This window comes from Ambystoma mexicanum, chromosome 4p (assembly GCF_040938575.1).
Source record: "Ambystoma mexicanum isolate Mex_15411 chromosome 4p, UKY_AmexF1_1, whole genome shotgun sequence".
Classification (NCBI taxonomy): domain Eukaryota; kingdom Metazoa; phylum Chordata; class Amphibia; order Caudata; family Ambystomatidae; genus Ambystoma; species Ambystoma mexicanum.
Genome location: NC_090927.1, coordinates 1,176,941,739 through 1,178,066,812, shown reverse-complemented (window position 1 = coordinate 1,178,066,812; position 1,125,074 = coordinate 1,176,941,739). Strand labels below are relative to the sequence as shown.

The 1,125,074-nt window shown below is 47.9% G+C and overlaps 2 protein-coding genes and 1 long non-coding RNA gene across 3 annotated transcripts; 1 reads left to right on the top strand and 2 right to left on the bottom strand.

Moving 5' to 3' along the window:
- Positions 1 to 278,784: 278,784 nt before the first annotated feature.
- On the top strand, positions 278,785 to 800,631 carry ACAT2 (acetyl-CoA acetyltransferase 2). Its single transcript, XM_069606820.1, has 9 exons — positions 278,785 to 278,965; positions 320,065 to 320,199; positions 449,267 to 449,448; positions 549,258 to 549,375; positions 549,811 to 549,954; positions 672,217 to 672,339; positions 686,662 to 686,816; positions 686,959 to 687,069; positions 799,981 to 800,631. The coding sequence occupies exons 1-9, from the start codon at positions 278,911 to 278,913 to the stop codon at positions 800,149 to 800,151; spliced, it is 1,194 nt and encodes a 397-aa protein (XP_069462921.1). The 5' UTR covers positions 278,785 to 278,910; the 3' UTR covers positions 800,152 to 800,631.
- Positions 800,630 to 1,023,773, bottom strand: TCP1 (t-complex 1). The gene is made up of 12 exons (XM_069606819.1): positions 1,023,387 to 1,023,773; positions 976,331 to 976,416; positions 919,426 to 919,554; positions 913,978 to 914,075; positions 901,330 to 901,440; positions 852,024 to 852,205; positions 851,720 to 851,846; positions 850,882 to 851,057; positions 850,183 to 850,306; positions 849,205 to 849,397; positions 834,178 to 834,341; positions 800,630 to 800,968 (listed from the first exon to the last, which is right to left on the bottom strand). The coding sequence occupies exons 1-12, from the start codon at positions 1,023,457 to 1,023,459 to the stop codon at positions 800,755 to 800,757; spliced, it is 1,677 nt and encodes a 558-aa protein (XP_069462920.1). The 5' UTR covers positions 1,023,460 to 1,023,773; the 3' UTR covers positions 800,630 to 800,754.
- LOC138452668 (uncharacterized) lies at positions 812,327 to 814,968 on the bottom strand. The gene is made up of 2 exons (XR_011260302.1): positions 812,783 to 814,968; positions 812,327 to 812,697 (listed from the first exon to the last, which is right to left on the bottom strand). It is a non-coding gene; the product is annotated as an uncharacterized lncRNA (long non-coding RNA).
- Positions 1,023,774 to 1,125,074: the final 101,301 nt, after the last annotated feature.

The following is a 1,125,074-nucleotide window of genomic DNA, read 5'->3' as shown; positions in this document are numbered from 1 at the left end:
TTTCTCCGCTCCGTTTGGTAGATGTTACGTCACTTGCAGCCCGCTCGCAACAGCCCAGTTACCCAGTGCCTTCCCTTGACGCTCCCAGTCTCCGGCATTGCTGGTCAGTGGATCCTGCTGCTTCTGCCTTCTTCGGCGGTCGATACGTCAGCTTCTGCAAATCCTGCTCGCTTACCGGGACTTGCCTTGCATTCGGTGACTGCTCTGCTGCCCCTGGACGGATGCGGAAGGTGTCTTGCTTTCTCATTTATTTCTGCAGCTCCGGCTACTGTTCTCTTGTCACAGAGGCTCCCTCCATGGGCTGCTGGCCAGTGTCCTGGCTTCTCCACAGGTCCCACCACATCTGCCTCCTACGAAAGCTGGACCCCTGCTGGTTCTCCCCTCCCCCCCCACAGGTCTCCCTGTTTCTCCTCTCCACAGTGTTCTCTGGCTTTCCATTTATACACCTGCGACCTCCTAACAAGTTGCATGTGTAGATCCTTAAATTGGTCTGCCTGACCACAATAAAGGGGACATGTCTGACTCTCACCATACTCTGCTGGCATCTTCCTCATCCCAGTACTGTGGTAGTAAAATGACTGTGTAGCGTTCATTCCTCAGTCTTCTATTCTTTGTCCCAGTACTTTTAAAGGTTGAATGGGGGAAATTGAGGGAAGACGCCTTGCAATAACCCATAAAGGTTGGGGAAGGGTCAGGTTGGTCACTAATGGGGGAAAGGGGGGTACCATGTCTCACCCGTGGGTACCCCACTCCCACGACCCTCCACCCAGATGATCCTCACTTCTCCACCCTCAGGGTCGTGATCCAAGAGCGATGACGCTTCCCTAGTCTCCTGAGCAGAGGATCCAAGGGGTTTAGGAGTGAGAATACCCTTGGGTTTCTCACCGTATCTTCAGGGGTTCAAATATGTAGCAACAAACCTCTTGTCAAATTATTTGCCCAAAAAGGATCATTTACATTACATTTTATGTGCAGTGTACAAGAAATCCACTGTGGACTTCCATTTGGAATGATCAAGATAAGTATGGCTACATAAGAAGACTCATAAAAGTGAATTGATTCCTCGTGGCTTGGAGCACAGATAGTTGTCTGACTGACCATTACCCATCCTCCACCACCCTGGGGTTTGGAAATACAAGATTGTGGATGTGAATTCATCCACAAGTTTTAGTATATAACCGTAACACCGATTTCTCTTCCTACCTCCTGATTCTGTCCTTCGCTAATCGGCAATGAGGAAGAGGAGCAATGGGGGCCAATATGTAATATAAAACGTCCCTGGATCCTGCAGTCTTCTAGTAGCTCCCCTAGCATCAACAAATAGTACTGGTCACTAGACATGTGTGCCCTCCTTCTTACACCCAAACATATAATTGAACTCTTGTAATGACCCCCTAAAGTAATTGTTCTGCACAAGGCTTTGGCTCATTCTCCCTCCTTCCCCCCTTCCTTCATACGTACAGATTGTCACTTCCGCAGGAACAGGACCAGAGCCTTTTGCATCTGAAAAAACCTTTTATTTACTTTGTTAAAGGGAGTGCACATGTACCTTTACATGCTCAGTACACCAGCTTCACCCACCACTGTGCTAGCGTGACTAGACATCCTTACAGCATGAACAGTTTCTTTTCTTTAGCCTGCTTTCCCACTTTGTGTTTTGATAAATACCTTTCGAATGGATTGTCTCCCACGTATTCCTCATCTTATGATATCTCCTTCTAGCGTCATCTGGTTGGGAACAAATTCTCGGTAGAGGACGGTGCTGTGCGTCATCGACTCGATGTCCCTCGACGGCCTCTGTCCGCTCTCGAGCATGATGTCACGGACAGTAAATATAGCATGCACTGTGCCCGTTACTTCAGTTCAGTTTTTCCACTGGCATTTTGTTTTGGATACAATGCAGTTTGTGTCGATCTTTGACTATGACTTTGTGATAAGGAACAGGTTACTTACCTGTAACTGTTGTTCTCCAGCATGGGTCTGGCATGGATTCACATGCTCATGAATATTCCCCGTCGTCAGGCTGGGAATCCTCGGTAAAGAAAAAACCAGTATCAGTTTCGTTTCTGATCTGTCTTTCGTAGTAATAACCAATCACTGGTCTCTGCGTCATACTGACCACAGCCAATGACTGCCCTCTACCTAAGCACCGCCTCTGGCAGCCATCTTCAGATTTGGAAGCACGTGAAGTGGCAGTATGACCAAGTGAAGAGCCGCAGAGGGGTAGGCGGGAGGGTTCGCATGTGAATCCATGCCAGACCCATGCTGGAGAACAACAGTTACAGGTAAGTAACCTGTTCCTTCTCCAGCATGGGGTCTGGCATGGATTCACATGCTCATGAATAAAGAATACATAGCAGTACACACATGCACAACCACGGGAGGTGGCAAAGGCTCAACATTAAGCATCACATAAACTCAACATTAAGCATCTTACCTCCTCACCAGGCTCACCTCAGGCGAACAGGTTGCGCAGCACTGCTTGGCCGACCCTGGACTCCTCCCTGGAATCCCGGTCGACGCAGTAGAATTTCGTGAAGGTGTGCGTCGACCTCCACGTAGCAGCCCTGCATATGTCCAGCAGGGGCACACCAGATAGGAACGCCGTGGTAGCTGCGATCGCTCTGGTGGAATGGGCTCTCGGACGGCCAGGCAGCGGTCGGTTTGCCAACCGATGACAGTACATGATACAGCCGGAGAGCCATCTGGAAATGGAAGCCTTCGAGAGAGCCTTCCCCTGATTGACAGGTCCAAAGTTCACAAAGAGTTGTGACGTCTTCCGAAAACACTTCGTGCGGTCTACGTAGAACTTCAGCGCTCTAGCCACATCCAGCGAGTGCAAAGTCCTCTCAGCCGGCGACGAAGGCGACGGGAAGAACACAGGCAACACCAAGGGTTCGTTGAGATGGAAGTCCGACGGCACCTTGGGCATGAAGGAGGGGTGCGTCCTGAGCACTACCCTCGTGTCGTGGAAAGTCAAGTACGGGGCCTTGCAGGAAAGGGCCTGGATCTCTCCCACTCGTCGTGCGGAGGTGATGGCCACAAGAAAAGAGGTTTTCCACGATAGAAACTTCAACGGGGCCGAGTGCAGAGGCTCGAACGGAGGTCCCATGAGCTTGGTCAGCACCACGTTGAGCTCCCACGCCGGGGCCTTCACCGGCGGGAACGATCTGAACAGTCCCTTCATGAACTCTTTCACCAGACGATGAGACCACAAGGACGTCCGCCCCGTGGTTCTGGTGTATCGGGAGATCGCAGCAAGATGAATCTTGATGGACGCGTGTGCCAGACCAGCTTTGGCCAGCGTCAGCAGGTACGGCAGTACTTGGGGAGCCGTAATCCGTAGAGGGTTAATCTTCTGTGCGTGGCACCAGACAGAGAACCTCTTCCATTTGTGTCCGTAGCATTTAAGAGTCGAGGACGCCCTGGCCTTTGCAAGAACCTCTCTGCAATCGGCCGGTATGTCGTATCCTCCAAACTCTAGCGCTGCAGGAGCCAGGCCTGCAAGTTCAGCGACTTCGGGTCGTGGTGGAGGATGGCGCCTCCTTCCCTGGAGAGTAGATCCGTGTCCGCCGGCAGCTTGATCGGCGGGGACGCTGACAAGTCCAGAAGGTCCGGGAACCATATCTGCCTCGGCCACGCAGGTGCGACGAGGATCATCCTGCACCGTGACCTCTTGAGCTGGTTGACGAGCCGGATTAGCAGAGGCAAGGGAGGGAACGCGTAGAGGAACAGGCCCTCCCAGGGGAACGAGAAAGCATCGCCCATGCTCCTCGTCTGGGGAAACCTGCTGGCGAACCTCCGGCACTTGGTGTTCGTTGCCGTCGCGAACAGGTCGATCTGGGGTGTGCCCCACCGTCGGAAGAGGCGATCCACCAGATCCTGCCGTAGTTCCCACTCGTGGCACGAGCGCAGCTCCCTGCTGAGTGAGTCGGCGATGGTGTTTTTTATCCCTGCCAGATGAAACGGCACCAGAAAAATCCCTTGGGCGACGGCCCAATGCCACAGGTCCTGCGCCTCCTTGGACAGCGCTGGGGACCTGATTCCGCCCTGTTTCCTGATGTAAAACATGGTGGTGGTGTTGTCGGTGAAGATCCTCACCACCTTGCCCTTGAGGGACGGAAGGAAGGACCTGAGGGCCCAAAACACTGCACGGAGCTCCAGGACGTAGATATGCAGGGACTTCTCCGTCGGGAGCCAGAGTCCCCTTGCGTGCAGATTTTCGGTGTGCGCTCCCCACCCTTCCAGGGAGGCATCCGTGGTCACAGTCTCCTGGTGGGCTGGGGTCTGGAAGTCCATGCATGCCCGCCGTCAGATGCGCGCGGGTGCCCCACCACCGTATCGCTCGTCGGAAACTCTCGTCGAGCTTGATCCTTTCCTCGAAGCTGCCCGTCGTCTGGATCCAGCGCGCATCCAGGAATTCTTGCAACGGGCGCATCCGGAGCCTGCACATGGGAATGAGGTAGATGCAGGAAGACATCATCCCGAGGAGGGACTTGATGGACCTCACCTTGGCCGCGTCGGCCACCAACATCCGTTGCACCTTGCCCAAGATGGTCCTGGTCCTCTCCTCCGACGGGGAGGCCAGAAGGGACACTGTGTCGAGCCTCGCTCCCAGAAACAGTGCGACTTGCGCGGGCACCAGGTGGGATTTGGCGTAGTTCACGGAGAATCCCAGGTCTGTGAGGAGTTGGACGGTCCTTGCCGTGTGGACCACGGCGAGCTCCCTCTTCTTGGCGCGGATGAGCCAGTCGTCCAGGTAGGGGTAGGCGTGAATCCCCTCGCGGCGCAGCTGCGCCGCCACCGGTGCGAGGCACTTGGTGAATACCCTGGGTGCCGACCGTAGTCCGAAGGGAAGGGCTTTGAACTGGTAATGACGCCCTTGGACCACGAATCTGAGGAATTTTCGGTGCCCCTTTAGGATGGGAATGTGGAAGTAGGCATCCTCCAAATCCAACGACGATAGGAAGTCTCCTTCCTCCAGCTGACCCAGGACGTGCTGGAGGGTGACCATCCGGAACTTCTGCGCCTTGATGAACTTGTTCAGACGTCGCAGGTCTAGGATGGGGCGCCATCCTCCCGTCTTCTTCTTCACGAGGAAGTATCGCGAGTAGACTCCGGAGCCCCGAAGCCTCTTTGGGACGAGTTCGATGGCGCCCTTTCTGAGCATCGCCTTTACCTCCAGGAGAAGTTGATGGACGTGAAGTTCTTTCCTGGCCACGGGGGGGACGCGCGGGCACCTTCTTTGAAACTCGAGCGCGTGGCCCCGGGCCAGGGCGTCCAGCACCCAACGGTCGGTGGAGATGGACTCCCACACGCTGACGAAGCCCGCCAGCCGGCCTCCCACCGGGGTGCTTCGGTGGGGGCCCGACCCCACGGCCAGTTCAATCCTGCTTGGACGCGGCCTTGCCGCCTTGACCTCCTTGGCGACGACGGCGGGGTCCGCTAGACTTGCCTCGTCCTCTGTAGGCCTCTTGCGACGACGAGCGGGCCGCTTGACGGTAGGAAGCGAAACCGCCGCCGGAACCTTTGGAGGCGCCCTTGCCTCCGCCGCTCCGAAAGGGCGTTCGTCGTTGCTGCAGGACTCCAAGGGCCCTGGCCGTCTCAGTATCCGCCTTGATGGCCTGAAGGGAATCGTCCACTGTCTTCCCAAACAGGTTGTTCCCGTCGAAGGGCATGTCCAGGACTCTGGTCTGGACGTCCTGCCGAAAGTCTGTAGCTTTGAGCCATCCACGACATCGAAGGCAAACGCCGTTGCCCAGCTGGCGGAACCCAGTGTCGGCGATGTCCGTCGCCACGGTGATGGCGTGGTCCGACGCCACCTCACCTTCCTGCAGGATCTCAAGGGCCTCCGCCCTCTTGTCGTCCGGCAGAAAATCCAGCAGGGGAGCTATCTTGTACCAGAGCTCCCTGTCGTAGCGGGCCACGATAGCCAAGGCGTTGGCCGCTTTAATCGTCGTCGCTGCCGACGAGATGACTCTACGTCCCATAGCATCCAATTTCTTTCCCTCGCCGTCCGGCGGGGAAGTTGATGTGGAGGCCGCACCCCCCCCCTCTTTCTTCCTGGCTGCCGCGGAGACGACGGAGTCCGGGGTAGGCTGCGCCCGGAGGCATAGGGGGGCCGTGTCCGGGACCCGGTACTTTTTCTCGTACCGGTCTCTTCTAGCTGGCGTCGTGGAAGGGTTCTTGAGGAGGGAAAGGCCCTCATCCCAAATGTCGTCCAACAGAGGCACTGCGAGGACCGTCTTCCTCTTGGCCTCGCGCCGCTGATAAAGGAAGCCTTCCTTTTTCTTCTCCTCAGGGCAGAGTTGGAAAAGCTCGGAAGCCCTGGAGATCATGGAGTGGAAAGATCCGATCTCGTCGGGCGGAGAAGCCCTGGTGGGAGGCGACGATGGAAAATCCTCGTCGTATGCCTCGTCGTCCGTACCCGTCGCTGCCGTGTCAGTCCCCGTATCATCCCCTCGGGTGGACGGGGAGGAGGGCTGGACGGGGCGCGACGGTTGAAAAGGAGGTGGTGGATGGATCCTTCTTTTCTTGGTAGGGGGAACACCAGAAGGTCCCGGTTCTGGATCCCCCGACGGGAGAGGTTCCTCCGTCGGTAACGGTAGCCTCGTCCTTATCTCGGAGCATAAGGACTGTATGGCCAACAAAATGGCCGCCGAGTTGTCTTGCGGCGCTGGCAGAGGGGAATCCGACGGGCGAGCGTCACCTGCGTCGGGGTCCATTCCGGCGGGCTGGCCTTCTTCCACGCCTAGGCCGTGGCTTAAGACCTCGATCAGCTCCTCTTCTGAGGTTGAGGCCGAATCTACGACGACGCCCTGCCCCCCCTTCTTCTTCCCCACGGAGGGTTTCACGGGGGTCCTATCGATGGGCACAAAGGAAGACTCCCTCCGCGGAGGCAGGGAGATTCTGGGCCCTGAGGTCGCCACCACTGGTGTAGCCACCACAGGCTGAGCCAGGGCCGCCGCGACCGTTTCGATAGAGGGCTTGGTCGGATGGATCAAGGCCTTCACCACCTTAGGTGCGCTCACCGCCTTATCCTTGAGGGAGGGGGCACTGCCACGCTCCTCCTCTGCCTTAGAGCTCGACCGGGGCCTCTCCAGGAGCTTCGCCGGGTGCTCGGCCTTCCTCTTACCCGACCCAGAGCGTTGGCTCGTGGTTGATGGTGCCGGGGAGGGTGCGCCCTGCCTGGCGCCCGTAGAGCCCGACCGTTCAGCGCTCCCGGTGCCAGCGGATTCGCGGTGCTTGGCCTTATGTTGGGCCCCCGTCGCCGGGGCGCCCTCAAAGGTCTTAGAAGACCGCTCGGATTTCTTCTTCTTCTCGCCAGACGGGCTCTTACCCTCCAGCCAGTTGGCGAGACGTTGATGGTGGTCCTTCATGGTCCGTTCCGACATGTTGCCGCAAAACGCACAGTCCTTCTCCACGTGCGTCTTGTCCTCATGAAGGCAGTAAAGGCAGAAAGAGTGTTCGTCCTCCTTGAAGACGTTCTGCAGCTGGCATCCAGGGCAGACCCTGAACAGCTTTCCGGGCGTCGAGCTTCCCTTCTCCTGGGCCATCTCCGAGACCGGGCCTGAGAAGCTTCTGGAGTCCTCCGAAGCGTAGCTCGACGAAATCTTCACCCTTGAGGGGCACAGATGAATCCGACACGGGTCCCCGTTGATCGGATGTAGGATCGGTGGAGCTTGAGGCTCTTTTGACCGAAAGAATCGAAGTTTTTTTGTGAAAAAGCGCGAAAAAAGCACTAACGCTCGAGAGCAATAGCACGAGGATCCCAACACATGAACGTGCGGTAAAAATCTGAAGATGGCTGCCAGAGGCAGTGCTTAGGTAGAGGGCAGTCATTGGCTGTGGTCAGTATGACGCAGAGACCAGTGATTGGTTATTACTACGAAAGACAGATCAGAAACGAAACTGATACTGGTTTTTTCTTTACCGAGGATTCCCAGCCTGACGACGGGGAATATTCATGAGCATGTGAATCCATGCCAGACCCCATGCTGGAGAATGTAGACTTCTAAGACGGGATTTAAAAAATGGGTTGATTGTGGGGCCAGGATTTCGATCAGACCCACACAGCGTTTACCTCTGGTGTCTCGGATCGAACACAATACAGCAGATTGCAGTTCTTGTTAGTCGATGACAGGAAAGGAGCTGAAGGAAAGGAAGGGGAAACTTGCTGTGTGTAGGCCCCTTCCCCCTTACGAAAATTTGATTTTGCACCGGATGTTGGCTTCTCAACATGCCCTTTGCTGGCATACACCTTTTTGGCAATAAGGCTGACGAAAGTCTGGAAAAACATCAGACTTCCAAAGTGGCAGCCAAATCATTAAGTACTGCAATAAGGCAGCCTCAACCTTCCCATCTGACTTTTCAGGGATGAGGGGTCGGCCCTTTCGCTTCTACACTTCCTTTGGAACGGTGAGGGGTCAAGCCAGTCAGAGGCCAAAGGAAGTTCCCTTTAGGTGGGCGAGGTGCTAAGTCTGTCCAAGCAGCATCTTCCTTGTCTTCAACCGCTGCCACAAAACCACTGTGAGGCATTAGTCCACCGGACTGCGATGGGGGGCAGGCTCAGTCTTCATTTGGAAGAATGGCGGGGCATTACTTCAGATGCATGGGCCTTCCAAACAGTAGCCCAGGGTTACTGCCTCCCTTTCTTACAGAGGCCTCCTGATCATCCACCAGGGAGCCATTCCCTCAAAGTTCCAGTGATTGCAGCAAGTCTCAGGAGGGGCAGGGGGGGGTTGATTCCCTTCTACCCTACCCATATGAGTGGCTGATCAGGGCCAGTTCTCCCAAACAGGTCCTGGAACATCTCAGCATCAACTGCCACTCTGTCCACAGACTGGGCTTCTCCCTCAACTTCAAGAAGTCCCATATGATACCTTCTCAAAAGCTCCCAATTCCTCAGAGCATTCCTGTAAGCTTCCCCTGGGTCCTCGGCACCCAAGGTGAGGGCTCAACACATGCAGTAGATGGTCATCAAGTTAAAAAATAACAAGTGTCTTCAGCCTTCGACCTTTTGAGGTTGCTCAGCCGCCTGGCATCCTGCATTTTTCTGGTGCCAGAGGCTCATCTGAGAATGAGATCCCTCCAATGGGCCGTCCGGTCCCAGTAGTCTGTTTTCGGGCAGAATGACGGACCTTGTTCTGGCAACCATGGCCCGAGATGACGGTAATTGCGGACCCCTCCCTTGCGGGTTGGGGAGCACACACTAACAATCATGACAGTCAGCATTCATTGGTCTCCATCGGATTCCAAACTACACATCAACCTTTTGGAGATGAGGGCAATCAGACTCGCGCTGATGGCCTTTCTGCCCTCTGTACCTGTAAAGAATGTCCTGATAATGACACACAGCACAGTTGCCATGTGCTACCTCAACAAGAGAGGTGGTGTAGGGTCACTACCACCGTGTATGGAGGCAATTTAGTTCTGGTTCTGGGCACTTTAAGAAGGAATCTCCCTATCAGCAGTTCACCTAGCCGGAGAGGAGAACCCAGCGGTGGACGCTTTGACCAGGCAGAGCAGTCTCCCACGAGTGGGAACCAACTCTGGATGTCCTTCAAGAGATCTTCACTGTTAGGACCGTTTTTCTGAAGTCCAGCTAAGGGCTTAGTAAAACCATTCAACTGAGCCAGTACAGGACACCACTCTTAGTATAAGGCTGTACCACCGGAGTATATGGTAGCGTAGACAGAGCAGCCAGCCTTATCTTAGGAGGGAGAGAGGGCTGTAGGAAAATACCTAGAAACTGTAGTATACCATGATTCAATAGAAACACTTACAACCAGAAGTATTAGAAGAAATAAAGGTTTATTACAAATGCAAGTAGGCCATGTTAAGTCTTGGGGTAAGTACTGGTCATAGTCATAAACAAATTTATAAAAACACACCACAATGCTTGAAGGTACACAGACCAAAGCATAAAACCTTCAGAATACTAATTCTAGGGAAGTCTGACCTCATCATACACATTTAGTATAGGCCACAGCTATTCATGGGGAGTGAAAACCATGAGTTACTTTTAGATTACTTTCTGTAATACAATGGTAGTAGACCCTGTCAGTTATGTAGTGACACTTGGCAAATGAATCACATAATCAACCAACCAATCATGAGCCGGTTCTCCAAGCAGAGATTTGGAGGGAGATCCCTTTCCTCAGCTGGCCCCTCCCTCTGGAACCCGCTTCCCTGCGACCCTCCGTCTTGAGCCTGATATTTTTAAGTTCCGGAATCTCCTCAAGACCTTCCTCTTCTCCTCTTCCTTCTCTCACACCCTACCCTGCTAACCTAGCCTTCTGCTCTTCTCTCCCTCCTTTCCATACAGTTTACTGACTGGCCGCCTTGTGTACCTCATAGTCTCACAGGTCTCATGCACCCCTGCTAGTCCTCCTACACTGGCCTCTGGGCCCTGCACCCCACCCCTCACTGCACTTGTAATAAATCCTTCAGAGCTTCTCTCTCTGCACTTCACCAGTCTCGACCGACCTGGTGCACTTGGTCCCCTGCCCCTCCCTTGCTCTGCCAGCACTTGCAAGATCTGTATTCAGCCCTGCCTGAAGATCGGTCTGTTCTGCCTTGTCTTCATCTCTTAATGTTCACTTGGAAAAAACGCAGAGTCGCCGTCAGGCCTATTTGCTGCATCCAAACTGTTAAATGTATCCTATTCGAAAAGATCGCTCCGGAAAGCCATTCACCCCATCAAAAAAAAGAGCAATGGCAAAATGGTTCACACAACTACTAAGCACCATGAAAAAGGACAACAAGAAAATGTAGCTTGAATGGAGGAACAAATACAGCCCAGAGAAGAAAAAAGTTTCAGAAACAAATCTGAGCATACACGAAGGAAATACAAAAAGCAAAGAGAAGGCATTATGACGACAGAATCAACCATGCGACAAACTCTCAAAAAGAAATGTTCAACATCATCAAAGAAATAAGAAACCCTCTGGGCTGCGACGACACCCCAAACCCCTCTGAGAAACTTTGCAACGACCTGACAGACCACTTCAAGAACAAAATCAACAACATCCGACAAATCATTCAAAACAGACCAACTAACCATAACATCCAACAAACTGAACCTAACACAGAACCACAACACAAACTCCAAAATTTTCCTGAAATATCGGCAGAGACTTTCGTCTTGCTGGTGAAACACAGCAAGAAATCAGGTTCACCCATGTATCATGCCCACCTGACCTCTACAAATCAATCCTTGCACAAGGAACACCATCAGAATATTACAGAAACCTGCTAAACTTCTCACTAGCAACAGGAACCGTACCAAAAACATTAAAATCAGCATACATCAAACCACTCATAAAAACACAAGTGGCGACGTAGAAGACCTCCAACTACAGGCCGATCTCAAACATTCCCTACCCAGCAAAACTCTTGGAAACCTAAGTCTACAAATTAACCCAAGAACACGTAGAAAAACACCACCTGTTGGAAACAGCACCATTGTCCATCTGGGACGACCTAAAAACAAACACGGACTCCAACAAAACCACAGCCCTAATTCTGCTTGACCTCGCCGCAGCCTTTGACACAGTTAGCCATGACAACATAACCAAAAGGCTAGAAGACATAGGCATAACAGACACGGCACTACTCTGGACTTAATCTTTCCTAGCAGACAGAACAGAAACCGTTTGGTGAAAACCTTTCAAATCCACACCACGAGTCAACGACTGTGGAGTACCACAAGGGTCCTCACTGTCACCACTGTACTTCAACATCTACCAAACTGCACTAATCGGAATCATCAAAAAATACAAAATGACATGCTACAACAATGCAGATGACACCCAAATCATCTACAAAATCAAAGACAAACTAGCCGATTACTCAACCTTGATCGAGTGTCTAAAAGAAGTCTTTAATTGGATGAATGCTAACAACTTGAAACTGAACCCAGGAAAGACAGAAATCGTGATTATATCCAAAAATCAAGGTAACACCACCCATATTCCATGGCCAACGGAAATGGGAACCGCACCAACTCTATCTAAGGTAGTAAAAAATCTGGGAGTCCTGATGGACAACACCCTAACCTTAGAACCACAAATAAATGCAATAATCAAGAAATGCATCTTCCTCCTTCACACGGCAAGAAGAATCTTACCTTTCCTCTCCTTCACCAACAAAACCCTCACAATCGTCGACCTAATGTCAAGGATCGACTATGTAAACAGCCTCTTTTTCGGAATACCTCCCGAATAAACTACAACGTATCCAAAATGCAGCAGCCAGACTCCTCAAATTATCCAGAAGAGACCACATCACTTCAGTCCTAAAAACACTGCACTGGCTCCCAGTCAAACATCGCATCACCTTCAAAACAATGTGCATACCACACAGGACAATCGGCGGACAAGGAGCTGAATTCCTGCAAAAGAAACTAACAATCTTCAAGCCAACGAGACTCCTCAGATCAAGCAACGAAATCTGTCTGGAAGAAAAACCATACCTTAAGAAAGAACTTGGGGGCTCCTCCTTCTCCCACTTAGCTGCAAAAACCTGGAACAACATCCCGAAAGAAATAAGAAACATCATGGACCACTTACAATTCTGAAAACTAATAAAAACCTGGCTCTTCAACATCACAGATCCGAACAGAAAAACCAAAACCACCAAACTGGAAACACAATAGAAAGGATGACAAATCTAGGACCGAATAAAGGAACCCTTAGTACAAAAAGAGAGGGGACACCCATAAGGACAGAATCCAGTGTCCCTAGCCAACTCCCAGCGAACAACCTTCACCCACTCGATAAATGCTACAATAGATCATACCTGTATAAAGTTGGGTGAACATTAGCACTTGGCCACACAAATTAATCTATGGATATTCATAGGGGCATGGACCTAAGAGTGGTGAATGCAGACAGATGCCGCCCCTGGACAGAAGTGCAAGCGTTAGCATTGCGACATACCAAAGGGGGTAGGAGCGGTAAGGTGAATAAGCAACCGAATAAGATGATGAATGCCGAGCAGGCCTTAACACATGGAGGAAGTAAACCCGGGCATACTGATGCCGACCTAGTAGATTAGGAATGCTTTCTGGGCTAGACTGCAAGGGACGCACAAACGCCTGCCCGCCCTGCATACAAACAGGGGCCATGTAGGCAGCCGGTTGCCCATTTTGGGCAAGGTTATGCATATGAACGGATGCCATACTGGAAAGGGACCGCAAGTGTCGTACAGCCCCCGAGCTGGACATAGACATGGAGACGCCCAAACACCCCACCTGATTAGAAATACGGAAATTTAGCGCCTCTCTTCAAGCCAGGAATGCCAACTGGCCAACCCACTAATAACTTCACCCTCTCCATACAACTCTCAAACTCTAACCAAACACAACCACATACTTGCAACAATCCACACAAACTTGACCACACTGCAACAACAAAGCACGCACAGACCCGCACAACAGCACACAACGCCTCCCAACAATATAACACCCCAAACCCAGCCAACTGAATTCCAGGCTGAGGCCGCCAACAGCACATCACTGCTCTCTTGCACTTCTCCAGCTCATCCCCACTAACTCCCCCACCCCTCCTTTCCTTCAGAACCGCCAGAGCGCCAGGGGACCCCTCCGGTGGTGATAGTGCGTGGTGCAAATATCCTTTAACATTAATCTGCCTGTGCAGACCGTTATCACTCAAATTCAAGGGCTCTGAGCGACTGTTGTTTTTTCCGCGTGTTCCCACCCTCCTTGAGCGCTTTTAAAAACTTGCCTGTGTATAGGCGTTTTATAAATAAACATTACCATACCAACCCTGTTACCAGGAAACTTTTCTGAATAGTAGATTCAAGGAACAGTATATACCTACAACTACATTTATGATAAGTTATACTAGGTGAGTAAGACCTTTTGGTGTAATACAATTACAGTTGCTTTTCAGCTAAGCCGAATACAGTCTAGGATAAGTAGGGTTGTACCGAACTTCGGCTTCGAGTAAGCATTTGGCCGAATTCCGGCTCAAAAAAAGCTATTCGTCTCCGGCCGAATAGTTCCTTGCTATTCGGCACTTGCCGAATACTTTGACATTCTCATTTGAATACAATGCAATATGAACTCAAAAAGGCAAATATAGACTTCAGTTTGCAAAACTGAATAGAATTAGACAAGACAAATTTCTATCACACAGCTGAAAAATACAATATATTGTAATCTGCTCTTTAGGGCATGTTTTTTTACAGATTCTTCGACAAAAAAGGTGCTCATCTTTTATACTTGGCCTGCAACAATACAGGAACATCTTTTCTTCTGGCTTATGTTTATATGCAATGTGCACTTTTTTCAGTTTGAAAAAATAAACTGAAAGAAATGTGCATAGATACTTTCAGTTCCCGTCATATCACTTCCCATTGCGTACATCATAGTCCCCCCCTTTTCTTTTTTTAAGGACTTGAGTCCTGAGTTTAACATTATCTGATATTTTATCAGGAATTATAAGTTGCATATGTTTGTGTATTGGCGAAAAAGAGTGGCTAGGATAAGTGAAAAGTGAGTAGCATTTGTTTGGGTGGGGTGAATAGTTGTGAGATGGAGTTCATGCATTTCAGATTTCCTCTTGACTTGTGTCCTGCATGAGCCGACATGAACCATTTCATACATTTCTATGTGAGCTGCAAAGAAGTTTCGAAACTTGACCGCATCGACTTTGCAACTGGATAGAGAATGCAATGCATCGGATTTACAAAGGCAGTCCTTTTGCATTTGTTAAGCCTCCTACTTTAACTGGCACTGAATATGCAACACTCTTCTGTACATTTGGTCCCTTCATTTTGGTTAAATCTGCTTTATTTCTGGCTTTTATACTTTAAATAAAGATGCTACATTAATTACAATGAAGAGAACTAAAAGCATAGACTGCATTTAAAATGGTGCTTTATTTGTTTTTTTAATAAGTGTTTTTTTTAAAGTTTGGAACATGATTTATTAAATAAAGCAACTATTTGGCTTCCTATTAGGCTTCGGCCGAATAGTTGACCAACTATTTGGCCGAATACTAAATATGCTATTCGGTACAGCCCTAAATATAAGCAAGAATTATTTACTCTAATTTAGGATGCAGCAGGCAGATCAAGGTCTGATACACCTAAAGAACACTTTTCAAGAATGACACACAGCTATTCTAGGCAGGTAAAACCTAATGTAACATACTATTACAGTTGGTTTTCAGACCAGTGGAACACACTTATTTTAGGATGACACACAACTAAGTAGCTATCAGCAACTTAAAGGTTTGTATAGACCTAAAACTGTTTTAGCATCTGTATAAAACAGACCAGGGAAAGCAAAACCCAAAGTTACCCTTTATGAATGACTCAATTTTATTTTAGGTAGGTAAAACCTAAGGCAGACTTATTGTAAACAGGCTATACAGCAAGTTAGGGAACGCAAGACCCAGTCGGGAAACCTACACACCTATTCTCTGAAAGTAATAGTTTGTGAAGCCAACAGCATTACTTTTGAGAAAGAGGCGCAACCAATTCACAAGTTATTGTTATTTTGCATTTATATAGCGCCTTATATACCATTGGTATGGTCTGAAGGCGCTGGTAGGTTGAACGCCCTTGGGAACCGAAGTTCATATCAGTAGAGAGAGTAGAGGGAGTCAAAAGGTGCGTGTGAGCACCGGGTATGTGTACAGCTCGTGCGTTATCAGTGTAATAGCTGCTATCTAGCGGTAGGTGTGGTGGTTGAGAGGTCAGGAGTATGTGTTCGTTCTGGCAGGATTTATCCAGATCGGATATGGCTGCGTTAGGCCTGAGGAGAACGCCTCGCTGGGGGGGGTGTAACCAGCAGTGATTATTTAGAATGATGTGGAGTGAGCGGCGAATGTTGATATGAGAACAGATATACCGAATGGTGTCATAGTATCTCTGTGTTCTAGTTGAGTGGTGATGTAAGGAGAGAGTAAGCGTGTTGGTGAGATATGATGGGTTACATGCACTTTCAGAGACTTCTAATTCCCGGAGAGGCTATTGGGCACATTTCTAAATTCAACTTTTTACAGAGGGGCTATTGGGCACACTTCTAAAATTCAACTTTTCACAGAGAGGCTATTGGGCGCACTTCTAAACTCTGTGAAAGCTGAAAAGCTATTGGGTACACTTCTAAATGCAACTTTCTAAATGTACTTCTAAATTCAAGTTTCATAGAGAGGCTATTGGGCACATTTCTAAATTCAACTTTTCACAGAGAGGCTATTGGGTACACTTCTAAATGCAACTTTCTAAATGTACTTCTAAATTCAAGTTTCATAGAGAGGCTATTGAGCACACTTCTAAATGTAACTTTTCACAGAGAGGCTATTGGGTACACTTCTGAAATCGACTTTCTAAATGTACTTCTAAATTCAACTTTTCACAGAGAGGCTATTGGGCACACTTCTAAATTCAACTTTTCACAGAGAGGCTATTGGGTACCCTTTTATATACTTTTCAGAATGGAACAACACACATTCAAGGTAAGTAAGAACGTTTGTAACTGTCCACTGTGTGTGACAGTTACCAACTAACTCTTTCACAAGTACTTTTTAACACTGGTTATACTTTTCAATACAGAATCCTTTACTTATCCAGTCCTTCCCTATTCTATTGAATGAGTTCACTCAGGGGCAGAAGAGGGACCCTAGTGGCCTAAGAGCCCACTGAAGGCAGGGTGAGATAGGGTTCTGTTGCAGGCAAGTCAGAGTTCCTGTGGAAGACTGTTCAACGAGTAAGTAGTTCACTTTAAAGTTAGTTGGGATCCAGGGGCGTCTAGGAAGACACCCTAGGAGGGTTCCAGCAGTGGGCCTGGGTGAATTGGAGGAGAGGACTCGCAATCACAAGAACACCCAAGAGCTTTGCAGAAATCACACGGGCTTAAGGTAAGTAAGTACCCCAGCCAACGCAGTACCTTAGCACGGAAAGAGTTGCAGCAAGAAGACGACTTCATGATCTGCAGTTTGTTGAATTTCTTTATCATGAAGATAAAAGACAGGACACTGGAAGGTCTTTGCAGCAGGGGTCACAGGGAAGGCTCTATGCAAGAGGTTCTTCGCATGGTTTACTCGGAACAGAAGAGGTTGCAGCGGTGGAGACTTCAGGATCTGCAGCCAAAAACATGGTTGCTGAATTCCTTGTCATGTAGGCTGAAGACAGGACACTAGAAGGGCTTCTGGAGCAGGGACCAACTGGGTAGGCTCCGGGCAAGAGTTTCTTTGCAGCTGGATGCAGCTCTGTGGTTTTGGTACCCTTTTCAGGAGCCAGAAGACTGAATATCGCTGGTTGGATTCTCGTCACTTGCCAGGTCCAGCACTCTGGTAGGGGGAATTTTCAGACTCGGTTCACCTCTCTGGGGGTCCGGCAGGATGCCACCAAAGTTTCAGCTTGATTCGGAAGACCATGCCCCGCACGATGGCTCGAAGTTCCAGGGTATTGTGGAATTGCATCCCTGCAAGGTCGCAGCACGATGTGGGATGGCTCAAAATGCAGCTCTGGTGTCTAGTGAATCACACCAGGCTCTGGGTCGGGGTCGTCCTTTTCGGGATCCCCAGGTCGATTGGAAGGAAGGGAAACCGCAGGCTCCGTTACACAGCAGGGTCTCGGGTCGCTGGAAATCGCTACAGCCATCAATTCTTCATCTTCCTCTTTGTTTTCAGATCCAGTGGTTTGCTTTTCAGCAGCTTCCAGGTTCAGAGTATTTATCAGGAGCTACAGTAGAACTTCTTCATTCTCTCCCTGCATTATACAGCAAGGGGTGGTGGCTGTCCTATTGGGCGTGTGTTCCTTTCTTGCAAGGTGAAAGACAAAGGGCTGCAGAGTTTTGGACTCCTTCCTAGTTTCCTGCCTTTCAGGAGACACTGGAGCCTGGGTGGGGAATCGTAGGATACCGCCGAAAACAAAACTCTCACTGAGGTCATTCCTGCCTAGAATGGCAAGGGAAGACCTCTGAAACAGCAAGCACACAAGAAATGGCCAAAAAAGGAGCCCACCATTTTAGAAAACTGGTGCCCCTTCTGTGCTTTACCAAAGCTGAATTAACAGCCTGCCAGTAATGAAGACTAAAAGTCATCGAGGTAAAACCACTGCCACCGGCCATTCATGTAAAACTTGGAATTGTAACCAAATGTTAGCAGGTAAGTAATAAAGGGGATACATTGTGTCCCCCAGTACGCCACATAAGGTGGGGTCTGCTGGCTCACTTCATAAAATTTAAAGGGGGATGCAAATCCCTCTCTACTACTTGTGAACTGTATTTCACCCCAAGTACATAAAAGTGAAATTAACAGGGGAGCCCATAGGGGCAACCCAGCCTAAGCCCAAAAGTTGTACTAAACTATAACATCAACCATACGCTATGGAGAGAAATACACAAGAGAAAAATACTAAGTGAAAGAGGAAAAAGATCCCCCCAGGGACAAGGTAAAATAGTTACCTAGTTAAAGCAAAACGTTCTGGGATTGACACAGGTCAGGAAGATTTGTCATTGATATGAACATCTTACCTAACATTCACCCTTTGGGGAACCCCTCAAGTAGATCTGTTCACACCCAGTGCCAAAAGGAAGTGCAAACTGTTAAGCTCCAGGGAATTTCCTCTGAGAGGAGCTTTAGGGGGCGTGTTCATAGTGGACTGGGAGTTTCCACTCCTGTACACGTTTCCACCAGTACGTCATTCCTCAGGTCATCAGGAGGTTGAAGAAGTTTGACAAATCCATGGTCCTGATTGCTCTGGATTGAGCAAGGAGGGTGTGGTACTCAGACCTTCTGGGTCTGCCCTCCAATACGTCTTCCAAAAAGAGAGGACCTTCTCTCGCAAGAGGGGGGTCAGGTTCTCCATCCAGAGGTCAAGACTCTCGACCTTCACGTCTGGTTTCTTAGAGGTTGAGATATAAGGATTTGGACCTCTTGGAAGATGTAACGGGTGTTGCTTTTGGCCAGAAGAACAGCAACAAATTCTCTTTATCGCTGCCGTTGGAATATGTTTTGCACCTGGTGTAGACATAAGAATGTAGATCCTTTTCGGTGTGACACACCTATGGTGTTATCTTTTTTGTTGCATCTAGTCAATCAGGGGCTTCAGATTGGCAATATGAAAGGGTACTTGGCGGCGTTATCCATTTTTAATCGCACTCCTGAGCAGGCATCTTATTTCAAAATAACTATTGTTTAATTCTTGGAAGGGCTTACTAGCTTCCAGTCCCTTTTGTGGTTCCCGTTTGGGATTTGAACTTGGTTTTGAAATACCTCATGTGTGCTCATTTTGAGTCGCAACATTCTTGTCCCTTAAGAATGTTAACTTTGAAAACAGTTTTCCTTACGGCTATAACATTGGCACGCAGAGTGAGCGAATTGCAGGCTCTGTTATGCAAACCGCTGTTTACATCCTTCTTCAAGGAGATAATCATCTTGAGAGTCCCATCTTTCTCCCAAAGGTGGTATTAGAGTTTCACCTTTCTCAGAAAATAGTCTTATGAACTTTTTACTCTCCACCTCACCCTAGTAAGGAGGAGGAGAGAGACTTCATCGCCTTGATCCCAAAAGTGCTTTATCTTTAACATCTCTCGTAGGGAAAATATGAGGCAAGATGACCAGTTGTTCATTGGGTACACTGGACACAGACCAGGACTCGTGGTGACTAAGCAAACATTATCCCACTGGATAATTCTTTGCATCACTGAATGCCAGTTGGCCGGAAAGAAAGTGCCTGTGGGCTTGCAAGCACATTCAACAAAGGGTGTGGTCACTTCATCAGCGTTGCAGACAGGGGTGACGCTATAAGATATTTGTGCAACAGCCACTTGGTCCTCCTTGCATACTTTCACAAAACATTACTATCTGGAATCTGCGTTGGGACAGGAAGCAGGATTCGGGAAGGCTGTGCTTTACAGCATTAATGACAAAATTCATACTTCTACTTTCAACACAATGCTGCTTTGGGAGCATATTATAAGATGAGGAAAACGTGGGAGGATACAATCCATTCGAAAGAACAAACGACTTACCATGGTAAATTTCTTTCAATGGATGTTCCTCCCACGTATTCCTCATCACCCCTCCCATCCTACCCCTCAGTAGAATTTCAGTTTTACACCTTCCTTTCTTAGGTGCCTGGTCTTTTGACCTTGGGAGTGCCTGTGTAATGATACCAGAGGGGGTAAAATAGTAACTGAAGTAACGGGCACAGTGCATGCTACATATACTGTCGGTGACGTCATGCTCGAGAGCGAACTGATGCTGTCTAGGGACATAGAGTCAAGGACTCATGGCGCCCTCTACCGAGAAACTTTTTTCCAAAGCAGCTGACACTGGAATGAGATATCAGAAGGTGAGGAATATGTGGGAGGAACATCCAGTTTAAGTTGTTCTTCTCATTCTCAATTGTGACCTCCAGTGGTTCTTCTTCCGTCTTTAAGTCACAAATCTTCATTTTCTCTCTGCAGCTCCTACAAGCATCCACTCCCAGCATCAAAACCACATGCACTTGGTTCAGTGTTTATACCAAAATATAGCTGAACCTTTGCTTGCATCTCTGGTGCAGTTTTGACTCGGGTACTTGGCAAGCTTCAACGCTTTGAGTACATTTCTTTGCAGGTCTCACCCTCAGATTTTGTGGAATTTATTTACTCGAAGAGACTAAGTGACACTTTTTTTATTATTATTTTTGTATCAACACCCCACCTCGGGTAACCCTGTTCAGAGTCCAACTGGTGTCGGAAGGAACCAGAGTTGTTCTGCTGCAGCAGGTCGCTTCATCAAAGTAACACCCATGGCCTCTTTGCTGTTGCAGGCATTCATACTAAATACTTGAAAGAGCATGATGCTGGGCTTCACCCATAGTCACCACGCGTGCCTTCGGGCCACAAAGGTCTCTACCGGGGGTTAGGAGGGATTTTCAGAGCCACTTTGTAAGGTTCGGGCAAGCCAACTTAGCGGAACAGAGAGGTTCAAACACAAGGTCTAACCAAACCCTCAATTGGTAGTGTGACTGAACAGTAAGGCATAGACTCCAGGAGCAGAGGATTGATTTGACGAACAGTTGACAATTACAGAAACTGTTAAGCAATGGATTGTCCACAAGGTTAAATATTGGAACCACGTTAGCATTAAGATAAAGGACCTACATGGGTAAGTAAAGAGACTATGTATACAGATGTTATATTGTGTTGCTATGTTTTTGTACTGTGGTTCCAAGCACCAAATCCTTTTGCACAATCACAGTAGGGTGTACAGAAATGCGGACACCACCACACTTTAGATTTAAAATACGGTTAGCAATACTTGTTACATAGCTTAAGTGGGGGGTGTGGGGAAATGTTGTATAAATGTACTAGATACGCTATGGTTGAGAGGTAGCGCAAAACAAAACTTCTAATCCTTCTTTATGCTAATAAACCTGTCCTGCAATATTCCAGTTAAGTACCGTGAAATAAAGGTCTTTGAGAGGGTGGGGGGGATTATATGGTCACTCTGAAATCCCCTTTAGTGGTATAGTATACAAGGCTAATTGCAATTGTACAGGCTTTAGATAGGGAACATGCTTAATGTGAAAAAGTCAGGTTTCCTTGGTAGAGAAGGAGTAGCCACTTCTTATAGCCAAACTCCACTTTCCACCACCAGAATTCAGCCTGTGGTAGTTACAGGTTTTGGATTCTGTGCTGGTCAGGATCCCCAGGGTAGGATTCCATGGTGGCATTCATCACGCACACCTTACTAACCCTGTTGCGGCAAGGCAGAGAGAATACAGGCCAAAACACACTTGTCTTTTCATAAGGTCCAAATATGAACCTCTGACCATCCTAACAGGATCCTGGTCTGAGGTTGTTTCCAAATGATTAAATAAGACCCTTTCTGCACCCCTGACCACAAGTCCCATGGTATCCCCTGTGCTTCATAGTTTGTGAGATCTCGTGAGTCTGCTAAACTTTCAGCCATCACCTTGGGAGCCCCTCTACTGTATGCCACGTCTCAGAGTCTACGCACTTAGCATTTCTAATCCAATCCGGAAGTTAACCCCTACCTCGCTCTTCAGAAAGCTGCATCGCACACGGTTTCACCTCAAATGTAGAGATCGCTGAATGCCAGTTCTGCTTTCACAACATTACCTCATCCCCGGAGTCACGCTGAGGAAACTAGACATGATTCATTTGTAAGCCACTATTTTCTGATAAAGCAAGTGAGCATGTCCTGTTATATATGTGCATGTTGAGTGTCCATCCCTTAACCGATTCCAGAACAGTTATTAACCAACGCTCTGGGTCAAGTATTGATTGGCATTGAGCGAAACCTCCAGAAAACCATGAGCAGGAAATAACTGGTATAGAACTAATGGCATTCTGTAGACATATTCTGTTCCTTGTAAGGAATGACAAGTTGTTGCCCGAAGAAATCATTGCACGGCTCCCCACTGGACAACTTTGACTGAACAACATTCTTAAGACGAATACTAAACACTGTGAGTGAAGCATCTCACTTGGAACAAATAATTGGACCTGTTAAGTAAGTTTGATAAGGTGGCATTGAACACAACATATTATTGGGGAGCATTATAGGAGAGTGTGGGATTGGGAGAGAGGATCTGACCTGTGCGCATCTCCCCCCTTTCATTGTAGGAAAAGACCAGCCAAATAAAGGAAGGGTTCCAGTTACTGTGGTAATCCAGACACAGTGAGGTCCACAATAACCCCACTACTTTGGAGGGCTGTCCAGAATGCCCAGTAACCTTCGAATGGGCTATTGACAATCTTACTTGGCAGTTTGGGTGTATCCATTCACAGACTGGATCAGCTTTACCCCGCACAGGTTAAGAGAGGTTGATGCAGACAGAAGAACAAATTGCTTACGCCTGATGATATTCTTTCTGATGGCTATTCCTCCCACAGATTCTCCAGCATTGGATCTTTCATAGATTCACATGCTGTGAATATTCCACGTTGTCAGGCTGTGAGTCCTCGGTAACACAGTAGTTTACACTTAAACTGAAAACCTTCAGTCACTTTTGTGCTCTTAGTCATTTTGGGTCATACTGCCCACAGCCAATAGGAATACCTCCCCTAGAGCTTCCCCTGTCGACCTTCAGATTTTGTACCGCACGTTAGTGTAAGGAAGTCAAGTGCCCAGACCATCCTGCGGAGATACCTACCTCATTCACAGGTGTGGACAAAATGGCAGGCCTTCCCTCGTGGTCTACTCCTTTCTGCCCTTATGACGGCCGTGCTCGGTTGCCACTACCGCATACAGTCTTGTTTCCTGGCAGCCTTCCTCATTACGTTCGTGGGGATATGCCCCTTATGAGCGGCCTCTGCCCACCCGAGTGTCTAAATATTCATCAGAGGAAGCCTTTTTCAGGAAGTTTCAGAGACTTATGCACTCTGACCCCATGAGGGAGTACTTTAAGGGCCTTTCTTGTAGCTCTGTCGCCAGGTTTTCCCCTGAGATGCCCAAAGGGCCTAACCGGCGTACCAGAGATTCCTCCGAGGGTCCTGACAGACCTGCCTGTACCAGACATTGTTCCGAGGTTCACCATCACATTGCTAAAGTCAAGCCCAGTTCGGCTGGGTGCTGGGATACCAGGGTTCACCCTGAGGTCTCAGTTTCTGGAGCTTTCCCCACTGTAACCAGGTTGAAACTTGAGGTTCCTCTTGTGGAGGCTAAAGTCTGTACCGAGTCCCGACTCAAGGCCCCTTATAAGGGAGATTTACGTACTAGGTTGAAACCTTAGGTTCCTCTCTATATCGACAGATCTGACAGGCCTTCTCAAAGGGTCTTGTCAGTGAGGTATTGTCCTCAACCGTCCCATGCTCAGGGTCGCAATGGTACTGGCTTGTCCGAGGTTCCTCTGTTGGAGGCTAATTTTGAGACTGGTTCGAAGATGTCGACTTAACATAGGAGACCACCCAGTACCGGCTCTGCTGAGGATCCTGGTAAGGCTAAAGTTTTACTTAAGTCCCCTGACCCTCCTGAGGAGACAATTGTCTCAGCTACGCATGTGATGCAGTTCTCTTCAGTTGGTGACAAAATGGCGGTCCAACCTGCGTGGCCTACGGCGGTCAATTTGGAAACCTCCCTTACACCTACGTTCGCCACGTCTGGTGCTGGGAGCATTCCTTTTGGCAATAGTAACACGTTCTGCACTTCTTTTGACCGGTGTGCGTGGGCTACGCTGCCTCATACTGTCTTGCTCCCTCCTGCTTTTGCTTCACTGGTCTATGTGGAACCGGCCTGTGGTGGACCCTCCTGGCAACCATCCTCCTTGTGTTCGGGGGGAGGTCCCTTACGAGCGGTTTCTTCATCTTCGACACCTAAGCCCTCGGCTGAGGATGAGTTTTTTGGGAAGTTTCAGATGCTCATGCACTCTGACCCTATGAGGACGTATTTCAAGCGTCTTGCCACTCCTGTTCCACCCTGGCCCCGGCTGCTCTGATTCAATTTTTCTTTTAAAACCTGAGGCGGTAGGCCTGGAGGACCAGTCTTCTGTTCCCGCCTCGTTGGGATGAGCCTTAAGCGGAGGAGGAGGGCGATGAGCAGCCCCGCTCGGTGAGAGCATTCCATGACCAGGAGGGGCTTGTGTAGCTCTGTTACCAGGGATTCCCCTTTGGTGCCTCAAGGGCCTAATAGGCGCACCAGAGTGTTCTCTGAGGGTCCCTCAGAGGACCTGCCAAAACCGAACGTGGCTCTGAGGTTCACCATTTGGGTGCTACGGTTTAGCTCAGTTCGTCTGTGGGTCTGGATACTGGGGTTTCCCTGAGGTCTCCGTTTCTGGTGCTTGTCACACCGAGCCATGGCTCGAGGCCCCTCTTGAAGTAGCTATATGTCCCGGGTTAAAACCCAAGGTTCCTCTAAATACAGTACCAACGGAGTCGAGGGATCCTCTAAGAGTCCTGTCGGTAGGGTACATTTCTCGTACGTCCCACGCTTGGGGTTGTAGTGGCACCGATTCTGTCAAGGGGGCAAAGAAGATGATCAGGAACAGGCCTTCCAGTACCGACTCTGCAGAGGTTCCTCCATTGGAGGCTAATTCTGGTTCAGTTCCTAGGTTGTCCACTAAACATCCTAGATCTGCCAACACCGGCTCAGCCGAGGATCCATGTTTCAAGGCTAAGTGTTAAGTCCCCCTCACTCCACTGAGGGGACAATTGCCTCATTTTCTCCTATGACACAGTTCTCTTCAGGTGTTGACTAAATGGCGGCCCAACCTCCTTGGTCCATGACGGCCATTTTGGATGCCTCCCTTACACCAACTTTCCTGACGACTGATGCTGGGAGTGTTCCTTTTGGGGCTGAGCAGCTTCTCCACGCTATGTGGACAACAAAGACCCGTTTGTCGATCCTGGCGACAGCTTCAGCTAAATTCCCTTGTACACAGAGGTCAGGGTCCCAGACTATGTCCTTCTCTGGGATGAGGGGGTTTCAGAGTCTCCGTGTGCGCTGATCTGAAACTCCTGTTGGTAGCCCCGCCTCAAGCGGCCAGGTGGTTGGTTTTTCTCTCGGCCATCAGCCTCCTCTACAGGGACAGGTAATCTCCCTGCCGACAAATTACCAAATGATATTTTTGTTGGTCACACTACACTTCGGTGGGAGGACGAATCTCGTCTCATCTGGAGGCGTGGCAAACTATCACCAAAGACTAGGGGGTTTTGTTCATCGTTTAGGTGTTTTTTTTTCGCTTGCCCTTTCCTCCTACCCCACCCTTCAAACCTCTCTTCCAACAGATCACGATGCCCTCCCTCAGAGCAGAGGTACATAAACTTCTATACCTCAGAGCGGTGGAACATGTTCCCCTCATGGAGCAAGGGAGGGGCTAGTACTGCTGTCCTTTCACAGTGCTCAACCGGGCTGGCCTGCGCACTATCTTTGGTCTTTCGGAGAGAGATTCAAGTTGATCCCGCCCTGCCAAATAAAGTCTTCTCTTTGGAAGGGCGGTTGGCTCAGTGTGGTGGTCTTCCAGGATGCGTAAATGCACATTCTGACTTGGAGCCCGCATGTGAACTATCTGCGGTTCTCCGTGGGAGCAGAACACTTCAGATTCAGGTTCTCCTTTTGGTCTCGACTCAGCGAGATGCACAAGAAACTCCTCAGGGGCCCCGCAGCGGTCTCCCAATACCAGATCTTTTTCCAAGGTTCCCCATTTGGGGCTGAGGCTGACCCCAGTTCTGCTGTGGCTTTGGATACCAGGGTTCGCCATGAGGCTTCTCCATCTGGAGCTAACTGTACCGAGTCTTGCCTCAAGGCCCCTCTCGAGGTGGCTATAAAACCAGGGTTAAACCTGAAGTTCCCCTGCTTGGGGCTAAATCGGTCACTAACAGAATTGAGAGTCCCATCATCGAGGGTCCTGGCTGTAGGGTATATCCCTAAGCGTTTCCACGCGCACAGCCGTGGTGATACCAGGTCTGTTGAGGGGGTGAAAGAAGGGGGTCACGCACCACAGACCTTCCAGTACCGGCTCTGCCGAGGATCCTCCACTAGAGGCTAATTCTGAGGAAGCCCCTGACGTGTCAAGTAAACACCCTAGATCTGCCAGTACCGGCTCTGCCGAGGTTCCTTGTTTCAAGGCTAGGATTGCACGCAGAGCCCCTGACTCCCCTGGGGAGATTATTACTCCACTTGCTCCTGTGACACAGTTCGCCTCTAGTGTGTGATAATGGCGGCTCAACCTCCACAGGCCACAGTGGCCATTTTGAATACCTCCCTTAAAGCGAGGTTTTACATCAACAAGCAGGGCGACGCAGTCTCTCCTTGTGGATCTTGCCATACAAATTTGGGCTGGGCCATCCAGTATATTGTTTGGCTCTAGGCTCCACACATCCCTGGTCACCTCAATGTGACCGCAGATTAATTCAGTCGCCAGTCGGCATCGATTACGAGTGTGAAATGAACAGCAATATCATCTCCAACTTTTCCAGCAATGGGGCACGTCAGAGCTGGTCCTCTTTGCAGCTTGTGGGTCAACATGAATGCTTATGCTTTTCCCCTCATTGCCTCCTGTCTTTTGGTCGCTCCGTAAGTACATCGAACCGTTGCCCAAGCAGCTACGTGGGTATTCCCATCAGCTTTTGGTAAGCGTTACTGCTTAGACCTGAGCTCCAGAGGTGATGCTCAATTAGGCCAGGCTGTTCTTAAAAACCTTTTTCAGTAAGGAGGTTCCATCCACCCGTATTTTCTGTGAGGAGTGCTTGGTAATCTCCCAAAAGTATGAAGGAAAGGCGATGGGACGTAGGGGTATAACAAAGTACTCCTAAGTCCCATCCCCTTTCCCCCATACTTATGGGACATTCCTCTGTCCTGTGGGATGGGACCGGAGCACTTTGTAAAAAGCATCACAAAATGAGTCCTTCCTCTTTTTACGTGGGGTGACGCACGCGGCTGTAATCCCACACTTCTTAGCTCCGCCCAGCACATCACCCATCAGTCCTTTTCTCCGCTTGCTCGGGACTGGACGCACTTACATCTTCGGAAGATTTGTTCCTTCCAGTTCCTCCTCTCTTGCTCTGGCTTAGCGGTCGCATGGTAGTCCGTCTATGCCGTTTAAGCTAGACTTTCCAAATTGTTGTTCTTGTCAGTGACTCTTCGCTAGGGCGGATCCCCATCCTCTGTGCTTAGAGTGTTTGGGTCCGGATCACCGGTGGGATTCGTGCTTTTATTGCGACTCCCTTTCGGTCCGGGCGCTTCAACGTCATTTGGAGCAGTGGGAGGAGGTGTTTCAACGTACTCCCTCTGGCACATTTTCAAACTTTCATCGACGAAAAAAAAGTAACGCCCGGTGAGTTCCTTACTTTTTTAGGGCACCCCAGCCAAGGGACTCCTTCCCAGGGTCTTCCCGGTCCGGGAGGAGCGTCAAAAGCTCTATTAGCGGGGCTAGCCATGAGGTGCCTTCCAGGCCAAAAAATTCTACTGGAGTTTTCTCTGAGGGCATCTGTAAGGGGCCTATTGACACCGGATTACATTCCAAGGCCCCTCCTGCGGGGCTGTTTGTGGGCCCAGTTCTACTGAGGCATCGGGTAATGGAGCTTGCTTCGAGGTCTCCTTGGTTGGAGCTTCCCGTAAAATCACCGGGGTACGCCCTGAGACCTCGGTTGAGGTTGACACCGAACGGAAGTTTGAGGCCCCTCGTGAGGAGGCTTTTACCGGACTCTGGTCCGAGGCCCGTTTAGAGGCTATGGTGACCAACAGTTCTGAAAGGCCTGTTAAGGTCTTGTCGTGAGGTGTGGTCCTCATTGTTCCCGCTCTTGCGGAGACCCCAGTTCTGTTGAGGGGGCACGGAGTGAGGTTTTAGACCGTAATTCCTCCGTTACCGGCAGTGCCGAGGTCCTTCCCTTGAAGGCTAGTTTGGCTGTTACGATGTCACAGAAACATTCTAGGCCACACAGCACCGGCTGTGCCGAGGTTCATTGTGTTAAAGCTAAAATGAAGACCCCTGACCCACCTGTGGGGACCCCTGCTTCACTTCCACACGTGTCGCAGTTCTCCTCTGGTGCCGACAAAATGGCGGCCGTTCCCGCCAAGACCACAGTGGCCATTTTAGATACAACCCTTACAACTATGCCGTCGACCCTAGGTGTAAGAGGGTGCTTTTTCAGGTGAACATCGGTTTCCTTGTGCACATCCGTTTCGTCCAGTTTATGAATGGAACGCTCGGATGCCTCTACCGCACAATGGCTCGCTTCCTGTGGCAACAGTGGGGAAGGGCCCTCTTGGCAACCCTCTCCCTCACGCCCCTGGAATTACTCCGCTCATGAGGCCTCCTCCTGTCACACCTAAATTATCGGCGGAGGACGCCTTTTTCGGCAAGTTTTAAAAACTGATGCGTTGTGACGCCATGAAGGAGTGTCAGAATTCCCCTTCACAGACTTGACCCCGTAGTGTAGAAGAATAATTCTTACCACTAATGTATCCCTCTGAATGTTAAAAAGAAACACATACAGAGGAATCAATTAATTGAAAGACTGGATTTCCCCCTCAAGACCACCGTGGCTGTAAAAGGAAAATAGTACAATTAGTACTTTTTCACAAGGTACAAACTTTGAACAAAAACTTAAGACAATATCCATCGACTGCAGAAAAAGGTAGCTGGCGCTCCTCTCCAGAAAGAACATGGCATGATAACCTGTTCTGAGGTGAGAGTTTGCAGCACATGCCTTTTGCTCACTGTTCCTTTCACAGATGGGAAATATCCATTTGCATATCAGTCTTTGTCCCACCCACATGGGCAGTCCAACAACGAAATGCTATGGCAATTCCTCTCTGAACAAGAATACCAACAGCAACCCCATACACGTGTTTCAGCCTTGTTGGAAAGACTGATATGCAAATGGATATTTCCCATCTGTGAAAGGCACAGTGAGCAAAAAGCGTGTGCTGCAAACTCTCATCTCAGAACAGGTTATCATGCCATGTTCTTTCTGGAGAGGCACGCCAGCTACCTTTTTGGAAATATCCATCCACTGACCTGAATAACTAGAAGACAGACTCAAAGGAAATAACCAGATCAAAGAGTAAGCACAGTAGCCAGTAGACTTTCTGCAAAATAAATAAGCACTATAAACCTTCTTCCAAAAGCACATGAGAAGAACTCGCAATGCAAAGAAACCAGGAGATTAGATCTTACCAGGGGATTCCTGTTATAGTAGTTGAGCAGATATGGTGTTCACGAGAAATAATTAGTTCCAGGAGCCTATTTCCGTCGGAACGCGAACACCTGTGGAGAGCAACCCCAATCCTGATCGCTGAAAGTACAGAAATGTACCCGCACAAATGTCCCGTGTTGCAGCTAAAGATGGAAACAGACCCCTCTCTACAACAGAGTCTGAATCTGATCCCACGTCGCAGCGGAGGCTGTTCACGATCCCAAAATGTCTGAAACGAGAAGTTTATATACGTCAAAGCGTAACAACTTGAATGTTTGAGGACGAAAAGTAATATAGATTCACAAGGGGTCCGGTTCTTGACCACCAAAAAGGTAACACAATGGGCCTAATCATAAAACGAAGAAATCCAAAACGCAGTCCGGGTCAGTTACACATGTGGGCAAAAAACGAAACTGAAGGAGAGAGTGAGGCAATTCCAGGGATAATAGCAAGACGTCCTTTAAACCAGAGAGAGCAATAGTTCCAAAACAGACTAGGGTAATCCAAAGCCAGGTCAAAAACAAGGAATAGAAGGTACGTAACTCCAAGGAGAAACAGAATGAAAGAGCTTAATCAGACGAGGGGCATGTATATGATTGACAGGCTCCCATGTCCGATCCTCCGGACCATAACCTTTCCAGTCCACATAATATAACCTGATACCCCTGGAGACCTTGGTATCTAGAATTATGTCAACCTCATACTCCTCCTCCCCCTGCACATGAACAGGAGGACGACGAGAAGTGAGAATGGTGTCTGGGAGGAAAGGCTTAAGAAGAGGTACGTGAAAGACAGGATGTACCCTCCACTTAGCAGGAAGATTCAAACGCACAACCACTGGATTAATCAATGCTGTGATTGCATAAGGCCCCACAAATCACGGCAGAAGTGCCCTCCCCCAGGAATGTGCAGATTTCTAGTAGACAGCCACATTTTCCCACCCACTACATACTTTGGAGCAGGGGAACGGTGCATGTCAGCAAATCGTTTAGCACTATCCTGAGCCGCCTCCAGATGCTGTTTAACCTGCTTCTGTATGGAAACCAGTTGATGAACGCAGGAAGATGCTGCCGGGTGGTGTGCCGGCAAAACAGGAGAAACAGGCAAAGACCTAGGATGTTGTCCGTACATGGCAAAGAACGGAGAAGAGTGTGTGGATGAATGGAGAGAGTTATTGTAAGCGAATTCTGCCATAGTAAGCACATAAAGCCAAGTGTCCTGATACTGATGGGTAAGACACCTCAGATATTGTTCCATGGTTGAATTGAGGCGTTCAGTTTGACCATCTGTTTGTGAATGACATGAACTGGAAAATCTCATCAATTCCAAAGAAAGCAGTAAGCGATCTCCAGAAATGAGAATTACACTGTGAACCCCTATCCGTGATGATAACAAAAGGGATGGCAAAGAAACGAAACACGTTCTTCAGAAACAAATCAGCCAATGCAGGGGCAGACTGTAGGTCTTGAAAAGGTACAAATAACGCCAACTTGGTGAAATAGTCAATGATCACCCAAATAGTGTTGAAACCAGAGACTGAATGTAATTCAACTACGAAATCCATAGATATCATATACCAAGGATTGTCAGGTACAGGCATGGACTGAAGCAGACCAACAGGTTTGGAATTGGTGCCTTTACATTGGGCGCAAACGTAACAATGAGCAATGTAATTGGAGACATCTTTAATCATGGAAGGCCACCAACGCTGCAGGAGATCTATGGTTTTCTCATTGCCAGGATGAGCTGCCACCATTGAATCATGACACCGTTGTATAGCTTTTCTCCGAGTAAGATCATCCGGAAGTAACAACAAACCTTTAACATGAGGTAAACCTTGTATGACATCAAGGTTGAGTTTGGCAATTTCTACAGGATTATCCCTTACCCACTCCTGTAGATCAGTACGAAGTGTGGGTTGGAGGGTACACCCACAGATGACCTGATGTGGCAAAAGAAGAGGCCCATCCGATCTTGGAACTGAGGAAACTCCATGCATACATGATAAGGCATCTGCTTTAGTGTGTAGTGAACCATGTCTACATGTGATGTTAAAGTTAAACATCGAAAAGAGTTCATGCCACCGGGCATGCCGAGTTGTGGAACACTTCACTGACTTTAATGCCACTAAATTCTTGTGGTCAGTGAATACCTGGACAGGAAGACCGTGCCCAATAAGTGATGCCGCCAAGTTACGAAAGAGTCCCGTATCGCCAACAATTCTCTTTCTGTGATAGTATAGTTTCTTTCATATGGTGTTAACTTCTGCGAATGAAATGCCACCGGATGTAACCTGTTAGTTTCTGGACACTCTTGAGATAGAATGGCACCAAGTGCGATGTCCGATGCATCCACCTCTACCACAAAAGGAAGACCAGGATTAGGGTGTTGTAGAACGGGAGCGCTGGTAAAGGCAGTTCTGAGACTGGCAAAGGCTTGAGTACAAACTTTGTCACAAAGAAAAGGTTTTTTACTACTCGTCAAAGCGGTCAATGGTGCAACCAAAGACGAGAAATCTTTAATAAACCTTCTATAAAAGTTTGCAAAGCACAAAAATGATTGAAGAGCTTTCAAAGATGTAGGTATAGGCTAATCCCCACCCACCACCTTGACTTTAGCCTGACTCATGTGGATTCCTTTACATGTTATCTCATACCCAAGGAATTCTACTTCTGTGGCATGAAAAATACACTTTTCCAATTTTGCATACAGATTGTTGTCACGGAGCCTTTGTAGAACACAAGTAACATGTGTCACATGTAGCTCATAGGATTCGGAATAAACCAAAATATCCAAATAAACTACCAGAAATTGGTCCATCATGTCATGGAAAACATCATTAATAAAATACTGAAATTTAGTGGGGGCATTACATATTCCAAATGGCATGACTCTGTATTCAAACAAACCATATTTGGTCTTGAAGGCAGTTTTTCCCCTCATCACCACTACGGATTCTAACCAAATTATAAGCACCTCTAAGGTCTAATTTAGTAAAGATGATGGATGAACCCAGCTGATCCAATAGAACTGAAATAAGAGGTATAGGGTATTGGTTCCGAACTGTGATGGAATTGAGGGCCCTGTAATCGATACATGGACGGAGATCCCCCTCCTTCTTGGGAACAAAAAATAAGGGGGAGGCTGCAGGTGAACAAGAGGGATGTATAAACCCTGACTTGAGAGCCAGATCAATATACTCTTTAAGGACGATAGGCGGGACTAAGTAGAGGAAGTCACATGATAGCGTCGAGATCCCAGATGCAAGTTGTGTCCCCTTAGCAACGGTTTCCCTAGCTTCCATGGCAACCTCCAGTCACCACGGAAAGCGGAGTTCCAAACTAACGTACGCTGATGCCCAAAGCTCCTCATATGAATAGCTCTAATCAGGGTTTTGGCTTCGCGTGGATCACGTGAGCTGTTCCCCAAAAGCCTAGGCATGACCAGGAGTACTTTCGAGGCTTGTTCAGGGAGATATGCCCGCCTGCGCCGACGGTCCCGGCTGCGGTGCCTGTGCCTCCGCCAGCACCACCTTTACAGGCTGGGCCTCCCCCAACTCTTCCACCCCTGCCTCCATTGTCCCCAGTGGACAAGGCTATTGTGGTGCTGGATGTGACTCAACCTGATCCGGACCAGTCCGATGATGTTCAGGGCGATCAGGACAGCGAAGACCAGCCCCGCTCTGTCAGAGCTTTTCATGACCGGGTGCTGGACATGATGTGTTAGATGTTCCAGTACCTGAGGCACCCGCTCCGCAGGAGGGGTGCTATCGGGGCGTTCCCCTCATCTCCTTCGGAGTGTACCGGCTTGTTCTTGCAGAAGGACGTTTTGGCCGAGGTCCGTAAAGTGTGGGAGAAGCCACACTCTGGACTGTTTGTCAACAAGAAGATTGACACGCGTTGCAGGCTCCATTCTTCGGAAGAGGTGGCCTTAGCGTTGTGTCCGCCCCCTCCTCCACGGTAGTGGCGGCAACCACTTTGCAATCCAGACCTGTGTCATCCTCTTCGACGGCTGCACAGGTTCTGGCCAAAGAGGATAAGCTTCTTGACTCCCTGGTGAGGAAGAATTTTGCTAACTCAGCTCTGCAGCTGCCTCAAGCCAATGCAGAACTACTGTTATCGGGGGCGAATATGAAAATATGGAAAGGTCTGTCTGAGTTTGAGGAGTTTATTCCCGCTGAGAAGTTGGAAAATTTCAAAGCGGGTTTGTCGGATGCCAGGGTCTTGGCTCAGGATCTCCTGGAGGCTGCGGCGCACCACGTCGACGCCTCAGCCCAGGGCCTTATGCTTGGTGTAGATACCTCTTGTCAGGCTTGGTTGCACGCCACCAAGTTCTCCAAGGAGGTGCAGGATAAGGTTTTGGACCTGCCTTTCGATGGCAAGGAGCCCTTTCACTCTACAACAGATGTGGAGCTGACCGAAACTAAGGACAGCACTCAGACTGCCAAGTCCTTGTCTGTCCTGGTTAAACCTCTTTTCAGGACACAGAGATCATTGTCAAACCCTCGGCCTTCCTCTGGTTTCAGGGTTTTTTTAGATCGGAAATCCCGCAGGGTTGACACCGCTACAGGGAATTCCCACCGAAGGAAGCAAGGGAGTTGTTTTTTCTCTCACTCCTCAGCCGCCTCCTCAGGTTCATGTGGTGCTGCCACCGACAAACCAACAAAATGAGGGTTTTCTGCGCTCGCATGAGACCCCGGTGGGAGGATGCATTGCGTCTCATTGGGAGGCGTGGCAGACCATCACCGAGGACCGGTGGGTCTTGTCAGTTGCTCGGGTGGGCTTCCGCTTACCCCTTCCCCCTACCCCACCCATGAATCCTCCCTTCCAGCAGTCGGGGTCGCCCTCCCTCAGAGCTGAGATTCAGAAGTTACTGGATCCCAGGGCGATGGAACCCGTTCCTTTAGGGGAGCGAGGGGAGGGCTTCTATTGCCGGCTGTTTACAGTACCCAAACCCAACCAGGCAGGCCTGCCCACCATCCTAGACCTTTCCCAGTTCAATCTCTCTCTCCCCCAAGAGAAATTCAAGATGATCACACCCTCTCAGATAAAGTCCTCTTTACAGAAGGGCGATTGGCTCAGTGTGGTGGACCTCCAGGATGCTTATATGCATATCCTGATCTGGAATCCGCATCGGAGATGCCTACGGTTTTCTGTGGGGGAGGAGCACTTCCAGTTCCGAGTGCTCCCTTTTGGCCTCAGCTCGGCACTTCATGTCTTTACGAAGATGATGTTGGTTATCACAGCTTATCTTCGGCTACAGGGTATCCATGTGTATCTGTATTTGGACGATTGGCTGCTGCGCAGTCCTTGCCCGCTGAAAGCCTCGAGCAATCTTCAGTCTCTCCTCCAGCTCCTGTTTCACCTCAGGCTGTTGGTGAACTGGCAGAAATCTTCTGTGATGGTCTCTCAGGACCTGACTTTGGTGCGTTTTCATTGGAACACAATCGACTAGAGAGTTTACCTCACTCGGGACAGAATGGCGGATCTGTTGGCCACGTGTCAGATGTTGGCGCAGTCGTATAGCATGTCATCCTGGTGGTTCCAGAGGCTTCTGGGCCTCATGGCCTCGTGCATATTGGCTCTTCGCCTTGCTCGACTCCAGATGAGGCGGACACAAATGGCTCTTTGGAGTTCTTGGCATCAGGCTGTGGATCCGGACTCCAAGATAATATTGATTCAGGCTTTCATGAGAGTGGACCTGGTGTGGTGGTCGTCTCTCAGCAACCTGTCAGTGGGTGCGGGTTTCCAAGACCCCGCTCCGATGGTGACAATCATGACGGACTCCTCCCTTCTGGGGTGGAGTGCGATGTTGGATCTTGTTCAGGTCTCCGACCTCTGGTCACCACAAGACAAGTTCCTTCATGTAAATCATCTGGAGCTTCTGGCGATTTTCCTGGAGCTCAAGGCGTTCAGGCCAGTCATTGCCAACAAGGTGGTTCATGTCCGCACGGACAATGTGGTGTCCATGTTTTACATCAACAAGCAGGAGGGCACCAAGTCTCCTCCTCTTGTGGATCTGGCCGTTCAGATTTGGGAATGGGCGGTTCAGCATGGTGTCTGGCTGGTGGCAGTACACATCCCGGGCCAGCTGAACGTCACGGCGGATGCCCTCAGCCGACAAACAGTGGTCAGCTACGAGTGGGAATTGAAAGCGGAGGTCCTCTTGCAGATATTCCTGTGTTGGGGCACTCTGGAAGTGAACCTCTTCGAGACTTCGGCAAACAAGAAACTTCCTCTGTATGCCTCCAGAAACAGGCTGGGAGCTTCCTCTCTAGGAGGTGCTCTCGAGATTCCATGGCACAACATGAGGGCCTATGCTTTCCCGCCTCTGCCTCTGATTCATCAGACGATTTGCAAGCTGAAGAACACGGTGAATTGTTCTCTTCTGCTCATAGCTCCGTGGTGGCCGGCCAGGTTCTGGTTTTCAGAGCTTCAACATCTGTCGGTGTGTGCACCGACAAGGCTTCCACTAGTTCCCGATCTGCTTCACCAGAAAGATCGACATCTGTGGCACCCCTCTCCACAATCGTTCAGCTTGGCGGCATGGTGCCCGAGTTCAGATCTTTAGAACATCTCAACCTATCTGCTGACAACATGCACATAATTCAGGCAGCCAGGAAGCCCTCGACGAGGTTGCAAAATAAAGTAAGTGGCTTTGGTTCTGTCACTGGTGCTTAGCCAAACAGTTGGATCCCAGGGTGGCTACGATTGACACAGTGCTGTCCTTCGTCTCTCATCTTGCAGAGTCGGGCATTCATGTCCTGTCTTGCAGGACTTATCTTTCGGCTGTGGCTGCGTACCTGTCCACGGACCAGTGCTCTTTCTCACTGTCAAACCCAGTGATTAAACAGCACTTTGCGGGTCTTATGCGTCTTCACCCTCCTGTTCGCAAACCGCATCCGACGTGGGATCTGAACGTGGTTCTTACGGCCTTGTGCCATAAGCCTTTTGAACCAATGGCTACGGTAGATCTCAAGCACCTTTCATGGAAGGTGGCTTTCTTGGTCGCCGTGACCTCGGCAAGGCGAGTGAGTGAGCTCCAAGCTTTGTCGGTGGAGCATCCCTTCTTAGTTTTCCACAAGGTTGTCCTTAGGACAAATCCTTCTTTCCTACCAAAGGTGGTTTCCGATTTCCATCTAAATCAGTCAATCTCGCTGCCTGTCTTCTTTCCAAACCCGGCTTCGGAAGCTGAGAGGGTTTTGCATTGCCTGGATGTTAGAAGAGCTCTTAAATTCTATCTGGACAGAACTTCTGAACTTAGGAGTTCTTCTCAACTTTTGGTGACCTTTGGTAACCCACAAGGCAAGCAGACCTCCAAAGCGACTATCTCCAGATGGATTGCTGCCTGTATTACGGAGTCTTACACTGTTCAGGGTCTACAGCCTTCTAAAGGGATTCATGCACATTTGGTACGGGGCAAGGCAGCTGCTGTTGCCTTTCAAAAGTATGTCCCCTGGGAGACCATTGTGAAAGCGGCTACTTGGGCCTCCCCATCTGCTTTTTGTAAACATTTCTGCTTGGACTTGAGCTCCAGATATGATGCTCAGTTTGGGCAGGATGTGCTGAAAAACCTTTTTCTGTAAGGGGGTTTCCATCCATCCGTAATTCCTGTGAGGAGTGCTTGGGAATCTCCCATAAGTATGGAGGCAAAGGGACAGGACGTAGGAGTATAACCAGGTTATTCACCGTAGTGACCACCTTACTCCTAGTCCATATTCCCCTTTCCTCAATACGCACGCACGCCCGCCCGCCGTCCCCTCTAATAAGGTTTCTCTATTATTGCTCCGACCTGGTGATAGAAAAGGACCCAAGGGCGATGCCCGGGGTGGAGCTCAGGAGAGCGGGGTTAAGGCCACGTGCGGTACCCTGTGCACAAAAGAGGACACATTTTTCAATTTGATGCTTTTTTTACAAAAGTGCTCCAGTCCCATCCCACTGGACGGAATGTCCCAAAGGTATGGGGGAAAGGGGACTATGTACTTAGGAGTAAGATAGTCACTACAGTGAGTAACTTTGTTACACTTTCTCATTCCCAAGGACGACTCAGGATTGAGACCCATCACAAGTTCCTCAGGAAGGACAAGTACAAGATGGCTACCCTTTCTCAGATCCTTTAGGCTCTCCAACTCCAAGACTGGTTGGTAACATTGGACCTTCAGGATGCTTACTTTCATATGCCAATCCATCTCAAGCACAGAAAGTACCTGAGGTTCGCGGTTGGTGGTTCTCATTATCAGTTTAGAGTGCTGCCATTCGGGCTGACCTCCGCCCGAGGGTTTTCACAAAGTTGATGGCGGTAGTGGCAGCAAGTCTCAAGAGGGGGGGGGGGGGGGAATTCACGTCCACCACTACCTGGATGACTGGCTGATCAGGGCTCGTTCCACCCGAACAAGCCCAGGAACAACTCTATCACCTGCCACTCCCTTGACAGACTTGGCTTCTCACTAAATTACAAGAAGTCCCATATGATACCATTCCAAAGACTCCAATTCATCGGATCAGTCCTGGATACTTCTTCTGGGAAAGCCTTGCCTCCCGAGGTGAGAGCTCAACAAGTTCAACAGATGGTAACAACATTCCAGAATGCTCAGCATCTTCCGGCCTTTGATTTTCTGAGGTTGCTCGGCCTCATGGCACACTGCATTTTTCTGGTGCCAGAGACTCGATTGAGAATGAGATCCCTTCAATGGGCTCTCAGGACTCCGTGTTCCCGATTCTGAGGGAATATGTCAGACCAACTGCAAGTTCCGAACAGAGTTGTTCAGGACATTTTATGGTGGGCTTGCAAAGACAACATTCTCAGGAGAGAATCTTTTTGGCAACCATGGCCGGAGATAATGGTAGTGATGGATGCCTCACTCACAGGGTGGGGAGCTCATACCAACAAACTGACCATCAGTGGTCGTTGGTCTCCTTTGGAGTCCAAACTACATATCAACCTGTTGGAGCTGAGTGCAATCAGTCTAGCACTGAAGCCCTTTCTGCCATCTGTACGGGGAAGAACGTCCTGATAATGACGGACAACACAGTGGCCATGTACTACCTCAACAAGAGAGGTGGTGTAGGGTCACTACCACTGTGCAGAGAGGCAATGCAGCTCTGGTTCTTGGCAACACAAGAAGGAATCTCTGTATCAGCAGTCCACCTAGCCGGAGAGCAGAACCCAGCAGAGAACGCTCTGAGCAGGCACAGCTCAGTCTCCCATGAGTCCTTCAAGAGATCTTCACCCTTTGGGGAACCCCTCAAGTGGATCTGTTCGCGACCAGTACCAACCGGAAATGCAAACTGCATTGCTCCAGAGAACTTCCCCCCAAGAGGAGCTCTAGGAGACGCGTTCGTGGTGGACTGGGAGTTTCCACTCCTGTATGCGTTTCCTCAAGTCCCCGTCATTCCTCAAGTGATCAGGAGGTTGTGAAAGTTCGGGAAATCCATGATCCTAATTGCGCCGGATTGGGCCAGGTGGACGTGGTACCCGGACCTTCTGGATATGGCCATCTGCCCTCCAATACGTCTTCCACAAAGTGAGGATCTTCTCTCGCAAGAGGAAGGTCGGGTTCTCCATCCAGAGGTCAAAACACTCAGCCTTCACGCATGGTTTCTGAGAGGCTGAGATACAGGGATTGGGACCTCCCAGATGACTTAATGGAGAAGGCCAGCAACCAAATTTGTGTACCGGTGTCATTGGAATAAATTCAGTAACTGCTGCAAGGATAACAATGTGGATCCATTCCAATGTGGCACACCTATGGTGCTTTCTTTCCTGTTGCATTTAGCTAAGCTGGGGCTCCATAGTGGAACCATAAAAGGATACCTGGCAGCGCTTTCCATTTTTAAGCGCTCCTCTGAAGAGGTTTCCTATTTCAAAATCCCCTTGATTGAACAATTTCTGAAGGGACTTACTAATGTGTACCCTCCAGTTCCATTAAAAGTTCTTGTAATGTATCCTATTCAAGCCTTTACATTTGTGTCCTTTAAGGCTCCTAATATTGAAAACAATCCTACTTATCGCAATATCAGCCCGCAGGGTGAGTTGCAGGCTCTTTCTTGCATGCCTCCTCATACTACTTTCTATAAAGATAGTCATCCTCAGGGTAAAACCATAATTCCTACCAAAGGTAGTCTCCGACTTCCATTTGTCGTAGAAGGTAATGCTACCAACTTTCTATCCTCCTCATTCGGGCAAAGAGGAAGAGAGACTACATAGGCTAGACCTGAAAAGGGCTCTAAGCTTTTACATTTCAAAAATGGCTAAATTTCACCAGGATGATCAACATTTTATTGGGTATTCGGCCTGGCAGTCACCAAACAAACTATATCCAGGTGGATCATACTGGCCATTTGACAATGTTATAGACTTGGGGGAAAGTACCCGCCGGAAGGGCTTAGACCTCTGCGGCTCTCCAAAGGGGTGTCCCAATAAACATCTGTTCAACAGCCACTTGGTCATCCATTCACACATTTGTCAAACACTACTATTTGGATTCTTCCTCCACCCAAGGAGGACTTTTTGCTAAGGCCGATCTCCATTTGGTCCATGATTAAATTAATACTTGCACCTCAAAATTGTAGCTGCTGTGGGAGTCTATCACAAGATGAGGAATACAGTGGAGGACACAATCCATTCGAAGAACAAGTTACTTACCCCTGGTAACAGTCTTTCGATTGGATGTTCCTTCCACGTATTCCTCATTGCCCCTCCCAACCTACCCCGCCGTACAATTTATGTGTATGCCACTCTGCGCTTTCTAAGAGCTTGGGTATGCCTGGTTAATTCCTCAAAAAAGAGGGAAGAGAAAAACAGAACTGAAGCCAACGGGTGCTGCATGCGGCACCGGTTTACTCGGTATCACCTTCGAGATGTTTGACTCCAATGGAGTTGACAAAGTCGTCAAGTTCTTTGACGATTTGTGTTTCTTCAATGGTATTGAAGAAGAACTTGGTTCCCGAGTCGATGCTCTCGACGACTTCTTGTCAGGTCAAGCACACTCTATGTATTGCCGGCTACATGCGCGGCTTCGAAGTGGTAGCCTTTGACTTCCTGGAGTCATACGAAGGAGTGATTGGGGCATGGTTCTTGCGCGTTTCTTTTGAGGGGGTCGAGGCTGCATTCTCTTAAATCTGCTTCATTTCAGATCTAAAAGCATCCCATTTTCTTGGGGAATCTGATTTTGTCGGGCATCTGATTACCTCAGTAGAGGAATCGGATGGTGAAGAGAGAGACCTATGGCGTCTCTTGTTTGCCTACTTTGACGAAGATGAAGACTGCCTCGCTCAACTCCTCGATTGGGACCACTTCTTTTCCTTCTTCGAAGAACACTTCGAAGCTCCCCTCCCCACTGCCAGTTTACCGCTGCATTCTCTGAGAGCTTTTTCTGTCATGGCCTGACAGGACCCGCAGTCATCGATACGGTGCCCGGAGCCCAGACACCACAGGCAGACACAGTGAGGATCTGTAGTAGACATCTGCGACCCGCAGTCGTAGCATTTTCTAAAACTAGGCTTTGGGGTCGAAGGAGTCTATGATGAAGACATTTTCTATGATGAAAATAGAAGCACGCCGTTAGTAACTCAGAGCGAAAGCTTTTGGAAAAACTGAACTGAAGCCAATGGGCACTGCATGCGCTATTTATAGTGACGATGACGTCAACGGAGGCCCTCAAAGGACATCAACGTGATTTCATTGCATACAGCGCCCTCAGCTGAGACATTTTTTTTTCCTAAGCAGCAAATCTGGCGAGATATGATATCACAAGATGAGGACTAAGTGGGAGGAACCCAATCGAAAGAACGTTACCAGGGGTAAGTAACTTGTTCTTCTCATCGGGTGGTTATCATGGCCATTGTGGCGAATGTTGCCAATACCCATACCAGCAGTGTCTGCTTTTACAACTCGTCCATGGGCTTCATACCCTAAACTTGGGTTTGCTGTGTTGCCCGAAGGTACTATTGTATCGGATCCAAGTCCTTCCCTAAAAGAGGGTGTGGAGGAGCCAGAGGAGGAGACCATCATGTCACTGCCTTCGTTGCCACCACAAACATCGCCTTCAAGAAGGCAATCAAGTTCAGCACTGGGTGAGGCAAGCCTGATCAGATTGCCACCTTTACCTCCTCTGTATTCTTTGCAGGCACAGCGCATTTTGCCTGTAATGCAGCCAGCGCCAGTAATGCATCCACACAGAAATAAGTCATTGGACATTTTATCTACCTTGACCACATTGGTGGCAACCTAACAACAATGGCTCCCTGCACCAGCCCTGGTTCCAATGCCTTATAGGTGTCCTCATGCAGATGTCCTTGGACCCTCCAGGGAAGTGGATGACATCGCCGGCCCCCCCCAGAAGCGGTGGACACCTGCCAGTATCGCAAAGGCTGTCTGACATTGGGACTGGCACTGATCTTGACCAGTTGGATGGCGTGGTTGACCAGCATTCGTCCCACACAGATGAATGTTATGATTTTGTCACAGGTGACGGGGAACCAGATGACATCTGCTCAGGTACTCGCCCCCGGATGAGGTGGGGGCTTTCATGCGCTCATGTCCAGAGCGGCCAAGATGTTCAGCTTTGCCCCCACAGGAGCAGCAAAGAGAGTGTGTTGTATCGGCACAGAGAGCAGCACAGGAAATCTGTAATGTCCATCCCGCTGTTAGAAGACGTCTGGGAAGATGGCCTAGTCACCATGGCACATCCTGCTACTGCCCGTCTTAAAAGTATTGTTCCCTGGAGAGCGCTGCTGCCTGCCTCTGCACCCAACCCACGCCAGACTTCTGTCCCTGCAGCAGCCAGGAAAAGGTCAGCTCACCCATCATCCTGCTAAGTCCCTCCGGACAAGGAAGGGAAACGCCTCGACACCTTCGGGAAGAAGGTTATTACCACTCCAGCCACGACTATCAAGGCAGCAAATGCAATGGCATACTAGCACACTACGACCGTCAACTATGGTACAAAATGGGTCCCCAGCTAGAGTTTCTTCCTGAAGACAAGAAACAGGAAGCCATGGACAACTTCTTAAGGGGGAGACTTGGCGTCAGACCATGCCATCATGGTCTCAGTGGACATCGCAGATACTGGGCTTTGCCAGCTAGGGAATGGAGCGGTTCTACGCAGACAGGGTTGGCTAAAGGCCACAGACTTTATACCCGATATCCAGTTCAGAGTCGTTAATATGCCCTTTCACGGCTCTGCCCTTTTGGAAAAAAGGTGGATGAGACCCTGCAGTCCATCAAAACAGACATTGAAACCACTTGCTTCTTGGGCACCCTACAGCAAAGGTGCCAGTCCTTTTGTTCCGCCAAAGGATGCAGTGTCAAGACTTTGCAGGATAACCGCTCAACATTCCAGTCCTCTTCCTCTTACAAGACCCCGTACTCATCACGGCACCAATACAGAAAGAAGTCCCAGTCCTACAGGGGTTTGTAACGGCGCTGTGGCTCCTCCAATTCTAGGGGCCAATCAGGCAAACAGACATGACCAGCCCAGGGCCAGGTCCTCACGCTTCCGTACCCCGGTGGGAGGACGACTGTCAAGGTTCTTCAAAGAATGGGCAAACATCACAACCCAACAAATGGATGCTATCCCTCCTCCAGCAGGGCAATTTGCTGGTGTCCGTAGACTATACCCGGACATTACTTCCGCACACAAACTAGAAAAGTTCTGACACCTCTTGTTGCAGGAAGTGCAAGCTCTACAACTAAATAGCACAGTGGAGACGTTTTCAAAGGATGAAGTGAGCACAGGCGTCTACTCGTGCTACTTACTGGTAAGGAACAAATCACTGCACAGCAAGTCTGGGGGGTGGAGGCCCATACTAGATCTATGAGTGCTCCACTAGTTCCTCAAGGCACAGACGTTCTGCATGGTCACACTGCAATGGGTGTTGTCCCAACTGCAACACAGATTTCCTGGCGTCCCTTGACCTCGAGGATGTCTATTTTCGCATCCCTATTCTCAACTCACACCAGCGCTACCTATGTTTCGTGGTGGCAGGAGTGCTCTATCAATTCAAGGCACTTCCATTTGGCCTGAGGTCTGCTTTGCAAGTGTTTATCAAATGCTTGGCGCCAGTAGTGGCGCACCTGCGATGGAGGGGCATCCATGTCTGCCCGTATCTAGACGACTGGTTGGTAAGAGCCCACTCCTATCGGCTGGCAGAGGCCAACACTGCAACTACCATTCAGTGTCTAAAACGACTGGGTTTTTCCATCAATTTCCCCAAGTCGTGCCTGGTCCCATCTAGCAAGACCGGCACCAACACCTGCACCACCAGGCCTTGGACAAAAGTGTGGAGGCTCTTCTGGAAAAGATGCGCTATCTCAGTGGCGCCCAAGTGACAGCAGTTTGCAACTACAAATCCCTGGTAGGGATGCTGTCATCATGCATCCCATTGATCACCAACTGCCGGCTACACATGAGGCTGGTACAGGAATTCCTGGATCCTGTTGGATCCAAGCCTCAGGGTCCTGGGGTGACCGCATTGCCCTAACACTGGCTTTCAGGCAGTCTTCGCTGGTAGTCAGTGAGAGAACATCTGTTGCAGGGTGCACTCTTCAGGTTGCCAGACCATCAGGCCACTGTTACGACTGATGCTTCACTGGAGGGCTGGTGCGCCCACTGTCGGGACCAACACACCAGGGGCTTTTGGTTGGAGGAAGAAAAGAGCCAGCCCATCAGCCCGTTGGAGTTAAGAACTATATTTTGGGCCCTGAAGTCCTTCTTCCCCCTTCTGACAGGAAAGGTGATTCGGTTTACACCAACACAACATTGATGTTTTACGTCCACAAGCAAGGCGGGACAAGTTAACCACAGCTTTCCAGGCAGGCCCAAGCTCTTTGGCACGGGACTCTATAGCACAGCATGTTTTCTCATGCCCCTTCACCTACTGGGGATTCAGAACACTCTGGCGGACTCCCTCAGCAGGGAGTCACACTCTTGTCACGAGTGGGAGTGGCACAACGATCAGCTTTGCCTGTTTCATGAGTGAAAATGTGTGTGCATTTCCCCCGATTCCTCTGGTGCCTCGAGTTCTACACACCTTTGGATGGTGCAAAATGATATTAGTGGCCCCTACGTGGTGAGACAGTTTTGGCACTCCAACCTTCTTGCCTTCTCGTCAGTGGCCCCGATCAAGTTGCGCCCGCACCAATCCCTCCTGTCCAGGAACTAGGGGGTGGTGCTCCATCCTGACCCGGCCTCTCTCAATCTGATGGCCTGGCTCCTGTGTTTTTACAATTCGGGGCTCTGTCCCTTCTGCAAGATTGCCAGGAGGTCCTAGCCAGAGCAAGAGCTCCGTTCACTTTGAAGTGCTACAAAAGCAAGTGAAAGTGTTTTCAACTGTGGTGCAGGAACCATCGACTGCGACCTCAAACCATTCGTCCGAAAGACCTCTTGCCTTATCTATTGTCGCTAGCCCAGTCTGGCTTGACACATTCTTCCATTTAGGTGCACCTGGCGGTGATCTTCAGGTACAACCGCTCTGCAGGGGTGCCATCCCTGTGGTCCCATCGGCTGGTGAAGAAGTTCCTGCGTGGGCTGTTCCGATCTTTTCCACCTGTCTGTCGCCCTGGTCCAGCATGGGAGCTAAATGTGCTGCTTGCAAGACTCACGCGGATACCCTTCAAACCTATGCACCAAGCATCCATTAAACACCTTTCCTGGAAAACTGCATTCTTGGTGGCCATCACATCGGCCAGGCGGTTGGGTGAGATACAAGTGTTTTTCATCCAAGCTGCCCTACTTGACTTTTCACAAGGACAAGGCTATCAAGGCTGTCTGTGTACTAATCCAACCTTTATGCCAAAGGTGCCATCCTCTTTCCATCTTAATCAGCAGGTGGTTTTGCCAGTATTTTTTGGCACACTGTCTTCAGCGGAGCGTACCCTGCACACGATGGATGTTGTGCACGCTCTCAAGTACTATGTGGTACATTCCAAGTCTTTCTGTACAATGGATCAGCTGCTTGTTTCATTTGGACCTTTGGGGCCTGGAAAGGCTCTTTCCAAGTCCTCCATTTCAAGATGGATTGCAGCATGCATCTCTTTCTGCTATCCACAGGCCGGCAGGCCACTGCCCGGCAGGCTCTGGGTGCAGTCCACCAGAGCAGTGGCTGCAACTAATACTTTTCTCTCCGGAATCCCACTGACTGACATCTGCCGTGCAGCCAAGTGGAGATCGGTGCATACATTCTCCAGGTTCTACAGTGTCGACAGATTCCGCAGAAGTTTAGAGTCGGACAGTCGGTTCTGCAGAACCTTTTTGCGTGAGGTTATTCGGTCTCCAGTGGTAAGTTATGCTGTGAGCTTGCCTACGCCCATGGTTATTGATATAGTACTGCTTTGTAATCTATTCACAGTATGTGCATTTATGAAATAATCAATGCTGGAGAAGGAATACATTATTTACCTGTAACTCCAGTTCGCCACCATTGGTATCTTTCATAGATTCACATGCGACCCTCCCACCTACCCCACTTGGCTTGTCTTTTGGCTCTCACTGCTACTCATGTGCGCTTGCCAAAATCTGAAGATGCCCGACAGGGGAGGAGCTAAGGTAGGTGTTCCTATTGGCTGTGGGGAGTATGACCCGAAATGACTGTAATGAAGCACAAAAGTGACTGAAAGATTTCAGTTTAAGTGTAAACTGCTCTGTTGCCAAGGATACCCAGCCTGATGACAGGGAATATTCACTGCATATGAATCTATAAAAGATACCAATGCTGGAGAACCGGAGTTACAGGTAAGTAACTTATTCCTTCCATATCTTTGATATATCTTTAATCCTGCTTGCTGCTTCGGAAACTTTTTGACAGCAGAGGATGCTGTGCGTTGTCGACTCGGGGTCCCTCTGCAACTTCCATCCGTTCTCGGCTGTGACTTTGATGCTGGTATAAATGGTATGCACCGGGCCTGTTGCCTCAGTTCATATTTTTCCCCTCTTTTTGCACAATCGTCTCGATGGCTTATAGAAACCCAGACGTTGAAAGAGAGGAAGACAGCCTGGCCACCAGGGGGCGCACAGATGATCTCTGCCTCCGTGCGAACTCTGCCCCCATGGGTTCTAGGAGCGGATTGAGCCCCCACTTCTGGACCCCCCCATGGGCAGAAAGTGGTGTCAGGCTGCATGTGTGCCCCCCCCCCCCGGCCCCTGCAGAAAGAAACCCAGCGACAAAACAGCAAAGATTTCGGGAAGAAATGACTGAGTGAACATGACTTTCCGGCTAACTGAAAGCGAAACTGAACCTGCCGTGCGTTATTCCTGGGGAGACTCTTACTGGTCCTGCGGCAAAAGTGTAGAAACACTCCGAAGTACGGAAGGAGACCCGGCCTTGCAGCCGTCCCGCACAACCTCTGAGGGGCGTGCAGTGAATTCAACGGATGGAGAGATGGACGTCCTACAAACACTCTGAATCGGTGAAGGTGAGCTCTGCAGACGCCCTCGGACACCGCCTCGTTTAGCCTCTCTCGAACGGACTACCTCGGGCTTCTCTTGGTGGGGGCTGGCCTGACGTGAACAGTTGGGGGCCTGAGTGGCGCACCGTTTGGAACTGCGCAAGAGGCAGCGGACCCTGGAGAACTGCCATATCAACCATAATTCGCAAGAAGGGGCCCTACCTCAGCCGTGAGCGCACACGGATACACTGAGGAAACGTCCCGTGGGCTCAGCAGACCCTTGACTGCCGGAACAACCCCAACTAAGCTGAGTCGCGCACCCTTGAGAGGACCTGAGTACGGGTAAAGGTGCATCCACCGATCGGATGACACCCCGAACAATTGGCAAAATTCAGACCATATCACGGCAATCTAATATACAAACAGTGAAGAACGCAGTAAGTGACCGCCGGTAACCCCTGGGGAAAATAGAAGTGGGATCAGATTGAACTCCGACACGCTGGGCTAGCAAGGGCTTCAGGCCTGCCCTGTACCATACACTCCGGTGAAGGACCTGGTCACCTGGACCTACATATAGAAACTACCAATCATACGTACGCGAAGTAGAAGCTCAGCACATAACTCTGTGTCCTACGCACTGCACAGGAACTTGGCGAGCACGGGACAAAGCATATAATACGTCCCGGGAATCGATCTGAAGTCATCTAGAATCTGCGACGTTGAAATTGCACTGGACTGACACCTCCACTAAAAGTACTGTCCCTCACACGCACGGAACCCCGGTCCGCTACGCAAAGAGAGTGAATTGGGACACGTGAACTGGTCATTCCCGCCCCTCATAGGAATGTGTCATTGAATTGGTAGCCTGTTGGACACATACTTTGTTCGGTCCCCGTGGACAGACTGTTAGGCAGAATCCTGTTTAGTGCCCTTAGGGACCACTACACACAATTAAGACTACAAGTGGTAGTACAATTTCACCTTTGGTACAAGCCTGTACTACACAGAAAAAGTGGTAGCAGTGGCTGAGCAGCCAGACTTATCTCAAGACCAAATGAGCAGCAGTAGAGATTACACAAAGGACTACAATTCTTCAGCATGGGGTCTGGCATGGATTCACATGCTCATGAATATTCCCCGTCGTCAGGGTGGGAATCCTCGGTAAAGAAAAAACCAGTATCAGTTTCGTTTCTGATCTGTCTTTCGTAGTAATAACCAATCACTGGTCTCTGCGTCATACTGACCACAGCCAATGACTGCCCTCTACCTAAGCACCGCCTCTGGCAGCCATCTTCAGATTTTTACCGCACGTTCATGTGTTGGGATCCTCGTGCTATTGCTCTCGAGCGTTAGTGCTATTTTTTCACGTTTTTTTCTCAAAAACTTCGTTTTTTCGGTCAAAAGAGCCTCAAGCTCCACCGACTCTCCATCCGATCAACGGGGACCCGTGTCGGATTAGTCTGCGCCCCTCAAGGGTGAAGATTTCATCGAGCTACGCTTTTGGAGGACTTCAGAAGTTTCTCAGGCCCGGACATGGCCCAGGAGAAGCTCGACGCCCGGAAAGCTGTTCAGGATCTGCCCTGGATGCCAGCTGCAGAACGTCTTTAAGGAGGACGAACACTCCTTTTGTCTCTACTGCTTACATGAGGACAAGACGCACGTGGAGAAGGACTGTGCGTTTTGCGGCAATATGTCGGAGCGGACCATGAAGGACCGCCATCAACGTCTCGCCAACTGGCTGGAAGGGAAGAGCCCGTCAGGCGAGAAGAAGAGGAAGAAATCCGAGCGGTCTTCTAAGACCTTTGAGGACGCCCCGGCGACGGGGGTCCAACACAAGGCCAAGCACGCGAGTCCGCTGGCACCGGGAGCGCCGAACGGTCGGGCTCTACGGGCGCCAGGCAGGGCGCACCCTCCCCGGCGCCTTCAGCCACGAGCCAACGCTCTGGGTCGGGTAAGAGGAAGGGCGAGCACCCGGCGAAGCTCCTGGAGAGGCCCCGGTCGAGCTCGAAGGCCCCATCGGAGGGGGAGCGAGGCAGTGTCCCCCCCCTCAAGGATAAGGCGGTGAGCGCACCTAAGGTGGTGAAGGCCTTAATCCATCCGGCCAAGCCCTCTATCGATACTGTCGCGGCGGCCCTGGCTCAGCCTGTGGAGGCTACACCAGTGGTGGTGACCTCGGGGCTCAGAGTCTCCCTGCCACCTCAGAGGGAGTACTCTTTTGTGCCCATCGATAGGACCCCCGTGAAATCCCCGGCGGGGAAGAAAAAGGGGGGGTAGGGCGTCGTCGTAGATTCGGCCTCAACCTCGGAGGAAGAGCTGATTGAGGTCTTAAGCCACGGCCTTGGCGTGGAAGAAGACCGGCCCGTCGGGATGGATCCCGACGCAGGTGACGACGACATCGTCGAGGGTGCCGACGGGGCCCCTGATCGCCCGTCGGATTCCCCTCTGCCAGCGCCGCAAGACAACTCGGCGGCCATTTTGTTGGCTATACAGTCCTTATGTTCAGAGATAAGGACGAGACTACCGTTGCCGACGGAGGAACCTCTCCCGTCGGGGGATCCTGAACCGGGACCTTCTGGTGCTCCCCCGCCCAAGAAAAGAAGGATTCACCCTCCACCTCCTTTTCAGCCGTCGCGCCCCGTCCAGCCCTCCTCCCCGTCCACCCGAGGGGATGATACGGGGACTGACACGGCAGCGACGGGTACGGACGACGAGGTATACGACGAGGATATACCGTCGTCACCTCCCACCAGGGCTTCTCCGCCCGACGAGATTGGATCGTTCCACTCCATGATCGCCAGGGCATCCGAGCTTTTCCAACTCTGCCCTGAGGAGAAGAAAAAGGAAGGATTCCTTTATCAACGGCGCGAGGCCAAGAGGAAGACGGTCCTCGCGGTGCCTCTACTGGACGACATTTGGGATGAGGGCCTCGCCCTCCTCAAGAACCCTTCCACGACGCCAGCTAGAAGAGACCGGTACGAGAAGAAGTACCGGGTCCCGGACGCGGCCCCCCTGTGCCTCCGGGCGCAGCCTACCCCGGACTCTGTCGTCTCCGCGGCGGCCAGGAAGAAAGCGGGGGGGGTGCGGCCTCCACATCGACTTCCCCACCGGACGGCGAGGGAAAGAAATTGGACGCTATGGGACGCAGGGTCATCTCGTCGGCAGCGACGACGATTAAAGCGGCCAACGCCTTGGCTATCGTGGCCCGCTACGACAGGGAGCTATGGTACAAACTGGCTCCCCTGCTGGACTTCCTACCGGACGACAAGAGGGCGGATGCCCTGGAGATCCTACAGGAAGGCGAGGTGGCGTCGGACCACGCCATCACTATTGCGACGGACATCGCCGACACTGGGTTTCGCCAGTTGGGCAACGGTGTGTGCCTTAGGCGGCGTGGATGGCTCAAGGCTACGGACTTCTGTCAAGACGTACAGACCAGAGTCCTGGACATGCCGTTCGATGGGAACAACCTGTTTGGGAAAACAGTGGACAATTCCCTTCAGGTCATTAAAGCGGACACTGAGACGGCCCGGGCCCTTGGGGTTCTGCAGCAACGACGGACGCCCTTTCGGAGCAGCGGAGGCAAGGGCGCCTCCAAAGGTTCCGGCGGCGGTTTCTCCACCTACCGTCAAGCGGCCCGCTCGTCGTCTCAGGAGGCCTACAGAGGACGAGGCAAGTCTGGCGGACCCCGCCGTCGTCGCCAAGGAGGTCAAGGCAGCAAAGCCTCGTCGAAACAGGATTGAACCGGCCGTAGGGTCGGGCCCCCACCGAAGCACCCCGGTGGGAGGCCGGCTGGCGAGCTTCGTCAGCGTGTGGGAGTCCATCTCCACCGACCGTTGGGTGCTGGACGCCTTAGCCCGGGGCCACGCGCTCGAGTTTCAAAGAAGGTGCCCGCGCGTCCCCCCGTGGCCAGGAAAGAGCTTCACGTCCCTCAGCTTCTCCTGGAGGTAAAGGCGATGCTCAGGAAGGGCGCCATCGAACTCATCCCAAAGAGGCTTCGGGGCTCCGGAGTTTACTCGAGATACTTCCTCGTGAAGAAGGAGACGGGAGGATGGCGCCCCATCCTAGACCTGCGACGTCTGAACAAGTTCATCAAGGCGCAGAAGTTCCGGATGGTCACCCTCCAGCACGTCCTGGGGCAGCTGGAGGAAGGAGACTTCCTGTCGTCGTTGGATTTGGAGGATGCCTACTTCCATATTCCCATCCTAAAGGGGCACCGAAAATTCCTCAGGTTTGTGGTCCAAGGGCGTCACTACCAGTTCAAAGCCCTCCCCTTCGGACTACGGTCGGCACCCAGGGTATTCACCAAGTGCCTTGCACCGGTGGCGGCGCAGCTGCGCCGCGAGGGGATCCACGTCTACCCCTACCTGGACGACTGGCTCATCCGAGCCAAGACGAGGGAGCTCGCCGTGGAGCACACGGCAAGGACCGTCCAACTTCTCACGGACCTGGGATTCTCCGTGAACTACGCCAAGTCCCACCTGGTACCCGCGCAAAACGCACTGTTTCTGGGAGCGAAGCTCGACACAGTGTCCCTTCTGGCCTCCCCGTCGGAGGAAAGGACCAGGTCCATCCTGGGCAAGGTACAGCAGATGTTGGTTTCCGACGCGGCCAAGGTGAGGTCCATCAAGTCCCTCCTCGGAATGATCTCTTCTTGCATCTACCTCATTCCCATGTGCAGGCTCCGGATGCGCCCGTTGCAGGAGTTCCTGGACGCACGCTGGATCCAAACGACGGGCGGCTTTGAGGAGAGGATCACACTCGACGAGAGTTTCCGCCGAGCGGTCCGGTGGTGGGGCAACCGCGCGCATCTGATGGCGGGCATGGACTTCCAGACCCCAGACCACCAGGAGACGGTGACCACGGATGCCTCCCTGGAAGGGTGGGGAGCGCACACCGAAAATCTGCACGCGAGAGGCCTCTGGCTCCCGACGGAGAAGTCCCTCCATATCAACGTCCTGGAGCTCCGTGCAGTGTTCTGGGCCCTCAGGTCTTTCCTTCCGTCCCTCAAGGGCAAGGTGGTGAGGATCTTCACCGACAACACCACCACCATGTTTTACATCAGGAAACAGGGCGGAACCAGGTCCCCAGCACTGTCCAAGGAGGCGCAGGACCTGTGGCATTGGGCTGTCGCCCAAAGGATGTTTCTGGTGCCGTTTCATCTGGCAGGGATAAAAAACACCATCGCCGACTCACTCAGCAGGGAGCTGCGCTCGTGCCACGAGTGGGAACTACGGCAGGATCTAGTGGATCGCCTCTTCCGACGGTGGGGCACACCCCAGATCGACCTGTTCGCGACGGCGACGAACTCCAAGTGCCGGAGGTTCGCCAGCAGGTTTCCCCAGGCGAGGAGCATGGGCGATGCTTTCTCGTTCCCCTGGGAGGGCCTGTTCCTCTACGCGTTCCCTCCTTTGCCACTGCTAATCCGGCTCGTCAACCAGCTCAAGAGGTCACGGTGCAGGATGATCCTCGTCGCACCTGCGTGGCCGAGGCAGATATGGTTCCCGGACCTTCTGGACTTGTCAGCGTCCCCGCCAATCAAGCTGCCGGTGGACGCGGATCTACTCTCCAGGGAAGGTGGCGCCATCCTCCACCATGACCCGAAATCGCTGAACTTGCAGGCCTAGCTCCTGCAGCGCTAGAGTTTGGAGGATACGACATACCGGCCGACTGCAGAGAGGTTCTTGCAAAGGCCAGGGCGTCCTCGACTCTTAAATGCTACGGACACAAATGGAAGAGGTTCTCTGTCTGGTGCCACGCACAGAAGATTAACCCTCTACGGATTACGGCTCCCCAGGTACTGCCGTACCTGCTGACGCTGGCCAAAGCTGGACTGGCACACGCGTCCATCAAGATTCATCTTGCTGCGATCTCCCGATACACCAGAACCACGGGCCGGACGTCCTTGTGGTCTCATCGTCTGGTGAAAGAGTTCATGAAGGGACTGTTCAGATCGTTCCCGCCGGTGAAGGCGCCGGCCCCGGCGTGGGAGCTCAACGTGGTGCTGACCAAGCTCATGGGACCTCCGTTCGAGCCTCTGCACTCGGCCCCGTTGAAGTTTCTGTCGTGGAAAACAGCGTTTCTTGTGGCCATCACCTCCGCACGACGAGTGGGAGAGATCCAGGCCCTTTCCTGCAAGGCCCCGTACTTGACTTTTCACGACACAAGGGTAGTGCTCAGGACGCACCCCTCCTTCATGCCCAAGGTACCGTCGGACTTCCATCTCAACGAACCCTTGGTGTTGCCTGTGTTCTTCCCGTCGCCTTCGTCGCCGGCTGAGAGGACTTTGCACTCGCTGGATGTCGCTAGAGCGCTGAAGTTCTATGTGGACCGCACGAAGTGTTTTCGGAAGACGTCACAACTCTTTGTGAATTTTGGACCTGTCAATCAGGGGAAGGCTCTCTCGAAGGCTTCCATTTCCAGATGGCTCTCCGGCTGTATCATGTACTGTCATCGGTTGGCAAACCGACCGCTGCCTGGCCGTCCGAGAGCCCATTCCACCAGAGCGATCACAGCTACCACGGCTTTCCTTTCTGGTGTGCCCCTGCTGGACATATGCAGGGCTGCTACGTGGAGGTCGACGCACACCTTCACGAAATTCTACTGCGTCGATCGGGATTCCAGGGAGGAGTCCAGGGTCGGCCAAGCAGTGCTGCGCAACCTGTTCGCCTGAGGTGAGCCTGGTGAGGAGGTAAGATGCTTAATGTTGAGTTTGATGTAATGCTTAATGTTGAGCCTTTGCCACCTCCCGTGGTTGTGCATGTGTGTACTGCTATGTGTTCTTTATTCATGAGCATGTGAATCCATGCCAGACCCCATGCTGGAGAAGGAACAAGTTACTTACCTGTAACTGTTGTTCTCCAGCATGGGTCTGGCATGGATTCACATGCGAACCCTCCCGCCTAACCCTCTGCGGCTCTTCACTTGGTCATACTGCCACTTCACGTGCTTCCAAATCTGAAGATGGCTGCCAGAGGCGGTGCTTAGGTAGAGGGCAGTCATTGGCTGTGGTCAGTATGACGCAGAGACCAGTGATTGGTTATTACTACGAAAGACAGATCAGAAACGAAACTGATACTGGTTTTTTCTTTACCGAGGATTCCCAGCCTGACGACGGGGAATATTCATGAGCATGTGAATCCATGCCAGACCCATGCTGGAGAACAACAGTTACAGGTAAGTAACTTGTTCCTTACTGTGACTCAAGCAAACACTGACTCAAGGTTTATGGTTCAAAAGTAAAGGTACATTTATTTTTAGACCATCTGTTCACAAAACACTTAACTTCTATTAAATTAAAACCACACTTCAAATATACTACACACAACCAATTCCCCTTGAGCAAAACAATTCAAGGTAAGTACCTTGGATTTGACAGACCGGTGTTGTGAAACAAAGACGTTACTGTGGGTTAATACGCGATCACTTTTTGACATTAATAACAGTTCGGTCTTACGAAAGAAAGGCGTACCCGCGAGAAGAATTGTTACCGTAGTCAAACACACTTAGCACATGAATTAACACAAGAGAATAGGGGATAAAAATCATAGGCAATACTTTTGTCAAGGCAGCTAGAATCAGAGGACACTTTCCAAAACATAGATAAAAGTCAATAGGCCTGTGCCAGTGTTAAATGGGACAGGGCCCTGTTGTCGAGAGGGAAGGAAGACCAGGACAAGCCTTGAGTGAGGAGGAAGGGTTCACCCCAATTCCTCAAAGCTGGACACAGTACCTTATTCATTAGAAGAAAAGCTAGTTCCTCAGCAGTTGTTGCTGGTAGTTCCTGCGGACTCACGGTTCCTGGAGCTTCAGTCGTGGGGACAAGGAGGAGGATGTCTGGAGCGATCTGCACTACCCAGGGATGAGGCAAGCAGCAGTGAAGCAACAGTGAATAAAAGGTGTGCTCCTTTAAAACAGGAGAGGCTCTTCAGATGGCTATCTGGACCACTACAGCTGTGTGCAGCGATTTTGACCAAGAAGAGGATTCTGTGGCTCTGGAAGGTGAGCTGGTTGATCCCACCAGGTTCAATGGAAGAAGACTCCGGACTGGATCTTCTCTTGTCGTTGAAGGGTAGAAAGCTCAGGACTGCAGCAGGGCTTCACCGGGACTCAAGAGTTGCAGCAGCCGTCTTCTTCTCTGCTTCTCTTCGGTTCTTTTCAGTTCCAGTGGCAACTCTGACTTCCAGCCCAAGAGTCCTGCCTTTTATGCCAAAATCCCCCATTTATACAGCCTGGCTTTCAATCACTCAGCAGGGGGGTTGTTCGGCCCGGACAACCACCTTAGCCAATCGACACAAAGTGCGACTTGGGTCTCCTAGGAGACCCTGTGCAGGGGGTGACTAAACCCCTCCCTCACATTCAGCCCACCTAGACACCCAGGCGCCAAAGGAGGGCTTCTGGACAGAAGCCCGCCAAAGGTTGGCGAACAAAGAAGGCAAACCTGGTTTGCCGCGCAAAGTAAAACACAAGAAGGACTTTAACAAAAAGAAATGGTGATAAAACCCGACCGGAGCCAAAATAAAAAGTATTTGGTCAAGCGGGTCTACGTTTGAGGCTAATACAATAGCACCACATTTATATAGTATAATCGCGGTAGAAAAGTTAGGGTAGATACCACTGCCACCAGCCAAGTCTTAGTGTTAAGAGAGCAAAATAAAGCTCAGAGAGGCACAGACAAAAAGGGGTAGGAACTAACCCTTTCCAATACTCCATGTAAGATGGTGTGTACTGGGTCTGTAGTTTAGAGTGACTATATAAAGTTAATGGCAACTTTACAACTTTCTGGGGGACAGTAGTCAGCCCCAGAAAAATTTAGTCAGTGGGAAGTCTCAAAGACAACCTTGTGTCACTGCACTGAAGGTGCTGTGTAACGCACACAAAAAGTGAGGCTCATGGAGTGGTGTAGCTCCAGAGCCTAAGATCACACAAACAGTAGAAATGCACATGGCAAAACACATGTAAGAGTGGGAAAAAAGGCTCACACTCTTACCAGGTGGAAAAAATAAACCCCAGAAATCCAGCAAAGTTGCTGAGGGACTCACTAGGTGAGGGAAATTAGCCATGAATGAGAATTCTCCCTAACACTGACGAAGACCCCTACCCCAATGAACTCCAGCACTACATTGCAGGCTCCGCCCCGGACGCCCATAATGTGCGGGCAAACAGGAGACTCCTTGAGAACATAGATGGGAATGAAGGGCGGAGCTCCGCTGCATCGCAATACACCCCATTGAGAGACCCAGACATAGCACTGCAGCTCCCCTGCCTTGAGGGACCGCTGTGCACTCGATTAGTGCACTCCACAGAGCCCTTGATCCTGGTATCATTCTGGACACATCCGTCCTCACTGTTGAGTGTTGCCGATGTGGCCAGGCGGCCCAAAATCACTCCACAAGTTGTGAAACAAGATCCATCTTGCATACGGCAACAGTAACGGACAATAAGGGTGGATCACACGGGTTAAGCATCTCATCCAGAGACATACAGGCATTCCCACGCCACCACAGGAACCCCGTGAAAGCCACAACGCTACCGAACGTCAACGCCTGCGCATCCTGAGAATGCAGGAAACAACCCAGCGACGGCGTCACTCCTGAGCGCTCTCCCACAGAACCACTCAATTGGGGGTTGTGTCCCTGCTCAACAGGGCGGGTGATCTCCCCAAAAACAGTACAGATCACCGATAACACTTCTCCCCGCTCCCGGAGATCCTCCATAATGTCGTCTGACCCCACACCCTACCTATAACTGACGTTCATTCACTGGGATGTGAGGATTGGGTGTCCGGACCCGTTGTTTCTCTCATCCGACGCAGTATCCTAGGGAAGAATAACCCTCTGTGCTGCCCTTGGATCCCACACTCTACAGAGAAGGTTGGGTCCCCTTTTCTTCAGGGCGTGTGCCCTCTTCTCGTCAAGTGGAAAGAAGGCAACAGCTAGGGTCGTGCAGTGCCCTTGCACACCTCTTCAAACACCACCCTTCCAAGCGTGTTGAGCGTAGTGCACATGAAAATTAAGGAAAAGCTTGCATCTTACAAGTTTTCCCCACATCACACTCACAACACTCTCGACACCACAATGGTGTCCTCAGGACTGGAAGCAGCTGCAACCAAAACAGGTGTAACTGACCTGCTGTATGAGAGCCGTTATAAGTAGGAAAATAGATAAAGTAAATCATAGGATCAACAAAATGGAGGAGAGGCTGGAGGAAGTGGAGCACAACCAGACCTCCTTGTCCACATTGGAATCACAGATGGACGTGAGAATCAGATATTGAAACTAGGTAAGAGGAAATTCGCCTGAAAGTCGACTACTTGGAGAACCATGAACAACGCAATAATATACACATTTTCGGCGTTCCGGAAAAAGAAGGGGAAACAGAGCTCGACCTAAATAGAACTTGCATACACTGATGAAACTACTGTTTGAGGACGACTCCGTAGATGAACCGAAACTTGACTGCATCCATCATGCCGGCGGTTCGGCTGGGGGCCCAAGAACAATATTGGCTAGATTCCACACGCGGCACACAGATCCCCTTGGACACAGCGTGTGTTTCTATTTAACAAGATCTCTCCTCTCTCACTTTGGCCATGAGAAGGAAATGCCTCCCACTCACCAAATTCCTGAAAGAAAAAGCTGTGCGATACCGGCGGGGATACCCCTGCTCGCTGACATTTGAATGGGAGGGGAGCACGATAAAGCTAAAAACCGAAAAGGACATTTGTAGTTGCATAACAGACTTGGTCGGAGAACAAGAGGAAGGATCGGTCCCAGACAGTGGAAGGAACAGAGATAGAGAGTGGAGGATCAAAGGACCAAGGTGAAGAAAGATACCAGGTTCGAGGAAGTTTAGGAGGATTAATGCATCCCCAGACATGGAACATTGAACTCTCTGCTACAAAACGATGATGTTGCTGAAGCGTCTGCCCGGGTTGGCAATTCACAGACCTTTTCCAGATAAGAAGCTCCTGTATTGAGGTCGACCACAACCAAGCAATGGGTGATGAAGACAGGGATATCAGAAAGTATGTCTTGTATGGAAATACTAGCGGTATGAAATGGGGGGAGGGGGAACCAAAGATCGCTCATTGTTTTTAGAAGTGTTATATTAAAGGACCAAAAGGGGTATGTTGTTCACTGGTGGTCCGAGACTGACTGGGTGAGGATAACCCAGCTGGATCGGATGCTGCATAGGGATGGTGGGTAGGAGGGGATGGAGGGGGGAGAGGGAGTGATTGAGGCAGGTAATTACATTGGTACATGCAGTATCATTACTTGGATGTTGAACGATTACTGGTTGGGGCATACAAAGAGACATCTAGTTCTCAGTTATGCCCTAGACAATGGATAGCTTAGCAGGCAAATCCAGATCTCTTAGGGCTGGCACATTGAATGTTAAGGGGCATAACTCCCCTACTAAACAGTCATTGGTCTCTTCAGAATTCAGGAGGGACAACTTAGACATACTCTTCCTTCAAGTGATTAGATACATACGAGGGGAAGAACATAAGGTCCTTTATGCCAAAATGGGACTTGAATACTGGGGTTAGAGGCCCTTACAAAAAACAGGAGTGGGTATCCTAGTTAGAAAGGGACTCAAATTTTAAGTTATAAAGACTTGGTCGGAAGTAGGAGGAAGAGCCATTGTCCTGGTAGGCAGACTGCATGACACCACTCTCACTCTAGCATCACTTTATGCGCCCAATACGGGGCAGTCCCGCTTCTTTCAGCACATGATCCCAAAGATTATGCTCAAGGCTGAGGGCCAGGTCATCCTCGGAGTAGATTTTAATAGGTGGGCCGACCCCACACTGGATAGGCAAGCTGGCAACCCAGAGTCTAATGAACCGCCTCATGGTGGCCTCACTGAAGTGACTAAAATGATAGACCTTTATGGGTTACAGGATATATGGCGCCACTTCCACCCTAACCACGTAGGCTACACTTTCTATTCAGCCCCACACTCCACATTCACGAGAATAGATTACATATATTTTACCGCTGGCTTATGTGACGCAGCAACTGCCTCAGAGATTATCCCGATCTCCTAGTCGGACCACAATAGGGTCACCACTGTTGTGAGCCTCCTGGAACTTCTGCATAAAAATTGGAAATGGCGGTGGAATGAGTCCCTGTGGAAGGACCTTGTTTTTCGAGAACTGGCTAAGGAGATCACAGAGTATTTTGAGCGAAATGACACGGGGAGGTATCTAAAAACACGGTGTGGGAGGCTGGGAAGGCGACCTGGAGGGGCATTATAATTAAGGAAGGGGCTGATAAGAAAAGGGAGAGGGCCTTAATAGAAAATAAACTCAGAAAAGAGATTGCACAATTAGATCTTGTGGCACAGTCCAGTGACGAGGGGAGAAGAGACAGAATAGCTGAAGCGGTTCAAAAGAGGGAGGAACTTCGGCGATTGGAAGAAGGCCTAGTCATACGTAAGCTCCAATTTCTTAAGCAGAAGCATTATGAAAAAGGGGACAAGGCTGATGCACTCCTGGTCGCTAGGCTAAGAGGGTAACGTGCCGAGCGAGGGGTTGCAGCTATAGAAAGCGAACATAACACCCTATCAAGGGACCCTAAGAGTGTTCCCGAAGCCTTTGCTGACTTTTATGAGCACCTCTACAAGTCTGAAACCATACAGGGGAAGGCAGAAATAAATCGTTATATGAACAAGGTAAACATGCCAAAACTCTCCCGGGACAGGGTTGAGATGCTAGAGTTTCCCATAACTTCCGATGAGGTGTAGAGTGCCATTAAAAGGTTGCGGATGGGGAAAGCACCTGGAAATGACGGGTACACCGTAGGACTTTAGAAGACCTTCCCCGGACCCCTCCTCCCCCTTTTATGGTCGACCTATTTAATCATATCTTGCAAACGGGAGTAGCGCCTGAGTCCTTCTCACAGGCATTAATCTCAGTAATTCCTAAGGACGGCAAAGACCAAAAACAGTGCAGATCTTACCGCCCCATCTCCCTCCTTAATATAGACTAAAAAAAATGTACATACGCGTATTGGCAGCAAGGCTGGGAACCCATGTGCCTTTTTTGATACATTCCGACCAGGTTGGATTTATTCTGGGTCGCCAGGGTGCCATCACAACCCGTAATACTCTACACCTAATACATGAGGCACAGAAAATGCCAAATGTCCCCTCGCTACTGTCCATTGACACTGAGAAGGCGTTCGACAGAGTGGAGTGGGATTTCCTGGAAGCAGTGTTACGCAAAATAGGTTTCGAACTGACATTTAGAAAAGGGGTCAAAGCAGTGTACACATCGCCCAAAGCGTTGGTTATGGTAAATTCAGAATGCTCTACGTGGTTCACCCTCGAGAGGGGCACGAGATAGGTTTGCCCCCTCTCAGCAATATTGTTTGCTCTCTCTCTAGAACCTCTTGTCCAAATGCTCAGAGCTGACAGTCAGGTAGAAGGCTTGTGGGTACAAGGAAGAGAATACAAACTAGCCCTATATGCTGACGACATCTTACTCCACATACAGAATCCTATGTTCTTAGTACCCCGATCCATACGACTAATTGAGACCTATGGCTCATTATCAGGGTTTAAAATCAACTGGTCCAAATTTGTCCTCTTTCCATTACACGAAACCACTCCCGATTCTTCCAGGGAAAACTCTCAGCTAGGTTTGGTGATGGGAGGTTCAACGTTACGTTACTTGGGGATCAATCTAACAAGAATTGTCGATGATATGTATAAGGCAAACTTCCCACAGGTGCTTTCCTTGTTTCATGCAGACTTGGCAAAATGGCGGCCTCTCACAATTTCGTGGATGGGGCGGTTGAACACCATCAAAATGGTTTGTTTCCCTCGTTTCTTATATCCATTCCAGGTTCTCCCTGTGAAAATTCCAGATGGGTTTTTCCGTGAAGTGAAAAGTGCCATGCTATGTTTCCTGTGGGAGGGAAAGAAACAGAGGATATAGTATGATGTGCTCATACTCCCCAAAGAAAAAGGAGGGGTGGGCCTCCCAGACCTCGAATTGTACTATCAAGCGGTCCAACTGCGCCTGTTGATCTCCCCCCATTTAAGGTATAGGAAAGATCTACAATGGGTCCAATTGGACAACAATAATCTAGCCCTGGCCACGGTTTCAGAATGGTTATGGGTTCCAAGACCCAAACTCCTGCAAAGACTTCGAGACCACCCCATACTCTGCACTATATGGGACATATGGAAGGAAGGGGCGGACATGGCAGGTCTCACAACGTGGCCATCACCCTTAAGCCACATATGGGCCCCAGGGATTCGGGAAGAGATTCCGGACCACTCGAGATACCAATCTTGGTTCGATGCAGGCCTCGAGTGGGTCGGACAGCTGTGGAAGGGAGGGGTATTTCTGACAGTCCCGGAACTCGAGGAGGCACTCCAAATAACCCCGATCCCGTTCTTCCTTTATTTACATCTTAAAGGTGTACTATTGAGAGAAGGCTGGCGAGTAAAAATACAAAGGGAACTCACACCGTTTGAGAAGCTCCTCGATACAGTGGCTGCCACTAAGGGTTTGATTACTTACATGTATCGAGCACTATTAGATAACGGCTCAAGGTCAGTCACAAAGCTCAAACAAAGGTGGGAACTAGATTTGGTAGAAAATTTGGCCAACACACATGGGCGAAGATATGTAAAACACCCTCACAGGTATCGATTTCTGCACAGTACAAATTACATGCTATTAAATCATTGCATAGATGGCAATACGATCCCCACAGACTATCCAAAATGTTTCAGACCACTAGTCCTATGTGTTGGCGAGAGTGTGGAGTAAGGGCCAATTATTGGCACATGTGGTGGGAATGTCCTCGGGTGCGGGTGTACTGGAGTGAAGTCTTGGGCTGGATTAGGCAGATTGATGGAATCTTCCGAGAGGTGACACCTCTCCTCATATTGTTTGGCTTGGAAGAAGGGGATAACGGAGTGTCAAAAGTAGGCGGAATTGTGGCCCCCTTACTACTTGCTGCACAAGCCGGTCTGGTGATTAGGTGGAAGGCACAACAACTCCCCTCAAAAAAAGAGTGGATCGGAGTGGCCACAAACATATGTACAATGGAAAGAATCACTGCTGCCCTCTAGGAAAGATCAGCCCAACATGAAATACTGTGGAATGACTTTGTGGATATGTACGCTCCTAATCCCGTAAGGAACCCTACGTGAAGTAACAATGGTCATGGACGGTGTCAGAATCTGAGTTTTCAGATTCGTGACTCACCTGTTTACTCGTGGTGCTTTTCTTGGAGTTCACGGACTTGTTCTTCCTGGAGGAACGAGCCGTATAGAGGTAGGGTCTTCATTCCACTAAATCCAGTCTGCTGGGAGGCGACGAGCGCAAGAGTTCCAGGCTCCCACCTGCAGCAGCACCAGAACTCGGAGAACGTTCATAGGTCCTGGAAGGATCCGGGAAGGGTCAGGGGCAAGGAAGGTATAGCGGAAAGCGAAGCTCCGAAGGCAGAGATCGCAGAGGAGTTTGGGAAGGGGAACCAGGAAGGATAATAGATGTGGGCACTAGTTAAACACGAAGGTAAAACGGGGCCAGGAGAGCTAGGTACAACACCTGCTGGGATAACGGGTACAGGCAAGCGGAGCATTGAGACGCGCCGAAGCGCGGGGGCGTGTCTGTTTTCAAGGAAGCATGAGAGTGAGTCGGAAAGACTAGACCGCACAGTTTCTAGGTATCGGCCATGTTGGGAAGGATCGGAGCGAAGCAGTCATTGACTAAGGGACCAGGCTGCCCAGAAGGGTCGGTATCGGTACTGCCAATTCATGACAGCATGCCCCCTTCTAAGCTCTAATCCACCCGGCTTGCCCGGATGAGTCCAATGAAAATGCTGCAACCGACTGGGAGCGTTCATGTTGGGGGCTGTTTCCCAAGTCCGTTCACTCGGTGGATAGCCTTTCCATTCCACCAAATATTGGAGGTGACCTCTTCTGTACCTGGAGTCGCAGATTCTGGAAACCTCGAATTCGACTTGGTTGTTGACAAGGAGTGGGGGCAGTCGAAATGTTGACTTGTTGGAGTGATGAAATGGTTTCAATAAAGATGTATGAAAAACAGGGTGGATTCTTTTCCAGGAGTCTGGTAATTGGAGTCGGAAGGCAACTGGGTTGATGATTTCAGTCACTGTGAAAGGTCCGTAAAAACGAGGTGCCAGCTTGTTGGGTCTCAGATATCTGGGTAGATATCGAGATGAGAGCCAAACTTTGTCTCCAACAACATAAGAAGGCCCAGATGGCCTCTTGGTATCCGCAGATTTCTTTTTGTCCATCCTGGCCTTTTCTACATGTTCCTTAACTTGTTTATGAACTGATACCAGCTGAGCGATCCAAGCATCCACTGAAGGAGTTAAGGTGGTGTGTGGTAAGAGCATGGGTAGCACAGACAGATGGAACCCTTGAGTGCAAAAAAAAGACTTATCTTAGTCGTAGAATGATCAGAATTGTTGTAAGCAAATTCGGCTACTGGAATCAATAATGACCAATCATCCTGGACTTTCGAAGCAAAACACTGTAGACACTGTTCAAGGGTTTGGTTTACTCTCTCAGTGATGCCATTTGTTTGTGGATGATATCCTGACGATAAGGCACGTTGAATGCCCAACTGCTGACAGAGGTGTTTCCAGAACTTGGAAATGTATTGTGGTCCACGGTCGGAGATGATCTTAGAGGGCAGGCGGCGCAATTGAAAGATGTGAGTAACAAAGACCTCTGCCATTTCAAGTGCTGAAGGTAGTTTGGTTAAAGGAGTAAAATGGGCCATGTGAGAAAAGAGGTCAATAGTGACCATTATGGTGGTATACCCTTTTGAGGGAGGAAGATCCACGATGAAATTGGTGGCAATACTTTCCCAGGTTCGAGATAGCAGGTCAGGTTGTTGAAGCAGTCCTACTGGTTTCCTGTTGTCGATCTTGTTCTGGTTACAAACTGAACAGGCTTGTATGTATGCGCGTATGTCAGAGCGCATCTTAGGCCACCAGAAGTTCCTCCTAATTGTCTGATAAGTGGCCTTGATTCCTCGATGTCTGGAATGCAATGTGTCATGGCAGAGATTCATGATCTTTGTCCGAGTGTTTTGAGTGGGAATAACCAGATTCTTGTCCTTGAAAAGGTATCCATCCTTGGTGGAGAGTGCCCAGAGGTTATCCTTGATTTAATCCTTCCAAACGTCAGAAGTTACAGTTTCTGAGCATTTCTAGAAGCAAGTTGGCCTGGGCTATGAACACCTTGTCACGAAACATCTTGGGGAAGGCTAGTGCATCTTCTGTCATGTAATCGGGTCTTCTGGAGAGAGCATCAGCATTCGTTGGAATATTTCAGGAGCGGCATCACCAAGTATTCATAGTGACCGAAGGGGGTCCGAAAAGCCGTCTTCCATTCGTCACCTTCCTTGATGCGAATCAAGTGGTATGCTCCTCACAAATCCAGTTTCGTGAAGATCACTGCTCCACGTAATGCCTCCAAAATGTCCGAAATGATTGGCAACGGGTATCGGTCTTTTAAGGTACATTTGTTCAGGCCCCGGTAATCCAGGCATGGATGGAGTTCCTTTGTATCCTTTTTTTGGTACGAAAAAGAGAGAGGCTCCAGCTGGCGATTTAGACGGGCGGATAGTCCCACTAGACAGATTGGTGTCTAGGTATTCACAAAGGGCAGATTTCTCAGGCTCTGACAGAATGAACATCCTTCCAAAGGGAATGACTGCATCCTCTTCTGTACGGAATGGCACAGTCTTTAGTGCGATGAGGAGGAAGTGACTGTACAATGACGGAAGAAAATACATCAGAAAATTGATGGTATACCTCAGGTACCTGTGTTATAGTGGAAACGGTAATGTGTTGAGAGTCTGGGCCCCTTTTTCCTGTGGACTGTTGGGGTTTCCCAGAAAGACAATGCGCAAGACAAAACTCAGACCCCAAGAACAAGGATCCTGCCGTCCAGTTGATGTAAGGATTATGTTTTTGCTACCAAGGCATGCCAAGCACTATGGGGTAGTGGGCTGCCTTAATTATGTCAAATCGCACATACTCTTGATGGTTGTTAATAGTGAGCAAGAGCTCAGAGGTTTGCTGCGTTATGGGTCCGGACGATGGGGGTCTTCCATCTATTCCTTCTACCGCCTGAAAGACATTCTTGTTTTCTTGTGGAATGTGATGCTTCTGTGCCCATTCAATTCATCATCGAGAAAGAGACCCATGATCCCACAATCCAGCAAGGCCAGGATGGAACATCTTTCCTTGTTGGGAGTTGAAAGGGACACTTGGAGTAACACTAAGGAGCTCTTTAGGGAACAGTCCAGTGTTAGAGGAACTGCGGAGCATGAATCTTTCTCCTGAAACTGGGCTCCATTCAGGACCAGGAGCTGGCGTTTCCCGAGCGTCGTGGGGGAGCTATCGGGCAATTTCGTACTAAATGTTTGTCCAATGCACAATACATACAGAGACCACTGTTGATCCGTCGGGTCCTTTCCTGGGAAACAATGGGGCCCCTCAAGTGTTAGGCAGAATCCTGTGCAGTGCCCTTAGGGACCACTACACACAATTAAGACTACAAGTGGTAATACAAGTTCACCTTTGGTACAAGGCTGTACTACACTGTTAAAGTGGTAGCAGTAGCGGAGCAGCCAGACTTATCTCAAGAGTAAATGAGCAGTAGTAGACATTACACAAAGGACCACAATTACTGTGACTCAAGCAAACACTGACTCAAGGTTTCAGGTATAAAATATAAGTACATTTGTTTTAAACCATCTGTTCACAAAACACTTCACTTCTATAAATTCAAAACCACACGTAAAATACACTACACACAACCCGTTCCACTTGTTCTAGTAAATTCAAGGTAAATGCATTAGGATTTGACAGACCGGTGTTGTGATACTAACGCGTACCCACGAATAGAAATGCTCATGAAGTTAAAACACACTTTGTACTTTAGAATTTCAAACAAGGGAAAAGGGGATAAAATCACCAGCAATACTTTTGTCAAGGCAAGGGAATCGGAGGGCTCGTTCAAAGATACAGATTAAAGTCAATAGGCCTGCGCCAGTGTTAATGGAGCAGATACTCAGTTGCCGAGGATCACACGTTGAACAGTTCGAGATTCGAGATACCAAGAGTACTTAGATATTGTCAGATGGAAGGAAAAGTTATAAGAGGGAGGGAAGAACGAACAAATCTTCGTGGAGGAAAAGGGTTCACCCCGATTCCGGATGGTCAGTCAGAGAGAACGACCAAATGTGCACAGTACCTTATTCCGTTGGAGAAAGCTGGTGCTTCGGCAGTTGTTCCTGGTAGTTCCTGCAGACTCACGGTTCCTGCGGCTTCAGTTGTGGGGACAAGGAGGACGACGTCTGGAGCGATCTGCACTACCCAGGGATGAGGCCAGCAGCAGCGAAACAGACAACGATGAATAAAAGGTGCGATCCTTTAAATCAGGAGAGGGCTCTTCTGATGGCTATCCGGACCACTACAGCACAGCAGTGATTTCGACCCAGCAGAGGATTCTCTGACTGAAGAAAAGGGTGAGCTGGTTGATCCCACCAGGCTCAAGGGAAGAAGACTCCGGACTGGATCTTCTCTTGTCGTCGAAGGGTAGATAGCTCAGGACTGCAGCAGGACTTCACCGTGACTCGGGGGTTGCAGCAACCGTCTTCTTCTCCGCTTCTCTTCGGTTCTTGCCAGTTCCAGGGGCAACTCTGCCTTCTAGCCCAAGAGTCCTGCCTTTTATGCCAAAATCCCCCATTCACACAACCTGGCTGTCAATCACTCAGCACGGGGGTTGTCCAGCCCAGACAACCACCTCAGCCAATCAACATAAAGTGCGACTTGGGTCTCCAAGGAGACCCTGTGCAGGGGGTGACTACACCCCTCTCTCACATTCAGCCAACCTAGACACCCAGACGCCAGAGGAGGGCTTCTGGTCAGAAGCCTGCCAAAGGTCGGCGAACAAAGGAGGCAAACTTGGTTTGCCGTGCAAAGAAAGACCCAAGAAGGATGTTAACAAAAAGAAATGGTGATTAAACCCAACCAGAGCCAAAATAAAAAGTATTTGGGCAAGCGGATTTAAAGTTCGAGGCTACTAATAGCCTAAAACAGTACCACGTTATGTAATATAATTGCGGTAGGAAAATTAGGGTAGATACCACTGCCACCAGCCAAGTCTTAATGTTAAGGGAGCGAAACAGTGCCCCAAGAGGCACAGATAAAAAGGGCTTAGAATTAACCTTGTCCAATACTCCATATAAGATGGGGTGTACTGGATCCGTGGCAAAAGTGACTATGTAAAGTTAATGGCAACTTTATCCTTTTCTGGGAGACAGTAGCAAGCCCCAGAAAATGGAATTGGTGGGAAGCCTAAGAGACAACCCTGTGTCACTGCACTGAGGGTGCTGTTTAACACACCAAGAGTGGGGCTACTGAAGTGGTGTACTCCAGAGTCCACAATCACAAAAACAGTTGAAATACACATGGCAAAACACAGATAAGAGTGGGGGGAAAACTCACTCTTACCAGGTGGAAGAAATGAACTCCAGAAACCCAGCAAAGCTGCTGGGGGACTCACTAGGTAAGGGAAATTAGCCATAGAATGAGAATTCTCCCTAACATCATGTATCCCAGCTGCATGGGTTCTGGCTCAGTCGGGCTTTGGGTGGGTATGTCCTTTTCTCTGGGACTGGTGTGTTCAGGTAGAGTTCTAGGTAGAGGACTCTGTGTCTTCCTCTTCTCAGCCCTTCTTTCTTGTATCCTGAAGTCAATCTGTAGAGACAGATCTAATAGGGCCTGGAAGGATCCGGGACGGGCTACCCTGGCCAATTCATCCTTAACCTCTTCATTCAATCCACGTCTGAACAAGGTAAAACAGGCTTCAGGGGTCCAGTCAGCGTCTTTAGGCAATTGTTTGAAGCGGGTCACATATGTCAACATATCCTGGTTGCCCTGCTGGAATTCTAGCAGTTTTTTCTGGGCGGAGTACACCTGTTCAGGACGATCGAACATGGCCTTGAGGGCGGCAACAAATTTGTCATAGTTGTTGAGTAACGAATCCCCTGCAGACACCAAAGGGGTAGCCCAGGCCAACGCATTTCCGGATAAGTGAGAGATTATAAACCCCACCTTGGCTCTGGGAGTAGAGAAGTAGTAAAGTTTAAAGGTTAAATGAACCAGGCATGAATCGAGGAAGGAGCGTAAGGTTTTTGGGCTACCATCATATTTGTCCACAATGCCTCCTACAGATGCACTTCTACAGATGCACTTTCTTGATAAGCCGAATCCCTGGACAGAACGAGCTGTTTTAAGACCGCATTTTCAGCCTTACGGTTTTGTACTTCTGTAGAAAGTTCTTGCATTCCTCTTCTTAGATCTTATACGGCAGTCTCCATTGTGGGTACGGTATTAGTTGGTTGACATCTCAAACTGTCAGAATTTCAGTCTTTGGATTCGTGACTCACCTGTTTACTCGTGATCCTTTTCTTGGAGTTCACAGTCTTCTTCTTCCTGGAGGAATGAGCCTTATAGAGGTAGGGTCTTGATTCCGCTGAATCCAGTCTGCTGGGAGGCAACGAGTGCAAGAGTTCCAGGCTCCCACCTGCGGCAGCACCAGAACTCGGAGAACGTTCAAAGTTCCTGGAAGGATCCGGGAAGGGTCAGGGGCAAGGAAGGTATAGCGGAAAGCAAAGCTCCGAAGGCGGAGATCGCGGAGGAGTTCGGGAAGGGGAACCAGGAAGGATAATAGATGCGGGCACTAGTTAAACACGAAGGTAAAACATAGCCAGGAGAGTTAGGTACAACAGCTGCTGGGACAAGTGGTACAGGCAAGCGGAGCGCTGAGACACGCCGAAGTGCGGGGGCGTGTCTGTTTTCAAGGAAGCATGAGAGTGAATCAGAAAGACTAGACTGCACAGTTTCTAGGTGTCGGCCATGTTGGGAAGGATCAGAGCGAAGCGGTCATTGACTAAGGGACCAGGCTGACCAGAAGGGTCAGTATCGCCGATTCATGACAGACGGAGCCAGTAACACTCTCTAACAAAACATCATTGTGATAACCCAACAATCCGTGAATTATCCTGCTAATAACACTGAGACTCTTTGTATCATTAAGCTTGTCGAACACATCTGAAAGATGGCCCACATGGCATAAATATGCATGCATGATAATGTGCTTTAAATGTGCTGATGACCTGTCTTGGGGGTGGGGGATGGATGGCGGGGACTATAAACTATTTGTGCTGGTACAGTATCTTTCGATATAAGAATGGACCAAGTTCCGATAAGTGGTTGTAACTTGATACTAATGCCAAAGTATCTTACTTAATTTTTCTTGTATAAAACCAATAAAATCAAATGTGAAAAAAAAAGAAAGAGAGGAAGACATAAACCATGGAAATTCTCCCACAGATAGAGGGGCAGATTGGGAGGACAATGAGGCATCTGTGAGACGAACATCCATCAGATAAAACATTACCAGGTGTAAGTAATTTGTTGTTCGAGGGGATTGGGTCCTCCGACGTATTCCATATCTATGACAGTAAGCACCACAGCTGTGCTGCTTCGGAAAATCTTTCGGCGTCCAGCGTCGATGACGTCGATTCGCCGCCCTTGAGGACCTCCTCCGACGGCCGACGTCACTGGATGTTATAAGTAGGACGCATGACGCCCGTAGCCTCAGTTCCGTTTTTTACGCGAACGTGTTCGCTTGGGGAATCTTGGCGCGCCTTGACTCTTCGGAGTTTTGTTGTTTCTCGGTTCTTCAAACCTGTTCGTTTTGTGAAGTTTGTTCTTCGTGAAGGATGTCTACCTCGTCTTCCACCCAGCAGGATTTAATAAGTGTGGGGACTGTGGGTCCAAGATGTCGGTTACGGACTCGCACAACACCTGCCTCTGGTGCCTCGGGGAGGCCCATGACACGGATGACTGTGTCGACTGCCAGTTGCTCACGTCTAAAGCCTTGCGGGAGCGCAAGAAGAAGTTATCGGTAGTTAAGGTGTCAAAGCCACGGAAGTCGAGGTCTGCGGGGCTTTCGACGGACGATTCGAGAGGCGACTCTCCGCATCGTCATCGGAAGTCCAGTGGGTCTCGGTACCGGAGTCGGTCCCGCCACTCCTCTGCCTCTTCGAGGCACTCCCGGAAGTGCCGTCATCGGTCGCCTTCCCCGTCCTCTTCCGAGGACTCCGCCCGTCGGCGGGTCGCTTACCCTACCAAGCAGGTGACGCCGGAGGAATGGGCTTCCTTCGGGAAGAAAATGTTAGCGATTCTCGAATCGCAGGGCACCGGTCCGTCCGTGCCTCCGAGTGGGGTCGGTCGTGATCAGTCGAGAGACACCGCATACACGCCTCCGGGCTCGGGTGGTCGGCACGATTCACGGGAGAGGTCCCGCTCGGACAAGGGGAATTGTTCTCGTCATGCCCGGTCCAGGTCCCGGTCCTCGACGCGCTCGAGGCCGTGTGAACTTGTGATGTCTTCGAGGAAGACGTCGATGCCGGTGGCGCCGAGGTTGTCGACGGACTCTTTTGAGGCCCCGCCTCTGAAGAAGTCGTCGGCACCCAGGCTGTCGAAGGACACGCTCGGGGCTCTGGCCTCGAGGTCTGTCGGCGCAGCGTTCGGCGTCGACGCCGATTCACTCGATGCCCTTGACGCCTTTCGAGGCTGTGTCGACGGAGGTACCCCGAGGCTCGATGGAACCCCCTAGAAAGGCTCTGGCCAAGATCAAGCATGGCTTTGGTTCACATTCTATGCCGCCTTACCGCCATCTTGAGTTTATTTCAAAGGTGGATGAGGGCTCTGATGATGGCATGGTTCCTAATACGGTGCCAGACGTGATTCTCTCGGGCCATAGCCAATTTGAGGACCTGAGGCAGTCCCTGCACGATGCTAGTGTGCTGGACACCTCTCCGGAGGTAGAGTTTTGTAGGCCTGAGCCTGGCACTCATGCTGACTCCTCGTACTGGCGCCTTATGTCGAGGGTCACCGAGTACTTGGGATGGTCTGCTCCCCCGGGGGAGTTTCTTCAGGATGACCTTACGGATATCCTCGACCTTGGTCCACCGACTGACCCGGTACTGCCGTTTCATATGGCTTTACAGAGGAGGGTGACAGTTGCTTGGACTGCTCCGGAGAGTCTCCCGGCAGTGGGCAAGTCTTTGCCTCAAAAATACTGCCCAGCCAGTAGCGACCCCTGCTACTTGTCCAAGCACCCCACTCCGGAGAGTTTGGTGGTGTAGGCGGCTATGGCCCCGGCAAAGCAGGCGTCGTATCCTACCATCCCTCCTGATAGGGACGACAAGCGTTTTGACGGCTGGGCGAAGAAAGTGTTTTCTTCAGGGGGTATGGCGCTTCAGGCGGCCAACTCCGTATGTGCCTTGTCACTTTTCACGCACACTCTGTGGAACTGTGTTTCCTTAGCGGCTGAACATATTCCTGAAGGGGACGGACAGGATGGTTTCCTTCCCATGGTTCAGGATGGCAAGGATGCCATGTGTGAGGCCGTTCAGTCGGGTTTGTACATGGCAGATTGCGTCAGCCGGTCCATGGCGGCGAGCACCGTGATATGCAGGTTTGCGTGGTTGCGGAAGGTGGGGTTTGCTCCTGATGTGCAGGCCCGGCTCCTCAACATGCCCTTTGACGGGGAACATCTTTTTGGCAGCAAGGCTGACGTGAGCCTTGAGAGGTTGCAGACCTCAAAAGCTGCAGCAAAGTCGTTGGGCGCTGCAGTTCGACAACCTCCGCCTTTTGTCCTAGGGGACAGCAATGGAGGGGAGGTTCCTTTCGTTATTAATCATCCTTTGGTAAAGTGAGAGGAGCTGCCAGTCAAAGGGGCCACCGTAGGAGTGCCAGAGGTGGAAAACAAGGTACTCGAGGTGCCAAGGCCGCTCGGGCTGTTGCCTCTTTGCCCTCAGGCAACGCCACAGCCGCTTCAGCTCAGTCATGAGGCCATGTCCCATGGTTCGCCGGTTGGGGGAAGGCTGGCGCAGCATCTTGGAGAGTGGCGCACCATTACTTCAGATGTGTGGGTTCTGGAGATCATAACCCACGGCTACTGTCTTCCTATCCGGCAGAGGCCTCAAGACAATCCACCGGGGAATCTCTCTTTGAAGAGTCTGGATCTGCTCCTTGCGCAGGAAATTCAATCCCTGCTGGAGAAAGGCGCCATAGAACTGGTGCCTGTAGCGGAGAGGAACAAGGGATGGTATTCCCCTTATTTTTTGATTTCCAAGAAAGACTGGGGATTGAGACCCATCATGGACTTGCGCGGTTTGAACAAACTCTTCAGGAAGGACAAGTTCAAGATGGTTACTCTCTCTCAAGTCCTCCAGGCCCTTCAACTTCAGGACTGGTTGGTGTCTCTCGACCTCAAGGACGCTTATTTTCATGTGCCGATACTTCCAAAGCACAAGAAGTACCTGAGGTTCGCGGTTGGCGACTCGCACTTTCAGTTTCGGGTCCTGCCGTTCGGATTGACCTCCGCCCCGAGGGTCTTCACCAAGCTCATGGTAGTGGTGGCAGCGCACCTCAGGAAAGGGGGGATTCACGCCTACCCCTACCTGGACGATTGGTTGATCAGGGCGCACTCTCCAGAGCAAGTCCTGGATCATCTGTCAGTCACCTGCCACTCCCTCCACAAGCTGTGCTTCTCCCTCAACTTAAAGAAGTCCCATTTGACACCAACTCAGAGGCTCCAGTACATCGGAGCAGTGCTCGACATGTCCCTGGGGCAGTGTTTTCCTTCCCAGGTGAGGGCTCATCACATTCAGCAGATGGTGCACAAGTTTCAGCTTGCCCAGAGTCTCCCAGTGTTCGAGTTCTTGAGATTCCTCGGCCTCATAGCATCCTTCATTCTTCTGGTGCCTGAGGCCAGGTTGCGAATGAGATCTTTGCAATGGGCACTCAAGCTCCAGTGGTCTCAGCCTTCCGGCAGAATGTCAGACCCTGTTCAGGTGCTGTCCTCGGTCGCCCAGGACCTTCTCTGGTGGGCCGATGAAGGCAATCTGATGAGGGGGGCTCCATTTTGGCTGCCCTGGCCGGAGGTGACGATCGTGACGGACGCATCCCTCACGGGGTGGGGAGCTCATGCCAACGAGTTCACAGTCAGCGGTCGTTGGTCTCTGTCGGAGTCCAGACTCCATATCAATCTGTTGGAGCTGAGGGCCGTCAGGCTAGCCCTGAAGGCTTTTCTGCCGACTGTGCGAGGAAAGAATGTCCTGATCCTGACGGACAACACGGTGGCCATGCACTACCTCAACAAAAAGGGGGGGGCAGGGTCACTTCCTCTGTGCAGGGAGGCGATGCAGCTCTGGTTCTGGCCAATCCAGCAGGAAGTTTCGATCTCGGCAGTTCATCTGGCCGGAGACATAAACGAGATGGCGGACGCTCTGAGCAGGCAGAGCACGATCTCTCACGAGATTCTCCTGGAGATCTTCGCCCTTTGGGGGACCCCTCAAGTGGATCTCTTCGCCTCCAGTGCCAACCGGAAGTGCAAGAGGTTCTGCTCGCGGGAATTTCCTCCAAAAGGAGCCTTAGGAGACGCATTTGTGGTGGAGTGGTCATTCCCACTGCTGTACGCGTTTCCTCCAGTCCCCGTCATCCCGCAAGTACTGCGGAGGTTACAGAGGTTCGGTTCTCGGATGATCCTCATTGCTCCGGCGTGGGCCCGGAGGACGTGGTACCCGGACCTTCTCGACTTGGCCATCTGCCCTCCCCGTCGTCTTCCCTACTGAGACGATCTGCTCTCACTAGAGGGGGGTCAGGTTCTCCATCCAGAGGTCAGATCCCTCAACCTTCACGCTTGGCTTCTGAAAGGTTGAGGTATAAGGATTGGGACCTCCCTGAAGACGTGATGGAGGTGTTGCTTTCGGCCAAACGGCCAGCAACAAAGTCCCTGTACCGTTGCCATTGGCGTAAGTTCTGCGACTGGTGCAGGGTTAAGAATGTGGATCCTTTTGCATGTGACATTCCCATGGTTCTGTCTTTTTTGCTTTCTTTGGCCCACAGGGGCCTGCAAGTGGGTACCGTTAAAGGTTACCTGGTGGCGCTGTCCATATTTAAGCGCTCATCTGAAGAGTGTTCCTATTTTAAAATTCCTTTAATTTCTCAGTTTCTGAAAGGGCTCACTAATGTGTTCCCTCCGTCACCTTTCCAGGTGCCCGGTTGGGATTTGAACCTTGTTCTCAAGTTTCTGATGGGTGCTCCGTTTGAGCCTTTGCATTCATGCCCTTTGAGACTGTTAACTCTTAAAACTGTATTTTTGGTTGCGGTCACTTCCGCTCGCAGAGTGAGTGAGTTACAGGCACTTTCAGTTAAGCCACCCTTCACTGTGTTTCATAAGGACAGGGTTGTCCTTAGAGTTCGTCCTTCCTTTCTTCCGAAGGTGGTGTCGGAATTTCATTTAGGCCAGAAGGTTGTTCTTCCGGCGTTTTATCCTCCTCCACATCCTGGTAAGGAAGAAGAGAAGCTCCATAGGCTTGATCCTAGGAGAGCGTTAAGCTTTTATATTTCACGCATGTCCCGGGTCAGAGTGGACAATCAACTCTTCATTGGTTACGCTGGAAAGCGTTTGAGACAAGCTGTGACGAAACAGACTTTGTCTCGCTGGATTATTTTGGCTATCTCTGAGTGTTACCACTTGGCGGGTAAGGACCCACCGGTCGGCTTACGGGCCCATTCTACCAGGGGTATGGCTGCCTCTAGTGCCCTACAGAGGGGTGTTCCTATTCGTAACATCTGTGATGCAGCCACCTGGGCTTCGGTAAATACTTTTGTACGTCACTACTCCCTCGATTCCATCCGGGGGCAGGATCTGGCTTTTGGCAAGGCGGTCCATTACTCCGCAATTTGATTGGGCATTCTAAATTTCTGTTTTCTAAATTCTTTTCCCACCTCCTTGCATTGGTACTGCTTTGGGAGTCTGTCATAGATATGGAATACGTCGGAGGACCCAATCCCCTCGAAGAACAAGTTACTCTCTTACCTGGTAACATTCTTTCGATGGGATCGTCCGACGACGTATTCCATATCGCTCCCTCCCTGCCTTCCCAGCTACAGAATTTCTTATGCGATTGCAGCTTACGTTTCCGCAAGGCTTTGTGTGGTCAGACTGGCAGACGACTGGTGCCACACGTTCTGGGAAAAAACTACAACTGAGGCTACGGGCGTCGTGCGTCCTACTTATAACATCCAGTGACGTCGGCCTTCGGAGGAGGTCCTCGAGGGCGGCGTTTCAACGTCATCGACGAAGGACGCAGACGCCGAAAGATTTTCCGAAGCAGCACAGCTGTGGTGATTACTGTCATAGATATGGAATTCATCGCCGGACCATCCCATCGAAAGAACGTTACCAGGTAAGAGAGTAACTTGTTCTTCTAATGGATTGTGTCCTCCCACGGATTTCTCATCCTTAATAGACTCCCATAGCAGTTTGTATATGGCTGGGAATAGAGAATGTACTATTAATTAATGCTGTGGAGAACAGTTTTGCCAAATTTAACCTCCTGACCAGAGACGGAAGCAAGGCAAAAATATTTCTTATCGGTGTGCAGCAAAGACCAGGTTTCAGCATTGCAAATGTCTTGCAACGACACCCCTCTTTGAAGGCCCGAAGATGTAGCCATTCCTTCTGTGGAATGCACTCTTAAACCAATCGGGAAATCCGTGCCATCTAAAGTGCAGCATTCTGCGATGCATAGAATAATCCAACGGGATAATGTCTGTTTGGTAACAGCTTGGGCCCCAACCTATAACCGGTGTAGCCCACAAAGAGCTGGTCATCTTGTCGAGTTTAGCAAGACGGCTAATGTAATAGCTTAATGCTCTCTTTGGATCTAAATGATGAAGTCTCTCCTACAGGGATGAGGAGGTGGATAGAAGGTTGGCAAGACAATCTTTTATGCTAGGTGAAATTCAGACACCACCTTAGGCAGGAATGAAGGGCGAACCCTCAAAACAACCTTTTCTTTATTAAAAGTAGTGAACAATGGTTTGCAAGATAAAACAAGAAGCTTGCTTACTCTGCAAGCCAAAGTGATCGCTGTTAAGAAGGCAGTCTTCAAAGTCAACATCTTAAGAGCACACAAATGAAGAGGCCCAAAGGGAACTCCCATTAGTTAGTTTAACACTAAATTAAGGTCACAAACTGGAACTATAAACAGTACCAGTGGGAAGAGGACAGTCCCTTCAGGAACCAGATAACAATTGGAATTTTGAAATATGAGCCTTGTTGAGGCGAGCGCTTGAAAATGCATTGCGCTGCCAGAAAGCCTTCTGCAGTGGAAACCTGTAGCCCTTAATGTGCCAGATGTAACAAGAAAGATAACACTGATGGTGTGTCACAACTAAAAGGGTCTATATTCTTAGCTTTGCACAAGCTGGAAAATGTATTCCAGCAGCAGCAGTATATAGCCTTTGTTGCTGGCCTTCTGGCTGAAATCAACACCTCCAATTATGTATTCTGGGAGGTTCCAATCTCTATCTCAACCACTCAGAAACCAGGCGTGAAGTTTCAGAGATCTGATTTCTGGGTGGACATGGCGACCTCTTTCTTGGGTGAGCAGGTCTGATCTCTGGGGAAGACTAATTGCTAATTGGAGGGCACATGGACATGTACAGAAGGTCTGGGTACCAAGTCCTCCTGGCCCAGTCCCGAGCAATCGGGATCATAGATTTCCCAAACTTCCTCAACCTCCTGATGACCTGAAGAATAATGGGGACTGGGGGGAATGCATACAGGAGTAGGAAATCCCAGTCCACCATGAACGTGTCCCCAGTGCCCCTCTCTGATGAAATTCCCAGGAGGAAAAGGTTACCTTTCCTGTTGACCCTGGTCGCAAACAGAACCACTTGAGGGATTGCCCAAAGGGTGAAGATATCTAGAAGGACTTCCTGCCCTCGAGACAGCCTGTGCTCTGCCTGCTCAGAGCATCTGCCACCGTCTTCTAGCCTCCAGCTAGATGAACAGCCAGCATATTCCTTCTTGCAGTGCCCAAAACCAGAGCTACATTGCCTCTGCACAGTGTTAGTGAACCACATCACTTCTCTTGTTGCGGTAATCCATAGCCACTGTGTTGTCCGTCATTATGAGGACGTCATTCTCCCATACAGAAGGCAGAAAAGAATCCAGCACCAGTCTGCCCTTCGATCCAAAGGGTCTGTGTGTAGTTTGAACTCTGATGGAGTCCAGCGACCGCTGATCATCAGATAATTTGCATGGGCTCCCCAACCTGTGAAGGAGATGTCCGTAACTACAGTACTCATATGTCTCGTCCCTTCACCCTTGTGGGCGTCCCCCAACATGGGGACAGTACCGAAACCGTTGGCAGTGAAAAATTGAGCTTCCCCTTTAAATTTAGTATAGCCTAAGGTGTGGTAACACCCCACTGAGGCCCCGCCCTTCGGTGCCTCCCCCAGTCCCTTTTTCTGCACAGGGGGTAAGAGATAGTCGAGTGCCACCTCCAGGAGTCTGTCCTTGGCACGATCCAACACTGCTACCAGCACAGGTGCAGAGGGCGTCCAGCCTACCCAAGGTCGTGAGTCAGGGCGTTACAACTACCAGCCGCCCGACAGGTGGAGCCTGTCAGGCACATGTCCATCTTGGATCCAGCTCAGGGCCCATCAGTGCTTTCGCCCATTGAATGAGCTTTGCACGATGATCCCAGCCCCCTTCCCTTGGGAAACAGCAGTGGATCCTACGGTGCAGGCTTCTGGTCCTTAGACACCTCAGAACATTTTGTTAGGGTCCTTTAATTACACAGTGCATCAAATGACAAGACTATGCCTCAGCCCTTCTATAAACCTCATGGCTCACACTATTATGCTACAGAGACTGGTTTCCCCGATATGCCCCTTTTGACCACCAGCCTGACTTTGATCACTATCAGTAGGAACCTTTTCCAGTCACTTTTAGTGTTTTACCTACTCAGTCATCGAATTTTGCACTTAGTTTAAATATGATGTCACCGCATATCCACGCTGTGACGTCATAAGCACAAACACTATGTAAAGTTTATCCCACACCGCTGATGCATTCACTCCTGCATGTTATGGAAGCTACCTACATGCAACGATCGCCTGGACCGTGAGCTAAGGCTCACTTCCTATTCTTTGATCTAATGAGGCATACAGGATATCCCTTTAGCATCACTCCCATAGCTTTGGACTTGTGTGCACTCAAGGAGTCGTCTCTGTGCCGCAAGTAATCTCTACCTGAACAAGTAAGACTCTTGTATGAAAGACTTATTACGTTTGTCCTAGCTTTTGGCCATTTTAAACTCTAAAGAAGTACATAAGTACCACTACAATAGCTCCAGTCCAATCGACTGAATTACAATATTGAATTGATCCCAGAGGGAATTTTGCCATATACCAAAAGATAGTCATTTGGACTATTCTCTGCCACATTGTGTATGATACATACCTCAATGGACTGTTAGGAATTATTTTAAAGAGGATTTAGAAATCTTCACCCGACTATAGTCTGATAAATTGTGTTTCTAATTTAACCTCTAGACACGTGCCTCTAGTGTTACATTTCCGGGATTGCTTCCCGTCCAAGACTTCGCTACCACCTAGGATTTACTTATAAGGTAAGCAGCGCACCTGAAATCCCCTCATCCATATTACCTGATACTATGGACACCTTGTCCTTAATGTTTTTCTCTCCTTTTTTACTCACCCCCTTGTTCACTGCATTGTGAAGGTCTAGAACCTCAACACCCCTTGGGAATCCATAACCTGTCCGGTTGGACACACAAACCCTATTGTCCTGCCATCCAGGCGAATGACTACCAGACACATGCGAGTGAGATACCTTGACAATTTGTGGACTGTTTATTTAATTTAAATACTGATGTGTTTTATTTGAATCATAGATCCTTCCTGAAAAGTTTTAGAAACACGTGTAATCAAGTTTATTGTTCCTGATGAAGGCCGATATAGCCAAAACAGGTTGAGCTCATTGTTATTGAATTGTTTTGACTGAATGTCTTCATTTATTTTTTGTGTGAACATTTTCAAAGTATGAACTTGAAACGGATACACAACAATTTGTGGATTATTGAATACATTAGAAACTGCTTATTTGTAGACCTATATATGCTAGAACCCTTGACTGGTAACAGCAGATTGGTTTGCAGGGGGTGCAAGTGTTTCCTTAAATAGGACCTTCTCTTTCTTTCCATATACTACTCAGCCTTGTGCCAGGGCTGCTGCCTTTCCCCCCCGCACCCTGAATTGTACTACATATGTTTCACTCTGAATTTACCTTGCTAAATAGACATTTTTTGAAAAGGTGTGTACACACAGATACTTACAGCAGGCTTCTGGTCTCCTCAGGGATACATCTACCCATCACAGGCTTATGGCTACACGCACCAGGCGCCTCAGCACTTTGAGCAAGAGCGAAGACCCAGGACCTCGGAGGTCCGGGCCCCTAGGCACCCAGCAGCATGCGAGGACCGCTTCTTTGAGCGCTCCCTCTTCCTCATGCGTTTCCCTCAGATGAAGGGGCTCCTGAAGGACATTGTGAAGGAGGTCACCCCTGCAGTTGGCATGTAAGGTCTGGGAGGAGCCAAGGGCTAACGCCCAGAAGAACAAGAAGTTGGACAGCAGGTTTAGGCTGACGGACAGGGAGCCAATCTTCCTTGCCTCACACACGTATCCTCATTCTTCAGTGGTGTCTGTGGCATTCTTGTATTGTAAACCATCGTCTTCCTCCACGGAAGCCACCTTCAGTTGCCTCTCCACCCTCTTCAAGACCGGTCTGGCAGATTCCCGAGCTGTTGCGCAAGACCTCATGGAGTCTTCGATCTCCCACATTGACACAGCCAGCAGAGGGCTTGTGTCTTGGTGTCGAGATGAGAAGGATGGCGTGGATGCATGCCAGTAAGTACTCTTACGTCCGGTCCCCTTTCCTCCATACTTCATGGACGTCCCTCGCTAGGGTGGGGGACTGAACTTTTTTCACCAGAAAAAAACCTTTTTCCCCTTCAAATTTAGAGGTGCGGCCCTGGGAGCATGCGCTCCACTGACTCCACCCACTGGCGCCACTCCCCAGTCCCCTTTTCCGCGTTGACGGGAACAAGCTGATTTCACCAGCGCTCCTGGGTTTGGCCCTGCCATGTAATACCACGCGCTCTTCCCCAGATTTTTCTTCTATCTTTTGGTCTTTTCTTTGTCATTCTGGTTCTTAGTCCTCCGGCGTCACGCTCTTCCCTGGTGCATGTCTACTTTGGCGGCCTTCAGCAGGTATCCAGCCTGCGAGGGACTCTTCCCTACATCCAACCCCCACGCTCTTTGTCTCCACTGCCTTGGCCCCGACCGCGGCTCAGACTGTTGTACCCCGCACTGACTCCACGCGTATTGAAGAATAGACTAGCTAGGTGGAGGGAGCACTTTGAAAGGTTGCCTCCAGAGGACTTGAAGAACTTTGTCAGACGGAGATCGAGGGCCAAAGGCGGGCTGCTACTTTCCATTGCACCACGTAAGGATAACTCCTTCCAGAGGAAATTCCCGAGCGGGAGGAACCTCTCGGGTTCTGGTACGAGCACACACACACGCCGAGGCTACTCCAGCTACCGGCCTCACGGCCGAGGGGTTATCAGTTCCTTCCGTAATCAGTGCTGAGGGACTGCAAGGTTATTTTACCAGCTGTACACCCGAGGGGCTATACCCTAGTACTGGCTCAATGACCGAGGGGCGCCAGCATGCAGCACTACCAGTGATACCGCTGAGAGCAATACACCTTCCAGGCCTAGTCCTGAGGTGCAGGGTAGGTCTCTTGCTCCACCACCAAGAGTCTTGGAGCAGTCTGGGCCCAGGGAGCCACGACTTTGGCACGTGCCACGCAGCTCGACAAAATGGCCGCTGGGCGAGACAACATGGCCGCTCATCTGATGCCACTCCTAGGAACGGAGCAGGCGGGAGAACGAGTTTCAAGGTGGGACTAGTGTCAACCAGGTACGTGGCCTACAGTTTATCCATCAACAGTGCAGGGCAGGTTTCCCCTGCAACTGAGACAGAGGGCGCTCCTGCCCCAGCAGCCTCCAGCCACTCCGTCAATATCACCTGCCACCTCTTCAGCCTCCGAAGACAGGTCCTTCGAAAGGTTCCGGGAAATGATGCGAACCCCTCAGATGGGGGCCATCCTGCGGGATGCAGTCAGGGGCTTCCTCCCTCTGTTCACTCCACCAGCGCCCGTAGTCATTCCTCCTATGGCTCCAGTGCCACAGGCCAGAGCCGGAGGCTGCCGTGAAGGCTGGTGTGGAAGCGCCTGTATTGAGGGAGGCAGGGGAGCCGGAATTGAAAGAGCCGGCAGGGGCAGCGGGGGCTGCCCCTGCCGGCTCTTTCAATTCCGGCTCCCCTGCCTCCCTCAATACAGGCGCTTCCACACCAGCCTTCACGGCAGCCTCCGGCTCTGGTTTCCACGGCGCAGCCCACGGCGCCCAGCATTCCTCCACCCGCTCCGGACCAGCCGGACACTCTGGGGGACACAGACGAGGAGGAGGACCCTGACACGCTGTTGTCACCAAAAGCCTTCCACGAATGGCCCGCCGGTTTGGTGGAATATTTGGGCCTTCCTCAACCAGAGGTCGAGCAGCCCTAGGATGAGGTCTTGGCAGAAGTCCTCACCCTAGGACCCCCCTACCAGACTGGGTATCCCAATGCAGAAAGAGGTTGCTGCCTTGGCCAAAAAGGAGTGGCTCAAGGCATACTCTGCCCAACCTATCAATCGGTGCCAGGGATAGACAGATGGAGGGGGATCCACTCTTGCTGTCGGCACACCCTCAACCGCACTCTTCGGTGATCGCTGAAGCGTCACTTTACTCTAAGCATCGGTCACCCTCGGCCACCTCGTCCTCTGCACTGCTAGGCAAGGAGAAGATCTTGGAGGTGTACGGGAAGAAGCTGTAATCCAACGCCTCGCTGCACCTGCATCAATCCAACATGGATACCATGCCCGTAACCAGAGGCTTTGGCAGGAAATAGCGTACTTCCTTCCAGAACTTCTGATGCAGAGCCAAGCATGCTTCAAGGCAGGGCTAGGAAAAGCCAAGCTGGTAGCGCAGGGCATCATGGAGCCCTCCGTGGCCCACATCGATACCTCTGGCCAGGCCATATGCATTGCCACGGACATGAGGACTGTCTGGCTTCGGGCTACTAAGTTTAACCCTGATGTCTGGGGTTGGACCTTCCATTCGAGGGTAGTGACCTCTTTCATTCTACCACCGATGAGGAATTAGATTAAAGGAGGAACAACTTGTAATTTGCGAAGTCTTTATCCTAACGAAGGCCACGCCCAAGGTGTACACCCAGTCGCATCAACGCTCCCACAAGGGGCAGGCATTCGGCGGGTTCCAGGGATTCCAGGAACAGAGGTCGACGCAGCCTGACCACTCTCTGAGTCAGCACCGGCACATACAACAAAAGGGGGGGCAAGGGCTTTTTCCAGTACCCCTCCACAGCAGCAGCCTCAGCTCGAATGAAAGCAGGACGCGTCCCTTCGGGTCCACGTGTCTCCGGTGGGGGCAGGCTTGCCTTTCACGTGCAATTTGTTTTTTGTTTTTTTTGCCACCAGAACTTTTTGGACCCCTGGATCCTCTCTGTAGTATCCTCGGGGTACCGCCTACCAGTCCCTCCTCTCCTCCATTCCCACAGATTGGGACAGAAAATCTGGTGGCAGAAATGTGGTCGCTCGTCGAGACCCAGGCAGTGGAATAAATCCCAGACTCCCACAGAGGATTGGGCTTCTATACCAGGATTTCCTCCATACAAAAGAAGAACCAGGCTGGCCTGAGGGTTGTGTTGGACCTATCCACCCTCAACCTGTCCCTCCCTCTTCAAAAATTCAAGATGGTTACGCCAGCACTCGTTACGGAGTAACTAGACAAAGGAGACTGGATGTGCTCCCTGCATCTGAAGGACGCTTATCTAAATATCCCAATTTGGCAACCACATCGCTCTTTCCTGCGTTTCAGGATCATGGGCTGCCATTTCCAATACAAGATGTTACCCTTTGGCCTCAACTCAGCCCTCAGGATATTTACCAGGCGTATGAATGCAGTGGCAGCCCTCCTCCGGTCCCAGGGCCACCACGCCTACCCGTACCTTGTCGGGGCAAGATCTCCGGAGGTGGTACACCATACTTCCTCCGCACCTAGACACTCCACTACCTGGGGTTTACCATCAACCTCAGGAAGTCTCAGCTGCAACCTACGCAGAACCTGTCCTTCCTGGGCATCATCTGGGACACAAGCTCAGAGAGAGTCTTTCCCTTTAGAACGATATCTATTTTACGGCCGTCCACCTCCCAGGCTAGTCCAACCTGGAGGCGGACAGGCTCAGCAGACTGGGATCGGACAATTACATGTGGTAATTGAACGACCAGGTACTGCTGTAGATTTTCAGCTCCAAAGGTGCCAGTAGTTTGAGTTCTGGCAGGGTCCTGGCTCCTGGGGCGATGCATTCCAGATACAATGGGACGGCTTACAGCGTATGCCTTCCCTCCCACACCCGTGATCTGCAGGGTGATCTGCAGATAAAGGAATCTTGCCACCTCTGCGTCATTCTGGTAGCTCCATGGTGGCCGGCGAGACCGTGGTTCTCCGAACTCCTCAGCCTCACGGACAGACCACCCATTCGCCTTCCGTGGGGGTCAGCTCCTTTTCTGGCACAGCAAGGATGCAGGGTCATCCACCCCGCTCCACAGAAGTAAGCCCTTGCAGCGTGGTGCCTGAACAGGCCACGCTCAAACTCCTGAGCCTCTCGCAGGCTAATCTAGAGCTAGGGGACAGGAGCAAAGCTACCAGGAGACAATACTAATGTAATCGGACTAGGCTCTGTCTTTGGGCGGACTCTTAAGAGATCAACCTCCTTACGTGTACACTGAATGATGTACTCTCCTTCTCTGTGCTCTCGGGTGCGCATGCGTACACAGGCCACACTTATTTGGCGGCCCTAGGGGCCTGCAGAAATTGTGAGGAGTAGACCTTCTCGGTCTCCAACCCAATAGTCAGAAAACATTTGGTAGGCCTCTCCTGCTCTGTCCGCCCATCAAGAAACCACACCCCGTCGGACATCAGGCTGGTCACCATTAGGACAGCCTTATTAGTGGGCCTCAACTCTGCTTGCAGAACCAGCGAGATCCAGGTTCTGTTGTCCTCAGAACCGTATACCACTTTTCATAGAGATAAGGTGGTCCTGCGGACTCACCATGCGTTCCTATCTAAGGTATCCTCAGCTTTCCATTTAAACGAGGAAATAGTCTTACCTACATTTTTGGCTGACCCTAGGACAAGGCTCAGAGGGTATTGCTCTGAATGTCAGATGCACTCTGAAATGCTATGTGGACAGGGCCAAGGACTTCCGCAAGTCAGACGCACTGTCTGTTACCTCCGGGGGTCATGGCCCGAGTAGCAGGCATCCAAGGCCTCTATTGCACGGTGGATCATCTCTGCCATCAGAGAGGCCTATGAGGGCAGCACAGTCCGTTGTCAGCCTTCATGCACGGCCACACTGGTAGAGCCAATGCCACGACCATTGTATTCCAATGGCAGCTACCGTGGCAGGTCATCAGTAGGGCGGCCAACTGGCCACCACGTCGGCTTTCTGTAAGCATAACTGTCTGGACGCTGGCTCGTAGTCAAACCCGGCTGTCGGACAGGCGGATCTAAGGAATCTATTTTCTTAAGGAGGGTCTACTCTCCACCCTGGGGCTACATTCAGTTGTAATCGCCATGCACTATGGAGGAAAGGGGACGGGACGTAAGAGTAATTAATAGTGCTCTTAAGTCCTGTCCCCTTTCCTCCATACTGCATGGGCATCCCTCTCTAGAGACGGGAGAATGAACCTTTTTCACCAGAAAAAAACGTCTTCCCCTTTAAATTTAGAGGTGCGGTCCTGGGAGCATGGGCTCCCCTGACTCTACCCACTGGCGTCACTCCTCAGTCCTCTTGTCCGCGTCGACAGGAACGGACCGCTTTCACCTGCACTCCTGGGTTAGGCCTCCGGCCTTGTAATTCCACACGCTCTTCCCTGGAGAAGCGTTTTCCTTTTGGTGTCTTCTTGTCTTTAATCAGATACCTCTGTCCTCTCGCGCCATGCTCCTCCCCGGGACAGTTCGATGTCAGCAGGCTCCAGCAGGTGTTCAGCCTGCAAGGGTCTCTTCCCTACGTCTGACCCCCATGCTCTCCACCTCCGCTGCCTTGGCCCTGACCACGACTGGAAGTCCTGTACTGCGTGCAACGTGCTTACAACACGCTCTGAAGAACAGGATAGCCCGGGGGAGGGAGCTCTTCAGAAGTTTGCCTCCAGAGGACTCAAAGGAATTCCAGGCCCAAGGTAGGGGGCACTGTTTTCATCTGAACCTAGAGCAGGAAGGACCTTTCAGGTTTGTGTACCAGTGCAAGTACCGAGGCTACTACAGCTACGGGTCGCTAGATCCTACCGGTGACTGTGCTATTACTGGGTCTTCACCCGAGGAGCTATGCCCTAGTACCGGACCGCAGTCCGACGGGGCGCCTGTATGCAGCACGTACCCCGCAATGGTGACTCCTCCCCCAGAAGGCGCAAGAGTAGGAGGGACCTTTCAGGTCCTGGTACCAGAGCATGTAACAAGGCTGCTACCGCTACCGGCCGTCAGGCTGAGGGGTAGCCAGATCCTACCGCACACTGCGCTGAGGGGCCACAAGGTTCTGTTACCGGGTCTATGGCCTAATACCGGACAGATGTCTGAGGGGGCGCCTGTACGTGCCAGGTACCCCACAATGGTGACTCCTCCACCAGGAGGCGCAAGAGCAGGAGGGATCTTTCAGGTCCTGGTACCAGTGCATGTACCGAGGCTGCTACAGCTACTGGCCGTCAGGCCGAGGGGTCGCCAGATCCTACCGGACACTGCGTTGAGGGGCCGCAAGGGTCTATTACCCGGTCTACGGCCTAGTACTGGACAGATGTCTGAGGGGGCACCTGTACGCGCCACGTGCCCCGCAAAGGTGACTCCTTCCCCAGGAAGCTTGGGAGCGGGAGGGACCTTTCGGGTCTGTGCACCAGGGCAGGTACCAAGGCTGCTAAAGCTACCAGCTGTCAGGCTGAGGGGTCGCAGGATCCTACTGGACACTGCGCTGAGGTGCCGCAAGGCTCTATTACCGGGTCTACACCCTAGTACCGGACAGATGTCTGAGGGGGTGCCTGTACACACCACGTACCCCACAAAGGCAACTCCTTCCCCAGGAAGCGTAGGAGTGGGAGGGACCGTTCAGGTCCTGGCACCAGTGCAAGTACCGAGGCTGCTACAGCTGCCGGCCGTGAGGCCAAGGGACCCCCAGATCCTACCGGACACTGTGCTGAACGACTATTACCGGGTCTACGCCCTAGTACCGGACAGATGTCCGAAGGGGCGCCTGTATGCACCACATACCCTGCAAAAGCGACTCCTTCCCTAGGAAGCGTAGGAGCGGGAGGGACATTTCAGGTCCTAGTACCAGGGCAGGTACCAAGGCTGCTTGCTACAGCTACCAGCCGTCAGACTGAGGTGCCGCGAGATCCTACCAGGGACTGTGCTGAGGAGCCGCACGGTTAAATTACTGGGTCTACACCAGAGGGGCTACGCCCTAGTACTGGACAGATGTCTGAGGGGGCACCTGTACGCACCACACACCCCACAAAGTTGTCTCTGTCCAGGAGGCACAAGCACGGGAGGGACCTTCCAGGTTCTTGTACCAGGGCAGGTACCAAGGCTGCTACTACAGCTACCGGCCGCCAAGCCGAAGGCTCACAGGATCCTACTGGTGACTGAGCGGAGGGGCCGCAAGTTTCTATTACCGGGGTTAACCTCCACCGCCAGGAGTTATTCGAAGAGGCGGTGCCCAATGCGGCAAGCACCACGACACAGGCACGCGGCATGCAGCCTGACAAAGTGACCGCCGGGCCAGATAAAATGGCGGCTCATCCGACACATCCCCTTTGAGGAACAGGTAGGGGAACGAGTTTACAGGTGGGACTGGTCTTCACTAAGTACGTGGCCCATGGCATACCATTTATCGTCACAGGGCTAATGCACCCCGCAGACAGTAAGGCAGAGTTGGTTCAAGCCTCAGCACCCTCAAGGCCCTGCGCCTCCAAGCACTCCACCGGCCTGTGAAGATGGGTTTTCTTTAAAAGCCATGACCCTCAGGGACTAACTTCCTCCGGTTCCGTCGCTGGCACCCTCAGCCACTCCGCCATTGGTTCCAGCACCTCTGGCTCCTGTGCAGTCCAGCTGCCCATGTCAGTAACCACAACACCAGCTCCCACACATCCAACAGTGTTGGCAGCTCCACAGCCTCCTTGTCAGCAGCCAGCTCCGGTCAGCAGGTCACAGCTTGAACCCCATTCAGCGCAGCCTACCAACAGGCGCTTCAATGCCAAGTTTAGACAGCTGGAGGGGGCCCCCTCTTTAGTTGGCACTTTCACAGCCACACTCCTCGGTCGCTCCCGGTGCAGCGCCTGGCACGCATCAAGGTAGGGCTGGCAGAGGCCATAAATGGTTGCGCAGGACATAATGGAGTCCGCCATGGCGTACATTGACGCCTCAGGCGGTGCCATTTGCACTGCTTCTGGCAGGAGAAGGACTGCCTGGCTAGGGGCGACCAAATTCAACTTAGACGCCCAGGAACGCATACTGGACCTTCCCTTTGGGGGGTTGGAGGGTGACCTGTTCCGTTCTACGACGGATTTGGAACTTGATAAGAGGAGGAACAGTCCCCAGACTGCTGAATCCTTAACCATCCTAGCTAAGGCCACCCCTAAGGCATATTGCCAGACACACGCCCATGCTGGTGCACAAGGTTCGCAGACCCTTGGATCCTCCCTGCAGTGTACTCGGGCTACCGGTTGCTCCTTCGCCTCTCTCCTCCTCTCCACTCCCACAGATTGGGACACTAACTCTGTGGGCAAAAACTCGCTTGCACATAGAGAGGCAGGCAGTGGAAGACATCCCAGCCTCCCAGCGGGGTCTGGGCTCCTATTCACAGATTTTTCACCATACAATGGTTACCTCAGCGCGTATTGCGGCAACATTGTGCAACGGGAGACTGGATGTGCTCCCTGGATCTGAAGGGTGCTTACCTTCACGTACCGCTCTGCAGCCCCATCGGTCCTTTCATAGGGTCAGGATCATGGGCTTCCATTTCCTATGCAAGTTCTAACCTTTGGCCTCAATCCGGCCCCCAGGGTCTGCATAGAACGGATGAACTCGTGGAAGCCCTACTTGGAGTCCAGGGTCACCACACCGATCCATACCTAGACTGGCTCATCAGGGCAAGGTCTCTGGAGGCAGTCCTCCACACCGCCTCCGCCCTTATGCTTCCACTACATGGGTTGGGATTTTTCATCAATCTCAAGAGGTCACAGCTGGAGCCCAGGCAGACTCTAACGCTCCTGGGCCTCATCTGGGATAAGGCTCAGAGAGAATGTTCCCCTCAGAGGACAAGATCACAGCCATCAGAGACCCATGGGGCATTTTCTCAGAACAGTGACCTCGGCATGGTGGTACCAGTGCCTAAATTGCAGTTACACTGCACAGCCTCCTGGAGTCAGGAGAGGGGATCCCGGGCGGAGCCGGGCTGTATTCCACCGCATCTCCATCACAACCGAGTTTGGTGGAGCATGGACAGCAACTTACAGATAGGTAGGCCCTTTCGTCAGCCAGCTCTGCAGGTTACCATCCCCACGCAGGATCCAAAGCTACCTTGGACGGCCACAGTGTCCACGGGAGGGTTTTGTCAGGAGCATGCGGCCCTCATCAACTAGCTCGAGTTGATGGCCATCTGGCTCGCCCTCGAAGCCTATCTGGCGGCAATCGGAACCTACTGTAACTCCGGAGGACGTTTTTTCTCATCCGCCAATCGAGTGGTTCAAAGACATTTGACGGGCCTCTCCAGGCTCTACCCGCCCATCAAGAAGCACACCTCATGTGGGACCTCAACATCGTGTTGGGTACCTTGGCACATAAACCCTTTGGGCCAATGGTGTCCGTGGACATCAGGCTAGTAACCATACACTACCTTTCACAGGGACAGGGTGGTCCTCAGAATGCCTCCCAAATACTTACCTGAGGTAGTCTCTGCGTTCTATCTAAATGAGGAGATAGTACTCCCTACTTTCTTTGCTGATCCTAGGGACCATGCTCAGAGGGTTCTGCACTGTCTTCATGCTAGACGAGTGCCAAAGTTCTATCTGGACAGGACCAAGAGCTTCAGCAAGTCTGAGGCTCTATTTATCACCCTCGGAGGGTCAGGGCCAGGATATCAGGCTTCCAAGGCCCCCATAGCAAGGTGGATGGTGGCCTCCTTAGGGAGGACTAGGAGGGGCAACGCAAACCGCTTCCTGCAAACATGCATGCCCACGCATTCAGAGCCAAGGCCACAGCAGTCGTTTTCCAGAGACACGTACCGTGGCTGGTCATCAACAGGGCTGGCCACTTATGCCACTCCCTTAGCTTTTTTCAAGCACTACTGTTGGGATGCCGGCTCCAGGTCAGACGCAGCATTCTGGCAGGCGGTATTAAGGAACTTGTTTTCTTAGGGAGGGTTACCTCTCCACCCTGGGGCTACATTCAGTTGTAATTGCCCATGCAGTTTGTAGGAAAGGGGATGGGACGTAAGAGTAATTACAAGTTACTCACTGTAGTGACTAACGTACTCTTAGTCAATAGTCCCCTTTCATCCATACGTCCCACCATCCGCCCCCTAATAACACTGGTGTCACTTAGGCAATTGTAATATTGTCGATGCCTCAAGGGGGACTGAGGAGTGGTGCCGGTGGGCAGAGTCAGGGGAGCCCATGCTCCCAGAGCCGCGCCCCCGCTCGCCTCTAAATTTGAAGGGGAAGAATGTGTTTTCTGGTGAAAAAGGTTCCATCTCCAGCGAAGGACACCCATGCAGTATGGAGGAAAGGGTAATAGGGACTAAGAGTATGTTAGTCACTATGGTGAGTAACTATTAATTTTTTGTCTGATTTGTAGGATCCTGGATCTGCCCTTCGAGGGCGTAGACCTTTTTCATTCATCAACCAATGACGAGTTGGCAAAGAAGAAAACCTCCACTCAAACCGCCAAGTCCTTTGGCATCCTGACAGAACCGGGTCAGAAATCCTTCCCTCAGTCCCAGGGCAGGACCGAGTTCAAGCCATGTGCCTTCTCCGGCTTTAAGGGGTTCCGGGACCGCGGTACACAGAGGCCCGACGGGTCGCCCAGCGACAACAGGAGGAAATAGCAAAGGACGTCGCACAGGTGTTTCCCCTCCCCCGCCTCTGCCCCACCTCTGATGCCAAGAAGCAGTGACGTCAAGGTCGGCAAACACAACTTGCTTGTGGGGGGCTGTTTGGCTCTGTTCCAGAACACCTGGAACAGTCTTTTCAGCAACCTGTGGGTCCTATCCGTAGTCTCCACAGGCTTCAGTCTTCCTCTTCCTTTGCCTCTCCCATCCTCTCCTCCTCTGTCAGATCGGGTCCCTGGCTCTTTTACGGGAAGTTCTCTCGCTCTTGCAGATGCAGGCGATAGAACCGATTCCTCTTGCAGACGGGGCTCTGGGTACTATTCCAGGATTTTTTCAGTACCAAGAACAACCAGGCTGGTATGAGGGTTATCCTGGACCTGTCATTTCTAAATCTGTCTTTACTGCTGGAACGCTTACTCCTGCGCGCATAGCCGAGTCTCTATGTGCAAGGGACTATTAATCGCATCAGACATTTCTGCAGTTCCCGCTTCTTTCGTACCACTTTCAGTACAATGTGCTGCCCTTCGGCCTGAACTCTGCGCCCTGTGTCTTCACAAAGTTGATGAACGTAGTGGCGGGCCTTCTCTGCATGAAGGGCCATTATCTGTATCCTGATTTGGATGACTGGCTGGTCAGGGCGGGGTCATCCGAAGCTGGGGTTCTCCCTCAACCAGAGGAAGTCAAAGTTGTGCCCATCTCAGGAACTGGTCTTCCTAGGAGTGCGTTGGAACACTACCATTTAGCAGGTCTTTCCTATGCCCGAGCGGCTTCTATCCCTCTGCAGGGCAGTGGGGCACTTTCCGGTTAACACGACCACCTCAGCATGGTGGTTCCAGTTTATTTGGGGCCTGGTGGCCTCCTGCATGCTCACTGTACAGCACGCTCGCCTCAGGAGGCGGCACCTCCAGCTCCACCTGTCGGCCAATTGGGATCAGGTGTCCTATCTCCCCACGGGGCTGGCTTGGTAAACCCTGGCAGAGGGATCGAACCTCCCCACTCAAAGCACCACTCTCCTCACCTGAAGAATCAGGGTCCGTTACTTCGATGCCGTGCCGATGGGCCAGATAATCCTTCTCCTTCTTTGAAGTCAGCGACCTGACACGGGTAGAAGCCGTGTTGTACCACTTAAGGACCACACCATGGCCCCAGCCCCGGGAACAGGCTATGCAGGCGGAAAAAGCCCGTAGGTGGAAAAAACCTCCTGGATGTTCTAGCGGTGCTGGCCGTAGGAGGGTGCGCTGAATGCAATAATGTACCGATGTTATATCCACTAAGTAAGCAGCTGCCCAGTTTATGGGGGAACGTGGCTACTAACAGCAAAGAGTGCAAGAGATGGGTGGAGACTCCAGTGAAACCCAGGAGAAGAGGGAGAGAGGCAAAACGGGAAAATAACAGAACTTCCAGGTACGTTAAATCAGACAGGCCGGAAGGAAGAAAAGAAGGAGGCAAAGAGGAACAGAGAGAAAAGCCAAACGAAATGGAAAGAGAGAGAGTGCTTCGGTGCGAAGTGGAAGCAAGGAAAACTAGGATCTCACCGCAAAGCAACTAACGGCTGGCAGAACGGTTGCAATGCGCCAACCGCTGGGAACACAGGAAGGAAGTACTCCCAGCGGTCACGCGGAGCGGTCAGAAAAGAAAAGACTAGACCGCTGCAACCGAACGTCGCCAAACGTGATGGATAAACCAATGGCGGCCCCGCAGCAACCGCGGCTGCCACCTCCATCTGGAATTAATCATGACATCAGGAGACAGGGTCTCAGTCAGACAGGATCCCAGTACCACGACTCCTGCCCGGTCTTCGCTGATGGATGGCAACGTTTCAGTGGGAGCCCCCTTCACCCGACCAGAGCCTACCCTGGTAGTGATGGACTCCTTTATTTCGGGCTGGAATGGCTATTCTGGAGGGCTATGCGATTCATGGCACATGGTCCAGGTCAGAAGCCCCCCTGCATAGCAATCTGCTCAATCTCAGAGCAGTGGGCCTGGCCCTCAAGGTGTTTTTGCCCCATATCAGGGAAAAGTCAGTTCTGGTCAGGATGGACAATTCTACTACGACGTTTTACCTGAACAAGCAGAGTGGCTCCATCCCCCCACCCCTCCTGCCCCTCTCCCCCTGCATGAAGGCGGTATTGATTTGTGAATGGGCCCCTATTAGAGGGAGAGGGAGTTTGGATTTCAGCAGTACACCTCCTGGGAGACAGCAATGCAGAAGCTGACCAGCTGAGCCGCCTAGGTTTCAACACCTATGAGTGGGAGTTGCACACCAACTCCTTGTTGCTCCTGTTCCAGCGTTGGGGATTTGTGGCCCTGGATTTGTTCACATCCCCTCTGAATTCACAGTACCCCCAGTTTGCATCATGGGCAGGACGGGGATGGGAGTCTCTGCGAGCTGCCTTCCAGATCTGTTGACACGCCCGCAGGTGTTATGCATTCCTGCCTTAGCCTGCTCAATTGTCAGATGACAACTGGGACATCATTCAGGAGGCCCTCAACACGGTCCCAGTATAAAAGTAAACGTCAAAGTCATAGCTGAGAGCAGATGGAAGCTGCCGAGGGACCTCGAGTTGAGTAGCACGGCACCCTCTGCAGTCAAAATTATTCCAAAGCTGCAAGCAGGATATCGGCTATATCGAGGATGAGGAATCCGTGGGAGGACATGATCCATTAGAATGGTTGGATTGGGATTCCAGGTAAGGGCCTCTCCATGGTCAAGAGCAGTAGCAAAGTCCCAGTCCTATGAAAAAGATGTCTGCAGAGTTTCCAGGGAAACGGCTAGACTAGATCCATAAAATGAAAGGTTATCTGTAGTAGAAAGCAGATACAGGGTTATTGGCTCTTAGGCAGTCCAGTGAGTGGGGACAGCAGAGTGGGATGCAAGACTGATTGTACCCACCAGTCTAAGAAAGGGAGGCACTCAATTCAGGTGCCCCCTGTTGATGGGAAGGCAGGGTTTAGCATAGCCAATAGTGGTTCAGACATTCCTTTGATGGTTCTTCAGCTTCTGAATCTTGGCTCCATTGGTTGACATCCAGGATGGATCCCGATCCCATCCTATTAAAACATCGTCTGGTGGGGGACCCCAGCCCACCAGTAGTTAAAACTGAGTGGATGTCCCATCTTAACAGCTAGCAACAGCATAACAGTGACATCTCTCTGACTGGCTTGTGCATTGGGCCATTCTGGAAGATTGCTCACTCTTGTCACCTTCCCGGCTACTTTTAAGAAGCCTGTGAAAGTGCATGGTCATATATGGCCATTTCTTACCTGAAGAGGGAGTAAAGATGGTCGTCAAACGAATGACATCCTTGAACAGAGCTTAAACCATGATGACAAGCCATTTTGAGCATTTTGCTTAGCCAAAATTAACTTTAAAAGAAGAAATAGATAACATTGCCTGCCAACAGCCTGTTCTAGATACATTCAAAAATAAGAGACAAGCGCCATTAGCACCCGGGCGGGGGGAGCCAGCCAATCAGGTGGCTAGGAGCACGGGCTTGAAACGCCAGCACCCCACGCCCTGCCGTCCCCTTTTTATATATGTTTAATCCTCCCTGCCCCCAACTTACCTTATTGCGGCTGCAGCGGCACTGTCAGTGGCACCATCCCCTCTGCGCAGAATGGCTGCCAAGAAAAGGGAAGAGGGGCTCTGTACGGACGCCCGCCTTCCCTTTCCATGGCACCATGTTGGTAAAGGATTTTCCTTCATACTACGGGATGCTGCCCGTGTCCCGTTGTAGGAAGGACAATCCTTTTTTTTCTTTTCTTTTTTAAGCACCCTGCTTTGGTAACCTGGGGTGCTAACAGCCTTAACAACCAATCTGGCTAGCCGGATCGGGTGTTAACGCCACAGTACGAGAGGGGAAACCATGTTTCCCCAGAGTATTCTTTAAGGGAGTTAGTACTGCTGCACCATAGATTCAATGAGGAAACGGGGTCCCCCTGCACTGGTAGCCACAAAGACTCACCGGTGCCTCCAAAACTGGGTAAAGCAGATGAGTGAGTTTAAAAAGAAATCGCTCCAAAAAAAAAGATTGGGTCCAAATCAGTCAGCAGGCATACTTTGTGTCTTATTGAAGTCAATGGGTACGTTGGAAAAAGAAAAATCCTAACATTGGTGGTTTCCTTGAGGGCATGTTACTGGGAATGTTCCAGCGACTGTCTCATACCAGAGATTTCCCTCGAGGCTCTACCAAGCCTCAGACTGGGCACACATTTAGAAGCTGCCCGCAGGAGTACAACTTTGCATGTCAAGGTAGTGTGCAAAAGAGCATGAATGAGAAACACGTTTTGTGGAGGCCTAGACTATGAAAATACAATGTCAAAATCTTCCCTTACACATCAGGATGACTGACATGAAAAAGCTCAAGTCCTCTCACTGCAACACAATGAGCAGTGAAATCATGCACTAGCACCCAATAAGTAAAACCTGCAGGACAAACTCCTGACCCTATCAACTAACCCTTAATTTCTCCATCTTACTCACTACATGCACTCTCTATGCAAGGGCATATGGCAAGCATGCAGTTCTTGTCCCCTGGACACAAAGGGCTCAATGCTCTTAACACATCACACCTAGAACTCTTTCATGGAAGCAGAACTCAGGGTATTTACGATCTGCACCATCAGGACAAAGCACTGTAATCTCACTCTCACCAAACCCACCCACTCTTCCAGATTCGCAGAGTGCTTAGAGATCATGTCAATGGTGCATGGTACAGATCCCAATAACATAAGTATGGTTTCCTGTTTTCATATAATGGAAAAGGAGCACTGCACATCCAAAAATGCAAAGAATCAAATGAGGACTTGGTGGGCTCTAGTTGCCTGACATGGGGGCAAGATAACTCAAATGAATTTTGCAGTGAACTTAGACATGCTCTATCCAAGTTAAATTAAATCATGGTGTACAAGAGAGAGACTGGATGAAACGAACGCGGGGGACAAAGGCACGCTTATCTATATTCCTTTTCAAAGATGCATTCAGGCCAATGAACAAAAATCTTTTTTATTTTTATAAACACTTGTGGGAATCTTAGCTTCTCATCACAGAAATTGCAACAAAGTCTTTGGTAAAAATGTAATGTTTGCCTATTACTAAGTGAACGGCTGAAAAGATTCCTGAAACATAAAAAAAAGAGCTGAATATTTAATTCAATGCCAATTAGGGATTCCAAATCACAGACCTAATCCTGCTATTCTTTAATCAAATTGTGCAATGCCATTTTGCGTAGGTGGTCTTAATCAGGTTTATGGAAAGAGCCAGGCTTTTTGAGCTTTGCGGAAGGCCATGTAGTCTTGGGTGTGTCAAATGTGTGGGGGGAGTGAGTTCCGCAGAGATGTAGCCAAGGTTGAGAAGGTGTATCCTCCAATCCTAGCTGAGTTGCAGGTTGGGATCACTAGTAAGAGGGCAGTGCTTGATTTTAGGGTGCGTGATGGGAGGTAGGGTTTTATCTTCTCTTGTAGGTACGTTGGACCGTTCTCGTGCACTGCTCGGTGGGTTATGCACAGGGTTTTGAAGGAGGCCCTTCGTCCGACAGGGAGCCAGTGGAGCCAGTGGAGAGCAGGGGAGATGTGGTCTCTGTGTCTCAGGCTGAGAAGGAGTTTGGCAGCATCGTTTTGGGCTCTTTGGAGTTTAAGTTGGTATGCCATTGCTCCCAGGTATAAGGAGTTGGCATAGTCCAGTCTTGATGCAATTGACATTACAGCAGCGAGCCTGTTGGCATAGGTGAGGTAAGGGAAAATGTGTCTAAGGGGTTTGAGGTGGTAGTGACAGGATTTTGATGCATTATTGATCAGACGGGAGAGGGTTAGGCCAGAGTCCATAGAGCAGCCAAGGTTTTTGACTATTTTTGAGGGAGGGGCACCAAGGGAGGGGGACAGTATTGCTGCACACCATGATTTCAGTTTTGTCTGGGTTCAGAAGAAGGTTTTTTTTTATCATCTATTGGTGAATATCACTGTGGCAAGCTTCAAGGTTGGGACGTGGGTTGGTGGTTGTTATGGGAATTTTTAGGATAATTTGGGTGTCGCCAGTGTAGTTGTAACAGGAGAGGTTGCGCATGCGGGTGATTCGTGGTAGAGAGGTCAGATGGAGGTTGAAAAGGAGAGCAGAGAGGCAGGTGCCTTGGGGTACTCCAGTATTCACATGGCGAGCAGTTGAGACAAAAGGGGAGACAAAGGTGATTGGTTTCCTGTTGCTGATGAAGGAGGCAATCCATTTGAGTGCTGAGCCCTGGATCCCGAGGCAGTGGAGGCGGTCAAGGAGGATTGAGTGGATAACAGTGTCAAAGGCAGCTGACAGATCAAGGAGAATCAGCGCTGCGCAACCTTTAGAGTCTGCAGTGACCTTGAGATCATCCCAGATCGAGATCAGCATGGTTTCTGTTCAATGTCGCGGTCTAAAGCCTGATTGTGCGGGGTTGAGTAGTTTGTTGGATTCTACGAAGCAGTTGAGCTGCGAGAATGCAGCCTGGTCAATTCGTTTCACGTGAAATCTGGTGTTGGAGATCGGTCTGTAATTCTTGGGGTCGAGGGATGGCTTATTTAGAAGCAGTTTGAAATGGGCTATTTTAAAGGCTTCTGGAAAGGTGCCAGAGATGAGGGAGTCGTTTAGTATGGACCTTGCATGTTCTCCTGCACAAGTAGAAGAGAATATTTCTATCAGTAGAGAGGTGGGACAGGGGTCGAGGGAGAATCCGGAGGGTCTGCTGCCCGATGGTAGGCCTAGGAACTCGTCTCTCGAGATGGGTTGTAAAGAGTCGAAAGTGGCATTGTGGACGTTGGGTCAACGTGATCGGGGGGGGTGGATGTAGGGAAGGGGGTGAGGGTGGAGAGTTTGGTGTTAAGGTTTCCATCCTGTGAAGTGCGGTGTCGTAGAAATGCAGCAAAAGGGAGTCAGAGTGTTTGCGAGGGGGTGGTTTGGGCAGAGGTGCAAGTAGGTTTCATGAATTCAGAGATGATCTTGTGGAGTTCTTTGCTGCTGCTGCGACAGTTCAGAATTCGTTCATTGTAATAGGCCTTTTTGGCCTTTCGGATCTCGGATTTGTAATTACAGTGGTGGAGGGTGAACATAGGTCTGCTGAGATCATTTTTAGATGCTCGCCATTTGTGCTCAAGACAGTTATTTTGGCTTTTGAAAGTCTTCAGGTGGGGCGTGAACCATTTGGAAGACGATCCTTTGCATGAGGTTGCGGGCGTGAGGGGGTGAGAGGAATTAGTGATTCTGTAAGCCAGAGTAAAAGGATTTGATGGTTAAGGGGCTACCACAGGTCAGTGTCGGTGGGGGACACAGTAGCAGGGCTTCAGCTAGGTCGGGGAGCACCTTGACTTTGTTCCAGCATTTTTAATCAAAAGTGGGGGCATGGGGTGCTGTCGGAGGAGGGGCTGGTGTGTGGATAGACAAAGGGATGGCAGAGTGGTCTGTCCAGATAAGTGGTTTGGGACTGGATGTAGAGACAATGTCATGGGGGCTGAAAGGAAAGAGCAATTTGCTTAAGATTGGAACTTAGGCAAGGTGCCAATGGTTCAGTTATCTTTCCCTAGATTTCTGGACCTACTCTCACCTGCAACTCCCAATTCTCATTCTGCCAGGGAGGTTCCAAAAAAACAGACCCAAACCTTGGATGTGGTGAAATTCACTATAATATCTCATGTGGTACATGATCCCTTAGCTGTGCTGTTATTCTGGGTCGCATTGTTTGTCTGGTTTGCTACACAATGCAATGTACCCTCCTCAGGCTCTACCATCCTTTCAAATGCAGTTTTCTCATGTTTGGTATGCCCTGCCACGCCATGTCATGTTTATGCTGCATGGTCATTTTGTCTTATGTTGGTCCGTTAGGATCTGTGCTTTGTTTGCCAAAAATAAATTGTGCTTTTGATGTATACATTTCCTATGCTTTTAGGTCGACGTTCCTTCTCAGCACACCCTTCGGTTTAGACTTCCCCTTCTTCCTGCAGTGCAGTGTACCTAACCCTGCCGCACCCTTGTGTTTGCCTTCTTAATTCGCCCTTGCCAACTGTGATCTTGTAACCAAATAGCATCTTTTGTTTTTAAGGGAGGTTTCCCTAATTCTTCGTTTGAATTTATTTATTTGCTCATTCATTGTGCTATGTCCGATTATATTAGGTCATGTTTTCTTTTCACACTAGTTTCATGTTGCCCTTAAGAAGGCCAATTGCTTTGGATCAGCCAGAAGGTAACACTTGGCATTCCACAAAACAACAAATAAACTTGATCAGTACTCTGTACATGGGCAGGTTCATACGGCCCAAATGAGACATGCAAATATAACCTGGAAAGCAGACTCCTCACCCCTATTTGAACCAAGATTTACCACCCTGTGTTCTTTTAACAGGACACAGTAATGGCAGCCCAGGTTGAGCGGGGTAGACCAGGCTGGAGTATGCAGTCCATCTCCCAGAGGAGCACCGCTTAAGCCTAAGGGGGAATTGTGCCTCACAACGCTATAACAATTTAAATAATGTTTTTAGCTAGGCTCAACTCCTTTCAGGAAGTCTGGTCCAGTGCTTTGTTCTCAGAGGAGCCTCAGTTCAAACATCACCCTAATTTACAAATAACTAACCCCTCCCCACTTTTCTATCTCTAGATCGTAGCCATTTAAGATATATGGGAGTAAGTAGAACAGAATTTGCTGCCCTCTTTTGTGTACATGGTTTAGGCTCACAATTACACCTAAATGTTGTGGAAGGCATAACCTGTGATAAAGACCTTCTTGCATCATTGGAGGATTTCGCACAAATGTGCCCCCCCATCTCTTCCTACCTACTCTTTTCACCACATCCACCCTTTTGGTCTATTGAACATAGCCTAGATGGTGAGCTAGGGGTATATTTTCTCACTATAGGTTGGTACGTGTTGTAATTCAATAGCCTTCTACTCCCAATGAAGGCACCACACTTTCTCACATCCCCTAATCGATCAATCCCATCCCTTATCAAGTTGCCACGCACTTCTCCTTGTGTGTGTCCTGCCATCTACCTTTACTTGGCCCACTTGGTACTGGACCTTCTGCCAGCCGTTTTGGCATCCGCGGACTATCCTCCTGGTTTACCTGGAGGCTCATTTAAAATCTTTCTGGTGAAAAAGACTCCACATTTAAAGGGCATGTCTGAGCACAACTCTAGTTCATAACATAATCATGAGCTGACTAATTCGAGTACTATGAAATCCCTGTACTATAAAACGGCCTTCTGGAAAATTGCTTGCCATCATGAGTGGGCTTTATGCCCTTTCTTTCTGTTCAGCATTTGTTTATCCACTACTGATGATTGCTCATATGCACCTCTAAATCCTCAAGTAAACACCCTCCCCTTAACCTCTTTGCACCTTGCCATTTTCTGTCACATTTCTAACCTACTCTTAACCCCTCACCCATATGATATGATATTTTATTTGTATCGCGCTCGTACACAAATGTTTCAGAGCGCGATACAAGGGTCTAGTGCATGCCGGGTGGGGACACAAATAAACCACTTTCCAGACAAGCATCAGGGCTGTGCGACCACTACAATAGTGATGGATGCTGTATACAAACATTCTATTATATCTCAGCCATGGTACCTATTGGGTCCTCTTCCTCTGAGTTCGGGGTGAGATGATGGCTCTTTAAATATCAGTGGTTGATAAGTGTCTGAAGTGGCACCTGTAATAAACCTTGACAGAGTGCGAGATTCGCATTCAGAATGCAGGAGTGAAATAAGTCTTCCGCCTGTGAGATTTCATGAGAAGAAATATAGGATTGGCGACTGGGGGGGATCCAAGATGGCCTCTAGTGGGTGAAGTCACGCATTCCAGAGTGCCGCCCGAGCGGGAAAACAAAAGGCGAAATAAGCGATTTAACTGCACCAAAAGTTCTGAAATCTGCCTCAAAGCACAGGTGAAGAGCTGCAGGACACCACGCGCAGAAGTCCGAGGGGGAGAAATCTCGGATCAGTGCGGGAGCAGAGCTGAGTAGGCCCTGGGAGGCGGTCCAGCGGTGATGCAGACAACCAGGAAGTTGTAACAGAACAGTACCGGGGAAGAGGAGACGCTCCATCGCTTCGCAGCACCGGTCCTGTGAGCGGAAACCAGAGCCTTCTGCTCGCGGAGGGAGCCACCTGACCTGAAGCCGCAACCAAGACTGGTAGGAGCTGCATACGCTGATCATTAGAAAGGAAGTGCAGAGGAAGCGGCGCGCCAGGGGAACGTCTCCGCTGGTAAACACCCTGAGAGGAACATAATCAAGCCCCCTCCCTCACTCCAAGCAGTGCCAAGGAAGGATCGAGACAGCACCAAACCGACAGCACCAACATTACGGTGCGGCTGCCCTGGGGGGCCCGCAGCGCCGAAACCGCAGGTACGGGGGCACGAAGGTAGAGGAGTTGTAATCCGCTAGGGGTTGAGGAGAAGAGGCTTCCGCCCCCCCCCCCCCCTGAGAAAATAAAGCCTGAAACAAAGAGACCCCCAAAGAAATGCCAAGAGGGCTGGCAGGCCCCCCCAACACTCAAAGTGGGCCTGTTCCAGAAGCAGGGAACGGGATTGCCTTTCGCCAAACTCGGTCCGTATCATACGGAGCTCAGTCACCTACAAACATTTACATACATACCACCATTCGGGATTGGACTGCGACGTCCTCCGGGCAGGGAGAACGGGCTGCATAAACGGCATGCGGAGATGGAAAGAAGCACATGTATGAACTGAAATACGTGGACATTTGGAGTGGGGGCTGGAACGTACAGGGAGGGAGACAACCAATTTATGAACGCCTTTTCCAGAGGCAAGTGAGTGACAATGCTCTCATGGGAAAGCACTTGACCATCCATGCACAACAGTGATAGCTGGTTTAAGTACACAGTCCTAAATGGATCCGCACCCGGCCCTTTCCCCGAAAGCAATAGCAGCCCGAACTAAAAGCACAACTAGAGAGCATAACACACAGGGCAAGCCCCTCCACCAGTAACCAAGGCAAGCCTGATCTGACCTCAACAGCCCAATACTCTTGGGGGACAATTGAATGAAGACACATAGTCCGCCCAAAGGCACCCAGTAACATCCAGTTGGTACATCAAAGAACCCACCGAACGGGTGCACGACACAGATGCTAGGGACCAAAGCTAAAAACATCTCTGCAAGAACCAAATCCACTGCAAAGACATGAAGCAGACAACTGGAACTCTGCTGGAGACAATACCGGGAAGAAAATCAACACGGGCAGCACAGAAGAAACAAATACCAAAGAAGATACAGCGGAAACCACGAACATGGCATTAAACAAGGAAGAACTACAGGAATGTTTAAAGGCCATTGAGAGTAGGGTGATGGAGTCCCTCCAAAACCAATTAAGCTCTATAAGGGAGTGTTATGTGTCAGCCTTGAGGTCCTTCTACTGCGTCCTTGCATTCTACTGCTTCACGCTGGAAAAGTAGCGTTTCCGCATCTCTTTGGCAAAAGGCATTGGTTTGCAATGGAGATTGTTTACCGGTAGGACTTGACCTCGTCACGTGACACGTTGCGTGCACTCCATCAATGCACGTACGGGGTAGCCCCTCCTTCTAGGGGTTAAAGTTGGCGTTCAGGCAGAGTTCACTGCTGCTAATTGTGGCGTTCCTCACTACCTTGATTTCCGTTTGCCAGATCTCCTGACGGCAAGACTTCCTTGATTGCCATTGTGTACCCGACTACAGAACGTCCCTGGACTGCCTCCGTCTTTTCCACTGGCCTATTCTGCTTACCTGATTTCCCGACCGCGGAACGTCCCTGGACTGCCTTTGTCTTTTTCCACTGGTCTATTCTGCTTACCTGATTTTCCGACCACGGAACGTCCCTGGACTGCTTCCCTCCTGTCTCTGCCTACTCCAGTCTTTGATTCTGTGTCCGGAGACACGTTGTTCTGTTTTCACGTGAGTGCGATTCCTACTCCTTATTTCTGCATTCCATGAATTACTCATAGGAGGTTGTTTATCCTGTTAAGAGCTATACCTTCTGCCATCTAATATAGCCACTGCATTCTCTCCTATTACTGCAATCTTGGGAACCATTGATTTCCTGACTGTGTATTCTATACCGACCTGATCAGCTTTTCCAGTTCTTCCAGTACTATGCATTTCGAACGCTCTGCTGATTTAATGACCAATCCATCTCTAGTGTGTCTCTCGTGCCGCCCGGGTTACTACCACTTACTAATCTTCCTGTTTATTATTTTTTTTACTATCTAACTGGATATTTTCTATCTCCAACTCAAATCTACCCTCAGGTTAGTTAACCTTACTAAACACCCCTCAGTATAGAGTTTTCTTCTTTCTATGGTTGAGAGTATAGTGTGGGTTTTCAATTATAGGTCCTGACACAGAATCAGGAAACACTAATTCAAGCCACCACTGCTTTTCCACCAGGTATTCATGAATCTTGTGTTTATTGGTGTAAAGAGATGCAACTGAGTTTTTGTTAACTATTTTGTGATTTCCTGCAGCATTGGTTTGGTGGTGTGCGTGTTTCCGGTTCTTTTGTGCGATCAACTCTCGGCTCTGTCTGTCCACTTCGGAATAGCAGAGAGGTGAATCGTAAAGAAGAGTCCCTCTTATAGGAAGCCTGAATCTTTGATTCAGGGGTCTGGAGTACTGGAGATTGGTTAACGCTTCGATTTCTACACTTCCTGCTGGGTCGCTAAATCATATCCCCGAGCTGTCAAGGGTGGTGAGTAACAGGGAGGGACCGAGATCCTCCTTGCAGGAGGTGAGGAAGGACATCACAGAACTGGGGGAAAGAGTGGACGCCAAAGAAATGGGCCTCTCGGAGACGGCGGAAGACACAAAACAGAATGGTATCCTCCTAGAACAGATTGCCCGAGCAACACATAACTTAGAACTGCAAGCAGAGACCGCGAGAATAGGTCACAGAGGTATAATATAAGAGTCAAAGGTCTGGACGAAACAATAGGGGACAAAGATCTTAAAGATACAATGCAACAGTGCTACAGTAGCCTGCTCAATGGCACTCCGCCAGAGGACATACGCATTGACAGAGTACATAGAGTGGGGCCCAAGAGAAAGGAACACAGAGCCAGGCCGAGAGATGTTCTGTTGGCAATTACCTCATACTTAATGAAGGAAGAGAAACTACAAGCCACACGTAAACAACAAACAGTCTCCATCAACGGCAAACAGATCCAACTGTTTCAGGACCTAGTACTTTCCACACTTCATAAAAGGAGGCTAATGCAATCGGTCACAAGGTCACTAAAAGCCAAAGGAAGTACCTACAGATGGGCATACCCCTTTGGCCTGCAATTCATGAGGGAATGTAAACCGCAGCAGATCCCTACCTACGAAGAGGGAATGCCCCTGCTACATATAGAAGAAAAAGAACTACGGTAGAGTACAGGGGCGAATCAAACGCAGAAAGGGGAAGGCCCCAGACAATGGGAATGGTCCACAGACAACAGAAGACGATGAGGCAAATAGTCCACTTTAAAGGGCCCCAGGCCAAGGTGAAGTCCAAAGGAAGCAATCTTTGTATACCAACAATGGTAAAGAAATTCTGGAACTCAAACCCGGGCTGAAGGAGAGACTGGAGAGGATTGGCTACTGTGGTGTCCCTACACTGGGACATCCATCCAACTGTGAAGGGTGACAGTGAACAAGAGAACAGTAGACGGGGTACAGCAGAGATCTGTCTAGATGTGGGACTGACTGATTGGAACACCAATAATGGGTGGTTTCAGTTTTGAGTGAGGCAGTCACCTCAGCATGATAAAGTACAAAGATCCAAGGGCCAGAAAGAACTCAATAGTTGAAAAAGTTATGATTACAAAATGTTGAAAGCAGTGGGGCACAATACAGCACCCACTTATGTCCTGAAGAAGGCTGGAGCAGCAAAGGTCCACAGTTAAAGGCTAAAAAATCTGGCTGAAACATGTGTCAATTACTTTTTGTTGTTGTTAATAAAATTGACACACTGTATAAAAATGATGTGCTGTAATATAAGATAGAAATTGAAGTGTTAGTGGAAAGCCCTCACTAAATGTAAAGGGCTGGTGTATAATACATTTTGTGTGGAGAGCGATTGGTAATTACAGATGCATGATATGATATGATAGTGTGGCGTGCATGTGCTCGTGTGAACACTGACGTGAGAACTAGATGTTCTTTTCTAAATAGTACATAACACTGAAATGTGGAAATGTATATTGACAAAAGAAAATTATTTATTTTTGATAACGTGAAGTTGTGTGTTTAGAAATTAATCTAATTAGCTCTGTTTATTACTTGTTGGTCTTGATCTTTTTTTGTTATGAGTCTGGTTATTGCCTGGGTGATCAAGACCATACCAAGTTCCCTTATATAGTAGATGATGAGTGCCTGAACCATGATAAATTCCTTCATGGATTTGATTAGGGTGGTGAATCCTGAGGAATTCACAGCAACTCTTGTGCAATGTACTGACACAACAGTGGTAACCAGCTAACCAGCATACTTTACCTGTTATGGACTTTAAGAGTACCTCTTTCTTAGACTGCCACTGAAGAAAATGGTTTATCTGTGTGAGATGACTTGCTTTCAGCTTCATAATATGCTCAGAGAGGCCCAAATGACCTTCGAAAAGCCTCATTGAAGGTCCTCTCGTAAACAAGAACATTATAATGTGATGCGGCATGTGCCTTCTGAAAAGGTGTGGTTTGCCTTGCTGCCCGAAACTGTCTTTAGTATTTGCTCCACCCATGCTGTAGGGGTAAGTTTTCATATACCTCAAAATTATCAGCATTCAGAGCACTAAATGAGACCAGTAGCATGATGATTTAGGGCAGACGGCATATCAGAATTCTGCTTTACACATCAGGCGGACAATGGTGAAATGCTGTCAGCAGCCTGTAACCAGAAGTTCTGGAGGGAGATCAGCGATTAAGAAAAAGATCTACCTTCGGACAATCTGGTGTTTTTCTGTGCGGATCATCGAGAAAACCTTAATGGTGGATTCCTGCCATATGGATACAGCTGTACATTTTTGGGATCAGTTTTGTAAAGGCTAGTGTAGATGAGGGCATCCAATTTCATATCACCTGTGCAGGAAAAGTAACATTGAACTATCAACAAACTGGCATCCTATTAACAAACAGCAAAGTCGTTGGTGTTAGGGTAATGTTCCTAGACTGGATCTTTGGCAGATCCCCTGGCTTGATTTGTTTTTCATAAAAGATCTACTGGTCTCACTCCATCCCCCGAAAATCCCCCTAGATGAGTCTGATTCCTTGGCCTTGTTCAGGGTGCAACTCTGATAAACCCCTGAGACCCCTTGGCACTCAGGGCAGAGGTGTCCCAAAGATGTTGAGTTTCTTCTTGTAGGTAGCTGTGTGCTTACCTGTGTGCTTACCTGTATGCGGCCAGACAATTCCTTGATTCGTGACTAGTGATATTCTGCCTGCAAAATCGATAGCATGACCTGGAGGGCACTCCTATGTTAAGTTTGGAGCAAGTTTGACAGCTATTGTGAACAGAAAAACTTAGAGCCGTATATGGTCTCTGCCTGCATCAGCAGACAAGAGTAGGAGAAGCCAAAACAAGATATGGCTGGATACTTAAATGATGTGTCTGTGCTTTCAGAGAAGAATATGCATCATTGATTTCCCCAGGAAAGCTTGAATGTTGCAACCACTAGTGATTGGGTCGCTCCCAAATCTTTGAATGGATACACCCCCCGCTTGGAAGGAGAGTTTGCACTCCACTCCCAATAATACTATTTCTCTGTCGTCCTGCTCTCCCTCCATCCCAACTGGTTGGAAGAGCAGGCAGGTGGCTTGGAAAATCTGGCTTTAATAGGCCAGAGTTACAGTGGAGCGCTTTGTTGAAAAACTAATCGGAAGCATTTCCAGCAATGGTGCTTTCCATATTTCTCTTGGAAGAGCAGACACGAAGATCATTGTGCCCATTCCCTACTCCTGGGAGTCCTCCAAGTCTGGTAGGTAAAAAGTGATGATTTACCAGGATCAGGGCAGCAAGAGAGTTGGAGGTATTATATACGACACACAGTTATGTAGACATCACCAGTAATGTACAGAAGTCCAGAAAAGAATTCACACAAGTTAAGGTGGCACTATGAGTGTAAAACATAAGATATGCTCTGTTCCAGCCAGCAACATTAAAGATACAAGTACAAGATAAGGCACACTTCCTTACAGATCCTCATACCCCACTATTGTATGTTGAGCATCAGAGTCCAGTCCCAAGAAACAGTGGCCAAATGAAAAACACTTGTAACAGTGTCTTGCCAGCAGGTCCCTGACTGGCGAATGGTGGGTGAGGAGGGTGTGATGGGGCCTGCCCACCACAAATGACCATGCTGATTCTGATAGTAAGTCCAAGGGTGTTGTAGAGGAGGAGCCAAATGCCTCTACTGGAAGTCCCACCCTCATTCTTCCTATATGTTGGAAGCCGGAAATTACGACATGCGTGTATTGGTATCTATCCCAGGAAGAATCCTCGAAACTAGGTATCCATTGAGAAAGCCCTATATAACGTACCCACTGAGAAATTGACAGCCTCTTAAAGGAGGTTCTTGAAGAAGTGTGAAGTGACAAAGGCAAGAGACTGGTGATGTCACATGAAGCAGGAATGCTGCACCAAGAAGAGATGCCAAAGAAGAAAGTGTATGGACATTATAGACTCTGATGGCGAAGTGAAGGGTCGAGTTACATTTCATGTGCTGGAATGAAGATTGTACGTACAAGAGCACTGAAGAAAATGCAAATCGCTTTATAACTGTACAGATGCTGTAACACAAGTAGACTAAGTAATCCTAAGGCTGACTATACGTAGTGAATAGACTGCAGGTGGTGACACCAATATATATATATATATATATATATTCAATGAAAAAACTTTGTTAAGGGGACGTTATGGTTAAGTTGCACTAATAAAGACCTATGAAATTCAGTGAAAAAAACGTTGTTAAAGGGACGTTATGGTTCCAAGTAAAACCGAAAAACCCCTGAAATTCGCCAGTTATGGTAAGCTAAACTAAGCAACCATAACTCGCACCATCACCGTGCACTGCTAAGACTAACATCCAGGACATCAAAGATGACATCACAAATGTCATTGATGACATCACTGATCCACAAAATTCCTCCTGGTTTTCACAGGTGCTGAGCGGATGGAAGGCAACGGTGGTCGATTGGAGGAGGGGGACGATACCGAAGGTCTTGAACTATAGAGTGAATGGTGAGTAGATTGAGGGCACTGGCGAAATAAGGGGATGGGATTGTGGTAAGGTAGAAAAGTAAGGGGGATGTTTAAAATAATGAGCGTTTATAGAGAACAAGCGTTTTGAGAGCCCGGTTTCCTACCTCAAGGCAGGTTTAGAATGAGTAATTTCAAACCCCAATCAGGGTATAAATAGGCTGCACATAAACCGGTGTAATGCTCACCTGATTCTCGCAGAGGCGCCGGTCTTGACTGGGCGACTACCGTATCTTCAAAGGTGATGTGTAGCACCCGGTTGGCTCTTTGGGCTGGACCTCTGTGCACTGTATGCCTGACGTGTAGAGTAAGATGTCTTAGGTAAGTGAATGCCGAGCTCTCCATCTGCCTCGGGGCAGGGTGCTGTAGCCAGTTTCTTCACTGGATAGGTAGCGCAGGCCTCTTGACTTCAGAGGACTGCTGTCCGTCGTTTACTGCACGAACGGTAAGTTTCGAGTCATTCAAATGTCTTTTTAAAATCTTTAGTAATGATGTCTCTTGTTTTGCAGGGTTCCGGCGATGGCGGATGACGGGCTGAAGTGAGTTGAAGATGGAGCCCGTGTGATGAATAGAAGCGCCTGGAAGCACGTGAGTAAGCGCTTGTTGCCTGCTTCACGATGCGCTCTAACTGTCTTATTATTTTGCAGGTACGAGTTCGGAGCGGCTGCAGGGTGCCGGAATACCCACTGGATTAGATGTGGAAAGGAGTAATGGCACGTGAGTATTAAAGTTCCCCAATGTCTTTAAACGCACCTTGTTTTGTCTTTCAGATGCGGATGCAGCGCCGAAGGCCTCCGGAGCGTGCGAAGAGTTGGTAATCTTTTGTCTTTCAGATGCCGGAATGCAGTATGAAGACCTCCGGAGCGCACGAAGAGTAGGTAAGCCTTTGCCTTTCCGATGCCGGAATGCTAACCTGTTCTTTCTTGTCTTTATAGGTGTTGCTGAAGACTGGATTCAGGATGGTAAGCCTTTGCCTTTCAGATGCCGGAATGCTAACCTGTTCTTTCTTGTCTTTATAGGTGTTGCTGAAGACTGGATTCAGGATGGTAAGCCTTTTTCCTTAGGCCCAGGACTGGATGCAGAAGACACGATGAGCATCCTGCTGCAGAGGGTGCAGTATAATGCAAAGCAAGATTCATCCACCGGGTGTGGTTTAAATAGCCTCCTGTAGTGCTTAGGTGTCTCCTTCCACAGCCACGCCTAAGTAAGAAAAGAGTTCCTGGTAAGAAAAGAGTTCCTGCCTTCCAGAAGAGTTCCAGTGTTCTAAATCTAGGGAGTGGCTCCAGCCCCACCCAACAGGAAAAGTAGTTCCAAACAGAAGAGGATCAGAGGCTCAACTGGCAGGCAAGTAAGCAGCATGGTCTGCTGCAGGTAAGTCCACCCAAGCATTATGAGCCTGGCGCTTCCAGTGCTGGGACTGGGCATATTTATGAGCCTGGTGCCACTGGCGCCAGGACTGGGTCCAAAAGGTCCCAATTGGGACTGGTTGGCACTCGGAACCTGGGTTATGGATCTGCTTCCAAGGGAGTTGGGAAAACCCTGACCTTTTGGAAGCAGAGATCATGACAGTACCCCCCCTCAAGGCCCCTCCCAAACCGGGCTTCTCCGGGGGTTTTGGCTTGTCAGGAAATGTTTGGTGAAATCTTTTGATTAGGCGAGGAGCGTGGACATATTCAGCAGGTTCCCAGGATCTCTCTTGGGGGCCGTAGCCTTTCCAGTCAATTAGGTAGAATAGTTTAGATTTGGAGATCTTGGAGTCCAGAATGCTTTTGACTTCAAACTCGAGTTCTCCATCCACTAGGATAGGTTTTGGAGATTTGGTTAGTCGGGTTTGAGGTTGCACAGGTTTTAATAGAGAGATGTGGAAGACCGGATGTATCTTCATGTGCGGGGGCAAGTCCAACTTGACCGCTACTGGGTTTACTATGGTAGTGATGGAATAGGGACCAAGGTATCTTGGGTTGAATGTGCGTGGCCCTTTTAGAGATAGATATTTGGTGGATAACCAGACTTGATCCCCTACTTGATAGTGAGGGGCTTCCTTCCGATGTTGATCTGCTCCTTTCTTGTATTGTTCTTTAGCCCTTTGAAGGTGAGAAACAGCTTCCTTAAAGGCTTGGGTGATTGTATAATGCAGGTAGTCTACTGCTGGTGTTTCAAGATCTTGGAGGGGATCCAACTCCGAGGTTCGAGGGTGACTGCCGTACAAAAGAAAAAACGGGGTTTTCCCAGTTCCCGAGTGGACAGAGTTATTGTAGGCATACTCGGCTATCCAAAGGATATCTTTCCAAGTTTTTTCAGTTTGTTGCAGCATGCAGCGTAAATACTGTTCCAGAGTTTGATTGGTCCTCTCGGTTTGTCCGTCGGTCTGAGGGTGGTGACTGGTCGATAGTCTCACATCAATTTGAGCCGACCGACAGCAACTTCGCCAAAAATGAGAAATAAATTGACTACCTCGATCCGAAATTAGAACCGAAGGAAAACCGTGCAGTCGGACGATGTTTTCGAGAAATTCTCGGGCCAGAGTTGCTGCTGTTGGCAAGCCTTTGAGTGGAATGAAATGCGCCATCTTGGAGAATAAGTCCACGATTACTAGAATCGTATTGTATCCGGAGCATGGAGGTAGATCGGTGATGAAGTCCATAGAAAGCGTATGCCAAGGGCGAGGTGGGATGTCAATAGGGCGTAAGAGGCCTGCTGGTCTTTCCTTTTGACTCTTGTTTTGGGCGCATACTCCACAGGACATTATAAAGTCTCTGATATCTTTTTTCCAAGACGGCCACCAGAAGTAGCGCTTGATCTTTTCTGAGGTCTTGGCTATACCGGGATGACCTTCCATTAAAGAGTCGTGATAACAAGAGATTACTTTTTTCTGTAAATCTTTGCTGGGTAGGTATAATCGTTCTTGGAAATACAATAAGTTGTCCTTTACTGCAAAGTCCTTTCCCTGCAGATGCCAATTCTGTATATCTGCTGGAGTTACAAGTTGCCTGGCTTTATCCTTAACTTCCTCTATGGATTCTGTGGCGATTACACCCAGAATTCTTTGATCGGGAATGATTGGTACAGGTTTAGGGTTGATCAAGTGTTCTTCCACTCCCATCCGAGAAAGGGCATCGGCTTTACCGTTCTTTGTACCTGGTCGATAGGTAATTATGAAGTCAAACTCGGCAAAGAATAATGCCCAACGGAGTTGTCTAGAGGATTGGGCTTTTGCGGTTTTCAAATATTGCAGGTTTCGGTGATCCGTAATCACAGTAACGGTGTGTCGGGCCCCCAGCAGATAATGCCGCCAAGCCTTAAAGGCAGACTTGATAGCCAGAAGTTCCTTGTCAGTAATCGTGTAATTGACTTCAGGAGGCGAGAGTTTGCGGGACCAAAATGCCACGGGATGCAACTGATTGGTTACCGGGTCCTTTTGTGATAGAACTGCCCCCATGGCAAGGCTTGAAGCATCAGTTTCCACGATGTAGGGGAGTTCGGGGCGAGGGTGTTTTAAGATTGGTGCAGAGATAAATTTAGTCTTCAAATCCTGGAAAGCTTGTTCCGCCTCGGTAGACCATTCAAAACGTTTGTTTTTCTTTAACAAGGCAGTGATGGGCTGGACTATTCGAGAGAACTCGGGGATAAACCTGCGGTAAAAGTTAGCGAAGCCTAACATGCTTTGCACACCTTTTACGGAGGATGGTGATGGCCATTTGAGAACTGCATCGACCTTCTTTGAATCCATACGCACCCCGCCAGGTGATAATATGAATCCCAAGAATTCAACTTCAGTCACGTTGAAAACACATTTTTCCAACTTAGCGAAAAGTTTGTGTTGACGCAATCTTTCGAGGACCATTTTCGCGTGTTTCCGATGTTCAGATTCCGATGAAGAATAAACGAGGATGTCGTCAATGTAAACAACAACACATACATCTATGAGCTCTCTGAGGACATCGTTCATAAAATATTGAAAGGCGGCCGGGGCATTGCAAAGTCCGAAGGGCATGACCTGATATTCAAATAGCCCATACTTGGTGCGGAAAGCCGTCTTCCATTCATCGCCCTCTTTTACTCGTACCAAGTGGTAAGCTCCTCTAAGATCCAGCTTTGTATATATGCATGCTTTTCTGACTTGGTCCAGGAGTTCAGGGATCAAAGGTAACGGATATCTATTCTTAACGGTGATCTGGTTCAGGGAGCGATAATCGATACAAGTTCTAAGGTCTCCTTCCTTTTTTGGAACGAAGAACAAAGCTGAAGAAGCAGGGGACTTGGAAGGACGAATAAACCCATTTGCCAGGTATTGATCCAGGTATTGTCGAAGGTGAAGGTTCTCAGGCTCGGTGAGGGCATAAATTCTACTACAAGGAGGAGTAGATCCAGGTATCAGGTCTATCTGGCAGTCATAAGACCTATGAGGAGGTAGAGAGTTAGCCTGATCCTTCCGGAAAACATCTTGGTATTCTAGGTATTCGGGAGGTAACTGGGGAGTCTCTGAAGAAATTGCGGCCAGTGCAACACCAGGTGGAGGGTGACAAGTAGAGACACATTCTGGAAACTGGACCGTTCTTGCTCGCCAATCGATCAGAGGATTGTGTTTCTCTAACCAAGGTATTCCTAGAATAATCTGAAACTGAGGGGCCTTGATCACATCAAACACGATCTTCTCATGGTGTCCATCTTGACTTACTAGCGTCACTTCTTGAGTGGTATGCGTTACTGGCCCGGAGGCTATCTCCGTACCATCCACCGTAGTAATGACGTCCTTTACAGCCTTGGGACAAAGAGTTAGATTCATCCTCAAAACCATTTCATGATCCACATAATTGCCGATGGCACCGCTGTCGACATAAGCTTCAATTGCATGTAATCGATCCGGATTATCAGGGCTAATGAGGACCATAGGTATCACGAAATGCGAGGTCACGGAACTGGTTTTTACGCTCGGCAAGAGGACCTCTATTCTTGTCGGGCGAGGTCGTTTCCCTGCTCAGAGTTTGTAACTTTTGTAACTGCAGCTCCTACTGCCTTCTTGGCAGGTTTCACCGGACAGTCTCGAAGAAAGTGCCCTGAGTTTCCGCAATATAGGCATAATTGCAACTGTTTCCTCCTTTCCCGCTCCCGTTGTGTTAGAGGACCTTTCAGACCCCCTATTTGCATGGATTCCCCGGAGTCTACTCCTTTGGAAGGAGTTGGCGGTTTGGAAAATACTCGAGCATCAAACTTGGAACGATCGGCCTTCCTGTTCTGCAGCCTGTGATCTATTTGAACGACCAAGTCTATGTAATCCGAACAGTCTTGTGGGGGATTCACTACTTGGGCTAAAACGTCTTTGAGCTCTCCACGTAGACCTCTATAAAACAGCGTAATCCTTTTGTCCTCAGACCATTGAGTTTCCACTATTAGTCTATTGAAAGATGCAATATAAGCCAAAAGGTCTTGATTACCCTGTCGCAACGAAAGAAGCTCATTGTCCAAGGCCTGTCCCTGTGAATGTCTTGCGAACAGTTTTTCCATACTAAGCTGAAAGGCTTGAAAATCATGGAGAACCGGATCATCTTGATGAACTAGAGGGATCGACCAGTCTGCCGCATTGCCACTAAGGTACGAAAGTACAAAAGCTACTTTAGCTTGATCAGTTGGAAAGGCTGCTGGCCGGCATAAGAAGTGCAACCGGCACTGATTGATAAATACTGCAAACCTCTTTGGGTCACCAGAAAATCGCTCGGGCGGAGCCAGAGGTACATTCCCAGGTAGGTTGATCTGCACTGGATTCATAGAGGATGTTGAAGGAAGATTTGCCCCTGATGCGGGTAACGGGGTCTGTCCGGCTTGTGACTGTAGCACTTGTCTAGCAAGATTGTCTGTTCTCTCCTTGGAAATAATTAGTTCCCTTCTTAGAGCATTCGTTTCCTGACGAGTTGCATGCACTTCTGCCCTTAGTTCCCCAAGTAACCGGGCTAGGTGGTCAGTATCCGAGGTTTCCATAGCGCCTGGGCGAGAGTTTTGCGGTAGGCTTTGCGTTCTGTAACGCTCACCTGATTCTCGCAGAGGCGCCGGTCTTGACTGGGCGACTACCGTATCTTCAAAGGTGATGTGTAGCACCCGGTTGGCTCTTTGGGCTGGACCTCTGTGCACTGTATGCCTGACGTGTAGAGTAAGATGTCTTAGGTAAGTGAATGCCGAGCTCTCCATCTGCCTCGGGGCAGGGTGCTGTAGCCAGTTTCTTCACTGGATAGGTAGCGCAGGCCTCTTGACTTCAGAGGACTGCTGTCCGTCGTTTACTGCACGAACGGTAAGTTTCGAGTCATTCAAATGTCTTTTTAAAGTCTTTAGTAATGATGTCTCTTGTTTTGCAGGGTTCCGGCGATGGCGGATGACGGGCTGAAGTGAGTTGAAGATGGAGCCCGTGTGATGAATAGAAGCGCCTGGAAGCATGTGAGTAAGCGCTTGTTGCCTGCTTCACGATGCGCTCTAACTGTCTTTTTATTTTGCAGGTACGAGTTCGGAGCGGCTGCAGGGTGCCGGAATACCCACTGGATTAGATGTGGAAAGGAGTAATGGCACGTGAGTATTAAAGTTCCCCAATGTCTTTAAACGCACCTTGTTTTGTCTTTCAGATGCGGATGCAGCGCCGAAGGCCTCCGGAGCGTGCGAAGAGTTGGTAATCTTTTGTCTTTCAGATGCCGGAATGCAGTATGAAGACCTCCGGAGCGCACGAAGAGTAGGTAAGCCTTTGCCTTTCCGATGCCGGAATGCTAACCTGTTCTTTCTTGTCTTTATAGGTGTTGCTGAAGACTGGATTCAGGATGGTAAGCCTTTGCCTTTCAGATGCCGGAATGCTAACCTGTTCTTTCTTGTCTTTATAGGTGTTGCTGAAGACTGGATTCAGGATGGTAAGCCTTTTTCCTTAGGCCCAGGACTGGATGCAGAAGACACGATGAGCGTCCTGCTGCAGAGGGTGCAGAATAACGCAAAGCAAGATTCATCCACCGGGTGTGGTTTAAATAGCCTCCTGTAGTGCTTAGGTGTCTCCTTCCACAGCCACGCCTAAGTAAGAAAAGAGTTCTTGGTAAGAAAAGAGTTCCTGCCTTCCAGAAGAGTTCCAGTGTTCTAAATCTAGGGAGTGGCTCCAGCCCCACCCAACAGGAAAAGTAGTTCCAAACAGAAGAGGATCAGAGGCTCAACTGGCAGGCAAGTAAGCAGCATGGTCTGCTGCAGGTAAGTCCACCCAAGCATTATGAGCCTGGCGCTTCCAGCGCTGGGACTGGGCATATTTATGAGCCTGGTGCCACTGGCGCCAGGACTGGGTCCAAAAGGTCCCAATTGGGACTGGTTGGCACTCGGAACCTGGGTTATGGATCTGCTTCCAAGGGAGTTGGGAAAACCCTGACCTTTTGGAAGCAGAGATCATGACAACCGGTTTATGATACGGCATGACTCAAATTCCAATTGGAGTATTTTAGGGGCGGCTAGGAGAAAAGCAGTACCATGGGGGTCTGGGGGAGGGGTGTGTGTGTGTGTGTGTATATATATATATATATATATATATATATATATATATATGATGTGAAAAGTCAACTAGTCTGTCTGTATGTAGTGTATTCTGTAAATGAAAAAGGTGTCGGAGAGCGACAAGAATGAGCTGTGTAAGGTTGAAATGGAGATAAAAGTATTTGATGTTTTTTCTGAAATTATCTGTGTAAACGACGGTAAGTATTGACAGTCAATTGAGACTTGTCACAGTGGGAGATATTACTCCACTGATGCACTTGTGTAAGATGCTGCCAAAACACACGCCTAAGCTCAAACAGTATAGTGTGGAATGGGTAAAAGGTACAGCAGACAAAATGTTCATGCCATGGCCACAAAGGGGGTCGCTGTCAAAAGCGGTACTGCAACTCATGACCACATACATGCACGCTGCGTACACAGGGAAGAAATTGGAGAAGAGGGTAGCTATTTTAGAGCTTTGGAAGATGTATCAGGAAGAGAGAGAGGATCCGCACCTGAGGATTGGATGCTTAACCAGTGTAAGAAGGAAGGTGCCGAGCCTTCTGCTCCCCTTGCTTCGCCTGACATAAAAGGCGTCAGTACAGAAAGCGAAGGATTGTATCCATTGAAGGAATTGAAAGCGGTGATGGTATACTAATCCGATCTATTAACTGCCATCTTATAACAGTGATGATAGTCCAGAGGAAACTAGGAGGAGAGAAGAGACCTTTAAGGTTGTACAAAACAGAGAAGAGAAGAGTGAGTGATCGAATGTATCAACAGAGATAGAACAATAAATTAAGAGATGGAAAGGATAAAGCTGACAAGGTAACGGTCGTAAAGGATGAATGGATGGGAAGACAGATATTACTCAAGCTTGATAGGAAAATTATCGAGGAAGTTAGGCGAAGGGAAGATCAAGACAAGCAGGACAGAAAAGACAAGGAACGAGTAAAGCGATTGAAAGAGGATGAACATAAAAGGAAGAGTAGGCAGAGACGAGAACAGATGTATCAGGAAGAACAGCAAAAGAAGGAAGAAAGAGCAGATGAGCAAAGGAAATATGATAACGGACAGAGCAATCGAAGAACGAGACTGGCAAGAAAAGAAGAGAGAAGAGGAAGAAGTGCAGAAATTAAGGGATAAAAGAATACAAAGACAAAGGGAAGAGAAAAGACAAGAAGAGGAAAGAGTTAGATGGGAAGTGAGAAAGCGAAGAGAATTAGATGAAGAAAAGGAGCAAAAAAGGAGACAAAGGGAGCACAACATTGATCGCATTCAGAAAGAGTTAATGGAAACAAGTCCAGTAATATCATGGGGCAATATAGAGGAGTTCCTCCCGTCACAGGGGGCAATGTCAGGGCCGTTTAGTGTAAAACTAGAGGAACATTTTGACATAGGGGGCATCAGAGATGGGATCGATAAAGCCTAGCAGGACTTGAGAGAAGGAAGCAAATCGGGGAGCCAAGGGAAGGGAGAACAGCCCCTTGTCTCCCAATTATGAAGCTCAGTTTTGACCATACAGCCTTGTTCGTAGACAGGCTGACTTTAGATAAGGGTGAAAGATAAGAGAGCCATACTAGTTGGGGACTAAATCTGTCAGACGAAGAGAGGGAAACCGTCTGTGGGGAAGAGGGATGTCTGCAGACAGACAAGGAAGTGAGATGGTCTGATCTACAGAAGCCTAAGGATAGAACGCCAGATCCTATAGCCTATCCAGACCGATTTAAAGGATGATCGCATAGCGAGAAGGGAGAGTCACCACCATATGTGAACAGGCTAAGGTCATTGCCGGCTAGAAAGCGATCAGGAACCATTGTCCCAACTATGGATAGGCTGACGATGGGAGCCGATTGCGGATTTGGGTCACGCAGTTCCCTTTATTGGAGGAAGGAGGGACCAGACCACAGTATATTCCATGGCCACAAATGGACAAGGATAATTTAAGGTGTAAACTTCCCAGTTTAATGGCGGATGCGGGAAAATGAATTTATTAGAGAAAAGGACAGGGGGTATACTTTAGCAATAGGGGATATCAAGAGTCTCATAGCAGCCATTCTTGGGAAAGGGCTGATGACATTTGGACAAGAGCAGGATATACAAGTGTCGCAGCACAGAACACAACGCACGATGGAGCGCCATTTAACAATTGTAGAGCAGATGTCTGGAGAGCGCTCAGGGTACAGTATCCTGATACATTGGACATGGGTGCAATTATGGCACATAATTGCACCCATGTCCATGGGTGCAATTATGTCCAAGGCTGAATGGGTGACCATACAGCCTTGTCCGTGTTGAAGATCTGCTTGTTTACATTCAAAGTATTCAGGAACGCACGAACCGTGGGGAAAATCAGTAGCAGTATTTTACCACATTCTATGTCAGGGACTGCCAGAGCAGGTTCAGAGACCGCTCAAGAAATGAGTGGGAATGGAAGCAAAACCATGGGCAGAGATCCAGGTGACTATAGTGCATAACTGTCGATGGTTGCAAGAGAAAATAGGAAGAAGGAAGATGCTAGAAAACTTGAGGAAGCCAAGTTAGTTCTGTTTTTTTTGTCGAAGTACGCCATAGAAGGTGTGGTACTGACAAGCGGAGAAGGATTGGGAATGCAGCAAGCAGTGGGTACATCGCAGGCAGATAATCAATGCCAAATGGATCAAGGAGGGAATGGGTTTATGTCACGAATCAGAGGAATGGGCTACAGAGGAAGGGGTGGTTTTCAGAATAACCAAGATCGTTTTCAGAATATGCAGAATGATAACCAGAATATGCAAGGAGGATTTAACCAAGGGGATCAGAAGAGCTCCTCCTGTATGTTGGACATGTGGGATGACAGGGCACATTGTGCGAACATGTAGAAGCCAAGGGTATATAAAGAATGGGCAATACTCAAGAGAGGGGACAGCTTATCCTCCAGCATATAGCTCACAAGCCAGGGATGGGTTCACCCAAGATCAGACGGTGTATCAAGCACAAGCGCCGCAAATACAACAGGCATTGCAGCCACAGCAAGCACCATTGAATCCCCACAAGGGCAGTCACAGCACACACTCATGCAGATAAAGCAGAATGCAAACACAGGACAGCTACTCACACCTAGAGTAGGGGGTGTGTGGTAGGAGGAAGTCCTTTCACAGGTACAGGAATACGTATATATCCACAATAGGACAGCTTACAGGGTGACTTGATGTGTTCAGTACTATCAGTGATACCAGACCCCCAAGAGGAATCAAGGGTTGATGTGACGTTAGGAGGCAAATCGTTTTCTTTTTTAGTAGACACTGGGGCTACTCATTCATGTATACGAGAGGGAAAATACCCAATGTCAGGAAAAGCCATGAATGCTCAATGATTCTCTGGAGCTAGCTACAAGTAGTGTTCCTTTTACTGATGATTTACTAGTCTCCATAGGAGAGTGTGACATGTCTTTTCCATTATTGTATTCAAAGCAGACACCAGTCAGTATTCTGGGAAAAGATTAAATGGCGCAATTAAATATAACGAATTCTTTGGTCGATGAAGGCATGGGGCCTCATTACATGGTATGCGGTAAGGGTTTACTGGTACCGGTAAGGGCACCGGTGCCGGTAAACCCTTACCGCCTTCCTACGAGGTCCCTTTGCCGGACCCGACCTCAACGGCTGGTTTTACCAGCCGTTAAGGAACGGGACTGCAAAGGGACCTTGGTGCTAATTACGGTACCGCAATTTGCGGTACCGTAATTCCCTCCTTCCCCATTCCCACTGAGCCCTATGGGGGCAAAAATGGGAATGGGGAAGTGCCTTGGTGAATGGGGAATTACCGGCCCGCTCACCTTGGAGTAGGCCGGTAATTCGGACATCCACCAAGGCGGACACAGTAAAATACCGGCGGCAACCATGGCGCTGATAGCGCCATGGTTACTGCATACCGTGTAATGAGGCCCATAGTGTGTTCTACTCCAGGAATACATTATATAAATGTGGGTGAATTTATATTGACATTTACAGGGCAAATGGCTCTGCGAGGAATGCGATTAGAGCCAGAAGTCTTTCTTTATGGGGTACGCATTTTGTTGACATGGCTACCCGGCTTAGTGGGAAAGATCATGAGAATATCTGATTAGTTTTTGTTCAGGCCACAGATACCTATGGACGAAGAGGGGGAGACAGATTATTCACATGTTAAATGCAGCCATAGTGCGAGGGGAGATGGCCATGCTTTGGATTTCCCGCCGGCGGTATGAGCGCAAATTTTCGGCGGATTTCACACCAGCTCAGAGCTGGGTTGAAATCCGCCGAAGCCCTGATTCGGCGGACCCTTAAATCCGGCAGTAATAGTGCTACCGCCGGATTAAAGGGTTACCGCCGAAGTCGTGATGAGGCCCAAAGACATGTTCAGAGATGACCCATCAGATGATGAAATAGTATTCGAGATGAGTATTACATATTGGATCAGAATAGAGAAAAGAGAGATCCCACTGCGAATGGTGATAGCACGACAGCGCCCAGAATATTTTGATGAAGATTTGGAAAAAGTGCCTAACTCTTTATGGACTGCAGGCCCCCATGACGTAGGCCTTTTGAAGGGGATAGGGGAGGTTAAGATTAAGTTGAAGCCAGGAGCAATTTTACCTCGAGCAAGACAGTACCCAATGTCTTGGATATAGGTCTGTTGATCTCACTTGAAGGGAAAAGTGTCACACCTGAAAGAGCTGAGGTGATCATGAAAACAGCAAAACCGCACACAGTAAAACACATGCCAGAGATTTTGGGATTATGCAACTATGTTAGAGCATGGGCGTTTGATTATAGTTCATATACAAGACCCCTTTAGCAGGCTCTGAAGAAAGCCCAATTGAATAAGGAACAAAAAGAATGGACTGAGGAAATGGAGGGAGGGTTTGAAGAATTGAACAAAGCCATTTGTACAGCTCCAGTTTTAGGAATTCTCTACTAAGATGAGGAGTTATTTTTATTTCCGCACATTAATGGGACGGTCATGACAGCACTGCTTACACAGAACTACATTAGGGTATAAACCTCTGGCATATTATAGTGGGATTCTGGATTCAGGTATAAAATGGCACTTTCCTTGCGAACAGTCGCTAGCAATAGCCATGTTCACCATAGAGAAGTCTACTAGTATTGTGATGGGGTGTTCTATGACATTGTTTGTTGAGCATGTTTTGTTTGAAATTTTGGAAATACCTAAGGGTACATTGGCATCTCAGAGAGCTTCTGTGTATGAGGTAGTTATATCAAATCCAGCAATCAAAATTGTCAGGTGTAAAATAGTGAACCCTGCCATGTTTGTATCTAAGCCTGTGGCAGAGGGTGAGCATGTGCATTATTGCGATAACTATGAGGAATTCTACGACAAAACCCAGCGCATAAAGGAAAATGCTCTTTATTGATGGTTCTTCGAAAATCGATCAAACTAGTGGAGAAAGGCATTCTGATTCAGCTGTGGTAAGCACAGAGCCAATGGTGAATACAAAGTGGTACCAAAAGCAAGACTACAGTCTCACTTCTCGACGCAAGCAGCAGCATTGGTGGTGCTTATTGGTGCACTTGGGAAACACGCAGGGCAGGAAGTAAGGGTCCACAGTGACTCTGCCTATGTGACATCAACCGTGCACGCAGGGCTAGCACGTTGGAAAAGGAGGGGCTACCTCTGAGCAGATGGCACTCCAGTGCAACACGCAGCATTATTGGACAGGCTTATTAAGGCACTACAACTCCCAGTAGCCATTGCAATTGTAACATCCAGAGAAAATCCTCTCCTCACCCAGATCCAACCATTCTGGAGGGGATGTAGCCTTGATCTTCCCGGAGTGGATACCTGTTTCTGTCATTCCTATGCAGGCCTACTCCTCTTTCGAATGCCTTGTCTGCAGGCTCCCAATCTCTTCCAAAAGGCCTTTGTGCCCCTTCGACCAATTTATTATTATTCTGTTTTTTTCTCCCACGATTTCTCAAGAATTTTTGGATGACAGGGAAGCAGAGTCTTCCTGTATAACATTAAGCCATTCTGGTCGATCGTCACTTTTAGTGATACCAAACTCAGTTTTCGATGGATAGAGGCTACAGGAGTCGATGCTGGTAGTCCAAGTACTTTACACCAAAAATAGCCCTCCAGCTTTTGCCAGATATTCGCAGGAATGTAAGGCATTGCCTCTGCTCCATAAGACAATGATGGAATCACTTTTGCCTTGTAGAAATTTAAAATAGGAATGATTGAAAAACTGCCATATTTCTTGTCTACAGCCTTTGTCTGGGAAACTAGTGTTTTGATCTTTTCATAAAGAGTTGCCCGCATTGGATTTTCAACAGTGCTGTTGTTCAGTATTACACCCAAGAATTTAAAGTCTTTTACTTTTTCAAGCTGCACTCTGTCCAAGTGCCATTTTAGCTTTTCAGTTCTCTTCGTTGTTTTTTCAAAAGACATGATTTTGGTTTCGTCTTTATTAAGCTCCAGGTTGTGTTCCTTGATATATGCTGATAAGTTGTTTAATTGTCTCTGGAGGACGAACTCAGTCTGGTCTAATAGAATGATGTCATCTGCATATAGAAGACGCGTAACTTTCACCTCTCCTATTGTTGGAGGGAAAGATCTTATTTTTTGCTCGTAATCCTTCAAGTCTCCTATATATGAGTTGTACAAAGCTGGCGCAAGCGGGCATCCCTGTTTTACCCCTCTAGCTGTCAAGATCTCCTCAGACAGTTGTCCCGCACGACTGAGCCTCACTTTCATCGATGTCCCGGAATAAAGGGCTTTTATGGGTTCCAAGATCGTGTTCGGACATTTCCACATTGCCAGTTTACACCATAGTATTTCACGGTTGACCTGGTCAAAAGCATAGACCAGGTCAACAAAGGCTATGAAAACTCTTGGGCTTCCCTCCATGATCTTTGCCTTCAGTGTGCTTAGCAGCAAAATGTTTGCTGCTGTTCCCATATTTTTGATGAAGCCTGCCTGAAAAGGGTCTGTACATTCTGCCTGCTTTGACCACGATTGGAAGTTGTCGAATACCAAAGATTCGAAGACTTTGCCAATTACATCTAACAGGGCAATTGGCTGATAGTTCGTCAGGTTTTCTTTTGTGCCCTTTTTAAAGATTGGAACCACATTCGCGGTCCTCCAGGATGTTGGTATTGAATTTGTTTGTACATATTTTTTAAATACTTTGCAAATTAAGTGGGCCCATTCTTCCGGATGGTTTTTTTCAGGTCGATATTGGTGATCCGTCAGGTCCGGGGGCCCTTGAACCATTTAGCTTGGTGATTTTCCTCAAGATTGTCTCAATGTCGTATGGGATATCCCAGGCTGTTGGTGATTGTTCTTGGGGAACGTGGAGTTTCCCTGCCAGTCTTCGGAAAAGGTCTGTGAAGTGTTCCACCCATTTCTGCTCACCTACATTATTTTGCAGGGAGTCGTTGGTACCCTTTGAAGTGGATTTTATTAATGATCAGAATTCTCTTGATTTTCTTCTACACAATGTGCGGAGCATTAGTTCTGAGTCCTCTTGGTTCATTTTTATCCTGTAGTTTAGTAGCCAGTTTTTATAAGCCTTGACCGCTACTTTCACTTTTCCCACATTTTCTGAAGAGGTTCTTTTTCTCGCCAATCGCTTTGTTTGCCGCAGGACTCTTCTAATTTCGACTAGAAATGTGCTATATGTGTGGACATGTGGCTTTAAGATGTTTTTCCCATTTTTCTTTTTAGATCGGTAGGGGGTTAGTAAAGGATAGTATTCAGCCCCTACTGTATCCAAGTCCTTGCCATCCGATTTTCTGTTTGCCGAATACTGCTTTGTGATTTTGATGATTGACTCTTTAATTAGCCTTTGGCAGGTGACTCCATTACAGTCTTCCACATGGGCCATAGTTTTTGGTCGTGGGTTTTCAGAGCTTTCCATGAGGTGGTCAGCATGTTATGATCACTGGGTTTGGTTCTCTTCACTTTAAATGTGATGATAAGGGAGAAGAGTTCTCTCGACACATATATGTGGTCGATTGTTGCTCCTCGTCCATCACGTTCCCATGTTGGAATTCGTGGCTTATTTTTGTCTGTCATCAAATGAAGATTATGGAGGTCCCTGGAATTCATTAACGGTGAATAATGGATGCCTCTCTCAGCTGAGGCTGATGGTTTTGTGACGTGGTTTTTTTCCCACCAATATCTGAACAAGTCGCATTTAAATCACCACATATTAAGCAGTTTACTTGGTGGACAGTGTCATGACCCTTGCCCCTGGCCCTCACTGGCATGTCAGCCTTCCAGTAAGGGCCAGGTCAAAGGCCTTAAAACCTCATCCAAGACTCTCTTGGAGTCAGTCGTGGCGCCTTTGGCGCCAGGCTCATAACCGTCATGAAGACCAACATTAGAATGGGACTATTTACTTGGGACTATTTAACTTGGGGGAGGTTCAGCCAACATGGAGGCACACACACAGCTCAGTTACAAGGAACTGAGCTATGCGGTCTAGTCTTTTGGGTGTGGCAAGCCTGGGACTACTTTGCCTGCACTACTTTGGGTGTGGCAGGCCTGGGACTATTTTACCTGGACTACTTTACCTGAGACTATTTAAACTGCACCCAAATAGCAGAACATGCTTTGCGTTATTCTGCTGTGGGCAGCGTAACGCGCACCGTGTCCAGTTCTTTGATGCCAGTTTACCTTAAACCAAGGACCTACAGAGAGAGAAAGAACACTACGAAACTTACCTGGAACAGTATCCTGTCTTCAATCCATCGCCGACATCAGTTCCACTCACCTGAAGGTACGAACTCCATCATCCAGCACCGCATGCATCCTGGAATACCATAACCTGGAAAGAGGAGAAAGAAAGACAGCATTAGTAAGCGTTTACTCACGTTTCCTCCTGAATGAAGAAAGCCACACAATTCTTACCTGGGTAGTCATCTCCTGGTCAGTATCGTTGCTGGAACCTTACAGCGCTCGGCGAGGAACATCGCAACCTGCAAGGAGAGAAAAGACACAAGTTAGCAATATAAAAGGCGAAACAGTGCCACGCATCGCGCATTGCTCACCGGACAGCATCGCGCACACCGCGCTTTCGCCTACCGGCCCATGCTTATCTTCAAACTGCATGACAACACCAAAATACCTTTCCATACCTAAAAGGAAAGAAGCAAGACATTATTATTTGAACTAAGAGGAACATAAGAACTGCATATAAAGACTGTCAAGCAGCAAACCTACGGAGTTGCAGCAGGCCTGGATTCCCACAGGGGGGCTTGCACTAGTGAAGTAACTTGGTCGCTGCTCGCCTCCCACTCTACGCGTCCCTGCCACGAGGAGCAGGACGGAGAATCCACCTTTTACAATATTAAGACCCATCTTTAACCAGAGGCCTTACCAAGGCACCAGGAGAGGGTTCGAGAGTGCAAATCATCCAACCAGGGCTGGTGGCGTCCCGGTGGATACCAGGTGAGCGTAACAGAATCCACCTGGTCGTCATGGAGACTTCAGAGACTGACCAGTTAGTTCAGTTGTTGGGACAATTACACGCTGAAGTACACCCAACCAGGCAAGAAACCAACGCTCTTAGGAGGGATTTGATTGTTACTAAGGATCGTACCGACGAAATAAGTAGACAATTGCTCCAATCACAGGCAGGCCAGACCCCATTGCCTAGTAACATTCCGATACCACCTGTACCAACTTCTTCCACCAATCCAGTACAAATAACCCTTCCTGGGGCAGTTCCTTTAGCTCCACCTGAACAATTTACAGGGGACCCAAAGAAGTATGCAACGTTCATGAACCAGTGTCGTCTTCATTTCCTTTGCAGACCTGGGGCTTTTCCTAACGACCAAGTCCGGGTTGCTTTTGTCTTGTCATATCTTATTGGCAGTGCTCCGGATTGGTCGGTACCATTGGTAAGTCAGGATAACCCGTTGTTACATGACTTTGGGGATTTCCAGATGGAAATGGAAAAACTCTTTGCTCGTCATACCCAAGGCCAAGCATTAGACAACAAACTTTTGTCACTCCATCAAGGAAGTCGAGACTTGCTTACATATATAGCAACATTTAACAGACTAGTCGTTGAAGCTGGGTAGCCTGAGGAAAAAAGGACCACACTATTTCATCGGGGTCTACGAGGGGAACTAAAGGATGTCATTGCTCAAGTGGTTAACCCACCTAAAGACTGTGGAGAATTCATCAACCTCGTGGTGCAATTAGATCACAGATTACAAGACCGAAAAGCGGACCGGATAAGGTTAGACACTCGAGCTGTGTATGTCCGGTCAAAGGATAATGTTCCACGTACATTGGAAAACACGGTAGAACCCATGCAAATTGGAGGTGTACGCCCCCCTTTAACTAAAACTGAAAGAGACAAGAGAAGGCAACAGCAATTATGCTTATATTGCGGAAAATCAGGCCACTTCCTCAAAGAATGTCCAGTGAAACCACCAAGGAGAACTGTTGGAGCCACAGAGAAGGAAGATAATAACAAGGAGTCGGAAAACTACCAAGCCCGACAAGCGTAGAGGTCCTCTTGTCGAGCGAAAAGGATGAGCCACAGACCTCACACTTTGCATTACCAGTAACTTTGATCAATCACCAACAACCGTCTCGGATGCATTCTGTCGAAGCATACATAGACAGCGGAGCAGTTGGGAATTATGTAGACCAAGATCTGGCAGCAGAGATGGGGCTTCCCTTATGCTCTAAGTCGACTACTGAAAAAGTTACTACTGTTGATGGGACAGAAATAGCTTCCGGACCAGTAACCCAATGTACAGCAGCACTAACCATACTGTGCCAGGATGAACACCGAGAATCTATTGCATTCAATGTCATCAAAACTCCTCAGTTTCGACTAATCTTATGGATGCCATGGTTGGTAGATCACAACCCTCTAATAGATTGGCGTGCCAAGAAGTTGGTCTTTTCCAATGATTGTGCTCGCACCTGTTATTACCAAGAAAAGGGGAAAACGACTTATGTACATCTGCTACTCCCAATACGGCGGCGATTGTACTAGGTGTGACTAGTACTCTACCAAATGAATACCAAGATTTTCAAGACGTGTTCCAGAAAGAACAAGCCAATACTCTACCACTGCACAGGCCCTACGATTGTCAGATCGACCTCATACCCGGTGCGCAAATTCCTTGTGGTCGAATCTATGCACTTACTGAACCAGAAAACCTCCATTTGAAATCTTATCTTGATCAGTACCTGGCAAATGGATTTATCCGACCATCTAAATCACCGGCAGCCAGTCCCTTATTCTTCGTACCAAAGAAGGAAGGAGATTTGAGGACTTGCATCGACTATCGCGTATTAAACCAGATCACAGTAAAAAAGCGTTATCCACTGCCCCTTATTCCCGAATTATTGGATCAAGTCAAAGACGCCCAAATCTATACCAAACTGGACCTTAGGGGGGCGTACCATCTTGTTCAAGAGAAGAAAGGAGACAAATGGAAAATCACATTTCGTACCAAATATGGCTTGTATGGATACCAGGTAATGCCTTTTGGACTTTACAACGCTCCTGCTGCATTCCAATACTTTATGAATGATGTTTTGCAGAGTTAATCGACATTTGCACCCTGGTTTAAATTGATGACATTTTTGTGTATTCTGCTACAAAAGAAGACCATGTCAGGCATGTCCGCTCCGTCCTTACTAAACTCTGCCAACATAAACTGTATGCTAAACACGAAAAATGCTCTTTTCATGTCACCGAAGTGGAGTTCCTCGGTTTTATCCTCACACCAAAAGGTATCAGAATGGATAGGCACAAGGTAGATGCCATTCTTAGCTGGCCATCACCAACTTCATTTAAAGGAATCCAGAGTATGTTGGGCTTTGCAAACTTTTACCGCCGATTCATCCCAGATTTTTCCCAAATAGTGCATCCAATTACATCACTATTGAGAAAAAACAATAAAAAGTTCCATTGGACCGAAGAAGCAGAGAAGGCCTTTCAAGAACTTAAGAAAAAATTCACTTCTGCTCCAGTTCTACGGCATCCTCGCCCAGACCTCCCTTATATATAGTTGAATTAGATGCCTCTAGTATGGCTATGGGAGCAGTTCTCTCACAAACAGACCCAGGAACTGGCCAGTTACACCCTGTGGCCTTCTGGTCACGAAAATTCTCACCTCCCGAACTCAACTATGCTATCACAGACAAAGAACTCTTGGCTATAAAATCAGCTTTCAAGGCATGGAGACACTGGGCCTCATTCCGAGTATGGCGTTAAGGGATAGCGGCCACCGCTAACGAGAGCGGTGGCGGTAATCCCTTACCGCCATACTCCGAGTTCCCTTAGCGCCATGGTGCTTTTAACACCTGCTTTTAGCAGGCGTTAAATACCATGGCGCTAAGGGACCTTGATGTTAATTACGCCACCGTAATTTACGGTGGCGTAATTGACGCCTTCCCCACTCCCATTATGCCCTATGGGGCGAGAATGGGAATGGGGAAGGGTAAATGGGGATTGGGGAATTACCGCCCCGCCAACCTTGGAATGGGGCGGTAATTCCGCCAACCACCAAGGCGCTGCCGGTCCGGGTACGGCGTCAACCAAGGCGTTAATAGCGCCATTGGTTAGCGCCGTACTCGGAATGAGGCCCACTATCTCCTTGGTGCTAGACATACTGTCACGGTCATAACTGATCATCGAAACCTGCAATACCTAAAAACAGCAAAGGCTCAATCATCCCTTCAACTGCGGTGGGCTCTTTTCTTCTCTAACTATGACTATGTGATCACCTACCGGCCAGGAGTCTGAAACGGAAAGGCTGACGCCTTGTCCCGCATGGGTGTTGACGAAAAGGTATACATAACTCCAGATCCAGTAGCCATCATTCCAGAAGACAAACTCCTGGGTCTTATGACAACATTGATACAGGGTGAACTCCAAAACAAGATCCAACTCTTAATGGATCCCACTTTCTCACAAGAGTGGCGTACTCAAGGAGAACATTACACCATTAAAGCATAGTTACCATATTTTAGGAACCGTCTATACTTGCCAAGTAAAGATTTACAAGAGCAGGTTATTTCGGGTTATCACGACTCCCTGATTGAAGGTCATCCTGGAATTGCCAAAACTCTAGCTAAAGTAAAACACAACTATTCGTGGCCCACATGGCGTAAAGACATCATACAATTTATCCAATCTTGCGGTGTGTGTGCACAAAAAAAGTCCCAAAAGCAGAAACCAACTGGTCTTCTCCAACCATTGGAAATTCCTCCTGCACCATGGCACACACTGTCCCTTGATTTCATTACAGATCTACCCCCCAGTCAAGGAGTCAACACCATCTTAGTAGTTGTAGACTTGTTCTCTAAAATGGCACACTTTATTCCTTTTAAGGGTCTTCCAAATGCATCCAATTTAGCAAAAGTATTCCTGGAGGAAATCGTACGGCTACATGGCTTTCCATCGGTCTTGAACTCGGATCGAGGTAGTCAGTTCGTATCCAACTTCTGGAGGAAATGCTGTTCAATGGCCCAAATTGACATTCGACTAGCCACAAGTCACCATCCTCAAACAGATGGCCAAACAGAAAGAACAAACCAAACCCTCGAGCAATACTTACGTTGCATGTTACATCAAGAGGAAAGAAATTGGAAGGACTTGTTATGGATAGCTGAATATGCCTATAATAATTCATTACACACCAGCACTGGACAAACCCCTTTCTACACTATATATGGTAGACATCCAGGTACTTCTGAATTGGATCTCCCAACCCTTTTGGAAATGCCAGCGGTTAAAACCCTACATACGCTATTTCCCAGGCCTTCAAAGAAGCAGCAGAACATTTACTTCAAGCCAAGAACAGACAAAAGAAATTCGCTGACCAACATCGTAGTAAAGCCCCCGACTATCAAATTGGAGACAAGGTCTGGTTAGCATCAAAGTATGTGCCCATAAAAGGGACTCAGACCTTTCATCCCCGATATCTGGGACCTTGTTCTATTGAATCCATAATAAATCCAGTGGCAGTTAAATTAGCTCTACCACCCACTATGCAGATTCATCCTGTGTTTCACGTATCACTCCTGAAACCGGTACAACCCAGTACTCGGGTAACAACACCACCAAAACCAGTATTAGTTGACGGAGAACCAGAGTTTGAAGTAAAGGATATCCTAGACTCAAAATACACCAGATCCAAACTATACTACTTAGTTGATTGGAAGGGATACGGCCCTCAAGACAGATCCTGGGAACCTAGTGAATACATCCATGCATCTCGCTTAATTAAAAAGTTCCATCGGAATTACCCAGCCAAACCAGGACCAGGCAGAAGTGCCACCGTGACAGGGGCTTTGGGGGGGAGTGCTGTCATGACCCTTGCCCTTGGCCCTCACTGGCAAGTCAGCCTTCTAGTAAGGGCCAGGTCAAAGGCCTTAAAACCTCATCCAAGACTCTCTTGGAGTCAGTCCTGGCGCCTTTGGCGCCAGGCTCATAACCATCATGAAGACCAACATTAGAATGGGACTATTTACTTGGGACTGTTTAACTTGGGGGGGGGTTCAGCCAACATGGAGGCACACACACAGCTCAGTTACAAGGAACTAAGCTATGCGGTCTAGTCTTTTGGGTGTGGCAGGCCTGGGACTACTTTACCTGGACTACTTTGGGTGTGGCAGGCCTGGGACTATTTTACCTGGACTACTTTACCTGAGACTATTTAAACCGCACCCAAACAGCAGAACATGCTTTGCGTTATTCTGCTGTGGGCAGCGTAATGCTCACCGTGTCCAGTTCTTTGATGCCAGCTTACCTGAAACCAAGGACCTGCAGAGAGAGAAAGAACACTACGAAACTTACCTGGAACAGTATCCTGTCCTCAATCCATTGCCGACTTCAGTTACACTCACCTGACGGTACGAACTGCATCATTCGGCACCGCATGCATCCTGGAATACCGTAACCCGGAAAGAGGAGAACGAAAGGCAGCATTAGTAAGCATTTACTCACGTTTCCTCCCGAATGAAGAAAGCCACACAATTCTTACCTGGCTAGTCATCTCCTGGTCAGTATCATTGCTGGAACATTATGGCGCTCGGTGAGGAACATTGCAACCTGCAAGGAGAGAAAAGACACAGGTTAGCAATATAAAAGGCGAAACAGCACCGCGCATCGCGCATTACTCACCAGACAGCATCGCACACAACACGCTTTCGCCTACCGGCCTATGCTCATCTTCAAACTGCATGACAACACCAAAATACCTTTCCATACCTAAAAGGAAAGAAGCAAGACATTATTATTCGAACTAAGAGGAACATAAGAACTGCATATAAAGACTGTAAAGCAGCAAACCTATGGAGTCGCAGCAGGCCTGGATTCCCACAGGGGGGCTTGCACCAGTGAAGTAACTTGGTCGCTGGTCGCCCCCCACATCTATGCGCCCTGCCACGAGGAGCAGGATGGAGAATCCACCTTTTACAATATTAAGACCCATCTTTAACCAGAGGCCTTACCCAGGGAACGGGAGAGGGTTCGAGAGTGCAAATCATCCAACCAGGCCTGGGTGGCGTCCCCGTGGATACCAGGTGAGCGTAACAACAGCGTTTGCCTCATCAATGACTTTTTCCATCATTCTTAAGAAGGTTTCATTGCTTCTGTACAAGGATTCCAGTAGGTATTAACTATCAGCATTGTGTCATCCCTGCCAACGTTTACTAGAGGCTTTCGCTGGTGCCAAGAAACCAATAATGCTTGTATGAATGTATTTAAAACAAGCTTTTTTAAGGTGTTAATCACTTCCAGAACGTATAACTGTTATGAAACCTGAGGTTGGATGTCCTTTTGGGCCCTTTTGAGCTGGCAAGATGACAATTTCATAGCCATCCAGGTTTGGTCTTGCAATAAGCCATGTCTCTTGCAGACATAACACGTCGTATTTTCCCAAGTTTCTATTGCTGTGGTTAGTCAAATGGCTAAAGCCTCTCGTATTCCAAGAGCCAATGATCAGTGGGTTATAAGCTGACTGACAGGTTATCATCCCCTCCCTATGCAATAGTTGATAGTACACGTTCTTTGATGGCTAATTACGTGATTGGCTTGCTAGAGCCTCTGGGATCCAGGCCCACTTCTTTTGAACCTTTGATGGAAGTATTAGTTGTTACTTCACCGGGCGCTGCAGAAAGATCTGGTTCAAAATTTATTTTCAGTTTAGGTAGAGGCCCACAAGGCACACAACCAATGCCCAAAGGATCACTGAAGTTTTCATTGTCACTAGCGCTGTGTATGTAGAGTTCATTGTGCCTGTCTGTTATGTTGCAGCGGTTTGGTGAGAATGCAGTCTGTTCTAGCACTCTTTTGTTCATCCGGCAGCGTTGTGACAGGTCTGTATTTGAGGACTTTATGTTATCTGTTTTCTTTTCCCTTGATTTTACAAGCTCCCTGAAGGTCGAAGAACAAGCAGGAAGTGGGGATCGCTGTTCATTCTCTCTCACGATGGAGCCTTGATCCTCACGATATCTTTCGTCAAGTTTAGTTTCACTCAGGTTGTAGCCTAAAATTACTAGGCTCTCAGCTGCATCAAGTAACATTCCCTTGACCACCGGTGAAATAATATGGAGGTATGTACTGTCCGTGCGTCCCTTTTGACCAAATTCCACGATCTTTAAATCATCTGAACGCAGTTGTCTCAAGTTTGGAATGTGGTTAAACAGGTTCATTATTGTTCTTCTATTTAAAATTAATTTATCACTTTTGTCCAGTATTCATTCCAACTTGAAGATACGACTGCTTTGGTTTTTCTGATTAGGTGGGTACCTTTACGTCATTCGTTGTCTCTTGTCATGATTTTTGGTAGCAAAGTCATGTTGTCTTGAAGGTTTATCGTAAACGCTTTTTTTGTGGTCAGCCTTGTAGTTCAGATATGGTGAAGCTTTTCGGCGATTCAAATTCCTTCCACTTTTATGGTCATCTGGCTGGGCATCTCTTCCTCTCCTAAACGGAGATCTTTACTCCCTGAGCTTATGGTTTTTCCTGTTATGCCTTTCAACACTTGATAGTCTGCATGTGAAGAGCGCTCTGCTTCGACTCTCTTCTCCGACATCCTTTGACATTTTTCGTCCAATGTTAGAAAGGCGGAGGAGTCAGGCTCCATTATCATTACTTTATTCTTGGGTTCTGGAGGCAGCAAATTTTGCCTGTTTGGTTCCGCTTTCCTTTTCTGCTGAGGCATATTAACAAGCTCGGATTCGGATTCTTTAACGGTATACTGACTAACATCTATGAAGTCCATAGTGGTCTCGAGATAATCTATGATGATTGCTAGCATATTCGGTTTTTCATGGTTGCTGAGTTTTAGAACAATTGCTGACTCCGTTGTTCGGTTTCCTCAGAATGTTTTTCTCGGAGCAAGTGGAGGTGCCGTGCATGTTCCTTTTGTGGTTTCACTATATGTTGCCAGAACAGGGTTGTCTCGGAAAGCTCCACTCGAAGATGTTGTATTGGTGTCGTCATGACGTGTATTTCTTTTTTGTGTAAAGATGCCAAACCTTTTGTTTTGATTGTTACTTGCGTTGGCTCGGTTTTCCTTGTTTGAGGCCTGGGTGAACGGTCTCATGTTTGATAGCTGGTCATTTGTTTCCAGTGATATGCATCCGTTTGTAGCCCACTTTCGTGGAGTTTTTATGTTTTTCTGTGTGTATCATCTTGATTCGTCTAGGCTGTGAGCCAACTTATTTTGGCTGTACCGTTGGTGAAGCCAACTGCAAAGTTGGTTTAGTTTTGCATTTTTGGCTCAGTACTTTAACCGAGGAGATATCTACCTGATATACATCCGTCGTTTTTAAGGATGCAGCTATTGTTCTAAAATCTTCAGTTGTTTAGGTACCGGTTGTAAATAACTTCCGCCTTTCTGGTGCAATTTCCGTTAGTGCAACTTCTTGGTCATTTTTCTCCAATGCAGAGGTTGAGGTACCATGTTCTCTCGTGTTCTGCTTTCAAGCTTCTATTGCCATGACATACACTTGTGTATAGGCGCGTTACAAATGCCATATCATATCATACCCCTCAAAGTATGTTAGCTTAGTGTGCATCAATGCAGCCATTGTGGTGTGATCTTTTAATGTGTCATTTAATGACTCATAAAGCTTGCTAAATGGAGCCAGAGGAATGATAACTGCTGACATGATCGCGAACAGAACCATTTTTTTGTTTGGGGTTTCCTTTCCAGCGGTTTGAGGAATCTCACTGAATCTTCTATTTTGAGGAGGCATAGTTATGGAAGTGTGTGGTATTGGTGGTATAGCGAAGTTGCTCTGGTTTGGAACCGGCCGAGATATATCCCCTGTCATAGTTTTCTCTATTTCAGGCAGTGGTCTTTCCCTTGTTTGACAAATGTCCTCTGCAGACATAGGAGGGTTTGCTTTCGGTGCCAAACAGAGGCCTTCTTTGCACATGTGTCTTGCGTCAACTGCTCTTCAAATGATGGGCTATGTAAACCCCTGGTTATTACTGAGAGCAGTGAGGCAGCGTTACTTTCCTTCCCAGAAACATTTTCCACCAGCAGAATATTTTTCGTTGGATCCACTGGGGATCTTAACTGGAGAAACAGTTTTGGTTGCGGGAGGTCTACCAAAATGCCATCTTCTTGGTGTTGAGGTTTTATCACTCGTGACCATAGCGCTCCTGTTCAACATCTGTGGCTCGGAAAAAAGATTTGATCGCTTGGCGTTTCTCGCTCTGTTAGCTCCTCAACACCTTCCAAGATCTCTGCATCTGAAAGTTCACTAGGCAGATCTTGGGTTGCTTTCCCTTGTTTGTTGAAGTATTCCACTAGCGAACTGGTGAAAGGAGGTCTTAGTGAGGTGAATTTCCTATACGTATGAAGTATTTTTGGTGGCTTTCACATGTTTTTACATTGCCTATTCTGGCTGTTTTTAGGTTGATGTAGTGTTTTGAGTGTTTGGTTAGTCCTCACCACTTTCTTCCATGCCTTATCGCTTGCTAGTGGTTTACCCAGTTGTTTACTGCTCTTCTCTATCATTCCTGTATCCTTTAGGATAATCAGTGCTTCCTTAATTGTATTCAAATGACCCTGAACGGGCTGAAAAACTTCTAACGACTCCTCAGATCTTGTGTGGTAAGAGTTGTTTGTGACATGGTTTGAAGCCACTTCCCCTTCTATAGCCAGTAAGTTATTAACTTCCGTCGATGAGAGTTGGGGGTTAGTTTGTTCACATTGGGGACTGACGAAGTCCTCTCTGTCAGTCATTGGTTAGTAATCAATTTGGATTTTAAGCGGGTGTTTTACCCAGTTTATGATCGGCTCTTCACTTGGCTCAGTCAAGTATTCAACAGGATCCTTTTGTCATGATCCTAGTCAGTTAGCATAGTCCTCATTCAGGCAGTCAGGCTAGACAGGGAACATTATTTCAATCAGCAGGTCAAAGGTGGGTGTTAGCCTGGCACATATGGCATTTACACCACCCACAGCATATACTTCCATAGACTCCTTTGATGTTCAACAGTAATTTCATACACTTAACATGGCCTCCGCAAAACCCATTTACAAGTAGCAGCACGGTTCTATTCATATTTGCAGAGGAGCTACTTCAGCCCGTGACCGTTGCAGCAGGTAACGCTACCAGCAATTCTCCTCATAGAACCTGTGAAGAAAAGGAGATAATAGAGACATTAGTTTTACGAAAGGCTACAGAGTACCATAGTTCACAGAAGAGACTTACCCGACAGAAGTTATCTCTGACGCTGTTATTTTCAGTTAATAACTTTTACTCACTTGCAGTCGCAGCATCTTCAGTCAGAAGTTTCATTTACAGTTGCAGCATCTTCAGTCAGAAGTTTCATTCACAGCCGCAGCATCTTCAGTCAGTAGTTTCTTCCGCAGCCACCGCATCTTCCGAAGGTTTTTTTCCTCAGCTTCCCGAAAACCTGTAGACAACACAAGAGGTATTTAATTAAAAAACGAACTTAATAGTTTAACAGAGAAGAAGGTTATATAAGCATTTACGTACCTGAGTGTTCTTCACGGTTTTACCTCACAGTTGTTACTGCGCTCCACCTTGAAGGCTGCAGTTACTTGAAACTTTAAAAATGTTTTCTCATCCTGAGTAACTCTGAAGCCATCCGCAGCCATGATTCTTTCCCCAAATTCCTAGAACCTGCGAAAAAGAAAAAAAGAACAAAAGTAATTAGAAAGAGAGATCTCTCCAACGTAGGAATCAATTCAAGCCCTTAAATATTTCAGTATGTTCACCTACTTACTTACCCAAAGACTCTTTCTAAAAAGAATAGACATTTCAAGGCAGGAAGCTATAGAGTTCATCAGCAACCCAAGTTACCATTGTTTCTCCATCTCAACGCGCCCCTGTAGAAAAGCAGGATGGAGAGCTCCACCATAATGAAACACTTGTGAGAAGGGAATTCAGCCCTAGAGTTAGGAGGGAGTGATTTAAGGGGATACACATCTCATGTATTATCGCAGCTAATAGATTTTATAGCACTTCTATTGTTGTCAACAGAAAAAGAATCCTAAAGGCTCCAAGGTATCAGGTCCACAGGCTGGGAAGGTATTATGCTCCCGAGGAGTCCAGGTAAGTATTACACCTTTGTTGGCTTTGATGAGACTTGATCCAGTTTCAGTTCCTGGTCACTCAAATGGTGACTGCTGATGGCCTGGTTTTTGACCACCCCGCCATCATCTGTCACAAGTATTTCAGGTATTTCCATTTGAGGGGCCACTTCAGTGCAATGGTCACCCATTTGATACTTTTGATCTATTTAGAGCGCCATTCGTCCGTCCCCCCATAGCACAGTCCTCAAAAAGGGGGTAAGACGCGGTTGAAGCTGCATCTAGTTCACACACCGAGATTGCTGAGGCTCTCTCTGCCATTAAGGTCATTAAGTTCAGGGCCGTTGTTTGACGGCTGTTAAAGCCAAGTAGCTGGGCAGAGCAGAGAGGGGTCTTACATGTACTATGCATGCATCGCCTACCTGGAGCCGCTTGATCTTCGTCTGCTGTCCTTGTCAGCGAAGTCGGGTTCAGGCACTGCTGCACTGAAGATGGGTATGGAGCCAGCAGAGTGCTCAGCTGTTCTATCCCGCCCATCTCTTCACGTTGCAGACGCAAACTTCGCAGGCAGCGACCTTCTTCCTCGGTGGTCCGGTTTCTTGTCACCGCTGCCATAGACTGCCTGAGACTGCAACTCTGCAGCAACTCTGCGGCCGCTCCGTGGCCGAAAGCAGTTTTTTTGTTTTTTTTTACCAACTTTATTTAAATTTTAGAGCGTCATAGACATGTATATATTAGTAAACAGTTCATGCCAAACGTATATTGTTTTGTTCATGTCAACTCTTTCTTGCCCCAATTTGGGGTTTCAATACGGTTCAATTCCTTTGCTCATATATAGAAATCATATGTAATAACCATCAAACTACCCCCCCCAAAACATATCCCCAATTTATGGGTGAAGAAGTGTTCTGTTCCTATTTTATGAGTTCAACAGGTTGGATCGCTTTTCCAGCTTAAAGTTCGAGTTTATCAAATGATAGATATTGCACGGAGCAATCTTGTCTTAAAGTACATCTGCCCCTTATCGTCTGTAAATTTGTGTAGTGGTAGCCAAGTGTTCAAATACTTTGAGTAAGAGCCGTGGGCTATTGCCGTCACCTTTTCCATGGCCGTCATTCCCCACAGCCTTACCCACCACATGGCTATTATTGGTCCTTCCTTAGTCTTCCATGCTTGTGCTATTGTAATTCTGGCTGCACTCATCATGTGGGTGATGAGAGTGGCTGTAAGCCCTAAGTTCGCATAGCATCCCGCAACCGCCTCTCCCAGGATTACCACTAGCGGATCGAAGGGGAGCCCCATACTAGTTATTTCTTTGATATGACTTAAAATCTCTTTCCAATAAGTCTCTGCTAGTGGGCAGGACCACCACATGTGAATAAGATCCCTGGGCTGTCCACAATTTCTCCAGCAGGCTGCAGGGTATTCTGGGTTGATAGAGTGCATTTGTACGGGTGTCATGTACCATAAGGGGCAGAGTTTGTATGCTGCTTCCTTAATTGAGGTGCATTTAGAACTCTTAGCAGTTCTATGCCAGATGCGGCCCCATGTTTCCCCAGAGATTGGTCTCCCTAGATCTGTCTCCCACTTTTGCATATATGTGAGGTTTTCTTCAGGGTCCATCACCCCCATTAGACGAAATCATCTAGTTATTCCCTTGTCTGGTTGGCCTTCTTGTATTGTTAGCTCAACTCCTATTGGGCTTTTAGTTGCCCCTTCCTTCACCTGTGTGTTTGAGAACCAGTGCCTAAGCTGAACATAATGATATAGTTCCTGGTCCAGTATGTTGAACCTGGCCTTATAGTCTTCAAACGTCAAGGGTGACCCATCTGTGCAGAGGTCTTTTAGAACAATATTACTTTCCCTGCTCCCCCAGTGTGTCCAGAAGTTAGCCTGCATTCCTGGGGTAAAATCCGAGTAATAAGCGATCGGAGTGAGTGGACCCCCCCCCCACTTTGATCTTCTTACTTCTCAGCACCTTGTCCCAATACCACAGGGTAGTTTTAGTTGATTCTAGTGGCATACCTCCTTTTTCCCTATGTCGTGTGGCGAGGAAGCCAAGGTTCCCCAGGGGTATCTTGGTCGCTGTTCTTTCTAGTGTTACCCATTGGTTTCGATCTTCTCCAGATGTCCATTGTAGCATCGGGGCTACTTGTGCTGCCCATAAGTAACTACGAAATTCTGGGCCCCCCAGTTCCCCCAAGGCTTGTGGTCTGAATAGTACTTTTTTGGAGATTCTCGGTTTCTTCCCTCCCCAGATAAAGGTCATCACTTCTTTCTGCAATGTTTGGATAGCTGGGCCCAGGATTTCTATTGGGAGGGCGCCCACCACGTATAGAAATTTAGGGAGTAGGGTCATTTTAACTGCTATAATGCGTGCCAGCCAGGACAATTCCTGCAATTCCCATTGCTTTAGATCCCCTGCTAGTGTTTTCAGGGGATCCGGAATATTAGCCCGGTATAGTCTGTCATATCTGGGAGTTGATTGTATCCCAAGGTATTTTACTGCATTGAGTTCCCACTTCAGAGAGTATTGATTCTCCCATTCTGGGATTCGTTCTGCCTTTTCGGTAATATTAAGGGCTTTGGATTTGGGGTAATTAATATGGAAGCCTGAGACCTTCGCAAATTCTTCCAATAATTGTATGGCCATTGGTAGGGAGTTCGCGGTGTCCCTTAAAAACAGGTGAATATCATCCGCATAGAGTGCTACTTTTTGAGGTCCTGCAGTGGCCACTTCAACCCCCTGGATTCCCGGATGGCTACAAACCCTACATGCAAATGGCTCCATAGTCATGGCAAAAATCAGAGGCGACAGTGGGCACCCCTGTCTTGTGCCTTTCTGAATGGGGATGTCCCCTGTAAGTTTCCCATTGACCATTAACCTTGTGGATGGGTATGTAAAGTTGGCCATTACCATGCGGGTGAAGACTGGCCCACATCCAAATCTTTCAATGGTTAGCCGTAGAAAACCCCAGTGTAGGCTATCAAAGGCTCTGGAAGCGTCCAGCGCCACCACTGAAAATCTTTGACCCGTCCTCTGTCCCCAGTCTATCGTGTTTATGGCTCTTCGAATATTATCGTATGTGTGCTGCCCCTTCACGAAGCCTGCCTGATCTGAATGGCTTATCTCCGGGAGTACCACTGCCAATCTCCTAGCCAGAACCATGGAATAAATCTTTGCATCCCCATTTAATAAGGAGATTGGGCGGTAACTTGCACAATCTGTTGGGTCCCTATCTGGTTTCAACAGTAATATCATAGTTGCTGGGCACATGTCCCGGGAGACTCGCCCCTTGTCCCTAATGAGGTTAAATAGGTGCGTTAGGGGGCCTGTTAAAATGGTCCTGAATGTTTTATAATATGCATTGCTTAACCCATCTGGGCCTGGGGTTTTGTGTCCTTTTAGTGCTCCTATTGCCTCCCCCACTTCTTCTTCTGTTATGGGAGCTTCCAGCTGTTGCCTATCTGCCTCATTAATTTGCGGTAATTCCATCTGGTTTAAAAAAGCAACCTGTGCCCCCCCCCCCTCTAAATTTTCTTTTTTCAGATTGTTGGTGTAGTATGAGAACATCGCCTCTTCTATTTCCTTTTCCCCCCTCACTACATCTCCATTCCCATTACGAAGTTGGGTTATACGGTTCCGGAGTTTCTGGTGTCTCAGTTTAGCAGCAAGGAGCCGGTTGGCTTTACCCCCATGTATATAGTAAAACTGTTTTGTTTGTACCAGAAGGCGTGCTGCATCATCTTTTAGGTGGGTTTCTAAGATCGTCCTGGCCTTTTTTAGTTCCCGCCATGCCTTTTGTGAGCCCCCGTCTTTGTATTCCACCTCCGCTTTGTCTATGTTGGCCACCATGTTACGTCTCACCCTCTCCCGACTCTTAATGTAATTTGATGTTTGCACGATAAACTCCCCCCATACTACCGCTTTGCTGGCATCCCAAATAGTTGACCAGTCAACTCTGGGTGTTATATTTTCCCGGAAGTAGTTCTGTAAGGTTTGCTCTATGCCTATCCGAACCGTTAGGTCTTTCAATATTACCTCATTTAGGCGCCAAGGTTTGTGAGATTGCTGTTGCGGGTGGTTTGGTTCTATTTTTAGACGTACCGGGGCGTGGTCTGATAGGCATAGCACTCCAATTTTCAAAACCCATAACCTGTGGGACCATTGTTTCTGAGATAAGTACCATATCGATACGGGAATAACCCCTGTGCACTGCTGAGTAGTGGGTAAAGAATCGCCATGTTTCCAGCAGGTGTAATTCCCTTAGGAATTTGGTCAGGGCTTGTCTGAATGTGTGATAATTGGAGGTGGCTATTCCCCATTGTGCAATTTTGGGTAATAGGCTCAATAGGAAGTGGTCCTGTTTCGCGTTAGGGGCATAAATTGAAATCAGTATGACCAGTTGGCCCATCAGTTTCCCCCTCAGCATCAGATAACGACTTTCTCAAAGTTGATACCTTTTGCTAATAGGATGCCTACTCCCCGCTTTTTAGTGCCACTAGAGGCTAGATACTGTGTAGGGAAGGCTCTATGTCTCAGCCTCTGTTCATCCTCTGGGAGTAAGTGTGTCTCTTGCAGCCATACCACCGAGGCGTGCATATCTCTCAACCTGGTCAACATAGATTTCCGCTTCATTGGGGAGTTAAGCCCTTGGAAATTTAACGAAACAAATGTTAGCTCAATCATTCTTGTACTATTAACCATTTTTCCCCCTCATTGCGTTCCAGCTCAAGAACATTTTTAGGTATTATGTGTATGTTTTGTACTTTTTCACCCAAAAAAGAAACATTTAACTTTCTCCCCCCCCCAACTTTTGAAATAAAACTTCACAATAACATTTTCAGCATAATGTATTCACAGCATGTCACCGGGTTCCTTACTCACTCGGGAAATTTGGGAACCGGTCTTCACTCTCCCCCCCCCCTCGCCCCCTTTTCTTTGCCGCATGACGGCTGGTATGATTGCTTCTTGTGTACCAACTTAATTTAGGATTACGTTCCAGATGTAAGTTTCACCATTTTTTCCCTGTTGTCGACCCTATCTTCTTAATTTGAAGGGGTTGTCCCGAATCTCCAGATGCTTAGTGATTTTCAGGTGGGATCTGTGGGTTTAGGTTCCTTGTTACGCCCCCATGGTCGTGGTCGTCCTGCCCTCCATTGGCCTCTTCCGGATCCACCTTCTATCTCCTCGCTCCGTGACAGAGATCCTTCCTTGTCAGTGAGGTTGCCTCCTTCGTCTTCCTGCATAAGCTCTGCCATCTCCTCCTCTTTGGCCCTCCTCTCCGGCCCTTCCATTCAAAGCAGAGGCATGTCGGGTGTCCCCATCGATACCACACTTCCCTGGTTCTCAACCAGTCTGTGACTACCCTCAGTCTTTTCCTCCTGGCAAGTGTAGTTTGGGCTAGGTCTTGAAACAGCTGAATTGGTGTGGAGAGAAATCTGATAGGTTCCTTCTTATGAGTGGCTCGCATGATGTCCTCCTTCAGTTGATACAGGTGTATCCAAGTTAGCACCAGGGGTCAGGTTCTTGTTATTTCATACGTGGAGTAGATTCTGTTCTGGTCTAACATGATAGCCTCCTTACCCCTTCCCGGGTTGGGAGCCCTCCTTCGGGTACGTTGGAGTTCGGGCAGCACTTAAACGGATCACAGAGGTGCGGGGGGGGGGTGGGGTAGGCTGTTACAGTGCAGCGCCTCCATCTTCAGTGCTGCATCGATGTTATGTTCTCCGGGCCAATCGGGTCCATAGCGAGTGTCTCTGGCGCTTGTTCCGAGTCATGTGGCTTGGTTCACTTCACTGCAGGGCTCTTATTTCCGAGTTGCCGCTGGGCCGCAGGTCCCACAGGGAAGGCACTCGGTCCCGTCTGCAATTTTTGACTGTGGCTGACCGATTTAAAAAGGTTTGTTTAACTCCATCGTGTGAGTTCGGATATTCACCCAAGTCTCCTCCTTTGTGCTCCAGAGCTTCTGACACCCGCTGAAGCATATCAATGGGTCGGGGCATATTTTAGTGGTTCGGGGGTTTAGGAAAGGGAAGAAAGCACAGAGCTCACCAAGGAGGCATCTGACGGCGTCCTCGGCTGGCCATGCCACCAGCCGGAAGCAGTTTTTAAGTGGGTCCTCACACACAGCAATGGAAACTGCAAACAGACTGCCAAAACGAACTGAAAGCTATTAACAGTAAAGTGAGCTGCATGAGACTGTACCTTTGCAGCAACTCTTTGGCCCCTCCTTGGCCAAAAGCAGTTTTTAAGTGGGTCCTCCCACACAGCAGTAGAAACTGCAAACAGACTGCCAAAATGAACTGAAAGGTTCTAACAGTAAGGTGAGCTGCATGAGACTGCAACTCTGCAGCAACTCCGCTGGCTACTATCTATCGGCCACATGGTCAGATCACCTCCTTCCTCTCTGAGTGGGCGGACCTCTCCTCCTCCCTCCTGGCGTCGACCACTCAACTCCTGCTTCTTGGAAACTTTAACATCCACCTGGATGCTTCCTGTCCCTCGTCTGGACTCTTTCACGACCTCTGCGACTCTCTCTCTCTTTCTATTCTCCCCTCTGGCCTGACTCACTCTGAAGGGCACACTCTGGATGTTCTGATCTCCCCAGACCACTCCCTCTCTCTCCCCCTCACCACTCCTCTCTCCTGGAGTGATCACTTTCTCCTTTCCTCCCATCTCTCTCCCCCTCAGGCCAAGCCAACGCCAGCACTGCCACCTGCCTTCTCGGTCATCTAATCCATGAAGCGTGTGTCAGTTGAGGCCTTTGCCGCCACTTTCTCTCCCCCTCCTCCTCCTCTGGCTGACTCACATCCTGGCATAGCCCTTTCCATGCTCCACTCTTCTATTTCTAATACTCTTGATGTTCTTGCCCCAGTCATGAGGATCCGCTTGAAGCCCAAAGCCAAGTGCAACTCCTGGTATGACTTTGACCTCATCATCCTTAAACGCAAGTGCAGGGTGGCTGGCAGGAAATGGCATGCTTCTGGTACATCCTCTGACAAACTGGCCTGCCGCCTGCTCCAAAGGCAATACCGGCTCTCTGTCCGCACTAAGAAGAGAGCCCACATCCAAGCCCACGTCTCTGCGGCATCTTACAACTCGACCGAACTCTTTAAAATCTGCAAGGAGGTGGCCAATCCTGCTGCAGTCTCTACCTCTACTGTCCCCTCCCAGGCACTATGCATGGCCCTGGCTTCTCATTTCATCTCTAAAACCCAGGACATCCTGTCTACCCTCTCGCCCACTCCTCCTCGTCCCTCTAATCTCTCCTCTACCTCCGGCCCCCTGTGGTCACCTCTCCTCCCTCTTTCTCTTCCTTTCCTCTGTTCTCCACTGAGAAGGTTTCTAGACAAGTCCAATCTATTAAAGTCTCATCAAAACAGATTCTTCTCTGTTCTTCCAAAACCATCAAGGACCACATTGACACCCTCGCTCCTGCCCTGGCTGACTTCTGCAACCACTCCTTCACCACTGGAGCCTTCCCTTCCCCCCTGAAGCGCACTCTCTTAAGCACCCTCTTCTCAAGAAAACCTCAGCCGACCCCTCCTGCCCAGCTAACTATCGTCCAATCTCCATCACTCCTTTCCTGGGCAAACTCCTGGAAAAGCTGGCCATCTCCAAGCTTAATCTTCACACTGAATCTGTTGGTTGTCTCCATGACCATCAGTCTGGCTTCAGAGCAACCAGAAGCACGGAAGCTGCTCTCCTGAACATCTGTGAAGACCTGCACTCTAACCTTTATTCTAATCTCCTCTCTGTCCTCATCTTACTCGATCTCTCTTCTGCCTTTGACACGGTCAACCATACCATCCTGCTCATTCGTCTCTGTGATAACCTGGGTATCACCAATCAGGCCTTGGCCTTGCTGACCTCATTCCTCTCTGATCAACACTCCCAGCTCCAACTTGCGTCCTTCCGTTCGCCTATCTCACTCTCTACCTGTGGTGTTACCCAGGGGTCTAACCTCTCTCCCTGGCTGTTCAACCAATACCTGGCACCTCTCGCCCACCGCATTGCTGCTCTCTGCTCCAACTTTCAGTGATATGCGGATGACGCTCAGCTTGTTTTCAGGCTCCCATCTGCCACCTCTTCTCCTTCTCTCACCTGTGACTGTCTGCTATCCAGGAGTGGTGTGCTGCCAACGATCTCTGCCTTAATGCCAGTAAGACGGAGATTCTCCTCATTGGCACATCTGCACCCTCCTTTCCTGTCAATCTCTGGCTGGCCTCCCTTGGTCTTCTTCCTGCTCCCAGCTGTGTGGCTAAGAACCTCGTGGTCATCTTCGACTGCACACTCTCCCTTTCTACTTATATCTCTGATGTCTCTAAGAAGTCAAACTACCAACTGCACCTCCTCAGAGGTATTCTTCCTTTCTTCTCCTTCCCCAGAACCTCAGTGTCTATAGAGCTCTGGTTCTCTCTAGGCTGGACTTCTGCAACAACCTCTTTCTAAATCTGCCTACTTCTACTGTACGCCCTCTGCAGCACATCCAAAACAGAATTGCAAGGCTTGTCCTTGGCCTCAAGCCCAGGCATCGTATCCCTCCAGCACTGAAATCTCTGCATCGGCTCCCACCCAGTGGCTGCAGGGATTAAGTCCAAGACCCTCTGCCTTGTCCAGAAGGCTTTCTGGGGCCTGGGTCCTCAATACCTCCAACTCTTTCTTTGTAAATACCTTCCTACCCTACCTCTTCGCTCCTCCACCTCCAACTCCCTCAGGGTCAGTCGCTTCCCCAAGCAACAAGTTGATGGTAGATCTCTTTCTTTGGCTGGGGACTCCCTATGGAACAGCCTCCCTGCCTCTCTGAAACTTGAGGAGAACCATCTCTGGTTCCGGAAGCACCTCAAGATGTTCCTCTTTGCTTCTGCCTTTTCTCTACCTCTCCCCTGCTGATTTCCTGTCTGATACTGCACTGGTCACCTGGCTACCCTCTGATTTTGGGCCCAGTCCCTGCCCGCCCAGTTGCACACATGCACTGCCTGCCGACAACCCTTGCACTTGGGCCCATACCTGCACTTTTGGACAACTGCTGTCTGCACTTAACCTTGCACCTGCCACCTGCTGGCCGCACATCTTGTTATTGTTTTGATCCCATGTACAGCACTGCCTCCTCCCCTTTCCCCTGCCACTTTTCCCCTCCCCTGCACTTGCATGATCTCAATGTCACTTGACCTAGTAAGATCGTTGTCTCTTTCCTCCCTCTGTTCCCCCTTCCTTGCCTCGTCGCGCCTTGAAACTCTTGTGTATAGGAGCGTTACAAATGCCATATCATATCATAAATGCACAGCACATGCTAAGCGAACTGACTTTATCTCTTGCGGGAATGAAGCCTCAGACAAAGAGGGCAAAAGGGTTGCATATTGACCAGATATTTTTTGATACTCCAGATGTAAAGGAAAAAGTAGTCACGATTATGACAGTAAATGAAGGGTTTAATCATTTGTCAAGAACACAGTTGATGGAAGTTCAAGGCAGTGCGCCACAGGAAGAGCAGGAATTGTGGAAACAAAGGGGGTGTTCTTTGTTCCCTTCTGAAGCATTATGGCAACAGGACAGCACTGGAAAGCCGGTGATGCCTGTAGCCTTGTTAAGGGAAGCGCTTGAACAGTTGCACTACCCCGCGCATGTAACTAGGGAAAGCCTTGCAGCAGCTATTGCCAAGGACTGGTTTGTACCGAACCTGTTAGAACACGTTGGATTTTATGTAGTAAATTGCATCGTATGTCAAAAGTTTACCACTGTGCATACACTGTGAATGATCAGAGGAGTGATTCCTCAACCAAATTTTCCCTTTCAGCATTTACATATCGATTATGTTGATATGCTGCAAGTATGTAGTGGATACAGGTATATGATAGTGGTGGTGTGTCCCTTTTCCAGGTGGATCAAAGCAGATCCTTGTACACACCCTGATGCCACTTGCGCAGCAAAGTTTTTAGTCCGAGAAGTCTTTCCCAGATGGGTAGTATGTGAGGTGCCGAGATCCGACAATTGGCCCCATTTTGTTAATGAAGTATTTGAACAGATTAGTCTCTTGCTTAGTATAAAACACACGTTTCAGAATATGTGAGAGACGCAATGGTCTCCTTAAAGAGAGAATTGCAAAATTAAAATTGACACTGAAGAAGAGAGATGGCTGTATTGCCTGCCCCTTGCATTATATGCATTAAGGAACCAGCCTGGGGCAGACCACCACCTCACACCCTATGAACTAGTGACTGGGAGGTGCATAAGAATGCTTTTCTTTCCTCCACCGAGAAGCAGAATTGATGCCCAGAAGACTGAAGAAATGTTAGGAAATGAGTTTTGTGCTTATCTGACATGTATGACCGCTAGTATCTCTGTCATTTCAGATCAACTCAAGCATAAGGGGGGGGGTCGGTCTCAGGACACAGATGAAGACAATTCAGCAACCAGAGCTCAACAACGTTTACCTGTACCTAGACATTTTGTTGGAGACCCAGTTCTAGTGCGTACTTTCACCCGGAAGTGGCACAAGCCACGCTTTAGTGGTCCCTATGTAGATGAGAATGTTACTCCCTCAACAGTGAAAGTCTAAGAGAGACGCGGCTGGATCCACTTAAGTGATGTAAAGTCATACGATGGTGAGACCAACGCACCCCCAATGATTGATTTGGAAGCAAGGCAAGAAGTTCAGCATGTGCAGAACCGATCGATGACGAAGAAGGAGTTTGCCAATGTTGCTGATTAAATAAATGCAAGTGTGTTTTTGGACTGTGGCTCACCGCTGGCATTCTTTATAGATATTATAGCAAGAGCGCAAGCCAAGTTCTTGAGTCACAGGAATCTTTGATTCAGACTTTAGAAAGTGTTGACGTTCTAAATATGCCAAACCTGGAGTTCAAATTCGACGACTGGAAACGTGAGCAGTTTCCAGATTAATTCCTCACTGAGTTTCTTTTTGGTTAATCCAATGGCCCTAACAGATGCCGATGCCCATAGGCTACTTCTCTCTGTTTTTGTTTACATACTTCAAGCTTATCCTGCTCTTGTTGGGCGTAGTACTAATATACATGTTTTTCTACAGGTTCCTAAAAATGGCCCTGCAATCAGGAGGCTGCTTGTGACAATAATTGAACAGATCCTACAGTTACCTGATCATTTAACAGGGTTGCCTGATTAAAATGTTTTTTTTCTTTCTTAAAATAGTACACAGGCACGATGAGGAATGCCGAGAATGGTACAGTTTTGGAAAGTGAGCAAGTTCAACGATTTGTGGAAAATCGTAAATGCTGGGGATTCATGTATTGGTGCATAATATATGCGTGCTCAGCATTTATTGTTTTCATGATTTTGTTGATCCATACTTTTTACTTCATTAGTGCAAGCAAAATAGAAGTCCCCGTGATTTTTCCAACTCCAGAGACTCTCACAGATCTATCTATTAGTGAAAGGCAAAGACCATTTGTGATTATTCCCACACCAGTGCGACGTGTAAGGTCACCCATTTCTATGACAAGTGTACCGATGATTCCCCCTGTAGGAAGGACCATTTTTGATATACTTCATGAGCATTATGCACAAACTCACTTTGCAAGTGGGAGACACATGAGAAGCACTAGGGAAGATGATTACGAATGAACTAACTTTCTAGACAGGACAGCACACCTGGGAAATAACATGTGGTATCAGCACATGAAAAAAGTAGGCGAGGGGCCGTGGCTCCAGGGCCATGGCATTGGAGGTGATTCCACTGGGCTCCGGCTGATCCTCAATGATCCTGGCACTCACACATGCTTTGATCTGACTGAGACGTGTACTTTTAGTACCACGGACGCATGAATACTCAGGCACACAGGATGATAACTTTGTGGTGAACAGCAGCACACGTGGGAAATTAAGAGCCAGGGAAGTTTTGCAGCACCCTGTTGGATGAAAAAACAAGATGGAGGTCGGATCCGAACAAAGAATCGAGCCGTCGGGCTCCGACACAGTATGAAAAGTGGCCGTGACACGGTTGTGGTATGAGCAGACCGCGACCTTCTGGTAAAAGAGGATTGTAATAGAACGGAAAGTGCAGGCTTGCATAGAGCTGGAGAATACACGAGCCCTGGCAACAGCCCTGCTGCGTGCTGATGGAACGAAACGAAGATGGAAAATATATACAATGTGCCCGCTGCGTGAGGAATCCGCACCGGAGCTTCACACGCAGGAATAAGATCAAGAGTTCAGACACCCCATCGAGCCACTCGATGAGAGAACATAAGTGCAGGACTGTATTGCTCTCCCCAGAGTGCACGGAAAAACATAAATCACCAATGCAATTACAGAGCAAATACTTTGAACGCAGACAGACGCAATAACTCACAACCACACACTCTTAGAAGATAATCAGCTCTTATACGGCTATTTATTCAAAGCTTAGATGCAACCAATAATAACATAGAAATAACTCACAGAAGTAATGTAGACAGGAAATACATCACCGTGAGCGTAACAGGATTCCTCATCTCGTCCAGAAGCGGCTGGAAGACCCCGGGAACAGCCAGGCCGAGAGCACCACAGCTCACAGGAGTGCCGGACGTAAGCATCCTTCTCCGGCTGAAGTCTCACCTGACCATCTCCGGCTTTCCGCATATATACACACTCCACAAAGGGGAGTCAATTCTCGAACCTTCTGGCAATTGCACTTGCGCAGTTGATGAGCAGCCGTCGGTTGCCAGCTGGGTCAATCGAGAGCTACCCTCAAGGAGCAGAGTGCCTCCTTTCCCTAAAAACACGCTCCGCGGAGAACAGTACCAAACCATAACAACGTTAGCTTTCCCAGCAGAAATGTCCTTGACCGCATACCAGGTTTGGAAAGCATGTTTTTCTCAGCACCATAAATCTAACACTCAGCAAAATGTGTGCAGCTTTTCACTGCGGCATGAAGTAAATATCCATCATGGCTCCGAGCGCTCCCAGAATGCATTGCGCACCGGCGCCATTTTAGTTCAAGCATAACAAGGACCAAACATAAGGTCACGAGTGCACCGGGGTACATTGCTGCGGTCATGACCATGCTACAATTGTAGGGATTGGAGGCATTCTGTCATGAAAGACTGTAACCAGTGACTGAACGCAGCCCTGCAGTAGAATCCCACAGACAACAGCAAGGAAAGTATATGAGATACTTTCTGAGCGACAGTAACAGGCAGGCTCCCGAACTAGGTAACTGACATGCAAGCAGAACGAAACTTATTCGCATAGGCGGTGGACGCACAAGTTGAGCACAACACTGGCAAGCTCACTATAACAAGGAGACAGTAACACGAATTGAGGTAATACCGGAGGCACGTAAGGAAACACTGCCACTTCATTGCTGGAACCAGTGCGCATGAGAGGGAGACCTAAACAGCGAGGGATGATAACACGCAGTCCCTCATGGAGGTAACATGTTGCCTGCATTGGCTCTGGGAGTGTTCCTGGTGGCGTAACATACCTGCAACCGCCAGTCACAGAAGGAGGGCTGCAAGACAAGGAGACCAGGCCTCTCGGAGGACCTGGTTAGTACAGTGGCCCCTTATGAGAAGCAGCAAACCCGGCAAGCACACAAAGGGTGCGTGTGCAAATCAAGCAGGCGGGCACTGCAGCTGGGGCCCAGGAGAGTATGCTACCCCGACCACAGTACAATGGACTGAGGCAGAACAAGAAGTAGAGCAGAAGGACGCTCGAGAGCAGGTCCGAGAGACCTGGTATGAGGAAAGCTCAGACGGACAGCAGAAGGAAGGGGGACTGACAGCACACGGCAGCAAGAGACTGAGGAGGGTGTGCGGCGGCGACACATAAAGCGTTGCATGAACAACAGCTGAAATTACCCCCCACAGACCCGCGATCAGCAAGTGACTGCACTGGGTGCACCCAAGCAAAGAGGCGCTGTAGTGCAGGGGTCGACAAAATGGTATCCAAACCAAACAAGAGTAAAGGGAAACTGTCGTCCATTGACACATTTGCTAAACCCACACAAATGACAGACAGTGCAAAGACAACGACGCAAGAGGTATGCGAAGGAGAAACCCTGGGGGGAAAGGATCAGCAAATACTAGAGGCCATAGCGGAGCTGAAAATGATGCTGGAATTTAGAAATTGACGCAATCAGCATCGACGTGAACCTCCTGAGACAAGATGTCAGAGCACTAAAGGAGCGCACATGGGTGCTAGAGAACGAAGTGAAGGCTAACGCAAGCAATTGCAATGAAAACTCCCAGGAAGTTTCCATATTGAAGTAGCAGGTGCAGAATCTAGAAAACAGAGCAGAAGAGGCGGAAGGACGTGCACAGAGGAATAATGTACGGATCATTGGGCTCCCGGAAGGTGAGGAAGTTCCAAACCCGACAAATTACATTGAGAACATGTTATTGAAGAAAATACGAGCCGGATCACTAGCCCAGGGGATTGCAGTAGAAAGGGCGCGTAGGGCCCTGTCAAGGAATCCGCCGCCCGTAGCACCGTCCCTGCCAGTGATTGCTAAGATATTAAACTACAAGGACAGGGAGAGAATACTGGTACACTTTTGGAAAGGAGGGACGATCAGCCGAGCATCAGCGACCATCTCAGCGTATCCCGATTATACCTTTTTGGTACAGAAACAGAGGATGAGCTAGGCAAAGATGAAGGTCCTTTAAAAAGATTGTGCTGTTTTTTTTCGAGACCCCGGGAGGCGTGAGCAAGTGGATGGACTCGCTAAATATGCTGATGGAGAAACATGACCAGACCGGAAGTAATAAGTTAACCTGAATTGACTGCATGATGTACCCAGGGGTTGCATAAGGCCCAACATGAATGGATCCGGTACTGACATCTAAACTAGAAAGCAAGGCGTTTCATACTGTTGCCAAATGCAGGAAGCACAGGTGCTGCTTAGTATTAAGCGACACTAAGGATCACCCACAATAGTTTAGAGTAGCTAGGATACTAGTAGTTCAGTATCCTCCCGCTGCACACCGACTACCGGCATTGGGCTGGGAAAGGAGAGAGATGTGGGGAAATTGTTGGGAAGGGGGGAGGGACGGGAGTTGGGGTCGTTAAAGGGGGGTGGGCCTACGGATATGCACAGGGGGGAGAAGAGGGAGATGCCAAGGGAGAGGTGAAGGCAGAGACAACTAACGAATGTGGGTGAACTCAAGATAGTAACATGCAATGTGAGAGGCTTGAACAGTTATATTAAAAGGAATCGCGTTATGTCATATTTGAGATGGCAAACAATATAGCACTCCTGCAAGAAACTCACCTAAGAAAAGAGCGACAAGATACACTAGCATGGAAATGGAGGGGTGTGACCATGGGCTCAACATACTCGGTGCATGCTAGAGGGGTTCTAATATGGGTGGCACCGACCGTCGCATTCAAGATTTTACAGTGCCTCCTAGACAAAGATGGTAGTATGGTCATAATTCGAGGATTGGTGGAAAATAAAGACATATGCGTTATAAATATGTATGCCCCGGATCAAGATACTGCTGCTTACTTTAGATCTTTATACTCTAAGATTAGTCCATACAGAGATGTAGTGATGATATGGCGGGGGAGATTTCAACTGCATGTTGGACCCGTTGAGTGATAGATCTGACAATAAATGTGTTCATCCAACCTCCTCAGCAAAAGCGTTGAGCACGTTGTTGCGCCCATTTCAGTTAGCAGATTTATGGAGAACAATGTACCCGCAAGACCGCGTGTATTCACACTTTTATGCCCCGCAGAATCTATACACGAGATTAGATTGTGCTCGTGGGGTAGGAAACACTGAGTGAGTTCACACAGGCTGAATATAAAGTGCAGGTCCTTTCGGACCATGCCCCTCTGGTTGTTATTTGGCAGGTTCTTCCCCCCAACCCCCGAGCCAGGACCCCTCCTGGAGACTAATAGTTGAAGCACTGAAAGATACAGGGTTCCGTGAACATTTGAGAGGCGAGGTGAAAGAATATTTTTAGTACAACATGGGTAGCGCAGACTCAGCTGGGATGTTATGAGAGGCCTTTAAAGTAGTGGTAAGAGGGGCCGCTATAGCCAAGTCGAAAGGGATACAAGAGGTTATTGTGCGGGATCTACAAAGGACAGAAAGTCGACTAGAAAGTATAATGCAAGTAGGAAAGAAGTCCCTAGAAGAAGCCCAGGAGGTATCCCGCCTCCAACAGGAATATAAGGAACACTAGAAGAGGGTAGGCAAATTAAGTTACAAGAAATATATTGAAAGACAACACGCAGAGGAGGATAAGCTGGGACACCTGCTAGCCTGGTTATACAAAAGTGAGACCATACGTCAGACAGTCAGGGCAGTGAATGGATTAGATAGTAGGATGTGGGAGACTCAAGAAGAGGTCAATAAGTGTTTTTAGGAATATTATACACACCTGTACAAGGAATCCACGGAGGGAGTTGAGTCAGATATACAGGAAGCATTATCTGAGATCAGACTTTCCAAACTGAACAAGGAGGAGAGCGATAGCCTAGAGATACCCATTACGATGGAAGAACTAGAGAGTGTAATAAAGGAACTGCCGACTAGCAAAGTCCCATGGAGAATTCTATAAAGTGCATAGAGCTGAAATCCTTCCCCCGCTATTAGCAATGCTAAACGAGGCGCTGCACAAGGGTAAACTGCCCGGGTCCCTAAGGGAGTCGATAATTATCCCCCTCCTCAAACGGAATAAGCCAGATACAGAATGTGGATCGTATAGGCCCCTCTCGTTGCTGAATCAGGATGGGAAAATCCTTACAGAAGTCATGGCAAAGAGACTTAGACTGGTCATAGATAAGCTCATTCATCCAGACCAGACAGGATATGTGTAGAGATATCGCGAGAGCCCCGCTCTCGCGAGATCTCGCTCGCGCCATCAGCTCCGCCCCCGCGCGCTACGCGCGCATTACGGGACGAGCTGAGGACGCGGACAGCAGCGTCTTCCCGGCTCCTCCGAGCACGGGACTTATTAAAGGAGTTTTGCTGCATATTTAAGCCATAGCACCTAAACCCCAGTTGGCCACGTTGGCCCATTAAATCCTGGACACTATCCATGCACTATCTGATCCAGAGATATTGGAAATAAAGTCCTGGTGAATCCCTGCCTGGCTCCTGTCTTTCTTCAGGCACTAATATACAACATAAATTGGCGACGAGGATCACCACAGGAAACCGCGCAGAAAACATGCAGTGAGCTACACCGCCACCACCCTTTCTACAGACACCAGGTAGGCCTGTCATTCCTTGGCCACAATGGCAGCCCCTGTTCATGACGTACGTGGAGGCAATGGGTGGATCAGGATTTGCAGCGGTGAGACGCAGGGCCATGTTACTTAACGCCTTAGGGGTAGAAGGGCAAAGAATATTCGAGGGCCTTACCGCGATACCAGTAGATGACGACAATGATGATGTGTTCAAGGAGGCTGTTAGAAGAATCATTAAGAGGTTCGCCAGCAAAGAGAACACTGTACTCCATAGAATAAGGTTTTACACTCGAAAACAAGAGCAGTCCGAACCCGTCGATGACTACGTCACGAAATTAAGGGAACTAGCAGCCCTGTGTAACTTCGGCACCAATGCAGAAAACCGCATATGTGACATGCTAGTCGTCCATACCAACAGTCGCAAGGTCCAAGATAAGTTCATCCTCGAAAAAGAGCTACAGTTAGAAAAAGCCGTAGAAATTGCCAGAGCGGTGGAGGAAACCGCGGGTAGAAGGAAAGAGTTTACAGGGGCCCAAGTCCCCACTGAAATACAAGCAGTTGGATTCCGTCCAAGAAAGGAAAAGTTTGCACCAGACACGAGAGAGTCAAGAAACAGCAAGAGAGAACCCCTCAAGTGTCATAGGTGCTCCAGCACCAAACACCTGGCATTTGACAGAGAGTGCCCCGCCAGGGACAAGGAGTGTTCAGTCTGCAAACGCATAGGACACTTCTCGATAGTATGTCGATGGAGGAACAAGAAAGTCACAAGCCTCACCACAGAACACGCAAAGGAAAGGGAATCCTCGTCAGATGAGGAGGGGAGACCCACAGTCATAATGGTGAACAGCACCCGAGCCAGGAGAGAGAAGCCTCACTGCGTGATCAAAATCGATGGAAGAGAGACACGGGTCATGGCAGATTCCGGGTCGGACCTCACCATCCTACCCCTCCAGACATATAAAGACATGGTTGGTAAAGAGAAAGTGGAAGTGCTCACCACACGACACAAGCCCACGGTGTTTGGGGGGGCCTCAGTCGAACTCTTAGGGTATATCAACGGCAGAGTCGAATTCAAAGGAAGAGAAACCATCACCAGAGTCTACTTCAGCCATGAAGGGCCTGCAGTGTTGGGCTGGGATGATCAAGACAAGTTAAAAATCAGACTGGATCCCAGCACAGAAGATCAAGTCCTATCAGTCCATACGAGGAACGAATCTGTAGTCAAGAGCGATTACCCAACACTTTTCTCGGAGGAGCCGGGACACATTAAAAATTTCATTCACAAGATCGTGCTCAAAAGAAATGCCGTCCCTGTCAAGCACCGGGTGAGACCGGCACCGGCCACAGCAAGGTACACCCTTAGACAACAGCTAGACAAAATGAAGATGGAAGGAGTGATAGAAGAAATTGAAGCGTCCGAATGGCTGAGCCCAGTCGTCCTGATAAAGAAACCCCAGTCACAGGAATTAAGGGTGTGTATAGACCTGCGCAGCCTAAACTTAGAAGTTATCACGGACAACTACCCGCTCCCAAGCATAAACGAACTCATATTATTAATGAAAGAGGCCAAAATATTCTCAAAACTTGACATGAGAAACGCATATCATCAGATACAGCTCCACGAAGAATCGAAACCCCTTACAGCATTTTTCACGCCATTTGGCACATTTCAATTCACTAAAATGCCTTTCGGGTTGTCGTCAGCCGCGTCGGCCTTTCAGCGCATGATGGACGTCCTACTAAGGAAAGTCAAAAATGTAGTCTATTTTCAGGATGTCATATTGGTTTATGCAAAGGACAAGCAGACGCACGATGCCACCCTCAAAGTGGTTCTCAACAAACTACAAGATGCAGGAGTGCGTTTACGTCACGAGAAATGCTCCTTTGGAGTAAAAGAAGTTGAATATCTGGGCTACAAAATTTCGGAAAAGGGGATCAGCCCGAAAGAAAATCTTATGCAAGCCATCACCAAAGCTCCTGAATCTGCCACCAAAGAAGAGGTGAGGTCTTTTCTGGGATTGGCTGAGTACTACGCAAAATTTATACCAAAGTTTTCAGAAACCACATCACCCCTACCCGATCTACTTAAAAAGGGGACAGAATTTTCGTGGAGTGAACCTCAGAAGAGGGCGATGGACACCATAAAGCAACACATCATGAAAGCTCCATGTCTGCAACCCTTTAACCCAGAGTGGGATACGGTCATTACCACTGACGCCAGTGCGTACGGATTAGGAGCAGTGCTAACGCAGAGGAGAGGTGACACCGAACATGTGGTGGCCTTTGCGTCGAAGGCACTATCAGAGGCGGAACAGAACTACTCTACGATTGAAAAAGAAATGCTAGCATGCGCATGGGCAGTCGAACATTTCAGAACATATGTGTGGGGCACAAAGTTCAAGCTGGTGACAGATCACAAGCCGCTCATCCACATGCTCAGCCCGGGAGGCACCAAAACATCCACGCCCAGACTAGCTCGCATTGCAGCAAAACTTCAGGAATACACATTCGAAATCCATCACATCTCAGGATGGAAAAACTCGCAAGCCGACTGCATGTCGAGACTGCCCGAGAACAAGGAAAAGGCTACCACATTCCTACACGGAGAATGCATAGTCGCATCCATATCAGACATAAGGGCCCCAGACTACCTGGAACTCAGTGAGAGACACTGGGAAGAAGAAGACGGGAAGGACCCAATCATGGCCAAGATACGCAATTGGATCAAAGAAGGCTGGCCGAATGAGAAAATGCTGCCGGAGGGCATGAGAGCATATTGGAAGGTGCAAGATGAGTTGTCGGAAACGGAGGGAATAATCATGAAAATGGATCAGATCATCCCCCCCACTGGAATGAGGCGCACCATACTCTGCAGGGCCCACGCGGGACACCTAGGGAACACGATGATTCGCCGCAGGGTGAGAGAAGCTTACTGGTGGCCGTCTATGGACCAGGAAATACGCGCCATGATAGAGCGCTGCCATGAATGCCTAAACAGTGACAAAAGACTGAAAGTTCGACAGGCGCCTCTCATTCCCACGGAGATACCAGAAGCAGTATGGTCCAAAGTGGGCATTGACTTCATAGGGCCCCTGGAGGCGATGGAAACGGAACACAAATATGGCATAGTGCTGGTCGACTACTTATCCAAGTGGGTCGAAGCCGAGTTTGTCCCGAACATAACCACAGAGACGGTCATAGAGGTACTCACTGAAATTTTCCAAAGGGAAGGCCTCCCCAAAGAAGTCGTCACAGACAATGGTGTGCAACTAGTTTCCAAAGATATGGAAGCATTTTTAAGAAAGAACCACATCAAACAAAAGAAAGCGGCCTTGTATCACCCCCAAGCAAATGGACTGGTGGAGAGGGCGAACAGGTTCATAAAAGGGGCCATCCAACTGGCAACAGCGTCAGGAATGAACCCCCTCAAAACTGCCAAAGAAGCCATTGCGGCTCACAGGCTCACGCCAAATGGAATTACTCAAATATCCCCATTCAAAATGTTGAGAGGGAGGAGTGCGGCATCCACCCTCATTCCACCATGGCTGGCGAAAGTAAGGGAAGATGAAGCAGTTGACATGACGGAAGTTGTATGGCGCATGGAGAGAAACAAGACACGCATGAAATTGTGGAGTGATGAGAGAAGAAGGACGAAGCAAGCGCCCAATATAAAAGAAGGGGACTGGGTCAAAATCAAACTGCCAAGAAAGGACCAAGCCACGGGATCCCGTTATAGTCGGCCCATAAAAGTAACTCACAAAGGAACCAATCACGTCCGCACGGAAGACGGGCGCTCGTGGAACTATGAAAGGGTAGCGTTATACCAGCGAAGGCAAGAAGAAGCGAGGACCCAAGAGACACCCCACTTAGAAACCGAAAGAGATAACTGGAGAAACGAGGAACGAGAAACAGAAGGAAGCGATGGAGAAAGAGATGAAACCGAAACGGAACGAGAAGAACCATGTGAAAGTCCAGAACCAGAGCAGCAGAGACCATGCCCCGTAACCAGTGAGAGGCCCCGAAGGGAGCACAGAAGACCGGTGAGATACAATGACTATGTGGTACAGTGAACTCGTTCTGCTTTTGGAAAAAGGGAGGTGTGTAGAGATATCGCGAGAGCCCCGCTCTCGAGATCTCGCTCGCGCCATCAGCTCCGCCCCCGCGCGCTACGCGCGCATTACGGGACGAGCTGAGGATGCGGACAGCAGCGTCTTCCCGGCTCCTCCGAGCACGGGACTTATTAAAGGAGTTTTGCTGCATATTTAAGCCATAGCACCTAAACCCCAGTTGGCCACGTTGGCCCATTAAATCCTGGACACTATCCATGCACTATCTGATCCAGAGATATTGGAAATAAAGTCCTGGTGAAATCCCTGCCTGGCTCCTGTCTTTCTTCAGGCACTAATATACAACAATATGTCCCACATAGAAATATTACAAACAATATGAGGAGACGGCACCATATAATAGATTATACCCGGAAAGAGACACAGGAAGTAGCAATAGTGTCATTTGATGCAGTCAAGGCGTTTGATTCAGTCAGATGGCCCTAGCTACTACTGATTCTGGAGGAGTTCGGTATTGGGTCCACATACCTAAAATGGGTGCAGTTGCTATATAATTACCTGATAGCAAGGGTTAAAATTGGTTCCTATATCTCTGAGCAGTGGTGATTGAGTAAAGGCACGAGGCAGGGATGCCCATGGTCCCTGATGCTCTTCATCCTGGCGCTGGAACCGCTGGTGGTCTATTTAACGGAAGAGTACGGGGAGGTGTGTATCAGTACCTTGGGGGAGACACACTTGATCTCGTTATATGCAGATGATATGCTCCTGTACCTGAAGTACCCGGAGGAAAATGTACAATATGTGTTGGATGTGTTGGAACGGTATGCCGCACTGTTGGGTATTAGCGTCAACCCCCAGAAATCGAGTCTGGACCCCTTCAGAGAGTACTTTGGGAAGCCCATGCACAAACTGCCGGTACTACCAATTAAGTGGGAATTGGAAACTTTCAGGTACTTGGGAGTAGACATATACCACGACCCTAAGACAGAACATATACATAATACGGAGAAGGTGGTTAGCAAGATAGTAAACAGTATATCAATCTGGAATAGGTTACCATTGACCATGATGGAACGCGCAGCGCTACTGAAGATTGTGGTACTGCCAAGACCCCTACATTACTTTGCAAACATTCCATATACGATACCTAAAAAGTTCTTTAGGAAATTGCATATCATCTGCAGGAGCTTTATATGGCACAATTCAAAGTGCAGAGTGGCCCTATGGAAGCTCCAGAACCCATATGAACAAGGTGGAATAAAACGGCCCAATTTTGAGGTATACTTTGTGGCTAGCCAACTGCAATTTGTGGCCAGATGGCTGTCAGAGGGACAGACACCTGAATCAAGGTTATTACGAGCAGAAAGTGCTCCGTTTAAAAAAAAAGAAGCTATATGGCTACCGGATACACGCACGACCCCCGAGCTCCCTCTGTTACGCCAAGGGCGCATAATGTGGCGGAGAGCTTGTCTTTTGATGTAGAACACATCACTGTATTCCCCACAGATCCCACTGGTGGGGTTAGAAGAGGTAGATGAACAGATAAGACTCAACCTGAGGAAGAATTGGGAACCTATGTGGATAGCGACGGTAGAAGATGTGCTAAAAGAAGGGAGGCCAAAGGAGTTTGATGATTTGATATGAGACACAGGGGTACACAGGGGGCAACACATTACATATTCCCGGATCTTGGGAAGCCTATGACATAGATGGCCACGGACTGAAGAGTCCTAACAGCCAGATGAAATTATGGAGACATTTTATGATGTGTCGGAAGGAGAACACAAAGTTTCACTGATATATGAGCTATTGATGTCCAAGGTGGGAAAGGAAGTAGGACAGTCAAGGTTGCAGTGGGAAGCAGACTTACAAGAGCCAGTGTCTGACGAGATGTGGGCTAGAGCTCTAGTGTATCACAAAAAAGTGTAGAGGAATGCACAACTAAAACAGATCCAATTGTATGTGACCCTCAGAGCGTATCTGACCCCGAACAAAATAGCCAAAAAACTAAGCAGATATACAAGTATGCCCGAAGTATGGGGAGATTAATGCAGATTTGGTGCACATGTTCTGGCCGTGCGTAAAGATTAGCAGATTTTGAGGGGCGGGGGGGTGGCCATACATTGGCGACTGCAGAGATTACCCTGGATGTGAGATCACTCATGGCTTGTCTGCTAGGGGGTTTCCCTAGATCCAAACGGGCTAGACATGTCAGTAAGCTCAGAGACTTAGAATGCATACTGCCTAAACGCAGAATAGCGATGCGCTGGAAAGCATAAACAAGACCAGCAGTACAGACGCGGTGGAAAGACTTGTTAAAATGGGCTAACGCAGAGACAGTCGTGTGGCAGGAGGCGATGGATGGGAATGCAGAATGGGGGGTGGAGGCGTGCAGACAATTAATAGCGGGTCTGGCCATCACAGAACAGGGTAGCCAAACATTAGAGGAAACTCTTGGTCAAGAAGATACCGCAGCCAGTCTGGTTGCAGAAGCATGAAGAAAAGCGATGGAATAGGAGGTGCAGTGTAAGCCTGGGCAGGGGCAGAGGGAGCTGGGCGGAGGGGAAAAGTTTTTGTGAAAGGTTTGTAATGATTGATAAATCTGCAAGTTGTTATCGTTATGTTTAAAAATCAATACATTTTTTTATATAATTTAAAAAGTCAACTGAATACATTACAGGGAAAATTGATGAAATCAGCATTGCAACTAATCAGTGCCATATCGAATTGCATTATCCGGCAAAAATATGACCTGATTTCTTTAGGATGTAGGGCGGAATGGCGCGCCTTGTCAACATACAGCAAAATCATCTATCCCCCTTGAATTCCCTTTATCAAGATTTGAACATCATGATTAGGGGTTGTAGTTCCAGCTCTCGCATGACCTTTGGCAAAACAATGAAAGCAATCCTAGACTCACTGGGAGTTGATCAAATTGATTTACATAGGAGACCTGGATATGTAAAACTCAAATTATTTGAGTAAGATTGGATTGCCACTATTGATGAACTAAAAACCCTGACTACTTATTAAAATAAAAAAGTAGGAGTGAGAACCTCTAAGGAGAGCTGCTATGTCTGTGCTCTCATACTGTCATGATGCCTACCTCTAAGGAGCCAGGCTGGCCCAGCAACCCCAGAGGCAGACATCATTTTCCCCAGGGAAGTCTCAGCGGGCCCAAGTCGGGGCCCTTTGGACTCAGTCCTGGCGCCTTAGGCGCCAGGCTCATAGCGGACCCCAGAGGATATGTGTTTAAGTGCTTGGGTGCACACTTACCTGATGCAGACCTTGCTGCTTCATCCAGGCCCTCTTGAGGCCTGAATGGGACTACTTAACCTGTAGGACTACTTCACCACCCGGGTGTGGTCGGGGAAGGATACATACCTGATTGGTGGAAGGATACATACCAGGAACTTCTTCCAAGGCTATTTAAACCCCACCCGAACAGCCACACATGCTTCGCGTTGTTCTGCACCTAGCAGCTGGACGCTCACCGTGTCAGCTCCTGCATCCTGACTTCAGCCACGCCTGCCAGCACCCTGGAACACCTGCAAGGGGAGAAAGGAAGAGAATAGGAGAAGAAAAGCCCTTACCTGCTAAATCTGCATCCCGGAGTCATTTCTCCAACGGCCCTGAAAAGGAAGACATCATTTTAAAGGCATTTCGTTTCGATCGCTGCAGCGCTGCATTTTACTCACCTTTGCAAGGCGCTTCCATCTTCAGCAGCGATCTTCCGGATTCAGCTACGCCCCGGCGCCTAGAGGAAAAAAGACAAGAACAAAGGTGAGAGGGAGAAAAGGAATAAGGAAAGCTCAGTTTCCTTTTAAGTCTTACCTGTTGGATTATTCCCACTGCATTTCGGGTCCTGCCGCTTCCTGGCATCTCCGGACCCCGGCCCCTATGGGGAAAAAAGACAAAGACATTGAATGAGCGAATGCAAAGACATTACCTGAGCGCTCATCCAGAACTGTTTCACTTCGGGTCGGCGCCATATCTCCGGCACTCCGAACCCCGGCCCCTAAGGGGAAAAAGACATAAGCATTAGCGCTTGCTGCAATTAGACAACGAACATTATTATTAAGCTTGAACTTTTGAACAGAACTTTTACAGCGCCTTACCTGAACAGTCAAGCTTACCTGAACTCCCATCAATCCTCAATCCAGTGAAGTAACTGGGTTTCAACGCGCCCCTGCATCAGAAGCAGGATGGAGAGCTCATCCTTCCAAACCCTAAGGTGAGGCTTCACGGGGAATCGTGGAGGAGGTATCATGGAGGGTTGGAAGGGAGTGGGAGGCTTGAGCATTGTTCCACAGTTGGTAATACTCCCTTTTCACGCACAGGAGGGTATCCAACGAGCCAGGGAAGCCAGAATAGAGGGGCCCTTCCTGTCCATCTTCAGAGTTCTGCGCCTTCGACGCCGCGCCTCCGTGGGAACCAGGTGAGCGTTACAGAACGCGAAGCCTTACCATAATTTCCCACCTGGGCGCTATGGAGACTTCCGAGACAGATCAGCTGGCCCATCTTTTAGGGGAATTACGGGCAGAAGTGCACTCAGCCCGCCAGGAGACTAATGCTCTCAGAAGGGAACTAATCCTATCCAAGGAAAGAACTGATGATCTGGCCAAAAGTTTATTGCAGGGCCAGGCAGAGCACACTCCTTTACCTGTTTCCGGAGATATTTCTACAACAATGGGTTCGAATAACCCGGTACAAATCAATCTACCTGGACACATGCCTTTGGCCCCGCCGGAACGTTTTGCGGGGGATCCCAAGAAATATGCCGTTTTTATGAACCAATGCCGTTTACACTTTTTATGCAGGCCCGGGGCCTTCCCCAACGACCAGACCAAAGTAGCCTTTGTACTATCTTACCTCAGTGGCTGTGCTGCCGATTGGTCTATTCCATTGGTAAATCAGGATGATCCCATTCTCCGGGATTTCCAGGGCTTCCAGGCCAGCATGGAAAGATTTTTCGCTCGACACTCGCAGGGACAGGCCCTTGACAACGAACTGCTATCCTTACGACAAGGTAATCAGGATCTTTTGTCCTATAGCGCCACCTTTAATAGACTAGTTGTGGAAACCGGATGGCCTGAAAATAAAAGGATCACATTGTTTCATCGAGGCCTGCGCGGAGAGCTTAAAGATGTTATAGCTCAGGTAGTAGATCCACCCCAGGCCTGCGCAGACTACATAGACTTAGTGGTTCAACTTGATCACAGACTTCAAAATAGAAAAGCAGATCGGCTCAAGTATGAAACCAGAGTACCTATCAAGACCCACGTTAACTCCAAGAGTACTGACGTTTCCGAACCTATGCAAATTGGCAGTGTTAAAGGACCATTAACGCAGAAGGAACGAGAGAGAAGGCGACAAATGCAACTTTGTCTGTATTGCGGAACTTCCGGTCACTTTCTTCAAAGTTGTCCAGTTAAACCACCCAAGAAGGGTGTTTGGAGCCACTGATAACGAGTTATTGACACCTGGTTCGGGAAACGACCTAGCCCGACAAGCGTAGGGGTCCGCTTGCCGAGCTTGAAAACAAACTCTTTGACCTCGCATTTTGTCATGCCAATGGTGCTTGTGAACCCAAAACAGCCTCAGCAGTTGCATGCTATAAAAGCATACATAGACAGTGGAGCTATTGGAAATTACATAGACCGTGAATTGGCTTCCAGGATTAAGCTTCCTCTCCGCCCGAAAGTAGCCCAAGATGTAATTACTACAGTTGATGGAACCGAAATAGCCTCAGGGCCTGTAACGCATTCCACAGTTGAAATCACTCTGGTGGGTCAGGACGGACATCGGTAAGCAATCGTGTTTGATGTGATCAAGGCCCCACAATTTCAAGTACTTCTTGGAATCCCTTGGTTAGAAACACATAATTCGAGAATAGACTGGCGAGCAAAGAAGATAACTTTTCCTGATTGTGAACCAACCTGTTACCCAAGGAATCCAGCTATGGGTCTAGCCTCTGTAACTTCCACCCCTGTACAGCTACCATCTGAATACCAAGAATTCCAAGACGTTTTTCAGGAAGAGCAGGCTAACACCTTACCTCCCCATCGATCTTACGATTGCCAAATCGACTTGGTACCCAATGCACAACTACCTTGTAGTAGGATTTATGCTCTTACTGAACCTGAGAACCTGCATTTGCGCCAGTATTTGGATCAATACCTGGCCAATGGTTTCATTCGCCCATCAAAGTCACCAGTCTCTTCCGCTTTGTTCTTCGTACCTAAAAAGGAAGGAGACCTTAGGGCCTGTATTGACTACCGCGCCCTAAATCAGATAACGATTAAGAATTGTTACCCTTTACCCCTGGTACCTGAGCTTATCGACCAAGTAAAAGATGCTCGTGTGTACACCAAGCTAGATCTCCGAGGAGCTTACCACCTGGTACGTATAAAAGAGGGCGACGAGTGGAAGACTGCATTCCGCACCAAATTTGGGCTCTTCGAATATCAAGTAATGCCCTTCGGTTTGTGCAACGCACCTGCCGCCTTTCAGTACTTCATGAATGATGTTCTTCGGGAACTTATCGATGTTTGTGTCATCGTTTATATTGACGACATCCTGGTGTATTCCTCCTCAGAATCTGATCACAGAAACCATGTTAGGGCAGTTCTTGAGAAATTGCGCCAGCACAAATTATTTGCCAAGCTCGAAAAATGCGTTTTTCATACCACGGAAGTGGAGTTTCTCGGATTCATCCTGACACCTCAAGGAATCCGAATGGACTCGCGGAAAGTGGACGCCATTCTCAAATGGCCATCTCCTAGCTCTGTGAAGGGAGTGCAAAGCATGCTTGGCTTTGCCAATTTCTATCGAAGGTTCATCCCGGAATTTTCTCGAACTGTTCAACCCATCACAGCTCTCCTAAAGAAAAACAAACGCTTTGAATGGACTCTTGAGGCTGAACAAGCCTTTGAGGACCTGAAAACCAAATTCACCTCTGCACCTGTATTGAAGCACCCGCGCCCAGATCTCCCTTACATCGTGGAAACCGATGCATCCAGTTCGGCCATGGGAGCTGTCCTGTCGCAAAGAGACCCAGAAACTAACCAACTACACCCTGTAGCCTTTTGGTCCAGAAAATTCTCTCCACCTGAACTCAATTACGCAATTACCGACAAAGAACTACTGGCTATTAAATCAGCTTTCAAGGCTTGGCGTCACTATCTTCTCGGTGCAAGACACACCATCACCGTAATTACGGACCACAGAAATTTGCAGTATTTAAAGACGGCCAAAGCTCAATCTTCACGACAACTCCGATGGGCTTTATTCTTTGCGGAATTTGATTTTGTAATTACCTATCGCCCTGGCTGCAAGAATGGTAAGGCAGATGCCTTATCCCGGATAGGCATGGAAGAACCCAATTCGAGTTTAGAACCTGTGCCAATCATACCGGAACAAAGAATTCTGGGCTTGACTTCATTGCAAACCATTGAGGACATCCAAGCTCAAGTAAAACAGCTTTTTGACTCTTCTGCCTTACTGGAATGGAGTCAAAAGGGTCCTCACTACACCGTTAAGGATGATTTACCCTACTTCCAAGAGCGGTTATTTCTGCCAAGTAAAGAATTGCAGGAACTTGTCATTACCCGTCATCATGAATCATTAATGGAAGGACACCCCGGTATCGCGAAAACAGAAGAAAAGATCAAACGCCACTTCTGGTGGCCTTCTTGGAGAAAAGACATAAAGTCATTTGTGTTGTCTTGCGGAATCTGTGCCCAAAATAAGAGTCAAAAGAAAAGGCCAGCCGGCCTACTTCAACCTTTGGACATTCCACCAGCACCTTGGCACACCTTGTCAATGGACTTTATAACTGACCTGCCTCCTTGTGGTGGTTACAATACGATTCTCGTAATAGTGGATCTATTCTCCAAAATGGCCCATTTTATCCCTTTAAAAGGATTGCCGTCAGCTTCCACCTTGGCCAAGGAATTTATGGAAAATATAGTGCGGTTACATGGTTTCCCTTCCATATTAGTCTCAGACCGTGGAAGTCAATGTATCTCCCACTTTTGGAAGAAATGTTGCCAACTAGCACAAATAGACGTGCGGTTATCCACCAGCCACCACCCCCAGACCGACGGACAAACCGAGAGAACCAATCAGACTCTCGAGCAATATCTGCGGTGCATGTTAACCCAATCCGAGTTGAATTGGAAGGACATCCTTTGGATTGCAGAATATGCATACAACAATTCAGTGCATTCTGGAACCGGACAGACTCCTTTTTATACCCTGTATGGTCACCATCCTCGGACCTCTGACCTAGATCCACCTCTGACCCTGGAGATGCCTGCAGTAAATCACCTACATTCCACAATAACCCAAGCCTTCAAAGAAGCTACAACCCACTTACAGCAAGCCAAGAAAAAGTATAAAGAAAACGCTGATTTGCACCGAAGTAAAACTCCTCCTTACCAAGTAGGAGATCAGGTATGGCTAGCAACTAAACATCTACCCCTCAAGGGTCAGCGAAATTTTAATCCCAGATTCATTGGGCCTTACCCCATCAAAGCTATTATCAACCCAGTGGCCTTTAAACTCGATTTACCATCCAACATGCGGATTCATCCCGTTTTTCACGCATCTCTTCTAAAACCAGTACAACCTGGAACCAGACTGTCTGAGCCCCCAGGCCCTGCCCAAATTGATGGAGAATTAGAATTCGAAGTGAAAGACATTTTAGATTCCAAGATAGTTAAGTCGAAACTCTTCTATCTTGTTGATTGGAAAGGATATGGACCTCAGGAAAGATCTTGGGAACCCAGTAACTATGTTCACGCACCACGATTAATTCAAAGATTCCATCGAAGATTCCCGCACAAACCAAAACCCCCGGAGGAAAAGACCTTGGGAGGGGCCTTGAGGGGGGGTACTGTCATGATGCCTACCTCTAAGGAGCCAGGCCGGGCCCAGCAACCCCAGAGGCAGACATCATTTTCCCCAGGGAAGTCTCAGCGGGCCCAAGTCGGGGCCCTTTGGACTCAGTCCTGGCGCCTTAGGCGCCAGGCTCATAGCGGACCCCAGTCCTGGCGCCTTAGGCGCCAGGCTCATGGAAGAGGATATGTGTTTAAGTGCTTGGGTGCACACTTACCTGATGCAGACCTTGCTGCTTCATCCAGGCCCTCTTGAGGCCTGAATGGGACTACTTAACCTGTAGGACTACTTCACCACCCGGGTGTGGTCGGGGAAGGATACATACCTGATTGGTGGAAGGATACATACCAGGAACTTCTTCCAAGGCTATTTAAACCCCACCCGAACAGCCACACATGCTTCGCGTTGTTCTGCACCTAGCAGCTGGACGCTCACCGTGTCAGCTCCTGCATCCTGACTTCAGCCACGCCTGCCAGCACCCTGGAACACCTGCAAGGGGAGAAAGGAAGAGAATAGGAGAAGAAAAGCCCTTACCTGCTAAATCTGCATCCCGGAGTCATTTCTCCAACGGCCCTGAAAAGGAAGACATCATTTTAAAGGCATTTCGTTTCGATCGCTGCAGCGCTGCATTTTACTCACCTTTGCAAGGCGCTTCCATCTTCAGCAGCGATCTTCCGGATTCAGCTACGCCCCGGCGCCTAGAGGAAAAAAGACAAGAACAAAGGTGAGAGGGAGAAAAGGAATAAGGAAAGCTCAGTTTCCTTTTAAGTCTTACCTGTTGGATTATTCCCACTGCATTTCGGGTCCTGCCGCTTCCTGGCATCTCCAGACCCCGGCCCCTATGGGGAAAAAAGACAAAGACATTGAATGAGCGAATGCAAAGACATTACCTGAGCGCTCATCCAGAACTGTTTCACTTCGGGTCGGCGCCATATCTCCGGCACTCCGAACCCCGGCCCCTAAGGGGAAAAAGACATAAGCATTAGCGCTTGCTGCAATTAGACAACGAACATTATTATTAAGCTTGAACTTTTGAACAGAACTTTTACAGCGCCTTACCTGAACAGTCAAGCTTACCTGAACTCCCATCAATCCTCAATCCAGTGAAGTAACTGGGTTTCAACGCGCCCCTGCATCAGAAGCAGGATGGAGAGCTCATCCTTCCAAACCCTAAGGTGAGGCTTCACGGGGAATCGTGGAGGAGGTATCGTGGAGGGTTGGAAGGGAGTGGGAGGCTTGAGCATTGTTCCACAGTTGGTAATACTCCCTTTTCACGCACAGGAGGGTATCCAACGAGCCAGGGAAGCCAGAATAGAGGGGCCCTTCCTGTCCATCTTCAGAGTTCTGCGCCTTCGACGCCGCGCCTCCGTGGGAACCAGGTGAGCGTTACACATACCTTATGCCATGTGGAATTCTAAACTATTCATAGCTATAGAAGTAGCAATCCAGAAAGCTCATTGCCTGAGACACCTTGCAGACTGGCATACAAGAGGTCAGTTCCAGGGTCGAACAGCATCCTTGGTATGGTGACTGAGAAGACAGCTCCAGAAGTAGATGATTATGTGCAAGATTTAACAACAAGAGAGAGACCCCATACCAGAGATCACGTGATAAGATATGAACAGCCTGGAATGAATGGAGCAGGAATCAGATGGAAAGTAAACAAAATGTTTGATTGTCAAGGAAAGAATTACAAAGAGATTCGAAGATGCAAGGAGGGAGGTCAGCTGCAAATCAAGGGAACAGTGCTTGTTCCAAATGGATGAATGGAAGGCCTGATTGTGTTCAGAGCTTTAGCACTGATGGGACTCTATGAACCAGTGCTAGATACTGCAGAAAAAGAATGCAAGCCTCATTGGTCGAAGATTGCAAAGTTGCTGACATGGGTTGATGATAAAGGAGGCCTGTTGCAGATGGTGCCCCTGACTAGCGCAGAACTATGCTTCAGAAGCAATGGCAGGAGAAAAGTTGGAGTGAATCAACAGTGCGGCCGAATTTTCGATGTACCAGGAATGCAGGATGGAACAGTAGTGCTAATGGACCATTACTGGGCCTCCGGATCCAAAGCATATATGAAGTTGCCCAAGGAATGAGGAGGGCTGTGTTCTATGGTGATCGTCCATGTTCAAGCATTGGTGATTCCAAAGAGTGACCTGAACATTGATGAATTCCCAAAAGCAGAAGCTCACCTGAGGAAGAGGAGATCAGTTGAATTTCTCAATCGAACAAAGAGGGAGAACTACTTTTCAGCTAAATCCATAGAAGGTTTTGATGCTATTCCATATGAACACAGATTGTTTAGTCAGCCTTCGGCAGTATTTGTGACAATCATCATGCCAGTGATCCAGATTATGGCGAATGCCAAATGGTTACAGATTACCAGATGGGATTCAACGTGATCAAAAAAGAGCTAAGAGCCATAAGACTGATGACTCTTCAGAATAGATATGTCCTGGACATGATTACAGCTATGGATGGAGGTGTTTGTGCCAAAATCAGAAAATCATGTTGCACATTCATACCCTCTCATGATGACGAGAACGGGACCTTGCCAGAGGCCATTACGATGCAGACTAATTTGAACATCAAAATGGAAGATGAGACACCAGATATTTCAGATGACAGCTGGTTTGCATCAATCTTCTCATGGGTTCAAGTTCCTGGTAGCACTATTGGTGATGATCATATTCGGATTCTGTGTGATCAGAATAATAATCACACAGTGCAAGAAGACAGCAAAGAAAGCAGTAGGAATGAAGATTATGATCGATGTTGAGTCTGGGTTTGGACCCAAAGAGCTGACAGATGAAGAAATCAGAACATATGTAGAAGTGAGCATTCTTGCTCCTGAGGGAACAAAGTTCCTGTATCCCAGAAACCACAAGAAGTATGTGGGAAGATGGATCTACTGCAGTGCAAATGGACAATGTAGTCACATGACCTGGAGTGTTGATGAACATGTAAAATCAGCAGGATCTCTGAAAGGAGTAATAAAGATATGTTGCGTCATTATAAGCTTGCCGGTCCGGAAACGTTACCAGTAAGCTTGCCGGTACCGTTGTTTCGGGTCCAGCAAACTACGAGTTCTGCGAGCGGGTGCCTTTCAGCCTGCCAGGTTTGACCTGGCGGCTGGAACTACAACTGCTCGCAGACACTGACGGTAGCACCGGCACCATTCATAATGGTGCCGGTGCTACTGTCCTCCCCATTCCCATGGAGCCCTATGGGGCTCAAATGGGAATGGGGAGTAGTTTTATCTGGCGCCCGGGAATGGGCAATTACCGGGTCGGCCCGGGCTGAAATGCCACGGTAATTGCCATTCCCGGGTGCCGGAAAATTCATGACCCCGGTGGCAGCCGTGCCTGTATTTACCGGCACGGCTACCGCCAGAGTCATAATGAGGCCCATGGACTCCAAATAAGCATTTTTTAAGATGAGTATGTCTGGATGTGCAGATTGATGGCACAGTGGTCGATGAATCAACCAGGAGGGGGAGGTGTAGAGGAGGATCCAAATGCCTCAACCGGAAGTCCCAATCCCATTCTTCCTATATGTTGGAAGCCAGAAATGACGACATGCACAATGCCAGTATTGGTATCTATCCCACGAAGAATCCTCGAAACTAGGTATCCATTGAGAAAGCTCTATTTAACGTACGCGCTGAGAAATGACAGCCTCTTAAAGGACGTTTTTGAAGAAGTGTGAAGTGACAAAGGCAAGAGACTGGTGACATCACATGAAGCGGGGATAACGCACTAAGAAGAGATGCCAAAGAAGAAAGTATTTGGACATTATAGAATCTGATGGCGAAGTGAAGAGTTGAGTAACATTTCATGTGCGGGAATGAAGATTGCACGTACAAGAGCACTAAATAAAAAGCAAATTGCTTTATAACTGTACAGATGCTGTAACGCAAGTAGACTAAGTAATCATAAGGCTGGCTATACGTAGCAAATAGACTGCAGGCGGTGCCGCCAATATATATATATATATATGTGGAGGGTCTGGGTTGGCTCTAGAATTGGAACCTGCCCGTGCTGAGCGCCACTTCTAGCTGGGTTGGAAGAATGTTCTGGTGTCGCAAGATCACAGGAGTGGGTTGGGGTTTAGCCTGGACCCCAATTTGGTGCGTAGGAGAAGTGGGTTTGCTTCAAACCCACTCCAAATACCATTAATAAAAGCGAACCTGTATCGCACTAACTACCGTGTTAGAAGGATTATTTATCCCGAAATTTGAAGCAAGATAACCAGGAGCAAACCCACTTCTCCTATATACATATGTGTGTGTGTGTATAGAATCTGGATGTTCCACGTCATGTTTAAACAAACTAGGACCCCATGAGCAGAAAGGGCTGAAAGTGTAGCACAGTAGAAGAAAACAGCTGACGATGAAGGAAGATTCAAGAAGGCTTTTCTGGCCCAGTGTCAAGGGTTGAGGCAGTCAAGAAACTGGTTATCTATTTGAGAAGATACAATGAACGTGAGAAGCAAGGCGAGCTCCTGTTAAGGTGTAATGAAAAAACACTATGGGTGCCAAGTCTCATTTAATAGTATTAAAGGTGAGGAAGGAGCTCAAACACGTCTCCTGTCACATGGTCCAGATGGAAATAGACTTTGGCCAAGCCACATTGAGACTGAAGATAAGACTGTGCTCACACTCCCTTTTATTCTCAGGTGTAGTGATACTTTGCAAGGGCGAGTTCAAAGACAATTTGAATGGCAGACAGCAGGAGTGATGATGGGCTAGTTGGGTGGGAAGGCATGGTCAAGTCCACCCACAAGCACCTGGGGTACCAGCTTGCGTGCTGCTATCGAGTGGAATATTCCAGAAGGGTACAAGCATGCCAACCAATCATAGAGGGCCACGTAGCAAAGAGCCCTATAGTTTGAGAGCCAATGAAACACTGTGTATTTGATGACAACGAAGATGACTTGCACTAGGGGTGGGCATACGTTGTCCGCCTGACTATAGAGACCCAATCATAATCCTATCCCCCATAGAAAGTATACTAAGATGTTCCCCTTAAGACTATCACAACCACAAGTAGGTTTTCTTATTTTGCCACGTAGTATGACGTCAATGATGACACATTTTTGCTATAAATGTGTATTATTTCATGTAACACGCTGAGAGACTTGAGCGAACGTCCGTTGATGTCGGTTGTACTCCCTGTTTTAGACAATTGCAAATAAAACAGCTAAGTTTTGCCAACTTCCTGAGTCGATCTTATTATTGGTGTCAGGGTAAATTCTGCATCCCCATCCATCCAATAAATCGTTACATTCCCTTAAAGGGCCTATGGGTTCAGTGTTTATTGGGACCTTACAAATAGCTTTGGCCAAGGGTTCTCGGGTAGTTCTTAGGGCTGAGAGGGCTCTTGGGAAATGGGTGCTAGGGCCGTCTTCCCCCCAATGTCAAAAACAAAGAGGTGATGGCTGTAAGGTTTAGACTTAATCTTAACCACTGGCAATGCTCTGGGCAACCCTCCAGATCACTGTTCTTCGCCTGCCAAGCCATTACAGAAGGGAAAGACCATATGCAAATCAGGCTTGGCTCCACCCCAAAAGGGGCAGTCCAGCCCGAACTGCTAGGCCACATCCCTTCTGCTCGAGACCACACACATCCCCAAACATGTTTCGCCCTTGTTGGGGCTCATCAGTGAGGAGTAGCTTGGGTCTCTAGGCCCAGCAGGCACGGGACCCACGTCTGGGCATACCCGTCCCACTCGGGGTGACATAGCAAAAACAAAGAGGTGATGGCTGGAAGGTTTAGACTTAATCTTAACCACTGGCAATGCTCTGGGCAACCCTCCAGACCACCGTTCTTCACCTGCCAAGCCATTACAGAAGGGAAAGACCATATGCAAATCAGGCTTGGCTCCACCCCAAAAGGGGCAGTCCAGCCCGAACTGCTAGGCCACATCCCTTCTGCACGAGACCACAAGCATCCCCAAACATGTTTCGCCCTTGTTGGGGCTCATCAGTGAGGAGTAGCTTGGGTCTCTAGGCCCAGCAGGCACGGGACCCACGTCTGGGCATACCCGTCCAACTCGGGGTGACATAGCAAAAACAAAGAGGTGATGGCTGGAAGGTTTAGACTTAATCTTAACCGCTGGCAATGCTCTGGGCAACCCTCCAGACCACCGTTCTTCGCCTGCCAAGCCATTACAGAAGGGAAAGACCATCTGCAAATCAGGCTTGGCTCCACCCCAAAAGGGGCAGTCCAGCCCGAACTGCTAGGCCACATCCCTTCTGCACGAGACCACAAGCATTCCCAAACATGTTTCGCCCTTGTTGGGGCTCATCAGTGAGGAGTAGCTTGGGTCTCTAGGCCCAGCAGGCACGGGACCCACGTCTGGGCATACCCGTCCCACTCGGGGTGACATAGCAAAAACAAAGAGGTGATGGCTGGAAGGTTTAGACTTAATCTTAACCACTGGCAATGCTCTGGGCAACCCTCCAGATCACTGTTCTTCGCCTGCCAAGCCATTACAGAAGCGAAAGACCATATGCAAATCAGGCTTGGCTCCACCCCAAAAGGGGCAGTCCAGCCCGAACTGCTAGGCCACATCCCTTCTGCTCGAGACCACACGCATCCCCAAACATGTTTCGCCCTTGTTGGGGCTCATCAGTGAGGAGTAGCTTGGGTCTCTAGGCCCAGCAGGCACGGGACCCACGTCTGGGCATACCCGTCCCACTCGGGGTGACATAGCAAAAACAAAGAGGTGATGGCTGGAAGGTTTAGACTTAATCTTAACCACTGGCAATGCTCTGGGCAACCCTCCAGACCACCGTTCTTCACCTGCCAAGCCATTACAGAAGGGAAAGACCATATGCAAATCAGGCTTGGCTCCAGCCCAAAAGGGGCAGTCCAGCCCGAACTGCTAGGCCACATCCCTTCTGCACGAGACCACAAGCATCCCCAAACATGTTTCGCCCTTGTTGGGGCTCATCAGTGAGGAGTAGCTTGGGTCTCTAGGCCCAGCAGGCACGGGACCCACGTCTGGGCATACCCGTCCAACTCGGGGTGACATAGCAAAAACAAAGAGGTGATGGCTGGAAGGTTTAGACTTAATCTTAACCACTGGCAATGCTCTGGGCAACCCTCCAGACCACCGTTCTTCGCCTGCCAAGCCATTACAGAAGGGAAAGACCATCTGCAAATCAGGCTTGGCTCCACCCCAAAAGGGGCAGTCCAGCCCGAACTGCTAGGCCACATCCCTTCTGCACGAGACCACAAGCATCCCCAAACATGTTTCGCCCTTGTTGGGGCTCATCAGTGAGGAGTAGCTTGGGTCTCTAGGCCGAGCAGGCACGGGACCCACGTCTGGGCATACCCGTCCCACTCGGGGTGACATAGCAAAAACAAAGAGGTGATGGCTGGAAGGTTTAGACTTAATCTTAACCACTGGCAATGCTCTGGGCAACCCTCCAGACCACCGTTCTTCGCCTGCCAAGCCATTACAGAAGGGAAAGACCATATGCAAATCAGGCTTGGCTCCACCCCAAAAGGGGCAGTCCAGGCCGAACTGCTAGGCCACATCCCTTCTGCACGAGACCACAAGCATCCCCAAACATGTTTCGCCCTTGTTGGGGCTCATCAGTGAGGAGTAGCTTGGGTCTCTAGGCCCAGCAGGCACGGGACCCACATCTGGGCATACCCGTCCCACTCGGGGTGACATAGCAAAAACAAAGAGGTGATGGCTGGAAGGTTTAGACTTAATCTTAACCACTGGCAATGCTCTGGGCAACCCTCCAGACCACCGTTCTTCGCCTGCCAAGCCATTACAGAAGGGAAAGACCATATGCAAATCAGGCTTGGCTCCACCCCAAAAGGGGCAGTCCAGCCCGAACTGCTAGGCCACATCCCTTCTGCACGAGACCACAAGCATCCCCAAACATGTTTCGCCCTTGTTGGGGCTCATCAGTGAGGAGTAGCTTGGGTCTCTAGGCCCAGCAGGCACGGGACCCACGTCTGGGCATACCCGTCCCACTCGGGGTGACATAGCAAAAACAAAGAGGTGATGGCTGGAAGGTTTAGACTTAATCTTAACCACTGGCAATGCTCTGGGCAACCCTCCAGACCACCGTTCTTCGCCTGCCAAGCCATTACAGAAGGGAAAGACCATATGCAAATCAGGCTTGGCTCCACCCCAAAAGGGGCAGTCCAGCCCGAACTGCTAGGCCACATCCCTTCTGCACGAGACCACAAGCATCCCCAAACATGTTTCGCCCTTGTTGGGGCTCATCAGTGAGGAGTAGCTTGGGTCTCTAGGCCCAGCAGGCACGGGACACACGTCCGGGCATACCCGTCCCACTCGGGGTGACATAGCAAAAACAAAGAGGTGATGGCTGGAAGGTTTAGACTTAATCTTAACCACTGGCAATGCTCTGGGCAACCCTCCAGACAACCGTTCTTCGTCTGCCAAGCCATTACAGAAGGGAAAGACCATATGCAAATCAGGCTTGGCTCCACCCCAAAAGGGGCAGTCCAGCCCGAACTGCTAGGCCACATCCTTTCTGCACGAGACCACAAGCATCCCCAAACATGTTTCGCCCTTGTTGGGGCTCATCAGTGAGGAGTAGCTTGGGTCTCTAGGCCCAGCAGGCACGGGACCCACGTCTGGGCATACCCGTCCCACTCGGGGTGACATAGCAACAACAAAGAGGTGATGGCTGGAAGGTTTAGACTTAATCTTAACCACTGGCAATGCTCTGGGCAAACCTCCAGACCACCGTTCTTTGCCTGCCAAGCCATTACAGAAGGGAAAGACCATATGCAAATCAGGCTTGGCTCCACCCCAAAAGGGGCAGTCCAGCCCGAACTGCTAGGCCACATCCCTTCTGCACGAGACCACAAGCATCCCCAAACATGTTTCGCCCTTGTTGGGGCTCATCAGTGAGGAGTAGCTTGGGTCTCTAGGCCCAGCAGGCACGGGACACACGTCCGGGCATACCCGTCCCACTCGGGGTGACATAGCAAAAACAAAGAGGTGATGGCTGGAAGGTTTAGACTTAATCTTAACCACTGGCAATGCTCTGGGCAACCCTCCAGACAACCGTTCTTCGTCTGCCAAGCCATTACAGAAGGGAAAGACCATATGCAAATCAGGCTTGGCTCCACCCCAAAAGGGGCAGTCCAGCCCGAACTGCTAGGCCACATCCTTTCTGCACGAGACCACAAGCATCCCCAAACATGTTTCGCCCTTGTTGGGGCTCATCAGTGAGGAGTAGCTTGGGTCTCTAGGCCCAGCAGGCACGGGACCCACGTCTAGGCATACCCGTCCCACTCGGGGTGACATAGCAACAACAAAGAGGTGATGGCTGGAAGGTTTAGACTTAATCTTAACCACTGGCAATGCTCTGGGCAAACCTCCAGACCACCGTTCTTTGCCTGCCAAGCCATTACAGAAGGGAAAGACCATATGCAAATCAGGCTTGGCTCCACCCCAAAAGGGGCAGTCCAGCCCGAACTGCTACGCCACATCCCTTCTGCACGAGACCACAAGCATCCCCAAACATGTTTCGCCCTTGTTGGGGCTCATCAGTAAGGAGTAGCTTGGGTCTCTAGGCACAGCGGGCACGGGACCCATGTCTGGGCATACCCGTCCCACTCGGGGTGACATAGCAAAAACAAAGAGGTGATGGCTGGAAGGTTTAGACTTAATCTTAACCACTGGCAATGCTCTGGGCAACCCTCCAGACCACCGTTCTTCGCCTGCCAAGCCATTACAGAAGGGAAAGACCATATGCAAATCAGGCTTGGCTCCACCCCAAAAGGGGCAGTCCAGCCCGAACTGCTAGGCCACATCCCTTCTGCACGAGACCACAAGCATCCCCAAACATGTTTCGCCCTTGTTGGGGCTCATCAGTGAGGAGTAGCTTGGGTCTCTAGGCCCAGCAGGCACGGGACACACGTCCGGGCATACCCGTCCCACTCGGGGTGACATAGCAAAAACAAAGAGGTGATGGCTGGAAGGTTTAGACTTAATCTTAACCACTGGCAATGCTCTGGGCAACCCTCCAGACAACCGTTCTTCGTCTGCCAAGCCATTACAGAAGGGAAAGACCATATGCAAATCAGGCTTGGCTCCACCCCAAAAGGGGCAGTCCAGCCCGAACTGCTAGGCCACATCCTTTCTGCACGAGACCACAAGCATCCCCAAACATGTTTCGCCCTTGATGGGGCTCATCAGTGAGGAGTAGCTTGGGTCTCTAGGCCCAGCAGGCACGGGACCCACGTCTGGGCATACCCGTCCCACTCGGGGTGACATAGCAACAACAAAGAGGTGATGGCTGGAAGGTTTAGACTTAATCTTAACCACTGGCAATGCTCTGGGCAAACCTCCAGACCACCGTTCTTTGCCTGCCAAGCCATTACAGAAGGGAAAGACCATATGCAAATCAGGCTTGGCTCCACCCCAAAAGGGGCAGTCCAGCCCGAACTGCTACGCCACATCCCTTCTGCACGAGACCACAAGCATCCCCAAACATGTTTCGCCCTTGTTGGGGCTCATCAGTAAGGAGTAGCTTGGGTCTCTAGGCACAGCGGGCACGGGACCCATGTCTGGGCATACCCGTCCCACTCGGGGTGACATAGCAAAAACAAAGAGGTGATGGCTGGAAGGTTTAGACTTAATCTTAACCACTGGCAATGCTCTGGGAAACCCTCCAGACCACCGTTCTTCGCCTGCCAAGCCATTCCAGAAGGGAAAGACCATATGCAAATCAGGCTTGGCTCCACCCCAAAAGGGGCAGTCCAGGCCGAACTGCTAGGCCACATCCCTTCTGCACGAGACCACAAGCATCCCCAAACATGTTTCGCCCTTGTTGGGGCTCATCAGTGAGGAGTAGCTTGGGTCTCTAGGCCCAGCAGGCACGGGACCCACGTCTGGGCATACCCGTCCCACTCGGGGTGACATAGCAAAAAAAAAAGAGGTGATGGCTGGAAGGTTTAGACTTAATCTTAACCACTGGCAATGCTCTGGGCAACCCTCCAGACCACCGTTCTTCGCCTGCCAAGCCATTACAGAAGGGAAAGACCATATGCAAATCAGGCTTGGCTCCACCCCAAAAGGGGCAGTCCAGCCCGAACTGCTAGGCCACATCCCTTCTGCACGAGACCACAAGCATCCCCAAACATGCTTCGCCCTTGTTGGGGCTCATCAGTGAGGAGTAGCTTGGGTCTCTAGGCCCAGCAGGCACGGGACCCACGTCTGGGCATACCCGTCCCACTCGGGGTGACATAGCAAAAACAAAGAGGTGATGGCTGGAAGGTTTAGACTTAATCTTAACCACTGGCAATGCTCTGGGCAACCCTCCAGACCACCGTTCTTCGCCTGCCAAGCCATTACAGAAGGGAAAGACCATATGCAAATCAGGCTTGGCTCCACCCCAAAAGGGGCAGTCCAGGCCGAACTGCTAGGCCACATCCCTTCTGCACGAGACCACAAGCATCCCCAAACATGTTTCGCCCTTGTTGGGGCTCATCAGTGAGGAGTAGCTTGGGTCTCTAGGCCCAGCAGGCACGGGACCCACGTCTGGGCATACCCGTCCCACTCGGGGTGACATAGCAAAAACAAAGAGTTGATGGCTGGAAGGTTTAGACTTAATCTTAACCACTGGCAATGCTCTGGGCAACCCTCCAGACCACAGTTCTTCGCCTGCCAAGCCATTACAGAAGGGAAAGACCATATGCAAATCAGGCTTGGCTCCACCCCGAAATGCTAGGCCACATCCCTTCTGCACGAGACCACAAGCATCCCCAAACATGTTTCGCCCTTGTTGGGGCTCATCAGTGAGGAGTAGCTTGGGTCTCTATGCCCAGCAGGCACGGGACCCACGTCTGGGCATACCCGTCCCACTCGGCGTGACATAGCAAAAACAAAGAGGTAATGGCTGGAAGGTTTAGACTTAATCCTAACCACTGGCAATGCTCTGGGCAACCCTCCAGACCACCGTTCTTCGCCTGCCAAGCCATTACAGAAGAGAAAAACCATATGCAAATCAGGCTTGGCTCCACCCCAAAAGGGGCAGTCCAGCCCGAACTGCTAGGGCACATCCCTTCTGCACGAGACCACAAGCATCCCCAAACATGTTTCGCCCTTGTTGGGGCTCGTCAGTGAGGAGTAGCTTGGGTCTCTAGGCCCAGCAGGCACGGGACCCACGTCTGGGCATACCCGTCCCACTCGGGGTGACATAGCAACAACAAAGAGGTGATGGCTGGAAGGTTTAGACTTAATCTTAACCACTGGCAATGCTCTGGGCAACCCTCCAGACCACCGTTCTTCGCCTGCCAAGCCATTACAGAAGGGAAAGACCATATGCAAATCAGGCTTGGCTCCACCCCAAAAGGGGCAGTCCAGCCCGAACTGCTAGGCCACATCCCTTCTGCACGAGACCACAAGCATCCCCAAACATGTTTCGCCCTTGTTGGGGCTCATCAGTGAGGAGTAGCTTGGGTCTCTAGGCCCAGCAGGCACGGGACCCACGTCTGGGCATACCTGTCCCACTCGGGGTGACATAGCAAAAACAAAGAGGTGATGGCTGGAAGGTTTAGACTTAATCTTAACCACTGGCAATGCTCTGGGCAACCCTCCAGACCACCGTTCTTCGCCTGCCAAGCCATTACAGAAGGGAAAGACCATATGCAAATCAGGCTTGGCTCCACCCCAAAAGGGGCAGTCCAGCCCGAACTGCTAGGCCACATCCCTTCTGCACGAGACCACAAGCATCCCCAAACATCTTTCGCCCTTGTTGGGGCTCATCATTGAGGAGTAGCTTGGGTCTCTAGGCGCAGCAGGCACGGGACCCACGTCTGGGCATACCCGTCCCACTCGGGGTGACATAGCAAAAACAAAGAGGTGATGGCTGGAAGGTTTAGACTTAATCTTAACCACTGGCAATGCTCTGGGCAACCCTCCAGACCACCGTTCTTCGCCTGCCAAGCCATTACAGAAGGGAAAGACCATATGCAAATCAGGCTTGGCTCCACCCCAAAAGGGGCAGTCCAGGCCGAACTGCTAGGCCACATCCCTTCTGCACGAGACCACAAGCATCCCCAAACATGTTTCGCCCTTGTTGGGGCTCATCAGTGAGGAGTAGCTTGGGTCTCTAGGCCCAGCAGGCACGGGACCCACGTCTGGGCATACCCGTCCCACTCGGGGTGACATAGCAAAAACAAAGAGTTGATGGCTGGAAGGTTTAGACTTAATCTTAACCACTGGCAATGCTCTGGGCAACCCTCCAGACCACAGTTCTTCGCCTGCCAAGCCATTACAGAAGGGAAAGACCACATGCAAATCAGGCTTGGCTCCACCCCGAAATGCTAGGCCACATCCCTTCTGCACGAGACCACAAGCATCCCCAAACATGTTTCGCCCTTGTTGGGGCTCATCAGTGAGGAGTAGCTTGGGTCTCTAGGCCCAGCAGGCACGGGACCCACGTCTGGGCATACCCGTCCCACTCGGCGTGACATAGCAAAAACAAAGAGGTAATGGCTGGAAGGTTTAGACTTAATCTTAACCACTGGCAATGCTCTGGGCAACCCTCCAGACCACCGTTCTTCGCCTGCCAAGCCATTACAGAAGAGAAAGACCATATGCAAATCAGGCTTGGCTCCACCCCAAAAGGGGCAGTCCAGCCCGAACTGCTAGGGCACATCCCTTCTGCACGAGACCACAAGCATCCCCAAACATGTTTCGCCCTTGTTGGGGCTCGTCAGTGAGGAGTAGCTTGGGTCTCTAGGCCCAGCAGGCACGGGACCCACGTCTGGGCATACCCGTCCCACTCGGGGTGACATAGCAACAACAAAGAGGTGATGGCTGGAAGGTTTAGACTTAATCTTAACCACTGGCAATGCTCTGGGCAACCCTCCAGACCACCGTTCTTCACCTGCCAAGCCATTACAGAAGGGAAAGACCATATGCAAATCAGGCTTGGCTCCACCCCAAAAGGGGCAGTCCAGCCCGAACTGCTAGGCCACATCCCTTCTGCACGAGACCACAAGCATCCCCAAACATGTTTCGCCCTTGTTGGGGCTCATCAGTGAGGAGTAGCTTGGGTCTCTAGGCCCAGCAGGCTCGGGACCCACGTCTGAGCATACCCGTCCCACTCGGGGTGACATAGCAAAAACAAAGAGGTGATGGCTGGAAGGTTTAGACTTAATCTTAACCACTGGCAATGCTCTGGGCAACCCTTCAGACCACCGTTCTTCGCCTGCCAAGCCATTACAGAAGGGAAAGACCATATGCAAATCAGGCTTGGCTCCACCCCAAAAGGGGCTGTCCAGCCCGAACTGCTAGGCCACATCCCTTCTGCACGAGACCACAAGCATCCCCAAACATGTTTCGCCCTTGTTGGGGCTCATCAGTGAGGAGTAGCTTGGGTCTCTAGGCCCAGCAGGCACGGGACCCACGTCTGGGCATACCCGTCCCACTCGGGGTAACATAGCAAAAACAAAGAGGTGATGGCTGGAAGTTTTAGACTGGAGGGTTGCCCAGAGCTTTGACCGTGGTTATGATTAATTCAAAACCTTCCAGCCATCACCCTTCTGTTTTGCTAAAGTCACCCCGAGTGGGACGGGTATGCCCAGACGTGGGTCCCGAGTCTGCCAGGCCTAGAGACCCAAGCTACTCCTCACTGATGACGCCCAACAAGGCTGAAACATGTCTGGGGATGCTTGTGGTCTCGTGTAGAAGGGATGTGACCTAGCAGTTCGGGCTGGACTGCCCCTTTTGGGGTAGGACCAAGCCTGATTTGCATATGGTTTTTCCCCTTCTGTAATGGCTTGGCAGGCTGAAAAACGATGGTCTGGAGGGTTGCCCAGAGCTTTGCCCGTGGTTATGATTAATTCAAAACCTTCCAGCCATCACCCTTCTGTTTTGCTAAAGCTTCCCCCCAATGTCCCTGGTCTTCCCCACCTCCCTAATCCAGGCGTTCATAACGGGAGGTTAGTAGCTACCGCCAGGTGACCTGTACTGACTCTTGTTCTTTTTAAGACTTAAGTGCAACTTGCCTAAATCGTTGGCTACCTGACTCCATGGGGGTCTTCTAACTCTCCCTCTTCTAAACCTGCTTAGTGTTCTAGGGGTGTTATGGGGTGGTGCCTCCTTACACACAGGTCCACCTGCTCGTCTTGCACACACTGTCTCCCCTGACCTTTCCCTGCACTATGTCCCAAGATATCCTCCACTCACTGTACTACTGTCCCTCCGATCACTCACTCTGCCGTTCCACCTCTTGCCTTTGCTCTGACTTCTCTTCTCAACTCTTTTGCTTTTTACTGTCGCTACCTCCTGTTACCTCTGTTGTTCCCTTCCTCTAAATCTACTTCCTTGCCTCTTGCTATTCTTGTTATAAACACTCTCTCTACTCCTACCACTGGCGACTCGTATTCTCCCACTCCTATTTTTCTTACTCTTACTAACACTATCCCTTTACTTCCATTACCTCCTGTGAATCTATTGATCTTTCTGCTCATTAGTGTGCACTATTGCCCTTTACTACCAACTACCACTCTACTGCCTATACCACTTACTTGCTGCTCCCTCTACCTACTGCCTCCATTCTACACCATCACTCACACATACTCCACAGACCCCCTCCATATAATAGTCTCAGCACTCCGTTTGCTCTTGCCTTTTCTAGTCTCTCGGACATCGTCCACCTGACCTACACTAAATCCTTCACACACCTTTACTTAAATCGCCTCCCACCCTCCAGGTTTGAACAACTTACCTTAGCGAATCACTTACCTTCCTTGATGGGGTGTGTAGGGGGAGGCCATGGGAGGGCTTAAGAGGACTTGAAAGCTCTGTCCCTTTCCAACAGACCCTAATGGGGTCCAGGGACGTTGGATATGGAAGGGCTCCAGGGGGCCTTTTAATGTAGTAGTCATATCCCTGGTGGCCTATTGGGCTATTCTTAAGGCATTTTAAAAACAATCCCTGGTAGGCTAGTGGTGTAAGGCATTTATTTAATAAGTAAAAAGTCCCTTATGGATTAGTGAAGGCTCCCTGCTTGCGTGGGCTCCAGCAGACAGTCTGCTGGAGCCGTGCTGGTGTTGTAGTTGATGCAGCTCCCCTTGGTGCCGTGATGCATCATTGCCTCGTCCTGCAACTGGTGTTGCCACGTGCCACCGCTCCTACAGGCATCTCCTTGCACTGTGGTGCTGCTCCGACTGCAGAGGGGTCCTTCCTGCCCCCGCCACCTGCATTCTTCAGGTAAGGAAGAGTGGGAGGGGACCTGCCCTCACTCCGGCACCGGTCGGGTTGTTGGGGTGGGTCTGACTCCGTCCTCCTCTTGACAGCCTGAAAGCAGGCCCTGTCACAAGAGGCGGGATGGATTGCCACTTCAGCAGTAACAGGTGGCATGTATGCTGCTATTTATGTATAGTCAACCAAGTTGCAAGATACTATTCAAACAAGGTTTGGCAGCTTTTGGATATGTAAATCTGTGTGTACGAGGCGTGAGAATCCGATGCACCCTGTTTCAGCAGTTTTGGCGAACCCCCGTGGCTGCAGAGCCTCTTTCGGCACAGCCACAACTCTGTGCCGCTTATTTGGCGCGAGGACAATTTAGGTGCAGCTGCTAAATGTCAGCATTTTACAGCCGTTGTGTAAATTGCACTTGCGCCACAATGAGCACCATACACTTGGTTTCATTTAATACAAAATAAATATCATTTTGTTTAAAACACCAACTAAGTAAGTTGCTGGCAATGTAAACCCAGGTCGTGACAGTTTAAAGCCCAGCTTTTAAACGCAAGCCCAAATGAAGCTTTTTGTATTGTGCCGTGAAATCTGTGAGTATCTTATTTGCTTTTACCAATTTCATTAAATAGGAATTCTATTTCTATTAGAGGGCAATTTTAGTGACTTGGTGAAAATGTGTGCTAGTCAGGGTGCACCTTAACACACCTGAGCCTATAGGTCCCTGCACCCTGCTGGCTGCGGCCAACAGTGCGGCCAAGAGGGGAGGTGTGTCAAAGCAGCTGAGCCAAAACGTCGAGTGCCAAATGGTTCGTGCCTAAATATCCTGCTTGGGTTAACATGCTTTACAGAGGCTGCCAACTAGTGGTTCGTGTGGAGTGTTGTTATTTTTCGAATTTGAAAAAGGGAGCATCGATGAGTACTCGTCATACTATCCCTATCCTACGTCTATGGGTACCCAGGAACCCTCATGTGTAAACTTCCTCGGATTGTTTTTTTCTGCTATTAGATTCGATGTAAAATGCAGAGCTCTGATTATTATAGACCTCAAACGACAGGGTATCTATCATCTGTCTTTTTGAGGCTGAAGCAACGTGTGTGTAAAACCTGGAACGTGCCGGTACGTGCCGGTACGTGCCGGTACGTGCCGGTACGTGCCGGAATGCCACCCTAAAATATAAAACGGCAGTGAAACTCACCTGAAAATGATGCAAACGCACATGAAGAACATTTTGAAATGAGAAAGGTGCACCAATATGCTGTCATTAACCCATTACTGCCCAACATCTACATTTTATCACGAAAACAGGCCAGAACACTACCCTAATAAATAAAACGGCAGTGAAACTCGCCTCAAAATGTTGCAAAAACACATGAAGAACATTTTGAAATGAGAAAGGTGCACCAATATGCTGTCATTAACCATTTACTGCCCAAAATCTACATTTTATCATGAAAAAGTACCCAGAAGGAGCCAGAACGCTACCGTACTATATAAAACGGCAGCGAAACTCACCTGAAAATGTTTCAAACACTCATGAAGAACATTTTGAAATGAGAAAGGTGCACCAATATGCTGTCATTAACCCATTACTGCCCAAAATCTACATTTTATCACAAAAAAGTACCCCGAATAGGCCGGAAAGCTACCCTAATATACAAAACGGCAGCGAAACTCACCTGAAAATGATGCAAACACACATGAAGAACATTTTGAAATGAGAAAGGTGCACCAATATGCTGTCATTAACCATTTACTGCCCAAAATCTACATTTTATCATGAAAAGTACCCAGAAGGAGCCAGAACGCTACCGTACTATATAAAACGGCAGCGAAACTCACCTGAAAATGATGCAAACACTCATGAAGAACATTTTGAAATGAGAAAGGTGCACCAATATGCTGTCATTAACTCATTACTGCCCAAAATCTACATTTTATCACAAAAAAGTACCCCGAATAGGCCGGAACGCTACCCTAATATATAAAACGGCAGCGAAACTCACCTGAAAATGATGCAAACACTCATGAAGAACATTTTGAAATGAGAAAGGTGCACCAATATGCTGTCATTAACCCATTACTGCCCAAAATCTACATTTTATCACAAAAAAGTACCCCAAATAGGCCGGAACGCTACCCTAATATATAAAACGGCAGCGAAACTCACCTGAAAATGATGCAAACACACATGAAGAACATTTGGAAATGAGAAAGGTTAAACGATGACTGTCATTAACTCATTACTCACGAACATGGCCTATAGTGATGTGTCTTCCAGTACCTGGATATATGGAGTAGAACTTGTCAGTTAAAGGTATGAGGTTATGCTGTATGGTAGAAGTGCACAGTCTTATCACAAAAGAGGTTGAGCACATGGTGGAAGAAGCTGGGCATTTGATGCCAACACTGGCAAATGATGTTAATGTTATGAGATCTTGTACCGCCCACTGTTGCCACTGGTGTAGTCTCTTGGCACACGGGCAGATCTGCAATGTAAGGAGTATTGGGGTGGGGGTTGTTGGTGGGATTGAGAGAGAACAGAGCAAGAGAGCTTTAATGTACTGTTGGCAGCTTCAGTTCAGAGAATCCGGTCCCTGAGCGCTGGTGCATTTTTGGTTGGTAGCCGTCATGTGGTGTTGATGTATGATTGTGCATGGTTTGGTTTTATGCTGGATTGGGTGTTGTTAAGTGCATGCAGGTTGTGGTGCGGTGGAGGTATGGTTGTGTCCAGTTCAGAATTTGCAGGTGAGTATGCAGAATTTGATTGTTTTTAGTACGGTTAGTTAGAAGAAACACATGTCTAACTTACACAGTTAGGCTAAATGCAAAAGATGGAACACAGGTAGATATATGATATTAGATTATAAGAGTGGTGGTGTTTTACTGGAGTACAGCAATGGCTGTACTCCCTACCCACACCCCTCTTACCTTGTCAGTCACTCTAGGTTGTCTACGTCAGGCGTCCATGGGCTAACAGGGGCAAACAGGGAGAGGAGCTGCTCTGGAGGGAGCTTCCCTTTGACTCTGGTCCTTAGCCGATGGCTGTTCAGGCAAGGCTGCCCTGGAGTTCTTCGGGATGAGGGACCTGTGACTCGCTCACGGCCCAATCCACTTGGAAAGGACCAAACAAGCAAAAAAACACAAAGACGAAACGAAAGTGGAGAGAGGGGGGACAGTAAGATGAAACACAAGAGCAGTGGCACTCAACAGCAGTGTCTGGTAGGGCTGTGCAAGTGGAATCAAGTGGGTGAGGGGAGCACATGCAAAGTAGAAGACTCTCCGCTCTTCGCTACCTGTTGGGCCAAGTGACTCGCTCAGGATAACTTGGTTAGTGTTTTGGATATGCTTATGTTTATATACATTCCACTGCACAAGTGGAAGGCACAGGCAGAGGAGTGAAACATTGTGTGACAAGTTTGTAAGATGGGACAAGAGATCTGAGTTTTCTGCATTGGGTATGACTGCAATGAATAATCAAATTCAGCAATGGCACTAAGTACAATTCACCAGTGTCACTTACCACCCCGGGTGTAATACATCTGCAAAGGCGCTGGACAATACTACTTGTATATTAGCATATATTTTATAACATTTAACCAAATGTAAATAAATGAAATAACATTGTAAATGAGATACTATAACATGGTTTCAAGCTACCAATAACACATTTATGGATGAGCTCTCTTTCACAATATATGCCATCCCTTTCTTCAAACTCTTGACCAAGCCACCTGAGAGCCTTGGGAGATCATCTCACTTGTAGGATGTCAGTAAAACATGCCTTCTATTCCTGTTAATCTAGCACATGAGACAAGCAGATTGTGTTGCCTGAACCAGCTGCATCTGGCAAATGTTGTGCTAACAAGTCACATAAAACGTAACATAAAATGTCTTTCAAAGGTTGTCCATAAACTTTGATGCAGTGCGAGTGTCTTATTTTATTGGTCTTTAGGTAGACATCTGTACAATACACTTCGGACATTTGTACAAACCACTAGTGAAATGAGCTAGGTCAAGGCAAGACAAATGATACCAGTCCTGGCATAGTCCCTGGCAGAGTATCATTTTTTATTTAGTTGGTTTTTTACAGAGTTTACCCATGAAACAGAGGAACCAAGTTGCTGTGTAATAGTCATCTAATGCTGTAGATAAGAATGCAACAGTGGATGTTGCCTCTTTTGGAGTATTCCTTGAAAACGGTGTATTAAAATCTTTCTTAATCTCTTTCTTTGCTCTGCAATATTTTTGTTTCTTCAACTGTGATTTTGGGAGAAAGGATTTTCCACTAATTAATTCCATAGCTATGCACTGTCGCACCGCAGTAATGTCTGCATGGAATGGTACAAGTGACCCACTACAAAATATATGTGCAAATAAGCAGGGACATAGTCCACAGCTGGATGAATCATGCTGAGCTGGTACATCATGAGGAGCATGGATTGTCCACTTAGACCAGTCAATTTCTGATGCCATCAGCATGTTCATGAATGTTTGTAGTATGTTTATGTACTTTGTGTAGAGGGTTTTATTGAAGTCTAAATATAGAATAATCTTCCACTTCATGAACACCAGCATAAGTACCCAGTGAGTATTTTGCACATTTCTGGGGATGATCCAGATGTCCTTTGCCATAATATCTGATTTGATGCCAAACTCATGAACACTTGAAGAGTATCCACGTAAGTCAATGAAATATATTATGAATTGACTGAAAACACTCACACGTACATCACATTCAGTGACATGTTTTAGAGAAGCTCTAGTAAGCAAGAAGCCTTCAATGACCGTGTCAACCAGCCAGTTATCACCTAAGAGAGACTTCATTTCTTCAACATTGATGTAAATATTTTTAACTAGGACACACTCTGCATGCGTGAATAACCCGGTATTAATTCCCATGGAAGTGGCACCGTTTTCTTTGTTTGTTTAGGAGAGCTTGACCGCTGCGGTACACCCACATCATACTTGTCTACCAGAAAAGAGGTCAAATGTTCTTTCTTGGGAATATTCTCATATGGGTCGTAATGTCTTCCTGAGTGTCATCAAATTTAGTTTCACTCATCAGAATATAATCCATTGCGGGTACAGTCTGCAGCTCATCTTTCTGTCTAATTCTTTTCCTTCCAGATTTGCCTTTTCTGACATTCATCCTGAGCTTTTTCAGAGAGTACACTATTCTTTTCTTACTTGAACTCTTACCAATTGATTTATGTACAGCCAGAATGTGGTAGCATGTTTGTGAACTGTTGCAAAAGCATGTTTCAACTGGTAATAACTTTACCACATAGGTTTTGTCTCGTAATCTGGTAACTATGAAACATCCAGACAGTGCCTGAAGAAATACTCGGTTTTGCTTAACTCTCAAGTCTGCTAGGGCTTCCATTGTATTTGATTTGCACTCATCACCTTTTGATATTGTTACAGGTTCTTCATCATAGTGACCCTTCTTTATAAAGTCCACTATCTTTTCCACAGGTATGTAATCAAATGGGAATTCAATATCACCAGAATTAAGTTTTTTGCCAGCATGCCTGTTTGACAGGTGATAATTCGCCATACCACACTTTCCTCTCAACACTTCCTTTAGATAAAATGTTTGCAAAAAGTAGATTGTCAATACCATTTCATCCATGTGAACCTCTTTGTGTGTAGTCAGTCTTTTCATCACTGCATTCATGCTTTCTGACACATTAGTTTTTACGACTAATGTGTCAGAACTCCATTGGTTTTCCTATAAATGCCAACTGTTTCCAAGACCCATCTGCCTGCCTTTGTCAAGATGTCTTTGCTCAGTTTTTCCTCAAAATATTTTACAAAAGAAGCACTCCATGCTGCCCTTAGTTTTTCCAACAATGTTAGAAAGTCTCCTTCAGTTTTACAGTCTCAGAGCTGTAGAACATTATTGGTGTACACTTTTCTGTCTGTTTTTCCTCCTTCATGACCTGAAACCCAGAATTCCACGTCTTTCAGTATGTGTTGCCAACAAACCACATACTTGCATCTTGGAATAATATTCTCTACAGATTTCACAATAGCAGCTTCTCTGTCTGTTACTATAGTGATGGAACTCTGGTTAATTTGAGGCATACGCTTTGCTACAAAATAAATAAATGTTTCATGAGCAATCATTGTGCGTTTATCATGAATCAGTACAAAGGCAGGGATTGCAGGATTTTCCTCAAACAATAAAGATTGCCCACGCTAATAGCTCAGGAAAGTCTTCATTCTCTTAAAGGCAAGGAGGCGAGCATTATGCTTTATCTTTCTTTAATACTGCCAATTCAGCATTTTAAAAGTTTAACTTTCTGTTTTTAGTTTTTCGTGCATAACCTCAGGAAAACAAATGTAAAAGTTACAAGTTCCTCATAAGAACAAAACTCCACTAAGTTCCAGTGAACTATGACTCCCATGAGCCTGAGGTCCTTTGTAGTCTTGACCTCCTCTTCCCCACCAATCCGGGCATAGGTCGGGGTATAAACTCTCTCCCCTCCCAGGTCTATTCCTCTTTCTTTGCCATCAGAGTGTAAACCATATAACCATTCAACAGTCCAACTCGTGCCATCCGATATGTCTTGATCCGTAGCTGGCGTATCCAAACGGTCCAACGGGGACAACTTGCTAGTACAAGAGCAGTTCACTGACCAACAAACTCATGACATTCTCTGGTTGTCTCCTACGAGAATAGAAGCATTCACATGAGGGAGGGCATGAATTCAAATGTTACACACTATCACATTTAATCACTCTTTTCATCAATTCGGGTGGAATATAATGCTTGCCTCCTTGTCTTTAATAGAATGAAGTCTTTCCTGAGCTATTAGCGTGGGCAATCTTTATTCTATGACAAGACAGGAGGCTTGCATTACGCTTGTTCAGAGCTAGCTATCACTCTATTTGGAACCGCAGATACTGGTTTGAAATAAAATGTCTTCAAGGTAGACTGAGAGGACCAATCAGCAGATTTCATAATATCCTGTAACGACACTCCTGTCGCGAATGCTCTAGAAGCCATCGCCCCTCTAGCTGAATGAGCACCAAATAAGGATAAGTCTATTCCTGCCCATTGCATCACTTCTCTCACTCACCTCGCAATAGTTGCTATGGCTACCGCATGATGTGGCTTTCTACGCGCTATAAGCAATTGCGTTACGCCGCGTGGTCTAACCTGCGCTGTTGCTGCTTCACAATCTTTAATGCATTGCGCCACGCATAGCTTTTTACTTCCTGTAAAATACGGGTAGGAAATCACTCTGGAATCGGTCTTAGTCCTTTTAACGATAGTAAATGCTACTCCTTCTGGATAAAATATCTTCCTATCAATCTCTAATGCCTTTACATCTGATACTCTCCGGCAGGCTACGAGGCACAGAAGCATGTGATCGGGACAAAGCCTCATTCTCTGGCCATCTAAGGAATAAGTGAAACACGTCTCTCACGTCCCAAAGAACCGCATACTTGGGTTCTGGAGGCCTACGCAATTTCATGCCTTTGAGGAGACGCAGTACAGCCGGATGCTCTCCTGCCGGCCTACTCTCCACCTTCTTATGTCCCGCTGAAATTGCTGATCTGTACACTCCTATAGTTCTATAGGCACAACCATCTTGAAACTTTGAAGCTAAGAAATTGAGGATGTGCACTAAAGGAGCTGAAATGGGATCCAAACTGTGTTCCGAACACCACCTTGCCCAACCGTTCCAAGCTGTGTTATAGCTCCTAACGGTGGAAGGCGCCCAGGAATCTCGGATAAAGTCTGCAGCGAATTCTGAAATTCCTGGCAAGTTCCATCTTTTCCTGAAACCCTGCATGCCATGAGCTGTAAGGATCCCGCTTCTATCAGCGGGTGGGTTCAACCGGTCGGGTCGAGTAGAAGGCCCAGCATGTTCGTAACTATCCTTGGAAAATCCGTAGACAGTTCCATCGCTACTGGAAACCAGGCCTGTGCCCTCCAGCAAGGCAGCACTATCACCACTTCTGCTTTGTCTCTGCGGACTTTGGCTAGAACCCTCGTGATCATCACGAATGGCGGAAAGGCGTAATGGACTGCTCCGTTCCATGTTTGCAGGAAGGCGTCTGTACCCGCTGCACCCGGGTCTATCCTCCAGCTGTAGTACTGCGTTGTCTGCGCATTCAGCCTGGAGGCAAATAAATCGCTAGAGGTCCCCATATCTCTTGTAGGCGCCTGAAAATCAGGGGGTGTAGCTTCCAATCGCTGGAGTCTACAAGATATCGAGGATTCCAGTCTGCTACACTGTTCTGATTCCCTGGAAGATACTCTGTGGTTACTGCAATGTTGTTCTGTAGGCAATAATGCCAGATATCCTTCGCTAATTCCGCTCGTATTCTGTATTTGGTGCCTCCTAGCTTGTTGATGTAGCGGACTGCTGAGATGTTGTCCATCTTGAGCAGGACACAACATCTCACTCTGTCCTTTGTGAACGCTCGAACCGCAAAGGAGCCTGCTAGAAGCTCGAGGCAATGTATGTGGAGACTCAACTCTTCCTCTGACCATTTCCCCCCTGCCTGAGTCTGTTCGCACCTGGCTCCCCAGCCTGACCTGCTCACATCTGACTCTATGATCAGCTCTGGGACATCCCCGAAAATCGCCCGTCCGTTCCAGGCTTCCATATTCTCTAGCCACCACTGTAGTTCTGCTATGGCTTATGGATCTAGGTTCACTATCTGATGGTATTTCAAGCCTCTGCGGAGATGCTTTATTTTTAACCTCTGTAATGCTCGATAGTGCAAAGGACCCGGAAAAATGGCTTGAGTGGATGCTACTAACAGCGCCACCACTCTGGCCAGACTCCGAAGGGAAATAGCTCGCTTTGCTAACATTACCCTGAGCTCTTTCCTTATCGCTCTTACTTTGTGGCCTGGGAGCTCCAAGATCGCCCTCACTGTATCTATGGTGAAGCCTAAGAACTCCAGTCTCTGAACTGGCGCTAATTGCGGTTTCTCTAAATTCACCAAGAACCCCAGAGTGGATAGGAAATTGAAAATCCACCGTACATCTCTCGAGAGAGTTTCTTTATTGGATCCCATCACTAGGATGTCGTCTAGATAGATTATCATACACACTCCTCTCTCCCTGATCGCTGCGGCTACCGGTTTCATCACTTTCATGAAGGCCCATGGGGCTGACGCCAGTCCGAATGGAAGACATGTGAAGCGCCAAATCTCCTCCCCCCATCGGAAACCTCAGATACTTCCAAAATGTTGCTGGTATCGGAATCGTTAGATAAGCGTCCTTGAGGTCTAGGCGCGCTAGCCAGTCTCCTGAACGCAATAGGTCTCGGAGGAGGTGGATGCCCTCCATCTTGAAATGATTGTACTCTAACCAGCTGTTCAGATCTTTTAGGTTTATGACGGGACAGATCTTTTCCCCTTGCTCCACTATGCTCTCGCGCTCTATCGCTCCCTTCTTCGCTAGACTTAATAACTCGTTGTGCAAAAGCGCATGCTCTTCTTGAGTCATGAAAATGGGAAAGGGCTCCCTGACTTGTACGGGGGTGTCTGTAAAATCTAGCTGAAGCCCTGCTACCGCTTGTAAGACCCAAGCATCGCTTGATAAAGCTTGCCATTGCCTCAGAAAGAGGAGAGTTCTCCTTCCGATAGGAATATTTGGTGTACTCACCGGTGTACTCACCGCCTGCTGCACTGGGTTGACGGAAGGAGCCTCTCCCTCTGCGACCCCTCAGATGTCTTCCTCTGGCCGGAAAGAAGGTGTCTTGTGGGTGCCCTTCCCAATATTGGGCGCGTGGGCCTTGAGGCCTTCGCTGATAGTTGAAACGACCGGACGAGGGGCCCCTGAAATGTCCAGTCCCGGCAAAAACACGCCCCTGGAAAATTTTCCTTATAGAGCTCTGGGCTCTTTTGAGGGCCGTGTAGGTGCCCACAAACTGGGACATCTCCTTCACAAAGGCTTCCCCGAAAAGAAGACCTTTGGCGCCCTCACCGGCCTCGTATGTGGCTAGGTCACTGAGTTTTTTATCAATCTTTAAGAGAACTCTCCTTTTCCTCTCAGATGACAGGGCGCAGTTGACGTTGCCTAATGGGCACACTGCCCTCTGGTCCCAGTTACCTAATGCTTGGACATCCACCGGGGTACCAGTGTCTTTTGACTTTTCTACCAAATCCATAATTTTTGCAAGCGGACCTGCTAAATCCAGAAGCTTGTCTTGACAACCTTTCCAAGCGCGATCAACACCTTTCCTAATGTCTTGCGCTGATTTGGTAATGAAAGTGACCATCTTTGGGTCCAAGTCTGGTGTATCCGCTAACCTTCCCGGCAGTTCCGGTCTTGGGCATTCCGACGGCATGCGGGATCGGACCTCTCTGTCCAGTGGCTTCCTGATGTGTTGTGCCATATACAATGTTGTGCCACCCTGGGCGAGGGCACCCATTCAGATGACTTAGGGTGCCTAATGGCCTCTGGGTCGAACATATCTACAATGTTGTCTTCATCCTCGTGGGCACTACGTGCGATGGGTTCAGCTATATCTTCATCTTCGCCACCTTCATCATCGGGGGCATAGCCCTCTTCATAATCCCTTGAATTGTCTACCCCTACGGCAGGGGGTCTATCATGGCACTCAGCCATTTTAGCCAGAAAGCTTCTTTTAATCTGGCGACAGGGTAGCTCTGACTTTGGGGAACAGCGTTGTCCCTTTCATCTGTGCCTGTGGGGGTCAAAGAGTCTGGGCTCTCTCGGGCTTTCTTACACCCCTTCATGTCAACCTTTTTTCGAGGGTGTCCAGCTGATGTCCCTTCCCCAGGGCTATCTGCCTGTCTTTTCCTGGCTGCTAGCTGTTCTCGTTGCTCAGCCATCGATGCTTATAGCATCTCCAACCTTTGCGCCAAAGGTTGCACCCCCTGAGAGACTGCTTGAGTCAGAGAATCCCCCAGTACTCTCTTAAAGCTGAAAGACAAATCGTCCTCTTGCCATGCGTGATCTTCTTCTTCCCACTCCTGTTCACTCCACTCAGGTGTGGTGGATTGGGAATCTCTGGGGTGCGATGAGTGAGCCATAGTAATATGTTAGCAGAGCTAACTTTTTGGGGTCAGCTTATGAAAAAGGCTCTGAATCAGAGTTAGGATTACTCCACTCTGAGCTTTTCTAGCTTGTTTTTGTATGGATCACACCACGTTTCTCTCAGCAAAACTGAGTACATTTTCTTTTTTTTTTTAATGAAAATCTCCAGAACTCAACTTCACGACTCCGTTTATCCGCCTTTTATGACGAAAACGAACGTTGGTGAGCTGAGGGAATGCCGGGAAGCTTGCACGAAGGCTTTTGGTCCACTGGGTCCTAAAACCCTTGTATACAGCGGCTTGGGCCGGGCGCAGGCCTACGCGCGTGGGCAGGCCTTTGCTCCGCCGGGTCCTAGCGCCCGATGCTGTTTCAGCGGCACGGACCTCGTTAGTGTACGCTCATGGAGAATGGGGTGGCTGCCTGGGACGAGCGGCTTTGCTCGCGGCTCCACCCCGCTTCTCCTCACCGTCGTCTTTCGGAAATACACGCGAACGCATAAGAAAAGGTAAGCGCGCCTGTCGTGAATGACTGAAAATATGCTTGCATTGAAACTTTTTACACATCCCAAATATCCATACAACATGTGTCCTACTACACAGTACTATTGATGAAACCTCGCTGTCAGGCTAGAGTCACATTGCTCAATAATGACATAATACGATTAACTAGAAAGGTAAACACTTATCTTCTGTGGCAGCAAAAAGAAAGAGGAATGGACCTGGGAGGAGAGAGAGTTTATACCCCGAACTATGCCCGGATTGGTGGGGAAGAGGAGGTCAAGACTACAAAGGACCTCAGGCTCATGGGAGTCGTAGTTTACTGGACCTTAGTGGAGTTTTGTTCTTATGAGGAACTTGTAACTTTTGCATTTGTTTTCCTGAGGTTATGCAAGAAAAACTAAAAACAGAAAGTTAAACTTTTAAAATGCTGAATTGGCAGTATTAAAGAAAGATAAAGCATAATGCGAGCCTCCTGTCTTGTCATAGAATGAACATTGAAATATTCGGACATTCAGGACTATCCACTGGCTCAAAACTCTCGACTCATAACGACCTTCCGTTGCCCGGATGCACCCCTACCATGTGGCTCCTTACCTCATTGAATGTATATATGTATATAGTATTGCATATAGTGTATATGATCTACCCTTCCTATTCGGCGTGATACGTCCGGCACTGTAACCACAGCTGGACCTCACCCTACTGTAAGTTTTGCAATCCTCTTGCTGCCTTTGCGCCTGGCTACCCCTGGGTTAGGTGCGTATTATAAATAAATACAATACAATACAATACAATACAATCAGTGGAGAGAGGTAAAAATCACCTAATTGAAATGTTGTGTCATATGAAATTAGGGTTCTTGAATTCAACTTCATCACTTCCTCAAAAATATTGATAATGTCTGGAAGAGCCAAAGTTACAATAGTTTCGGGAACCAGAGAGTAATGGCATACAAACCCTTCCAGTGCATAGGTGAAGCTTGTAGATGTTATATAAATCATCATGACTGATACTACATTTCTGTTTCCCATACTTAAGTTTATTTCTTATTTGCTCTGTACTTTTCGGCACTGTTACTCTCATGTGGGTAGGGGAAGCTTCACATTCTGCAATTATTTTCTGGTAAATTGAAGTTGGACCTAAATCTTTATTTTCAGCAATTTCTACCAGCACAGATGGCATTGTGCGAACATGAGCTCTTAAGGGGTATTTTCTCATATTTCCATGAGGCATGCATGGCTCAGGTGTTTTGTCGTCGCCTATATAATGGACAATCACTTTTTCAACACTTCCATCAAGAACTTCATAGCCATATCTGTAAAATGTAACTTCCTCTCTACCAATTAATCTTTCGAAGTATGTCTTCCACACCAGAGAACTGGCCCTCAGCAGAGCATGCCTTCCTTTCTGACTCTATTTATACTGACCACATCTCCAATCATCTTTTCTATGCTTTTGTCCTTCATAACTGTATAGGAACACCTGACCATTTTTTGGATTAGTTGCTGGAAGTATGCAAATATTGCCTTTTACATGATGCCTTAAAATGTTGAATACTTCTTGTGGTGAAAGCGGCGTTTGTTTGTTGATATAAACTATGCTGCACATTCTGGAGGAAAAATATGAATTAAATAAAAAATGAACACTGTTTCCCTCACACCCTAGGATTATTACAAATATCCAGGCAGTGGGTTTGTTACTCAAGAATGGACACAATGATAAGGGATGATGTCAGGACATAGTGATAAAGGAAGCATGGCTGGACTTAGTGGCCTATTCTGATGGAGGTATAATTATGCTAGAGGTGTAATTCATGGGTGAATTCCCCATTCGGAATGTACACCTGTTTTTTACACCTGTTTCCTATCTCTATAATGGGGCCTATTCTGCTAGAGGTATAATATCCCCATGGGGTTGTTCCACCTCTAGCAGAATAGGGCCCATTATAAAGATAGAAAACTGGTGTAAAAAGCAAATGTACATTCCGAATGGGGAATTCACCCATGAATTACAACCCAGGCATAATATGGCCCTAAGGGCCATGGGTGTGTTACACCTCTAACAGAATTGGGCCCTAAGTTCCACACTATATACTAAAATGGGTCTCTATGTGCTGATGACGAGTAATCTGTGTGTATCAATGGGGTAAACACCTTATCTTCAGCAGCCTCACTAGAAGCCCTTGACACTGATCCCTGTAACGTTCCCTACTCTCACTGATTATCCAAAAAGGATGGCAGGATGGGAGGTCTTCTGATCAGTAAAGACACGCTATCCACCTCTCTCCCAATTACTTAATCTAATTTTCTTTTGAGTATGTTTGTATTCAGCTCCTTGCTCCACCTCCTCCTGCATCTTGTCTTCAATCCCTCTTTTCCAATGACTTAGACCTCTTAATCAAATCTCTGCCACTGAACTCCTGTCAATTCAACCTGCCGTAAACATGACTACGGCCAATGTCTTCACCTTGACTCCTCATACTCTGACCATTTTCTGGTCACCCTCCACAATCAGTCGGCCCAATTTTTCTGAAACTCACTGGACTAAATAACTCCTCATCTGAATAAAGTCAGGCCCTTCCTTTAGGTGCTCTTTCCATCTGTTACCAACTCAAGTCAGAAGGTCTACCCAGATTTTAACCTAGCACTAGTGCCCTCGCTAAGTACCATTATCCCTCTTGCCTTTGCTTTGAACCTTGGATTTCCCCAACCATCCAGCATCTCAGAACCTATTGTGAGGGGTATGAAATGTGAGGCGGACAACTTTGTAAAGAGTTTTCAACTTTAGCATTTTATTAAATAAAAAGGTAGGAGAAACGCCACTCTATCCCTACCCTGACAAGGATTTTCTTGCCTAGAATAAACTAAAGAAAATACTCTTACAAAAGGATATCTGTCCCTCACACTTATATGTATACTCAATAAATCAATAAGGAAATGTATGGCAGTTTAATCCAACAATTATATATAACATAAAACCACATTCACAATGTGGCCACTGCCTCTTCTCATAAACTGGGTTAATTCCCCTTCCCTATGTTTGAGCAAGGTTTTGCTCCACAGTTCAAAAGAAATCAGGAAATTCTGTTTTTCCACAAGGTTCCAACACAGTTCTTTCGGATTCAAAACTTGATAATAAAAAGTTCAGTTATATCAACAATGTATGAAAAGGAGGTATAGGTTCCAGCTCCTCCTGGAGTAAGAACAGGATTTACATTCATCTCTTTCAAGTAAACAACAACTGTTTTTGTCAGGATGATATGCCATTGTGTCGGGAGGATAGCTCTGGGGCAACGTTCTCACTTTGGTAGCAAGACAGCGCTGAGCAACACAGCTTCGATGCCCGGGTCCGCGCCTAGAAACCTCTGGGCATTAAGCACTTTATAAATAACCAATTATAATTGTGGGTGACTTTAATACTAAGGTCAATGAGGTGGAGAACTTTAAGATTCAAAGCTTTCTGTCCTCTATGAAAGAACTGACCCTCCCTCAACAGGTTAATGAACAGACCCATTCCTTAGGTAACACCTTGGACCTGATTTTCTCAGCAGATGCTGAGATCACTCTTTTTGCAGCCTTTCAAATCCTGTGGTCTGATCATTTCTTTGTTCCCTTAACGTGGGGCAATAAGGGCTTGCCATCTGCTCCACCAGCCAAATTAGTCCAGCGGCGTGGATGGCGCTCACTATCTAAATCTGCTATGACCTCTTTATACTTGCCCGACATTCAGGGCTGTCCCCTGTGGACATGAATTCTAGTACTCTGACCGCAGTTGCAGACAGCCTTGCTCAGCTCAAGACATCTAGGCTATCTTCATGCCCCTCTCAGTTTCATTGACAAGCTACGTGCCCGTCGCCTACAACGCAGGCAGATGGAGCGAAAGTGGAGGCGCTCTTATACCTCCAGGGAAAAGCTTGCCTTGTCTCTGGTCACCTCTCAGTATTACCTTGCCATTTCATGTGCCAAACGTGTCTACGTTGCATCTATTATTGAAACTTCTGTGAATCACCCAGGGAGTTGTTCAAAGTTGTTCGTAATCTCTCTACTAGCTTACCGGTTCCTGTTCCCTCCTCTCAGGCCCTCTGTAATTCCTTGTCCACATGTTTTATGGATGAAATCCTTTCTATTCAATCGAATATTGCTGTTACTCACCTTCCTTCTGAGGCTGATATTGATATGATATGATATTTTATTATAATCCGCCCATACACAAGTGTTTCAGAGCATGAAGAGTCAAGGGAGGGGAAACAAGGGAGGACAAAACAACGATCTTACTAGGCCCAGTGACATTAAGAATTTGCGAGTGCAGGGGGGAGGGAAGGGGGAAGTGTGAGGGGCAGGGGAGGAGTGTAAAGTGGTTTACACGTGATAGAACAACACCAGGTAGTAGTGCGGCCAGCAGGTGTTAAGTGAGAAAATAAGGTGTAAACAATGGGTGTATTATAAGTGCTCGAAAGGTACTGTAGGGTAGCAGATACAGACCCAAGTGCAAGGGTTGCCAGGAGGCAGTGCGGGTGTGTGGCTGGGAGGGCAGGGATCTGGGCCCGATATCAGAGGGTAACCAGGTGCCCGGTGCCAAAGCAGACAGTTTAGCAGGGGAGAGGAAGAGCGAAGGCAGAAGCAAAGAGGAAGGGATTGAGGTGCTTCTGGAACCGAAGATGGTTCTCCTCAAGTTTCAGGGAGGCTGTTCCAGATGGATGCCCCAGCAGAGGAAGGGGATCTACCCCCAACTTGTTGCTTGGAGAAGCGACTGACCATGATGGAGTTGGGGGTGAAGGAGCGAAGAGCTCAAGTAGGAAGGTATTTACGCAGGGAAAGTTCAAGGTATTGTGGAACCAGGCCCCAGAAAGCCTTGTGGACAATGCAAAGGGTCTTGAATTTAATCCTTGCAGACACTGGGAGCCAATGAAGAGATTTCAGGGCTGGAGAGATACGATCGCAGGGCTCGAGGCCAAGGACAAGTCTCGCAGTCCTGTTCTGGATGAGCTGCAGAGGGCAGAGAGTGGTTGCAGGCGGAATTTAGAAAGAGGCTGTTGCAATAGTCCATCCTAGAGAGAACCAGAGCTCTGGAAACAGTGAGCTTCTGGGGGAAGGAAAGGCAAGGAAGCATACCTCTTAGGAGGTACAGTTGGTAGATAGACTTGGAGAAAAGAAAAGCGTGGAGTCGAAGATGACCCAGAGGTTCTTAGCCTCGCAAGTGGGAGCAGGGAAAGGGCCAAGGGAGGCTGGCCAGAGAGTGACAGGAAAGGAAGGTGCAGGAGTGCCGATGAGGAGGATCTGTCTTACTGGCAGTAAGCAGAGGTCGTTGGCGTCTGGATTGCAGACACACAGTCAGAGATGAGAGAGGCAGAAGAGGTGGTAGAGGGGAGCCTGAAAACAAATTGGGTGTCATCCGCATAGCACTGAAAGTTTGAGCAGAGAGCAGCAATGCAGTGGGCGAGCGGTCCCAGGTATTGGTTGAAAAGCCAAGGAGAGAGGTTAGACCCCTGGGGAACACCACAGGTCGAAAGTGAGATAGATGAAAGGAAGGACCCAAGTTGGACCTAGGAGGGTCGGTTGGTGAGAAAGGGGGTCAGCCATGCCAGGGCCTGATCAGTGATACCAAGGTTATCACAGAGGCGATTGAACAGGATGACATGGTTGACATTGTGAAAGGCAGAAGAAAGATCGAGTAGGATGAGGTCAGATGGCATATTTGAATGAAGGTTGGAGAGCAGGTCTTCACGGATGTTCCGGAGAGCACTTTCCATGCTTCTGGCAGCTCAGAAGCCAGACTGATGGTCATCGAGACAACCAACAGAATCGAAGTGAAGTTTCAGCTGGGAGATGGGCAGCTTTTCCTGGAGTTTGCCCAGGAAAGGAGTGATAGAGATTGGGTGAAAGTTAGCCGGGCAAGAGGGGTCGGCTATGGGTTTCTTGAGAAGAGGGTGCACAAGAGAGTGCTTCAGAGGCGAGGGGAAGGCTTCAGAGGTGAAGGAGTGGTTGCAGAAGTCGGCCAGAGCAGGAGCAAGGGTGTCGATGTGGTCCTTGATGGTTTTGGATGAACAGGAAATAACCTATTTTGACGATACTTTCATAGATTGGACTTTCTGGAAATCTCGTCAAGGGGGAACAGGGGAAAAAATGAGAAAGAGGGAGTAGAGGCGGCTGCAGGGGGGCCAAAGGTAGTGGAGAGAGAAGCGGGAGGAGGAGGAGAGCACGAGAGGGTGGACAGGATGTCCTGGGTTTTTGAGATTAAATGAAAAGTAAAGGACATGCATGGCCTGGGAGGCGACAGGAGAGGTAGAGACTGCAGCAGGGTTGGCCAGCTCCTTGCAGATTTGAAAGAGTACGGCCAAGTTGGTAGATGCCGCAAAGATGCAGGCTTGGATGTGCGCTCCCTTCTTAGTGCAGACAAGGACCTGGTATTGCCTTTGAAGCAGGGGCATGCCAGTTTGTCAGAGGATGCACAAGAAGCCCGCCATTTCCTCTCAGCCACCCTACACTTGCGTTAGTGGGTAACTAGGTCAGAGTCATACCAAGAGTTGCACTTGGTTTTGGGCTTCAAGCGGATGTTCATGACAGGGACAAGAACATCAAGAGTATCAGAGATAGGAGACTAGAGCATGGAAAGGGCTGTGTCAGGATGTGAGTCAGCCAGAGGAGGTGGAGGGGGAGAGAAAGTGGAAGTGAAAGCCTCAACTGACAAACGCTGCTTGGGTCGAATTAACGAGAAGGTACATGGCAGTGTTGGAGTTGGCTTGGCCTGATGGGTAGAGAGGGAGAGATGGGAGGAAAGGAGAGAGTGATCACTCCTGGAGAGAGGAGTGGTCAGAGGGATAGAGAGGGGGAGGTCTGAAGAGATCAGAGCATCCAGAGTGGGCCCAGGAGAGTGAGTTGGGCCAGATGGGAGAATAGAAAGAGAGATGTGGGTGTATCTATTACCCCAAAATTCACACATGAACTTATAATTGCTAGTACTCATAAAATGATCACATTACATAAAACGCCATAAAAACATATAAAACATATATTTCACAGAAACACAAGATAGAACAAACAATGTGGGTTAAATCTTTCGGTCACTAGATCAACACCATGTGATGCTCCACATTGGAGTTGTTTTCCTTTTTTACAATGATATTATTATTGTTTTCTGAGCCCAACTTGCACAAGTTTCTGTCCCTAAAACACAGATAAATGTAGTACATTCATCAGGGGTGTATAGTTGCTTGTGTTATATGTTGGTGATAAAGTCTTCTTTCTTATCACTCCGTCAAGTATGTTAAAAAAATTGCGAACCCTGTGGGTTAAAGACACTCTATTAGAACTTGTATTCACATATATCTACTATCACTAAAATCTGGTAATTAGACCTTGATAGGAGTACCCCTGATCCACCTAGGGGGCTAGGTATGTGTTCTTTCTTACATACCTTATAGATTGTGGTGGAAATTTTCCACAAGCTGTATTGTACCACTAAATGGTAACAGGGTGAAGGATTTCCTTTTCTTGGGGAATATCTCTCCAAATTTCTTCTATTCTATAATAAATGGAAACAAAGAGTGCTATCTTAGAATTGTATACATATGTTTCATCATGAGTATTCTATTTTCATGGCGGGTCCTCTTACCAGTGAGGAATATGGTAAAAGTCTGTCCACCCTCCAATGTAATCACTGCACAGTTTGTGCAGAAGATAGTCCAAAGGGCAACTGAAGGAAAATTAATGGGGGAGAGAAAAAAGACAAAGAAAGCCTGACTCAGTATGTAGTTCAACGACCAATCAATACGGTAGTATGGTAATAAGGGCCAACACACTTACTTTGAAAATGTTCATTTTTGCCTGTTTCAGATACAGGTCTTCAGTAATTCTGAATGCCCGCTCTCACTGGAGGTAGAAAAATACCAGTCTTGGTTTGTATCTACAGGAATAGAGCATAATTCTTACTCAGAAAGGTTGTTCACGGGAACTATTCAGTTCCATAACTCCAATGGGGAAAGAACATTAACAGACTACTTTGGAGAAATAATAAAATCCAATTTACCCAGGTCAATAGTTTAATCTGTGTGGATTTGTCTAGGGCATTAAATCGCGTACAAGCCGCCAAAACAAAATGGCCGCTTTTTGTAGGTACGTGCGCATCCGCATGATGACATCATCACGGCGAACATGCGATGACGTCAACACGCAACTGCGTGATGACGTCATTACATCATTGCGCGTGACTTCCACAGAGAAAGGCTAATTCAGTCTGGGAAATGTAGTTTTCTCCATGTGTGTGTCTTTATCCGCGATAGTCTAAATGCGGGGCACTAGTTACCAAGCGTAGTTATAAATATTGAATTAACCTTGATCATTATGCCTCCAAGGTCTTAACCACCTACCGGTGGGCTCCCAATTTCATAATTTAATATTGATACACAGCATGTGTACCATGAAATTCAAGGAGCATCACTTGGTACCACTACACACCATCATTACAAAGCTTACGTGATGGATATATTATGGATAATTGGTTACCCATTACTATGGAGGCATTCCAAAGCAGAAAACAACGTCAAGTCTCATATAACTCATTTAGACATTGGCACTCTAAAGCCAACACATTACAAAGTCATTCAGATTCAGCGCCCAATGTATAGTCTGATGTAGACAGATATAGCACCAAATCCAATGTGTCACAGAAAATAGAACATAGAACACATCTTCCATATGCTTATGTTTGATGATACTCATGTCATGTGTCAGATTTGTTGTCTCTTATACTTGGTAACATTAACAGATTGATTGAGCAAACACAAGGAGTTGTCCCATCTAGGCCTTGTGTCCTTCATTATATTCATTGTGTCAGATTTGTTGTCTATTTACATTTGGTAACATTAACGGGTTGATTGAGCAGCAAAAGAAGTAGTCCTCTCTAGGCATTGTGCCATTCAATATTTTCATTGAGTCCATGGATATGACTCCGGGTCAGAAAATTAAGTTTCTGTTCCAGGCTCAATCATTTTTTATTTGTTTGTTCTTGTGTTCGTCCTCTCACATGTTTTAAGATAGTCCAATTGAAATCGCTGTGTTTGTGATTTTTTTCCAAAAAATGTCTAACAAGTGGTGCTTGATCTACCTTGTCTTTAATACAACTTTTGTGCTCCATCATTCTCGTTTTACATTTTCTAATAGTTTTACCAATGTAGATGTATTGACACGGACATCTAATTACATATACTACATTTTCTGTATTACAATGTGTGTGTTCCGTAAGGTTCCATTCCCTTTCTAAACCTAGATCCACTGTTGTAGTTTTTCTGGTTTGAGCACACATAGTACAATTCCCACATGGGTGGTGTCCTGACACTGGCGGTAAACCCCATAATCTTGTCTGGTTGGATTCTTTTTCTTTGGTACTCCCAATGTCATTTTTCATCACTAGGTTACATATGGTGGTACTTTTTTTTAATGCTATGAGGGGTTTGTCACATTCTTTGATCATGACTTTGTTCCAGTTCCTATTAATGATGCCCTTAATTTTATAGGATTTATTGCTAAAGGTATTCACAAATACCAGTGGAGTCCCTCTTGTGTCTCGGTTTCTGTGCAGTTGTTGGTCTAAAAGGGCCACCCTATTATTATTGAATGCCCTTTTTGCTGCATCCTTAACAAAGCGTTTAGGATAGCCACGGTTGGTCTGTTTCTCAATTAGTTTATTGGCCCCATCCTCATAGGATTAGTTTGTGCTACTATGTTTCTTAATACGCAGAAACTGACCAAAAGGTAAATTGGTCTTTGCATGCTGAGCATGGTGGCTGTTAAAGTGGAGGAGAGCGTTTCTGTCAGTATCTTTGGTATAGGGTTTGATCAGCAGGATGCCTTGGTGGTGATTTATGGATATATCCAAAAAATTCACTAGATTGTTGCTCATATTCATGGTGAATTTAAGATATCTATTTTGTTAATTCAACCAGATATTGAATTGGTTAGCTTCATCCTTGCTTCCCTTCCAGATAACGAAGATGTCATCTATATATCTTAACCAACATAGAATATTATCTTGGTATGGATTTAGATTACGGTAGATGACAGTCTCTTCGAACATATTGACGTACAAGTTGGCTAAAGTGGGAGCCATAGCTGTACCTTCTATTTGTATGTAGAATTGGCCCATAAACGGAAAAAAAGTTGTTCTTAAGTGCCATCTCTGTGCGCCATTTGATGAATGAATTGGGGACAGGATGATCATCTTCCCTTTTCAAAAGTGTTTCTTCGACAACCTCCAGGGTGGTTTGTTGAGGTATATTGGTATATAGGGCTTGTATGTCCAAACATAATAGTAAATTTACATCAGGAATGAATACACTTCCCTCGATTCTATTGATGGCATCGGTAGTGTCCTTAACATAGCTCTTCATAGTCGGTATGAATGGTCTGAGATACAGATCGACATACTTAGATAGGGGCTCCAATAGGGAATTTATTCCAGATACAATGGGTCTCCCCGGGGGGCTTTCCAAACTCTTATGAATCTTAGGTGGAATATAAAAAATTGGTACCCTACCCTTTCCTCTCATAAGGTATTCCCCTTCTTGTTCGCTAATGAGTTTCAAATCTACAGCTTTAGTGACGTTGTCTTTGATGATAATGGATAATTCATCACTAGGGTCCCCATTGATTTTCAGGTAGTGGTTTGTGTCTGATAGTAATTTAAGACATTCTTTTACATAATTCGTTTTGTTCAAAACCACTATTGCCCCACCTTTGTCCGCTTGTCGGATGATGATGTTCTGGTTAGTGCCCAAGGATTTAAGAATGATTTGTTCGCTCTTACTGAGATTTGAGTGCTTTGGGACACCCTTAGATTCTAAAGCTTGAATCTCTTCCATTACTTTCTTTTCAAAGACAATGGACACCGGAGAGTACGAAGAAGGCGGAGCACAGAAAGTGGAGGGATTTCTAAGTCCACTATGATTGCTATTTTCACAAAAGGAATTGTTCTTGAAAAACTCTTTGAGGTGGACTTTCCTCATGAACTGTTGAAACTCAACTCTAAATTCGAAAGTATTATGATATTTTGATATCACATAATTTAGACCCTTATTCAGAACCAATTTTTCTTTGTCTTTAAGGGATATGGAGGAAAGATTCACTACCAACCCCTGTGACTCCGGGTCTGCATTCGGTCCGGAACCCATTGTCTTTGAGCACCGCCTCTTTCTAAAAAGATAGATATAGCCATGGTAAGAGAGTGGCCAGGAGAGAGAGAAAGCCTCAGACAAGGCATTTGAAAGAGTAGTAGGCCTGCATAGGAATGACAGAGGCAGGACTCCACTCCAGGAAGATCAAGGCTACACCGCCTCCAGAACGGTTGGATCTGGGCGCGGAGAGGATCTTACAGCCATCGGGGAGGAGATTGTCAAAGCTTGTGACAGAGCTGGCCTTGAACCATGTCTCGGTGAGACTGTGGACATCTACGTCAAGTTCTTCCAGGAGGCGGCAGATGTCAGAGGAGTGTTTGACAGCTGAGCAAGAGTTTAGAGTGGCAATATGGAGAAGGTTGCCATCCTTGAATGACTTCCGGGGGGGGGGTACAAATCAGAGGTACGCGCTGCGGAGGTGTAGAAGGAGCCTGAGGGGGGGCAGAAGAGGAAGGAGGAGAGGGCAAGGTAGCCAAGGAGGAGGCAGGGGGGGCAAGGAAGCTGATGAAGGGAGAGACAGGACAGCAGGAGAAGAAAGGAAATTGATGGGGTGTGGAAAGCGTCTATGAAAGAGGAGCAGTTTGGCCTGAGGGCCTTGGACAATGACAGTGCCATTAAAGTAGACATTAATGATTACCTTAGAGGAGTGGAAGGGGTCCAGGAGTGCCTCCCACCGGGTGCTACCATTAATGGGTGAGGAAGAGAAGGGAGAGAGTACAGAGACCATATGAGGAGTCCAAAGGTCTGGCGAAGGAACGACAAAGAGTCAGTGAGGGTCTGTCTGGAGGAAGCGCTGGAGTAGGTGTCAGCGATAGGGAGATCCGGGTTAGAGGCCAAGACATCCTTTTTGAACTTATTCCTACCAGACATAGTGAGAAGGGTAGCATAGTCAATGGAGAAACCGTTAGAAAAAATAGGAGAGACAGAGAGTGCCATAGGTGTTGTGGAGGAGGGGAGTTGGTGAGGTGACAGGATGGGGAAAGGCAGTATGGGGTTAGCACAGGGTAGTCACTTGGCGCAGCCAAGGTAAAAAAAGCAGCAAATGGCACTAATAGCTAACTTTAAAATAGCAGCAAACTTTAAAATAGCAGCAAATGATATTGAGCCATGTGAGCCTTCGCCGCCCGCTTCTTGGTCTGTGTTTCCTACTTTCTCTGTTCTGGAGGTGACCACTGTTGTTACTAAGCTCAGGTCATCATCCCCTCTTGATCCTATTCCTCTTCATCTTATTAATGATATCCTTCTTCACATTGCTCATTTGTTGACAGAAGCAGTTAATACATCCATCTCTGTGAGTGATCCTGGCCTCCCTTAAACTGGCCACTGTGATCCCATTGTTAGAGAAACCCTTGTTGGATTCACTGATCCCTTCTAACTTCCGTCCTATCTCTCTTTTACCTTTCCTGAAGAAACCTCTTGAATCCGTGGTCTGTCCACTACTCTCCACTTTACTTTCACCCCTCACAATCGGGGTTTTGCCCAGGACGCCGGAACAAGAGTGTCCTGGTGTCTGTCATGGACGACTTGGCGGGGACTCATCACGGGGGCAATGTCAGTGCTCTGATTCTATTGGACCCGTCAGCCGCCTTTGACACCATCGATAGTGGAGTCCTGCTAGGCCACATGGCAGGTGCCGGCCTGTCGGGCACCGTCCTTGATTGGTTCTCTTCCTTCCTCACCGACCGTTGTCAACTTCAATCACTCCCTCCTTTTTTTCCTGCGGCTATGGCTAGATCATGCAGAGTTCCTCAAGGGTCCGCCGTCTCCCCGGCCATATTTAACGTCTACCTCCAGCCTTTGACCAAACTGATATTCTCTCACGGTGTCAGGCTGCTGGTCCTGAGAATAATCCGGTAGAAGAACTGGAAGCGTCGCTGTAGAGTTCTTCCTACCAATGTACCCCTTTGTATTTATAGTCAAACCTACAAAGGGATCAATTAGCCGAAAGATGGCGATCACTGCAACCGTAGTTTGGCAGGTTCAGACACCGTTGTTAGCCTTGGGTTGGAAACTCCAATATTGATGACTGCCTAAATGAAAATACCTGAGTTCAAAACAAGGTAGTCTCCCAAGAACTATACAAGACCATGAATATCAGAACCAAACAAGAACATTGAACAGCAAGGAGCAAGAAGAAACGAGATGAAATGTAGCACACTTACCACTGGGGTCTATGGTGGGAATACTACTGAGGAACTCGTACACCATCCAACCTAACCCTAACACCTCGCCGACAGGAGGACGCCTATGCGGAAATAGTGTCTAGTCCAAGGTATTATCCCGACAAAACGAGGACGCCTAACGCCTCATGCGCCAATGATAACAGTCTCTAGTCCAGGCGCCGAGAATGGGATGGTGTAGGTTCGCTCTAGGTAGTAGTGGAGGCAAGCAAACACGGCCGCCCAATCAGCCGTAGCGGATCGGGAGCCGCTCCCCAGTTAATGCCGTGTGGCAGATGCAGATGATGTCCAAGAAGAGGGAGTAGGTTGTTGGACGTTCTAGGGTCGGCAGCGGGTGAGCAATGCAGATAATGTCTGAAAAGAGGAGGCAGGTCGTTGAACAATCCGAGGTCAAGCAGCATGCGGGCAATGCAGGTAAAATCCGAAAAGACGAGGCAGGTCGTTGGACCGTCCGAATTCAGCAGCGTGTAATCAACAACAGGTAAAACATATCCACAATGCAAGTCAGAGGAACAGTCCGGAGTCGTGAGCCAGGGGGAGAGCAAACCAGGCAAAAGAGGGCAAAAAAGGGGGGTCAAGAACACGAGCAAAGGTACGAACAAACTAGCCTTGAATCAGAATCAGAAGCAACGAGTGCGGCAACCCGGAAGGGATTATAACGGGTGAGCGCAGCCTCGCTTCCGCTTGACTCCTCCCCTGAGGAATGCGATGCGTTATGCTTGTGGAGGGGACGCCACAATCGCCATGGCAACGAAGCTGTATGCGTCCTGAAGTGGGTGTGGATGTAACGGGAATCCGAACGTGAAGTGAGTTTTGCAAGGGTTCTGCAAGAGATACTGCCGGGTGACATAGAAGGCAATGAGTGTTTCTGGCCGATCCTGACAGACGGCTTCCTCTGTTATTCCTACACCAACGATACGCAGATACTGGTTCGTCTGGATCTCTCCAGCGCTGAGTCAGCTGCCAGATTTCGTGCCTGTCTGGAGGCCTTGGGAGAATGGATGAATTCCAACTGGCTTAAACTGAACAGTGATAAAACCAAGGTTTTGGTGGTGCTCCCCCCAACCCTGCAGCTGCTATTCTTTGGATGCCAGCTTTCTGGCCTGCCTCCCTAGGCCCCTTTCCTCAGCCAGTCTCAATGGTCAAGGACCTTAGGGTTAAACTCACTGCGTCCTTGTCCATGAAGTCACAAGTCAGCTCTGTGTGCCAGCGGGGCCATTTTCAGCAGAGGCTCTTGTGTTGGGTCATCCCCGATATCCCAGAGTATCTCTGTGACATTATCATGTTTGCTTTGGTTACGTCCTTATTGTACTATTGCAACTCTCTGTACTTTGGCCAACCTGCTTATATACTTCATTGCCTGCAAGTCCTCCAGAATGCTGCTGCCCAATTGGTGACTTCTACTCCTCATGGCTGTCACATCGCCCCTGTTCTCCACAAACTCCATTGGCTGCCGGTGGCCAAACATATTCATTTTTTTTTAAAGTTTTTTTTTAATAACACAATTTATTGATTTTGTCTTATTGGTTCAAACATCAACAAACATTTCATGGTAACATACATACATAATGTACGTGTTCCTACACGTGATTCACAACCTTTGGATCCAGTTATTTGCACATTATGAACTCTTACATTATATCATTATATATGCAGTTCACAGCTCAGTCGCACCCAAGGTTCCCTAACGAGACACATTTCTACTTAACATTAACATTGACATTAACATTGCTCCCATTTTTGCCAGATTTTATGGGCTTTCCCAGGGCATCCTCTGGCTGTGTATATTCGGTGTTCCATTGCTATGCATGCATCCACGTCTGCCACCCATTAATCATAATGTAGAAAAGCATCCGAACCCCACAATTGTGCAACATTTCTTTTGGCTAGTCCAGTGGCCGTTGAAAGCAATAATTACTCAAAGTGGGTCATTTCTCCTTCCTCCTCAAACCCCAATATTATCAATTTAGGATCTCTAGGGATGTATCGTCCCAGAACCGCAGATAGTCTGTCGCAGCAGTCCTGCCAGAACTGTTGGATATGCAGGCATTCCCATAGTATATGAAAGAAGGTGTCCTCATCTTGGTGGCAGTGCAGGCAGTTGGGTTTCATGGTTTTACCCCAGCGGTAGAGGGCCACTCGCGGAGAGTACATTCTGTGTAGCACTTTAAGTTGTATAAGCCTGATCCTAGCGGATATAGCGGTTTCCCGGGGGTACATTAGGATCATGGTCCAATCTTCAGGCAGTAATGGGCCAACATCATCTGCAAAGCTCCGGTGTGGCAAAGGAGGAAATGGCATTATACATGATCAATGTGGTTTTGACATCCACACGGTCCAGCACAATATTTCTTTCTATGCGTGTACATTCAGGCAGGCTAGAGAGATCTGGTATATGTGTACGAATTGCGTGAGACAGTTTCATGTAATGGTAGCGCTCAGTTACAGGGAGATCAAAGCGGGTCGCTAGATCTTCAAAGGGTACGTGTCTGCCTTCTTTTATTACATCACCAATTTTTGACATGCCCGCTATTTCCCAGTTCGGCCACCTCAGGAGTTTATTAAGCTGCGGCACATTGTTCAACCTTCCCCATTTCCAAAATGTTCTTCATGTGTGTTTGCATCATTTTCAGGTGAGTTTTGCTGCCGTTTTATATATTGGGGTAGTGGTCCAGCCCGTTCTGGGTACTTTTTTGTGTGAAAATGTAGATTTTGGGCAGTAATGGGTTAAGGACAGCACATTGTTCAACGTTCCCCCTTTCCAAAATGTTATAATGTTCTTCATGTGTGTTTGCATTATTTTCAGGTGAGTTTTGCTGCCGTTGTATAAATTAGGGTAGCGTCCCGGCCCGTTCCGGGTACTTTTTCGTGTGAAAATGTAGATTTTGGGCAGTAATGGGTTAAGGACAGCACATTGTTCAACCTTCCCCATTTCCAAAATGTTCTTCATGTATGTTTGCATCGTTTTCAGGTGAGTTTTGCTGCCGTTTTATATATAAGGGTACCGTTCCAGCCCGTTCCGGGTACTTTTTCATGTGAAAATGTAGATTGTGTGCAGTAATGGGTTAATGACAGCACATTGTTCAACCTTCCCCATTTCCAAAATGTTCTTCATGTGTGTTTGCATCATTTTCAGGTGAGTTTTGCTGCCGTTTTATATATTAGGCTAGCGTTCTGGCCCGTTCCGGGTACTTTTTCGTGTGAAGATGTAGATTTTGGGCAGTAATGGGTTAATGACAGCACATTGTTCAACCTTCCCCATTTCCAAAATGTTCTTCATGTGTGTTTGCATCATTTTCAGGTGAGTTTTGCTGCCGTTTTATATAATAGAGTACCGTTCCGGCCTGTTCCGGGTTTTACATTGTTCCCAAATGGTGTCAAAAAATACTATCAACTGAATTTTAAAATTTCTGAAAAGCTAATGAGGAAAATTAATGGTGGCCGGAACTCCAGCACACAGTAGAATAAATAAGCGCAGGACCAGCACTATACTTTCAACAATAATAGTCATTGAGTTACATATGTTTATATTTCAAATTGGTTCAATATCATTCGGGTTAACTGGTTTTTGTTACATATTTAAAGATAGGGGTGAAAGAGAGAGAAAGGAGGGGAGCAAAAAAGGAGGGAGAATGGACCAGAGCACGACATCCTGTGTAATCTATGGGTTAAGTCAGGTTAAGTCAATATCTATATGTATAATTATGTTTGTTGGAAGGCTTGGGATCACATAGGGAGGAGTTCAAAGGGGTGCCTACATGAGCAGTCAGCTGGTTATTGCATAATAAATTGATCTAGTAATGTGGAAAGAACAGGTGTTTTTTGGCCTTTACATCAAGGGGGAAATTGGTTAACAGATTATAAATGAGAAAACTCATGGTGGTTTACATACTTCATCCATTGTAGGGCCTCTAGACATCGCCAAGGCAGGTGCCATGAGAAACATTTCCAGTAGGGACCAAAACCTGTTAAAAGGAGTTGCAGTATACTGATCCTGGTCAAGTTATTTTGCGAGTCTGTGGGTGAGCCAAACGGAGTTCCACCATGCTGTGAGACACGGAGAGTCCTTTTTCTTTTAGGTACTGGTTATGCTATTTATAGCCATTGTGAGCATGTTGTCTATAGGCCTGGTCATCTGGGATGAGAAGGTTGTGTTTCCTGTAATATTGTTCACTAAAAGGGTATTTGATGAAGGAGTTGTCATCAAGGTTTAGGATCTTTAAAATGTGAGAAAATACGCGTGACCAATATCTTTTAAGTTTAGGGCATAAGAAAAGCATACGTTCCATGGAGCTGCATCATTGCAATACCCCACTGCAATACCAGCACCAGTCGTTTTCTCTAAGATTGGCTTTGAATAAATTGATAGACGTCCAAAAGGCCCTTTGAGGGATAAATACACGCATTTTGACCTTACCTGCTGCTTTTTAGGCTGTGTAGCATCTTTCGTACAGCTTTCCATTCCTCTATACTAGGCCCAAACTCTCTTCCCATTTGATTTGAGCTCTTGTGGGGTTTTATGTTTTGAGGCTGAAGATTCTGCTAAGTTTAGTATATTACAAAACATTGTTTGGCGTGGAGTCCTTAATATGAAGCAGGTCTTGGAAAGAGTTAATGGGTTTCATTTGGTCTGCGTTATTTCCTTTTTTGTAGGATTTTCATGTTTTGTGTTGTTAGGCTTCTTGTTATCTGGTAAGCCGTATGCTTTTTGTATGTCCTTACAGCTGAGAACTCTCTCCCTTTTAATAGGTGTTTAATGCATACTATCCCTCTATCTATGCATGGTTTCCATTCTAAGGTTTTTTGTTGGTTCTAATTAAGGGGTTGTGCCACATGGAGGAGTCTAGCCATATCTGTCTTGTCTGTCTGGTTTGTTTATTAGGTTTTTGCAGCAATTTGTTAGAAGGAGCCAGTACAAGATACTTGGTGTGTGCCTTATATTTAAACATGGAATTTAAAGGGGAGAGCGGGAATAGTTTACACATTTGTTCTTCCATTACAAACCATCCGGGGTTACACGGTACAGTAAACCATTGGGGGAAAGCACTGGGCATTACATAGGAGATAATTATAAGAAGGTGCACAGTCCTCTGCTTACCCAGGGGTAGTGGGTATTAATATTAGGTGGTTAGCACTTTGAATACGTTTTTTATTTACTTTAATGTGAGTGCATGGGAGTTCTGCCTTTGTTCAAATATGAGCTTGTATTAACCTGAGTCTTTACTTTGATCAGATTTTCCTTCTCCTCCTTTCCTCTGTGCCTTTTTTTCCTCAATATTTTAAATATTATTGTTCCCTTTCTTTTATATGTGCACCTTTCTATACAGTTCACTTTACTGAAGCTCCCATCTCATCTCATATCTGTTTTTTTTCCTTTATAAAAATCCTGGCTTCTCTCTCCTGCCTCGTTCTCCTTACTTCTCAAGCCAGTCAATTTTACCTTCCTTTATGCACTGCTTCCATCATTGCTTGCTTGAGCTCGACGGCTGTCACACACAGGGCTCATTTTCACTCTTCAGCCAGCGCCACCTCTCAGGGTGGATTCGAACATGTGTGTTGTGCTGTGATCGGCTCAATACCTGCTGGTGCAGCCGCCAGAGCCCAATCCCATCCTAGTCACCAAACATGTGAAGGAGCAGAAGACAGGAAGCTGGCAGGTTAATTATATATATAATATATATTTATGTATTTAGTTTATACACATTTTAAAACACTTAGCATTTGTACAAAATTCATCAACCTTTAAAAACACATAACATCAATATTATTCATATTCCACATATATCTAAATAAAACAAAATATCCTATATACATATTATAAAAGAAAAAAGAAGAAAAAGATAGAAACAAATCCATTCATTTATAGACATTCTCCCCCAACAGTTTGTGTATTTTGTCTAAAGGAAGTCTGTGTCAGGAAGTCCAAAGCAAAAATATGTCTGTGTCAAAAACCTATGCTGTCCTCACAACTACAACAAGACTAGTGGGGGAATGCTCTCAACAAAGCACATGTTCAACAAATGTTACTTCAAAGTTCCATAAAGTTCTGTTCTTCAAGTTCAACACAATTCCAATATAATCTCTTCTCAGCAAATGTTGGACAAGTTCTGAAGTTACCTTCTGTGGCTTTGCAGATATCACAGTTCACATCAAAATGAAGAATTCGGGGTCTCCCTTCTCCAAGTTCAAAGTTGCAACACAAAGTTCACACATCACATCAGTGTTGGGAGTGCCTTATCCAAGACAAATGTGGCAAAAGTCTTTTTTCACATGGGAGTCCTGGAACTCCCTTCCCCAGGACAAATATAACAAATGTTCACAACTCTTTACTGTTTGACAAACTTGTAATGGCTTCTGGTCCAGGCGCAGTTGTCAGACCAGACGGTCCACTCATCACAGGTCACGCAACCCGCAACTATATATCTTGATTGTGAATTATGCCTTGATGTTAAGAAAGTTTATTTTTGGGAAATGTACTGGTCTAGGCGCAGTTGTTTGACCACACGGTCCACGCATCACAGGTCACAAAACCATGAGTTTCCTCTCAGCTGATATTCAATGATTCACAAGTTCATGTCTTTCATTTGAGGTGTTATCTTTGGAAAAATTAGAATGTATACAGCTTCTGTGGTATGGGCTCATGCAGCCCTTTTTGCCAAAGTCTATCAAGGTGCACTCGTATTCAGCCAACACTGTTCACCTCTTTCATGTAGGGGCCCACTATCCCTTTTCATGCACTCTGCATTCTATATTAGCACTCTGCTAATGCTTTGAGCTCACTGGCTCCTTTGTACCAAGTGTAATCTTCACTGTATGTAAGTTTCCTGCTTTTATCACATGCTCCATTCACAGTTCTTGATTTCCACCTTTTCTGTGATATGCAGCACTCAGGGGTTTCACACATTCAAACTTTCTGGATGATTGACATTCAGAACTCAAGCATTCCGCGTGCCATAACGTGCGGTATGCCTTTTGGTGAGCGTCTGGCTTAACAGCCCTTCGCAGAGTGCCCTGAGTCCTGCGTTGCTACAGACACTTAAAGGACGATCACTCCTGCGCTTCCGGGTGCTCTCTGCAGCACTCCCTGGCCTCTGTGCAGGACTCTACTGCCGCTTCCTCATCAGTGGTCGTTTTTTGCCTCTTCCCCACAAGGGCTTTTCAGACTGGCACTGCTACCTCGGCTGGAATTCCGTGAACTCCGTTGGCGTCTCTGTGCCTCGGCTTCTCATCCCCTCGGCATGACTCCCATCAGGTTCCCTGCTCCACCTGCAGCTACTCTCCCACACTTCTCTACTTCCCTGTGAGAACACCACCTTTTTATATATTACTTAATTGTCAAGGGATTTCAGGTGGACCCAATTATTCTCAATTGCCTTACTTTGCAAATACTTATTGGTGGAACATGCCTGATCCTCATGCACGCCTCTACACCTTTCTTCTTCACCCCAGTACCAAAGAGGTTTTTACCATAGGTAATCTGCATTGCTCCTAGTTGCTTCTTCTTCTTCACAGTAGTCCCAGGGGGAGTTACAGGGGTTAAGGGAATAGGACTGACAACAGTCCATAAAGGCTATGGGAGGGGAGGGTAGGTCACTATCAGGAAGGGTGAGATAGCATGTCTCGCCCTCAGGTACTATCTTTCCAATCATCAATGACCCTCTACTCAGATGGTCCTCCCTTGCGTGTCCACCCCCAGGGTCAGGATGCAAAAGCGATGGCCCCTCCCTGGCCACCTGAACAACAGACCCACAGGGACTACTGGTAAGAACCCCCTCGGGTTTCTCACAAACTCTTCCCCTAAACCTCTGTCCTCCACCCAAGGGGAGAAAGCTGCTTGGAGGGTGCTTTCTGTTGGGGTTGGCCATTCCCATACATTGGCCTGTGGGGAAAAAGGTACTTACTGATAGTTATTATGTGGAGAGAAGATGGGTGTTTGGGTATTAATGTCCTGTATTAAAGAGGAAAACTTGGGGAAATCCTTTCTAATGATGACATCCTCTGGTAGGCCAGGTATGCCGATGGGATCACCTCCCTTTTCCCCTTGATGTAAATGGGGACGGGAATTTTTGGATAGATCTCCTGGCCTCCATGAACACATGTGATCCTAACCCATCAAGCGTGTTTGAGATTTTCAGTGGGTAGTAGGTCAGATCCTATGCTGTTTGCTTGGCCATTCACCTTGGCAGGTTTATAGGTGGAATCTGATGGAATATTGCAGAAGCAGGCACTTAAGGTTTCAATATCCTCTTCCTGCTCATCCCATTAAACAACCTATTTCCATGTGTTCTTCCATTAGATTTTGGGGGCAGTTTTGGGCTAAATGTCCTGGCTCTTTACAAGAGAAGCAAATGAGGGAAGGTGGTTTGCTGGATAGAACCTCCTTTATCTTGGCTTCTTCCTAATTTTGAAATCCGTCCTTTACTCTATTTTCTTTTTATTTTTTTGATTTTTTATTTTGTGTTTATCAAATTTTCTTTGATTTTACAAAAGTGATGAGAAGAAGATGAAACTGAAGACAAGGAAGAAGAAGACGCGGGTCTTCATTGCTAGATGTCATATATTTCTTTAAATGTTAAAGTTTTTCTGTTTGTTGTTGTCAACTGGTGTAGAATCAAAGACTTAAATATCACTAACCTGGGCAGACTGTGATTCGCAAAGGAGGCAACTGGCAGAGATTGAGGAATCCCTCATGGGAGTCCTACTTTCTCTCACTCCCTGGATTGAATATCAGAGAGGAGGGAGGCAGAATCCCCAGGGAAACCCTCCTGGGGAATAAAACCCTGAGTCGCAGTGCCTCTTCGGAACGGATGGTAGCAGCTTGGACGGTCCCTCTAGGCAAGCTGGAGCGCGAAGAGGATTGGAAACCTTTCCAGGAAAACAAGATAGAACAGGTAGGTGCCAGGTAGGAAGGACTGAAAGAAAAGGAGAGTACTAAGGTTTGGAAGTTACACGTACGTGATGTTCAGAATGGGATCCTCAATGGGATGAGGACGTGCTTGGGTGTCTCCGGATGACCGAGAGTCTGATTACTACGATTAGAACTGTGGTGCTGAGAGAACGGATAAGTAAAGGAATAAATGTTAGATATGGCAGGATTGAGTGTGCTGAAGAGGACGCTAAGTTTAAGGGAACTTACTGACAAGGGCGGAACTCCTAACTCGAAACCTATGGTGGAGGAGGGATACGGCCTGAGAGTGCGCCTGCGGGTATGGGAGGCAGAAAGAAAGAGGGAAGTTAGATATCAGTGGAGAATGCAAGTTAGCAATATCAGAAGGAGGAAATCCTAGCGGCGAACTTACGGAACGTCGGTATCAACAGTAGCGACGCGTATGCTATCAACACTTCCTTCCTTATCAGGAGTCACGTCAGCAGACGCAGGAACGTCAGATGTGCGTGGAACAACTAGACCGCGGTCATCCTTACAAAGGACCGTTGCTTTGGGAGCCTGCATTAAAACGTTATGTGCCGTTCTTCCTAATCTCCTGCTTTGCCACCATGACCAACGCTGATAATGTGTAACAGTTGTTCCTCTGTTAGCCTTACTGGATTTCTGTTTTGAGACACTCTGCCTGGGCTGCTTCGAGGATTTTGACAGCCGCGAGTGTCCAGGTGTTTTTGTTCCCACTTATGAGTCGGTTCCACCAGGTTTCTTCTTCTCGTAGATCGAAATCCTTCAAGAGTGGTGTTAGGTAGGCTTTTCTTTTTTAAACATTTATTTTATTATGAGAGCAGGTTAGCATTCAGACCGTCCACAAAAGAAAGAATTTGACAAGGTATTGAGGCATGTACAGTATTGGCACATATATACAGAGTAGCAAGAAAAACACATCAAACATCCCACATCATGGCAAAGGGAGAGGCGTAGTATCCTCATTCGGTATCTGGGAACACAAATAAATACGCAGCAGCGACCAAATGTCTTTGGGCCGACACTGTGTCGGGACCGATAAAACAAAAAGTTCTTCATAGTCGTTTACCAAACATAAGTCTTTTAAGAAATTGGCTCTGGATGGTGCAGTTGTAGACTTCCATGATTTAAGGATACAGCGCTTGGCAACAACACATGAAATATTAAATAAACGCCTCGTAGTTTCTTTCACCTTACCAATGTCACCAAGCAAGTACTTTAAGGGGGACAGGGTCGCCGGAATCAACGTTATGTCTTCGAGGAGTTCTGCCACCTCCCGCCAGAATTCCATAATCAAAGGGCATGACCAGTACATGTGGTAGGGGCTAGCGTTTGGTGTATTGCACTTGGGGCAGGCTCCCGTGCAACTCTCAACAAATTTGGCCAGTCTGCCGGGGGCATAGTGGAGCTGATTCAGAACTTTAAACTGGATCAGCCGTAGCCCCGCGTTCATAGAGACGGATCTGGTGAGTTGACAGAAGCGTGACCACCGTATTTCATCAATCTGAGTGCCCGTATCCCGCTCCCAGGTCTCTCTTATCGTATTATGTGATGGGGAGTGGGTTTGTACTAGTGAGTATACCAACGAGACCCCTTTATTGTGACTATTAGGGGATACTATTGCCCTAATACATTCATCTACCTGGGGTTCCAACGGGAAAGATGGCCATCTAGCCGCAAAAGCAGTTTTCATACGATGATATTGAAAGCGTTTAAGTGGGCCTCCTCCCACCATCCCGATGAAGTCAGTGAGTTCACAGAACGTGCCATTTGGGAACATGTCCCTTAGTGTGAATAACTTGTTAGGATCCCAGGATTGTTGAATGGCTTTATCAAATGTTGGGGATATACTGGAGAAGTTCCACAGGGGGACCTCCGGGTCATAGGGGGTCTCAAGGCCTAATCTGTTATATATCTTGGCCCAGGCGCGTATGGTTGTATATACCGGGTTAAACGGGCATGTGTCTCCATAGACAGGGTTAAGAAGAAGTGATCTGATGTCATTGGGGCGATCAGCATGTTTCTCCATGGGGATGTGGGGGATGTGTCATCAGGGTCAGACCAGTGTTTAACAAATTGAGCCTGTGCAGCCAGATAATATAGTTCAAAATCTGGCGCAGCAATGCCACCCCGTGAGAATGGTTCCACCATCTTATCCCACCCCAATCTGGCCGTCTTCCCATTCCAAACGAAATTAGAGGCGAGCGACTTGAGTTTCATGAAAAAGTACTTGCCGGGCCATATCGGAATGTTGTTAAAATAATATAAGAGTTTGGGTAAGACTACCATTTTGAGAATAGCCACTCTACCATACAAGGACAAGGGAAGGCTAGCCCACGTTTGGAACTTGGTCGTCAAACTCAGTAACAGTTCACCATGGTTCTGTGTATATAACAATTGTTTGTCCCTGGCCACCATAATACCCAAGTAACGTACTTGAGTCGGGGTGGGCCTAAGCCCAGCAATTGCAGCAATGCTACCCGTACAATCCGTAAGGGGAAATATTTCGGACTTGGGAACATTGATTCTGTACCCTGAATTTTCCGAGAACTCATGTATGTCCGACATTATGTGCTGTACATTCTCTACTGGGTCGCAGACATATAGCAGGGTATCGTCAGCATATAGTGAAATGATCTGGGGGGGGCGGTCATCCTAAGCCCTCTATGTGAGTGGTTCTGGCGTATATGTTCCGCCATCGGCTTGATAGTAAGTGCGAAAAGTATAGGTGAAAAGGGACAGCCCTGCCTGGTACCTCTGTAGAGCCTAAACGAGGGGGACAAAGTGGCGTTGGTCAGAACCTTAGCAGTCGGGTGAGTATATAGTAGCTGTACGCATTTGATGAAGTATCGGCCAAAGCCAAATCGTTCAAGCACCGGGAAGAGATAAGACCAGGACACGGAATCGAAGGCCTTCTCGGCATCAAGGGCCACCACGGCAGCCTTTGTTGTGGGATCAATGTGTGCCATAACATTAAACAAGCGCCTCAGGTTGAGAGCTGTAGATCTAGTTGGTATAAAGCCTGCCTGGTCTGGGTGAACAAGGATCGACATGTACGGCAGGAGCCTGGTGGCTAACACCTTGGCGAAAATTTTCGCATCGGTATTAATCAAGGAGAGCGGTCTATACGAACCCATGTCATGTGCAGGTCTACGGGGTTTCAGGAGGACAGTAATAATAGCTTCGCGCATCGATTCTGGAAGGTTCCCTTGATCCATCGCCTCCTCCCACACCTTTAACAGTAGGGGGGCTAGTTCAGTTCTAAATTCCTTATATAGTTCCGCGCTAAGTCCATCCGAGCCGGGGGCGCGGCTCCCTGACAGAGATTTAATGGCCGCTACGATTTCTTCAATAGTGATGGGCTGATCCAGTATGTTACGGGTCTCAGTGGTCAGTGTAGGGAGGTCTAGGCTATCCAAATACCGGAACGTGTCTTCTTTACTTTTGATGTCATGATTGGAATAAAGGGAGGAATAAAACTCAGCGAAGGTGGAATTAATGTCTTGCTCCTTAGTAACCAAAGCCCCAGTGGGTGTCAAAATACCAGGGATTGAGCTTCGATGTCTATCTGTTTTAAGCATGGTGGCTAAGAATTTCCCGGCCTTATTACTCTCCCCATATCTACGGGCCTTGGCAGGCGCAGCCATGTATAAGACTTCCCTGCTGGCTAACGCGTTGAATTCCTTCAACGCGACATGCATTTGCGATAGTGTTGCCTTGTCCGGTGTGGCGCTATATTCAGTTTGTAACAGGCCTATTTTAGTTTTGACTGCGCCCAGGTCCCGTTTTACAGCTTTAAGCATACCCGTGGACTTGCCAAGGATAGTACCCCGGATCCAGTCCTTGAATGCCTCCCAGAGAGTAGCATAAGTGGTTACCGAGCCCTCATTTATTTCAATAAATTCCGTGATCTCAGTATGGAGGGATTCGCAAATATTAGTGTCCCTGAGTATGGCGTGGGGCATTCTCCACCGTCTAACTGGAGGAGGGGCATCACCCAGCTGAATGCCAAGTGTTACTGGTGAGTGGTCAGAGAGGGTGCGGGGGTGTATTTCACAACTGGTGACCATGCCGGCTAGGGGTGAGCTAATGAACCAGTAATCGATATGTGAATGGGAATCATGGACAGAAGAGTAAAAGGTGAATTTCCTCTCAGTAGGGTGCAGTGTGCGCCAAGCGTCTACCACATCCATCTGTTCCATCAACTGCCGCACAACCAATGCGGTTCTGGAAGGGGCTGTAACGCTCACCTGATTCCCGTAGAGGCGCCGGTCTTGACTGGGCGTATACAGTATCTTCAAAGGTGATGTGTAACACACGGCTGGCTCTTTGGGCTGGACCTCTGTGCACTGTATGTCTGACTCGAAGGGAAAGATGTCTGCAGATAGAAAATATGGGATTAAGGAACTGGGTTATTGAATGTCTCTCTCTTCTTCCCTTTCTCTTCTCCTGTAGAACCCCAAAGGTTAACGCTCTCACCTTAGGTAAGTGAACGCCGTGCTCTCCATCTGCCTCGGGGCAGGGTGCTGTAACCAGTTTCTTCACTGGATAAGGGGAGCAGGCCTCTTGACTTCAGAGGACTGCTGTCCGTCGTTTACTGCACGAACGGTAAGTTTCGAGTAATCCTAGTGTCTTTAAAGTCTTTAGTAATGATGTCTCTTGTTTTGCAGGGTTCCGGCGATGGCGGATGACGGGCTGAAGTGAGTTGAAGATGGAGCCCGTGTGATGAATAGAAGCGCCTGGAAGCACGTAAGTAAGCGCTTGTTGCCTGCTTCACGATGCGCTCTAACTGTCTTTTTATTTTGCAGGTACAAGTTCGGAGCGGCTGCAGGGTGCCGGAATACCCACTGGGTTAGATGTGGAAAGGAGTAATGGCACGTGAGTATTAAAGTTCCCCAATGTCTTTAAACGCACCTTGTTTTGTCTTTCAGATGCGGGATGCAGCGCCGAAGGCCTCCGGAGCGTGCGAAGAGTTGGTAAGCTTTTGTCTTTCAGATGCCGGAATGCAGTGTGAAGACCTCTGGAGCGCACGAAGAGTAGGTAAGCCTTTGTCTTTCAGATGCCGGAATGCAGCGCGAGGCGTTGGTGACAGCCGATAGACCAGGTAAGTGAAGAGCTGTCACTGAAGACCGTAATGCTAACCTGTTCTTTCTTGTCTTTATAGGTGTTGCTGAAGACTGGATTCAGGATGGTAAGCCTTTTTCCTTAGGCCCAGGATCAGATGCAGAAGACACGATGAGCGTTCTGCTGCAGAGGATGCAGAATAACGCAAAGCAAGATTCATCCATCGGGTGTGGTTTAAATAGCCTCCTGTAGTGCTTAGGTGTCTCCTTCCACAGCCACGTCTAGGTAAGAAAAGAGTTCCTGCTTTCCAGAAGAGTTCCAGTGTTCTGAATCTAGGGAGTGGCTCCTGCCCCACCCAACAGGAAAAGTAGTTCCAAACAGAAGAGGATCAGAGGCTCAACTGGCAGGCAAGTAAGCAGCATGGTCTGCTGCAGGTAAGTCCACCCAAGCATTATCAGCCCGGCGCTTCCAGCGCTGGGACTGGGCATATTTATGAGCCTGGTGCCACTGGCGCCAGGACTGGGTCCAAAAGGTCCCAATTGGGACTGGTTGGCACTCGGAACCTGGGTTATGGATCTGCTTCCAAGGGAGTTGGGAAAACCCTGACCTTTTGGAAGCAGAGATCATGACAGTACCCCCCCTCAAGGCCCCTCCCAAACCGGGCTTCTCCGGGGGTTTTGGCTTGTCAGGAAATGTTCGGTGAAATCTTTTGATTAGGCGAGGAGCGTGGACATATTCAGCAGGTTCCCATGATCTCTCTTGGGGGCCGTAGCCTTTCCAGTCAATTAGGTAAAATAGTTTAGATTTGGAGATCTTGGAGTCCAGAATGCTTTTGACTTCAAACTTGAGTTCTCCATCAACTAGGATAGGTTTTGGAGATTTAGTTAGTCGGGTTTGAGGTTGCACGGGTTTTAATAGAGAGACGTGGAAGACCGGATGTATCTTCATGTGCGGGGGCAAGTCCAACTTGACCGCTACTGGGTTTACTATGGTAGTGATGGAATAGGGACCAAGGTATCTTGGGTTGAATGTGCGTGGCCCTTTTAGAGGTAGATATTTGGTGGATAACCAGACTTGATCCCCTACTTGATATTGAGGGGCTTCCTTCCGATGTTGATCTGCTCCTTTCTTGTATTGTTCTTTAGCCCTTTGAAGGTGAGAAACAGCTTCCTTAAAGGCTTGGGTGATTGTAGAATGCAGGTAGTCTACTGCTGGTGTTTCAAGATCTTGGAGGGGATCCAACTCCGAGGTTCGAGGGTGACTGCCGTACAAAAGAAAAAACGGGGTTTTCCCAGTTCCCGAATGGACAGAGTTATTGTAGGCATATTCGGCTATCCAAAGGATGTCTTTCCAAGTTTTTTCCGTTTGTTGCAGCATGCAGCGTAAATACTGTTCCAGAGTTTGATTGGTCCTCTCGGTTTGTCCGTCGGTCTGAGGGTGGTGACTGGTCGATAGTCTCACATCAATTTGAGCCGACCGACAGCAACTTCGCCAAAAATGAGAAATAAATTGACTACCTCGATCCGAAATTAGAACCGAAGGAAAACCGTGCAGTCGGACGATGTTTTCGAGAAATTCTCGGGCCAGAGTTGCTGCTGTTGGCAAGCCTTTGAGCGGAATGAAATGCGCCATCTTGGAGAATAAGTCCACGATTGCTAGAATCGTATTGTATCCGGAGCATGGAGGTAGATCGGTGATGAAGTCCATAGAAAGCGTATGCCAAGGGCGAGGTGGGATGTCAATAGGGCGTAAGAGGCCTGCTGGTCTTTCCTTTTGACTCTTGTTTTGGGCGCATACTCCACAGGACATTATAAAGTCTCTGATATCTTTTTTCCAAGACGGCCACCAGAAGTAGCGCTTGATCTTTTCTGAGGTCTTGGCCATACCGGATGTCCTTCCATTAAAGAATCGTGATAACAAGAGATTACTTTTTTCTGTAAATCTGTGCTGGGTAGGTATAATCGTTCTTGGAAATACAATAAGTTGTCCTTTACTGCAAAGTCCTTTCCCTGCAGATGCCAATTCTGTATGTCTGCTGGAGTTACAAGTTGCCTGGCTTTATCCTTAACTTCCTCTATGGATTCTGTGGCGATTACACCCAGAATTCTTTGTTCGGGAATGATTGGTACAGGTTTAGGGTTGATCAAGTGTTCTTCCACTCCCATCCGAGAAAGGGCATCAGCTTTACCGTTCTTTGTACCAGGTCGATAGGTAATTATGAAGTCAAACTCGGCAAAGAATAATGCCCAACGGAGTTGTCTAGAGGATTGGGCTTTTGCGGTTTTCAAATATTGCAGGTTTCGGTGATCCGTAATCACAGTAACAGTGTGTCGGGCCCTCAGCAGATAATGCCGCCAAGCCTTAAAGGCAGACTTGATAGCCAGAAGTTCCTTGTCAGTAATCGTGTAATTGATTTCAGGAGGCGAGAATTTGCGGGACCAAAATGCCACGGGATGCAACTGATTGGTTACCGGGTCCTTTTGTGATAGAACTGCCCCCATGGCAAGGCTTGAAGCATCAGTTTCCACGATGTAGGGGAGTTCGGGGCGAGGATGTTTTAAGATTGGTGCAGAGATAAATTTAGTCTTCAAATCCTGGAAAGCTTGTTCCGCCTCGGTAGACCATTCAAAACGTTTGTTTTTCTTTAACAAGGCAGTGATGGGCTGGACTATTCGAGAGAATTCGGGGATAAACCTGCGGTAAAAGTTAGCAAAGCCTAACATGCTTTGCACACCTTTTACGGAGGATGGTGATGGCCATTTGAGAACTGCATCGACCTTCTTTGAATCCATACGCACTCCGCCAGGTGATAATATGAATCCCAAGAATTCAACTTCAGTCACATTGAAAACACATTTTTCCAACTTAGCGAAAAGTTTGTGTTGACGCAATCTTTCGAGGACCATTTTCAAGTGTTTCCGATGTTCAGATTCCGATGAAGAATAAACGAGGATGTCGTCAATGTAAACAACAACACACACATCTATGAGCTCTCTGAGGACATCGTTCATAAAATATTGAAAGGCGGCCGGGGCATTGCAAAGTCCGAAGGGCATGACCTGATATTCAAATAGCCCATACTTGGTGCGGAAGGCCGTCTTCCATTCATCGACCTCTTTTACTCGTACCAAGTGGTAAGCTCCTCTAAGATCCAGCTTTGTATATATGCATGCTTTTCTGACTTGGTCCAGGAGTTCAGGGATCAAAGGTAACGGATATCTATTCTTAACGGTGATCTGGTTCAGGGAGCGATAATCTATACAAGTTCTAAGGTCTCCTTCCTTTTTTGGAACGAAGAACAAAGCTGAAGAAGCAGGGGACTTGGAAGGACGAATAAACCCATTTGCCAGGTATTGATCCAGGTATTGTCGAAGGTGAAGGTTCTCAGGCTCGGTGAGGGCATAAATTCTACTACAAGGAGGAGTAGATCCAGGTATCAGGTCTATCTGGCAGTCATAAGACCTATGAGGAGGTAGAGAGTTAGCCTGATCCTTCCGGAAAACATCTTGGTATTCTAGGTATTCGGGAGGTAACTGGGGAGTCTCTGAAGAAATTGCTGCCAGTGCAACACCAGGTGGAGGGTGACAAGTAGAGACACATTCTGGAAACTGGACCGTTCTTGCTCGCCAATCGATCAGAGGATTGTGTTTCTCTAAGCAAGGTATTCCTAGAATAATCTGAAACTGAGGGGCCTTGATCACATCGAACACGATCTTCTCATGGTGTCCATCTTGACTTACTAGCATCACCTCTTGAGTGGTATGCGTTACTGGCCCGGAGGCTATCTCTGTACCATCCACCGTAGTAATGACGTCCTTTACAGCCTTGGGACAAAGAGTTAGATTCATCCTCAAAACCATTTCATGATCCACATAATTGCCGATGGCACCGCTGTCGACGTAAGCTTCAATTGCATGTAATCGATCCGGATTATCAGGGCTAATGAGGACCATAGGTATCACGAAATGCGAGGTCACGGAACTGGTTTTCACGCTCGGCAAGAGGACCTCTATTCTTGTCGGGCGAGGTCGTTTCCCTGCTCAGAGTTTGTAACTTTGGTAACTGCAGCTCCTACTGCCTTCTTGGCAGGTTTCACCGGACAGTCTCGAAGAAAGTGCCCTGAGTTTCCGCAATAGAGGCATAATTGCAACTGTTTTCTCCTTTCCCGCTCCTTTTGAGTTAGAGGACCTTTCAGACCCCCTATTTGCATGGGTTCCCCGGAGTCTACTCCTTTGGAAGGAGTTGGCGGTTTGGAAAATACTCGAGCATCAAACTTGGAACGATCGGCCTTCCTGTTCTGCAGTCTGTGATCTATTTGAACGACTAAGTCTATATAGTCCGAACAATCTTGTGGGGGATTCACTACTTGGGCTAACACATCTTTGAGCTCTCCACGTAGACCTCTATAAAACAGCGTAATCCTTTTGTCCTCAGGCCATTGAGTTTCCACTATCAGTCTGTTGAAAGACGCAATATAAGCCAAAAGGTCTTGATTACCTTGTCGCAACGAAAGAAGCTCATTGTCCAAGGCCTGCCCCTGTGAATGTCTTGCGAACAGTTTTTCCATACTGAGCTGAAAAGCTTGAAAATCATGGAGGACCGGATCATCTTGATTTACTAGAGGGATCGACCAGTCTGCCGCATTGCCACTAAGGTACGAAAGCACGAAAGCTACTTTAGCTTGATCAGTTGGAAAGGCTGCTGGCCGGCATAAGAAATGCAACCGGCACTGATTGATAAATACTGCAAACCTCTTTGGGTGACCAGAAAATCGTTCGGGCGGAGCCAGAGGTACATTCCCAGGTAGGTTGATCTGCACTGGATTCATAGAGGATGTAGAAGGAAGATTTCCCCCAGATGCGGGTAACGGGGTCTGTCTGGCTTGTGACTGTAGCAATTGTCTAGCGAGATCATCTGTTCGCTCCTTGGAAATAATCAGTTCCCTTCTTAGAGCGTTCGTTTCCTGACGGGCTGCATGCACTTCTGCCCTTAGTTCCCCAAGTAACTGGGCTAGCTGGTCGGTATCCGAGGTTTCCATAGCGCCTGGATGGGAGTTTTGTGGTAGGCTTTGCGTTCTGTAACGCTCACCTGATTCCCGTAGAGGCGCCGGTCTTGACTGGGCGTATACAGTATCTTCAAAGGTGATGTGTAACATACGGCTGGCTCTTTGGGCTGGACCTCTGTGCACTGTATGTCTGACTCGAAGGGTAAGATGTCTGCAGATAGAAAATATGGGATTAAGGAACTGGGTTATTGAATGTCTCTCTCTTCTTCCCTTTCTCTTCTCCTGTAGAACCCCAAAGGTTAACGCTCTCACCTTAGGTAAGTGAACGCCGTGCTCTCCATCTGCCTCGGGGCAGGGTGCTGTAACCAGTTTCTTCACTTGATAAGGGGAGCAGGCCTCTTGACTTCAGAGGACTGCTGTCCGTCGTTTACTGCACGAACGGTAAGTTTCGAGTAATCCTAGTGTCTTTAAAGTCTTTAGTAATGATGTCTCTTGTTTTGCAGGGTTCCGGCGATGGCGGATGACGGGCTGAAGTGAGTTGAAGATGGAGCCCGTGTGATGAATAGAAGCGCCTGGAAGCACGTAAGTAAGCGCTTGTTGCCTGCTTCACGATGCACTCTAACTGTCTTTTTATTTTGCAGGTACAAGTTCGGAGCGGCTGCAGGGTGCCGGAATACCCACTGGGTTAGATGTGGAAAGGAGTAATGGCACGTGAGTATTAAAGTTCCCCAATGTCTTTAAACGCACCTTGTTTTGTCTTTCAGATGCGGGATGCAGCGCCGAAGGCCTCCGGAGCGTGCGAAGAGTTGGTAAGCTTTTGTCTTTCAGATGCCGGAATGCAGTGTGAAGACCTCCGGAGCGCACGAAGAGTAGGTAAGCCTTTGTCTTTCAGATGCCGGAATGCAGCGCGAGGCGTTGGTGACAGCCGATGGACCAGGTAAGTGAAGAGCTGTCACTGAAGACCGTAATGCTAACCTGTTCTTTCTTGTCTTTATAGGTGTTGCTGAAGACTGGATTCAGGATGGTAAGCCTTTTTCCTTAGGCCCAGGATCAGATGCAGAAGACACGATGAGCGTTCTGCTGCAGAGGATGCAGAATAACGCAAAGCAAGATTCATCCATCGGGTGTGGTTTAAATAGCCTCCTGTAGTGCTTAGGTGTCTCCTTCCACAGCCACGCCTAGGTAAGAAAAGAGTTCCTGCTTTCCAGAAGAGTTCCAGTGTTCTGAATCTAGGGAGTGGCTCCTGCCCCACCCAACAGGAAAAGTAGTTCCAAACAGAAGAGGATCAGAGGCTCAACTGGCAGGCAAGTAAGTAGCATGGTCTGCTGCAGGTAAATCCACCCAAGCATTATGAGCCCGGCGCTTCCAGCGCTGGGACTGGGCATATTTATGAGCCTGGTGCCACTGGCCCCAGGACTGGGTCCAAAAGGTCCCAATTGGGACTGGTTGGCACTCGGAACCTGGGTTATGGATCTGCTTCCAAGGGAGTTGGGAAAACCCTGACCTTTTGGAAGCAGAGATCATGACAGGGGCCCTGGGGGCAGTAGAGGACCGATCAAGGGACTGTTCCAAAATAGTATTGAGATCGCCGCCCCAGAGTATCAGTGCCTCCCCTGACGTAGTCAGCATATCAAGTATCGTACAATAGAACTGTGGATCATCCACATTTGGCCCATATCTATTAACAAGTATTAATTGGTATCCCGCCAACTCCCCCCAGACTAGTGCATATCTGCCAAGCAGATCTATTTTACTGGAGTGGTATTTAAAGCACAACTTGGGGTGTATGAGGGTTAACACTCCCCTAGACTGTGTTGAGTATTCTGTGTAGTATCTCTGGGGGCCCCATCTTGGCAGGAATGCAGAATTGACATTACCCAGTGCGTGCGTCTCTTGAATGAAAAGAATATGTGGATCGTGGCGTGTAACATATGCTGCCACCTTCCTCGCCTTCACCGGGTTGTTAAGCCTGCGAATATTCCAGGAGAGTAGCTTGACTTCTAAGCCCCTATCAGCCTGTGCCATACCCGCATGTTGTAAAAATCATCTGTCCGTAGCCTCGCCCCTGTCGCAAGTGATGCGGCCATTCTGCCATGCAACTGCTCTCTGATTTTAACAATCAAACTCCTTTAAACAGAAACTCCCCAAACCATCCTGATCTGACACCAGGAACCCACAACATCTGCCCCAACTTTGTCCCACCCACCGCCCACCGCCCACATCAACTGCGGAGTATTGACCCACTCAATAACCGTGGTCGAGCTTGTTTTGGCATTGACCAAACTTCTGACCGAAGCCAACCTTGTATTCGAATGAAACCCCTTCAGGTGGTCCAAATTTCCACACCAAGAACACCCATTTCCAACTCCTCTTACCTCCCCCCCACCCTCATCATCACCCCCAACTTGACGATGTACCCAAAAACAATCGTGGAACATTCCCGGGGTAGCCATGTTGCCTCACATGGCCGCCTGATTGGCTCCAATCTCCAATAGTCACATGGAATGGAGCCGCCCTGCTTGTAGGACCCATAAGGCTGCAGTGGATACTACATAAGGATACAGACCAATCCGGTATGAGATCCCTAGTCCTCGGGTCTTGGTCTATTGTTCTGTGCCGGCCTGCCCCCCCTCGGGGGGAGAGGTATGGAAGTCTCTATATACTGTGTGGCCTCAGTCGGGGATTCGAAAAAATGCGCCCTACCCGCATGTTGGATCCTCATCTTTGCCGGGAACATCTGAGCATATGGAATCTGGCGGTCTCTAAGGAGTCTCTTGACTGGTTCATATGATCGCCTGCTCGCCTGGACCCCGTCAGAAAAGTCTGGATATATATGTATTCGGCATTCCTCGTGTTGAAGCATACCAGCCTCCCTGGCCAGCCGCAGGATTGTGTCCCTATCTCTATAGTTAAGCAGTCGTGCAATTATTGTGCGAGGGGGAGCACCTGGTTTGGGGGCCGGGGCAAGAGTACGGTGGGCTCTCTCCACCAAGAAATGTTCGGAGAATGACTCAGGACCGAATAGTGTTTTAAGCAGTTGTTCAAGTTGTTTCTCCATTTGGCCTTTCCCAAATGACTCCGCCACGCCGACCACACGGATGTTATTACGTCTTGATCTAGATTCAAGATCCTCGCATTTATGTTGCATTTTAGTCATGGCTTCCTTAAGATGAGCGATGTCACGACCATGTTGTGAGATAGCGTCTTCGTTACTACTAATTCTATTTTCTGCATCAGTGACACGTATGCTCTCTTTTTCAACTCTTGCCTTCAGGGAGCCAATGGTAGACACTATATCGTCCAGTTTCATGTTTACTGCTCGGAATCCATTTTCCACAAGCATGGTCAGCTTGTCCTCCCGTCCTTCAATGTCTGCAGGTGGGGTTTCATTAGCGTCAGCGTGCACCTCAGTTATGGCGTCCGGTGCCTGGCTGCCGGTAAATGCATCCATAGGACCCTTCCTCTTGTTACTGGGCGTCTTGCCTCCCTTCCCAGCCCTGTGCGGCTCGCCCATGGTGCCAGCCCCAGCCCGTTGTTTATGGATATTCAGCGAAGCCACCTGGATCAGGACGACAGAGTTTGCCGCTGGGGCAACAGAGGTCCTCCGCCTCACCCCCCTTACTCCCAAGACGTCTGTAGATTTTCCGGCAGGGACCCCAGCACCAGGGCACCAAGGCCCAATGTTAGGCACCAGCGATGGATATTTTCTCCCACGTAGTTAGGTGTCAAAACTCAGGGCGCGCCACAGTTTACGCCAAAGAGGGCCTATATAGATGACTGGGTGTCCATCAGCGCATAGGGTCGGCCAGGCCACCAGCACAGGGCTTCATGCGCTAGGGCGACCGTGCCTGAAGTCGCCAAAGGTAGTGTAATCTCCTGCGTATCTGCACCCACGACAAACAGATAGTTCTGGATGGGGACCGGGAGGCAAGGACTCCGCAGCAGACTACACGGATGTAGGGCGTGCAATGTAATATCAGGAGCAATGTTGCCCACTAGTAGGGCGTTTCCGTCAGTCCCCCCTCACTGGCACAGGGGCCCCTCACCTCCCGCTGCTTCACGAAGCCGTGGGCTTTGGCCTCCGTAAATGTATGTAATGTCTTAGCGGGCGTGGGCCCGCACGTAACACAGAGACCGGCTTCCCGTCCACCAGGAGTGTCAGATCACTCGGGGCCAATTCCTCCGCGCCCCACGTGCCGGCTCCCTGTCACGGGCAGCCGCGTAACAGGATGTCACCGCCGTGTCTAGTGGCGTCTCCGTCGCAAATTCCGGGGTGTGGGGCCACAGAAGAGTAGCGGGTATCGTACCTGAGGGGGGCACAACGTCCCCTCGTCTTCACGGCCGAACAGCTCTCAGTCTGCAGCTGCTCAGCGTGGGCGCGAGTCAGGCGCGGGCCGCTGACAATGGCCCCGCCCCCACTCGGCCTCCTCCTCGCCAGAGTCCACGGCTCCGCGTTGCCTCTGCCTGGAACTCCGAGCCGGATCGCGCTCCCAACACCAGTCGGGCCAAATTCAGAGCGGCGTAACTTTGGTGCCAGAGACCGATTTCCACCAGGATTTGGAGACGTTGGGGACCAGACCTCGGCTCGTCTACACAGCCATTTGTGGGTGCTTAGGTGGCTCCAAAACGGATGTTTTCTGGACGGATCTTGTACTGGAGCAGGAGCTCAGGATTCAGGCGGCCATCTTCGTTGTGCGCAACAGCGCCCCCCAGTTAGGCTTTTCTTAAGGTGGCGGTTTTCTGGCATTATGTTCAAATAGGGCGCACCGTTTCGATTTGTGAAGGATCTCTGCACAATCTACAGATGTTAGAGATGGATTTGCCTCTTAGTGTCCTTATTTCATTTGTTGGGAGCAGATTTAATCTGGCCCTTATGAAAGTGTGCCTTAAGCTTTTGTTTGGAAATCTCCTGATGACTAAGTTGATGTAATTTAATTTCTTACTTTGCTGTGGGAGGTGAGCGAGAAGTTTGTTGGATTCTGATTTGTCTTGCGTGTATATCCAGTCTCGTTCGTCCAACTTCTTCTTGATTTTCGTTGGGTTTAGAAATAGGTCTTCTTTAGTGCAGCCGATTTGTTCCAGTATATTTTCTTTTTCTGCCGTCCAGGCTATGAGTGGTTTGCATTGTCCCCTTTGAATTTCTTGCCCAATCAGTTTGTATTGCTCTGGGGCTTCTGGGATGGTTATCTTTCTGTATAGGAACATTTTGTTTGCATCTACTGTTGCTTTCAGTGAAGACAGTCCTAGTTCTCTTCGTATTACCGCGATCGATGTTGATTTTGGAAGGCGCATCACTTCTCTCCAGAAGTGGCCTTCTAACTTTGCCCAAAGTTCCGGTGGAATTGTGAGGAAAGCCTTGCACCTGTATGTTAAGGTGGGAACCACTTTGGCTTTGTAAAACTTTATTACTGGAAGCATCGAGAAGCGGCCACATTTTCTGTCTATGGCTCGAGCTTGAGCGGTAAGTTTCTTGGTTTTTTCCCATAGATGGTTCTGCATTTCTATCTCCTTCCCGTGCTGTCGATCGCTACTCCTAAGTATCCGAAGTCTTTTACGACTTCTATTTTGATGTTATTGACATTCCAACGGTGGGTGTTCTTCTTTATTGCTGCTTTGTGAAAATGAGGATTATTGTCTTTTCTATGTTTATTTCAAGATTCTTCTTTAAAATGTATCTGTCTAGATCGTTTAGTTTGCGTTGCAACCCGATTGGTGTTTGATCAAGGAGGATGATGTCATCTGCATAGATGTTACAACGAACCTCTGCGATGTCTATGGGTACCTCCGTCCCCAAGCTCCAGCGAAGGAGAAAAGGGCCGTGAATACGGGCACCAGGCACTGCAAAGGAAAAAGCAGGTGAGTGTAAGTACACGGTAAAGAATATGGGAATAATCAATAATCAAGATAATGGAGTGAGACCTACCAATCAGGAAGGGTAACCAGGACGGGAAGACAGCCGGGAAAGTAGGTGTTCAGGACCCCCACATTTAGGGGCTGTACGTGGTGCTGAGCCGAAGTCCAACCAAAACACCCTTGAGTCAGGGAGTTTCCAAAAGCAGTTCCAAGTAGTGTCCCAAGAAAAACCGGGTCCAAAATCCAAGAGATACAATCTTTGAAAGTTCCAAAAGCCAAGTCCGAAATCCGTAAGCAGGTCCAATGATTCACGCCAGAGAGTTCCAAAATCCGTGTAAGCAATAGTTCAAGCAACCAAATCCAAGGAGCAGGCAAAGACAGTCCAGAAATAATCAGAAGCCAGAGTTCAAAAACCAGAGTTCCAAGATCCAACACAACGCCACTCGAATCGCCGGAAACAGCTGAGAAGCGCGGAGACTCAGCTTCCGTGTTCTTTTAAACCGGTGTTCGGGTTACGTGAGCGACGCAGCGTACCACGTGACCCTCGCAACCGGGGAGCAGCAACATGATTGGACGAGCGGGCCGCTCCTACGGCAACACGTGGGCGTTGCCTAGGTGACCAGGACGCCGGGGTGGTGAGGCTCAATCCACCCCAGCGCCATCGCGGCCACAGTCTCCAAGCTGTCACGCGCCGCCTTCCTCTTCCGGGGAGCCCGGCACCATGACCTCTGAAGGGGGGCGCTCGGCCAAGCCACCGCCGTAGGTAAGATGTCGCTGAGAGATGGGCGGTGTTGCGCTGCGCTGGGAGGTGGGTGGTGTTGTGCTGCGCTGGGAGATGGGCGGTACTGCGCGGATCGTAACAGAACCCCCACCCAAAGGCCCACGTCCACGTGGGCAGGACGGATGCTCTCGATGGAATCGTGATACAAGCAGGGGGGCATGAACATGAGACGCAGGCTCCCAAGACCTCTCTTCCGGGCCGAAGCCAGCCCAATCAATCAGGTAGTACAAGACCCCATTACGAAGGCGCGAACCCAATATGTCCTTCACCTCATATTCATCGGAGGACCCTTGCACAAGAGGAGCCGACGGTAGTAGTGGTCTCGTGAGGGGCCGGCAAGGTTTCAACAGGGAAGTATGAAACACCGGGTGAATGCGCCAAGAGGAAGGAATGGTTAGACGAAAGGCCACTTGGTTAATGACCCTCGAAATACGGTACGGGCCAACAAAACGGGGAAGGAGCTTACGGCAACCAGGTATTCGTAGGTGACGGGTGGACAACCACACCTTATCCCCAACCGAGTAACAAGGGCTCGGGGCACGATGTCTATTGGCTGCACGGCACATGGCAGTCTGGGCGTCCTTTAAATGCACCAGGGTCTGAGCATGTACGCTTTTCAGATCCCTAATGCAGTCAGCAGCCGCAGGAGTTAATGTATTGGAGAAGTCAGGAATGGGAAAGACTCGGGGATGTTGCCCATACATGGAATAAAACAGAGAGAAACCAGTGGCAGAATGAGGTGCGTTGTTATATGCGAATTCTGCAAGGTGCAAAACTTGGAACCAGGTATATTGATGTTGGAGAGAAAGGCAGCAGAGATACTGTTCTAGTGTCTGGTTACAGCGTTCGGTCTGGCCATCAGTCTCGGGGTGATATGAAGACGAGAAACGAGCATCAATTCCCAAGAGGTGAGTGAGGGACCGCCAAAACCTAGAGGTGAATTGGGAGCCCCTATCGGAAATGATTACTGAAGGTAATCCGAAGAGACAGAATATCGATTGGAAAAACAATCTGGCTAGTGTTGGTGCTGATGGGATGCCGGTGCATGGAACGAAACGTGCCATTTTGGTGAATGCATCCACCACAACCCAGATGGTATCATGACCCTGGATCCTCGGCAGATCAGCTATAAAATCCATGGTTACAGTGTGCCAGGGACGGGGAGGAATGGGCAATGGTTGAAGCAGACCCAACGGGCGTCCTCTAGTATTTTTACATTGGGCACAAATTGGACAGTTTAGAACATAGTTGGTTACATCTCGACGCATGGACGGCCACCAACACCATCTCCTTAATAGTGTGAGGGTCTTTTGTTGTCCCGGATGTCTGTTGACTGGGGCGTCATGAGACCATTGAAGAGCCTGAATGCGTGTGTCCGTGGTGGGGAGAAACAAGAGGCCTTGCATAAAGGGTAACCCTTCACGATACTCTAAATCCCAGTCACTCATTTCATCGGAGTGCGTAGAAGCCCAAGTGCGAATGGCATTGACTAGGTTGATTGAAGGGGTACATAGACAGATGACATGATTTTTTTCTAAGATGTGTTCAGGGAACACAGGAAGAGACTCTCCACCTTGTAGGCGTGAGAGAGCATCTGCTTTACCATGACCAATGCCAGGACGGTGTCGTATGACAAAGTCATAGGCGGAGAAAAACAGGTGCCAACGGACTTGTCGACTGTTTACGCATTTCAGGTTCGCCAGATCTTGCAGGTTGCGATGGTCAGAATAAACAACAATTTGGTTTTTTGCTCCCAACAGATGGTGTCTCCAAACCTGAAATGCGTCTTTGACAGCGAGCAACTCTTTTTCGGTTACAGTGTAATGTAGTTCGGTAGCGGTGAACTTGCAGGAGTGATAGGCAACGGGGTGTAATAACCCCGAGATGGGACAATTTTGCGACAACACCGCACCTAATGCGAATGACGAGGCGTCTGCCTCCACTATAAAAGGCAGCTCCGGGTTTGGGTGTTGCAGAATGGGAGCGGAAGTGAAGGCTGCCTTTAATGTCTCGAAGACCAGATCCTGTGCTTTCGCCCAAGTGTATGGTTCTCGAGGGCTGGTCAGGCGGGTAAGTGGTGCAGCTATGGAGGAAAACCCCGCAATAAATCTCCTATAAAAATTTGCGAACCCGAGAAATGATTGCAAAGCCTTGAGTGTCGTGGGTACAGGCCATTTCAAGACAACATCAACCTTGGTGGCATTCATGGAAAGGCCTTTAGGAGTGATGTGAAACCCCAAGAAATCCACTTCGGAGACATGAAAGAGGCATTTTTCAGGTTTGGCGAATAAGGCGTTGGACCTGAGTCTATGGAGTACTTCTCTAACGTGAGTTACGTGTAAAGAAAAAGAAGAGGAGTATATCAGAATGTCGTCTAGATAGACTATGATGAATATATCTAGGATATCATGGAAGATGTCATTTATGAATCTCTGAAATGTCGCCGGTACATTGCAGAGTCCGAAAGGCATAACGGTATATTCATAGAGTCCATGTCGGGTGCAAAAAGCGGTTTTCCACTCGTCCCCTTTTCTAATTCGGATAAGATTGTAGGCCCCCCTGAGATCAAGCTTGGTAAACAGTACCGCGTGAGTAAGATTGTCTAAAAGGGGGTTTATTAAAGGAATCGGGTAACGATTCTTAATGGTGATTTGGTTGAGACGGCGGTAGTCTACACAAGGACGTAGGTCCCCTTCCCTCTTAGGAACGAAAAAGATAGGACTGGCAGCAGGGGACTGTGATGGCCGAATGTGGCCTATTCTTAAGGCGGTCTGTAAGTAGTCCTTGAGAGCCTGATCTTCCGTGGGTGACAAGGAATAGATCCGACCACAAGGAATTGCGGCCTCCGAGATGAGGTCGATGGGGCAATCATAAGGTCTGTGCGGCGGGAGTTCTTCAGCCTTTCCTTTATCAAAAACGTCCAGGTAATCCCTGTATTCTGCAGGTATGCCAGAAGCGGTGACTCCTATGACATGGTTAGGAGGATCTGACTCCATATCCTGCACATCCGTGAGCTGCAAGTGAGCCAAAGCACCCAGCACTTGGGAAGGATAGGTCACCGATTCTGGGTATACCAAACAATGATCTTGACAGTAGGGGGATTCGAAGAACACTTTACTCTGGGTCCAATCAATGATAGGGTTGTGGGTTCGCAACCACGGAAGACCCAAGATGAGACTGTACTGTGGTGTCGTGATAAGATCAAATGACAAGGTTTCTTTGTGTTTTTCGTGGATGACCAGGGTTAAAAGAGCTGTCTGTTGCTTAATGGGGCCCGAAATGAGTGATGAACCATCAACGGCTTGCACAGGTTCCGGTCGTCGTTTGTTCAGGATGGGTAAGTTAAGCGAGGCAGCGAGGGCGATGTCAATGTAGTTCCCCGTGGCTCCTGAATCGATTGCCAAGCACACCTGATGGGGAGTGCTGCCAGGGAAAAAGAGAAGGGCCTGAATATGCATGGGTCCCGCAAATGTTGCAGGCGAGGAGGAAGAAAAGGGAGGACCCGTCCGAACCCCCTCATTTAGGGACGGGCTTTCCGAAAATCCTCCGCCTTAGGTTTAGGACGTCGAGGACATTCCCGGACATAATGTCCATTCAACCCGCAGTAAAAACATGCGTTGGAGGTCCGACGGCGTTCCCTTTCGGTAGCCGTAATGGGACTACGTACCCCACCTATTTGCATAGGTTCAGGAGGAGAATCGCTGGTATTGGGATTTGAAAAGGGAACGGGTCTTTTAGCCCCAACTCTTCTCTCAGCCCTTCGAGCATCGACCTGAATTGTCAGATCCATGAGTTTGGGATATTGAGCTGGCAGGGAAGGAACTACTGCTAGTGCATCCTTCATTGCCTCATTTAGGCCGCGATAAAACACCACAGCCTTTTTATTTTCCGGCCATGCCGTCTCTACTGATAATTGATTAAAGCGAGTAATGTAATCCACTAATGAACTCTTACCCTGAACCAATTCTAATAATTCTAGGTCCCGGGTTTGTGCTTTGTGCCTAGTATGAAACACTCTTGTCATTTCCGTGATTAACAAATCGAAATCATATAATACGGGATTGTTTGTTTCTAACAGTGGGTTGGCCCAGGCGGCTGCTATGCCTCCCAGGTGTGAGAGCGTGAATGCTGCCTTCGTTGTGGAATCGGGAAAGGCCAAGGGGCGGCACAAGAAATGGAGTTTACATTGATTAATAAATGTACGGAATTTACTGGGGTCTCCATGAAACTTTTCGGGGGGGGCCAAAGGAAACGGTGTGGGAACATAGACCGGGGTAGAATTCGGAGCAGGAGCTGGTGGGATCATCTGGGGAATATTGTCCCCGAATTCCGGATCAGGGGGGAGTGCATGACGTTCGCTTTGTATGGTGTCTAGCTGCTGATGAATAGCTGCCGTGGCAACAGACATGTCGGCTCTGAGAACCGTAATAGCTTGTACCAGAGCAGCTACCTGGTCCCCGGCGGCGGCATCCATAGCCAAAGCAGAGAAGGCTTCTCAGTCTGTTACAACGAGCCTCTGCGATGTCTATGGGTACCTCCGTCCCCAAGCTCCAGCGAAGGAGAAAAGGGCCGTGAATACGGGCACCAGGCACTGCAAAGGAAAAAGCAGGTGAGTGTAAGTACACGGTAAAGAATATGGGAATAATCAATAATCAAGATAATGGAGTGGGACCTACCAATCAGGAAGGGTAACCAGGACGGGAAGACAGCCGGGAAAGTAGGTGTTCAGGACCCCCACATTTAGGGGCTGTACGTGGTGCTGAGCCGAAGTCCAACCAAAACACCCTTGAGTCAGGGAGTTTCCAAAAGCAGTTCCAAGTAGTGTCCCAAGAAAAACCGGGTCCAAAATCCAAGAGATACAATCTTTGAAAGTTCCAAAAGCCAAGTCCGAAATCCGTAAGCAGGTCCAATGATTCACGCCAGAGAGTTCCAAAATCCGTGTAAGCAATAGTTCAAGCAACCAAATCCAAGGAGCAGGCAAAGACAGTCCAGAAATAATCAGAAGCCAGAGTTCAAAAACCAGAGTTCCAAGATCCAACACAACGCCACTCGAATCGCCGGAAACAGCTGAGAAGCACGGAGACTCAGCTTCCGCGTTCTTTTAAACCGATGTTCGGGTTACGTGAGCGACGCAGCGTACCACGTGACCCTCGCAACCGGGGAGCAGCAACATGATTGGACGAGCGGGCCGCTCCTACGGCAACACGTGGGCGTTGCCTAGGTGACCAGGACGCCGGGGTGGTGAGGCTCAATCCACCCCAGCGCCATCGCGGCCACAGTCTCCAAGCTGTCACGCGCCGCCTTCCTCTTCCGGGGAGCCCGGCACCATGACCTCTGAAGGGGGGCGCTCGGCCAAGGCCACCGCCGTAGGTAAGATGTCGCTGAGAGATGGGCGGTGTTGCGCTGTGCTGGGAGGTGGGTGGTGTTGTGCTGCGCTGGGAGGTGGCCGGTACTGCGCGGATCGTAACAATAGAGAAGCCTTGGGACTGTGGTGTCCCCCAGTCTTGGTGCAAAGGTTCTGAGCTCTTTGCGGGAGTCTTTGTAGTCACCAAGAAACGCTATAAAAAGCGCCAGAGCTAACGGGCACCCTAGCTTCACACCTCGATTGATTTGGATTTCTTCAGATAGTGCTCCCTTTTGATTTAGCTTCACTCTCATGGATGTTTTCCGGTGAAGAGCTTTAATGGGTTCCAGGATTCCGTTTGGGCATTTCCACTCTTCTAGTTTTGACCATAGCAGAGTGTGATCTATCATGTCAAAAGCCTGAGTTAGGTCGACGAAGGCTACCAAGACCTTAGATCGCTGGGCGCGGGTTTTGGCCTTTATGATGGTTAATAGCATGATGTTTACAGATGTTCTGATGTTCTTTGTAAAACCCGCTTGGAATAGATCCCAACTAGGTGAGTGTTTAGACCATCTTTGGAAACCCTTTAATAGCAGTGAGCCGTAGATTTTTCCGATTGTGTCCAGCAATGCTATTGGGCGATAGTTGCTGGGGACAGATCTATCTCCTTTTTTTAATATTGACACCACCGTCGCTGTTGTCCAGGATCAGGGTATTGTTTTGGAGATTGTTATAGCTTTGAAGAGGAGGCTAATGAAGGCTGCCCATTCCTTTGGATTTTTTTTCAAGTCGATATTTGTTATTCCGTCTTGGCCGGGTGCTCGGCTTGACTTAAGTTTACAAATTGCTCCGTCTATTTCTTCAGAGTTTGAGAGGTCTTCCCAGGGTGAGAGGCAGGTAGAGTTTTCCTCTGAAAGTGATCTTTGGGGAGGTTGAAAAAGGGCAGAAAAGTGGCTTATCCATCTTTCTTCACTCACCGTATTGGGTAGCATATGATCTTGTTTCCTGTCCACTGTTTTTATGAGTGACCAAAATTCCCTGGAGTTTTTTCCCATGACCTTTTTGAGCATCTCCTCCGAGTCATGTTGGTAGAGTTTCAGACGGTGAAATTTTAACCAAGACCTGTATTTTTTTGCCTCTTCTTTGAATCTTTTTTAGTGGATTCTGATCTCGATTTTGTCGCCAAGCGCTTTAGTTTCCTTAAAGTGCGACCTTTGTCCATGAGTAGTTTATCATACTGGTGTGCAACTTGCTGTCTGTCTTTTTTCTGATGTTTTGAGGGTTTTGCCTGGTACTGGATCAGAAGGGGTTTATAGTCAGTTTCAGCCCTACTTTTGTCAAGGCTTATCTCGAGTTTTTTTTTGTAGTTGGATGTCAGGTCAACTATCCTTTCTGCTGTGAGTCTTAAACGATTTCCTTTATTCGAGACTTCTACCTTTTCCCTCATTGTGGGCTTTATATGATGCTGCGTAGTCCATGTTATTTGTAATATATTGTGGTACGTTGATCCTTGAACGAAGTTATGAGGTTCAACATTTCCTCTGAAGCGAATATGTAATCAATAGTTACTTTTTGCTTTATTCTTTCCCAAGTTGGAATTTGGGGTGTTATTTGTGAGAGCTGTGCGGCATTGTGGAAATTTCTTGAATCCATTCATTTTAGCCATTGCTGACCCCTTGAATCGCCTCAGAGGTTGATATTTGTTGTTAACGGGGGGATTTGTGTTCGGACATTTTGCATTTAGATCGCCACAGATGACTATCTGCATGGTTTCAGAGTTGGCTTGAATCTCGTCGATTTCTGCTTCAATTGTTCTGAGGAACATTTCGTCCGAGATTGTAGAGGGGTTCCAGTAAGCTGTTATTACAGCAATTGGAGATTCCAAGAGTTTGTTCGCCATTTGATCTTGACAAACCCATCTCACCAATACTGCGAGATGGCTTTGCGAGGCGGATAGTTGCTTTTCTATTAACAGACCGCTCCCTGACCTAACTGCGATCAGAAGACCAGCTGAAGGTCGACCTTTGGTGCCTCTTGAGGCTGGGGAGGCTGTTATCTCATATCCATCCATTGCAGGCGTGGCTGTGAGCCAGGTCTCTTGTAATGCTAAGATGTCAAATTCCCCCAAGTTTGTTCTTCCTATTCTCGTCAGATGTTTAAACCTGCGTGTATTCCACAAGGCCATTTTTAATGTTGTTGTGGTCGAGAGCATGGCTGATGTTGTTTCCCCGCAGGATTCCCTTTCTGCTCTCGTTGATCGTTGCTATTTGATGGATGTGACGGATATTGATTTGGGCAGCCATGGCCATAATTGTTTTATTGGTTCGAAGGAAAGACCGGATTGTTTTGTTTTTTCTTTTTTTTCAGGTGCTCCTTTCGTTGTTTGCTCCTTTTTGCATGTTTTTTCTTTGACCATATTTGGTTTTTCCTTTACTTGTCCACCTCGTTTTGGGATTTGGTCCTTTTTTAGTTCGTCTGAGCGTCCAGGCATGAGGAGCCGTTGATCTAGATTTTGTGGGCTATTCTCCACAAGGTGGTTTGCTTCGGTTCTTATCCTGTGTTGCGTTTGTTGTCGCCCAGCCACAATGCCGGTTGCGTGTTGGTCTGTACTTTGGGCGTTCCTCTGAAGTTCGGTAACGAGGTAGCCTTTTTTCTGTAAGTCCTCTTTTGACTCTTTGGACTGTTTTATTTGTATAGTTTCTTTTATGTGTATATAGGCTTTTGCTTTTTGGGCTCTGTGCTAAGGTTCTACGAGGGTGATGTCTTCTGGTCTTAGTTGTTTGAGGGCCCAGATATGTCTGAAGATCTTCATTACAGTCCCTCGATTTAGAGTTACTACTTCAAAGTTTTGCTCTGTTTGTTCCATCTTGAATGTTTTTGTTCAGTGCAGTTTCTTCTTTTGTACTTGCGAGATCCACGTATTTCTGGGTCTATTTGAGAAGTCGTGGCGTCTTGAAGGGAATCCACCAAAGGTTCTACAACCAGACGCTTTTTCTTTGCTTCTATTCGGCCTTGTTTTTTCTGGAGGGTTATTTACTCTATTCTTTCTCTATCCTAAGTTATTTGTTCCCTCGATTTTACCGGGACTCCAGATTTATCTTCCTGGGATAAGGGAGGACTGGATGTAGCTCAACCTTATTTCTTTTCATTACCTCAGTGTAGGGACTGAAAGTGCCGACTGGCATCAGAATAATTTTAAGCAGTTTCAATGGCTAAGGCCAGGGTAGGTTTATTCAACTGCAACACTGCTTGTTGTAAAAAGGGGGGTAGTGAATAAGTGAACTGTTCTATGTTAATTAATGCAATGATATCAGGTAAGGATTTCCCTTTTAACCAGAGGGGGCTGGTGTTCTTTATCCTCTCCCCTAACTCTACAGGGGTCTCCCCACGATGTAACGTGATGGCTCGTAGCTTTTGGTGATAGAAGTTACTAGTTTGTCCCACCCTCTGTAAGAGTCTCTTTAATTTCTGCTAATGTAGCTGTTCTGCAGAGGTTGAGTAATTGGTAAGAATTTTGGGGTTCGCTTTTAAGCAAAGGGCCTAAGTAACATAGTTCTCAATCTTTGCCCCAATGGAATTGTGCAACCAGTCGTTCAAAATTTTGAAATACAATTCCTAGATCTTCTCTCTCCTTGTAGGGTTGAAGGACGCTCTGGGGAATATTGAGTCTCTCCTGTGCTGCTATTAATCTCTCCAACCCCTCTTGTAGGCGTTCTTCAGCCTTGATCTGATGGTCAGTCAACCGAGCTAAGGCCTCTTCAATTGAAGCCATTTTGAAATGAGGGGTGAGAGTTTTATCTGATCCCTTTTCTGATTCATTCAATAAGTCAATATGACCTACGGTGAAAGGATTGGACAGGTCTTGGGCTAACTGGGTAGCGGAAGATGAAAGATTGATGGATGTCTTTCTCCTTCCCAAAAGGGAGGTTCCCAATCCACTGGGCTTGATGTAGGTTTGGGCTTGTCTGGCCTTTAGGACAATATGATCGCAGTGGCGCAGATGGTATGTGTAAATTGGCCTAGTGTCAAGGAGGAGTTGTGAGTGGAAGAACCGATCTTGTGTTTTTTTTAAAAACTTTATTTAACTTGCACAGAACATTGCATTGTAAAACCATACTTTCCATAGAGTACATAGCACAGAGAATTAATACAATACCATTATTGAGATCAGTTCACTACATATCCAATTTTACAATACCCTTTCTTCTCCATCTTCCTTCACACTTCTATTCATCGGATATTATCGAAAGCCACCCCATATATCCCTCGGACGGCTTGCCGGTGACATCAAGCTGGTGTACAATTCCTCCTTATCATTTGCCCAAATCATATCTACTAGCCAGTCATCAATTGTGGGGCCCATTTTGCTCTTCCAGCCCATCAATATATCCCTTTTAGTCAACAGAAGACCAATATTTATCATTTTACGTTTCATCAGATTCAATTTATACACGTATCTCAATATACATGTTGTATGGTCCCATGTTATGGGTTGATCACAATCTCTTCCAGAGCTCAACATACCTTGTCCCAATATTCCGACAATGCCCCGCATGCCCACAACATATGCAATATATCGGCATCTCCCTTCATGCATCTTGGGCATAGTCGCCCCGAATTGGGATACATCCTCTTCAGGCGGGATACAACCCTTTTGTTGTATGATCCAGACAAGGCAAAAATAAAACTCTGGGAACACAACTGGGTCCGTACGTGAGAACAATGCATGACCTATAAACAATTTGCTAAAAATCCATTTGCATTGAAAAAATCCAGTGTGACAGCTGCATATTTAGTAAAATCTCCTAGTTTGCAGCATCATGCAGACTTCTTGCGTTTTAGACTTAATTTGTGGCCCACTAAAGAAGTCTTATGCAGACGATGGATATTACCTAGGTCAGAAAATCTATGTAGATCCTGCCTGTTGGAAACTGAAACTTTGAAGCACTTGTTATCATCTTGTCACAAACTGACCTCTCGTAGAAATGTGTACATCAGATGTTACCTTGAAGATTTCAGAAATCCAAAACCGCAATTTCTATGGACATACCTGCTTCATACAACTAGAAAATCCATTAACTATGCCACTGTTAAGTATTTGCATAGTCTAAATCTGAATATTGTGTTTAACATCTGTTAAAACTTCTGCTACACATGAAAGTAATGAGTTATAGCCAGATAATGTCCTTTTTGATTGAGATGTGTGACTGGCAAAGTTTCATCTGGTCGATAGTAGTCACCACTTGATCCCAGTTTTTATGTTATGTTTCATTATTCCATACCAAGATTGGATGTAATCATTTTAGATTGTATGCAGTATGTGATTTATTTGTAATTGAAATTGATACATTTTTGTTACTCATGTACAATTTTATGTTGAAAGGTTGGATTTATCCAGCCGTAATAACTAATAAAAAAAAAGGTAAGGGTGTAGAAGAAGGAGACACACACACAGTGATTGCTATAGACCTTTATTAGTCAGGAAAATAAAGAGAAAACCTAACGTTCCCTATCTCTAAGAGGGGTTTCCTTGTCTCAACCAAACACTACGGGTTTTGTCAGAATGTCCATGTAAATCAATAATCCACCGTCCTATGTCAAAATACCTACTTCTGTCCCTTGCACTTAAAACTAAACTAGAGATAAAGTAGACCTTCTGACTCCCTTCTTCTGGACTGGGGATTAGAGTCCACTTCCAATTATTGGCCTCTTAGTAGGGGTAGGACTCCCTTCCTCTGGTCAAAGTTGTTCTCCAACATGAAAGACAAAGTTCAAACACGTTTGTTTGGTAGACATACTGCCTATCTTTGAACACTTTGTATCAAAAGGTCTTTAGACGTTTCAGTACAAGGAAAATAATGTCTTTCTCCTGGTATCTTGATTTAACAGTTCGGCACAACCCTTCCCCTGGTTTTGGTTAGTAGTAGAATGACTCAATTCTCCTGGTATCTTGGCTTTCAGAGTTCAATATAACCAGGGGGAAATACTCCCTTTTCTTGGTCTCTTTCCACTTGGTTGGACAGTTCAACACCAACAGGGGGGATGACTCCCTTCCCCTGGCCTCTCTTTCACTTTGGTTTCACAGTTCAATACCAGCAGGGAGAATTACTCCCTTCCCTTTGCCTCTCGTTCACTTTGGTTTCATAGTTCAACACCACCAGGTGCATGACTGCCTTCCCCTGGCATTTCTTTCACTTTGGTTTCACAGTTCAACACCACCAGGTGGAATTACTCCCTCCCCCTGGTGTCTCTTTTGCTTTGGTTTCACAGTTCAACACCACTGTAACGCTCACCTGATTCCCGCAGAGGCGCCGGTCTTGACTGGGTGAATGCCGTATCTTCAAAGGTGATGTGTAACACACGGTTGGCTCTTTGGGCTGGACCTCTGTGCACTGTATGTCTGACTCGAAGAGTAAGATGTCTGCAGATAGAAAATATGGGATTAATGAACTGGGGTTATTGGGTGCCTCTCTCCACTTCCCTTTCTCTTCTCTTGTAGAACCCCAAAGGTTAACACCCTCACCTTAGGTAAGTGAACGCCGAGCTCTCCATCTGCCTCGGGGCAGGGTGCCGTAACCAGTTTCTTCACTGGATAAGGGTGCAGGCCTCTTGACCTCAGAGGACTGCTGTCCGTCGATAACTGCACGAACGGTAAGTTCTGGGCACTTCAAATGTCTTAAAAGTCTTTTGTAATGATATCTCTTGTTTTGCAGGGTTCCGGCGATGGCGGATGGCGGGCTGATGAGAGTTGAGGATCGAACCCGCGTGAGGAATAGAAGCGCCTGGAAGCACGTAAGTAAGCGCTTGTAGCCTGCTTCACGATGCGCAGTAACTGTCCCTTTTATCTTGCAGGTACAAGTTCAGAGCTTTAAAGAAGCTGAAGGGTGCTGGAATACCCACTGGATTCGGCGTGGGAAGGAGTAATGGCACGTGAGTTATAAAGTTGCCCAATGTCTTTAAACGCACCTTCTTTTGTCTTTCAGATGCGGGATGCAGCGCCGAAGGCCTCCGGACCGTGCGAAGAGCTGGTAAGCTTTTGTCTTTCAGATGCCGGAATGCAGTGCGAAGACCTCCGGAGCATGCGAAGAGTAGGTAAGCCTTTGTCTTTCAGATGCCGGAATGCAGCGCGAGGCGTTGGTGACAGCCGATGGACCAGGTAAGAGATGCGCTGCCACTGAAGACCGTAGTGCTAACCTGTTCTTTCTTTGTCTTTACAGGTGCTGCTGAAGACTGGATTCCAGGATGGTAAGCCTTTGTTCCCTTAGGCCCAGGATCAGAAGCAGAAGACACGATGAGCGTTCTGCTGCAGAGAATGCAGAATAACGCAAAGCAAGATTCATCCATCGGGTGTGGTTTAAATAGCCTCCTGTAGTGCTTAGGTGTCTCCTTCCACAGCCACGCCTAGGTAAGAAAAGAGTTCCTGCTTTCCAGAAGAGTTCCAGTGTTCTGAACCTAGGGAGTGGCTCCTGCCCCACCCAACAGGAAAAGTAGTCCCAAACAGAAGAGGATCAGGGGTTCAACTGGCAGGTAAGTAAGCAGCCTGGTCTGCTGCAGGTAAGTCCACCCAAGCATTATGATGCCGGCGCTTCCAGCGCTGGGACTGGGCATCTTTATGAGCCTGGTGCCACTGGCGCCAGGACAGGGTCCAAAAGGTCCCAATTGGGACTGGCTGGCACTCGGAACCGGGGTTATGGGTCTGCTTCCAAGGGAGTCGGGCAAGTCCTGATCTTTTGGAAGCAGAGATCATGACAGCACCCCCCTCAAGGCCCCTCCCAAACCGGGCTTCTCCGGGGGTTTGGGCTTGTTAGGAAATGTTCGATGAAATCTTTTGATTAGACGAGGCGCGTGGACATATTCTGCAGGTTCCCAGGATCTTTCTTGGGGACCGTAGCCTTTCCAGTCAATCAGGTAAAATAGTTTAGATTTGGAGATCTTGGAATCCAGGATGCTTTTGACTTCAAACTCGAGTTCTCCATCAACTAGAATAGGTTTTGGAGATGTAGTTAGTCGGGTTTGAGGTTGCACTGGTTTTAATAGAGAGACGTGGAAGACCGGATGTATCTTCATGTGAGGGGGCAAGTCCAACTTGACCGCTACTGGATTTACTATGGTAGTGATGGAATAGGGACCAAGGTATCTTGGGTTGAATGTGCGTGGTCCTTTCAGAGGTAGATATTTGGTGGATAACCAGACTTGATCTCCTACTTGATATTGGGGGGCTTCCTTCCGATGTTGGTCTGCTCCTTTCTTGTATTGTTCTTTGGCCCTTTGAAGGTGAGAAACGGCTTCCTTAAAGGCTTGGGTGATTGTAGAATGCAGGTGGTCTACTGCTGGTGTTCCAAGATCTTGGAGTGGATCCAACTCCGAGGTTCGGGGGTGACTACCGTATAAAAGAAAAAACAGGGTCTTCCCAGTTCCCGAGTGGACAGAGTTATTGTAGGCATATTCGGCTATCCAAAGGATATCTTTCCAAGTTTTTTCAGTTTGTTGTAGCATGCAGCGCAAATACTGTTCCAGAGTTTGATTGGTCCTCTCGGTTTGTCCGTCGGTTTGAGGGTGGTGGCTGGTCGAAAGTCTCACATCAATTTGAGCCGACCGACAGCAACTTTGCCAAAAATGAGAAATAAATTGACTACCTCGATCCGAAATTAGAACTGAAGGAAAACCGTGCAGTCGGACGATGTTTTCGAGAAATTCTCGGGCCAGAGTTGCTGCTGTTGGTAAGCCTTTGAGTGGAATGAAATGCGCCATCTTGGAGAATAGGTCCACGATTACTAGGATCGTATTGTATCCGGAGCATGGAGGTAGATCGGTGATGAAGTCCATAGAAAGCGTATGCCAAGGGCGTGGCGGGATGTCAATAGGGCGTAAGAGGCCGGCTGGTTTTTCCTTTTGACTCTTGTTTTGGGCGCATACTCCACAGGACATTATAAAGTCTCTGATATCTTTTTTCCAGGACGGCCACCAGAAGTAGCGCTTGATCTTTTCCGAGGTCTTGGTCATACCGGGATGTCCTTCCATTAAAGAATCGTGATAACAAGAGATTACCTTTTTCTGTAAATCTGTGCTGGGCAGGTATAACCGTTCTTGGAAATATAATAGGTTGTCCTTCACCGTAAAGTCCTTTCCCTGCAGATGCCAATTCTGTATGTCTGCTGGAGTTACCAGTAGCCTGGCTTTATCCTTAACTTCCTCTATGGATTGTGTGGCGATTACACCTAGAATTCTTTGTTCGGGAATGATAGGTACAGGTTTAGGATTGATCAAATGTTCTTCCACTCCCATCCGAGAAAGGGCATCAGCTTTACCGTTTTTTGTACCAGGTCGATAGGTAATTATGAAGTCAAACTCGGCAAAGAATAGTGCCCAACGGAGTTGCCTAGAGGATTGAGCTTTTGCGGTTTTCAAATATTGCAGGTTTCGGTGATCTGTAATCACAGTAACGGTGTGTCGGGCCCCCAGAAGATAATGCCGCCAAGCCTTAAAGGCGGACTTGATAGCTAGAAGTTCCTTATCAGTAATAGTGTAATTGATTTCAGGAGGCGAGAATTTGCGGGACCAAAATGGCACGGGATGCAACTGATTGGTTACTGGGTCCTTTTGTGATAGAACTGCCCCCATGGCAAGGCTCGAAGCATCAGTTTCAACGATGTAGGGGAGTTCTGGGCGAGGATGTTTTAAGATCGGTGCAGAGATAAATCTAGTCTTCAAATTCTGGAAAGCTTGTTCCGCCTCGGTAGACCATTCAAAACGTTTGTTTTTCTTTAACAAAGCGGTGATGGGCTCGACTATTCGAGAGAATTCGGGGATAAACCTGCGGTAAAAGTTAGCGAAGCCTAACATGCTTTGAACACCTTTTACGGAGGATGGCGATGGCCATTTGAGAATTGCATCGACCTTCTTTGAATCCATACGCACTCCGCTAGGTGATAATATGAATCCCAAGAATTCAACTTCAGTCACGTTGAAAACACATTTTTCCAATTTAGCGAAAAGTTTGTGTTGACGCAATCTCTCGAGGACCATTTTCACGTGTTTCCGATGTTCAGTTTCCGATGAAGAATAAACGAGGATGTCGTCAATGTAAACAACAACACACACATCTATGAGCTCTCTGAGGACATCGTTCATAAAATATTGAAAGGCGGCCGGGGCATTGCAAAGTCCGAAGGGCATGACCTGATATTCAAATAGCCCATACTTGGTGCGGAAGGCCGTCTTCCATTCATCGCCCTCTTTTACTCGTACCAAGTGGTAGGCTCCTCTAAGATCCAGCTTTGTATATATGCATGCTTTTCTGACTTGGTCCAGGAGTTCAGGGATCAAAGGTAACGGATATCTATTCTTAACGGTGATCTGGTTCAGGGCGCGATAATCTATACAAGTTCTAAGGTCCCCTTCTTTTTTTGGAACGAAGAACAAAGCTGAGGAAGCAGGGGACTTGGAAGGACGAATAAACCCATTCGCTAGGTATTGATCCAGGTATTGTCGGAGGTGAAGATTCTCAGGCTCGGTGAGGGCATACATTCTACTACAAGGAGGAGTAGATCCAGGTATCAGGTCTATCTGGCAGTCATAAGACCTATGAGGAGGTAGAGAGTTAGCCTGATCCTTCCGGAAAACATCTTGGAATTCTAGGTATTCAGGAGGTAACTGGGGAGCCTCCGAGGAAATTGCTGCCAGTGCAACACCAGGTCGAGGGTGACAAGTAGAGACACATTCTGGAAACTGAACCGTTCTTGCTCGCCAATCGATCTGAGGATTGTGCTTCTCTAACCAAGGAATTCCTAGAATAATCTGGAACTGAGGGGCCTTGATCACATCGAACACGATCTTCTCATGGTGTCCATCTTGACTTACTAGCGTCACTTCTTGGGTGGTATGCGTTACTGGTCCGGAGGCTATCTCCGTACCATCCACCGTAGTAATGACGTCCTTTACAGCCTTTGGACAAAGAGTCAGATTCATCCTCAAAACCATTTCATGATCCACATAATTGCCGATGGCACCGCTGTCGACGTAAGCTTCAATCGCATGTAATCGATCCAGATGTTCAGGGCTAATGAGGACCATAGGTATCACGAAATGCGAGGTCACGGAACTGGTTTTAACGCTCGGCAAGAGGACCTCTATTCTTGTCGGGCGAGGTCGTTTCCCTGCTCAGAGTTTGTGACCCTGGTAACTGCAGCTCCTACTGCCTTCTTGGCTGGTTTCACCGGACAGTCTCGAAGAAAGTGCCCAGAGTTTCCGGAGTAGAGGCATAATTGCAGCTGTTTTCTCCTTTCCCGCTCCTTTTGTGTTAGTGGTCCTTTCAGGCCCCCTATTTGCATGGGTTACCCGGAGTTTACTCCTTTGGTAGGAGTTGGTGGTTTGGAAAATACTCGAGCATCAAACTTGGAACGATCGGCCTTCCTGTTCTGCAGTCTGTGGTCAATTTGAACGACTAAGTCAATATAGTCCGAACAGTCTTGCGGGGGATTCACTACTTGGGCTAACACATCTTTGAGCTCTCCACGTAGACCTCTATAAAACAGCGTAATCCTTTTGTCCTCAGGCCATCGAGTTTCCACTATCAGTCTGTTGAAAGACGCAATATAAGCCAAAAGGTCTTGATTACCCTGTCGCAATGAAAGGAGCTCATTGTCCAAGGCCTGCCCCTGTGAATGTCTTGCAAACAGTTTTTCCATACTGAGCTGAAAAGCTTGAAAATCATTGAGAACCGGATCATCTTGATTAACTAGAGGGATCGACCAGTCTGCCGCATTGCCACTAAGGTACGAAAGCACAAAAGCTACCTTAGCTTGATCAGTTGGAAAGGCTGCTGGCCGGCATAAGAAGTGCAACCGGCACTGATTAATAAATACTGCAAACCTCTTTGGGTCACCAGAAAATCGTTCGGGCGGAGCCAGAGGTACATTCCCAGGTAGGTTGATCTGCACTGGGTTCGTAGAGGATGTTGAAGGAAGATTTGCCCCTGATGCGGGTAACGGAGTTTGTCCGGCTTGTGACTGTAGCAATTGTCTAGCGAGATCTTCTGTTCGCTCCTTGGAAATAATCAGTTCCCTTCTTAGAGCATTCGTTTCCTGACGGGCTGCATGCACTTCTGCTCTTAGTTCCCCAAGTAACTGGGCTAGCTGGTCGGTATCCGAGGTTTCCATAGCGCCTGGGTGGGAGTTTTGCGATAGTCTTTGCGTTCTGTAACGCTCACCTGATTCCCGCAGAGGCACCGGTCTTGACTGGGTGAATGCCGTATCTTCAAAGGTGATGTGTAACACACGGTTGGCTCTTTGGGCTGGACCTCTGTGCACTGTATGTCTGACTCGAAGAGTAAGATGTCTGCAGATAGAAAATATGGGATTAATGAACTGGGGTTATTGGGTGCCTCTCTCCTCTTCCCTTTCTCTTCTCCTGTAGAACCCCAAAGGTTAACACCCTCACCTTAGGTAAGTGAACGCCGAGCTCTCCATCTGCCTCGGGGCAGGGTGCCGTAACCAGTTTCTTCACTGGATAAGGGTGCAGGCCTCTTGACCTCAGAGGACTGCTGTCCGTCGTTAACTGCACGAACGGTAAGTTCTGGGCACTTCAAATGTCTTAAAAGTCTTTTGTAATGATATCTCTTGTTTTGCAGGGTTCCGGCGATGGCGGATGGCGGGCTGATGAGAGTTGAGGATCGAACCCGCGTGAGGAATAGAAGCGCCTGGAAGCACGTAAGTAAGCGCTTGTAGCCTGCTTCACGATGCGCACTAACTGTCCCTTTTATCTTGCAGGTACAAGTTCGGAGCTTTTGAGAAGCTGAAGGGTGCTGGAATACCCACTGGATTCGGCGTGGGAAGGAGTAATGGCACGTGAGTAATAAAGTTGCCCAATGTCTTTAAACGCACCTTCTTTTGTCTTTCAGATGCGGGATGCAGTGCCGAAGGCCTCCGGAGCGTGCGAAGAGCTGGTAAGCTTTTGTCTTTCAGATGCCGGAATGCAGTGCGAAGACCTCCGGAGCATGCAAAGAGTAGGTAAGCCTTTGTCTTTCAGATGCCGGAATGCAGCGCGAGGCGTTGGTGACAGCCGATGGACCAGGTAAGAGATGCGCTGCCACTGAAGACCGTAGTGCTAACCTGTTCTTTCTTTGTCTTTACAGGTGCTGCTGAAGACTGGATTCCAGGATGGTAAGCCTTTGTTCCCTTAGGCCCAGGATCAGAAGCAGAAGACACAATGAGCGTTCTGCTGCAGAGAATGCAGAATAACGCAAAGCAAGATTCATCCATCGGGTGTGGTTTAAATAGCCTCCTGTAGTGCTTAGGTGTCTCCTTCCACAGCCACGCCTAGGTAAGAAAAGAGTTCCTGCTTTCCAGAAGAGTTCCAGTGTTCTGAACCTAGGGAGTGGCTCCTGCCCCACCCAACAGGAAAAGTAGTCCCAAACAGAAGAGGATCAGGGGTTCAACTGGCAGGTAAGTAAGCAGCATGGTCTGCTGCAGGTAAGTCCACCCAACCATTATGAGCCCGGCGCTTCCAGCGCTGGGACTGGGCATCTTTATGAGCCTGGTGCCACTGGCGCCAGGACAGGGTCCAAAAGGTCATAATTGGGACTGGCTGGCACTCGGAACCGGGGTTATGGGTCTGCTTCCAAGGGAGTCGGGCAAGTCCTGATCTTTTGGAAGCAGAGATCATGACAACCACAAGGGGGAACAACTCCCTTCCCCTAGTCTTTCGTAAATGTCTGCACTGCACAACACTAGGGGGAATGACTCTCTTCCCATGGCCTCTATTTCACTTAGTTTTACAACTTCACCATACCAGGGAGAATAACTCCCTTTCCCTTGTCTTCCTTTAACTTGGTTTTGGGCCAACTTGGTTCACTCTCCTGCTAAACCAGGCCCAGAGGAAAACAATATGCAAGTCTCCCTGGTTTTGCGTGTGGGTCCCAGACACGTATTTCTCTGCTTCTCTTGATGGGTAGTCTTGCTTTACTCTCCTACCAAGTACTGACACGTGGAAGATTATGGATGCCTCTTCCTTGGTTCTCTTTATTTAGGTGGGGGTTTTCATGAGTCCCCCAATTATAAAATATCCACTTTTTGGACTCTCTGGGATATTGTCTGTGAGGAGGAAGGGGGTCTAATGTTGCCCCAGATTTGTATGTTTTCCATCTTGGTGCCCTTGTGCCGTTCCCAAGACCTTCTTCTGCCCCCATCAGCCACCCCGTTCACTCCCGTACCTTTTGGGTTCTTCTCCTCGGGCTCTGGCCAATCTCAGGGTCGGCTTCCTCCTTGCTCATGGCTCTCACGGCTCCCGCTGAGTTCTCCTTCGCTACGGCAGCTCTGCGGTTTTTGGCTCCCTGCAGTATGCCTCACTGTTCCAGTTCCATACGCTGGTAGGTCTTTGATGCAGCCTGAGCCCAGGTAATCTCAGATCAAGAAGGAGGTGATTATAATCCTATGCAGCTGTTGGCATTTTCACCTCTACCTGTATGGGCATCCATTCCATGTGTTGTCAAACCACAAGCCCCTGATTCTGAAATATAATGGCTCACCTCCACAACCTCTTCCTTATATTGAGAAATGGAAACTTCATCCGCGAGAATATGATTTCACCATTGTGGACCGTACAGGGGCTGGCAATCCCGCTGACCTCTTGTTGTGTCATTCGACAGAAGTGACTCTGAGGGAATCCCTGATTGCAGCTCAGCTGGAGAAACATGTGAATTTAATTTTGTGGCAGCTGAATACATTCCGAATGCCTTTTTAATCGATGAGGTGTGGGACACCTCTCTTAGGCACAAGTGTTTTCGAGTTATCAAGGGGGCACTAAGTACTGGACACTGGAAAAACATTTTGCACAAACGACACAGGACTGAATCCGCTCGCTGCCGGCTAGTCAGCCTGTTTCAGAGATGAGAGGAGCTGTCAATACCCCCATGCAGGCTACTGCCGAGGGGCTCCAGTATAGTGATTCCTGCCAGGTGCTGTTAGTGCACATGGGCCACCAAGGTGGCGGGAAGACGTTTTACCTTATGTAGAAGGTATGGTTCCCGGAGCCGGAAACCGTAATAGAAGCCGTCATTTCTAGATGCATCCCATGCCAGTTGGCGGTAATAGCCAGGCTTCTGGCCTCCATCCAGTCTGTGCCTCAAGGGGAGTGTCTCTGGGAGCATGTAAACATAGATTGTGGGTCCATGCCTGATCGAAGACACAGCCTAGTAGTGGTAGAGTAGTTCTCGCGCTACCCTGAGGTGGAGTTTGTGGAATCAACAGCAGCTTCTGCAGTAATTCCTAAGTTGTGAAAGATCTTTGCAATGCATGGCCTGCCAGACGTCCTGAAGTTGGAAAACTAACCATCATTCCAGGGTTCGGACATCAAGGCGTTCTTAGAGAGGTTGGGAGTGAAAAATAGAAGAATCACTCCTTCCTGACTCCAGGCAAATGGGGATGTGGCAGAGGCATTATTAGGGGGGGCTTAAGGGGCTATAGCCCTGGGTCTTTTGGTTGTAGCCCTGGATAAAAGCTCAGGGGCTACAACCAAAATGCTAGCTAGCCCCGAGTCTTGACAGTCCTGACATTAGTGTAGCTCCAGATCTTTTCCAGACTTAGCAACACCCCTGGGACACGGAGAGAAGTATGAGAGCTTTAAATAAGACTTTGCGCATTGCCCGAGAGGAACAGACTGACACTTAACAAGCCATATAGCAATTCCTGAGGGAATATCACTCCTCACCTCATGCATTGACAGGTGTGGCTGCTGTGGCACCTCTGATGGGAAGAGCTCCGAACACAGTGATACCAACAGTCCTGAGTGAAAATCAGCTGAATTGGATAATGATGCTTACTTGACAAGGAGAGGCAGGATGAATGAGGAACAGAGCATGCAGAAAGGCGCTTCATCAACAACCCTTGGTGTATGTGACATGGTGGCTGGTCAAGAACTGGAGGCCCCAGAGCATGTTTGCTCTACCTTTCAATCCTTTGCCTATGAGAGTGGTTGCCCGAGAAGGAAGCACTGCCACGGCTCAAAGAGGGACGTTGTCCGTAACTCAGAATGTCTCCCACTTCAAACGGCTACCGAGTACACCCGAGGGTGCAACATTGGATTAGTACCTTCAGGTTGTGCAAAGAGAGGAGTATATAGAGAATCCTGAATGAGAGAATGAGGATGAAGGACATGGTGCAGAAGAATGCAATGTACAACCCAGCAAAGAGACGAGCACGCCTCAACGCCCCAAGAGAGCCACAAGAATTCCAGAAAGACTTAGAGAGCAGGAGTGGAGGATAGCTAATTTTGTGAGAAGTGAAGGGATTTGAGAGCGCTCAAGTCGATAAGTGGGGTACTGCTGTGCTTGTAGGTACCGCGCCCACACACATATGCACACGCAGGCAATCATGTGGTGATGCAGAAAGGCGTCAATGTGCAACTAAGGGCTGGAGGACCGAGCACAGGGTGCAGTCACAACTGAGTAACCAGAATCATGCGTGGGCTCGCTTTTATAGTAGTGGAGACTCTGTGTGAAAGTTATGAAACCTGTTGCACGCTTCTGAGCACTGCCTGCCCTAATATTATTTTTTGTAACTTTCTTTATTGGTTTTACAATAATGATATGATATGACATTAAAAGACTGTGCACCAGTCAACGTGACCCCTTACCCCCCCCTCCCTCCCTCGGTTCGGTCCCCACTTGATATTTAGCACAGTTTCTGATCAGTTCAATTGTCGTCGTTGTTCGCCACTCGTGGCTGCTGTTGAGGTTTCCGGTTGTTCGTGTCGGTTCTGCCTGCCCTAATATAATACAGGTGGTAGGCTCCCATGAGAGGAACCCACAGCCTGGAAATTTGATAGCATAACGCACACCTCCCAACCTTATATCATGCACTATATTATAGCATTGACTCCCACAGTCACTCCCACCCAGGAGTTGTGTGATGCCCTATTGCAGTACTTCATTACGAAGATTACCACCATTCGCCAGAACATATCTATGGGGGCCAACACCTCTTCCCCTAGTGAGAATCAACCCATTCACCCAGTGGTTCCCGCGAGCGCGGTGCACTGTTCTATCTTTCCCAGGTTTTCCCAAGAAACAGTTCTGGGTGCCATCCACAAAATCAAATCCTGTTCCCCCTCTGATGCTGTTCCCTTGATGGTGATGAAACAGATCTCCCCTGATATCCTTGCGGAGATCACAGCAGCTATTAATAACTCATGTCAGTCAGGGTCAGTTACACAAGAACTGAAGGCTTCCAGGGTGATCCCTTTATTGAAGAAACCCTCCTTGGATCCGGCTATATTGTCTAATTTCCACCCTATTTCACTCCTTCCTTTTCTCACTAAGCTCCTAGAGTCACTGCTGTCACCTTTGCTCTCTACTTTTCTTGAATCTTCTCATCTTCTTGATTCTGCTCAATCAGGTTTTCGGCCGGGTAGAGGCATGGAGGGCATCTTGGTTGCCGTCCAGGATGACATGGCCAGGCTGGTTGACGCAGGTGGAGTGAGTGCCCTTGTTAGATCTATCAGTGGCATTCGACACTGTCAACCATTCCATCCTGCTGTCCCGCCTTGCCCAGATTAGAATATCTGGACAGGTACTTGCCTGGTTCACTTCATTCCTGACGGATCATTCCCAGACCCTCTCCATACCCACTTTTCTTTCAGTTTCCTGTAACCTCAGTTGTGGAGTACCGTAAGGCTCCTCGCTGTCTCCGATTCTTTTTAACATCTATATTTGGGCCCTTGTGTGTCTCATCTGCTCCTTCAGCGTCAGATGCTACTCGTATGCCGACGACATTCAGATCCTGTTCCGATTAGATCTTGATCAGCCTGAGATGTCGTCGTGCCTGTGGGGGTGAATGGCGGCCGTGGGGGAATGGACGAACCACAATTGGCTCAAATTGAACAGAGACAAAACTGAGGTGCTGTTGGCGGGCTGCCCACCTGTTCCTACACTTTGGGTGTCTTCTTTCTGGCCTTCCTCTTTGGGTCTTCTTCCTATCCCTGTGGATAAGGTAAAAGATCTGGGTGTATCGCTGTCCGCATCCCTATCCATGGACAAACAAGTTACAGCCGTATGTCAATCCAGCCATTTCCAACTTAAAACACTAAAGAAAGTGCTGCCTATGATTCCTGCCCCCCTACGTCTACTGCTGGTGGCGGCCATGGTGATATCGCGGCTGAATTACTGTAACTCTCTCTTCTTGGCGCAATCAAAAGGACTGATCCAACGATTGCAACGACTGCAAAATTTGGCAGCTCGAGTGGCAACAGGCACACCTTATGGAGCCCATATATCACAGATGTTTCGATCTTTGCACTGGCTCCCGGTCACACAATGAGTCAACTTCAAGACTCTGTGTGTTGTCCACCGCGCCCTTCGCGGTCAGGGCGCCAAGTATCTCCAGGCCAAGTTTACTCATTACCTCCCCAGCCGGAGTCTGCGCTCTGCCTCGGCCGACCTGCTGATGGTTCCCACCTATAGGCGAGCTCGGATTGGAGGACGAGCCTTCTCCATAGTAGCGAAGCTGTGGAATGAACTTCCATTGGCCATTAAAAAAATCTCCAACTGCTTGGCTTTTGCTCCCTGACTAGGGACACCTTCCTCTAGTGCCAAGATAGGGTGATAACGCGCTTTAAAAATGTGCATAACATAACATAACATAACATGCCAACCCTCCCGATTTAGACGGGAGACTGGTGATTTTTCAATTAAAAGTAGTGCTATTTTGACTTTCTACCGTCTAAAATAATTATAAACCCAATTCAATCCTATGGGAAAAAAAATAATTTTCTCGATTTCTGTGGTGAAATCTTCCTCTCAGGGGCTACAGAATGTTGGCATGTCTGCTATATGGCCCCAAGGAGGGTGAAATCAAATGATTTTGTTTTGGGCGTGTGAGGGCCCATTGAATTACATGGGCAGACAGGAGGCTTGGCGGGTGATTGCACTATTTCCAATGCAGATGACACCCGGCCAAAGTGTGTCAGTTGACAGCTATGCATAACATGGAATGGTAAAAGCATACATGCCAACTCTCCTGATTTAGATGGGAGACTCCCGTTTTGTCAATTAAAAACATTCATTGCTATTTTTCTTTTCCTCCCACCTACAATAATTGCAAGCCTATTGTAACATTAATTTCTCCCACTTTCTTTGTCAAAATCTCCCTCCGAGGAGCTTCAGAATGTTGCCATGTATGTCATGGTTGTTATGTACACCTCACCGTGCTAATGCGGTGATGTGCAATAAATGCTGCAGCGTGCCTCTGAGAACAGAGGGGCTGTCGTGGGCGAGTCAACAAGCAGTGTGGATGCCTATTTATGACGAGCAGCGCGTGCCTCCCTCATGTCATCTCCATGCCCCATCCACCATGGCTGGAGTGCCGGCAACCCAGCAGGCAGCCACTTAACACTGGTGACGAGCGGGATCACAGGTCAGACACATGAGGACACAAGGAATTTTTTTAAATTAAATAAATGCATACCTACAAGAGAAAATAAAACCCTACCGCCCATCATGCACTCTAAGATCAAGCTCTGTCCTCTTACTAGTGATTCCAGCCTCCTTCAGCCACGATTGGAGGGTCTGCTTCCTCAACCTTGGCTCAAACTCTGTGGAACTCACTACCTCCGCACATTCCACACAACCAAGACTACATAGCATTCCGCCAAGCTCTAAAAACCTGGCTCTTTCCGTAAACCTGATTAGGACCAACTAGGGCCACTGAAACCCAACAACATCATAAACCATGACTTCAGTGACATTGCATCCGAAAGTAATTACAGCCTGTGGACAGATGTTCAGGGAAATACCGAGCAATGAGACCACAGAAAGCGACCAATAAGTCACCATGACAGAATTAGGAAAAGGATACCACAGATGACAACCTCAGCGTCCTGCAGGCTCTCGGATATGATACTTCTGACTCTCCACTTCACAAGTCTACTACGGAGGCCTAGCAGCCTCTCACACCATCAAGCTGATAATCCCCTTTCACTCCATACCATACCCAACTACATACCTAAGATACGACCCCACATTTGGGCAAAACACCCAGACTCTACGAGGCCTCTGTCCAGCCTATGCTTTAGCGTGACTGCCTCGATGTTACCACGTTAGTACGAGACACACCCTGTCCTATAATCAAATATTCTGCCTAATCCCACCCTGCAACCCACCATAAACCACAACCAGAGACCGGAATATGGGCTTGGTGTGACTACGTTGGTACGAGATAGCTCCTGCCATATAACCAAATATCCTCCCTAATACCACCCTCCACCCCATCATAAACCACGACCATCGATCCGGAACCGGGCCTCTGAGATGAATAGTGCTGAGCCTAAGAATAATGACCGTCTGTCCGAACAAACATATCCTACTCTGCTCCTAGCGATGAATCTACCTCAGAGTGTCACTACAACGAAACACGAGGACGACCACCACCAACTTATCCAGATCCAGAATGTAATCCTGGAACAGCAGGCTCGTAAGAATAAACCAGACACTCACCTCTCCTACCACTATGCTCACTCTCTACTTTACACCAACACACAATATGATATGATATGATATGGCATTTTTAACGCGCCTATACACAAGTGTTTCAAGGTGCGACGAGGTAAGGGAGGCGAACAGAGGGTAGACAGAGACTACGATCTTACTAGGCCAGGTGACATTGAGATTGCGCAAGTGCAGGGGAGAGGGGGAAGGGGAAAAGTGTGAGGGGGGGTGGAAGTGCAGTACATAGGATAACAGTAATAAATAAAAACAATAAATAAGAACAATAATAAGAAGAGCGGTGGCAGGTGCAAGGGTAAGTTCAGACATCAGGTGTCAAGTGCTGGTAGGGGGCTGTAGGGATACAGAGACTGCCCCAAGTGCAAAGGTTGCCAGGGGGCAGTGCAGGTGTGCAACTGGCAGGGAGGGGACCTGGGCCCAAGAACAGGGGGGAGCCAGGTGACCAGTGCAGTTTCAGTTTCAGCCAGGAGTTCAGCACGGGAGAGGAGAAGAGAAAGCAGGGGCAAAGAGGAAGGTCTTGAGGTGCTTCCAGAACTGGAGTTGGTTTCCTCAATTTTCAGAGAGGCAGGAGGGCTGTCCCAGAGAGAGGCCACAGCCGAAGAAAGAGATCTACCACCAACTCATTGCTTGGAGAAGCGACTGGCCCTGAGGGAGTTAGAGGCGGATGAGCAAAGAGCTTGAGAAGGAAGATAATTAGGAAGAGAGAGTTGAAGGTATTGAGGCACCAGGCCCCAGAAAGCCTTGTGGACAATGCAGAGGGTTTTGAACATAATCCTCGCAGCCACTGGGAGCCAGTGCAGAGATTTCAGTCCTAGAGAGATACAAACCCTGGGCTTGAGGCCAAGGACAAGTTTCGCAATCCTGTTTTGGATGAGTTGCAGAGGGCGGAGAGTAGAGGCAGGAAGATTTAGAACGAGGCTGTTGTAGTAGTCCAGTTTAGAGAGAACCAGAGCTCTGGAGACAATGAGCTTCTGGGGGAAGGAGAGGAAAGGAAGAATACCTCTGAGGAGGTGCAGCTGGTAGTGTGACCTCTTAGAGACATCAGAGATGTGAGGATAGAAGGAGAGTGTGGGGCCTCACATGTGGGAGCAGGAAGAGGGCCAAGAGAGGCAGGCCAGAGAGTGACAGGAAAGGAGGGAGTGGGTGTGCCGATGAGGGGAATCTCAGTCTTACTGGCATTAAGGCAGAGATCATTGGCGGCACACCACTCCTGGATAGCAGACAGACAGTCCGAGATGAGAGAAGGAGAAGAGGTGGCTCAATGGAGCCTGAACATAAGCTGAGTGTCATCCGCATAGCACTGAAAGTTGGGGCAAAGAGCAGCAAAGTAGTGGGGGAGAAGAGCCAGGTATTGGTTGAATAGCCAGGGAGAGAGGTTAGACCCGTGGGGAACACCACAGGTAGAGATAGAGGAGAGGAAGGACCAATGAAAGGAAAGAAGTCAGCCAAGCAAGGGCCTGATCAGTGATACCCAGGTTATCACAGAGACGGTTGAGCAGGATGGCATGGTTGACCGTGTCAAAGTCAGAAGAGAGATCAAGTAAGAATAGATTACAGCTATACCCCTCAATCAATTTCACTCTAGTTGCTCAAATACGAACAATACTCCATGAACACCTCAACATCCTGCTAGAATGCAGCTATACCCCATGAAACGATCGCCCTAGCTGTACACATACATGTCCTACACAGGCCTAATGCCGCCAGAATGCAGTCTCGGAAACCAACCACCTGACTGCACACATTCAACTGATCTCTCACTACCACTGCACCTAATGGTAGGATTCAGCTACCATCAGGTAATTCACACTATCTGCACACATACTGAGTGCACCCTAGCACCCTATACTACCCTACTCTCTTGACTGACCTGGACTAATGTCCCCAAGGGCGTTCAACCCACAGGCGCTTTGAGATTATACCAATGATATATAGAGAGCTATAAAAATTACAATAACAAATAATCAATACAGAATGCGAGCTATGACCCAATACAGGAGCAATCAATCACGCACGTGCACCTCACAGGGGGCCCACCAGCAGTGTGGCTCCACTCTACTACCGCAGAGCAAGTGTTTCCCCAGCTACAGAAAAAAAGAAAGAAAACACCACAGAAGAGAGGCACTTCTCACAAAGAGCTCCATCAACCAGGTGGGGCCAGGCCAATATCTACAAATAGCAAGGGACGGCTGACTGCCCCCCGCCCCACAATGTCTGCCACACCGAGCCCATCCACTCCTGCCACATTGGCGCCAACGTTCAGCCCCAATCTCCCACCACGACCACAGGGACATCTGGGCTTGGCCAAACCCCCTTTCGACCCTTATTTGGAACCACCATCAGTTTGACCAAGATGGGCCCTATGGATTCAGAAGTTCGAAATGGCCATGGACTGCAAGGACATTATTAGGTCAAAGAAAATGGGCTCTCACCTGCTGTTGAATGTTGGGGATGACACACTACACATCTACAACTCACTCCCATGCGCGCCGGACAGTGATGATGAATACAAAACAGCAAAAGACGCTCTCAAGCACCATTTCCTACCCCTACTCAACCCAGATTATGAGATCTTCAACTTCTGCATGACGGTACAAGGCGAGGCTGAAATAATTGATGCCTATCACACCCGGCTGCGGCGGCTTGCACTATCATGTGAATTAGAAAATGCTGACGAGGAAATTAGGCGGCAGATCATAAATGGAATGTATTCGGAAAAGCTAAGGAGAATCATACTGAGCGAAAAAGTGATTCCTTTATCCCGCATCCTAGAATACGGCCGCCAAAGGGAGCTCTCAAATGCAAGAGCCGCCCACATGAGCACGACCCAGCAAAGACTACAGCTGATGCCAAATTCAACAATTGTGGCAGTCACCAACAGACCACCACCACTGGGGGATGACAGTGGCCCCTTCCAAGCTTCTGAGTGGCGACCCAGAATCCCTGGCCCCAAAGACTGAGAGCGGTGTGCCGGGCAGCAACAAGGGAAGCACACCTGCTCAGCGCAGGATACCACATGCAGCGCATGTGGCCATCTGGATCATTACGCCAAAGTCTGCCAGTCTTTGGGTACCTCCACAGGCCAAACAACCACCAGCCAGGTAGATATGATATGATAGTTTATTTATATAGCGCCTATACACAATGGGCCTCATTACAAGGTAGGAGGTAGCCATTGTGCTATTAGCACCATGGCTACCCCCTTATAGCATACTGGGTCCGGGTTCTCAGAATGGGTACTTACCGGGTCATTCCACCCTTGGAGGACCCGGTAAATCCCCATTCTGAGAACCATTCCCCATTCCCATTTGAGCCTCCATAGGGCGCAATAGGAATGGGTAAGTAGCTAATAACGGTACCGCAATTTGCAGTACCGTTATTAGCTCTGAAGTCCCTTAGCGGGTCCCGTCCTTAACACCTGGTCAGACCAGGCGTTAAGAAAGGGACCTGCTAAGGGACCTCGGAATATGGAGGTAAGGGATTACCGGCACCCTTACCGGTGGCGGTAGTCCCTTACCTCCTACCTCGTAATGAGGCCCAATGTGTTTCAAAGCGCTTCAAAGATGACACCCAGGAACAGGAAGCAAGCAAAGGCAGAGTCGGAGGACGGAGACAGTAGGACGATTGGGGCAATTGCGACTCAACAGCCCCGGAAGAAGAAAGGGAAGGTGCATTTGATAGCTGTGCTAGAGCTAGGAGCCTAGAACACAAAGAGAAAGAAGAAAAGGCCCTGACGCAACATTCAAGTAGGTGAGCAGGAGGTGACAATGACAATCGACACTGGAGCATCAGTAAACGTGATGCCCCTCGATGCCCTGCACAAAATGGAACCCTAACCAGCGCTGAAGGATAAAAACACACAACTCTATGCATATGGCAGCAGGAAACCCCTAGTGGTGGTAGGCCGATTTGGCACCACAGTCAGCAGGAATGGGGGACTAACGATCCAATCAAAGATATATGTTGTAGATGTAGGCAACAAATGCCTGCTCATCTGGGATTTGACAGAAGACCTGGGACTGATCAAATTTATCTGAGACATCTCAGACAACAACAAAATCCGAAACCTCCTAACAAATCACCCCAAGTTACTCCAAGGGATCAGGTGTTTGAAAGTCAAAAGGTGATCAAACTGCATATAGACCCAATCATACAGCCACAAGCAGTACGACACCAGAGAACACCTTTCCTCATGAGGGACCTAGTCGCCAAAGAACTATGCAATCTGCAGAAAGCCAGAATAATCAAGGATGTGACAGGACCAACGCCATGGGTCTCCCCAATGGCAGTGACAAAGAAACCCAAGCAACCGGGTAAGATCACAATATGTATCGACTGTTAGGAAAGATTTCGTAATTGTAGAATTTTCCTTCCATGTGGCAACCCCTAAACTTTTTGCTGTTGTTTTTCACCTTGTTCTCGAATTTGCCAGAGAAGTGCAGCCTTCTGCCGCACTCCTCTGGGCTTTCGCTCCATTCTTACGGGGAAACTGACATGCCCTTAAGACAGTCAGTACCGGGAAACGCTGTTTTCCGTAGTTTCTTTTATCATGTTGTGGCTTTCGTGCAACATGACACAAGAGGGCACTGTAAGCTAAGTTACTGCTCTCTTGGGTCTCTAGCCTTCTACAGGCCCTAGATACTCTTTTTGGATTGTAACTGATCGGTGCAGGTGATTCACGGACGGGAATGGTGGCAGCGATCGTTTCTTGTGTTTTGAGCTCCTTTTGGCGTTTTAAGCGCGTTTCTCGCGCTTAGCCCAAAATGGTGGCCTGGCTCCCAAGATGGCCAGACCACGAGGCTCCTTTGTCCTGTCCGCTGACCGTCTTGCTCCCTTCACCTTCCCCCGGTCGAGCCGACCCGGGGCCTTCCCTATTTGGGCATGCACTTTCCCGCGAAACACGGATGCTTTCGCGGGCTTCTACATGCCTGGTGTGTGCCTCCAGGATGTGGGCTGGGACGTCTGGTCCCAATACACATCCTGGGTGCCAGAGAGTCTAGGGTGGTGTGAATGCCTGGGACCACCGTGGTCCGTGATAGGTCCACGAATGGTGTGAGTGTTGATGAGCGGATCTCCCATTGGGTCCCCTCCGTTTTGGCGCGAAGGGAACCGTGGATAAGAGGGTGCTGGAAACACCACTACCATGTCGATCTCCTGAGTTCTCACGAACGAAGGAATACAGGAGCCAAGTATCCTGCAACCAAGAGGCTGAACCGAGGAATCGATGGTGACCCGCTGAAAGACTGCTCCTCTGCACTGCTGTCGCCTTGTGAAACCCTTTTTACCTTTGATCGAACCAGAAGGCCTGTACTGGTACTTCGACCCTTGGAATAGCGGGAACAGCTATTCTCGGCATCTTCACCATCTCCTGCTCGTAAGCCTTCGGAAGCGTCTCTGGGCCATCCAGCAGACTGACCAGCCTACACAGGAGTCTTGCTCTGTAACCGCCGCCAGGTTGTGTAGTATTTCGAGTCCTTGTCACTCTCACATGATTCGTAAACTTGGCGTTCCCAGGTCTGAAGTGAGTAGTGTACATTTGGCTCAGATACACACGGCCGCTCCGTTGCCCTGCTTTGGTAACAATCTGTGCGGGTCCACTTCGTTTGGAACGTCTTCTACTCAACTCTGCTGCTGCAGACTCAACACGACGACGAGACATCCCCTGCTCTCCTGAACCTGCCAGCGACTGAAACTGACGCGGAGAAGCCTGGGTCTGCTTGCATCGGGGACCAGTGTGTAGCATAGCTAGGAACTGGTCGCCCTCCTGCAGGAGCCCATAGCTTTTCCCCGCTGTGTCAAAACAGCACGCCTTTCCGTACTTGCGCTCTGCTTCTGCCCACAGTGGACGCTGCGCTTGAGTCGCGGAACTCTGTTCTTCTTCATTTGACTGAACTGCCTGATTCCCTCGAAGAGACTCCCCCTTTTGCCCGTTGGCACCAGTGTGTGCAGGTACTTTTGAGCACAAGGCTCCACTCTTTGTAGGGCTCGGACTTCCTTTTAGTTAGGTGCCTCTGAAGGCGGACTGGGTCTAAGCATTATTTCGCACTGCCTGTTTTCCTTCCCTTTTAGGTGGACTACACATTTCGTGCATCTAACGCTTAAGACTTGTTTGTATTTGTATATATATTGTTTTGGCATGGTATGTGTTGGTTTACTAGAGTTGTATTGTGATTTCTCGCTACGGTCATTGTTTTAAAGGCCTTGGAATAAATGTGTATATATTTTTAATATAACACCTGTTTGGAGTAGTTTGTAAGTGTCCTTGCTTTGTGTGCTCATTGCGGGCTTTCAGTCACCCTCACCCCTCTTGAGACCTAGTCTTGACCGCCGCGATCGCTACCCTGATTGGTCTGGCTTGTCCAGAGGTTACCCTGTTCCAAGTAATTAGGTTGGCCTTCTGAACTTCTGCGCCACCAGGACAGAGTTCAGAAATCCGTCTTAACAAATTGGTGTACAGCGGTGGGATACGACTGAAGGTATCCAGTGTTGCGCACGAACTAAGGCATTTCAAGTTATTCCTACCAGGACACGTAGTGAATTGTTGTAGTATAACTTTAAAAAGGCCATAGTCCTATCTAACAGTATGGAAACAAATACCTTGTTAACTTTAAATGCTTCCAAATCAGAAACATTGAAAAAGATGTGTGCGGAGAGAGGTGTTTCCTCTCAAGGCACGAAATTGGATATGATCCAAAGAATCGTGGCGTGGCAAGAAGCGCAGCTTGACGCTATAACTTCTGAGGACAGTGCGGAAGGAGGTGGGGCTGCTCTCACTGGTAGAACCAACGGTTCTGTCGCTGCACTGATCCACCGCGACCACGAGGACAGGGAGGATGAGATGTCTAATGTTTCCTCTGCCAGTGCTGATGGGGAGGCTATGCTTGAATTCAAGAAGTAAGAGCTGCGGTTTAGGCAGAAGGAGCTTGAATTCAGCATAGCCAAACTAAAAATCGAACAGGCAGAAAAACAGAAAGAAGGGGATCACCAGTTGGAACTGGCCAAGCTTCAGGTTGCAAATGGGTCCAAGGGTCCTGGACATGGGTCTGGGGCCTCCTCTCATCCACGGTTTCCGAAAGATCTGCTCAGTGTGTATGAGGAAAGGAATGACATTATGGACTGGCTGAATGCGTTTGAGTATGCATGCAAAGTTCTACAAGTTGACAATGCTGATAAGATTGCCTGGTTACTCAGCAGACTGCCCCATTCTGGCTGTAGTGCCATTATGGAAACGTCGAAGGCTGAGCGAGCTGATTTCGCAATGTTAAAGCAAACTCTCATTTTAAAGTTTGGGAAGACTCCGGCCCAATATTTGAAACGATTCAGAGAGTACAAGAAAAAAGAAGGTGGTACTTGGGTATCTTATGTCACCGAATCCTTAAAAAGCTTAACTGGCTGGGTCGAAGGTTATAAGGTTTCTACTTTCGAAGGCATGATAAATCTTGTCATGCTGGAACACATTTTTGCATCTTCTTCCCCGGAGCTTAAGCAGCATTTGGCCGATTCAAAGGAGATAGATCCTAAGAAGCTGGCCATTGCAGCAGACTTATGGGTGTCACATCGAGTGTCCCATAAGGACAAAACTCATCCTGGTAAGCAGGAGGAAGGGAAAAAGTCCAAAGATAAGGAGGGTGGGGAATCTGATAAATATTCTTCTCAAAAGGGCCACAAAAAGAAAAATAAGGGTAAGACACACAAGAACTCACAGGGTAGTGGAGGTCAGCCTCCGAAACGGAACTCTGGTTACAACAAGCCTCTCTATGTAAACAGACCCAATGGATCTTGTTTTGCTTGTGGAGCAACTGACCACGTGAAGGGGGATCCCCGGTGTAAGTTTAGACCTTTGGGGGTCCACTCCGCTAATCTGGCCTCTCCTCCTACGAGGAAGAAGAGATTACAGGAGCATCCTTCTCCTCAGACTCGTTTCCCAGCGGGATAGAAGCTGAGGTAGGTTTAGTTTCCCTGGGTTCCTGGGAGCCTAAAGTCGCAGAGGTTTATGCTAGGATTGCAGATAATACCAAGCACTACTTTAAAGACAGTGTGCTGATCAATGGAGTAGATACTCCAGCTCTTAGGGATAGTGGGTGCAGTCGAACTTTAGTGGATTCTACCTTGGTAGACTCAGAGGAAGTTGCCAGAGCTACTCTGATGCCCACTAAGTTGGCTGACGGCCCACTCCGTATGTTCCCAGTAATACCTGTAAATCTTACTTTAAATGGTACAGCAGTCAGGATTCCAGTGAGCATTCAGAGAAACGTCCCAGGAAAGGTCTTGTTAGGTAATGATCTCAGAGCTTTAGGGCTCGTAGGAGACACTGCCGAAAGACCCTACACACGGTCTCAAGCACGGGCAGCATTGGCCAAGACCAATACGCCGCCCCAGCCGAAGGGGAAACCCAAGGCGAAAGGAGTAACCAAGTCAAGACGAGGGAAAGAGAATATTCCCCCGAGCTCGCCTACCACTGCGGTGGAGGAAGTTGGTCAATCGCCCGTGCCTGATGAGGGGGTGGTGATGCCTGAAGTATTTGACCCCAACGACCATCCTGAACTAAAAGACTTGTTAGTAGAAGGTGGTCCTGATAGGGACGAATTCAGTAAAGGCCAACGTGAGTGCCCATCTCTGGAAGGCCTAAGGAGACAGGCCTGCTCCCAGCTTGAAGGTGAACCTCCTGGGACGCATCGGATTTATTGGGAAGGTGGACTCCTGTATAGTGAGCCCACAGAGTCTACAGAAGGAGACCATAGGAGGTTGGTGGTTCCCCTTGCTGTTAGGCCCTTCCTCCTGCAGTTGGCGCATGAAGTGCCCCTTGCTGGTCACCTTGGTATTAAGAGGACCAAGCAAAGGTTATCCATGCACTTCTACTGGCCCAAGATGGGGGTGCAAGTAGAAAGTCACTGCAGGAGTTGTGCCTCCTGCCAGTTATCTGGTAAGGTTGGCTCGACAATCCAAGCTCCATTGGTACCACTCCCAGTTGTGGGAATACCATTTGAAAGGGTAGGGATCGACATCGTTGGTCCCCTTGACCCGCAAACATCCTCAGGCAATAGGTTTATCCTGGTGCTGGTCGACCATGCAACCAGATACCCTGAGGCCATCCCATTGAAAACTGTAACTGCCAAGTCAGTTGCAAAAGCGTTGCTTGGCATATTTACTAGGGTTGGCTTCCCTAAAGAAGTTGTGTCGGATCGTGGCAGCAACTTTATGTCGAAGTATATGCAGGCTATGTGGAAAGAATGTGGGGTCACCTACAAGTTCTCTTCTGCATACCAACCCCAGACCAATGGTCTGGTGGAACGTTTCAACAGAACGTTAAAGAGCATGATTGGGGCTCTGGAAGAACTTCAGAGAAGAAAATGGGATCTTCTTTTACCATGCTTACTGTTTGCCTACCGAGAGGTACCACAGGAGGGTGTTGGCTTCAGCCCCTTCGAACTTCTGTTCGGTCATCCTGTACGGGGACCCTTAGCCATAGTCAAAGAGGGATGGGAGATGCCCACTCCCCCTGTTACTACCAACGAAGTTGATTATGTGCTAGGGCTCAGAAAACGGATGGTACTTCTGATGGGCTTGGCTAGTGATAAATTGAAGGCAGGACAAGCGCTGGTGAAACATTGGTACGACCAGAAAGCTTCCCTCATCAACTTTACACCTGGTCAGCAAGTCCTGATCATGAATCCCATAAGGCCTCGAGCTTTACAGGACAAATGGTCAGGCCCTTACACGGTGGTGGAGCCCCTGGGTGAGGTTAACTATTTAGTGGAACTTGGAAGGCCTTGGCAGGCTCCAAAAGTGTTTCACGTGAATAGGCTGAAGGCTTTCGTCCCAAGAGTCGATATCGCAGCACTGCTACTGGCTTCAGACGTTGAGGAAAAGGAGTCTGAACCTCTCCCCGACCTGTTCCAAAGCGGTCCTTCAGATAGCTCCTTTGAGGGTGTCCGAGTGGCCCCTCACCTGACTTCTGATCAGCAGGCTGAGGTGAAAAGTTTGCTTAGGCAGTTTCCCCCCCTGTTTTCACAGTCGCCTGGTTTGACACCTTGGTGCAAACATAACATAGACACAGGAGACAGTGTACCTACCAAAAGTAGGGGATACAGGATGTCAGACAAAGTACGGTCTTATATTAAGACCGAGGTCAACAAGATGTTAGACCTTGGGGTGATTGAACCCTCTAGTAGTCCTTGGTCCAGCCCTGTGGTTTTGGTTCCAAAGGCAGGCACTTCTGAATTGAGGTTCTGCGTGGATTGCAGGGCTCTGAATGCTGTCACCAAGACAGATGCACACCCCTTGCCTCGAACAGATGAGCTGGTGGAACTTTGGGTGCCTCCAAGTACCTCAGCACGTTTGACCTCACTGCTGGCTATTGGCAAATAGCTTTAGCAGAACATCCCAAGGAGAAGACAGCGTTTTCTACTCCAGACGGCCTTTACCAATTCAGGGTAATGCCGTTCGGGTTGAAGAATGCACCTGCCACTTTCCAGAGGATTGTGACTCATGTTTTGAATGGGTTGGACGAATTCTGTCTTGCATATCTGGACGATATAGCAGTTTTCAGTGCCACCTGGGAAGACCATGTGAAACACCTCGGGATTGTGCTCCAGGCTCTTCAGAAAGCACACTTGACCATAAAGGCTAGTAAATGCCAGATTGGACAAGGCTCAGTGGTTTACCTTGGACATGAAGTAGGTGGAGGGAGGATACAGCCTCTACCCAGTAAAGTACAAGCAGTACAAGACTGGCCTATCCCCACTACACAGACCCAAGTGAGAGCCTTCTTAGGACTCACAGGGTATTACCGAAACTTCATGGCAGACTATGGCACCATAGCTGCCCCTCTGACTGCCCTCACCACTCCGAAGAAACCCAAGAAGGTAACTTGGACCGACGAGTGTGAGAAGGCCTTCAATGGCTTAAAAGACTCCTTGTGCCAGGCCCCTGTCCTCAGGGCCCCTGATTATCAAAGACCTTTTATCGTGCAGACGGACGCCTCTGACACTGGGATAGGAGCTGTACTATCACAAGTAGATGAGAAGGGTAAGGAACACCCTATTGGTTTTATTAGTCGCCAGCTTAAGGACAGAGAGCTCAGATGGTCCACGGTAGAGAAAGAATGTTTCTCTGTTGTGTGGGCCCTAAGGAAGCTGAGGCCCTACCTCTATGGGACCCACTTCACTGTGCAAACTGACCATAAGCCCTTAAAGTGGCTAATGAACATGAAGGGGGAGAATCCAAAGTTGCTTAGGTGGTCCATAAGTCTACATGGCTTCGACTTCACTATTGAGCATAGGCCAGGTGTCCAACATAGCAATGCTGATGGGTTGTCCAGAATGTTTAACCGACTTGAACAAGAGACTCATCCAGGGGCGGATTAGTTCCCCATGTCCATAGTCTAGGAGGGGCGAGTGTTAGGAAAGATTTCATAATTGTAGGTAATTTTCCTTCCAAGTGGCAACCCCTAAACTTTTTGCTGTTGTTTTTCACCTTGTTCTCGACTTTGCCAGAGAAGTGCAGCCTTCTGCCGCACTCCTCTGGGCTTTCGCTCCATTCTTACGGGGAAACTGACATGCCCTTAAGACAGTCAGTACCGGGAAACGCTGTTTTCCGTAGTTTCTTTTATCATGTTGCGGCTTTCGTGCAACATGACACAAGAGGGCACTGTAAGCTAAGTTACTGCTCTCTTGGGTCTCTAGCCTTCTACAGGCCCTAGATACTCTTTTTGGATTGTAACTGATCGGTGCAGGTGATTCACGGACGGGAATGGTGGCAGCGATCGTTTCTTGTGTTTTGAGCTCCTTTTGGCGTTTTAAGTGCGTTTCTCGCGCTTAGCCCAAAATGGTGGCCTGGCTCCCAAAATGGCCAGACCACGAGGCTCCTTTGTCCTGTCCGCTGACCGTCTTGCTCCCTTCACCTTCCCCCGGTCGAGCCGACCCGGGGCCTTACTTATTTGGGCATGCACTTTCCCGCGAAACACGGATGCTTTCGCGGGCTTCTACATGCCTGGTGTGTGCCTCCAGGATGTGGGCTGGGACGTCTGGTCCCAATACACATCCTGGGTGCCAGAGAGTCTAGGGTGGTGTGAATGCCTGGGACCACCGTGGTCCATGATAGGTGGATCTCCCATTGGGTCCCCTCCGTTTTGGCGCGAAGGGAACCGTGGATAAGAGGGGGCTGGAAACACCACTACCATGTCGATCTCCTGAGTTCTCACGAACGAAGGAATACAGGAGTATCCTGCAACCAAGAAGCTGAACCGAGGAATCGCTGGTGACCCGCTGAAGGACTGCTCCTCTGCACTGCTGTCACCTTGTGAAACCCTTTTTACCTTTGATCGAACCAGAAGGCCTGTACTGGTACTTCGACCCTTGGAATAGCAGGAACAGCTATTCTCGGCATCTTCACCATCTCCTGCTCGTAAGCCTTCGGAAGCGTTTCTGGGCCATCCAGCAGACTGACCAGCCTACACAGGAGTCTTGCTCTGTAACCGCCGCCAGGTTGTGTAGTATTTCGAGTCCTTGTCGCTCTCACACGATTCGTACACTTGGCCGTCCCAGGTCTGAAGTGAGTAGTGTACATTTGGCTCAGATACACACGGCCACTCCATTGCCCTGCTGTGGTAACAATCTGTGCGGGTCCACTTTGTTTGGGACGTCTTCTACTCAACTCTGCTGCTGCAGACTCAACACGACGATGAGACGTCCCCTGCTCTCCTGAACCTGCCAGCGACTGAAACTGACGCGGAGAAGCCTGGGTCTGCTTGCATCGGGGACCGGTGAGTAGCATAGCTAGGAACTGGTCGCCCTCCTGCAGGAGCCCATAGCTTTTCCCCGCTGTGTCAAAACAGCACGCCTTTCCGTACTCGCGCTCTGCTTCTGCCCACAGTGGAGGCTGCGCTTGAGTCGTGGAACTCTGTTCTTCTTCATTTGTGCACTAAACTGAACTGCCTGATTCCCTCGAAGAGACTCCCCCTTTTGCCCGTTGGCACCAGCGTGTGCAGGAACTTTTGAGCACAAGGCTACACTCTTCCTAGGGCTCAGACTTCCTTTTAGTTAGGTGCCTCTGAAGGCGGACTGGGTCTAAGCATTATTTCGCACTGCCTGTTTTCCTTCCCTTTTAGGTGGACTACACATTTCGTGCATCTAACGCTTAAGACTTGTTTGTATTTGTATATATATTGTTTTGGTATGGTATGTGTTGGTTTACTAGAGTTGTATTGTGATTTCTCGCTACGGTCATTGTTTTAAAGGCCTTGGAATAAATGTGTATATATTTTTAATATAACACCTGTTTGGAGTAGTTTGTAAGTGTCCTTGCTTTGTGTGCTCATTGCGGGCTTTCAGTCACCCTCACCCCTCTTGAGACCTAGTCTTGACCGCCGCGATCGCTACCCTGATTGGTCTGGCTTGTCCAGAGGTTACCCTGTTCCAAGTAATTAGGTTGGCCTTCTGAACTTCTGCGCCACCAGGACAGAGTTCAGAAATCCGTCTTAACATCGACATGCGTCTCCCCAATGTGGCCATTATCCGTGAGAGACATATCACCCCAAAACTCGATTAAATAATCACAGACCTCACAGGGTCCACATTTTTTTCAAAACAGACGTAAATGTGGGTTATCACCAGCTGATCCTGCACAAGGACCCAAGATACATAACGTTCTAGACACACCTGGGGCTACGCAGATACAAATGATTAAACTTCAGAATATCGTCTGCAGCAGAGGTCTTCCAACAAACCATATACACTGTCCTACAGGGCCTCCCACCAGTCCTAAATGTCAGTGATAATATCCTGGTACATGCCAAAGACAAAGCAGAACACATGGCTAGGTTGGCAGCGGCCTTTGACAGGGTAGAGGAGGCTGGCCTGACCATCTACAGCGACAAGTGTGAGTTTCTGAAGGAGGAACTAACCTTTTTCGGCTATGTGTTCAATAGCAGGGGCGTGTCGGCAGACCTCCTACGGTAGCCGACATTATTTATTTATTTATTTATTAGCATTTATAAAGCGCGCCTCAGCCCTTAGGCATTGTGGCGCTGTTACAGAGATACTTGCTGGTTACAAAGAATACAATAAGCTTAGTGGTTACAAAGGATGCAGAAAACTTAGTTACATGATACAACTGATATAGCGATTAGTGGGAACAGACTCCGGATGGCGAGGCGGGGTGGGCGGGGTAGTAGGCTGAGAGGGTGGGGAAGCATATGGAGCTATCTGAACAGGGTGGTTTTGAGGGTTTTCCCGAAAGGTGGACAGAAAGGGTTCTGCTCTGAGTGCATTGGGTAGGGCATTCCATAGTTTGGGTGCTATGTAGGGGAAACCTAAGCCTCCGGCATTTGTTCTTTTGATGGGGGGGATTCGGAGTTGGTTGGCGTGGTGACTGTGGAGGTGTCCTTGGTAATGATTTCTGATAGGTAGGATGGGGCAGAAAGATTGATGCATTTGTGCGTTAGGGTGAGGATTTTGAAGTTGACCCTTTCCTTGACTGGGAGCCAGTGGGCGAGCCGCACCACCTATAGCGGCCACAGAAGTTTGAAGCTTCTTGGAGAGGGCCACATACCACACGAGGTTCATCAAAAGTCCTGACTAAATCAGACAAGTGGGAGTGGGACAAGCTGTGCCAAGCTGTGCCAAGAGGCTTTTGAAAGCATCAAGGAGTCGCTGTTGGGCAGTACCGCCATGGCCTACTATGGCACCCACCTAGATACTATACATGGACGCAAGCCTTGTGGGTTTAGGAGCTGTATACTGGTATAAAGCACAACGTCAGGAGATTCCTGACCAGTGGCTTATGCGTCCAGGGCCCTCACCCCCACGGAACAACGCTACTCGCACATTGAGAAGGAAGCCATCGCCTTCCTGTGGGGGTGCAGGCAATTTCATTAATACTTGTATGGGCAGAAATTCAAGACCTTCACTGACCAAAAACCGTTTATCCCTATTTTTATGGGCTCAGCACCCCACCCTCCGGCACAAATCGGAAAATGGGTGCTGCAACTGCAACAGTATGTTTTTGACCTTGTGTACAGACCGGGGGCGGACAACCCACTGACTTTTTGTCCAGACACCCTAGAGCTGCCACTGTGGCTGGAATCTCGAGAGTCTGCGGAAATGGAGGAACACATATGTCTGGTCGTGGAAGCAACAAAACCAAAGGGCATGAGCACATCAGAACTGGTGGAAGCCACTAACGACTACCCCTGTTGCACCCTGACAAAGAAGGCCATCCTGGCAAGGGATTGGAACTCCTTCCTTCAAAACTACCACAACTGCATCCTGGATGCAAAGAACTTCCTAGCAGGGGTGTTCACCGTCCGCCACAAGCTATCATGGATGAAGGCCTCATCCTGAGAAGGACACACATCCTGGTACCATCCATGCTACAGGACAGAATGGTGGCCATGATGAGGACCAAGGCACGGATAAGAGAACAAGTGTAGTTCCCACTGATCGACGCAAAGGTCGAGGCAATCATCTCCTCATGCCTCCCGTGCATGACCACTGGGGCAATGCCGCTACCAGAACAAATTCAATCCGCACCAAGAGGCACGTCACGCTGGGAATCAGTGAGTGTCGATTTCTGCACAGTACAAGAAAAGACCTACCTCCTACTCTGCATCGATGAACACTCACGATGCCTGGAGGTGGAAGTGGTCCATTCAACGGCGGTGAAAGCAGTGTTGCCTGCCCTGGAAAAGATGCTTGCAACACACAGGTTACGCAGGTACCTAAAAAGTGACAATGGGCCCCCATTCCAAGTACATGGATGATCTCTGGATCACAAACACCACCTGATCACACTGCGGTGGCACCAGGCGAACGGCAACGTGGAAACGTTTATGAGAACGATTAACAAGGTCCTCAGGATAGCGAAGGCCCAGGGAGCCCCATGGGAGTTCGAACTATACTGGTTCCTCTGAAACTACCAAGTGACGCGCCATGCATCAACCGATACCCCCCAGCTGACATCATGTTCAGAGCTGTGTTACGATCCTCCATACATCAGCATCGAACAAAAAGGCTAAATCTGTGAACAGAGGACACACCACAAGCGGGTCAGAGCTAACGAGCACATGAGCATTAAACAGCAAGCCAAGAAGTCACACACCAAAGTTGGGGATCAGGTACTGGTCCTCCGGAACCCATTGAAGACCAAGCTGATGAGCCTATTCGAGACCACCCCCTGGATGGTGGCCAAACAGAAAGGAACTATGATCACTACAAGCCGTGATGGGAGTCTCATCTCAAGGAACGCATCATGGTTCAAGAAAGTTCCCCAGACAGTGTGGAAAGAGGAGCTGGATCAAATGAACGGCGGAGAGACAGTGGAGGGAGAGATAACAGTTATGGTACATAGCCAAGAAGGAAGGTGGCACCAGGCCACCAGCCCAGCCGAAATAGGCAGCCCAGGCAGAGAAGGAGGATGGCACCAGACCCCTAGGCCAGCCGACACAGTCGGCCCCGCCCGGCAGCCAGAAGGTGTACAGCCAATGAGCCCCCCCACCCCCGGACCCAATACCACATGAGGGCGGCGCCGAGGCCACCTGGAAAGCTAAGTGACTATGTGCGCTAACATGGAACTGTTGGTTTGATTAATAGAATTGTATATAAGTTTGCATTTGTATTATCAAGGGGAAGGAAGTGGGATGTTATGTACACGTCACCGCGCCAATGCAGTGACGTGCAATAAACACTGTGCATACATGCCAACATTCAGATGCCCTGGGAGGGAGATTTCCACAGGGAATCGGGAGACACATATTTCCCAATAGGAATGCATTGGTTTCTACAGTTATTTTAGGCGGTGTTGTGGGCTGACTCCGACCTCAGGGGCAGCCCGCCGATGTTGTCGGGATCACCCGACACGAGAGGTGAGCCGGGAAGCAGCCGGCGAACCTCGCGCAGGGGAGTACCCTACAGTGCCCGGTGACACTGGGCGCCAGACTCACAGTGCGGGAGTGTCACCCCCAGTTTCCACAGCCGCGGCTCCAAGGTCACTCGAGCCGCGGTACACAATAGGCCACGTCCACGTGGCAGGCCCACACACAAGGAAAACACAGACACGAGTTGCCACTTCCTGGGGTTCTGCTGCTCTGCCCTCGCAGCGCCAGTAGAGCCCCTTTTATTAAAGGAGCAGGTGAGCGTCATGACGCAGTCACGGCGCTCACGTTACCCACACAACTAGACCCCCACACAACATCCCTCTTTTATTATAACCAAACAAAAATCAAACAAAACCCACCACAAACATTTGGTGCATTCCAGTCCACGCACCACCTAACCGCTACTCAAACATTTAGTGCATTACAGTCTGCGCACCACCTAACCGCTACTCAAACCCAAACATTTTTGACACCGCAAAACAAACAGGTGTATTCCAGTCCCTACACCATGGGGCCCTATGACGGGGTCCTCCAACTCAGAAAATCCCGGGAACAAACTGGCCCCCGGCGCTGCTGCAGGACAAGAAGAATATATTCTCTTCATACTCCTCCCCCATACTATACGGTGCTTCTCTGGGACTCTCCGCCACCTGGACTGCCACCGCCTTGGGGGTCCTTCTCCCCTTCACCTCACTGCCCCCTGACGCCCCCGCTATGCCGGCTGGGGCTGGAGCGAGACACACTTGTGCGAAATGGTCTCCTTTCCCGCACCTTCCACAGATTTGTCCCATCGCCGGGCAGTCATGCGGGTGTGGCAGATCCCACTCACACTGATGACATATTGTGGCATTGGGGTCTCTCTTCTGCCAGTCTCCCCTCCTCATCACTCTTCCTCCTGGCCACCTGCCGACAGCCGCCACCTCCTCAACCTTCACTCGCTGCGTGGGGACCTCCATCTTTAGGTGGTATCTAGAGGAATCCATGGCCGAGGCCTGCACCTCTGCCAGTTCCTGGGCCCGGCCAAGCTCCAGTATTCGATCGAGGGTCAGCGCTGAGTCCCTCGGAACTTGCTTGCGCAGTTTGGTGGAGCTGCAGCCATAGATGATCTGCGCTCTGACCTCATCTTCCTCAAAGTTTCCCAGATTGCAGGACAGTGCAATGCCACGCAACTTGCCGTGGAATGCATCGAGGCTCTCCCCTTCTTTCTGCCTGGCACACTTCATTCTGAACCGTTCGTAGTCCCAGTTGACCATGGGTCGGAAGTACCCGTTCAGGGCCGTGATGGCAGCACCGTAGGACTCATCTGCTGGCCTTAGTGTCTTAAACAACCTCTGAACAGCCAGTCTGGCGGAGTACAGGAGCGTCGGGCGCTTAGATGCATCTTTGATCTCCACCGCAGCGAAGTATAGCTCCAGGTTCTCCACCCAGGCCGCCCACCTGGCCCCCAGACTTGCAGGTGCACCCATGACATCGAAATGGGGTATTGGTGCCAGCTGCCCCTGCATGTCCCCTCGTTGTCCGACATGCTGAATGCCGTTGGGGATGCCAAATGCAGTCACCGGTGTTGATGGATGCCTGCCATTGCTGGACTGTGGGTAGCTTGTCCCCCTATGAGGAGATTCTTTGGAGGCGTCCGCCTACTCCGGGGCAGCCACTGCCTCTCGGGGCTTATGGCTGGGGTGTCAGCATGGGGAATCCCTGTGGACATGTTCACTGGTCAGGGACACAAATGCATCCCATTGGTGGCCTTAGCAGTGCTGTCTCTCATCTGCTTCCCCGTGGCGCACGAGCACTCCAGATGGAGCAGCTACCCCTTCTCCCCCAACGTGGAGCAAGAAAACCCAGGGGTTTACTGTGTCCCCTTGTAGCTGGCGTGTTGCTCTTCTTCCGGCAATAGTCCTTAGCCAGCAAAATCACCTCCACGGCCCGGGGAGATAAGACACGCCCCCTTCTCCTTGTTGGCCCGCTGATGGATTAGAGGGCACGCTCCCAGCCGGCCGCACCGCGGGCGAGGCCCAGCGTTCCCGCTGGTCATCTGTTCTTCACTCGGCAGCCCGGGTGTACATGGGCCGTTGTCACCTGCTCCAGCTGGGCAAACTGGATGGCAAGTGTCTGCGGCGGCCGCCGCCGCTCCACGTGCCCACGGCCACACCCCGCGGGCACGGGCCCACACAGGCTCTGCACTTTTCCTTTGTCCGGGGCGCACCAGGCGACCACGCCCCCCTCACAGGCCGCTCCGGATGATGGGGGAGGGGAAACCGCAGAGGCACGGAGAGCGGCGGGGCTACAGCCGCGCCCTATAGAATGAGCCCTCCGCTGCCTCCACCAGCACCCCTCACTGCCGGCACCGGCCGTGTCCCTCGGTCCCGAGTGCTTCTTCCGCACGGCCGTGTGCGCGGGTACCTTCGTCCGCCTGCCGTGAGCACCAAACGGCGGGCCCGACCCTCGTCGCCAGTGTTGTGGGCTGCCTCCGACCTCAGGGGCAGCCCGCCGATGGTGTCGGGATCACCCGACACGAGAGGTGAGCCGGGTAGCAGCCAGCGAACCTCGCGGAGGGGAGCACCCTACAGCGCCCGGTGTCACCGGGCGCCAGACTCACAGTGCGGGGGTGTCACCCCCAGTTTCCACAGCCGCGGCTCCGAGTCACTCGGGCAACGGTACACAATAGGCCACTTCCACGTGGCAGGCCCACACACAAGGAAAACACAGACACGAGTTGCCACTTCCTGGGGCTCTGCTGCTCTGCCCTTGCAGCGCCAGCAGAGCCCTTTTATTAAAGGAGCACGTGAGCGTCATGACGCAGTCACGGCGCTCACGTTACCCACACAACTAGACCCCCACACAACAGGCGGGAGACTGAAAAATAGCAATATGTTTCACCTAAAAATCAGGAGTCTCCTGCCTAAATCGGGAGGGTTGGCATGTATGCCTGCGGCCTGCCTCCGAGAACGGAGGGGCACTCGTGGGCGAGTCAACAGTGCATAGCTCTCAACCATTTGTGTTGCAAAGGTGGGTGAAAACACCCGATTTTGTTTTTGGCAGGTGAGAGCCCTTTGAAACAAATTGCCATGCAGGAGGCTTGGCGGGTGAGTCAGCTCTGACAGCATACATGCCAACCCTCCCGATTTAGGCGGGAGACTCCCGATTTTTGCGTGAAAAATATTGCTATTTTTCACGTTCTCCCGCCTAAAATGAATCTTTGCCAATACATTCCTATGGGAAAATCTCAGTTTCCCGATTTTTCGGAGTAATCTCCCGCACAGGTGGGTTGAAATGTTGGCATGTATGTGACAGTGCGGCTGCCTATTTATGCCGCGCAGATGGTGCCCCCGCACACCAGCTCCAGGCCCTATCCACCAGGGCTGGAGGGCCAGCAACACAGCAAGCAGCCACTTAACAATGGCAATATCTGACAAAGGTGTGGCTAACTGTGCATATGATGGTCATGCCTGACAAACGCTTATCGTGCCTATCTAAAACTAATGCTCGTTTCATATGCTTTAATTGCACAGCTCTTAATTTACCTTTGGCTACTAGGTCGTTTATTCAGCAGTTGATATTCATAAGCACAGTGACGAAATGTTTCAAAATGATACTTTAATTTTGTATGTAATTATTTTTGTTTATTCCATTGCAACGTTGTTTTTTTTAAACGAACACTGCGACAATTTAAAATGTGCGCCATATTTCTTTATAGTGGAGTTCTTGTCCGTCTTCGATTACCATGTTTAACCTCTCTTCAGTGGATGGGAGGAGCTAGTGTATAGTTCCGCCCCGCTTGTTTGACAATATGTAAGGTGCGCTGATCTGGTCGTGGCACAAGCAATTGGAAGGGAGAAAAACGAGCATGAGTGCTGTTGCTGAGCCCGTGGTGATCGTCTCTGCTGCAAGAACACCAATAGGTAAGTGACCCCTTGTATTGTGCTAAATGTGCCATGAAAACAAAAGTAATATTTCTCCCTATAATGTGCGATTTTGTGTCTTATGTAAGTGCAATCTTAATATTATGGAATTACAAGTTTTTTAATTTTGAAAGAGGAACAAAAGGCCGACGTGAGTATAGTAGTTGTATTTGGGCGAAATGGGTGACCGTGTGAACATTACCCCTATCTCGTGATTTACTCAAAACCATGATATTTCAGCTCATCCTCATCTAGTTCCCTAGGATGGGCATTACAGGGAAAGTACAAGCAAGAAAGGCAACAAGGGAGCAGGTCATTTGTTACAAATTAAAATAAACCGAGCGTCAGAACCTTGAATTAGAGTTTCGAGGGGACCAGTAGTGATCGTCGTTGTTGGGTAACTGTCATATGCCCACTACCCAGCAGACAGTTACTGACACAACAGACACATTCACATGCTGGCAGAGGGCGGAGCTGAACGGCGTTTCCTGACTCAGACGTTTATTCTGTTTCTTCTGATTGACCAAAACGGTAGCACCACGAGACAGAAATGTGTCCCGATTGGCCAGCGTCATCTCTGCCCTCAGTCCCTTTCTCTGATTGGATTAGTGGGTTAGAACGATCACAGAATGCAGCTCTCTGATTAGACGTGGTTATATCAGTAGAGATTGCACTTTTCTACTCGTCCTTCGGGAATAGTCTCTACCTCCTTTAAATGTAGTTAATATTTTATTGAACTTAATATTGAATGTTTCCCAAGGCAGTTTCATTTCAGGCACCTGATCTAATCCAAACAAAAGATGTTCATTGAAGCATTGACTTTATTAGAAATATCTCTGTTGCTCACTATTATTGTTCAGTAAATAGGTTTATTCAGCGATAAAATGTAGGCAGATTCCATGCAAGCCAAGCAACAACTGCACTTTTGGATTTAGTGCTTAAATTAACACAACACGGGTTGTTTATGCATGCCTGCAGATTTTTAAACAGCCGCAATTTCTGGAAAGAAACTACCGTTTATATTTGGTAGCCAGCTAGCCGCTTAAAATGTTTCTGACTATTGCATTTCAGTGCCGTGGTGGTGGTAGGAGGGGGGGAGCGTGTGTGCGTGTGTGTGTACACAGTTTGTTGTGTAATCTCCTTATTGTATGTTGCATTTGATTCAGAACTAGCCTGAAATAAAGAAATCGTTGCCTCTGTGAGGCAGGAAGGAAGGCAGGGAGGAAGATAAAACCAAAGAATTCCAGGCGGTCTTTATGTAAATAATTACTTTTTTTCAGGGTCAGACTCTTTCTGTGCAAAACCACCTTCAGCCTATGGTGGTATTGTGACAGTGTCTTCTAAAGATCAGGATGGCGTCGCTCAAATTTATGACACATAGGATGTTCTGAAACCCCTCGGTAGCGGAGTCCCTGAAGCTCCGTTTCTTGTCGTGATGTATCCAGGGTCTTTGTGTAGCAGTATCTGGTGGTAGGTGGTGTGGCCCGCTCCCGGGGCACCAGAGCGGGCCTCCTCAGATGCCGGGACCACCCGACATGCACAGCTGATACTGCGCTCACGTAGTGTAAAGACCACAGGGGACACCCTGCATACTACGGAGCACAGAGTGGGACATCGGGGCTGTGAGCATACAGCAACCTCGGCTTTGGGGGCACCCAGGCCGAGCCTGCCACCATAGCCGTGATCACATGACACCATAGAATTGTGTCCACGCAACAGGGATCACCCTGCTTGCTCCGGCCCACCGGAGTGGAACATGTGGGCTGTGGGCTCGGGGGGCACACAGCCAACCGCAGCCCCTGCTCTGGGGCCACACGGGCCGGGGTTGCACCAATAGCCATGGTCACACGGCACAATCATTCCGTGGGGACAGTGTTGCCCAGCACGGGCTCCGTCCAGATGCAGGGCCCCGCCAGTGGGCCTGCTGCATACGGTGTGGCACCAGCATGGTGCTACCAAGAAGCACACCAGAGTCAGTTCTTATTCGACTGATGAGCGGCTCGTTCTTTTTATTAGCTTGGTCACATGGTTATGACCATGCGACCATTATACAAATGTTGAGAGCTACCATGCTCCCAGTAGGGTTGACATACAACACTAGGTACCCTACCGCCAGGTCATGTTTCAAGAATTGCTTCTTCCCTGGGATGTTTGCAAAGAGGGCAGAGTATGTGTTGGCTGCCTTTCTCGTTTGACAGTGCAGTTCAGGAGACATATGTCGCTATAGATGCCGACCCGGTCTCGCCCTTTAGGTTTTCGAGCCACTGTGATGGGCGACATCCAGTGGGTGGGCACGCCGATTTCTCGATAATTCCAGCTTGCTCCAAATTGCGTAGTTCTTACTCCACCAGCGGATGTAGGTGGAAGGGGTTGCACCTGTGCTTCAGTTCCACCGGTTTGACCGTCTAGTCATAGTGCAAGCGTACCTCTTGGGGTTGCTGGGAGACTTTCCTGTGGAGGAGATCTGCATGATGTTTGAGAAGGCTCTGAATCTCGTCTTCATATGTGCTGAATGTGAACTGGACTGGAGCCAAGTCTTCTGCAGTGTCGCAGCTGAGGAGTGTTGTGGTGTCAGTGGGGGTGATGTATATTTTGATCTGTACCACTGAGTCTTCGTATTGAAATGTCCTTTTGGCCACCCTATTGAGTGGGATGGCTGTGTCGCTGCCATAAGCGAAGATCTTCTACTTGGTGGGTATAATCAGAGGGCCAGAGGGCTCACCTTGAGATGTTTGTGTATTGTGCGCTGCTCATGACGGGCACCAATGTTGATCAGCACTGGTACAGGAGTGTCTTCCACAAGGATTCTGCAGTGGGGCTGATGGCGCAACTGTAAGGTAAGGCCTAGCGATGAGGTAAGGAACACTGCTTGTTTGTCATACGACTCCTCTTGTTCAGAGATCTGCTCAGCATCCACTTGGTAAACTCCTTGCTTCATTGATCCACAGGACCGCAAGGATGGAATGAAGTTCCCACTCTGCACACACTGGCAAAGTGATTTACCCTTCTGCATTCCACAAATTTGCTGGGCACCGACTTGGGTGTAGCACACTGCCTCTGTAATAGTCGCATTTTCTGGTAGCGGCCAGGGGAGCCGACTTATGAATTTCCCGGGGGGAGCACAAATACAGGAAGTGACATCACTGGCAGTTATAGGACCTCAAATTTACATGTAGTCGCCAACTTGGTGCAACGGCGCGTGGGGGGGTGGTTGTGCGCGCAGCGCAGAACGGTGGAAACATTGGCTAGCATGTACTGCATATACTAAAGTCAAGTAAGGAGATTTAAGCCTTCGAGCTGCATTCCAGTATGCCAACACTGCCCCTACTCCACCCCTCTATAAACATCCAGGTTGTAGTAGCCCTCAAAAGGCAGAGCAACACAACTAGGATGGGAGAACGAAATGGCGTCCCGTCCTGTGAGTGTGTCAAACGTCAGAGCAAAGACTGTGCGTGTGCCTCCTAACTTGGAGCACAATCTCACTAATTTGGTGCAAATCTCGCAAGTGGGAGCAAGGGAATCCACTGTGTGTGTGGGCTGCAGACCCCGGATCACATGCTCACTTCAGTGTGAAACTCTGGCCAAGGCTCTTTGGGCAAGCATTTAGGATGGGTCTCACACCTATAAACAGTGTGATATATTGAGTGGGCACCTCACTCCTTGGAGCATAGTATCAACCGTTGCGGGTAATCTCACAACTGAATGTACAGTTTAACTCTTGGTCATCTCAGTGACCCCATGTATATTAATTGAGTCAATCTCCCACCTGGGAAGACAATTATATTTCTGTTAAAACACTCTGAATTGTCTGAGAGAGCTCATTCTTTCATTCAAGAGAGATAAAGGGGTAACAACCCCCTGTATGTGGGATCAGGCTCATTTTGCCCCATGGCCCCTCCAGGAGGAGTGAGCGGGGTTTAAGACCCTGCTGATTCTGCTATCCCACAGGCTCGAGCCTTCTATCCCTTGCCCCATCACGGCTCCTAACATCCTGAGTGGCAGCTTATGGACAGTAGGCAGCTCCGGACATGCCTGTTGCCAATTGAATGTAGACAGATCTACTATTTAGACACTGGGAGAGAGCCATGAATCCACATTGGTGGTGAAGAAGCATTCAACATACAGAACACAATGGTATAGTGTTGCAGTCCTGCTGAGAAATGACAATTCGGAGCATGTGAGCAGTAGGCTGGATCAGTGCTGCCCCATAAAAGGTGTAGAAGCCTCTGTGAGAAGTGGCAGTACTGTCCCAACGGTGAGAAGTGTAGTATTTTCACATTAACTACGCTTAAGAACTTTGGGTTATTGAAGTGCTGCTACATTCTGAGTAATTCCATCCCTTTTAAATATATGAGCTCTTGTATAACCACAACAATGTTGAGTTATTCTGATGATGACAGACTTGCTTAATAGTTCTGTTTCTGTATCATTAAATGTACTTTAGATCTTTAGAGTATCGGAGGGATAGCTCAGGGGCAACGTGCTCGCCTTGGAAGCAACGACACAGAGCAACACAGGTTTGCTCCCTCGGTCCGCGCAACACAGGTTCGCTCCCTCGGTCCGCGCAACACAGGTTCGCTCCCTCAGTCCGCGCTTAGAAACCTCTGGGTAAACTGCAAAATTCTAAAACATCTGGGTTGATAAATTATGGTGCATCCATCCAGCTATCATTGAGTGGCTACATTCAAGACCCTGCTTAACCGGAAAGGTAGCATTCTGCCAACACCTGTATTCCATGTAGTGGAACACATTCTACAATCGCCTAAAATCCATAACTTGGTCGCCCTCATGGACTCGACTAAGTGCAGCACCCTGGTCAACTGCACAACCCTTCCAAGTGCTATACAATGGCTACCACGAGATCCTCTGGTGCAGAGGCTACAATCTGTGCCATGCAATGGCCACCCTCACAAAATCCTCAGAGCAACACCCAGGAGGTCACCCTTCTGAATTATTCCATGAGCAGCACATTGGCCAACTGCAGAAGTCCTCCAAGTGTAACTTGTTGGCTACCCTAATGAAAATTCACAGAGCAAAAACCTTGGCTACACTTATGTCATCAAAGAGCAGAAGCAATGTCCACCTTTCTAATAATGTGGTTCAACACGTTGGCCACCCTTGCAAATGCCTCCAGTGCAATATCTTGCCAACCCCGACAATCCATCCAAGTGCAATATATTTCCCATCCCCAAAATCCATCCAAGCGCAATACTTTGCCTACCCACAAATTCATGTAAATGCAATTCATTGCCTACACCAGATGGACACCTGGGTGCAATACAAGTCATCATGAAGTAAGACACAGACAGACAAGTTCAAACAAACAATATTTATAAAATTAAATGTGTCCAAAACCTGTGCTTGCCTTCCCAACTAAAAGAAACAGTATGCATGGCTGTTGATAATCAAAGAAATGGTGATCAACACAAAGTTTTAAGCTTCTTCCAGTTCCCAGCTTACCTTCAGCTTCCTCACTCCCCCCCCCCCCCCCACCACAAGTTCAACAAAAAAGTCTCCAGGATTTTGTTCAGAGTTCCACAAAGTCCTTAGGACTCACTTTTCCAAGTTCAAAGTAATACTGTTCAAACAAAAGAGGTCATGAGACCCTGCCCCCAAGATGGTAGTTATAGTTAATCAAATCCCTGGGTTTGCATCCCTAAGACTTCAACGTGGCACAGTTCAAACAAAAAAGGGCTCTTGAGGCCTTATCCTCAAGACAGTAGCTGTAGTTCATTAAGCCCCAGTGTCCCCTTCCCCAAGACTTCAACATTGCAACAAATGGATTATTGACCCTTCTTTGTAAGTTTTGCTTTGTCTTCCCCTTTTTATAATGTAAGGCTCACTGGTCGGTCTAGACGCAGTTATCAGACAACAGGGCCACCCATCGCAGGTCACCTAACCGTGGCCCCATGGTTCTTCAGGCAACACAGGTTTCTCTGCATTCACCACTGTGTGAAAATGAACACTCCCTTAGATTTTCCTTGTTAGCCTCTTGGCTTTTGTCACGCACCTTTTGTCAGTTGTGCTATAGCACTTTGAAGCGTTTTCTATGTGCTAGATGGAATTCCCAGTACATATTTTAGACCATATAACCGGACAGGCCCAAGGAAGATGATAAAATACTACTTTAATCTCAATGAAAGAAAGCAGGGAGATATAACAGCTATCAAAATAGATCCATGCGTATTCACACTTTATCTTGCCTGTACAGAGCTTATATACTTTTACATATGTCATTTATGATGTCATCCTACTTAGCATTTTCAAAACCTATTAACGGGAGGGACTGGATTAGGGGAACATGTCTACTTCTAGAATTGTATATAAGGGTTCATCTCGTTGGTAGCACCTTGTATGTAGGACATGCCCTGAGCTACCTATGCAAACGTAATATACTGATTATAGCAGAGAAAATGGTAGCAGATTGGTAAATGCAGCATTGTATGCAAAAGTGCGCGGCAGGCTTTATGATTGGTTGGCAAACCAATCGAACCTTGGACTTTCGGCTTGTTTAGCAGCACATGAGTGAAAACGAAACCTAGGTGCTCGAGATGCATCAATTAATTCCCTGTTTTCCCAACTATGCCATCATCCTGATCCTTAGCCAAGGTCTTATGTTTGTAGTTGACCTCGTAGTCTGCTCACTGTTCTGAACCATTCAAGGGAGTATGAACACACCACTATCTCCATCTAGCCCTTGTTTTTTTACTTCTGAGTCACGTGTTAGGAGACCACGTTTATATCCATTTCAACCTCTTATTTACTACTATTTGATTTTATAAACTGGTTGCCATTACCCTTTCTGGCCTTTAGAGACTTGCTCACTCCATTTCACATAGGCTATTGCCTTTGTGGTTGTTCAAGACCTGGCACCTGCACATGCCCTTCTTTCTCTTACACACATGGTCTGTTCATTCGACTCCCTTTGTGCCTTACACCCATTTCTCGAAATGGCCTCCTTGATCCCAGGCCAAGGTACTTCCTTACTCTGCACACAAAAAACAGCTTTTTCAATTTGCAATCCTGGGCTTTGAAGTTGAGGTAGCAGGGTGTTTTCTTCCAATGGTTGCCCTAAACGTTATGTATATACCTCCTTTTTTTTTAGCAAGCTTCTATATGCCTTTTCTACCTTGCTTTACAGCGGATTTACAGTTATTGGTCAGCACGTTACTTTGTCTTCTTCTATTCAGGATTACTTAGTCTTTAGGTGCATGTTTCTTAGTCCTTCAGTTGCATTGGCAGTCTTGAGTATCTTCATATAATTTCAGAATAGGTTCATACATCTTCTTTATGACACCTTCTGTTGTCATCAAACTTTACTTGGAATTCGTCCATATTACCCATAGCCGCATTCTGGCATCTTGGCAGTGGATATCCTTCCTGGTAGCATTCTTCCTCTGCCTCAACGTGAGGGTATATTCTGAATGACTGTCTGAGTGCATATCGTCTTTCATACACTCAACGTGGTATAGGAATGTTGCATGGGTTTCTAATTGTAGCTCTTTGTCGGCTACTCCTATAGGACGGTGGTAAGGGGGCAGGGACGGTGGTGAGGGGGCGGGGATCAGAGAAGAGGCATCCACCTACTCCTACATTTTCCCCCTCTGGTCGAATATTCAACCATACCCTTCTCTTCTTCTGCAATTCCTGCTGCATTTTCTTCTATTATCTCATCATATTTTCTTTTCTTCTGGACCCATATCTTCGTCTCCCCCCTCAGGTGATCTGCATTTTTGTATATGGTAATCCACACTCCAAGTCATATATAGACAATCCCCGGCTGGTGAACAGAAAGTCCATCATCCCACATACCTATTCCGACCTTGAGGATAGTAAACATTTGCTCCTGTAAGTGCAAGAGAACTCTTCTTGATTTTTTCGCAAGTACTTGCTTCTGTCTGCATTTTCTCTTCTGTCTGCATTTTCTCCAGTGTAACTGTTAATGTCAATCATTTTCATTCCAATAGCTTTCTTGGTTGTTTTCTGGCATTGTCCCAAAATGATCCTTATGAGACAGATCCTAGCATCACTAACTCTAATATGGCTCCAAGTATTTTGAAAGCATTTGCCAACCAAATGGAATCCATGAAAACGGAGATGAGAACCTGTCGTCTCATCAGCTTCCTCTTCCATCTTTGTATGCAAAGTTGTTAACATCGTTATTGCTTCTGTCACGGTTCCATTTTCTCCAACATGAGGTGGTATAAATGTACAGCAGGACGGCACAACCGTGGCACAAACACCTCCTTCCATTGCTGATATTAGATACAGAACATGCGTGTTCTGCAGGGTCATCAGCCTGATGGCTCTCACTTCTTCTTTGATTTCATTAAATCTTTTTTTATTGTTGCCTTGATCGTCTGCAGCAATTCCAACCTAGTGATGTGCATTCACTGCTGCTTGGAGTCCTGGTATAAATATACATGTCATTATCATGGCGATCTTGCTGAATAATTTATTCATTAGGAATGTCTTCAAAAGCCTTTATTGATTAAAAAAAAACATTTTCTTCAACTCTCTGAACCCTCGGTGGTTTAGATTGGTTGTTCGGTCGGGGTGTGAAGATTTTTACAGAATGTCTAAGATTCCGATGTTATGCAGGCACCACTGTAGCATATTGTCACTTTGTAAGTAGGTTAGGATGTCGCCCTAGTCTTTCCGAAAGGCCTCTGGTGATCCTTGAAGTTTATATGTCATCCATTTGAATGACACAAAACGCCTACTTTTTGCAGCCAGTCGTAGATCGTGGGCAGGGTTTTTGTTTCTGTTTTTGGGCAACCGTCAGCCATGCTGCTATCACCAAGATCATCACTCCCCTCTTTTGAATTTGCGTATGGGGCCTCTGACCTGATTCCCGCCATCCATACACTATCCCGAAGTTGGTCTATTCCCTGCATCATTTTGCCTATTGGGGATTTCACCCCCCCTCAAACTCCCTCCCTCGGAGGTTCGGCCCGCTCCACCATATGTGCCTCCAGTCCCCCTTTGTGAGGCATCGCCGCCAGCATGAGTCGCTGGTGGGACGGGTACATTGCGTGGAGCCTCTTTGGGGTGTAGTGCCATTGTAGTATAACTTTCTGGCACATCTCTCTCACTTGTTTCGAGTGCATTAGTTTGGGTATTATGCTCCCCACGTGTTCCCATTTGTTCCCTCGTGATGGGTTCGCCCAATGTTCTTTCCCAGCGTTTCATATAGCTCCAGCGTATTTCCTCCCCCCTGGTCGTTCAGGAATTTGAAGAGATTAGAGACTATCTTTTTAGTGCCTTTGTCTGTTATCATGTAGGTCTCAGGGTGTTGGCTGCCTGGTGGCTGCTTCTCTGATTGTGGGGGGGGGTCATCCAGTGCTTTAGTTGGGTATATTTAAATTCCTCTCTGGTTGTTATCCCCAGTGTTTCTTTACATTCCTGGTATGTCATTATGGTCTGACCCCCCCTCGACCCCCCCCCCACCCCCCATACATATCTCTTATCTTGCAGCAACCTGTCTGCACCCAATTGTTGTACGTGTTCCATTCCATCCCCGGTTGAAAGTCTGGATTCCTGAACATGGGGGTGATGGGGAATGTCACTGCCCCATCGTGTCTGGCCCAGATGTGTTGGGGAGATTGCGCCACCCATTCCCATATTACCCTCAATTGTGCTGCTTCGTAATATCTACGGAAGTGGGGGAGAGCTAGTCCGCCTTGGCTTTTCTGTGCTGTCAGTGTCGACATCGAAATCCGAGGGGGCTTGTGTTTCCATATATGTGATTCCCCCATAGAGAGTTATCCGCCTCCCGTTGCGTCATTCTTTCCTCCTTACCAACCCTTACCCATTGTGCAAACAAATCCTCTCAACAGTGCAGGATATGCCATGATATAGATAAAAAAAAAAGTTTCTTTTTCTTTTTTCTCATTTTCTTTTTTCTTTTCCCTGCCAACTCAGGCAATTCCCAATATACAAAGTTTCTGTGGACAGTAAGTAACATTATAATCTTTGTGTAAGAAGTTCAACACAATTTTCCAGTCCTTGGTGAATGTAGAGAGATTTCCCCCCCCCCCCCCGAATGGAATATGCCAACATAATTCCAAACTTTGGAGAACCAGTCTGTAACAAGTGGCGGTTCTTTCGCCTTCCACTTTTGGGCTATCGCCAACAATGCTGCTAATTGTAATACAACATAAACTTTCATGGTTGGCTTCAGGCAGCATGTGTATAGTGCCATTGCACCATCAGCATATACCAAGACTATCTTACTTGGATCGACCAGGTAAGTTTAGGTATTGCTTGCCATACGGACTCCCATTCCTCTTCCTGCACCACCTCCAGCGCTGTTTGTAGCTTATTGACTCATTTGGTATTGCATCACCCAACAATTTATGCAGATTCGAGATGAGTCCTATTTCCTGGGTTAGATGTCACAAATTTTTCAAAGAACATTAAATCTCTTAGTGCCTCCTTCTTTACTGGTGGGGCAATAATCCAATGCCTAACTTGGAAATACTGGAATCTGCTGTTCTCCCACAGGCCTAGTTCCTGTTTACATTGTATAAACGATTTAAGGTAATTTCCCTGAAACCTGTCTCTCAACTTCTCACTGCCAGCTTGTTTCCAGCCCCTGAATGCATTGGGTTCGAAGCCCGGAGTAAATTGCGAATTAAAGAATAAAGGTGTGAATGGGGAGGGGAACGTTCTTAGTTTGTACTATTAACTGCTCTATCTGTACTCCTAATTTCACTTGCATGTATGTTAGCTCGTCAATCCTGTTTCGGCAACCACAGTGCCTCACTGGGATGAGCTCCCCTTCCCCCCACATCCCCACCGCTTGCTCCATCTCTTCCCTGTCTCTCCCCACGGACCAATCTTTGATCCTTATTTGAGCTGCCTGGTAATATTTCAGGAAATTAGGGAGAACCCAGCCCTCCCTTCTCTGTTGGCATCATTTACGTACTTAGAGCTACTCTCAGAGTTTTATTATGCCATCTAAATGCAGAGATTGCCCTATGTAGCTTCCAGAAAAATGACAAGGGAACCCGTATTGGTAGAGTCGGAACATATAAAGCGCTTTGGGAAGTGTTACCATTTTCACAGTATTAATTCTACCCAGACGAGATGGTGAGAGGACTCCATTTTAATAATTGTGATTCTATTTCACTTAGCAATGGGGGATAATTAGCTGCATACAAACCTTTAATTGTAGAAGTTATAGTCGAGGAGAAAGAGAGAGAGGTTTTTGCTTCATTTACTTTTAGTCCCACCACCTTACCAAATTTCACAAATTCCTGAGTAAACCGCTGGTAATATGTTTATGGGATCTGCTGCCATAAGCAACATATCGTCGGCGTAGATCATCATTCTGTGCGATACACCCCCAAAGTCAATTCCCTTGATTCTCTCTGTCTAACCTTTGCAGGTAGTGGTTCTAAATGAAGTGCATACAGCAGGGGTGATGGAGGGCATCCTTGTTTAGTTCCACGCTGTAGATAAATGGGAAGAGGCAACTGGCCATTTATTAACAATCTTGCGGTAGGGTGTTTATAATTAGCCTTAATCATATCTGTGTACTTCGAGCCAACCCCCCCCATCCTCGCCAGGGCAGAAAAGAGAAACAACCGTTCAAAACGGTCAAATGCTTTTTCCTTGTCTATAGCGCCGATGACAGCTGGAATCTTGTTTCTTCTCTAATAAGTGACATGCTCTGCGAATATTGTCATGTGTCTGCCGGAGCTTTATAAAACCACTTTGGATGTATTTATGACTGTAATAAGTCCAGTAGCCTGTTGGCCAGCACTTTAGTCTATACTTTTGCGTCTATATTTATTAAAGCAATCCACAATTACTCAGATCTTTACCCGGTTTAGGAAACAGCACTATTTTCGCCTCTTCGATTGAAGGGGTGATAGTAGCTGAGGATGCAAAGGAATTGTACAATCGAGTTAAAATGGGAGCTAGTATGTTACCATATGTTTTATAAAACCCTGCCGAGTATCCATCGGGACCAGGCGACTTATTTAACAGGAGCTCACAAATGACTTGAAGCACCTCTTCCTGGGTGAAATCTGCTTTGAGCTCCTGACTATATACTGAAGTGAGCTGAGAGAGCGTAATCGTCTCTAAATATTTCCGTGGGGAGTGTAAATCTGGAGTAAAATGAATGGAATTGTGTGAGGATAACAGAGGATTCTGATGTAACTTCGCCTGATGGGAGCTTAATCTGCTGTATGGTCCTAGAGGATATGCTCTGAAGAAGTTGGGAGGCCAGGAGGTGATCCATTTTGTTGGCTTTTATATAATTCTGTTTAAGGAAGAGAAGGGCCTTCTCCACTTCACTTTGTTTGGTAACGATTACGCCTACCTGCCGCTGCCCTAAACGCTTTCTGTATCGTCGGACCTGTGATTGTTTCCATCTTTTTTCATTATTTGACTAAGTTCCTCCTCTAGTTCTGTTTCAACTGCCGTATTCTGCTTACGTCTCTTGGCTTCTTCTGCTATGAGGAAACCCCTTAATGTTGCCTTGAAGGCGTCCCATATTACATTCATTGTGGTCTCCCCCAATAGATTAATATCAAAATATTCCCTACTCTGCTCAGCAATCTTTCCCCATACCACATGATCTTGTAATAATTCCATTGGGAATCTCCATGTCCAGAGCCTTTGTTTCTCCCTTGCCAATTTTATATGCAGTGTAATTGGAGCATGATCTGATAATGTAATGGTGTGGGTCATAATTTGCGTGATATTGCCCAGAAATGGGATGGAGGACCAAGCATAGTCTATACGAGAAAATGAGTGGTGTACGTGTGAATGGAATGTGTAGCCCTTATCCTTTCCCTTGAGGGTCAGCCAAACATCCACTAGAGACAATTTTGCAAATTTATGTTGTAGGCAATGAATGGGCGAGGCTGGGCATAGTGTCGGCCTACTTCTGTCACGCTCCGGGTCCCATGTAATATTTCCCCCCTCTACAAATAATTGCAACTGTCTTAAGTAATTTATTTTTTTACTTCAAAAAACCTTTGTGGCCTGTATTAGGGGCATGTATAGAGGCCATGGTTAGCCTAATATAGCTCATCTCCACATTGTGAATATATATCTGCCCTCTTCATGAATCTTGGTGCGGATTACTTTAAACCCTGTCCCTGCCCTTATTGCTATAAGCACTCCAGTAACCTTGCTGTCCGCGTTTGCCTGCAGAAGCGGATAACGACGCAGAAAACGTTTACCTTTGTCCATTCTCCTAATATGAGTTTCTTGAAGCGCCACCAAGTCCTGTTGGTGACGCCCCAAGAGGGATTGTAACTTCCTGCATTTTTGTGAGGTAGTAAGCCCCGTTACATTCAATGAAAGACACTTGAATTAAACATCATTCTTTCCGTACATCGGGAGGGTTATTACATTCTGGCATAATTCTGCTGAAACATTCAATCGTTCGTATGCACAACGGGCTAGCCACCACTGACACCTCTTATCTCCCCCCCACACCCCTCCTTTTTCCCAACTTTCCCCCTACCCAAAAGTCCCCTGGTGTGAGACGCAGAACCTAGTGTTTCCCGGGGTGCATCACCCAATGGCCCATGGCTAAGTCCGGGGTATCCTAACGCCACCATCTGCTACATAGATAGACAAATTCCAAGGTGTTGCACTCCCTCTCTGTCAACTTTAATGTTCCTTTGGTGCTTCTTTGACTTTCCTGTGTGAACTCACAGGGCTCTTTCATTTTGTCAACCTGAAACTTGGTTCCTCTTAGACACTCCTTCGGCGATCTGATGAGGACCTTGATGATATGATATTTTATTTATATTGCGCCCATACACTAGTGTTTCAGGGCGCGACGAGGCAAGCGAGGGGTACAGGGGAGGAACAAAGCAACAATCTTACGGGACCCAGTGACATTGAGAACATGCAGCGGAGTGGGAGGGGATCGTTTAAGGGGATGGGGAGGAGTGGAAAGTGCTGAACAAGTGAACGACAACAGGTAGAGCGCCCAGCGGGTGGCAAGTGCAAGAATAAGGTGCAGACATCAGGGCTCTGATACGTACAGGGAAGGGACTGTAGGGTTCCATTTACAGACCCATGTGCAAGGGTTGCCAGGAGGCCGTGCGGGTGTGCGGCTGGGTGGCCAGGGATCTGGGCCCAAAATCAGAGGGTAGCCAGGTGCCTGGTGCCGAAACAGATAAACAACCAGGGAGAGGAAGGCAGAAGCAAAGAGGAAGGTCTTGAGGTGCTTCCGGAACCGAAGATGGTTCTCCTCAAGTTTCAGAGAGGCAGGGAGGCTGTTTCCAGAGGGAGGCCCCAGCCGAAGAGGTCTACCACCAACTTGTTGCTTGGAGAAGCGACTGACCCTGAGGGAGTTGGAGGTGGAGGAGCGAAGAGCTTGAGTAGGAAGGTATTTCCGAAGGGAGAGTTGAAGGTATTGCGGTCCCAGGCCCCAGAAGGCCTTGTGGACAATGCAAAAGGTCTTGAACTTGGTCCTTACAGCCACTGGAGCCAGTGAAGAGATTTCAGGGCTGGAGAGATATGATCCCTGGGCTTGAGGCCAAGGACAAGTCTCGCAGTCCGGTTCTGGATAAGTTGCAGAGGGCAGAGAGTAGAAGCAGCCAGATTTAGGAAGATGCTGTTGCAGAAGTGCAGCCCAGAGAGAACCAGAGCGCCAGACACCGTAAGCTTCTGGGGGAAGGTGAGGAAAGGAAGAATACCTCTGAGGAGATGCAGTTGGTAGTTTGACTTCTTAGAGACATCAGAGATGTGTGGAGAAAATGAACGCGTGGAGTCGAAGATGACCCTGAGGTTCTTACCATTCCGCAGGCTTGACCTGTTTGGTACCACCTTCCACCATAGCCCCTGTCTCTTCCTCCTCGATTTGAAGCAATTCTATGCCTGATTCTTTGGAGGTTATTTTGTGCTGTCTTCCACACAAGGAGAAGAGCAAAGCAAACAAAGGTCCATCTGTACTTGATTTTGCGTGCCTGAAGAGTCTTCACTACCTACTGCATTTCCCTGCGTTTTTGAAGTAATCAATGGACTTCTGCTCCATTGTATGTTATTGGCAGAAAATCATGGCACTCTCAATATTTGCTTGTTCTGTCGTTCTGTGGGTATGCTGGACATGCCACCAGCACATCTCGAGGATGGGCCCCCGGTTACAACCTCTTAAGTCCTGTGAACCCTATCTATTGAATCTCAGTTGCCTCCTTCAACAGTCTGTTACTGTTTCTGGAAGGTTCCTATCTCGAATATTAGAGCGTCTGTTACGCTCACCTGGTCTCTGCGGAGACGTTGGGGGCACGGTTGCAGCCCTCCCTGAACTTGAATCACCCCCTTCAGGCCTCTCCCTCAGTAGAAAAGCTGTGAGCGGTGGTACGTGGTTATACTGCTCCTGCGTTGAGATAAGAGTGTGTGAGTGTGCCAATCTGTGATTGTTGTACCTCTCGAACTCTTCACCCCAAGTACGGTTTCTGTGAGCATACGCCGTCCCATAAAGCTCACCTGTGAATTATGGGAGATGAGCTCTACGTTCTGCTACTTCTGGCAAGGGCTCGTCGAATGGGATCTAGTTCCTTCACTGATCCCTGATAAGGATAAGTCCAGTCCAGCTGCGAGTATGCCTCTCCTTATGATTGGTAAGTCTTTCTTGAGCTTTTGTGATGTTTTTCGTTCTGTTTAATGTCTTTATATGTTGCTCCTATTTATGCACGCAATAATGTCTCTTCTGTTTTCTTCCCTTAGATGGAAATGCAGCCTCAATGCAGCTGTCAGACGTGACGCGGCCGGATGGAAGATGGATGCTACCGCAATGTTGGACTGCAGGTAAGTGATGGTTTAAGGAAAGCGCGAAGTGTGGCGAAGCACAACCTTAAACTCAATGTTTTTTCGATGTCTAACCTTGTCTTCTGTTTTTCTTTGCAGGTGCTGCTGTCGACAATGGAGCTTGTCGTGCTGCGGTGCCAAGAAGAAGATTACGGCGTTCCGGAAAGTGTAAAGATGAATACTTGGTTCGCCGAATAGATGTACAGGTAAGAACGGCTTCCCCCCAGTTGGTAAGTATGCTGGCAGGAAGCAGGATGTCCAGGAAGCAGGATCTTCAAAGGTAAGTCTGACCTCAGGCGACGATGACCGTTACGCTGCTTGCAAGTGCAGAATAACGCGAAGCGTCTGTCTTGAGGATCGGGGCATCTTGTATAGCTGAGATCGTGGGCACACCCATTAGGGCTGGCTTAACAGCCACACTCTGCCGCTCCTAGAGAGTGAGCATGTGCAAAGGCAATCCATTAGCAGCCACATCCAAGAATACACTTGGTGCTGCTTAATGGATGGAATGTTCAAGGTTAATGCATCTTGCTTGATGGATGGAATGTTCAATGTTAATGCATCTGAAGTGCTATGTCCATAATAAAAGCTTTTTTGGTGTTAGATGGACGTTCTTGCTTACTTTAGTTCATGAGCCTGGTGCCAAAGGCGCCAGGACAGTGTCCATCCAGGTCACTGTTCCCCTCACTTCATGACCATGACAGCATCTGGGTTGATTCTCCAAGTCCTCATATTGGATTTCCAGGTTATGTGTGATCCTAGACGGTTCTTCCAAATTGATGTCTGATTGCCTACTGTCCTCCACTAATTCCTGAATTGCCCTCTCATTTGTATCAACTCGGTCCCCAAAGAGGTAGTTTATTTGCTAAAGTCAGCTAGTGAGAACTGAATCTGTGAGGTAAAAGAGGTAAATTGTGTTTGAAATGAGGCTGAGAAATTTTCTTGGAAGCTTTTAGTGAAATCTTCCTTAGCGGCGGCCATCTCTGAGCCCTCAGCTGGGGAAACCAGTGGGAGCTGTAATCCGGGTGGAATCTTAGGCATTGCTGTCTTAGATTGACTCGTCAAAAATGTCTCCAATGGGTTAAGCTGTTTTGAGCGAGGCTGTATGTGCACGGCCGAGGTCTACTTCCTGCCTCCCGGCATGTGCGTGCCAGTATGAGAGCCTTTAAAATCCACTACCCAAAGAGTAAGTCTGCAGCATCCATTTTCTCATTGGGGGGACCAAGTTCCAGAACAATTGTTTCGCATCTGGACAGGGTGTAGACGGGTGCTCCAATGTCTTGCTCTACTGCTGCTCAGATCTGTTTGGCTTGCTCAGAGATGGCTACCACCTACCCCAAGCAAAGGGGTCCACAACCTCTCAATACCGTCCCAGCCGAAAAACATTTATCCTTTGCCTACTGTGTACAGACCACCACTGCATATAACAGCAACTTGGGAGAGGGCTATGCAGCATCTTCCCCCAGCACATTCGGATTATGTTTCTGCAGGCTTTCAGTTGCGACTCACTGATGAAGCCCCCATCTAGGTCACAAGATCATTTCAATTGCTGAGCTAACTTTAGTTTCTTCCTCTGCCCGATTCCTGTGCTTTTTCAATGTCCACTCTATGGGCGCCATGTCTTTTACCAAAGGCTAATGTGCAAGATCAAAAACTCAAAAGACCCTGTGTGTAGGGCCACAGATCACCTTTCATCCGGCTGCACCCATCAAAGCTCCTGCGTGTCCTATTGTGGCTTTTTTAATTTTTTTATTTATGCTGCTTGCCGAGTTTCGTCGAGTGCAGTCTCGAGACACACCCTCCCTCCCTTGTTCCAATTACCCTCTCTGGACGTGCGGCACTTGCTGCCTTCACTGGGTCCAAGGATTGTGTCCACGCCTCTCCCGTTCTTACTTGCATCGCCGACGGCAGCCTCTGAGGACCCGGTCGTGGTACTGCTGATTACGATGAGCGCTGAATACAGTGTTGGGGTGGATGAGACCCCTACCCTCAGTCCTGTGCACTCCAGAAAGAAACGGCGGGCACACAGATTCTGCGCCTCAACCAACGCTGGGGCCACGGTCCTGCTGTTGTCAGCAGATTTGAGCAATCCCCACAACCGAGCAAGTGGGGCTCCTTCCCATCATTCCAGCTTCATAAAACCCCACACAGCATCAGTATTGGGTTGAGTTGCAGCCAGGACAGAGACCGAGCCTATGCTCGCACATCCTTATCGTGCTGCGGCCCTGTTGGAATCCAGGTAGTATCCTTTTCATCATGCATAGGACGAAGAGACACGTCTTGATTATTGCATTTAATTGTGGCTCTAGCGTTAGCTCGTTGTACGTTGCGACTTGAAGGTTTTTTACTATTTTGGTTGGCGCTGTTCCTAATTCTGTAGACCATGGAACGTATTGGTTGTTTTCCTGGTTTTTGGATATAATGATTTCTGTTTAGTTTGAGGCTGTTTGTGTTCATCCAGTCGTTTTTTATATAGCCTATTAGCGTTGTACATTTGTGGTGTGTCTTGAAAAGGTTGGCATGCACACCACACCAGTTGGTTTGAATTGTCCTGTTTGGCACGAGGTGTCAGCAATAGCTCCCTGTTCGTGAACCTTTCCCTCTTGGCTGAATGTTTCACTAACCGCCTTGGATAACCCCTTTCCGAGAGTTTCTGTCAATACAGGAGCCTGGTGTTCAAAGTCTTCTTTAAAAGTGCAATTCCGTCTTACTCGCAGGAATTGCCTGTAGGGAAGGTTGTCTTTTAGGGTTCTATGCTGTTGGCTTGTGTAAAGCAATAAGGTGTTTCCGGTCAGTTTCTTTGTGATATAAATTCGCATACAGATGTCCATTTTGGAGGCAGATAGGTCTAAAAACGGTAAGGACACTTTGTGTAAAGAGCAGGAAAACGTAAGATGTCTATTGTGTTCTTTAAGGCATGCAATAAAATTTCTTAAGATCATCCTCGGTTCCCTGCCAGCAGGGGGGAAAAAATAAATAAAATACATAATCTATGTAACGTTTCCAATGAGATGTGTGTCCCTCAAATAGATTGTTACTGTAGATGTGAATCTTTTCAAACTGCGACATGTAAAATGTTTGCCAAACTTGCTGTGAAAGATGCTCCCCTCGCGGTCCCTTGTTTTTGGAGAAAAGGATCACTGGCAAAATCAAAAATGATTGTATAACGCTATCTGCAGTAATTCCAGGATAAACGATGTGGGAATGTCATGTGGAGTGGATTTGCTATCTAAACTCTCTCTGGTGATCTCCAGAGCCTCTCCTTGGGGGATATTCGTGTATAATGCTGCCATGTCCAATGACGCTAGCAAACTTATGTCGGCATCGTATTGTAGCCCTCCAAAAGTACTGATTGCTGCCATTGTATCTTTAAAAAGATGAAGGTGTCTCGGCTGCCAAAGGCTGCAAAAATGTGTCCACATGGTTCCAAAACCGATCCACACAGGGCGACAATAGGTCTTCCCGGTGGAGTGATCGAATCTTTATACATTTTTGGCAGAGCATATATTACGAGAGTCCGGCAGTCTCAGGGTGTTAAAAACCTTGCTGCCTCAGGTGTCAAAAATCCTGCATCAATGTCGCCCTGACATAGCTCCTTCAGTAGTATCATGAGATCATAAATTGGATATAGCGACGTCTGCGTGTAGTGAGCCTTGTTGTCAATTAATTCCTTAACCATTGATGCATACTGGGGTTTGTCCATGATGACTATGCCCCAGCTGTTGTCAGCGGGCCTAATGAATATACGTTTTTTTTTTTTTTTTGGCAAGTTCTGTAAAGTCCTGAGTTCCCTCCGACTCATATTGTGAAATTGTTAAAAAATGGATGGGGGCACCTTGATAACCAGATTCTCAAAAGACAACATCTCGGGCAGAATTTTACTATCTCCTGGGGTGAAGAAAGATTGAGGTCTCAGATTGGTTGTCGCTTCCCACCCTTTCCTGAAAGAATGCTGAAGCACCCACTGCTATTCATTCCTACGCTCTACCAGTGCACCTCTATCCTGACCAGCAGCACCCACTCATATTTGGGCAATGGGGGTCAGCACGCAGCTCTGCCAATGCACATCAATCCTGACTTTCAGAAAGCACTGTTATTCTTGCACTGATATTCACGTACACCTCTGTTAAAGTACCCCAATGTAGCTTCCCCTACTGTTCTGCTATTATGGCTAGCACATAGCGCCGCAGTTGCAATTAATCCCAACATTCAGCAAACATTGCTTGTCCAGCACTGGGGCTAATCATTTCTCCCAATGTATCTCAATCCTGATCGGTAGCACCAGTTGCTACTCCAGCAGTGAGTGAAACCAGCATTCACCTCTGCCAATACACCTCAATCCTCACCCTCAGCACCCACTGTTATTCCAAGTATGCAGCCTGTTTATAACTCGGCCAGTGCCTTTTATTTGTGTTCTGTATTACCACAGATTTTCCAAACCTGCATTCAAGTCTGCCAATGCACCTGAATCCTGATAATACAGAATTGCAATCCACACAAAGCCCTAGCAGTCTTTCCTTGCACAGATTTCTGAAAATGCCGTACTTGGTTAGATCGCTGCAGCACCCACCCGGTTTCTCAAGCCAGTGCCAACTCGAAGTACACTTGGTGAAGTTTCCATTGTCTAGCACAATACACCAGGCACACCTCACTACATGGCTAGCCCTAGATTCCTTTATAATATTGTTTAAGCCAACCATTTGCTTTTTGGCTGTGCACTTCTATGCCCAACACTGGCAAAATGATTTAACTAACTTGATAGAAAAGAAAAAATGGCAATCGCACAAACTGTCTTTATTGATGCCTTGTTGCAATTAACTACTTGTCTCATTGAAAATAGGGACATGAACATTGCTAATCATTTAGTTTGGACTACTAGTAAAAAAATAAGGCAGCAGTTTTGACTAATACATTTTGCAAAACTAACGTATGCCTTGTAGGGCCCTACAGCACACCTTTTTATTTTTACTGCAGAGGTTCCTTTTGACTGCCACAATGTCTAAAATGACTACCCTTCTTGTTTAAGCCCTGTCTCTGTGGCCCACTGCCTTTGTTGGCTGCCTTCATCCTATTTAAGGTTAGGAAATGGCCACATATGGTCATGCTTATTCAATGGCTGTGTTCAGAGCCTGAGAAGGACAGCTGTGTGCTTAACTGGTGGAATCTGGTTTAGGGTCTAGACACCCAAATCCAAATTCTTACCTTGACTGACCTCACAAGTGTCTTAGAGCTAGTTATGAGTGTTTGAATGGTACATGTTTTGATAAAGGTGGGCTGAGGGGGTCACCCAAAGGCCAGCATTTTCCATAACTATATATGGTTTGGCACCATTCTTCCACTGACCACTGGAAGCTGTATCCAAAGCACTGAGATAGCCTTGAAGAAAGCAATGACTGCTTCTGACACCGACATTGGCCAAGCCAACTCTTGTAAGGCAAAGCTCTGACTTGCACAACTGGGATTCCCTTAACACGGGTGTCTCCCTTGCTCATTGGACTTACAGATCTGCTGCAGTTTTGAAGGTCTGTGCAGTTTGAGCAGACTCTCACCTTAAAACTGGATACCAGTTGCTGTACCTTTTTGGATCCTATGTTATGTGACATCATCACGGGACATCTTCTCATGGCTTTGTTGCTGCTTACAGCCTGGATGCTTTAACTCTCTGGGGCTCAAGTCAATTGACTCCATCCAATTGCCAGCAGACACTTTCTGGGTCACCTAAAGACTGCTCACTGCCGCTGGCATTGCCTGACCTTCTGCAGTGCCGTGGGACTTCATGTAGAGGAATTCCCTGATCTGCGAGAAGTCTTCTCGCTTACCTGGAGTCTTTGGTCTTTTGTTCTTCCTGTGGAGTACTGCTGAACCTGCTTGCAAACCCTTGCTAGCACTCCACCACCCCCCCCCATGCCCCTTGGACTGTGTAAACCTCCTTCGGGTGCAAAGTCTCTTGCCCTGCAGCCATTCCTGTCTTTGTCCGGTGGGGAATCTGGATGTAGGAATCTGCTGTGGGGTTCCCCTGATTTCCCCAGATAGTTGGCATCCCTCCTGTTTCTTCTTTTAAGGAACCTTTACCTATTTATATAGCAGTAACCACACCTGCCTTTTACTATGTGAGCCTATGGAGGGACTTTTCATATTGACTTAAATCTCTTCTAAATAGAGCTGCTGACATACCGATCTGTGACTGTTGCTCAAGGGCTAGGGGTGGACTTTTCAAGTTCCACCTGCAATACGTTTTGACAGCTATCTATCATTTCCACATTCTCATACCAACAGTGTAGCATTGTGTGATACAATTGTATACTGTTTTTTTTTTATTTAGTGTGGGTGGTGTGCCTTTTGCACACGTTATTGTTTTTATGATTATATAATTAATGTTAAATATCATGTAATTGGATTCCAAGATGGCCACCGGCACCCAGAAGACGTGCCGACAGCGACTTCACAGGCCTGTGGGAGTTCAGGCCTGTGGGAGTTCTAGGCGCTCTCCATCACCCCGAGAGCTGCCTCCTCTCCTGCGAGCAGCAGAGCTTTCTCGTTCAGCGCCAAGCTGGTCCAGGGTGTGAAGCGCCCCCACAGCAGTAGCTAGGAAGTCGGGCGTGAAGCGGCGGGCTCGCTGCAGTGGCCTGGCCCGGTGGGCGCTTCGACCCGGGCACAGAAGACGAACACCCTGCAGGGGATCACCGGCGCCACTGCATGTGTAAGTGACAGTCACGGAGAACTCAGCGGCTCTGGGCTGGCCCCCACTAAACCCCTGCCATCTGTAAGAGCAGCAGGGTGCCTCGTGCAGACCCTGAGCCCGCCGCAGGCACCGGTGGGGAGAGCGACGGCGAACCTGGTAAGAGGAGGCTGAGAGCAGGGTCTGTTGGCCGTCTTCAGGACAGGGGGCAGCAGCGCAGCACAACAGCACAGCCCTTCTCCCAGAAGGTAGAGCAGGTGTGCGTGCCCAGGAGGGTGCCCGGAGGGGGCCTCAACACGGGCCCTGGCTGGAACATCTTATGACCACATCTCACGAGCTGACTGAGGCCACTGGGAGGAGCATGGCGCAGAGCCCTGCTCCTTGTTGAGACCTGGGGTGCCTAGTGAGCCCGCTGTGCCTGGGCCAGACTGGAGCCCGGGGAGGAAATTGAACATTGAGTGCTGAAAGTGAGGACACAAGCCCTGAGCAGTCGTAGGGTGAATCATTGGGCATGCCCCAGGGAATCTAAGGTGAAGTCCCCCTACAGGGACATTTGAAGGTTGGGGGCCTCTGTTGAATCACCAGCAAATTAATAATTCCCAGGGGTTCCCCGGAAGGGCGGAACCAGGGGAGAGCACCAGCAGTGGAGGAGTGACAAATTCCCTGTGGTATAGCCTGGGCCCTGCCTACTGGACGATCCGATACCGGGCCTGGGGGGGAAGGGACCCCTTGGGTTTGGGTATGCAGCAGGAAGCAGTCCCCACACTGACTGCCTGGGAACCCCCTCCACCCCCAGGAACACTTGAGGAAAACGGGGTGCTGAAAGTATGCCCAAAGCTCTGACGAGATGCCCCTCTCCCTCGCCCACCCAGAGACCTCTTGAGGGCGTACAGACGGGTTCTCTCTGAATTCGGAGCGGCCTCAGGCCTGCAGATTAACGAAACGAAATCTAAGGTTTTAAACTTCAGTTGAGGGAGGTGGCAACCTTGAAGGCATCGGCACCCTTCGCATGGAACCCAAACGGAGGGATCAAATATCTGGGGATAATCCATATTACTCCACAGCTCTCATATTACTCCACAGCTCTCTGGATGGTACGCAGCAAACTATCCCCTCCATATCAGCTCACCTACATAGATGGAAAAACCCTTCGAAAGTTCCTGGCTGGGCCGATTAGCGGCAGTGAAAATGGTGGCCCTCCCCCATTTGCTTTACCTCTTTCAGGCCATGCCGGTGCCTGTTCCAAGTAGGTTTTTCTTTTTCAGGAACTAGAGTAACAGATGGGCAGCTTTATCTGTGAGGGCAAGCGGCAGAGGATCAGACGTAATGTGTTGATGTCCTCGAGAATGGAGGGGGTGGGCGTGGGACTTCCCAAATTACCAGCTATATTATGATGCTGCCCAGATCAGTAAAATAAGGGAATGGTTTGTGGGTCAAGGGCGGAAACCATGGGCAGTAATGTACTGGGCGGTAGTGGGGACACGATATAAGCGACGTCCTCTGGATAACTCGGCAGGATAGGCCTCTACGGATTTACTAAGTACCACAAAGTTGGTTGCCGATACTTGGGATTCCTTAGCCAAGAAACCTGACATCATGACGTTCCCCCTCCCTGTTCACGCCTATCTTTCTCAAACCCAGGCTTTACTCTGGGTGTGGAATACAGGGCATTTGGCCGATGGCAGGAGAGTGGGTGCTGGAGGATTCGGGACATGTTCCAGGGCCAGATGTTCAGATTATTTGTCAAATGTAAACAAAGCTTTGGGGTGAGTGAACACGAAAGGCTGGGGTATTGTCAGATTAGGCATTTCGTCTTGAATCCAGATATTAAAGCAGCAGCGTCCCGCCTTCTGAAGACATTTGAAAAATTCCTCACCACACAAGCCTGGGCAAGGAGCTTCATCTCGGGCCTCTATAAGATTCTGGATGATGCCGTTCCCAGGGCCTCATGGCCATATATGGCACAATAGGAGAAAACGGCCGGGAAGGAAATATCTAGGGAGGACTGGGAGAGACTTTGGAGGCCAGTCCCGAGACTAGCAAAGGCATCCTAAATTCAGGAATTTTGGTACAAGCTGATTTTTCAGTGGCACTATACCCTGGCTCCCCTGGATAAAATATATCCTGAGTCCTTGCAGGCCTGTTGGAGAAGGTGCGGAGGCATTGGTACATGGTTGTATATTTGGTGTAAGTGTCCCAAGATCATGTCTTTTTGGGGGGGGGGTACAAGAGCCTCCCCAGTGGAAATAATAATGGGACTGGAGAGGGAGGGAAGTGTCCAGAGGCCGCAGGAAGGCCCGACTGGTGCTAACGCTGGAAGCGATGTTACTCATTGCACAAAAATGAAAGGGGACAGAAATCCTGTCTTTCCAGGACTGGTTGCGCAAGTTGTGGGACTTGACGCTGGATTGGGCTAAATATGCTATAGATAATGGACTACTTTCTTTTACTACAGACTGGGGAGAGGTTTTGTCCTTTCTAAGAAAGGATTAGAGAATCCAATGGTGCACCGAGCGGCTGAAACTCTTGGACGTCAACTAGCTCATAGGCCCAGGCTATGGCAATCCACAATAATAGCCACATGTTTACTCCAGGGGGCGTATGGGGGTGAAGTCAGGGGGAGGGAAAGAGTTGGAGGGGAGGGAATGTACAATGGAACACAGTGTTGGTTTTGTTGTGTCCTTTGAAAATAATATAAGAATTCAACAACAAAAACATATCATGGAATTGAACTTAAATGTAATGCTGTTTATTCTGGTAAATATCTATGGTTTTCAATGTGGTCGGTGTGGGCAATCCTTTACTTGATTTCCTTTGTTAGGGATCAGTAATTTATTCCTGTGCCCACCCCTTCCAAGAGTAACTGTTCTTTAATTCTGCCAGTGAGAGTCTGGTATAACCTTTGTGGAAACCCTGCAAGTAGACTGCAAGTTCGGTCTGGTAAAACAATAATAGTATACCAACATGTTTAAGTACACCTATAATGTTCCAAAATTTCATTTTGGAGTGGCTGATGTGTTTACATTCTCTCAGGGTGCCAAAATGTTCACTCGCCACTAGCCATTGGCCAGTGATATTTGACTCTTGGTGAGTAGGAAATGGTTTATTGTGTGTATGTATAGAATTATAGTGGCGAGTGAATTGTTCATGGCTGTCTAGTAGCTTGCAACTTAAATTTTTGCACCCTAATTCTTTTATGTGTTAGATATTAGCTTTGATGTGTACTTTTCTAAATGTAAATCTGTTTTAATATTGTTACGCAGTTGTGTTGTGCATAGGAGCAAAATATACATTTCTTGAAACTGTCATGTGCACACCAGAAATGAAACTTTTGGGGTAAGAGGGATACACTATTGATCATTAGCCTCTCGAAGGGCAGAAGGCAGCTGCTTTTTTCAGAGGCGAGTAACGAACCCAATGTCGGACCTAGACGTGCTAGTAGTAGTAGTAGTAGTAGTAATAATAGGTCTGCCCTTGGAAGTTGTGTTTTTTCATTCAATATTTGAAATCGCCCTCCAATAAACCTGTCAAATACCACACCCCTATTCTCTCTTCGCTGTAAAATGTTGTTTGCTGCCAACGCAGGGAATGATGTAGGCGCAAAAAGTGAAGTAAAATTATCCAATACTTCTGCAGTCCATCAGATCCATATGTAGAGAGCATGGTCCAGTTGATTTAGAAATCCAAAGTCATAACCATAAATGATCACCCCATCTTAAACTGCCTTTGTACAGCAAGGCTGTCACAATCTTCTTTTTTTTTTTAGAAATAAAAGCCTGTTTGCCACCCCATATAAAATGGAGGTAATCGTTTTGGAACCTACTAACATCCGCTTTAGGGGTGTGTGCAGGAATGGCTTAGAAACGCCAAAGTAAGCAGAGAAGAAAACTTCTATTTCTCTCCCAACTTGCCACTTTCTGAAGTGTCAAAGAGATCAGGAAAGTTCGCCTTGTATAGATCTTGAATGTTTGCGTAATAATTAACCTCTTTGTCATCTGAACTGGATGGACCAACACGCTAGTTTTTCTTTTTTAATTCTAACGGCTGCGATAGGCCCAGCAGCTCATTTATTATAGTTCACCTTGAAGCCTGTCATATCTGCCAGACCTGGCTTCTCCCCTACGCCTACTCGCACAGCCGAGAGGACAGCCAGGCCGTTTTTCACACGCTGGCGGCTCTTGGGGAAACTTCCTGGCAAACAATTAAACATTTTCAAGCGTATCTCTTACGCTTTAAGGTACTATGCATTTCCTTCATCTCTATTGCATAGAACATCCAAACTGCATGCGCGTAGTGCCGATCATGGATCTGATCCACGGCATATGTGAGTGTCAGCTGATGTAACGTCATCCCACGTTACACGCAAACATCAGCTGACATGTATTTAAACCAGAAGCTTCCGGGTTTCGGCGCTTCTGATCGTTGTTTGTTCTCCGCTATGTTCCGGAGCTTGCTGTTCCTTAAAGCTTCTTACCGAGGATCCTTCTGTCAGCTGCTCAGACTCCGAGCAAGCTGCATCCCTACCGCATTACCTTACGGCATCTATTCACCAGTGGTAAGCCATTCTCCCTGACTTTCAAAGCTGCCTCCTACGTTGCTGCATTGCTGTGCTATCCAGCGGCACCGTTCTCTGGTCTGCAGCCGCTCCTATCCTGCTTTTCCTCAGCAGGGTGTTGGAGTCAAAGCCATCCATCTACTTGCACCTGCTCCCAACCATCTGTACCCAAAGAGGAGAGTTGTATTCAGCGGGTTAAGGTGAGAGCAGGTCCCTTCTGCAATTATTCTACTAGTCTACAACCCAATCCATATCCCATTTCATCTAAAGAGCTCTACCAGTCTGCTCTATTTCGAACTCTTTGATCCACATACTTCTCCAGGATAAACTCTGTTCTTCACCTCCACTCTTTCAGTCCAAGGCTACAGGATTCAGTGCACTGGACTTTATGGACGCTACCCTGTGTGCGCCATCCCGGATCTAGTATGGCCCTCGTTCCGTTCGGGTTAGTTTCCTTACTAACTTCCCTTTCCCTTTCGTTGGTTCAGGTTTACCTTTGTGGAGTTTCCTGAGTGACTTTCCCATTCAGCAGGTTAGTGTATTTCATTCAGATTTATATTGGTTCCAATTACTTCGGGTCAGTTGCTAAAACTCCTTCTTGTGTTTCCTTCAGCAGGCTGGTGGTTCCTTTTCAATAACACGCCCTTTCCACTGATTCCTCTCTTTTGACTGTCACTTAAATAGTCGAAGAGTGACATCAGTTGGAAGGTCGGAATTCAAAGGACTATGCTGTACTCCGAGTCATCTTCGGAAGACTACGTGTATCCTTTGAATAGACTACATGTATCCTTTGAATACTCTGGTATCCTTTATTGGTGTTGGTATTCCTGATATCCTGACAAAGCCAGAGAGTGCTGTCTAGCCATTTCATGTATTAAACAGCTGCAAAGTCAAGTATTCAAGTTAATTAATGTAAGCAGCACATAGTCTGGAAGCCTAGCTAATTCATAATTTAAACCCACAATGCAAAGTGGATCTCCTTAATGTTGTCATTGGCCATCACCCACATTTGTAAATGGCGGCATAGCTAAAGAAAAGAGCAGGGAGGGGGGGCATCCCTGACCATGTGCCCTGCCCCACGTTCCCAAAAGCTAAATTTCCTTATCCTGGAGCAAGGATAAACATACCTTGCAAATCTATAACTAAGAAACGTTCTCCTGAACATCCTAGCATGCTTTGTCTCCTTTAGGAAGCCCAGTGTACCCTGCCTAATGGCTTTTCAGCATGTAGTGATAACCAGATCAAAGGGGCCTTTGGAAGAGTATTGTCCAGAAAATGTGCCACCTTCTGATATTATCAAATGTCTGTACCAGTCACAAATCCTGCTTGACCTGAATTGATCAATTTGTGAGGGCGATATTTAAGCCTTCGTACAAGGATGTTAGTAAATAATTTAGTATCTAAGTTTAACAAGGAAATGGGTCTACAGGACCCACAATTTCCAGGATTTTTAACTGGTTTCAGTATTCAAATCAGGAGTGTCTGTGATTCCACAGGGTAATGATCTGCGATTCTGAAGTTCCCCATTTTAAACCACCCCCACGCCATGTGTAAAACAAACTAGTACACTATCTCAGTTTATCTCATTTTCATGTGGAAAAGAATCCTTCTCCCTTGTGTAAATCTTTCCATATATTGTAGACCACCCATTTTAGAGCACTCCTTATCAAGAGATCTGGATGCCATTTTAGCCTACGTTTCTAAACCCCTTCAAAATCCAATTCGCTGTCTATGATAAAGTTCAGGTAAACCCAAGAATCTATTAAACTTTGGCAAATTGAAAATCACTGGGAAAAGGTTCATGAGAAATGCATCTAGGCTAGTTTGGGGCATACATTGTGGCCAAGCAAACATCCGTATCCCCAGCTTCCCTCTGGCTAGCACCTAATAAAGTTGTGTTCTCTGAGAAAGTCCTCCAGTATGAACGGTGAACCTTTTCTGCACAGAATAGCTGCTCTGTCCATGTTGTTCGCAGCAGAGAATACCTGGGTTGAGATAATCCTATGCAGGCAGTGCACATCTGCCTGTATCAATGCCAGCTATGCCTGAATTATTTAACAAAGGTATCAACCTGTACCTTTTTTTTTATTTGGCAAGTTAATTCCGTGGATATTTAAGGAAAATATCGTTACCATATACAGGTGGGCCTTTTAGTATGTAACGTCCCTCCTGAGGGGTGAGTTTTGTTCTGTGTCTCTCAGCCTGCCTTTCCAGAACCACCAGCCCCCGTAACCCCCAGAATAACATCCCAACAATGGAGTGCACATAAGCCCATTAGAGGTGTACGACAACTGCCAGAGGGTGTGGTCACCAGGCCCGATCCAATCGCCATCCAATCAATATGGAAATCCAAAATAACCTGGTAAAAATAACAAGTATATAAAGTTGGCTCAAGGACTGTAATTGGGCCCCCCCATTTGCCATCTCTTGTGATTCCCTGCCCTTGAGCTGGAGTCAGTACAGGGGCTACCCAAAGTCCAGTATCATCGCAGGGCCATGTCCAAGGTAGCCGAAATGCCCAAAGACCAATACAAAACATTGTTTATACCTTGCTCGAAGATCTCTATCTATCCAGGCTACAAATATCTGCTCCTCCTGAATGCCTTCATGGCGATGCCAGCGAAAAAAGATATAATTTTCAATGATTCTTAAACCAGTAAATTATCTTTCATTTACTAGGTTAAGAATCATTGGGATCAGCACCAGTCAACTGGAAGCTCCTCTTAACCGCAGGCAGTGCTCCAGATATGATTTTGAGTTGGGGGGGGGGGGGGGGGGGGGTAATTTAATCCCTATTTCTAAACTTTGTGAGTAAATGTGATTTCAAGAGTAAAAATTAGTTTTCTCCTTTGCATGAGAGTAAAAAGTATGTGACTTCCAGCCGTTGTGTGTATAAACCTGTATGCAAATCATTACCATGTGGCAGCTTTCTGTGTCTTGACAGAAAAGCAGGTTTTGAATGGGTTGTGTCCTCCCACGTATTCCTTATCTTATGATATTTCCAATATCCAGCTAAGCTGCTTTGGAATTTCTTTTCAGCAGAGGGCGCTGCACGTCAATGTCTGTCAACTCGGTGTCCCTCAGAGGCCTCTGTCTCGATGTCGACATCACCAAAGGCATATAAAGCGTGCACAGCGTCCGTTGGCTTCAGTTCCCTTTTTCCGTGCTAACGCTTTGCATACAGTACGCTTCATTCCTTTGTGAAATCTTTGAGAGAAATCTTCGAAAATGGCTTTGCCATCTGCGTCTTCTCCGAAGTCGGGTTTAAAAAGAAATAAAATGCTGTGACTGCAGGTCGAAGATGTCCGTTGCAGACCCACCGCAGACTATGCTTGTGCTCCCTGGGATCTGCTCGTCCTTCATCTGTGTGAGGACTGCCTGTCCATGATGTCGAAAGCCCTGAGAGAGTGCAGAGGGAAACTTGTGGCAGTTAGGATCCATAAATCCCCATCAACTGCGTCGAAAAGACGGACATTGGACGAATCGAGAACTGTTTCTCCTCGCTGTAAGAAAAGTACAAGATCACCAAGTGGTTCCCACTATTCGTCATCGTCGAGACACTTTAAGAAACGGCGTCATAGTTCTCCATCTTCGTCCTCTTCGAGTTCCTCTATGGAAAGGGTCATATGTCCAACAAAAAAAGCAGCCGCCGCTCAGTGGGAAGAATTTAGTCTGAAGATGATGAAGGTATTTGAGAATGCGGCTTTGACCCCACCACCTCCCTCTCAAGTACTGTCGCAAGCCAAGACCCGATAAGAATAAGACCTGTGTGCCTTTGGGCCCGGCAAAGATAACTCCTCGAGCGTTCTAAACAACCCTCGAGTCGAGAAAGTCCCTTCGAGGAACGAGCCGTCGACGCCATGGGCGCCGAGAGACTCTTCATCTGCGCAGAAAAACGCGTCATCAACGCCATCAGCACCAAAAGACCATTTGTCAACGCCATCGCCACAAAAACATAAACAAAAGTCATCGACGCATCCAGGCATCTATCAAAGTCCTTGACGTCAACAGTATCGACAATCTCTACACCTTTTGTCGACGAATATCATGACCCCATCGGGTATCATTGAAAAAACATATACCCCTTTACCTAGGGCTGACTTTCAAGTTTTTTATGAGTACGCAGAACCATTGTCTGATGAATCGACCTTTTGGCCTCCAATATGGTACGCCATCAGTTCGAGAGGCCCTAATATCTGAAGAATCCAGAATAAAATCTTCACGACTGCCTACTTGATGCCAGTGGTTTGGACATCTCACCAGAGGTAGAGTTTGGCAAATCAGATCCATCTGATCATGCAGAAGTAACTTATAGGCAGTTCATTTCGAGGGTGGTTGAGTCCATGGGATGGAGTAGACCAAACCCAGTTTTCGAACAAGATGACCTGACAGATGTTCTGGACAGGGGACCTCCGGAAGACATAATTGTTCAATTTCATGCAGCTTTTACAAAAGCGTGTAAATACCAATTGGGAGGTGCCTGAATTGAATCCGGCAGTCAACAAAAAACAGACTTCTAAATACAGGTTTCAAGCAGTGATCCCTATTATTTGTCAAAACCCCCAACTCCGGAGAGTCTGGTGGTACAGTCTGCCACCTCAACCACAAGACAAAATGCCTACCCTACTATCCCTCCTGATAGGGATGATGAGCGTTACAGCGCTCTAACCAAAAAGGGGTTTTCGGCTGGACGTATGGACCTGAAGTCAGCAAATACCATGTGGGAATTTGGGAATGTATATGCATGACGGGTGACCATAGCCCCGAAGAGGAAGAGCGAGATGGGTTTTTGAACATACCGCCCTTGACTATGTGTGAATCCCTCCAGACTGGTCTCGACAGTATCGACGGAGCAATGGTGGCATGTACAGTTATGCTCAGGTTTGCCTGGTTAAGGAAGTCAGGCTTTGATCCAGATGTACAATCCAGACTGCTTAACAAGCCCTTTGACAGCACACATGTGTTTGGTAGCAAGGCTGATGAACATCTGGAAAAACTGCAAACTTCAAAGGCAGCAGCCAAATCCCTTGGTGCTTTGATTAGACAACCTCCAAAACGCCCCACGGGTACGCCCTGAAGGGTTAGGTCCTTTCCTCACTATTCCACATTTGGAAGAGGCAGAGGACAGTCAGTTCAAAGAGGCCAAAGAAGATTCCACTGTGGTGGACGGGGGAAGACCACCTCAGCAGCGGCTACTTTGCCATCAGCCACTGTGTCAGCCACCCCAAAACCTCTCTGAGGACTTAGTTCACAAGACTGCAGTGGGAGGCAGACTCTCACCGCATCTGAAAAAATGGCAGGCCATTCCTTCAGATGCATGGGCATTGGAAACAGTTGCCCAGGGTAAAAAAAAAAAAAACCTGTCATCCACCGGGGAACAGCTCTTTCAAAGTTCCAGATCCGCTCTTTATGCAGGAAATATTAACCCTGCTAGAGGAAGGTGCTCTAGAACCAGTACCTGTAGCGAAGAGGAACAAAGGTTGGTACTCCCCGTACTTTCTAATTCCAAAAAAGGACAGAGGATTGAGACCCATCTTGGACTTAAGAGAGTTGAAGTTCCTCAGGAAGGACACGTTCAAGACGGTTACCCTTTCTCAGATCAGGCCCTCCAGCTTTAGGCCTGGATAGTATCATTGGACCTTTAGGATGCTTATTTTCATGTGCCAATTCATCACAAGAACAGAAGGTACCTGAGGTTCACTGTTGGCGGTTCTCATTATCCGTTTCGAGTTCTGCCTCCGTTTGGGCTGACCTCTGCCCGAGAGTTTTCACCAAGTTAATGGCGGGGGGGGCAGCGAATCTCCAGAAAGGTGGGGGATTCACGTCTACCCCAACCTAGACGATTGGCTGATCAGGGCACGTTCGCCCCTGAGCAGGCTCTGGAACATCTCAGCTCCACCTGTCACTCCCTTCACAAACTGGGCTTCTTCGTCAACTTCAAGAAGTTCCACATGAAACCATCACGAAGGATGGAGCAGTCCTGGATGTCTCCCTGGGGGAAAAGCCTCGCCACCAGAGGTGAGGGCTCAAGGCATTCTGCAGATAGTCACCAAATTCCAGAGTGCCCAGCATCTCCCAGCCTTCGACTTTCTGAGGTTGCTCGGCCTCATGGCATTGTGCAGTTTTCTGGTGCCAGATGCTCACCTGACAATAAGTACTCTCCAATGGGCTCTCCGAACCCAATGGTCCCAGTTCTTAGGAAGGATGTCAGACCTCCTACAGATTCCGAGCAGAGTCTCATAGGACCTTCGATGGTGGGCCTGCCAGGAGAACCTTCTGAAAGGAGAACATTTTTGTCAACCGTGGCCGGAGATAACAGTAGTGACGGACGCCTCACTCACGGGGTGGGTAGCCCACACCAACAGTCGGACTATCAGCGATCATTGGTCTCCGACGGAGTCCAATCTACACATCAACTTTTTGGAGCTGAGGGCAATCAGACTAGGCTGAAGGCCTTTCTGCCCTCTGTATGGGGAAAGAATGTCCTGATAACGATGGACAATACAGGGGCCATGTACTACCTCAACAAAAGAGGAGGTATAGGGCCACTACCACTGTGCAGAGATGCAATGCAGCTCTGGTACTGGGTAATCCGAGAAGGGATCTCCCCATCGGTAATTCACCTAGCCGGAGTGGAGAATACGGTGGAGGACGCTCTGAGCAGGCAGAGCAGTCTTCCACGAGTGGCAACTCAACTAGCTTGGGAAGTCCTTTAAGAGTTCTTCAACCTTTGGGGAACCCCTCAAGTGGATTTGTTTGTGACCAGTGTCAACCGGAAGTGCGAACGGTTCTGCTCCAGGGAATTTCCCCCCCAGAGGAGCTCTAGGAGATGCGTTTGTGGTGGACTGGGTATTTAAACTCCTGTACACGTTTTCTCCAGTCCTCGTCATTCCTCGCATGATAAGGAGGTTGAGACAGTTCGGGAAATCCATTATCCTAATTTCTCCGGATTGGGCCAGGAGGCCATGGTACCCGGACCTTCTGGACATGTCCATCTGACCTTCAATCGGTCTCCCACAAAGAGAGGATCTTCTCTCGCAAGAGGAAGGTCGAGATCTCCATCCATAGGTCAAGACACTCAGCCTTCACGCATGGCTTGTGAGAGGACGAGATACAAGGATTGGGACCTCCTGGATGATGTAATGGAGATTATGCTTTTGGCCAGAAGGCCAGCAACTAAGTCTTTGTACCGCTGCCGTTGGAACAAATTCTGCAGTTGGAGTAGAGATAAGAATGTTGATCCATTTACATGTGATATACCTATGGTGTTAGCTAATCTGGGGCTCCAGATTGGTACTATTAATGGATATCTTGCAGCACTTTCTAATTTCAGGCACACTTCGGAGGAGGTATATTACTTCAAAATTCCTCTAATAATACAATTCCTAAAAGGATTGGCACATGTTTTCCCTCCGATCCCTTTTCAAGTCACGGTTTGAGATCTCAACTTAGTGTTGAAATGTATGATGTGTGCTCCTTTCGAGCCCATACACCCCTGTCCTTTGAGGCTGCTAACATTAAAAACCATCTTCTTAGTAGCACATCTGCTGGAAGGGTGAGATAACTTCAGGCTTTATCCTGCAAGCCTCCATACACTATTTTCTATAAGGACAATCCTTAAGGTGAAACACCTTTTCACCCAAAATTGTATCTGAATTCCATCTGACTCACGTTACCATCATTTTACCCTCCTTCACACCCTGGGAAGTAAGAGGAGAGGCTGCACAGACTTGTTCCTAAACGTGCACTAAGTTTCTATAGCACCAGAATGGCAAACCTAAGACAAGATGACCAACCGTTTGTTGGCTACTCGGGCCGCAAGTTTGGTATGGCAATCACAAAACGGACATTATCTACAGATGGATAATACTAGCAATATCTGAATGCTACAGACTGGCGGGAAAAGATCCTCCAGAAGGCCTTCAGGCTCATTCGACCAGGGGAATGGTGACTTCCTCTGCATTACAGAGGGGAGTACCAGTTAAAGAGATTTGTGTGGCTGCCACATGGTCGTCCGTACATCCTTTCACCAAACATTACAGTTTGGATCCTTCTTCAGGCCAGGAAAGCTTATTTGGTAAGGCATTGTTGCATTCTGTGCACACAGACCTTATGAGAACTACTAAATTGTCATGACAAATTCTGACTCCCAGAAATACTAGAACTGCTTTGGGAGTCTATCATAAGATAAGGAATATGTGGGAGGACACAATCCATTCGAAGAAAAAGTTACAAACCCCTGGTAATGTTCTTTCGACTGGATGTTCCTCCCACCTATTCCTGATCGCCCCTCCCAACCTACCCCGCAGTAGAATTTCCTTTGCTATTGCAGTCTGCCCTCTCTTCGGAGGAGTAACTGTCAGGTGTGGAATATATCCTACATTTGTAAAAACACAACTGAATCCAAAGGACGCTACACGCTCTATATATGCCTTCAGTGATGTTAACATTGGGATGGAGGCCTCCGTGAGACATCGAGTTGACAGACATCGATGCGCAGCACCCTCTGCTGAAATATTATTTCCAAAGCAGCTAATCTGGTTATTGGAAATATCGTAAGATAAGGAATACGTGGGAGGAACATCCAGTCGAAAGAAAGTTACCAGGGGTAATTAACTTGTTCTTCTCTCACAATTAACAGATAAAGCACTTGGTGCAGTTGCACAAATACCCTCTTAGAAATGGAATAGATGAGCACAAACACAGTTTCCCTTCGCCAACAACTGCAGTATAAGCTTTTTAATGCTTTCCTCACACAGAGCTGATCAGCTTGAGTAGGAACCCGCAAACTGAAGAGGTAAATTAAGGGCGTCGCCAAAGCAGTGCAAGCTACACTCACATTTATAACTGGAACATCATAGGCATCAGCAGTCTAAATGAATGTCACAAAGAACATGCCCAGCATGTGCCTTGCCGTTACAGCAGTGGGAGAACCACCCAGAAACAGCCAGAACACTTAATTGCCTCAGCAGTGCAAGAACCTCAAAGATGGAACTAATATAACAATGATAGCAACCAGTCAAAATATACAGGCGAAATCAAATCAAAAAAGCTTTGCATAGTAGGTATTCGGCATTCAGCATTCGAAAACAAATTTTCTAGATCAATTCCCAGCCCCTCTACAGCTGGTTCACTTCCTAAAACATGTTGCAGAAGGGAATGTTAATCTAATACAGGGCGATAAGTCCCTCAATACACCTTTCCTTATTTCCTCTAAGGTCTGGCCATTTGAACTCTTCTGTATATATTTTCATTTTTAAAACACAAAAACCTAACCAATTATACAGTAAAGCCACCATGAATTGTATTTTGAGCTTTGATGGGATTATCTTTTGATGTTTAAAGTCCTAATTTCCTGGCACTACTACTACCACCTAATCGTATGCCAATGTTCTGATACAACACTGCAGAGAGGTAAGGACTCCATACTGAAATCTATACAGAATGTCATGGTCAAATTTTGTGCTGGACAGAGTTAATGATGTGGTATTTATATAGAGCTTTTGGCAAAGCGTTGTACATATTTACATATAATTATCAACCAACCGAAGTTGGTATTCATTTATCAACCTCAGATGGATGAAAGGCTGAGTTGGCCTTGCCGGGATTCGGATCGCAGCAGCGAGAGCTCAACAGGCTGAGCTATCCTTCAGTGACCAGTAAACTGACTATCGACTGAGGTATAATAATCTCTGTGCCTAGAAGTTGGACGAACCATGCATGAAGTATTGCATAATAAAGTTAAATACCTATCTAGATTATCACTACAGGGACAGGTTTTGCTGAGTTTATTTTAATTACAAATGTAAATTTCGTTTTTGTTTGTTTTTGAACAGCGCTTCGAATCCTGGAGAGTCGGGTTTTGGGTGTTGTACAGTTTGAAAGAGGCTCTAACATCTGTGATTGGTGTAAATACAATCACTCAGCCTTGAGCAAGGCCCCTGTTGCCACTGACCATTTATAGTATTGTACTCCATTGACTGCAAGTTAAGGTTTAATGCTGTAAGCTAGACCTTGCATAATCATCATTTTGCACACTGTTTTTATAATTAGAGTGTACATTATAAATGTAAAAATGATTTGCCTCCGCAAGTATACAACAACCACAAAATGATGAAAATTGAAAATTAACCTCTTAAGTGCCATTGAGGTTCCCCCCCAGTGCCAATGGCTTTTTTTTTTAAAATCGCGCTATTCAGCGCCCAAACCCGCCAACATTTCCTCCCTCATTAACCCCTTAAGTGCCACCGACGAGCCGGCTCGTCGGTAGCAACCTGGAGCGGTTTTTACCGACGAGCCGGCTCGTCGCTGGCATTTAAAGGGTTAATAGGACCCAAAAGAAACAAAACAGTTGCCCAACAAAGAGGTCTTGTTTCAATCGATGTATTACATTTGTGGAAAACCTTCTGCTACACAATGTGTATGAACGCACCATATACATGCATAAAGAAAATATGTTTGTTTAATACTCGTATACATTCACTGCAATAAAGCATCATTTCTTACAAGAGTTAATTCTCAATTGTAACTCAGTTTTCCATCTTATTAATTATACAATCATAAAATGTTAGGAAAATAACTATGCACAATGCTTCTGTTTGCTCCATGATCATCTACACGCAACACAGCTGAACAGTAAAGTAATTCCTTATCACGGCGTGCGGTTTCTTTCTAAAAGACTTCAGAGAAAAATATTCTGTTTCAGAGGCCTTTCCCATGGTGTGCAATTACATCCATGTAGATAAAAATAAAGTGTTCTGGTTTCTGTCAAGTAACCTGACCTTTGCACTGCCCTCTGCTCTAATCCTGTGCTAAATGTATGCAAGGAAAGAATGAAGCTGTCGTTCTTGCAAGATTTGAATGTATAAAAAGGCCTGGTATTACGCTTATCTGGAGGCCTGCCTGCAGGGTTGCTGAGACCCCTCCCCCTCACCCCCCCAAATATATGGCCATAGTCACAGGGTAAAGCCCACCTATATATTACTATCGATGGCACATCATGGGACTAGGGCTCTGAGGGACATTGCATACCTGCTCGCTATCTTGGCTCACCTGCCCACATCGGCTCCTGCTTTTGTCACATCTGCATCATTAAGCAAAATCTACCATTCCAAATTTTACCACTCTGAAGGGGCTATCTATGAATCCTCATCTAATTAAAGCCGGACAATGGTAACAGCACCTACCTAGGCCTCCTCTCCTCCCTCACTGTCTTCTGAGGTTTCACAATATGTCAACCTATCCTCAAAGGAAGCCACCACAGGTCTAAATCACTTTCCTCCATTCACTGGCTGCAAGTCTTCAAAAAGTATTAAAATCCTTCTGCATCATCCACGTTTATCTTTGCAAGCTTGGACCGCCTTCATTCTTCATCGAAACTTTCCATCCATCGCCTTCTTTCACAAATCACTCTCAGGTTGTCGTGCTTCCATTGCTCTTGCATGCCTACAGTGGAACTTTCTACCATTCCAGATTTGTATTTCCCCTTTGAAAGATTCATGAAACATAACCCTTCCAAAAAAATCGAACTTCTATTGGCTTCCCCTCCCTCCTTGCGGAAATACACCACCCAAGTGGTAAATAACGCACTCCTGAAATGTTTATAATAAACCTCCCGGTGAACACACATGTTCAATTGTCTGTAGACGGCTTTGGGCATCAAATAGTTAGGGGACATTCTGACCTGATTTGTCTTCCCAAAATAGTAACAGAATTTATGGTAGACATCAATAGTAAACTGTGTTGCTCAGCCGGAAGAAAAGGTTGGTAAGAGAAATTAAACGCATAGTTTTTTAAAAAAAATGTTTTTATTGTTTCTTTTTCATACGATTAACGGCATGCTTATGGCCGCCAAATGTCAAAACGTCTGGCCATCTTCCTCTCAGGCCTTTTCCTCTGCCTCACACGAAGTATTACTATATTCAGAAAATCATGCAGATCTTGTGAAAATGTTTAGAGTTGGCCTATCCAGTATTGGCACATTCTGCAGCTGGCATACAGATACTTTTCACACAATCGCACACAGATCCATTTCCACTTGTTTATCAGTACCTTGTAAATATGCTTAAACTTGCTCCCTATCCCTGCTGCTAGCCATTTTCTCTAGTTCCATTGTTTTTCCGCAAAGGGTACTGCCATACAAAATATGAAATGGGTTCCCGAAGGTCTAAGGGCCCACTCGACCAGAGGTGTAGCCACTTCTTCAGCCCTCCAGAGAGGGGTACTAGTACAATGCTTTCACCTTGTCTTCTATGCATACATTTGTGAAATATTACTGTTTAAATTCCATTTCGGGCCAGGAATCCAGATTTGGAATGGCTGTGTTACACAGCATAAACCAGAATTAAATAAAAATCAAACTTGTCTTTCCCCCCCTCCTGCAACGCACTGCTATGGCATAATATCAAAGATGAGGAATACGTGAGAGGACACAATCTATTGAACAAATTACTTACCCCTGGCAATGTTCTTTCGACTGGGTGTTCCTCATCGCCCTCCCATCCGTACCCTCTGTCAAGAAGGAGTTTCGGTGGTTTACACCTTCCGTTAACCCTCAAGCATTCTCATCTTCGAGACTGCTGTGCTGGTGAGAGGAAAAACACGAACTGAGTAAACGGGCGCAGTGCGTGCCATATATACCAGCATCAACGTTCTACTCGAGGAGGACGGGGGCTCTCGAGGGACACGAGGTCGACGACGCACAGCACCCTCTTTTGAGAAAAGTTTGAGTTGCAAGCAGGATATTGGAATATATCAAAGATGAGGAATACTTGGGAGGAACATCCAGTTGAAAGAACATTACCATGGGTAAGTAATTTGTTCTTCGCTTCTACTGGCAGTTCATTATTTTCCAAAGTTGAGTAAACCTTTTAACTAATATTTTACGTGCCCTATACAAACATGGGTAGGGCTCAGTAAATGCTTAATTAAAGCATTTTGGAATCAGTTTGCTTGTTTAGTCCATGTTGAAGAAATGCCTTTCATTTTTCAGTAGGACATGGTATCATGGATACTTACTCATTGGCTGGATGGCCGGCACTTCATAGAGGGCGCAGTGATGGCAGCGGATGTAATCCACAGAGACCAAAACATTACTGTAGATGTAGCAAAGAGATTTAAAACGAAGTTCAGTTGTTGCAAAATTCTTGACGGGTTGAAGTTGCCTAAAGGGTCCTTACTTTCTGCATGTTGGTTTGCCATAATTCGTTTGGTAGTGGGATTGCATTGATAGGTGCCCTTCGCTGCTTCCCTATATTACCAAACCTGCACCTCCCTACCCCACTTAGAGCATTGGGCTGTGTGAGGTATTGGAGTGGTTATCGGAGGTTACAACCTGGTGATGTGGAATATTTGAAAGTGAGTATTTCATGGAATCCTGAATACTCGAGAATTGAGAGTTACAATATTCTCTTATGACTTTTGCACACTATCTGATTAATGTTATTAAACAGATTTATATTTTATAAAAGGGAAACTCATCGAAGATTTAAATCAGATAAAGACTTCAAAAAGAGATTTTTATGATTGCAGTTAAAGTGGCAATAAAAGCCTACAGGAAAGGCTCTCTGTCCTTGCCATTTGGTAAAAAGCATGCATATTAAGAGGCAGCTTGGAAAATCATTGCAAATGTTTTGCAAGCACTAAGCGGGATACAAATACAGTGATAATCTAAACAAAGAGGACTTCATGTACAAGAATTCGACTTTTGCACTTCTGTGCTTTGCTCGTCCAAATCATTGCTATTCGGTGCCAAAGTCCAATATGTTTGCTTGAGGTCAAGCAGGACCACGTGTCTCCGAAAACCATCAAGTGTTGACTGGAAATGTGCTGAACCTTTTCATATCAACCTGCACACCCTACAATACCCGAGAGTGCTGTTAATAAAAATAACGTGACCACGTGAAACTGACTAGTGCAGAGATATTTGATGGAAAATGTGAACGAATGCATTTGAAGTGTTTTTTTTCTATTAATTTACTGACGTGAATCCTATGCAATGACATTTTCTGCTTGCGGGGGCAATCTGTGTGTATCGTTAAGATTTGTATTGCATTTTATGACGTTTGTGTGTTGTTGTAGGTTCCATCAATGGCTCACTCTCTACTGTGCCGGTCCATGAGCTGGGCTCTGTTGTCATCAAAGAGGTTCTGAGGAGAGCAAATGTCGCACCAGAGGAGGTGTCTGAAGTTGTTCTCGGGCATGTTTTGACTGCAGGTAAACTGTGAATGCGTTGCATTTTCAATCAAACCTGTATCCCTGCTTTACCAATCATGTAACACTCGGAAAAGATGACCTGTCGTGTACCTTTCTCGCACGGTTAGGATTTCCACTTTTCTTTTATTTGTTGATGACATGAAGTTTGTATTTGTCCAAAGTTCTGCTCTAGAGGTCCCATCAGCACAGTGGTGCCATTTCAGGTATATTTCCGTATTAGGTGCTGTATGTTCGAAACAACCAGTGCGGTCCTGGTTCAAAAGGGTGTGCATAACCCTTGATAACGTAATGTCGCAGTTAGGTACTGGCAGCAAAAACATTCTTTCTGGAACTATACAAACGTTGCAGACCTGGATGCAGCTTAGAATACACAAATATGTAGGTATCATGTTCTTTTATAGCGACTGTATGGGTTTGTAAAATGTTAAAAGGGAAATCCGAAAGCTTCTGGTTCTGAGGTAAAATGCTTCTCGTGGAAGGTGCAAGGCTGCAAGGTGTCAACCGAGTTTCCACCAAGCCTTGCCCAGTAGCTGAATAAAATCTGTTTTTATTAATGCCACTTCCTTAGGAAAGACGCTTTATTCTTAAGGAGAAGTGGGCATGTTGTAAATCCCCTGTATGCAAAAAATGCATGGTCTTTTTCTGCACAATATGTTACCCAGAATGTTTCTTAGATTGACCACTGGGTTTTTTCAACTGTGTACGTCTTTATTCTAGTGCGAATCAGCAGAAGCCTGGAATGGAGTTGCCTGCTGACACTGGATAATTTAATTATACGAGATCAAATACGCAGTTCTAAAATAAAATGAGGTCGGGACAAGGAAATCTTGATAAACCATGCTTTGCTTTTGACAGCTTCAATGAGCAAAGTAAAGCCGCTAATTCCGATACGTAGAAAAGCACGTAAAATCCTAGCCTCTTTCACTCCCCTAGTTTTTGCCAATTTTTACATGGCTTTCATTTTGGCTGTCTGGACGCTTATGAAGCAAGGATGCTCTCTTGTTCATTACACCTCCGTTTTTTGCAAATAGAAATTGTTATTTTTCTATCCATTTATTTACCAACTTTGGGACTACCATTTGTTTTCATAGTTCTGTGACTGTACTTTCTCTGGAGAATTGTTTTCAAACCCTACTTTACCTACGCTTTACTCGTCACACTTTCTCCATGCATTGTCTCCCATATCAAATCTTCTGAACTGTGCTCTTTGAATCTTCTCGTGTCGTTTTTGATAAAACACATATCAATATTGTGCACGTTCTTTGGCTCTTAGTTGCACTAAAGTTTATTTTTTGTTCTATTAGTCTGTAAATATCTCCGTACTCTCATTGCTACCCCCTTTTAATCTTACCCGGGGTGTTTTGAATCTTTATTTCCTCCTTTTTCGTCAGTTCAGCATCTGTTCACCCCCACCCTCCCAAGTCTGCAAAGCATTTAAGCAATGTCCCTGAAAGTGTTTGCTCCCTCAATCGTATCTGTTAAAATTTCTTTTGAAACACCAAGTGATGTTTTTGACCTTTACTAATGGCTCCCGTCCTTGTCAAAGTGACCGTTTTTTTCTGGTGGCACAAATGACTAGATCACATTTTTAATAAAAGTATTGGCTGTTTTTTAAATAGTAATAAGAGGTAGTGAATGGCAAGCCCAATAGATGGGCATTGTGGCCTACAGGGACTGTGACCTTTCATGTCTCGCCCTCAACTGCATTGACATAACAACTATTTAAAGCTAGTATAGCTTTAAATAATTTGTTCTTTCTACATCCTAACGCTTTCACCTCTTGAATGCCTGATTGATTAGGCAGGCCTGTAACTTGGGCATTAATCATTTTCAGAAAACCATTCTGTGTCTCCATCTTTCATAGTATTGGGAGGACATGTAGCAATCACGTTTTTATTATTCTCTTTATTGGCATTTTCAAACATTAATATAACAGACAACCTAGAAACAATAGATTACTGTCATAATTCCCTATACATGAATTATGACAGTAATCTATTGCAGACGTTACAGCAACATCCTTGAGGATAGAACCCAGGGGCAATCTAAACACACAAATAGTGGAATGTGTTTATCCCTCAGTCACGTGGTTCGAGATTGAGATTCAATGAGCAGGAACTAAATTCAGCTCCTGGGTGTCGGCATCACCCTTTAGGCAGGAGCTACCTCTGGGGGAGCCAGGAGCTACCAGAGATGCTCCTTTTAACTTTTTGTCCATTTTGTATGAGCCATTGTGTTTAAATGTGTTCTCATTCTTTACAAGTAATGTTGCATTTACATGTTTGGAAGGCACCAGTTGGCCAGGGGTTGGTTTCAAGCTAACTAGGTTCTACTGTGCTAGACACGGGAGCTAAATGGCTCCGAGCTCCCCTCAATTTCAAACCCTGCAGTCATCACTTTTGGGTAGAGTAGATGATTCCTAAATGCAGACCAAATATTCTTAGGTTGGCAGCTCCAAGGGAATGGCTCACGCTGTCTGTCTTCAAGTTCATTAGTCTGTCTGGATTGGGATCAAATCTCCAACCACCTGCTGTTGTCAATCGCCAACACCCAGGTCTGCCTCCCATTTGCACCTAGCGACCAGGGACCTCTCAATCGCATACATCACTTATACATGAAGGAGATGGTTTCACCGACTGCTTGTGGGGACCTTGGCGACAGGTAATTGCTTACTATTATTCTTGCACTTGAAACTGCTAAATTCCCTTCCATGCCCACACGTAGCGCCTTAAAGCAGTCCAAGTGAGAGATGCATAACTTTCATAAAAATCCTCCAGCGCCACTAAACTCATCTTTTGCAGATCTCTCACTTTGGCCGAATCATGTGTGAAGGGAAGCCCAGGTATTTGGTCTACGTAAACATTTGGGCTGCATGGCTGAGGTTGTTGAAACTTAGTGTTGCTTAGAAATGCCCAACTTGTTGTAGAGACAGGATTTAGTTTGTTCCCAACAACTATAGGGTTATACAGTAAAGCTGACTTTAGGCTACCTTCTGTAACTTCACATGCTTAATCATTGGAGTTATATATCCGCGAATAACATGGTGTGTGCAACATGGTATTTGGTCTCGAAGCTGTTAGCACATTTCTGAGAATTCTCCCTAATTCCCTCCACCACAGAGCCATAGAGACCCCCAGCAACTTTGCTGGATTTTGAGGCCTTGATTTTTTTGAACCTGGAGAGAGTGAGACCTTTTTTCCCACTCTTTCGTATTTTAATGTGATTTTGAACTCTGTTTCTTTTGGTTATGGAGTCTGACAAACTCCACAGGCATCATCCTTTACATTGGGTCACAAAGCACCTTCAGTGCAGTGGCCCAGGGAAGTCTTTCAGATTTCCCAAGGTTTAAATGCCTTCCATTGGATAAACTACTGTTTCCAAGAGCAGTAAAGTGACATTGACTTTACTTACATTTGTGACTTTCTAGACTCAGCACACACTCTCTTAGAATAGGGTACTGGAGGGGTCACCTAGTATCCCCTTTGTCTAGCTTCGCATGTAACATTTTTTATGTTCACCTTTTCTCACTGAATGGCTGGTCGCAGTGGTTTTGTTTTAACTACTGTGGTGTGCATTTACCGCGGGCTGCGTTCGCAGCTGCAGTAAAGCACCCAAGGGTGCCATTTTTGTCAAAATGGCCCGGTCTTCTTTTTTTGTCATTTCTTTGTGGAAAGATCCTTCTTGAGGTTTACTCTGCCCGCCAAACCAGGTTTGGGCCCATTGTTCGCTTGGCCTTTGGCGGGATTCACGAGTGAAGCCCGCCTCTGGCTCCAGGGTGTCTGGGGTAGGCAGGAAGTGAGGGAGGTGCCTGAAACTCCCTGTGCTTTGTCTCCTAGGAGACCCAAATGCACTGTGTGGTGATTGGCCGGCTGACTGTCTGGCAAGGACAGCCACCCTGCTGGGTGACTGACAGCTAGGCTGGAATGAATCCGAGAGAACTGAATAAAAGGCGAGGCTTTTGGCTTGGAAGGCAGTCGACCACTGGATGAAGGAACCGAAGAACTTGAAGAGGACACCTGCTGCAACTCCTGGACCATTGGTTTGCCCGGTGAAGCCCTGCTGCATTGCCGAAACGCCAAGTTTGAATCGACAGACAAGCCCCTGCAAGGACGACTTCTCCCTTTTGAGTTGGTGGGGGTTATAGGTCAAAGAATCGAATCAAAAGGATTGAAATACAATAGGGTTGAATCAAAAGGACCGAAAACAAAAAGGGGGGTTTTATTTTTAGAATTTATTTTGGGGGGGTCTTCCCCTGCCAAAACCACTTTAATTTTTTTTGTTTTGTGTTTTTTATTTATCTATTTTTTTTGTGGTTAAAAAAAACACTTTTTTCCTATACGGAAACCCCCCAAAAAAAAAACTTTTTAACAAAATAATTTGACCCTTTTTGTTTTAGGTCGTATTGACTCGACCCTATGGCGTTCGAACCTTTGACTGGACACCGTTGGTGGGACCAATCAACTCCAAAGTAAGCCACCTGCACATCCATCTCGGAGCTGGTTGAATTTACAGAGTTGCTGCTGGACACAATATAGCCAGGGAAAGGAACACCACATTGTGTGCATTGCCTTTAAGCTGGCTAAGCGCTCCAGGAAGCAGGACTGACCAAGCCTGAGCCCCCTCAACAGAGTACAGGACCCCAGAAGCAAGGAAAATCCATCTCGACAGCCAGGAACCGTGGTGTTGCTATTTGTGTTAGATACGAGGAGCTGAAACACTGAACAGCCACTTAAAGTGAAGTTTGCCGGTTGCGAGTTTTGACCATCCCAGTGCATTGCAGGAGTCTCCCGACATCCTCCCTCTTGTCCCCATGATTGAGGGCCAGGAACAATGAGACCTGCAGAGCTGCACAGGAACAGGAGTCATCTACTGGATCTTTTCTTCATTTTAAAGGTACTGTACAAAGTCTAGGAGATTTTGCTTGCTGTAGAGTTGCTTGCATCTTCTACCACGCACAAGTCTAATCAGCTTGTGTCCCTACATTTGATTCTTCTTTTCTTCAAAGACTTCGAAAACATTGTGCAAATACTTATTTACCTACCAGAGGTGCTTCATCCTATATGACTTTTGCCCATTGACTTTGGCTTGGCCTATTGTACTGAATGACTCTTTCTGGGGGGGGGGGATCCACAAGTATTTGCCTGCTTAAGAATATGTGTGGTCTCTTGTATGTTCTAAATCTTTTCCTTTTTACTTATTACTGTGTAATCCTAAATGCAACAGTAATATAGTAATGTCCCCAGCACCCTAGCAATTGAAGTCACCTGAGTGTGTAGGTAGTGTCTGTGGGCCATCCTAAAAGGGTGTCTACTGATTTAGAGATATTAAGAGTGTGTATTTCATGAAGTGTACTGATGTGTTACTATTATATTGCTCCCTTCTGAAGAAGGCCTATTCTGACTAATAAATTAATAATTGTTTATTCAAGAAACCTTGAGTGTAAGAGTTTATTTGAATACTTGGAACTGCCACTACAGCTCACATTGACCCCTCTTGAGATAAGCCTGGCTGCTCGACACGCTACCAAAACCGTGTAGTACAAGCTTATACCAAAGGTTGGGTTTCCTATAACTGTAGTCCATGTTGTTTGTAGTGTTCACAACACAAGCAGCCAGGTCTTCGCTTTCCACTGGAAGGGTCAGCATGCCCCATCTTAGCAGCAGATGTCAACCTGCCCATCCAAGGGTGTCAAAATGGAATGCATTGTAGAGAAAAAGGAAGTTTGCAGTTTCAATGGTCTATTCATAAAGAGGTATAGAAGCACCATTTTAATTAACTATGTCCTGCCGATATGGTACAATGGACGTCTAATCAACTTGTCCACTAAACGGGAAGTAGCAAGAAGCAGAGTGCCATAATTCATCTGGTACAGTGCTGAGTTATGTGTGGCACAGGTTCTGGGGAACGTGCGCGGGAATAGCTTTTATCTTTCCAGTTCATATGGAGTCCAGACACCATCAATAAAAACAAAATTCCTGTTTCTATCCACCAGTGGCTCTCACGTGATTTGAGAAATGAACAGATAGCTACGATTTGTAGCATCTTAATCAGATTATTTTTTTTTTTACTTATTCATATTGATTCTTTACACCTAATTTGGACTGTTTGTTTAATTAAAGACCTGGGCAATGATGATTGTCAGTGGTGGTAAACCTGGAGCAGGCCTGACACCAGGAATTTTGTGAGCCCTTTTAATCTGAAAGTGCGAGGAGAATATTGGTTATCGAATTTCCTGGGAAGCCAGGGAGAGTTATTTCTAAGAAAAGTTCCATAGAGCCCTTCCATGTTGATTCTAGTAGTCCCAATATATGTGTAATGTTCCTCCTATAATGATTTTCATGGTCATCGTGTTTTGGCTCACTTTAAGTCCAGGTCTCTGCATAAAGGTGTGACTGCGTCCTCAAAAGATTGTATGTTATTCTTGGGAGGCAATCGTCTGCCTCCAACATACAACCACAAAACGGCTCAGCCTTGTGTTGCAATGCTTCCACGTTTGAGGTAAGATTGTCCAGCTTCTGATCAATGACAGCCACTGGTTCAATTGCTGTAGCACCCAGGTGAGTGCATCAGAATAATCCTAACCAACAATATCCTCATGGTTTTCGGACAGAGGATCCACTTATTTGCATGTTTAGAGTGTTCTAACCGTGTCCAATAATTAGCTGCAGCATCTCATCTACCTAATTTGTTAACACCATTCTAAGTTATTTCAGGTAGTGTGGGCTCCAAGACAGACTGGCTATCCTAGAGGGGTCTCCCATGGACTTTGCAAAACGAAACCATACCGATTTAGAGATGTCAATATGCAAACCAGACATGTGGATAAAGCACAGAATTTCACTCCTTAAAGGTAATCTATTTTAACCTGGGTGTCTAGAATATTATAGGCATAGAGGGAGATAAGTACTTTATAACTGAAGACACATACCCCGTTATCCTTAAGTACTCTACTAGCCAAGCGTTTCACACCATTGACAAATAAGAGGCAAAAACATGCAGCCTTCTTATGTTCCCTAAATTAGTGCAAAGGAGTCATACAAAATACTGCTAGTGCAAACCCTTGCTCCACTCTGGATATTTCTCGCTTGTTTCTCTCTTTCTTATCCCTGTTGCAGGGTGTCTTCTTTCTCTACTCCTCTCTGGACGTATCTCGACTCTCCTCCACCCCTGCCCCCCTGACCCCCATGGGCTACCTTCACTCTGGCACCCTCCCTTGGGGTATCTTCACTCTCTCCCCCTCTCCTGTGGGATCTTGACTATCCTCCCCCTCTCTTGGGAGGTACCTTCACTCTCTCTCTTGGGTTATCTGGTACTCGGAGCAACAGGGTCTATCTCTTCCTCGACTCCTTTTAATTGGGCTCACCTCTTCCTCTCCAAGAGCGAGCACAGGCTGCCTTTCTTCCATCTCCTCTGGGCTCCTGGGTCAGAGGGGTACTGGCCTCTTCTGCTCTGGGTTCAGCTGTGCACCCTCAGGTTTCCCCGCTTCAGCACACAAGGGTAGTTACCGGGCAAACAGCAGTCTTCCTTCTCCTGCTTCATGTTCCCTCTCCACTATTTCTCCCAAACCAGCGAGACAGGGAACCAGTTCCTAGCTGAGACATTTGACAACTGTGCCGAGTCTCCCTTTATACAGTACAACTCCTGATAGGCTGAACTGTCTGACCTTCCTTTTGGTGTAAGTGGTGTTTACATCATAGGCCTTCTAGGGTTGTGTGACGAATCCCTCAATATCGTCGCTTCTCCCTGGGTGGTGGAGCTGCTGAAAGCCGAGGGAAGACCACGAGAGCGCAGGGGAAGCAGCAGAAGCTTACTGGTGTTGCTGAGGACCAGAACCCTTGCGGACCAAGTGGAAAGGTAAGCGGAGGAGGACCAGAGTCTGTGGTTGGGAGGAAGTGCAGAAGAGAGAGAGAGAGAGAGAGAGAGAGAGAGAGAGAGAGAGAGAGAGAGAAAAGAAAAAACACAAAACGCACACGGCAGGATAGTGAACCGGGCCTAGACATTACACAGCTGAAGGAGAGGTTGTGGACTCACAAATTGAGAAACCAAGAGAATTATACATACAAGGTAATGCCTGGTAGGTTAGTGAACCGAGCTTAAGAACTTCACACTACAAGGGTGAGAAAGGGATCTGGGACCCACACAAGAAGACGTGAAGTACAGGGGAGGAAATCCTTTGGCACAAGTTATGAGACGACCAGAAGGAAGATATATCCTTTGGTCGAATGTAGAACTTTGATGAATACGGCTATTGGAGAAGAGAGCCGGAGAAAGGCTTGGGGAAGGGAGACGTCTTCCCAATATTCTTTTGGAACTTGGATAAATCATTTTAGAAGGTCTGGAGAGAGAAAAACCTCATCCCTGTCTACGGGGAACAGCATGTTAAAGCCTAGTGACGGATAGGGCAAGAAGGCTATTCCCCCATCATTTATAAACTGCCTAACCTATCCCGAAGGAGGGAGTCATCCTGTTATAAGCAGGGTGTACTTTAGTTATAGGTTTGTTTTGAAGTGTGAGGGACGGAAATGGGTTTGGGACACAGGACAGTGGACTATTTACTTTTGATGGCCATTCTGATCTCCTTGGTTTTGGTTGAGGCAGGGAATCCCCTCTTAGTTATGGGGATAGATGGGGATTTTCTTTACTTCATATTCAATACAAGTTTGTATCAACATATGCCACCATTGTGTCCCGTGTCTACTTCTGCATCCAAACAGTAGTTTATCTCCTCGTTCTTAGTTTGCATATTGGTTAGGTTACAGGTGTGAAAGCATCATGCAGAAGGATACAGACACAAAGGTATAGCTTGTACTATAAACCTTTATTTTATAAAGAAAGGGGTAGGAAAAAAGCCTAACTTGCCCTATTCTAAGGTGGGTTGTCCCTACCTAAATGAAACTAAGGATAGTCTACATTAGAATGTCCCAAAGTAAAACATTAGTCCATGTCCAAAACCACCTATACTTGCCCTCACAGCTAAATCTATGCAATGTGTAGGGATGGCAGCACCAAAAGAAACGGTGTTCAAAATAAATCTCTGTGCTTCTTCCAGCCCAGGCTTGTTTTGGCATCCCCATGTTCAAGATGGCTCCCAAGTGTTCAACACAGTTCAAAGCAAGGCTCTCAGGCTTCCCTTTTCCCAAGTTCTACAGAGTTAGACAAAATTTCCTTCGCGTTCCGTTCCCCAAGGACAACGGTTTCTTGACTTTCAATTCACTGTCCATTCACATTCTTAGCAAATCTACTTTACAACCTTTCAGGCTTTTCATCAGCTCTCGTATATATTCGCCTTCCTTTCATTTCCTTGAACATTTATTTATTAGGCATAACAGCGTCGGCCTCTTGACTTGGTTCACTCCAAGTAGTGGTCTAGGCGCAGTTCTTGTACCACGCGGTCCACGCATCACAGGTCACGCAACCAATAACCCTTGGCACTTGGCAGTCAGTGACTTTCCTTGGACTTCCTTGCCAACAGAGGTTTCCTATCTGCAACTGTGTAATTTGTCCATGTACACTTTTGTATTATGGTGAAAGATTTTTGACTCAGCCAACATGTGACCTTTACACACATTGTGGTATTTCTCCTTGTCACCTCCTTGCTTTCACACTATCTCATGGTGCTTCTCAAAATACTTTTCACTCGCATGCCAGGCTTTCATTTATAGCTTAGACGGGATTTGTACTTTTCAATTCAAAAAGGCTTTTAATTAATCGTTGGCTTTGCTTTCGTTTCTCGCATCTTTCTGAGCAACACACTTGTCTTGCATATCATATTTTTCCAACATCTTCTTATATCCGATATGTTGCTCACAGCAAGTATACCACTCAGTTTTCCCTTCTATTTATACATTTGAGAATACTAACATTTAGGCTTTTGTTATGAGAATAGTTCACTTGCGAGTTGCCTTTCCCTCACAGAGCCTGTTAATTGCTCTCCTCTTGGATTGGGCAATGTACATGCAAAGTTCTTTCCGCTCTTTCTCCTGGTTCAAAGCTAGACAATCTTGGATACAAAGATTTCTTCTTTTGACAATGGGAAAACATACTTGCGAGTCGTATTTCTCTCGTTTTGCACACTAATGAATTCAACAATAGCCTTCGACTTTGTTTCTGCTCACACATGGTTCTAATTCAGGGGTGGTTCAACAATACTTGATCAATGAAATGATAGGTTGTCGTTGCTTGTGGCCGTGAGCTTCGTAATAAAAACACTAAGGGTTTCGTTCATGTAATGCTTCTCTTGATACAAAGTAAAATCTAATTTGATCGTATTCGCGTATGGAGCACCCCAGGGTTTCCATTATGACAGAAACTCTCCAGCTCTTCTGTTCAGCTTCACTTCCAACACTCTGCTCTCATGCCAGACAAATATCTGTCTCCTGCGACTCCTGTTGCTGGCGGGTTTACCGTACTTAAGGGAAGAGACCCTCTCAGGATTAACATTTGCTCTCTTCCTAACTATACCCCTTGCGTCTCGGCAGCCCTCGGCACCACATCTTCTGTCACTTGCTTCGCAATCTCTGCACAACACACTTGTTTTTGGGTAAGCGTTTCTCTTCAGGTCAGAGTTCCTTCTCTGGCGATCCTCCCAGCATCCGGCTCCACTTTCCCGCTGGTCGTGGTCCTGGCATCCTCTTCTCCTGCTACAACTTCCGCACTGGTCCTAAACTCACCCGGCAGCTCTCTGCTACTCCTGTTGAAATGCCGGCATTCAAACATCCCGCCAGCTTGATTGAGTTCCTGACAACTAGACCGTGCAATGTTACTTTTCCAGTCTGTTTCAATAGTGGCCGTACCTAAATGTAAAGCATGACACTGGCAGTCACAGGAAGAATGACAATATCCCCCAAGGGCCTGAAGAATGGAGGGTGTGTCAACGAAAGGAAAAGGGGATACCATGTCTTGTTGTTGGGTACACCTCTCCCCTCGGTCGCCTCCCCCCAGGTAGTCCTCCCTCCGATAGCCACACCCATGGTCAGGATCCGGCAGCAACAGCCTCTCCCTGGCCATCTGGGAGGACAAGAAAGGGAAAGTAGTGAGGACGCCCTCAGATTCCTCACAGAGCTTCCAATTAACCCTACTTTATAAGGACTTTTCTCCAGTTTATCTGGTTTGATCCTCTTGGGTAGTTGGTAGGTATGTCTCTCTGTGTTCCTCCTGTTTTGTTAAATACACTTTTATTTAATTTCATCATGCCCTTGTGGCTTTGTAGTTTTTATTTCATTAATTTAAACCTAGATCTCTTTACATGGGAGGTAAGAATCCTACCGCTGTGCTGCTACTCCATTGTAAGGGATTTGTGAGTCAGCTGAAAAGTGTTTTTATCTCTCTCGTTGGCAGCACATCTCCCTGCATGTTGCTGGCTTGACCAGCTGCTCCTCTTGCCCACAGTGATGTGACAAACAGATCTCCCCCTTCAGGTCAGTAACTCATGGGGCCCAAGACACCCCAGGTTGTCAGTTTTCCCTCAACTCTACCGCCATCTCCTCCAAATTGTGTGGCCAGGTTGCCATCAATCTCCCACTTCGCCACCACAGGGAGTCGTAGGTATGTCTTGTCTGGGGCGAGGAGCAACCTTGATTCTTCATTGGGTCCATGAAAGTTGGTAAAGCCCGAATATATCCCAGATATAGGCAAGCCGAAGTACCTTAGCATTCCTTTGAAGATGAGAGCAGCCCTTGACTTCTGCATCTCCTGTAGAGTTGCAGTTCCACCTCGTTTCGCAGGATCTCCCACAAAGTCACCTGATCTGTGGACACATGAGGATATGGCAACGTCCAAGCCCTTATTGCCCTGAGTGTTGGTGTGGCTCCCCGAACACCTTCAGGTATGACCCTCTGTATAGCTTCCAGGACACTGCTGCCAGGGATAAGGGCCAGCAAACCCCAACATTAATGATCAAAGTAAGAGTGCGCAGCACCAACATGGCCCATTGAAATGCCACATTGGAGGGTTGTGGACACCACGTTCGGCATGCCTGTGCCACGTTCAACAGGGCACCAGAAGAAGTGAGAGCAGTCAGCTGCATGCTGCGTAGTCAATGGCATGATCCACTGCAATGCCAAGTCGCAGCATTTGTTTTGTTTTCCAAAGGTGCTGCAGCCCAACCATGACACACCGTGCTGGCAACTGGGATACCATCTGAGGAGGCTGTTGCTTGAGTGCTACCCTCAAATTGTCAAAACACCAAACAAAGGAACTGCAATTACACTTGTGGTTGCACATTAAGTTAAAATGAGTATGCAGAATCACCAATGCTACCCAAGCCCACCCCCTTCCCTTCCCTCTTCATAAAACAAAAACCGTATTGAACCAGGGAAACGGATGAGTGTTTTGATTAGATGAGTCTGCTTCAAGATTTGTGGGTAGCAGTTTTCATTGAGTCGGGGACAATATTGTTAATGTGATCCAATGCCTTTATCGGTAAAATATTCCACTTTGGCATTGAAATTGAGTTTAAATATTGCAGGATAGACCACATATCCTCTGGTCCATCACACCTTTGCTTAGTTTGTTCAATGACATTGCTCTGTTCTCCCCACAGCATAAATGTTTAAAATCTCTAGCCTTATGACTTTTACAGTTATCTGCCTTGGTCTTTCATGCATAACATTTCATATACATGAATTCACACTATCATGTCAATCGTTATTGATCAAGCACAGATAAAATAGTAATTCAAATGCTCACACTTTCAGTATTGTTCTAAAGTGCCAACACCCTTGACCATCAGCTCTCGTTATTTGTTTGCGTTATTTCGGAAACTCGAAGTACATGGAGTGGGGTTTCGACTTATTTTGTGTTTTCAAAGAGGGGAAACATACTGTCTTTTGCTGTTTATCATTGGCTTTCACACAAATAAGGACCATAGCTGTAATGTACTGCCTATTTACAGAGGCAGTAGCAACATTTACAGAGGCAGTAGCACCTGGAACCTATCAATTTCCAAAAGTATCCATATTTTTAGGATCCCAGTTCAAGTAATCTACTTGATCGAATAGCACAGTAGTAATTGTTTATTCATTTCATAACTGTACAGTGCTGCCTCGACAAATGGCTCTGTTGCCTACTGAGAACAGGTTCCTTTACACACGAAGATCCCCCAACTTCAATATTTGCAATTCCCTTTGTGAGGAACCTGAGGGCATTCCCCCATCTACTGCCCTTGGGTCTTCTTCTCAGGTGGTCAGGGAACGGCCATCGCTCTTGGATCCTGACCCTGGGGGTGGATATGCAAGGGATGATCAACTCGGTTGAGGGTACTGCGGGAGTGGAGGAAAGGTGCCTTTACGTGAGGCATGGCATCCCCATTTCCCTTGTCAGAATGCCCCCTGCCCTCCCTCTAACGTTTTGTAGGGTATTATCAGTCTTCCCTATTGTCATACTTTCCATCTGTCCCATATGCATATTACTTTAAAACTGGGACGAAGAAGAAGCAACTAGGAGTAATGCACATTTCCCTCTGTGCACACCACTTTGGCATTGGGACAAGGAAAAGGACTGGAGATCACTACTATGAGGGCCAGGCATGTCCCATTGACAGGAGTAATTATGGTCAGGCAAGGGACTTGCACCAGCAACCAATTAATGCTTCACAGGTGCATATAAAGAAAGGTCAGAGAGAGAGGGACACGGGGAGATCAGGCTGGGCAGGAGAGCGCAGCAATCCAAGGTGAAGCACACAGAAGGACTGATGAAAAGGGTACCGTTTACTGCAGGGAAGCCAGAAAGACGCTGACGCCAGAGCAGGCCGTCGGAGGGTCAAGAGCTCTGCAGAGCCCTGTGTCCCCCATTGGGAGTAGGGGACACAGAAGTATTGCCTATGCCACCGACAGCTGAAGGAAAGTCTGGAGAAAGCGAGCGCTGCGTGCCAGAGCTCCTGGAGAGGGAGGACGAGAGGGAGGGAGGGAGGGCGAGAGAGGGAGACCCCCGCAGGAGCGGCTGCACACCAGTGAGTGAATGGGAGAGATCACTCAGGCTGGGGCGCTTCAGGGGCATGGTATGTGTAACGGAAGATGCTTGTCTCAGGAGGATAGCTCCGGGGCAACGTGCTCGCCTTGGAAGCAAGACGATGCAGAACACCACAGGTTCGATCCCTAGGTATGTGCTTAGAAACCTCTCTGTATTATGTGCGTTCTTAATAACCTATCGTATCATAAAAGTGTGTAACAAATGGGGCTGGAGACTAAAAAAAAAAAGGGGGGGGCTATTGAAACCCGAACAAGCGGCAAACCATTTACTGAATTATTGGAACTAATGAAAGAAATGTCTATGAAATACTGCACGAGTGAGAGGAAAGTGGTGTAAATTAAATTTCCTAACGCATTGAAAGCAAGTGGAAAGCCTTTTTGAACTGAATGAAAGTGCAAATCCAGTCTAAGTTATTAATGGAAGACTGGGCGGTGAGTGAAAAGCTGCTCAGAAGCACTATGGGATAGTGTGAAAACAAGGTGGTGACCAGGAGAAATACAGCACAGTGAAGTGTGTAAAAGTTGCATGTTGGCAGAGTCAAAAGACTGCCAACGTAATGCAAAAGTGTACATGGACTAATGACAGTTACAGAAGGGGGAAACCTGTGTTGGCAAGGAAAGTCGCTGGATATTATGAAGTGCCAAGGGTTATCGGTTGTGTGACCTGTGATGGGTGGACTGTGTGGTCCGACGACTGCGCCTTGACCGAATAAACCCAACATGAACTGAACCAAGGAAAGTCAAGAGACTGAAGGTGTTATGCCTAATATTTGTTCAAGAGACCGAAAAGAAGGTGAATAAAGAAACTTGGAGGACGCAAATGAACCTGAAACTGCCACTGAGATCCTGTGAGCCCACGTAGAGGGATTAGGACGCTTGGACAGTTAAAAGGGTATGCCGCGTAACGAAAGAAACACACACACAAACCTTTATTCGGCGTAAGACTTCAGGTACATCAAACAAGGTACATGCAGTAAATACTCATAACAATTAGAAAAAAACGCAAGACCATGTTCCAAATAATTACATATGTCTCTGATAAAAACAATACATATTCATTTTCAGTCACATAAAAACTTATTGCAATTAATAAAACCACAAAACCATATTACAAAAGGATCAAATACATCTCAGATTAGTTTGCATGCATTAGCAGCACTCAATAATCTGGGTATGAGGGGTTGTTCATGTTCTTTGGAGCTGTTGGCATCCTGCACTAATGCAGTGCGTTAGTTCTCTTGAGCCAGGACCTGTGGATGAACTTGGAAACAAAGTAGACCACATTCAAATCAGCGGTCGCTTTACAAAGCTGCAAAACGCATCCCTAGTTGTAAAGATGGGAAGTACCCGAAACAAAGGTTTCAAATGCCTATTTCTGAGCTTTCAGATTTTCGCAAAACTACTAAAAAGTAGACAATCGTTTCTACACTATTGCCACACAGTGGGCAAACAGAGCTCCATTGTTATCCCACTTGCTTGTGTATTCTCGCACTGGCAAAAAGCCTAGACCCAACCTTGTGAACAGTGCGCAAGCATATGCTGGATCAATTGTATTCAAGTAACTTTCAAGTCCCTTGTTAGCTTTGAATCTAAGTAGCTAGGGCCAGAAACTAGAGCTGCTGAGGTTGACATTGCTCTGGTCAGTTTATATATCTGGAAAGCTAACTTGACCCTATCCTTCATGTCTCCCTCCAGGTATTATACCAGTAAGGGGACATGCCCAATAGAGCAAACCACTCTTTTACATAGGATAGCCAGTGGATCCCCCCCCCCCCCTCTCCCAAGGACAGTACATGCTCTAATGCCTTGCGATATTTCTCCAGCTCCTGGTTACCCCAAACCCGCAGCCATTAGTACTGGTCTAATCACTATTTCGTCACCAATAGGGGGATATCGCACTGTGGACATTAACGCTAGGGGTACTTTGCGGGAGGAGCCAGATTGGTTTCTTTTCAGAGACTGTTAGAGGACAGGCTACCTAAGTTGGTTAATATTCCTGCCATCATTTCTTTCATGGTTGCTACCTCTCGTAATGAGTACTTAAAGGGCCCCTTCATTCCCTTGCACCTTCTTTTCACTTCTTGCCCCTTTGTCCCCTACTTCCCCGATCTTAATAATTGACTTCCCTGTGCAATCCTCCCCCACATTCCGATTTAAGTCACCCAGGATAACCCTGGGGGAGGGTTTAAACTTTCTAACCCTGGTCTTTCTAACCCTGGTCTTTGCATGTCCTTTCAGTGTCTGATCTTGTGCATTTACTGTGGGGGCCTGTTTATTTTCTGAACCGGCAAACGGGAGAACCTATTTTCAGTTGGTACGGATGGACATACTTCCACTTCTGCTCCCCCGTACCACTCTTCAACCTTCCATCCTTGGTGGGTTTTTCATTCAGTGGGAGTGCTAGCTCTTCTGCGTCGGTGACTCCCAGAACGTCAGATTGGGTGTGTTTTTTTTTTTTTTAGTTCTAAAACACAGGGGCCTGCCCTTCCAATGTTATTCGATTTCTCTGCCGTTAGACTTTATGCTTTACCCTCCTGCTGGCCACTGCCTTTTCTACCATATACTCATCGAGGGTTTCTCCCCGCAAAGATGACACCTTCCCTACATTCATTCCTGTTGCTGCTAAATTAATAATTAAAGTTGCACAGTTGGGACCAATTTCAAAAATGGCTTTGTCCTTGTCACCAATTATGCAATTTGGTTTTGCCTTCCTGGCCGCAGGACCTCCCTCAATGTCCTGCAGCAGCCCTATTATTTCAGTAATTAAGACGTTCACATCTTGTATTGGTTGAAAATCTTGAAAGACCTCCATGGCCCCCCAAGCCCATTCCACCTCCCCCTCCGAGGTCGATTTCTGAAGTAGCTTTCCTCTTTGACATGATTAAAACAATCTATAATGCATTCAAAAATACCCGAAATTACTTGAGTTACTTTGACTATTCTAGAAAGCACTAAGAATCATCTAAAGAAAACAGCAATATAGTCAACACCATGAGGAAATTCAATTAGAAGTAATTAGTCAATGTTGTACACTAAAAAAATAAACCTCTGGAAGCTAGATTGGGAGGGCGGACGTAATGCAATAAAAGTTCCAGCACTACACAACGTGCCGATGCCAAACAGTCAATCAGTCCAAGAAAACGCAGATCTAGCTTTTCTTCGGATCGCTCCCCAGTGCTTAAATTTGACTAGGACAGAACAAACCCTCTACTTTACTATACCCAGTGCATTGACCCCAGTTTGATGCACGCAACAAAAAAAGAGATTAATAAAACTCACAAAGCTTATAGTAGTATTTATGCGAATGAGTTAGTCTAAAATTGTTAAAGAACCACCAAATATTAAAGTTGCTTAAAATAGATCGCAGCAACGTTTTTGGCCCGACTGGGGGTGGGAGCGGAACAGAGCGAGGCACGCCCGATGGCTAAAGGGGCCACCTTAGTCCGTCTCCCCCCTCCTCCCTCACAGAACTAATCTCCCAATTAGCCTATGCAGGTAGGAGTTTCCCCCCGGCAGCCAGATTGTGTCATAATCGTTATTTTTTTCACGCTGCTTCCCACAAGTTATAAAGTTGGCAGATGAAGTCTTCCTAATCTTTCAGGTTCAATGTACACGATTAGTTTGGCAGCATTAAATGTTGCTACCGTAACAGATTACTTAATCCGGTTTTCCAAGCGGGAGTGATAATATGACTTCTTGGCTCCCAGCAGTTAACAGGAGCATAGAAGTTACAGCAATGTGATGATGATGAACCAGCTGGCCAAAAAGTACAGAATGAGTTCAGGCAGATTAGTTGGGACCACCAACCGCTCCCGCCGCTGCGGCCCACTTGCCGAGAACAGCCACAGCAGCAAACAGCCACCCTTTCTGCCAGCCGGGTTTTCGCCGCTCCGGGGCTGAGACCAGGGTTTTGTAATAATGGGCCGGTCTCGGGGAGGGGCACCAGAGGAATCTCTGCAAGCTCCCAGGTAACAACAGCCACAGCAGCAAACAGCCAACCTTTCCTCCAGCCACCCTTTCTGCCAGCTGAAAGAAACAGTATATGAAGGTTTGGGAGAACTGAACAGGGAAGCAGGGCTCCCGAGACATTATTGGAGAAAACCACAAGTGAATAAGAAGGGGTCTGAAACCCAGTGCCATACTGAAACCCAGGGACACTGAGTCAGAAAACAATAGGCATGACAAAATAAAGAGATGGGACAATCTGAGACGTTCCGGTGGGGGAAGTGAACGGGCATTGAGAAATGCAAGTCTGTGATCGGCACCGAGTGTATGAAGTGGAAGCCCTGGCAGGAGAGTATACCAGGAAACGTAATTGCGAGTCTGGGACCCTCACCCAATTGGAAGAGTGCTTTGAGAATTAAGAAGAAGAAAACAACCTCTTGGGATTGCAGACTTCAGTGGACGGGAACAATACTCTCTGGACATAAATTGTGTTTAAACTGGGAAAGCCAGAAGCAACAGAGTGCGTCTTTAGTGTGTGAAATCCAGGAGAAGGGAGCACTACCCTCTGGGCGGAAATTGTGTTTGAATTAAGCAGGCAAGGAGCTACTGAGTGCCCTGAGAGAGTTAGGAAATCCAGGGGGAATTGAACCATACAGCTAGACCTGTAAGTCTTTCAGAAAAAGGACTGTCTTGTGTTGTTAAAAACAAAAAAAACTCAGGGGAAGGTATGATCACACCTGAGGATAGTCGAACTTTGATTACTTCTTTCTTTTTACACCTTTTCAGTTTGAAATGTTGGGTTGAAACTCTGGAGAGAACCACGATTGCTCACTTTTAAAATCTGTTTTTATTAAAGAAAAGCAAGCACACATACATGCAGTGTGTCCCATGAACAGCACACATAGTAAAACAAGCTAAATCACATGATTTACAATAAATAGATTCTAACAAAAGTAACTTGACATAACAAGAAATAACAAAAGAAAGGCAAGGCATACATAAAGTACATTATCAGCACATGTTGGGGTGGTCCAAGTTAGAGAATCCGAAAAATGAAATTGTCTGATTGCACATTATGGGAATGGTAGCAAGCAGTTGCCATCCACTTGGGGGGCGGAGGGAGCACAACGTGTTTGAGACCGTACGTAAACACAAAACCTGCATTATACATACAATGTATAAAAGCAACCTCTAACAGCCTTCATAGGGGTTTGAAATCTGACCGGTGGAACATTGAAAGGAGCAAAGCGTTCCATGCTTCCATGTTTATTGAAGGCTCACAAGCACCAGTACTCCAAAGACCTGTACCAAGCTGTTTCAGTCTTGCTCCACAAACCAAAGTCACTGCACCATTGGCTATACCGAGGGCCCTTATTTAGTTTCCAGGACATTGCGATGGCCTCTTTGCCAGAATACAGGCAAGGTCAATTCAGCTTAATCACATGTCTATATTCGCCAGGTCTGGGATATATCCCCAGAAGGCACGCGTAACTCCAGCATTTCTACAGGTATTTTCTATATCATGCCAGAAGGTGTGTACTGAGGAGCATTGCCAAAACATATGCAGAAGTTCTGCTACATCGGCATTACACCAGGGCAAGTCTATCACTTTTGGGTCAGATCTGGCTACTTGGGTAGGGGTCATGTAAGTGTTATGTAGTACATTGAGCTGTAATAGGCGAAAGCGTGCATTTCTTGACTCTTCTAACAAACAGTAATGCATTATCCCATTGTCCTTCAGTAAATTCATGTCCCAAGTCATTCTCCCAGTGCATTTTTAAATGCATCTCGGGTACTGACCCTGCCCAGCAAACATTAATACAATTGAGAGACCAGGCGTCTCCCATCTTCAAATTCATACATTACAGACAGCAATGTTTTGGGTTCAGGTTCTCCCGGCTATGAATCCCAATTACACTTGGCCAGCCTCAGATATCTAAAAACGAAAACAAAACAAAAAAACGGGCCCACGGGCAGACCCTCTGCATGCTCTAAATCTTTAAGTCTCGCAAGGTGCCCCCTTCATACATGTCAACCCATGTGGCCAATCCCAGCTCTTCCCATTTTCTTGTCATCAAAAGCTTGTTGAGATCCAGGCATGTATCCATTGTCAATGGGGCATGTGGTGAGTATGGATTAGGACCTTCATTGTTCTGGTACAGATCAGCCTACCCAATCTGATTAGCAGTGTCCGCTGGACAAGGCAGCAAGTTGGGACCCATGGTACCTCCTTGAGCCACACTAGTTGTACCATGGGTGAGGGCAGCCGAGATTCCATCGTGGGCTCATCTGATAACAAGTCAACTATGTATCAAAGCTGAGCAGCTAGATAATACAGTTCCAGGCGCGGCAATTGCACACCCCCAACTTGATATCTATTGGTCAGTGTGTATGGAAACCTTATGTTGCCCATGTCCCCACAGGATGCCCCTGATCATGGTGTACAGGGCTACAAAGAAGCGCACCTCTATGTAGTAGTGCACATTTGCAAAGGCATAAAGTAGCTGTGTGAAAATAATCATTTTAACCAGGGCTACTCGTCTCATAAGTGAAAGTGGTAACGTACTCCAAAACGACATGGACCTTTTCACTCCTTCCGCCGACCTGACTGTATTCTCAGCATGCATACTTTGTGAGTCATGCTTTATAAGGACACGCAGATAATTAAAAGCGCACAATTCCCAGTTTAACCCCAGCACCCGCAGGTCTCTTATACCACATTTCCGCAATGCAGCCAAAGGGAAAAGGCATCACTTCTGTCTATTAAAACCGATACCAGACAATTTAGCGAAATCATCAAACACTTCCAAGATGGCGGGCAAATTATGGTTTGGTTCACATAGGTACAATAGAATGTCATCCTCATACATGATATAAGGTGTTTGGAATCCCCAACCATTATACCAGCGACTGAGTATTCTTGTCTCGGGTTTAGCGCCAGTTGTTCCTGGGCTAGTATATACAGCATAAGTGATAGTGGGCACCCTTACCAGGTCCCTGTATGTCCCACACTTTCGGAAGTGCCTCCCAGTTTTAACCCTGGCCACCGGTCTAGTATATAATAGTGCCACCCAGCGTATGAAACACTTCGCCAATCCCAAACCCACATAATGCCTTGTGCATCCATTCCCAGTAGAGGGAATCAGAGGCTGTTAGAGCATCCAGCGACACCACTACATATGACATCTCCTGAGAATTGGTCTGATCAATTATGTTGTAGGCGGTGCACGTTCAGGGCAGTGGTCTGACCGGGCACAAAGCCGGCCTGATCCTCCTGAATCAAATGACTAATTACCCCATGTAAGCATCTAGCCAAAAGTGCTGTCAATAACTTAGTATCTTGGTTCAACATGGCCAGTGGTCAGTAGGATTCGGAGTTCAACCGGCTTCCCAGGTTTTGGGATAGGGACCACTAAGGTTTCTTGCATACCAGGCGGTAAAGGCCCTTTATCATAGGCCTCCATGTATACATTTAGCAGTACAGGGGCAAGATCCTCACTGTATGTTTTGTAAAATTCGGCATGGAGCCCATCGCTTACCAGAGCTTTCCTGGCCTTCAAGGAAGCAATCACTTTGTGTAATTCTTCCAGTGTTAAGGGTGCCTCCAATGCGGCCGCCTGCTCTGCCGTGAGCCCTGGTCATTGGATCAGTGAAATGGCAGACTTTAACTCTTCCGGGTGAACCTGGCTGTCATGTCTATACAGGCGGTTGTAAAACGAGCTAAAGACTTCATTTATCGCCTTCTGTGATTGCCACGGGACTCTGCATTTGTCACGCACTAATGTAATTGCCTGTCTAGGTAGCTTCATTCGAGTCAGCCAAGCTAGTAACCTCCCCGATTTGTCCCCTTCAGCGTGGGTTCAATACACATTCACTGTGTAATGAAATTTACAGTCTCTCCCATGCCTCTGTGCATCCTCATCATCATGAGATCTGATTCTGCCAGGCGGGTATCAAGAATGTCGTCCTCCTTTATGCAGATCCGATCTTCTAATGACTGCAGGGTGTTTCACAAAAGTCGTCTTATTCCTCCTGAACTAGCAATAACCTCCCCCCTGATTACCACCTTTAAGGCCTCCTAGACATCCCCCCCCCTGCTGTCAACGATGCCCACGTTAGTCTCCATAAAGACTACTATAAATTATCCTAATTTATCGATGAAAAGGTAATCTCGTAGCGCCTCGGCCGGCAACCGCCACTGGAGATCTCGCCCCCTGCTCTCCCAGCAGACCATTATCGGAGAATGGTCCGAAACCGAGCGGCCCATGTATTCAGAACCCGAAAAATTTGCCAAGTGCTCAACATCAACAAAAAAATAATTGAGCCTAGTATATAGCCTGTGTGGGGCCGAATAATAGGAATACCCTCTCTTTTGTCTACTTGTTGGTCCCTCTATATGTCTACTAGCGCCAGTTCAGTCAAGGCAGCGTTTAAAGCTGCCGAAGCAGGAGAAGGTCCACCTCAAGCAGGGATGGATCTACCCAGAACAGGGTCCCGGGTGCAATCAGTCCCCACCCCTGCATAATAGGGCGTTCCTATAGTAGGCTAACTGTCCGCTCATAAATCTGACATACGTGGCTTTCTTGTTATTAGGACGGTAAGTACTCATACAAAACATATACAAATGTCTTGGTGTTCTATGTGGCCATGTGCTATCACCCATCTACCTTTTTAATGTCTGTTCTCGCATCCAGTAGGCAGAAAGGAACCGCTGCATCCATCCATATCAATACACCCCTAGCCAACTTTGAGTATGTGTGGCCGTAGCCAGTACACCCCATCTCCTCCCCCCCTCCCATCTAGCAATTATCTTGTTTTGATCTTCGGGGCGCAAGAGGGTTTCCTGCAGAAGGGCAATAGATCCATTCTTCCTAATCAAATAAGAGTGCTCTCTGTTTCTGCGCAAATAGGAGCCAGGGTGCCCCCCATGATGGTATGCAACTCCTTGAGCCACAGTGTTCATGTCAAGTATATGTGTGTTTAGCAGAAGCCATAGTTTCAGGCGAAATCAAGGGGTTGCCCTCTATTCTCTGGTCCATCTTCTCCTCCCCTATCTACCATGCCATTATGATCCATTCACATATTGACCGCTTCTGGACTCTCGAAGAAAAAAGTCTACCCCTTGTGCAGCACTTTCAGTCTGGCAGGGTAGATGAGCATATTTTGAGTCCCAAATGTCAGAGCCTTTCTTTGGTGGGGACAAACAAATTCATCTTACGTTGCACCAGTGGTGTATAGTCAGGGTATATAGAGATTTTAGCAGAGCCCCTCAGTCTCTAGAAAACTGCAGGATTACTTCTCTGTCTTTATAATTCAGGACCCTGGCAATGACCGGTCGGGGGTGAGAACCTGGTGTAGGCTTCTTCTGAAGCGATTAATGGGCCCTTTCAATAGCAATAGCAAAACCCTGAGTCACTTTCCCGGGACCCACTTCTTGTAGGATCATGTACTCTATATAGGAGGTCGGGTCTGGGCCTTCAGCTCCCTCAGGCAGGCCAAGCACTTGAATATTCTTTCTGCGTGACCTGACTTCCGCATCTTCAGCACGTAGTTCTAGGGCTGTGTTTTTTGGCCTCTTGAACTTTCACCCTAGTCGCCAGATCAGACGTGGCAGCCATTTCTTGTAATGACTCATTTACTGTGACTCTTTCAGCAAGGGACTCCACATCTTGTCACAAAAGCTGTATGTCTATTTTTACTTCTCCAATTTTCTTTCCAGGTAGGCGCGCAGGACTGCAATGGCCGCCAGAACCTTACCTTCTTGGCACTCCTTCTGCTCCGTTGCCCCGCTGAGCTATGTCGACTAACATCCAGCTATGGGACCCAAGGTTGTTCCTTTTCCCTTCTGTTTAGAGGGTGATATGGTGACGCAGCCGCAAATATGCCCCCCTACTAGCCGTAGCGTGGAAGCAGGTAGGTGGCCTTAGCAACCCAAGTAGCTCAATCTAATCTCCAACGGCAGATTGCTGCAGTTGGGGATCAGCACAAAAGGAAATTCACATTAATTGTCTATGACCGGTAAGCGGTCTCTGAAGAAAAGTAGACCTTAAATGTTCCATGGAGCCGAAAGAGGGCGAAACATTACCATGACTCAACCTGAAGTAGTGGATCAACCTCAGTGAACATATATGCAGCTAACAGAATTAATTCCTGGATGGCGGTGGAGGATCTCCACTTAAGTAGTAAACCATATAGCACCTGCCGGCTTATCTACTATGCGCCTCAACAAGTGGTCTGGACGCCGGGTCCCAACAGGGATCCGACTCACCGATATTGAGCGGACAGCCCAGATCATTGAGCGCTCAGCTAGCCGTAAACCTTCTCGACGCCAAGGCAAGGCCTCAGATTGTCTGCACCGGACCGCCAAGGAGCTCCGGATTTCCCGCCCGGTTTAGCGGTCTCCCCCAATCAAGTGAACAAGGCAGTGAGGCACAGCAAATGCCATCAGTGAAAATCCCAGGAAGCATTGGGACATCCACTCGGGCCCCAGCGGCAATTTCTGAGTCTCTTCTGTGATCAATCAATATAAGGGCATAGTACAATTTTCAGGTCAATGCGTCGGCTTGTACTGCCGCCATCTTGGGTCCCTCGAGGCCACTGGGGCTTCACAGATTTCTCAGCGGCCCGGCACCAAATCACACTGGAGAAATGTCACAGAAGACACTACAGGATGCAGGTAACCGGCAGCAAGAAAGCTGATGTATTTATGGAAGATAAACACCGCAGGCAAGATCAATACAAGGATCGTATAGGGAGCTCAAGCCAGGCATGTCCTCAATGCATGGTCTCTGGCCACGCCCACTCACTTAAGAGAATATACTCCCTTTTCATGTTATAATATGTTTAGAATGTAAGGGTGAGGTTAGGATTTCGGACACATGACTGAACTCTTATATTTTTATTTTTTTACTTTTGGAAATTCTGACAACTGATATCCTTAGTTTGGTTGAGACAGGGAAACCCCTAATGGTGATCGGGCGAGAGGTCTTTTTGCAACCCATTTTGTGTTATTGAAGGTCTAGAGCAATCCACGCAATGCCCTTGTGTCAGTCTTATTCCTGATTCCTTACACACCCTGAAACCAACTCGAAACAATTGGACATACGTACATGCAACCCCCAAAAGGCCACCTGCTTGAATTTTACAATCTAAATAACCACCACAGTCCTAAACCCAAAGACGTACAAGAGCAAAGGTAGACAAACTCCAACCTGGTCAACCAGGTAAAAGACACACAACCCTTGTGGGCCAGGTTTGTTAACATATGCTGTACGCCAAGTTGCAATGATTAATCAATGAAACTCATTAATAGCACTGCGTTGGGTCCGTCTTTCCTGCTCTTGCCCATCATCTTTAAACTTGAACACAACCTCACAGTTGTCATGATCTAGAACCCTCAACAGTAAGAACTTTGCATTCTGAAGGACAACACAAGAAAATTCTCTCCTACCCAGGCTTTCAGCAGGACTGGAAACCAAATGTTTTAGTCTAGCATTAAACTCCAATAACCTCAGTCTTCTTTAATCCCAATTCCCCTCTCATTCCCCCAAGTAGCAGACTCACCTCTACATTTCCTAGCACCTTTACACTACATATATGGGATTGCAAAAAATGTCACAACTGTGGGGCGAAGATGTCAATAACAGATCCTCACTGTGTCTGCCTCTTGGTGTTTCCGGACAGACCACTGCAGATCCTGTCAGTCTATGACTGAAAGGGCTCTGCAGGAACGCAGAGGTAAACTGATGGTGGGGGAAGGAAGCTTCAAAGGCTACTTCGAAGAAGTATAAAAAGTCTGGGGAGTCTAAGGACTCCACTCGGCGTAAACCTTGGAGTCGGTCGTGATCATTTTTCGTTATCTTCTTTCGAATAAGAGACACCATAGGTCTCCCTCTTCATCATCGGATACCTCTACAGAGGTTATAAAATGCCTGACTAGGTTGGATTACCCCAGTTAATGGAATGCTTTTAGGGTAGAGATGATGCGTAACTTTGAGAGTGCAGCCTCAAATCCCGCAAGAGTCACGCAAGAGCCATACCTCGGTCGCTCCTTTGGACGACTCTGAAAGGTCAAAAAACTACTTCGGTGAAGACTAGTAAATCGGAGACCCTGTTAAGATGAGAATCACGGGAGAGTTGCGTACCTGAATTCCTGGTTGATCTCGACGGGGCAGCCAGACTGACGAGAAGATCATGTGACACAAGCAACCAGCCTCTCCACCACCCAGAATGGATACTGGGTAGAAGATGGGCCGACTCCCAACGCCACAAGATGGTTTCAGTGACGTCTGAGCTGTGCAAGCACAGACCGGAGAAGTTGAAGGAGATAATCCTTGATGAGGCGAGGCTCCGGAGTTCAAAGATGTGAGAGCAGGACTCCAGAAGCTAGCACTGGATGTTAGAGAAGTTGAGAGTCCCAAAGCGTGGGAGTCGTACTCCCGTAGCTGGCAATGGATGTTCTGGTGACGAGAGTCCCAAAGAGTGGGAGTCGTACTCCCGTAGCTGGCAATGGATGTTCTGGTGACGAGAGTCCCAAGATGTGGGAGCCTACTCCCGTAACTCACACTGATGCGGTGGTGTTGAGAGTCCAAAGGTGTGGGAGCAGTACTCCCGTAGCTGACACTGGAGGCTGTGGTGATTAAAGGCCAAAGGCGTGGAATCCGTGCTTTTCCAACTGGTACCAGAGGCCGTGAAGAAGAGAGTCCAAGGTGTGGGAGCAGTACTCCCGTGGCTGACACTGGAGGCAGTAGAGATGAGAGACCAAAGGCGTGGAAACAGTCCCAAGGGAGTCACTGGAGAACCACTGAGAAGGGGTCTGGCCAGGGAGGAGAGGAAGGGGAAGGCAGGCAGGTAAACTAAGGCTGACAAGGGAGAGGAACCAGGAATAGAGGGGGAACTAGCTAGGACCTGGGGAGAAGACCTGGAAGGGGACCAGAACTGGTCCTGGGGAAAAACCAAAATGGCAGCAGGCAGGAGGGGAAGGAGAGCTGAGGCAGAGGTCTAGGGCTGGGCCGCACAGGGCGAAGCAAAGGAGAGCGAGGACACGATCCGGAACAGAACGCGTTGAGACGCGATCTGCTCCTGACCGCGCCTCCCCCTTTATGGGCCGCCGGCGCCCGCGAGGCCCGGAGCGCAAGCCTGATCGTTGCTAGGCGCCGGCGGACCCAGAACGAGGCTTGAGCAGCAAGCCGCTCCGAACCTGGGCAACCGCCCCACGGCGCATGCGCGGGACCGTGACCGCGGTCTCCTACGCACACGCCGAGGAGCTGCAGCCCCTGTCCCCGGAACTCTCCTCCCCAAGCGCGAAAGCGCGAATAGAGGCGCCAGGGAGGAAGAGCGCGAGCAGCGAACCCCGGTCTCCCGGTAAGCGTGACAGACCCGAGATACTCCACCTGACAAAAAGGCTTTGAAGGTATCGATTCGTGAATTGAGTGTCTCCGTTACCGGCAAAGAAGCAAAAAAACGTCAAAACCTTCAACTTTGTCGACGCCATCAGTGCTGATTTGCTTCAACGCCATATTCAAGGAGAAAATCTACCCCTTTATCGAAGCTGCCGTCGACGGAATCTTTGATTCCATCGACGCACATACTGGTTCAGGAGAAAATATTCAAACCTGTTCCGAAGAGACTTTTCTAAGTCCATGTCCTCAATTTATGAAGAGGAAAGTGTTTCCGATGAGGACATTTCTCCATTTGGAGTGAGGTTTGGCACTAGAGAGGTGCCTGAAGAGCTAATAGGCCATGAGTCACGAATGAAAGATCTGTGACTCCCTCCACTCTGCCAGGGGTCTTGATATGTCACCAGAGTTGGGAGTTTGATAAACCTGGCCCATCAGGCCATGCTGATTCAGGGTATAGAAATCTTATGAACAGGGTCACTGAATACATGGGTTGGAATAGAGCTTCTACATTCGAACAGGATGACATGACGGACATCCTGGATCAGTGTACCCAGAAAGACCCAATTCCACCTTTTTCATAAGGCCCTTCAAAGGAAGGTGCCATCTAACTGGGAAGCTTCAGAATCTGGTCCTGCTGTGAACAGGAACTTCTCTAGGAAATATAGACCCTCAAGGATTGACCCAGACTATCTCAGTGAACCTACTACACCTGAGAGTTTGGTAGTCCAGGCTGCTACCTCGACCAGTCTGCTTATCCGTCTATTCCGCCGGATAGAGATGATAAAAAAGCGGACGCATGGGCTTGCAAGGTTTTTACCTCGGGTATTCTGGCCTGAAATCCACTAATTTTACCTGTACCCTGGCTAGGTTTACTAATACCCTGCGGGAATGTGTTAGCATGACGGCTGATCAAATTCCAGAAGGCGAGGAAAGGGATGGCTTTCTGAACTTGGTTAAGGACGGCAAGGAGGCCATGGGAGAGTGTCTCCAATCAGGGCTGGATACTCCTGACAGCATTAGCAGATCCGTGACTACAAGCACTGTACTGCACAGATTTGCATGGTTGAGAAAGTCGGGGTTTGCACCAGACGTGCAAGCCAGGCTGCTCAACCTGCCCTTCGACGGCCTGAGGTTGTTCGGCAGCAAGGCAGATGAGAGTCTGGAGAAGCTGCAGACCTCTAAGGCGGTGGCTAAGTCCCTAAGCGCCTCAATTCGGCAACCTCCAACAACCCTATTCGAGCTCATCTTCCTGGAGAGCTTGCTCTTTTCACTTCTATTCCTCCGTTGGTAGAGGAAGAGGACAGGCTGGACAAAGAGGGCAAAGAAGATTCCCTCGTGGTGGACAAGGAAGGGGTGCTAAATAAGACCCAGCAGCAGCATCTTTACCCTCAGATGCTGCTGCAGCCTCCTCTAAGCAACTCTGATGCCTTGACCCACATGACCCCGGTGGGAGGCAGAATCTCTCAGCATCTGAACAAATGGCGGGGCATTACTTCAGATGTTTGGGCACTGGAAACAATAGCTCAAGGTTACTGCCTTCCTTTTCTAAAAAGGCCTCCGGATCATCCACCGGGAACCATCTCTGTCAAAATTCCAGATCCACTCCTTGTGCAGGAAGTCTTAACCCTGTTAGAGAAAGGTGCACATCTACCTGTAGTGGAGAGGAACAAGGGTTGGTACTCTCCTTATTTTTTTGATTCCCAAGAAGGACGAAGGATTGAGACCCATCTTGGACTTAGTTCCTCAGGAAGAACAAGTTCAAGATAGTAACCCTTCCTCAAATCCTTCAGGCTCTCCAACTCCAAGATTGGTTGGCATCATTGGACCTTCAGGATGCTTACTTTCATGTGCCAATCATTTCAAGCACAGAAACTACCTGAGGTTCGCGGTTGGTGGTTCTCATTAGAAGTTTCGAGTTCTGCCATTCGGGCTGACCTCCGCCCCAAGGGTTTTCACCAAGCTGATGGCGATAGTGGCAGCAAGTCTCAGGAGAGGGGGGAGATTCACATCTACACCTATCTGGACGACTGGTTGATCACTGCTCGTTCACCTGAGCAAGCCCAGGAACATCTCAGTATCACCTGCCACTCCCTCCACTGACTGGGCTTCTCCCTCAATTACAAGAAGTCCCACATGATACCATTCCAGAGACTCCAGTTCGTCAGAGCAGTCCTGGATACTTCCTCGGGGAAAGCCTAGCCTCCCGAGGTGAAAGCTCAACACATTCAGCAGATGGTAGAAAAATTCCAGAATGCCCAACATCTTCTGGCCATCAATTCTTTATTTTTTTTTAAGTGTTTTTTTTTTTTTTTTTAAATTTCTTTATTTTTTTAGGTTGCTTGGTCTTATGGCTTCCTGGATTTTCCTGGTGCCAGAGGCCCGATTGAGAATGAGATCCCTTCAATGGGCTCTCGGAACTCAGTGGTCCCAATTTTCAAGGAGCATGTGTGATTGCTTAAGCTGCCGAACCCCTTCGTCTTCCCGTCCCTCCACACTCTCCTCACCTGAGTCTTCAGAGTGACCTGAGTTTCGTAGATTCCGCCGGCTCTGTTAGTCCCGTTCTTTTTTAGGTAGCACTTGCCTGTCTCGGTGAGAAGCCACAGTGACTGCTGAATAGACAGCCGTCCTGGGGCCCCTTTTCCGGGAACAGGCCGGAAAAAAGGGAAAAAACCCACTCGTGGGAAAAAAACCTTTAGGAGACTTCTGGCAAAGAAGTAGGTGAAGATCCAATGTAGCAGTAGGACTGGAAGCAGAGACGAGATCCACAGGGTTGAACACAGGAAGTAAGTCCAAAACGACAAAACTCCAATGAATGGGAGCAGGAAAGGGGAGGATCCCTAGGAAAACGGGATCCACCAGCCGAGGCGAGAAGGAAGCCACTGAGCAACCGGCCAAAGGAAAACACAGGCGCGGTAGAAAGAGAGAGTTTCTACAGGAGAGACAAGACAAAGAAGAAAGGGAAAAACTGGAGAACCGCGAGTGAAAAGTGCGGCAAAGAGGAGAAAAACGGCCGCCGCCGAAGCAGCGACCGAGACTAGGAGGAGGAAGCGAGAAAGTGCCGAGAGGTCGGCGAGGGAGAGACTGGAAGAGGGAGGGCCGCCGCCAGAAAACGAACTGGCCGACAGGGAGGAGAGAGGAAGCTCGTTCCCAAGGATGAGGAACGAGCCGGCAGAAATAACCCGCCGCACGCCGAGGCGAGCAGGGGGCACAGCTGGGAGAGCACAAGAACCAGAGCCGCTGGAGCGAGGGCCAGCAAAGGGTTGAAACGCAGCGACTGCCGGGCTTGAGGGGCAGATAACTTCCAGCAGTGCTACGATAGGCCAATGACCCGAGACCAGACACAAAGAAGGGACTGCACTGCCCTACCTGCCGGGTTGCAGCCTCCAACGTGGAAGGAGCCGCCACCCGCGGTAGCGATTGCGGATGACAGCATGTCGGATCAGCTGCAAGTTCCAAGCAGAGTTGGTCAAGACCTAATTTGGTGGGCTTGCGAGGACAACCTTCTCAAGGGAGAAACTTTTTGGCAACCATGGCCGGAGATAACGGTAGTGACGGACAACTCACTCACAGGGTGGGAGCCCACACCAACAAACTGACAATCAGCGGTCGTTGGCCTCCATCGGAGTCTGTCCTCAGCTCCAAAAGGTTGATGTGTAGTTCAATCAGACTAGTACTGAAGGCTTTCCTGCCCTCTGTACGGGGAAAGAATGTCCTGAAATAACGGACAACACAGTGGCCATTTACTACCTCAACAAGAGAGGGGGCATAGGGTCACTACCACTGTGCAGAGAGGCAATGCTGCTCTGGTTCTGGGCAATACAAGAAGGAATCTCTCTGTCTGCAGTTCACCTAGCCGGAGAGCAGAACACAGCGGCGGACACTCTGAGCAGGCAGAGCACAGTCTCCCACGAGTGCGAACTAGCTCAGGAAGTCCTTCAAGAGATATTCACCCTTTGGGGAACCCCTCAAGTGGATCTGTTTGCGACCAGTGTCAACCGGAAGTGCGATCAGTACTGCTCAAGGGAATTTCCTCTAAGAGGAGCTCTAGGGGACGCGTTCGTAGTGGTCTGGGAATTTCCACTCCTGTACGTGTTTCCTCCAGTACCCGTGATTCATCGCGTAATCAGGAGGTTGAGAAAGTTCAGAAAAATCATGATTCTAATTGCTCTGGATTGGGCCAGGAGGATGTGGTACCCAGACCTTTTGGACATGTCCATCTGCCCTCCTATACGTCTTCCACAAAGAGAGAATCTTCTCTCGCAAGAGGAAGGTCGAGCTTTCCATCCAGAGGTCAAGACACTCAGCTTTCACGCATAGTTTCTCGGAGGCTGAGATATAAGGATTGAGACCTCCCAGGATGACGTAATAGAGATTTTTCTTTTGGCCAGAAGGCCAGCAACCAAATCCTTGTACCGGTGTCATTGGAATAAATTCAGTAACTGGTACAAGGACAAGAATGTGGACCCATTTCAATGTGGCACTCCTGTGGTGCTCTCTTTTCTGTTACACCTGGGCAATCTGGGGCTCCAGATTGGAACAATAAAAGGATACCTGGCAGCGCTTTCCATCTTTAAGTGCTCCTCTGAAGAGATTTCCTATTTCAAGATGCCATTAATTGTCCAATTTCTGAAGAAACTCACTAACATGTACCCTCCAGTCCCATTTCATGTCCCTGCTTGAGATTTAAATCTTGTGTTAAAGTTTCTAATCTGTATACCCTTTGAGCCTTTACATTCCTGCTCGTTAAGGCTTTTAACACTGTAAACTGCTCTTCTTGTAGCACTAACATCAGCCTGCAGGGTAAGTGAGTTGCAGGCTCTTTCATGCAAACCTCATTATACTACTTTACATAAGGGTAGTCCTTAGAGTTAAACCATCATTCTTACCGAAATACATTTTTGACTTTCATTTGTCACAAAAAATAACACTTCCAACTTTCTACCATCCTCCTCATTTGGGCAAAGAGGAAGAGAGATTGCGTAGACTGGACCCAAAAAGGGCTCTGAGTTTTTGCATTGCGAGAATGGCAATATTTCACCATGATTAACTTATCGCTCCTAAATTAGGACTAGCAGTAGCAAAACAAACCATATCCCGGTGGATTACACTGGTTACTGGAGAGTGTTACAGACTTGCTGGAAAGGACCCGCCGGAAGGGCTTCGAGCTCATTCCACGAGGGGCATGGCAACTTCTGCGGCTCTTCAAAGGGGTGTCCCTGTAATTGACATCTGCTCAGCTGCGAATTGGGCGTCAATTAATACCTTTGTTAATCCTTACTGTTTAGACTCCTCTTCTCAAGAAGGCCTTTTTGCCAAGGCAGTCCTTCATTCCATTCATAATAAATCTAAATAGTACTCCCTCCTCCAAATTGTCACTGCTTTGGGAGTCTATCAAAAATGAGGAATACGTGGGAGGATACAATCCATTTGAAGGATAAGTTACTTACCACTGGTAACGGTCTTTCGACTGGATGTCCCTCCCACGTATTTCTCATCGCCACTCCCAGCCTACCCCGCCGTACAATTTACGTGAATTACAATCTGAGTTTCCTGTGAGTTTACGGTCTGGCGTATGCCTAGTTAGTTCCTTGATTTATGGAACGAAAAAACAAAACTGAAGCCAACGGCCGCGTCACAAGCTACTTATACTACTGGTGATGTTGACCCGCCACAGCAGCCTTCGAGGGACATCGACGCCACAGCGCCCTCTGCCGATAATTTCTTTTCCAAGCAGCAAAGCTGACGAAATACAAATATCAAAGATGAAGAATACGTGGGAGGAACATCAGTCGAAAGAACATTACCAGTTGGTAAGTAACTAGTTCTTCCCTCTTGGTCAAAATCCAGAAAATGGGCCCACGTGCAAGAGAATCTCGGCAAGTGATCGGATAAGTGTGCGGTAAGCTTTTCCATGGCTGTGATTTCCCATATCTTTACCCACCAGTATGAAATACAGGGGCCCTCTGCGGATTTCCAAAAGTGTGCACTGTTTATTCTTGCCTTCATCAGTAAGTGCGAAATCTGGTCTGCTTGAGCCTCCGTCAACGGGTAAGTATTATCCTCGGGGACATTCCCAAGCAGCAAGGTCAGTGGGCACATAGGAAGTAGGCTACCTGTGATGTCATTTATCCTAGAGCTGATCTCCTTCCAGTATGTTTATATGATTGGGCAGTGCTACCACATGTGTGGAAGGTCTCCAAGCTGTCCACTTCGAATGGATTGTGTCCTCCCACGTATTCCTCATCTTAGATATATCCTTACCTTTAGGTTTTGCCTCGGAATTTTTTTTCTCTTTCTCCAGCAGAGGGCGCTCCAATCGAGGTTGCGGCGTCGATGTCCCTCGGCGACATCCGTTGAGTATTGGCATCATCCCTCGTATAAGAGCCTCGAGCGCGCCTGTTGGCCTCAGTTCCGTTTTTCCATTAGCTTCACTTCGGATCGAGCAAAACGGCGCTTCATTATTTCGTGACAAAAAGCGATGTCGCCGTCTTCGAACCCTTCCACGCTGAAGACAGGCTTTAAAAAATGCCTAAGATGTGGAAAGAAAATGTCTTTGACGGATCCACATAAGAACTGTCTATGGTGCCTCGGCCCGACCACCGAACGGAAGACTGTGGTTCGTGCCAGTCGATGACCCACAAAGCCCTAAAAGAGCATAGAGATAAACTGGCGATGTGGGAGGGTTTTATCGAAGCCTACTTTAAAAAAGAAAGACTCGGATGAGTCTTCGAAATCTCATTGTAAAAGATATTCGAGAAGTAGATCGAGGAAATCTTTGTCTTCTAAGAAGGCGAAGAAAAGACGGCATCAATCTCCTTCATCCTCTTCGACATCTTCGGAAGAGGTTATAACATGCCCATCCAAACATGACTCTCCTAGAAAATGGGAAGCCTTTCGAGTATCCATGTTAAAAAAATTTGAGAATGCGGCCCAGACCCCCTCAAAAATAGCTAAAGACCATGCTCCTGCTCACGAAAAAGGTGACGGAGGAAGGTCCAAAACAAGAAAGGCTCATAAAAAGACGTTGAGAACGTCATCAAGAGATTCTTCTCGATCACCTCGTAAAACGGATCCTTCGGTGCATAAATCGAAGGCAGAGGGAAACAAAATGGCATCAAAAGATCATACGCCATCGAAGTCGACATCGACGCCGTCGAAGACTTTGAAGCTCCTCGAGTCGACAACTCACTCAAAGGAAGCTACGTCGAGCTCGCACTCGAAGACTACGAAGGTTCCTTCGACGGTTTCCACGGCTTCCTCGACAATTACGTCGATCGTCGAAAGTTCCTTCGACGATATCGAAGGAAGTGATTAAGACTTCGGCGACATCAACGCTTTCGTCGACGCCCAAACCTCTGTTGGAAAGACCTGTAATGCCTGAAAAGGTTTTTCAACCTGAGAGTCGACATGAGATTTTCAGGACCATGTCATCCATATATGAGGGAGATTCATCAGAACAAAAGGAAGTAACCTCTGCTGGTGTTTGATATGGTTCAAGATCTGTCCCAGAGGAATTAATTGATCCTCAATCAAGAATTAAAGATTTGCAAGAATGTTTGCAAACAGCAAGTGGCCTGGATACTTCTCCAGAGTATGAATTTGACAAAACAGACCCATCAGAAAAAGTGGATATGAGTTCTAAAAGACTCATGGGCAGAGTTACAGAATTTAAGGGGTGGGGTAGGAGTTCACCAGTCAATCATGATGATGACATGACCGATATATTATCTGGAACACCCCAACAAGACCCCATTTTACCCTTTCACATTGCATTACAAAGAAGGGTTAGTTCTGCATGGGAACATCCTGAAGCCATAGGGAATGTGAAAAGAAAGTTTGTGGCAAAGTATAGACCTTGTACAACTAATCTAGAATACCTCAGTAAACGTCCATCTCTGGAAAGCTTAGTAGTACAGGCAGATACTTCCACAAAAAATGCTGCATACCCTACAATCCCTCCAGACAGGGACGATAAAGTGGATGCATGGTCCAGGAAAATCTTTACATCGGGTAGTATGGCTCTGAAGTCTACTAATGTAACCTGTACTTTAGCAAGGTTCTCTTATACCCTGTGGGACTGTATGTCAGCGTCAGCTGAACACATCCCAGAAGGTGAAGAACGTGATGGCTTTCTAGCTATTATAAGGGATGGAAAGGAGTCTTTGGGAGAATGCCTTCAATCAGGACTGGACACAGCTGACAGTATCAGCAGGTCCATGGCGACTAGCACAGTGCTAAGCAGATTTGCGTCGCTAAGAAAATCTGGGTTTGCTCCTGATGTGCAATCCAGACTTCTAAATATGCCCTTTGATGGCTCGAGGTTGTTCGGTAGCAAGGCAGATGAAAGTTTGGAGAAGCTACAAACCTCCAAAGCGGCAGCAAAATCTCTAAGTGCCGCTATAAGACAACCTCAGCAATGCCCCTACACAGCCTCATCTTCCTGGAGGGGTCACCCTTTTCGCTATTATTCCTCAATTGGAAAAGGAAGAGGGCAGGTCAATCAAAGAGGTAAAAAAAAATGTCCTCGGGGAAGAGGAAAAGGTGCTAGATCAGCCCCAGCAACGGCATCTGTACCATTAGCAGCTGCCGCAAAACCACTCTTGAGGTTTTGACCCATAAGACCCCTGTGGGAGGCAGGATCTCACAGCATTTGAAAGAATGGCAGGGTATTACTTCAGATGCTTGGGCACTGGAAACAGTATTGCAAGGTTATTGCCTTCCTTTTCTAAAGAAACCTCAAAATCATCCTCCAGAATACAACTCTGCCAAGCATCCGGATCCGCTCCTGTTGCAGGAAGTCTTAACCCTGCTACAGAAAGGTGCAATAGAACATGTACCTGTAGCGGAGAGGAACAAGGGTTGGTATTCCCCATACTTCCTTATTCCAAAGAAAGACGGAGGACTGAGACCCATCTTGGACTTGAGAAACTTGAACAAGTTCCTAAGGAAGGACAAATTCAAGATGGTCACACTTTCTCAGATCTTTCAGGCTCTCCAACTACAGGACTGGTTGGTATCATTGGACCTTCAGGATGCTTACTTTCATGTGCCAATCCATCTCAAGCACAGAAGGTACCTGAGGTTCGCAATTGGCAATTCTCACTATCAGTTTCGAGTTCTGCCATTCGGGTTGACCTCCACCTCAAGAGTTTTCACCAAGTTGATGGCGGTGGTGACAGCGAGTCTCAGAAGAGGGGGGATTCATTTCTACCCCTATCTGGACGATTGGATGATCAGAGCACGTTCTCCAGAAAAAAGCCCTGGATCACCTGTCCAAGACTTGTCACTTCCTTCAAACTAGGTTTTTCTCTGAATTTAAAAAAATCAAACATGATACCATGACAGAAGCTCCAGTTTATAGGAGCAGTCCTGGATACCTGTTCGGGCAAAGCCTCGCCTCCCGAAGAGGGGGCTCACCACATTCTGCAGATGGTGACAAGATTTCAGAATGCCCAGCATCTTCCGGCCTTCGATTTTCTCAGGTTGCTCGGTCTGATGGCATCCTGCATTTTCCTGGTGCCAGAAGCCAGATTGAGAATGAGAGCTCTTCAATGGGCTCTCAGAACTCAATGGTCCCAGTTCTCAGGGGAAATGTCAGATCTACTGCAGGTCCCAGCCCAAGTAGCACAGGATCTACAATGGTGGGCTTGCAGACATCATATCCTCAGAGGAGAATCTTTTTGGCAACCATGGCCGGAGATAGCAGTAGTGACGGATGCCTCACTCCCAGGGTGGGGAGCCCACATCAACGACCTGACAATCAGCGGACGTTGGTCTCCATCGGAGTCCAAACTACATATCAATCTTCTGGAGTTGAGGGCAATCAGACTAGCGCTGAAGGCCTTTCTGCCCTCTGTACGGGGAAAGAATATTTTGATAATGACGGACAACACAGTGGCCATGTACTACCTCCAACAAGAGAGGAGGAGTAGGGTCACTACCGTTGTGCAGAGAGGCAATTCAAATCTGCTTCTGGGCAATAAGAGAAGGGATCTCTCTATCGGCAATTCATCTAGCCGGAGAGCAAAGCACAACAGTGGACGCTCTGAGCAGGCAGAGCACAGTCTCTCACGAGTGGGAGATAGCTCAGGAAGTCATTCAAGAGATCTTCGACCTTTGGGGAACCCCTCAAGTAGAGCTTTTCGTGACCGGGGTCAACCGGACGTGCAAACTGTACTGCTCAAGGGAATTTCCCCCGAGAGGAGCTCTGGGGGACGCGTTCGTGGTGGAATGGGAGTTCCAACTACTGTACGCGTTTCCTCCAATCCCTGTGATCCCTCAAGTAATCAGGAGGTTGAGAAAGTTTGGGAAAACCATGATCCTAATTGCTCCGGATTGGGCCAGGAGAACGTGGTACCCGGACCTTCTCGACCTGTCCATCTGTCTTCCAAGAAGAGAGGATCTTCTCTCGCGACAGGAAGGTCATGTTCTCCATCCGGGGGTCAACACACTCAACCTTCACGCATGGCTTCTGAAAGGCTGAAATACAAGGATTGGGACCTTCCGGATGACGTGATGGAGATTTTGCTTTCGGCCAGAAGGCCAGCAACTAAGTCTCTGTATCGGTATCGTTGGAACAAGTTCAGTAGTTGGTGCAAAGAAAAGAATGTGGACCCTTTTCAGTGTAATATCCCCACAATTTTATCTTTTCTGTTACATTTGGCTAATCTGGGGCTCCAGGTTGGGACAATAAAGGGATATTTAGCAGCGCTATCCATCTTTAAGCGCTCTTCTGACGACGAATCTTACTTTAAAATACCCTTGATAATTCAATTCCTAAAAGGTTTAAATAATGTCTTTCCCCCAGTAACTCTCCAGGTTCCGGTGTGGGATCTAAATCTAGTTTTCAAATTTCTCACATGTATTTCATTTGAGCCTTTACATTCTTGCCCTGCTAAGGCTCCTTACGTTAAAAACAATACTTCTTGTAGCATTGACATCAGACCGCAGGGTAAGTGCGTTGCAGGCGCTTTCGAGCGGACCTCCTCACACCATCTTTTATAAGGACAAAGTAGTTCTTCTTGGGGTTAAACCTTCTTTTCTGCCAAAAATTGTTTCGGATTTTTATCTGTCACAAAAGATAACTTTGCCTACTTTTTATTCTCCCCCTCATATAAGGAAGGGTGAGGAAAGACTTCATAGACTAGATCCCAGGAGAGCTCTTCATTTTTACATCTCTAGATTTGCAAAGGTTCGCCAGTGTGATCAACTTTTCGTGGGATACACTGGACGTAAACTGGGCCTTCCGGTAACAAAACAAACTTTATCCAGATGGATAATCTTAGCCATAACAGAATGTTATAGATTGGCAGGAAAAGAACCACCTGATAGACTAAGAGCTCATTCGACCAGGGGCATGGCAATTTATACAGCATTAAAAAGGGGTGTCCCTGTGCAAGATATTTGTGCAGCAGCCACATGGTCATCTATGCACACCTTTATAAAACATTATGCATTGGACTCGACTTCTTCTCAAGGAGGTCTGTTTGCAAAATCTGTACTGCATTCTGTACATGATTAAAAAAAGGATACTGTACTCCCACCTCCGAGACAAAACTGCTTTGGGAGTCTATCTAAGATGAGGAATACGTGGGAGGACACAATCCATTCGAAGAACAAGTTACTTACCAACTGTTACATTCTTAGCATTGGATGTTCCTCCCACGTATTCCTCATCGACCCTCCCATCCTAACCCCACATTACAGTTTACGTGCATTACACTCTAAACACTTTTAGGGCTTGGGTCAAAAGAGGCATACCTTAAACGAAGTAAGATCCATGGACTATATTATATGAAAAAACCGAACTGAGGCCAACGTGCGCCCTCAAGGCTCTTATACGAGGGATGACGTCGATACTCGACGGATGCCGCCGAGGGACATCGACGCCACGACCTCGAGCGGAGCGCCCTCTGCTGGAGAAAGAAAAAAACATTTTCTGAGGCGAAACCTAAAGGTAAGGATATATCTAAAATGAGGAATACGTGGGAGGAACATCCAATCGAAAGAACAATAAAGTTGGTAAGTAACTTGTTCATCCATGCCATTAATGGTCCGAATAGTCGATCGGATCACATGCAACCTTTGAGGGTTCATGTACAACCGATAACATAATTTAATGGCTCCTTCTCTAATAAGAGTGCAATGGGAGCTCAAAAGTATTTCGCGAGGAATTTTGGGGGTGGGGAGGTGGGTTTACCCTGCCAGATGAATCGCCACACTGCTTTCTGTATTTCCAATGGGTCCCGCTCTGGGACGATAATCGATCAGGCTTGGAAGGTGTACAGAAGTTTCGGGAGTGAGCCCCAGCCAGGAAATCTCCTGCATTTCCCATCGCCGAAGTGTATCTTTGGCTTCCTTACAGAGTGTAGGAATATCAGCCCCCAGCAGAGCCCGGTAAGTATTGGTAATAAGAACCCCTAAATACGTGATTTCCCGATCTGTCCATTTAAATGGGAAAGTGGAATGCAGAGTACGTTGGACCTCGGGAGGTTCTGAGATCGTAAGTCCACGACTTCCCGTGATTAATGCAAAAATGCAGATATTTAAGAAAATTCCTCAAGGAGTGCCGGAATTGAAACCAAAGGTTTTTGGAGAAAGCAAATAATGTCAGCATTTAATGCCACTTTATGCGTATTTCTATCATTACTTGGATCAGAGATATGAAGGTGATTGTGTATCATCTGCGCCAGAGGCTTTATTGCTAAAGCAAAGACTAGGGAGGAAAGAGGGCAGCCCTGCCTCTTGCCTCTGCCTAGAGGAATTAATGGTGATCTAAGGGTGTTAACCTTAATAGTGGTTGCTGGAATTTGGAAATTCGACATCATCAATCTAGTAAAGGATGGGCCAAATCCATATGCCGGTAAGAGATCATATAAATAATCCCAGGACATGCTGTCGAAAGCCCAGTGAGCATCTAGAGACAGGAGGAACAAAACCGCCTGAGATTCGGGGGGCTAAGGCCACTAAGGCAACTACTCTTCGAATATTATCGTGGGCACTTCTATTTTAATGAAGCCAGTCTGATCACTATTAATTATCTGTGGAAGGACCTACCCCAATCTAGTAGCCATAATTTGACTGTAAAGTTTTGCATTAGTATTTAGGAGGGATACGATGTGCATTCCTCTGGGTTCTTTTAAGGTTTCAACAATAAGGTTGTGGCTGATTCAGCCATAGAGTCTGATACCTTCCCTAACCCTAAGAATGAGTTAAAGAGTTTAGTGAGGTGCGGTATTCAAGAGCTTGAAAATGTTTTGTAGAACTTGTTCGTTAAGCTATCTGGGCCGGGGGCTTTACCTGTTGGGCGGGAGCAAATTGCTTGGCATACTTATTGCTTTATCTCCCCTTCTAGTGCCTCTCTAATCTCTTCGGCAACCCGGGCGAGCTGTGCCTGTTGAATTGAATATAATTACGTATGTGAGCATGGTCCCCCTGATGTGGAGTTGAAACCCTGCAAAATAAGTTCTCTAGGACCTGTAGTTCCCCTCCTCTGTAATAACCCATTGCCCCTCTGTGTTCCTCAGTGCCCCTATATAATTGCAAGTGGCCATTTTCTTGAATTTGGCTGCCAACAATTTATTAGCTTTATTCCCTCTAGTAAAAAATAGTTTTGTCTGAAATATCGATTCAGCGGCTTTCCCCATCCGGTTTGCTTCTAAGGCCTGCCTGGGATAGCCTAAGGTCTTGTAGGGACTGACAACGACTACTCTTCTCTATATGTTCCCTCTCTTTGTCTTGGACTATAGCTTCCAGCACAGCTTGGTGCTGCCAATCGGCCTTCCTCCAAGCTATAGCTTGTTCAATAATGACCCCCAAAGCACTGCTTTCCTAGCATCCCATATTATCCAAAAGTCCAGTTCCTTACTGTCGTTATCCTGGAAATAATTCTTTATAGCTTCTTCTATGTGGGCCCTCATGGCTATATCATTCAGTACTGCGTCATTAAGTCTCCAAGGGGGGGGTCTGTTACGGCGAGGTGGCCTTTACCCAGTCTAGTAACAGCTTAAGGTGGGTGTGGGGGGAGGTCCGGGTGATCGGATAAAGCCTTCAGCAGAATGTCTATCCCCTTAACCATCAGGATGAAAGTGTTGGAAACTAAAAACATATCCAGTCTATAGAAGCCTTTATGGACCGCCTAATAGAAGGTTTTATCCCTTTCTTCGGGATGGAAGAAGCACCATGCCTACATCAAGTGTTCTCAGAGTAATGTCATGTTGTGGAAATTTCGTTTGTGATTGGGGGTAGGGGCCAGTTATTTGTCCATAACAGGGTTTACAACCAAGTTGAAATTCCCCACCAGGATAATTTCACCTACCCCAAATTCAGCCAAAGTATCAGAGAATCCCACCAAAAACTCAGCCTGTTTATCATTCGGACCATATATGATTGTAAACGTGACCTTACAGTTATTCATGAGCGTATTAAGCAGTAGGAATCTCCCTTCTTTCTCTCTGAATACCCCCAGCACCCTCCAGGGCAGGCCTCTGTAGAACATGATGGCGACCCCTGTCTTCTAAGGCCACTGGTGGCTAAATATGCCCTCGGGTATAGTCTATTACGATTGCCAGTGATAGGGTAGAAAACAAAAGGATTGAATGCCTTTTGATTGACAGTCAAAGGATCGAAAAAAAGGGTCGAATTTTTTTTTTATTTTTTATGGGGGGGTTCCCCCCCCCTCAAACCCCTGTTTTCTTTATTAAATACATTTGTTTACCAACCCAAACTAAAAAATATATATAAATAAAATTAAAAAATCTACCCTTTTTTTCGATCCTTTTGCATTCGAGCAAAAGGTCATTCGATCCTTTTTTTTTTCGATCGTTTGACTGGACACCGTCTATTACACAGCCATCTTTCATCTCCAGACAGCAGGTGAGCCTCCTGCAAAAGAAAAAACAGGCAGCATCCAGAGAGGCGATCCTCTGCAACAATGCTTGCATTTCTTTGGACAATTAAGACCCTGCACATTCAGGGTCCGGCAGAGTAAGTCGGGGGACACCATGCTCGACATTGGGTCATACATCACCTTGGTGTGCTAGAATGCCAGTTGGGAGAGTACCATTAAAGGAACCCCTCTCACTCATCATTATCAAGATCCTTTGTGTGAACAAAGAAAAATAGCAAACAACCCCTCCCCCATTAACAATAAAATTGCAAGAAAGCACAACCAGCAATATTTCAAGCATTTGTAACAACTTTGAAACTGGCGTAATTCCCTTGTCTTGTGAAACCGCTTTCCAAACCATGCATCTGTAAAGAACACATGTGCGCCAGCCTTGGCCACATAGAAGCGAAAGTCAGAACTTAAGCCCTGCAGAAGCATTGATAACCATTCCAGAATAGGCCAGCCGCCATGCATATAGTACAGAGTTATTATGTCGGGGCACCTCAGGACGGGCCCATCTCGGAGTCAGGTGGGGCCTTTGCTGAGTTTCTCCTCCTAGGTTTTCGGTGCTGCATCTAGGCTCCAACCCTGAATGAGACTTTTCCACCCGACCCCCAGTCCCTCCCACCTCCACCCCTCTTCTTCGTCCATGTTAGGATCTGGTGAAGCGTCCATCGGCTCCTCCACTGCATCCTCTGAGGTGATAGCATATTGTTGGTTCTAGTATTCAAACAGTCGCTTGTAAGGAAAGCCCCTGCGTTATTTTGATGTTATGGGACTGCAGCAAGGCTGTGACTATATGTAACCTCCTCCTATTCGCAAGTGTCCGAGGCAAGAGGTCTTGGTACAAAGAGAGCTTTGGACCCCGGAATTCTATTGGTTCCATATTTCTTCCTTTAGCTGGAAATAGTGTACCCTCGATTGTACATCTGGTAGTAGGTTATGCGGTATTGGCCAAATTGACCTTTTGCACAATTGCCCTAATTATAGTGGTCCTAATTGACCTTCTGCACAATTGACCTTTATATTATTTTAGTTATTTTTTATATATGTATTGGGTTGGTTTTGATTTATAAATAATATAAGGGGATTGGGTGTGGCGATTGCGGGGGGTTTCCCCCTGCATATATGTCCTAAATGACCTTCTAAATTAGGTCAGTTCTCCCGAGGTCAATTGTGAAAAGGTCAATTAGTATACAACCCCAATAAGGATCGATTTGGTAGACTATGGTATTCTTAAGGACACTCTGACAACTAGGCCAATGCTCTGCCCAAGCACTCTAATGGTTACTCTCCTTTCTCTTCAATAGGGAAGCTTGCGTTCACTTGGGGATGCAAGCTCCCCCAAATCGCTGATCTGTTGCGGGGTTCCACAGGGGGCAAGTTTAACCCTGTTATTCTTCAATCTTTATATTGGAGCTCTCTGTGACCTATTGGACAATATGGGCTTATGCTCCTCGAATTACGCAGACGTTACGCAACTGATCGATATCACACAAGGGATGCTGCCACACTAACGACCATATATCACCTCATTGATAAATGGATGGCCAACCATTGGCTATGTATAAATGGTGAAAAAACAGAGCTCATGATCTTTGCTTCCCAAGCCTCCTGATCCAAACTAAATGATTACGCCAAATTCAAAATCTGAACCAATGACATTCTGGTACAAAAAAGGCCAAAATACCTTGGTATTCACCTGGAGGCATCACTAGCAACCGACGTGCATGTGAACCAAATGATAAAAAGTTGCAACAATTCACTCTACCTCCCAAAAAAAAATGTTTTCAAAAAAACATTCGACCCTATGTGTCACATAAGAATGCAGCCACTATTGCCCGTGCAACTATTTTATCGAGGCTGGACTATTGCAACTCTCTGCTGGAAGGAGCCTCAGAAACCAATCTAAACAAATGTCAGGTAACACTAAACAATGCAGTGCGCGTTGTAAATAAACTTCGGAAACATGAACATATCACACAGCACAGAAAAAACCTTACTGGCTGGCTGTGCGTGATAGAATTCTTTTCAAAACCTTTTCGTTGTCCCACAAGTGCATACACGGTTCAGCCACACAATACCTTTTTTAAAACATTTTTTTTTTTAAAGTTTTTTAAAAAAGACATATTCCGCAATAAAAGCCGTGCAGGGCTCTGCGATCGGCTGGGGAAAAAACTCAGCAGATGTCCCAGATAGAAACCTGAAAAGGGTTTGTGAAAATCCTTTTCCGGCAAAGCCGCTAAATCATGGAAACAGCAACTTGAAAATGTTTCAAAAAACCTTAAAGATGCATCTCTTCAAATAAATCTCACTAATCCCCTTCTCTTTCCTGCTCCTCATCCCCTGCTGTACACTTGAACCTTGTACTGTGATTTATGGACTGTCTTCTGTGTTTATGTTCCCAGCACCCCGATGTTCACGCGCATTCCAAATACATAAATAAAAAATAAACGGGTCACGGATATAGGACATATTCTGTCAGATCCTGATCTTGTATATGCCGTGTCACCCCTGAATGTGGACATTGTTTCTGCTCAATCTGTTCTCCAGATCCACCTGCTTCGCCCAGTTCAATTCTAGCTGCTTCTTAATGCCCACCACCCTGTTTGATAGTTCTGCATGGTCATGTGCCTGCTTGCACAGCATATTTTCCACGTCATTCATCTGTGATTCCAGGCCCATTAGGTGCGAGTTAAGATCTGCAACCGTCTTGACCAGCGCATCTTTCGTGGATTTGTTCTCCATTGTGAGATCCTGTTTCAGGGTGGCAAGCATGTCCATCATGTCTTCCTCGGAAAAGGAAGGATTCACATGGGCAGTCCTGGGGGTGCGGGGATATGGACTTCAGCGCGTATCTCTTGCGCAGTCTTCTCCTTACCTGGCATGCATAACAACAATTTGATGTCGCCTCCTTTGGTTTTGGACCCAACTTTAGCCATTATTGCAAAGGTTGATCAGTGCCCCAAGATGTAGCATTCCGCCGTCCCCTCTGAGGCTTACACTCCTGCCAGTTTTAGCCATGGTGTTCCCTTCCAAAGGCACTTGCGTTCCCTTCCAAAAGTACTTGTATTACTGTAAAGGATCTCTGCAGGCACTCTGTGCACTGCGTGTAAACGGTCCAGCGAGCTCAGGACATCTAGGCACCAGCCCCGGTCACCACCTCGGGTCGGACCGCCTCCCGATCAGCCCTGATGTGTGGCTGTGGCCCACCAGATCCCGGCAAGCCACTGCTCGATCTCCTAGCACCAGTCGGGGGCCGCCATTTTCTCAGGCCTCCACCTTGCTCCTGTCGTATCTACCACTGCTCAACCACCTCCAGATCCTCAAACACTGTCCACCTCAGTCACAGCAGCACCCAGAGCCTCGGTGCACAGTAAGGGGAATTAGATTGTAAAATAAAGCCGCATTTCAGGGGTTTTGAATGCCATTCGAAAGGAGCCTACAGCAGGCAAGTGTGCATTAGGTGCCACCTGGCCACGCCCCCCCAGTACCCTTATCTTTAGCTTTTATACCCCTAATCATACCTGCAGTGAATCCAATGTCCCGGTGCTGTCATCTAGTAGAATTTGGGTTATTCCATCCAGATAAAGCACATGCCCAAGTGAAACTGCCACAAACCACAAGGACCTATACCTGTGCTCAGGACCTGCATTCTTCCAGCCCGCACTCAACACTTAAGGCTTCCCATCTGCTTCTCCCTTTATTTCACTAACGCCCAAAACCCACCTCTTTTCTTTCACAGCCATGTGCAACAAGACTGTCAAATTAGCAGATGTGCGCTATAAAAGACCACTTTATTGTGCATAAGTGTCGGTATGCCTTCAGCTTTTGGTCGTTTTTTTTAAAAAAAACAATCATTTTTATTGGCATTTCAAATTTACAATAATAAAGCATTTCCCCTCTCCTGTCCCCTCCCCCTTCCCAGCTGAATACCCAACCCCCTGCCTTCTAACTCCCATGCATGGTACCAATTAAAATATCCAGAATGTCACTAAATACCGAGAATACAAAAGTGCTGAGGACAGTATCGAACATTGAAGTCACATTGTAAAAATGCAAGTACCTCAGCCGATCTCCTTGATTCATGTAAGTGATCCATTAGAGTGCAACAAAGATCCAGATTCTGGAGAACCATTCAGCCAGTTGCGGTGGATCTTTAGATTTCCATTTCTGTGCGATACCCTAGCAATGCTGCAGTTGTAATATAACAAAAGTTATAGATTTTTGTTTCGGGCTATGTCGCATAGTAGGCTTTAGTATCAACAGTAAGTTTGATTTCATTGAACTAGGTTTTAACACATCAAATATTTGCTCCATACAGACATCATTTTCTGCCCAATATCCTGCTAAAAATCTGGCAATTCCACCATATATGTCTCAAATACCCAGGTGCACCACATTGTCTCCACCATTGCTCCTATATAGATGCTTTCATTTTATGAAAGCGAGCCGGAGTATAATGCCATTGGGTTAAAAATGTAAACCAAAATTCCATTATTTGGAAAGAACAGGCACATTTGGGAATGTCTTTCCATAGCTCCTACCATTCTGTTTCTGAAATGGTCACACGCAGGGACTGCTGGCGTGTGTGGACACGTTGGCGTCTGGGCGGCCATTAGATCGGCCGTCACGCACCCTTGCCTCCGAAGCCTGCGGTCTAGTCTTTTTTCCGTTCGGCCATCGGCAGTCCTTTTACGTGGCCCAGCCCGGAAGCCCGCGTGTTGCAACCTATTTGCGTTAGGCTTCCGGGTTGGTACGCTGTGTTCTTCTCTCCCCCTCTGCAGTACGCCGCTGAGTCTTCCTTCCTCTGTCTCCCCCAGCCCGCTCATTTTTTCTCTTCTTTGTGCTCCGCATGATTTGCTGTGTTTACGCTGTGCTTATTCCTATGAGTGTTGCCTGAAGCGGCTTCTCCTTTTCTCTTACCCTGCTACATCACTCGCCTACCTGGCCATTCTCTACTTACCCTCACGGGTATATTCCTTACCTGAGTATTACAAGACAGCTCAAGGATTGGTTGGAGCACCTGATCTGCTCTGACCTTGCAAGCCTTTCAAATTTTCCACTCGGCTCTACATTCTGGTACCAGACCGTCTCAACCCAACTCAGGAAGGGGTTTTTTGTGCCTAGCGGCTTTTTCCCCCTTGTCTGGTCTGCAGCGGTACGGGCCCCCCCCCCCCAGACCCTGGGCCTGAGGGGCAGGGTGGCTTCCTTCCGAGGCAGACTTTATCTGCAGTCAAGAGAGAAGGCTCTTTGGAAGAAGAGATTTGGAGTCGATCGTGAGCAAAAGAGACCACAGGTGAGGAGGAAGGGGAGTGGGGTGACCTGGATGCAGGGGCTAAATTGACAGATCCTGGGAGTTCGCATGACAGAAATGTCTTCTCCCAACATTAGTTGCCATTATGTTCTATAGTGATGGGGAAGTCTTGTTTTATTATTTCATAGAAGTTTGATAATAGTGCTTTGCTCCCCGAATTTTTAGTCACACATTTTTCAAAGGTGGTCAGCTACCTCGCCTGTTTAATTGGAGGGGCAAGTATCCAGTGGCGGACCTGAAAATATTGAAAACGATCAGATTCATTTAATCCAAGTTCTAGTTTGCATGGGGTGGAAGGCTTAGGGTCTCTGCCAAAGAACATATCTTGCAGCTTTGTACAGCCTGCTTGTTTCCATTTGTGAAATGCCAGAGGGTCAAGAACCGGTGGGAAATTAGGGTTAAAGAAAAGTGTCATATATGGTGATGGAAATGGCGTTAATCTAATTTGCTTAGCCGCAGTATCCTACACCTATTCCACTAGAGTAGTAATCTTACTCTTATGAATATTAGGGTGACGTTCACTTTTGGGAAGCCATAAAATTCCGCCTAATTGTCGTCCACCCAATGCACGTTCCATCTGCACTCAGCATTTCTCCACATCTACGCCCCACCAGTCTTTTACTATTCGGAGTTGAGCAGCTTGATACAATTTTTGGAAGTCTGTAAGGCCCATGCCTCCTTTATCAATAGGAGTGGTTAGAACCTCATATGTTACCCTTGGGGTTTTATTGTTCCATACATAACCAGATATCGTTTTTCAAAGCTTTTTAAAGAATGGAGCTGTAACTCGGATTGAGGGTGCCTGGAAAAAATAGAGTGCTTTAGGGAGGATGGTCATTTTTAATCACATTCATTTGCCCAAGCCAAGAAGTCGTTAGCGGGCTCCAGTTCACCAATTGTCTCATAATGGCTTCCAGTAAGGGGGGGATAATTTGACTGATATAATCCAGCTATGTCAGGAGTTATAGTGACCCCCAATAGTTCAATTAGATTTTTTGCCCAGCCAAGTTGTGTTTGAGCACGCAATGAAAGTACTTCATTAGCGGGCAAGGATAAATTCAGAATTTCCTACTTGGATTAATTTTTAAACCTGCTACTGAGTCATATCTCTCTAACTCACGGTCTATTGCGGGTAGTGGTCTTACTGGTTCAGATATAACTAGCAACATATCGTCTGCATAAACCATAATTGTGTGGTCTATCCCCCCAAATGTTATGCCGTGGAGGTCTTCCGTTTGTCGAACCCTAGCTAGAAATGGTTCCAACCCTATCGCATATAGCAATGGTGACATCGGACATCCCTGTTTAGTCCCTCTTTGGATAGCAATAGGAGAAGAAAGATGTCAGTTAATCAGTAAGCAGGCTGCTGGGAATTTATAGCCTACTTTTATTCTCGCTATAAACTGAGGACCGAAGCCCATCTTGAAACCTGAAAGAGAAATGACCACTCAACCCGGTCAAAAGCCTTTTCAGCGTCTAATGACAATAGGACCGCAGGGATATCTTTTTTTTTTTTTTTGCGACCTTTTCTAAAATATGGCAAGTACGCCTGATATTGTCATGGGCTTGTCAATTCTTTTTTTATGAATCCCGATTGATCTGGATGTATGATTGAGGGAAGAAAACCTTCTATCTTATTAGGTAATACTTTGGAATAAATGTTAGCATCCAGATTTTATAAGTGCAATGGGGCGGTACGATCCGCATCTACTAGGGTCCTTACCCGGCTTTGGAAATACCATCTTTGCCTCCTCCATAGTGGGAGGTATACAGCCTGAATTTATGAATGTATTATATAGGGATACAAGTCTTGGTACTATTGCTTGTCGGTGCGCTTTGTAAAACGGCGCAGGAATTGCATCTGGACCAGGAGATGTATTTGGAGGGAGAGAATTTATAACCCTTATTACTACTTCCGCAGTGATATCCTTCCCAAGACATTCCCTTTTCCTGGGGAAGGGCGACTGTTTCTAGATACGACACCTGAGTTTGTACGTCTGGATTTTCAGAGTGGTAAAGATTCAAGTACATGGTGTGATATTGTGAAATAATTAGTGGGGTTTCCTTTACTGTATTCCCTTCGGGTGATTGGATCGACTGAATAATTTGCAACGCTATTTTTTTTGGCGCAGTTGTCTAGCTAATAAATGGTCTTCCCTGTTTGCTTTGACATAATATATCTGGTGAAGATTTAAGAGGGATTTTTCTGACCTTTTAGCTTGAAGCTAATTTAATTGGCCCTTTCCTGTTCTGTATGCTTTTTGAATAAAGGGGCCTGTATTTGTTCCCATTTCCCCATTATTTGTTGATGTTCTTGCGCCAATTCTATTTCCAACGCCAGTTTTGTATCTGACTATATGGCAGATTGTTGCTTTAAATGCATCCCAGGTTGTATTTACGGAAGTGTCTTTCAACTGATTAACTTTAAAGAATTCTACTATTTTACTATCAGTTTTACCTTTTTATTACTGCATCCTGCAATATCTCGAACGGAAATCGCCAGGACCATACCCTCTGCCTTGCCCCTACAATATTTATATCTGTGTTCAAAGGTGCATGATCGGAAAGCGTAATTGGATGACAAGTGATTTGGGTGACCCTACCAAGCAGTGCTTTATAAACCCAGTCATAATCAATACAGGGAAAAGATTGATGTACATGTGAATAAGTGTATCCTTTCAATTGCCCCCTTAATTTTAGTGAGACATCCATCAATGTTAAGTTTGCACATTTTTTTTGTTTTTGTTTTTTTACTTCTTTAGAGGGTACCAGCTGTGCTGAGCGACTAGCCACACTCCTATAATGGACGGGATCCAGACTAAATTAAAGTATCCTAATAAAATTATTTCCCCTCTGCTAAATACTTACAATAGTGTAATAACTGGTAATAAAAAAAAAATAATAATCCTGGCCTATGTTGGGGGCATAGATTGATGCCACCGTTATTCTAGTCGGGCCTATTCCCAAGATTGCAAAAACATAATGTCCCTCTTTGTGGATTTTTGTTCGTAGCACCTTAATGTGGGAAGCAGACTTCATTGCTATCAGCACACCTGCAACCATACCCACCTCATTTGCCTGTATCCCCACTGAGTATCTACGAAGGCGAAACTTCTATCTGTCAAGCTAATATGCATCTCTTGGAGCACCACCAAGTCCCGTTCGTGACACCCAAATAGAGCTTCCAGCTACCTATGTTTCGCCGGTGCATTTAGACCCCTAATATTTAACGTTATACATTTGAACTGACCCAGTTATTCAGTGAATATAATAATCCAGAAGATTGGGCGATTACCACCATTCTCAAGCTATCCAATGAGCACTCCCCCCATCATTAGAATCTCCCTCCCCATTAACCCCCCCCCCCCCCATCCTCCTCTAACCACAACCTTCCCACTATAGTCCCCAAACAATTTCCTCTGGTGTGGGACACACGGTACCTAACATATTCCGGGGCACCAAACCCCAGCCGTGAGTCAACTTTACTCCCAGGGCAACGTACGCGGTTACCTAGTACCCCATCTGTTACCTGAAAAGATGTGTTCCAAGATGTTGTGCTCCATCTCTTCCTCCAACGTTGAGCAATATTTTCATGTTTAAGTCATTTGCTGCAGATAGCTTTGATTGGCAGACCCTTATTCTGGTTGTTTAGTGATGGGTCCTTTGCATTCCAATCTTCTCGTTGGTTCTTCTGTTTTCTCCCTCGGCGCAATGCGATCACCCATTACCAAAGTTTAAGTTGTTGAGTCGATCGACCAGTCTCTGCCTCAGATGGGTTTTCCACTTCCTCCTCTTCAATTTGTAATAAGGCCATAACCTGACTCTCGTGAGTTGATCATGTGTTGTCTACCTTCTAGGGAAAACACCAATCCAAAAGGAAATGTCCACATGTACTTGATCCCTCGTGATTGCAATGTTCTGACCCCAGCTGCATTTCACATATTTTTTGGAGTGATCTGGGAGAGATCCTGAAAAAGTTGGATCTCGATCCCATTGTAGGTGATCAAGGATTGCTCACCGGCCTTCCGTAAAATGTGCTCCTTCTGTGGATAAGACATGCAAGCTGCAAGCACATTGCGTGGGCGGGGCTCCCGGGTCATTCCTTTTTGGGCCCGTTCTGTGTAAGCGATCTAGAGAGATTGTGGGGGTCTCTTCCCCAGAGATCAAGTCAGCAAAAATATGGGTCACTTTGTCCTTCAAATCCCAGTCTAGGATTGTTTCCAGGAGATTTCTTATCCGGATATTAGAGCGTTGAGATCTGTTCTCTAGATCTTCACATCGTAATTCGAGATTGCCTGTGGTCTGGCCAGCTCTTCAAGCGCACTATCTGCTTGTTTGCTCTCCCTTTTCAATTCCTGGCTAGCCCGTTCATTAACATCAGTCCGTCCGCTCTCAGAGTGTAGCAATATCTTTTCTGAAGTCTTATAATGATTGCCCGATTTCTGTAGTAAAGTAGGTAAACTGTAGTTGAAAGGAGGCCGAAAACTTGTCCTGGAATTGCTGGAAGCTTGCCGTAAAGTCTTTGTTATAGGGGCACTAGTTTCTCCACTTGAGGTAACTTTCCCTGTTTCTCCAGCTGTGACGGTCGCCTCACCCGGTGCCCCCCAAATCTTTTGTACTGAAATTCTGTTTATTTCGGAGATCCTGTGTGGCACCTGGTTGGATAAACGAATATACCTCCGGAGGTCAGTGAGTAACGTTCTGTGAGTTAAATGAGTATTGCTCTACCATATAGGAGATAGCAGGAGGCTAACGGGATCCGCTGCAAAGTCCACAGTACAGTTATTTTAATTTATTGGATATTTTCCGACCACATTGCCTGGTTTTTATTTTTTTATTTTTATTTTTTAAATTTTTTATTTCTCGTATAGGAGTAATGCTGCACGATTTTGGATGGTGGTACCCAAATGTATGAAGAGAACAGGTGCCCGTTGGGGTACGCTTGAAAACCAAGGGATATAGAGGATTTGCCAACAGCTCTGCCAAGTACCATTTGTCTTTTTTATTTATTTTTTTTTTTGGCAGAGATTTCAAATTTGCTTACACCTGTCCCGGCAGTTGCTCCCTGTGGTAGTTGCAGCTCTTCATTAAAAATGTTTCTTCTTGCAGTTACCCCACCATCTTCACCTTACCACTTAAGAGATCCCGAATGTATAGTGTCTGTTTCCTACCGAGGGTTTGGGCTTAAGAGTGAGCACTGGACCTGAAGCAGGGTTAACTTTTCGGGGGTGCGGGCGCAGATATAAAAGAATTCTGCACGCATTGGTGTCTGGAGGCCTTAAACACCGTAGTTAGATGCTCCAGAATGTCCTGATAATATAAGGCTTCCAGACTTGTCTGATATTGCGCATCCGCCGTTTGATCCGGTGGGCCACGCCCCAGGGAGGCGAGGGATGAATAGGAACCCACTAGAGTCGCCTGCCTCCAAATCCAAAGTTTAAATGTGTTTACTTGTATAACTTTCGCCATCCACACTGCTACATTCTTTTAAAAGTGCCACTGTTTCAACATTACCAATCACTATCCCTCTAGATGTTCCTTGTACTGGTTGCGATACTGTGAGGGAGCGTTGTTGTTGCGCTTCCCCTCCATCTACTTACTTGAAGAGACCTGAATACCAGTCTGTATTTGCCAGCAAGGGTTCGAGCCTGAGGTGAGCTCTTTGGAAAAACAAAAAAAAAACAGATGAAATGTATGGGCAGGCGTGCACGCACTTTGAACATTCTTATGGTCCATACCTGGGTAATTTTGTAAGCTTCTCTTAAGTTGCGGAATGCCTTGAAAGAGTCAGATGTCCAGACTAGCGAAATATTAGTGGCAGAAGCAAACCCGGTATGAGCCACAGGCATGTTTACATGTGCGCTTTACATTTTCATTAATTCCATGCCCAGGTACCTTGATCAGTCCTTGAAGTTGCGCACTGCCCCGAAGGTGTTGGGGATCCTGATTGCCGGGTCCGGCGTAAGGTTCGGAGGGCCACGCCCCAGGAGGGTTGCCTTCTGCCCGTGGGATACGTGCCTTAAGAGCTTAAACTTTAACGCAGATCGTCGCTCCACCACCCGGCTGCACCCAGATGTTCACGGCCTCCTCCACTTTGGTCCAACGCTCAAAAAACCCAGTGGCGGGGGTTGCTCCACTGATGTTGGTGGAATTGGCAGAGCACGCGCACGTCTTCAAGGTACGGCGGCCATCTTGGAAATCCAGAATTTGGTAGTTTTAAAAGGCTTTATATCGCTTATCAATCACAGTTTAGCAACATGCCTCGGGCTTCCAATGAATACTGTTTAAACAGCATGCACTGACTATCATCTGGATACAGCAGAGGTTTTGCCAGAGGACAGAGTGTAGCTTACATGCCGCTTACAGTGGGACAAACTGTACATGTGGGGTGAGTAGGTGGCTTGGGAGGGGCATGGGTGGGAGGAAGCGGCGATATCTTACGAAACACCTGAAAGAAGAAGTATTTTGAGGTGTACTTGTCTTTATTTCTTTTTCACACTTAATTCTGTTGTGAACATTTTGCATTTTTATCATTGCTTTTTTGCATAAGGATATATTGGAACAATCTGTCTTATGTTAGAGAAATGAGGCAATAATCGGCAAAGTGGGCAAATCATTCAGGAGGAACACACTTCGCTTAATAATTTCACATGGACTGTTGCTTTGGTTTTGTAAGGTGCAAGATCTGCACAGCTTCTGGGCACTGCTGTAAGCTTATGTTAAGTGAGCAATGAATCGTAAGGACTGGGAAAGGCAGTTGCTTTATTTTAGTTGAAGGCAAACCAGTAAACCAGTCATGTATTGGCTCAGTAGAAACATTGCAGTTGCCAGTTTCTCCATCGCAGGCGCCTGTTCAGTTGGGGTTACTCTGAGTAAATCATGGAGATGGTGGTCGATTATTTTCCTAAGACTGGATTTATGTAATTTCAACAGAGGGAAAACCTGCTCACAAATGTAGGTGCTTCCAAACATCGACACCATCTTTAATGTTTCCCGCTAGAGATTGGGGAAACTGAAGCGTCTGAAAATCTAATAATGGCACCTGTTTTTTTTAAGGGCACCATACACTGACGTTCATTCACGCTCGAGCGGAAGATCAAGTGTAACATTTTTGACATCAGCAGTGAAAGGGTCTGAAAAAGGTTTAAAAGAGGTGCCCTGTGAGTTAATTTGTGTTAAAGGATTTCCAAAAGCTCCTTGCAATTCGTTTAAGACCTTCACATGCCAATGCCATTTTCCATAATTATCATAATTATCATGGGGGGGAGCCTCTGCGCATGCCGAGAAGCGTACCAGCATCAGTTCCTCCGTTTGGGCTGTCAGAAGCTTTATCTTTATTTCAAAAGCACAAACTGCCTCAAACGTATCGGAGATGAGATTTTGGCATCTTTGCAATTTAAATGCAATTACTTCATATGACCTGCAAGGTGAATCAAAAAGTCTGCTGCCCAGTTACTGTCTTGCATGCCAGAACTGTCCAGTCGGGATAGGGAGGTTTCATCGCAGGAGATTTGGTTGAATCCAAATCCGTCACATCATTTGGGCCAGATGTGTCTGCAAATATTTGTGTGTGTGTGTGGGGGGGATGGGGAGAGGTGTCTGAGGGTAATAATTGAGGCATATATTTGCAGCCAAATGGCTTGCAAAAAAATAATAAATAATGGACTTGGATTCGACCAAATCTCCTTGATGAAACCACATAGAACCATCCAGTCCCTTATCAAGGAATGGTTTTGTTTCCTGCCGTAAAGCAAAGTATCACTTCAGAACATTGTCATGACTAAGCCAGCAGATGTGTGCTCTAGGTCTAGAAGATCACCATAATCTATATCCGTTTCACAATTATGTCCATGACTTTGTGAATTGCAAATGTTTTGCACATAATGTCTCCTGATAAATGTTCAAGTGGTCAGCAATCTTCTCACCCAATCGTCTTTTTAAGCAGTCAATAAAACCATTTCACTCACTAATGATGGTTGGGGCACAATCAGTGGTCAAACTTAGCATATTATCCCACAGCAAATGATTACTTTTTGCAAATCATTAAAAATGTCAACACTACTAGATCTGCCATGCAATGTTGCCAGGAAACCATTAATCGCATGAATAAAAATTAGAGCTGGGCTGTATCACTGGCATCTTTGTTCTCATCAAGGGCTGCTGAAAAGAATGTTATGTCCTCACATTGCATTTCCATTTGGCTCGAACAATTATCAGCCATGTATATGACGCGCCGCTTAATAATCCTCTTTGAAAGGAGAACATTCTTAAAGGTAATTTTTTTTCTTACACCATCAGGCAGTCTTTTACGAAATCCCCCTCTGTTAAAGGTCATTCTGATCTCGTAATAAACTGTGTAACCTTATAACTTGTTGCTGTGGCACATTCAGATTGTTTTTCTGCTCAAAAATACTTAATACGTTGTGCTATTTGCTCCTCTGCTTTCTTTAGTCTCTCTTACCCCTGAAAATCCTTATATTAAGAATGTTTCGTTTGAAAGTGGCAGTGTGTATTTTATTCCTTGGGGACTGCAATACACACAAGACAAATAACGCATGAGCACTCATTAGGTTTGGACTGAATGGGGAAAAAAAAACTTTAGTCCACTCAACCTTAAACTAACGGTGCCCCTGGTCAATTTTCCTTTTCTTGGCAACACTGGTACCTTGCCAGGGACGTATTTGGAGCACAAACAGTGATGCAAAATTCAATGCACACTACTGACTTTGCACAGAGATGAAGTATTAATGGTAAAGCCCCGGTTCAATTGTACCTCACGCGTGATGCGACAACTCTGGTGTTATGCTCCCGTCATGCCAGTCGACATCTGCTCAAGAAAATAATCTTGCTCTCTGTGGTATCTTTTCATGCACTTATTCGTGTATATTTGTTTCAAGAATAGCAGGCTGCAGAGCATATCAAACTGCTACTACTATAAGGTGGTGAATGCAGTAATTACCTGGCCCTGCTACAGTAGCCATTTCCAATTTTTAAGTGGGAGAGCTGTGTCTTAGAAATTCCACCCAAGAAGCGAGCATTGACCCAGAGCACAATACAAATGCATTGTTGGATGGTCCTACTCTCTAAAAACATAATTTTGGTAGCATTACACCTGCAATAGGAGTAAAGTACCTGGAAAGATGGTGCTCAGTGCAGGCACCCTCACAGCTTCCCACCCTTTACCAGTCTCCCATCGCCACTCTCCAATTCAAATTGGGGGTGGGGTGGCCTGGGACATTGTCAAGGAACAGCCACACCATTTTGTGTTAATGCTACAAACCTACCTAGACACTGTGAGCATCTGCTGCAGCGTTCTGCGGGCCACTTGGAGTTACAGGATGGAATGTATGCGGGTGCACAACATGGACTTCTACCAGTCACGTTCTCTGCCTCAATGAGCAACTTTCAGCTGGAAGCAAGAAGATTGAAAGGTCACACATCAGAGGCAAACTAGTTGCCCAGTACCAAAAAAATGATTAGAGACTGTATTGACCAGAATAGCTCTCTTAACACCCCTAAACACGCCCATGGTGTTGCCCAGAACACATGCATAAATGGCCCAGCTTTTATGCTTCACGCAGCCAATTGCCATTTGCAAAACTGTGCATGTCAACACTAAACTATTTTGCCAAAAAGAGGAGCAAGATATTAAAAATGTTCCACTTTTACATAGCAAGCTACCTGTTTGCCAGGTGAATGGGAGCGGTTGAGACAGCAACCCTGAAACAAAGTGGGGTGATCAATTCCAGTATAAATGATGAACCGATGGTGAAAAAAATCTTAAATAGCTGCAGACAACTAACCTCACAAGGATGTGTATTGCAGAAGAAATTTGGGAAATTCACATGTGAGCCAGTGAGAAAATTTTACCAAAATAAAATTACACCAATCCTAATTTATGGGGCAGAGAATATGTTTGGCTGTGACCACAGGATATGGTCCAGGTGTGAATGATTTTTTTGGAAGAAAATTCTCCAAATACCTCAAAGTACGCTGACTGCTTGTGTCCTATATGAAGTAGGAATCTCCACCCTGAATTCAAGGATTATGTGGAATAAGCTACTGCTCTTTAGGAAAACATATGAAGAAGCAAACCTACCACCATTCAAAATCCTGATGGGGAAATGAGACAGAAAAAAGAATATCGGCCCTAAGAGACTGGAAATATCAATGTAGTCAGATCCTAAAACAACTGGGGTCAGATGAGCTAACACTATGGAACAATCCAGAGTATGTAAAAAGAAAATTGCTCGATCTAGACTGGATTGAAATCGGGGAGAGAAGAGCTTCACAAAAATCCATGCTAAACCAACCAGAAGAAGCAAAAATACGGAATACACCCCAGAAATATCTGGTTCTATCTCCATGTAAGCGCCTTAGAAGATACTATTTGAAGTTCCGGCTGAATATCTTAGAAACAAAAGAAATTCTGAGAAACAGGCGTGTCATTCCGAGGGGCGATGTCCTATGCCGATTTTGTGGGAAGGAAGAAGAAAACTTAAAACATCTCATCCTAAATTGTTTTGAACTAAATGGCCAACGTGAAATCTGCCTGGGAAAGGTGATGACTACCAGACGCTTTCTGCGGAGGAATGGTGGAAACAACTGCACTTGACAGAAAGTAACTCAGTGTGGATTGCGTTGACGAAATTCCTAGTGCAAATACAGAACTACTTAGAATCGAGTCCAGTGGTCTCGAAAATAGAGGCCTATACGGAGACAAGTGAAGAGAATAAATTTGCAGATGAGATCCAGATTTAAGAATAAAGGAATGAGTGCCACCTTCGAGATCTACCAGAAGATAGTATCTAAGGAGCCGACCGAAATAAGGCTAGAGAGGAAATCATGTAAAGACGAAAGATGTATCTTTTTGTATGTGTTTTAATTTTAAAAAAAATCCAAAGTTTGTATAAACTAAATGAAAATAAAAACAAAACAAAAAAAAGTGGGGTGTTCTAGCTGTGCAGGCCGATAAGTATTTCCCGTGATCTGCAAGCTATTCATCCCTTTATATTCAATAAAGGGACACCAGTCTCTAAACTATATGGCAAAGGTTTTGTTACTTTAAAAGTACATTTTCTGGCTAAAAGCAGACCTCTCCAGAGGCATTCAATCCCATATATGAAGTTTAAGGTGCAGGCTCTTGTTATGCAACCATGATGGCAAAACGGAAAGGTTACGATGATCTTCTCTCCAAATAAGCATATGATGTTTTGTCGGGAACACTTGTCGAAAGCGGTCACTAGCAGCCATGTGGTGCGGTTTGACGAGCTGTTCATTGCTTTGCACTGCGTTGCGTTCCTTCGTAGTGAGGTCCTTTCCTCGAATGTAGAGACTGTGGAGAAGCTGGAACCGGCGTAGGGTTGAACGCTGGTATCCGGGAATTGGTATTGGCGTGGGATACCCTCATGCCCCCTTTGGGGTTAAGGAACTGCTGCTGCGGTGGGGCGTACCAGCATTATCGCCACTGACGGGCACAAGCTATGGTTGGTAAGAATCCCTACACACCCGACTTTTTACTTTGTTTATAATTCCTCCTATTACCAGTCGGGCTATTGCCCCTGACAGCTCGGATAAGGATTAAGTTGGAGACGACGAGTGGTGCTAAAGGCTCTATTCCCAGTCTTTTTTGTCCTCTTGCCTAGTTGAATCATGGTGCGCACAGTAGTGTGGGACTGCTGTATGCAGTGCTTAGGGATCTGGGGGAATCAGCGAAGTGCCCTGTGCATTCACAGACCCGTGTGCCCATCAGTGGCGATAATGCTGGTACGCCCCAACTTCTATCATTATACCACCCGCGCCCCCCTTCTTTCTTCTGGCATACTTTTATTAACATCTGCCACACATAGCCCTGCTTAAGCAGCAATTCACACAAATAAGAAGAGCAGCAAACCAGGTAAACATTGTCTTCGTAGTGCGGCACTACGTGCAGACAAACGTACTCGCAGCCCTGAGTATGCTAAGTTGGTAACCCAGGACTAACTACTCTTCCTGCTACTAAAAAAGACAAAATAAAATCATACAGGAGAAGATATCTCCCAACAAAAAAATGACTGGCTATCTCGAGAATAGGAACGGTCCAACTAAGGGCGAAAACCAATCTGTAAATGTTCTATCTCCTGCAAAATCTTGCAACACGATTAATAACACTCTTGCATAAAATATTTATCACATTTCGCCCACAATAGACCACAATGAATCTCTGCTTAATCGGTGCCACATTCTACGTCGGAATTCAATCGCGCCTGACAGCACGAGCTATTACAACATCATCGGAACCAATCTGTCGGCAAGTCCCGAATTGCAGAAGCTAGTATCCTTGTCGGACTTCTGGTTCTCGGATGGGGATTTCAAAGGAAGAAAGTTTGCTTACAAGTTGCACATACAGCATGACAAGCAAACTAGAAGAATAATAATAATACAAATAATAATAATTTAGCATTTGTATAGAGCTACGAACCCTCAGGTATCTGAGCGCTGCTTATTATTACCCACCGTGTGTGGTGCTCATTTATCGCCCTCGGAAGGATGAAAGGCTGAGTTTGGCCCCGCCGGGATTCGAACTTGCATCAGCAGGCTCTGCACGGATGTCAAAGCGCGCTCTTCTCTCTGTGCTATCGGACTGGCTAGAATGCTTCGTCCTTTGCCTGCTACGGATACCCTGGTTTCCAAACTTGAGGCATTATTTCTTCTCTGCACTGAAATGGCTGAAGAACAATGGGAGACCCGTCGCATTCTGGCCCTGGTTGTTGATACCGTTGTTACTGACAGTTCTGATTGTCAAGGAAATATAAAACCTACTGGCGGAGGCATTATTGATCATTCATTTAATAAGCAAGCCTTTTCTTGCGACTCTTTGCCTTCTGCCAACAAAACTACCCTCCCATCGTCAGCGGATTATGCTAATAATGAGGCTCAGCCCACACACACACGCCAACTTTTGTGTTACAGTGGCCACCGGCGACCAAGGAATGACCTTGGGGGTGGCATCATCAGGCGGGTTTCTTTTCTTCAGGGCCCGCTAGATAAATGGGTCCTTGCGTCATTCCCCAAACCTACAATTATAGTTCACGTCAGCAGCAACACTTGATTGACAGAACCAAATACAGCTTTGCCTCAAGAATGCCTACAACAACATAGGCCCACACTGGTCTCTTCTTCAGCAGTGCATCATTTCACCACAGCTAATATTGAATCTGCGTCTAATTTCACCTTGATGAATTCCAGAGATGCCCTTCAGGCTCCTAATGGAGCTGACGCACATGCAGTTTCTGCTGATCCATCTTTGAGGACAAACCGTGTACACCAGGGGGCAGAAATTGAAGCATCTAATCAAGAACGATCCCTCAGGCTCACACAAGTTGCCCCACTGAGCCTGCCAGGACCTGTCAAGGCTCCTATAAAGCAAGTCTGCTCTAGAAATAGAACGATCACCGGCCAGCCCATTTCTAAATCGTTCTTGGTTATTGGAACTTTTGCACCTAATGCTGCACCTGAAAATGATCTCCGAGGACATTGCAAGGCTTGAATTGCCAACATATTTTAGCCAGTCCGACTAGGTAGTAGCCTCATTTGTATCTCCCTTGGTTGCAGAGCGAGTCTGTAACAATGTGAACATTTTACACGAGCTAGGCTTTGCTGTGTCATCCTTTCACCCATTGGCGGTTGCTGATGGTTCTTTTATTCATCCAAGGGTTGTGGGGAAGCACATCTATGCCACACACCACGATAATCATTACATCACCAGTGCCCCTGACACATCTAGGCAGGGGCCAAATCTCTTGCACACCCGAATGCAGGGCACTTGTCAAAGACTGGGTGAGCACTCTGTATGACCGGGTGCACTTTGCACCAAACCTTTTTCTGTTCTATCTTGGATTACACGTGGTTTTCATTCTTTTTTTATACCACTATCAAGGGCCGGCAGGAACTATTAACTTCCCACCTGTTTTTACTCCAAGAGACATGGCTAAAATTGCTTTTCATCCTGGATTGCTTTACCACGCTTTTTCGCCTTTTCCCCACCTCCACTCACTGGACGACCCAAGGGGGGAGGGCGTGGAGGTCCGGTTTGTATTGGTGCTAGGATTGAACACACATCAACTCTGTTTGATGGAGTAAAAGAACATGCCAATTTCCTGGCTGTTGTGCTTCCAAGGTTTCCCCCGGAATCTGGAGGCACATTAGTGGCCATCCTTTACGACCCTCCAGGTGGCACCTTTACCATAGAACTTATGGTAATAGTTCTTGATACTCTATGCTTGTGGTCCTCTCAAAATGGCAAGGGGGACATCCTCTTGTCCTGGGATTTTAAGGCATGGGTGAGCATATCGCTCCCGGGCCAGGGAAGGGTGAGAGTTACTATCAGCATTTGATTTGGTTCCCCTTGTTACTAAAACACTGAACATCAACTATACTTGAACAAATGGAAATTACACCAGTCAAATTGATTATATATTTGTTAACCAGGTTGCTGGTAGTACCGGCAGGGCCCCCAAACCCTTGATACCGGTATCCTTGATGCCGTAGGCACCGGCATCCTCGATGCTGTAATTACGGTATCCAGATGCTGGTAATACTGGCACTGGAAGCAACGTCATCGCGCCGAAACGGGAAATGCACCAGCGGCCATCTTTAAAAACGCAATCCATTGCAATCCTCAGCCTACAGCACCTAGACCAGAGAACAGAGCAGTCAGGAAGCAAGCTGAGGAAGATGGCTACGAGACAAGGTACAGTCCATCGCAGAAAGCCAAGGTTCAGCGACATCGAGCTGAATATGCTGGCTGATACCTTGGTGGAACATGCTGATGTTGTTTTTTGCGCCGACCTGCGCTGGGGAGCCCACCTGCACAAGAAAGCTGTTTGGGAGGAGGTTGCCCAAAAGGTATCTGTGGTGGTTACAACACCCCAGACTGTCCAAGACTGCCGCAAGCGGTAGGATGACCTCTGTCTGCGGGTCTGCAACCTTCTCTCCGCTGACTGCAGCCACGGGCTGGGCACAGGAGGTGGACCACCATCCCCAATGAAACTGGCAACATGGGAGGAGACGTGCAACACAGTGATCAATATTGAGGGTGTGGGGAATGCCAAGACGCGAGTCGCAACATCTGACGGTGCCGATGAGTGTCCCTTAGCGTAATACCCAAGTAACACACACCTTCAACGTCAAAGTGCAGTAGATGGTAGCAAATAAATGCTGCATCACCTCCCACCTAAAGCCACCTCCAACATAACCACATGTCCCTGCCACGAACACACCCAGCAAACCCCACTGACAAGATCCACAATTGCCAACACGAGCAACTTCTGCATGCGCTCACACATAAACATCACTGTACAGTTTCAGACCTCACCACCGTGCCATCTTATGGTACGACGCACACATCACCACTGCCAATTGAACACCTGAACCACCCACCATGACCGTACACGTAGTATAAACATCAATGCACCCACGTACAGAATGGGAGCACATCCGTTCAACAATTGGACAACACATGGCACACAGCCCCTGTGGCATGACCACAACATGCAAAACACTAGACACCTGTAGGCCACCCAACAGAAACCATGCACCGACACTGCATCCCTCCCCACCCCCATTCCTGTATGCACCATGCCCGGCCTACCAACATGTCCATGACAATGCGCATGACTCTGAATGTAATGCCATCGATGTATGTAGGATGCATGATGACCATGACTAATGCCCTGCCTCACTGTCCCCCACAGGAACAGATAGCGTTGGCGCCGTGGTGAAGAAAATTCCACCCGCGGGGAGCCTTCGGCCTCCAGGGCAGCACTGATGCGTGCCACAACATCCATGCCACAGCCCCCAGGCTGAGCAGGAACCACCAACCCCCAGCAAGGCCCCCCAGCCAAAACCCACCGCTGCCAGCAGGGCCCTCCATCCAAGACACACTGCTGCCAGAAAGGAGCCCCAGGCAAGAACCACTCCTGGCACCAAGGCCCCACGCAAAACCTCCACATCTGGGGCACAGGAAACACTCCAGGCCGAAGAGCAGGTATCCCCGGGGCCAGTTACCTGGAGGAGTCATAATCGTGGGTGCCAAGTCAGCAGGGTGAGACGGCACAATTGGCCCAACACAGTGAGGAGGAGGCGCCGACTGCCCTCCCCCAGGCCACAGCCACCATGAGGACCTTGAAAACATGCCCCCCATGCAGCCAACCCCACGTGCATCTCCAGTACATGCTTCCGGTGGCCACATCACAGTGGAGGCTAGTGCCTTGACAGTGACACATGGAGGAAGCTGTGTACAGCCCTGAAAGCCCACACCCCACCTCTTGCACCTGCTGCTCAACAAATCTGGGATCTGGCGAGGCGGCTGTCGCGCATGGAGGGGCAGCAGCAGGCCAAGCAGGACATGGTGCGTCAGTATGTGACTGCTGGCGAGGCAACAAGGCAGGCAATGCAGGAGAACGCAAATGTGAGCAAACCCTGGGGAAATCTTTCAGGCTTGTAGCTGGGACTTGGCAAGCTTGATGGATACTGATTGGCCCCTTGAGAAAAGACATCTCATTGCCAAAACTCAAGTGAATCAGGCCTGGGCCCCTTTTGATATTGGCATTGTAAATAAGAACCGAACATTAAATGCGCAGCTGCGCAGAAGATGTTCATTATTGATTCGTACTGATAAAAAAAGAGTAGGGCCTTAAAGGCTAAGTCAGTATATAAACATTGGTGACGCGAGTACCAATTTAAAGAATCTAATGCCAGATGGAAGTTTTTAAATATCCTAATACGATCGCATGATTTTAAAAAAATGTTAGCATTTGCTTCGGACTTTCGGAGCGGGTTCTGCGGCCTTAGAAGTCACACTATTACGCAAGAAGAATGGGCCCGACCCATAAAAGATTGTTATTGGGATAACCTGGAAATTGGTACGCGTGACTAGGGACAGCGGTATGGCATCCCGTGAAGGACACTGATTTGGTGGCCGAAATTGGAAAACTTAAGCCCTTTCGGGCAATTGGTCGTGACAGCTTATATAACGTGATCCTCAAAAAAGAATCTGCGTTATAGGCTGACCCATTTTAAAAGAGCTCCTTTTACACACATGCGCGACTGGCAGCATTCCGTGCTCTTGGCGCAATTCGACCCTGATTCCTGTACGTAAGCCGGGTTCTAGACATCAGCCAAGCTGTTACAGGGTGCTGGATGCTAGATTGCAGCTCCAATGTTTTTGAAAATAGTCTCCATGAGATGCTCACCCTTGGCAAATCACATATTGGATTAAAAAAAACCAATTCGGTTTTTGTAAGGGCTTTAGCACTATACACCCAACGTGGGTCTTACTATCATTAATTTCTGACACCTACCATTATCCAGAAACTGCATTATATCTTTGCTTTGTTGACTTCAGCTCGGCGTTTGACAGTGGTTCGTTCAAAACTGTGGGATAAACTGGCTAAACGGGGCATTGATTCCTCGTTACTTTACCTTCTAAAAGCATTGCATAATGACACTTGTGTAAAGGTAGGGCTTTCTCGGGAAGGTATTCTTATGCAATCCTTTGCCACGAACATCGGCCTCAAGCAGGGGTGCAGACTCGCCCCTTTGTTATTTAATGTGTACATGGCTGATCTTGATATGACATTGAAGGCGGTGCAACATGACCCTCCTCATTATGGCCACGTGAATGCCAATAGTCTCACTTATGCAGATGACTTTGTGGTACTGGATAGAACTGCCATTGGAATTCAGCATTCGCTTAATGCCTTATATTTTTACTCGGAAAAGAATGGTCTAAAAATCAATGTTGACAAAATTAAAATGATGCCTATTGGCAAGAAGACTTACAGGGGTGCAACCTTCAATTGGCACTTGGGTACTACTCAGTTGATCTAAACTGACACATACAAGTACCTGGGTATTCACGTGAAGGCATCCTTGTCATGCTCGTACATTATCCCCCTAAAACCTGGAAAAAGTGGTTGGCCATCAGGAAAATCATAGACAAATGTGGTGGCCGCTCCATAGAGCTAAAGTTAATGGCCTATAAGGTTTCCATAATAACGGGAATAATGTATGCTCTTGAAGTATTACCCATTAAGGCTGTTTCGTGGTTACCGAAACCGGAAGCAAAAATGTTACGCTCACTATTGGGCTTACCTACCTCAGTACCAGTAGGGGCTACGAAACCTATTGGGCTTTCAATCCTTACATTCGCTGTGGATTATGCCAATCTACAAGCTTTGTGTTAACATCCAGTCTGGCTTAAACAATTCTGACCCTCTCTTGCACTGCACTATTGCTCACGTTCCGTGTTATTCCCATGGTGTCTGGTATAGGGACATGGAACATTTAGTAACTGCACATCGCCGTCACACCTCACTATGCTGTACTTTGGCATACGAGGTACCTGTGTTTTTAAGTAAACTGGGTCCAAAGTCTTGCGATAGCGATCGTGTGCTTTTTGTTGGGCAGCCTGGCAAAAATGTGCAAATACACTGTACAGGTCAGTCAAAGCCCACGTCAGCATTTAGTTAAGTGGCGCACCCCTGATCCGATACGTTTTAGTTTGTGCTTGCGCTTTGACATTCTCCCGGTCTATGCCAATATTGGAGCATAGACGCGTATCCCGTATGCCGAGCGCATTTGTCGATTATGCAAGTATAAAGCGGAGACTGCACGCCACATACCGATGCACTGCACAGCCCTCCGCAGACTTTATGTTGACGGCTACGCCAAATTCAAGACACGTGAGACTGATCAATTTTGGAGTATGTTATCTGCGGCCTATCATATATGTCTCGAGGCAAAAAAAAGTTGGAGCCTATTGCTTTTACTGCGTAAACCCTGATCAATTAGTCTTTCTCTTTAATCATGAGGAGTGTAATATTCTATTCTTGCTTTTATGATTCGCACGTAAATTTGTTATTAGCATGGCATTTTTGTATGCTTATTTTATTAAATGTGTTTATGCAATGTTTTATGATCTAATATGTACTGTATGCTAACTATGTATAGTGTAAATGGTTGTTCATACAACCATAAACACTTAATAAAGCAACATCGAATCTCTCCTGTACAGTGTCTCGAATTCCTTTATTCTTGCTTGGGGGTGTCCTACATTCAGAGATGATTCCTTTGGATTATTGATCATGCATCGGGCACTGTTCTACCCAAAGGTTAACAACAAGAGAAAGGAAAGAAGGGAACCAGGTAGGAGACACTGGACTCGAGTCTCATGAGGAAAACGTTGATATGGATGGGGAAGGCTTGTATCTGCTGATAATCCTGTGTTTAAGTTGCTTGTTCTACTGCACTTTGAAGATAATAAAATAGATTTAAACAATAAAAATGATTCCTTTATTCATCATTCCTGCTCTTGCTGGCTGCAAAGGGGGCAGGAGACATTTCAAATGCTAGCAGTGGGCTCGAGGGTCACAATCGAGTTATAATGCCCCCCCCTTACTTCCCCCCCCCAAACTCACTACCTGCAGCCTTGCTGTTTCAAACCCTGGTAAACCTGATATTCAAGTGCAGGTTATTCGGGCTTGGGGTGAGACAGTTGCCCACAAGACCACATCAACATCTCAATGCTTTAATCCACGTAAATATCGTTTTTTAGGTTTGAAGCTTAAATGAAAGGTGTGCACCTTTTTGTATTTTGCGAGCAACATTGTAGGAAACACTCCGGCCTTGGCCTATTTTCCAGGTGGTCATGATTAATCCCCTGAGAGACAAATGTTTGAGGTTGGCGAGAACCCCCACCGCCCGCCCCTCCTCCCTCGCTGGTGGCTTCCCACCTTATATAATGTAACCTTGGCACTGGTACCCACTTCTCAAACACCCGGCGCTGCTCCTTCCCGCTATATCTCTACTATATCTATATCCCCTTTTTTATCCCTTTCTGCTCTCTCCATTATCTTTCGCGCGTACCCCTTTTCTCCAACTCTCTGTCACTCGCTCTACAGACCTGCCTACATTTAAAAATCAAAAAGCATAAAGGTTTCTGCTTAACCCGAACTCCCTCAGTTTCCCTCATACACACCGCGTCTTACTTAATTATCACTAACAAATAGCTAGCGGCAAGTGCAAATAGTCCAGCCCGATTTATATGTATTTTATACACGCCAAACAAACCTGTCTATTGAGCAAACCGAAAAAGAGCAGCAATAGCAACTTAACATCTGCATGTTAAAACTAATTTCCACGTGGGCAAACCTAAATATTGCTGATTTGTTAATAATTAAAAACAACCACGCATTTGTCTGTCCCAAGGCTTACGTAGTTTGCATTAAAAGTCCTGCATATAAGGCACAGAAGTAAAGACGGATTTGCCCAGGATCACACACACTTATGTGGTGAACCCAGGATTACAGCCTATTCTGCAGCTTAACCTCATGTTTTCTCAGGTAGAACTGTGTTCACCCCCGCCCCCACAGCATGCCCCTGGTTCCTACTCCACCTCCACGAAGGCCCCTGCTCCCCCAAACCAAACGGCATGTCACTGTTTCTGCTCTCCAGCCACCACCAAAAGGCATGTTCTTATTTCTGCACCAACACCATTTCCCTTCAACTATTAGGCGGCGCTTTTGTACCACCTATAAGCTGGACCTATTGCATTAGAATGCAGATGGAGAGAAATGCCATATGAGGAGGGAAAAAGAGCTTGTAGGCATTGTTTGGTTATTTGCCAACCCATTGACTGCCCATGGCCATGCTAATCCGTCTGGTGATTGCCACCCAGTTCCTGCCCCTCTACGCCCAGAACACCTCCTCATGGGAACTCTTTGAATTTGCTTTATTCAAGCCTTATCAAACTCTGCGCTCAAAGTGCCTGCCAATGTTTTTTCAAAGCCGCCTTCTGAGAGGTAATTACTTGCAGCCTGATTCATGTAATAATTAGCGTGAAAAACGCAGATTTGCGCGCCTTTCTGTCCGAAAATGCCGGTTTGAAGTATGGGAATTTTCGGGCAGAAAGGCGCGCAAATCTGCATTTTTCACGCAAATAATTCCATCAATCAGGCTATTAATTGGAGCTGTAAACCTGCTACTGATGTAATACAAATGTCTTAACCAGATCTGCCCTCAGCCACTTGATTTATAAGTACTATGCAAGTCCTTCACTGAAGTCCTATTAAAAACGAGCATTGTCAAAGCCAATAGTGTCGGCTTGTGTATAAGTAATCAGCATTTGCTAGGAACTGCTATTTGATGCACAGGTACTCGCACCATTTTGCACCTGCTACCGTCAATGACGAGTTAATACCACTACGGCAGTGCCTGGTAAGTGCCTTTCCCCTACCTGCACAAAAGCCCAAACTGTTGGCGTTGCCAATGCTTGTTGTTGCTTGCAGCCATGGCGGGCCGCGTTTGGCCAGCGAGCTTTAAGTTGTACACCCATGGGGTAGAGGATCATTTTAGGTCCCTTTTTTATATGTTGTAATTACGGGATCAAGTGTTGTGATATGTTTCTTACCCACCCCTTATTTAGTTGAAACAATGTTACTTTTGGTAATCCAGGTTTCCATACTGTCATGCAGTAGATTTCTGATCTAACAAATGTGTGAATCCTTGAAAATACATAAACTGGACACCAATTGGAACTCAACCACATAGGAGGCCATCTCATTGTTTCCTCGCTAGGCATCTCTCCAGCTCCCATCAGTGTCTGAGCTCTACTACATACCATCACACTCTTCGTTTTCTACTCCATATATCACCATGTGCTTGTACCTAAAGGAACAGCCCCATTGCCCCTCACTTAATCTCACTATTTTCACGTTTTCCCTGCACCTGCGACGCTTCACCACATGCTCCTTCCTCCATTACTCCCAGCCTCACTTGCTTTAGGATTGGGGTTTGCTTTTCTCTCCTTAACGCCTTCTACCCTCTCTCCCCTTCTCTGTCCATTCTCCCGTCCTGTCTCACTCCCTCCGGTCATCTTCCCTCTCCTCACACTCACCTCTCCTTTCTCCACTCTACTGTTTCCTCCCATCTGCACTATACTATACTCTCCTCATCTTCACTCTCCCCTTGTCTCCCCCCACTCACACGCCTCTTTTACTGTCATTCACTCTGTCTCACTCAATCCCTATACTCTTACAATCCCCCTCACACAATCCACCAAACACTCGCATTCACATACTTTTCTCTCTCAATCGGGTACCACTCTCACTAAGAACACATTATCTGCAACAAGCTCCAACACATTCTCTGCGACATTCCACCGTCCTACTTCAGCCTAGTCTCTTGGTCCACCTCCCATCCACCTGACCAGAACACCCCTTACTCGGTTTGGCTTTCACAGGGTCCTTACCTTTCATTGGAATACTACTCATGTGATCTTGTCATCTCTCGGGCCAATCTGGTCTTACCCGTGTATTGTAAAAATAAATGATTTATTTAAATACAACCAAGTCCAGCTAAATCTCGGGGGAAATAAGTGCTAGCACAGATCAGATGAACACATTATGGAAAAACACAACACTATGCTTGAAGGTACACAGACCAAAGCATATAACTTTATTTGGAACACCTAACAGGAGTTCTAGGGAAGTAAAAAACAATAGTTACTTTTAGATTACTTTCAGTAATACCAGGGTAGACCCTATCAGTTGCACCGTGATGCTCAGCAAGAAATCACATAATAATATCAACTGGACGATATACTTTTCTGATGTAGTGAAACGCAGATTCTAGTAACATTATAAACCTATAACTCTGATTCAGGATAGTAGTTAGACTTGGGGTGTAATATTCAATTAGTTGTTTTTTCTGTTCACAGACTAGGGGAAGCAATAACTCAAACTTATTTTAGGATAGATAACACAGTTAAACTCAAGGTAAGTACAACCTATGCACTTTTTTTACAGGAGCTATAAGCAAATTAAAGGCAGGTACAAACCTAAGACTGTTTTTGTGTCGGTCTACAACAGACCAGGGAAAGCAAAACCCAGTGTTACACTTCATCAATGAGTGAGTTATTCTCGGTAGTGTAAGAAAGCTGAAGGTGTCTCACTCGCTAGTCCCCGGAGATCTGTCGTCCAGGTGGCCAGTTCCTGGGAGTGGACCAGTGGGGGAGGATCACCTGGCTGGGATGGGTCTTCGTGGCAGTGGGACACTGATGGTGAGACGCGCTACCCCCTTCCTTATAACACCTTTTTCCCATCCTACCCCCATAGGATGTTTAGAATCTTTACACCCCTGCCCCTTCTGACACGAACACTTTCTTACACCGTGAAAGACAATGGACTAACACCAGAGCTGTTTACGTGACATGTCCCAACACAAGGGTCAGACCGATTCAGGCAATTGACAATAACTACACACACACCCAACGGTCCTTTCCCTTCGCCACAGGGATAAAAGGCAGAGCACACTTTGAGCAAGGCCAAATGCACGAGCAAGCAGCTATTCCAGGACAGCAGTTCTAACGGTGGAGGAAGACGGCAAGACCTGAAAAGATGACAAGGAGTGAAGTGCCCTTGGCCTTTTTGACCCAGACCTGCAAAGCCTCCGTGAAAGGAATCATAAAACCGGGTACTACAGCTGGCGTGTGGTGTAACAGATGTCAATGGTGCACAGGGCCCTACCACACCGACAACGAAGGCGAGGAGACGCGCTTGCTACCGTGGTACCGCCTTTAACCCCAGAGACAAACGCCAAGGAGTTCAGCACAGCCGGCGAGTCGGAGGGAGAACTGATAGTAAACTGGACTGTGTTGAGCGAAGGTTGAAAACAGCAACATGATATGACTTGAAAGAACTTATGAATAAAGAACTTGTTTGTTACTGAACTTTTAAGAAAGCCCAGGGAAAGACCAGCTGCAGAGTGGTCCGACGCCACGTAGGCGCTCATTCGAAAGACTCTGGCTGCTGTCCTTATTTTGAAACTACAAATACCAGGAGGCCCTAGGAGAGCCCGGCGTAAGGTGTCAGTGGTCATAGACAGGTCGAGTAAAACTCCTTGTACAATCGAAAGTCTTTGGCACGTTGTCAAGAGGAAAGCTAAGGGAAGTGAATCCTGCATTATGATAAAGCAAAGTAAACTGTGTACCTGGCCGCAGTGAACCCGACTGAGGGAGGCTAACATTAAAGAAGGATCGAACCCGATTGAGGGGGGTTCGGGGGTGAAGAGTCATCACCCAACGTAAAAGATTACGGAAAGGAACTTTTGTTTTGTTATTGACACATCAGGCCCTTGGAAGCAAGAGACTTTGTATGAAAGAGATTTGGCCACAGAAGGTCCTGATATCACTGAAAAGAACTGTAGCCTTGTGCTGGAGAAGCCCAGGTGTGTGCTGTGCTCAGGAGTCCCGCCTTGTCCCATGCTAAAAACGTGGGGAAGAGAGACCCCAGCTATACCATCCTGACTTATCATTTTGTGAACACTTCTTTATTTTCTAGTGAACACTTTCTCACACTATTTTGTAACGTACCGGTAAGGATTGGCAATAGTTTTATTTTTTTAATAGGCCCTTTTTATTTGACAAGACACCACTAGGACTGTCTTATTAGTATTTGATGGCTGTAGCTTGCTCCCATCTTACATTGTAGGTTTAGATTAGGCATTTTTCTCACCCGTTTATACAGTTTAATAAACACCCTTGAACTGTGATCACTTGTGTCTGTCTTTACTGTTGCCTCCATGAGTTTGTTACAGTAGGTAAAACCTAATGCAGACTTATTCTGTACAGGCTAACAGCAGGTCAGTGGAAGCAAGCCCCAGTTGGGGACACTCGTACATTTATCCTAACACGAATAGTGAAGTGAAACCAACCGCATTACTTTTGGGATGAGGCACAACCAAATCACAGGCGAGTAATATAACCTTACATCTGCTTTCTGTTAGAATGGCGAAACAGGGTCTAGTGTCCAGCAGGCAGGTCAGGTTAGGTTCTTAAGTAGCAGAATTTGGAGGTCCTAGGGAAGACAGTTAGAACAAGTAAGTACTTTACTTTTAGAGTTAGTTGAGGGTCCAGGGGCTTCAGAGAAGAGACCCTATGAGGATTCCAGCAGGGGCCTGGGTGCACTGGACAAGAGGAATCCCAATCGGAGAAAGCACCTCAAAACTACACAGGAATAACAAGAGACTTAAGGTATGTAAATGCCTAGGCCAGCAGAGTACCTCAGCACAGAAGATTTTGCAGCAGGAGGACTTCAGGAGCTGCAGCCAAAAACAGGTAGTTGAATTCCTTCATCAAGAAGACTGGACACTGGAAGGACTTTTGCAGTACAGAAGGCTCTAGGCAAGGTTTTCCTCACGGCTGGATGTGGCTCTGTGGATTTGGTGCCTTTTTCAGTAGCACAGAAGAAGACCGTATCGCCGGTCGGATTCTCGTTGTTTGGAAGGTCCAGCACTCTGGTGAGGGGACCATCCGGCTGGAATCATGCCTCCTGAGATCCAGCAGTAGCCCCACAAAGTTTCAGCGAGATTCAGAACTTGGAAGACCATGCACCACACAATGCCTAGGGTATTGGGGTATTGCAGCCCGCAAGGTTGCAGCATCACGCGGGATGGCTCAAAATGCAGGTCTTCCTGAGTCCAGTGGGTCTCACTAGTCTCTGGGTGGGGGCCGTCGTATTTGAAGTCCACAGGTTGATTGGAAGGAAAGGCTACACCAGGGTCCAGTTGCACAGCAGGTGCTCCGTTCGCTGTAAATCGTGTCAGCCGCAGATTCTTCATCTTCCTCTTCTGTTATGGTTCCAGTGGTCGACTACCTCTTCAGCTTCCAGGTTCAGACTTTTTTGTAGGAACCCAGCCAATCAAACAGCCTTGCAACATTCAAACTTGGGGAGAGGACGGTGGAGGGGGGGGGGGTGGTCAATCCTTTCTGGACAGCCTGTCTCCCAGTTTGAACTGAAATCTGGCACTCAGGCTGGAAAACAAAGGGCTGCAGAGTTTTTGACTCCTCCCTTGCATCCTGCCTTCATAGACACTCTGGTGCCTGGGCGGGGAGTCCACAGGACTCCGGCCAAAGATAAAAATCACACAAAGGAATTTCCCACCCTGAATGTCGACGGAAGGAGCAAGAGAGGACAAGGAACACCAAAATGGCAAAAAAACAAGACGGGGGGCCTTTTTGGTAAAATGAGCACCCATGGGTGCCTTTACCGAGGCTGTGCAAACAGCCCGCGGTAAAGGTGCACCAAATTAATTAAAAGGGTTCACTGCCACCAGCCATTAAAGGTAAGTTTATCCTTGTAACATAAATGTTACATTTAAAATGAGAAGGGGGATACTCAGTATCTCCCCAGCACTCCAGAAACGTCGGGGGGAGGAGGGGATGCTGGTCTCCTTTTAATAAAATGTAAAAGGGATCAAAAGAACCTTTCTACACTTGGGAACTGTAGTTCTCACAAGGTTAGCCAGAGAAAGTTAAAAGGGGAGCCGCTAGGGCAACCCAGCAGCAATAGGCACTTATTGACAAAATGTTGCCAAAGAGGATAACTTTTAAAAGACAATATGAATAGTCTTAAAAAATGACACTGATAAAAAGAGTAAAAGATTCTCAGAGTGTGGAAAAATAATCCACCAGTAAAATGAAAAAAGAGTCTGTCTCTCCGGTGCAAGGCTCAGTTGTTTGACTGCAGTCTCTGAGGTAGAGTGAGTATTTTTGGGACATGACGTTTGACTTGTTGTTTCTGAATCTCCCCCCGAAGCTGGTGGCTCCACTGTGCAGAACACAGTGACTGCTCACTGCTGCTTGGCCTTTAGGGACTGTTAGTCCTGCAACAAAACATCTGACCAGAATAATTTTGGCAGGAATTGGGCGATAACAGTGGTACCACCCTCTCCAAGAATGTCACATATGGAGGATGGTGAGCATGCAGTCTGCCACTGTTTCTTATGGACCTTTACTTGAAGAGCCTGTTCTACCACAGGGGCCCGTTTGGCCGTGACCACAAAGTTTTTGGAAACTGTGGTGAGCGTGCAGTCCGTCACAGTCTGCCGCAAACAGCAGGTCCCAGAAACGGTTTGGCCCTAGATTTATCGTTCACATTTAATCTTGAGTATGCACGCTCTACGTAGAAAAGCAGTATCTGATTTGGGGAAAAGGCCGGACACTCCCTTGGGAGTCATGATGGTCAAAATTCTTTTTTTTTCTTTTTCAAAACTTTATTTATACATTTAGAACTTTACAGAAGCAATAGAACATAATACAATATCTCAAATGCACAAGGTGATACTTATTCACCCATAATTTCCTAAATAAATCTTTAAGAAGTAACAGAGGGGAACTGAATACAGGGAGTAAGGTGACAGAAGGTAAAGGAAAGAAATAAAATGAAAAAACAAAAACAAAGCAAAATAAGAAACCTAGAACACGATCAAATATTTTAAGCGTAAAGATCATTAAATGCACCCCACATCCTCTCATATTCATCAAGCTGATCTTTTGCTTTAAAGGATATTTTCTCCCTCTTGGACAAAAGGGACAAACTCTGCAGCCAGTCATCAAAGTTAGGAGAGGTATCACTTTTCCAAAATTTCAAAATCTGCTTCTTGGCTAGCAAAAAAAGCTCTATATATCCAAAACAGTTAGTTAAACCAATATTTGATGGCAGTAAACCTAACACAGCAACAAGTGGATCTCTGGGTATAGAGAGATCCAGAACCAACTCCATCCTCTGGAAAACACCATCCCAGAATAATTGTATTTTACCACATAACCACAACATGTGGAGTGTAGTGCCCACCTCCCTATTACAGTTCCAACAACAGTCCACATTACTCAATTTACTCATTCTCATCTTCCATGGGGACCAATATAAACGAGTAATTCTTTGTTGTGTATATCCCAAATCTAAATCCACTTTGTATTTATCTGGACCTGCACATACGTGGCTCCAATCAATATCCAACAATGGTCAAAATTCTGTCTGTGCTGTCTGCTCCGGACTGTGCAGTTGCGACTAATTTCGTTTTTGACACCGGCCGGCCCTGGTAGATCAGATCGCCGCCTAGGGCGTATGCACAGGTTGTCCAGGCCGAAATGAACGTACTACCTGTTGGACATTTAGTGGGTGATACATCACTTCTTGAAATAATCCCGTAGTTACTGGATGATGTATCAACTACGATCCAGAGTGAGATGGTTGCACGTCATGACAAGACCTACCTGGACGCAGTGACATGGTTGTTTATACCCCCAGATGAACTCACTGCTTCCAGGCTGTCGCGCTCACCCTTGTTATATGCCTCCGATACTTTCAAACTATTGGAGTAGTCTGCGTCCTCTATCGACCGTCTTTGCCACACAGTGAGACCACACTATTTCCTGTGCCTGCAACACCTGATGCTAATGACACGGTTCATAGTGATAATGTCGAATTCAAAAAAGTCGAATACAAAAATGTTGGGGGAAAAAAAAAGTTCCCCCACCAGCCCCTCGTTTATTTTTACTACCCAAAAAAATATACAAATAAAAAAAACGCATTCTATTTTTTTTTCGACATTTTTGTTTTCGACTTTTTTGCAGTCGACATTATGACTGCACACCTAATGACACACTGTCTTTTCTATATGGTCTGAACTTTACCTTGAACTCTTTGGTCAAGTCATATCAGATCTTGCATGATGACTCATCTAGTGTTATGCTTAAGTTACATTTTATTGAAGTTTTTATATTTGCCAATACAAAACAGAAGTTAGTCGCATGGGTCACTTAATGCAGGCCATGTGAGTAGTAGGTGTATTCTATCACGGGGTGGGTTCAATGTTCACTGTTTCATAATTCTGTTCATAAGCAAGTTAATAACCTTGTGGTGAATGATTCTGACTTGGAAGTGTAGTGATGCCCAATCCTGAGGGCACCTCTGTTGCAGCTGAGCAGAGTTTAGGACATAACGTCTGCAGCAGTGCCCAGTCAAGAAGATGGCTCTAATTCTAGGAAGGTGGTGTGTAATCACTAACCTAAAAGAAAATCTAAACGCAAAGAACGTTCTGAACCCTGGAAATACAGCTTCCAGAAAATGTCTTCATAAATTAACATCCAGTCTTGCCCGTGTTGGTGATCATGTATGTCCGAGGCAGGGGTCACGCCCCAACCAGTAATATTGGAGGAAGTAACCGGGCCAGAACCACTGGTAACAGAGGGGGGTTTCACAAAGGTGTGGCAAGAAGGGCAACACAAAATGGTGGGCAGAAAAGCAGTAACCCACTCCGTGAACCCCATATTACCTCCACAAGATATTTAAGTTGGTATCCTGGACCTTAGCTTGCAATCCTTTGAATCTTCAACATGTCCTAGCATTGCTGTATGAAATTCAGAGACGGAGACTTATAAGGTCATCGTATATTTGCCAGGTCAAATTTGTAAGTGATGCTTGTGTTGCTCTGGTTCAGTTTTATTTTAATTCTAATATGGTAAGGAATGCTTTACTGGAAGAGGCTTCTACGCTCTTATCATTAGGTGACGATGTGTTTGTGAATTTGGGAGTTATAGATGTGCCTAAGCTGCCTGTTACCTGCTGTAAGCGTGCAGAAAATCGCTCATTTAAGCAATTTGATCCTTTAAGAATTAGTATCTCCTGAGTAGACTCAGCTCCACGATCATTCTTCAGTTTTGACTTTGGGGACAATGTAACATCTTTGAAAGGTGACTGGGCACCTATATTCAGTTCTTTATACAATGCGGGCAAAGGGAGGGCGGCAAACAACTGTACCTCGTCCCTCAGATTAGCCTCTTAGAACACTAGGGGTTTTTCTCATTTGCGGCTCACTCCTTTTGGTAAATTCCATGGGGAAGAATATAACATCTGCCTGCAGGAAACGTAACTTGAAGACTGTGCTCTCATTGATGGGTTTTCTGTGGGATCTAAAAGCCCAATGTGGCCCCAAGAGGAGACCGTTTGATGGTTTATGTGTTGTCAAGAATGACACTAGGTTTGTTTACATTTCCCAAATGTGAATTGAACAGTCAAAATATTTTATTGGTAACATTGTGCTGGCTGAATGCTGTGACAAAGACCATGGAAACTTGTTTTTTGTATAACGTGTACTTTAAGCCTAAGAAGTCTGGAATTTACGTTTTCCTAACACGATCCCATTTGTTTCACTGGTAAATTGCTTGTGATGCCTACACTGTAATTGTGGGGAATTTCAATAGTGAGTGTTTGGGGCAAACATGGTACTTAATATCACAGTGTAAAAACTTCTTTGAACTCAAGAGAGCAAGTACGATGAATTCATAATGATCTGGAACTGAGATATCTGCAGCTTCCAAACCGTGGTGTACCGGGGGACAATCCTCTGAATTTCACTTGGCACAATATGTGCTTATCGTCCATGCTAGATTATATCTTCGCATCTAGGAATGTGTTTTCCAAGTGTTCAATGCTGAGCATCTGCGAAGTAGCAGAAAGCGATCACTGTATCTTGTGTTTGAACTTCTCTATTATAATCCAGTGTGCTTGTTACAATTCCCCTAGCTTCCCTTTAGAAGTGCAACCTCGAGATTGCTCTTTGATTTGGAGGCCAACCCTGAGCACTCGCTTTAACGACCAAGTTGCTGCCACTCTGGCTTCTAACAATTTCAACTTAACTCAACCACAAAGGTTTATGGAAGTTGCGCAGTATCTCCTGAGTGAGTAGATGAAAGAGAGTTTGATGCATATCTTCCTCATCCAAAGCGGGTACATTTGTTAGTCACTATTCAGGAGAGAACTGTGCTGTAATATTAGACTCCTGAGAAACAGTAACATTGAATCCTATGGGTGTGAGGTGCCTAGGCTGGAACAATCTTTTAAAAATTGGTTTGAGTCATAAGATATTGCTGTTTCATAGGGATGCTGAATTAATGGCCAGATCTCTGATGAACAATGATTCTAGTTTGTTCTGGTCAATACTTAAATCTCAAGGAACTCCAGCCTCGCTGCAAGCCCAACCGATTGCCGAAAATGTGTGGGTCGATCATTTTTCAAAGTTGCATAATGGCAATCGGGAAGTAATTCTACCATCTTCTTGGGATCGTCTGACTCCTGGCAATTGGATCTGCAATTCGATGAAATTGTTGACATTATATCCAAGTGCAGGGATTGAAATTGCAAATGGTTAAGCATGGGCTAAAAGTAACTCCTGAATATCTAGCATTAGACAGTGACCAGGAGCTACCACCTGGGGAACCAGGAGCTAGTACATGGCGTTTCACAAATCTAACTTCCACATAAGATACAAACATACAAGTGCATCTATTATTTATGACGCCCTTATTTTTAAAATGTTTTATAGATGTGTCCTAATATTTATTTATAGATTGTCCAAAACGGGCAGAGTTAAATTCATATATCAGTTGGCCAGAAGAGCCAAAAGTAGTTCCTTGTAGATGTTGGTATCAATCTAAGCAGGCTCTTCTAGGCAACAAGCAGGAGCTAAATGGCTCCCAGCTACCCTCAATTTCGAACCCTTAAGTGTAAGTCCTCTAGGGCACCTGGTCCGGATAGTCTCTTGAATGCCACGTTTAAATTGGAACCATTGTTGTTGGCCGACATCTTGTGAGGTCTTTTCATGAATATTCTAGTGACAGACTATCCCCTTCTCATTGGATTGTGCCACGATTATAGTAATCTTTAAAAAGAGTATGGACCCAAGGAATTGCAGACCAATATCATTATTGGATTCAACCAGAAGGATTTTCTCAGTAATAATCGTTAAGGAACTGCAGACATACGCTAGAAAGGCAGAAGTGGTGGATTGCGTTCAGGCTGGTTTAAAAAAAGGTGTAGGCCCGTCTCAGAATTGTTTTATTTTGAAAATTTTGGCTGCTCAAGTTAAGCTTGGAAGGAGACCACTATATGTGGCCTTCCTTGAGCTATCACAAGCATTCGATGGTGTGGACCGCCATTAGCTATGGTATAAATTGTTCCACAAGGGATGCCCTTTCACTTTACTAAATACTTTGATTGCTTTCCATTCGAACACAATGGTTAAAATTAGACTGGATCAGCAGGGTCATTTCACCAGGTGGATCAAAATTCATTGTGGCCTTCGACAAGGATGCATTTGGCACCTTTCCTGATTCATTTCTATATACATGATATTGGTGCCCCTCTTCACAATATTAATACGAATCCCCCACGGCTAGGATTGATGCGCTTACAATGCATGGCCTATGCAGACGATTTTATCATCTGTGACTTCACCCCTCTTGGTCTTCAACGGTCCCCAGGGGGGACCAATGGTTATTTACAGTTCATTGACCTAAAGGTGAATGTACCAAAGACCAAAGTGTTAATTATGAAACCTCCCGGGCAGAGAAAAAATAAGTGTTACAAATGGATTTATTATTCAAATAAATCCAATGTCGAGGTTGTTAGGCAATACAAGTACTTGGGTGTCGTCTTTTAGGACAAGCCAATTAAACCGACAGCATCTAGCGTATTATACTCTCATGTTAAGGTGGCAGCCTCTCAAATGTGTATATTTGATGGTCGTTTCGGTCATTTTTTTTCTCGCTCCACTTTTGCGATTATATCACCAGAATATATTGCCTGGATTCATTTTTAGGCCAGAAACCCTTTTATGTGATATAGACCTGGACAGACTTGAGGCTCTAATTTGGAAAACCATGCCTGCCTTGCCACAGGGTGTCCCAATAGGTGTAATCCGACACGAGCTAGGTCTGGTCTCAATTGAAGCCTGTATTGACTTGAAATTGTTGCAGTTGTTTGGTAAACTTTTGTCTCTCCCTGCTGACTCCTTGTGTGCGAAACTACATTAACAATTGGGTCTGAACAGCTGCAAAGTACTTGAAGCCTGGGTCTCGCTTTGTAATACTTAATGACTTAGTCTGGCGTCCCCTAAGGATGAATTAATTATACACCCGGATAACATCAAGCATAGGAGTTTTTTTAACAAGACTGGATTTGTAATGCAGCTAAAATATTAAATGATCATTTATTTTATCATTTTAACCTTGATATCAAAGCTTTTAATGCTCTTCCATGCTATTTGGTTAAACATCTGGCACGTAATTTTAGGAGGAATTTTTTGAGATTTAGGTTAAACTTGTTTCTAACCATGGAAGTTGTTGGTGCTAGGATCGGAATAACTTGCGTGGAAAGACTGTTGCTACTACAATTTGGAAATTGAGACTTTAACTCGCTTGTTAATTGGTTGTACTGTTGTAATGCCATTCTGTTTCTGGCCTGAATTTTGAATGCTCATGAAATCTCGAAGTATTGTAGTTTTAGAGTTTATTAATAATTTTTTAAATCCTACTTATGATGTTTTTGAAATAGACATTGTTACGACGTGGATATTTATGAATGTTTTAGTAATTGGACGTTTTGCAAAAGGTCTTTTGGAAACCATAATGGAATAAAATGAATTTCTAAACAGATGGAGGGGTAAGGACTGGGGCCTCTGGGGAATGACTGGCTCTGAAGAAAATCCTTGTAGGCCTCCTGCCCCAGGTCGAGACGGGTCTCTGACAGAGATGCATCTGACTATGTCCCATCTAGTTCTTCTCTCCTCTTGTCAATATTACCCTGATCCTTTCCCGCTTTACTTATGTCCCTCCTCTCCACTCCTTTCACCTATCTCCTCACTCATGTTGGTGTACTTCCTTATCTCCTCTTCTTCCACCCTCCACTCCTTTGATTGTTACTCTCCTCTTTTCACTACATTCACCATTGTTGTTTCTTTTTCAGAAGTTCATCTTCTCCTCTTGTCCATTCCTTTCACCTCCCTTCTTCTCTCTCTCTCTCTCTCTCTCCCCCTCTCTCTCTCTCTATATCTATATCTATCTATCTATATATATATATATATATATATATATATATATATATATATATATATATATATATTCTGAGGTTTGTGGAATCTGCTTAGATCACATGCTACGCATAGGCCGACATCTAATGGTAGCTACGGAGTATTACATTTTTTGTTTTCAAAACTCGAAAAAGGGACATTGACGTCTACTGTATCAATGGTCCTTCATGCGTTGAGGTCCCTCAGATTGTTTTTTTCTGCCATCCTAGTATTTCTTTCTGTCCTTTTGATAACCGTTTACCGCAAGATCTTTGGCGACGGTTTAGAGGGCAACTCCATTCGTCGACAACAGCGACTCCCATCTCGCTAAGAGAATGTATATTCCCCTTTAGTTCCATTTATTTTGCCAAGCTGCCATCCAAATACATCATGGAAAACACTTCTTTTAAATGTTGTCCTACCTGCAATAGGAAGTTCCCCTGGAAGGATTTGCACCGGGTGTGCAACCTCTGTCTCCCCAGGGACCACACCAAGGATCAGTGAAAATCTTGCAAACTGTTAGGCCTACAACTCTAAAGGACCACAAGACCAAACGCTGTTCCCACCGTGCCATGCAGGCTGAGGCCGCCATGGATGTTGAGGGAGCCTCCAGCAGGCTGGCGGTTCTGCTATCGGGACAACACATCCCCCATGGCTGAAAGACAACCACGTCGTCGACCGATAAGTCACACGCTTAGAGGCTTAGAGAGGAAGGTCCAAAAATTCCTTGTCCTCTGTGATCACCACACGACAGGCCCCGAAACAGACGTTAAAGTCAGTTTCCGACACAGCGTCTAAATCGGGGAGGTCCTCGGGTGCCGACGGCCAGGTTTCGAAAGACGCGTCGACGACCTCGAGGAAAAAGCTAAAAAAAAACCTCTAAATTGAGCGAGTTGATTACAAACATGTCCCTGAAAGCCTACTAAAGGCCAGAATGTCAAAAACCCATAAGTCTTAGGTGCCTCAGGTTTTAGAAAGTTCAGCCTGCTAAAATCGGGGATTACACTACCCCAGAGAGCACGCTTTCAGGGGCTATGCATCATAAAAAAAAAAAAACCCTGTCCCAAAGCCCCCTCCTACAAGTGCTCCTCGAACTCCCTCTGTATTGCCAAGTTCCTCTGTGGACCAGAGAACAATTCGACAGTCATGAGTAGAATGTCCTGTTTTATACATTTCTTTGACCACCACCCAGAGATCCTTAAAACCTTCAGAGAACCCCACAGAGCGGGGCAGCAGTCACTCAGCCCGCTGCCAAAAAAGCCCGCCTAGACACCACAGAGGCTACCACCTCGTCACATCAGGACCTAGGTCAAGACACTTATTATCTTAGCATGCAAGGCTCTCAAGACCAGGGCACATACACAGACCCGGAGGACGAAGGGGACACAGCGGACTTGGACCAATATTATGATGACGATGATGAGAACATGTCATCCAGTCCCCAGATCACACTGACCCACAGTGGCTGACTTGTGGTCTCGTGCAGAAGGGAAGTGACCAAGCAGTTTGGGCTGGACTGCCCCTTTTGGGGTGGGACCACGCCTGATTTGCATATGGTCTTTTCCCCTTTTGTAATGGCTTGGCAGGCAAAAAACGATGGTCTTGACGGTTGCCCAGAGCAATGTCAGAGGTTAAGATTCATTCTAAACCTTTCAGCTATCGCCTCTTTTGTTTTGCTGACTCCCCGGTAGACCACCAGTTGCAATATAATGACCTGCTACAGAGCACTTTGAAAAAGACACCCAAGAAACCAAAGTCGACAAGGACTTTGTGGAGGACATCCTTGGGGATAACAAATCTGAAACTCAGTTTATCCCCCTGTTACAATCAGTACAGAGAAGCATTCAGACATCTCTGCTTACACCCAATTGAACACTGGCAGTCAACCAGCGCATCGACAAGATGTTCAGACCTGCACCATCACACCCCTTATACATTAGGGGGCAGCTAAAGCCGGACTCTTTAGTAATTACCACTACATGAAAGAGGGCAGGAACCCCTCTGGCCTCTGCCAAAGCCCCACCTGACAAGGAGAGTAAGAAAATCTACACTGTGGGCAGAAAGGTAGCTTCCTCTGCAGCCTATCAAACAAGGATAGCTAATAACACTACGCTATTAGCCTGCTATAATTGCCGCAAGTGGGATGAGATTGCACAACAGACTCAGTCCTGGAGCCCCAAAAAACATAACTCTCTGCCCATCGCTGAGGGGAAACGGGTAGCCAACTGCTTCCTTAAACAACCAGGATGCAGCAGACAATACGGGAAGAATTGTGGCAGAAGGCACACTAATTAAATGCCACGCATGGCTACGTCAATCAGTCTTCAAACTAGAAACCCAAGCTGCACTCCTAAACATGCCCATTGAACCCAATGCTTTATTTGGCAAAGCAGTGGAAGATGCACTGAAAAGTGCAAAAGAGGAATATGATACACTCAAATCTCTGGGGGCAGCTCACCAACAAACCCTTTGGGCAAAGAGAGGGATCAAACTCTCGCCAGTTTAGAGGACAGAACGCCCAATGGTCCTCTAATTACAACCAAGGCAGGCAAGGTTCGTCTTGGGGTTCTTCACAAGGGCAGTCCTCCCAACAGGGTTTTCAAAGAGGCCATTGAAGGTCCAGGAGTAGGGGGAGATCCTCCTCCTCCTCCTAGATGGGGCTCAACCCCTCCCCCCTAAGAAATGATCACCCACGACAGGTTCCTTCCCATACCACTGCAGTAGGAGGTTGCATTTCCCTCTTTACCCACGCATGGGAGGGGATCTCTTCGGACAAGTGGGTACCTTGCTCTGTGGCGGGGGGGGGGGGGTATTGCATAGAGCTGATCCAAACACCAGCCAACCACCTGCCAAGACAAAGAACGATATCACGGGAAGAACAGATCAGGTTGGAAGAGGTCAAGGCACTGCTTCTAAAGGACACCATAGAAATCGTCCCGGCAAACCAATTAAACAAGAGTATTTATTCAATGTACTTCCTTGTGCTGAAAAAAAGACCTAAATGCTTCCTGTCCTAGACCTGTGCCCTGCGAACACCTATGTCAAGCCACGTAAAATCCACATGACCACGCTACAGGAAGTAATCCCACTGCTAAAACAAGCGGAAATACATGGCAACCTTGAATTTGAAAGGTGCCTACTGTCATATTATAATGTTCCCAGTGCACAGAAGATTCTTGCGCTTCAAGATGGTGCACCAACACTACCAATTCAAAGTGCTCCCTTTCGGCATAGCCTCCGCTCCAAGGGTATTCACCAAGGTACCAGGGTTAGTGGCAGCGCACCTACGCAGAGAATAAATCACAGTGTACCCTTATCTGGATGACTAGCTGATAACAGGGGAATCACCTCAAATTTGAAAGCAAAACACCCAAAGAACTATCAATCTCCTGTTCCAATTGGAATTCTCAATCGACGAGAAAAAAATGTCTTGTTCCAAACAAAACCAAACCGTTCCTAATAGGTCTAGTCGTTCCGTCAAATGAAAGCGTGCAAAACCTACTTCTGCAAATATCTCAGTATCTAGCTGGTCGCCAAATAACCATATGCAAAGCAATATGCTTGCTCGGGATGATGGCATCATGCATTTACCTTGTTCCGCACGCACGGCTACGCGTGCGCCCAATGCAAGAGTGGTTAGCGAAACAATGGTCTCAGGCAATCGGTCAGACGGACAATGTAGTGGTTGTTTCGCTAACCCTAGTTCAAGCACTTTGCTGGTGGACAAAGGAAAACCTGTTAAAGGGAAAACCTTGTCAAAACCCTACAGTGCAAGCAGTTGTCACAACGGACTCCCATTACCTTCACCACACAGCGCATGCATGGCCTGTGGACACAGATCACAGCCCAAAATCACATACACCTCTTGGAAAGCCATGCAAGCTTTCTAAAGTGCACCTGTCAGATCCGACAGTACAAGTCCTCACGGACAGCACCACTGCCAAGTTTTATATAAAAAAGCAGGGGGGCACACACTCTAAGTCTGTCCAGGCTAGCACAGAAAATCTGAAAGTGGGCACTTGAGCAGGGCATGTTCCTAACTTCGCAACATGTTCCAGGCAAACTCAGTTCTCTGGCAGACTCATTAAGCAGAGAGTCTACCCAAAGTGCACGAGTGGCAGCTCGACAGAAAAATCCTAAATTATATCTTCTCCCTATGGGGTTACCCCCCTTTAGACTTGTTCGCCACAAGCCAAAACACGCAATGCCCAGACTTTGCATCCAGGTTTCCTCTACACGGGTCTAGGGGGAACGCCCTGTGGATGAACTGGTCAGGGTGATTTGCTTACGCTTTTTCCCCCAACTCCACTACTGAGCAGGTTGGTGGACAGAATGCACCAGGAACAAGTGACACTAATCCTAGTTGCTCCCATGTGGGCGAAACAACCTTGTAATATGGTGCCAGTCAAAAAATATAAACCCGATAATATAAACCCGATAGAATGTACTCCATCACACATTGTCCATTACATGCTCCACTTAATGGACTCCAGGCTAGTATTTAATTCCATTAAGGTTCAACTAGTGGCTCTATCTGCGTACACCACTTCTCAAAGCAAGGTTTCCTGTTGGAAAATCCCTGTCATTCATGGAGGGAGTTGGACTTCTCCCTCCCATTTCAAACCCGCCTCCAGGGTGGGACCTAAATGTGGTACTTGCAAAGCTCATAGGACCCCGCTTCGAGCATATGCACAAGTCTAGCCTTAAACACCTCACTTGTTCCTGGCTTTTCTGGTGACTATTACCTCCATAAGAAGACTCGGTGAACTACACGCTTTGTCAGTGCAAAACCCTTTCTTTGTTATTCAGAGGCAGGTTGGTACTAAGAACACATCCTACGTGTTCACCTAAGTTCATATTTGATTTCCTTGTCAACCAGTCCATCGAACTACCAGCTTTCTTTCAAAGCCCTTCAAGCTCAGCTGAGAAACTCCAGACACTAGATCCAAGGAGGGTGGTCCTAGATGTAAGGAGGGCATTCCTTTACTATGTAAACAAGACAAGGCCACTAAGAAAAACAGACCAACTGTTTGTCTCCATAGCACCTGGCAGGGAAGGTGATCACGTTTAAAAAAAAAAAAAAAAAAAAAACCCTCTCCAGATGGATAGTCTGATACGTACAGCTCTGCTACTCTCTGTGAAATAAAACCAAGCTTTTTACACCAAGAGCTCATTCTGCCGGTGGTGCCGAAGCTACCATGGCCTTCATTGCGAACGTCCCCATGGATGCCATTTGCAAAGCAGCTACATAAAGCTCTATTCATACTTTTACTCAGCACTACTGCATTGGCATACATTCTAAAGTAGATTCACAGGTGGGACAAGCGGTGCTAAAACATCAATTTGCCGCTGTACCTTCTCACAACCCACCAACTTCTCCAGAAACTGCTCGCTAATCGATGCATAGCATGTGATCTAAGCAGATTCCACAAGCCTCAGAAGGGATACATTACTCACCGTAATCGTATTTTTGATGCTTGTATCTGCTTAGATTCAAATGCGCCCACCCTTCCTCTCCTGTGGAGTAGAAGGTGCATAGATGTTTCTCTGGTTTTATCTGATATCATCTGCTTTATTACATCTGTACTTGCGCTACACTTCATGCTACCTCATGTCGGAAACAAAACAATCTGAGGGACATCGATGCATGAAGCATCATGGGTACAGTAGACGTCACACTAGGGATAGTATTACTGGCAGGCCCTGTCGACATCCCTTTTTGAGTTTCGAAAATAAAAAATGTAATACTCCGCAGCTACCACTAGATGTCGGCCTATGCATAACATGTGAATCTATACAGATACAAGCATCCAAAATAAATAAGATTACAGTGAGTAATGTATCATATATATATTTCTGAGGCTTGTGGAATCTGCTTAGATCACATGCATAGGCCGACATCTAGTGGAAGCTGCAGAGTATTACAGTTGTTTTCGAAACTCGAAAAGGGACGTTGACAGGGCGTGCCAGTAATACTATCCCTAGTGTCTACTGTACCCATAGTGCTTCACGCATCGAGGTCCCTCAGATTCTTTTTTTTCCGCCTTTGTCGGTCGCTCAAAGAGTTCTCTCTGGCTATCGCCATTACTTACAAAAACGTATTACTTAAAGTATTCGCCTTCTGTTCTCCGTTCCCCTGCAAGACCTTCGGCGACTGCTTCAAGGACTTCTTTCGTCAACGACTGCTCCAACTCGTCCCAACGAACTTCTCAAACGGCCTCGGAAGGCCACACCGGGCCTCGCCCCTCATAGTAGGGACAGTGGGTGGTGGATCATCTTTTAGTTTAAAGAGAATGCATATTCCCTTCTCTACCCACTTAATTCGCCAGGTTGCCTTCCCCATACGTTATGGAGAATACACCATTAAAACTTTGCCCATCTTGCAACCAAAACCAAAAATGTCCCTGGAAAGACTTGCACCGGGTGTGCAATCTTTGTCTTCCAAGGAACCATAACAAAAGCCACTGCAAATCTTGCAAGCTCTTCAAGCCCAAGACCCTTCAGGACCACAAGACGAACGCTGGGCCCACCACGCCATGCAGGCCGAAGCCGCCATGGACGTGCTTCCAGTGACGGTAGCATTGGCGCCTTTAGTGATGCTGAGGACGAACCACGTGCAAGCCACCCGACCCCATCAGGCAAGACGCCGGCTCTGCTACGGGGACGACACACAGCGGCACTGGCACAAACGAACATCACCACAATAAGCACACACAGCCCACAGCCAAAAGTTGACTTCAGTGCCGCCTGGAAAGCCACACACGGCATCAAGGGGGAGGTCTGACAGTCCCCTTTGCTCTGGGCCATCACGCTCACGGTCGCCTCACGATAGGCCCCTAAATCTTCTGGCAAGTCCGGATCTGACGCTTTGCACAAAACCTCTAAGTCAGTCCACACACGCCGACTAACGAGTGGCGAAAGACACGTCAGCAGCCCTCTCGCATACAGAAAAACAGTCAAAAGACACGTTGAAGGCCCATGCGAAGACGACTCAGAGCTCGAAGATGAGTGCGCTCATCAAAAAACACGTCCCGGATACGCTACTAAAAGGTTGGACGTCCAAAAATCACAAATCCTCAAAGACATTAAAAGAGGGCTCTAGTTTAAATACTATGACCCAGGGGGAGGGAACCATTTCAGGGGCTATGAGGCACAAAAAACAACCTGCACCTGAGCCATCACCCACCCCTCCTGCCCCCTCTATTATCCCAAGTTCATCCCAATGGTCTGCAGAAGACCTAGACAAGGCCATGAGACTAATGTCTTCACTGGCCAACTTCTTTGGCAACCACCAAGAGATGCTAGTAAACCTTCAGGGCACTCCACAAAGCGGACCAACTAGTGGGGCCGCAGTTGCACAGCCGGCCCCAGTTACACAGCCCCCACACCAAGAGAGCCACACAGACACCACACAAGCACCCTCCTCTCAGCAGGACCGAGGGCAGCTTGCTTATTATGATTCAACACAGGACTTCCAGGACAGTGGAACCTACACTGACACTGAGGACCAAGGGGACAATGGGGGATGTAGACCAGTTTTATGACAACGATGTTTGTCATGCAGTCGCCGGCTCATTCAGACCCACCAGTGGCAGCCTCTCCATTCGACAACCAAATTCAATACGATCTGCTTCTAAAAGCAGCAGAACAGTTGCAGATAGATATGCAGGAGACCCAGGTAGACCAGGACTGTGTCGAAAACATCTTGGGAGATCAAATGTCGGCTACCCAATTCATTCCAATTCTCCAGTCTGTACAGCGGTGAATCCAACCCTCTCTAGTGACCCCCTAATTTAAAACAGGCTGTGCACCAGTGTATTGAAAGTCTTCCAGCCAGCTCCCTCAGCCCCCCTTTACATCAGGTGACTATTAAAACCAGATTCATTAGTGGTTACAACAACCAGAAAGAGAGCGGGAACACCCTTAGCCTCTTCAGAAGCACCCCTGGATAAAGAAAGCAAAAAGAAAAAATCCTACTTTTGGTAGGAAGGTAGCCCCCTCAGCAGCCTACCAGGTGAGAATCGCCAACAATACCACCTTACTGGCCAGTTGCAAATGCCAAAAGTGGGATGCGGTCGCCAAACAAATAGCTTCAGCCCCAGAGCCCCTTAAGGCTCAACTGGCTCTCTCCGTTGCAGAAGGTTAAGCTGTTGTAAACTGCATCCTTAAGAACAATCTAGATGTAGCAGATAATGCGGGGGGGTGTGGGGGATAATTGCTGAGGGCTCGTTAATCAAATGCCATACGTGGCTACGCCAGTCTGGGTTTAAGCTCAAAACACAAGCCACTTTTCTCAATATACCCATAGAGCCAAATGTGTGATTCGGCAAAGCAGTGGAAGATGCTCTCAAGAGCGCCAAAAAAAGAGTATGATACCTTAAAGTCACTAGGGCAACTAAATAATAAACCCTACGGCCAAAGAGGGGGGTTATAATTTTCACTGCTTTAGGGGGCAAAACTCCCAACGGGGGTCAGGGTACAACCAGGGTCAGAGCTCTTCCTGGGGCTCACCACAGGGACAGTTCTCTCAAGAGGCCACAGAAGATCTCACAGCCGGGGTGGATCCTCCTCTTCCAGAGGTGGCTCAACACCCCCCAAACAATGACCACCCACTACAGGTTCCCTTCCATGCCACTCCACTAGGAGGCCGCATAACATACTTTACCCACGTATGGGAGGTAATCCAGTCAGACAAGTGGGTACTTTCAACCGTGGCAGGCGGTTATTGTATAGAACTGCTCCAGCAACCTGCCAACCATCCCCGAAAGCAAAGGACCACCTCCAAAGAACAGCGCATCTTATTGGAAGAGGTAGCAGTGCTGCTACTAAAGGACGCTGTAGAAATCGTCCTGGCGAACCAGGTAAACAAGGGTATCGATTCAATGTACTTCCTTATGCCAAAGAAAGATCTCACAATGTGTCTTGTTTTAGATCTGCGCCCGGTAAACACCTATGTCAAGCCACAGAAATTCCACATGACAAAGCTACAGTAAGTAATCCCATTGCTAAAGCGGGGGGACTACATGGCAACCTTGGATATGAAAGATGCATACTTTCATATTTCAATGTCCCCAGCGCACAGAAGATTCTTGCGTTTCAAGATAGCAAACCAGCACTACCAGTTCAAGGTGCTACCCTTCGGCATAGCATCCGCTCCAAGGGTATTCACCAAGGTAATGGCGGTTGTGAACGCACACCTACGCAAGGAGTCAATCTGAGTGTACCATTATCTGTATGAACTGGCTGATCAAGGGGGAGAATGCCCAAATTTGTAAGCAAAATACCCAAAGAACAATCAATCTACTTTTTAAATTGGGTTTCTCAATGAACGAGAAAAAGTCCAGCCTTGTACAAAACAAAACGGTTCCTAGGAGCTGTCATAAAAACAGAAGAGGGTCTAGCTTTCCATCACAGCAAAGAGTGCAAAACATACTGCCGCAAATATCTCTGTATCTAGCTGGTCACCAGATAACCGTACGCAAAGCAATGCGTTTGCTGAGGATGATGGCATCGTGCATTTTCCTGGTCCCAAACGCACGTTTGCGCATGTGCCCAATGCAAGAGTGGTTGGCGAAACAGTGGTCTCAGGCAAGCGGTCAGTGGGGCGATCTAGTGCGCATGTCGCCAACACTAGTACAAGCCCTATACTGGTGGACAATGGAAAATCTTTTGATGGGGAAACCCCTTCCACGACCCGGCGGTGCAAGCGGTTGTTACAACAGAGACATCTCTTTCCAGGTGAGGGGGGGGGGCATCGCCTTCATCTCACAGCGCATGGTCTGTGGACTCAAATCGCAGCACAGAACCACATCAACCTGCTAGAACCCCTAGCAGTGCTCAAAGCGCTACAACTCATTCGAAGCACAACTGACAAATCAATCAGTACAAATTCTCGCAGACAGTACCACTGCAATGTTTTATGTAAACAAGCAAGGCGGGACATATTCCCCAAAAATGTCCAGGCTAGGTCATAAAATATGGAAGTGGGCACTCATTCGGGGCATGTTCCTAACATTTCAATATGTTCCAGGGGAACTCAATACTCTGGCGAACTCACTAAGTAAAGATCCTCTACCAGAAGAGCACGAGTGGGAACACCCTGTCGATGATGAGCTGGTCAGGAAAATTTGCATATGCTTTCCCCCCCCCCAACTCCAATAATGAGAAGTGGTGAACAAGATCCACAACGAACACATGACGTTAATTATTGTTGCTACTATGTGGGCAAGACGACCATGGTATCCAAATCTGCGCAAACTGGCGATGTGCGACCCGATCAAACTCCCGTGCCCATTCAACATGCTCACGCAGCACGCGGGGGACAACACTGCACCCTCAACCTCAGTATATGAACTTCACAGCTTAGTCATAGAGTTTGGACATCTGAATCTACCTCAAGGTGTATGGAAGTCCTCAGAGGCACGTAAAACAAACCAGTATTTGTATTTGTATTTAGTTTATTTATAGAGCGCACCTGGCCCAAGGGCATCCGGGCACGTTTTTTAGTTACAACATGATAGGCAGACATGGCAGTAGAATTACAGTTTAAATTACAGTTTAAAATTACAACAACATTTATAAACATATATACATAATGCAGTTGTGGGTGTTTGGAAGAGATTTGTAATTTGGTGCTAGTCAAAAAAAAAGAAATCCTATAGAATGTACTCCATCACACATACTTCATTTCATGCTTCACTTACTAGACTCCGGGCTAGTATTTAACTCTATCAAAGTCCACCTAGTAGCTCTATCCACGTTCACCACTTCTCAGAGCAAAGTGTCCTGGTGGAAAATCCCTGTAATCAAGACATTCATGGAGGGAGTAAAAAGACCCCACCCTCCTATCTCAAACCCGCCACCAGGCTTGGACCTCAATGTAGTACTTGCAAAGCTCATGGGATCCCCCATCCCCCTTCGAGCCTATTCATTAATCCAGCCTTCAACACCTCACTTCAAAACCGGCTTTCCTGGTGGCTATTACCCCCATAAGGAGTCGGTTACTTACAAGCTTTCAGTGCAACCCCTTTCTTTGTTATCCACAAAGACAAATTGGTATTAAGACTGCACCCTAGGTTTTCATCTAAGTTAATTTCAAAGTTCTATGTTAATCAAGCCAACGAACTACCAGCTTTTTTTAAAAACCCATCAAGATCAGCTGAGAAACAACTCCGTACACTAGATGCCAGGAGGGCAGTCCTTTACTATGTAAACAAAACCAGACCGCTAAAGAAAACGGATCAACTGTTTGTCTCTGTAGCACCAGGGAGGGAAGGAGACTGCATTTCCAAAAACACTTTCTCCAGATGGATGGTCAGGTTCATACAGCTCTGCTACTCTCTATCAAGCAAAACATTGACTTTCACACCAAGAGCTCACTTGACTAGGGGTACAGGAGCTATCTTTGCTTTTATCGCAAATGTCCTGCTGGATGCCATCTGCTAAGCAGCTACATGGAGCTCAGTACATACCCTTACTCAGCACTACTGCATTGACACTCACTCTGAAGCAGATTCTCAGGTGGGACAAGCAGTGCTAAAAAATCTACCTTCTCATAACCCAGCACCTTCTCCAAACACTGCTCACAAATCTATGCATAGCATGTGATCTAAGCAGATTCCACAAGCCTCAGAAGGGATACATTACTCACCGTAATTGTATTTCTGATGCTTGTATCTGCTTAGATTCACATGCGCCCACCCTTCCTCCCTTTGGAGTATAAATTGCATGGATGTTTTTTGGGCTTTTTTGATACGTAATCTGCTTTACTACACCTGTACTTGCGCTACACTTCATGCAACCTCATGTCAGAAACAAAACTATATGAGGGAGCTCACCGCGTGAAGCCCCATGAGTATAGTAGACGTCACACTACGGATAATATTACGGGCATGCCCCTATCAATGTCTGTTTTCGAGTTTCGAAAACTATTGTAATACTCCTCAGCTTCCACTAGATGTCGGCCTAATCATAACATGTGAATCTAAGCAGATAGATCAGAAATACGATTACTGCAGCGACCACTAGTCACCCTGTCATCCTCGAACTAAGCTGCCTCAGCACAACAGTCCCTCTTACTGCACTGTATATAACTTGTATTTTTAGAACCTTATATTTGGAAATTACTCTGTGCTTCTGTATATTATTATGCCATTTGTACAAATCTGGAACTATGTATTTTGCACAAATCTGTAACTATGTAAGCCTTGCATCTTCTTAATGCTGCGCCCTGTTACCTCTGGGTCTGGTGCGCATTAAAAATAAAACAAAAAAACAAACAATAATGTATCCCATTATATATTGAGGCTTGTGGATCTGCTTAGATCACATGCTATACATAGACCGACATCTAGTGGTAGAGTATTACATTATTTGTTTTCGAAACTCGAAAAGGGACATCGACAGGGTGTCACTAATACTATCCCTAGTGTGAAGTCCACTGTACCCATGATCATTCATGGGTTGAGGTCCATTAGATTGTTTTTTTTCAGCCATCGTAGTCTCAGAGATCTCAGTCATCTTCGACTCCTCCCTCTCCTTCATCCCTCATATTCGGGACATTGTCAAACAGTCAAATTTGCAGCCCTTCCTTCTCAAAGGAATTCTAAGTTTCCTCATCTTTCTCCAGAGACTCAATGTTACCTGTGTTCTGGTTCTCTCCAGGCTCGACTACTGCAATAGCCTCTTCCTTAATCTTCCCTTGTCGACTCTGCAATCCCTCCAGCTAGCCCAGAATAGGACAGCAAGACTTATCCTTGGCATCTAGCCCAGGGACCGCATCTCTCCAGCCCTACTAAGTCTTCACTGGCTCCCGGTCTGAGCACGGATTACATTTAAATCCCTCTATCATCCACAGGGCTATCTGGGGCCGGGGACCACTCTATCTTCAACTCTTACTGACCAAATACTCCCCCTCTAGACACCTGCGTTCCTCTGGCACCAGCTCCATGCGTGTGAAGCTGTTTGCATAACAGAGAGCTGGTGGTTGATCGCTTATCTCGGCGGGCTCCATTCTGTGGAATAGCCTCCCCCTCCCTCTGCATATTGAGCAGGACCTCCCTAAATTCTGGCAAAGCCGCAAGAGTTTTCTCTTTACCTCTTCCTTCTCCCCATTTCTCACCTGCTAATTACACAGTAGTGTGACTGATGTACAGGGCTCTTATGTATCCTCGGGGCCCTGACCCCACATATCTTATCCCAGCCGCTGTCTATTTACTGCACTGCTTAGGCTCACCCTCCCCACTGGAGGTTGCACTTACGTTTTCTCTTCTTGGCACTTCACTCTGAGCACTTCTCTATGAACATTACAGCCCCTATCCCTTACTCCTCTCCCCTCGGCACTTGCACGTTCTGAATACTCACAAGGCATAGTAGGTTTGTCTCCCCTCCTTGTTCTTCTGATTTGTTGTATTTATTAATTCAACTATTTACGTTTGTTGTAATTCATTGTCTACCGTCCCCTGCCCCCAACCTGTTGGTCTGCGGGCGCTTTGAAACAGGTTCGCTAATTGTATAAGTGCCTAACAAGTGACTAAATAAATAAATAGGCTGATGCAAGTTGCGTAGTTCCTTCTTTCTGGCTAACGCCTTTGATTATACAAGTTTTAAAGGTTAGATTTCTTTCTACCCTTTCAACGGCCGTACGACCGTAAGATCTTCGGCGACTGCTTGCAAGGACAGGATGACAACTGCTTGGACCGTCTCAATGAACTTTGACTGTGGCCTACTTGGGTCTCAACGGGCCTCGGCCCTTCACAGTAGGCAGAGTGGGGGGGAGGTCATAACTTCTTTCCTTTTAAAGAATGCCTATTTCCCTATTCTTCCTTTTCCATTGCCGAGCTGCGATCTTTCCATACAATGGAAAACACACCATTTAAATGTTGCCCTTCCTGTAATAGGAAGTTTCCCTGTAAGGACTCAAACAGGGTGTGCAACCTCTGGCTCCCCATGGACCACCCCGAAAAGCATTGCAAGGTTTGCAAACTTTTCCGGCCCAAGACGCTAAAGGACTGCAAAACTAAGTGCTGGGCACATCATTCCATGCAGGCCAAGGCTGCCATCGATGTGGAGGGAGCCTCCATCGATGTCTGCGTCCTAAGTGACACCGAGGGCGATCGGGACCCGACTGTTTCCTGCATGCGAGCCCCCGACTCCATCAGGCAGGCCAGCGGTTCTGCTATGGAGACAACTCCCGGCGGCTCAAGCACCCACACTGTATGCCACACAACCCCTAACCCCATGGCTGACAGTCGGCAACTTCTTCGACGGATAAGCCACACGCAGTGTCGAAGGGACAGTCCAAAAAGATCCCTGTCCGCTGGATCCTCGCGATCACGGTCGCCACATGACAGGCCCCCAAAACAGACGCCAAAGTCTGTTTCTGACACCCCAAACAAAACCGACAAATTCTTTGGTACCGGCGAACGTGCATCGAAAGTGACTTTGACAGCCTTTTCAAATAACTCCAAAATGAGGGAGCTCATTACAAAACCTGTCCTGGACACTCTCCTGAAGGCCAAAATGTCGGAAATCACAATCTTCAACGCCGCTACTGCCTACATTCCGTAATTCAAAGGCTAAAGAACCCTTTTTCTTTAGTGACACCCATTCAGGGGCAATGCAGCACAAACAACCCCCTACATCAGAAAATATCTCTACCCCTGTTCCCACAGGTTTTCCAAACTCCACCCAATGGACCCCTGAACAATTTGACTAAGTAATGCAGAGAATGTCCTGCTTTGTTGACTTTATTGATCGTTCATCAACTGGCCAACCTCCAAGGGCCCTCGCAAGGGGATGCAGCTAAAAACCAGCCTGCTGCCAAAAGACCAAGACTAGACACTGCCCAGCCAAGTACTTCACAGGACATGCCTGAAGACCTGTACTGCATTGACACTTCAGGCTCTCAAGACCCTGGTTCAATAGTAGACCAAGGGGACATAGATGACAAAGGCCAGTAATATGATGACGTCTACATCATACAATCTCCGGACCATCATTACCAACCTGTGGCTGACTCTCCTGTGGATAATCGGCTGCAGTATAATGATCTCCTTTTAAAAGACTGCCGAACATTTTAAGATCTATTTCCAAGATGCACAAGTCGACAAGGCCTCTGTAGAGGACATCCTTGGGGATAAGAGGTCTGCAGCACAGTTTATACCACTCCTGCAGTCCATCCAGAGGCACATTCAGCCTTCATTACTTACACCCAACCTTACAAGGGCAGTTAACCCTTGTAGTGAAAGGATGTTCAGACCAGCCCTCTCCAACCCATTATACATCAGGGATCAATTAAAACCTGACTCTCTCGTAACTACTACAAGAAAGAGAGCAGGCATGCCCTTAGCCTCTGCTGAAGTACAAATATATACACTGGGCAGGAAAGTAGCTTCCTCGGCTGCATACCAGGTAAGTGTAGCTAATCGCACCACCCTCTTGGCAAGTTACAGCTGCCAGAAATGGGATGAGATCTCACAACAAATCGACTCTGTCCCAGAGCCCCTTAAGACACAGTTTTTAAAAACAGTGGCTGAGGGGTAAGCAGGTGGCACATTGCATCCTGAAAAATAACCAGCACACAGAAAATTCCTGCGCTTCAAGATAGCAAATTAACACTACCAATTCAAGGTGCTCCCCTTCAGCATAGCGTCAGCTCCAAGTTATTGGTGGTAGTGCTGGCGCACTTACGCAGCCAATCAATCCCAGTGTACCCTTATCTGGACAGCTGACTGATAACAGGGGAATCCCCCCAAATTTGCAATCGAAATGCCCAAAGAACAATCAACCTTCTGTTTCAATTGGGGTTTTCATTCAACAAGAAGAATTCAAGCCTCGTTCCAAGCCAAACCAAGCAGTTCCTAGGAGCTATCATAAAGACAAAGGTGGGGCTAGTCTTCACCTCAAACGAAAGAGCTCAAAATATGCTGCTGCAAATTACTCATTATCTTGCTGGTCGCCAAATAATGGTACTCCAGGCAAGGCGCCTGCTCGGGGATGATGGCTTCATGCACTTAACTAGTTCCACACGCACGGTTGCGAATGTGCCCAATGCAGGAATGTTTAACAAAATAATGGTTTCGGGCAAGTGGTCAGTGGGATCATCTAGTGGTTGGTTCACTAACCCTAGTACAAGCACTTTACTGGTGGTCAAAGAAAAATATGTTAAAGGGCAACCCTTTCACAATCCTCCAGTCCAAGCAATACTTACAACAGGGGCCTCACTCTCCGGATGGGGAGCCCATTACCTTCACCACACAGCGCATTGGCCTGTGGACACAGATCACAGACCAGAACCACATCAACCTTTTAGAACTACTAACGGTACTCGACGCCCTGCATAAAGAAGCAGGGAGGCACACACTCTCCAAGTCTGTCCAGGCCATCACAAAAAATTTGGCAGTGGGCACTCAAGCATAACATGTTATTAGTGTCTCAACACGTTCCAGGGTAGCTCAATGCTCTGACAGACTCTCTCTCTAATGTGAGAAACCAGAGGTTGGCCCATCCGCTAGTCCCCGGGGTTCTGCCTCTCGGGTAGCCAGGGCATGGCCATCACCTTTGGATCCAGACTCTGGGGGTGGAGCAGTGCGTGAGGATCACCTGGGTGAGGGGTCTTTGGGGATTGGGGGTGGGATAGCCGATGGTGAGACGCAGTATTTCCCCCTTAGTTTGTTTATCCAACTCCTCCTATGTTTTAGGATGCTCCGAGGTCCCAAGTCTGCAAGCCCACCGCACTCCCCCTTTTTACACAAACACTGGGCCTACTGACCGTAACAACATCCACTTACACACATTGTACTGGACATGTCCCGCTAATCGGGTCAGGCACTTGATGCTAAGTGCATACACATGATTCCAATCCGCTCTCCTCACACAATTAGCTCTCCTCACACAAATAAAATGCAGCACCCAAAGACCCACTCAAGGCGGAACACGAGTACAAGCATGGCTTCCGGGAAGAAGGCAAACCTACTGGAGCAGAATGACGGACCAGGGGACGGGAGCAGCGGGTCAGAAACCGTAGGAGTTGCTTACTGCAGGTCTTTGCCTCCGACAGACCGTGAAGGACATGTGGAGAAGGCCAGATCCCACAAGTGAAGACTGCATTGTGTTCCAAGGTTGCCAGCGACCCTCCCGGGTGAACGGCAAAATTGGGGAGGCGAGGTCAAGCCTGTGGTACTAACCTTGCTCGTGAATAGTAAATCGTAAAAACCAAGAAGACGCATACAGCCGGTGAGTTGGCAAGCGACCAGTAAGACTGGTTGTGTCAAAGTTTGAAGTAGCAACAGTATATCGCAAGTGGAGGCTGTGCATGTGTGAGTGAAACGCGAGGAAAGGCAGCCCTATGAATGAACTTTGAAGTAAAAGGCAGCTGTGAAGACAGCGATACTAAGTAATGGGGTGGTCCGGTGAAAGGAAGTAGTCACTGGAAAGTCTCGGTGAAAAGTTAATTGTTTAAATCAATAAGGTGTATGAACAGCCAACGTGAAATAAAGAAGTTAACTCCCAGAGAACGGGGAAAGTGAAAGTTGAACTGTGAACATTTAGTCGACGTGGTCTGTGAAGAAAACCATGCACATGCGAAAGTCTTAAAAAGGGGTTCGAACCTGACAAAGGGAAACCCAAAGTGAGATAAACTTGCGGAAGGGAGCCCCTTGCTTGTTTGTGTTGAAATGTATTTTGCGAGGTCTGAGCCCGGCAGAGGAGAACCTACGAGAACTGTGCGGTACAAGGTCTGAGCCTGAGAGAGGGGCCCTTTGTGAACTGTTTTGATGAAACATGTCTCCTCAGTACACGCTCCCTTCGATCACATGGAGTGGAGATTGAGGATCTGCTTACGGTATCAAACCCTAATTTCCTGGCTATCACTGAGTCTTGGCTCACTGAAGCCCCCTACTCTGAAGCCACTCTTGCCATTCCTATTAATAAACACATTCTCCGGGCTGATCGTAGGGGCGGGGGCGGAGTTGCCTTTGTTTTTAAAGTAACTCTACTGCCACCGGGTTCCCCATGAGACTTCAGATGACTGCGAAAGTCTCATAACAAAAATAAACATTTCTGACAATAGCTCAATTTCTATTGTCATCTATCGTCCCCCACAGGGAACAGCTAATATGCATCCTGAATAAGATTACCAAGATCAATACCCCGGTCCTAGTGCTGGGTGACCTTAATCATTGGGCCTATATTCTTTCTGACACTATTACTTCCTCTCTTTTGGGTGCCATTGGGGATATTGGATTTATGCAGTGGGCATCAGGCCCTACACATTCTGCTGGACACGCTGTTGACTGGCTTCTTTCCACCACCTTGCTGTCTCTAATTTCACCATTTCCCCTATTCGGTCTGATCGTCACCAGCTCACCTTTCGTGTCAATATTCCAGGGTCTCCCTCAAGGCTTGATACCAACCTTAGGCTCGTTATTTATACCAGGAACTGGGAAAGTCTCTCCCCGGATAAATGATCATCCCTGCTCATTACCCAACTGGGCACCCTGGATAATTTTGAGAAGGGCGATGACCTAGCCCGCCATCTCAGTCACGTTGGAAGATGCTATTAATCATCTAGCTCCCATAAAAACTTTGTGTAAAAAGTGAAACTTTGAATAGAAATTTGTTTAACGACAGCATCCTTCATCTCAGACAGCGGAAACATCTGCTGAGCAGTGCTGGTGCAATCATCCCCCCCCCCCTTGGCTACTTGCAAACTCCTTATTAAACAATGTAAAGAAGCTATTATTCAGGCCAAATCGGCTATCTATAATTCCAGGATTCTACAAGCCAAGTCCAGTTCTAAAGAACTATTTGCCATTCTTAACAAACTCCAGGGCAAACCTTGCACGACCCCTGTTTAGAACAGAATAACATTCCCGGTACTCACCAGTCTGGTTTTTGAGCCCGTCATGGTGCAGAGACCGTCTTGCTCAACCTTAAGGCAAACCTACTAAACATCATCGTTCATGGCCAACCTGCACTTCTGATGCTCCTGGATCTCTCTTCCGCTTTCTCGTGGATCTTACCATCTTGGTGGAACGACTACAATCTGGCCTCCCTTTGGATTACCTCCTTTCTTGGGCCACAAAATGCCAGTCTCCACAGGGGAGGCCCACTCCAGGCCTGCCCCCATTACTTGTGGCATCCCGCAGGGATTGTGTATTTCTCCTTCTCTGTTTAATGTCTTTATCATCCCCCTCTTGAGACTGTTAGACAGCCTGGGTGTTCAGTATATTAATTATGTTGATGACACCCAGGTTGTTATGAAACTCAAGTGCCGTTATGCACAGGACCTAGCCTATCTTAACAAAATCTATACTGCAATTCATGACTGGATGGCCATTAATTCTCTGGCACGCAATACAAAAAAAAACAGCCTCCTGATCGTGGCCGCTGGCCCCCAACTCAAAACCTTACCTCAGGAATACAAAAGCTTTACCATTGTAATCCCTGTAGCAAAAAAAGTGAAGCCCCTCAGTATAATTTTTGATACAGATTTAAAAATGAAGCAGCAGGCTGTTCCGATCCGCAACTCCTGCGGCCGGTTGTAGGTCAAATGATCAAATCTAAATGGTCGACACCAAAAGGTTGACAGGTCAAATGATCGAATTTCTTTTTTGTTTTTTCACTTTTTGGGGGGGGGGTCCCCCCTCAGCCCCTTTTTTTTTGTTGCTAAAAAACACTTTTTTTTTTCCCTAAACGAAAACCTAAAAAAAAATATATATATATATATATCTAAAAAAAAAATTCGATCATTTGACCTGTCGACCATTTGTCTGTCGACCATTTGACTAGACACCCCTGCGCGGCCTTGTTAACAGCTCAGTAACATCCAGCCATTTGTGTCCTTTGAGAATGCAGCCATTTTTGCTACTGCCTTCGTTAACTCGCGCCTGGATTACTGCAATAGTCTCCTGAGTGGTTGCTTTCAGACTATTCTTTCCTCCCTTCAGGTAACCCAGAACGGTGAAGTACGTGCCATCACAGACCTCTCTAAGTGAGCACATAGTACAGCATCCAGACGAGAACTACACTGGCTTCCTGTGGCACACAAGCTTCTCACATTGACTCACACGTGCGTACTTACACCGCCCCCAAATATCTTACCAACTTCTCCTGCACTCTACATCATCACGTTCCACTTCTGATAACCCTGAGAAGTGCTACGACGACCTTCGACTTAAAAAAAAAAAAAAAAGGCTGAAGACCTTACTCTTCAACCTCCCGCCTGACTGAGTCCTATACTTGATTTCCTCATTATGATGCCTTCGTCTTCTGAAATCCCTCACTCAGACTATTCTGTTTTAACTAATGTTGTTTGTCTGGTATTGTTTTGTGTGTGCCGTAAGGCCTGTGGGCATGTGGTGCAGTACATAAAAATTCAAATAACATAATTTTTGAAGTAAAAGAAGAGAGACTTAAACGTGGAAGGCCAGACGTGCGTCGATCCACATGTTGGAACTGGTTATTAAGTTGGAAGCTAAGCCATGTGTCATCCTGACTACAGGGACCGCCTTATTCTTTGATGTCTAACGTGGGGAGGAGAGCTGGTTCAACCACATTTCTTCATTTAAACACTGGTTTTTCCTTTTGCTTACATTTCTCCTTTTTGCACTTTTTTGTACAAGTAATAGAACAGGCATTAGGGTTTATTAGCATAGGCCATTTTGATTTGACAGACTCCACTAGGACTGCATGATTTGTTATTTGATGGTCGAGACGACTCCTATCTTAGTTATAGGGCAAATTGGGAGTTTCTCCAACCCCAACAATTTCATTAAAGGTTTTCCAAATTGTACCCATTGTGTCTGTGTCATACTTGTGAATGCCTCCCCTACACTAAGCAGAATTCCTCTACCTGAGGAGCACAATTGGCAACTCAACAGAGGAATTCTAGACAATGTCTTCTTCCTCTGGGGTTATCTTTCTTTAGGCGTGTTCGCCACATATCTAAACACACAATGCCCAGACTTCACATACAGGTTTCCCCAACCAAGATCCAAGAGTAATGGCCTGTGGATGAGCTGGACAGGGAAATCTGCTTACGCTTTTACACCACGCCTCAGCAGGATAGTGCACAAGATGCACCAGGAACAAGCTACTATAATCCTGGTTGCTCCTATATGGGTGAGACAACCCTGGTTTCCACATATGCTCAAACTGGTGGTGTGAACCAGTTATACTCTCATGCCCCTACAACATGCTATCCCAGCACAGGGGGACAGCATTCCACCCACATCCTCGGTCTATGAACTTGGAGCATGGTTCATTAAGTCCTAGAATTTGGACACTTAAAATGACCTCAAAGGTGTATGGATATCCTCAAGGAGGCACGCAAACCTAACACCAGGCACTGCTACTTCAACAAATGGAAAGGATTTGTAATATGGTGCTGATCAAAAGATGTAAACCCTATTGAATGTAGCCCATCACTCATTTCTCACTACGTGCTCCACTTACTGGACTCTGAACTAGTATTGAACTCCATCAAGGTTCACCTATCTGCATACACCACTTCACTAAACAAGGTGTTATGGTGCAATGTCTCTGTTAAGGCTTTCATGGAGGGAGTAAAGAAACATTACCCCCCATTTCCAACCCTCCTCCAGGTTGAGATCTTAATGTTGTAGTCTCAAAGCTCCTGGGTCCACCCTTCGAGCCTATACCCAAATCCAGCCTCAAACAACCCTTCTTCATGTTCAGGCGTAATATCATAAACTGGCTGGTTACTAATGACGTATCTGGATAGTTCTAGCCTTACACAGACAAGACTACCTGCTCCGGACTATGCTCAGTAATCTCTCCTTGACTACCAATTTCTTACTATTCATTACTTGCACTAGATGTACATATTCCATTACCCTCTCCTGCATGACTTACCCTATCTATGTATAAATCAATCGATCTATTTATGCTACTTCCACTGCATAATTTCACTGTATCTTGTGTATAATTTGCTCTTTTTGTATAATCTGTGTATATTGTATATTGGCCTCCATTGTAACTAAGCTGAAACTATACTTGTAACATTTGTGTTAAGGTGCCCAGATACCTTTGGGTCAGGTGCGCCATACACATAAATAAACAAACAAATACCTAGCATACAAGAACGCTTTCCTAGTAGCCATGACCTCAATAAGACTGCTTAGTGAGCTACAAGCTTTGTCAGTGCAAGACCCTTTCTTCAGAACACACCCTAGGTTTTCATCTAAATTCATATCCAAGTTCCATGTTAACCAATCCATTCAACTACAACTCAGCTGAGAAAAACCTCCATACACTGGACGTAAGGAGGGCAGTTCTGAACTATGTAAGGAAGACAAAACCGCTAAGAAAAGCAGATCAACTGTTTGTCTCGATAGCACCTGGCAGGGAGGGTGATCACGTTTCATAGAAAGTCCTCTCGAGATGGATTGTGAAATGCATACAGCTCTGCTATTCCCTATCAACGAAAACCCTGCCTTTTACACCAAGAGCTCACTCTGCCAGAAGTACAGGAGCTACTTTGACATTTATTGCAAACGTCCCTCTAGACGCCATTTGCAAAGCAGCTACATGGAGTTCCATACATACCTAAACTCAGCATTACTGCATTAACACATATTCTAAAGCAGATTCACAGGTGGGAAAGCGATGCTAAAACATCTATTTGCTGCCGTACCTTCTCATGACCCACCTCCTTCTCCAGATACTGCTTACTAGTCTATGCATAGAATGTGATCTAAGCAGATCCACAAGCCTCAGAAGGGATACATTACTCATCGTAATCATATTTCTGATGCTTGTATCTGCTTAGATTCACATGCGCCAACCCTTCCTCCCCCTTGGAGTAGAAGGTGCATCAATGTTTTTCTGGCTTTATCGCTTCTTATCTGCTTTATTACATCTGTACTCCCGCTACACTTCATGCTACCTCATGTAAGAAACAAAACAATCGGAGGGACCTTGATGCGTGAAGGACCATGGGTACAGTGGATGTAACACTAGGGATAATATTACTGACATGCCCCGTCGACATCCCTTTTCGAGTTTCGAAAACAAATAATGTAATACTCAGCGACTACCACTAGATGTCGGCCTATGCATAGCATGTGAATCTAAGCAGATACAAGCATCAGAAATACGATTACGGTGAGTAATGTATCCCATATCTATCTGTCTTGCTCTTTCTCTTTTCTCCAAACACCTACGCTGCTACTCAAAAATACTCCCAATTCCCCCTCCCAACCCCATATCGGTGTGTCTTAATTAAGACTTCAGGTGTGTACATTTCAAAAACTGTCGTACTGTGATCCGAAGCGTCTTTAAGCCTGGGCACCATTTTGAGATCGGTCGTGCCTGGGTTTTGCAGAAAGGCTCCATGTATACAAGCAGAGCCTGAGTGCTGCCCTACAGTGCTTACACTTGTGGAGCAGTGCAGCACTCTTTTTCAACTTCCGGTAACTTTTCCATTTCTTTCGCTATCCTTCGCATATTGTGGGCAGAGCGTGCTTTCTCACTAAGCACATTAGTTCTGGCTAATGCACCATGATCCTACTCTGTAACCACACATGTAAACGTTTTATAAGCCATGGCTTTTAGTGACAGCCCATCGGCAGTACTCTGGAGAACTTAAATCACTGGCCCTGGCTTGTCTGAGGCTCTTCCTTAAAGGGTCCGCTCCATATTGTGGTTCCATGCGGTGAGCCCATGCCTCCTGCCTGTGGCTTGATGGGTGGAGCCACGGAATGCTATCCATGCCACCCCCATGCTCGGCATAAAGGGGGTGCCAGTACCTGCTGCCTTAGCTATTGCACCATCCATATCTAGTGCCAGGCAGGGGACCTAGTAACAACCCCCACCATTGACTGTTTCTGTGAGGATATTATGCATTGGTCTGACCTGTTGATGAAGGTGGTGATTTATAAAAATAATGCTACCAAAATGCCTGTATTTCCAACAAACTATATTCACTGGGTTAGTATTTAAAGATAGTGAGTGGAAAATACAAAGGGCCTCATTACGAGTTTGGTGGTAAATCAGCCGAATTACTGCCAAACTCCATTACCGTTCCCAGCACTTGGCCCTGTGGTTTACCACGTGATTACAAGTTGTGGTAATTCCCCATTTTTGGTGTCCATAGGACTCCAGGATGTTTTTGGTGGATTTACTGCCAGAAAAATTACCATATAGTAAATTGCCGAATTTTGGTGGAAAGTGCTGGATTCACCTCCATCTTTTTCCTGGAGGTATATCCTGGAGGTAAATTCTCTACTTCACCTCCAGAGTTATAATTCAGGGGTGCGGAATCGCAATGGTAATTCAGTCATCGCCAAGACAAGGGACGTTAACGGAATTTCCACTACTTTTTTCCTGCACCGCCAAACTTGTATCGAGGCCGGAAGATTTGTAGGGTGTAATTCCTGACTGTCCTATTTAGCATTTCAAACTTCGTCTGGGTAACTTGGACCACCCTTAGATCGACTTACATAAAGTTAAATATCAAACTTCACGATTGTTGCTAATCAATTGCCCGGCTTCTCTTTACACCCAATGACAGTATGGTGGTTAAGTTAGCAATGGGGCTGATGGGCGAAGGGAGGGGCGAGCATTTGTTTTATCAGGGATCCTCGGCAGAGCCACTGCCAGCTGCCAGACCAGCGGTACTAAAAGTATATTATGTGAGGTGTCAGACATGAGAGGCGGACACAAAGTGGTAGTGTTTTCAACTTCAACATCTTTATTAAAATGTAAAGGCCTATTGTCCCTATCCTAAAGACAGTTTCCCCAACTAAGAAACTAAAACTAAAGAGTGGTCTGTGTCACGTCGTCAAAATTATATACTGTCCTTGAGTCCAAAACATTAATCCGACCCTCAGACTAAAAAGTAACAACTGCGAGTGTAAAGAAAATGTCTCTGATTCAGGCTTGGCAAAAAGTGTTTAAAAACAAGTAAATAAATCCAACAAAATAATGTTGGATCCAAGGGTGATTCCCTTCACTCTGGACGTCTCGGGTGGCATCGTGAAAGTGTCTCTTTCAAATAAGGACTCATTAAAGATTGCAAACGTGTCTCTTTCAAGCAGCCACTTTCTAACAATAGCAAAATTGTTTTCAAGTTAGCACTTCCTAAGGATGCCACCAATTTCGCTTTCAAGCAATAAGTTCCTTAAGGTTTGTGAAAGTCTCTTTTAAAACAATAACTTCTTACGACTAATTTCCTGGCTTACCTGTCAGGAAGCCTTTTGTAGGTCTGTCAGATCCTCCGGTGTACTCTCCTGCCAGGTATCTTCCACAATATCAACATATTAATTTAACTTCAACTTGCCTGGTGCTTGGTCCGCCAGGACTTCTTTTCATCTGATTGTTATGGATCACCTGGTATACTCTTCTGCCAGGTATCTGCCCACAATGTCTACGCATTCTGTGTATTTCAAATGGATTACCTGGTACACGCCCCTAACAGGAATCCCTTTCTGGGCTCTGCAGATCCCCCCCCCCAATATACTTTTCTGCCAGATATCGTCTCCCCAAACACTCACCGCCTGATGTGTTTCTTTCACCAGGGCTTCTTTTTAATGGTCTCACTGTCTTTCAGCATAGGACAGTTGCATTTCTTCACTATATATACTTTCACAGCTTGAGGTTCTACTTGTCCCAACTTTCCCCACATTGACATCTCATACATGGAAACATGTTCAAGTTCAACCTTTTAAATTCAGTAGTATTAATCTGCTCTTGGTAACACTTGCTCCAACTTTCCCCATAATGACATCTCATACATGAGGATTTGGGCAAGTTCTGTCTTGTTTTCTACTAGGTTGGTATTCAAAATAAGTTCTTAGTGGCTTGCATGCCTGTCGGTATGCCCTGGGGTCCCCAACATCTCTGAGCAGACTAGTCTGTGTCTGGCAGTGCTTCCGACGCATGGCACGTTGCTGCGGCGAAGCTATCACTCCAGGATGGCATTCTCAGCTTTGCAGCTCTTCTGCTGGCTCTGCGTTCATCCACCGGTAAGCCTGCTGCTTCGGGCTCGACCACGCTGCCAGTAGCTTGGCCGTTGCTGTAGGTTCCCCAGCGGTCCTCTTATAAGGCCTGCAGTGTCTATGCGCTCCATTTAGTACGGTCTGCAAGCCTCAGCCTGGGAACACCTGCCCTCGCCAGCATGAGAAGCTGCTGGCACACCTAAGACCCTTCATCTCCCAGGACAATGCTGCCACTATAGCAAGAGCCATTATCTGCTCCAAGATAGACTATTGTAGCAGCACCCTGGTAGGCCTCAGCAAAAACGGACTTGAACAGACTTCAGGTCGTGCAGAATGGTGCAGTCTAAGTCATTGTTGGCCTCGCCCGCCGAGACCATGTTTCAGCAGCGAGGAGGACCCTGCATTGGCTCCCAGTTGAAGCACATATTCGCTTAGGCCTCTTAGTCATGACCTTCAAGTGTAGATCTGGGCTTTTACCTTGGTATTTGCAAAATCTCATAAATTAAAAGGTCAGTAGCAGAGCCCTTTTGGTCTTAACAACCAAGACTTGTTGGTTTCACCTAGATGCAGAACTAAGAAGGTCGAAAAGGGAGCTTTCTTTGCCGCAGCTCCAAGGGCTTGGAACTCGCTTCCCACCGAGTGCGGTTTGACCTCCGAATCTGTTAAGGAAAAATCTGAAAACCTGGCTGTTCTCGTAACCTGCTTAGATACCCCTTATGCTCTTCCCCTTCTCCGACTAGTCTTCGCTTTTTAACCTTTGTGTTTCCCGCTGTTCGTCAAGTTACGCGCCCAAGGTTCCATGGTTGTGCTATACAAATAGACTAAAGTAAAAAGCATGGTCTGTCCCAGTGCTTCTGCTTTCTCCCGTGGTTTGGCTTCCTTTTTCCGTTCCTTGCAAATGCAGACACCATTTTTAAATATACCACACAGATTAATCTCATTACAACAACTAGGCGGCATGTTCAGCTTGGCGTTTCCTATGATCCATAATAACTCCTCTTCCTTGTCTCAGTACTTGAGGCTTTATGGAAGTTGGAGTCATAGGATTTATAGGACCTTTAAGGTGATTTTGTTTGATGTTTTTGTGCTAACCAAATATCCCACAGACCAGAGGTGTTATGTGTTTGTTATGTACATACGAGTTGTAAATGGTATTCTGTTTAGAATGTGTGGCAGGAAGGGTTTTTAGGGTTTTGCAACTCGAGGGATTTGCATATTGTCATCAGGAATTTTGGAATTATAGGGTTTTATTCATTTGGAAGGGAAGAATACCACGTTCCTCCTAATGGGGTCACCACATCTGCCCGACAGTCATCTCCCATGTGATCCTCCCTCATACGACCCTCTGGCTCAGGATCAGATGACGGCTGCCGTCCCCTGGCCATATGGGAGGAGAACTCCACAGGAGTCACCACAGTTAACAACACCTAAATGATTTCGATTCGGACAAAAAGGTAACAAAACAGTGTTCTGTACCAACAGTGGATGTGTGCATAAATGTGAGGAAAGTATTGGGTTGCAATATTTTTAAATCATTGTAGATGGGACCAGAGATGGAGTGAAACCAGGGAATTGGAGGAAAGGCCAAAGGCCTATTGAAGAGATTAGTATTCTCTATGCGGCCTCCGTGGTGGTGTCTTCTACGCTAATAATATGGCTTTCTATGTTTGTTTAAAAACTCCATAAGTCCATACGATCACAACTTACAAAGTTGTGATGAAGGTCCTTAAGAATTAAAAATTCAGTTCCATCCTGGTCTTCTGTGACGTGTCCTGGAACAGAACAATTCACTGAACAGTCCATAACTGCAATTGAGCAATTTTGTAGAAGAAAATGAAGGTAAAAATAAAGGTAAAAGGACAGTGAAATGATCAGGAGCACCAAGTGAGGATCTATTCAGAGCTATGTAACTCATGGCAGGATTACACTTTTGTGAGATCTCTCCATTTCCCAATTTTAAAACAAAAGAGCGATTTAAAATAATCGACATTCTAGATCTATGTGACAGCTTATCCTATTAAAGATTGACCCCACTCTGACTTTGTATTCCGAGTGGAGTTTCAGCTATACTTTTAGAAACCACAACCAAGTGTAACTTTTCTTTCCATCAGTAAAGTTATATGAGGGAAGGATGCGTTTCTTTTACTAGCCCTACATTTCCCAAGTAAAATCCATATCCTACTAAAGTATAAAGCTCATCGTATTCCTCAGGGGCAGACCATTTGGGGGATGGCCTACCGTCATTTTAGTCTAGCATTTCTAATGTATTCATCATCTTAGATCTATTCTGTCGTAGCATCGCAATTTCGGAAACTGGTTTGTCTACCAGGTGGCGAGTTGCGACTAACGCTTCAAGAGTCCTCAGCACTCATCAGCCTGGGGTCCAGACGTGACATTGATACAAATAGCCAGCACTTTGCCACGTACCTCAGTTCCTTTCTTCTACTTGCCCAGCATGCAACGATTGAAATTCTCATATCTCAGAAAAAGTCTTCATTTTTCTGAAAAAAACTCTTAAATATTTGACTCCATGTCAACACAAAATCCCTCAGACTTTAAGTGCTATAAGGATTGCAATAGTAAACTGTCACTAACTGATCCTCAAAAGCTATGCCTGTGGTCTTTCAGCATCAATCAAGGGACAGCCTACTGTGGGTCATGCCAGTCCTTGATGCCAAAGGCATTGAAGGTGAGGCTCTCAAAATTGAAGCACAGACTATCTTCCTCTACGTCCCTGAGTACCATGCCCTCAAAGAGGCGTCCATCTGAAAAAGAGGTTGTCGACCAAACGACTTTCAAAGTAAAAGTTGAGCAAACGTAAGAGATCTCACTCCCGGAGCGATTACCATCTCTTATCTTCTTCAAAGAAAAGAAGACAATCCTCACCAGAAAAGGTAATGGTCCCATCGAAATCGGATTCTTCAGAGAAGTAGGAACAGTTAAGGCTAATGAGGATGTTTTTTAAAAGGCAGCCCCATCAACCTCCTCCTTTGGAGTCAAAGGTAAAAAAAAGTGTCAGAGCCCACTGTGCGAAATAAAACCAGCAGTGACTCAACCAGGGACTTGTTGAGTTCCACCAAAAGGCCCAAGCGCAATGTCCATTGAACCACGCAAGCCCCATCTTCGATGGATGCGTCCATATCAAAGTTTTTCAAAGCCGATTCGGTGCCCTCATGTATAGGCCCATCGAAGTTCTCTGATCCGTCGGTGCCGCATTACGCACCAGGATCGAGGAGAGACTTGATGTCCTCCTCTGAAAAATAATTCTGATGATAAGGTCCCTTTGGACTCGGGCCCATGAACCTCACTGATCGACTCATGGAACTATTCTCAGTGGAGACCATGTCGTAGGACCTTGCTACATATCTCCAAGGGGTAAGTGGGTTGGACACCTCCCCTGAGAGTGACCTATAACAACAGGACTCCTATGCAGCATACAGGGCAGTCCTGGGTAAGGATTTCGAGCCCCTACAATGGGTCTCCCTTCCAAGGTGGTCGCAGAGTATGACCTTATGGATATTCTTGAAAGGATACAGTGAAAGAACCAATTTTGCCATTTCATGCAGCCTTGAGAAGACCCATTTATGTTGCTTTGGCAGAATCCCTGAACGGCACCTGCAGTAAGGGTGATCTTTCAAAGAACAGGCCTGCATCTTGGATCTGGACCTCTTAACTAAGCACCCTAGCCTGGAGAGTTTAGTGGTCACGACTGCCACGTCCTCTGCCTACCATCCTTGCCCCCAGATAGGGATGACAAAAAGGTGGATGCTTCGCCAAAAAAAATTTGCTTCAGGGAGCATGTCCTTCAAGGCAGTGAACTCATCCTGCGCACTGGCCAAGTGCGCCCATACGGTCTGTTATAGAGCAAGCTGCTGAAGACCTCCCAGAAAGGGAAAAGCGGGACGTTTTCCTCCACATCATAGCTGATGGCAAGAATGCAATGGGCCAAGCTCTGCAATCTGGTTTAGACACTTGTCATGGTTTGGGAAGAGTAATGGGAATCCGTTCCGTTTTGAGACGGTACTCATGGCTGACAGTCAGGCTTTGCACCTGAGCTGCAAGCCAAATTACTGGGCATACCCTTTGATGACCACAGCCTCTTTGGTGCAAAAGCTGATGACAGCCTGGAGAAGCTGCAATCCTCCATGGTGGCTGCAAAATAGAGTGCAGAAATGTGTTGCAGGCACCTACTCCAGTATGGAAGAGACCCTTTTGTTTCTATGGGCAAATCAGCCTAAGAGGAAGAGGCAAACTTGCCTCTAGAAAAAGGTCATTTCCCAAACCTGTGAGGAGAGGGTGGAATGCACAAGTCGATCCTCCTCGGTCGCTTCCATCCCATCAGTGGCAACAGCGGCAAAAAAGCTTTCCTAATCATGTCCCGTGTCTCCGGGGGTAGGGAGGAGCGTCTAACCCACTACTATGAAAAATGGCAACCATTACCTTGGACATGTGCGCCAGACAGATAGCTTTTCAAGGGTACTGTCTGCCTTTCATCAGACCCCACCCTGCCTGTCCTCCTGTACTCATTCTAAAACTACTGGACCTGTTACTTCAGCAGGAGATTGCTTCCCTGCTAGGGAAAGGTGCTATAGAGTATGTGCCTATAGAGCAAAGGAATCAGGGATGGTTTTCCCATTATTTTATCCCACAAAATGACCGAGGCATGGGCCCCATTTTGGACTTCTGGTACTTGAACAAGTTCCTTACGAAGGAGAAATGGAAGATAACCATTTATCGGATCCTTCAGGCTCTGGTGCTCCCGAATTGGTTGGTGCCATTGGATCTTGAGGTTACTTACTTCCATGGGTTGTATGTGATATTAACGTTTTTGAAACATCATGTTGTAGTCATGTAATTTAAAGAGCGCTTATATATAGTGCTGTTAAAAATAATGGAACATTTAATTGCTCTTAAAATATCGATCTGTGCTGTGAACAAGAGTGAATTTCTCTTTCCAACCTTCTGAAAGAGCACTGCTATTAGAGTCTCTCCAAGGTGAGAAATCCGTGGGAGGACACAATCTCTTAGAAAACAAATTACTTATCCTTGGTAATGTTCTTTCTGCTGGATGATCCTCCCACGGATTCCTCAGCTCCCTCCCAACCAGCCCCTCAAATCAAAGAGCTAAGTGCTTGTGTAGGTCTCTCCTTCTATGCTGGAAGGCCCATGCTGGTGTGCAAAAGAAATGATGTCTGAGGAGTACAGAACATTATGACCTAGCACAGCCGAGCGAAGGGGAAAACAGAGGTTATTGGGTGCTGTGCTGGTTATTTCAAAATAACCATTTACATGCATAGCCTACAGCCTACAGCGCTCTGTTCTGACTTAATAGCAGCTTCTTTAAAAAAAAGTCTGTAAAAGGTTTTATTGGATACTGATATGACCTACCACACCCGTGCCACTGCAGTCACCATGTGACTTCATTTCACCTTTCTGAAGTTCACTCCAAGTCTCGCACTGCTCTGGCTTCTCACTCTTTGCGCTGACAGAAATCGCGCATTAACGAAATCCTCTAAAACCCTGACTGGTTTCGGTTGAGGCTTGCGCGACGCTCGCACATGTTAGAAGGTCCTCTACTCAAACGAGCACAATAACGACTCCTTCAACTCTGCAAAAGCCAACTCGCACACATGTGCATAAATTAGTTTCATTTTTAATTTGACCCAGCATCCGATTGATAGATGGTATGGCCTCACTGGCAATTTCATTGTAATTTTACTTCTCCTAGATTGCTCCAGTGTTTGAATCACATCAAAAGGCCCATTTAATACATTTACAGCAGCAGCTAAACACAATTCGACCCTAGTCCTGTTTGCTTAAATAAATGTCATGTACTATCATGGTACTCTCTCTGCAGCCCTGTTAAGATTGATTTTTGAACTCTGACCTGGTGCCCAGAGGTTCAGAAGGCCAGCCTAGTTTCTTGGAACAGGGTAACCTTCTGGACAAGCCAGACCAATCAAGGTAGCATTGGCGGCGTCAAGACCAGGTCTCAGGAGGGTTGAGGGTGATCGAAAGCCCACAATGAGCAACACAGTAAACACTACAAATTAGTCTGTAGGTGTATATATAAAAAAATACATCTACATTTACTAAAGGCCTTTTTAAATCAAACACAAAGCAAATCTCAGCAGTATTAACTAAACCAACACAACACCAACTAATAAACATATATACAGTCACCATTTTACACAGTCTGGATCCACAACCTGTAAAGAAAGGGGTCACACAGTGCAAATATCGTTTAGGCAGTTCTTCACAATTCAGACCCTAACTAAGAGGCAGTCCAGTCCCTACAATGAGTGGAGCCTTGAGCTCAAAAGTACTTTTGGTGCTGGCGCACACCATCATGCAGTTAAGTCAAAATGGGGTCTCTTCAAGGGGCTGCAGTGACTCAGGAAGGTGGGTGACGAAGTGAAGAATACATTCTCACTATTTGAGGAGGGTGTCCCCAAGAGGGCAGAACAGGTTCCAAGAATTGGTAATAACTCTGTAGCGCAGGCTACCTCGATAAAGAAGAGTGGCCCTCAGGACATTTTGTGCGTAAAAGTCTATGGATGCGCAAGGGGCCACCGTTAAGAGTTGCAAGTACTTATCGACCCTCCGGACCAAACTTCAGCAGTCAAGTCCACTTCGTTCGCAGGTTCAAATCCTGCAGTTGCGCGGCTCTGTGGCTTTCAGGGGCTACGTTCCAGGAATGATTCTGTGGCGAGACAGTGGTGATTTCTCTGCTCGTGATGAAGGGATCTGGCCAGTTCCACTGCATTGAGTCTGAGGACACAGGTGGGCACATCAGCAATGCATCCATGAAGTTTGTCACTACAGCTGGGCGACACAGTGACCATGTATGCTCGAGTTCAGGTGTACTCTCCTAATTCCAGACCTAGGAATGCTAGGTGAACGAAACTCAGCAGGAGAGTGCCTTATACCCAGAACTTGCTTAGTCTCCAAAGGCTCAAGTCAAAACTCGAGCCGTGGCGGTTCCAGGGTAAAGGTCCCGTACAAGCTGGTCAGTTCACTGGGCGGTCCAGGAACACTTACAAAAAGGCTTGCTTGCAGGTTAAGTTGGAGGTGCCGAGAATAGTTGGTCTCATTATTCCAGTGGGGCAAAGTACCCTTGCAGGCCGCCTTGGTTTGATCAGAAACCGGGGGTCCGATGGACCGGCGTCTCAGGGTGCGAAACCTTCAGCGGGTCACCAGCGGTTCCATGGCTCTGCTTCATCGGTCCAGGATACTTGGCTTGTTTATTAAGATCGGTGTGAACTCAGAAGATCAACCTGGAATGGGTCTAAGATGCCTTCTCTTATTCAAAATCCATTTGCGCCAAAACGAAGAGAAAACAATGAGCGATCTGCTCACATACAGCCATCCCAGACGTGGACCAATCACGGACCACAGTGGTCCCAGTCATACTAGCACACCACACATCCTGGCACCCAGGATGTGTATTGGAACTAGACAGCTCTAGCCCACATCCTGGAGGCGCACACACAAGGCATACAGTCGCCTGTGACCGCTTCGGTTTGCATGGGGGTTTGCATGACCAAATAAGGAATTTCCCGGGTCTGCTCGACCTGCGGAAGGAAAAGGGGCAAGATGGCCTAAGGACAGAACAAAGGACCTTGTGGCATGGCCATTTTAGGCACTGGCCACTGTCCTGGGCCAAACGCTGTAAATGCTGTTTGGACCATGGAAAAGAGTTGAAAACACATACAAAGTCATTGCTGCCACCAGCTCCGTCCACAGCACACTTGTACATTCAATTAAAAATCCTTCAAGGGTGTCTAGGGCTTTAAAAATGAAAAAGGGACCGCAGCGCACTGTATTGTAAGGTACTTTGTATACTGATAACATGTTACTAAAGAATAGCAACAAAGTGAAAGACTAAGGGAAACAAAGTCTCCCAGTACTGACAGTTTTTAAGGGCATGTCAGTTTCCCCATAACAAAATGAGCAAAAGCCAGTATAGCAGAAGTCTGGGCTCCACTGGCAAAAGTCAGGCTGGGATGGTCAGACAACAGCAACAAGTTGAGGGGTACAGAACTGGGGGGGGGAATTACCCCTAACTAGAAATCTTTCCTAACCAGCCCCATACTCCCTTTACAAGGTACTGAACTAGGCTCCTTGCAGTCTCTTCTGCCTCCCTTGTGCCGCACCACTGCTCCCTCCCTCCATGTGAGGTGGCTAGCAATGAGCAGTCACTCTTCCTTCTTCTTGGCTAAGCCCCCCCCTGTTGAACTCCTCTCCCACTACTCATCTAGGTGCATCATTTATGCCCCCTTGTGTTTCCCATCTCCCCCCATCCATTGTACATACGTGTATACAATGTAAATCGTAATCTCAACATTTGTCTGTTTGTGCTAGTTTGTCAATGACATCCTCTCTTGATGTCCCAATGCCTCCCGAAATATCCCCTGGTATTTGATCCTTTACTACATCTTCTCCTAGATTATGTGCCCAAAAATTGGGTTCCCCAGTCAGACTGATCATCTTTACATACATGGCTTAATTTTGAATCACACATGTATGGAAGGCATGGACTCAAAGTAAGACAGACACAAGTGACCACAGTTCAAGGGTGTTTATTGAACTTTATCAAGGGTGTGATGAACGCTTATATAAACCTAAATCTAAAGATGGGAGCAAGCTACGACCATCAAATAATAATAATGCAGTCCTAGTGGAGTCTCGTCAAAATAAAAGGGCATATACAAAAAAGCTATTGCCAATCCTTACCGCTAAGTTACAGTGTGGGGTAATGCTCATGAAAAAAAAGAAGTGTTCACAAAATGATAAGTCGATATGTTCAGGCCCTTGGCCTCCCTTCCCCACGTTTTCACTATGGGACAAGGCGGTTCACTTGAGCATAGCACACTCTTGGGCTTCTTCGGCACGAGGACACAGTTCTACTACGCGCATCAGGGCCTTCTATGCCCAAGTCTCATAGGTTATCAAAAGTCTCTTGATCCAGAGGGCCTGATGTATCAAATGAACGAAAAAGTTCCTTTCCAACTATTCAAGTAGGGCGATTCACTCTTCACCCTGGAACTCCCTCTTCCGGGCTCAGATCCTTTTCTCCAATGCTTATAAAACATATTTTCTTGGGTGACTCGCTGTTCTGCTCAGATCCCCATCAGCCAGGCTCAGATACCTTTTTACACTATTAGTCACCCTAAACCGGGCTCGGACCAATTACAGTTTGTTTTAGCTATCGAAGACTTTCAAATGTGCACAGCGTTTGGCTTGACCCATTTCAGGACCACTTCGATTTCACAGTTCAAAATGTTACACTCTCAGTTGGATGCCTAACAGTCCTTCGAATGAGCACCCACGTGGCACCAGACAACTCTGTATATTGCATCTACATTGGTTTCAAACGTTTAGTCACTTCTTGGATATTAAATTATATTTGCTTTCCTCGTCACATACGCCTTACACTCTTTTCTTTGCAGGTTACTTCATACAATGTTGCTCCTTGCAACCTTGTTTCTAACACACACCGGTCTGCTATCGGTCTCCCCGACTAGCTGTGCTGACTTTAGTGGAGCAGCTTTGTTGTAGGAGCCAAAAAACGTACCACGGCAGCAATTGCTCCTTCCCGCCTTGGCTATCGATGCGAGAGAGCCACATGTACTTTCGACACACAATGCACCTTTCTTCAGCTTTAATTCCCGGCCTTATGTTTCTTATTCTTGAGGACTCTTGAAAGTAGCGTTTTTCCCCCTCTGAAAAAGCCATGGGCATTTCCGTCTTTGCAACCCTTTCTGGTCTTGCTGTCTTTCTCCTTCTGTTAAACTACCATCTCGGAACTGCTGCTTCCTTGTGTGTTTTGCCTTGCTCAGAGTGTGCTTTCGTGCTCTGCCTTTTTTCATCTGGGTGACCAATCCCCGCGGACTAGCGGGTGAGACACCATCAGGTTTCTCACACACCCTTAAAAAAAAGTACAAATACAATTCTTCTTAAATGCACAGATAGGGCTAATGACTCCCCATCCAAAAAGTATCACATCATGAAAGTCAACATCAACCGGGTAGACTGATGTGAACTTTCTCTACATAGACATTGTGCTATTTTAATGTGATGATGCTGTGCTCCGCCTATTGCGGGCTACTGCTTTTTCAAATATTGCCCATGCTGAGGAGCATATCTGAAGAGAAACACATTTGGGTCTGACTATAAAGACGAGCAGTACCACTGCCAAGCCATGGAACAAACCCTAAGAAATAAATCGGGGATGGTGTACGATGGAAGTGAGGTGTTTGTTTGATGCTTAGAGTTCAAGGCTTCAATGAAAGGTGCGCTACTCTGGCATTGTTAAAGCCCAGGGTGGAATGCTGTAATTGGTGTACAGCATAGGCCTTTTTCTCCCCTACAGGATTCTCAAATTTAGGTGGCCTCATACTGGTTCGAGATTTGAACTACCGCTCACTTCTTGTCTGCCTTCTTCCTGACAGTTTCTCCCCCACCCCTTCCTCTCCCACCTACTCTATGGTGCTCTCTGTCTCTCCTATCTTCTCTAACTGCTTCTCTATTGACTATCCGGCTCTCCTCACTAAATCTGGCAGGAAGAAGTTTAAAAAGGACATCCTGGTCTCGAACCCAGGCCTCCCTATCGCTGACACCTACACCAGTGCCTCCTCCAAGGAAACTCTCACCGACATCCTCTTTTTTGTGCCTTCACCTGACCTATGGACCCTTCATATGGTCTCTGTGCTCTCTCCATTCTCCTCCTCTCCCATTAATGGTGGCACCCATTGGGATGTCCTCTTGGCCTCCTTCCACTCCTCTAAAGCCATCATTAATGTCTACTCTAATGGGCCTGTCCTGGTCCAAGGCCCTCAGGCCAACCTTTATCTCTTTGACAGACGCTTCCCGCGCCTCATCAACTTCCTTTCCTCTCCTGCTGTCCCCTCTCCACTGTCCTCGGCTACCTTGCCTTCCCCCTCCATCCCTGCCCCCCCTCGTGCTCCTTCTCCGCAGGGCGTACCTCTGATCTGTACCCCTCCCCGGAAGTCCTTCAAGGATGGCAACCTTCTCTACATTGCCACTCTAAACTCTCGCTCTGCTGTCAAACATTCCTCTGATATCTGTCGCTTTCTTGAGGAGCTGGACCTTGATGTCCTCGGTCTCACTGAGACATGGTTCACGGCCAGCTCTGTCACCAGCTTTGACACACTTCTACCTGACGGCTACAAGATCCTTTCCGTGTCCAGGCCCAACCGTTCTGGTGGGGGGTGTTGCCCTCATCTTCCCTAAGTGGATTCCTGCCACTGTCACTCCTACGCAGACCTACTCCTCCTTTCGATGCCTTGTCTGCCGACTCTCTCTCTCTCCTAGCCATTCCCTTACTGTGGCTACTATCTATCGGCCACCCGGGCAAATTTCCTCCTTCCTCTCCGAGTGGGCGGACCTTTCCTCCTCACTCCTGTCCTCAACCACTCAACTCCTCTTTCTTGGAGACTTCAACATCCACCTGGATGCCTCCTGTCCCCCTCTGGACAATTTCACGATCTCTGTGACTCTCTCTCACTTTCTATTCTCCCGTCTGGGCCGACTCATTCTGCAGGGCACACTCTTGATGCCCTGATCTCTTCTGACCTTCCCCTCTCTGTCCCTCTCTCCACTCCTCTCTCCTGGAGTGATCACTTTCTCCTATCCTCCCACCTCGCCCCTCCTCCCCCTCATGCAAAGCCACCTTCATCACTGCCACCCTCCTTAGCGGTCATCCGACCCATGAAGCGCGTGTCAGTTGAGGCTTTCGCCGCCACCTTCTCATCACCCCCTCCCCCTTCGGCTGACTCCCACCCTCACAGAGCCCTCTCCACTCTCCACTCTGCTATTTCTGATACTCTTGATATCCTTGCCTCTGTCATGAGAATCTGCCTGAAGCCCAATGCCAAATGTAACTCCTGGTATGACTCGGATCTCGTCACCCTAAAACGCAAGTGCAGGGTGGCAGAGAGGAAATGGCGTGCTTCATGTTCATCCTCTGACAAACTGGCCTGCCGCCTGCTCCAAAGGCAATACCGGCTCTCTGTTCTCACCAAGAAGAGAGCCCTTATCCAAGCCCGCATCTCTGTGGCATCTAACAACTCGGCTAAACTCTTTAAAATCTGCAAGGAACTGGCCAACCCTGCTGCAGTCTCTACCTCTCCTGTCCCCTCCCAGGCCCTCTGCACGGCACTGGCCTCTCACTTCATTTCAAAAACTCAGGACATCTGTCCGCACTCTCCTCCTATCGCCTCCCTCCATTCCCTGCTCCTCTGGCCCTTCTGCAGCCACCCCTCCTCCCTCCTTCTCTGACTTTCCCCTTTTTTTTCTGCTGAAGAGGTTTCCAGCCAAGTCCGATCTATGAAAGTCTCGTCAAAACAGGTTCACCCCTGTTCCTCAAACTATCAAGGACCACATTGACTCCCTGGCTCCTGCCCTAGCTGACTTCTGCAATCACTCCTTCGCCTCTGGAGTCTTCCCCTTTCCCCCTGAAGCACTCCCTTGTGCACCCTCTTCTTAAAAAACCCTCTTCCGACACCTCCTGCCCAGCTAACTATCGCCCAATCTCCATCACTCCCTTCCTGGGTAAGCTCCTGGAGAAACTGGCCATCTCCCAGCTTAATCTCCATGCTGATTCTGTTGGTAGTCTTCATGACCGTCAGTCTGGCTTCAGAGCTGCCAGAAGCACGGAAACTGCTCTCCTGAACATCCGTGAAGATCTGCTCTCCAACCTTGACTCCAACACCCTGTGTGTTCTCATTTTGCTCGTTCTCTCTTCTGCCTTTGATACTGTCAACCATGCCATCCTGCTCAACCGCCTCCGTGATAACCTGGGTATCACTGGTCAGGCTCTGGCGTGGCTGACCTCTTTCCTCTCCAATCGATCTTCCCAGGTCCAACTGGGGTCCTTCCTCTCTGACGTCTTTTTCTCCACCTGTGGTGTCCCCCAGGGATCTAACCTCTCTCCCTGGCTCTTCAACCAGTACCTGGCACTCCTTGCCCACCGCATCGCTGCTCTCTGCCCCAACTTTCAGTGCTATGCGGATGATACCCAGCTCATTTTCAGGCTACCCTCGGCCTCCTCCTCCTTCCCTCATCTCTGACTGTCTGTCTGCTATCCAGGAATGGTGTGCCGCCAGTGACCTTTGCCTTAATGCCAGTAAGACTGAGAATCTACTCATCGGCACACCCACTCCCTCCTTCCCTGCAGCTCTCTGGCCGGCCTCTCTTGGCCCTCTTCCTGCTCCTACCTGCAAGGCAAAAAACCTAGGGGTCATCTTCGACTCCACACTCTCCTTCTCTCCTCACATATCTGACGTCTTTAAGAAGTCACACTACCAGCTGCACCTCCTCACAGGTATTCTTCCTTTCCTCTCCTTCCCCCAGAAGCTCACTGTCTCCAGAGCCCTGGTTCTCTCCAAGCTGGACTACTGTAACAGCCTCTATATAAATCTGCCTGCCTATACTCTCCGCCCTCTGCAACTCATCCAGAACAAGACTGCAAGACTTGTCCTTGTCCTTGTCCTTGGCCTCAAGACCAGGGACCGTATCTCTCCAGGACCAAAATCTCTACACTGGCTCCCAGTGGCTGCGAGGATGAAGTTCAAAACCCTCTGCATTGTCCACAAGGCCTTCTTGGGCCTGGGGCCAAAATACCTTCCAACTCTCTTCCTAAATATCTTCCTTCTCGAGCTCTTCGCTCATCCGCCTCCAACTCCCTCAGGGTCAGCCGCTTCTCCAAGCAACGAGTTGGGGGTAGATCTCTCTCTGCGGCAGGGGCCTCCCTCTGGAACAGCCTTCCTGCATCCCTGAAACTTGCGGAGAACCACCTCCGGTTCCGGAAGCACCTCAAAACATTCCTCTTTGCTTCTGCTTTCTCTCCCCCTCTCCCCTGCTAAATTACTTTTGAAACTGCACTGATTCTGCAACTGGGCCACTCTCACCGATCCCAGTCCTTGGCCCAGCCACTCTCCCCTTGCACTGCCTCCCTGGCAACCCCTGCACTGCAGGACTGTCTCTGCATCCCTACAGCCCCCCTTCCCAGCACTTGTCTGCACTTACCTTGCACTTGCCACCAGCTGGCCCTTATTATTTATCTTGTTATTCTTCTACCCCTGTACTGCACTTTCCCCTCTCCCTTTCCCCCTGCACTTTTCCCTACCCTTGCACTTGCGCAACCTGAATGACACCTGGCCTAGTAGGATCGTTGTCTGTCTTCCCTTTGGTCCCCCCTCCCTGCCTCGTCGCGCCTTGAAACATTTGTGTATAGGCACATAACATATGCCATATCATATCATACGTCCCGTCCCCTTTCCTCCATCCTTGTGGGCGTCCCCCAACATGGGGACTGTACCGGAACCTTATACAGCAATAAAATGAGCTTTAAAATGAAATTTAGTATATCGCGCTCGGACGTGGGAACGCCCCGCTCTCCGGCGCTTTATCTCGGTCCCCTTTTCCTCACGGATAGGTCGGACCTGGCAGCAAGCAAGGATACTTTTTTTTTTTTTTTTTTTTTTTTTTTTTTTTTTAGCTTCCAGCGTGCTCCCCTTTTTTGTTTTTTCGATTCTTATTTCTCTTCCCTTTGGCGCCTCACCTCCCCGGCACATGTCAGCAGCTGGAGGATTCGCAACATGTGCCTCTTGTGACCGCTCGTTCCCGAGCCTAGGACCGCCATGCACTCTGTCTTTGGGGCCCGACCAGCACTGGGACTCGTGCAGCCTGCAGCGCTCGGTCACAGGGCATTGAAGAATCATCTGCCGTGGTGGAGGGAGATCTACCTCCTCCACCCCCCTTAAGGACTTTGTCTCCGGGACCTCTCGTCAAGACCTCTGTTCAGCACGGCTCCACAGCGCAGAGACTCCTTACCCGGGGTTCCTCGCATTCAGGTTCTGGCAGGCCTGAGGCCTCCAAGGCTACCGGCTCCCAAGCCGATGGGCCCGGGGGCTCTTCCGGGCATTCTGGGGATAGACCTAATGCCTGTCATGATCACTGCTTCCAAGGAGCTAGGACCAGCCCAACGTCCTTGGAAGCAGGCCCCTAACCTTCATCCTAGGCACCAGCCGGTCACCACTGGGACCTTTTGGACCTTGTCCTGGCGCCGGTGGCACCAGGCTCATCAAAGTCACTGGTCCCGGCACCGGAAGCGCCGGGCTCATAATTTGTATGAAGATGCTTGGGTGGACTTACCTGCAGCAGACCATGCTGCTTACTTACCAGCCACATAGGAATCCTCTGTGAGCCGGGACTACTTTCTTACCTGGGTGGGGCAAGCTCCACTCCCTGGATACAACACTGGAGCTCTTCTGGAACAGGAACTCTTTTCTTACCTAGGCGAGGCCGTGGAGGAAGACGCCTCATCACTCCAAGGCTATTTAAACCACACCCGATTGATGAAACGTGCTTCGCGCTATTCTGCATCTGCAGCAGAACGCTCACCGTGTCTGTTCCAGTTTTCTTCTTTCCGATCCTGAACCTGCAAGAACAAACGCTTACCATTCCTGTATCCAGCATTCAGTAGCACCTGCAAAGACAAGAAACAACAGGTTAGCACGGACACCTTCACGCGCAGCGCTTTCCTCACCTGATCCATCGGCAGCTACCATCTCTTCACGCTGCTCCTCCGCCTGTGAAGACAAAAGCATAGTTATTCCTGTGTGGAATTACTTACCGGCATTCCGTGAATTCCGGTTTTCTTCAACGCTGCAATCCTTCACCTGAAAGACAAAAGAAGAGACATTAGACAGGCATTTTACTTACGCGCCATCGCGCCCGCCACAACAGGGCGCCTGCAAATACTCCGGCGTTCTCCAGCGTCTCTTCAACACCCGAACTCACAGCTGCAAGGGAAAAGAGACAGTTAGAGAACTTTTGAAAAGCAGGCAACTGACATTTACTTACGCATTTCCAAGCGCTTCATTCCAAGACTCTGGCTCGAACTTCGGCTTTCTTCACACCATCTTCTACCTCAAGAGCCCTGCAAGACAAATAGAAAAGCATTATACAGAGCCCTGTTCCATATTAACGTGCCCACGCACCTAAAGACTGTAAGGACTTAAAAGGTGTCCGGAAACTCACCGTTTGTGCAGTTAACGACGGTAGCAATCCTCTGATGTCAAGAGGCCTACGTTTCACCCAGTGAAGGAACTGGCAACGGCACCCTGCACCAGACGCAGATGGAGAGTCCAACATTCACCTATCTAAGGTGAGCACGTTGACCTTGGGGCTCCACGGAAAAGCGAGGAAGGGAAAGAGAGAGAGATACCCGACAACCGTAGAGCATTAACCCCATATTCTTTCACCTGCAGATATCTCACTCTTCAAGTTAGACACACAGTGCGAAGAGGCTCAGCCCCGGAAGCCAATCGAGTCCTGCACTTCACTTTTCAGTCACAGACACCATCCTGCCAAGACCGGCGCCTCCGTGGGAATCAGGTGAGCGTTACAACGCCTCCGAGGCTACTGGCTTCCAGTCTGTGGGGCTCAGGGGCCCTAGCAGGCTGTCCACGGAAGGATGATCAGTCTTTGGGAAGCGCATCACAGGCCGTTCCGGCATTCCCCTCCCGAGGGATGTGCTGCAGGTAGCACAGAAGATCTGGGAGAAGCCCACGGACAACGCCCAGATGAACAAGAAGTTGGACAGCAGGTTCAGGCTGACAGATGGAGAACCACTCCTTGCCTCCCACCCACAGCCTCATTACTCTGTGGTGGCCGCTGCCTCACTGTATTATAAACCATCGTCTTTGTCATCTTCCTCCACGGGAGCAACCTCCAGTTGCCTCTAGGTCCTTGGAAAAGCGTTGTTACTCCATCTCAGGATTGAATCTGCGGCAGGCCAACGCGGACGCCATCTTGGCTGCGGTTAACCAGAACCTGTGGGGGGAGCTCAGAGAATTGCTGCCCGACCGCCCTTTTGGACAAACCAGCCTCCTTCAAGGCCGGGCTTATAGATGCCCAGGCCATTGCGCAGAACCTCATGGATTCTTCGGTTTCCCACATCGACACAGCCAGCAGAGGGCTGTCTCTTGTGATTGAGAAGGACGGCGTGGATGCACGCCACAATGTTTTCATCTGACGTGCAGGAGCGGATCCTAGAGCTGCCTTCGAGGGCGAGGACCTCTTTCATTCATCCACCGATGACGAATTGACGAAGAAAACATCCACTCAAAACTTCAAGTCCTTGGCCATCATGACAAAGCCTGGTCAGAAATCCTTCCCTCAATCCCAGGATAGGACCGAGTTCAAACCCTGAACATTCTCCGGTTTCAAGGGGTTCAGAGAGCGTGGTATGCAGAGGCCTGACATGTCGCCCGGCGACAGCAGATGGAAGCAGCAGAGGACGTTCGGCTCCCCCCACCTCCTCTGACATCAAGAAGCAGTGTCGTCCGGATCGAGGAACACAGCTCGCCTGTGGGGAGGGGGGCCTTTTGGCTCTGTTTCAGGACACTTGGAAGCAGATTTTCAGCATCCATAGTCTCCACAGGCTTCAGTCTCCTCTTTCCTTTGCCTCTACCATCCTCTCCGTCAGATTGGGTCCAGACTCTTTTACGGGAGATCTGGTCTCTATTAGAGGTGCAGGCAATAGAACCGGTTCTCTTGCAAACAGGGGCTTTGGTTACTATTCCAGGCTTTGTGCGTTACCCAAGAAAAACCAGGCGGGCCTGTGGGTAGTCCTGCATCTGCCATTTCTAAACCTGTCTTTACCGCTAGAACGCTTGAAGGTGATAACTCCAGCGTACATAGCAGAGTCTGTGTGCAGGGGGCTGGATGTGTTCCCTGGACTTCAAGGATGCGTGCCTGCATGTACTCATATATCAGCTGCTTCGGAAGTTTCTGCGGCTCACAATTATGTTGTACCACTTTCAGTTCAAAGTGCTGCCCTTCGGCCTGAACTCGGCCCTTCGTGTCTTCACGACGTTGATAAATGCAGTGGCTGGCCTTCTCCGCTTGGAGGGCCATCACCTGTACCCTTATTTGGATGACTGACTGGTGAGGGCGAGGTTACCCGAAGCCGTGATGTACTCCTGCCAGAGATTGGTGGATACCCTTCATCAGCTCGGGGTTTCCCTCAACCTGAGGAAATCAGTTATGCCTTTCTCAGGATCTGGTCTTCCTAGGGGCGCATTGGAACACTACCGTGCAGTGGGTGTTCCCCCCACGCCCGAAAGGCTGATGTCCCTCCACAATGCGGTGGGACACTTTCTGGCCAACTCGACTACCTTGGCATGGTGGTTCCAGCACATTCTGGGCATGATGGCCTCCTGCATGCTGACAGTGCAGCACCCTGTCTCAAGATGAGGTTCCACCAGCTCCACCTGGCGGGCAATTGGGATCGGGAGACTGGGTCTCAGTCAGACAGGATCCCTATTCCACCAGATCTTCGCTGCCCTGTTGGCTGATGGATGGCAATGTTTCAATGGGAGTCCCCTTCCCCTGACCGGAGCCTTTCTTGGTGGTGACGACGGACTCCTCTCTTTCGGGCTGGGGGGGGCTACTCTGGAGGGCTATGCGATTCATGGATCATGGTCCAGGGCAGAAGCCCTCGTACATATCAATCTACTTGAGCTCCGGGCAGTGGGCCTGGCCTTCAAGGCATTTTTGCCCCTGAGCAGGGACAAGTCGGTTCTGGTCAGGATGGACAATTCTACCACAAAGTTTTACCTGAACAAGCAGGCTGGTACTCGTCCTCCCAGCAACCCCTCCAGCCCTTCCTACGTTTGGGGGCGGTTTCGATCTAGGAATGGGCCCTTACGGAGAGGCTCTGGATTTCAACAGTCCACCTGCCGGTGGACAGCAATGCAGAAGCGGATCAGCTGAGTCGCTTGGGGTTTGACACCTACGAGTGGGAGTTGCACAACTTCTTGTTGCCCCAGTTCCAGTGTTTGGGGTTTGCGGACCTGGACTTGTTCGTCTCTCCCCTGAAAACCAAGTGCCCCCAGTGTGCCTCATGAACAGGTCGGGGGTCACTGGGAAATCTGCTGGCACGGCCGCAGTTGTTACACTTTTCTGCCCACCCCTTTTCTCCAGCAGACCATACACAAGTTCTGGGCTTCCATCGGCTGCAGTCTCATCCTGGTTGTCCATAAACTGGCCTTCGAGACCCTGGTTTTTGGATCTGCTCCAGTTGTGCTTCCAGGGCTCCGTCCATCTTCGGATCCCCAGCAGGGGCTTCCTGACGCAGCAGGGCGGAGCAATGGAGCATCCGGACCCGGCCAAACTGGCTGCTTAGCTCCTGATCAGCTGAGGCTTCAGCATGCTGCGTCTTCAGATGACAACTGGGACATCATTCAGCAGGCCAGGAGGCCCTCAACTCGGTCCCAGTATAAAAGCAAATGGACTAGGTTCTGCCATTGGTCTCGCAACAAGGGTCTGCACCCTGTTTCCTGTCCTCTGGATGACGTTCTGGCCTTTTCAGTGCACCTGGCTCGTTCCGGAGGTCAGGTGGATACTTACCGCACGTATTTGGTGGCTATCGGTGCTTACGCTAATTCCCCTGAGCATGTGTTTTTGGCAACCAACCCGGTGGTTAAGGCACACCTTAAGGGGTTGTATAGGCTTCTTCCTCCGGTGTATAGGCTGCACACGGTCTGGGACCTTAATGTGGTTCTTGCAGCTCTGCAACACAAGCTCTTTGAGCCGTTGGCCTCCGGGGACATCTGCTTGGTGAAACTGAAGACGGTTTTATTGGTAGCTCTTACCTCTGTGTGCAGGGTTAGCGAGCTGCAGGCATTGTCTTCGAGCGAGCCCTTCACGTTTTGCAACGACAAGGTCATCTTGCGCACTCACTAAAACAGCTTGCCCAAGATGGTCTCTCTGTTCCATCTGCATCAAGAGATATGCCTGCCGGTGTTCTTCCCAAAATCACAGTCGGAGGCAGAGAGGGCCCTACATTCCTTGGACCTCAAGAGGGTTCCCAAGTTTTATCTCTCTGAAGTCTGCGGCACTGTTTGTGACTTTTTGGGGCTCTGGGGGTTCTAAGGCTTCTATCGCCCGTTGGATGGTCCAGGCCATTTCAGAGGCCTACACGCAATGGGCAAACCTGTTCCTGAGCGGATTCATGCCCATGCGGTCAGAGGCAAGGCCACGACCTTTGTGTTTCTGAGACCTGCTTCTTGGGATGTCATCAGCAGGGCCGCCACTTGGGTGTAAACAGTATTCCCTGGACACCAGCTCCAGGCGCGATGCAGAGTTTGGTCATATGGTTCTGAAGAACCTTTTTGCTTCATCCTAGAGATGAGGCAGGTTGTTGCAGCTCCACCCTATTTTCTTGTTCGGTGGAATCGGCCACAAGGATGGGGATAGGGGACAGGACGTATGAGTAATTTAAATTTACTCGCTGTAATGACTAGAGTACTCCTAATCTCCTTTCCTTCATACGTCCCTCCCACTTTCCCCGGCTAGTATGCCAATGGCTTATAGGTAATTTGACCAACCAGGTATCTCGGCATCTGATGTGTTCAAAGGGGACTGAGGTGAGGCGCTGGAGATCCGGGCCTCGGCGGGACGTTCCCATGCCCGAGGCAGCACCACTGCGCACTATACTAAATTTAAAGGTGAAGCTCATATTTTCTCTGCCAAAGGTTCCAGTCCGGCACCAACCCCATCTTGGACGCCCATAAGGATGGAAGAAAGGGGACTATGGACTATGAGTACTCTAGTCACTACAGTGAGTAACTTAAATTTATTGACCCACGCCCAAGTTATGTGCCCAAGGTGAAAAGGTGAAGCAAGAGTGCGCATGCATAGCAAGCGTAAAAGATGAAAAGCCGTTAGTCCTCCCCCATCCACCAGGGCTGTAACACTTATACCGTATGGCAAAATCAGGTTAAAAATGAAAAAAAACAAACCTTCATTAATCTTCAGTGCGTTTTGGGGTGAAGACCCATCATCAGAAGTATTAGACAGTTTGTTAATTGCCCCTGTGTCGATTTGATTGGAAAAAACTGTGATTATGGGCTATGAAATGAAGCGTCGAGCAATAATAGCCAAAAATATTGCACTTTCTTTGGAACAATATTGTGAATTTGTTTCATTTAGGAAGCCTACTGTGCTTCTCTGTGATGTTTATTGTAACTGGTTGTGGATCCTAAGTGAGGGTATGTAGTGTACCTCTACCTGTCTTTATCTTCAACATACAAACCTTTATAAACCAGCTGTGCGCACTGCCTCTCAATTGATCATAAAAAGAAAAGAAAATAGTTGGAAAAGGTGCTTGGGTTCTTGGAATGAGCGTTGCCAAGATGGAATGTTAGCTGAGTCCCATAGCAGTGATGTTGAATGTGGAGATGGAAACATCAGGCCATGTTAAAGTAGTGAAGGTCGTCTTCTTACACACTTATTTACAATGACCCACAGCATTACAGTATCATAATTGCACCATTAGACACATTTGGTGGCCTATACTGGGTGTTCATGTCCCATCGCCCAAGTTGACATTGTCTTTGTTGTTGGCAGGGCATTATCACAGAGTACGACCTCCCACTTTTGTCGTTATTCCCACTGGCACAACCTGGCATGCATTCTGTTATTCTTTCCATTAAAAAAGGCAAGAAAGGTGGGTGCTATGAAAATGACAGACCGGTGCTTCCAGTGGAGCCCATCTTCCATTTCCTTGGCAAGGGTGTTTGTTGGCTAAGAGGAGGTCTGATGGATGAGTACAAATGTGTCTTCTGCGATCGTTCAGATGAATGTGATTGTTGTGGGTAGAGGGACGAAAGCAGGGCACAGAGTGGGCCAGGCGAGAGGCAAGCAGCCATCAGGCTGCTAGGAACCTGGGCATGTACTAATTGGCTATTCCTGTTATCGAAGTAGCATGAAAATAGGTATTTTGAAATCCTGTCATTCTTACTCTTTTTGTTTCAATTGTGCAGGTGCAGGTCAGAATCCAGTGCGTCAGGCCAGTGTGGGTGCTGGGATTCCATACTCTGTACCATCTTGGAGTTGTCAGATGATATGCGGGTCAGGCTTAAAATCTGTGTGCCTCGGAGCTCAAGCCATCATGATTGGGGAATCCAGCATTGTGGTGGCAGGAGGAATGGAGAACATGAGCCAGGTGAGCTATTGCTTTTTGTTGGTCCTTGTTAGTGCAATACGGGGACCTTACTCCCTTATCTGTCTTCCTTGTAACAGACTTTGCTTATGTGAGGCAACGGCTCCTGAGACGGCTGTAACTATTACCCTTTACGAACCATTTACAACAAAGATACCAGTCTCTGCCGCAGTCCTTCAATGCTTGTTAATTTTCTTTTTTCCTGGTTATCATGTAACCTCTAAGATCCTCACACACCACGTCCTACTTTTTGCATGTGTCTGCTGTAGCAGGCTCTGCAAACCCTTTCTAGCTTGGACAGATTTTCCATAGGATAATTATGAATCTTATAATTGTTCAAAGTATTTCTCGCTATCAGCAGAATTAATGGGCTATCTGCTAGTGTATTCGTTTGTGTACAGCAGCTGCCAGGCATTGTGAATGTCTGACAACCTGCAGAGCACTGCTGAACCAAGCTGTCAGCTCTATAACAAAACCTGGCTTGAGGGTTGAAAAAAGGCAACCTCCTTAGCCACGAGCACCTCTGTGTTTCACTGGTGGTAGAACAATACCTGACTCCCGCCCACTACTGGGCCTTCACTGACGGTGAGTAGGCAGCTACCTGAGCTGCAAGCCCTACTGTCAGTGTTTGTACTACTGAAACAGTATGGACAATGGCAGCATTGGAGGAAAAGCCTACACCTCCTCCTGTTGACGCTTCCCCTGCCTGCCTGATGGTATCACGGGTGCAAGAATGGGCATTTAAAGTACCCCAGGATGCTACTTACTTCTACTGGGTAGAAGCTCCGTGTGTCTGATCCAGTGAGATGGCTATTATTCTACATTATTTTGTCCCAGTATTGCTTTACAACCCGTTTATGCAAGAAACACAGTGATGGCCATCCCGAGGAAGTTCTGTAGTTCTGTGGATTCTTTTGTTAACTACCTCCTTTTAGCCCCAGCGCCCCCTTCCTCCTGCACAGATCACAAAGCTGGATTAATCATTCTTGTGGCTTACTCTTATAGCTGGATCCGACGCTTATAAGAAGGTAATCCAGGGTTGTGGGTGAGAAGACAGGAGTTCAATAACTCCATTGGCTATCGTGCTGGGGGAACTGCAAAAAATAAGATCACAAATTGATTTGTATCATCTCCCAGAAACCAAAAAAAATGATCGAGGATACAATTTCTGGACTACAGAGCCCAGTGAGGAAGGTTGTCCATTCATTTTGTAGTATTTGATCTCTTAGTTGCATGGTGTGCTCACAGTATTTAACATATGCTACATCCAACTATCTTGGGCATCAGTTCCATCGGAGGAGATCTCTTCTAGCTATGCGAATGGTAATATGATCGAAGTGGTGTGATGGGAAGATTCTCAGCAGCCATAGTTCAAGTGTCTCAGTGGTTTCCTCGCCCAGACGGTCATTAATCAGAAGTTGTTTAATCAGGGAGTGGCACAGAGTTCAAGTATTGCACCAAGACATTGGTTTCATCCCCGGTTTCCATCTACTGGCCTCTTCTCTCCCATATCTCAGCATTACTAGATACTAGTTTCTTGGCCCACTTCCTTTGTTTGGAGCCTACAAGAGTGGTTTTCCAATCTCTTCTGTCAGGATTATACCTTGCCACTCGGCCCCCGGGTAGAGTCCTCAGCAAAGGTAAAAATGTAATTAAAAAAGTAGTGCAAGTGTGACCCCGGCAGGATTGGATTTGTAGGATGCAAGCAAGCATGGAACAACACACATGTTAAATGGTTTAGGGTTTTGTGGGCATACGGTCAAGTGGGTGGGATGAACAAAATTAAAGTTTCTTCCAGGATTATATTTCTTGGGTTGTGTTAAGGGGTGTTCCTGGTATCCGGTCATTGCATCGAATACCAAGCATCGACCGACCATACCATAAAAATGCATGGGGGGGGAGGTCTAACATTGAATGCATTTTTTTCAATGGTAAAGGGTTTAGTAAAATTTTTAATGGTTTAAAAAGGGGGACTAGAGGGGACACCCCCATATAAAAAAAAAAATGCATTCAAAGTGTTTTTTTTTTAGATTTTTTGTCAATGGTATGGTGGTCGATGGTTTGGCTGTCGAGCAAGACCTTAAATACAGGAAAACCGGTTCCTAGTGATTTTTTTTTATTTATTTTTTATTTTTTTACTGCTTAGTAGTTCAGCAGGAGTCCATATCAAATGATTAGCTTCAAAGAGAGTTTTATTGAAATGGAGTTCCCGTTATTTTTCACCCCATGCAACTCTGCGGTCAGCCTCATTGTATCCTGAATAGTCTTGAACAGCAACATTTCTTTACTCTTTGCAGTGATTCATTCACAAAGCTATCCATTGGCTTTTGTGGGTAAACCATAGGACATTTCCACCTCTCGGGGGCATGTTAATGCCACTAGTAGGCAGAACAATGTGCCCCATAGTGGAGCTCTGTAACCGATACAGTGGCCCTCATTACGAGTAAGCCGATCTGGGAAAAAATGCTGGTTAAAACAGCCAGTACAACTGACTCCGGCATTGTTCCCGGACCGGCTTACTCAGTCTGCTGGTAGGGGCAGTGAACTATCAGCAGGTCAAGCATGCCGGGAGTTCAGTGCCCTACTGGCAGACTTTTCACTGAAGCACTGTTAGTAACGGTGCCGGTGCTTCCGTGATCCCATTCCCATGGAGACCTTCGGAATGGGAACTTACTGTTCCACTGCAACCCGTAATATCCCGGAATCACCAGTATATTGGGCGGCTGAAACGGTAAAACAAGTTTGCTGATGAGCCACTGGTCGTACAGGTGGTGTACCGACAAACTCGTAATGAGGGCCAATATTTTGATTTCTTTTTTTTTTTTTTTAATTTTTTTTACGTCTGCCTTTTTTCTATGCCAACGTGTCCAGGTCAGACCGGCAATACGGTAGTCCAGTGCTACATCAAGCAACTAGAGAACACTCTGAGCAGGTCACTTAAAGTTGTAGCCCTCATGTTGAGTGACATGGGGGAATATATATTCATTGACCACTACACATCTTCCTTGGGTAGAACAGCAACATGCCAAATGCAAGGCTGTAAAAGGGATTCTTCTCCTCAGTTCATTATGTCTTGCGATCCCAATTTGTTCAATGTGCTGTTGTGATATTGCAGTGGCAGTCGTTCCTCCTATTTCTCCCTTGGGACAATTCATTGAAGTGATCTCCTTGCAGTGACACTGGTCCACTACTGCTGATCATGGTTGGATCTGTATTGAGAGTTGTCGAGGTGGAGGGGCGGGCTCTCCTCCCCCTGGCCTTGGCGTTGGCTTTGGGTATTTCCCAATGTTCTCTTTCCAAGGGGGTTTTGCAGATCCAGAAGGAGGTAGTGGAGGTTCTGGTTATCCTCCTGCTCTGTATAACAAAGAAATGTTGCAGCCACTGTGTCAATGAAACGCCCCTAAAATAAATAGCTTACGTAATTGCGTATAAAGGAAATTCCCAAACCAGGGACACATTTTTAAAGAAATGTGTTCCTTGTATTGAAAACACCATAAATTGTGCAAACATAAAAACTGAAAACCCTGGCAAAAAACTATAAGAACATGTCATCATTCAACAAATGGCAAAACAAATTTGACAACTTATGAGCAACCGCAGAAAACATATTTACACATACAGTAAATGTGTAAATAAGCACATCGGCACTATAGGCCTAACTTGGTACATCCTAAACGAAGGCATCATTGATAAATTACAACAAACACAAATGAAACTATTATATAGTGCTCTATAAATAAATGTTACACACGTTATGCGAAAAGTACATCAGAGCAATATTTTGTACATTTCCCTGTGTAGCTGTATCATCACTCGGCCACATGTACAAAATTTATTATTATTATTATTTTTTTTAAAACTTAGTTTTATTGGAGTTTATATCAAACAGATTACAGCATATACATCCAAAAGGAACCATCATAACATAGAAGCAGGTATTACAGTAAAATAGAGAACGCGTTCATGATTCAGTGTTATATTGCAGCAAAATTCTTGTATTCTGTCCTATCAATAAGTAGCTCCTCTTTACAGCGTCAACAAACATTGACTAATCTTCTCCCATTTTTCCCTTCCCTCTACCCCACAAGACTTTATACTCTGCCACCAAGAGATGTATTGTCTAGCAATTGGCAGATTGGTTGATGGGTCTGTCAGGCCTTGAGGCCTACCTTGTTCGGGAGGACATTATGATGTTTCATTACCCATGGCGCTGATCGTCCGGTAGGCGTTAGTGAGCTATTCCGGGGATGTATTTATTGACAAATTCCAACCATAAGATGTCACATTGCGTGGCTTTCCCATGTATAGATGCTGTGATTTTTTTCCATAATATACATATTGGAGGCCACGTTAATCCATTCTTTTTCTGTGGGGGTAATTGGGGATTTCCATTTTATGGTCAATAGAGCCCTCGCAGCTAGTAAGAGTGGTGCAGCTATGTCTGTGACCCTTCTCAACTCATCCTCTATTTTCTCGAGACCAAATAAGATCAGGTAGGGGTTTGCTGTTCGCTGGATCCCGTCTAGATCCATAATCCAACCTAGCACCTTGTTCCAGTAAATTTTGATCTGAGGACAACCCCACCACATGTGCCAGTAATCCGCTGTGGACCCACATCCCCGCCAACACATTGGACTAGACAACTGATACATCTTAGAGAACCTGCGCAGGTATTATTGCCACCTATTTAACAGTTTGATCGAGTGCAACTTATACTGGCATGAGATCGAGGCTTTGGGCGCAATCCTACATATCTTATCCCATGTCTCCGGGTCGGTATCCTCGCCCATGTCCCTTTCCCATTTTAGCCTAAGCGGTTCTGTTGAGCCCTTTCCAGCTTCCATTAGTGTTTTATACAAGACAGATATCAACCCTTTTGTTTCTGTCCTGGAGTCGAGTATGATTTCAAACGGGGTAAGTTCCCTGCTCAGCTTATCCTTCCATTCTGGTTTTGTCAAAATTCCCTTAATGTGCAAAAAGTGGAATGCTGACAGTGTGCCTATTCCGAGTGCCTCTTCTAGTTCAGGAAGCGTGATGAAGGAGTCCTTCCTCAAGAGCTGTCCCACCCTCTCCAGGCCTGCCTCATACCAAGCTTGAAACCTCTCCACATTAGGGATCTTGTCGTTAATGCCAGGTGACCAGAGGTGACTTAATGGTGATGGCCATGTGGTAATCCTCCCCATATCTCCACCCTCCTGCCATATGTCCCATATGGTTGCGAACATCGGGTGTGCCTTAGATTTCTTCAGTACTCTCTGTCTAGGTGACCACAGCCATTCAGAGATTGTTGCTGGGGACAGATAATGATTTTCCATAGAGATCCACTGGGGCAATTTTTGGTTACGGAGATGGGGAATAAGGCTACGTAATTGAGCTGCCTCGTAATATTTTTGGATGTCTGGGAGGCCCACTCCACCCTTGTCTGTTGGTAATGTCAAGTTGGAGTAAGCAATCCTGGGCTTTTTCCCTTGCCATAGAAATTTCAGAATCGCCTTCTTGACTTCTGTAAAGAATTGGTGTGGCATCTGAATGGGGAGCATTTGAAAGGGGTATAAAAATCTCGGGAGACAGGTCATTTTTATCGCGTTTAAACACCCCAACCAGGATATGGTTAGGTTGTCCCATCTGGCGAGGTCTGTGTGAAGTTTTTGGAGCGCTGGGAAATTGGCTTCATATAAATCTTTTAGCGACCTTGTGACCTGTATTCCTAAGTACTTCATTTTTTCATATTCAATCATAAGGCCCAGGGGCTGGTATCTTTCAGTGTTTGCTTCCAATGAGCCCTGTAAGGAGAAAAGTGTGGACTTAGATTTGTTAACCTTGAACCCGGATACTTGGCCGTATTCGTCCAGGAGGTACAGCGCTCTGGGAATGGATGTGGTGGGGTTTGTCACATGAAGAAATAAGTCATCGGCATACAGCGCTACTTTAAATTCCTCTTCCCCCAGACGCATGCCTGCTACTTCGCTATCGAATAGGATGGCCGATAGGGGGCATCCCTGCCGGGTACCGCGTTTCAGCTCGAACCATCTCGAGTACTCCCCGTTAACACTGAGGCTTTTGGAGCGGTGTAAACTGCTTATATCCCCCTTCTAAATTTCAGTCCTATTCCCACGGCACGGAGGACTGCAGCAAGGAAACCCCATTCCACTCTATCGAAGACTTTTTCAGCATCGACAGAGTAAAGCGGGATCATTGCACATGGTTTGGGAGGCCTCGATCAAATGGAGTCTTTCTCATGGTGTCTGCACCTTATCGTCCAATTATGAACCCTACCTGGTCGGGGTGGACAAGATGGGGCATGTGGACCTCTAACCTGGCTGCCAGGACTCTTGTGTAAATTTGGGCATCAAGATGGAGCAAGGATATGGGGCGGTATGGGGCGGTATGATGCGCAACACGTGGGGTATCTGCCTTCCTTGGGAATGACCGATATGAGTGCTCGGTCGAAGGAGTCTGGGACAGTCCCCGTGTCAAGGATATCGTTAAATAGGGTGGTCAGGAATGGAGTTAGGAGGGCCCAAAATGTTTTGTAGAAGCCGGCAGTGAAACCATCTTCACCAGGGGACTTGCCCAGTGTGAGTCATTTGATTGCCTCGTGTATTTCGTCCTCAGTTATGGGGGATTCTAGATGGGCCGAGTCAACTTGTGGAAGGGCAATGCTGGCGAAGTAATCGTCTATCTCCTGTGAGTGTGGATCTACTTCTGAAGTGTATAGGGACTCATAGAAGTTTGCAAACAGTTCTGGGATGGGGGGATGTATGTTGCGCTTGGTCAGGGGTTGGATCCGTGATCTTTCACCCTACGTTCAGCCCGTTGGATCCTGAGTCTAGCCACTAGCAGCGCATCTGCCTTATCTCCCTTCTCATAGAATTTCTGCTTCAATAAATGTAGTTTATGTGCTATCTGGCCATGTTCTAGGTGGCGGAGTTCTTCCCGTTTTTCCTAACCTCTTGGATCTTTTCAGGGTCTATGGTGTTCCCCACCCTAGCCTCTCTATCAAGTTGACATATTTCACTCCGGAGCTTATTCTCAATAAGGGCTCTCTCCCTTTTCTTCCGAGCCCCTTCCTGTATCAGGATCCCCCTCCAGGTTGCTTTGGCCGCCTCCCACACACTCTGCTTAGAGACCTCCCCAGTATCGTTGGCTTTAAAGTATTCTTTGATCTGTTTCGAGTTCTTCTTTGAAAACAGGGTCTCTCCACAGGGCCTCGTTACATCTCCACTTCCCACCCTTAATTGGCAGATGTTCCCATTATATATCAACTGTGACTATGTCATGGTCGGACCATGTTATTGGAGTAATCCCTGAATGTGTGGCGGTGTCGTTCAGCTCTCGTGAAAGGTAGATGTAATCTATTCGGGTAAAAGTATTGTGTGGAGGTGAATAAAATGTATACCCTCTTTCATCAGGATGCATCGCCCTTCATGTGTCTACCAGCGCAAATACCTGCATCATGTTTACAAAGTCACTACGTTCCCCTCATCAGGAACTTCGACTCCCGGGCGCCCCGCTTGTTAGGCAGAAACCTGTGCAGTTCCCTTAGGGAACACTGCAAAAGATTTAGGGCTACAGGTGTTAGCAGTAAATCCACTTGGTAGCAGTCTGTACCACCCAGATTTACCTGGTAGCTGTGGCTGAGCAGTCAGACTTCCCTCAAGAAGAGTTAGGCAGTATGCAAAGTATACACAATAGGCACTCAGACACAATAATACAAGCAAACACTAACCAGAGCTTTGGTATCAAAGTATATCATTATTTATTTAAAAACACACTGTTTGAAACACTCCAGCGCTCTTATTGTAAAATACTCTAAACACAGTTACTATTATAATATATACACCCCTTATTCCATATCAGATGAGTCCCTCTCCTTCCCACGCACCCGCTCCCCCCCATGTGTCGGCGTCTGAGCAGGTTCAGTTAGAGTCACTGAACTAGCCCCGAATCACCAGTAGGGACCATCGTCGCGCGATCCTTTTAATTATCAATGAACACCACATAGGTCTGAGAACCCCCCGCCCCCAACCTCCCTTCAACCGCAACTTACAACCATCGAATATAACTTTTGTGTTGGGCCGAAAACGGCCCATGTCTCGAACATACTCAGTGTCAACGTAGTCGCCGCTAGTCCAGTTCACTTGTCCTCCTCGGGGGAGCTGTTACTTCTCCGAAATGTTCTCGACCCTTTGACTCTCTGCCTCTTAGGTCCTTGGAGTTTCCATTCTCTCCCTTCGTTTCTCGGGTTATTTCCAATCTTCCCCTTGTTCTCTGGGATCAACAAGTTCGGCTATGCAGGCCTTTATTTCCCTCTCCGACCGTAGTCTGATTCTCGTGCCTTCGTGTTAAAAAGAGAGTGAGAAGGGGTATCCCCACCAGTATCTGGTGTCTCGTTCCTTCAACCATTTCATCAGGGGGCCACGCATCCTTCTCAGTGCCAATGTCATGGCAGACAGGTCTTGATATATGGTGACCTGGGCACCGTTGAGGGTGATCACGCCTCCACGCCTTGCCTTCTCGAGAATCTTTGCTTTGTCCTGGTATCTATGGAAGCGAGCGAGGACCGATCTCGGGCCTCCAGGTGGGCCACCTGCTCTGTGGATCAGTTCGGTTCTCGGTTCGTCAATCTCCATCTGCCGCCAAGATTTTGATGATATCATGAAGTGTTGCCTTAAGGATCTCCTCAGTCTCCCCATCCTGTTTTGGGATCCCAAAAAAAAAAATTGTTCCGCCTCTCCCGGTTTTCCAAATCAACCATCTTTAGCCTGTATTCCTCTTCCCGCTGTTCAAGATCCGTGATTCTGTGTTTGAGTTGTATTTCCATAATATCTATGGAGGTTTGGTTGTTTTCTACCCCCTCCAACCTGTCCTCGATCTTATCCATACGTTGGGTGATTTTATCAATCTTGCCGCCTATGTTGGCCCCCATATTCTTTATCTCCATCAGGAGGGCTGCTATGTCACCTTTCGTGGCTGCTGTCTCCATGTGCCACGGATTCTGTTGCCATCGTGGGGGCGATTGTGTGGGCGGAAGGAGCATAAGCGTAACTGGCTAGCTTTACTTTAGCCTGCATATACGTAGGTGCTTCACCTCAATGTCCCGGGTTTGGGCAGGCGTGGGAGGGGCGTGTGGGCTTCACCCTCAGACTGCTCTGTAGCCTCACAGAGTTCTCAGTCATCCGCCGGTGAGAATGCGCTCGCCCAGTAGGGGGGATAAGAGCAGGTAATCTTCAGAATTTGCTGGATCCCTGGTGCAGGAGCGAGGTTGAAAGCTGTCTCCCTAGTCTCAAGTCTGATCGGTACCGGGGACCTGAGGAGGCACACGCCCCTGTTTCGGGGGCCCTACCCTCAGTCCGAAAGATCCGTGACCTGTGCACTGGGAGGGGCAGATAATATGCGGTGTGCAGGGCTCCCAAGGCAGGGGTTCCTCAAATCATGGGGGTCCCGCTTGATCCCACGCGTCTTTCGTGCATGCCAGGGCACGCATCCACGACGCGCAGAACGTTCGTCGTGGAGGCCCACCACTATGTGAGCCCAGCTAGTTCCTCTGAGAGCTGGGGCCCAGCATACAGGCCGCGGCGCTCTGATGCACCGCAGTTGCTTGAGACAACATGGGCTGCGCAAGGTTGGAGGCGCAGCTTACCTCTTGGCGGGGCCTCCGCCGTGTTCCAATAGTCCGTGGGCTTGAGGGCACGGCTGGAGGGTCCACGCCATGGGTCGAGTGGGGGCACTGCAAGGGAGCAGCTCTGTGGGTCGGAGGGGGGGGCGCGTTGGCCAGCGCCGCACAGGCTGCGCGTCACCCTCCCGATGGGCCCGTTCGCCGGCCTGTCCGCTTCCGATTTCGCACCGTCACCAGCGAAGAACTTCACCCGAAGTTTAATCAGGCTTCCCGGGTCCGATCGGGTTTTCTCCAGGGAGGTGCAGGAGTATTCCAACGCACAATGCTCTGCTCTTTTCACCGTGGGGGTGTCACGAGGTGGGGGCTCAGGTCACCTCGCAGACCTATGGGGACGGAGCTCACACGGAAGAGGACATCATCCGTGCGCCCCCTGGTGGCCAACGATTCGTTTTATTTTTAACATTATTTAAGACAGTCACTCAGCAAGCGGCATGTGCAACACCAGACAAACAAAATACAGTGTGAACAAAAGATATTTTGAATGCAGTCTGATTTAAGACTTTAGTTTTGACTATCTCATCCACTGTTCAAAGCCAGCCTTTTTCAGGACCATTAAGCTTTCTGGAAATGCTACATGGGTGGTTCTAACTGATTCACATGTTCTTTGCAAGTAAAATAAAATCACAAACGGCATAGAATTTGCTGGTTAAACACGCACACTATAACAGAGGATAAAGTATGGTCTCGCACACCTACCATATGACTTGGTTGGTGGACACAAAATAATGTATTAAATTAAACAGTGAAGTCCTAACGCGTCAGTGGTAGAGCTGATAATATATCCACCTTAAGTACTTGAAAAGTTGTAATATAGTGTTAACTATCCTAGGCAGTGGCTGAGTGAGTGGTAACCACTTGCCAGCCCGAGTCGCAGAAATCCTGAACTCAAGGCAGTTACCAGCCCAGAGTCATTAACACTATTAACTCCCCAGGGCTTCAATTCTGTGGTGCTAATAGAGTTTATATTTTTTAAGGACAGGGGAACACGCATTTTGCATGTGCCTTATAACCTTGGCACTCGGCCACTACTGTGCTGCTTCAACCAATAGCCGACTTAGGCATAATACATGCTGGACATAAATAACAGAGTCCAGTAGATGTTTTTGTGGAGAATTGAAAGGCTGCAGGTTAAGTCACTTGTTTACAACAGTATAAAATTGAGGAAATTATTTCATTTACTATACTACAAGCGACCAGCCAATTGACGTTTCACAGGCTTTGTTGCCCTGGTTGTTCTGCTTTCCCCTTTTTTTCCATTATTGCCCTTATTAGGCTTCAACTTCCCAACCGTTTTGTCTGGCGCAATGACTCCAAGCGACTGAACTGGTGACCCTTGACTTGAGTTACAAGAATTGGTGTTCCTCTTCATCCTGGGAGGTGTTGGGGGGGGGGGGGGCGGTTCAGGGGGGGGGAGTGTAGTTTCTTATTTGTAATGTTGTACCACTGGCGTTCGGCCTGCAGAGGGTAACTGAAGGGGGGGGGCGTATACCCCCTACTTTATTCGTTCATATTTCTTATTTTCTGTGCTTGCTGCTCCTGCGACAGAAGAGAGGCAAAAAATTGCTTGCACATTAAATATCTTGCCTGCTTTATGTGACACTGCCCGAACTACGCTGGGGTGATGGGAGGGTAAATTTCTTGCTGCATGCCACATTAAAGGTGAAATATCGCCTCATGGCACCCCTTATTTAAGGGGCCAGCACACCCACTGATTATTCCTCTACTTGCCCCACACAAAGCCAATAGTAGGCCTTAAAGCTCCTCAATCTTTTCTGGCATCAGTTTTCTGGTGCCAAATACATCCCCTTTCGTGGGCTTTAAAGTGCCCTTTTATTCCTAGCCCCTTCCCGAACAGTAAGCAGGAAATATCAGGGTTCGAAATTTCTCTCTCACTCTCACTCTCACTCTCTCATGCTGTGCATAGGCCAACATCTAGTGGAAGCTGCGGAGTAAAACCGTTTGTTTTTCGAAACTCGAAAAGGGGCTTCGAACTAGGGCTTGGAAGGCCTCTAGCCTCGGCCATGTACAAGTAGGGAGAGTGGGGGGGTGGTCATAACTTTCCCACATTTATTTGCTACATATACACAGCCCCCTGCCAGATTTCCACATATGGAGAGTACTCCTTTCAAATTCTGCCCTAAGTGTAACAGGAAGAGTCCCTGGGTAGATGAGCACAATACGTGCAATCTGTGTCTCCCACAAGACCATCCCGAGGCAACGTGTCGAGCTTGTAAGCTCTTCAAGCCAAAAACACTTAGGGACCGCCCGACGAAGCGCTGGGCCCACCACACCAGGCAGCTAGATGCCATGGACGTCGAAGGGTCATTCAGCGATGGCAGCAACGCCACCGTATCGGACGGCGAGGGCAGAGGGGTGACTTCAGACACCCACGCGCAAGCCCCCGACCTCGGAGGACTAGCCAGCGGCCCAGTTATGGGGACAACACCCGGCGGCAGAAGCGCAACCCACACCACTTCCTCTAAAGACATCAGCCCCAGCCGTGACTCGACACGCGTGTTGAGCAATCGGTAACGGAAGGCACCAAGGGAGCGGTCCAACGATTCTGTGTCCTCTGGGCATTCCAGTTTGCGATTGCCACATGACAAAGATCAACCGTCCGCACTCCCAATAGTTCCAGAGGCTTGATCGTCAGACGATTCCGACCTCTATGCTCCCAAGTCAAAGTGTGTAGCGTCTCCTCCCGAGATTCGGCATCCTGCTTCTGCTACCTCTGAATCTTGACACGAAGCATCAAGGACCATCTCCGAACCTCAACACGAAGCGTTAAAACCCTTGAAAACCCCTAAAACCTCTGGAAAACATTCCTCTAATCACGGGAAGGGGATAAACAACACAATAAACCTTCAGAATACCATAAAGAAAAACAGAAGGCTCCTAAAGTCATAGAGAAGTCCAAGGTCCCTGACACTACTCCTAAGAGTAAAATTGCCCCTCCCACTCCTCATGATATGGGCATGGATGAGGAACCAGAACAGGAGAGGTTTATTCCCAGTTCCAGGGAATGGAACTCGGCAGATATCGATAGGGTGATGAGAAAGATGTCTTTTTTTGCAGACTTATATGAAAAAGACCCTAATTATTTCCATAGCTATGCCAACACTCCAGCTACCTCTGCCCCTTCGGGGTCCAAGGACTCTCAACCCCCTACTAAAAGGCTCTGCTCTGAGGCTCCAGTGCAGGGATTGGTTTCAGACCCTTTGCTAATTGAACCTTACCATCCAGAGTCCTATGGAGAGGAAACGGAAACACATATGCTGGAAGACCAGACGGGAGTTTTTTATTATGGGGATGGCGAGGACCGGGTAGAGAGAGAGGAGGATGAGGCGGAAGCCTACAATCTTGACTCCCCTATTCCTAAGGACCCCCCTGGTACATGACTCAAAGATTGATACTCAGCCACTCCTCAATGAGGTACTGGCTAAAGCAGCAGCTGATTTTCAAATGGACACACAGGGTGTCCAAGAAGATGGGGATTTCGCTGAAGAAATCCTAGGGGACAAGAGAGCCATTACCCAGGCTATCCCAATATTAAACTCAGTCCAGCAGAGAATGGATCCCTCGCTGGTAACCCCAAATATTACTTGTGCAGTAAATCCAAGAGTGGAAAAATTATTTCGGGCCGCACCCTCCGATCCCATGTACATAAGGGGTCAATTAAAACCCGGCTCCCTGGTAGTAACAACCACCAGAAAGAGGGCAGGTTCACCACGGAACAAGTTACTTACCTGTAACTGTTGTTCTCCAGCATGGGTCTGGCATGGATTCACATGCTCACGAATATTCCCCGTCGTCAGGCCGGGAATCCTTGGTATAGAAAATAAAATCAGTATCGGTTTCGTTTCTGATCTGTCTTTCTTAGTAGTAACCAATCACTGGTCTCTGGGTCATACTGCCCCCAGTCAATGACTGCCCTCTCCCTAAGCGCCGCCTCTGGCAGCCATCCTCCGATTTGGTAGCACGTAAAGTGGCAGTATGACCAAGTGAAGAGCCGCAGAGGGGTAGGCGGGAGAGTTCACATGTGAATCCATGCCAGACCCATGCTGGAGAACAACAATTACAGGTAAGTAACTTGTTCCTTCTCCGGCATGGGGGCTGGCATGGATTCACATGCTCATGAATAAGAGAATACATAGCAGTACACACATGCACAACCACGGGACGTGGCAACAGGCTCAACATTAAGCAATACAACAACTCAACATTAAGCATCTCTTACCTCCCAGGCTCACCTTAAGAGAACAGGTTGCGCAGCACTGCTTGGCTGACCCTGGACTCCTCCTTGGAGTCCCGATTGACGCAGTAGAATCTTGTGAAGGTGTGCGTCGACCTCCACGTCGCAGCCCTGCAGATGTCCAGCAGGGGCACACCAGACAGGAACGCCGTGGTAGCAGCGATCGCTCTGGTCGAATGGGCTCTCGGACGGCCGGGCAGCGGTCGGTTTGCCAACCGGTGATGGTGCATAATGCAGCCGAAGAGCCATCTGGAAATGGAAGCCTTCGAGAGGACCTTCCCTTGATTCACAGTCCCAAAGTCCACAAACGGCTGTGATGTCTTCCGAAAACTCTTCGTGCGGTCCACGTAGAACTTCAGCGCTCTAGGTACGTCCAGCGAGTGCAGAGTCATTTCAGCCGGCGACGAAGGAGACGGGAAGAAAACTGGCAACACCAAGGGTTCGTTGAGGTGGAAGTCCGATGGCACCTTGGGCATGAAGGAGGTTCGCGTCCTCAGCACCACCCTCGTGTCGTGAAAAGTCAAGTATGGCGGCTTGCAAGATGGGGCCTGGATCTCTCCCACTCGTCGTGTGGAGGTGATGGCCACGAGAAACGCTGTCTTCCACGACAGAAACTTCAACGGTGCCGAATGCATAGGCTCAAATGGGGGCCCCCATGAGCCTGGTCAGCACCACATTGAGCTCCCAGGCCGGGGCAGGGGCCTTCACCGGCGGGAATGATTGGAACAATCCTTTCATAAATTCCTTCACCAGTCGATGAGACCACAAGGACGCCCGTCCCGTAGTTCTGGTGTATCGAGAGATGGCGGCCAGATGTATCTTGATGGAATCGTGAGCTAGTCCAGCCTTGGGCAATGACAGTAGGTACGGCAATAGTTGCGGGGGGGGGGCATAATCCGCAGAGGGTTAATCTTCTGTGCACGGCACCAGACAGAGAACCTCTTCCATGTATGTCCGTAGCACTTGAGAGTTGAGGACGCCCTGGCCTTTGCAAGAACCTCTCTGCAGTTGGCTGGGATGTCGTACCCTCCAAACTCTAGTGCTGCAGGAGCCAGGCCTGCAAGTTCAGCGACTCCGGGTTGTGGTGAAGAATGGCGCCTCCTTCTCTGGAGAGAAGGTCTGTGTCCGTCGACAGCTTGACTGGTGTGGACGTTGACAAGTCCAGAAGGTCCGGTAACCAGATCTGTCTCGGCCACGCCAGTGCGACGAGGATCATCCTGCACTGGGACCTCTTGAGCTGGTTGATGAGCCGGAGAAGCGACGGCAGCGGAGGGAACGCATAAAGAAATAGGCCGTCCCAGGGGAACGAGAAAGCATTGCCCATGCTCCTCGGCTGGGGGAACCTGCTGGCGAACCTCCGGCACTTGGAATTTGTCGCAAAGAGATCGATTTGGGGTTCGCCCCATCGTCGGGAGAGTTGATCCACTTGATCCTGGCGTAGTTCCGACTCGTGGCACGAGCGCAGCTCTCTCCTGAGTGAGTCGGCGATCGTGTCTTTTTTTTCCTGCTAGATGAAGAGGCACCAGAAACATCCCTTGGGCGACGGCCCAATGCCACAGATCCTGGGCTTCCTTGGATGGGGCCGGGTATCTGGTTCCGCCCTGCTTCCGGATGTAGAATATCGTGGTGATGTTGTCGGTGAAGATCCTCACCACCTTGCCCTTGAGGGACGGAAGAAAGGACCTGAGGGCCCAGAACACTGCGCGGAGCTCCAAGATGTTGATGTGGAGTGACTTCTCCGGGAGCCAAAGGCCTCTCGCGTGAAGATCTCCGGAGTGCGCTCCCCAACCTTCCAGGGAGGCGTCCGTCACCTGGTGAGCTGGGGTCTGAAAGTCTGTGCCCGCCGACAGATGAGAGCGGATACCCCACCACCGGATCGCCTGACGGAACGTCTCGTTGAGAGGGATCCTGTCCTCGAAGTTGCCCGTCGACTGGACCCAGCGGGCGTCGAGGAAATCTTGTAAGGGGCGCATCCGAAGCCTGCAAAGGCGCACCAGTTAAATGCAGGAGGACATCATCCCGAGGAGGGACTTGATAGATCTTACCCTGGCCATGTCCGTGGCCAGCAGACGCTGCACCTTGCCCAGAATGGTCCTGGTCCTTTCCTCCGACGGCGAGGTCAGCCGCGCCACTGTGTCGACCTTGGCTCCCAGAAACAGGGCGACTTGCGACGGAACCAGGTGGGATTTTGGAAAGTTGATGGAGAATCCCAGGTCCGTGAGCAGCTGGACGGTCTTCGCAGTGTGCTCCACGGCGAGCTCCCTTGTCCTTGCCCGGATGAGCCAGTCGTCCAGGTAGGGGCAGACGTGGGTCGCCTGCAGGCGCAGCCGCGCCGCCACCAGTGCGAGGCACCTGGTGAACACCCTGGGTGCCGACTTCAATCCAAACGGGAGGGCCTTGAACTGGTAGTGCCGCCCTTGGACTACGAACCTGAGGAACTTTCGGTGTCTTTTTAGAATGGGGATGTGGAAGTACGCATCCTCCAAGTACGACGACGACAGGAAATCGCCCTCCTCCAGCTGTCCCAGAACATGCTGGAGGGTGACCATCCGGAACTTCTGTGCCTTGATGTACTTGTTCAGTCGTCGCAGGTCCAGGATGGGGCGCCATGCTCCTGTCTTCTTTTTCACGAGGAAGTACCTTGAGTAAACTCCGAAGCCTCTTTGGGACGAGCTCCATGGCACCCTTCTTGAGCATCGCCCTTACTTCCAAAAGTAGTTGATGGACGTGATTTTCCTTCCTGGCCACAGATGGAACGCGAGGGCACTTCTTTTGAAACTCTAGGGCGTGCCCTTGGGCCAGGGCGTCCAGCACCCAACGGTCGGTGGAGATGGACTCCCACACACTGATGAACCTCGCCAGCCGGCCTCCCACCGGGTGCTTCGGCGGGGGCCCGACCCCACGGTCGGTTCAATCTTGTTTGGAGGCCGCCTTGCCTCCTTGACCACCCTGTCGACGACGACGGGCACCACCTGACTTGCCGCGTCCCCTGTTGGCTTCCTGGGACGAAGATCTTGCCGCTTGGCAGTACGTGGAGGAGCCACTGCCGGATCCCTTGGAGGCACCTTGTCTGCCTCCGGAGCTCCGAAAGGAAGGCTGTCGTTTTTGGAGCACTCCCAGTGCCCGGGCAGTCTCCGTGTCTTTCTTGATGGCCCGAAGGGACTCATCAACCGCCTTCCCAAACAGGTTGTTCCCATCGAAGGGCATGTCCAAAACCTTGGTTTGTACGTCCTGGCGGAAATCCGTCGCCTTGAGCCATCCTCGTCTTCTCAGGCAAACGCTGTTGCCCAACTGACGGAAACCGGTGTCGGCGATGTCCGTTGCCACCGTGATGGCGTGGTCCGAAGCAATCTCACCTTCCTGTAGGATTTCAAGGGCCTCAGCCCTTTTGGCGTCCGGAAGGAAGTCCAACAGAGGGGCGATTTTGAACCACAACTCCCTGTCGTAGCGTGCTACGATAGCCAGGGCGTTGGCCGCCTTGTTAGTCGTCGCTGCGGATGAGATGACCCGTCGTCCCATCGTGTCCAGCTTCCTGCCCTCGCCGTCCGGCGGAGAAGTTGATGTCGAGGCCGATGACCCCCCCAGCTTTCTTCTTTGCTGCCGCCGAGACAACCGAAGGCACAAGGGGGCAGCGTCGGGGACCCGGTACTTCTTCTTGTACCGGTCCCTCTTTGCCGGCTCTGTGGCAGGGTTCTTGAGGAGAGCGAGCCCCTCATCCCATATGTCATCAAGAAGTGGTACGGCGAGGACTGTCTTCCTTTTAGCCTCGCGCCGTTGGTAAAGGAACCCTTCCTTCTCTTCTGGGCAGAGCTGGAAGAGCTTGGATGCCCTGGAAATCATGGCATGAAAGGATCCAATCTCGTCGGGCGGGGAAGCCCGAGCAGCGGGCGACGGGGGGCACGTCCCGTCGTCGTCATCTGTACCTGTCGTAGCCGTGTCCGTGCCTGTATCATCCCCGTGGGTAGTAGACCGGGGGGAAGGCAGAGCAGGCCGCAGAGGTGGGAGAGGTGGCGTAGGATGCGTCGTCCTCCTCTTATGCGGTGGACTTCACGAAGGTCCTGGCTCCGGTTCCCCCGTCGGGTCTGGCTACGGTACCTCCGTCGGGGGGGGGGGCAACCTTGTCCTTATCTCTGAGCATAAGGACTGAATCACTGACAAAATGGCCGCCGAAGTGTCCTGCGGTGCCGGAAACGACGGGCGCGAGGGCTCTTGAGGAACCTCGTCGGCGACACCGTCGCTCTCGTAGTCGCCCTCGTCGGGATCCCTCCTGATGGGCTGGGCCTCTTCCACGACTTCGATGAGCTCTTCTTCAGAGGTCATGTCCGTATCCACGATGGCCACCTGCCCCTCCCCCACCTTTTCCAACGAGGACTTCGTGGGGGTCTTCTCAATGGGCCTGAAAGACGACTCCCTCCGCGGTGGCAGGGAGACTCTGGGTCCTGAGGTTGCCTCCACTGGCGTAGCCTCCACAGGCTGAGCCAGGGCCGCTGCAACATCCTCAATCGAGGTCTTAGCAGGGTGAATTAAGGCCAACGTCACCTTCTGTACGCCTGGGGCCTTCACCTTGGGAGGAGGGTCCGAGCCTCGCTCCCCCTCTGCCGGAATATTCGAGATCGACCTGGGCCTCTCCAGAAGGTTTGCTGGGTTCTCGGACTTCCTCTTACCCGAGCCAGAGCGTTGGCTCGTGGTTGATGGCGCCGGGGAGGATGCGCCCTGCCTGGCAGCCAAGGAGCCCGACCGTTCGGCGCTCCCGGTGCCTGCGGACTCGCGGTGCTTGGCATTTTGTTGGGCCCCCGTCGCCGGGGCGCCCACACCGGACTTAGAAGACCGCTCAGACTTCTTTTTCTTCTTCTCGCCTGATGGGCTCTTCCCTCCAGCCAGTTGGCGAGACGGAGGTGGCGATCCTTCATGGTCCGCTCTGACATGTTCCCACAAAACGCGCAGTCCTTCTCCGTGTGCGTCTTGTCCTCATGGAGACAGTAGAGGCATAACGAATGCTCGTCCTCCTTGAAAACATTCTGAAGCTGGCATCCAGGGCAGGTCCTGAACAGCTTCCCGGGCGTCGAGCTTCCTTTCTCCTGGGCCATGTCCGGGGTAGGCCTCGGAACTTCTGGAATCCTCCAAAAGCGTAACTCGACGAAATCTTCACCCTTGAGGGGTGTAGAAAACTCTGAAACGGATCCCCGTTGATCGGATGTAGAAACGGTGGTGCTTGAGGCTCTATTTAACAGAAAAATTTGAAAAATCTCCTGAAAAAGCGCGAAAACGCAGCAAAAGCTCGAGAGCTACAGCACGAGGACTCCCAACACTTGAACATGCGGTAAAAATCTGAGGATGACTGCCAGAGGCGCGGCTTAGGGAAAGGGCAGTCATTGGCTGAGGGCAGTATGACCCAGAGACCAGTGATTGGTTACTACTAAGAAAGAAAGATCAGAAACGAAACTGATACAGATTTTTATTTTTTTTCTATACCGAGGATTCCCGGCCTGACGGGGAATATTCATGAGCATGTGAATCCATGCCAGACCCCATGCTGGAGAATAGCTTCTTCAGAAGCACTTCCCGATAAGGAGAGCAAAAGGATATATGCTCTGGGTAGGAAAGTTGCTTCCACATCAGCCTATCGGGCACGTATTGCTACCAGTACCACTCTTTTAGCAAGCTATAACTGCCAGCAGTGGGAACAAGTAGCTGTTCTAGTATCCTCTGCACCTGAGCCACTAAAAGGCCAGCTGGCCCAACTTGCAGCAGATGGAAGGTCCGTATCTGGATGCATCCTTAAAACAAATTTTGATGCAGCAGATAATTCTGGAAGATTGATAGCCGAAGGCACAGTAATAAAACAAACCTGAGACCCAAGCCACGCCTCTAGACATGCCGGTAGAGCCGAACGTTCTATTCGGCAGGGCAGTGGAAGAGGCACTAAAGACAACTAAAGATACGAGAACTCACAAATAAACCCCCAAATAATCATTTTCGTCGCTTTCGCGGCCAAAGCTCCCAGAGGGGTTCCAACTACTACCAAAATCAGGGAACCTCATGGGGCAACAATCGGTTCCAAACATCACAGGGATTCACCAGAAGCCAGCGCAGGGGCCGCACTAGGGGTAGAGTCAGCCCCGCCAGAGGTGGTACACCACCTAGTAAACAGTGACGTTTAGCTTCGGGTCCCCTCCCATGCATCCCCAGTAGGGGGGCGCATTTCCACCTTCACCCACGCGTGGGAGGGGATCACTTCGGACATATGGGTGCTGTCCACAGTGTCTGCAGGATACTGTATAGAACTATTAGCGCGCGCCCACGACCATCCTCCAAGACAGAAGGTACACTCGTTGGAGCACCAGAAAATTCTTCTCGAGGAGATCGCCACTCTGCTTGCAAAGGACACCAAAGAACTCGTCCCGGGCAACCAGGTAAACGGGGGTATTTATTCAACCTACTTCCTCTTGCCAAAATAAAATCGAACAATGTGCCCAGTATTAGATTTGCACCCTGAAAACAAATATGTCCAGCCACAAAAATTCTGCATGACTACACTCCAAGAGGTAATCCCCCTACTAAAAGAGGGGGGGATTATATGGCATCATTGGATATGAAAGATGCCTATTTTCATATTTCAATGTTCCCAGTGCACAGACGATTCTTGCGTTTCAAAATAAACAACCAGCACTACCAGTTCAAGGTGCTGCCCTTAGGTATAGCCTCGGCTCCAAGGGTATTCACCAAGGTACTGGTGGTGGTGGTGGCGCACCTACGCAGAGAGGCAATCCCAGTGTACCCTTACCTGGACGACTGGCTCATCACAGGAAAAACCCCCTTCATTTGCAGACTAAATATTCAAAGAACAATCGACCACCTCTTCCAATAGGGCTTCTCAATCAACGAGAAAAAATCAAGCCTGGTGCCAAGCACCTCAAAAAAGTTCTTAGGAGCTGTCCTAAACACCCACGAGGGGTTGGCCTTTCCATGACAGGAAAGAATCGAAACCTGTTGTTGCAAATTCCTCTATCAGTCAGGTCGCCAAATAAGGGTGCGCAAAGCGATGCGTTTGCTAGGCATGATGGCATCTTGCATTTACCTGGTTCCCCACGCGCGCCTGCGCATGCGATCCATGCAGGAGTGGTTGGCGAAACAGTGGTCTCAAGCAAGTGGTCAGAGGGACGATCTAGTGGTAGTTTCGCCAACACTAGTACAAAGTCTTCGCTGGTGGACAAGAGAGAATCTTACGAAGGGGAAACCCTTCTACAATTCAGAGATGCAGGCCGTTGTCACAACAGACACCTCCCTAGCAGGGTGGGGAATCCACTACCTACACCATACAGCTCAGGTTCTCTGGTCTCACACAGTGGCTCAGAACCACATCAATCTGCTAGAACTTCTGGCAGTCTTCAGAGCGCTTCTGGCATTCGAACCCCTCCTATCCAACCAGTCAGTGCAGATCCTAACAGACAGCATGACTGCAATGTTTTACCTAAACAAACAAGGGGGCACTCAATCTCCCATCTGTCCAAGCTTGCCCAACATTTGGAAATGGGCACTCAGACGGAACATTTACTTGTCATCCCAACATGTTCCAGGGGAACTCAACTCGCTAGCAGATGCTCTGAGCAGAGATCCCCTCCCAGAGGAACACGAGTGGCAGCTACACGAGGTCGTAGGAGACCTCTTCTCTGAGAGGACTTTCCCCACTATAGACCAATTCGCCACAAGCAAAAACGCACAATGCCCAGACTTTGCATCCAGGTTCCCCCAGCCAGGCTCCAAGGGGAACACCCTATGGATGAATTGGTCAGGGATGTTTGCCAATGCTTTTCCACCAACCCTTTAATGAGGAAGGTGGTGAACAAAATCCACAGGGAACCGATGACGCTCATCCTAGTTGCGCCTATGTGGGCGAGACAACCATGGTATCCACACCTATGCTAGATGGCGGTGTGCGACCCCCATCAAGCTCCCGTGCCAGTACAACCTACTCTTCCAGCACGAGGGACTAACAGTGCATCCTCAGCCCAACTCGATGAACTTAGCAGCAAGGCTCCTGAAGTCCTAGAGTTCGGACATCTCAATTTACCCCAAAGATGTATGGATATCTTGAAAGAGTCAAGAAAACCTAACACGAGGCAATGTTACTATGACAAACGGAAACGATTCATAATTTGGTGCCAGAATAAGCATATCAACCCAGTTAATTGTACTCCTTCTAATGTTATCACCTGTATGCTCCACCTACTGGATGCAGGGTTAGTGTTTAACTCACTTAAAGTGCACCTGGCAGCTTTATCAGCCTCCACCACTTCCCATAATAAGGTGTCATGGTGGAAAGTGCCAGTTGTCCAAGCATTTATGGAATGGGTAAAGAAACTCCATCCCTCCAATTTCTAACCCGCCACCAGGTTGGGATCTTAATGTGGTACTTGCTAAACTCATGGGACCTCCCTTCGAACCCATGCAGAAACCTAATCTCAAACACCTGACTTATAAAAACTGCCTTCTTAGTAGCCATTACATCCATAAGAAGGGTCAGTGAAATTCAAGCTCTATCGGTGCAAGATCCTTTCTTTACGGTACATAAGGATAAACGGGTGAAAACCTAGGGCGAGTGCGTAAAACCAAAGTTCATTTCCAAATTCTATGTTAACCAGTCCATTGAGCTGCCGGCCTTCTTCCAAGAACCAAAAAGCTCTGCTGAGGTGAAACTCCACACACTAGATGTGAGGAGAGCGGTCCTCTACTATGTAGACAAGACCAGACAGCTAAGAAAGACAGATCAACTGTTCGTCTCCATAGCTCTAGGCAGAGAAGGAGATCGCGTCTCAAAGAATGCCATCTCTAAATGGATTGTCAGATGTATCCAACTGTGCTATTCCTTCTCAGATAAGACACTGCCTTTTACGCCAAGGGCCCACGCTACAAGAGGTACTGGAGCCACTCTGGCTTTCATTGCAAATGTACCCCTTGACAGCATTTGCAAAGAAGTTACATGGAGCTCTATTCACACCTTTACTCAGCACTACTGCATTGACACTCATTCCAAGACAGATACTCAAGTGGGACAAGCGGTTCTAAGACATTTATTTGCTCATGACCCTTCTCGCATCCCCTCTCCTTCTTCTAACACTGCTCGCTAATCTATGCACACCATGTGATCTAAGCAGATTCCACAAGCCTCAGAAGGGATCCATTACTCACCGTAATCGTATTTCTGATGCTTGTAGCTGCTTAGATTCACATGCGTCGCCCTTCCTCCCCTCTGAGAGAAGGCGCATGGATGCTTGTAGTCTTATCTACCTTATCTGCTTGGACACTCTGTACTCGCGCTACTCCTCATGCTACCTCATGTCAGACAAAATACAATCTGTGGGTCCTACACGCGTGAGGGATCATGGGTACATGGGACGTCGCACTAGGGATGGTATTACTGGCACACCCTAGTTCGATGCCCCTTTTCGAGTTTCGAAAAACAAACTGTAATACTCTGCAGCTTCCACTAGATGTCGGCCTATGCACAGCATGTGAATCTAATACAAGCATCAAACATACGATTACGGTAAGTAATGTATTAAATATTAGTTTGTTCCTTATACAATTCCACACCGTTCCACCAATCTGCACCAAAGCTTGCATAGCTACCTGTTAGGACCCTCCAGACGTTACACACCCCTTTTCCCGGTTTCAGGAGTGTTGTTTGCCTAAGGTGGCCATAAGTGTGGCAAAACATCACCAGATGCAAAACTTCTTCATCTGCATCCCCAAACAATGGGCATCTCGATGCAGCTGGGAAATATTTCCAGCTGGCAGTATTTGCCGTTAACATTAAGCTGTTAAAGCATGCTCAAGTAATTGGCCAACGATCAGATTTACTATGACTCAACACGAGATATTGCTGTATGGAATAAAATCTACTGATATCTGTGACCAATCTATTTGCATTAACCTGCAGTTCTTTGGATTCATGCTGTTCTTTAACTACAAGGCTAAAAGATCTCTTAAACATTTCTTTGTACGTTAGAAAATAAAGTTCAGGGAGGACAAAGTGCAGGTGTATTCAACTGGGACAGTTAGAATAGTAAGGCATTTTGTGGCATGTGTCCCTGGATAGTGAAACATTAATGGTAAAATTAGTTAAAACCGCTTTGGCATTGGACCATATGCAAAGCCAGTGAAAAATCACGGCCAAATGCCAATCATCTTCAAGGATGCTGTCACCCAGTTCAGTATGAACTGCAAAACAGGGGGCTGACCCCGGAAGACCCAATTACCTTTTGGAAAATGTATATTCCTACATCCCGTCCCCTTTCCGCCATACTTTTTGAGGCATCCAAAATATTATTGTCCTTTTATTTTTAATCGGGGACATCGCACATGGCTGTAGCCCACCTTCATGAACCCCGCGCAGCGCCCTTCAGTTGCTTTCTCCATGTGATCGGGGTCAGACTCAATTGCATAATTGGGATTTTTTGTTTTCCTATCTTGTCCTTTAAACTTCCTGCTCCAGCTCTGCGGTCCTCTTCATCTCCGTCTATGCCGGAGCGACAGGGTTTTGTGTCCTGTTCTTCTTTAAGCGTCAGTTTGCGAGGGCGGATCCTCATTCTCTTTGTATGGAGTGCTTAGGCCCAGAACATCGGTGGGACTACTGTCTTTACTGCGACTTTCTAACTGTTGGACACTTTAGCGTAGGCTCATTAGGTGGGAGGACGTGTTCCATCGGTTGCCTCTGGCTCATCTTCAGCAGGTCATCATTGAGAAGAGGAATCGCCTGGTAAATTCTTTGCTTTTTAGGGCACCCCGGCCGGGTGACTCAATCCCGGGTGGCCCAGTGCTGGGAGGAGCCTCAACGGCTCTAGCCTCCCCAGGGTCTGCCCTGAGGTATCCCGAAAGGGATCGAATCTGGATACCGGAGTCGCCTTAGAGGATCCCCTTCAAGGGGCTAAGCGTACCGGGGTCACACCCAAGGTTCCCCGTCCAGGGGCTACAAATACTGCGGTAATTCGCGAGGTTCCCCACTCACTAAACGTACCAGGGTCACCCAGACGAGCTAGAAAAAAAGGTTCCCCCGGAAAGGGGTTAAAAGTACCAGGGTCATTCCTGAGGATCCCTAAATAGATGCTAAAAAGACCAGCAGGACTGAGGGTTCCCCTTGCAGGGGTCTTGATACCAGGCGTTAGCGTGAGGGTCCCCTCAAAGGGGCTAAACTCCATAACGGTTCTGCTGAGGGAGCGAAGAAGTTGGGCAAAAGTCCAAGGTCTTCGAATAACTGCTCTGCCGAGGTTCCCTCAGAGGGCTAAAATCGATTCCAAGGCTCCTAAAAAAAATCCTGTTGTAACAATGGCTTCGGATAGGCCTGTGACACAGGTTTCACCATGGCGTATCTAAAGATTTGTCCGCGGCCTGCCCCATGTTTTTTTTTGACGGAACAAGAATAAGCGCAACCGCCGAAGTAATTCTTGCGATACTGTGTTCTATTACTGCCGAATCGGCGTGAGTTAGTGGGTCCGAAGGTCTATCGGTAGACTTACCGCCTACCGCAGAGTTAGAGAGCCTAGCGGTTGGTTTTTCGTCTTGAGGCCTAGTCGTAATTTTTGGGCCTACTGGGCCTTTTCGGGACCGTCGGATTTCCGCACTTCAACGTATAAACCTGATTTGGGGGTAGCGCTCTTGTTTGTTTTGGAATGCCCAGTCGCAAAACGCTGCTGCAGATGCAGGGAAGGCTGTTGATCTGAACGATCAGAGGAATCGGCCGAAATTTTTGACGGCCCTGCTGGCGCTTTCACCTTTTTCGATGTACCCGTCGAAATAGGTGTAGGGGTTGTGTGCTTAATGTAATGCGCTTGTACGCCGGTCGCCGGGTGTGTTGTCCCCGAAGCGAGATCCGAGTCAGGCCTTAAAGGGTCGGGGACGGGTGTGGCGGACCTAGAAGTGTCCGCCTCGAGGTCTATCGCATCCGCAATGGATGTTTGGTCATCGGCGTTGCCCCGTCACTTTCGGCGGGTGTGGCGGTGGGGGGAGAGGGTTCCGCCCGCGACATACCTTACGCGTCCCACAGCTTTACACAATGCTCCTTAAGGGTCTCACAGTTGATTTGCTCCGGCAGTTCCCCCGCCGGGGTCCACGTCTCCTGCCTTGGGTCCCGCTCTCTGCTGCAGATGGGAGTCCACTCCTCTGTTGTACCAGATCGCCCTGCTCTGTATACTCTGCTCTGGTCTCTGAACTGGCCTCTTGTTCTAGGGCCGGCGACATCAGGATCCTGATTGATGGGTACAGGCACGGCACTTATGGTCCTGTGGCCCGCCAGCGGCTCACAGCTCCACTGGATGGCGGTTACTGCCCACAGGGTGGGTGGGCCGTTGCATCCGCACGTCGGGTGGTATTTTATCTGCTCTCTGTTCTCAACGCCTCTGTCCCGCCGTGGATCATGCCAGCGGATGTCTACTATCAGGCATGCCCCAGCCCTCATTGAGCGCGGGGCTGTCTCGCTGGGCCTCTCCCGCGCTGCTTCGTTGCCCTCCTTGATCTCCGCTTCCCTGGCCTCTTCAGCCGCCGAATCTTTACCTCAGGTTGCCGACACCTTTATTGACTGTTTTCCTTAGTAGGACTGCAAAACCGTGCTCGATGGGTATATGTACGGTCTCCCCCTTCTTCAGGTCCAGAGCGGGTACTAATCAAGTGCGGCCATCTTGGCGCGGGCTTACTAGTGCCCCCTTTACTTTAAAGTGTTCATGGAGGACCAAGTAATATACAGGCTGAATCCTAACACCATTTGTTTGTAGGGGGGTGATTTTACCGTTAAGATGGGTAAAGGTGTCCCATCAGGTTTATTAGATGAGTTGGAGGAGTCAGTTCTGAACATTTCACAACCCTGGATGCAGGATCCTCTGGTATGTGAGTTGGAGGAGTCGGTTCTGAACATTTCACAACCCTGGATGCAGGATCCTCTGGTATGTGCCAAAGGGTTTCAATTTTCCTTATGGCTCATTGAATGGGGAATGTTTACTGATAAATGGATGAGTTCCTCCAGATATTCCGGCTCTTCCAACCTTTAGGAACCATCAAAATGCTCTAAATTGATTATTTTTGTCTTCCCATTAGACATTGGGATTTGATTCAGTGGTGTAAAGTGCCAGGCGACCCCTGTAGTGGCCACCACCCTATTGGTTTAAGGGTCTCAGGGTTATTCAGCGTGAAAGGGGAGTTGTTAAAAACCAATTGTATCTGGCTGACGTCAACCCCCTCCTGCAAAAGAAGAACGAAATGGACTAGGATTGAAGGGGCTAAACTACATGAACGGGTTGGCTAAGAAACGGCCGTTGATTCTGGCCACTATAGAGGGCAGTTCCAATGCTTCTGATATTGCCTTCGGTTTTGTTGAATAAATGGGGGCCTTTTGCGACTGTTTTCAGAAAAACTTTAAGAATAAAAAGCACGCCAAACAAAGGCTGGTTTAATGAAGCATGTATAGAGGCTAAGAGGCTCTAGAATTTCCAGCCAGGACCAAAGGGTACATTATTCACCACAGAGCTAATTATCGGGGAGCACGCTGTGCAGAAATCAGAAGTTGAAGATCAAGCATGGGGTGACCGGTTAGACGCTGTTTCATCCAATGATTTTATTTTTTTATTTTATTTGGAAAGCGCCTCAGCCCGGGTGCATCAGGGCGCTGTTGCGAAACCAGTTCGACATGAGAATAAAACAAGTCCTTTTGAGCAGTGCCTTACACTGTCCACAGCCCTACAAACAGAGAAAAAGGGTAGGTAAGAAATTTACGGATTTTAAGTCTCTTATTCCAATTCTGAGAGGCAGTCCAGTAGTCTTTAGGCTAAAAGCAGTTTTTAAGGCCTTTCGTAATGGCAAATAAGAAGCTTCTGCTTTTTGAGCTGGTGAGAGGGCGTTCAATTGTTCGTTGACACAGTTGGGAAGCTGGAGCCTCCTCCTCTGACTCTTTTTACTTTTAGTAGGGTGAGGCGATGAGCCTGGATGGCCCGCACCAGTCTGGTGGATTTGGTTCTCACAATTGTTTGCGAGCGGTACTGTGGGGGCAATGATTCTAAAATATGTTAGGAATTTGTGGTGTATGGACCCTCATGCAACAGGACAGGAAAGGCTTTAGGGTCCCATGTGGACGGTAGGGTTTGGGTCCATCATTTCTCCAACTTATATCAAGGTCCTAGTAAATCAGTAGAGGGTACAGAACCTGCCCCCTCCTTGATCTTCTTGCTGACAAAGTGTTAGGCCGAGACCTGTGCATTTCCCTCTGGGGCCACTGCAAAAGATTTAAGACTACAGGTGTTTGGCAGTAAACCCACTTGGTAGCAGTCTGTACCACACAGATTCACTTGGTAGCTGTGGCTGAGCAGTCAGACTTCCCTCAAGAAGAGTTAGGCAGTATACAGAGTATTCACAATAGGTCAAAAGAACACAGTAGAACAAGTAAACACTGACCAGGGCTTGGTGTAAAAGAGATATAATTATTTATTTAAAACCACATCTAGAAAAATACACAGGCACTAATAGTAAGCAATTCAAAAACACGGTCACTAAAAGATGTACACTCCCTTAGAAGAATATTAAACAAGTCTTAAGTAAAGCCCCACTTATTTTCAGACAGCGGTGAGCGCTTAACGTAGATGGCACTCTAATAATTTGTTTTAAAAGGGAGAGAAAAGCAGAGAATAAATTGAAACAGATCCCAACACTTTTTCAAGAACACAACAAGAGAGGAAGGCAAAGTAACACCGTGAGTTTAGAGTCAGTAGGCCGGATCCACTTTAAGAGGATCAAAACGAAATGTGTCCAAGGTCACACGGTTTCAGTGCACAAGAGTCTTGTAAAGGTTCAAAAAGGAGTTGGACCAAAGAAAGGGACCAGTTAGAGGGTCAAGGTGGCCAGCCCAGTCCAGAAGGTTAAGGGCTTATTATTATCTTGTAGCAACCTTTAGAAAGGGAGGCCTGGCGAACATGGTACCTTAAAGTGGTGAGAATGCTCCAGCGGGGGCAGTTGTTCCTGGCAGCGGATGCAAGTCGGTGCTTCGTCCGGGGGAAGAGAGGATCTCGTCGGGGAGGAAGATAGGAGTCCGTTGCACTGCCAGGGAAGAAACCAGCCGCGGAGTTCTCGGGTAAAAGGAGAGGTCCTTTAGTTCGCGGTCCAGTGGTAAGTGGCTATCCGGTTGCCGGGGTACTTGGCACGGGCAATGCGACCACAAGCCGGTTTGGGGTGCGAAGAGAAGGTAAACTGGTTGTGCCCACCAGTCAAGGGAAGAAGCCTCTCCAGCCGGGAGATCTTCTCTGTCGTCGGGAAGTGGTGAGTCGGTTCCGCAGGGCTCCACTGGTGGTGTCGTCGTGGTAGGTCGGCTCAGCTTCTCCCTCGTCGGATTCTCAGGTCCTGTGGCGACTTCTGAAGTTCCAGTCCCCAAAGCCCTGCTTTTATGCAGCACACCCCCATTCACTCAGCCTAGTTGTCAATCAAACATGCTAAGTGGTGAGCCGGCCGGCTCACCACTTGGGCCAATCACACAAGAGTTCGACTTGAGTTACCAAGGTAACTCAGTCCAGGGTGCCTAAACCCCCTCCCATACCCCCTGTGGTACCCAGACAGAGTGGCACCACTTTTGGAGGCTTCTGTGGAGAAGCCCGCCAAAAAGTGGAACAAAGGGCTCGACTTGGGTTGGAGTCACAGAAGAGAACACACACGCCATTTTAGAATAGAGTCCTGGCAAAAAATACCAGCCGGCGAATTAATATTAAATAAATAAACCAGCGGTATGTTCGAGGCTATGAGAATTAAATAATTGAAGTTGGTAGCCTCAAACAATGGGAAAATCCCATTGGGATATATTCGCGGTCGAGTATCCACTGCCACCAGCCAAAACTCGATTAGGGGGGACGGAGACGTGCCCCCCTCGACTAACAGACCCCGGGGCAATCGAATTGCCCCGACCAGTATGTCCACAATATGATGGTTTGTACTGGTTTCTGTTAATAATTTGGGACTAGTAAAGCCAATGGTGACTTTACATGCCCTGGGAGACAGTAGTCATTCCCAGGGTATGGAGTCTATGGTGGGGTGTCAATATGACACCCCTGTGTTACTGCAAGGAGGGTGCTGTGTAACACATAGAAAAAGATCACATGAGACCCTACGGAGTAAAGGACCCCATAGCCCATAAAACACATTAGCAGTCAAAGGAACGCCATAAATCATGTCCAAGAGTGGGAGAAAGAGTCTCACTCTTGGCAGGAGAAAAAAACAAACTCCAGAAATCCAGCAAAGCTGCTGGGGGACTCACTAGGTTAGGAAATTCAGCCTAAAGAGAGAATTCTCCCTAACACAAAGGTCACTACAGCCATTACAAATCAAGCACATAACTGTGCGCCAGAGACAGATGTAATCCCATTTTACCAAGATCTAATGGATCTTTAGACCCCTTGCTGACAGTATTTTTTCGTGCTATTTTGGAGTCTGTCGATTCCCACCATCATCCCCCCCATCATGGCAGCTCACTATTTTCCCCATTTATAAAAGGGGGATTGGGCGTGCCCGCAATCGTATAGGCCAATTTCTCAGTTGGATACATCTTTAAAAATGTTTGGGAGACTGTTGTTGGGGCGCCTTGGAACTTCTGCTAATTCCATTTTGTTGGACATACAGTTTGGATTTAGACCTGGGGTTGGCACTGCTGATCAGGTCTTGAATCTTTATCTCTTGGTGGGGCATTCGCTCTACATTAAGGGGCAAAGCTATTTTCCTGGCATTCATGGACCTGAGCACCACTTTTGATAAAGTAAACAGGGCAAAACTGTGGGCCGTGCTCTAGTCCATCATATTGCATTTGCATAGCGCAGCTCATCACAAAAGGCATCAAGGCGCGAACATGAGATATAAACAGACAAGGAATATCACAGCTTAAGCAAATAGGTCGTTTTTAAGAGAAGCTTTGAACCGTTTGTTAGGATCTGATATTAGGATCTGCCTTCCCCTTGTTAGGACCTGTTCTTCCCTCTTGCTTCCTGATGTCTCCCTGTCCCCATGGTGTCTGTATGTCTGAGGTCATAAGTGGAAAATTTGTATGAGTGCTGGAATGTTTGGATATGCTTGAGATCTTGAGTGTTCCACCTGAGGCAGTTACCATGATGTAGCCTGGGTGGTGGGGGCCAGTGGGCTCCATTCCTGAGCTTCTTTCCTATTTCTGTGATTAATGTACCTGATGTCACGTGATCTTGAAGACCAAGTAGGAACAAGTTACTTAGCTGTAAATGTTGTTCTACAGCATGGGTCTAGACTAGATTCACATGCTCATGAATATTCCCTGTCATCAGGGTGGGAACCCTCTGTAAAAGAAAAAAACAGTTTCAGTTTTGTTTCTAAACTGTCTTTCTTCTGTAAACCAATCACTGACCTCTGGGTCTTACTGCCCCCCAGCCAATGACTACCCTCTACCTAAGCCTCTCCTCTGGCAGCCATCTTCAGATTTGGTAGCACGTTAAATGGCAGTAGGACCAAGACAAGAGCCGCAGAGGGGCAGGCGGGAGGGTTCGCATGCAAATCCATGCCAGACCCATGCTGGAGAACAGTTACAGGTAAGTAACTTGTTCGTTCGCCAGCATAGGGTCTGGCATGGGGTCCGGCATGGATTCACATGCTCATGAATAAAGAATACATAGCAGTACATACATGCACAACCACATTGAGATGACCAGACTAAACGGAAGCAATCTCTTACCTCCTCACCAGGCTCACCTTCAAGCGAACAGGTTGCGCAGCACTGCTTGGCCAACTCTGGACTCCTCTCTGGAATTCCTGTTGATGCAGTCGAATTTCGTGAAGGTGTGTGCCGACCTCCACGTAGCAGCCCTGCAAATGTCCATCGGGGGCAAACCAGACAGGAACGCCGTTGTAGCAGCGATCGCTCTGCTAGAATGGGGGCTCGGACGGCCAGGCAAGGGTTGGTTTGCCAACTGGTGACAGTGAGTGATGAAGCCGGAGAGCCACCTGGAAATGGAAGCCTCAGATGGGTCCTTCCCATGGTTCACAGGACCAAAGTTCACAAAAAGCTGAGAGGTTGTCCGGAAACTTTAACTTCAGTGCTCTAGCCACATCCAGCGAGTGCAAAGTCCTTTCAGCCGGCGACGAAGGAGTCGTAAAAAACACAGGTAACACCAAGGGCTCGTTGAGTGAAATTCCGACGGAACTTTGGCATGAAGGAGGGGCCCGCCCGCAGCACCACCTTCGTTTCGAGGAAAGTCAAGTAAGGCTGTTTGCAGGACAGGGCCTGGATCTCACCTACTCTTCTTGCTTAGGTGATGGCTAAGAGGAAAGCTGTCTTCCATGACAGAAACTTGAGGCGAGCTGAGTGCATAGGTTCGAATGGAACGCCCATGAGCCTAGTCAGTACCACGTTGAGTTCCCACACCGGGCTGGAGCCTTCACCAGCGGGAACGAACCGAACAGTCCCTTGATGAATTCTTTGACTACAGTGAAGACCGTCCCAGAGACCTGGTATAGCGGGAAATAGCCGCCAGATGTACCTTGATGGAGGCGCACGCGAGTGTCATGATCACTGGTGATGCCCCTAGAGTGACCTCCAAAAGATCTTGGACCGCAGCTTACCATTCCTGGGTTATGGGTAAGAAGCACACTGCTAAAGAAATCTATGAAGTTACTTCCTCATTATCCAACATGGCCGCCTAGTTTCCATCCCATCTTGGAAGTGGCCTTGTGTGTCTAGTTGTTTCCACTCATTGACTATTTAAGCCCCTCCCCTCTGTTGCTCCGTGCTTCGCATCATTCTGCAGTTGCAGTTAACGCTTACCGCGGACCCGTTCTTCATTCACAGTTCTTAGTTCTTGTCAGCAGTGTAATTATTTCTATAGTTTTCCTCAGCCTTTGCAATATTACATCTAGGGAATGGTCTGCTAGGTTCGTGGTTTAGTTATTTTTTTACTCCTGTCACAATTTCCAGTCAGAGAAAACTCGCGCTCGTAACCGCAGGCAGCGTCACTCACACAGTCATCTTCAGTAAGCATCACCTCACCGCAAGTATCCATTTACATTCGTTGTTTAGCGACGCTCGGTCTTTCATGATATTTTGTTTCCATGTAACGCGTGCTGTGTTTGTATTCTCACGGGGCTCCTCGAGTTCCGCGTGGGTATCTGTGCAGTACGCAGTATTACTGTAACCGTCCTAGTCCCTTGATTTAATCCTCATACGTATTTTACAAGAGCATTTGGGAGTCTCCCTCAAGGCGATTTACATTGCTAGTGAACCATTTCCAATTGCCACCCCATTTTATTCCCGTAAGCTGTGAAACCTTTCCTTATTGAGGGTACTGTAGCAATCCAATTCAGTGCTACCCATAAGTTAAGGAACAGTGTATAATTCACTTCAAGGGTTGCATTCAGTTTAATCACCTTGAACACTTAGCCTTCCCAGTAGTAGTTCATACCATAGTGTTCAGCCATTTCCTGTCCACAAGTGTATTCTCTTCAAGGAACTCGCCCAGTTTTTGTCACACTCACATAGGGGTTCCTTCATTCACCATCTCCAGTATTGTTCCATTCTGCTGAATTCCACTCTTCAGAACAAGCACCCCTGCTCAGAAGCAGGATGGAGAGCCCACCATACAAAAATTAAAGGTAATAAGACAGAGCAAGAATGAACAGGAATTCAAGTAAGAAACCTTGATCTTGCTTCATTTGTCCTTGGAAATTATCACTGAGGAGTATTGTGTATTACATAGGTGAACAGTGGCAGTATCCTGAAGAATCTTTTGGGAACGACGACATCGTAAGCTAAGAAGAATCCTAGGTTAATCAATCAGGAGTGGGTCTCCCCGCAGAGCTCAGGTAAGCGTTACAGAACGCAAAGCCGTGCTGAAAATACTCTGCCTGGACATCATGGGAACTCCTGAGGTATATCAGTTGGGACAACTTCTGGGGGAGCTCAGAGCTGAAGTCCATGCAGGCCGTTTCGAGACCAGTGACCTTAGAAGAGAGTTAGTGGTGAATAGAGATCGGACAGAAGTTGGCTCGCCAGCTGTTAGACTCAAGCGGGACAGGTTCCGTTACCTTTTTAAGTAATCCTCAGGCGTCGGCTCCTCCAGCACCTCCGTTCCGGTTCAAGTGGTTGTTCCCGGAAATATCCATTGGCACCTCCGGAGCGTTTCACAGGAGATCCGAAGAAATTTGCGGCATTTCTAAATCGGTGTAGATTACATTTCCTGTGCCGACCTGGAGTTTTCCCTACAGACCAATCTAAGGTGGCCTTTGTGTTATCTTATTTGGGCGGTTATGCGGCTGATTGGTCCATTCCCCTTGTGAATAGAGACAATCCAGTGTTACGGAATTTTCATGAATTTCAACGAGAGTTAGAAAAACATTTCGCTCGTCATACTCCAGGGCAGGCGCTTGATAATGAGCTGTTGTCACTCAAACATGGCAATCAAGAATTACTGGCATATGTGGCTACATTTAATAGATTGGTGGCAGAAACCAACTGGCCAACGGATAAAAGAACAACATTATTTTATCGAGGCCTGCGCAGTGAGTTAAAGGATGTTTTGGCACGAGTAGTTAACCCGCCAGAGAGCATCAGAGAATTCATCGACATGACCATACAGTTAGACCACAGGTTACAGGATCGTAGGACTGATTGTGCTCGCCCAGAGAATCAAGCGCATTTGGTTCGCACAAGGGAACCAATTGGAAGATCGGGACCAGAGATTCATCCTGAACCCATGCAGTTGGGTGGACCTAGAGGCCCAATCTCTCAGGCTGAAGGGGACAAGAGACGTCAACAACAGTTATGCTTATATTGTGGCAAGGCAGGTCACTTCTTGAAAGACTGTCCAGTGAAACCATTGAGAAAACCTTTGGGAGGAGTCAACCAAGACCAGAAGGATCAGAATTCTGAAAACTCCAGTGCCCGACAGGTTTAGAGGTCAGCTTGTCGAGCATGGAAAGGGTTTCAGTGACCTTGCACTTTGTGTTTCCTATTATCCTATTTAGTCATGAGATTCCCACTAAAAGACATGCATTGAATGCTTACATTGACAGTGGGGCTGTTGGCAACTATATGGATCTTCACCTGGCTAGTAAATTAGGATTCTCCTTGACGGACAAGTTAAAAGCCGAGAATGTCTCTGGGGTGGATGGCACTCCATTAGTGTCAGGTCCTGCAACACAGTGCACAAACAATCTTATAATGCTTTGCCAGGAAGGACACAGGTAGAGGATCTCTTTCAACCTTTTTTGAGCCCCACAGTTCCAGATTATTTTAGGAATACCCTGGTTGGAAAAGCACAACCCATTGATAAATTGGCTTTGGAGAACCTTAGCCTTTGCTTCTGAACGTAAGGACTCGTGCAGTTGGACAAAGTTCTGTGAAATTGGTGCAGCCTGAGCAACCAGCTGAAATCGCCTTAGGCCTCATAGTTTCATTGCCATCTGAATACCAGAAATGTCAGGATGTCTTCAGGAGGAAAAGTAAGCTGAAGTGTTACCCCCCTCACAGACCTTATGATTGCCAGAGTGATCTAGTTCCAGGAGCTCAGCTTCCATGCAGTAGAATATACGCATTAACGGAAAAGGAAAACATCCACTTAAAAACGTATCTTGATCAGTACCTGGCCAATGGTTTTATTAGACCATCTAAATCACCAGCAGCCTCACCACTTTATTTTTTTTTTTGTGCCCAAGAAAGAAGGAAATTTAAGAACTTGCATAGAATACCGAGCCTTGAATCAAATTACTGTAAAAAATCGTTATCCTCTTCCCCTCATCTTGACCTTGCTGGACCAGGTAAAAAAGGCACAGATCTTCACTAAACTTGAACTCGGAGGTGCATATCATTTAATTCACATCAAGGAAGGAGATGAATGGAAGACAGCTTTTCGAACAAGGTATGGACTCTTTGAATACTAAGTAATGCCCTTTGGACTGTGTAATGCTCCAGTGGCCTTTCAGTCCTTTATGAATGACATCTTCAGAGAACTACTAGATATTTGCGTGGTGGTTTATGTAGATGATATTCTAATCTTTTCTGATGATCCTCTGGAACATGTGAAGCATGTGACATCTGTTCTTCAAACCCTAAAGGAAAATCTCTGTATGTGAAGCTGGTGAAATGCCATTTCCATGTTCCTGAAGTTGAATTTTTGGGATTTATCTTATCAGCACAAGGAGTTAAGATGGACAACAGGAAGGTTGATGCAATTCTCACCTGGCCAGCACCCACATATATCAAGGGAGTCTAAAGTTTTTTAGGATTCCCAAACTTCTATCGGCGGTTTGTCTCTGAATTTTCCCAGTTGGTTCATCCCATCACGTCGTTGCTCCGAAAGAACAGGAAATTCATTTGGACTAAGGAGGCGGACGAGGCCTTCCAAAAATTAAAGGAAAAATGTACTGCAGCTCCAGTCTTACAACACCCGCGGCCAGATCTTCCCTTTGTGGTTGAAGCAGATGCATCAAATGTGGCTATGGGTGCAGTTTTATCTCCGCGCAAGCCAGATTCCCAACAGTTGCATCCAGTGGCATTTTGTTCTCAAAAATTCTCCGCTGCAGAACTTAGCCAATAACTCTTATCTGTGATTGTATAGTTATCAAATGTGCACTAAAAGAATGTAGACATCGGCTTGAGGCGAGACACACGGTTACCATTTTCACCGACCATCGAAATCTGCAGTAACTGCGCTCGGCTAAAGCACAATCCCCTCGACAATTAAGATGGGCCCTCTTTTTTGCAGAGTATGACTTCATCACATTCCGGCCGGGTTTACGAAATGGGAAGGCCGACGCCCTATCTCGGATTGGGAAAGGAGAAGCTTATGTGGCCCCCTTTCCTGTGGAGATAATTTCTGGAGAGAAAATGCTCGGAGTTATGGGCACCACTGATTCATCGCTTGAAGAATTGAGAGAAGTTAACATCAGTTTATCTACGGCTGAGTTGCAGGCTTGGGAGTCTAAGGGAGGACATTTTAGTGTGCAGGATGGGTTGCCATTTTATCAAGGACGTTTGTATTTGCCTGTGCAAAATTTACAAACCCAAGTAATGGCAAATTACCATGGTGCCATGATGGAAGGTCATCCTGGAGTCACCAAGACTATGGAAAAGGTAAAGCGGTCTTATTAGTGGCCTACTTGGCGAAGAGATGTGGTTCAATTCATCAAAACCTGCGGTAATTGCGCTCAAAACAAACCCAGAAATAGAAACCTGCTGGTCTTCTTCAACCGTTGAGTGTGCCACCAATTCCATGGCACACTCCTTCAATGGATTTCATCACCGATTTGCCCAAATGGGATGGGTTTGATACCATTCTTGTGGTGGTGGACCTTTTTTCTAAAATGGCGCATTTTGTGGCTTTGACAGGACTACCTTCTGCATCATATCTGGCGAGAACATTCTTGGAGAACATAGTGAAGCTGCGTGGTTTTCCTTCAATCATAGTCTCTGACCGAGGAAGTCAATTTGTTTCCAAATTCTGGAAGAAATGCTGCGAGCTGGCTAAGATTGATGTGCGCTTGTCCACCAGTCATCATCCACAAACAGATGAGCAGACCGAGCGCACAAACCAAACTTTGGAACAATATATCCGATGCATGCTTCATCAGACTTAAGATACCTGGTTAAATGTTTTGTGGGTAGCAGAATATGCCTACATTAATTCGGTCTACACCTCCACAGGATTAAGTCCATATTACACCTTACATGGTCAGCATCCACAGACGTCAGCCTATGATCCACCTGCATCATTGGAAATGCCAGCAGTGAAAACTCTGCATGATAATATTGCTACAGCCATAGTCGAGGCACGAGAACAATTGTCCCTAGCAATAGAGTTGCAGAAGAAATTTGCTGATCGTAAGTGAAGTGACACTCCTGAATACCAGGTGGGGGAACCTAGTGTGGCTAGCTACTAAGAATTTGGCATTAAAAGGATCTTGGAAATTCCTTCCAAGGTTCTTGGGGCCTTTTTCTATTGAAGGAGTAATCAACCCAGTGGCTATGAAAGAGACACTTTCCAAGAATATGAAAATCCACTCAGTTTTTCATGTGTCCTTGTAGAAACCGGTCTGTCCTGATACCCGAATCCAAGAGCCGCCAGCTCCTGTAGAAGTGGAAAATGATCAGCCCGAGTATGAAGTTAAGGCAATCTAAGGTGGTGCGCAAGAAGTTATTCTATTTGGTGGACTGGAAAGGTTATGGTCCTCAGGATAGAACATGGGAACCCCTTGAGAATATCCATGCACCTAGATTGTTAAAGGCCTTTTATCAGAATAACCCATGCAAACCAAGGAAGGGGGTTTCCAACTTAGGAGGAGTTTGTGGGGGGGGGAATACTGTCATGATCATGATTTGTCCTTGGTAATTATCACTGAGGAGTATTGTGTAGTACATAGGTGAACAGTGGCAGTATCCTGAAGAATCTTTTGGGAAGAGACAACATCGTAAGCTAAGAAGAATCCTAGGTTAATCAGTCAGGAGTGGGTGTCCCCGCAGAGCTCAGTTAAGCGTTACAGCGAGCCCCGGTTTAGCCAATGACAGTAAATATGGAAGTTCCTGAGGGGCCGTGACCCTCAGAGGGTTGATCTTCTGCGACCGGCACCAAGTCGCAAAACGCTTACATTTGTGTCCGTATAATTTCAAAGTAGACAATTCCCTGGCGAGTACCGCCCTGCAGTCCGCCGGAAGATCGTAGCCACCGAACTCTGTGCTGCAGGAGCCAAGCCTTCAGGTTCAGAGATCCCGGGTCGTGGTTCAGGATTGCGCCTCTTTCCTAGCAAAAAGATCTGCGACCACTGGCAGCTTGACTGGAGGGGACGCTGGAAAAGGTCAGTGTACCAGTTCTGCCTCAGCCACGCTGGTGTGACGAGGATCACCCTCCACCACTACCATCTTGAGTTGACTGATGACTCGAAGAAGTAGCAGCAACGGAGGGAACTCATACAGAAAAAGGCCTTCCCGAGGGAATGAGAATGCGTCCCCCATGCTCCCGGGCTGGGGGAATCTACTGGCGAACTTCTGGCACTTGGTATTCATCGCCGTCGCAAACAGATTGATCTGGAAACTTCCCCATTTGAGGAAAAGTGTGTCCACTTGATCCTGCCAAAGCGCCCACTTGTGACAAGAGCGCAGCTCCCTGCTGAGAGAGTCAGCGACGGTGTTCTTTACTCCTGCCAGGTGAAACAGAATGAGGAACATCCCCTGGGCGACGGCCCAGTGCCACAAGTCCTGCGCCTCTCTGGAGAACTCTGGGGATCTGGTGCCCCCCTGTTTCCGGATGTGAAAAATCGTTGTGGTATTATCCGTGAAGACCCTCACCACTTTTCCCTTGAGGGACTGCAGAAACGACCTGAGGGCCCAAAACACTGCCCGTACATCCAGTACATTCTCTTCCGGCCGTCACAGGCCTCTGGCGTGAAGACTTCCGGTGTGGGCTCCCCATCCTTCCAGGGAAGCGTCAGTCGTGCCCTTCTCCTGCTACGGGTGGCTCTGGAAATCCGTAGTTCCGGCGATGTTGGTGCGCACGCCCCACCACCTTATCGCTCGAAGGAACTCCACGTCGAGCGTGATCTTGTCCTGGAAGCCTCCGGACACTTGCACCCAAAGGGTGCTGAGGAATTCCTGCAGAGGGCGCATCTGCAACCTGCAGAGCCGAATCTGGTATAAGCACAACCTCATGCCGAGCAGTGACTTGATGTTACGCACTGTGGCGATCTTCAGTGCCAACAGCCGTTGCACCTTGCCCAAGATGGCCGCTATCCTCTCCTCCAACAGACGCCAGGAATGACAGTGTTGAGACTGGACCCCAGGAACAGCGGGTCCTGCGATGGAGTCAAGCAGGACTTTGCATAATTCACATAGAATACCAGTCCTGTCAGTAGCTGAACGGTCCTCGCCATGTGGTCGACAGCGATGTCCCTTGACTTGGCCCAGATGATCCAATTGTCCAGGTAAGGGTACATGTGGATCCCATGCAGACGCAGATGGGCCACCACCGGAGCTACGCACTTGGTGAAGATTCTCAGCGCTGACTTCAGTCTGAAGGTTGAAGCCTTCAACTGGTAATGCTTCCCTTGGACGACGAAATGCAGGAACCTGCGATGCTTCTCGTGTATGGGGACGTGGAAGTAAGTGTCCTCTAGATCCAACAACAACAAAGTCTCCCTGCTCCAGCTAGCTGACCACAAGCTGCAGCGTTAACATTCTGAACCTCTGGGACTTTATATACTTGTTGAGTCATTGTAGATTGAGAATGGGCCTCCAGCCCCCGGTCTTTCTTACAAGAAAGTATCTTGAGTAAACTCCGGAGCCCCTGAGTCACTGTGGAACCAACTCACCCATTGTTTTAGCACACCTGCTGCTGAAAGTAACAGCCTTTGCTCAGACCTTACACAGTCCTCCTGGTTTATCATCTGTTGCTCCTTTGCTCTCCTTTTGTACACATGCAGCCACTTAAAAGGTTGCAAGTGAAAGCTCCCAATTGAACTTTCCTGACCATAGTTAAAACGACATGCCTGCCTTTCATAGTACTTTGCAGGCATCTTCCTCTTCCCAATACTAGAGTGGTAAAAGGAGCCAGTGTTCATTACTCCTAGTTGCCTCTTCTTTGTTCCAGTACTGTCATAGGTAAAGTGTGGGAAGATGTTGTACAATAGCCTATAAAGGCTGGGGGAGGATTACGTTGGTCTTCAATAGGAAAAGGGGATACCATGTTTCACATGTGGCTACCCCACTCTCAATCCCCAAGGACTCTACCCAGGTGATCCTCCCTCACTTCTCCACCCCCAGGGTCAGGATCCAAAAGCGATGGCATTTCCCTGGCCACCTGAGAAGAGGATCCAGGGGGAGTAGTAGTGAGGATACCCTCAGATTTCTCACAGCACATACTATTGGTGAGTTTACAAGTAATAAATGTTGCTCCACCTAAGCTATAACAAATGCTGATCTAGAATGTGAGTGAGCTATATGTACTGTATTCCTTTTCATTTCATAACACAGGGCTCCTTTTTAAAAAATGTTTTATTTGTTAAAAAATTCAACCTTAAAGTGAAAAATGAAAGGTCGAGTACATAACAAAAAAAGAACCTTTTAACAAGTGCATTTCATGGTGTGGTTGTTCCTTAATCGATGGTGCTGTGAAAACAAGGGCTTTGTACTCAATCCTTAAAACCGATACATTTGTGAGTAAAAGCACACTTAATAAAGTAATCAATATGCCAAATTATGTATCCCCATAAATGAGGGGATCGTAAAGGCCTGTTCATGTTTGTCCATGTTAATTCAAATCATTTAAATTCAGGCTGTTGATAAAAATGACTACTGAGACCACCATCGACACTTGTGTGCCCCCAAGGCATTTTCCCCAGAAAGATTCCCGATCTGCGCAAACAACCGAATCAAAATATTTTATTTAAATAACAGTACCTTCTGGTTCTCAATGTGGAACATTCTGTCTACAGGTGCTTCAAGGTTTCTGTTTTAGCCACTTGTTTGCAAAATCTACATTCAACCTCTGTCACCGACAACCTTTTTCATATATCCAGAACCTCCTAAGTTGGAAGAAGGTTCCAACGGAACCACAGGTAGTCATCCCTGATCTTTGCACTGGGAAATTACACAAAATAAGGAACTAGAGTCCCCTTGCTTCTATGTTCATGTTGCAAGTGAGGTAAACTGATGTATTCGTGCAAGCTTTCTGTGTTTGCACCCCAATCAAATTCAAAAAGCTTTTTTTAACCCATTCTGGGTTATTTGCCAAGTCTTCCTTTTCCATTTCCAGTTTGCACAGTAAAATGTCACAGCAGTCAATTAAATCTACCAGCGTGGCTACCTGGCCAGAATTCATGACCTCAGCAAAGGCTAAATAAAATGTGCTATAGCGATGCCACAGAAATTTAGCATACGATAACGAAAGACGCCAATGGGATATCAGCGAGGGTAGCCCGAGTTTGTGTATAATGGCACTCGCAGGCACTGTGTTTGAGACCCCCCCCTAGATCTTGCGCCAGATCACACCCTCAACCTTAGTCAGGAAATCCAGTGCCCAAGCTTTCAATAGCTCAATTCCATCTAATAGTTTTGGACTTATTTTCCCCCTCAAAATCTAATTGGAGTGATCATTGAAAATTTGCAGTAGCGAAACTTGATTCTTTTCATTTGTGTAATGTAGTGTTCTGCTTTCGCCCTCAGATAATTCATAAGGAAGTTTCTATGTGGAGAGCTTATAATTGGAAAACCAAGGTTGACAATTGTCTTACTCTTGACCCTCTAGGGCATCCCCATTCACAGAGTAACTTAGTGTGGTTTTTCGTGCTCTCCTTACAAGCAACATTACCTGAGTTTTTGTGGAGTTGATCATAAGATTAATATCCCCTTGCAAAGCCTTCAAATGCCGGCAGGAGGCGGCATAGCCCTGTTTGGGTGTAGTCCAATAAAACAGTCCTCAGCGTAGGCCAACCAACTTATTGGAATGTTTCTGATTTTGAGAGACAAGGGAAGCTGTCTCAAGAGACCGGCATCTGTGACGTACAAGTTGAAGAGGCCACAGGCGAGAATGCACTCCTGTCTCAGGCTGTTACTTGTGGGTATCTTTTCAGATAGACTGCCCTCCATATTTAGTACAACTTTAACATTCGTGTCTTCATTTAGTTTAATGATCAGCTTTAACAAACCCACGGGAATGCCCCACTTCCTTAATTGTGGCCAAAGTCTCTGTGTGGAAACTGTGTAAAAGACGTTGGATAAGTCTAAGGTTGCTAGGTGTATGATAGAGTATTTTCCTCTTTTGACTAAATCCTGGAGACAGCTCAACACTTATCCATTCAAATTTGTGCCATGATTATTTTCGGAAGCCGGCCTGAAAGGGTGATAACACCTTTTTACTTTGAGCTCATGCTTCCAGGTGTTTCAAAATCAGACTTGCAAAAATCTTACTATGCGCGTCTTGAATGCTAATGGGATGATCATTTTTGGCGTCAGATGTACTTCCTCTTTTTCAGATCCGGATGATGTACGCAGTTCTCCACCTTATTGGATAGGTTGCTGTCCTCAGGATGTTATCAAACAGGAGCTTCAAAATACCTGCCCACTCTCTCATAGCTCCCTTAAGAAGACTATTTGAGGTTGGCACCCACAAGCTCATTATCAACAATGTTGCACCTTTCATGTTTGCCTTTTTCCATTGCTAAATTCCCCTCAATGCCATAGATGGCTCCATGATATCGAGCCCAGTCCGCTTCCGAGACGGCATTGATGGTGCTTTCTCCACAGCCTTTATTTTTGTTGTTCAAGAAGGCCCAGAAAGATCCTGAGTCTTTCTTCTGGAGATAGCCCAACTTCTCCTCTACGTTCGCCTGGACCATAATTGCGATTTCTTACCCAGTTCTTATATTATACCGGATTTATTTTTTATTTGCTTCAAACAATCATTTTCATGCCAGTTGCGTTTCCTAATTTGTCGTATCAAGGGCCTCATTTCCTTCTTTTTTTCTGCCACTTGTCATATCTGTGGGTTTTCTTGTTGATAGGTTGTTTAATCTTGTCCTTGTTCCATTTATCACCATGTATGCTCTCTATCGCGTTATGCAAGAAGTTAAAATTCTCACGAGTGATGTCAACAGTTTCCAATCATAGTTGGTACTTTTGACTACACCTTTGACTTCTTCATTCATCTCATCTATCTTATGTTGGTTCCATCTTATTCTGTAAGATGCAGAGTTAAGCCCAGTGTCCTCATCGTACTTCGCTCAACCTCTTCCCATTGACAAATTTAATGAACAAGTCGGTAAGCTTTGATCACTCCAGTTATTTTGAGTGATTTCAGAGTCCCTGCATTTGGTCATCAGAAAGTTGTTGAGGTAGATATAATCCAGGGCGGATCTCCTATCGCCACTATGCCAGGTACTGTATTCCCCTGTGTCCACATTAGAGGAACCATTTAAAAAATACAAGCCCATGTTGTTTAAACACTTTTTCCACTTGCTGCAATTCAAACCCAAAAATTAAGGATCCACAGAATCGGCACTGTCCCATGTGGTTGATTTGGATGACCAGACTACATCTGCATCCAGGTCAAAGCATGTTGAATTGAAATCACCAAAGACAATGACATGTCCATCTTTATGGAACTCCATCCAGTCCACGGAGAAGGTGGTCCGGGCTTCAAGGAAAGAATCTAGCTGTTCTATGCCCTCGTGGCAATAGATATTACAAAGTAAGAGTTGTAAGTGCATCAATTTGGTGCGACCTTCCCACTCAGTGACCAGTAGACCTGTTCTGAAATATTGTTTTAATGAACCTTAGACCACTATCAGATCTACGCATGGTCATGAGGCCCCCTTTTGGCAGTTGTACTGTCACAATATAGCCATCCATTGCGGGTGCTTACATCATAGATCTAATGATCTCAACTTGTGCCCCACAAATATTAGTAAATAGATGCTTGTGACCTCTCGTGTTCCATGTGGCTAGTTTAAAGGCTTGGGGTTCTAGAGCCTACATGTGGATTTTTGTGATTCACAGCTTGGGTTTAGAGTGACTCACCCCCTCTCCCGTCATTCTGTCAAGAGCCACCCTCCTGTCCTGTTTGCCCGCATTCATTGTGCAAGATAATTTGTTGTGAAGGAGTGTTATGTTGGTATTGTTCATCGCTAGTAATTGTGGCTCCCCCCCCCCATCATGTGAGTCCCTGGTCATGTCCATGGTTTTGATGGCAAACCCAAGTTGCCTCAAAGTCTCGGCCTCCAATATTAAATCAAAAACCACTCTGGATTCAGATCCAAGCACAACTCCATCAGTGTGGGATTGGTCTACAAATTCCACACTCTCAATAACTGTGGTCGATATAACACTTACATTTTTTCAGAGAACAGGGACAAAACAGCAGAATGATTGAAGACCAACCCCAATACAGTTGGCCCTCTAAAAGGAGCCGGTACAAGGCCTTTTTGGCTGGACGCAGTTTAAAGTAATTGTCCCGTTTAGAGGCAATAGGAAATGTCACATCGATCCCCATTTCTCTGCATAAAGCCACCTAAGTCCTCTCTACCCCTTGCACCTTTCAAGATTGAAAATGTAACATTATGAAGATTGACACAAGCGCGGTTCAGAGGTTTTTTCAACTGTTGGCATAACCTTTTGTAAATATGATGTACGTCGTTTATGTCCAGGCCCTCATTATCAAGGCCTCCAACCTCTTTTCGCCCTCTTGAGGTGTCGCGGCCAGGTTTGTCCCACAATTCATCACTATTGATCTGCAGCCTCTGTGTTTTGTGATGAGTATTGTGGGACAAAGCCATGGTGGCGCTCACAGCCTTGTCTCGGCACTACACCATCTTTGGGTCCACAGGGACCAACACAATTAACATATACATTTGGTCGTTCAGCATTGATGTTCGTTAATATATGTGATGTGTTGGTGTCCCTTTAGATGGTTTTGTAGTTTGTCACTGACAGCCCCATCTCTGTTTTGTTGCGGCCGGCTGCCCTTTTGTAGCAGGCAGATGTTCAGTTGCAAAGTTCACTCACACTGGTGGTTCCCAAAAGGAGGCCTGAATTGGAGTGTTCAGGTAGCTTGGTACTTCGCCACACTGTGAAGCAGTCCATTTCATTATTGGGATGGTGGACATTGCAGGTTCCCCGGCAACCTTGCAGTTGGAATTGCAAATTGCCAGTGACCTGCAATTGTGGTGGCGGTCTTTGACCTCACCTTCTTCATCTTGTCCGAGACATAAATGATTATTGAATCAGTATCGGGCTCATATGCAACCGTCTCAACTGGACAGGAGAATGTTTTTTTTTTCTAGTTATGGCAAGTATTTCTGGTATGGTTAAGTTCTGTATAGATTTGGCTCGGAAGTGTATGGTGGGACTTTTTATCACTTTCCCTTGGTTTGTTTTCTTTGCCTGCTTTACCTTTTTTACCAGGCCCATTCCTGATAATAACTTTGTTACTGGTGTACACGCAGTGGGGTGTGTCCAATCCAGCTGCTCCCCTTTTTTCCATTATCGACGGAAGGGCTACAAGAGGAACCATAGTGCCGCTAACGGGAAGGACTGACGGCAGGGGGCTGTTTGTCTTGGACCATATTGTTGCCAGCTTCCAGCACTGTATTCTCCGACATAAAAACCACTTGTGAAGCGTTGACTCCTCGGTTGAAGAGTGTCTCTGGCAAAGTGTCGGAGGTTTCAATCAGTGATACCTATTGAGTTGGGTCTGTCCCCTTTGTGTCACAGGACTTGCAGGTTTTTGGATCATACGGTCTAATTTGTTTTGAATGTCCCGCAGCACCATTGTATTTTAACAAACGTCAATTTGATGTCTTCATACAGGTCTACTAGGGTGGTAATGACTTAATTGATTGAGGATAATGCAATCTGCGCCTGCATTTTGTTAGTTTCCGACTGCCGCATGTAGGGGCAAAACGAGCTGTGCCTGGAGGGCAACTGTGGTTCAGAGGCATAGGCGGTGCTCGTGTCGGCTGCACTGTCGTCTTCTCCAGAGTCCTTGTAAAATACTGGGAATGTTCTCTCCATGTGGCCACGCCCTTATTCTGGCCTTATTGCAGTAGATGTTGACTCCTCCATGTTTCTTAGGTTGACGTCCACGTCCCCTCGATCTGCGTAAACTTGAGCTGAATTATGTTCATGAGCCCCATCATTCACGGGGTGGGCCAGCTCCGCTGTTAGAGCATGCAGGGAACTAAAGCCATTCTAGTAGTGCTCGAGGGGAGGGGGGCTTGGGTTCTCATTGGTGATTGTTGTTGGCGATGTCAGCAAAGGCATTTTGCTCGCCATTTCCAGCATTTGTTCGTGAAGCGACTTGTGAAAGTGCTTTGACAGGCTTCTTAGACCAAACATTGTAATCACGTTGGACGGTGTATGAAAAGCCTACAATACAGTTCTGATGTGTGGCTAGTGGGGGAGGGAGAGATTCACACGCACAAGATTACATTCACAGGTTCACCATTACCTTGTGTTCCACGGTGAACCACGGTAAACCACTCTTGCTCCACGCTGCGTTCCGCACTTCTAAGGGATTTACTAGTATACCCCGCCTCCAGGCAGTGAAGGAAAGTGCAAACCGCTCCCGTTCATCAAAACACCACGGTAAACCACTCTTGCTCCACTCCCACGCTTCTGAGGGCTTTAATGGTATACCATACCCCCAGACAGTGAAGGAAAGTGCAAACAGACGCTGTTCAGCAAAACACCGCCGTAAACCACTCCTGCTCCACTCCCCGCTCCTTGTAAATGATGGAACCTCTAACACGCTCAAAACCAGATACGGGTATCAAGTAGTTTGGTTAAACTAACAAGAATTGGCATCCACCATACTGATAAGGTCAGCCAACCGTGCACAGATTAACAATCCTTAAGATCAAAGTTGATAATTATCCTACTTCAAGCTCTTTAGATAACTAAGTAAGCATCTCCTACCTTGCTCATTGCTATTTAGATTTACATTTATTGGGATGAAAACAGGAACAATCATAGTGGTTAAAACCAGCAATTGACGGGATAAAATTAAGTTGTGGAAGTGCACAAAAGCGTGATCTAATTTGTTACTTGACCACCAGGTCAGATATATTGCCAGTGTAAAACAATATACAAATAAATCCACACTACAGTAACGAGATGTTTTCCTTATGATCAATTTAGAAAGTATATGGGATGTCGTGACTAAGTTCGGAGAGAAAAATACTGGTTGACACCTAACCTTACTGAGGAGGTCCTCCTTTACTAACAAAGAATGTTGTAATTGAAAGAGCGTTGAATATTGCCAGGGGATTATACATTGTAATTATTGAAGGATGTTCCTTTCCAGGAATTGATGAAATATAAAATCTGGACTATAATTATAGGAAAACAGGAATGCTTGAAATTCATAAAGCAAACGGAAAACAGAACATTTTTCAAATTGTATTGTTCAAGTATATAAAGTAAGCACACATTTGGGTGCCCACTTCTACTTTGCCTTTCTAGTGTGCACTTAAAAATATTTATCACAATCGCAAAGATGTGTTGCTTGTAGGCTCTTCTTTTATTCTGACTCTTAACATACTGGTTACACATTGTCTTGGTCCAGCCAATACATGTGCCGCATCCATATTGTGCTTTTTTTCAAGGCTTGTGCCCTTAATTGTTCACTTGCCCAATAGAATTGTATAGTCAAAGCTTCCATTGATTTGGCGCATGTATGATATTGAAATGGGCATGAATGATGTAGATCTTTAAGGATATTTTTGGATGTGAAGAAAAAGTGCCAATTGAAGGGCAATCTGCTTTTGAATTTGAAACCAAAGAAAACTTCATGGTCTTTTGAAAGACCTTTGGAATGCTATACAAAAATTTATATTAGAGTTGACATTGTAAATAAACATACTTGGGAGTGTGCCATTTCTTTTTGTTCCACTTTGTGCTATTGTCTTGAGTTTGGTTTGTGGTGCATTTTCTAGTTGGTCTATTCAGCAGTTGTCCGTATACTACCCACTACATTTATTCCTGTTAAATATTGCTGTTGAATAAGTCTCTTCTCTCAAACTGTGGCACAGCAATGCTGGCCACTGTTTCTCATGAGCCTCGTTGATTTAGTATGGTGTGGGCCACTTTATTCGGCTATGGCTATATTTCCTTATTGATAGACTGCTTGGTAAGTAAGGATTGTGACAAGGAAGACCGACAATGGGTGTAGTGTCCAGATTCTCCAGAGTGATTGCCTTAATTTTCATTCTATCCAGTTGCAGTGTTCCTTGTCACATGCCCCGTCACACCCAAGCTACCCTGTGCTATGTTTACTGGGTATCAAACAGGATGTGCTGTGGGAGGATCTTTTAAGTGCCATGGTACTAACTAAGAAATACAATAAATGCACTTGAGACTTTGGAAAGGGTAGCAGGTTGACGGTACACTAGAACTCTGTGTAATGATTACTTTTTTTTGGCTGTTTTTGTTTTATTATAGTTAAATAAACCTTTTTAACACAATCAAAAACATAATAAGAAAGGAGTACAGAATTAAAAAAAAAAACTATCATATTACATATGATACAATGTAGATTGCCCACGCTAACAGCTCAGGAAGACTTTATTTTATTAAAGACAAGGAGGTGAGCATTATGCTTTTCTTTCTTTGTTTACTGCTGGACCAGCACTTCAAAAATAACTTTTAAACTGAACATTGTGATTTTTTTATAAACATGTGATAGAAAATCCCATCTGAGAGGTTTAAAATACTCAACAAATCAATACTCTTTTTTTTTTTTTTCAAGACTGCAAGCCCCATGATCCCTCGGGGTCTGGTGGCCTTGACCTCTCCTTCTCCACCTATCAGTGAATGTCCTCCGATATAAGACCCCATCCCACTAGGTCCATTCCTCTTTCTTTGCACTCCATTCCACTCTTATGAACATGAACTGTCTTATGTCAACTCTGATCTCCCGATCAAACAGACCTGCGTCTCTCCGGCGAAGACGTCGTGGTCCAACAGGACAACTTGCAACTTCATCCTCCCGTCACTTCTTCGAAATACTTTCAGGCCGTCTTCTGGTCATCTCCTGCGAGAAAGGAGAACACTTTATGAGGGTGGGAATGTGTCAAAGCTTACATGATATACAATGCATATACCTTCAAGATTTGCCATTCTGGGTGGGATATAATGCTCGCCTCCTTTTCTTTAATAAAATGAAGACTTCTTGAGCTGTTAGCATGGGCAATCTTCATTCTATGACAAGACAGGAGGCTCGCATTATGCTTGTTGAAAGCTTGCAACCACCATATTCGTTATATCTGAAACGGGTTTAAAATAAAATGTCTTAAAGGTCGACTCGGAGAACCAATCTGCTGATTTCATTATGTCCTGTAGCAACACCCCCACATACAAGGCTCTAGAAGCCTTAGCGCCTCTAGCTGAATGCGCACCAAATACTGGCAAGTCTATTCCTGCCCACTGCATTACTTCTCTCACCCATCTAGCTATTGTCGCAGTAGCCACAGCCTGATAAGGTTTCCTACGCGCTATAAGCAACTGAGTCATCCCTCACAGCCTAAGCTGCGCTGTTACTGTTTCGTAATCTTTAATGCATTGGGCTACGCACAATTTCTAATTCTCTGTTAAATAAGGGTATGAGATTACTCGCAAATCTGTTGTCATCCTTTTTGTGATAGTAAAAGCTACCCTATCCGGATAAAATACTTTCCTATCTGTTTCTAGCGCTTTGATGTCAGACACTCTACGACATGCTGTAAAGCACAACAACATTGCTCGTTTGCCTGATAATTGCGATCGAGAAAGGGCCTCATTCACAGGCCACCTCAGAAAAAGATTAAAGACATCACGGACATCCCACAAAACTACAGACTTGAGTTCTGGTGGCCTTTTTAACTTCATTCCTTTCAGGAGGCGCAGTACTGTGGGTTGTTCTCCTACCGAACATCCATCCACTTTGTCGTGTCCTGCTGAAATTGCTGATCTGTAAACACCTACTGTTCTAAAGGCACAGCCTTCTTGGAACCTGAATGCCAGGAAATTCAGTACCTGTACTACAGGGGCTGAAACGGGATCCAAACTCTATTCTGCACACCATTGGACCCAACCGTTCCATGCAACGCTATAGCTCCTAATGTTGGAAGGCGGCCAGGAATCCCTGATACAGGCTGCAGCGAGTTGCAAAATTCCTGGCAACTCCCCACTCTTCCTGAAACCCTGCAGGCTATCGGCTGAAGTGTGCTTGCTGAGATCAGCGGGTGAACTTGACCGGTGGGCCCTAGAAGAATGTCCGGCTGATACAGAACTATCCTCGGATTTTCCGAGGAAAGTTCCATCGCTACTAAAAACCATGCCTGCGATTTCCAAAAGGGCCGAACCATCACAATGTCCGCTTGGTCCCTGCAGACTTTCGCCAGCACTCTCGTTATCATAATGAATGGCGGGAAGGCATAATGTTGCTCCACGGTTGCAGGAATGCGTCCATGCCCGCTGCTCCCGGGTCTATCCTCCAACTGAAGTATCTCTGCGTCCGTGATGAGTCTGGATGCAAATAGATCCATGTCTAGGGGCCCCCATAGCCTCTGTAAACTCCTGAATACCTGTGGATGTATTCTCCAATCGTTGGAGTCTACAAGATGGCGTGTGTTCCAATCTGCTACATCGTTCAGAGTCCCTGGAAGATACTCCACTGTGACTGCTATTCTGTTCCGGAGGCAATAATGCCAGAAGTCTTTTGCCAGCAACGCTAGCATTCTGGATCTCGTCCCACCTAGCTTGTTTATATATGGAACGGCTGAGATGTTGTCCATCTTCAGCAGTATGCAGCATTTTACCTTGTCTTTCGTGGAGGCTCGCACTGCAAAGGAACCTGGTAATAATTTGAGGCAGTTGATGTGCAGGCGCAACTCTTCTTCTGACCACTTCCCTCCTGTTTGTATGTGCTCACACCTGGCTCCCCAACCAGATCTGCTTGCATCCGACTCAGACTAGGTCTGGAACGTCTCCAAATATTGCTGTGCCGTTCCAGGCCTCCATATTGTGCAGCCACCAGTGCAGTTCCGTGAGGACTTGGTGGTCTAGGGCCACTAACTGATGGTACTTACACCTCCTTGGAGGTGTTTGATCTTGAGGCGCTGGAGCTCTCGATAGTGGAGCGGTTCGGGAAATATCACTTGGATGGAAGCCGCTAGAAGGCCCACTACTCTGGCGAGAGTCTGAAGCGAAATAACTTTCTTCCCTATCGCCCACTTGATCTCCTTCCTTATCGCTTTCACTTTGTGTCCTGGAAGTTCGAGGGTTGCTCTTTTCATATCGATAGTGAAACCTAGGAATTCTATCCTCTGAACTGGTACCATCTGAGACTTGTCTAGATTCATTCAATCCGAGCGAGGACAGGAGCGTGAAAATCCACTGCACGTTCTTGTCTTTGTCTGGACCTAGCACCATAATGTTGTCTAGGTATATAATAATACAAATTCCGCTCTCCCTTATGGTTGCTGCCACAGGCTTCATAAGTTTGGTGAAAGCCCAAGGAGCGGATGTTAGGCCGAACGGAAGACATGTGAAGCGCCATATCTCCTTGTTCCACCTGAAACGTAGGTACTTCCAAAATGCTGTCGCTATCAGAACTGTACGGTAAGCATCTTTGACATCTAGCCACGCCAGCCAATCCCCCGAGCGCAGAAGGTCTCGGAGAAGATGGATGCCTTCCCTCTTGAAGTGGTTGTACACAAGCCACTCGTTCACTCTTCAGGTTTATGACTGGTCTTATTTTGTCGCCCCTGTGAACTAGGAACATGTTGCTGAGGAACCCTGGTCCTCCCTGGCAGTCGCGCTCTATTGCATTCTTGTCTACTAATTTCCTGAGTTCACTCTGTAGTAGCGCTGCTTCCCCCTGCGTCATGCGTATGGGGTGGGGTTCTGCTCTTTGAATAGGGTCCCTATAAAGTCTAATTGCAGCCCTACTACTGCTTGTAGCACCCATGCATCGCGTGACAAGGCTTGCCACCCGCTTAAAAATTGTAGAGTCCTCCCCCCCTACTCGCATGCTCATTGAAGCACTGGGCTGCCTATAGGCTCCTCTACTACAGCGACTTCTGGGAAATCCTCAATCCGGTCGGGAAGGGGTCTTGTGGCTTCCAATCCCAGTACTGGGCACGTGGTCCCTGGGGTCTGTGTTGGAAGTGAAACGACCGGACGCGTGACCTCTGTGGCAACCCGGAAAAATCCTCCTTATTGAGCTCTGGGCCTTCTCTAAAGCTGAGCATGTGCCCACGAATTGGGACATTTCCTTTGCAAATGCTTCACCGAATAAAAGGCCTTTGGAGCCTTCTCCAGCCTCGTAGGAGGCCAGATCGCTCAATTTACTGTCAATCTTCAACAGTACTCCCTCTTCTCCTCTTTCTGAAGATAGAGCACAATTGGCGTTTTCCAGGAGACAAACTGTGCGCTGGGCCCAGTTTCCTAATGCTTGGGCGTCCACTGGAATACTTGCTTCCCTCGCCTTCTCTGCTAGGTCCATGATCTTCGCTAATGGACCTGTGATATCCAGAAGCTTGTCCTGGCACCGTCTCCTGGCTCGGGCGACACTTTTTCTTATGTCCCGCGCCGCCTTCGTGGTGAAGGTGACCATCTTGGGGTCGAGGTCTGGTGTCTCTGCCAACTTCCCTGGCAATTCTGGTCGCGGGCACTCCGATCTCATACGGGATTGCACCTCTATCCAGAGGTTTCCTAATTTGCTGTGCCATGTAGGCTGCTACTCTGGGTGACAGTACCCACTCCGAAGACTTTGGGTGCCTGATCTCCGGTCTCCGGTCAAACATGTCCGTGGTGTTATCCACATCTTGGGGGTCGACGCACTCCTCTGTGTGTTTATAGCCATCTTCGTCATCTCCCACTTCATCATCGGGCACGTTGCCCTCGTCTTGGTCCCCTGAATTATTCACCCCTGGGGCAGGGGTCTGTCCTGGCATTCCTTTTTCTTTGCCAGGAAGGCTCTTTTTAGCCTAGCGACCGGGTCGGTTTGGCCTTGGGGAGCAATATCATCCCTTTCCGTAGTGCTCGGGCGGGGGGCGGTCAAAGAGTTCTTGCTCTTCCGAGCTGCTTTCCGCCCCTTTGGTTCAACCCCATCAGTGGGGTGTCTGGCTGACGTTCCCTCATCTGGGCTCTCTGCTTTGCTTTTTCTGGCTGAGAGCTGCTTTGCCACGATTGCTTCTAGCATCTCTGGCCTTTCTGTTATAGGCTGCACTCCTTGTGTGACTGACTGAGTAGGGGAGTCCCCCAGCACCTTCTTAAAACTTAGGGATAGATCTGCGTCTGTCTTGCTGGGCTGGGTCCTCCACCCACTCCTCTTTGCTCCACTCTGGTATGGTAGATGGGGTCTGTGAAGGGCTTTTGAATGCCATTGTCCTTGTCCAGAGCCAACTTTTTCGGGAAGTCAGCTGTGAGTACTCTTCTAGAGTACTATTGGGCAGCCATGTGAAGCCGTCAGCTCTGTGGCTTCGTTATACAAAGTTTCTTTATTTTAATTTTATTTTTTTATAAGCCTCTTAATGTGTGCTTTGCGATCAGTGCTTTTTTTCTTTTCTTTTTTTTCTTTTCTCTTTCAAATTCACTGAGGGCTGTATTTCACTGTTCGCTCGATGTGCGTCTCAAAGAAATGAGCGCGAGCGTTCTGGAACTCCCAGGGGACGACGGGAAGACTGGCAGGCCACTGCTCCCCTGGGTCCTATTCGCCTGCGCAACACGAATAAGAAAAACGGGCCCAGGAGTCTGAAGCGAGCTGTTGTTTACTCGAGGCTACGGCCTCTGCTTCCTCACAATGCCTAATCCGAGGCTACGGCCTCTGCTTCCTCACAATGCCTAATCCGAAGTATGAGTTCTACGCATGCGGTGCCTCTGCGCTCGCGCGGGTCTCAACGTTCTTTCTGACGTGATATTAAAGTGGGTAATCTTTAAAGTTAAACAACCTTGCGTGTTAGCAAGTAACCCTGCGCCTCTTATTCAACTAGAAACATGCACTAGACTAGTAGGTTCGTTGTTTTATACTTTTCTACATAAATGAAATGCAAGGTACTTATCTAAAGTGGCAGCAAAAAAGAAAGAGGAATGGACCTAGTAGGATGGGGTCTTGTACCGGAGGACAGTCACTGATAGGTGGAGAAGGAGAGGTCCAGGCCACCAGACCCCGAGGGATCATGGGGCTTGCAGTCTTCAAAAAAGAGTATTGATTTGTTGAGTATTTTAAACCTCTCAGATGGGATTTTCTATCAGATGTTTGAAAAAAATCACAATGTTCAGTTTAAAAGTTATTTTTGAAGTGCTGGTAGTAAATAAAGGAAAGCATAATGTGAGCCTCCTGTCTTGTCATAGAATATAAAACAACAAAATTCATCTTATTCCCAATAGGAACTTTTTCAACCATGAAAAATCTAATATCAGCAATCAATTTCTAGAATCATCAATAGCCATTCTAAGATAATACATGAAACAGTACATTAATAATAATAATGACCCTATATTATTTCCTTTAAACATTATAACATTTTCAACCATATATGGTACATTGTGAAATAAAGGATTGTGCAATTCCCTGTGAACAATATACTCCATATTTGGTCACTATGATAATTATCGAGCTTGTATCTAATGTTATGACACCCCTTTAGATGGATCACTGTACGTTTCGTAAGATGATGTCTGGGAGTTTCGATGTCACAATTACATAATCTACACAACCGTTGGGAATATGATATGTTATCCCACGCACCAGTTCTCAAGAATGTCAGTAATAATTCTAATCTTATTAACATTATTAATCTTATTACATTCACATGATATTGATTTATAAGATAGTTGCAGCGAGACTCAACTGGAAGTGCCTGCTTGACATATTCTCCATTTTATATTTTTCCCAGATAGGTGATATTGGAATTCCGATCCCAAATGTTTGCCAGATTTTTAATTTGCATTTAATTTATAGTTATGCGCCTTATCAATGGAGAATATCCTTAAAAAATACTCAACAAGTATCAACAAATACTTCATCTCTCCGTTGTTAAAGTCACCATCCGGACTATCTTTCTGTAATATATCTTTAAAATTGGAATATATACAATCATGATAGTCAATTCTATTCATTATATGAATATCACCAACTCTGTACAACCTCTTCACTAGGCCACTGTTCCAACTTCTTGACGCCATGGGCATCTCATAAGCTAGCTATGCAGATGCCACCCAGGTGCTCATCCCACTGACTGGTGACTACCCTACAGAGATGAATACTCTCAATCTCATCTACCCCACAATCCAGTCCTGGATGGCTGAAAACTGGCTGTGCTTAAATAGTGAGAAAACGGAACTCCTGCTAATTGGATCCACAGCCACTCTGAGTAAACTCGGTACCCAATATTGCTCATTTACAATGGATAACATTCCCATTACTGAGTCCCAAGCCATCAAGACACTGGGTGTATACCTGGAACCTAGCATGACCATGGACAGACAGGTTAATGCTATTGCATCCTCAACTGCCTACCACTCCAAACTAATCAATGCAGTTAGGCCATTCCTGTCACAAGAAAACTGCATCACCATTGCGAGGCCCGTTATCGGATCGGGGCTAGACTACTGTAACGCACTCTATGCCGGTACATCCCAAAAGAACTTGTTGAAAATTCAAGTAGCCCAGAATAATGCCCTGAGGACCGCGACTGGTACAGCTCGCAGGGATCACATCTCTGGGGTTAGAAGGCAGGTTCATTGGCTGCCCGTCAAAGAAAGGATCATTTTCAAAACACTTGCCATTGCACACAAATGCATCCATGGACTGGCACCCACCTACTTAGCTCAGAGGATCATCAAAAAAAACACCCTCTAGACCTTCCAGGTCTGCGTACGTGAATCACCTCATTATTCCTCATACACGAAGAGTGTGAGCCGGTGGCTCCAGTTTCCCTACCTTGGCTGCAATTTACTGCCCAACTCAGGATGATCGAATCTCACACAACCTTCCGTAAAGCCTTGAAGACGAAGCTTTTTGTTTGACTCGCTTCCCCCTATCGCCATCATTTGGATACTGTACTGCTTACTGTACCTGACATGTAACCTATTGTAAACTATGTTTCGAAGGCATTGTGTCCTCCAACGTATTCCTTATCTTAGATAATTCGTCTCCAGCTTGCTGCCCTCGGAAATGTTTTCTCTGTAGAGGGAGCTGCGCGTCGATGTCCGCCGAGTTGGTGTCCCTCGATAGCCACCATATCGGCGCCAACGTCAACATGCCCATAAATAGCCACGCGTGGCGTCCATTGCTCAGTTCTGTTTTTCCGCGCTTCGTAGGGCCTCGGAATATCGTTGCTCAGTTCAGTCAGATAAACCTCTTATATTTCCTCGATAAAACCAACTCGTACTCGATGGCTTCTTCATCCGAACCGACGACTCCGCAGTCTGGCTTCAAAAAATGTCGAGACTGCGGAAAGAAAATGTCGATAACGGATCCTCATAGGATCCGTTTGTGGTGCTTGGGAATCGAGCACCATTGTTCGGAGTGTGAGGACTGCATGTCCATGACGGCGAAAGCCTTGAAGGAGCGCAAGGGGAAGCTCGAGAGAGGTAAGTCAGTCAAAACCTCCTCGAAGGTTTCTTCGGCAGCGTCGAAGCATTCGTCTCCTCGCCGTCGAAAGCATTCTCATTCTAGGTCTCGAAGTAGCTCCCACGACTCGTCGAGATCTAGACACTCAAAAAAGAGACGTAGAAGATCCCCTTCCTCGTCATCTTCTGTTTCCCCAGAAAGGGTCTCCTGCCCCACAAAACACAGCTCTCAGGCTGAGTGGGAGGAATTCAGGAAAAAAATGCTACGCGTCTTCGAGAAAGCGGCCTCGACCCCCTCGAAGACAGCTGAGGGTGATACCCTGGGTGAAAAACCCAAAAAAATCGAAACGGTGCGAGTCGTTGCACCCGGCGAAAGAGTCCACCCGAGAGCGCCACGGGCCATCGAGTAGGAAGGCACCAACTTCGCCGTTGTCGAAGATCCCTTCGACTCATCGATCAACGCCGTTGTCGAAGGGTTCTTCGACGCATCGGTCAATCGAATCGATGCCATTGTCGACGCCGATTAAAAGAAGAAACCACGGCTACTTCAGAGCCAATGCCGTTGTCGAAGGGTTCTTCGACGCATCGGTCAATCGAATCGATGCCATTGTCGACGCCGATTAAAAGCAGAAACCACGGCTACTTCCGAGCCAATGCTTATACCCAGAGCCTCCAGCACGACGCTGAGAACGTCGTCGACATCCTCGAGTAGGATCCCGATCTTCTCGAGGCCTCTTCCAGTTTTCTCGACGCCTTTCTCGGCACCTTCGAAGCCTTTCACATCGGTGTCGACGGCATCGACGTTTTCTAGGCCAATAATGACAAGTTTGGCTCCTTCTGGTTTAGAAATGGGTTTTACACCATTTCCGAGGTCAGAGTACCCCAGATTATCTTCAATCTATAAAGAAGGGGAGGATTCTGACCAAGAAAGACCCTTCGGGCTGCAGAGGACCACACCACCTGTTTCAGAGGATTTTACCTCTGAGGAAAGAAGGTTGAAACACCTACAGGAATCCCTACATGAGGCAAGTGGATTGGACACTTCCCCAGAAGTGGTATTTGTCAAACCAAACCCAGGGGAACATGCCAAACCCCCTATAGAACAGACATACTAGATAAAGGTCCACAGGAGGATCCTGTGGTCCCTTTCCATACAGCTTTACAAAGGAAAATTTCATCAAATTGAGAAACTCCTGAGGTTATCCCTGCAGTCAATAAAAAATTGTCAGCCAAGTATAAGGTAGCTGTGGCTGACCCTGAATATTTATCAAAACACCCGACTCCAGAGAGCCTGGTGGTTCAAGCGGCAACTTCATCAAGCAGCAGATCCGCTTATCCTACTGTTCAACACGACAGGGATGACAAAAGGTACGATTCTATGGCAAAAAAAGTTTTTTCTGCTTGTAGTATGGCGTTGAAATCCATCAACGCACTTGTACGCTCGCCAGGTTCAGTCACACACTGTGGGAGTGTGATTCATCAGCGGCTGCCTGCATACCGGAAGGAGATGAAAGGGAAGCCTTCCTTAACATCATTAAAGATGGCAATGATGCCATGTGCGAATCTCTTCAAACTGGCATCGATTCTGCTGACAGTATCAGCAGGGCCATGGCGGCAAGTACTAGAATTCGCAGGCATGTGTAGTTATGAAAGTCTGGCTTTGCTCCAGATGTACAGGCCAGACTTTTGAATATGCTCATTGACGGCTCTTCTTTATTCGGTAAAAAGGCTGATGAAAGTCTGGAAAAGTTGCAAACATCTAAAGCAGCGGCAATATCTTTAGGAGCTGCAATCCGCCAAACTCCTTTTCGCCCTTCAGGAACCTCTGGGAGAGGAAAGTCCTTTCGCTATTATTCCACATTCGGGAAAGGCAGAGGACAGCCGGCTCAAAGAGGCCAAAGGAGATCCACCTGAGGTGGAAGGGTCAAAAGTACTAAGGCCGCAGCAGCAGCAGGTGCCTCTTTATCCTCGGCATCTGCATTAGCCACCCCCAAACCACTCTGAGGTCTTTCCACACAAAACACCTGTAGGGGGCAGGTTAGCTCACCATCTGACGGAATGGCAGGCTATTACGTCCAATGCTTGGGCATTGGAGACAGTTGCCCAAGGTTACTGCCTACCCTTTCTACGCATCCCTCAGTCATCCAGCGGGGCACAGCTCTCTAAAAGTTCCAGATCTGCTCCTCTTGCAGGAAATTGTAGACCTGCTAGAGAAAGGTGCCACAGAACTGATACCTGTAGCGGAGAGGAACAAGGGCTGGTATTCCCCCCCCCCCCACTTTCTCATACCGAAGGACGGAGGACTGAGACCTATCTTGGACTTACGAGAATTGAACAAGTTCCCTTTAGGAAGGACAAGTTCAAGATGGTCACTGTCTCTCAGATCCTTCAGACCCTCCAGATCCAGGACTGGTTGGTATCTCTGGACCTCCAGGATGCTTATTTCCATGTGCCAATCCATCTCAAACACAGGAAATACGAGGTTCGCAATTGGCGGCTCTCATTATCAATTTCGAGTTCTGCCATTTGGGCTGACCTCCGCTCGAGGGTCTTCACCAAGCTAATGTCGGTAGTGGCTGCAAGTCTAAGGAGGGAAGGGATCCACGTCTACCCCTACCTGGACGATTGGCTAATCAGAGCTGTATCTTCGGAACAAGCTCAGACCCAGCTAGATTATGTCTGCCACTTCCTTCACAAACTGGGCTTCTCCCTCAATTTAAAGAAGTCACAGATGATACCATCACAGAGACTCCAGTTCATCGGAGCGGTCCTGGACACTTCCCTGGGAAAAGCCTTGCCACCAGAGGTGAGGGCTCAAGATATTCTGCAGATGGTCAACAAGTTTCAAAATGCCCAACATCTCCCAACCTTCGACTTTTTGAGATTGCTAGGCCTCATGGCATCCTGCATCTTCCTTGTGCCAAAGGCTCACCTGAGAATGAGATCTCTCCAGTGGGCACTAGGAACCCAGTGGTCACAATACTCAGGAAGAATGACGGATCTCCTCCGGATTACGGACAAGGTAGCCCACGACCTTCAATGGTGGGCCTATCCAGAGAACATCTTGAAAGGAGAACTGTTTTGGCAACCATGGGCGGAGATAACAGTAGTCACAGACGCCTCACTCACGGGTTGGGGAGCCCATGCCAACGACTTGACCATCAGCGGTCGTTGGTCTCCATTGGAGTCCAAACTACACATCAACCTGTTAGAGCTGAGAGCGATCAGACTAGCTCTGAAAGCTTTCCTGCCATCAGTACAGGGGAGAAATGTCCTGATAATGACGGACAACACGGTGGCCATGCACTACCTCAACAAAAGAGGAGGCGTGGGGCCACTGCCACTGTGCAGAGAGATAATGCAGCTCTGGTTTTGGGCAATTCAGGAAGGAATCTCTCTATTGGCAGTTCACCTGGCCGGAGAGAAGAACTTGACAGCGGACGCTCTGAGCAGGCAGAGCATAGTCTCCCACGAGTGGGAGCTAGCTCAGGAAGTCCTTCAAGAGATCTTCGCCCTTTGAGGAACCCCTCAGGTGGATCTGTTCGCCACCAGTACCAACAGGAAGTGAAATCTGTTCTGTTCAAGGGAATTTCCCCCTAGAGGAGCTCTAGGGGACGCGTTCGTGGTGGACTGGGAGTTTCCACTCCTTTACGCGTTTCCACCAGTCCCTGTTAATCCTCAAATGATCAGGAGGTTGAGAAGATTCTGGAAAACCATGATCCTAATTGCCCCGGACTGGGCCAGGAGAACGTGGTACCCGGACTTCTAGATTTTGTCCATCTGCCCTCCATTCCGTCTTCCACTCAAAGAGAATCTTCTCTCACAGAAGGGAGGTCAGGTTCTCCATCCAGACATAAGAACCCTCAACCTTCACGCTTGGCTTCTGAAAGGTTGAGGTACAAGGATTGGGACCTCCCTGACAACGTCATGGAGGTGTTGCTTTCGGCCAGAAGGCCAGCAACAAAGTCTTTATACCGCTGCCGTTGGAACAAATTTTGCAGCTGGTGTAGAGAGAACAATATCGATCCTTTTTCATGCGGTACACCACCGGTGTTATCGTTTCTACTCTACTTGGCAAACTCAGGCCTTCAAGTTGGCACTGTAAAAGGCTATCTCGCGGCGCTATCAATCATCAAGCACACTGCAGAGGAACCATCGTATTTCAAACTACCCTTAGTAATACAATTTCTCAAGGGATTAACTAATGTTTATCCTCCAAGACCATTCCAAGTTCCCTTATGGGACTTTAAATTTAGTCTTACATTTCCTAATGGGTACTACCTTCGAACCACTCCACTCTTGTTCGCTGAGATTTCTCACTCTTAAAACTGTCCTTTTAGTAGCACTAACATCTGCTAGGAGGGTGAGCAAATTACAAGCTCTATCTTGTAAACCCCCAACCCCCATAATATTTTCCATAAGGACAAAGTTGTCCTACAGGTGAAGCCTAATTTCCTCCCAAAGGTGGTTTCTGAGTTTCACATCACTCAGAAAATTACCTTACCTTAGTTCTACCCTCCTCCCCATCCGGGGAACGCGGAAGAAAGGCTACATAGGCTGTACCCAAGGCGAGTTCTAAGCTTTTACATCAGCAGACTGGCTAGGATTAGGCAAGCAGACCAACTGTTTGTATGCTTTTCGGGTCACAAGTTGGGACTACCCATAACAAAACAAACCATCTCCAGGTGGATTATCTTGGCCATCCTGGAATGTTATAGACTAGCAGGGAAAGAGCCACCCCAAAACCTCAGGGCTCATTCAACCAGGAGTATCACAGCTTCTTCGGCTCTCCAGAGAGGGGTACCGGTCCGAGACATATGTGCGGCTGCCACATGGTCGTCCGCACATACATTCACAAGATTTTACAACCTGGATTCCTCCGCTAGTCTAGAGACCAGATTTGGCAAAGCCGTATTACATTTGGTCCATTCCTAAAAGAGATACATGACATTCTTACTCCCACCTCCAATTACATGCCACTGCTATGGGAGTCTATCTAAGATAAGGAATTTGTCGGAGGACACAATCCCTTCAAAGAACAAGCTACTTCTTACCTGGCAACTTTCTTTTGATGAGATGTTCCTTTGACATATTCCTTATCGCCCCTCCCATCCATCCCCGCAGTAATACTTCCCTTGTGGTTGCAGGTCACGCTCCTTCAAGGTCGATAACCAATTCATGCAAGACTTATCTTATGCTACAAAACGGAACTGAGCAACGGACGACGCACGTGGCTATTTATGGGCATGGTGACGTCAGCGCCGATACGGTGGCTGTCGAGGGACACCAACTCGGCGGACGTCGACGTTCAGCGCCCCCTACAGAGAAAAAATATCCTAGGCCAGCAAGCTGGAGACAAATTATTTAAGATAAGGAATACGTCGGAGGAACATCCCCATCGAAAGAACGTTACCAGGTAAGAAGAAACTTGTTCAACTGTATTAATCCATTGTACTGGGCCGCTATCCTGTAACCCTTAAGCAAGCCTGCATACATATTCTTCTCAGCGCCTCTATGCCCTTGGGTTGTAGTGCGCTATACAAATACTAAAACAAATAAACATAAGATATACTCATCAGTATCTTCTTTTGTGTACTATAACCATCCTAATTCACAATCTTTATTAGTGGGCAAAGCACAAGCTTTTTTCCATATTTTCCCTTCCATTTTTAAAAAAATACCTCGACTCTTAGGCCCATGATAAAACTGACCACACTGGAAAGAACCATCTTACATTAAGTGTAGGGACATTGTGAGACATACCAAACGCATCACAACGCTTAGAAAACGTATATGGTCAATTATTCATCGTAATGCGATCTTAAGACCTTGAAGACGACCAAGGTCGAAACACATGTCGGGGGACCACCACATTTTTCCAAAATAAAGAAACAAATTCTTTCTTGAAAAACCTTTTTAAAGCTATTGTTTCAACTAATCTTAATGCTAAATAGTAATCTTCTAATTTAATGAGGCAGAGCGCAGATACCCCAATCACAACCATTTTTTGCTCTATACTGTTGAAAGGACCTCGTGGGTGGACCTTGGGACAAGGGTATGCAGCTTGCCCTTATATCTATCGTTAAGTGGTCATAGCGCATTTCACTAGGAGTCGAACCCATATAGTTACCTAACTGAATTCATGTTCTTGTTTGGATGGCCAAATATGGAGCGTGCACTGCCTACTGAGTTATCAGTGTCCAGTAACAGGGTTCACAATATTGATAGTAGGTGTATCAGTAGGGACACAACTAACGCTAATATACATGTTTCTGACCGTTTGTCCTGCTCTCCCTGTTTAACAGGATTGGTCGACGGCATCCAGACTAGAAGTACCGAAAGCCATGAGCAAATGCTGTTAGATAATCATGACTGTGCGAATTGCACGTTTGGTGGCAAATTTAAAGAATTGGATGCCCATAACATTGCTGCAAGCTTTACCTTAAAAATTCTTTTGAAAATGTTGCATAGTATTTCTTGTCATGTTGAGAAGAATGCAGTGTTACATACAGCTTTGGCAAAACTTAACAATGTGGGTAGTAAAGTTGATTTATTTTTTTATTTTTATACTTGTCACTTTTTTTATACCTGTCACTAATATGCCACCAAAAAGAATCAAGTGGCTTCTGACCCGGTAAATCTGGAATCCACACAGGTGGAGATTTTGGCAGGGAGTGATCATGGTGCTAATGAGTGCCAATTGACAAACGGAGCGTAGAAGGAAGCTGAAATTGAATACTGATTTGGTGAATAAACCATCATCTGATGTTACAGATGGTTAAGAACGACTCCCTGTTAATTCCTATTAAGCTATGCTCCTCTGAACGAGCATGAAAGAAAGCAGCCAGAAGAGCAAAAAGAATGGCCCTTAAAACTTGGAACCTAACTAATTGGCTACTTGGATCATCGGTACAAGCCCAAAACGGCATCTAAAGTATCTCAAGTTACTGATGAAGATTCGAGCAGTAGCTCTTCAGATTGTTCTAATACCACCTTAGAAAGTACTGTCATTTCTATTGCATCTCCTGTGCAAAAAGTAATAAGAAGTGGGAGTAAGGCTGGGGCAAGGCTTGTCTCTTTTTAAAAACTCATGTACCGAAGGAATTCTGTAAGTAATAAGAATTGTTATCTACCAATGAAATCATGCACTATTGTCAATACCACTAATAGAAGAAAACAGTCCATAAATAGAAGTAAGCTACTGGAGATTCTTAATTCTCATTTAGCAATTAGGGTCTTCAAAAGTAGCGACTTTTTGTGGAACTATGTCCACATTTTGTGACAAAGGTACATTGTTTTTCTGAAGCGGTTGTTGGTTTAATTAGGGACTCAGTCCTCGAGTTGAATAAAAATGGTTATGATCTGGATTGTAGATGTGATACAAATTAATATGAAAGACCGAATGGTAAGAAGAAAGATGAGACTAAACAGGTTCGTACAAAATCTCTTTCTATGAATGATGGAACTGTGAAGTCACATTGGGAGTGGCTCTGTTTGTTTCTTCCAACAATAACTACCCAGAAATGAGGCAACATAAAGATTTGTTGGAATACCTGTGGCCATCGACCTCTTTTTGGGCCTACTGACTCGTATAGTCTACTAGATAAAGCATAAAATATATTTCGAGGGGATTGGGTCCTCCGACGTATTCCATATCTATGACAGTAATCAACACAGCTGTGCTGCTTCGGAAAATCTTCGGCGTCTGCATCCTGCGTCGATGACGTCGATACGCCACCCTCTGACTTCCGCCGACGTCACTGGATGTTATAAGTAGGACGCACAATGCCTGTAGCCTCAGTTTGTTTTTTCCACGAACGTGTTCGCTTCGGGAATCTCTACGCGCCTCGTCTCTTTGGAGTTTCTGTTGTTTCTCGGTTCTTTGAACCTGTTTGGTGTTTGTGAAGTATTTCTTCGTGAAGATGTCTACCTCGTCTTCCACACCGTGTCTGGGCTTTAAGAAGTGCGGGGACTGTGGGTCCAAGATGTCGGTTACGGACTCGCACGACGCCTGCCTCTGGTGCCTCGGGGAGGCCCATGACACGGATGACTGTCGACTGCCAGTCGCTCACGTTGAAAGCCTTCCGGGAGCACAAGAAGTTGTTATCGGTAGGTAAGGTGTCCAAAGCCCGGAAGTCGAGGTCTGCGGGGCTTTCGACGGACGACTCGAGGGGCGACTCTCCGCGTGGTTCTCGGTCTCGGTCCTCTTCGTGGCACTCCCGGAAGCGCCGTCATCGGTCGCCTTCCCCATCCTCATCCCAGGACTCTGCCCGTCGGCGGGTCGCTTACCCCACCAACCATGCGACACCGGAGGAATGGGCTTCCTTCGGGAAGAAAATGTTGGCAATTCTCGAATCGCAGGGCACTGGTCCGTCCGCGCCTCCAAGTGGGGTCGGTCGTGATCAGCCGAGAGACACCGCTGGCAAACCTTCGGGCTCGGGTGGTCGTCACAATTTGCGGGAAAGGTCCCGCTCGGACAAGGGGAATCGTTCTCTGCATACCAGGTCCAGGCCCCGGTCCTCGACGCGCTCAAGACCGTGTGAACCTGTGGTGTTTTCACGAAAGATGTCGACGGACTCTTTCGAGGGCTTGCCTTTGAAGAAGTCGTCGACGCCATCAGCGTCCCGGCCGTCGAGGGACACGCTCGGGGCCCCAGCCTCGAGGACTGTGTTGGCGCTGTCGACGCCGCGCTCCGGCGTCGACTCCTTTCGAGGCTGTGTCGACGGGGGTACCCTGTGGCTCAGGGGAACCACCTAGAAAGGCTCTGGCCAAGGTCAAGCATGGCTTTGGTTCAAGTTCTGTGCCTTATTACCGCCATCTGGAGTTCATTTCAGAGGTGGATGAGGGCTCTGATGATAGCATGGTGCCTGACACGGTGCCAGACGAGATTCTCTCGGGCCATAGCCAGTTTGAGGACTTGAGGCAGTCCCTGCATGATGCTAGTGGGCTGGACACCTCTCCGGAGGTGGAGTTTTGTAGGCCTGAGCCTGGCACTCATGCTGATTCTTCGTACCGACGCCTTATGTCAAGGGTCGCCGAGTACTTAGGATGGTCTGCTCCCCCGGGGGAGTTTGTTCAGGATGACCTTACGGATATCCTCGACATTGGTCCACCAACTGACCCGGTACTGCCGTTTCATATGGCTCTACAGAGGAGGGTGGGGGCGGCTTGGACTGCTCTGGAGAGTCTCCCGGCAGTGGGCAAGTCTTTGCCGCGAAAATACCGGCCAGCCAGTAGTGACCCCTGCTACTTGTCCAAGCACCCTACTCCGGAGAGTTTGGTGGTGCAGGGGGCTATGGCCCCGGCAAAGCAGGCGTTGTACCCTACCATCCCTCCTGATGGGGACGACAAGCGTTTTGACAGCTGGGCGAAGAAAGTGTTTTCTGCAGGGGGTATGGCGCTTCAGGCGGCCAACTCCATATGTGCCTTGTCACGTTTCACGCACACTTTGTGGAACTGTTTCCTTGGCGGCTGAACATATTCCCGAAGAGGACGAACGGGATGGTTTCCTTGCTATGGTCCAGGATGGTAAGGATACCATGTGTGAGTCCGTTCATTCAGGTTTGGACATGGCTGAATGCGTCAGCAGGTCCATGGCGGCGAGCACCGTGATACGCAGGTTTGCGTGGTTGCGGAAATCGGGGTTTGCTCCTGATGTGCAGTCCCGGCTCCTCAACATGCCCTTTGACGGGGAACATCTTTTTGGCAGCAAGGCTGACGAGAACCTTGAGAGGTTGCAGACCTCAAAGGCTGCAGCGAATTCGTTGGGCGCTGCAGTTCGACAACCTCCGCATTTTTCGTCCTAGGGGACAGCAATGGAGGGGAGGTTCCTTTCGTTATTACTCATCCTTTGGTAAAGTGAGGAGCTGGCAGTCAAAGGGGCCACCGTAGGAGTGTCGGAGGTGGAAAACCAGGTACTCGAGGTGCCAAGGCCGCTTGGGCTGTTGCCTCTTTACCATCAGGCAACGCCACAGCCGCTTCAGCTCAGTCATGAGGCCATGTCCCATGGTTGGCCGGTTGGGGGAAGGCTGGCGCAGCATCTTGCAGAGTGGCGTGCCATTACTTCAGATGTGTGGGTTCTGGAGATCATAACCCATGGCTACTGTCTTCCTTTCCGGCAGAGGCCTCAAGACAATCAACCGGGGAATCTCTCTTTGAAGAGTCCGGATCCGCTCCTTTCGCAGGAAATTCAATCCCTGCTGGAGAAAGGCGCCATAGAACTGATGCCTGTAGCGGAGAGGAACAAGAGATGGTATTCCCCTTATTTTTTGATTTCTAAGAAAGCCTGGGGATTGAGACCCATCATGGACTTGCGCGGTTTGCACAAACTCCTCAGGAAGGACAAGTTCAAGATGGTTACTCTCTAAGTCGTCCAGGCCCTTCAACTTCAGGACTGGTTGGTGTCTCTCAACCTCACGGACGCTTATTTTCATGTGCCGATCCATCCAAAGCACAAGAAGTACCTGATGTTCACGGTTGGCGACTCGCACTTTCAGTTTCGGGTCCTGCCATTCGGATTGACCTCCACCCCGAGGGTCTTCACCAAGCTCATGCTAGTGGTGGCAGCGCACCTCAGGAAAGGGGGGATTCACGTCTATCCCTACCTGGATGATTGGTTGATCAGGGCACGCTCTCCCGAGCAATTCCTGGATCATCTGTCGGTCACCTGCCACTCCCTACACAAGCTGGGCTTCTCCCTCAACTTAAAGAAGTCCCATTTGACACAAACTCAGAGGCTCCAGTACATCGGAGCAGTGCTCGACACATCCCTGGGGCAGTGTTTTCCTCCCGAGGTGAGGGCTCATCACATTCAGCAGATGGTGCACAAGTTTCAACTTGCCCAGACTCTCCCAGCGTTCGAGTTCTTGAGACTGCTCGGCCTCATGGCATCCTGCATTCTTCTGGTGCCAGAGGCCAGGTTGCGGATGAGATCTTTGCAATGGGCACTCAAGCTCCAGTGGTCTCAATCCTCCGGCAGGATGTCGGACCCTGTTCAGGTGCCGTCTTCGGTCGCCCAGGACCTTCTGTGGTGGGCCGACAAAGGCAATCTTTAGAGGGGGGGGCTCCATTTTGGCTGACCTGGCTGGAGGTGACGATCGTGACAGATGCATCCCTCACAGGATGGGGAGCTCATGCCAATGAGTTGACAGTCAGCGGTCGTTGGTCTCCGTCTGAGTCCAGACTCCATATCAATCTGTTGGAGCTGAGGGCCGTCAGGCTAGCCCTGAAGACTTTTCTGCCGACTGTGCGAGGGGAAAAAATGTCCTGTTCCTGACTGACAACGTGGTGGCCATGTACTACCTCAACAAAAAGGGGGTTGGGCAGGGTCACTTCCTCTGTGTAAGGAGGCAATGCAGCTCTGGTTCTGGGCGATCCAGCAGGAAGTTTCGATCTCGGCAGTTCATCTGGCAGGAGATGAAAACGAGACGGCGGACGCTCTGAGCAGGCAAAGCGCGATCTCTCACGAGTGGGAGTTGGCTCAAGAGATTCTCCTGGAGATCTTCGCCCTTTGGGGGACCCCTCAAGTGGATCTCTTTGCCTCCAGTGTCAACCGGAAGTGCGAGAGGTTCTGCTCGCGGGAATTTCCTCCAAACGGAGCCTTAAGAGACGCGTTTGTGGTGGAGTGGTCCTTCCCACTACTGTACCCGTTTCCTCCAGTCCCCGTCATCCTGCAAGTACTGCGGAGGTTCGGTTCCCGGATGATCCTCATTGCTCCGGCGTGGGCCCGGAGGACGTGGTACCCGGACCTTCTCGACTTGTCCATCTGCCCTCCATGTCGTCTTCCTTACCGAGACGATCTGCTCTCATGGGAGGGGGTGGGGGTCAGGTTCTCCATCCGGTCAGGTCCCTTAATCTTCACGCTTGGTTTCTGAAAGGTTGAGGTATAAGGATTGGGACCTCCCTGAAGACGTGATGGAGGTGTTGCTTTCGGCCAGAAGGCCCGCAACAAAGTCCCTGCACCGTTACCGTTGGAGAAAGTTCTGCGACTGGTGCAGGGTTAAGAATGTGGATCCTTTTGCATGTGAAATTCCCATGGTTCTGACTTTTTTGCTTTCTTTGGCGCACAGGGGCCTTCAAGTGTGTACCATTAAAGGTTACCTGGTGGCGCTGTCTATATTTAAGCGCTCGTCTGAAGAGTGTTCCTATTTTAGAATTCCTTTAATTTCTCAGTTTCTCAAAGGGCTCACTAATGTGTTCCCTCCGTCGCCTTTCCAGGTGCCCGGTTGGGATTTGAACCTTGTTCTCAAGTTTCTGATGGGTGCTCCGTTTGAGCCTTTGCATTCATGCCCTTTGAGACTATTAACTCTTAAAACTTTATTTTTAGTTGCGGTCACTTCCGCTTGCAGAGTGAGTGAGTTACAGGCACTTTCAGTTAAGCCACCTTTCACTGTGTTTCATAAGCACTGGGTTGTCCTTAGAGTTCATCCTTCTTTTCTTCCGAAGGTGGTGTCAGAATTTCATTTAGGCCAGAAGGTTGTTCTTCCGGCATTTTATCCTCCTCCAAATCCTGGTAAGGAAGAGGAGAGGCTCCATAGGCTTGATCCTAGGAGAACGTTAAGCTTTTATATTTCACGCATGTCCCGGGTCCGAGTGGACGATCAGCTCTTCATTGGTTACGCTGGAAAGCGGTTGGGACAGGCTGTGACGAAACAGACTCTGTCTCGCTGGATTATTTTGGCTATCTCTGAGTGTTACCGCTTGGCGGGTAAGGACCCCTCGGTCGGCTTACGGGCCCATTCTACCAGGGGTATGGCTGCCGCTACCGCCCTGCATAGGGGTGTTCCTATTCGTACCATCTGTGATGCAGCCACCTGGGCTTCGGTACATACTTTTGTACGTCACTACTCCCTCGATTACATCCGGGGGCAGGATCTGGCCTTTGGCAAGGCGGTCCTTTACTCCGCAATTTGATTGGGCATGCTACATTTCTGTTTTCAAAATTCTTTTCCCACCTCCTTGCATTGGTACTGCTTTGGGAGTCTGTCATAGATATGGAATACGTCGGAGGACCCAATCCCTTCGAAGAACAAGTTACTCTCTTACCTGGGAACATTTTTTTCTATGGGATGGTCCGACGACGTATTCCATATCGCTCCCTCCCTACCTTCCCTGCTACAGAATTTCTTATGCCATTGCATCTTACGTTTCCGCAAGGCTTTGTGTGTCAGACTGGCAGAAGACTGGTGGCACACGTTCTGGGAAAAAACTACAACTGAGGCTACGGCGTTGTGCGTCCTACTTATAACATCCAGTGACGTCGGCTGTCGGAGGAGGTCCTCGAGGGCGGCGTATCGATGCAGGACGCAGACGCCGAAGATTTTCCGAAGCAGCACAGCTGTGATGATTACTGTCATAGATATGGAATATGTCGCCGGACCATCCCAACGAAAGAACTTTGCCAGGTAAGAGAGTAACTAGTTCTTCTCCAGAAGACTTGGCTATTAAATTCGATCCACTTTGATGGGTACACCCCCTACTTCAACTATGCCAACAAAGGTGACCGTATGGAGACCTGGCCATTTTGGTTGCGAATGATATCCACTCCTGAGTGTATTCCACATGTGAGTAATCGCAATATACTCCTGGTTGAAATTTTATTAAAAGGTGATATTAAAATATTGGTCAGTGTATACAATCCTCCTCTTGATGACTGCACAGTGGCTATACAGCTTAATATCTTTGAATGCATAACTGACAACTATTCAGTGTGTGGTAATCTCAATTTCATAGTCAGAGGGGATCTGAACACAAATATCATTGGAGATATACAACTAACCAATGATAATAGTGATGCTTTCACCAGAGGTTTTTTGAAAAACGAGAGGTGGAAAAGAACAAGTTACTTCTTACCTTGTAACGTTCTTTCGATGGGATGTTCCTCCGACGTATTCCTTATCTTAGATATCTCCTTCCAGCTTTGCTGGCCTCAGAAAATTTTTCTCTAGAGGGCGCTGCGCGTCGACGTCCACCGAGTCGATGTACCTCGACAGCCGCCGTATCGACGTCATCCTGCCTATAAAGGCCGCACGCAGCGTCCGTTGCTCAGTTGCGTTTTGTAGCCCACAGTTTTTCTGTCTGGACTAGACTAATTACCCTGAAGGAGCGTAAGCTGCAACAACAAGGGAAGTCGTACTGCGGGGATGGATGGGAGGGTCGATAAGGAATACGTCGGAGGAACATCCCATCGAAAGAACGTTACAAGGTAAGAATTAACTTGTTCTTCGAAGGGATTGGGTCCTCTGACGTATTCCTTATCTTAGATAGGCTCCCATAGCAGTATTCTGTTATTGGAGGTGGGAGTACTGACTTCATGCTTCCTTTTATTGATGAATAGAGTGCAATACTGCCCTTCCAAACCTAGTCTCTTGACTGGAGGAGGAATCCAAGTTGTAAAATCGTGTAAAGGTATGGACGGACGGCCATGTGGCAGCCGCACATATGTCTTTAACCGGCACTCCTCTTTTGAGGGCCGATGAAGCTGCAATACCTCTGGTCGAATGAGCCCTAAGATTTTGAGGGGGCTCTTTTCCTGCCAGTTATAACATTCCAAAATGGCTAGAATGATCCATCTTGAAATGGTCTGCTTAGTTATCGGTAACCCCAGCTTGTGACCTGCATAGCCTACAAACGGCTGGTCTGCTTGTCTTATCCTGGCCAGTCTACTGATGTAAAAACTTAAAGCCCTTCTAGGGTCCAGCCTGTGTAACCTCTCTTCCTCTTTTCCCGGATGAGGAGGAGGATAGAAAGATGGCAGGGTAATCTTCTGAGTGATATGGAATTCAGAAACCACCTTTGGGAGGAAATTAGGCTTCACTTGCAGGACAACTTTGTCTTTGTGAAAGATTGTATGAGGGGGTTTACAAAAAAGAGCTTGTAACTCGCTCACCCTTCTAGCAGATGTAAGTGCTATTAATAAAACAGTTTTAAGGGTAAGAAATCTTAATGAACAAGAATGGAGTGGTTCGAAAGGTGTGCCCATCAGGAAAGTTAGGACTAAGTTTAAATCCCATAGGGGAACCTGGAATGGTCTTGGGGGATAAACGTTAGTTAACCCCTTTAGAAACTGTATTACCAAGGGTAACTTGAAATAGGATGGTTCTTCCGCAGTGCGCTTAAAGATGGATAGTGCTGCGAGATAGCCCTTAATGGTGCCAACTTGAAGGCCCGAATTTGCCAAATAGAGTAGGAAGGACAAAACCATTGGTGTACCACATGAAAAAGGGTCGATATTCTTTTCTCTACACCAGCTGCAAAATCTGTTCCAACGGCAGCGGTATAAAGACTTTGTTGCTGGCCTCCTTGCCGAAAGCAACACCTCCATAACATCATCAGGGAGGTCTCAATCCTTGTACCTCAGCCTTTCAGAAGCCAAGCGTGAAGGTTGAGGGTTTTGATGTCTGGATGGAGAACCTGACCTCCCTTCTGTGAGAGTAGATTCTCTCTGAGTGGAAGTCGAATTGGAGGGCAGATGGACAAGTCTAGAAGGTCCGGGTACCACTTTCTCCTGGCCCAGTCCGGGGCAATTAGGATCCTGGTTTTCCGGAATCTTCTCAACCTCCTGATCATTTGAGGAATGACAGGGACCGGTGGGAACGCGTACAGAAGCGGAAACTCCCACTCCACTATGAACGCGTCTCCCAGAGCTCCTCTCGGGAGCTCCTTCCCTTGAACAGAACAGATCGCACTTCCTGTTGACACTGGTGGCAAACAGATCCACCTGAGGGGTTCCCCAAAGGGTGAAGATCTCTTGAAGGACTTCCTGAGCTAGTTCTCACTCGTGAGAGACTGTGCTCTGCCTGCTCAGAGCGTCCGCTGTCAAGTTCTTCTCTCCGGCTAGGTGAACTGCCGATAGAGAGATCCCTTCTTGGATTGCCCAAAACCAGAGCTGCATCGCCTCTCTGCACAGGGGTAGTGATCCTACGCCTCCTCTTTTGTTGAGGTAATGCATGGCCACTGTGTTGTCCGTCATTATGAGGACATTCTTCCTTTGTACAGCTGGCAGGAACGCCTTCAGCGCAAGTCTGATGGCCCTCAGCTCTAACAGGTTGATATGTAGTCTGGACTCCGATGGAGACCAACAACCGCTGATGGTCAAGTCGTTGGCGTGGGCTCCCCACCCCGTGAGTGAGGCATCTGTGACTACTGTTATCTCCGGCCAGGGTTGCCAAAACTGTTCTCCTTTCAGAATGTTCTCCTGACAGGCCCACCACTGAACGTCTCGAGCCACCCTGTCGGGAACCTGAAGATCTGTCATTCTTCCTGAGAATTGTGACCACTGAGTCCTCAGTGCCCACTGGAGGGATCTCATTCTCCAGCATGGGGTCTGGCATGGATTCACATGCTCATGAATATTCCCCGTCGTCAGGCTGGGAATCCTCGGTAAAGAAAAAACCAGTATCAGTTTCGTTTCTGATCTGTCTTTCGTAGTAATAACCAATCACTGGTCTCTGCGTCATACTGACCACAGCCAATGACTGCCCTCTACCTAAGCACCGCCTCTGGCAGCCATCTTCAGATTTTTACCGCACGTTCATGTGTTGGGATCCTCGTGCTATTGCTCTCGAGCGTTAGTGCTATTTTTTCGCGCTTTTTACAAAAAACTTCGATTCTTTCGGTCAAAAGAGCCTCAAGCTCCACCGATTCTACATCCGATCAACGGGGACCCGTGTCAGATTCATCTGTGCCCCTCAAGGGTGAAGATTTCGTCGAGCTACACTTCGGAGGACTCCAGAAGCTTCTCAGGCCCGGTCTCGGAGATGGCCCAGGAGAAGGGAAGCTCGACGCCCGGAAAGCTGTTCAGGGTCTGCCCTGGATGCCAGCTGCAGAACGTCTTCAAGGAGGACGAACACTCTTTCTGCCTTTACTGCCTTCATGAGGACAAGACGCACGTGGAGAAGGACTGTGCGTTTTGCGGCAACATGTCGGAACGGACCATGAAGGACCGCCATCAACGTCTCGCCAACTGGCTGGAGGGTAAGAGCCCGTCTGGCGAGAAGAAGAAGAAATCCGAGCGGTCTTCTAAGACCTTTGAGGGCGCCCCGGCGACGGGGGCCCAACATAAGGCCAAGCACCGCGAGTCCGCTGGCACCGGGAGCGCTGAACGGTCGGGCTCTACGGGCGCCAGGCAGGGCGCACCCTCCCCGGCACCATCAACCACGAGCCAACGCTCTGGGTCGGGTAAGAGGAAGGCCGAGCACCCGGCGAAGCTCCTGGAGAGGCCCCGGTCGAGCTCTAAGGCAGAGGAGGAGCGTGGCAGTGCCCCCTCCCTCAAGGATAAGGCGGTGAGCGCACCTAAGGTGGTGAAGGCCTTGATCCATCCGACCAAGCCCTCTATCGAAACGGTCGCGGCGGCCCTGGCTCAGCCTGTGGTGGCTGCACCAGTGGTGGCGACCTCAGGGCCCAGAATCTCCCTGCCTCCTCGGAGGGAGTCTTCCTTTGTGCCCATCGATAGGACCCCCGTGAAACCCCCCGTGGGGAAGAAGAAGGGGGGGCAGGGCGTCGTCGTAGAGTCGGCCTCAACCTCAGAAGAGGAGCTGATCGAGGTCTTAAGCCACGGCCTAGGCGTGGAAGAAGGCCAGCCCGTCGGAATGGACCCCGACGCAGGTGACGACGACGACATCGTCGAGGATACCGACGGGGCCCCTGCTCGCCCGTCGGATTCCCCTCTGCCAGCGCCGCAAGACAACTCGGCGGCCATTTTGTTGGCAATACAGTCCTTATGCTCCGAGATAAGGACGAGGCTACCGTTACCGACGGAGGAACCTCTCCCGTCGGGGGATCCAGAACCGGGACCTTCTGGTGTTCCCCCTACCAAGAAAAGAAGGATCCATCCACCACCTCCTTTTCAACCGTCGCGCCCCTTCCAGCCCTCCTCCCCGTATCCACCCGAGGGGATGATACGGGGACTGACACGGCAGCGACGGGTACGGACGACGAGGCATACGACGAGGATTTTCCGTCGTCGCCTCCCACCAGGGCCTCTCCGCCCGACGAGATCGGATCTTTCCACTCCATGATCTCCAGGGCTTCCGAGCTTTTCCAACTCTGCCCTGAGGAGAAGAAAAAGGAAGGCTTCCTTTATCAGCGGCGCGAGGCCAAGAGGAAGACGGTCCTCGCAGTGCCTCTGTTGGACGACATTTGGGATGAGGGCCTTTCCCTCCTCAAGAACCCTTCCACGACGCCAGCTAGAAGAGACCGGTACGAGAAAAAGTACCGGGTCCCGGACACAGCCCCCCTATGCCTCCGGGCGCAGCCTACCCCGGACTCCGTCGTCTCCGCGGCAGCCAGGAAGAAAGCGGGGGGGGTGCGGCCTCCACATCGACTTCCCCGCCGGACGGCGAGGGAAAGAAATTGGATACTATGGGGCGTAGAGTCATCTCGTCGGCAGCGACGACGATTAAAGCGGCCAACGCCTTGGCTATCGTGGCCCGCTACGACAGGGAGCTCTGGTACAAGATGGCTCCCCTGCTGGATTTTCTGCCGGACGACAAGAGGGCGGAGGCCCTTGAGATCCTGCAGGAAGGTGAGGTGGCCTCGGACCACGCCATCACCGTGGCGACGGACATCGCCGACACTGGGTTCCGCCAGCTGGGCAACGGCGTTTGCCTTCGACGTCGTGGATGGCTCAAAGCTACGGACTTCCGGCAGGACGTCCAGACCAGAGTCCTGGACATGCCCTTCGACGGGAACAACCTGTTTGGGAAGACAGTGGACGATTCCCTTCAGGCCATCAAGGCGGATACGGAGACGGCCCGGGCCCTTGGAGTCCTGCAACGACGGACGCCCTTTCGGAGCGGCGGAGGCAAGGGCGCCTCCAAAGGTTCCGGCGGCGGTTTCGCTTCCTACCGTCAAGCGGCCCGCTCGTCGTCGCAAGAGGCCTACAGAGGACGAGGCAAGTCTAGCGGACCCCGCCGTCGTCGCCAAGGAGGTCAAGGCGGCAAGGCCGCGTCCAAGCAGGATTGAACCGGCCGTGGGGTCGGGCCCCCACCGAAGCACCCCGGTGGGAGGCCGGCTGGCGGGCTTCGTCAGCGTGTGGGAGTCCATCTCCACCGACCGTTGGGTGCTGGACGCCCTGGCCCGGGGCCACGCGCTCGAGTTTCAAAGAAGGTGCCCGCGCGTCCCCCCCGTGGCCAGGAAAGAACTTCACGTCCCTCAACTTCTCCTGGAGGTAAAGGCGATGCTCAGAAAGGGCGCCATCGAACTCGTCCCAAAGAGGCTTCGGGGCTCCGGAGTCTACTCGAGATACTTCCTCGTGAAGAAGAAGACGGGAGGATGGCGCCCCATCCTAGACCTGCGACGTCTGAACAAGTTCATCAAGGCGCAGAAGTTCCGGATGGTCACCCTCCAGCACGTCCTGGGTCAGCTGGAGGAAGGAGACTTCCTATCGTCGTTGGATTTGGAGGATGCCTACTTCCACATTCCCATCCTAAAGGGGCACCGCAAATTCCTCAGATTCGTGGTCCAAGGGCGTCATTACCAGTTCAAAGCCCTTCCCTTCGGACTACGGTCGGCACCCAGGGTATTCACCAAGTGCCTTGCACCGGTGGCGGCGCAGCTGCGCCGCGAGGGGATTCACGTCTACCCCTACCTGGACGACTGGCTCATCCGCGCCAAGACGAGGGAGCTCGCCGTGGTCCACACGGCAAGGACCGTCCAACTCCTCACGGACCTGGGATTCTCCGTGAACTACGCCAAATCCCACCTGGTGCCCGCGCAAGTCGCACTGTTTCTGGGAGCGAGGCTCGACACAGTGTCCCTTCTGGCCTCCCCGTCGGAGGAGAGGACCAGGACCATCTTGGGCAAGGTGCAACGGATGTTGGTGGCCGACGCGGCCAAAGTGAGGTCCATCAAGTCCCTCCTCGGGATGATGTCTTCCTGCATCTACCTCATTCCCATGTGCAGGCTCCGGATGCGCCCGTTGCAAGAATTCCTGGATGCGCGCTGGATCCAGACGACGGGCAGCTTCGAGGAAAGGATCAAGCTCGACGAGAGTTTCCGACGAGCGATACGGTGGTGGGGCACCCGCGCGCATCTGACGGCGGGCATGGACTTCCAGACCCCAGCCCACCAGGAGACTGTGACCACGGATGCCTCCCTGGAAGGGTGGGGAGCGCACACCGAAAATCTGCACGCAAGGGGACTCTGGCTCCCGACGGAGAAGTCCCTACATATCAACGTCCTGGAGCTCCGTGCAGTGTTTTGGGCCCTCAGGTCCTTCCTTCCGTCCCTCAAGGGCAAGGTGGTGAGGATCTTCACCGACAACACCACCACCATGTTTTACATCAGGAAACAGGGCGGAACCAGGTCCCCAGCGCTGTCCAAGGAGGCGCAGGACCTGTGGCATTGGGCCGTCGCCCAAGGGATTTTTCTGGTGCCGTTTCATCTGGCAGGGATAAAAAACACCATCGCCGACTCACTCAGCAGGGAGCTGCGCTCGTGCCACGAGTGGGAGCTACGGCAGGATCTGGTGGATCGCCTCTTCCGACGGTGGGGCACACCCCAGATCGACCTGTTCGCGACGGCGACGAACACCAAGTGCCGGAGGTTCGCCAGCAGGTTTCCCCAGACGAGGAGCATGGGCGATGCTTTCTCGTTCCCCTGGGAGGGCCTGTTCCTCTACGCGTTCCCTCCCTTGCCTCTGCTAATCCGGCTCATCAACCAGCTCAAGAGGTCACGGTGCAGGATGATCCTCGTCGCACCTGCGTGGCCGAGGCATATATGGTTCCCGGACCTTCTGGACTTGTCAGCGTCCCCGCCGATCAAGCTGCCGGCGGACGCGGATCTACTCTCCAGGGAAGGAGGCGCCATCCTCCACCACGACCCGAAGTCGCTGAACTTGCAGGCCTGGCTCCTGCAGCGCTAGAGTTTGGAGGATACGACATACCGGCCGATTGCAGAGAGGTTCTTGCAAAGGCCAGGGCGTCCTCGACTCTTAAATGCTACGGACACAAATGGAAGAGGTTCTCTGTCTGGTGCCACGCACAGAAGATTAACCCTCTACGGATTACGGCTCCCCAAGTACTGCCGTACCTGCTGACGCTGGCCAAAGCTGGTCTGGCACACGCGTCCATCAAGATTCATCTTGCTGCGATCTCCCGATACACCAGAACCACGGGCCGGACGTCCTTGTGGTCTCATCGTCTGGTGAAAGAGTTCATGAAGGGACTGTTCAGATCGTTCCCGCCGGTGAAGGCTCCGGCCCCGGCGTGGGAGCTCAACGTGGTGCTGACCAAGCTCATGGGACCTCCGTTCGAGCCTCTGCACTCGGCCCCGTTGAAGTTTCTATCGTGGAAAACAGCTTTTCTTGTGGCCATCACCTCCGCACGACGAGTGGGAGAGATCCAGGCCCTTTCCTGCAAGGCCCCGTACTTGACTTTCCACGACACGAGGGTAGTGCTCAGGACGCACCCCTCCTTCATGCCAAGGTACCGTCGGACTTCCATCTCAACGAACCCTTGGTGTTACCTGTGTTTTTCCCGTCGCCTTCGTCGCCGGCTGAGAGGACTTTGCACTCGCTGGATGTAGCTAGAGCGCTGAAGTTCTACGTGGACCGCACGAAGGGTTTTCGGAAGACGTCACAACTCTTTGTGAACTTTGGACCTGTCAATCAGGGGAAGGCTCTCTCGAAGGCTTCCATCTCCAGATGGCTCTCCGGCTGTATCATGTGCTGTCACCGGTTGGCAAACCGACCGCTGCCTGGCCGTCCGAGAGCCCATTCCACCAGAGCGATCGCAGCTACCACGGCGTTCCTATCTGGTGTGCCCCTGCTGGACATATGCAGGGCTGCTACGTGGAGGTCGACGCACACCTTCACGAAAATTCTACTGCGTCGACCGGGATTCCAGGGAGGAGTCCAGGGTCGGCCAAGCAGTGCTGCGCAACCTGTTCGCCTGAGGTGAGCCTGGTGAGGAGGTAAGATGCTTAATGTTGAGTTTATGTGATGCTTAATGTTGAGCCTTTGCCACCTCCCGTGGTTGTGCATGTGTGTACTGCTATGTATTCTTTATTCATGAGCATGTGAATCCATGCCAGACCCCATGCTGGAGAAGGAACAAGTTACTTACCTGTAACTGTTGTTCTCCAGCATGGGTCTGGCATGGATTCACATGCGAACCCTCCTGCCTACCCCTCTGCGGCTCTTCACTTGGTCATACTGCCACTTCACGTGCTTCCAAATCTGAAGATGGCTGCCAGAGGCGGTGCTTAGGTAGAGGGCAGTCATTGGCTGTGGTCAGTATGACGCAGAGACCAGTGATTGGTTATTACTACGAAAGACAGATCAGAAACGAAACTGATACTGGTTTTTTCTTTACCGAGGATTCCCAGCCTGACGACGGGGAATATTCATGAGCATGTGAATCCATGCCAGACCCATGCTGGAGAACAACAGTTACAGGTAAGTAACTTGTTCCTTCTCAGGCGAGTCTCTGGCACTAGGAAAATGCAGGATGCCATGAGGCCTAGCAACCTCAAAGTCAAAGGCTGGGAGACGTTGGGCATTTTGGAACTTGGTAACCATCTGTAGAATATCTTGAGCCCTCACCTCTGGTGGCGAGGCTTTTCCCAGGGAAGTGTCCAGGATTGCTCTGATGAACTGGAGTCTCTGCAATGGTATCATTTGTGACTTCTTTAAATTGAGGGAGAAGCCCAGTCTGTGAAGGGAGTGGCAAACGTGATTTAGCTGGATCTGAGCTTGTTCCGAAGGTACAGCCCTGATCAACCAATCGTCCAGGTAGGGGTAGACGTGAATCCCTTCCCTCCTTAGACTTGCAGCCACTACCGACATTAACTTGGTGAAGACCCTCGGGGCGGAGGTCAGCCCAAATGGCAGCACTCGAAATTGATAATGAGAGTTGCCAATTGCGAACCTCAGGTATTTCCTGTGTTTGAGATGGATAGGCACATGGAAATAAGCGTCCTGAAGGTCCAGAGATACCAACCAGTCCTGGAACTGAAGGGCCTGAAGGATCTGAGAAAGAGTTACCATCTTGAATTTGTCTTTCCTGAGGAATTTGTTCAATTCTCGCAAGTCCAAGATGGGTCTCAGTCCTCCGTCTTTCTTTGGAATGAGTACCAGCCCTTGTTCCTCTCCGCTACAGGTACCGGGTTCTATGGCACCTTTCTCTAGCAGGTCTAAAATTTCCTGCAAGAGGAGCGGATCTGGAGCTTTCTGAGAGCTGATCCCCAGTGGATGACTCTGAGGTATGCGTAGGAGAGGCAGGCAGTAACCTTGGGCAACTGTTTCCAATGCCCAAGCATCTGACGTGATAGCCTGCCATTCCTCCAGATGTTGAGTTAACCTGCCTCCTACAGGTGTCTTGTGAGGGAAGTCCTCAGAGTGGTTTTGGGGCGGCTGATGCAGATGCCAATGGTAAAGAGGCACCTGCTGTTGCTGTGGCTTTTGAATATCTACCCCGTCCGCCTCGGGTAGTTCTCCTTTGTCCCCTTTGAGCCGGTCGTCCTCTACCTCTTCCGAATGCGGAGTAGAAGCGAAAGGACTTGCCCCTCGCAGAGGTTCCTGTGGGACGAAAAGGTGTCTGACGGATTGCATCGCCTAGGGATTTTGCTGCTGCCTTTGATGTTTGCAGTTTTTCTAAACTGTCATCCGCCTTTTTCCCAAACAAAGAAGAGCCATCGAATGGCATGTTCAAGAGCTTAGCTTGCACATCTGGGGCAAAACAAGACTTTCTCAACCAAGCCAATCTCCTGGTTATTGTACTTGCCGCCATTGCTCTGCTGATACTGTCAGCCGAATCAATGCCCATCTGGAGGGATTCGCACATAGCGTCTTTTTCCGTCCTGTATGATATTTAGGAACGCCTCCCTTTCTTCTCCCTCCGGTATGCAGTCAGCCGCTGTAGAAGCACACTCCCAAAGTGTATGGCTGAATCTAGCAAGGGTGCAAGTAGCATTAACGGATTTTAACGCCATGCTACATGCCGAAAAAAACTTTCTTTGCCATAGCATCATATTTCTTATCGTCCCTGTCCTGTGGGACGGTAGGGTAAGCAGTCTTGACATCAGTAGAAGATGCTGCTTGTACCACCAGACTTTCTGGGGATGGGTGTTTTGACAAAAACTCTGGGTCTGCAGAAGAGACCCTGTATTTACTAGACAGTTTTTTATTTACTGCCGGAACGACATCCGGGGTTTCCCAGTTCGTCATGATTTTCCTCTGAAGAGCTTTATGAAGGGGCACTACAGGATCCTCCTGTGGACCTTTATCAAGAATATCCGTAAGGTCATCTTGTTGGAAAGCCTGTGAAGGTGTTGACCAACCCATACATTCTGTGATCCTGGCCATTAAGGCTCTATAGGGGGTTTCAGCATGCTCCCCCAGGTCTGGCCTAGCGAACTCCACCTCAGGGGAAGTGTCTAACCCACTTGCCTCATGTAAGGAATCATGGAGATCCTTTAACCTGCGTTCTTCTGAGGTTAACTCCTCTTGAACTGGGGTTGCAGGTCCCTGCAACTCAAATGTGTCTTCTTGTTCAGATAGTTCTCCCTCTTCCATAATTGAGGACATAGTTCTCAATTGTTCTGAACTCCCAAAGGGTGTGAAACCCATCTCCAAGGCAGAGGGTGCCAAACTTGTTGTAATTGGCCTCAAAAACGTCGATGTCGAAGGCTTCGGGCGTGGCGTCGAAAACAAAGGCGGAGGCCTCGAGGTCCTCGACAGAATTGGGATTCTGCTCGAGGAAGTCGACAACCTTCTTCGAGGACCTGGGGATAGCCACTGGGTGTGTCGCAACCATGACTTTCCTTGGCGTCGACGCCGGTGTCGAAGATGGCGTCGAGTCGACAGACCCGTGTGTCGAAGATCCCTTCGACAACGGCGTCAAAGACACCGACCTTGGCGTCGACGGAACCTTCGTCGACGGAACCTTCGAAGAAGGTTTCGAGGTCATAGCCTTACTCGAGGGTTTGTGAGGCGCTCGAGAAGCTTCCTTCGCCGGGTACTGCGACTCGCGGCGTTTTAGACCTTCGGGTCTTTCGACCAGAGCATCGCTCTCGGCAGTCTTCGAGGGGGTCGAGGCCGCTTTCTCGAAGACGCTCACCATATTTTTGCGGAATTCCTCCCATTCAGCCCGGGAACTATGTTTCGTGGGGCAAGGGATTCTCTTAGGAGAAACGGAGGAAGAGGAGCACAGAGAAGGGGATCTTCGACGTCTCCTCTTCGAGTGCTTCGATCTCGAGGAGTGATGGGACCCACTCCGAGACCTGGAGTGCGAATGGTGATGAGGAGACGAATGTCTCTTCTTCGTCGAGGAAGAAGAAGCTTTTGAAGTCTTACCTTTCTCCAGCTTCCCCCTACGCTACTTCAGGGCCTTAGCTGTCATGGACATACAGTCCTCGCACCCCGAACAATGGTGTTCAGCTCCCAAACACCACAGACAAACTCTGTGAGGGTCAGTCAGCGACATCTTTTTCCCACAGTCTCGGCATTTTTTGAAGCCGGACCGAGGGGTTGTCGGTTCCGACGAGGAAGCCATCGAGTATGGATCGAATATCTCGAGGTAAATAGGATAAATTCTCTACGAAACTGAGCAACAATATTCCGAGGCACTGAGTAAGTGCGGAAAACGGAACTGAGCAACGGACGCTGCGCGCGGCCTTTATAGGCAGGATGACGTCGATACGGAGGCTGTCGAGGGACATCGACTCGGCGGACGTCGACGCGCAGCGCCCTCTAGAGAGAAAATTTCCGAGGCCAGCAAAGCTGGAAGGAGATATCTAAGATAAGGAATACGTCGGAGGACACAATCCCTTCGAATGTTTGTTACTGATATGGACCTACAGTTGGCGAATGGGTTTGGTAAAAATAAGTTATGTATTGGTACTACATGGACCAATAGTGTATATACTTCTACCCTGGCCTATATATGCCTCAGTGAAAAGATATGCCTCAATAACTGATTTCCAAATTCTTACTAACTCTTACAGTGACCATGCCATTCTGGTCTGTACCTTTTTGGGATAGGAAAACAAGAGATACAGGCCTTTGATAGGACTGGTGAAGTTACTGTGACATCTAATGGTAATAGGTTGGGCTGGTCCGATAAAAATGTGGCCAAAGCTAGTGTTTGGTGCAGGGGTCTACATGCTAAATATGACTGACTATAGCAACTGCAGATGAGTCTGCTGGCTATCTTCCTGTATGCATGGCTTGATGCCTATGGAAACAAAACTCTTACCTCTGAAGCAGGCCTCGTATAATCAAGGCCTTTTTGCCAAGGTGATATGTCAAAAAAAGAGAGATGCGCAGTGAACTAAGAGCAATAGATCGCAGTAACATATTTTTTGATGTAGCTATCATTGAGCAACAACTAAAAAAATGCATACACTCATTGGATCCGTAGATATAGTGCCTCTGAAGATAATGTTAATTGGCAGAATATGGTAGGAATACTGCTGGATGGAGATAAAAAAAACATTCTGGACTAACTATAAGAATGCTTCTAATACTGGTAAGCATGAACTCCGCTGTAGGATGGTGTAACCTGGGAAAAATATGGCACTGATAAATTTAAAGGGGATGTGATCTATTTAGAAAATGTTTTAAATGTAATCGTAGACCGTGAGGATATAATTGATATTATCAAGAAGTTGAAATCTTCTAGGGCCCCCGGGCCTGACGGTCTTTAATGTAGTCATTAGGGATAACCCGGATTGCTGGTCGGATATTTTTGCAACACTATTTGGTAAGATTGTAGATACTGGTGTGATCCCTAACTCGTGGAGTACATCCCATATCATACCGGTATTTAAAAATGGCCCACGTGATCAGCCTGTGAATGACCGTCTATTGGCTTAAACTGATATCCCTAGTAACATTTTTTGTACCTTTTATTCTGAAGGAGGTCAATGCCTGGATAGTCAGAGATAACATCCCTGGTAGATTTCAGACGGGGTTCAGAAAGGGATATTCAACTAATAACATATTTATGATAAATACTTTGAGCAAGCCAAATGTTCTGATGACCTCCCCTTGTACCTGTTTTTCGTGGACTTTTTGCCCGCATTTGATACGGTGGATAGAGCCAAGCTATGTGCAAAGTTGTAAATGATGGGTATGCCTAAACACCAACTATATGCGTGCGAAACGGTGTATGAAAATAATACTGCTAGAGTCAGGCTGAATAATCTAGGTCTGATGTCGGGCCAGATCCATATTAGAAAAGGAGTCAGACGGGGATGTGCTTTAACACCTATACTAGTCAACCTGTTTCTTGATGACTCTGGCAATATTTTCATGAAAAAACTAAACGCATTCCCAAAAATTAGAATTAATAAAGTAGGATGGATTGGCTATGCCGATGATCTGATTATACTAGATAACACCTTTTATGGGTATTTTCCATAGTGTAAAGGCTGTTTTTGCCTATGCTGAACTAAATGGCCTAAAAATAAATTTAGGAAAAACTCAATTTATGGCTGTTGGTCGCAAATGTTGTAAAAAAGCTACTATAGTCTGTCCTTTGGGTAATATCAGAAGGGTTGCTTACTATAAGTATTTGGGGCATGAGGTGACATCAATAAGAACAAGAGAGAATAAGATAGTAAAACAAAACAAGAGAGTAAAAACCTTGTCAACCATTGCTGCAGTTATGTCATTCTCTAAGTGGACCGCCGGGTCTAGTCCAATTGGTATATTGAATATATATAAACAGAAACTATCTGCTGCTTTTCTATATGCCTTAGAAGCATCTTACTCTGTCCTCCTGATCTGACTGTATGGAAGGACTTGTTTGGAGAAGGATTTTGGGACTAACTAACTAACTATACCCGAATTGAAGCCGTACGATTGGAGATGGGGTTGACATCCCTGTCTGCTCTTATCGAGTTTAATAGAGGCAAGCTATATATTTATTTTTGAACTTTTACAGTCGTCAAGTGAACATTGCACCAACAGGGTGCTCCTTTAAACAGAACCCGTCATCAACCCCCCCACCCCACCGCCTCACACCCCATGTGTCCACTTTAACGTTGGTTGCCTCCTTTCTTTGCCTGAGTTTGATGGATTGCCTCCGGCGTTGCCATTGTGCTGTGTTGGCCCTTCGGCCCTTTCTTTTTAGGGGCTAGGATTGTCTGGGTCTGAGGATTCGGCACTGTTGAGCAGATACGTTCTGTATGGCCCCCAAATGTCGGGAGGGCGCGCATGCCAAGGCAGCGTCCGAATAAATTCGGTGTCCATGTCTTGGCAGTAGGTTATATCCCTTTTCCAGTCTTCGATCTTGGGGAGTGGGCCACAATCCCATGACATTGCGATTCTTCGTGCTAGAACCATGAGAAGCGCTGCCAGCTTGCGTGACACTGGCTGCAGATTTTTGGTGAGACCGAGGAGCTGTGCCAGCGGCAGGGGGGTCACTTGCTCACCTATAATGTCAGATGTTATTTGTATGACGGAGGTCCAGAAGCGGTGAACGCCTGGACAGCCCCATGCTAGGTGGAGAAAATCTGCGTTGGCAAATGCACATCTTTCGCATTGGGCCGATACTTCTGGGTGATGTTTGTTTTTCCTGACTGGGGTGTAGTAAGTTTGGTGTACAAAGTTAAAGTGGATTAACTTATAGCGAGTGTTTAGGGCTACCTTTTGAGTTTGACGAAGAATATAGGACCAGTCTTCTTCAGGAATCGGTCCTTGGGTAGCCGATTCACCCTTTCGTTGCACTTTAGGGTTAAGTTTCAGAGTGTCTCTTAACAGGGATTTGTACAGAATTGACACTAGTCTACCTTCCCCTTGTGCTTGGATTACGTTATGTAACCAATCCCAAGTAGGAGGTTGCTTAGGGAATGTGGGAAACATCCATTGCAGGGTATGGCGGAGTCTAAAGTAGAGGAAAACGTCCAGGGAGGTATTTCCTCCTCTGTCTGTGGCCATTTGAGGGGTTAGGAAGGTGCCCTAAGGGAAGAGGTCTCCGAGGGATTGTATCCCTATTTTGTCTATTCATATCAGCAATACTTTTTCGTTTGTGAGGGGGATACCGGGTATGAATTTTATTGGTAACAGGGGGGGAGAATCGTATAGCCACTCCATATTCGCTAGCAATCTTTTTCCATATCGCATATGTGGATAGGACTGTGTTTAACGTTTTATGCGGAACGGGAATGTGGCTTATTATGACTGCAGCTAACAGGTCAGGGGAGGCTAGGGCTCGCTCTACCTGTACGTGTGGTCTGATAAAGTGGGTTGAGTACCAGTGGCTTAAGAATTGTGCTTGGGCCGCCCACTAGTATTTTTCTATATCTGGGAGAGCCAGGCCACCACTTGATGTCGGTAGTGTTAGGGTGTTGTAGGCCACCCGCGCAGGTTTCCCCGCCCATAGCAACTCTAGGATCATGCTCTTAATTTTTGAAAGAAAGGATTTAGGGAGGAGTAGCGGGATGTATGTGAAGAGGTAAAGAAGTTTAGGGAGGATGACCATCTTCGTCAGAGAGGCCCTGCCCCAGAGTTTCAGTGGTAGAGACTTCCATCTCTGGGCTTGTTCCTGCAGAGACTGTAGTGTAGTTACATAGTTGTCTCTAAATATCTCGTGGTGGCTTCGAGACATATTGATCCCCAGATAACGCACTTTCGAGTTTTCCCATTTAAACCCATGGTCATCCTCAAATTCTGTCATGCTGGGGGTCAAGGCGAACACTGTTGATTTAGAGTGGTTGATTTTGAGGCCTGACATTTGCCCAAATTGTATCACTTCTCGCATTATCGGGTTAAGGTTGGTTTGGGGGTCACTGACAAACATGACGTCGTCGGCATAGAGGGAGACAATTAATCTGTGGGGACCCAACTTCAACCCCCGGTGTCGCTGATCAGCTCTTAGCCTCGAGGCCAGTGGTTCCATTACCAGGGCAAAGATAAGGGCCGAAAGTGGGCAGCCTTGTCTTGTTCCGTGCTCTAGTGCGATACCTGTGGATCTGGTTTTTTCTAGTGTGATGTATGAGCGTGGCTCGTTATATAACAAAGCTACTAACTTGAGGAAGAAGTTACCCAGTCCCATCTGCTTAAGTGTTGCGAACATGAAGGGCCACTCCACTGAATCGAACGCCTTCTTAGCATCTAACAGCACTGCTATTGCCTGTTGTGTCGGCTCTAGGGCCTCGATGATGCCAAACAGCCCCCCTGATGCTATAGGTTGTAGCGCCCCGGGATGAACCCGGCCTGGTCGCCTAGCACCAGGTCCGGCATTAGAGGGAGTAATCTGGTTGGCAGAATTTTGGCTAGGATTTTGTTGTCTAAATTAATTAGGGAGATCGGCCTGTATAACAGTCTTCTGCGGGTTTGCCAGCTTTGTGCAACACCATTACGTTGGCTTTGCGCATCGTGAGGGGGCGGGGGGAGTTTTCCTCGCTCCACCGATTCCTCATAGACTCGAAGAAGAAGGGGGGCCACCATTTCTGCGTGTGCTTTATAAAATTCTCCATCTAGCCCATCGGGTCCAGGGGCTTTGGTGTTTGGCAAAGATTTTATTGCTTCCTGAATTTCTTCGAGTGCTATAGGAGCGTTCAAAGGTTCACACAGGTCCTGGCTCACCCAGTATAGATCAGTATCATTGAGGTGCTCTTGTATCATGTTGGGGTCCGAGGCACCTTTGGAACTATACAGGTTGTGATAAAATTCTCGAAATGCGTTGGAGATTTCTTCTTCTGTGTACACCCTCCGACCCTGCAAATCCTTGATATGTTCAACGCGGATGGAGTTTTAGCTATCGTAAGAAGCCGGGCCAGTAGTGCGCCTGGTTTTTGTCCTTCTCCGTACTGTCTAATCTGCTGCCTGCGACCAAGGAATTTTAATTCTCGGTCCGCTGTATCTTTGAACTTCAAGAGTTCTTCTTTTAGCTCGGCTTGGATGCGTGGGTCTGGGGCAGTGGAGGATTTGCGCTCTAGTTCCTTCAGACGAAGCTCGCTACTGAATAGTTCTCCACGGATCAGTTTTAATAAACTATTTTCTTTTGCCAGGCATATTTCTCGCACGTAGCATTTGAGCATTTCCCAGAGGGTGCTGGCCGAATCGACTGAATCCTGGTTAATTTCCAGGAAAGAGGCTATTTCTTGTCGCAGTTCTGCCGCGAATACAGCGTCTGTGAGTGAACCAGGTTTGAACCGCCAATTGAGTCCAGGTATTGTGATGCCCGCTAGGGTGACTTCTAGTGTGACCATCGAGTGATCGGAGTATGATCTTGGTAGAATTTGACACGCTCCCCAGTTGAATGGGCTGTGGGATGATGCCAGGATATAGTCGATCCGGGAGCTGGTGTTGTGCACGGCCGAGTAGAAGGTATAGTCTCTGCTGTCTTGATTGTGTCTTCTCCACGTGTCGGATAAGTCAAAGGCCTGACAAATCTCTTGAACTTGGGCACTGTCTTTGGATGGGCTCCCCGATGTGTTATGGGATTTGTCGAGCCTGGGATCGAGTGGGGTATTGAGGTCTGCTCGCCATACAATGGTCGTCGCATTGGTCACGTCCAGGTGGGTCATTACCCAGTTGAAATTATCAGGTCCATCAGTGTTCGGTGCGTATGAGTTCACTATCACCACCTCTTCCCCAGCGATTATTCCCCTTACCAATAGGGCCCTCCTCCTGCTGTCTTTCTTTGACTCAATAAGGCTGAAATTAGTTCTCTTGTCGATTAGGATCGCGACACCTCTGGCATAAGACGAATAGGATGAGAAATACCGATGGCATCCCCATTATTTGGCCCAGTGTTGTTCAGACGAAGGTAGCAGATGTGTCTATTGTAGTATGGCTATATTAATTTTGTGTCTTCGAAGATATTGGAGGACTCTCCTCGTTTTTTGCGGGCTGGTTACCGCCACATATGTTCCAAGTGGCGATCTTCAACACTGTCAATGCCATTTGAGAGGATCAGTAGGATCATGTCGGGCATGGACTCGTGGGTTTGATTGGAGTCGCATTCCATGGAGGAATTGGGAGGACTTGACTGTCGCCTGATAGGCGGTTCTTCGTGTAACCATTGTGGAACGGGGGTGTGCGGGTTGTGGCGGTTTTGCAGAACGAACTTCCCTTACCTGTACGGGCAACCCCCAACTGGCCCGTGATAAACAGTCCCATGTTAACAATACAACTAACATTGCTGTGCTTGGGGCGCAGGTGACCCTCCAATAGGAGGCTTGCTCCCTTCTTCAGATGTGGTTTTTGATCTGTGGTGGTAGTTTTTGAACATCTACGAAATCTTTTGCCTCTGTTTTGGGTATCTTATGGGAACATTTTACGGTGAATCTCTCCTAGGTCTGCCGCCCCTTTGCGGTCTTCCGTTGAGTGTGGCGGATCTACAGCCAGAGCGATCTAGGTAATCGCTGGTCTCCTCCGGTGTGTTAAAGAACTGGGTCCTGCCCTCGTGCTGAATGCAGAGTTTGGCCGGGAAGAGCATGGAATATTGGATCTGATTTTCTTGTAATCTGCGCTTCAAAGCTGTGAACGATCTTTGCACCTGGACTGCTTGGGAGGAGTCTGGGAAAAATTGGATCTTGTTGCCCTCGTATTGGAGATCCCCTTTCTCTCTGGCCGCCCTAAGAATAGCGTCTTGGTCCTTATAGTTTAGCAATTTTGCTATGATTGGGCGAGGATTTGCCCCTGGGATTGGTCTTGAGTTGAGAACACGGTGAGCTCTCTCAACGACAAATAGTTTGGACAGGATCTCTGCACCGAATAGGTCTGTGCATATCTTTTCCACGTGATCTTCCATTTTTCTGGTAAGTTGTTGTTCCCTGACTCCGACAATCCTGATGTTGTTGCGCTGAGAGCGGCCCTCCAAATCCTCGTTCTTCACGCTTACTGCTTTCATTTGCACTTCTAGAGTGGCTCCTCTGGATGTCGGGCCGCTGCGCCATCATCGAGGTCGGACACTCTCTGTTCGACAGTGTCCAGCCTGCCAGCGTGTTTGTCCAGCCGGTGTTGGATCTGGTCAACCTTGGAGGAGAGTGTGTCGAGTTTGCTCCCTAGGCCTCCTATGCCCGCCTTAAGCTCAAGGAGGATTTCCCTGATGGCGAAACCGTGGGCCTCCTCCTCATCTTGGGCTATTGCCTGGTTGGGAGATTGCGATCTGCTGTTCGAGGAGGTTTAGTCGTAGAGCTGCCCACGAAGTTCAGCTTTCTTTGAGATCTGTCGGTTTTCCCCATGGTCGTCTTAAGTGCCCACGCTGAGGGGGTCAGGGGCGGCGGGCGGCAGGTTGGGAAACACTGGCTGGACGACCGTGCCTATCTAGTACTGGGCGCCTCGTTATGCTGGGTGGGGCCTGGCTCAATGTTAAAGCATTTGCCGCGTTGCCGCCGTGTCTGTCCCGCATTAGGGGGTGTTGCTTCAGAGTTCTTAATTGTATCAAACTGAAAGGGGTCTTCACCTTCCGGGGGCGCCCAACTGGTCGTTTCTCTGGCGAGATAATGGGTCCTCCGACGGTATGTGACCTTTCGGGGGATGTGCGCTGTTGACAGGGCTTCGTGGAGGGCTCGGCGTGGTTGCTTTGAGGGCTAGGCAGGGTGTCGTGACTTTTCAAATCCCCGGTTCAACAGGAGTGCTGGGCTTGCCTGCCGCCCTTCCGTGGACGTAGAGTAATGCACAGTTTGATCACGGCTGTTGCTACCCGGATCCGCTGAGCAGCGCGTCCGTAATGGGCATTGGATCACGCCGCTTCGATTTTGGCCACCCGCTGTGTGCTTCAGTTGGGGGCGCTCACCCCAGGGCCGATGTAGCACTGTGAGTCGCACCGTTGGGGTGGCTTCGGGCCGTTCGGGCTCGGTCTTGCTTTATTCTGTGCGTGTGGGCCTGGGCATGGGGATTCCTTGAGCCCCAGCGGTTATTTATGCGCTTATTATGTGCTTGTTGTCACTCGGGAGGACCGGGGTCTCACACGGGTCCTGCCTCGCGGACGAATACGTGTGAAGGTGCGTGGGTCGCACGTACCTGGTCTCCAGCGGTGTTCGGATCAGGCACCTGGCGCAGTCCCAGTCGCCCGCGTTGGTCTCACAGGGTTTTGCAGGATTTTCCTCGTCGCAGCATCTTCGTGCCCGCCGACTCTCCAGAAGTCCGGGGCTCCGGCTTGGTTCAACTGGCACCTCTCGAGCAGTTCTCTTGGGTCGCCGGTCCACCCTGCTGTCAGCAGCCTTCTTTGCACGGGGTCTTCCACGCCTCCGCCGGCGGCCGTGCTCCGTTCACACAGGGGTGAGGGGGGATGGGGGGGTTCTTCGCCGTTGAGTAAACAGGGCGGAACGCCCGAGGACAGGTGGATAAAATAACGCGTTCTGCGCGGAATCGCCTCAGTGACAAATGGGAGGCAGCAGCGAACAGTTTGCGCACCACAGATGCTTCGATTATTCAGGATTTCTGGGGAGCTCCACGGAGCTCACAGGGAGGCCGCCATTTTGGACGGCTCTCTAGCGCCCTCTTAGACAAGCTATATATTAAGATCAAGTATGCAGGACCGGATTCTCTTTTGTTCATTCTTAAATCCTCATTGGAGGGCAATAATTGTGCTACATTGCAGAACTGTAAAGTGAAAAATTAGCAATCTTTTGGCAAAATTGTCTGGGAACCCAACTGGGAGCATGGAGAAGGTACCATGCTCAAAACATTTAAAAACTTTGTTGAAAAGTGGGATTGGGTGATGAGCCATGATAAAGGTGCCATTATGAGGTCTCTGAAGTACTTCTCTCGGATGTTCTTTACCTGCAAACATCCCCAAGTCTATCTCCAGTTATTGCCCTCTCCGGCTACAGGCAGAATTTTCATGAATATAAGGTTAAACCGCCTAGACATCTTGGAAGTTAAAGGGGCATGGATGGGTATTCCGCCTGAAGGCAGGACCTGTAGAATCTATTTTATGTGCAAACAATTGAGTAAGATGGACCTGTCTTGACTTATTGCCCAACCATGAGACTGGTATATGGATGTTACTTGACTAATTATGTTGAAAATCTGGAATTTATTACAAGTGAACTATTGTGGTTAAGGTGTTTGTTGGGCTACAGTCGTGGCCTAACCATTGCCATTACACAGGTCTGGAAAAGTGTCAACAGCTACCTGGTGAAATTTGAAGAAGTACAACTGTTATCAGATCTTTCATGTATCTCCTTTTGGCAGGGTTGATCAGTCTACTTATTTGCTTTTTTGTTTGTTAATTTATTATATTGTATTTTGGAAATTTTTAGAGTGTAACATTTCCTGTTTAAAATGTAAAACATTCTTGTTACTGTTAAATTAGCTGAATTTCTTATTTATTTTTACTATGTATGAATTTTAATTTTATTATGTCTTTCTCTGATGATACCGTACTTTTAGGAGATTCCCTGTCTCCATTATTATTAGTTGGCCACTGTTTTAAGTTCCCTTGTTGCTTAGTTTGTTCAACAATGGAATAATGCTCATCCGTCTCAACACAAGTCACACTTTCAGTTGTCGTTTTCGCTAAAGATAAGGTTCTTCTGGATAAACCCTTTCCTTTTTCATACTGCTCTTTTATTTCCTCAGTAAAGCTTTACCAAGTTCATTTTAACCTTTGTCAAATGTTTTACCCTATTATTGTTGCTTACTGATGGACGAGATGGACGATTAACCACAAGATTGTCACCCCCACCTCTTCATGTAATGCAAGTATAGAATCCTCAGCGTACATCATTGCTGCCTCTTGGTCAGACACAGTAGGAATTACTACACAATTTTTCTCAATTCTGCCATCCACATTTCCACCAGGCACCCTTCCAATGGCTGTGTAGGTTAGCGCCTCTAATTGACCAACATCCTCTTTTAATTATTTCTGTTCCTTGCAAATGGAACTACATAAGGTAAAGCGGGCTTTTAATACTTTTATCTGCTCAGGTTCATGTGTAATGTCGTCTTCAGAATAATTAGTAGACTAATACGAATCCTCATCTATGGGGGAGGAGGTGTAAGCCTTTTCATCAATTTTCCCAAGATCAGGTGATCTTTCCAAATTTGTTAAAGGTAACTAAGACCCTATAATATTATTGACTGGTTTATATCTCTGTCTCATTATATACAGAGGTAACCTCTTTTCAAATTTAGAACCAAATTAAGCAACCCATTATTATCTATGGGATTGGGATCAGGTATTTTAGTTATTTCATTCACTTCCACCAATCCCGCAATATGCTGTGTTCCAACATTTGATATGGCTTGTGATGGAGTCGAAGGCTGAACACTCGATGGCTTTAGGTAGGTTGTAATTTTATCTTGCGCTAGATGGGTCTCGCCTCTTTTATCCCAGACAGCCTCCACCGAATCCACTGCAGCCCCAATCGTTTGTAGCTTGGAGTTTCTATCATTAACGGTTATTTTATTTAATTAATTGCCTTGTTACCCTTGGTCGTGCCTCTGGCCCTCTTGCAAGCCACTTTTACGGAGCTATGCAATTGATATTTTTTGCTAACTGCTGGCATCAAAACGCTACAGGCTTACCAGTATAGAACCACTGAATGATATCTATTACGATATACTGAAAAAAGCAGCCTCGGAGTGTAAAATCTAGTATTAACCGCCATACGGACAAACAGACTCAGCAGTGCACTCCGTTTTCTGGTGGGAAGGGCGTGGCACAGAATAATACAGTGGTACGGTATGAAAATCACTCCAATATATTATATTTCAAAGATGATCCACAAATGTCCAGAGGAGTCCTGTAGAGATATCGCGAGAGCCCGCACTCTCCCGAGATCTCGCCGCAAACCCAAGCTCCGCCCCCGCGCGCTTCGCGCGCACTATGGGACGAGCGAAGGACGCGATAAGGTGCGTCCTGCCGAGCCCTCCCATAAAGTGGGCCCGCGGCTCGCAAATCTTGGACACGGACATCAAGGCTGCACTCTCCCAGCCACGTTAGGCCGTTGGCCTCCATTACTGAGACATGCACGTTGCGTGCATTCTGCATGAAACCTATGAGAGAATAAACACAGCGTTACAAGCCCAGCGACTCCTGTCTTCATTGTAAGCATTTTACTACATAAATTGGCGACGAGGATCACCACCAGAACTCAGAGGAGCATGCAAGGAGCAACGCCACCGCCACCCTTTCTCCAAACTCCAGGTAGGCCTGCCATCCCATGGCCACAATGGCAGCCCCTATTCACGACATATGTGGAGGCTCTAGGAGGGGCAGGGTTCTCAGCGGCAAGGCGCAGGGCCATGCTACTAAATGCCTTGGGAGTTGAAGGACAAAGAATATTCGAGAGTCTCATCCCGATACCGGTGGCTGGCGACAATGACGATGTTTTCAAGGAGGCGGTCAGGAGAATCATAAAAAGGTTTGCCAGTAAAGAGAACACAGTGCTCCATAGGATGCGGTTTTACACTCGAAGGCAAGAAATGTCTGAACCAGTTGACGATTACGTCACCAAGCTGAGGGAACTAGCGGCGCTGTGTAGTTTTGGCAACAATGCGGAGAGCCTCATATGTGACATGTTGGTCGTCCACACTAACAGTCGGAAAGTCCAAGATAAGTTCATTGTTGAAAAGGAACTGCAGTTGGAGAAAGCGATTGAGATCGCCAGAGCAGTCGAGGAAACGGCGGGAAGACGAAAGGAGCTTACTGGGGCCCAGAGTTCCGCTGAAATACAAACAGTGGGTTTCCATGCAAAAAGAGAGAAGGGAGAGGGAACAGGAAAGAACCCCTCAAGTGTCACAGGTGCACCAGCACGAAACACCTGGCGTTCGACAGGGAGTGCCCAGCCAGAGACAAGGAGTGCTCCATTTGTAAACTCATTGGCCATTTCTCTATTGTGTGTCGGTGGAGGAACAAGAAAGTCTCCAGCCTTAATGCAGATCGTAATAAGGAGAAAGAATCTTCCTCAGAAGATGAAGGAAGACCAATAGTCATCATGGTGAACAGCACAAGAGCAAGGAGAGAGAAACCTCACTGCATGATCAAGATCCATGGCATGGAAACAAGGGTCATGGCAGACTCAGGTTCGGATCTAACGATCATTCCCCTTCGCACTTATAAGGACATGGTGGGAAAAGAAAAGGTGCAAGTGTTAATGACGAGGCATAAACCCACTGTGTTTGGAGGGGTGTCAGTCGAACTGTTAGGATACATCAAGGCCAAAGTAGAATTCAAAGGAAGGGAAACCACAACCAGGGTCTACTTCAGTCACGAAGGTCCAGCAGTGCTAGGGTGGGACGACCAAGAAAAGCTGAAAATCAGACTGGATCCCAGCACCGAAGATCAGGTCCTGTCGGTCAGGGTGACGAGCGGACCTGTCGTCAAAAGCGACTACCCAACACTTTTCTCGGAGGAGCCGGGGCACATCAAGGGTTTTCTGCACAAAATAGTGCTCAAAAGGAATGCGGTCCCTGTAAAGCACCGAGTGAGGCCAGTACCAGCCACGGCAAGGGACATCCTTAGAAGTCAGTTGGAAAAGATGAAAATGGAGGGGGTCATCAAAGAAATCGAAGCATCTGAATGGCTGAGCCCCATCGTGCTTATAAAGAAACCCCAATCACAGGAACTCAGAGTGTGCATAGATCTGCGCAGTTTAAACTTGGAAGTCATCACAGATAACTACCCTCTTCCAAGCATAAATGAACTCATTCTGTTAATGAAAGAAGCCAGAATATTTTCAAAAGTGGACATGAGGAATGCATACCACCAACTACAGCTACATGAAGAGTCGTAACCCCTCACGGCATTCATCACTCCATTTGGCACATACCAATTCACCAAAATGCCATTCGGGTTGTCATCAGCAGCATGGGTCTTCCAACGCATGATGGATGTCTCGCTAAGGAAAGTTAAAAACGTGGTGTACTTCCAGGATGACATCCTCGTGTATGTGGAGGATGAGCAAACGCACGACGCCACGTTAAGAATTGTCCTAAACAAGCTACAAGAAGCAGGGGTGCGGTTACGTCATGAAAAATGCTTGTTCAGAGTGAAAGAAGTTAAATACTTAGCGTATAAGATTTCAGAAAAAGGTATCAGTCCCAAACAGAATCTCATGCAAGCAATCATTAAAGCACCGGAACCAAACAGCAAAGAGGAAGTAAGGTCATTTCTGGGGCTGGCTGAGTACTATGCGAAGTTCATACCGAAGTTTTCCGAGACCACGGCACCCCTCCGCGATGTACTCAAAAAGGGCTCGGAATTTGTATGGCAAGAACCCCAAAAGACGGCGATGGAGAATATAAAGCAGCATATCATAGATGCACCAAGCCTTCAACCATTTAATCAGGCGTGGGTAACAGTCGTCACCACCGACGCCAGTGCTTATGGACTGGGAGCAGTGCTAACACAAAAGAAAGGTGACACGGAACATGTTGTGGCCTTTGCTTCGAAGGCATTATCGGAGGCGGAACAGAACTATTCCACCATAGAAAAAGAAATGTTGGCCTGCGCATGGGCAGTGGAACATTTCAGGACATACGTATGGGGCACCAAATTCAAGTTGGTGACTGATCATAAGCCCTTTATCCATATGCTCAGCCCGGGTGGCACAAAAGTATCCACACCCAGATTAGCATGCATTGCAGCCAAGCTGCAAGAGTACACGTTTGAGATCCAGCATATCTCAGGCTGGAAAAATTCACAAGCTGACTGCATGTCGAGACTGCCGGAGGGCAAGGATAAAGCCACCACGTTCCTTCATGGAGAATGCATAGTTGCATCCATCATGGACTTGAGAGCGCCAGATTCCCTGGAACTCGGTGAGAGACACTGGGAAGAGGAAGATGAGAAAGACCCCACCATGGCCAAGATTCGCAAATGGACCAAGGAAGGTTGGCCAAGTGAAAAGGCGTTGCCCGAGGGCATGAGACCCTATTGGAAGGTGTCAGACGAGCTATCTGAAACGGAGGGGATAATTATGAAATCAGATCAGATTATTCCCCCCACATGAATGAGCAGTATCATTCTATGTAGAGCCCACACATGCCACTTGGGAAACACGATGACCCGTCGCAGAGTGAGAGAGGCCTACTGGTGGCCATCCATGGACCAGGAAATTCGATCCATGATAGAACGTTGCCATGAATGCCTCAATAGCGACAAGAGACTTAAGGTCCGCCAAGCACCCCTAATACCCACGGAAATTCCAGAGGCTGTGTGGTCAAAGGTTGGCATTGACTTCATAGGGCCTTTGGAAGCAATGGCACCTGAACACCGGTACGGCATAGTACTGGTTGATTACCTATCCAAGTGGGTGGAGGCCGCGTTTGTCCCGAACATAACTACGGCAACCGTTATAGAAGTACTTTCAGAAATTTTTCAGAGGGAAGGCCTCCCCAAGGAAGTGGTTACAGACAACTGGGTGCAACTAGTCTCAAAAGACATGGAGGAATTCTTAAAAAGAAATCGCATTAAACAAAAGAAAGCGGCCCTATATCACCCCCAGGCCAACGGGCTTGTAGAGGGGGCCAACAGGTTCATAAAAGGCGCCATCCAATTGGCAACGGCTTCGGGCATGGACCCGCTCAAAACTACCAAGGAGGCCATAGCGGCCCACAGCCTCACTCCAAATGGGATCACCCAAATATCCCCGTTCAAAATGTTGAGAGGGAGGAGTGCGGCATCCACGCTGATTCCACCATGGTTGTCGAAAATACGAGAAGATGAAGCGGTGGACATGGCAGAAGTAGTCTGGAGAATCGAAAGCAAAAAGACACGCATGAAATCATGGAGTGATCGGAGAAGAAGAACCAAGCAAGCGTCCGACATAGGAAAAGGAGACTTGGTTAAAATCCGGTTACCGAAGAAAGATCAGGTCACGGGGTCTCGGTTTAGCCGACCCATCAAAGTGATTCACAAAGGAGCAAATCATGTTCGCACGGAAGACGGGCAAGCATGGAATCTCGAAAGAGTGGCACTATACCAGAAGACTCGAGGAAGAGCGAGGACTCCGGAGAGATCACGAACGGAAACCGAAAGAGACTACGGAGCAGGTGAAGAACGAGAACTAGGAGGAGACGACAGAGAGAGGGCAGAAACCGAGGTCGAACCGGAAGCACTGAGTGCAGATCCCGATCAGGAGCAAGAGGAGGATTGCACCAGAACTGATGATCGGCCCAGAAGAGAACACAGAAGACCGGTGAGATACAATGACTGTTTTACAGTGATTTCGCTGTGCATTGAAAAGGGGAGATGTGTAGAGATATCGCGAGAGCCCGCGCTCTCGCGAGATCTCGCCGCAAACCCAAGCTCCGCGCGCTTCGCGCGCACTACGGGACGAGCGAAGGGCGCGATAAGGTGCGTCCTGCCGAGCCCTCCCATAAAGTGGGCCCGCGGCTCGCAAATCTTGGACACGGACATCAAGGCTGCACTCTCCCAGCCACGTTAGGCCCGTTGGCCTCCATTACTGAGACACGCACGTTGCGTGCATTCTGCATGAAACCTATGAGAGAATAAACACAACGTTACAAGCCCAGCGACTCCCGTCTTCATTGTAAGCATTTTACTACAAGTCCCCACAGCCAAACAGCACTCAGTGGTGCACAATAATGATTACTGGTAGTTTGTCGAGCCATTATTCATTCAGTGATTCCACCACACTTGTTTCATTTCAAGCTTCTTTTCTCTCCGGGAGTGTTTATTTGTTTAAACTAATGGTCTGTCCCACAATGCCCAGTACTTTAAATTATTTAAACTTGGCAGTTTGCATGCACCCTAAAACGGATTATGAGTTTAATTTTCTTGTTACCGTTCTGGCCGCGTGTATTTGTAAGGGAGTCTAGGCTGCGGTATCCATTGTGGAGCATCTGTTTCTTACATAAAAAGATGTCTTGAAACTGAGCAAAACTCCCATTTTAAAAAAGACACAAAACTAGGGTGCACAAAGTCTACTCGCCACCTCGCAGAATCGGGTAGATTTTTATGAAGGGCGAGTACCATTTGCAGGGGATGTATGAAACTTGTATTTAAGATTTACTTTTTTTGCAGTTAATGGCAAATGAAGGTTTCACTTGCTGGCCTCTGGGTGGCAGCAGTGTACCAAACAAAGTGGGTTTGTAGTGACATGCACCATTTTATAGAAAGCGCATTTACATTTTTTGTCATCTTTTGCTATGGGTCGAGTGCGTTTCAATTAGGTTGAGTAGGTAAACTAAGTTGCTCGACATGAAGGTCTAACGGAAAGAATTGGCAAGGCCTGACACATCTTGCTAATGTCTTCAGAGGTATACAAAAATGCCGTATTGATGCTCATTTTATGTCTTGGGTACAAATAACATCTGGTGTCATTAAACCTATTAGTGCAACATTGCTAATCAAATGGGTTTGTTTGCTAATCAAGAATATTTTAATTAGCACACTCTGCTAATCAATTTCTGAAAACGAATGTATGCCTTGGACTGGAGATGGGGTAGATGCATACAATGGTACCATGATGTTACCAATTTTAGGTAAAAAAATGGTATGTAAATGTACTGCTGTCTACATTTGTTTTATGTGGGTTATCTCTATAAATGCAATGAAAGAATCATTGTTTGAATGGGAACGGTTAATTATTGTCTTCTTTATATAACAATTTCTTCCCATCCTTAAGACCTCTTCCTTGCCTTGCTGAGCATGTCTGAAAGGTGATTGACCCCGCCTCTACCCCTCCCTGCCTAGGCCTTACTGGGTTTTTTGAATCATTGGTTTATCAATTGTTCTGTGGCTCACACTAAATAAACCTGATCACCATTTCCTTTCAGCCGGGTCAATGGCATGACACCAGTAGAAGGGCGGAAATCGTTTGTGGTCATGTCATAGAGGATGAATCACATTTTAGCAAGCTATTGAAGTTAAACTGTGCCATGTCCTGCTATAATGTTAACAGTGTCTCAGTTACTTATTTCAATATCTTGCTTGCAGGCTCCTCATTTATTGCACATGCGAGGTGGGGTGAAAATAGGAGATGTTGCTGTGCAGGACAGTATTCTAAGTGATGGCCTCAATGATGCCTTCTACAAGTACCACATGGGTGTAACAGGTAAGCGGTGAAATAGTTATGGATGTTGTCATGAAACAAGGTAACATATATATAGGATATGACTAAAGTCGTGAGTGCTGTGGGAACATACTGAATTCAAGGTATGTGGAAAATCTGCACGACTGTTGCTGTACCAGCTTTCATTAATTTTTCACCCGTTAGTGTTGTGCAACATAATGCTTTTTTGGATGTTGATGTACCTTTTGCATTGGGTATGTGCAAGTGTTATTTAATTTAGGAACCAATGTATTAAACCTGAATTACATTAAAAGTGTATATTTTATTTTGGGTGTGGCAAACAGAAGCCCACAGTAAAGTAATAAAGATCCAGTATCGAATGACTTGACCTGTTGCTCATAGACTGCTTATTTGTATGTGCATGCTTGCTGGAGGTTATATTTTTAATCGGTGGTCTGCCTTTCTTTCGTTTTGTAGCCGAAAATGTAGCTAAGCAGTGGAAGGTTAGCAGAGAGGACCAGGACAAGCTTGCTGTGAAGTCCCAGAACCGAACAGAAGATGCGCAGAAATCGGGTTACTTTGACAAAGAAATTGTGCCCGTCACTGTGCCTTCCAGAAAAGGTGTGTATCTTGGACTTTAAGCTTGGAAATTCCAACTTAACATCCTGAGTGAAGACGTTAGTAAGGAATTTGGGCACTTAATGCCTGGGAATGCCCCACCCCATGGGTGCAAAGGCTATTTGCACTCATCTGTAGGTGGCGGTTGGTGAGATGCTAGGTGGACCTTGGTTTAAAAGTTAAAAAAGGCAGAGGCTGGAGGACTACTGCATAATACCCCATTACTATGGAGACACAGCATCCCGCAGCCGCTGTTGGTGCTGTGAGGAAGAGGGAAGTGCGTGCCGGTTCCAGTGGTCAGTAAGTGGGCCATTGTGGCTTGCACCTTTGGTAGGACAATGACACCAGGTACCGGTTGGGAAGAGTATGAGTCCACAATGAGAAACGACTTAGCCAAAAATGCTTGGCTTGGCCCAGTTTATCAAGTTTGATATTCCAAGCGAATATCGGGTAGTAGTGCCCAAAATTAGCTTGATTCCGAATCCCAGTTTGTGAAAAAGGAGGGGTGACAAACGTACTCCTGTGGAACACCACATTTCAAGGGAAAAGACTCCAGTCTTAATGAACATTTGTTGCACGTTCACTTAAAAATGCTGACAATGGCAGAGTTGGATCTTGAAGGGGGTTCTGAAAATTGGTGATGTTTTTTCGGGAATTAAAATTTCATGGGTTTCACTGGATTGAAACTGAAGTTTCGTTTGGGGACACGGGAACGTGAAAGATATAGGACACTCGGGAGGTTACTCAAGCACAGATTGTTTGCTTCAATCTCCACTTGAGAAGAGACCTAGTTTATGTACTGCCTTTTACAAACCCCCGCATGGTTTCGACTTTCTTAAAACGGATGCCTGTGAAACCAGCATATGTTGCGCGCTGGGATAAGTTACGTTGTGAGTGGGAAACTGAGTTGCAATGCAAGGTCCGATCCGATCATTGGTATTTGTATCAAGAGCAGGGTATGAAGCAAAGCTGGACTTTAACTTGAAGTTAATACATCAGAAAGTTGTGGTGCGTTTATTTTGGACACGGTACGCATGCATGCGATGGGGCTGATGGATATGTGCTCGGATTGTGGTTTCGAAGTGGGTACTTTGTTATGTTGTGGCGATGTGTGAGGTTGCGTGATTATTGGAAAGAAGTTTTGGATAGAGTGGAGTTGATTATAGGGATGTCATTTCCACGCTTGCCACTGCCAGCGGTGCAGTAATGGAAGAATGGTGTATGTGATCTGGCCCGGGCTAATAAGTTGGATAGATAAGTCATTGGTGGTGGCAATTAAACAAATGCCGGTCTGGAATCTGCAGAAAAAGCCACAGGTTTTATCTAATTTTGAGAAGGTGTTGTTTGATAGAAAGGATATAATAACTTGAAATATGGACTTCTTTTAACGAGTTGTGTGGTTGATTGGGAGTTTGAATATGTGTATGAAAGAGGATTGAGTTTATTTATTGTTAGGTCATTTGTGGTGTATGTGTATGGATGTGTCTCTTTGTGTTTTGTCTTGCGGGGTGTACGTAATCTTTTTGTGGTTTAGTTGTATACAATGGAGGCTTGTTTACTGCTTAGTTGACTATTCCCGAATACAAGGAATTTCAGTTATGGTTTTCTTTAATGTTCATACATCAATGTTCTATACTATGCTGTAACTGATTGGTATGCTATGTTTATGAAAAATGAAATAAATGTATCCAAAAAGAAAAAAAATGCTTTGGACCACCCCAGTGATTGATTACAAATACATGGAACTGGAGTTGGCCACCAGGGGGCGGACGGATGAGTTTGGACTCTGTGTGAGCTCTGCATCCCGAGGTCTCAAAAAGGCTTGAGCCCCCGCTTTGGGACCCCACTCCCCCGAAATCTATGCATGGATGTCGGAATATGCCCCCCCCAGCATTGTGAAAACCAGATCGAAAAGTGAAAACCAGATCGAAAATGGATAAGGACATCCCTACTAATGCAAAGATTTCGTCCTGGCGCTCTGCGCCACACTTGTGAGCTGACAGTGGAAGAGGCCTGGCCCCGAGTGTTCCGATCTGTACCTGGCGGAACCTTGTGGCTGGGGAATCGCCGGTGAAGGAGTCATACACGTCACCCATTCAGGACCTCGACTCCAGGCGTCCCCCATCGACAGAGATACTTGGTTCGGCGCTGGTGGAACAGTCGGTCCCCCTTGGGGCCCATGAGGAGAGGCGGCCTGTGAGGGGACCCGGCCGGGTGAAGGAGTTCTGGGACCATACGGCAGGTGAGCCATCCGATATACCCCGGCCCGGCCTTGTCGCGCAGCACGCCTCCCACCCCCCCCCTATATCAATTGGCCGAGGGGGTGTGGAGACGGGCACGGGCAGAGCGGACTGTGCCCTGACTCCACTGGGAAGGATCCATCGGACGCCACCCTGCCTCGAACTCCGGTTGCAGCCTTATCTCCCCCTCACCCCCTGTCCGTTTTAACCGCACGCCTGCACACTGACTCCAGGGACAAACAGGGCAACAATAAGTGCCTGTGGAGCCTTCGTGGGCACCAATGATGTCCTTAACAATTTGCGGCTGGCACTGCCCGTAATCCCCGCCACAAGAACTGCGTAAATGCCCAGCATTGAGCAGTCGAAGAATACGACCGAGAACTCTTTCTGGCTGCCATACGTTCTGGGCCTGGAGCGGCTCTGCAGGAACAGCCCGCCCCCATTAAATACAACAAGGCCGCGCTGCTCCTTATGTGAGGCCTTGCTACCTCAGAGCTGCAATAGGCAGCTGAAAACATTGAATCAGAAGACTGCTGACCGCACTCTGTTGCACTGAATGACATTGAGGTAGTGCAACGAACACCCTGCATCTGGTGTCACGTGAAGGTCTCTGACCACTAAAAACTGAAGCGCACCCCCCTGGACACTTTACATCATATCGGCAGGAGCAGACACGACGGTGGACCGAAGAGGACTTTTCACTCGCTCGGAATCCGCATTAAGACCGACACCTACAGAGTGCCAATCCCGGCCATCACTGAGAATCCGTGAGACTCGGCTCACGATCCTAAGACACCTGCTCCCCCCTCTAGTCGGAACACATAAGTGCCTTTTTTTTGGTTCAGAGCTATGTCTGTTAGTTTGAAGGTTGGGCCCCCAATTATATGGGGCGTGTGCCCTCTTCCATGTACAAACTCCATTGAAGTAATAAGGCGTACCCTTTGCATCTGGGGAATCGACTCAAGCAACGGAACCCAGCTGACCCAGAGGAAGGACTGTCCTATGGGAACAATAGAAGCGATACTGAAGAGAAGCATCCAAACAAACTGTGTACCGCTGATGAAGCTTGGGCGGGAAACGCATGGACAGAAGGCAAAAACTTACACCATATCAGTTCGACCCTCACTGTATCGACCCGAGCTCTGTCCCAGAACCTGTAATGGCAGCTTCGGGGGCTGAGGTGGCGGCAACAAAAGCTGATGTGGCAGCCCTGCCAACGGAAATGAAGAGCATGAGAGCAGATATAGGTGGGAAGGTCGATAAAATAACACAACGGATCGACAAAATGGAAGAAAGGCTGGAGAAAGTTGAGAATAATCAAACATCGCTTGGCAGACTTGAGGCCCAAATGGACCAGAGGATCTCAGAAATTGAAGCCGGGGAGGAGGAGGAGGAGTTTTGTTTGAGAATGGACGATCTTGAGAACCGGGTGCAACGGAATAACCTGCGTGTTTTCAGCATTCCGGACAGAGAGGGCGAAACAGAGCAAGATTTTAAAAAGACCCTCCACACAATCATGAAAACTCTTTGAGGATGGGTCCATCGACGAACTGAAAATTGAGGCGGGGGCTCACTGGTTAGGTGATTGGTTTAAGACGGGACCGTGTGGGATCCGGTTCCCACTGGTGGTTTGATGCTAGCTGTGTGATGTTAACCGAGGTGGATCGGACGCCACCACAGGGTTGGGTGGTGGGAGACATGATAAAGGGAGGGGGCAGGACAGGAACAATTATATGGAGGAGTACGCAGTATGTCGTCTCAGACGTTACACATGTTGGTCAAAAAACGTAGAGGCTGCGGTGACGGCATCACAAGATGCAATGGAAATATGGTGGTAACTTCCAGTATTAAGTAGAACAAGCGCCTTAGAGTCAGTACACTCCATGTCAAAGGATTGAACTCCCCTACAAAAAGGTCTCTGGTGCTCAGGGAATTTCAAAGATCAGGGGTGGAGGTATTATTTCTCCAGGAAACCAAATACGCAAATGGGGACGAACGTAGTGTCCTTCAACCAAGGGTGGGAACCGAACACCAGGGATCGGGCCCTCTCAAAAAGTCAGGAGTGGGGATACTGATCAGAAAGGGGTTGAATCTAAAAGTCCTCAAGACGTGGGCCGATGTGGAGGGTAGGGCACTTATGGTAGTGGGTACTGTGACTGAAACCACGTTTACCTTTGCAACCTTCTACGCCCCCAACACTGGCCAAGCCAGATTTTTATAGTGGAAAATACCCAAAATAATACTAGAAGCCGTGGGGCATGTAGTGCTTGGTGAGGATTTCAACCACTGGGCAAACACTAGAGAAGACAGACAGACAGGCTGGCAACCCCGATCAGGGTGATCTGGCTGATGGTGGCTGCTCAGCAGTGGCCGAAATGATGCTAACTTATAGGTTACAAGACATTTGGCGAGGATTCCACCCAAATGAAACTGGTTATACCTTCTATTTGGCACCACATGGCACTTTCACCAGAAAAGATCACGTGTATATCTCTGAAGAGTTTGCGGAGATGGCGACTGCCTCAGTGATTGTGCCCACCATCTCCTGGTCGGACCATGATATGGTCACTGCCGACATAAACTTAATAGCCCTCCCGCACAGCAGGTCGAAATGGCGATGTAATGAGTCACTTTGGAAGGAACCTGTCTTCCGAACAGAAATTATATTATAGAAGAATATTTTAAGACGAATGACACGAGAGAGCTTCCAAAGAGAACTGTATGGGAGACGGGGAAGGCAAAATGGCAGAGGATACTGATCAAAGAAGGCGCTAGGAAAAAGAGGGAGAGAGCTCTCATTGAAAACAAGCTGAGGGACGAGATCGCACATCTTGATAGGGCCGCTCGTACGGCCACCGAAGGCAAAGCAGAGAAAATCACAATGGCCAAACAGAAAAGGGAGGAGCTCCGTCTTCTAGAGGATTGCCCACAAATTACCACTCCTTAAACAGAAATATTATAAGAAGGGAGACGAGGCCGATGCCCTTCTAGCAGCTCGATTAAGGGGCCAGGGAGAAGATAGATGGGGAACCGCCATAGATCCGAGGGCAGACACTTGTTAGGTGGGCATAAAGGGAACATCCCATAAGCGTTAGCGCTATTTTATGAGCACTTAAATAGATCAGAAACAACGCAGAATGCAGTGGGAATAGAGGGGTACCTGGGGGAAGTAGAGATGCCGAAACCCACCCGTTAAGAGGCAGACACGATGGACGCCCCAATTACGGCTGAAGAAGTGGAGCGAGCAGTGAAGAGGCTTCCTTTGGAAAAGCCCCAGGGAATGATGGCTACACGGCAGGCCATTACAAGACCTTTCTTTCAGTCCTTCTCCCGTTCCTGGTAGAATTATTCAACGATATACTGGAGATGGGGATAGCACCAGAGTCCTTTTCGAAGCAGTGATCACGGTCATCCCCAAAAAAGGTAGAGACCCAAGCCATTGCGGATCATATCGTCCGATATCTTTGCTTAATATAGATGCAAAGATGTATACGAGGATATTGGCAGCCAGACTAGATATATACATGTCTAGGCTAATGCACTCCGATCAGGTGGGCTTTATACTGGGGCGGCAGGGGGCAGATACGATCTGCAAAACACTACACTTGATTCACGAGGCAAAAAGAATGACCGGAGAACCTGCCCTCCTGTCCGTTGATGCCAAAAAAGCCTTTGACATGGTGGAATGAGGCTTCCTTGAAGCTGTCCTGAACAAGGTTCGACTCTGCGAGAAATTCAAGAGAGGGATGAAGGCGGTGTACTCGTCCCCTAGGGCCTCTGTAGCAGTCAACTCTACTTACTCAAGGTGGTTTACACTGTGTCGAGGAACGAGGCAGGGCTGCCCCCTGTCTGCCATATTATTCGCTCTATCTCTCGAGCATCTAGCACAGGCAATCGGGCCGATCATCTAGTGGAAGGTATGAAAGTAAACAGGAAAGATTATAAGATAGCCTTATATGCTGATGATTTGTTACTACATGTGTCGAACCCATTACTATTGATACCAAGAGCTATACAGTTAATTGAACAATATGGCCGACTGTCCAGCTTTAAAAATAAGTCCAAATCAATCCTGTTCCCCCTGAAGGAACCCACACAAGAGGACACTGATAGATATTCCACACTGGGTCTCACCATTGGGGAAGCGACATTACCATACCTGGGAATAAATCTCACAAGAAATTTAGACACCCTGCGTGACGCCAACTTCCCCACTTTGCTCTCCCAGTTTCATGCTGATTTGGCCAAGTGGCAGAACCTTATGATCTTGTGGATGGGGAGACTTAATGCAATTAAAATGGTGTGCCTTCCGAGATTCCTGTACCCATTCCAGATCCTCCCAATCAAGATGCCAACACTGTACTTTGGTGAGGTGAAGAGGGCCATTCTAAGGTTCCTCTGGCAAGGGAAGCAACCGAGAATAGCCTATGATGTCCTAACTCTTCCTAAGGAGCAGGGTGGAGTGGGGCTACCTGACCTTAGAAAATATTATGTGGCAGTACAGCTACGGATATTAGTCACTCGCATGTGAAACTACATGCATCTCCAGTGGATACACCTTGGTAATTACAACTTTGCTACGGTCACTTTATCGGAATGGCTCTGGGTACCAAGATACAAACTAACCCGCAGAATTAGACACCACCCCATATTGGGGACTATATGTGATATCTAGAGGGAGGGAGTGGAGATGAGCGGTATCAACACATGGCCATCCCCCATGAACCATATTTGGGCACCAGGGATCCGAGACGAGATCCCAGAGCACAGTAGATTCCAACAATGGTTCGAAGCCGGCCTGGAGAGGGCGGGACAGCTATGGCGGGCGGGGAGCTTCCTCACAATTACTGAGCTTCAGAATGAGTTGGGAAAAGGCCCCCTCCCTGTCTTCCACTTCCTGCAACTCAAAGGCATAATGATGAGAGGGCCATGGAAAGAGAAGATTCAGTGAGATCTTACCCCCTTTGAGACTATTCTCAACACTTTCACAGAGATTAAGGGCCTTATATCCATTATGTATAAACCCTAGTGAACGCTGGGAAAGGGTCCATGATTAACTTGAAGAGTAAATGGGAGAAAGATATGAATCTGGAGATAGATCCTGAGTTGTGGGCCAAAATATGTAAGGGTGCCGCACTGGTGTCAATTGCATGCCAATACAAATTACACGCCATCAAGCTACTTCACAGGTGGCAATACAATCCCTATAGGCTATCCAAGATGTATCAAGCGACGAATCCTCTCTGCTGGCGACAATGCAGAGAGCGTACAGATTACTGGCATGTATGGTGGGGATGCCCTCAAATCAAAGTGTACTGGGATGAGGTTCTTGGCTGGATTAGGGATCTTGATGGGATCCAGCGGAAACTAAATACCTGTTTGGGCTGGAAAAGAGTCGTGATGAGTTCAGAAGGGTGACTGGAATAGCGGCGCCCCTCATGCTCGCTGCCCGAGCATGTATCGTATTGCGGTGGAAGAGAAGAAGAGATGGAGTTGGATTTACAACGGGTAATGTGAGTTTGAATTGTAATTGATAAATCCTACATCATCCATTACCTGTATGTTGCTTAACCTGTTTTGCTAAAATCTCAATAAAATTAAATTAAAAAAAAAATACAAGTCGCTGGAAGAGAGTGGGATGATCAAAGGTATCGAGCGTAGCACACAGGTCTAAAAGCATTAATATTCCATCATGTCCTTGATCTACAAATCAATATTGTTGCTAATGTCCTCTATTTTGTTATGTAAAGAATGTTTTCTGTTCATTGCACCATATTTCAGAAGGAGGGACTAGGCCATATGTTGGATGTGGGTTTACTAGCTTGGGTCATATCTGAAATCATTTCTTAGAGTTGAGTGGCATAGAATTCCTTTTTTTTCATCTGAAGGTGCTTGTACTATTTCTGCTTGTACAGTAATTAACAATTCAGTTTAGAGGCAGAGTTCTTGCGCCGTTTGCTCTCAAGTCATCACATTTATATGTTTAAGCTCCCCACTTGCGGTGAATAGATTCCTTTAAGCTTGGACGCTTTGTGCTGGTTTGGTTTTTAAGGGGGCTATTTATTCAACTGAGGTGCTGAAGATTTTGCTATGAAAAGAAGTCAGCTGATGGACATTAGAGGTGAAAGAAATATTTGTGGGAGCAAATTGAATGAGTAGGGAAATGTTTCCTGACTCGGCTCACGGTTGTCCCTATATGTGACTGAGGAGTTTAAAGATGTGTTAGAAATTGAGGTACCTAGAAGTGTGAAAGATAGTACAAAATGATCAGACCATGAAATATTTTGGTAAGTAATATTTGTGATCTTTTAGTTGCGCTGTAATATCCAGTCAAATGTTTGCCCTTTTTTGTGAGAGGGCAATGTAACAAATCGTTTGAAACAGACTAGCCACTGCATCACTACAGTTTGCTGCTAGTGTATCTTCTGGGTCCTTATCACCCAGATTAAAATATCTTTAAACTAATATTTGACTATTAGGTTTGATTAAAGACAGTAAATAAAACTTATAATAATTAGCTGGTAACGTTTTTAGGGGCCCTGCAGGCCGATGGATTACTACCACAAGATGTGGTAGGAGGGGTATGCTATGGTAAGCTACATTGTGCTCTCTCATACATTGAGGCCTCCATTTGCCATTGCGCGAGGCCTCCCTCGCACGCAGCTCCTCTGACATGCCCAAACCCCTCCTGGTGCAAATTAGACTAAGACCCCCATAACAAGGCAAAGGGACACGTCAGGCCTTCTCTTCTCTTTGCTCTCTACAAGTATAGCATTAGCACTATTTATGGTAGATAACAGTTGGGTTTCTGCAAATGCAGCGTATCCATATTATAACACAATGTACCTGAAAGGCTTTGTCACAAGTTAGCTGATGAGTTATTGCCAAATGTCTGCAATGTAATGCCATTTCCACCCACCATTGTGAAAATGCTATAATATATTAGTGATTGCTTATGATATGACAACTGCTGGGACACTTGTCCTTGTGTATTTCTCTGCTCACCAGCTGATAACTCTATGCTGTTTATTTTATATATAAAACAAGAAACTTGGTTTCCCATCAGTCGGGTGTCTCGTCTCCTTATTGCTGCATGCTGAGGTGACCCTTGGCAAGGGGCCAACCTTGGCTACCACAACATCAGTAGCAATGTTTTTTTCTCTATTAATTTCACACTGTGTAGTCTGCAACGTTCTATATGATTGTCAGGAGCCGCAATTAATATGTTTGAAAGAATAACCATTTGGGAAGATAAAGCTGTGGGAGGGGGCTGAATAACCTGTGTAGAGGAACACCAGTGCATAGTATTATCTGTCATGAAGTCTTCAAGTGAAGATTGTAACGTCTTTGGTTAGCAAATACATTGTTTTGGAAGTTAGTTTCCCATTCAGGTTTTGGGATTTCATTTTTTTATTTCTTCTTGTGGTGCTTGGTCCGCTTAACAACCACAACAACATTGAATCTGCCCTTTCATTGGTGTTGTGTAGCATTTCCCCGCCTCAAACCGTTCTAGCATGTCTTGCTTTTCAGCAGTTGCTTTTAGGCAGCCCTTAACAGTTGCCATTCATTTCTCTGTGTGGGACATGCTTTATTTCAACCAAAAGTTCAGATTGTATTGAAACCATGGGGTTTTGGATCTCCTTCATCAACCCTTTTCATTACCCTATTGCAGAGATCTCGATCTTGTAGCTCTCCAGATATTTTGGGCTGAAACACACACTATCCCTCACTATCGACTTTGCTGCCTAGGTCTGATGGGAGTTGTAGTCCAAAACATCTGGAGAGCCAATGGACACCTGCCCTATTGGGACAGAGTAGGTTACATAAACAAAACTCCCTATCCCAGAGTAAACTGCCTGAGCGGGCTCCAGTCCTGAAGTGTGGTCGGGGATCAACTTAAACCCAAAATAGAACCTCCCACAATGTTTCCGATACGCTCTTCTTGGAATTGTAAAGCCTGCTGTAAAGTCCTTCTGTAATTTGACACACTTACTGAATTAAATGCTTGACTACTGATTGCATCTTGTGTGTTGAATGAGTTCTACAGTTTTAATGCCGAAATGATGGTGGCGTTATGATTACTTTCATGTCAGAGGATGAATGCCATGTCCAAACCCCATCACCAGCCGGAACAGTTGATCATAAACTGATCAAATTGGGATTGTATTCCACTTGTCACTTTGGCTGGTCTTTGAATCTACTTCAAACTAAAGAAAAATTAATGATATGGTACCGTCCAATAGACAAAGCAAATGCTGGACAATGCAGATTTTGTATAGGAGCTAATGCCCAAGAAACTTTAAAGCATTTGCCAGTTTACTGTTCTGGGTTTTAACCTGTAAGAAAACCTATACTGGGTGATTATCTATTCTCAGACTCCTGATTAAGTAGAGAAACCTTATGGCAAAGATGTATGTGGGGAAGGAGTGAATCTCTAACCCTTGCCTTAACTTCATTTATTAAGTTCTTAGAAGGTAAACTGCTTGACAAAAAACTAAATTACTATAATGTCGACTACAATGAGACAAGAGAAGATCTTTAGTTAGTTCTTAAAAAATAAAAAACTGTATTTTTACACCTCTTGAAAATGATGAAAATATGTATTAGGAAAGGGATTGTGTCCTCCGACGTAATCCTTATCTTGGATATCTCTTTCCAGATTCGCTGGCCTCGGACATTTTTTCTCTCAAGAGGGCGCTGCGCGTCGACGTCCGCCGAGTCGATGTCCCTCGACAGCCGCCGTATCGACGTCATCCTGCCTATAAAGGCCGCGCGCAGCGTCCGTTGCTCAGTTCCGTTTTTCCGCGCTTACTCAGTGCCTCGGAATATCGTTGCTCAGTTTCGTAGATATATTATTCCATTTTCCTCGAGATTATCGATCCATACTCGTTGGCTTCCTCGTCTGAACCGACAACCCCTCGGTCCGGCTTTAAAAAATGCCGAGACTGTGGAAAAAAGAGGTCGCTAACGGACCCTCACAGGGTCTGTCTGTGGTGTTTGGGAGCTGAACACCATTGTTCGGAGTGTGAGGACTGTATGTCCATGACAGCTAAGGCCCTGAAGGAGCGTAGGGGGAAGCTGGAAAAAGGTAAGACTTCTAAAGCTTCTTCTTCCTCGACGAAGTCGAGACATTCGTCTCCTCGTCACCATTCGCGCTCCAGGTCTCGAAGCGGGTCCCATCACTCCTCGAGATCGAAGCACTCGAAAAGGAGACGCCGAAGATCCCCTTCTTCGTCCTCCTCTTCCTCTGTTTCACCTAAGAGAATCCCTTGCCCCACGAAGCATAGTTTCCGGGCTGAATGGGAGGAATTCCGAAAAAATATGATGAGCGTCTTCGAGAAAGCGGCCTCGACCCCCCTCGAAGACTGCCGAGAGCGATGCTCTGGTCGAAAGACCCAAAGGTCCAAAACGCTGCGAGTCGCAGCACCCGGCGAAGGAAGCTTCTCGAACGCGTCACAAACCCTCGAGTAAAGCAAAGACCTCGAATCCTTCTTCGAAGGTTCTGTCGACGCCGAGGTCGGTGTCTTGGATGCCGTTGTCGAAGGGACCTTCGATACACGGGTCTGTCGACTCGACGCCATCCTCAACACCGACGTCGACGCCAAGGAAAGTCACGGTTGCGGCGCACCCAGTGGCTATTCCCAGGTCTTCGATGTCGTCGAGATTGTCGATATCCTCGAGCAGAATTCCGATTCTATCGAAGACCTCAAGGCCTCCACCTTTGTTTTCGACGCCACTTTGGAAGCCTTCGACGTCTGCGTCGACGACATCGACGTTTTCGAGGCCGATTACGACAAGTTTGGCACCCTCTGCCTTGGAGATGGGTTTCACACCCTTTGTGAGCTCAGACCAATTGAGAACAATGTCTTCAATTATGGAAGAGGGAGAACTGTCTGATCAAGAAGAGCCATTTGAGTTGCAGGGATCTGCAACGCCAGTTCAAGAGGAGTTATCCTCAGAGGAACGCAGATTAAAGGAACTCCATGATTCCTTACATGAGGCAAGTGGTTTAGACACTTCCCCAGAGGTGGAGTTCGCTAGGCCAGACCCGGGGGAGCATGCTGAAACCCCTTATAGAGCCTTAATGGCCAGGATTACAGAATTTATGGGGTGGTCAACACCTTCACCGGCTTTCCAACAGGATGACCTTACGGATATTCTTGATAAAGGTCCACAGGAGGATCCTGTAGTACCTTTTCATAAAGCTCTTCAAAGAAAAATAATGACGAACTGGGAAACCCCAGATGTCGTCCCGGCAGTAAATAAAAAACTGTCTGCAAAATACAGGGTATCTTCTGCAGACCCTGAGTTTTTGTCCAAACACCCATCCCCAGAAAGTCTGGTGGTACAGGCAGCATCTTCTACTGACATCAAGACTGCTTACCCTACCGTCCCACAGGACAGGGACGATAAGAAATACGATGCTATGGCTAAGAAAGTCTTTTCGGCATGTAGCATGGCGTTAAAATCTATTAATGCTACTTGCACCCTTGCTAGATTTAGCCATACACTTTGGGAGTGTGCTTCTACAGCGGCTGAATGCATCCCGGAGGGAGAAGAAAGGGAGGCGTTCCTAAATATCATAAGGGACGGTAAAGACGCTATGTGCGAATCCCTCCAGATGGGCATTGACTCGGCTGACAGTATCAGCAGAGCAATGGCGGCAAGTACAACAACCAGGAGATTTGTTTGGTTGAGAAATTCTGGTTTTGCCCCAGATATGCAAGCCAGGCTCTTGAACATGCCATTAGATGGCTCTTCTTTGTTTGGGAAAACGGTGGATGACAGTTGAGAAAAACTGCAAACATCAAAGGCAGCAGCAAAATCCCTAGGCGCTGCAATCCGTCAGACACCTTTTCGTCCGACAGGAACCTCTGCGAGAGGCAAGTCATTTCGCTTCTACTCCGCATTCGGAAGAGGTAGAGGACGACCGGCTCAAAGAGGACAAAGAAGAACTACCCGAGGTGGACGGGGTATATATTCAAAAGCCGCAGCAACAGCAGGTGCCTCTTTACCATCAGCAACTGCATCAGCCGCCCCAAAACCACTCTGAGGACTTCCCTCACAAGACACCTGTAGGAGGCAGGTTAACTCAACATCTGGCGGAATGGCAGGCCATCACGTCAGATGCTTGGGCATTGGAGACAGTTGCACAAGGTTACTGCCTGCCTCTCCTACGCATACCTCAGAGTCATCCACCGGGGATCAGCTCTCAGAGCTCCAGATCTGCTCCTCTTGCAAGAAATTTTAGACCTGTTAGAGAAAGGTGCCATAGAACCGGTACCTGTAGCGGAGAGGAACAAGGTACTCCCCTTACTTTCTCATTCCAAAGAAAGACGGAGGACTGAGACCCATCCTGGACTTGCGGGAGTTGAACAAATTCCTCAGGAAAGACAAATTCAAGATGGTAACTCTCTCTCAGATCCATCAGGATGCTTATTTCCATGTGCCAATCCATCTCAAACACAGGAAATACCTGAGGTTCGAAATTGGCAACTCTCATCAATTTCGAGTTCTGCCATTTGGGCTGACCTCCGCCCGAGGGTCTTCACCAAGTTAATGTCGGTAGCAGCTGCAAGTCTAAGGAGGGAAGGGATTCACGTCTACTTCTACCTGGACGACTGGTTGATCAGAGCTGTATCTTCGGAACAAGCTCAGATCCAGCAAGATTATGTTTGCCACTCTCTTCACAGACAGGGCTTCTCCCTCAATTTAAAGAAGTCACAAATGATACCATCGCAGAGACTCCAGTTTATCGGAGCGATCCTGGACACTTCCCTGGGAAAAGCCTCGCCACCAGAGGTGAGGGCTCAAGATATTCTACAGATGGTCACCAAGTTTCAAAATGCCCAACGTCTCCCAGCCTTCGACTTTTTGAGGTTGCTAGGCCTCATGGCATCCTGCATTTTCCTAGTGCCAGAGGCTCGCCTGAGAATGAGATCTCTCTAGTGGGCACTGAGAACTCAGTGGTAACAATTCTCAGGGAGAATGACAGATCTTCTTCAGGTTCCCGACAGGGTGGCTCGAGACCTTCAGTGGTGGGCCTGTCAGGAGAACATTCTGAAAGGAGAGCAGTTTTGGCAACCTTGGCCGGAGATAACAGTCACTGATGCCTCACTTACGGGGTGGGGAGCCCACGCCAACGACTTGACCATCAGCGGTCGTTGGTCCAGACTACATATCAACCTGTTAGAGCTGAGGGCCATCAGACTTGCGCTGAAGGCTTTTCTGCCATCTGTACAAGGAAAGAATGTCCTGATAATGACGGACAACACAGTGGCCATGCATTACCTCAACAAAAGAGGAGGCATAGGATCACTACCATTGTGTAGAGAGGCGATGCAGCGCTGGTTTTGGACAATCCAAGAAGGAATCTCTCTATCGGCAGTTCACCTAGCTGGAGATGAGAACTTGACAGCGGACGCTCTGAGCAGGCAGAGCACAGTCTCCCACGAGTGGGAACTAGCTCAGGAAGTCCTTCAAGAGATCTTCGCCCTTTGGCGAACCCCTCAGGTGGATCTGTTCGCCACCAGTGTCAACAGGAAGTGCAATCTGTTCAAGGGAATTTCCCCCGAGAGGAGCTCTGGGAGACGCGTTCATAGTGGACTGGGAGTTTTCACTCCTGTACGCGTTTCCACCAGTCCCTGTCATTCCTCAAATAATCAGGAGGTTGAGAAGATTCCGGAAAACCATGATCCTAATTGCCCCGGATTGGGCCTGGAGAACGTGGTACCCGGACCTTCTAGACTTGTCCATCTGCCCTCCAATTCGGCTTCCACTCAGAGAGAATCTGCTCTCACAGAAGGGAGGTCAGGTTCTCCATCCAGACATCAAAACCCTCAACCTTCACGCTTGGCTTCTGAAAGGCTGAGGTACAAGGATTGGGACCTCCCTGATGACGTGATGGAGGTGTTGCTTTCGGCAAGAAGGCCAGCAACAAAATCTTTATACTGCTGCTGTTGGAATAGATTTTGCAGCTGGTGTAGGGAAAAGAATATCAATCCCTTTTCATGTGGTACACCAATGGTTTTGTCCTTCCTACTTTATTTACCGAATTCAGGCCTTCAAGTTGGCACCATCAAGGGCTATCTCGCAGCGCTATCCATCTTTAAGCGCACTGCGGAAGAACCATCCTATTTCAAGTTACCCTTGGTAATACAGTTTCTTAAAGGGGTTAACTAACGTTTATCCCCCAAGACCATTCCAGGTTCCCCTATGGGATTTAAATTTAGTCCTAACTTTCCTGATGGGCACACCTTTCGAACCACTCCACTCTTGTTCGTTAAGGTTTCTTACCCTTAAGATGTTTTATTAGTAGCATTTACGTCTGCTAGAAGGGTGAGTGAGTTACAAGCTCTTTCTTGTAAACCCCCTCATACAATCTTTCACAAAGACAAAGTTGTTCTGCAAGTGAAGCCTAATTTCCTCCCAAAGGTGGTTTCTGAAATTCATATCACACAGAAGATTACCCTGCCATCTTTCTATCCTCCTCTGCATCCGGGGAAAGAGGAAGAGAGGTTACACAGGCTGGACCCAAGAAGGGCTTTAAGTTTTTACATTAGTAGACTGGCTAGGATAAGACAAGCAGACCAGCTGTTTGTAGGCTACGCAGGTCACAAGCTGGGGCTACCGATAACTAAGCAGACCATTTCAAGGTGGATTATTTTAGCCATTTTGGAATGTTATAAAACTGGCAGGAAAAGAGCCCCCTCAAAATCTTAGGGCTCATTCGACCAGAGGTATCGCAGCTTCATCGGCTCTCAAAAGAGTGCCGGTTCGGGACATATGTGCGGATGCCACATGGTCGTCCGTCCATACCTTTACATGGTTTTGCAACTTGGATTTCTCCTCCAGTCAGGAAACTAGGTTTGGAAGGGCGGTATTGCACTCTATTCATCAATAAGAGGAAGCATGAAGTCAGTACTCCCACCTCCAATAACAGAATTCTGCTATGGGAGCCTATCTAAGATAAGGAATACGTCGGAGGACACAATCCCTTCGAAGAACAAGTTACTTCTTACCTTGTAACGTTCTTTCGATGGGATGTTCCTCCGACGTATTCCTTATCGACCCTCCCATCTATCCCCGCAGTACTACTTCCCTTGTTGTTGCAGCTTACGCTCCTTCAGGGTGATTAGTCTAGTCCAGAAAGAATTATTGTGGGCTACAAAACGGAACTGAGCAACAGACACTGCGCGCGGCCTTTATCGTCAGGATGACGTTGACGTCGATATGGCGGCTGTCGAGGGACATCGACTGGACGGTCTTCGACGCGCAGCGCCCTCTAGAGAGAAAAAATTTCCGAGGCCAGCGAAGCTGGAAAGAGATATCTAAGATAAGGAATACGTCGGAGGAACATCCCATCGAAAGAACGTTACAAGGTAAGAAGTAACTTGTTCTTCTCCAGCATGGGGTCTGGCATGGATTCACGTTCTCATGAATATTCCCCGTCGTCAGGCTGGGAATCCTCTGTAAAGAAAAAATCAGTTTCAGTTTTGTTTCTGAACTGTCTTTCTCCTAATAACCAATCACTGGTCTCTGGGTCATACTGCCCCCAGGCAATGACTGCCTTCTACCTAAACCCCTCCGCTGGCAGCCATCCTCAGATTTTTTTACCGCACGTTCAAGTGTTGGGAGTCCGTGTGCTATAGCTCTCGTGCTTTTACTGCGTTTTGCGATTTTTCAAAGAGTTTAATCTAATTTTTTCAGTTAATCGAGCCTCATTCTCCACCGTTTCTACTTCTGATCAACGGGGACCCGTTTCTGAATTTTATACGCCCCTCAAGGGCGAAGTTTTCGTCGAGTTTCGCTTCTTGGAGGATTCCAGAAGATCTTTGAGGCCTACCCCACGTGGACATGGCCCAGGACAAAGGAAACACGACGACCGGAGCCAAGCTGTTCAGGAGCTGCCCTGGATGCGGATTGCAGAATGTCTTGAAGGAGGACGAGCATTCTAGATGCCTCTACTGCCTTCACGAAGACAAAACGCATGTGGAGGACTGTGCGTTTTGCAAGAACATGTCGGAGCGGACTATGAAGGATCGGCGTATCCGCCTCACCAACTGGCTGGAAGGGAAGAGCCCAGCGGTAGGTGAGAAGAAGAAGGCCAAGCTGTCTTCTAAGTCCTTTAAGGGCGCTCCGGCGACGGGGGACCAACAAAAGGCAAAACACTGCGAGTCCATGGGCACCGGGAGCGCCGATCGGTCAGGCTCCTCGGCTGCCAGGCAGGGCGCACTTTCACCGACGCCATCAACCACGAGCCAACGCTCTGGCTCGGGGAAGAGGAAATCAGAGAACCTGGGTAAGCTTCGGGAGAAGTCCCGGCCGATCCCGACGGAGACAGCCGAGAGGGAGCGAGGCGGTGACCCTCCCCCCAAGGTGAAGGCCTCGAGCACGTCCAAAGTCGTGAAGGCCTTGACTCACCCGGCTGATGCCTCTATTGAAACAATCGTTGTGGCCCTGGCGAAACCTGTGGAGGCGACCACGGGGCCCAGAGTTTCCCTGCCACCGCGGAGGGAATCCTCTTTTCAACCCATCGATAAGACCCCAGTGAAAACCCCGGTGGAAAAAGAGGGGAGGGTGGCCATCACGGACACAGATACAGCCTGAGGAGGCGCTGGCTGGAGTCGCGAAGATCCTGAACTGAAGGTTCGAGAGGTCCGGTCCCACGGGAGGGATCCCGACAAGGTGGACGAAGAAAGCGACGGTGGTGCCGACGAGGGGCTCATGGAGGAGGATTCCACTCCCCAACCATTGCGCCCGTCGCAGCCGACACCTGGGCCACAGGACAACTTGAGAGCAATCTTGATGGCGATCCAGGCCTTGTGTACGGAGATAAGGACAAGGTTGCCCTTACCTCCAACGGACGATCCAGCGGAGCCTGGACGGTCGGGAAGTCCTCTAAGCAAGCGGAGGAGAGCTCTTCCAGCTCTGCCCAGAAGAACAGAAGAAGGAAGGGTTCCTCTATTAACGGCGTGAGGGCAAATTGCTTGATGACATCTGGGACGGGGGGCTTTCGCTCCTGAAGAACCCGTCTACGACTCCTGCCAAGAGAGACCGGTATGAGAAGAGTACCGAGTCCCGGATTCCGCCCCCATGTGCCTTAGGGCGCAGCCGACCCCGGATTCGGTCGTCTCGGCGGCGGCCCAGAAGAAAGCGGCAGGGGCGACGGCTTCAACTTCGACCTCCCTGCCGTACGGCGAGGGGAAGAAACTGGACGCCATGGGATGACGGGTCATCTCGTCGGCGGCAACGTCGATCAAAGCGGCCAACGCCCTCGTGATTGTGGCCCGCTACGACAGGGAGCTGTGGTTTAAGATCGCTCCTCTGCTGGACTTCCTCCTGGACGACAAGAGGGCTGAGGCCCTGGAGATCCTGCAGGAAGGCGAGGTGGCGTCGGACCACGCCATAACGGTGGCCATGGACATTGCTGACACCAGTTTCCGCCAGATGGGCAACAGGGTTTGCCTTCGCCGGCGTGGTTGGCTTAAAGCAACCGATTTCCGCCAGGACGTGCAAACCAGAGTTTTGGACATGCCTTTCGACGGGAACAACCTTTTTGGCAAGACAGTGGACGAGTCACTGCAAGTCATCAAGGCCGACACGGAGACTGCCCGGGGCTTGGGAGTTTTGCAGCAACGACGGCCGCCCTTTCGGAACTCCGGAGGCAAGCAAGGTTCCTCCAAAGGATTCGGTGGCGGCTCCTCGACGTACTGCCAGGCGGCCCGCTCCTCATCGCAGGAGGCCTACAGAGGATGCAGAAAGTCGGGAGGATCTCGTCGTCGCCAAGGAGGCCAAGGCGGCAAGGCCGCTGCCAAGCAGGACTGAACCGGCCGTAGCGTCGGGCCCCCCCACCTGAGCACCCCGGTGGGAGGCCGGTTGGCGAAGTTAGTCAGCCTGTGGGAGTCCATCTCCACCTACCGATGGGTGCTGGATGCCCTGGCCCGCGGACACTCGAGTTTCTAAAGAAGTGCCTCTGCATTCCACTCGTGGCCAGGAAGGAAAACCACGTCCCTCAACTGCTGCTGGAAGTAAGGTCGATGCTGAAGAAAGGACCCATTGAGCTTGTCTCAAAGAGGCTCCAGGGCTCCGGAGTGTACTCGATACTTCCTCTTGAGAAAGAAGCCCGGCGGTTGGCGAACCATTCTGGACCTTCGTCGTTTAAACAAGTACATCAAGTCCCAGAAGTTCTGGATGGTCACCCTCCAGCACGTGCTGGGGCAGCTGGAGGAAGGCGACTTCCTATCGTCGCTGGACTTGGAGGATGCCTACTTCCACATCCCCATTTTAAAAGGATATCAAAAGTTTCTCAGATTCGTAGTCCAAGGGCAGCACTACCAGTTTAAGGCCCTTCCATTCGGATTGAAGTGGGCGACCATGGTATTCACTATGTGCCTAGCACCAGTGGTGGCGCGGCTGCGCCTGCAGGGGATCCACGTCTACCCCTATCTGGACGACTGGCTCATCCGAGCAAGGACAAGAGAACTGGCCGTCGGGCACACAGTGAAGACCGTCCAACTGCACAGGGTTCTGGGATACTCCAACTTTACGAAATCCCACCTGGTTCCGCCTCCCCGTCAGGGGGGAAAGGACGAAGGCCATTCTGGGCAAGGTGCAGCGGCTGTCGACCATGGACGTGGCCAGGGTGAGGTCCATCAAGCCCCTTCTCGGCATGATTTCCTCGTGCATCTAACTCGTGCGCGTTTGCAGGCTGCGGATGCGTCTGCTGGAAGAGTTCCTTGACGCCCGTTGGATGCAAGCGGTGGGCAGCTTCGAAGACCGGATCTCGCTCAACAAGACCTTCCGCAAAGCGATCCGGTGGTGGGGGCACCTGCGCGCATCTGGCCGCGGGTATGGACTTCCAGACCCCAGCACATCAGGAGAGGGCGATGACTGACGCCTCCCTGGAGGGATGGGGAGCGCACACCGGAGATCTCCACGCAAGAGGCCTTTGGCTCCCAGAGGAGAGGTCCCTCCACATCAATGTACTGGCGCTCCGGGCCCTGTTCTGGGCCCTCAGGTCGTTCCTTCCATCCCTCAAGAGTAAGGTGGTGAGGATCTTCACTGACAACACCACCACAATGTTCTACATCCGGAAGCAGGGAGGTACCAGATCCCCAGCCCTATCCAAGGAAGCGCAGGATCTGTGGCACTGGGCCGTCGCCCAGGGGAGGTTTCTGGTGCTCTTCCACCTGGCAGGAATAAAGAACACCATTGCCGACTCACTCAGCAGGGTGCTGCGCTTGTGCCACGAGTGGTAACTGTGACAGGATCAAGTGGATCTGCTATTCCAACGATGGACCAATCCCCAGATCGGCCTATTCGCAACCGCGACGAACACCAAGTGTCTGAGGTTTGCCAGCAGGTTTCCCCATCCGGGGAGCATGGGCGATGCCTTCTCATTCCCCTTGGACGGCCTGTTCCTGTATGCGTTCCACCGTTGCCGCTGCGACTCATCAATCAACTCAGACGATCCTGGTGCAGGATGATCCTTGTCACACCGGCATGGCAAAGACAGATCTGGTTCCCGGACCTTCTGGACATGTCAGCGTTCCCCCCCCCCCCCAGTCGAACTGCCGAAGGACGTGGATCTACTCGCCAGAGAAGGAGGCGCCATCCTCCACCTCGACCCGGGGTCGCTGAACTTGCAGGCATGGCTCCTGCAGCACTAGAGTTTGGAGGGTACGTTATCCCGGTGGACTGCAAGGAGGGGCTTGCAAAGGCCAGGGCGTCCTCGACTCTCAGGTGCTATGGACATAAGTGGAAGAGGTTCTCTGTCTGGTTTAGCGCACAGAAGATTAACCCTCTGCGGATTAGGGCACCCCCAGGTGCTGCCGTACCTACTGTTGCTGGCCAAGGCGGGGCTAGCGCACGCCTCCATCAAGATACACCTAGCCGGGATCTCCCGCTACACCAGAACTCCGGGACGATCATCTCTGTGGTCCCATCGCCTGGTGAATTAGTTTATGAAAGAACTGTTCCGATCATTCCCGCCGGTGAAGGCTCCAGCCCCGGCGTGGGAACTCAACGTGGTGCTGAGCAGGCTCATGGGGCCGCAATTCGAGCCTCTGCATTCGGCGCCGTTGAAGTTCTTGTCATGGAAGACAGCGTTTCTTGTGGCCATCACCTCCGCACGATGAGTGGGAGAGATCCAGGCCCTCTCCTGTAAACCTCCATACCTGACTTTTCACGAGACGAGGGTGGTGCTGAGGACGCACCCCTCCTTCATGCCCAAGGTGCCGTCGGACTTCCATCTCAACAAGCCCTTGGTGTTGCCTGTTTTCTTCCCGTTTGCGGCTGAGAGGACTTTGCACTCGCTGGATGTAGCCAGAGCGCTAAAGTTCTACGTGGACCGCACGAAGTGCCTTCGGAAGACAACACAACTGTTTGTGGACTTTGGACCTGTGTACCAAGGGAAGGCCCTCTTGAAGGCTTCCATTTCCAGATGGCTCTCCGGCTGCATCATGCACTGTCATCGGTTGGCAAACCGACCATTGCCCGGCCGTCCTAGAGCCCATTCGACCATAGCGATTGCTGCTACCACAGTGTTCTTGTCTGGCGTACCCCTGCTGGACATCTGCAGGGCTGCTACGTGGAGGTCGACGTACACCTTCACGAGATTCTACTGCGTCAACCGGGATTCCAGGGAGGAGTCCAGGGTCGGCCAGGCAGTGCTGCGCAACCTGTTCGCCTGAAGGTGGGCCTGGTGAGGAGGTAAGAGTTGCTTAATGTTGAGCCTTGCCACCTCCCGTGGTTGTGCATGTGTACTACTATGTATTCTTATATTCATGAGCATGTGAATCCATGCCAGACCCCATGCTGGAGATGGAACAAGTTACTTACCTGTAACTGTTCTCCAGCATGGGTCCGGCATGGATTCACATGCAAACCCTCCCTCCTACCCCTCTGCAGCTCTTCTCTTGGTCCTACTACCACTTTACGTGCTACCAAATCTGAGGATGGCTGCCAGAGGAGGGCCTTAGGTAGAGGGCAGTCATTGGCTGGGGGCAGTATGACCCAGAGACCAGTGATTGGTTAGTAGGAGAAAGACAGTTCCGGAACTAAACTGATTTTTTTCTTTACCGAGGATTCCCGGCCTGATGACAGGGAATATTCATGAGCATGTGAATCCATGCCAGACCCATGCTGGAGAACAACAGTTACAGGTAAGTAACTTGTTCCTTACTGAAATATATGATGAGGCGTTATCAAGTCAGACAGCTCAAATTAAGAGCCTTATAGATTAATCGATGTTGTATAAGAAATCTGCTCCTTGTTTTAAATCTCACGGAAGATTTTAATGTGTTTTTATTAGTATCAGTTTTACTGCGTTTTACTGACGAATGACTCATTTGTTTATAAAGTCTTTTTCGTTTTCTTCATCTTAATGTTTATTCATGTAATTGCTATTACGAAATTGTAAAGGTATTTCTTGTATTTACCATATACAATAAATAAATGAATTTGGCTGTTTATTTTTTTAAACCTTTATTTATGAGACAGTCCTGCGACAAACAATGCAGTGTTTCAAAACCATTATAGAGCATACTTTTGCAAATTAACATGATGGGCGATTGTCAAGTATTGGCAGTTCCCCCGGATTTCGGCGAACATGGAAGGAATATAATCCCTTACCCGGAAACTCAGTCTGGAGCTATAGCCCTACAACCACCACTGTTGAAGCTGGTGTCTACCAAATACAATTTGAATGGAGTCCAGATGTCCTTGGGCATACAGTGGGCACAGTTGGAACAAATCCTTCACGTTCATTCACGTAGACTAGTGCACACAGCCACTCATCATAGCTGGGGGCTTGTTTAGACTTCCAGCGTTTAAGTATACATTTCTTAGCCACCACACTCTCAATGTTGAAGAATCACATAGTGGTCACAGAGGCCTTTCCTATGCCCCCCAATAGGTATTTAAACAGTGAGAGGAACGGTGGAATGTCAAGCATAGACTCTGTCGCACTTGCCACCTTAACCCAAAAATTCAAATTCGAGGGGGGAGGACACGCCCAATACATATGATAGGAGTCAGCTTGTGCGCCCCCACACTTCATATATTTTTTTTTTTTTTTTTTAACTTCTTTTTATTGTTTACAACATAACGGAAAAGAACAAACCAAAAAAGAACGCATTCCCCATCTCCCTTTTTCCCTCCTCCCCCCCTCCCTCTCCCAAAGGCTGCCGCAGTATGTTCGTAGTCCATCGCCTCCTCGGGCTTGGCTCTAACAGTTGTCGCGTTTATAGCGGAAGGACCGGCCTCTCAGCAGCCTCCTTCCTTTCACTGGGAGTGTCCCTGCTCTCGTCTATGCGTGTGTATGCTGGCCTTTCCAAGTAGGGTTTCCACTGTTCAGCGTCTGCGCAGGCTACGGCCAGGCCTCTTTCCACCCAGTTCTTTCCTATCTTTGAATCATATGGTGCCCTCTGGCGTGGGCGGGCCAGTTTCCTCATTTCCTGAGTCGCCCTGGTCGCTCGTGTTATCCCCGTTTCTGTTACCTAGCAGGTCTTGTACCAGAGAGTTCCATGCCAATAGTCTGGCTCCACTGTTACTCTCCCCCCTTTGAGTGGCTCTCGCCCAGACTGCCGTCTCTGCTATTGTCCATTTTTGTAGGTCGGCCCACCAGCCCTCCTTCGAGGGGCCTTCGCTCCTGTTCCATGCCATCGCTATGCGGCGCTTTGCCAGTATTATCATTAGGTCTTTCATTTTTGCCACATGTGACATCTGCCGGTGCCCCCTTGGGAACAGGCCCAACAAGTATGATGCCGGCGATCCCGCTGGCATGTGTATGTCAGCTGTCAGCGCCTTCTCCTTCACCATGTTCCAGAAGTCTGTTATCTGCGGGCACGACCAGAACATGTGCACCATGTCGGCTTGTTCGTCTCCGCAACGCGGGCAGCACCGGGCCTGTCCATCTCCCATCCTCGACATTCTCTTGGGAGTCAGGTATGCTCTGTGCACTATGTAGAGTTGCAGCTGCCTGAACCTGGCGTTCCTGGAGACCCTTTTCGTGTACCAGAGGACTTTGTTCCATTCCTCTTCTTCAAAGGGTTGTTGAAGTTCCTCTTCCCATTTCATACGTACTCTTAGTGTCTTTTTGTTGGTGGTTCCCAGCAACTGCTCATAGAGTCTGGATACGGTGTGCCCCCCTTCGGAAATATCATACCATGCGTCCAGTGCTCCTTCGGTGTCCTCGGGCTCTGGCATGGTGTTCCACCTTTTCTTTATTGCGCATATTAGGCTATTGTGTAGGATGAATTGGCCCTTGTGCATGTCCTGTTCATCTACCAGGGTTTGGAATTCGACCCATTGTCCTTCTTGCCACAGATCCCCTATTTGGGCTACTCCTTTGTCTTCCCATTGTGTTCTGTACGCGGCCAAACTGGCCACTCGGATGTCCACTAGCCCTGCTAGTGGAATATGTCTTGAGCAAGGGTCTCGTATGCCTTGTGACTTCCAAGCTCTTTTCCATAGTGTTTGGCCTAGCTGAACTATGTTGGGAAGGTCTTTGGCTTGGGTGTCCTTTATCCATAAAAGTTCTCTCAGGTGGTATCTCCGGAGTGTTGGCCCAAGAAGTATTGCGTCTATGGAGATTTCATCCCCTAGCCATCTCACCACAAATTGGAGTTGTGCTGCCAAGTAGTAATGCTCATAATCTGGGAGTTTTATGCCCCCCCACTCGTAGCTCCTTTGTAGTGTGTTTAGTGCCACCCTGTTTCTCCCCTCTCCCCACAGGAAGGTTCTCACCATGGTGTGTAGGTGTTTAAAGAAGGACCTCGGTATGTTATATGGGATGTTTGTAAAGTAATATAAAAGTCGGGGCATGACCGTCATCTTCAGCAGTGCCGCTCGGCCTATCATGCCCAACGGTAAGGTCTGCCAAAATTTCATGGCGTTTTCGATTTTGTTCAAGGCTGCTAGTGTATTACCTGCATGTGTTTCCGTGGTGTCGTGGTAAATGTCTACTCCCAGGTATTTAAAGGTGTTCGGGGTCCATGCGATACCTAGGTGCGGCAATTGGTCTGTCGGTATTGCGCGTAGGCCAGCTAAGGGAAATAGTGAGGATTTTTCTCTGTTGACCACTATTCCGGACAACCTACCGAACGCGCTCAGCGCTTCCAGCAAGTCCTGCAGGTGGGCGCGTGGGTTCTGTATGTAGAGGAGTATATCGTCTGCGTATATGGATATCTGATGTGTTTCCCCATCTATCTCTATGCCTTGTCCTTGTAATCCGTTCTTAGGAATACTGCAAACGGCTCCAGGGCCAGAATATATAACATTGGAGACAGGGGGCATCCCTGTTTTGTGCCTCACTCTATGCCCCATTCCTTAGAAACTTGTCTACCTGTCTTGACCCTCGCTCTCGGATCCTTGTATAATAGTTCAATCCATCGTATGAACCCTTGACCAATCCCGTAGTGGGCGAGCGTTCCCAGGAGCCAGTCCCATCCCACCGAATCGAATGCTTTGATTGCATCCAGTGAAGCCACAGCCCTCTCCCCTCCCTCTTGGTTTGTCCTTTCTATGACATAATGGAGTCTGCGTAGATTCCAGGACGTGTTTCGTTCCGGTACATACCCGGTCTGATCTGTGTGGATCAGGGTGGGTAGCACTTTTTTAAGGCGGTTAGCCAATGTCGCTGTCAGGATCTTGGAGTCCTGGTTTATTAGGGAGATCGGTCTGTAGGAGCCGCATTCGAGGGGTGGCTTTCCTGGTTTAAGGATGGGGACTATTATCGATTCTGACATGCTTCTCGGGAGTCTCCCTTTCTCATATGCTTCCTCTAATGTTTCCAGCAGTCTCGGGGCTATGTCGTTTTTGTATTGTTTATAAAATTCGCCTGGCAACCCGTCTGGCCCCGGAGATTTCCCTGTCGGTAACCGGGTAATCACTTCTGTTAGTTCCTCTACAGTGAGAGGGGCTTCTAACATTTGGGCCTGTTCCTCCGTCAATTGTGGGAGGCTGATTTCCGCGAGGGCGTCCTCCAGGTCCCCCTCCTCCGCTTCCTGGACCCTGGAGTATAAATCCTCGTAAAATTGCGAGAACACCTCATTTATACCATCCTGGGATCTTATCACCTCTCCCTGTCTATTTTGGATTGCGTTGATCGGTTCCCGCTTAGTATCCTGTTTGGTTAGCCAGGCCAGGAGTCTGCTGGGCTTGTCCCCTTCGGCGTGTAATTTCTGTATATATTTCCCATAGTCAAGGCGCCCTAGTCTTTCCCAGGTCTCTACACACTGTTGTCGCAGGGTGGTGAGGTTCCCCTGTTCCGCTCCCCTCTCCCCCGCCTGCTCCTCAGCTCTCTCGATTTCCCTCTCCAGCTCGCCTAGTTGCGTTAGGGTTTCTCGCCTAAGGCCTCCCATCTTCCCCATCGCCTCACCTCTGACCACCACCTTGAAGGCCTCCCATACCGTGCCCGTGCTTTCCACACTACCCGCGTTATGCTGAAAATAATCTTCTATTACGTTTTGAATGTATTCTTGGAAACCTCCATCTAGTAACGCTTCTGCCCTTAATCTCCACGTGGGTATAGGGGCTCTCCTGTGTGTGTGCTCCCATGTGATTCTCAGGGGGGCGTGGTCAGATAGGGTTCGCGCATGTATATGTGCCTCAGTAAATTCCCCCAGTGTCTCCTTGCCCGTGAAAAGGTAGTCTATCCGTGTGAATGTCCCATGTGGGGCACTGTAATGCGTGTATCCCCTCTCTTCCCCATGTACCTTCCTCCAGATGCCTTCGAGCTCGAGTTGGTCTAACATCTGTCGTAATGCTCTCGCTGGTGGCGCCGCTCTCTTGTGCTTATTGTCCGACCTGTCTAGCCGGGGGTCTAGTGTGCAATTGTGGTCGCCCGCCCAGATCATCGTAGCATTCCTGTACGGGGCTAGCCGGGGCGGGAGTGTCCTGAAGAAGGCCGTCGCGTCATGATTGGGGGCATAGGTATTCACCAGGCATATCTCCCGGTTTTCCAGCATCCCATGGACCATCAGGACCCTGCCTTCCGCGTCTTTTTCTTGGTTGATGAGCTGGAATGGGATTCCGGGAGCGACCCAGGTCATTACTCCCCTTGCGTAATTGGAATATGTTGCGCTATACATCTGACCTCCCCATTTTTTCTCTATCTTGGCTTGTTTTGCGGCCGTCAGGTGTGTCTCCTGCAGCATTGCAATGTGGGTCCTTGTTTTGTTCAACCAGGTATATATCCTCAATCTCTTGACATATGCGTTCATCCCTCTAACGTTCCACGTGACAATCCTCAGGTCGTCTCGGTCCTTATGGAGACTCGCTCTAGAGGCCTATTTTTTCCCATGGGCCTGCTCAGTGTTCCATTCCCTCGATTTACTCTTGCCAGGAATTTTTACCCCTTCTTCTGCCTGTTGGAATTTAAATAGTCTGTTCGTCGGCCCTCTCGGGTCGGTTCCCCTACTGTTCGCTGTATTCCGTTGTTGACAGTCTCGTTTCGTGCTTTCCGCCAGCTCTCTGCTTGTGGGTGCTGTTCCCTGTGTTTGTCTTCCATAATGATTCTTTGTGTATGACAACTGTTATTTCTCCTTCTGCTTTCCTCTTTTTCCTGCGGGCTTAGCCTTAACTCTCCAACTGCTATAACTGTTAACCAAAAGAACATCAACAAACGCCCAGCCTCCCTTCCCCTGCTCGGGCCCCACCGCTCTCCAGGTGCCGTCTTCCTCTCCTTGGGCCTGCCTGTCGCGGCGTAGTGTCTCAAAACTGACACTATAAACATTGTCATAACTGGGGTTCCGCTGTGGGTCTTGGCGGTTCCGCTTCCCTGAGTTTCTCGCTCCTCCTGCAATTCTCTTTACTGTAGGCTTTTCAACTTGGAGGCTGTCGGTCACCCTATTCCGGTATTTCACGGCAGGGTGTCTCTACTGCTCTGTTGCTGTGGCGTTGGGTATGCATATCGCGCTTGGTTTCACTCTCTGTTTCGCCTGGGGGAGTTTCTGTTTTGCTCGCCTCCCTCTGCCAGCTGCGGAATCCCTTGTCGGTCCATCCACTCCTGGGCGTCAGCCGTTGTCTCGAAGATCTGTGTCTTTCCGTTATGCAGTATTTTAAGTTTGGCTGGGTACAGCAGCATGAATTTCACCCCTGCCGCTCGAAGGCGCCCTTTGGTCTGCCAGAACTGGGCTCTCTGTCTTTGCACAAGGACCGTATAGTCTGGATACATCGTTATCTTGGCCCCATTTCTTGTTATGCTCCCTCCTTCTCTCGAGAAAGTCAGGATTTTTTCCCTGTCCTTAAAGTTCATGATCTTTGCAATCATTGGTCTCGGTGGTGCTCCTGGGCGCGGTTTTCTGGTTAGCGCCCGATGTGCTCTCTCCACTACAAAGCCCTGGGACAGGGTCTCAGCTCCTACTTCTTGGATCAGGAGGTTCTCTATGTAATTCGTGGGGTCTCTTCCTTCCTCCCCCTCCGGCAGCCCTACTATGCGTACGTTGTTATGTCGGGCCCTGCTTTCTGCGTCTTCCGCTCTGCGTTCTAGTATATTGATTCTCTCTATTGCTTCTGACATTTGTCTACGCGAGGTGGATACTTCCGCTGAATTGCTGTGCACTTGTTGCTCTACTGTTGTCATCCTCTCCGCCAGGTTCCTCGTGTCTTGTCTGAGGAGACCCACATCCACCATTACTGCATCTAGCTTGCCTTCTATTGACGTCTTTAGCGCCTCTATGGCTTCCAATATGCTGCTTTCCACATGCCTGATCTCTCCTTGCGTGACATATGGCTCTGGCGTGTCTTTCTCTTCCGCCTCAGGCTGCTGGTCATCACTCTTGCGGGCAAATGTCTCCATGACAGTCTGTCTCCCTCTGCCGCTCTTTGGCTTGTCTGGCATGTTGATACCTGCTCGTCTTGGCCTGTAGTGGAGTCCTACTTGCCCGGGGTCTGCTTTGCGGTCTTTGCTCTCACTTACACACTTCCTGCGTGTGTTGGCCTCTAATGAGCTTCTTCCTTCTGTCTCTCTGTATTTGCCCTTCCACCGTGTCTCTCTGCGGTATTATCTTCTCGCACACCCGTGGGTGCTTGCGGTCTATCTTACCGTGGGGCGGTTCTTCCCCTGGTCACTGCCCCTGTCCTGGCGTTATAGCGGGCGGCCAGTCTTACCAGCTGAATTTGTAGCTCGTGCTTCTATTGAGGAGCCGCCTCGGGGGTTATTTTGCTCTCTTACTTGTCCTGAGGCGGCCAGCTGGGCCGGGGTCTGCTTCTGTGTGTGTCCCCTTTGGTTCACTTCCCTGTCGTTATGTCAGCGGCCGCCTCTTGGCTCTGCGCCCTCCCAGTGCGGCCTCAGCTCTCCTCGCAGGCTCCGCTTAGTCCTCGGTCCGGGTTCGGGCTTTGGCGTCCCGGTCGCTGCTGCGCCTCTTTCTCCTACCGGGTCTCCGTTACAGATGCTCGCCTCCGCGTCGGCAGGGGAGGGCTCTTCTTCGGTCCGACCTGTGGGCCGCTTCTAATTTCTCGCTGCAGTTCCACGCAGTTGGTACTTCGCGCCTACTCGTCTCTATGCCGTCCCAGTTCGGCCGCAGCTCCCCTCGCAGGCTCCGCTTGGTCCTCGGTCCGGGTCTGGGTCCGGGCTTTGACGTCCCGGTCACTGCCGCGCCCCTTTCTTCCGCCGGGTCTCAGTTACAGTCGCTCACCTCTACGCCGGCAGGGGAGGGCTCTTCTTCGATCTGATCTGTGGGCCGCCTCTCGTTTCTCGCGGCGACTCTGCCCGCTCCAGTTCCACGCAGCGCGACTGCTTGCAGTGCCGTCGCGGGCTCCTTCCTCCGCCTGCTGCAGTCGGTACTCCGCACCTACGTCGCTCGGGAGGTATTCCGGTTCTGCCGGAGCTGTGTGTTGGTCGGCTGCCTCCCCCGTCGCCTCCGGTCTCTCCCTTCACCTCCGGTCCTCCTTCGCGTCCTCCTTCGTGTCTCAGGACGCGGGTCGTGGTCTCAGTGTTGCGCGCCCGCCATTTTGTTGGTGTCGCTACGCATCTCTCCCTCTCCGTTTTCGCTCGTTCCAGCTTCCGATTTTTCTCGGGTCTTCTCCCGTATGCGCCCTGAGCCTTCCGATGCCTTTCCCTGGCGTTCGTTCGGTCTTCCGACGTGTATTTCGGCCTTTTTTCAGGATCATTAGCCGGATCGAGTGGGAGCCTCTCAGAGTTCGCTCACGCTTGCATGGCCGCCAAGCCACGCCCCCACACTTCATATATGTGCCACTTTATTTCTGGGTAGCTTTTGATTTTTTAAAAACATCAGCATTTTGTAATAATTGTTCATCCTCAATGACAAGTCTTTACACATTGAGCGTTACCATAACCACTCCCATTTGCTCATCGCCCGATATATAGCCCCTCAATTTACCATGGTCCGTGAGAGGTAGTCCCGGAATGGCCTCCAAATGTCCTCTGGTCTACATACAGGCACAACTGTTGCTATATACCCCTCTTCCCTATCATTAGCAGATGTCAATCCCCTAAGCCATTCTGTACATGTTGGTGCTGCTTTGGATTTCCAGTATTTTAGTATGCATTTCTTAGCAATGATGCAGCTCACATTAAATATTCTGCAAACTTGTATGGAGACAATGCCTATGTCACCCAAGAGGTACTGGGAGGAGAGAGCACCGGGGCTATCTGTACCATATCGTGCAGAACATCCGCCACTTCCTGCCAAAATCTTGCTATCAGCGGGCAGTCCCAAAACATGTGGATGGTATCCGCTCCCACTCTTCCACACTTCGGGCATACATCACTGACATTCGGCGTAAAGTTAGAAATGTGCTTTGGTGTGCAATGTAACTAGTTTAAAACCTTACATTTTATCAGTCAACACCTGACATTTAATGAGACGTCCTGCTTCAATGCACACCATCTGCCCCATTGCTTGTTCCGTATCTGTGGCCAGATCCCGCTCCCATTTCTGTTGTGGCTTGTTCACTAATGGCTGTTTAGTCTGGCTCATTCTATATAACCTTGAGACCAACCTCCTAGCATCCCCACTCAACACTACCACCTCAATACATTTCTGGGTGTCCGGCTCCTGTGGAAAGGATGACCATCTGCGTCATACCGCAGCTGGCATCCTGAAGTATTGTAATGTCTTGATAGGGTTGTTACCCAGCTTTGCCACAAACTCCTCAAGTGTCTCAAACCTCCCTAGAAATACCATCTGCCGCTCTTTATGCCAGGACTTCTGAATGTCAGGGTCATATGTAGGAGGGAGCCTGTGCAATTCTGCAGGGTTGCTACTGCACTATATGGCGCCACAATACCCAATCTATAAATAGCTGTGACCATGCATTCACTGTTGTGCGAACTGGGTCGTACGTGCAGGAATCCGCGTGTCGGTCACTAAAAATGTTTGATTTCAAATCCGTTGGCACTGCACTATAGTTCTCCACTGCTCGGTGTACAGGTCCCGGAGTTAGCGAGTACCAGTGACCTGCGTATTGGGCTTGCGCTACTGTATAATACATCTCGATGTCAGGTGCCGCTAGACCCCCCCCCCTTTTCATAGGTTTGCTCTAGACCCTCCGAACTCATTCGGGCCACCCCCAACCCCCAGATCAATTCGATATTTAAGGACCGTACTTCGGTGAAAAATGATCAGCCAGGCCAGATTGGAACAGCACTAAAATAGTAGCTTGGGGACCATCACCATTTCCAATAAAGATTGCATCCCATACTGTGAACTAGGTAATCTGGCCCAAACTGCAATTTGACGGGCAGGGAATTTAAATATACCTCATGGTTGTCCTCCTATAACGACCGACGTGAGCGGGACACCAGGATGCCTAGATATTTAAGCCCAGCTGGCACCCATCTAAACCCCATCAAGTCTCTTGGCTGTGGTGTATTGTCAGTTAGTGGAAACTGTTCCGATTTGTCATATTAATCTTGTAACCGGAGTAGTGCATAAATGTATGGACTTCCTCCAGTACTAGGCCCAAATTCTGCTCCGGGTCTCGAACATACAATAGTGCGTCATCGCTGTATAATGAAATGATTGAGGGGGACCCACTATTCCGATTCCTCTATGTCCATGCCTATCTCCTATCAACCATGCTAAGGTCTCTATTGTTAGGGCAAACAGCAAGGGGGACAATGGGCACCCCTGTCGTGTCCCACACTCCAGTCGAAACTCCTGTGACAGCATGCCATTGGTGCGAACCATGGCGGTTGGATTAGCATACAATAGCTGCACACAATTTATAAAATAATCCCCAAATAGCACATGCTGCAAAATCCCAATCAGGAATTTCCATGAAACTGAATCAAAAGCTTTTTCGGCATCCAGGGAGGCCACGACTGTCTTGGCCTTTGGATTTATTTGCAATATAATACAGAAAAGTAATCACAAATAGAGCACCGCGGACCATTCTTGATTTATTCCAGACTGATCTGGATGTACCAGTAGAGACCTGTATGTCAACAATCGAGTGGCCAACACCCTTGCAAACACCTTTTGCATCTGCATTGATCAACGACCGAGCCCTATACAAGACCATTTCCTGCAGTGGTCTGCCCATTGTAAGTAATACTGAGATTATAGCCTCAGAAAGTGTTGGTGGTAATTGGCCAGACTCTTAACGATAGCTCCCACAGCCACAGAAGTCTCAGTGCCAGTATTGGCCTGAGCTCCTTATATTGGTCGATTCCGAACCCGTCTGATTCTGGGGCCTTTCCTGATGCCAGAGACTCTATTGCATCAGTATTTCTTCCACCGTAATAGGTTGATCACGGGTTGTCCACGCTTCTTCTGTCAACCCCACAGGGTTAATATCCCCAATTATCGATCTACCTCCCCATCGGTACACGTATCAACATTTGCGATTGTATAATAATCCCGAAGCTCCCTGTTTATTCCTTCGTGTTAGGCAAGATTGTGTGCAGTAACCTTTGGAAGACTACAGCAACCTTGACCTCCTGGCAATCTGAACCCAACCTTTGGTATAAGTCTGTACTACACAGGTTGGCAGTGTGGCTGAGCAGCCAGGCTTATCTCAAGAGTGGTCAATGTGAGGCGTAGGGTTATAACAGAGTTTCACAGTGACAGTTATTCAAATAAACACACGAAAGGTTTCTTGATTAAACAATTATACATTTATTTAACAGTCAGTTAAATAAGCCTTCTTCAGAAGGTAGCAAAACATGTAACAATTATAATACACTCCACAACACTCTGTTTCTCTAAATCAGATGATACCCATTGGGGATGGCACACAGATACTTCCTACACTCTCAGGTGACTTAAATGGCTAAGACCCTGTTGACATTGATTTATCACTGGTACATTCAGAGCAATACTGAGTTTGGGGAACACAGGTTTAGATGGAGGAATAAAACAAAGGTTAACAAATAATTCATAGACTGGTAAGTACTTTTTAAACCTTCCAATGCAAAGTAAATTAACAAAAGCACAAAGTCAGAGGTAGAAGAGACTCTCGGGGAGCCAGGACAGTCCATGTTAGTTGATCAAAGTCTAGGGGAGCTGAAGATCTTCTTTGCAGGTAAGTAAAAGTCTTGCACAATGTTTTTAGAAAAGTTTGTAGAAATAAGATTTGCTTGAAGGGCCACAAGCTGAGAGGCTTGTGGGGGGCAAAGCTGCAAGCAACTCGGCAATGGCAACCAAGACAAGTCTCAACTGAAAACAAGTAAGGCTACACAACAAGAGGTAAGTCCTCTTAGGTTTACAGTACCTTTGGTTAGAATATATAGTTCCAGATGGCTTCTGTTCCTGTATGGCTCTGCAGATCCTGTTGTTCCTGTGCCTCAGTCGTGGGGACATGAGGGAAGACTTCTGGGGACTCCTGCAACACATTGGGAAGGTCGGTGGCAGCAAAGGTCAGACTTCAATTCCGCTGCACTATGCAGTTTCAGCTCCTCGCGTCTCAGCAGATAGCACCACTGCAGACTCTCGGATACCACTCTAGACTTTGCTCGCATCTGGGGTCCAGTACTCTGTTGTGGCTCAGGCCTGCTTCAATGGAGTTAGGAGGATCTTCCTGAGGCGCGGGTCCGATCTTAAAAGCGATGCACTCGATTTGGTTTTCCTCTCCCTGGCACTTCGGTTCCAGCAGCAGTGGAAGTACAGCCAGCTCTGATGAGTTCACTTTGGGGTTGATTGGTCCCACCAATCGTCTTACTTGCAGCGCTTTTCTAGTCGAAACAAATTTGGAGCTTCAGCACAGCAGCAGGGCTTCACCGGGCAAACCAATGGTCCAGGAGTTGCAGCAGGCGTCTCTTCCAAGTTCTTCTTCGGATTCCTTCATCCAGTGACCGACTCTGCCTTCCAAGCCAAAAAGCCTTGCCTTTTATGCATGTTTCTCCTATTCATTCCAGCCTAGCTGTCAATCGCACAACAGGGTGGCTGTCGTGCAAGGACAGCCAGCTGGACAATCACCTTTGGGTGCATTCCTCACTTCCTTCTCTTGCCAGACATACTGGAGCCAGAGGCGGACTTCACACGTGAATCCCGTAAAAGACAAAACTAACAAAGGGACCAAACCTGGTTTGGTGCGCAGAGTAAATCTCAAGAAGGACAAGGCCGGGGCCATTTTGATAAAATGGGCACCCATGGGTGCCTTACTGCTGCTGCGAAAGCAGCCTGCGGTAAAAACACACAATGGTAGTAAAAAGTAAACCACTCCCACCAGCCATTAATTGTAGAAAGGGTAACATAAAAATGTTACTTGAGAAACTAGACAAAGGGGATACTAAGTAACCGCTCCAAGCAACCTATGATAAGATAGCGTGTGCTGGGTCTAGAAAGTTACAAAATGTAAGTAAAGTCAATTTCACTTCACTGCTCTTGGAAACGGTAGTTTTACCAAGAGAAGGTATTTAAACCTTTGGGAAATCTAAGACTTCCCTGTGCCACTGCACTGAAGGTGCCTATGGAGTTTGTCAGACTCCAAAGTCAAAAGAAACACAGTCCAAATCACAGAAAAATACATGAGAGAGTGTGAAAAAGGTCTCTCTCTCAAGGTTAGAAATTAAGTCATTATATCCAGCAAAAGAGCTGGGGGTCTATAAGGGAGAAGGGAATTGGCACATTTCTGAGAATTCTCCCTAACACTTCGGTTGAAGTTAATGTGTCACCGGCCCACCCCTTGATTCCTTGGATCTGTTGTGACCCTCTTTCGCCCCGTATTACCCCAGCCAGGAAGCGTCCCGGCCTATCCGCCTCCCCAATCTGCACTCCTGCGCTCGCTTCGCCATGCATTGGACCTCCTTATATGCCAACTCCCGAAACTGCAACAAGTTACTTTTTTATCAACCCCAGCAGTGCCCGATCATTGGATATTCCAGAATTATTCTCAAGCTTTCTTAGCTGTAACTCCACCTCTCGTAATACCCCAGTGGTTGTTGACATAATTTCCCCCTGCAACCCTACTTTGAACGCCTCCCACACTGTTCCTTCATTCTTTTTTTTTAAAAACGTCAACCTTCTCCTGTAAAGATAACCGCAAGCCAGCATCTAACAATACCATAGGAGACATCCCCCACAATGACCGAGGCGCAGCAGGACAGTCCCATATCATAACTCCACAGGCGAGTGATCGAAGCGCATCCTCAGGTGGATCTTACAATCCCTCACCTTCGGTACCCACTCCACCAACACCAACCAATAATCGATTCTGGACTGCAAGTCATGAATCGACGAGTAATGTATATACTTGGCTACCCCTTGATTCCGATTTCTCCAAACATCCACCAGTCCCAACTGAGACATAAGTTGTCGGACCGTGCGTGCATCCCCGGTCCTCAATGTGTAATTCTCGAACGGTCCTGCTCACAGTCCATAACTGTGTTAATACCCTCCCACTCACCCTGACAATCGGGACATGGCCCTCCCTCATAATGATCCCAGAGATATTAGCATAGAATTCGGGGTTATCAACATTTGGGCTATGTGTTAACCAACCCTATTCTTGTACCAAATAAGTTCCCCCAAACTATCACATAACGTCCCTGAGGGTCTGTACAGCTTGTAAGCACTCCCCCCGCCTGCAACAAATACTCAGTGTAGTAGCACTGTTGTCCCCACCTAGGTGCAAACCCTTTATTCAATGGCCCCAGTGCATGTGTTTCTTGGATCATCACTATCTTGGGTCGAAGGCAATGTAATAGGCCAGGACCCTCCGTGCCTTAGCATGGTTATTGAGACCATGAGCATTTCACAATAGAAATGTTATTGCCTCACCCATTGCATTCTATCGGACACATAAATAAGGCACCTCTTGCCATACCGGCCCGAGAGTCATCGCATTTCCATACTTGTCCAGTAACATGTCTGACAGCTTTTCAAACATAACCCCACTCCCCACCTGATCCCACCCCGCCTCCCCAACCAGCAATAGTCCCATCAACATCCTGATCCTACCCCAATCGCCATCTGCCCCAACTTGATGATGTGGTAACAGTGCGCCTCTCCTGGGCTGCGTTGTGAGCCGCACCGTTACTCATAGGGCAGCCTTTCACCCCGGCTAAGCATCTTCTGTGTGAACCAATGTCCGTATTTCCTTTTGTTCGGACCTGCAGTGTGGCAACCTATTAATCCCCCCCCCCCCACAACCATCTCTGGTGCAACTGCCGCCCCCTGAATGGGGCCTCTGTTACTGCATTCTCTCGGCGGAAATGGAATGGATGCTTCGATGTAAGCAGTGGCTTCCGCTGGAGTCTCGGAGAAGTGTGCTCAGCCCACGTGCTGTGTTCGCAATTTAGCAGGGAACGAGAGAGCATATAGTATTTGTCCGGCTCGCAGTAGTCTTTTGACTGGGTCATAGATCTTCGCTGGGCCTGGACCCCAGCCGCAAAGTCTGTATAAATGTAGATGGTGCTGGATTCATATCGGAGTGTTCCCTGTGCCCTAGACAATTTCAAAACCTGATCTGTCTCTATAACTAAGCAATTTTGCTATGATGGTACGCGGGGGAACCACCAGCTTCAGAACGGGCGCCAGGTTGCGATTGGCTCGCTCCACTAAGAACTGTGCTGAAAACCCATCCACTCCAAATGGCTGTTTCAGGAGGTACTCCATGAATGGCTCCATGGGCCCCTTGACCACATTATTTGGCACTACCACTATTTGCTAATTTTTGTGATGAAAACGGGATTCAAGGTTGCCACATTTACCCCGAACTGCAGTCAGCTCAGCCCATTGATGGCGCGCTCATGCTGTCCCACCCTGTCTCCCACCTCACTAATCCTTTACTCCGCCCCTTTACTCCGCCTCAGTGATACGGTTACTCTTTTTCCAGTTTGGACTTCTGAGTGAGCTGAGGGTTGCCTCTATGTCGTCCAGTTTAACATTTACTGACATAAAGCCAGTCTGCATCGCTGTCTGTAATTGATCGTCCCTGGTGCTCTCCTTCAGGGCATTATGGGTGCCGTCACCTTCAGTCTCATCCATCCGGGGGGGGGCCCTCAGGGGGGTTGTTTGTCTATGTATCCATGGGTCCTTTCTTTGTCCCCTGCCCCTTTCATCATCATGTAGTTGCAGTTACTGGTCTCTCCTCTCAGCCTCTTCATGGGCCCCGCATTCCGGGGGACGGGGAGGGAAATCAGCAGGACCTCCAGCCCGATTCAGCACCAAGAGCCAGTCGGGCATAGGGGCCGCTCCTGACTACTGTTGATCAACCACTTACAGGGCTGCCGGTGAGAGGCCTCCCGCCAGCCGGGTCCAGAGCGGCACAGGACTGGGTCGCAGCCATGCATAAACAAACTAGGCTCACTTCCTCCAATCAATTCTGTTCCTCTCAGTTGTCGGGGACTGAACTAAGGGCCTCACAACCCCACTCTTTGAATATGTGCATCCAGCGGTGCCTGTATCAGTCACCATCTGTCTTCCAATATCACTGTAGTGAGTGTTCCACTGCTCTCCGCTCCCTCTAGCTGTTCACTGCGGCTCGGGCCGCACCCAGTGCCCGGGATGCCCCTTCAGATCAGCCACCTGGTCCCGGGTATCAAGGGCAGTGTTAGGGAGAATTCTCATTCTATGGCTAATTTCCCTTACCTATAGAGTCCCCCAGCAGCTTTGCTGGATTTGAAGGGTTTATTTCTTTTCTCCTGTTAAGAGTGAGACTCTTTTTCCCACTTACGCATTGTTGCTATGTGTGTTCTAGGTTTTTTTTAATGTTTTAATGTCTATGGGATTTTCTCAACCCCATAGGAACCATCTTTATTCACATGTGTTGCACAGCACCCTCCGTGCAGTGACACAGGGGTGTCGTAGCGACCCCCAAACATAGACTCCATACCCTGGGACTGACTACTGTTTCCCAGGGCATGCAAAGTCCCCATTGACTTTACTAGTCAATTTTTATGAACTAAACCAGTACAACCCATCTTACTATGGAGGTACTGGAAAGGGTTAATAGTTTTTCCCTTATGTTCATTTTCGAGGGGGTACCGTACAGTCCCTCTCTCAAAAGTTTCTGGCTGGTGGCAGTGGTTACTACCGTAAATATTCGACCGCAAATATTTCCCTCTGGGATTTTCCCATTGTTCGAGGCTACCACTTTTTCTGACAGCCTCTAACATACCGCCGGTTTATTTTTATATTAACTTTACTCCGGTAGATTTTATTTGCCAGAACGTTAATATAAATTCTATCCTACCCCAGTTCGGGGATCCTTTGTTCGTCCTTTTGGCGGGCTTCTGCCAAGAAGCACTCCTTTCGGCGCCACTGAGTCTTGCTGGGTCCATTGTGTGGGAGGGGGAGTAGGACCCCTGGACAGGGTTGCCTCAGCAACCCATATCACACTCTATCCTGATAGGCTGGAGGGTCTCCCACCAAGGGTGACCACTCCACTGTGTGAGTGACAGCTAGGCTGTATGAATGGGGCTCTTTTTGCATTATTCTATACTGATGCACTGTCTGGCTTAAACTGGTTCACAAACTAATGGGAAGTGTTGCTAGGGTGTGTAAGAAGACATTTCTGTATAACTTGTGCTTTCCCTCCCTTGTGAGAAATTGCTAGAGTGTCCCTTGTGTGTGGTTTTTTTTTCACTTTGGTTCACTTGGTCTACAATTTAACTAGGGAGTGTGTATATTTTTCATTGACTTATTTTAACTTGCTTGATGACTGTGATAAATGTGTTTTACTAGAAGTGTATAAAATATATATCTACTTTTAAATACAAAGCTTTGGTCCGTGTTTCCTTGTGCCATAGTACTGTAGGCCTATTGTGTAAACCCTGAATACTGCTCATCTCCCTCTTAAGATAAGTCTGACTGCTCAGCCACAGCTACCAACTAAATCTTTGTGGTACAGACTGATACCAAAGGGGATTTATTGCTCTCACCTGTAGTCCTAATCTTCTGTAGTGCTCACTAAGGGAACTGCACAGGATTCTGCCTAACAGGCAGCCCCCTCACCCCACCCCCCACCGCCCTTTGCTCATCGCCGCCCAGTGCACTCCGCTAGGCAGTCGCATCCGCACCCAGGTCTGTAGCATGGGCGCTGCAGCAGACCATCGGGCCGTGCCCGGAACGGCACAGCAGTAGGAGAGTTACGGGAAGGCGAGGCCCGGATGCTTGAAGTCTGTGGCACTTAGTGCTGAACCGCCCCAACTCCCCATGTCTTCTGATGACTGCACCACCCAGGATCTCCTGTAGCGATTGGCCTCTGTAGCAACTCTCAGCCCGCAGCTCACAGGGCACAGCACCGCTCCAACGTATTGGCCGTACTCTGTCTACTCACTGTGCCGCAATCGCTCAATCCGGTCAACCAGGTGCCAGATTCACCCGGGTCTCGGCACCCAGGACCAGCATACCTTCATCCATTGTGCTGCACCGCCGCCAGGGTCTTGCTTATTGGCTCACAGCAGGACTGTTATTGAAAAGGATTCTGCCGGGGCTGGCGCAACCGATTTATGCCAGCATTTTGCTGCTGCTCAGCAGCGCCCACCCGCCCCACTTGTCTGGGGAGAATTTAGCCAATCTTGCTGGAGTGTAATGCAAGTGGTTCAACACTTTGAATTGCATTAGCCGTAGACCAGCATTAAGAGAGACTGACTTGGTCATCTGGCAACATCTGCTCCGATTCTCTTCCCCTAGTGTAAGCCCAAATTTCGTTCCCAAATCTCTCATAGTATTTCTTGACGGAAGGTAGGACTGTAACCGATTGTAAACCCTGGACACCCCTCGCCTTGCCCCATTCACTGATACAATGGCGCCAGTACAGCTATGTGTGTCGGGTTCAGTGGGGAAATTGGGGCCATTTTTGGTCAAATGATGCCTGCATCTGATAATATTAGAACGCCCAAAGGGGAACCCCCCCCATCTCCCTGCCCCACCAGCTTGCTAGAAAAATCCTCTATGGACAAGAAGCAACCCTCAGGGAGCATGTCACCCATTAGCAGTTGACAAAAGCTGCCACAACGTTCTGATCGGTCATATGACGGGGGAGAAACCGGGGAAATTCCACAGGGGGACTGCCCCGTTATAGGAGGCATCCATCTCTATCTTTTTAAAGATCCTAAACCATGCATTAACTGTGGTCCGGACAAGGTCAAATGTACATGAGTCGACATATCTATCGCTAACTACAACTGATCTAAAATCAGTGGCCGATGCCCCATTCCTTTCCACTGGTAAGTGTACAACCCAATTCTCCTCGGTGTATCAGTTCACGGCAAAGTGGGCTTGGGAGGCCAGGTAATGGAGCTCAAAATCAGGGGCTGCAAGACCCCCACACTCATATGGCTCAGACAGTTTCTGCCAGCTAATCCTAGCCAATCCCGAGCCGCAGATGAACACCACAGTCAGTGTTCTGAATCTGGTGAAAATGATCCGTCCGGGCCATATGGGGACATTACAGAAGAAGTAAAGTAGCTTCGGGAGCACCACTATCTTGAGCAATGCGATCCGTCCATACAACGAAATCGTGAGTTTTGCCCAAAGCGCCAACTTTGTGGTCAATTGTAGTAAGTATGACTTGTGGTTGTCGGTGTATAAGGATTGCCGATTACCAGAGACAATAATCCCCAAGTAGCTGAAGTGAAGGGGGAACAGCAAAATCCCCCAGGTTCAGCCGGTTGAACAATGGAGGGTGTGAGGGGGGAATAAGTTTGACTTTGTATTATTTATTCTATATCCAGAATACAGAGAACTTGTGTATATCATGCATGATTGGAGCAAAGTTCTACTCCGGGTCTCAGATGTAAAGTAAAGCGTCATCTGCATGAAGAGAAATTATCTGGGGTGGCCCATTTATCCTGATACCCCCTGCCCCTGTGTCTGTGTGTATCCCTAACCAAAGCAGCATGGTGTTTGGGATGGATTAAAAGTCTGGATGAGCGGTGTGCTTATATCCAAAGTGTTGATTGTGATTGGACAGAGCCCACATTAATGGTAACAAATTCAGTAATGTCATTGTGTAAGGACTCTGCCATGTTAGTCTTTCAGGAAGCACGGGCCATTCTCCAAAGAGGGTTGGGCCTAGGATAATTTACGAACCTAATGGTCGGAGACACAGGGGAGTAGTCCAACAAAGTGCAGGGATGAATTGTACAATCTCGGACCGTGGAGACCACCTCGGGGGCGAGCAATCAGAAATCGATGTAGGACCCAGAGTCATGAACAGAGGAATAATAGGAGAATTCCCTCCCCTGTGGATGAAGCTCTCTCCAAATATCCGTAAAGGGGAGATGAGACATCAACTGGCATAGTGTCTGGGCAGCCTGGGTCGCACTGGATGACCTATCGAGCTTTGTATCAAGAATTGCATTGACGTCCCCTTCCCAGATCACCCATGTCCTGACATTGGGGGCAAGTATATCTGAGATTTGTTGGTAGAGCTCAGGGTCATCCACATTAGGTCCATAAATATTAACCAATATAACAGAGCTGCCAGCCATCAAACCCCACACTATAACATAATGTAGCGGCCAAATGGGTCTATGCTGCTTTTAGAAACCCGGAACCCTAATGAATGATGTATTGGGGTGTAAACCCTTAGGGGGCCCCAGTTCCGAGCAAAGGTCTCATTCAACCACCCCTGTTTGTGCCTCTCCTGCAGCATCAGCATTTTGACCCCATACCTTTCAAAATATAAAACTATCTTCCTAGCCTTGATAGGGTTATTTATTCCATGGTAGCATTTTTATCGGGAGGCCACAGCCATCAGGTCGACCAGCCACCATTCACAACCAGTAGCATCATTGTGCAAAGCACGCTCAAATATATATCCTAAGTGCAGTTGCCCCAGGCATGACCGTCAAACTTTTAAATGTTTGAATCCCTGCCCAACCCCATCCCACCCCCAACATCCACCCTAACTTGTTAGTGTTACCCACAGAATTTTAGAATGAACCAGCAGGCGGTACAATGCGAACAACAACTTTAACCAAAAATGTTGAATCAATAAGCATAGCGTCCAATAGGACACAGCGATTTACATCACAGTAAGCGAGGCAAGTTCTGGCTAAAGGAAACAGAGCCAGCCTCAGACGCCAGATGTCAGCTACACCATCGAGGATGCCCGGCACCAGAACCACAGCTGAACCGAGTGGGAATGGACCACTTGATATATGCAGCAGCAGCCTCCGGGGATTAAAAGAAGTGTGCCCTTCCTGCGTGCTGAATGCGCAGCTTAGCCGGGAACATCATGGCAAATTGCACCTGTCTGTCTCGCAGAAGGCACTTCACATGGTCAAAGGATCTCCTAGCTGCCTGGAACCCGAAAGAGAAATCTGGATAAATATGCACTTTTGCTGAGTCATACTGGAGTGTTCCCTTCTCTCGCACCAGCCGCAGAACGAAGTCTCGGTCTCGATAATTTAGGAGTCGGGCTGTAATTGTACATGGAAGAGCCCTGGTCTTTGGGAGTGGGGCCAGCAAGCGGTGCCCTCTCTCGACCAGGAACTGTGCTGAAAATTGTGCTTGCAAAAATTAGGATCGCAAAACATCCTCCACAAATGACTCCATAGGGCCATTAGTCGCCCTCTCAGGAATGCCCACTAGTATCACATTATTCCGGCGGGAAAGAGATTCAAGGTCCTCGCATTTTGTGCGCACCACCAGCAGCTCCTTCTTGAAAGCCTGTAGGTCCTGTCCCTGCTTTCCCACAGTATCTTCAAGATCACTCACTCACGTCTCCACCACCATGATCCGGCCAATCTCCTTGTCAAGTTTCGTGCAGAGGGAGTTGATATTTGCCACAATGTCGTCCAGCTTGGATTTTACAAAAGCAAATCCAGCCTGCATCATCGACATATAGGTGTCAATGTTGGCGGCTGGTGAAGGGCCACCCTCAATCTCACTGCTAGAGGCATTGTTTGGGACAGCCTCCCTCCGAGTGGTGCTGGTGTAGGAGTCCACTGGTCCTTTCTTGCCCTTTCCAGCACCCTGAGTCATGTTACCAAGAGTAAACTGGGTATAAAATAGGCTGTGCGTTTATGTGCGCCGTAACACTTTATTGTATTGGAACAATATGAAGGCATCTGGATAGAAACGCAGGCCAATAAATACCAATAGTAGGTGGTAGCACTGACCACACCTGAAGTTGACCAATAAAAGCAGAGTGACCCAACCCAGGGGTAGGGGGCTCACCTTTATAACATGCGCAAGGGCTCCCCTCCCCCTGGAAAACTATCTGGGCACAACTATACAGGCAGAACCCCTGCAGCAGACACTCTGAACCCTCCACAATAGTGGGGTGCCCTCAGCAGCTCCACGTGTGAATAAGCACCTCTCTGGCAATTTGTGGGAGAAGGGAGCAGCCAAGTGGTGCACGGGAGGGGCAGTGGTGCCACTCCGTCACCACTAGGTGACCACTTCCAAATGCATTGGGGCCCCAGCCGAGCCCTCCTCATGCCACCAGTGCAACGGTCCCGGGGCCCTGCACCACAGCATGGCACAGCAAGGCCCTGTGGGACAGCGCCTCCACAAGCACAGGCCCTCACATGAGGATCAGGATTTGCAGGACACAGGGCAGCCACACGTGCAGCAATCAGCCCGCCAGGCGCAGGACAAAAGAGTCTTCAGGATAGATGTAGCCACTGCTAGTCGGCCAGCAGTAGCCCTGTGGCCTACTGCTACTTTCTGCAGTCAGATGGGCCTGCCACCGGCCCCGGAGGTAAGAGCAGGGATCAACAGAGCACATCTCTGGGGAGGGGTGGGGTCATGATGTCACACAGGCCGCTCTCCTCCGCAAACTCCCTGACTCTGTCCCCAAAGGCACCACCACCAAACCGGAGCAGCCGCCGGGAATCCGGTGGCCACCAAGCTCCGAATGAGCTCATCCTGCACAGCAAGCAGAGCGGACCCTGACAAATCCCCACAGCGCTGCACCAGGCACAAGGAGGAACTCTGCACACGGGTGGCAGGAAAAAACAGTATGTGTAGCGTCCTATCGCCCAGCCAACAATCATTTCAGAAACTGAGGAACGGTTTCGTCCGATTTCCCTCTCAGTAGCTGCTGCCTTCGATGGGGGTCCAGCGGCGGTATTATCTGCAATCGCTGTGCCAAAAAAGAATGATTTTACTTGGTCAGGATATTAGTGGATGCGGGGCTGAAGCACTAATCCCCCATTCTCATTGCTGCTTAGCAGCACCCCTGCCCCCACCACTTTAGCTGTTCTAGACATTGCATGCCCAATTCTCAGATCTTTCTGGATCCTTCTCGATGTTTCATTGGCCCTCATGTTGAGACTTTGTTTTTGGGATGCCTCAAACTTCATCAGGCAGGGCTCAGTGAAACCCATATCAAATTGCAATGAATCCCATATGCAGAAAAATGTCACCCACCCGAATGGTCATGCTGTCTTTGTTGCTGGGTTGTTCATGGTCAAGTAGCAACCCAAAATTCTGACAAAACAGCTTGTTGTGGCTCTTGTCTGGAAATGTAAATTCTCTGTCTTGTCTACAAATCTCTCCCATGACCTGGCGCCCCCCTTCCTTTATTCCCCCTCCCACTCTTTCCGCTCAGCAAAGCTCAACCTCCTCACTGTATTCCTTGCCCCATGTGCCTCCTCACGCTTCCGCTCCTTCCAACTCTTGGCCCCCCTACTCTGGAACTCCCTCCCGCTCTCCATCCGCTCCACCACTGCCTACTCATCCTTCCGCCACTCCCTGAAAGCCCATCTTCTTCACTCCCTCCCCGCCCCCCATCCTCTTCCCCTTCCCCTCTGACCTTAAATTGGTAACAAATACTACTTGAGGGCAATGAGGACACCAGATCACTCCCCCTTCCCTTCCCCCCCTCCGACTCCCCCTACCTCAAATCCTACACTGTGACTCCCTTCATGTATCCCCTCTACCCTCCCCCGCCCCCCGTTGTAAATTGTTCTACTAATTGTTCTAATGACCTGTTCATGTTTGTAAATGTGCTTCTCTCACTTTTGTACCTGTTATATTGTAAAGCGCATTGCCTTAAAGCGCTATATACATTCAATAAACAAACATCTTTGGCAATGTCAGTTGGGTTGCCACAAACTAGATCTATGGGTGATTAATTTGGGGAAGTTGCAAGCCAGAATGCAAGATCGCCTACTGGTATGAACCCACACCCACGCAGTAGAGGCTAGGGCAGGGTTATAATAGGCAGAAAGCGGGTCAAGAGCTGATCTTTGCTGAATGCGTGTAATGTCTTCACTGTAGGTAAATTGCTGCCACCTATGGTCTTGGCGTTTGATCCTCAGACCTTCTTCATTCCGACTGCTGAAGAACACTATTTTCTTTTTATTTTTTTATTTATTAAGTGCCCCTGGTTACATTTAAAATCATTTTACACAATTACATTGTTACTACATTAATAAAAAGTTGAATTAAAATCATAACGTTTAAAAAGAGAATCCACAATCCATTATACATTGACCGTGCATGACTATCATAAGAGAAACAAACATAATTAAAACAAACCTTAAAATCATGCAGCGTCTTAAGGCCTCCAGTCAGTCGTTTGAATCTAAAATAAGGCTATCCTGTTAGCCGGGCGACACCACCATGGCCGATCGGACCAAGTCAAGCTTCTTTATCACCCTCTGCCAGACATAAAGGCTGGCGCTACAGATGTCAGAGCTTCAGCTCCAAAGATTGTGGCCCAGAATTGGTCAGAAGTGTTTGAGCAAATTTCACTTGTACTCTAGTAATGTACTCTAGGCTCTGGGTCAAAATGTGGCGAGTGGTCTCTATTTGTTTGCCACACAGTCTACATATTCTTTAGATGCTGGGGACACCAACCCGTGCTCCTGTATTTTCGAAAACAGGGAGGGTCTGTAGACACATGGCCACAATAAATCTCACTAGTTTTGGGAGGCGCAACTTTGTCGGGTAAGATTTGGTAATTCTGACTTTAAAGGCCTGATGGGAGTAGGCCTCAAACATACAGAGGCCAGTTAAGTGATCTAAAGATAAACTAATGTTCAAACAGCCGAGTTTCACCTCAACCCTACATAGGTAGCAGTCTAACCATGTCCCGGGGACCCTAGAAAGACCCAACTCCCTCAGGCATTGTTTGGCCAACAGGTTCAGATCTCTGAACCATGTACTCTTATAGAATCTCTCTGCATGTGTCAACAACTGTCCTAGCAGAGATGGAGCTTCCAGGATGTTATAGTACATCTTGGCCCAAAGCTTAATGGCTGAACGTTAACAGAGAGGAGAGACCCAACTCTAACTGAATAGCTTCCACCGGGACACTCCCTGACACTCCAAGCAGTGAGCGAAGAATTTTAGCCTCTAGCCCAGAGAGCCATCCCAGCACCCTTACCGTAAACACTTCCAGGGCATAGAGAATACTCTTTTGGCCGCATTAGGTATGTTCTGAAGCATTAATATGCAGGGCGTTAAGAGATTGTTGTAGTCCCAATGGAGTGCTGTCTAAGACTACTGTATCATCTGTATATAGTAAGCAGGGGGTGGTGATCTTCACATATCTCGGGGGTGGTCTTAATGCTGCTCAGTATTGTGGCAAGTGCTGATGTATACAGATTATATAGTAGGGGGGCCAGCGGGCACCCTTGTTTCAGACCCTGTGTCGTATTGATCAAGCTCAATAGGAGCCCCTCCTGAGATAATCTAATCTTGACCTTTGTATCCCCGTAGAGAGACCTAATAAAGTAAAGAAGTGATGGATCTATACCCCATGCTTCCAGCTTTCCCCAGAGTTTAGCTCTAATTACACTGTCAAAGGCAGCTGAGTAATCAATGAAGCATGGGTATAAAGGCACATCAGAGTAGCATTTAGTGTCTGGAATAAGGGTGAGCAAGGACCATATAGAATGGGTGTTCCCACTGCCCTTCCTAAAATCTTGTCTGTAGACAACTAAGCAAACCCTTCTCCCTAACTCAGGCAGTGAGGGGCTCCAGCAGGAGACAAGAGTTTGGAGCTACAATCCAACATTGGCAGTAGCCCAAAATTAGAAGGGTTATTACGAGGACCCTTTTAATGTACTGGGGTGAGGATAGAATATTTCCATGATGGGAGGGGGGGGGGATAACCCCATCCTCACACAGTAAATAAGGTAAATAATTGTGCCCACCATTTAGGGTCTCCCTTTAATATCAAGTTACAGAGCCCGTCCATGCCCGTAGCCCTGGAAGTCTTAGCCTTAGCTTTCTCACTCCCCTTAAGAAGATGGTTTGTTTGTACTACGTAATACCCCATTTAGTTCCTTTTTCCTTTTCAGAATGTCCCAATCAAAGGCCCTCCCTACCAGGTCTGCCCCTGTTGTTGTAGTGGACGGTGTGTATGAAGTCAGCGGGATAGAACAGGGGACGAAGATCCCCTAGATCGCCCTTACAGATTGATAATATCTTGCCATGGTCCAGACCGGAGTGCACAAAGACTTTATTAAATCTCTCTATATTACCCACTGTCCACCGCAGCCTATTACCTTGTGTGTTCACAGAAGGATTGTGTGTTAATCTGGCCACGGGACAAGCGTCACAACTCATAAAGAGTGTGATCACTCGTCACAGAAAGTTTCAATGAGAGTTTAGGGACATGAGCGGTAAGGTTAGGGTTAGTAAAAATGAAATCTATGTAGCTGGTATACAGGCCATTTGACCGTGTGTATTGTCTTCTAGTCTCTGTAGTGCCTAGTGGTGATGACTCAAACTCAGCTAGGGCATCCCTCCAAAGTCTGGCCACTGGAACCACATTTCCCCACATACCATCCACCCCTATGAGCTTCTCAAGATCCAAATTAAAATCCCCTTTCAGTATGATTAAACCCCTAGGGCGTTGGGTGCGCCAGTCACAAAATGTATCAGCCATCACATCAATGAGGGCTGCCAATAGTTCACCCCCCTGAAGGATCGTACAGCGTTATGAGAGATTTCTGACCAGGTCAGATGTTTATTACTTGGACGACCAAGAAATGTTCATGTCTTATGTAGGAAGAGCACTCGAAGGAATCAAGAGTCACTTTCACTCCTTTACAGAGACCACCTTTAGGATGCCCCCTCGCCAGGAGTTTTAGGGAGGAGGTTGATGACAGGAAAAAAGGGAATAGCTATCTAACTCAAAGGAAGAACATAGCCAGGTCTCTTGGAGACAGAAGCAATTTACACTCATTAGATCAACCTGAGATTAATGGCGTTGTAAGAAGGAACTATGCCCCCTGCTGTTCGAAGAGAGCAGACTAAATTTGTGAGACCTCTGTGTTTGGGGATGTCAGTAAGCTGATCCATCCACCTGGAGCCATTGACCTTGTTGTCTCAAAAGAGGAGCCGAGAGGTTGGCCCAATGAGTTGGTCCTTGTAGACAAGGCAAACCCGGGAGCTAGCATGTGGTTGGTGCGTGGGGGCGATGTTTTGGCAGGATAGAATACCCTTATTTCAAAACCCAGTTGCTATAGAGCCTCAGCGCTTTTGAGATCAGTTCGACCACCAGCGGGGAAATAAGTTATCAGGGACCAATTAACCATACTGCCCGCAACGGGAGATTCCGATTGGAGAATTTCCCTGGTCGACACTATACACAGGTCAGGTATCGGGTGCAAAAGCTCTAATAACTAGGTGCAGTTCAGGAATGGACTATTGGCCATTGGATTTAGGTCTTTAAAGACAGCTACAGCCGTCGTGCTCGCTTTCTTGGCTGTGGTTTTAGATCTAAGGGCAGCCACTCTGTCAAGCCAAGAAACCTGCTTTGAAATTTGGGGCGGAATAGGATGGGTCACAGCCTGGTTTTGTCACATCCCCTTGTAAACCCCCCACCAGGTTTGTCAAAGGAACCCCTGCAGCTCTGTTTCAAACACACTGAGTCGTAATTACATTTTGTGAGCAATTAACCGAAGTCAAAGGCACCTGAATGGGAAAAGAGGGCAGAGGGTGGGCTGGAGGAGTACATTGGGAAGGACTGGGCAGAGGGTACCCTAGTTGTCTGTTGAGGTGGGCGGGGGGACCATGTTTCTGGTACCATGTACCCTCCCTAGGGGTAGACAAGCAGGACCTCACTGGGAGTCTTCCCCATTTAGGGATGAGGACTTCCATTCCTGTGAGGAACTCCCTAGAGGACATTCCAACAATGCCTTTTTCAAATCCATCTAGAGAAGAATTATATGAAGAAAGTAACAATATGTTTTATTGTAAACAGGAAACTGTGACTGGTCCTTTAAATTAAATATCCCCTATCACTGGGATAAGGAGGATGGCCTGCAGAGGAGAAGAGAAGCTGCAAAAGACAGAAAGAAAGGAATACATCCTAAACCCGGGGAAGTCCCAAGGCAACGTGATATGGGAGGGGAGGAGACTGGAGATGGAGAGAAGAAGCCTGCAAGTTACAAATCTCCTCGTTCGCCAATACAGAGGAGAGGTTGGATGTGCCGCGTCCCGTTACTCAAGCAGGCAAGAAGCAGGCGCACATTCTAAGAGGCGCGAGAGAGAAACCAAGGCGGGTGCGTGATGTTCCAATACCAAGAGAGAAAGAGAACAAAACAGTGTTGGCGTGACCACAGCCAGTTCGTGGTGGGCCTGTTGTCCGGAGAATAACACCAATACAGCACCGCAAAGGCAAACACGGAACCAGTCGGTAGATAAAATACCGAGGAACCAGCTCATGAGACGGCAAGGAGAAAAAGCAAAAGTAGGAACACTAGCGGTCCCCCTGACGAGACGGAGAGAAGAAACCAAACGGATAACAAACCTGGTAAATGTTCTGCCTTGTAACTGCAGGGGAAAACTGAAGACCCTAGAGGGAAACCGAGAATCATTATTGGGATACTCATACTTCGTTCCAGTCAAGATAAAGTATTGACCCATAGAAGATTGAATGTGAATTATTATTGGGATACTCTTCCCAGTCAAGACAAAGTATTGACTCATGGAAGTTTGAAGGAGAATCATTATTGTAATGCTCATACTCCTCCCAGTCATGGAGAAGAAATTTGCACACTGCAATATAGAAGAATGAAGAAGGATTCAGGCTGGACTCAAACTGGTATCGGTTAAGGAAAGTCCTATTAAAGAGGAGAAACATAACAGAAAAGAAAAGCCTGAAGATAAAGTTGGAACAGAGAATAAATGTAAAGATACAGTTCAGAGAGAAATCAAAGACTGTGAATTGGACAATAAAGATAAAAGATTCAGAGAGGAGAATTCTAAGCATTGGATAACTATACCTTGGGAAAAGAAAGGAAACATTTTGTAAAATTGCTCAAAAAGAGAACAAGAAAGAAATTGAAATGTTACCAAAAAAGGAAGGAACGATCCAATCATACATTGAATGAACTATACGAATTGAAAAAAACAGTCACCAGAGACAACTTGAAGATAGATTATTGAACTGAATTCTGTGAGAAACAAATTGGGAGAAGGAAGACATTCTCCTATTTTTAATTAATATAGTGGTAAGGGTCAGAAAGTGCTAGTACGGACGGTGGACATATTTTGTTCAGACATCCATTGACAACCGTCAAGCACCTTAGTTAGTTTTGTTAGGTAGGGAAGCCCATAGTATAGGGAGAGGTATGCCTTTACCCTTTTATTTGAATATAAAATCTCAGTGAAATGGATTTTGAGTCTGCGTCCTCCACATCTCGCCACATGGGTTTTTTTAGTTGGATTTAGAAGATGTGCTGTTTAGGGGTGTTTAGTGAGGTGGTTTTCTCTAGCCATCTGTGGTGTCTGTTCGCGAGTGAAGGTGGTTGAGAAAGGCGATCGTTAGGCTTTGGGTATCAAGTTGTGGCTGGTACACAGTAACCATGCAGCTATGTGATCCTTCTTTGTTGGGGCACCCACATTCGCACTGGTGTGGGGCGACGGGTGTCACTTCCGAAATGTGGACGATAATGTTGTACTTGTCTAAGTGTGGAGAAAAGAGTACAGCAGAGCTGGTGTTGTAGTGAATATTGTTTGGGGAGTCTGTTACTGTCTCGGGTGGAAGCATTTTATTGATTACACAGAGGTATGAAGTGTGGCACATTGGGGTGTCCAGGTCATCTCAATCCACTAACTTGTGGACTTGGGTTTTGAAGAGCCTTTGCAGAATTACTTTGGTATTGTCTGGATATGTGACGCATTTCTCTTGATAGATTGGTGTAAGAAGTTTGACGCATTGGGTTTTTTGGTACTTCTGAGTCCACCAATTTAGGACCTTGTGTTCTGAAATGCATTTGATGAAATGGCTTGAATAAAGTGTGAAAAACATGGAACGTCCCGAGCAATACCTGGATATTTTGGTTGTTGGTCTGCTCATAGACAAGACAGTTGTTTTTTTAGCCGTTCTGAAAATTCATGTCGTTCGGATTTCCTTAGGGATCGAATTCCATAGTTTAGCTATGAGAATGGAGAGACAGCTGTTCCTCCGCATTTATTTTTCTCAGTTTCTTGTTCCTATGTAGAGGTCAGTACTGGATCTGTTGGCTGGTATTAGGTGGTTTTTAATAAAAGGCTACATCAATTGATTCAGACTTGGCTTGCAAATGTAACTCTGGTACAGACCGTGAAGTTTCCAGTGCAAGTTTTATGCATTTCAAATATCTGTTCTTTGTAAGGGGTGCTACAATTTCACTGGACTTTGATTGGAAATGGGGTTTGTGGAAGCCAGGGGTCTACAATACTTAAGGATGGTGATTTTATTTTCAAATTTGTTTATTGGCATTTATTATTTGCAGCTGTTACATGGCATTTAAATGTGCCTCTTACGTGCGACAATATCAGTATTTTCATAATGGAACAATAACATTTTAACAAAACATTAACTGTCTCCATGTTTTGTCCATGTGTATCAGTTCCATATTTCCCAGGGGGGGGATAGCCAGGCATCAGTGAGAGGGGGCCATCAGGGGACCACTTCTATCTGCACAAGTCTCTCCTTAGTTATCTCTGCTTTGGTTGTAGGTTAGTGTTGTCTGGGGTCTTTAGTTCATGGGGGCTTATCATCTGATTGGTGGAACATGTTTCTAGTGAGTTCTTTCCATGCCTCTAGTACCATACTGGAGTCGTCAGTGGATCTGGCAACGCTGTCCTCCCATGCCTTTTGTCTCTGCGCTCACCCAGCGCTCCAGTTCTCTGTACCATGCATTGTACTGCGGCCCTGCGGGTTTTTTCCAAGACATTGCGATGGTTCTTTTAGCCAGTGTGCACGTTGTGTCCATGAGTCTTACCACATGTTTGAGTTTGTCTAGTCTGGGATAAGTTCCCAGCAGGCACTCTTCCGGGGTCCACTTATACCTGGTCATGCCTGCTTTTTCGCATATCTGTCTTATTTTGTCCCATAGGGACAGTGTTTTGGGGCATTCCCACAGCATGTGAATCCAGTCCGCTTTCTCTGCTTTGCACCAGATACAATTGGGTTGTGTTTGCCTGTTGAATTTCGCCATTCTTCATGGGGTTAGGTATGTGCGGTGCAATACGTTCAGTTGAATCAGCCGGAATCTTTGGTTTCTGGACACCTCTTTAGGAAATGTATGCCATCTGCTCCATTCCCCATCTGTCATTTCTCGACCTATGTCTGCTTCCTACTTTTTTCATTTCCTTGCTTCGGGGGTTGGGAGTGTCAATCAGGTGGCTGTATATTTGAGATACTGGTTTCCATCCCTCCCCCAAGTTGTAAATCAGCGTCGTGAAGGGGTCCGTGTCTGGCTCCTCAGGCCAGGTGTTCCACGTGTCGTGCTGCTTTGCGGACCCTTTGGTACCATAGGAATTGGCCGGTGTGAATGTCTTCTTTTTCCTGTAGTGATGCAAACTCCCTGAAAGTGCCTTCATCATATAGGTCGCCCCAGGTGTAGACCCCTTTCTTTTCCCATAGTCTGATATGTTTCAGATCCATGTCCGTTGTGCATACATCTGCGATCAGTGGCACTTCTGGCGAGTAGGGGTGCTGCAAGTGGATAAGCGCTTTTGCTCTGTGCCATACTTTCCTCCCCAGAGCAGCTAGAAAAGGTGTTTCTCAGTAGGTATTTGGGTGCCCAGATCAGCTCCTTTAGTTGTATCGGGGGGGATCATGGCTTGCAGCAGGGGTGTCTCAGATGTGGGTTCGTCCGCTAGCCATTTGGTCACAAAGCTAGGTTGGGCTGCCAAGTAATGTTTTTCTAGGTTTGGGAGTTGGATTCTGCCCTGTTTGTATGGTAGAACTAGTGCGGCAAGTGCTACCTTATGTCTGTTTATCCCCCATAGGAACTCTCGTATTATTGTCTCAAGTAGCCGAAAGAAGGGTCTGTTGATAATGTACATTTTGGAACCCGTAGAGAAATCTTGGGAGGACAGTCATTTTCACTATCGAAGCCCTGCCCATCATTGATAGGGGGAGTTTCGCCCAGAAGTTAATTGACTTGCGCAGCGCTGGGAGTGCTGCCTTTGTGTTGTGCTCATGCATTAGTTTGGGGGTATGCATTATTTGGACTCCGATGTATCGGAATGAGGTGGTCTGCCATTGTATCCCCACTGCGGGAAGTTCCCCTGTGTCCTTGTTTTTCAGACCCGCTAAGGGGAACAGACAGGATTTTTTCTTGCTAAGTTGTATGCCTGAGACCTTGGAATAATTGTCTCGAACTTCTAGCATGGTGGGCACATTGAGGTGTGGGTTTTTAATGTATAGAAGAATATCATCTGCATAGAGTGAGATAATGTGGTCTACTCCTCCCAGTCTTATACCTGCGTCAAATGTTTCCTGAAATAGAGGTCTATGGGCTCTAATCCTAATATGTAAAGCATAGGAGACAGTGGGCAGCCCTGTCTAGTTCCTCTACATATGTCCCAAGCCTCTGACACAGGTTTCCCGGATTTCACCCGTGCTCTTGGTTTAGTGTAGAGTATTTTGATCCATCTGATGAACCCTGGTCCAAAACCAAATTCCTCACGGACAGCCACCAGCCATTCACAATATATGGAATCAAATGCCTTAATGGCGTCTAGGGACAGTAGTGCATATGATTCTTTGTGTCAGTTTGCGCTATAACGTGTTGTAGCCTGTGTAAGTTCATGGATGTATTGCGACCTGGCACAAAACCGCTTTGGTCTGGGTGTATTAAGTCTCCTATTAGTCTGGACAACCTTTTGGCTAGTATTGTGGTTAAGATTTTCACATCATAGTTAAGCATCGCAAGTGAGCGGTAGGAGTCGCATCTGTCTGCTGGTTTGTTGGGCTTAAGGATCGGGACCACAAGCGTCTCTCTCATGCTTTCGGGCAGTATCCCCCTTTCGTATGCCTCTTGATAAACCTCATGCAGCAGGGGAGTCAGGGAGGACGCATATGTTTTGTAAAACTCCGAAGATAGTCCGTCGCTACCAGGGGCTTTGCATGTGGCCAGGGACTTAATAGCTTAAGCTATGTCTTCGGGTGTGATACCTGCATCTAGGGTTTCGGCTTGTGTAGGGGACAGTCTGGGGAGTCCGATCTCTTCCAATGTGTCTGTTATCTGATCTTGGGGGACCTGGTCTTTGTGGGAATACAAGTGTGCGTAAAAGTGTTTGAAGGTGTTGTTTATGCTCTGCTGTGTCTGGTGCATGTTTCTGTCCTCGTCTTGCAGTGAGGTGGTAGGATGCCTGGGGTGTTCCTTTTTGCAGAGCCAGGCCAGTAGTCTACTCGGCCTGTCCGCTTCCATGTGTGCTCTGTTTGTTCTAGTGGCATAGTCACAATTTTCGAGTCTGTTCCATGTGTTTGTACTTTTATCTCTGAACTTTTTAAGTTCATCTTCCTTCTGACGGGTACCTGTTGGAGTGGCCTCCAATCCCTCCATTTCTCATTCCCTTCGGAGTAGTTTCCTGATGCCTCCCACTTTTATTTCTCCCTGTGTCACTACTTTTAGAGCATCCCACATTGTGCTTATGTGTTCTACACTTTCTGTGTTCTCTTCTATTTAGTTATCAATGGAGACTTGTAGTTCATCTCTGAATGCTAGGTCCCTCAGGGCTTCTACAGGCATTCTCCACATGGGGATCGGAGGTCTGGAGCCAATATGGTTCCATTCCCCTAGGAGCGGGGAGTGATCCGAGATGGTTCTTCCCGGTATTGTGCTCTTTCCATCTGCGGCAGGTGTTCCCTGCCTGTGTAGATGTAATCTAGCCTTGTGTACAGGCCACGCGGGGACGAGAAATATGAATAACCTTGCGTTACCGGGTGCAGTTCCTGCCATGCGTCCGCCAGGTCTAGCCTGTTTGTCATGGCAGCCAGGGCATTTGTTGCTGCCGATGGGCCTCTTGGTTGGGGTATGGACCTGTCCAGTGTTGGGTCATGCACGCAATTGAAATCTCCCCCCCAGGTGAAAAGGCCATTCCTATATTGCATGATTCTGGTGTACATTGAGTTCAGATAGGCCGGGATGTTGTTGTTGGGGAGATGGGAGTTCACTATGCATATCTCTGTTTGCTCAATGTGCCCCATATTATCACAAATCCGGGTCTTTCTTGGACTTGGTCAGGTGGAATGGGAGTTGTGGGTGGATCCAGGTGTATACTCCCCTGGCATATTTAGAGTAGGTAGTTCCAAATCCCTGTCCGCCCCCCCCCAGTGTGCCTGGCGTCTGGCAATGGATTCTGCTGTGCAGTGGGTCTCTTGCAGCAGTGCGAGCTCCACCCCTTTTCTGTATAAATAGAATTTAATTCTGTTCCTACGAAGGTAAGTGCCCAAACCACTCACATTCCATGTCATTATTTTTACTTTTGCTGTCATGACGGTTCAGGGAGGGTATTTCGGATGTCCTGCTTCCTTGGCAGGGTTGCTCGCGGCCGTGGCCTGGTCGCCAAGGGTACCGCTTGTGTGTGGGTTTGGCCTCGGCCGCTCCTCTCCCCCTGCATCCCCCCTCTTCATCTTATTACTTGGAGACTTACCAACTTTAGTAACCTTCATTCTGGTGAATGAGAATAACAAACCAGTTAACTGTGAACTGCCCCCAGCAGTTGCTTCTAACTTGCAGCGCTCGGGGGCTCCCGAGCCTTCTGGGCCATTCCAGGCCTTTCGGTGCGGGCGGTGTGTTGGCATTCGGTCTACACATCTTCTGGAGGGGTGGGTCGCCGTCATCCGTGTGTGTGGGTCTTTGCGCTCCTGCCCAGTGTTGCTTTCGTTATGTTGTAGTTCCTAGTTCAGTCCAATAGTCCATTCTTTGTTTCATTATGCGAGCATCTGTCGCTGCTGTTACATTGGATGTTCGTTATCTTGTGTCTGCCTTTGTTGCTTCTTCCTAATCTTCTGCGAGATTGTTATGTTCGAACCACATGTTTGCTGCAGCTGGAGTCTCTAGGAAGATTGCTTTTCCCTTTTATAGTACTTTGAGGCGCGATGGGTATAGTAGCATGTACTTGAGATTGAGTTTCCGTAATCTTGCTTTCACTTTTCTTTTGATTTCCCCCGCCTTCTCTCGAGAATCGCAGTATTGTTTCTCTGTCACGGAAATTTAGGACTTTTGCTATTATTGGGCGTGGGTAGGAGCCCGGGGGAGGTCGTTTCTGCAGTGACCTGTGGGCCTGTTCTATTGAAAATCCCTGGGAGAATTTACCTGCCCCAATTTCTTGCTGCAGCATTTTTTCTATGAATTCTGTTGGGTCTGGGCCTTCCATATCTTCCGGGACTCCCAGAATTCGAATATTGTTGCGGCGGGCTCGTCCTTCCACGTCCTCCGAGCGCGCCTCCAATCGTGCCACCTCCAGTTCAAGTTCTTGGCTCTTGTTTTCATGTCTAGTGTGTTCTAGATGTTGTCTTGTAGTGTGGTCTCCGCAGTAGTCACTCTTTCAGTCAAGTTGCGGGCGTCTTGTCGCATCAGCTGCATGTCCGACTTTACTTCTTCTATTTTGGTATCGATGGAGCGCCCCAATTGCCTGCAGGACTTTCGTGTCTTTAGGGTCCCCCTCCTGGGTTGGTGGTTCTTCAGTGGCCATGGCATCTTGTTATTGTTGTTGTTTGGGCCAGACCATCATGAAGGAGTCCATTTGTTGCAGATTTCTGTTTGTTTTTAGGGGGAGACATCCCTTATCTCGGGGTTCTCAGTCTGTTGCTGTGAGTCAGGAGTAGTTACCCAGTTGGTGGTTTTGCGCTCCTTGGCAGTTGCTCTGTTCTTGGGCAGAGAACCGTGGCTAGGCCGTCTATTTGTTGGATGTTTGACCGCACAGGGTTGTGTTGCCGTTTCTCAGGTTCGCCTGCGCGTGCTGTTCGTGAATGCGAGATCAGTGTTTTGCCTGGCTTAAGGTGTGGAAGTCGATGAGTGTTAACCAGGGCCAGAATCTCGTGGGGCGCGGTATATGATGGTCTGGTTTCTGTTCTGGTTTATCACTTGTGGGTGTAGGATTATCTCCACTCCTAGCTTGTTTCAGCGTTGTGGGCCGCTTCCGAGTATTCGCTGCCCTAGTGTTGGTATTTTTAGCCGTTGGGCCGATCAGTACGTAGTGGTTCTGTCCAGGGGCGTCGGAGGGCAGGTTGCAGCGATTTAGGCAGTGCCCTCGCTTTGCCGCTTGATTTTAGCTTGCCTCCCACTTGGGCTTGTGGTTTACTCTATTATTCCCAGCACCTCTTTGGGCCCGCTAGGTTAGTCTTCTGTTTCTCCCCCCTTCTATTTGGGCGTCTGTTTCAGTTTTGCAGGGCTAATCCAGTGCCTGGTCCCTGGCTGCTGGTGGAGTGTGGGGGGTCTCTAGTGCCCCGGTCCGGCTTGCTTTGGGGCCATTAGTGCAGCTTATTTCTGAGCCACTCTCACTCCCTCATATCTGGGGTGGTGCGCAGCCTCCCGGCTCCGTCGCGAGCCCTGCCGTACTGTCTGGTTACTTACGGCTTGCCTCCAGGTCCACGGCACTCAGTCGCAGCTTGGGTCGCGCCCCTCCACCTCACCGGCGGAACAGTGGTTCCCCAGCGCAACTGATCTGACGTAGCGGGGGTTTCTCCCCCCCTTCCCCTTCAGAGCTCCTCCTGCATCGCCGGTGCCTCCGCTCCAGTGTTCAGCTAGGGGAGTGGGGCTCGCGGTGCCTCCCCTCCAGGTTGCGTGCTGTGTGGGCGCCGGGGGTCCAGCCGTGAGTCTGGGCATTGTCTGAGGCATCCGCTATGCCTGATGTAGGGGATGTTGCGCACTGCAGTCCTCTCTCGGCGTGCGGCAGCTCCCTGCTCGCCTATGTTGTTTCGTCGTGGCTTGTATGTCGCGGGCGCCGCCATCTTGTGCGCCTCAGGGGCACTTCTTCTCCCGCTTAGTTTGTTTCGCAGGTTGGATTTCTTTTCAGAAGCAGCGTCGGGCGTGGGGAAACTGTTCCCCTTCATGTGACTGCTGGATTTATTCCAATATATTGTGTTTTAATAGAGCAGTGTGATCCGTTGCAGGATCTCGGGCAGGAGCAATGGTGGATTCCGTCCTCGCGCCATGCACGCTGGCCACGCCCCCTTAAGGATGGTGATGGGACAGTTGGGAAGGGTCAGGATGATGAAATTAACCAATGGGGAATACTTGAAGCAAAAAGTTAAATCTTATTTATTATTGGGATCACAGATTTTAGGGATCGTGCCGACTACTTGGGGGTTGTCCTTGCATCTGCCCCTCAAAGACCATGCCCCTCCTCCTCGGCTAGCAGATGTCTTCTCTCCATTTTAAACTGTGAGCCATGGTCCCAGTCATTGTTTTTCCCTATTCAGGCTCTCCTCTCTCAAAGAGTACCAATTGTCCCTCTTCTGTGGTCCTTTTGGTTCTTGTAGGAGGGTTTTCTCCTTAGACTGGTGATGGGCTGGGACACCTCAGGACCCCCAAGTTTCCTCCTTTGGTCTCTACATCATAGGGCGGATGGTGGCATCCAGCCGCCAAGGACAAGCCATGCTACTTGCCCGATACTGATACTGTGTTACACATTTATTTTGTGAAGTTCACTTACCACCTGCTAGTGCAGTATTTGACCTTTTGCTATATGAGTAACTTGCTTAAAAGAAATTGTGAATAGACAATCTTTCATTGTTCATCTGCGAAGGTTGTTTTTTGTCTGTTACCCCCGCCTCACACTGCCACACAGTTGGTCTTAGATGCTGTGCCATACAATTACCTAGCGAGCGTGGTGAAACGTAAGGGAATTGGTGTCTCCGATTAAAGTAAAACGTACCTAAAGACACTGCCCACAGGGCTTAAAGAAAATCTCTCCAACAGTGTTCTCAAGTGTTCTTTTGCATACCACCATTTCACATATCTGTGTATCATCCTGGGACATTACCAGATAACAGTAACTTGCATCCATAGGTTCATTGGTCTATTTAGCAAGGCAAGCCTGTGGTATATGGCCTGTTTGCTACAGGTATAGCATTTGGTTGCAACCTTCTCCCTCGATCCAGGGACTGTTTTCTGAGATATTTTGCCTCGGGGCTGGAACAATTTTCTACGTTGTACTTCTCTCATGGGCGCTGTATCTTCGAGAGTCCTGGGTAAAAGCACATGACTCATTTCTTTCCAGTTCGGGGTATTGCTTCTTGGGGGTACAGCCTCTTGATGGTTAGGTTTGATAGACTTGATGAAAGCATGTGGCTGTCTAGACAGCCTGGTCCAGTGTAGGCGGTTGCAGCTCACCGACAAGTCCTTGCAGTGAAGGTGGTAAAGATGCACATAACTGCTCCAGCACTAACCATGCCTCCTCTTCTAGCCAGAGCATCTTGATCCACATCTCCACTTGATAGAAAAGCTATCACTGAGACTCATCTGTTCGGCACTGAATCTCTCATAGGTGCTTCCAGTGGTAGTTGGGGTCTAGTTACAATTTTTTCAAGATGCCTTTTTCCGGATCTTCATACCCAGTCTTGGCATTAGCATGGCATTGTATACAGCCTGGATCTTCCACATCAACAGAAGTGCAATGAGCTTGCCCCAGTGCCATTTCTCCTTCTTGTAGGATTCTACTTTCCTTTTAAAAATTTGTGAAGTCTCCCGGGTCTTCTCTGCCAGCAAATTTCTCTAGGACGGGGGTGTACAGGTTGGCTGCTCTCCTGTGTGGGTCAACCATACCCTTGAGTTCTTCATTCACCTTTTAATTTTAGGGACAGCAGCTGCAGGACAATGTTTTTCTGGGCTTAGGTCACTTACTGGGTTGGATGAACTAGCCTCCATAGTGAATGGAGTGACGTTTACCTCAGTCTGTTGGTATATGCGAGACCGGGCCCTCTTTGGTTTTGTCCAGTTTCTTTTCAGCAAAGAATGATTCTATGGAATTGGCTTATGTGCTTGAAGTGATAGCTTCATCCCACAAAGCTACTTGGCTGTGGTTTTCCTACTTGGATCTTACTGACCCAAACCACCGTCGTTTAACTTTCCTGGACCTCGCCTTCAGGATGTCACGCCTGAAATGGGTAGTAGTTCACTTGTCAGTTTCGCCAAGGGTTCTTGGCTTTAAAAAAAGGTCTTCTGCCTCCAAGAATGAAGAAGTCAGCCTAATGACCCTATGGTTAGGTACCAAATCCTGGATGGTAGGGAAATAACTTTCATCGATCCTAGGAATAGTTCCTCAACTCCTTTTTTCTTCTCCAGCTTTTTGGTAAAAAAGGGTCGTTTTCCCTAATGCAATGTGCCAGGGTCTGCTTTTGAGAGGTAGGAATGAAGCTTTACTTGGTCAGGTTCTGCAATTTCATTACTGGCACCATATGTCCTGGTCTGTGGTTCAACAGACCACTCAATTCTTGCAAAATAGGGTACAAGCAAGTTTATTGTACAATACAAATAGTCCGGGTCCAAGTTGGGCTGTGTAAGTAAATGAAGAGTTTTCAAAGGAATCAAAAAGGGAGCAATGTGTGTGGTTTATGGCTCATAATTAAAGATTATTCTGCCCGAAGGGGGGCGCATGAGAACCCAAGCAAGATGGCGGTCTGGTGTTAGAGCTCTACAGATGGCAAGCGTATTACCGCATAATCAAACTACTTCGCTTGTGCGGTTTTCATCTGGAATGCAGAGAATGGCAAGCCTTGGCTATGGGGGGGCTGGAGCAGGGTCCTTTCTACTCACCCAGCTGCGCAGCATCACGGAAACGCAGCATCAACGCACTGAGACCCGCAACGGGCTACATGAGAGTTGGCGGCCCGTTGTAGAAAGCGGTGGAGGAGCTCCAACATAAGAATATCCACAAGATGAAGCGGACCGGACGGGTCCCCTCAACACCAGACCGGAACGAGTGGCGGTGTGGGAACAAGAGCAGGCAATCGACCATGGAGTGAGTAGGACAGACCCACTCCCACTTATAGCGCACCTGCCCAACCCAACGGCCTTCGCATATGTGGCAGTCTCCTCTCCACACAGCACACCCCATTCCCAGACCGCGGTGCTTGCAAAATGGGGCAATGTGGATAGCCTAATCGCCCCCCTGAGAGAGGATGCCTCTGGACATAAGTAGCAGGGGCAGACTAGGAGAAACAGCAAGCCATTGATCTAAACGTACTGAGAGAAAGCAAAGAGTAATCAACAGGCATACAGCACGTGTTAATGGACAAAAAGGCACTAAGTTACCGGGGGGGGGCACGGTGCCACCTACGCCTTCTAAACTGGAATGTTGGCATCCAAGCGCCCCCACCATAAGCGTCACCACAGCGACTGGTTCTTACCCTGTACCACAATAAATGGCGGTTGGGACCCATTCCCCACCACCACTGCGACCTGGGAGAACCAACCGCTTAAGTAGTCGCAAACCCCAAATAGGGGAATTAACAAACAATGCTGCACCCTATATCGATGTTCGTCTAACTGCATTGGTGGGATACGACCCAGATACAACTAATGCCCCATCTAACCTGCAACTCCACTGCTCCAAATAAACCCTTCACTGGTTATCGCCCCACTCCGACATCGGGGCAAACCTGGCAGGCAATTGCGACCATTTTGATTCTGCGCTGAATGAAACGACCTGAAAGGAGGCAGGTAAGACTCTAAAAGTAAGGGCAAACGGGACCCGGGCTCCTCATTTAGAGCCAGACAAAAGCTTCGAGCAGTAACCTCCAGCAGGACGTAGTGTACCCCGCTGCCCATGTGCCAACCCGCACTGGGGTATGGCAATAAACCTTACGGGCAACAACATTGGCAGAGACAGTGTTCTAAACTTACCAGAACCACCGGTACGTCAATCTACATGTCAGCACATCAAAATGGATGTACACAACCAACTACAACACTTCTTAGCAAAATGAGGGCAATCAGCCACATTACCTAGGAGACAAACGTTACTGTACTGGAAATCAAGCGCGATATGCAAGATATGCAGACTCGAATCAACGCCCAAGCAGAGCTTGGATAAGTGCACTAGAGGATAACAGCGCAGTGGCTGCCACAGATCTCAACGGCCTCATTAAAGAAGTGCAGCGCCTCGGGTGAAAGTTGAGGATCAGAAAAATCGATCTCGGCGCAACATCCTCCAACTCGTCAGCCTCCCCGAACAAGCAGAGGGCTTGGACTTAGAAGCGTATGTATATCGCTTCTTCCAGGGCCACCTAGACATCCAGGATCCGCAATCGCATGTGACCAAAAGAATTCACAGGGGCCCCATCCTGATACCTGCGGCAGGAGATCGCCCACGGCCCATTACAATGCAGCTTTTAAATTTCCAACATAAGGTTGCCATACTCAGAGCCTACAGAGCTGTGGGCACAATTCGAGCAGAAGGAACAGAAATCTGTATCTTCAACGATTACTCTGCAGAAGTTTCCTGATGAGGGAAGAGATTTGCAACAATATTTGCTGCACTCCAAGCCATGACCCACAAATATTACCTGAAATTACCCACTGTCTGGTACACCCAACTGGACACGAAATTGCACTCTTTCAAAGATCCAGAGGACGCCTAGTGCCTGTTACGGCAACACTATCTCATCACCACAGACTTAACGGTGGAAATAGAGGCCGAAAGGCCAATTCATCAAACTGACAATCCACAATGGCATCTCCAACAACCACGATGACAGTGGGGCATGTGGCAACGCACCGGCAGATGTCCAAGCCTCCAAACCACCTATGTGATTGATCTGTGATCGATCTTGGCCCATACAATCCTCCTTCAACACTGCCCCGCAAAACCCACTATAGCCATATCGAAGCCATAGGAATGGCACACCCTCTACAATCGCTGGTTCTGAAGATTTTTGTAATCTGGTTCCTGGATTCATTGGCTTCAAAAGGGAAACATGAAACACAGGGTGAATTTGCATATGAGATGGAAGGGTCCGATTCAGTGCTACAGGATTGATGACTGCTTCCACTGGAAACGGGCCTAGAAATCTGGATTGAAATTTACGCGGCCCTTTAAGAGCAATGTCTTTAGAAGCTATCCACACCTCGTCTCCCACTTGATAATCCGGAGTATCTCTTCGGTGCTTGTCAGCAAATTTATTTTGGCTCTCCTTTGCAGCAGTTGGATGTACCAAGGCTTCCTTCTTAATTCGGGAAATGTTCTTGTGTAAACTCTGCACCGCTGGCATCTCTAATGGCTCTGGTGGATCAAAGGCGGAGGTTTGTGAATGGCAACCATTTAGAATGTAGAAAGGAGTATGCCCTGTAGAAGTGTGCTCAGAATTGTTGTAAGCTTACTGTGCCATCCAGAGCAAATCCACCCAAGTGTGATCTGTTTGATGAAGGAGACATCAGAATTACTGCTCTGAGGTTTGATTTGTTCGCTTTGTTTGTCCATCGGTTTGTGGATGGTGACCAGTAGACAAACGCACTTCTATCCTAGCCATCTCGCAACATCTCTTCCAGAACTGGGATACAAATTGGCTCCCTCTATCAGAGACCACAAATGACGGAAATCCATGCAGATGTACAATGTGTTCCAAGAAAACCTTAGCCAAGACTGATGCCGATGGAATTCCTTTTAATGCTACAAAATGGGCCATTTTGGAAAACAAATCTACTACCACCAAAATCGTGTCATAACCCGAACAAGGGGCTAACTCTGTAATGAAATCCATTGAGATGGTGTGCCATGATGTACGAAGCTGGAACCGCTAAGGGTTGAAGTCCTGCAGGTCTTTACTTTGAACCTTTATTCTGGGCGCATATTCCACATGTTTGGATAAAATCGATGATGTCTTTGCACCAAGTGGGCCACCAGAAACATTGTTTAACCGTAGCTATTTTAGCAATCCCTGGATGACCCTCCAGTAGAGCTCCATGATAATCTGCCAGGACCTGCTTTTGCAGGACCTGAGAGGGCAGATAAACACGCCCCTGAAAGTACAGTAGATTATCTTTATTAGGGAGAATTCTCTCTTTGGCTGAATTTCCTAACCTAGTGTGTCCCCCAGCAGCTTTGCTGGATTTCTGGAGTTTTTTTTTTTCTCCTGCCAAGAGTGAGACTTTTTCTCCCACTCTTGGACATGATTTATGGTGTTCCTTTGACCGTTAATGTGTTTTATGGGCTATGGGGTCCTTTACTCCATAGGGTCTCGTGTGTTTTTACTATGTGTGTTACACAGCACCCTCCGTGCAGTGACACAGGGGTGTCATAGTGACACCCCACCATAGACTCCATACCCTGGGACTGACTACTGTCTCCCAGGGCATGTAAAGGCCCCATTGGCTTTACTAGTCCCAAATTATGAACAGAAACCAGTACAAACCATCATATTGTGGATGTACTGGTCGGGGCAATTCGATTGCCCCAGGGTCTGTTAGTCGAGGGGGCACGTCTCCATCCCCCCTGATCGAGTTTTGGCTGGTCGCAGTGGATACTACTTTTTATATTCAAAAAAGGTAGCAGGCGCCCCTCTCTCGAAAGAACAAGGCATGATAACCTGTTCAGTGGTTATTAACCACATTGAGAGTTCGCAGCCATTGCTTTTTGCTCACTGTACCTTCACAGATGGGAAATATCCATTTGCATATCAGTCTTTGTCCCGCCCACAAGGGCAGTCCAGCACCGAAATGCTATGGCAATTCCTCTCTGAACAAGAGTACCACCAGCAACCCCATACACGTGTTTCAGCCTTGTTGGGCATCATCAGTGAGGTGAAGCTGAGCCTCTCTAAACACAGTGAGCAGGGAGTCCACGTCTGGTTGCCCCCAGGTAACCTAGGGTGACCAACCCCAAGTTCCTTTTCAAAAATACAAAAAAGGTAGCAGGCGCCCCTCTCTCGAAAGAACAAGGCATGATAACCTGTTCAGTGGTTATTAACCACATTGAGAGTTCGCAGCCATTGCTTTTTGCTCACTGTACCTTCACAGATGGGAAATATCCATTTGCATATCAGTCTTTGTCCCGCCCACAAGGGCAGTCCAGCACCGAAATGCTATGGCAATTCCTTTCTGAACAAGAGTACCACCAGCAACCCCATACACGTGTTTCAGCCTTGTTGGGCATCATCAGTGAGGTGAAGCTGAGCCTCTCTAAACACAGTGAGCAGGGAGTCCACGTCTGGTTGCCCCCAGGTAACCTAGGGTGACCAACCCCAAGTTCCTTTTCAAAAATACAAAAAAGGTAGCAGGCGCCCCTCTCTCGAAAGAACAAGGCATGATAACCTGTTCAGTGATTATTAACCACATTGAGAGTTCGCAGCCATTGCTTTTTGCTCACTGTACCTTCTGTCGAGAGAGGGGCGCCCGCTACCTTTGCAAACTAAATTTCAAGGAACCTGGGATTGGTAACCCTAGGTCTCCTGGGGGCAACCAGACGTGGTCTCCCTCTCACTGTGCTTAGAGAGGCATCAGCTTCACCTCACTGATGATCCCCAACAAGGGTGAAACACGTGTATGGGGTTGCTGGTGGTACTCTCGTTCAGGTTGGAATTGCCATTGCATTTCGGTGCTGGACTGCCCCAGGGCAGGACAAAGACTGATATGCAAATGGATATTTCCCATCTGTGAAAGGCACAGTGAGTAAAAGCCGTGGCTGCGAACTCTCAAGTGGTTAATAACCACTGATCAGGTTATCAGGCCTTGTTCTGTCGAGAGAGGGGCGCCCGCTACCTTTGCAAACTACTTTTTATATTCGACCGCGAATATATCCCTATGGGATTTTCCCATTGTTCGAGGCTACCAACTTTAATTATTTAATTCTCATAGCCTTGAACATACCGCCGGTTTATTTATTTAATATTAATTCGCCGGTTGGTATTTTTTGCCAGGGCTTGATTCTAAAATGGCGTTTGTGTTCTCTTCTGTGACTCCAACCCAAGTCGAGCCCTTTGTTCCATTTTTGGCGGGCTTCTCCACAGAAGCCTCCAAAAGTGGTGCCACTCTGTCTGGGTACCACAGGGGGTATGGGAGGGGCTTTAGGCACCCTGGACTGAGTTGCCTTGGTAACTCAAGTCGCACTCTTGTGTGATTGGCCCAAGTGGTGAGCCGGCCGGCTCACCACTTAGCATGTTTGACAGCTAGGCTGAGTGAATGGGGGTGTGCTGCATAAAAGCAGGGCTTTGGGGACTGGAACTTCAGAAGTTGGCACAGGACCTGAGAATCCGACGAGGGAGAAGCTGAGCCGACCTACCACGATGACGCCACCGGTGGAGCCCTGCGGAACCGACTCACCACTTCCCGACGACAGAGAAGATCTCACGGCTGGAGAGGCTTCTTCCCCTGACTGGTGGGCACAACCAGTTTACTTTCTTCTCTTCGCACCCCAGACCGTCTTGTGGTCGAATTGCCCGTGCCAAGCACCCCGGCAACCGGATAGCCACTTAACACTGGACCGCGAATGAAAGGACCGCTCCTTTTACCAGAGAACTCCGTGGCTGGTTTCTTCCCTGGCAGTGCAACGGACTCCTGTCTTCCTCCCCGACAAGATCCTCTCTTCCCCCGGGCGAAGCACCAACTTGCATCCGCTGCCAGGAATAACTGCCCCCGCTGGAGTATTCTCACCACTTTAAGGTACCGTGTCCGCCAGGCCTCCCTTTCTAAAGATTGTTACAAGGTAATAATAACCCCTTAACCTTCTGGACTGGGCTGGCCGCCTTGACCCTCTAACTGGTCCCTTTCTGGTCCAACTCTTTTTGAACCTTTGCAAGACTCTTGTGCACTTCAACCGTGTGACCTTGGACACATTTCGTTCTGATCCTCTTAAAGTGGATCCGGCCTACTGAACTCTAACTTCACGGTTTTACTTGCCTCCCTCTCTTGATGTGTTCTTATGAAAGCGTTGGGATCTGTTTCATATTATACTCTGCTTTTCTCTCCCTTTTTAAACAAATTATTAGAGTGCCATCTGCGTTAAGCGCTCACCGCTGTCTGAAAATAAGTGGGGCTTTACTTAAGACTTGTCTAATATTCTTCTAAGGGAGTGTATATCTTTTAGTGACCGTGTTTTTGAATTACTTACTATTAGTGCCTGTGTGTTTTTCTAGATGTGGTTTTAAATAAATTATCTCTTTTACACCAAGCTCTGGTCAGTGTTTACTTGTTCTACTGTGTTCTTTTGACCTATTGTGAATACTCTGTATACTGCCTAACTCTTCTTGAGGGAAGTCTGACTGCTCAGCCACAGCTACCAAGTGAATCTGTGGGGTACAGACTGCTACCAAGTGGGTTTACTGCCAAACACCTGTAGTCCTAAATCTTTTGCAGTGGTCCCGGAGGGAACTTCACAGGTTTCTCCCTAACAATCTTGAATTGAACACTTGGGCCCTTTAGACTGCCAGGCCTCTAACTAGGAGGTTGTCATACTAAGCCGGATCTTTGTCTTCAAATCCTCTACGAAACATCCAGTACCTTTTTATTTATATATTTATTTATTTATTTTTGGGGGGGATTTAAATTTTTATTTCAACATTACAATATACAAACATCATAAGTGAGCACATAAATACACTTTCGAAGGGATTGTGTCCTCCGACGTATTCCTTATCTTAGATATCTCTTTCCAGCTTTGCTGGCCTCGGAAATTTTTTTCTCTCTAGAGGGTGCTGCGTGTCAACGTCCGCCGAGTCGATGTCCCTCGACAGCCGCCGTATCGACGTCGAGGTCATCCTGCCTATAAAGGCCGCGCGCAGCGTCCGTTGCTCAGTTCCGTTTTTCCACGCTTACTCAATGCCTCGGAATATCGTTACGCAGTTTTGTAGATATATTATTCCATTTTCCTCAAGATATTCGATCCATACTCGATGGCTTCCTCGTCTGAACCGACGACCACTCGGTCCGGCTTTAAAAAATGCCGTGACTGTGGAAAAAAGATGTCGCTAACGGACCCTCACAGGGTCTGTCTGTGGTGTTTGGGAGCTGAACACCATTGTTCGGAGTGTGAGGACTGTATGTCCATGACAGCTAAAGCCCTGAAGGAGCGTAGGGGGAAGCTGAAAAAGGTAAGACTTCTAAAGCTTCTTCTTCCTCGACGAAGTCGAGACATTCGTCTCCTCGTCACCATTCGCGCTCCAGGTCTCGAAGCGGGTCCCATCACTCCTCGTGATCGAAGCACTCGAAAAGGAGACGCCAAAGATCCCCTTCTTCGTCCTCTTCTTCCTCTGTTTCATCTAAGAGAATCCCTTGCCCCACGAAGCATAGTTCCCGGGCTGAATGGGAGGAATTCCGAAAAAATATGATGAGCGTCTTCGAGAAAGCGGCCTCGACCCCCTCGAAGACTGCCGAGAGCGATGCTCTGGTCGAAAGACCCGAAGGTCCAAAACGCCGCGAGTCGCAGCACCCGGTGAAGGAAGCTTCTCGAGCACGTCACAAACCCTTGAGTAAAGCAAAGACCTCAAATCCTTCTTCGAAGGTTCCGTCGACGCTGGGGTCGGTGTCTTCGTTGTCGAAGGGACCTTCGACACACGGGTCTGTCGACTCGACGCCATCCTCAACACTGGCGTCGACGCCAAGGAAAGTCACGGTTGCAGCGCACCCAGTGGCTATTCCCAGGTCTTCGATGTCGTCGAGATGGTCGATATTCTCGAGCAGAATTCCGATTCTATCAAAGACCTCGAGGCCTCCACCTTTGTTTTCGACGCCACTTTTGAAGCCTTCGACGTCGGCGTTGACGACATCGACGTTTTCGAGGCCGATTACGACAAGTTTGGCACCCTCTGCCTTGGAGATGGGTTTCACACCCTTTGTGAGCTCAGACCAATTGAGAACAATGTCTTCAATTATGGAAGAGGGAGAACTGTCTGATCAAGAAGAGCCATTTGAGTTGCAGGGATCTGCAACGCCAGTTCAAGAGGAGTTCTCCTCAGAGGAACGCAGATTAAAGGAACTCCATGATTCTTTACATGAGGCAAGTGGTTTAGACACTTCCCCAGAGGTGGAGTTCGCTAGGCCAGACCCGGGGGAGCATGCTGAAACCCCTTATAGAGCCTTAATGGCCAGGATTACAGAATTTATGGGGTGGTCAACACCTTCACCGGCTTTCCAACAGGATGACCTCACGGATATTCTTGATAAAGGTCCACAGGAGGATCCTGTAGTACCTTTTCATAAAGCTCTTCAAAGAAAAATGATTATTAACTGGGAAACCCCAGATGTCGTCCCAGCAGTAAATAAACTGTCTGCTAAATACAGGGTATCTTATGCAGACCCTGAGTTTTTGTCCAAACACCCATCCCCAGAAAGTCTGGTGGTACAGGCAGCATCTTCTACTGACATCAAGACTGCTTACCCTACCGTCCCACAGAACAGGGACGATAAGAAATACGATGTTATGGCTAAGAAAGTCTTTTCGGCATGTAGCATGGCGTTAAAATCTATTAATGCTACTTGCACCCTTGCTAGATTTAGCCATACACTTTGGGAGTGTGTTTCTACAGCGGCTGAATGCATCCCTGAGGGAGATGAAAGGGAGGCGTTTCTAAATATCATAAGGGACGGTAAAGACGCTATGTGCGAATCCCTCCAGACGGGCATTGACTCGGCTGACGGTATCAGCAGAGCAATGGCGGCAAGTACAACAACCAGGAGATTTGCTTGGTTGAGAAAGTCTGGTTTTGCCCCAGATGTGCAAGCCAGGCTCTTGAACATGCCATTTGATGGCTCTTCTTTGTTTGGGAAAAAGGCGGATGACAGTTTAGAAAAACTGCAAACATCAAAGGCAGCAGCAAAATCCCTAGGCGCTGCAATCCGTCAGACACCTTTTCGTCCCACAGGAACCTCTGCGAGAGGCAAGTCTTTTCGCTTCTACTCCGCATTCGGAAGAGGTAGAGGATGACAGGCTCAAAGAGGACAAAGAAGAACTACCCGAGGTGGACAGGGTAGATATTCAAAAGCCGCAGCAACAGCAGGTGCCTCTTTACCATCGGCATCTGCATCAGCCGCCCCTAAACCACTCTGAGGACTTCCCTCACAAGACACCTGTAGGAGGCAGGTTAGCTCAACATCTGGCGGAATGGCAGGCTATCACGTCAGATGCTTGGGCATTAGAGACAGTTGCACAAGGTTACTGCCTGCCTCTCCTACTCATACCTCAGAGTCATCCACCGGGGATCAGCTCTCAAAAAGCTCCAGATCCGCTCCTCTTGCAGGAAATTTTAGACCTGCTAGAGAAAGGTGCCATAGAACCGGTACCTGTAGCGGAGAGGAACAAGGGCTGGTACTCCCCTTACTTTCTCATACCATAGAAAGACGGAGGACTGAGACCCATCTTGGACTTGCGGGAATTGAACAAATTCCTCAGGAAAGACAAATTCAAGATGGTAACTCTCTCTCAGATCCTTCAGGCCCTTCAGTTCCAGGACTGGTTGGTATCTCTGGACCTTCAGGACGCTTATTTCCATGTGCCAATCCATCTCAAACACAGGAAATACCTGAGGTTCGCAATTGGCAACTCTCATTATCAATTTCGAGTTCTGCTATTTGGGCTGACCTCCGCCCCGAGGGTCTTCAAGTTAATGTCGGTAGTGGCTGCAAGTCTAAGGAGGGAAGGGATTCACGTCTACCCCTACCTGGACGATTGGTTGATCAGAAATGTATCTTCGGAACAAGCTCAGATCCAGCTAGATTATGTTTGTCACTCCCTTCACAGACAGGGCTTCTCCCTCAATTTAAAGAAGTCACAAATGATACCATCGCAGAGACTCCAGTTCATCGGAGCGATCCTGGACACTTCCCTGGGAAAAGCCTTGCCACCAGAGGTGAGGGCTCAAGATATTCTACAGATGGTCACCAAGTTTCAAAATGCCCAACGTCTCCCAGCCTTCGACTTTTTGAGGTTGCTAGGCCTCATGGCATCCTGCATTTTCCTAGTGCCAGAGGCTCGCCTGAGAATGAGATCTCTCCAGTTGGCACTGAGAACTCAGTGGTCACAATTCTCAGGGAGAATGACAGATCTTCTTCAGGTTCCCGACAGGGTGGCTCAAGACCTTCAGTGGTGGGCCTGTCAGGAGAACATTCTGAAAGGAGAGCAGTTTTGGCAACCTTGGCCAGAGATAACAGTAGTCGCGGATGCCTCACTTACGGGTGGGGAGCCCATGCCAACGACTTGACGATCAGCGGTCATTGGTCTCCATCGGAGTCCAGACTACATATCAACCTGTTAGAGCTGAGGGCCATCAGATTTGCGCTGAAGGCTTTTCTGCCATCTGTACAAGGAAAGAATGTCCTGATAATGACTGACAACACAGTGGCCATGCATTACCTCAACAAAATCGGAGGCGTAGGATCACTACCACTGTGCAGAGAGGCGATGCAGCTCTGGTTTTGGGCAATCCAAGAAGGAATCTCTCTATCGGCAGTTCACCTAGCCGGAGAGAAGAACTTGACAGCGGACGCTCTGAGCAGGCAGAGCACAGTCTCCCACGAGTGGGAACTAGCTCAGGAAGTCCTTCAAGAGATCTTCGCCCTTTGGGGAACCCCTCAGGTGGATCTCTTCGCCACCAGTGTCAAAAGGAAGTGCGATCTGTTCTGTTCAAGGGAATTTCCCCCGAGAGGAGCTCTGGGAGACGCGTTCATAGTGGACTGGGAGGTTACACAGGCTGGACCCAAGAAGGGCTTTAAGTTTTTACATTAGTAGACTGGCTAGGATAAGACAGGCAGACCAGCTGTTTGTAGGCTACGCAGGTCACAAGCTGGGGCTACCGATTACTAAGCAGACCATTTCTAGATGGATTATTTTAGCCATTTTGGAATGTTATAAACTGGCAGGAAAAGAGCCCCCTCAAAATCTTAGGGCTCATTCGACCAGAGGTATCGCAGCTTCATCGGCCCTCAAAAGAGGAGTGTCGGTTCGAGACATATATGTGCGGCTGCCACATGGTCGTCCGTCCATACCTTTACACGGTTTTACAACTTGGATTCCTCCTCCAGTCAGGAAACTAGTTTTGGAAGGGCAGTATTGCACTCTATTCATCAATAAGAGGAAGCATGAAGTGAGTACTCCCACCTCAATAACAGAATACTGCTGTGGGAGCCTATCTAAGATAAGGAATACGTCGGAGGACACAATCCCTTCGAAGAACAAGTTACTTCTTGCCTTGTAACGTTCTTTCGATGGGATGTTCCTCCGACGTATTCCTTATCGACCCTCCCATCCATCCCCGCAGTACTACTTCCCTTGTTGTTGCAGCTTACGCTCCTTCAGGGTGATTAGTCTAGTCCAGAAAGAATTATTGTGGGCTACAAAACGGAACTGAGCAACGGACGCTGCGCGCAGCCTTTATAGGCAGGATGACGTCGACATCGATACGGCGGCTGTCGAGGGACATCGACTCGGCGGACGTCGACGCGCAGCGCCCTCTAGAGAGAGAAAATTTCCGAGGCCAGCAAAGCTGGAAAGAGATATCTAAGATAAGGAATACGTTGGAGGAACATCCCATCGAAAGAACGTTACAAGGTAAGAAGTAACTTGTTCATCTAGGCAAACAATCAACGGCGCATATAAAAACCATTTCTGCAAATGGAAGAAATAGACAAAGGAAACCAAAAGGGTAAAAAAAAGTCAGAAACCAAGAAAGGATAGAGAACCAGAAAGCAATTGGTTAGCTAATGGAACCATCAATGCAAAATCAATGAAACATTGAACATAAATTACAAGTAATAACACAGCAAGATCATTTTCTAGCTACAGAGACATCACATTGTGTACAGAAAATGAAATTCAACTGAAGACCTCCAGGAACCTGTTCCAAATGTCCCAGAATTTCTCAATATCATCCGCATTCTTGTAAATTGCCTTCTCATAAGTTGAAACAGTCAAGTTCATCCACCCACTCATCAATGTTAAAGGAGCTGTCTGACTTACATGATCTCAATATCATCCTCTTAGCGATCATAGTGGCACAGAGTATCCAAGTCGCCTGCCCAAAAGAGATATCATCAATCACTGATACGTCCCCTTGAATCAGCAAGGCAGCTGAGAGGGGAATCGTACAACTCAAAACCAGTCCCAACCTCTCACATATGTACTCCCAGAATGTCTTTGTTTTAGGACAAAACCATATCAGATGACTGAGGGAACGTCTAGCACTCTTGCTAGAGTGCATTGTCTGTGAGTTGTCTCTTAAATAACCTGACTGGTGTCCAGTAGGACTTAGAGCAGTATCGTTCGCGATGCTCTAAGACCCCAATCCAGACTTACCAATCGGGTATTTTCACAGCAGCGCTGCCAACAGACATCATCAATTTCTTCTCCTAACTCCTCTGCCCAGATCACTGGCAGCCTCGAATCTTCCTTCCTGAATGATTTCAGAAATCCGTACATCGTAGCAGCAGGGTGAGCAGCACTTCCACACAACTGCAACATAGACCAGGCAACATTCGGTTCCAACAAATCATCACCACCAAGGCAAGCATTGACTTTCAATTTTCTGTACTCTGAAAATGAACAACCAGCCATATCATGAGTTTGACACAGCTGTGCGTACGGAATCCAATTTCCTCCATCTATTAGATCATGGAGGTACTTTATTCCCACCAGGAACCACTCTGGCCAGAAAAAAAACCTTCCCATGACATTTAAGGGCTGGTTTCAGCCAAATGGAGGCATCCATATGCAAGTAGGGGTCTGCCTTCATGCGCCTTGATATGTCACACCAGCAATCTTGTAGAAAACCGGTCAAAGGATTTGCTATTTTTCTTTGAAGTCAGCCGAGCTCGGGGTCCAACTGGGATAGAGCGCCACATTCCCACGTCACACACTGAACATTCGTCGTTCGGAACAAGGAATTTACAGAGATGTCGGGTTGAAAATGAAAGATGGTATTCACTGAAGTTGGGTAAATTCATCCCATCTTTTTTCAATGGCAGTTGCAATTTCCATATAGCTAATCTTGGTGGCTTTCCATTCCAAATAAACTTTTGCAGAAGGCCTTCTTGTTCTCTTGCCTGAAGAGGATGCGCTTTGGTGATAAATATCAGCAGTGGCTACAGCTTCTTTACAGGTGCCCATCAGCTAGTGTGCTCACCAATGATCTAATTTCTGATGCATTTACACTCCACAGGGGCACGAGACAGAGTTGTCCTCTCTCTGCTGTTGTTTATCCTATCTATGGAACTGTTGGCGATCTGTCTGAGAGCGGATGTGAACCCTAAGCCAATAATTGGTAGCGACCGTGACAATTTGCTTTGGTTGTACGCTGACGATCTATTGGTCACACTCCAAGATCTAGTTAATGACATACACCACTTGATGCATGACATTCAAGACTTCAGTTGTATCCTGCTATGAAATCAATTGGGGCAGTTCTGAAATTTTGCCACTCAATATTCTGTGTCTACATAGTTCTTGTGCACATTTCCAATTCAGATGGTGTAGTGATCGAATCAGATATTTGGGCATCTGGATTGGTGCGGATGTGGTGAAGTTGCCAGCGTTGAACTTTTGGAAGACTCATTCAAAAATTACAATCTGACACAGGCAGGTGGGGGCTCTTGCATCATCTGTCCACATGGGGAAAAATGAATTGCATAAAAATGAACCTGGTTCCTCGAGTGAACTATCTTTTTTCTATGTTGCCTTTCAAGGTTCCTAGTCATATTTTCAGAGCAATACCCAACATTTTATCTTCCGGAATGATGCGCAGAGGATTTTGAGTTGCATGAAAATCTTCACTCTCCCCGATGCGTGACAAAGCGTCCGCTTTGCCATTATGCACTCCAGGGCGGTATGTAATAACAAAAACATATTTCGCAAAAAACAGAGCCCAGCGGAGCTGTCGTGAGGACTGAGCTTTTGCAGAGCGCAACTATTGCAGGTTTCTATGGTCTGTAAGAAAGCAATGGTATGTCGAGTCCCAAGTAAATGATGTCTCCATTCCTTGAAAGCATTTTTATTAGCTAGTAGTTGTTTGTCTGTGATAGCGTAATTTAATTCTGCTGCTGAAACTTTCTTAGACCAAAAGGTCTAACTGTCTGGTTTCCAAATTCTTTTTTGGGACAGTACCGCTCCCATGGCAGCATTAGAAGCGTCAGTCTCCACCACAAACGGCAAATCGGGCTGAGGATGTCTTAACAATGGGGCAGTTGTGACGTTATTCTTCAAGGTCTGGAAAGCCTATTCAGCTTCAGTGGTCCAATAAAATGTTTTATGTTTTCGTAGTAACGATGTTATTGGATGGACAAGTTGAGAAAAACCAGATACAAAGCTCTGATAAAAATTGGCGAAACCCAAGAAACTTTGGACTCCTTTCACCGATTTGGGAGATGGCCAGGTTAACTGCTTCTACTTTTCTGTTGTCCATCTGAATTTCCTGTGGTGACAAAGCGAATCCCAAAAACTCCACAGAAGTCACATGAAAGGAGCTTTTTTCCAATTTGATGTACAACTGATGTTGCCGTAACTTCGTAAGTACTCCTCGAACATGGGCAATGTGTTCCTGGGCTGAGGCTGAGTAGATCAAGAAGTCATCAATGTACACCACTGCAAACACATCTAGCAACTCACGTAACGCATCAGTCATGAAATTCTGAAAAGCGTCCGGGGCATTGCATAAGTAAAAAGGCATCACTTGGTACTCAAATAATCCATACTTAGCGCAGAAGGCAGTCTTCCATTCATCACCTTCCTTAATTTGCACCAGGTGATGAGCTCCCCGTAGGTCTAACTTCATAAAAATATTTTAGCATCTTTGACTTGGTCCAATAATATTGAAATGAGTCGAAGCGGGTACCTGTTCTTTACTGGGATCTGATTTAGCACACGATAATCTATACAGGTACGAAGGTCGACTTTGAAGGCCGAATAAATCCATTAGCAATGTACTTATCAAGATAGTTGGTCTTTCTTGCTCATTCAAGGCATAGATTCTGCTACGTGGGGTTTGAGACCCAGGAATTAGATCAATTCGACAATCGTAGGGCCTATGTGGCGGCAGCATGTTGGCCTGTTCCTTTCCAAACATGTCCTGAAAATCTTGATATTCTGTGGAGGCAGGATCCCCAATAACCCCAATGCGTGACCTCCTCTGCATACCGCCTGAACCTCTTTGCCTGAATCATCTTCTACTCTGTAACACAAGCTTTTGCATTCTTCGGTGAACATCAAGGTTCTGGCACGCCAATCAATCTGTGGATTATGTTTCTCTAACCATGGAATATCTAAGATAACTTTGAACGCCGGGGCACTGATTAGGTCAAACTATATCTTTTCTCAATGTCCATCCTAGCAGAGCAAGGTGCAGACTTCAGTACACTCACTGGTCCTGATATTAGCTGGGTACCATCAACCGTTGTGACTTTCTCAACCACTGGCTTAGGATACATAGCAATACCAATCTTGCTTGCGAGTTTGTGATCCAAGTAGTTCCCAATCGCACCACTGTCCACGTATGCTTCTAAAGCATGCAGTTTGGAAGGTTGAAGGTAACTACTCAGGATTTTGGGTACAACGAAATGAGAGATCCGAGATTCCTTCTTCTGGATCAACAAGTGGACCTCTAAGCTTGTTGGGTGTTGGAGTCTTCCATCAGCTCTTCCTTCTTTTCTCCTTTTTCAACCTTAAAAAGGTTTCCAGGGAGATTTCACCAGACATTTGTGAAGGAGATGTCCAGCTGAACCACAATAGAGGCATAAATGCTGCTGTCTTCCCTTCTCTCTTTCCTCCTTTGAAATGGGGCCCAGAACACCCCCCCACCCACAATTGCATTGGCTCAGGATGGCTCTCGGTTACATGGCAATTCCCATTGTCTTTTGGACGGGCATGATATGATCTATTATCTGATCAGGAATTATCTATTCGTTGATCTTGCAAGCAATGGTCCAATTGAATATTGAGATCTATGAATTGGTTCACAACCTGTGCCAATACGTCTTTTGGTCCTCCTCCAGCCCCCCCCTGGTAAACTCTGATAGAAGAGTGTTGTTCTCTTCTGGACAATTAGTTTCTGCTACCAACAGATTGAAGGAAGCTACATAAGCCAGCAAATCTTGACTGCCTTGTCGGAGGGAAAGTAGTTCATTGTCCAAGGCCTGCCCCTGTGTATGACGGGCAAAGAGTTTCTAGTTCCTGCTGAAACCCAGGAAAGTTTCTTAACAAAGGATCATCCCTGTTTACCAAAGGAATGGACCAATCTGCAGCCTGCCCACCTAAACAGGATAATACAAATGCCACTTAAGACTGGTCTGATGGGAAAACCCCTGGTCTGCACAGGAAATGCAAATGACACCAATTCATGAATGCTGCAAAATGCTTCAGATCCCCCATAAACCGTTAAGGGGTTGCTAATGGAATGTTTCCAGGTACAACCACCTGAACAGGAGGCACTGGTGGGGAAACTTGCACTGGAGGAAGACCACCTGGAAGTGGGGCATAGTCCAGTTTGTGTTTGTAGTTGTTGACGGCCCAACTCATCCGTGTGGTCTCTATTAACTACCATTTCTCGTCTCAGGGAATTGTTTTCATACCATGCTGCATGGACTTCAGCACGTAGTTCCCCCAATAACTGGGATAAATTATCTTTATCTATGGTCTCCATTACGCTTGGGCAGTCTAGATTTAAGTACTGGCTTTGCGTTCTGTAATGCGTACCTTGTCCCCACAGGAGCGTAAGTGGTCCAGAACCCTGGTGAACTAGCAATACTGGTTAGCTAGGATTTTCCCCCGGTCATAAAAGAGAGAGAAAATGGGAGGGGGCAACTAAGTGGTAAATCTACCATGGCTCTCCCCTGTTTTCCCCCTTTTTTCCCACCCTGACTGGCTCCCCTATTGTTCCTAAGCCCAAACTCCCCTTCCTGTGTTTTGTTGTTGGGGAGCGCTCCATCCTGCCTTCAAGCAGGGGTGCGTCATCCTGCCTTCAAGCAGGGGTGCGTTGGTATTGAGGCTCAGAAGATAATTATGCTGTTAAACAGGAAAAGCCTCTGAAGGTAAGTGTTTATATTCTTGAAGTGGTCTTTAGTCTTTAGCCAGAAAAAGCACTAAAGTCTCAGAGGAAAAAGGTTCTAAAGTTAGAGAGATCTCTCTTGAAGATTTGTAACAGCTTTTTCTTTCTTTTGTAGGTTCGCTGAAAGAATTTTCAATTTAGGAGGTTTGGGCGACGTCAAAGAACTAAAACATGAAGTCTTCTCTTGAGGTAAGGCTGCGCGCATAGTTGGAATAGGCACGTGGCCCAGCGTGCCTTTGTTACCCAGATATGGGTTTTCTCTTGCGGTAAGTATGCGCGCGTAGTTCAGTAAAGACGCGCTGCACATCGTGCCTTAGTTATGAAGCTATGACTTTTTTCTGTGAGGCGAGGTATTTGGTATGCTTGGTAAAAGCTTGTCGGAGCTTCAGGTACGTATGCGCGTATGGTTAGTTTCATTCACAACTATTATGTAATGTTCTTTCATTAACTATGGTACCTTTTTGTCTTTGTAGGTTTTCGGAGGTTGGAAGATCTCAGAATGAAGCTGCGGCCGTGGATGAAGACTGCTGACTGAAACTACGGAAGGTGAAGTCACCTGTCGGAGGACTGCTGCTGCTATGTAAAACTCTGGTCAGGTACTTTGGAAACGAAGATCTGTGGATTTTCTGTGAGCTATTCAAGTTCATAACAAGACTTTTTTTCTGTTATTCTGCAGGTCTCTGAGCTGAGCACCGGTAGCGTTACACCGCTGTCAGCAGAACTAACGCAAAGCGTGTGTTACTGCAGAGGCTGGGCTTTTATAGACCTGTATGCCCAAAGTCTAGTTCTCAATGACTGCTTAGACAGTGACTTGCAGGACGGCCCTCTTGGGGGGATTGAAACACCACTGGATCTCTAAGGAAGCGCATTGTCACCTTGGTACTGGGGAATGTGAGAATGCCATGTTTGCCATGCTAAAACCCATTGAGCCCCTACAGATCTGTACCAAGACTCCTTCCTGGACCGGACACCAGAACCTAACCCAAGAACCCTGGTAGTGATCATGCCATACCACCAGTCTTCCCAGCCCGATGCTCCCATCATCACCCTCCCAGGGATCCTAGATTTCTTCCACTGCCAAATAAAACTCTATACTTTGGGCCTCATCACGAGTTGGGCGCTAGCGCCGGCACTATTAGCGCCGGCACTAATAGCCCTACCGCCAAACCCCCTGGCGCTATTCGCACCGGATCACGGGTTTGGCGGAATAATTATTGTCCATTCCCCATTGGGCCCATTCGGGAATTCCTCATTCCCCATTGGGCCCAATGGGGAAAGTTTGCGCTATTACCGCCGGCAGATTTCCGCCGGCGGTAATCGCACCGAAAATCGGCAATTTTGCAGCGGATTTTCCCCCCAAGCATAGAGCTGGGGAGAAATCCGCCAAAGGTATGATCTGACGGACCCATAAATGCGGCGGTAATAGTGTTACCGCCGCATTTAAGGGTGTCCGCCAGACTCGTGATGAGGCCCTTTGCGTTGTAGTCTTTCCAGTACGGCCTTGGGGGGCCTTTATAAGTAGGGATGAGCAAATATAAAGCAGCCCGGGGAGGAGGTCCATCTTGACAGCAGTAATCCGTCCCATTAATGAGATTTCTTGTCCCATCCACCTTTCTAGGTCTTGTTCCAGTGCTTTAATAATCGGAGGAGGAAAGTTATCCCCGTAGAGGTCTTTTGGGAGGCTGTCAAGTGAACCCCTAAATAGGCTATATAAGATGTATCCCAGCGGATCGGACAGAGGGCGTGGACAGCCCTTACCTCGTGTGCGGACAGTGCCACCCCCAGTGCCACTGTTTTCCCAAAGTTAATGTCAAACCCTGCCACCTGCCCGAACGTGTGAAGCTCCTGCAAGGCCACTTGTAGGGACGGGATGATATAAGTGATAGATAGGAGCACATCATCGACGTACATAGACCTTATGGGGGGTGGAGGAGTCCCGCACCCACGGCACCTGGATTACGTTGTTCCCTCTAATGTGTTGGGCCAATGACTTAATAAGCGCAAACAGGAGGGGTGATAATGGGCAACTCTGACGCGTTCCGCAAGCATGGGGAATTGGGGGAGAGCGTTCCCGATTAATCCGAAGGGAAGTATTCAGGGCGAACTAGTTGGCGGCTGTGGTTTTCTAAATTACGGACCGAAGGCAAATGCCTCCAGGGTCAGGTGCAGGAAAGACCAATCCGTCCTGTCAAACGCTTTAGTAGCGTCCAATGCCAGGAGGGCCAGTTTCTCATTGTTGGTGACAGGGAAAATTCTCAAAAATGTGCTAATTCCCTCTACCGTAGAGACCAGCAACTTTGCTGGATTTTGAGGACTTTATTGTTTTAACCTGGAGAGAGAGACTCCTTTTTCCCACTCTCTCTCATGTATTTTAATGTGATTTCTGGACGTTGTGTTTCTTTTGGTTATGGAGCCTGACCAAACTCCATAGGCATCATCTTTTACATTGTGTTACACAGCACCTTCAGTGCAGTGGCACAGGGAAGTCTTGCAGATTTCCCAAAGGTTTATATACATTCTCTGGGATAAACTACTGTTTCCCAGAGCAGTAAAGTGAAATTGACTTTACTTTCTAGACCCAGCACACACCATCTTACAATAGGGTGCTGGAGGGGTTATCTAGTAACTCCTTTGTCTAGCTTCTCATGTAACATTTTTATGTTTCCCTTTCCTCACTGAATGGCTGGTGGCAGTGGTTTACGTTTAACTACCTTGGTGTGCATTTACAGCGGGTTGTGTTCGCAGCTGCAGTAATGCACCTAAGGGTGCCATTTTTATCAAAATGCCACTGGTCTTCTTTTTTGCCATTTCTTTGTGAAAAAAGGTCCTTCTTGAGATTTACTTTGCGTGCCAAACCTGGTTTGGTCCCACTGTTCGCTTTGCCTTTGGAGGGATTCACGAGTGAAGCCTGCCTTTGGCTCTAGGGTGTCTGGGGTGGGCAAGAAGTGAGGGAGGTGCCCGAAACTCTGTGTGCTTAGTCTCCTAGGAGACCCAGATGCACTCTGTAGTGATTGGCCGGCTGACTGCTCGGCAAGGACAGCCACCCTCCTGGGTGACTGACAGCTGGGCTGGAATGAATGGGAGAGAACTGAATAAAAGGCGAGGCTTTTGGCTTGGAAGGCAGTCGACCACTGGACAAAGGAACCGAAGAACTTGAATAGGACGCCTGCTGCAACTCCTGGACCGTTGGTTTGCCCGGTGAGGCCCTGCTACTGTGCTCAAACTCCAAATCCGTATCGACAGAGGCCCCTGCAAGGACGACTTCTCCCCTTGAGTTGGTGGGACCAATCAACTCCAAGGTAAACCACCTGGACCTTCTCTGAGCTGGTTGGCTTGCCACAGAGTTGCTGCAGGAAACCGAAACGCCAGGGAGAGGAACACCAGATTGTGTTTGTTGCTTTTAAGCTGGACAAGAGCTCCAGGAAGATCCTCCGGACTCCCCGGAAGCAGGACTGACTGAGCCTGTAAAGTCTGAGAGAACTCACCTCTTGCTGTAGAGTTGCTTGCATCTTCTACTACTCACAAGCATAACCGCTTGTGGTCCTAAATTGATTCTTCTTTTGCTTCAAAGACTTCTAAAACATTGTGCAAATACCTTTCTACTTACCTACAAAGAAGTACTTCAGCTCATATAGAATTTTGCCCATTGAATTTGGCCTAGCCTATTTTCACTGAGTGAGTCTTATGGGGGGATCTGAAAGTATTTGCCTGCTTAAGAATATTTGTGGTCTCTTGTATGTTCCAATTACCTTTTCCTTTGACTTACACTGAATTGATTCTAAATGCAACAGTGATATATTAATGTCACCAGCACCCTAGCTACTGAAGTCACCTGAGAGTGTAGGTTGTGTCTGTGGGCCTTCCCAAAATGGTACTTACTGATTTAGAAACTAAGAGTTTATAGTTTTTGAAGTGTATTTTTGTGTTGCTTTTATCTTGCTCCCTTCTGAAGAAGGCTTATTCTAACTGACTGATAAATTAATAATTATTTATTCAAGAAACCTGGCGTGTAAGTGTTTAGTTGAATGCTTGTCACTGTGAAACTCTGCAACTCCCCTCCCCTACAGCTCACATTGACCCATCTTGAGATCAGCCTGGCTGCTCAACACGCTACCAGAACTGTGTAGTACAAGCTTATACCAAAGGTTGGGTTTCCTATTACCTGTAGTCAGGGTTGTTGTAGTGCACCCAAAGGTCTTTCAAGCGTTTCAAAATGGACTTCCGCTTCACCGGAGAATTGAGGCCTTTGACATTCAGTGTGACAAAGTTCACCTCCTGGACTGGAGTTTCCAAGCACTCCCCGGTTGACCCTACCGGAGGAGAGGGGCAGGGGAGGTCAAATGCTCAGAAGTTGCCATTCAAAGAGTAAAGGTTTCTTTTAACCAAAAACAACTTAACTGTTGGAACTGGACTCGCAACTGTTCGACTGCCACAGATCAACGGCAGTACAGGTTCTTCGGGTGACATCCACCTTGGAGTCGGGGGTTAGACCGTGTGAAGCCTGCCAATATTAACATTTTGTATTGTTTCCGTAGACTCCGTGGGGCCTGCTGCCGTCATCTGTGGCCCAGGGTAGATCGGGCTGCAGGGACCCTTTATCTTCTATTCCAACCCTTCTGGATCCTTGACCAGGATCCTTGACCTGGCCAGGAGTCTTGGCGTTTTGCGGGGAGCTATTCAGCGTCGCCATTGGAGGCGACCGAAGAGCCACCTTCTTTGTCCAGTGAGGAGGGGCTCAGGATGGATTCTGCGTCTTCTAAATGAGCAATCATTCGGGAGGTTCCTTTGTAGGAAAACTCAACCGCAGTGGGCTATCTTTTAGGAAAAGTGTCAGCGGCTGCAGGGTCCTCCGTTTCTGTAGAGTCACTGCTACTAGGTCCTGGAATATTTGCAGGGGAGACCCCTGTAATGATTGTTTCAGGAGCAGCCAATTGCCATTATTGCCTCCTTCGACGTATAGAAGTGGACTGGGGTGATCACGTCCGGCAGGGGCTTAGTATCCAAACCTCTTCGGGGGCACAGTCTGTGGGTGCAATCCAACACGAGCTGGGGCTTCTTGAGGTGTGGTAGAAGGGATTAAAAAAAGTCCCCTATGTATTCCGCAAGGTTCTGGTCTGGGACTGACGTCGACACTCCCCTAATTCGTAGGTTATTTCGACGGGCCCTGTTCTCCTGTTCATACACAAAGATCTCATTCCTGCCCGTTAGTGCCCGGATCTGTTGTATTTCCAGGAGTGACGTTGCATGCTCCCGAGACAGGTCCTCCACTTCTCCCAGGCTTTGCTCTGCCTCTGTCACTCTTTGATCAGTATGTTAAAGTTTGGTGGTAAGTTCGGTCATGCAGGAGAGGAATTCTGATTTCATATTCAATATAGAGGCCTGATATCTTCCTTGGTGGCTAGTGGTCCGGTCCCACCCGGTGATGCCTGTGGCATGGATTTGGTTGTCTCCAGCTTCTTTCCTTTTTCCCCTGGGAGCAACATGATGGAGATATCGCCACTTTTCAGGGCCTTGAGGTGTGTGGCCATATTGATGCTCTCTCTCTACGCCCTGTTCAGGTCCAGTTAGTGTAGGAGGCACTCGAAAGATGTTAATGGGTAGGGCTCAACTTCTGGCTCCGGGCTACTACTGCGCTCTTTGGGGTGTGTCCAGGGCTTAGCAGTTCTGAGATCCAATTTCTCTGTGGTGGGGGAGGGGAGGAAGACAGCTGATGAAATGTTCTGGTTTCCCAAATCCTCTGGTTACCCCAGGATCCTGCTGGCCTGACCCGGTGGCGTAGTAGCAGTATCGGAGGATTCAGGTGGCTGGCAGTACTGCAAAGGGAGAGCCCCGGTCCCTCGAGGGGCAAAAGCGAAGAGAGGCCCCCTTCTATTAGGGCCTATACTTGCAGTGGGTGGGGAGTAGTCGTCCTATCCCCACAGCTGGCTCCCCTTAGTTAATAGAGCTCACATTCTGGGTGCAGGTGCACTGGCCTGTCAGCGATCTTACTATATAATTTCACCTTTTAGCACTCCATAAGCAATGCGGTTGGTGGGGGGGTGGAATCTCTTTTTGCATACTACAGTCTCTTAGAAGATGCTGTATAGTGGAATGGTGTGTTGCTAACATTTTGATATGGTAGAAGGTGCTTTTGCAAGCAGGTCATGAAATGCAGGCTAATGAATGTCCTACAGTCCAGTGTAATTGCACACTAGACAGGAGTCCATGGTTTGAAAAGTTTTTATTCGAATTTTGTCTTTTACTTTCACATAGTGATTGAGGAATTGGTGTAAAGATTTGAAGGATTGTTTCTGTATGTTACACATTGAGGTGCATGGCCATTTGTAGACTGGACGGATTGGTTCGGTGGAAGGAAGAGTTGATTGTAAGTTTGTTGCAGTCGTTTTTTCAATAAGGGTTTCTTATGCCATAGTGGTGTCTAGCATTTCATAGCCTCAGCCCCTACTATGAATGGCAATTGTGTTTTTCTGTTCTTGTTAATAAGCCTCTTTATTGAAATATGGTTCTGTGCTTCTTGTGTGAATCCACTCACCTGCACAGACGTTCGCAAAGGTCTCTGTTTGACATTGCGCATGTTTAGAAGTACCTATTGTAGTTTACTGATTAATTTTGTTAGTAGTTTCATTCTGGTTAAAATTAATATAAACAATATTCTTTTGAGGAGCATTGCGCTGTCAATGAGAGCTTCCAGGATTAGTCTTCTGCAGTAATTTTTACAGGTCGAGATGACGTTTGTGTTGTTTTTATCATTTGTATTTTATTTATTTATATAGTGCGCCTGGCCCAGAGGCATCTGGGCACATTTCTTGAGGTTTACAGAGACATGGTATGTATAAGCAGACAGCAATATATATATATATATATATATCAGTACTTGCAAGATATTTACCAGATAATATAAAGGTTAATTACAAGTAATTGGCAAACGCAGCACATAAGAGCTAACAGGACTGGAAAGCAGTAGTGATAGTGGGGATCACTGAGACCTGTGGCGACTTTGCGAGTCCTGCGCTATAACACAATTTAGCTTTACTCTTAAAAGTGTGAAAGGAAGGTTCAGATTAGAGCACCATGTGCTATCGTTGCTACCGGTATCAGGTGGGACTGCTGGTGATTGTCTCGGGAGGATAGCTCAGGGGCAACGTGCTCGCCTTGGAAGCAAGGTGACATGGAGCAACACTGGTGCGATCACCGGGTTCGCGCTTAGAAACCTCTGGGTATTAAATGCGTTATAAATAACCAATTATTTAAGTATCTTGAAGAGCTCTTTAGTATTAGATTCCGCTTGCACGATACGCTTATGTCTTTTATTAGCTTGGAATATTGCCTCGTTATAGTTAGGGGGGCTATGATAAGGCTGTCCTTATTTGCATCTGAAGGAAGGCTTTTCCAGCGGGCCTCAGAGTTTCTCTTTTTCTTTCGGAGTGCTCTTAAATGTGGCGTGAACCACGGGTTGAGGTGTGCACGAGGTTTAGATTTCCTCAATTCGATTGGGTAGATGCTATTCATGGCTTTAAGCATGGTTTGATTGAAGGTATCGACCAAGACTGTGGGATCAGCACTCGGCACCGAGGCATTGTTTAGTATAGGTAGGATTTGAGGGAGCAGTTTCTCCTTAGTAATTTCTCTTGTTTCTTGTGCTGATGGAAGGTGCTATATTCTGTTTAGAGCATTGGTTAATGTTAATGTTGCAATTCAGATTGACTAACCAGTCGCAGGCTCTCCCTTTATTGTGAGTAGGTTCCTGGATGTAGTGTTCGAAGCCCAGATCAGTCAGTGTGCTGGCAATGTCCAAGGCTTTATGGTTGTTGGGATCTTGGTGACCAAAGTTGAAATTCCCTAGTAAGATAATTTGGGAATTGGGCTTGGTATTAGTAGCTAAGAGTGATATGTTGTCTTCTGCAAAGGTGGAGGCTGGTCCTGGGGGCATATAGATAAGGTGCAAGGTGATGGTTTGGTTGGGTGATATGGGCAATTTGACAGATAATAGCTCTGCTGAAGGCATATGCTGATGCGGTATGAGGCGACGCCTCCTCCTTTGGATTGGTTAGCGTTTTTCGGTCACATCTAAGGATGGAGTAACCATTGGGGATGGCCAAGGAGAGTATAGGTCCCGCTGCTGCGTGTAACCAGGTCTCCATAATGGCTAGGAAATCTAAATCTTGGATTGAGATGAAGTCTGCAAGGTCCAGCGCGTGAGCAAGGAGTTAATATTATTGGAGTTCAGGGGGGCTATGGTAGGGGTGTTTTTCCTACCTATAAACTTAGGACTTTGTGTGAGATTGTCAGAAGTACAGAGTGATTCGGCAGTAGTAGTGGGTCTGGGGACGTGTGAGCGGTGAACTATGTGAGGGAGTCTGGAGCCTAGTCTGAGATTCCTAAGATGTAGTGCGCAAGGTTGATTTGGGGTGAGTTTGGCTGCCAAGTGTTCCAACCATAAGGCAGGAGCGTTCAGGTATAGGTTGGGGGGTGACAATAGCAAAACAAGAGTTGATGGCTGGAAGGTTTAGAATAAATCATGACCTGTGGCATTGCTCTGGGCAACCCTCCAGACCATCGTTCTTCGCCTGCCAAGCCATTACAAAAGGGGAAAAACCATATGCAAATCAGGCTTGGTCCCACCCCCAAAGGGGTAGTCCAGCCCAAACTGCTAGGTCACATCCCTTTTGCACGAGACCACAAGCATCCCCAGACATGTTTCAACCTTGTTGGGCGTCATCAGTGAGGAGTAGCTTGGGTCTCTAGGCCCAGCAGGCAAGGGACCCACGTCTGGGCATACCCTTCCCACTCGGGATGACAATAGCAAAACAAAAGAGTTGATGGCTGGAAGGTTTAGAATAAATCATGACCTCTGGCATTGCTCTGGGCAACCCTCCAGACCATCGTTCTTCGCCTGCCAAGCCATTACAAAAGGGGAAAAACCATATGCAAATCAGGCTTGGTCCCACCCCCAAAGGGGTAGTCCAGCCCGAACTGCTAGGTCACATCCCTTTTGCACAAGACCACAAGCATCCCCAGACATGTTTCAGCCTTGTTGGGCGTCATCAGTGAGGAGTTGCTTGGGTCTCTAGGCCCAGCAGGCAAGGGACCCACGTCTGGGCATACCCTTCCCACTCGGGGTGACAATAGCAAAACAAAAGAGTTGATGGCTGGAAGGTTTAGAATAAATCAGGACCTCTGACATTGCTCTGGGCAACCCTCCAGACCATCGTTCTTCTTTGCCTGGCAAGCCATTACAAAAGGGGAAAAACCATATGCAAATCAGGCTTGGTCCCACCCCCAAAGGGGTAGTCCAGCCCGAACTGCTAGGTCACATCCCTTTTGCACACATGGGGGGGTGGTGTAGTGCAAAAGGTCAGTGTTGCTGGCAAGCTGAGGGCACAAGGGCCGGGAGATAAGAGCTCACTGGCAGGTGCGGACTGGCGCTGGATGTGAGTGGTAAGCACGACATGTTGAGTAGCAATTTCGCTGAGATTGTAGGCTGGAAGGGTAAGGCACTGTTGGTATTAGGGTGAGACCAGACCAATGACACTGTAATGGAGAGGAACAGGAGTGTGCAACATAATAGGATAGGCATGTACATAATGAGGTAGGAGCTTGACAGGTGGGCAAGTCAGCTTAAATCACTTGTGAAGTGCCCATACATATGGCATAGGAGTTCAATTAATGATGTGCCTAATTTGAGGGGCCCAAGTGTGACAAACAAAAACAGTATATGTCTACAAAGATACCTAATTTGCAATCACAGGGTGTCAATTCAAACAATAGACAGGTAGTCAATGGCTACACAACTAATACTTAAGGTAAATGACACTGCAGTAAACAGGCAGTAGGCTATACATATTTCAGTGGTGCGTGTGGCACTACAGTAAACGGACCGTCAGTGGCTACACAACTAGTACTTAAGGTAAATGGCACTGCAGTAAACCGATAGGCAGTAGGCTATGCATTTATCAATGGTGTAGGTGACACTGCTATATGCAAATAGGCAATATTAGGTAAATGGTGCAGAGGGCCCTGTGGTATACAAATAAGCATGGCGCTATACATGTGATATATCAACATAAGGCAGTGCGGCCATGTTGATTGGTGACCTATGGACGCACGCGTATGCCAGTAAGGTGTGGTGACCAGGGGCATCGCACACCTGGCAGAGTCAAAAGTACCAATGAAGGTGAGTGTACCCTTTGATGTGGGCGGCCTTGTCAAATGGGCAGCATCCTGGTAGTAGGGCCCAGAGGCTGCAGGTGTGATGCGCTCCATTACGGAGGATTGATTACACTGCTGAGTGATGTGTCCGTTTTCAGAGTCTTTGTAATGGGAGTGACAAAAGCGGAGAGGTGCAAAAAGAGAGCACAGTGGGGCTGAGGGGGCACCTAGGTGCAGGTGGTCAGCCGGATCCGGGTGGGTAGAGGTGATATTAGAAAGAGGGAGTACTCGCAGTAGATGAGTGAAAATCAGGAGGTCACCATGTCTGGGCAGCGGCCAGAGTACCACCACGGACAGGCACAGACAGGCCCTTATCCACGGCCCTTGCAAAACGGCCGGCTTCCGCCTACCACTGAGGATGGTGGGCGGTAGTAGAGAGCTCTAGCCAATCCGAGGCTGGAACTCTGAATGTTCCTTATTTTTCAAAAACACCTTCAATGCATGGGTAATGCAGTGCCCGGCCATTGACCACGCTGCTGGCAATGGATCCAAGTGGGCTATGCAAACGCCGCAACAGCGTTGAGCCCTGATAAGTGTAAAATTGCTGAACTGCCAAAAGCGCACTTTGGTGCAGCGCTCCGGAGATAATGGGGAAATTAAATGATTATTTTGTTACTCCTTGTCAGAGCAAGATTATCTCACCGTCGGTGGCATCCGTAGCAGCAGTGCCTCTCACTCTGTAATGTGAGTTGCCGGAAGGGGAGAGAAGGCTCCTGCCCTCTCCTCGCGGCGATCAAAGACTGTAAAGGTTCTAGGGCACAGACCGTCCCTTATCCATGGCCCAGCTGGCTTCCGCCTATCGGTGAGGATGGTGGGCGGAAGTAAAGAGCTCTAGCCAATCCGAGGCTAGAACTCAGAATTTTCCTTATTTTTCAAAACGCCTTCAATGCATGGGTAATGTGGTGCGAGGCCATTGACCACGTTGCTGGCAATGGATCCAAGTGGGCTATGCAAACACAGCAGCAGCTGTGAGCCAGGATAACCGTGTAAGTATAAGATTTTGAAGTACCCTACGGTGGAAATTGTTTTGTAAAATTGACTTTTTCTAATGCTTAACTGTGGCTACGTTAACATTAGTAGATATAGTGGTAGCGTTATTAGCAGTTTTATTCTTCTTTATACATTTGTTTTTATTTTTACTTTTTGGAAGAGGGGCCCTAGTTTTGTTAGTGCTAGCTGGTTCAGTTTTGTTGACTGACTGTATTAGCAGTTTTGTTTTGAACATTTGCTATAAATTCGGCTAGAGGTGGATGAGTATTTTACATGCTTTTACTTTTATCTGCTCTATTTTTTTTGTTGTTTTCTACAGAGTTGCTTTTTATTAGGCATTCTGTTCTGTCTGTTGAAGAAAAAAGTAAAGTGTGGGTTTGAAAGTTGTGGAATATATTTGCGTGCATTGTGAATGAGTGTCAATATGAGGGCAGATATAAATAGAGGACTGTGTGATTGTGCAGTGTGCTGCTAGTTCTGGTCGGGAAGATTGTAAAAGTAGCTGTGTGTATAGATGTGTGAAGGGCTTGGATTAGTGCGTAAGAGAGTTTAGTGTGCATGAATAACTAAGGACATTATGATGTGTTCACGATAATAGTGGGTGTTATGATAATGGTGGCCAGATGAGAAAACAAAGTGTACCTGCTGAGGTGCAATGAATAAGACTAAAGTATTGTTCTTGGTTTGGAAGGAATTTTGTAAGCTAGTATGCGGCTACACTGTAATGTATGAATAACTGAAATAATACTTCGAATGGATTGTGTCCTCCCACGTATTCCTCATCTTGTGATAATTCGTTATCTCCAGCTTCGCTGCTTCGGAAAAAATGTTTCGAAGGGATTGTGTCCTCCGACGTATTCCTTATCTTTGATATACATTTCCAGCTTGCTGGCCTCGGAATGTTTTTCTCTTTAGAGGGCGCTGCGCGTCGACGTCCGCCGAGTTGATGTCCCTCGACGGCCACCGTATCGGCGCCGACATCACCATGCCCATAAATAGACATGCGCTGCGTCTGTTGCTCAGTTCTGTTTTTCTGCGCTTCGTGGGGCCTCAGAACGTCGTTGCTCAGTTCAGTCAGGTTTATCTAAATCTAATTCGACGAATATTCCTTATCGTTTTCGATGCCTTCTTCATCAGAACCGGCGACGCCGCGATCCGGCTTCAAGAAATGTCGAGACTGCGGTAAAAAAATGTCAATATCGGATCCACACAGGGTCTGTTTATGGTGCTTGGGGTCCGAGCACCATTGTCCGGAGTGTGAGGACTGCATGTCCATGATGGCGAAAGCTCTGAAGGAGCGAAAGGGGAAGCTCGAGAGAGGTAAGTCAGCCAAAACCTCCTCGAAGGTTTCGTCGGTCGAGGCATTCGTCTCCTCGCCGTCAAACACTCCCATTCTAGATGTCGAAGCAGCTCCCACCATTCGTCAAGATCTAGACACTCAAAAAAGAGACGTTGTAGGTCCCATTCCTCGTCGTCTTCGGTGTCCCCAGAAAGAGTTTCCTGTCCCACCAAACACAGTTCTCAAACTGAGTGGGAGGAATTCAGAAAGAAAATGTTAAGCGTCTTCGAGAACGCGGCCTCGACCCCCTCGAAGGCAGCTGAGGGTGATACCCCGGGTGAAAAACTCAAAAAATCGAAACGCCGCGAGTCGCAGCACCTGAAGAAACATTCCACCCGAGAGCACCATGAGCCATCGGGTAAGAAGGCGCCGTCTTCGACGCAGTCGTCGAGGGTTCCTTCACCGTCGTCGAAGATTGACGTACAACGCCATTGTTGAAGGGTTCCTCGACGCATTGGTTGATCGACTCGACGCTGATGAAAGAGGGGACCAAGGCTCCACAGCCAACAGTGTTTTCAAGGGCCTCCGGAACGACGCCGAGACAGTCGTCGATGCCCTCGAGTAGGATCCTGATCCTCTCGAATTCTTCGAGGCCCCTTCCAGCTTTTTCAACGCCATTTTCGGCGCCTTCGAGGCCAGTTACATCAGCGTCGACGACTTTGACATTTTCTCGTCCAATAACGACAAGTTTGGCTCCTTCAGCCCTAGAGATGGGCTTTACTCCATTTCAGAGAGAATACCCTGGTCTTTCTTCAATTTATGAAGAAAGAGAAGACTGACGAAGAAACTTTTGGTTTACAGAGATCCTCGCTGCCTGCTGCAGAGGATTTCACCTCTGAAGAAAGGAGGCTGAAGGAACTACAGGACTCGCTTCATGAGGCCAGTGGACTTGACACTTCCCCAGAAGTGGAATTTGTAAAGCCAGACTCAGGGGAACATGCAGAAACACCATATAGAACCCTGATGGCAAGAATAATTGAATTTATGGGTTGGTCTGCGCCTTCACCTGTTTTCCAACAGGATGATCTAATGGATATATTGGACAAAGGCCCACAGGAGGACCCGGTGGTCCCCTTCCATGCAGCCCTACAAAGAAAAATTGCATCCAATTGGGAGACTCCCGAAGTCATCCTAGCAGTCAATAAAAGACTGTCGACAAAGTATAGGGTAGCGGCTGCTGACCCTTAGAGCCTGGTGGTTCAAGCGGCAACTTCATCCAGCAGTAGGACTGCTTACCCTACTGTCCCACAGGACGGGGGTGACGAAAGGTACGACTCTATGGCAAAGAAAGTCTTTTCTGCCTGTAGTATGGCGTTGAAGTCCATCAATGCCACCTGTACGCTCGCCAGGTTCAGTCACACATTATGGGAGTGTGCTTCATCAGCGGCTGACTGCATACCCAATGGAGAGGAGAAGGAAGCCTTCCTTGACATCATTCAAGATGGCAAAGATGCCATGTGCGAGTCTCTTCAAACTGGCATCGATTCCGCTGACAGTATCAGCAGGGCCATGGCGGCTAGTACAACAATCCGCAGGCATGCGTGGTTGCGAAAGTCTGGCTTTGCTCCAGATGTACAGGCCAGACTTTTGAATATGCCCTTTGACGGCTCTTCGTTATTCGGAAAAAAGGCTGATGACAGTCTGGAAAAGTTACAGACTTCTAAAGCAGCAGCAAAATCCTTAGGAGCTGCTATCCGCCAAACTCCTTTTTCGCCCCTCGGGAACCTCTGGGAGAGGAAAGTCCTTTCGCTATTATTCCGCATTCGGAAAAGGCAGAGGACAGCCTGCTCAAAGAGTCCAAAGAAGATCCACCCGAGGTGGACGGGTCAAAGGTACTAATACCGCAGCAGCAGCAGGTGCTTCTTTACCCTCGGCATCTGCATCAGCCGCCCCCAAACCACTCTGAGGCCTTTGCACACAAGACACCTGTAGGGGGCAGGTTAACTCACCATCTGACGGAATGGCAGGCTATAACGTCAGATGCTTGGGCGTTGGAGTCAGTTGCCCAAGGTTACTGCCTACCCTTTCTACACATCGCTCAGAGTCATCCACCGGGGAACAGCTCCCAAACAGTTCCAGATCCGCTCCTCTTGCAGGAAATTATGGACCTGCTAGAGAAAGGTGCCATAGAACTGGTACCTGTAGTGGAAAGGAACAAGGGCTGGTACTCCCCCCCCCCTACTTTCTCATACCAAAGAAGGACGGAGGACTGAGACCCATCCTGGACTTAAGAGAATTGAACAAGTTCCTCAGGAAGGACAAGTTCAAGATGGTAACTCTCTCTCAGATCCTTCAGGCCCTCCAGCTCCAGGTCTGGCTGGTATCTCTGGACCTTCAGTATGCTTATTTCCATGTTCCAATCCATCTCAAGCACAAGAAATACCTGAGGTTCGCAATTGGCGACTCTCATTATCAATTTCGAGTTCTGCCATTTGGGCTGACCTCCGCCCCGAGGGTCTTCACACCAAGCTGATGTCGGTAGTGGCGGCCAGTCTAAGGAGGGAAGGGATCCACGTCTATCCCTACCTGGACGATTGGCTGATCAGGGCCGTATCTTCGGAACAGGCCCGGACCCAGCTAGATTATGTCTGCCTCTTCCTTCACAGACTGGGCTTCTCCCTCAATTTAAAGAAGTCACAGATGATACCATCTCAGAGACTCCAGTTCATTGGAGCGGTCCTGGACACTTCCCTGGTAAAAGCCTCGCCACCTCAAGATGGGCTCAAGATATTCTGCAGATGGTCACCAAGTTTCAAAATGCCCAACGTCTCCCAGCCTTCGACTTTTTGAGGTTGCTAGGCCTCATGGCATCCTGCATCTTCCTTGTGCCAGAGGCTCGCCTGAGAATGAGATCTCTTCAGTGGGCACTGAGAAGTCAGTGGTCACAATTCTCAGGGAGAATGTCAGACCTCCTCCGGATTCCGGACAAGGTAGCCCACGACCTTCAGTGGTGGGCCTATTCAGAGAACATCTTGAAAGGAAAAGTGTTTTGGCAACTATGGCCGGAGATAACAGTAGTCACAGACACTTCGCTCACAGGGTGGGAGCCCATGCCAACGACTTGACCATCAGCGGTCGTTGCTCTCCATCGGAGTCCAGACTACATATCAACCTATTAGAGCTGAGAGCGATCAGACTAGCGCTGAAAGCTTTCCTGCCATCAGTACAGGGGAGAAATGTCCTGATAATGACGGACAACACGGTGGCCATGCACTACCTCAACAAAAGAGGAGGCGTAGGTTCACTACCACTATGCAGAGAAGCAATGCAGCTCTGGTTTTGGGCAATTCGGGAAGGAATCTCTCTATCGGCAGTCCATCTAGCCGGAGAGAAGAATTTGACAGCGGACGCTCTGAGCAGGCAGAGCACAGTCTCCCACGAATGGGAGCTAGCTCAGGAAGTCCTTCAAGAGATCTTCGCCCTTTGGGGAACCCCTCAGGTGGATCTGTTCGCCACAAGCACCAACAGGAAGTGCGATCTGTTCTGTTCTGTTCAAGGGAATTTCCCCCGAGTGGAGCTCTGGGAGACGCGTTCGTAGTGGACTGGGAGTTTCCACTCCTCTACGCATTTCTACCAGTCCCTGTTATTCCTCAAATGATCAGGAGGTTGAGAAGTTTCCGGAAAACCATGATCCTAATTGCCCCAGACTGGGCCAGGAGAACGTGGTACCCGAACCTTCTAGATATGTCCATCTGTCCTCCAATCCGTCTTCCACTCAAAGAGAATCTTCTCTCGCAGAAGGGAGGTCAGGTTCTCCATCCAGACATCAGAACCCTCAACCTTCACGCTTGGCTTCTGAAAGGTTGAGGTACAAGGATTGGGATCTCCCTGATGACTTCATGGAGGTGTTGCTTTTGGCCAGAAGACCAGCAACAAAGTCTTTATACCGCTGCTGTTGGAACAAGTTTTGCAGCTGGTGTAGATAAGAGAATATCGACCCTTTTTCAGGCGGTGCACCAACGGTGCTATCGTTTCTACTCTACTTGCCAAACTCAGGCCTTCAAGTTGGCACTGTAAAAGGCTATCTCGCAGCGCTTTCTATCTTCAAGCGCACTGCGGAGGAACCATCGTATTTCAAAATTCCTCTAGTGGTACAATTTCTCAAGGGTCTGACTAATGTTTACCCTCCAAAACCATTCCAGGTTCCATTATGGGACTTAAATTTAGTCTTACACTTCTTAATGGGCACTCCATTCGAGCCACTTCACTCTTGCGCATAAAGATTTCTCACACTTAAAACTGTCCTACTTGTAGCACGAACATCGGCTAGGAGGGTGAGTGAGCTTCAAGCTCTCTCCTGTAAACCCCCACATACAATCTTCCACAAGGACAAGGTTGTCCTCCAGGTGAAGCTAATTTTCTCCCAAAGGTAGTTTCTGAATTCCATATTACTCAGAAAATTACCTTGCCTTCATTCTACCCTCCTCCCCATCCGGGGAAAGAGGAGGAAAGGCTACACAGGCTGGACCCTAGGCGAGCTCTCAGCTTTTACATCAGCAGAATGGCTAGAATCAGGCAAGCAGACCAGCTGTTTGTAGGATACTCGGGTCACAAGTTGGGACTACCCATAACAAAACAAACCATCTCCAGGTGGATTATCTTGGCCATCCTGGAATGTTATAGACTAGCAGGGAAAGAGCCACCCCAAAACCTCAGGGCTCATTCAACCAGGAGTATCACAGCTTCTTCGGCTCTCCAGAGAGGGGTACCGGTCCGGGACATATGTGCGGCTGCCACATGGTCATCCGCACATACATTCACAACATTTTACAATCTGGATTCCTCCACTGCTCAAGAGATCAGATTTGGCAAAGCCGTATTACACTCGGTCCATCCCTAAAGGGAGATATAACACTATCACTCCCTCCTCCAATTACATACCACTGCTACGGGAGTCTATCAAAGATAAGGAATACGTCGGAGGACACAATCCCTTCGAAGAACAAGTTACTTTCTTACCTGGTAACGTTCTTTCGACCGGATGTTCCTCTGACGTATTCCTTATCGCCCCTCCCATCCATCCCCGCAGTGATAACTTCCCTTGTGGTTGCAGCTTTCGCTCCTTAAAGGTTACTAACCAATTCAGGCATGTCTTTCTTGTACTACAAAACGGAACTGAGCAACGGACGCAGCGCATGTCTATTTATGGGCATGGTGACGTCGGCGCCGATACAGTGGCCGTCGAGGGACATCGACTCGGCGGACGTCGACGCCCAGCGCCCTCTACAGAGAAAAAATTTCCGAGGCCAGCAAGCTGGAAACGTATATCAAAGATAAGGAATACGTCGGAGGAACATCCCGTCGAAAGAACGTTACCAGGTAAGAAAGTAACTTGTTCTTCTCGGCAGAAGGCGCTGTGCTCAAGGTCGTGGCTTAGATTGTCCCTCGACGTACTCCGTCCTCTGTCGACGTCACCGATGGTATAAATAGCTTGAGCCGCGCCCGTTTTTTCAGTTCCGTTTTTCCGATCGATTCGCGATCGAGAACGGCGTGCTTCTATTTTCTGTGAAGAAAATGTCGTCATCTTCGACACCTTCGACATCCAGAACTGGGTTTAAGAAGTGTGCAGACTGTGGATCTAAGATGTCGATCACCGATCCCCACCGGATTTGTCTCTGGTGTCTCCGTTCCAGTCACCGAACCGACGACTGTGGGTCCTGCCAATCTATGACCGGAAAAGCTCTTCGTGAGAGGAGAGGTAAACTGTCGGTGGGGAGGGAGGCCTCAAGAAAGGTTTTGTCAAAAAGACACAAGAAAGTGTCTGATTCTTAGGAATCGGATCGCCATAGGCACTCAGAGATCTCGATCTAGGAGTAGATCGAGACACTCTTCGTCGTCATCAAAAAAAATGAAGAGGAGACAGATCTCCCTCATCTTCTTCAGAGTCGACCGAAGAAATTCGTTGTCAGACTAAATCTGATTCTCCCAGTAAGTGGGAAGAATTCCGCAAAAAGATGATGGAGGTTTTCGAGAATGCGGCCCGACCCCCTCGAAAGACCCTCGAAAAAGCCATACCCCTAAAGTCGCTCCATTGGACGACAAAGGGAAGTCCGAGGCTACCATGGCTAAGACCGGTTGCGTTGAGGAATCCAAAAACCTCGAGTAAAACTGTCGAAGACTCTTCGAGAGTCGAGCACCTCTCCAGTGCCATGCAAGAAACACAAGTCGTCGAAGACTTCGACAACTTCGTCGACGCCCTTGACGTCGATAATTTCGACGCCAAAGCCAAATGCGTCATCGACGCCATTATCGAAGTCATCTTCGAAGACTTCGAAGACCCCTTCGAAAACTTCGAGGGAATTGCCAATTCCTTTGAAGCAGATGGAAGAGGAAGAAAGGAGATTCACTCCTTTGCCCAGGTCAGACTTTTTCAAATCTATGTCAGCAATCTATGAAGAGTCTGCTTCAGAAGAAGACGAGGTTACTCCTTTGGGAGTTACTTATGGTACAAGACAAGTTCCTGAGGAACCTATTGACCAGGAATCTAGAATGAGAGACCTGAGTGATACTCTACATTCTGCCAGTGGAGTTGACACATCCCCAGAATTAGAGTTCGCCAAACCTGATCCTGCAGAGCATGCAGATGCTGGGTACAGGGGTCTTATGACCAGGGTAGTTGAATATATCGGTTGGGGTAATACTTCACCCATTTTTTAACAAGATGACATGGCGGATATAATCGTCAAGGGTCCTCAGAAAGATCCTGTTCTCCCTTTCCACAGAGCCCTCTAAAGGACTGTGGAGAAAAAGTGGGAGAAGCCAGAAACTATTGCTGCTGCAGATAGCACTTTTCCAAGAAAATATAGACCGGCTGTAACGGATCCTGAATATTTGAATAAACATCCGACTCCAGAGAGTTTAGTCATTCAGGCAGCATCTACTTCAAAACAAACTGCTTATCCAACTATCCCTCCAGATAGCGAGGATAAAAAAATTGATGCCTGGACACGTAACATTTTCACATCAGGCAGTATGGCACTTAAGTCAGTGCAAGCCAGACTTCTCAACATGCCCTTTGATGGCTCGAGGCTCTTTGGCAGAAAGGCTGATGAAAGCCTAGAAAAACTTCAGACATCGAAAGCGGCAGCTAAATCACTTAGCGCCTCTTTGCGCCAGCCTCTAAAACCCTATTCCGGCTCATCTTCCTGGAGGAGTTGTTCTTTTCGATACTACTCCTCTTTTGGTAGAGGAAGAGGACAGGCTTCTCAAAGGAAAAAAAAAAGAAACTTCCCTCGTGGAACACAAGGAAGAGGTGCAAAATCAGCCTCCGGAGCGGCATCTGTACCCTCAGCCACTCCTGCAACCGCCTCCAAATCCCTCTGAGACCTTATTACACAAAACACCTGTGGGAGGCAGGATCTCTCAACATCTGAAGGAATGGTGGGGCATTACATCAGATGCTTGGGCACTGGAAACAGTAGCCCAAGGTTACTGTCTCCCCTTTCTAAAAAGGCCTCAGAATCATCCACCGGGAGCCAACTCTGCCAAATTTCCTGATCCACTCCTGTTGCAGGAAATTTTAACCCTGCTAGAAAAAGGTGCCATAGAACCGGTACCTGTAGCGGAGAGGAACAGGGGTTGGTACTCCCCATATTTTCTCATCCCAAAAAAGGACGGAGGACTGAGACCCATCTTGGACTTGAGAAACTTGAACAAGTTCCTCAGGAAGGACAAGTTCAAGATGGTGACTCTTTCTCAGATCCTTCAGGCTCTCCAACTCCAAGATTGGTTGGAATCATTGGACCTTCAGGATGCTTACTTTCATGTGCCAATCCATCCAAAGCACAGAAAGTACCTGAGGTTCGCGATTGGCAATTCTCATTATCAGTTTCGAGTTCTGCCATTCGGGTTAACCTCCGCCCCGAGGGTTTTCATCAAACTGTTGGCGGTTGTGGCAGCAAGTCTCAGGAGAGGAGGTATTCACATATATCCCTAACTGGACGACTGGTTGATCAGAGCAAGTTCTCCAGAACAAGCTCAGGAACATCTTTCGATCACCTGCCACTTCCTCCACAAATTGGGCTTCTCCCTCAATTTTAAGAAGTCCCACATGATACCATCCCAGAAAGTCCAGTTTATCGGAGCAGTCTTGGGCACTTCATCAGGAAAAGCCTCGCCTCCCGAAGTGAGAACTCTCCACATCCAGCAGATGGTAACGAAGTTTCAGAATGCCCAACATCTACCGGCCTTCGATTTTTCTCAGGTTGCTCGGCCTCATGGCATCCTGCATTTTCCTAGTACCAGAGGCCAGGTTGAGAATGAGATCCCTTCAATGGGCACTCAGAACTCCGTGGTCCCAGTTCTCAGGGGAATATGTCGGATCTTCTGCAAGTCCCGAGCGCAGTTGCTCAGGATCTTCTATGGTGGGCTTGCAATGACAACATTCTCAAGGGAGAGTCTTTTTGGCAACCATGGCCGGAGATAAAGGTAGTGACGGACGCCTCCCTCATGGGGTGGCGAGCACACACCAACGATCTGACAATCAGCGGTCGTTGGTCTCCATCGGAGTCCAAACTACACATCAACCTGTTGGAGCTGAGGGCAATCAGACTAGCTCTGCAGGCCTTTCTGCCCTCTGTACAGGGAAAGAATGTCCTGATAATGACGGACAACACGGTGGCCATGTACTACCTCAACAAAAGAGGAGGAGTAGGGTCACTGCCACTGTGCAGAGAAGCAATGCAGCTCTGGTTCTGGGCAATACGAGAAGGAATCTGTCGGCAATTCACCTAGCTGGAGAGAAGAACACAGCGGCAGACGCTCTGAGCAGGCAGAGCACGGTCTTTCACGAGTGGGAGCTGGCTCAGGAAGTCCTTCTGGAGATCTTCGCCCTTTGGGGAACCCCTCAAGTGGATCTGTTTGCCACTGCGATCAACTGGAAGTGCGATCAGTACTGCTCAAGGCAATTTCCTCAAGGAGGAGCTCTGGGAGACGCATTCGTAGTGGAGTGTAAGTTTCAACTTCTGTACGCATTTCCCCCAGACCCCGTGATTCCTCAAGTAATCAGGAGGTTGAGAAATTTCAGGAAAACCATGATCCTAATTGCCCCGGATTGGGCCAGGAGGACGTGGTACCCGGACCTTCTAGACATGTCCATCTGCCCTCCAATACATCTTCCGCAAAGAGAGGATCTTCTCTCGCAAGAGGAAGGTCGGGTTCTCCATCCAAAGGTCAAGACACTCAACCTTCACGCATGGTTTCTGAGAGGTTGAGATACAAGGATTGGGATCTTCCAGATAACGTACTGGAAATCTTGCTTTCGGCCAGAAGACCAGCAACCAAGTCGTTGTACCGATGTCGCTGGAACAGGTTTAGTAACTGGTGCAAAGACAAGGATGTGGACCCTTTTCAGTGTGGCACCCCAATGGTGCTCTTTTCTACTACATCTAACTAATCTGGGGCTCCAGATAGGAACAATCAAAGGATACCTTGCTGCGCTGTCCATTTTCAAGCGCTCCTCGGAAGAGGTTTCATATTTCAAAATACCGTTAATAATTCAAGTCTTAAAGGGGCTTACTAATGTATACCCTCCACTACCTTTTCATGTACCAACTTGGGATTTAAATTTAGTATTAAAATTCTTGACTTGCATACCTTTTGAGCCTCTGCACTCATGTCCATTGAGGCTTTTGACTCTAAAAACTGTCCTCCTTGTGGCCCTATCATCAGCCCGCAGGGTTAGCGAACTTCAGGCTCTCTCATGCAAACCACCATATACTATTTTTTAATAAAGATAAGGTAGTCCTTAAAGTTAAACCTTCGTTCTTGCCAAAAGTAGTCTCAGACTTCCATTTGTCACAAAATATAGTACTACCAACCTTTTATTCTCCTCCTCATCTGGGCAAAGAAGAGGAGAGATTACAAAGATTAGATCCCAAAAGGGCTCTTAGTTTTTACATCTCAAGGATGGCTAAATTGAGACAAGATGACCAACTGTTTGTGGGTTATACTGGTCATAAATTAGGCTTATCTGTAACAAAACAGACCATTTCCCACTGGATCATTTTAGCCATAGTTGAATGCTATAGATTAGCGGGAAAAGAACCACCAGATAGGCTTCGTGCCCATTCTACAAGGGGAATGGCTACTTCTGCAGCTCTAAAGAGGAGGGCCCAGCAGCAGATATGTGTGCAGCTGCAACCTGCAAAACAATGCATACTTTTGTTAAACATTATTGTTTGGACACTGCCTCCTCTAACGAGGGTTTATTTGCAAAGGCAGTTCTGCATTCTGTCCACGAAAACTGAAATGAGTACTCTCGCCTCCAAAAAATTGATACTGCTATGGGAGCCTATCACAAGATGCGGAATACGTGGGAGGACACAATCCATTCGAAGAACAAGTAACTTACCAACTGTAACGTTCTTTCGACTGGAGCTATTTATACCATAGGTGATGTCGTCAGAGTACGGAGTACGTCCAGGGACAATCGAAGCCTGGAACTTGAGCACAGCGCCCTCTGCTGAGAATTTTTTTTCCGAAGCTGGAGATAACGAATTATCACAAGATGAGGAATACGTGGGAGGAACATCCAGTCGAAAGAACCTTACAGTTGGTAAGTAACTTGTTCTTCTACACTAGTGGACTTACTTTGTAGGATGTGAAGAGTAGTTTGCTTCAGGTTGTTGTCTTCTAGGAAGTAGGTTGTTGTCTTTCTGGAGCTTCTTCACTCCAATTGAGAAAGAAGAAAATTTGAGGGTATGTATGGTAATGGAGAAGTCATTTTAGTACAAGAAGACATTATTTTGCAATGTAGGAGGAGTTGTTGGGAAGAAGGGTTAGTAACATTGGACGTGATTACAAGTATGGTGGCAACACTGCCGTTGTTGCAGACGGGTTGCCATCAGATTCCTAATAGTTTTTCAGCAGCTAGCTTCCCAGTGGCACTAAGACATTACAGGTCATGTTGGCCTTTAAAGTCAGGTGGTGGAAAATGTTGGTCCCTATTTCTGTGGAGTTGCATTGCACTGTATGGGAATGGGGACACTGGAGCACCGGCAGCGTTGCTAATGGGGCCGGTGGTCCTGTGATAAGAATGCCCCACAGGGCTGGAGCAAGAAAGTGTGGGCTTTGTGTTGGCACCATTTGTATTAGAAATGGTGCCCTGCAAGTCTCAAAATGCTGAGAAAAATTGAGACGCCAAGAAGCATGTACAGATTAGAAAGGAGAATGTTAGCTAGCAAGTATGCATGTGTGGGAAAGCTAATGAAATTGCACACATAGGGCCTCATTACGAGTCAGGCGGTAACCGTGCCTGAAATTCCGACAGGTTACCACCAGACTCGTATTACCATTCCACCTCTGAGATTCCCAGAATTACCAGGGCATTACGACCCCAGTGACCTGGGAATTCCGGAGGCGCAATTCGGTAAATCTCCATTCCCATTGAGTCCAATAGGACTCAATGGGGAAGTGGAAACACCGGTACCTTCTTGTGGTGGTGCCAGTGTTTCCACGTCCGCCTGCAGGCGGGTGGTGTTAAACCCGCCAGGTCAGACCTGTCGGGAATGACAACTCCCGCCTGCAGAACTCGAGATCACCCGGTCCGGAAACAACAGTGGCGGCGGCGGATTTACCGCTACTGTTATTTCCAGACCGGGTGACTCATAATGAGGCCCAAAGTGTTATTGCTATATGTTGGAGAAATCGTTTCCATTTTGTTTAATTCATTTTATTACAAATTACACACAGCCCTGTTGTAAAAGTATACATGCATTTATTTATTTTTTGAAATGGTGCTTAAATGAATAGTTGTAAACTTGTATTTTGAGTTGGCATTCTCAGAGTTTTAGTGTAGCTTTGTTAGTGGAAAAAATGGTTTTAAAAGTGACAAAATGAAAGAAAATAACAGTTTGTACATTATAATGGGTGATATGGGCAAGTATGCATGTCTTGGTGATATACTGAATTTTCACACAGGATCTGGCATTTAAACATGCTGTGGAAATGTTTCAAATGTGGTTTTCTCTTTCACAAAAGACACAGTGCTGCTGAAATTGGAAGTATGGGTTTTGAAACTGTTATGAAAATGCTAATTAAATGAAAACCTTCCATGCACACAGCATTGTAAGTAACTGCCACTTGATGTCAGGAGGTGGGACAAACGAGAGTATGATTATTGAGTAGATTATGCAGGGTAAGTGGCAGGAACCCTGTTTATATGCAGCTGTAAAAGTTGGAAATGTACTTTTCAAAATATATGTATAACTGTAATTTGCATTGATGGATGCAGATGTAGTTGAATCTGCAAATAGAAAACCTGGAGATTTTTATAGTAGTTTTTGATGCAGGTGTTTAGGAGTAACAGGAGAGTCTGAGAGTTCAACGGTACATCTGAAGTGTTGAACTGAGATGACAGAGTTAGATGTAGAGTTCTTGGATGTGATTGGTGGATGGCTGTGACTGCTTGACAGTAGCCAATGAGGGAGTGCTGCAAAGATTGAAGTGAAAAGGGAAGAAGGGCTCTGCTGTGTTACGGGGTCCGTGGACACTGCAGTAGTCTGCGGACAGGGCGTACCACATCCGGGTCTTTTCAGGATGCCTGGCATGGAAAGGGGACTGTGGGGATTAGCCAATCGGGTCTTCTGGTTCTGCTTTATAGGAAGAGAGGGTAATCGTTTTGTTCATTGCTCTATGTAGGGAACATGGCTATTGTTGCAGAGATGAAAAGACTTACTGTGTGGATGAGAGATTGTTTTATGGTTAATTTGCAAATGTACACAGAAATATATGGCATTTCTGCTACCCTTGGAGTGGAGGGAGTGGATGCTTTTGGCTGTGTTGTGCCTAGGCGAAACTTGAAGGGTTTATTTACACTTTGCAAAAATATGGCTGTTTTCCAAACTCCAGATGTAATTGTGGAGAACAGAGTTTGGGGTATTAGTGCAATAGGTTTGCACAATGTGGTGAAAGAATTGCTGAAGGCACTAATGGAGCTGTTTCCTTGTGGAACGGTCATATATTCACATTTACCACCTACGGCACTATGGAGCTGCCCCAATGTCTTTTGTTCTGAACAAGACGTAGGAAGGCGCCTTGTCAACACAGGGGTTTCTTCATTTTTGTACATTGTTGGGATGTCATCCTTCCCAAATGACAACATTCTGGAAGATGGTGGATGTACTTTGCTTAGTGATGGCATCACTTTTACAGATTGTGGCAATGCAATCTTTCCTGCCAATATTTAGAATGCATTTAGAAAGTTCTTGTAAAAATGTATGTAGAGTGCATGTGAGTAGGTATAGCAAAAAAAAATCTGAAAAGCCCCCCCAAATAAAAATAAAAAAAGTTTCTTTTCAGAGCCACCAGTAAAGAGTAAATAACGTGCATTGCGTTTAACTTCTGTGCCCCCCTCCTTCAATTGGACGGTCTGTCTGAGGACATTGCGGTAGTCCGCAAACGGCACGTGCCCCATCCAGGTCTTTTGAGGATGCCAGGCATGGAAATGGGACTGAGCAGCCCAGAGGATTGGCCAATAAGGTTTCCTGGCTGTGGTATGGAGAGAGTTTGGCAGAATGTGTGTATGCTGAGATGAGTGCAGGTGGCTATGTTTTTCATGAGGCAAAGTGTGTGGATTTTGGGGGGTCCATTGGTTGAAGATATGCAGAGCAGTGTGGAGTGGCTGAAAATCTTGGATTTAATGATGTTCATGTGGAATGGTATGCAGTGCGCCGCATGAAGTGGGTGGACTTGCTCCCGTTTTGTGTCAATTTGGTCCGGACATTATCATTGTTCTTTGTTGAGGGAACAGTTTAGGGCATGTAAATGGAATTTCACTGCAATTTGCAATTAAGGATTTGGCAAAATGAAGAAAATGTTCCCGAACTCTCTACACATTTTTTCTCGCATTGCCCAGAGACAGATGGGGCTGCGCAACAGTTCATTTGGTCCACAAGTGGAGAAAGTGAGGTGCAATGTCAACAAGGTTGTCTGTGCATTTTTGGGAGATGTTGGCATGACGTCTTTCGATAACAAAACCATTAAATTTGACATTGACAATATTGTTCGCAGAGATGGAGTACATTTTACTGGTGCTGGTAATCCGCTTTTTCTGACAAAATATTCAAAATGCTTTGAAGCACTTTTTGTAAATATAGAAAGCCTTTTCCAGTAGGTATTTTCCACTAGTTGGAAGAAAAATTCATGGAAGGATGGAGAAAACAAAATGCCTACTGTTTTTCAAGTTGAAAGAAAGTTTAGTCCTGTAGAATGTTGCTAAGTTTACTTTAAAACTTGAAGAAAACTTTCAAAAACAAAAAAATACAAAAAAGGTTATTTTCAGAGCCACTTCTTTCCCACGCAAAAGAGTGCAATGTTTTTGGTGGCACGACCACCCAAATCCTTTTGGATGTCTGCGGACAACCGCGCTGTCCGCAGACTTCGTAGGCTGAGTGGGGTTCTGTAACTTTATTTGGTATTTCTATTTTTGAACTGTGAAAAGTGCCTCTGAAAAGAGATTTTTTTTGTTGATTTTTCTTTGCCTTTTTTCACAGGAGAAAATATATATATTAAGCTAAGCAACCATAACTCACACCACCACTATGCACTGCTAACACTAAAACCCAGCACATTAAAGATAACATATGTATATGTGTCATTAGGTTCCTGTATTGACAACACTCCAATATAATATTTTGTTTAGATGAGTACTTTCTTCAATATATGAAGCACTTCATAATAGGTCTCCTAAACACCCCTGACCTCTTGCTACCAACATTGTAAACACAACCCCTTGTAGGAATTTTATCCCAATTAATTTAATGTGATGTCATCAATGATGTGATGAATAACATTTGTGATGTCGTCTTTGATGTCCTGGGTGTAAGTGTTAGCAGTACAAGGTGGTGGTGCGAGTTATGGTTGCTTAGTTTACCAGAATTGGCGAATTTCTAGGTTGTATTGGTTTTACTTGCAACCATAGTGTCCCTTTAACAAAGTTTGTTTTCACTGAATTTCATGGGTTTTTACCAGTGCACCCTAATTTGCTATAACTTCCTAATATCATATATACTCCCAATATAGCGTAATTTTCAGCCGATGTTGAAAGTTTGAACTTAAAACTGTGCCATTCACCACCTCCTAGCAACATTTTTAACAAGTCTATGAACATTCTGCAACTTTTTACGCTGTTTTTTTTTTTCGCCGAAATTCGTGAACGTCTGATGTCATCAGGAACTTCACGGACAGTGTCGTGTGACACGTACAATCCCGCCAGCTACCTTGCAAGCCATAAAAGAGGCTGTTGATCCATATTTTTCAAAGACAATAGTTCTTTGTATATACTGCAACACACCACTCTGCAGAGGGGAGCAGTTTCAAAGTGCTTTCAAGGCCTTTATATAGGGGTATGAGAAACTGCCCCTCCATATCTGTGGTTGGTGCTCCTTCCCTCATTTCCCTCCCCACCTTTCTTCCTGGCCTCTCCTGCAAAAAAAACAAATTCAAAATAAACACCAAAAAAAGATTCCTTTAGGAACCAATTTTCACAGTTAATAAATAGAAGTAAAAAAAAAATAAGCTTATTGACCCCATGTACTTTACATTTTTCAGTAAAGTAGTTGAACTCAATAAGATTCTCCAACATTCCCATTAGAATGTTCTACTATGTTAATGGAAGTAATGGGCAATTGCATACTTGAGAAAAAGAAAAAAGCACAGACTATTTTCTGCCCCAAATACTATTCTCTACCATACAATAAAAACCGTAAAACATGGAACTTTATGACTATCTGCGGTCTCTGCAGTCCCCTCTCCAGGCTATGCAGCAGTCCAAAACCCAGATTGCACGTGCACACCATCGCACAACACAGCCCTTCTACCCTTTTTACTGTTGTTTGTAACTCTCCCTCATTGCCTGCTTTCAGTCACACATCTATACACCAATCAGTAAAAAAAAACTCTACATATAACCCTATCAACAACATATTAAACTTCCAACACCAACTGCCATTTAAGAATGTTCTAGAAATCCTTTGCATCTACATTTCCCTTGCTTATCCAAAAAATTGTACACACTGCTGCTGTAAATGCACATATGCATTGTGCAGTAAGAGTAGTGCATGAATGGAAAGAGGAGTAGGGATTGCCAAGTGCTGGTGTTCACTAGATATAGGGCCTGGAACCTGTGAGGCAGCAGGCCACCAGTATTAGTGGCAGTGGTATGAGTTAGCAGGGAAGGGATTGAGTAAAACAGGAAGAGAAAAGCAGAGTTCTCATAAGTTTCCCAGACCTTAAGGAAGTGCAGCTGAAGTATAAGAGGAGCAAGAAGGCTTTTCCAAAGAGGCACCAGCCGAAGAGGCACAAAGGCCTCCCACTCTCTGTTGCAAAAAGCATTTGACAAGCAGAGAATTGCAGTTAGAGGAGCAGAGTGCCCTATGAGGGCAGTATTTAGGGCGCTTCAGTTGGAGATATTGTAGTCCCAGGCCCTAGAAAGCCTTGTCAATGATACAGAGGATCTTGAATGTATGCTTGCAACCAATGTACACATTTTAGGGCTTCAGCGATACGATCCCTGGGCTTGAGGCTAAGGGATACGTCTTGTAGCCCTATCCTAGATTAGCTAAAGTGGGCCTACACAACAAAGGGGGGGGGGGGCGGTTAAGGAAGAGGCTGTTGCAGTAGTGCAGCCTACAGGGGGCCAGGGCTCAAGAGATGTTGAGCTTCTGGGGGAAGGTGAGGAACGGTATAATGCCTGTTTGGAGGTGAAGCTGAAAGTGGGCTTTCTTTACAACCTTCAAAATACAAGGAGTTAAGGAGAGAGAGGGCTTAAAGATAACCCCATGGTTTTTGGCATCACAGGATGGTGAGAATACAGGGCCTAAAAGAGGCAGTGAGAGAGTAGGAGAAAAACTGGGAACATGTGTCACAATAAGAAAGATCTCTGTATTACTGGCATTCAGACAGAGATTGTTAGCCGCATACAATGTCTTGATGGCGGTCAAACAATTGGGGATAAAAGGAGAAGAAATTAGTTGAGGGAAGTTTAAGGAAAGCTGTGCGTCATTAACATAACACTAGAAATGAGAAAAGGAGAAGGACATCAGCTGAGCCAGAGGAACAAAATAGATATTGAAGAGCCACAATCAGGATAGAACCCTGGGGTACTCTGCAGGTAGACAGTGAGGTGGTGTTGTAGAAATGGCCCAGTTGCAGCTTGGAAGAGTGATTAGTGAGGTAAACGGGTCAGCCAGCCCAGTGCCCAGTCCATGATGCTAAAGGTATCATGTAACCGTTGAATGAGGATAGAATGGTTGACCATGTGAAAGGCGGAGGACACATCAAGGAACACTATCCTTGATTGTCCTACTATCATAAATAAATACCATATACACTTCAATGATATCATTCCACCATATTACAAATACTGTAAACTCCCCCCTACAGTACCTATAATTACTATATACATATTACTATACTATGTGTTGCCTATGGCCATGCCTCAAAGAATCTGGTCACTGGCCATAACCACCACAATATAATTAAACCATATATGAATGTATAAGTACGTACAATGCACCTTCAAATAAAGACTCGCCCAGTGGCCTCCTCCACCCCCCTCCACCCCCACCACCCCTGCCTTTCGAATGATGTCCGCGGACACCAAAAGTGACCTCTGACTCAGTGGCACCTGCATACCTTTTTTTCACCTATAAAAACGTCTCCATGTCAACTTTATTGCATTCCCCCACCCCTTCCAAACCCTCTTTCGGCCACCAAATAACCCCAAATGTGTTTTCCAGACTTTCCACCCACTGTGCTATCCGTGGACACCGGCGGCTGGCGTGGATCCGACATGGCAACTGTTTAAAAAAATGACAAACCTCATTCTTTTCAGCATTCAATCAGCGGGTGTGCAAGATGTCTTCGATCACCTTGCCACCCCCTGATTGGCCCAGACGTGTCCATGGACCCTGAATCGGGAAATTAGTCCATGGACCGGACCCAGAAATCATATCACTAATGTTTTTTTACCTACTTGTTGGCCGTTTAAAAAAAAAAAAACTCCTGGATGGATTTACACCACATTTTCAAAAGCGCGCTTTCGGCGCTAATTTGTTAAAAATCTGTACAGTGGTTTGGGCTGTATGCACAAGCAAATGTATTACTCTTACGTCCCGTCCCCTTTCCTCCATACTGCATGGGCGTCCCTCGCGTGGGACGGGAGACAGAACCTTTTTCACCAGAAAAATCTTCTTCCCCTCTAAATTTAGAGGCACGCGGAGGCGCGGCCCTGGGTGCATGCGCTGCCCCGACTCTGCCCTCCGGCGCCACACCTCAGTCCCCTTTTCCGTGCCGACGGGAACGTGCAGAATTCACCAGCGCTCCTGGGTTTGGCTTCGACCATGTAATGCCATGCGTGGATTCTTCCTCTATATCTTCTTTTGTCTTTTTGTTCAATAGGTACTTGGTCCTCAGACGCCACAGTTCCTCCCCGACGCATGTCTTCAACAGGGTTCAGCAGGTGCCCATCCTGCAAAGGGCCTTTTCCAACTTCAGACCCCCACACTCTCTGCCTACGTTGCCTTGGCCCAGACCATGGTTGGCAAGCCTGTTCGGCGTGCGGCTCACTGTCCACAAAAGCGCTGAAGAACAGACTAGGCAGGTGGAGGGAGCTCTTCCAGCGGTCTGCTGCTGAGGACCTCAAGAGTTTCGTGAGACGTTCCAGGCCAGAGGTAGGGCCTATATTTTTATCTGCACCTCGCAAGGGAGACTCCTTCCCAGGGAGACTCCTACGCGGGAGGGACCGGTCAGGTCCTTTTACCAACTCGCGCACCGAGACTGTCACAGCTACTGGCCTTCCGGCTGAGGGTTCCTCGGATCCTCCCAGTGCCAGGGTTGAGGGGTCGCTAGGCTTTTACCGGGCTTGCGTCTGAAGGGCTCCGCCCTGTACCGGCATCATGGCCGAGGGGCTACGCCCTGTTACCGGCAGTACGTCCAAGGGGGCGCCTGAATGACCCCTGGGCCGAGGTTAATGCACCTACCGGGCACATGCCCGAGGAGCGGGACAAGTCCTGTGCCTCACACATAAGAGACTTGGCAGAGGATTGCAGTGACGGGCCGAGCAACACGTCGAAGCCACATGGTAGGCAGCTCAACAAGATGGCCGACACCCACCCAGAAAAGGATACCCGTTCGATACCTCTGCAAGACAATAGCGAAGAGTGAGTATCGAGGTGGGTTTGGCATCAACCAAGTACGTGGCCTACAGCCTACTCTTCTTATGCGCAGGGCTGCTTTCCCTTGCGTCTGTATGTACAAGGTCGGCAGCGGCCTCAGTTGCCTCTAGTAACCCCTTTATTGCCCTCCTCCTCCTCTTCAGCCAGCGAGTCTCCTGATATGGGGGCTATCATCAAGGATGCAGTCAGGGAAGTCCTTCCCGCTATGCTAGCGGCACAACAGACTCCTCCGCCGACGCCTCTGGCAATGGCACATCCGCCTCATCCGGCTCCTCAGCCTACTCCACAGGCGGTTCCATACCAGGCTTCGCCCTTCCTCAGCCTCCGGCCGAGGTTCCCGTGCCCCAGCCTCCGGATGCTCCTCCTCCTCCACAGGATAATGATGAGGAGGAGGATCCTTGCACACCATCATCGGCCAGGGACTTCCATGAACGTATCGTGGGCCTGGTGGAATACCTGGGCCTCCCACAGCCACAAGTCGACCAGCCAACGGAGGGCGTCCTCGCTGAAGTCCTCACGAGGCGCCCTTCCGCCAGAACGGGAATTCCATTGCAAACCGATGTAGTCTCACTCGCCAAAAAGTGTTGCCTCAACCCACACTATGTCCAGCCAGTGAACCACCGCCTGGACGCCAAGTCCAGGCAGATGGAGGGGGATACACACTCTTGCTCTCCTCCCATCCTCAGCCACACTCTTCGGCGATTGCTGCAGCATCACTGTACTCCAAACCTCAGTCGTCCTCGTCTTCGACGGCGCTGTTAGGCAAGCAGGAGAAAACCTTGGAGGCATACGGTAAGAAGCTGTATTCCAACACTTTCTTGCACCAGCGTCGGGCCAACGCAGACGCCATGCTGGCAGCCGCAAACCAGAGATTATGGTGGGAAATTGCTGACTTCCTCCCGGAACCCCCCTCCCATAGCCGATCACGCTTCAAGGCGGGTCTAGCCGAGGCCAAGCTCGTGGCGCAGGATAACATGGAGTCCACTCTAGCACACATCGATACCTCTGGACGTGCCATCTGTATTGCCACGGACATGAGAAGTATGGCCTGACTCCGGGCAGTCAGGAAGATCCTCTCCATGCCCAGGCCTAACCGTGCAGGGGGTGGTGTTGCCCTTATCTTCCCTGAGTGGATTCCTGCCACTGTCACTCCTACGCAGACCTACTCCTCTTTTGAATGTCTTGTCTGCCGACTCTCTCTCTCTCTCCTAGCCATTCCCTTACCGTGGCTACTATCTATCGGCCACCTGGTCAAATTTCCTCGTTCCTCTCTGAGTGGGCTGACCTCTCCTCCTCACTTCTGTCCTCAACCACTCAACTCCTCTTTCTTGGCGACTTCAACATCCACCTTGATGCCTCCAGTCCCCCCACTGGTCTCTTTCGTGACCTCTGCGACTCTCTCTCACTCTCTATTCTCCCGTCTGGGCCTACTCACTCTGCTGGGCACACTCTTGATGCTCTGATCTCTTCTGACCTTCCCCTCTCCGTCCCTCTCTCCGCTCCTCTCTCCTGGAGTGATCACTTTCTCCTATCCTCCCACCTCACCCTCCCTACCCCACAGGCAAAGCCACCCTCTTCACTGCCACCCACCTTCTCGGTCATCCGACCCATGAAGCGTGTGTCAGTTGAGGCTTTCGCTGCTACCTTCTCGCCCCCCCCCTGCCCCTTCGGCTGACTCCCACCCTGACACAGCCCTCTGCATGCTCCACTCTGCTATATCTGTTACTCTTGATATCCTTGCCCCCGTCATGAGAATCCGCCTGAAGCCCAAAGCCAAATGTAACTCATGGTATGACTCGGATCTCGTCACCCTAAAACGCAAGTGCAGGGTTGCCGAGAGGAAATGGCGTGCATCATGTTCATCCTCTGACAAACTGGCCTGCCGCCTGCTCCAAAGGCAGTACCGGCTCTCCGTTCTCACCAAGAAGAGAGCCCTTATCCAAGCCCGCATCTCTGCGGCATCAAACAACTCCGCCAAACTCTTTAAAATCTGCAAGGAGCTGGCCAACCCTGTTGCAGTCTCTACCTCTCCTGTCCCCTCCCAGGCCCTCTGCACTGCACTGGCCTCTCACTTCATCTCAAAAACTCAGGACATCCTGTCCTCGCTCTCCTCCTTTCACCTCCCTCCCTCCCTTCCCGGCTCTTCCTCTGGCCCTTCTGCAGTCACCCCTCCTCCCTCTTTCTCTGCCTTTCCACCTTTCTCTGCTGACGAGGTTTCCAGACAAGTCCGATCAATGAAAGTCTCGTCTAAACAGGTTCACCCCTGTTCCTCCAAAACTATCAAGGACCACATTGACTCCCTGGCTCCTGCCCTGGCTGACTTTTGCAACCACTCCTTCGCCTCTGGAGTCTTCCCTTCCCCCCTCAAGCACTCCCTTGTGCACCCTCTTCTCAAGAAACCCTCTTCCGACCCCTCCTGCCCGGCTAACTATCGCCCTATCTCCATCACTCCCTTCCTGGGCAAGCTCCTGGAGAAACTGGCCATCTCCCAGCTTAACCTCCATGCTGAATCTGTTGGTAGTCTTCATGACCATCAATCTGGCTTCAGAGCTCCCAGAAGCACGGAAACTGCTCTCCTGAACATCCGTAAAGACCTGCTCTTGAACCTCGACTCCAAAACTCCGTGTGTTCTCATTCTGCTCGATCTCTCCTCTGCCTTTGACACTGTCAACCATGCCATCCTGCTCAACCGTCTCCGGGAAAACCTGGGTATCACTGGTCAGGCTCTGGCGTGGCTGACCTCTTTCCTTTCAAATCGACCCTCCCAGGTCCAACTGGGGTCCTTCCTCTCTGACATCTTTTTCTCCACCTGTGGTGTCCCCCAGGGATCTAATCTCTCTCCCTGGCTGTTGAACCAGTATCTGGCACTCCTTGCCCACCGCATCGCCGCTCTCTGCCCTAATTTCCAGTGCTATGCGGACGATACCCAGCTCATTTTCAGGCTACCCTCAGCCTCCCCTCTCCTTCCCTCATCTCTGACTGTCTGTCTGCTATCCAAGAATGGTGTGCTGCCAAAGACCTCTGCCTTAATGCCAGTAAGACTGAGATTCTACTCATCGGTACTCCCACTCCCTCCTTCCCTGCAGCTCTCTGGCCTGCCTCCCTTGGCCCCCTCCCTGCTCCTACCTGCAAGGCAAAAAACCTTGGGGTCATCTTCGACTCCACACTCTCCTTCTCTCCTCATATTTCTGACGTCGCCAAGAGGTCACACTACCAGCTGCACCTCCTCAGAGGTATTCTTCCCTTCCTCTCCTTCCCCCAGAAGCTCACTGTCTCCCAAGCCCTGGTTCTCTCGAAGCTGGATTACTGCAACAGCCTCTATCTTAATCTGCCTGCCTCCACTCTCCGCCCTCTGCAACTCATCCAGAACAGAACTGCGAGACTTGTCCTTGGCCTCAAGCCCAGGGATCGTATCTCTCCAGGACTGAAATCTCTACACTGGCTCCCAGTGGCTGCGAGGATAAAGTTCAAAACCCTCTGCATTGTCCACAAGGCCTTCTGGGGCCTGGGTCCTAAATACCTTCAACTCTCTCTTCCCAAATATCTTCCTTCCCGAGCCCTTCGCTCATCCGCCTCCAACTCCCTCAGGGTCAGCCGCTTCTCGAAGCAACGAGCTGGGGGTAGATCTCTCTCCGCGGCAGGGGCCTCCCTCTGGAACAGCCTTCCTGCCTCCCTGAAACTCGAGGAGAACCATCTCCGGTTCTGGAAGCACCTCAAAACCTTCCTCTTTGCTTCTGCTTTCTCTCTCCCTCTCCCCTGCTGAACAGCTAATATTCTTCACTGATCCTGCAACTGCACCTCTCTAAACGGCCTCGGCCCTGGGCCCAGCCACTCTCCACTTGCACTGATGCCCTGGAACCCCTCTGCACTGCGGGACTGTCTCTGTATCCCTACAGCCCCCCCCCTTCCCCAGCGCTTGTTCTGCACTTACCTTGCACTTGCCACCAGCTGGCCCTATTTATTTATTACTTTACGCCACTTACCTTGTACTGCACTCCCCCCCCTCCCCTTCCCCTTGCACTTTTCCCCCTCCCATACCCCTGCACTTGCGCGATCTGAATGACACCTGGCCTAGTAGGATCGTTGTCTGTCTCCCCTTGTTCCTCCCCTCCCTGCCTCGTCGCGCCTTGAAACACCTGTGTATAGGCGCGTTACAAATACCATATCATATCATATCAACCAAGTTCAACCCGGATGTCCAGAAACATATTCTAGATCTGCCCTTCGAGGGCAGCAACCTCTTCCACTCCAGCACAGATGAAGAGCTGGACAAGAAGAATAGCTCGCAGACGGCTAAGTCTTTATCCATTCTGACAAAGGCCACGCCCAAAGCGTATTCCCAGTCTCAGCAACGCTTGCATAAGGGTCGCTCATCTGGAGGCTTCCCCCGGCTTCCAGGAGCGGAGGTCTAGGCATCCGGAAAGCTCACCGACCACTAATTGGCGCAAGCATCAAAAAGGGGGGGGAGGGGTCAAGGGTTTTTTCCAGTCCCCCTCTTACACCTTTGCCTCAGGGGAAAAAAAGTCTTGACACACCCCTCCGGGTCCACGAGTCGCCAATGGGGGGGCAGGCTTGCCCTTCATGCGCAACTTTTGGTGACAGAAATTTGCGGACCCCTGGATCCTGTCAGTAGTCTCCTCAGGGTACCGTCTACCTATTCCGGCCCCTCCTCCCCCTCCCCCCCACCAAGTTGGGACAGCAACTCTTTTGGCAGAGATTCGGTTGCTCGTCCTGAGCCAGGCCGTGGAGGAAGTCCCAGTTTACCAGCGAGGTTCGGGCTTTTACTCCAGGATCTTCGCCATTCAGAACCACCAGGTGGGCCTGAGTTGTGCTGGACCTTTCCACCCTCAACCTCTCCTTACCTCTTCAGAGATTCAAGATGGTTATGCCAGCCTTTATTGCTGAGACATTATGCAGGGGAGACTGGATGTGCTCCCTGGATATGAAGGACGCGTATCTGCACGTCCCGATCTGGCAAGCCCACTGTTCTTTCCTCTGGTTCAGGATCATGAGCTGCCAGTTTCAGTACAAGGTCCTCCCTTTTGGCCTCAACTCGGTCCCCATGGTCTTTACCAGACGCATGAATGCTGTGGCAGCCCTCCTCTGGGTTCAGGGCCTCCACATATACCCATACCTAGACCACTGGCTTGTCAGGGCTACACCTCCGGAAGCAGTTCAACACTCCTCCCAAGCACTGATGAACACACTACACGACCTGGGCTTTTCTCTCAATCTCAGGAAGTCACAGCTGCAACCCACGGAGTCTCTAACCTTCCTGGGCTTCAGCTGGGGCAGGCGCTCCAAGAGGGTCTTCCCCTCGGACGACAAGATCTCGGCCATCAAGAGGGCCACATCCCACTTTCTCAGCCGAAGCTCTACTTCGGCTTGGTGGTACCAACATCTTCTGGGGCTTTTTGCAGCGGTACTGTTGGCCGTCCCCTACACAAGACTCAGGATAAGGAGGATCCCGCTCCACTTCTCAGCGTCGTGGAACCCGGAGAAGGGATCGCAGGCTGAAATCATCAAGATCCCCACTTCTCTCCAACCGGACCTCACATGGTGGTCCGAAGGCTGCAACCTGCGGACGGACAAGCCCTTCAGGCCCCCCGCCCCACAGGTGACGATTACCACGGACTCCTCCCTCGAAGGATGGGGAGCCACCCTGGAGGATCTATTGGTCCACGGCATGTGGACCGGTGAAGCACAAGAGTACCACATCAGTTGGCTGGAACTGAACGTCATCTGGTTAGCGCTCAGAGCCTTCCTCCCACGGCTCAGGGGAAGGGTTGTCCTTATCCAGACAGATAACTCGACCAGTATGTACTACATCAACAAGCAGGGAGGGACCAGGTCCCCCCTCACTGTGCAGACTGGCGATCAACATGTGGGAATGGGCCTTGGAAAATTAGATTTTCCTCACGGCGGTCCACCTCCCGGGGGAATCCAACCTGGAAGCAGACAGGCTCAGATGGTTGGGGGCGGACAACTACGAGTGGCAGCTCAATGACCTTGTGGCACAGGAAGTTTTCCACATATTGGGCTCCCCCCAGTTGGATCTCTTTTGCCACCAGGCACAACAGGAAGTGCCCCCAGTTTGCCTCCTGGCAGGGGCAGGGCTCCCTGGGCGACGCCTTATGGATTCAGTGGAACGGCATGGCAGCATACGCTTTCCCGACCATTCCACTGATTCACAGAGTGCTTAGCAAGATCAGGGAGTCTGGCCAGCTCAACCTCATTCTGATGGCTCTGTGGTGGCCAGCCAGGCCATGGTTCTCGGAGCTGCTCAGCCTCTCGGAGGTCCTTCCAATCCACATACCGATGGGCCCAGCACATCTTCTGACACAGTAGGGGGGGGCAGGGTCGTCCACCCTGCCCCTCAGAATCTGGCCCTCACAGCGTGGCTCCTCAGCAGCTGACGCTCAACCACCTCAACCTATCCCAAGCCAATCTGGAAATCATACAGGGGTCCAGCAGCAAGGCTACCAGAGCCCAACATAAGAGTAAATGCACCAGGTTCTGCCACTGGGCGCACGCCAGGGAAATCGACCCGCTGGCCTGTTCACTGGATGACGTGCTGTCATTCTCGGCGCACTTCCCCAACTCCGGCGTGCAGGTGGACACCTGCCACACATACCTCTCAGCCATTGGGGCTTACAGGAACTCTGAGGAGGGGGTCTTCTCCTCCAACACGGTTGTCAAGACATTTGGCCGGACTCGCTAGACTACCCGCCCATTAGGAAGCTACACCCCCGTGTGGGATTTTAACCCAGTCTTGAGCGCCCTCGCGCACAAGCCGTTTGAGCCTACATCAGGCGGGTCACCATCAAGACAGCCCTTCTAGTCGGTCTCACTTCAGCGCGCAGGGTCAGCGGGATCCAGGCTCTAGTCGCATCAGAGCCGTACACTACCTTTCACAGGATAAGGTGGTCCTGCGGACCCATCTAGCATTTTTACCTAAAGTGCCAGCAGCCTATTACTTAAACGAGGAGATCGTCCTTCCTACATTCTTTGCCGACCCGAAGGACGAGCCCCAAAGTTCTGCACTGCCTAGATGTCAGGCGTGCCCTGAAATTCTACCTAGACAGGACCAAGAGCTTCCGCAAGTCGGATGCCCTGTTCATCACCTTCGGAGGTGCCAGGCCAGGCTATCAGGCCTCCAAAGCTTCCATTTCCCGCTGGATGGTCTCTGCCATCAAGGAAGCAGACGGGGACCAGCATAGACCCCTTCCGGCGAACATGCATGCCCACGCGTTCAGGGCCAAGGCAACGGCCATCGCCTTTCAGCGCCATGTCCCCTGGCAGATCATAACCAGGGCGGCCAATGGGCCACTCCATCCGCTTTCTGCATGCATTACTGTTTGGATGCCGGTTCCAGGTTGGATGCGGCTTTCGGACAGGCGGTTCTCCGGAACCTGTTTGCTTAAGGAGGGTCTCCTCTCCACCCAGGGGCTACATTTCAGTTGCAATCGCCCATGCAGTATGGAGGAAAGGTGACGGGACGTAAGAGTAATTATAAGTTACTCACCGTAGTGACTAACGTACTCTTAATCCATAGTCCCCTTTCTTCCATACGTCCCACCATCCTCCCCCCTAATAATCTGGTGTAATCTATTGTCGATGCGTCTTTGGGGACTGAGGTGTGGCGCGGGAGGGCGGAGTCAGGGCAGCGCATGCTCCCAGGGCCGCGCCTCAATTTAGAGGGGGAAGAAGATTTTTTTTTGGTGGAAAAGGTTCTGTCTCGTCCCTCGCGAGGGACACCCATGCAGTATGGAGGAAAGGGGACTATGGACTAAGAGTACGTTGGTCACTACGGTATTGTGGGACCTCCCATCCCCCTATAACTTTGCCCCCTGGATAAAACTGCACCAAACTTCGGAGAATCATTCCGAGAGGGCCATATCATTTTTTGCAAAGTTTGGTGAACATTGGTCATGGGAAGCAAAGTGATAAGCCGCACAAAAAAGTGCTCTTTCTAGGAGTTGAGCAACTTAACCATAACTACAGGGCCGCTACTGCAGGCCCTGATATATATCCGACATATAGAGCCCAGAACTCGCGTGGAGAGTAGAAGGCAATTTTATTCAGTAAGCAAAGTAGAACAGGCAGCAGAGGCTGCATGTAACCTGTTTCGCCACCAACTGGTGGCTTGATCATGCAAAGGTTCTGGTGTTTGGGCACATCATATATACATAAATTTTATTTTTGCATTTGTTATACGCTCAAACCCGGAGGTATCACGGCATAGGTTACCTGAAGGGTTAGCTAGTTACAGGTTATGTTACAGCATAGAAGTACATTTACAATCAGATATACAAACATATTCATGCACAAAGTTGGAGACATAGACCTGGTAGAAGTGATCTAATTGTGCTGGTAACCAGCCTACTTGTATTTATCAAATAGCCAGATTTTGATCAGCCTCTTGAAGCGTTGGAGTGAGGGTTCATTTCTAATGTGAATTGGGAGGGTGTTGCATGGCTTTGGGGCTACTATGGGAAAGCTGGAGTCTCCTGCCCTTTTACTCTTGAATTTGGGAACATTCAAGTGCGTGTTGGATCTGGATTTTAGGGATCTAGTCAGTCTTTTTTGAGTTACACAATTATTCAGGTAGGAAGGGGCCTCGTTAGTAATGCATTTGTGAGCTGTGGTCAAAGTCTTAGAAAGGATTCTTGCTTGCATAGCGAGCCAGTATACTTCACTCCTGATGTTGGAGATATGTTAATTTCTTTTTAGGCTAAAGGCTGCCCGTAGGGCTTTGTTCTGCAACAATAGTAATTTTGCCAGGTTTGTTTTTGAAGTTCCTAGTAGTAGGATGTTACAATAGTCCCGTTTTGATAGTATGAGGGCTCGGGCTAGGGTGAGGCAGTTCTGTGGGGTGAGGAATTGTCTGTCGGCTGAGTGAAATAATAATACAACTCTATGGTAGGAATGGATTTGTCCCTTTTCCATGTTTACACCACGTCTTTCATTGTTTCTAGGTTTCTCATGGCTGCCATTTTGTAGCATTACAATACATAGTGAAAAGTTAATACCTTTTCCAAACGTGTATAGTTTTATCATTACACATTACCCCCTCAATCACAAGCAATGTTAATATCAAACATTTCACTTCAGATTGTATTAAAGTGACTATGTGCCATACAAAATTGCATTGTAAACACGTATTACATCGTAGTATGTGTAAAATAGCTTAATGAGCAAGTGGACCAGTAATTTAAACCATTAATTTGAAGTGTCCAAGTACCTGGCGTAAATTCCTAAAACAGTCTGAAACTCACTTAGATTAGTAATTTAAAGAAATTACTATTTATTCATAAATGTTCTAATAGGTAAAATACACATGGTATGTAGTCAAGCAATGCACCACTGACCACAAGTTGGCGAAATATTTCTCCTCACGCATAGTTTTCACTGAAAGAATCTTTAGTTTAATAACAGTTAAGGTGAACTATACATTGCAACAAAACATTTTCGACGTGATCCCTGTCTTCGTCATTGTGGTCATACGCTGACCGGGGGGGTGGGGCATGTAGCTAATGTGACTGTTGCAATGCCTGTTGAATTTCAGGGGTTTTGCCGCGTAAATTTTTCACCTTACCATCTCTGTAACCAAGGTTTTTTTCACTGAATTTGAAAGGTATGTTGCAACGTATTGTTTGCCTCAACTGTTATTAAACTAAAGTTTTTTTCAATTAATTCCAAGGATTTTGTTATACTACAGTTTCTTTAGTGCCGACTAGCCATGGCCTTCAGCCGTGGCCACTGTACATGTTGCACCAATAGGTTTCTTTGGGGTCCACTAGCCATAGCTTTAGGCAATGACCTGTGGCTGTGATCACTGTACATGTTGCGCCTTTTGCTTTCTTTAGGGCTCTAGCCATGGCACATGTTGCATCAATAGGTTTCTTTGGGGCCCACTAATTGGTTTCTTCGAGGCCCGCTAGCCATGGTCTTTGACCATGGGAGGCGGCCCGTGCCTAGGCCACTCTGTTAAACCAATAATGTCTTCCTAAAGCCCCATTGCCCCCTGCCTAGTAGTTGTGATCTCTGCACTGGCCCTTGGCCACTCTACATGTTACACCAATAATTTCTTCCTAAAGCACCAATGCCCCCCCCCTGTCTACTCGCTGTGATTTCTACAGATCTTACAATTTATTCCACTCTGTATTCCCGCAGTATTCCCCCGATAATGGGGAAAACATGTGGAAATGAATGGGGTAATCCCCCGCTTTTCCACTAATAAGCTGAAAAACATCCACATATTGAAATATCTTCCCTGTCCTCACAGGCACTTAGCATGTGCCCCCTCAGCATGTGCCCCCTCCTCCTTTTCTTGGTCCCTCCCACTCCATTCAACTGATTTTTCATCCACTAACCCTCTCCCATTACCCTCCATCACTCTTTGTCTGACGCAGTTTCTTTTCCGACCACATTGCCACATGATTCTCCCGGTATTACCCAGATAAGCCGAAAATGTTCTACCCGTAACTGTTTGCATTGACCCCCACTACTCCCCCACACCACATGGTGTCCTCTTACCTTTTCCCCACCTTTGGTCTAATGACTTTGCATCCGTTTTCCTCCCCCATATAACTTTGTGCACTTTTTGTTCTTGAATTCCCCAGGAATTACCTTGGTAATTGCTTGTATCGAGGGGGAAAAAAATTAAAAGCCTCTGCTGCAAAGTACCCTCGGAGATGTGGCTATTTTTGGGGCACAGAGGTGCCCTCTTCCCCGTCTATTATTTTGAAAAACGAATGGACAGATCTACCCCAAACCTATCCAGTCAATGCTTTGTGCCAGGTTGTTTCTTATTTGGTCCAAATCAGTCCAGTGCTTTTAGCGCTTTGGCTGAACCAAAATGTGACCTTTTCTTTATAGGAAATGAATGGGAGTAGGCGGAAAACATCTTTTGCTTTCTTAATAACTCATTTGTTTCCAGAGGGGGGGGAGGGGGGGAAGAGGAAGAGAGGGAGAGGAGGGGAGGAGAGAGGGAGAGGGGGAGAGAGGGGGAGAGCGAGGGAGAGCGAGGGAGAATATATATATGCCAAAGCACCATCCAGTAGCCATAGGTGGCAGTTCACTCCCATTCAGAGCCACATGAGCAAAGCATTGTGAGTATGAAAATTAGCCCAAATACAAACCTTTTGCTGGGTCTTACAAAGCTTAATCAAGCCAAGACACAGTTCTCAAAGCTGCAGACAACTACATACCTGACTTCACCCTTTGTTCGGGATCATTGGTACAGTATAATCTGATAGTTTTGTGGTTGAAGCATTGGGATGTATATGAATAAAAGAAACTGGTGACTTGCAAAGTTAGCATTAACGCAAGGGGGCAAGTGCTTCAAGAAAATAGTATTATTATACAAATATACTCAGTTAGGTTATTAAGTTTCACTTGAGGGAGTAGAGGGGTCAGGGATGGGGGAGTATGCAGCTGGAGCTCCCTCTTCAGAAAGGAAGTGAACTTTAAGCTACAATTTGGAAGAGAAACAGTTGGTCTGTCTTTCATTGTGTTGCAATAGTGCATAAGCTTGGCGATGTTATGCATCAACTAAAGCAGATAAAATATTTTCGTAACTTATTAAAATGAGAAATTATAGCCAAAAGGAATTAAAAAAATAGCCTGGGCAAATCTAACACTTAAACCTTTAAAAGTATATACGTGATCAAAGAGTACATTAATATTGTTAGACCGTTTGCCTTTCTTTTCTTATTCGTATACCAAGCATTGCTTAAGTCATGCATGAACAGTGAGTGTTAAGCAAGTTCTATTATGTTTCTGAAAATTACAGGTCCTTTAGAAGTGAAAATAGATGAGTTCCCGCGCCATGGAAGTACCTTGGAAGCGATGGCCAAACTGAAGCCTTACTTCTTGAAAGATGGAACTGGCACCGTAACCCCTGCAAATGCCTCAGGTTTGGAAGCCTTAATATGCCACGCTGTCTAGATATTGGCCCTTTTGAATTATTGAAAAGGTATTCAATTAGGATGGCTGATCATGAAACAGAAGGGAGTCACTTGCAAAGTAGACTTTTTTTTAATCCAAGCACCCAAGGCATTGTGGGATCCCTGTTATGTATTGTTAAAGTGGATCTTATTAGGCAGGTTTGTGTGGAATATCTCGGGGCCAGTTAATCGTAAGCTGAATATTATTGGTACAATGGGTTATTTTGTAATTTATCCACTATCTTGTACATGTGACATACAGTGCTGGCTAACCTGTATAGCAGCATTTCTAAGCAGCATGCCATTATTGTTATTGTATGAGATGCTTAAAGTGGGCACCTGTTGAATATGCTAATTTTCTTGTTTTGTGTCTCTTGAACAATGTGTGTTACTTGCAGCTGTTAAGCAAAGTTTGCATGCCTGCACATTTTATTCGGAAGAAGGGGAGAATAAACGTTCATAGACCACTATCGTATTAGGATACTCCAATTTAAGTTATTGAAAATAGAGTTGATGTGGAATGTTATTGTCTTGCACATTTTAAGTACCAGTTTGCAATAGACTTCTAGATGGTGCACGCTTTGCCAAATACCAGAGGAGCTGATTGTGCTGTCAATTTGGGTGCATTTACCACATGGGTGGATAGAAAGTAAGACTAACAAGCTCACAATTTCAAAGCATTTCATTTGGAATTGACCAAAGCGATTAAATAATGTACTCTTACTCTGGGGCGTAACCTTGATCTCCGGATATTTTGTTTTTTGTATAGTCTATCCAGCAATTGGTTTGGAAAGGTAATTTTTTTTAAACATTCTGTTCAAATCCTATTTCTCATTCCGTTCATCAACATAAGTGGCAATTACTTTCTCCACGGATTATCTTTCCAATCCCCCAAAGCCTTTCTAGGCTTCAGGCCACACGACTCAAGTTCTTCCTTGAAAGAATCAGACAAAATATTGTCTGGAACTGTATCAAGAAAACAAAGAGATAAGGGAATTGGTTTACAGAGGAAAAAAGCAAAGCATGCATAGACAACAATTGACCCTTCGTTTCAAATGCTATCTTGAAAGGTGCGACAGTCTCCTGCCTAATGTTTCTGGCAGATGGTGGGGTCACAAAAGGGGCTGGGTGCCGCCACATATCACTTGAGACTAAGCTCAAGGTAAGCATGGCGAGACTCTCCCCGCAAACTCGCATGCCATGTGCAGTGCAGGAGCTCATCACTTACATACTCTTGCATATTTAAGGTCGTTGGTTATGAGGGTCTGTCCCACTGAGCTGGCAATACCTGCAGACTGGGCTCCTCTCGCACAGGTGCAAACATCCTTTCTAAAATCACAGGGGAAAGAGCTGGATCCAAACTAAGAGCGAAAACTTGAGCAGTAAACTAGTCATGGGAAGTGGAAGGGAGGAGGGACCCTTGAGCAGGGGAAGGAGGGGAGAGGGAAAGACCCAGTAGGCTGGTGTGAGACGAGTTTGGGGATAGTAAAAGCCAGGTAGGGAAAGAGGGAGAGACTAAGGGAGTTGGGGGAGGGAGACACCAAAGGGGCTGGGCAGGGGGAGACACAGAAGATGGGAAAGGGGGAGAGAGTCAGGGGCCTGGGAAAAGGAGAGGGAGGGCGAGCGAGACACCTCTAGGGTTAGGGGGGGCAGCTACCTAGGTGGCTTGTGAGCGTGAGACCCACGGGCTGGGGGCGCTGACTTGTAAGGCTGGGGAGGGTGAGACCCAGGAGGGTGGGGGAAAGGGAGAGAGAGAGACCTGGAGGGTGGGGCGAGTGTGTCCTGGTTGAGGAGCAAGAGACTGGGGTAGTGGGGCAGGGATAGAGACTATGGGGGGGTGAGGGGGAGACTTCAGTGTTTGAGGGACGAGCATTCCCAGAGGCTGCAGAGAGAATTACTGGGGGCTTTGGAGAGAGAAAATGGCCAGAAAAGACCCAGGACGCTGGGGGAGAGAAAGCCCCATAACATTATACATAGTGCACTGGGTCGCTTTGAAGGTATTCTCAACATGAGTGACCAACATCCTCATGCACTCCTGAACTGAAGAGCACCGGTCAAGACTGAGAACCATGCTGTAGCGATTGACCGACTGTGGCCTTATCTTACACAGAGAGGTGCAAGTTACTCAAGGACCCACTCAAGTTCTTCTGATACATGTTCAGCTGCAAAGCAATCAACGTGGATTCCTGAAAAGGGAGACCGTTGTAGTCTGTCCAGAGGTACAAAGCTTCCTCTACATCGCCAGCTAATGCAGGCTGTTCATTAGTGCAAGTAGCACTCGCAGAACTACCACCTGGCCTGATTAAGACATTGTGGCATGGGAAGAACAGCACCAAAAATATTTCCAAAGTATCGGAGGTCCTCCTGGCAAATAACCACACTGGCATCCTTTGACATCATGAAAGACACGTAGATTGTGGTTTATGGAAGTCCACGTGGCCTTGGGCCGTTATAGGAGAGGCTGACAAATTCATGACCGCGTGTTAATTCCTGTCACCTAGCCAGTTTCTAATCCAGCACAGCCCCTTCCGACCTCATCTGATGCTACTTAGTTTGCTATAGATGATTCAGTGTTACACAACACCCATGTTTTTTCTGAAATCCAGGAATATTGCATTTGTTGTTTCCTTGAAACAATTTCCTATATGCACAGTGCAAAATGGAGAAGGAATATCTTCTTTGGCCAAGGCAAGCATTGGTTAAAAAAAAAAGAAAAAAAAAATAAGTTAGGTTAAAGTGCATTGGCGCTGTTACCTGTTTCACGTCGTTATTCATTGAGAAGGTCCCAAATTGTTATTAACCATATGTTGCTATGGAGATGGCTGTAGCCCTTGTGGAGCGCCTCCAGAATTTTGTATGTTGTGGACTTTCTTAAAGAGCAGCTGTCACCAACAGGGAAGTCCATTCACCAAAATGCCAGGGGTAGCGGAACAGACATCAGACAATGACATCACAGGAAGTGATGTCACTTGACCTTTAACCCGGATGGCATTAGTTCCTCTTTCATCCTGGTGACATCACCGGAAGTGGCCTGTGGATGTAAAAAGTACATACATGTAAAATTAAATAAATATATTTCTGAGGCTTGTGGAATCTGCTTAGATCACATGCTGTGCATAGGCCGACATCTAGTGGAAGCTGCGGAGTATTACAGTTTGTTTTTCGAAGTCGAAAAATGGGCGTCGACACAGGGCGTGCCAGTAATACTATCCCTAGTGTGACGTCCCCTGTACCCATGATCCCTCACGCGTCTAGGATCCCCAGATTGTTTTTTTCCGCCATTCTGGTCGGAAGCACTTCATCGGAGTTCCCTGGCTTTGCCATAGTTTCACTCTAAACTAATTCTAATTTGCCCCGTTTGGCCAACCTTTCGTCGATCAACATCTCGACGCCGAACCGGGGAGGAGATCAACGTCGAATACCCGACGGATTGGGCCTTGAGGCTTCCGCCTCGGCTCGGGCCTGGGCCGCTGGCCTCGGCCCTACAAGTAGGGAGAGTGGGGGTGGTACACTTCCACACTCGACACCTTATTACCTACACACACTTGCCCGCTGCCCACAGGCGCGTATGGAGGGTACGCCCTTTCAGTTTTGCCCCAAGTGTAATAAGAAATACCTTTGGGTAGATAAGCACGCTACGTGCAACCTTTGCCTACCCAGAGACCACCCCGAGACGGGTTGCAGGGCCTGTAGCAGGTTTAAGGCAAAAACTCTTAAGGACCGCTCCACCAAGCGTTGGGCCCACCACGCCAAGCTAGCAGCTATGGAGGCGGAGGGTACCTTCAGCGACGGCAGCGACGCCGAACTTTCGGACGGCGAGGGCACCAAGGCGTCGAAGGACAGCCGAACGCACGTCCCCGGCCTCGGAAGGTCGTCCGTCCCGGCGACTATGGGGAAGTCCCCCGGCGACAAAAGCGTTACACATACACACGCTAAACACAAAAAATCCACCCGAGATTCGACGTCGTCGAAACCTCGGAAAGAGGCACAGAAGGAGCGGTCCGAAAGGACGTCCTCTGGGCGGTCCCGGTCGAGGTCGCCGCACGACGTCAGGCAAGCCTCCACACTTGCACAGAGTGCCTCGACCATTAATATCCCGGAAGATCAATCGTCCGAAGACGAACACGACTTCCACCCCCAGCCTGCACCCCAGGAAAAGGGTACATCACTTGGGAGTAAAGAGGGGCCAGTTTCGAAGGCCAGTTCGAAAGACAGGGATTCCACCTCCGATCCTCGACGCCAGGCGTCGAAAGATAAGGGAAAGGGGAAACACACTTCCACCCACGGGGAAGGGGGTAAACAGCAAAGGAAACAACCCTTGCAGTCCTCCACTACAAAAGAACTGACCAAGTCTTCTCAGGGCCAATCCATAGAAAGTCCCAGCAAGGTCACCCCAAGCTCAAAACTCTGGTCATGCGAGGACATTGACAGAGTAATGTCAAGGATGTCTTCCTTGGCGAATTTTTTCGAAAGACACCCTGAACAACTCCTAGCTTTAAACCCTCAGGAAGATTCTCCCTCAGGGTCTAGGGACCCTATCCCCTCAAATAAAAGACCCCGGGTCGAGACACCATTTAGGCCTTTAGACCCCATCGAGGTCCAACCCTATTCTTACCTCTTCCCTACAGACCAAGGAAACTCTTCCCTTATAGAAGGTCAGGAAATTGACACGCCAGAAGATCCTGCAGGATCAGATTATTACGGCGAAGACGAAGACGAGGATGAGCCAGAAAATAGCCCAGATATTTTCAGAATGGACTCACCAGTCGAAAGGGAAGCCCCAGTGTCTGACTCCCCAATAGATAATCAGCCCCTCCTGAATGAACTGCTCTTTCGGGCAGCTAACCACTTCCACATAGACACACAAGGTGTCCAGGAAGAAAGGGACTTTGCGGAAGAACTAATAGGGGAAAGGAAGCCAGTAGCCCAGACCATTCCCATCCTAAAATCTGTTCAACGCAGAATAGCACCATCCCTTGTCAACCCAAACCTGACAAGACCTGTAAATCCGAGAGTGGAGAAGCTGTTTAAAGCAGCCCAGTCGGACCCCCTATATATTAGAGGTCAACTTAAGCCAGACTCTCTAGTAGTAACCAACACCCGCAAAAGAGCTGGTACACCATTATCTTCCTCTGAGGCTCCCCCCGACAAAGAAAGTAAAAAACTTTATGGTTTTGGCAGGAAAGTAGCTTCCACGGCAGCCTACCAAGCCAGAATCGCGAATTCCACCACACTGTTGGCTAGCTACAACTGTCACCAGTGGGAAGAAGTGGCAGCACTAATAGACTCTGCTCCCGAACCCCTTAAAAGCCAGCTAGCTCGCATTTGTGCGGAAGGAAGGAACGTGTCAGGCTGCACTGTAAAAGCAACTCTGGACGCCGCTGACAATGCGGGTAGACTTATAGCAGAGGGGACTGTCATCAAAAGGCATGCTTGGTTGAGGCAGTCGGGATTCAAAGCAGAAACACAAGCTGCGCTCTTAGACAAACCAGTGGAAAGTGATCTCCTGTTTGGGAAGGCAGTCGAGGACGCTCTAAAAAACGCTAAGGAAGAATTCGACACCCTCAAATCCCTTGGCCAGTTAACTACCAAACCACCTAACCAAAGAGGGAATGGCAATTTTCGTCGCCCCCGCGGCCAAAATTCCAATAGAGGAAATAGCTACTCCCACACCCAGGGTACACAGTGGAACACCAGCTCACAACAGTCTACCCAGGCGTATGGTAGGGGTAGTAAAAGAGGACGGGGTAGAGGCAGAGGCAGCCCCAGTAAAGGAGGAGGCACGCCTCCACCAAAGCAGTGACGCTCAGTTCAGGGTCCCTTCCCATGCAACCCCAGTAGGGGGACGAATATCAAGTTTCACCCAGGCATGGGAAGGGATAACATCCGACAGATGGGTGCTGTCAACAGTATCCAATGGGTACTGCATAGAACTACTGCAACGTCCCCTAAACCATCCTCCAAGACAAAAAGTCCACTCTTTACAACATCAGAAGATCCTCCTCGAGGAGATCGCCATTCTGCTAGAAAAGGACGCGATAGAACTCGTCCCGGGACACCAGGTAAACAAGGGTATCTATTCAACTTACTTCCTTGTGCCAAAGAAAGATTTAACAATGCGCCCAGTTTTAGACTTACGGCCTGCCAACAAGTATGTCAAGCCCCAAAAATTCCGTATGACCACACTACAAGAGGTAATCCCACTCCTAAAAAAGGGGGATTACATGGCAACCTTGGATATGAAAGATGCCTATTTTCATATTTCCATGCTCCCGGCGCACAGAAAATACTTGCGCTTCAAGGTGGACAGTCGCCACTACCAATTCAAGGTACTGCCCTTCGGGATAGCTTCTGCACCAAGGGTATTCACCAAGGTACTGGCGGTGGCAGCTGCACACCTACGCAGGGAGGCAATCCCAGTGTACCCTTATCTGGACGACTGGCTCATAACGGGGGAAACCCCAGGAATCTGCAGGTCAAACATTCAGAGGACCATCGACCTCCTCCACGAATTAGGCTTCTCCATCAACGAGAAAAAGTCAAGTCTGGTGCCAAGCACCTCAAAACAGTTTCTAGGAGCTATCCTAGATACTCAGAAAGGATTGACCTTCCCTTCGGAAGAAAGAATTCGGAACATACTTCTGCAAATTCCGCATTATCAGTCAGGTCAACAGATAACAGTACGCAAAGCTATGCGGTTACTCGGCATGATGGCGTCATGCATTTACCTGGTCCCCCACGCGCGTCTGCGCATGCGTCCCATGCAGGAATGGTTGGCGAAACAGTGGTCTCAGGCAAGTGGTCAGTGGGACGATCTAGTGGTCGTTTCGCCAACACTCGTACAGAACCTACACTGGTGGACAAGAGAGAATCTCGCAAAGGGGAAACCCTTTTACGATCCCGAAGTACAGGCAGTGGTGACTACAGATGCATGCCTGACGGGGTGGGGAGCTCACCATCTCCACCACACAGCTCAGGGTCTCTGGTCTCACTCAGTAGCCAAGAACCACATCAATCTGCTAGAGCTTCTGGCAGTATTCCGAGCGCTGCAGGCGTTCGAGCCCCATCTACTAAACTTGTCGGTGCAGATCAGGACGGACAGCACGACAGCCATGTTCTATCTGAACAAGCAAGGAGGGACTCGTTCGCCAAATCTGTCCAAGCTTGCCCAGAAAATATGGATATGGGCACTCAGACGGAACATCTTCCTGTCATCGCAACATGTTCCAGGGGAGCTCAATTCCCTAGCGGATGCTCTAAGCAGAGACTCCCTCCCAGAAGAACACGAGTGGGTCCTTCACAAAGACGTAGTAGAAGATCTCTTCTCTCAGTGGGGTTTCCCCACTATAGACCTATTCGCCACAAGCGAAAACAAACAATGCCCAGGATTTGCATCCAGGTTCCCACAACCGGACTCCCAGGGGAATGCCCTGTGGATAAACTGGTCAGGGATGTTTGCGTACGCTTTCCCACCAACTCCCCTCATCAGGAAGGTGGTGTACAAGATGAACAAGGAATCGATGACGCTCATCCTAGTTGCTCCCATGTGGGCGAGACAACCATGGTTTCCACACCTACGCAGGATGGCGGTATGCGAGCCCATCAGACTCCCAGCCTGGTACAACCTTCTGTCCCAGCAACAAGGTCAAACAGTGCATCAGGAACCCAACTCTATGAACCTAGCAGCATGGCTCCTGAAGTCATAGAGTTTGGACATCTCAAATTACCACAGAGGTGTATGGACATTCTAAAAGAGTCTAGGAAACCAAATACAAGGCACTGTTACTTTGACAAGTGGAAAAGATTCGTTATCTGGTGCCAGAGTAAACAAATCAACCCGGTTGATTGCACTCCTTCCAACGTTGTAACATACATGCTCCACCTGCTGGATGCAGGGTTGGTTTTTAACTCTCTGAAAGTACACCTGGCAGCCCTCTCAGCCTACACCACATCCCATAACAAGGTTTCGTGGTGGAAAGTACCAGTGGTTAAAGCCTTCATGGAAGGAGTAAAGAGACTTCACCCTCCTATCTCGAACCCACCGCCAGGATGGGATCTCAATGTGGTGCTATCCAAGCTCATGGGGCCCCCCCTTCGAACCCATGCATAAAAGTAGTCTCAAACACCTGACTTATAAAACGGCCTTCTTAGTAGCCATTACCTCCATAAGAAGGGTCAGTGAAATTCAGGCTCTGTCAGTGCAAGATCCTTTCTTTACTATCCACAAGGACAAACTGGTTTTACGCACACACCCTAGATTCTCACCAAAATTCATATCCAAGTTCCATGTAAACCAGTCCATCGAGCTTCCGCCTTTCTTCCAAAACCCACAGAGCTCAGCTGAGGTGAAACTACACACCCTAGATGTGCGTAGGGCGGTCTTATACTATGTAAATAAAACCAGACCGCTAAGGAAAACAGATCAACTGTTTGTCTCCGTAGCTACAGGCAGAGAGGGGGATCGCGTCTCTAAGGGCGCTATCTCAAAGTGGATTATCAACTGTATACAGCTGTGTTACTCTCTTTCTGAAAAAACTCTGCCTTTTACGCCAAGGGCCCACTCTACCAGAGGCATTGGGGCCACTCTGGCTTTCATTGCAAATGTTCCCCTTGACACCATTTGCAAAGCAGCTACTTGGAGCTCTATTCACACTTTTACTCAGCATTACTGCATTGACACTCATTCCAAGGCAGATACACAAGTGGGACAAGCGGTTCTAAGACACCTGTTTGCTCATGACCCTTCTCACATCCCACCTCCTTCTTCTGGTACTGCTCGCTAATCTATGCACAGCATGTGATCTAAGCAGATTCCACAAGCCTCAGAAGGGATACATTACTCACCGTAATCGTATTTCTGATGCTTGTATCTGCTTAGATTCACATGCGACCCACCCTTCCTCCCCTCCGAGAGAAGGCGCATGGTTGCTTGTAGTCTTACCTTTCTGTCTATCTGCTTGGACTATCTGTACTCACGCTACTCCTCATGCTACCTCATGTCAGGAAAAACACAATCTGGGGATCCTAGACGCGTGAGGGATCATGGGTACAGGGGACGTCACACTAGGGATAGTATTACTGGCACGCCCTGTGTCGACGCCCATTTTTCGACTTCGAAAAACAAACTGTAATACTCCGCAGCTTCCACTAGATGTCGGCCTATGCACAGCATGTGAATCTAAGCAGATACAAGCATCAGAAATACGATTACGGTGAGTAATGTATCCCATATATAGGGTTTTTTTTTTGTACAGGGCCCGCAGTAGCGGCCCTGTAGTTATGGTTAAGTTGCTAAACCCACAGGAAGAGCACTTTTGGGTGGTTTATAAACCCCCCCCCCCCCCACCCTCTGGACGAATCCTTACCAGACTTTGCAAAAAAAAAGTATATGACCCCGTCATATTGATTTTGCGAAGTTTGGTGATATTTTGCCACGGGGGGGGAGGGGGGGCGGCAAAGTTATAGGGGCGTCCCAAAATGTCTGTTTTTTCCATAGACGCAATGGAAATCAAATTTTGTTCACACCTACAGCCCAAACCGCTGGATGGATTTTTACCAAATTTGAAGTTGGAGCAGTGGCTTTGTCCCGAAAGCGTGCTTTTGTAAATTTGCCGTAAATCCGTTTGTTATTTTTAAAACAGCCCAAAAGTAGGTAAAAATAAATCGGTGATGTCTGGGTTCGGTCTGCAGATTCACTTCTCTGTTCGCTCCGCGGACGGTGATCCGATTGGGCCAAGGGCTGAGGAGAGGTCTTCGAACATCAGATGCACCCTCTGATTGGATGGTGAAAAGCGTGAGGTGCGTCATATTTTCCGAAACGCCCACCATGTTGACTCCGCAGACAGCCGCAACTGATCGCGAACGGATTGGTGGGGAAAAAGTCTGGAAAACACATTTTGGGTCATTTGGTGTTGGGAAGAGGGGAAGGGGAGTGGAGAAAAGATGCTATACAGGTCTTTGTTTAGGTGGAATGAGAGCGTACGGGTGGCGCGGTGTCCGCAGACAACCGCTGTAGTCCACGGGCAGAGTATTGGCCGGACAGCTTGCGGAACACATTTGGGGTCTTTTGGTGACTGAGGGCTTGGGCGGACAGCTTGGATTTTTTGGTGACTCAAAGAGGGCTTTGGTGGCCATCTAGAGACACATATTTGGGGTTTTGCAACTGCAAGAGGGCTTGGTAAGGGTGGGCGAGTGGAATCTAGATGATATGGGGATATTTTCATACGTGAAAAATAGGGTTGCGGCCCATTTCGATGTCTGCAGACGTCATTTGAATTGGGAGGTTCAGGGTGACTTGTGGTGTGGTGGTTGTGCCCATATTCATGGGTGCATGGCCGTATTAGGCCATGCACCCAAGAATCTGGCCACTGGTCACGACCATTATAATGTCTACAGAAATTGAATCTGGCCACTGGGTACAACCATTATAATATGTGTATAGTAATTATAGATAGTGTGTGTATAGTAATTCTAGATAGTGTGTGGGCAGTATACATCATTTGTAACATGGTGACATAATACAATTGAAGTGCAAATAGGACTTATGATTGCTGTACCATTGGGGGTACAGGTTGAATTTGTTGTACATGGTAATGAAGGAGAAATCTTTGCTTCTTTTTCTGTGAAAAAAACACAGTATATGTTGGGCAAGATCGTTTACAAGGTCTCATTGCATGCAATCTCGCATATTTATGTACTTTTTAGACCCTCATAATCAGTACATTCTAAGTACTAGGTTTGAAACGACATTACTGTGTGTTCTGCACAATCTGCATCTGCAAGATGCCTCATAGGCAAGCACTGGGACGAGGAATATTAGGACTATGAGTAATGCAGATTACTGTTAAGTAATCCAGGTATTTAACACAAGCACACACATTCACATGCTTGTTTACACGTGCACCCATTCACTCACACACGCACACTTAGCCACCCATACATCATACACTCATTACCCCATATAACACATATATATATATATATATATATATATATATATATATATATATATATATATATATATATATATATATATATATATATATATATATATATATATATATATATATATATATATATATATATATATGCACACACACAAAATAAATCATTTTCTTACCCTTTCCCTAATCCGTGGTTGCTCTGAGGAACTTCTCTGCAGGCAGGCCTCGTGGCTGCCATGAACATGTAAGGCACCATCAGCTTCTTCTGGTCATGCGCAAAGCATAGGAGCCAAAGCTTTCCATGTCCTCTGGGGTTGGGAGCCTCAGACTTAAGAAATCAATGTAAAGAGGTCTCTTGTCTGAGCCCACTTTACTTTTGGTTTCTCTCTGCCTGTGCAACCCTTAAACCAGGGGTCGCCGAGGCATTACCAGGGGTTGCACAGGAGTTGCCACGGGCCACAGCTGCGGCCTACAAAGGATGTCCCTGGTCACCAATAAAGTGGCTTCCTTTCACTGACAATCATGTGGAAGCTGAAGGTGTAGCCATTTGCTGTGTAGTTTTTTGTCTGCATAGCAGACCATTGTCAGTAACTTGCAATTTAATTTAGCAATGTCCATGTACCTACTCTTCCTGTCCCTTTTTCTCCATACTGTATTGGCATCTCTTCCTAGGGACGGAAGACGGAACCTTTTTCACCAGAAAAATCTTCTTCCCCTTGGCGCGCAGGGGTGCTGCCTTGGGAACATGTGCTACCCTGACTCCGCCCACCAGCCCCAGTCTATTTTTCCACGTCGACGGGAACTGGCCGATTTCACCAGCGCTCCTGGGTTTGGCCTTGACATGTAATTCCACACGCTGTTCCCCAGGTTCTTCTTATCTTTTTGTCTTTATTTATCATCTAGGTACTTGGTTCTCTGCCGTCACGCTCCTCCACTGCGCATGTCGACTTTAGTAGGTTTCAGCAGGTGTCCAGCCTCTGAGAGACTCTCTCCCATGTCCGGACCCCAATGCCCTTTGCCTGCGCTGCCTTGGCCCTGACCATGACTGGGAAGGTTGCACCGCGTGAGACTCTGACTACACGCGCACTGAAGAACAGGCTAACTAGGTGGAGAGAACTCTTCGAATCATCGCCTCCAGGGGACTTGAACAAGTTTGTCCAGCTGCGATCGAGGCCCAAGGATGGGCTGTTATTTTTCCGTCGCACCCCAAAAGGGCGACTCCTTCCCGAGGAAACACCCAAGCGGCAGGAACATTACCTGTAGTCTTAAATATTCTTGTAACTGCTGCGCCCAGCTACCCGAGGGTTTGGTGCGCATTACCAAATAAGCAAACAAACCTCTTAGGTTCTGTTACCAGCACACGCACCAAGGCTAACCCAGCTAGCGGCCTTACGGCCGATGGGTCTTCGGACCCTACCGGTATCAGTGCTGAGGGACAGCAAGGGTCTTCTACTGGGTCTACACCAGAGGGGCTACGTCCTAGTACTGGCTCCAGGGCAGAGGGGGCGCCTGCATGCAGCACTACTTTCCTCAATGCTGAGGGCAATACCTCTTCCAGGCCTAGACCAGAGGTGCGGGATAGGCCTCATGTTCCAACACCAAGAGTCTTGGGCGAGGCCATGTCCGGAAAGCCATGTACTACGACTCTGGCACGTGGCACGCAGCCCAACAAAATTGCTGCCGTGCCAGACAACATGGCCGCTCGTCCGATGCCACTCCTAGGAACAGAGCAGGCGGGTGAACGAGTTTCAAGGTGAGACTGGTGTCAACCAGGTATGTGGCCTACAGTGTATCGATTAGTAGCGCAGAGCAGGTTTCCCCTGCAACCCAGACTGAGTGTGCTTTGGCCCCAGCCACTCAGTTAGTATCCCCTGCCTCCTTCAGCCTCCGAGGATAGGTTCCTTCTAAAGGTTTTTGGGGTTGATGCGAGCCCCCCAGATGGGTGCCATCCTAAGGGATGCAGTCGGGGACTTGCTCCCTCCGGTCACTCCAGTGGTGCCTATAGTCCTTCCTCCCATGGCTCCGGCACCACAGGTCCCAGCGCAGCTCCCTCTGCTGGCTCCTTCGAATCCACCCCCAGTGCAGCCGGTTCAGAGCCAACCTCTGCAGCAGGCTCCGGTCTCCAAACCGCAGCCCACGGCGCCCAGCACCCCTCCTCCTGCGGCGGACCAGACAGACACCTAAATGAGGAAATAGTCCTACCTACATTCTTCGCTGACCCCAAGGATGAGGCTCAGAGTCTTGTGCTGTCTGGATGTTAGATGCGCTCTGAAATTCTATCTGGATAGGACCAAGCTCTTCCGCAAGTCAGACACACTCTATCACCTTGGGTGGCTCCAGACCCGGTTATCAGGCATCCAAGGCCTCCATCGCAAGGTGGATTGTTGCGGCCATCAACAAGGCCTATGAGGGGCAGCGCAAGCCGCTGCTAGCCAATATGCACGTTCATGCCCCAGGGCCAAAGTCATCGCCTTCCAGCGGCAGTTGCCGTGGCAGGTCATAAGCAGGGCAGCCACCTGGGCCACCCAGTCAGCTTTCTGTAAGCATTACTGTTTGGACGCCGGCTCTTAGTCAGATGCGGCCTTCGGACAGGCGGTTCTAAGGAACTTGTTTGCTTAGGGAGGGTCTCCTCTCCACCCTGGGGCTACCTTCAGTTGTAATCTCCCATACAGTATGGAGGAAAGGGGAGGAGATGTAAGAGTAATTACAAGTTACTCACCGTAGTGACTACCGTACTCTTAGTCCCCTTTCCTCCATACGTCCCACCATCCTCCCCCCTAATAATACTGGTGTCATTAGGCAATAATAAATATTGTCGACGCGTCATTGAGGACTGAGGAGTGGCGCCGGTGGGCGGAGTCAGGGTAGCGCATGCTCCCAGGGCTGCACCCCCGCGCGCCTCTAAATTTAAAGGGGAAGAAGGTTTATCTGGTGTAAAAGGTTAAGTCTCTCGTCCCTAGGAAGGGACGCCCATACAGTATGCAAGAAAGGGGACTAAGAGTACGTTAGTCACTACGGTGAGCAACTTGTAATAAATGCCCTATGGGCATGTCTGTCTGTCGAGAGGCATACAGAACCGATTAATAAGTTGAAAATATTTATATTACAGATATTAGTTTCTTAATACAATTCATAGTCACTAGTGATCAGAGAGACCATGTTTCTATGCATCTGATTTGCCTGGAAACAACTGCTGCCTTTTTTCATGGCTGCTTCTTTCCTCCTTGTAGCCTACTGTCAAATGATTAAAGGTTTGCATTCCGTAGGCAATGTTTATGCAAGTGAATGTTTGTCGTGCCCACTATATGACTTGCACAGAACCCTTTGTTATCCTTGCATGTTTTGCAGGCATTAATGATGGGGCAGCAGCTGTTGTTTTAATGACAAAGTCTGAAGCCAACAGTCGAGGGCTGGTTCCTTTGGCTCGAATTATATCTTGGGCCCAAGCTGGATTAGATCCCTCTGTCATGGGAGTAGGACCAATCCCAGCCATACGAAAAGCAGTAAGTGTTCATCTCTATTATGTGCTGTTCTTGTAATGTGGGGTGAAAGCTTTTAAAGATGCTTGACTTGTCCTCCTTGTTACACACACAAAATGTATCATTCATGCAGCCTAAAAAACATTGTCTTCTCGGTCTTTGACAGGTTGCAAAAGCAGGATGGTCTCTTGATGGTGTGGATTTGTATGAAATTAATGAAGCGTTTGCAGCTCAGTCTTGGGCAGTGATGAAAGATTTGGGTTTAGATCCTGAGAAAGTAAGTATGACTTCACTCAATCACATTAATGTATGCGTGTATATTTCTGGAGCTTATGAATAGGTTTTAGATGTACATGCTATGCATAGTCTGCAATCTAGTGAAGTATTAAAAATTGACAGGGGCCTTTTCAAGGACATTACTCTGACCTACACACCATGCTCTTTCAAGTTGACCCATGTTAGATTGTGTTTAACTGCTATTTGTTTGGTCATTGAGTGGAGGCCCTAAAGAGAAAAATTCAGTGATGGTAGTGTCAAGACTTTGGTTGACAACCTGTGGGTCTCGGAGCCTGTGTAGGGACTGATTGCATGAGATCAAGCTTTACTGTTTTTTCAATCTATTACCTGAAACACTTGATGTCAATAAGTCACATAGAGAAGAGGCCTTTTAAATGTTGCCCAAGGTGCAATTCCATGTGCCCCTGGATTGATACATGGTCACTGGCTTCCACACAACCGTGCAGAAGAAGACTGTAGGGCCTGTAAAAAGTTCAAAAGCAAATCCTTGAAGAGTCGTAAGCAACGGCGCTGGGTAGGCTATGTCACGAAAGCAGACAAAGCAGAGGCTTCTATACTGCTGGAACCTGGAAAACCTCCCAGTTTGGAAGTCGATTCACCAGAGGAACAGCAAAATCCCAAGGAAACAGTCAGAGAAGACTGCTAAATCAGGAAAGGGCTAACAGGCTCCACACAGGTCAAAGCACACAACTCATTAATTGGCACCCCATCTCCTGAGGGGCCGCCTATACGTCAGGCCAGGCGAAGAGAGCATGGCATGCAAAATGCTGTAGCAATAAGTAACCTGGAATCTAAGTATACACCTGTGGAAAAAACTGGTCGGCGTTCAAATTACCATAAGCTTGACACCAAGGCATTGGGGTGCATAGGGCACAAAAAGTATGCAACGGAAGGGTCATGTCATGAATCTCAGGGACAAAAAGCACCACAAACCTGGCAGTGATAGAATTGCAGCCAACAAAGATGGAACAGGCAAGCATGGCATTGAAAGTTGAGACAGATAAATGACACCGTAAATTGGGAACCAACTATTTCGGCACTAAAGTTGCAAAAAGATGCAAAAAGGGTCCTAAACTTGTTCCAACACAATACTGGAATTTGGAACATCCCAATGAGTGTGTTTTCAGGGAAACCATAGAGGCATGGAATTAATGTCGTTATGAGTAGAATTTGCGAATTGTTGCTTTTAGAAATAAGAAATGATTTGATAGTTACTATCATGTTTATTATAAATTCATATGGGATGTTTCTTACTTCACCCCTACCTACGATAGTTGAACACAAAAATATAGTATGAAATTGTAATGCATTTATATGTTGGTCAGCAAGTGAAGAGGTTAGAAAAAATGTTTGATTATATTTGGATATGGTCATGAGTAGATGGAAAAAAGGATCACAACGTCTTAAAAAATATATGAATTGTTGATAGAAAAATGTAAAGCCCATGTTAAGGAATTAATACTATCCACCCCTGTGGAAAAATTCAGGAAAAAGAGGGAAGATTCTTGGTATGTCATTTTTTGAATTCCGAAATAAGCTCATTATATACACGGGGGGAAATAATATATGTCAAGATGTAACAATGAAAGAGTTTATACTTTTTTTAAAAAAAACGGCAAAAAATATTAACTCGCATTGCCAGCTTTAGATCTAGATCTACAAGATTTTTTTTCTTCAGACTTTCTTATAGCGACAAACTACTCTTTGCAACAAATCCTAAGGATTAATATACAAATAAAAAAATATATATTAGTTTTAAGGATTTAACTGTGATTAGGCATATTAATTCATCCGACACAAAGAACCCTACCATTTTTACTGGAATATATCAAACAAAGGATTTAGGTCTTCCAAACGTGACAACAGGTGGAGAGGTTTATAGGAAAAACATGTACATTGGTTAAATAATGTAGGGACTAAAAATACACCAAATCGAAGGGTACATTTAGAGGAGATTGAAATTGAGATGTTTATGGTAAGTAAAATTACAGGTAGTATACAATCATAAAGACATGTTGCAGCCGGATTTGATGAGAAAGCAATGGTTTCTATTAAAATGAATCCAGTCCTTTGGGCTTTCGGTTTTACTCCATTCTTTGATAATGTTATTGTTTTAAGCTTATCCAAGAAAATTGTAAGGGAAACATAACGATAGCAATATTTCAAATGGGTGATAAATTATAGGCTAATTGCTATACAAGATGCAGCGGCTAAAATATTTAATAAGCTGCTAACAATAGTAGGGGTGATGCAGCTATGGTGGGGGAGTCATAGAAAGCGAATACAAATAATTCCAAAAAGCTGCACTAATTAATTCTTGAAATGAAATCAATCTTGATGATTCTGATATGGATAATTGTGGAATTGACAAATTCAGAGCATATAATACCAGTGTACCAAACAGGATTTACTGAAGATGAGACTAATGCTGATATTGGTTTTATATAATTTTATATTCAACTATAATAGAAAGACGACAATGAAATTGTATCTGACAACCTTAGCCCTCTCATATGTCTTTGACAATTCTCGGACTACTGTGTAGTGAAAATTAGATATGTGGGGTATGCCATTGCCCCTTTTATCCATTTCATAGAACTGTATACAGACACCAGAACTAGAAGAAATGCACACAATGGTGGATTAACCTAAACATTCTCTAAAATAATGGTTTGAAACAAAAATGCCTACTTGGCACCAGTTTTGTTTAACTTGTATGCAGACCTTGCAGCTATTTTTCAAGGATGCAAACCCTTAAATTCTCCCCAAATCAAACATTAAGCCAATTAATTTGATCACATATTCACAGGCTGCAGTTCTTTTTGATTTAACCCCTTGTGGGTTGCAAAATTCTTGACTATAGTGTGCTTTTTAATCTTCAGAAAAATAACCTGGAATTACATCTTTTTTAAAAAAAAAAATAGTAAATTGTGTTTTTTATACCCATAATTAACTTGGAAAAAAGAAGACTTTCGTGTGGACGTTATGGGAAGTTATTTTAAACATTGTGGCTATACAAGTATTTGGGAATTTGTCATAATTAAATTGGGGAGCACATAAAAGGTTGGCTATTAAAAAAAAATGTACTTTACAAAATATTAATTTGAAAGATAAAATGAACAGTAGGAAATGGAAACCGTTAAACTCTATGAAATTAAAATCTTACCATTTTAATTTGATTTTATGAATGCTCTTTTTCAAATCAAAATGACTTGGATAAAGAATATAGAAATTCTGTTTTCCATTTAAGAAAATCCAGATCAATTTAGGTGATCCCATTGAAAATACAAAAATAAAGAACTGTGAAGTATATTATGAAATGGAGTAAGGCAAGTAACTTGTTAAAAAATGCTATGGGAAGTTTCTAGGATTAGGTGTATAGAAATAGGAGTAATGAGAAGACCTGCTACTGAAGGGCATCCTGCAGAATGAAGTAAATAATAAATTGGAATAATGAATTGTGGTTTAAATCATTTTATGACTGATACAAGTAGGTAAGCAAGGAACAATGAAGTCCTGAAACTATCTTTTAATAGTTACCAGATGGGACCCCTATAGCAATATGTTTATGAACTATCAGAAGAAAAGATTAGATTTTTTATATTACTAATCCGTTGTTTATCCGAATGTAGGAAGTTGGCTCAGCATACCCTATAATTTAAGGATATGTAGACTATCAAGTGTTGAAACTCAAGACCGTGAATCACGAGACATAGTTAAACAATATAACTAAGGAAATGGTACATAATGACAATATTGACATGACGTAAGTAGAATCAAATCGTGTATTGGACTTTTTTTTATTTTTAGAAGAAGCGAAAGATTTTTTAACTGTGTATTTAATCTTCATTTAGTTTGCTTCAATTAAGTGACTTGTATTATTTATTGAAAACTATAAACATTTTAATAAATACAAATACTGGAATTTGCACTAGCAGAGGAACCATTAACTGGCTCTTTACTCAGCAATAATGCTTCCATGCATACTAGCACAAGAGATTAAGTACACATCCTCCCCAAATGAGGTAGAGAACTATTGGGAAGATTTTCATGTGCTCGAAAAACCTAAAACAGGAACTCTTGCTCATGCTATATCTAATCTAACCTATTTATGAAGGAACGGGAGGCTTCAGGTACAAACCAAAATTACCCATAAGGAAATTTCGGACTCCTCTATCTGTAGTGTCTTGTGCCAGATTTATACATTCACAAAAGGTACAATGAGAAGAAATCATCACTGGAGTGAAGAATTTAGAAGCAGGAGTTCCAGAAGGGGGTGACCTTGAGGATTATCCCATAGATTCACCTAAGGAAAAAGTGCTGCCAATGTCCACTTGCCCCATATAGTACTAATATAAATATGTCTCAGACATATGTCTCAAACATCAAAAGAGCCGCTACACAGTTAAATATCGGGACACAGTGTTAGGTAAGATTTACATATCAATGATGCATCTTCCTGACCTGTGTGAACCCCAGAACATTTTGCTGGACTGGTAGATTATTTTTCCCTATACCTCAGTGAGTGGGAACCTTTTTCCACTCAGTCTTTTACTCCTATTAAGGTGTCCTTTTTAAGACTCTCCATAGTGTCTTTTTAATGTTATCCTCTGACAACCTTTGGCACATACTGCCTGTTGCTGGGTTACCCTTGGGGCTTCCCTTTTTAACTTTCTCTGGCTAACCTTGTGAGAACTAAAATTTCCAAGGGTAGAAATGATCTTTGGATCCCTTTTACATTGTGTTTGGTGAGATCAGAACCCTGCACCTTATGTGGAGTGCTTTGGATATACAATGTATCCGCTTTCTCATTTTAGCTGTAACATTTCTGTTACAGGGACAAGCTTACCTTTTAATGGTTGGTGGCAGTGAACCGTTCAACTAATTTGGTACACCTTTACAGCAGGCTGTTTTGGTTAAGGCACCTCCTGGGTGCTCATTTTATCAAAATGGTCAGTCTTCTTTTTCCCCCCACTTCAGTGTTCCTTGAGCTTTCTTGTTCCTTTCCCTGACCTCCAGGATGGGAACTCCCTTTGCGTCAATTTTATCTTCAGCCAGAGACCTCGGTCAAACCCGACCCCGGTTCCAGAGTGTCTGTGAAGGCAGGAAACGAGGGATGAGTCCAACACTCTGCAGCCCTTTGTCTTCCAGCCTGACTGCAAGAATCCATTTCAAACTGGGAGTCTGGCTGTCCTGAAAGGACAGCCAACCCTCCAAGTTTGAATGTTGCATGGCTGTTTGATTGGATGGGTTTCTGCATAAAAGTCAGATCCTGAAAGCTGAAGAGGTAGTCAACCACTGGCGCTGAAACTGAAGAGAAAGTTGAAGAAACGACAGCCTTAGCGATTTCCAGCGAGCGTAGAGACTGCTGTATAACCAGAGCCTGCTGTTACCTTTCCTTCCAATCGACCTGGGGATCCCTAAAAGGACAACCCAGATCCTGGTGAGACTCACTAGACTCAACAAGATATGCATTTTGAGCCATCCCACGACATGCTTGGACCTTGCGTGGTTGCTATACCCTGGGACCTCGAGCCATTGTGCGGTGCATGGTCTTCCGAATCTTGCTGAATCTTTGTGGACATCCTGCTGGACCTCCAGAGACGTGAATAGAGTCCGAAAAGTCCCTTCATCAGAGTGCTGGACCTTGCAAGTGACGAGAATCCGACCAACGATATACAGTCTTCATCTGGCTCCTGAAAAGGGCACCAAATCCACAGCGCCACATCCAGCTGCAAGTAAACTTTCCTGGAGCCTTTTCTGTTGATACTTGCTTAGAAATCCCTTCCAAAGTCCTGTCTTCCGTCTTGATGACAAAAGAATCGATGGACCAGATTTTTGGCTGCAGATCCTGAAGTCTTCCGTGCTGAGGTACTGTGTTGGCTGGAGTATTTACCTACCTTAAGTCTTTGTGATTTCTGTAAAGCGTTAGGGTGTTTTCTGTGATTGGGAGTCCTCCCATCCAGTTCACCAAGGACCACTACTGGAATCCTCCTAGGGTGTCTTCTCAGAAGTCCATGGACCCTAACTAACTCTAAAGTGTACTGCTTACTTGTTAGAACAGTCTTCCACAGGAACTCTGACTTTTTCTGCAACTGACGGGTACAGGTAGGAGGCAAACACGTAAACATACATCTGCAGTCATTGGGTTACTGGTCGTTAAGGCGTAACCAGGTGCGGGTGTTACATCTGAAACTATAGTAAGACTGATCCCTTCTGAGCTCAACTGGTAGTGCATTCCATTGCTGGGCTGTTTTTACTGGGAAGCTGTTGCCTCCTGTTTTTTTAGTCTGAATCTAGGAATTTGGAGGTAGTAAGAATTGGGTGTCCTGGGAGGTGGTGCAGAGGTTTTTCTAATTATCCTTTCCTTTAGGTATGGAGGGGCTGCGTTGTTGAGACATTTGAAGGTTAATGATACCGTTTTAAAGAGGATTCTATTGCTAATTTTCAACCAGTGATGGTTTCTCCTAACATTGGATATGTGCTCTCAAGTGGGGAGGTTCAGGGCCGTTCTGAGCGCATTATTTTGCAATGTTTGTAATTTGTTAATGATGTATTTATTGGCTCCTAAGTACAGTGCATTGCAATAGTCCAGTTTCGATAAGATGAGGGCATTGGCTAAGATAATGTAGCTTACTGGTGAAAGGAAGGGTCTGCATGCTCTAATGAGTTTGCCAGTGTAGGCAGTGGATGAGGCCAAGGAGTTTACCGTTTTTTTTAGAGTTAACGTGGAATCCAGGTAGAAGCCAAGAGTCTTCACTTCTTTGGCATCTGTAATTATGTTGCCATCAATATTGAAGACACTATAGTTAGTGTCAAGTTTTTTAAAGTTATTGGCCGAGCCAAGGATCAGGATCTCAGTTTTATCGTCATTCAGGCAGAGGCCATGGGTTGCCATCCATGCCTTAATGAGGATGTAGATTTCATTTACTAAGGCTGTATCTGAGGTGAAATTGCCCGAAAGGGGAATGAGGATCTGGGTGTAGTCTGCATAATTTGTTTACGTGACACCAAGTCTGTCCAATTTGTCAAGTAAAGGCTTAGTAAAGATATTATACATGGTTGGTGAGACACATGATCCCTGGGGGACGCCACATGTTGTTTGAATTGGGTCTGCTGATGCTGAAGTGGAGAAGACTCGCATACTTCTGTTGTCTAGAAAGGATTGGACCCAGGCTATGGCTTCACTCAAAGTGGGCAGCAGATGCTAGGTGTTTGCATAATACTGCATGGTCCACCAAGTCGAATGCTGCCGACAGATCAAGGAGGAGTTGCATAGCTGTATTTCCTTTGTTGTTAAGCTCATCAATTTTAGCTTTAAGATCTATTAGTGCTGTTTCCATGCCGTGCTGAGGTCTGAAGCCCGATTGGCGGGAGCCTAGAAGTTGGTTGGTCTCGAGGTACTTCTGAATCTGAAGATAGGCCACTCTATTATCTTCAAGAGGAAAGGGACCATTGTGATAGGCCTGTAGTTTGTGGGGATGGATGGGTCTAAAGTTTGTTTTTTAAGAAGGGGTAGAACCCAGGATTCTTTTAAGCTGCTTGGGACAGTGTTGGATGAGAAGGCAGCATTAATGAGTTTAGAGATAAAGGGGACTAAATCTCTGGCTGCATCCTTCATTATTTGGGCCAGACAGTTGTCGCCTTTGCAGTTTGACGGTTTTTGGGAAGCAATGATTTTTTCAGTTTCCTGAATGGAGATTTTGGTGAATTTAAATGAAGCTAAGTTAGGCTTGTCAATAGGAGTGGTAGTAGTTAGTGTTTCAGCAAAGGGAAGGGTGGCCTTTTTTTTTTTTTTTTTACTGCAATTTTAGTTTGCACTGTTTTTATTTTATTTGCAAGGGCATTTTGAATGCTAGTGCACCATTGCTTGTCTTTGGCTTTGGGTACGTTGTCCGGTAGCGGTATGGGCGATTCTAATTCTCTCGATCACAAATAATTCCTTAGTATTGGAACATGCTTTGGAGATTCTTTCATTGTAGACTTCTTTTTTTGTTTGGATAATTTGTTTCTTGTAATTGCTGGCACCGAGTTTTCGTTTTAGTTTATTTTCTTCCGTGGGGAATGTTGCCAAGTGGTTTCTAACTTCCTTTTTTCCAATCTAAGTTCGTTAAGGTGAGGGGTAAACCAGGTATTAAGGTCGGTCTGTTTACTCTTGCGTACCTTAAGTGGGGCGATGATATCTAGGACTTTAGCCATAGTGTCATTATAGGATTCCACCAGTGTATCTGTGTTGGAGTTGCTTGGCCAGGCATTAATCACTGGAAGGAGGAGAGGTATGATGTTATCTGATGTGATATTTTTCTTCGATCTTGTAGGGAGAGAGGGTGCCATTATTTTTCTGTATTTGTTTCTTTGTTGAGTGTTAAGTTGAAATCAATTAGGTAATGGTCAGTCCAAAGTTGGGGTGTAATTTTAGTGATCATTCTAGGGCAGTTTAAAGTGGCTACCCAGTCTAGGATCCTGCCTTTATCATGGGTAGGGGCGAGGACTTTTTGGATGAGGCCGTGTTCATCAAGCATGGTAGCTATCGCTTGAGCTTGTTTGTCATCCGGATCGTTGAATCCTAGGTTGAGGTTGCCTAGTATAATTATCTGGGATGAATCTTTTATGTTAGCTAAGAGGCTAGATATGTTCTCTTCAAATGAGCCCAAGGGTCCTGGTGGCCTGTATATAAGGTAGATTGTTGGAGTACGGCATGGGGATATAGGAAGTTTCGTCGAAAGTAGTTCGTAGGATTTTAGTGGTGGTAGCGTGGATAATCTTAAATCCAGGTTAGCTTTAGCAATGATAGCTAAGCACCTCATCTAGAATTAGGTCTATCCATTCTTAAAAGTTGATAATCTTCTGGTATGGCTAATGTGAGCGCTGGGCCTGCTGCCTAATGCAGCCAGGTTTCTGTGACCGCTAGAAGGTTGAGGTTGTCAGATGTTAGAATGTCGCTATTTCGGTGGCGTGAGCAACGACAGATCTGGCATTAATCAGTGCTACAACTATCGTAGTTATACTAGGTAATCTCTTGGATTTCAAAGTTACTGGTATATGTTCTTTCAATTTGGCATCTACAGTGGTTTGCAAGTGGGCTTGCGCCGTATGCAGAGTGTTATTTTTAGGGTCAGTACGGCGGTTTAAGTGGGTGTTGCTAGTCATTTTAGGTTCGTAGAGGGAAGAGAGTCTTGCTCGAAGCCTAGTATTTCTATTCAATGTAGGACAGGGTGCATATTTAATTTGATCCATGTTTAACGAGATTAATTGTATGAACAGCAATGGTGTAGATAACAGCAGAGTTTTGCTAACATACATCGTGCTGCAGTTAGTGTTGACTACAGTAGATTGGATCAGGTGGGCTTGAGCTAAAGCCTAGTTGGCATCAGTTGGGTCGGGTTAGATGCAGAGTAAGTGTGGTGGGCTGTGATTGTCTATGTTCAGATATGGCGCAGTGGTTCGGATGGGCTAGGTTTAGCTTGGGCAGGGTAGGTTAGATTCAATATAATTGCAGTAGGCTAAGTTGAGCATAGGCACAGTAGGCTAGATTCAGCAACAAGGGCAGAATAGACTAAAATCAATGTGGTCACAGGCTGAAATTAATATAGTCACAGTATGCTAGATTCAATGTGGTCACAGTAGGCTAAAGTTGAGCATAGGCACTGTGGACTAGATTTAACAACATGGGCGCAGTAGGCTGGTTCAGTATGGGCGCAGTAGTCTGCAATGCAGGCTAATTGTCAGACTGGGTATCACTCATTGTTAAAAATAATGGTAGTACAGTCAGCAGAGTCATATTGGCATAAACAATTAATAAGAAATTGCAGCAGATACAAGAACATTTTGGAACAGCATTTGGGCGGAGGCTCCTGGCTCCCCGTGGCAAACAGGGCCTTTTCAGCACAGGCCTTATCAGATGAGGGCTGGCTTCCGCCTTCGCCGTTGGATGTCTGGGTCTTTTAAACCTGCGTTGCTAGCAACGCAACAAACATGCTCAGAGAGTGGGGGACCATTTTAGGTGCAGGCAGCCGTAGGATAAGTGGACACTTCATGCAAAAAGGTACAAGGCCTATAACATGGCCTATAGGTGACGGGCTATAACAGATACTGACAATGTACTTAGTGGCGAAATGCAGGTTTCAGGTGTCGAACAATGGAGTGCTATTTAGCAAGCAGGGGTGCTGAGACAAGTGAATAATGCAATGGGTTTTGCTCGCAGCTGCTGAGACAAAAGTGTGGCAGGCATAATCTGTATGCACTTTCTTTTGTGTGGGCCTTCTATATGCAGTTTGCCACGGCTTATAGAGCAATGTGGCGGTAATGCATATATGCAATGCCGTGTGAGGATGCACTTCGCTTAGTGGTGAAAATGTAGTCTAGTGTAAAGTTAGAGTCCGGGATGGTAGTCTTATAGATGCGTGGGTACTCGCAGCATACCGCAGACAGGGCCCTTTTCTTTTGCGGCCCTTTAAAGTGAGCTGCCGGCTTCTGCCTCCGGTCGGGAGGCTGGATGCAGATACAGCTGGCGGACCAATCAGCTGATCAGGAAGTCACGGGCCCCTTGTGCGAGCACATGCACATGTCGGCCATCTTCGAAGGGACTTGGTGAGTCAAATGGGATAATGTAAATGCCGAAATCTACGATAAACATAACGTAGTAGTGGAAGTAAGCATCTGTGAGCAGGATGCCTTGCTTACTTGCTCAATGAGAATCCGATGCCTGATAAATCTTCGGGTCGCGCAGTGCAGTGTGTTTTCCTCGCCGGGGCACAGATCTGCCTTGCAGATGGTGGGGCTCCTATAAGGTTGGTTTACTCACCTGTGAATTTGTTGTGTCTCTTCCCAAAAGTAATGCTCTTGGCTTCACTTAATTTTCCAGAATACTTGTGTGTAAGTACACCATCTGGGTCTTGCTTCCCCCGACCTGCTGTATAGCGTGTCTAAACTAAGTCTGCCTTGGGTTTTACCCACATGGAATAACATTGAGTCATTCTTAAAGAGTAACATTGGGTTTCCATGGACTGTTTTATACAGATGCTTAAAAAGTCTTAGGTGAATACCTACCTTTAAGTTGCTGGTATCTCCTTTAAGAGTTATATGGGTTTTACTTACCTTGGGCCATCCTAACATAAGTTAGAAAGATATTGCTTACCTTAGTCTGTGTTCCACTGATCTGAAATTGTATATTACATCAAAAGGTCTTACTCACCTGGTATAACTGTTATCCTGAATGTAGATGTAGTTGTATACTGTATCCTGGTAACCGGGTTGGTTTGATTCCTTAAACTGAGTGTCACTGCTTTACTGAAAGGGTCTACTATCCCTAACTTACTGTAAAGTAATCTAAAAGTAATTTACGGTTTTACTCTCCATGAATAGGTGTGGCCTATACTAAATACTAAAACCACTCCCAACATTCTGACCTGGACAAAAAGGTAACCCTGCTGCATTCCTGGATTATAACTACTATAGACATCGCCAAAGAAAAACCCTTCGCTTCTTCTAATAAACGGTCTATGGCAAAATGGTTCACCCCACTACTTTACACCATGAAAAGAAAAAAACGAAGACTAGAACTTGATTGGAGAAAAAAAAATGATGCAGCGAACAAACTGAAATTCCTACAAACCAACTGGGCTTACAAAAAGGAAATACAAAAAGCAAAGAGGAAACACTACGACAACCGAATCTTCGAAGCACCAAACACCCAAAAAGAACTCTTCAAAATCATAAATGAAATCAAAAACCCTCCAGGATGTAACGCACCAACTCCGTCCGCAAAACTGTGCAACAACCTTGCAGACCACATCAAAAACAAAATCACCAACATCCAACAAACCATTCAAAGCAGGCCGTCTGATCTGACCACAACCCCAACCTACACCCGGGAGGAGCACCCAAACAAACTACGAAGCTTTCCAGAAATATCAGTGGAGACATTCGTCAAACTGGTGAATGAAAGCAATAACTCAGGGTCCCCCGAAGACACATGCCCACCAGACATATACAAATCAATTGTTAAACAAGGAACGCCAATGGAATATCGCAGGAATGTCCTCAACCATTCCATTGCAACTGGGAAAGTGCCACAAGCCTTCAGAATTGCATAAATCAGGCCACTAATCAAAGATACAGCAGGAAATGTAGAGGACCTCTCCAACTACAGACCCATCTCCAACATCCCGTATACAGCCAAGCTGCTCGAAACGTACATATACAAAACAACCCAAGAGTTTATAGAAGAGCACGGCCTACTAGACCAGGCACAAGTTGGCTTCAGGCCACTGTGAGGAACGGAATCGGCTCTACTCTCAATATGGGACGGTCTAAAAATCAACGCAGACTCAGACAACAGAACTGCCTTGATACTCCTAGACCTATCGACAGCATTTGACACAGTCGACCATGACACCCTCATAACGAGATTAGAAGGACTTGGAATAACAGACACCGCCCTACTATGGATCATATCTTTCCTAACAAACAGAACGGAAACTGTATGGATGAAACCCTTCAAATCCAGCCCGAGAGATACCACCTGTGGAGTACCACAAGGATCATCCTTCTCCCAGCTACTATTCAACATCTACCTGCATCTACTGATCAGAATCATCAAAAGCCACAGCCTCACTTGCTACAACTACGCTGATGATACACAAATAATCTTCAAAATACAAGACAACCCAGAAAGAAACTCAACGCTAGAAAACTGCCTCTGCGATGTATTCTTCTGGATGAACTCCAATTCCCTCAAAATCAACCCAGGCAAAACTGAAATGATGATCGTCACAAAAAATGGAGGAGAAAACCAATTAATCCCTTGGCCAAGGGAACTCGAGACAACCCCAGCACCCTCGGCGATTGTAAAAAAAAATAAATAAACCTGGGGGTTCTGATGGACAATCTCACGCTAGAGCCACAAGTAAACGCTCTCCTCAAGAAATGCTTCTTCCTGCGAGTGGCAAAGAGAATCTTACCGCTCTTATCATTTGCCAACAAAACGACCACCATCATCGCCCTCGTCATGTCCAAAGTAGACTACGCCAATAGCCTATACCTAGGCATGCCTGAATGACTCCTTTTAAAAAAAAAAAAAAAAAGAAAATCCTACAAAGCATTCAAAACGCAGCAGCCAGACTACCTCTGAAACTACCCCGAAGAGAACACACCGCACCAGCGCTGAAAACACTACATTGGCTACCAATAAAACAACAAATAAAATTAAAAACAATGTGCATTACGCACAGAGCAGTGCACAACAAAGGCGCTGAGTTTCTAAGAGACATACTGCGCCTACATCAACCAACAAGAACGCTCAGATCAAGCATGGGCATCCGCCTGGAACCGAAGCCCTACAACAAAAGAAACCTTGGAGGATCATCCTTCTCTCACCAAGCCCCGAAAACCTGGAACGACTTTCCAAAGTACAAACGTAACGTAACACAAGAAACCACCTATTATTCAGGAAATTACTCAAAACCTGGCTCTTCGCGTCATAACTAGAAAAACTGGCCACTGAGGCCCCCGACATAACTAAAAATATCAATTAACATAGAGCGACCGCAATACACACCGATCAATCAATAGGAAAAGCTGAGGTAAATATCCCACAACATATTAAAGGACCAAACGGGAGACAGTTGCAATACGACCAAAGACAATAAACATAGCAAACTAAGACAGAAAGACTAGAACAAATTATCAAGAGGACCATGACCTTAACTAGGACCTTCCCCCAACAGCCCTAAGAACAAAACATAGAGAGGGAAAAGAAGCACTGCATCACGGGCCCCAATGCAATTAGTGAGAAATGGAATGTTTCATTACTACACACTGCCCACCAATACAAAGCAGGAAGCACAATGCCCCACCACACAACTACAACTAAACAGTCCCAAGGATGTTCACCCCACGGAAATCAAAGAACCAGGCAGGACAGAAGGATACAAACGTCTGAATACACATGCTCACCAAGACGGATCCACTAGGACAACACTCCAACACCACCCCGACCCTGAGCCATTCAAAGCCTTAACCGACCATGGTCACACTAGATCACCTGAGAATAGATATTACCCACCCAGTCCCACACCTGAAGATTAGGTTCAGACGCACCCACCAATCCCAACTATACTCAATAGGATACAGTTGGATCAGCGATTCACCACCAAAGCGAGTCGGCCCACGAGGAACCAGCAACATCCGAACCCACAGGTTTACAACTCTAACGGAATCATAAGTACCTGAACCAGGATAAAGACCCCACTAACCCAACCCTCAATCTTCTGCATACTTAAACCCACACAAAACCACACAACCCTCCCTCTCCCACCAATCCGCAATCACTTTACCACACCGCATCAACAACACATAAACTTCACCCACAGCACTCGAGGCCTTCATCCGATACTAGCACCAAAGCCCAGCACTCGGTATATACCGAGCTGAAGCTGCCAATAGCACACCACTTCTCCCACTCTCCTTCTCTCCTCCACCTGACTAACCTTACCCACCCTTCCTGTTTACAGATCCGCCAGAGCACATGTGGACCAATCCCGTTGGTGACGGTGCTCTATACAAGTACTGCTAACATAACATAACATAAGGTCAGACTTCTCTAGAATTACTGTTAGTTATTCTGAAGAAGGTTTATGCTTTGGGTCTGTGTACCTTCAAGCATAATGTGTTTATGACTATGACAAAATACTTGCACCAAGACTTAACTTGTCCTAACTGTATTTATAATAAACATTTTTTTAAAATACTTCTGGTTGACTATGTTTCTGTTGAACCCTTGGTATACTACAAGTTCTTTGTACCTTCTTACAGCCCTCTCTCCCTCCTAAAATGAGCCTCGCTGCTCCATCTATGCTACCAAATACTCAGGTGGTACAACCTTATACTAAGAGTGGAGTTTTGTACTGTCTCAGTTGTATGGTTTTGCTAAGCCCTTAGCTGGACTACAAAAAAACTGTCCTAACAAAGGTTTAAATTGATTCAATATAAAACTCTCCAGCGTACGTATTTATCCCCCTATCGCCAAATGAAATTTGATAAAACTGAAAAGGGCAAATGTCCTAGTTGTAATGAACCAGATGCACAGTTTCTGCATATGCTATGGGGCCATCCTAAGCTGCCTGACTTCTGGTGTTTGGTATGGTTGATCACATTTTGGGTGTAGAGATTTCCATGGAATTGATTTGTTGCACGTTTGGGTTGGTGTCCAGATCTGGGTAAGAGCAAGAGGAAATTACACTCCATATGTCACATGGTGGCTAAAAGATGAATCCTGAAGCAATGGTCTAGCCCAATTCCTCCCAGGTCTGATAAGTGGCTGGAAGATCTGTCTTGGTGCTGTGATACAGAAACTGAATTGCGTAGGCTAACACCAGTGTGTTCCAAACAGTGAGATATCTAGGAGCCATTCAGAGAATTTCTTGGACATAGATCATAATCTGATGAAGTGTCATATGAATCGAAGTAGGCACAGGGGTACACTGACTGGAGGTAGGACTGCAGTGCTGACTATGCTCCGCTGCTAGAGGCAAGTTGACCGCACTTGGATGTTCCCATTATAGCAGTTGTGTATGTTTTCTCTTCAGATCCTCTGAGGCTTGTACTTGTTTGCAAGGTATGCCTCTTAACTCAGTTGCACTGTTTTTTTTGTTTTCTGTATATTATTTTACAATTTGCACGTGATATGAATAGACTTACACGAATATACAGTTTTTTTGTTTTTGTTTTTTTTTTATTCACCTCTTACCACCCTCGAAGGACATTATCCTCCTAGCAAAACTTTGGAACTCAATCCCAAAAGAAATCCAGGCAACAGAAGACCATCTGACTTTTCGGAAACTGTTAAAAACATGGCTACTCACCACACCTGGATAGAGACCTATCCACAACCCTAAGACAGGAAACAGACTACAACAACCTGCCACAACGCTGCTACCATTGCACAACTTGACACTTTCTCAATGAATGACGCATCAAAATGACCACAAGGACCACACATCTACTAAACCTAGGAATAGCACCAAACAGGGTTAGCATTCTCAGGATAGCACATTTTTCCTAGTCTTCCCCCTTCTAGCCATTATTATCAGAGAATGCAGGGCTCGAACGCAGAATGAAGATACAACCAGAATTTTATTTTTTAAAGAAAGCTTAAAACACATCAAAATAAATGGAATCCAGCAGACTTCTTGTTAAACACCTTCCTCAACACACGCTCACCAACTTGACAAAATACAACTAAAACAAATACCTCCATCCATCACAACTAAATAAAAAATCTACACCTCTCGTACTGCTAAAAACCACACACAATGCACAAACCCCATCTCCTCTCAGGTCTCTGGGGAAGCACCACAAACTACCAAGGGAACTCGCCCACACAGGTACCAATTGCTCCTGGCTCTATCCGTAATCCCAAAAGTTGTACCTAAAGCCTTGTCTTTCCCCTTTAGCCCACACACCACCCCCTCACCCTATTTATTCTTTCAGATCCATGGGAGCACCTGAAGACCATAAACAGTACCAATGTGCAGTGCATATCCCCGTAGCATAACATGAAGCTCAACAGATTCATGCCTCAAATCCATCACAAAATCTCTCTGCGTTATCCTGTGACCTCTCATTCAAAACAAACCTTGCCAAGACGCCCCAAGCAGCATGGTACCAGCTACCATGCCACCATAGCTCCTCTAAAAGTGGTGCAGCACACCTCTTCACAGGACTAAGAAAATTCAACCAAACCACCCCCATCCTCAAGGAGCTGCACTGCCACACATTCAAGCACACCTCATAGTCTAGAGAGCATTACTTACAAAGCAGTCACAACCAAATGACATCCTACCTGGCCAATAAACTCCCTATCTCCAGAGGCCAGCACAACATCAGAAGTCCCAACCATTGCTTGGCTGGAAACAAAGACAGAAAAAGTACAGAAAATAGGCCTTTTCCTGCAATACACCATTTCTCCAGAACAGTTATCAACACATATAAGACTGACCCCTCCATCTTGCACTTCAGGAAGTACCTGAAGACCGTACTTGCTTCACTCAACTCTATTCTCTTCCTCTTGACCTCTCCTGCCCCCCTCAAATCCCCCCCTCTCCCCACCCCCCAGCTCCTCTGCTACTTTTGAATCCTACTTGGATGCATCCACCTCTATTGCTTCTGAGCTAGTTTTGCGTTTTTAAATCCCATGTAGGCCTGACCTCTACATATGGAAGCCCTTAGTTTGGTCTGTGCTATGCCAGTCTTCCCCCCGCTCTACTCCAACAAGTTTCTCTATAAGAGAAACATAAAGGTGTTTCCTCAAAGCAGATTTGTAGACAATCCTGGGCCTTGATACGTCAAAATCTTCTTCCTGAAAGAGGTTCAAGATGGTCACACCAGCTTAGATTCTTATCAACTCTCCAACAAGGGGAATGGTTATCCACCCTGTATCCTCAGGATACATACATGCATGCACATCCTCATATAGCGCCACAAAGTAGATTTTGGGGATTTGTATCCTCCTCTCCTTGTAACCATCTCAGTCCTTCCCTTCTGACTGAGCTTAGCACCTCGGTACTCTTACGTCCCGTCCCCTTTCCTCCATACTGTATGGGCATCCCTTCCAAGGGACGGGAGACGGAACCTTTTTCACCAGAAAAAAACCTTCTTCCCCTTTATATTTAGAGGCGCTGCCCTGACTCCGCCCTCCGGCGCCACACCTCAGTCCCTTTTTCTGCATCGACTGAAACGGGCCGATTTCACCAGCGCTCCTGGGTTTGGCTTCGGCCATGTAATTCCATGGACGATACTTCTTTGTTTTTTCTTTTTGTCTTATCTTTCAGGTACTCGGTCCTCAGGTGTCACGCTCCTCCCCGGCACATGTCGACTTCCACAGGGTTCAGCAGGTGTCCATCCTGCAACGGGCTCTTCCCAACTTCAGACCCCCATGCCTTCTGCCTACGTTGCCTTGGCTCAGACTAGGGTTGGCGATGATGTTAGACGTGCAACTCGCTGTCTACTCTTCCAGAAGTCTCCTCCAGAGGATCTCAAGAACTTCGTAAAGCATGGAACCAGGCCCAAGGTAGGGCCGATATTCTCCAGTGCACCCTGCAAGGGAGACTCCTTCCCAGGGACTGTCCAGCGTGGGAGGGACCGGCCAGGTCCTTCTACCGGCATGTGCCCCGAGGCTGCTTCAGCCATCAGCCTTCGGGTCCAGGGGTCCTCGGATCCTCCTGGGCGCAGTGTCGAGAGACTGGAAGGTTCTTGTACCGGGTTTACTCCCGAGGGGCTATGCCCTAACACCGGCACAATGGGCGAGGGGCTATGCCCTAACACCGGCAATACGTCAGAGGGGCTATGCCCTAACACCAGCAATACGTCCGAGGGGCTACACCCTAATACCGGCAATACGACAGAGGAGCCGCCTAAACGCAGCTCTACCGACCCCCGGGTCGAGTGTGTCACACCTACCGGGCCGAGGAGCAGGGTAGGCCTAGTGAGCCACACGCAAGAGTCTTGGACGAGGCCGGGCCCAGCGGGCTGAGCAACACGTCACAGACACGTGGCAGACAGCTCGACAAAATGGCAGCTGTGCCAGAAAGGGGCACCAGTCCGACGCCATTGCGTGAACGGCGTAGAACGGGTGTCAAGGTGGGACTGGCTTCAACCAGGTATGTGGCCTACAATCTAACCTTCATTTGCGCAGGGCAACTTTCCTTGGCGTCCATATGGACAAGGTATGCAGCGTCCCCAGCAGAGTCCCCCCACCCCCCGCTACCCCGTCGGTACCCCCTACCACCTCTTTGGCCAGCGAGGAAGTGCTCTTTGAGAAGTTTCTCGGCCTCATGAGGTCTCCTCAGATGGGGGTTATCATCAAAGACGTAGTCAGGGAAGTCCTCCCTGCCATGCTAACGGCACCACAGACGCCTCCATCGGGGCCCCAGTGCAGCCGGCTCCACAGCCAATTTCGCAACCTCCGCCGCCTCCGGCTGCGGTCCCTGTACCTCGGCGCCTTCTACCCCTCCTCCACCACAAGATTGTCCAGATCCACATGATACGGACGAGGAGAAGGATCCAGACTCCTCAGCCAGGGCCTTCTATGAATGTCTTGCAGACCTGGCGGAATACCTTGGCCTCCCCAGATCCAGGCAGCCGGACCGCTAGCTGTCTCAGAACCGACGCAAACAAAAAGGGGGGGGGGTAAGGGCTTTTTCCAGTCCCCCTCCTCAGCCTCCGAGGGAAAGAAGGCATTTACACGCCCCTTCAGGTCCATGTGTCTCCAGTGGGGTGGGGGGGGCAGGCTTGCTCTCCATGCACATTTCTGGTGCCAGAATTTCGCGGACCCCTGGATCCTATCCATAGTATCCACAAGGTACCGCCTTCCTATGCCAGCCTCCCCTCCCCTCCCCTTCCCTCCACTCCCACAGTTTGGGACAGCAACTCTTTTGGCGGTAATCCGGTCATTCGTAGAGAGCCAGGCAGTGGAGGAAGTCCCAGCCTCCCAGCAAGGTTTTGGCTTTTACTCCAGGATTTTCGCCATTCAGAAGAAGAACCAGGTGGGCCTGAGAGTTGTGCTGGACCTTTCCACCCTCAACCTCTCCTTACCCCTGCAAAAAATACAAGATGGTTATGCCAGCTTTTATAGCGGAGACATTGAACAAGGGAGACTGGATGTGCTCCCTGGATCTGAAGGACGCATACCTACACGTCCTGATTTGGCAGCCCCATCGTTCTTTCCTACGGTTCAGGATCATGGGCTACCATTTTCAATACAAGGTCCTTCCTTTTGGCCTCGACTCGGCCCCCAGGGTCTTTATCAGACTCATGAATGCCGTGGTGGCCCTCCTCAGATCGCAGGGCCTCCACATCTACCCATACATCGACGACTGGCTCCTCAGGCTACATCTCCAGAAGCAGTTCACCACTTTTCCCATGCCCTTATGAACACTCTGGGCTTCTCGCTCAATCTTAAGAAGTGACATCTGCAGCCTACTCAGACTCTGACATTCCTGGGCCTTATCTGGGACACGTGCTCCGAGAAGGTATTTCCGTCAGAGGACAATATCTCGGCCATCAAGAGGGCCACTGCTCACTTCCTCAGCAGAGAAGTGACCTCGGCTTGGTGGTACCAACATCTCCTGGGTCTTCTGTCAGCGATTTTATTAGCTGTTCCGCACACGAGACTAAGGATGAGGAGCATTCTTCTGCACTTCGCGGCCTTATGGAACAAGGAGCGGGGCTCTCAATCTGAGATGATCAATGTTCTGCCATCTCGCCACCCGGACCTGTCTTGGTGGTCCAGAGAATGCAACCTGCGGACGGGCAAGCCCTCCCGGCTGCCCACTCCGCAGGCCAGCATCATCACGGATTTCCTCGCCCGAGGGCTGGGGAGCCACCCTGGACGATCTCGGTCCACGGCACCAGGACTCGACAGGAGCAGGAATACCACATCAATTTGCTAGAGCTGAACACCATGTGGCTGGCGCTCAGGGCATTCCTACCCCTTCTCAGGGGCAAGGTTGCCCTCATCCAGACGGACAACTCAACCAGCATGTACTACGTCAACAAGCAGGGAGGCACCAGATCCCCTCCTCTGTGCAGACTGGCGATCAGCATGTGGGAGTGGGCACTGGAAAACATTTACTTTACGGCAGTCCACCTCACGGGGGAATCCAACCTGGAAGCGGACAGGCTCAGCAGGCTGGGAGCGGACAATTAAAGGGGTAGTCCAGCTAAAAATGTTATTTAAAAAATAGATGGGCAACATTAAAAAAAAAATACTAGCACTTTTTTTTTTTTTTTTTTTTAAACTTCCTATGTCAAATTTTGAGCTATTCAAGCTCAAAATTCGCAAAAGCAAGCACATGGGCGCATCCATTTTGTGAAATGGATGCCTGCCTGTGCTGGCTTTTGCTTTTGCGGCACTAATGAAGGAAAAGCCAGCCAGCTGTAGTAAACAAAAGCTACCACTGGGTGGCTTTTCCATCATTGGTGCTGTACGCGGAGGACGGGGACCGGAGACCAGAGCAGGAAAGCTGCAGCTGAATCTCGGTAAGTGCTATTTATTTTAAAAAGAAAAATAAGCACTAGCTGCGTTTTTTTTTCTCTAAGTTTTCCGGGCTGGAGGAGCCCGGAAAACTTAGAAATAAAACCGCAGCTTTAAAAACGTATTTATGTTTGCGGTCGCTTTTGAAGCTACTTTACACATAAATACAACATTATTGTGTTTGAAAACTGCGTTTTTTCTTTCCAAGTTCCTCCGGCTCGGAGGAGCCTGAGAAACTCGGAAAGAAAAACCACAGCGTTTTCAAACACAACCACGTTGTGTTTCTGCCTGCTGTGGCTATCACTTTGGGTCTCCGATGCTCCCCCAGGGGAGCACCGGAGACCCAAAGTGAAAGCCAAGGCAGGCAGAAACACAGCGCGGTTGTGTTTCTGCCTAAATCTGCTTTCCCATTTGGGACTCTCGGGCTCCCCACGGGGAGCCCGAGAGCCCCAAATGGGAAAGCAGATTTAGGCAGAAACACTGCAGCATTTAGCATTTCCCATTTGGGGCTCTCAGGCCCCCCGTGGGGAGCCCGAGAGCCCCAAATGGGAAATCAGATTTAGGCAGAAACACTGCAGCATTTCCCATTTGGGGCTCTCGGGGGGGCCCCCCGTGGGGAGCCCGAGAGCCCCAAATGGGAAATCAGCTGTAGGCAGAAACACTGCGGCATGTAAACACAACCGCGTTGTGTTTCTGCCTGCCTTGGCTTTCACTTTGGGTCTCCGGTGCTCCCCTGGGGGAGCACCGGAGACCCAAAGTGATAGCCACAGCAGGCAGAAACACAACGCGGTTGTGTTTGAAAACCCTGCAGTTTTTCTTTCCGAGTTTCTCAGGCTCCTCCGAGCCGGAGGAGCCTGAGAAACCCAGAAAGAAAAACTGCAGCGTTTTCAAACACAATAACGTTGTATTTATGTGTGCGCTAGCTTCAAAAGCGACCGCAAACATATAAATACAACGTTTTTAAAGCTGCGGTTTTATTTCTAAGTTTGCCGGGCTCCTCCAGCCCGGAAAACTTAGGAAAAAAAACGCAGCTAGTGCTACAGGGGAGTCTCTAAAACCACACTACTCCAAGACCCTGGCAACTCCTCGAAAGGATTGTGAAGAATAACGGAGGACCTGGGAACAGGTAATCCTGGCAACTGTCGCCCAGTATTCTGTTGGAAGAGGAGGGAGAACTCTGAAAACACAGTGCTGGAGACAGGATTCAGTCCTCACAGCCTTAACTCGGACAAACAAAGAAAAAATGAGAAGAGTAATCAATGTGCCCAAAAGTCAAAGAGACAAGAGGAAGGAACCAGGACATATAGGTGCTGGACAAAGGGAACAGCACAGGAGGCAAAATGAGCCAGACAGACAACGAAGATCAGTCCTAGTCCAGGAGCAAAGTTTGGGAGTGACCCAGGATGAGCATACGCTCAACTGGAGCAGAGTAATGGGCGGAGAAGTGGTGGCAGTGAAGTGAAGGCAGTCTGCGGCAGGGACTTATCTGCTATCTGTGCTGGACCTACGCGCTATTGAAGCTGGTTTGCCTTTAACCACTCTGAAGGTGGACTGTATTTAAATGGCTTCCTGGAACAAAGTGCCTGTGTGAAAATGGCAGCAGTGACGTGAAGGCAGTCTGCAGCAGTCCACGAGCCTAACTCTGAATAACCTACAGGTGAGGCGCACAGCAGAACTGCTTTCTTGAGTGGCTCGAACGACTTGTATTTTTGTTTACATTCAAGTCTGGGCCTCAGTAACATCTAGCCCATGCGAGTGAGTGACTGAGGAGCTTGGGGAGCAACAAAACAACCACAATTTGTGAGTCACTTATTGATTTTATTGCCTCTGCTGTCTGTCCCAGTTATTTGTGTTAGTGTGCTTGAACCATCTTGAACGTGGAACGTTGTTTGAATTACTCTCTGACTAACAGCAGCAACATCAGTGACCCTGCAAAGTCAGGTTTACTTAGTCAGTCAGTTAGCCACAGATGGCTACTCCCTCAACTACTTTGGCGGTGGCGACTATGTCCAAATTAAGAAGCAGCAGGAACCTTGATAGTGGTCCTTCCATCTCTGCCGTTAGTTCGGTGGCGGTGACTGACCCGACCAACGTCTTGGTTTGCAAAAGGGCAGAGAAGGCAGTATCCATGCTGAGTACTACCACTATAGCGCTCATCTCCCATAACCCTAATGGCTAGCATAGCCCTCGGTTGTACAAAACTTCAGCAATAAGGCAGACGGAAGGGGGTGACCTAGCCAAGGGTTATGGGGATGGGGTTACTTGCAAACAAAACGCTGGCAACTTGCTATCTGGCATGGCGGATCCCAATACGCTCATTAGTCCCCTCACTCACAAAATGGAATCCTGGAATGAACTTCGAAGCAAATTAACAGCTGGATCTGCAAAAAGGTGTGACGAGGGACTCCCTATGGCACCTAATAATATGGATACTTTTAATGAGCCTTTTGAAGATTCATTGATGCTGGATGCAGCTTTCCTCCATCTTTGCCGTCACATGGGAGATCTTGGCAATTTGGGGGATTATACACACACTTGAGGGATATGCAAACTGGGATTGCCATTAACAAGTGCACATGATGGGAAAATCGGCGTCTCCTGGATCAATCGTTATGCCAGAGGCCCTAGTCAGAAGTTTTCTTCAAACCAATTTTGAATACCATCTTTGAATACCAGATTCCAAAAAAAAAAAAAACACTCCGGGTTGGGTTGATTCTAACACTCTCCCCAACATCAACTCCTTGGGCCCCACGTCTATTTCTGCTCTGCATCTGGCCCTACAGTGTATTGTGCGCTTTTACGACATCAAAGACAGCGTACAGGTTAACATAGAGAAATTGACTTTTAGAAGTGTAAATGTGACTTCCTTGAAGGACTCTGTGGCCAATCTTCAAAATGAAATTCGAATTCAGGGCTGGTGAAGAACGTGTGGAGCCTAGTGAAGAATTCTTTCTAAGCGAGGGCTGGGTGGTTCCTGAGGAGGACCACTCAGATACCTGGACACCTGACAGTCCATCTGCTCTGCTAGCTTGTATAGCAATTTCTGAGGTTCCTCCTGTACCTTTGGACTTTCGACAAAGATCTAACTGAGATAACATCGGTAGAGCTGGACTTGAAACCATCTACGAACCAAGTCATCATTGAGGATCCAAGCCCACAGCAAAAGTGGGAGATGTACAGAGGGAGAAAAAAAGAAGGGACGTAAGGCTAACTGAGTAAGAAGGCGAAGAACCAACCAACAAACGTCATTCATCAAGAACATTTTTGAACAACATATCTGATGTGGATGAAATAATGGACTTGACCCAAGGGGTCCTTATGCATGGAAAGGGCAGGGCCAGGGTGCAAAGAAGTCAAACGGGCCTTAGCTGAGGTCTGGAAATGGGCTAGATTAGATATTGTTTTTGGGGCCTTGTATAACATTTAAGAAATGCACCCAGCAAAAAAATTATAAAAAAGGACATGGTGCTGGAATGCGATGGCCGTTGCCTTGGCTCTGACTGCGTGGGCATGCATGTTGGGCGGGCGCGGCTTGTGCAGGCCCTTGTACGCTTCTTTGATGGCAGAGACCATCCAGCGGGATATGCAAGCCTTAGAGGCCTGATAGCCCGGTCTTGAGCATCCGAAAGTGACAAACAGGGGGTCAGATTTGCAGAAGCCCTTGGTCCTGTCCAAGTAGAATTTCAGGGCATGTCTGACATCCAGGCAGTGCAGCACTCTGTGCTTCGTCCTTGGGATCGGGGGAAAAACGTACGAGGGACTATTTCCTCGTTCAAGTGGAAAGCAGACCGAACCTTTGGCAGAAATGCCAGGTGCGTCCGCAGGACTACCTTGTCCTTGTGAAAGGTGGTATATGGCTCAGAGGCGACCAGCGCCAGGATCTTGCTGACTCTACGAGCCGAGGTAAGGCCGACTAGTAAGGCCGTCTTGATTGTGACCAGCCTGATATCCACGTACACCATTGTCTCGAAAGGTTTGTGCACCAGTGTGCCCAAGACTATGTTTATGTCCCACACCGGGTGCGGTCTCTTGACGGGCGGGTAGAGCCTTGCAAGACCCGTCAGATGTTTCTTGACAATAGGGTTGGAGGAAGAGAAAATGCCCTCCTCTGAGTTCTTGTAAGCCCGAATGGCTGCAAGGTATGTGCGGCAGGTGTCCACCTGCATGCCTGAATGAGCAAGGTGCGCCGAAAAGGAGAGCACGTCGTCCAAAGTGCAAGCCAAGGGGTGGATTCCCTTGGAGTCTGCCCAGTGGCACAATCTGGTCCATTTGCTTTTATACTGGGCCCTGGTAGCTTTGCTCCTGGCGCCTTGTATGATCTCCAGATTGGCCTGTGAGAGGCTAAGGTGCCAAAGCATTACCTGCTCAGGTACCACGCGGTGAGGGCTAGTTTCCCTGGCGCAGGGTGAATGACTCTGCCCCCCCTGCTGTACCAGATGTGCTGGGAGCGTCGGGAGGTGAATCGACGGCACCTCCGAGAAGCTGAGTAACTCCGAAAACCATGGCCTGGCCAGCCACCAGGGAGCTATTAGAATGATGAGGAGTCGGCAAGACTCCTTGATTTTGCAAATTACGCTGTGGATTAGGGGAGTGGGCGGAAAGGCGTAGGCTTTCATGCCGGTCCACTGGAGGTGAAATGCATCACCCAGAGAGCCGGTGCCCTGACCTTGCCAGGATGCGAAATGGGGACACTTCTTGTTGTGCCAAGTGGCAAAGAGATCCACGTGGGGGCGACCCCACCTGTTGAAGATCTCCTGAAGAACGAGGTCGTTTAGCTGCCACTCTTAAAGGGGTAGTCCAGCTAAAAATTTTATTTAAAAAATAGATGGGCAACATTAAAAAAAAAAATACTAGCACTTTTTTTTTTTTTTAAACTTCCTATGTAAAATTTAGAGCTATTCAAGATCAAAATTTGCAAAAGCAAGCACATGGGCGCATCCATTTTGTGAAATGGATGCCCGCCTGTGCTGGCTTTTGCTTTTGCGGCACTAATGAAGGAAAAGTCTGCCAGCTGTAGTAAACAAAAGCTACCGCTGGGTGGCCTTTCCTTCATTGGTGCTGTACGCGGAGGACGGGGACCGGAGACCAGAGCAGGAAAGCTGCAGCTGAATCTCAGTAAGTGCTATTTATATTTTTTTTAAATAAGCACTAGCTGCGTTTTTTTTTCTAAGTTTTCCGGGCTGGAGGAGCCCGGCAAACTTAGAAATAAAACCGCAGCTTTAAAAACGTTGTATTTATATGTTTGCGGTCGCTTTTGAAGCTAGCGCACACATAAATACAAAGTTATTGTTGTGGTTGGGGTTTTCTTGGACTGCACCTGTGGAGTAGAACACATACTTGCCTGGCTTCTATCTTTAACCACAGCGCTAACTCTGCACTTTGTCACGTTTTTCTAAGTAGGGGGAAAAGTAACATCTGTACCCAGTATGTGTGTGTGTGTGTGTGTATGTGTATATAATATATATATATTTCTGAGGCTTGTGGAATCTGCTTAGATCACATGCTGTGCATAGGCCGACATCTAGTGGAAGCTGCGGAGTATTACAGTTTGTTTTTCGAAAGTCGAAAATGGGCGTCGACACAGGCGTGCCAGTAATACTATCCCTAGTGTGACGTCCACTGTACCCAAGATCCCTCACGCGTGTAGGATCCTCAGATTGTTTTTTTCCGCCATACTGGTCGGAAGCATCTTGCGGAGTTCCCTGGCCTTAGCCATACTTTTGCTGTTATTATAATTATACTTCTTATTCATTCCCTTCCCCACCCCAACGTCGACCCTCAACCTCGACGACGGCTGGAGAAGTCATCGACCGTCGGCTGCTGCACGACGGATCTGGGCCTAGGAAGGCCGCCGGCCTCGGCCCGGGCCTAGTAGGCCGCTGGCCTCGGCCCTTACAAGTAGGGAGAGTGGGGGGTGGTACATACTCTTCACTCTTGATATATAGATTTACATTTATATATTCCTACACTTAGCAGCCCGCTGCCTTAAGGTGCGTATGGAGGGTACCCCTTTTCAATTCTGCCCCAAGTGCAATCGCAAATACCCTTGGGTCGACAGGCACGCCACGTGCAATCTCTGCTTGCCGAGGGATCACCCCGAAGCGAACTGCAGAGCGTGTAGTAGGTTTAAACCTAAGACACTTAAGGACCGTTCGACAAAGCGTTGGGCCCACCACGCCAGGCAGGAGGCCATGGCAGCGGAGGGCGCCTTCAGCGATGGCAGCGACGCCGTACTTTCGGACGGCGAGGGCATTATGGCGTCGAAAGACAGCCGACGAGCGCAGGTCCCCGACCTCGGAAGGTCGTCCGGCAGGGCGGCTATGGGGAAGACCCCCGGCGACGCAAGCGCTACACACATAGCATACACTAAACACACTAAGACCAACCGGACCTCGACGACGTCGACTTCCCGGAAAGAGGCACAAAAAGAACGGTCCGACTCGGTGTCCTCTGGGCGCTCTCGATCGAGATCACCTCACGACGCAAGGCAATCATCCACTCTTGCCAAGGGTGCCTCGCTACACACATTAACGGAAGTTCGATCGTCGGGAGACGAAGACGACTTCCACCCCCAGGCCGCGCTCCAAGATACCGAGACCGCGGTTAACACCAGTGAGGCCCCACGCCCAAATACCTCTCCAGACCCTCGGCGCCAGGCGTCGAAAGTCTCTGGGGCCTCCAAGGGACAGGGAAAACATTTTTCCACGCACGGGGAGGGGGGGAAACAGCGGAAAGCACAGCCTTCCACCCCTGTAAAGCCATCCTCTCACCCTAGGCAGACAAGTAAACTCAAGTCTACCCTTGAAAAGTCCCATAAATCATCACCTGCTAAAGTAATACCCTGTTCCAGGGAATGGTCCAGTGTAGACATAGACAGAGTTATGTCTAGGATGTCTTCCTTGGCTGATTTTTATGACAAGAACCCAGAACACTTTCTTTCATATAACCCTCAAGGGGCCACACCCTCAGGCTCCTCCGATCCTATCCCGCTAAGTAAAAAGCCCCGGGTCGAAAGTCCTGAACCCTTCAAGGTTCAGCCTTACTCCACTCCATATTCTACTCCACTCCCCAGTTACCAGGGACAAGTTTTCCCGAAAGAGGACCAGGAGTTAGAAATTATGGAAGAACAAACCGGGACAGATTACTATGCAGAAGATGAGGACCTGGAGGAGGAAGAAGATGAGCAGGAAATGTACAGAGTAGATTCCCCAGTACAAAGCGAAGCCCCAGTTACTGACTCTCCAGTTGATAACCAGCCCCTCCTTAACGAGGTTCTCGCGCGAGCAGCGGAACACTTCCACATCGACACCCACGGTGTACAGGAGGAAAGGGACTTCGCGGAGGAGTTTGTAGGAGAGAGAAGACCGGTCGCTCAGACCATCCCTATCCTCAAATCCATCCAACGAAGAATAGATCCTTCCCTGGTGAATCCTAACCTCACCAGAGCTGTCAACCCCAGAATTGAAAAGATTTTCCGGGCAGCCCAGTCTGACCCTCTGTATATAAGGGGACATCTTAGACCAGATTCCCTAGTGGTGACCAACACTAGAAAAAGGGCTGGCACGCCCTTATCTTCATCAGAAGCTCCTCCCGACAAGGAGAGCAAAAAGCTTTACGGGTTTGGCAGGAAGGTAGCCTCAACGTCCGCCTACCAAGCAAGGATTGCGAATTCCACCACCCTGTTGGCTAGTTACAATTGCCATCAATGGGAAGAAGTCGCGGCGCTCATTGCCTCTGCTCCAGAACCGTTAAAGGGCCAGCTGGCTCGGATCTCGGCAGAGGGGAGAGCCGTGTCTGGTTGCATTTTAAAGGCAACTTTCGACGCCGCTGACAACGCAGGGAGATTGATAGCAGAAGGTACTGTTATCAAGAGACATGCGTGGTTACGGCAGTCGGGATTCAAGACAGAGACCCAGGCTTCTTTAATAGACAAGCCAGTGGAACCCGACCTATTGTTTGGGAAAGCGGTCGAAGACGCACTTAAAAATGCCAAAGATGAATATGAGACTCTCAAATCCCTTGGCCAGCTTACCAACAAACCCCCTAACCAGAGGGGGAACAATAATTTTCGTCGCCCACGCGGCCAAAATTCACAAAGAGGCAACTATGCCCATGGACAGGGTACACAATGGAATAACAACCAGCAGTCTACCCAAAGTTACGGCAGGGGTAACAAGAGAGGTCGTGGAAGAGGCAGAGGCAGCCCCAACAAGGGAGGGGGCACGCCTCCACCAAAACAGTGATGCTCAGTTCAGGGTCCCTTGCCACGCAACCCCAGTAGGGGGACGCATTTCCACCTTCACCCAGGCTTGGGAAGGGATCACCTCAGACAGATGGGTGCTGTCAACAGTATCCGCAGGATATTGTATAGAACTACTGCAGCGTCCCCGGAATCATCCCCCACGACAAAGAGTGCACTCCCTAGAGCATCAAAGGATCCTTCTCGAGGAGATCGCCATTCTGCTAGAAAAGGACGCGATAGAACTCGTCCCAGGACACCAGGTAAACAAGGGTATCTATTCAACTTACTTCCTTGTGCCAAAGAAAGATTTGACAATGCGCCCAGTATTGGACTTACGGCCTGCCAACAAGTATGTCAAGCCCCAAAAATTCCGTATGACCACGCTACAAGAGGTAATCCCCCTCCTAAAAAAGGGGGATTACATGGCAACCTTGGATATGAAAGATGCTTATTTTCATATTTCCATGCTCCCAGCGCACAGAAAGTACTTGCGCTTCAAGGTAGACAGTCGCCACTACCAATTCAAGGTACTGCCCTTCGGGATAGCTTCAGCACCAAGGGTTTTCACCAAGGTACTGGCGGTGGCGGCGGCACACCTACGCAGGGAAGCAATCCCGGTGTACCCTTATCTGGACGACTGGCTCATAACGGGGGAAACCCCAGGAATTTGCAGATCAAACATTCAGAGGACTATCGACCTCCTCCACGAATTAGGCTTCTCCATCAACGAGAAAAAGTCAAGTCTGGTGCCAAGCACCTCAAAACAGTTTCTAGGAGCTATCCTAGATACTCAGAAAGGATTGACCTTCCCTTCGGAAGAGAGAATTCGGAATATACTTCTGCAAATTCCGCATTATCAGTCAGGTCAACAGATAACAGTACGCAAAGCAATGCGGTTACTAGGCATGATGGCGTCATGCATTTACCTGGTCCCCCACGCGCGTCTGCGCATGCGCCCCATGCAGGAATGGTTGGCGAAACAGTGGTCTCAGGCAAGTGGTCAGTGGGACGATCTAGTGGTCGTTTCGCCAACACTAGTACAAAGCCTACTCTGGTGGACAAGAGAGAATCTCGCAAGGGGAAAACCCTTTTACGATCCAGAAGTACAGGCAGTGGTGACTACAGACGCATGCCTGACTGGGTGGGGAGCTCACCATCTCCACCACACAGCTCAGGGTCTCTGGTCTCACTCAGTAGCCAAGAACCACATCAATCTGCTAGAGCTTCTGGCAGTATTCCGAGCGCTAAGGGCGTTCGAGCCCCATCTACTGAACTTGTCGGTGCAGATCAGGACGGACAGCACGACAGCCATGTTCTATCTGAACAAACAAGGAGGGACTCGTTCGCCAAATCTGTCCAAGCTTGCCCAGAAAATATGGATATGGGCACTCAGACGGAACATCTTCCTGTCATCGCAACATGTTCCAGGGGAGCTCAATTCCCTAGCGGATGCTCTAAGCAGAGACTCCCTCCCAGAAGAACACGAATGGGTCCTTCACAGAGACGTAGTAGAAGATCTCTTCTCTCAGTGGGGTTTCCCCACTATAGACCTATTCGCCACAAGCGAAAACAAACAATGCCCAGGATTTGCATCCAGGTTCCCCCAACCGGACTCCCAAGGGAATGCCCTGTGGATGAACTGGTCAGGGATGTTTGCGTACGCTTTTCCACCAACTCCTCTCATCAGGAAGGTGGTGTACAAGATGAACAAGGAATCGATGACGCTCATCCTAGTTGCTCCCATGTGGGCGAGACAACCATGGTTTCCACACCTACGCAGGATGGCGGTGTGCGAACCCATCAGACTCCCAGCCTGGTACAACCTACTGTCCCAGCAGCAGGGTCAAACAGTGCATCAGGAACCCAACTCTATGAACCTAGCAGCATGGCTCCTGAAGTCATAGAGTTTGGACATCTCAAATTACCTCAGAGGTGTATGGACATTCTAAAGGAGTCCAGGAAACCAAATACAAGGCACTGTTACTTTGATAAGTGGAAAAGATTCGTTATCTGGTGCCAGTATAAACAAATCAACCCGGTTGATTGCACTCCTTCCAACGTTGTAACATACATGCTCCACCTGCTGGATGCAGGGTTGGTTTTTAACTCGCTGAAAGTACACCTGGCAGCCCTCTCGGCTTACACCACATCCCATAACAAGGTCTCGTGGTGGAAAGTACCAGTGGTTAAAGCCTTCATGGAAGGAGTAAAGAGACTTCACCCTCCTATTTCTAACCCACCGCCAGGATGGGACCTCAACGTGGTGCTAGCTAAGCTCATGGGACCCCCATTCGAACCCATGCATAAAAGTAGTCTCAAACACCTGACTTTTAAAACGGCCTTCTTAGTAGCCATTACCTCCATAAGAAGGGTCGGTGAAATTCAGGCTCTGTCAGTGCAGGATCCTTTCTTTACTATCCACAAGGACAAACTGGTTTTACGCACACACCCTAGGTTCTCACCTAAATTCATATCCAAGTTCCATGTAAACCAGTCCATCGAGCTTCCGGCTTTCTTCCAGAACCCGCAAAGCTCGGCTGAGGTGAAACTACACACTCTAGATGTGCGTAGGGCGGTCCTATACTATGTAAATAAAACCAGACCGCTAAGGAAAACAGATCAACTGTTTGTCTCCGTAGCTACAGGCAGAGAGGGGGATCGCGTCTCTAAGGGCGCTATCTCGAAGTGGATTATCAACTGTATACAGCTGTGTTACTCTCTTTCTGAAAATACTCTGCCTTTTACGCCAAGGGCCCACTCTACTAGAGGCATTGGTGCCACTCTGGCTTTCATTGCAAATGTTCCCCTCGACACCATTTGCAAAGCGGCTACTTGGAGCTCTATTCACACTTTTACTCAGCATTACTGCATTGACACTCATTCCAAGGCAGATACACAAGTGGGACAAGCGGTTCTAAGACACCTGTTTGCTCATGACCCTTCTCACATCCCACCTCCTTCTTCTGGTACTGCTCGCTAATCTATGCACAGCATGTGATCTAAGCAGATTCCACAAGCCTCAGAAGGGATACATTACTCACCGTAATCGTATTTCTGATGCTTGTATCTGCTTAGATTCACATGCGACCCACCCTTCCTCCCCTCCGAGAGAAGGCGCATGATTGCTTGTGGTCTTACCTTTCTGTCTATCTGCTTGGATTATCTGTACTCACGCTACTCCTCATGCTTCCTCATGTCAGAAAAAATACAATCTGAGGATCCTACACGCGTGAGGGATCTTGGGTACAGTGGACGTCACACTAGGGATAGTATTACTGGCACGCCTGTGTCGACGCCCATTTTCGACTTTCGAAAAACAAACTGTAATACTCCGCAGCTTCCACTAGATGTCGGCCTATGCACAGCATGTGAATCTAAGCAGATACAAGCATCAGAAATACGATTACGGTGAGTAATGTATCCCATATATATATATTTCTGAGGCTTGTGGAATCTGCTTAGATCACATGCTGTGCATAGGCCGACATCTAGTGGAAGCTGCGGAGTATTACAGTTTGTTTTTCGAAAGTCGAAAATGGGCGTCGACACAGGCGTGCCAGTAATACTATCCCTAGTGTGACGTCCACTGTACCCAAGATCCCTCACGCGTGTAGGATCCTCAGATTGTTTTTTTCCGCCATACTGGTCGGAAGCATCTTGCGGAGTTCCCTGGCCTTAGCCATACTTTTGCTGTTATTATAATTTTAATTCTTATTCATTCCCTTCCCCACCCCAACGTCGACCCTCAACCTCGACGACGGCTGGAGAAGTCATCGACCGTCGACTGCTGCACGACGGATCTGGGCCTCGGTAGGCCGCTGGCCTCGGCCCGGGCCTAGTAGGCCGCTGGCCTCGGCCCTTACAAGTAGGGAGAGTGGGGGGTGGTACATACTCTTCACTCTTGATATATAGTTACATTTATATATATTCCTACACTTAGCAGCCCGCTGCCTTAAGGTGCGTATGGAGGGTACCCCTTTTCAATTCTGCCCCAAGTGCAATCGCAAATACCCTTGGGTCGACAGGCACGCCACGTGCAATCTCTGCTTGCCGAGGGATCACCCCGAAGCGAACTGCAGAGCGTGTAGTAGGTTTAAACCTAAGACACTTAAGGACCGTTCGACAAAGCGTTGGGCCCACCACGCCAGGCAGGAGGCCATGGCAGCGGAGGGCGCCTTCAGCGATGGCAGCGACGCCGTACTTTCGGACGGCGAGGGCATTACGGCGTCGAAAGACAGCCGACGAGCGCAGGTCCCCGACCTCGGAAGGTCGTCCGGCAGGGCGGCTATGGGGAAGACCCCCGGCGACGCAAGCGCTACACACCTAACACACACTAAACACACTAAGACCAACCGGACCTCGACGACGTCGACTTCCCGGAAAGAGGCACAAAAAGAACGGTCCGACTCGGTGTCCTCTGGGCGCTCTCGATCGAGATCGCCTCACGACGCAAGGCAATCATCCACTCTTGCCAAGAGTGCCTCGCTACACACACTAACGGAAGTTCGATCGTCGGGAGACGAAGACGACTTCCACCCCCAGGCCGCGCTCCAAGATACCGAGACCGCGGTTAACACCAGTGAGGCCCCACGCCCGAAGCACACAGATACCTTTCCAGACCCTCGACGCCAGGCGTCGAAAGTCGCTGGGGCCCCCAAGGGACAGGGAAAACATTTTTCCACGCACGGAGAAGGGGGGAAACAGCGGAAAGCACAGCCTTCCACCCCTGTAAAGCCTAAGCAGACAAGCAAACACAAGTCTACCCTTGAAAATAAATCACCTGCTAAATTAATACCCTGTTCCAGGGAATGGTCCAGTGAAGACATAGACAGGGTTATGTCTAGGATGTCTTCCTTGGCTGATTTTTATGATAAGAACCCAGAACACTTTCTTTCATATAACCCTCAAGGGGCCACACCCTCAGGCTCCTCCGATCCTATCCCGCTAAGTAAAAAGCCCCGGGTCGAAAGACCTGAACCCTTCGAGGTTCAGCCTTACTCCACTCCATATTCTACTCCACTCCCCAGTTATCAGGGACAAGTTTTCCCTGAAGAGGACCAGGAGTTTGCAATTATGGAAGAACAAACCGGGACAGATTACTATGCAGAGGATGAGGACCTGGAGGAGGGAGAAGATGAGCAGGAAATTTACAGAGTAGATTCCCCAGTACAAAGCGAAGCCCCAGTTACTGACTCTCCAGTTGATAACCAGCCCCTCCTTAACGAGGTTCTCGCTCGAGCAGCGGAACACTTCCACATCGACACCCACGGTGTACAGGAGGAAAGGGACTTCGCGGAGGAGTTTGTAGGAGAGAGAAGACCGGTCGCTCAGACCATCCCTATCCTCAAATCCATCCAACGAAGAATAGATCCTTCCCTGGTGAATCCTAACCTCACCAGAGCTGTCAACCCCAGAATTGAAAAGATTTTCCGGGCAGCCCAGTCTGACCCTCTGTATATAAAGGGACATCTTAAACCAGATTCCCTAGTGGTGACCAACACTAGAAAGAGGGCTGGCACGCCCTTATCTTCATCAGAAGCTCCTCCCGACAAGGAGAGCAAAAAACTTTACGGGTTTGGCAGAAAGGTAGCCTCAACGTCCGCCTACCAAGCAAGGATTGCGAATTCCACCACCCTGTTGGCTAGTTACAATTGCCATCAATGGGAAGAAGTCGCGGCGCTCATTGCCTCTGCTCCAGAACCGTTAAAGGGCCAGCTGGCTCGGATCTCGGCAGAGGGGAGAGCCGTGTCTGGTTGCATTTTAAAAGCAACTTTCGACGCCGCTGACAACGCAGGGAGATTGATAGCAGAAGGTACTGTTATCAAGAGACATGCGTGGTTACGGCAGTCGGGATTCAAGACAGAAACCCAGGCTTCTTTAATAGACAAGCCAGTGGAACCCGACCTATTGTTTGGGAAAGCGGTCGAAGACGCACTTAAAAATGCCAAAGATGAATATGAGACTCTCAAATCCCTTGGCCAGCTTACCAACAAACCCCCTAACCAGAGGGGGAACAATAATTTTCGTCGCCCACGCGGCCAAAATTCACAAAGAGGCAACTATGCCCAGGGACAAGGTACACAATGGAATAACAACCAGCAGTCTACCCAGAGTTACGGCAGGGGTAACAAGAGAGGTCGTGGAAGAGGCAGAGGCAGCCCCAACAAGGGCGGTGGCACGCCTCCACCAAAACAGTGACGCTCAGTTCAGGGTCCCTTGCCACGCAACCCCAGTAGGGGGACGCATTTCCACCTTCACCCAGGCTTGGGAAGGGATCACCTCAGACAGATGGGTGCTGTCAACAGTATCCGCAGGATATTGTATAGAACTACTACAGCGTCCCCGGAATCATCCTCCACGACAAAGAGTGCACTCCCTAGAGCATCAAAGGATCCTTCTCGAGGAGATCGCCATTCTGCTAGAAAAGGACGCGATAGAACTCGTCCCAGGACACCAGGTAAACAAGGGTATCTATTCAACTTACTTCCTTGTGCCAAAGAAAGATTTGACAATGCGCCCAGTATTGGACTTACGGCCTGCCAACAAATATGTCAAGCCCCAAAAAATTCCGTATGACCACGCTACAAGAGGTAATCCCCCTCCTAAAAAAGGGGGATTACATGGCAACCTTGGATATGAAAGATGCTTATTTTCATATTTCCATGCTCCCAGCGCACAAAAAGTACTTGCGCTTCAAGGTGGACAGTCGCCACTACCAATTCAAGGTACTGCCCTTCGGGATAGCTTCAGCACCAAGGGTATTCACCAAGGTACTGGCGGTGGCGGCTGCACACCTACGCAGGGAAGCAATCCCGGTGTACCCTTATCTGGACGACTGGCTCATAACGGGGGAAACCCCAGGAATTTGCAGGTCAAACATTCAGAGGACTATCGACCTCCTCCACGAATTAGGCTTCTCCATCAACGAGAAAAAGTCAAGTCTGGTGCCAAGCACCTCAAAACAGTTTCTAGGAGCTATCCTAGATACTCAGAAAGGATTGACCTTCCCTTCGGAAGAGAGAATTCGGAATATACTTCTGCAAATTCCGCATTATCAGTCAGGTCAACAGATAACAGTACGCAAAGCTATGCGGTTACTGGGCATGATGGCGTCATGCATTTACCTGGTCCCCCACGCGCGTCTGCGCATGCGTCCCATGCAGGAATGGTTGGCGAAACAGTGGTCTCAGGCAAGTGGTCATTGGGACGATCTAGTGGTCGTTTCGCCAACACTCGTACAGAGCCTACACTGGTGGACAAGAGAGAATCTCGCAAAGGGGAAACCCTTTTACGATCCCGAAGTACAAGCCGTGGTGACTACAGATGCATGCCTGACTGGGTGGGGAGCTCACCATCTCCACCACACAGCTCAGGGTCTCTGGTCTCACTCAGTAGCCAAGAACCACATCAATCTGCTAGAGCTTCTGGCAGTATTCCGAGCGCTAAGGGCGTTCGAGCCCCATCTACTGAACTTGTCGGTGCAGATCAGGACGGACAGCACGACAGCCATGTTCTATCTGAACAAGCAAGGGGGGACTCGTTCGCCAAATCTGTCCAAGCTTGCCCAGAAAATATGGATATGGGCACTCAGACGGAACATCTTCCTGTCATCGCAACATGTTCCAGGGGAGCTCAATTCCCTAGCGGATGCTCTAAGCAGAAACTCCCTCCCAGAAGAACACGAATGGGTCCTTCACAGAGACGTAGTAGAAGATCTCTTCTCTCAGTGGGGTTTCCCCACTATAGACCTATTCGCCACAAGCGAAAACAAACAATGCCCAGGATTTGCATCCAGGTTCCCCCAGCCGGACTCCCAAGGGAATGCCCTGTGGATGAACTGGTCAGGGATGTTTGCGTACGCTTTTCCACCAACTCCTCTCATCAGGAAGGTGGTGTACAAGATGAACAAGGAATCTATGACGCTCATCCTAGTTGCTCCCATGTGGGCGAGACAACCATGGTTTCCACACCTACGCAGGATGGCGGTACAACCTACTGTCCCAGCAACAGGGTCAAACAGTGCATCAGGAACCCAACTCTATGAACCTAGCAGCATGGCTCCTGAAGTCATAGAGTTTGGACATCTCAAATTACCACAGAGGTGTATGGACATTCTAAAGGAGTCCAGGAAACCAAATACAAGGCACTGTTACTTTGATAAGTGGAAAAGATTCGTTATCTGGTGCCAGAATAAACAAATCAACCCGGTTGATTGCACTCCTTCCAACGTTGTGACATACATGCTCCACCCGCTGGATGCAGGGTTGGTTTTTAACTCGCTGAAAGTACACCTGGCAGCCCTCTCGGCTTACACCACATCCCATAACAAGGTCTCGTGGTGGAAAGTACCAGTGGTTAAAGCCTTCATGGAAGGAGTAAAGAGACTTCACCCTCCTATTTCGAACCCACCGCCAGGATGGGACCTCAACGTGGTGCTAGCTAAGCTCATGGGACCCCCATTCGAACCCATGCATAAAAGTAGTCTCAAACACCTGACTTATAAAACGGCCTTCTTAGTAGCCATTACCTCCATAAGAAGGGTCAGTGAAATTCAGGCTCTGTCAGTGCAGGATCCTTTCTTTACTATCCACAAGGACAAACTGGTTTTACGCACACACCCTAGGTTCTCACCTAAATTCATATCCAAGTTCCATGTAAACCAGTCCATCGAGCTTCCGGCTTTCTTCCAGAACCCGCAAAGCTCGGCTGAGGTGAAACTACACACCCTAGATGTGCGTAGGGCGGTCCTATACTATGTAAATAAAACCAGACCGCTAAGGAAAACAGATCAACTGTTTGTCTCCGTAGCTACAGGCAGAGAGGGGGATCGCGTCTCTAAGGGCGCTATCTCGAAGTGGATTATCAACTGTATACAGCTGTGTTACTCTCTTTCTGACAAGACTCTGCCTTTTACGCCAAGGGCCCACTCTACTAGAGGCATTGGTGCCACTCTGGCTTTCATTGCAAATGTTCCCCTCGACACCATTTGCAAAGCGGCTACTTGGAGCTCTATTCACACTTTTACTCAGCATTACTGCATTGACACTCATTCCAAGACAGATACACAAGTGGGACAAGCGGTTCTAAGACACCTGTTTGCTCATGACCCTTCTCACATCCCACCTCCTTCTTCTGGTACTGCTCGCTAATCTATGCACAGCATGTGATCTAAGCAGATTCCACAAGCCTCAGAAGGGATACATTACTCACCGTAATCGTATTTCTGATGCTTGTATCTGCTTAGATTCACATGCGACCCACCCTTCCTCCCCTCCGAGAGAAGGCGCATGATTGCTTGTAGTCTTACCTTTTCTGTCTATCTGCTTGGATTATCTGTACTCACGCTACTCCTCATGCTTCCTCATGTCAGAAAAAATACAATCTGAGGATCCTACACGCGTGAGGGATCTTGGGTACAGTGGACGTCACACTAGGGATAGTATTACTGGCACGCCTGTGTCGACGCCCATTTTCGACTTTCGAAAAACAAACTGTAATACTCCGCAGCTTCCACTAGATGTCGGCCTATGCACAGCATGTGAATCTAAGCAGATACAAGCATCAGAAATACGATTACGGTGAGTAATGTATCCCATATATATATATATATATATATATATATATTGGTGCTACTCTTCTGAGTTGTAGACAAGGGGCCCAGGAATTGGAAAGGCAGAGGGTAATGGACAGGAGAAGGCTGGACTAGGCATTGTGTTGCACTTGGGGAAAGGCTGACCTAGTTTGGTGATGCTGACCTCTGCACAATTGCCTGTGTGTGAGAGAACTGGTAGGAAAAGCATGAACAAAGCCAAACGTTTTGCCTTGTGCTCGCCAAATTCTCATAAGATGGTTAGCTTTTGCCATCAGTTATTAGCAAGTATGGCAGTGTTGTAGGCTATTTTGGTAACTTACCAATATGTGAAAATAACACAGGTATAGGGCTCTCTTGCCAGTTGTTGACATTATGTACCCAGGTACTCACATTTACGATGGTCATCATGCCCTTTTCCATATATTGGCATCATGTACTGTCATACCTGAATTTCTTAGTGTAACTTGCAAGTCACAGGTTTGGAACCTGATGAGACCACCCGATGTGTTAATACAAAGATCCATGTGTAACCTACAGACCACACAAAGCCCTAATAAGATACCCTAGATGTTTGCTTTCTGTACCCAGCCTGGAGGCACCTCAGCAAAGGTGCCTTTTTCAATTTCAAACAAAAATGACGTCTGAATGCTGACACTTACACTTCTGTTTTGGTCCTCAATTTTTCTCCAGTCAGTTGCGAGCAGAGGCCACAGATGTGTGCAGAGGTTTACCGAATACAGAGCTTACAAATTGATGCAAACTTGCACTTTAAGCAGTTTAAATTGGTAGTGGAAATGCAGGCACTTTTTGAGGGTCATTGGATGGCCTCACTTGTGAGGCCCTCTTTAAAACAGCCTTTCAGGTCCTGAGAAACTTGAGACTGGTTCCACCCTTTCTGGTGCCCTTAACAAGAGCTACAAGTCTGGGTCCATCCACAACTCAAATTCTCAGTGCATTGTACCAATGCGCAATCTCTAACGGCCTGTTTTCAGATGGCAACTCACGTAGGCTCTGTTCCTGCAGGACTTCACAGTTGTAGCTGCTCTCGCCTGCAATTTCAAGTTCAATTTCAAGCCCAACACACAAAACGATGGATAGCAGATCAATGACCTTTATTTTAAGTAGAGCCAAAACGCTCACAGGGAACCATCACACAAAGCCTACCCAAGGATCCTACTGAAATCCATTTCCATCAGGGAAGCACATTCTAGATCCTAACCACAAAAATGTAAAATGTATATAAAAATGTCATGCCATAGGGAACACCCCCTCCTCCATGCACATTTTCCAACAAAGGATCTGGTTGTATACAGATATTTATTTAGAACTATTGACAAAAGGTGTAACCGGTGCACCTCCTAGAGAAATTGCAGGGGTGGGGGAGGCACCCTCCTCCAGGGCGGCAAGCAAATCCTTTATTCGAATGGATTGTGTCCTCCCACGTATTCCTCATCTTAGATATATCCTTACCTTCAGCTTTGCTGCTTTGGAAATTTTTTCTCTCTCTCCACCAGAGGGCGCTCCACTCGAGGCGACGGCATCGATGTCCCTCGGCGGCATCCGTCGAGTGTCGCCGTCATCCGTAGTATAAATGCCTCGAGCGCGCCCGTTGGCCTCAGTTCCGTTTTTCCGTTAGCTTTGCTTCGGATCGAAATAAAACGGCGCTTCAGTCTTAAGCGATTATATCGTCTTCCTCAAACCCATCTACTCCGAAAACGGGGTTTAAGAAGTGTCTAAGGTGCGGCAGAAAAATGTCGCTGACCGACCCTCACCGTAACTGCCTCTGGTGTCTCAGGTCCGAACAGCGGATCGATGACTGCGGTTCGTGCCAATCCATGACCCACAAGGCCTTGAAAGAAAGACGAGGTAAACTGGCGGTGGGGGAGGAATCCTCGAAGTTTTCTTCGAGAGGGAAGAAAGACTCGGCTGAGTCTTCGGCAAAACACCATAAAAAATCACGATCGAGGAGTAGATCAAGGAAGTCCTCTTCTTCTTTGCCCAAAAAGGCAAAAAAGAGACGACACCGATCTCCTTCTTCTTCTTCCTCGACTTCGGAGGAAGTTATTACTTGTCCAACTAAACATGACTCCCCTAAAAAGTGGGAAGTATTTAGAGAGTCTATGATGAACATTTTTGAGAATGCGGCCCAGACCCCCCTCAAAAATGTCTGTTGAAGGTCATGTCTCTAGTCACAAAAGTGACAGAGGAAGGTCTAAAACTAAGAAGTCTGACAAGAAATTGTCGAGGGTGTCTTCTAGGGACTCTTCCCAGACACCTAAAAAGACAGACTCTACGAAAAAGACTTTCGACGTCGGTAAGTCATTAAAGCCTTCGACGAAAACATCTTCGAAGCCTCTTTCGAAGGCTGTCGAGTATAAAGGGTCGACGACCCAACAGAAAAAAGTCACGTTGAATATTTTATCAACGACCTCGAAGATTTCTTCGACGGCGTCGAGTGTTTCAAAGACTACTTCGACAACATCGACTCCCTTGAAGATTCCTTCGACGCCATTTGTAGTGCCTTCGAAAACATCGAAGAATACCTCGACAACATCGAAGGTAACGGCCACGACTTCGACGCTTCTGTCGACGTCGACACCAGGGTTGAAACATATTCCTGAAAAAATATTTCACCCTGAAAAAAGACATGATTTTTCCATAGTATGTCATCTGTATATGGAGAAATGTCATCAGAAAATGAAGAATATGAAGAACAAGATGAACGTGAGGTTACATCAGCAGGGGTAAAATATGGGACAAGAGACGTTCCAGAGGAATTAATAAATCCTCAATCAAAAATGTAGGATTTGTATGAATGTTTACAGTCTGCAAGTGGAATAGACACATCTCCTGAATATGAATTTGAGAGACCAGATCCAGCAGAACATGCTGATCTGGGTTACAGAAAACTCTTGAATAGAGTAACAGAGTTTATGGGGTGGGGTAATAATGCACCTGTATACCAGGATGATGACATGACGGATATTTTGTCAGGAGGTCCTCAACCAGACCCCATACTTCCTTTTCATATTGCCCTGCAAAGGAGGGTAAATGCTGCTTGGGAAAGACCTCAATCTAGTCCAGCAGTACATAAAAAATATGTGGCAAAATACAGACCTTGTAACTCTGACCCAGAGTATTTGAGTAAACATCCTTCTCCTGAGAGTCTGGTAGTTCAGGCAGCCACATCAACAAAAAATGCTGCATACTCCACTATTCCCCCTGATAGGGATGACAAGAAAATAGATACTTGGTCGAAAAAGATCTTTACATCAGGGAGCATGGCTCTGAAGTCTACCAATGTATCTTGTACATTGGCTAGATTTAATTATACTCTGTGGGACTGCATGTCAGCGGCAGCTCAACACATCCCGGAAGGAGAGGAACGTGATGGTTTCCTATCCATAATTAAGGATGGTAAGGAGGCTTCGGGAGAATGCCTTCAAGCAGGTTTGGACACTGCTGACAGTATCAGCAGGTCCATGGCATCTAGCGCAGTGCTACGCAGATTTGCGTGGCTAACGAAGTCAGGTTTTGCACCAGATGTTCAATCTAGACTACTTAACATGCCATTTGATGGCTCGAGGTTGTTTGGCAGCAAGGCGGATGAAACTTTGGAGAAGCTGCAGACCTCCAAGTCAGCGGCAAAGTCACTTGGTGCCGCTATACGACAACCTCAGCAACGCCCCTACACAGGCTCATCTTCCTGGAGGGGTCGTCCCTTTCGTTTTTACACCTCATTTGGGAGAGGAAAGGGACAGGCCAATCAAAGGGGGCAAAGAAAATTTCCTCAGGGGCGAGGTAGAGGCGCTAGATCTGCCCCAGCAGCACCTGTCCCTTCAGCCGCTGCTGGAGCTGCTGCAAAACCACTCTGAGGTTTTGACTCACAAGACACCAGTGGGAGGCAGGATCTCACAGCATCTGAAAGAATGGCGGGGCATTACTTTAGATGTTTGGGCACTGGAAACAGTATCCCAAGGTTACTGCCTTCCTTTTCTAAAGAAACCTCAGAATCACCCACCGGAATACAACTCTACCAAAAATCCAGACACGCTCCTGTTGCAGGAAGTTTTAACCCTGCTACAGAAAGGTGCAATAGAACATGTACCTGTAGCGGAGAGGAACAAAGGTTGGTATTCTCCATATTTCCTCATTCCAAAGAAGGAAGGAGGACTGCGACCCATCTTGGACTTGAGAAACTTGAACAAGTTCCTCAGGAAGAACACGTTCAAGGTGGTCACTCTTTCTCAGATCCTTCAGGCTCTCCAACATCAAGATTGGTTGGTATCATTGGACCTTCAGGATGCTTACTTTCATGTGCCAATCCATCTCAAGCACAGAAAGTACCTGAGGTTCGCGATTGGCAACTCTCACTATCAGTTTCGAGTTCTGCCTTTCGGGTTGACCTCCGCCCCAAGAGTTTTCACCAAGTTGATGGCGGTAGTGGCAGCGAGTCTCGGAAGAGGGGGGATTCATGTCTATCCCTATTTGGACGATTGGATGATCAGGGCACGTTCTCCAGAACAAGTCCAGGATCATCTATCCAAGACTTGCCACTTCCTTCACAAACTAGGGTTTTCTCTGAATGTAAAAAAGTCAAACATGCTACCATCACAGAAGCTCCAGTTTATAGGAGCAGTCTTGGATACTCGTTCGGGCAAAGCCTCGCCTCCCGAAGAGAGAGCTCACCACATTCTGCAGATGGTGACAACATTCCAGAATGCCCAATATCTACTGGCCTTCGATTGTCTCAGGTTGCTCGGCCTCATGGCATCCTGCATTTTTCTGGTACCAGAGGCCAGATTGAGGATGAGATCCCTTCAATGGGCCCTCAGGACTCAATGGTCCCAATTTTCAGGGGAAATGACAGATCTCTTACAAGTTCCAACCAGAGTAGCTCAGGACCTACAATGGTGGGTTTTTGGCAACCATGGCCGGAGATCACTGTAGTGACGGACGACTCACTCACGGGGTGGGGAGCCCACACCAACGATCTGACAATCAGCAGTCGTTGGTCTCCATCGGAGTCCAGACTACGCATCAACCTTTTGGAGCTGAGGGCGATCAGACTAGCGCTGAAGGCCTTCCTGCCCTCTGTACGGGGAAAGAATGTCCTGATCATGACGGACAACACAGTGGCCATGTACTACCTCAACAAGAGAGGAGGTGTAGGGTATTTACCACTGTGCAGAGAGGCAATGCATCTCTGGTTCTGGGCAATACAAGAAGGGATCTCTGTATCTGCCATTCACCTATCAGGAGAGCAAAACACAGCGGCGGACGCTCTGAGCAGGCAGAGCACAGTCTCTCACGAGTGGGAGATAGCTCAGGAAGTCCTTATGGAGATCTTCGCCCTTTGGGGAACCCCTCAAGTGGATCTGTTCGCGACCATTGTCAACAGGATGTGCGAACTGTACTGCTCAAGGGAATTTCCCCCGAGAGGAGCTTTAGGAGACGCATTTGTAGTAGAGTGGGATTTTCCTCTTCTATATGCGTTCCCTCCAGTCCCTGTGATCCCTCAGGTAATCAGGAGGTTGAGAAAGTTCAGGAAAACAATGATCCTGATTGCCCCGGATTGGGCCCGGAGAACGTGGTACCCGGACCTTCTCGACATGTCCATCTGCCCTCCAATACATCTTCCAAAAAGAGAGGATCTTCTATCGCAAGAGGGAGGTCACGTTCTCCATCCAGAGGTCAACATACTCAACCTTCACGCATGGCTTCTGAGAGGTTGAGATACAAGGAATGGGACCTTCCGGATGATGTTATGGAGGTGTTGCTTTCGGCCAGAAGGCCAGCAACAAAATCTTTGTACCGGTGTCGTTGGAATAAATTCAATAACTGGTACAGGGATAAGAATGTGTATCCTTTTGAATGTGACATTCCAATGGTATTATCTGTTCTATTACATTTAGCTAATCTGGGTCTCCAGGTTAAGACAATAAAAGGATATGTAGCAGCGCTATCTATCTTCAAGCGCTCATCAGAAGAAAGATCTTATTTTAAGATACCCTTAATAATACAATTTCTAAAAGGTTTAAGCAATGTTTTTCCACCAGTACCTATTCAAGTTCCTGTGTGGGATTTAAATTTGGTACTTACATTTCTGACATGTGCACCGTTTGAGCCTTTACATTCTTGTCCGTTAAGGCTTCTTACATTAAAAACTATACTTTTAATTGCATTGACATCAGCCCGCAGAGTAAGTGAGTTGCAGGCACTTTCGGGTGGTCCTCCTCACACCATCTTTCATAAAGATAAAGTTGTCCTTTGAGTTGAACCAACTTTTCTGCCAAAAATAGTTTGACTTTCATCTGTCACAGAAAATAATTCTACCTGCGTTCTACCCTCCTCCTCATACATGTAAGGAAGAGGAAAGACTAGATCCCAGAAGTGCTCTAAGCTTTTACATCTCAAGATTGTCAAAGGTACGTCAGTGTGATCAACTTTTTTTGGGATACGCTGGCCGTAAATTGGGACTAGCCGTAACCAAACAAACATTATCAAGATGGATCATTTTAGCCATAACAGAATGTTATAGGCTAGCCGGAAAAGATCCCCCTGAGGGCTTAAGAGCCCATTCAACTAGGGGCATAGCAACTTCAACAGCACTTAAGAGGGATGTCCCTGTGCAAGATATTTGTGCAGCAGCCACATGGTCATCCATGCATACTTTCATCAAACATTATGCTTTGGACTCAACTACATCTCAAGGAGGTTTATTTGCCAAATCTGTACTACATTCGGTACATGACTAAAAGGCATCTGTACTCCAGCCTCCAATACAAAACTGCTTTGGGAGTCTATCTAAGATGAGGAATACGTGGGAGGACACAATCCATTCGAAGAACAAGTTACTTACCAACTGTAACGTTCTTTCGATTGGATGTTCCTCCCACGTATTCCTCATCCACCCTCCCATCCTACCCCACAGTACAGTTTACGTGGTTTACACTCTAAATTCTTTCAAGGCTGGGGTGAATAAGAGGCACGCCTTTGTTTATAATACAGGGGCTCTGATACGAAAAAACAGAACTGAGGCCAACGGACGCGCTCGAGGCATTTATACTACAGATGACGTCGACACTTGACTGATGCCGCCGAGGGACATCGTCGCCTCGAGTGGAGCGCCCTCTGGTGGAGAGAGAGAAAACATTTCCAAAGCAGCAAAGCTGAAGGTAAGGATACATCTAAGATGAGGAATACGTGGGAGGAACATCCAATCGAAAGAACGTTACAGTTGGTAAGTAACTTGTTCTTCCTCTGGTTGCTTCACAAGCTAAGATGCAGCCCAAATTCCTATCAGAATGGCTCCCTCATAGCCTAGTAGGATCTGGTAAACAGGATTGACATGCACCCATGCTTAGGTGATGAAACTACTGCAGTGATGTTTTGGCATAATATAAAAGCAAAATAACCTAACATTCAGACCTCCTAGACCTCTTACAGTATTTCTTCCTTCTACAAGGGACCTTCTGATGCAGGAGTGAGAACCGATTTTCCTTCCATGCCCACACCCACCAATTACCTTACCCTCAGGTCCTGGCTTTGGGAGACCAGCAGAGCTACTGGTACAACCAGGACATTCCATAAGAGCACAGAAAAGACTCCACTAGAATGCAGACCAGGTTCTGCTACTAGTGCCATGCACAGGCAACTAAACTCTTAGGTCTGTACCCTGATCTCCTTCTCCATCACTGACTCAACCAGGTCAGCCATCAAGCTGGTTGCCTGTAGGAACTCTAGAGCATCCATAGCATTACATGGGCATTACTCCTGGATCTCTCTGCTGCCTTTGACTTGGTTGACCACAAGATCTTATGTAAACATCTAGCTGACAATGCCCAATTCTCCCCAAGAGGCCACCGTCTGGATCACTTGCTTCTTGGAGGGCCGAGCTATGCGGGTCTTTTCGGACCAAGCCTCAGCTTCTCCAACTCTGATTGAATGCGGAGTACCACAAGGATCCTGTACAGCCCCCACCCTTTACAACCTCTTTACCCTCCCACTTTTCAGAGACCTAGAAGACTTCGGCATAGCTTTCACAAACTATGCCGATGACACACAAATTCTTCTCCCCCTAACAGGAAACTACGAACAAGACCTCCACACCCTGCAGCTAACATATGCACGCATCCAGGCTTGGATGGCAGCCAATGGGCTCTGCTTAAACGGGGAAAAAACTGAAATCCTGCTAGTAGGACCCAAAGAAGCCCTAAAAAACTGAAAGTGAAGTATAATTCATTCATTATTGAGAATACTACCATTACAACCTCCACATCAGGGAAAACCCTTGGGGTTTACCTTGACTCTACCCTAACTATGGACAGGCAAGTCAGCGCCATCTCATCCGCTGCTGCCCTCACCACAAACATTATAAATGCAGTAAAACCCCACCTTTCTGCAAGCAATCACCTTAACATTGCGAGAGCCACAATTGGAGCAAAACCTGACTACTGTAACATCCTTCTCATAGGCACTTCTGCCAATAACATTAACAGAATACAGATTGCACAAAACAACGCCCTCAGAGCCGCCTTCAGCATCCCCAAGAGAGCACATCTCCCAGGCAATAAAGGACGCCCATTGGCTACCAATCAGATAACGCATAACATTCAAAGTCCTAACCATCATACACAAGTGCCTCGCCAAGACCGGCCCAGCCTACCTAGTAGACAGAATACACCAGACTACAGACCTAAACGTGACCAATACTCCCACCTCCTATCGGTCCCAGCGTTCAACAGAGCTAAAGCTGGCGGCACCAGCTTTGAAGTATTAGCCCCAATAGCCTGGAACGCACTACATCTCAACTTAAGAAGCGAAGAATATCTCAGTGTTCAGAAAACTGCTATAAACAAAGTTATTTAACTAACACCTTTTACAAATGTACTTTCTCCACCCTGTTCCACTGTAACCCTTGGAACTCTTTCTCTACACTGTCACTGAACATGTACCAACTTCTTCACTACCTATGTATTACTTGTCCTACTGTACTAAGTAACTTGCTGTAACAGCGCCACGATGCCTCTGGGCCGCTGGGCGCTTTATAAATTCAAATAAAATAAATACATAAATTGCTCTTTTCTTAGTCTAATTAAACTGTAAATTGGCAATTCAATAGTCTAAGGAATTGTTTCCACAGATAGACTTTACACCCATTGTGTGAACTCAATATATTCCTTCAATCCTGACTCTCAAACCATTCAAGGTCATGGATTCTGCAGACAACAGAAGGTTACTCACTGTAGTGACTGTAGTCGTAGTCCCCTTTTCTCTATACTGTATGAGTGTTCCTGCATAGATACAGGACCAGAAACCTATTTGCCCACAAAAATCACATTTCCTCTTTAAATCTGAAGCACAAGGGCATAACCATGCTACACTAGCCCACCATTCCAGCATGGACAGACAGTGAGATGAACTAGGAGTGCATTAGTCACTATGGTGAGTAACTGTCTTACTCCTTTGTCCCGTCGCCTTTCTTCTGTACCATATGGGTGATTTCAACACACCTAGAATGATGAGGTGGACTATTTACTGAATATTGGGCACCAACAAGTTCTTCAAAAATGCTTTCTCAAATGCAGCATCTGATTTGTAACTGCTGTCTAAGCAATAGTGTTTCCACCTCTGAAAAGTTACTGCTGAAGCTTTTGCTCCAACGGCATGTGCTCTATTCTGAAACCTCTGTGCTTCCAAGATGGCTGCTGCCGTCCATATGGTTATGGAGGCCTTGTGAGCTTGATTGCCTGGGGAAGAAACCCCACATGTCACACAGAGCATCTGACTTCCTGAAAGATTTAGTTGTGGTATGGTGAAATGTTAGTGTTCACCTTAAATCAGTTTTCCGTTTCTGTATTTGGAACCATTTCCTGATTAATATGAAAAGCTGAGATGGCCTAAGGCAAGAACTTGGGATGAGTGAGGAGCCCTCCATTGTACCTGTGAAATACTATAATCAGTTTGGACGCAGCCAAAAACTATCTCACACACCCTGCAAGCTGATGTTCAAGCCACCACAAGTGTGGTCTCTTTGGTAAACCATTTTATGGCCTCTGATTCCATTGCCTCAAACTGCTTATGTGCTAATACTGATAAAACCACATTAAGGTCTAACATGGGGTAGGGCATCTGACTGGAGGATTTATTCTAGCCGAGCCCAGAACATTTCCTATACACAGGATTAGAAGACGAGAATACTATCTCTTTCTGTAAGCTCCAGTGGTTGCCAGGTATGTGCAGCATGTGTCTACAATAGACTCCAGAATGCGCCTATAATGCTGAAAGATATGACATTATTCAACAAACATGTAACAATGGCCGACATAGTTCATCACTCGCCCAGAAACGAGAGTTGTCTTACTCTTGTAATGTGCCTGTGTTGACTCTTCTTGATTTCCGAATAATTTGAAGAGTTTATTTAGATTGTCCCAGTGCCAATTATTCAGGAAACCAGCTGCTAGGGATAATGTGCCTGTAGTCCGATGAATCACTGCTCCCGCCCCTGCAGGGTCAGCAGTTGGTTGTAGGTTATTTGCATTGGAATAGTGCCATAAATCGCTAAGCAAATTAGATCTGAATACCACACTCTGGAGGGCCATTTCAAGGTTAATAGAATCATTGCACCGCCGGTTGAACTCCCTGGGGAAGTGTTGTTAGAGGGAACGCATACCACCACATATTTCTGAGGGATCTGGAAAGCAGCCCTCAGAGACCCTCTGCCCAGTCGTTTCCATGAGGTGAAGAGACAGCATTTTGAGTTCATGTCTGTGACAAATCGATTCACCTCCATGTGATCCAAACGCTAAAGCACTATGGCCTCCTAATGCATTTCCCATTTGTAATCGTTTCTTCCCAACCTAAGTTGGTCTGCTTCTTTGTTGCTGTTTCCTGGAAGATAAAAAGCCCTGAGATGCGTGCTCTGGGACAGGGCCCAAGCCCAAAATTTGCATCACCAGCGTGTAGGCAAGAGGCGATCTAGCGCCTCACTGCTTGTTGATGTAAAACATGGATGTTGAGTGGTCTGTCCTGATTATGCCACTGTTCTTGACAAGCAGCAAAAAGGATCCGAGGGCTAACCTAATTAGCTTGAGCTCTAGGAAATGTATATGAGAGGCCCTGTCCTGATCAGAACAAATGCTGTGGGCTGAGTGAGCCTTCAAGGTGACCCTCCAGAGAGAATCCCTACTGAAAGCAAAATTTGTCCTAGTGGTGAACCCTCTCATAGGGCCTCATTAGGAGTGTGGAGGTCCGGAAAAAAGGGTGCCGGTAGCCACAGAGACAGTCCTTTGATTACAGAGCCATGAGACCCCATTGAGCTAGCCCCAGAAGAGTCTGCAGGCCGTTCGGCATGAATGCCGGTAGATCATTGTGCCTCAGGACAGGTACCAATACAAAGATCCACAAGACCCTGTCCAGGAGAGGAACACCATGGAAAGAAGTCCTCCTGCAAGGGTGCTTTAATAAAAGGGGGCTTATTTTGGCCCGTTTCAACTAGCATCCCACAAAGGCCTGCCAATGGTTCAGAGGAGTACTTGAGAAAAATCTCACACCATCTGGAACTTTCCTTTAATGATTACAGTGTTGGGGCGTTGCACGCTGTGCTGGACTCTGCACCACTGGTCTGACCCCAAGCACGCTATACAGAATGCTTGCAGATCTAATGCTGTTCAGAACCATCACAGGATGCACACTTGCTGAAATTAGTCCCGCCCAACATACGGTAGGAGGAGCAATGTACCAAGGCCAGTGAGAAGGCAAAAAGAACACATTGAAAACAGTCTTACAGAAGATACAAAATAAACAGATCTGTCTGGGTGAAAGTGGACTAGGGGGCAGAGCTAGTTTCACCCACAGCCATCCACTCACACACCTCTTTATTCACAGGGCAAACAGGGTTCCCATGCCTCTGTAGAGATGTCCATGCTCTATGGAAGAACAGGCACAGGACTTGGGGTGGTGTTTCCATGAAGGCTGCTTTTTTGCTGAAACCCCAGCACATAGGGTTTTGAACTGCAGGTACAATGGGACAGCCCTTTTCATATTTTACACAGGGTTTACATGGTTGTCCGCTTTCACTCAAAGGAATCTGAATTTCACTAGCAGCAGGAAATCGGCCACCATTTTCTGTTTCCTCGAACCAAGAGTCTGCAGCACAATTTGGACATCAGCAGAAGTTTAACCACGAAAGGAGTTGACATTCTTCCAATGACTAGTTCATCACTGATGACTCTTCTCTCAAGGTGTAGGCCATGATCACCAATTGGATGGCGATTTTTGGCAATCCAGTCCCTCATAAAAATGGATTCACCAACAGGGCTTCACACATTTCTGGGGAGAGCACAGGCAACCACTCTAGATTGCCAGAGACATGTTCTCGTAGCTGGATTTTACACGGTGCAATGTGGGCCACTCAACATGCTTTCTGTAGCAATTACTTCCGTAGAACAGATAGTGAGTTTGCCAAAGCTGACCTTACATTTGGCTAGCCTGTCCTTGTCTTTATTACCCATCACCATCGTCTCAGCAATTTAGGGTGGTTTCAAACACCCACATGTACAGAGTAATTCTCCTTTTTCTGCCAACCCCCTTCTAATAATGGCATGTATGAGGAAGGTACACGAGGGGGTTGGAGGACAGGGCATGCAGAGTAGGAGTATATCAGTCACCATGGCGAACAACCTGTTTTAATGACTTACGTTTTCTTTTTTTAATGACTTTAGGCATTGCATCATTCATAGGAGCCCCAGTGAGCTAGATCGGAAGCTCAGCACACACACAAAAAAGCCAAAACCTGCATGATAGCCATCTGAAGCACATCAAAAGCCCAAGACTGACTTTCAGCAGCTTTTGGTTGAACTTTCGAGTCATATCTTGCCAAAAGTATACATTGGGCGGGACTATGACAGATTTAAAAAAATTATCTTATGCTAAGACACAATGTCATTTATAAAAGGCACCAATACAGGAACGAGCTAAGACACATAACGCGATTACCTAATCTTGACTATTAGAAGCGTGACAAGCTAATTACACACACAAAACCAGAAACAAACATGTGTTAGTGTTACAACTCCCATTCCCAACACATTAAAATTGTGTGCCAATGGAACTTGCTGCATTAAAGACTCTACACCGTCCCTTCACATTAGCCACCTGAGGGATGTGAAATTGTCTGGTTTAACCAAGGGTAGGGGCGTGAACTATGAAGCCTCCAGAAACGGTCACGAAAGCCAAGCAGGAGGCAGAGTGTCTGACTCGGGCAGCAGCAGTGAGATGTTTAGTGGTGAAGCCAGGCCTCCGACCCAGGAACCACTGTATGGAGGAAGCAGACCCAGTCGGGTGAGCGTTCGCTTTAGGAAGCACGGATGGAGAGACCCAAGAGTGCCTATCCATTCTCCCCCCAAATTCCCCCCCCTACCACCCCCGGCATAACCCCACTGAGTTAGGAGCAGTGACGCGAGCATTACCGGGTGTCAGGAAAAATTTCTCTTTACTGCACCTTTCCTTCCATCTTTATGGAACCCCCAAACTTTTCTCTTTTATTTTTGAATCTGACCTGTACTTTTTGCAGTGCAGTTAAGCTTCACTACACTGGCCTTTGCTCACATGTTATGGGGAAACTATGTCCTTCAGGCTGTTAGTACTGGGAAATATTGTTTCCCTTAGTCGTGTTACTACTTTTGTATCACTTGTGGCAATTTTTTATCATTGTGCACAGCAGCTTACACTGCAATGCAATGGGGTGCATTTTTTGTTTTTCCCTAGACTCTAGGTGTGCTAAAAGCATAGGCTGGTGGCAGCAGTGACTATTTCCCACTTTTTGGGGATTTTTGTTTCAGCTTTACCGCGTTTACCTACTAACTGTGGCTATTGGTCAAACACGGCCATGCCACAAGATTTTTCGCCTGTTCTTTTGCTTTGCCTCAGAGGCCAGGAAAATCCTTATAAGGACTTCAAGTGTCCAGGAAAGCAGGAGCTTTTGGCGGGCTACTGGAGGGCTGTGTGCGTTTGCTGGCAGGATGTGGGTTGGGGTCTGTCTGAGTGCTATGCATGAATGTTCCTGTCAGTGGTCCTGATTGGACCACTGCTTGCGGGGGGTGGAGGGGGTGGCTGGCTAGTGGGAGTTTCAGCTCTTACCTGGCTTTTAGGATAAGAAAAGCACCCCTGCACCCATTTTGGAGAAACCTGAAGGAGCCAAGTATCCTATACAGTTGTGAGACCCGCAAGGAGTCCTGCGACCCGATTGGAGGAGGCCTGGCAACCAACTTCTGCTGCTGTCTTGGAGGAGCCCCGTCTTGGTCTTGATCTTTAGTAGTCCTGCAAAGAAGCTACGGCCCTTGGAGTGGAGGGACCATCCATTGCCAACGTCTGCTCGGTGCCCTGCCAAAGGAAGCCTTCAGAAGTGCCTTGGAACCGTCCTGCGGGTGTCCAGCTTTGTTTTTGGGCTGCCGCTGTCACAGTACCGAGTTTCGGACTAGACTACCTCCTGCGAAATTTCAGCGTTATAGCATCAAGGGGACCTGTGATAAAAGGGAAAGGCCAACCGCGGCTGCTGAGTCCGATTGTGTCACCGTGCGCAGTGACCACCATCCAAACATTGCTTACCTAACCTGAATCCAGTCCTGAGAGGGGTGCTGCATTGAGATTTTCTGCATTCTTCGACCGAGAGTCCTTGCAACAGTAAAAGACACCAACCGGAGATCAGCTCAAACCTGCAACCCCTGGGAATCAAGAACTGCAGCTTTTGGCAGGAAAAGCAACATCAGACACTCTTCCTTTGTTCTGCCAAGTCTGGGGAAGAATCGGAGTACGGGGGGGGGGTAAGTTATAGAGTTTCTAACCTACCCCTATACTCCCATTATAAGTCAATGGGCTTTACTTGTGCAAAACGTAGGACTGTTGAGCATTAGTCTAAATTGAACCCTAACCTTAAGAAACCTTCACTGGACCCCAGAGACCCTACCTGCATTTTGTCCTGCATCCTAAATTCTGTGGAACTGTATTCTGTACTATAGGGCACAAGGCCCTAGGCACCTTAGGGCTGGACAATTTTAGATAGGGATCATCTCTGTGGACCTTTTTGTGCATAATGCTTGTCTAACCTTTCCTTTGCAGGAGTTTCTGATTTGTATTATGCCTTATAACCAAGTGAATGTATATATGTATTTGGTTTGATAGTGTTGTGTGAAAAGTCTACCTGCTTGTAGTCTTTCTTTCTATAGTGTGTTTTGGCCATAATTAAATAACTATTTTCATACATCCGGTCTAAATGTAATCTTTGATTCCCTTTGTGTGACCTCATTGTGGACCCTTTGCGAGCTCACCCCTCTGAAGCACTTAGCCTAGGCTGCCTGTCACTGCTACCTAAACTAGTCTGGCTACAGCTTCCCAGAGTGGTTCCTGTCACAATATAGGTTGGCCTTCTATACATCTGTCCACCAGGCCAGACTATAGAAAATCAGTCCTAACACCAGGTGCTTGAAGCAGCCGACGCAGATTAGGGACGGCTAGTACATGAAGGCGGGAAAGCAAAGTACTCTCCTCCAGGGTCGGATTGGACCCTCTGCCTTTCGGACCGTGGCCGGGCCGAAATTGTCCCTGGGGAGTGGTGGGCCGGTTTCTCCCCACGCCTGGGCCAGTTTTGAAAGAAAAATAAAGTTAAAAAAATATATATATTTTTGGAAAAAAATAACACCTGCAACGGCATAATTCATCAAAGAAAGGTAAAACATGTTACCTTGCTTTGATGATTTATTTGCATGCATGATGTGTACATCATAAATGATGATGCATGCATCATTCACATGCTGCTGCAGCATGCAAAGTTGAGGGGCCGGGGCTGCCATTGTCTCTGTTACGATCATCACAAGACATTCCATATCGGTGACCTCAGTCACTTGACAAAATCCTTGTGCCTAAAAGCTTCTGTACAGTGTAGAAATATTTGACCATAGCATATTAAGTGGCAATTGACTTCATTGTGCCACAATGAATGCTTTGTTGTAATGTGTCTATCTTTCCCTTCTCCCTGGCATGCTCTTCGGGATGTTTGTTTGCATGTATGGGGTAACGAGTATGGGATGTCCTGTGAGTGTGCTGCTTTCCCTATTTGCCCACCTCTGAAGCCTGAAAGTAGATGAATGCAGGCTTGACATGCAGCCAACTTTGCACCAGACCTGCAGATGAACTTAACTGGTCTGCTGTTAAATCCAGTTTAATGGTATCCACTACAGAATAATTGCTAATTTTACTATAGCTGATATGATAGCTCAGTGCGTTAAGCGCTCGATGCTGTAATTTGTGTGTGATCTGCAGGTTCGCCTCCCAGCAAGGCCATCTCAGCCTTTCCTCCTTCTGAGTTCGATAAATGAGTACCAACACAGGCTGGGTGATATTGTATGCATATTTGTTCTATTAAAAAAAGAGCTTTAGCGCAAGTCCTATACAAAATCTTATCATTTGGCCTTGGACGTCTGCTTGCATTCACTGTAATTTGACAATATGGATCTATACACACAGATATTTTTGTTGTCTACTTGGGACCAATGCTATTTGATGCCACTTCCTGTTTTGTCAAGGGGTGACAGGTCAGGTTTCATCGCTTCTGGGATGTCCCTTTGGAGTGGGGTTATATGACATCACTTCCGGTGATGTCATGAGGCGAGGGGTGGGCCACTTTATTTTGGTTGTCCGGGCCTATTTCTTGTCCCAGTCAGACCCTGCTCTCCTCCCAGAGTTGGACAACTGGGTTAGACTATTAAAAATCCCTCTGGGCCGATCAAGGAGGAGTGACAAGGCCCCAACTTCCCTGACTCCAGAGAGGTGCGTGATAGCACAGATGGTGTGAGTCAATTGGAGAAGGAGACACCAGTCAGTGCATTCACAGCACATTTGAAAGAAGCTATGGTGGCCTGGTGCAACCTTTCTGGCAATCAAATTGAGAGACGCTGATGGGAGCCGATGGACACCAGAGGCTCCTTGGACATCCCAGGACCCCATGCCATTTTTCCTTATCAAGGTGATTAAGCTGGAAGGCGGGGGTGGGGCATGAACATTCTTCGGGAGATAAAGGTACTAAGGACGTATATTCAGGTCTAATTTCCTGAACTGAAAGGGAGGGTGGCAAAAGTAGAACGAGTGGAGGCCCTCGATGATAATCACGGGTCAGTGGAAATACTGGAACTTGGCATGGACAACAGAATAAAATAAGACCACCCAACAGACTTGGCCCAAACTTGTACCGGACAATTCCCCACACCCAGTACAACACCACAAGACAGCCGGACCAAAGCAAAAACCAACTCGGCATCAACAAACGAAAATAAAAACCAACAAAAAAAACGCTCCAACTCAAAATGCCACGCAAAACGAACTGGACCAAAGGAAAGACAAAGAGCGGAAAGAACAAACACAACTGAACACCACCGAAGACTCAACTGCAGAACACACTCCCACAGAAGGAACAACAGAACCAAAGCTGAGAGAAGAGAAAGCCCTCTACCTAACTCCATACCTTGCAAATAACCAGCCACCAGAACGAGCCAACCCAACGTACGAATCAGCAATAGCAGACAACCAAACACAACCACGCAGAAGAAGAACGGACAATGCTGGAAATAAGAACATAATCAACACACTAACACCTTACATCACCAAAACAAGAGGAAATTCCACTCGACAGCAACAAAATTTAGAGGAATCTGATGAAAACAAAAACCCAAGACTGAACCTAGAAGAACTTTTTGACGACAGACACAACTGTACAACAGCTCAACAAAAGATCGACCTTGAAGGAAATCGCAACACCACTCAGGAAGCAACGCCGACAGTAAAACACAAACCAAACTACACCTTTAAAATCCACTGCAACCTAATAAACGCAAGATCCATGTCAAAACATTCAACGGAGATCTTTGACCTTCTCTGCGACAAAGGCAGTGACACCCTATTCATCACAGAAACATGGATGGATGATAATTACAAAATCACACTCCAAAGCTGCCTCCCAACCAACTGCAAATAACTTCAGGAGAACAGGAAAAATAAAAAAGGAGGAGGCCTCGCTATAGCATTCAAAGGACACCAAGAAAATAAAAACAGACAAACCTCCTCAACATCAACTGCAAAACCATGGTCATACACCTATCGTCGAATCCAAAAACAAACATCACATTAATTCTGGTTTGCAGAGCACCGACATACGATGCAGCCTTCGTCGACAACTTCATAGAAGCCATCACCAACATAGCCATCAAGCACGAACATCTAATAATCCTGGGGGGCTTCAACATTTGGTTCAAAGAAAAACACACCAACTCCCAAAACTCACTAATTGGGCAGCTAACAACCATGAAACTACAACAGTTGGTCAAAGGGGCAACACACTCGGCAGGACACACCCTAGACACAATCTTTGCCAAGGAAAACCTTATCACCACGGCACCTCCGATACAAATACTGTGGAGCGACCATCTCATCATCCCATTCGTGATCACACTACCAACTGAAGTCCACATCCACCCCCCCTCCCCCCCAAGCTCACAACCATCACAAAAAGCAAAACAGGAATACCGGCAAAGCAAGCAACCTAATGCAACAACTGGAGATGCCCAAACCCTCAACTACAGAACTAGAGCTGGCTGACCTAGACGGGAAAGCGGAGCTACTCCACAAATGGATTGCTGACACAATTGGAAACATCGCCCCAGAAAAACCATTTACCGCCTCAAAAAAAAGAGCGATGGCAAAATGGTTCACTCCGCTACTAAGCACCATGAAAAAGAACAAGATGGAATTGGAATGGAGGAAAGAATACAACCAAGACAAGAAAATACTGTTCTAGAAACATATCCGCGCATACAAGAAGGAAATACAAAAGGGGAAGAGAAGGCATTATGATGACAGAATCACCAATGCCACAACACACAAAAAGAAATGTTCAACATCATTAAAGAAATGAGAAACTCACCTGCTACCGACAACACTCCAACCCCCTCAGAGAAACTTTGCAACGACTTGGCAGACCATTTCAAGAACAAAATCGACGACATCTGACAAATCACACAAAACAGACCAACCAACCGTAAAACCCAACCAACCGGACACAACGAAGAGCCACAGCACAAACTCAAACTTTCCTGAAATATCAGCAGAGGCATTCGCCAAGCTGGTAAAACACAGCAAGAAAGCGGGATCACCCATGGATCCCTGCCCCCCTGACATCTAGAGATCAAACCTCGCACAAGGGACGCCATCAGAATACTACAGAAACATCATAAATCTCTCACTCACAACAGGAACTGTACCAAGATCCTTAAAATCTGCATATATCAAACCGCTTTTAAAAAACACAAGTGACTATGTGGAAGACCTCCAACTACAGGCAGATTTCGAGCATTCCCTACCCGGGAAAACTCCTAAAAACTTGCGTATACAAACTAACACAAAAACATGTAGAAAAACACCATTTGCTAGACCAAGCACAAGTCAGTTTCAGACCCGCAAGAGGAACCGAATAGGCACTACTATACATCTGGGGCGACCTAAAAACAAACGCAGACTCCAACACAACCTCAGCTCTGATTCTGCTCGACCTCTGCGCAGCCTTTGACAGAGTTAGCCATGTCACCCTAATCGAAAGATTGGAAGATATAGGTATAATGGACATGGCACTACTCTGGCTTGAATCATTCCTAGCAGACAGAACATTAACAGTATGGATAAAACCCTTCAAATCTACTCCATGAGTTAACGACTGGAGTACCACAGGGATCCTCACTATCACCACTATACTTCAACATCCACCAGACTCCAGTAATCAGAATCTTCAAAAAATACAAAATTACATGCTACAACTATGCAGACAACACTCAAATAATCTACAAAAACGAAGACCCTCAACCCGATCACTCAACCCTAACTGAATGTCTAAAAGAAGTCTAACTGGATGAACGCCAACAACTTGAAAATCAACCCAGGAAAGACACAAATCATGATTATATCCAAAAACCAAGAGAACAACACCTACATTCCCTGGCCGATGGAAATGGGAACGGCGCCCACACCATCTAAGGTAGTAGAAAATCTGGGAGTCCTGATGGACAACACCCTAACCTTAAAACCACAACAAATGCAAAAATCAAGAAATGCTTCTTCCTCCTTCACACATAAAGAAGACTCTTACCTTTCCTCTCCTTCACCACAAAACCCTCACAATTGTCGCCCACATCATGTCAAGAATAGACTATGCAAACGGCCTCTACCTCGGGATGTCAGAATACCTCCTGAAGAAACTACAAGGCACCCAAAATGCAGCAGACAGACGCCTCAAACTATCCAGAAGAGACCACATCACTCCAGCACTAAAAATACTACATTGGCTTCCAGTCAAACATCGCATCAGCTTCAGGGCAATCAGCGGACAGGGAGCTGAATTCCTACAAAAGAAAATAATCTACAAGCCAGCGAGACTCCTCAGATCAAGAAAGGAAATCCGCCTGGAACCAAAACCAAACCTCATGAAAAAATGAGGGGGCTCCTCCTTCTCCCACCTAGCCGCAAAAATCTGGAATAACATCCCGAAAGAAATAAGAAACACTAAAGACCACCTACAATTCAGAAAACTACTAAAAACCTTCAACACTGCAGATTCAAATTGAAACTAAACAATCAAACAGGAAATACAAAGAACAGGTTGACAGAATTTAGGATGACACTGACCACACCCAGAACCAACTAAGGGAAACTCCTACAATTACAAGAGGGACAGCGATAGGTTGAATAGGACCCAAGCAATAACCCCATGAGGACAGAAATTCGCATCCCGGCCCAACTCCATCTAACAACCTCACCCACTCCATGAACGCTACCAAGTACCATACTTGGATGGACTTGTATGAATGTTAGCAGTAGCCACACTTGAACGGAGTTGTGGACATTGGCATGCGCCGGGCCCGGACAGAGTTGTGAATTATGGCAGATGCCGCGCCTGGATGTAGTTGGGACTGTTGGTATGTGCCACGCTTCGAGGGGGTTGTGCGCACTAGCAGCTGGATGGGACTGTGGGTGCCGACCATTGCCACATCTGGATAGAGTAGCAATTGTTGACAAATGCTGCGTCTGGACTTGATTGGGGGTGCTATCATGGCCGGATTTGGATGCAGTCGCGAACGCTTGCTTGCCTTGCATACAGACAGGGTTGTCGGAGGTCAGCGGGGGCCGAACTTGGACGTGGTTGTGAATGTTGGTGGGTGTCATGTGTGAAAGGGATTGGGGGTGTTGGCCGGTGCTGGATGTGGTTGTAGGTGCAGGGATGTTCCTGTACCGCACCTGGAGGGAATGTGCAAGTTTAGCACGCCGCTTCTAGACAGCGATGCCAATTAACCAATCCACTAACAATTTAACCCCCTGCATACACCTCTCAAACTCTAACCAAACACAACCACAACCCTATAACACAACAATTCGCACAAACTTCACTACACTGTAACAACAAAACAAACCACACAGACTTGCACAACAGCACACAACGGCTACCGACCGGAACACACCCCAAGCCCAGCAAACAGTGTACCGGCACATCACTGCTCTCTTGCGCTTTTTCCGGCTTATTACCACTAACTCGCCCCCCTTCCTTTTTCAGAGCCGCCAGAGCACCAGGGGACCACTCCGATGGTGATAGTGTGCGGCACAAATCTCCTTTGACATTGACACCTAGAGCACAAAGAAGGAAAATGCTATTAAAATTGAAGATTTGGAGAATCATGAAAGGAGAAACATATGCATTCTCAGGATACTGCAAAATTAAGGAGTCTGATAGAACAGGAGGGGAACGTGAAGACAGTTCTACCTTCCTGGTACGAACATGAAGCAAGCTGATACTCCTGGATAGTTTACAGGTGGGGATCCTGTAGGAAAACCAAAATTTTTGGTGACAAAGTGTCACTATTTTGGCAACAAAATTGACATTCTCAACAGGGCAAGGAATAAAGGCACATTACACTGTGGCGGTTTTGAAGTCTTTTCCAGGACCCCTCTGTATGGACACCGGAGAGGAGACATTAGCACAAGCCTCTTAGACCTGGACTCACAGGAAAAGATAAAAGATAAGTGGGGATAGCCATTTTTCCTCTCAGAGTACAGAAGCACATATAGACTCACTAATGTGGAGGAGGTGCCACAGATGCTGCAGTACCTGCAGGGTAACCACGGTGTAAGGGACCAGAAAGCAGACAGAGAACCAAGACAAGTTCTTGAGGGCTTTTGCAGGAGGAGGAGCGGGGAAGATGATGTCCGGGACTCTCAAATTCCAAATAATGACACCTACATCCACCAGAATCAAGTAAAGGGTGAATTGAGCTATATCGGAGAGAAACTGATGAAATACATGAGGGGGCACATCAGAGGAAGGTGCAACTACATTTAGGTTATCCGTTAATTCAAATACATATTTTGAGGACACTTGAGGGAAATGCTAGAGGCTTCAGGTGGAGGTCCGATTGGCCTGGAGTAATATAGGCATCTCACAAGTGGGTTAGATATATCCTAACACAAACAGCCTCAAACTTAACCCAGGCAAACAGAAATAATGGTTGTACCAAAAAAATGGGAAAACAAACACTACATCCCAGGGCCCACAGAAATAGGAACTGCATTGATGCCGTCGACAACAGTCACAAATCTGATGGACAACGAACTAACACTAGAACCACAAGTAAACTCAATCAAGAAAGGTTTCTTCCTCCTGCACACGGTAAAACTGGCTCCTACCTTTCCTCTCCTTCACCCATAAAACACCATCATCTCCTTCATGTCCAGAATAGACTATGCCACCAGCCTATACCTTGGAATGCCGGCACGCCTACTAAAGAAACGGCAACGTATCCAAAATGCAGCGCTCAGGACTACATCACCCCAGTGCTAAACATGCTACATCAGCTACCTATCAAACAACAAATAAGTTTCAAGGCTATGTGCATAACGCACAGAGCAATCTACAGCCAAAGGATAGAATTCCTACAAAAGAAAAGAACAATTTACCTACTGACACAACCACTCCGATCAAGCAATGACATTCGCCTAGAACCCAAACCATACAAAAAAGAAATTTGAGGTGGGGGTGGTTGTCATTCTCCCACCTGGCAGCAAAAACTTGGAACTGCCTCCCAAAAGACATACGCAATACAAAGGATCTCCTAAAATTCAGAAAACTACTTAAAACCTGACTTCACCTCAGAATCAGAAGGGAACGACTAGGAAAAACAAAGACTCCACTAGAAACAGGGCACATCAACAAACATAAATCGAAGGAACAAGCCAGGGAGAGAGCCCAAAAAGTACCACTCCCTACAATCCACCACTCTAGTCATTTCCCCAGAAACAGGAACCCCAGATGCAGACAGGGCAGCTTTAACCAATAAAGGGGCACCCAAGGATGCCTTTGTGCACACCGGCCCTCAGTGGGTGTGGATCCTGCACAAGAAACCCAGGGAGACAGCCAAAACCGCCAACCTTGGCCATCTGCGGCCCACAGTGGGGCGGCCCTTACCAACCTCATGCCCACAAACTACTTGACAATTACAGAGGAAAGCCACCACCATGCGCAATACCCGGCGAACAAACCGCTACAAAACGCTCAACATACAGCAAAGAGATGATGAGCACAGACGCCCAAAGCAACAATGTAACAAAAGCCCTATTAACCCAACCATAAAACCTCAAGTTCTGCAAACACTTTTTAAATGCAAAACAAACCACCACCTCTCTGCACAGTAATCCACATGCACTTCACCACACTGCAACAACAGAACAAACCACACATAGCCCTGCACAAAAACACATGGGAATCTACTGAGCCGTAAATCGCACCTAAGCTTAGCAAATGGTGCAAACTGAACTGAAGCTGACAACAGGACATCACAACTCTCTAACTGTTCCCGCTATACCCTACTAACCTAACCAGAGATCCGCAAGGGGACCACTCCGGTAGTGATAGTGCGCAGTACAAATGATCTTTAACATTAACATATCCAATATGGGTTGGAAATTGGTAAGTGTTTATTGACGTTGTGGTTGGGGAGGTGGGGAAGACCACAGTCCAACTGCAAGCAACAGGGGGGTGGGGGGGTAATCTTGTTCAAGAACCAGTGAGAACCAAAGTCCCCAGAGTGACAACGCAGTCATGTTGAGAAACCCCATGCATGTTGCAAATGTGTGATAGGTTTACTTGGACAATAAGAGTGGGCACCCTCGTTGTGATGGGATTGAACACATCAGAAAAAAGGTCTTTATTGATGAGAAATGACTAGGCACAAGCTCTCAATACTCTTTACACAGGAGATGCACTAAAAAATGAAAGAGGAACAGAAGCCAGAGTGGGAGGTGAAAGCACATTTATTTGGGTCATTTGTGGCGGTTATGAAAGCATCTTGTTGAGCCAGATTTCCAATTAGATGACGTGGAGGTAGATTGTTCATGGTGAAAGGAAATTTGATTAGAAAGTACACCACCCTAGCAATCTATGCCCCAAATATACAGCGGCTAGTGTTTGTGGGGGGTGGGGGGAGTACTAGAGTTCATAGGCATGTGAGCAGAGGGGGACAGGATACTTGGGGGTGATGTGAATATGCTGGTACAATGGGAAGTAGACTAATTGTTGTTCCACAGCTTTATTTCGGCGTAAAGCCATAAAAGAACAAAAATACATTAGAGATTAGGTTAAAACAATTGTACAATATTGTCACATTACATTAAATACAAAGTTAGTGCAGTAGTTCTTCCTTGAGGAAGAGGGCAGGAGCCCTTTCCTTCCTTCAGGAGCAGCACCTCGGCCGCAACGAAGCACAAGAAGGAGCAGCTGAGCTCTTCGGCTCCAAAGGAGCATCCGCATCAGCGTTGCCTTGCAACATCTAGGGTGAGGAATATAGCTACATTCCCATCCCTAAATTAATTATTTTTGGCCTCATTATCATAAACATTCTTTGCCGATCTGCGGCAACCCAATTTTGATGATTACAACGAGCTCTCTGCTCGCATCGCTGTGCCTGACCCTGTCACATTCCTGTGCCTGACTCTGGCAGGACGGGCACAACACTGCACGATAACGAGGCTCCACCTCGTCCCTAAGCAACAGAGTTGCTATTTGAATTTAGAACTTCCGCTAGCAGGTGGATACGCCCTGTTTGCCCCTGTTCGCCGGTGCGGCAGAGAGGCCAGGCTTCTTCAGTGCAGAACAACCTTAAGTACTGTAATCCCTCCGCTTCCTCCAATGTCTGCGTCCCGAACCTATAAGCGCAGCACAACAAGTACGCCCGCATAGCTGCTGCAGCGAGCTGGACAGGTCAATATCCCTATAAACACACTAGTGTGACCCAACACTATTGATGTGTCACCCTTCAGACAATCCTACCCATGACTATATGTTTAAACTACTAACCACACCAAACCAGTTCACGGCATCACTGTACTTTTGAGCACATGCATAGTTCTTGTCCGGGATACTAGATTCAGCCTACTCCTCTGTGCCACCTATCCCTGAGACAAAGGGAATTAGCCTACTTCACTGCTTTGTGTGTCTTATTCCACGTGTGTGTACTAAATGGAATCGACCCTTTCCATGGAGGGACCTGACCTTGTGCCAACGGAACTAGACTACTATAATTTACAGTCTAGCATGACCCTGTGTTATTTCCATTAGCCCTGTGTGTGTATTTTGAAAATATCCCTATGCCACTGATCAAGCTCCTATGCTATTTAAACTAGCCTTGCATAGTTTGAACGAATATGATCTTGCTGCCCTGTGAAAACTAGAATCAGCCTATTCTGTGAAATCTGAATTAGCCTATTTGGTGAATATTTGAATCAGCCTATTCTGTGAAAACTGAAATAGCCTATTTTGTGAATATTTAAATCAGCCTATTCTGTGCATATTTGAATTCGCCTATTGTGTGCATATTTGAATTCGCCTATTCTGTGATTATTCGAATCCGTTAAATTCTGTGAAATTTAACTTGGCCTATTCTGTGCATATTTGAATTAGCCCATTTTGTGCATATTTGAATTAGCCTATTCTGTTCAATTTGAATCAGCCTATCCTGTGCATATTTGAATCAGCCTACTCGGCTGAAGCGTATTAGTACCTGCTCCTATTAGTACCTGCATCTTACTACTCCCCACCGTTGTATGCCCGATTCATGTCTATATTATTCAACAACTGATGGTGAAAGCCCCCTACTAGTATTACCTGACTTCCTTAAATCTGACCTTCCAAAGCGTATCTGGAGACCAACTTTAATCAACCGTATCCCTGAATACTAACCTGACCACTGATTGACTGACAACTGCTTAGTAATTACTACTTCATCATTATAAATAACGTTACAGCATCTCTAACATATTGTGTCCTTTGGATTACCTTATGGATACAATTCCTAAAATGCGCATATTAAGATGCCCTTTGTTCTCCTCCACTATATTATTAGCCATACTTTGTATATATACAATTTATTCAGCTCCCCACCATATAACTCTTAACTCCAAAATGGCCCAGTACACTACTGATTCAAATAGCCTGATTCATACTCAATGGTCAGTAAAACCTAACACTGTACCTCAGCAGCCTCCTATGTATCACTGCCAACCTTGTAACACTATTGCTAGAAATTAAAGACTCTGCGCAAGACTAGCCAAATTATATGAACCTCTAGCAAGAACTCTCGCCAGTCCAAATAGCAGGACAACTAACTTGACAACTAACTTGACTTCCTAGCTATCACCGAATAATGGCTACATGCCGCCGCAGGCCCAGCCCTCTCATTGGCTATTCCCAATGACTACACTATTTTAAGATCTGACAGAAACGAAGCACGAGGCTTGCCCTTATTGCTAAATCTTTGCTAAATCTAATCTTGCAATTAGCCTAGCTCCACCCCTCGACATCAAATCATGTGAAAATCTCACAGCTAAGCTTACTATCAACAACTCCCAGACTCTCACAATACATCTGATATATAGACCTCTGGGCCACATCGGATCCTTTGAGGAAGATATATCCAACATCTTGTCTAACAATTTAAAAAAATCCTCACAAGTTCTCCTATTAGGGGACTTGAACCTAGGCTTTAATGACCCTAAAGACACACATGCATCTAGCGTGGCCAACATCTTAAGTGAACTAGGCCTTTTCCAGAGAGTGCTCCATCCTACTCAAAACAAAGGTAGAACACTCGACTGGGCGGCAAATTATAACTGCAACACCTCAATTTTATCCAAATCCCCCCCAGATCTGGACTGACCACCACCTCGTAACCTTTGCCCTAGCAACGGTAAAACCTATTTCCACTCCTATATCACTAGCTCCACCCATACCCACAAGGAACAAAAAGAACATTACCTATGACAATTTACTCCCTCTCATTCTCCCTGCTCTCAATGCGCTTCCTGAAAATCTGGGGGCCTAATGCATTGGTCAAGGAATATAATCAAGTTATGGCCACCTCACTTGACTCAATAGTGCCACTTAAACTGAGACATAGCAAACCTAAAACCCACCTCAATTCATGGTACACACCATACCTGAAAACACTACGAATAAAGAAGACTATGTGAGGCATCCTGGAAACTACTACCATCTGAGGAAAAAAAAGACTAAGCTCAGCACTAAAACCGCTCTCTATAAAAGTGAAATTCTTTTAGCTGAACGCGAAACTTAAAATTTCAGAATATCACAAGCCAATTCAAGTATGAAGGAACTCTTTGTTATCCTGAAAGAGCTAGAAGCCCCAATCCCAGTGCCGGACAACTGCATAAAAGATAAACCTTGGTGTTCCAACATACAGCAAGCACTAGCCAATAAAGTTATGACCCTACAAACAAAAATTGCCAAGAAAAAGCTCCTCTAACTTGTACCACCCCCCAACCCCCATAATCGCCCCTGCACCACCTAGTAACACTGCTAATCCCCCTTGCTTTAAGTTCTCTAAAGTCACCATAATTGAAACTGAAAAAATCCATGTTATCGCTTAAACCTTCTAACTGTCAGGGTGATCAATGCCCTGCCCAACTCTAAGGATGCAGCCAGAGACCTGGCCCCTTTCATCACAAAACTCATCAATGCCTCATTTTCTTCAGGCATTATTTCATCCAACTTTAAGAATCCTGGGTGCTCCCATTACCTAAAGAAACAGTCCCTAGACCCATCTATGCCTACCAATTACCGACCGATTACAACAGTGCCTTTTCTTCTGAAAATTATGGACAAGATGGCCTCACAAATACAAAAACACCTGGAATCCAACCTTTTACTAGTATCACGCCAGTCTGTTTTTCAGCCTCAGCATGGGACTGAAACAGCTCTAATAGATTTGAAGGCCCAGATTGACGAATTTAGGTATAATGGGAAATCAGCCCATGTTCTCCTCCTGGACCTATCGACTGCATTCGACCTTGTGGACCACAGGGTCTTATGTAGCCATCTGGACTCTGCCGCTCACTTTTCAGCAGAAGCCATAGCATGGATACAATCCTTTCTAAGTAATCAGACTGAGAGTATTCTCCCCCATTGCATCTGCAGACCCCATCACTTGCGGAGTACCTCAGGGATCCTGCATCTCACCTACTCTATACAGTAACTTCACAAAGCCCCTTTTCGATGATCTGGATCATCTTGCTATCACCTACACTACGCAGATGATACTCAGATCCTCCTACCACTTACTGGGGATTATGAAAAGGATTTGGCCTTGGTGAATAGGATACATATCATCATCCAGGCATGGATGGCCACCCATGGACTATGCCTGAATGATAAGACTGAGATCATTATCCTGCGCACTACCTCAACCCTTAAAGAATTGAGCCCCAAATACTCTGCCTTCAACATCGACAATAACACCATCACCGTCGCTAACGAGGTGAAAAACGTAGGTTTTTATCTGGACTCAACCTCATCTTTCAACAAGCACCTCCATGCCATGGCCTCGGCCACAGCATACACTTGTAAATTGATTAGAGCAGGTAAACCCTTCTTATCCAACAACAGTTGTATTACTCTGGCCAGAGCGCTCATATTATCAAAGTTAGACTATTGTAATGCGCTGTACATAGAGGCTAATAAACAAACCATTAAGAAAATCCAATTCCTCCAGAACAATGCCCTTAGAGCCGCACTTGGAATTGCTAGGAGAGAACATATCTCTGAGATTAGAGGATCTAATAACTGGCTCTCAACACATGGCAAAATTAAGCTAAACGTCACTTCACTTACATATAAATGCCTGAACAACGCAGCACCTTGCTATTTGACAGTAAGATTCTCCAGGAAATCCTCTACGAGATTTACCAGACTATCCAACACTAACTGCCTCTTAGTCCCAAGATTTAAGCTGTCTAGAGCAGTAGCTTCCTGGTCAAGGCAGCCCAATTTTGGAACTCCTTACCCCCTCCACTGAGAGCAGATCAATCTTACCAAAACTTCCGCCAGAACCTTATAAAACGGTTCAAAGACTGACAAGTAAGGCCTGATCCTTGACACCTATAACTGACCTTGTCTGCTTCTATGTAAATAATCTTATTAGTGCCTACCTGCCCATGATATTAATATCATTAGTTCTATTTTTACTATACATTGTATATGTCCTCATCTCCAACTATGTCATGCCTATGTTGTCACTTGATCTCTGCTTGTACATTGTGTCTTTTCAGTTTAAATCATGTGTACTGTATTACTCTGATATGTAACTAAGCTGTAAGTTATCTTATGCTATGCACCCTGATACCCACGGGTCTGGTGCGCAATACAAATAATAAAACAAACAAAAACTTTGGCAGACCTTGTAACAGGATTAACAGTCCTATTTACAAGAGCATGTTCTCCCATAGTAAAACGGGCTCATAGATTTTTTCCAAGCTTTCTACCAAAAAGAGTAGATTAAAACACTACGATAAAGTGCAAGTACAAATAAATAACATTCAGTGTCCCTATAGTATACTCGCACCCCACTGGGATACAGATTTCATAAGTTGACGTGCATCCTTGTGCATGCATAAAGTATCCTATTCACCAGTCCGCAATCGCGATCAACCACTATAATTATAGTGGTTGTTCGGTTTGATCACAGTGGCGGAGGAACAGTGAGCTGTTAAATGGCTGGCCACAGAGAAGACCTCGGTAGAGGGCGGTTTTGCTGTTGTGTTTTTTTTTTTTTTTTTAATATAAATTCTTCAAGCTTGGGTAGTTGCCCCTTTTTGTTTCAAGTTTTCAACGAGGTCCTGACTAAGGGGGAAATTCCCCTCCCTCCCTTCAAGCTCTAATTACACTTAAACCAAAAGGAGGGGAAGGCAGAGTTACTGGATTAATGTAGTTAGCTATTAAAAAAGATATTGGCAACTAAGTCGAGCAATATCTCCTCAAGCTAGTCCATGAAGATCAGGCTGAATTTGTTAAGAATAGACAGGGTTCCAATAATTTGAGGAAGACCCTGAACCTAATGGCACGTTCTGGGAAATGCCCAGCTGACTCAGCCATACTTGCATTTGACACAGAGCAAGTCGTTGGTCGAGTTAGCTGGGCATTCTTACACAGGGTCCCAACCAAGCTTGAATTTGGACTGAACTGGCCTACATGGATGAGGGGCTTATAGTCCAACCACACCTCTAGAGTTATGTCGGTGGTACCGAGTCAGAAGACCCATCCCTGCAGAGGGGGGCGAGACAGGGATTCCCGCCCACCTCCCCCCGCTATATGTGGTGGTCATGGAGCCACTTACTATTAAGATATGACAAAAAGAATGATAAAGGACTTAAAATTTCGGGGCATGCTGCATAAATTGGCTCTATTCAAGAACTACTTGCTATTGTATGTCAACAACCAGAGGGAGACTATGCGCTACATCCTGGCTGAAAACCAGCCATATGGCAGGAGCGCCAGCTTCAAAGTAAACTACATAAAGTCCACTGTGGGTGAATCTGTACTTCTCAGAACGGGGTTTTATGATAGCGGATCATAACAATAGACACCTAGAATTACCTTCCATGAACCTTAAAAGATCTCTATTCTGAGAAGAACCCAGAGTTGTGGGCGCAAATAAAGATGATCTGAGGAAATTAATATTTTAAAAGTGAGCAATCTCTTCCAGATGCTACCCACGATGCTCCGGAGGGGCTTTGTTGGGGAAGTGAAAAAGGAATTCTTTAAATTTCTTTGGGGTGGATCCAAACCTAGAATTAAATGCACTACCCTCTTGCGCCCAAGAGAACAAGGTTGGGTGGGTTTTCCAGACCTAGAAATGTATTACAAATGTCACAATTGAGAGATTTAATACAGCATCTAGGTCCCGGTACTGTGAAACGAGGAGTTCCACTTGAGAATGTGGTCAAGTACCCAGTCCTAGTTGGTGATTGGCTCTGGGTGCTGCATATCAAAATTCCAGGTAGGATCCTTTGACCAACGCTATTGCAGGTTCTGTGGGAACTGTGGAAGGAGAGGGGAGATAATAGATTGCCATCTATATGGCCATCACCATTAGGTTGTATGGGCTCCCCCCTATTCGGGATAGTATCACTGACCCAAACTGTTTTAAGACCTGGTGCAGTGCTGGGTTGGAGAAGGCAGGGCAGATGTGGGTGGGGCAAATCTTTATCTCGATTACAGTTACAGGTTCTGTTCTAGGTAGGCCTGCTCTCTGCATTTGTGTATCGTCAACTTGAAGGGTAACTCACTGATAAAAGGTAGGGAGAGAGCCTGAAGAGGGATTGGACAGCTTTCGAGAATTACCTATTGACTCCCAAGGGTGAGAGAGGTTATTATATTGCCTACCTATAACTATTGTTCTCCAGCATGGGTCTGGTATGGATTCACATCGGAACCCTCCCTCCGGCCCCTCTGCAACTCTTTTTGGTCATACTGCCACTTTACGTGCTTACCAAATCTGAAGATGACTGCCAGAGGTGGGGCTCATGAATATTCCCAGTCATCAGGCTGGGACTCCTCAGTAAAAGAAAAACCAGTTTCACTTTAAAACTGTACTTCTCCTCTAAACCAACCACTGTCCTCTGGCTCATACTGCCCCCATCCAATTACAGTCCTCTCCCTAAGCCCCGCCTCTGGCAGCCATCTTCTGATTTGGTAAGCACATAAAGTAGCTGTATGGCCATGAAGAGCCACAGAGGGGCTGGAGAGAGGGTTTGCATGTGTATCCATGCTAGACCCATGCTGGAGAACAATATTTACAAGTGAGTAACTTAAACCTTCTCTGGCATGGGTTCACATGCTCATGAATAACGAATACACAGCAGTACAACATTACACAACCAAAGGAGGTGGCAAGGTTCAACAGAAGCAATTAACTCTTATCTCTGAAACAGACTCGCCCCTCAAGCGAACAGGTTGTGTAGTACTGCTTGGCTGACTCTGGAATCCCTGTACAGGCAGTAGAACTTCGTGAAGGTGTGCATGGACATCCACGTAGCAGCCCTACAGATGTCCAGCAGGGGCACACCAGACAGGAACGCTATTGTCGCAGCGATCGCTCTGGTGGGGTGGGCTCTCGGACAGCCGGGCAGCGGTCGGTCCACCAACCGATGACCGTGTGTGAGGCAGCCGGAGAGCCACCTTGAGATGGAAGCCTTGGACAAGGCTTTCCCCTGGTTCACAGGACCAAAGTTCACAAACAGTTGAGAAGTCTTCACGCGTGTCCGTAGAACTTCAGGGCACAAGCAACGTCCAGCGAGTGCAAGGCCCTTTCCGCCAGTGATTAAGGTTTTAGGAAGAAAACGGGTAACACCAAAGGTTGAGGTGGAATTCCGACGGGACCTTCAGCATGAAAGAGGGGGGCGTACGCAGTACCACCTTTGATGTGTGGAAAGGCAGGTACAGCTGTTTGCAGGATAGGGCCTTGATCTCACCTACATGTGTGGCACAGGTGATGGCCACAAGGAAAGCAGTCTTCCAGGAGAGCAATTTAAGCGGGTTCTGATACATAGCCTCAAAAGGAGCCCCCTTGAGCCTAGTCAGAACCATGTGGAATTTTCACGCCGGGCAGGAGCCTACACTGGCGGGAAAGATAGAAAAGTCCTTTGAGAAACTCCTTGACGAGTCTATGGGACCAAAGCACGGGTCTTCCTGGGGATCTGGTGTAGCGGGAGATAGCCGCCAGATGCACCTTGATTGAGGTGTGCGCCAGACCAGCCTTTGCCAAGGATAGCAACTATGGAAGTATCTGCGGCGCCTTGACACTCAGAGGGGTAATCTTCTGCGACTGGCAAAACGCTTCCACTTATGGCTTGACGACGCCCTGGCCTTGGGCAAGTACCTCCCTGCAGTCTGCTGGCAATCCATAGCCTCCAAACTCTAAGGCTGCAGGAGCCAAGCCCTCCGGTTCAGCGATCCTGGGTCGTGATGAAGGATTGCTCCTTCTTCACTGGCAACTTGACTGGAGACGACGCTGACAGGCTGAGAAGATCCGGATACCAAATCTGCCTTGGTGATGAGTTTCATCTTGCATTGACACTGTCTGAGTGTGTTGATGACTCATAACAGGAGATCGAATGGGGAAAATGCATAGAGAAACACCCCTTCCCACGGCTGGCAAACCTCTGGCATTTGGAGTTCACCGCCATCGCAAACAGATCGATCTGGGGTCTGCCCCACTTGACAAACAGGAGGCCCACCTGATCATGACATAGCTCCCACTTGTAACAGGAGCGCAGTTCCCTGCTGAGGGAGTCTGCAGTGGTGTTCTTGACTCCTGCTAGGTGAAGAGGGACATCCCCTGTCCGATGGCCCAGTGCCACAAGTCCTGCTCTTCCTTGAGAGCATGGGGAATCGAGTGCCCCCTTGCTTCCCGATGTATAACATGGTGGTGGTGTTGTCCATGAAGATTCTCACTACCTTGCCTTTCAGAGAAGGTAGAAACAACTTAAGGGCCCAGAACACTGCCCATAGCTCCAGGATGTTGGTATGCAGATCTTTCTCCCCTGGCAACCACAGGCCTCTGGTGTGCTTATGTCTGGTGTGCACTCCCCAACCTTCCAGGGAGGCATCTGTGGTAGGTGTCAGGCACCCACTACAAACAAGCAGTGCCATAATCACCCGATTCCACCAGATGAGGATAGAGATCATGGTAGGGGGGTCAGTACCCCTCCAGCAAGCAGCAGCTTCAGCACCAGGGTACAGATTATGGTATCCATAGGGGTATTTGTCGACTCCGCTATCCCCACAGCAGCCCCAGGGCAAAACCTCAGAGAAGGGGACTTCTTCCATTTCACCCAGGTGGTTGGGAGGATAACACTGTTTGATGAGAAGTGTGGTTGCTCGGCTTCCAAAGCACTAGCCTTTGAGGGCATGACACCGGGTCACCACCTCCTGTATCTTAAACAACCAGCCTCCTTCCAACTTATCACTGCCCCCAAACCCTCTCCTGTTGGAGGTCAGTGAGCTTTGCTCAAAGAGTGCCATACAATCGTTGGCCCTGCTCAGAGCAAGGCAAGGGCTGAAACTCCCTTTACTTTCCAGTTTCAAAGAGACTGAGCCCATTTCCTGTCTTGGAAGTGATGCTTTTGAATTTGTACCTGCGGAAGAACAAGTTCAGGATGGTCATCTTGGCCCAAATCCTTCAAGCCCTCAAACTGCTGGGCTGCCTGTTATCTCTGGATCCACAGGGTACCTACTTCAATGTGTTGAACTATCCCAAACACAGGCAATACCCAAGATTTGCAGTCAGGACTTCCCACTATCAGTCAAACGTTCTGCTCTTCAGACTTTCATCTGCACCTACTGTTTTCACCAAACTGGCCAGTGGTGGCAACAGCTCACCTTTGGAAGTATACAAGTTATCCCCTACTTCAACAACTGGCTTGTCTGAGCCTGGACTTGGTTTCAGCAGATACTCCACACATACAGCCTACTGAATGGAATGGGTTTAACATGAACTTCAAGAAATCACAAATTATGTTGGATACATTAGTGCAATCTTGGACACTCATCCGAGTAGGGAGTTTCTAATGGATTGTGTTCTCCCACATATTACTCATCTTCTGATGTCTCTAATATCCAGCTTCAGCTGCTTTCATGAGAAGAATTCAGCAGAGGGCGCTGTGTGTCGATGCAGTAGACTATGTCCCTCGAGGATGATGTCATCGAAGGTATATATAGCATGCGCAGCACCCATTGGCTTCAGTTCCGTTTTTCGGCGTAAACTTTCCCTTCGTGAACTAGGGCTCGATTCAGAAATCTCTTAGAGAATTATCAAAACATGTCTTAGTCTTTGACAACCCCGAAGACCGGGTTTAAAAAATGCCAAGACTGCGTTGACTGCCCCACATCGAGAATGCTTGTGGTATCTCGGTGTGGAGCACAGGACCTCGGCCTGTCAGAAGTGTCAACATTTACAGACAGCCAGTGGATTGGACACTTCACTAGAGTTGGATTTTGGTAAGCCAGAACCAGATGAGCATGCAGAGGTCTCTTACAATTAATGACCAAGGTAGTTGATTATCTGGGATGGAGCAGGCCTGCCCTCCCATTCGAACAGGATGACCTCACAGATATCCTGGACAAAGGGATCCTATACTACCCTTTCATGTTGCTCTACAAAAGAGTGCAAGTGCAAATTGGGAAGCACCGGAATCAAGTACGGGAGTCAATAACAATTTGAGAGAAAAAATATAAGCCTTCAAGTAGTGACCCCAGCTACTTGTCAAAACATCGTAACCCAGAAAGTCTGCTGGTGCAAGCAGCAACCGCTACCTCCAAGCAGGCTGCCTATCGGACCATCCCACCAGATCGGCATGATAAACGTATAGATGCCTGGTCAAGGAAAGTCTTTTCTGCTGGGAGCATGGTTCTCAAATCAGCCAGCTCTACATGTGTCCTTGCAAAATTCAACTACACTCTATGGGACTGTATATCTATGGCGGCTGAACATAATCCTGCAGGGGAGGAAAGAGACTGTTTCTTGGCCATTGTGAAAGATGGCAAAGAGGCCATGTGTGTAGTCTCTTCTGCTGAGTTTGGATTCTGCTGACAGGATCAGCAGAGCCATGGCAGCAAGCACCACAATATGCAGGTTTGCGTGGTTAAGGAAGTCTGGATTTGCCCCAGACGTGCAGTCTAGACTCCTTGATATGCCTTTTGGCAGCAAGGCTGACGAAAGCCTTGAGAAGCTGCAGACCTCGAAGGCGACAGCCAAGTCTCTAGGTGCCGCTATTAGGCAGCCTCAGCCCTTTCACCCCAGTGGACCGTCTTGGAGGGGTAGATCCTTTTGCTACTACTCCTCAGTTGGAAGAGCGAGAGGAATGGCTGGTCAAATAGGGTGGTGGGAGAGGTGCAGAGCCTGCCAAAGCAGCAGCATCTTTCCCTATCAGCCACTGCTTCAGCCGCCTCAAAACAGACACCCCAATGTAAGGCAGACATTGGCGGTTCTCATTATCAGTTTCGAGTTCTTCCGTTCGCGCTGACTTCCGCCCTGAGGGGTTTCACCAAACTTATGGCAGTGGTGGCAGAGAGTCTCAGGAGAGGGGGGGATTCACGTCTACCCCTACCTGGACGATTGGCTGATCAGGGCTCTTTCTCTCGAAACAAGTCCTGGATCATCTCGGCATGGCCTGCCACACACTCCACAGACTGGGCTTCTCCCTCAATTACAAGAAGTCCCACATGATACCATCTGAAAAGCTACAGTTCATCGGCCGGTACTGGATACATCCGTGGGAAAGACCTTGCCAACCGAGGTGAGGGCTCAAGACATTCTGCAGATGGTCACCAAATTTCAGAGTGCCCAGCGTTTCCCGGCCTTTGGCTTCGAGGTTGCCCCGCCTCATGGCATCCTGCATTTTCCTAGTGCCCGAGGCTTGTCTGAGAATGAGATCCCTTCAATGGGCTCACAGGACACAATGGTCTCAATTATCAGGCAACATGTCAGACCTACTTCAGGGTCGTACAGGATCTTCTGTGGTGTGCCTGCAAGGATAACATTCTGAAGGGAGAATCTTTATGGCAACCATGGCCGTACATAACCATAGTTATGGAAGCCTCACTAATTTGGTGGGGACACCACGCAAACGATCTGACAATCGGCAGTCGGTCTCCCATTGGAGTCCAAACTGCACATCAATCTTTTGGAGCTGAGAGCAATCAAACTTGTGCTGAAGGCTTTTCTGCCCTCTTTATGGGGAAAGAATGTCCTGTTAATGACAGACAACACAGTGCCCTTGCAAGTACTACCTTAACAAGAGAGGTGTAGGTTCACTACTGTTAGGCAGAAACCTGTGCAGTTCCCTTAGGGACCACTGCAAAAGATTTAAGACTACAGGTGTTAGCAGTAAACCCACTTGGTAGCAGTCTGTACCACCCAGATTTACCTGGTAGCTGTGGCTGAGCAGTCAGACCTCCCTCAAGAGAGTTAGGCAGTATGCAAAGTATACTCAATAGGCACTCCGATACAATAATACAAGCAAGCACTGACCAGAGCTTTGGTATCAAAGTATATAATTATTTATTTATAAACACACAGTTGAAACACTCCAGCACTCTTACTGAAAAATATTCTAAACACAGTTACTATCATGATATATACACCCCTTTTTCCCTTATTAGAAAATCACAGTAAGACACCACTTATTTTCATACAGAGGTGAGCGCTTGACTAGATTGCATTATACTAAGGTTGTGAAAAAGGGAGGGAAAAAGACAGAATATGCAGGGTTACACCACTCTACGATTCGGGAACACTATTAGCAAGGCAGAGAGCAAAAAGTCACTGGTGAGCCAAAGTCCAAAGGCTGGGCCCACTCTTAGAGAGAGCAGAGCACAAATGCGCCCAAGATCACACAGTTACACTAGGCTTAGAAAGTCTTGCAGAGGGTTCAGAAAAGAGTTTAGAGAGGCTTAGAAAGTTTAGCCAAGGTGTCCCAGGCTAACCCAGGTTCGAAAGCCGGGGGCTAAATCTACCCCGTACAGTCGGTTGCAAGGGAAGCCAGGCGTCGTCGTCCAGGGGAAGAGAAGATCTCGACGTGGAGGAAAGATGCAGGTCGTTGCACTACCAGGGCAGAAACCAGCCGCTGAGTTTTCCGGTAAAAGGTGGTACCTTTATCTTGCGGTCGTGGTAAAACGTGGTATCCCGATTGCCGGGGTGCTTAGCATGGGCAAGGCGGCCACGAGATACGTCGGGAAAGCGAAAAGACGGTGAAACTGGTTATCCCCACCAGTCAAAGGAAGAAGACTCTCCGGCGGGAGATCTCCTCTGTCGTTGGGAAAAGTGGTGAGGCGGTCCAGCAGGGCTCCACCGGTCGTGGTGTCGTGGCAGGTCGGCTCAGCTTCTCCCTCGTCGGATTCTTAGGTCCTGTGGCGACTTCTGAAGTTCCAGTCCCCAAAGCCCTGCTTTTATGCAGCAAACCCCCATTCACTCAGCCTAGCTGTCACTCAAACATGCTAAGTGGTGAGTCAGCCGGCTCACCACTTGGGCCAATCAGGATGGAGTGCGACTTGAGTTGCCTAGGCAACTCAGTCCAGGGTGCCTAAATTCCCCTCCACCCCTCCTAAGTACCCCAGACAGAGTGGCACCACTTTGGAGGGCTTCTGTGGAGAAGCCCGCCAAAAAGTGGAACAAAGGGCTCGACTTGGGTTGGAGTCACAGAAGAGAACACAAACGCCATTTTAGAATCTAGTTTTGGCAAAAAATACCAACCGGAGAATTAATATTAATTGAATAAACCGGCGATATGTTCGAGGCTACCTTAAATAATTAAATAAAGATAGTAGCCTAAAACAAAGGGAAATCCCATAGGAAATTATTCGCGGTTGAATATAGAAAGTAGTATCCACTGCCACCAGCCAAAACTCGATCAGGGGGGACGGAGACGTGCCCCCTCGACTAACAGACCCTGGGGCAATCGAATTGCCCCAGCCAGTACGTCCACAATATGATGGTTTGTACGGATTCTGTTCAGAATTTAAGACTAGTAAAGTCAATGGTGACTTTACATGCCCTGGGAGACAGTAGTCAGTCCCAGGGTATGGAGTCTATACTGGGGGGTCACTATGACACCCCTGTGTTACTGCACGGAGGGTGCTGTGTAACACACATCACAAAAACACATGAAACCCTATGGAGTAAAAGACCCCATAGCCCATTAAACACATCTAGATTCAAAGAAACGCACTCAAATCATGTCCAAGAGCGAGGGTAAAAGAGTCTCACTCTTGGCAGGAGAAAAAAATAAACCCCAAAAATCCAGCAAAGCTGCTGGGGGACTCACTAAGTTAGGAAATTCAGCCTAAACAGAGAATTCTCCCTAACAACTACCACTGTGCAGAGAGGCATTGCAGCTCTGATTCTGGCCAATTCAAGAAGGAATCTCACCATCGGCAGCTCACCTAACCGGAGAGGGGAACATGGCGGCAGATGCTCTGAGCAGGCAGAACAGTCTTCCACAAGTGGGTACTAGCTCAGGAAGTCCTTCAAGAGATCTTTACCCTTTGGGGAACCCCTCAAGTGATTCTGTTCGCGACCAGTGTCAACCGAAAGTGCGAACTGTACTGGTCCAGGGAATTTCCCCCAAAGGGGCACTAGGGGATGCATTTGGAGTGGACTGTGAATTTCCACTTCTGTACGCGTTTCGTTTCCTCCAGTTCCTGTCATTCCTCACGTGATCAGGCGGTTGAGAAAGTACAGGAAATACATGATCCTAATTGCCCCGGATTGGGGCAGGAGGACGTGGTACCCAGAACCTCTGGACACATCCATCTGCCCTCCAATAAGTCTTCCACAAAGAGAGGACCTTCTGTCGCGACAAGAGGGTTGAGTTATCCATCCAGAAGCCAGGACACTCAGCCTTCAGGCATAGTTTGAGAGGCTGAGGTATAAGAATTGGGACCTCCTCGATGTAATGGAGATTTTGCTTTCGGCCAGAAGGCCAGCAACGAAGACTTTGTACTGCTGCCGTTGGAACAAATTCTGCAGCTGGTGCAGGGATAAGAATGTGGATCCTTTGCTATGCAAAACACTGGAGGTGTTATCTTTTCTGCTGTACTTGGCCAATCTGGGGCTCCAGATTGGGATCATTAAAGGTTACTTGGCAGCGCTTTCTGTCTTAAAGCGCTCGTCTGAGGAAACGTCATATTTTAAAATACCTTTTGGTGATACAATTTCTAAAGGGACTCACTAATGTGTTCCCGCCATCCCCTTTCCAGGTTCCGGTTTGGGACCTTAACCTTGTTTTAAAGTTTCTAATGTGCGCACCATTTGAACCGCTCCATTCATGTCCCTTAAGACTACTACCATTCAAAACCATCCTGTTGGTAGCGCTAACATCAGCCCGTAGGGGGAGTGAGTTGCAGGCACTATCTTCTAAGCCACCTTTTACAGCCTTTCATAAGGACAACGTCCTTAGGGTCAAACCTTAATTTCTACCTAAGGTCATATCAGATTTTCACTTGGGACAAAAGTTAGTACTGCCTACTTTCTACCCTCCATCTTATCCTGGCAAGGAAGAAGATAGGCTACACAGACTAGAACCTCAAAGGGCTCAGAGTTGCTACATTTCAGATGTCAGTTTCATCAGGATGACCAGCTGTTTATAGGATACACTGGTCATAGGGTGGGACAGGCTGTAACCAAACAGATCTTGCCCAGATTTTAGCCATTACTGAATGCTATAGGCTGGTTGGGAAAGCTCCCACCCCCCAGAAGCTGTGAAAGCCCATTCCACTAGGGGCATGGCTACTACTTCTGCTCTGCAAAGAGGTGTTCCTATTAAAAAAAAACATTTGTGAGGCAGCCACTTGGTCTACAATTCACACTTTTACAAAGCATTACTGCCTTGAGTCCATCTAGTCAGGATGGAAGCTTTGGGAAAGCAGTGCTTCCTTTGGTTCATGACAACCCTTCATTTCAAAATTCTTACTCCCCCCGCCAAAACTAACACTGCTTTGGGAGTCTATTAAAAGATGAGGAATACGTGGGAGGACACTAACCATTCGAAGAACAAGTTACCTACCCCTGGTGACATTCTTTCGACTGGATGCTCCTCCCATGTATTCCTCATCGCCTCGCCCAGCCTACCCTGCAATAGAATGTCCATGTTATTGCAGCATACGCTCCTTCAGAGTCTAGTATGGTGTAATCCACGTTAATGCTGGTAGCTGTACTTAAGAATGACATGAAAAAACAGAACTGAAGCCAACGGGCGCTGTACATGCTATAAAGACCTTCGATGACATCCTCGAGACTGAGTCTACCGCATCGATGCACAGCACCCTCTGCAGAAAAACATTTTTCTGAAGCAGCTCAAGCTGGATATTGGAGCTATCAAAAGATGAGGAATACTTGGAACATCTAGTCGAAAGAACATTACCAGGGATAAATAACCTGTTCTTCTCCTCCCAAGAATCAAGTGCTGAATTACTTTGATATGGTTCAAGTCTTTCAGTCCCAGAAATTGACTCTTGTCTTTGCGCACCTACCTAGCTTCATGCACCCTAGTGGTGCCAGAGGCCTAGTTATACATGGTCCCTCCATTTGCTAAGAAGGTGTCATTGGTCTCGGTCAGAGCTTTTGCAGATCTGAGACAATGGGTCTTGAGATTTCGTAGGGCTGCCCTTGCAAGACAACTTTAAGGAGGGAAGGGGGGGTTGCTTTATGACTGAGTGGTCATGAATGTGTCCCTGAAGGGCTGGGGTGCTCACCTATTAGGCCCCTATAGTGGGCAGTCTCTGGCAGAAGCCCAAGAGCACATCATTTTACCTGAGTTGCAGGCAATCGGGCTGGCCCAGATGGTCTTCCCTCCCCTTTGTGCAAGGGAAGAGCTGGTCTTGGCAGACACCAGTGGCTACGCATTACCTGAACAAACTGGGGTATGTGGTGTCATTCCCTCTGTGCAGAGAAGCAAGACAGGTCCTGGGCTCTGTGGAACATGTCTGACTGTAGCCCATCTCGTCAGGTCGGAGAATGTTGTAGCAGATGTTTTTTGCAGACAAACTTCATCCACCAAGTGGGAGCTGTGGCAGGAGGTTCAGGCCCTGGTGGCTTTCCTTCAACCAGTACAGGTTACATGTCCTGATTTTGATGGACAACATGGTGCCACATGCCTCGACAAGAGAGTTGGTGTAGAGTGTCTGCATATGTTCGGGACAGCATCTTCACACATTGAGAGACCCCTAAAGTGGTCCTCTTGGCTTCCAGTGTGAATAGGAAGTGAGAGATCTGCTGCAGAGTTTCCATGTCGGGGTGCTCTGGAGGACACATGGGCAGTCGTGTGGCACTTTCATCTCTTTTGTGCATTTCTGCCAATCCATAATTCTGCTGGTTCTCAGGAGACTAGCTGTTAGTGTCCACTTTGATTCAGGTTACTCCAGACTGGGTCCAGATTATATGGTAATTAGAGCTTCTGGATATGTCAGTCTGCCCAACCTGGTGCCTCCCAGGATGGGTGAACCTGTTCTCCCAGTCAGGAGGTCTCTCATCAAAGCCTCAGCAGTCTGAATCTTCATGCTTGGCTGGTTGGGTGAGGTATACAGAGTGGCATTAGTTGGATAACATCCCAGATGCACTCCTTTGGGCTCAAGTCCATTGATGCATGCATATGGCATTCATTCTCCGCTTGGTGTATGTACCCTTTCTCAGTCCCACCGCTTCCGTTTTGGTTTTTCTGCTCTCCTTAGCCCAGACAGGCCTGTAGATTGACATTTTGAAATGTCACCTGGCTGCCATCTTGGTCTTAAAAGTGCTCCCAAGCAAGACTCTTCACGGTTTCCATTGTTGTTCAGTTTTTGCGAGACCTCTGCAACTGGTTATACCTATGCCAATTTGATGTCCTATGTAGGACTTCAATTTGGTACTAGCTGTCAACTCATCCTCTGTCATGGTTGCAGCTTCCATGTAAACACTCTGGGTTGTCTTTGGCTGGCTCTACTACCAGTTCCTTTTCCAATGAGGACATGTTTCTCTAGTCCTTAGGGAAGAGAACCTACCTCAATGTGGGTCTACATTTCATAACTCAAATGCCATCCTCGCTGCAGCGTATCAAAAGTTGTGGAGGTTAATGGGAGATTTCCTCCCTAGCTTGCTGCTGCATAGCCAGCCCTTTTTTAAAACGGGTTTGGCTGTGGCGCACACAGTTACGCAGGATCTCCTGGAGTCCATATTCTCCCACATTGATACAGACAGGAGGGGTTTATGTCTTGGCGTAGAAATAAGAACCACCAGGATGCATGCAGTTTTCAGTTGATGTGTAGGACAAGGATCCTCAACCTCCCCTCCAAGGGCTCAGACTTATTCCGCACGTCCACAGACGAACGAACTAAAAAGAAAACATCCACACAGACTGTAAAGTCTCTGGCAATCCTTACAAAGCCAGGTCCCAAGCCTTTCCTCCAAGGTCACAGGAGGTCAGACTCCAAACCACGCTAATTTGGCAGGTTCAAGGGGTTTTGTGATCTGAGAGCTTGCCAACCGGACAGGTCACTGAGGGAGCACAGAATGAAGCAACAGCGGACCACACAGGGTTTCCCTCACTCCGCCCTCCTTCACGCCTACCTTTTACAATAAGAAGCAATGAGGTTTGGGTCAGGGACCACAGTTCTCCTCTGGGGGACCAACTGGCTCTGTTAGTAAGCAACTGGATGCTTTTTTTCCTTGAATCTTTGGATTCTGTCAGCGGTGTCGACAGGGTTCAATCTCTTCCTTCTACCCCCTCCTTTTTCACCACTGTTGCTGCAGATGGATCTCCCCCAACAGAGCACAAGACCCAAACACCGGTGGAGCCGGTGCCTCCGCCAGACAGGGGCTCTGGATATTTCATGATTTTTGTGGTGCCGAAGAACAACCAGGCGGTCCAGAGGGTAGTCCTGGATCTTTCTTTCATCAACTTTCGCTCCCTCGCTAAGGCTTCGAGATGATAACACTGTCTCATATAGCGTAGCTTTTGTGCACAGGGGACTGGATGAGTTCCTTAGACCTAAAAGATGCATACCTGCATGTCCCCATCTTCCAACTGCACCGGATGTTCCTGCAGTTCACGATTATATCATACCATTACTCATAAGCCCTGCCCCCTTTCCTCCTGCCTTGTTGGCATTCTCCCAGCACAGGGACAGTGCCGGAACCTTTTTTGGCAGCAAACAAAATGAGCTCTTTAAAATAAGGGACTCGCTGTAGAGACAAACTTACTCCTAGTCCATACTCCCCTTTCCTCCATACATCATGGACGTCCCTTGCTAGGGATGGGAGACAACCTTTTTCACCAGAAAACATCTTCCCCTTTAAATTTAGAGGCATGCTGGGGCGCGCCCCGGGGAGCATGCACTCCCCTGACTCTGCCCACCGGCGCCACTCCTCCGTCCCTTTTGACACGTTGACAATAAAACTGGTGTCATTGGGCAATGTTAATATTAAGGACGTAGGGGGAAAGGGGACTATGGACCAGGAGTAAGTTAGTCACTAAGGTGAGTAACTTATAATTACTCCCATTTCCCGTCCCCTTTTCTCCATACTGCATGGGCGATTGCATCTGAATGTAGCCCCTGGGTGGAGAGGTTACCCTCCTAAGAAAACAAGTTCCTTAACACTGCCTGCCCAAATGCTGCGGCCGACCTGGAGCTGTCATCCAAACAGTAGGGCTTGCAGGAGGATGAAGGGGTAGCCCATGTAGACACCCTGCTCATGACCTGCCACGGAACGCGCCTCTGAAAAGCCACAGCTGTAGCTTTGGCTCTGATAGCATGGGCATGTATATTTGCCAGAAGCGGTCTGTGCTGCCCCTCATAGGCCTCCTTGATGGCCACTACCATCAATCTTGCTATGGAGGCTTTGGAAGCTTAATAGCCTGGCCTTGACCCATCAAAGGTGACCGAGAGCTTCAGATTTGTGGAAGCTTTTAGCCCTGTCCAGGTAGAATTTTAGAGCGCGCCTGACGTCTAGACAGTGCAGAACCCTCCGAGCATCGTCCTTAGGGTCTGCAAAGAAAGCGATAACACCATCTCCTCATTCAGGTGGAAAGAGGCGACCACCTTTGATAAGAATGCAGGGTGCATTCTAAGCTCCACCTTGTTCTTATGGAAAGCAGTACAAGGCTCTGAAGCCACACGTGCCTGGATTTCACTGACCCTGCACACAGACTTAAGTCCCACCAATAGGGCTATCGTAAAAGTAACTAGCTTGATGTCTGCGGACGCCATGGGTTTGAATGGTTTGAGCCAGGGTGCCCAAGACCAGGTTACGGTCCCACACCGGGTGTGGCTTCTTGATAGGTGGGTAGAGCCTGGTGAGGCCCGCCAGATGTCAACCATCGGATTAGAGGAAGAAAATACCCCCTCATCAGAGTTCTGGTAGGCTCAGATTGTCGCCAAATAGGTGCGACATGTCCACCTGGACCCCCGAGTGTGCAGAGAAGGATAGGACATTGTCCAGAGTGCAGGTTAGTGGATCGAAACCCAGTGGCAAAACCTAGTCCACTTGCTTTTGTACTGGCCTCGGGTAGCATAGCCCTAGCGCCCTGTATAATGTCTAGGTTAGCCTGAGACAGATGTAGATGCCTTAGTGTGACCTGTCCTCGCAGCGTGGTTCCTGAACTAGTTTCTGGGGGGCATTGTGTATAACCGTGGTGTGACAGTAGGTGAGCTGGACCCAGCGAAAGGTGCACCAGGGCCTGTTCGACAGGCTGAGAAGTTCCGAAAACCATAGCATCATGGGCCACAGCATCGCTATCCGGATGACCTGGAGGTGTCGGGACTCCTGATCTTGCATATTACCCAGGGGAGTGGGAGGGAAGGCATACGCGCTCATGTTGTCCCATTATATCTGCATCGTGTGAGTCGCTCAAAGAGCCCCAGCCCTGTCCCTGCCAGGACGCCAACTGGGGAGCTCCTCCTGTTGGACCAGGTGGCAGAGATCCACCTGAGGCATCTGTTGAAGATCCCTGAAGGACCTGTGAGTTCAAATGCCATTCATAGTTGTCCGCACCCAGTCTGCGGAGCCTGTCCGCCTCCAGGTTGAACTCCCCCGGGAGGTGGATTGCCCTCAAGTGTATGTTCTCTAGAGCCCATTCTGAAATGCTGACTGCCAAGGTGCATAGGGGAGACCTCCTGGGTCTGCCTATCCTCAAGTTGTAGTCAAGGTCCTGGTGGAGAAAGGGAGGAATGCCGACATGTTCCACCTGGGAACCCTGCCCCTGACTCCATGAGGCTGCAAAGTGCAGTTGCAATAGTCTCATTTTGCGCCTTTTGTATGGCACTGCCAGTAGAAATGCTTCCATGATACCCCGGAGGTGTTGGTACCACCATGCTGAGGTCACTGTTCTGCTGAGAAAATGACCTGTGGCCCTCTTGATGCTGTAATCTTGTCCTCTGAGGGAAAAACTCAGAGCTTGTATCCCAGATGAGGCCCAGGAACATTAAATTCTGTGTAGGCTCCAGCTGTGACTTCAAGATTGATGGAAAATCCCAATTCGTGTAGTGTATTCATGAGGGCGGAGGTCTGATTGACCACCTCTGGGGATCTCGCCCTGATGAGCCAGTTGTCTACGTATGAATAGACATGGTGACCCTGGGCCCTGAGAAGGGCTGCCACCGCATTCATAAGTATGGAAAAGACTGTGGGGGCTGAATTGAAGCCAAAGGGTAGAACCTTCTATTGGCAAAGAAAGCCCATGATCCCGAACCTCAGAGAGGACTGATGAGGCTGCCAAATCAGGACATGTAGGTATGCGTCCTTCAGACCCAGGGAGCACATCCAGTCTTCCTTGCACAGTGTCTCCGATAAGCACTGGGGGTAACCATCTTGAACTTTTGAAGAGGGAGGGAAAGGTCCAACACAACTCTTAGGCCAGCCTGGTTCTTCTTGTGTATGGCAGAAATCCTTGAGAAGAAGCCCATACCCTGCTGGGAGGCTGGGACTTCTTCCACTGCCTGACTCTCTACAAGCGATCGAATTTACAATCTGTGGGAGAGGAGGGAGGAAATTATAAGTTACTCACTGTAGTGACTAACATACTTTTAGTCCATAGACCCCTTTCCTCCATACTGTATGGGCGTCAGTTCCAAGGGACGGGAGACGGAAGCTTTTTCACCAGAAAAACCTTCTTCCCTTTAAATTTAGAGGCACGCGGGGCGTGGCCCAGGGAGCATGCGCTGCCCTGACTCCGCTGCCACACCTCAGTCCCCATTGACGCATGGACAATAGATTTAACATTGCCAAATGACACCAGTATTATTAAGGGGGAGGGTCGATGGGACATATGGAGGAAAGGGGACTATGGATTAAGAGTGCATTAGTCACTACGGTGAGTAACTTATAATTACTCTTACGTCCCGTCCCCTTTCCTCCATACTGTATGGGCGATTACAACTGATTGTAGCCCCAGGGTGGAGAGGAGACCCTCTTTAAGCAAATAGGTGCCTGAGAACCGCCTGTCCGAAAGACGCATCAGATCTAGAGCCAGCATCCAAACAGTAATGCTTGCAGAAAGCTGAGGGAGAGGCCCAAGTGACCGACCTGCTTATGACTTGCCAAGGGACATGACGCTGGAATGCGATGGCCGTTGCCTTGGCCCTGACTGCATGGGCATGCATGTTGGCCGGGAACGGCTTGTGCTGGCCCTCATACGCTTCTTTGATGGCAGAGACCATCCATGGGATATGGAAGCCTTAGGGGCCTAATAGCCTGGCCTCGAGCTACCGAAAGTGACAAACCGGGTGTCCGACTTGCGGAAGCCCTTGGTCCTGTCCATGTAGAATTTTAGGGCACGCCTGACATCCAGGCAGTGCAGCCCTCTCTGCTTCATCCTTGGGAAAAAACATGGGGAGGACCATTTCTTTGTTCAAGTGGAATGCAGATGGAACCTTGGACAGAAATGCCGGGTGCGTCCGCATGACTACCTTGTGAAAGGTGGTATATGGTTCAGAGGCGACCAGTGCCTGAATCTCGCTGACTCTGCGAGCTGAGGTAAGACCGACTAGTAAGGCTGTCTTGATGGTGACCAGCCTAATGTCCAAGGACGCCATTGGCTCGAATGGTTTGTGCGCCAGAGAGCCCAAGTCTATATTAAGGTCCCACATGGGGTGCAGTCCTCTTGACAGGCGTGTAGAGCCTAGCAAGACCAGTCAGATGTTTCTTGACGATAGGGTTGGAGGAAGGAAAAATGCCTTCCTCAGAGTTCCTGTAAGCCCCAATGGCTGCAAGGTATGTACAGCAGGTGTCGACCTGTACACCCGAATGAGCGAGGTGCGCCGAAAAGGAGAGCATGTCATCCAAATTGCAGGCCAAGGGGTCAATGCCCTTGGAGTCTGCCCAGTGGCAGAACCTGGTCCATTTGCTCTTGTACTTGGCCCTGGTGGCTTTGCTCCTGGCGCCTTGTATGATCTCCAGATTGGGCTGTGAGAGTCCAAGGTGCCAAGCGTTACCTGCTCAGGTTCCACGCTGTGAGGGCTAGTTTCCCTGGCGCGGGGCTGATGATCCTGCCCCCCTGCTGTGCCAGAAGATGTGCTGGGCCCGTCAGGTGGTGTATCGGGGACACCTCTGAGAGGCTGAGGAGCTCCGAAACCATGGTGCAATCGGCATGATGAGGAGTCGGTGCGACTCCTTGAACTGGCAAATTCTCCAGTGTGGGGTCTGGCATGGATTCACATGCTCATGAATATGCCCCGTCGTCAGGCTGGGAATCCTCGGTAAAGAAAAAATCAGTTTCAGTTTTGTTTCTGAACTGTCTTTCTACTAATAACCAATCACTGGTCTTTGGGTCATACTGCCCCCAGCCAATGACTGCCCTCTACCTAAGCCCCTCCTCTGGCAGCCATCTTCAGATTTTTATCGCACGTTCAAGTGTTGGGAGTCCTCGCGAGCTTTTATTGCGTTTTTTCTTAGTTTACTCTTATTTTTTCAGTCAATTCGAGCCTCAAGCTCCACCGATTCTTCTTCCTATCAACAGGGACACGTTTTGGAATTTTTCTACGCCCCTCAAGGGCAGATTGTCATCGAATTACACTTCTTGGAGGATTCCGGAAGACCTTTGAGGCCTACCCTGTCGGACATGGCCCATGATGCCTACTGAATCCAAACTGTTCAGGAACTGCCCAGGATGTGGACTGTAGAATGTCTTTAAGGAGGATGAGTGCTCTCAGTGCCTCTACTGCCTACACACCGACAAGTTGCACGTGGAGGAGGACTGTGCGTTCTGCAAGAACATGTCCGTCCAGACAATGAAGGACCGTCGTAAACGTCTCGCTGACTGGCTGGAGGCTTAGAGCCCAGGAGCAGGTGAGAAGAAGTTTGAGCGGGCTTCTAAGTCCTTTGAGGGCGCTCTGGCGACGGGGGCCCAACAAAAGGCAAAGCACTGCAAGTCCACGGGCACCAGGAGCGCCGTTGGTTTGGGCTCCTCTGCTGCCAGGCAGGGCGCGATGACACTGACGCCATCATCCACGAGCCAACGCTCTGGCTCAGTGAAAAGGAAGTCTGAGAACCTGCGTAAGCTTCGGGAGAAGCTTCGAACCCAACGGAGAAAGCCAAGGGGGTGGGGGGAGGGGTGGTGACCCTCCCCCTAAGGTGAAGGCCTCAGACGCGCCCAAGGTTGTGAAGGCCCTGATTCACCTGGCAAAGGCCTCGATTGAAGGAGTCATAGCGACCCTGGCGAAGCCTGTGGAGGTTACCCCAGTGGAGAAGACTTCCAGGCTTAGAGTTTCCCTACCACCCTGGAGTGAATCATCTTTCCAGCCTATCGAGAAGACCCCTGTGAAACCCTGGGACGAGAAAGAGGGTGGGGGGCACAGTAGCCCTAACGGACACAGATACCACCTCCGAGGATGAGCTGGCTGGCATCAAAGCCATCGTGGACAAGAAGTTTGAGGCCTACGGGAGGGATCCCGAGGAGGCGGACGTAGAGAGCAACTGTGGAGCCAACAAGGAGCTGTGGGCCGTGGAGCAAACAGAGGATCCCGCGCCCCAACCGATGCCTACGCCACAGGACAATTCAGGAGCAATCTTTGATGGCTTTGCAGACCTTGTGTATGGAGATAAGGACAAGGTTGCCCTTACCCCAGCGGACGATCCATCGGCGCCTGGACCGTTGGGGAGCCCACCGAACAAGCGGAGGCAAATCCATCCTCTCCCTCCCTTCCATCCTTCACCTCCATCCCCTCCACCGAGGGATGAGACGGGAACGGAGATGACGGGGACAGACGACAACGGTGGTGACGGGATGGATCTCCCATCACCCCCCAGCCCAGGCCTCCCCTCCTGACGAAATGGGCTCCTTTCACGCAATCATCGCCAGGGCATCAGAGCTTTTCCAGCTATGCCCCGAAGAACAGAAGAAGGAAGGTTTCCTCTACCAACGACGGAATGCCAAGATGAAGACTGTCCTTGCAGTCCCGTTTCTGGACGACATCTGGGACAAAGGGCTGTCCCTGCTGAATAACCCGTCCACGGCCCCTGCAAAGAGGGACCGGTATGAGAAGAAGTACCGGGTCCCAGACTCTGCTCCTATGTGCCTCAGGGCACAGCTGTCCCCGAACACTGTGGTCTCCGCGGCGACCAAGAAGAAATCGGCAGGGGCAACGGCATCAACTTCCACTTCCCCACCTGACTGCGAGGAGAAAAAGCTGTACGCCATGGGACGACGGGCCCCCTCTTCGGCAGCGATGACTATCAAGGCGGCCAACGCCCTAGCGATCGTGGCGCGCTACGACAGGGAGCTGTGGTTCAAGATCGCTCCCCTCCTGAACTTCTTCCCAGACAAGAGGGTGGAAGCCCTTGCAATCCTGCAGGAAGGCGAGGTGGCTTCGGACCACGCCATCACGGTGGCCACGGACATCGTCGACACCGGCTTTTGCCAGATGGGCAACAGCATTTGCCTTTGTCGGCGCGGTTGGCTCAAGGCCACAGATTTCCATCAGGATGTGCAGACCAGGGTACTGGACATGCCCTTCGATGGGAACAACCTGTTCGGCAAGGCAGTGGAAGAATCACTGCAGGCCATCAAGGTGGATACCGAAACAGCCCGGGCCTTGGGTTCTCTCCATCAACGACGACCGTCCTTTCGGACATCCGGAGGCAAGTCTCGAGGTGCTGCTAAAGGATTCGGCGGCGGTTCCTCCTCGTACCGCCAAGCTGCCCGTTCCTCGTACAGGAAGCTTACAGAGGCCGCAGCAAGACCGGTGGATACCGTTATCTTTGCAAAGGAGCCTAGGGTGGCAAGGCCTCAGCGAAACAGGATTGAACTGGCCGTGACGTCGGGCCCCCACCTAAGCACCTCGGTGGGAGGCCGGTTTGTGAACTTCATCGGCGTGTGGGAGTCAATCTCCACCGACCGTTGGGTGCTGGATGCCCTGGCCCACGGACACGCTCTGGAGTTTCAAGGAAAGTGCCCCAATTTCCCTCCTGTGGCCAGGAAAGAAAACCACGTTCCACAGCTGCTTCTGGAGGTACGAGCCATGCTGAGAAAGGGCGCAATAGAACTCGTCCCAAAGAGGCTCCGGAGTATACTCACAGTACTTACTCATCCAAAATAAGACCGGCGGCTGGCGACCCATCCTGGACCTTCGACGCCTCAACATATACATCAAAGCCCAGAAGTGCCAGATGGTTACCCTTCAGCACATGCTGGGACAGCTGGAGGAAGGCGACTTCCTGTCGTCTCTCGACTTGGAGGATGCTTACTTTCACATCCCCACACACAAAGGACATCGAAAGTTCCTATGTTTTGTGGTCTAAGGGCGGCACTACCAGTTCAAGGCCCTGCCCTTCGGGTTGAAGTAGGCCCTGAGGGTCTTTACCAAGTGCCTGGCACCAGTGGCAGCACGGCTGCGGCTGCAGGGGATCCATATTTACCCCTACCTGGACAGTTGGCTCATCCGAGCAAAGTCAAGAGAACTCGCTGTCGACCACACAGCGAAGACCGTCTGCCTGCTCACAGAGCTGGGATTCTCGATCAACTTTGCAAAGTCCCACTTAGTACCGTCGCAGGACGCCCTGTTCCTGGGAGCCCTGACTTGACACAGTGGCGCAGTTGGCTTCACCGTCGGAAGAGAGGACGAAGGCTATCCTGGGCAAGGTACAACAGCTGTTGACCATGGAAGTGGCCAGGGTGAGGTACATCAATTCCCTGCTCGGCATGATGTCATCTTGCATCTACCTCGTGCGCCTATGCAGGCTGCGGATGCGACCACTGCAGGAGTTCCTCGATGTCCGTTGGATGCAAGTGGCGGGGAGCTTCAAAGATAAGATCTCCTTCAACAAGACTTTCAGTCAAGCGATCCAGTGGTGGGGCACCCGTGCGCATCTTGCAGAGGGCATGGACTTCCAGACCCCAACACACCAGGAAACCGTGATGACGGACGCCTCCCTGGAGGGATGGGGAGCGCACACCGGAGGTCTCCGCGCAAGAGGCCTTTGGCTCCCAGAGGAGAGGTCCCTGCACATAAACGTCCTGGAGCTCCGGGCCGTGTTCTAGGCCTTCAGGTCTTTCCTTCCGTCCCTCAAGGGCAAAGTGGTACGGATCTTCACTGACAACACCACCACGTTCTACATGCGGAAGCAGGGGGGGGGAACCAGATCCCCAGCCCTATCCAAGGAAGCGCAGGATCTTTGGCACTGGGCTGTCACCAGGGTATGTTCCTGGTACCTTTTCATCTGGCAGGAGTGAAAAAGTCGCCGACTCACTCACCAGGGAGCTGCGCTCTTGCCACGAGTGGGAGCTTCGGCAGGATCAAGTGGATCTCCTATTCCGATGATGGGGCAGTCCCCAGATCGAACTGTTCGCGACGGCGGCGAACACAGAGTGCCGATGGTTCGCCAGCAGGTTTCCCCAGCCTGGGAGCATGGGCGATGCATTCTCCTTCCCCTAGGACGGCCTGTTCCTGTTTGCGTTCCCACCGTTGCTGTTGCTTCTGCGACTCATCAGTCAACTCAGATGCTCCTGGTGCAGGATGATCCTTGTCGCATTGGCGTGGCCGAGGCAGATATGGTTCCCAGACCTTCTGGACTTGTCAGTGTCCCCCCCCACCCCCCAAGGTCAAACTGCCGACAGACGTGGATCTTCTCGCCAGGGAAGGAGGCGCCATCACCCATCACGACCCGGGATCGCTCAACCTACAGGCCTGGCTCCTGCAGCACTAGAGTTTCGGAGGCTACGATATCCTGGCGGACTGCAAGGAGGTACTTGCAAAGGCCAGGGCGGCCTCTACTCTTAAGTGCTATGGACATAAGTGGAAGAGGTTCTCTGTCTGGTGCCGTGCACAGAAGATCAACCCTCTACAGATTACAGCCCCTCAAGTGCTGCCGTACTTCCTGTCGCTGGCCAAGGCGGGGCTGGCACATGCCGCCATCAAGATCCATCTTGCGGCTATCTCATGCTACACCAGAACTCCGCGGCAGTCGTCACTGTGGTCTCACCGCTTGGTGAAGGAGTTCATGAAAGGACTGTTCCGCTGGTGAAGGCTGTGGCCCCGGCGTGGAACTCAACATGGTGCTGACCAGGCTCCTGGGTCCCCCTTTCGAGCCCTTTCATTCGGCACCACTGAAGTTCCTATCGTGGAAGACAGAATTTCTTGTGGCCATCACCTCTGCACCAGTGGGAGAGATCCAGGCCCTCTCCTGTAAACCTCCATACCTGACATTCCACGAGACGAGGGTAGTGCTAAGGATGCACCCCTCCTTCATGCCTAATGTGCCGTCGGACATCCATCTCAATGAGCCCTTGCCGTTACCCGTTTTCCTCCCGTCACCGGCTGAGAGGACTTTGCACTTGCTGGATGTGGCTAGAGCGCTGAAGTTCTACGTGGACTTCATGAAGAGTTTTTGGAAGACCTCACAGCTGTTTGTGAACTTTGGCCCTGTGAACCAAGGGAAGGCCCCCTCGAAGGCTTCCATTTCTACATGGAGGTCGACGCATACCTTCACGAGATTCTGCTGCGTCGACCGTGATTCCAGGGAGGAGTCCAGAGTCAGCCAGGCAGTGCTGCGCAACCTGTTTGCTTGAAGGTTAGCCTGGTGAGGAGGTAAGAGATGCTTAATGTTGAGTTGTTGAAATGCTTGCTGTTGAGCCTTGCCACCTCCCGTGGTTTTGCATGTGTGTACTGCTATGTATTCTTGTAGTCATGAGCATGTGATCCATGCCAGACCCCATGCGGGAGAAGGAACAAGTTACTTACCTGTAACTTGTTCTCCAGCATGGGTCTGGCATGGATTCATATGGGAACCCTCCCTCCAACCCCTCTGCGGCTCGTCTCTTGGTCCTACTGCCACTTTACGTGCTACCAAATCTGAAGATGGCTGCCAGAGGACAGTTCAGAAAAGAAACTGATACTGATTTTTTCTTTACCGAGGATTCCCAGCCTGACGACGGGGAATATTCATGAGAATGTGAATCCATGCCAGACCCATGCTGGAGAACAACAGTTACAGGTAAGTAACTTGTTCCTTACCCTGTGGATCAGGGGAGGGGGCGGGAAGGCGTAGGCCTTCATGCCGGTCCACTGGAGGTGAAATGCGTCGCCCAGAGAGCTGGGGCTCTGACCCTGCCAGGATGCGAACTGGGGGCACTTCTTGTTGTGCCAGGTGGCAAAGAGATCCACTTGGGGATGACCCCACCTGTTGAAGATCTCCTGAATAACGAGGTTGTTTCCAGCCTGCTGAGCCTGTGCGCCTCCAGGTTGGATTCCATTGGGAGGTGGACTGCTGAGAGGAACATTTAGTTTTGCAGGGCCCATTCCCACATGCCGATCGCCAGTCTGCACAGAGGAGGGGATCTGGTGCCTCCCTGCTTGTTGACGTAGTACATGCTGGTCGAGTTGTCCGTCTGGGACAACCTTGGGGGGTGGAGAGATAAGTGGGTGGACAAGTGAATAGATGATAAGACCCACTAACTCAATACATTACATGTACATTTTATTTTATCAATACAAAAATATATATGCAATATTTATTATGATACCAGTGCGTATCAATAGCATAAAAAGATAATTTTTAGCACAACTACAAATAATCAGGCTTGTGCCCAAATTGTCTCCAACATTCATTCACATACACTCACAAATTAGCAATGGCTTTTCTTCTTTTTTGTGTAAACACTTAATAATACACATATCTCATAAAGGTGCTTATGCAACATATTGCCTGGAAGCCTGCCGGTGAGTGTGTGACCATCTAGGCCTCGAATTTAACTTCATTTCACCAGCTCGGAGCCCCCCCCCTGGCCCGTGTGCAGCCCCATCAGCCCCGCTTCCCACATAGTTTCACTTCTGTGTCTGTCCCCCCCCCCCCCCCCCCCCTAAGCCCGCCCCCTACACTGATTGGTCCCCCATCTAGGTCATAACTGACTCCCCAGGGCAGCCCTTCTGCCCGTGCAGCCCTAAGGCTAAGGGCCCTAAGGCCAAGGGCGGCTCCAAGAAATGTCTGCAGGGGGAAGCAGTGGCCAGCCGTCAGTCATCTACAAGGACCAGTAAGGTAGGAGTGGCCTGGGTCAGGAGTAGAGCAACTACCTCTGCCCCAGATTCCGAGCCACTTACCAAACCCAAAGTAAAGAAGCTGATTGCATTGTATGATGTTTAGATCGCACCGATAGGCCTCTCTCCCAATATACAGGTCTCTCAAATTTAGCAGGGGTTCTGTCTCCAAATTGCATTGTCTGATGTTAAGATTGCACTGATAGGCCTCTCTCCCACTATACAGGTCTCTCAAATTTAGCAGGCGTCCTGTCTCGAAACCGCGTTGTATGATGTTTAGACTGCATGGTTAGGCCTCTCTCCCACTTTACAGGTCTCTCAAATCGAGCAGGGGTTCTGTCTCCAAATTGCACTGTGTGATGGTTATATTGCACTGATAGGACTCTCTCCCACTATACAGGTCTCTCAAATAATCTAACTGTGCTTAGTTCAGTACTCTATCAATCCTGGAAACCCACCACAACCTAACTCAATTAAGTCCCATTCCAGCAGACCGTTAACACCCTAACCCGCCCCAACAGTGCACCCTTAGGAAACACCCTACCCACCGACAGAAAAGCAACACAGAGCCAGAGAACACCTCAGCGTTTCCAGAGAAGGAAAAACCGAGGTCACTGCGACTGCACAACACAGCATAGAGGACCAACTACCTTACTACGCCTGCACTTAAACTGGAAAATGGCCTGACCCAGAAAAGAACGCTGAGAAAGAGAACAAGATCGTTTAACAAGAGACGTGAACTCACAACACCGACAGAACCCACAAGAAGCAGCCCCATTGGAAGGAAACGCGCCTTACACAGCCATAACCGAAAAAAAAAAAATACAAGAGAAAAATCCTTATACCTCACACCTTACCTCGCAACAACCACGGTACACTGACAACCCAACATGGAAACCTCGAAACATGCAAAGAACTTCCTGAAATATGCGGAAAAAAGATGGGAGCACTCAACAAGAGAGTGGGAGAGTTCTGACCACATACCCCTTACATCACAAGAACAGAGGGGGAAACATCGATTTCCACTACATCCCGCACAATAAGGCGAAGCACCGACAACCAGCAATGCTACCTCCCACTCAACAATCGGACTCAATGAAGAAACCACAGCTGATCTTCATCCGAGCAGCATCACAGCAGAAACACAAGACTAATCAGCCCTCTTATCAACTTAATGGACCGCTTCAATGAAGAAGCAGCGGTCTCCTTTCTTCATCCTACCGACATCAACGCGAAAACACCACAGACAGACAATTACAAACTTGAACCACAAATAACCTCAAAACAAAATCTCACCCAGAGAATCCACTGAAACCTAATAAACGTAAGGTCAATGTCCAAACACTCAACTGAAATATACGACCTCCTGTCAGAAGGAGGCATAGACATCCTATTTGTTACCAAAACATGACTAGACGACAACTACAAGATCACCCTCAATAACTGCCTACCTGAAGACTTCAAATGCATCCAAACAAACAGAAAATCCAAAAGAGGGGAAGGGGGTTGGGGGGGACTACCGATCATCCACAAGGAACAACTGCCATCAAAATGGAAGATCCACTAAACATCTATAAATGCGAATCCTTAATACTACGACTTTCAGTAAACCCCAAAACTAACCTGAAATTCATACTGATATACAGACCACCAACCTACGATGCGACTTTCATAGATGCTTTCACAGAAACAATCACCATCCTGGCCATCAAGTACAATCATCTGATCATCCTCAGAGATTTCAACATCTGGTTTGACTAAGAAACCACAACCATCCAAAAATCCTAACCGCCCAACTAGCAGCCATGAACCTACAACAACTAGTCAAAGGAGGAACCCATTCAGCAGGGCACACTCTTGATGCAATCTTCGCCAACAAGGATCTCATCACCACGGCACCCCCAATTCAAATACTCTGGAGCGACCACCTCCATTTATAATCACAATGGCCACCCCAACAAAAAAGCAACAAGAAAAACGACCCATCATGATGAAAAGAAATTGGAGAAACATGAAAAACTCCAACCTAACCGAGCTCCTAGAACTCAGCAAACCACAAGCATCAACCTTGGAAGAAGCAGACCTAGACAAATAAATTGCCCTACTTCATGCCTGGATCGCAACAACCCTAGACAACATCGCCAAAGAAAAGCCCTTCACCCAATCACTTAAGAAAACTAGAGCAAAATGGTTCACCCCACTACTCAACGCCATGAAAAGAAAAAAAACGAAAACTAGAATCTGAATGGAGGACCAACACCACCACCGCAAACAAATTGAAATTCCTACAACAGAGCTGCTCATATAAAAAGGAAATACAAAAAGTGAAGAGGAAACATGACAACCGAATCTTCAGAGCACCAAACGCTCAAAAAGAACTATTCAAAATCATGAACGATATAAAAAACCCACTGGGTTGCAACACATCAATTCCATTGATGAAACTTTGCGAGGACCTCAGAGACCACTTCAAAAACAAAATAACCTCCATCCAACACACCATACAAAACAGACCAAGCGATCACAGCTCAAACCCCACCGACGAGGAACATGCAAACAAGCTACGGAACGTCCCAGAAAAATCAGTTGAGGCTTTCGTCAAACTGGTAAACCAATGCAACAAATCGGGCTCTCCTGAAGACACTTGCCCCCGGACATGTACAAAACAATTCTCAAACAAGGAACCCCCATGGAATACCACAGGAACCTCCTTAACCTCTCAATCTCAACAGGTAAAGTACCACAAACATTCAAATCAGCTTACATGAAGCCGCTACTCAAAGACGACAAGAAACGTAGAGGACTTATCCAACTAAAGACCCATCTCCAACATACCCTACATAGCCCAACTGCTAGAAACGTACGTCTACCAAATAACCCAAGAATTCATAGAAGAGCATTGCCTACTAGACCAGGCAAGAGTTGGTTTCAGACCCATGAGAGGAACAGAATCAGCTCTCCTCTCAATATGGGATGACCTAAAAACAAACAGACTCGGACAACAGCCCCACCCTGATTCTCCTTGATCTGTCTGCAGCTTTCGACACAGTCAACCACGCCATCCTCATAGAGAGATTAGAAGGACTAGGGATAACCGACACTGCCCTACTATGGATCAAATCCTTCCCAACAAACAGAACATAAACAGTATGGATGAAACCTTTTAAATCCAAACCCAGAGACTCCACATGCAGAGTACCACAAGGATCATCCTTCTCCCCACTTCTATTCAACATCTACACATGTACCTATTAATCAAACTCATCAAAAAACACGGCCTCACATGCTACAACTATGCAGACAATACTCAAATAATCAACATACAAGACACCCGAGAAGAAAACACCACACTAGAGAATTGCCTTCGTGACATTCAACTGGATGAACCTTAACCATCTCAAAATCAACCCAGGCAAAACAGAATGTTTCAAAAAAAAGGAGACAACTACATCCCCTGGCCAAGAGAGCTTGGCACCACACCAGAAACAACATCAACTGTAAAAAACCTAGGGGTCCTGATGGATGACAACCTCACTCTAGAACCACAAGTAAACTCGGTAATCAAGAAATGTTTCTTCCTTCTGCAAGCAGCAAAAAGGATCCTGCCGTTCGCCAACAAAACACTTCTCATCGCTCTGATCATGTCCAGAGTAGACTATGCCAATAGCCTATACCTGGGCATGCCCGAACGACTTCTAAAAAAACTGCAACGCATACAAAATGCAGCAGCCAGACTCCTCCTCAAGCTACCCAGAAGAGAACATCACACCTGCGCTAAAAATACTACACTGGTTACCACTAAAACAGCTAATAAAGTTCAAGTCCAAGTGCATCACGCACAGAGCAATACACAAACAAGGCGCAGAATTCCTAAGCGACAAACTACACCTACATCAACTGACAAGAACAGTAAGATCAAGCACCAACATATGGCTGGAACCAAAACCCTACAACAGAAAAAAAACTGAGGATCCTCTTTCTCTCACCAGGCACCCAAAACCTGGAATGACCTACCTAAGAATATACGGAACACAACAAACCACTTAGCATTCAGGAAACTCCTCAAATCATGGCTCTTCACAGCGTAACCACAACAGAGACGCACTAGAATGCCCAGACATTAAAACAACAATGAAAATAACTCCAACCTCGGCCACTCTCAAATTGGACACACACTCAAACCAAAAAACCAACCACTCGACAGAGTATAAGATATCATGGAAAATAGCCACAAAAGGAAGGCTCCAGAGACTGATAACATACTTGGATCCAGACGAAAGCCCTCAAGTGACTCACCCACTCGTACGTACCGGACGGACGGACCATATCCAGACCGGCAGACGCATTTAGATAGAATTGTGACTATTAGAATGGCCACACTTAAATGGAATTGTGGATATTAGCCTGCGTCGCATCTAGATAGGACTTTGAATGTTAGCATGCCCGCACCTATGCAAAACCTGAAGACTAGCAGAGGCCACACTTAGAATTGTGGACATTGGCCTGCGTCGCATCTAGATAGGATTGATTGAAGGACACCATGCCCGCGCTTAGATGAAACTTGAATGTTAGCATGTGCCACACTTAGAATTGTGAACACCAGCCTGCATAGCATCCAGATAAAGTTGTGAATGTTAGCATGCCCACACCTAGATAGAATTCTAAACATAGGCCTGTGCCGCATCTAGATGGGATTGTGAAGGCCAACAAGTACCATACTTAGACAAAACTGTGAATGTTAGCATGCTAAAGGTCAGGTAACCCACTAACCAATATAAGCTGAAGCTCTGCATACTTATCTCACTCAAAAAACTCACAACCATCTCTCGCACTGAAAGGGGCCCCTAGGGGACCCTGACATCTATGGAAACAAGCCGAGTCACCACACACGATAGATACGCCAGACACGAGGTTGTATTCCCAAAACTAGGATTTATTGCAAAGCAAAAAGTCTCCGTTGGCCAACTCGGTCTCACGCCCTGCGACGTGTATCTCTAGACCTCGAGGGACGCAAGAGAGTGCAATTACGTACAACAGTTACATATATACAAAATGCATATCAAACAATCAGCTATGACCTGTTTAACACCCCCCCCCCCCTTTATTGGGGTTCTTTGAAGTTGGTGTGATGATGGACATCTCCGACTACTAGGACACCTTCAAACATCTATTCTAGTAACAATTTTCAATTTGTGAGTGCGAAGGCATCTTTCAGTTGTTGAATAGAACACAGTGCTTCTGTTCTTGGAAGCAAGCTACATACGAGGGGGGAAGAGTTGCATTCCGGACCTTGCTATCTATTAGGTGCTATTAGTGTCCTGGGAGCCGACACGCTCTAGCGGGCTCAGCAAAGGGGGGCCGTAAGAAAAGCATAATTCAAGCCTTTAGCGGTATTATTCTAACATATTCTACCATATAACGAGACTGGCTGGCAGCTGCGAAATGATTAAATGCCCTGCAGCTCTGCTTCAAGGCTACATTCGGGAGGGAGCCGGGCATCCTTCCTGGCGCTGCCTAAATTTGTGTTTCAACAAACACTTGTTATCCTCTCGGCCCTGCGGCCTTGTCCTTTTCACATACAATGTTTTACAGTCGAGCAGTGTAAGCGGAAAATATACTGCGAAGCAATAGGAACAGAAAGCAATAAACAATGGTTAGAAAAAATGGCGATTGTTACATCAAAATGGCCGTTCATTGGCAAACTCTAAAACCTATATTCTGTCATTTCGTGCATGAGACGGTTGGCCCACGGCCACCAAAATACGTTTGCGGTCACACAGTAGCGGTATCAATTTTTCTAGACTAACAGCACAACGAGCTGCACACACTTCACAACACTGCAACACCACATAAGCCGGAGCGACAGCACACGCGGACTGACACCAATCCAATACCTGCACCAAAGCTCAGCACCCGGTGTACACAGAGTTGAAGCTGCCAACAGAACACCACTCCTCTTACTATCCTACTCCCTCTTCACCTTACTAAACCATTCCACCTTATCGTTTACAGATCTGCCAGAGCGCCTGGGGACCAATTCCGTTGGTGACGGTTCGCGGTACAAATACCTTTAACATGTTCTGACCCTATCTTTATTACTGGTGTCGTTGGCTAGTTTGTTATAATTTCAAACAGATTGTATAGTCGACATGTGTTTCGGTCTCCTGGAACTGGTAAGTGTCCCTTTCTTTTGTAGACCTTCCTCAGGACGTAAAGTCAAAATTAGTTGCCTATCATGGACTGGAGTAAACCTCACCATCTGCGTATAATCAATTCGGAGAGGTAGCAGATGTGATGGAATGAATCCCTCAATGGTACCAGGAATACTTAAGGTCAATTCACAGTCAGGAACCAAAATCGTATCCCGTAATGGCTTCTATTCAGGCTGTGGAAGCTCCCACCGGACTACAACAGATATGCGTCCTCTATTTGGGTATCCCGCTCTGTGCGAGTCCTCTAGTAGATGTGTTTCTTTTTCTTAGCGGTATATTCTTTCTTCTTTAGATGGAATCACTTTTTTCATAATTCTTTTTGTAGTTATCCTTTGCGTGTCCCAGATTAGAAGCTTAAATTGAAATAGTTAGCTCAGAAACGTGCCGACGGACGCCCTTGAGAAGAGAAGCGGTAGGAATGCTCGGAGCGCTAGCCAGATGGTGTTGAGCTCCAACCAATTGATGTGGTATTCCTGCTCCTGTCGAGTCCAGGTGCCATGGACCAAGAGATCGTCCAGGGAGGCTCCCCAGCCCTCGAGTGAGGAGTCTGTAGTGATGGTGACCTGCAGAGAGGGCGGCCCGAAGGGCTTGCCCGTTCGTAGGTTGCAGTCCATGGACCACCAAGTTAGGTCCGGGTGGAGAGATGGAGGAACGGTGATCATCTCGAATTGCGAGCCACTATCCCGACTCCATGAGGCTGTGACGTGCAGCGGAATCCTTCTCATCCTTAGTCTTGTGTGCGGCACGGCTAACAGAACCACCGCTAGTAGACCTAGGAGATGTTGGTACCACCATGCTGAGGTCACCTCTCTGCTGAGGAAGTGGGTGGTGGCCCTCTTGATGGCCGAGATCTTGTCTTCTGATGGGAAAACCCTCTCAGAGCACATGGCCCAAATGAGTCAGAGGAAAGTCAGTCTGCGTAGGGAGCAGCTGCGACTTCTTGAGGTTGAGCGAGAAGCCCAGGTCGCGCAGTGTGTTCATAAGGGCATGAGAAGAGTGGTGAACTGCTTCTGGAGATGTAGCCCTGACAAGCCAGTCGTCGAGGTATGGGTGGATGTGGAGGCCCTACGCTCTGAGGAGGGCCACCATAGCGTTCATGAGTCTGGTAAAGACCCTGGGGGCCGAGTTGAGGCCAAACGGGAGGACTTTGTATTGGAAATGGTAGCCCATGATCCTTAACCGTAGGAAAGAACTATGGGGTTGCCAAATCGGGACGTGTAGGTACGCGTCCTTCAGGTCCAGGGAGCACATCCAGTCTCCCTTGTCCAATGTCTCTGCTGTAAAAGCTGGCGTAAGCATCTTTAATTTTTGCAGGGGTAAGGAGAGGTTGAGGGTGGAAAGGTCCAGCACAACTCTCAGGCCCACCTGGTTCTTCTGAATGGTGAAAATTCTGAGATCAATAAGCGCCACTGTGGATTCCATGAGGTCATGCACCATGAGCTTGGCTTCCACTAGCCCCACCTTAAAGCATGATTGGCATTGGGTGGGGAGTTCTGGGAGGAAGTCTGCAATTTCCCGCCATAACCGTTGGTTGGCAGCAGCCAGCATCGCATCAGCATTGGCCTGACGGATCTTCTTGCCGTATGCATCCAACATCTTCTCCTCCTTGCCTAGCAGCGCCGCAGAGGAGGAGGAGGAGGACGACGACGACGACGACGACTGAGGCTTGGAGTAAAGTGATGCTGCAGCGATCACCGAGGAGTGTGGCTCAGGATGGGCCGAGAGCAAGAGTGCATCCCTCTCCATCTGCCTGTACTTGGCATCCAGGCGTCAGTTGACTGGCTGGACTGAGTGGGGCTTGAGCCAACCCTTCTTGGCCAGGGAGACTACATTGGTTTGCAGTGGAATCCCCGTGTTGGCAGAGGGGCTTCTTGTGAGGATTTCAGCCAGAACCCCCTCTGCCGGCTGTTCGACCTCTGGTTGGGGGAGGCCAAGTACTCCGCCAGGCCAGGAAGACGTTCATGGAAGGCACTGGCTGAGGATGGCGTGTCCGGATCCTCCTCCTTGTTCGTATCCTGCAGATCTGGAGGATCTTGAGGAGGATGGCGCCGGAGGCTGGGGTACAGGGACCGCAGCTGGAGGCAGCGGAGTTGGCTGTGGAGCCGGAGGAGGCGGCTGCACCGGGGCCTGGGGGCCCGATGGAGGCGTCTGTGGTGCTGTTAGCATGGCAGGGAGGACTTCTCTGACTGCGTCTTTGATGATAACCCCCATCTGAGGAGACGTCATGAGGCCGAGAAACTTCTCAAAGAGCACCTCGTCACTGGCCCAAGAGGTGGCAGGGGGTACCGACGGGGTAGCAGGGATCTGCTGGGCTGTCCATATGGACGGACAGGAAAGTTGCCCTGCGCAAACGAAGGGTAGACTGTAGGCCACATACTTGGTTGAGACGAGTCCCACCTTGACACTCGTTCTTTGATGAATTTGTGGAATGGCGTTGGACGGGTGCCCCTTTCTGGCGCAGTGGCAGTTTTGTCAAGCTGCCTGCCACGTGCCCGTGAATTGTTGCCCAGCCCGCTGAGCCCGGCCTCGTCCAAGACTTGTGTGTGGATCACAAGGCCTATCCTGCACCCGATAGAGCTGTGTTTAGGTGCCCGCTCTGACCTATTGCTGGTGTTAGGGCATAGCCCCTCGGCCATTGTGCCGGTAAAAGGGCATAACACCTCGGGTGTAGCCCCGGTACAAGAACCCTCGAGTCCCTCAACGCTGCGTCCTGGAGGATCAGAGGACCCCCTCGACCCGAAGGCCGGTATCTGCAGTGGCCTCGGTGGATGTGCCAGTAGACGGACCTGGCCGGTCCCTCCCACGCGGGAGAGTCCCTGGGAAGGTGTCTCGCTTGCCGGTGCGCTGGAAAATCAGCCCTACCTTGGGCCTAGTCCGATGCTTCACGAAGTTCTTGAAAGCCTCTGGAGGCGACCTCTGGAAGAGCTCCCTCCACCTGGCTAGTCTGTTCTTCAGTGCCTTAGAGGACAGCAAGTCACACGCAGAACATGATTGCCAACCATGGTCTATGCCAAGGCAACGTAGGCAGAGGGCGTGGGGGTCTGAAGTTGGGAAGAGGCCGTTGAAGGATGGACACCTGCTGAACCCTGTAGAAGTCAACATGCGCTGGGGAGGAGCGTGACGCCTGAGGACCGAGTACCTGAGGGATAGAAAAGACAGAAGTATATGCGCGTGGAATTACATGGCCGAAGCCAAACCCAGGAGTGCTGGTGAATTGGCCCGTTCCAGTTGACGGGGAAAAGGGGACTGAGGTGTAGCGGCAGAGTCAGGGCAGCGCATGCTCCCTGGGCCGCACCTCCAAATTTAAAGGGGAAGGTGGTTTTTCTGGTGGAAAAGGTTCCATCTACCGTCCCTTAGCAAAAATATACGACAGCACCCTTAAGATACCAGTCGACACCATAGCCCCACTTCAACAAAAAAAGAGCCAAAGTGATAAAGCATGCAAACTCTTGGTTCACCTCTGAGCTTCAGGAATTATGCACTCTCAAATGCAAAGCCATCCACAAGATTCCTTCAAGGATGAATTAAAAAAACTATCCAATCAATACAAAAAAAAAAGCTATTATCACAGCTAAAGCCAATACTTAAGCCAGAATATTGAAAGCCACATCAGAATCAGAAATGTGGGCCATCTTCAGAGAACCAACTACTCCTGCCACAAGTTCACAGGACATTGTTAAAATTAAAGTCTGGTGCTCAAGTATCCAGTCAGCCATGCTCAATAAAATTGGCCTCCTTCAGACAAAAATTCAAGCCCACCACAAAGCCCTGACCAAATCTGACCCGCCTACCTCTCCCACAAAAAAACACTCCACAAGGACAAAAACCTATTCTCCTTCAGGGACATCTCAGAATCTTAAGTGGTAGCACTGCTAATTCAACTGCAAAGGAGACATTTGCCCAGCTAGAATAGTCAAGGAATGCATAGACATCCTTGCACCTTTTCTAACAGCATTCATAAATGCTTCCTTTGCCTCTGGGATTGTCCCACCCTGCCTCAAAGCAACCTGGGTTCGCCCGGTCATATATTAAAAAAGCCTACCGACCCCGCTGCCACCTCCTCCCCCCCCCCGCTCCCGCCCCCAACAACTACTGTCCACCACAGTAGCTTTTCTTTGGAAAATCCTCGATAAAGCTGCCTATACCCAAATCCAGCATTTCCTTGAATCCAATGGCATCTAAGGGAAGATGCAATCAGGATTTCGCCCGGGTCATTGAACTGAATCTGCCCTATTGGATCTAATAAACCAATTTGCTGAGATAATGGAAGGCAAACACGCTCTTCTTCTGGATTAGTCTGCAGCATTTGATCTTGTGGACCACAAGATCCTCTGCAGACATCTCACCAAGTCAGCACACTCAACCACTCATGCCACCAACTGGATCACTTTCCTGGAAGCGAGAGCTATGAAAATCCTCAGACCAGGCCTGTGCCACCCCACAACCATTCATTGTGGTGTGCCAAGGCTCAGGCACATCGCCCACCCTATACAATATTTTCACCAAACCGCTTTGACAAACTTGACGCACGCAGCATAGCCTACACAAACTATGCTGACGACACGCAAGTCCTCCTTCCCCTCTCCGGTTCATATGAACAAGATGCTAAGCCACTGCACAAAGTTTATTCCACCATCCAAACATGGATGGCAGCCAACGGTCTCTGCCTCAACGGGGATAAAACAGAAATCCTCATAGCTGGCCCGAGGGAACCTCAACAAAACTTGGTCAACACGGTAATCACTGTCGTCGGTCAAGACTCTGGGGTTTACCTCGACTCTACAGAACAAGTCAGCACCATTGCATCTTTGGCGTCCATCACAACTAATTCAGTCAAGCCATTCCTGTCCAAACAAAATTGCCTCAATAGCCAGAGCCACCATTGGCGCAAAACACGATTACTACAACATTCTCTTTGCCGGCAGATCCTCCAAAACCATGCATAGTCTCAAAGTTATCCAAAATAATGCACCTAGGATGGCTTTAAACATCCCCAAAAGAGAGCACATCTCCCAGGCCAGACGCGAAGCCCATTGGCTCCCTGTCAAAGAGTGCATCATATTCAAAACGTAAGCCATTATGCACAAATGCCTCACTCACAGCCCCTGCTCATCTTTCAGAAATAAATAGTCAAGAGTTAACACTTCCAGACCTAAAGGCGCAAACTATGCCAACCAGTTGAACATCCCCACTGTCAAAAAGGCCAAAGCTAGTGGTGCCAGCTTCCCTTTCATTGCTCCTAAACAATGGAACGCCCTCCCAAATCACCCTCAGGAACCAGAACTCCCACACTGCCTTCTGAAAAGCCCTCAAAACCACGCTCTTTAACTAGCCTGGCCTACGCTACAGGGTTAAAGATTGCCACTCAGCCCAATTCCTCCGATCGCTATCAAGGGTTGGACTCAACCACTAAATCCCCTTCCCCAATGTACATCTCATGTTCTACTGTTTGTGTTACACTCCTTAATGTTACGGACTGACTGTTCAGATGGTCTTGCATTGGTTCACTTTAAAGGGGTAGTCCAGCTAAAAATGTTATTTAAAAAATAGATAGGCAACATTAAAAAAAAAAAAAAAAAAAAATACTAGCACTTTTTTAAACTTCCCATGTAAAATTTTGAGCTATTCAAGCTCAAAATTCACAAAAGCAAGCACCTGGGCGCATCCATTTTGTGAAATGCATGTCCACCTGTGCTGGCTTTTGCGGCACTAATGAAGGAATATCCAGCCAGCTGTAGTAAACAAAAGCTACCGCTGGGTGGCTTTTCCTTCATTGGTGCTGTACGCGGAGGACGGGGACCGGAGACCAGAGCAGGAAAGCTGCAGCTGAATCTCAGAAGGTGCTATTTTTTTTTGTTGTAAATTATTTTAGAAAAAAAATAGCTGTGGTTTTTTTTCTACGTTTTCCAGGCTGGAGGAGCCTGAGAAACTCGGAAAGAAAAACCGCAGCGTTTTCAAACACAGCCGCGTTGTATTTCTGCCTGCTGTGGCTATCACTTTGGGTCTCCGGTGCTCCCCCTGGGAGAACCGGAGACCCAAAGTGAAAGCCAAGGCAGGCAGAAACAACACGGTTGTGTTTACATGCCGCAGTGTTTCTGCCTACAGCTGATTTCCCATTTGGGGCTCTCGGGCTCCCCACGGGGGGTCCCCCCCAAGAGCCCCAAATGGGAAATGCTAAATGCTGCAGTGTTTCTGCCTAAATCTGCTTTCCCATTTGGGGCTCTCGGGCTCCCCGTGGGGAGCCCGAGAGCCCCAAATGGGAAAGCAGATTTAGGCAGAAACACAACCGCGTTGTTTCTGCCTGCCTTGGCTTTCACTTTGGGTCTCCGGCCACCGGAGACCCAAAGTGATAACCACAGCAGGCAGAAACACAACGCGGTTGTGTTTGAAAATGCTGCGGTTTTTCTTTCCGAGTTTCTCAGGCTCCTCTGAGCCGGAGGAGCCTGAGAAACTTGGAAAGAAAAACCACAGCGTTTTCAAACACAATAACGTTGTATTTATGTGTGCAGTAGCTTCAAAAGCAACCGCAACCAAATATGTTTTTAAAGCTGCGGTTTTATTTCTAAGTTTTCCGGGCTCCTCCAGCTAGGAAAACTTAGAAAAAAAACGCAGCTAGTGCTTATTTTAAAAAAAAAAAAAAAAATAGCACTTACCGAGATTCAGCTGCAGCTTTCCTGCTCTTGTCTCTGGTCCCCGTCCTCCCCGTACAGCACCAATGAAGGAAAAGCCACCCAGCGGTAGCTTTTGTTTACTACAGCTGGCTGGCTTTTCCTTCATTAGTGCTGCAAAAGCCAGCACAGGCGGGCATCCATTTCACAAAATGGATGCGCCCATGTGCTTGCTTTTGCGAATTTTGAGCTCGAATAGCTAAAAATTTTACATAGGAAGTTTTAAAGAAAAAAGTGCTGGTATTTTTATTTTTTTAATGTTGCCTATCTATTTTTTTAAAATAAAATGTTTAGCTGGACTACCCCTTTAACCACAAACCTCTTACAGGATATCACGTCCTTGTTTCTCCCCTGCTTTTTCATGTCATGTAACTAAGTTAGTTGTCTTGAAACAGCGCCATGAGGACCCAAGGGCTGCTTTGTGAGCTTTATAAATGTAAAAATAAAGTTACTCACCGTAGTGACTATAGTACCAAGTCCCAAGTCACCTTTCCTCCATACACCGCACCCACCTTCCCCTGCTAGTATGCCAAGTGCTAAAATTGTCAGTATAGCCAGGTTTACAAGCATCCAATGTGTCCATTCCTACGCGCCCAGGGCCACGCACTATACTAAATTTAAAGGGGGAGCTCATTTTCCACTGCCAAAAGGTTCAGGTACTGCTCCTGGTGCTGGGGCACAGCCAGAAGGATGTAGCAAAGGGAATTTAGGACTTCAGTCACTACAGTGAGCAACTCATTTCCAATACAAGGTGCTCCCATTTGGCCTCAATGTAGCCCCTTGCATGTTCACCAAAGTGATCAACGTTATGGCGGGACACCTTTGGTTGGAGGACTACCACCTACACCCATATTAGAGCAAGTGGCTCTTGAGGTCCAGCTCCCCTGAAGGAGCACTACTCCTGCCAGAGGTTGGCGGATGTTCTCCACCAACCGGATTTTTACCTCAACCAAAAGAAGTCACAGGTAAACCCCTCACAGAAACTCTTGTCTGGGGTCCAGGTGGGACACAGTGGCTCGGAGGGTCTGCCCACAGCCGATAAATTGAATTCTCCCTGGAAGGTGGTTCAACCTCCTGTGGTGGTTTCAACACTTGCTGGGCCTCATGTCCTCCGACAGTACAACACTCCAGACTCAAAATAAGGTGCATTCAACTTCATTTAGCGTCCTTCTGGGACCAGGAAACAGGGTCTCAGACAGGCTGCACCCCCATTGTTGGCTCCTCAACCGCAATGTGGCTTTGGGAGCTCAGTTTTCGCAGCCAGAACCCACTCTGGTGGTGACAAGTCTTCCCTTCAGGGCTGGAAGAGGGGTGGGGGGCGCAACTCTGGACAGCTACTACATTCATGGCTCATGGTCTGGGGAGAGACCTTCACACATCTGCTGGAGCTCAGGGTGGTGGGCCTAGCACACAGAGCACTTCTGCCATTGATCAGGGGCAAGGTTGTCATGGTCAGGACTGACAATTCAACCAATGTTCTACCTGAACAAACGGGGCGGGACCAGGTCCCTATTGCTCTGCATGGAGGCAGTTTCAATCTGAGAATGGGCCCCGCCAAAAGGGCTCTGGATCAGCAGTTCATTTCCTGGGGGACAGCAATGCAGAGACGGACAGGTTGAGCTACATGTACGAGTGGGAATTGCACCCTAATTCTGATTGCCCCTCAATGGCTATCAGAGAAGTGGTTCTCCGACTTCCTACAGCTCAAGTCACAAGGCCTGGTCCATCTTCCAGTCCTCAGCACGGGCTTACTCACTCAGCAGCACAATGCAGTGGAGCACCCAGGCAAGCTGGTGCGCTTGGCTCTTGATCAGCTAAAGCTTCACCCTGTGCACTTTTAATAGAGCAATGGGTAAATTACCCACAATGCCTTCCATTTGCTTAAATGGACGAGATTATACCATTGGGTGCATGAGGGTGGGGACCCCCTCACTTGCCCCCTTGACCAGGTTTTATCTTTCCCTGCACATCTGGCTCGCTGCAGAGTCCAGGTGGATACTTGCTGCACATCTAGCAGCCATCATGGTCCACACAAATTCAGGGGAGAATTTCTCGGTAGCCAACCCGGTGGTCAAAGCAAACCTCAAGGGTTTAACAAGAAAGTTTCTGCTGGCACACAGGCCCCATCCCATCTGGGGCCTAAATGTGGTGCTAGCGGCCTTGCAGTGCAAGCCTATGAAGCTAATGGCTTTAGCCTACATTAAGTGGGTTACGCTCAAGTCGGTCCTGCTGATGGCACTCACCTCAGAATGTAGGACTGGTGAGCTGCAGGCAGTGTTGTGCGAACAGTTCAGTTTTTCCCAATGATAAAGTACCTCTGCTCACCTATCCCAAATGTTCCCCTTTCGTCTAAATCAGGAAATATGTTTGCGGATTGGGAAGAACACTGGCAGTCAGAAGCCTACGCAGCCACGGGCAAAATGGTGCCTCCAGGTATCCATGTGTTGAAGGCCAAAGCGGCCGCAGGGGCTTTTCAAAGATACACCCCTCCTGGGAGGTAATCAGCATGGTGGCTATTTGGTCCACAATCGGCAAACACTACACTCAGAACACCAGTTCTAGGAAGGATGCACAGTGGACAGACTAGCTGGAGGCACAGAGGTCCCTGAGAACAATCTGTCAGCTCCACAGAGTACTCTTGTTTTGATGGAATCACCCATAAGGATGGCGAAAAGGGGATGCAATGTACGAGTAATATGTTACTCACTGTAGTGACTAGAGGCCTACCTTCCTTCTCCTGCTAGTAGGCCAAAAGCTAGTATAACGGCATAGCCAGGTTTACCAGCGTCCTACGAGTCAAAAGGGGACAGAGGTGGCGCTGGAGGGCGGGGCTAGGGGGGAGTTCCATGCCACTACGCACTATACTATATTTAAAGATTAAGCTCACTTTTTTGCACTGCCAAAGTTTCTGGTACCATTCCCATGCCTGGGAAAACTCACACGGATGGAGGAAAGGGGACTAAGAGTACTCTAGTCACTATGGTAACTTATGATTCCCTTTACTTCATTCTCCCTTAAACTTCCCATTTATTCCCTGTGACTTTATATACATTTTGATTGCACCCACACTACTTAAGCTTGCTTAATGGCAATTGATTCCTACCATCTTATTCTTCCTCGTCTCCATCCACGTTTCTGGCTCTCTTGAGATCAGTTTTGCTTAATTTCCTTCTGAAGCCTGTTCGCACTCAGCCTCATTTCCTCCCCTTCCTGTTCCTAGTTATTCCCCTTCTGCTCCCTCCTTAAAAGATCTTGACCTTTGCTCATTTAACCATTTCATTTTCATCACCTTTACTCATCTACTGTGTCCCTTCACTCCTCCCTCATATCCACTCTACCATCCTTCCCATAGCCCCTATAGCCTTAGCTTACCCCTCCTCAAATCCCTTTGCAAAGTTGAGCGCCCTTGCAAAAAATCCCATCTCCCTTCGGACCTAGACATGCTCTCCACTCATCCTAGGATTCCCCACTTTCTGCCCAAAGCAATGCTTCCTTTACTTTCACCATCCTTGCCGTCTTTCAACTTTTCAACATTCTTTCTCCTTGCCCTCCTGACCTTTCTTCTCTGCCACGACTTTGCCGACTACTTCACTTCAAAAGTTGCCTCGCTCCATTCCATCTTTCCCTCCCACATTACCTCCACCCTCACGGATTGATACTGCACTTTCTATCCCACACTCCCCATGCTTCGCCCTTTAACCTATCCCTTCCCACCTAACTCCCCCTCAATCAAACCATCATCCCCATCTTGAAGAAACCCTCTTCTCGCTCCCTCCAACTTTCACCCCATTTTCATTCTCAAAGTTCAGAGCAAATGGTTAACCCAGCCTCCTCTTTACATCTTTACCAATTTCTCTCCCCCTTCCCTACAATCCGGCTTCCGTCCCCCACACTGTACATGTTTCCAACTCTTTCGCTGCTTGCCCTAATAAACCTCAGTCAATACTCATTCTCCTTGATCTTTCAGCAGTCTTTCATACCACTGACCATCCTACCCTTTTTTCCATCCATTCTTCCATTGGTTTTGCAGGCCCCATACTCAAGTGGGCCCATTCTTACCTTTCTGATCGTTCCTATTCAGTCTCATGAGCTGGTAATCCTTCTTCCAGTCTTCGCGTCACTCATTTAGTCTTCTTACCTCCCTGGCCACTTTTAAATCTACTCACAAACCTCTTTACTTTCTGATACCCTCCACTTGAGTCACCGCCTGTCTTCTTATTATCCAGACCCGGACGTCCTCACTTTCTCCATCTGAACCCCACTAAAATAGATCCAGTTCTTCTGCTGACCCTTAAATGACCTCACCCCCAACCCCATCTTTGCCTGTGTCCCTCCTCCTGGCTCCCCTCCCCTAACCTCCCCATCTCCTTGGCGTCATCTAACTCATTTCTTTCTATACTGCCACATCTCTCACTGCATGCAACTTCTGCTTTTTCAATCTTGTTCATGCTAGACCTTTCTTTTCCAATGCCGCCAAACTATTTCCACCCCATCCATGGACTATTTGCTCATCTATTGGTCTCCCTGCTTCTTATAACACTATAATTTTGCCATCAGTCTTGTATCCCTTCTGCTACCCCAGCCCCTCGTTCTTCAGCATCATACTCCCTAAAATTGGCTTTGAAACTGCCCTACGAATGCTCCTTTTCCATTTCCATAATCTTTAAGTTTCTTCATGGCCTTGCTCCTTACATCTCCTCCCTAGTTTCCTTCTCAACCACTCATCCACTCTACTGACAGTCTGGTTTTCTTCTTGTAGTTCCTAAATCACCATGCACATTCTACTGTTTTGGCAAATCACTCTTCCAACTCCCAAGCACTGGAACTGTTTGCTCCACATCTTTCGCACCCACTGAAAAGACCATTTCTTGCCTCCGATACCTAGCTTTAACCACTCAATTACTAGTGACTACTTGATTTTCATCATTGTACCTTATGTACTCCCTGTGCTAAGTGCTTTGGCAAAATCGCTAAACAAATACATATGGCCTCATTACAACCGACCTGGTATGGAAACAACGGTGGCTGTAAACCCGCCGCCACGGTTGTTTCCATACCGGGTGATCACAACTCCTGCAGGCGGAGGCGTCAATACCGCCAAGTCTGACCTGGCGGGTTTAACACCGCCTGCCTGCAGGCGGACGAGGAAACACCGGCACCATCACGAGATGGTGCTGGTGTTTCCATGATCCCTGTTCCCATTGAGTCCTATTGGATTCAATGGGAACGGGGATTTACACCATTCCCCCTCCAGAATTCCCAGGTCACCGGGGTAGTAATACCCCGGTAATTCCAGGAATCACGGAAGCAGCATGGTAATAAGAGTCTGGTGATAACCAGACTGTTTTACCGCCTCTGTTACTGCCGGACTCGTAACGAGGCCCATAGTCACTTAATCCACACCCATTTACACTTAACCTTCTGTAGACCAACATTCACCAACTCCCCCTCTTTTCATAGGGTGCTGCCTTAATGTCTTCTGAAAATTGTCCTGAAACAAGGCTGTCATTTTAGACTAGGGTACCCAGCATTAAATGTTTAACTTGCTTCAAAACCTCTATGAAATATAAAATGAATGTGCAGTGGCAATTGTTACACATTTCCCAAATGGTTACTGATTTTCCGAAGAAATATTTAACATTTGTCGGCTGCTACAGCATAAATCATTGCTTTAGTCAGGATGCCCCCCTTATTTCTTTTGCTTTGTTTTTTAGGTCAACATACAAGGTGGAGCCATCTCTCTCGGTCATCCTCTCGGAATGTCTGGTTGCCGGATTCTAGTCACTCTCCTGTATGCACTAGAACGCACTGGTGGGAAGCGTGGTGTGGCTGCCCTTTGTATTGGAGGTGGAATGGGAATTGCAATGTGCATTGAAAGAACCTGATCATGCAGGCTGCCTTACTAGTTCAGAAAAAGTATCACTGCAATTCATTTTTATTAATGTTAAGTTATGTGGAGCAATATCGCCACCAAATGGCTTTTAGAAAGACCTGGTTAGTGGCTTCTCAGACACTTCGTTGGCAGTTAGGAGCTAGAAGATAAAAGGGAGAATATTTTCTGCTAATGCTGAAAATCTTGTCTTTTCAAGAGTCCTTAAAAGTCCAGAGCAACAGAAACGTCCTCCCATCCTGCTCCCATATAAAGACAGTTACATGTGTGATAATCACTAATCTCATCATTCCAGCAAGCTATCTTTATGATTTGTACTGTAGGGAGCTTGTGTTCAAAACGAATACAGGATATAAAATTCCACAATGCGAAAAAAGTAGCATTTCAATTGATGTCACCAACACCTCGATATGGCACAATTTCTACAGTAATTCACTAGAACAACCTCCAATTTTACAATAAAATATGAACACTACTTGTCTATTTGGTTTTATTTTAAGTTTGCAGTTTGTACAGTGCGGGACAGGTAAGTGCAAGATAAACAAGACTGATCCTTTATTATAAATTAAGAGCGCAAAACTAACAAAATTGGAGGAACTCAGTTTTCAAGTGAGCCGGATTGAACTGCATCTTGATAAGATTGTCCTTTGTCATTACTCTCTGGGTACAATTTAATTAGGTCGTCAATTCGTAGAATAGTAATTGCAGCCTCTGTTGCAAACTTCAAGCTCTTAGTCTTTACCATGGTAGGCTCAAAAACACCAGCTTGTTTGTTATCTCTTGCTTTTCCATTAACCAAATCTAGACCAATCCTGCAGGAGAAAGAAAAGCACATTAATAACTTTATTCATGCAACATTTGGTAATCATCCCCCCGCATTCAACCATGCTAATCTGTCTAAAGAATGTGGTCAGTGTTAAAATGATATTTCAGTAGGGTAGGATTGGCCTTGAAGGCTCAACCACTGCTAGCAATAGGTGACTGAAGATGCCAAAGTAACTCCTATGCCTGCATGTGTACTTTACTGTAGCACTACTCCAAGCCATGAGGGGGAAAAACGGTCAACACATGCATTTCACACATCCGAGGAAGTACCAGGTAGGTGTGCAGAATAGGCCCTATCCAGAGAAGTAGGTATCTAGGAAATGTCAGTGTGGTATTTCTTGCTTCTAAGGACTTGGATTACTGGGCTCCTAATAATATGACGAGTGAAGAACAAAAAAAAAAAAAAAACAAAAAAAAAAAAACATCTTCGATAGTGTAATGACTGAGCCAACTCGGCATGTGTCCTCAGATAAAAGGCAGGCTAACTCAATCATACTATTTAAAAAACACTGATTATAGTTAATTAACTTGCACAAAAGTCATTGATGGTGAAACATTTGCCAGCAGAGAGAAATGAAGCACAGGGAGATTAGACTTGGCTCTCAATGTGGTTATCAAGTTTACAATGATTCTCAGTCAGATCAGACCAGGGAAAGTTTTGCCAAAGATGATATGAGAAGAGGGTCGGAAACAGGAACTACCAGTTGCATTGTTTCAGAATTATGGAAATGTTTTTTGAGAAGTCAGTATGTGCTTCAACAATATTGACAAACTGACTTAACGTTTTAGTAGAGTATGATTGACCCAACTATTAAAACTAGTAATGAAATTATATTTTATGTATATCTCGCTCATACACAAGTGTTTCAGAGCGCAACCAGGCAAAGGGAGGTGAAATGGGAGAACAAAAAACAACGATCTTGGGAAAGGGAGGGAAAGTGCATGGCAGTGGGGAGAAGTGGAAACTGCGGAACAGGAGAGGACAGAATATTGATTAGTAAAATAAAGGCAATAAACAGTGGTAGTGCAGCCAACAAGTGGCAAGTGCTAGTAGTCAGATAGGGTATATCTGATAAGTGCAGGTGGGGGACTGTATGGGTACAGATACAGACCCCAGTGCAAATGGTGGCCCCGGAGGCAGTGCGGATGGGGGTGGCAGGGTGAGCAGGTACCTAGGCCTGAGAGGGTGGCCAGATGCACGATGCCAAGAGAGAACAGATCAGCAGGGGAGAAGGCGGCAAAAGGCAGAGCCGAACAGGAAGGTCGTGAGGTGCTTCGGGAACCGGGGATGGTTCTCAAGTTTCACGGTGGCAGGGAGGCTGTTCCAAAGTGAGGCCCCAGCCGAAGGAACAAGTTACAGGTAAGTAACTTGTTCTCCAGCATGGGTCTGGCATGGATTCACATGCTCATGAATATTCCCCGTCAGGCTGGGAATCCTCGGTAAAGAAAAATCAGTATCAGTTTCGTTTCGTTTCTGATCTGTCTTTCATAGTAACCAATCACTGATCTCTGCGTCTTACTGACCACAGCCAATGACTGCCATCTCCCTAAGCCCCGCCTCTGGCAGCCATCTTCAGATTTGGTAGCACGTGAAGTGGCAGTATGACCAAGTGAAGAGCCGCAGAGGGTTCGCATGTGAATCCATGCCAGACCCGTGCTGGAGAACAACAGTTACAGGTAAGTAACTTGTTCCTTCTCCAGCATAGGTCTGGCATGGATTCACATGTTCATGAATAAAAGAATACATAGCAGTACACACATGCACAACCATGGTAGGTGGCAAAGGCTCAACATTAAGCATTACATCCAAAACTCAACATTAAGCAATTCTTACCTCCTCACCCGGCTCACTTGAGGCGAACAGGTTGCGCAGCACTGCTTGGCTGACCCTGGACTCCTCCCTGGAATCCCGATCGACGCAGTAGAATTTCGTGAAGGTGTGCGTCGACCTCCACGTAGCAGACCTGCAGATGTCCAGCAAGGGCAGACCAGATAGGAACGCCGTGGTAGCTGCGATCGCTCTGATGGAATGGACTCCGACGACCAGGCAGCGGTCGGTTTGCCAACCGATGACAGTACATGATACAGCCGGAGAGCCATCTGGAAATGGAAGCCTTCGAGAGAGCCTTCCCCTGATTGACAGGTCCAAAGTTCACAAAAAGTTGTGACGTCTTCCGAAAACTCTGTGCGGTCCACGTAGAACTTCAGCGCTCTAGCCACATCCAACGAGTGCAAAGTCCTTTCAGCCGGCGACGAAAACAGGCAACACCAAGGGTTCATTGAGGTGGAAGTCCGACGGCACCTTGGGCATGAAGGAGGGGTGCGTCCTGAGCACTACCCTAGTGTTGTGAAAAGTCAAGTACGGGGGCTTGCAGGAAAGGGCCTGGATCTCTCCCACCCGTCGTGCGGAGGTGATGGCCACAAGAAACGCTGTTTTCCACGTCAAGAACTTCAACGGAGCCGAGTGCAGAGGCTCGAACGGAGGTCCCAAGAGCTTGGTCAGCACCACATTGAGCTCCCACGCCGGGGCTGGGGCCTTCACTGGCGGGAACAATCTGAACAGTCCCTTCATGAATTCTTTCACCAGACGATGAGACCACAAAGACGTCCCTCCCGTGGTTCTGGTGTATCGGGAGATCGCAGCAAGAGGAATCTTGATGGAAGCATGCACCAGTCCAGCCTTGGCCAGCGTAAGCAGGTACGGCAGTACTTGAGGAGCCGTAATCCGTAGAGGGTTAATCTTCTGTGCGTGGCACCAGACAGAGAACCTCTTCCATTTGTGTCCGTAGCATTTAAGAGTGGAGGACGCCCTGGCCTTTGCAAGAACCTCTCTGCAGTCGGCCGGTATGTCATAACCTCCAAACTCCAACGCTGCAGGAGCCAGGCCTCCAAGTTCAGCGACTTCGGGTCGTGATGGAGGATGGCGCCTCCTTCCCTGGAGAGAAGATCCGCGTCCACTGGCAGCTTGATTGACGGGGACGCTGACAAGTCCAGAAGGTCCGGGAACCATATCTGCATCAGCCATGCAGGTGCGACGAGGATCATCCTGCACCGTGACCTCTTGAGCTGGTTGATGAGCCGGATCAGCAGCGGCAATGGAGGGAACGCATATAGGAACAGGCCCTCCCAGGGGAACAAGAAAGCATCGCCCATGCTCCTCGGCTGGGGAAACCTGCTGGCGAACCCCGGCACTTGGAGTTCGTCGCAGTCACGAACAGATCGATCTGGGGAGTGCCCCACCGTCGGAAGAGGAGGTCCACTAGATCCTGTCGTAGTTACCACTCGTGGCACGAGCGCAGCTCTCTGCTGAGCAAGTCGGCGATGGCGTTTATTCCTGCCAGATGAAACGGCACCAGAAACATCCCTTGGGCGACGGCCCAATGCCACAGGTCCTGCGCCTCCTTGGACAGGACTGGGGATCTGGTACCGCCCTGCTTCCCGATGTAGAACATGGTGGTGGTGTTGTCGGTGAAGATCCCCACCATCTTGCCCTTGAGGGAAGGAAGAAAGGACCAGAGGGCCCAAAACACTGCACGGAGTTCCAGGACGTTGATATGGAGAGACTTCTCAGTCGGCAGCCAATGGCCCCTCGCGTGCAGATTTTCGGTGTGCGCTCCCCACCCTTCCAGGGAGGCATCCGTGGTCACTGTCTTCTGGTGGCCCGGGGTCTGGAAGTCCATGCCCGCCGTCAGATGCGAGCGGGTGCCCCACCACCGGATCGCTCGTCGGAAGCTCCCGTCGAGTGTGATCCTGTCCTCGAAGCTGCCCATCTTCTGGATCCAGTGAGCGTCCAGGAACTCCTCTAACGGGCGCATCCGAAGCCTGCACAGGCGGATGAGATAAATGCAAGAAGACATCATTCCGAGGAGGGACTTGATTGACCCCACCCTGGCCGCGTCCGCAACCAGCATCCGCTGCACCTTGCCCAAGATGGCCCTCGTCCTTTCCTCCGACAGAGAGGCCAGAGGCGCCACTGTCGAGCTTCGCTCCCAGAAACAGTGCGTCTTGCGCGGGCATAGGTGGGACTTGGCGTAGTTTATGGAGAATCCCAGGTCCGTGAGTAATTGGATGGTCCTCGCTGTGTGCTCCGCGGCAAGTTCCATTGTCTTTGCTCGGATGAGCCAGTCATCCAGGTAGGGGTAGATGTGAATCCCCTCCAGGCGCAGCCGCGCTGCCACCGGTGCGAGGCACTTGGTGAACACCCTGGGTGCCGACCTCAATCCGAAGGGAAGGGCTCTGAACTGGTAGTGACCCTTGGACCACGAATCTGAGAAACTTTCGGTGTCCCTTTAGGATGGGGATATGGAAGTAGGCATCCTCCAAATCCAACAACAGGAAATCGCCCTCCTCCAGCTGACCCAGGACGTGCTGGAGGGTGACCATCCGGAACTTCTGTGCCTTGATAAATTTGTTCAGTCGTTGGTCCAGGATGGGACGCCATCCTCCTGTCTTCTTCACGAGGAAGTATCTTGAGTAAACTCCGGAGCCCTGAAGCCTCTTTGGGACGAGCTCGATGGCACCTTTGAGCATCGCCTTTACCTCCAAGAGAAGTTGAGGGACGTGATGTTCCTTCCTGGCCACGGGGGAGGCAGGGGGGGGTGGGGGAACACGCGGGTACTTTAGAAACTCGAGCGCGTGACCCTGGGCCAGGGCGTCCAGCACCCAACAGTCGGTGGAGATGGACTCCCACACGCTGACAAAGTTCGCCAGCTGGCCTCCCACCGGGATGCTTGGGTGGGGGCCCGACCCCATGGCCGGTTCAGTCCTGCTTAGACGAGGCCTTGCCGCCTTGTCCTCCCTGGCGACGACAACGGGGTCCGCCCGACTTGCCTCGTCCCCTGTAGGCTTCCTGAGACGACGAACGGGCTGCTTGACGGTAGGTGGAATATCCGCCGCCGGAACCTTTGGAGGCACCCTGCTTGCCTCCGGCGCTCCGAAAAGGCGGCCGTCGTTGCTGGAGAACACCAAGAGCCCGGGTTGTCTCCATGTCCGTCTTGATGGCTTGTAGGGAATCGTCCACTGTTTTCCCAAACAGGTTGCTCCCGTCGAATGGCATGTCCAAAACTCTGGTCTGCACGGCCTGCCGGAAGTCCGTTGCCTTGAGCCATCCACGCCGTCTAAGGCGCACGCCGTTGCCCAACTGGCGAAAACCAGTGTCAGCGATGTCCGTCGCTATCGTAATAGCGTGGTCCCATGCCACTTCTCCCTGCAAGATCTCTAGGGCCTCCGCCCTCTTGTCATCCTGTAGGAAGTCCAGCAGGGGGGCGATCTTGTACCACAACTCCCTGTCGTAGCGGGCTACGATGGCTAAGGCGTTTGCAGCCTTAATCGTCGTCGCTGCCGATGAGATGAGACTGCGTCCCATCGTGTCCAATTTCTTTCCCTCGCCGTCCGGTGGGGAGGTAGACGTAGAGGCCGAAGTGCCCCCCCCCCACCGCTTTCTTCCTGGCCGCCGCGGAGACGACCGAGTCCGGGGTCGGCTGTGCCCGAAGGCACAAGGGGGCGGCGTCCGGGACCCGGTACTTCTTCTCGTACCGATCACTTCTCGCAGGCGTAGTGGATGGGTGGTTAAGACCCTCATCCCAGATATCGTCCAATAGAGGTACAGCGAGGACCGTCTTCCTCTTGGTCTTGCGCCGTTGATAAAGGAAACCTTCCTTCTCTTCCAGGCAAAGTTGGAAAAGCTCGGATGGCCTGGCGATCATGGCATGAAACGATCCAATCTCATCGGGCGGGGAGAAGGTGACGACGGAAGATCCTAGTCGTCTGTACCCGTCGCGGCCGTGTCCATCCCCGTATCATCCCCACGGGTCGTGGACGGGGAGGAGGGCTGAACAGGGCGCGATGGTTGAAAAGGAGGTTCGTCTCCTACGTCGGGATCCCTCCCGATGAGCTGGTCTTCCACGCCAATGCCATGGCTTAAGACTTCGATCAGCTCCTCTTCAGAGGTTGAGGCCGAATCCACAACGAGCTCTTGGCCCCCCTTTTTCTTCTCCAGAGGTTTCACGGGGGTCCTGTCGATGGACTTGAAAGAGGACTCCCTCCGCGGTGGCAGGGAGACTGAGCCCCGAAGTCGCCTCCACTGGTGTAGCCTCCACAGGCTGAGCCAGGGCCGCTGCGACTGTCGATAGAGGCCTTGGCAGGGTGGATCAAGGCTTTTACCACCTTCGGTACGCTCACCGCCTTCTCCTTGGGGGGAGGGTCACCGACTCGCTCACCCTCCGATGGGGCCTTCGAGCTCGACCGGGGTCTCTCCAGGAGCTTCGCCGGGTGCTCGGTCTTCCTCTTACCCGAGCCAGAGCGTTGGCTTGTGGTTGATGGCGCCGGGGAGGATGCGCCCTGCCTGGCAGCCGTAGAGCCCGACCGTTCGGCGCTCCTGGTGCCAGCGGACTCGCGGTGCTTGGCCTTCTGTTGGACCCCCGTCGCCAGGGCGCCCTCAAAGGTCTTAGAAGACTGCTCGGACTACTTCTCGCCTGACGGGCTTTTACCTTCCAGCCAGTTGGCGAGACGCAGATGGCGCTCCTTCATGGTCCGCTCCGACATATTGCCGCAAAACGCAGTCCTTCTCCACGTGCGTCTTGTCCTCATGCAGTCAGTAGAGGCAAAGGGAGTGTTCTTCCTCCTTAAAGACATTCTGAAGCTGGCATCCAGGGCAGACCCTGAACAGCTTTCCGGGCGTCGAGCTTCCCTTCTCCTGGGCCATGACCGAGATGGGCCTGAGAAACTTCTGGAGTCCTCCAAAAGCGTGGCTCGACGAAATCTTCACCCACGAGGGGCGTAGAGGAATCCGACACGGGTCCCTGTTGATCGGATAAAGAAACGGTGGAGTTTGAGGCTCTTTTGACCGAAAAAAGAATTTTCCTATGAAAGCGCGAAAACGCACTACAGCTCGAGAGCAATAGCACGAGGATCCCAACACATGAGCGTGCGGTAAAAATTTGAAGATACATGCCAGAGGCGGGGCTTAGGGAGATGGCAGTCATTGGCTGTGGTCAGTACGACGCAGAGATCAGTGATTGGTTACTACTACGAAAGACAGATCAGAAACGAAACTGATACTGATTTTTCTTTACCGATGATTCCCAGCCTGACGACGGGGAATATTCATGAGCATGTGAATCCATGCCAGACCCCACGCTGGAGAAGAGATATTTACCCCCGGCACGTTTCTTTGAAATACAACTGATCCTGAGGGACTCAGAAGTAGAGGAGCAGAGGGCTCGAGAGGGGAGTTATTTACAGGGGGATAGTTGAAGGTATTCGAAAGCCTTGTGGACAATGCAGTGTTTTAAATGTAATCCTTGCATCCACTGGGAGCCAATGGAGGGATTTTAGAGCTGGAGAGATACGATCCCTGGGCTGGAGGCCAAGGACAAGTCTCAAAGTCCTGTTCTGGATTAGTTGTAAAGGGCGCAGAGTGGAGGCAGGTAGATTTAGAAAGGCTGTAACAGTAATCCAATCTGGAGAGAACCAGAGTTTGGGAGACAGTGAGCTTCTGATGGAAGGAGAGGAAAGACGGAGTACCTCTGGAGGAGGTGCAGCAAGAAGTTAAGATTTTATTTGTTGAGACATCCGAGATGTGTGAAAAGGACAGTTTGGAGTCAAAGATGACCAAAGTTCTTATCCTCGCAGGTGGGGGGAAGGAGGAGGGCCAAGGGAGGCCAGCCAGAGTGTGAGGCGAAAGGATGGTGTACCAATGAGTAGGATCTCTTGTTAGCATTTAGACAAAGATCATTGGCGGCTCACCAATTTTGAATGGCGATTAGGCAATCAGATGGAGGAGAGGTGGTGGCTGAAGGAAGCCTGAAAATGAGTTGTGTCATCAGCATAGCACTGGTAAGTTCAGTTGAAAATGGAAGTGCAGTAGGCAAGAGTTGCCAGGTATTGGTTGAAAAGCCAGGACGAGATGTTAGACCCGTGGCGAACACCACAGGTAGAGAGGGGAAAAAAAGATAGGCAGGGCCCAAGTTGTACCTGGGAGGGTCGATCAGAAGAAAGGTCAGCTAGGCCAGAGCCTGATCAGTGATACCCAGATTGTCAGACGGTTGAGCAGGGTGGTATGGTGGACCGTGTCGAAAGCAGAGGAGAGATCAAGTAGGATGAGGACAGAGTCAAGGTTGTAGAGAAGGTCTTGACATATGATATGGCATTTATAACGTGCCTATATACAAGTGTTTCAAGGCGCGACGAGGCAAGGGAGGGGGGAACAAAGGGAAGACAGACAACGATCCCACTAGGCCAGGTGTCATTTAGATCGCACAAGTGCAAGAGAAGGGGAAAGGGAAAAGTGCGTGGGAGAAAGGGAGAGGGGAAGTGCAGTACATGGGGTAGTAGAATAAATACGATTAAAAGCGGCAAGTTGGTGGCAAGTTAAGTGCAGACATAGGTGCTGGTAGGGTGACTGTAGGGATACAGAAAAAACAGTCCCCAGGTGCAGGGGTTGCCAGGGAGGCAGTGCAGGTGTGCAACTGACAGGGCCTGGGCCCGAGATCATAAGGGTGGCCAGGTATCCATGCAGTTTCAGCCAGGAATTCAGCAGGGGAGAGAAAGCAGAAGCAAAGAGGAAGGTTTTGAGGTGCTTACAGAACCAGAGACGGTTCTCCTCAAGTTTCAGGGAGGCAGGAAGGCTGTTCCAGAGGGAGGCCCCTGCCAAAGAGATCGACCACCAACTCGCTGCTTGGAGAAGCGACTGACCCTGAGGGAGTTGGAGGCAGATGAGCAAAGAGCTCAAGAAGGAAGATATTTAGTAAGAGGGTTGAAGGTAACAGCCCCAGAAGGCCTTGTGGACAATGCAGAGGGTTTTGAACTTAATCCTCGCAGCCACTGGGAGCCAGTGCAGAGATTTCAGTCCTGGAGAGATATGATCCCTGGGCTTGAGGCCAAGGACAAGTCTCAGTCCTGTTCTGGATACGTTGCAGAGGGCGGAGAGTAGAGGCAGGCAGATTTAGAAAGGGGCTGTTGCAATAGTCCAGCCTAGAGAGAACCAGGGCTCTGGAGACAGTGAGCTTCTGGGGGAAGGAGAGGAAAGGAAGAATATGAGGGAGTGCAGCTGGTAGTGTGACTTCTTCGAGACGTCAGAGATGTGAGGAGAGAAGGAGAGTGTAGAGTCGAAGATGACCCCGAGGTTTTTTGCCTTGCAGGTGTGAGCAGGAAGAGGGCCAAGAGAGGCCGGCCAGAGCTGCAGGGAAGGAGGGAGCGGGTGTGCCGAAGAGTAGAATCTCAGTATAACTGGCATTAAGGCAGAGGTCATTGGCGGCACACCACTCCTGGATAGCAGACAGTCAAATGAGGGAAGGAGAGGAGGAGGCCAAAGGTAGCCTGAAAATGAGCTGGGTATCATCCGAATAGCACTGGAAATTGGGGCAGAGAGTAGCGATGCGGTGGGCAAAGAGTGCCAGGTATTGGTTGAACAACCAGGGAGAGAGGTTGGATCCCTGGGGGACACCACAGGTGGAGAAAAAGGTGTTTCCGTGCTTCTGTCAGCTCTGAAGCCAGATTGGTGATCATGGAGAGAATCAACAGAATTGGAAAGAAGGTCAATCTGAGAGATGGCCAGCTTTTCCAGGAGTTTACCCAAAAGGGGAGTAATGGAAATTGGGCTATAGTTAACCGGACAAGAAGGATCAGCTGTGGGTTCTTAAGAGGATGCTCAAGGGTGTGGTTCAAAAGCAGAGGGGAACGCTCCAGAGGTAAAGGAGAGGTTGCAGAAGTCAGAAAGTGCCAGAGTGAGGGTATCGATATGGTCCTTAATGGTTTTAGAGGAACAGGGACGGACCGGTTTGGATGAGGCTTTGAAAGATCGGACTTGTCTAGCGATCTCAGGGGGGGGTGGGAAGGAAAGGAGGAGAAAAAGGGTTAGGGGTAGCCAAACGGGGGTTAGCAAGCAGAGGAGGTGTGGAGGAGGAGAGGGGGACAAGATGTCCTGGGTTTTAGTGATAAAGCGAGGCAAGGGCATTGCTAAGAGCCTGGGGCGAGAGGAGGGGTGGAGAATGCAGCAGGCTTGGCCAGCTCCATACAGATTTTAAAGAGTCTGGATGCCGCAGAGACACAGGCTTGAATGTGGACTCTTCTTGGTGCAGACACAGCTTAGGTATTGCCTTTGGAGCAGGGCGCAGTTCAGTTTGTCAGAGAATTAACAAGAAGCCCTCCATTTCTTCTCAGCCACCCTATACTTACGTTTAAGTGTAGTTAAGTCAGGGTTGTACCAAGAATTGCACTTGGCTTTGGACTTCAAGCGGATCCTCATGACAGGGGCAAAAGCATCAAGAGTAGCAGAAATAGAGGAGTAGAGCAGGGACAGGGCTGTGTCAGGGTGCGAGTCAGCCCGGGATGGAGGGAGATGGGGAGAAGGTGGCAGCAAAAGCCTCGACTGACACAAGTCATGGTCTGCATGTCCGAGAAGGTGGGTGGCAGTCTTGGCTTGAAGGGAGGAGATGGACAGATGAGGAGAGGAGGCCGTGATCACTCCAGGAGAGGAGTGGTGAGGGGGAGGCCAGAGGAGATCAAGACATCAAGTGTGTGACCAGCAGAGTGAGTCGGGCCCGAGGGGAGGCTAGAGAGGGAGAGTGAATCACAGAGGTCGTGAAAGAGAACAGATGAGTAACAGGTAGAATCAAGGTGGATGTTGAGGTCACCAAGGAGGAGGAGTTGAGTGGTTGAGGCCAGGAGGGAGGAGAGGTCAGCCCACTCAGAAAAGGGGCGATTTGACCAGGGAGCCGGTAGAGAGTAGCAACAGTAAGGGAGTGGCTAGGAGAGAGAGAGCACCTGCAAACAAGGCATTAGAAAGAGGAATAGGTCTGATTGGGGATGATGGTGGCAGGAATCCACTTGGGGAAGATCAGGGCTACTCCACCTCAAGGCTGGGTTGATCTGGGTGCAGAGAGGATCTTCTAGCCATCAGGGAGGAGTGTGTCAAAGCTCGTGACCGAGCTGGCTGTGACTAAAAGTTGGGAGCGGGAGGCACTAGCACACAGTAAATTTAATCGAAAATATCTAGAAAAATATCGATATTAGTATTGATTTCGGATAAACTTCAGGTGCAAAGGGGCAAATGCCACGAGGCCACTTGGGGCTAATTGGAGACTAGAAAAAACGAAACAGTGTGTCACCACCCGGTAGCCCCATATGCACTCCAAGTGGGAAAGAACTGTTTTCCCCAGGTATCGTTCAAGAGTGTCTCCCCAACAGTCCCAAAATTGGGATACATAGGGAAGTATATAGACTGTCACCAGGTAAGTTTTTTTAAAAGAAGTGTTCATGCACAATTTACTAATGTTGCTCTCAAACTGAGAGAAGGTATACTTTAAATGTACAATTCTAAGAACATTTTTTCAAACAAAAACAGATATGCATCAAGCGTGTTTTAATACAAAAAAGTAAAACATAAGGAGGAGTACAATTGTAAGTCCAAATAGTACCCTACACTGTTACAGAAAACCCTATATTTCATCTTTCAGAGTAGCTCTGGAGCAATGGTTGCTACTTACAAATGTTCAAAAAGAAAGGGACATCTTCAAAACAATTTGTAATGACTAGTGTTCACAACATTCACACTAGAACATTTTTTGGTGAATCAACAAAGTCCATTCAAATGATTCCAAACAGCACCATTGAGTTCAGTCAATTGCCAATGCGTTTCGGATTACTACAGAATCCATCCTCGGGACTATGGTTGCTATTTGTTCCAACTCTTTATGGTTTCCCACAATTCTGATTTCTATAAAGTAACAAGAAAATACTATCACTAAAGGTTTTAGGATTAACACAGTTAAGTCACTTATGTTATTGGGAAGACCACCAACCTCGTGGTTCATCAGCAGTGGTTACCAGGTAGAAAAATCAGGTTCACTGGACCACAGTGCTTCTGAGTCGGTCTACAGATTTGTGTCGAACTTGAGAATACCCCGTACCCTACGGGGAGGAGAGGATGGTATATCAGGATTAATGTGGACGACCTCATTGTCAATTAACATTAGACTCTTAAGATCTAGAAATTAGTCCAATGTGCATGTAACCCCCCCTGTACCAATTCACACATCCCACAAGTGTTAGAGAATCAAACGGCTCAGAGTGTGCCTGTGTAGTATAACCGCCCATTTGAAAGGACCGGCAAACACTTATACCTGTATACAGCTAGCTGTGGTCATGTGAGTGAAGACCATACCGCTCTGTGTTACCAAAATCATAATAATCTTTACTCAGGTATAGTCGGTATTGCATACGGTGCTCAGAACTACTAAAAATGCCATGCTAACTATCTAGAATGGAAAATAACATCCATATGACTCATCTGAACTCAGGGCATCCCGCACGAACGGACATACCCGCGTGTCAATCTATGGCGTTATGCCACCCCTAACCAAAGTTCCAAACCTACACATTGCGTGGTGACAATCTCACCAAACCCGGTCAAAATCCTGGACAAGGACCTCAACTGAGCTCGACACAAACGTATTGTCAATCTCAAAACAGCCCGAAATTCTAAACTTCCAGAACACCCACACAGCGGCAGATAATTAAAAAGGATCTGCAGGGCGAACACTCACCTTGAACGGGGAGCCAGCCATCTGACGCGTAAGCGCGGGGCTGCCTTACATTGTATGTTTGTTGCCATGGCAATTTCGCGCATGCGCGCGAGGCCAGCGGCCGCCATCATGGTGTGGGCAGATTCAAGCCTCATACAACGAGGTATAAAGTCTGTCAGCGAGGTAAACGCCAGTGAGGACATAAGTCACGGGGGTCTAAAAAGGACATTATATTAACTTTATGTGGTGTTGGAGTCTCAATGTTAAGTGCACGCCGACCAGGCACTAAAACATACAAGCATTCAATACCTATAGCACAGTAGATACATGTGGTTAACCTAACGGGTCAATAAAGTGTGCCAAAATAAATTCCTGGAGGTGAGCATGGGGGGGGATGCAGATCATAGTCTGCTGGGGCCCCCATGGCCACGGAGTACATGTATTAGTACCAATGTGTTTGAACGTCACAGCATTCCTACTGTCATCTTCTAGGGCCGCCCATGTTTAAGATAAGTATAAAAACTGCTACCAGGTACAATCCCGCATCATCTTGTGGTTACAGGAGGCCCAAGTCAATTGTTAGTGTAAAGATGAATGACTGACAGCAGAAATCAAATGACAGACCTGCCTCTCGTTGCTGCCGCGTTTGGAACACCCTCAAGGAGCATCCCAGGTGTGCACATTCTTAAAGTTGTAAAGTATCAATAATCAATTTGTCCTCGTGTTCCACTGCACTAAGGACCCCCAAGCAGAGTATTCAAGCCGTTCAAATTTTATGATCATTTGGCAACATATTACTTTGCAAAGAACGTGACATTTGTTAAGATTGTTAGCAGCTTTCCACTTTCATCCACAAAGATGTGAGAGACCACTGTCTGCCTCATCATCCTGCCGCACATGGAACCCCAAAGCAGAGTCTCCAAGCCGTTCACATTCTAAGGGTCATTTAATGGCATACAGCTTTACAAAGTAAATAACAGTTGTCAGACACCTCCACTTCTAGTCTACACAGGTGCCACTTGTAGTACACATGCGATCAACTTCAGTTGTCACCCTAAAACCAATTAATTCAGGAAGCTCTTCACCCAAAACCCGGACCTTTCAAACGAAACACATCAAATCCAATTCAAGATTCATACCCCTTGGACTGAGACAATCCAGCAGCTCAATCCATAGGATTTCTGTTGGAGCTTCCTTAAAATGTCACCACCCCTTGGGCCCAGTTTCACTTGTTCTAGTATGACACATTTAAGTTGCGTCACTGTATGTCTGGCTTCTGCAAAGTGCACTGCCACTGGTGATTTCTGGCTCTTGGTGCGGATGTTTGACTTATGCTCCTTCCAGCGTATCTTGGCCTTCCTAGTGGTCATCCCCACATAGTAGAAGCCACAAGGACATTTCAAGCCGTGAATCACATTCACTGCATCACATGTGCATGAATGTTTGAGCCAAATTGGTTTACCCGAGTGTGGATGCCTAACACACCCTTAATGACATTTGCACAATGTTGGCAATTCAAACAAGGGGTCGTACCCTTGTATGCCCTAGCATCAGGTCTCGGGATGTGTAATTCTGCTTTAATAAGGCTGCTACGCAGTGCCTTATTATTCTTGTATGCAAATGTGGGTTTTTGCGGAAAAAGCTGTTGAGCTTTGGGTCCATTTGTAACATTGCCCAATGTTTCTGTATTATCTTCTTTTCCTTTGCGTAGAATGTGTCGTCACAAGCGTCTCACTGGTCTTCCGAGCTGTGTTGAGAATCCTAAAACCTTTAGTGATAGTATTTTCTTGTTACTTTATAGAAATCAGAATTGTGGGAAACCATAAAGAGTTGGACCAAATAGCAACCATAGCCCCGAGGATGGATTCTGTAGTAATCCAAAACGCGTTGGCAATTGACTGAACTCAATGGTGCTGTTTGGAATCATTTGAATGGACTTTGTAGATTCACCCAAAAATGTTCTAGTGTGAATGTTGTGAACACTAGTCATTACAAATTGTTTTGAAGAGGTCTCTTTCTTTTTGAACATTTGTAAGTAGCAACCATTGCTCCAGAGCTACTCTGTTACAGAAAACCCTATATTTCATCTTTCAGAGTGTAGGGTACTATTTGGACTTACAATTGTACTCCTTAGGTTTTACTTTTTTGTATTAAAACACGCTTGATGCATATCTACGTTTCTTTGAAAACATTTTCTTACAATTGTACATTTAAAGTATACCTTCTCTCCGTTTGAGAGCAATATTAGTAAATTGTGCATGAACACTCTTCTTTTAAAAAAACTTACCTGGTGACAGTCTATACTTCCCTATGTATCCCCTATGTATTCCTTTTATATTCCCTATGTATCCCAATTTTGGGACTGTTGGGGAGACTTTGGTTAGGGGCTTCAACGATACCTGGTAAAACAGTTCTTTCCCCACTTGGAGTGCATATGGGGCTACCGGTTGGTAACACAGTTTCGTTTTCGAGCTGGCCGTGAACCATGTCTCAGTAAGACAAAGGACATAAAGGTCAAGTTCTTCAAGGAGGTGGCAGATGTCAGAGCAGTGTGACAGAGCGAAGATGAAGGTTGCCAGCCTTAAAGACCTTCCGGGGAGGGGTATACATCAAGGGTATGCCATGCGGAGGTGTGGAGGGAGCTTGAGTAAAGGCAGAAGAGGAAGGAAGAGGGCAGGGTAGCCAAGGGAGGAGAGTAGGGGACAGCTGGAGATGAAAGTTGAGGCGGGGGAACCACCTATCAAAGAGGAGATTGGCCTGAGGGCCCTGCACCATGACAGTGCCCATTTAGGTAGACATTAATGATCACTCTGGAGGAGTCAAAGGAATCCATGAGGACTTCCCAGGAGGTGCCACCATTAATGGGAGAGGGGGAACAGGACAGCACAGATCATGAGGGGTCCAGAGAGTTGGCAAAGGGACGACAAAGAGGATGTCAGTGAGGGTTTGTGTGGCAGAGGCGCTGTAATAGGCATCAGCGATGGGGCGACCTGGGTTTGAGGCCAAGATATCCTTTTTTCAAATTTCTTCTTACCAGACTTAGTGAGAAGGGAAGGATAGTTGATAGAGAAGCAGTTGGAGTAGATGGGAGAAACAGATAATGCCATGGGCAGGTAGAGGGAGGGGGCAGTAAGTATGGAACAGTCACTGGGCTAGCAGGTAAACACCGAAATTCAACTTTCAGAAACACACCCAAAATGTACCACCCAAATTTGATATTAAAAGGTAAATGCTAAGGCAACATAGGTAAAAGCAATGAGGTAGGAGTAGAAGCGAGTCCTGGAACAAGAGCATTAGAGAGCATAACAGGGAGAACAGTTTGAACAGGCAGGGAGGGGTGAGGACCATGAAGGGAAAAGAAAGGGTAAAGCTTAAGATTTATATACATTTCAGTAATCAAGTCACTGAATAGAGGCCTGCAAAGCAGGCAGCAAAACTAACAGCAATTGCTACACAAAATTGAAGTGCATGGCTATAATCCATATTCTAATTCCAAAGTTTATCATTTTGGCCACTAAACCATATATGATATGGTATTTGTAACGCGCCTATACACAAGTGTTTCAAGGCGCGACGAGGCAGGGAGGGGGGGAAACAAGGGGGAGACAGACAAACGATCCTACTAGGCCAGGTGTCATTCAGATCGCGCAAGTGCAGAGGTAAGGGGAAAAAAGGAGAAAGTGCAAGGGGAGGAGGTGGGGGGGGGGGGGGAAGTGCAGTACAAGGTAAGTAGCGTAAAATAATAAATAAAAGGGCCAGCTGGTGGCAAGTGCGAGGTAAGTGCAGAGCAAGTGCTGGGAAGGGGGCTGTAGGGATACAGTGACCGTCCCGCAGTGCAGGGGGAGCCAGGGAGGCAGTGCAAGTGGAGAGTGGCTGGGCCCTGGACCGAGGTCGCTGCGCGTGGCCCAGTTGCAGGTTTAGTGCAGATTCAGTGAAGAGTTAAGCATGTTTAGCAGGGGAGAGGGAGAGCATCTCCTTACCAGTTATGCTGGTGAAATACTGCTTCCTCATACTAGTGATCAGGGCCTGTGTCTTCTCTTTTCACGAAAACAGTTTGAAGCCTGTGTTACTCGGTCTTGTGTTTCTAAAACTGGCAACTTCAAGGTGCTGCGTCTTGCCCCTTCCAAATGTATTAATTTAATCTAGATCATCATTCTGGTGTTCCATTTCCATACCTGGGCCGGCTCATTGCTATGCCAACTATCAATTTAGTGAAGTGGTTGAAGGCAGGATATTAATACATATTTTATTATCTGTTGTGCATTTTTAAAGGGACTAATGCATCAAATAAATTGTGTTTCAATGCGCCCACAGGGCAACAACATGGGAATGGAATGTTAAAGTTAAAGGATATTTGTACCATGCACTATCACCACCGGAGTGGTCCCCTGGTGCTCTGAAAAAAAGGGAGGGTGGGGGAAGGTAAGTTAGTGGGAATAAGCTGGAGAAGTGCAAGTGAGCAGTGATGTGCTGTTGGTGGCCTCAACCCTGTTAACTCCGTTGGCTGGGCTTAGGGTGTTTTTCAGTCAGTAGTAGAGCGCTGTTGTGCGAGTCTATATGGTTGGTTTTGTTGCAGTGTAGTGAAGTTTGTGCAGATTGGTGCATTATAGGCTTGTGGTTGTGTTTGGTTAGAGCTTGAGAAGTATGCAGAGGGGTGAAATAGTGGATTGGTTAATTAGCATTGCCGTCTGGAAGCGAGGCGCAAAACTCTGGAAGGCAAATACAATAATGAGAAGGAGGCAGTCCTACTAAGCCTTGTGAGCATTCAGAGAGTGCAAGTAAAGAGGGGGTGGAGGGTAAGTTCTAGGAGTTCCATTAATGGAAATGCTAGTGAGTACGTTGCAGGCAGCTGTTAAGTGCCTAGCAGAGATCACTTGATAAGAGGTCATCTGCCAATACAATAAGTACAGGCCTGTGATATAGCACAAGCCAGTGTGCACCCAAGGGCAAGTGCTGGGAGTGGGCAGAACAAGTTACTTACCAACTGGTAATGTTCTTTCGACTGGATGTTCCTCCAATGTATTCCACATTTTTGACATGTAATGTCCACAGCTGTGCACTTCAGAAACTTTTTCAGCAGAGGGCATCCTGCGTCAATGACATTGGGTCGATGTCTCTCGAAGGCCTCCGTGAAGGGCGATGTCACTGGAGGTTATAAATAGGACGCACGGCACCCGTAGCCTCCGTTTAAGTATTATCCCCTCAGAACATGTGGCACCAGTCTCATGCCTGCTTGACTGCACAAAGCCTTGCGGAAACATAAGCTGCAATCGCATAGGAAATTCTCCAGAGGGGCAGGCTGGGAGGGCGATGTGGAATACGTTGGAGGAACATCCAGTTGAAAGAACGTTACCAGTTGGTAAGTAACTTGTTCTTCGAATGAATTGTGTCCTCCAACATATGCCACATCTTTGACAGACTCCCAAAGCAGTACCAGTAAATGGAGGGAAAAGAATTTAGAGTACCCAATCAGATTGCAGAATTAAAAACTGCCTTACCAAAGGCCATATCCTGACCATGGATTGTATCCAGGGAGTAATGCTTAACAAAGGTATGGATTGAAGCCCATATGTTCCTAATAGAACCCCCCCCAGCCCCCCGCTGCAGGGCTGTGGAAGTAGCCATGCCCCTATTGGAATGAGCTTGCAACCCTTCAGGAGTGTCCTTACCCCGCCAATCAGTAACACTGCGTAATGGTGAGGATAATCCACCTAGACAAGGTCTGTTTATAGGATATCCTGGACACCGATTGGGCCAGGATGTTACCAAAGAGTTAATCGTTCACTCTGAACCTGGACATCCTAGAAATGTAAAAGCTCAGCTCTCCTAGGATCCAACCAATTAGTAGCTCCTCTTCCTTACCAGGATGAGGAGGGTAAAAAGATGGAAGAACCACCTTTTAACTCAAATGATATTCAGAAACCCTGTCCTTGTGAAACAGAAAAAAGTGGCTTAGAGGAAAGTGCATGCAAATTCACACTCTACGAGCGGAAGTAACCGCAACCAAGAACAGTCTTGAAGGACAGTAATCTCAAAGGGCAAGAGTGCAAAGGTTCAAACGGAGCACCCTTAAGAAATTTCAAAACCAAATATAAATCCCAAACCGGCACCTGGAAAGGGGACGGCGGGAATACATTAGTCAGTCCTTTAAGATTCCTTTGATTTCTCAGTTTAAAGAACATTCTTCAGACGAGCGCAGCCAGGTAACCCTTAATGGTACCGACTTGAAGGCCCCTGTGGGCCAAAGAAAGTAAGTGACAAAAACCATAGGAATGGAGCACTGAAAAGGATTAACATTGTGACCTCTGCACCAGTCGCAGAACTTCCGCAAACCGTACAGGGATTTTGTTGCAGGACACCTGGCCGAAAGCAACACCTCCATCACGTCATCCAGGAGGTCCCGATCCTTATACCTCAACCTTTCAGATACCAAGCGTGAAGGTTGAGTCTTGATCGCTGGATTGAGACCCAGGCCCCAATCTGGAGCAATGAGGATCATGTGGGAACTGAACCTCCATAACCTCTACAACACTTGAATGACGGGGACTGGAGTAAACTCTTACAATAGTTGGAACGACCAATCCACCACGAACACGTCTCCTAAGGCTCCTCTTGGAGAAAATTCCCTTCAGAATCTCTGGCACTTCTGGTTGACACTGGTGGCAAAGAGATCCACTTGCAGGGTTCCCCAAAGGGCGAAGATCCCCTGAATGACTTCCTGAGCCTCCTCCCACTCATGAGAGACCGTGCTCTGCCTGCTCAGAGCGTCTGCTGCCGAATTTAGTCTCTGGCCAGATGAACTGCCGAGATCAAAATTTCCTGCTAGGATGGCCCAGAAACGGAACTGCAATGCCTCTCTGCACAACGGAAGTGACGCTAACCCCCGCCCCTTTTTTTGTTGAGGTAATGCATGGCCACTGTGTTGTCCGTCATGATCAGGACACTCTTCCCCCGTACAGAGGGCAGAAAAGCCTTCAGGGCTAGCCAGATGGCCCTCCGCTCTAACAGATTGATGTGGAGTCTGGACTCCGATGGAGACCAACGACCGCTGGCGCTTAGGTCGTTGGCCTGAGTGCCCCATCCTGTGAGGGAAGCGTCCGTCACTACCGTCACCTCGGCCACAGTTGCCAAAACGGTCCCCCCAACCCCAAATCAGGTTCCATTTGTTGGCCCACCACAGACGATCCTGGGAGACAGTCTCGAATCTGAACAGGATCCGTCATCTAGGTGGAGAACTGCGTCAACTCCAACTATCTCCTGAAAAAAGTGGAGCCTCATCAAGTTCACCAGGGTACTCAAACTCAGACCTTTCTTCCTCTTCATAAATGTCATCCAGAGGGGGCCGAAACCTAGGCCTGGAGACAGAAGAGGGCCTGGAGGCCAAAACTGGCTGCAGATCCTTCCCAGTAGCCTTTCATGGAGGATCCACGAGATCTGGGTACTCCCATGGCAAATTTCAAGAAAAAAAATCCCTGAAGGCGCCGATGGCTTAGACGCCGAGAGCGTCGACAACCTCGACTCTCTGAACGCCAAAGGCTTAGGTGCTGTGGGCCGATACGATGGTAAAGTGTTGACGTCTGAGTCGGACGACAGCGCCGACCAAGTCGACGCTGGCATAGAGCCCGCAATAAGTTGCTTTCTTGCTAGGGACGAGGACCGAGAAGCAAATCTCTTGCGACTTTTCGAATCCTTGTCCGTACGGGACCTCGAAGGCTCCCGATGCGAGTTGCGACGTGGACCCGAGCGTATGCGAGCCACAGAACGAGACCGATCCTGGTGTTAGGCAGAATCCTGTGCAGTTCCCTTAGGGAGCACTACAGAAGATTAAGACAACAGGTATATGCAATAAATCCCCTTTGGTATCAGTCTGTACCACAAAGATTTAGTTGGTAGCTGTGGCTGAGCAGTCAGACTTATCTCAAGAAGGAGATGAGCAGTATTCAGGGTTTACACAATAGGACTACAGTACTATGGAACAAGGAAACACTGACCAAAGTTTTGTAGCAAAAAGAATATATATATATTATACACTCTTAAATTCACACACAAATCACAATCATTAAAGCAAGTTAAAACAGTCAAGAAAAGTATACACAACTCTCCATTTAAATTGTGGACCAGTTTGAGCAAGAGTGAAAACTGAGCAAAAACGGCACAGTGTAAACCAAGCAAAAATGGCACTAACAATTTCTTCAGAGGAAGGGAAAGGACAAGTCATACAGGGTTAGACTCCTAAACACACCAGCAACACTTCCCAATTGGATTGTGAACAAGTTAGGCAAGGTAGTACTTTAGCATAAGCAATACTTTGGTGAAAACCGAGCAAAATGGCACTTCAGCAATATATAAAAAAGGGAAGGAAAGGTGGTTATAAGAGTTTAGGTGCACCAAAACATTCGATGAAAAGCAATCTAGAGAAGGCAGTTGTAACAGATTTAGCCAGAGTAGAGGCCTGTGCCAGAGTCAATGGTACAAAGCAAGTGCCCAGGATCAAACGGTTCAAGTAGCTGCAGTCAAGTCTTACGATTTGAAGAGGCGGTTGCAGAATGTAAAAAAGATAATGTTAGACGATAGGGGCGGCCAACCCAGAAGGTAAGTAAAGGATTTAATACACCTTTAGCAGTACCCAACGAAACGGGAGGCCTGGCAGAACAATGTACCTTGAAAGTGGAAGAGGCTCTTGCGGTGGCAGTAGTTCATGGAAGTTCCTGCAGTTCGGGAGATCCAGCAGAGGAAGAGGCTCTCGTGGAGGAAGGTTCAAGTTCCTGCACTGCCCAGGAATGAAGCCAGCCGCGGTGATGCCAAAATGGAATAAAGGGTACGCTCCTTTAAATCGCGGTCGTGGTGGATGGGTGCCTGGCTATCCGGTCTCCTGGTGCTTGCCACTTGCGATTCAACCAAGGCAGGTCCTGGAAGGCGATTGGTGAACTGGTTGGCCCCACCAGCTCAGGGGAAGAAGACTCTTGCAGGTGAAGATCTCCGAGTCGTTGGGAGAAAAAATTGTGAGGATCTGCAGCAGGGCTTCACCAGTGGTTCAGTCGTTGCAGATGTCTTCAGCCTTAGCTGTCACTCACACAGTGGGGTGGCTATCCTGGCAGGATACCCCCCCCCCCCGCCTATCAGGGCAGAGTGCTACTTGGGTTGTCTATTCCCCCTCCCACACATCCAGTCTACCCCAGACTCAGTGGTGGGCTTCTGTGTAGAAGCCCGTCAAAAGGACGAACAAAGCATCCCCTACCTGGGTTAGGATTTCGGAGAAATACACGAGAAAGAAATATTATGAAATATCTGGCAATAAAAACCTACCTGAGTAAAGTCATTAAAATAAACCAGCGGTATGTTTAAGAAATGTCAGTAAAAGTGGTAGCCTCGAACAATGGGAAAATCCCATAGGAAAATATTCGCGGTTGAATATTTACACTAGTAACCACTGCCACCAGCCAGAAACTTTGGAGAGAGGGACTGGACGGTACCACCTCGAAAATGAACACCAGGGAAAAACTATTAACCCTTTCCAGCACTTCCATAGTAAGATGGGTTGTACTGGTTTTGTTTGTTTACTATTGAGTAGTAAAGTCAATGGGGAACTTACATGCCCTGGGAGACAGTAGTCAGTCCCAGGGTATGGAGTCTATGTTTGGGGGTCCCTAGGACACCCCTGTGTTACTGCACTGAGGGTGCTGTGTAACACCTGTAAAAAGATTATACCTATGAGGGTGAGACAAACCCCATAGATCATAAGCACAAAAGATAGCCTAAAACACATCAGCAATATGTCTAAGATTGGGAAAGAGTCTCACTCTTAGCAGGAGAGAAAAATAAACCCTTCAAATCCAGCAAAGCTGCTGGGGGACTCTATAGGTAAGGGAAATTAGCCTTAGAAGAGAATTCTCCCCAACACCTGGCCGGCTTAGTTAGAAGGCGTGACTGGACCCGTGCCCCGCGATTAAAAAAATAATAAAAAAAAACGAACATTTGTTCTTTAAATGCTGCCCATTCCTCCGGAGTCCAGGACTTCACTACCTTCCTCAAGGCACCATCTTCCGAGGACAACGGGGAAGGCGGCCGGTGACGGCGCTTCCTAGAGTGCCAGGACGAGGAAGACGAATGGCAAGAACCACTCCGGGACCGGACTCCTTCCGACACGGAGAGTCACCCCTCGAGTAGTCGGTGGAAACCCCCCCACCCCTCCCCCCCCCTGGATTTGGATGTACGGGATTAAACAGGCTTAGAGCCCCTACCTGAGCTTCCCCTTTCGCAAGGCCTTGGCAGTCAGCAACTGGCATTTCAAGCAGTCTGTCGTGCGACTCGCCCAGGCACCACAAACAAATGTGGTGCGGGTCGGTGAGTGACATTTTCGACTTGCAGTCTCGGCAGGTCTTAAAGCCAGACCGCGGAGTCGGAGGGGCGAAGAGAAAGACATTGTAACGTTGAACACTCGAGGCACGGCGAGTTTCACGAAGCACGTTTGCGGAAAAAACAGAACTGAGGCTATGGGCGCCGTGCTTCCCATTTATAACATCTGGTGATGTCACCCTCGATGGAGGCCTTCGAGGGAAATTGACCCAACATAATCGACGCAGGACGCCCTCTGCTGAAAAAGTTTCAGAAGTGCACAGCTGCGGACATTACATGTCAAAGATGTGGAATACGTTAGGACACAATCCATTTGAATGATATGGGGGGCGGGGAGACCATGAGTCAGTGGTTAGATTTTAGGGCTGGAGAAATGCAGCCCCTGGGCCTGAGGCCAAGGATAATTCTTGCAGCCCTATTCTGGATAAGCTGGAGGGGACAGAGGAAGAGGGTATATTAAGGAAGCAGTTGCAATAGTCCAGCCTAGAGAGTGCCAGAGCTCTAGAGACATTGAGCTTCTGGAGGAAAGGAAGGATTCCTTTGAGCACGTGGGAGTTGAAAGTGGGCCTTCTTGGCAAAGTAGAGGATGTGAGGGAGAAAGAGAGGAATCTGCAGTTTAGTCACTGCATACCTCCACTCTTGGGCCAGTCTTTATGGTTTCATAACAAAACAAAGTAAGCTAGTTTCTAAAAGCACTGCTAAATCTAGCAGTTTAGGAAAGTATAAGTTAATCACCGTAGTGACTAATGTACTCTTAGTCCTTAGTCCCCTTTCCTCCATACTGGAAGGGATGGGAGACGGAACCTTTCACCAGAAAAAAATCTTCCCCTTAAAATTTAGAGGCACGCAGGGTTGCGGCCCAGGGAGCATGCGCTGCCCTTGCCGCCTTGGCAACGACGGGATCCTCCGGTCTTGCCTCGTCCTCTGTAGGCCTCCTGTGACGAGGAGCAGGCCACTTGGCGGTACGAGGAACCGCCGCCAAATCCTTTGGAGGCAGCTTGCTTGTTCCGAAAGGACAGCCGTCGTTGAACGCCCAAGGCCCAAGCCGTCAGTGTCAGCCTTGATGGCCTGCAGTGACTTGTCCACTGTCTTGCCGAACAGGTTGTTCCGTCGAAAGGCATGTCCAGAACTCTGATCTGCACATCCTGGCAGAAATCGTTGGCCATGAGCCAACTGCGCCGGCGAAGGCAAACACTGTTGCCCATCTGGCGAAACCCAGTGTCGGCGATGTCCGTGGCCACTTATGGCGTGGTCCGAAGCCACCTCTAGGATTTCCAGGGCGTCAGCAGAGCTATCTTGATCCACAGCTCCCTGTTGTAGCGTGACACGATCGCGAGGGCGTTTGCTGCTTTAATCGTAGTCGCCGACGACCCATTGTCCCATGGCGTCCAGCTTCTTACCTTCAGGGGGGGGGGTGTGGGGGGCGTGGGGTTCAGAAGTTGAGGCCGTTGCTCCCGCCGATTTCTTCTTGGCCGCCGCGGAGACCACCGAATCCAGGGACAGCTGTGCTCTGAGGCACATAGGGGCAGAGTCCGGGACCCGGTACTACTTCTCGTACCTGTCTCTTAGCGGGAGCCGTGGCCAGGTTCTTCAGGAGTGCCAGCCCCTCGTCCCAGATGTCGTTCAGTAACGGGACTGAGAGGACAGTCTTCCTCTTGGCCTCCCGTTGTTGGTAGAGGAAGCCCTCCTTCTGTTCTTCGGGGCAGAGCTGGAAGAGCTTGGATGCCCTGGCGATCATGGCGTGGAAGAAGCCAACTTCGTCAGGGGGAGGACCCGGGGAGGTGGCGATGGGAGGTCCATCCTGTCACCACCGTCGTCGTCACCTCCGTCCCCGTCTCATCCCTCAGGAGGGGAGGGGGGTGAAGGCTGGACTTGTCCGCTTGTCAGGTGGGCTCCCCGACAGTCCAGGCTCTGCTGAGTCATTGGTGGGGGATAAGGGCATCCTTGTCCTCATCTCCATACACAGGGGCCTGTATAGCCATCAAGATCGCTCAATTGTCCCCTTGTACGGGTACCGGCTGCAACAGGGCCGAAGGCTGGGGCGTGGGGCCTTCCGCAGCCCCATCTTCCTCATCGGCTCCTCCGTTGCGCTTTGTCGGCCTAGTCCGGATCCTTCCTCTGGGCCCTGGATTCTTCGGACTCTCTGTCCAGGATCCTTTGGACGCTAGCCAACTCATCCTCAGAGGTGGTATCCAAGTCCTTTATGTCTACCGCGCCCCCCCCCACTTTCTCCTGCTGGGGTTTCACTGGGTCTTCTCGATAGGCAGAAAAGATTGCCTCCGGGGTGGCAGGGAACCACTAGCCCCTCGAGCCGTCTCCACTGGGGAAGCCTCCATAGGTTTCGCCAAAGCTGCCACAACGCCTTCAATCAAGGCCTTAGCCGGGTGAATCGGGGCCTTCATGACCTTGAGTGTGCCCGAGGCCTTCACCTTGGGGGGTGTCACTGCCTCGCTTCCCCCTGGCCATCTCAGTCGGGAATCGACCGGGGCTTCTACCGAAGCTTACCCGGGTTCTCCGAGCCAGAGCGTTGGCTCGTGGTTGAGGGAGTCTGATAATGCACCCTGCCTGGCAGCGGAGGAGCCCAACCGATCGGCGCTCCCAGTGCCCGCGGACTCGCAGTGCTTAGCCTTTTGTTGGGCCCCAGTCGCCAGAGCGTCCTCAAAGGTCTTAGAAGACCGCTCAGACTTCTTCCTCTTCTCATCGCCTGCTGCTGGGCTCTTCCCCTCCAGCCAGCTGGTGAGCAGAGTAAGACGATCCTTCATTGGCCGTTCGGAGATGCTCTTACAAAACAGTCTTTCTCCACGTGCAATTTGTCATTGTGAAGGCAGTAGAGGCACAGAGTGCTCATCCTCAAAGATGTTCTGTAGTCCGCATTCGGGGCAGCTCCTGAACAGCTTGAATCCAACAGGAGTCATGCTTCCTTTGTCCTGGGCGATGTCCACGAGGAGTAGGCCTCAAAGATCTTCTGGAATCCTCTGAGAAGTGGAAACTCGACAAAAAAAGATGCCCTTGAGGGGCATTGAAAATTCCGAAAACGGGTCCCCGTTGATCAGAAGTAGAATCGGTGGAGCTTGAGGCTCGATTGACCGAAAAAATAAGAGTAAACTTCGAAAAAACGCAGTAAAACCTCGAGAGCTACAGCACGAGGACTCCCAACACTTGAACGTGCAGTAAAAATCTGAAGATGGCTGCCAGAGGAGGGGCTTAGATAGAGGGCAGTCATTGGCTGGGGGCAGTATGACCCAGACCAGTGATTGGTTACGAGAAGCATGACAGTTCAGAAACGAAACTGAAACAGATTTTTCTCTTTACCGAGGATTCTGAGCCTGACAAGAGGGAATATTCATGAGCATGTGAATCCATGCTGGAGAAATGTGGTCTATGGCTCTGAGGCAACCAGCGCCTGTATTTCGCTCGCTCTACAAGCCGAAGTGAGGCAGACTAGCAGAGCAGTCTTGATGGTGACCAGCCTGATCTAGCAGACGCCATTGGCTCAAAGTTTGTGCACAAGAGCGCCCAAGACTATGTTAAGGTCCCACACGGGGTGCAGCCTCTTGATGGGCAGGTAGAGCCTTGCAAGCCCAGTCAAATAGTTGACTTGCTGGTCGAGTGGTCTGCCTGTATGAGGACAACCTTGCCCCTGAGAAGCAGTATGAATGCTGAGCGCTAGCCAGATGGCGTTCAGCTCTAACCAATTGATGTGGTATTCCTGCTCCTGTCGAGTCCAGGTGCCATGGACGGACAGATCGTCCAAGGTGGCTTCCAGCCCTCGCGCGAGGAGTCTGTTGATGGGGAGGGCGGCCGAAAGGGCTTGCCCGTCCATAAGTTGCAGTTCCTGGACCACCAGGTTAGGTCCGGCTGGAGAAACGTTGATCATCTCAGATTGGGAGCCCCGCTCCTGGTTCCATGATACCGCAAAGTGCAGCTAATCTTCCTCATCCTGAATATAGTGTGTGGGACGGCTAAAAGGACCGCCGCCAGGAGATGCTGGTACAATCAAGCAGAGATCACCTCTCTGCCGAGGAGGTGGCCCTCTTGATGGCGAGATCTTGTCATCCGAAGGAGATAACTTCTCAGAGCCCGTGTCCCAGTTGAGGCCCAAGAATATCAGTCTGCGTGGGCTGCAGCTGCAACTTCTTGAGATTGAGCAAGAAGCCCGGTCGTGCAGTGTGTTCATAAGGGCATGGGAGGAGTGTTGAACCACTTCCAGATATGTAGCCCTGATGAGCCAGTCGTCGAGGTATGGCTAGAGGTGGAAGCCCTACACTCTCAGGAGGGCGGCCACTGTGTTCATTAGCCTGGTAAAGACCCTGGGGGCCGAGTTGAGGCCAAAAGGGAGGACCTTGTATTGAAAATGGTAGCCCATGATCCTGAACCGTAGGAAAGAACAATGGGCTGCCAAATCAGGACGTGTAGGTACACATCCTTCAGATCCAGGGAGCACATCCCGTTTTCCTTGAACAAGGTCTCGGCTATAAAGGCTTGCGTAACCATCTTGAACTTGTAGGGGTAAGGAGAGGTTGAGGGTGGAAAGGTCCAGAACAACTCTCAGGCCCGCCTGGTTTTTCTTCTGAATGGCAAAAATCCTGGAGTAAAAGCACAAGCCTCGCTGGGAGGCTGGGACTTCCTCCACTGCCTCTCTACGAGATACCGGATCTCAGCTACAAGAGTTGCTGTCGGAGGAGAGGCTGGGATGGGCATGCGCTACCCCATGGATACTACAGAGGATCCAGGGGTCTGCAAAATTCTGGCACCATAAATGTGTATGGAGAGCAAGCCTGCCCCCCACTGGAGACAAGTGGGCCCGAAGGGGCGTGTCATGCCTTCTTTCCCTCAGAGGCTGTCATGGCGGAGGGGGACTGGAAAATGCCCTTACACACCCGCAACCCCCATTTTGTTGGTTGCGCCGGTTCTGAGATGGCAAGCGGTCTTGTCGCTTGGATCTCCGATCCTGGAAGCTGCGGAACCCTCCATATGTACACCCCCCGTTGGAGCGCTGCTGTGACTGGGTGCACGACTTGGGCATTGTCTTTGTCAAGATGGATAAAGACTTGGCCGTTTGTGAGCTGTTTTTCTTCTTGTCCAGCTCTTCGTCCATGGTGGAGTGGAAGAGGTCTTGAAAGGTAGATCTAATATGAGTTCCTGGACGTCTGGGTCGAATTTTGTCACCCAGAGCCAGGCTGTCCTCATGACATGGCAATACAGAGATGGCACGGCCATAGGTGTCCATATGGGCCACAGTGGATCCCATGAGGTCCATCTTTGCCTCAGCCAGCCCCGCCTTAAAACGTGATTGGCTCTGCGTATGGAGTTCCATCTGCCTGTACTTGGTGTCCAGGCGTCGATTGACCGACCGGACCGAGAGGGGCTTAATCCAACCCTTCTTGGCCAGGGAGACTAAATCAATTTGCAGTGGAATCCCTGTTTTGGCAGAGGGGCGTTGCATGAGGACTTAATCCAGAACTCGCTCAGCCAGCTGCTCAACTGCGGGTTGGGGTAAGCCCAGGTACTCTACCAGCCCAGCAAGATCCTGATCCTCCTCCTCCTCCTCCTCCTCATCCTCATCCTGAGGATCCTGCCGAGGAGGTGGAGGAGTAGCCAGAGGCAGAGGCTGGGGAACAGGGACTGCAGCTGGAGGCTGATGCGGTACCGCCCAAGGAATCTGCTGGGGAGCCGGAGGCGCTTGTGGTGCCCCTAGCATCATAGGGAGGACTTCCCTAATGGCGTCCTTGAGGATAACCCCCCATCCGAGGAACCCCTCGAAGAATCCCTCTTCACTGGCCGCAGAGGTGGTATGGGGTACCAACGGGGTAGCCGGGAGCTGCTGCATACCCTGTCCGTGTGGGCCGTATGGGTTCAGTGGGAAGCTGCCCTGCGCATAATGATAGGCTGCAGGCCACGTACCTGGTTGAGGCCAGTCCCACCATGACACTCGTTTTTCGCCGAACTCCTGGAATGGCGTCGCACGGGTGCCTCTCTGGCACGGCAGCAATCTTGTCGAGCTGCCTACCACGTGCCTGTGATGTGTTGCTCGGCTCGCTGGGCCCAGCTGCCTCCAAGACTCTTGCATGTGGATCACAAGGCCTACCCTGCTCCTCTGGCCTAGGCCAGGTACATGGGACACCCTTGACATGGGGGTCAATAGAGCTGCGTTTAGGCGCCCCCCTCAGACGTATTGCCGATACTAGGGCGTAGCCCCTCTGCCATATTGCCGGTACAAGGGCGGAGCCTCTCCAATGATAATCCTGTACAAGAACCTTCCGGTCCCTCAATACTGCCACCGGGAGGATAGCTCGGCCCGAAGGCCGGTAGCTGCAGCAGCCTTGGTGCAAGCGCTGGTACAAGGACCTGAACAGTGCCTCCCACGTGGGAGTCCTTGGGAAGGAGTCTCCTTTGCAGGGTGCGATGGAAAATAGCGGCCCTACCTTGAGCCTGGTTCACCGTTTCACAAAGTTCTTGAGGTCCTCTGGAGGAGACTTCTGGAAGAGCTCCCTCCACCTGGCTAGTCTGTTTTTCAGCTATTTCGATGACAGCGAGCCATGCGCTGTACAAGCTTACCAACCGTGGTCTGGTCCAATGCAAAGTAGGCAGAGGGTGTGGGGGTCTGAAGTTGGGAAGAGCGCGTTGCAGGATGGACACCAGCTGAACCCTGTGGAAGGCAACATGCGCCAGGGAGGAGCATGATGCCCAAGGACAGAGTACCTGAATGATGAGAAAAAAGTATCTACGCGTGGAATTACATGGCCAAAGCCAAACCTAGGAGCGCTGGTGAATTCGGCCCGTACCAGTCGATGCGGAAAAGGGGACAGGTGTGGTGCCGGAGCGTGGAGTCAGGGCAGCGCATGCTCCCTGGACTGCAACACCATGCGCCTCTAACTTTAAAAGGGGAAGAAGGCTTTTTCTGGTGAAAAAGGTTCAGTCTCCCGTCCCTTGGAAGGGACGCCCATACAGTATGGAGGAAAGAGGACTATGTAGGTTAGTCACTACAGTGAGTAACTTATACATTTTTCTCCACACACTGAAAGGCCGGGTCTCTTGCCTCCTCCCCTACTGCCTTCACCCTCAGTTGGTTAGTCTCCTGACGAGAATGGTATCCAGGTGGCTTACGGGTTGATTGGACCCAACAACTCAAAAGGACAAAGTCATCCTTGAAGGGTCTACTCTGTAGAGATGAACTTGGCAATTCGGACCTGTAGCAGGGCTTCACCGGGCAAACCAACGGTCCAGGAGTTGCAGCAGCCGTCCTCTTCCAGCTCATCTTTGGTCCTTTCGTTCCAGTGGTCAACTGCTTTCCAGTCCAAGAGACTTGCCTTTTAAACAGTTTTCTCCCTTTCATTCCAGCCTAGCTGCCACTCACCCAGCAGGGTGGCTGTCCTTGCCAGACAATCATGCCAGAGTGCATTTGGGTTTCCTAGGAGACTAAGCAAAGGGGGTTTCTGGCACCTCCCTCACTTCCTGCCCACCCCAGACACTCCGGCGACAGAGGCGGTCTTCAGTCCTGAAGCCTGCCAAAGGCATAGAAACAAAGGTAGCAAACCTGGTTTGGCGTGCAGAGACAAACACTAGAAGGACCTTTACAAAAATAAATCGAAAAAAAATAAGACCAGGACCTGTTTAAACAAAAAGGGGCGTAAGGCGCCAGCTTGAAAAACATGGCTCTCGCGATTTGTAGCTACCGATGTTCGCGGTCGGGAAAAATCATGGTAGTTTGTTGTAAAACCACTGCCACCAGCCTTTGCAATAGGAAAGGATAGCATTTGACCGCTTCATGAGTTTCTAGGCACAGGGGATACTAAGTAACCCCTTCAGCACTCTATAGGAAGATCGTGTGCTGGTCTAGGAATTTAAAAAGACTAGTCAAGTCAGTATAACTTTACATTCTCTGGGAAACCGAAGTTTATCCCAGAGAAGGTATTTAAACCTTTGAGAAGTCTAAAAAGACATCACTGTGTCACTGCACTGAGGGTGCTGTGTAACACATGAAAATATGCCCTTGGAGGTCTTAAAACTCAATCCAAGAACACAATGGGACGGGACAGAGGCTGACGGGTTGGATGACTTCTTCCTAGCCTCAGCTGAGACAGAGTCCAGCGATGGTTTTGACCGCAGACATTTGGGTGCAGATTCTGGCACCCAGTCCCTCTTCGCTGAAGCAGCCTTCATCAGAGCCAGCCCCTCATCCCAGACATCGTCCAGGAGTGGTACCGACAGAATGGTCTTCCTTTTCACCACTTAGCGTTTTCACAGGAAGCCCTCCTTCCCTTCTAGGGTGAGTTGGAAAAGTTCCAACGCACACTCGATCATGGAGTGGAAGGAACCCACTTTGTCTGGTGGAGAAGCCCTAGGTTGGAAGAAAGATACCACCATCTGTCAGTCCCAGATATGTGTCCCCCATATCCCTGGGGGCGGGGGGAGGGTGCGGCAGTGACAGTTGGAGTGGACGTGTGGGGTGTCTCCTTTTCTCCGGTGGTGACCCCAGTGTAAACTGAGTAGTCGCTGGTGGTGCCGTCGGCAGAGTTTTCTGACTCGCCGACACCAGAGTGTGGCAGGTCGAAAGAATATCCTGCGCCTGATCTCTGGGAGGTGCCTTGGAAACAGGGTTGCTGGGCCCAGCACCTATGTCGTCCCCGCTGCCGCCGCCTCTGCCGGACATCTCGTTGGTGTGGACAGAAGATCTGTCCTTGTCGGACGAAGAAATATCTGTGCCCTGGAGCTCTTCCACGCCTCCCCCCCTTACCCCCCCCACCCCTCTTTGGGTCCTGAGGGGTCAGATTCAGGATAAGGTCTGGCATACTCTTATCCAGAGTCTTCTCCACCGGTATGGCTGAAGCACCTGGGAGGATGAGCCCCTCTGCCCACCACCAGGGTACCCTGGACTGGGTGGGTCAGGCCCCTTCACCTGCGAGAGCGTGGCCGCAACCATCTTGATGGAAAGGACGATTTGGCCTGGGTCACCTGGGCCTTAACTGGCCGGCTGGACACCTTGTCCTGCTTGGGCTTCTCTCGCAGCTTCCCCAGGGTAACAGGCTTCCTCTTTGACGAAGAACTGGAGCGGTGGCTGGAGATAGAGGGCGACCGACGGAAGCAGACTCTTCATGCTTGGCCTTGTCTTGGGCTCCCACAGCACCCTCAAAGGACTTCGAAGCCCACTCTGGTTGGATCCGGATGAGGCATGCCCCTGTGGACCACACGGGCTAGAGGCCCTTCCTTTGAGCCACGCCGCCAGTCAAATGTCCCGATCCTTTATCGTGCGCTTGGAAAAGCCACGGCAGATCTCGCAATCTTGCTTGTGCGTCAGGTGAAGACAATACAGCCACTGGGAATTTGTTGGCTGTGGAAACATTCTGCTAATCGCAGCTGGTGCAGAGCTTGAAGAGGGAAGCCCCGTCGTTGACATGATCGTTGCAGTGTAGGCATGATGGCCTTCTGGAAAATTCCAAGAACAAACACTTGATCCCCTTGAGGGACAATGAAAGTTGCCTAAAAACGTGTCCCGTTAATCGGATCACTAAACGGAGCACATGGGCTCGATTGAACAAAAACAATGTTTCCCTAGCCAAAAAGTGCAAAAAACACAAAGCTCCAAGAGCAAAACACGAGGACTCCCAACACTTGAACGTGTGGTAAAAAAATCTTAAGATCGCTGCTAGAGGAGGGGCTTAGGGAGAGGGCAGTCATTGGATGGGGACAGTATGACCCAGAGCTCAATCAATGGTTTATAGGAGAAAGTTAACAAAAGTGAATCTTACCAAGGATTCCCAGCCTGACAGGGAATATTCATGAGCATGTGAATCGATGCCAGACCCCATGCGGGAGAATAAGTGTTGCAGCTTTTCTAGGTTTGACAACCTAAGCATACTTTCAGTTCCGCAAAATGGACAAGCTGTTATTTGGCTTACATGTTGCTTCAAAAGAACAAAAGCAATAAAGTGAATTTGCTAAAAACAAAATGGAACCAGCTATGCTTGGCACTTCAGGGGAGTGAGGTCACATCACAAGAGTTAATAGCTTGTGGGGTGTATTTAGATCTAGGCCTATTGACTGCCATGTCTAGAATGGAAAATTGGGCAGCTGGGTAAACAATGCATGACAAAATATATGACACTGGTCTCCCAGAAGCATTGAATATTAACTCAAGTGGCGGTTGCTCAATCTCACTATTAAACTGGTTTAGTACTATATTTGCCCGACTGACCAACTTGACAATTTAAACCTGCCGAGATGGCGACATTGGAAACTACATTTTCTGAAAAGGGTGGCCTACACAAATTTGCAACAAAGTATAGAGTACAACAATGCAACAGGAATATACTTGCCATTTCAGATTCTTGCGATCAGGGTTCACCTGGGCCTCATTGTGAAAAGCTCTCAATTTAGCAACAAGATCTGTGGAATCCTGTGCAGCGTTTACCGCCAATGTTTTTGGAATAACAAGGAGCGATCTTGCAAACTCTGCAATAGCTAGCTGTTCTCGTGACCCCTAATGGAATATGAATCGTTAGATGACTAAACACAAAGAGTTATGCAATACAGAGTAGTAGTACATAAATTTCAGGTTAGCAGGTATCTAGTAAAAGGCTAGCAATATGAAGCACACATTTAAAAATTAAATACATACCATATACAAATTTGGGTGGAATAACGGCTATATAACCTGAAGTATTGCAAAGCAACTGACACTACATTTTTTGCAACTACCGACTGATAGTTAAGTAAAACAGTTCAGCAATCAGGTTTTCCCAGCAAACTCCTCTACCTTTTTCTTTTGTATGAAGGACAGAGGAAGTAAGCATTCACTGACAATAGTTTTGCCCATTTGTGCAGTAAAAAACAGTGTTCATCAACAATGGTGTGGAAGCTATACGGAGGGGAAAGCCAACAAAGCAGAGAGGGGGCAGGTGTCTAATATAAATGAGGACTGATTGACAAATGAGAGCGAAGGAGGATGCGTCAATGAACGTTGAAGAATAGACATAAGGTTATGGTGCTGGGTAAAAGTTTAAAGACATTGCTAGTGAGGCTGTATGGACGCATACATGCATGTGTGTGATCTGGATGAATGGATTGAACAAGCATGTAGAGATGCATTTTAATAGATTTTCCCCCATCCTCGCACATTTATCCAAGGATGAGTGAGGACAAAATTGTGAAGCCCCACAGTAGAGCCACATCATTTGATCTCAATATTTACTGTGCAGTGGCCAGTAGGAGAATGACTGTTTATAACTGTTGGGGAGAATTCTCATAAATGTGCCAATTCCCTTCACCTTAAAGACCCCCAGCAACTTTGCTGGATTTTTGAGGACTTGATTTTCTTACCTGGTAAGAGTGAGCCTTTTTTCCCCCCCACTATTTTGATGTGCGTTTTACATTTGTGTTCTTTGATTATGGAGTTTTTAGAGAACTCCATTGGCATCATCTTTTCATGTGTGTCACACAGCACCCTCAGCGCAGTGACACAGGGATGTCTTTTTAGACTTCCCAAAGGTTTAAATACCTTTGCTGGGATAAACTACTGTTTCCCAGAGAATGTAAAGTGAAATTGACTTTACTAGTCTTTCCAAATTCCTAGACCCAGCACACACCATCTTACAATGGAGTGCTGCAGGGGTTACAAAGTATCCCGTGTCTAAATACTAATGTAGCAGTCAAATGCTACCCTTTGCTATTGAAAAGGGCTGGTGGCGGTGGTTTTACAACAAACTACCATGATTTTTCCCCCGACCACGAACACCGGTAGCTAAAAATCACAGGAGCCATATTTTTCAAGATGGCGCCTTAAGCCCCTTTTTTTAAACAGGTCCCGCGCTTTCACTTATTTTGCAAACGTCCTTATAGCGTTTGTCTCTGCGTGCCAAACCAGGTTTGGTCCCTTTGGTAGTGTACCTTTGGCGGGCTTCAGGACTGAAGTCCGCCTCTGGCGTCCGAGTGTCTGGGGTTGGCAGGAAGTGAGGGAGGTGCCTGAAACTCTGTGCTTAGTCTCCTAGGAGACCCAAATGCACTCTGGCGTGATTGGCTGGCCGACTGTCCGGCAAGTACAGTCACCCTTCTGGGTGAGTGACAGCTAGGCTGGAATGAAATGGAGAAAACGGCTTAAAATGCGAGTCTGCAGTGCTAGAAGGTAGAGTTGACCATTGGAACCAAAGAACCGAAGACGAGCTGGAAGAGGACGGCTGCTGCAACCACTGGACCTTGGTTTGCCCGGTGAAGCCCTGCTGCAGGTCCGAACTGCCAAACTCCATTTGACAGAGAAGCTACTTCAAGGACGGCTTCTTCCTTTGAGTTGGGCGGACCAATCAACTCAGACACCTGGATACCATTCTCAAGGCTTTTTAGGTTTGACCAGAAAGAGGGACACCAGTTTGTGTTATTGAATCCACATCTACTGGAACTGAAGTGACTTATTTCGTTTACTTTCTCCAACAAGCCCATGCAGTGCAGGAGAGCTAGGCTGGAATGACGTCAGACGTCCTCCCTCTTGTCCCCACGACTGAGGCTCAGGAACAGCGAGATCTGCAGGAACCACTACTTCAGCAACATTTGTTTTCTTCACAAAAAGGTACTCCGCCAACCCTATTGAGAGAACGCCACTCGCAGAGAAAGTTTGGAAGCTTTCCCAACTTGCTGGACTAATCAGCTTGTGACCCCACAAATGATTCTTTTTCGCCTAAACTATGTGAGAACTTTTGCAAAGACTTTACCGTTTGATGCCAGAACTGCTCTTTCCTATCCAGAACACTAGCCCATTGACTTTGGCCTGGCCCATTGACTTGAATTGAACTATTCTGGTGAACTGAAACCATTTGCACTGCCTAGAAAGTATATATAATCTATTCTACTGGTTTCCTTTTTTCTCACTGCTAAGTAATTGAACTGCCATTTGGCTCCTTTTTCAAGGGTGCTCAAACCGTCTCAAACTTAGACTTTTGTATTGAAGTGTATTGGTCTATAATAAGTTTTCTTCTAGTGAAAGGTTTTTATAAATGATTGTGTGAATGAATGGTTTTACCAAAAAACCTTGAGTATAAGTGTCTACTTGAACCACTGATTTTGTCTAACTACTTGTAATGCTCACATTCACTCTTGAGATAATCCTGGCTGCTCAGCTCGCTACCAACCAACTGTGTGGTACAGACTTATACCAAAGGTTGGTCTTGCTTACACCTGTAGTCCTAATTGTGTGTGGTGGTCCCAGAGAGTACTGCATGCAATTCTGCCTAACACAGGATGAGGGCTGTTTTGAGTGTGAATCAGAAAGTGTGCCACCACCGGAAGCACATACATTCTTAACTTTTCAAGGTTCAGTGGTGCCTTAACATTTTCAGGGGAGGTGCATAAATATGTCCCCAAGATAATGCAAACAAAATATAATGAGACCCCCCCATGTTAAAAAAGAGGGGCCATTGTGGCACTTTCTCCCTTGACATTTTTCTGGATTAAAGGGACGTATTTTAAAGCAAAATGGGGGAAATGTGGTAAAAGCCACATGATCTGCATAGTTGAGCAGCATGAAGAAAAAAAAAAAAGATGCCAGGTCACCAACAACATACAGGAGCATTTAACACCAATTCCACGATGGCTGTGCTCACAAGATATGGCAACATTTTCAAAAGAAATACTACATGAAGAAAAAAAAAATTCCTTCCATGGAGCAATTGCCTTTGCTCCTATCTGGGGAAGCAAAATCCAGTTACAGGCTAACAAATATACACCGAATAAAGCTTTTACGACAAGGAAGGAACAAGTTACTTACCTGTAACTGTTGTTCTCCAGCATGGATTCAAATGCTCATGAATATTCCCAGTAAGGCTGGCAATTCTCTAAAAAAAGAAATCAGTTTCATTTCTGGACTGTGTCTCCTAATAACCAATCACTGAGCTCTGGGTCATACTGCCCCCAGCCAATGACTGCCCTCTATCTAAGCCCCACTGGCAGCCATCTTCAGATTTGGTAGCACGTAAAGTGGCATAAGGACCAAGAAAAGAGCCGCAGAGGGGTAGGCAGGAGGGTTCGCATGTGAATCCATACCAGACCCATGCTGGAGAACAGTTACAGGTAAGTAACTTATAACTTCTCCAGCATGGGGTCTGGCATGGATTCACATGCTCATTAATAATGAATAAATAGCAGTAAAACCACATGCATAACCACAGAAAGTGGAAAGGCTCAACATAAGCATCTCTTAACACCTCACCAGTTTCACCTTCAAGCGAACAGGTTGCGCAGCACTGCTTGGCCGACTCTACACGCCGCCCTGGAATCCCTGTCGACTCAGTAGAATCTAGTGATGGTGTGCGTCTACCTCCACGTAGCAGCCATGCAGATGTCCAGCAGGAGCACACCAGACAGGAACGCCGTAGTTACAGCAATCGCTCTGGTCGAATGGGCTCTCGGACGGCCAAGCAGCGGTCTGTTTGCCAACCGGTGACCATGGGTGATGCACCTGGAAATGAAAGCCTTGGAGAGGGCCTTCATGGTTCAAAGGGCCAAAGTTCACAAAAAGCTGCGACGTCTTCTGGAAACTCTTCATGCCCAAGTATAACTTAAGCGCTCTAGCCAAATCCAGCACCTTGGGCATGAAGCAGGGGTGCGTCCGCAGCACCACCCTAGTGTCATGAAAAGTTAAGTAAGGTGGCTTACAGGACAGGGCCTGAATCTCTCCCACTTGTTGTGCAGAGGTGATGGCCATGAGGAACATTGTCTTCCATGACAAAAACTTCAGTGGAACTGTCTGGATAGGTTCAAATGGAGAACCCATGAGCCTAATTAGCACCACATTGAGCTCCCACGCCAGGGCTGGAGCCTTCACCGGAGGGAACAAAACAGAATAGTCCCTTGACAAACTCCTTAACCAGACAGTATGACCATAGCGACGACCGTCCCGGAGCTCTGGTGTAGCGGGAGATAACCGCCAGATAAACTTTGGAGACATGGGCCAATCCTGCTTTGGCCAATAATGGCAGATAAGGCAGCACCTGCAGAGCTGTGACTCGTAGAGGGTCGATCTGTGCACGGTGAACCTCTTCCATTTATGTCCATAGCATTTAAGAGTAGACGATGCCTTGGTTTTGGCAAGCACCTCCTTGCAGTCCGCTGCAAGGTGGTAATCTCTGAATTCTTTTGCTGCATGAGCCAGGCCTTCAGGTTCAGCGATCCTGGGTCGTGGTGCAGGATTGCGCCTGCTTTCCTGGCGAGGCCACCGGAAGCTTGACTGGAGGGTCCGCTGACCAGTCGAGAAGATCAAGGTACCATATCTGCACCGGCCAAGCCGGTGCAACGAGGATCATCCTGTACTGGGACAGTCTGAGCGGATTGACTAGTTGAAGCAGCAACGGAGGGAACACCTACAGAAACAGGCCATCCCAAGTGAAAGACAATGCGTCCCCCATGCTCCCTGCCTGTGGAAACCTGCTGGCGAACCTCTGGCACTTGGTGTTAGTCTGTCGCAAATAGACCAACCGCAGGATTGCCCCATTTGCGGAACAGGCGATCCACTTGGTCCTGACGAAGCTCCCACTAGTGGCAGGAACGCAGCTCCCTGCCGAGAGTCTGCGATTGAGTTCTTCACTCCTATCAGATGAAATGGGATGAGAAACATCCCCTGGTTGATGGCCCAGTGCCACAGTTCCTGTGCTTCGAGAGCGCCCAGGACCTGGGGCCCCCCTGGTTCCTGATGTAAAACAGTGTGGTGGTGTTGTCCGTGAAGACCCTCACCACCTTGCCCTTGAGGGATGGAAGGAAAGTTGAGTCCCAAAATACAGCCCACAGCTCCAACACGATGTGAAACGTTTTCTCCTCCGGTAGACAAAGACCTCTTGCGTGAAGACTTCCGGTGTGGGCCCCCCCATCCTTCCAGAGAGGCATCTGTCGCGAGTCTCCTGGTGCGGTGGGATCTGGAAATCGCATACACCCCCCCCCCCCCCACCACCAGATTGCTCGACGGAAGCTCTCGTCGAGCTGGATAGTTTCCTGACTTGACTCCAACGGTCGAGGAACTCCTGTAGCGGATGCATCCATAGCCTGAACAATCGGATGAGGTAGAAGCATGACATCATGCCGAGCAGAGACTTGATGTCTTCACCATGGCGACCTTCAGTGCCAACACCTTTCCCAATATGGCTGCAATCCTCTCCGACAGGGACACCAGGCACGACGTCGTGTGGAGCCCGGATCCCAGAAACAGAGCGTCCTGCGATGGAATCAAGCGGGACTATGCATAGTTCACAGAGAACCCCAGATCCATCGACAGATGAATGGTCCTCGCTGTGGACAGCGATGTCCTTTGAGCTGCCCCAGATGGGTCAGTTTTCCAGGTAAGGTTAGACTAATATCCCCTGCAGCCACAGGTGCGCTGCCACTGGTGTCAGGCACTTGGTGAAAACCCTTGATGGAGACTTCAATCTGAAGGTAAGGGCCTTGAATTTGTAGTGCTTCCCTTGAACCACGAAGCACAGACATTTGCAGTGCCCCTTGTGAATTGGGGGGGGGGGGGGGGGGGAGATGTGAAAGTATGCATCCTCCAAGTACAGCAATGAAAGGAAGTACCCTCTTCTAGCTGACCAAGCACGTGCTGAAGCGTGATCATATGGAACTTTTGGGACTTTATGTATTTGTTTAACGCCGGAGTTCCAGGATGGGCCTCCAGCCACTGGTAATTTTTCCGAGGAAGTACCTGCAGTACACTCCGAGTCCCAGAGCCTCCTTGGGACGAGCTCCATCGCGCCTTTCCTTACCATGGACCGCACCTCAAGCAGCAGCTGGGTGACGTGGTTCTCCTGACGGGCCAAACGTTATCTACAGTGACTTTTGTTGAAACTCCATGGTGTGTCCGTGGCGAGATCGTCCAGCACCGAACAGTCAGTGGAGATTGTCTCCCACACGCCGGTGAAGTTCACCAACTGGCCTCCCACCGGGCACCCCCCCCCCCCAGCACTCGGGTCAATCCTGCTTGGACATCGAAGGGCCGCCCTGGGGATCCTGGCGGCGACTTCCTCCTAAGGTCTTGGAACGGCCCCTGTTGGTTTCCTGGGCCAAAGATCAGGAGGGCTTGCAGTAAGAAGCGGAGCCCCCGCCGAAACCCTTGGACCAACCTTGGATTTTGCTTCCTGAGGGCTGAAAGGACGGCCTCAGTTGTTCCAAGTCCCCATGCCCGAGCTTTCTCCCCGTCAGTCTTCATAGCTTGCAAAGACTCATCCACGGCCTTCCCGAACAGGCTGTCTCCGTTGAAGGGCATGTCCAACACCTTCGACAACGTCCTGACTAAAACTGGTGGTCTTTAACCAGTGACCACTAAGGCAAACACTGTTGCCCATTTGGCAGAACCCCGCTTCGGCGATGTCTGGCCACCGTGATGGCATGGTCCAACACCACCTCGCCTTCCTGCAGAATTTACAGCGCCTCTGCCCTCTAGTCGTCGGGGAGGAAGTCCAAGAGGGGAGCGATCTTGAACTACAGCTCCCGGTTGTAGCGCGCTGCGAGGGCGTTGGCAGCCTTGATGGTAGTTGTCACAGAATAGATGACCAGTCGTCCCATGGCATCTAACTTCTTTACCTTGCTGTCCGGAGGGGTGGCTTCAGTTGAAGAGCTGCACGAGGACTTCTTGGCCGCCACTGACACCGAGTCTGGCAACGGTTGGGCCCGCAAGCACTTGGGCGCAGAGTCCAGCACCCTGTATTTATTCTCAAGGCAATCCCTTTTCGCCGGGGCTGTATAAGGGTTCTTCATGAGGGAAAGACCCTCGTCCCAGATGTCATTCAGGAGTGGGACCGAGAGGAGGTCTTCCCATTAGCCTCAAGGCGTTGATATAAGAAGACCTGCGTCATCTCTGGGGTGAGCTGAAAAAGCTCCGAAGCTCTGGAGACCGAATGAAACGAGCCCATCTCGTCCAGCGGTGAAGATCTAGGCGGCGACGGGAGGTCTCCTAATCCGCCGTCGTCCGTGCACATGCCCGTCTTCGCCGTGTCCAGCATCTCCTCTCGGGGAGGGAAAAAGCGGCGAAGAGGGCGAATGGGGTAGGGAGGTGGAGGCTGAACTATTCTCGGTTGGAGGCTCCCCCGTTGCCCGGGGCTCAGCCGGCGCAATGGGCAACCTTGTCCATATCTCAGGTCAGCGTATGCAGGGCTGAGAGCATTTCCACCGAAAGGTCTGGGAGGTAGTTGAGGCAGGGTTGGCAGCTGATGTTGCGGAATAGGCAGCTGGGGCACCAGCGGTGCGCCCAGGCAGTAGTCGCCTTGCCGCTCCTCCTAGACTGTCCTCGCCGTGGTCACCTTCATAGTCGCGCAAGTCAACATGCTCGTCTTAGAGCCTGTCCCTTACGTTCCCTTTCTCCTTGATGGGTTGCAGGCCAGTGAGCAGCTCCTCATCAGAGATACCCATACCTTGGAGTGCCACTGCACCTCCCCGCCCCCCCTTTTAGTCCTCCAGTGGTGTAGGTCTTGGGGAGATAAAGGGCATCTTCTCCAGAGTCTTCTCTATGGGACGGAACGCCATCTCCCTCCTGGAAGGAAGGGACACCCTCGTCTTCGGGGTCTCGCCCTGCGGAGCCACCTTGGCAGCCTTCAGAGACACCGCCACCCCTTCGATGGAAGGCTGGGCCTTTGCTGGGTGGACCTGGGCCTTCTTGGTCAGGGCCGGAACCTTGTCCTGCTTGGCCTTCCCCTAAGGACGATGGTCCGAACCCCGATCCCCTTGGTGTTCTGCAGTAGTGCAGACTTGGGCGCCTCCTTGAGCTTACCCGGAAGATCAGACTTCCTCTTGGCCGAAGATCCTGAGCGTTGACTGGTGCTGGAGGCGAACACGCCCTGTCCGCCGGGGAGCCCGCCGCAACAGCGCTCCCGGTGACAGTGGACTCGCAGTGCTTAGCCTTCTGTTGGACCCCCACGGCAGGGGCGCCCTCAAAAGGTCTTAGAAGCCCGCTCAGCCCTCTTTCCAGCTGGGAGAGGCATGCTGCTGGGATCCACCCAGAGCAGGGGCCTTGGCCTGTAGCCACTCGTTCAGTCGCCTGTGTCCATCCTTGATCGTGCACAAGGACATCTACTGGCAAAACGCACAATCTTCCTCCTTGTGCGCCAGATACAGGTAGTAAAGCCATTCAGAATGTGTGTCGTCCGAGAAGACATTCCGCGAGCCACAGCTGGAGCAGATTAGACATGTCCACGTGGCGTAGGCCTGAGAATCTTCTGGAAGCCTCCACAAAGAAACTCCATTGAGGGGCACTGAAGAAATCAGAAAACAGGTCCCCGTTAATCAGATGGGTTGATCGAATGAGCACAAGGCCTGATTTACCAAAAAATAGAGCAATACTGTTAGGCAAGATTGTATGCAGTACCCTTAAAGTGCACTACAACAACCCTGTCCTCCTGGCAGTAGTAACCAACCTTTGGTATAAGTCTGTTCTACACAGGTTGTTAGTGTGGACGAGTAGCTAGGCTTCTCAAGAGGGGTCAATGTGAGCTGTAGGGGAGTTACAGAGGTTCACAGTGACAAGTAATCAGGTAGACACTTACACACAGTGTTTCTTGATAACTATTATGAATTTATTTACCAGTCAGTTAATAAGCCTTCTTCAGAAGGGAGCACTACAAAACACCACACAAATATACATCAAAATGATACAACCTCTTAGTTCAGAATCAGTAAATACCCATTTGGGATGACATACAGCAGAGACCCACAGGTGACTTCAATTACTAAGGTGCTGTTGACATTAATGTATTACTGTTGGCATTCAGAATGAGTTAACAGCAAGCAACAAGGAAACGATTATTGGAGCAAACAGGCAACCACAAATATTTCTTAAGCAGGCAAATACTTTCAGATCCCCCAATAAGTGTCATTCAGTTTAAACAGGCTAAGCCAAAGTCAATAGGCAAGAGTCTATATGGACTGAAGCACTTCTAAGGCAAGTAGAAAAGTCTTTCTACAATGTTTCAGAAGTTTGAAGAAAAAGATTAACGTAGGGCCACAAGCTGTTAGACTTGTGAGTAGTAGAAGATGCAAGTAACTCTACAGCAAGAGGCAAGTTTTTAGACTTTGTACAGTACCTTTAAAATGAAGAAAAGATGCAGCAGAGGACTCCTGTTCCTGTGCAGCTCTGCAGATCTCACCGTTCCTGGGCCTCAGTCGTGGGGGCAAGAGGGAGGACGTCAGGGACCTCCTGCATTGTACTGGGAGGGTCAAAATTTGAAACCGGCAAACTTAACTTTCAGTGGCTGTTCAGTGTTTCAGCTCCTCGAGTTTACCGCAAATAGCAACACTGCGGTTCCTGGCTGTCGAGATGGACTTTCCTTGCTTCTGGGGTCCCGTACTCTGTTGAGGGGGCTCAGGCTTGGTCAGTCCTGCTTCCTGGGAGTCCGGAAGATCTTCCTGGAGCTCTTGGACAACTTAAAAGCAACGCACAAAACTGGTGTTCCTCTACCTGGCTCTACAGTTTCCAGCAATAATTCTGGAAAATTCAACCAGTTCCGAGATGGATGTCCAGATAGCTTACTTTGAAGTTGATTGGTCCCACCAACTCAAGGGGAGAAGTCGTCCTTGCAGGGGCTTCTCTGTCGTTGCGAACTTGGTGTTTCGGCACTGCAGCAGGGCTTCACCGTCCAGGAGTTGCAGCAGGCGTCCTTTTCAAGTTTTTCTTCGATTCCTTCGTCCAGTGGTCGACTGCCTTCCAAGCCAAAAGACTTGCCTTTTATACAGTTCTCTCCATTTAATTCCAGCCCAGCTGTCAGTTACCCAGCAGGGTGTCTGTCCTTGCCGGACAGTCAGCCAATCACAGAGTGCATTTGGGTCTGCTAGGAGGCCAAGCACAGGGAGTTTCAGGCACCTCCCTCCCTTCCTGCCCACCCCAGACACTCAGACGCTAGAGGTGGTCTTCAGTCCTGAAGCCCGCCAACGGCATAGAAACAAAGGGACCAAACCTAGATTGGCGCGCAGAGCCAAACACTAGAAGGACCTTTCCAAAAAGAAATGGTGAGAAAATAAGACCAGGACCAGTTTAAACAAAGGGGCTTAAGGCGCCATCTTGAAAAACCTGGCTCCTGCGATTTTTGGCTACCAGTGTTTGCGGTCAGGAAAAATCATGGTAGTTCGTTGTCAAACCACGGCCACCAGACATTGATAGAAAAGGGTAGCATTTCACTGCTACATGAGGTTCTAGACATCAGGGATACTAGGTAACCCCTCCAGCACTCTATAGGAAGAAATTGTGTACTGGGTCTAGGAATTAAAAAAAAAAAAACACTAGTCAAGTCAATGTAACCTTACATTCTCTGGCAAACAGTTTATCCTAGAGAAGGTATTTAAACCTTGGGACACCCTAAAGGCTTCCCTGTGTCACTGCACTGAGGGTGCTGTGTGACAAAAAAAAAAAATAATAAAAAAAAGATGCCTTTGGAGTTATTTAAAACTCCATAACCAAAGAAAACAAACGCAAACAATTAGAAAGTACAGAGTCCCAAAGTTCAGCAAAGGAGCTGGGGGTCTTTAAAGTAGAGGAATTAGCACATTTTGAGAATTCTCCCCAACACCCCCCCCCCCCTTCGACATGGTCCAGCGTGCGGTGTAGGCCCGATGGCCTTCTCGAATCTTCAATGAAACTCAACGATTCTTGCCCTTGAGGAGCATTGAAAGACGCCGACAAACTGATCCCTGCTTGCCGGTCAAATGAACGAAAGCACACGTGCTCCATTTCTCAAAACTAGAAACTTTTTATCGTAAAAGCACAAAAACCTAGAAAAGCTTGGAGCAAAAACATGGACTCCCAACACATGAACTTGCAGTAAAAAAAATCTAAAGATGGCTGCCAGAGGAGGGACTTCGGAAGAGGGCAGTAATTTGCTGGGGACAGTATGACCCAGAGCTCAGTGATTGCTTTATAGGAGACAGTTCAAGCGAAACTTTTTTAAACCAAGGATTCCCAGCCTGATGGGGGGAATGAGCATGTGAATCCATGGCAGACCCCCTGCTGGAGAAAGGCAATTTTGCATAGGGCATTGATCCAAAGCAAGCCTGCTGCAAGGGGTGAAATACATGCCCTTATAACATCACACCCAGAGTACCTTGCACACAGGAAATGGTAGAGACAGGAAAAAATAGCCCCAACAGAAACCAAGACGGTGGGCCCCTTCTCCATATAGGATATAGGTCAAAGGTTCGAATGAAAAGGATCGAACAACAAAAGGGTAGAATCAAAAAACAAAAAGGGTCGATTTTTTTTTCCTATACGGAAACCCCAAAAGAATATATTTTTTAAAAAAAAATTCAACCCTTTTGTTTTAGGGGAGATATATATATATACACAGATTGTATGCAGTACCCTGTGGGAGACTGCACCAACCTTGTCCTCTTGGCAATGTTAACCCAGCCTTTGACATAAGCATGTACTACACAAGTAGTTAGAGTGAGCAGTAGGGTTGTAACGGACTTTCACAGTGACAAGTATCCAAATAACACTTTTACTGAAAGTTTGATTAAACAATTATTTATTAATTTAACAGTCAGTTTGAATAAGACTTCTTTAGAAGGGAGCAAATATTTAACACTTAAATATACTTAAAAATAGTTTCATTAAATCAGTAGGTACCCATTTGGGATGGCACACAAACCCCTACACCCTGAGGCGACTTCAATAACTAGGACACTGGACATTGATAGATCACTGGTACATTTAGAGCAATTACATTTAGAGCAATGCTGAGTTTGGTGTCAAAAGGAAACGATTAGTGGTGGAAACAATGACCAACAAGTTTCTCAAACAGGAAAGCACTTTTAAACCCCCCCAATTCAATGTAGATTAACCCTTTCCTAGCTATACAAGTAATGAATGCATTACTTTTTGGAGGTACAGATCAAAACACAAACTCAGAGGTTAAGAAGAGTCTTCAGGGAGCCAGGACAGCCAATGTCACTTGAGCAGAGTCTAGAAGAGCCGAAACACTTCATAAAGGCAAGTAAAAATGATTGCACAATGTTAGAACTTTGTAGAAAATGAAATCACTGTTGGGCCATAAGCTCGAAGGATTGTGATGGGCAAAGCTGCAAGCAACTCTACAAAAGGTAACACATGCAAGTCCCAACTGAGAGCAAGCACATTACACAGCAAGAGACAAGTACCCCTTAGTTAAAGTACCTTAGGTCTGAAGAAATTTGTTCCAGCTGGCTTCTGTTCCTGTTGTAGTATGGCAGATCTGTTCCTGGGCCTCAGTCGTAGGGACAAGGGGGAGGACATCTGGGGACTCCTGCACTACGATTCGAGGGTCAGTGGCAGCAATAGGCAAACTTCTTATCAGCGGCACTTTGTGGTTGCTGCTGCTCGTGAATAGTACCACCACGGTGCTCGGATACCTTGTGGGCTTTCCTTGCTTCTGACGTCCAGCACTCTGTTGAGGTGGCTCAGGCTTGGTTAGTCCTGCTTCGAGGGAGTCTTACGATCTTCCTGGAGCTCGGGTCCGACTTAAAAACGATGCACTCGATTCTGGTGTTCCTCTTCCTGGCACTCTGTTCCTACAGCAGCAAATGAAGTACAGCCAGCAATATGAGTATTTCCAAATTAGTTTGTCTTGGGGTCAATTGGTGCCACCAACCCAAGGGAAGAAGTAATCCTTAGCAGGGCTTCTCTAATCGAGGCAAATTTAGAGCTTCGGCACTGCAGCAAAGCTTCACCGGGAAAACCAACGGTCCAGGAGTTGCAGCAAGCTTCTCTTCGAAGTTCTTCTTCAGATTCCTTCGTCCAGTGGTAGACTGCCTTTTGTCTAAAGGACCACCTTTTAGGCATGTTTCTTCCATTCATTCGCAGCACAGCTGACACTCACAGCAGGGTGGCTGTACTCCAAGGACAGTCAGCCGGCCAATCACCTTTGGGTGCATTACTGTAACCAAGGACATTAAGCCCACGGAGTTTCAGACACCTCACTCGCTTCCTGCCCTGCCAGATACACTGGAGCCAGAGGCGGGCTTCAGCAGTGAATCCCAACAAAGACAGAAACAAAGGGCCTAAACCTGGTTTGGTGCGCAGAGTAAATCTCAAGAAGGCCCTTTCCAACAAGAAATGGCCACAAAAAAAAAAAAAAAAAAATACCACGATCAGGGTTATTGACAAAATTGGCACCCACGGGTGCTTTACTGCAGCTGAAATTGCAGCCCGCGGTAGGAACACAATGGTAGGAAAAAGTAAACCACTGACACCAGCCATTAATTGTAGAAAGAGTTAAAAAAACGTTTGCATGAGAAAGACATACGGGGTTACCAAGTAACCCCTCCAGCACTCGGTAAGATAGTGTGTGCTGGGTTTACAAAGTTACAAAACGTAAAGTCAATTTTACTTTTCTTGGAAACAGTAGTTTATCCAAGAGAAGGTATTTAAACCTTTGGGAAATCTTAAAGACTTCCCTGTGCCACTGCACTGAAGGTGCAGTGTGTCACAATTTAAAAATATTATGCCTATGGAGTTTGTCAGACATCAAAACCAAAAGGAAGTGTTCAAATCAAAGAAAAATACATGGAGTGGGAAAAGTCCACTCTCCAGGATAAAATTAAAGGTCCTAAAGTCCAGCAAAAGAGCTGGGGGGTCTCTAAGGTAGAAGGGAATTGGCACATTTCTGAGAATTCTCCCTAACAAGCACCATTCACAGGAGACCAAGGGGATAGTCTATGGCGGGGGCATGACCTTACGGCTGGAGTATAAAGGGGCAGCATCATGGTTAATTGTTCCACATGGCAGCTGTGGAGCTAGTCAGACCAGACGTCAATTTGAATATGGTTCAGTTCTTCTTACAGCGCAGACGATTGTGTGATATTAAACTGCTGTGGCTGTGCCACTGTCATTAGCAGTCAACATGCCACAAAACTGGAATGACAAAAAAAAGACCACAAAAAAAAATATTCAGGTGTGCAGGAGATTAGTCACCTCTACCTGTAAGAACTTTGTGTTCTTGCAGCACTCCAGAATGGAAATAAGACTTTAGAGCCTGCTCTGTGCCACAGTAGAGCTGCGGGTGTCTGTCCTTTTAGCAAAGGCACACGTTTGCACTAATTCTGGCATGTAGCATCTATGAAAGGTGGGCCTGATTTGCAGTCCTTCCTTTTCATAAAAGAAAAGGAGCTAGATGACTATTGCACTCCAGTACCCCAATAGCCATTTTGTACCTTGGGCTAGAAGTAAAAAAAAAAAAAGAAAAAAAAACTTTCAAAAACGAACAAATTACAAAGATGCTTATGTACGAACACATTTGAAGGTTTGATTGGCAGGTTTAAGTATATTTTAGCAGTTCAACTAGCTTAGCTGCAACATCTTTGAGTTGAATGAAACTTCAATTCATAAGCTGCCCAAACCAAACAGACTACATCCTTACCATGCTGGTAGCATAATTTTCAAGATAAATTGAAAGTGCAGCCTCCACAGCACCACCTCCTGGGACTACAGACTTTGACTCCAATACTCTCTTCACCACACACAAGGCATCATGAACAGAACGCTCCATCTCATCACACATGTAATCATTGGCTCCACGAAGAATGATGGAGGAACAGGTTCGTGCTTTGGTACTGTTAGAAATCGAAATTATCACAGCATTAATGAAGGTACAGCTGAATCATTACTTTTAAATATTACAGATACCTATAACACAAATACGAATGCATTACCTTTCTATGCTCTGCCTATTCTATGCTCTTCTTTGTCAAGGCCTCCCACTCGTCCCTCAAGTTGGCTACAGTGGTCCTGCAAATTGTTTAAAGATATACGCGAGCAGCAAGAAGTTACTGCCACTCAACTGTCTGAATGGCAATCGTGAGGCTTTTATGGATATAGATCTAATTATCAAAGCCAATAAATAGAACATTACATTAGATCTAGAGTCTAGTACGCAAACCAGCAACCTTGTCTTCTAGACTAAAGGATGGCAGGTAGCCACAGTACTGTGCTTTGCAGAAGACTATCTTAGCATACCTGGTTTTAGAGAGTGTTTAGGAGGGGGGCATCCATGTGCTACAATATGCTTGGGTTAGGTGAATTCAGACAAGGGGAGGTTTTCCGGGTGATGGGCGATTTTGGGGCGGGCTGCTACTGAGTTAAGACCTGAACTTTGTACAAGTAATTAAAGATTCCTACCAGGATGCATGGCTAGTGTTGCTATAGCTCAATTTTTCTAGCATAATCAATTAATATGTACAGTCACTGTATGAAGGATGGACCATGAGTTAATCCACCCAAACTGTCAGCAACTAGTTATACTTTCCCCCACGCGTATAACTGCCTGCACATTCACAGGTGCAACAGCAATTTTAATGGGGAGAACCTGCCAAATTAGAATGTTCCAATAGAACCTTACTTTTTAACAAGGATCAGCTCGTCATCACATATTTTGTCCTGGACAACTTCTTCTGCCTGTCCAAGCATGAGGGACTCAAAGCTTTCTTCACCATCCAGATTAGCCAGGGTTGAGCAAACAGTCGCTGGTTTATAAAACGAAAAACCAAAAGCAGTGAGTTTGATAGAAAAAAGATAACCAGTCACAAAGGCAAAGTAAAAAGGCACATGTAAAAATGACACCAATTCCCTACTATGAATTCGATAAATTTAACATGCTTGAAAATATTTAACTAGACAGAAAAGTTAAAATGGAATGAACAGGCGCACAAATGTTAACTAGAGTAGTGCCAACTGTTGTACCATTCTCAGGAATATTTACCCAGAGACCAAGCAAGGCCTCCAAGACTACAGAAAAAAGTAAAGCTACGGTTCCCAAAGGCTTCTCTTGGCAGCTCTAGTGTAGCAATCAAGGCCAATCTCCAGGTCAGTCTTTCAGGGATTGCATCTAAAATGGGAGTCTACTTGACCAGACATACACTGGGTACTTTTTAGACACTCCACCCGATACACTTAAGGTCTCAGTGAGCACAATGTACAGAGTTGCATCTTTAGGAATAGGGCTCATTAGAAGAAAGGTCAGTGAACCAGTTCAAAATAAGCAAGATTCATGCCAAAGCCACAGTTTAAAACATTCACCTTAACAGTAAAACGCCATTACCTCCAGTTGCCTTAGCGATGCGTTTGAGGTCCTTCTTTAAGACTCTGCGCACTGCCATAGCACCCGCATCCACAAAATACTTTAAGCACATATCGTCGATGCCCCCAGTGGTTAAAATAACATTGGCGCCGGTTGCAAGAATCTTCTGAACCCTCTCTTTTGTGATGTCAGACTCTCTGTAAGGCAAGGAGTTGAGAACAGTATTATATGTTTGATGTCAAGTGCAGGCCTAATTTTAAACATGGAATCCAATAACAGAACCAGTTTGCATCTTACTCTGCAGTAAATCAAAGACCTTCAGCACTGTCCATTATTTGCCATACTAATACACTTTGGAAAGTTTAGGAATTAAGTCAGCTGTTATGGAATTTGAACCTGTAGGTCTGAGACTCGACATCTGAACTGTAGAGCTATTTTACCATTGTTTACCTATTACCAAAAGGCAATTTGTTGCAGCAACTGAATAAAATAAAGCATATATGGCTTCATTGTGACAGTGTTAACTTTTCTGTATCCCACACGTATAGCTGCTCATACCACCATATTGGTTTGGCAGTAAATTAAATGGGAAATTAGAATGCATCAGAAAACGCACCGGTCACAGCATCCTACACTTGCATAAGCTTCATTGGATATTAGTAACAGCCAAAGACAAGCATTCTGCATACCTTCTAATTCTAGCGATTCATGTTAGGAAAACATATCCAAAGCCACAACCTCATGAACAGTCCACTTCTGCTTAAACATTTCAAACCCAATTTGGTCGCTCCCATGCTGCTCACCTCATTATTACTAAATAAACGACTACGATAATGGCATTACAAGTAACAGCACATACCTCTGTCTGATCTGGTCCAGTTTTTCGGGATCAGAAATGAGAACTTGAACACCAAGCTTCATTTTTGTTTTCTGCAAACTGAAGTCAAGGCAAGCGATCTTTGCACCAACAACTCGTTTAATCATTCCTGGAATAAAGTTTCAAGTCGGTCATAAAACTGTAGAAATACATTTGTATCCAAATTCATAAAATGCCACTAATAGCATGTTAAATTTCATGCAAAGTCAAATACACACGCATGCACATGCATTTATGCAGTAACTTTAATCAGTCTCCCCCAGACGATGTTCACTCACATGCTTACCTTGAGAACCAACGGTGCAGTTTAAAGCATAACCGTTAACAAGAATGCTCTCAGACTGACTGCGCCCATGTGCCTTCAGGACATTAACAGAATTGATGGGATAACGAGCTTGGCCTTTGGCATCTGTAAATTTGACAGCCAGTGCAGCATCCACAACCAGATTAGCAAAGAAGTCGCTATCACTTAGAAGAGGAGTCAAGGCAAACCAGCTTTAAGTAAAGCATTGTCAAACACTAAGCATAGCATATCCCACTCATGTTTACTGGGACTCTAATCGGGCTCTTAGCCTGAACAATTACATAACCATTCGATTTCTAGCACAATAGACCTTTGATGGTGCACAAGGAGGACAAAATTAGATCGGCTATAAAGGTTATTCAGTTACTATTAAAAAAAGAGATTGACATGCTGGAAACGCACAGATTTAATCTAGGATCACATTGGCAGTCTGTAGAAGGTGGAAACTGTCAGGAAAGATTTCCCTTAGCAACGGTCCCGCCATAGTTCTATGCACCACCAAACCTTTTGCTTTTGAACACGTCCTGATTTTACAGGGAAGTGGCGCCTTCATCTTCACTCACCTGGTATTTTGCTCATTTCGTTATGAGGAAAGGAACAAGTTACTTACCTGTAATTGTTCTCCAGCATGGGTCTGGCATGGATTCACATGCTCATGAATATTCCCTGTCAGGCTGGGAATCCTCGGTAAAGAAAAAACATCAGTTTCACTTCTGAACTGTCTAACAACCAATAACTGGTCTCTGGGTCATACTGCCCCCAGCCAATGACTGCCCTCTACCTAATCCCCTCCTTTGGCAGCCATCTTCAGATTTGGTAGCACATAAAGTGCAGTAGGACCAAGACAAGAGCCGCAGAGGGATAGGTGTGAGGGTTCGCATGTGAATCCATGCTAGACCCATGCTGGAGAACAGTTACAGGTAAGTAACTTGTTCCTTCTCCAGCATGGGGTCCGGTATGGATTCACATGCGGATTAATAAATACATGCAGTACACATGCACAACCACGGGAGGAGGCAAAGCTCAACATAAGCATCTCTTACCTCCTCACCAGGTTCACCTTCAAGCGCACAGGTTGCGCAACACTGCTTGGCCGACTCTGGACTCCTCCCTGGAATCCCTGTTGACGCAGTAAAATCTCGCGAATGTGTGCGTCGACCTCCACGTAGCCTCCCTGTAGATGTCCAGTAGGGGCACACCAGACAGGAACGGCGTATTTGCAGCGATTGCTCTGGTCGAATGGGCTCTCGGACGGCCAGGCAATGGTCGGTTTGCCAACCAGTGATAATGGGTGATGCAGCCGAAGGGCCACCTGGAAATCTAAGCCTTGGAGAGGGCCTTCCCCATGGTTCACAGGGCCAAATCTCACGAAAAGCTATGACATCTTCCGGAAACTTTGTGCAGTCCACAAAACAGATATGGCGAGTCAAAAAAAGAAAGCTTTGACCACAGAATAAAACAAGCGAAATCAGGCACTAAGGAGCTCTTTACAATACTAAAAAGAATTGCAGCACCCCATTCCGGCAACTGGTAACTGTAAAAAATAAAATATGGTGCTCCAGCATTCAGAAGGCTTAGTGACAAAATTGCCAGTCTCCAAGTTAAAATAGATAAGAAAAAACTAAACATACCACCTACCACCGCTCAAATTGACAAATCACAAACTACTGCCAAACCAGAACAGAGATTCAACTTTACTAAAGTATCTATACTGGAAGTTGAAAAAAATACTATCGTTTAAACTGTCAAGGCGATAATTGCCCTGCCCAAATAATAAAAGACGCAGCAAGAGATGTATTTCCATTTATTTCCAAGCTTATTAATGCCTCCTTTACCTCCGGGACCACACCTAGCAATCTTAAGGTATCTTGGGTCCTCCCTCTCCTCAAGAAGCTATCACTGGACCCGGCCATTCCCCCAAATTTTAGGCCAATCACCACGGTGCCATTCCTACAAAAAATATTAGAGTGGCCTACTTACAGATTCAGAACTTTCTAGAGCTGCACCAACTCCTAGGCACCAGACAATCAGGCTTCAGACCACAGCACGGTACTGAAACTGCACTTATTGATCTGAAGACCCAGGTCGACTAGCTTCGAGACCAGGGAAAAACTGCCTTACTTCTCCTCCTGGATCTCAGCAGCTTTCGACCTGGTGGACCATAAAATACTCTGTAACCACTTCGATTCAGCATCGCATTTCTCGTCCCAAGCCATAGCTTGGATGAAATCATTTTTAAGCGAGAGAACTATGAGGGTCTTCACCACAGCAGCTGAAGACTCCGCTCCTATCACGTGTGGTGTAACCCAGGGATCTTGCGTTTCCCCTACGATGTATAACATTTTTACTAAGCCCTTGTTTGATGATCTGGACCTTCTAGGGGTCACCTATACTAACTATGTAGATGACACTAAGATTCTCATCCCACTTTCGGGGGATTACAAACAGGATTTTTCCTTGGTGAATAAGATAGAACTCATTATCCAGGCATGGATGGCACTTCACGGTCTAAGCCTGAATGACGACAAAACAGAAGAACAAGTAACTTTCTTAGATGGTAACATTCTTTCGATAGCCAAATCTTGCCCATGGCTAGAGTCCAGGGAATAGTGTTTTACAAAAGTAAGGACAGAGGCCCATGTGGCTGCTTCACAAATATTACGAATGGGAACACCCCTCGGCAGAGCAATAGAGGCAGCAACACCCCTAGTAGAATGAGCCTGTAAGCCTACTGGAGGATCCTTACCCGCCAACTAGTAACATTCAGAGATCGTCAAGATGATCCATCTAGACAAGGTCTGCTTAGAATCAGCTTGACCTAAACGCCTTCCAGCGTATACTACAAATAGCTGATCGTCCACTCTGACCCAGGACATCCGTGAGAGATAGAAACTGAAAGCTCTCCTAGGATCTAACCTATGGAGACTCTTCTTCCTTACCAGGATGCGACGGAGGATAGAACGCCGGAAGAATGACCTTCTGGCTCAAATGAAATTCCGACAACCTTCTGAAGAAAAGAACAAACTCTAAGGACAACTCTGTCCTTATGGAACACCGTGAAAGGTGGCTTGGCGGAAAGTGCCTGCAACTCACTCTGCGAGCGGAAGTAACCGCAACTAAAAACACAGTCGTAAAGGTCAACAGTCTCAACGGACAAGAATGTAAGGGCTCAAACGGAGCTCCCATTAGGAATTTTAGAACTAAGTTCAAATCCCATCCGGGCACCTGGAACGGTGACCGTGGAAACACATTAGTTAGCCCTTTTAGAAACTGAGAAATCAAATGAATCTTAAAATAAGAACACTCCTCAGACGAGCGCTTAAATATTGACAGCGCCGCCATGTAACCCTTAATGGTACCCACTTGCAGGCCCTTGTGAGCTAATGAAAGCAAAAGAGACAAAAGGAACAAGTTACTTACCTGTAACTGTTGTTCTCCAGCATGGGTCTGGCATGGATTCACATGCTCATGAATATTCCCCGTCGTCAGGCTGGGAATCCTCGGTAAAGAAAAAACCAGTATCAGTGTCGTTTCTGATCTGTCTTTCGTAGTAGTAACCAATCACTGGTCTCTGCGTCATACTGACCACAGCCAATGACTGCCTTCTACCTAAGCCCCGCCTCTGGCAGCCGTCTTCAGATTTGGAAGCACGTGAAGAGGCAGTATGACCAAGTGAAGAGCCGCAGAGGGGTAGGCGGGAGGGTTTGCATGTGAATCCATGCCAGACCCATGCTGGAGAACAACAGTTACAGGTAAGTAACTTGTTCCTTCTCCAGCATGGGGTCTGGCATGGATTCACATGCTCATGAATAAAGAATACATAGCAGTACACACATGCACAACCACGGGAGGTGGCAAAGGCTCAACATTAAGCATTACATCAAACTCAACATTAAGCATCTTACTTCCTCACCAGGCTCACCTCAGGCGAACAGGTTGCGCAGCACTGCTTGGCCGACCCTGGACTCCTCCCTGGAATCCCGATCGACGCAGTAGAATTTCGTGAAGGTGTGCGTCGACCTCCACGTAGCAGCCCTGCATATGTCCAGCAGGAGCACACCAGATAGGAACGCTGTGGTAGCTGCGATCGCTCTGGTGGAATGGGCTCTCAGACGGCCAGGCAGCGGTCGGTTTGCCAACCGGTGACAGTACATGATACAGCCGGAGAGCCATCTGGAAATGGAAGCCTTCGAGAGAGCCTTCCCCTGATTGACAGGTCCAAAGTTTACAAAGAGTTGTGAGGTCTTCCGAAAACACTTCGTGCGGTCCACGTAGAACTTCAGCGCTCTAGCCACATCCAGCGAGTGCAAAGTCCTCTCAGCCGGCGACGAAGGCGACGGGAAGAACACAGGCAACACCAAGGGTTCGTTGAGATGGAAGTCCGACGGTACCTTGGGCATGAAGGAGGGGTGCGTCCTGAGCACTACCCTCGTGTCGTGAAAAGTCAAGTACGGGGCCTTGCAGGAAAGGGCCTGGATCTCTCCCACCCGTCGTGCGGAGGTGATGGCCACAAGAAACGCTGTTTTCCACGACAGAAACTTCAACAGGGCCGAGTGTAGAGGCTCGAACGGAGGTCCCATGAGCTTGGTCAGCACCACGTTGAGCTCCCACGCCGGGGCCGGAGCCTTCACCGGCAGGAACGACCTGAATAGTCCCTTCATGAACTCTTTCACCAGACGATGAGACCACAAGGACGTCCGCCCCGTGGTTCTGGTGTATCGGGAGATCGCAGCAAGATGAATCTTGATGGACGCGTGTGCCAGTCCAGCCTTGGCCAGCGTCAGCAGGTACGGCAGTACTTGGGGAGCCGTAATCCGTAGAGGGTTAATCTTCTGTGCGCGGCACCAGACAGAGAACCTCTTCCATTTGTGTCCGTAGCATTTAAGAGTTGAGGACGCCCTGGCCTTTGCAAGAACCTCTCTGCAGTCGGCCGGTATGTCGTATCCTCCAAACTCTAGCGCTGCAGGAGCCAGGCCTGCAAGTTCAGCGACTTCGGGTCGTGGTGGAGAATGGCACCTCCTTCCCTGGAGAGTAGATCCGCGTCCACCGGCAGCTTGATTGGTGGGGACGCTGACAAGTCCAGAAGGTCCGGGAACCATTTCTGCCTCGGCCACGCAGGTGCAACGAGGATCATCCTGCACCGTGACCTCTTGAGCTGGTTGACGAGCCGGACTAGCAGAGGCAAGGGAGGGAACGCGTAGAGGAACAGGCCCTCCCAGGGGAACGAGAAAGCATTGCCCATGCTCCTCGCCTGGGGAAACCTGCTGGCGAACCTCCGGCACTTGGAGTTCGTCGCCGTCGCGAACAGGTCGATCTGGGGTGTGCCCCACCGTCGAAGAGGCGATCCACTAGATCCTGCCGTAGTTCCCACTCGTGGCACGAGCGCAGCTCCCTGCTGAGTGAGTCGGCGATGGTGTTTTTTATCCCTGCCAGATGAAACGGCACCAGAAATATCCCTTGGCCGACGGCCCAATGCCACAGGTCCTGCGCCTCCTTGGACAGTGCTGGGGACCTGGTTCCGCCCCGTTTCCTGATGTAAAACATGGTGGTGGTGTCGGTGAAGATCCTCACCACCTTGCCCTTGAGGGACGGAAGGAAGGACCTGAGGGCCCAAAACACTGCACGGAGCTCCAGGACGTTGATATGTAGGGACTTCTCCGTCGGGAGCCAAAGTCCTCTTGCGTGCAGATTTTCGGTGTGCGCTCCCCACCCTTCCAGGGAGGCATCCGTGGTCACTGTCTCCTGGTGGGCTGGGGTCTGGAAGTCCATGCCCGCCGTCAGATGCGCACGGGTGCCCCACCACCGTATCGCTCGTCGGAAACTCTCGTCGAGCGCGATCCTTTCCTCGAAGCTGCCCGTCGTCTGGATCCAGCACGCATCCAGGAACTCCTGCAACGGGCGCATCCGGAGCCTGCACATGGGAATGAGGTAGATGCAGGAAGACATCATCCCGAGGAGGGACTTGATGGACCTCACTTTGGCCGCGTCGGCCACCAACATCCGCTGCACCTTGCCCAAGATGGTCCTGGTCCTCTCCTCCGACGGGAAGGCCAGAAGGGACACTGTTGAGCCTCGCTCCCAGAAACAGTGCGTCTTGCGCGGGCACCAGGTGGGATTTGGCGTAGTTCACGGAGAATCCCAGGTCCGTGAGAAGTTGGACGGTCCTTGCCGTGTGGTCCACGGCGAGCTCCCTCGTCTTGGCGCGGATGAGCCAGTCGTCCAGGTAGGGGTAGACGTGGATCCCCTCGCGGCGCAGCTGCGCCGCCACCGGTGCGAGGCACTTGGTGAATACCCTGGGTGCCGACCGTAGTCCGAAGGGGAGGGCTTTGAACTGGTAATGACGCCCTTGGACCACAAACCTGAGGAATTTTCGGTGCCCCTTTAGGATGGGAATGTGGAAGTAGGCATCCTCCAAATCCAACGACGATAGGAAGTCTCCTTCCTCCAGCTGACCCAGGACGTGCTGGAGGGTGACCATCCGGAACTTCTGCGCCTTGATGAACTTGTTCAGACGTCGCAGGTCTAGGATGGGGCGCCATCCTCCCGTCTTCTTCTTCACGAGGAAGTATCTCGAGTAGACTCCGGAGCCCCGAAGCCTCTTTGGGACGAGTTCGATGGCGCCCTTCCTGAGCATCGCCTTTACCTCCAGGAGAAGTTGAGGGACGTGAAGTTCTTTCCTGGCCACGGGGGGGGGACGCGCGGGCACCTTCTCTGAAACTCGAGCGCGTGGCCCCGGGCCAAGGCGTCCAGCACCCAACGGTCGGTGGAGATAGACTCCCACACGCTGACGAAGCTCGCCAGCCGGCCTCCCACCGGGGTGCTTCGGTGGGGGCCCGACCCCACGGCCGGTTCAATCCTGCTTCGACGAGGCATTGCCGCCTTGACCTCCTTGGCGACGACGGCGGGGTCCGCCAGACTTGCCTCGTCCTCTGTATGCCTCCTGAGACGACGAGCGGGCCGCTTGACGGTAGGTGGAGAAACCGCCGCCGGAACCTTTGGAGGCGCCCTTGCCTCCGCTGCTCCGAAAGGGCGTCCGTCGTTGTTGCAGAACTCCAAGGGCCCGGGCCGTCTCAGAATCCGCCTTAATGGCCTGAAGGGAATCGTCCACAGTTTTCCCAAACAGGTTGTTCCCATCGAAGGGCATGTCCAGGACTCTGGTCTGAACGTCTTGACGGAAGTCCGTAGCCTTGAGCCAACCACGCCGCCTAAGGCAAACGCTGTTGCCCAACTGGCGGAACCCAGTGTCGGCGATGTCCGTCGCAACGGTGATTGCGTGGTCCGAGGCCACCTCACCTTCCTGCAGGATCTCCAGGGCCTCCGCCCTCTTGTCGTCCGGCAGAAAGTCCAGCAGGGGAGCTATTTTGTACCAGAGCTCCCTGTCGTAGCGGGCCACGATAGCCAAGGCGTTGGCCGCTTTAATCGTCGTCGCTGCCGACGAGATGACTCTGCGTCCCATCGCATCTAATTTCTTTCCCTCGCCGTCCGGTGGGGAAGTCGATGTGGAGGCCGCACCCCCCCCCCCCCACTTTCTTCCTGGCCGCCGCGGAGACGACGGAGTCCGGGGTAGGCTGCGCCCGGAGGCACAGGGGGCCCGTGTCCGGGACCCGGTACTTCTTCTCGTACCGGTCTCTTCTAGCTGGCGTCGTGGAAGGGTTCTTGACGAGGGTAAGGCCCTCATCCCAAATGTCGTCCAACAGAGGCACTGCAAGGACCGTCCTCCTCTTGGCCTCGCGCCGCTGATAAAGGAAGCCTTCCTTTTTCTTCTCCTCAGGGCAGAGTTGGAAGATCATGGAGTGGAACGATCCAATCTCGTCGGGCGGAGAAGCCCTGGTGGGAGGCGACGACGGAATATCCTCGTCGTATGCCTCGTCGTCCGTACCCGTCGCTGCCGTGTCAGTCCCCGTATCATCCCCTCGGGTGGACGGGGAGGAGGGCTGGACTGGGCGCGACGGCTGAAAAGGAGGTGGAGGGTGGATCCTTCTTTTCTTGGTAGGGGGAGCACCAGAAGGTCCCGGTTCTGGATCCCCCGACGGGAGAGGTTCCTCCGTCGGCAACGGTAGCCTCGTCCTAATCTCTGAGCATAAGGACTGTATAGCCAACAAAATGGCCGCCGAGTTGTCTTGCGGCGCTGGCAGAGGGGAATCCGACGGGCGATCAGGGGCCCCGTCGGTATCCTCGACGATGTCGTCGTCGTCACCTGCGTCGGGATCCATCCCGACGGGCCGGTCTTCTTCCACGCCGAGGCCGTGGCTTAAGACCTCGATCAGTTCCTCTTCTGAGGTTGAAGCCGAATCTACGACGACGCCCTGCCCCCCCTTCTTCCCCACGGGGGATTTCACGGGGGTCCTATCGATGGACACAAAAGAGGACTCCCTCCGAGGTGGCAGGGAGACTGAGCCCCGAGGTCGCCACCACTGGTGTAGCCTCCACAGGCTGAGCCAGGGCCGCCGCGACAGTTTCGATAGAGGGCTTGGCCGGATGGATTAAGGCCTTCACCACCTTAGGTGCGCTCACCGCCTTATCCTTGAGGGAGGGGGCACTGCCACGCTCCTCCTCCGCCTTAGAGCTCGACCGGGGCCTCTCCAGGAGCTTCGCCGGGTGCTCGGCCTTCCTCTTACCCGACCCAGAGCGTTGGCTCGTGGTTGATGGTGCCGGGGAGGGTGCGCCCTGCCTGGCGCCCGCAGAGCCCGACCGTTCGGCGCTCCCGGTGCCAGCGGACTCGCGGTGCTTGGCCTTATGTTGGGTCCCCGTCGCCGGGGCACCCTCAAAGGTCTTAGAAGACTGCTCGGATTTCTTCCTCTTCTTCTCGTCGGACGGGCTCTTCCCTTCTAGCCAGTTGGCGAGACGTTGATGGCGGTCCTTCATGGTCCGTTCCAACATGTTGCCGCAAAACGCACAGTCCTTCTCCACGTGCGTCTTGTCCTCATGAAGGCAGTCAAGACAAAAAGAGTGTTCGTCCTCCTTAAAGACGTTCTGTAGCTGGCATCCAGGGCAGACCCTGAACAGCTTTCCGGGCGTCGAGCTTCCCTTCTCCTGGGCCATGTCCGGGACCGGGCCTGAGAAACTTCTGGAGTCCTCCAAAGTGTAGCTCGACGAAATCTTCACCCTTGAGGGGCGCAGACGAATCCGACACGGGTCCCCGTTGATCGGATGTAGAGTCGGTGGAGCTTGAGGCTCTTTTGACCGAAAAAAACGAGGTTTTTGAGAAAAAAAGCGTGAAAAAAATAGCACTAACGCTCGAGAGCAATAGCACGAGGATCCCAACACATGAACGTGCGGTAAAAATCTGAAGATGGCTGCCAGAGGCGGGGCTTAGGTAGAAGGCAATCATTGGCTGTGGTCAGTATGACGCAGAGACCAGTGATTGGTTACTACTACGAAAGACAGATCAGAAACGAAACTGATACTGGTTTTTTCTTTACCGAGGATTCCCAGCCTGACGACGGGGAATATTCATGAGCATGTGAATCCATGCTAGACCCCATGCTGGAGAACCACAGGAATAGAGGATCCACATTCTGAACCCTGCACCAGTCGCAGAACTTTCTGCTACGGCAACGGTACAGGGATTGTGTCGCGGGCCTTCTGCCCGAAAGCAACACCTACATCACGTCTTCATGGAGGTCCCAATCCTTATACCTCAACCTTTCAGATACCAAGCATGAAGGCTGAGAGGCTTGACATCTGGATGGAGAACCTGACTCCCCTCCCGTGAGAGCAGATCGTCTCGGTAGAGAAGACAGTGTGGAGGGCAGTTGGACATGTCGAGAAGGTCCAGGTACCATGCTCTCCTGGCCCATGCCGGAGCAATGAGGATCATTTGGGAACCGAACCTCCTTAACACTTGCAGAATGACGGGGACTGGAGGAAACACGTACAGCAGTGGGAAGGACCACTCCTCTACAAACATGTCCCCCAAGGCTCCTCTTAGAAGGAATTCCCTCGAGCAGAATCTTTCACACTTCCGGTTGACACTGGTGGGGAAGAGATCCACTTGTGGGGTTCCCCAAAGGGCGAAGATCTCCAACAGAACTTCCTGAGCCGGCTCCCACTCGTGAAAGACTGCTCTGCCTGCTCAGAGCGTCCGCCGCCGCGTTTGTCGCCGGCCAGATGAACTGCTGCGATCAAAATTTCCTGCTGGATGGCCCAGAACCAGAGCTGCATCGCCTCTCTGCACAGTGGGAGTAACCCTGCCCCCCCCCCTTTTTAGTTTAGGTCGTGCTTGGCCACTGTATTGTCCGTCATAATCAGGACATTCTTCCCCCGCACAGACGGCAGAAAAGCCTTCAGGGCTAGCCGGACGGCCCTCAGATCTAAAAGATGGATGTGTAGTCTGGACTCCGGAGACCAACGACTGCTAACTCTACTCGTTGGCATGAGCTCCCCATCCCGTGAGGGAAGCGTCCGTCAGGATCGTCACCTCCGGCCAGGGTAGCCAAAATGGTGCTCCCTTCATCAGATTGCCTTTATCGGCCCACCACAGAAGATCCTGGACAACCAAGGGCGGCCCCTGAGCGGGATCCGACAGCCTGCCGGAGGACTGCGACCACTACATCTTGAGAGCCCACTGCAAAGATCTCATGCACAGCCTGGCCTCCGGCACCAATGGAATGCAGGATGCCATGAGGCAGAGCAGTCTCAAGAACTCGAAAACCGGAAGATTCTGGTTATGTTGAAACTTGTCCACCATCTGCCGAATGTGATGAGCCCTCACCTGGGGAGGCGAACACTGCCCCAGGGATGTGTCGAGCACTGCTCCGATGTACTGGAGCAGCTGAGTAGGCGTCAAATGAGACTTCAAGTTGAGGGAGAAGCCCAGCTTGTGAGGGGAGTGGCAGGTGACAGACAGATGATCCAGGACTTGCTCGGGAGAGCGCGTCCCGATCAACCAATTGTCCAGGTAGGAGTAGACATGAATCCCCTTTCCCGAGATACGCTGCCACCACCACCATTAGCTTGGTGAAGACCCTCGGGCGGAGGTCAATCCGAACGGCAGGACCCGAAACTGAAAATGCGAGTCGCCAACTGTGAACCTCAGGTACTTCCTGTGCTTGGGATGAATTGGCACATGAACGTAAGCATCCTTGAGGTCGAGAGACACCAACCAGTTCTGAAGTTGAAGGGCCTGGAGGACTTGAGAAAGTAACCATCTTGAACTTGTCCTTCCTGAGGAGCTTGTTCAAACCACGCAAGTCCATGATGGGTCTCAATGCCCCTGTCTTTTTTCGGATCAAAAAATATGGAGAATACCATCCTTTTTTCCTCTCCGCTACAGGCACCAGTTCTATGGCACCTTTCTCCAGCAGGGATAGGATTTCCGGCGCAAGGAGCGCATGCAAACTCTTCAAAGAGAGATACCCTGGTGGATTGTTGTGAGGCCTCTGCCGGAAAGGACAGTAGCCGTGGGCTATGATCTCCAGAACCCACACATCTGAAGTAATGGCACACCATTCTACAAGATGTTGCGCCAGCCTTCCCCCAACTGGCAAACCATGGGACATGGCCTCACGACTGAGCGGAAGCGGCTGCGGCAGTGCCTGAGGGCAAAGAGGCAACTGCCAGAGCAGCTTTGGCACCTCGAGTACCTTGTTGTCCACCTCGGTACTCCTACGTTAGCCCCTTTGACTGGCAGCTCCCCTCAATCTACCAAAGGAAGAGTAATATCAAAAAGGAACCTCCCCTCCATTGCGGTCGCCTAGGGCGCAAAGGCGGAGGTTGACGTACTGCAGCGCTCAACGACTTTGCTGCAGCTTTGGAGGTCTGCAACCTCTCAAGGCTCTCGTCAGCCTTGCTGCCAAAAAGATGGACACCATCAAAGGGCATGTTGAGAAGCTGGGACTGTACATCAGGAGCAAACCCCGACTTCCACAACCACGCAAAGCTGCGCATCATGGTGCTCGCCGCCATGGACCAGCTGACAGTCTGCCACGTCCAGACCCGACTGAACGGATTCACACATAGCATCCTTGCCATCCTGGACGAGGGCAAGAAAACCATCCCGTTCCTCCCCTTTGGGAATATGTTCAGCTGCCAAAGATACACAATTCCACAGAGTGTGAGTGAATCTTACCAAGGCACAAACAGTTGGCTGCCTTTAAAGCCATACCCCCCGATGAAAATACTTTCTTCGCCTAACCATCAATGCGCTTGTCGTCCCTATCCGGAGGGATGGTAGGGTACGCAGTCTGCTTTGCTGGGGCAGTAGCCGCCTGCACCAAACTCTCCGGAGTGGGGTGCATAGACAAGTAGCAATATCGCCACTGGCTGGACGGTATCTTTTCGGTTGCGACGTATTCACTGCTGGGACTCTCCGGAGCAATCCAAGCCGCTGCCACCCTTCTTTGTAAGGTCATATGAAATGGCAGCATCGGGTCAGTGGGTGGACCTTGGTCCTATATATCTGTCAGGTCATCGTGCAGAAAATCTACAGGTGGAGCAGCATCCCCCCCCCCCCCAAAGTACTCAGTCACCCTCGACATGAGATGCCGGTACGAGGACTCCGCATGTGTACCAGACTCAGGCCTGTCAAACTCATCCTCTGGAGAGGTGTCCAGACCACTGGAGTCATAAGGACCGACGTAGGTCTTCCATCTGGCTGTGACCAGACAACAGATCATCAGGAACCTCAGGAGGTACAAACCCCCTCCTCATCTGACCCTTCTTCCACCTCTGAGATGTAATCCAAAGGCTGGAATAAATCCACTCTGGATGAGGGTACAGAAAAAGGCTCAAACACAGGCCTCACTGATTTACTGAGGGCCTTCCTCAGAGTTTCCACCCTCCGGGGCACCTCCGGTAAATTCTCAAAAGGCATTGACGACTTCGACAATGGCTTCGAGGCCGGAACCCCGAGCGTGTCCTTCGACGGCCTCGGCGCCGATGACTTTCTCGGAGCCGGAGCCTTAAGAGAGTCCCTCGAAGGACATGCCGCCGACAGCGTTGGTGCCTTCTTAAAAGGCATCACAGGCTCCGACGGGACCGGGCACTGCCATGGCGATCAACCTTGTCCGATCGGGACCTCGACAGCTCCCGATGACCGCGACGACTGCCTGAGCCCAAAGGCGTGCGAGCAGTGGCTCTAGCTCGTACCTTGCCGGCTTCTCTCGAAAGCGCGGACTGAACGGTGCCCTGAGATTCGAAAATCGCCATCTCCTTGGGGAAACGCGTCCCATTCTGCCGGTGATGCATGCTTGTTGGGACAAGCCACCCGTCGTGTGGCTGAGTACTCCGACGAGGAAGGAGACCGGTGACGGCGCTTCCTAGAGTGCCTAGAAGAGGCAGAGGAATGGCGGGACCTACTCCACGACCGAGACCCCATGCACTTAAGCCAACGCGGAGTCGCCCCTCGAGTAGTCGGTCGAAAGCCCGGCTGATTTTGACTTATGGTGTTTGGAAACCCTACCTACCGCTAACTTCTACCGCTCCCGCAAGGCCTTCGAAGTCAGGGAATGGCAGTCATTGCAGTCGTCGGTGGCGTGGCTCTCGCCAAGGCACCAGAGGCAGACGTTGTGCAGGTCCGTAATGGACATTTTAGCACCGCAGTCTGACACTTTTTGAAGCCCGACTTCGGGGTAGAAGATGAAGACATTCTCAAACTTTCACAAACCAAGTAGAAGAATCGAGCGCGCTGAGATTCCGAGGCAAACACGTTCGTGGTCAAAACAGAACTGAGGCTACGGGCGCCGTGCATCCTAGATATAACATCCGGTGAGGTCGACCCTCGACGACAGCGTATCGACGTAATCTATGCAGGACGCCTACGCCGAAAAAAAATGAGACAGCACAGCTTTGGTTTGTTTGGTGCTTACGGTCATAGATGTGGAATATGTCGGAGGACACAATCCCCTCGAAGTCATCATTCTGGGGATCACACCGAACATTAAGAAACTCAGTCAGGACTACACATCCTTTGCTATAGATGGCCATATAATCAAAGTCGACACTAGGTTTTTACCTCAATTCCAGTCTTACCCTAGCAAAACAAGTAAACGCCATGGCATCCTCAACAGCATATACCTGCAAGTTTATCAGCTCAGCAAAACCATCTCTACACAATCGGTTGCACCACCTTGGCAAAAGCACTTGTGCTCTCCAAACTGGACTACTGCAACACCCTCTACTTGGGATCTAATAAATACATTAAGAAAATACAAATACTGCTAAATAACGCCCTGAGAGCAGCACTAGGAATATCTAAAAGAGAACACATCTCAACAATTAGAAGACAATCTTACTGGCTCTCTACTAGTGACAAAATCAAACTTAAAACTTCCTCCATAACATTTAAATGCCTCAACTCAGCAGCTAGCTACTTGACAGAGGTTCAAAAGAAAAGTCACAGCCAGACCCACCAGAGCTGCCTATACTAACTGCTCATCAGTCCCCACTTCAAAAGGGCTACTATCAGAGGGAATAGCTTCCCCGTCAAAGCGGCCCAACTGTGGAATTCCCCTCCCACCTACCTTAAAGGACCGACCAATCACACCCACACTTTAGATCAAACAGCAAGTGGTTCAAAGAAAACATCTGTAGTGCTTGCATTACCTGCTACTCCTACTCCCAGACTTTGCAACCAGACGGGTCCCTGCTTCTTAGCTGTGGATCCTACGTTTAACTGTATATGTATTACATGCTGTATTGTTGTACTGACTTGTAACCCTTGTAACTTTGTATGCTTAAAGTATTCTTGTTTCTGCGCTCTGATACCTCTGGGTCAGGCGCGCGTTAAAAATAAACAGATTTCATTTACATACTGATGTATGTATGTGATCTTAACATGTATACTTACGCATATAACCCCTTAAAATCAATAAAATATATATTTTTTAAAATAAAAAAATAAATAGAACTTCAGCGCTCTAGCCACATCTAGCGTGTGCAAAGGCCTCAGCCGGCGACGGAAAAAAAAATACAGTCAACACCAAGGGCTTGTTTAGATGAAAGTCCGACGGCACCTTGGGCATGAAAGAGCGGGGGGTGTCCACAACACTACCCTAGTCTCGTGGAATGTCAAGTAAGGTGGTTGACAAGAGGGCCTGATGACTCCCACTCATCATGCGGAGGCAATGGCCACAAGAAACGCGGTTTTCCCCGACAAACTTCAGTGGCACCGAATACATAGGCTCAAACGGAGGACCCATGAGCCTAGTCAACACCACATTGAGCTCCCACGCCGGGGCTGGAGCCTTCACTGTCGGGAACGAACGGAACAGTCCTTTGACAAACTCCTTAACCAGAGTGTGTGACGACAGCGACGACCATCCCGGAGATCTGGTGTAGCGGGAAAGAGCCGCCAGATGGACGATGGAGGCATGGGCCAGTCCAGCCTTGGCCAATGACAGCAAATACGGCAGTACCTGAAGAGCCGTGACTCGTAGAGGATTGATCTTCTGTGCACAGCACCAAACGGCAAACCTCTTCCACTTATGTCCATAGCATTTAAGAGTAGACTATGCTCTGGCCTTGGCAAGCACTTCCTTGTAGTCCGCTGGGAGATCGTATCCCCCAAATTCTAGCGCTGCAGGAGCTAGGCCTGCAGGTTCAGTGATACTGGGTTGTGGTGCAGAAAAACGGATATCATATCCGTCTCGGACACACCCGTGCAATGAGGATCATCCTGCACTGGGACAGTCTGTGTTGATGGACTAGTTGAAGAAGCAACGGAGGGGGAACGCATACAAACAGGCCGTTGTTACGCTCACCTGGCTCCCACAGAGGCGTCGATCTGGACTGCTGCGGTCTCCACCAATGTGATGCGTAGGGCCGAGATGACGGACTGGACTGGCCCACCTAGCTTCGTTTGCTTGGCCCGTAGGAATATTCTTCTGGAGTTTTGCGTAAATCCCCCCACCCCGCTGTTCTCCCCACTGATCACCTTGGATGTCCCCTCTTATAGCCTCACCTGATTTGAAAAGAGGAGCTCTCCATCCTGCATTGAGCGCAGGGGCACGTTGATAACCAGTTGCTTCACTGGCTCGAAGGAATTGGTGAGTTCCAGGACAATATTGATATTCCCGGCAAGACGCCGTAAGCATGTAGTTCGTAAGAGTTCAAATGCCTGACTTTCACTCTTGTCCGATTCCTTGCAGGTTGCAGCTTGACCCTACTGAAGAGTTCCTCGTGGCAACCGGTAATGTTCTGGTAAGGATTTGTATTATCCAACACAGTTTGATAAAATAATGTCCATATGTAACCTGTTGCTTTCTCCCTTATTCAGGCGCTGAGAGAAAGTATGAAGTCTCGGCAAATAATGCCTCCGGCGGTAAAATCAGGTAAGTCTTGTGGTGAGGAGGGTTCCTCTTGTTAGTCCCTTGTTTCACCTTGCTGTCCTTTGGTTTTCCCTTAGGGGCCGGGGTTCGGCTAGGATGCAGTGGAAGCTGCGCCGACCCATGAAGAAGAATAGTACCCCCGGTGGTAAAATCAGGTAAGTCTATGTGGGGTATTCCTCTGTGTATTCCCTTGGCTCACCTTGCTGTTCTGGTCTTCTCCTTAGGTCCCTGTGTGCGGCGGGAACATGCAGGAGGATGCAGTGAAATGTGAAGATGCTGTGAAGGCCGGCGAGTTCAGCGCGGCGCTGCAGCAGGCGAGGCGACGCGCATAAAATAACTTCTTTCTTCCAGCTCGAAGGCGCGATGGATCGGGAATTCAGATAAGGATCAAAGGTATTGTAGTCTAACCTTTTCTCCTCCTTTCTCCCTTTTTCTAGGAGCTCCAAACTCGAAGCGGGCGTGGCAGAAGACTGGCTGCAGACTTGCAGGCACGGTGAGTGTTATGCTGTTGGATGCAGAATAATGCGAAGCTTGTGCTGCTCTTCAGGCGTGGTTTAAATAGCCTCCAAAGTAGTCCCAGGTAAGTATTCCTCGCCAGCCCCACCCAAGTAAAAAAATAGTCCCTTCCAAGCCTCGTTTGGCTTGGAGCTCTTGCAGCATGGTCGGCATCAGGTAAGTTTTAGTCTATGAGCCTGGCGCCATAGGAGCTAGGACTGCACCCAAATAGCCCCTAGCGGGGGTTGTTGGGCTTGCTTGGGGTAACTTGATGCCTGCTTCCGGGGTTGCTGGACTTGGTCTGGGTCCCCGGGGGTAGGCATCATGACAGCCGTCCCAGGGGAATGAGAATGTGTCCCGCATGCTCCCCTCCTTGGGAAACCTGCTGGCGAACCTCCGGCACTTGGTGTTTGTCGCAAATAGATCAATCTGGGGAATTGCCCCATCTGCGGAACAGGTTATCCACTTGGTCCTGAGGAAGCTCCCACTCGTGACAAGTACAGCTCCCTGCTGAGGGAGTCGGCAATGGTGTTCACTCCTGCCAGGTGAAATGGGATAAAGAACATCCCCTGGGCGATGGCCTAGTGCCACAGTTCCTAAGTTTCTTTGGAGAGCGCCGGGGACCTGGTTCCCCCCGGCTTCCTGATTTAGAACATCATGGTGGTTTTGTCCATGAAGACCCGCACCACCTCGCCCTTGAGGGGCGGAAGGAAAGACTGTTGGGCCCAAAACACTGCCTGCAGCTCCAACATGTTCAATGCCTTCTCCTCCGGTAGCCACAGGCCTCTTGTGTGAAGACTTCCGGTGTGTGCTACCCACCCTTCCAGGGAAGTGTCCGTCGCAACTGTCTCCTGGGGAAGTGGGGTCTGGAAATCCAGACAAATGTGCACAAACTCCCACCACTGTATCGATCGAAGGAAACTTGTCCAGTGTGATCTTGTCCTCAAAGCTTCCAGACACTTGTATACAACCGGCGTTGAGGAACGCCTGTAGTGGGCACACCTGCAGCCTGCACAGTCGAATGAGGTATATGCACGACAACATCATGCTGAGCAGAGATTTCATGGACCTCATCCTTGCGATCTTCAGGGCCAACAGCTGTTGTACCTTGCCCAAGATGGCCGCTATCCTCACAGAAGGAGACGCCAGGCACGACAATGTTGAGTCGGGATCCCAGGAACAGAGTCCTGCGATGCAGTCAAGCAAGACTATGCATAGTTCACAGAGAACCCCATATCCGTCAGGAACCAGACAGTCCCCGATGTGTGGTCAACAGCGATGTCCTTTGAGCTTGCCCGGATGAGCCAGTCATCCAGATAAGGGTATACGTGGATCCTCGTAGACAGCTTTGCCGCCACCAGCGCCAGGCACTTGGTGAAAACCCTTGGCGCCGACTTCAATCCAAAGGGAAGGGCCCTGAACTGGTAATGTTGCCCTTGAAACACGAAACAAAAACTTGGTGTCCCTTGTGGATGGGGATGTGAAAGTAAGCATCCTCCAAGTCGAGCGACAATGGGAAATCCCCTTCTTCTAGCTGTCCTAGAACATGTTGAAGAGTCACCATCCGGAACTTTTGTGACTTTATGTACTTGTTCAGACGACGCAGGTCTAGGATGGGCCTCCAGCCGTCAGTCTTTTTGACGAGGAAGTAACGAGAGTACATTCCAGAGCCTCTTTGGGACAAGCTCTATCACGCCCTTTCTTATCATGACCCGCACCTCCAGCAGCAGGTGAGGGACATTGTTTTCCTGCTGGCCCCTGGTGGTAGTCAGGGACACTTTCGTTGACATTCCAAGGTGTGTCGTGAGCGAGAACATCCAGCACCTACCGGTTGGTGGAGACGGTCTTCCACACGCTGATGAAGTTTGCCAGCCAACCTCCCACCGGGGTGCACGCATGGGGGCCCGACACCATGGCTGGTTCAATCCTGTTTTGACGTCAAGCCACCTTGGGGATCCTGGCGACGTCGTCCTCACTGGGTCGACGAGCGGGAGGGTTGACAATAAGACGAGGCACCTCCACTGAAACCTTTGGAGGATCCTTGGGATTTGCTGCCCGAGAGAAAGGACAGCCGCCGCTGTTGAAACATTTCCAGGGCACGAGCTGTCTCAGTGTACGTCTTGATGGCCTTAAGAGACTCATCCACGGCCTTCCCAAACAAAGTATCTCTGTCGAAGGGCATATCCAATACCCTTGACTGAATGTCCTGACGAAAATTGGTGGTCTTCAGCAATCCCAGTCAACGAAGGCAAAAGCTGTTGCCCATCTGGCAGAACCTCATGTCGGCGATGTCCGTGGCCACTGATGGCGTGGTCCGATGCCACCTTGTCTTCCTGCAGGATCTCCCGAGCTTGCAGCCTCTTAAGGTCAGGAAGGAAGTCCAGGAGGGGAGCAATCTTGAACCACAGCTACCGGTCGTAACGCGCTACAATGGCGAGAGCGTTGGCGCCCTTGGTCGTCACCACCCCATGGCATCCAACTTCACCTGCCTGTCCGGGGGGAGGGTGGAGGCCACCGAAGGAGGAGCCCGAAGACTTCTTGGCTGCTGCCGAAACCACAGTCCGGCGACGGTTGGGTCTGCAAGCACTTGGGTGCAGAGTCCAGCACCCTGTACTTCTCACGGTCCCTCTTCGCCGGTGGCGTGGAAGTGTTCTTCACGAGGGCCAAACCCTCGTCCCAAATGTCATCCAGGAGTGGGACCGACAGGACTGTCTTCCTCTTGGCCTCACGGCTCTATTATAGGAAACCTGTCTTTTCCTCGGGAACAAGCTGAAAAGCTCTGAAGCCCTGGAGATCATGGTGTGGAACAAACCTCTCTCGTCTGGCAGTCGAAGATCTGGGAGGTGGAGATAGAAGATCCCTCAACCTGCCATCATCCGTGCCAGTCGTCAGTGTCTTGGTCCATCTCATCGCTTAGGGTGGTGGAGGGGATTTGGGGTGAGTGGGGAGATGGAGGCGAAGGGTGGCAAGGATGTGGAGGGTGAACTTTCCTCTTCTTGGTCTGTAGTCTCCCCCCCCCCCCTCCGAGACCAGGGTATGCAAAACTGAGAACGTCCGGCGAGATACCTCCAGGTGGCCGCAGAGGCGAGACCAGAGACTGGGGCGCAGGCTGGTCGTCAAGGCCCCCACCGCCCTGCTGTTCCTAGTCGTTCGTCGTCTCCCTTGTCGGAATCCTTGCCATAAGACTTGCCCTTGACGCACCTCTCCTCAGGGATGGTCTGGAGGCAATAAAGCTCCTCTGAGGAGCTATCTGTGCCTTTGAGCACTACCGGACTCTACGCCACGCCCCTCTGTGACCAGCGGGGATGGTTTCAGTGAAATGACTGGCCTCTTCTCAATGGCCTGAAAAGAGTACTCCCTCCTGGCAGGCAGAATACTCTCCTTCAGGCCGAGTCCTGTGGTTCCGCCACGGCAGCCTTCGCAAGTGACACAACTACCCCTTTGATGTAAGACTGGGGCTTTGTCAGATGTACTTGGGACTTCACGGCCATGGTCAAACCCATGGCCTTCTCCTTAAGGGGAGGGTCAATGCCCCGCTCCCCTTGGCCTTCTCCAGCGGGCCAGCCTAGGCTTCTCCTTGAGCTTGCCTGGATGGTCAGAGTTCCTCTTTAAGATCCCGAGCGTTGGCTGAGCCGCCGGGGACCCTGTACTCGCCCTGGCCGCCGAGGAGCCTGTCGCAACGGCGCTCCCGGCGACAGTGGCCTCGCAGTGCTTGGCCTTTTGTTGGGCCCCCGTGGGAGGAAAGCCCGCAAACGTCTTAGAAGACCGCTCAGTTTTCTTGGTAGCAGGGGAGGCATGCTGCTGGGACCCGCCCAGAGCAGGTGCCTTGGCCTGTAGCCACTCCTTGATCCGCCGATGCCGATCCTTCAGCAGGCAGTGCACCATCTGACAAAATGCAGTCCTCCTCCACGTGCATTGGGTCCAGGTACAGTAGAGGCACTTGGAATGCCTGTCGTCCGAGAAAACATTCTGCAAGCCGCAGTCAGAACAAATCTTGACAAGGGGAGCCAAATCCTTTTCCTCCGACATGTCCACACGGCGTAGGACTTGAACTTCTGGAATCCCTCACAAAGAATTTCACCCTTGAGGGGCGCTTAAGAGTCCAAAAACAAGTCCCCGTTAATCGGAAGGATGATTGATGGAGCCCAAGGCTCAATCGACCAGGAAAAGAAACTCTTTCAAAAGCAAAAAGCAGAAAATGCAGTAAAAGCTTGAGAGCCAAGCAGGAGGACTCCCAACACTAAACATGCGGTAAAAATCTGAAGATGGCTGCCAAAGGAGGGGCTTAGGTAGAGGGCAGTCATTGGCTGGGGGCAGTATGACCCAGAGGCCAGTGATTGGTTGTTAGGCGAAAGACAGTTCAGAAATTAAACTGATTTCTTTACCAAGGATTACCAGCCTGGCGGGGAATATTCATCAGCATGTGTATCCATGCCAGACCCAATGATGGAGAACTAATCAGTCCTTCAGACGATCAGTACTGGGAAACAATTTGCCCTTTTAGCATTGCACACAGCATCTCAGTGCAGTAGGGATACTTTTGTATCACCCTCTGTTTTTTCATTTGTTTACTTGGATTTTTGGTTACTTTTAGATGTGCCAAAAGACAAGCTGGTGGCAGCAATTATATTTCCCATTTTCTAGTGTGCACATTTCACACATGGCTAGTGACCTAAAATGGCCACACCACGAGTTAGAATATATATTTTTTTTTTTGCTGTATTGTTTGGCCTTCTTTCCACCTTGCCAGGTCAGGAAATAACATACGGTCAAGTACTTGCCTGTGACAGCCCCAGTTTTTAAAGGCTAGTATTGCCGTTGGGTGTGGCCCAGGAATGTGACTATCTGGTCCCATTCAACATCTGTGGGGACTTAAAAATGGTGGGACGAATGAAACCCACATGTGGCCCCAATTGAACAGCTGTTGAATGGTGCAGATCCTTACAAGTGGTGGGCTTGGACTTGCTTCCAGGCAGAATTGTGATCAAGAGGACTCCTGCAGCCATTTCTTCACATTAGCTTTGGGACAAAGTATCCTGTGTAGAATAACAGCAACCTGAAAAGAGACTCCTAAAGCCCAGTAGCTCTTCCTGCACCTGGCCCAGTGAAGCCCTGTTGGGCTACCAGAAGTCTGTGTGCAGCACTTCAACCCCTGGACTGGAGGGACCAACCAGTCTAGAGTCTTCAAGTCTCCCTGGGCCACCCGGTGGACTCACCTGCTCTCAGGGGTGGTGGGGTGGTGGTGTGGAGGGGGCAATAGTGTGAAGTTTCCTGAGTAAGTCTGCATCAGTGCTTCCTAAATTTCGATCGGAAAGGGTTGCACTCAGCTTATGGGCCAGACATAAGAATACTTGCACCTGCTGCTCGGTAAGATTTTCATAACCATGATTAATCTTCCAGACCTGTATCAACCCCAGAACTTTGCTTTCCTGGTGGATTATTTTTCCTTATACCTCTGAGTGGGAAGCTTTTGCCACATTCGCAGAGAATTTAACTGTTTATGGGTGTCATTTTTAAGACTCTCCTAATTGTATCCTCTGACATCTTTTGGCACATACTGCCCATTGTTGCTGGGTTGCCCTTGGGGGCTCCCCTTTTTTTAAAATCAACTTTTTTTAGTTTTCAAAGCATCACAGACAAGTAAATATTGATGAATAACTCATAGCCACCCTGATCTGTGTTGCTCATAAGAAAAAAGGTTAAAACAGAACCGACAAAAAGAAAAGGCATACATACTGAACAATTAGTTAACCCTCTCCCCAACCCCCCCAACATATCCCAACTTATGGGTAGAAGGTTAAACATTCCGATTTGTAAGTTCAACAGATTGGATCATTTATGATGTAAAGTTAAAATTCTGCAGATTGAAGATCAGGGTTTTCAAATGATGGATATTGCACGAAGCAGCCTTGGTTTAAAGAATATCTGTTCCTTGTTGTCCATATATTCGTGAAGTGGCAACCAGGTGTTTAAGTACTTGGAATAGGAGCCTTGGGCCTGTGCCGTCACTTTCTCCATAGCCATCACCCCCCACAGTCTGACCCACCACATAGCTGTTATTGGGCCTTCCTTCGTCTTCCATGCCTGTGCAAGTGTCATTCTGGCCGCACTCAACATGTGGCGCCTGCATAGAGTGCCACCTTCTGCGGTCCCATACTGCCCACCTCCACCCATTGAATCCCCGGGTGACCCCGGATCCTACACGCAAATGGCTCCATAGCCATGGCAAAGATCAGGGGTGACAACGGGCATCCTCGTCTTGTGCCTTTCTGTATGGGGATCTCTTTTGTGAATTTACCATGGACCATAAGCATAGTGGACGGATGTGCAAAGTTTGCCATGCCCCATCCGAGTGAAGATTGGCCCGCAACCGAATTTCTCTAGGGTTAATCTGAGAAATCCCCAGTGTAAACTATCAAAGTCTCTAGAAGCGTCCAGAGCCGCTAGGGAAAGTTTTTGCCCAGTCCTCCGCTCCCAGTCAATCGTGTTTATAGCCCTACGAATGTTGTCATATGTATGATGCCCCTTCACAAATCCGGCCATGTCTGAATGAATTATCTCTGGGAGTATTATTGCTATTCTTCTCGCTAGTATCATGGAATACATTTTTGCATCTCCATTTAATAAGGAAATGGGGCGGTAGCTTGCGTAATCGGCCGGGTCTTTGCCTGGTTTCAGCAGTAGTATCGTAGTAGCTGGGCACATGTCCCGGGAGACTTGCCCCTTATCCCTAATTAAATTAAATAGCTGTGTCAGGGGGCCTACCAGTATGTTCCTGAATGTTTTGTAATATGCGTTGCTTAACCCGTCCGGACCCGGAGCTTTTTAATGCCTTTATTGCTTCCCCTACCTCTTCCTCCGTTATGGGAGCTTCCAGCAGTTGTCTGTCTGCCTCATTGATTTGCGGTAAATCTAATTGATTTAAAGAGGCTACCGGCGCTGCCTCATCAAGGTTATCTTTCCCCAAATGAGTGGAATAGAATACGAATAGTTCCTCCTCCATTTCTTTCTCTCCCCTAATTAGGTCTCCATTCTCTTTACGGAGTTGGGTAATACGGTTCTGGAGATTCTGACGCCTCAGTTTGGTGGCAAGTAATCTATTGGCTTTACCCCCATGAATATAGTAAAACTGTTTGGTTTGTACCAGCAGGCGTGCTGCATCATCTGTTAGGTGGGTTTCCAAAATCGCTCTGGCCTTTTTGAGTTCCCGCCATGCCCTCTGTGAACCCCTCTTGATATTCTACCTCAGCAACGCGTATGTTGGCCTCCATGTTGTGTTGTGCCCTCGGCCGGGTCTTGGTGTAGCTTGATTGTGCTATACATTCTCCCCGTATCACCGCCTTACTTGCATCCCAGATGGTTGCCCAATTAATCCCAGGAGTTATGTTTTCTTGGAAATAATTTGAGGATTGTTCTATGCCTACCCGGACAGCGAGGTCTTTCAGTATTTCGTTCAAGCGCCAATAATTATGGGATTGTTGTTGCGGGTAAGTTAATTCTATTTAAGATAACTGGGGCGTGGTCAGAGAGGCAACATATCCCAATATCGAGGCCTGTGACTTGTGGGACCAAAGTTTCAGAGATAAGTATCATATCAATACGGGAATAACCTTTGTGTACAGCGGAGTAGTGAGTATGTGGATTAAAGCATCGCCATGTTCCCAACAAGTGTAAGTCTTACAAATTTAGCTAATGCTTGCCTAAATGTGTGATCGTGGGGGGGTAGCTGGAAGGGTTCTATACATGACTGCGTCCATCACTCCATTGTGCTATTCTGGGAAGTAAACTCAGCAGGAAACAATCTTGTTTAGCATTAGGAGCACAAACTGAGATCAGTGTGACCAATTGTCCCAAAAGTGTTTACACCCCCCCCCCCTAACATCAGGCATCGGCCTTCCGGATCTTTTTTAACAAAACGTTTTTCGAAACTGGTACCTTTCGCCAATAAGATACCCACTCCCCTTTTCTTAGCCCCAGTAGAGGCTAGGTATTGTATCGGGAAGGCTCTGTGTTTCAGCCTCCATTGATCCTCGGGGAGCAAATGTGTCTCCTGCAACCAAACCACTGAGGCCTGCATGTCCCTCAAACTGTTTAGTATGGATTTCCGCTTGACTGGAGAGTTCAGCCCTTGTGCATTCAGCGAAATGAGAGTTAAATTAGCCATTACCCCACTTTCAATCATTTGTCCCCTTCATTATGATCCAACTCATGTCTGTTGCAAAAAATGTGTTTGCATATTGTGCCCTTCTACCTGAAACAATCAAAACAGAACTCCCCCGCCCTCCACCTTAACTAATGGATTACAACTTCCAACTTGCATTACTAACAGAATACCAATGTGGTAAATCACTGGGTGTTCTATCTCCCCGGGAAGTATGGGGCCTGGTTGTCCCTCCCCCCCCCCCTCTCACCCCATACAACAGTTTGTTTCCATGCTGGCTTGGGGTTTCATTTCAGGTATGAGTGCCTGATTTCTTATGGTCTTTCCCTTCTAGCAGCGCCATTAAAATGTTTCCTGTAGTTAGAAGTTGCATGACCTCTCGGGTATGGTCTGTAGGTTGCACTTCTTTATTGTGTCTCCTTGGGCGAGGTCGTCCTGGCCTCCATTGGCTTCCCGGATGTCTCCCCTCCAACTCGTCACTTCGGGATGGAGAACCTTCGCCGTCCGTGAGATTGTCTCCTTCGCCTTCTTGCATGAGGTCTGCCATTTCTTCTTCCTCAGCAACCGAGAATCTCTGGCCCTTCCATTCGAAGCGGAGGCACGTTGGGTGGCCCCATCGATACTGCACCTTTCTAGTTCTTAGCCAGTCAGCAACCACCCTCAGCTTTTTCCTACGGGCAAGTGTAGCTTGAGCCAGATCTTGAAACAGTTGGGAGTGGTGTGGAGCGGAAGATGGGTTCTTTTTTGCGAGCGGCTTGCATTATGTCAGATTTCAATTGGTATAGGTGGACCCGGGTCCGGACGTCTGGAGTCAGGTTCTTGTTGATTTGATATGAGGAATAGGTTCTGTGTTCAGTCTAACAATTTCTCTGTTCTCCACATTCAGAATTTCGCGAAACAAGTCGACCACATATTGTTTTAAGTCCGAGACAGTCACTGATTTCGGGATTCCCCGAATATTATTACGTCTGGGTCGGTTTTCAGCATCCTCCTGTCTGTTTTGTATTTGCTCCATATGCTGTTCCAGCTCCTGCACCCCATGCTCCAGGATGTCGTGGTCATGGCTCTGCTGTTTTATTACTGTTTCAACCTCATCAATCCTCTTTTCTACTGCAAGGATTCCCTTGTTAAGGCCCGAGATGGATTTAGCCAGGTCATTCGCACTCTCCTTGATATCTTTGAGTTTCTGTAGCATTTCTAAGAGATCCGACTTCCTGATACGAGGGTCTTCCAGAGTTCCGGTTCCCTCCATAGGGGGTTGATGTACCTGGGCTAATGCTTGTATCTGCTGTTTGCAGCAGGGCTTCGATATCGCCAGACCCCTGGCCTTTGGCTTTCGTTGTTTGCTTGGACATTGTGGTCATTTCCCTGAGGGCGCATCACCTCAGATCTGAGCTATGGAGGCCAGATCAACTGTGGTCACCTCCCCAAGGCCTCGAGTGAGTTTTCCAATTACAGCTGCTTCGTCTGGGTTTTATGATGCTCCTTTTCCTCTGTTGCTTCCTGAGTAGGGTGTCGTGAGCCACTGTTATGGAGGAGCGATCATGCTTCCAGATACCTACATAGCTGGTCACTTAAATTAGTATGTGTCTGTTTTATCCAGGAGCTCGCTGCTTGCGCCTTTCAGATTCTAAGGATTAGCCACCCCTTCTTGGTTCCTTTGTCTGCTGCCAAAACAGTAATGGGATTGTTGCCGTTTATGACCATGAATGTTGCCTTCGACCTGGCCTCATGTTCCTGGGCATCTGGGACTTTCTCTAGCCAAACCGCTTCTCCCCCAGGCCAGTGCGCATCCCCAAGCCTGCCACGATGCTTCCAATGCCAGAGCAGGTGTGTATGGTGAGGAAGAACCAGAATGGTCGTTCCCTAGACTGCTTCCCTTCGCCGGCTTTCTTCCAAAGTTAGGCGCCTTGTTATTTGCCTACAAGGAGAGGTGTTGCAGTTCCAGCAGCGACCACGCCGGGTGACGGAGATTCAATGGGCGCTTTGTCCCGCGCTTCCCTTCTATGGACCTCACAAGTGCCAGGGGATAGTGCAGAGTCTTCCGCCGTGGCTATTCCTCCCCCCTCACGGATTAGCTCCGGGCCAAGATCGGGGAACTCGCAGCGGTCTGGTTGTGCGCTAAAAACCTGTAGCCTCCATTAACCCTGCCGGGCGAGCGTTTAGGGGCACGCCGGTCTGCCACGCCGCCTCACTCCTCACCTTCCTTGCGGGGCTTCGGCTCCGGGTAGCATGGTCCTCTGCGAGCCTCATCCGCCATTCCACCACCACTCTCCGGCGGGACCTCAAGGCAACGGGTGGGGAGGGGGACAGGCTGTCACAGCGCGGCTCCGCCAGCCCCGATGCCTGCCCAAGTCACGTTTTCCATGGAGCACGTTATTGTCGTCAGCGTCTCGGTGCAGCTGTCGGATCACTCAGCGCAATCCGTTGTCCCACCATATTAGTGTTTCTTGATCGCCAGTTGATCGTGGGTCCCCTAGTACAGGAGCTCAGCGTTGTCCGCCATCTTGGTTGTGGGAGGACCCGTGCCTAAAAGTTTGTAGAGCTCTATCAGCGGCGGCTTACTTCTCCTCGGGTTTGGACATCTGTCGGTGGGATTCATTGGCCCGCATGTTTAGTTTTAGGGGGTATTAGGGGCTCAACCAGGAGGCATCCTACGGCGTCCTCAGCTGGCCACACCCCTCGGGTCTCCCCTTTTTAAACTCTGGCTAACCTTGCAAGAACTACAGTTCCCAAGGGTAGAAAGGATCTTTGGATCCTTTTACATCTTATTAGGTGAGACCAGCACCCCCACCCTATGGGGAGTGCTGGGGAGATACATTGTATCCCCATTCTCATTCTAAAGGTAACTTGTTACCAGGACAAACTTACCTTAAATGGTTGGTGGCTGTGAAACTTTTTACCAATTCGGTGCACCTTTACCATAGGGTGTTTCCACGGCCCCGGTAAAGGCACACATGAAAGCCCTTTTTACCAAAATGGCCTGGTGGCCTTTTTTCGCCATTTTAGCGTTTGTGCTTTGTTCCTTCCCCAGACATCCAGGCACCAGAGTGTCTGAAGGCAGGAGGCAAGTGACTAGTCCAAAGCTCTGCAGCCCTTTGTCTCCCAGACTGCCTGAGAGAATCCAGTTAAAACTGGGCAGCTGGCTGTCCTGAAGGACCACCAATACGCAAAAGTTTGAATGTTGCATGGCAGTTCGATTGGCTGAGTTCCTGCCAAAAAAAAAGTCTGATCCTGGAAGCTGCCAGAGAGCCTGCGGTTACCCATCCTTCCAAGAGACCTGGGGACTCTGAAAACGATTACCTCTGGCCTGTGAGACCCACTAGACTCAAGACCATCTGCATTTTGAACCATCCCACATCATGTTGCGGCCTTACGGGGCTGCAATACCCCAATAGCCTGGGACCTTCGAGCCATTGTGCAGTGCATGTTCTTCAGAATTCCGAACCTTGCTGAAACTGGGCATCCTGCTGTGCCTCCAGAGAAGTAAATAGCCTGAAAAGTCCCATCACCTGTTTGCTGGACCTTGCAAACAACGAGAATCCAACTGGCAATAGTCAGTCTTCTGTGCTCCTGTAAAGGCGACAAATCTGCATCCAGCCATGAAGAAAATCTTGCCTGAAGTAGTGTCGATCTCTGCTGAAAAAGGCCACCCAGGTTCCAGTCTACTGTCCTGACAAGGAATGAAGCGCCTGGGTGTTTGGCTGCAGATCCTGAAGTCCCTCCTTTGGTACCCGCTTTGTCTGTGCTGAGTAGTCCAAGTGCAAGAATGACAATGCATTACTTACCGTAAAAAGCATTTGATGGTTGTATCTGCTTAGAATCACATGCTGTGCATAGGTCCGACATCCCGTGGTCACTGCGGAGTATTGCATTTTGTTTTTCGTAGTCGAAAAGGGGACGTCGACAAGGCGTGTCTGCAACACTATCCCTATAGTGACGTGCGTTGTACCCATAATCCCTCACACGTCGAGGTCCCTCTGTTTGTATTTTTCTGCCGTGAGGGAGCCTTCTAGACATGAGCGAGTACAGAAAAGAGATATAGAAAAGGATGTCTATGTTCCTTCCATCCGTGCAGGGAGGAAGGGTGGGCGCATGTGAATCTAAGCAGATACAACCATCAGAAATGCTTTTACGGTAAGTAATGCATTGTCTTCTGATGTTTGTTAATCTGCTTAGAATCACATGCTGTGCATAGACTAGCGAGCAGTACCCGGAGTTGGAGGTGGGTTGTGAGAAGGAACAGTAGAGAAAAGATGTCTTAATACTGCTTGTCCCACCTGGGAATCAGATGTAGAGTGGGCATCTAGACAGTAGTGTTTTGTAAAGGTGTGTACAGAACTCCAGGTTGCCGCTTTGCAGATGGACTGAAGGGGAACATTTGCAATGAATGCTATGGATGCCCCAGTGCCTCGAGTAGAGTGTGCTCTTGGCTTGAAGGGTAGTTCTCTCTTAGCAAGAGTGTAACAGAGAGTGATGCATTGTACAATCCATCTAGATATAGTGGATTTTGAAACTGCATCTCCTTCTCTTCCTGCTGCCACCGAGACAAAGAACCGATTAGTCTTTCTCAGTGGACTAGTTCTTTCCATGTAAAACATGACAGCTCTGCGCACATCAAGTGTATGCAGGCTTTTTTCTCCTAGATTTGAAGGATTTTGAAAGAACGTTGGTAGTTTTATAGACTGGTTGACATGGAATTTGGAGATGAATTTCGGTGCGAACCTTGGGTGTGTGCGTAGAACCACTCTTTATCCTTGTGAACTGTTACAAAGGGGTCTAAAACCGAAAGGTCCTGTAGTTCACTTACTCTCCTAATGGCGGTAATAGCTATTAGGAAAGCAGTCTTAAGAGTGAGATCTTTAAGAGTTGCCTTGTGCATGGGTTCAAAGGGTGACCCCATGAGCCTGGTGAGTACCACATTTAGATCCCAGCCGGGAGCTGGGTTTGCTATTGGAGGGTGTATTCTCTTTACCCCTTCCATGAAGGCTTTGATTACTGGGATCTTCCACCATGATACTTTGAGTTGTGAAGTGGTGTAAGCAGAAAGCGCTGCCAGGTGTACTTTAATAGAATTGAATACTAGACCCGAGTCCAGTAAATGGGTCAGGTACAGAATAATTTGTGTGGGAGAGCAGTCAACGGGGTTGATACTCTTCCCTCTACACCAGATGACAAATCTTTTCCATTTGCTAGAATAGCAGTGACGAGTGTTAGGCTTTCTGGCCTCTCTGAGGAGGTCCATGCACCTCTGTGGAAGTTGTAAATGTCCAAATTCTATGACCTCAGGAGCCAGGCTGCTAAGTTCATGGTCTGAGGGCATGGGTGCAGTTTCCTGCCCCTGTCTTGTGACAGCATGTTGTACGGGCAGGGCAGTTTCACTGGAGGAGATAGAGACATCTCCAACAAGTGAGCGAACCATGGCTGTCGGGGCCACCAGTATCATGGTAACTTGTTCCTGGTGCATCTTGTGCACTATGTTGAGAAGGGGAGTCGGGGGGAAAAGCGTAAACAAATTTCCCTGACCATGGAATCGATAGACCGTTCCCCTTGGACTGGTTCTGGGGGTACCTGGACGCGTAATCTTGGCATTGAGAGTTTTCCAGAGTTGCGAACAGGTCTATTTCTGGGAAACCCCACTGTGTGAAGACGTCGAAGACGATGTCTTCTTGTAACCGCCATTCGTACTCTACGGGCAGGGGGAAGTCTCTGCTGAGTTCGTCTGCTAGCAGATTGAGTTCCCCTGGTACATGTTGTTATAGTAGGAACATGTGTTTGAAAGCCCACTTCCAGATGTTCTGGGACAGCTTGGACAGTCCTGGAGAGTGAGTGCCCCCTTGCTTGTTGAGGTAGTACATGGCTGTGGTGCTGTCTGTGAGGACCATCACTGTCTTTCCTTGTAGGTGTTCCTGAAAGGCTTTCAGTGCTTTGAACACCGCTAGTAGTTCCAGCAGGTTTATATGCTTGGATGCTAAGCTCGGAGTCCACGCTCCGTGAGCAGTGTGATGGGATAGGTGAGCCCTCATCCTGTAAGGGATGCGTTTGTGGTTAGAGTGGCTTCCACTGCGCGTGTGGCAAATGTTTTCCCTAATAACAGGTTTTCTTTTGTCCACCACTGTAGCGAGAGAACCAAGGCCTGCGAGACCACCACTAGATCGTCCCATTGTCCGCTGGCCTGACCCCATGGCTGTTGAGCCACTCTTGCATTGGGCGCATGCGAGGTACCAAATAAATACATGACGCCATCATTCCTAGCAAGCGCATTGCTTTGCGTACCGTCACCTCTCGACCTGCCACATAATGGGGGATCTGAAACAGCATGTTTTGGACCCTCTCGTTGGAGGGGGAAGACGAGGCTGTCCTTTGTTCGAATTAGAGCCCCTAGGAATTGTTTGATTTGGCTGGGGTCTAAGCTGGACTTCTTTTTCGTTGATGGAGAAGCCCAGTTGGAACAAAAGGTCTACAGTCTTTTGGGTATTGGAGAAGCAGGTTTCGTAAGAATCCCCTGTTATGAGCCAGTCGTCGAGGTAAGGGTATACCGGGATGGATAACCTGCGCAGGTGGGCCGCTGCCACTGCCAGTACTTTCGTGAATACCCTTGGTGCAGATGCTATCCCGAAGGGTAGTACTCTGAACTGGTAGTGTTTGTTCTCTATCTTGAACCTGAGGTATTTTCTGTGCGCTGGCAACATTAAAATATGAAAGTATGCATCTTTCATGTCCAGTGTTGTCATGTAATCCCCCTGTGATAACAGTGGGATTACTTCCTGCAAGGTCACCATACGAAACTTTTGGGGTTTGACAAACTTGTTCGCTGGGCGCAGATCTAATACAGGGTGCATGGTTAAGTCCTTTTTGGGTACAAGGAAGTACACTGAATAAATACCTTCTGTTACCTGAGATAGGGGGACAGCCTCTATAGCTTCTTTTTTCAGTAGCTCTTCTACTTCTTGTAGAAGAATGGTGAGGTGTTCCGGTGTCATGCGTCGGTTCCGGGGGGGTCTGTACTTCGGGGAACCGTTTAATTCCATGCAGTATCCGTGGGTTATGGTGGATAAAACCCAGCGGTCTGACGATATTCCCTCCCATGCTGAAAGGAACGATGTTAGCTGGCCCCTGACCGGTGATGCATGGGAGGGGACCCGAATCTTCGGGTCATTTGTTGGTATTGGGCGTGGAACCTTTGGGGCTGGAGCCGCGACCTCTTCCCCTGCCACGGCGTTGGCCTCTGACTGAACTGGGTGTTACCCTGGTTAGAGGGCCAGTTGGTAGCAGAGTAAAATTGCTGTTGGTTTTGCTGCTGGCGTTGGCCACGAAAGGAGAGTCTATTGCCATAGCCGCGTCTGTTAGGGGGCCTAGAAATTTGGTCAAGAGTTTTGATGGTATCAAACTCTTTCTTCGCATGTTCTAGGGTCTCATCAACTGCTTTCCCAAACAGATGTGTTTCTTCTATGGGCTTATTTATCAGGGAAGCCTGGGTTTCCGGCTTAAATCCCGAATTGCGCAGCCAGACATGGCGTTTGAGAAGTGTTCCCTGAACCAGGGAACGGCCAGCCGTCTCTGCGGCATCTAAGGAGTTCTTTACGATGCCCTGGTTTACAAGAGTTCCCTCTGAGATTGTAGCTAACAGGCGTGAACGCAGGGGTTCTGGTGCCTCCTCTGCTTCGCTGCGCAGCTTGCTCCACTGTGCATCTGCGTAGCTAGCTAGAGAATTATTTGCAATCCTAGTTGAAAAGGCGGCGGACGTCGTGATTCTCTTCCCAAGTGCGTAGAGCTTTTTGCCCTCTTTGTCAGGTGGTGCCTCACTAGTGGATAGTGGTACCCCTGCTCTTTTCCTTGTATTAGTAACTACGAGGGAGTCCGGAATAGAATGGCCTCTGATGTACAACGGGTCAGAGGGCGAAGGGCTGAAGAGCTTTTCTATCCGAGGGTTGACCCCCTCTGACTAAGGCAGGATTGGAAAGGGAAGGAGTTATTCTTCTCTTTATAGAAGCCAGGAGCGGAATAGACTGACTAACAGGGGCTTTTTCTTTAATAACTTTCTCTACAAAGTCTATGTCAGGAAGAGTCTCCCCTGTGTCGATTTCAAAATCCGCTGCTGCCTTGCGCAATAGTGCATTAAGTGAAGGTTGGTCATCTATGGGAGAAGTGTTTCCAATAGGTGAATCCTTGGGAGGAGAAGGGTGAAAGACATCAGGGTCTGAGTGCACTGATGGGGATTGCCAAGGCTGCGAGGTAGCTGTATCTTCTTCGAAAGCTCCTGCACTAGTGTAAGGATCTTCTTCAAACCCCTCTTCCTCATGTTCTTCCTCTCCACCCAAACACTCATCTTCCTGGAGGTATTGCTCCTCTTCTGTGAGGTCATATACGTCTGTAGAAGGGGGAATTTTTATCCTGGGGCCATTCTTAGTCTTTCGGGTGTGGGTGGGTTTTGGTTTCCCAAAAACCTTTCCATTTTCTCCATACAAGAATAGAGTCTTTCAAGGGTCTCATGGGGGACCCCTGAATAGTCTAGAGGGGGGAAATCAGTGTTTTCACCTTCAAAACACTTAGAACGCTCCCACAACGTCGAAGAAAGGTTTCCGTCGCCATCTGAAAAGCCCTCCGGTAGTTCCGAAGTGCCCTTAGATGAAAGGGGCAGTTCCTGGCTACTCTTATGCTTTTTCGGCGTTTCTATAGCTTTTTGTGCGGTATTCGACGTTTGTTTCGTCGTCCGCTTACGTGTGTCTTCGGAAACAATTCTCGCCAGGCTCTCGACAACGAGTGTCAGTAGAGGACTCTGGTGTCGACGTTGCCTGCGTTACGCGTTGTTCCTCGACGGCTGCTCTATGGAGCGTTACGTCAGATGATTTTGGGGTAGCGCCCGTGTTTGATGAAAGCCCAATCGCTGGTCGCGACTGCGTTTTCAGGTGGGGCTTGAGACCCTTACGGTCTGAGGTAGACGCCGGAGTGCCCTGCGTCCCCTTCGGCGCTGATGGATCCTTAGTCTTCGATGAAGAAGAGCCGTGGGTTGTGTGCTTAGGCCTATGGGGTCTGTGTGCGTCCCTGTCGCCGGGGTGTTCATCCCCATGAGCAGGGCGTGAGCCGAGCCCGTCGGAGCCGGGGACGGACGTCGAGGAGCGCGAGCGCTCCTTCTGGGGGTTAATGACTTCCGTAACAGACGTCGAGTTATCACCCTCCTCGTCACTTTCTGTAACAGCGGCGGGTGAGGAAACTGACTTCGACATAGCGTAGTCCGCCCACCTCTTAACTTTGCATTCTTTAAGAGTTCTTGGTTTCAAGAGCTTACAGGCCGCACAGCTGTCCTTATGATCGAGGGGCAAGCAACGATTACAGAGCTTGTGTTTGTCCTTCCAAGTGTATTTGCCCCTACAGCGTGGGCAAAACTTAAAAGGTGTCCTCTCCATAGCTGAGGCAATAACTGGTGATAACAACCCCAAGGGAAAGATAGGGGAGAAAGACATTCTCAAAGAGAAGATAAAAGTTCGAACCCCCACTCTCCCTACTGTATGTTGGCCGGCGAGGCCAGGCCACGTGTTCGGCAGCGCCGAAGGATCTCCTCCGTCTCTTCCCCTCCGTCGAAAACATGCTCGGCTAACGTCGAGGGGAGGGATCTTTAACAATATAATAAGTATAATTAAGGACCGAGGTCCCATAGTAAGTATTTGCAATGTCTCTAGGAGCTCCGCGTAAGGCGACCAGAAGCTGGGCGGAAAAAAACAATCTGAGGGACCTCGACGCGTGAGGGATTATGGGTACAACGCACGTCACTATAGGGATAGTGTTACAGACACGCCTTGTCGACGTCCCCTTTTCGACTACGAAAAACAAAATGCAATACTCCGCAGTGACCACTGGATGTCGGACCTATGCACAGCATGTGATTCTAAGCAGATTAACAAACATCAGAAATCCTGTTTCGAACCTTCCCCATGATTTCTGATGCAAAAGTCTTTCCAGAGTCTCGTCTTCAATCTTCTTGGTAAAATAATTAAACGCCTGGGTCTTTGGCAGCAGCGCCTGAAGAATTCTCGCTGGAACTCTTGTTCACCGATGAGGTACTGTGCTGGCTTGGGTATTTACTTACCTTAAGCCTTAATGATTATTGTGTATCCTTGCAGTGGTGCTGTGCTTGGGAGACCACGCATCCAGCTCACCCAAGCCTACTGATGCAATCCTCCTAGGGCATCTTCTGTGAAGCCCCTGGACTCTCAACTAACTTTTAAAGTGAACTACTTGTTTTCCCAGTCTTCCTCTGGAATTCTGACTTTGCCTTCTACTTACTGATCCATCTCACACTGCCTACTGTTGGCATGGTCCCTCTTCTGCCTGGAGTACTCATGTACTAGAATTGGGAAGGGTTGGATAATTTAAGGGGTCCGTCCTGAAAATTCAAGTAGTGTTTAAAAGGGTACTTGTAAAGGAGTTAGTTGGTAACTTTAAACTGAGTGAAAAGTTACAAAAAGTTCTTACCTTAGATCTGTTCTGCCATTCTGAAAAGTATATATAGGATTTATTTACCTTGAATAAGCTGTGCACCTTCTTAAATAAGTATACTGAAAGTCTCGATTTCCCTAGAAACTATCTCGCCACTCTAACAGAAAGTAGATGGGTTACATTACTCACCTGTGAAGTGGGTCCCCCTCTTCCCAAAAGTAATGCTGTTGGTTTCACTTTAATATTCCGATTAGGATAATTGTAGGAGTGTCCCCAATTGGGTCTTGCTCCCCCCCCCACCCCCGACTTGCTGTTAGCCTCAACAGAATAAGTCTGCTTAGCTTATACTCATCTTTTAGGTTGCTGGTAGCTCCTTACAAAAGTAGAGTCGTTACCTTGTATTAACTATGTGCCTTCCAAAAAAATAAGTTACTTCCCTTAGTATGTGAACTGAAAAGCAACTGTAATTTAAGATTACACAAAAGGGTTTACTTACCTAGAGTAGAACTGTTACCCCAAAAGTGGTTATTCTAGGAATAGTTTGCCTAGTCTGCAAAGTATATTGTCCCATTGGTATTACTATGAATACTTGCTTAGCGTCACGGTACAACTGTGCATCTACTACCCTTGTATTACTACAAGTAATCTAAACAATTATTGGTTTGGCTTCCCTAGAACTCCAGTTAGGCATTCTAAACAAAATTAGATCCTTCGGCCTGTGTGCCTTCAAGCATAGTGATGTGTGTTTTTATAACCGACTAGTGCTGTAAGGCAGGAAGGGTCCTTTTGACGACCCCCTACCCCCACCCTACATCCCGTATGAAGTGGAAGGTATGCTCATTCAATTGCCGGAGACGTCCCCATGTCAGAGCTTGGAAGCCATTGCATCACACTAACTCCATTTCATATCCCAGACTCCATTTTGTACTATTCCCGACTCCATCTTTTATTAGGCCGCACTAAGATTCCTAACAAGCCCCCTCTCTCCCTTCCTTCAGCGCCGCGCACAGTTAACCCAAGCACCCCCACCTCCTCCCCCGTCTGTGCCGCGGGTGTCCTGTTCTCACGGAAGCTTGGGCACAAATTGTTGCAAACTGACGATGTATTTCTTCTCTTCCTCCGAGATCATTGCCCTGTGTGTGACCTGGCCGAAGCCTGGCTTGTGAAACCAATTAGTCTCCACAAACATGCCCCAGCTTATTCAAACCCCCCCCTTTAGGAACTATTGCCTGGATAACCTTTGCCCCACTGTGTTCCTTTCATATAGCAGTTGGTGGGACCCTTCCCCGTACAGGCCATCCTAGATTGCCCCCATAGAACTAATCCTGCACGATCATATATTCTCCCAATACTAACACCCATCAGTCCTCTTGTTTGAGCCATGAGGCACCAGGTAAATTAACCTCAGAATGACACGTTTAGATAAGGCACCTGGACCACCGTTAAGAAGGTGCACCTTTCGCTAGATTTTATAGACAACCCTGCATTTTTTGTATACGTTTTATGTCTTAAATCAATCCCTGCATGTTAGCAATTACTGTGTAGTTTAGATTAGTTAGACAATCGACGGTGTGGACTCAGCCTGACCTTTACCCCTCCCAGATGAGCCCAGCTGACCCACATGCCACAAAAAAGCAAGAAGCTCAGCACCAGACAATCGAGCAGCACCATCGCTGTATAGTGTATAATGCATTAGCTGACCGAGCGAATGAAGTAGCACCATGTAACGCATAGAAATCGTCATTGACGACGATTAAAATGTCATGTTTCTGGATTGTTGGCAGAGCGATCTTGGAGCAGCAGAGTCCTCTGCATGCCTCACTTTACTATTATATAAAGCATGCGTAGTTGGACTCTCAATCTTTCTCCTGGTCTCATTCCCTGCTGGGGTGCGTCCATTTATTCCGAGTTTGTATTTTGTGGGGAATGACTACCTTCAGTGCTTAACCCAATACCTAACTTGGCCTATATGACATGCATTACTTACCATAAAAGCATTTCTGCTGATTGTATCTGCTTAGATTCACATGCTCTGCATATAGTCCGACATCCAGTGGTAACTGCAGAGTATTGCATCTTGTCTTTCGAGAATCGATGTACCCAAAATCCCTCACGTGTCGAGGTCCCTACGATTGTATTTTTTCTGCCGTGAGGGAGACTTATGACTATCATGAGCGAGTACAGAAAAGAAAAAAAGCAGTAGTAGACTGTTCCTTTCATCCGAGCGGGGAGGAAGGGTGGACACATGTGAATCTAAGCAGATACAATCATCAAATGCTTTTACGGTAAGTAATGCATGTCTTCTGATGCTTGTTAATCACAGTACTCTGAGATGGGTTGTGAGAAGGAACAGTAGTGAAAAGATGTCTTAGTACTTCTTGTCCCACCTGAGAATCAGACCTAGAATGTGTCTAGGCAATAGTGTTTTGTAAAGGTGTGTACAGAAGTCCAGGTTGCCGCTTTGCAAATTGATTTTAGGGGGACATTTGCAATGAATGCTATGGAAGCCCCCGTGCCTAGAGTAGAATGTGCTCTAGGCTGGAAGGGCAGTTCTCTCCTAGCAAGAGTGTGATGCATTTGACAATCCACCTGGAGATGGTACATGGAGACAGGGTCTCCCCTCTACCCTTCGACACTGAAAGGAAAAACTGATTTGTCTTCCTTAGTGGTAGAGTTCTTTCCATGTAAAACATGACTGTTCTGCGTACATCCAGAGTGTGCAGGCTTCCCTCTCTCCCATGCTTGAGGGGTTTTGAAAGAACGTAGGTAGTCCTATGGACTGGTTCACATGGAACTTTGAAATGAATTTAGGCGCAAACCTAGGGCGAGTGTGCAGAACCACCTTATCTCTGAACTGTACCACAGGTGTCTAGAACTGAGAGGGCTTGTAGTTCACCAACTCTCCTTATGGATGTAATAGCTATTAAAAAGGCAGTCTTGTAGTGAGATCTTTGAGACTTGCTTTATGCATGGGCTCGAACAGAGAACCCATAAGTCTAGTCAACACCACATTTAGGTCCCATCCGGAAGCCGGGTTAGAAAAGGAAGGGTGAATTCTCTTTACTCCCTCCATGAAAGCTTTAATAACTGGTATCTTCCACCATGAGACCTGTTACGTAGTGTAGGCTGAAATAGCAGCTAAGTGAACTTTTAGAAAGTTGAAAACCAGGCCCGAGTCTAGCAAATGAGTCAAGATACAAAACAATATGGGTAGCAGAGCAGTCAATGGGTTTGATGCTCTTAGATTTGCACCAGATAACAAAACGCTTCCTCTTACTGGAATAGCAATATAGTGTATTGGGTTTCCTTGCCTCTCTGATTATGTCCATACTCCTCAAACTATCCAGAAGAGACCGCATCACCCCGGCCCTAAAAACACTACACTGGCTCCCAGTAAAACAGCGTATCATCTTCAAAACAATGTGCATAACGCACAGGGCAATCAGCGGACAAGGAGCAGAATTCCTACAAAAAAAAATAATCTACAAGCCAACGAGACCGCTCAGGTCAACCAACGAAATCCGACTGGAACAAAAACCTTATATCAAGAAGAAACACGGAGGCACCGCTTTCTACCACTTAGCCGCGAAAACCTGGAACAACATCCCAAAATTAATAACACCAAAGACCACCTTCAATTCAGAAAATTACTAAAAACCTACCTCTTCAACACCGGAGACTAAAACCGAAACAATAAGACAAACGAATCATCAAAAAAGGACAAACCGCTAGAACCGACAGAAGTACCATGGGCACCAGTAGGGCTGACACTGGACACAGGGGTCCACCCGCGATACCCAGAGAAACGAATACAACTACTCCAGCCAACCATTACCATCCCCCACCACCCGTACAGCCACAACTAGGTCCCTCGAGGCAGTGGAACGGACAAGATACCACCAATCACCACACAACCGGGTGTATGGACACTAGCAACGGTGCTAGTCATGTGGAGGGGTTGAGGAGCATGCAAGGTTATTAAGGGAGCGGGTGGAGAGGACAGCTAGATCCTCAAACAGCCTCGAATGGAAAACTGGGCACATACCTCCTGAGGCTCAGGGTGTACAAGCATCCCGTCGGGTAAGATTACACGAGCCCAAACGGCTCAGTCCAAGATAGAGATGACTAACGAATACCATTAACAATTTCCCTCTCTGCATACACCTCTCAAACTCCAAACCAAACACAACCACAAACCTCTAGCGCAGCAAACCGCACGAACTTCACTACACTGCAACAACAAAACAAAAAAAACAAAAAAAAAAAACAGACTCGCACATCAGCACACGACGACTACCGGCCGCATACACCCCAGGCCCAGCCGACGGAACCACCGGGCTGAGGCTGCCAACAGCACATCACTGCAATCTTGCACTTTTCCAGCCTCCACCCACTAACCCACCCCCCTCCCCTCTTTCAGAGCCGCCAGAGCGCCAGGGGACCACTCCGGTGGTGATAGTGCGCGGTACAAATGACCTTTAACATTAACATATATCTTTGAGGGAGTTGTAGGTGCCCGAACTCTGACCTCAGGAGCCAGGCCGCTAAATTCAGTGTTTAAAGGCATGGGTGAGTGTCTCCCCTTTGTCCCGAGACATGTTGTACGGGCAAGGCAGTTTCATTGGAGAAAATGGGGACATCATCAGATGAGCGAACCAGGGTTGGCGGGCCCACATGGAGGCCACCAATATCATGGCCACTGGTTCCTGGTGCATCTTGTGCACTATCTGGTTGAGTAGGGGGGGGCGGTGGGGGAGCGTAAACAAATTTCCCTGACCATGTGATCCAGAGTCCATTGCCCTTGAATGGTTCTGGGGTACCTGGAGGCGTAGTCTTGGCATGGAGCGTTCTCCAGAATTGCAAACAGGTCATCTCTGGGAAGCCCCATTCTGCGAAAACGTTGGACAACGTCTTTGTGTAATCACCATTCATACTCCATGGGTAGTGGGAAATCTCTGCTGAGTTAGTCTGCCAGAAGATTGAGTTCCCCTGCAATATGTGACAACAGGAACATGTGTTTGAGAGCCCACTTCCAAATGTTCTGGGACAGTTTGGACAGCCATGGAGAGCAAGTGACCCCTTGTTTGTTTAGATAGTACATGGCCGTGGTGCTGTCTGTAAGGATCATGACCATCTTCCCTTGCAGCTGTGTCTGAAAGGCTTTCAGAGCTTTGAATATCGCTAATAGCTCCAACAGATATATGTGTTTGGATGCTGAGGACCAGACACTGCGCCATTTGCAAAAGCAGGTGAGCCCACCACCCCGTGAGATGAGTCTGTAGTGAGAATGGCGAAGGATTTCCCTGGACCACCACTGCAGAGAGAACAGGGGCTGGCGAGACAATCACTATATCGTCCCATTGTCCGCTGGCCTGACACCAGAGTCTGTTGAGCCACTCTGGTATTGGACGCATGTGCAAACGCGGGTGAGAAACCAAAGAAATGCAAGACGCCATCATTCTTAACAGTCGCATGGCCTTGTGTACCATCACCTCCCAACTGGCTACATATTGAGGGATTTGAAACATTTTATGGACCCTCTTGTTGGAGGGGTAGACGAGGTAGTCCTTTGTTCAAATTAGAGCCCCTAAGAACTGCTTGACTTGACTGCGGTCTAAGCTGGATTTCTTCGATGGCGAATCCCAGGCTGAATAAGAGGTCTATTGTCTTTTGAGTGTTTGACAAGCATGTTACGTAGGAATCCAGTTATTAGCCAGTCGTCGAGGTAAGGATAAACTGGGATGGCTAATCTGCGGAGGTGTGCCGCTGCCACTGCCAGTACCTTTGTAAATACCCTTGGTGTTGAGGCAATGCCAAAAGGTAGTACCTTGAACTGATAGTGCTAGTCTTCGATCATGATTGAGGTATTTTCTGTGCGCTGGCAACATTGAAATATGAAAGTATGCATCTTGCATGTCCAATGTTGCCATGTAGTCTCCCTGTGTGGGCAAGGTCATTACTTTCTGCAGAGTGACCATACGAAACCTTTGAGGTTTGACAAATTTGTTTTCTGGGCGCAAATCTAGTACAGGGCGCATGGCGAGATCCTTTTTGGGTACAAGGCAGTACACTGAATAAATAACCTTGTTTACCTGTAGAGGAGGAACAGCTTCTATGGCGTCCTTTTCCTGCAGGATCTCAACCTCTTGTAGCAGGATGTGCAGGTGTTCTGGCGTCAGGCCTCTTGATCGTGGAGGTCTGAAATTGGGGGGGGGGGGTTTCAGCAGAATTCTATGCAGTACCCGTGGGCGCCGGTCTTGAGTACCCACTGGTCTGTTATCCCCTCCCATGCTTGAAGAAATGATGTTAGCCGGCCCCCGACCAGGGAGGCATGGGAGGGAACCCGTATCTGCTGGTCATCTCTGACCTGAGGCTGGGGAGCCTCTAGGCGTGGAATTTTGGCCCCTTCCTTTCCCATTTTGTGGACCTCTTGGGGGATACAGGGTGGTGTAGCTGGTACCATGGGGCGAGGACCAGTTCTTTCCCGAGCCATATTGGTTGCGAGGGAAGCGTTTGCCACGAAAGGAACGTCTTTAACTGCTCCCTCTCCTTGTGCAAGGCCTCTGGATCATTTGATCCAGGGTCATTGGGTGTCGTGCTCCTTTTTAGATGTTTTGAGTGCTCCATCAAGCACTTTCCCAAATAAGTTAGTCTCATCCACCGGCATATTTATTAATGAAGCTTGGGTTTCTGGTTCGAAGTGAGTTTCGTAACCATCCGTGCCTCTTTAGGAGGGTACCTTGTGCCAAGGTCCTGCCAGCTGTTTCGGCCGCAATACTCAGATTAACCTGTTTGCCCTCAGCTACAACAGAAAGCAGGCGAGCCCTCAGCGGTTCAGGGACTTCTTGAAGTCCCTCTTGTAGCATGTTCCATTGTGCGCCTGAATAGCTAGCCAACACACTTTTCTCATTAGCTATGAGTGAAAAACGCTGCAGCAGTTGTGACCCTTTCCCCCCCATTGCGTGAAACCTTTTGCACTCCTTATCAGGGGGTGCTCCCCCTCAACTCCCCTGCCCTCTTCCTGGTTTTAGTTACCACCAGGGAATCTGGAGTAGCATGACCCCCCAGATGAGGATCGGAAGGGGAAGGGCAAAACAGTTTTTCTACTCTAGGATGGACTGCCCTTGTTAAGGCGGGTGTTAACCAAGAAGGAGCCAAGTATTTCTTGATTGAGTTCGACAAAGGAATAGCCTGGCGTGCCGGTGGCATTGAACGCCATTTGGTCGTTAACTGGAGAGGACTGTCAAGTGGGTGTGGTGGGGGTGGGATCCACGCACAGGGCGTCAGGCTCCGTGTTGGAGTAGGTGATGCCCATGGCCGACCCGGTTGTGGTGGTCCTCCCACCACTCTGTGGGGTAAATGTGCTCATCCACAGGGTCTCAAAATGGATATTCATCCCGATTAAATAGGTCTACAGGGACCTCATCCTTAGTGAGGTCATAAGTCTCTTCTTCCTGAAAAAGGATCAAAAGTATTTAGAAACTTAGCAATAGGGGGGAAACAAACTCTTCGCAGCCTTTTCGGTGTGGACCTCTGAGAGTTCCATTAACCCCTCTAACCTATTCATACACCACTCAAAATTCTCTGGTCCATATTGAGGAACCAGAGTAGTCTAGGGGTGGTAAAGACTCTTCTAGTTGGTCTTCTGCTGCAGAACATCGAGATTTTTCTTTTAACGTCAAAGAAAGAGACCCATGGCCCTCTGAAAAGTCCTTTTGAGGTTCCGACGGTTGTGGCGTGTCTTCGGATGTATCTTTAGGCCCATCTGTAGGTTTCGACGAGTCCTTAGGTTTATTCTTACGTTTCGACTAGTCCTTCGACTAGTTTTTTTTCCGATTTGAGACGGAAACGATCCTAGCGATGCTTTCAGTAATGTCTGGTGTCAAAGTAGTATTTGGACTGGGCTTGCAGTTGCGCTGGTGTTTTCGGCACAACCAGGGCCTTCTGTTCCGCTGATGCCTTATTCTGACGAGTCTCGACGGATACTTTAATATTGGTGGTAGCACCCTTTGATGCAGACAGCCTCGATGCATACTGCACTTGCGGTTAGGGCTGCTGATCGGCGGGCACTGCCAAACTATCCGGTGTGCCCATTGGCGCGATGGAACGTTTGACAGTTTCGTCGAAGACAAACCGGGGGTTGTGTCTTTAGTGTGGGAAGTGTGTGCCCTCGTCGCTGGGATGTACAGTCCCCATAGCAGGACTCATGTCGTGCCTATTGGGGCCGGATGACGCAGAGTGTGAGCGCTCCGCCGTGAGGTCTATGGCCTCCGATTCGGAGCCCAGGTCGTCACTAAGCCCCTCGTCACACTCAGTGGTGCCGGAGGGGAGGGGGGTAGTGGGGAGGGGGGGCTACTCCCGGCCTGCAACATCCCGTAGGCCGCTACAAGCCGCTTCGTTGTGGTTAAGGGGAAAGACACCATTTACACTTAAGCGGTTTGTCTTTCCACAGGAATTTGGCCTTGCATGAAGGACAAAATCTAAATGGAGTCCTCTCCATAGCGTAGGAATAATAGTGGCGAGAAGACCAAGGGAACAAAGGAAAGGGAAAGGCATTCTTAGAAAGAAAATGTCCACCCCGACCCCACTCTAACTACTGTGTAGGCTGGCCAGAAGGCCCGGCCACGTGGTCGGCAGCACCAACCGGATCACTTTGTCAAAGGTCCGTGGAGCAGGCTTCGGCGTAGGTCAGGAACACAGCAGTCGAGGGAAAGGACGGCAAGATAACCATCAACAACCAATGGTCGAAAAGTATAACAATAGCAACGTCTCTGGAAGAGCTCCGCATAAGGAGACGAGTACACCAGGCGGAAAAAAACAATGAGGGACCTCGAGCCGTGTGGGCTATTCAATACACTACATGTGATGAATAGTGTTCAGGCACACCCATGTCAACGTCCCCTTTCGATTCTCGAAAGACCAGATCCAATACTCCACGGTTACCACTGGATGTCAGACTATATGCACAGCATGGGATTCTAAGCAGGTTAACAAGCATCAGAATTGTATTTATAAAAAACCTTTATTTTTATAATAATTCTGGTTGTCAGTGTTTCCATTGTATCCTTGGTGTACTACAAGTACTATGTATTTTCCTACAGCCCTTTCTCCCTCCAAGATAAGCTTGGCATGTGACGGCGTGCGTAGACCTCTATGTAGCAGCCCTGCAGATGTCCAGCAGAGGCACACAAGACAGCAACGCCGTAGTTGCAGCGATCTCTGGTAGAATGGGCTCTCGGACAGCCAGGCAACGGTCGGTTTACCAACGAATGACAATGAGTGATGCAGCCGCAGAGTCACCTGGAGATGGAACTCTTTGACAAGGGCTTCCCATGGTTCACAGGGCCAAAGTTCACAAAAAGCAGAGAAGTTTTCCAGAAACTCAGTGCGGGCCACATGAAACTTCAGCACTCAAGCCACATCCAGCGAGTGCAAAGTCCTTTCAACTGGCGATGAAGGTGTCGGAAAAAACACGTAACACCAATAGCTTGTTCAGAGTCTGACAGCACCTTTGGCATCAAGGAGGGATGTATCAAGTACCGTCGTTTGCAGGATAGGGCCTGGATCTCACCTACTCTTCTTGCAGAGGCGATTGCCATGAGGAAAGCCATCTTCCACGACAAACTACAGCGGAGCTGTATACATAGGTTCGAATGGAGGCCCCATGAGCCTAATCGGCACCACGTTAAGTTCCCACGCTGGGGCCGGAGCCTTCACCGGCGGGAATGAGTTAAACAGTCCCTTGATAAATTCCTAGACCAACCAGTGAGACCACAAGGAAGGTCGTCCTGGGGATCTGGTGTAGCGGGAGATAGCCACCAGATGCACCTTGGAAGCTTTCGAAAGCCCAAATTTAGCCAAAGCCAAGTACAGAAGCACCCGAGGGGCTGCGACCCTCAGGAGGATTGATCTGTGAACAGCACCAGGTCACAAAGCGTTTCCACTTCTGTCGACGACCCCCTGGCATTGGCGAGCACCTCCCTGCAGTCTGCCGGAAGCTCGTAACCATCGAACTCTAATGCTGCAGGAGCCAGGCCTTCAGAGTCAGCGATCCAGGATCGTGGTGCAGAAATGCGACTCCTTCCCTGGTGAGAAGGTCCACTACCACTGGCAGCTTGACTGACGGAGATGTTGACATGCTAAGAAGGTCCGGGTACCAGATCTGCTTCGGCCACACAGGCATGACAAGGATCATCCTGCACCGGTTACGTCCGAGTTGACTGATGACTCGAAGTAGCAGAGGCGCCAACGGAGGGAACGCGTACAACAAGCCTTCCCAAGGGAAGGCGAATGCGTCCTGTACCCACACACCCCACCACCCGCTCTTTCCCCCCGCGGCTGGGGGGGAACCTGCTGGCAAACCTCCGGCACTTGGTGGTTGTCGCCAAGATACTTGCGGAACAGGCTGTTCACTTAATCTTGCCGAAGTTCCCCACTTGTGGCAGGAGCGCAGCTCCCTGCTGAGGGAGTCGGCGACTGTTCTTTACTCCTGCCAGGTGGAATGGAACAAAGAACATCCCCTGGGCGACGGCCCAGTGCCACAAGTCCTGCGCCTCCTTGGAGAGCTGGGGATCTGGCGCCTTCTTGCTTCCAGATGTAAAACATTGTGGTAGTATTGTCTGAAGACCCTCACCACCTTGCCCTTGAGGGACTGTAGAAACAACCGGAGGGCCAAAAACACAGCTCGTAGCTCCAGAACATTGATATGTAGCGTCTTCTCTTCCGGCTTCCACAGGCCTCTGGCATGAAGACCCCCGGTGTGGGCTCCCCAGCCTTCCAGAGTAGCATCAGTCGTGACAGGCTCCTGGTATTGTGGGGGGAGGGGGAAATCAGAAAGACTGCCTCTGGCGATGTTGGAGCGCACGCCCCAACACCCTATCACTTGAATGAACTCGTCGAGCACGATCCTGTCCTGAAAGCTTCCGGACACCTGGATCCAAAGTGCGTCGAGGAATCAGGTATATGCACGACATGCCGAGCAACGACTTGATGGTCTGCACTGTGGCAATCTTCAGTGGCACCAGCAGTTGTACCTTGACCAGGATGGCCGATATCCTCCCTTCAGACGCAGCTGCCAAGCAAGCCAGTGTGGAGCCTGGACCCCAGGAACAGGGTGTCCTGCGATGGAGTCAAGCAGGACTTTGCACAATTCACTGAAGACCCCAGGTTCATCAGCATTCAGACGGTCTGCGCTGTGTGATAGACAGCGATGTCCTTAGATGTGGCTCGGATGAGCCAGTCTAGATAAGGATACACATGGATCACTTGCAGCTGGGCCGCCACCGGTGGCAGGCATTTGGTGAAGACTCTGGGTGCCGACTTCAGTCCGAAGGGAAGCTCCTTGAACTGGTAATGCTGCCCCTGAATTATGAAGCGCAGGAACTTGAGATGTTTTGCATGTATAGGGACGTGGAAGTACACCACCTCTAGATGCGATGAGATAGTCTCCCTGCTCCAGCTGGCCGAGCACATGCTGTAGAGTGACCATCCAGAACTTTTGGGACTTATGTACTTGTTGAGCCGTCGTAGGTTGAGAATGGGCATCCAGAACCCAGTCTTCTTTCGAGAAAGCACCCTGAATAAACCCCAGAGTCGCAGTGGGACCAGCTCCATCGCCCCTTTCCTTAACATGGCCCAGACTTCTAGCAGCAGCTGAGGATGTGTTGTTCCTGCCGGGCCACCGGTGGTATTTGGACACTTTTGTTGGAATACTAAGGTGCATCTGTCGGTGAGAGCGTCCAGCACCCATCCATCAGTGGAGAGAGTCTCCCACACGCTGAATAGGTTCGCCAGCCGGCCTCGACGCCCTGGCCAGTTAATTCTTGCTTGAGGTCGATGGGCCGCCTCGCTGACCCGTTTGACGACTACGTCGTCGGCACCCGAAGGCCTTAGCGCGACCCCTGCTGGCTTCCTGGGTCGAGGAGCAGGAGGGTTGGTGGTAATAGGATGATTCCCTGCCGAAACCCTTCGAAGACTGGATAGACATCCCTCAGGAGGAATAACGGTTGTCATTGCTGTAGAGTGTAGAGTGCCTAGGGCACATGCCGTGTCCGTCTTGATGGCCTGGAGGGATTCATCCACGGCCTTCCCGAACAGGTTGTCCCTGTCAAAGGGCATGTCCAAAACCTTTGTCTGCACCTCCTGTCTAAAGTCGGTGGCCTTGAGCCAGCCACGATGGCAAAGACCGACTGTTTCCCCATCTGGCGGAAAACCTGGGGCTGCAATGGCCAGGGCCACTGATGGCGGGCTACGAAGCCACCTTGCCTTCAAGGATCTCCAAAGCCTCTACCCGCTCGTCATCGGGAAGTAAGTCCAGTAGCAGCGCCAACTTAAACCACAGCTCTTGGTCATATCTGGCCATGATCGTGAGGACGTTGGCAGCCTTGACCGTCGTCGCAGAGTAGATAACCTTTCTACCCATAGAATCCAATTTCTTCCTCATGGTGTCAAGAGGGGTGGAAGAAGACGCTGAATCCATTTTTTCCTGGTGGCCGCTGAGATCAGCGCCTTTTACTTTTTCCTCTAGCTGGTCTCTTTGCTGGGGCTGTTGAGGGGGTTCTTCATCAAAGCCAGCCCTTCATCCCAAATATTGCCCAGGAGTGGGACCGAAAGGATAGTCTTCCTCTTTGCACCAATATAAGAAGCCGACCTTTTCCTCCGGAGTGATCTGGAAAAGCTGCGATGCTCGGGCGATCATTGCAGTGAAGGACCCTACTTTGTCCGGTGGAGAGGCCCCAAGCGTAGACGACAGGAGGTCCCCCCATCCCCGCTGTAATCATCTGTGCTGTTATTGCCGTTTCTGACCTTGGGGAGAGGTTGGCAATGGATGGCATGGAGGCGTGGGATGCTTCCTCTTCTTGGCTGGCGGTTCACCCTGTGTCAACAGGGCGGCTGGATCTGGTACTGCAGGCAGCAGAGCCGTCGGCATCCTCTATCTCAGACACCAGCGTGTGGAGGGTCGAAAGGATGTCAAATGAAAGGTCCTTAAGTGGTACCTGGGGTGTAGGCGCGCTGGGCCCATGGCCCTCGTCATCACAGGGCCCTTAGTAGTCTTCATAGACTGTAACCCCGTCGCAGTAGTCGTAGCACCTGTTGGTGAGATTCCCAGACGTTCCCCCTCAGTCATCCCCATGGTCAGTGTGGGCATAAATGAGCTCATCGGACAAAGAAATATCCATTCCTTGGAGGCCTTCCCCGCCACACACCTCCACCCTTCGGTGCAGGCAATACAGATACTGGGTAGGTTTGTCGTCCATGTACACATTCTGCAAACCGCAGCCAGAGCAAAGCATGAAGAGGGAAACTGTCTTTCTCGTCCGACATGATGCACGCGGTGTAGGCCTGAAGAACTTCTGTAAGTTTCCAAGAAGAAAACTTATCGAAATCAGCCCTTGAGGGGTGATGAAGAGCCGAATAGAGTACTCCTGTTAATCGGAAAGGATAAATCAATGGAGCACAAGGGCTCGATTGCCCGAAAGAAATAGCGTTTCGTATCAAAAAGTGAAAAACAAAAAGCGCCAAGAGCGAAACACAAGGACTCCTAACACTTGAACGTGCGATAAAAATCAGAAGATGGCTACCAGAGGAGGGGCTTGGGCAGTATGACCCAGAGCTCAGTGATTGTTTTATAGAAGACAGTTTGGAAACACGGTTTCTCTTTTACTGAGGATTCACAGCCTAACTAACGGGAATATTCATGAGCATGTAATTCCATGCCAGACCACATGCTGGAGAACAGCTATTAAAGCACAGATGCCGAACTCCAGCACGAAGTGATTAACAACCTGAAATTCCAGGCAAAGGCTGGTTTTGGTATTCGAAATTTTAAAAAAAGTGCATTTGTTTAAAATAAATTGAACCAGAAGGTGCATATGCATAATAAAATAACTGGTTTGTCTGTGCAGGCTGTAGAATTTTTAGAGGATACACTCCTATTATTTTAGAAGACATTGATGTTCTTGCTGCATTGGTCAGGCATTCTCTTCCCAACTCATCCGTGTTGATGGTAAGATTTTCATTGATGTATCGAACGGCTTCCCTGTAGGATTAAAAGAACATTTTAATTGTCTTAGTTTTATTTCTGCGTCTAGCTAGCCACTGAGCTTATTTCTCAACTTTCACTATAACAAAAAGTGATAAGCCATTGCCCCTCCCCAGCACACACCCAAAATAAAGAAATCACCACAAACATTCCACTTAAAGTACCCATTACAACCAGTTTGTTTTCTATGGGATTAAAACAGAATATGCAAACAAACTAGAGATAAAAAAAAAGGTATGCCCACAGCCAATGATCCCTCGAAGCTGTGCGCATGTGTGCTTGCTCAACTTCCTTCTGGGTACCGCTCAGATTTTTAGCAGCACACATGTAAATCCTACCTTTTCAAGATTTAATAGGTCACAAGCCACAGCAATTACCGGATAGTTGCTTTCTCTTAAAATAAATAATCATGATATTCTAGCTCATTTACATTTCACTATTCTGCAAGCATGACTACAAAAAAAATATAAATATACTGAGCCACAAGAGGTAAAAATATAAAAGTGGCTACATGAACAGAAAATGCTAAGTTATGTCTGCACACATTGGTTTAGAGGAGAAAGTTTGTAAGAGAAAGTGCAACTTCTCTTTTACAGAGAATTCATAGCCTGACAGGGAAAATTCATGCGCATGTGAATCCATGCCAGACCCCATGCTGGAGAAGTTGCAAACATTCTTGTATGCACTGCAAAATAATGGTGTGCAAAATCAACAAGCATTGATGGCTAGCACAGTAGTCGGGGAGGGGTATGGGTGGAAGGGCACAGGAAAACCCTCCTTGCTGGTAATAAAACACAATTAACAAGTTTCAACAGTATATTACAGTGAAGGAAATGTTTCCTAATGTATAGGACACTCTAGTAACAGTCTAGAGAACTGCACCTTCTGTTTTCTATTCTCAGCTGCTGCAAGCATTTCAATAAACAGGTGTTTATGATTTATTGATTCTAGTATCACCCTGCATCTTGTTTAACTGATTAAAATGAATTAGAGGGCTCCCTAGTTACAGAAGAAAGCACTCAAGCTGTTGTACCTCCAAGCATTAATGCTACTAACCTAAGATCTTCTTCCACCAGACTCCATAACAAACCTCAGTAAGGCTCTTGTTGAATTTTGCCTAAGCTGTGGTGGGGCAGGGTGGGCAAAACTGTAGGCTGTATTATGTGCTGTCATTTTACTACTTAGGTCAGGGTTACAAGCAAGGCTCGGATAAGAATTTGCTTCCTACTTGGGAGTGAAAAGTGAAAGGATTTTATAGGCAAACTGTTGGCAAAGCTAATTATTTTTACACTGACATTACCGCACATTGACCCAACACAAAAATAGATTTTTTCAGTTGATTTTGTGCGGTCCTCAATATGCTGTAATATCATGTACGATACCCAACTCCGCAAGTTTGTTGTCAATCGGAGGGGGGGGCAGAGGCGGAGTTTCTACCCCTCCTGGGTAAGTATTTGTAAAGTGCAACTGGTTTGGGACTTTGCGAGACTTCTCTTGGTATTGGGTAACTCACCTGTACTGCTTATGTTGATAGTGACTGAGCAACCAGGCTTATCTTAAGAGGGGTAATGTGAGCTGTACGATGAAATTAGTAACTGCAGGTAGCCAAGTAAACAACTACCCACTTTATAGTATATTTATATACACACTATAGACAATCTTTAAAAAGCAGCAAGTAACAGTAAATAAAGGCAGGATTCAGTTCAAGAGTAATGCAGTAGGGGAGTAAACTTTTCTTAAGCTAAACATTCCAGCAAACTGACATATCATTTGAGGTCAGTATTAGCACATCTGTGATCACCATTACAATAGGTTTCAAGGCGGGAAAAGTTAACATTAGATCAGAACATACTTTGCAAGTAGTAAACCAGTTAGATTCTCCAAAAGGGATGTGGTCAGCCTTATCCCAGCAAGAATAAAATTAAAAAATTGTAAAGGGAACAATCACTGCCAAAGCCAATAATTTCAGAAGGGAGCCAGGACAACTAACGTCAATGGACCAGTTCAAAGTTCTGATGCTCTTAGAACATGTTTTCAAATAGTTCATAAGAAAATCACAGAAGCTCAAGGAGTCACCTTGAAGACACAGGCTGGGAGGCCAGTGCAGGTGAGTCGAGGTCAACTCAAAAGGGTTTAAAATTAGTCTTGCCCAAGCTAGGAAGCACCACAATTGGCAAAAGGTAGATGTACCTCAAGCCCCACAGTACCTGAGAATTGAAGAATGGGTTCCAGCTGGATACCTTTTGTTCCTGGACCTTGGTTGTGGTGACGAAAGGGAGGACGTCTAGCAGGCTTCTGCATCAGCACTCGAGAGGGAGGGAGTCTGCAGTAATGGATTTGCGTGATTCAGCTGCCTTTTGTTTTGGTGCCTCTCTCAGGGCCAAAGAACCAACAGCTCCGGTTGGAAGTAATTGATCCTCGGTCTTGACTCTGGATGAAGATTTCCTGCTTCTGTAGTGTCATCTGGATGCCCATGAAGTTTTGGCCGGATTCACACTTAAGAAAATGCACTCGATGGTCTGGGGTACCTGGGCATTGGGATTCTGCAGCCTTGGAAAGTCACAGCAAGGCAGGGGTTTGCGCCAAAAGGAAGCTCATCTCAGGGTTAGTTGGTCCCAAAAGCCCAAGGGAAGAAGTAGACCCTTATGGATGTTCCCAGTCAAAACGAAAACTGGATCAGTACAGCTACAGGGCTTCACCGGGCACTTCGCGTTCCAAAAGGGGGCTGCTGGCGTCTCTTCACGTCTTCGTCGGATGATCTCCTCCAGTGGCAGACTGCTACTAGTCTCAAAAACCTCACCTTTTAAGCAAGTTCCCATTCATTCACAGCCCTAGGCGGTTAAACACCTAGCAGGGTGGCTGTCCATCCCAGACAGCCAGCCAGCCAATTACAACTAGTTTCACTCGGGTACACCTAGAGACAAATGACAGTGATGTTTGGGACCCTCCCTCACTTCCTGCCTTTCCAGACACACGAACCTGGGCAAAATGCACAAAGCACTCAAACATGAGTCAAACCAGTAAAAGTTGAGAACAAACCGACCAGAAAATTTTTATTTTTTTTTAAAAAAGAAGGCCATTTTGGGAAAATGGTCACCCTTGGGTGCTGCATTGCAGCTGAGAAATCAGATACATGGCACAAAGGTAGTAAAAAGGAAACCACTGCCACCGCCGATTCAAGTTAATTAGTGTAACAAAAAGTTACAAGAGAAGTGGGATACAGAGTTACTATGTAACCCCACAGGGCCAGGCGTTCCTCCCGTATATCGTCCAGTAGGGGCACCGCCATGATGCTCTTCCACTGGGCCCCGCATCTGTTAGAGTAAGCCTTCCTTTTTGGTCTCCTTGGGTGTCAATTGGAAGAGCTCAGAAGCTCCAACGACCACGGAAGCCTCTCTTTGCGGAAGACTAATTGGAGGCATCCTTTTCTGGATTTGAGACACTGTAGGGTCGAAAGGATATCCAGAGATGCATCTCTTGGCGGGGAACAGGCGGTAGGCCTGCTAGGCCCCACGCCAATGTCGTCCTCCACATCCTCTTGGATCATGTGTACGGACTCCTGGTCCTCCTCGTCAGAGGAAGAAACATCCATGTCCTGGGGTATGCTCCTGTAAATCTATATATTACTAGTATATATGCAACTAAGATGTCTGTAACAAGCGCCACGATGCGCCCGGGCTGATGGGTGCTCCACAAATTCGAATAAAATAAAGTACGGCCTGTGGCAGGCCTGGTATCACATCGCCCCCCCCCCCCCAACCCCCTTCTTGCATCCCGAGCGGTCTTCCTCAACTGCATCCTCTTTTCCGGTGTCTTTGTCACCGCCCCTACCGAGGCCTCCCACCTCGGGGGTAGGGAGGACAGGTACCTTCACAGGTCAGCCCCTTTCCCCTTTGAGAGAGCAGCTGCTACCATCTCAATAGTCAACAATTTGTCCTGTGCAGCCTGGGCCTTCTTGGACGACTTTTGTTCCACCCTAGGCTTCTCATGCAGCTTAGCCAGGTTGGGAGACTTCTTTTGAGGAGCTCGATCCGATGGCGAGGTGGATCACGCCCTGCCCATCGCGGGACCTGCTTGCATGGCAACCCAGACATAAACGACTTGCAGTGCTTGGCCTCGTCTGGGTCCCCACGGATATAGCGCCCTCAAAAGGACTTCGAAGCCCGCTCCTCGGACCGGCTGGACCTGGGTGAGGCATGACCCTGCTTCGGGCACGGGTTAGATGCATTGGTGCTTAGCCAAGCGCCAGTCAACTGCAATGGTCCTTAGTCGTTCTCTTTAGAGAACCCGATGCAGATCATGCAATCCTCTTTGTGGTCCAAGTGAAGACAAAGGCATTGAAGGCATTTGTCAAGCAGAGCTTGAAAAGGGAACTTCCCTCCTCATCCGCCATGGTCAGAGGCGTGGTGTAGGCCAGATGGCTTTCTGGAAACTTCAATGAAAACTCAACAATCCTTGCCCTTGAGGGGTACTGAAATTCACTAACAAACGGATTCCCGCTTGTTGGCCATTGGAGAAAGAGTACACAGGCTCTGTTCGACAAAAGAACAAGTTTCTTACCAACTGTAACGTTCTTTTGACTGGATGTTCCTCCCACGTATTCCTCATCTTCGATAACTTGTCTCCCAGCTTTGCTGCTTCGGAAACATTTTTTTTTCCACTAGAGGGCACTGTTCTCGAAGGTTCCAAGTGGAAGTTTCGAATGGCAAAGATTTCGAAAAAAATGCATCATTTTTTTAATGTGGGGTCCCCCCACAACCCGTTTTTTTTAGCCCTTCATTTTTTCTCAAAACTTTGGTATTCAAAACAATGCATTTGAAACAATGCCTGGATACCGTGCTCGAAGCCGCAGTCTTACTCCCTCAGGGGCTGCTATCTAGCATCGTCATCCGCAGTATGAAAGGCTCGAGCCGCGCCCATTAGCTCAGTTCTGTTTTTACGGTTTTAATGGTCACATCAGTTGATCAGGCTTTCAAAGACCTTCGGCTCTTAAGGAAGTTAGAGTGCAACCGGCGTAAACTGTATGGAGGAGTAGGTTGGGAGGGTCGATGAGGAATACGTGGGAGGAACATACAGCCGAAAGTTACTTACCAACGTTACAGTTGGTAAGTTTTTCGAATGGATTGTGTCCTCCCACGTATTACTCATCTTAGATAGGCAGTAAGAATTTGGAGGAGGGAGTACCAGAGATTTCAATCATGCATTGAATGAAGGATGGCTTTTGCAAAGAGGCCTCCTTGATAAGAGGTCGAGTCCAAGCAGTAATGTTTTACGAAAGTGTGCATGGACGACCAGGTGGCCACCGCACAAATAACCTGCACCGGAACGAACACCCCTCTGAAGAGCCTTAGAAGTTGCCATGCCCCTGGTTGAATGAGCCCTTAGCCCATCTGGAGGCTCCTTCCCAGCAAATTTGTAGCACTCCGAAATTGCCAGAATTATCCATCTGGATAGTCTGTTTAGACACTCCCAAGGCCCAATTTGTGTCCAGTATATCCAACAAACAGTTGGTCACTGTCGGAAATTCGCTAGTCTAGAAATCTAGAAACAGAGCCCTTTTTGGGTCCAGTCTGTGCATTCTCTCCTCTTTACTTGCGTGTGGAGGAGGGTAAAAAAAAAAAAGGTAAGGTAATTTTCTGTGACAGGTGGAAATCTATTTTAGGGAAGGATGGTTTGACCTTTAGAATTACCTTGTCCTTATGGAAGATGGTATGAGGAGGCTTCCGAGAAATGTTACAACTAAATTTAAATCCCAGATGGGTACCTGAAAAGGTGTTTGAGGGTACACATTTGTCAGTCCTTTTAGAAACTGGGTAACTAAGGGCATTTAAAAAAAGAAACCTCCAGGAGGAGCGCTTGAAAATAGATAAAGCTGCCAAGTATCCTTTTATAGTGCCAAATTGGCCAAGTGTAATAGAAAAGAGAGTACCAGAGGGGCATTACATAAATTATCCACATTCTTATCCTTGCACCACTTACAACTTTTTACAAGAACGACACTGGTACAAGGACTTTGTTGCTGGCCTTCTGGCCAAAAGCAAAATCTCAATGAAGTCATCCGGGAGGTATCAATCTTTATACCTCAGCCTCTCAAAAGCCATGCGTGAAGGCTGAGAGTTTTGACCTCTGGATGGAGAACCCGACCGACCTTCCCTTTGCGAGATGTGGAAGACGACTTGGAGGGCAGACTGACATGTCCAGAAGGTCCGGGTACCACTTTCTCCTGGCCCAATCTGGGGCAATTAGGATCACAGTTTTCCTGAACTTACTCAACCTCCTGATTACATGAGGAATGACGGGACTGGAAGAAACTCGTACAACAGCGGAAAATCCCAGTCTACCACAAACTGGTCTTCTAGAGCTCCTCTCGGGGGAAATTCCCTTGAGCAGTACTGGTCGCGAACAGATCCACTTGAGGGGTTCCCCAAAGGGCGAAGATCTCTTGAAGGACTTCCTGAGCTAGTTCCCACTCATACGAGACTGCTCTGCCTGCTCACAGCGTCTGCCGCCGTGTTCTCTCCGGCTAGGGGAACTGCCGATAGTGACTCCTTGTATCACCCTGAACCAGCGGCATTGCCCCTCTGTAGAGTGGAAGCGACCCCAACTCCTTTCTTGTTGAGGTAGTACATGGCCACTGTGTTGTCCGTCATTATCAAGACATTCTTTCCCATCCAGAAGGCAGAAAGGCCTTCAGCACTAGTCTGATTGCCCTCAGCTCCAACGGGTTGATGTGTAGTTTGGACTGCGATGGAGACCAACGACCGCTTATTGCCAGACCATTGTATGGGCTCCCCACCCCGTGAGTGAGGCGTCTAACTACTGTTGTCTCCGGCCAAGGTTGCCAAAAAGTCTTTGAGGAGATTGTCCCTGCAAGGCCACCATAGGTGGTCTTGGTCACTCTGACCAGACCTTTCAAAATATCTGACATATCCCCTGAAAACTGGGACCATGGAGTCCCGAGGGCCCATTGAAGGGTTCTCATCCTCAATATGGCCTTTGGCACCAGAAAAATGCAGGATGCCATGAGGCTGAGCAACCTCAGAAAATCAAAGGCCGGCAGATGTTGGGCGTTCTGAAACTGTTAGCATCTGCAGAATGTGGTGAACTAGGACTGCTCCGATGAATTGGAGACTTCGGCATTGGATCATTTGTAACGCTTGTAATTGAGGGAGAAGCCCAGTCTGTGCAAGAAGTGGCAGGCCATGGTCAGATGTTCCTGGGCTCATTCGGGTGAACTTGCCCTGATTAACCAGTCGTCCAGATAAAGGTAGATGTTAATTCCTACCTCCCCCTCCCCCCGCAATCCCCCCACCTCCTAACATCCCCACCTCCTGAGACTCGCTGCCACCACAGCCATCAGCTTGATGAACACTTGGGCGGAGGTCAGCCCAAATGGCAGAACTCTAAACTGATCGTGAGTACCGCCAACCTCAGGTACTTTGTGCTCGAGATGGATCGTCACATGAAAGTAAGCATCCTGAAGGTCCAATGAAATCAGCCAGTCCTGAAGTTGAAGAGCCTGAAGGATCTGAGAAAGGGTCACCATTTTGAACTTGTCCTCTGAGGAATTTGTTCAAATTTAAGTCCAAGATGGGTCTCAATCCTTCTTGGAAATGAGAAAATAAGGGGAGAACCAGCCCCGGTTCCTCTCGGTACAGGACTAAAATCTCCTGCACAAGGAGTGGGTCTGGAATTTTGACAGAATTGGTTCCTGGTGGATGATCCGGAGGTCGTTGTCGAAAAGGAAGGCAGTAACCATGGGTCACTAACTCTAGCGCCCAGGCATCGGGCATAATGCCCCGCCAATTGTAAATACAGAGTGATCCTGCCTCCCACCGGGGTCTTGTGGTTCAAGACCTCAGAGTGGCTTTGCAGCAGCAGTAGCCGAGGAGGTAGTAGCCCTGCTGGAGCTGATCTAGCACCTTTCCCTCTTCCACCACAAGGGGGTTTTCTCCGTTGACCTGACTGGCCCATCCCTTCGCTATTCCAAAAGGAGAAGCAACGAAAAGGACGCCTCCTCCAGGAAGAGAACCCTGCGTTGGAGTGTTGCTGAGACTGCCTTATAGCAGCGCTGAGTGATTTAGCTGCCACTAGAGGTCTGCAGTTTCTCCAAGCTTTCATCCGCCTTGCTGCCAAACAGCCTCAAGCCGTCAAAGGGCATATGGAGTAATCCGGATTGCATGTCAGGTGCAAAGCTAGATTTCCTCAGCCATGCAAATCTGCGTAGGACCGTGCTAGATGCCATGGCCCTGCTTACACTGAGCAGTGTTCAATCCTGACTGGAGGTATTCCTCCTTTCCATCTCTTACTATTACCAGAAAACCATCCCGTTCCTCACCCTCTGGGATGCATTCAGCCGCTGATGTCATACAGTCCCGCAGGGTGTATGTAAACCTTGCCAGAGTGCAAGTTACATTCATAGATTTAAGAGCTATGCTGCCCGAAGAGAAGACTTTCTGGGCCCAAGCATCAACTTTGTCATCCCCACCAGGTGGTATTGAAGGTTAATCTGACGGTCTAGTGGAGGCTGCAGCTTGTACCACCAAGCTTTCTGGCGAGGGATGCTTTGACAGGTACTCAGGATCTGATGAGGATGGTCTGTACTTCCCCATCACCCTTTTTTGCAATGCTCTTTGGATAGGGAGGACAGGGTCGCTTTGCAGTCCTCATTAAGGATGTCAGTCACGTTGTCTTGGTCAAACATTGTGGAAGCGGTTTTCCATCCCATGAAGTCAATGCCTCTTCCCATTAGGTTTCTATACCACAGTCTGCATGATCTGCAGGGTCTGGCTTCTCAAACTCTAGTTCAGGGTAAGCATCCAGGCCACTGGCTGTCTGAAGGTAAGCTTAAAGATCAGCCATTTTAGGGTCCATCAACTCCTCAGGATCATCATTAGTTCCGAATCTAACCCCAGCTGAAGCAACATCCTCTTCAGAGGATTGCTCCTCGTAAATAGAGGACATAGACCTAAGAAATTCTTGCCTGGGTTGTGGATGGAAGGTCTTCTGTGGTGAAAAGGCTGGCAATGATCTAGACTTTGACAAAGGTGTCGATTTTGGCATTGGAATTAAAGAATGTCTTGACAAAGGCGCCAATGATAGATGCTAGCTTCAACGATTTCGAAGGAGGCTTTGATGTCGTCAAGGGAGGCTCGGCACCATCTCCCTCAAAGGCTGTGTCGAGTCAATATTCGGCTTAGACTTCGATGTGGACGCTATTTTGTCAGCAGTCACCCCCGATTTATGCACCAGTGTTTTCACTCTTTTCTCAGGAGGTGTCGGAGAGCTTTCCCTCGATGACACCTTCGACTTTGTCGGATCTCACGTACCTGGTCTTTGATCTCTCTCTGTCGCTCTTGGAGTGGGCAGGGGCATGATCTTCAAGCGGCTTTTTCAATGGGGTCTGGGCTACATTCTCGAAAATTCTTAGCATCGAAGCCCTCCTATTTTCAGGGGAATCGCGCTTGTAACGTAGGATACGACCCTTATGTCAGACGAAGAGGAAAAATAAGATCTATATAGTCTGATTTTTTTGGATGAAGAGGATTTCCTCAAGCACCTCTTAGACATCAATCTCCTCGACCAGAATCGAGACTTTCCGCTCGACCCTCCTAAATGTGTCTTTTTTGGAGACTTGGAAGTTTCTTCTCCCACCGCCAGCTTACCTTTCCGTTCTGGCTCTTAGACTGACAGGAACCACATTCGTCGACCTGATGGTCTGGGCCCAAACACCGAAAGCAGATACGATGGGGGTTGGTAATCGACATCTTTTTGCCACACTTAACTTTTTTTTAAACCTGTCTTGGGTGTGGATGAATTGATGAAGGACATTTCTTCGAAAAAAAACTATTTACTGCGAGCCGCAGTACCTCGAGGTTACTAAGGAAGCCGTAGATGCCATTCCTTGGCTTACAACACTGCACGTCTGGCTGTACCACTTCACTTAAGGGAGCTGCCGGTGATGCCACAGCACTACCGATGCCATCGCCCCAGCCTGAATTCCTATGAGAACGACTCTTGTCCATAAGAAGAGAGGAATACTACGTCCATTCCCCATGTTGAGAGCCCTGTGGAAACCAGTACAAGAGCCTTACAGCTTCTTTCATTAAGGGAGCTCAACACAATAAGGCACATGTTGCTGGGCACCTGTTTAGCATTGCGGACCCATGCAGAGCAGCGGCCACGTGCCACCATTTCCTTCCGCTTTCAGATAACCACCACGCAGATCTTTTCTTCCACTTTTCAAGTTACTTGGAACCAGAACAACAACGTATTGCGGTTTTAAGTATCTCCAGCGCCTCCATGCGCCAGGCAGACCAGGTGTCTTAGCGATCCCTCCGCCACATCGTCGGAGCAACGGGGGCTAGCACGCAGGTCCAGTCTCACGGTTTGAGACTGCTCCACAACCCCATTAGGGTACCATGCATACGCCCTGATGAAGGTGGCAGTTCAAGACCACCGAAACGCAGACAACATTAAGGGGAATCTGCTTCTAGATCTTGGACAGATGAAACGCTTTCCCGTTTTTGGGAACTAAGATTGTCTGGGAGCATAGTTTATTCTCTCAGAGTGTATTCCCCTAATACGCGTTGGCAGCCCCAATGGGGGTTCCCTTGTGAAGTTTATGGAGTCAATCTATTAAATTTACGGACTCCAGCATATGATCCCAGCATTGATTTGTTTTATTATTCATAAAAATTGTATTCAGCACTATATTTGTGAATATCAAACCAACCTGGAATTTAGAATACAGGGTTAATGTGTATAGAAATGGATTTGAAGTACATGCAAAGAAGTCTCTGGCGTATGAACTCAATACCCAGAGCTGTTAATGTTATTTGTTTCTTCACGAATTTTCATTTTTCATCCAACCCCCTTGTTGCGAGAAAAATTGGCTTAGATTTCATTTAGAAACACAGCCCCCTACTTTTATTTTAATTATTATTATTATTATTATTTTTCTCTCCGACTTGGCTAAACTCAGATGTTTGCTTGTTGATGTTTTACTTCACTCCCTTTTCCCTCCAGCACTGGGTTTCTGTTCACTTGCATTACTATCTTTTCCAATTCCAATTTTCACCACTATTTTCAAACAGGTTTGTGCAACGAGTTTGTATTATCTCTTATTGTACTTACATTTTTTGTTTGGCATATCAAAACTCACCTGTATATATTTCCCTTGTTTTATGTAACTCGAAATGTGTAAATATTAAATTAATAACTATTTACCAAAAATGTTATGGCTGATGTGGCATTTATTTAAATGAATCATGCATAAATATGTTGGCCGGGGCAAGATTTGTTACATTAGCCCCGGCCAAAAGGGTATCTTACCAATTTAACAAATATTTAAGGTAAAAGAGTACAATTTCTTTTACAGCGATTGTTGTTTTTTTGTGCTATGTAGTAGTCCAAGTGCCCAGCTGCTTCCCAAAAGGGCACCCCAACTCCTCTACAGTTTGGATTGATAAAGAGGACATTCGTCAAAAAAACTGCTGCGCCGTTTTGTGACACGAAGCAGAGCTTGGAAAAACAGAACTGAGCTAATGGGTGCAGTTCGAGCCCTTTATACTGCAGATGTCGACGGCAGCCCTCGAGGGACTAAGACTCTGCAGCTTCTAGCACAGCGCCCTCTGGTGAACAAAAGTTTCCTGAATCAGCAAGGCTGGGAGACAAGATATCTAAGATGAGGAATACGTCGGAGGACACAATCCATTCAAAATAGGACTTTCGCGGAAAAAAGCGCAGAAAATGTAGACTAGCTCATGGAGCAAAACTCAAGGACTCCTTTTGTTTTACTGAGGATTCCCAGCCCGACTAGGAATAATGAGCATGGGAATCCATGCCAGAACACATGCTGGAGAAATGGTGCAGCTACATCGGCAGTCCACATAGGAGGTCAAATATTGTAGCCCGCCATATTTTTTGACAGCCACATCAGTTATGTGAAGCAATAATAGTTTTTTGTAATACAGACAAGTGTTTTTCAGTGGCATAAAGCACATTTTCTCTGCACAGGAGTACCTTTGCTAGCTACTGTGGCAGATCTTGATGTCTTTAACTGGTAGAGTTATCTTTATAATTACATATACAATGTTTGTTTAGCCCATGTGTTTGGAAAAGATTGCTGTACAATGCACTACACGGAAAATAACTGAGTGGTTGGGAAGGTGAAATTCCTTTTCAAACTCTCTTCGGAGACGGTAGCTCACTACTTTGCGTGCTCACAAAGTGGTTTAACTTGTTCGCCAGTTGCAAAATCAAAAATAAAGTGCCCGAAAGTCAACTAGTGCCATAAAAGCTGCAACAAAGCATCAGCCATGATATTCTGGGGACTTCCATCCCATGCAGGTTGGCGAAGTTCACTATACAAGCCATACTACAGTTATAACTGAACATATAAAAACTCAAAACATTTTATAGGCCCATTGCTACAACTCGCTTTGTTATGTTCCATAAAAGGTATGTATATATTTTGGTATCCAACCTCTACCTATGATAGATATATTGAGATCAAGCAAAGCTGTAACTCACTTGCAAGCAAGACGATATCCACCGATAATGGAAGTAGGGTGAATCTTCTGCTTAACTAGTTCATCTGCATTTTTTAAAAGTTCTGCAGCAATAATCACCTATGGAACAAAATGGAAAGTAATGGTTGTGTGGCACATTAGAACTGCAGAAGTAGATTATGCAAAACCAATATTGTACGCAACGCCATATTTTATTCACTTATAAATATTCCGTTCACTGAAGTATTTGCAATGTAAAATATTAGCATTACTCAAAGCAGTTAAATCCAGTTTAATTTGTCCAAGTCCCTCCATGCAATAAAACACTTTGTTTCATCGTAAATTGGAAGACTTTGTTCGCTCTATCCCATGCGTATAGCTGCTCAAACCATAAAATAGGTATGGCAGTAAAATAATGGGAAGGATGATTCAGAATTCAATTTTAGCATTCATTCTACTACAAGCATTTTAATGTTTACTTTGTTACTGAACAGACCCAAAGTCAAAAATATAGTAAACACCTGAAGTGTGCCAATTCGAGTATATGCTGCATAGCACTGTACAAACAATGGATTCCAATCCACCAGGTCTCGGTAAAGCAGTTGGCCATTACCAGCACTAAAAACACAAGATTCCCCAAATTAAAATATTCTGCTAAAGGCATTGGTCAAAGGGTTTGATAATTCTTTGAAGTGCTTAGAAGTGTCCCATTGTGTTAGTTACACTGCTGCTGATCAGATGCTAGTGAACTGATTTCTCTGAAAAGCACAGAAGAATTTGAGACCGGTCCCTTTAAAGAACTACAGACTCTAAAACCCTGCAAGAATGCCAAGTGCTATAAAGTTTTCCATCGTTTTCCAGGAGAGAGGATGTGCAATGCTTTAGTATCTAGTCCCGCCAATAGAGCTGGCACGGTGAGCGATGCATGCACACTTTAAAATCCTTCTATAATGCAGCATTTTGTAAAGTCAAACTAGGGGAATGTGACATTTCGAAGTGGCAAGTGTGCAGCCGCAATTCATTTTGACATCATACCAGGTGTTAGGACTGATTTTCTATACTTCGGCCTTGTGGACCGATGTATGGAAAAGCAACCTAGAGTAGCGACCGGGACAACTCTGGGCGGTGTAGCCATACTAGTGTTGTACCAGCTCAAGGTAGGTTGACGAATGGTCTAGGCAAAGGCAAGAGGTGGTGAGCTTGTAAGGGGGTCCCCAATGAGCACACAGTGAAAAACAAGTCAAGGAACACAATTCGACAATCATTTCGAAAAAAGCCATTTATGGCCATATATCACTATGAAAAGTGACTACTAGCATGCAATATCACACAACACTAAATATATATGGGGGATACATTACTCACGGTATTAGTATTTCTGATGCTTGTATCTGCTTAGATACACATGCTTTGCATAGGCTGACATCTAGTGGAAGTTGCAGAGTATTGCACATTACTTTTTTTCAAAGTTTGAAAAGGGATCTGGAGTAGGTACTGTGGAAGGCCAAGATCGAGGTACCGTCCAAAAAGTATAGCAGCACAATATTCTACGCAGTGGGGAACGCCTGGGATTAATCAATAAAAAGCGCTGCATTACCTCCTACCCGTCCCCACTAACACTGACCTTCTGCAATGCAGTTTACTCCGGGCTGTCAATGCAAGCTTTAAGCGCTTGGCAGAAAGGAGGATGCCAAAAGATCCTAGACATGTTTGAGGGATCAGAGGTGATGTCCTTCAACCAATGTAAGGCAGACTTCGGGGTGGGTGAGGGAGAGAGATTTAGATATGCCCATCTAAAAAAGGTACTGGCTCCAGCATCCTCTTATGAAAAATTGAAAGGTGCAGCAACGCATGATTTCACTCCCTTTGAGAAGTATCCAACGGCAGACTCCAGGGATAGGAAACTAGTAGCGTCAATATATGTGCTTCTAAAAGAAAAAAAAATGGTGGGACCAGCCCAAAGGAGATTTATGGAGCCATGATAGAGGAGACCAATTGGGCAAAACTGTGGGCGAATATTCCCAAGCTTATGAGGACCCTCCAGATCTTGGAAATATGGGTAAAACTTGTCCTATAGTGGCATTCAACCCCAGTGACACGTCACAAAATGTATCCCAGGGAATCCAAATACTGTTGAACTAGCAGGACAGAAGCACAATGCCTGGGGACTCGTTCTGCCTGCAACAATACCACCAATGCAGGATAAGTGGCATTACATGAGCAGATTATGACCATTCTTCAATGCAAATTAAAAATGAGTGTGGGAGCCTTATTCCACTCAGGACTGTCTACAACCAAGCATCAGATCATTGCACCCTCACAGAGGAGAAGAATTTACATTTGCACATCAGTCTGGTACCACCCGCACTGGCAGTCTAGCAACGAAATGCTAGGCAATTCTCTGAACAAGAGGACTACCAACCGCAACCCAAGGCACATGTGCTGGTCTTTTGTTGGCCTCAGTGAGGCGAAGCTGAACCGCACTGAATACAAACCAACCAGCAAGGTGGTGGGAGGACTCCTGTCGAGTCATCACAAAGCCGCAGCCGAAGATCTCATGCCATGTGGCCAGGGGAAGGCAGCAGTTCCCTGATCCTAACCCTGGGGGTGGTAACATGATCACATGGAGTGGTAACATGAGGGAGGATCCATTGGGAGGAGATGGCTGTCAGGGGGTAACAGTGACTCATTTTGGGAAAGACGCAGTGTTCCTCTTCTTATAAGAGCCCTATAATTCCCGAATATCTAATGGCCTGCTGTCATTGCACAAGTCCCTCACAAACTATCCAAAGAATATACTATTAACAGTCAGTTAAAGAGGAGTAAGATTGTACCTTGGAAGTTTGACATCCTTATTCTGCATTAGGTGGAGGTCCCAACCCCAATGTTAAAACACAAACCTTTGACTGATAGTTTGTAATTCATAAAAGCAACAAAACTAAGTGTCCAAGGTCCAAAACCAATGTGGACTTCAGGGCCCATAATGCATGTGGTACAAGGAGGAAAGGCTCAGATATACTAAGGATCAATGAGTGCTAGTAACCATAATGTACGGTCTAGTTGTGGCAGAGCAAGACACCCGAGCTCGACATTTAAACTCAGAAAGGAGTTGCAGCTGAGGAGAGATGTGGGAGGAGTAGTAGAGGCAGTCCAGAGTGCTGGGATTGCTGCAGAAGGAAGAACACCAGCTGGTGCCGACGCAAGAGGTGAAGGTGCATGAGTGCGCGCAGCAGGAAGCGGCTTCGGGATGAGAAGCCCAGCCATGAGGGAGACCTTGCTACCAAACCCAGCGTGTTGTAATTTCGCTGTGCGAGGGGATCAACGGAGCTGTCAGAGCGACAAGGAACAGCTGGGCAGTCCACCAAAGGTATGCTGGAGCTGGCAAAAGAGCAGGCAGGACGCAGGCGGTTCGCCACAGCAACCGACAACGAAGTAGACGCTAAAGACCGATGAGTTAGCCTGAAGTTAAAAGGTGACCACGGGGTGCTCTGAACAGGACAGTTAATGAATACTACAATTAAAATAAAGAGGCAACAAGGGCGCAACTCCCCTTTTGTGGGACATCAACTGGGGGACGGGGGGGACTATAACCAGCATTGACAACAGCCAAGAGCCTGTAAAAGTGGCAGCCATTGTTCAGCCCTCATCAAAAGGGATACTGGTGTGGAGAATCCTGGAACAAACTTACCACCTATATCAATCGTAGTTTTAGGGGTTTTCTCCCTGGCAGGAGAATACACCAAGAAATGGACCATAATAATTAGTCCTGGCAGGCGAGTATGAGGAAAGAAGATTTGAAGAAGTGCGTTTGTGGCAAAAAGGTGTGGTGACAAGAACTGGTTAACCCTATTTTGGCAAACTGTTGCATCACTAAAGGTAGTTCCTATGCTAATCTGACACTTCACTTTTTTTTTCAAATTAGATGTTAAAAATTGCTTGGCATCCTGAGGAGAATAATTGTTTTGGTTTATGAACTTGTGTTTTGAGAGAAAGACATTTTGCTTTACCAAGAAGGATATTGTGGAAACAACTGCTTTGATTTGTTAACAAGTGTTTGTGAAAGACATTTACTTGTCAAGCGGCAGGACGCAGTGGATGGAAAGACCTTGTGTTACAATGAGCAGAACTTTATTGAATCTGAACTTTACTGCTAGCATGTGCCACACTCAGAGCCGTGAACACCAGCCTGCGTGGCGTTCGGATGGAATTGTGAATGTTAGCATGCCCACACCTGGACTGATCTCTAAACACTAGCCTGTGCCGCGACTAGATGGGAATGTGAGGGCCAACAAGTGCCACACTCCTCAAAACTGCGAGTGCTAGCATTGGTAAAGGTCAGGTAACCCACTAACCAATATAAGCTCAAACTCTGCATACTTATCTCACTCAACAAAACTCACACAACCATCTCTCGCACAAGCCGCACGCACTTCACAACACTGCAACACCACATAAGCCGGAACAGCACATGCGGACTGACTCCGATACCCGCACCAAAGCCCAGCACCCGGTGTATACTGAGTTGAAGCTGCCAACAGAACACCACTCCTCTCACTATCCTACTCCCTTCTTCAACCTACTAACCCATCTCACCTTTATCGTTTACAGATCCGCCAGAGCGTCTGGGGACCAATTACGTTGGTGACGGTGCGCGGTACAAATACCTTGAACATTTAACTAAGAGGATTCCTGAATTGATCCAGGGGAAGGGAGTCCAACCTTGGTCACAAGGAATACTTGCAAAAACCTATACGTTTGAACTGTTACATTGTTTTGTTGTATTGAGGACAGCCAAATACCCCCCTTCATAATTTTGTTGTATGCATTAGTGTGAGGGTCCGACTTTTTGGACACTAGGACATTGCCTCTAGTTTGCTAGGCAGGGACATCCTTCTTAGGATAGGGAAAGAGGGGCGTTTCTTTCACCCTCTCATTTAATAAAAATTGAGAAAATACCTTTGCGTCCATCTCACATTTCTGACCCCTCGCAGTGGGGAGGGAACTAACTTTTTAAAACTAGGTGAGGCACCTTTAGGAGGTCAAATCTGAGACTGAAACTTTCAAAAGTATGGTTTGCGAGCAAAAGCATCCCTAAAAGGGCTATCAAGTGCTAAAACAGTGTGCTAGCTAGTAAAACCAAAACCGTTCTATGACAACGATTTAAGTTTGCTGCCCAGGTGAACTAGTAACATTCTGTGGAAGTAAGACTGCTCAGACACATTTCTTACACCATGCCCTATGATAACAGGATAAATCCTGCAGCAATAAAAAACAAGTGCTACTGTAGTAGAATTAAAACCCAAGCGTCCACTAGCGTGTCCCGATAGCAAAGTCCCATGTGCTTTAGTGTAGAACCAATGAATATGTACTGGCCACTAAATAACTTTTCTCCCTGCCCACTGCTACTACAGAATACATGCTTCCATTGATATTTAACAGCAATAAAATGAATCAAGGAAACCAAACCTACCACAGACGTGGTGCCATCACCAACTTCGTTGTCCTGTAGATCAGCGAGCTCACAAAGAACCTTTGCAGCAGGGTGCTCAACTTCCAACAGCCTCAGAATTGTTGCACCATCATTAGTGATCGTCACATCCTGGAAAAACATTGAAAGTCATTTTTTGCACGTTTTGGGGCCTACGACAAGGCGCAAGGTAAATTTGCCTCAAATTAAGAAAGGCATTAGACGAGCATGCATAGCAAGTAATGGAACCTCTAGAAATGAGGAGGTTCTTATAACTGCCAAGGAAACATCAACACAAACTGGGTTGCCATGGTGTGTAAACCAACTGTCTGGTCCCAATTCACAATTGTGTGAAGGTATATCTGGTTAATGGGCACAATAGGCAGTGGTAGACTGTCCCTGTCGCCAATCGGATGGCCTCCATCTGTTTGAATGTTGTACGTTCCTTACTTAGGCAGCCCCTTGCCCAGCCCATTTCTGGATAAAGAGGATCTGGAGTTTCTCAAGGAAGTCTACCACAAACTCCAAGCACCTGAAGCCAAAGAACTTTTAGGAACCCGATTTAATAAATGCTGATACAACCATCACTGGCGAAGCCAATATCCTGATTTTAAGACCTAGGCCTTCAAAATAGACAGAAAAGACCTGGACCAGGTGATGACCTCCTCTGAACTAGTTAAACCAACCAGTTTGAAGCCCTGCTCTGCATACATCATTTATTGCGAGCTCCCAGTAATCACTGGATCTGTATTTAGCCTGCACCTGCCTGGAACTTGACAGTGAGCAAGGAACTCCTCACTGGAAACCTTGCTGGCATCCTCAGAATGTTCGGTAAGAATTGGTACAGTCACACTGGGTGAGACTACACAAGACTCATCTGCTTGGTATTAGGTAGCCCACCTTTTGGTATAGGTCTGTACTACACAAGTTGGTAGTGTGACTGAGCAGCTTGACCCACCTCAAGAGGGTTAAATGTGAATGTACAGATGAAATCATTCAAACCAACACTTGCACTCAAGCTTTCAATTATAAATAACGTTTCATCAGTTTTAGTAAAGCATTCTTTAAAAAAGGAAATTTTAACAGTTCAAGCAAAGGTCAAAATCAATAAAGCTGGTGACTACTCTTTGGATATGTGAATACATTTCTCCTACACTCTGAAGTGACTTCAATAACAAGGATATTATTGCATTATATTACACTGATATACTATTTAGATTCTGAGTTTCAGGAAAGGTTAAAAAGAAATTGAAATATTAGAACAGTTTCTTTTAATGAGGCTAACTGAATCCTCCAATGAAGTCTAGGTAAGTCTTTTCCAGCAGTAACAGTAGTTCAAAGAAAATCACTGAAGACACAAGCTGTTGGGCCTATGCAAAGGGAGTTGGAATCAACTCAGAAAGTTAAGCAAGTGTCGGCCTCAAATGAGACAACTAAAGGCGAGACGTTACACCCCTCAACCTCCCCAGCGGAAAGGCAGCCCCTGCAAGTGTACCCCTAATGGAGTTTGTCCCTTAATGCTCACACCAGAATAAATGCACCCCTGTAGGGAATTAATGGCAAGAGTCTTCACCTTGCAAAGATAACGAATCTGTACAGAAAATGAGGAAGGGGCAAAGGATTCTGCTCCTGAACGGCATTCTGTCCCTTACCGTTCCCAGCTCCTGCAGACTGATGCCAAGCGGGCCCCTTATATACTGTTCAACTTGGATACTAGCATGGCTCATCCAAAACTGTCCTTACCTTACAAGGGATGAAGCAGTCTTCCTTCTTGCATGACCGGGTTTCCATTTCAGACAAAACTATTTAGCATACTGCCGCCTATGCAGGAATACATTGTAGCTCCTGATTATAAACATTTATGTAAAACACCTTCCCGTCATACTTTCCATACTTCACTTAATATATTCATATTTTATCTGGTCCAGTAATTCCCATCAAAACCTTGTTTTTCATAGTACTCTGTCGTGCATTTAGTCTGCGTGGGTTTTTGATGGACAGGAAAGAGCTGCCGAGTTACCTCGTGTGCTCTGCCAGAGCTAGCCAGGTATCATGCAATGCATGTAGTCCATTTTTAGCCCAGGCTGCATTCCTTTTGGCACAAAGCTCTTTACAGTGCTCTGAGAAAAACCAACTACAATTTAACATTTTTACAAATGTATTCAGCTAAATAGTATTTAAATATAAAAGGTGCAAATAACTATTTTCATTTAGTGGCCACCCATGTTTGTGATGCGATATTTGGATGAAAAAAAAGGCTTTCAGTGCTATAGTACTTTGAGAAGTGTTGACTAATTGTAAAGTGCTTGGGGGTGCAGGAAGGCGCTAGCCTAAGGGCTAGCTCCTCCCCAACATTCCCCCTTTCATTACTTCTACAGTAACAAACTCGTCCCCATGACATATCTGCAACCCCAGAAATGTTAGTTCCCTTTACTGTATGGCAAGTGTTTTAGATTCCCCCATTGATACCCTTATCTTTGCAGTATTAGGGATTATATGAACACAACATCGGAGACCCAATTGGCACGTGCAGAAGAGAACCAAGAAGAATACGATCACAGGTACCAGTAGTTTTACTGCTGCCCCCCAGCCATGACGGACCCAATCAAAAGCAACCGATCACCAATCCATGTTCTGAACTCAAAGAACTCGTTTTGGCAGAAAAGGACAATTGAGAAATGGCGCCCCGACATGTATATAATACTAGTGCTGGCCTGCAGATTGAGGCAAAGTGTGGGCAACCTGCCAAAGTTGCCAACGGTACAATTGTGTCAAGGGGTGGTTTGCCTGTTATCTGCGCACAAAACACGATTACAATCAGTTAAAGGTGAATTTTAATTGGACAGTCTTGAAGAGCCCGACACATGTTTCGAGCTGAGGAGCTCATCATCAGAGGCTGGAAATTCATTATACAAAAATGTTAAAACACAATTGAACAGAAAGAATTGTAAATGAATCAACCACAGATCCAAGCGTGGGGCATATGTGCGGCAATCCCCACAGATTGATACTACGTAAATGATTTATAAATTAAAATCAACCATGTGCAAAGAAAAAATAAAAATTAGGGGTCTTTCGGCATCATTCTTTGATCACATAGAAATGGTAAAAGAATTTGTCTTTCACATTATCTAACAATGTGTTCTTATTAATTAATGTGTACTATAAACAATGTATAGGAGTGGCTATGGGTGCGAGCTATGCCCCTGCACTTGCTAATATCTTCATGCATTATTACGAACAACAGTTTGCACTTGTCAACAATCCCTTTGTACAACACATTCATATTTGGAAATGTTATATTGACGATGTAATTATGGTTTGGACAGGCACAGTGGATTGTTTGAAGGCATTTGTCTACCAATGTATGGGGAATTCAATTCAATCATGAATACAGTTGTACCAGCATTAATTTTTTAGACCTTACGATTAGCATAGTCAATAACAAGCTTGTGACAAAACCATTCCGCAAATTACCAGCAATGAATTCTGTGTTGCACGCCTCAAGTTGTTACAAGAAGTCTGTTATCCGTAACATACCGAAAGGGGATATCATCAGAGCCAGAAGAAATTGTTCGAATGATGTTGATTTTAAAGAAGAATGTCAATTTATATGTGGACAATTTCTGAGAAGAGGCTATAAGAGCATTGTGAAAAAAAAGCAGAAGCATCAGTCATGAATCTGAAGAGAATCGAGCTGTTTACCCCCAAAACTAAACAGCATGCACTTTCTAGTAACAAACTCCAATTCATTACGAGGTTCAACGCAGATAGTTCAGACCTGTACAATATTGTTAAAAAACATTGGCACTTACTCAAGCAAGATATCATACCTTGGCTGGACCCTCTGCCCAGCTTTATTTTTAGCAAAGCAGGAAATCTAAAAAACATGTTTCCCTCATTCATGGCTAACGAACAATCACCAAAGACCTGGCTTAGCCAGGCCAGCAGTCATGGCTTCCACAAGTGTGGAAGCTGTTTGGTATGCGATTATGCACTGGTAACCACTACAATTGATTGACAGTTTGGGTTCACACTGAATCAATTCCTTCATCAATTGCAATTAAAAATGTTGTGTTTATTTTATCTTGTGTGTGTGCGGTCAGCGCTATATTGGCAGTACCATCAGACCATGAAAGATAAGAATATGTGAACATTTAGCCACCATCTCGAATCAGGACTCTTAATATCCATTGGCAACACATTGGCAAAAAGAACAATTAGATGACAAGTCCAGTATTAGATTCGCGGGCATGGCAAAAGTCTCCTTGCCGCAACGTGGGGGTAACCTTATCCTGAAACTGAGACAACTAGAAGCAAGACTCATTTGCCATTACCGCACGGTCGCACACAGACTCAACACTGACCATGAATTATCTGTGTTCCTCTAACTGATGTTAAACACATGCATCACCTTCGACCGTGGATAAGTATCCAAGTTTATGTAAAATTCGGCTATGTATTGAAAAATAGCATATATGGCTGGCTCTCCTGCTTACTGTACTTGCCACAATAACCCCTTATTAAGCTCCATAGGATCTCCTTATGCACGTAATTTTCTGTAGACATGCGATTTAGCAGAGACTGGTTTCTGGACGGGGAACAAAGATTACCATTTGGGCAAAATATGGTGATTATCTAATGAACAGGCACCTATATGCATACCCCTTGCATGTAGCTGAATGAATAGAACTAGCCTCGTTTTTCTCTATTGAATTGCAAGAGTCACAAATTGTCTTACGATCAGAAGAATTGTACCTTCCTCGCAGTCCAACCACAAAAAAAATTGGCACTTTGAATTTTGGTTCACATATTTACAGTTTTAAATTCACTAAAATTGAGGGTCACAACAATCTATTTTTTGCCGCAATTGGCTTGGTCAAACCCCCCAATCATTATATAACTGGGCATTATACCATACGAGATACAATACAAGCCTGGCATGCGCCTCTGAATGTACACCCAAACATTGCGGCCTTAGTAATGCACAGAGCTTTCAGAACGGTCCAGCTCCGTCACACGTTTTATGTATGGCGCGCGGCGCTCCAGTCCACACAGGCAGAGACGCCGGCGAGTGCAGGTCTTTCGCGCAAGCCCCTTGACTTCATAATTAGCCTGAGGGGCTGCACATGTGACCATTTAGCTTTGCTCAACCTAATTGCGAGTCCCTAATTAGGTTTTCTTGTTCTCCGTTTTATCCACTTGTCTGTGTAATCGTACCATCTACTTGGACTAAAGGCATCTCAACTTCTTCACGCATCGAAGCATTCATATAGGTATATTTCCAACGTTAATGCTCTGCATGCATCTTTTAAGTGCGGGTTTCAATTAATACATGAATTAATTTGATGACTATATTGAGTTGGACTCGACTGCTGGTTTTTCCCCCCATAGTGGAGCTCACAGTAATTACTGTGCTTCAACTTGAATTAACATCTTGGTAAGCACTTCGATTAATTATATATTTTTCAATTGCAGTCTCAAGCATATAATACCACATGTACGCTTACTTAACAGCGCCTTTCTTTCAATTAAATCAGTCAGGTTGACTTATCTTACGGAATACAAGGTAATTAATTTTCCTATTAGTTGAATTTGGCGTGTCCATTAAGTTGGAGAGACAACTGATATGCTATATTTAAAAACTTTCTTGGCTTTTAATTAATTCCACTGTGGTTATTTTTGTCTCCTTTTTCCATATAATTTATGATCTTGGCAATCGTGGATTTATCACACAATATCCTTTTCACAATGTGAAGTTCGATGTTTTTGATTTTTTTCTTTGCACATGGTTGATTTTAATTTCTACTACGTAAATGACTTATCAATCTGTCGGGATTGTCGCACATATGCCCCACGCTTGGATCTGTGGTTGTTAATTCATTTACAATTCTTTATGTTCAATTGTGTTTTATTTGGATTTTTGGAATTTTTTGTATACTGATGTAATGAATTTCCAGCCTCTGATGACGAGCTCCTCAGCTCGAAACACGCGTCAGGCTGTTCAAGACTGTGCAATTAAAATTCATCTTTAACTGTGATTGTAATCTTGTTTTGTGCACAGATAACAGGCAAACCTCCCCTTGACACAATTCATGGTCTGAACTGGGGGGAGAGGGGGCGGAGAGAGACCTTTTCCACTAGGGCCAACCGGGTTCTGGACCTTCAATAATTGAAAAAAGATCAAATAGAAAAATCAGGCATGTGCCACTGCACACCACCCTGGCATGAATCCTTTTTCTTATTCCAAGCTTTGCCTGGTCTCAGGTACTCTTCGGACATCCGAGAGAAGCACCCAATATCTAACTCACTCATACGGATGGCGAGGGGAGGACAGAACACCACCTCAAATGGATGTTCAAACCTGGGGCTGATCAGTTCCCCAGGTAATGGTCCAGTTGCAATATGGGCAATGCAGTTTATGGAACCATGGTCTTGCTTTCTACAGGTGTGGTCACTATTTCTCCCCCTATACCACACGCCACTACTGCCCCGTGTGCATATGTCCCGTCCCCTGGTCAATTATTTATGACCCATCAACATATATGTCTCCTTCTGACAATATATGAGCCGTTCATCAGAGTGGGAAAATAAATAAAACTCCTGTATATAATCCGGAGTTGCTAAAACAGGGACCATGTAAATAGCTTAATTACTCAAAGTGTCTACTCATTTTGTCAGTCGAGTCCAATTTACTTAAGTACTCTGTCCTTCCGAGACTTTGTAACAGTGGCCTTGTGTAGACTGCATAGTCTAGGATCCATGCCCTACAATAATTACATAAGCCCAAAAAACTGCTACATTTCCTTCACAGTTTTGGGCCTAGGGGTGGCGCGTACTGCCTGGTAATATTTTTTCCTGTTTGCAAAAAAATGAGTTGTTCCAAGTATAGTCCCTCCTGTTGGCAGTATTGTAGCTTCTTTGCATCTGCTTTGTACCCCTTGTGAGCCAGCAATTGCAATAATCCAACAGAATCCCTCCTGCTCTGTAGTTTTTTCACTAAATACTAACCGATCATCCACATACTGGATGATTGTGCTACCAACCTGACTTCAATGTAATATGTACTGGGGTCATATCTCTCAGTAACCCAACATCATGTGGATTAACAGTCTATAATTAGGCTGGCACATCTCATGTCCTCAAAAAATAAAAAATGGGTCACCATTGCCATCAGAGACACTGTACCTTCCAATACTGCACCAGGATTTCACAGGGGATGCAGATTCCCAAAATAATCGCCCCATTTTGCTTACTGTCCTCAAATAAATCAGTAATTTCCTTTAATTGTACTGTCGGGTCTATACATAATATTGTGCGCCACTTGCACCCGTCCTGGTCTGTTCCAATCAGGACTACTATTGTCGGACACTACAAGTCCTTATAAATCTATTCACAATATTGTCCATGCGTCAGAAAATAAAATCTGTGGGCACTCGCCAACACTGTCGCAATTGGAGGAACTGCTTTTACTAATACCATAAAAATAAATATATCTAGGACCACAGCAACCCCATGGGCTACAGACTCCCTTGCTATTGCATTGATTACCATTGCTCAAGTCACACACATCCCTGGAGTGGAACACACTACCCTGTGGTCTGTGAATGATAGTTCTATTTTATTGATGAACAAGTTACTTCTTACCTGGTAACGTTCTTTCGATGGGATGTTCCTCCGACGTATTCCTTGTCTTTGATAATTCGTCTCCAGCTTGCTGGCCTCGGAAATTTTTTCTCTGTAGAGGGCGCTGCGCGTCGATGTCTGCCGAGTTGATGTCCCTCGACAGCCACCGTATTGGCGCAGACGTCACCATGCCCATAAATAGCCACACGCGACGTCCCTTGCTCAGTTCCGTTATGTAGCATAAAATAAGTCATGCCTGAATTGGTTATTGACCTTGAAGGAGCGTAAGATGCAACCACAAGGGAAGTATTACTGCGGGGATGGATGGGAGGGGCGATAAGGAATACGTCGGAGGAACATCCCATCGAAAGAACGTTACAAGGTAAGAAGTAACTTGTTCTTCGAAGGGATTGTGTCCTCCGACGTATTCCTCATCTTTGATAAGACTCCCATAGCAGTGGCATGTAATTGGAGGTGGGAGTAATGTCATGTATCCCTTTTAGGAATGAACCGACTGTAATACGGCTTTGCCAAATCTTGTCTGACTAGTGGAGGAATCCAGGTTGTAAAATCTTGTGAATTTATGTGCGGACGACCACGTGGCAGCCGCACATATGTCTCGGACCGGTACCCCTGTTTGGAGGGCCGAAGAGGCTGCGATACCCCTGGTTGAATGAGCCCTAAGATTTTGAGGGGGCTCTTTCCCTGCCAGTTTGTAACATTCCAGAATGGCCAAAATAATCCAACTGGAAATGGTCTGTTTTGTTATGGGTAGTCCCAACTTGGGACCTGAGGAGCCTACAAACAGTTGGTCTGCTTGCCTAATCCTAGCCAGTCTGCTGATGTAAAAGCTTAGAGCTCGCCTTGGGTCCAGCCTATGTAGCCTTTCTTCCTCTTTCCCCAGATGGGGAGGAGGATAGAACGAAGGTAAGGTAATTTTCTGAGTAATATGAAATTCAATAACCACCTTTGGGAAGAAATTAGGCTTCACCTGTAGGACAACTTTGTCCTTATGGAAAATTGTACTGGGGTTACAAGATAGAGCTTGTAATTCGCTCACTCTCCTAGCAGATGTTAGTGCTACTAATAGGACAGTTTTAAGAGTGAGAAATCTCAGCGAACAAGAGTGGAGTGGTTCGAAGGGAGTACCCATTAGGACATTTAAGACTAAATTTAAGTCCCATAAGGGAACTTGGAATGGTCTTGGAGGATAAACATTTAAGCCCTTGAGAAATTGTATTACTCCGGGTAGTTTGAAATACGATGGTTCCTCCGCAGTGCGCTTGAAGATTGAAAGCACTGCGAGTTAGCCTTTTACAGTGCCAACTTGAAAGCCCGAGGTTGCCAAGTAGAGTAGAAACGATAACACCGTTGGTGTACCACATGAAAAAGGGTCGATATTCTCTGCTCTACACAAGCTGCAAAATTTGTTCCAACGGCAGCGGTATAAAGACTTTGTTGCTGGTCTTCCCGCCGAAATCCACACCTCCATGACGTCATCGAGGAGGTCCCAATCCTTGTACCTCAACCTTTCAGAAGCCAAGCGTGAAGGTTGAGGGTTCTTATGTCTGGATGGAGAACCTGACCTCCCTTCTGCGAGAGAAGATTATCTTTGAGTGGGAGACGGATTGGAGGGCAGATGGACATATCCAGAAGGTCCGGGTACCACGTTCTCCTGGCCCAGTCCGGGGCAATTAGGATCATGGTTTTCCAGAATCTTCTCAACCTCCCGATCATTTGAGGAATAACAGGGACTGGTGGAAACGCGTAAAGGAGTGCAAACTCACAGTTCACTACGAACGCGTCCCTTAGAGCTCCTCTTGGGGGAAATTCCCTTGAACAGAACAGATCACACTTCCTGTTGGTGGTGAACAGATTCACCTGAGGGGTTCCCCAAAGGGCGAAGATCTCTTGAAGGTCTTCCTGAGCTAGCTCCCACTCGTGGGAGACTGCTCTGCCTGCTCATAGCGTCCGCAGTCAAATTCTTCTCTCTGGCTAGGTGGAATGCCGATGGAGATTCCTTCCTGAATTGCCCAAAACCAGAGCTGCATTGCCTCTCTGCACAGTGGCAGTGACCCTACGCCTCTTGTTGAGGTAGTGCATGGTCACCGTGTTGTCCGTCATTATTAGGACATTTCTCCCCTGTACTGATGGTAGGAAAGCTTTCAGCGCTAGTCTGATCGCGCTCAGCTCTAATAGGTTGATGTGTAGTCTGGACTCCGCTGGAGGCCAACGACCGCTGATGGTCAAGTCGTTGGCATGGGCTCTCCACCCCGTGAGTGAGGCGTCTGCGACTACAGTTATCTCCGGCCATGGTTGCCAAAACAGTTCTCCTTTCAAGGTGTTCTCTGGCTAGGCCCACCATTGAAGGTCGTGGGCTACCTTGTCCGGAATCCGGAGGAGATCTGTCATTCTTCCTGAGTACTGTGACCACTGGGTTCTTAGTGCCAACTGGAGAGATCGCATTCTCAGGTGAGCCTGTGGCACAAGGAAGATGCAGGATGCCATGAGGCCAGGCAATCTCAAAAGTCGAAGGCTGGGAGATGTTGGGCATTTTGAAACTTGTTGACCATCTGCAGAATACCTTGAGCCCTCACCTCCGGTGGCGAGGCTTTTCCCAGCGAAGTGTCCAGGACCGCTCCGATGAACTGGAGTCTCTGTGATGGCATCATCTGTAACTTCCTTAAATTGAGGGAGAAGCCCAGTTTGTGAAGGAAGTGGCAGACATAATCTAGCTGGATCTGAGCTTGTTCCGAAGATACAGCTCTGATCGGCCAATCGACCAGGTAGGGGTGGACGTGGATCCCTTCCCTCCTTAGACTTGCAGCCACTACCGACATTAGCTTGGTGAAGACCCTCGGGCGGAGGTCAGCCCAAATGGCAGATCTCGAATGAGAGCCTCCAATTGCGAACCTCGGGTATCTCCTGTGTTTGAGATGGATTGGCACATGGAAATAAGCATCCTGGAGGTCCAGAGATACCAGCCAGTCCTGGATCTGGAGGGCCTGAAGGAGAGAGAGTTACCATCTTGAACTTGTCCTTCCCTGAGGAACTTCGGGTCTCAGTCCTCCGTCCTTCGGTATGAGAAAGTAGGGGGTGGGGGTACCGGCCTTGTTCCTCTGCTACAGGTACCGGTTCTACGGCACCTTTCTCTAGCATGTCTACAATATCCTGCAAGAGGAGCAGATCTGGAACTTTTAGAGAGCTGTGCCCCGGTGGATGACTGAGGGATGTGTAGAAAGGGTAGGCAGTAACCCTGGGCAACTGTCTCCAATGACCAAGCCTCTGACGTAATAGCCTGCCATTCCGTCAGATGGTGAGTTAACCTGCCCCCTACAGGTGTTGTATGGAAAGACCTCAGAGTGGTTTGGGGGCGGCTGATGCAGATGCTGAGGGTAAAGAGGCACCTGCTGCTGCTGCGGCCTTGGTACTTTTGACCTTTCCACCTCGGGTGGATCTCCTTTGGCCTCTTTGAGCCGGCTGTCCTCTGCCTTTCCCGAATGTGGAATAATAGCGAAAGGACTTTCCTCCCCCAGAGGTTCCTGAGGGGCGAAAAGGAGTTTGGCGGATAGCAGCTCCTAAAGATTTTGCTGCTGCTTTAGATGTTTGCAACTTTTCCAGACTCATCAGCCTTTTTACCGAATAAAGAAGAGGCGTCAAAGGGCATATTCAAAAGTCTGGCCTGTACATCTGGAGCAAAGCCAGACTTTCATACCCACGCATGCCTGTGGATTGTCGTACTTGCCGTCATGGCCCTGCTGATACTGTCAGCGGAATCGATGCCAGTTTGAAGAGATTCGCACATGGCATCTTTAATGTTAAGGAAGGCTTCCCTTTCCTCTCCTCCTGGTATGCAGTCAGCCGCTGATGAAGCACACTCCCACAGTGTGTGACTGAACCTGGCGAGCGTACAAGTGGCGTTGATGGACTTTAACGCCATACTACAAGCAGAAAAGACTTTTTGCCAAAGCATCGTACCTTTTGTCATCTCTATCCTGTGGGACAGTAGGGTAAGCGGATCTGCTGCTTGATAAAGTTGCCGCTTGAACCACCAGGCTCTCTGGAGTCGGGTGTTTTGATAAGTATTCAGGGTCAGCCGCAGCTACCCTATACTTGGCTGACAATCTTTTATTGACTGCAGGGATAACCTCAGGAGTTTACCAATTTGATGAAATTTTCCTTTGTAAAGCTGTATGGAAAGGGACCACAGGATCCTCCTGTGGACCTTTGTCTAGTATGTCTGTAAGGTCATCCTGTTGAAAAACAGGTGACGGTGCAGACCAATCCATGAATTCAATAATTCTTGCCATCAAAGTTCTATAGAGGGTTTTGGCATGTTCCCCTGGGTCTGGTTTGACAAATTCCACCTCTGGGGAAGTGTCCAGCCCACTTTCCTCATGTAATGATTCCTGTAGGTCTTTCAACCTTCTTTCCTCAGAGGTAAAATCCTCTGAAACAGGTGGTGTGGTCCTCTGCAGCCCGAAGGGTCTTTCTTGGTCAGAATCCTCCCCTTCTCCATAGATTGAAGATAATCTGGGGTACTCTGACCTCGGAAATGGTGTAAAACCCATTTCTAAAGCAGAAGGAGGCAAACTTATTATTGGGCGAGAAAACGTCGATGTCGTCGACGCTGATGTGAAAGGCTTCGAAGGCGCAGAGAAAGGCGTTGAGAAAACTGGAAGAGGCCGCGAGGAACTCGAGAGGATCGGGATCCTGCTCGAGGATGTCTACGATGTTCTCAGCGTCGTGCTGGAGGCTCTGGGTATAACCGTTGGCTGTGAAGTAGCCGTGGTTTTTTCTTTTATCGCCGTCGATGACGGCGTGGACGATGGCGTCGATTCGATCGACGCGTCGAAGAACCCTTCGACGCGTCGATTCGATCGACGCGTCGAAGAACCCTTCGACAACGGCGTCGATCCATGCAAAGGGATCTTCGACGATGGCGAAGATGGTGCCTTCCTACCCAATGACCCGTGGCGCTCTCGGGTGGACTCTTCGCCAGGTGCAACGACTTGCAGCTTTTCGATTTTGGGGTTTTTCACCCAGGGTATCACCCTCAGCTGTCTTCGAGGGGGTCGAGGCCGCTTTCTCGAAGACGCATAGCATTTTCTTCCTGAATTCCTCCCACTCAGCCCGAGAGCTGCGTTTTGTGGGGCAGGAGACCCTTTCAGGGGAAACAGAAGATGACGAGGAAGGGGATCTTAGACGTCTCTTCTTTGAGTGTCTAGATCTCGACGAGTGGTGGGAGCTACTTCGAGACCTAGAATGGGAATGCTTTTGACGGCGAGGAGACGAATGCCTCGGCCGAAGAAACTTGGAGGTTTTGACCGACTTACCTCTCTCAAGCTTCCCCTTGCGCTCCTTCAAGGCTTTCACTGTCATGGACATGCAGTCCTCACACTCCCAAAAATGGTGCTCGACTCCCAAGCACCACAAACAGATCCTGTGAGGATCCGTTATTGACATTTTCTTTCCACAGTCTCGACATTTTTTGAAGCCGGACAGCGGAGTCGTCGGTTCGGATGAAGAAGCCATCGAGGACAAGGTGGGTTTAGCGAGGAAATATGAGGTTTATCTGACTGAACTGAGCAACGATATTCCGAGGCCCCACGAAGCACGGAAAAACGGAACTGAGTAACGGACGCCGCGCGTGGCTAGTTATGGGCATGGTGACGTCGGCGCAGATACGGTGGCTGTCAAGGGACATCAACTCGGCGGACGTCGACGCGCAGCGCCCACATTTCCGAGGCCAGCAAGCTGGAGACGAATTATCAAACATAAGGAATACGTCGGAGGACACAATCCCTTCGAAATTGTATTTCTATCGCGCTCATACACAAGTGTTTCAGAGTGCGGCAAGGCAAGAGGGGAACAGGGGAGAACAAAACAGCGATCTTACTAGACCCAGTGACATTGAGAACATGCAACTGCATGGGAGAGGGAGAGAAGTGGAAAGTGCGAAACAGATGAATAATAAAAAGCAACAAACAGTGGTAGTGCAGCCAGCAATTTTCAAGTGCTAGGCTTAAGGCAGCAGACACGGTAGGTCTGATAAGTGAAGGAAGAAAAAGGGGGGGGTTGTACAGATACAGACCCCAGTGCAAGGGGCGGCCCGGGCGCAGTGCGGGAGAGTGGCAGGGTGAGCAGGCACCTGGGCCCGCAGGACAGAGGGTGGCCAGGTGCACGGTGCCAAGAGAGAACAGACCAGCAGGGGAGATGGGTTTTACTGAGCAGAACCCTACCAAACAAGTTCACTGGGGAACTCTGAATATAACAAAGGGCCTCGTACTACCTCCCCTCCCACTTTTATATCCAGCTCCTCCGTGTATGGCACCGTAGAAATAGCCCAGAGAGTCCCTGCTTGTAAAGAGTTTTACCTGATAATGGAAAGTTCCGCCTCCATAATGCACGATTTGGTTGCACCTGAATTTCCCATAAATATAAACTGCTTGTCTCCCATTTCCTCCTCCACCAAGGGCTCCACTTCAGGGTGTGCGGTTATCAATACGATGGGACACGAGTGCCCTCTGTGGGCTATCCTAATCAGAATATGCATTTGTCCCGGGGAATGAAAAAGGGCTGGCCGCCGTTGGAATGGGGCACCTGTTCCCCCTGCCATCCTGTTAAACTGAGTTCCTCCCTGTTGCCAATGTTGCCTTACCCGTCAGCGCCATAAGGGAACTGATTGTGACCACCCTCGCCTAAATTGCTGTTGTCCCATTCCTTGAGGCCCCTGCAATCCCTGCCCTGGAGGTGATGGCCCCCAATTAAATCCCATCCCAGACCTGTTCCTGCATTCCCTTGCAGAAAGCCCCCCCATTTCCCGCAATACCAGCAATGCGATGTTCCCAAACCTCCTCCCCCAGGGCCCTATCCCCCAAAGCCACCTGCTCTTGTTCCTCGAAATTTGCCACCTTGGTGCTCCTTCATACAGCCATTGTGGGTTGAGGTACTGTACCCTCCCACCCCATTGTCCCAGTCTTCCTTCACCACATAGTGCCACAATTGTGGCATTACCAATTTGTTGAATGTCTGTCCTTTCGCCCTGAGCCGGTGCCATCACTGGTGCTTGGAAGACAACCTTATTTAGTGTCTTTTCCACTACTTTTGCCTCGTCTGTTTGCCACTTCTGGACTGTCTCCGTGTCCCGCTCCGATGGTCTTACAATTGTGGACTATTATACTTTATATCTCTGCCCACCCTCTGGCTTCAATTACCACAATTTTATCTAGTGCCTTCTGGACCTCTGGTAATCCCCCCTTACGATAAAATAGAAAAAAAATGGTACCATTTCAACTCTCCACATTTCCTTTAACTTAATAAACCGAACTGGGTCATCACCACCCATTGTGCACTCCATTAAAGAATGTTAGTCAGGGGTATCCGAGTAAATCCTTTGTCTGGCATCCCATACCCTTATTAAAGGCTCCTCCATCATGTTCATTAGCTGTAAGACTTACCACAGAGTAACCAGCCCTTGCCCATATGTCCCCCAGCCTGGTTCCCAAATATGGTGACCCGTAAACCCTTAAGGACTCCCAGTGCTAAGGCTACCCCTGCTGTTGTTTTTCAAATTCATAGATCCATTTACTAGCTCCAGCTATAAGCTGGGAGGGGGGCACGTTAATATTTTCTTCTGTCCTTTTGAGGCCCTGGCACATACTGTGGTATCCCTACTATATGTATAAGAGGCATCTGCATATCTATTTTGTTAACTACCCCTTTTCTGGTATTCTTCCCATCTTGTACTACCACCATTAAATCTGATCCATTTCTTGGTCTGTCCCTCCTCACTGCCTGTTGTGGCAGGGACGGGTTTCTCACTACCTCCTCTCCTTGATCTCCTTCTTGCCCTGCCTCTTCATTATTTCTACGACCTTGATCTTCCCCTCCATTTTTCTTTGCTTGTTCTCAGCCCTACAGATAAGGTGTGTATCTTGGCTTTATACACATGTAATTAAAGCCATTACAGAGCATTTCTTCTGCGTACCGTTTATGCTGTATTTATTTTCATTAAAAATGCATACTTTCCTCCACTAGATGGCAGTAGAGGGCAATAATCTCCATATCTGAGTATTACACAACTTCTTTTATTAAATCACTGAAAGTACAGTGGGGTTAACTAGATTTTTGGGACTTCTAGTTTACCATCCAGGCTTAACATGTTGATGTAAGGATTTACATATTGCCATGTGGTGTTATGCAATTTGTGTTTTTGGAAGTAAACTCTAAGACATTACTGTAGGCCTTGAAATACAAACTATTTGTACTGAGTAACGCTTGGAAGGTATGTGGTCAAATTTGCAGAGGATTAAAATCCCTGCTTCTGTTCAGCCAAGGTTTGTGATCCTGGTCCCCTGTCCCCATACTCCACCCTGCCTCCCACCCCATCTGTCCGGCCATCCTACTATCTCCTTTTTGGATGCAACCAGAAGACCGCTAGTTCCTTTTTTCCACTTCCACCACCAATGTGATTAGTGGTCATTGACTGAATTTGTTGTGATGCGTGTTATGTCCGAGATGCAGATTCTTGGCTATCTAGGAGGAAACCTATCGGGCAATCAAGACTGCTCTCCTAGGATGGAAGAAGATGGGGGAAGGTACAGACAAGTCTTTAATACTTGAGAAGTTAATGTGAAGTTATATTAAACAAGCAGCAAGGAGTAAGCCAAGAGACAAACTGTCATGTGCATTATATAAATGGTCACTATTAATGCTACAGGTCGAACAGTGGAACAGAGGCCAGTCAGGCTTTTTTTAGTAGTAACTAGTTGGAAATAAATCACTTGTAGTATCAATTTCTATGTTTGCTAAAAAGTCATAGTGGCAAAAGTATTTGTCCAGGATCACACACTTTAGTATTGAAGTAGGGCTTTGGGACCAGTCTTCAACTTATGCACTTTCCTGCATTTCTTCCTAATTAATTGCCAGAATTATGGTTTTTGGCTTCGTACACAAACAATAAACCAGTAAAACTATAAATATACCTACCATAATGCAATTCAGCTTGCATGCACGTTTTCGTTATTTGAAGTTCTATTGCTAACTAGTGTCTGGCGATCCACATTAATTTCCTGCAGCAGACAGCGGGAAAGGTAATTAGCAGTTTGTGACTTTTGCTAAGATTATGGGTGTAAGTAAATCATATGCCAAAAATTGCTTACTCACACTCCCTCTGCAGGCAATACATCAGTTTCAATCTATAGTAGTTCTTAAGAGTTTCTAGGCTCTAGAATTTTGAAAATGAAGCTGTGTAAGTAGCAGGTACTTCTAAGTTATTCTATGGCAGAATATTTTCCACAAGTGTAATAAAATGGTTAAAGCCAAGCCAGACAACTTTGACCTACAACTCCTTTGGGCTACGGGTCTGATTTTACATATGCATTGGGTGTATGTTGGATACGTTTTACTCTCTTGCAGAAGAGAACTAATTTTTACTCTTGAAATTGCATTTACGCTCCAATTTGAAAAATCATGCGTAAAATACTCCCACCTCAAAATCTTATCTGGAGCACTGAATACATCAATACAATATCTGCCCATTTATCTGGGACTGCCTTAAAAATGATTGGTAAGATCATTTGGTCCTGCTGCTAGAGTTCAGCTAGCTGCCATAATTAAAATCAGACAAGAAAGCCATTCTGATAAATCCTCATTAGTGCAGTAGACTAAATACATATCTATATCCCTTCTTTAAAAGCCCCTCAAAATGTTCAAGCCATTTGACTTCTGAGATAGGATTTGCTTGGGCCAATGCCTGGCAGTTCCGTGTCCCATTAATAATTTGCCAGAATTTTTTTTTTTTGGGGGGGGACAAATTGAAAAAAAATGTCTGCCTCATTTAAGAAAAGAAAGAATTCAGTGACTTATTATCCAATTCGTGTATCAACCAGTTTGGTGTGAATATCCACTCTCTCTCATATTACCGGTCTTAATCGAAACTTATTTTCTGCTACTAAAGGAGTCCGTGATGAACATGCTTGGTGCAAATAGCCACATTTGCGGTAGGAGACCGCGCTGATAAAAGCATGGTTAATAGACTCCTGAATATGAAGGTGAAATGCATCATAGTTAAAAGCTGATAATTTCCACTCAAATGTACTAGTGTAACAGCCAGGATTAATCGCCAAATTAAAATTATGTATTCAATGTTGTCAACTTCACCCTATTTTTGCCAACATTGACAATCAGCGGACCTCCGACCAAAAAAATCCTCTTTACCAGTTGAATTTGTAGCCAAGTACAAAACGAAAAAATAAATCTTGGTCCACAAAAACAAATCACAAGTTAACTGGTATTGCCCCCTCGCTTCCATGTACTCTGAAGGGTATAATGGCCACCCCCACATTTCCATAATGTAATGAAGTAGTCTCAGCCCCAAAGCCATTAGAGGAGAGCCACTTTAAACCATGTATTTCTTTTAAGCTATTAACACTTAAAACAAGTAATTCAGCAACAGAATCAGATTCATAACACAAATTAAAATCTCTGCCTATGATAATAAAGCTATTCCGGTTGACATCTAGCCAAATTTTGAAGGTGGTCTCCAATGTTTCCAAAAAGGCTGTTAAGTTATATATCCCTCAGTGCCTATAAATATGGACCACAAGCAGCTTGGAAGGTTCACCATTTAGTGCAAACTCAACCACTACACCCATAGAGCCTCTGAATATTCAGTGCTCTACTCCCCTACAAACTGATTTTACAACAGTGAATAGACCCCCCCCCCCCCAACGTCTACTCACAACATCTATGAGCAACTTGGAGGAATACAATATATCGGTCCAAAAAAGGGACAATTCAACATCCATGCTTCCTGCAATAAAATACAACATAGTAAACAAGAACCCAGATCTTGATTTGTAAACATGTATGTCCTCGAAAATTCCATGAAATAAAATTGAATTAGCCAACAGACCCGTTAATCCATTCAATGGTGTATACGAGATGTCAATAGCCGCCCTCAAGATATCACACAATCCCAGATGCTATATCCATAGTTCCAATGTCTAATCGATTGTCACCTATGAACTCAACCCTTGCGATCTCTCGTGGATATAACCCTGAGACTCGGCATTTCCAAAAAGGCGGCCAATAGGTTAGAGCCATTCAGCGCTACAAGGGCATGTATTGCGTACAATATTCTCCAGTAGTAATCTATTGGGGCAAGCTTGCTAAGATGGAGCTTGTGTCCGTTTTTCCGGACAATTGTTTTCCAGAGAGCATAGAGGGAAATACCAGGAATCAATCTTTCTCCTAGCTCATTTGCAGGGGAATGTGCACCCTGCAATATACTAAAAGGCTTACTTATTCTAGCTTTTAGAGCAGTCAATTCACTAGTAATGAGGTCACAAGCATTTGGATTGTGTCCTTCACAATCGACTAAACTAATTAACTCCTGCTGAATAGCAGGGTCTCTAACATTTGTCAGCTCAGATCCATTTACAGATTCTGTCATCATGGATTACTGGTTCCCTAGAGACTATAATGGCATTTTGCAGAGATTGCGAAAATGTCTTACGATTATCAACTCCAACATAACAGATAATTCACATAGCAATTTATCCTCCAAATCCTGCATCTTCAACTCAATGGCCTTTACATTGTCTTGCGGTGCCAGGTGTTAGGCAAAGTTGAATGCAGTACGCTCTGGGAACACTACAAGCAACTATCACTACAGGTATAGAAAACCCAACCTTTGGTATAAGCTTGTACTAAACAGTTTTGGTAGCTTATGGAGCAGCCAGGGTCATCTCAAGAGGGGAAATGTGAGCAGGTGGAGTTAAAGATATTGAAATAAACTCTCAATCAGTTATAAAGCCTTCTTTAGAAGGGGCAATATAATAGTAACACAAATACACTTCAATCCTGTACACTGAGTTTCTGAATCAGACGAGACCCTTTTGGGATGGCCCACAGACAACCTACACCCACAGGTGACTTCAATAACAAAGGTGCTGGGGACATTAATATCTTACTGTTGGCATTCAGAATACTCAAGTTAATAAAAAGGCAAAGGTTATCAGAACACAAGAAATTACAAATATTCATAAGCCGGGCAAATACTTTCAGATAGCACTTAGAAAAGTCATTCAATTCAAATAAGTAAATGGAAAAGTCTGGAGTCTTTGATAAAAAGAATCAAATGTAGGGCCACACGCCGATTAGACTTGTGAGTTGCAGAAGTTACAAGCACTTCCACAGTAAGAGGCAAGTTCTCCTAGACTGGTTTTACAGTACCTTGGTAAAGAAGAAAATATGCAGCCGATTACTTCCGTTCCTGTGCAGCTCTGCAGATCTCACTGTTCCTGGGCCTCAGTCGTGGGGACAAGAGGGAGGACGTCGGGTGACTCCTGCAATGGCACAGTCAAAATTGGCAACCGGCAAACTTTACTTTCCGTGGCTGTTTCACGTTTCAGCTCCTTGCGGTACAGCAAATAGCAATAAGCGCAGTTCCTGGCCGTCAAGGTGGACTGTCCTTACTTCTGGGGTGGTCCCACACTCTGATGAGGGGGCTCAGGCTTGGTCAGTCCTGCTTTGTGGGAGTCTGGAGGATCTTCCAAAAGCTTTATGCCAGCTTAAAAGTAACACACACAATCTGGTGTCACTCTCCCAGGCTGTTCGGTTCATGCAGCAACTCTGAAGAAATTCAACCAGCTACAGGATGGGTTGTCCAGGTGGCTTACTTTGGAGAGGATTGGTCCCATCAACTCAAAGGGAGAAGTCATCCTTGCGGGGGCTTCTCTGTCGATGCAAACTTGGCGATTTGGACCTGCAGCAGGGCTTCACCGGGCAAACCAACGGTCCAGGAGTTGCAGCAGCCGTCCTCTTCAAGCTCTTCTTCAGTTCCTTCATCCAGTGGTCGACTGCCTTCCAAGCCAAAAGACTCACCTTTTATTCAGTTCTATCCCATTCATTCCAGCCTAGCTGTCACACCAAGCAGAGTGGCTGTCCTTGCCGGACAGTCAGCCAATCACCACAGAGTGCATTCCAGTCTAGGAGACTAATTGGGCACCTCCCTCACTTCCTGCCTACCCCATACACTCTGGAGCCAGAGGCGGGTTTCACTCCTGAAGCCTGACAAAGGTGCATGAACAAAGACCAAACCTGGTTTGGCGCGCAGAGAAACCCTCTAGAAGGACCTTCCTACAAAGACCTGGCAAAAAAAGAAGACCAGGCACCATTTTAGCAAGGATGGCTGGACGCCATTTTGAAAAAGATGGCTCCCGCGGTTACTTAACTGGAGCCGCGAATGGTCGCGGTAAATGCAAACCAAGGTAACCAAAAGAGATGGAGGTAAAATTCACATTTAAATACATGAGTGGGAAAACGGGTCACACTCCAGGTTAAAAAAAAAATCAAGTCCTCAAAATCCAGCAAAGTTGCTGTGGGTCTCCAAAGTGGAGGGAATTAGCATTTTTGAGAATTCTCGTCAACACTGGCGGAGTCTTGGAATCCTCTAGCTTGTTCTGCTTTTTCGTACCAATATTCACAGGGTCTTGACTTGACTCCCTAAGATGTGCCAAGTTAAGAAACATCCTCCGAGAATTGCTTTCAACTTTTGTTAGTTTCAGTCTTTTCCCCGATATTTTATACTTACTGGAAGACGATACAGTTACCAATTAGATTTAGGATTAGCAGTAGGCTGTACTACTTCATCCGTGTATGTACTAGTGAGATCAACGACAGGTATCGTCACGTCTGATTGAAGTCTTGTATCTCAAATCAAAGAAAGGCTTGGTGAGGACTCAATTTGGATCCATCAAATTGGCTTCAATCGGTGTCCTGAGTGACATTAACAAGACTGACACTTAGAATGCAAGGTCATTTGACTGCATCACTTTTGGGGGGCAGAGGGGAAAAAGGGATAAGCCCTCAGACCACTGGTTGTAAATGTAAATTGGTACATTATTACTCCAATATTAGTGCTCATATTAACAGACTTTGGGATTTTGTTCAATTCTTTGCAGAGCATTTCCACTAGAGACAAATGCTGCTTCACACCTGCGTGTTTTAGTTCATATAATGCCACAAATTCAGTTAATACACAGACTGCCTAAACATGTATGTTAATCCTCTGAGACCTGGATGAGGATATGGATGAACATTCACTATTCACTGTTCATCTCTGAAAAAAACAGGCAGTGTTCAAATATCACTTTCCCCGAATACAACTGGTGTTTATGCCCAGCAGGTCAGTGTCTGAAATAGATAATCTTTCTCTGACCTTCTCAATCTCCTTCATTTACTGTTATCGCCCTAGACACAGGTTTGAAAAAAGCAAGTTTTAGTTGATAGTTTATTTTTCCCCTGTATCTTTAGGCAGAACACCCAGTCCACTGGAAGGGTGAGAGCCTGTGCCATTTCCAAATGATTTTAAGTACAAAAATAAAACAAAACAAATTGAAAGAAAATTAGTGGGGGGTGGTGGTTGCCATTCTAGAATTGCTTCACCCCCCCTTATAATAGTACTCCAACGGCTTCCTCCTTAAAATAGTACAAAAGCTTCACTATGCACACAGCTCAAGGGCTCTTGTCCCACAGTCACTGCCTTTATATCTTACATGGGGCAAGTGTTTTTACAGGGCTAAACAGCAGGCCACGTCTCCAATGTATGGTTTACGTTAAACGTTGAGTTAAAGTTAACAAATACTAGGCACCCTCCAGCATGATCCATTTCCAGGCCCGTAGACTTGTATCCAGCTGCTAGGAAACATAGGGACCATCCCAACCACAAGACCTACGTGATACCCGGTCCTGGACCCCATGCCGACCTTCCAGGCCCTGGAGGCCGTACGCCATCAGAGGTCTGCCAGCTGACTTCCCAAAATCACTCCCAAAGCTATGGGCCCTGGCACGGCCTATTCTGGGTGCATAGAACTGCACTCACCCACAAGAACACGCAGACACGCAGGAACACTGGGTAAGCTAGACTGGCAGCCTGAAACAGCACTAAGACCGCACCAAAAAAATAGTTTAAAAAATAAAAACGCTCACTGCGATTGTCAATCCGCACCATTCAATGGCCACTTCCGACAAGTCACAATTCTCCCTTTCCCTTGCCTATAGAAAATCCCAAGCAGTTGACTTTGCCAATGCTTTTGGTGGTGAAAGGGCAGAGGAGAGCATAGATTAGGAGTACAAGATTCCATAATTATATAAGCATACCCAAGGACTCAACTCACTATGGCCAAAATACTAGAAACATGTGCATACTAGGCATGGATTACGGAACTGTAATCATGCAGAAAGTTTGCGAAGCCCCAATTCACGGCCTTGCAAAAATGGTTTTGAAAGCAGATCTGAAAACCATAGCAATTCTATAACATTCTGTTTGCAACCTGTCATAGCCCCCAGGCATCAGGGCGCAACATTAAGACAATAAAACAAGACAGGAGAGGCAGAAACAGGAGCGGCTAAGGAGGAATCAGCCAAACAAGGTTTTTAGCTTCCTTCGGAACTGAATCAGTCTTTCTTCCTTGCAAATGCTCTCTGGAAGGGTGTCCCATGCTGCAGCAGCTTTGATCGGGAAGGATTTGCCTCATTCTCTTCACTCGAGGAACAACAAGTAGGTTTGTTGAACGAGAGTAATGTGCTGCTCAGTATATGTCTTAAGTATACTGGGGTTTTATCAAATAGGCACTTGTGGGTCAAGGAGAGGATCTTGAATTGGATTCTTTCAGCAACCAGTAAAGGTCCCCTGCAGTAACTTTAAACATGCTCTTTCCTTGGTATTTTATTAATTTCTCAGCATTATTTTGGACAATCTGGAGCCTATGAACGTTTTCCTTACTTGCCCCAACAAGCAGCGCATTGCAGTAGTCCGGGCGAGGCAGGATTACTTGTACAGTCTTTATTTCTCCCCCCCCCACCCCCCCACTACTGAGATGGAACTATTGTCAACTAGGAAGGCAGGACTCCACCTGCCTCTTGCCTGCTTTGTGCCAAAAATAAGAACTTCGGTATTAGAATCGTTAAACATATCCAGTTCTTAACCATCCATTTGTGGATGGAGGAGTAGATGGTGAGCCTTGGACTGATCTGTAGCGTAGTCACCACGAAGATCCATTAACAAAATCATCTACATAGTTGATAAGTACAGCCCACTAGATTGCAGTTGGTTGCAGTGTGGCTTTATGTAGAGATTAAAGCAGGCTGGTGCGATGCATGCCCCTTGACACAGTCTAAGAGCAACTACCTTGGAGCATGCATCACCCCAGCAGATTTTTGCGTGTCTGCCGACCAGTAGGATTACATCCACTTAGTGACATCGCTTAAACAGTTCCCTATGGATGTGAATGTCAGGAGAGTAGTCCTGCAAATCGAAAGCACCGGATAGGTCCAGGAGGATCAGCAAACCAGTTTTGCTTTCCTCCAGCCGTCCCAGCATTTGGGTTTGGAGGTTTATCAAGGCATTCTGTTCCATGATGGCTCCTAAAACCCAATGGCTTGGGATGAAAAATGGCTGAGGTCTCGAAGTGAGATTGTAGTTGCATGGTTGCCACCCTGTCCAGGATTTTGAGTAAAAATGGCGTATTGATAATGGGTCTATGAAGGAGGCATGAGATCACAAGTAGACACTGACAAGAAATGCAAGTTTCAAAAGCTTAATTGATGGTCTAAAAGGGTGTTGGAAAACTCCCTCCTTGCCCTATAACTAAGCTGGGCGTATTTGCAATCAAACAAAAAGAAAAGCCAGTCCTAGTCAGTCCTTAGTCAAAATAAAAATGGCCTATACTGATAAACCTAATGCCTGCCCTCTTTCGAAAACAATAAATGTGTAAAGGGAATGTTTAATGCAAACAGGAAAATCAGTGTTCAAAAGAACTGACAGTATGGCCGAGTAAACTGCTTTGCCACAGGGTAAGGTGGCACACTTTAACCTTGCAACACAAGGATGGTTAGTTTTGTGGACCATGGCCCACTTGGCCTTCCATCAAACATCTTGTAATACAGTTTAAAAGGTTTCCTTTCCGATTACCACAATTCAGTACAGGTTTCCCTCTGCCGGGCTCAAACATTTCAATCCCAATTTGTGAGGGTTCCCTTCCCCAAACTTCAAACAACTTCATAGGCTCCCCTCAGCCAGGCCAAGCCTCCTTTCACTTTGCTTCCGCTGTTGACTTTCGAAACTGGTGAGGCTTTTCCTCTTACCTCAAACATCACTTTCTCTCAATTGCCAAGACCTCTTGGTAAATGTAGTTTTAAGCTCAGTACTCATTTCAAAGTTCAAAGACATCTCTCACCCAGGTTTCCCTCAGCCGGGATCAAACCTAAATTCAAATCTCTTGTTTCCGCTTCTACAGCAGACGTTTCACAGACTACTGGGCAATTCGCTGGACAGCTCTGTTACAAACTACATTTAAATTGACAGTTCTTTACAATGCTTTGCTTTTGCTTGCGTCTTATCGGCACACGCTTAGCCTTCATTCTTTGGATACAGTTGCCGTCAAGTTTCATTTAACAGACCAGACTTTCACTGCTTTCATCAACTCACTGGCTGTATTAGTCTTTTGCGGCTTTGATCCTGAAGTCAAGGTTGATACAACTGCTTCTCCCCAACTCTGCTGGGAGGGTGGCTAGTATCCTTGAAACACAAAAGATTGATGTGGTAAAAGGCAAATCTCATGGATAGGGATGCTCAACGGCCGGAAAATGAATCTTCGCCCACGAGTGCTGTACCGGTTTCAGATGTTGCCCATCAGGGCCCTGGAAGCTCTCACGAGGGAGGCCAAAGCGCAGATGTTGCGATTCTTATGGCAGAACCAGAAACCCAAGGTGGGATTTACCACGTTGATCTTGTCAAAAGACTGAGGTGGGGTTGGACTCCCAGACCTGATGCTATATTACTCAGCGGCACAGCTTAGGGCTATGGTGCCACATCTGCGGGAGGACCCTGAAAGACAGTGGGTTTATTTGGAGGATTACAATATGCGCCCCGCAACTGGGGGAATGGCTCTGGGTTCCGAGGGGTCGGTTACCAAGGAGAGTTAAGGAACATCCGTTTCTGGGGATCTACTGGGAGGATCCAAGTAAGGGAGTGAAGACGGCCCTCTCTGATGAGTCATATTTGGGCACCTACAGTGCCTGGAGAAACCTGAACCAGAGAGGTACCAGGAATGGTTGTTGGTTCAATTGGCTAGAGTGGGCCAAATCTGGGAGCAGGGGAGGTTCACAGGGATGCAGGAACTGAAGGCGGGTTTAGGTATTGGGAGGCTGTCAGTCCTTCTCCATCTCCGGTTAAAAGGGATTTTCACTGCAGAGAAATGGAAGGAACAAATTCAGAGGGATCTCACCCATGTTGAGATGGTCCTCGATGGACACAGATGAGGGGCCTAGTCTCGTGGCTCTACTGGAGACATCGGGGAGGGTAGTGGAGGGACTCTGGCAGAGATGGAAAAGGGACCTGGGTCTACAATTGAATGACCACCTCTGGCACCTTATGTGTAGAAATGCCTTTAAAACATTGATATCCTGCCAAAATAAACTTCACGTTTTCAAATTGCTGCATCGGTGTCAATAAGACCCAGTGAGGCTGTCTAGGATGTTCCCTTCAGTGAAACCTCTGTGTTGGCACGATTGTGGGGATAGAGCCGATGACTTGCACATGTGGTGGGGATTTCCGAAGGTCAAGGTGTGTTGGGCAGAGGTCTTGGCATGGATCAAGGATGTGGGAGGGAATGGAGGATGGACCCAATGTTGTTCATTTTGGCCTGGATAAGCAAGGAGAACAATGGCACACCCTCTCCTCCATGGTTCACTCTGTTATTGGACGCAAGAGCCTGCCTTGCAAGACATTGGAAGAGAAGGGGGTCTCAAGGAATGGTTGACACTGCAAGGGACATGCCTCATGGAGAAGATTACTGAAGCGATCCATGGAGGAAGAGCCGACGGAGGGGGGAAAATTGCAGCAATTTTGTAAAAATGTTGGGTAGACACTTGGGACAAGTGCGTAACCAGAATGGTATGGCTCGGCCCCTGCAGAAACAAGAGCAGCCACAGGAAAGACTAGGTTTCAGTTAATGTTTATACGATCACTCTAAGCTTGCATTATTAATTCCAGACCAGAAACTCCAGCAACAAGGAGAGGTTAGGGGGTTTGTGGGGAGGGCAGGGAGTGGGGGGGGGTGGTTAAGTATCAAGGGACGTTTCAGAGTTTGAAGCATTTGCAGAAGGCTCCCACCCTCTAGTTATGTACCCTTCTAGGTTTTCATTTAGTCAAAAATGTAATTTACCACGAGAGGGTTAACAGCGCCCAGCGTAAAAGATATTTACTAATCTTAGCCAAGATCGGGGTAAAGTTGGCCTCAAATAGCTTTCCTAGGTCTCTAGGAATAGATACTCCAAGTAGGAGATGGCCACACCTATCCAGATTCCCAAAAGCTCATGCTTCCCTCTGGTTTCATGGTCTTTATCCCCCAATAGGCATTATACCAGACTTAGCAAAAGTTGATCTTGAGACCAGAGAAGACCCCAAAGGAGTGAATTAGCTCCAGTAGACTCGGGAGGGAAATACAGAGATTGGTCAGGTAAGCCAAGATGTCATCGACAAAAAGCCACAGTTTAAAGTCAGTCTCCACACTGAACTCCAGAAATGTGGGGGTGGGGTGGTTGACCTAATCGCAATGGCCAGGGGCTCCATCGCCAAGGCATACAGGAGGGGCGATATAGGACACCCCTGAAGAGGCAGAGGGTAGCCGGGTGGTGCTATTAACTGAGACCCTTGCCGACGGACCATTGTACAGGGCTGCCATGCATCCACCAAATCTGTCTCCCAGACCCATTTTTTGAAGAACTTTACCCACATAAGGCCATTCGACCCGGTCGAAGGCCTTTTCCGAGAGTGGATAGGCCTCAAAATTGCAGTTCAAAAACCTTACGCATGAGGTCCAGGGTCTTTCTGCACCTTGCCTCCCGGGGACAAAACCAACCTGGTCTCCATGCACCAAAGACGGGAGGTGTTTGGCCAGTCTATTGGTGAGGAGTTTGGCCAGGATCTTAACATCTGTGTTTAGGAGTGAAATGGGGCGATAAGATTGACACTGGGTGGGGTCCTTCCCTTCCATGGGGATCACCACGATGAGAGCCGACATCATTAACTGGCGGAGGGAAACATTTTAGACACGAATGGGGCCAGGGCAGAGCAGAAAACTTTACAAAAGCAGACTGAAGCCGTAAAGGTGGAAACAGTATCACCTCTTGAGGCAAAATGGGGAGTTCAAGAGTGTCAGCTCTTTCAGAAGGGAGACTGGGGATGGGCAGAGAACCCAGAAATCGGTCAATATCGGTATCGTCCCAGAGTATTCCGACGGATACAGGCGCTCGTAATATTGGCAAAATTGTTCCACTATGGCGGGCTCACTTGTAAGCTTTTCCCCCTCAGAAGAGTGGATAGAATCTACCCTTCTGCTATTCCAGAGTTCCCTCAACCTCCAGGCCAGTATCTTATCTGCCTTTCCCCTTATACTTAGGCTTTAGTAAGGCCAGTTTCCTTTCCGTCTGACCCACAAGACGAGCTGCCAGCTTTGCCCCAAGCTGTTGAAGCTCTGCCCACTTCCCTGGGAGCATTTCAGTTTCCCCCCTGGCTGGATCACGCTTATTTTTTCTCTTAGCTTTTTCTCCTCATTGTCCCCCTCTTTTTTTCTCTCCTCAAGCCCATTTCTACGAGAGCCCCCGATTATGGCTTTGAATGCATCTCAGACACCCATTACTCCTACTTTCCCCATTGTCACTGATAGCAAAAAACGTATAGCTGCGAGGAGGGACTGGAGCAGTTCCTTATCTTGCAACAGGAGGTTGTTGCATGACCAGCGTGATCTATCAGGTGAGTGGGGCGGGGGGGAGGGGACCCAAGCGGATCTTGATCATATCATGGTCAGACCACGGAACCACCTCAACCTTGAAATCAAATACGTGCTCCCGGAGCGAGGTGTCAATTAAGATAGGATCTATCCTGGAAAAAGTTGCATGGTGTCTAGAGAAGGTGAAGAAAGGGTTGCGTCCCTGGGCTGGTGTGTATGAGTCCGACAGGCCCAACTCCCCATTAACCCTTTGGAATGTGGCAGCTAGCCTCCGCTGCAGACGCAGATCAACATGCGGCTATGCAGACTTTGTATCCCTCTCCGGGTCCAGAACCATGTTAAAATCTCCACCCACGGATTCCAAGATAGCGACGATGCGGGAAGGACGTGCTAGAGCGTTGCTCCGTCCTCTCCCCTCCAGCCCATGAGAATAATCCCATCAGACAGCCGTCACATCGCCCATAGAACATCGCCCATAGAACATAAAAATCTGGGAATCAGTGAGCCCCATATGGAAGCCCGGAACTGATCGTGCAATATGCACCCGAGCGCCGGATGCAGCGAGGGGAGACAGGACACCGTTGCACGCACTGCGACTGCCCCCTTGAACAAAGACCGCGAAACAAGGCCCAGCCGAGAAAGACATCCCAGGGAGAAAGCGGAGCTGCCTACCGGCGTCTGACGGCGTCAGGGGGCAGAGACCCACGGACGCGGAGGCGGACCCCCGCCCCCCACAGCAGGGATCCGGAGCCCCGACGCGTAACCCCAGCTGCCGAGGAATTGTAAGCCTGCTTTCTGCACAAGGCGGGACCCAACAACGCTCCGAGAGGAGAGGCAGGAAGACCACCCAGGGAGTCGGACGCCGGGCGGCCGCACAAAGCAGGCGAAGGAGAGTACTGGGAGCGGGAGTCCGCAGACCAAGCATCGGAGGCTGGAGAGCAGCTCGGGGAGGCCGCGAGCAACGTCGGGCGCCCGCAGCAGCCACTCGAAACGAGCAGGAAGCAGGACGGGAAGACCGTCGCAGGATAACAAGGTACGACATGGCTGAGACTCGATCGGAGGGGGATTGAGACTATAAACTAATTATAATCTGGGAACGGGTCCCGGCACCCCACTATACACATTCCTCCCGCTCCAGTATCTTGGGAGTCGAGGGGCTGGGAGTGGACTCGAAACCCAGCTCTTTGATACTTTCTCCCCCCCCCCCAACCCACGTACCTTCACAGGATCGGTAAAGGAGCACTTCCAGATAAATAAACCTGTATCCGCAATGCTGCCCGATCTGCTCCTAGAACACTAAAGCGCGCAGGACCCCCCACTAGACCACCGGAGAAGGTCAATAAACAAAAGGCTCCGACTAACTTCCCCCCTCCCCTCCCAAACCCCACTGAAGAGACAACGAGGCGCTGTGCCACGCAGGGGACCATTGACAGCACCTATGTCCAAATCTAGGGGGAAACCTGCCCAGGTCACCCCGCAAGCAACACAGAAGCAGGACCCGAGTCTGCCACAGCGACCCCCACATATTCTACTAGAAGGAAAAATCAAGAGGCACTTTCGGATAAAGAGGGAGCAGGAATTGAACCCGACAACATGACCACAAGGGAAGATATGAAGAGCTGGTTTGGGGTAACTCCAATCCCAGTTCATGGCAACAGTGCAATCCCAATTTGAGGCAATGAAGTCAGACATGAGGAAAGTTACGCAAGAGCTCAAAACAGAAATATCGAGCCTGGGGGAAAGGACCGACACTCTGGAAAAGAGAATGCAAAATCTCAACGAAGAAGCACAACAATACGCGGAAGTCCAGGAGCAACTGTTGACCCGGACCCATAATCTTGAACTGCAATGCGAGGACTTAGAAAATAGATCTAGAAGATCGACTATCAGAATTAAAAATATGGTGGAGACGGTGGAGGACAATGATCTTAAGGAAGCAGTTCAGCAAATATTCAAGGACATCCTAGACGCAAAAGACGAAACAGAGGTGAGGATAGATAGGGTCCTCAGGGTGGGCCCCAAAAGGAATGGATAACCAGGAGCTAGACCTCGAGATGTCCTAGTCGCACTTACCTCGTACCAGCAGAAGGAACAGATCCTGCAGAGAGCACGAACAATGCAACAGGTTAAAATGAATGACAGAGAAATTCAACTATACCAAGATCTGGCACAATCCACGCTGCAAAAACGACGAGAAATGGGCCCAGTGATAAGAGCTAAAGGCAAAACAGGTCAGATACAAATGGACTTTCCCCATTTGGACTTCTGTTCACGTGGGAAGGGAAACAAAGGAGGGTCACGTCCTGCGACGAAGGGAAACAAATACTGGGAATACAAGACCCAGGCAGCCCAACACAAGGAAGGATGTGGGAATGACCAGCATACAGAACAACGGACCGGGGTAGGCAAAAAAAGTCAGAAAGGGAGGAAACAACACAAGAAACATAAGATCAGACGTATTATCTAAACAAGCAAACACCAATGCAATCCGAAGAGGTGAGCTTATCCAGCCCACGTAAACGATGGCGGCAATAAGATGATTATACAGAACCGCGGCCAAAGGGCCAACAGAGGGAGCGGGGGAATCCAAATACACTACTTGGAATCTAGAGGGTTTTGGGATACCCTACAAGTTATCCCTGAGATAGAGTGGGAATGGCGCAGACGGCTCAACGCCCGAGCAGACATCAGAACCACACCCCACCTCAGGGCAGTTGGGAGGTGCAAGGGCGGGGGGGAGGGGGGGGACAAGACAGTTGGGGATGGGTCGGGGACCGGGAAGGGCCAGGATCAGAGCGGAATTCAACAAGGTACATCTGTAGCAAAACTGACTCCGGAAATACAACGGGGATGAAAGTACATGTACGCGGACTAAATTCCCCAGTTAAAAAGGTAGAAAGTTGAACAGTTCCTAGCGCAGGGGAATTATGACATTATCATGCTCCAGGAAACAAATATTAGAGGGCAGGACAAAAATAGACTCCGGTTGAGAGGGTATAATAAGATAGTACAGGCCAACAACCCCGAAAAGAAAGCAGGGGTCCCGATAGCAGTGACAGACTCCCTTACTATGCAGACAAGCGGCACAGAGGCAGATAAACAGGGGAGATACCTTTTCCTTAAAACAAGAAGAGGGACACCCACTTACATTTGCCTCCCTATATGCCCCCAATACGGGACAGGAAAGCTTTCTTAAAGAAACCCTTGATAAACTAGAGAGATTCGCCAAGGGGGACATTATACTGGGAGGGGACCTGAATATAGCCTGGGATCCCAAGCGAGATAGGTCAGGTCCCAGACAACACCCTCGAATGCCTTAAAACAAAGAACGATCAATCTGTGTAACGCTCACCTGATTCTCGCAGAGGCACCGGTCTTGACTGGGCGACTACCGTATCTTCAAAGGTGATGTGCAGCACCCGATTGGCTCTTTGGGCTGGACCTCTGTGCCCTGTATGCCTGACGTGCAGAGTAAGATGTCTGCAGATAGAAAATACGGGGTTAATGAACTGGGGTTATTGGGGTGTCCCATCTCTTTCCTCTTCTCCTCTCCTGTAGACCCCCACAGGTTAACGCTCTCACCTTAGGTAAGTGAATGCCGAGCTCTCCATCTGCCTCGGGGCAGGGTGCTGTATCCAGTTTCTTCACTGGATAGGTAGCGCAGGCCTCTTGACTTCAGAGGACTGCTGTCCGTCGTTTACTGCACGAACGGTAAGTTTCGAGTAACTCAAATGTCTTTAAAGTCTTTAATAATGATGTCTCTTGTTTTGCCGGGTTCCAGCGATGGCGGATGACGGGCTGAAGTGAGTTGAAGATGGAGCCCGTGTGATGAATAGAAGCGCCTGGAAGCACGTAAGTAAGCGCTTGTTGCCAGCTTCACAAAGCGCTCTAACTGTCTTTTTATTTTGCAGGTACAAGTTCGGAGCGGCTGCAGGGTGCCGGGATACCCACTGGGTTAGATGTGGAAAGGAGTAATGGCACGTGAGTATTAAAGTTCCCCAATGTCTTTAAACGCACCTTGTTTTGTCTTTCAGATGCGAGATGCAGCGCCGACGGCCTGCGGAGCGTGCGAAGAGTTGGTAAGCTTTTGTCTTTCAGATGCCGGAATGCAGTGTGAAGACCTCCGGAGCGCACGAAGAGTAGGTAAGCCTTTGCCTTTCAGATGCCGGAATGCTAACCTGTTCTTTCTTGTCTTTATAGGTGTTGCTGAAGACTGGATTCAGGATGGTAAGCCTTTTTCCTTAGGCCCAGGACCGGATGCAGAAGACACGATGAGCGTTCTGCTGCAGAGGGTGCAGAATAACGCAAAGCAAGATTCATCCACCGGGTGTGGTTTAAATAGCCTCCTGTAGTGCTTAGGTGTCTCCTTCCACAGCCACGCCTAAGTAAGAAAAGAGTTCCTGGTAAAAAAAGAGTTCCTGCCTTCCAGAAGAGTTCCAGTGTTCTGAATCTAGGGAGTGGCTCCAGCCCCAACCAACAGGAAAAGTAGTTCCAAACAGAAGAGGATCAGAGGCTCAACTGGCAGGCAAGTAAGCAGCATGGTCTGCTGCAGGTAAGTCCACCCAAGCATTATGAGCCCGGCGCTTCCAGCGCTGGGACTGGGCATATTTATGAGCCTGGTGCCAATGGCGCCAGGACTGGGTCCAAAAGGTCCCAATTGGGACTGGTTGGCACTCGGAACCTGGGTTATGGATCTGCTTCCAAGGGAGTTGGGAAAACCCTGACCTTTTGGAAGCAGAGATCATGACAATCTGTTGCTGGAAGACGCCTGGGTGCACACTAACAATCAGCAAGGCTTTACATACTTTTCACATGTTTATGGTACGATGTCAAGGATAGATTATCTTTGGGTCTCCTCACGCATTTTGGGGAAAAATCGGAAGATAGAAACAGGCTCGATCTCACTATCTGATCATGCCCCCCTGTGGGCAGAGATAGCACTTCTTCCCAAGACCCCTGGACTATGGAACTGGAGAATCCCGGAAGAAATAATTAGGGACCCAATTTCAGGGAACTCCCTCCGAGAACACATCGAAGAATATCTAGAGCATAATAATCTACCCGAGATATCTATTCAAACCCGATGGGAAGCCCTGAAAGCAGTCATTAGAGGGCAGCTAATTGCACTTAAATCCCAAAGAGATAAACAGAACAATCAATGGGAAAAGGAACTAGAGGCAGATATAGCCAAAATCCAAACTGAAATTATGCTGTCACCTACAATTAAGCTTCAGAGAGCACTACGACCTGTCCAAGGCCAACTAGACTCCCTTCGGACCAAAAAGGCAGAACGACATCTTTAGAAAATAAAACACTGGTATTACGTAAAGTCCAATAAAGCAGACACTTTTGGCCAGACAGCTTAAAAGGAAGTGGAAGGACCGGACGGTGAAGGCGCTGGACGACGAGAAGGGGCACAGGAAGACACAAACAGCAGACATAGCGCCAATATTTAAGCGCTTTTACGGGCGCCTATATGCATCGGACCAACCAGAAGGGATCATGCAAAATCTGTATCTAGAGAAGGTAAAACTCTCAGCACTAACGGAGGCCGAGAAATTAATGGAAGATATAACACAGGAAGAAGTACAAAAAGCAATCAGAGAACTCCCTAGAAATATGGCACCAGGTCCAGACGGCTATACCGCAATGTTTTATAGGACCTATCGAGAACTGCTCACTCCGATCCTGACCGCCCTATTTAACTCTTAAAGATAAAGGGAATGTCACCCAAACCATGAATGAGGCGAAGATGCTGGTGATTCATAAACAAGGGAAAGACCCGCAACTCCCGAGCTCATATCGCCCGATGGCCCTTATAAACCAGGACGCGAAATTGTATACAAAATGTTGGCCACAAGGCTAAAAGCAAGTACTCCCAAAATTGATTCACCAAGACCAGTCCGGGTTTGTCCCAGAAAGACAAACACATGATATCAGAAGAGTTGTCCATCTGGTAGAGAAAACAGGCATCACACAGAAATCGGCGATACTACTGGCCCTGGATGCAGAGAAAGCGTTCGACCGGGTAGAATGGTCTTTTCTCTTACTAACGCTTAAGAAAATGGGAGTAGGGGACAACTTCATAAAGATGGTAAAGGCAAAATATAATACCCCTAACATCAGAGTGGCTGTGAACGGATCCCTATCTGACAGAATCACTATAGAGAGGCACGAAACAAGGCTGCCTGTTGTCACCGCTACTATTTGCAATTTTCCTGGAAACGCTACTAGCAAAAATAAGGGAAGACCAGCAGATTAAGTACTAATCCTGGCGGGAGAGAAAAATGCAAATACATAAAACAGTGGCAGACCTGGACCTAAAAGTGGCAAATAAGGGGGTCAGCTACCTGGGAATCACCCCGACAGGACAAGTACAGGAACTATAAGCACAAAATTATCCAAAAACCCTTCAAAACAAAGCGAGATCTAGCCAGATGGAACCCACTGACAATATCTTGGTGGGGGAGGATTACAGCCATCAAAATGACGACATTGCCAAAATTATTATACCTATTCCCAGCCATTCCAGTAAGGGTCCCGCCATCCTTCTTCAAAACCTTAACAAAAATCACCACAGCTTACGTGTGGCAAGGGAAAAACCCCAAGAGTCTCGTCAGCTGTACTCACCGCCCCGAGGAACGAAGGGGGATGTGCGCTACCACATTTTAAGAAATATTACGAAGCAGCTCAGCTATGGGTCCTGAAAGAATGGATTCCTGACAACTCCCTGAAACTATGGCATCACAAGACAGGGCAGTGGCTAAAACACCTACCAGGCATTTGTTATGGATAGGGAAAACACACAAACGTGAATACGCAAATCAGTGAAATAATGAAGGCCAACTTAGAAATCTGGGATCAGGCAACGCAGAAAGAAACGCTGACCAAATACCCCTCCCCCTACATGACCTTATTCAACAATCCCAAATTCCCTCCTGGAATGGAGAAAAACGCATTCTGAAGTGGGAAGAAGCCGGATGCAAAATGGTCGGAGATAAGTACCAAGAGCAAAGAATAAGAACGTTTGAGGAAACCAAGTCGCTCCTAAATCTGAACAACGACAGATACAAATATGAACAATTAACCCACTGGCTAAAAACCCCCAAAATGGTAGGAGCAGCAACCAGAGAACTACCCCCGTTTGAGCAGTACATAATGACGAACACAGGAACGAAGACATTTGTGTCAAGCACCTATAAATACATAAATACCGGGGGGGAGGAAATAAAATGGACATATCAAACGATGGGAAAAGACTCTTCAAAAAACAATCCCCAGAGGACAATGGGAGCACATATGGGGGATGATACCGAAACTAAGGCAATACAGACAAATGAAATGTGGATGAAAATTCTCCTGCAATGGCATTATACACGAGAGACTCCACCAGTTCATAGGGAATCTCCCCAAATAAATGCTGGGGGGGAATGCAGTTATAAATCATTTGTGCCTCGTTTGGGGCATATATGCGTACTGCTGTAAGCAATTTCCCCCTCACCTCCCCCTTATCCATAATGTACCGCCAGGTTTATATAGTGATGGCATCAAATGCAAAAGCATTGAAAAAAAAAAAAAAAAAGCATTTTATAAACAAAAAAAAAAACTAAAATTATGGGTGGGTCCCCCCACCCCTTTTTTTACCCCTTAAACCCATTATTATAAAAATAAAAGCTTTACCTATGAAAAAAATGCATTTTTTCGATACTTTTGCATTTGATGCTTTGTATTCGATGGAATCACTGGATACCGTACCGCCGCTCATGATCGGAGCGCTAGGCCCTACATGAAAAATTAGTTTTAGGGGATACCACGAGTGCAACCCCACTTTTCTTTGCCACATATGGTGAGTGAAATGTGTGCTGTATGCTCCGAGCTTCGGCTCCTTCCCCCTTAACCCAGTGTGTTTCTTGTAGAAAAAGAAAGTGGAGCTGGAGTCTGGAACTCTCACCACCATCGACCTTTTAGTGGGAGAGTTTCGCCTGCGCATGTTTAACGACCCCACTGTCAGCGCATGAAACGAATCATCCATCAAGGGGATGAGCACATCCAAAGACTCCAATCAGGAGGCGTGTAGTGTCCATCACCCAGTCTTGCTTCCCTGAATAATAGTAGCACCCAAGTAGCCCTAGATGGAGCATCCGACCCCCCCATTCCCGAGCGCCTCCTGTGGTCAAAATGAATACCTTGCCCCGCCTCCTACCTCGGCCCTTCCCATTCTCATTCCAGCATCCTTCTCAATCCTGCATGCTCGGGTCCTGCGATTCATCTGGGGTGATAAAAGGGCAAGAGTTAAGCACTCAATCTTGACCCCAACGAAATCTTGCGGGGGTTTCAGGTTCCTGGACTTTAGGTTGTACCACAAGGGAGCCCAGCTTCGAGTGATGCTGGAGCACATGAGGGATGATATGGGCCCCTATTGGACCTATATTGAGGACAATCAGTCTAACCCTAAGAAAGTTAGAGACAACCTGTCGGCCCCACCACAAAGCCCTTCCTGTCACACTCACCTGATTCCCACGGAGGCGCAGGTCTGGCTTTGAGTGCTGATGCTTCTTCAATGGTGAAGCGCAGGACTCTGAAGATGGACAGGTAGGGACCCTCCACTCTGGCTCGCAGGAATTTTGCCCTGTGCGTGAAAAGGGAGTATTACCTACTGACTGAATAATGCTCAAGCCTTCCACTCCCTTCCAACCCTCCACGATACCCTTCCACGATTCCCTGTGAAGTCTCACCTTAGGGTCTGGAAGGATGAGTTCTCCATCCTGCTTCTGATGCAGGGGCGCGTTGAAACCCAGTTACTTCACTGGATTGAGGTTTGATGGAAGTTCAAATAAGCTCGACTATTCAGGTAAGGCGCTGTAAGAGTTCTGTTGCAAGTTCAAAAGTTCAAGCTTAATAATAATGTTCATTGTCTTATTGCAGCAAGCGCTAACGCTTATGTCTTTTTCCCCTTAGGGGCCGGGGTTCAGAATGCCGGAGATATGGCGCCGACCCGAAGTGAAACGTGCAGTTCCAATAAATGACATGTAAGTTCTGGATGAGCGTTCGGGTAATGTCTTTGCATTCGCTCATTCAATGTCTGTCTTTTTTCCCCATAGGGGCCGGGGTCCGGAATGCCAGGAAGCGGCAGGACCCGAAATGAAATGGGAATGACCCAACAGGTAAGTCTTAGAAGGAAACTGAGCTTTTCCTATTCCCTTCCTTCTCTCACCTTGTGTTCTTGTCTTTCTCTCTCTAGGCTCTGGGAAGTGGCTGCGGATCCGGATGATCGCTGCTGAAGATGGAGGTGCCAGGAAAGGTGAGTGAAATGCAGCGCTGCAGCGATCGAAGCGAAATGCTTTTAAAAATGATGTCTTCCCTTTCAGGATCGTCGGTGTGATGTCTCCGTGATACAGCTTTAGCAGGTAAGGTCTTCTTTCTCTCCAGTTCTCTTTTATCTCCCTTTGCAGGTGACCCAGGATGCTGACAGGCGTGGCTGAAGTCCAGATGCAGGAGCTGACACAGTGAGCGTCCAGCTGCGAGGAGCAGAACAACGCGAAGCGTGAGTTGCTGATCGGGCGTGGTTTAAATAGCTTTGGAAGAAGTTCCAGGTATGTATCCTTCCACCGATCAGGTATGTATCCTTCCCCGACCACACCCAGGTGGAAGTAGTCCCACAGGTAAAGTAGTTCCATTCAGGCCTCAAGAGGGCCTGGATGTAGCAGCATGGTCTGCATCAGGTAAGTGCACATTAAAACACTTGAACACATGTCTAGCTTTATGAGCCTGGCGCCTAAGGCGCCAGGACAGGGGTCCAACATGAGCCTGGCGCCTAAGGCGCCAGGACTGTGTCCAAAGGGCCCCAGCTTGGGCCCGCTGGCACTCCCCTGGGGGGAATGATGCCTGCCTCTGGGGTTGCTGGGTCGGACCTGGCTCCTTGGAGGTAGGCATCATGACACTTCCACCCCATCTCAGATTGCATCCGACCCTGGCTATGTTATGGGCGTCCTGGAGGTGAGACGAGGATAGTCAGCTACTGTCCTCCGGCCCGCCTCTCCCCCTCCCCCCCCCACTACCACTCCTGACTTCCCTGTCAGGGCCCCCTCTTTTAACTTAATTTGGGGGGGGGGGGGGGGAATCACTGTTTGAATATTTGCAATTAAAGGGGATCCTCACCTACCCCAGATGGCTTGCCGACTTGGTCCGCCTGCTTAAACCTCTTGAGAATCTTGAGAAGATTATAGTGGAATCTCCTACTAGGAGGGGCTCTCTCGCTCTTGGATATACAAAACACTAATTATGGCGAACTTAGATGGTAGACAGCCCTTCAAGCGACTCTGGGAGGCGACACTGGGGATGCCTCTTGGAGCAAACCTGGAGTGCGATCTTTAGGTCCATTTTCTCTGGGTCCCTCTACACTTCAGCTATGGAGCATGGCTTTAAAATGCTACACTGGCACCGCACCCCAGCCATCCTTGCCAAAATGTTCAAGTGTACATCTCCTTTTTGTCCCAGGAAATGCATGCAACAGGGAATTTGGTTCCACATGTGGTGGGAGTGTCCGGTGGACCGGGTCTACTGGGCTGAGCTACTTTATTGGATTAAGGGGATCGTGGGGTCCGGACCTTCCTTACACCCCTGGAGATACTCCTAGGAGCAGAAAGCCTGGATTCTGACGTGAGCGCTTTTCCCCAAAGGTGGTTGAGGCTATGCTTAGAGCTGGGAGACTTGCCCAGAAATGGAAACAACTCCCTCTAAAGCAGAATGCCTTGCCAAGTTAAGAGCCATTTTTATGTACAATAACCCCTCAGCAATAACAAAATGGACTCCATCCTCTTCAGATGGTCTGTTCTCAGCAATGTGTGGTGCATTGAAACTGTAGCTCGCAGGAGTTACCTGACCCACGGCATCCTTGCTTGTCAAATGTACTCTGCCTTAATCTTGAAGTTAGTAATCGTCCTCACTAAGTCAGTGGTACTGGAATGTCTTGCCTCCATGAGTTGTTTCTCCAAGCTAGCTCTACCCAACGGTCGGTTGGTTCTGGTACTGTTATGAGGAGGGAGGGGGGGGGGGGGGGGTTGGGGTAGCGAAACAAAGTTTAGCATGTTTCTTCTGTTGTGTTTATTATCGCCAGGACTATACCAGCGCTGTTGTAAACATACTTAATAAAAAAATTATAATTTACAAAAAGTCCACAGTATGATCCTCAATAGAGTGTCCCAGGTCTTTTTCCAACTGTCTCATGTATGTGGGTCTGAGGGTCAGCATGTCCTCTTGCAGTAGTTTATATAGAATGGATGTCTTTCCTCCTGTTGGTTGCCCCTGCAAGGTGAATTTGATGGGGCAGAGTTATCTTGTGGCTGGACCAGTGGGTGAGTACACCAGTGGCGGAGCTGGGCGTAGGAGAAACTGTCAGTTTCGGCCAGCTGGATGGCCGTTTTACAGCTTTCAAACTTGCGTGGTTGGCCATTTTAGAACATGTGTTAGGGTTTTCAGCCCCCCTCTCAACCAGTTCCTAAAGTTTTTGGGGTGGGTTCATGGAGTGAAGGACGGGTTCTGAAAAATTGGGGTGTTTGGGCCCAGGCCACATGGGATGCCTTTGGATTTCAACGCTCAGTCCCATATTCGCAGTGTACATTTTGTGGATGAAAGTACACCTAGCCAAGACTTAAATCGGGGGAGAGATGTAGGGAAGAGAACAGAGGGGTAAAGGCAGTCCTGACTGTTGAACGGAGACCCCGAGGTGGGTGAGATTGAAGGGAGCCAGGCTTGGAAGTGCGCCAGTTGTGAGGCCAGATGGCATTTACGTAGGTTCGGGACCCCTAAACCTACCAGGCGAGCACTGCCCATCATCACTAGGGATCCTGGCTCTTTTCCCCCCTCCATATAAAATCGGAGCATTTTCTGCTATAAGTGAAAATGGAGGAAGGGGGCAGCAGGATTGGGACGGGCAAGTTGGAGCAAAAGTTAAGAAACCATGGGAGCAGGTTCATTTTACAAGCTGTAATCGCCCCAGGAGTGATATTTCTTGGGAGGTCCAGTGCTTGAGATCTTTTTCTAGTTCTTTAAAGAGGGGCGGCGGGGGAGGTTTGCTGAATACACTTCTCCCGGTCGGGTCGAGACCTGCACTCCTAGGTAGTTTATGGATTTCCCATTTCATTGGATGGGGCAAAGTAGAATGAGTACTTCCATATCCTCAGTTAATCCCACTCACAAAAATGTGGATTTCCCATAATTGATTGTTAAGCCAGCTACCTTTCCAAACCTGTGTAGGTATTGGAGGGAGTGTTTCAGTGAGGGCTGGATGATTGTTATGGACAGCAGGACATCATCATAAAGTGACATTTTGTGATGTGAGATGCCCATTTGCAACCCCTTAATATTTTGATCCTTCCGTATCTGTTGGGCATGGGGATCCATTATTAAAGCGAACAGGGGAGGGGGCCTGGGGGGGAGAGGGGAAGCAAGGGCACCCTTGCCTGGTCCCACAGGTCAGTGCTATGGGCACTTTTAGTCTTTGGTTCACCCGCAGGGAGGTTTTAGGTGAGCGATAGTTGGCCAAGACCATTTGACAGAAGCGTGGGCCGAATTCGAAAGCCTCAAGGGCGATTTGCATGAAGGACCAGTCCACTTTGTCAAAAGCCTTGGACGCATTCAGGGCTAATAGTGCTGTTTAATGGTGTTCCGTGGTTGCCATTTCCACTAGATGTAGTGCTCGCTTGATATTATTCCCTCTTGATTTGCCCAATATGAAGCCAGTTGGTCCGGGTTGATTATTTTGGGAAGGACTGCTGCTAGACTGTTCGCTAGCACTGGATTATATGTTGGCGTCTATATTTAATAGCGAGATGGGTCTATATGAAGTGCAATCTCTGGGATCTTTTCCAGGCTTTCGTGGACTCCTGCATTGTTTGGGTGACTGAGCCTAACAAGCCGAAGGCGTTAAAGAGGACTGTAAGGGGGTGCCAAGAGTTGGGGCAGAAGAGTTTATAGAATCTAGTTGTAAACCCATTGGGGCCCAAGGCCCTAGATTTTAGAGATTTGATGAGTCCACTTCTTCACTTGTGATCAGTGCATCCATGGCTTCTGTGCGTCTTGTTGAGGTGTGGGAGAGTGGCCCCTTCGATACACTGCTCTTGTTCTCTTCTATTGCGGGGAGCCGCTGTCCTAGCATCAGTGAGGTGGGCTGCAGCCAACTGCAATTTGGATTCTTCTGTATATTGTATCCGTTACTGAAGGTCCCGTAGGCCTGTTAGGGAATTCTGTCGGTTTATCTTTGCTAGTTTTTCCACCCAAAACCGGTTTGCTTTATTGCTTTTGGCGCAATAGCCCTGCTTAGTTATAGCTACAGTATGGGCTGTTTCCTCTGCATAGTGGGCTTCAAGCCTGTTTCGCGCTACCTGTAGGGAGTGATGGGCCCTCAGACCATCCCTTGAGTTTCCCTTCGGCTGTTACGTCTTTCTAGTCTTGTGCGTGCCTCCAGTCTACGCTTCCAGTAGGCTGTCACATGGGCTATAAATTCCCTCCCCCTCATCAGCGCCTTCATGGTATCCCAGGTGTTTGCTGGTGAGGTGCGCTCTGTGGGATTCTCTTGAAACTAAGTTCAGATTGCTTTGGCAATGGCGTCTCTCAGTGCCATGTCATTTACGATCGGGTCTTAGAGGCTTCAGCGAGGTATGGAGGGGGTTCCAGGTGATAGGCCCGGGAGGTCAGCATGTAGGGCGTGATCGGGCAAGTCTTGGTTTTATGCTCACCTCATTGACGAAGGAGAGCAGTTGGGCGGGGAAGGGGGGTGGGTGTCAAGTGTAGGTCTATTCATGAGGAGGCACAATGCACATGCAAGAAGGAGCAGTCTTTTTCACCCTGATGTAGTACCCTCCAGGAGTCCACCGGGTCAGTTCCAACCGTCATCCAGAGCTATTGCTGTTGTGGTCCCATTGTGCAACCTCGTTTTTAACATTTGCCTCCAACTATGAAGCAGTAACAAAACCGTGGCAGTGAACCTCCAAATTACTGCCAGTAACCATAACGTTGAACATAGGTTCTCCCTCCCCCCAACCCCCCCCACCCGGGCCACTCAGTGCAATATCGCTTTAGGCCAGGCATTGGCTGTGTGAATCCTGGGTTCAACGCTTCCCGATTTCTGGTGGTCGGATGGTGAGCCTGGGGTAGGCAGCCGCTTGGGTAAAAAGTGTACAGCATGTGTGCGGAGGGCTTCAGGTTTGCTGTGGTGGGTTTCCCGTCTTGCGTCTCTTCGAGCCACATTGGCTGGTGAGGCGGCAGCCATCTTGAGTGGCCTCTGATGCGACCTTTAAATTCTCTGCTCCTGGATTGTGAAATACTTCTGCTTCCCTTTTATTTCTCCTCTGGTTCTCATTTCGCCACCTGGCATTTAAGCGAGTGGCCGCCTGCCAAGACCAGAGTTTGGCGTGTTCAAATGCCGGGCTTCTCACGGAGGCTACAGGAGAAGCATCCACATTGTTGGTGCTACAAGCCACGCCCCCTAAAATCCAATTTTATAGATTTTAGCTAGTCTTCCACTTTTCCATATTTTCAACTGTTCTTTCCCTAGTCCAGATCAGTTTGCCCTGTCTTTTCTCTTGCTTAATTAAACTTAATTCTGGGGTAAACCTGTTCTGTTGGTTTGGCCCGTCTCATACTAGTACTGGTCTAAGAGGGTCTTTCTGATAGGACAGATGTTGCTTGTAGATTTCCACTAGATGAGGGGGAGTCTGTCAGTGGTCGTCTGTAGCCGTCAGTGTTAAAATCAGTTCAGGACTTTTTTCGGAGGGGCTCTAGCAAGCCCTAGGGAGGTTAATGTTGCAGCTTGGCACACAGTTATCTGACCAAATGCAGACCTTGGTTTCCACCGCACTAGCCGGGCTGTTACGAGATGCCACTCAGCCAAGGGTATGTCCCTTAGTGTGCTTGGGTTCATGAATTATTTTGCTATTAACACTGGCTGGAGTTCGATATCTGTAGCCTGTTTATCCTTGGGATCCCCTTTACAGTGATTAGGATCTCCTAAAAGTATGGTAGAAGTGTTGGGCCGGACCATAGGATTGACCAAGTTCAAGAGTTCTTCATTGAACAAGGACATATCTGAAGGTGGGCGGTAAATAGTGTACACATCTGGTGCTTTTAGGGGTCAGTTGTAAATCTTCAAAACTGGTGCAATCTAGGTCAGATTCAAAGAGTGAGCTTTTTTTCTACCCTAAGATTGCCACCCAAGCCCCTGGGTGCTGTTTTTACAGAAGATATATCCCTCTGGTATAGCCATGTCAATACTTGGGCCGTTGTATTTCTGCAACCATGTCTCAGTGAGAAACATTAGGTTGGTCTGCATCTCAGTAATGTAGTCCTGTATATCTAGAGTATGCTTTGGCACCAAGCATTTCTTTAGCAGGGCAATTTTTCTACGAGACTGTGGGGTTTTCCTGTTAGGGACAATTCTCCTTTCTGTGCCAATTCCCTTCAACCTTGGAGACCCTCCCCCCAGCTCTTTTGCTGGAGTTCGGGACTTCTTAATTTTAACCCTGGAGAGAGCAAGCCCTTTTCTCACTGTTCTTTCTTTTTGGAGTCCGACACTCCATAGGCATCTATTTTTTTTTACTGGTGACAGCACCTTCAGTGCAGTGTCACAGAAAGCCTTTGGATTTCTCCTAAGGTTTAAATACCTTTTCTTGGGTGAACTATTGTTCCAAAGAATAGTAAAGTGAAATTGACTTTACTTCCCTTTTCTCTTTGTAGATCCAGCACACCCCATCTTATGTGCAGTGCTGGGTGGTTACTTAGTAGCCCCTGTTCCTACTTACTCATGTAACATGTTTTACCCTCACTACTTGAAATGACTAGTGGCAGTGGTTTAATAATACTACCATTATGCTTTTCTACAGCAGGCTGAATCCTCAGCTGCAGTATAGCAGCCATGGGTGACCATTGTGTCAAAATGGCCCGAGTTTTTTTCTCACCATTTCATACTCTGCGTGCCAAAACAGGTTCAAGCCCTTTGTTCGTTTTGCCTTTGGCGGGCTTAAGTAGTTAAATCCGCCTCTGGCTCCAGTGTGTCTGGAAAGGCAGGAAGTGAGGGAAGTACCCAAAACTCCTGCCCTTTGTCTCCTTGGTTACCTGAATGCACCCAGTCCTGATTGGCTGTGTGAGTAACAGCTAGGCTGTGCATGAATGGGAGAAACCTGCTTAAAAGGCGAGGCTTCTTGGACTGAAGACAGTCGACCACTGGCTGGGAAGAACACCCTGAAGACAGTGAACGAAGCTTGCTGCATCCTCCTGGAACGAAAGGGAAGACTTCTTCCCTTGGGCTAGTGGGACCATCTAACCGAGACAAACTTTGCTGGAAGACCTTCCCCAAATGGATGAGAAATCCATAGTAGAGTGCAACGACTGTAATCTGGCCAAAAGCTCCAGGTGTCTCCCGACGCAGGATGACCCAAGCTCCAGTCACCTCAGCAGAGTGCTTGACTCAAGGAGAGCAGGAAGCCCAAACGGTGTTCAGAATCCACAGTGGTGCTATTTGCAGAGCGCTGAAACCGTGAAGTGCCGCTGATCCGAAGAACGCCTGTAGCTACCGCCGACCTCTGAATTGCTGTCCAAGAGTCCTCAAGACGTCCTCCCTCTTGTCCCCACGACTAGGCCTGGGAACACAGGATCTGCATCACTGCAACTAGACAGAAGCCAGCTAGATCTTCTAACCAAAGGTACTTTTCTGACTTTGTACTTACCTCAGAGTATAGCTTGCTCTTCTCAGTCGAGACTTGCAGTAGCTGCTTTTCTAGGGTTGATAGTAGCTCTAATTTTTACAATTAGAACAGCGTGTGACCCTACAGTGATTTTTCTTCAAACTAACTTTGTGCAAGACATTTACTATCCAAGAAGTGCCTCCGCTCCATAGACTTTGCTCCAATCGACATTGGCTGTCTTGGCTCCCTGCAGACTTCTATTCCATTGACTGATTCCTACTGTCCCTCATAGGTGATACATTGGTTTTTAACAAACATTGCTGGGAAAGGTTTTTATCTAGACTTCATTAGAAGATTTAAAGTGCTCAAATGCTCCGAGAAACTGTTTAACCATTTTCCTTCCATTAAACTTTTCTACCAACCTCATAATTTACAATGTGCAAAAGTGATATACAAATGCCATTACTGTCCTAGTTATTGAAGTCACCTGAGGTTGCAGGAAGTGTGTATTGAGCATCTCTAAAGAGTATCTATTGCTTTGCCTTGATTCTGAGCAAGTATTTTGAAGTGTATTTTTATTGTTGCACATTGCCCTTTTTAAAGAAGGGTTATTTAAAACTGACCGTTATTAAATACTCAAGGTATTCTAGTAAAATAATTGTTTTATTTGGATACTTATATTGGTGGATTTCAGCACTACAGCTCACATTTACCCCTCTTGAGATAATCACTCTACCAACTTGTGTAGTACAGACCGATACCAGTAGGTGTGTTGCCCAATACCAAGAGGACAAGGGTTGTGTAGTCTCCTACATGGTTACTACATCAATTATTGCGTAACATTTCCCATTCAAGGTTACTTGTGTTTGGGGTATGGCAGTATCACCATGCTAGTTTGTGTTCGCTTTTGCAGGACCCGATTCATGAATCTTTTTTATTCTCGTTTGACCCCGAGCAGGTTAACATCTTGGCAGACAGCAGAGGGCGGGGAGACAGTACGGTCCTAGGCAGGAATCCGGATAGAGAGCCCTTCCAGAGAAGTAGTGTTTAAATTGTATGGGTTAGGTACAGTGATTTCTAGCTAAGTATGGAGGCAACTCTGTACCTGGATGTTACACTTCTTTGTGATGTCAAACGTGTCAGAGGTGTGGCATGACCAATGCTGGGCTAAGCGTCTTACTGTAAAAGAAAATCCATGGATGCAGAACGCCCAGACGAGCTGTCGAGCACAGACCAGCCCAAACGCGCCGACAACGGAACAGGGAAATGTAGTTCTACTGAAATTCGTCTCGTGTCGAGCAGAATGGAGTTTTGCAAGTCGCAGCAATCCTAGTGCCGCTATTCCAAGGCAGCACAAAGATTTTCTATTTTAGCGACAAGTTAGTTACAATAGACTTTTTCCATTCAATAACACGCAGGCATACAGTAAATGTTGGCAGTGTGTCTGCTTGCATTTAAGCAGCACACAGATCTTTAAAGTAGATTAGGTAACAATGATTAACAACAAGCATGTAAAAGCATGAAACAAGATGGCACTAAATCATACAAAGTCACAGGAGGATACCTCAGAGACAAGGCGCACGCCTTGGAAGCTAACCAGCGCTGAGCAACACAGGTTTGATCCCCAGGTCCGCGCTTAGAAACCTCTGGGTATTAAGCTGTTATAAATAACCCATTACAGTTCAAACTGAATTTCTGGTTGATGTGATCTCCAAATTGCAAGGAATAAAGGAGGGTCTGGATAACCAGGTCTGCAAGAGCCGAGCGAGCTGGAACTTCATGCACTTTCGGGATGTGGTGCCTACCAAAAGAACTGCAGTTTTCCACAAGACCCTTGGGCAAGAGCTAAAAATGCTTGTTAGCAAACAAACAGAGCAGTGTTCAAATCCCACAAACTCAAAAGACTAACTGGGTCCCTGCGATCAAAACAGGTCAGCTGGTCGTTCTAATTAAAACAAACCAAATCACCCATTGTCATATCATACAACCACTGGAACTAACGACCACTGGAACTAACCAGCAGGAGTCCCGAACGAGACAAAGCACTCTCCAAAAATTTTAGCATGGATGGGGAAAGAAAAAAAAAACGCGAGAGAAACGAGCTTAAACCAGAGAACAAGCCAATAACTTGTATCCCCATAATGTGAAGGATTTCCATAATGAATGTATTATCTTGTAGAGTAAATATACACTTGTTCACAAATACACATTTCTCTTGTATAATAAAGACTTTGTATCCATCAATACCATAAACGAATCTGCATGTTTAGGACTTAAGCAGTCTTCAAATCAGGCAGCAGCGTAGCAGAACTGCCGTTTAAGATGCTGCTCACGTCGTTGTTTTGGACAAATCATTTGATCTGTGCAGGTGGCATATATAGCCCGTCACAGGCATGCCTCTCACTCCATTTCCGCCAACTGGAAGTATTGGACTGATTTTGGAGTGAAATATGCAGGTACGCCATATATGTGGAGATTTTGTCTAAGTATTTTCATGCAAGTTTTCTTCACTCACCAAATACAGTCAATAGGGTACAAACACACACATGGGGTGCTTAGTGTGTACTGAATTGCAAGAATGAGGCCCTGCTCACACCCACTCTGTTCCTGAGACAAAAGCACATGAAGGGACCCAACATCACAAACAGAATTCAGCAGTGCATCCAAGACTGTTCTGAAAACAGGAACCCTTGTTCTAAACAACTTACAAGATAGTTACTCAATTATGCCTATTCTCATAATACACGTTTCAATCTGTTAAGCCAAGCTAACGGTTCCAGCCATGAAGTCTTTTTCAGCCTTCAGTCAGGGATTTACCCAAGTGACATTGTGTATGCTTTCATTATGTATGTGTTCTGGCATTTAATGTAGAAGACACATGAGATAATAATCACCGCCTTCAGACAATAGCGGCTTTCTTCTGCCCCATTAGCATACACATGCCCTAGGGGATAAACCCGGGAAACTTAGTCTGGCTTTAAAAGAGGGAAACCCCCCCTACACCTATCTGTCATATACGCAAACCAGATGGCACTACTGCACACAGCCAAAATGAAATTATTTTTTTTTACTGAGTTTTACCAAAACCACTACTCCAGCACCACGTCCCCAACAGACACCGAAATAGATAATGTCCTAGACCTCATTAAGCTCCCCAAATTAGACATACAGATGGCGGAAGCCCTGGACGAACCCATCACTCCCGACGAAATACTGGCGACCATTAGGGCCCTACCGTCCGGAAAATCCCCAGACACAGATGGCCTCCCGGGAGAGTTTTATAAATCATACGAGGAGACCCTGGCCCCACTGCTGGCACAAGTGTTCAACGAGGCATACGAAAGAGGCTCCCTCCCCGACACCATGATGGAAGCAGTCATCATCCCCCTCCTAAAACCTGGGAAAGACGACACGGAGTGTGGCTCATACAGGTCCCTCTCCATGTTGAGATAGACAACAAGATCCTAACAGCTCTGCTAGCAAGTAAACTGCGCAGAGGGGTTCCCCTACTGATCCACCGGGACCAAACAGGCTATGTACCAGGGCGCTCCATCACGAGACCCTGCGCAGGCTGCACCACATATATAGCACTGAAAACAGGCCCCAGAAATATGCAGTGGCATCCTTAGACGCTACCAAGGCCTTCGATTCGGTACGGTGGAAGTGGCTATACGCCACTATGGTGAAGATGGGCATAGGACCCACTTTCTTGAAATGGACCCAATTAGTATACACTGATCCAACTGCACGAATAAAACATACTCCAACAAGTGGTCCCTCTATAGAGGCACCCGCCAAGGATGCCCATTGTCCCCCATGTTATACATAATCGCCACTGAACCCGTGGCGGCTTACCTCAGGCAGGAATACGGTGATGGGGGAATTGAAATAAATGGCGAGACCCACCTTCTACTTGCACGATCCAGAACATCTCCTCCCTTACATCCTTGAGACCCTAGACGGATTCCACAGATACACGGGGATCCAGATTAACAGGGAAAAGTCTTGCCTCTATCCCCTAGCTGCTCTACATAGTAACGAGTTCTTATCCCTCCATTTCTTGGCCTTACGATGGCAGGCAATTTCCTTCAGATATCTGGGAATCACCATACATAGAAACCCTAAAACAGAACACATTCTTAACATGGTCAGGGCCAAGGATACCCTCAAGAAATCAATGGAGTTTTGGAGCAGACTGCCGCTCACTGTGGCTGGAAGGGCGCGCCGCCTCAAGATGGTGGCACTGCCCCGTCTCCTACACAATTTTACCAATGTCCCATTTAACATCCCCCTCCATTCTTCAGAGATATAAACAAACTTTGCAGAAGGTTCCTCTGGCAGGGAGGCAGGCACAGGGTGGCATTGGAAATATTACAGAGACCCTATGAAAAGGGAGGTATGAAGTCCCCAACTTTGAACTTTACTTTCTGGCGAATCAACTGAGACATGTGGAAGTGGATGGCTGACAAGCCCACATCAGACACCTTACTCTTACAACCGGCCCCGTCTCGGCTGCTACTCAGGTACTTACTTTGGGTTCGTGCGGGCGTACTACAAAACAGCCCATACCTAGTTAGATTGGGGACCCAACTCTGGAAACGCGGCCGCAGAATAGTGGGAATAGAGGACCCGTACTCCCCACAAATCCCCATAGCAGCAATCATGGCAAACAGCCCCTGGGGACAAAGGGAAACACGTACCCAATGGGAGCCCCACAGCGTAGCTACACTGGGGGACCTGATCCAAGAGCAAGAGATCCTAACCTTCACTGAACTCAACGAAGCCACAGGGCTACCCCCCAGGTCAGTTCTAGCTCCATATAGCGGTAACGCAGACCATAAGGGATAGATGGCCCGCGACCACCAGCCTGGTAACGGAGCACGAGATCATCGAAACCATGCTGGATACAGCTGAAGGAGGCCACGAAACCTCACAAATTTATGAAGCATTAATGGAGGGTACAACCGGAAACGAGCTTAAGTGCAGGGCAAAATGGGAGAATGAACTGGGCCTAGAATTCAAAGATAAAGAATGGGGGGAAAATAACCCACTACCACAAAAGGATCTCCAGAAACGCCTGCTTACAACTCATTCGTCTCTATCACGAATAGAGCGTACCTCACACGAAGCCATATCAAAGTTTTGGGGCGCTGGAACCCAGGTTTGTCCCAAATGTAATGAACCTAGGGCAGGAACGACCCACATGTTCTGGGGTTGCTCAGTGATACGGAGTTTCTGGGCACAAGCTGCGGCAAGAATGGCAGGTGCGGGCATCGAAGTGAAAGTGCAAACACTGGTGGCCTGTATCCTGGGAAGGTACAGACGCGGTAGCAAAAACAAACCACTGACCAGGCTTAAAGATCTAATTATATATGACAATGCATTACTTACCGTAAAAGCATTTCTGATGGTTGTATCTGCTTAGATTCACATGCTGTGCATAGGTCCGACATCCAGTGGTCACTGCGGAGTATTGCATTTTGTTTTTCGTAGTCGAAAAGGGGACGTCGACAAGGCATGTCTGTAACACTATCCCTATAGTGACGTGCGTTGTACCCACAATCCCTCACGCGTCGAGGTCCCTCTGTTTGTATTTTTCTGCCCTGAGGGAGCCTTCTAGACGTGCGTGAGTACAGAAAAGAGAGAAATATATAGAAAAGGATGTCTATGTTCCTTCCATCCGAGCGGGGAGGAAGGGTGGGCGCATGTGAATCTAAGCAGATACAACCATCAGAAATGCTTTTACGGTAAGTAATGCATTGTCTTCTGATGTTTGTTAATCTGCTTAGAATCACATGCTGTGCATAGACTAGCGAGCAGTACCCGGAGTTGGCGGTGGGTTATGAGAAGGAACAGTAGAGAAAAGATGTCTTAATACTGCCTGTCCCACCTGGGAGTCAGATCTAGAGTGTGCATCTAGACAGTAGTGTTTTGTAAAGGTGTGCACAGAACTCCAGGTTGCCGCTTTGCAGATGGACTCAAGGGGAACATTTGCAATGAATGCTATGGAAGCCCCCGTGCCTCGAGTGGAATGTGCTCTTGGCTTGAAGGGTAGTTCTCTCTTAGCAAGAGTGTAACAGAGAGTGATGCATTGAACAATCCATCTAGATATAGTGGATTTTGAGACCGCATCTCCTTCTCTTCCTGCTGCCACCGAGACAAAGAACTGATTAGTCTTTCTCAGTGGTCTGGTTCTTTCCATGTAGAACATGACAGCTCTGCGTACATCTAGTGTATGCAGACTTTTTTCTCCCAAGCTGGAAGGGTTTTGAAAGAACGTTGGTAGTTCTATAGTTTGGTTTACATGAAATTTCGAGATGAATTTTGGTGCAAACCTTGGGTGTGTGCGTAGAACCACCTTATCTTTGTGAACTGTTACGAAGGGGTCTAGTACAGAAAGAGCCTGTAGTTCACTTACTCTCCTAATGGAGGTGATAGCTATTAGGAAAGCAGTCTTAAGGGTGATGTCTTTAAGAGTTGCCTTGTGCATGGGTTCGAAGGGAGGGCCCATGAGTCTGGAAAGTACCACATTTAAGTCCCATCCGGGAGCTGGGTTAGCTATCCGAGGGTGTATCCTCTTTACCCCCTCCATGAAGGCTTTGATAACTGGTATCCTCCACCACGACACTAAGTTGGGAAGTGGTGTATGCAGAAAGTGCCGCTAGGTGGACTTTAATGGAATTGAACACTAAACCTGAATCCAGTAAATGGGTCAAGTATAGAATAATGTCAGTAGGAGAGCAGTCAACTGGGTTGATGCTCTTACCTGTACACCAGATAACGAATCTTTTCCATTTGCTAGAATAGCAGTGTCGAGTATTAGGTTTTCTGGCTTCCCTGAGGATGTCCATACATCTCTGTGGGAGTTGTAAATGTCCAAATTCTATGATCTCAGGAGCCAGGCTGCTAAGTTCATGGTCTGAGGGCATGGATGCAGTGTTCTGCCCTTGTCTTGTGACAGCATGTTGTACGGGCAGGGAAGTTTCACTGGGGGAGATAGGGACATCTCCATCAAGTGAGCGAACCATGGCTGCCGGGCCCACATTGGGGCCACTAGTATCATTGTAACCTGTTCCTGATGCATCTTGTGCACCACTTTGTTGAGAAGGGGAGTCGGGGGAAAGGCGTAAACAAATTTCCCTGACCATAGAATCGACAGACCGTTCCCCTTGGACTGGTTCTGGGGGTACCTGGAGGCGTAACTTTGGCATTGTGAGTTTTCCAGAGTTGCGAACAAGTCTATTTCCGGGAATCCCCATTGAGTGAAGACGTCTAAGACGATGTCTTTGTGTAATTGCCATTTGTACTCTCCGGGCAGGGGGAAGTCTCTGCTGAGTTTGTCTGCTAGAAGATTGAGTTCCCCTGGTACATGTTGTGATAGTAGGAACATGTTGTGTCTGAGAGCCCACTTCCATATATTCTGGGACAGTTTGGACAGTCCTGGAGAGTGAGTGCCTCCTTGCTTGTTGAGGTAGTACATGGCTGTGGTGCTGTCTGTGAGGACCATCACCGTCTTTCCTTGTAGGTGTTCCTGAAAGGCTTTCAGTGCTTTGAACACCGCTAGTAGTTCCAGCAGGTTTATATGCTTGGATGCTAAGCTCGGAGTCCAAACTCCGTGGGCCGTCTGATGGGATAGGTGAGCCCCCCATCCTGTAAGGGATGCGTCTGTGGTTAGAGTGGCTTCCACTGCGGGTGTGGCAAAAGTTTTCCCTAATAACAGGTTTTCTTTTGTCCACCACCGTAGCGAGAGAACCAAGGCCTGCGAGACCACCACTAGATCGTCCCATTGTCCGCTGGCCTGACACCACTGGCTGTAGAGCCACTCTTGCATTGGGCGCATGCGCAGGCGCGCGTGAGGTACCAAATAAATACATGACGCCATCATCCCTAGCAAGAGCATTGCTTTGCGTACCGTCACCTCTCGGCCTGCTACATAATGGGGAATCTGAAACAGCATGTTTTGGACCCTCTCGTTGGAGGGGAGTACGAGGCCGTCCTTTGTTCGAATTAGAGCCCCTAGGAATTGTTTGATTTGGCTGGGGTCTAAGCTGGACTTCTTTTCGTTGATGGAGAAGCCCAGTTGGGACAAAAGGTCTACGGTCTTTTGGGTATTGGAGAAGCATGTTACGTAAGAATCCCATGAGCCAGTCGTCGAGGTAAGGGTATACCGGTATGGATAATCTGCGCAGGTGGGCCGCTGCCACTGCCAGTACTTTCGTGAATACCCTTGGTGCAGATGCTATCCCGAAGGGTAGTACTCTGAACTGGTAGTGTTTGTCCTCTATCTTGAACCTGAGGTATTTTCTGTGCGATGTCAACATTAAAATATGAAAGTATGCATCTTTCATGTCCAGTGTTGTCATGTAATCCCCTTGTGATAACAGTGGGATTACCTCCTGTAAGGTCACCATACGAAACTTTTGGGGTTTGACAAATATGTTCGCTGGGCGCAGATCTAATACAGGGCGCATGGTTAAGTCCTTTTTGGGTACAAGGAAGTACGCTGAATAAATACCTTCTGTTACCTGTGATAGGGGGACGGGCTCTATAGCTTCTTTCTTCAGTAGTTCTTCCACCTCTTGAAGAAGAATGGAGAGGTGTTGCGGTGTCATGCGTCGGTTCCGTGGGGGTTTGTACTTCGGGGAACCGTTGAACTCGATGCAGTATCCGTGGGCTATGGTGGATAATACCCAACGGTCTGACGTTATTCCCTCCCATGCTGAAAGGAACGATGTTGCCGGCCCCCGACCGGTGATGCATGGGAGGGGACCCGAATCTTCGGGTCATTTGCTGGTATTGGGCGTGGAACCTCTGGGGCTGGAGCCACGACCTCTTCCTCTGCCACGGCGTTGGCCACTTTGACTGAACTGGGTGTTACCCTGGTTAGTGGGCCAGTTGGAGCCAGAGTAATATTGTTGTTGTTGGTTCTGCTGCTGCCTTTGGCCACGAAAGGAGCGTTTATTACCATAGCCTCGCCTGTTAGGGGGCCTAGAAATTTGATCAAGAGTCTTGATGGTATCAAACTCTTTTTTAGCATGTTCTAGGGCCTCATCTACTGCTTTCCCAAACAGATGCGTCTGTTCAATGGGTTTATTTATGAGGGAGGCTTGGGTTTCGGGCTTAAAACCTGAATTGCGTAGCCAAACGTGGCGTTTGAGAAGTATTCCCTGCACTAGGGAGCGGCCAGCCGTCTCAGCGGCATCTAGGGAGTTCTTAACGATGCCCTGGTTTACCAGTGTGCCCTCTGATATTATAGCTAGCAGGCGAGAACGCAGAGGCTCAGGTGCTTCCTCTGCTTCGCTGCGCAGCTTGTTCCACTGTGCATCTGCGTAGCTAGCTAAAAGGGAGTTATTAGCAATTCTAGTAGAGAAGGCGGCGGAGGTCGTGATTCTCTTCCCCAGTGCGTAGAGTTTTTTGCCTTCTTTGTCTGGAGGTGCTTCACTAGTGGATAGTGGCACCCCTGCTCTTTTTCTTGTGTTGGTAACCACAAGGGAGTCCGGAATAGAGTGTCCTCTGATGTATAAAGGGTCAGAGGATGAAGGGCTGAAGAGCTTTTCTATTCTAGGGTTGACCCCTCTTACTAAAGCTGGGTTAGAAAGGGAAGGAGAAATTCTTCTTTTAATAGAAGCCAGGAGTGGAATAGATTGGCTAACAGGGGCTTTTTCTTTGATGACTTTTTCTACAAAGTCAATGTTTGGAAGAGTTTCCCCTGTATCAATTTCAAAATGCGCTGCTGCCTTGCGCAATAGTGCATTGAGGGAAGGTTGGTCATCTATGGGAGAGGAGTTCCCATGTGAATCCTTGAGAGGAGAAGGGAGAAAGGCATCAGGGTCTGAATGTACTGATGGGGATTGCCAAGGCTGCACTGACGGTGAATGCCAGGGCTGCGAGGTAGCTGTATCCTCTTCAAAACCTGTAGCAGTGGTGTAAGGATCTTCTTCGAACCCCTCTTCCTCCAGTTCTACCTCTTCTTCTCCACCCAAACACTCCTCATCTTCTTGGAGGTATTGCTCCTCCTCAGTGAGGTCAACCAGTCTAGGAATCTTGACTCTAGGGTCATCCTGTGACCATTCTCTTTGTCTTTTGTGAGTGGGAAACCTTTCCATTTTCTCCATGCAAGAATGGAGTCTTTCAAGGGTCTCATGGGGTACCCCTGAATAGTCTAGAGGGGGGAAATTAGTGTTTTCGCCTTCGAATCGTTTCGAACGCTCCCACAACGTCGACGAGAGGTTCCCGTCTCCTTCTGAAAAGCCTTCAGGTAGTTCGGAAGCGTCCTTTGGAGAAAGGGGCAGTTCCTGGCTACTTTTATGTTTTTTCGACGCGGTATTCGACGTTTGTTTCGTCGTCCGCGTACGTTTGTCTTCGGCGACAATTCTCGCTAGGCTCTCGACCACGATTTTGTCCGTCGAGGGCTCTGGTGTCGACGTTGTGTGCGTTGCGCGTTGTACCTCGACGGTCGCTCTATGGAGCGTTGCGTCGGATGTTTTTGGGGTAGCGCCCGTGTTAAATGGAAGCCCAATCGCTGGTCGCGGCTGCGTTTGCGGGTGGGGCTTGTGACCTTTACGGTCTGCGGTAGACGCCGGAGTGCCCTGCGTCCCCTTCGGCGCTGATGGATCCTTCGTTCTCGACGAAGAAGAGCCGTGGGTAGTGTGTTTAGCCTTAAGGGGTTTGTGTGCGTCCTTGTCGCCGGGGTGTTCATCCCCATAAGCAGGGCGTGAGCCGAGCCCGTCGGGGCCGGGGACAGACGTCGAGGAGCGGGAGCGCTCCTTCTGGGGGTTCATGACTTCCGTAACGGACGTCGAGTTATCACAAAAGGACCGAGGTCCGTGGTAAGTATAGCAATGTCTCTGTAGGAGCTCCGCGAAAGGCGACCAGAAACTGGGCGGAAAAAAACAATCTGAGGGACCTCGACGCGTGAGGGATTGTGGGTACAACGCACGTCACTATAGGGATAGTGTTACAGACACGCCTTGTCGACGTCCCCTTTTCGACTACGAAAAACAAAATGCAATACTCCGCAGTGACCACTGGATGTCGGACCTATGCACAGCATGTGATTCTAAGCAGATTAACAAACATCAGAAACATATATACATACATATACATATATACATACATACATATATATATATATATATATATATATAAAACGGTAAAAAGGCACATAGCCATGGGATGGAAGAACCCTAAAAACCCAAGCGACGCACTATGGTGGGGGGACCGTACGAGGTGGATAGCAGCTGAAACTGGATCATGGGAAACCAATTAAAGAGCAGAGGCTAGACACCAGTGAAGACCCGCACCGATGGATACCGCTGACAGTGCCATTGCTCCACCCCAATGCGCCAGGCGCTAAAACAGACAAAGCAGAAAGCCCAGGTCCAAAGCTGGCACAATGAGAACTGATACTACAGTGGTCTTGGGGACGGAGGGGAATTATGTCGATCAAGATTGATGCACTGATATCATTGCAAGTTTGGTTACTAAATGTTAAAACCAATAAAGAAATTTAAAAAAAAAACCTATAGAAGGATGAGGTCGCTGGGATTTTGAGGCATGCAGATACCCACCAAAGGGCATTCATTGGAGTGATGAAGATATTAAGAACAAAGGGCAGTCAAAGGGTTAAAACATAAGTGAGCAAGTTGTGGCCAAAAGAATCATATGAAAGGTTAGTTGAAGTGTAGGTTAAAAATAATTTTTACCAGTCTTATCGCTATTCAAAAGTACCCAAAAAACTGTACTGTTAGCTCTTTAATGACACGTCATGGCATTGCTACACATGCCTAGAGATATACTTACACCAATGTCATCCACCAGCATTTTATCCAATCCAACTGGGCCAAGAGAACTTTTCACAATATTCGCAATTGACGCTGCTGCCAGAACTAAAAAGCCAAATGAAAAGAGAAACATTACAAATTACCATCAATTAAATATTTTGAGAATCATAGTAAATGTCCGTCCACCCTTCCCCCCCAAGCATCACAAAAGAAATGTACCCCTTGAGTGCTAAAAGCAGGAATGTTCATCATGAATTCCCATAAGGAATCACTGTAGGCTCCAACCATTTCCAATGTTTAAATGGACTAAAAGAGTGGATGTCCGAGGGTATTAAATGCAACTGGTGAAATCCACAAGGTTCCCAGCCTAGTTTAAGCATTTCACACAAAAAAAAAAAAAAAAATGTGTAAGACCTGTTTTTCCAGTTCGGGCACAACTAGTGCCTGGCTACTTATAGCATGTCCCAAACAGCTCTATTAACTGGCAATTGGTGGGGTAAAGTGAGGTGCCGAGAAAGGGGTGAGGGGCCACGGGGGGGTGTTTAGAGATCAGGGAGAATGAATGGCGGTTGGGGTGGAGACAGAAAGGAGGGTGACGACCTTCAGAGAATACAAATACATACTATCAGGTGTACCCTTGCTTTGCACAGTAATTCCTACTTCATTAAAACAAACATCAAATTAGGACTGAACTAAACCAATGCTTCTTGTAGACGATATTGCTAGTCTTTCCTTTAGGAGCTGGTGTTAATGGTCTTTGTTTCCAACTCTGGAGCAAGCCACAAAGCGGACCATGAGAAAAGCATGAATTCTGTAATTCCATCAGTTCCAGCTTCTTGAGTTGCAGTGTTGATTGCCCAGCAACATTGTGTCCAGCTCTACAGCCAAGGCAGAAGCGACCTCCACGTAAGAGCCATAACGTGTAGGGCTGAAGCGTGCAAGCTTCGTACTGTTGAGATGTCATACATTCAGCTTCCGTGGGAAATGACGTTTCTGTAATTCTCATGAGAGATTGTCCACGATGTGAAAGACAAGATCATTGCGGACACTAATAGACATGCACCGTTTCCAGTCACCTGCATTACTAGAAAAGCACTGTACTGTGCCACCCGCATGACTTCAAACTTGAGTTGCCAATGTCAGCTAGAATGCAGTTAGTGTGGAAAGTTTAGAACGAACAGCTGAGGTTAGCATGAACTGCTGAACTTTAGGAACAATTAATGTACAACTACAGCGCAAAGAGCCATATGGCAGGGGGTAAGTATTGAAGACTGCTTACTTTTTTTTTAAAGATCTGAAAAAAAGTACACGTTATACACAATAGAACCTCCCCACATGCTGAATTTCAGTTACGTAGCATGTTGGGAAGTATGCTGAACATTTCGAAAACACACCCGCACAGCCACTAATGTGTATACATACACACATGCAGACAGTGGGGTGTGGACATGGGGGGGATCAGCAATCACTGCGCCCCAAACTGGCACACCTCTCACATCTTTCCTTAACCACCGCCCATTTGCCTCAAACCTGCACGATGTACCACTCTCCTTTGGATAACTGTTAACCCCTACATCCACTAAGCTGTATTGCCTAGCCATATCTCACATCTAGATGGACTTAACCCCCAACTGTGCTAGCCATTCCTAATAGAACTGTGAATATTGGCTTGCTTTGCATCTAAACAGTATTGGCCAATGCCACATTCATATGCAACTGAATATTAGCCTGCATCGCTTACAGACAGGAGTATGAATTCTAGCCAGTGGCGATAGAATTGTTGAAAGTTAGTTTACATCGCATCCCGATATATCACAAGTGTTGGCCTGTGCCACATTTAGCTAGAAATGTGGAGTTATTCACGCACCACATAGAGTAAGAATTTTGAAGTTAGATGCATCACATCTACATGGCGATGCCACTAACCAACCCACAAAAAAAATCTCAATCTCACCTTTCTATATACACCTCTCAAACTCTAACCAACCCACATCTCAGCAAACCGCACAAACTACACTGCAACAAAACACATCACATAGTCTAGCACAACAGAATATGACTGCGACTAACCGAAAAGCACACAGGCTCAGCAAATGGTGCTAACCCAACGGAAGCTGCCAACAGCACATCACTGCTCTCTTGCACTTTTCCTGCTCAGTCCTACTAACTCGCACCAATCCACTTTCCTTTTCAGATCCGACAGCATCACTCCAGTGGGGATAGTGGGCGGTACAAATGTCCTTTAACAAAATATATGGGCTAAATTACTCAATCGTATTTCTGGTGCTTGTATCTGCTTAGATTCACACGCTCTGCATAGTCCGACATCTAGTGGAAGTCGAAGTATTACAAGGTTTCCCCAAACTCCAAGGACGTTGACAGGGCACTATTAGTAATACTTCCCCTAGTGTGACATGCACTGTACCCATGGTCCTTCATGCGTCAAGGTCCCTCAAATTTTATGTTTGCGACATGTGCTCAAGTACAGGTGATAAAGAAGTCAGTGATAACCCAGAAAACATCTATGCGCCTTCTACTCCAGTAGGGGAGAAAGGCAGGGCGCACGTGAATCTAAGCAGATACAAGCACCAGAAATACGATTGCAGTGAGTGACTCATCCTTTCTGGAGCTTGTGAACCTTCTTGGATTCCATGCTCTGCATAGATTAGCGAGCAGTAGGTTGAGCAATTGGGGGGAGGGGAAAATCAGCAGGGAGGGGGGGGGGTTAGAATGTACAGTGGCAAAGATGTTTTAGGACCGCTTGTCCCACCTGTGAATCTGCTTTAGCGTGTCAATGCAGTAATGCTGTGTGAACGTATGGATGGAACTCCATGTGGCAGCCTTGCATATGGTGTCCAGAGGGACGTTTGCAATGAAAGCTAAGGGGTCTCCTGTACCTCTGGTAGTGTGCCCTTGGGGTGAAAGGTAGAACTTTCTTATATGGGGAATAGCAGAGTTGTATGCATTGGACTATCCATCTGGAGATGGCACTTTGATATGTGGTCGCCTTCCCTACCAGGCGCTATAGAAACAGAGTTTGTCTGTTTACCTTAGGGGTATTTGTTTTGTTCACATAGTACAAGACAGCCCTCCGTACAAAAATGTTTATAAAGGCTTTTTTCTGCTGAGTGATGGATTCTGAAAGATGGTAGTAAGTTCCATGGATTGGTTTATGTTAGGGAGAATTCTCAAAAATGTGCTCACTGCCTTCTACCCTAGAGAGCCCAGCTCTTTTGCTGGACTTTTGGACTTTAATTTCTAACCTGGAGGGAGAGCCCTTTTTCTCACTCATGTATTTTTATTGTGATGTTGACCTTGTGTTTGGAGTCTGACAAACACCATAGGCATCTTTTACATTGTAACACAAAGCACCTTCTGTGCAGTGGCACAGGGAAGTCTTAGATTTCCCAAAGGTTTAAATACCTTCTCTTGGATAAACTACTGTTTCCAAGAGCAGTGAAGTGAAATTGACCTACTCACCTTTTGTAACTTTCTAGACCCAGCACACACTAGCTTACCATAGGGTGCTGGAGGGGTTACTTAATATCCCCCTTTGTCTAATTTCTCATGCAACATGTTTATGTTACCCATCCTACTATTAATCACTGGTGGCAGTGGTTTATTTTTTTTACTACCATTGTGTTTTTACCATGGGCTGCGTTCGCAGCCACAGTAAGGCACCGATGGGTGACCATTTCGTCAAAACGGTCCGAGTCTTTTTTTTTTTATCCATTTCTTTATGGGAAGGTCCTTCTTGAGATGTACTCTGCGCGCCAAACCAGTTTTGGTCCCTTTGTTAGTTTCGTCTTCGGCGGGATTCACGAGTGGAGCCCGCCTCTGGCTCCAGTATGTCTGGCAGGGGCAGGAAGTGAGGGAGGTGCTCGAAACTCCCTGTATTTAATCCCCTTGGTTACAGGAAGGCACCCAAATGTGATTGGATAGCTGGCTATCCTTGCAGGACAGCCACCCTGCTGTGTGATGGAAGCAAGTCTGGAATGAAGGGAGAAACCTGCATAAAAGGCAAGGCTTTTTGGCTTGGAAGGCAGAGTGGAACACTGGACAAAGGAATCCGAGGAAGAACTTGGAAGAGATGCCTGCTGCAACTCCTGGACCGTTGGTTTGCCCGGTGAAGCCCTCCTGCTGTGCTGACGCTCCGAATTCACCTCGGCTAGAGAAGCCCTGCAAGGACTAATTCCCCCTTTGAGTTGGTGGGCCTAATCAACAAAGTAAGCCGGTCTGGACATCCTCTCGAAGCTGGTTGTATTTCCACTGCTGGTGGAACCGATGTGCCAGGGAGAGGAACACCAGATTGTGTGCGTTTCTTTTAAGTCGGACCAGAGCACTAGGAAGATCCTCCCGACTTCCATGATGCAGGACTGGCCAAGCCTGAACCACCTCAGAGTCCTGGACCCCAGAAGCAAGGAAAGTCTGAAGTGGTATCCGAGAACTACAGTGTTGCCATTACCCCTGAGACGCGAGGAGCTAAAACACTGAGGAACCGATTAATTGAAGTTTGCCCATTGCTGCCACTGGCCTTCCCATTGCAGAAGTACCCAGACATCCTCCCTCTTGTCCGCACGACAGGCTCAGGAACCACAGGATCTGGAGAGCTGTACAGGTACATTTCTTCTAACCACAGGTACTGTAAAGTCTAAGAACCTACCTCTTGTTGTGTAGCCTTACTTGCTCTCAGCAAGACTGGTCTTTGTTAATTTGCAGAGTTGCTTAAGTGTTGCCCCTCACAAGTCTCCCAGCTTGTGGCCCTTCAAGTGTTCTATTTTCCTACAAACATTTCTAAAAACATTGTGCAAGACTTTTCACCTACCTGCAAAGATCTTCAGCTCCCCTTGACATTGTGCATTTAACATTGGCTGTCCTGGCTCCCTGAGAGACTTGACCTCTGACTCTGTGCTTTGGGCCTTTCCCACAGGAAAGGGTTTATTTGCTCTGCATTGGAAGGTGTCAAAAAGTACTTACCTGTTTATTAACTATTTGTTAACCTTTGTTTTATTCATCTAGTCTCTTTTCCACCAAACTCAGTATTGCTCTAAATGTATCAAAGATAAATCAATGTCCACAGTGTCCTAGCTATTTACATCACTTGAGGGGGTAGGAAGTGTCTGTGTGCCATCTGATTTAGAGAAACTAAGTGTGTGTTTTGAAGTATATTTAAGTGTTACATGTTTTGCTCCCTTTCTGAAGGCTTATATAAGACTGAAATAAATTAATAATTGTTTTCATGAGTATTTGAATAACTGCTACTGTGAAACTGTCACAACCTTACTACTCACGTTGACCCCTCTGGAGATGAGCCTAGCTGCTCAGCCACACTACCAACCTGTGTAGTTCAGACTTATAAAGGTTGGGTCCCTATTGCCAGGAGGTCAAGGTTATGGTAGTGCACCCAAAGGGTATTGCATAGAATCTTGCCTAACAGTTTACATGGAACTTTGAAATGAACTTGGGTGAGGACCTAGGATGCATTCTGAGAAACTTGCCCTTGTGTATAATGAAAAAGGAGGTCTCTTTACCCCTTTCATGGATGCCTTAATTGCAAGGATTTTACACCAGGACACTTTGTTCTGTGAAGTGGTGTAAGCTGATAGGGCCACCATGTAAAGCACTCGAGGGGTGGAGGGGGTACTCCTGCTCTCTATATGGCAGAGGAGAGGCATAGAGCAGCCAAGATTCTCTATGCGGTAGCTATGGTCGAGCAATCAAGGCTTAAGCTCTCAGGAGCGGATGGTTCTTAAGTACAGTGAAGTCCCCAAGCACCCACAAAAGAATGTCCACACTAGGTGAGTGAAAACAGTCTTTATATAAATAAGGTTCAATGTTAGATACACAATCACAATAACACATCTTTACTCGGACAATAGTATAGCAAATATATACAGGTCTACGGGGTACCATTCTTAACTATCGATTCCTTTAAAATGCATTAACTGCTAACAGTTCAAAAATGGCATTCGAATCAGATTGTAAGATGAATCAACGATAGACCACAGAACAAAAAAAAAAAAAAACTGAGCAATGGCAGACTACTGACTCCCGTTACCTAGAGACGGTTTTGTGCAAGGTTCCCCCCCCCCCAACCTGGGCAACCTGTAAATAAAGCGTAGGACAAGCCCAGTCCAATTATGCTCAATATAGTCTTTAGTCCCAATTGGTTCCACGACCCCAAAGTACCTGGTTTAGAGTTCTTCGGTGAGTCGTTGACGGGCCCTTCTTGAATGCACTCCCTTTAAAAAGGCAGGAGCCACAGGTCGTCGATAGTCTGAAGAAAAGGGGGTGAACACACATTGTCAACGAGCACTGGAAGAACCAAAGCTGCTGCAATCGGTCAAAAACGTCCTGCAAGCTGAGGCGTGCGGTGCACCTAGACGAGTGTTCGTTGCTACAAGGAGGCAATGAACTATGCCCAGCAAGGGCGTTGAGTCGTCAGCGTCTCTACGGTCTGCGAATGGCGGTAGGCACACCGGCGGATTCTTCTCGGTCGTCGGCAGCCGCAACTTTCTCCGACTTCAATGTCCGGGTGCTTCCGTTCATGTTTCCGCTGCGGTCCCTGTCTCCGGGCAGCAGCCTTTCGAAGGGTCCGACGTCCAGGGAGCTTTGGCAACGATCAGCTGGTGCACTGGTCCCTCGTAGCTCAGGTAGAGATCTCCTAGCCAGGTCCTCTCTTCGATCAGTTCGTTTAAAACACAACAGCTTTCAGATTGGTGAAGGACAGGACAGCAATTCTTCCAGTGGGCTTCAATGTTAAGCATCAAGTATCAACTTCAGCTTCTGAACGATTTCTAGCAGTGAGGCCCCCATATATACCGTTGATTTTCCATTCACTCTGCTGGGTCACACCCATGCAACCAATCATTCAGAAGGCCATTCAGGCAGCCAGGCAGCCAATCAGGCTCACAGTGCATTCAGGCCATTCTTCTCCATCCAGACACCCACAACAGGGAATGTGGATTCGGACAAGCACGCTGCCATTCAGCACTCCACACTGCATTCATCCTAGTTTAGGGCAGGGCTGTCTCAATCATTGTGTCAAACAGCAGATAGACACCCAGAACATGAAATGCGTTTTCGTCGCACACTCCATTCACCCAGGTCCCACCGCACGGGTGTACCCACAACATACAGTCATTGGGAAGGCTCCAGCCGGTCTGGCCTGGCCTTCCCGCCACACTACCATATATGGAAGTTCACCCAACAGCCAGTCAGTGGGAACGGACAGAGTCAGGGCTTCCCGGGACTTCGGGAATACAAGGTAACAGGCAATGAAAAGCAAGAGGCCACAGGGGCCATCCCGTTCCCCCCCCCCCCCCCCATCAGGAATCAACAGATTCCAATGACAGGCATCCCAAAATGGAGGATACTGAGCACCTGTGAAATTCAGCATGGAGATGCCACCAGCCCATATCCTGCTGTGTGGGCTACACACATGCCCAAAAACATACACTAGGGGTACAGGGTTGTAACCCCAACCATGGGTGCCATAAGGGTATCCCCAAGGGCCTGTTCACCAAACCAAAAAAAGAGTAAGAGCTGCACCACCAGGAGTCCCACACGAACTCCTGCGCGGTAAAACAAGACAGAACATACATGAAAAGCAATAAAGGACAAGGATACAGAGACCCTGTCCCTCCAATGCCTTTGCAGCATTACACACCAGCCGAACTTTGATGGAATTATACTAGGCCGGAGTCTAGTAGGTAAAGAAAGTAGTGTTGAATGTAAGCTGGAGAACATTGTTGGGTTTAGCGTTTGTGGCGTGCACCATACAACAAACCTCTTCCATTTATTAAAATAGCTGTGTCTGGTGCTGGGTTTTCGTGCCTCTAAGGATATCCATACAACTTTGTAGTGGAAGATTTAAGTGGGGGGGGAATGCTAAGCAAATCTCCCCGACCAATTCATTCACAAGGCTAGCCTGTCTAGGATATGCGTCAAGTTGCCACTCATGTTCTTCTGGTAGAGGGTATCTGCTTAGAGTGTTTGCCAGAGAATAGAGTTCCCTGGAACACGTTGAGATGTTGGGAACATGTTCCGCTTGAGTATCCATTTCCATATTATTTGGGATAACTTGGACAGACTGATTGTGTGCCTCCTTGCATGTTCAGGTAGACCATTGCATGGTGTGGTCGGTGAGGACTTGCACCGTTTGACCTGTGAGATGTTGAGTCTTGAAGGGCCTTGAGGACTGCCAATATTTCCAGCAAGTGGCTTGGTTTGTGTCGTGGCACATGTCCGTGGGCTGTGTAGTAGAGGAAGGGAGGCCTCCCTCCCCGCGCACCCAACTGGTGCGCGAGGCATCTGTAGTCAGGATTGCTTGTGCTGGTGGAACGCAAAAGGGTTTCCCTTTTAGTAGGCGCTCCCTGGACCACCAGCGAAGAGCCTGCATCCAGGTTAGTTAAACAACCACCAGATCGTCTCACTGACTGCTTGCCCGAGAACATGGTTTTGCTAACCATTCCTGCATTGGAAGCATGGGCAAGGCACGCGTGTGGAACCAAGTGAATGCATGAGGCCATCAACCCGAGCAAGCGCGTTGTTTTGCGTACAGTCATCTGGCGACCAACCTTCTAGTGAGGTACTTGCAACAGCATGTTTTGTACTCTGTTGAGGCGAAAGCCAGTACCTCCTTTGTTTTTATGAAAGCCCATAGAAATTGTTTTGTTTGGCTCGGGACTACACTGGATTTCTTTTCGTTGAAGGAGGAACTCCGATTGAAAAGAATGTTTATTGTATTGTGTATTTTGTCTGCAAATTTGAGCAGATTCCCTGGTGATTAGCCAGTCGTCCAGATAAGGGAATACTGGGATGGACCTTCCGCGCAGGTGTGCTGCTACTACTGCAAGCACCTTTGTGAAGACTCTTGGTGCTGAGGCGATGCCGAAGGGGAGTAGTTTGAACTGGTAGTGCACTCCCGCTATCTTGAAAAGCAGATATTTTCTCTGCACAGGCAGCATTGAAATATGAAAGCATGCATTTTTCATATTCAATGTTGCCATTTAGTCTCCCCACCCGTCTTGGAGAGAGGTCATACAAAAACTTTTGGGCGCAGGGTGCAGTTCTAGTACTGGGCACATGGAAATGTCCCTTTGGCACAAGCAAGTACGTTGAATAAACAACATGTTTTGCTGGGACGATCTCTATGGCGTCTTCCCAGCAGTGCCTTTACTTCTTCCAACAGAATGCATCTTTCTTCTGTTGACATTTTTCTGTTTCTTGGTGGGTGGTAAGGTGGTTTTTGTACCAACGGTGAACACCATTTGTCAGACGTTATCCCCTCCCATGCATGGGTGAAGTGAGATATTAGTCCTCCTGAGGGACCTGAAGCGGCGGGTCATCGTTTGGGAGTTTGTGGAGCCTACCCCAGGTGTGGTTCTGCCCCTTTTATTTCCTGTTTGGAAATTGGAAGGGGAACCTTGACCTTGCGATTGGCCCCAAGACGAGGACTGTCTGCCCTGAGTGTAGAATGAGGAATGTTTAGCACCCCGACCCCTGCTGGAGTTTGAGAAGCCCCGTTAAACATAGGGCTTGTCTGTCAACTGTCCAAGGGATTGGAGTGTTGTATTCCTCCTTAGCACTCTAAAGGAGGTCTACAACGGCCTTGCTGAATAACACATTTAGCTACACTGGCATGTTTAAGAGGGTCACCTGAGTCTCTAACTTAAAGCGGATTGTCTGAGCCAGGCTTGGTGCTTCATCAGCGTAACCTCCGCTATGATGCGTTCTGCATTATCTGCTGCATCAATGTTTTACAGTATGCAGTTTGACATCTGCTTACCTTCCGAAATAGTCTAACAGGTGAGCCTCTGGGGTTTCTGGAACTGCTTCAATTTGGCATTCCAGGTCACCGCATTTGTGGCAGCCATAACTAGCTAAAAGCGTAGTTGTGTTGGCGATTCTGGTCTGGTATGCTGCAGAGGAGGCGACGCTCACCAAAGTATGCATCTTTTTTACTTTGTCTGGCTGGCCCTCTGCCGACGCCAGGGGGTGCCTGTCCCCTTTCTGGTGGTGGTGACCACTAAGGAATCTGGCTTAAGCTGACCCCTAATATACAGTGGGTAAGTGGACACCGGTCAGAAAAGTAGCTCTATTCTGGGGTTGACTGCGCTTACGACTAGGCGCCAGTAGGGATGGCTGGATGCGTCCTTTGACTGCAGGAATGGAATAAACTGGGTGGCAGACCTTTTGTCCCCCAGAATGTCTTCCACAAAGTCTTTGTCGACCTGTGCATCCAGAGTGTCGATATTAAAGTGTTATTCCGCCTTTAGTAGCAGTTCATTGTACTGTAGTTGGTGGTCAACAGGTGAATCTGCTACCGGCTGGTCCTGGTGGTCTGGCGACTGGATCACAACTGTCATCACGGTCATAAAATTGGTCTGGTCTCGACTATAAAGGTCCTTTGAGACCCTGGGTCGTGCTGAGGGGTCATCATAATACAAGTCCCGAGAGGGATCTTGGTAGATCGAAGCTGGGGTGCCTGGAGCAAAGGTGCTAGGCTGTGGCTCAAGACGAGACCTTTTGGCAGTGGGCTGCGGCCCCTGGCTGTGAGGCATCTTTAAGAGTTGGCAGTGGGTCTCGGTGTCTATCCATAAAGTCTACGAAACAGGACTAAGATTTTATTGAACTGTTCAGGTGTGTACTCGCATGAAGGTGGGAAGCCTGGCATGATGGGGGCGGATTGGGAAGGAGTTTGGTCTTTGTAGTGCATATCCCCTGAGAGAGACTCTAAAAAGGGGAGACGGGGGGGGGGGGGGGATGCAGCCTGTGTGGTTTTCGGAGCTAAGGAGTCCATTTTCCATCAACCTTGCTTTAAGCAGGGAAGCACTGACTTGTTTCTTAATTCGCACCTGCATTCTCAGCATTTTCTTGGGGGGAGGCGACGCCGAAACGCCTTTTGCTTCCTGTTCTTTGGCATGCGAAGAATATATATATATATATATTCCAAACAAACTTGGTTTTGGAGGCCTGTCGGATCTCCCCTTGGGCTGCAACGCTCAATGGTACCGTCTAGAGTCGGCCGTGGGGCGTTTTCTTAGTGTCTAGTGGACACATGCAAAATTTGAGAGGTGGAGGGGGGCGGGGGGAGAGCAAGGACCAAGTTAAGAGTATAAACTATTTTCCGTAGCTTTGGTTACAAAGAAGGATAAAACGTGGGTACCTAAGAAAAAGGCAAGCAGGCATGAAAAAGCATTGCACAAAAACAAATTGGGGGGGGGAAATAGAAGAGAGTTGGGGGAGGAGAGAGCAAGCAAAGATGGGGGGCACCTAGGAGGGCAGAAAAGCATTTCCCCTCCCTCCGGTAACTACAAATAACCACTGATTTCTGTAGTACATAGTTATAGCCGCGGTTATGGGGAAAGGTATATACAAAAGATTATTTTGACAGGTACAGTGAGGTAGGGGGTGAAAAGTAATTAGAAATTGTTTAGGTAATAATTGGTGCAGTCACACTGAGACTACACAAGACTTACCTGCTTGGTATTCGGTAACCCACCTTTTGGTATAGGTCTGTACTACACAAGTGCAGCCAAGCCCATCTCAAGAGGGGTAAATGTGAGCTGTATAGCTGTACAATTGAAATTTGTAAATACAAGCAACACTACACTCACAGTTTGTTAGTTATTTACGTCAGTTTTCAATAAACTTACTTTAAAAAGGCAAGAGATTGTAACAATACAAATAAACTTTTCAAAATCAAACAAGCCAGTGAATCATCTTTGGATATGCTTGCTACACTTCTCCACCCAGAGCTAATCACAAGTATAGTATATGCATGTATAGATTACACTAGCATTCTGCAGATTCAGAGTTGCAGAAAGGAAAGGTTAAGGGAAGCAAAAAGGTTAGAACAGATTATCAGAACATGTGAGGACCATTGAATCCTCCAATGAAGTCTAGATAAGCCTTTCCCAGCAATAAAAGTGTTTAACTTGCCACAACCGATGAGGGACAAGCAATGTCAATGGATTAAGAGTGCCTTTAGGGAGCCAGGCCAGCCAAAGTCATTTGACCACAGTATATGGATCTGATGCAGTTCTTGGATAAAAGTCTTGCAAAGTTACAGAGTTCAGAAAAATCACTTGTAGGCCCACAGCTGTTAAACCTGTGAAAAGGGAGTTGAAATCAACTCAGAAAGTAAGTAGGTGTACATCTCAAGTGAGACAGCGTGACTTAAGAAGTTAAGTACCTTCAAGCCCAAACAGTACCTCTAGTTAGAAGGAAACGTGGTCCAGCTGGGTCCGTCTTGATACAGCCGAGCAGACCCTAGTTCCTGAGCCTCAGTCGTGTTGACAAGAGGGAGGACATCTGGAGGGCTCCTGCGGCATTACTCGGGAAGGTTGTTGGCAGCTACGGGCTCTTTGTTTCAGCGCTTAGCAAACAGCACGGATGCAGACCACTGGACACTGGTTGGACTCTGTGCTCCCTCGGTCCTGCACTCTGGTGAGGGGACTCTGGGTCAGAATGTCCTGCATCTGGAGGGTCCTTTGGAGCAGGATTCGTTCCGCAGCAGCCGTTGCACTCCGATTATGGTCCCTCGACCCCGGGTATTGGGCTTCTGTAGCAACAGAGGCACAGCAAGTCGGGAAGGGCACCAAGTGGAGTTTGTCTCTGGGTTAGTTGGTCCCGTCTTTTTGGAGAAAGGTGCTAAAAATGTCAGGAGTGAACCATGAGTTAAAGGTGTTTAGTGGGTTTGGTTTTGCGTGGTGTTAAGGGGGCGAGGGCGTCAACTGCCTTTAACATTATTTTGGAGTGTAAGTCCACTAAGAGGTCAAGATCAGAGTAAGGTAGCGGCTCAGATTGTAGTGCGTCAAGAAGCCGCAGAATTGGGGCTTTGGTGAGATTGTGCCAACTGCATGCAATTGGGGTGGCATGGCTGGGTCGATGCGTGTGTTGTAAAGGAGATGACCTGGTGGTCCGTCCAGGGGCAATGATGGAGATTTGGCAGTCAAGGTCAGCTATCCAATCCAGGGTGCAACAGACCTTTGAAAATCGGGTTGTGCAGGGGTCACAATGCAGTGGCAGAGTCCTAGGGCACTAACCAAGATGGCTACCAAAGCCATGTCAATGTCTTCAGGTTCTTTGAGGCCTAGGTTGAGTGCTTCAAAAATTATGGTTTTAGATGTAGGCTTAATGTTGGAGCCGAACGTTTGAAGGAGGCCCTCTTCAAATTATAGTAGGGGTCCTGGTGGGAGGTAGACTACAGACAAGATAATTGTGGTAATATGGTATAAGGGTAGTTTAGCAGCGAGTATATCGCAATAGGGTGGCAGAGTGGTGTTGGACTGCCTGAGGGGCAGGGTGTCTCACCATCAGTGCTACACCACCACCTCTGGTGTCAAGTGTTGCTCCTGAGGATGGCAAAGCCCTGGGGCATGGCGATGGAAAGGGCTGGGCCGGAGGCGTTGTGAAGCGGACGGATCTAGCATTAACTAGGGCACAGTTCAAGGGAGGGGAAAGTGAGATAAGTGGAGTGAGGTTGGTAGTGCTGCTAGGGCTAATGCTTGGCAAATTATTCAGAGGGCAAGGTGCAAGAGTGGCCAGATGAGTATGTTGGCTTGTACTGGTGGTGCTAGTGCTCTGGTAGCTAAACAAGTCAGCTGTGGCTCACTCAGGAGACTTGGTTGGCTGGGAGGGCCATAATGCTGGGATTGTGTGTAGCCGCCTGTTTTGGTGCGCTGCACCAGGAAGGTGCATGGTGGGTTGTGTAGCGGTTGTCATCCAAGAGAGGAGGAAGTCTTGATCTGCCTTTTGTGGAGCTGTGCGTCAGTGGGCGAAGTTGGAGGACTGAAGGCTGGTGGCAACTTTCCTGTGCCAGAGGCTTGCCGCATTCTTCCTGGCGTAATGGCCTGGGGCAGCTGGGCTGGTATGGCTGCCATGCCCAGCATTGTTGCAGGTGCAATGCCGTCGAGTGGTCAGAGGAGTGTGTCTGGTGTGCAAGCTGGGGACAGGTTGGAGTCCAAAGGCCTGTGTGTTGGTGAGTAGGGTCTGCTAATGTGTATTCAGTGGAGGTGCTGTGCAACGAGTAGGTTGATTCTTTTAGGTGTAGGTATAGAAGTAGAGCATGGTCTAGCATGTGTGAAGAGACGTCAAAGTATGAGGCCCAATGCAGGAACATGGGTAGAGGCGATCAGCGAAGAATCTTGCTTAGTAGCAGGCTTGCAGACCGGTGCCCGGAACAGAGATGGGGAAATATTGGCGTGGGTGCATGGGGTGTTTTGGGGGATGGGAATTGTCGAGTAGTGGGTTAACAGATTGGGCAGAAACGGCATGGCACGATAACAAGCACCAGCAACTTTCACATACCTTAGTGATGAAGCTGTGGTAATTGGCAGGCCAATCAGGCCTGGCCAGGGCCAGACAGGTGTTACTGGCCTTTGTGTTAGGCTTTCGCTTCGCATGCTGGCTCAGTGGATCAGGGGCTACAAGCCGAGGTGGTGGCCAATCCTAAGCAAGCAGAGCTGGGCCAACAGAAGCATGCCAAGGGTGGCGATAGCCTCTGCTTGACTGCGACCATGTTAAAATGTGGAAGTCGCCCTGCATTTACAATATGAAGCCCAACAGGGCTTGCCTGCAACGCATTACGCCGATATTCTGTGTGCAGATGTTTCCAGCAGCTCTGGGGTCCAGGGCAGACGGGAGTTAAAGGTTTTGTGTTAGGCTGGCTTCACCTTCTCCCTTCTAAACTCGAGATGGAAGAATCAGACTGAAGTACACAATGAGCCTGAAGGACTTCCCAGAGGGATGCAATCTAATCCTTTCCTAACCGAGAGAGTTAACTGCCCTAGTTTAGTTCGACTCCCACACTCTGTCCTTTGTTGAAATGTCTCGGGAGGGGGTGGGGGGTGAGGGGGGTTATTATGTCCATAGTCGATCTCCTTTCCAAGATTCTCTCGGAGCAATTCTGGTGTACCACATTATGAGAATATAAGTCTAGGGCACAAGGGCGAGCACTATCCAAAGCAAAGAAAGGAGCGGGGCAAGCAGGGAAGGAGATTCCCCATTTCAATGAACTTACTCTCCAGCTCCCTCTAATACGTCCATGCCTGTGACCTCGCCCATGCGCCATAGCACCTTTGGGGTAGTTCCTGTGAAATGCGCTGTAATTTTATTGTCTGCTTGGTTTGGTGGAAACTCCATAGACTCAAGTTCTCCCTCCTTCCCCAACATCAGAGGGGGTAGATATGAATAAGGGGGATTCAGTTTGATTCGGCAACCTTAACCACCGTCTCCTGACACATGGAAGTGTTAGAGCCATCACCAAGTGCATTATCTAGTGCTGCTGGTACCATTTTTAACTCGTCAGTAGCACTTACAGCCTGCTGCCCATGGATTAGTGTTTTTGTTATTTGTAACTGCACTCTACAAACACCAGAGAGACTAGAGGAAATGTCTCTCTGGACCACGTGTGAACAGCCCTCTACAATTTGATACAATATACTATTATTCACAGGGTCACTTTTTTCCCATTCTTCCAAGACGTGTGTCTCCTATATGTGTTATACACCATTAAATTTCCACATACTCATTCTTAATCACAAAATATCAATTTATTCTTATTTTTTCATATAAACTCATGTAAAAAGCATCATAAAAAAGCACACAGTTATCTCGTACATGTATACCTCAATATAAAACAAGTTAAACGAATTTCAACCAATTAGTGCTGTACTCCAGCAATACATTGTGGTCTATTAGTTCGTCAGTATTTCTTCTTTTTTATCCTTCAATGAATTTTCAGTTTGGATCTATGGTCAGAGCCTTCTCAAATTGAGTCGGTCCACACAAGTCCTTTTTTACTTACACCCAACAGTTTTTACTCATTCAAACACTTTCATACTACATCCACATACACTCCCAACAGGTTTCTTCCTTCAACTATTGTCACTATTAGGAAATTCATCAGGGGTAGAACCACATTCAGTTGCAATGTACAATACAATATCTTCTCAGAATCATTAGGGGATCCACTTCTTATCACTCCCTTAGTTCCTTTCTTCCAGCCCAGACACCGAGTGGAAATCTTAGTTTTCCACTTTGTCTCCGTGACAAGCACTATTTTTCCTTTTTACACAGGCGTCTTACAGATCTGCTTCTATTGTCCCAGGCAATTGCTCGATGGTTCTAGTCATTCAGATGCATCAGTACCGCATACATCTATATTATAAATTTGGAATTTTCATCATTTCTCTACTCGTTCTACAGATTACTGCAGAATTAGCACTCCATCTGTTTGTTTCCAATGGCCCAGTCTTCTTTTATCCTGTAGGACAGGTTCCTGTTCATGAAAACAGTATGTCGTACTCAGATGTATGGTTCCCGGAATCCCCTGGGAAACAGCGTGTTTACCATCTACTGGTACACCATCCACCAACTGCACTTTAACTCAGTTCACCAGCCTTCCTTCTCGCTTGGTGTCTCCGCCGATAACGTGTCTCGTAACTGAACATAATTTAACTCGACTAGTGGGTGGCAAAAACTGTAGGATTCTCCAGGACTTGGGCATGTGGTCACAAGATCTTAATTCGTGCCGAACACCTGCGCAGTGCATTTTTTTAAACTGTTGCATTTGAAGATGTATCCGACTAACATGGTCGCCCCTGCACCAGACTGTACTTACTCTGCAGTACTTTCAATGCCACTTTAAATAACCGTTCAAGCTACAGGACACGCCAGCTACAGACTGCCAAGAGACTTGCGAATCCGCATTAAACCCGTAGAGCTGACTGCCAAATGCAGCCTCACTTTCCCACACATTGCCTCCTGCTAAAATCAGTGCTCTTTTATACAAGCAGAAAAAGATTAGAGCGCACAGCTCAAACGGACCTTAACTAAAGGCACCCTGCAGTCGCTGTGCAGCAATGGATAGCAGGGAGAAGGGCACGCTCTGTGTAGGAGGCCAGATCAGGCTCCAGCCCAACGCAAACTGTAGAGCGAACTGCGTTTGTACGCTCCTAAAAAAACAAATAAAAAAAAAAAACAAAAGAAAGCATTGCAGACCCCTTCCATGGGCACCACCGTGAACCAGCAAGCAGGCAGATAATGCCAGAAACTGCAGTTTGCTTTGTGCCATCGTAGTATACTTTCTTGCTGACCTCGAACAGCTTAGAGGAAAGGCCCTGGGAACTTTGTGCAAGATAGTCAAGCCGCACCAAAGTCACGGCTGGCCGCTTCCGACAATCAATATTATTCCACCATCATGATCAAGCTACAGCCTAATTTGGTTAATTGATCTGTTTGGTGGAGAGAGGGACTTCTCCCAAAGTACCCAGTTATGACTGAATAATGAAACAGACTTGAGTAGACAGATTCAGGTTCATTTATTCAGCTCAAAAGGACAAACAACCCCCAGCCAGGGTAACAGACTTCAACTGACTTGAAATGGTATCCAGAGCAGGTTCATGATTCTAATTCCACAATCTGAACCCTAGCAAAGGAATATAGCAACACTAACTATGAAACAATAACATTTTCATAACTATGTATGTGTGTGTTCTCACAGAGTTAGCAGACACGACTAACAGCTCCATTCCTTCATATTCTACACATTGTTCTGAAAATCAGCCTGTGAAACAGCTTGCTATTGTGAGTGCAACCTGCCAAAACATGCAGACCTCTCACCTCACTTCCTTCGTCACTTGGCATCAATGGAAATGAGTTATCCCGAGAACCGCCACCCTTTCTTTATTCCACACTCCTACACCTTCAACCAAAATGGAATAGCCCAAATCCTTGACAACATCCTTGGGTTCCGAGTATAAGGAAGAACCTTTCTTTAACTTGGTGGGTATCTTTACCTTAATCCAATCACCTTCCCTCACCTTGAAATTCCTAAAACAATTTTTCTGATCATAGCGTTACTTCGCTTTGACACCACTCAAGTGTAACTTCTCTCTCGAGCATTAAACACCCTCTCTCACATACCCAGATCTCTCCATCCACCCAGGATACAGATGAGAGTTGGGCTTTCGCCCTTGCAAAACTTCGAAAGGTGACCTCCTGGTAACAATGAGGAGCTAAACGATACTGAAAGGTTCTTTGCATCACGGTGCGCACCCAATCACCTCCCATAGTCACCGGTATCCTGATGGCCTCCATAAGTGTGATATGGGGATGTGGTAACTTGTTCCACATCCTATTTGTCCAAGAAATCTTTAAACTCCACAGACACCAATTGAGAACCATTGTCCGAGAGGCACTTCTTAGGGAAGCCCTCCCTCCAAAATAATTGTACCAAGAACCAAATAATACTGCCACTATAGATGTCCTTTAAAACCCAAACCTCAGGCCATTTTGACAATAGATCAACTACCACCAACAGATCAACATCCCTGACGTTAAATGGCCCTAAAAGATCTAAAGCCACTTCATCCCACTGTACTCTGGGGGTACTTCCTCACTGCCATGGGAACTCTGGGAACTCTGCACTGTGAGTCCCTTACCACCGTCCACGCACTCTGTACATGTTATCCCCTTCGTTCTAGCCACCCCCAAATGACCAACATGTGCTAACTTCACCACCGCCTTCCTCATCTTGCATGGTACCACCAACTGATGTCCTCTATACACTATTCCTCTGTACCCAGAGTTTATTTTTCACCCTACCATAGCATCATCTTCTCTTAATGTAAATTCTCATGACCATCGCCAACACCCTTTTATATAGTGCATCCTCCAAACATGCTGCATCCCACTCATTTTTCTTTAGACTGCTGTGTACCTGAACAATTTCTCCAGTCTCATCCTCTTCCTGCTCAAACTGCTCCGCCTTCTCCTGCTCCAGCGACCTAGACAAAGCATCCGCTACAGCGTTTACTTCACCTCGTACATGAGCCATGGAGAATTGCAACCCTTGCAGTGCACTCACCCACTTCATGATGTGCCTGGAGACGTCTTCCAAGCCTCTTTAGAAAATATACTGACCAATGGTGTATGATCAGTACAAATAATGAATTCTCTTACCTAACAGATAGCTCTTAAATTTGTCTACCCCCCGCCAAACACAGGCTAGGGCCTCTTTTTCCAACCACCGAGTATCTACATTCTGCATGTTTCAGAGTTCTAGATGCAAATGCTACAGTGTGCAGTCCTACATCGTCCTCTTGCATCAACAGCGCTCCCAAGCCATAGTGACTGGGGTCCACAAAAGGTTTTCTTGCCTTCCTCAAAGCTTTTTAATATGGATGCATTAGACACAGCTGTTTTGAGTTCCTCAAACTCCCTCTTACACCTCTCATCCAAATTAAAAACGACCCCATTACAAGCCAGTTTCCTCATGCTTCTGGTCTTATCCGAAAGACCCTTAAACTTTCCATAAAATTTCACTAACACTAGAAACGATAGCACATCTTCCTTGCAATGTGGGCGCTTCCATACACCTTACCGCCTCTATCGCATCTTCTTTAGGTTTAACACCCTCTCCCGATAGCTCGTGACCGACCTTGTTGGCCTTCAATGTGCATTTTTCGATGGCTATAGTCAAACCTGCTTCTCCCAAAATTGTCATCACTCTTCAGCCGTTCATCATGCTCCACCTCATTGCGCCCAAACACTAGAACATCGTCCTGATAGCACATAACTCCACTCTCGCCTCCCAGCAACTTGTACATGATAATCTGGAAAACACCTGCTGCTGAGACTAACCCAAAAGGCATCCTCTTGCACCTAAACAGCTATCTGTTTAATAATAAGATCTCTTGACTCCTCGTGCAGTTCAATTTGATGATATGCTGATTTGAGATCTAACATCAAAAAAATACTTAGCTCCAGACACCCCTACCAACAAGTCGCCAATCCTCGTTAATGAGAATCTGTCTGCTATCACCATGCTATTCAAATGTCTCAAGTCAATACACAATCTGATCAGCCCATTTGATTTCCTTACAATGACAACCCATTCAGATGCCTGTACCCTCTCAATTCCGTCCCTTTCCATTTTCTTCAATTCATCGTCTACTTCTTTTCGTAGTGCCAACGGAATTGTGCATAGTTTTGCTACTTTTGGCTCTGCTCTATTTCTCAGTCGGATTTTGTGTACAAAACGTTTCAAACCACCAAGTTCATTGGCCTTTTGATCACTTCCAGCCTTCACACTCATGTTTTGTCTCCACACATTTCACCGTAAATACCTGATCTGGATGACTCGCATCCAATCTAAATTTCAGTTCTGCCTGATCACTCCAGAAGAGAAGTTCACCTCCTCCGTTTGCCACGTATACAGTGCCCATGGACTAATTCTCCTTCAAAACTTCCTATAATGTCTATTGTAGTGTATTGTACTCAGGCATCCAGATAAGGTGGGTACCAGGCCTTTTACGCATGAAAATCTTGTAAGTACGACAGCTTTATTAATTTCCTGGGTACATTTACACTCAGGCTTAGAACAGAGGGCAGTGCAAAGGTCAGGTCACTTGACAATAAACAGAAGGCTTCTTTTGATGTTTATCTACATGGATGTAATTGCAAGCCACCTCTGAAACAGAATATATTTCTCTGAAACCTTTCAAAAAAAAGAAACTGCACACTGTGATAAAGGAATGGTTTCTTTCAATTCCGCTTCAGAAGCACTGGGAATGTTTTCCTAGAATTTTAGGATTGTATAACTAATAAGATGGAAATCTAAGTTGCAATTGAGAAATCATCTTTTTTTTTTTAACAAGTTATGCTTTTTTCCAGTGAAAGCAAACCAGTATTGCACAATCGTATTTTTCAAAGTTCTGGTGCTGTGCGCATAATCATGCGGAGGCAGATCATTTTTACTTATAATTTAATTTACACTCCTATAAGAACAGTGTGTAAAATGCAGTCTAGTTTACATCCATTCAACCTTGCAGTCAATGGGGTACATTACTATAAATGGTCAGTGGCAGCAGAGTCTTTGCTCAAGGGTGCATGATTGTCATTACACTGATCACAGGTGTTCTAGCCTCTCAAATATTCAGGACTACAATTACAATATCCAAAACCTGACTCAAGGAAGTGCAAGCACTGTTCAAATACAAACAAATGAAAGTTACATTGGTAACTTATAAATGGCTCGTCAAAAATCTAGGTACTGTGATTATTATACCTCAGTCGATATTCAGTTAACCATTTAGATAGCTCAGCCGGTTGAGCACGCGTTGCTGTAATCTGTGGGTTCGAATTCCAGCAAGTCCAACTCAGCCTTTCATCCTTTCGAGTACCAACTTTGGTTTGGTGGTAATTGCACAAAGCTTTGCCAAAAGAGCTATATAAATAACCATTTGACTACTAGATTAGATATAGAATTTAGCATGAGTCCTTGCCTCTGCACTGTTGTATTATAACACTGGCATGCAATTAGGTAGTAATAGCTCCAGGAAATTAGGACTTCATTCATCAAAAGACAATTCTGCTATCGAATCGTTTGCTTTACTATTTAATTGGCTAGGTTTTTGTGATTTCAACATTTAAATATATACAGGAGAGATGAAATGGCCAGAAATAATGAAAGGTGTACTCTGTCACAATGCAGAAAGCTGCCGCATAGTAATGATTTCCATACAGTTTTTGCACACGTCGGCTGAATGTCGCATACATTTTACTCCTGCAAAGGAGAAAAGTAATTTTTACTCTTACAATAACATTTACTCAAAGTTTAAAAATAGAGAGTAAAATACTCCCACCTCCAAAATCTTATCTGGAGCACTGACTGTACTGTAGGTTTATATAGCGCTCTTTCCCCACTTGTGCGGCCTCAATGCGCTTTTTCCTCGGTTGAATGCCCTTGGTGACCGTAGTCGATGTGGTTGTAAGGTTCTAGGGGGTTTAGTTTAGGAGATGCGTGCGTGTTGCCGTTCTAGGACTTGGGCGGCTGGCAAGGCACGGCTAAACCACCCCAGAGAGGTCAGACACGTGGGTGGGTGCTGGTGAGGGTTAGAGACAGCTTGCTATTGTTGAGTCTGAGGCCAGCTATACCAAGTTCCTTTCCAGTGGTGGTTGATGTATGGTAGTGGCAGAGGTGTTGAGGTACGTCTGATGTTTCAGTCTGGACAGCTGTGTGCACTAGACTGGATGTGCTTAGCCGTGTTCTATCGTGCATGGATGCTTGGCCGCGCCTGCTAGTGGTATGAGAATATATGTACCTTATATGTACCTTAGGCTGCGATGTTGCTCCAGGTCTATACCAGGGGGGGCCTGGCTTTCATAAAGTGGTGAGAATCTACATATATTAAGCCGTGAAGGGGGCTACACCTGGAATTTGAAAGTCCTGTCTAGTGGGAGAGAGGCCTACCCCCAACAGTGAATGATTTTGACAGGCAATGGATAGCTAGAGTAGCGTCCCGCTTGCTAGGTGGGATGCCTACTCCCAACAATTCAAATTGATTAACAGGCCTTGAGAATCCACAGCAGGAGCTGAGAATCCTGTACAATTGGAGGGAGGCCCACATCCAAAACGTGCAGCCTGGATAAGAGTAGGCAAGGCCAAATCCAAGCGTCCTGAACAGTAGGAGAGGACTAAGCCTGACAATGCAATTTGGGTGACTAACAAGAGACAGCCACAACTGAGTCCAGCCCAGTGGGAGGAGGGGCTGAAACCGGACAACACGACCAGAGTACAGGTCTAAAAAAAAAAAAAAAAAAAAAAAAAAAAAAAACAGCTTGTGCCCATAACTAGTTGACCACTTCCAAAATTAAAGTTTCTACAACATTGAGCGAGATGTCCCTTTCTACCCGGCATCCTATGTGTATTGCCAAACATTCTTCGTCAAATGCCAGGTGTGACGGACTCCCACATCTGTAATATCTCCTCCCCACCACTCCTCTGAAGTCTGAGTACCCCAAGTTTGAGGGAACCCTCACATCCTTTGAGGGAACCCAGTGGCGACCTATTTGTTGCCGTTGGTTTTGCCTTCACTGATCTTCTGCCCTCCTGTCAGGCTTCTCATATTTTCTTGCAAGCCCACTTGTAAACTGTTTTTGTGAGAATTTGGAGACTTTATGCACAACCCCATCTTTCACCTTTGTTTTATTTAGAACACTGTCCACTACTCCTATCCAGCTGGAGTGTCTTTACACTTTTCTGTGTGCTCCAGTCTTCGCCATCTCCATCGCCCTGTCTAAAGTGGGATTACGTTCCTTCCAAAGTTTATTTCCTGATGTTGTCATTAGAACACTTTTTATCATAGTTGGTCCCTGGTGGCGAATTTGTACCTTTCCAAGATGACATTCTACTCTAACCAGTCATGTTTATGTAGCTTCGCTAGTGTTTTCTCACATGGGCCTGCATCACCCATATCGGTCGGCTCTGGAAACTTCCTCAACAAATCCTGTCCTGCTGGACCAAGACAGTGGAACAACAATGCCTCTTCGCTCATTGGAGTAACTTGCTCCAAACATGGCCAGTGCATACTTTGTGAACCCCTCCCTCCAGTCTGACCAGCGAATTCTGGGTTCCCCTGCACTCGCCATGAAAATACTGGCACAGGGATATTCGCCATGCTTGTTGTCGGGACTACCACACCAAACTTGCTTGCCTCCTCAACACCAAACTGCTGTAGGATGCCCACAAACAGCAACATTGTTCTCCCACAATGGGAAATTTCCCACGTGTTTGACTGCTAAGGGCTCCACCAAAATCAAGCTAAAATGTCTTCCAATGAGCCACTCACCATGTATGTCACTAAGTGACAGCAGGTCGCTGCTTTCAGGCATGCGGTCCACGGGGGATAGCCCCGTGGAGACTGTCGCTGAGGCAACCGAGCCGAAAACTGCCGCCACACAGCTTATGCTATAAGGTGCTTTCCTCTAGTGCATGCAAGGGCGTCACCTACGTGTCTTCACCAGCCCCTGGAGTGTGCAGCGTGTCCCCACTGCAACAATAAGCGTCAACCAGTAGTCTGCGTCCTGTGGCCCTCTTTTCGCTTCTTGACGTAGGCCTGGTTGCCAGGCAACTGGACGCCTCAGACAATCAAAAATAAGCAATCAAGAAATCTTAGCGCACTGTTACACCCTCTACGTACATAAACCAAAGTCACACGTCGGCCCTCACCAATCCTCTTTGGGGCAACTCAGCTGTCCGCACACAGAAGGACAAAGCTATTGGGCGGCTCAACTCTGTTCAACCTGCTCCACAGCGTCATGTCCGAGTCACAAGGGCAGTCCTCGCTCTCGAAGTAGCTTCTCACACAAGTTGACACTTTCAGGCACGGCCCTCCGCAGCCAAATCCGCACAGTCCAGAGTACCCAACAGGGACAAGACTTTCCCTCATGCTAGGTCACTTTACTGTCAGCTCCACCAGATGCCGCCAGGGGTCGTCCTTGAGCTGGCCCAGATCCTCATCACCTATTTATGACTGAATAATGGCACACAGACTTGAGTAGACATATGGAGGTTCGAGGACAACCGCCAGCCAGGGCAACAGCCTTCAACTGACTTGAAATAGACTCCAGAGCATGTTAATGATACCCTAGTAAAGGAATATAGCAACAGTAACTATGAAACAATAACATAACTATGTACGTGTGTTCACAGAGTTAGCAGACACGCCTAACACCCGTCCATTACATTAGAGTGCCTTACATGCAATAAATGTCTGCCCTAGTGAGATTGTGCCACTGTAAAAAGATTTTCAGCAGTAGGCTGGTGGTAGCTGTGCTTTAGTTTTGGCCTCACCAGGGATTAAACCCACTTTAAATCATTGGTCGCACAATGTACCTTTTTGGTAGCCACTGGGGGTACCCATTTGTTATTTTAATCTATCTCCAGGCCATTTTGTTTGCCAACACTTCCCTTTATCTAGGTGATCACGATGGTCGTACTGACCATGGGGGCTCGATGTGATTCCACAATGGTAGCCTCCACATCGGTCCTGACTGGCCTAGGCTAGCATAGGACCATGTCATAGCTCCTAGTGGGGGTGGCTTTGGCAGAGTGACAGTGACCAACTGGCATGGTTTGTTATCAAACTCTGGCCACACTCCCTTTTTGTGATTGGCTGGTCGGCACCTGGCCAAGCCCCTTTCACCGAGATAAAGGTTCTGTCCCACACCCAATTCACTCTGCTTGATGGTTCCTGCACCTTAGAGGTGGCAGGTCTGCCGATTTGGACATTTTTTAATGCTCTCACTTAGCAATACCTAGTAAGTGCAGTGGCTTTGCCATATCCCGGTTTGGGTTTTTTGCTGCTTGGAGTCCAGCCCGTATTTCTTGGAGACTCCCCATATTTGCTGGCCCAAGTCCTCCACTTCAGGACAGTTTCTGGGCCGTTTTACCACCAGAATCCCAGAGTTTGCCACCAGATCTTCTTAGCTGCTATAGGAGTCCAGAGATGCGCTGAGAGTTATTCACTTAACCACATTTTCAGTTGGGTAAGTCGGAGGGTGCCACCAGTCGTTGCCTCTGTCCTGGGACAGTTGGCTGCCATGCTGCAGCCTTTTGTCCAGGTTCCCTCTTCTCCAAAATCTCCCTAGCTGGATTTCTCACGCCTAGCTTGAAATTAGTCTTCCTGGGAGGAGCCTTTGTTTTTCTGTATTGCTGGGGCCGTCCTTGGCCCATGGTTGAAATCCTAGAGAAACAAATACTGTAAATCGCCCTGGTAGAACAGGCCAGTCTACTCAACTGATTTCTCACTGCTGGAGCAGTTTTTATCAAAATCACCATGATCTTGGCAAGGTCGATTATTCAGGATATTCTTTCATGGGTCTCCCCCCTAGTCCGTGATAGATTCCTGGGAGAATAGTCTTGACCAGAGTTCCCACATAGACTTTCATATAGGGGGGTGGGGGGGAAAATTGAGGTCTCCCTGTTCTGATACTTGTGGGTTCCAACTTCGGACCTCTGTCACTCTTCTTTGGGCTCTCCTGGGCCTACCCTTGTTGTGTTGATCGTCTCAGCATCTGCACCTGTGAGGTAGATAAGGCTCGCCTCCAGTAGTGTGGATGGGCTCTTTAGCTTTTCTGCATTACTTTCTATGGAACTTTGAACTGACTGGCAATCCCCTTAAAGTGACTCAGGGGTATTTACCAGACTAGAGATTTTTCTAAAAACCCCTAGGGGTTCAATGGGCTCTGGCCCAAGTGTACTTAACTGATTTTATATGCAGTTTTAAAAAATCACCCCTAATTTCTGCAATGGAAAAGTACTGAGACACTGTCCATGTGCTTGTAGGGTTGCTTCATTTTGCCATGATCAGGCAGGCAAATTACTGAAATGTTTTTTCATTCTTGGAATCCTTTGCCGTGATTCACTATGGATCAATCTTTGTGGCGTTTATATACAATTCTGGACTACTAGGCATTAATATGGTTAGAAGATCATAGGAAATCCTGCTCTATGGGGAATGTTTTAAGCACCGTCAATCTATTTTTCCTCTGTATACAACTGTTTCCCTGTTTAATCCCATAGTCTGCCATGTTAGGTTGGAGGGGGGGGGGGGTTATATCCAGTCTATGGCCCTATGCATTTATTAGGGCTGGGATGCGTCTTTACGAGACTAAACTTCGTTGTGCGGGCCACTTTGCTTACCCACTTGTTAAGTTATACGATATCCTGGTTCTCCCCACCTCTATTATTTTATGTTGGGTACTTGCTCTTGGTAAAGAGCGCACATATAGGCATTGGGGTTAAGAGTCCTAGTATAGGCATTCATGTTTTTAAATTAGGCCTGGTATGTGTATAACTGGAGTACTTATTTGAACTAATAGTTGCACGTGTATGAATTTAAGTATATATGAGCCTTTATTAAAGTATATATCACAGTAGTGTATTTTCTAGAGCCATTTGTGGACAAACTGCACCCCTGTCTAACTAGTCTGCCTACCAGAGAGTGGAGCGGTGATGGAAAGTCACAGAAGGATAGCTCAAGGGCAATGCGCTCGCCTTGGAAGCAAGACACGGAGCAACACTGGTTCGATCCCCGGGTCTGCGATTAGAAACCTCTGTATTAAGCGCATTATAAATAACCACACTACCCAAGTTTAAGATATTTGGATTCCCTCGTCAAGCGTTTCTGCCTTCCCCTGAGGGTTAGTTGTTGGAGCATCCTCAAAGGGATTTGCAGTATGCTACGTACTCACTCTTGGTTCCCCAGAGTGAGCTCCCACCTACACCTCACACCTCGCACCCATGGGCTGGTTTCAGCTCCTGCTAATCAAAGTTAGAACCCTGTAGGGTTAGAGCCCTCTATTGTTCGTGTTGTGTGAACCTCCTAGTTCCTGAACACTCTGCCCGCTGGCTGTGGACAATGCCATTTGTCAGCCAGAAAAATGACACTAGTGATGCATCACCAGAGACCTCCTTCTGAAAAACAGATATCAGTCAGACATAGCAGCATAGTTAAGGCTCTATATTAATGTTTAGAATTGCCGACCAGCTATGCCTGCCTCAGCAAAAGGTGTAGCCATCAAACAATTGTTTTTTTCCTACAGTGAGGCATGGTGAAAAACCGTAAATCCACCAAGTAAACCTGAATGTTTAAAATGTTTCACTTTAATGTGTATAAAAAATACTTACATACTCAAATCTTCTAGAAAAGCCTTTAATTTACAAGAGAACATAGATTGAATTGCTGTTTTGAGCTGGCACTATGTGCCTCCAAAGAGAACTACAATGTCAAATTGCAGTTGCCACCTGTAAATACATTTGGAGAGGATATCTGTACATACTGCACGAGAGCAACAAGCATGACCAGTTTCTATAATTCCCTGTCATTTAGGAACTCCTGTTTGGTTTAAGTTTTTCCATTTGCAATCGATGAGGCTCCTAAAACGTGATGTGTCCCCTTACATCACTTGCCTTTAGATCCAATGGCTTATTAGGCAGAAGATTAAACTGTGATCCAGTCACATGATGCTGTATGTAGGGATTGTAGATGGCCCAGACATTTTGGTACAGATTTTCCATGGCTTCATTTGGAGTATAGAAAAATATTTTCTACTAAAGCTACAAGCTTAACACTATTCCTGGGTAATAAGTAATTAAATTGTGTGCCATTGCGCTGGTTTTCCCTGCATAGCTTTATGTCCTCGCTAGTCCAGTTCTGCCTCTGCCCAATCACCCGGCCCTCCCAGACTGGTGTGGATTGGTCCGTGTCAGGGACACGTGACTGGAACCAGATGACTTTAGAGGCACTCCCAGGGCAGCCTTGCCCAACGGCTGAGGCAAAGGGCGCCTTCATTACCAGTTCGTTTGCCTCAGCCAGGCCTCTAAACCATCTGCAGCGACTTACAGGTAAGAAGAATCTGGTTGCATACCCAGTGCTGTATTTGTGATTTCTTTACACTGTCTTGCATCTACCTGTACCATAGTGTAGCTAAAGTTTTAACTCTTGTTGCACTGACTTTTGCCACTGTATAGACTTAAGCCACTGTTGAATTTAGCCGCATTTTGAATTCACTCCTTTTAATTAAAGCTGCATCTGTGAAAATCACAGCAGCATTTTGAGTAGAGCTACTTTTTGTAGAATCTAGCAACGCTTTGAATTCAACCACCTCAATCTAGCCCGAGTATAGCCACTGAACTGCATTAGAGCATAGCCACTACATAGAATCTAGATGCACTTTGAATGTTGCCACAGCATTAAGTTTGGCTTCTTTTTGAGTAGTCTGTAGAATTTAGTGATGCTTGACTTTTGCCACAGCGTTAAACTTGGCTGCTTTTGTTTGTTTACTATAACCATTGTGTTGTATTTAGCTGGGCATTGGTTCAATTTAACTGCATTAGAATTGAGACTGGGTTGAATTCAGCTGCGCTTGGAATTTGCCACTGCGTTAATTCTAGTTGCTCTCCAAGTGTTGCCCCTGCACTGAATCTAGTTGTTGTCCAAGTGTAGCCAGTACTTTAACTCAAGCGTCGCTTCAATTCCAACTCTGTTGAACTTAGTCGCTCCTGAGCTGGATTGAACCAGCTTTGTTCCGACAGTAGTCACAGTTGTAATCTTTATCTTTCTCTGGGATTGGGCCCCCTTTATTTTCTGTGGACTGTTGGGGAGAATTCTCATTCTATGGCTAATTTCCCTTACCTATAGAGTCCCCCAGCAGCTTTGCTGGATTTGAAGGGTTTGTTTCTTTTTACCTGCTAAGAGTGAGACTCTTTTTCCCCACTCTTAGGCATTTTTGCTATGTGTGTTCTAGGCTATTTTTGTGTTTAACGCCTATGGGCTCTTTCTCAACCCCATAGGAACCATTTTTATGCACATGTGTTGCACAGCACCCTCAGTGCAGTGACACAGGGGTGTCGTAGCGACCTCCAAACATAGACTCCATACCCTCGAACCAACTGTCTCCCAGGGCATGTAAACTCCCCATTGACTTTACTAGTCAAATCCTATGAACTAAACTAGTACGACCCATCTTACTATGGAGGTACTGGAAGGGATAAATAGTTTTTCCCCTATGATTGTTTTCAAGAGGGTACTCTACAGCCCCTCTCTCCAAAGTTTCTGGTTGGTGGCAGTGGTTACTACCATAAATATTCGACCGCAAATATTTCCCTATGGGAATATTTCCCTATTTTCCCATTGTTCGAGGCTACCACTTTTTCCTGACAGCATCTAACATACCGCCGGTGCATTTTAATATTAACTTTGCTCCGGTAGGTTTTGCCAGAACTTTAATATAACTTCTTTCTCAAAACTCCTAACCCAGGTCGGGATCCTTTGTTCGGCTGTTTGGCAGGCTTCCACCAAGAAGCCCTCCTTTCGGGGCCATTGTGTGGGAGGGGGGAGTAGGACCCCTGGGCAGGGTTGCCTCAGCAACCCATGTCGCACTCTATCCCGATAGGCTGGAGGGTCTCCCGCCAAGATGACCACTCCACTGTGTGAGTGACAGCTAGGCTGTATGAATGTTTTTTTTTCTGCATAAAAGCAGGGTCCCGAGGACTGGAAGAGCAATACATCGCCACTGGAACTAAAAAGCCAAAGAGGAGAGAAGCCAAAGACATCTGCAACGACTGAACCACCGGTGAAGCCCTGCTGCAGCGCCTCACCACTTTTCTCCACACGACGAGAGAAGATCTTCATCTACAAGAGCCTTCTTCCCTTGAGCTGGTGGGGCCAACCCACTTTGCCAATCGCCTTCCGGGACCTGACTTGGTCGAATGGCCAGTACCCAGTACTCGGTGGCCAAATAGCCAGGCACCAGTCCACCCGGACCGCGATTTAAAGGAGCTTAACTTTTATTTGTCGGGCAGCACCGCGGCTGGTTTCATCCCTGGGTAGTGCAGTAACTTGAACCTTCCTCACGACGAGAGCCTCTCTCTTCCTCTGCTGGATCACCCGAACTGCATGAACAAGCGCCACCGCAGGAGCCACTTCTTCATTTTAAGGTACATTGTTCCGCCAGGCCGCCCTTTCTTCGCGGTAGCACTAAAGGTGTTTTAAAATCTTTTACCTACCTGTTGGGTTGGCCATCCCCCCTCTCTAAACATTGTCTTTCGCCCTCTGCATTCACCTTTTCAAAATCGTTAACCAAAGACTTGACTGCAGCTACAAGAACATTCTGCTCCTGGGGCCCTTGCCCTGTACCACTGACTCTGGCTACATTTGTTAGATCTGCCTTCGAGATCGATTCTCCATTCGAACTGTGTGGTGCAACCCTTTCTTACAACTACTCTTTTCTTCCCATTGATAAACCTTGTGAAATGCCATTTTAATCAGTTTTCATTTAAGTATATGCTATACTAATGCACTGTCTGATTTAATCTGGTTCACAAACTTATGGGAAGTGTTGCTAGAGTGTATAAGAAGCAATAACTTGCGCCTTCCCTCCCTTGTGAGAAATTGGTAGAGGATCCCTTGTGTGTAGTTTACACTGCCGTTTTGCTCAGTTTTCACTCTGGTTCACTTGGTCTACAATTTAACTTGGGAGTTGGTATATATTTTTCCTTGACTTCATTTAACTTGCTTGATGACTGTGATAAATGTGTTTTCTTAGAGGTGTATACAATAAATATATAACTACTTAATACAAAGCTTTGGTCAGTGTTTCCTTGTACCATAGTACAGTAAGACTGGTGTCTAGTCAAAGGATCGAATTTTTTTTTAAATTATATATTTTTTTTTTAGGTTTTCATTTAGGGAAAAAAAGTGGTTTTTAGCAACAAAAAAAAGGGAGGTGGGGGAACCCACCGCCTCCCAGAAAGAAAAGAAAATGTGAACTAAAAAAAAAAAAAAATGTGATCCTTTGTCCTGTCCAGCCTTTGGTGTCGATCCTTTGACCTGTCGACCCTTTAGATTCGATCCTTTGACTGGCAACCCAGTAGACCTATTGTGTAAACCCTGAATACTGCACATCTCCCACTTGAGATTTGTCCGACTGCTCAGCCACAGCTACAAACTAAATCTTTGTGGTACAGACTGATACCAAAAGGGATTAATTGCTTTCACCTGTAGTCCTAATCTTGTGTAGTGCTCCCTAAGGGAACTGCACAGGATTCTGCCTAACATGGACTGCTTTGACGGGTGACAAATTTGCATGTAGCCATTGAATGCTGACAACATTTTGGCAATCTGCCTCTTAATTGCCATATTATATGATTTTGGTCATGCGATTTGACGGTGCAAACTTGAACCACCATTTTGGAAATTGGTATAGCTACCATTACAAGCAATGATATGCACAGAATCTAGCATTCGCCTTGAAAACGACCCGCTGGTCGAAACACATCGGCTGTCCAACTTGCTGAATAAATCTCACTATTCATGACAACATATTTGTGGACATTTTGATTACTTGTGTTACTTGAGCCCGTCCGTTTTCACCCACCATCATTTTCTCCTTTAAATTCAGAAGAACCAGAACAGGAGGATCCAGCTTCCATGCCCTAGCCACTGCATTCTGGTACACCTTCCCCACCTCAGAATGGAGATCTCTTACCATCTCCAGTAAAACAAATCAGGAACCCCATGTGCATAATTGTACGTATCCGTAACAATGCCTCTATGCTCACGGCAACAAGGTGTTCGTGCAGTCTACAAATGCAATAAATACAAAAATAAATACAAACCTCACCAGTCCCCAGAATTCTCACTTCAGTTTAAGAACTCAAGGTGTCAGCTAAGCTCCCTGGACTGGGAAGGTGGAGCTCACCTTGTCCAAAAGCCACTGTATTGGGACTCAACACCAGAGAAGCCCAAGCAGCTGGATTCCTCTGCCACTTTGAACCATCCTTGAGCCAGAGTCTCCATTTGAAGCCTTCCAACCACCAAAAGTGCTGCCTTTGACACTAACTTCAAAGCACTGCTTGCATCCTCCAACCAGTTTGATGCTGAATCGTACCAGCTTACTCGTCACTGCTCAGCTCGATCGAAGCTTCTTGTTGCAGAAGTCTTCGAATCGCAGCGCCTTCGAACAGCACCTCTAACTGCCAGGATGTTCGCACAGGCCCAACCAGGAACTCGACCCCTGGGAAGCATTGCGTCACTGCCGACTTGACCCAGTGGTACCCATCATTTTGAACCAGCACGACCACCGAACACAACCTGGTGGACTCAAAACCACTCGTTCCGACAACTCATCAAACTTTACAGAGTGTCACATTGAGCTTAGCATCGAAGCAGACTTGCTGCCTGGATCAGCCAGACTTGCCACATTCTAACCCAGTTTGCCAACAAGTACAGCACTGAAAAACCCAGTTTGACACTGTCAAAACACCAAGCAGAGATAAAGTACTTTAAGAGGCCCAGACTCCCTGGACCACTTTTGAGATGAGTGACTGACAGGCCACCCTTTCGGCATCTTTTTCTCAAACACTCTTATCCTTTACAAGTGTCATTGTTGCAATGTCTTCACCTGATACAGGACCCAGAGTGACTTCCCGGTCCACAAGGGTGGATTTTTGGAAGTGTTTTAATACTCCATTATTTGCATATTGATCTGTTGTCTAGTACTGGCTGGGTTGCAACCGTCATTACACCCACACCACCTCTTATGGCCTGCCGTTGGCCCATGTTCCCACAAAGTGGGAGGTATATCTCTTGACTGTACCCATTGCCCTTTTAGGATTGGGATCATGGTTGATTTGCAGTAGTGTGAAGGCACAGTAGGCAGCTTAGATTTAACTCATCCCTGTACTCCTGCAGAGGATTATTTTGTCACAATGGGAAACTAACTTGACACTGGTATCAACAAAATTGGACATTTTACAAACAAAATAATTTCTCCAAATCGTTTACATGTTTCTGATCATCTCATTCTTCCACCATCTGTTAATGCGACTACACATTTCCGCCAGAATCCCCCTCGTTGAAGATTTTAAATTTGGCAATCACAATTAGTTATTTCACAATGACTTACAGAAACAAAAGTAGGATATTATTCATAGTGGCATTTGTATGATAGCAAAATGATTTTTGCACACTTTTTGTAACTTTCACAATAAAAGCGTATCATAACAATAGATCAAACGTGTTCATTCAGTGACCTTGTATACATTGTGGCACAATTTTTTTTCATTTGTTTAGTTGATAAAATCAACCTTTCAAATATACAATATTACAATTCATTTCAAGGAAAAAACTTCAATCAGCAACAACATTATAACAAAAATTGTTTCAATTAAAAGGTGTGAAAAATACAAAAAGGGAAAACTTACATCTTATCATTAAAAAAGAAAAGTTAGAAAAAATATACCAATTCGACAAGCAGAATAGTTAACAAATATGTACATAACTTAATATACCACGCAACAATATACAACGCAAAGGATTTGAAATAGTCTAATCAAAACAATAGCACTTGGACTTATAAAAATGTTCGGTACTTAGATTGTTTGGGGAGGAAAAAAAATAAAAAATAAAATAAAAAAAAATTGCATCCAAAAAATGAACAGTCGGTACCTTTATGGCTAACCTAGTTGGAGAAAATTCGTGGCCAGAAGTTTCAAAAATTGACATTGCGTAGCGCAACTAAAGGAGGGCAATAGACCAGACAATGCTCCAAAGTTTCTTTTTGGTTAGAATTTTTACACAAATGACATTTTCATCATTAGAAATTATTTTTCTCCTGCCCAAAGTGTCTAAGGTTGGCCATAGATTTAATCGAAAGCGGAGGAGCTTATTGCGAAAAGTTGATGAAGGAAATTTAAGCAAATAATCCGCTGTGGATCTATAGGGCTTATGACCAAATGTTCTACGATCAAAATCTTTATACCTCAAACAGTTGGATTGATTAATACAACAGTCATGCTGGTGGCTCTTGATTTTAACTAGTGTCTGATTAGTAACAGGTCAAGATCTATTGCGGCATCCGCCATGGCATCTAGAGTGTAATTACATCAACTTTTTGAGAACAAAGACTGACGGGACAAAAGGTGGATTGCCACCTTGCCCAATATATTCGGTTGGGATATAGATAAACATTTTCGCAAAAAAGCACAGCGTTTCCAGATGACATGTGAATGCATTGGAAGTGAACCTAACTCAATGCGTATTAGAGAGGGAGGGGGGAGGGGGGTGCAGCCCGGAAGATGCAACACTTGTTTCCAAAATAGAGCTTCCAATCGATCCCACCATAATGCATTTCTCAGAGGCATTGCTTCTGCACCATAAGTCAGAATCGGAATGACCTTTTGATGGTAATAAGATAAAATAAAACATCTATGGTGAATTTACCAAATTTTCCCATAAGGATTTTAGCTTTGGAAATTAGGGAGCGAAGTTTGCCTCGCAAGTTTAAATCGTTGTAGGGATTTAGGGAGGAGGCTGAGAAAATTACACCCATATACTTGTATTGCACAACTTGATCAAGCAGAAATGTATGTAATTTCCATTTATGTGGTTTAACATTCGCATTACAGTGCCATTTGGAAATCAATGTTTGTGTTTTATTTATGTTTATAACAAGATGATTCTCGTTTACCTATGTTTCTAGGCCATTTGATAAATGCTGCAGGCCTATCTGAGTTTGAGAGATGAGCACGAGATCATCAGCATATAATATGCAATTTTGTGGCTACCCAAAGAAGGTGCATCACTCTGAATGATGCTGAAGGCCGCTCCTAAGTCATAAATGAAAAGATTAAAATGCGAGAATGCACCCCTGTTTTAAACCTCTAAAAGTGTCAAATTTTGCAGTCATTGCACCCGCTGTGGAAAGTCTGACCTGCATCGAAGTGTTAGTGTGTGGCAAAACTATTAGAGCCACTAGGGATGAAGGGCATTTATTGTATAATAAATTGCTTAAATATAAAAGCCGGTCAATTGAGTCGAAAGCGACTCTAAAGTCTACAAAAGCTAGATACAAGTTCTGTTTTCTGGCTGCATAATCAACTTGAAGCATATGCAGGGACATGTTGGGTATAGTACCCATACCAGCAACAAAGCCTGCTTGGAAGGGACCATTAAGATGACTGCGCAATCCACTTGTTTATCTCCTTTAAGATTAGGCGAGAAAAGATTTTTGCTGGAGCATCCAAGAGCGCAATAGGCCTATAACTTGAGGGATCTTTCCCCGTCACCTTTTTTATAAATACGGACGATGATGGAATGAGTCCATGTAGGTGGCAGGATTTGGGTTCTGTTAATGATGGAAAAAATGTTAAACAAGATTTTTGACCAGATCACTGGATGCCATTTTAACATCTTGTTAGATAGGCCATCTGGGCAACAAGCCCCCGATTTGCTAGCTTTGTTAATGAATAGGCGGATATCTTCTAAGTCAAAATGCAAGTAAAACTTGCATGACAGTTTAATGAGTTCTAAAGATGTGCTCCCATCTGGGACTTTATAAAGGTTAGAAAAATGAGCAATCCAAGCAGATTCTGCTACTTCATTAGCTTGGCTGATGACTTCCTACTGTGGCTCGATTAAGCAGAGACCACATTCTAGCTACATTTTTGTGTACAGCGTTTAGCATGAAGTGGCCATCTGCCTGATAAAGCATTGCACGTTTTAGATTTGAGCCAGTTTTTGTATTTAGTTTTGATATTAGTTAAAACATTGTACCTAGTTTCAGTGGGAAGATTCATGGCCTCGCATTTTTGCTTTCTATACAACCTTTGAGAGTTTAGTTCAATATCAAACATATGCAATTTCGGAGAATCTGATACCATATTTACGCGTGGAGAGGGTCGAAGACGTTTGAAAGGCCTGCCTCATGTCTGAATAAACAATGTTGTTAAATCCGTCACTTAAGCATATTTTGGCAGATTTACTATTCATACAAGAATGAAAGTTAGTCAATGATTTTACTGTCCATCATAGTCTGTTCCCCGCATTATTTAAGATAAGCGGCCCTTGGGGATATTTATCTCTTGATATTAGTGGACCACTCTGATGTAACCATTTTGCCATTAATCGTTTATGATCGCTCATAGTGGAACTTATCTTAAATTTAAGATAAGGAAATTGGCATTAGTATACACATAATCGATAAGAGGAGGAAGAGCCTCGTTGCTAAGTCACACCGGTGGCGATATCAGATTGAAACGCTCCATTAAGTCTGTATAAATTGTGAAGTTTCACAAATTGGAGCCATTTACTCACTATTTGAACTGTTTTTGGGACTGTTGGATACACAGTCAAGATTCAAATCACTTGCAATCAAAAACTTTTCCACATCAGAGTCCATGGTAATTAAATTGAGAACTTCACTTAGATCTTTAAGGAAGGCTTCATCCGTAATTCCCACCGGATTCCAGTATACATTTATAATGGCATAAATGCTGGTACTCATTTGTAAACGAGCCATTTGAATAAATGAATTTGGAGAAGCCCATGGAGGGAGAGAAAAATTAGGGTCTGCTCGTATTGCTATAAGTAGACCAGCTGAAGGACTCCCACAAAGGCTCGTTTTAGCAGGGATAATATGTACCTCATGGTTATCCCAAATAGGGCAGGACGCAAGCCAAGACTCTTGAAGCATTACAAGATGGAAATTATCAAGACTGCTGTGATTGTTATTTAGTAAATGAGAGTGACCTCTTGAATTCTAACTAAGTAATGATAATGCTAGAGAGGAAGCAGGTAAGACTAGTTATTGTCAATTATACAGTTGATCTGTAAACTGGGAGACTCACAGTCTGGGACATATTTTTATGCATGTTTAGGTGGATTGTGGGTGATGCATTACCGGCTCACTCTTCAGATCCACATCCACTGATCAATCAAAGCCCAAATCAAAAAGTTGGTTTTTTGGCCAACCAGATAATGTTCTGAATGACTCTGGAATTCATCCAGATTCTCACTACATGAGAAGTTGCTTGATTGCAAAATTCAACTAATTCGATGTCCTCAGAACTAATATCTTCCAGTTGTGGTACATCGGAGAAGATGTACAATAATGACATACGATTCAGTGCATATTGTGCACTAGGAACAGGACATGACAAAATCAGTGCATAGTTGGCCAAACGTTTTTGATTTGTAAATTTGGGTACTATAATTTTGTCTGTTGAAATAGGAGCAGGAGTAATGCAAGTCACTTGTTTAGGTACATTGTGTAAGGCAACATGTAATAACTAAAATTTCAGGAGTAAGTTCTGCTAATAGCGAACGCTTCTTTTCTTGTGAAGATTCTTATTTCGACTGATGGAAAGAAACTTCTTTGGTTTGGACTTCTGTTACAGTGGAGGGCTGATGAACAATTGGCAGACTGGAAGTAGGTACTTGCACAGCTTGATTTTGAAACACAAGGGTGAGAACTGCATTGGGGGCTGTAACCTTCTGGGCAAGCTTAGATTTTGACTCAATTGCATGCTGAATATCCATGTGAGCATCTACGGCTCGTCTGATTTCCAATCGATGAGATTCAGTGATCAGGCGGGCCGCAGTACTACCCACATGCTTGTCAACATTTCTAGTCGCACTGCATGCTTTGGGTGAGGGTTCAGTGATGGAATTAACACCCTCTACTTCTTCCATCAGTGCATCAAGCGGGGCGTAAAATGGTATAGATTTAATACCAGTCTAAATGTTGGAAGCCACACGGAGCTTGGCTATTTGAAGATATTTTTTTGTCACAGCAGTAGAGGCAATTTGTGCACTCATCAAGGAAAGTTTAAGATGTTTCAAAAAACTTTGTTGCAGATGACTCTACCATTTGAAGGTTCTTCTGCTTTTTACTAAAATTCTCTGCAACACATGCGTTATTTTTTCGGGAATTTTTGGTAAATATTGTAAAAGGAGTCTTAATAGACAAAGTTATTGCTTTATTTGGAGTTTTGGGATTGTTCTCCTTGATTACCACCTCACTAGATGGACAGGCACGGATTTAATAATGCCTGAAATCAGTGGCACAACAGGCCTTATAACAGAATTCACAGGCAAGGACGAGGTCACTACAGGAGTTTCTATGAGTGGTTGCAATTTAGATAGTGATATTGAGACAGTGGGTATCGGTACAGAAGCAATCATGGGTGGTTCAGAGATTCTTTGTTGTAATAGAGCAGTTGCGTCATTCTGCCATGCTATTATTTTATCAAGTTGGTGAGTTTGAACCTGGAATTTGTCAATGACAGATTCAAACAATTTGAGTAAAGTTTGTAATACAATATTCATGGAGGTAAGATTTGTGTTAATTTCATTCTTATCGACGTCCCCATTCCCTCTGGTGCACAATGCTACTGGAGAGGAAGGAGGGATGACGCGGAGTCGGTGCGGGATAAGACATCAATTGCCGAGCAGTCTATGTCAATATCTGAAAATCGGTGAATGTGAAAGATTTTGTGGGAGGCCATCAGGACGTAAATGGGGCGAGAAGCCCGATTGGCTCAAGCTTAGGTCAATTAAGGCTACATCAGAGCTCGAGCTACGCTCCGGGCTGCTCTCCACCTCAGCGGGAGCAGATGCCGGCATATTATTCAAACATATGCTATCAGACACCGAAATATGGAAATTCGGTTTACACCCAGCAGAATGCACAGAAATGTTGGTGGCTGCTTTTCCACTTAAAGTGTTAGAAACAACATGGCTCGGGAATACACTTCCAATTTTAGCAAAAGGGTGGCGATCACAAGCAGGGATGGGACGCACAAGATGAGTTTTTTGCCAGCCATTGCATTAGGGAAAAAGTGACGAATGTCCGAAATAAAAGGCAGCCCAGGACCAAGTCTGCTATTTTATCCGCCATGTTCCATTACAGGTTTAGAGCAAAATGCTCTAGTTTGTTTTGTTCTGGGTGCAGTTGATATGACATTTACAGAAGATGTAATCCCACCTGGTATTAACGTGGCGGGCATACCTGCTTTTAAAGATGGAAGCCTGGATTGCATCTTGGGGAAAGAAAAAAAAAATGGAGCTTGCTCGATGTTACAAACAGAGCAGATGGAAATAGAGCAGAGTAGCTCGCAGCTCACTAGAGAGCTAGACAGCGAGACAGCTCCACTCAGCCGAGGGCTCAACTCAGCTGAACCACTCCTCTGAACGCGCACGCGTGATGAAGTTAAGGAGTCAGCTGGAGTTCAGGGGAGGAACCAGCAGCAAAGGGGCGGGCTGCAAAAGGAAACAATACAACAATCAGAGCTTGGCGGCACGCCAATTAATATCTTGCAGTAAAGCGGCCTAACGCGGCACGCCTACCCAAAGTCAGCAAGGGTGCGGGCCTGAGTCCAACGTCCACACGTTGCTTGATGCAGTTCACGGAGCTACGAACTGCTGAGGAAAAACGCCAGGGAGCAGGGCACCACAGCGTGACAGCTCACTCAGCTGAGCTACTCCTCTGAACGCGCATTAGTGTACCACATAAAAAAGTGTAGCACAACACAATTAAAACTGATTCCGTGAGCATAAGGAGTTGCCTGCCCATGTCGTCCGTGAGAACTAGGAGGTAACATGGATGCCACTTTCTATGTAGTTAACTGAAGAACAAGTGTCACATTGTTGGAGAGGATGTGGGGAAATGGGACATTGGGCAGCGATAGTGCCATTTTGATCCACAGTGAACACTAGGATGAAGGACATTTTTTGGCACACTAGTTAAAAGAATGCATATTGGAAATGTGGGATCATGAAATGGAGACGAACGAAAAACATACGATTCTTAACAAAGCTGCTCTCCTCATAGGGGCACAAAGATGGCAAGCATGGGAGATAAGAACCACATTCATGCATTCGCCTGGCTGACCCAAAGCTTCCGTCCCACTGCTTTTCTGCGCTGCCCTATCGACATGGCTGAGGAAATGCAGAATTGCTGGAGTGCTGTAGCACAGCGACAGCTACCACCGAGATGTAGTCACTTGGTGCTTTCAGCAACCTCGTCTGTTCTATGAGCTCTACTCCCTAGCAGCTTTACAAGCCTATGCAGTTGAACCGAACCCTGAGAATCAATTGATTTTCAGTATTTTTTCAGTGATCCTAGAAAATGTCCACCGACTAGGACCCTATGATGGAATCAGAGCTTTAAAAAAAGGGGAGGTACCATACATGTTCATGATCTCCATTTCACCTTCCGATTACTCACACACACCGAAAGATATCTGATGCCACATTAGGGAAGACAGTCAGCAACATACGGCCATCCCAGTGAGAATGCTGAAGTGAGGGTCCATTCTATTCATGGGAGTGAATAGACATATTACGGAAGGCAACCTAGCATCACTGATAGTAATAAATAAAACTTATGGTAATGCATTTACCACCAGCCGTAATTCTACCTCCTGCATTCTCCTGGTGGAGAGGATTATACTCCACGTCAGTGGCAATTCCAACGATTCGACAGAACGTTTCATGTGCATGGTTGAAAGTCTAGCAATTCTCCCTCACTACATCCCTGAAATGGGGCCACTTTTTTTCAAAATACTGACAGTGAAAATAAACTGTTTGAATCAGCGTACTGAGGCATCGCCTCACCGTGACAATTAGATCCCCAATTTAGTAGCCAACCAATCATAAGCACAAGAACCATCTCAACACCACATTGACCATGTTTGTATAAATGTAGGAAAGGAGAGTGTTCTCCTGGCTATCTTGCTTAATTGGTTCCAAGAAAGGTTCCAACAGTACCGCCATTACATTTTCTGTTAGTGCAACCCAAATAAAACTGAAATCATGGTGTGCGACAACACTGCCCTTTTCCAACAATCTCTCCCATGGCCCCCTTCCCTTGGCACCCCCCCACCCCCTCCAATATAGACGAAAACCCTGGCTGTACTATAGACTCAGGCTTAACTCTCTCCCAGAAGATCAACAATGTATCAAAATCCGGTCTCTCCCACCTAAAACTCCTGAGACACATCTCCCCCTATCTCACCTATCCCAACAGACTCGCCGCTATTATGTCCATTGTGATGTCGAGAATGGACTATCTCAACTCCTTATACCTGGGTGCACCGGCATACCAAATTAAACTTCAAAGAGCCCAAAAGGCTTAATGACCTGCGCCCTCTGTGATTCTAACTGAACTGTGAATGTTCACGCTAGGCTGCTGTGCCTACTGGCAGACAGATCGTTTTGGGATTTGGGGTGCGGGGGTATACTGTTGGTTAAGTTTAGGCAACTTTGGGAGTGGGTGGAGTTTTGTGGATGGAGAGGGTGGGGGATAGTGGAGGAGCGGTTATGTTGAACTGTCAATAAAAAGTCACTAACAGAAGGGGAGCGGACGGGGAGGGAAGTGTTGCACACGTTTCTGGTTGTTCATAAAATGCAAATAAAAAATGTTTTTAAAAAAAAGAGCCCAAAAGGCTGCCGCTAGACTTCTTGCTCTGGGACCACACCTTCCCGCTCCCTTCACTGGCTCCCCGTTGGACGAAGGGCCACCTTCAAAATCCTGTGCATTGCCCTCCGAGCAGTGCACATACCAACACAGCTTAACCTACCTCCCATCTCGCACCTTGAGGTCAAACACTGCCCTCCTACTAGCGATTCAGCTCCCAATTCATCCAAGATTGGAAGGTCCGCCTTCTCAGCTTTGGCTCCGACTCGAACTCACTCCTTCCGCACATTCGACACCCCAAGATTACATGGCCTTTTATAAATCTCTAAAAACCTGGCTCTTTCCGGAAACCATGTAGGGCCAGTGAAACCCACAGACATGATTCATGACTTCCGACGACATTACTCTGGAAAATTCACAGCCGACCGACTACTGTCGCAGCCGACTGAAATGTCCAGCCTGTCCTATAGCATCACTGCCTCAGTGTGACCAAGTCTGTGTGAGATATCTCATGTCCTACAACCAAATATCCTCCCTAGACCAACCCTGCAACTCACCATAAACTACAACCAGACCCAAAAATGGGCTCCAAAGACTATGTGCTGAGCCTATGAATAATGACCCTCTGAGCGAAACAACTACCTGTGAATCTTCCTCAGTGACGCTACCGCAAAACCAGAGGGCCACCACTACCAGCTCGTCCAGAATGTAATCCAGGAACAAGGCGCTCTAAGAGTAAATCATCCATTCCAGACACTTGCCTCTCCTACCGCTATGCTCACTCTCGATTTTACAATAACACACAACAGAGTGCAGCTATACCCCTCTATCAATTTCGGCCTAGCTGCACACATACGAACAATAACTCCATGAGCACCTCAACATCCTGTTAGAAGGCAGCTATACCCCACGAAGAAGAAAAAAAAAAAAAATACACAATTCGGCCTAGCACAAACCTCCCACACAGGCCTAATGCTGCCAGAATGCATTCGACTGATCTCTCACTATCCCCCACCTAACGTTGGGATGGAGCTACCATCAGGCAATCACACATACTGAGTGCACCCAAGCACCCTATACTATCCTACTTTCTCGAATGACCTGGACTGCGGTCACCAAGGGCGTTCAACCCACAAGCACTTTGGGATCATACCAATGATATACAGGGAGCTATATAAATGCTCAACAAGCTCAAGAATCCGCCAGCTCAAAAGAACAAAATGAAATGTGGGAAATTCACCAGAGCACAGAGTTACACACTAATTGCACCAGACACGCATAAAGTATATGCGTTTCAGTCCCTCAAATCAGGCCAATATTTGCAAAGACAAATTAGCAACAAACATTCATATCTGACCCTTTAAGCCGACTAAAGCCCTCATGTGTACTGGTGTTCCGACCAGTGCATGAGCAGCCACAGCTTCCACAAGATATACTACTCCAGTGTTGAAAAACGTGAAGATGTCCCATATGACACTCATTTAATATCTACATAACAGGTTAAAACTCCCTTTGTTTCATCTGGTATACAAGTTTGGATTTTAATGGGAGTGCTTTTCACATATGTGGCACGAGAAATTGGTTGCCTATTGATTTTGAGTATTTAAACCAAAAGTGGAACCTAAAAAACAACATTTACAAAAGTGACTGAACATTCCTTCTTGTGTTAAAATCCAAGCTCATACAGGATGAAAAAAGGACTGATGATTCAATGATAGAGTTATCTTACACCAGGATTTAAATAAGATTTGGGCACAAATAACGTTCAGAGAAGAGTGCAATTTGTATTTTCAAGAAGCAATCCAATTTTTTGTTTTGGCCATTATGTGGCACTTAAGCGCAATCTATAAACTAAAACTATTGCAATGGAGTACAAATAAGTAGATTGAATGCGAGGAGGGACACAGTTTATAGGTGTTTACCCACTTATTGACCACCCTTGGCCAAGCCAATCCCTATGGCCATTCCCACCAGGTACCTGCTCCTCTCCATCCAAAACACATCCTCGTGGGATCTGATCTTATAAGTCAAGCTTTGCATTGTTTAGATTCTATCAGTGTGATTCTACAGACAGTTGGTGGATTGCAGCTGCAATTAACAAGGTCTTATAAATCAAGTGGCTGTAAGCATACTTCATATCTGATGAATGTGGGTCCTTGCATCAAGTTCTTTATATAAAAAAAAAAAATTTGAAGGGGGAAAATAAAAAACAACTTTTAAAAAGACAGACAGAAAGCAGAATTTGATGTGAAAGGACACTGGGTTGATATGCACGGACATTCAGGAAAGGATTCCTGCAAATGCCAAAGTTCTGCAAAAAAAAGGTAACCGGTGGCTTAAAAAAGAAAACCTCTACCCAAAAGTGGACCAGAGGAGGTGGGGAACAGGTTCTCTTCACATACTGTTAAATCTCATCTTGCTCAACAGTGTACATTCAGGCCTCAGAGGTGTGGGCTCCCTTTGGGTCGACTTAGCGTTCGAGATGGTGGCTCCCATCACTGGGCAGCAGTCAGGAGCGAGACAGGAGAGTTGATGGCTTGCAGCAGTCGAGTCAGTACTAGAGTCCATTGCTCCTACGATGGAAACCTGTGATTGGGTCGCAAGTTCACTTCAATAGGTCCAGCCAGCATCTGGGTGACTCGAAGCTGGTGCAGCGTGCCTAAAAGCAGCACAGTGGGTCTTGTGGCAAATCGAAGTGCATTAAGCGCAGTCGATTCCCACTTGAAGCCTCAAAATAAAACTGAATTCTAAGCTACTTCTGGGTTGCTGCAGAGGCAAATCTAGGGTCGGCATTCAGTTCTAGGTTCTCACTTCAGGAAGATGGCTGGTACCACCAGGGTGTCCGTCCTTAAACTTCAGCGAACTGATGGGCCACGGCTCAAGTGTAGCCAGCCAGAGGCCTTAGTCTGCAGCAGTTCATCTTCACTGTCCCCTGGGGAGAGCTAGGGGACAGTTTTCTTCTGCCTTGGATGCCTCCTTTTTTTGCCTCCCTGGCAGAGAACTTTGGAATAGACAGTACTCCCAGGGGACCAGCAAATCCTTACCTTGAAGGTCCGAAGATGACTCAAAGAAAGAAGAAGGGGACAGTGGAGGAATTCCCCTCACTAACAAGGCAAAATGTCACTTGACATTGGTCAAAAGCAAGCCTGTTTTAAGGGGTACAATCGAGGCTATTGTAACATGCACCCTTTGCCTTCCGACACAGGTAAAGAGCCCTAACAAAAACCAAGATGGTGTAACCCCTCTCAGCCTTCCTCTTTACTAGAGACACCAATTCGGCCCATTTCCTATACATGCTGACTTAAAAGAGACTCTGGTGTTCAGGTCCCTGGAGCTAACCTGCCTTTATGTCATGACAGTGGTTAATTTGAAGCACCAACTCCCTGGAATAAGGTGGTGCCCTTCCTGCAGGAGAATAAAAAGGCAGCATCCTGGACATTTGCCCACATGCAAGTTATGTATTAAGCATCTCACCCATCTGTCTCCACACCAGCCGTGTTTACATAGTTCACATTTGTACATCAAATTGCTGTAGAATTGTGCAATCCCAGCAAACACCATGCCACACTAGGCATGGCTGTTTACAGTTTAATGTTCTGCCACTCTGACAGAGTTAACCAATTATAAATGTGTATCATAAGTGCAGACAGTTAAAAAGCTACATCCGCCTGCTCTCTGGAATGCATATGTCCTTTGAATCTGCGTTGTGCTGTTGCTCAGATGGGTTGAGGGTGTCAGGAGGCTATGCAAGCAAGCACGTTTGTACTATAATTTTGGCGTGGAGTTTTTAAGAAAGGGCAGGGGTCTGAATAGCATACCCCCTTACGGAAATAGAACTACCAATATAATTGTATGCAATAATAAAGTTACCCAGCCCTCACCAAAATGGCATTTCGTCACAACAATAAGTTTGTACCTTTTAACTTATGTGAACGCGTTTATTCTTAGTTTTTATTATGCACAGAGCACGTTGATTTTCTCATTTGAAAAACGCTGTATCATTTTTTTTTATCTGCGGTAATAAGGTCACGTATGTAAAGAAATATGTTGAGAAAAAGGACAAAACCTTGACGTCCACACATTATATACTTCTGACTCCTCAATGGTCAGTGCGGTCTAAAGTTGAAAATGTGCGCAACTTTTGGAAAGAATTGTGAAATAGGGCGTCAAACGTATTAAATCTTAATCGGGCAATTCAGATTTTGTCCGGTTGTCCTCTAAATTTGGATTATCCCCTTCAATGCTTTCTCCACATGCCCGTCGCCTTGAACATGTGGTTATCAGGAGCTATGATCAGTGGTAACGCCATCAACGGGACCATAAAAGGGAATGGTGAGGAGGAAAGGCCTTTGCTGCAGTGTGCAGGCGGTAGCACTTGCAAGCGATACACTCATAGTGCGGACGGCTCAGAAAACATATGTTACTATATAATTGTGTTTTAAAGTTAGGATTATGTAATGGTTTATTTTTATGCATGTTTAATTGTGAAAAGTTTTAGTATAAACCAACTACAAAAATATAGGTGGTTTCTAAGTCATCAGGGATTTCCCACAATTAACAGGCTACTGTGATCTTATGGAGCGAGAGGGAGCGCAAAGGGAAAGGTAGATACATTGATGGTATAAGTCTTCTAGAACCATCAGCTGATTTTGAAGAACGTGGTAAACTGCACCTAGCAGCTCTAGCCGCCCGGATAGATGTCAAGACTCAAGTGCAACGAAACCTACATTTAGGGGGAGTTATGGGTGGGACACTTTAGAAACGGGGCAAATGTGGGGCTCAACCCCGTCTGTTCTACACCATGGGTTGTCTGGCTGGGACTGGGAGCCCACATATCCCATTCCCTTTCGTCTCTGGAAGATAACTCAGCGACAACGCGCTTACCTTGGAAGCAAAAGGACACGGTGGGTTCGATCCCTGGGTCTTCGCTTAGAAACCTCTGGGTATTAAGCGCATTATAAATAAACAATTACAGTTCCCCTCCTACCTACCACACATCCCACCCTAAATCCGCCAGAATTCACTTACCACAATACCCAGCCCCTCATACACCCATTCACACATTACAGACTCCTTGCACACATGCATACATAATGAGCTAACATACAACACCCTTTCACACTGCTCGTTTCAGAGAAGGGTCCCCTCACCTCAGCCTAAAAAAAAAAAAAGCAGGTGTGCGCTTCAGCTCCCTCCCGTCCGATGTGAAAGAACACACAACGATGTTGCTTGGATCCGTGGGAAGGGGCTGATGTGTGCGTTTCATGTTTATAAGGTACTGTTTTGAAGGAAGCCTTTACAGAACCTAGCAGCTTTTGAGCAAATAAAGGTTTCTGCACTAACACAGAACACTTTAATGCGGCTTTAGGAAAGGCTTCTCTCCCATCTCGGAGTAACAAAAAACCCCGCCCCTGCGGCCAGCTCAATGGCGTTGAGGCAGCGCCTGATAAAGGTCCCGAATGTTAAACCGGCACCTCTAACGGACCCATTCTTATCATTCGCCCACTATTCCGATTTACCGTTCTGGCTGCGAACTGCCTCCCCGGAGGTACGCTCGCCAAGCACAGCCAGAGGCCCATCCATGGCCGCCATCTCAGATCGTTCAAAGAGAAAGGAAGAGCCGACAAAAGGGTAGACTCAGCACGCGTTCAATCTTAGACAGGACGCTTGAGAAGGAAGTGACGAAAAGAACAGATTTTTTTTTCCTCTCCAGACCAATCAATTGCTTTACAAAAGTGAGAACGGTATGTGTGAGCGAGGCTTGGAACACATGCGGGTCATTCCTTTTTCCGGGTTGTCTCTGACTCCCAAAGTGTGTCGCCTAGTAACCGTTGCTGTATGCCTTGAAAACGGCCTTAGTTTACATGTGGCGGCGGCCATCGCAGAATGAAACAGTCACTGCGATGGCTGCCGCGATAGTCTGTGTCTACTCTTCAGTCCCATGTAATCCCAAACATTCCCAAAGGAAAACTTTCGGAAAACCCAGTATGTCACTAAATATTACTCATGCAATCTTAAGTCAAGAAGAACACAATGCACTCTTGGCCACTGTATGTATTAAAGTTAGATGCCAAAAAAACATGGGTTTCATGCGAAGTATTGCGAGAATTGAAAGCAATCCATTCACATCTCTAGATTTATTTATTTATTTATGTATTTTATTGCTTGGTTTAATCACCGGTGGCAATTTTTACAAGGTACTGAGTGGAAATTTTTACAGGGTACTGAGTGGAACAAAACCAGGTGGGGAAAGTAAATCGAAGGGTAGGTGTGAGATTGGAGAGGTTGGTAAAATTGACTAGCTCTTTCATAGAGGTTTGTTAAGGTATTAGCTCTCAACCATTTGTGTAGGAAAGGCGGGTGAAAACGCCCGATTTTGTTTTTGGCGGTGTGAGAGCCCATTGAAATGAATGGGCGTGCAGGAGGCTTGGCGGGTGAGTCGGCGCTTTACAAGGCGGGTGACACCCGCCAAAAGCGTGTGAGTTGAGAGCTATGCGAGGCTCAGTGACGTGTATTAACAGAGAGTGAGTCTGATTACCCCTCTTTCCGTTGCCCTAATGTGTCAGCATAACGCTCACAGACTAGACACAGCCCATCTTACTTCTATAGGACATCATGAACCCAATGCAGGCACTTAATTAGAAAAAATAAATTCACTTTTAATATTTGTGTGGATAAAAGCAGGGGGCGACAAATGCCCTACAAACAACATGACACAATTAAACAATTGAACAAGACATAGTTTTAAAAACTTTGTTTCACTATGACTAAACAAGGTACAAAAGTACTCATGGAATACGGGGGTGCAAACAGACACAAAATGCTTTGTATATGAATCCCACAGTTAAATCATGAGGGTATTACAGATAGATGTCGACATAGTAGTAAGATGGGCTGTGTCTAGTCTGTGAGCGTTACGCTGACACATTAGGGCAACGGAAAGAGGGGTAATCAGACTCACTCTCTGTTATTTCTTCTTTGAATGAATTCCCTTTGAGTTCTGATCCCCCGAGAAGAAAAGTTTGGGAATTTACCTGGTTTAATTAATCACGCGTTACAGAAATGACATATGATCACAGTAGTCATAACAGTTGTGAAAGAGTTACAGTAGATATTACATATATCAAAGGATCGACGAAGAGAAGTAATGTACAAGAGCAATGTAATACAGGGTCCCAGCCGGGACGCACAGGACCAAAGGTTAGTTGTTAGTGTGAGGTAGCTAACCAGAGCTTAGCTTTGAGTTTGAATAGGTTGAAGGTGGGTAGATTTCTGATGGTGAGTGGTAAGGTGTTCCAGAGCTTACCTGCCAGGACTGGAAAGCTGGCACCACCAGCTGTTTGGAGCTTATATCTAGGAATCACAATGCTTTGAGTTTGTGCGGATCTGAGTACTCGCGAAGATATGTGCTGAGTAAATCGGGAGGCTAGATATGTAGGGGCCTGATTGTTTACGTATTTGTAGGTGAGGGCCAAAGCTTTCAGGGAGATCCTTTGGGTGACAGAGAGCCAGTTGAGGTTCTTCCTAGTTTCTGAAATGTGGGCAGATCTAGGGATGTTAAGTGTTAGGAAAGATTTCTTAATTGTGGGTAATTTTCCTTCCATGTGGCAACCCCTAAACATTTTGCTGTTGTTTTCACCGTGATCTAGACTTTGCCAGCGAAGTGCAGCCTTCTGCCGCACTCCTCTGGGCTTTCGCTCCATTCATATGGGGAAACTGACATGCCCTTAACACAGTCAGTACCAGGAAACGTTGTTTTCCGTAGTTCTTTTATCGTGTTGCAGCTTTCGCGCAACATGACACAAGAGGGCACTGTAAGCTAAATTACTGCTGTCTTGGGTCTCTAGTCTTCTACAGGCCCTAGATACTCTCTTTGGATTGTTAATGAACAGTACAAGGGAATCACGGACGAGACTGGTCGCAGCGATCGTTTCTTTGTGTTTTTGAGCTCCTTTTGGCGTTTAAGCACGTTTCTCGCGCTTAGCCCAAAATGGTGGCCTGGCTCCCAAAATGGCCAGACCACGAGGCTCTTTGTCCTGCCCGCTGACCGTCTTGCCCCCTTCACCTTTCCCAGGTCAAGCCGACCCGGGGCCTTCCTTATTTGGGCATGTACTTTCCCGCGAAAAACAGATGCTTTCGCGGGCTTCTACAGGCCTTGTGTGTGCCTCCAGGATGTGGGCTGGGATGTCTGGTCCCAATACACATCCTGGTTGCCAGAGAGCCTAGTGTATCGTGAATGTCTGGGACCACCGTGGTCCGTGATAGGTCCACGTATGGTGTGAGTGTTTTGTGAGCAGATCTCCCATTGGGTCCCCTCCGTTTTGGCGCGAAGGGAACCGTGGATAAGAGGGGGCTGGAAACGCCACTACCATGTCGATCTCCTGAGTTCTCACGAACGAAGGAATACAGGAGCCAAGTATCCTGCAACCACAAGGCTGAACCGAGGAATCGCTGGTGACCCACTGAAGGACTGCTCCTCTGCACTGCTGTCGCCTTGTGAAACCCTTTTTACCTCTGATCAAACCAGAAGGCCTGTACTGGTACTTCGACCCTTGGAATAGCGGGAACAGCTATTCTCGGCATCTTCACCATCTCCTGCACGTAAGCCTTCGGAAGTGTCTCTGGGCCATCCAGAAGACTGACCAGCCTACACAGGAGTCTTGCTCTGTAACCGCCGCCAGGTTGTGTTGTATTTCTAGTCCTTGTCACTCTCACACGATTCGTACACTTGGCGTTCCCAGGTCTGAAGTGAGTAGTGTACATTTGGCTGAGATACACACGGCCGCTCCGTTGCCCTGCTGTGGTAACAAACTGTGCGGGTTCACTTCGTTTGGGACATCTTTAACTCAACTCTGCTGCTGCAGAATCTACACGACGACGAGACGTCCCCTGCTCTCCTGAACCTGCCAGCACTGAAACTGACGCGGAGAAGCCTGGGTCTGCTTGCATCGGGGACCGGTGAGTAGCATAGCTAGGAACTGGTCGCCCTCCTGCAGGAGCCCATAGCTTTTCTCCGCTGTGTCAAAACAGCACGCCTTTCCGTACTCACGCTCTGCTTCTGCCCACAGTGGAGGCTGCCCTTGGGTCGCGGAACTCTGTTCTTCTTAATTTGTGCACTAAACTGAACTGCCTGATTCCCTCGAAGAGACTCCCCTTTTTGCCCGTTGGCACCAGCGTGTGCAGGTACTTTTGAGCACAAGGCTCCACTCTTCGTAGGGCTCGGACTTCCTTTTAGTTAGGTGCCTCTGAAGTCAGACTGGGTCTAAGCATTATTTTGCTCTGCCTGTTTTCCTTCCCTTCTAGGTGGACTACACATTTCGTGCATCTAACGCTTTAGACTCATTTGTATTTGTATATATATTGTATTGGTTTGGTATGTGTTGGTTTACTAGAGTTGTATTGTGATTTCTCGCTACGGTCATTGTTTTAAAGGCCTTGGAATAAATGTGTATATATTTTTAATATAACACCTGTTTGGAGTAGTTTGTAAGTGTCCTTGCTTTGTGTGCTCATTGCGGGCTTTCAGTCACCCTCACCCCTCTTGAGACCTAGTCTTGACCGCCGCGATCGCTACCCTGATTGGTCTGGCTTGTCCAGAGGTTACCCTGTTCCAAGTAATTAGGTTGGCCTTCTGAACTTCTGCGCCGCCAGGACAGAGTTCAGAAATCTGTCTTAACAAATTGGTGTACAGCGGTGGGATACGACTGAAGGTATCCAGTGTTGCGCACGAACTAAGGCATTTCAAGTTATTCCTACCAGGACACGTAGTGAATTGTTATAGTTTAACTTTAAAAAGGCCATAGTCCTATCTAACAGTATGGAACAAATACTTTGTTAACTTTAAATGCTTCCAAATCAGAAACATTGAAAAAGATGTGTGCGGAGAGAGGTGTTTCCTCTCAAGGCACGAAATTGGATATGATCCAAAGAATCGTGGCGTGGCAAGAAGCGCAGCTTGACGCTATAACTTCTGAGGACAGTGCAGAAGGAGGTGGGGCTGCTCTCACTGGTAGAACCGACGGTTCTGCCGCTGCACTGATCCACCGCGACCACAAGGACAGGGAGGATGTGATGTCTAATGTTTCCTCTGCCAGTGTCGATGGGGAGGCCATGCTTGAATTCAAGAAGCAAGAGCTGCTGTTTAGGCAGAAGGAGCTTGAGTTCAATATGGCCAAACTACAGGAAGAGCTTGAGTTCAATAGGGTCAAGCTAAAAATCGAACAGGCAGAAAAACAGAAAGACAGGGATCACCAGTTGGAACTGGCCAAGCTTCAGATTGCAAATGGGTCCAAGGGTCCTGGACATGGGTCTGGGGCCTCCTCTCATCCACGGTTTCCAAAAGATCTGCTCAGTGTGTATGAGGAAAGGAATGACATTATGGACTGGCTGAATACGTTTGAGTATGCATGTGAAGTTCAAGAAGTTGACAATGCTGATAAGATTGCCTGGTTACTCAGCAGACTGCCCCATTCTGGCTGTAGTGCCATTATGGAAATGTCGAAGGCTGAGCGAGCTGATTTTGCAATGTTAAAGCAAACTCTCATTTTAAAGTTTGGAAAGACTCCGGCCCAATATTTAAAACGATTCCGAGAGTACAAGAAAAAAGAAGGTGGTACTTGGGTATCTTATGTAACCGAATCCTTAAAAAACTTGACTGGCTGGGTCGAAGGTTATAAGGTTTCTACCTTTGAAGGCATGATAAATCTTGTCATGCTGGAACACATTTTTGCATCTTCTTCCCCGGAGCTTAAGCAGCATTTGGCCGATTCGAAGGAGATAGATCCTAAGAAGCTGGCCATTGCAGCAGACTTATGGGTGTCACATCGAGTGTCCCATAAGGACAAAACTCATCCTGGTAAGCAGGAGGAAGGGAAAAAGTCCAAAGATAAGGAGGGTGGAGAATCTGATAAATCTTCTTCTCAAAAGGGCCACAAAAAGAAAAATAAGGGTAAGACACAAGAGAACTCACAGGGTAGTGGAGGCCAGCCTCCGAAACAGAACTCTGGTTACAATAAGCCTCCCTATGTAAGCAGACCCAATGGATCTTGTTTTGCTTGTGGAGCAACTGACCACGTGAAGGGGGATCCCCGGTGTAAGGTTAGACCTTTGGGGGTCCACTGCGCTAATCTGGCCTTCTCCTCCTACGAGGAAGAAGGGACTACAGGAGCATCCTTCTCCTCAGACTCATTCCCCAGCGGGATAGAAGCTGAGGTAGTTTTAGTTTCCCTGGGTTCCTGGGAGCCTAAAGTCGCAGAGGCTTATGCTAGGAGTCCAGATAATACCAAGCACTACTTTAAAGACAGTGTGCTGATCAATTGAGTAGATACTCCAGCTCTTAGGGATAGTGGGTGCAGTAGAACTGTAGTGGATTCTACCTTGGTAGACTCAGAGGAAGTTGCCAGAGCTACTCTGATGCCCACTAAGTTGGCTGACGGCCCACTCCGTATGTTCCCAGTAATACCTGTAAATCATACTTTAAATGGTACAGCAGTCAGGATTCCAGTGAGCATTCAGAGAAACGTCCCAGGAAAGGTCTTGTTAGGTAATGATCTCAGAGCTTTAGGGCTCGTAGGAGACACTGCCGACAGACCCTACACACGGTCTCAAGCACGGGCAGCATTGGCCAAGACCAATACGGCGCCCCAGCCGAAGGGGAAACCCAAGGCGAAAGGAGTAAACAAGTCAAGTCGAGGGAAAGAGAATATTCCCCCGAGCTCGCCTACCACTACGGTGGAGGAAGTTGGTCAATCGCCCGGGCCTGACGAGGAGGTGGCGATGCCTGAAGTATTTGACCCCAACGACCATCCTGAATTAAAAGACTTGTTAGTAGAAGGTGGTCCTGATAGGGAAGAATTCAGTGAAGGCCAACGTGAGTGCCCATCTCTGGAAGGCCTAAGGAGACAGGCCTGCTCCCAGCTTGAGGGTGAACCTCCTGGGACGCATCGTATTTAGTGGGAAGGTGGACTCCTATATAGTGAGCCCACGGAGTCTACAGAAGGAGACCATAGGAGGTTGGTGGTTCCCCTTGCTGTAAGACCCTTCCTCCTGCAGTTGGCGCATGAAGTGCCCCTTGCTGGTCACCTTGGTATTAAGAGGACCAAGCAAAGGTTATCCATGCACTTCTACTGGCCCAAGATGGGGGTGCAAGTAGAAAGTCACTGCAGGAGTTGTGCCTCCTGCCCGTTATCTGGTAAGGTTGGCTCGACAATCCAAGCTCCATTGGTACCACTCCCAGTTGTGGGAATACCATTCGAAAGGGTAGGGATCAACATCGTTGGTCCCCTTGACCCGCAAACATCCTCAGGCAATAGGTTTATCCTGGTGCTGGTCGACCATGCAACCAGATATCCTGAGGCCATCCCATTGAAAACTGTAACTGCCAAGTCAGTTGCAAAAGCGTTACTTGGCATATTTACTAGGGCTGGCTTCCCTAAAGAAGTTGTGTCGGATCGTGGCAGCAACTTTATGTCGAAGTATATGCAGGCTATGTGGAAAGAATGTGGGGTCACCTACAAGTTCTCTTCTGCATACCACCCCCAGACCAATGGTCTGGTGGAACGTTTCAACAGAACGTTAAAGAGCATGATTGGGGCTCTGGAAGAACCTCAGAGAAGAAAATGGTATCTTCTTTTACCATGCTTACTGTTTGCCTACCGAGAGGTACTACAGGAGGGCGTTGGCTTCAGCCCCTTCAAACTTCTGTTCGGTCATCCTGTACGGGGACCCTTAGCCATAGTCAAAGAGGGATGGGAGATGCCCACTCCCCCTGTTACTACCAACGTAGTAGATTATGTGCTGGGGCTCAGGAAACGGATGGTACTTCTGATGGGCTTGGCTAGTGATAAATTGAAGGCAGGACAAGCGCTGGTGAAACATTGGTACGACCAGAAAGCTTCCCTCATCAACTTTAGACCTGGTCAGCAAGTCCTGATCATGAATCCTATAAGGCCTCGAGCTTTACAGGACAAATGGTCAGGCCCTTACACAGTGGTGGAGCCCCTGGGTGAGGTTAACTATTTAGTGGACCTTGGAAGGCCTGGACAGGCTCCAAAAGTGTTTCACGTAAATAGGCTGAAGGCTTTCGTCCCAAGAGTCGAAATCGCAGCACTGCTACTGGCTTCAGATGTTGAGGAAGAGGAGTCTGAACCTCTCCCCGACCTGTTCCAAAGCGGTCCTTCAGATAGCTCCTTTGAGGGTGTCCGAGTGGCCCCTCACCTGACTTCTGATCAGCAGGCTGAGGTGAAAAGTTTGCTTAGGCAGTTTTCCCCCCTGTTTTCACAGTCGCCTGGTTTGACACCTTGCTGCAAACATAACATAGACACAGGAGACAGTGTACTACCAAAAGTAGGGGATACAGTATGTCAGACAAAGTACGGTCGTATATGAAGACCGAGGTCAACAAGATGTTAGACCTTGGGGTGATTGAAACCTCTAGTAGTCCTTGGTCCAGCCCTGTGGTTTTGGTTCCAAAGGCAGGCACTTCTGAATTGAGGTTCTGCGTGGATTACAGGGCTCTGAATGCTGTCACCAAGACAGATGCACACCCCTTGCCTCGAACAGATGAGCTGGTGGATACTTTGGGTGCCTCCAAGTACCTCAGCACGTTTGACTTCACTGCTGGCTATTGGCAAATAGCTTTAGCAGAACATGCTAAGGAGAAGACAGCGTTTTCGACTCCAGACGGCCTTTACCAATTCAGGGTAATGCCGTTTGGGTTGAAAAATGCACCTGCCACTTTCCAGAGGCTTGTGAATCATGTGTTGAATGGGTTGGACGAATTCTGTCTTGCATATCTGGACGATATAGCAGTTTTCAGTGCCACCTGGGAAGACCATGTGAAACACCTCGGGATTGTGCTCCAGGCTCTTCAGAAAGCACACTTGACCATAAAGGCTAGTAAATGCCAGATTGGACAAGGCTCAGTGGTTTACCTTGGACATGAAGTAGGTGGACGGAGGATACAGCCTCTTCCCAATAAAGTACATGCAGTACAAGACTGGCCTACCCCCACTACACAAACCCAAGTGAGAGCCTTCTTAGGACTCACGGGGTATTACCGCAACTTCGTGGCAGACTATGGCACCATAGCTGCCCCTCTGACTGCCCTTACCACTCCGAAGAAACCCAAGAAGGTAACTCGGACCGACGAGTGTGAGAAGGCCTTCAACGGCTTAAAAGACTCCTTGTGCCAGGCCCCTGTCCTCAGGGCCCCTGATTATCAAAGACCTTTTATTGTGCAGACGGACGCCTCTGACACTGGGATAGGAGCTGTACTATCGCAAGTAGATGAGAAGGGTAAGGAACACCCTATTGGTTTTATTAGTCGCCAGCTTAAGGACAGAGTGCTCCGATGGTCCACAGTGGAGGAAGAATGTTTCTCTGTTGTGTGGGCCCTACGGAAGCTGAGGCCCTACCTCTATGGGACCCACTTCACTGTGCAAACTGACCATAAGCCCTTAAAGTGGCTAATGAACATGAAGGGGGAGAATCCAAAGTTGCTTAGGTGGTCCATAAGTCTACAAGGCTTCGACTTCACTATTGAGCATAGGCCAGGTGTCCAACATAGCAATGCTGATGGGTTGTCCAGAATGTTTAACCGACCTGAACAAGAGACTCATCCAGGGGTGGATTAGTTCCCCCTGTCCATAGTCTGGGAAGGGCGAGTGTTAGGAAAGATTTCGTAATTGTTGGTAATTTTCCTTCCATGTGGCAACCCCTAAACGTTTTGCTGTTGTTTTCACCATGATCTAGACTTTGCCAGAGAAGTGCAGCCTTCTGCTGCACTCCTATGGGCTTTCGCTCCATTCTTACGGGGAAACTGACATGCCCTTAAGACAGTCAGTACCGGGAAACGCTGTTTTCCGTAGTTTCTTTATCATGTTGCGGCTTTCGTGCAACATGACACAAGAGGGCACTGTAAGCTAAGTTACTGCTCTCTTGGGTCTCTAGCCTTCTACAGGCCCTAGATACTCTTTTTGGATTGTAACTGATTGGTGCAAGTGAATCACGGACGGGAATGGTGGCAGCGATCGTTTCTTGTGTTTTGAGCTCGTTTTGGCGTTTTAAGCGCGTTTCTCGCACTTAGCCCAAAATGGTGGCCTGGCTCCCAAAATGGCCAGACCACGAGGCTCCTTTGTCCTGTCCGCTGATCGTCTTGCTCCCTTCACCTTCCCCAGGTCGAGCCGACCCGGGGCCTTCCTTATTTGGGCATGTACTTTCCCGCGAAACACGGATGCTTTCGCGGGCTTCTACAGGCCTTGTGTGTGCCTCCAGGATGTGGGCTGGGATGTCTGGTCCCAATACACATCCTGGGTGCCAGAGAATCTAGGGTGGTGTGAATGCCTGGGACCACCGTGGTACGTGATAGGTCCACGTATGGTGTGAGTGTTGATGAGCAGATCTCCCATTAGGTCCCCTCCGTTTTGGCGCAAAGGGAACCGTGGATAAGAGGGGGCTGGAAACGCCACTACCATGTCGATCTCCTGAGTTCTCACGAACAAAGGAATACAGGAGCCAAGTATCCTGCAACCACGAGGCTGAACTGAGGAATCGCTGGTGACCCCCCAGAAGGACTGCTCCTCTGCACTGCTGTCGCCTTGTGAAACCCTTTTTACCTCTGATCGAACCAGAAGGCCTGTACTGGAATAGCGGGAACAGCTATTCTCGGCATCTTCACCATCTCCTGCACGTAAGCCTTCGGAAGTGTCTCTGGGCCATCCAGCAGACTGACCAGCCTACACAGGAGTCTTGCTCTGTAACCGCCGCGTGTTGTATTTCTAGTCCTTGTCACTCTCACACGATTCGTACACATGGCGTTCCCAGGTCTGAAGTGAATAGTGTACATTTGGCTGAGATACACACGGCCGCTCGGTTGCCCTGCTGTGATAACAAACTGTGCGGGTTCACTTCGCTTGGGACATCTTTAACTCAACTGTGCTGCTGCAGAATCTACACGACGACGAAACGTCCCCTGCTCTCCTGAACCTGCCAGCACTGAAATTGACGCGTAGAAGCCTGCGTCTGCTTGCAGCGGGGACCGATGAGTAGCATAGCTAGGAACTGGTCGCCCTCCTGCAGGAGCCCATAGCTTTTCCCCGCTGTGTCAAAACAGCACGCCTTTCCGTACTCGCGCTCTGCTTCTGCCCACAGTGGAGGCTGCCCTTGGGTCGCGGAACTCTGTTCTTCTTAATTTGTGCACTAAACTGAACTGCCTGATTCCCTCGAAGAGACTCCCCTTTTTGCCCGTTGGCACCAGCGTGTGCAGGTACTTTTGAGCACAAGGCTCCACTCTTCGTAGGGCTCGGACTTCCTTTTAGTTAGGTGCCTCTGAAGGCGGACTGGGTCTAAGCATTATTTCGCACTGCCTGTTTTTCTTCCCTTCTAGGTGGACTACACATTTCGTGCATCTATAGCTTTAGACACGTTTGTATTTGTATATATATTGTATTGGTTTGGTATGTGTCGGTTTACTAGAGTTGTATTGTGATTTCTTGCTACGGTCATTGTTTTAAAGGCCTTGGAATAAATGTGTATATATTTTTAATATAACACCTGTTTGGAGTAGTTTGTAAGTGTCCTTGCTTTGTGTGCTCATTGCGGGCTTTCAGTCACCCTCACCCCTCTTGAGACCTAGTCTTGACCGCAGCGATCGCTACCCTGATTGGTCTGGCTTGTCCAGAGGTTACCCTGTTCCAAGTAATTAGGTTGGCCTTCTGAACTTCTGCGCCGCCAGGACAGAGTTCAGAAATCCATCTTAACAGGCGTGTACGGAACAAATATCACCAGGCTGTTGATACAAAAGGGACTACATTAGGACCTGAACTAAGTCCATAAGGGCAAGAAGCATCTATCTAGTTTACACTAACTTGTTGATCAGGACAGCCACTGATAGACTCCAGGAAGTCAGCAGGTAATCCAAAGGAACAACGACAAGGAAGGAAATTAGTAGAGGAATCTAACCCGAGCGGAACGAGGGCCACACTAGAGTCGGGTTGGTGCACACAGGATAGCGTCCATTAGTCCAATGCACAACTCTCCATGGAAAACCAGGAAGGTGGAAGGAGATGGATATTGTTCCAAGTACAGGAAAATTAAATGCCCTTTGGAGGAGTACTCAAATTTGGGTCTGTGAGATGAAAACTGCCCTCACAGTTAACACAAAACAAAGCAGTCTTATTAACCAGGAAGTGGGATCCTGCTACTAAGTATATTTGGTATAGCAGTTGCCAGGTAAAAATTTGGTAGATTGTCACAACAAAGTGTCCCACACTGAACTGGCACTGGAAGTAGTTAGTATTATTTCAGTGGAAGGTATTATAATGGTCGCCGCCTGAGGAACCCAGCAGACGGCTCCGAGGAAAGCTGGAGCGGGAAGTCGGACGGCTGACAGCTCCAACAGAAGCTGAAGCAGGAAATAGACTGCTGCGATGGAACGTGAAGTCAGGAGGATGCTGGCTGAGGAACCAGCGGCTCCGTACGAAGTCGCAGCTGGTAAGTTGATAAGGCACTGCGATGGATCGCGGAATTAACAGCTGCTCGGTGGATCTTGAGCAGGGTATGTTCAAAGAAGAACGCTGTAAGAAGCTCTGAAAAACTGAAGCTGCAGGTAATTAGCAACTCCAAACTCCAAAACGCCAAGAACGATAAACGATCAGACGCGCCGATTGCCCGGAAATGCCGTGTTATATACATGTCACATGACCAATGCGTAACACGTAAACAAGAACATGGCCGGTACACATCACGTGATTCAAACCGTGAGTGTACCGAATAGAACAAAGCAGATACGCATGTAAACTAAGGAACGTTGTCAGCATGCGTTGTTGGACGTGATACTTTCTCTTAATAGTGGCGCTTCCCAGGCAGCCTTCCAAACAGTCTCCAGTGCGTGTAGAATTGCCTGGCAGTTCTAAAGGCCGTGTGCGTTGGTAGCATTGAGAGTTTGGGAGTTCTCGATGTAGAAGTAGGAGTGAAAGCAGATGTGCCAGTTTTAGATGGGCTGATAGGCATGACACAGGGCCATGCAAAGGGTAGAAAGTAATAGCGGAGCCAGAATACTGGCGTGGAACACTCTTGTACAAGACCTGTTCGGAAACAATGACAAAAACAGCACGAGCGATTCAAGCGACCCGGAGGGAGAGGACAGCTGACCCGCCCGCACCTTGGTGCAATACACAGGCCAGTGTGAGGACATCACGATCAAGAAGGAGGAGGCCTAGCCGTGACCCGGGCCGATAATGAACAATATGGACTCAAACCCAAAAGTGCCAGAGCAAATGTGTTGTCAGTTGTTGTTTATTTTGTTTTTGTGTTTGTTTGGTGTTTAAATGAAAATAAAAAAAAATTACAAAAAAAGGAGGTAGATTGGACCCAGGAGGCATGCTTTACCTTGTTTCATCGAGGGCTAAATGAAGAAATCAAGGATGAATTGGCTAGAGTGGCCCGTCCAGGTTCCTTCCAGGCTTTGATAGATTTGTCTCTACAAATCAACTTCCGTATTCAAGAGAGAAAAGCAGCGAAAAGAAAGACACGAACAGTACCACCAAAGGTTCCTGTGGATTATCCTAGCCCTAACGAAACAACCACTTCTCACTCCCCTGATCCTGAACCTATGCAACTTGGCTCCTTGCAGGGTCCAATCTCTCCACAAAAAAGGATTTGCAGGATCAACACCGGACTCTGTATGTATTGTGCTTCTGATAATCATCTTGTAAGAAACTGTCCAATAGCCCCACCTCAATGTTTGGTAAATGCCAGCTCACGATCTTGAACGGAGCCCAGCTTTGGGAGAAAGGTATTTGCTCTGCTTCTTATCCTTCCTTGAACTGCCTTCATCAAAACACATTGGTGGTACTATAGGCATTCGTGTCTTCCGCCAATAAGGAGACTCATTCCATCCTGGCCCTAGTGGATTGTGGTGCTATGGGAATATTCTTGGACCACGAATGGGCCTTAAAGCACAATATTACTCGATAATCCAAAGAAACAATCCGGGCAGTCGAAGGGATAGATGGGAAACCACTGTCTTCTGAGCCCATAACCCAGCAAACCACGGAACTACTGCTCTCCATAAACAACCACCAGGAGATGCTATGTTTTGATATAATAAAGGCAGCTCATTACCCAATGGTTCTGGGCATGGCCTGGCTTAAAAAACACAACCCATACATCAACTGGGCAGCCGAATCCTTATTTCTAGGTTCAGAATTTCGTCTGTCTCATTGTCTATCCCGGAATTAGATGCAAACCATATCCGTGGATTCCCGGATCCCAGAACAACCCCCTCTTTGTGTTTCCAACGTTACCCAAGTACCTGAGATATAGCAACAATTTTCAGATGTATTCTCGACAGCCATTGTTCAGTCACTACCTCCCCCTCGACCAGAAGACTGTGCTATTGATACTGAAGTCCCTGTAGTTATACCATTTGGAAGGATGTTTATACTTTCAGAGCCTGAGAAAAGAGCGCTACGTGAATACCTGGACACCAATCTCGCCAAAGGAACCATTCGTCCTTCTAAGCCTCCTGCTGGGGCCTCTTTGTTCTTTGTGCCCAAAAAGGACACCAAGGAACTCCGACCATGCCTGGACTACCGGGGCCTTAACCAATGCACCCTCAAGGACCGCTATCCATTACCACTCATTTCAGACATATTGGAAGCAGTACGCGCCGCTGTAATCTTTACCAAACTCGATTTACGGGGGGCTTACCATCTGATCCGCATAAAGGAAGGTGATGAGTGGAACACTGCCTTCAGGACGCCCTTCAGTCACTTTGAATATTTGGTTATGCCATTTGGTCTTCCCAACGCTCCTGCGGTTTTTCCGCGCTTCATGGATAGAGTCTTTTCAGACATGCTATTCCTCTTTATTATTGTTTACCTGGATGACATATTGATATATTCCAACGATCCCATATTACATCAAGAACACGTGACCTTGGTTTTACAACGCCTACGAGAGAACAAGCTGCTGGCTAAACCAGAAAAGTGTATCTTTCATGTCCCTACAGTCCATTAACTGGGATTTGTTTTGAGTTCCAAAGGAATAGAAATGGATCCCGGCAGGGTTGACTTATTCTTTCGTGGCCTGCTCCTACAACAGTAAAACAGATCCAATCCTTCCTGGGACTTGCACATTTTGATAGGAAATTAATTCCTACATTCTCTGCCATAGAACAACCTATAGTTGCATTGTTAAAGAAAGACATTCCTTTCAACTGGTCTGTTGATCAAGAGACTGCTTTCCAAGAACTAAAACAAAGGTTTACTCAATTCCCGTCGTGGCTCAACCTGACATCAATAAACCCTTCCTGGTAGAAACTGATGCCTCAGATTACGCTATTGGGGCAGTGTTAAAACAAGAATCTGAGGACAAAGAAGAACATCCCATTGCTTACCTATCTCGAACTTTGAATCCCAGTGAAACCCATTACTCAGTACTGGAGAAGGAATTGCTCGCCATCCGGCAGGCTTTTACATAGTGGCATCATCTGCTTCGGGGTGCCAAATTCCCTGTACAAGTACGAACTGATCACAGGAATTTACAGGTCCTGCAATCCCTGGCGTGCAGAAACAGTCGTCAGGCTCCTTGGGCCGTTTTCTTTGCCCAATATCAGTTTCACATCCATCACGTACACGGAACAACCAACATAATCGCTGATGCCTTATCGAGACGTCCTGATTACGAACCAGTTGAGGCACATGCTTTTCTCAAGATTGTTCCCCACACTGTATTCGTGGCCCAGGCCAGCTCTCTATTGGACAATGTCCGTACTGAGACCCCACTTTCTGATCTCTGGAAGGATTACACCAAAACCAACCAATGGTCCCTGATTGCTAAAGATGGTTACCTTTTCAAGGGCAAGAGATTGGTTATACTTACTCAGACCCTGAGAACCAAGATAATAAACCTTTGTCATGATACCTTCCATTCCGGGCATCAGGGCATTACAGCTACTCTCCATCTCATCCAGAGACATTTTTGGTGGCCTAGAATGATTGATGGGGTAAAGGCATACATCCAGGCCTGTGCTGTCTGCAGTCAGTACAAGTGCGACAATAGAAACCTGCAGGTCTTCTCCATCAACCTACATTGCCAGACCGTCCTTGGGAAATAATTGCCACCAATTTTATCGTGGATTTACCTCCCTCCAATGGTTTCACTACCATTATGGTTACCATCAGGGGCGTAGGAGACCCATAAAATCTGGGGGGGGGCAGGGGACACCTTGGGGACTTGGGTGGGGAGAGGCAGGAATTGCTTGCTCGCAGATACTCCTTTACATCTTTCGCCCTTCACTGACATATGCAGTAGATTGTATAGGAGCTTACCCAAATGTATGGAAATACTTTGGTCTTAATAATATTCCCCCACGGGCCTTGTTTTTCTCTTCCACCTCAGTTGGTGTGATGATCCGTTTCACTTCTTGTGTTTCTCCAGGTCTCCCAGCGATGGACCTTTAGAGAGATCTTTTATAATACTCTCACCTGCGCTTTAAGTGCAGATGCTTTATGGAGTTTTTTCAACCCATCCTATCCTATTCCACTTGAGCCCTCAATTATGGAACATGAGTGTGCCCCTTTACAGCAGTGTATGAACTCTTTGCAAAGTGCTAATAGAGTGGCTGAAGGCATCCCTGGATAAGACATTTGTATTACACCAGTAGACAGGAAAGGAGGGAGCAGATGTGCCGCTTGGCGGCACACCACTCCTGTATGGCGGGCAGACAGTCAGAAATGAGAGAGGGAGAAGAGGTGGCTGAGGGTAGCCGCCAGAGAGTGTCATCCGCATAGTACTGGAAGTTGGGGTAGAACGCGGCAATGCAGTGGGCAAGAAGTACCAGGTATTGGTTGAACAGCCAGGGAGAGATGTTAGACCCCTGGGGAACATCACATGTAGAGATAGAGATAGAGATAAAGGAGAGGAAGGACCCAAGTTGAACCTGGGAGGGTCGATCAGAGAGGAAAGAAGTCAGCCACGCCAGGGCCAGACCATTGATCCCCAGGTTAGCACAGAGATGGTTGAGCAGGATGGCATGGTTGACTGTGTCAAAAGCAGAAGAGAGATCAAGTAAGATGAGGACACAGTGGGTGTTGGAATCAAGGTTGGAGAGCAGGTCTTCACGGATGTTCAGGAGAGCAGTTTCCATGCTTCTGGCAGCTCTGAAGCCAGACTGATGATCATGGAGACAACCAACACATTCAGTATGAAGATTGAGCTGGGAGATGGCCAGCTTTTCCAAGAGTTTGCCCAGGAAAGGAGTGTTAGGGAGAATTCTCTCTTTAGGCTGAATTTCCTAACCTAGTGAGTCCCCCAGCAGCTTTGCTGGATTTCTGGAGTTTTTTTTTTCTCCTGCCAAGAGTGAGACTCTTTTTCACCCACTCTTGGACATGATTTATGGTGTTCCTTTGACTGTTAATGTGTTTTATGGTCTATGGGGTCCTTTACCCCATAGGGTCTCATGTGTTTTTAATAGGTGTGTTACACAGCACCCTTCGTGCAGTAACACAGGGGTGTCATAGTTACACCCCACCATAGACTCCATACCCTGGGACTGACTACTGTCTCCCAGGGCATTTAAAGTCACCATTGGCTTTACTAGTCCCAAATTATTAACAGAAACCAGTACAAACCATCATATTGTGGACGTTCTGGTCGGGGCAATTCGATTGCCCGGGGTCTGTTAGTCGAGGGGGCACGTCTCCGTCCCCCCTGATCGAGTTTTGGCTGGTGGCAGTGGATACTACTTTTTATATTCGACCGCGAATATATCCCTATGGGATTTTCCCATTGTTCGAGGCTGCCAACTTTAATTATTTAATTCTCATAGCCTCGAACATACCAACGGTTTATTTATTTAATATTAATTCCCCGGTTGGTATTTTTTGCCAGGACTCGTTTCTAAAATGGCGTTTGTGTTCTCTTCTGTGACTCCAACCCAAGTCGAGCCCTTTGTTCCACTTTTTGGCGGGCTTCTCCACAGAAGCCTCCAAAAGTGGTGCCACTCTGTCTCGGTACCACAGGGGGTGTGGGAGGGGGTTTAGGCACCCTGGACTGAGATACCTTGGTAACTCAAGTCGCACTCTTGTGTGATTGGCCCAAGTGGTGAGCCGGCCGGCTCACCACTTAGCATGTTTGATTGACAGCTAGGCTGAGTGAATGGGGGTGTGCTGCATAAAAGCAGGGCTTTGGGGACTGGAACTTCAGAAGTCGCCACAGGACTTGAGAATCCGATGAGGGAGAAGCTGAGCCAACCTACCACGACGACACCACCGGTGGAGCCCTTGCGGAACCGACTCACCACTTCCCGACGACAGAGAAGATCTCCCTGCTGGAGAGGCTTCTTCCCCTGACTGGTGGGCACAACCAGTTTACTTTCTTCTCTTCGCATCCCAGGCCGTCTTGTGGTCGAATTGCCCTTGCCAAGCACCCCGGCAACCTGATAGCCACTTACCACTGGACCGCGAATAAAAGGACCTCTCCTTTTTCCTGAGAACTCCGCGGCTGGTTTCTTCCCTGGCAGTGCAACGGACTCCTGTCTTCCTCCCCGACGAGATCCTCTCTTCCCCCGGACGAAGCACCGACTTTCATCCGCTACCAGGAACAACTGCCCCCGCTGGAGTATTCTCACCACTTTAAGGTACCGTGTCCGCCAGGCCTCCCTTTCTAAAGATTGCTACAATGTAATAATAACCCCTTAACCTACTGGACTGGGCTGGCTGCCTTGACCCTCTAACTGGTCCCTTTCTTTTGGTCCAACTCTTTTTGAACCTTTGCAAGACTCTTGTGCACTGCAACCGTGTGACCTTGGACACATTTCGTTTTGATCCTCTTAAAGTGGATCCGGCCTACTGAACTCTAAACTCACGGTTTTACTTTGCCTTCCTCTCTTATTGTGTTCTTAAAAAAGTGTTGGGATCTGTTTCAGTTTATACTCTGCTTTTCTCTCCCTGTTAAAACGAATTATTAGAGTGCCATCTGCGTTAAGCGCTCACCGCTGTCTGTAAATAAGTGGGGCTTTACTAAAGAATTGTCTAATATTCTTTTAAGCGAGTGTATATCTTTTAGTGACCGTGTTTTTGAATTGCTTACTATTAGTGCCTGTGTATTTTTCTAGATGTGGTTTTAAATAAATAATGATATCTTTTTTACACCAAGCTCTGGGCAGTGTTTACTTGTTCTACTGTGTTCTTTTGACCTATTGTGAATACTCTGTATACTGCCTAACTCTTCTTGAGGGAAGTCTGACTGCTCAGCCACAGCTACCAAGTGAATCTGTGTGGTACAGACTGCTACCAAGTGGGTTTACTGCCAAACACCTGTAGTCATAAATCTTTTGCAGTGGTCCCAGAGGGAACTGCACAGGTTTCTGCCTAACAAGGAGTGATGGAGATTGGGTGATAGTTAACCAGGCAAGACGGCTCGGCAGAGGGTTTCTTAAGGAGCGGGTGCTCAAGGGAGCGATTTGGGGTTCAAGGGAAGACTCCAGTGGCGAAGGAGTGGTTGCAGAAGTTGGCCAGGGTAGGAGCCAGGGAGTCAATGTGGGCCTTGATGGCTTTCGAGGAACAGGGATGAACCTATTTTGATGAAACTTTCATAGATCGGACTTGTCTCAAACCTCATCTGGGGAGAACAGGGGAAAGGAGGGGGAGAGGTGGCCGAAGAAGGGTCAGAGGAAGAGCAGGGAGTAGAGGGAGGAAGGGGAGAGGAGGAGAGAGAGGACAGGATTTCCTGAGTTTTAGAGATGAAATAAGAAGCCAGTGCCGTGCCGTGCAAACATCCCTAAGTCAATGCCTTTATCTAAACCCAAAGCACATCCTATGCCATTTCTGCCCTACACCACTCTCCCTGTGTTCTGGTCTTTCCTGAACCCCTCTATCCCCTGCACACACTGGTCACCCCGTGCTGCAAACCATCCCCATCTTTCATCTGCACTCCGTTCTTGTTCCCATCTCTCCCCTCTCTAGCTCGTCTCTTTTTCTGTCCTCTGCATCCTTTCAACTGTTTTTTCACTTTGCATTCCCCCACACTACTGCACCCCAGTCCCTCACTTCCCTTCCCCCATGGCCAGAACCCCACAACTCTCATCTGTACACTTACTCAGCACTTTCACCTGAGTCTTCAGAGCACCCTTGATATCCTTGGGCGCTTTTCTACAACTATTAGTCATGCTCCGTTGCCGTACCTCATTTTGGGGTCTTCTCCAGGTCACTGTCGAGGCAAGGCCCAGCAAGGTTTGTGCACACATGCTTGTATTTATTATTTACACTATAATGCTGCTTGCCGCATGCTGCACCACCCCATACCGGCCTGCACCACACTGGTCTGAGACCACATGTTTGACTCACTTGCACTGTATGCAGTGTCAGTATACATACACTCATCGCTCTGTGGTGATGAAGTCCAGGTATGGGCCCAGCAGAGGGGTGAGGGGGTAACTGGGTAATGGGGATTATAAGCCACTTGAACTTCCATAAGCTAGTGCACTGTTCTGGATGTGCCAAGGGAACGGAAGGGAAGATGGCAACATGCGTCTTCTCACAGCAACAGCATTAATACTGCATATACCATAGGGACCCCTGGGAGCTCTGGGAGGCAAACACACAACACAAGGGAAAGGAAACTGCAAGGGAGCATGGACAGGAATGTGCACTGGCACGCAGGTCCATGGGGGAAAGAGGCCCGCTAACAAGGCCATACAGTGCTGTCTCGGGTCACTGTCACCAGGTAAGTAGCACGATGTAAGTGACTGGCCTGCACTTATTTTCGGGGTGTTGAGCTATGGGGTCAGATATTTGTAGTATTTACACATTAGCCTGCAGTGCAGGTCTAAGTAATTTCTCATTTCCTCATTCATGTAATACAGACTATTCTTTGTATGCGACACGATTTCCAAACGGCCATCTCCCTATCATGGCTTTTCCCACAAGGCGCAGGTGGCATGGCGGTGGTGGTGCTCTGACCTCACACTACTCTTATGGTTCCTAAATCCTAATTCGAGCTCTGCAGAGCCTAAACAAGCTCCCCCGGTACCCGAGCCAACTGCTCCCTGCGACGCACACCTTCCTTCAGCCACAGCGACCACAGTACCGTAGTTGCGTTCAACTGCTTCAAATGAATCCACAAACGTGTGAGCACATCCCTTTGCTCCGGGTACAGACTGAGGCAACTTGCATTTCACACGCACTTTTGTGGTCCTCACGAATGCCCTAATTATTGGGAAGACCACACAGCACAACGCACCCTGTTATGAGCTTCAACATAAACAAATAGCTTAATTTTCCAAACAATGGAGACCTTCCCAGAATAGCGCTCCGGTGTATGTGCTCCAGGTATGTCACCACAAACCAGTTTGCCTGTGCCGACCTACAAAGAGTTCCACCAGCGGGTAAAAATCGGTAAATATTGAATCCCTCTGAGCTGGGGGCTTTTTCCTGAAGTCACGTAGGTTTGCGATACACTCGTGAGGACGTTGCGCAACACAGGGGTTTTGGGTGTTGATTTATCATTTATCTTCGGTAATGGGGCTATGTGAAACGTGAACAGTGCATGCAACACATCAGGGGCGTATGTATTTTGCTCATCGTTTAAAAGTGCACATTGCATGCACAGAACAGCCCAATTTAGCACTTGTGTGCTGTTGGGTCACCTGCATGCAATTTGAAACCTCCACGAGGCATGGGGCGAAGCCTGTCTTTTCCTGTTGTCATGAAATAAAACGAGGGTTCAACCCTCAGATTTTTCAATTCATGATGAAACATTAAGAGGCCAGGATTTCGTGATCAGTTTGCAACGTGCTGCACGTGTTTAGAAACTGTATAAATATGACGTTGGCACATTCCCCCTAATAAATCCTCCCTATGCCGGCCTGCACTGCACCTGGGAGAGGGGGGCCATTTGACTTACCTTAAGTACGATGGCCGAGGTTTCAGGAGGTCGAGTTGCAGTCAGAGTCTCACTCTGTCTCCCCCGATATTAACACACGCTGTCAGTCAGTCACTCTCAGCAGGAGCACGTGTCGCTGCCTGGCTTCTCCTTCGTTCTGGAAGCTGAGACTGGGCAGCAGTGTACTGCGCAGGGGCACCTGCAGTTCCCCGGCCTGGGCACGTTCCAAATGCACTGGCGCGGGGCACGCATGATCAAGCAGCAGAAGGTCTTGTTTTAGCCCTCTGCTGCAGACAGTCTGAAGTTAACTTGTACTTTTGCACGCATGACCAGGGATGTCATTTCACCAAAATGCCAGGGGTAGCGGAAGTGACATAACACGACCCTTGACCTCTGATGGCATCACAGGAGGTGATGTCATTTGACCCCACCCCGAAGTGATATCGCGGGAAGCAATGGAACTCAACCTTTCACCCCTTGACAAAACAGGAAGTGGCATCACATAGCATTGTTTCTAAGTACACTACGAAAAATATGTTTACGATATCACTATAATGTGATGTACATTTCATACAAGAATGGATTGCCATATGTATCATTAGGATATGTGTGTGTAGACCCATATTACCAAATTACTGTGAATGCAAGCAGACGTCCATGGCCAAATGATAATGATGTGTTTTTATGTAGCACTTACGCTTAAGCGCTTAATACAGAAAAAATATACACCCAATATCACCCAACCTGTGTTGGTAATCATTTATCGGTGAAATGGAGGGTTGCCCAGAGCGATGCCAGAGGTTAAGATTCATTCTAAACCTTCCAGCCATCACCTCTTTTGTTTTGCTATTGTCACCCCGAGTGGGACGGGTATGCCCAGACGTGGGTCCCGTGCCTGCTGGGCCTAGAGACCCAAGCTACTCCTCACTGATGACGCCCAACAAGGCTGAAACATGTCTGGGGATGCTTGTGGTCTCGTGCAGAAGGGATGTGACCTAGCAGTTCGGGCTGGACTACTCCTTTGGGGGTGGGACCAAGCCTGATTTGCATATGGTCTTTCCCCTTTTGTAATGGCTTGGCAGGTGAAGAACGATGGTCTGGAGGGTTGCCCAGAGCGATGCCAGAGGTTAAGATTCATTCTAAACCTTCCAGCCATCACCTCTTTTGTTTTGCTATTGTCACCCCGAGTGGGACGGGTATGCCCAGACGTGGGTCCCGTGCCTGCTGGGCCTAGAGACCCAAGCTACTCCTCACTGATAACGCCCAACAAGGCTGAAACATGTCTGGGGATGCTTGTGGTCTCGTGCAGAAGGGATGTGACCTGCAGTGCAGGCTGCAGACGTATTTTACATGCTGAAGTGATACAAATTCTGGGGGGATAAATTACATTATATCCCCCCACCTAAAATTGTGGGGGGATTTGTCCCCCATGAGCCCCCCATGTCTTACGCCCATGGAACTTACCATCGATCTATTCTCCCATATGACCCACTTTACTCCTTTGTACAAGCTACCTTCGGCACAAGAAATGGCAGGGATATTTTTGAACCACATCTTTAGACTGCATGGTCTCCCTTCCAAGATCATTTCAGACCGTGGGCCTCAATACATTTCCCGATTCTGGAAGTAGCTGTGCCAAATGTTAGGTATTCAATGTGCCTTATCTTCAGGATATCATCCGCAGTTCAGCGGGATAAACGAACGAGTTAATCAGACCCTAGAACAATATTTAGGATGCTTTGCTGCCAAAGTCCAGGATGATTGGCCAGTTTCAATCCAAGTTGCTGAATTTGGATACAACAATTCTGGCCACTCTGCTATCAAGACAAGCCCTTTCTTGTACAGTCAAGGTTTCCATCCATCTGTCCTGCCAACTCTCCTGCCTCACTCCACCCCGGTTCCTTCGGTTGATTCCTGGATTGAACATCTAGTCACTGTACATAAGGACGTTAAGAGTCATTTGGAAAAAGCCAGGATGGATGTTAAAAGACACACTGATACCCGGAGGAGACCAGGTCCCATGTATGCCATTTGCGACAAGGTCTGGCTTTCCTCTAGACTCTTGCCTCGACATCTGCGACCCAATAAATTGGCCCCTCGATTTTACGGGCCATTTTCCATAAAGGAAACCATTAACCCAGTGGCATATCGACTTCAATTACCAGAATCCTGGAAGAAGATACATCCCGTTTTTCACACTTCCTTGCTCAAGCCCTATTCTCAATACAACAGGACAGCTTATCGACTGACCCCTGTGCTCGTCAATGATCAGATCGAATTTGAGGTCTCCAGTATATGTGATTTCAGATATAGGAGAGGTCGACTACAATACTTTGTGGAATGGAAAGGTTATCCCCCTAGCGAACGAACATGGGATCCAGTGTCCAACATGAATGCCCCCAGTTTGGTACGGAGATGCCACCTAACTCATCCAGGTAAACACGGTGGATCGAGGTTTATGAGGGGTCATGCTGTCATGATTCGCTGTTTCCTTCATGGTCCATCAAGCACCGCAATGTCGTATGCGCTATTCTACCAACATGGCCGACACCATTGAGAAGCCGCTGTCTAGTGTTTCCGCAAGACCTGCCACTTCCTAGAAAATAGACACGCCCATGCGTCTCAACGCTACCTTTCTGAGTATCCGGCAAGTACGTACCTAACTTTTTCTTCTACTCCCGTGACACTCCCTTTCTAGTTAGCGGTTCCTAAATATCCACCCTGGTATCAATTTGTGCTGCTCCTTGCGCTTCCGCCTGAGGATCCGCTCATCCCTTTTCCTTCCTGGGCCTTCGGTCCCGCTCCTTCCGTACTCGCATTCTGCCTTATGCACTGTGCAAGTACCTCGACTCCTCCCTGGTTCCTAGACCCATCTTGGACTTAAGACCATTACTCACCTAACCTTCCTGGAATATTGAACACTTACCATCTCTCTGAGGCCGGTGTCCGGTCTACACACTGGAGACAGGGGATACCTGTCCGTACCTGTACAAGTCCCGAACGTCCAGAAAGAAAGAAAGACCTCCAAGAAAGAAGACTTCAAAGGACAAACAGGTGAGACAAGAGGCAGAGTGTGACAGTAGGATAGGGTAAAGGTGTTACAGGGAAGGGGATACCTCATCTTGCCGTCCGATGTCCCACTTCCACTCCCCGAATACCCCCCATCTAGGTGATCCTCCCACACTGGTTCAACCCTAGGAACTGGAGCCAAAAGTTATGGCCATGTCCTCGCCACCTGGATGAAAGATCCCGGGGACTAGTGGGTGATACACCTTCCGGTCTTTCACAAAAGGGGACACCATGTCTCACCTTGGGACTCCCCCTCCCTCTCTGGTCCACTCCCCGGGTCCGGACCCAACAGCAATAACCCCTCCCTAGCCACCGTCGAAGAGGAAACCAAGGGGTTGATAGGGAAAAGCCCTTGGGTTTTTCAGAGAACTCTGTTTAGTTTATGGTTCACATCCCACCACATTGTTTTGTCTTAGTTGTGAGGGCAAGTATAGGTTTTGGACACAGACAGACTATTCAGTTGAACTTACTGACACAGGGTAGATTCCTCACACTACAGGCCTGGAGGCAGGGCCATAAAGGTATGACCACATGGATTCTATAGTTCTACAGGTTGAGGGCAGTGGCCACTAAACTATGGGAGGGGTAACCACTGGAACCTCCTGAGGATGGGCTCATCAAGTACTTCTCTAATCGTACATCTGCCGCAGGCTGCTGTCCACACTGTACACCATGATCATTAACATGCGGACCCAGACCCAAAAGGCGTGCAGCAAGAGGGCACTAGATATGGAGGTGGAAATCTCAGACGGTCAGTGGGCCGCAATGTGCTCCATGACTACATTGGTGCTGCTAAAAACCAAATTTAAACTGATCCACTTCAAGGTACTTAATAGACTGCATTATACCGCCAGCACAGCCGGAAAAATCTACCCGGGATCTGAACATAGATGCCCTAGATTCCAAGGTGATGGGGCTGGCCATTGGCACATGTTTTGGGGATGTACCAAGTTGTATGACTTCTGGAAATATGTGTTTGAAACTTTGTCCAAGGTGGTGAACCGCACACTGCCCTGTAACCCTATCAGTGCACAGTTGGGGGTGTGGGTGGAGGTCCTTCAGAGACGTCTTAGGTCCTTCCTCAACATGGGCTGTTTGATGGCAAAGTGTAAGATATTAATGAAATGGAAGGATGCTGGACCTCCTCAGGCCGGAGAATGGCTGAAAGACTTGATGTGGGCTGAGGACTGTGAGGAGTTCTTTATTAATTTGTGGGTCGAATTTGGGCTATACCTAGCTTTGTTGTAATGCTACATATGTATTCATTGCCGGGGAAATGGCAGAATAATCTAACATGTGTCAATTTCTGCATACCTGTATTGTATATGTTCTTCCTATAGCAATGCAACTGAGTTGTAGCTCAGTCTCTATACCCACTGTCAGTTTGGATGTGCTTAATTATACATCTAAGTTATTCCTGCATGCCAAGCAAAAATAAAGTTTAAAAAAAAATAAATAATTTACTGACACAGACTATCCTTAGTTTCTTTAGGTAGGGAAATCTGTAAGGAAGGCATGGTATCAAAGTTAGAAAGACACAAGTGACCACAGTTCAAGGGTATTTGTTGAACTTTATCAAGGGTATGATAAATGCCCATCTAAACCTAAATCTACAATAATCAAATAATAATAACGCAGTCCTAGTGGAGTCTCCTCAAAATAAAAGGGCCTATACTAAAAAAACGATTGCCAATACTTATTGCTAAATACAAGTAGTGTGGTGTAATATTCATGAAAAAGAAAGAAGTGTTAATAAAAATGATGTCAGGATGTTCAGGCTGTTGGCCTCCCTTCCCCACGTTTTCAGCACGAGACAAGGCAGTTCACTCGAGCATAGCACACACTTGGGCTTCTTCGACACAAAGACACAGTTCCATTACCAACATCAGAGCCTTTCTGTGTCCAAGTCTCTTAAGTTATCAAAGTCTCTTGATTCAGAGAGCCTTATGTACCATAACAAACGAAAAGTTCCTTTACAAATACTCAAGTCAGGTGAGTCATTTTTCACCCTCAGATCCTCTTCTCGAATGCTTATAGAATATTTTTTATCTGGTGACTCACGGTTCACCCTGGATCCCCCTCAGCCGAGCTCAGATCCCTTTTTCACAATTAGTCTCCCTCAGCATGGCTCGGACCAATTGCAGTTCGTATTAGCTATCGAAGACTTTCGAATGTGCACAGGGTTTAGCTTGACCCGTTGTCATGACCTACAGAACACGCCCCTTTTGGACTTCCTGGTCCTTGTCTCAACGGGGCTTACACTCCCTGGTACTCCCAACATGGCCGTCCACTGTGAAACACCTTCCTCGCTCTACACGTTGGACGTAGCGTGTTATATTAATAGACCACACCTCCCACGGCTCCGCGCGTCTCAATGCTATTGCGAAGTAGCGACCAGACGTGTGCTCCGTAGCTCGCAGTATTGTTTTCGTTGCTTCTTTCCCAACCAACCCCATTTCTAGTCCCTTTCCTTCCTTTCTTGATTCCTGGACTTGTGTGCTGAGTAGCGCACTCTGTATATTTCCCGGATTCCTGGATCTATGCATCCCGGGACTTTGAACGCTCGCTGGAGTCGGAAGAGACTTGTACAGCCTTATTCAAGACCAGAACCGTCCGCAAAAAGGCATCGACCAAGAAATCCAGCAGAGATCGAACTCAGGTGAGAAGGGGGGAACTCCTTGACACTCGTTGCAGGACCACTTCGATTTTACAGTTCACAATTTTACACTTTCAGTTGGATACCTAACAGAGACCTTCGAATGACTCCCATGTAGTGCCGGACCACTTTGTATATGGTATCTATTCTGGTTTCAACAGTTCAGTCACTCCTTGTATATTCAATTATATTCCTGTCGCTCATCACATACGCCTCATACTCTGTTCTTTGCAGATTTCTCCATACAATGTTGCCGCTTGCAATCTTGGTTCTAACACAGACTGGTCTGCTATCATTCTCCCTGACTCACCGGCTGTGCTGACTTTACTGGTACTGCTTTGTTGTAGGAACCAAGGACAGTACCACAGCAGCAATCACTCCTCCCTGCCTGGCTATCAATGCGGCAGAGCCCTGTGTACCTTCGACACACAAAGCACCTTTCTTCAGCTTTAATTCCCGGTCTTGTGTTTCATATTCTTGAGGGCTTGTGAAGGTGCGGTTTTCCTCTGAAAAGGTCAAGGGCAATTCCCTCCTTGGCACCCTTTTTGGTCTTGCCGGCTTTCTCCTCGTATTGTACTGCCATCTCGGAACTGCTGCTTCCTCGTGCGTTTGCCTTGCTCAGAGTGTGCTTTCGGCTCCGCCTTTTATCCGTGTGGGGAAGTGTGATGGAAGTTAGGTGTGTGTAATTATCAGTAATTGCCTGATTCTGCCTGACCCTTGTGTTGGGACATGTGAGGTGTACGGCTGGGGTGTTAGTCCATTTTCTCTTACATTGAGCTGTCCGTGAGAAAGTGTTTGTGTCGGGACAGGGGGAGTAGGATTGCATTCCTAAGTATACTACCTGATAGGATGGGGAAAAGGTATGACAGGGAAGGGGATACCGTGTCTCACTGTGCGTTATCGCACTCCCACTCCTCGAAGATCCCCCATCGTGGTGATCCTCCAGCTGTCAAGCTCATCGGTCCAAGAACGCAAACATTCAAGGGCCACATGCACAGGGGCCCCGGATGGACACAGTCCTGGCACCTTTGGCGCCAGGCTCATGAATAACAATAACCAAGAACATTTATTTGGGACAAGAATGCTTTTATTTTGGGACATAACACCTCATCTTCGGTGTAAGGTGCATTTAACATGGGAACTTCCATCACTAAAGCAGCCCCACGTGTACTCTTGTGTGTGGCTGCTGCTGCTATTGGGTTGCCTTGCACGTGCTGACTCACTGGGAGTGGCAAGCCAGGCCTAGTGGACGTGCCTACGATCACAGCTATATAAGCTGCTCCGATTCCTGAGGCAGACACTTCGCGTTATTCTGCACTTCCATGCAGCGTAACGCTCACCGCTGCTTGGGATTAAATTTACCTTTGTAAATCCTGCTTCCAGCTTTCATACTTACCATCTGGGGAACCTGCTCTCACCTGTGCGCGTCTTTGTTGATCCTGACATTCTTCTCCAAAGCTTCCGGAACGCTTACATCTTCTTCTTGACACCGCAGTTCATCTTCAAGCCTTCCGGAACACTGACATCTTCATCCTGGCACCGCAGCTCATATTCAAATCTTCTGGCACGCTGAAATCTTCAACTTGGCAGCGCAACACGAAACGCTTCGCCAGCGAAAGCAGCACCTGCAGGTAAAAATGAAAGACAAGGTTAGACACTTAAAAGACATTGGGCCTCATTAAAAGTACTCCGGTCCGGAATTAACACTGCTGGTAAAACCATACCGGCACCGTTTCCACGTCCGCCCAATCATGACCCGCGGCCCTGGAAATAGCACCACCCCCATCCGCCACCACGGAAATAAGTGTTCCGTTAAGTCCGTCTGCACGGAAACCCCTCCGTTACCGGCAACACGGAACACCGCGAGCATCACAACTAGCGCGGACACGGAAACACCGCCAGAAAAATGGCGTTAAAACCGTGATCACGGTGGCGGTACCGCCGCCACCGCGAACATGACGTTAAACACTGCCTGCTGAACTGAATCAGGGCACAGGTGCACCAAATCAGCCCAGCTGGACCTAGCAGCCCACTGGGAGCCTACAAAAGGGCCACACCCAGCCCAACACAACACAGAACCATGCAGGCAGCAGCTCTAGTAGCACTGGGACTGGGCCTACTCAACCAACAGGCAGCACTGCACATGATGGCAGTAATGGCGCAGAGGAGGAGGAGGCGGAGGAGGCGCAGGCGGCAACCAGCCAACCCTGCACCTATGGCAAACCCCATTGTCCAGCCGGCCCTACCCCGCAGGCAGCCAGCAACGCATCAGGGCCTCACCCTGGAACCTCACCCCAGGACAGATCCACACACTGTACCGGCTGGACCGTGCAGCAATACTGCACATCACCGCCATGATTGAGGACGACATTAGCAGCCAAATGGACACCCCCACCGCCATCCCCCCCCTCCTGAAGGTTGTGGCAGTACTGCATTTCCTTGGCACTGGCACCTATCAACACACGGTTGGTGAGCTGCACGGCATATCACAACCCTGTTTTTCAAAAATCCTGGTACAGGTACTGGATGCCCTGTTGCGCCATGTGTCGGAACACATAGCCCTACCCCGCACCCTCCCCAAGGTCATTGCCACCAAGCTGGCCTTCCATGCCATAGCAGGCATGCCAAATTGCATAGGCGCAGTCGACTGCACCCACGTAGAGCTGACAGTACCACGTGCAATTGAGCTGGTGTTCCGCAATAGGAACCAGTATCACTCGTTGAATGTACAGATGGTATGTGATGCCATGCAACTGATCACACACTGCTGCGCACGTTTCCCAGGCTCAACACATGACTCAATGGTACTGCGGAATTCCACGTTGCACGGTACATGGAACGCTATGCCAGACAAAGCACATGGCTATTGGGTGAGTACAGCTGACAATGCACCAACCCTGTCGAAGTGGTGTGTGTGTGTCCAGGCCAATAAGCATTGTGAGTGTGCCGCTGTGACCGCACATGCATCACCCCCCCTTCCATCTGCCAAATACACAGCAGATACCAAACATCACAAAGGAAGACATGACAGGTCACCACAATGTGCCCGTGCACACCCTGCCACAGCCCATCCCGTCACTGTCCCATGAACCTTGTGCCACTGCAGACACCCACCCTCAAATGAAACACTGCCCTCAAAATGCATGAGATGCCTGTAAATGAGACGTCGTGCATCTACTACTTCAGTACAGTGGAGTCACTCTGCCATGTGTGGACAGCACTGCACTGTGACATGCTCACAATCAAATGTCACCCGCAAGGCACAGTAGACATGCACGTTAATGTGTTGGCCCATATCCAGTTTCCGACATACATTCTGATGCCCAATATACACCTCCGAACACTGCATGGCACATATGCATGAATGAACAATGATACAAGATTGCACAGCATCAGATGAGTACATGATGCCACAAACACTGACATGTTCCCCCATCTACATCCCATGTAGGTGATGCCGGATATGCACTCACGCCATGGATGATGACACCTGTACGGAGACCAAGGAACAGGCATGAAGAGGCATACAATAGGGCACATGTCCGCACATGTGGACTGATTGAGAGGACATTCGGACTGCTGAAGGCACGTTTCCGCTGTCTGAGCAGATCTGGCGGATCACTGCTGTACAGCCCAGTGAAGACGGGTAAAATCACGCTCGTATGTGCCAGGCTGCACAATATATGCCTGCGCAGGAACATCCCAATGCCACCAGACGCAGATGAGGAAGATGGGGATGGGGATGGGGATGGGGATGGAGATGGGGATGGGGATGGGATGGCACCACCTCCCCCTGGGGGTCCACTTGATGGCCAGTGAGCACGGGATGGCCTGATTCGCATTTACTTTTGAGACACAGCATATTCACAGCAATGCACGAACATGGTGACGACAATAAATGATTAGTTGCACTGCCAATGAAATGATCAATGTCCACACATGTATGTCTTGATTTCAAATGGTGATATATTGATGTAAACACAACAGGAAAGGAGGTGCATTGGTTAGGGAAGCTGTACACCCGAACCCACCCACCACCCAAACGTACCCACCCCCACCCAGGCCCCATTGTTCAAACCCCCAAAACTACCTCCCCCACCACCCAAACGTACCCACCCCCACCCAGGCCCCATTGTTCAAACCCCCAAAACTACCTCCCCCACCACCCAAACGTGCCCACCCCTCTCACACCCTTTAAGTCCACGTGTGTCCTGCACTGCCCCACACACATGCCATCACTTCCGTGTGCGCTTCTGTGCCTGTGCAACCTTGCCCGAGGGCCCTGTTAGCCTACTGGAGCACCTCCTTGGACTGGCAATAGTGGAGCTGGATGGGGTGGTGGTGTTTGATGGCACTGAATCTGGTATTGATGGCATCCGTGCCAGATTTGCCTGTTGCCCAATCAACATGGCCTCTATGAGCCTGGAGGTGTTGTCATTACCCTCCCGCACATGGCGTGCAAGGGTGACTATTGTGCTAGCAAAGCGTCCAATAGACCTTGATAGGTGACGCACTGAGGTGCTACAGCTCTCCCTCTGCAGCCTAGATTCCTCAAGCTGCCTCTCCACTAGCTGGGTGAGGGTAATCTGCTGCTCCTCCATCCGCTGCATGCGGGTATTCAGCTCGGCCATAGATGGGGTGGGTGACCTCATGGGACTCCTGAGTGAGGTGGTGCTGAACTCCAGCTGATGGAAGGAACCCATGTCCTCAAATGTGGGCATCTCCCCCTGTGGCCCAGTATCAGAGTGCTCTTGCGGGGCACTGTTATCACTACAGGCCGCCCCCTCTGCAGTGCTGCAGCCGTCTGTGTTGGGTTGGGTGGCCATGATGGGTTCCCGTGGCACCTGTCTTGCCTAAGGCAGGGTGGAGACGGTGGGGATGTCGGTGGTGATGGGCGGCACATCAGTTGCAGTTGGTAATGTGGGCAGAGATGCTGAACTGCCGGCAGCATCCTCTTGTGTGGTGGCGGTGGCTTGGGCACTTGCCGGTGAAGATTGCCTGGCCTGTTGTGCAGTGTCACTGTCACTTGATACGGCTGTGGGGACACAAAGGACATGCAATTAGTGTTGTGGTGGTGGCTGATGGGTGCATCACATGCGTCATACAGGTTGGACATTGAATAGTGTTAGTTACATGCATCTGATTGCTGGGGGTATGCATTTTTCTGATGTTGGTTGCCATACGGATCATGTGTCCTATGGGCCAGTCATTCACCGCTGGGGGGGGGGTTGTTAATGGGTCCTATGGGCCAGTCATGCACTGCTGGGGAGGTTGTTAATGGGTCCTATGGGCCAGTCATGCACTGCTGGGGGGGGGGTTGTTAATGGGTCCTATGGGCCAGTCATGCACTGCTGGGGGTGGGGGGTTGTTAATGGGTCCTATGGGCCAGTCATGCACTGCTGGGGGGGGGTTGTTAATGGGTCCTATGGGCCAGTCATGCACTGCTGGGGGGGGGTTGTTAATGGGTCCTATGGGCCAGTCATGCACTGCTGGGTGGGGGGTTGTTAATGGGTCCTATGGGCCAGTCATGCACTGCTGGGGGGGGGGGGGGGGTTGTTAATGGGTCCTATGGGCCAGTCATGCACTGTTGGGGGGGGTTGTTAATGGGTCCTATGGGCCAGTCATGCACTGCTGGGGGGGGTTGTTAATGGGTCCTATGGGCCAGTCATGCACTGCTGGGGGGGGGTTGTTAATGGGTCCTATGGGCCAGTACTGCCATCTACATATTCTCATATGGCATTCAGGTTTCACCACTTACCAGCATCTGCAGGTGGGCTCACTCCTGCCTCAGCCTCCCCGATACCATGGATGCCCTCAAGGTGGAGGACACTGCTGCAACGCTCCTCCCATGCTTGCAGCCTCAGTGGAGAAGGGGGTCCTCTGCCTGTACCACTGCTGCATTGGCGGTGTATGGATATCAGGTTGCGTACCCTCAGCCTGAGGTCGTCTCACCGCTTGTGGCAGTCCTTGACGCTCCGCAATGTCACGCCCACAGCGGTGCACTTGCGTGCTGCTTCCGCCCCCACTTCCTTCCTCCGCTGCTGTGTGGCACGCCGTTGATCGGCGCTGAACAGCAACTCTGCATTCTCCACAATGTGCTCCACCAGGACAGTTAGCTCTGCCTCACTGAAGCGCTGTTTGCGCTGCCTCTGAGCTGGAATCCTGGCAGACATGCTGGTGGTTCCTTTTGCCTTCTCACAGTATGGATTGTGCTTGTGCTGACTCTGGATGGCAATGGATTGTGCTTTTATATGATGGCCGCCTCTCTGTTTCCTGTTTTGGCGATCATGGTATTTCCGGTTCCCTGTCCGTGGCGACGGAGACGGACACAGGTTTTGCGCTACTTGTGGCAGCGCTATGTCCATTTCCGTGACTTTTTCCGTGATGGCGGTAACAACGTTTCGGCTTCCGTGTGGTGCGTGCGACCGACAACATGTAATCGGACGGTCTTTCCGCAACCTTACGGACACGGAAACGTTTTACCGTGGTCCCGCCCTGGCAGGTTGTAATGAGGCCCATTCAGTTTAAGGTCGCGCTAAACCATCACTCACCTGTTGCCGGGCACTGGGTTTCAACCATCTTCTTCCTGGCCGCGTTCTCAAGATGATCCTTTGCTTCTGAACTTTGGGGATTTTCAGCGTGAGATGGAGAAATTGTTTGCCCGACATACTCAAGGACAAGCTCTGCACAACAAATTGTTGTCACTAAGACAGGGGAATCAAAATCTATTAACCTACATTGCAACCTTCAATCGTCTCATAGCTCAGACCAACTGGCCAGAAGAAATAGGAACTACGCTCTTTTATCGTTGGTTACGTGGAGAACTTAAGGATATGTTGGCTCAAGTTGTGAACCCACCTGAGGGGTACGCGGACTATATAGACCTGACTGTGCAACTCGATCATAGGTTGCATAATAGGAAAATGGATCGAGCCAGAACAGAGGGAAGGTCAGTTTATATGCGACCCCATGAGAACCAGAACAAACCACACGAACAGTCGGAACCAATGCAAATCATGGTTTACGGAGTCCTCTTACCAAGGGAGAAAGAGAGAAAAGAAGCCAGAAAAAGCTCTGATTATATTGTGGTAAAGCAGGTCATTTCCTCCATGAATGCCCGGTAAAACCACCCAAGAAAATAGTTGGAGCAATGGATAAAAATGACGAAGAAGAAGTACAGGACCCAGGAAACTCCAATGCCCGGCAAGCGTAGGGGTCCACTTGTCGAGCGAGAAAAAGGAATCCGTGCAGACCTCACATCTAGTCCTTCCAGTACTTTTGGTGAACCACAAGCAACCGTCAAAGATACATGCCCTGGAGGTGTACATTGACAGTGGAGCTGTGGGTAACTACATTGACCAAGATCTGACTATCCGAATAGGCCTTCCTCTCCAACAAAAGCAGAAATCAGAAAACGTCACGGCAGGGGATGGTTCTCAGCTATCATCCGTCCCGGTGACACAATACACCGAGAAAGTCAAGCTTCTGTTGCAGGACGGGCATCAAGAGGACATTACCTTCGATCTCATCGGTGCTCCTCAGTTCCAGATGATATTGGGAATGCCCTGGCTGGAGACCCATAATCCTAGGATCGACTGGCGAAAACGACTTCTGACCTTTCCACAAGAATGTGCCGACACCTGTTACAACAAAGGCATTGTCAACCTGAAACCAAAGAAAGGAATCGTGCTGGGCCTCACTGGCTCCTTACCACTTGAATACATGGATTACCAGGATGTCTTCCAAAAAGAGCAAGCCAACGCTTTGGCCCCGCAGAGACCCTACGATTTCCAAATAGATCTCGTACCCGGAGCCCAGATTCCCTGCAGCCGGATTTATGCTCTAACAGAGCAGGAAAACCAACATCTTAGAACTTACCTGGATCAATATCTGGCAAACGGTTTTATCCGAAAAGTGAAAAAGGGCACCTGGCTAGGCCCTTTTCTTAGAAATATAGTGAAAGTCAAAACCTGTTCATGTCTTGGCTTGATACATTTTAATTAGCATATCAAAATATGTGATAACACAGTATTGGGATAGGGAACCCAGAGAACAATAAAAACACATAATACAGGTAAGTATAATCCAGGTTAATGAACTGGATTCGAGTGGATAACTAACAAAATCTGCTAAAATTTGTGACAGAAATAAGTGAAGCAAATACAACAAATAACAAAAGAGCAAATCAAATGAACATATAGCAATCAACTAAACATTGCTTGGATGAACATATAAAGTGATCGTCGACACAGGGTGTTTCGGCCAATAATGGGGGCTGTAAAATGCAGCTTTGTTATGCAGGCCTTCTTCAGGACGTGAAATATAAATTGTTCGAGTCCCGGGGTTTCTATCTACAATCAACAAAGGGAATGTAATGAGTAAAGGGGTGACCTCAAGTGTACATAGTTAATTATTTGTTGGAGATCAAAAATTAGATGCTCAATCATTTAGCAAAATGCTCCATAAGTATAAGGAGTGTAAGTCTTACCTAAGACTTATCCAGTGTTAGAGTAAGATGTGGCATCCATCTTGGTTTAGATAGCATGCTGGCATAAGACTGGCCCAGGTATGAAGTAATTGAAAACCTAAAAAAACACACAGGGAGTTCAACCTGGTGTGCTCTGTCACAATGAAAGACTCACGGAATAGTGACATACAAAAAAATATATATATATGTACAAATAGTACCGTCTTACCTCCAGCGGTGAACGATCTGGTCAAAATTGGAATTAGATTTGGAAAAACACAATCAATGGCACCCACTCGTCAGTGCATGATTGGCAAGATAGTTCCAATCCGAGTGTGGCCAAATCTATGTATGAGACAAGAAATACTAATATTAAGGTTGCGGTCTTACTATATGGCCTGGGATAGCACGTCAGAAGGATTTGAAATAAAAATGATGGCGTGCAACTCAACAATGTGTGTTGCTGACAACAGACCGCATAACGAGCTCTGTACTAGTAACACTTACTTCGGTTGAATGAAAATAGTGTATAGCTTCAGCGGGGCGTCTCTCGTTACGAACGCTGACTGAAGGAGGAGACCATCTCACTAGGTGATGGCGTGTGGCATCTCTCGTGAGCGCTAGCTGGAGGAAGAAACCGTCTCCCTGGGAGACGGCGTATACATGGGGCTCGGCGTCGCAAACGATTGGATGATGTCCGACACTCCCACGAAATGCGCCTTTTCATTGGCTAAGCATAAAAGACTACGTGGCAAACCCGAGAGGGCGGTGTGCAGCAACTACCAAAGGTGCACGTCATCGTAGATAGCCCAATTGCCGCTATCACATGTACGCGTGTGGCGAAAAAAGAAAGATGAAAGTAGGCAGAGCCGAGACGTGGAGCGAGCGAGTAATGGCATGTTGTCAGGAACGCTCCAATACAGATGTGTTCTCTGCCCGAAATGATTGGAGATAATGTTGTACACTCAGGTGCATGATCCAAAAGTATTCTAGTGGCTACCATGACCCTATGCGTGAACAAAGTAAAGGCCCAAACAAAAAATTGGGCCCCATTGGCATCAAAATGGACTCAGAGTGTGCAATGTGAATGAAAGAGGATCAACGTAGTGTGTTGGGGCTCATAAAGTCCATAGTAGTACAATTACACGTTATTGGAACACATATTCTTTCTAAATTTAGTTGGACAAGATGTATAATTTTTAGCCACAGAAAACATGATGTACATTGTCATAAGAGGCAACACTAGTACCATGCAACAAAGATACACCAGTAAATGTTGGGAAACAAAACACAATGGTATTTTGAACATTTTAAACAAAGTCATACAGGCTCATACTAGAAATACTGTGCCAATGTTCTGTGTACCGAACAGTAAAACATGTAGTCATTATAAGCAAAATGTCAAGAAAACGTGTTTAAAATGGCCCTCCTTCTTGAAGGTGACTATCTAAGTACATTTCAAGAGCATCTGGTGATATCACTATCCATAAAAATGTTTCCATTCTACAGAGACATTCAAGCCAGTCTTGACAGTATCTAATTTGTGGACCAGTTGTTGTTCAAGTCTGGTCAGGGCCCTGTCCTTGTCCCCTCCTCTTTTTTGTGGGATTAGTTGTATGATGGTCCAGGAGATGTCATCATGCATATGTCCCAGGCGAATAAAATTTTCCACCATAGGCTTATCCGGTATCTTATTTCTAATGCAGGACCTATGTTCTGAGATCCGTTGTTTCACTGGTCTGGTGGTCTTCCCTATGTATAACAGGTGGCAAGGACATTTAATGCCATAGATAACAAACTTGCTGTTACAATTTGTGTGGGTCTGAAGAGTCCTGTGATAATCGTTATGGTCAAAAGTTTTGTTGGAGTGGTAAAGTGACACGCTACACAGTTGCCGCATCGGTAATGTACCGTAAGATTTGGAAGGGCCCATAAGGTGTTGGATTTCTTTGTTTCTTCTACATATATATGGACTAAGGTGTCTCTTAAGTTCTTGTTCTTCTTAAAGGCAAAAATTGGCTTTTTTTCAAGAGTGCCCTTATTCTTGATGAGATGCCAATGTTTATTTACAGTTTGTTTGATGAGGTTACTCAAAGGGCTATATGTGGTCACACAGACCAATCTGTTCATCTCAGCTTTTTCTTTTGGTGTTAGACATATAGTACGATCAGTGTTGGAGGCTCTTTTTCGCGCCTGCTTGATCGATTTTTTAGGGTATCCTCTGTCTTGGAGGCGGCCTTGTAAGTCATCCGCATGAAGTTCATACTTCTCTCTGTCTGAGCAATTCCGCCTGATCCTAAGGAACTAGCCATACGGTAAGTTGCATCTCAAACCCTGGGGATGGTAGCTGGTAAAATGGAGTAAGGTGTTTTGATCAGTGGGTTTCCTAAAGAGTTCAGTTTTAAGATTGTGACCTGATCTGTATATGTGAAGATCTAGGAAATCTACTGCCTGATAATTCCAGTCCAAGGTGAAACGAATATGGTAATTGCGTGCGTTGAGCTACAGGTGGAAAGATTGTAGTTCTCCTTCTAAGCCTGTCCAGATGAGTAACACACCGTCGATATATCATCGCCATAAGAGAATGTGTGACTTATGAGGGTTATTGATGTCATATCTATGATCTCTCTCATACTGAGCCATATACAAATTGGCAACATCTGGGGTAAATGTCGCCCCCATGCTTACACCTTTGATTTGTTGAAATAAATTATCTTTAAACAGGAAGAAATTCTCTGTCATAGCGAGTCGAACACACTCCAAAATGAATTCCGTATGTGTTGTGGTAACATTAGTCCTGTAATTGAGATAGACCTTGAGGGCTTCTAAGCATTCGAATTGTGGTATAGATGTATAAAGAGCTTCAACATCCATAGTTGCCAGAATACAATGTGGTGGTAATTCAAGATCTTGTAGAATTTGAATGACGTTAGTGGAGTCTTTGATATACAATGTCATTTTCCCTACAAAAGGTTTTAGGAAAAAATCTGTATAAGGATAAGGGCTCTAATAATGAATCGCAAGCTGAAACTATCGGTCTTCCTGGGGGTTGTCTGGCGTTTTTATGAATTTAGGTAAGATATAAAACGCCGGAATCCAAGGATATGTTTTGTTTAAGAATAACCATTCACCCTCGCAAATCCATCCTTCTTGTTCGGCATGTTTGGTCAGACTAGTGATTTCTTCTTGTAGCCTAGATGTTGGGTCATGATCCAGCAATTTGTAAGAGGTCTGGTCTGCCAAAAGCCGTAGACATTCCTTCTCATAGTCAGTTGTCTCCATAATGGCAATGCCTCCCCCTTTGTCTGCTAGTTTTATGGTAATGCTTGGGTCGTTGTTGAGGTCCCATAATGATTTCCTTTCCTCTCTCGTTAGATTATCCCGATAAAAGTTCTTACGGACTAAACCAGTGGAAAGGGTTCTGGTCACAAGTTTTTCGAAAGTTTCGAATTCAGTTGGTATGGTATGCGGTGGTGGCATGAAGATCGATTTTGGTTTAAAACCTGTTTTGTTCTCTATTGTTTGACTTACATCAGTCCTAAATTCCTGATGGTCTGGCAGATATACTTCAAAGAAATATTTGAGCCTGATATTGCAAAAAAATCTCTTCATCTCGAGTTCTTCTTGGAAAGGATCGGCTCGAGCAGCTGGATCAAAAGAGAGTCCTTTTTCCAAGAGTGTTTTTTCAGACTGCAAAAGTGTTCTTAGGGACAGATTAAAAATAGGAATCTGTTTATTCACTGCTAGTTTGAGTACCACTGTCGTGTTCTCATATACTGTCCTTGCTGTGGGGGCCGTTTCTTTGGGCATCCCCGTTGATTTCCCTGTTGAAATAAAGGGTGTTGTGGCGGTGGAGCTGTATTGTTTCCTGATGTACCGGGGTCGCTATCACTCGAGGAAGCAGAGCTGCCGGAGAAATTAACAACTTTGTTGCACCTATAGAAATTGCTTTGTTGTTGTTGTTGTAGATCTGTGTAATATGTCTCTCGGAGATAGGGGTATGTTTTTTCCTCACCATAGTTGCTCAAGTCTTTTCTGAATTTTTGGATTTTTCTATCAGTGGCGATCTGTCTAAATTTTGCGACTTCTTCTTCTAATTTTTCTAATTTCTTCTTTGCATCTTGTATTGTCACATTCCCTATAAATTTCTTTTCTAGTTCAAGCAATTCCTCACCCTGCTTTTTGCATTCTTCTTCGGCAGTGTCTATAATCAGGATAATCCAGTCTCTGCTGCATTTATTACCAACATCACTAAAGTTTTTCTTGAACTTGGGGTTGTCAATAAATACTCGGGGTATATTTTTAACCTGGAGACCATCTGGGATAATTCCTGCTTTTAAATACTCCAACATGAAAGTGCCATGCATTTCAGTGCGTATTAGCTTCTTTTTGCGTTGGTTGATGGAGTCATATTCATCTTTGTTGGAGCCTTGTGCCAAAACACCTTCTTGTGGGCCAAGGGTAGTAGTGATACCAAGTAATTTCTGGAAATATTCATCGGTGTAAGAAACAATGTTGACTTTATCCATTGCTTGTATAATTAAGAGGATTGTGTTCTCAAAAATTGGTCTATGGAAACTCAAGAGTAAGCCCTACAGCCATGGGCTGTACTTAGACTAAAAGTGAAAAAGGGCACCTGGCTAGGCCCTGAAAAACCCAGGTGGGCGTACTTACATCAACAGAACAAATTTTCAGGGTGAGAGGTCACACCAAAACATAACCAATTTTTCTTTTTTTCTTCTCTTTTCTTAGAAATCTAGTGAAAGTCAAAACCTGTTCATGTCTTGGCTTGATACATTTTAATTAGCATATCAAAATATGTGATAACACAGTATTGGGATAGAGAACCCAGAGAACAATAAAAACACACAATACAGGTAAGTATAATCCAGGTTAATTAACTGGATTCGAGAGATTCCAAGATGGCCGCCGGCACTGAGTAGTTGTGCCGACGGCGCTCCTCGGACCCGGAATCAGGGAAGGTGCCCACCACCCCTCCAGTGAACCGTTGTGGGTGCTGCCTGGGCCCCCTGTGACCCTCGGGGGGTCGGAGACGAGTGGCGGCGGGAGAGGAGCGGAGCGACTGCAGCGAAAGGGAGTGCTGCGTCGCGGCTGCCGAGCGGAGGAGGAGGAGCGGCTGGCGTGGCTGCCGCGGCCCATAAGTCTGCAGCGCATTGCGGCGGGGGCCTGGGGGAAGCAGTGCCGCGGGGCGCGGATCCGTCGGAGGCCCCCACCTGAGGGGGGTGCGCCCGAGGGCTGGCCCGCGGAGACGCGCTGTGGCCTGCTGGGGGGCTCTTCTCGCTCCCCGCCCCGGCGCCCCCAGTGTGAAGAAGAACGCGGAGCGGGAGGGCACCCGAAGGAGATCGCTCCCGGCGGCCGGCAGAGCCCCAAAGAAGGTGAGCCCAGAGGCGGAGGCGGAGAGGGGGGGCACTCCGAGCCGGCGCCGGCAGAGAAGAGAAGTGCCCGCAGCGCAGAGGCCGCAACGGGCCGCCGGGTGAAAGTCCGGGGAGGAGCCCAGTAGTGGCGAGCCCTGCAGTGCCGGGCAAGAGGAAGAGAGGGCCCAGCTAGATCCACCGAAGTACGGGGAACTACCCTCCAGCAACTCTGGGGGTGGAGGAAGGACCTGGGGACATCCGCCCTGGGAGAAGGGCCTGCAAACTACCATTGGCCGGCGCGGGGGGGAATGACTTACCCCTCCCACAGTGAGGTGGAGTGACGCCTCAGTGAAGATTGGGAAAGCGGACCCCCTGCAACTGGGGGCTGAAGTGTGGATGCGTGAGGGGCCCCGGAGCCGGTGTGGGACCTTGGCTGAGGGCCTGGGAGAGGGCCGGGCGAAGATTTGAGCTGCCCACCAGGAGGCTTCTAGGCATGACCACAAGGCCCAAGGGCAGAAGGGGAAGGCAAGCACAGCCCTCAGGAGAAAGCACCACTACTTTACGCACCATGTGGTCGGCACAAAACTTGAAGGAGGGGTCGGAACTCCCGGGAGGAGCGGCAAGCGGAGACATCGCTCAGGGGCAGACGGAGGACTTGGCAAATATGCCCAAGAAGGAGTTTATCGGAGAGCTACACTCCCTACAGGCAAACCTGTCCAAAACTTTTCAGGAGCAATTTCAACTGCTACGCACAGACCTGAGCGAAGCCGTGGGAGAGTTAAAGCAGGAGATGCGTCAATTAGGGGAGAGGACTGACATCTTGGAGAAAGGCCTCCAAGAGGCGGACAGAGAGAACGCGGCAAACAGTGAAGCCATAGAAAGGTTGGATGTCGCTACCAGGAATCTTGAACTTCAAGTAGAAGACCTGGAAAACAGGTCTCGCAGGGTCAACATTCGGGTCAAAATGCTGCCTGAATCGGTGTCAGATAAATCTTTGAAGGTGGTGATTCAGGGAATCTTCGCCGATATACTGGGCGAGGGTGGCCCGGAAACGGTGGAGCTGGATCGAGTGCATAGAACCGGGCGACTAATCACTGGCCAGACGGCGAAACCAAGGGATGTCTTAGCCGCTTTTGCCCGATATGCCCAGAAGGAAGCGGTTCTCAGGGAGGCAAGGTTACGAGAGCCAATAATGTTCGAGGGTCAGAAGATTGCTCTCTTCCAGGACTTGGCAAGCAGCACCCTCACAAAGAGGCGTCTGATGGGCCCTGTGATAAAGGTCCTCAATGAGAGATCGATTCGCTACAGGTGGACATTCCCCTTTGGCCTGCTTTTTGATTGGGAGGGGTCCCAGAGACGAATTACATCCCCCCAGGAGGGGGCTGCTTTGCTTTGCATCGAGTTGGATGATCTTCCCCCGGGTGTGGGATCACCGGGCGCGAGCGGTCGCACTGGAACGCGACCCTGGAACTGGACGACGGTCCGGGGAAGGAGGAGGAGAGGCCCTAGGGGGGGAGTGTGGTCGAGGGAGGGGACTCCCGGTGATTCAGGCGGTGCTTCTGCTATGCAACCTTGATCTGATATGTGATAAGAGGGGTGGTGGGCTTTCGTTAGGTGTCTTAGAGTATGGGTCACGGGGGGCGCAACCATGTTGGAAGCAGAAGGGCGGAGATGCCCGAGCTTGGGGGGAGGAGAGGGCGGGAAGGTTTTATCCTTGAGGGGAGAGGGGGGGTGGGTGGGGTAGTTTTTCGAGGGGGTTGGGGGGGCGGCAACAAGCAAATGATACTCGATGAGGGGGACACGACCTCCCCTGTTGCAAGCGAACTCTCTCAGCTAAGGGCTCACTTAAGTGGGTAACGCATAATGTTCGGGGGTTGAACACCCCCCTCAAAAGAAAAAAGTTGGAGCACTTCGCACAAAAGGAGCAACCGGATATTATGGGGCTCCAGGAGACACATCTACTTCATAGGGATCAGGGCAGGGTGAAACTGCGGGGTTTTGATCAAATTTTGCATGCCTCGAGTCACTGCAAAGCCAGGGGGGTAGCCCTGGCAATTAGGAACACAGTAGACTTTAAAGCCGAGGGAATTCTAAGAGATAAGGACGGGAGGTATATTATAGTTAAAGGGAAGTGTCAAGGGGTCCCTCTGACAATAGCGGTGGTGTACGCTCCCAACTCGGGCCAGGATCCCTTCTTACGGCGGATAGTGGAGCTGTTGGAGGAGTTCTCTTGGGGCCATATTGTTCTTCTTGGGGATCTTAACATCGCCTGGGACAAGGGGAAGGATAGAACAGGTGGTAGCAGGGAAGGCGGAGGAGCGGTAATGTCTAATGATTTGAAGGAAAGGGTCGGTAGGCTGGGGCTGCGTGACACTTGGAGGAAGGTTAGAGGTGATGAGGAGGGCCACACCTTTTTGTCGGGAGTCCATGGGTCGCAATCCAGAATTGATTACATTTGGGTCTCTGCCGCATTAGTTGGAGCAATTCGGGAAGTCAGCACGGGACCGTTAGGGATTGCGGACCATAAAATAGTTTCCTTAGTGATGGAGGTGGGTCAGAAAAGGAAAGGGATTTGGGGCTGGAAACTCCCTGCATACATCTTGAGGGACCCGGTACTCAGGGAGGATATTGAAGAGAAGATTAGGCTTTTTTTGACACTAACAAGAAGGAGGATACTGGGGAAGATGTGCGGTGGGATGCCTTTAAGGCCACCCTTAGGGGGGAACTAATAGCCATATCGGCCTATCGGGTGAAACAACTGCAGAAGTTGGAATCACAGTTGGAAGCTGAAGTGGAGGTGGCTAGGAAGGCGGCTGGGGACACTCCCTCTCGCAGGGCAATGCGGGTATATAGGAAGGCGGTTGGGCAGTTGGAACTGTTGCGCACCAAGAAGGCGGAAGGGGCAATGCTGTCGGTGCGCCAACAATATTATGCAAAGGCCAATAAATCGGGCACTCTGCTGGCACGATTACTGAGAGGCAAAAGGGCGAGGAATACGATTACGGCATTGAGGCTGCCAGCCGGGGAGCGGGTCTCGGATCAAGGAGAGGTCCAGGAAGCATTTGCTAAGTTCTATGAGTCGCTCTACGCTACCCAGTATCCGCCAGGTGAGAAACAAGAGGACTTCCTCCGGAAGGTCCACCTGAGAAAAATAAGTAGTGTGGTACGCGAAGCCCTCGATCGGAAAATTGAAGAGGATGAAGTGCGGGGGGTGATAGGAGCCCTTCCGCCGGGTAAGGCTCCTGGCCCAGATGGTTATACGGCCGTTTTTTATAAACTGTTCAGTGTGCAACTAACCCCAATCCTCACTTCGCTGTTTAACTCATTTCGCCTCACGGGCCGAATTACGCCTTCCATGGAGGAGGCCAAAGTCACCCTACTCTTAAAGCCTAATAAAAATCCGGAAGACCTAGCATCTTATCGCCCTATAGCGTTGATCAATCTGGATGCTAAGATTTTTACTAAGATACTAGCCAACAGGCTGGACGCCATCCTCCCGGACCTGGTACATCCAGATCAAGCCGGGTTTGTCAAAGGCAGACAAACCGCGGACAACATTCGTCGGGTGGCTCATGTAATCGAGAAAGTTCATAAAACACGCACCCCCGCGATCCTGGTGGCTCTGGACGCGGAGAAGGCTTTTGACCGCGTCGAGTGGCCCTTCCTCTTTCGAACAATGGGAAAAATGGGGCTTGGGGGGGACTTTTTGAGGATGGTCAAGGCTAATTATCAGACACCCTCCATTAGGGTAATGGTGAACAGGAGTGCCTCCAGGGAAATTTCTCTACTCTACAGAGAGGGACAAAACAAGGCTGTCCCCTCTCCCCAATATTATTTGCTCTCTATCTAGAGCCACTCCTCCAAGCCATCCGGGAGGCAAGGGATATCCAGGGGATTCCTTTTGGAGGGGAACAGCACAGAGTAGCAGCCTTTGCTGACGACATGTTGCTCATGCTTACCGCCCCGCGAACTTCACTGCGGGCCTGTGTGGCCCTTTTGGATGCTTTTGGGTCGGCTCGGGTCTGAAGATTAATGCTAATAAATCCGAGATCCTGAACTTAACGCTCGATCCAGCGGAACGAGAGAATCTACGGGCGGCTTCTGACTTTCTGTGGAGCCCGGGAGGGATACGCTACCTAGGGGTGAGACTTACTGCCAACCTGTCTGGATGGTTTCGGGCTAATTTCCCCCCGCTTCTTAAGGCCGTTAAGAGGGATTTTCTAAAGTGGAGAGCATTGAGGGTCTCGTGGCTGGGGCGGATAGCTGCAGTTAAAATGGTTACACTCCCCAGGCTCCTGTACTTATTCCAAGCCGTTCCATTGCCGGTACCGGCGAGTTATTTCAAGGAGCTGGAAACTCTAACCAGGGAATTCATTTGGGAAGGAAAGAGACCTAGGGTGGGAGGTCAAATTTTGATGGCACCGAAGAGCGAGGGGGGCTTGGCAGTGCCGAATTTTAGACGTTATTATGAGGCAGCTCAGCTGCGAATTATCAGGGAATGGTTGAAGGGAAAGGAAGGCACACAAGATAAATTGTGGGTGAGAATGGATAGGGCTGTAGCACATCGAAACCTGGCCGAAGTATTGTGGCTCCCGAAACGGCATAGGCCGGACCATCTTTACGAGAGCACCATCACCAAACTTATGGCAGACACATGGGATAGGCTAGCAAAATCAGAGGGGATTACCACATTCCCATCTCCCTTCACTCCCATATTCGGTAACGGGGACTTCTCCCCCGGGGTGGAGAAAGGCGCTTTTGTGAGCTGGCAGGAAGGGGGCTGTCGGAAACTGTGCGATATGTTTTCTGGAGGAGAGGTGTTATCATTCAGCGACTGTAAGAAGCTTTTTGCGGTACAAGAGAGGGAGAGGCTGAGATATGCTCAGATCCGCCATTGGGTTCTTCATCCAGGGAATAGGAAAGCTGCGACAAGGGATCCGACTCCCTTTGAAAAACTCTTGCTTACAAGTGATGGGGTGAGAGGCTTTATCTCTAACATCTATAAGACTCTGGCAGGCTCGAAGGAAGGGGCCCAATGGGCATACATGCGAGAGTGGGAGGAGGCCCTAGGACGCCGGATTAGCCGGACGGACTGGGGGAAACTGTGGAGGAAGATCCCCAAACTGGCTAGAGCGTCCCAACTACAGGAGACGTGGTATAAGATTATGTATAGGTGGCACTATACCCCAATCCGGCTGAACAGATTTTTTCCTACTGTGACGAGACTCTGCTGGAGGGGATGCGGGATGGTGGGCTCCGCAGAACACATTTGGTGGGACTGCCCCAAGCTAGAACCGTTCTGGGGGGAGGTGAGGGAGGCACAGGGGCTGGCTTTTGGGCTGAAGGCCGGGAGGACCCCAGCGCACATTCTCTTGGGGGAGCGGGTGGTTTCTGAGGCAGGTGAACCTAGAGGAAGAGAAAAAGCGATTGTCATCACGACTCTGGCAGCTATGCAGTTAATAGCCCAGAGATGGAAAGGCTCAGAAGTTCCTAGAATACAAGATTGGTTCCGAAAACTGTGGGAGATAGTGGCTTTGGAATGGGCAACCTATGCCATGGACAATAAGGCCCAAAGCTTCGCAGCAGACTGGGGGGAACTACTGCAAGTTCTTAATGACGATTATAAGGTGATGTGGTGTCCGCAGCGATTGAGGCTTCTGGATTTGCGATAACTGTGTTCTGTTGTTTTTGTTCTCATCTCGTCTAAGAGGGTTGGAGGGTGCAAGGATTTAGCTTGTTGCCGAGGGGGGGGGGGGGGGAGAGGGAGGGGGGGGATTGTTTGTGTGTTATTTTGTGAAATCAATAAAAAGAGTTTACAAAAAAAATTAACTGGATTCGAGTGGATAACTAACAAAATCTGCTAACATTTGTGACAGAAATAAGTGAAGCAAATACAACAAATAACAAAAGAGCAAATCAAATGAACATATAGCAATCAACTAAACATTGCTTGGATGAACATATAAAGTGATCGTCGACACAGGGTGTTTCGCCCAATAATGGGGGCTGTAAAATGCAGCTTTGTTATGCAGGCCTTCTTCAGGACGTGAAATATAAATTGTTCGAGTCGCGGGGTTTCTATCTACAATCAACAAAGGGAATGTAATGAGTAAAGGGGTGATCTCAAGTGTACATAGTTAATTATTTGTTGGAGCTCACACATATGATGCTCAATCATTTAGCAAAACGCTCCATAAGTATAGGGAGTGTAAGTCTTACCTAAGACTTATCCTATGTTAGAGTAAGATGTGGCATCCATCTTGGTTTGGATAGCATGCTGGCATAAGACTGGCCCAGGTATGAAGTAATTGAAAGCCTAAAAAAACACACAGGGAGTTCAATGTCACAATGAAGGACTCACGGAATAGTGACATACAAAAAAAATATATATATATGTACAAATAGTACCGTCTTACCTCTCTTGGGAGCCACTCCCTAGGTTCAGAACACTGGAACTCTTCTGGAAAGCAGGAACTCTTTTCTTACTTAGGCGTGGCTGTGGAAGGAGACACCTAAGCACTACAGGAGGCTATTTAAACCACACCCGATGGATGAATCTTGCTTTGCGTTATTCTGCATCCTCTGCAGCAGAACGCTCATTGGCCCTCATTACGACCCTGGCGGAAAGTGACTGACCGGAGCGCCACAGCGTAAATAGCGTTTCCGCCATTGCACGAAGGAGCAAGGTGCGGCCCATTCCGACCCATCGGGCACGAGCACCACGCCACGGCGGAAGTGCAAAGTCCGCGATGGCGGAAATGACCCCAAAACGGCCCACACCGCCGCCGTACGGCGCCCTAGGTGCAATACCGCCACCCCTCTTAGCGGTCACCGCAGTGTGCGCCTACCGGAAAGTACGGTGACCGGAAATATACGGAAACGGAAGTAAAAACATGGGCCCGGAACGGGAAACATCCCGGCGTACACCTATAAAACCACTAAAACCACACAACCACTAAAATCACTACCCTGAAACACACCCCAACCCGTCACCCACCCTAGCGAAACCAAGACAAATGGGAAAAGTAGCGAAGAAAGCGTGCGACCGCAAGCGGCAGGTCCACTTCTCCCGTGAGGAACTCACCGTGCTAACAGAGACCCACCAGGAGAATGCTGCCGTCGTCTTCTCCACGCAAATGACCAGAACGGCACTTGCAAACAAGAAGACCATATGGGCTCTGGTGGCACAGCGGGTAAGTGCGGTGGGGACCGCACCCCGCACCCCACAGCAATGCCGCAAGCGATGGGATGACCTGCGGATACGCGTCCGCAGCATACTCTCTGCCAACCGCAACATTGCCACAGCCACCGGGGGAGGTCCTGAATCACCCATCAAGTTGACCCCCTGGGAAGAAATCTGTGCCTCCACCATCGGAATGGAGAGCATAGAGGGAGTCGGAGGGATGGAGAAAGGAGTGCAGACATCCGAAGATTCAGGTAGGTGGGCCAGATAAAACAATGCCAAATCCACACAGTCCATCCATGTGAAGTACCATGCGTCCACATAGTGCAACAGAAACACATGTCCAGGAGAACGTCCACACACATCGGCCTGATAGCGCACGTTAAAACCCACAATAAATACATAAATAATTAAAAACCCCTAATACACGCACTACACGTGCAGCAGGCACACCCTAACTGCAGGCTGCCAAACAACTGCACCCTCACTCCACACACAAATCAAAGCACCTCCAAGGACCCGACCCAAATCACCCTCAGGTACCACCCCAAAGCATGTGATACAATGCCATTCCAATTCCCACAGACCCATCATTAACCCTCGCCCTCCTTTACTCCACCACAGGGTCCGATCCAAACGACGAGCTACAGGACACCCCTACCAGCACACCTGCAAAGAGGGCCAAGACCAACGGCCAGAGACCCTCCACCTCAGCTGCACGCATCAAGACACGGCAGCAGCACAAATCAGGTGGCAGCACAGAGGAGGGAACATCAACAGGCACCCCAGCAGCCAGCATGCCCACAACACCACCACCACAGGTCCCCCCAATGGATGCCACAGAAGGCACTGCCTCTGGTGGCAGCAGCACCATAGGTGACACCCCATTGATGGCAGCATGCTCGGACACAGAAAACGGGGATGTCGAAGTCAGATCCATCCATGACCTGTCCCAATCCCCCTGTCTGTCCCATCCCGTACAACATGAGGATACCACGCAGGGGCACCCACAAGACGACGACTGGCCATCCCCCACAAGCCCTGCGGCAAGGCAACATGAGGACAACAGCCCCTCTGTGACACCCCCGCAAATGGCCATGGCCCAGCAGAGGCAACAGTCCCTCGACCAGTTAATCGTACAACAGCAGCAACTGGCCACACTCCTCAAGGACCATGCCGATGAATGTGGGGGCACTAAGGCAGACATAGAAACATCAACTGAGACACTTAGGGCAGAAATGGAGAGAGGTACAGAGACGCTAAGGGCACAAATGGAGAGTAGCACCGAGAGCCTGAGAGTCCAAATGGAGAGAAGCACCGAGAGCCTGAGGGGGGAATTGCATGCGACGTCCAAAGACGTATGTGCCGAACTTGCCGCAGTGCGCCGTGTGCTCACTGAGCTCTCGCAAACCCTTACGGACATGCATGGACGTGAGCAGGCAGACACATCATCCGTTGCAAGTTCCGTCCAGGGCAGCCCCCAACGTAGATCTGGAAGGAACCTGCGCTCCACAGGCAGGGGTGCCCCTGATACCCGCAGAGGGGGCTTGCAATAGCGGCAGCCCACTGACAATGAGCATCTTTGGACACTGGTGTTCGGGGGGGAGGTAGGAGGGTGGAGGGGGTGTGTTGGGCTCACTTGGGTGGCGGGTCGATAGGGTGTTCAACATGACATCACATATGCCATAAAAAGTGCACGATCAACCAATGAGATGTGTGGACATTGATCTTTGTGTACTAGGCCATCATAGGCGTACAGTCCATATTGTGCATGTCCCAGACACACGCAGTGCCACAAGTCCCGTGTCCATGTATCAGCCACCAGGCGTGAGTGCTAGAAGCATACATCAATGAGATGCTGACGAATGTCACTGGCCTCCGGTGCCTCGCAGACTCCATGAGGTGCTGCCACATCCCCACCCTCATCATGACCATCATCAGGTGCTTGCAGTTCTGCGTCAGGGGGCATGGGCACATTTCTACGTACGCACATGTTGTGGAGCATGACACATGCCATGACCATCTTTGCAACCTTCTCATGGCGGTACAGGAGTGCCCCGCCAGACCTGCTGAGGCAGCGGAAACGAGTCTTCAGTAGGCCGAATGCCTGTTCAATGACTACACGGGTACGTGAGTGGGCATGGTTGTAGTCCTCCTCATGCTGGTCCCGTGGGTTCCGGACTGGTGTGAGGAGCCATCTCTTCAGTGGATATCCAGCATCACCTGTATGTGGACGAGAAACGTATGATGTGGAATGCCATTGCTACGTACGCACACCCCCCCCCTTCCTGCCAGGTCATTGCCAAATCACATACCCCACATAATCATGCATGTAATGAGACTCACCGAGTTCCTCAAGACCATAGAATCATGGGTTGATCCAGGGAATCGGGCACAACAATGTGTAATGATCCTGTTGGAGTCACACACCATTTGTACATTCAGGGAATGAAATTGTTTTCGGTTGCGGTACTGGGCCTCCATGGCATGTGGGACGACCAATTCCACATGGGTGCAGTCGATGGCACCAATGCAACCCGGTATGCCGGCAAGTGCATGGAATCCCACTTTTGTGTTGGTAATTTCCTGCTCCGAGCGTGGTAGAGAGATGTAGTCGTCTGCGTGCTGCAGGAGGGCATCGAGCACTTGAAATAGTGTCCGTGAGAACAGTGGCTGAGAAATGCCATGCAACTGTCCGACTGTGTGCTGGTAGGTGCCTGTGGCCAGGAAGTGGAGTACAGACACCACCTTCAGTAGGGGTGGGATGGCGGTTGGGCTATCTATCATGCTGACAAGGTCAGCCTGTGTCATGTCCACAATGGCGGCTATGGTGTCCCGGTCCAGACGGTAGAAGGTGTGGATCTGCTCATCAGTGAGGTTGAACGGATGTGCTCGGAGACGTGGGATTGCGGGCTGCCTGCGTGGTGGTAGTGGCTGTGCTGGCGGCCCTTGCTGGCCCTGCCTTGGCCTCCTCCTCCTCCTGCGTCGCCTTCGTGCGGCCGGTTGCAGTTGGTGTTCGTCTTCTTCTTGGAGTTGGAGTAGTTGCAGTGCTATCAGGTCCCCCAGGGCCAACATCGCGAGTCCTGCCGGTAGCATTTCGGTGTGGTTGTGGGAGGAGACTGGCTGTGCAATTTATGTGTTTTCAGGCTGTATGGCCTCCACCTGTGGTGATTAATTCCACCTGTGCAAACTGCTCTCCCCTTTGGCCGAGCACGTCCCGCGCACAACGCTGCAAATCGGGGAATGGCATCTTGCTATTGCAATCATGTATTTGTACCCGATGGCCGTGTAACATTGGTTGACATGTTCATTCTGCTCTGGTCCCATTGTTGCACATACTATCTGTGCAGTCGCGAACAGACTTGTGAAGGGTCAGTGGAACGTAGTACTCGAGTAACGGTGGGCCCTCATGCATCACTGTACCGAGTTGCAACGACGGGCGGGGCGTCCCATTTGTGGGTGAAGGCAGTTGCCATTTTCACACACAGCCGCACTCGATGGAATAATTAGTGATTTCAAACGGCCACAGATGCCTTTTCGGCGTGATGTTGCAAATGTGGAATTCGAAGGGCGGCGCTTTCGGTTTCCAGCTAGCGGCGAGGAGATGCCCACAGGTCTGACTGCAAATATAACGTTCTATTGTTCAATGTCCTTGAGACAGGGCCCATGGCGAGGAAGCAATGATTGATATGAATAGTTTGGGATGCGCAATTGCTACGTGGGCGATGAGGCCGGCCGTTCCCAAATACATGTTACTTCACAACACTGGAATTACGGGCTGGGGCACTGTGGATTTTGCAGGCTGCATAACGCACAGACTCAATGGATGTTTCTAATGTTATGTGAGTAATTATTCAGGCGTTTTGATTCCGGGATGAGGGAATGATGAATGGATGCATGGGCAGGTGATTTGATACAGAGTTTGCCATGTACAGGGCTTCTTGGGATCTATCCGCCTCCCCTACGCTATGTGATGCAGGGCTGCCATGGTGGGACCATCGTCTATCTGGCCTTGTTGAGCCCTCCCTGTCTCGACGCGCCCTCAGACACTTGTGTCCATGCACGTTAACATTCCCATCTGATGGATTCTGTTTTGACAGACGCATGCACAGGTACACTCATTTGTGATGGTGTTTGCACCTCGATATAGATGGTTAGGAGTCGCAAGTGGTTTTGGGGTGGTGATGATCCTTTGGAGTGGGCTAGCATGCATATGGCTGTGGATTTCGTGTGATCATTGAAGTGAGTTGTTGGAATGTAGTTCTGATGGCCATTCTGTTCTTTTTCTTTTCTTTTGGTTGACAGGTATCTCCTCCCCTTTTGCCACTGCCATCTGTATGCCACTCCTGCAGATGGGTTTTACTCCCGACACCTGCTGCTTCGTGTTAATCAGTGGAGCAGCATTACGATCTTATGGGACGATCGCCAATGGCCCACATGCCCTTACGCAGTACTGGTGGCTCGGAGCAACATTTCGGCCTTTCAGCTGGACTAGTGCCTCCCCATTGGGACGGCCCTGCGGTTCTGTGTGCTTCCATGTTGCCTTTTCGTACGTGAATGTGGCTCTGTGTACCATGAGGGAACAGGGCGACACACAAGTAGTGGCTGGTCATTTCTTGCGGATGCAGCCCACAATGGTGATTAGTGTTTAGGAGTTCATGGCCTGATGGCTGTATGGGCTTGGTGACTTTGATGTGCATTAAATTTCTATTCTGATTTGGCCCGTGTAGCGTTTTTCTTTGCAAGTGATGTGGCATATGCCTATTTGGGGGGCGATGTATTGTGAGGAGATCTGCATTGGGTTCCAGCTTCGGAGTTTAGTTGCGTGGTACTGTACTGGGCGCGTTTGCCTACTAAGCCCGTGAGGTCAGGGATGGGGGCTGCCAATATGACAGTTTGAATGTTGTCATGCTCAGGGGCGGGGGATTGGGTTTTGTGTAACAGATGCCGGTCAGCCAGGTGGACTGGTGGAATGATGTGATTCTCGGAATATTGCTGGTCACAGGTGCCTGTGTTTGCGTGCGTTTCTTGGTGGGGGACTGTGGTCATGTCCATTGGGATGGCTTCTGTATTCGTGCCATCTGTGCCCTGCAGCTCCCATTGGCCCCTCTTGTGTTTCTTTTGTTCGTTGCCATGCATGGGTGACTTGTACATTTCAATGGTTGCATTGTGACTTCATTGCACCTACGGGGAGTTGTACTTTGTGGGCAGGGAGCGGTGTACAGGCACTCAGTGGGGCCGTTTACGGTTGATTCGCGATGCCGTACTTCTCACCATGGCGGAATGGTACATTACGCCATGCCTGATGGCGTTAGGTACATGTCCGCTAGGGTCGGAATTGGCGTACCGTTGCGCCATGGTGGTGTTTGCGGTTTCCCATGGCGCGCGCGCGCGTGCTTGGTGCAGTTAGCGTTTGCGTTCACTACGGTGTCGCTAATGGCTTCGTACTTTGCGGTGACGGGTCATAGTCGCACCGAGCGCTATTCGATGGCGGTATTGCATTTCCGCCATCGTTTTCCGATTTCCGCAAGGGTCGTAATGAGGGCCATTGTGTCTTCTGCATCTGATCCTGGGCCTAAGGAAAAAGGCTTACCATCCTGAATCCAGTCTTCAGCAACACCTAAAAAGACAAGAAAGAACAGGTTAGCATTACGGTCTTCAGTGACACCGCTTCACTTACCTGACCCATCGGCTGTCACCAACGCCTCGCGCTGCATTCCGGCATCTGAAAGACAAAAGCTTACCTACTCTTCGTGCGCTCCGGAGGTCTTCACACTGCATTCCGGCATCTGAAAGACAAAAGCTTACCAACTCTTTGCACGCTCCGGAGGCCTTCGGCGCTGCATCCCGCATCTGAAAGACAAAACAAGGTGCGTTTAAAGACATTGGGGAACTTTAATACTCACGTGCCATTACTCCTTTCCACATCTAACCCAGTGGGTATTCCGGCACCCTGCAGCCGCTGCGAACTTGTACCTGCAAAAGAAAAAGACAGTTAGAGCGCATCGTGAAGTAGGGAACAAGCGCTTACTTACGTGCATCCAGGCGCTTCTATTCATCACACGGGCTCCATCTTCAACTCACTTCAGCCCGTCATCCGCCATCGCCGGAACCCTGCAAAACAAGAGACATCATTACTAAAGACTTTTAAAGACATTAGAATTACTCGAAACTTACCGTTCGTGAAGTAAACGACGGACAGCAGTCCTCTGAAGTCAAGAGGCCTGCTCCCCTTATCCAGTGAAGAAACTGGTTACAGCACCCTGCCCCGAAGCAGATGGAGAGCACGGCGTTCACTTACCTAAGGTGAGCGCGTTAACCTTTGGGGTTCTACAGGAGAAGAGAAAGGGAAGAAGAGAGAGACATTCAATAACCCAGTTCATTAATCCCATATTTTCTATCTGCAGACACCTTACCCTTCGAGTCAGACATACAGTGCACAGGGGTCCAGCCCAAAGAGCCAGCCGTGTGTTACACATCACCTTTGAAGATACGGTATACGCCCAGTCAAGACCGGCGCCTCTACGGGAATCAGGTGAGCGTTACAGAACGCAAAGCCTACCGCAAAACTCCCGTCCATGCGCTATGGAAACCTCGGATACCGACCAGCTAGCCCAGTTACTTGGGGAACTAAGGGCAGAAGTGCATGCAGCCCGTCAGGAAACGAACGCTCTAAGAAGGGAACTGATTATTTCCAAGGAGCGAACAGATGATCTCGCTAGACAATTGCTACAGTCACAAGCCGGACAGACCCCGTTACCCGCATCTGGGGGAAATCTTCCTTCTACATCCTCTATGAATCCAGTGCAGATCAACCTACCTGGGAATGTACCTCTGGCTCCGCCCGAACGATTTTCTGGTGACCCAAAGAGGTTTGCAGTATTTATCAATCAGTGCCGGTTGCATTTCTTATGCTGGCCAGCAGCATTTCCAACTGATCAAGCTAAAGTAGCTTTCGTGCTTTCGTACCTTAGTGGTAATGCGGCAGACTGGTCGATCCCTCTAGTAAATCAAGATGATCCGGTCCTCCATGATTTTCAAGCTTTTCAGCTTAGTATGGAAAAACTTTTCGCAAGACATTCACAGGGGCAGGCCTTGGACAATGAGCTTCTTTCGTTGCGACAAGGTAATCAAGACCTTTTGGCTTATATTGCATCTTTCAACAGACTGATAGTGGAAACTCAATGGCCTGAGGACAAAAGGATTACGCTGTTTTATAGAGGTCTACGTGGAGAGCTGAAAGATGTGTTAGCCCAAGTAGTGAATCCCCCACAAGATTGTTCGGACTATATAGACTTAGTCGTTCAAATAGATCACAGACTGCAGAACAGGAAGGCCGATCGTTCCAAGTTCGATGCTCGAGTATTTTACCAAACCGCCAACTCCCTCCAAAGGAGTAGACTCCGGGGAACCCATGCAAATAGGGGGCCTGAAAGGTCCTCTAACACAAAAGGAGCGGGAAAGGAGAAAACAGTTGCAATTATGCCTCTATTGCGGAAACTCAGGGCACTTTCTTCAAGACTGTCCGGTGAAACCTGCCAAGAAGGCAGTAGGAGCTGCAGTTACCAAAGTTACAAACTCTGAGCAGGGAAACGACCTCGCCCGACAAGAATAGAGGTCCTCTTGCCGAGCGTGAAAACCAGTTCCGTGACCTCGCATTTCGTGATACCTATGGTCCTCATTAGCCCTGATAATCCGGATCGATTACATGCAATTGAAGCTTACGTCGACAGCGGTGCCATCGGCAATTATGTGGATCATGAATTGGTTTTGAGGATGAATCTAACTCTTTGTCCCAAGGCTGTAAAGGACGTCATTACTACGGTGGATGGGACGGAGATAGCCTCCGGACCAGTAACGCATACCACTCAAGAAGTGACGCTCGTAAGTCAAGATGGACACCATGAGAAGATCGTGTTCGATGTGATCAAGGCCCCTCAGTTTCAGATTATTCTAGGAATACCTTGGTTAGAGAAACACAATCCTCTGATCGATTGGTGAGCAAGAATGGTCCAGTTTCCAGAATGTGTCTCTACTTGTCACCCTCCACCTGGTGTTGCACTGGCAGCAATTTCTTCAGAGACTCCCCAGTTACCTCCCGAATACCTAGAATACCAAGATGTTTTCCGGAAGGATCAGGCTAACTCTCTACCTCCTCATAGGTCTTATGACTGCCAGATAGACCTGATACCTGGATCTACTCCTCCTTGTAGTAGAATTTATGCCCTCACCGAGCCTGAGAACCTTCACCTTCGACAATACCTGGATCAATACCTGGCAAATGGGTTTATTCGTCCTTCCAAGTCCCCTGCTTCTTCAGCTTTGTTCTTCGTTCCAAAAAAGGAAGGAGACCTTAGAACTTGTATAGATTATCGCTCCCTGAACCAGATCACCGTCAAGAATAGATATCCGTTACCTTTGATCCCTGAACTCCTGGACCAGGTCAGAAAAGCATGCATATATACAAAGTTGGATCTTAGAGGAGCCTACCACTTGGTTCGAATAAAAGAGGGCGATGAATGGAAGACGACCTTCCGCACCAAATATGGGCTATTTGAATATCAGGTCATGCCCTTCGGACTTTGCAATGCCCCGGCCGCCTTTCAATATTTTATGAACGATGTTCTCAGAGAGCTCATAGATGTGTGTGTTGTTGTTTACATTGACGACATCCTTGTTTATTCTTCATCGGAATCTGAACATCGGAAACACGTGAAAATGGTCCTCGAAAGATTGCGTCAACACAAACTTTTCGCTAAGTTGGAAAAATGTGTTTTCAACGTGACTGAAGTTGAATTCTTGGGATTCATATTATCACCTAGCGGAGTGCGTATGGATTCAAAGAAGGTCGATGCAGTTCTCAAATGGCCATCACCATCCTCCGTAAACGGTGTGCAAAGCATGTTACGGTTCGCTAACTTTTACCACAGGTTTATCCCCGAATTTTCTCGAATAGTCCAACCCATCACTGCCTTGTTAAAGAAAAACAAACGTTTTGAATGGTCTACCGAGGCGGAACAAGCTTTCCAGGATTTGAAGACTAAATTTATCTCTGCACCAATCTTAAAACACCCTCGCCCCGAACTCCCCTACATCGTGGAAACTGATGCTTCAAGCCTTGCCATGGGGGCAGTTCTATCACAAAAGGACCCGGTAACCAATCAGTTGCATCCCGTGGCATTTTGGTCCCGCAAATACTCGCCTCCTGAAATCAATTACACGATTACTGACAAGGAACTTCTGGCTATCAAGTCTGCTTTTAAGGCTTGGCGGCATTATCTGCTGGGGGCCCGACACACCGTTACTGTGATTACGGATCACCGAAACCTGCAATATTTGAAAACTGCAAAAGCCCAATCCTCTAGACAACTCCGTTGGGCATTATTCTTTGCCGAATTTGACTTCATAATTACCTATCGACCTGGTATAAAAAACGGCAAAGCCGATGCCCTTTCTCGGATGGGAGTGGAAGAACACTTGGTCAACCCTAAACCTGTACCAATCATTCCCGAACAAAGAATTCTGGGTGTAATCGCCACACAATCCGTAGAGGAAGTTAAGGATAAAGCCAGGCAATTTATAACTCCAGCAGACATACAGAATTGGCATTTGCAGGGAAAGGACTTTGCAGTAAAGGACAACTTGTTGTATTTCCAAGAACGATTATACCTGCCCAGCACAGATTTACAGAAAAAAGTAATCTCTTGTTATCACGATTCTTTAATGGAAGGACATCCCGGTATGGCCAAGACCTCAGAAAAGATCAAGCGCTACTTCTGGTGGCCGTCTTGGAAAAAAGATATCAGAGACTTTATAATGTCCTGTGGAGTATGCGCCCAAAACAAGAGTCAAAAGGAAAGACCAGCAGGCCTCTTACGCCCTATTGACATCCTACCTCGCCCTTGGCATACGCTTTCTATGGACTTCATCACCGATCTACCTCCATGCTCCGGATACAATACGATTCTAGTAATCGTGGACTGATTCTCCAAGATGGCGCATTTCATTCCACTCAAAGGCTTGCCAACAGCAGCAACTCTGGCCCGAGAATTTCTTGAAAACATCGTCCGACTGCACGGTTTTCCTTCGGTTCTAATATCGGATCGAGGTAGTCAATTTATTTCTCATTTTTGGCGAAGTTGCTGTCGGTCGGCTCAAATTGATGTGAGACTATCGACCAGTCACCACCCTCAGACCGACGGACAAACCGAGAGGACCAATCAAACTCTGGAACAGTATTTACGCTGCATGCTGCAACAAACTGAAAAAACTTGGAAAGACATCCTTTGGATAGCCGAATATGCCTACAATAACTCTGTCCATTCGGGAACTGGGAAAACCCCATTTTTTCTTTTATACGGCAGTCACCCTCGAACCTCGGAGTTGGATCCCCTCCAAGATCTTGAAACACCAGCAGTAGACTACCTGCATTCTACAATCACCCAAGCCTTTAAGGAAGCTGTTTCTCACCTTCAAAGGGCTAAAGAACAATACAAGAAAGGAGCAGATCAACATCGGAAGGAAGCCCCTCAATATCAAGTAGGGGATCAAGTCTGGTTATCCACCAAATATCTACCTCTAAAAGGGCCACGTACATTCAACCCAAGATACCTTGGTCCCTATTCCATCACTACCATGGTAAACCCAGTAGCGGTCAAGTTGGACTTGCCCCCGCACATGAAGATACATCCGGTCTTCCACGTCTCTCTATTAAAACCCGTGCAACCTCAAACCCGACTAACTAAATCTCCAAAACCTATCCTAGTTGATGGAGAACTCGAGTTTGAAGTCAAAAGCATTCTGGACTCCAAGATCTCCAAATCTAAACTATTTTACCTAATTGACTGGAAAGGCTACGGCCCCCAAGAGAGATCCTGGGAACCTGCTGAATATGTCCACGCTCCTCGCCTAATCAAAAGATTTCACCGAACATTTCCTGACAAGCCAAAACCCCCAGAGAAGCCCGGTTTGGGAGGGGCCTTGAGGGGGGGTACTGTCATGATCTCTGCTTCCAAAAGGTCAGGGTTTTCCCAACTCCCTTGGAAGCAGATCCATAACCCAGGTTCCGAGTGCCAACCAGTCCCAATTGGGACCTTTTGGACCCAGTCCTGGAGCCAGTGGCACCAGGCTCATAAATATGCCCAGTCCCAGCGCTGGAAGCGCCGGGCTCATAATGCTTGGGTGGACTTACCTGCAGCAGACCATGCTGCTTACTTGCCTGCCAGTTGAGCCTCTGATCCTCTTCTGTTTGGAACTACTTTTCCTGTTGGGTGGGGCAGGAGCCACTCCCTAGGTTCAGAACACTGGAACTCTTCTGGAAAGCAGGAACTCTTTTCTTACTTAGGCGTGGCTGTGGAAGGAGACACCTAAGCACTACAGGAGGCTATTTAAACCACACCCGATGGATGAATCTTGCTTTGCGTTATTCTGCATCCTCTGCAGCAGAACGCTCATCGTGTCTTCTGCATCTGATCCTGGGCCTAAGGAAAAAGGCTTACCATCCTGAATCCAGTCTTCAGCAACACCTATAAAGACAAGAAAGAACAGGTTAGCATTACGGTCTTCAGTGACAGCGCTTCACTTACCTGACCCATCGGCTGTCACCAACGCCTCACGCTGCATTCCGGCATCTGAAAGACAAAGGCTTACCTACTCTTTGTGCGCTCCGGAGGTCTTCACACTGCATTCCGGCATCTGAAAGACAAAAGCTTACCAACTCTTCGCACGCTCCGGAGGCCTTCGGCGCTGCATCCCGCATCTGAAAGACAAAACAAGGTGCGTTTAAAGACATTGGGGAACTTTAATACTCACGTGCCATTACTCCTTTCCACATCCAACCCAGTGGGTATTCCGGCACCCTGCAGCCGCTCCGAACTTGTACCTGCAAAAGAAAAAGACAGTTAGAGCGCATCGTGAAGCAGGCAACAAGCGCTTACTTACGTGCTTCCAGGCGCTTCTATTCCTCACACGGGCTCCATCTTCAACTCACTTCAGCCCGTCATCCGCCATCGCCGGAACCCTGCAAAACAAGAGACATCATTACTAAAGACTTTTAAAGACATTAGAATTACTCGAAACTTACCGTTCGTGAAGTAAACGACGGACAGCAGTCCTCTGAAGTCAAGAGGCCTGCTCCCTTTATCCAGTGAAGAAACTGGTTACAGCACCCTGCCCCGAAGCAGATGGAGAGCACAGCGTTCTCTTACCTAAGGTGAGCGTGTTAACCTTTGGTGTTCTACAGGAGAAGAGAAAGGGAAGAAGAGAGAGACATTCAATAACCCAGTTCATTAATCCCATATTTTCTATCTGCAGACACCTTACCCTTCGAGTCAGACATACAGTGCACAGGGGTCCAGCCCAAAGAGCCAGCCGTGTGTTACACATCACCTTTGAAGATACGGTATACGCCCAGTCAAGACCGGCGCCTCTACGGGAATCAGGTGAGCGTTACAATTGGGACCAGACATCCCAGCCCACATCCTGGAGGCACACACCAGGCATGTAGAAGCCCGCGAAAGCATCCATGTTTCGCGGGAAAGTACATGCCCAAATAAGGAAGGCCCCGGGTCGGCTCGACCTGGGGAAGGTGAAGGGAGCAAGACGGTCAGCGAACATGACAAAGGAGCCTCGTGGTCTGGCCATTTTGGGAGCCAGGCCACCATTTTGGGCTAAGCGCTCAAAACACGCTTAAAACGCCAAAAGGAGCTCAAAACACAAGTAACGATCGCTGCCACCATTCCCGTCCGTGAATCACTTGCACCGATCAATTACAATCCAAAAAGAGTAGACCCAAGAGAGCAGTAACTTAGCTTACAGTGCCCTCTTGTGTCATGTTGCACGACAGCCGCAACATGATAAAAGAAACTACGGAAAACAGCGTTTCCCGGTACTGACTGTCTTAAGGGCATGTCAGTTTCCCCGTCAGAAAGGAGCGAAAGCCCAGAGGAGTGCGGCAGAAGGCTGCACTTCTCTGGCAAAGTCGAGAACAAGGTGAAAAACAACAGCAAAAAGTTTAGGGGTTGCCACATGGAAGGAAAATTACCTACAATTACGAAATCTTTCCTAACAAAATTCCCTGGGGTTTCCTTCCCCAAGAGTTTACCACAGTTCACAAAGTCGGGGTTCTCTTCCCCAGTAGTTTACCGCAGTTCACAAAGTCTGGCGGTTCCATTCCCCAAGAAGTCAGCTCTGCAAGTTTCACAAATATACTCAGTTCAAAACAATTATAAAGGCCTTCAGGTTCCTCTCCTCACAGATTCAACATACTTTCTGAATTATCAGGGTTCTTTCCCCAAGAAGTTACGTTTCTCAGCTTCCAAACTATAACCAATTCAAATTTCATAGTTTCCAACAATAGTTCCAACTCAACAATTTTGTAATCCTTCTGGCTTTTCAATAGTTCATACAGATCACTCTCTTTCTCATTCACTTTAGCAATCCTGTTATAAAATGCAGCTCATTTATCGTTACTTTCCTTGCCTCTTTCCAAGCAGGGTTTACTCAATCTAGGTGCAGATGTTGGACCACACGGTCCACCCATTACAGGTGTGAGAAACCTGAGGGTATTCTCCCAGTAAGACCTCGAGAATCCCTTATTCAGGTGGCCAGGGCATGGCCATCGCTGTTGGATCCAGTTCCTGGGGCTGGATCAGTGGGGGAGAATCACCTGGGTAGGGGAACCCAGGGTTATGCTTGGGGGAATATCCAATGTGGTACGCAGTATTATGCCAGAGAAAGGGAAGAGGAAGACAAGCTTCCTGAAGCGTTTATAGTTTGCAGCCAAGGATTATTGGTGCATGCCAATTTTCACACTGCAATATTCTATATAGCTAAATCATTCAATTTAGGAGAGTTTAAGGTGCAGGGGAGGAACTGAGGCCCCGGCACAGAATCATCACTAAATATAGAAGAGAAAGAGGATCCAAAGGTAGAATCCTCCCATCCCCTGCCCACTATGAAGAACCGTCAAAGACAGTTAAAGAATCCATTAATAAAATATCAACAAATACAAGTTCAATCAAAGTAATCCAGCAAAATACATTCAAACCAATATTTTAGGTAACATTCACAAATGTAATAGTAGAAAGTTTTAGGCAAAGCAATCCGCAAGTCCGGTGTCTTTGGCTGACACGTTTCTAGGGCTAAGCCTCTTCTTCATGAGCCTTATTGGACTGCGGAAAAAATATCATACAAAAGCACACTTTCAGTAAATTACATATTCTGCCGATCAGAAGTACATACAGTTGTAACCAATGAGGTAACGATTGAGTGCCTTAATCACATATTGTGGAAAAAGAAAAGGTTTGAAACAATGAAGGGTCAACCACTTTGATCACTTCATATGTACAAGGTATTGCCAATGAAGAAGATGGAGGGATACCGTACTTATAAAATACCTTTCCTAGAAGTTTATACATTATTCTCGTCAATCCAGTGAGGTTACTAGTTCTTCATTAATCTTCAACAATGCTTACAGCGTGTATCTACACCTATGGTGGAGGAACATCACCTAATCATTATGGCGTAATTGTCACGCATAATACACTAATTATAACTCTATTGTACACATCTTAACACATCACATATGCTGATGTTCAACAGTGTAAGTCCCTAAGGGGTAGCGGAATTAGCTTAATATAAAACGCCCCTCACTGCAACGCAGTGTTGCTATCCACTGAAGGGATCGGGAGTACCCGATGGCACTACTCGTTCAATTCATTCAAGGTATGCCTCTTGTGGTACGTTGTACAGTATATTAGAAACACAGACAACTGTAAAGAGTGGTAGCAACCAGTAAATATTTTCTGGCCGTGCAAACATTTCATATATGCTCAGTAGCATTACATACTTTAAGTGCGGGTGACACTCACCCCACGTGTGCTTGTTCATGCAGGCTTACAAGCCTCTCTGGATCGCTGACAGATGGCAACGGGTTCACAGTACGCTCATAGCGTAGCGCGGTGTGTCGGCTGGAGATGTGCTCATTCTATAAGGAAAATCAGAACACTATGTAATAAAAGAGCTAGATGTAGATGGACAAAAAATCCCTGTGTGTGAATATATGATTCCAGAGTATAATACAGATTTTTCATACATTTGTTACAGAAAGTCATGATTCTATTAAAGACTCGGAGGCGAAAGATTATGCTGTGAACTTTCCTTTACTACTCGAGCAGCAAAGTAACAATAAACAATTATGAAAAACCATGAAACAAAAAACTACAATTCCCAGAAACTTGCAATGAATTCGTAGTCCATTTTTCATAAGCTCATAAAGACCGTGTGATCCCTCAGTCCAATCATATCCCAGCTACACCTATAACCACTGCCTGAACCACAGTCCTTCCTCTTTCTTCTGCTGATCGAACATCCTAAAACTTGCGCCCCAACCGGTAGATGACTTCTTAATCTTCACTTTGTCCCCTTTCATGGCGTTGCTGTCTTCTGCTCTGCTCCTGTTAAAACATATATATACCATTACCTGTCTCATCATGAACGGGTGGGCAATCGCATAACAACATCATTACAGTACCATTTACACCATTATATTACTCTTTAAATACCATATTTACACACTTTCGATTGTAGCGATTAAATAAGGTGGAATAATCTTTTGCCTCTGGGTCTTTAATAGAATCATGACTATCTGTAACAAATGTATGGAAAATCTGTATTCTATGTGAAGACTTGGAGGCTCAGATTATGCTAGTTTAAAGCTTACTTACCACCAACGATGCTACTTGATCAACGGGTATAAAATAGACATTCTTAAATGTTTCTTCATTAGACCAGTCTGCCGCCCTCAAAATATCTTCCAGGCGGGCTCCTGCCATAAAGGCCGATGACGCCATAGCACCTCTTGTCGAATGAGCTCCAAACTGACCCACATCAATGCCTGCCTCTGCCATGCACCATCTTACCGATCAAGATAACGTGGCCAATGCTACTGCTTTAAAAGGTTTCCTAATAGCTATCAACAATTGATATTCCCCATTGGGCCTCATCATATTCGCCCTAGTTTCATAAACCTTCAAACATCTAAGAGGAAATAACTTGGGCTTCTCTGGGAAAGCCATATACTCAACCGATTTAATGTTTGTCTTTGTCCTCTTCTCAATATAAAATATTACCCCTGAAGGTGAAAAGGATTTCCTATTTATCTCTAAAGCCCTCACGTCAGACACTCTCTTGCATGAAATCATAGGCAACAGAGTAGTTAACTTAGCCCATAGAGCTTTCCTATTAAGATACTCATTGTCCAGCCAAGCCTCAAACATCCTCAATACCACACTCACGTCCCAAAGATGTGAATATCTTGGTGTGGGCAGTCTCATGCACTTGACCCCTTTCAGTAATCTGCATATTAGCGGATGCTGCCCTGCTGGTCTACCTTCAATGTACTCATGACCTGCCGATATCGCAGATCTGTAGTTGTTAATGGTCCTGTAAGCTTTTGTCTGAGCCGCCTGCGCTGCCAGAAAATTCACTATGTGGATTACATCCATTCGTATGGGATCAACTTCTCTCTCCATACACCAATCACTCCATCTTCTCCATGCCATTCTGTAGGCCTTTCCGGTAGCTGGGGCCCATGACTCTCGAATAAATTCTTGAGCCGTTCACGAAAGTCCTGGCCTGGCCCAGGTCTTCCTGAAATCGCCCATGCTATCAGGTTCAAGTTCCCTGACCGTACGAATGGGTGAGTTTCTCCTGTTGGACTTAAAATTATGTCCTCTCTGTGTAGTAGCAGGATCGGAGCATCGTACGACAACTGGTCCGGGCACCATGCTTGACCCCTCCAATCTGGAGTCACTAGAATCACTGTTGCTTCCTGTCTCCTGACCTGCGCCACCGTGCGTGCTATCATGGTGAATGGAGGGAAGGCGTATTCTTTCGCTGGTCCCCAAACCTGGAGAAATGCATTTGTCGCTGTCGCTTCCAGATCTGATCTCCAGCTGTTAAACCTGGAGATCTTCTTGTTCAATCTCGACGTGAACAAATCCGTCCAACATGGACCTCTCAGATGCATTATCTCCTGAAATACTGAGTTGTCCATCTGCCAATTGCTGGAGTCCCTCATGTATCTCCAATTCCAGTCTGCCACCTGATTGAATTCTCCCGGCAGGTGTTCTGCCATCACACTGACTTCCCTCTGGAGGCATAGATGCCAAAATTCTTTGGATATCTCTGTAGCATCCTGGATCTCGTCCCGCCCAGCCGATTTATGTATCTTACTGCTGAAACGTTGTCCATCTTTAAAAGAATGGCACATTTGACTCCTTCCTGAGTCCAACAACGGACTGGAAAAGATCCTGCCAGAAGCTCTAGGCAATTTATGTGTAGACCCAATTCCTCGCTCGACCATCTCCCCCTGGTCGATTGATCTCCACATCTGGCTCCCCATCGACTGGCATCCGACTCTATTACCAGGTCCGGGGATGAGCCAAATATCTCCCTGCCATTCCATGCCTCCATGTGGCAATGCCACCATTCCAGCTCGAACTTCGCCTCTTGAGATATAGTCACTTTCTTTTCGATGATCTATCTTTAACCTCTGTAATGCTCTGTAGTGCAGAGGACCTGGAAATATTGCCTGAATCGACGATGACAGACGACCTACCAATCTCGCTATCTCTCTCAATGAGATTTCTTGTCTTGTCATCATACTCTTTATTTCCTTCTTTGTAGAGTTCTCCTTCTCTAACAGTAGTTTGAGTGAACCCTGAGTTGTCTCTAAGATGAAGCCTAGAAATTCCATCTTCCGTGCTGGTTTTCGTACTGACTTCTCCCTGTTTATCAGAAAACCCAGTTGCTGCAGCAAAACGGTTGTTTTCCGAATCTGTTCCATGAGAATCTCTCTGTCCTGGCACATCAGGCAGATGTCGCCCAGGTAAATAATCATTCTGATCCCCTGTTCTCTCAGGTGTCCTACTACTGGTTTAAAAAGTTTGGTGAAGCACCATGGAGCTGATGCCAGACCAAACGGAAGACATTTGAACTCCCATTACTCTCCTTTCCATAAGAATTGTAACAGCCTCCTCTAATCCCGATGAATCGGAATCGTTAAATAAGCATCTCTGAGATCTATCCTTGCTAACCAATCTCCTTTCTGAAGAACGTCCCTTAAAAGGTGAATCCCTTCCATTTTGAAGTGTCTGTATACTAGAAAATAATTCAGACCCCTGAGATTTATTACTGGCCTTACCTTGTTTTTTTCCTTTCAGTAAGAACAGGTTGCTTATGAAACCTCCCTGACCGTCTGAGGCTGGGCCTATTGCGTTCTTTGTCTTGAGTAATTCTACTTCTCTGTCTAACAGATCCTTGTCCTGTTTGCTGAACCTTATCTGCCTTGGTGAGGTTACCTGTGACGGTTCCTGCCAAAATTCTAACTGAAAACCTTGCACAGTCTGCCTTACCCATGCATCTGAGGATATCTCCTCCCATTTTCCTACATGCAACTTCACTCTTCCTCCTACTGGAGGAAAGTTTAATTTCACCTTTTTCGCTGCTTTTATTTCTCTCACCTGAATTATTCTGGTGTTGCTGTCTACTGTTGCTTCTCCAACCTCTGCCCCTGCTTTTTCCCCTGGAAGGGAAGAAAGGGGTCGATCTCTGGTCCTCTTGCTTCCAGTTGGTTATGTCGTTATAGGACCTTCTGTATTGATTGCGGCTGGATGAGCGGCCCCTTCTTCCTCCAACCCTGGCAAAAAACGTCCTCCCGAAAATGTGTTTAAGGGAAGATTGAGCCTTGTCCATGGACACGTATGTGCTGGCAAACTTCGCCATATCCTTAATGAAGAGATCCCCAAATAGTTTGCCCTTTGCCGCTGCAGCTTGTTCAGACGAAGCCAGCTCACCCGGCCTAGAGTCCAACTTCATTAAAATGAACATCCTCCTTTCGGTGGCCAATGCTGTGTTGGCATTCCCCAACAGGCATAGGGTTCTCTGCACCCATCCAGCCACTATCTCAGGATCTATGGGCTCTTTCTTTGTTTTGGATTCCTCAGCGAGATGCCAGATTCTAGTAATAGGCCCCAACATGTCTAACAGTTTGTCTTGACAGGACCTCCAGGACCTGTCAATTCCTCTTTTCACATCCCTGCCATATCTTCCCAGGAACGTGATTATCCTCTCATCAACCTCTTGGGTTTCAGCCACCCCGTCCGGTACCCTCGGCCTCGGGCATTCAGTTCTTAATTTTCTTCTCGCTTGCCTGCTCAAGGGTGTTCTCAATCTTTTCCTTATATATTCTGCAATTCTTTCGGGGGGTCCCACTCATTAGACCTCGGATGTACCAACTCGTCCGGGTCAAATTTGTCTTTATGTGGGTCAACGTCCTCCCTCCTGCTTTTCTTGCTCTTGGTCTCCCACTCGGCATCATCTGGGGAGGTCTGACTCTCTGATGTACTGTGTGCGCCCGACTTCCTTCGAACTGCTTCTACAGTATTCATTATCAGATTCACTTGAACTTATGTTATGTCTCTCACAAGACCTTGCCTTTCTCTTTTCCGTTCTGGATCTGCGTGATGAACCTGGGGGGGGTCTGGGAGCTACGGTCCCTGCTGGTCTTTTTCTTGCTTCCCCCTTTCTCCCTGCGCGCCTTGCCCTGCGACAAAGCAGCCAGGTCCTGTATTATGCCCCTTTTCCTATGGGGTCTTTCGGCACTATTCAGCCTCTGAATCGCTTCGCTCATACATAGGCCGCTCACATCAGGACCTTCTGAGCCCTCTGAGTAGTCACTCATCTTCCTCAATTTGTGCCGTGTAATATAATATGCAGTTTTCCTAGATTGCCCCCGTCAATGTGCTTATATTTATTCGTATCTAGGCGAGTCTCTGGCAATAATAGCAGTTTTTCTTGGGACTGTGCCCATCCAAAAAGAGACTTATAATCAATACCTTTCAAGGTATCACCTCCCCAGTCAGGCAGTTAATGAGGGGTCTGCTCCTAGTTTATACCTGGGACTGGGCCTGTCAATTACTTGCAAGACAGCAGTATCTTTCAAGCCTGTAGTGCTGCTTTTCGGCCACTAGGTGGCGTTTGCTGTCTATTTCACAGAGCCTCTCTTTGCTAGCTTCCCCCAAGCCTCAAGCATTGAATGCTGCTCAATAAATCTTCCAAACTCCTTCACAACTGCTCTCTGAAATGCTCCCTCACTAATCAAGTTTGCAATGGCGCCGGAACCGCAAAAGTCCCGTCGCGCTGTTGCAAACGTCTGCTAAACAGTGCCTCCTAATGAGGCGATCTGAGACACCGGAATAAGAAATCCTGTTGCGTCTTGTGTGCTGATATGCTCCGCCAAATCCCGTCAACGCGCTGCGTTCTAAGCGCTCTAACGTTGCGCGCGCCTATTCAATTATCACAAGAAAAAACATTGACATATCACTCATATTAGTAATAGTGATAAATCAAATGCACTTATCTCGGCTGCTCGAGCAGCAAAGAAAGAGGAAGGACTGTGGTTCAGGCAGTGGTTATAGGTGGAGATGGGATATGATTGGACTGAGGGACCACATGGTCTTTATGAACTTATGAAAAACGGACTACCAATTCATTGCACGTTTCTGGGAATTGTAGTTTTTTGTTTCATGGTTTTTCATAATTGTTTATTGTTACTTTGCTGCTCGAGTAGTAAAGGAAAGTTCAGAGCATAATCTGAGCCTCTGCGTCTTCACATAGAATCGTGTAACGCACCAGCTCAGCTGGTAGACCTCTGTACAGAGCTGGAGTCGCAATGATGTTAGCAGCGGTTACCACGGTGATGGCTGCTGATGCCGGCTCGTGGCGCGGGCCATATTACGAAAGTTTAAAGATTCAACAGAGTCAGTGATAAGAAAACGGACTAGATGCAGCACATTGTTAGGCAGAAACCTGTGCAGTTCCCTTAGGGACCACTGCAAAAAGTTTAAGTCTACAGGAGTAAGCAGTAAACCCAATTGGTAGCAGTCTGCACCACCCAGATTTACCTGGTAGCTGTGGCTGAGCAGTCAGACTTCTCTCAAGAAGAGTTAGGCAGTATATAGAGTATACACAATAGGGCTAAAAATACAGTAGCACAAGCAAACACTGACCAGAGCTTTGGTATAAAAGTATATAATTATTTATTTAAAAACACACTTGTAAAAATACACTGGCACTAATATGTCAAGCAAGTTCAAACACAGTCACTATAAGTATATACACCTCCCTAGTTAATTATTAGACAAGTCTAGGTTAAGACACCACTTATTTAGCAAAACAGAGGTGAGCGCGTAACCGTAGATGGCACTCCAATAATTTGGTTAAAAAAAGGGAGAGAAAAAGCAGAATAGGAAAAACACACAATACCAACACTTTTAAGAAACCACAGCAAGTCAAGAAAGGCAGGGTCTACTGTAGAGCTAAAAGTTCATAGGCCAGGCCCACTCTTGGAGAGAGCAAGGCGGAATGTGCCCAAGATCACACAGTGGAAATGCACTCAAAGTCTTTGCAGAAAAGTCAAAAGAGGTTGGATCAAGTCAGAAAGGTAATGTTAGCAGGTCCGAGGTCACCCCAGGATAGAGAGTCCAGGATTTACGGGACACCTTGGACAGTCTGTTGCAAGGGAGAACAGACGGGACACAGTACCTGAAATGGTGAGAAAGCTCCAGCAGGGGCAGTTGTTCCTGGCAGCGGGTGCAAGTCGAGGCTTCGTCCAGTGGAAGAGAGGATCTCGACGTGGAGGAAAGCTGGAGGTCGTTGCACTGCCAGGGAAGAAACCAGCCGCGGAGTTTACCGGTTAAAAGGTACTACCCTTTTATTCGCGGTAGTGGTGAAGCGTGGCTATCCGGCCGCCGGGGTGCTTGGCATGGGTGATTCGACCACGAGATGATCCAGGATGGTGAAAAAGGCGAACTGGTTGGTCCCACCAGCTCAAAGGGAAGAAGAATCTCCTGGAAGAAGATCTCCTCTGTCGTCGGTAAAGTGGTGAGTTTCGTACAGCAGGGCGCCACCGGTGGTGTCGTCGTTGTAGATGGCTCAGCTTCTCCCCTCTTTGGATTCTTTAGGTCCTGTGGCGACTTCTGAAGTTCCAGTCCCCAAAGCCCTGCTTTTATGCAGCAAAACCCCCATTCATCAGCCTAGCTGTCACTCAAACATGCTAAGTGGTGTGCCGGGCGGCTCACCACTGGGCTAATCACACAAGAGTGCGACTTGAGTTGCCAAGGCAACTCAGTCCAGGGTGCCTAATCCCCCTCCCACATTTCCTGTTGACCCCAGACAGAGTGGCACCATTTGGAGGGCTTCTGTGGAGAAGCCCGCCAAAAAGTATAACAAAGGGCTCGAATTGGGTTAGAGTTTCAGAGGCGAACACAAACGCCATTTTAAAACCGAGTCCTGGCAAAATGACCCAACCGGGGAATAAATATTAAATAAATAACCCAGGGGCAGTTGTTCCTGGCAGCGGGTGCAAGTCAAGGCTTCGTCCAGTGGAAGAGAGGATCTCGACGTGGAGGAAAGCTGGAGGTCGTTGCACTGCCAGGGAAGAAACCAGCCGCGGAGTTTCCCGGTTAAAAGGTACTACCCTTTTATTTGCGGTAGTGGTGAAGCGTGGCTATCCGGCCGCCGGGTTGCTTGGCATGGGTGATTCGACCACGAGATGATCCAGGATGGTGAAAAAGGCGAACTGGTTGGTCCCACCAGCTCAAAGGGAAGAAGAATCTCCTGGAAGAAGATCTCCTCTGTCGTCGGTAAAGTGGTGAGTTTCGTACAGCAGGGCGCCACCGGTGGTGTCGTCGTTGTAGATGGCTCAGCTTCTCCCCTCTTCGGATTCTTTAGGTCCTGTGGCGACTTCTGAAGTTCCAGTCCCCAAAGCCCTGCTTTTATGCAGCAAAACCCCCATTAATAAGCCTAGCTGTCACTCAAACATGCTAAGTGGTGAGCCGGGCGGCTCACCACTGGGCTAATCACACAAGAGTGCGACTTGAGTTGCCAAGGCAACTCAGTCCAGGGTGCCTAATCCCCCTCCCACATTTCCTGTTGACCCCAGACAGAGTGGCACCATTTGGAGGGCTTCTGTGGAGAAGCCCGCCAAAAAGTGTAACAAAGGGCTTGACTTGGGTTAGAGTTTCAGAGGCGAACACAAACGCCATTTTAAAACCGAGTCCTGGCAAAATGACCCAACCGGGGAATAAATATTAAATAAATAACCCAGCGGTATCTTTAACATTGCACCAAAAAGTGGTGCGTTTAAAATGAATGGGAAAATCCCATAGGAAATATTCCGGTGGAATATTTTGCGTGGTATCCACTGCCACCAGCCAGAAACTCGACAAGGGGGACTGGAAAGTGCCCCCTTGGAAAACAGACCCAGGGGCAATCGAATTACCCCTACCAGTACTTCCACAATATGATGGTTTGTGCTGGTTCTGTTCACAATTTGAGACTAGTAAAGCCAATGGTGACTTTACATGCCCTGGGAGACAGTAGTCAGTCTCAGGGTATGGAGTCTATGTTTGGGGGTCACTATGACACCCCTGTGTTACTGCACTGAGGGTGCTGTGTAACACACATACCAAAATCACATGAAGCCCTCTGGAGTAAAAGACCCCATAGCCCATAAAACACATTACATAGTCAAAGGACATTCTCAAATCATGTCTAAGAGTGGGAGAAAAAGAGTCTCACTCTTAGCAGGAGAAAAAAATAAACCCCAAAAATCCAGCAAAGCTTCTGGGGGACTCACTAGGTTTGGGAAATTAGCCTTAACAGAGAATTCTCCCTAACACTCGCCCCCCCCCCCCAGACTAAGGGACAGGAGGATTCAATCCACTCCTGGATGAATCTCATACCTCTAGTTGGTGACATACATCCTAGAGAGACCATCAGCATTTTGGTGGTGACACCCTGACCTGTGCTCAATGGTGAAATCAAACTCTTGAAGGCAGATTGACCATCTCAATAGTTTTGGGTTTTCCCCCTTCATTTGCATCAACCATCTCAAGTGTTGGTGGTCAGTCTGAATGACAAAAGTAGAACCATACAAGTATGTCCTAAACTTCTTCAGAGCCCACACAATGGCAAAACATTCTCTTTCAATTGTTGCCCACCTTGTCTCAGGATCCTTCAGCTTTCTACTGATGAAGCAAATGGGGTGCTCCCTACCTTTCCCATCCAGTTGGCTCAGGACTGCACCTATACCTACATTGGAAGCATCTGTCTGTGCAATGAAAGTTTGGTGATAGTCAGGAGCTCTCAGTACTGGTGCTTGGCAAAGAGCTTTCTTCAGGTTTTCATAGGCCTGATTGCACTCCTCATTCCATCTGACCTTCTTAGGGAATTTTGGAGAGGAGATCACATTCAGTGGAGAAGCTATGGTCCCATAGTTCTCAATGAAATTCCTGTAATACCCAATGAGGCCTAAAAAGGCTCTCACCTGGGTTTGAGTAGTAGGTGTTGTCCAATTTTGCACAGCTTCAATCTTACTGAGCAAAGGCCTTATTTCTCCACCTCCTACCTCATGCCCAAGATAGACCACCTTACTCTGTCCAATCTGGCATTTGCTTGCCTTTATGGCCAGGTTGGCCTTCCCAAGAGCCTGCAAAACATGTCCTAGGTGGTTAACATGCTCTTCCCAGGAGTGGCTGAACACTGCAATGTCCTCCAAGTATGCCATGCAGAAGCCAGAACTTGATTTACCATCCTTTGAAATGTAGCAGGTGCATTCTTCAGTCCAAAAGGGATAACCTTAAATTGGTATAAGCCAACTGGGGTGGAAAATGCAGTTTTCTGAGGGTGCTGTGTAACACACATACCAAAAACACATGAAGCCCTATGGAGTAAAAGACCCCATAGCCCATAAAACACATTACATAGTCAAAGGACATTCTCAAATTATGTCTAAGAGTGGGAGAAAAAGAGTCTCACTCTTAGCAGGAGAAAAAAATAAACCCCAAAAATCCAGCAAAGCTGCTGGGGGACTCACTAGGTTTGGGAAATTAGCCTTAACAGAGAATTCTCCCTAACACGCATCAAACCCGATCTCCATCTTGGAGTGGGGTGAGTCTCTCCATAGTCCTATATGAGGAAGTACCTAACCCAAGCAAGTCCCTGGACCTCATTCCGAGTATGGCGTTAAGGGATAGCGGCCACCGCTAACGAGAGCGGTGGCGGTAATCCCTTACCGCCATACTCCGAGTTCCCTTAGCGCCATGGTGCTTTTAACACCTGCTTTTAGCAGGCGTTAAATACCATGGCGCTAAGGGACCTTGATGTTAATTACGCCACCGTAATTTACGGTGGCGTAATTGACGCCTTCCCCACTCCCATTATGCCCTATGGGGCAAGAATGGGAATGGGGAAGGGTAAATGGGGATTGGGGAATTACCGCCCCGCCAACCTTGGAATGGGGCGGTAATTCCGCCAACCACCAAGGCGCTGCCGGTCCGGGTACGGCGTCAACCAAGGCGTTAATAGCGCCATTGGTTAGCGCCGTACTCGGAATGAGGCCCCCTGTCCCAAAAAGAATTGCAGTGATATACAGTGCTAGTCTAATAACAAAGTGCTAAAAACAAAGTGAACGCCTAAGATACAGGTCCTCTGTCAATCGACCTGTACCAAGACGCCTAAGGGTCAGCATCCAATTGGTTCCCATGTGTCTCAATATCATGTTCTACATGATCTTACAGTTAATCATACTGATAGTGATAAGATTGACCCAATCAGGGTCCATCCTTCGTGTTCACATATCCGGAATGCCCCATTTCAACATGATGTGATTCAAACACAGATTAAAAATGTACAAAAGAAGTCAATAATCCCCCAGACGTATGTTGGAGTTATTGGAGTTGCATCTTCCGATGAGTATGACTAATCAATTTTATCCTATAATTATACCTACAATCATATGGCAAGTATAAAACTGTTAGAACAAATTCACACATTCATTCTCATTGCGGCCTGTCAGTTGTTAATCGTTCATTGTTCTCTTAGGGCTACCGATGTGGTGCTGCAAGTCCACCCTAGAATGTAGGTATAAACTCATATACATGTTCCAATGAAAGGACCAATGACGTCTAGGTGGTTACAATATGGATACAGGAGTTATACTATATAGGGAAATGTGAATCACGGACACGTCCAGTTCCACTGTATCATAGTTCCACTAGATGGATCAAGGAGTACCCCACCAGGTGGGTCATTTTATAAGTTTACAGACAACAGTGAAAAGATCTAGATGAGTATTCATAGGTTACACTGTGGTTATCTAGTTACATCTAATCAGTTCAGCATTTCACATTTAGAGAACATATGACATGATGGTCAATGAAATGATCTATACCATAAGTGTACATTTGCATAACTTATTGTTCAGATGACAATGGTTGAGATGACCATGGTTGAGATGGACACAGTGTATTAGCGGATATATTAATCATATGAAACAGTTTAATGAAAATTCCTCATTGAGGCCCCTTGGATATAGAGTGATATGGATCCAATATTTCTCTCTCTGTGAAAGCAGGGATTGATAATTACCTCCCCTCTGTGGGGGTTTGACCACTTCCACTACCTGCAACTTCAATTGGGCAATAGTGTGATGTTGCTCTGCAAAGTGTCTTGCAACTTTTGATTTAACGTTCTTACACCTTATGCTAGATTTATGCTCTGCCCATCTTTCCTTAACGGGTCTTGTTGTTTGTCATATAGATAGTTTCCCACATCAGCATTTAATGGACTAAATAAACCCTGGGGTCAGGCAAGTAGAATAGTCTATCAGTTTGATCTTTTTTCCCCGTTTGAGGGTGAGTGATTGAATCCCCCTTTACGACATTGTTGCAATGGGTGCAACTGAGGCATGGAAAAGCGCCTTTCTTCCTCGTTTTCAAAAACAGTTGTTTTTCTTTAGGCAGTTTCTCAGCCTCACCAGCTTGTATCTTAAGTTATGTCCTCTTTTGAAGGCCATCATGGGGGCCCTTGGAAAAAGTTTAAGGAATGTCGGGTCATTGTGAAGAATACTCCAGTGTTTCCTGATGGTCTTACTGATTTAAAAAGTCTGTCTAGAGAATTTTGAGATGAATAGGAGAGGCATTTCCTTGTTTTTGTCTTTAGGGATCAATGGCTGGTCCTTTGTGACTTTGTTGGATCTCAATCTAGCTTCATTTAAGACATTTTCAGGGTAAACGCGTTTATAGGTTGCACCAACTCAACCTCCCTTTCACCTAAAATATCTCCCTGACTTAGATCCAACAACCCCTGCATACATAACCAATCCTCTAAGGCCCTAAACCCCGGTACAATCCGAAACCATCCCTCTCAGTATGTTTGTTTTCCTGGTCCAAGCACGATGTCAGGAATCAGGGTTTCAGCACCTCACAGTACCCACGTTGTTTTGGTGCAAGTAATAAGTTTTCTCGGTTGAACAAAGCCAAACCCCATCTTAATACCAGGAATATGTCTTGGCGACGTTCCGTCCCCTTGGCACAACATTTCTTCCTCACGGCACAAACTCGTTTTTATGAGCGTTGCCGGTTGCCTTGGAAACTGGGACGGCGTTTGCACTTTTCTGGTCATGTGCAGCATAAACAGACGGTCACGTGATAACAGGCTCTTAAGCCAACTCAGAACTGCACTGCAGCGCTTCTGATTAAGCTACATTCTGTTTCTGGTATTTACGCTACGCATCTTGGCTCCTTTATTACGGATTCTGCTTCACGGAGTGCCTTGTTTCCTGCCCTTGTCTGCCTTGTCATTTTGCCCGCACGTTACTGAGCCCTGGCCTCTGCTTCAAGGACTGCCTTATTCCTTGCCCTTGTCTGCCATATCTATTGTCTACACGTTACTGAACCATGCTTCTGCTTTACAGGCTGCTTGATTCATCCTGAACAGTGTGCGCCCTGCGGATCTCTGTGATTTGTTCTTGTTATCGTCTCATCTAACCCTGGCCACACTACGGCTCCAGAACTCTTGGATTACCCTCATCTCATACTTACGTGTCTGCTGCAACCCAGGACTCTGCGTTTTCCATTACAGACTACAGGACCTCACCTCCACAGTATCTCTGGTCTGCTGTCTCCGCTTACCTCGATAAGACGTCCTTGTGCCGTTGGGTCCGGTGGCATAATGTACTGGAGACTCGCCATCCCAGGGTTAGGCGTCCTCGTGCCGTCGGTTCTGGTGGCGCACTGGACTAGAGACTCGCATTGCCAGGTTTAGGTATCCCCGTTTCGTCAGGCTCAGTCTCGTCCTCTATGATCAGAGATAGCATTTTTTTTTTTTGCACTGGTTTTTACTTGTTTACCGAATCAGCAAGGTCCTTATCAATTGGTTATTGTATTGCAGGGGAAGTCCCAATTCTGAATCAAGGTCTAATTACTTGTGGTCTGCACGGCTTACGCCTGCCTCAGGTCAGTCCACATCTGTAGTTCTATTGTTTACAGGAACTGCACATTGTCATTCCTTGATATCTGTATGGTTATTTCTACAGGTACCTAACATCTGCAGAGTTCCCATTGAAGTATTTCGGTGCGGTCCAAGAGTTCAACTGGCATCCATCTTCTGGCTAATATCCTTCTTGGTGTGTTTCATGCTGTTCACCAGAGAATCATATTGTCTTGAGGAATTCTACAGCTACACTACATGTTCAAGGGCCGTTAGAACCTGACACCCGAATACTCCTAGTCATTAGTTTCCCCATCCTTCTAATTATTATTTTCTGCATTCCCAAATGGATCAGACAAAATGCTATGATTCCCACAGTACCCTTTGTTCATGTCACAACCCCAGCTATTCCCGCTTACCCAGCAAACCCTACCAAACCCGTCACTCTGATTGTCATCTTCCAAAAACCAAGTCTACTATGACAGAATACTACCGTTCACACAATCTCCTATGTTCTGTTCTTCATCCCGGTCATTCTCGTCCATTTCACAAACCTTCCCTACCCTGTCCGATAGGATACTTTGACACTCCAACCCCACCCTCCCCTGCTTTCCGACACAAATACTTTTTCACAAACAAGACAGCAAACTAATGTAAAACCTGTTTACCTGACATGTCCCAACACAAGGGTCAAGCAAAGTCAGGCAATTGACTTAGATCACACACACCAGACGGCCCTTCCTTTTCCCTACAGGGGTAAAAGGTGGAGCAAGAGAGTACAGTATGAGCAAGGTGAGCACGGCAGACAGCAGTACAAGACAGCTCAGCAGGAGTGGCAGTTCAATCGAAGGAGAAAGGTGGCAGGAATCGAGAGGGTGGCAAGGAGAGAAGTGACCTTGCCCTTTTCGTCCCAGACCTGCAGAACCTTTGTGGAAGAGAGCCTAAGACTGCAAGAAATAGCATAAGTGTCCTGCAGCAGATGTCAACGGTTCACAGGGCCAGCTTACGCCGATAAGAGGGAGCGAGGGAAACTCCTGTGCCCGTGCTAACGGCCTTGACTCTGAGGAACAAGAAAGGCCATTCGTTCATCACAGCCGATGAGTCGAGGGGCGAATCGATAAGAGCCGGGCTGTGTTGAATGAGAAGCACAAAGTGGCAAGTTTGAACTAAGTTAATGAACTGTGTAAAGAACTGTAAGAAGAGTTAGGGTGAGATCAGCTGCAGAGGGAAAACCGGCACCACGTGGGTGCTAATTCAAGAGACTCTGGTTGACCCCCATTTGAGCAAAACTACTAGTACCAGAAGGCCATAAGAGAGTCGCTGAAAGAGGTCAAAGTGGTCATACAGGAGGTCTAGTAAAATCCCCATACAATCGAAAGACTTTGATCTACAAACTGAGAGAAAGCAAGGCAAGCAAATTCTGCATTGAAAGTGAAAACAAGGGAAGTGAATCCTGCATTGAGAGAAAGGAAGGGAAGTGAATCCCATAACCCTTGAAAGTAAAGTGAAGGTGAAATCAAGACGGGTCTGAGCTTGACCGAGGGAGATCCAGGGGTGAAGATTATCATCCAGAGTTCAGTAAGAAAAGAACTGTTAAGTTACAGAATTGTGATAAACAATTGAGAAGGGTCAGCGCCTAGAAGATGGGGACCTGTGGATGAAGCCAACACCCTATGTGAAACAGTGGCTGAAAGGTAACAGTTAGGAAAGGTCAGTGTCCAGAAGAGGGGGACCCTGGATTGAAGACAGCACCTTATGTAAACGGAGATAAACAAGGGAGAAGGGTCAGAGCCCAGAAGAGGGGGACCCAGGGGTGAACCCATCACCCAGCGAACATGGGAAAAGAACTTCCATTTGTTAAAGGAACTTTTGTTTTGTTGTTTGAACACATCAGGTTCCTGAAGACAAGAGATTTTCAAGTGAAACGGGACTTGGTCCTTGATGGCTCTGATAACTGAAAGCACAAGAGTTAAAAGCTGAACTATCATCTCATGCTAGAAAAGCTTGAGAGTGTGTCCTGAAAGCTGCCATTAGAACTGTTGCCTTGTGCTGGAGAAGCCCGAGACTGTACTGTGCTCCAAGCTCCCCTCGTACCCCGTGTTCAAAATGTGGGGAAGGGACACCCAGGCTACTGCATCCTGACCTATTATTTGAGAACACCTCTTTCTTTTCTTGAGAACTATCCCACACCCCTTTCTTGTATTAATTTTGACGTTTTGTTAGGCATCCACACGAACACCAGAACTTAGCTAGCGTTCCCACAACACCTCCCTCCTGTTTGCACACTACTCCCCGGTTACGAGACTCACATGATTTGGTTGTCCCACAGGACCGGTTACGCCGCACCAGGTGTCATGTTCGTACCCGGTTGCAGCCTTTCCTGCACTGGCAGTTGCCATGGAGAACACATGCCAGAAGGATCGGCAGAATGTTCCCGCATCGCGTAGCTGTCCGATCACGTGACCCAGCGCAGCGTCCGTCACGTGGTGGCAGAGCGCGTCAAGTGACTGTCAGGCGCCCGTTACAAAACGCTTGACGAGCAAAGCAGTCACCGCTTCTCAGCTGTCTCTTGGACCCTGTTTGGCGCTACGTTTGGACCTTGCTCTTGTTGGTATACCTTGACTTCGGAACTCTCACCTGGACTCCCTTGGATTGCCCTTCTGTCCCTCTGCTTGGAACTGTTTACTCATCGCTGAACTCCAGACCGTCCTTCACTTGCAATCGGATTTGTTCTTTAGAACTTTGTGCGCTGCCTCTACGTACCTGTCTCCTGATTCCCACGTTACGCACCCAGTCCTTGGCTCAGGTGGGCCGTCCTGCTTCCACGTACGACTCTGGTCCCTGTTCTTCTGGGGACTACCTTTCATCTGAGTCTCGAACCTCCTGCACTTAGGTCTCCCGTGCCTTCCTACCACCGGATAGGTAAGACCTCTCAGATTTTGTGATTCGTGTTATATTGTCATTGCCTGGTACTTAACCCCGTTCTTTTTGCAGCAGCATCGGTGTTCTTGAGGCTCCGTGGATCCGGGAAGAGACATCTCCCACCTGTGGCTTCAAAGGTCGCACAGGGGGTTCTTCAGGTACCCCTGTGCGTCACTTGGGGATGGAGGTATCAACGGTCTACACGACACTCAAGTCAGAACAGGTTTGGCAATAGGTCTCTTAGTGTAGACCCTATTATTTTGACTCAACAGCACTAGGCCTGCCTTATTTTTCATTTGATGGTTGACGCTTGCTCCCATCTTAGATTTAGGTTTAGATTAGGCGTTTTCCCAACCTGCATACAGCATTCATTGTTCAATAAACACCCTTGAACTGTGATCACTTGTGTCTGTCTTACTTGTTGTCACCATGAGTTTACCACGCTACCCAAATAAGTAGGTGTCCTCCTAGTGGCATTTTCGAGGGTCATCTTGAAAGGAATGAAAGGGGAAAGGATGACAATAACCTATAAAGGCTGCTGGGACTGAAGGTTCATTGTGAAAAGGGAATGGGGGAGATACCATGTCTCACCCAAGGACGTCCTCTCACCACTCCTCAAGTCTCCTCCACCCAGGTGATCCTCCCTCGCATATCCACCCCCAGGGTCAGGATCCAAAAGCGATGGCCTTTCCCTGGCCACCAGAGTAGAGGATGTCGGGAAAAAAGAAGTGAGGACGCCCTCAGGTTCCTCACAGAGCCCAAGTTGTCCAAAGTCATGTGAGCAATACATCTTGTCTAGAGTTTCTTTGTTCTTTCCATACTGTTGTGTATTATTCTGCATTATATTGACATAAGCATAGTGGATGGATACAATAATGTAAAGAACAGGGACCACTCACTCTGCAGACACAATGGGCCCAACCAATTGGAAAAACACATTGCTACTCCTCAACCTCAGCCTAATTAAGTCACCAGTTGATAAGACAATCGGCACGACTTGAAAATATAAAGGTTGAGCATTCTAATTTGACACATCCACAGAGTCAATACATATTTTAAATCCAGATATTGGCATATAACACCCACAAAACACCCAAATAAATAACACACATAGGGCCTCATTACATGGTAGGCGGTAAGGGTTTACCGGTACCAGTATTTTACCGGTACCGGTAAATCCTTACCGCCTTACTACGAGGTCCCTTTGCAGGTTGGGGAATTTAACGCCTGCTTTTTGCAGGCGTTAAAAATCCAACCCGCAAAGGGACCAGGGAGCTAATTACGGTACCGCAATTTGCGGTACCGTAATTAGCGCCTTCCCCATCCCCATTTGCCCTATGGGGCAAAAATGGGAATGGGGAAGGGCAATGGAGGAAGGAGGAATTACCGCCTTCCCAACCTTGGAATAGGGCAGTAATTCCCCTTTCCTCCAAGGCGGTACCGGTGAATTACCGGCATGAACCATGGTGCTAATAGCACCATGGTTTACCGCCTACCGTGTAATGAGGCCCATAAAGTATTACCAAGTTCATCAAAGAGGCCTTAATGTGCAAAGTAGTCCTGCAAACACAAGCTGGTAAGATGCTCTTCCCTCCCTGCTGGATTGAAGGTTACCTAGCAGCCTTCTTTTAATAGGACAAGGTAATTGCATCCCTGGAAGCGAAGGGTACTGTAAGGAATGCATTGTATCAAGTAGTAGACACAGACACAATAGAAAACCTTTATTTGGTATTTTGCTTGGGTTGGTAGAATTCCTAACTGGCCCTAAAACTCTACAATGGGAGTAGTCTCGATCATTAAAAAAATAACAAACAAGTCCAATTCAGTCTAGTCAAAATAAAAAAGCCTATACTAAAAAAAACTAACATTGTCATCCTCCTCAAAATGACAAATGTGTTAAGGGAATACAGAAGGAAAATAATGTCACAAAGAAATGTCAGAATGGCTTAAGTGGGGGGGTGCTGTTGAGCATTAATAAAATGGCTGCCTGATTGTGTGGCTCCGCAGTCCGTTAATCTAGCACAGCACTTAATGTATCCTCACTGGCACGCTTCTGTACGGATATGGCCAAAAAAGTATCCTGATCGGCACAGCACCCGCACGGATAACTTTGGATCGAATTGAGGGCTCCAATGCGGCAGAATTCCCTCCGTCGCCCTGCGCAGCCTGCACGACTCCTTCGGTAGCTGCCTGATACAAAATGCACGCAGCTGGGTCGTGTACTGGATTCAATGACCCGATTGCTGGCGGTGTGGGGCTGAAGCCGCGTAACACTGTGGAGCGTTGCCCATGGACGCGGGGCTTCTCTTCGTGGCAGCACATACTCGCCTTTCTACCTGCAACGGTTCTCTGCCATCAATCTGATGTGGGTTCCCGTGTGAACTGCGAGCTTGGGCAATGGCACATTGCCAACCTTGATTCACTGCCGGCAGTGATGCGCCTCTATCAGGATGTCGCCTGGACCACGACTCCTGCCATAACTGCGTGCCAATGCCACCTGATCTGCCCGCTGACGTGCTAAGGCCAGGGTCTCTGTGCTTTGGGGCAAGAAGAGATGCCCTCTTACCGACGTGCAGGCCGGCGACTTGACTGCGGCACTGCACCGGTGCGCTGCAACCTGATTCACTGCGGCACATAAAATACAGGTGCGTCTGTGATTCATACAAGGCCCGAACCAACAGGGATGCACCGCTGCTGTGTGCATGCTCAAGGTCTGCTACTCCTCCCGGAACCTTGGCTGGTTGTGTGCTGGTCCGTGATCTCCCTCTTCACTCGTCCCACGTTGCATTGGGTGCGCAAATCGGCCCTAACCACCCTGATCTACTGGGCCTGTTCCCTTGCTGGTCACGCTGAATTGCACTGCCCGCTATGTGGCTCGGTTGGGGCTGGTGCACCCAAACCCCTAACATACATTTGCACGCTCCAACTGCCCACAGGCTGCCTGGCCATGCTCGGGGGAGCGAGAGGAGGTGCCGCTCCTCATTAAACTCGGACATTAAGCCTCTACCTTCTGTGGTACTGCTGTGGATTGGGTGGCTTTCCTGTGCTGGGGTCTTGTGATGCTCTCCTGGTGAGAGACTACTGGTCCGGTCTGTCCTCGCTGCCTGCTGATTTTAACACCTGCCGAATCTGTACAAGTGCGAACACCTGCTCACTGCTGCCGGGGGCACCAGATGCCACGAACCGGCGAGGTTGAATCGCTGTTCTACTTAACAGATGTCAGGTCAGTGTCTATGAGACCCTATATCCTGATCCACCTCATGAAGAGCTGCCTTTGGAGTCCCCAGTAACTCCCCTCCTCCCCAATTGGGCTGTCCCTTGCCCCATACTGCCTTTCCCATAATCTGGCAGTGCAAACTCAGATGCAGTGCAGATATACCTGTGAAGGGCTAACTTGCCTCTGCCCCTAATCGTGGCATACTGCAAGCCCCACAGCTCTCCCCTGTTTTAGCTCCCTGGAGCTTTCTGTCGTGACTGATGTGCTGAGTCCGGCGCCCCGAACGCCGTCCTTATAGACTGCCCCCTGGACTGCAGCGTCGGGGATGCACCAATCTGGCAGACATGTCCTCTGGCTTGCAACCTATCTCTCCCACGTCCTGCAAGTCGCTACCTCATCACATCCTTCTCCCCAACGAACCAGGGGTACCATCATGACCAAAGGAGGAGGCAAGAAACAGAGTTCTATGAGTATGTTCGCCAAAACTATGCCTAAGGAGCCTGGGGATGCCGGCAAAGCCACTTTGGACCCCTCCCTTCTTGGCAGTAGTGAACACACAGAGCTGCAGAGGATGATGGTCTACATGCGGGAGAGGTTCACAACACTTAATAACAAATTGGACGACATGAGCGGCACGATAAGCGCTATAAAGGCCCACATGGAGAAAACTGATACTCGAGTTTCTGAGGTTGAGACCAGAGTCGGAATAGCAGAAGATGACATTACTTCGCTTAGGACCGACTTGACAGCGCTCTCCAAGCAGGTGCAGGCAGTCAGTAAGAAGAACAAGGACCTGGAGAACAGATCCCAGAGTGACAATATACACATTATTGACGTCCCTGAAGACAACATTTCTGGCTCCATCGAGGACTTTGTAGAACACACCCTCCTCTCCTTGCTGGAGACTCCCAAGCTATCGCCCCACTTTGCTTTAGAGCAGGCTCACCGCTCTCCAGTGACAAAACCCACACCTGGCGCCCCTCTACATCCGATCATCGCCAGAGTCTTAAATTACAGAGACAGGGATACGTAGCTTCGGGCTGCCAGGGCCAAGGGGGAGCTACTGCTCGGCTCGAATAAAATCCACCGTTATCCCGACTACTCTGTTGCGGTACAGCAGGAGCGTAAATCCTTCCTTGCACTGAACAGGAGGCTTTGTGATCTCGGGGTCAGCTACGCAATGATGTTCCCCGCCAGGATCCGCATTGAGCACTCCGAGAAGGTCATCTTCTTCACAATTCCAGAAGAAGCAATGAAGTTCCTCGACCAACATTTCCCTGGGTGACATTGTCTTGTTCCACTGCTAATTTGTGTTTCTATTATGGCTGCAGTTACTCTGCTAAGGCAGAACTCAGTATTGCATTCTCTTATTGACCGCATGCGGCCACTGTTCCTCTTTTTCTGTGTCGGCACAGTTCATCTACCAAGGTGCCTCCTCATATGTCGTAACTGTTTAACACTGTGTTGTGAAATGGGCTGCCTGACGCAATCAGCCCTCCCATGCTAATTTGCAATGGTTGTGGTTATAACTGTTACATGGTTTTCATCCCCCTGATTGCGATGGGGGTGGGGGTGATGGGTGGTAAGGAGGATAACAGTTTACAGAAAAGGCTTGACGTGGGTGACAAGGCTATCAGATGGTTACAACCTTTTGTACTAGCCTTCCCAGGGTGCCACACATGGGCCTCTCCTGGGTTCCTCAGTTTCTACTCACAGGAGTCGGATGGCGCCTGACACCTTGGGATGCATGAGTTGGAATGTTAGGGGTCTGGGTGTCATGCGCTACAATAGCTGGCGCGTGTGGGTTCGCTGGCGGTCTTGCCGCCATTGAACCGCCCATCACGTTCTCTCCAGTACCGCTCCAAGCGGTCTAGTCTTTTCCATCATGGCCGCCGCCGGGAGGTTTTTCTTTCCAGTCCTCCCGGCGATCGGCACGTTGCAACCTTGCGTCCACTCACTCGCCTTTGGGTTTACATGCTGTTTTCCTTGCTTTGGAGCTCTGCTGAGCGCTTTCTCTCTCTTTCGCCTCTCCGCAGCACTCTGTCCTCTCCTGCTCGCCTCTGGTCCCGTCTCCCGCTATGCGGTCCCACGGCAGAGCTCTTTCTCTACCCTCGCTTCCTCTAGCTTCTCCCCCTGCTTCCCGGACTTAACTACGGATCTCTCCCTCTGTCTCTGTTTTTCCAATGAGGCTTTCCTTTTCCTTAGGCCTCACCCCAGAGTTCATGGACTCTCTTGTCACCCTTAGCTCTCGTACCACTGCTTGTAGCGTCCTTCTGGGCGTGCTCTGCTCCTCCTGGGATATTATTTGCTGGCATTCCTGCTCCAGGAGTCCTATTCTGCACAACCAGATCTGGAACCCATTATCCCTGTTGGGGCATACACCATGAGGACTGCCTGCTGTTCTATCCAGGATGACACATTCCCGCTAGTCTTCAAGTCCTGGGAAGGATTCTCCACGGCTGCTTCAAGGCTTAGCAGCGAGGTGTTTTTTGTGCCAATACTGGCTTTTTTCCCTACCCAGCTATCTCGGGTGTGAGGTCACTGGCCTGCTTGCCATTCAAGCAACCATTGTGGCATCTTCTTGAGGTAGACCCAAACTTCACAAAAAAAGACTACAGAAGCCGAGGAAAGAAGAAGATTTCACAGCTACAGACCAACAGTTTAGGTGAGGAGGTGGAGGAGTGCACTGATTCGGACAGCAAAACATAAAATTTTGACAGTTTGCAATGCCTGAAGACTGAGATGGCCACTGCTGAGCAAGTGCAGGAACTGATGGCTGCCGTGCAGGGCCTCACTTTGGAGGTCCAGAACCTGAAGGCTGAAAACTCTGCGCTACGCCAACTGGTCTCTACCCGCGACCAACACCCTGCTGACCTGCCTCCCATGGCTCCATCATCAGGAATGTACGACAGATCTCCCAAAAAGCTAAAGGAGTTTGTGGAGGCCTGTATGGTGCACTTCACATTTAGGGCCAGCACCTACGCCTCAGAACATGCCTGAGTGGGTTTTATGACTTCCAACATGGCCACTCGTAACCAGGAATAACCCTGTGCTTCATGATTATGGGGGCTTCCTAGCTCTACTCCAGCAAACCTTCGAACGCCCGGAGATCATGTTCGTAGCCTGTGAGGAATTATTGGACTTACATCAGGGGTCTGCAGACTTACTCACTTACATAACGTACTTTAAGCATCTTGCCACAGAAGCCGGTTGGCCGGAACCAGCACAGTACGTAATCTTCTGTCGAGAACTCAGGGAAGAACTTAAGGATGAGCTTGCCAGGAACCCGCGTCCTCCCACCTTTTCTGACCTGCTGTCCACAGTGCTCCAGAAAGAGTACCGCCTTGGGGAACGGAGGTCTGAAAAGAAGAAAGGCGGAAGGCTCTCCAGTCTGCCGACTCAATCAGCTACAACATCCCAGCCCTCTTTCCATCCATTCAAGGAGGAGCCTACTGTCATGCCTGCCAGACCTGGCCTCTCCCCTACGCCTACTCGCACAGCCCAGAGGACAGCCAGGCCTTTTTTCACGCGCTGGCGCCTCTTAGGCAAGCGATTCCATTAACTCCTACAGGCGCCTACGCTTTAGGGGACTTTGCAATTCTTTTCCCTTCTTGCACACAACGTCCATTAGGCAGATGCGTAATGTCGATTATGTTTTGATCTGAGGCATGCGAGTGTCAGCTGATGTAACGTCATCACGCTCTACACGCTAACATCAGCTGACATGTATTTAAATCAGGCGCTTCCGGGGTTCGGCGCTTCTGATCGTCGTTTACTTTTCACTACGTTCCGGAGCTGCTGTTAAGAACTTCTTTCCGCATTTCCTAGCGGAGCCTTTTGTCAGCTGTTCTGTCATCGAGCAGTTGAATCCCGACCGCATTACCTCACGGCATCCATTCACTAGTGGAGAAAGCCGTTCTCCTTGCATTTCGGAGCTGCCGCCTGCGTCGCCGCATTGCTGAGTTTCCCGGCGGTGTCCTCTCTTGGTAGCATTCCGCTCTTGCTCCGCTCCCTTCAGCGGAGTGTTGAAGACATCCTACCGCATTACCTTGCGGCCTTCATTCACCATCGGAAAACCGTTCTCTTTGGCTTTCAGAGCCGCATCCCACGGCTGTGTAATTGAGCGGTGTCTTATCCCGCCTGCAGACGCTTCTGTTCCGCCTTTTCCAAGCGGAGTATTTTTAGCCACAGCCGTCCATCTACCGGCACCTGCTCCTGACTACCTGTAATCAAAGAGGTATCTTACACAACAGATTAAGGCGAGAGCAGGGACCTTCAGCATTATTGTTACTCCTTGTCTATAACCCAAATCTGTTCCCATTCCATCTGAAGGGCTCTACCAGTCTTTGCTTTATTTTGAACTTCTTGAACTACATACTTCTCCAGGATATTCACTGTTTTGCACTTCCACTCTCTCAATCCAAGGCAACAGGATTCAGTGCACTGGACTTTGTGGACGCTACCCTGTGTGCACCATCCCGGATCTAGTGTGGCCCTCGTTCCGTTCGGGTTAGTTTCCTTACTAACTTCCCTTTCCTTGTCGTTGGTTTGTTATTTTGTGTGGAGTTCCTGAGTGACTTTCCTATTACACAGGTTAGTGTAATTCATTCAGCTCCATATTGATTCCAATTAATTCGTATCAGTTCCTAAAACTCCTTCTTGTGTTTTATTCAGGAGGCTGGTGGCTCCTTTTCAATAACACGCCCTTTCCACTGATTCCTCTCTTTTTGACTGATACTTACATAGTCGAAGAGTGACATCAGTTGGAAGGTCTGAATTCAACGGACTACGCTGTACTCTGAGTCATTTTAGGAAGACTCTGTGTGTATTCTTTGAATAATCTAGTATCCTTTATTGGTGTTAGTGTTCTTGATTGTCTGACACCTATGCAGATCGGGTCTGCCTGAGCTCCCCTAACACCTGAAGAGTGGAAATGTAGGAGAGAATCAGGTCTCTGCATGTACTGCGGGTCGGATGGACATCTGCTCAGGAACTGTCCCGAGGTTCCCCCTCGATGCACGGGATGGGTGTCCGAGGTTTTTCTAGCAGTCCCTATGTCTCCTTGGCAGTTTCACCCTTTGAAACCACAGAATACTCCCGCCTCATGGTTGTGAATCGCCAAATTCAGGTGCATAAGCAGAAGATCGACACCCTTGTCCTCATTGATTGCGGAGCAGCAGGGAATTGCATTGACACGCTATGGGCAGATAAGGTTAGATTCCATCAGCTCGAAAGGGAGGAAGAACAGAAGGTGGAGGGGGTTGAGGGCAAACCTCTTAGTTCCGGGCCCATCACCCATACCACTGAAGTTCTCCTGGTTACTGTCCTCCAACACTCAGAAAAGATGACCTTCGACATAATCTGTGTGGCCCATTTCCCAGTTATACTGGGCATCTTGTGGCTGCGCAAGCACAATCCGACTATCGATTGGACTAACAACGTACTTGGATTCAACTCTACCTTTTGTAGGCAACATTGTCTACCTAGCACACAGTACGAGTCAGTTACAGCAATGCCCACTGAAACCCGAGGAGTACATTGCATACCAGCAGAACTCATGGAGTTTGAAGAGGTATTTGTGAACAAGGTATCCCAAGACCAACCCTTCGCCAACCTGAAGACTGCGCCATAGACCTGTACTAGGAGCCCTGATTCCGTTTGGTCGCATGTTTTCCTTAGCTCTCATTAAAAAAACTTGGCGAGAGTACTTGGACGCTAACCTTGAAAATGGCCTCATCTAGCCTTCCTGATCCCCGTGGGAGCTTCATTGTTCTTTATACCTGAGAGGCATTCTACTGATCTTAGGCCTTGCATAGACTACAGGGGACTCAACAAGGTCACCATCTGGGATTGCTATCCCTTCCCCCTGATTTCCGACATCCTGGAAGTCATTCAGGGAGCCACCATCTTTTCCAAGCCGGACCTTAGAAGCGCTTACCACTTGCTTAGAGTCGGTGAATGGAAGACAGCCTTTAGGACACCGTACAGGCATTTCGAATACAAGGTTTTGCCCTTTGGGTTGGTAAATGCCCCAGCCATTTTCCAATGATTTATGGACAGGCTGTTCTCCAACCTCTTGTTCCATTCTATCATCGTCTACCTGGACGACATCCTGGTCTTCTCCCCCACTCCACAGGAAAATTCAGGACATCTGCGGACGGTTCTCCAGTGGCTGCAGACACACAACCTACTCGTTAAGCCTGAAAATTGCTTACTCGTGTCTCTACTGTTCCCTATTTGGGGTTCATTCTTTCTAGTCAGGGCATAATGATAGACCCTAAGAAAGTCTCTGCCATCCTTAGTTTGCCTATCCGTCCTATGTTAAAGAAGTCCAGAGGTTCCAAGGACTCGCGAGCTTCTATCGCAAATTCATCTCCAACTTCTCCAACGTGGTCCAACCCATTACATATCTATTGAAGAAGGCTGCAAGGCCCTTCCAGTGGTCTGAGGAAGTGGACGTTGTGCTACGACACCTCAAGGACCTGTTTTGTTCAGCCCCCATTCTGCGCCAACCTGATCTGTCCAAGGCATTCATATAGAAGTCGACGCTTCAGCAGGTGCCGTAGGAGCAGTTCTTCTCCAGGAATATGAAGGTGTGAAACACCTTATAACATACCTATTGAAGACTATGACTACCAGCCAACAAAATTACTCTGTTATATAAAAGGAGATACTGGCCCTGAAGACGGCCTGAGAAGAATGGAGACATCTGCTCCAGGGCGGTACACACCCCTTCTTCATGTGCACCGTCTATAAGAATCTCAAGGTTCTACATCGCATGGAGTGTGTCAACTCCCGCCAGGCAAGATGGGCCCATTTCTTTGCCCAGTATGATTTCACAATCACATACTTACCTGGCAGTCAGAATACCCTGGCGGACGCCCTTTCCCGCTGTGACTCCCCGGAACGATCTTACGACACCAAGCCAGACGCTTTCTTTCCCAGAAACCGGATAATCTTCCAGGTGTCCACATTCCTCCAGGAAGTTAAGGAGGCTCTAAACATGCACTGCCTAGGAAGACTGATCAACTCGTGGAGAACAAGGACAGCTTTCTCTTTGTCAACTGACGACTGTACATACCAAAGATGAACCTTCGACAGAAAGTATTTTCTTGGTGCCACGACAATAGCACCGCTGGGCATCGTGGCAATGAGGCTACCTTGGAGTTAGTCACACGCACCTTCTACTGGCCTGCCTTGTCCACTGATGTGGAAAAATATACCAAGACATGCCCAGTTTGTGCCAGGAGCAAACACTGCACCCAAAAGGCCATCAGCCTATTGGAACAAGCTCAGTTACCTACCAAGCCCTGGAGTTATATATCTACAGACTTCATAGTAGATCTCCCTCCCTCACAGGGCTGTTCTTGCATAATGATCACTGTGGATTCTTTTTCCAAACTGGCTCATTTCTTCCCTCTACCACGCATCCCATCTGCTTCTGCGATGGCTGAGGTGTTTATCCAGGACATTTTTCACCTCCACGGTCTACGAAAAAAGATTGTGTCGGACCGAGGGAGTCAGTACACCTCCAAATTTTGGAAGGCGCTCTGTTCTAGACTTGGTATTGAGGGGGCTTTATCGTCTGGCTTCCACCCCAAGATCAATGGTCAGACCAAGCGCCTGAATGGTACCCTGGAGCAGTACCTATAATGCTACATAAATCATCAAGATAACTGGGTTTCCCTGCTACCCACAGCGGAATTCAAATATAATAACACTGTTCATTCGGCCCTAGGTATCAGCCCATTCTACTGCATCTACGGTATCCATCCTCGCAGCATCTTCCCGGTTTTCTCTCCACCAACCAATATACCATCTATTGAATCCACTTTGGCAGACATTTTTGAAGCACACAATACCACCAAGAACTGTGTGCTGGATTCCAGACGAATGTATGAGACCCAGGCTGTTTGCCATCGCTCGAAGGGTCCCGGTTGGAGTGTGGGTTCTAAGGTCTGGTTGTCCACAAAATATCTTCCATGTTGGGTCCGTCCTTCTAAGCTTTCTCCTCGATACTTGGGACTCTGTGAGATCACTTGCAAGATCAACCAGGTGGCATACCAACTTAAGCTTCCCAAGAGTGGTAAGAGCTCCCAATAGTGGATGCAGTCGAACTGTAGTGGATTCTACCTTGGTAGACTCAGAGGAAGTTGCCAGAGCTACTCTGATGCCCACTAAGTTGGCTGACGGCCCACTCCGTATGTTCCCAGTAATACCTGTAAATCTTACTTTAAATGGTACAGCAGTCAGGATTCCAGTGAGCATTCAGAGAAACGTCCCAGGAAAGGTCTTGTTAGGTAATGATCTCAGAGCTCTAGGGCTCGTAGGAGACACTGCCGAAAGACCCTACACACGGTCTCAAGCACGGGCAGCATTGGCCAAGACCAAAACGCCGCCCCAGCCGAAGGGGAAACCCAAGGCGAAAGGAGTAAACAAGTCAAGTCGAGGGAAAGAGAATATTCCCCCGAGCTCGCCTACCACTGCGGTGGAGGAAGTTGGTCAATCGCCCGGGCCTGACGAGGAGGTGGCGATGCCTGAAGTATTTGACCCCAACGACCATCCTGAACTAAAAGACTTGTTAGTAGAAGGTGGTCCTGATAGGGACGAATTCAGTAAAGGCCAACGTGAGTGCCCATCTCTGGAAGGCCTAAGGAGACAGGCCTGCTCCCAGCTTGAGGGTGAACCTCCTGGGACGCATAGGATTTATTGGGAAGGTGGACTCCTGTATAGTGAGCCCACAGAGTCTACAGACGGAGACCATAGGAGGTTGGTGGTTCCCCTTGCTGTTAGGCCCTTCCTCCTGCAGTTGGCACATGAAGTGCCCCTTGCTGGTCACCTTGGTATTAAGAGGACCAAGCAAAGGTTATCCATGCACTTCTACTGGCCCAAGATGGGGGTGCAAGTAGAAAGTCACTTCAGGAGTTGTGCCTCCTGCCAGTTATCTGGTAAGGTTGGCTCGACAATCCAAGCTCCATTGGTACCACTCCCAGTTGTGGGAGTACCATTTGAAAGGGTAGGGATCGACATCGTTGGTCCCCTTGACCCGCAAACATCCTCAGGCAATAGGTTTATCCTGGTGCTGGTCGACTATGCAACCAGATATCCTGAAGCCATCCCATTGAAAAATGTAACTGCCAAGTCAGTTGCAAAAGCTTTACTTGGCATATTTACTAGGGTTGGCTTCCCTAAAGAAGTTGTGTCGGATTGTGGCAGCAACTTTATGTCGAAGTATATGCAGGCTATGTGGAAAGAATGTGGGGTCACCTACAAGTTCTCTTCTGCATACCACCCCCAGACCAATGGTCTGGTGGAACGTTTCAACAGAATGTTAAAAAGCATGATTGGGGCTCTGGAAGAACCTCAGAAAAGAAAATGGGATCTTCTTTTACCATGCTTACTGTTTGCCTACTGAGAGGTACCACAGGAGGGTGTTGACTTCAGCCCCTTCGAACTTCTGTTTGGTCATCCTGTACGGGGACCCTTAGCCATAGTCAAAGAGGGATGGGAGATGCCCACTCCCCCTGTAACTACCAACGTAGTTGATTATGTGCTAGGGCTCAGAAAACGGATGGTACTTCTGATGGGCTTGGCTAGTGATAAATTGAAGGCAGGACAAGCGCTGGTGAAACATTGGTACGACCAGAAAGCTTCCCTCATCAACTTTACACCTGGTCAGCAAGTCCTGATCATGAATCCCATAAGACCTCGAGCTTTACAGGACAAATGGTCAGGCCCTTACACAGTGGTGGAGCCCCTGGGTGAGGTTAACTATTTAGTGGACCTTGGAAGGCCTGGACAGGCTCCAAAAGTGTTTCACGTGAATAGGCTGAAGGCTTTCGTCCCAAGAGTCGAAATCGCAGCACTGCTACTGGCTTCAGACGTTGAGGAAGAGGAGTCTGAACCTCTCCCCGACCTGTTCCAAAGCGGTCCTTCAGATAGCTCCTTTGAGGGTGTCCGAGTGGCCCCTCACCTGACTTCTGATCAGCAGGCTAAGGTGAAAAGTTTGCTTAGGCAGTTTTCCCCCCTGTTTTCACAGTCGCCTGGTTTGACACCTTGGTGAAAACATAACATAGACACAGGAGACAGTGTACCTACCAAAAGTAGGGGATACAGGATATCAGACAAAGTACGGTCTTATATTAAGACCGAGGTCAACAAGATGTTAGACTTTGGGGTGATTGAACCCTCTAGTAGTCCTTGGTCCAGCCCTATGGTTTTGGTTCCAAAGGCAGGCACTTCTGAATTGAGGTTCTGCGTGGATTACAGGGCTCTGAATGCTGTCACCAAGACAGATGCACACCCCTTGCCTCGAACAGATGAGCTGGTGGATACCTTGGGTGCCGTCAAAGTACCACAGCACGTTTGACCTCAATGCTGGCTATTGGCAAATAGCTTTAGCAGAACATGCCAAGGAGAAGACAGCATTTTCTACTCCAGACGGCCTTTACCAATTCCGGGTAATGCTGTTCGGGTTGAAGAATGCACCTGCCACTTTCCAGAGGCTTGTGAATCATGTTTTGAATGGGTTGGACGAATTCTGTCTTGCATATCTGGACGATATAGCAGTTTTCAGTGCCACCTGGGAAGACCATGTGAAACACCTCGGGATTGTGCTCCAGGCTCTTCAGAAAGCACACTTGACCATAAAGGCTAGTAAATGCCAGATTGGACAAGGCTCAATGGGTTACCTTGGACATGAAGTAGGTGGAGGGAGGATACAGCCTCTTCCCAGTAAAGTACAAGCAGTACAAGACTGGCCTACCCCCACTACACAGACCCAAGTGAGAGCCTTCTTAGGACTCCTGGGGTATTACCGCAATTTCGTGGCAGACTATGGCACCATAGCTGCCCCTCTGACTGCCCTCACCACTCCGAAGAAACCCAAGAAGGTAACTTGGACCGACGAGTGTGAGAAGGCCTTCAATGGCTTAAAAGACTCCTTGTGCCAGGCCCCTGTCCTCAGGGCCCCTGATTATCAAAGACCTTTTATCGTGCAGACGGACACCTCTGACACTGGGATAGGAGCTGTACTATCGCAAGTAGATGAGAAGGGTAAGGAACACCCTATTGGTTTTATTAGTCGCCAGCTTAAGGACAGAGAGATCAGATGGCCCACGGTAGAGAAAGAATGTTTCTCTGTTGTGTGGGCCCTAAGGAAGCTGAGGCCCTACCTCTATGGGACCCACTTCACTGTGAAAACTGACCATAAGCCCTTAAAGTGGCTAATGAACATGAAGGGGGAGAATCCAAAGTTGCTTAGGTGGTCCGTAAGTCTACAAGGCTTCGACTTCACTATTGAGCATAGGCCAGGTGTCCAACATAGCAATGCTGATGGGTTGTCCAGAATGTTTAACCGACCTGAACAAGAGACTCATCCAGGGGTGGATTAGTTCCCCCTGTCCATAGTCTGGGAGGGGCGAGTGTTAGGAAAGGTTTCGTAATTGTAGGTAATTTTCCTTCCATGTGGCAACCCCTAAACTTTTTGCTGTTGTTTTTCACCTTGTTCTCGACTTTGCCAGAGAAGTGCAGCCTTCTGCTGCACTCCTCTGGGCTTTTGCTCCTTTCTTACGGGGAAACTGACATGCCCTTAAGACAGTCAGTACCGGGAAACGCTGTTTTCCGTAGTTTCTTTTATCATGTTGCGGCTTTCGTGCAACATGACACAAGAGGGCACTGTAAGCTAAGTTACTGCTCTCTTGGGTCTCTAGCCTTCTACAGGCCATAGATACTCTTTTTGGATTGTAACTGATCGGTGCAAGTGATTCACGGACGGGAATAGTGGCAGCGATCGTTTCTTGTGTTTTGAGCTCCTTTTGGCGTTTTAAGCGCGTTTCTCGCGCTTAGCCCAAAATGGTGACCTGGCTCCCAAAATGGCCAGACCACGAGGCTCCTTTGTCCTGTCCGCTGACCGTCTTGCTCCCTTCACCTTCCCCAGGTCGAGCCGACCCGTGGCCTTTCTTATTTGGGCATGTACTTTCCCGCGAAACACGGATGCTTTCGCGGGCTTCTACATGCCTGGTGTGTGCCTCCAGGATGTGGGCTGGGATGTCTGGTCCCAATACACATCCTGGGTGCCAGAGAGTCTAGGGTGGTGTGAATGCCTGGGACCACCGTGGTCCGTGATAGGTCCACGTATGGTGTGAGTGTTGATGAGCGGATCTCCCATTGGGTCCCCTCCGTTTTGGCGCGAAGGGAACCGTGGATAAGAGGGGGCTGGAAACACCACTACCATGTCGATCTCCTGAGTTCTCACGAACGAAGGAATACAGGAGCCAAGTATCCTGCAACCAAGAGGCTGAACCGAGGAATCGCTGGTGACTCGGTGAAGGACTGCTCCTCTGCACTGCTGTCGCCTTGTGAACCCCTTTTTACCTTTGATCGAACCAGAAGTCCTGTACTGGTACTTCGACCCTTGGAATAGCAGGGACAGCTATTCTCGGCATCTTCACCATCTCCTGCTCGTAAGCCTTCGGAAGCGTCTCTGGGCCATCCAGCAGACAAACCAGCTTACACAGGAGTCTTGCTCTGTAACCGCCGCCAGGTTGTGTAGTATTTCGAGTCCTTGTCACTCTCACACGCTTCGTACACTTGGCGTTCCCAGGTCTGAAGTGAGTAGTGTACATTTGGCTCAGATACACACGGCCGCTCCGTTGCCCTGCTGTGGTAACAAACTGTGCGGGTTCCTTCGTTTGGGACGCCTTTTACTCAACTCTGCTGCTGCAGACTCAACACGATGACGAGACGTCCCCTGCTCTTCTGAACCTGCCAGCGACTGAAACTGATGCGTAGAAGCCTGGGTCTGCTTGCATCGGGGACCGGTGAGTAGCATAGCTAGGAACTGGTCGCCCTCCTGCAGGAGCCCATAGCTTTTCCCCGCTGTGTCAAAACAGCACGCCTTTCCGTACTCGCGCTCTGCTTCTGCCCACAGTGGAGGCTGCGCTTGAGTCACGGAACACTGTTCTTCTTCATTTGTGCACTAAACTGAACTGCCTGATTTCCCTCGAAGAGACTCCCCTTTTGCCCGTTGGCACCAGCGTGTGCAGGTACTTTTGAGCACAAGGCTCCATTCTTCGTAGGGCTCGGACTTCCTTTTAGTTAGCTGCCTCTGAAGGCGGACTGGGTCTAAGCATTATTTCGCACTGCCTGTTTTCCTTCCCTTTTAGGTGGACTACACATTTCGTGCATCTAACGCTTGAGACTTGTTTGTATTTGTATATATATTGTATTGGTATGGTATGTGTTGGTTTACTAGAGTTGTATTGTGATTTCTCGCTACGGTCATTGTTTTAAAGGCCTTGGAATAAATGTGTATATATTTTTAATATAACACCTGTTTGGAGTAGTTTGTAAGTGTCCTTGCTTTGTGTGCTCATTGCAGGCTTTCAGTCACCCTCACCCCTCTTGAGACCTAGTCTTGACCGCCGCGATCGCTACCCTGATTGGTCTGGCTTGTCCAGAGGTTACCCTGTTCCAAGTAATTAGGTTGGCCTTCTGAACTTCTGCGCCACCAGGACAGAGTTCAGAAATCCGTCTTAACAACTTTCTTTTAGAACTATTTTGAACTAGGGGAAGCTGGAAAGTAAGTCAGGAGCTGGACGAAGCTCAGAACTTTATTTGAAACACTGTTTCTTTTGTTGCCGACATCCCTACACATTGTTTATCTTTAGTTGTGAGGGCAAGTGTAGGTTTAGGACACAGACATTTGAGTTGAACTTACTAACACAGACTACCCTTAGTTTCTTTAGGTAGGGAAATCTCACCTTAACATGGAGCTAGGCCTTATTCCATGCTGACATTTAAGAAAATAAATAATTTTATTTAGAAAATTGAATCTGTTGTCTATGTCTTACTTCATTATGCCTTTACAGATCCCTGTGCCATTTGGAGGTCATAGTGGCACCCACAATTAAAATGATGATGGGTGCCGTGATTTGATAAGAAAATATTGAACTATACCCATGTAAGGTGCTGTGGCATAGTGATTGCTATAGACCTTTATTAGTCAAAGGAATAAAGAGAAATCCTAACTGTCCCTATCTCTAAGAGGGGTTTCCCTGTCTCAACCAAAATACTAAGGGTGTTGTCATAATGCCTGTGTAGATAAATAATCCACAGTCCTTTGTCAAAATACCTGCTTCTGTCCCTTACACATACAGCTAAACTAAAAGTTGTGCAAATGTTCTTGGTCCAGGAGAATGACTCCCTTCTCCTGTACTAGGTATCACAGTTCTTGTCGCGATTTGCCTTACATGTTCTTTACCAGGGGGAATGGCTCCCATCCCCTGGTACACATATTTCACAAAAGGATTGCCAATCTTGTAACACTCTGTATCAGAAAAGTCTCTCTTTGTCACTCTAGGGCAAATTATTACATTCCCCTGGTTGTATTGTTCCAACAGTGACACTTGTTTAGCCAGGGGGAATGACTCCATTCCCTGGGCTTCTTTGATTGATACTTTACTGGTTTTACTTACCAGGAGAATTACTCCCTTCTCCTGGTATTTGTGCTTTTACCGTCACACACAAAACCAGGGGAATTACTCCCTTCTGCTGGCCTTTTTACAGGTTTCTCCTTTCTGGTTTAAGTACCCAGGAGAATGGCTCCCTTCTCCTGATAACTTGGTTTTCATAGGTCCACACAAAACCAGGGGGAATGACTCCCTTGCCCTGGAATCTCCACTTTAGGATTTCTTCGCAAAACAGTTCACACAAGCATAGGGTCCTCGACCCAGGCTTCCCCCACTATGGCCCACTTGGTTCACTAGCCTGCCACGTACTGCCAAGAGGAAGATGTTTCAACTTTCTCTTCCTCTTCTGAGCTTCGGGTCCCAACCCCTTGTTTCCCAGCTTCACAGTAGGCAGCCCTGGTTCACTAACTTGCCAAGCACTGCCACAAGTAAATGCACTTGCTTCCTTATTCTCTTTGGGTCACGTCCCTTATCCGTGTTTCTCAGTTCTCTCTGTTCTGTTCCATGGTCAGACTTTGTTTACTTGCCTGCCAAGTACTGACACGAAGAAGATTACTTATAAAGTCTTCTGTATTCTGTTTTTCAAAATTAGGGAATTTATGATAGCCGCCCTTCATGAAGTCTTTCTCATAATCTTCCCTGATGTTACTTTCTATGAAAGGTGATCCTTTGACACCCCTGTCAGTGCATGTGGCTTCTCTTTATCTTTTATTTGTGACATACGACCCTCTCATATCCCCACCAGCCGGCCTAGGGCTTCCTCTACCTTCAGGCACCCTCTCATCATCTCCGGTCTGTCCTGGGTCTGGCACTTGAGTCTTCTGCTGCTTCCACGCGCAGCTTCCCCACTCTGGTGGCTCCACAGCTGCTGGCGTTCTGCAGTCCTTTCTCCTGACTCGGACTGCACGGTCCACCTTCTGCTTCCGGTCGGGTCAATGCATTGCCAGCTACCAGCAAGGTCCTCCCAGCTTGGAACTCACAGAAACGCTTCTAACGCTCTGACAGCATCCCGGTCTTTCGCCTCTTGAATCTTCATCACCAAGCCCTGGCATACCTGCCAGCTCCTCCAGGGATGGCTTCACAACCTTGTAAGCCCTTCCTTCCTTTTTATGATGAATGGGCAAAGATAATTAGAATGTGTTGGGCAGAACCCTGTGCAGTGCCATTAGGGACCACTACACACAATTAAGACTACAAGTGGTAATACAAGTTCACCTTTGGTACAAGCCAGTACTACACTGTTAATGTGGTAGCAGTAGCGGAGCAGCCAGACTTATCTCAAGAGCAAATGACCAGTAGTAGAGATTACAGAAAGGACTACAATTACTGTGACTCAAGCAAACACTGACTCAAGGTTTTTGGTGAAAAAGTAAAAGTACATTTATTTTTAAACCATCTGTTCACAAAACACTTCACTTCTATTAAATTAAAACCACACTTCAAATACACTACACATAACCAATTCCCCTTGTGCAGAACAATTCAAGGTAAGTACTTTTGTTTTTGGCAGACCGGTGTTGTAAAACAAAGACGTTACCAAGGGTACAGATGCGATCACCTTTTGACAGTAATGACAGTTCGGTCTTACTAAAGATAAGCGTACCCGCGGGAAGAAATGTTACCAGAGTTAAAACACACTTAGCACATGAATCAACACAAGAGAGTTGGGGATAAAAATCAAAGGCAATACTTTTGTCAAGGCAGATAGAATCAGAGGACACTTTCCTACAAGTGAATAAAAGTCAATAGGCCTGCGCCAGTGTCAAGTGGAACAGGGTTCCTGTTGCCGAAGATCACACGGTTAGTACAGTTCACTAGTCGGGATTGCCAGGAGTATTTAGATATTGTCAACAGAGGAAGCAAAAGTTATAAGAGGGAAGGAAGACAAGGGCAAGCATTGGGTGCGGCAAAAAGGGGTTCACCCCAATTCCTCAAAGCTGGACAAAGTACCTTATTCAAAGTGAAGAAGAGCTGGTGCTATGGCAGTTGTCCCTGGTAGTTCTTGCAGACTCACGGTTCCTGGAGCTTCAGTCTTGGAGACAAGAAGTAGGACTCTGGAGTGATCTGCACTACCAAGGGATGAAGCCAGCAGCAGAAACAGCAACGGTGAAGAAAAGGTGCGCTCCTTTAAAACAGGAGAGGCTCTTCAGATGGCTATCCGGACCACTACAGCAGTGTGCAGCGATTTCGACCAAGAAGAGGATCCTCTGACTGTGGAAGGTGAGCTGGTTGATCCCACCAGGCTCAAGGGAAGAAGACTCCGGACTGGATCGTCTCTGGTCGTTGAAGGGTAGATAGCTCAGGACTGCAGCAGGGCTTCACCGGGACTCGGTAGTTGCAGCAGTCGTATTCTTCTTCTCCGCTTCTCTTCGGTCCCTTGCAGTTCCAGTGCCGACTCTGACTTCCAGCCCAAGAGTCCTGCCTTTTCTGTGAAAATCCCCCATTCACACAGCCTAGCTGTCAATCACACAGCAGGGGGGTTGTCGGGCCCGGACAACCCCTCCAGCCAATGGACGCAAAGTGCGACTTGGGTTTCCAAGGAGACCCTGTCCAGGGGGTGACTACACCCCTCCCTTACATTCAGCCCACCTAGACGCCCAGGTGCCAAACGAGGGCTTCTTCAGAGAAACACGCCAAAAGACGGTGAACAAAGAAGGCAAACCTGGTTTGCCGCGCAAAGTAAAACACAAGAAGGATTTTAACAAAAAGAAATGTCGAATAAACCCGAGCAGAGCCAAAAGAAAGAGTATTTGGTCAAGCGGGTTTATGTTCAAGGCTAATATAATAGCCTGGAACAGTACCACGTTTATATAGTATAATTACGGTAGAAAAGTTAGGGTAGACACCACTGCCACCAGCCAAGTCTAAATGTTAAAAGAGCCAAACAAAGCTCAGAGAGGCACAGACAAAACGGGATAGGAATTAACCCTTTCCAGTACTCCATGTAAGATGGGGTGTACTGGGTCTGCAGTTTTAAATGACTACATAAAGTAAATGGCAACTTTACCTGTTTCTGGGGAACAGTAGTCAGCCCCAGAAAAATTGAGTCAGAGGGAAGTCTCAAAGTCAACCCTGTGTCACTGCACTGAAGGTGCTCTGTAACACACACAAAAAGCGGGGCTCATGTGTGGTGTACTCCAGAGCCCAAGATCACACAAACAGCAGAAATACACATGGAAAAACACATGTAAGAGTGGGAAAAAGGCTCACACTCTTATCAAGAGGACATTACAAATTGCCCTTGTTCAAAACAAGCCATTTGAGCAGGCACTCAACCAATTACTCAGGGACTACAGACACACACCTCATAGCACGACGGGAGTATGCCCCGTGGACCTGCTATTCCGGAGGCCAATCACCACAAGGCTACCAGAGGATCCAAGACCACAAGAACTGACACCACTGGAACAAGAGGCGAAGGCAAACAACGCCAAGAGTAAGGCAAAAACAAAGGAAGTCACCGACAGGAAGAGACGAGCCAGTGAAAATATAATGCAACCAGGTGACGAAGTATGGCTCAGATAACCTAAGAATCGAAAAGAAGAAGCCACCTTCGCATCCACCCCTCTCATCATAACTCATAAGAAAGGCACCATGGTCACCGCACAAAGGAGTGACTGCTCGTCGGTGACCAGAAACAGCTCGCATTTCAAACGCGTCATGCCGCCCCAAGGAGGTCAGTGGAAAATGGACAGAGACAGCGAGGATGACAGACTACAAGAAGAATCATACCATGGAGACGGGGAAGAGTCAGCAAGTGAAGCACGCACCCTAACACTCGCCGCGGATGACCCCAAGCAAGGGGAGGCGTCCCCAGAGGAGTCGCATGAAACCACTTCGCCTCATAGAAGAAATGGGGTGAGTAAAGTCATGGGACTCGCAAGCTAAAAAGGGGGGAGATGTCAGCTAGTCCACATCGTTGTGTGGGCGGGCGGGCCGCCGCTGCGGCCCTGGGACACGACGTCCAGGACGTGACGTCAGGGGAAGGGGAGGAACAGGGGAAAGGTTGCGGCAGTTGCCGCCAGTACGTGAATAAAGAAAGTTGTGTTTCATATCAGGCTCCCGCGTATCATTGGGCCTGCTGGCCTAAGCGCAGGCGAATCCTCAGGTGGGGATTGAACAAGTACCACCCCCAGGGGGACTATCGGGCAGCAGCCTCAACTCCTTGGTCTCAGGGGAAGGGACTCCCCTCAGGAAGAAGCAGAAGTGACGATATCTCAGGATTTGTCATTATTCAACATACCTTTTCTTTCAGATATATCTGCAACATGGTGGGGAATTGCCTTTAAAATTCAGGTGGGGCATTATGTTTCACAAATATTTGGAATCTTGCACACCAAAAGGGTCCCTGAAGATGAATTTACCTGATCATGACCAATTCTTCTTTGACTTTCACAAGAGTTATGGCCCAAACAAAACAAAGATGTAAAGGATATTGGAAGCACAGTGGGGAACTTCCATGTAGAAATACGAGTTATGACGGCTATGTGGTCGACACACACCTTACGCCCCACAGCAACTGTGTCACTGTATCACAATAAACAGAGGAAGGGGGAAGTGGCCTGCACATTGCCAGTGTGTTGCTCTGTAAACACATGTTAAAATTGTTATAATGGCCTTCTTCCA

Coding starts and splice junctions, on each gene's coding strand:
- ACAT2 (XM_069606820.1), top strand. CDS start 278,911: ATGAGTGCTGTTGCTGAGCCCGTGGTGATCGTCTCTGCTGCAAGAACA. Junction 320,200..449,266: donor CGGGCATGTTTTGACTGCAG/GTAAACTGTGAA, acceptor TCAATTGTGCAG/GTGCAGGTCAGAATCCAGTG. Junction 449,449..549,257: donor GAATGGAGAACATGAGCCAG/GTGAGCTATTGC, acceptor TCTTGCTTGCAG/GCTCCTCATTTATTGCACAT.
- TCP1 (XM_069606819.1), bottom strand. CDS start 1,023,459: ATGGCGGCCATGGATGGGCCTCTGGCTGTGCTTGGCGAGCGTACCTCC. Junction 914,076..919,425: donor GTGATGGCACCACGTCTGTG/GTAGGTTTGGTT, acceptor TTTGTTCCATAG/GTGATTATTGCTGCAGAACT. Junction 849,398..850,182: donor GAGCTGATCCTTGTTAAAAA/GTAAGGTTCTAT, acceptor GATTTCTAACAG/TACCAAAGCACGAACCTGTT.